Source organism: Leucopleurus acutus (assembly GCF_964270905.1).
Source record: "Leucopleurus acutus genome assembly, chromosome: 7".
Taxonomy (NCBI): domain Eukaryota; kingdom Metazoa; phylum Chordata; class Mammalia; order Artiodactyla; family Delphinidae; genus Leucopleurus; species Leucopleurus acutus.
This window is the reverse complement of record NC_139150.1, coordinates 16,837,625-17,784,517: the sequence shown is the minus strand read 5'-3', so window position 1 is coordinate 17,784,517 and position 946,893 is coordinate 16,837,625. Positions and strand designations below refer to the sequence as shown.

Sequence of the window (946,893 nt, the reverse complement as noted above, 5' to 3'; positions counted from 1 at the left end):
ACAGAGCTGATGACTGACTGGACATGTGGGCTTTGACTCCTCATTGTGTGAACAGGATATCTCAGACATCTGACCTCCTGACCATCACCTGTCTAGGTCAGTTGGAAATTTGGTTCTATTCTTCTCAATTTTCACAGGTATTCTAATAAAGCCACACACTCTCCTTTTCCTTACCACCCGGAGGTGGCCATGCTCCCCCTCTTCCTTCTGCTCTCTGCTTCTCTTTTTTTTTTTTTTAACATCTTTACTGGGGTATAATTGCTTTACAATGGTGTGTTAGTTTCTGCTTTATAACAAAGTGAATCAGTTATACATATACATATGCTCCCATATCTCTTCCCTCTTGCGTCTCCCTCCCTCCTGCTTCTCTTTTTGAGCTTCTTATCCTAAGGCAATTGGTCAGAAGGAAGCTGCAAACCGAAAGATAACAGGCTATCCTGCTACCAGAATGATACATAAAAATCCCACTGCACTTATGCTACAGACCAGACTCCACTGACGGCCCAGATCGCTCTGCGTGATCTAGCCTGGCACCATCCAACACAGTAGCCACTAGCCACATGTGGCTACTGAGCATTTGAAACATGGTGAGTTTGAATTGAGATGTGCCACAAGTGGAACATACACATTGGATTTTAGTGACTTTGCACCAGAAAAATAATTTTGATAATTGTTTCTATTAATCACATGTTGAAAGGATAATATTTTGAATATTTTGCATTAAATAAAACATACACATCTTCTTTGATTTATGATGTGGTTACGTCCTATAAACCCATCATCAGTTGAAAATGTCATCGTAAGTTGAAGATGCATTTAATACACCTAACCTACCAAACATCACAGCTTAGCCGAGCCTACCTTAAATGTGATTAGAACAGATACATTAGCCTACAGGTGGGCAGAATCATCTAATGCAAAGCCTATTTTATAATAAAGTGTTGAATATCTCATGTAATTGATTGAATGCTGTACTGAAAGTGGGAAGCAGAATGATTGCGTCCAGAATGATTATAAGTGTATTGGTTGTTTTCCCTTATGATCGTGTGGCTGACTGGGAACTGTGGCTTCTACTGCCCAACATCACGAGAGAGGATCAGACCACATATCGCTAGCCCAGTAGAAGATCAACATTCAAAACGTGAAGTATCATTTCTACTGAATGTCTATCACTTTTGCACCATCATAAAGTCGAAAAATCGTAAGTCGGGGACCATCTGCATTATTAAATTTAATTTCACTCATTTCTTTTGAACTTTTTTAATGTGGCTACTAGAAATTTTAAAATCACATGCATGACTGACACTATATTTCTATTGGGTGTCACTGATCTAACGAATGCTAAATATTCAGCCTCAATTCTTGCTGCTCTTCCTACCACAATCCACGCTCCAGGTACACTGAACGCCTCCCAGGCCTTCTAGCCTTGAATGTCCTCTATCTCTACCCAGTCCTTATTTAGCTGGAACATTTTTTCAGTTCATTTACTTTTATTCATCCTTTGGGCCAGAGTTCAAATATTATTTACTTGGAGTAGTGTGGTGCGTGTTCAGCCTTTCAAATTTGGGTTTAAGGACCTCTCTCTGCAACGTCACAACCCCCTCTGTTTCAGTCAATCACAGCACTTGCCAGGCTGTGGTGACTAACTCTTTCTGTCCCTCCAGCCTGTAAGCAACAAGAGTGAAGGAACTGCTACTATAGCTGGTACATATTAGGTGTTCAAGAAATACTAAAGGGATGAATGAAGGACACCTAATCTGATCATACTGCCTCAAGAGCACCCAACACCCTGCAACAGGGATCAGCAAACTACAGCCCCAGGACAAATATAGCCTGCCACCTATTTTTGTAAATATTTTTTTGGGGGGGGAACACAGCTATGCTCATTCACTGACATACCATCTATGTCTACTTTTTGTTTTGCGGTACGCGGGCCTCTCACTGTTGTGGCCTCTCCCGTTGCGGAGCGCAGGCTCAGCGGCCATGGCTCATAGGCCTAGCTGCTCCGCGGCATGTGGGATCTTCCCGGACCGGGGCATGAACCCGCGTCCCCTGCGTCGGCAGGCGGATTCTCAACCACTGCGCCACCAGGGAAGCCCTACTTTTGAAGTAGAGGTAAGTAGTTGCAACAGAGATCATACGGCCTACAAAGCTTAAAATACTCACTGCAGGACCCTTTAAAGAAAGTTTCTGAACCCAACCCTATCAAACAATGCCCAGCTCTTCAGGACACATCACGGCTTACCTGTCCAGCCTTATCTGACGGTGCTCCACCTACAATACCTCTCTGTTTCAGGTGTGTTCAACTACTGGCAGTGCCAGTAACCTCCCACACTGGTGTCCCTCCATTCCATCTCCAGTACACACTGTAGCTCTCAACATTCCCATATATATAAATATATATATGCGTTGTGTGTGTGTGTGTGTATGTATATATAAACACATGTATACTGCAATTATAATTATATATTATAAAAATGACTATATATTCACTTCTAAGTCTTTCTCCTCTAGACTGTGAACCACTCAAGAGAGGGAACAACACATTCATTCAGCACTATGTATTAAGCACCCAACATGTTTCAGGAGCTAGAGACAGAGTGGTCATGATGTTCATGGCACTTATAACCAGTGCGATGGGCAGTGAGCCCACTCCCCCTCAACTCTGTCCCCACTGTCCGACCCAGGGCCAGGCATGTTGTAGTCGCCCAGCACATGTTTGAGTGAATGAATGAATGTCTCCCCCCAGAATCACACTTTTATCTTTACACAATGCTATCAACATTGAAGTGAAATTAGGAGTCAGAGCTGTTTCTGTGCCCTGCTTTGACAGGCAGGCGGACATAAAATAATGGTTCAGAACATAGATCTTGGAGGCAAACTTCCTGGGCTTGAATCTTGGCTCTGCCACTGGCTCTCTGTGTGATCTTGGGTCAGCTGCTAGAACCTGGTGTGATTCATTCTCCTTGTCTATAAAGTGGGGATTAAAAAACAAAGCCATTTTGCAGAAATGCCATGTAGATTCGATAACGAATACTGTGTATGCAGAATGCACAGACCAGTGCTTGGCCCATAGTAAGTGCTTTGTAAGTGTCGTCTTTCATTATTACCATTGTCACTGCTGTTGTCATCACTGCCTAAGCAGGGGCATGTGACAACGTTAGGGGCTTCATTGGTCACATGGGGACAGTGATATCTGTTCTGCCCACTTTGCTGTGGGAGTCTGATTAGAGACAACAGTGAAAGGGCTTCATAACCTGTAAAGTGCTCTCCAGATGCCAGCCACGGGGACGATTATCTCCCAGATGTGTGGGCCATGCCATCACGGGCACATCTGCAAGGAGCAGACATCTGTAGGCCTGGTATTCCATCATCTCAGCCTCTGCCTCCTTTTCCCTCCTGCTCTAGTTCCTGCCCTCACAAAGTCCTTTCTCCCACCCAGGGGCAGCTTGCCAGTTCCAGGGTTGGAGCAAGAAGAATATCATTCCTCTGTTCTCCGCCCAACGTGGAAATTCCATCTCTGTAATTTCCATCATGTTGGAGTTGCAATGAAGGTCCATTAAGGCTTCTTATGGGAAGAGAGAAGGGTGTGGAGAGAGAGAGGGAGAATGGGAATCCCTTTCACTGGTATTTTTACTAGAACCCCTGGATTAAATCTTTCCATCTAGTCACCAAAGCCCTCAGTGGGTCATGGCTACTGCTAGAATGTGATTTTTTAAAAACAGACCAACAGCAAAAGAATGCTTCATTGAATTGAAGCACACAAACATTGCGATTTTTTTCCCCAACCTTTCTTCCCTCTTTGCTTTCCGAAATACACCACCATCTAGGTTAGTTCTCAAAGCAGTTTTGGATTTAAGGCTGAGACTGCTTTGTAGGGAGTCCCCCAGAGTAAGTCAGTTCTGTTCAATACAAATTTATTTAGCATCAAGGATGCTCCAGGCACCGTGCGGGGCCTCAGAGGCCCCGACGTGAACGAAGCACTGCCCAGCTGTTGAAGGTCACACAGCCTGGAGGGGAGACAGTCATAAACCCGGAGGTCTCTGAACTGCTGTGGCAGGGCTAACGTAGATGTGAGCCCTGGCACTTGAGGAATCTCAGAGGAGTGGGCAGGTACCTAGCTTTTGTGTTGCCTGAGCCCAGCACAGGACCAAGCACGTAGTAGGTCCTGCACAGGAATATCATGTATGAATACATGAGCCCTATATCTGAGAGTTCAAGGAAGGCTTCCCAAGGAAAACACTCTTGCGTCACGGTTGAATATCCGTGCCAGGGTTCATAGGTTGCAAGCGGCAGCAACAGAATTTGACACGAGGAGAACTCATCATGAGCATCTGGGGGAGCCTGGTCCACAGGTTTCCACCTGTGCAGAAAAGAAGGCTGGAGAACAAGACTTGAAAGAGCTAGAAAGCCAGGTGGGGTCAGGGGTCAGGGGCTCAGTACCAGGAAGAGCTCAAAAATCTCGTCCAGGCTCCATGGCTAACCCTGCACTGTTCCTCTCGTGCCTCACTCTGCTCAAGACTCAGAGTCCTGAGAGTGAGGCTCTAGCTGGCACCTCTGCCTGGCTTAGGAGAGGAATCATCAGTAGTGGGAGAATATAACACTGCAATTTACGTTCCACCAAGACCATACCCAGTGGGGTGGTTCCCACCCTTTCCTTCCAAAAAAATCAGGGTGTTGCTGAGAAGGAGTAACTGTGGCTGAACAGCCAAAAAAGACATTGCAACTACCTAACAGACTCAGGCAGACGAATAAAGACGGCCAGAGTACGCACACTCTCACAGAAGCAGGATGAGGAAAGTTACGGAGGTCTGGAAAAATAAGGAATGGGCAAGGAATTTCAAGCAACTTGGTGTTACTTACATATAAGGCATGAGACAAAAAGTAATGGTACGAACAGGGGCACAACATGGTGATGCTTAAACCTGAAATTGCACCGTGGAGTGACTGGGATAATGAAGGTAGGCGAGGGAATGCCACTCTTGCCTGTGTCCCTGCTGCCTGGAAATATTACGTTGTTTTTGCCCAGCGTCAAGGACTGCAGCGTGTTCTGTAACTGTTACAGCCCACTGATACTGGGACAAATAGATTAAACAAGTCCAAATACCATTAACCCAATTACAGATGTGCTGAGCGGGCTCTGAGCTTGACCCGTCCCCAGCTGGAAGTTTCACTTGAACATTTAAAAGGAACGCGGGCAAACAATTCTCATCAGAGGCCCATGCCCCAAGCCCCCAACCAACTAAGGAAACCTCTGCTGTCCAATAATCATCCTTTATTCTGTTTTTCTTTGCTGATTTTGTTTTTAGCACAAGACCCAGTTTCTTACGTAACAGGTCGTGTGGTTGGGGGAGACGCTCTTTCTCCCTGAAGTTAGGTTTTCCTGGAACTAACAGTGATGCCAAAGGAACGAGCAAGTGAAAACTGAAGCAAAAGCAAACCACAGGCCTTTCTTGAGCACCTACTGTGTGCCCAGCTCTATGCCAGGCCCTTTCTTATTTACAGTGTGTTCCCTACAATGTCCCAGTGAGGTAGGTGAATCTGGTGATTCCTGTTTTTCTGGTGAGAAAGTCTAGCTTCAGGTCTATACAATTCCCATGCTTGGTGAAGCTGGAATTTAAATCCAACTTTGCCTGACTCTAAAGACCCCTATTCATTCCCCAGAATGACTCTATCCCTTAACACCTCTTTCTGTAGTTATTTACCCCTCATCCCAGAGACTTGAATCTCAACCTGGTTGACTCTCAATTTGTACCTGTCTAGTTATGGGAAGGTAAGCACCTCATACGGAGACAAAACCAGCCTCCCTGGGCAAACCTCTGGTCCCTACTCTATTCTCTTAAGCCCCAACAGAAGAGTCCATTCCTCCAGCTGCACGCCTACTATTACAATATCTAAAGATGAGATTGGGACTCTGAATTCTCTGTGTAAGCTCACAGACTCTTTGTGCTGTGGTTGGAAAGGTTCTTGGAAATCATCTAGACCTGTGGTTCTTAAACATGGCATGCATCGAAGTCAGCCTGGCTCATGTAAAAATACAGATTCCCAGGGCTCTCCCAAGATTTACTCGATTGGAATCTCAACAAGTGGGGACTAAAAATCTGTATTTCTCCTAAGCTCTCAGGCTATTTGGACGTTTCAATCCAATTCTCCAAATTATATTACGTGGGAGATCAAGAAGCGAAGAGGGGAAGACATTTGCCCAAGGCCACGCAGCCAACGAGTCACATTTTACTTTCCAAGCAGGCAGGGCCCCCCTTGCTGATCCCCTCGCACAGCCCCTCTCAACCCCGGCTCTTGCTCCACCCATGGAAGGCTGTGCGTTGACTGTGCAGTTTGAATAGCTTGCAAGCAAGTGAAGAAACTACGTCATCCCCGATCATAAAACCTGGTGAGCCGCAACCAGGCTGGTATTTGGACTACAGAACTGCCTGGGGAGGCCGGCCTGGCTTGGCACTGGCCTTGCCTCCTGAACAGAGGTAAGGCTTTCTTCTTTGCCCCTGCCCACCTGCCCAGACGTCAGGAAAGAGGATGGGCCTGAGGTTACCAAGGGGTCAGAAGAGCACTGGAGATAAAATCGGAATATTCCACCCTCGATTCTGTCAGCTGCATGACCTGGTACAGGTACTTCTTCCTTTCTGGCCCTCAGTCTTCCCATTTATAGAATGGGAGCATTGGCCTCTGGTGTGGTTCTGAGAACAGAGCTGCAGAGTCACCACGTCTTAAGTTAGACTGCATCCCAGCTCCTTACCCACGGTGTGACCCAGGCCCATCCCCTAACCTCCCTGAACCTCAGGACGTGTTCTGTAAAATGGGGATGTTGGTAGCCATGTCATGGGGGGGGGGTGTGACAACTAAATGAGATAGTGCAACTAATGCACTTGCACAGACCCTGGCCCTGGAAAGTGCTCAACAAATGGTAATTACTGCTCTTGTTGTTATCGAAATTTGTCATTTCTCATCTGAACCCCCAAGAGGCCAGCCTCTCTGGCCCAGGGGGAGGGTGCTGAGGTCTTACATTTGAACACACTTCAGTTCCTATACAGAGGTCTTCCAGCCACCCAGTGGCTCCTCGGCAACTCCATCAAAGGATGTCTTGGCATAACCCAAAGGGGCTGGCTGGCTCTGGGGTCAGAAGTAAGAGGCCCAAAGACCTGTTCTGGCCTGGAGATCCTGTGTGACCACAAATCCAGCCTCAGTTTCCTTGTCTAAGAAGTACAGATCGGGACTTCCCTGGTGGTCCAGTGGTTAAGACTCCGAGCTTCCACTGCAGGGGGCATGGGTTTGATCCCTGGTCGGGGAACTAAGATCCCGCATGCCGTGGACAATAAATAAATAATAAAATTAAAAGTACAGATCTTCTAGCCCTGTCCTAGAAGACTCACATAAAAATGGCTTCAAGACTATGCAGAGCTGCATTAGCACATATCTTCTGAGCACCTGCCCTGTGGCTTGACCAGTCCTGGGCACAGAAGACATAAAACATGGTCTGACCCAGGAGTTCACATGTTAGGAGAAAACAGAATCCTACAGACATAATTAGAACTCAGTGGACTAAGTAGAAACATCACAGAAGTATGGAGATTGTGAGAAGCAAAAGGAGGAGCCCCTGTTCTGGATTTGGGGGTCATGGTCAGAGCAGCTTTCTTGGAATAAGTAACACTTCTCCTCTGGGGGTTTGACTTGTAAACAACTGTATCCTCTACAAATACATAGGATTGTTTACTCTCCATTTCCAGTGTGGGCCCTGAGCGCTTGAGAACCTAGAATGTTAGAGCCGAATGTTCGTCAGTGAAGTGCTATTCTTACCAATGTGTTTATGAAAAGACACCAAAGGCAAGACTGGGGAGAAACTAGCCCGGGGTCCCCTTGCCTGTTAGCGTTGGAGCTGGGTCCAGAACTGAATTCTTACAATTTGGGGCACCTGCTGACAACCTCCTCGCCAGCTTCCTCGCTCTTCCCTCTCTCTCTCTCTCTCTCTCTCTCACACACACACACACACACACACACACACACACGCACACGTACACACACGCTTGTCCAGCAGAGCACACCTGTGGGCCCTCGCCCTCTCCTCCTGCCAACTCCTGTAAAACAGGAAAACAGAGCAGCTTGGCTTCAGCTGTAACATGTACAAACACACGCAGCAAAGTTTCCAAAGGGATACGGAGAGTGAGGGACAGTGGGCGCCTTTCAGGTCTGGCAGGTTTATGGGCAGACGCCAATTAAAAAGCACACCCCACACAGAGCCCATGGGTTTTGGATGGCTGCGACCTTCTTTCCAGAACCTTCCTGTGAGGCACTGATGGTGCAGATTGGAAGGGCCACTGTTCTCAAGGGGTCCTGGGCATTCATGTGCTTCCCAGGATCCTCCCTCAGGATCCCCTCATTCTAGGCATCAAGCTCGATTTTGCTGGATGAACATATACTTTGCTCTGAACTAGGCCCAGTGAGAGGCTCTAAGGTACAGACAGAATCCTGCCCAGTCCACGCACTTGCATTCCTCATGGTCCTATGGGGGACAGTGACACTGAGTGAGGAAAACACTGGAATGGAGGCAGGGAATCCTCGCCATAAGACCCCAGAGGAAAGAGTTACCAACTCGCTCTGGCAGAGGCAAAAGGTCTCAGGGAGACAGTGAAAGACGTTTCAGCTGGAGATGCCCAAGCTGGAAGGGCATTGCTAAGAGGGGGATCAGAATATGCAAAGGCTAAGAAGGAAGGTGTGAGAGGGCATTTCTGGGGATTTTTCAATGTGGCTGCAGAGTAGGGTGTTGAGTACAAGAATGACAACAACAACTAACACTTACATAGTACTCGTCACATGCCAAGTACTATTCTCAATATCTGACATATGTGGACTCATTTAATCCTCACTCTAACCTTATGAGGGGTGCTACTATTTCCCTCAATTGGGCAGAGGAGAAAACCAAGGCGTGGAGAGGTTGTCACTTGTCCAAGGCTGTCGGACTCTTAGCAACCGGTGGTTGTATGACCACGAGTGGGACTGGGATTGTTCTAGGGCACTAGAGTTGGCTGGGGATCCAGGATCTATAGCCCTGCTGCGACCTTAAGCTTGTCTAGACTGGCCAAATGGAGCCATTCATTCTGCCACTGTCAACCTCAAAGGGAGGTAGTGAAGATTAAAGGGAGAGAGAGGTGAAAATGTTCTTTATGCATGAGTCATCATCTAATATACTTCCTCAGGTCCATGGCACATATATATTCCCCACTATGGTGGGGGCATACGGAGAACCCAAGGCCCACAGAGAGGGAATGGCTTGCTCAAGGTCACCCGGCTGCTCTACTACACAGGCGAGACCAGAGCCCAGAGCCGCCCCCCACCTCAGAAGGCAACAGAGTTGTTCTAACAGTAGTTAAAATTCTGGGGTCAGATGATACCTGGATTGAAATTTTGGTTCTGCCACTTACTAGCTGCCTGAGACCAGGGAGTTTCTTAAATCCTCTAGGGTTCAATTCCTTCATCTATAAAATGGGGTGATAATTTATACATCACAGAGTTGTTGTAAGAAGTATATGAAATATATACGTAAAGAATCCGGCATATGGTAAGCAATCAATCAATTAAATGATAATGGGGATAAGGACAGTGATGGCGATGGTGATGATGATGATGATGATGATGATGGTGATGGTGATGGTGATGGTGATGGTGATGGTGGTGGTGGTGGTGGTGGTGGTGGTGGTGGTGGTGGTGGTGGTGGAGTGGGAGGGGGAAGCAGAGAGGAAGAGGAAGAGATGATGAAGAATCCAGCACTCTTTTCATAAGTTCAGTACTTAACTCCTCCACAAGATTCTTTGCTGGCTTTATATAGTCCCTCACTAGGGGACGTTTGGAACTCATAACGCATTTGTGCAGAGTGACACACGGTTCCATGCATGGCTTCCACATAAAGCTAAATTATATTCTTGGCTCTCTTACCTTCCAATGACTATATTTGCATGATACAAATCCTGCCTCATCCATGCACTGTCCACTGAGCCCAAGTGGATTTGTCATCCACTTCATGTCCCACTTTCTGCCCAGTCTAACGCTCAGACACCAGAGAAGAAAGGGAAGCCCCAAGTCCCTGGGCCTCTTAGTTAGCAAATCTTGTTGACTCACCTCAGATCCAGCCTCACCACTGCAATGGCCCTAGCTCAGGCATTCTGTTCTCCTTCCTAAACACTTATCTAGTCTACCCTACCCTACCCTACCCTACCCTACCCTACCTTACCCTACCTTACCCTACCCTACCTTACCCTACCCTACCCTACCCTACCCTACCCTACCCTACCCTACTCTATGCTGTCTAGTGCCACTGGCTCTCTCCCTTCTCCCCAGTCTCCTACTTTGCAACCAGAAGCATGTTCTCAAAATGCTTATCTGCCTATGTCACACTCCTGCTTTCAATCTAATGCCTTCTAATGCCTGGTGTGCTCTATACTGCCAACTTCTCCAAACACACCCTCCCCTCTCAGCCCACACCAACTGCTCACCATCCCTCAATCATGGCACACTCAGAAATATGCTGGTGTCTCTGCCCATAATGCCCCTTCTCTTCCACTCTACTCACTGAACTTATACATCCTTGGACTGTTAAGGCTTTCCTGGTGACTGTCTTCTTGATGCAGAGTTAATCTCACCCATCCCTTCTCATGTAAATAAGCCACTGTAATAACTATTTATTGAGAGCCTTATTCTCAAGGCTTTATATACATTATCTAACTTAATCTTCCCAACAGTACTTTGAGGTAGTGCATTCATCCCCTGTATAGATGAAGAAAGTGAGGCTTAGAGAAGTTAAGTTGACATCAGCTAACCTGAGCCTCTTAATTCGCAAGACCTGTTGAGTTTGCTTCATATATTTCTCTCAGGGTCCAGCCCTCCCTCACCATAAACTGCACAGCCAGTAGTTAAACTCAGATTGCCTTGATTCCAAAATGTCTGATTTTATCACACTGTATTTAGTTAGCTAAGTTCTGGGAGTTTCTTAAGGGCAGGATCTGGGTCCTGTTCATCTTAGTACCCCAAACCTGGAAATTAGTACTCAAGCATTGGTTGGAAGTTAGAGGGACTTAGTTTCTGACTTAAGATGGAGAAGGGGGGCATTACACCCATTTGCCCTAGCAGGTAGTAAGCACAGCACTCACCAGTTTGAAATACTTAAAGTCAGTCCAGGTTTAGATCTCAGGATCTCAACATCACGAATTGCTAACTACAGGATTTGAAGCAGGTTATTCAACCTGTCTAAACCTCACTTTCTTTAATTGGAAAAATGGTAACCACACTAGCACGTGGCTAGTGTTTTGCATGTTTTGCACATGGTTAAATGTGATAAGTATGTCCAGTCACTGCGAGGAGAACTCCCCGAATGGTAGCTATCAGCACTTGTCCGTGAAACGCGCTCTCCATCGTGAAACCTGCCTAGAGAAGACACTTCTTGACCATACGGAGGATGGGAGTCATGTAGAGGCGATTTCCTGTGCGCCCCTAACACACACCTCTGTGTGTTCACGACTCCTCTATTCAGTGGTGAAAACCATATGGAAAGTCCCATCTTTGCCAGCAGAGTGAGACAAGAGCTTCCCTGGCATTTGTTGTGGCAGTGCATGAATCAATCTGTCTGTGCAGAGGACAGTGCGCTGGACCCAGAAGCTTCATTTGTACCTCAAGAATTTTTCTTTTTCCAATGAAACAGCTTAACAAATACTGGTTTAACTTCCTTGCCTGCGATGACAAGGCCCCCCCCCCCCCCACACACACCTGTCTCTCCATGCTTCTCAGTCCCACTCCTGAGGGCCTTATGGTGGCTGGGAAGGGCAGGAGGCTCCACAGTGCCAGGAAAAGCAGGCTGAAACCAGGGAGGGGCGTGGACGGGAGAACGAGCTGGGCACAGCCTGATGGTGGATATGCACAGGGCCCAGCTGCCTTTGGCAAACTGGGCAGCTATCCAGAGGCCGCAGCCATCTGTGAGAGCCTCAGAGAAAAGCACATACTTCTCGGGGCTCTTGCTGTTGTGTTAAGTTCCACCACCGTGGCCACTGCTCTCTGAGTTAAACTTTTGATACTATTTACAACCCGTATACCTCACAGGGATGCTAGTCATTAATTCCTGCTCTTAATCAGAGTTCTCTATGACTTTCGCAGACAGTTTCCTACTTATCTCTTCGAGATTAATAACATTACGCATATTGTCTGTTAGGAGGAAAAAAAGACCCTACTCTATACTGCGCTGGGTGCATTAGAGTTGCTATCACGCTCACGCCTCACAATAACGCCACGGGGACAGACTATCATTTACCTCATTTTGTTGATGGGGACACTGGGGTTCAGACATCAAATTACTCATCCAAGGGCAATAGCTGGTGAATAGCGGCAGATGCAGATTCAAACTTAATCAGGCTCAGACCACAGCCCCAGCGCACTGGGGAATTGAACTTTATGCAACTGTTGAGCTAAACTGTTCCTCAGGTTGTGTCAACACAGGGGAAAGCTATAGCAATGGGGTGACTCGGTAAAGGCCTGGGACCTAGGGCTCCGGAAAGGGTACACATGACAGCAATTTAGAGTAGGGCCTGGCATGTGGCAATACTGCAGACTGAATGTTTGTGTACTCCCCAAATTCATATGTTGGAACCTCATCCCCATTGTGATGGTATTCAAAGGTGGAGCCTTTAAGAAATGATTAGGTCATGAGGGTGGAGCCCTCATAAATGGGATTAGTGCTCTTATGAAAGAGACCCCAGAGAGATCCCTCTCCCCTTCCACCACGTGAGGACCCAGCAAGAAGACGGCTGCCTATGAACTCACCAGCTCTCACCAGACACCAAATCTGCTGATGCCTTGATCTTGGACTTGCCAGCCTCCAGAACTGTGAAAAACAAATTTGTATTGTTTGTAAATCACCTAATCTATGATGTTCTTTTATACCACAACTGACTAAGATAGGCAAGAACTCTATTCCTTTTCTTTTCATCCTCCTTTTTTTGAAAGACGTTTATTCTTCTCTGACTGTACTACACTTGGAAGAGTAGTCATGAACAGTGTAGTGGGAATTTATTCATCTAAATTCCACCTTCATACTTACAGAAATGTAAATCCAATAATAGTAAAATTTCTTAAAAGAGCACCTTTGAGCTTAGATTGTTGGAGGTTGAGCAGATCTTTAGGCACCTGAGTCGTTTGGAAGGATCTCCTTCTGCTTTATTTCTCCATGGGGATTATTACGGTCCTTTTGGTGGGAACTCAGCACGTAGGTTTTGGGGGAGGGGATTATGGACCTCATCAGCACTCGTCAAAACCGAGAAATACGCTTATTTTCAACTGCTTTTATTCTACTGATATTCAGCATTTTCCCCTCTGAATTCCCATTGCGCCCTTCACTCTAACAGGTGTCGTCCCCGCGTCATGAAACACCTGACCTACATCCCATTTCCTCCAGCAAGCTAGCGTCTCTGAGCGACTGCCAGGGAGTTAAGGACATATACAGCCTCTTTGTATTCATTCCCCTCCCCGGGAACACAACGGAAGTAAACAATTACCATTTAAAAGTAGACTTAATGGTGGAAGGTTTCCCTCATTACCTCAGATCCAAACTGCCCTCACTTCTGGAAAAGGACAGCAGTCACCGACTTCAAAGCCTTTTCCGGTCCGACCTCCATTCTGGCGCTGGAATGGTTTTTCTTAAAGAGCAAGTTGACTCCTCTGCTAACGTTCCGCAGTGGCTTTCAGTTACTTCAAATACTGTCAAACTTTTTGTCCACGGCTTCCAACGCTCTGCCTAGCTCCCAGCCTTACCTCTTGCTTCTTCCTACTTTGATCTCTAGTCTCAATGAAAGTGCTTGCAGCCCTCGAAGGAGTATACTTTCTCTTATCTCTGGGCTTTTATTCACAGTGTCCCACCTGCCTGGAGCAAATCCCATTCTCCTCCCCCCATCTTTTGGGCGTAGGCATCACTTTTTCAGAACCCCTCCAGGCTGTCTCACGACCCAGCAATGAGCTCAGAGACCCTCCACTCTTCCCCTACCACAGCCTGAAGTAACTGGCTACCTCTCTATAATTTCCATTGGACTGTACACTCCCTGAGGAGAGGGGACATCTCTGTCTTTAGTGGCGTGCCTAGTGTACAGGAGAGAACAAATAAATACCTGTTGAGTGAACAGACGGAAGTCCCCCATCAGTAAGAAACAGCACCCGAGCAGAAAGAGAGACAATAGGAATTTTTAATGCATGGAGAGCCCTGCAGGGACTCTGGGCAGACCCACAGGCAGCAGGAAGAGGCAGGGGTCCTGCAGACTCAAACGTGTCCGAAAAACAAAGTCCTAGAGACCCAAGCTTCCTCACTGCAACGATCCTCGGGGATGCCCTCCTGCTGCTCAAGAGGTCCAGTTGTCTCTCCATAGGTCTCCTGCTGGGGTCCACGGCAGGAAGGAAGCTGAGTGTAGCAGGAGGGAGGAAGAAGGGGAAAGGCCTCTTGGTCTCCACCTGAAAGCTCCTGCCTCGGGACTGACCACCATCCAGAAGAAAGTGTTTAAAAAGGAGAGACTGTGATAGAGTCAAATAAGATCTTAGAAAAAAATAAAAGATAGGGGGAAATGAATAACTCCAGGGGTTACAAAGTTCTCTGTCGGCTATCCACAAGAGAAAGAGTTTGCTTTGGCCTTGCTGGCAAGCCGCATCCGCCAGGCCCGTCCTCAGCTGTCCCCCAGCCCACCCAGGCCCCAGGATCCACGAGAGCACCGCTCCCCCTCCCACGGAGAGTCTCTGTGCTCACGGAGGGCAGCACCCTCCCTCACCGGCCCTTGGACTCCCCATACGTGTTTCGGGCCATGGACACCATCTTCTCCTCGCATGTGATTTTGGTGTCCTTGAGGACGCTGTACCACACCATACCCACAGGCCGGACCTCCTCGCTGCGGCAGAAAAGGTAGGGCACGGTGTCCACGCGGCTCTGGATGTAGGCGCTTCGGAGGAGGCTGGAACAGTGGCTGCTCACCTTCTCCAGACGCCGCAGGATCAGGTGGGCCTTCCTGGAAGACAGAGGAGGCGGTAATGACGGAAGGGGCCTAGATCGAGCACCAGGCCTTTGAGGGGGGTGAGTAAATGTCAGCAGACAGATGAGGACTTCTTGTCCCAACAATCCCCTAGCCGTGCCTGACTTGAATGTGGTACTTTGAACGCCTGTTCAAAATTCCCTTGGAACTTGTCCTCTTTAACTGTGCAATGTGTAAAAAGTAGAAGAGCGGTATAACCTTTGACCTAACGCTTTCACTTCTGAGATACAAGCGTTACAAGGTAAGCAGCCTGAGGACTCTGACCAAGTAAGTGTAAATTATTATAACAATGATAAATGACGACAAGAACAACAACTAAAACGTATTAACACCATGAGCTAGATGCTGGGTAAGTACTTTACATACATTTAAAAATTTCTATATAATCTTCACAACAGCCCTGAAAATATTGTTATTTCCACATATAGTCAATGGCCATGGAGCCCAGGTTTCAGAGAGGTGACACTACTTGACCAAGGTCAAACATCAGGTTGACCATTGAGCTGGGCATTTGGATCTAGGCCTGAACACCCACCAAGTGCCCCCCTCTGTCCGCTTTCTTACTTTTCTAATTCTCTCATACTCTTTTCTCATAGTCAGAATAAAATCTTGTCCTCTGTGCTTCTAAATTCATGAAAGCCTTTATATGTATATACCCAAATCAGAACTTCTCTATTTCATTTTTCTTATCTCTAAAATAGTGATGGTGGCCTAACTGGCTGTGAGATTAACTAAGAGAAATGCCCAAAGGCTGGCCCTGAGTAAGCTCCCATTAATCATAGCTTCTATTATAGAGAATTGCTGTGATGATGTCTCAGGGTCAAGGTCATACTGGACACTAGTCTCAGCAAGAAGCGCCCTGGACTGTGGGGGTCATCATTAGGCACTTATCTAGAGCTCCTTCTGTAGCACCAGACAGCGGATCCTCGGGGAGACCCGAGGCTGCAGAGAAAATGAAAGCAAGCATCTTTGCGATCACCTAGTCCGAGGCTTCTCAACAGGAGCGCCACTGACACGTGGGCTGGATAATCCTCTGCTGTGGGGACAGTCTTGCAGGACATTTAGCAGCACCACCAGGCCTCTGCCTCCAAGATACCAATAGCACCCGCAGCCCCAGGCATGACAATAAAATTGCCTCCAGACATCGCCAGATGTCCTCTGGGGACCAAAATCACCCCATTTGAGAACCAGAGACTTAGTCGGACCTAATCTCATTAAAGATGTGGAAACTGAGGAGGCTTAGAGAGGGAAAGGAATGACCTTTTCGCGGGCCATACCCTAAGTCAGCTTTGCTGTCCAGGTGTCCATCTCCTTGTGGAATCCATTTTTCTCTACATCTCAGCATCCTCAAGATGCCTAGGGATCCTGAGGGGCTAAATGAGAGGCTCTCTCCTGCTGTCCTCTCCATGCCCCTCTGAGACCCCAGGAGGGAGGGCGTTTTACGACAACAGACCCCACAAATGGGAGACTGTTTCAGGCACCTGCGAGGCGGCTGGAAAAGGGCTGGGCTTATGCGTGTAGCTTTTGTGGGCACGATTTATGAGGTGCCTTTCAAAAAGTCCTCTTTGTATAGTTCACCACTTGGGTGGAATATTTCCTGAGGTGCCAAGAATTCATAGCTTCATAATCACACTCGAGTTACCACTCGACCCACAGGCCTCTTTCACCTCTAGCAGGCGCCTCCGCAGGGGGAGCCCAAGGAGCTTACTCTCAGTCCTCCTTGTTTCAGTTCCTGCTCTGTTCCTTAGCAGCTCGGTGTCCTCGGGAACTTTACTTAACGTCTCCAAACCTGTTTCTTCACTTGACAAATGGGGCAGTTGAGAATTTAAAGGAGACAGAGTAATTGGTTGCTCCTTTACAAAGCATTTATTATACGGCAGAGCTCCCGATTCAGTAGGAAAAGACAGACAGATGTAAAATTGCAACACCCGTGGCAAAAGCAATGATAAAAGAAGGCGTGGGAGCTGTGGGAAACAGAGGACAGTGCCTAGGTAGGATTGGGAAATCCAAGAAGACTTCCTGTAGAAGGGGAACTTGTGCTGAGCCTCATTAATGAGTAAGGTTTAGGTAAAGAAGAGGGCACAGGCATAACAGGAAGCCTAGGTAAAGGCACAGAGAGAAGGTATTTCATGGTGAAATACGGTGTGCAAGTGGGCTCACAGTGGGAAACGGGAGAAGTGGCAGGAGCCCAGCCACTGGAGCTTAGAAGCCGGGGCATTTGTTGTATAGAGTAATGGTGTACCACACAGGCTCTAGAGCCTGGTTGCTCAGGTTCAAATCCTGCCTCAGCCACTTACTAGCTCTGTGATATTGAGGAAATTGTTTACCCAGCTATGCCTCAGTTTCCTTATCCATAAAATGGGAATAATGACTACATCTATCACAAAGGTCGTTTTAAAAATAAAAAAGAAACATTAATGAGTCTGTCATACAGAGTGAAGTAAGTCAGAAAGAGAAAAACAAATACTGTATGTTAACACATATATATGGAATCTAAAAAAAAAAAAATGTTTATGAAGAACCTAGGGGCAGAACAGGAATAAAGACACAGACCTACTAGAGAATGGACTTGAGGACACGGGGAGGGGGAAGCATAAGCTGTGACAAAGTGAGAGAGTGGCATGGACTTATATATACTACCAAATGTAAAATCGATAGCTAGTGGGAAGCAGCCGCATAGCACAGGGAGATCAGCTCGGTGCTTTGTGACCACCTAGACGGGTGGGATAGGGAGGGTGGGAGGGAGACGCAAGAGGGAGGGGATATATGTGTACGAATAGCTGATTCACTTTGTTATAAAGCAGAAACTAACACACCACTGTAAAGCAATTATACTCCAATAAAGATGTTTAAAAAAACAAAACATTAATGAATCTGTAGTAAGCCCTCAATAGGGGTAAGTGGGGGGTTACTGAAGACTTTCAAGCAACAAAGTAGCAGGTTCAGAGACAAACTGCTTAAAAACGTTTCTAGCTGCATTGAGGAGAATGAAACCTGGGGAGGTCAAGACCAGCAGCGAGAACCACGAACAGACACAGCCAGGTGTCACGTGTTTCCTATCACTGCACTTAGGGGTGCTAGCTTGTTTCTCCTCTTGCTTTTAAAAAGCTACTTATTCTATTTCCTTATTTACAAAAAGGGAATAACATTTGCCCACCTCATGGAGTTGAAGCGAGGATTAAATAAGTTAATAAGTGTAAAACTCTCTTAGAAAAGTAGTTGGCACATACTAAGCCCCGATACATGTCAGAAAGTACATCACCATCACCACCACCTCCACCATCAGGATTTGTGTACTGGTTTAAGCTTTGAGCACTTATGTAAGTTAGTGGCAGGAGACAGACAGACAGAAATAGTAACAGCCTCTAATTTAGGGGGAGAGTTCTGGGTTGGAAAACATGCTGGGTGCTACGGGAATATATAAAGTGGGCACCCAATCGTTAGTTTGGGGGCTCCGAGAAATCTTGCCAGGGGACATAACATCTGAGCTAGGTCTTCAATGACGAAACAAATTTTTCAGGTAGATGGGAAGGCAGAGGAGATAGCTCATCCAAAGTTGGGCTAAAGAGGGCATAAAGCATCAGTCTTTTGAAATGGTGAAGTGCACAGAATGGGTGAGAGACAAGTCAGTTTGGTAGAGATCAGACCATCCAGACTCTTTTGAGCCATGGTAAAGTATTCTATTTTTTGGGTGATGGAGAGTCATTGTCTGATTAAGTCATAAATACAAGATGAGGTTGGGAAGTACAAGTCCTCCAACATGACCAAATGCTTTGTCTCCAAGGGCCCAGCTATTTCCAAAGAGAGGACCTTGGAACTCAACTGGACCAAGCCTTTGTATGGATGGGGAAACTAAGGTTTGAAATTGGAAAATAATTTGCCTAAAGGAACACCTTAAGTTAGTAACAGAGGCAAAGCTAGAACCTGGGCCCCTAAGTATACAGAACTAAGATGAACTCCTTGGCTCTGGAGACCCAGACTCAAGTCCTAGTTCTATAACTCAGCTATGTGGGTCATGAGCAAGCTCTTCACACTAACTCTTAGTTACTGCAGAGTCAAATGGGAATAACAATGTTTCTGGAAGATGAGATAACCTGGGTAATTTGCTTAGCTCTCAGTAAACGTTAGCCAAGATTCAAAGTAGTATTTTATAGTAGATAGGACATAGACTCCAGAGCCCCTTAAGGCAAGCCACTTCTTCTCCATGAGCCTCAGTTTCCTCATTTGTAAAATGGGGACAGAGACCATTACTTTGCAGTGCCGCTGCTAGGCTGGAATGAAGTTACCGCCATAGGCATCTAGCACAGGAATTTGCATATAATACGCACTAAACCAAGGTCAGTTTGCCTAACTGTCCCCTGCTCCTTCTCCACTGTACGCCAGGCCTCAGCACCCTGGTTTGCAGTGAGACAACAAAGGCAGAAGAACTCAGAAGGTGAAGCCATGAAGAGAAGGGTTGGAGGTGCTCAAAGGCCGAGGAGGGGGACATGGGTGAGAGACAAAAGGTGAGAGTGCTAGGTGATAAATTGTAGGCAATGGAGATTCACAAACCAAAGGCCAGGCATGCACCAAGCTTTGCCTGGAGGGGGAAATCGCAGGTCAGAAGGACCACTTTTCTCAAATACCAGAAATGAAATCTTCCTCCTTGGAGACAGGACCCAGGCCTGGTGGGATAGGAAGTCAGAGGTAAAGGAGGGACAGCACACATTCATTTATCACGGTCCCAGAAGGCAAGATTGAGACAGGAATGGCTTGTGAAGGAGTCAGCAGCTAGACTCAGATGCCGCTTCTTCGGGGAACTGTAGAACCTTGGAGTGACCATTCTCTTCCCATCACCATTACCCGATCCACTGCTGACACAGTTATCGGACACAGACCTAATTCTAAGGGGGCCTTGGAATGGAGAAAAAGAGGACAGACAGTAAGGAAACATCCCCATTGGCCTCTCTCCCTCCTGTCTGTCTCCTGAGCTGAGCTTAAAAGTCTCTGTGTTAGCCGACCTCAAGCTTAATGAGAGTCAAGGGCATGGTGTAGTTGCAAAAAACTGGAACACAGGGCTTCCCTGGTGGCGCGGTGGTTGAGAGTCCGCCTGCCGATGCAGGGGACACGGGTTCGTGCCCCGGTCCGGGAGGATCCCACATGCCGCGGAGCGGCTGGGCCCGTGAGCCATGGCCGCTGGGCCTGCGCGTCCGGAGCCTGTGCTCCACAATGGGAGAGGCCACAACAGTGAGTCCCGCGTACCGCAAAAAATAAATAAATAAAAAACCAAAACAAACAAAAAAACTGGAACACAACCTCTGGAAGCTGAGAAGGCAGATTAAGGGAAATAATGACTTCCATTTACGCTGCCCTTGTCAGGCCACATCTGGAGAGCCCCACTCACTTTGGTAAGAGGGACATGTGCAAACTGCAGCCAGATCATGATGCTGAAGGTTGTCTCAAAAGCAAGTCTTCCGTGGAAGTGCTGGAAGCAGGAATCATGTGTCACTGAAGCGGGGATTTAGGAAGATGGGTATGTTGTTCTAGTAACTGAAAACAAGAGGGGGAAACCCTGAGGGTCAGGGATGATAATGACTACAGGTGACTGAGGACCTACTATGTGCCAGAAACATCACATAGGCAACATCATCTTAAGTGTAATCCTCACTGCAATTCTAGAGTGCATACTTTAGTCCCAGTCTTCAGGTGGTAAAAGTAAGCCTCAGGCTGGTCATACGATTTGACTAGGGTTAACAGAGTAAGAACAGCATCTCAGATCGCTTCAGCAAAGCAGCTAAGTGTTAACAAACCACTCAAAAACTAACAGAAGGCACACGCACACGCAATAAAAAACCTTAAAACTAAAATCTTCTAAATGTAGATGGGGTCTTTCTATACCTCCAGTGGGTTCCCCTTCACTGGAGATGATCGAATCGAGCATGCCTTAGGAAAGAGTCTGTCTTAGTCTGTTTGGGCTGCTATAACAAAATACCATAGACTAGGGAGCTTACAAACAACAGAAATATCTTTCTCATATCCTGGAGTCTGGGAAATCTGGGATCTCGGCAGCGGCAGATTTGGTGTGGTGGTTGGTGAACCACATCCTGGTTCACAGAAGGCACTTTTTCACTGTCCCCTCACATGGCAGAAGGGACAAAAGACTCTCTGAGGCCTCTTTTATGAGAGCACTAATCCCATTTATTAGGGCACCACTCCTATGACCTAATCAGTTCCTAAAGACCCCTTCTCCTAATTACATCACCTTGGGCATTAGGTTTGCAATACTGTATATGAACTTTGCAACGGCACCAACATTCAGACCACAGCAGAATCTAACGGTAGTGGGAGCTGGAGCAGATCTCTGTTGCTTTTGTTTGTTTGTTTGTTTTGAATCTCTTGATTCACAGAGAAATATCATCTGACGAGCAGTTCACAAGAGAACATGCTGTGACAACTGTCATAGCATCGGGTTCCTGAGATGAGAGGAGCACATTCACTGAGATTCTATTCATGCTTCAAAGCCACGCTAAAATTTCATCTTCAGGAGGTCTTCCGGATCTTCCCAGCTACCCTAAGTCACGTGTTCCTCTTTGTTGCTGAAGCATTTCATTTCTCTGTTGAGATTCATACTATATTATCTGTTAGTTGTGCACATATTTTGGGATGCAATGTGTTATATTGGATAGGACACTAGTTTGACATCAGAAGACAATACTTTGAATCTGAGCTCTGACACTTACTAGTTGTGTAACTTTGAACAATTTACTTAACTCCACTGATTCTCTGTTACTTCGTCTTCAAAATTAATTGTTCAGGAGATGAAATGAGATAAAAATGACTGGGCCAAAATAAATGTTCAACTAATATTTCCCACCTTCTTCTTGGACAGTATATAGTTCCCCTGGTATCTAGCTCCTCCTGATTGTGCAAGGAGAAGGGATTAATAATTTCCAGTCCTTAGCTTTCAAAATACAGCACTTTTCTAGCAGAGTTTATAAAGGGAATGAAACAACACAGGAGCATCACGTGGATCTAAGGAAGTAATCGGGCAAGTGGGCAAAATGTTTACCCAGATTTGTTTATAATAGAAAAGAAGTTGGAAGAAATCTAGTTGGTCTTTAGCAGAGGACTAAATTAATATGTGATGCATTCATATAATTAACTGGCTAAAAGACCCTTCAAAAAGACAACGTATTTACACATGCATCCATAGGAAAAGGCTTGTACATGTGTGTAAATAGGCAGAAAACAGAACAAAATGTATGTACTTCTTAAACATAGCAGAGTTGATGGAAATGGAACTGTGGTCTGTAGATGTCAATGTATCCTTAAGTCTGTACCCGTTTCCCTACTCATAAGCATATCCATGTCACATCCACATCGATATCTGGAGAAGTACGTGCACACTTAATTTTATCTCTGGGTGGGGATTAGGGGTTCAGGGGTACAACATTTTTGCTTGCCATTTTATATATATATATCTGTCTCATTTACATGTTACAGAATGAACAAGAATTACTTTAGGATAAAATACAATAAAGGCATTTCCATTTTGACGACATGCATACACTTACACATATTTTTAAGCTGGTGTGATGAGTATGTGCAATGAAGTCATGGTTTTATGGCTTCCCAGTGGTTCACTGGGGTTACTTTCAGAATAAATCCACATCAAGTTTAACCTCAGACCACCCCCACCAAACAGAAAACCAGAAGCTCAGGTACTGCCATGTAAATATATTTCCTCAACATCAGGTTTGAAATATGATTTGTAAGGTGACTAGTGAAAATATTTACATTTGGCTTTGTTTCCTCCTTGTTCTCTCATAAGAAACCATGAGACCTTCCAAGAATTCATTCCTAAACTGATGGTAAGAATAACTGAGTCTCAATGAACCCAAAAGTATTTCAGTTTTGAACTGACAGAAACTTCAAGATAATTATGTACATTGCTATATTATCAGTGGGGAAAATGTTCTGTGGGACATTTGTTAAAAGTCATAGTTTGTCTTGTTTGTATTTGTCCATTCTAAGACATCATCAATTTTAAGAGATGCTATTGATTTAATCACAGCCTTTCAAGAAAAGAAGAAAGAATACAACACTTAATGTGCAAATCTATTGTGCACAATCCTTCATGATTTCCGAAATATGCAGAAAAAATAAAAGTGCATCTGGGGCTTCCCTGGTGGCGCAGTGGTTGAGGGTCCGCCTGCCGATGCAGGAGACACGGGTTCGTGCCCCAGTCCGGGAAGATCCCACGTGCCGCGGAGCGGCTGGGCCCGTGAGCCATGGCCGCTGAGCCTGCGCGTCCGGAGCCTGTGCTCCGCAACGGGAGAGGCCACAGCAGGGAGAGGCCCGCATACCGCAAAAAAAAAAAAAAAAAAAAAAAAAAAAAAAAAGTGCATCTGAGATGACAGGAATATGGCTCTAGAAGCCTAAATTTGCTCTTGCTCCCAACGTCCTAGAAATTCCGAGAGAGCGAATCCAAGATATCTAAGGAAAGAGCTAACATAACCTTGGACTGAAAAAGGTACGCTGATATCCCAGGCTTGAATATTTTCACTAAGAACAAAGCAATGACAGTTCATAGCATGTGCTAATCCTTCTCAGATGGGAAAGGCTTCTTGTCTGGCTGTGTTGAGAAAGATCCCAGAATGAACCAATCCTGGGATGATTTCTGTGAGCTATTAGCAATGTCTGCCATGGAAGCAAGAGGGGCTGACATCAGAAGTACACCATTTCTAATCTAGCCAGATAAATTCCACTGAAACAAATCTCTTCAAGTGCTTGCTTTCTTCTCCCTACTCTATCATTTTAATCAGACATAACTGAGAGGAATGAGAAGCTCAAGAGTGGTCAAGGGTATTCTGACTGGAGCAAATTTTGGTCCCTGGCCACCTATAAGTTCAGTTTTTCAATTCTCCTAATAGGAACCGTATGGCTGGGACAGCTGGGTGTCAGCGGGTCTTCTCTGAACAGCTGTTTGCAGTAACCTGTGGTTGCCATGGGAACCAGGCTCTGGAGGACATTGGCCTGATGGATTTATTAGGTAGCAGCAAGAGTCACCCTTTTGTCACTACATTTTATGGGGGTACATGACCACAAATCCACAGAGGAGTAGAGAACATTTTGGGGTTTGGTGATTATAGGCCAACAAAATCCTAATAGAGGTCATCCCATGATACCAGACCTCAGAGTGCTCCTGGGAAAAGTTCTTATTATCCTAGCCATCTTAGGTTCCTGAGAAACAAGCCATGCTGGGCTAGAGGTGAAAGGACACGCATGGTGTGCCTCTTCTCTGGTCTCTATGACCTTCAGGGCTTGCTGGTTCCTTGGCTTCGCAGCTGGAAGGGACTTTGGAGTCCAGTTCTTTCATGTTGCAAATGACGCCCAGAATGGAGATGAAATTTGTCCAAGGTTACACAGCAAGTGGGTGGCAAAGCTAGGACATGAACTCAAGGCAGAGTCTCGCTCTCTCTCCTTTACACTTTGATGTTCTGCATACTTGCTAACCCTTAAGAAGCACGGTACATTTGCCCACAGTGATCCTCTGTTTCAAACCTTTACCCAGCTTTTGGAAGAAAGAACAACTCATGAACAGGGCTCGTTAGAGCCATTATGATCTGACCTCTGCTGAACTCTTCAGCCTTGTTTTTTTCCCTTTTCCTTCTCACCTTGAACTCTCTGCCCCACTGAGATTTATCCTTCCTGACCAAGGTATATTCTCTTACCCCACCCTCTCTCACCCTTGCCCTGGTTGCTCCTTCTACTGAGAGCACTCCTCCCCTTCCACCTGGAGGACTCCTGTTCACCCTTTACTTCTGAGCATACACTTCACTCTCTTCTCCAGGAATTCTTCCTTGAGCTCCAGGTCTGGATTAGCTGCCCCGACAGCTGCATCCAGAACCGTGTCACCCAAAGGGTGCTTTTTAACAAGCCACACTGGCGTCACTGAAGAGCCTGTCAGAAATGCAGACTCTCGGGCCTATCCTAGACCACGGAGTTGATCTGAATTTTCACCAGGCCCCTGAGTGATTCGCCGGCACACTGAAGTTTGATAAACGCCACTCTACAGCACACTGCTCACCCTCCTTATACTGTGTTTCTTGTGACATATTTCACTGCACCTGCCTGCTGACCAGTCTTTTTCTCACTGGATGTTGAGCCTGGTAGAGGCAGGAGCTGTCTTCTTCGCTCATCTGTTTCCAGCCCACAGCACAGGGTCTGGCACAGAGTAAGCACATTAAATGGATCGATGAATCCATAAATTAATAAGTGAGGATATCCTCAAGTCTCTTAATATTTGCAAGGACAATGCATTTTTTTTATTTTTAGAATGTTATTTTTAAGCTAGAAAAACCTTAGAGTTTGCGGAATTCAGTTGTTTCCAACTGTGATCTATATAGATCCTTGATAGCTCAGGTAGACCTCAGGGACCCTTGGGATTGGAGGGGGGAAGTTGAAGAGGAGACCCAGCAGGGGGGCTCCAGGCCACCCACTCTAGCTTCTACCAGAACAACTCTGTAGTCATCTGGTTCACACATCTACTCACCCCATTACTCAATTATTCAATAAGTAATCATTTAGCACCTACTTACAAGAGTTGAATGGGACATAAAGGATCACTAGCTATACATAAACTGACATTGTAGTGGGGATACTATCTTATAGATAACTCAGAAGTAAACACATAAGCAATATAGGATACTAAAACTAGTAGATACGACACAGAAAATTAAAACACGAGGGTGTGATAAAGTGAATGGGTAGAAATTTTAGAGGATTCTCTGAGGAGGTGACTTCTAGCTAAGACCTGGGGTTCTTTGCAAGCTTTATTTAGAAAACAGCTTTTTCACTGCTAAGAAAAAAGAAAAAGTACTACTATCGCCTTGTTAGGGGAACCACTGACCAAAACCACCGCCCTGGCCAAGCCCTATAGTAACCACTTGCATGAGTTATCTTACAACAGGAGGTCCTGGTAAGGAACTCAGAACTAACAAGCTACCACCAACTGGAAGAATTCGGGAAAGGCGAAAAGGAGAGAGGAGAAGCCAGTTCGTATGTCCTACAAACCTCGCAGAATCCTTCTCGCTGGAATCCATCTTGGCTGAGCGATGCTCGAGTGCCACCAGGAAGGACCCTGAGTGAGAATGATTGTCCAGAGACAACTCATAAACTAACCCCATTACCATAAAACCCGAGACTGCAAGCCACGTGGCAGAGCAGTTCTCCTGGGTTCCCTTACCCTGCTGCTCTCTGACCAGGCACCCCTTTTCAATAAGGTCTCTTGCTTTGCCAGCACATGTGTCTCCTCGGACAATTCATTTCTGAGTGTTAGACAAGAGCCCACTCTCGGGCTCTGGAAAGGGACCCCCTTCCTGCAACAATTTTATAGATAAAGAGACTGAGTGCCAGAGAGGGCCACAGGCCAAGGTTGCACAGTCAGTTTATTAGCAGTGCCAGGATGGATTAGGGTGCAGCTGCCTTGATTCCTGCTGATGCCAGTGTGGGACACCAGAGGAATCTCAGATTCCCTCAAGAGACTAGAAAGACCAAAGAAGGAGGGAGCTGGGTGGCACAGTGGGTGTTGGCATATAGTGGCTGGTGACTAGCTGGCCGGAGGTGAACGGGTCCATTACTGAGTGGGTTGTTCTGCCTCTGTGGGCGACCAGAAAGCCTTTCCAGGAGATTTATGTCCTGGAAGGACCCCAGAAGATGATAAAGACAAAGTCAGGAGTGAAGCTCTGGTTTAGCTTCCACCTAAAATCCCTGAAGCCTGTGGGAAAGCCCAATAAAGCAGAATGCCTTTGCCTGTCCACAGGCAAGATGGCAGCCGCGATGACTCATGCAGAAGCTTTCATCTGGGGCTCTGTGCTTCTGTCTGTCTGCTCTCTTTTAGCTTTTATCTAAAGAACATTTCTTTCATGTGAAAGGGAGAAAGTTACAATCCAGGACCCAGCAAAACAGATAAGGCCCCGCCCCAGGGAAAGAGCCTTTTTATCCCTCAACCAAGCCTTGAATTCTTGGGGCTTACTGCAAGTGTTGTAAGGGCTCAGGGTGAAAGCTCGGGGCAGAACCGGACTCCATAGCAAACTCTGGGCAGCTCATTTAACCCTGTGGGGCCTCCAATTCCTTTTCATTCATAAAATGGGGAGGATACCCTACTTTGCCTAGTTTACAGGGTAATTTTAAAGCTATTTAAGGCATAACACGCTGCCCTACTGAGTATCTCAGGAAGTCATGCAATCCTCTTCAGTGCCACAGACACTAGCACAGACCCAGGGCACTGCACCATCTCTCCTGGATTAGCGTTACAAGAGCCTCTATGGCCTCACTGCCTCCTTCTGGTCTAGACACCTCTAGTCCAGGATTCTAACTGCAGTCAGAGGGATCTGTATCCCTTGAAGATCTGATAACATCTCCCCCCTGTGAAAAACACTTGAAAAGCTTCCCATTACCCTAGAGAGATAATCCAAACTCTTTAACCCTACTTACAGGGCATTCGGAACTGGCCCTTGCTGACCTCTCCCTTCTTATCTCTTCCCACTCCTGCTGTCACACACTTGGCTCCAACTACACAGAAATTCTTTCAGTTCCTCCACACAGTGTTTACCAAAGTGTAGAAGGAGTTCCCCTGGGGCAGGAGAAAGGATTTTAGGTGGTACTCAGGAAGATCACAGATCCAGTATTAAACAACAATGAAGCACACTGAGGAAAAGCATTTCGATTCCCATTTTCACTCTCTTCCCCTCCTCCAGAGTACTTTAAGAAAGAGAGTTTTAGTTCAGGACTGTGTCTTAAGTACTTCTCTGACACTTGCTAATCTCCCTTTTTAAAGGGAAAGCCTCAGGCTCAGCTAGGCTTGAACTACATTGTTTTCTGGTTTTGTTTTTCTTCCATTGTACTGAATGCTTAAGTTTAATCTTTATTAAGGGTAGATGGTGCTAGTTTTCCCTTTACAAAATGATACAGTGTTTTCGTTTCAAATGTATTTTCAATAAGTGGACCTAAGGAAGAAATAGAAAATAAATGAACTGCATATGGTATGGCGATATGACAAAAATCATAAAGGTGGCAGGCAAATGACCAAAATTTAAGAGGAAAACCTCTGCCTATGTAGTATTATCTCCTCTGAACATTTCACAGCCTACTCCTTTGGCCCTAACCCCTCCAATCCTCCTCTCCCTCCAGTGGTCTGACCTTAACTCACCCTTTAGGCCTCAGAGTCTCAGCCTTTATGGGGGCTTCACCGCATTACCTAGACCGAGTGTCTATGCTTTGCTTCCCCAAAGGGCCCCTTTCGTCTATTCTTTTGACCCTTATTATTCCTATTCTTTGCAACTGCTTGTTTAATTACCTGCAACAGTAAGCTATGCGTAGATAGGGACTGTTTCTACATTTTTAACATTGCATTATCAACTACCGACCTAAAAGAGGGGCTACTAAGCTTGTGTTGAATAAATGAATGGATGTCATTGTTGGGTGCAAGGCATGAAATGCAGCCACCGTTTCAGATACTACTTTGTGAAGCTTCAGAAGATAGCGACTGTGTGTTAGTTATGGTTGAATCCTCCACGGCAACTATCACAGTGGTTGGCATGGTCAGTGCTGGTGACAAAAAAGTGTGCCTTAGTACGTGTTGAAGTTATGAATGTATTTAGTCTTGGTTACCAATAGGCTTTATTCCAGAAAAAAAAAAAAAAAAAAACCCTCGGATTTCTTATGAAAGAGTAGGAGAAGCCCTAGATTAGGGGCCATGACCCTGTCACCATGCTCTTCTACGATGTTGATTAGGACATATCCCCTCAAGGAAGCTACGCTTCCCATCTCTAAAACTGCAGGTGGAAGGTGAGTAAGGGGAGGGATTGACTGAAAGAACACTGAGGTCTCTGATCTGACATTCCAGGAGTCTAAGAAGTTAACATTCCAAGATTCTTTCATTCTCCCTACCCACTTCCCCTCTCGAGCCCCGGCATGACCGGGGTGACTGCCACTCTTATTTACTTCATAAAGCCCATTCCCAGCCTACGGAAGAAAGGCTCCAGTAAAGTCAAATGGAAGCAAGAAGAATTTACCACCCCACTCGCGCTCATATGCCCACGTACCTGGGCCCCAGCTCATCCTCACTCCTCCAGACAAAGTCACCAAACTTCTCATAGTGAGAGTTGTAGTGGTGCTGGACTCGAAACAGCATGGAGGCGGAGACTTCCATCAGTGTGTTGTAGGCAGTCTGCTGCTCCTTCCCGCTTGTGTACCCATTGTACAGATTGTAGATCTTGTCAGCTATCTCTGGGGAGGAAGAATTGCAGGCACAGATCACCGGACAGTAGGAAAAAGGGAGGACAAAAGCATGCCTTGCAACTAGGAAGGCATATTCATGCAGGAGTTCACTAGTGTGGTCTTTGGGGACAGACAAACCTTAATTCCATCCTGAATATGTCATTGACCAGCTGTGTTCAGTTTTCCTATCTATCAACCGGAGATAACGATATATAGTCTGGAGAGGCACTGGGACGACTAAATTAAAACATGCATGTAAAGCACTCAACACAGGGTCTGGCACAAAGTTAGTGCTTATAATTGCACTCACTAACATAAGTTTTGTGCCTATGATTTAACAGAAAATTCCAAACAAGTGCAGAGGCTTAAATAAACTGTCTTGGGCTCATCTCAATAGTCAACTTCTATCTCCTCTCTGCAATACTCCCAACACATTTCTGTGATCAGGTCTAACAGCTCTCCATTCAAAAATCTTTCAAAGAAAATCTAGACTCTTCTGTTTGCCATTCATGGCAATTTCTACTCTTTCAGTCATTCCTACTAATTGATGTAACTAAAATTCATTATGGGCTGCTCTTTTGAATAGGAGGCACATCCTTCATCTTTGAAGACTTTGAACAAAATTTATATATGTTCCCACATCACTGCTAATGGCAATCGATTTCAGGACAGTCTGGGGGACTTGGGTTCAGGATGGAAGGAGCATTTACTTTGTAAAGTTTTCTACCCTGATCTTTATTGTTCTTATTTTTTTAAACCATGTTCATGTGTTATTTTAAAATAAAAATACTTCAAAAAATTACGAGGAAACCATCTCAAATTCTCTCCCTTTTGAGACTCAGTATCTCGCCATCTCCTCTTGTCTGGTAGGTAGCACACAAACATCTGTCATCAAGCTTATGACTGAGCCATTTGAAGAAATGTCTCTCTCTCTCTCCCCCCTAGAATGTGAACTCCTGAAAGATGAAGAGCATGTCTCTTCTGCATTCCTTGTACCAGGGTTCTTAGAAAATATCTGCTCAACTTGAAGTGGACCACCAGGTCTCATGAGCTACCATCATGTTTTTGTAGAAACTGTATCTACACAGTGTCTAAGAACTAAGTATATGGTAGTTCTGATTTATTGGTTCCGTTTTTTTTGACAGGTGTTTTGCCTAATGTTTACAACTCCATGGACAAGGAATAGCAGAAAAGGTTTCATCTTGCATGCTAATTCTGACTGATAGTTACTGACTCTAGCTCTACGCTGAGGATTCTGAGGCCACCCCTGGGCTAGATGGGAAGGTGTGCTGTGATCAGCTAATGATATCTGCCATGAGTGCAGCAAAGCCAAGTGGTCCTCTAGGTGCCACCGATTTGCCAGCTCTAGCGTAGCCTGAAGTGGAAGATAGGGATTGGTCCCTAAAAGCCTAGGCCAAGGGGCAGAACACAGTCATGGGGTTCTGACTCTCCACCACTCCTTGCCTCTAAGTCAGAACACAGATTCTATAACAGAGGAGCAAGTCTTTCTACTGGCAAAGATACTGCTGGTCCGTCTCAATTTCCTTCATGGCTTTGATTAATTTATCTCCATGTTCCTCCTTAGTCCCTTGGCTTTCTTCTCCCTGTGCCAATATGTGTGTGAGGCAGGAAAGCAGTGGTGGTTAGTGACTGTTGGGTGCAGAATTTAGAGAGCGAAAAGATGGGAGTTACCTCGGAAGTGAAGAAATGGGTCACCTACCTTCTGCTTTATTGTCATCTACCAGCGGACAGGCGGTCCTCAGGGTCACTGTGCTGAGCTCTGAGTGCCTCCCTCGTGTATCCACTGCATAGAGAGTGAACCTGTAGCACAACAAGAAAACAGAGCACAAGGCTGTGACTTCAGAAAAGGTCCTGGAAGTTCCAAAGAGGAACACAAAATCATAGCACAGGAATAATAGTTGAAAGAGCTCAGGGATGAGGGGCTTCCCTGGTGGTGCAGTGGTTGAGAATCTGCCTGCCGATGCAGGGGACACGGGTTCGAGCCCTGGTCTGGGAGGATCCCACATGCTGCGGAGCATCTAGGCCCTGTGAGCCACAACTGCTGAGTCTGCGCTTCTGGAGCCTGTGCTCCGCAACAAGAGAGGCCGCGATAGTGAGAGGCCCGCGCACCGCGATGAAGAGTGGCCCCCGCTCGCCGCAACTAGAGAAAGCCCTCGCACAGAAACGAAGACCCAACACAGCCAAAAATAAATAAATAAATAAACAAACTTGAAAAGAGGCCACAAGCAAAATTAAAAAAAAAAAAAAAAAAAAAAAGAACTCAGGGATGCTTAGGCTGCAGGAAAATGATTTGGAAAGAAAAAAAAAAAGAAAATTATTAAGCATGTATTGAACACCAACTGCCTTGCTGGGCATTTTGCACATAATCTCTTAATTTACAAGTAGCAAACCTAGAAGGCAGGGATTATTCTCACCTGCATTTCACCAAGGAGAAAACTGAGACTTAGTTGTGTAAGAAAGACCATGGTCTCACAGTTACCGGGGGGGCAGAGCAGTCTGAATCCAGGACTTGAGAAGTAAACCCCGATGCTATCTTGTATGGCTTTATATACTCATTTATATATTCTTTCATTCATTCACTTAACAAATTTTAGTTGAGCATTAACTGTGTGCCAGGAATTATTTTAGGTGCTAAGATTATAAAGATGAGCAAGAGAGTTAAGGTCCCTGCTTGCATAAAGCTAAACAAAAAGTAAGCAAAAAAATAGATAATGGTGAATGATAATAGATTAAAGTGAAGGGGGATGTGGCTGCTTTAGACAGGTGTGTCCACAAAGGCCTTCTTGTTGAGAGGTTTGATCTGAGACATGAAAATGAGAAGGAACTAGCTTATGGGAGGAAAAGCATTCCAGGCAGGAAAAGCAGTCAAGTGCAAAGGTCCTGAGGCGAGAAGGATCCAGACTGTTGGAGGAGTAGACGGTTTGTGCAGCTGTAGCAAAGAGAGATGAGTGGGAAGATGGGTGGGTGGGGACCCTTTGGGCCATGATAGAGTCTGGGAGTTATTCTAGGTACAAGGCATGTCCCCAGCTTTCAGCGTTGTTGCCTGCAGACCCATGCTGTACTGGGGGGAATAGGCAGCCTGTGTGGTATTCGATGGAGAGAATTGGTAAACTGCAGACCTGGTGGATTCAGGTCCAATCCAGGGCACAGAATTCTTTCTAGAGTAGACACAGTTGTCTGGCCTACTTTGAGAAGGCTCTCTGACCCTTCACACCTCCAGATCTCCAAGTTCTGAAGTTTAAACAAAGTCAAAGGAGTGAGTAGACTTTCAAGAAGAGGTAATCCTTGGAGGCCAGCGACAATCTGAATAGAAAGGAGAAGGGCTAAGCGTCTCAGCATCCTGTCCTTGTCATGCCATCCTCTTTCACCAGCGTTCAAGGGTAGAGCAGTAGCGTGGAGTGGGAATAGGGTTTTCTGGGTCAGGTAGAAGAAACTACAGTCCCAGGGGCCCTATTTCCTCTCCCCCTTCTCCAAAACCTCAACTTACCTCATGTTATAAAATGGGCATAACACTGTGACTACCAGTTGTGGAATGATGAACCCTGACTGACTGCACATATTAGGTAGTTGATAAATATGAGCTGGTTGTCCAAATTAATTAATTTGTGCTGAGTGCTTAATATGTGTCAAGCAGGGACCTATGCAGTTTTATCTGCATTATTGCTATTAATTCCCCCAGATGATCCTAAAAGATAACTGCTATTACTCTCTTTATTTTATATACGGGGATCAGAGAGGGAAAGCAGCTTGCCCAGAACCACACAGTAATTACTGAGACTGGCAGTTAAGTCTAGGTGTGTCTGACTCCAAAGCCCATGCATTTAGCCACTATCAGCTACTATCCTCTGACTAAAGGTCTGTGGATATCACCTCTGTACAAATACAAGTCCATTAGGTACACTTGCCAAACTCCAAATATGTTGAAACAGTGCCATTTCACATGTTTTTCTAATCTTATGAAAACCTCCTAAAATAATCACTCTCATTATCTCCATCTTTCAGAAGAGGAAACTGAAGATCAAAAAATTAGGCAATTTGTCCAAAATCACAGTTAGACAATGAGAAAACCAAGACCTGTATCCTGGTTTGTCTCACTCTAAAACCCATACTCTGAACTCTCAGCTGCCATTTTCCTGCTCCAGTTCCACCACTACTAGCTCAGAGGTCTGAACCTGGAAATCTCAGAGGGCCTCTCAGCTTTAATACCTCATGACATGATACTCCAAAGGCTGTGTTTATTAAAGGCACTATAAATCAGAACTTCTTGGTACAAGGGGCACAGTAAGCAGAAGCCAGTATCTTTCTGGAGAAACTACCATTTGTCTTTTTTGTGTGAAAGTCTCCTTTTTAAGAATAACTCAATTTCTCTTTTGAAGAACTGTAAGAGGTACTCATGCCATCCCAAGAATGTGTTTTTAGCTTATTCCTTGATAGTGATTCTGAGTTTTGTCGTAACTCAGACGGTACCTTAGCACCATCCTGCCTTTACTGGGAAGCTGGTGTTTTGGGCGCACGTCGGAATTCATCAATCAGTCATGCCAGGTGTGTGTTTCTGACGCCACGAGCCAGGCTGGCAGCAAGCCTCGTAACCATATACGCTCCATATTCTTTACTGCTATGGGCCACGGCCGCTAGGCCGGTGACAGACCCAGGGAGACACCTCCTAGCACTGCAGGCATGTAAGCACTGAGCTGTCCCACCAATATGCTGCAAAGGGAACTGGGGTGAGGGGTCAAGCAGGGAACAGGTCACCCAGAGCCGCAGAAGCAGAAGGAGCCTTGCAGACATTCAGCGTCCATTCAAACCTTGGCTCTGAGGTTCACTAGCTGTATGACCTTGGGCTGGTTGATTATCCTCTCTGAGCCTAAGTCTCCCCAAATGTGAAACAAAAGAAACAAGTCCCTCCCTGAAGAATTGTCAGTCCAAGTGCAGGAAAACTAGCCCACTTCCTAAATGTAATGATAGGCACGGCTGCCATCTAATAAGTGCTCATCGGTGTTGGGTCCTTTGTATGCACTACTCCAGTTAATCTTCATAATGTATGCGTCAGGTACCACGACTGTTTGCATTTTATCAGTAAGGATGCTGGTTCCAAGGAGGTCAAGTAATTGACCTATTATTACGTATTAAGTAAGTAGCAGTGGGGGACCAGAACTTAGGTCTGTCTAAATCCGAAGATTATACTCTTAACTACATTGTACTATACTACCTTGTCAAATCTCATTTCACCTTTTATCTTTCATCAGCTGGCTTGGAGTGCTGGCAAGGGTAAACAAGTGTGGGTCTAAACCTGATAGATGTGACTAAGAGGCCTAAATACGGAATATTTTGGCCCCATCTTCAGATGCAAGCCAATCTAGTCATCTTCTTTCTGGACCTTTTGGGTTCAGCCTTTGGCGTGAGAACAACAGCATTACGATGTGGGGATTATCTCTCTCCACCTGTCATATCTCAGCACTGTGAGCGGAGCTCAGTTCCAGCACTTACTACGTCCAGTATTGTCTCAGTCAAGGGAAGCAGTAGGTGACAGAGGAAGAAGTCTGCTCTTGGAGATGGCCAGGCTTGCGTTCACTTTCCATTCTATTCCCTGGCTCTGTGACCTTGGACTAGTCCCTTTACCCCTCTGTGCTTATTTCACCTCTCCGCATCAAGCATCTGTGGTAGGGAGGCTGCTGTCCATTTCACAGGTCAGCGTGGATGAACGTGAAATGTAAGTGCTATACAAGGTGAGTTATGACCAGTAAGAAGGGTCGGAGGCAAGACCATAGTCAAACTCCAGGATGTGAGAATTAGTAAGTGGCAAAGGAGGGAGGTAAGGAGAGTATTGGGTAACACTGTGTAAGCACTTACTACCCACACGACATCTAGGAAGTGGCAGAGGCAGAATCCAAACCCTAGCCTGAAGCTTGGGTACAGCTATATCCCTGGCACTTAACACAGTACTAAGCATATGATAGGCACTTTAAATATTTGAGTAAATGAATGAACTTGAGCATATCACATCTCATTTCTGAATTTCAGTTTCTGCATCAACAAGATGGGGCTAATTGTAGAGACAGTGCATGGCTGTCTCAAGAATTACATAGAGTGATGTATGAGAAGTGGCTTGTAAGTTGCAAATCCTAATAAAGGCCATATAAAGAGCACTTATTTGGACAAGGGTACACATTTTTAAAATGCTTTCTTGGAGTATAAGAGAAGGAGATGCATTTCAACTGAGGGGAACATAGAAGGCTGTAGTAAATACGTGAATGAGTTTCCAAACATGAGGAGTTAGAAAAAATTTTAAACTGGCCAATTATGTTTCCAGGATGCTTCTGTAATATATTTCCTCCACCAAGAGGGTCCAGGGTCACCTCTCTACTTAGCCAAGCAGCATGAAGAGCAGCATGCTGGGAAAGAAGTAGTCTTAGGTTTTCAAATTATAAAACCTGGGTAGAATCTTGCTTTCCCCAATAGCTGGCTGAGCGTTCTTGGGAAGTCACTTCACTGTCTCTGAGTCTCAGTCTCTGCACCTGTAAAACAGGGTGAAGTTAACCGTATCTCACAAGTTTGGGATCAAGGCTCAATGATATACTGATTGCAGCATTGCCTGGTTCAATCTTTGCTCCCCAAAAGGTAGTTTCTATTTGTGTTATTAGAGTAACCCAACATGTCAGTAGAGGCCCCAGGATAGACGATTCCTCAGGCCACCCTGCCAGTGGGGGTGGAGGGGTGCCGAAAGAGGAAGATGTCAGCCTTACGGGCCTGGGTCAGAAGCCACAAGGCCATGTGCTTTCTGCCTGTCTCAGCTGTAATTGTAGAACTGTTCCAGAGACACATCTGAAAGCTGTTAGCAGACCAGGCAGGGCTTGGAGGGGCTCTTTGAGAGGGGTAGAAAGTAGCAGCCCCTGATGTGGGGAAAGAGAAGAGGATGAGAAGAGAGAGGCAGGCTGAGAAACAGATATACGCATACACACCCACAAAACAGAGTGAAAAGGGGAAAGAGGGAGAGATTGAGAGAGGACACGGTCAGATCTGTGTTTCTCAGAAGGGTGCCGGTTACCTCAGCTCGGTTCTCTCATCTTTACCTGCTGAGGCAGGCTGAGATCCACTGAATGTGGACTAGAACGCCTGAGCCATCCCCAAACTCTACAACCTCACTTTACAGGTGAGAAAACCAAGGCCCAGAGAGGAAACAGACTTGCACAAGGACCCGCTGCCAATAATTTCAGAATAAAGACATTGACTTTCCCGCCTCCTCCTCCAGCGCCCCTTCTAGACACCACCCTGCTTCTTGCGCAATTGACTGACTTAGCTCCACTTGCACCTATGGGCTAAGTTAATTATAATAAGAGGAGACTCCAAGGATGAAGTGGGGGAATCCCAGGCTCAAGCCCTTGCTGCTCCTTTGTCTTTGTTTCAGGGGAAAGAACACTGGCCAAGGTGGTTGAAAACTTGAGTTTGCATCCCGGCTTTTCCAGAGACTGTGGGTTGTGAGATCTCAGATGCCTACAGCTATAGGATCTTGGTGTATTGGGATTTCAATGTGTGGGGAAGTGCCTTGGGATTGACTACTCAAATGCAAAGTGTTCTTCAATGTTTCTTCACCATCTTCAGGACAAAGCACAAACTCCTTACCCCCCCGCCCCCAGCATGACTCCTTGATGTTCCTTCATTTGACACTATCGGTTTGAGACTCTGTCACCGAGTCCCAAACTCTGGCCACAGATCCAGCCTTGTTTAACAATCTCTGCTTCCTACTCTGTTTCATAGTAGAACCACATCCAACTGCTAAGGGATCCCACCTCCTTGCCTTCACACTTGCTGCACCCTCCATCTGGGTCACCCGACCCCTTCTCCACTTGACCCTCTCCACCTTGTCCTTGGAGCAGCAATCAAACCTCATCTCCTCTGGGGAAGCCATTCTCCCTGCACGGTGCCCTGTCACGGCACATGTGGCATGGCTAGGTCAGTGCCCAGACACTTCTCTCGTGCCCCCATGAGCATGTGAGTGTCTTCAGGACTGGACTATGGCTCTGCCCATCTCTGTCCACCTACATCTGGTGCTCAGACACCTAAAGCACGTGGTGCTCAGCAGATACTTTCCAGAATGAATGACAGACTGAATGAATGACTCAATCAACTATAAGGTAGTAGTTCCCTTGTCTAGAAATCAGTTTCCCCATCTGTAAAATGAACAAAAGGTGATTAGATTAAAAGGTCATTAAAGGAGATAGAATAACAGAGTGGCGCCAACGCATGGCTTTGGAATCAGGCAATTTGGTTTTAAATTCTGGCCCTCCATTTATTGGCTGTGTGAGGCCTTGCCTCAGTAAACTCACCTGTAAAATAGGAATCGTAATATTAAAACCCATTACATAGGGCAGCTGTTAGAATGAGATATGGCAGGAGACTGCTCACCATTGATGCCTGGCACGTTAGCAGTCAATGAGAGAGAGCTGTGGGTATCATTACCAATATTATTATTACTATTATTACTGTTAGGCCACAGCCCAAGGCTCTGACACCCTCCGCCCACACCCAGAGTAAGTTGTCCTAGTGGAGATTAGAGGAAGGGAGGTAGAAAGGAAGCTGTTGTTGGTCCCATCCAAGACCCCCGGAACCCCGTCACAGCAGGGGTGAGAGAATGAAACCAAGACATTAATTGGCGGTGAGAGCTTCTCATGGATCTGACAGGGGGTAAGAGCAGGGACAGGGGCTCAGAGGCCCACGTCAGAACTAGGTCCCCGAGAGGACGGGAAAATGCGTTTGAAGTCTCCAGGCCAACGCCTGCTCTTCCCCAGCCGCCGCGTGATTTAGGCATTCTGGGGAGGCAGAAGTCTCCTCTCTGATTTGAAGGGAAACAGATGTTTCCAGGCCAGAGGCCCTGGTCTTGTAAAATGCTCCTTCCCCCACACAGCTTTGGCAAACAACTTCCCGTTAGTTCATCCCCCCACAACCCCCCTCCACCAACTACCATCACTCCCCTCCCTGCCATTCCCAGCACAATGTGGAAGGCAGGGATGGTGGGAAAAACAATGAGTCCCGGCTCCAGCTCGGGGTCTGTGCAGTCAGATGGCCAGGGACACCTAACTGCCCTTTTCTGGGTCTCAGTCTCTCGTCTCTGCAAGGAGGGAACTAAACTAAGATGATCAGCGCTGAGGGATGGGCTAGATCTGATCTTCTAGGGGCTGAGGATGTTTGCCTCTGAAAGAGTTGGTATGATCCATTCCAGATCTTTCTCCATTGGAGTCTATGGCAAAGAGCATGGACTTGCATTATCAGGCTCTGGGTTTGAGTTTGAACTCCATCAGCTACTGGGCAAGAACCATTGGGCCTTGGTTTCCTTATCTGTAAAATGGGGACCAAGGTTCCATCTCACAGGGTTGTGAGAATTAAATCAAAATTCAATCCCCCCACTCAAATTAAAATGAATGAAATTGAGCACCGTACCTCTTTCCTTGGTCTACCCATGGTGCTCAGAACAGTCTGAACCCAGAGTAGGTATGCAATAATGTTTGTAACTGATTCTTGGCAGGAAGATCTGCTAGACACCTGACATTCCCAAGACTCAGGTTCTTAACCCAGTTCTGCTTGAATAGTAGAAAGAGAATTCTCATTTTCCTGATCACAAAGAAGCAGGATAGGTCATGATTAGAACAGACTTCGGAGCTTGACTACCTGAGCTCAAATGTTGGTTCTACACCGTACTATCTTTATGACCTTGGGTAAGTTAGTTAACCTCTCTGTTCTTCAGTGATCTTGTCGTTAAAGCATGGATGATAATATCACCCCCTTCAAAGGGATGCTGGAGGAATAAAGAGCTCAAAAGGGCGCCTGGCACATGGTAAGTGCTAAATAAGCTTTCACCATTTTTCAATGTGTGTGTTTAAATTATGAATCTCTTCTATAATGATTTTAAAATGAGGCCCCACTCCCACCCCAATTCTTTGACATTGTTCCCATTGAGAGGCAGGAGCCTATGTCCCTTCACCTTGAATGAGGCAGGTTCATGAGTGCTTTTAGTAATAGAGCACAGCGGAAGGGACACTGTGTACCTTGTGAATCTGGGTCATAAAGGGCTAGACAACGTCCACCTTGCTCACTGAAACATTCTTGCTGGGAGCCCTGAGCCTCCATGCAGGACACCCAACTACCCTGGTGTGAGGAAGCCATGCCATGCAGAGAGGCTACGTCAGGCACCTCAGCAGCACGATGTTCAGGTCATTCCAGCCAATCCCCAGAAAGATGCACAAAGGAGCCTTCAAGCAGTTGAGTCACCTCCAGCCTTTGAACCCTTGCAGCTGAGGCCCAGACTTAAAGGAGCAAAGCCAGCCCGACCTGCTGTGCCCTGTCTGAATGTAGGAGCCACAGAACCATCAGCATAATCGAATGGTTGTTTTAAGCCACTAAATTCTGGGGTCATTTGTTATGTCATCAGTAGTCACTAGAACAATGTCCAAGCATCCAGGGCAGGAGTCAGCAAACTATGGTGCATAGCCAAAACTGGTCTGCTGCCTGTTTTTGTAAATAAAGCTTTAATGGAACGTAGCCACTCTTGTTTTCTTAAAATCTATTTTCTGTGGATGCTTTCACACTACAGTGATGGAACTGAGTGACTGCAACAGAGAACATATGGCCCACAAAGCCTGAAATATTTACTATCTGGACCTCTAGAGAAAAGTTTGCTGACCCCTGAATTAGAGCTTTGACAGTACTTAACATTAAAATCATTTGCTTACATTATTTCATTTGATCCCATTTGATCTGTAAAATGGTCATTCCCACTTTACAGATAGGCACAATGCGTTCAGGTGACTTGTCCAAAGCTATTCTGACCCCAGATCTTCAGCAGCCTGCTGAAGATCTGGACTCCAGTTTCACCCACTGAATGGGCAGTGTGACCTTGGAGCATGCCCTGCCCTCAGGTTCCCAGCCCATGAAATGAGGGCATTGGGCAAGATGGTATGGACTGGCTGCCAGAATTCAGATGTCCAAAGTTTCCCCCGGCTGGGTGCTTTCCACCAGGCAAAATATCTCTATTAGTCCAGGTATATCAAAGTAGGACTTGAGAATGATTAGCCAGGGGCTGTACGGATACCACATGCAGCCCACCTACACTCCCCAACACCAAAACCCAACCTTCTTATCTCCTAACTCGGCTGACAACCCATGCTTTCTGCCAACATAAATATTTAACTCCAATGCCTGGCACAGAGAAACCGTCATGGTATTAAGGACTCTAGCCCAGGTTTCTACTTTCAAAACAACCTAGTCTGAGCCGTGATTGGGAGGCCCTGCTTGGGACAAAGGTGAGGCAGTCTGCGGTTGGACTCCAAACATCAGCTCTCTACACTTGCACTCCTTTCAATCCCTCCAGCTCCATGAGAGAACGGGTAAAGAATCAGGGGAAAGGGAAGCCAGCAGAGAGAGCTCTGGGGGAAGGCCAAGTTCGGAAACCAGTGTGGGCCTAAGCTCAGGCAGAAGCAACAACAATCTAGAATCAGTGCTAGACATGCGCTGCTCTGACTGCCAAGACCCCCAAACTCACTGGGTTATGAGCATTACCCTAAAACCCACAGCGTCAAGAATACCAGAACTCAGAAACAAATGCTTCGTCTACTGACATTTAAAATGAAATAGATATGAACTGATTTACAATTAAAACATGTCGGGTGTATCTCCAATAACCCACTGAGGAACGAGTGACTATCTCAGCAGCTCCACGGTGTGTGTGCCTGCCGCTGGTGGAACACCGGATAGACACCTGGCACTGTGCCAAGCAGGGGAGGAGCCACTCATGGATAAGAAGAGTGTGGGTCCTGCTTTCAAGGAGGTCACAGGAGAGCAGGGAGATGGTCAAGTGGACAAGAAATGGGACGCAGTGCTATGGCAGTTCAATAAAAAGTTATTCTTGCCCCTGCGTTTGCTTCAGGTGTGTCCCTTCCCCCTTCTTTAAACAGTGAACTAAGCCTTGGAAATGCATTCAAGGGCCACCCGAATCCTCTGTCAGCTGCAACCTACAGGGAATGTCAACCATCTATAAGAATCTCATTTTCTCCTACAAAACAACATGGTGGACAATCCTTACCTTCCCCACTCAGAAAGCCTTAGAGGCGTGACTATGCCAGTGGATTTTAATACACAAGTCCTATGCACATGGCCTGTCTAAACTCATTCATTCACCTATCAGGTATAACCTGACCTCTCTCGAAAGAAAAATTCTGGTCCACACTTGACTTGGCTTTAGCAGCAGTTCCTGCCTTACTCCTGCCTTTTCTTCTTCTCTGTCCCTTCCCCTTCTCACCCCCTCTCTTTTCCTCCTTCTCTTTTTTGCAGGGAGTGGACAACATGATAACACATAGTTGGACTGACCACAGCTCTTAGCTGGAGGATGTTCATCTTTTAATAGGTTGCTTTAAGGTAAAGCAGACACAGTCTAAATTTATGGTTCCAAGTGAAGGAATGAATTATGCATGGAATGCCCAATTCCACTTCAACCTGTATTCCTGGGATTTTTAAAGCAAACTGTGGCCTTTTTCTTATACCTTTATTGCATACTGGACAGCCTCTCTGAAACCCAGATAAAAACAATAATTTTTAAATGACTTCCATTATAGAACTTTTTACAGGAAAGCATAACTTGGAAATATGTTGATCTGAGAGACAGAGGACATGAATTGTAGGTTTAACCTTGTCAACTAGCTATGTGGCTTTGGTCACATGATTTGACTTCTCTGTGTCCCAGGTACCTATTGATAACTCCACAGGGAGGCTGTGAGGACCAAGCAGTCATTATGGATGCAAAGTGCCTTAGAGATTCCGCACACAATTCTTGGGCACCTACTCTGCATTAAACACAAAGCTGGGAACTTTTATACAGTTGTCTTCTGTTCTCTTTACAACTGTCTAAGGGATATGCATTATTAAGTTCATATTTACAAGGAGGCAAGTGAACCATGGAAATTTGAATTGACTTTCCCAAGGCTATGCAGATAGTAGTTCAGCCAGGCCCCAGTGTAGGTCTCCTAACTCAAAGTCCAGTGCTGTTTCCAAATAGAATTATTAGGTATTCATTGGTCCCAACTTGGTTTTGAGTCACAGTTCAGAGGAGGTTAGAGTTTATTAGGAGGACGAACTCCATGTTCCCAACTTTTGACAAGGAAGAGATCTTAGTACAGGAACACCATCGCCGTCACACCCTTTCAACACTGACAGTGCTCCTCTTTCCACATCTGACCCTAGAGTCCTTCTCTTCTTCTGTGGTGCCTTTTGAGATTGCATTTTGCCAAAGCCAAGTGCAGAGGAAAGGAGGCCAAGTAGAGGTCACCAACTTGGATTTACCTTTGGACACTGAGTTAGGGAACACTATAGGCAGGATGGTTCTTATCTACTTCCGGTTGAACTCAGTCTCCACCACATGTGTGAGCTTTGCTTCCCCATGGGTGGATGGATGGATGGGGGGAGAAGACGCCAATCCCTGTGCTTGGAGTCTGAAGGACTGAATTTGATCATGGCTCTATTTCCTGTTCCTGTCATCCCTGAGAGCCTCAGTTTCCATACCTGTAAATTGGAGTCAATAATATCTGCCTGACAAGATTGTTGTAAGAATGAAATAACATGGAAAACACCTAAAACAGTGCTTGGTAAGGTAAATGTTATCTTGCTTGCCTTGCTTATTCATGATACTCAAGTGAGATAAAGTGGGAATATTGCTTTTTTGAAAACCAACCCCCTGGGCAAAGAAAATCACCCTGGAGGGTATTGTAAGCAATAATACCACTGCTTTTCATAAGGTTTGGTTAGAGCTCTAGCTCAGCTGCTGGGTGTGTAGCTAAGTCATACTATGTCTCTGAGCCTGTTTCCTCATCAGTTACATAGTGACAACAATACCTGCTTTCAATAGCAGTAGGAGAATTAGAGACAGTGCATATAGGGAGCTACTGGCTAAACTTTGGTCTGAACCTTGGGCTGCTCCAACTTTGTCCTGATCAACACTATGACCTTGGGTGAAGTCCTTCCCCGTGGACTTTCCTTTCCTTTCCTATGAAACAATGGGCCACCAGATGTCTTCACTGGTGAAGTCTACCAAATGTTAACGCCAATTAACACCAATCCTTCACAAACTCTTCCAAAAGAAATATAAGTAGAGGTAACACTACCAGCTAACTGTATGAAGCCAGTATTACTCTGATACCGAAAACAGACAAAGACATCACAAGGAAAACACGCGCGCACAGACATGCACAGAGTCTAATATCCCTTATAAATACAGACACGACAAAATACTAACCAAGTATAGTAACATATATAAAAGGGACTATATACCATGACCAAATGGGATTTATCCCACAAAAAGAAGATTGATTCAGCATATGAAAATCAACCAATAGAAATATATCACATTAATAGAATAAAAAACAAAAATTACATGATCATCTCAATAGGCAGAGAAAAGAGCTTTCACAAAACCCAATACCCTTCCATGATAAAAACACTCAGCAAACTATGAATAGAAGGGAACTTCCCCAATCTGATAAAGGATATCTGTAGAAAACCCACAGTTAACATCATACTTAATGGTAAAGACTGAAAGCTTTCCTCCTAAGGTCAGGAACAAGACAAGGATGTCCACTTTCACTATTTCTATTCAACATTGTTCTGAAGGTGCTATTCTAACAGGGCAGTTAGAACAAAAAAGAAAATAAGTCATCCAGATAACAAAGGAAAATGTAACACCTATCTCTTTTGCAGATGACATGATCTTATATATAGAAAAGCAAAGGAATCTACACACACACAGACACACACACACACAGAGATCTAAAAGAAAAGTTCAGTTAAGGTTACAGGTTAAAAGATTAATATAAAGAAATCAGTTGTATCCTATACACTAGCAACGAATGATCAGAAAATAAAATTAGGAAACAATTCCATTTACAGTACTGTCAAACAGAATAAGACATTTGGGGATAAATTTAACAAAGGAGTACAAGACATACACACTGAGAACTATAAAACATCACTGAAATAAATTAAAGAAGACCTAAATAAATGGAAAGATATCTTGTGTTCATGGATGGGAAGACGTAACATTGTTAAGATGAAAATATTTCCGAATTTATCTATAGATTCAACACAATCCGTATAAAAATCCCAGCTGATTTTTTTTTTTTGCAGAAATTGACAAACTACTCCTAAAATTCATATGGGAATACAAGGTACCCAGTATAGCCAAATAATCTTGAAAAAGAGGACAAACGTGGAAGACTCACACATCCTGACTTCAAAATTTACTACAAAATTACAGTAATCTAGACCGTCTACTACTAGTATAAGGATAGATATCGATCAATGGAATAAAATTGAGAGTCTAGAAATAAACTAATATGGTCATTTGATTTTCAACAAGAGTGCCAAGACAATTCAATGGGGAAAGAATGGTCTCTTTAATAATAGTTTCTTCAGCAAATTATGTTGGAACAATCAGATAGCCACACGCAAGTGAATGAAATTGGACCCTATTCTTACACCATATAAAAAAAAAAAAATTCAAAATGGCTCAAAGACCTAAATGTAAAACAAAAAACTATAAAACTCTTAGGAACAAACATAGGAGTAAATCTTCATGAACTTGCATTAGGCAATGATTTTTAGATATGACACCTGAAGCACAACCAAAGAATACAATAGATTATTAGACTTCACCAGAAATTAAAAAAAAAAAAAAACAAAAACAACTTTTGTGTTTTAAAGGACACTACCAAGAAAGTGAAAAGACAACCAAAATAATAGGAGAAAATATTTATAAATCATCTATCTGATACAGGTCTAATATTCAGAATATATAAATAAGTCTTACAACTCAATAATTTAAAAATGGGCGAAGGATTTGAATAGACATTTCTCCAGAAAAGATATACAAATGGTCAATAAGCACATGGAGATAGGCTCAACGTCATTAGTCATTTAGGGAATGCAAATCAAAACTCTAATGAGACATCTCCTCTTATCCATTAAGATGGCTATGATAAAAACGACAAAAACAACAAGTGTTGGCAAGGATGGAAGAAACTGCAACCCTCATATATTACTGATGGGCATGTAAAAATGGTGCAGCCATATTGGAAGAGAGCTTGGCAATCCCTCTCAAAGCTATCCAGAGCGACCATATGACCCAGCAATTATATTCCTAGGCAGATACTCAAGAGAACTGAAAACATATGTCTGCAGAGAAACTCGTACACCAATTTTCAGAGCGGTATTATTCTTAATTGCCGAAAAGTGGAAAGCAATTCAAATAACCATCAACGGATGAATGGGTAAACAAAATGTTGTATATCCATACAATTGAATATTATCCAACCATAAAAAGGAATAAAGTCCTTATTCACACTACAATATCACTGAAAGTTGAAAACATTATGATAAGTGAAAGAATCCAGCCTGAAAAGGCCACACATTGTATGATTCCATTTATATGAAATGTCCACAACAGGCAAATTCCTACAGACAGAAAGTAGATTAGTGGCTGCCAGGGCTGGGAGGAGGGGGCAATGGGAGCGACTGTTAATGGGTATTGAGTTTCTTTTTGAGATGATGAAAATATCCTGGAATTATTGTGGTGGATGAACACATTTGTGAATATCCTAAAATCTACTGAATTATATACTTTAAAAGGGTAAAGTTCATGGTATGTGGATTAGAACTGGGGTAAAAAAAACAAACAAAAAAACCAACAAAAAAACTCTATAAAAAAAAACAAACAAAACCAGTGGTGCCAATCTAGAAGCATCCTGCCTCCAAATGGTGGCCATGGCAGGCATTTGGGGCCTGGGTCTCTTATATGTGCAGCTTTCTGAGGGCTGAATTTGAGCAAGCCCTCCTGCCCCAGCCCCTGTCCCAGAGTTTCTAAAGGGCAAACAGGACCTTCAATGGAAGCTTAAGTGGGTAGTTATGGCTTTGGTTTATCTGTGAAGGTAGGAGCCTGCGGACTGCAGCAGAATTGTTCAAAACCTCAGTATGATGCCGAGGTCAGAGGCATAGACTTGGAAGTAGGGAAAGTTCTGTGTTTAAATATCCTCTCTGTTGCTCCCAGGATATGTGACACTGGGTAAGTACTTTACTTCCTCACCTTCATTTTCTTGTTAATAAAACAAACACATTTCCACCTGTCTCACAGGATTGTTAGGAGGAGTCCTCAGAGTAGATAAGATGCCCTTAGCCAAATTCTCAATCCATAGTTAGAATTAGCATTTTTAATAACCCTCAGCTGCATTTCCTATTTCTTTGATAAACAAAAATAAACAACTGTTTTCAATCCAGTGGGGCTTCACCTTGAACCTCTGGCATACTCCCAGCAATGCATGCTGGCTCCTCTCTCTGCCTGGGATTCTCTCTCCCCACTTCCTTCCCTCACCTCCTTCAAGCTTTGTGCCAATGTCTCCTTTTCGATGAGGTTCCCTTTTAAATTTCAACTCCACCCCAACTGCTGCACCTAGAAGTCTATTAGAATATCATTCACTTAGCTCCCTGTTCTTCTTCATAATATCTGTGATCTTCTAATACATAATTTCCTTGTTTGTTACATTTACTGATTTTGTTTGTCACTCCCACTTGAATATCAAATTCACAAAAACAAGGATATAATGTGTTCTATTCACTGAGCTATCCCCAGTGCCAAAAACTGTGCTAGGTCACATGGTAGACCTCCAATAAATGTTTATTAAATAAATGTATATACATAAATATGTGTGTGTGTGTGTGTGTGTGGACTGGGGCGTAGAATGTGAGAAATCACATTTGCATTGCTCAGGGCAAAGGTGGATCCTTTTCTTCCCCACATTCAGCCCTTGGAAAGCTGGGGAAAGGATGTGGTGCAGAGAGAGGAGGAGAAGGTATTATGGTTTTGCAACCTCAAAGACGCAGGAAGGCTACTCCCTCTGTGGCTGCTGTAACACTTGTTTGCTCACATCACAGTATTTCTAGAAACCTATGTGCACCCAAGAGCCTTGAGTGCAGCAGGTGCAGCCCAGCAATCCTATGTGCCAGTGGCTACTATGTGAGATGAGATTAAAAAGAAATACTATAAAACACAGTCCTTGCCCTTCAAGGGGCTCCCGATATACTCGACTAGACGATATATATATATATACACGCGTACACACACACACACAATCTCACACATACATATCGTCCTTGCCAATCATTGGCTATACGTTAGCTAATTTACTCCTTACAACAATCTTAAGCACTAGATCATGTTATCTATATTTAACTATATTTTCAGATGCAGAAGCAGAGTCTCAGAGAATGAAATGAGATTCCTGAGTCCCATGGGTAGCCAGTTTCAGAGCAGGTGCCATCCCAGAGGCTACCTGACCCCAAATCTGTGGTCTTTGTGTTACACAGCGCCCCACCATGAACCAACAGCACTTTAGTCCTAATCCAAAAGGCACTCACCCTCCTCCTTGAACAGATAAGACATGTCTACAGGCGCCAGTGGTGAACAGGACAGGACAGAAAGTCAAGCACTGGTAAAACTACTCAGAGAGGTGAAAAGGGGTTGACAAAGCCTTTCCTTAGGCGAGAGTTATAAGCTGTTAGCTTCCCCGATTTAGGAAGGCCAAAGCAGTAGAGGGTAAAGGTGGGTGGCGCAAACAGCATGACTTAAAGATCAACTATCTAAGCCCAAATGCTGGTAAAAAGGTTAAAGATGATGAAAACACCCTGGACTTGGACTTGTGATATCTCAGAATTCTCAACAGAGGTGGGAACTGCGGAGGGGCTGGAAGCAGCTGCCCAGAAAGCTTGAAGGAAGCCTGGCCTATGTCAGCCCCAGGTTCCTCAAGAGAACTCAAAGGCATTCTTATAAGCTGAACAATTGTTAGCACCAGGGGAGCACCGTATCAAGTAGTTCATTTAAACCCTTTGTTTAACTAAGGCTCAGAGAGGGCAATCAACTTGTCCTAGGTCACATAGTAAGTTCAAAGCAAATCCAGAATTTGAACCCAGGTCCCCTGCCTCCAAGGCAGGATGCTGTACAGGCACTTAGCAATGGTAAAGCAGATTCACAGTGAGGACTAAGAACAGTGCTGACAGCGGGGTGCCATTCCCCAAAGGTACCACCCTGCCTCTACCCCACTGAGCCTGAGCTGTCAGTGAGGTCCCCAGACAGCCTTTACACTGGGCAGTTGTTGCTGTTTTGATTTTCTTTTTTCCTCCTCTCACTCCTTTGATGATTGCTCTCTGGGCCACACGCCCTGTTCTTTGCTTGCCAGTAGGGCCCAACTTCTTTCCATCAGCCATAAGCAGACTGGGGGCTCAGGGCCCTGTAGTGACGCGGCAGAGTACTGGATTCAAACCCAGGTCTGTCTCTCTCCGCCACCAGGGCCACATACCCCCCAGTATGCTGCCCCTCTTCGCTCCAGCCAGCAGGTCTGATCCCTGCTGTGAACTCAGGCAAACCCACACAGCCTTCGTCTAATATCTCAGAGCCCCAACTCAGAGCCCCATCCGGCTCCCTTTGCCCCATGAAGATAAGCCTCTCTGGTCCATTGGACATGACGGCCTTGGAAACCTTGAGCCACCAGAATAAGGGAACAGGCTGGCTGGGCACGGTTGGGGCATCCGGCCCTGATAAGACCTCGCCACGGCTGGACAAGCTCTCAGAGACGTAAGCCTTTGCGTAAGCAGGAGATTAGAAGAATACATTATTAACATATTTATTTATTTTCTTACAGGTATTGACATAAAAAGGGGGGAAAAAAAGGTTCCCAGGAGAGATAAGACACAGTGGGACTTTCTGTGACTATGGTTGTTACAGAAATGAAATTAAGATTCATAATAAGTAATAACAAAAGCTGCAAAGTGTCAGTTGGAGGCAGCTGCAGTTTTAATTTGCCAACATATGAGACTAGGAATGATGGTGGAAAGTAAAACCTGAAAGAAGAAGCAAACAAATAAACAAACAGAAACTCACTCTGTTCTTTGGACTAGACTGATACAAATTTAGGACGGGGGTTACAGCTTAGCAGGGAAGGAGGGGACAGAGTAAGACTGGTGACGAGGAGGCAAAATAATCTTCAAGTTTATCTTTAATTTTAATTTATTTCAGGAGAAAAGAGCTCTGAAGCAAATGTGACAGAGTCCTGACATGTATTAATCCTGCATGGTGGGCACATGGGGGCTTATTGTACTGTCTCCATACTCTCTGCATTTTATTTTCATTTTCATGATTAAAGCGAACAAATGAATGCATTCCTGACACCTATCAATTTACACTTTGCAAAGCTTATTACACAAATAACCTTGAAAGCAAGACAAAGCAGGGTTTATTGCCTGCGTTTTACGTTCAGAGAATTTGATGTTTTCCGGGAGGGTGAGGAGGGGGCTTTTCAATCAAGGACAGACACAGAGTGGCAGAGTGATAGAGTTGGCACTTAATCAACTGCTGGGTGAGGGCTGCTGCATTCACCTTGACTTTGAAGACAAAACTGTTCTGTCTTGCAGAAAAATCTCTGAGGTTTGGATTGGTCCAAGGACTAAGACAGTACCAAGACACTTCTGATCTCCAGCTTCTCGGCCAGCCTACGTACCTTCATGTCACTATGCTCTCCAACAATGAGCCCTGATGTCATTGGCTCAGCAAATGTTTTCTGAAGCCTGGATGTGAGGCTGGGGCTTCTAGGCAGTTCTCTACAGCACCCTGCTTCACATTCACACCAGGCCATTCTCCAGGGACTCTCCTCGTTTGTCAGTTTTGTTGCTGCACCTGAGTGGGGTCTGCCACCTCCATCTCTGTCCTCCCAGAAGGAAAACCCACCTCAGAATGCAGCCAACACACAGGAAAGTTGGGGCAGAGATACAAAGTCCATATTACATCACCTGAACTCCTGGATGTCTCTGGGGCTGCAGCCAGCACACCTGTTGAACTTCCCAGTTGATATAAGTGGATAAATTCCATTTTTTCATAAGCAATTTTGATTTGAGTTTCTGTTACTTGTATCCAAGGGTTCAGAGTCTTACATACTGTTCTGAAATATCTTTTAGAAAGTTATTGTGAAGATTAAACATGCTAATGCTGTTTAATCACACACTTAACATAATATCTGATGCATTTCTACATGCTCAAGCAGCGGCTGGGGAGACAGCCATCATCGTTAATAGGACTGTAGTGGATTCTTGTCCCAGAAGGAGGACTGTCCCTGTGCTCGGCTCCGCAGCTCAGCTTAGTGACCAGCAAATAAAACCTCTATCACTGCCTGGTCATGCGACTTTGGTCAGATCTCTCTCTACTGGGCTCAGAACCACTTTTGCAGGCTCTGGGAAAGACCCACACCTCTTCAGATGGGACTAATTGCTTTATCCTCTGAGTGTCTTAGTCTTACTACCTAGGACATGAAACCGTGGAAGCACTGTCTTCATCTATCCTTTACTTGCTGTCATCCCCCTGGCATGTGAGCTCTCTGGGGGAAAGAAACCATATCTCATTCTCCTTTTAACCCCATCAGCCTCTCACATGGTAATGGCACCTCTAAATCATTTCTTGCTGTTTCAGAAGCAGACGAGAGTCAAGTACTCTTAAAAATCAGACATAGAATAATGGGGACTGTTGCCAACTCACATAGGCTTACTTAGCTTGCTTATTTTTTATCTTCCAGAGGACAGTCATAGTTCATAGTAGGTGCTTAGAAAATGCTTTCTAAAAAGAAAAAAAGAAAAAAGAAAAGAAAGAAAGAAAGAAAAAGCTTTCCATCTTGGGCTAGCCCAGAAAGCAAGGGCTGAAGTTGAGTCCTTACCAATAAGCCTCAGGCAGGATAAACTGGTGCATGGTGATGAGCTGTTTCTGGCCCGCTACTCACCCTCTCTCATCCTGTTCATCAGAGACTGGAGATTTCAACCACCCTTCTTTCTTCCAATTCTGGTCTATACCAGACCTCACTGCTTCTCCCCCAGGCCTTGGGAACAGCTTCCTTATTCGTTTCCAACAGTTCATTCCCACCTCCACCCTACTGCCGGTATATTAGCCAGAGTGCTCTTCCTAAAATGCAAATCTGACAATGTCTTCTGAGCAGCTTAAAACCCTTAACGGTTCCCCTTCCCCTCAAGATAAAGTCTATACTCTTTAGCCTGGAGATAACGTCCCTTTAGGATTTGAGTCTTATCAACCTCTTCAACTTCATCACCCAGATTTGCCCCATTGCCTCATGGTGACTTGAGTAGGGTTTGTAAATTGCTAAGTTGCTTTGTTCTTCAGTAACTTTATACATATGATTTCCTCTCCCTGGAAAACCATTGTCCCTTCTATCTTCACCTTACTGATCCTGTTCATCCTTTAACACTCAACTAAAATGTCACTCTTTCTGGCCAACTTTCACTGGAGTAGGAGGCATTCTCCCCTCTGAGCTCTCATACCATGGGCCACATTTTATCGGGAGTTCTAAGGTGGCAGGGACGATTGTGTTCATCTCTGGGTCTTCAGGATATAGTACACAGCCCCACAGAGAAGCAGATACTCTGAAACAAATGGAATGAATGAACACCAATGCTGATAGGGAGGATGCTACATTTGAATGTGCCCATAGAGAGTAAGTGTACATCGTCTAAGAAAGGCTACAGGAGGTCATTCCTGGCTGTCAAAAACTTCCTTGTCCTCCATCTTTTTTCCATAGGTCATCATTTGCATGATGTTGTAGAACCACTTCACCAGTTTTAATTGGCTTGGGGTATGGTAGCCTCCTCCCAGTAGAACAGGGAGCTCTTTAGGGCTGACACTATGTCTCATTCCTCTATGTGTCCCTTATACGGCTTCACAGAAGAGAATACAGTGCAGAGGTTCAGAGCATGGGCTCTGAGGTCAGAAAAGACCTGCTTTCAAATACTGGTTCTGCCATTTACTCTCTCAGTGACTTTGCCCAATTTATCGAACCTCTGTGAGCCTTTATTTCTTTATCTCTAAAGTGAGGGGAAAAAAGTGTCTGTCTCTTAAGATTATAGCTATGATTAAATGTAATATCACATGTATTCAATTTTTTATCCAATAACCATTTACTGAGTGCCTTCTGCATGTGTGCATTTGAGTATATGGAGACAAACAAAACAGACACCGTCTTTACCTCCATAGACTGCCAAGTCTAGTACGGGACAGACGTTAACACATATGAATGCATGTCATTGCAAAGTTTAATAATTGCAATAAAGGAAAGGGATAGGGAACCTGGCTGAGATTACAGGTTCTTGGGATGCCATTCTGAGGAAGCAACATTTAGGCTGAGAACTGAATAAGAGGTGTAGCATGTACCCAGGCCCTGTGATGGGTGAGAGCGCAAGATCTGGTGTGCACCGGCTCATTAAATGCTAATGTGACTTCTGGGGAGGCTGGGTTAGTTAATGGTTAGGAACTTGGGCTCTGGAGCCAACCTGACTGAATTTAAATCCTGGCTGTGCTACTGACTAGTGCATGACTTCAGCAAATTTCTTAACTTTTCTGGGCTTTGGTTTCCTCATCTCTAAGAATGGGAATAACAAAATACTGGCCTCATTGGATTATTGAGAGGATTGGATAAGTTAATTTGTGTAAAGCATTTAGAACAGTGCCTGACATATTGAAGGCACTCTAAGTAATAACCATGTGTATCATTGATTTGTTCATTTTTCCACTGAAGTATTTATATGGATAGTATTATGAAGGAGGAGGCGAAAGTCTTGCCTGAACAAGACATAATGAGGCTAGGAACTGAGAAAAATAATGGGAAATAACGGGAGGCTGTCTAATAAAATACCAGGAACTCAATTTGCTTCTCTATAAATGGTATAATCCTCGCCTCTAGAGTCAGCACATGTCATGGTGCCAATGGCACTCCTGAGACAACTCCAAAGGACTTCCTTTGGCCGGCCATTGGTTGTCTGGATTTGGACAAGGTTACTGGGAGTCCTGGGAGAAAGTATAACTCCATGACATCGTATTATTTTAAAAATTAACAGGATTATAGCAAGAACAAACAAAAAACTCCAGGGATTACCACTGCTTTTTTTTTAAAGATGCTTCTGTGGATTTAATATCCATCTCTAGAAGCCAGCAAAATTGTTGTTTATTTATCCTGTAGCTTCTGAGTGTCTTCCTTGCCCCTATGTGCTCTCTCTCCCTCTCCTCTCCCTGTTACAGGCCATGGATAGGATTAAGAAAGATCTATTTATGGTCTTCAGTTACTATACTATACATGTTGAAGGAGAGACTTCTGGGGGCAGGCCTGTCATAAGGGTGAGAGGAGCTGGATACAGTTTTGGGAGTCAGGCAGGCAGTTCACCCACCCATCAACCTCTCCACAAGTGAGGCAGCTCCCTGGGCCTTCCTTGCCTGTTTGAGTCTGTGAATGTTTCCCAGAAAGAAATAGTAACTTCTCCTTTTTCTGGCAGGGGCGCCTGATGAAAATCCCTGAAAACAGGGCCTCTCCCTCCCCTTCATGCTGGCCTCACACATGCTAATGCAAATGAGTCCTGACCCAGCCAGGGGTCTGCGGGAAGGCGGCCAGGAGCTTTAGAACAAACATGCAAAGAATGTTATTTCATTTCTGGCATCCTGGGGAAAGAGGGACAGTGAGAGGGAAGTTGGGCAGTAAGGGGGTGGAGTGAGAGAGAGAATGAATATGAATGCTCACCACAAGAGGACTAAAGCAGATGGAAAGAATGGGAGGAAATTGATAGGAATAAAGGGCCTACTAGGTGCCCAAATCTGACATATAGAATACATATATTTTCAATTCCACACGCACATTTTGAAGTCGAATATATTATTACCACTTTTTGGATGCAGGTAAAGGCTTGGTCTCAAAACTTAGGCATTTCTTCTTAGGCTACCCAACTACAAAATGGTAGAGTCAGGATTTGAACCCAGATTTAAAATTTTCAAATCCTGTGCCAAGTCTTCTCAGTGAGGCTTATGTCATTTGATAGATTCCCAAAGCAAACTGTGAACACAACAGTCTCACATCCTAGGACTCTCTTCATCCACTTACTCCTCTCATCCCTCTCTGCTGCCATCCTAATTCTAGATTCAGTATCTCTTACCACGGCCCCTAACTCTCCCTGCTCTAACCCACACTCCACAGATATCGTTCTAAAACCCAAACGTGGCCTCCTCACTGCTACTCAAAACGAATCAATGGTTCTTTCGTCTGCATTAACAAGGCCCTGTAAGTCCTGCCTCTCCAAGCTTTTATACTATGTATCTCAACTATCCTGAACTTCCTGCTGTTCTCTTATGTGCCCCTTTAATTCCCCACCTCCTTGTCTTTATTTCAGCTGTTCCCTCTGCTGGTGATGCAATAATGGCCCTAAATCTAAATGGTCAATGCTATCCGCTCTTCCAGACCCAGCTCAATGCTATCCGGTCTTGCAGGCCCCCAAGGTACACTGACTATTAGAGACCACAGCCTCCTCAGAACGCCCATGCTTTATTATGAGGCAAATCACCCTCTATCCCAGGATGATTAGCTCCTTACAAGTTTGTTCCCAACACTGGGCAAAACTCCTTCGGTCTAAGCCATAAGTTTTCAAATTTCAGCTGCACCACTGTCTATGAGAGAAATGCGAAGGAATATCCACGTGTGGACTCTGGAGCCAGATATCTTGTGTTAGACTCATGGTTCCGCCATCTACTAATTAAGTGACCTTGAACAAGTCATTTAGTCCTTCTGTCTCAGCTTCCTTACACATAAAGTGGGGATATTAGAGTACCTACCTTAGAAAGTACCATATTGTGAAGGTTCAGAGAGCTAGTGGACATAAAGACCTTGGCACGTTGCGTAGAGGTAGTAAGAGCTTGATAAATGGTTGATGACAATAGTGATCGGTAGGAAGTGGTTGTGGCGTTGCTATGTATGTCCTTGGCTAATAGCTGCAGATGTTTACAGGAAGGCCTGACTCCATCCATTCAACCCGCTATACCTCTTCCTGACCTTTGGTGTTTCCTAAATTGAGTACCTACCAAATCCCAGGCCATATGTTAGGGATTCACAGACTCTTAAACGTGGTTTCTAAAACCTGTTCTACTCTTGGATTGCTGACAATCTTATTTCTCTATGATTGTGAGAACTACATTAGGGATGGGCTCAAGGAACAGTAGAAGGAAAAAAAAAAAAAAAAAGGAGAGAAGGCATCTCTTGTTATGTCAAATGTTTGGGCAAAATGATACCAAAATTGCCACATCATGTCCAGAGGGCTCCTGGAAGATGCTCAGAGAGAACAGAGCCATGTAAGCAACTTCACAGAGGGCAGGACAATTAGCCAATCATGATTCTCTTTCATGGTCATCCCTGATGAAGTCCTACTAAAGAAACGTCTTGTATGCACTTGATATTAAGCACCTACTGTGTGCTGGGCCTGCTATGCCTGGGAGCTTTGCATGTGTTAACTACTCTATATTTGTATCACAGCAAAACTCTAATGTAGGGAGTACCAATACGCTCACCTTGCAGATGTGGAAATTGAGACCCAGGAAAATAAGTATGTTGTACAGCCAGAAAGTGACTGAGATTTGAATTGACACTAGGACGGTCTAACTTAAAATCCTAGACTCTAAGCCTCTCAGATGCCCAAGATGATAGGGGGCGTGTGTGCTCGGGTCTAGGACCAGAGAGCAGCAGCTGGTCTATAGTGGAATCTAGAGCCCTGGTCCAGCCCAGCTCTGATGTTGGTTCTCTGAGTGACCAAGGGCAGGCCCTTGCCCTCCCTGAACTTCAGTTTCTTCTATAAAGAGAGAAGGATCAGGTCCATGATGTCTGAGTCCTCAAGCTCTATTGTGCTGTGATTCAAATGTGAAAGCAGAATGGGGTTGTTGGTACATGGGGGAATCTGTCCTTGGGGGAAAGGAGAATAAAGCAAAAGGAAAAATGCCAGAAATCTGGATTCTGTCTTGCCTCTGAGTTTCTGCACATCATTCATGGCGATCTCCTGTAGTCTGTTAACACCTTTCCAGTGATGACCTCAAGACTGCTCATAGCAACAGCCTCCTTCACAGATGGAGGTGGGAGTTTAGAAGTGGGTGGGTGGCGGGGAGGCCCTCAGCATGTGGTGTTGGACCCACAGCCAAGATAATGGGAGCAGGGAGAGGCCTGGCTTTGAGTGTGGGTCCATTCCTATTTCAGGAGTTCCTAGAGTCCTAAAAGGTCAGAGAAGGAAGGGACTTTGCCATCCAGTCTTCTCATTGTGATGAGGAAGAAACTGAGGTTCAGAAAGAGGAAGCTCTTTGCCCAAGGCCCCTGGTTGATGGGCAGTATAGCTGGGCACAGAGCCGAGTGTGGCTTGTGACCCCATCCTGGGAACTCCTCTCCACGCTGAGATGTCCCTGTGCTCTCCCCCTACCAAAGCACCCCCGAGGTAAAAGGTAGGGGGTCAAGGCCTGCTGGTAAGAGCCGTGGATTGAGTGTCAGGACCCCTGTGTGCTAATCCTGGTTCTGATTTCACTGTGAAGCCTATGGGTCTCTCTGGGCCTCGGCTCCCTTATCTATATACTGAGAGAGTTAACTTAGAGATTTTAAATTAATAACCTGCAGGCTAATTGTGACCTACAAAATTGGTTTATATGACCAGTATTAAGTTGGTTTCTAGCAAGTACTAATTAAGAGATTTCATTTAAGCCTAGGTTTATGGCTGACGTTCTCACATAGTAATGGTTAGCTGGAGCTAAGGATTCTCTGCTCCATTTCTAGTTTACCACTGTCCCCACTGCTCCCTGCTATCGAGCATCTGGTCACACTGACCCATTCATGTCACTTGCCAGTTCCTCCTTATAAAGCCCTGCCGAGGGTTTGTTCCATCTCCCTCAGCTTCCTGCTCCCCAAGCATGGGGCTTACCACCCCCTGAGATTACCAGCCCACCGAAGGCCAGCCCTGGAACGTTTCTTGACAGTGACCTGAAATTTGCCTTCCTCGCAGCCATTCACCTCATCCTGTTCCCCAGGGTCAGAGTGAGCACATCTGTGCCTCTGATACCTGTGGGGCTCTACAGAGGGCTGAAGACGGTGGGCCATCCTCCCGGGTCCTCTCTTAACTTGAACAAACCGTCCAGGCCCCTGAAATGTTCTCCAGGGGCATCATTTCTAGGGCCCCTGCTGACCTGCTTCCTCTCCTCTGGGCGTTGTTCAGATGTTTAGTCTTCCCCTTGCAAGCCAACTCTCCTTGCAGCCGTGAGGCTTGTTCATACCATCCTCCACTGAATCTTTGCCACGCTGCCCTTGGGGCTCCAACACAGCTGGCGAGGCCCTCACCTGCTCAGTAGCCCCAGCTCTCTTACCTCCCCTTGCCCTCCTGACTCCAGATCTACTCTGCCTCATCATGCTGTCTCTCAGTTTCCAGGTTTCTCATAATCTATCCTCTGCCTGAAACCCCTGTATTAGTTTCCTGTAGCTGCCATAACATATTACCACAGACATAGTGGCTTAAAACAACAGAAACATATTATCTCACAGTTCTGGAGGCCAGGAGTCTGAAATCAAGGTGTCGGCAGGGCCAGGCTCCCCCTGGGGGCTCTTGGGAAGGATCCTTCCTTGCCTTTTCTGGCTTCTGAGGGCCCCAGGTGTTCTTTGACTTGTGGTAACATAACTCTAATCCCCACCTTTATCTTCACGTGGCCTTCTTCTGTGTGTCTTTTCCTCTTAGAGTGACACCAGCCACTATATTATATTGGACTTAGGAACCAACCTAGGTACAGTTAAATCTCATCTTGATCCTTAGTTCATTACATTTTCAAAGACTCTATTTCCAAGTAAGGTCACATTCTGAGGTTTCAGGTAGTCATGAATTCTGAGGGGATGCTATTCAACCCAGGGCAACACCTCCTCTTACTTCTGCAGGAAGACTTCACAGCAGGTCTGCAAAATGGCCCTGCACTAGACTCGTCTGGGTTAGCGACCCTTCCTTGATATTTCCACAGCCCCCAGTCTTTCCCATCAGAGCATGACGTGAAGCATCATCGAGCTAGTCTCCTCTGCCTCCCCACCATGACTCTGAGCTCCATGAGGGCAGAGACTTTGTTTGGCTTGGTTAGCTCTGAATCCCAGGTGACTAGCTTAGTATAAGGCACATTGTGGATACCCAACATATATGCCCTTTTCCTGAGTGCTCAGCACAGACACCAGTTGTTAAGAAGAGGAAAAGCTGTTTCTGGATGTTTCCAGAACTGAGCTGAGCCCATGCTGCTCCACTTCTACCCAGCACATGCCCTACGCAGGGCACCACTCACTGGATCCCCAACGTGTGAGGACCTCGCCTTTACTTGCACCAAATGGCCTCACTGTCTCTCAACTCAACGCAGCCTGTTCTCCACACCCCAGTCAGGGTTGTCACCAAAAACACAGGTGTAAATACAGCCTGGGCCTGCTCAACAGCTTTTCCTGGTTCCCCACTGCCTGCAGGACCAAGTTCAGCTCCTATGCCTGGCATTCAAGGCCTAGTTCCCCAGCACGGCCTCAGGTCCCATCTCTCCACCCTCCACGAGTTTGCACAAGCAGCCTGTGCCCTGTCCCTCTAGAAGCCTGGCTGGCGTCCCATTCCTGGATGAAATCCTGATGCAGCTTGAGGAAAGAACAGCCTGCCTGAGAGTCCCCAGCAGGTTTTAGGAGCCTCACTGTCTGTCGGCTGAAAAACAGCGTTATTTTTCCTCTACGAGTCTCTCTTGGCTTGGGACTCACGGCTGTATTTGCTTCTGGCTTGAGGACAGCTCTTTCCCTCTCTGGGGCCCCAACTGAACACTTTGGAGAGGTTAGTGTGACCTGACGCTAGATGGAATTGAGTCTTGAGTAGCTAGGCTGCCCCCCCTCACCCCACCCCCTGACCAATAGGACAGGGCACCACAGCCAGAGAAAGTTCACATTCCATCTGGGTTATGGGACATCAGAGGCGCCCGGCCCCTGCTGAGCTCTGGGACCCTTGGCCACACCCAACTGGCTGTTCACCCCAGTGTCATATAATAGGTGCAGACCTTTGTTCCTAGGCTGTGGTAGGAGGGGTGGAGCGGGTAGATAACGCACAGGAACATGGAAGAAGAGAGATCATGGGACCAAGCAAGAGAGACTAAGGAGTGCTAAGAAAAGGAGAAAGAGGCAGGATGTACAGATACAGAGAGAGCGAGTGTAAGAGAAGGAGACACCGACACAAAAGACTGAGACAGACAGACAGACGAGAAGTCAGAGTGCTGAGAGAGAGGCAGCATCCCTGCCCGGAGCAGAGAGAGAGCAAGGATGGGACGGGAAGAAAGAGAGGGAAAGAGGAGTCAGAAACAACCAGAAATGGACAAAAAGGGGCGGCGGGGGTGGGGGGAGAGGAGAGATGTTAGAAAAACAGGAGAAAACTCAGGGAGAGAGGAAGGGAGAGAGGAAGGGAGAGAGGAAGGGGGGGGGGGAAGAGGAAGGAAGGAAGGGAGGGAGAGAGGGTTGAAGAGAAAAAAAGGACTGAGAGAGTTTCACAGTGGGGAGAAAAAGCCAGTAAAGAGCAAGGCAGGAATTGTCAGACCCGTCCTGGCTTCTTTCCCTTCTGTGTCCTGGATCAACCTTGGGCCTCAGCCTCAGCTCTCAGAGGCTACAGCCCAGGCCCCGGTCAGCATGGAAGGCTTCCTCTGTGCATATCTCCTTCCTCCCAGGAGCTGAAAGTCCCCTGAGAAGCTGGCCCGGTCACGCTGGGACTTGGCTCAAGAGGCCCACTGCATAGACAGGGTCACTGAAGCTGGAAGAGGGAAGAAGCATGGAGCCTTAAGCTGAATGAAACTCTTCCGCCCAGACTCCAACCCTTCCCTCTCTGATCGCCAGGGCTTGGAGTCCAAATCCTTGCCTCCATTATCTCCTGAGATACACAGCCTGCGAATTCACCTGAATTCATGAAACATTCTTTGGGTTGGCCCCATTCGATCCCTCTTCTACAAAGGGAGAAACGCAGGCCTCCAAAATGGAAACTCCTTGTCCAAGGCTTCCTAGCTGCTTAGGGCCAGACGCAGGATGACCCTCCAGTCTCTCACCTCCCTTCATCTGGGCAAGCATTCATAAACGCCAGACCTGAAGGGCTCCTGATGACTTTCATGCTTTTTCCAGTAAATTCTGTGCTGATTCTTGGCACAAAGAGAGGAAATGAAGAGGGTAGGGTAGGAATGTAAATAAAAGGAAACTTTGGGATTCCATCTAATATGTAATTATAGTATCCATGGCGGTGGCCCTGGCCACTTCTTCGATGTGCTGCCCTGGCTGTGCCCGGGCAGGGGGTGGGGGGGTTCCTGGAGGTGATGGGGGGCTCAGCAATGCTCCATCCAAGGTGTCACGCCCCCTGGGCTTTTGGAATAGTATCTTGGGGCAGGGAGCCTGGACTTGTTTGCAGAAACACATGGCAGACTGGGGACGTTGGGAAACAACCCAGCAGATGAGAGCTGGAGATACTGGGCATCTCGAGAATGGCATTGGGAGTACATTCCTAGGAAGAGCAGGGGTCCTTGTGCAGACTCAGGGCTCAACTGTTTACGTGGCATCACCAGGGTTGCAGAGGCAGGGAGAAGTCTGGAGTTCAGTGGGAGTCGTGTAGCTTTTGGTGTCAGGACTCAAAATCTGTTTTCCATAGTGTTTCCAGCTCATCTGAGTATCGATCTCTGCACAAAAGATCCCTTTAAACAGCTTCCACCCCTGAACCTTGCTACTTCTACATGTCCAATTCTTCTCATAAACTAGTGTGGTAATTTCAAGTTCAAGCTCTGGAAATAAATTGGCTGAATTCAACTTGTATCTTCTCCATTTACTAGCCTTGAGGCTCTGGGCAACTTATCTAACCTCTCTGTGCCTTTACAGCCTAATCTGTTGGACAAGAATAACAGTCACTGCCTTAGAGAGTTGTTTTCAGGATTAAATTAGGTACGATTTAAGATAGGTAGATAGATGGATAGATAGGTAGATAGATAGATACAGAGACATAGAAACCTAGAGATAGATGTAGAGATATGGTACCAGACCACAGCCAGACACACAGTGGCTGTCTCCTGAATATTTGGTGAGAAAGTGAGTTAGAGATGGTGAGTGAGTGAAGGGGAGAAGTCAGTATCTCCAGATTTCTGCATTGACTTCGAAATTTGTTCAAATCATTCAACAACGATTTACTGGATTCTTTACTGGCATCAGACACTGTTCTAGGCACCAGGAATACAGGATGACAAAGGCCGACATAGACCCTGCTCTATGCAGCTGACGGTCTGGTGTGAAAAGACAGACAACAAACCAATAAATTAGATACTGAATCACTACAGCTTTAGTAAGTGCCATGGCTTTATGCGTCTGTGTGTATAGCAGGTGTTATCTGTTGTAGATAATGTGGTCAAAGAAGGGCTTTCTAAGGAAATGACATTTAATCCTAGACCTGAAGGAGAGTAAGGTACTGATCATGGGAAGAGCCAGGAGAAGGCTATCCTGGGGAAAGAACAGTAGAAGCAAAGACCTTATGGAAGGTACATTCTAATACATTCTAGCAAGTGTGCCTAGGGAGTGATGAATAAAGGAATCAGTGCCAGATGAAGGATTAACTTGCTCTCCCCACTGGAATGCTGAGAACACAGTGGCCAACAGTGGCAACCCCAGGCACGAAGCTTAGGTAAAGTATATAATCACAAAGAGTAATAACAGTGGTTATCCTTCCCCCTCTCATCATTTATTAAGTACTGACAACGAGCTAGACACTCTCTTGTGCTCTTTACATGTTTCAGTTCATCGGATCCTCACAATCCTATGAAATAGGTCCTGTCATGATTCCATTTTAAAGATGACAAAATTGAAACTCAGAGAGATTAAGAAATTTGCCCAAGGCCACACAGCGCAGGTATTGGAGCCAAGGTAAAAACTCACCTCTGTCTGATTTCAAAGGCCTAACTTAAAAATATGTATATTGTGGTGGGGTGTGGGAAGGGATGTGGATTCAAAATATCTATTGCCCGTCCCTTGGCTGCTTTTTTTGACAGAGTGATCATAACGTTTCATGTTCACACAGTCTTAGGACAAATTCAAAGCACTTTCTCATATACTATCGAGTTTAATCTTTGCAAAAACTTGCAGAGGTATAATTAATTATCTCCATTTCATGGATGAATTAATAAGCTCCATTTTACAGATGAGAAAGATGAGGTGTGAAGTACCTTTCCTGAGGATCAGGGTCTTCTTGTCCCCAAAGTTCTTTCCATTGCAAACATTTGCTTGCAGTTAGAAGGCCCTCTTCCACTATTCTTACCAGGTACTTCTGACAACTCCCCATGTGTGAGTGGACACGGGCAGGGACAGCATGTGGGGGAAGGGAAGGGTGGGTCAGCTTGGGTATGACTCTCAGCTCTATCTCTTTTTATCATGTGACTTTGGGCAAAATGTTTACTTCTTTAAGTCTCAGTTTTTCCCTCTGTGAAATGAAACATGATGATGATGATGATACCAGTTCCACAGGGTTATGGCGAGGATGAAATGAGAGAGCACGTGTAACATCCTTAAAACACTGTTCCTGACACATAGTGAGTGCTCAATAAACTATTATCATCACTACACTCCTGGTATCCAGGAAGTACTGGGGACACTGAGAATCAGGACACCGGTCTGGAGTCTCCATCTCTACCTCAGTGTGCAAGTCACAGAGCTCACTGAGTTTAACTTTTCCATTTCACAGATGAGAACATCAAGGCCCGAGCAGCAGGAGGAACTGGGCCCAGGTCTCGCTTGGAACAAGCGTGGGAACTGCTGTCTGACTCCTGACCTCAGGCTCTTCCCTCTTCCAGGGCCCTGGTTTTCCTTTTACTCCTCTCCTCCAACTCCAGCCACCCCTGATAAGAAGGAACATTTCCCCTGAGCCTCTGGTCCCACCGTGGATGTTGGCACGTGGTTGCAGGACGCAGGCTCCCTTGGCATTCCTTTCACAGAGCTGAGGCCAAGGAGGTGAGGGCAGGCCTGGAGCAAGCCTCTGCATGTGTGGGAATGAGCTCCCACCCCAGGAATTAGGCCTGGCTGCTGCTGTGTGTTTGCGCAGGACACTTTGGCAGTCATCCACGATCAGAGAAAGCAAGGCAGCCAAGACAAGACAGAGGCTAATTACCTTGGACAATAGGAAATTGGGGAGTGGCGACAAAAAGGGTGTCTAGGCCTCCAGCCAGGCAAGGGCAGGGATGGTGAGTGCCCAGCCTGGGCGGACCCTCCCACCTTGAGTGGAGATTCCTGCTCGGGGTTACCCTCGGACTCCAACAACCCAAAGGCGCAAGAGCTGGTCACACTGTCAGAACGTCTGGGGACCCTCTCCCTCTGCTGCTCTTTGTTTGTTTTCATTCAAAAGTAAAACAAATGAAACAAACAAGGACATTCAATTTAAACAGGCCCAAGTGCTGATGTTTCTGTTTTGTTACACCAGGGTGAGCTTAGGACGAGAGAATCAGCCTTGACTCTCACTCCTCCAATTGGTCTCAACTCTGCGGTGCTGTGTAAAATTACATGGATAGAGGGGCTGCAGAAGCAATTTGCCTTCCTAGGTGGGGTGCAGAGAGGGAGTGGGGATAAAGAGGGGCCTGATTCAGAGAGAGAGAGAAGGAGGAACCAAAACTCAAATAAGAAACAGGACAGAGAAACAGAAATTCAGAGATTAACAGATAGAAAGGCAAAAAAGGAATGATTGGAGAATGGCAGACAGACAAAGACAGTGAGCTATGCAGAGAGTACTCACACGAGAGAGGGAATAAAAGGAAAGGGGAGGGCTTCCCTGATGGCGCAGTGGTTGAGAGTCCGCCTGCCAATGCAGGGGACACGGGTTTGTGCCCCGGTCCGGGAAGATCCCACATGCCACGGAGCGGCTGGGCCCGTGAGCCATGGCCGCTGAGCCTGCGCGTCCAGAGCCTGTGCTCCACAACAGGAGAGGCCACAACGGTGAGAGGCCCGCGTACCGCAAAAAAAAAAAAAAAAAAAAAAAAAGGAAAGGGGAGACGGACAGAGATGCAGAGAGGTATGGTAGGGTAAAACAAAGGTGAAGTTGTAAGAGCAAGAGCCCCGGAGGAGAAGAGAGAGAATGAGAAAAAAGTCCCACGGCAGAAGTATGCATTCCCAGAACTCTCAAGCTGGGGTGGATCTAATGCATCTTCATTTTGAAGATCCTGAACTTGTGAAACAAGGAGACAATGTGAACATCCTGCCCAAGGTCCCAGAGGCAGAAGTGGCAGTAGTGGGATGTGAACCCAGACTTCCTGCCTGAGAGACTGCGCCTCCATGCCTGTGTCACCTGAATCCTTCCATCACACCTTCTGGCAGCATGGATGGAAGGTTTGGTGCCCAGCTGTGCTTAATTAAAACTCAGGGGTCTGGACCATGCTCTCTTTTCATCCTATTTCTCCCCAAATGATCCCGGGTACTCATTCTTTTCAGGGCTAGTGGGACCCCAACCTGCCTCATAGAGGATAGCTCTTCTGGGATTGTCCTTGGAAAAAAGAGACACTGAAAACCATCAACTGAGTCAAGGAGAATGAAACAGGAAGAAGCAAAAGTAACCAACATTTCCTGCAGACCTCCCGTAGGCCATGCAATCTGAAAAACCCTGTTTGTGGAGTTTCTTACTTAATGCTCTTCCCTATAACTCTGCGAGAATGGAAAGATTATCAGCCCCCCTTTCCCAGTGGGAGAAACTGTTGCATAGAGCAGTGAAAAAATGACTTGTCCCAGGGCAGGTCGTGACTACTCAGCAGAATCAGGATTTGCACCCAGCTCCGCTTGTCTCCAAAGCCTGCGCTCTTTCCACTGCCACACATGGCCTTTTTGGCCCAAGAAGAAGAAAACTAATTTTGGTAAGAAACAAGCAAGCAGAAAATGAAAACCCCCAAGAACTGACACTGGAACTATTTTAAAACTTGAGACCGAATCGGTCAGACTTCAGGGAAGGAGAGCCGCCAGTGGGATAAGAGACGGGTCCAAACAACACCCTGGCTCCTTGTCAGAGCGCCCAGATCCCAGGGCCATTAATAAAATCGATTTCAAAAATAAAATAAAGAAGTGTTCAGAGTTAGGGATGACAGGCTCATGACAAGCACATTTCCAGGACAGGAGAAGAAAGGATGTTCCTGCTTCACGAGGTGGGAAGGAGATGGGGGCCAGGTGTGTGTGTGTGTGTGTGTGTGTGTGTGTGTGTGTGTGTGTGTGTGTGTGTGTGTGTGTGTGTGTGTGTGTGTGTGTGTGTGTGTGTGTGTGTGTGTGTGTGTGTGTGTGTGTGTGTGTGTGTGTGTAAAGGATGGCAGCTGATTTGTCAGCTCTAAGTGTTAATTGCTTTCGGGGTTCCATAAAACATTTCACTGCTTTCTACATAATGGGCCTGTAGGCTTCCAGCCTGGCTAACGCCAAGCCCCCACAATGTCACCCAGAGACAGGGTTACTACTTGTGTCTCAGCAGATAGGAATCACCTGCCAGGGCTCGGTCCCTCTCTGCTAGATGCTGTCTCTCCCAGCAGCTGGAGAATGGAGGCGGAGGGAGTTGAAATTAATTATTACTACAGCAAGGGCAACAACAGCAACGATGGTAACAGCTAACACTTCTCACTCTCCTGCTGGGGGCTTGTGACAAAGTGAAGAACTTCTGTGCATTACGAGCTCATCAAACCTCTTGGGGTCCCAGTGAGCCAGACACCGTATTACCTACATCTTCACGAAGGAGGAAGCGGAGGCTGGAAGGTTGAGAAGCTCACTCAGTGCCAAGCTGAGAAAGCACAGGGTGGAGATGTGAACCAGCTCTGTACGCCTCCAGTGCAGTCCATGCCCTCAGTGAGGAACAGAAGATCCAGGAACCAGCCACAGGCAGTCTTGCAAAAATGCTGTTTTCTGCACACGATCATAGTCTTTAGGGTTGGAGCGGATCATACAGCTCATAATCTAGTCACATACTCGTGTTTCATAGATGCAGTGACCCTAAAGCCCAAGGGGTTGGTGTCAGAGCTTACTGACTGAGAGGCTATAGACTCTCGCTCCCAAGATCTAAATACCAAGTCATTACTGAAGGCCTGAGGTAAATGCTATTGCCTCTGTGAAGTTTGCACACATGTCCCACTGGAAGACACCTGATAGCATGTTGTACTTTTGGGATTTCATCCCTACAGCTCTCACCGTCCCCAACTGAGTTTGCCCTTCTGAATGAAATAAAACCTGGGCCCTAACAGCTACGAGATAGATAGTCGGTGGCAAAGCCAGAGTCAGAAGCCCTGGTTTCCATCTTACGGTAATATTCCTGAGTTTGGTACGTGAACGCACTGGGTGTTACCAATGAGTCTCAATATGCCACATGTTCAAAAGAGCCCCGTGGTCTTCAGAAAAGTCATGGTCTTCCAGAGGAAGTGGGGATAGGATGTGTTTTGGAGGGGAGGGAGATTTGCAGATTGTGAAGGGGCTAATATTTACTGAGCACATACTTAGATACTATGCTAGGTTGCTCCTGGTTTAATTCTCATGCAACTCTGCAACCTGGGTTTTATTATTTCTCTTTTACGGAGGCTCATAGAGGTAAAGCGACTTATCTAAGGCTACACAACTAAATATGTCATAGCCAGATTTGAATCCACAGTCTGTGGTCTTCCATACTACCATTAAGTTATAAGTTACCTGAGGATAGAAACTTTGTCTTAGGCACATTTATACTTGCATTCTAGCACAGTACCAAGACATAGGAAATCTTCAGACCATGTCTGCTGAATAAGTAAATGAGTTACAAATGAGTAAATAAAAATGTGAATGAATGAAAGAATTGATGAATAAATACGTGAATGAATGATGGAGTATAAGAGTGAATAAATAGATGAATGGGATGGATGGATGGAGAGATGGATAAATGGTTGGATAGATGGATGGATAAGTGAATGAATCAATGAATAAAAGAAAAAAAATGAATGAGTTGAATAATTAATTGGTCAACAATGCCTACCTTATACCCTGAGAAAACCATAATCCAAAAACAGTCATGTACCACAATGTTCATTGCAGCTCTATTTACAATAGCCAGGAGATGGAAGCAACCTAAGTGTCCATCAACAGATGAATGGATAAAGAAGATGTAGCACATATATACAATGGCATATTACTCAGCCATAAAAAGAAACAAAATTGAGTTATTTGTAGTGAGGTGGATGGACCTAGAGTCTGTCATACAGAGTGAAGTAAGTCAGAAAGAGAAAAACAAATACCGTATGCTAACACATATATATGGAATCGAAAAAAAAAAAATGGTTCTGAAGAACCCAGGGGCAGGACAGGAATAAAGACGCAGACGTAGAGATGGACTTGAGGACACGGGGAGGGGGAAGGGTAAGCTGGGACGAAGTGAGAGAGTGGCATGGACATATACACACTACCAAATGTAAAATCGATAGCTAGTGGGAAGCAGCCTCGTAGCACAGGGAGATCAGCTCGGTGCTTTGTGTCCACCTAGGGGTGGGATAGGGAGGGTGGGAGGGAGGGAGACACAAGAGGGAGGATATATGGGGATATATGTACATGTATAGCTGAGTCACTTTGTTATACAGCAGAAACTAACACACCATTGTAAAGCAATTATACTTCAGCGAAGATGTTAAAAAGAAAAAAAAAAAACTGTCCACCTTGTCAACAACTGCAGCTTTCTGGATTAGTAAGGGAGGTGGCCTATGGTTTCATTATTAGAGAATGAAGAGAGCTGGTTGCTAGAACTGTATGTTATAGCTTATGATGGTTGCATCCGAATGTGGCAACTCTCACTGAGCTGGGAAACAGAGAAAAAATGACTCCGTTTTCCCTCTGAGATGAACAGATGAGTCTCAGAATGACTTCCTTCGCATCTCCAGAAATTTGGATGCAATGACTCTAATCTACTCTGTGAAAGCGTGATGATGACACTATTACTAAGGGACTGGATGAATCTACTAATAAAAAAAATTATATGTATATATAGTACATATACGTATACACTTCTGATATGCTAATCTAACATTTTTCAGAGGAAATATCACGGAATTGAGAAAAGAACACCAGGCAGGGACTCCTGTCACAGCCTTCCTTGCTAACTTGCCACTTTCCCTCTTTGGGCTGCAGATTCTTCATCAGTAGGAGGGACGGTTTTAAGTTACTGGCCTCCCTGGACCCTTTATCACTAACCTTGTATGATTCTGTGACTCACTGTGGCCATACTTCTCCAATGGACACTTCTAAGCCTTAGCATATTAAGGTGCACACACAGACTGGCCTATAGAACATTAGGCTGGTCTGGACAGATGACTCGTGCCTTGCCTCCCAGACTTAAAATTGTCCTGTCTGCTTCATGCTCCCCACACACAAAGTATGTCTTACTTGTAGAGACCGTCGGGCTCCAGACACTTGAAGATGACGGAGTAGATACTGACTTCAGGGACCTCTCCATGGCTTCGACCAGCTGCTACACAAGATGTACCCAGGCCAGAGAGTAAGTCATCGGCAAAACTCAGGAATTCTCCTGGAGGGAGACAAAGAAAGATGAGCTCCCCAGCTCAGGCCTTGGTGAGCAGACATTCCTGCTATTGTCCAAACCCATCAAATGTCTGGATACCATTATTAAGAGGATTAATGGACAGAACAAGCACAGGATATGAAAATGACACAGATCAGTGTCTACTCCTGATGACTCGTTTTTAAATTTATGCCTGAATTTTCTCAACTGTGAAGTGGAGATACTAATACCTACCTTGATAAGATTGTAGCAAAGCTCAAATGAGGTAAATTACTGTGTAATAAAAATGCATGAAAATGCAACAGGAGGACAGGGCTTTCTGTCTAGAATAACTATTCTGGCCTTGTCACTGCCACTAACTTCCTCTTAACTCCTTAAGCAAGCCTCCTTGGAATTGCTGGTTCCTTCCTTGTACAATGAAGGAGTTGGACTAAGGATATAAAATAGGTCTCATGTCATACAGTCACTCTTACGCACTGGTACTGGATTCATGGAGTGTCATGTTGAGATGGACAGAGACTGGTCCGGCTAAGGGGGAAAGAGTTCTATGACTCATTAGTGATGAAGGTCATGAGATAGGAAGGGACAATAGAAGAGAAAGTGCCCCGAACCCCATGATTTCTAAAAGTCAGTCTAGCCATTGGATTTTAGGGGGCTGCTGAAGTTTACTAGAAATAGGGCTCATAAAGAAGACGAGATGAAGACTAGAAAGAATAACTGAACATCTGGGATCTTGGGATCTAGTCTTAGCTTTGTGAAGAATTTGCTGTATAGCTTTGGAGAACTAAATTCCCATCTCTGTACTCTAGTTTTCTCCTCTGTAGAGTGAAGGTGCTAGAGTCACTGTCAGGATTTCCAAAAAAATAAAATAACATAGATGTGCACAAAGATTAAGTTATGAGGATAAACATTGTGGTACTATTTAAACTAGCAAGAATTTTAAAACAACTAAATGTTCAATGATATCAAAACAGTAATATCAATTATAGTTCAATGATGCAATGGAATATTTTATAGCCATTAAAATAATATTGTGGAAAAATATGAAGTTATTTGAAAGGATATTCATGGCATAGTAAGTTTAAAAAGATAGGTTACACTATTACAGAATAATTTTTGGTGGACATTTTATACATTTATCTATCTAGAAAAAGGAGGAATAAAATATAGTAAATGAATAACAGTGGCTTTGTCTGGAAAGTTAGATAATGGGTATTTTTTTCTCTCTTATTTTTGCTTACCTCTCGTTTTAAAATTATCTACAAGGAACATGTATTGCTTTTGTAACAAGAAAAAAAAAATCAATAAAAATTACTTAAAAATAAAGTAAATGAGCCAGACCAAATGGCCTCTAAGTTCCTTTCCAGTTCTAAAAAGGATGGTTTTAGAGGCACGTGAGGTATCGTATACCACACGATATGAAATGATATGAGGCCGCCCGACTGTTGATTTCTTGTTCTTCTTCATGCCTGATATGGAGGGCCTTGTAGTCTCTCCTCGGTTAGATTCTCGGTATAAACAAGAGGAGGACATCTGTTAACTATCTTCTCTCTACTTGGGATTAAGGACAATCCAACGTGATGGTACCATCATGAAACAATAATGTTGGCCGAGGGTCTGAGAAGACACGGTGCTTCTCTACCAGGGAACTGAGGGGACAGAATTTACAGATCACTTCCTTTTGGTCTCGTAAAGAAGAATTTCATCCTTCACTCACAAGTGAACCATGTGACACGTGTCTGACTGAACTGCCTAGATGGCCCTGGGATTCAGACGGACAACAGTTCTAAAACGTATTTGTCCCTATGGTCCAACAAAGCAGATCCGATGAGTAGTGTGTTTTGTTTTCTGCTTTTTACAAAGACAGTTCATAGATTCGATATGTAGATGCCAGAACAAGTGTCTGAATCAGGCTAATGTCAGGGACATACAAGTTCAGCTGCTATTGCCAGGGAGACTTGGGACTGAATTTGAGTTCTACCATTTATCACACGTCCCTTAACTTCTCAAGTCTCAGTTTTCCTTTCTGTAGCAAGGGGTCAATGACTCTTTTATGGGTCTGGAATCTAGAAAGAAAGGCTGAGTCCAGGAAGAAAGTCTGTCTAGAACCAGAGGTTTTGCTATTAAAAAATGAAGAGGTAAATTTAACGCTTCTTTTATCTCAAATTTTGGCATCCCTATTTCTTCTATAGGTCTCTTATGTCAAGCTTCTTCCATAGTAAAATCATAAACCAACAATGTCTTCCAATAGGTATCAAAGCAGAATAATGTATGGGGTGAAAAATAAAGGAGAAAAAACATGGGCCTATTCGCTGGATGGAGTGAGGGCTTTGTTTCTCTTGGTTTTTCACGATTCCATGTCTGGCTGCTTGCATTTGTTTTCTTTGAGCTTGGATACATGTCTGTCTGCTTCTCAGTTTGTTTCCAGATAGCCATTGAAAGAGTTGGCCCTTCGTGAGGGAATTCAGTATGCCTGTGGCCTGTATTAATTAACTGTCTTCAAGCCAAAAGATGGTTGACATTCATTTTCAAACTGACATAGTTTTCCAGATATTTCCATGCATTTCAGAATAATTTAGACCAGGGATAAAAGCCCCATAAATACGTCTGGTCAGTAAGACCGGCACACAGTTCTAAGGTTTACAGGTTTAGTTCAAGTGAAGAAACTGGATAGTGTGGAGTATATCAATAGTCCTATAAGCACATTATAAGGATACTTAGTGTCCAGTTCTGTTTGGGGCTATATATACATAATAACCTTCAAATGAAAAGAGTTAATATGAAGGAAACTGATATCTTAGTGCCAACTTTTGTTTTTCCCATTTAATCCTCACAACATTCAATCTTACTGAGTTAAATGTTAGTATCTCTGTTATAAAGCTGAAGTTAAGCTCACAAATTTGGGAAGAGACAGAGCTGAGATTTGAACCCATATCATCCTAATTCCAAAGCCATGCCTTTTCTTTTATGTTATGCTGCCTCCTAGAGAATGTTTAAAAAAAAAAAAAAAAACGACAGTGTTAGGAAGGGAACTTTCTCAATTCTTTTCAGTTTGAGATTGAACTCATGCCACTCTCTTAGCTCTACGGGCTTGGGAAATGAAACAATAAAAGGCCTTCTACACCTTGTAATCTGACAACAGGAAGGGTTGTTAAATACAGACCCATAAAGTGAATTGTAAGATTGCTTGTTTTGGCACTCTATTCCAGAAGGTTTAAATGCAAGCTAGAAGGGGACAGGTGAATGCAGCGACCCTCACTGTCCTTCCTTTCCCAGTGGAGGGGCAACTAAGAAAGGCCTGGGGGCTTCTCCACATACAAAGGTGAACCAGTGCGATTCAACACATGTATTGTGGTTCCACAGTATACCATGTTCCACGTCTGAAAGCATTATAATTGAATGAACAATAATAAAGTGCAGTGGTTAAGAGGTTGGGCCCTGCATTTACACTGCCTAGAATTAAATCCTGGTACATCCCCACTTACAGCTTGCTTTGGACAGGTTCCTTGACTCTCTACATCTATTTTATCATATGTTAAATGGGTATAATAATGCTGTCTAATGTATATTGTTTACAAATAATAACTATTTGTAATTATTAGTACAATGTCTGGTATACAGTAAGAGCTCAAAAAACATATCAGCTATCATTATTGTTTTTATTATTGTGTCATCATAACAGAGGAGATATAAGGACCCTTAGAGGTTATTTGTATCCAAATGGCTCCTTTTCCAGGTGACGAAACCAAAGCCCAGATAAAGAAAGTGGCATGTCTGTGGCCATACACAAAGTGGGAGGTAGACTTGGAACAAAACTTGGTCTCTTCACTCCTACGGCCTGTGAGATAATTCATACCAGCCAGCGCACTGAGATCAAATCACTGGGAACTGAAGAGCTTCCAAAGCTGCCCCAGGAGGCTGTGCTCCTCAGTTTGTGACCAACTTTATTCAACACGAATGTGCCGGGCACTGTAATGTACATGGTACACAGCTCCACCCTGTCATCTTCTTAAACTTGAAATCTCTGAGAAAGATAGAATGCCCAGGAGAGACAGAAGATGTTCAACAGGTCTCACACATGTAATAAATTCTAACAGTGGCTTCAGAATTAGAATATTTAGAAGTCTGGGGATAAGAAGAAATGGCAGATATGGTGGGTGCTGAAGTCTGTCTCCTCTATACCTATACTAACCTTCAACCAGATCAACTCCAGTTTGATCTATTTACATACTAATGGTCCATGTTTTATTTAGGTTGAAAATAAAAACTGTTTTAAAAATCTCGGCTTAAAAGTTTTATTGCTTGGGCTTCCCTGGTGGCACAGTGGTTGAGAGTCCGCCTGCCGATGCAGGGGACACGGGTTCGTGCCCCGGTCCGGGAAGATCCCACATGCCGCGGAGCGGCTGGTCCCGTGAGCCATGGCCGCTGAGCCTGCGCGTCCGGAGACTGTGCTCCACAATGGGAGAGGCCACGGCAGTGAGAGGCCCGCGTACCACAAAAAAAAAAAAAAAAAAAAAAAGTTTAATTGCTTAAAATATTTGAATCCTAAAACTCTGCCACATTCCCTGATAGAAATATAGAGGCTCAGGAATGTTACACCCCCATTCAAGGCTTCGAAGCTACTCCCAGGCAGAGGCCAGAACCCAAATCCAGCTCTTCTGCCTCTGAGCGCCATGTGCCTTCCACTAGGACACTCTGCCCCGGCCACTTCTGTCCCCTCCTCTCTAGGAAGTCGTTATGGCCACATGGCAGAACCCTCCTGGACCCAGGCTGCTACTGCCGCCTTGCCCATGCCTGTCCAAGACTCTAACATTCTTTTTCTGTTTTTCTTTCCTTGAAAACAGATAGGGAGTTGGGAGTCGCTGTACAGGAATGCGCCTGTTCCCCATTATGGCTCTTCTGGGGCTGTAACCCGAGTGGGCTTGGGCCAGACCCTCACACACATTTCTTTATCCACTCAGACTCCAGCCTTGCTCTCATTACCATCCACAGAAAAGGTCAATCACAATTCTGCTGAAGCTACAGAACCAACCCAACAAAGCACAGAGCGATTTTTCTACAGGCCCCACCCACTGCCTCAATTCTTTCTCTCCCTCCCCTTTCATCACTCCCTCGATCCTCTTCCTCCTTGTTTTCCTTCTCCTCTCTCTCTCTCTCTCTCTCTCTCTCTCTCTCTCTCTCTCTCTCTCTCTCGCTCGCTCTCGCTCTCGCTCTCGCTCTCGCTCTCGCTCTCGCTCTCTCGCTCTCGCTCGCTCTCTCTATTCTGATTGAGTTGAGGTCACAGTCAAAGCTGGCCACAAGAGCAAATTGAAAACAGGTTGGGAGAAAAGCAGCAAAGAAATTCCAAAATGGAAGGGGCCAGAGCTGTGAGTTATTTAGCCCAGGTGGGGAGAAAGGTCCCTGCTTGGGACTCCACACTCTTTTCAAGAAACGCCAAGGGGATTTAGAGCCACTCTGGGCCTGGCCTCTCTCTAACCTACAGATGCTCTTTGCTACAGTGCCCAGGGAGAGGCAGGGCTCTGCACTTCCCCACCTTTCCTTCACTTGGACAAATGAAGAAATTCATTCTGAGACCTTGTCAGTGACAAAATGCATCTTTGAGGGCCTCACACCATTCAGCTGCAGTTGGTTCACTTCCAAAACAATGTTATTTTACATCGGAAGAACCAGTGCGTGATGATTCTCACATTCACTGAAAGAGGCAGTATGAGATACGAAAATGAGAGTGTGGGGGGGGGGGGGCAGGTGACACCTGGTTTTGAAGCCAGGCTCCACCACTTATGAACTATAGAACATAGGGATGGATGATTAAACTCTGAGAGACCACTTCTTCATCTGGAAAGTAGATGATCAGAGAACCGGGCAAGGAGTGAGTAATATATGCAGTATACCTGCTACACGAATGGTTCACCAATGTTTGTGCTCCCTCATCCCCATCATGTCTCATCAGTTTGCCTGATGGCAAAATTTTTAGTGGTCAAATTCAGCTGCTTTTACAAACATTACATAATACCTAACTCCCTAAAACCTTCCCTAGTTTTTGCAAAATGAAGTAATTTCAAAAAGAAGGAAGGAAGAAAGGTAGGCAGTCAAGGAGAGAGGGGAAGAAAATGTTTATTTAGCTCTTATTATATGGCATCAGCCGTGCTAGACATTTTTACTTAATTATCTTGATTAAACATTCAAAACGAGCCTGTCTTGATTAATATTCAATACTACCTAATGAATCAGGTTAATTGTACGTTTACAAATGAGGGATCAGGTTCAAAGAAGGTTAAACGCCTTGCCTAACAAGATCCACCGAGGAAGAATGGTAGAGAAAAGGCAAGAACCAGGACATTTGTCATCCAAAGCCTGTGGTTTTGGTTTTCCTACCACACATTTGCCTACAGACTGTAAGATGCTTTTGGTGAGAGCTGTATTTTGGTTACCTCTGTGTTGCCAGTACCCAGCATAGGGCTGGCCATGCAGGTATTTGTGGAATTCTGTGAAACCAAACTTCAGAGGTTGAAGCCTGGATCCACTCTCATCTCCCCAACACTAGCACTTGTCATTAGAACTTTCTTTTGGGAAATCAGGCTGCCTCCTGCATGATCTCTTTCAGGAGTGCACAGGACTCCCATGGTACAGGAGAGAAGGGACTGCCAAAGACGTAAGGGATCCAAAAAAGGCCACGGCAGTCTAGCAAGTATCTACTGAGAGCCCCTATATGCCTCTGTTGTGCTAAGGGACTTCCGGCATATCCTCATACAAGCCCTCATACAACCTACATCTGTAGGTTTGACCTGCTCTAAAATCTGTCTCCTTCCACTTACAGCATGCCGGTTTTCCACCGGGGAGTCAGCTCTCCCCCAATTTCAGTCTATATGATTTAGGTGGAGCTATGGCCTCTTCCCTTCTTCAGAGATGGGCATGGGATCAATGGCATGATATCCCATATCAGAGATCAGCAAGAGATGAACAAGTGACCCAAGCCTGATCAATCAGACTAACATCTGGGACACAGACCAAGTCCTGATGACATCGCTTGAAGCCTTGGATCAGCTGTGTCTGAAGCTAGATATACCTTTGGATATTTCAAATACATGACTCAGTATTTTCCCTTTTCTGACAAAGCTAGTTTGTTTTCCATTACTTGCAACCAGGAGTCCTACCAGATACAAATCCTATGAGGTAGATTTTATGACTGCCATTTTATAAATGAAAAACAAACAAACAAAAAGGTCACAGGTCTTAAGCAAGTTGCCCAAGGTCACGCTCCATCTAAATAACGAGGCTGGACCTCAAATCCAGAGCTGTCAGACGCCAACACCGGAGCCTTTCCCATCATGAAACACTGCCTAGGGCAGAGGATAAAAGGATTCTATTATTCAACAAATCACCGAGTTATCTCCAGTGTCCTGCTTCCTCTGGCCCTGTCCTCTGACCTCACTGCCTGTGCTCCCTCCCTCCCTCCCTCCCTCCAGCCAGGCTGGTACCCCTCCTCCTCTAATATGCAGACCATGCTCCTAACACAGGGCCTTTGCACCTGTGGTCTCCATGCCTGGACAGTTCCTCCCCATGGCTTTGCATGATTCACTCCCTCTCCTTAGCCAGATCACTGCTTAAATGTCACTTCCTCGGAAAGGCCTTCTCCAGCTACTCAATCTAATCCAATCCCTCTCTATTCCCTATTTCACTTCATAAAACATATCGTTCTCTCTTATACTGATGAATTACTGGACTGCCTGTATCCCCCCCTGTAAGCCCCCTGATGAAGAGACTTTCTTCACTTAGCAAGCTGCCTATACACAGCGTGTTCTCCATAAACACTTGTCTAGGGAATGAGTGTATTTACTGTGTACTGTAAAAAGAGCTGATGGCTGTGAACGCAACATAAAGAAGAAGGTCTTAGTTTGCATTCCCTGGAGAGCAGAACCTAAGAGAAGGGCTTGGGTGCAGATGGTTTCTTTAGAAGGTGATTCCAAGAAGCAGGCATGGGGAAATGGGAGGAATGAGGCCGGGAAGAGGAACAGTCAACGCAGAGGTGCATCACTAAGTTTGCCGCTGTGAGTCATGGGGGCTCGATCCTACTGCGACCTTCTGAGGAGTGACCGGGATGTCTCCCAGGGCTGTTTGGCTGAAACCTGGGGGGCTGGAGCACGTATCTGCCGATGATTCCTGATGGCCGCCGGTGGAGAGGCTCCCCGGGAGAGTGAATTTCCCCACACGTTTTTTAATGTGGCTTGCCCCCAAGGCCTAGGGAGCTCAGTCTCATACAAGGCCATGGGACAGAAAGTACAAGTGTGCATTTGAGGTCACTGGCAGCACAAGGGGAGCCTGGGTGTGCAGCACAGTTGCAGCTGAGATAACCCTGGGCCAAGAGGCTATGTCACTGCCCCAGTGGCATCTGCTACAAAGACTCAATCTCTCTGCCTTTGAGGAATTGATAGATCCACTGGTGAGCCTTCCTCACTGAGGTCTAGGATAGACCTGACAGCTCCACTGCTGAAACAGTCCACAGTTACCGAACACCCACTCCACGCCAGGGAGAGGACGAGGCACTGCAGGCACAGTCCTGAGCCACACGGGCAAAGCCCCCTCCCTGTGATGCTCACAGCTAAACAAGGCAGAATTGCAATGGCTGCTTTCGTGAGCAACCCTCCAGAGTCTCGCAACTTATTAATACAGAATTTAATAATATTAACCTCAGCACTAATATGCAGTTCGCTCATAGAGCCTGCCCTTTTCTACAGTTGGATTCATTAGGGCCGCAAAAGCCCTCGTCATCCCCACCATCTTGAGGACAAATGATGCCAATACATTTGGCTAGACTGGGTGTTGCTAACACGTGTGAGGAGAGCCGGTCTGGGGACCGGACTGCGGAAGAGGAGGGGCGTGGAAGGAGAGCCAGGACCCTCATTCCCCTCGCCATCACTCTTTGAGGGCCACAGTGTGTGTTTACTGCCATCACAGCACTCATCCACGGAGGGCTTTCTTTTCTTTCCTTCCTTTTTTAAATCATATCCCTAAACGTTACATTGTCGTGAAGCGGAAAGAACCAACTGTACACGATGTGCTTCTCATCAGACTCTTGGTTCCTCTAACACGTCCTACTTTCTGCAGGCCCCAGTCTTCATTCAGCGTCTCCCTCTCTGCGCAAAAAGGCAGAAAACCTGTGTGCTGACGGTGGGCCCTAATAGCCCCTCCGACCGCAGTTGTGATGAAACAGCATGTCATCTGGCAGAGCTGGGCTATTATTCACATTTTGTCAAGAGGAAGAGAGGTTCAGAGAGTTGGGGCACACTGCCCAGCCACACAGCGAGTACACGGCGAGTCTGGGACTTGAACCTGGGCTGATCCAGTGCCAGAGCCTGTGGTTTTTCCACCACAACACGCATTTCCTAATTGTTCTATCTCTGTGGGCCTCAGTCTCCTCGTCTCTAAAAGGAGGACGTCAGCATCTACTCTGCAAGGGGCTCATGAGGAGTGAATTCAATTAAGTCCATTAAAAATATATATATGTGCCTTATAATCGGCAAAGAGTGATGCATCTGTAAAAGACTGTTGTTAGGGGAAATCCACAGAGTGCAGGTAAGATGATAAAAATGTCAGGTGGGTGCTTCTGGAGTTAGAAGGATGGAGAAGAGACCATCCTTTGGGGGGTAGTGAGGTACATCGGTGTTCAGCCCCAAGGACACACCAGGGAAAACAAAGTGTGATGACGAAGGACCTTTACGAGCCCAAAAACATAACCGCCGGTGACACAGAGCAAAGAAGAAAGGGGTCGGGGGCATGAGGATGCTATAGCGCAGGGAAATCTAGGGCTAGCTTCCTGGGATTGGAGCTTCCAAACTCTTCTCAGCTCTGGAGAACTGGTTTCTCTTCCTTTATTTCAGCTGAAGTTCCACATCCTCAGAGCTTTCTGTACCACCCTGTCTGAAGGGAACCCATACTGCCCATTCTCAGTTATGCCTCACCATAGAACTTGTGATTTTCTTCTGCGCACTAGTGACAAACTAGTTACTACAGTTGTTTGCTTTCCTCTTTATTTTCATTTGATTACTAAAATGTTAGCTCCATGAGTTCAGGAGCCTTGTCCATCTTGTTCACTGTCTCCTCGGTGGCTGGCAGAGTATGGGGGACACAGCAGCCATTCATTAAAGATCCACTGACCAAATAGGGGGCAGGTGAGGCTGGAGAAGAAAGTAACTGATGACTCAGCTAGGCTTCGTAAACGTGTTGAGACAACTTAAGTTTTCGCTCATACCCAATATCTTTCTGAAACCTTGCCTTGGTCACCCCTCCATCCAGCAAGAGTCAGACTCCTACTCTGGGCTCCCACGGTGGCCTTGCTTCCCACCATTGTGGCCCTTAACCCACTGTCCTGCGATCACCTACTCAGTGTCTCCCTCCCCTGCGGACTGGGAGGACCTGTGGAAAGGGACCTGCCTTATTCACCATCTGAGCCCTGTGATGGGCATATGCCAAATAAGCGAGTTGATGAGCAAGCAGGATGAGGGCCCACGAGGGGAGCAGCAGGCTAGGGCTTCCTTGTGCAACAGCCTTTGAATTGTGTCAGAAAGAGCAATCCCATGAGGCCAGCAGATCTCGTGTGAAAAGGCCCTGAATCCAGAGGAAGAGGACACGGGCTGCACCCCTGCCTCTCTGTGAGACTCTGTACAGATCAGTTCATCTCTCTCTACCAATGCAAATGGCCACGATAGAAACAGAGGGCAGCAAGCACCTCCCATCCCTTATCTGACCTGATCTCGCAGCTATAACCCCAACGCTGTGACCCTTTTATTCTCCTCTATACATGCCTATCACTTTGCTCCCTCCGTCTTAGCTTCCCTGAGCTCTTTGTCTAGTTGTCAGCCCCCGACACACCCCTCAGGCAATTTCCCTCATTAATATTATTCCTCTTGATCTCTGCCCAACCCTGGCATTTCTATGCAGCCAAGCCCTCTGCTGCATCGCCTCGGCATCCACGCTGGCTGTCCATGATCCCTCTGATTCTTGTCTCTGCAACGAGAAACGGCTTTCTCTTCCTACAGCCCTCTCTCCTTTGTAAAGCCCTTTACAGTTTGCATTGCATGCCCTGGCCTCCGCATCATATTTAAGCTTCACAAATGCTCGGTGAGGTGGGCAAGACAAGATGGAAGTGAAAAATCACATTCTACAAAAGGGGAAACTGAAGCTCGGGAAAGAGGTACTGGGGCTGGAGCACACATTTCCTGACTCCTGATCTAGTGCACTAGCAGCTGTACCACGTGCTCTTGTCTCTTCATCCAGACTGTGAGCCCAACCACGACTCACACAGCGTCAGAGCCACGCCCTGAAGTACGTGTATGAGGCACTCACCCTTACTGAGCCTTCCACATGTTACTGACTTAGACTATTATATTTACTGAGACACCAGTATCAAATACTGGGTGGCGGGAAAGTAGCAGAAAAGGCAGTATTGCGCTCAGTCCTGGGTTTAAAAACTGACTTTGCTAAATGACTCTTCCAAGCCAGTTACTTAATTTCCCTAAGCCTCATTTTCTTCATCTGTAAAATGGATGTGAAAATGCCTATATTAAAGGAATCAATGGAACCATATTGAGAAGTAATTTAGACAATTAGCACAGTGCCTGGTACATGGTAAACATTCAACAAATGGCAGCTTTACTGTTATTACTGTTATGAACAACACCGATTCACGGAACATTTCATATGGGGTAAGTAGAGAAGAGAAACTCAACGATCCAGGGACAGTGAATTATCCTCATGAATTTAGCACCTCTTGCTCCTCCCAGACCAGAACTGCACAAACTCTGTGCCCAGAGATTAAAGACTGCTGAATGCCCAAACCTTCTCCCCTTTTCTAAATATAAGCCTCAAAGCCTGGGGTGAGCAGATAGTTGGGGTATATCTTCAGTAGATAAGGGAGCCTCTGCTTGTCTTTCTTCTTTCCCCCTGCGGGGAAATGTAAGCTTCAAACCCAGTCTGACCAGGACCCTCCAAAGGTGGCCTCAGGGGTACCCCATCAGGGCACCAGGGAGGACTGAATGAGATCCTGAGTCCATTCCATTACCCAACCCGCTTCTTCACCACGCTCAGGCATGCGCACTCCTCTCCTCATCCCATCCCTGTGCTCAGGCCCCACAGCAGGGTGCATCCAGGAGGGTGGAGCGAAGGCCAGCGAAGATGAGTCAGGTTTTCTGGTTGTGAGAGCAACACCATTCCACCAGGCTGAGGTGCATCACTGAGAAGGAGGTGGGACCTGGGAGATGGCAGAAGGAGGTAGATTTCCAAATGAGACAGACAGACACAGACAGAGAGAAAAAGACAGAGACAGACACACAGAGAGAAGGAAATAAGGAGGAATAGAGAAGGGCAGTCAGAGAGAACCACAGCCAGGAACTACTAAGAGACAAAGAGACCGACATAGAAACAGACAGCGGTAGAAAGGAATAGAGAGAGAAAAGGGAGAAAGAGTCATAGACGGGAAGAGAGGGTCGGAGAAAGACAGATACAGGTAGAGATCAAAACAGAGAGGAATGGAGACAGAAGGAGGCCAAGATTAAGAGAAACAGGGAGCAAGGGAGGAAGGCATAAAGGGAGGGAGGAAGGAAACTACCCCAAAAGAGAACAGGACAAGACAGAAAAAGAAACAGCAGGGGCAGAGGCAGAGAGAGACACGGGGAGCGAGAGAGCTGGATGTTGAGGTCCAGAGCTGCAAGACGAGGAACGAGGGTGCGTGGCTCTGCCTAGGGCTGGCTAGCGCCCCTTCTCCTCTTCCCATTCTCCACGGCCTTAACCAATGCCCTGACACAGGGGACAGACCCTGGCCCAGAGGGTGGATACTGCTCCCTCCCCTCTTCAGCTCTGGACCCCAAACCAAGACAGCCAAAGACCCTATTTTCCCACAGCCTGACCGGAGGAGGGCCTTGGGGTCCCTCTTAAACCCCACAGGGAGAGGTGACTTTCTGAAGAGGTTCAGAGGCCAGAAGTGCTTCCACCAGAAATAGGCACCCTTGAGCATTTGATCAGGGCAACTTTAGTGACCTCTGGCTCCACGTACCGCAGGGGAAATGATCTGGAAGGTGAAGAAGGGAGAACAAGTAGGCAATAGCCATGTTCATCTAAATCCCCTCTTCTATCCCTCCCAAACACAGATTTTCCTTTCACTCTCTATTGAAATGACTCCCTGGCCTCCCCATTTATATTAAAATTTTCCTTTAAATAGAGAAGGGGAAACGAGTCCCCTCTTCAATCCACAAGGAAAGCTATAAGACGGTTTTCAAGCTTGGAAAATTTGGCTGGTCAGTTTTTCCTACTGTTTAATACATGCCTTAGGTTACACTGAATGGGTAAACACAGTTTATAAGTGACTAACTCACACCTAACTCTACAAGTTTATAGCCATATATATATAGTATATTGTAATATATATATAAAGTATATTATACATATATACCATCTGCATTTATATAGCATACATAAAATGTATCTGTATATATGCATGTGTGCATATATATATATACACAATACACGTATATTTATATGTACACACATAAACACACACACATATAAACACGTAAACACGTGCATAAACAAACCCTCAAATTGGTACAGCTCCTTAGGGTTTACAAAGCCCTCTCTTTCTCTCGTTTGATCCTTACAACAACCCTGGGAGGTAGACAGGGTAGGATTATTGCCCCCAGTTTACCGGTATTTGTGGTTAAGGCAAAGGCTCCAGGGACCCTCAGGTCTCGAAGCGGTCACAGTTCCCCTCTCCACAGTCATGCAGACTGATTTCATGAGCACAGGTCGGGCAGTGCCCACTTCTGGACCTGAAAGGATGCAAAGCCAAGGGAAGCCTGAGGCATCACCTGTTTCAGGGCTTCATTTCACAGACCGGAGGACTGAAGCTCAGAGAGTCGCTGCTAACCTATATGGTGCCTCTGTGCAAATTAGGAAAAAAAACAAGCATCCCTTCCTTAAGACACCTTCCTTCTATGTATCTGAAAATTGCCTCAGCATTATGATTTCTTAGAACAAGACACTTGATCAGTCATTAATACGTGTCCACAATGTCTACAACTGGAATGGTGGGCTTTTACATGTGGCAGCATTCTGCACTGTAAAACTTGTACAACTGTATGTGGCATTCCTAGGAGTGAGCTCGGCCAAGGTCAGGGCAGAGAGGAGGGCAGGAGAGAGGGTTGGGAAGGTCAGATGAGGAGGGACCAACCTGGATTGCTGGGGTCCAGGAAGACAGCTCATTTCACTTAAAGCTTAACAGGAGAATGATAATAACTAGTGTTTATTAAGCACTTAATCATGTCTGATGCTTGCAGTAACCCTTGAGAGTAGGGCATATGTCTAACCATTGCTTGCATTTCTTCCATGCCTTCTCAACTAATATTAATAACAAATATTATTCACAATCTTTTAGGTACTATGCTTAATATTTCATGCACTTCAGCTCATTTCAGCTTCACAAGAACCAAAGCTATTTCCCCACATTTCAGATGAAGATATCAAGACTCACAGAGGTGTAGTAACTCACAGAGGTGGCCAAGGTCACGTGGCAAATTGTGTGGCTGAGATGTGGGTTTTATAAGGAAAGGATAGAGGCAGAGATATCGTCACATGTTACATCCTCTGAGGATAACTGAAATGCTTTCCACACTCAGTCACTACTGATCATCCTAGCACAGCAGACCCTACTTTGTATATAGGGCATCAATAACCAGCAAAGGGAAGGGATTTGCCTCAAGTCATATCACATGAAGCAGCAGCCAAGAATGAGAGCAGCAAAAAAAAAAAAAAAAGAATCAAAGCAGCTCTATGACTCCTCATTCTGTGTGTTTTCCAGTGTCCGACAGTCTACCCATTCCTTTAATCACATCGAGGCTGCTGATGAATGGAGCCATCTGGATGATGTGTTCACGGAGTCTCTGCTCTGTGGACACTATAGTGGCTCCAACTCAGCTTTTCCCTGGTACCTGGCTTGCCTCCTTGCTTCCTTCCCTCACCAATGATGCAAATGGATATGAAGAGTCATCAGAAATATAAAAGGGAAGAAAGGAAGGAAAGGAGGAGGGAGGGAGGGAGGGAGGGAGGGAGGGAGTAAGGAAAAGAAAAGGCAAACAAAATCAATGCCAGAAGTCTGCTGCTACAGGCAAAGCAAGCACTGTCTTTGGACACCAACAGGACTGGGTCTCCTGCCTTCAGCATCCTCTTGTATAAATGGGAATAAGTACTCCCACTTTGATGGAGGTTTTAAGGAATTAATGTGATGTAAAGTGTCTGGTCCAATGCTTGCCCTTGACGTACAAAATATGTTTCCAAGGCAAGGAGAAGGGGCTCTGGGACAGGGGCACTCATATTGGGCTAGAACTTTACAATGTACGTGTCATCTCATTCATATCCATCAACTCCTTACCACGGTCTGTAAGACCTAAGTGGTCCAGGGCCGCACTACTGCTGCAGCTACAGCCCCTTGCCCTCTCCGTTGGCTGACTCTACTTCAATGACTCTGAAGTCATGTCATCAGAGAGGTATTCCCTGATCACCTTAACAAAAATGGCATCCCCCAGCCTCCATCCCCAACTCCTGCTTTCTTTTATCTATTATTTTATCATCATCCCCTCTTCTCCCACTTCATGATAGGGAGGCAATTGTTGTTGTTGTTGTTCAGTGCCACGTCCTCAGCTTCTAGAATAGTGTTTGGTACACAGTAGGTGTTCAACAAGTGTGTGTTGAATGAACTCATGGTTCCTCACAAAACACCAAGAGGCTAGCCAAACTGGCATTCTGATTCCCATTTTACACATTACTAAACAGGCCTGGGGATGTGAAGAAACTTCTCCAAAGGCCTCCCACTGGTAAATGACAGAGGAGGGACTGGCAAGCTGAGCTGTCAGACTTAAATCCAAAGTCATTTCTATCCAACCAAGTTGTATTTCCCATTACCGCTCCCCTTCACCTCCAAGTAAACCCTGGGGAGTGGTGTTACTTGGGATTCTGTTGCGTAGGTGATGTCGCAGGAGATGCAGGTGTGAGGAGTGATTTCCCCGTGTGTTCTCCACCCAGACATGGGCCTTGCCAGGGCCATCCTGTGGACAAACCAGAGCACTGGTGCTCGGCTGGGAGCAGGCAGCAAAGCATCCGTGTTGCAGACCAGCCAGCAGCAGCCAGCTGGCGGGAGGGATGGTATCAAGTTGGGAGAATGTGGGAAGAGGGCAGGTGGGGATTGCTGTAGCCTCTCCAAGGCTCCAGAGCGCCAGGCAGGAGAAAGCCAACCACCCTTTCAGAGCAATTTCCACTCTATAAAGAGGTGATGACTTTCTTCATCGCCCCGAGGTTTCCACTTGCCTCCTGGGGATGGCCAAGTCTGACATTGGAGGGAGGGACTCATGGACTCCTCAGTTCCCTAGAGAGGAAAAGAACCTGGGCTTGGACTTGGGCTGTGCTTTGACTTGCTTTGTGACTCACCTGCCCTCTCTGGATGTCAGTTCTCTCGTCTGTTAAAATAATTCTTGGGCCTAGAGGAACTCTGGGGATTGGTTTGGGGGAGATGGTGTCAAGAAAAACATGTGCCATGTCACGTGCCCATGCAACAGGCTGGCACTGTGCTTGGTGCTCTACGTACATGATCGCTTTAATCCTCACAGAAACGTGTGAAGCTGGCATTATTATGCTTACTTTTCAATTGAAGAAATGGATGTACAAGATCAACAACAGATCAAATACAGATGGTGAACAACCACATTGGGATCAGAACCAAGGGCTATCCAGGCTCTAAATAAGGTGTCCCCTTCAAATGCAGAGTTGGGGTATTGTCATTTGACAGCCTTAGAGTCAGAGCCAGGTCCCTTAGAGACCACTGAAGTGAATCTTCCGTTTCCCAGATGGAGAAGTAGGCACAGAAAGGAAAGTGAGTTGCCTGAGGTCACACAACAGCATCAAAGCAGAGGCAGATGAGTTCAGGGAGGAGGCATTAGACACTGGCTGCATGGTGGCGGTACTGACACAGGCATCATCCTCATCATCTCACCCAGTTCTACAACCTGCAGGAGTTTCACCACCCTCCACTCTCTCTTCTAGAGCTTCAGTGCCCTTTCAACGTGTCCCTTCAACAGGACCAGTCAACAGACTGTGCGGTAGGGGTGGGTGTGTGTGTGCGCGCGCGTGCACGTGCGTGGTAAAGACACCCACTGGGAAGTCCTCATCCCTGAAGGCATCACTGACGCCCTCGCTCACGTGCATCATAGCACTTTACAGTTTACAGGGCGCTTTCCTTTCCTTTCTTTCTTTTGATCCTTACAGCAACACTTCTGAGCAGATGATCTTACTTTCACTTTGTAGATAAGGAAAGCTGAGGAGCAGAAAAGGGAGTTGACTTGTCACAGCAATAAGTGTGAGACGTGGAACTGCTGTGAAGGATCTAGGAGCCGGAAGCAGCTCCGCTAACTTCCTGTCAAGTGACCTTTCCTCAGCATCCCCACACAAGATAAGGGGTGATTAGAGAGCAAAGAGGGGAGTGCTTCCACAGAAGGAAGCACAGGGAAGAAAACAAGGCAAGGCTATGGGACAAGGAAGAGGTAGTTTGGAAGACCTGAGCAAGACGGAGTTGAGAAGATCCCCCAGGTGCAGTTTTCCAGGTGGCAGGGAGGGTGGAGGTTTCAGCCTTTGCAAGTATCTTTTCCATCCCGCACCTCTCCCCATCTCTGAATTTTCAAACAAATTCCCTGGTAAGCTGAATTTTCAAACAGTTCCCATTTGGATGTCAGTATGAATCTCTTTTTTTTTTTTTTTTTTTGCACGCGCGCGGGCCTCTCACTGTTGTGGCCTCTTCCGTTGCGGAGCACAGGCTCCGGACGCGCAGGCTCAGCGGCCATGGCTCATGGGCCCAGCCGCTCCGCGGCATGTGGGATCCTCCCAGACCAGGGAACGAACCCGCGTCCCCCACATCGGCAGGCGGACTCTCAACGACTGCGCCACCAGGGAAGCCCAGTATGAATCTTGATTTCTCCCTTCTTCTGGAGACAGAATGCTGATTTTGATTAGGGTCAACCTCCCCCTCCCTGCCACCACAGACAGAAAACAGCAAAACCTACATCATAAGTCAACAGTTATTTGTCGATGGTTGCTTTGGTGGTGGGCATGTGAGCCAGGTGTAGGGAAAATGTGCTGGAGGGCTCCCGAGAAAGGTTTCCTCTCTCTCTTGGGATGGAAACACAGGAAGAGAGTCCATTTCCTCCTCTGAACATATCCAAATGTAATGCTTCAAAGCCCTGTGGTGATCTTGTGACTGGTGCCAGGCAGCCATCTTGCTACAAACTTGGAGAAGAAACAAGAGCATTACAGAGAACTGGGGCTGGATCTCCCAGAGGTCACACTCGGATCCACCCGACCTCTGGATTTCTGGTAACACGAGGTAATACAGTTCCTTGCTGTTACTGCATAACTTGCTGTGACTTGCAGTTATTGTTACGTGCAGCCAAAGGTCACCTGACTCCTCCTGGTGGCTCTTATGGGCAGCCTGTTTTGTGACCCTGTGCAGTTCTCAGTAATGGGGCTGTGACCCACTGAGTCAGGTCATCAGAAGTTATTAGTCACAAATAAGAAAGATAAAATATTTAGGAATGTTTGGGGCTTCCCTGGTGGCGCAGTGGTTAAGAATCCGCCTGCCAATGCAGGGGTCACAGGTTCGAGCCCTGGTCCGGGAAGATCCCACATGCCTCGGAGCAAGTAAGCCCGTGAGCCACAACTACTGAGCCCACGTGCCACAACTACTGAAGCCTGCACGCCTAGAGCCCGTGCTCTGCAAAAGAGAAGCCATCACCATGGGAAGCTCGTGTACCGCAACGAAAAGTAGCCCCTGCTCACCGCAACTAGAGAAAGCCCGTGCGCAGCAATGAAGACCCCAAAAATAAAATAAATTTATAAAAAAAAGAATGTTTGGATAAACAACAAGGTCCTACTGTATAGCACAGGGAACTATAGTCAATATCCTGGGATAAACCATAATGGAAAAGAATATGAAAAAGAATGTACATATGTTTGTAACTGAGGCACTTTGCTGTACAGCAGAAATTAACACAACATTGTAAATCAATTATACTTCAATTTAAAAACATGATTTTTTTAGAAAATCTAGACCAATGGTTCTGAAACTTTATTATGCATCATTTATTACGATGGGAGATTCTTTTTAAAACAGAGATTGCTGGGCCCTCAGCCCCCAGAGTTACTAATTCAGTAAATCTGTAGTGGGGCTTGAGGATTTAAGTTTCTAACAAGTTCCCAGATACTGCTGTTGCTGTTGGTAAGAATCACATTTTGAGAACAAGTGATTTAGACAATTTTTGTAATAATGTCCCTCACACTTATATGCATATAAATATGATTTCTCCGGCAAGAGAAGAAAGAAGAGGAACTAGAGTGAGAAGTCAAACTCCTGGAAACCTCTTGGGGAGGGTGTCTTGCATTGACTACACTCTTTACATGTGTCATGTGGAAATAAGGGTTGAGATACAAGATTCCAGATGCCCATGGCTTCAGACTCAGAGAGACTATGACACAGGTGCGGTGATTGATGACACAAAGATGCTCGTCTTCATCCCCTGCCACAAGGCTAACATGTTTGTGAGCTCAAAAGGTACTAACTATTGTCATTATCCATATCTCTGTTGTCATCATTTAGACTTTATATATTCCTTTCACATCCATCATTTCATTTAACCTTTATAACAACACTATGAAAAAAGATCATGATGATTATAAAAAGGATGAGGAAGACAAGGGAGAAGAGGAGGTGGGTGAGGAGGGGAAAGAAGAGGTTGACTGCCACTGTACAGATGTGGAAACCGAGGCTGAATGACTTGTCCCTGTCATACCGTAAGTAAATTCCTGAGCTAAGACTCAAAGCCAGGTCTGCCTAAGTTCTGTATTCTACTAAACCGTGATATTTTTTGGTGAGTTGGCACAGGTATTAACTGTGGATAAGAAAAAGAAAATTCAGGTACTCTAGGGCTATCTCACTTTGCAGAAGAAGGCTAACTTCTTGCTTTAGAAGCAGAGCAGACCTAGCCTACTGGGACAGCATGGTATAGAAAAAAGAGTATGTTGACCTTGGGTGGGTTACTAAACTTCTCTGAGCATCCATCTTCTCAGGTTTACAAGGTCACAACGCCTTCCTTGCAGAACTCTGAAGACTGGCAATATCATATAGAAAGACCCGAACAGTCCTTGGCCCAAAGTAGGCCCTGAAGAACAGGAGGCTCTTGTGATTTTGATGCTGATGATTATTCAGGGAGGTTCTAAGAATGAACATGTTTGAGGCAGGTGGCAGGAAATGGTTCAGATGGGATGGCTTGCAGGGTTGGCTTGTGTAGACATGGGCACTTCCTACTTAACCAGGCCTTTGATGCCAGCTTCAAATATTATTTTCTAAAGTCGTAATCTGCTAAACCGAGAAGTTCACAGGCCTTACTTCACAAATTATTGCTTTCCTGTTTCAAGAGCCTCCCATAACTAGAACTAGTCCTCCATGAAGCAGGCAGAGAATAGGAGCTGACTTCCACAAGGAAAGCATTGTCTCAGGGGCAGCAGACGCATGGAATATATTTTTTGGTCAGTGCTCATTGGATTTTTAGCAGGGAGAGAAAGGCCAAAACGTTAAAAAAAAAAAAAAATCACAAAGCTTAGATGCTCAGATTTGGACGGAAGTCTGTCTTGCTCTAAAACCCGGACCCTCACGGATGCTGCCTCCCCAACATCTTTGACAGGATGTTTCTAACATGGATTGGACACCCTGGTGGAAGGAGAAGAAAGGTGATTCTTGGTGGGATATTTTTTTCTTTTTTTTGCGGTACGCAGGCCTCTCACTGTTGTGGCCTCTCCCGTTGCAGAGCACAGGCTCCGGACACGCAGGCTCAGCGGCCATGGCTCACGGGCCCAGCCGCTCCGCGGCATGTGGGATCTTCCCGGACCGGGGCACGAACCCGTGTCCCCTGCATCGGCAGGCGGACTCTCAAACACTGCGCCACCAGGGAAGCCCGGTGGGATAAATATTGAGGCTCCTATTTTTCAGTGGCTTCTGCAAATGTCTGTATTCTTCACCAGAGTAAGAAAATGTCTTTTATAATTTTGTTCTATAGCCTTGCCTAGTAGGTGCTACGTGAAACGTAACTAAGTTGACGGGAAGGCAAGTGAGTTGCTGAAACACAGTGCTTTACTATTTGAGCTGTAGATCTTAACCACCTTGGGTAAAAATGTTTCCATGGGAAAATGTGGTCAGAGTTCCCTTCCATGCTGAGGCGCCAGAAACACCTTTCCTTTGCAGCCTTTCACTGATTTTTGTGAGGCAGCATGGTATAATGGAAAGAGGTCTATATTTAGAGCAAAATGACATGAGTCCCAGTCCCAGTTTTCCTGATCTCTTAGTTGGATGACCCATGGAGTCATTCTCTGAATCTCAGTTTCTTTATCTGTCAAACAGGCATGAAAACTCCTACTTCTCTGGGTTCTTCTGAGCTTAAAGGAAAATAACGTTTGCAGAATCACTTTGAAAACCGTAAAGCCCCTGTGCAATTTTGAAGAGTTGTTAGTAACTCTCCAGTCTGTGAGGATGTGAGCCCCCCTACACAACTTCTACATGAAAGTGGGAATTCACTCCTCAGGGCTCTGTGGCCAAGGTCCCAGGCCTCTCTGTGGAGATGTGCCCGCTTCGGTCTCTAAGCTGCCCAGGTGTCTCTGCTCCAAAAGCTCCAACTTCCAAAAGGCATAAGCCCCGGGATAAAGAGAACTAAAAGAGAGCGATGATTGCAACACTTGTGGACAACACATGGAGTAGCTCTTGCTTCTGCCTGGGGCCCTGCTGGCAGAGCATAGGGTGGAGGGTAGAAGGTGTGGCAGAGGAGAAAGCATCCAAGCCCAGGTGCAGGAGACTTCCCAGCGCAGGGGCTGGGGTCTCCTCACCTCGTTTACCCTTGTCCAGCCTGATAGCCTAAACACCATGGACAGCTTCTGCCCTCTACGGCCATTGTAACATGTTAATAAATCAAGCAACAGATTAAAACCCACATCCAAAAGCTATTTGTCTCATCTCTACCACTGGTCCTTGGGTTTGGGTGATAAGGTTAGCCCAGGGCAGCAAGCAAGCACAGGAGATTTATAAAGCAAGCCACCTGTGTTCAACAGCTGTGGCTGAGAGAAGTACTGAGAATTCCCGAGGGGCCAAGGGAGGCCTCTTGCTCCTTTATCCTACAGGTGCCTGCCTTAAACAAAGCTCTTAACCATACCATTCCCCTACTGAAAGGTCCTTAATTATTCACCATGGGTCTCAGAAGAAAGTTCAAGCTCTTCAGAGTCACCCTAAGCAATGTACTCCCAACCACCATTCCAGACCCACTCTCTGCACAAACCATCCCTTCTGGATTCATCCCCAAACAGCTCGTACCTCTTTGTTCTTGCCTGAGCTGCTCCCTCAACTTGGCAGGCCACTTCCTCCCATCCCCTTGCCTGCTGCCGGCGTAGTCCCTCTTACTGAAATCCTACTCATTTCCAAGGCCCAGCTCGAATGCCATCTTCTCGTGCCTCCTGGTCCAAAACCCCCTCTACAGCCCTATCCATTCCTTCTTCTCTAATCTACAGTTGACCTCTATTATTTGGTGCTAATTTCATTCACACAAAGGCTAAGACGTCAGAAGGCTCAGGTTTACATACATGCTGTCGCCTCCCTACAGGCACGGCGCCACGTGGCGGAGACCTCTAAAAGCTTCTCTTCCCTTACCTGTTGTATGGGGATAATTATAATCCTCGCCTTATGAGGTTGGTATGAGTACCAAATGTGACAAGAAATATAAAAATAAATGTTAATTTTGGAAACATGACATTGTGATTTTCAGTATGCCTCCCCAGTTGGTTTTTGTTTTTTAACTTCCTGGTGAGCCCAGACTGATATCTGTACCCTAAGTGATCAGATCCAATTCTAACATAGTGCAAGTGATTAGAAAATGTTTGATGAATGTGGAAGCAACCTAAATGTCCACTGACATATGAATGGATAAAGAAGAAATGGTATACATATACACAATGGAATATGACTCAGCCATAAAAAAGAAATGGTATACATATACACAATGGAATATTACTCAGCCATAAAAAAGAATGAAATAATGCCATTTGCCGCAACATGGATGCACCTAGAGATTATCATACTAAGTGAAGTAAGTCAGACAGAGAAAGACAAATATTATATGATGTCACTTATATGTGGAATCTAAACAATCATACAAATGAACTTATTTACGAAACAGAAACAGACTCACAGACACAGAAAACAAACTCATGGTTACCAAAGAGGAAGGTGGGGAGGGATAAATTAGGAGTTTGGGATTAGCAGATACAAACTACTATATATAAAATAAACAACAATGTCCTACTGTATAGCACAGGGAACTATATTCAATACCTTGTAATACAGTATAATGGAAAAGAAAATACAATGTCTGATGAATGAACAAATGAAAAAAATGAGTGAATCAATCAAACAAGAATCACGAAACAGGACAGAAGACTTATTTTGACATGAGAATGACCCCTTTCCCATTAACTAAATTACAGTTCCCCTGATATTCCTTTTCATAACACCTAAGAGTTCCCTTCATAGAACCTATCACAGTGTGAAATGTCTATGTATATACGTTGGTTTAGTATCTCTCAGCTGCATTTGAAAAGCCCTCCAATGATGGGGACCATTTCTTTTTGTCCACTGAATATCCAGTACCTAGGACAGTACATGGCATGCAAGAGCCACTAAATATATAACTGTTAAGTGAATAAATACAGATATTTTAATTTTATTTATAAAAACAGAAAATCATGCCTAGATGAAAGCTGAAGCCATAGTGTAGCTTTTTATTCAATAACTGTTTATTAATGTAAGCAGAGACACCTTCTTGTTCCCATCCCATCCCCCAGTCTGCGTTAGGGGCACAGTCTTTACTCTCACTGTCTCTCCATTTCCTCCATGGAAACACTTAGGCTGTATTGCATTTGTCCGTGTCCTTGTCTGCTTGCCTACTAGACTATGGTTTCTAAAACAGAACCACCTTTCATTTTGCTTTATTTCCTAAACGCACAGCCATGTATGCAGAAACACAGTAACAGAGCACAACTGCAGTTATGAAGTTCTGTTTGACATGTGGTTCAAGGTCCCTCTGCTTGCTCATAGTTGCTCTTTTCTCCTATTTGGCCTATTTGTTCGCCAAAACGTCTCCAGGTTTATACAATGGTGGAAAACACAGAACTGAAATTTTGGTTCCACGATTTACATTGGTAACTTCACATTCATTTGGCAGTTCTACCACATTTCTGACAACTGCAGATTTTCTGTCCAGCTAGGACCTCGACATAAAGGAGAAGAAGTGACATGTTTAATGTGTATGTGTGGTAGGGTCATTGGGAGCTGCAAACACACAGGGAAGTCCTGGGAGGTGAATAATTGAGATCTGATGGAAGCTGACTGACCTTGAGTTTCCAAAGCCAGAAAACCCAACAGAGTACTTTGGAGAAAAGTTTTAAAGACAGAACAGGCTTTGGAAAGAGTGTCTACTGCACATGGGTGAAACCAGAGTATTTCATTGACAAGCACATAATCAGAAGAGCTGGGACAGCTGCCATACATGGGTAATAGGATACCAGCATAGAATCAAAAAATTAAATTCAAATTTCAAGTCATCAGTACTGAGGGGTGGTGGTAACGATTCACGCCTGAGAAGACCTGAGCCAGGGCAGCTGGGATTGGAAGAAGTATTGTCTGTAAACATGAGGCACTATCATGTGTGATTTCACATAGTTATCACAACAACCCTCTAGGGTGCTATCATTTTACAGAGGATGGCACTGAGGCTCAGAGAGGCTTCGTAAATTGCCTAAGGTCACATTACTCCTAAGTGGTCATGTCAGGATTAGAAACCAAATCTTTATGTTCCAAATTCACTAGTGACACCTTCTCATTGATGCTTAGGATACCTCTGGCTGATCTGTCCAGGAATGAGCTTGAGCTGTGGTTCCTAGTTCTGAACTAGCTTCTAAGAAAAAGAAAGAAGGAAAGAGAGAGGGATTGAGAGAGTGAAGAGAAAAAAGAGTGAAAGAGGAAAAGAAAGACAGAAAGAGGAAGAAAGAGAAAGAGTGAAAGAAAGAGAGTAAAAGACCAAGTGGGAGAGAGGGAGGGAAGGAAAGACAGGGAAGGAGGGAGAGGGAGGGAGGGAGGGAAAGCAAGCAAGCACGAAAGAAAAAGGGAAGGAAGGAAGGAAGGAAGGAAGGAAGGGAGAAAGGGAGAAAGAAAGAAAGAAAGAGAAAGTGAGAGAAAGAAAGAAAGAAAGGAAGGAAGGAAGGAAGGAAGAAAGAGAAAGAGAGAAAGAAAGAAAAAGAGGGAGGGAGGCATGGAGGGATTGAGGAAAAGATTCTGGTTCTTTGCCAGCCCTTCTGAAAAAGTATCTTCATGGCTGTGACCTGTGACATCATATTTGCAAGCTCTCTCCAGATGTCTCTCATTCCCAAGGTCAGAGACCCACAGATCTGGAGGGGACTCTTGCTCTGGGTGGTGTGTGACATGTGAACTTCTAATATCCCTTCAAGTTCCTGGGCTGTGTGTCCCAAGTCTCGCTGTTTGTTGGCGCTCAGAGTAAACTCTCTTCACGGTGATCTAAGGAAAAGTACTGAAGATATATTCCATGCTTTATTAATTCTAGAATACATTCCTTTTTTCATCTTTCAATATATCTGAAATTGAGCTGTGACTGACAAATGATGATGACGTCAAACAGCTTCCGTCAGCCTGGCAGCAGATGTCACTGCTTGCGCTCGTGTGAACTTGGCTGTCGTTCCTAGTGGTACAGCTGGATGCGGACAACCCTCAATATTTCAGGCCACAGACTACTTAAGAACTAATTGTGGAAGGAACATGAAACCCGACTGTTGTTCAATGGGCTTCATTGACAACTGTTGTTAAGGTCGAGAAAGCACCAGCAATAAAACTTGAGGGAAAATCCCAGAGAGAATAATGGAGTCTTCTTTTAAGAAGTAAGGTAATAAAAATGAATGATGTACTGACACATGCCACAACATGGGTGAACGTTGAAAACAATACGCTAAGTGAAAGAAGCAAGTCACAAAAGACCATATATTGTAAGATTCCATTTCTGTGAAACCTCCAGAAGTGGCACATCCATGGAGGCAGAAAGTAAACTGGTGTCTGTATAAGACTAGGGAAATGAGAGGAATAGAGGGAGTGACTGCTAATTGGGTAATGGTTTTATTTGCGGGGGTGGGGGGGGTGTTGAAAATCTCCTAAAATTGACTGTGGTGATAGTTACACAACTCTGAATGTACTAAAAACTATTAAATTGTACACTTTAAATGGGTGACTTATATGGTATGTAAATTATATCTAAATACAAGAGTTAAAATAACTATTGGGGAGAGGGGAAGAAATATGGCATAACCAGTCCTCTGGCAGGCAAGGAGCAGGACAGTATAAGGAGAACCCTGGGATTCAAAGACCCTGAGTCAAAAAGTGATTCAGAAAAGGCAGAAAGCTTACTGTGAAAAAGTTTTATGACTATCTGAACATTGATTTTACCTTTATATCACAAGAGTGATGTATTATAAAGCAGAATCAGAATAAATGAGCTCTTTCAATAAGTCTAAAAATTCAATGCATAAGAAAGCATTGGGTTATAGTTCAGTTGGCAGCATTTCCTTTTCTCTCCTAATAGCACCTAAAATAAAGTGGCTCCTAAAATCAACGGCATCTCGAAGTGATGAAATATAGTATTTGAGTCTCAGCTACTTGAGGCTGTTTTTTCCAGTCAATGACTAGCTGTGAAATACTGGATATATCCATTACCTTCTCCATTCCTAAGCTTATAAATCTCTATAGTGGATTTATTCCCAAGGATCCTCTTGGATCTGAGATGTTCTAGATCTAATTTAGATTTTTATTCATGCCTGGTGGGAAATTCACCATTCATTAGGTCTTGCACCAGACCACAGGCTTGACAAATAAGGAAGAGAAGAAAATATCACATCCATTTAAATTTATCTCCTGAAAGGAATATGCTAGAAGAGAAAAGTAAAACGATTTCTTGTACTTTTCCCTTGATTATCTGTAGTTTCATTTCTTAATCCTCTCTGAATCCTAGATCCCTAGAGATCTTTTTTTTTTAACATCTTTATTGCAGTATAATTGCTTTACCATGGTGTGTTAGTTTCTGCTTTATAACAAAGTGAATCAGCTATACATATATCACCATATCTCTTCCCTCTTGCGTCTCCCCCCCTCCCCCCCTCCCTATCCCAGCTCTCTAGGTGGTCACAAAGCACCAAGCTGATCTCCCTGTGCTATGCGGCTGCTTCCCACTAGCTATCTATTTTACATTTGGTAGTGTATATATGTCCATGCCACTCTCTCACTTTGTCCCAGCTTACCCTTTCCCCTTCCCGTGTCCTCAAGTCCATTCTCTAGTAGGTCTGCGTCTTTATTCCTATGCTGCCCCTAGGTTCTTCATGACAATTTTTTTTTTTTAGATTCCGTGTATATGTGTTAGCATACGGTATTTGTTTTTCTCTTTCTGACTTACTTCACCCTGTATGACAGACTCTAGGTCCATCCACCTCACTACAAATAACTCAATTTCGTTTCTTTTTATGGCTGAGTAATATTCCATTGTATATATGTGCCACATCTTCTTTATCCATTCACCAGATCCTCAAAGATCTGACAGTGAATGGAATAACACATTAAAAGGCGAAACTCTGGGCCTGTGGTCAAATGTGTTCACCACGGCAGCCAACTGCTTGGGTGGCAGCTTTGGCCCCTGAATGAGTTCTCCTTGGTGTGTAATTGTCCAGCCTGTAGGTAGCTTCCTGATGCTCTGTGTACAGGCACCAACGAGGACTTCTGAAGCACTAACCCCAGAGGGAGCTCACACAGAAACAGGACTTTCAAAAAGAATAGAAACACAATGGAGGAAGAGAATGGCCTGTAAGCTCAATCAGAAAATGTAAATATTTTAGTAGGTTTGAGGTTCCTTTTAATTATCAGACTTCGCATAAGATTATTTTTGTCTACAATGCAAAGGCCTATGTTTATTTTAGCACTCTTCAAAATAAGTGAGAAATTGGAAATGCCTAAATGTCCAACACTGGAGAAATGTTAAATAAAATCTGGAATATCCATATTATTAAACAGTATACAGACCTTAATGTATTTGTGCAACGTTTGTAACACTATAAGGAAAGGTTGGGATTCCACTACCTAACAAAAAACGTAGAAAAAATTAAAAAATATATTTGTTCTCCATGACATAAGGACTATGCATTCTCTAGAAAGGAAATATGCCAGAAGTCTGATCATCCCAGACTGGTATCGTTCTGAGTGATCTGTTCCTGCTTCTGCATTCCCATTGTCTAATGAATGTGCAATACCCTTTCCATCATGACAGTTAATTCCATATAACTTAAAAAAATTTTCTTATCATAAAAAATAAAATATGGTTATTATAGAAAATGAAGGAAAAAAGAGGAAAGTATAAATCTGCCAGACCGAACACAAAGAAACAACTTATAAAGCACAAGAGCAACAGTATATATTCTTATAGTCATTGTTGCTTGAATGCGTATACAACACACACACACGTACACACACACACACGTACACACATACACACATACATTCATGCACACAGAAGATCCATAATAGTTTGAACCACTGTGAGGTCTACCCAAACAGGAGCTCTGCTTTCTGAGAACTGGTGCCAAGAGGCATAACACTGGGCTGTTTTAGCTAAAGTTTTCATAGGTAACCCTATCCCTTTTATCATAGCTGATTGAACCAAGAGTAAAAACTTAACCCAAGGTGGCCCAATAATATTTTTTCTCCAGGAAATTAAAGCTGGCAATACCAAGATACTAGGAAGAGAGGCAGTTGGCTGAAACACTGGACTGGGGCAGGGACTCTACTCAGTGAGCAGAGGCCTGTGATGGGCCTCCAAATGATGAAGACAATAGCACCCATGGTTCACAATAACTCCCTAGTTCCTGTGTCTTCTTGATTTACGACATTTCCCCTTCAGCTCTCAGTAAATACACCCACACCCTATAGCCAGAAGTGCTTTAATTGAGATATCTCATATACTATTTTGTAACTGGCTTTCTTCAATGGTAATATTTAGATGATTTTCTTTTCTTTCCTTTATAGTTAACATTGTCATGAACATCCTCACATGTAAATCTTTTATGACAAATTTTTTTCCTAAAATATGTTCTTTTGATATATATTGATAATTTTCCTTTAAGAAACTTTTATTAATTTATATTACAATCAACAAACTATAATAGAGTGCAATGAACATTATTATATGATTTTTAATGAAATAAAAAGGTGATGTAAACTTTTGATGGTTCATAAGATCCTCAAATGTCCACTGTCTTATAAGGGGGTAAAAACAAATCCTGTCACTTCCATTGAATAAGTTATTTTAAAATCAGATCAATTCAAGTTAATATGTATTCTACTTTTGGTCAAAGATCATTGCAAGGGTGTCTCCCCCCAGAATGTAAGTTCATTGTGAAATTTTAAAAAACTTAGGCAAATCTGAACAAAGCCAACTTATAGATTCTGGGAAAAACAGGTAACATTTTGGAGTTATTAAAGACCTTCATCAGTTCCATTCGTCAAAGTGTTGTTTTAAGAGTATTATTTTTGGAGTAACCTTGATGTTCCTCTTTTGAAGTGTCCAATCCAAACAAAAAGTCATATAGTATGTGTGCTGGACAGCAATATAACTTTTTTGGAACTATTTTAAATTGAATATTAGCTCTACTAAATATGGATCCGAAGGACCATCTGTCGAGTTTTGTTTTGTTTTTTTGATGGATAGAAAAGGTTTGAAGGAAATGAGGGAGCTCTTCATACTCAAGTTTCATAAAGGGAAATTGATGCTCACTTTTGCTGATTATGACATAGCTTTGAAATAGATTGTCAAAAAGAAAAAAAGAAGCTTAGTGAACAAAGGAGTTGTTAATATATCTTCAGGATCCTGATTTCAATTCCTTTAGATACACCCAGAAATGGGATTGGGGATAATATGGTGGTTTTATTTTTAATTTTTTGAGGAGCTCCCATACTGTTTTCCATAGAGCCTGTACCATTTTACATTCCCACCAACAGTGTACAGGGTTCTGATTTCTCTACATCCTGGCTAACATTTATTGACTTCTGTTCTTTTGATAACAGCCATCCAAACAGGTGTGAGGTGATGTCTCATTGTGGTTTAGATTCACAATAGCCAGGATGTTGAAACAACCTAAATGCCTATCACCAGATGAATGGACAAAGAAAACGTATAATATACATACAATGGGATATTACTCAGTCTTAAAAAAAGAAAATGTGCAATATGTGACGATATGGATGAACCTTGAGGACATTATGCTAAGTGAAATAAGCCAGTCACAGAAGGACAAATCATGAATGATTCCAATCATATGAGGTACCTACAAGAGTCAAACACATAGAATCAGAGTGTAGAGTGGTAGTCTCCAGGGGCTGGCTGGGGGTGGGGGAGGGGAATGAGGAGTTGCTAATCCATGGGCCTGAAGTTTCAATTTTGCAGGATGAATAAGTTCTAGAGATCTGCTGTACAAGGCTGTACCTAATTTAACAATACTATATTATACACTTAAAAACTTGTAAACTTGCCAAGAGGATACAGTACATGTTAAGTGGTAAGAGCCACAATAAAAAAAAATTTTTTAAACGAAGCTTAAAAGTGGCAGACCTTCAAGATGGCAGAGGACTAAGACGCGGAGATCACCTTCCTCCCCACAGATACATCAGAAATACATTTACACGTGGAACAACTCCTACAGAACACCTACTGAACGCTGGTAGAAGACTGCAGACTTCCCAAAAGGGAAGAAACTCCCCAGGTACCTGGGTAGGGCAAAAGAAAACAGAGACAAAAGGATAGGGACGGGACCCGCACCAGTGGGAGGGAGCTATGAAGGAGGAAAGGTTTCCACACACTGGGGAGACCATTCACTGGCAGAAACGGCAGGTGGCGGGGGGGGGGGGGGAGCTTTGGAGCCACGGAGGAGAGCGCAGCAACAGCGGTACGGAGGGTAAAGCGGAGAGATTCCCACACAGAGGATAGGTGCTGACCAGCACTCACCAGCCCGAGAGGCGTGTCTGCTCACCCGCCGGGAAGGGCAGGGGCTGGGAGCTGAGGCTTGGGCTTTGGAGGTCGGATCCCAGGGAGAGGACGGGGGTTGGCTGCATGAACACAGCCTGAAGGGGGCTAGTGAGCCACAGCTAGCTGGGAGGGACTCTGGGAAAAGGTCTGGACCTGCCTAAGAGGCAAGAGACCATTGTTTCACGGGGTGCGAAGAGAGGAGATTCAGAGCACCTCCTAAACGAGCTCCAGAGACGGGCGCGAGCCGCGGCTACCAGCGCGGACCCCAGAGACAGGCATAAGATGCTAAGGCTGCTGCTGCAGCCACCAAGAAGCCTGTGTGCGAGCACAGGTCACTCTCCACACCCCGCTTCCGGGGAGCCTGTGCAGCCCGCCACTGCCAGGGTCCCGGGATCCAGGGACAACTTCCCCGGGAGAACACATGGCGCCTCAGGCTGGTGCAACGTCACGCTGGCCTCTGCCGCTGCAGGCTCGCCCTGCACTCCGCGCCCCTCCCTCCTCCCGGCCTGAGTGAGCCAGAGCCCCCGAATCAGCGGCTCCTTTAACCCCGTCCTGTCTGAGCGAAGAACAGACGCCCTCCCGCGACCTACACACAGAGGCGGGGCCAAATCCAAAGCTGAGCCCCGGGAGCTGTGCAAACAAAGAGGAGAAAGGGAAATCTCTCCCAGCAGCCTCAGGAGCAGCGGATTAAAGCTCCACAATCAACATGATGTACCTGCATCTGTGGAATACCTGAATAGACAAAGAATCACCCCAAAATTGAGGCAGCGGACTTTGGGAGCAACTGTAGACTTGGCGTTTGCTCTCTGCATCTAATTTGTTTCTGGTTTTATGTTTATCTTACCTTAGGTATTTAGAGCTTATTATCATTGGTAGATTTGTTTATTGATGTGGTTGCTCTCTTCCTCCTTTTTTTTAATATATATATTCTTTCCTTTCTCTTTTTGTGGGTATGTGTATGCTTCTTTGTGTAACTTTGCTTTTACCATTACTTTGCTTTTACCATTTGTCTAGGGTTCTGTCTGTCCGTTTTTTGTTTTGTTTTGTTTTGTTTTTTAATATAGTTTTTAGCGCTTGTTATCATTCGTGGATTTGTTTATTGGTTTGGTTGCTCTCTTTTTTTATAATTACTTTTTATTTTAATAATTATATTATTTTTTATTTTAATAATGTTTTAAATTTTATTTATTTATTATTATTTTTTTCTTTCTTTTTTTCTCTTTTTTCTTCTGAGCTGTGTGTCTCACAGGGTCTTGGTGCTCCGGCCGGGTGTCAGACCTGAGCCTCGGAGGTGGGAGAGCTGAGTTCAGGACATTGGTCCACCAGAGACCTCCTGGCCCCATGTAATATCAATCGGTGAGAGCTCTCCCAGAGATCCCCATCTCAATGCTAAGACCCAGCTCCACTCAACAGCCAGCAAGCTCCAGTGCTGGATGCCCCATGCCAAACAACTAGCAAGACAGGAACACAACCGCACCCATTAGCAGAGAGGCTGCCTAAAATCATAATAAGGTCACAGACACCTCAAAACACACCACCAGATATGGTGCTGCCTACCAGAAAGACAAGATCTAGCCTCATCCTCCAGAACACAAGCACTAGTCCCCTCCACCAGGAAGCCTACACAACCCACTGAAACCAACCTTAGCCACTGGGGGCAGACACCAAAAGCAACAGGAACTACAAAGCTGCAGTATGCAGAAAGGAGACCCCAAACACAGTAAGGTAAGCAAAATGAGAAGACAGAGAAATACAGCAGATGAAGGAGCAAGGTAAAAACCCACCAGACCAAACAAATGAAGAGGAAATAGGCAGTCTACCTGAAAAGGAATTCAGAGTAATGATAGTAAAGATGATCCAAAATCTTGGAAAGAGAATGGAGAAAATACAAGAAACGTTTAACAAGGACCCAGAAGAACTAAAAATCAAACAAACAATGATGAACAACACAATAAATGAAATTAAAAATTCTCTAGAAGGAATGAATAGCAGAATAACTGAGGCAGAAGAACAGATAAGTGAGCTGGAATATAAAAGAGTGGAAATAACTACCACAGAGCAGAATAAAGAAAACAGAATGGAAAGAATTGAGGACAGTCTCAGAGACCTCTGGGACAACATAAAACACAACAACATTCGAATTACAGGGGTTCCAGAAGAAGAAGAGAAAAAGAAAGGGACTGAGAAAATATTTGAAGAGATTACAATTGAAAACTTCCCTAATATGGGAAAGGAAATAGTTAATCAAGTCCAGGAAGCACAGAGTCCCACACAGGATAAATCCAAGGAGAAACCCACCAAGACACATATTAATCAAACTATCAAAAATTAAATACAAAGAAAAAATATTAAAAGCAGCAAAGGTAAAACAACAAACAACACAAAAGGGAATCCCCATAAGGTTAACAGCTGATCTTTCAGCAGAAACTCTGCAAGCCAGAAGGGAGTGGAAGGACATATTTAAAGCGATAAAAGGGAAAAAACCTACAACTAAGATTACTCTACCCAGCAAGGATCTCATTCAGATTCAACAGAGAAATTAAAACCTTTACAGACAAGCAAAAGCTAAGAGAATTCAGTACCACCAAACCAGCTTTACAACAAATGCTAAAGGAACTTCTCCAGGCAGGAACACAAGAGAAGGAAAAGACCTACAATAACAAACTCAAAACAATTAAGCAAATGGTAACAGGAACATACATATCGATAATTACCTTAAATGTAAATGGATTAAGTGCTCTAACCAAAAGACATAGACTGGCTGAATGGATACAAAAACAAGACCCATATATATGCTGTCTACAAGAGACCCACTTCAGACCTAGGGACACATACAGACTGAAAGTGAGGGGATGGAAAAAGATATTCCATGCAAATGGAAAACAAAAGAAAGCTGAAGTGGCAACTCTCACATCAGACAAGATAGATGTTAAATAAAGACTATTACAACAGACAAGGATACTACATAATGATCAAGGGATCAATCCAAGAAGAAGATATAACAATTGTAAATATTTATACATCCAACACAGGAGCACATCAATACATAAGGCAAATGCTAACAGCCATAAAAGGGTAAATAGACAGCAACACAATCACAGTAGGGGACTTTAACACTCCACTTTCACCAATGGACAGATCATCAAAAATGAAAATAAATAAGGAAACATAAGCTTTAAATGCCACATTAAACAAGATGGACTTAATTGATATTTATAGGACATTCCATCCATAAAAAACAGAATACACTTTCTTCTCAAGTGCTCATGAATATTCTCCAGGACAGAACACATCTTGGGTCACAAATCAAGCCTTGGTAAATTTAAGAAAACTGAAATCATATCAAGTATCTTCTCTGACCACAACTCTATGAGATTAGATATCAATTACAGGAAAAAAATCTGTAAAACATACAAACACATGGAGGCTAAACAATACGCTACTACATAACTAAGAGATCACTGAAGAAATCAAAGAAGAAATCAAAAATAACCTAGAAACAAGTGACAATGAAAACACGACAACCGAAAACCTATGGGATGAAGCAAAAGCAGTTCTAACAGGGAAGTGTATAGTAGTACAATCCTACCTCAAGAAACAAGAAACATCTCAAATAAACAACCTAACCTTACACCTAAAGCAATTAAAGAAGAACCAAAAAACCCCAACGTTAGCAGAAGGAAAGAAATCATAAAGATCAGATCAGAAATAAATGAAAAAGAAATGAAGGAAACAATAGCAAAGATCAATAAAACTAAAAGCTGGTTCTTTGAGAAGATAAACAAAATTGATAAACCATTAGCCAGACTCATCAAGAAAAAAAGAGAGAAGACTTTCTCCTCTGACACTGACACAACTGACACTGCAGAAATACAAAGGATCATGAGAGATTACTACAAGCAACTATATGCCAATAAAATGGACACCAGGAAGAAATGAACAAAGTCTTAGAAAAGCACAACCTTCCAAGACTGAACCAGGAGGAAATAGAAAATATAAACAGACCAATCCCAAGCACTGAAATTGAGACTGTGATTCAAAATCTTCCAACAAACAAAAGCCCAGGACCAGATGGCTTCACGGGCGTATTCTATCAAACATTTAGAAAGAGCTAACACCTATCCTTCTCAAACTCTTACAAAATATAGCAGAGGGAGGAACACTCCCACGCTCATCCTACGAGGCCACCATCACCCTGATACCAAAATCAGACAAAGATGTCACAAAGAAAGAAAACTACAGGCCAATATCACTGATGAACATAGATGCAAAAGTCCTCAACAAAATACTAGCAAACAGAATCCAACAGCACATTAAACGGGTCATACACCACCAAGTGGGGTTTATCCCAGGAATGCAAGGATTCCTCAATATACGCAAATCAATCAATGTGATAAACCATATTAACAAACTGAAGGAGAAAAACCATATGATTATTTCAATAGATGCAGAAAAAGCTTCTGACGAAATTCAACACCCATTTATGATAAAAACCATCCAGAAAGTAGGCATAGAGGGAACTTACCTCAACATAATAAAGGCCATATATGACAAACCCACAGCCAGCATTGTTCTCAATGGTGAAAAACTGAAACCATTTCCACTAAGATCAGGAACAGGACAAGGTTGTCCACTCTCACCACTATCATTCAACACAGCTTTGGAACTTTTAGGCAGAGCAATCAGAGAAGAAAAAGAAAGAAAAGGAATCCAAATTGGAAAAAGAAGGAGTAAAGCATGATACTATACATAGAGAATCCTAAAGATGCTACCAGAGAACTACTAGAGCTAATCAGTGAATTTGGTAAAGTAGCGGGATACAAAATCAATGCACAGAAATCTCCTGCATTCCTATACACAAACAATGAAAAATCAGAAAGGGAAATTAAGGAAACACTCCCATTTACCACTGCAACAAAAAGAATAAAATACCTAGGAATAAATCTACCTAAGGAGCCAAAAGACCTGTATTCAGAAAACTATGAGACACTGATGAAAGAAATTAAAGGTGATACAAACAGATGGAGAGATATACCATGTTCTTGGATTGGAAGAATCAACATTGTGAAAATGACTCTACTACCCAAAGCAATCACAGATTTAATGCAATCCCTATCAAACTACCAATGGCATTTTTCACAGAACTAGAACAAAAATTTTCACAATTTGTATGGACACAAAACACCCTGAATAGCCAAAGCAATCTTGAGAAAGAAAAATGGAGCTGGAGGAATCAGGCTCCCTGGCTTCAGACTATACTACAAAGCTACGGTAATCAGGACAGTATGGTACTGACACAAAAACAGAAATATAGATCAATGGAACAGGATAGAAAGCCTGGAGAAGAACCCACGCAAATATGGTCACCTTATTTTTGATAAAGGAGGCAAGAACATACAATGGAGAAAAGACAGCGTCTTCAACAAGTGGTACTGGGAAAATTGGACAGCTACGTGTAAAAGAATGAAATTAGAACACTCACTAACACCATACACAAAAATAAACTCAAAATGGATTAAAGACCTAAATGTAAGGCCAGACACTATCAAACTCTTAGAGTAAAACATACGCAGAACACTCTATGACATAAATCACAGCAAGATCTTTTTTGACCCACCTCCTAGAGAAATGGAAATAAAAACAAAAATAAACAAATGGGACCTAATGAAACTTAAAAGGCTTTGCACAGCAAAGGAAACCATAAACAAGATGAAAAGACAACCCTCAGAATGGGAGAAAATATTTGCAAATGAAGCAACTGACAAAGGATTAATCTCCAAAATTTACAAGCAGCTCATGGAGCTCAATATCAAAAAACAAACAACCCAATCCAAAAATGGGCAGAAGACCTAAATAGACATTTCTCCAAAGAAGATACACAGATTGCCAACAAACACATGAAAGAATGTTCAACATCACTAATCATTAGAGAAATGCACATCAAACCTACAATGAGGTTGTACTACCACCTCACGCCAGTCAGAATGACCATCATCCAAAAATCTACAGACAATAAATGCTGGAGAGGCTGTGGAGAAAAGGGAACCCTCTTGCACTGTTGGTGGGAATGTAAATTGATACAGCCACTATGGAGAACAGTATGGAGGTTCCTTAAAAAACTAAAAATAGAACTACCATACAACACAGCAATCCCACTACTGGGCATATACCCTGAGAAAACCGTAATTCAAAAAGAGTCATGTACCACAATGTTCATTGCAGCTCTATTTACAATAGCCAGGACATGGAAGCAACCTAAGTGTCCATCGACAGATGAATGGATAAAGAAGATGTGGCACATATATATAATGGAATATTACTGTCATAAAAAGAAACAAAATTGAGTTATTTGTAGGGAGGTGGGTGGACCGAGAGATTGTCATACAGAGTGAAGTAAGTCAGAAAGAGAAAAACAAATACTGTATGCTAACACATATATATGGAATAGGAAAAAAAAAAAAAGTTCTGGACAACCCAGGGCCAGGACAGGAATAAAGATGCAGAGGTAGAGAATGGACTTGAGGACATGGGGAGGGGGAAGCATAAGCTGGGACAAAGTGAGAGAATGGCATGGACTTATATATAGTACCAAATGTAAAATAGATAGCTAGTGGGAAGCAGCCGCATAGCACAGGGAGATCAGTTCAGTGCTTTGTGACCACCTAGAGGGGTGGGATAGGGAGGGTGGGAGGGAGATGCAAGAGGGAGGGGGTACGGGGATATATGTATATGTGTAGCTGATTCACTTACTTATAAAGCAGAAACTAACACACCATTGTAAAGCAATTTTACTCCAAAAAAGATGTTAAGAAAAAAAAAAAAAAAAGAAGCTTAAAATTACTTTAAAAACAGAAGCTTGGGAAGGTAGAATAATGTATTGCTATGCCACAGCCGATATTGCTTAGTTGCATCAGTGATCCCTTTCATATCGTGTTCCCTTAAGACAACAGTCTTTATTTTCCTCATCCCCCTCTCTAGTGGCCTCTCTTGAAAAATCATCCTCAGCCACAGATGGTCAACATTATGATGGAATTTTGTTTTCCTCTCGTGTGAATTTGGACCTGATAGAAGCTTCTCAGCTCCTTGCTGGGACCTGCTGACAAACTCGCTGGCCCCAGAACTATCTGTGACATCAGAATGATGCCTCTGAGGTTCCCGTTGGTACCTTCTGCCGAGCCATGGGGCCCCTGGACAAGCACTAATGAGAACTTGGAGTTCAGACTTTGTCCTTGCTCCTTGCAAAGCCAGTGTGACCTGGGGTGGATGACTGAACCCTCCACTGTCTTTTCCATTAGAAAATGACAGTCTGGTTGTAACACAGAGAACAGGGAATGGGTTAGCAATATCATATTCCCTGAGGAAGTACTTGGGAAGGAGCTGCCAAAAAGGACCTCATTTACAAAGTAAGGGGGTTGCACTCAAAACTCTCCAAGGGCACTTTATGGCTGACATTCTAGTGTTCAATGATGAATCAACCCTGAAACTTGCACTGAGGCAGTCATACTAAGGAATATGCAGTGTCTTGGGAGAAGGAAGATATTTGCCATAAAAAATGGAATGTCCCAAGATAGTTAGGCGGAGGAGACAGGAAGCAACTCAGAAGCCCTCCATGTCTAATCAAGTTACCTTAGGACAGCATCCCCCCCACAAAAAATGTTTATCATCAAAAATTATCCTTGACAAAGGAAACAGGTATCTTAGACATGATAGCTGTAGGTCTTTCCCTGAAATGGTCCACCTTTTTTTTTTTTTTTTTTTCTTATGGGTGATTCACTATGTTTACACATCCCAGATAAAAAGGAAGGATGACTTGGACTCCTCTATTTACATAGATTCAATGCACGTCTGACATTTCTATCACATTTCTGACAGTTTCACATTTTTGTTCCTGGGCTGTCTGCTTGATTCGTTCTTAGGTATATAGAAGCTTACACTGGAACAGAGTAAGGGTTCACAGACCTTGTAATTTTGACACCAAAGGTCACACTTTGTATTAGGCACTGGGGGGCAGGCCTCTAGACCACAGGAGCAAACACAACAGCAATTTTCCAGGAGCCAAATCAGTGGGAAACATGGCAAAGAAGATGAAGCCGAGAGACATTTTTGTGGCTGTCTTATGGACATAAAAAGTCATGAAGCATAAAAAGGCCTCAGAGGGATTCCCCCATCTTTCCTCCCAGCTGCAGAAACATTCTCCCTAGCTTGTTTTGGAATCTGAGCCAGAAGACCCTTGGTGAGAATGCCTATGGCCTGCTCCTGGCCCAGCTACCTGCTGCCTGGATGCCTGAGCAAACATGGATGGGCCCTGCTCCTCTGCTGCCTCTGGGACAGTTCCTCCCATCTTCCCAGAGATGTTCTTGGATTGCCCCAGCAGCTCCTGGCCCGGAGTTGGGCCAAGCTCCCAGATGTGCCAACTTGCAGCCAGGGATGTCAGACCTGGCATGGGGGGCCGCCTGCCTGGGGCCATGGGCTATCCTCAAGAAAACAGAGGGTTTGAGAGGGCCTGGAGTTTCAGCTCCTAGCTGTGGCCAGATGCCAGTGAGGTTCTGTAACTTTCACATGTGTTCCTGCAGAAGTTTTCTAAAGTTTTATGTAGAAAGTATTTCTCCCAAAATTGGAGAATGAGCTGTGGATTGGAGTCTCCACATACACCCCTCCACTCTATACGGACTGCTTAATTTGCGATATGCCAATAACTTCTCATGACTGTAAATCACTCATTTTCCAAACATCTCAAAGCAGTAGAATCCACTTTTCCTAAGCTTTACACGTACATCCCATATGAAGACAGATGAGAGAGGGGCTAAGAGATTGTATCCAATACCTCCCCACACCCATCCCCATCAGCTATTCTAGCACACAGCTTGCTGTCCCCTGAGGTGTAGCCACGGATCTCTTAAGCTCAGAGAAACATATTTGAAAATCATGGTTTAAGGATTTTTATATACAACTTAAAGCTTTCTTAAAATACAATTTCAAAATCACTAATTTTTAGCAGAAAAAAATGTTAAGCAAATTCACATGTCGTCAGTGTCAGAATTCATTCAACAAGCATTTTCTGAATAGGGTGCAGGCCAGGCACTGTGCTAGGCAGTGGGGATGAAGAGATAACTATGACACAGTTCTAATACCAGATAGGCCTTACTGCTGAGTGGCCTTAGGCAAGCCACTTGCATCTCTCTGAGTCCCTGTAGTTTTAGGTCCCTGTGGAGAGAACTGTGCTAACAATGTGAGAGGTGATGATTACTGTCATCTGGAATCTCTTCATTTTCCACTAAAAGAAGCTGAGCTGAAGAGTAGGGTATCAGATTCAAGGCCCAGACTCAACTTTTGGTCCCCAGGCTTCCAACTGAGCAGTGTTTCAGATTCCCTGGTTGCAAAGCACGAGACAAGACAGCAAGGAGACACTGATGAGAATGACTTGCGAACAGCAGGAATGGCAGTGATGACTGAGTCTTCCGACCCCAAAGTGAAGGGCTGAAGACACTGAATCTTAGATGATGGTGTGAAAGGATTCCATGGGTAGGGTGCCCAGAACCTAGGAGAAATGATGCTGTCAAACCTAATTCTATCAGTCTGATAGACACTGAGTTTCCATTACAGATCACATTACCTTCTACTTTACAAACGTTCACTGGTAGTATCATATTTGATCTTCCTCCTGAGGATTTGGGTGCACAGGAGAGACATCATCCCCATTTCACAGATGGAGAAATTGAGTCTCAGAGATGTGAGCTGAGTTGCACAAGGTCAGACAACTGGTAAGTAGCAGAGCCTGAACGTCTCAAAAAGTCAGGAGCCTCGAGCCCCTGTTCCAGTCGAGTAATAGATTAAGTTAGAGATAGGCCTGGGAGTATGAAGATGGAGTGACTTTAAGAAAATGAAAGAAGGGAGTTGACATTACTTGAGTATATACCATCACATGCAAGTGAAGCCAGTTATTGCCTTGTGGAGTTTTACCATAGAATGGGGATGACAGGCATGTCAAGAGGTAAACAGTAGCTAGTGTGATGAGTCCTTTACCAGAGATACACACAGGAGCTTGCATAACTGTAGCAACCGGGTGATAGATGTGTTTTATTCCCAACTCTCTAATGAGGGAACTGAGCTCAGAGATGCTAGGAACAGCGCCCAGGCCATGCAAACAGTATGTGGGAGGAGCAGGTGTTGAACTCCAGTCACTCTGACACCAAAGCCCTTGCTCTTCGGACTTTCCCCCAGCCGCCCTGAGCTTGGATGAGAGCATCTGCAGGCATGCTGGATGGAGGGGGCAGGAATAATATTATTTCTTTTATATGGTGCTACGATATCTATCTAGACGCTTTCATCTGAGAGATGTGATGTGTTTTATAAACAGGTTCTTATTATTGCCTCTCTCCCCTTCCACTCCTCCACCTGAGTCCTTGGGAACCAAAGAGGCTGCCAGGAATGGCCAAGGTCACAAGTATGGACAGGTGCATGTGTGATGGTGGTTCCCTGAGTGTGGACACAGCTGCGTTTGGCGATAACAGCAATAATCTCTTATTTGTATATCTCTCTGTTGTTTACTAACCTCTTTCATTTGATCCTCACATCAGTCATGTGAAATAGACAGAGAAAGCATCGATTTACAGAGGAGGAAACTGAGGCCCAGAGAGGTCAATTCACTTGCTTAAAGACACACGGCCCATCATAGAGGAGTGGGGATTCAAACTCAGTTCTGCTGATTCACATGAAAGCAGTGCTACATAGTGGCTCTGGACTATGGACTTAGGAATCAGGCAGACCTGAGATTCAGTTGTGCATCTACTATGTACCTTCAGGGCTGCATGCCTGGAATGGTGGACTTCCTCTCTCTGATCCTGTTTCTTCATCTGTGAAGTGGACAAATTAATCATTCCTATCTCGGTGAGCTGTGAGGAATCCCCATGAGAATTATATATAAGTAACTTATCATAATGCCCGACATGTAGGGAGTTCTCCATAAACAGCAGCTATAATGAAGAGCCCATCCAAGACCTCTATCCACTATAAACGCTGTTTGCAGGGGAGGAATGGAGATTGTGTACACTCAAGAGGGTCTGCTTGGAGGCAGGTCAAGGCACAGGGTTTACCTGCAACTGCCACCCAAGCTGAAGCATCAGCGTCTTTGTGGGGTGCGTTCTCAGGCAGCCAGTTTGCAGCTGGGGGAGGCATGTGCTCCCCGGCTCACCCCGCAAGTGGGCCTGCCCACCTGTCTCTTGTCCTCCCCCTCTAGCAGCCCCACTTTGCCAGGAGAAGAGCAGCAAACCTGCGTCCTCAGGTGCTCTCCCAGCTACCCCACCGGGGGACATAGCCAAAGAAAACCAAAGCACTCTGTTTTCTAAGCCGGAGCCAGGAGCGATTCCCATAAGGCACGCCTGGCTTAACGGGGCTGTGTGTTGCCTGTCAGCCAGGCTCTGGCAGAGTCAGAAGCCCGCTCTCCTGCCTGGCCCCCCTGCAGGTGGTGGCATTTGCTTAAGGTGACTCAAAGTACAGGCCAAGGGGGCAGAGATGGCAGGAGGCTTGGCTCTGGTTCTCACTAGGCTGACTCACCATGTGACCCTGGACCTGTCCTTTTCCCCACTCTGGGCCTCAGTTTTCCCACCTTTACCAAAAGGCAGCTTCTTCTAAATCAGTTAATTGTCACTGCTGGGGAGCTTTTAAAAAATGAATGCCTGACCCCACCCCGTAAATTCTCATCAGATTGGCCTGGTATGGGGTCCGGGCAACAGCAATGGTTAGAAGCTCAATAGGTGATTCCGGTAGGCAGCCAGGGTCTAGATCCATGACCCTAAATGCGTTCTCAGAGCCCTGTGAACACTATCATTTAAGGAATCTATGACAGAGGCAGAAGCGCAGAAGCAGAGAATTCTAGAAGGAGAAATCCTAACGGCTCTTTGTCTTTAAAACCCCATCTAATCAAACTGCCTCACTGGCCAGATGGGCAAATTGAGGCCCAGAGAAAAGGGATGCGTCTAAAGCCTCCTAGTGAGTCACTGGCAGCCTGGCCTAAACCTGGGTCTCCTGAGTCACATCACAAATAACAAACTGTAGACAAATTAAAGGGTTTGAAGAAGGGAGAGGAAGAAGCTGAAAATAAAGGAAAAAAGAAAGTAGAGGAGGGCAAATTCAAAAAGGAAGAAGAAGAGAAAGAAGTAAGAGGAAAGAAAAGGAGGCAAGGGAAGAGAAGGGGGGATGAGCAGAGGAGAAAGAAAGAGAAAGAAAAGCCTCAGCAGGGGCACGAGCCACTTGGTTAGCTCCCAGTGAGTCAGGGCAGCCCTGAGCCACTCTTGGCTGTACAGTGCGTATTCGGCAAACGCAACCCAGGCAGGAGCTCCATCCCAGCTGGGGCCCCAGGCCCGGGCTGGAGCCTGCATGGGGGCGGTCTGACTCACAGCTGCTGCTTCCTTACTCTGCTTCCAGCCTCTTGCTCAATCCAGGCAGCAGGCGGGAGGGATGGATGCTCTTTTGCAAGGTGATCCCAGCAGAGAGGGCCCTGCAACCTTTAGGAGAGGACGTGTGCTAGAGATAGGGAACAGATGATTCAGGAGGCCCTGTGCTCCGGCCCGGCTGAACAGTTGGGTGGCTCTGACACAGGCCTATTCCAGAACCCTGTCTGATGCCCGTCTCCACTGGAGTGCCCTTCCCACAGACACCCTATGCAGCAGGGCATTGGACATCTGGTCCTGCAACATCTCTTTAATCACCACGCCCCTCCATGCTTTTTACACTATCTGTAAAACCATTTACTTCCCCAAATGTGTGTAGAAGTTTCCTACCTCCATACCTTGCTTATGATGTGCTCACTTTCTAGCCAACGGACCCCATAGGCATCCTTCAAAATCCTGCTTAAAAGAATCCTATATGAATTTTATGACAGAAAAAAAAATGTCAAAAAGTATAAAAGGATGAGTAAAACGACTTTTGAAACACCCATAAAACAGAAAAACCCCAACGAGAGAGAGAGAGAGAGAGAGAGAGAGAGAGAGAGAGAGAGAGAGAGAGAGAGAGAGAGAGAGTGGGGGGAGGGAGAGGGAGAGGGAGGAAGGCAAAAATGAGTTAATATTAAAAATGACAACCATAGATATAGGGGGCATTGAAAGAATAAGAGAATGTTACATGTATCTTTTCTGTTGGGCTAATTCCTACTTGTCCTTTAGAATTGTGTGCCTAGTAGGTTCTTAGTAAATGTTTTCTAAAAAAAATGAAAAAACAGAAAAATCCTATATGAAATGCCCCCTTTTTTTCTATGAGGTAGCCTTTCTGCTTTCTTTTAAATTGAAGTATAGTTGATTTACAATATTGTGTTAGTTTCAGGTGTATAACAAAGTGATTCAGTTATATATATATATTTTTTCAGATTATTTTTCATTATAGGTTTTTACAAGATAGTGAATATTGTTCCCTATGTTATACAGTAAATCCTTATTGCTTACCTATTTTATATATAGTAGTTTGTATCTGCTAATCCCAAACTCCTTATTTATCCCTCCTCCCTTTCCATTTGGTAACCACAGGTTTGTTTTCTATGCCTGTGAGTCTGTTTCTGTTTTGTACAGATTTAGTTGTTTTAGTTTTTAGATCCCACATGTAAGTGATATCATATAATATCTGTCTTTCTCTTACTTCACTTAGTATGATATTCTCTAGGTCCATCCATGTTGCTACAAACGGCAATGTTTCATTCTTTTTTATGGCTGAGTAATATTCCATTGTGTGTGTGTGTGTGTGTGTGTGTGTGTGTGTGTGTGTGTGTGTACACACACACACATACCACATCTTCTTAAACCAATCGTCTGTTGATGGGCACTTGGGTTGTTCCCGTGTTTTGGCTACTGTAAATAGTTCTGCAATGAATATTGGGGTGCATGTATCTTTTCGAATTAGAGCTTTCCTCTTTTATGGATATATGCCCAGGAGTGGGACTGCTGGATCATATGGTAGCTCTATGAAGTGTGCCTCCAAGATATCCACAGTCAGAATCATTCCTTTCAACTTCTATAAATCTATATCAAGTGTCTTTTCTCTCCTCTGCAATACTTAGCACTCTGGACTTCTGTATCAGACCACAAAATTGAAAGTTCCTAGGTGACCAGACTTACATCCATATAACGTCTCTGAGAATAAGCTGTGAACTCAGACAGAGCTGGGTTTCAGTCTAGGTCCTGGCACCTGTACCTCTGCTTTGTATAGCAGGCTGTAACACAAGGCTGCCAATTCTTACCTCCTAGGGTAGTTGTGGGCATCACCATCAGAAGTATGGGTGTGAGGAGGCGATCAGGAGAGAAGGAAGAGAAAACAAGAATGAACCCTGCAAGGCTGCAGCTATATAGACGCTGTTATGCTCTTTCACTGATAAGGAAACTGAGGCTGGCAGATCTGAAGCAACTTTACACTAAAGACCTCATTCCCCCCTCCTAATAGTCCTGTGAGATGGGCAGGAGTTCCCACCCCTAAAATGGAAAAATACCCTACTCAGTGTAGGAAAGCTTGGGACAAAGCCAAGGACAGATTATAACTCAGACTCTCCTGACCCCTTAAGATGCCTTGCTTGCTCTCGCTCCATGCCTCTGTTGCCTGCCAAGAAGAGAAGCAGGCTTGGCCCCATTGTCAGATGTCAGCCTTTGGGCACACAGGGACCTAACCTTGGGCCTAAAGGAAACGGAACACACTCACTGAAGCCCTGCCTGCTCCGCCTTTCACAAGAAGCCAGGATGTGGTGCAGGGAGAGGGGAAGGGACATTCCAAGGGCCTGCAGAACGCTTTGGGAAAACATTTATTTGGTTTCATCATCCCAAGGAGCTTCTCAATCACGGTGACTCGCAAACATTAGTAGATATGGAATCACGCGGGGAACGTGTAAAAAATAAAGCTTCCCAGAAATTCTGATTCAGTAGCTTTGGGGTCAACACAGTAATTTGCATTATTAGCATGCTCTCCCTGGTGATTCTTATATAAATGGACCACACATTGCAAAATACTTTAGCCCAGCCCCTGATCTAAATCATCTCTCTCTCCTCCCCGCCTAGCCTGCCCCTCCATCACAATTCATCTTTTACTGAGAACACTGACTAAATCGATGTGGACACCCCATTCCATTCTGCTATTATCCACTATTTCCTCCTGTCTGGCTTCGTCTGGGCCCTAGACTGGGCGGGGGGGAGTACCTGAGAGGGCAACAGAACCCCTCCACCTCTGTTAGGGCAGCCCCTGCCCATGAATGTCAGGTCCCTGAAGCCTCCCTTCCTGACTTTTTTGCGACTTAGTTCTATCAGCTACTTCAGTTCTCTTTCTCGAGAACTGCTTCTTCTCCTGGATTTCCTTCCACTGGGAAACCGGCATCAACATCCATATAGTCAGTGGTCCTGACTCAACCCTCAGAGTCTATATCCGCTCTGACCATTCAGCCTTCTCCTGAAGCGATCCTCCAGCAAAACACACATGTACACACGTACACACACCACACACACACCACACACATATAACACACACACACACACACACACACACACACACACACACACACACACACACACACACACCACCACCACCACCCCACCACCACCACTGTCCTATGGATGTTACTTCTCAGCACCCCTGCCCCCTCCATCCTCACTGCTATCACTCTAGTTTAGTCCCCACCTCCCCCTGGAGCACTGCAGTTCAATGAGACTGAAGAGTAGGGCAGGAGGAGTAAGAAATCGTGCTGGAGAGCAAGGAAGCAGGACCTCGCTGTCTCAGATTCTCAGGGAATAGAAAGAGCTGTAGAGAATTAGGGCGAGTCAGAGAAAGGGAATATGATGTCTAACCAAGTTTGGAGTTCTATCCATAAGGATATGGCCAACAGGTTTTGCAACAGCCTGCCATATGTATGTGTACACACACACACAACACATGTATGTGCACGTGTGTATGGACATACATGTATATGCACATGCACATGCATGTACATATATATGTATGTCCTTGATTGTAATCAACTTCAGAGAAACAGAAGCATCCATGAAGAATCTGGTGACCTTGTTCCAGCAGTTTCCAGAGGCCAAAGTTGGCCCACTGGACTCATAACGCCAAAGAGCCCAAGAGTCTTCCCTCATGGTATGTGTGAAGGTGTGGGTGAGTGAGCAAAGCACTTTCTTAATCAACTTCCTTCCCATGCCTGAGTTAATCTATCATTTAAAATAGGCATATTACTAGGGAAATAATGCATTTTGCTTGTTTTCATTTAATTTCTTTGGGGGTATTGTTATGTGTATATGCACGTATATAAGGGGGGTTGTTTTTTTTTTTTTTAAACGGAAAGCGAGTTTAGAAAATGGGTGTTTTAAACTCTTTTATTTAAACAGAGAACCACTTATTCCTAATCAAATCTCAGGGGAAAACCCAACAGGTGAAGGTAAGGCACTCTGATAGTAGCAGAAAGTGAGTGGGTGCAAACTCCTGTCGACTCTAATTTACCTTCTTTGGTGGCTCTTGGGGTGTCTCAAAGTATACCTAGGTTTCTAATAATATATTTTTAGAAACTGTCAATCTTGTCTAAACTCCTTATTTTGAGAACCAGAGAGAAGGAGACTATGCAGTAGGTCATGGTAGAACTGGGATTTGAACTCTTTCATACAGTGTCCCTCCAGCTAAATGGCTCTACCTTACATGCCCGTGTGAAAAACCCAACTCAGGGGTCAAAGGAAAGATGAAGATGCAAGGGGCGGTGCCCTGAAACTTGGCATCACCTTGGACCAGGTTTGAATCTGGACACTCTGGACCAAGCCGCCATGGGTACAGCAAATGAGAAATGACCTCTGTAGGACAGTCAAGAGCTGTTGGTGGGATTTTATAGCTTCCTTTGGAAATCCATGAAATTATTTGTGTAAGGAAGAGGATGGGACAGGTTCTGGGGGAGAGGAGGCAGTAGGGCTGTAGGCAACAAGCCCCGTACAGAGAAGACAGAGGCAGCATCAAAGGACAGGGCCAGGTGAGACAGAGTTAAAGGTTTCCCCTGGTTGAGAGTCTTAAGAGATACCTAAGCCCAGCTCAGGCAAATCCCCTTCTGAAGAGCAAATTTTTCCTCCTCCCCTTTGCTTTTCTGTTTCATTGCTTTTCTTTTCTTTTCTTTTTTAATGGTCTGCTGGTTTCAGGAAGATTCTGTGAATCTTCAGACATGTAAGGGGAGAAGTCAGAGAGTCCACCTTTGACTCTAAAACAAGACTGATCAATAACCAGTCTTACTTCACTTCATTTCTGTTCCCAAATTAAAAATAAATAAAAAAGATGCAACTTCAGATGTTTATAGCATTCACCTCCAAGGAACCCTAAGTGAGGTAATGAAGTCCAGAGAACACTGAGCCAGGGGTCAGTGCTTATTTTTCTTCACTTTTCTCTTCTGGATCTCAAATTTTCCGATCTGTTATATCACCATTATCCTCAGCAGATATTTACTGAGCAGGAACTAAGTGTAGGGCACAGTGTTAGGCCCTGAGATGGAATGGAAAGCAGATGTGAGAAAAACTGTTTGCTCTCAAAATGCTTATAAGTATGTAGCTCTGAACTGCAGTAGAAAAAGTGCTAGGTTTGGAATCAGGGAGACCTGAGCCCAAGTTAAATTTCTATCTGCCCCGGAGGGTGCTACTTGGGCAAAATGCTTCAGCTGAGTCTCTGCTCTACGCACGAGGCTGCGGTAACAGCTCCTACCTAGCCCAGCCCTGGTGCACTGTGCATACTCAACTAAGTTACAGCCTCTCTTCCCTCTCTTAGAACACCTGGGGAAATCAGATTCGGGGTGAACCAGTCTATTGACTCCTCGACCTTGAACAGAAGTTGAAGTTTAGAAAAAGGCCATGGAAGACCAGGACAGCAGGCTCCAAAGGGTCTTCTACCAGCTATAGGTAAATGTATCTGAAGGTGTAAGTTACTCAATGAGTACCAAATGAATGAATGATTAAACTATTAATAATAGTCAAAATTCAGCATGCTTTTAGACAATTTACTTTCTAGTTTTTATAATTTAGCACGGATTACTTTATCACTATAGTAGTCACTTAATTCACTCAATAAAGCAGAGTGAATGCTGAAAAACCCAATTATCTTTCTTAACAATACCACAGACACAGAGTGCTGTGATGGAAAAAAAAAAAAAAAAACAAACAAAAAAACCTTTTCCTTGACAAAATCCTTACCCAAGAGACCCTACTCCTGAAAAATGAATTGTTCCATTCAAAGAGGCAATTTGGTGTATGTCTGGAGGGCAGGGGAGAACCCACTCTGGAACCCAGGGTCCACAGTCTAGTCTAGTCCCACCGTTGTCACAGATTCACTGTGTGACTAGGAACCAGTCCCTTCTCTGGTAAGAACCATTCTGTTGGGTTACAGGGTGTTTACCAAAGTGTGGGACATATCAGAATTAAATCATTTAATAATAATAAAAGAACTTTCTAATTTTCTTTCAGTCCTTCCAGTTCAGTCTTGGAGAATGGCTTGGTTTAGCGCTGATACGCCCTTGACAATTCTGTAACATTTGCCAGCCTTCCTTTCTTATAAAAGGCAGAACAAGGCTGCAGTTCAGAACCTTCCAGAGGCAACAACGTCTGTCTAGAATTATAAAAACAAAAAATTGTTTTTTTTTCATTGTACTGATTTTTAGAGTTATCTTCTATTTATGGCAAGTAGTCCTGGTTTTCCATTTACTGGTAGTGATATAAATTTCCATTTAAAAATCATTGATTTAACCAAAAATAAAAATAATAAAAATGAGTCAATTTTAAGAAGAACACATTAAGTTAATGATATCCCAGGTAGGACAAAATTGGGAACGTGATGCTCAAATGAGGGGTAGGAGAAATTGTGCTTGATGATTTTCCAGGGTCCTTTGAGGAGGGGAACTCAGATTATCTGTGCTCTTCAAACCCTGAAACTGCCAGCCAGAACATTCTTAAGGGGATCAAATGAACTTTGGTTTTCAGGGAAACCAAGTTTTGGTTTCCAGGAAAATTAATTTGTATAATGTGATTCCTGGATATTCCGGAGCATCTATTTTCTTCAACCAGTTGCCTGTAAGGGAGAGAAGCAGGTCTACAGAGGCCCTTGGAAGAGCGAAGTGCCCCTTAACTTTAGAGGCCACAGAAAATGGCCTACAGCTGCCCAGAGGCCACCACCGCAAGAGGCTGAGGCCCTATGATTTCTCCCCACCCTGGGCCTCTCTGCTCCCTGGCCAAGAAAAGAGGCAAGGCCAGCTGCACAGGCCAGCCCACTCGTGCGCAGCTGGGATCTCGAGCCAAAAGCAAGTCCGTGGCCTGGATGCAGAGCCCTTCTCCTGCACCCTCCCCCACGCCACCTCGGCTTGAAACACAACAGAACAAGAGGGTGAAACCAGGACAGCCCAGAACTGCAGAGAATGGGTTTAAGGAGGATGGAGGTGGGCTTTTCCCTCCCCACTTAGTACACTTCACCTCCTCTCCTCCACCACCCCCCAGGCCATCAGAGCTCACCAAGACCTCTGACAAGCTGACCTCAGGGAAACCTACTAAATAGTGTTCTGAAGACACTGGTAAGGTTAGGAGCGGGGGATGAGGGGGTCCCCAGCTCTGCAGTGGGGAGGAGTGGGGGAATGGAGATGGATTCCTCCATGGATTTAACATTCACTGGACAATAAATGGGGTCGGCTATATTAAAAAGAATAAATCCCAACCCTGGAGCTGATAGCTGAATGACAGGAGCTGTTGGCTGTGGAATGAGGAGAGGCGGCAGGGTGTAGGGAGGGATGGATTATTACTTAGGATAATTAGCATCTCAAGTTAGGGGCTGCTAGTTCTGTGAGTAGATGGATCCATCATGTGGACAAGTCATCAACTCACAGCATGGCAGCACCAGGCTGAGCAACAAGGATCTACTACCTTCATCCAGCTGATTGTCCATTCAGCAACACTGTATTTAACGCCCACAAGGTGCATGGCTCAGAGCTAAGTACTGAGGGTGCAGTGGAAAACAGTCCAGATGCTGCCTCTGCCCTCAAAATACTTTACCTTCCAGCAGGAAAATAGAAAATCTGAATAAATAATTGCAATAAAGTGTAAAGAGAGCTCTTAGGTGAGGGAATGCTTGAGGCCCGCTTCACCTCTGCTTAGAAGTTTCTGAGACACTTGGAGAAATGTCTTTGCATCCCTGGTCTTAACTTTCCTCAGTGATGACAAGCATGGGGGTCTAGATCCATGGGTTTTAAGTCCTAGGGCTCTTTAGAAGAGCCCAGGGGCTGCTGAGAAGGAGACTTCAGCCTAGATCCCTAAGCCACCTGCTTTTATTTTGTTTTGAACGTTAGGCCTTTCTAAATTGTGTTTGAATAAAGGGTTCTGCTGATACTAAAGGAAGGAGGGAAAGGAGACAGAGAAAAGGAAGGGAGGGACAGAGAGTGGGTGGGAAAGGGAGAGGAAGAGGGAGAGAGAAAGAGAGAAATCAAGGAAGGAAGGAGTAAGAAAAAGAAAGGGAGGGAGGGAGGGAGGAACAAATAAAGAAAAACTGAGAAATCAAGAAAGAAGAAAATCAAGAAGGAGGTTGATAACTAGGTCATCACCAAATTCCTTCCAGGTTGGCTTTCAAGGGCCATGGTGACACAGATGTTCCCAAATTTAACCCAGTAGCTCTGAGTGATAAGAATATATCTAGGACCACAGTCACACGTTGAAGTAATTTGCTACCCACTTTATCTATTTGTTTTCCTGCAAGCACCTAGGAAGTCACTGGAGTATGTGTCCACACATATGCATGTGCACATTATAGGTAAAGTATATGCATTATATATATAGACAGAGAAATGTAGGTAAAGAGGTATGTAAATAGATGTACCACTGCATGTGACTAAGTGTTGTTCAATTCAGTGATGTAGGGGTTAAAAGCCCAGTGTTTTTCTTTGAGTCTAAAATGACAACTACTTTCTGGATATGTGATTTGGAGGAACTTAACTTCTTCAAGTCTCTCAGTCTCTTGTTCTGTGAAACGGGAAGAACAATGTCTGACTTTGCCGTATTCTTGGGTGGATTAAATATGAGAGTGTGATTACAGCACTCAGCATGGTGAGTAGCACATAATACAAGTTCATAAGTGATATTTTCTTCCCCTTGTTTTGCCCCTTCCTATATGTCTAGGCATGGACAGCCACCATTTTTCTGATGTGCCTTTCTTGTTCTCAATGCAGAAAGGGACACTGCCACTTGGAAATTGTCCTTAAAGAAACCACAGGTGTGTACAGAAGTTAAAGGACTGTAACTTGGAGGATCTTAGGCTGAGTCCCTTCACATTCCCACATAAATTACTTAAGTGATGCATGGCCCTCCAATGGAATAATGGAAACTATATATGAGCAAAGATAGAAAAAAAAAATGAATTACCTGCAGTCACTGCACTTCAAAATAACCACCGTTGGCATCTTGGTGTGTATCTCCCCTACCTTCTTTCTAAGTATATATAAACAAATGCAGTATTTTCTATGTCTCTGAGCGATTATAAGGCCCGAGGAAGAAAGAGGCACCGTGATAATACACACAAACAAAATGCTATAACAAACCAACACAAACACCTCTCATTTTGTTCTTTGCTTCCGTAGCAGCTCTGAACTTGCATTTGCTTCAAGCACTGTTCATGTTCCAAGAGGCTATGACTGGATACACACTGCTGGATTTTTGTTCTTACAGGAGTCCCATCACAGAGCTATAAGCACAGAAATAAGATGACCATGTCCACTCGCTGTGATCAGTCTTTCAGCAACTGAGCCCTGGGCTCTCACTAGGAGCCAGCCTATATGTGGTGGGGACTGAGATGAAGACTTCGTGCCCTGCCCTAGTCTGCTCTGGCTGACAGGAGACCCCGGACAGATACCAGGTTAGCCTGTCTTTCATAAGGTACCGGACTGTTGGGGCATAGAAGAAAGAGCCAGGACTGAAGCTGAGGTGTACATCCTGATGATGTGAGCTTGTCTGAGCCCTCGTTTCCTCTGATGTAAAACAGAGATGAGAATTTTACCTTCTTCATGAGACTGATAAGAGGGTCGAAGAAATCATGTAAAATTGCCTGGTGCGTGGCAGATAGTTAATAAATGCTCGTTCTTATTCATTCTCTCATTCGTTCAGTAAATATTTATTGAGTATCTACTGTGAGCCAGTCATTCTTGTAGGTGCTTGGAATAGACCAGTCAACAAAACAAATAAACAAAACAACAAATGACAGCTTGTTGCCTTTCCAGAGGTTACATCTGGGGAGCTGGGGAAGCAGTTCCCAATCCCTGCCCTCTTTCTTGCCAGCCAGTGCCTCCTGTGGAAAACCCGAGCCCTGTGGGGCTGGAGGAGACCTCCTCTCCTCTGCTCTCAGGTGTCAAATGTTGCCCAGAAGGACCTTTGGAAATTCCATGCTAGGCCTTTGTTCCAGTGTAAAGCCTTTGTCCTACTCTTACTCCAGCCCATAGACCAACGCAGAAGGCTGAGACCTTGGAAATCTGATCAGACCAGATACACGAGAAAATAACTTAGGGAGGAGAAATTCAATAGACACACGCTGAATACATCTCGACACCAGGCCCTATGTGACTGGTACTGAGAAACAAGATGAAGCACAATCCCAGTTTTTTTCACAACTTATTTAGAGGCAAATTCTAATCTGAATTCATTGTGAGCTGTCTGTGGTGTTTTATCTTTAATTCTACTTAGTGTGTTTGTGTAAGTACATGTATAGCTGCAGAAAAAAAGAAGTTTGATTATGGAGTTGTTGACGGAGAACCCAATGAGAATGTAACAAAGTATATGGCATATGCACTTCACTACATTCTAAAAATTAAAAGATAAGGAAAGAAAAGAACATCTGAGTCCAGAAACACACCTACCACTAAGGATTCTGGATAAGGGATTGTGGGCCTATAGTACTGTTTTCTCTATTTTACAGGTAAGGAAGCTGGGCTGCAGGAAACCTAAGGGATTTGTCCAAGGTTGCACTCTAATACCAGAATCAGGATTTGAATTTTGGAAGTCTAATTTAAGACTGTGTATTCTCTATACTCTCCGTACAGGCCTCTATACTATGCTCCCTTTCTTACTTGCTGAACTATTATTGTTGCCAGGCAACTTATCTTCTTTTATTTTTTCATTTAATCCTCACAACAATCAAACATATAGCTACGATTATTGTCCATATTTTGTGGGTGAAGGAACACTTGCTCAAAGCAACATATTTAAGGTCATGCTGCTTAACAGGAAGCATGGCTGGGATTTGAACCCAGGACCCTCTGGCTGCAATGCTTACTTTTAATGACTGCATTATACTGCCACAGCCCCGTGAGGTCCAAAATGGTCTGCCATTTACACATAACTTTACACGTTCCTTTAGTTTCTGTACATCCCCTCTCTCCACTCCTTGTAACTCATTCTCTATGTAAAAGCACAGTGATATTTGTAAAATAGAATCCGGTACTATCACTGATTCACTTATTCATTGATTCAATAAACATGTATTGAGTACCATCATGCCAGGCACTTTTCTTATCACTAAGAAGACGGGGAAGAATAAAATGAAGACTTGCTCCTTATGGAGCATCAACCTCTTCCCCATATTTCCAATATATTTAGAATAAAACCCAAAAGCCGTAACATTAGACCCAGGTGATCTGACCCTCCCCACCTTTCCTCCTCCTCACTTCTCCTCCATTCACAATAGTCATCAGTGAGTTCGTCCAACGTTCCAGCTTCCCTCCAGCCTCACATCCTTAGCACGTGAACGTTCTCTTTTCAGGAATGTATTTCCTTATCCATTCATTACTTTAAAAAATTCAATTAACGTGTTTGTCTCCCAGTAGACTGTAAGTGCCACATGCCTTTTCTTGTTGACATATGTATCTCCAGCCTCTAGAAAAACATCTCTGGGACCCAGAGGGCATTCAGTAGCATTTTTTTAAATAAGTATAGATAGAAATACTATGTTCGAGGCACAGATTTTTTTTTTTTTAATGCCGAGCCAAGTGCTGTACTATGATGACATTTATTTTCTTGTGTAACATTTTTAGTTTCCTGGGGCTAACTCCTGCTCATGTTCCCTGAGATTTATTGAGATAATTATTGACATATTACATATGTAAGTTTAAGGTATACAATGTGATGATCTGATACGCATAAATATTGTGAAATGAGTACCACAATAAGGTTAGTTAACAGTCGCATCCACTCTCATAATTACTTGTTTTTTAATCTGTGATAATAACTTTTAAGAGCTACTCTCTTAATAACTTTCAAATATATAATTCAGCACTGTTAATTATAGATGCCAGGCTATACATTAGATTCCCAGAACTTACTCAATTTATGACTGAAAGTGTGTATGCTTTGACCAACATCTTCCCATTTCCCCCACCTCCCAGCACCTGGCGACCACCATTCTGCTATTTCTTTGAGTTCAACTTTTTTAGATTCCACATATAAGTGAGAACACACTTTATTTCTCTTTTTCTGTCTAACTTATTTCACCTGTAGCATAATGCCCTGAAAGTCCATCTATGTTGTCACAAAAGGCAGAATTTCCTTCTATAAAAAGAAGGAAATCTATATTATGCATTTAATATATTACTCTACATTTTCTTTATCCATTTATCCATTGCCGGACACTTAGGTTAGGTTATTTTAGAGGCACAGAATTCAAGTATTCATATTTGGGCCTGGATAGAAGATGGAGAAGGAAGATAGTAAGGAAGCTTCTCAGAGAAAGTGAAAGTTATTTCAAAGAATCATGACAGGTGCTTGACAGGCAAAGGGACAGAGAAAGGTACCACAGGAGCAAAGAACAGTGTGTGTACGTGCTAGCAGGACTGAATGTAGAGGTGTCCAGATGAACCCTGGTTGTTTATAAAAATGAGGGTGAGAGAGTTTGGGGGAAGTAAGTCTGGAGACATCATACATGCTGAAAACCAATGATCAAAAAAAAAAAAAATCAATCAATCAATCAATAGTCCCTGCTTCAAACTCAAACTCATCCCGAGAGCACAGATTTTCCAAACATCCCCCGGGTCCCCTCTTATCTTTCACCCTCTAATTCAGTGTGTACCACGATGTATTTGGTCACCTTTCTGTGTATGTCTCCCCTACTAGGCTGGAAAGTTCTTGTGATCAATAGCTATGATTTATTCATCTTATTTTCCCCAAAGCCTGGTATAAAGGCTCTGGTAGAAGTTCAAGAAATGTTTATTGATTTAAACTGAATTGAAGTAAAATAAAATAAGTTGAGGCAAAATTGGTTGCTTTTTTCTTATCTCTCTACTGTACCAGTTCTCATCTTTTACTTCTTAAAGTTTAGCTGGATCATCAGATTCCAGATCAGAAAAAGCCAAACCAAGCTTATGAGACAAAGGAGCCCACCAAAGAGAAAAAAAGAAACAGAGAACAACTGTGAGAAAGATACAGACGCAACGAGACAGAAAAAACAAGGCACTCCTTGTCAAAATCTGGAGGGATAGGTCGGCATCTCCCACAAGCCCCAGGGAGCAAAGATAAAGATCCCATCCCTATGGGTATCACACTGCATCCATTACATGCCGCCACTAATTTAATTTTTACAGCATGAACTAACCTGCCAAACTTCTATTGTTGAGACTACTTAAGAAGGTACTACGGAGGGTAAGAAGGAAAAAAGCCATGCCCTCTTCTTCTACAGGCCTGGGTCACAGGTGTTCCCTTATTCCCTTGGCTTTCTCCCAATTCTTATAATTGTGACTCCTGATATTTCCTGAGGGGTTCCCTACTGGCCAGGAAAATTTTAAAGTCTGAGGTCATTTTGCCATCCTGAGCAGCCTTTCTCTCAGCACACAAGCAGGAGGTAGAAACCAAAACCAAGGTGGCTACCTTGGGCCATGAGGCTCGAGTGACAGACATCAGCTGAGGTTAAACCAAACAACATTGCAGAAGCTGGGAGAGTCCCAAGTAAGGTTCAACCAAGTATTTCCTAAAGCGGGATCCTAAAGATTGCTCCTTTGGGAGCTGCACCATGATCATATGGTCAGATACATTTAGGATACATTCCCTAACAGTCCCTCTCCTTGAGATTCACAATGACCATCACCATATTCAAGTCTGAGAAGTCACTGCATAAAGAAACCCACTTAGACTTGATTAACCAATAATTTCCCTAACGAATCCCGGGACTCTTTTTATGTTCTATGGCTCACTTATTAGACTCCCATAGTACTAGTGTTCTCCCGTGTAGACTCTGAAGTTCAGGTCAAGGAGAGGTGGGCGTGACCTTGACAAGTTAAAGAATGCTTCTTGGAGAATGCAAGGGTTAGGCAGGACCTTGAAGGATGAAGAATGGGGGGAAAGAAGAGAAGAGAGGGGGCAAGTCAGAAGGCTCATTTGTTTGTTCCATAATGTATTTGATAAGTATTCATTCAGTTCCTACACTCAGCCAGAGGGTATTCTTGGTGTTGGAAATACAGAGATAGCCAAGAGAGTCATGAACCTTGGCCTCATGAAACTTGCATTCTGCAGTGGGAGTACAGATGTAAGCAGGCCCTCAGAAAGCAATTCCTCTGACAAGATGCCCAAGAAAAAGAGGGTGGGGCCTGAAAGTTAATTAAGAATTCTCCCAGCAGAGAGGCAAGAAAAGGAATTTGAAATAGAGCACAGTTCCTCTACCACTCCTCAAGTACCACCTCAGGCCTTTGCACATGTTTTTCCCTCTGCCAGGGACACTTTCCCTCCAGGCTCCTCATCTTTGTCTCTTTGGTTCACTCACGCATCCCCTGCACCTGATTCCTGGTACACAGTGAGCACTCCATAGGCATATGTTGAGTAAATGAATTAATGAGTGAATAAAAAGTATAGGAAATTCGAAGGACAAAGAAAGGAGGGAGATAATAAGCATTTATTTAGCAAAACTCTTTGCAAAGCATACAGATTGTAGAAATATTATAAGCTCAATGTTACGTGCATTTTATAGATGAGTCAACTGAAGCTCAGAAAGGTAAGGGACTTACCCACTGCCACGCAGCAAATAAGTAGAGAAGCTCAGATTCAAACCCAGACCTGATTCAAATAGTTAAAAGGACTTGGGCTTGGTTAACTTTTAATGATCTCAGGTGGCTCTTTGGGTTCTTGCTGTTCACCTTAATGCACTTCTCCCCTGAACTAAATGTGCAGCTTTCTGAAGTGGCCCAGAGTGCATGGAACTGGTTGGCCCCTAGTCATGGGACTGATGAATAACAGCACAGCAACCCTTGGTGCTGGGGATGACGCAGCAGACCACAGGTGCGGAAAGGAGACCATCTCTCCCCACCCCCAAACACCTCATTCATTCTCTGATGTCAGGCACCTGACTACTCCCATGCTGGGCCAGTTAATAGCTCACCCTATAAACGGGTGCGTAACAAAGTCTACTGTAAGGCTGTCATCACTTCATCAAGTTTGGCTGGTCTCTGTGCTGGCCACATGATTAATTCCAACTGGCCATTGTCCCCTGCCTGCGGTCATTCAGAAATTCTTCACTCCTTAGCTGGGAATCTACGGACTCACAGTGTCTGTGAGAGGATTCAAGAGTTTCCTTCCTCCCTCCCTCCCCGTATCCCCTCCCACCTTTCCTTCCTTAATCCATCCACTCAGTTTTTCATACAGTTATATATTTATTCATTCATTCATGAATTCATCTACTCCTTCATTCATTTACTCATGAATTACTACTGCATTCATCTATAATCATATCCATTCATGTATTCATTCATAAAGGCATGCATCGATCTACTCATTCTCTTAATTTAACCAGGTATTGTATAGGATATTATGAGAATTATCTGATCTTGCAGAAATCACTTAACCTCTCCAAACATCAATTTCCAGCTAAAAGAGGTAGAGCGGCAGGGGTGGGGGTGAGGGGGCCTCAATGATACAAAACTTCTAAGTCAGTGGGGCTTCAATGATACAAAATTTCTAAGTCAGTTAGAATGAAAGACCTCCTCCAATTCTATTATTCCTTGAGTTTACAATGTGCAAGATACAACCCTTGCCCTACAAGAGTTCATAACCTAGAAAAGGGTCTTCCAAACTTTTTTTTTTTTACTGTGATTCCACATCCTGACCTAGTACACACATGCATTATACATGTTCTAAGCAAAGCTTTATGAAATAACATTTACCCTTGCTATATGCAGTATAATCTAATATATTATATTATATATTTATTTTAAATGTTGGCCACAATACAGTAAGTTGATTTCATGGCCCACTAATGGTTATAATCGGAAACTACGGTTTAGAAAGTCAAGAGAGAGACTTGGTTACAAGTATGTTTAATACAAGCTAGCTACCTGGACACCATCATAGACTCTCTACTCTCATAATCTTCCAAATCCAACAGCCATCTACATCTACTCAAGTAGGCTCTGTCTCTTAAATGCCTCTCAATTGACTTTCCTTCTCAACATTCATGCCCCTGCCATCTCCCTCCCACACGGGCCTCGCTTCCTGTCCTGACTTCCTGTCTCCTGTCTTACCCTTCCAGTCCATCCTCCAAACGGCAGCCAGTGATTATTCTAAGATACGCATTTGATGAAAAGTCTGTAATACTCCTCACTTATCTACGGTCTACAAGATGAATAAATGTATCCAATTCCTTGGCTTTGTCCGGCCTTGATTCCTTCTCCAGGGTCATTTCTCACTAACTCCACTCTCGCGTCTTACGCTGAACCCATGTTGATTTGCTTGCTAGTCCTTGAATCTTCCGTGTTCTTTCATGTCTCTGAGCCTTTGCTTTTGAAGATTTTTCTGTCCAGAATTCCCATTCTACTCAATACTGGCCTCATTCAAGGGTCACTGAACCACTTATTTTCCTATGCAGCCTTTAATGACAAGCCTCCTCACCATCCTGCTTATTTCTCACACTTTCCTGCATGTGCCTGTTTACTTGTCAGTCGCGCTTGTATGGGTCCCTAAGGTCAAGGACCATGTTTCAAACCTCTCTTCATCCTCTAGACTCGGCACAGTGTTTGGCACAGATTTAGGTGCTTAGAAAATATCTTTAAGGTTGTATGATGTGATCTGGATAAGATAGATCCAGTGGGATTTGACATGTTTATATCTGTGGCAGCCTTGAGAATGCATCTTGGAAATTCAACTATATGAGGCTCAATTAACCAAGAGCCCTAGTCTGAGTGTTCTGAATTCCATTACTGCATTTGCACAGAGGCCACGCTTCCTAACAGGCTGCTCCCAACCAATGACTGGACATGGCAGGGATACTGAGACACGGGACTCCTCCTTGGATGGTAGGCTGTCTTGAGGACTCCTCGACGGCCTCACCAAACATTCCTTAAGCCTTCCTTCTCTCTCTCTTTCACTCAGGGTCAGATTTGCACCACAGTCTGATGACACTCCTGGTCTTCAGAGCAACTTCTCATCTCCAAACACGTGTTTCCCCTAAGACAATCCTTGGATAGCTCATCCCATCTCAGCATCTGCTTCTCAGAGGACCTGAAATAACGCACCATCCTCAATGTATATATGAGGGAACTGAGGGTCAGAGAGGTCACATGACTTGTGAACAATTCATGAGACTGAGGTCCAGTGGTGTGCTGGTAAATGTTTAACAACTGGCTCTCTGGATTAAAAAAAAAAAAAGTGGAGGAGGCACTGACTTGTGGCATTGGCTGATTTCCATGGTGTAAATACTTCCACCATAGCCAGTTTTACACTTTTTTTTTTTTTTTTTTTTACAATTTTCCACCGCTGCCAATGTGACATCACTGAACATGGAGTTGGGAAGAGATATGCGTGACTGTTCTCGGGACCCTGTGCAAACCGGCTCCGCACACCTCCGTCAGGCTGCAAGCCTAGGTTTCTGTCTCTCTGTTGGGCATCTTTGGACAGCCCTCCCCAGTTCTGCTTCACTCCTGAGTGCTCTTCTCAGGAGGGCCCTGCAGCCAGTCTGTTCCTGGAAGTCTCTGTCGGTCACCAGGTTGGAGACCTTGTGTACTTTTGGCTTCTGCACGAGTCTAGGAGGTGGATGGGGGTTCTAAGGTCCCTAGAAATGGAGGCTCTGCTAGGGGGAGCAGTCATCTGCTGTTTTCTTAGAGAGGGCCTGTGATACCAAAATGGCCTGTGTAAACTACCTGGCTGTGATGTGCAAGACGGATTGAAGGAGAGAAGGCAGAAGACAATGAGACCTGTAAGAGGCGGTTTAAATAAGAGATGCAAAGCCTGAATGAAAGATGGTGTTGTGGAGAGCGTTTCACAAAGGACATCAAGGAGGTGAGGGAAGGAGGGATAGAGGGAGGGATTAAGACCATAGTTACGAGTTACTGAGCCTTTACTACCTGACGAGTCTATACGAAGCACTTTCTCATTTCACACCCCACCTCCCAAATACCAAGGTGAGAGTTACTGTCTCCGTGTTACAGATGTGGAAACTAAGCCTCTGAGAGACTGTGCCTCTAATAATAACAAAAATGAAACAGGTAGCAAAAATAGTAGCTAAAATTCACTGAGCCTTTACTGTATACGATACCTCCCAGCGGCCCTATGAGGTATTATTAGCGTTCCATTTTAAAGATGTCATTAAACTACTAGCAAACGGTGGAGCTGAAACTATAATCCCAGCACTTTGTCTCTTGACCGAGGTCTAAGTATCTTGTTCTAGATGCCATTTATAACTCAGATTAAGTCCCCAAATGTGGGATACACTCTTTTTCACTTCTCCTTCCCGAATAAGGACAGAGATTAGGAAACACACAATGTAAAAAGGAACGACACTGAGATCCATTTTGCAGATGGAAAACCTGCGGTGCCTTCCCTGTGGGAACAAGGATGCTTGGAACTTCAGCCCGCGATTGGACCCGTCGACCAGCCCACAGTGAACTCATCACACAGAGGGAGTTCTGGAGACGCTTTATCCTAAGTCATTAGGATCCTAAGTAGACTGATAACCAAGAATAGCTGGGGAGAAAATTAAACGTATTTGAGGAGAAAGGCAGCCATTGACCTCTCCATCCTGGGAATCTGAGTCTGTAGCCAAATCTCAGCAGACACAGCTGGATAATTCCAGCGTAAATCCCCTTGCTGAGTAAGAGACGGATCCCACCAGAATAAACAACATGTGAACACAATGCCCTCTAGGCTTTACCAGCTAACCCTCCATTCTCAACACATATGGCCTTGGTGAGGAAACCTGAAGCCGGTTATGTCACCAGCCTGAAGGTGGCCCCTCTCTGAATCCAGGGCCAACTATCACGTAGCGCTTGTACGTGGATAGGGCCAGGTATTAATGAAGAGAGCTAAAGCCACCTAAGATGGAGCAGGGACTTGACCAAACTGAGCCAGGCAACATTCAAGGGGTCAAGAGGTAGAGGGTCCTCCTTCCCAAAGGAACCACCTGGAAGACAGTTAACAACTGTGTGATGTACTAAAGGGGCCCAGGAGAGGGAGAACACCACTTTCTAGTTATTCCAAAGGGATCCTTTCTAGACAAAGTGAGACCTTTTATGACTCTGACACCAAGAAAAGTGATAGGGTCAGGGAGCAGATGAGAGACAAGGGCTCTGGGTTTTTTTTTTTTTTTTTTTTTTTTTTTTTTGCGGTACGCAGGCCTCTCACTGTTGTGGCCTCTCCCGTTGAGGAGCACAGGCTCCGGACGCGCAGGCTCAGCGGCCATGGCTCATGGGCCCAGCTGCTCCGCGGCATGTGGGATCTTCCCAGACCGGGGCACGAGCCTGTGTCCTCCGCATCGGCAGGCGGACTCTCAACCACTGTGCCACCAGGGAAGCCCGGGGCTCTGGGTTTTGATAATCGGCTCTGTGACCTTGAACATACCCTTTCTCCTCTGACCTGTGTTCTCTTCTTTCTAAATCGGGGGTAACTGCCCCTGCCCTTGTCTCCAGGTTGGTCAGGGAAGCCACAGGCCAGAGCAGTTAGGAGTGATTGCTAAGAGTCAGACATGTCTGGTTTACACCTCAGTGCTGTCACTGGCTAGCTGTGCAACCCATGGCAAACGACTGCATGTCTCTGAGCCTTGATTTGCTTGTGTGTGAAAGCGACAAATAGAGCACCTGCCTTACAGAAGTGCTGTGGACGTGTGATGAGACAATAAGTGCAAAGTGCTTAGCATAGTTCCTGGTATAATAGTAAGTATTTAATAAATAGTTGCTAATATGATTATTAATGAAAGCATAGCAGTAATATCAATCAATTAAGGCACGTTATCGGACCTCAGCTTTCCCACCTATAAAATGACTAGATGACTCCAAATGTTCCTTCCTCCTCTGCTGTTATCTGATAACCCACAACAACGTGAACTGGAAAATAGAATTCAGGTCTCTTCAGCCTCAATCCACATTTGGGCTCATGGTTCTCCTGTCATTTCTTCTTTTCTTGACCTACAGACACTTTGGGAAATCCAAGAAGCCAGAGGTCCAACCCCACGCCCACATCACACGGTAGGCAGCGTCACGAGGGAGCCGGGGGTGAAGCACACAAGGACAGAGGGCATCACCGGGAACTTGGGAACCACATGTCAGCACCTAAGTTGAGACCTGATGCCAGGCCCAGAACCTGGAAGACATAGGTCTTCTTACTGGTGGGAGAGTCCAAAGTATGCCCTCATGCCATCTAACTCAGAGTCCCTTTGCTGTGATTGTCTCTCTCCCCTTTCTGCTGGCTTTCGCTCAAGATCTGAAAAGCCAGAGGAAATAATTAGTACCATATAGTGAAAAGGGGTGGGGGCTTGAAGTCAAACTGCCCGGTGGACTTCTAACTGTGCTGCCTTTGGGCAGGTGGCTTCACAGCTGCAGCCTTGGTTTCTTCATCTGTAGCATGGAGCTGCTAATCCCTGTCTGCCAGAGTTTGTTTTATGAGCTTTAACCAAGATAATGGATATACAGTGCCCAGCACCGTACACGTAGTAGGCTTTCAATTAATGTTCACCTCTTTGCCCTCTTCTTTCCTTATCAATATAAAAGAAACCAAATTCTGTGTATTTACTTAACCCTTTGCCCTTGTTTTATAAGTTTTACATTGTGTCTCTTTCCACCCTTAGGCTGTACATTTTTTTTGTGTGTGTGTGGTACGCGGGCCTCTTACTGTTGTGGCCTCTCCCGTTGCGGAGCACAGGCTCCGGACGCGCAGGCTCAGCGGCCATGGCTCACGGGCCCAGCCGCTCCGCAGCATGTGGGATCTTCCCGGACCGGAGCACGAACCCGTGTCCCCTGCATCGGCAGGCGGACTCTCAACCACTGCGCCACCAGGGAAGCCCAGGCTGTACATTTCGGAAGGCAGATTTTGAGTCTTTTATTTCTATATCCCAGGACCCTGCATTGGCCTAGACCAGGATGGTTGCTCAAGAAGATTTGCTGATCTGAATCTGTTTCACTGAAAATCTTGAGATTCCACGAAGTGAGTTGTATTTACTCAGCCTCACAATAAGTAAGCTTTGAGGAGTCCTTTACCACCCTGACTGTTCTGTCTTCTCTGGAGGGACAACCCCTCTTGGGATCACTCAAGTTTTCCCTTTTTATTTTGAAAAAGTATACTTTTAAAAGGGAGACTGAAATATATTCTGCGAGTTTGCTTACTAGTTTCTATGTGATACTGCTGCCTGGGGCCAGCCAGACTGTGGAGTGTAAGCAGCTCACAGATCAGCATCAAATGAGATGAGTGGGTCAGGGGGGCCTCGCTGGAGCTGCAGGGCCCCAGGGAGATGGAGCTATGGTTTGGTGCCTCTGACTCTGCTGAGAATGGGGCCCAAGCTCTGGCCCCAGGCTGGTGGCTCACGTTCATGGGGGCACCATCCACCCCAGCTGTAGCCACTGAGTCTGTGTGGCCTCCCCAAGGGCACCACCAGAAAACAGCTCGCTCTCTGCTCCAGTGACCGGGGAGGAGAGGCGAGCAGAGTACCAGATCTGGTCCCCAGCCCTCCTGCCTGGGTCTGCTGTTCACTCCCTCTCATCTCCCTATGCTTTTTTCCATCTTTCTCAACCTTCTTTCTCTTCTCTCACCCTATATCTGGCTTCCCTCTCTTTTCTCTTATAGAAACATTTACTGAGCTCCGAGTGCTTCTGAAGCACGTGGACCTGTGCCCATACAGTGGGTGTGAGCATCGCATGGTGTGTGCTACGCGAGTGGATGACATCTCGTGTGATAGGCGCGCCGGTCTGTGTTGGGTGGATCAACGTGGCATATGGTACAAAACATATGTCTTTATAGTACGCCTGTGGGGAGCTGGCTATGTTTATACAGCGTGTGTGCTTCTGTTGCTTGTCTATGATATGTCTCTGGGGGTGTCTGTTGTGTGTGGTGGGCTATCCCCAGGCTGTGTGTCTCTGTCAGTGTTGTGGGTCCACTGTGTGTGCCTGCGTGCTTACCGTGTGAGTCTTTGTTACCTGCCTTTCGTATACTGCACGTGGCTGAATCTGCCTGGGGGTGATGTGTTTACATGTGTGTGTGCGTCTGTGTGTTGTCTTTGTTGTTGCTTAGCTGGGTGAGAGGGCCGTGTGGCATGTATCTTTGTGCAACGGGTTGCGTTCATGTGGTTCTGCATCCTGTATGATTTTTAAAAAATTCCTGGGTTGTATGCTGTGCCTGTGTGGTATATACTGCATGTGTTGTTTGTAGGTATGCTGTGCGTATGCTGCGTGTCTCCCATGTCCCCATCTCTGTGAAATGCATGTCTGTGTTTCCCCTGCCGGCTCTTCCTCCCCTTCGGGTGCCCCAGTCTCCCTCCCGCCCCTCTCCTCCCTAGGCTGTGACCGGTCTCAGCTGACACCTCCGCTGCTCTGGCAACCCGAGAACTGCCTGGAGAAAGGTCAGCTGGCCCCCTTCTCCCTGGGCCTGCCGGGAGCCAGGCCTTCAGTGTTGTGTGGTGTGGGAGCGCCCTCTGCCAGCCGTGTGGCCCACACTCGCGACTGGGGTTTCCTCTTCCCTGTCTGGATCATCCCTGAGACTTCCAGCCTCATTAATAAAGGGCCTTCATTAGAAGGGGAAATGACCATATAATTTCTCGCTCAAACCAAGATGCTTTTGAGAAGAAAGAGGGTGTTATCAGTTGCAGTGAGGCAGTGGGTACACAGCAGGGGCGTCCTGAGGGCAGGGTAAGGAAGACTTCCCTGACCGCCTACTCGGGTCACAGCCCCGCAGAAAGAGACTGCGAAGGGTGTGCTGGCCCTGGCTGGTCAAAGTAACAGCCTCTCCCAATTTACATTCATGCAGCTGAGAATCTCAAACCACACCTACCCAATGACTTCATGCATGCCCCCCCCCCCCAACAACCCTCCGAATAATTCCTCAAGGCCTCAATTTCCCCCTTCCACAGAGACCCAAGGTTGAGGCCTAAGGGTTCCAGTTCCAGAAAGAGGGAGGGGTCAACTGTGCAAAATGAACACTGAAACTTTTGCAGTGGATTGAATGCAAGGAGGTCAAAGGCACCCTTGTCAGAGGGTTTTACTTAGTGGAAGAAAAGGGAATAGTCGTGGATGTACCAGGACTTGCAACGCCCCAGGTGTGTGATTCTAAGAGCCTCATCGGGAGGAGGAAGGAGTCGTGTGCTCATATGTGGGCATGAGTGCAAACACACACACACACCCAAAATGCAGAACTCTCAAACAGCCTTCTTGGCAAATATCCCTGGGGCCTGGGAGCACGCACATTGACTACTTCTCTACTTATAGAACATACAGACCTAAATGGCACTATTTTGTACAAAAATGTGGGTTTTCGTTGCATTCCTTCTGCTGTTGATTAAAGAGGGGGCTGATAAGGAGTAGCTGTTTCTGTAAAAACTCAGACAAGGTTGCTGGGGGACCCGAGGAACACCTGGCCCAATCAGTTTAAAGTGTGTCTTTCAGAACATTACCTCTCATGAGACATTAATAGTTATTTCAAGGTGTGGCCAAATAAATTTGAAAAATACAGGGTTAAATAAAGTTAAACAGATTTCTTTCCCATAGGCTATCTCACAGCTTTTAATATGTTTTATAAATTTCTGAGAAAAGGGATGACTACATGCAGTGTTTCTTGAAGTATTTGGAATTTTATTTTCCCTCCCAGACATCCATGGGAGAAAATTTTAAATTTACACATTGGTAAAGCAAAATTCCAAGTAGCATAAGTCAACTACCATTAAATTCCCACTTACTACAGCAACCATGTGCTTTGTTTTTTCTTTTGTGTGTTTTGTTTCTTTGGGTCTGACAATAACCTGGATAGGTAGGTGCTTGTGTTATCATACTAGATTACAGATGGGAAGAGAGGATCAGGGAGGTGAGGTGCCTTGTTCCAAGTGATGACATTGGCCAGGGACAGAGCAAGACTTGACTCTCCAAAACACATATACTTCTACTTTGCTAACTACTACTGAACATAACTTGACAGAAAGGTTAAAATGTGGTCCCTGCCCACAAGAGCTGTACATTGTACTTAGAGAGACTTTTTCAAAGTATACATAAAAAGAGGGGAAATATGGTAGTAAAAGTTCATGGAAAATAAGTGGCATCATATATGGGAGGTGAGCACCCTCAGGGAGAACTGGGAAGGTCAGGGAGAGCTTCCTGGAAGAGGTGAATTTAAGCTGTGCTTTGAAAGGTGGAGACGCCTTAGTGAGATCAGGTGTCAGCAACTTTTTAATGCAAAGGGCCAGATAGCAAATATTTTCTTCATGTGAGCCTTCCAGCCTTTGCTGCAAATACTGGACATTGCCATCGTTGTGTGAAAACAGCCATAGATAATACGTAAATGAAAGGATGTATGGTTGTGTTGCAATAAAACTTTATTTGCAAAATAGGCAGGTAGTCCATGGGCCCTAGTTTGCCAACCCCTGAGGCAGACCAAGGTGCGGGGAGGGGAGTGAAACCTTTCTGGGCTAGGAGAACCTTTATACACAAGTGCATTGAGCAATAGACTCTAAGGCCAGTTCCAGGCCCCAGGCCTGCTCATAACTGTTCCCCTTCTGTCTCCCACTCCTCCCCAACCCCAACTGTGTTCTAAACCCTGAGGGTGAGCTTACTGCAGCTTTGCAAAGAGCAAGCTCCCTGCATTTGAGATAAGCTGAAGTGGAAGGTGCCTGTGAACTTGTACTTGGATTTAGTCTGTTGGAAAAGCAGAGGAAGACAACAAACCTAGCTCCCTCTTGGAAAAGGGAAATGCTTCCCTGTTTCTATCTACTAGATAGCCAAGCCCATCTGCAGAAGTCCCAGCATTCATCACATGTAATATATCAGAGCAGCGTCTCCATTCTTCAGTCTCTAGCACAGGCCCAGTGATGTTACAGTTCTCTCCACTTGGTACAGAATCAACATTAAGTGCTCCAGCCTGGCATTCCAGGCGCCGTACACCCGACCCCAGTCTTAGACTCAACCTTATTCACTTCAGCATCCACTCTGGCTAAACCACATTTGTCTCTGTGTCCCTGTGCGTGATTTACAAGTTCTCACCTTCAGGCCTTTGCACCTGCACATAGAATGCCCTCCTCCTTCCTTGCTTTCATCCAAGTCCTACTGTGACCTTCACGACTCTACTCTGCATTCGTCCTGCGTGGTGAAGACCTCCAGTTCTCCCCTCTAAATCGCCACAACCAGATACTGTGTTTCTTACGAGCAGTATCACTTTCCCTGGCTGAATTTTTCTTTGTTTTCCAAAATGAAACTAACTTCTTAAAGAGTATAAAAAATACAAACTTACTGTTTAAAAGACCCAACCATTCCAGAAGAAATTATAATACCAGAGAGAGAGAGATTGAGACATTCAGAAGGGGGATAAAGTCTGAAAAGATGAAAGGGGTAATACGGCATAGTCTTTCAGGAAGTGTAGTCGCTTTGGTGTGGCTGAATCAAGGGTCCCTACAGAGGAGTGAGGAGAGACGAGGCTGGGAAGATGGCAAGGGCAGAGCATCCTAAAGTCTGTAGGTTTCATTGAACCTTAATTTATAGATTGCCAGAGAAAAAGCAAGAAAACAGATGGCATAACCCCACCAAGTGCCGAGCTTGACACAGAGCAGGCGATCAATACATATTAATACATTAACGTAAGGTTGGTCTTGGGGTACAGGCTGAGAAAATACCTCTACCGGGATTTCCTAACATTGTTCACATAGGAAGGCATCGGTGAGACAGAGTCTGCCGTCGAAAGCTCAGGGGGACTGGCTTCTGCAGAGGGTCCTGTAAACTAATTTCTTAATCATTTCCCCCTCCAAACATTCACTGAACGCCTCCCTCTCTACACTGGCACGTGTGCCGAAGCCAGACAGGCAGGAGAATGTGAGTGGCTAAATTCGGAGGGAAAGCGTTTAAAGGGCAACTCTGGCGCTGTGCTAGGAGAGAAGCTCAGGGCGGGGCAGAGGAACAGTACCAACAGCCCCCTTGTCTGCACACTGATCATCTCAGCCTGGGTAGTATTTTATAGAGTAGCAGAATCCTAAGTTTGGAAGAACCCAAAAGCCCGATCCCTCTGAGCCTGACCCCTCTCTCCACATTTGAGTGCCATCTGGCCCCGCCTTGAACACTCCCAGTTACAGGAAGCTAGCTCAACCTGTGTCCAGGACGCTGGCATGAAGCTGCCTCCAGGATGCGAGTGCAGACAATGAAAAGAGGAAGGGGGACTAATCCCCTAAGAAGACTTAGTATATGTTAGGAGCTGACTCGCTGTACTACTTACATTGTTCTAGGTAACCCTCATGACAAGCTTGTGAATGGGGATTAGCATCCCTGTTGTACAGACAAGGAAACTGGGCTCAGGGATATTGAGTCATTGGACTTAATTACAAACCTGCTAAGTAGGAAAGCTGGAATTCAAACTTGGGATGGTCTACCACCCAGGGTCCATGGTATTTTAGTTTTTCAAAAGGAGTTTCCAATCAGACCCAGAAAAGGCAAGATGCTTTAGGTAGCCCCCGCACGGGGCTGCTGCAGAAGGGGTGGCCCTGTTGGTAGATACGGCTGCAGAGGGAGCGTGACAGGATTCTGGGCTGGGGTGGGAATGCAGGAAACGCTTCAGGACAGGATTAGGGCACCTTGGCAAGGACGGTCCTGCTGACTCACGTGCTGTTGGTTCTCTTGCGACTGTGCCTGTGCCTGCCCCATGATGAACATTTGGGCACGCTCCCCTTATCATCCCGTCCCCAGCTCTCAAACGAAAGAGCGAGAGAGTAGGGCTCAGTCAGGGAACAGGACTGCCCTGGCCTGACCCCATAATTGCACAAAGCAAGCCCCACCCTGGATCTGTTACCAACTCTCCTCTGAAAACCATCAGAAAACTCATCCCACACTCCCCTTTGCTTATAGAGAGCTTTCATCCTTTCAACAATCATCATATCTTCTCTGGCCAGGCACTAGGTATACAGAAGCAACAACAACGATAGCAAACACCTACCATGTGCTTTTTATGTGCCAGGAGCTCTGCTAAGTGCTTTACGTGCATTTTCTAACTTAACGTTAACAACAGCCTTGTGAGAGAGATGCTGTCACTGTCCCCGTTATACAGATGAGGCATTGAGGCTCGGACTAAGTTATGCAAAGGGACACACATTAAGCGACAGAACTGGGACTGAAATCAGAACCCACGTGCAGAACCTCCAGGAACTAACACACAGGGCCGTGAAAGAGGAAGACACAGGAGAGGGCTGTGTGCTGAGCCTGTGAGGACAGAGTCTGAGTTGGAAGCAATGTCCAGGAGGCAAGTGACGAGGATAAAAAGAGGGAGGACACACCCTCTGAAAAGCACTCAGTATATGCCCCGTGCTGAGCAAGGTTAGTTGCAATGGTTGTCTCATTTCATCCTGACTGAGGAGATACAGTATGTAGTACGTTCCTGGACAAAGTTATTTTTGTCCATGGCACTTTCTTCCCTTTGGAAGAATTATAGAAGGTTCAGATCATCAGAAAAGCAGTCTGGAAATTTCATGCTTTAACAAGTTCCAAATATTTTTGTATTATTGTTTACTTATTTTCTTAGGAAGTAGATTCCACACTCGGAGGACGGGGAGGCCAAAAAGTAGCCACATACAGAGGTTTTGATTCCCTCTCAAGAAGGAAAGCACCTGGAGAAACCGCAGCCTCTGATTATTAACCCCCTACTATGGGTGTGTTATAGCCCTAGCTCATTTAATTGTCCTGACAACTGCAGGACAGTGGTACTATTATTCCTATTTTATAGATGGAGTTACTGTTGCCTAGAAAGGCGCAGTCCATTGTCACCCAGGTGAGAATGGAAGGGCTAAGATTTGAATACAAGATCTATCTGTCATAAAGGTTTTCTCTTCCTACTGCAATTTACCACGTCCACTTCCATAGTGAGCCCAGCTCATCTCTTTCTTTTCCCGTGGCTGACCCTGTGAGAAGGGAGCAGATGCCAGCATCACCGGGGTATAATGTAAGGAGCTGAGCACACACCATCCCTCCAAGCCTCTTCTCCCCACCTCTTGCTGTCTGAAACGGTTACTATTAGAGTCATCTTTATGAAGACAGGAAAGGGCATTGGACAGAGAGTCTGCCCTCAGGTCTAACCCTGGCTCTGCTGGGCCATGGGTGTGGATCCACAGACAAACTGTCTCCCTGACTGGCCCTAATTGTCACCAATCGTAAAAAATGAGGACATTAGAAGGTATCAAGAGGCCCTTCATGGTTCCACATTCTAGGATGTTAACACCTCAGGGGGAGGTGCAGGGGGTCAGTTCTCAGAGCAAAGGTGAACATACACGGGACAGAAGAGGCAGAGATGGGAGGGTGGAGAAGAGGGAACAACACTGAAATAGGGAACAGGTCTTAAATAGAGCGGGGGGCAAGAGGCATCCCGAGGTGACAGCTCTGCCCTGTTCTCTAGAGCCTCACGGATAAAGTTCATCCCTTGGCCCTGGGAAGAATATCAATCAGAATTTGAGACTGGCGAAGGGGAGCAGAAGACAGGCAGTAGACAGATCTTCCCTTCACTCCGGATGCCCTGAGACCCGGCTATGCTCTAAGTCCTCTCTTTGCTGCAGGACAGCCGGATCGGTGGCACGGGAGAGCCAAACACAATTTCAGAGCCAGCCTGGTCTTCCCTTTCTTCTTACCCTGGCTGCCATTTATTTTCACATGAAAACCATAAAAGATCCCAGAAATGGGAGGTGCACTTAATGGGTTTTTTTGGCACCGAGAAATTAATCTTTTTTAAACCAAGGGGATTTTTTTTTTCTTTCCTAAAGATCTTTGGCAAACAGAAGCTAAATTGCTTCCAGACCTCATGAAAGGTATTTTGTGCAAACGAGGTGTGATTTACACTTCCTTTAATTAGTCTGAACCCTGGAAAAAGAGAGAAATAATAGAAAACAAGAGCTATGTAGAAAACAAGTCCAAACAGCCCTAAAATAACAGTTTTGTAAAAGCATCAGTTGAGGGTGTTAGAAGGAGACCAATAACAAAAAAAAAAAAAAAAAAAAAAAAAAAGAAATCCTTCTAATTCTGGGAGTGGAGCAATTATAAGTGAATTGAAGTTTTGTTGGACTCCTTTCCCCAGGGATGGGGGTGGGGAGAAAGTTTGGCAGAAAGGAGCCTTAGTGTTCTGACTGAGTTTCAAGTTCTAGTTGACCTTCCTTCCGTTAAGCCTCAGTCTTTTCTGAGGGCATTTGGGGTCTAGGAGCCAGTCAGGGAGGGAGTGGACAGTTTTGCTTGCAATCACAGACATTTTACCATCCAGTTTGTCTCATGGCTGGGTTGCAATATAGTGTTTTGGAAGGGACATGGCTTTTGGAATCACAGATGTGGGTTCAAGTTTTGCCTCTGCCATTTACCACCAGAATGACTCTGGGCAACTCTAGTCTGCCATCTCCTGACCACTCCTTACTCCCTGAAGCTCTCTTTTTCGGGCTGCTCAATCCCCCCAATCTTCTTAGTGTCCCATCTGCCTGATCCTGCTTAGTCTCTTTTGCAGGGTCAGCCTTGTCTACCTAGAATTTGGGGTTGCTCAAGGCTCAGTCCCAAGCCCACTTCTCCTCTGGGTCAACTGGCTTTATCAAGACAGTGTATCCACATGCATTGTTTCACCTTTCATCTGATTAACCCTCGAAGTTCCACTGGATGGTCCCATCTTCTCTCGTGGTTGGTCCTCATATCCAACTGTGCTATGCCTTTACTTGAGTGTTTCCAAGTACCTCAGATACAACATACCCAGAAAAGAACTCAGGGTCTTCTACCTTAATCACGTCTGCTTCCCAAAGAAGAGCATCCCCACTTACACACGTGTCATCTATCCGGGACCCTCATTCTCCTGCACCTTCTATATCTGATCCAGCACCAGACCCCGTTGACTTTATCTTTGCACTGACATTGCATGATCTCAGCCAGTCTTGCCCCATCTCTGGGCGAACTGGGAAAGTTGAGTGAGATGATCTCTGAGCATGTCTTGGCTCTGACATTGTGCGACGACTCACTTCCTTCCTTCACCCACTCGCCTCTTCTTACTCACTCACTCAGCTCACTTAGAGTCTATTACAATTTCTGGATCCATCCAGAGCCTGGGCCCAGAAGCCCTTGGAGTAGTTTAAGTTATTGAGACAATACAGGACCCAGCAAAGCAGCCTCTGGTATGAATCTCATTGCCAATCCCATTCCTTCTGAAGACTCATATCCTTCAAGGCGGGGGCGGCGGGGTGGGGGGGATAAAAGAAACCAGAAACTATCACAACACTTTTTAGGTAAAAGGAATGGCCAAAGTGATGTGCTACATAAGCTAGAAGAACAATTTCATTTGACCTTGAGAATGTTTAAGGGCCTAGGGCCCCATTCTACCTCTAGAACACCGGCGATCATATGGCCAGTTTCATGGATAAATGATCTGTCCATAAAATGAATGAAGAGTAATGAACCAGAGGAGCAGGGCTCCAGTCCTGGCTCTGCCTCTGACTCGCTAGGATCAGTCCTTTCTACTCTCCAGGGCTCTACCCGCTTGTCTATACAATGAAGGGGTTGTACTAGATGACTGACACGGGCTCTGGCAGCTCAAAGGTTTGCAGGAAATTTTTATGAACTATGCAGAGAATGAGAGGGTCTAGGGATTGTCTTTTATAGCTTTCCTAGAAAATTATGCATCTTCCCCATGAAAGGAAGAATACAAATAACAATGGCTGAAATTTATTGAGCACCTGTTATGTGCCACACACTAATGTCCACAACTGGAAAAAAAAAAAAAAAAACTAAGAGGGAGGAAAAAAAAAAAGGTTAACTGAGATTTCAAACTTCACGCTTACTGATTCCAAGCCCGTGTTGGGCACCTTACTCTCCACCTATCCAGTCATTTCCGTTGTTGTTGTGCCTTTGTTTGTTCATGCATCCATTCATTCATGCTACAAACATCCCCTGAGTATTTCCTCTGTACACGGAACTGAGCAAAACACAAGGAAGCAGGAGTAAAGGTCCATCAGGAAGCGCATAGATGGGCTAAAGAAACTAAGAATCATGAGCAGGAAGTTTAGAAAAGTTATATTTCTTTCCAAAGTGCCACTCTGATCATGTTTATGACCCTCCTTGAAAGGCATCCAAGGCTTCCCTTCGCCTGCAGGATGAAGGCCAAACAGCTTAGCCTGTTTTCTAACCCTTCTGTGATCTGGCTCCTGTCTCATCTCCTCTCAACCACATTCATTCAACATTTGTTAAGTATTAACCATGTGCCAGACTCTGTTCTAGAGTATTGGAATGCAATGTTGAGTGACAAAGGCTTGGGCCCTGCTCTCCTGGAGCTTACAAATACTAGTCAAATGATCATATCAATACAGAAGGAGGCATTCCCTTCAGCTTTCCATGGTCCAGCCCCTCTAGATGCAGGGTCTCCCATCCCATCAGATGCTTCCAGCCCAGGAAGCCTACAGTGATGCAGTTCTTGTTGGATTCACTTGAAGATCAGCTGACCTTTTAACAATGTCACTTGTCCTACTAATCATGCAGAAATACCTACTTCTAAAGAGAGACTTTTTTTTTCTTGGTGGCATAAAATTTTTAAAATTTTGTTTCAAGATAGTTTTTCAACAGTTCTTGTATACACAACGGCATGCCCTCCCTCCACAGGAGTCACTATGCTTAAAGTCAATTGCTTACTGTCTATCTACCCTACTCAACTCTAAATTTCAAGAAGGCAGAGGTCTTGCCTAGTCTTGTTCACCAATGGAATCCAGCACTTAGCCCAGAGCTTGGCACACTGTTGACATTCAGAACATGTGCTGGTTACACTGAATCATCCTTAATGATCCCTAAAGCCTTAATTCAAAAAGAGACTGTGGCAGACATAGATTTTTGCTACCACTCCCTCTTTTTTTTTTTTTTTTTTTTCAGGATGGGGAAACAGAGCCTGAAAGGAGAAGCAACTTTTCAAAGGCTGCAGAGAAAGTTGGTAGCTCAATTAAAGTCAGAACCAAAGAGAATCTGATGTCCAGAACTCCTGGGTACCACAACCATTCACAAGCCTTGAGTCTGAAATGGTCAGGAAGTTACGGCCTCCGGGGAAAAACAGTACATGACTGGAGGCAGGTACAGTCTCCCCAGTCTTTGCTGTATATGCATTCATCTCAGAGAGAGTCACTGAGTGGACTGTTCCAGAGCTAGAGGAGCCCATCTGCATGGGAAAAAAACCTAGCCTGCCCTCAAACCAGGCCTCTGAGAAAAAAGATTCAATCACTCCCTCTAACCCAAACTCTCCAAAACACTATTTCCTATTATGTCTCAAAAACCAAATTTAACCCACCCGCGTCTCGAGATTAGATCTGTGAGCTCACAAAGGCTCAGTCACTCAATTAAGAGGAGGGAAAATCTTATCCTCTCCAAACAAAGTGAAATGTGACATAACCCAGTTGCTAGGATCATGTCTCATTCAGGAAGAAGGAGAGGAGCAGAGAGAGAATGGGTGGGTACGTCATTACAGGAATTTTCCAGGGGAATCTGAATGGTGTGGCCCTCCAAACTTCAATGTTCCAGTCCCCAAAACAATGCTGAAGGCAAGGTCCTGGCTTTAGGAGAGGCATAAAGGTGAAGAAGGCTCTTCTCCCCTTGCCCTAGATCTCTGGGTAGTCTCCAGGTGCATTCTGATTCCTCCCTGGATGCCTGGCCTGGTATCAATGATGAGCCTAAGCCCCGAGAATCCTATAGGCAGGTGCCAGTCTCCAAAACCTACTTGATTAGGTTAATGCAGAGTGTGGGAAAATTCCTCTTAAGGAATAACCCTTTCCTCCTCCAGGTCTTAATTTGCACATCCTTAGAATGAAAGTTGACAGACGTTGACTTGGATAATATCTAAAGCCCCCCAACATTGATGGTCTATGATCAGTAGTTAAAAGATACTCTGGCATACCAGAAAGGGCAGGGACTCTGATAGACCTTGATCAAATCCCAGTTCTGCACTGGAAAAGTGATTTCACGTGACTGAGCACCAATTTTCCCTTCTTATAAAAAGGACTAACAATTTATAGCTTACAGAACTGCTCTAAGGATTTGAGAAAGTACATCTGATGTCCTAAGCAGAGTGTCTGCATAGAGACATATGCAGCAAATGGTAGTGAGCATTCTGAGAAGGGCTTTGGGCTTTGGCGAATGAATGACTGATTTTAAGAACAAGACCTTTAAGATAAAATCTTGACAGAGACTTTGAGTTTAGAAAGAAGCCATGTTCTCAGGCTAAAGATTCTGCTATCAAAAGCAACTGCTTGTCTCCTAGAGGCCACTAATTCACAGCTGGTGAAACCTGATTTCCAAAAACCCACTGGTCATGTTAAAAAGCAATACAGAACATCTAGTTACAGAACATCTAGATCTGAGGCCAGCTTTGGAAGGAATCATTCTTTCCATGTGGAGGGTTATTATGTCTTGGGTATGGATTCAAGGGTAGAAAAACTGGGATAACTTCTGCTGAGTACCAAGCCATGTAATTAATTTTAGGCCATCCACATTACCATGCCCAGGTTTCAGTTTTCTCTCATATATATTAGGATAATAATACAAGTTTCTAGAGTTGCTGAAAGGATTGACTGTGATAAGCCCGAGCCCTTGCAGTGTAGCTGGTTGGCAACAAGAGCAAGAGTCCTTAATAGCTGAGACCCAACTGTACCTCTTCCTAGCTATGTGTCCTTGGTTAAATCACTTTCCCTCTCTGAGTCTCCATTTTCATATCGGGAAAAGGAGTCCAAGGATACTCTATGTTGTAGGACTATTGTAAGCAATTGATGAGATAATGTATGAAAGGGGGTTTATAAAGTAGAAGGATTACCCAAAAGCAAGAGTTGTTCATGTCTATGCCCAGGCCTTTCTAGAGAATATTCTAGCATCTCCCTCTTATTCTTTCAGTCTTAAAGTGATTGTACTTCCATGTAGACGAGAATTTCAAGGTCCCGGTTTCATCTCTGCCCTGTGAAAATGTTACCAGTATTTTTTCTTGCCGTTTAGAGTGACCGAGGGGAAATTGGCCAGACTGTTGTCGTAGGTCCAGAGTCTTACTACAAAACTGAAACTCCACCCAGAAACCTGAGTCAATTAAAGAATGAGGCACTGGGCATAAACCACGCCAAAACTATCCACCTTCTGCTTTCCAGGATCCCAAATGACACTGGTCATTGAAAAGCCATCCCTCTTACCCAGAGGGAAATTTCGGCTCTGCTTAAGATGAATTTAATGCCCAGCATTAGTTGTTAAAACCCAAACAGGCCCTTCCAGAACTGTGACCTTCTGTTCAAAGACATGCTTTTGTTTGGTTGTATCTTGTAAAACACTTCAGCAGCAAATTTAGGACTAATAAGATAGAGTCGATCGACAGCCTTGGGAACTTAAAGTCTCTGTTTATTCACTGAGTAGAGACAGTGAGAGCGGTAGCAACAGATGAGATGGTGTCTATGCCAGAATTTCCAGAGGAAAGATATCTCTGAACCCAGAATTGTAAGATGAATTTCTGGTCCTGGAGTGGGAATCAGGAAAGGCTTCATGGAGAAGGTAGAGCCAGTTATAACCGCAGTAGGCTTTAGAACAATGATGGGTAAAAACTGGACACCACTGGACCTTGGGTATATTAGCATCTCAGAACATGAGTGACCTCATCGGTAAAATGTAATGGTACACTTCCTGCTTCATTTTTACTACAGAACAGTATTATGCCAAAGGGCTCAATAAATGATATTCTTCTCTGACATCTCACACCGATTTTTTTTAAAAATTGAGGAATAGCATTTATATATAATAAAATGCACAGATTTTAAGTACATAACTCAATGTTTTTGAAAAACGGCTGGGTTCTCTGGCATCACTCTGGCACCTAGGAAACACAGACTTATAAGGAAACTTATACATGAACTGGTACAACATTTTTTTCTTTTTCTTTCATTGGGAAAACTGAGGTCTAGAGAATTGACTTAGGGAGGCGGATGTGGGGAAGGTCATATAACTCTACGGTGATCAAAATGATCCCCCAAAATAGCAAAGATCTGTTCAGTGCTAAGTATGTCCCGGAAGATAACTCTCCCCACAAAATGCTTCATTATCCACCATACTGAAAGAGGTGCAGACACATGGAGCCTTTTAACCATAGGTCAACATACCTGTTACAGTAAGAAAGATGGGAAGAATGAAACAAAGAAAAAAATACAGTCCAATATTCCTCATGAAAATAAATACAAACAGCTTCAGCAGAATACTATCAAAGCAAATCCAGCAGAACCTACAAAGAATAATTCATAATCACCACATTGGGAAATAACCTAAATGCCTTTCAGCTGATGAATGGATGAACAACAGAACCTTGCTCAGCAAATAAAAGAAATCAACCACTAATACACACAATGTGGATAAATCTCAGATGCATTATGGTTAGTGAAAGAAGAAATACTCAAGGCTATATACTGTATGGTTCTATTTATATGACCTTCTGGAAAAGACAAAATTACAGGAGCAGAAAACAGATCACTGAGTGTCAGGATGGGGAGAAAAGATGACTACAGAAGCGCAGCACAGAGGAATTCTGGGAGGTGACAGAATAGTTCTGTGTCTTGATTATGGCATTGGTTACACAACAGTGGGCATTTCTGTTGAACCTTGTAGAAGTCTATACCAAAAGGCATACACTTTACTACATGTAAATAATACCCCAATAAAAAAGAGAATTAAAAAAAAAGAAAGATGGGAAGAATGAAAAAATGCTGAAGGGAGGAACAGATTGTAGTTGAAGATGTATAACTTCTGAAAGCACCAAGCATATTGAATAGACAGTTAACAGACACTCCATAAATAATCACTGAATGAATGAGTGAATGAATGAATGAACGTATCCTCTGCAGACAGCTGCATCAACTTGGACCACAAACATTTATTTCAATGTTTGGAACGGTGTCCCTTAGTTTCGCATGCACACATTGCTGAGGAATCCAGTGTCTCTCTCGAGGTTAACCCCTCTGCCTTTGAATTGTGAAAGAATTCTAGAGGTTTTCTCAGGCAAGTCTCCCCAGTGCCTTGTGGCAAGGTCTCCAGTGGTGCCTCTTTCCTTCTTTGCCTGTAATCCCTGCCACTGCCATGTGACGTCACTTCGGAAAACAGGAGTTCTGTATGCCGGGTCGTGGTGAAGGGAGAGGCATTAGAAAGTTGCCTTACACAGACCACAACCCCTCTCCAAGGGAAGACAACCCCACTCCCTCGGCCACAAGAGACCCAGGCTCAGGCTCCCAAGCATACAGCTCCTTAGATTACGTTTCATTCCTCATCCCCAGGTCATGCCCACTGTGCCAAGGTCCCTGTGCCTTGGCTTTGAGCCCGATACACCAATCAGACTTCTTCCTCCCAAGTGTTGAGACACTCTCCATGTGCAGATGATCTTAACCCACCTGAGAGTTTCTAGACTTTACCAGGGAAAGCGATTGGATCTTCCACCCATTTGTTTCCAGTGGCAACTCACTTTTTTTAAAAAAAAAAAATAATAAATTTATTTATTTTTATTTTTGTCTGTGTTGGGTCTTCGTTGCTGCACGCGGGCTTTCTCTAGCTGCGGTGAGCGGAGGCTACTCTTCGTTGTGGTGCGCGGGCTCCTCATTGCGGTGGCTTCTCTTGTTGCAGAGCATGGGCTCTAGGTGCATGGGCTTCAGTAGTTGTGGCATGCGGGCTCAGTAGTTGTGGCTCGCGGGCTCTAGAGCGCAGGCTCAGTAGTTGTGGTGCACGGGCTTAGTTGCTCCGCAGCATGTGGGATCTTCCTGGACTGGGGCTCGAACCCGCGTCCCCTGCATTGGCAGGCGGATTCTTAACCACTGCGTCGTGAGAGAAGTCCCAGCAGCTCAATTTAGAATCAAATTTTCATAGCTTCTCCTCTTGAGCTCTGCATATCAAATGTCATTGAGAGGGTAGCCTTCTTCAAGCCACCAAATGCCCTCATCAAATCCTTCCCCTAGTGCAATTAAAGGTTATCTACCATCCTTAGCTTTATATTTATATCTAAGAGAGGCCATTCAGAAGAACTTCTCAGACAAAAAACCTCAGCTCCAAGCTAACTTGCTGTCTCTAGATATAAAAACTGCTGCCATCTTTTTAAATGGAAGCTTCCCTTAAGAACAAGAGAAATGATAATAACAATAATAATGATGATGATGATCTACAACTCCAACAATATGAATGACTCTCACAGTATGGTGAGCAAAAGAACCCAGAACGCAACAGAATGAATTTGTACATTTTTTTTCTTTTACATATAGCTTAAAAAGCAGGCAAAATTAATCTATATTAATAGAAGTCAGGATAGTGATTTACCCTCGAGGGGGCGGTCTATGCCTGAATGGGAGCTCAGAGTGGACATCTGGGAGGCTGGCAACGTCCTGTTTCTTGATTTGGGTATTGGTTTCAGGGTTGTGTTCACTTTGTGAAAATTCGTCAAGATATACATTTATGATTAGTGTAATGGTGTGTATGAATGCTACATCTCCATGGAAATTTCGAAAAACAAAGGCACTCTGCCAAACATGAATAAAAGAACAGAGGACAGTATATTTCTGTAATACTCTAGAGGCTCGAAATCACAAACCTTGAGGATAGAAAGGCCGCAGAGGCGACCCATTTCAGCCGCCTCATTTCAGAGGGGGGGGAAATGAGGCCCACAGAGGGGAGCGCCAAGATCACACAGGGACTCAGTGTCACATCAGGCCTCCTGCAACCCAGCCCTTCCTAATGTCGCTTTCCTTCTTCAGATGATAAAGAGGAGATGCGGGTGAAGTCTAAAGATAAGCCGTGAATCTGGGTATCCAGATATAAAATTGTTCAGACGTCGATTAGTATCTGCCTTGCAAATGGCCTTGGCAGCCGAGACAAGGCAGATGTGGCCACACAAATATGTTGCCCATGACACATGGGCTGGAAGAGTGAGGCAGAGGCAGCTCTAAAGGAACAAAAGGAGAACACGTCTGCCTGGAATGCACTGGGAATGAGGATTCCAAAGAGGTCATCCAGGGAGAAGCCGTGCCTGAACCCCAGAGAAGGCTGGGTACATTTACTGACATTCCAAACATTTGTGCTTTTGCAAGGGATATAAAAGGGAATCTGCTTCCCTGCCTGGAGGCATGATCTATGGGCTTCCGAGGCACTGGGTGTGGGCCGCTCTTGAAGGCATGATGCAGCGTTTGATGGATGAAGGCTGAGGATACTCACTAGGCCACACATTAATAAAAAGGATCAAACTGCCCTGGTTGGTGGAATGGGATGCAAATGCCATTCTCCATGTGGACATCAAAGGCAGAGAATGTCTGGAGGGAGCTAACCTGCTTTATATCTTTACCTTGATCCCAACTTGTCCAAATTAGAGCCTCTGTTCTGTTGCCAAGACCCTATGTAAGCCAAGACTGGGGGGGCTCACCCTATACTGCAACCACCCATGATACCTCACCTGCCTCTAGCCATTCTTAACTGAGAATGAGGACGTGTATTCTAATCACAACTTAGCCCCTTCCATCACTTTCTGCTGCCCAGAGAGTGAAGTCCACGTATCTTCACCTGACCTTCATGGCACTCACCCACTTGACCACAAACCCCAGTGCCTCTCACGCTATGTTCCTCCAGGCACCTTTCTTTTCTGTCTTCACGTCTTTCTTTTTTGGTTTATGCTCTTTTCTCTGTCTGAATTGCCTCTTACTCATCTCTGTTATTGAAACTCTTCTCATCCTTCTAGGCTGATGTCAAGGCCACTTTCTTCATGAAGGCCTCCTTGATTACCAGTTCCCCAACCCAAACTAATTTTTCTTCCATTGGAAGTTTTTAGTTTAGTTTCTCTATTTAGTCACATTTCATTTTTATTCTATGATCAAACAATTGTCTGTTTTTCATTTCTCTCTCCCTAGATTGAGGGCTCCAAAAGAGAAGTATTTATCATGTTCCCCACTGGTTTCCACTATGCTTGAGATGTGTAGCTGTTCAATATACACGTTTTCTGAACGAGTATATAAGACCATCCTTGAGGTCACCACACACTCCTAGTCTCTGATTTCAGCCTCAACTGCAGTGGACAGTTTCAGCGTGAGTTCAGACTCACTTTGTCCTGCTCCAATAACTTCCACCTTGAGATATGCCAGGTGTGTCTTTCTGCTTTCCGGCCTGAGACCTTCCTTGATGCCCTGGGAGTTCTCAGTTCAAAAGGGTAAGCACAGCCCAGAAGTGAAAGGAACAAAAATCTTCAAACATCACATGGGTAGGGAGCCAGAGCAGACATACTCCAGCTTTGCATCATCAGGCAGCAATTCTGGGAGGTATCTGTCTCCTTCTCAGGAGGTACCAGTGGAATCAAGCTCGTACCACTCAGTAATTACCTGTGAACACACCCCTGTATTGGTTTTCTCTCCTTCTGGTGTCACTGCCCAAGCTGCCTCACAACTGTTTCCTGTGTGTTCCTATCAAGTACACCATCTGCTCCCAATGCTTGCTCAGGCTTTTTAGGTTAACCAAAATGAAAAACAAAACAAAACAAACAAAAACAGAATGAATAGATGTCCTCTACTTTGAATTACAGGTAGATAACCCACCTAACCATTTCTAACATTTCTCCAGTGTCTGGAACCAACTTTTCACATGGTAGATAGTCCATCATTGTGTGTCAGCTAGAAATGAATTTAAAAATATGAGCCACTAGTATCAACTTAGCATGCAGAGGAAAATCCCACTTATAAACTAGATAATCATCGAGACAGGTGTCCATGTAGCTATCTCTAGGTGACAAACATTAGGAGAATCCAATCTCACTGACATTTGATTTTGCTGTCACTTTAGATTCAGCCAGTTGAGCTTACTCACTGCATCTGTTTCCTCACCCCTTGCCTCCTTATGCTACAGGCCCAGAACTCCCCTGAGATGCTCAGCCACTGTGGAAGAGCCAGATGTGATCTTCCGAAGGTGTGATTCATCACGCACCTGATGACAGCACATCTGCACCAATGTGTGAAACACGGGGACCTGCAGCCCCAACCCAGGATATGACACAAGTGACTCAGAGTTTAAGTTTCCTCATGATTTCTCCCATGAAAACAGTGCCTAGCCCCTCCTACACACCCCCAATCAAAAACGCACCTCTTAAAAATTGCGTTTCTTTTTAATTACATAATCCTCTCCTTTTTTTCATTTAAAAAACTTGTTTTTAGTTCTGCCCCCTTCAGGGATTCCCTGGGAGCTATCAAGAGTAGGGACAAAGAGTTGGGTTCAAATCCTAACACTGTCACTGGACCACTATATGTGCCTTGGCAAGTGACTCTGCCCCCTGAACCTCGGTTTTCCCAGCTGTCAAATAAAGATAATAATAACTACTTTTCAGAATAACTCTGATGATTAAATATTATAAAGACACCTGGTATATAAACACTCAATAAACGTTGGTTCTCTTCCCTTTCCCTTTAATTAGCTTTACACTTTCCATAGTGACTACGAAGTTCTAATACAGAGCAGGTGCTCAACAAATGCTCCCCCTCTTGCTTCACCCTCGCTTTGGCTCTCTTTATATTGGATAACTTTCTGCTTCTTCACTCATGGTGGTTTTAACTGCCCGGTTTCACGAGCTCTGATAACAGCATAATTTGTATTTTCGGTGCTAGGGATATAGCATGGATTGAGACAGTCAAGGTCCTCACCCTTGTAAAGCTTACATTCAAGAGCAGGGGAACAAAAAATAAATGGGCAAAAACATAAATAAATGAGATTTCAGAGAATGATAAGGGATGTGAGAGCAGTAACACTGGGGGATGTGACAGGAGTGACAGAGAAGCAACCTTACATTTGGGTGGTCAGAGAGACCTCTAAGTGAAGATGACAATGGGATGAAAAAAACAATTGCTTTGAAGGTGGTAACAATCCAAACAACTCCCAGCTCTGCCCTTACACATTAGGTTAGTTATGAGCTTCCTAAAAGCCAACTCAAGAAGGGAAAGAGTTTGAGTTGTATTGTTCTCTTTTCCAAATATAAAGGAAACATGTATCAAGGATGGTTATATAAAGGAATTTATGTTCTTGCCTACAAGAATGTATGGCCTCTGTCTTTTCTGGCCTTTGAAAATGGTATGCTCCTTTCTTGAAGGCTTTCTGTCCGGCACTCAGACACTCCCAAAAGATGACTGCGGCCTGGGGTCTGAAATAATAAGTAAGTGAACCCAAATCCATAGGTATTGTGATCCAACTCTTTGGCACCTGTATGGTCAGTGTTGAGGGCAGTAATTATTCCAGGACTCTTGTTATGTCCTCTAGGTTTACAGAATTAAATCATGAACTTTGAATGACCTCAGTCAAGTCACTTCTCCTCTCTGAGTCTTATTCATCATCTGTAATGATTGAGTAAGAGGTGAAGGGTGGGTGGTGGACACCGGGTAGAGGTTTATCTGTGATCTCTTATGGTTCCTTTCAGATTTCCTGTGATTCTAAAAGGCCCTTTGGAATCATGGAGGTAATACTCCCAGGGAATTCTTATGTGTTGGAAAGCTCTCCTACAACACTGATGTCAGCTGTGCCTGAGGCTTTTAAGTGGGTCAACAGTCTCCAAACACAAGCCTGGAGAGAAACCTGGAAATTATGGATTAAAGGACAATTACAATAGGGCCCATAATAACTCTCTTATAAGCCCATCTTCTTTGTTGGTTAATAACCAAATTCCTTCTTTCCAGGGTACTCCACCCTCACCTTCTCCCACGGAGATGGGTGAGGCTGGATCAGGGCAGGGTAATTGAGTTCTTCCTGGGGAGTTTGGGGTCAGGTGAACACAACTCCTTGACCTGATCTCACATGGCTCCAGGGATGTACCCAGAATCTCTCCCTTGAGAGACAGGACAGGATGACTCAGGAAGAGGGAATTCAATCACAGGAAGTTTATGAAGACTGGAAATGCGACTGGTGGCCAAATCCAAGCCCGGATACTCCTAAGGGCACATGGTATGGGAAGCAATGCTGGGCTGGGGGCCAGAAGATCCTGCCTATGTGCTAGCCTGAACTTACCAGGAGACTGAGAGGAAGTTCCTTGACTTCTGAAGTTCAGCTTCTTCAACTGAACTGAGGAGATTGGCTTAACTGATCTGTAAGGATCTTGTAAGTATGATATTTTAGGATTCTAGAAAGCATATGATGCAGTGGACTACTTCTGTGCCTCAGTTTCTGCTTTTGTGAAAATTAGAACAATAGTAACTTCATCATAGAATTATTTTGAAGATTAAATGAGTTCACCACAGCATCTCTACTTCGTTCATTTAGTGTATTTCTTTAATGGTTACCCACTAGGCTTCTACTGCAAACCATACTCTGTACTAGGTGAGAATGAACAAATGAATTCAGTGATCAACTACAGGGATACCTTCACAGAGCTAGAAGTCTTGTGGGGAACATAGTAAAATTCAAAAATTAAAGCAATCTTTTTAAAAGCAATTTTAATAAGACATTTCTGTTATGATTTGACAATCAGCTCAAACCCCCTGTCCATGTACGGCAAATAGCAGGCAAAAACATTCCAAGAAGTGGCGAATACAAAACTCTCAAGGGAAGAGAGCTCTCTGTCCCTGGCCTAAGTTAGAGATGACACATTTGCATATCCACAGGGGCAAAGCAGAGAACACAAATTCATGTAGCAGGTTGAATGTCAGACAACCCGGAAGAAGGGGATTATGGCAAACTAGAGTGTACATGCATTCTCTAAAGGGGGCAGCTCAACTCTCTTGTCTACTGCTGCCATGTGGGAATGTGAGCCCAAGATGAACAAAACCTACCCTTTTTCAGCAGAAGCCAGGAATCCAGATTTTTATGTAAAAATCTTGCAGATTTCAAATGATGACAACGTACTCAAATATTAAAAAAGAACGCTATGTAGCCACTGGTTTTCTACTAGTTTAAGGCAAATTTATTTCAGAGAAGTAGGAGCATTATGAATGTTTTCAAAGATGGTAAGAACAAAGGGAAGAGGATGAGTGATTATTGTGTATCTTCGATGCACCAAGCACCTCACACACATCATATATCATTCCATTGGTTGCTCACAACGATACTGAGAAATATTGATGTTTAGTACTGATTTTTTTTTTTTTTTCCCTTAGGAAAGTCGCATATGGGGGGTGTGTTTTGGGAAACACTGGTGTAGACAGATAAGAATGGCAGTATGAGGAAGACTGAATATAGGGACAAGACTAGAAGCAGGGGAGCCTGGTGAGGAAGTTATATTGGAATTATCTAGAGTGGTCTTAGTCGGGAAGAAAACAAAGAGTTGAGGCATAATGGAAAAGTAATTAACTAAGCTTTTCTTTCAAGTCAGTCAATAATGTCTTAGAAGAAAAATCTACTTCTCTCCCACCTCCCCACGTCAGGTGGAAGATGGAGAGACCTTACAGGTGTACCCCTTTTCTTACACTCTCTTTTCACCTTAGGGCTATCTCTTTGATGCCTCTTCTCAGTTCCATGTTGGCCATCTCTCCAGGTGGGCAACAGAAGCTGAGTCTTAGTTCTATGGACTGGGCCACCTGGTCTAACCCCTACTGCCACACAGAATCCTTTCCTATAGGGCAATAAAGTTCTGTAGGAAAAGACCATTCAGCCATTCTCTTTGCTCCCCCAATCCAGGGGCTCCTTGCCTGTGGTTAGTACTACACTGCCAGTGAGAAAGAAATGTGGATTAAACAGTCAGGAGACTCAAATTCAATTCCTGACCCCACTCTTCTTAGAAGTTTGACCTTCAACTATCAAGTTCACAAGCCTTATCTTCAACTCCCTCACCTGTAAATGGAGATAATAATTCCCTGCCGCTTGGAAGGAAGAATTTGCAGATAAAATGAGATAATGGATTCAAAGGCTCTTCAACTCATCTTCCACAGAGCAGCCAGGGTGACGAAACTTTCACTCTTTAGCATGCCTTAAACAACTCCCTGTAATTTCACCCCTGCTATAGTCCCTTCTCTTTTATTTCTGCCACTCAAAATTTAAACTTGAGCACGCAACCCTTTTATACTTTAAGGTCACTGCACATGCTTTTCCCTCTACCTGGAATACTCTCCATCCTCATGTACTTCTCAACCTTCATTTCATCTCATTCCTTCCTGCCCACACTTCAGGTCCTTATTGGGTGCCTCCTATACGTCTGGCATTTTACTAGGCACTGGGCTACAGTCATGAAAAAAGATGAACATAACTCCACTTCAGAGGAGCTAGTATTCTAGCGAGAAGGGAAAATGCTCAACCTTTCTTCCCCCAAATCAAAATGCATTCGTCATATTTATAGTAAGTGCTACAAGAAGAGTATTAAATGCTAAAAGTTCACATAGTTAAAGAAAGGGCCAAATATAATCTGAAGATTCTGATAAATGACATTTAAGCTGAGACCTGAGTGTATAGACCTAAGTGGGAAAGAAAATCAGTGCTATCAAGAGCAGATAGAAGACTGGAGAAGTAGGCAAGAACAGTTATTCATAACCTTAAAGGCCATGTCAACATTTTTTTCCCATTTAGTTAGAAGAGCTATGGAAAGCTCTTAAAGGGTGTAAATTAAGAAAATGATACTTATAAATCAGATATTCATCAAATATTTATTGTTTATGATATACCGGGTACTGTTCTAGGCACTGGATAGGATCCAAAGCTGCATTTTGAAGGGTAACTCTGGCTTTAGAATTGATAACTGAAAGGGATAAAAAGTGGCTGATATGAAGACTAATTAGAAAGTCATTGCAAGAGATGATGGGTGGTTTAGACCATGCAATGAGAATAGAAACAAAGGAATAGATTCAAGAGAGAATGTTGTATGTCAATTATATTTCAATAAAACTGCGGAAAAAAAGATAATGGAGATCAAAGCAAAACACCTTGGCTGTAAACTGAATATGAGGATGAACTAGAGAAAAGACTTAAACCTTGGGATTTTGCTTCAAGGAACTGAATTTATAGTGGTACCAGTTATAGAGAGAGTAAATGAGCATGTAGACAGGAGCACACTAGTGGGGAGATGCTAACAAGTTCAGTTTTGTATGTGTTGGGTTTGAATTGCTTGCGAGACATCAAGTTGCAGATGCTTCTAGTCAGCTGGATATGAACAGACAGTTCAGAAGAATGAGGTGGAAACACAAATGTAAGAGCAGTGATTATACTGATTATAACTATGGGAGTGGATGTTAGCCCAGAGAGAGTTTAAATTGAAAAACGAAGATAAAAGACCAAGATCTAAGCTGCTCTAGGATTTAAAGAGCAGATGGGGAGGACCCAGTCTGCAAGGGAGGCTGAGGTGGAGTCCGAGCGGCGGGTGTAAAACCAGGAGGGAGAACATGGTGTCAAAGAAACCAAAAAAGCAAAGGTTTCAGAAGAGAATGATGAATCCTGTAGAATGCTTGAAGACATCAAGTAAGTCTATGTCCCACCCCCAGAAAAAAATGTCATTGGATTTAATGACATGGAGGTTACAGATGTTTGTGGAGACGAATGTTTCAGTAAACTTGGAGGTAGCAGGAGACAGAGTGGAGGGAGTTAAGGAACCAGTGGAAAGTGAAGAAATGGAGTCAGCCACTGCAGACTCTACTTTCAAAAGTGTGTTTATAAAGAAGAGGAGTGAGATAGTTATGAGAGTGTAAGATGGAATGCTTTTTTTTTTTTTAAGAAAAACATATAAGCACATTTAAACGATGGTAAAAATAATCTACTAAAGAAGGAGAGATTGGAAGCATAGAATATAGAGGGATAATTGATATGTCAAATTTCCTAGAAATTTAGTAGGGTACAGGAAACAGTGCAACAGAAGGATTAACTTTACAGAGGAAGAAGGGCACCTCCTCCATTGCTACAGGAGGGAAGGGGAAGAATATGCAGAAGGAAACATACAGATTTAAAATAGTTAAGGAGGGAAGTTTACCTACTCCCTATACTATTGTCTCTGAAAATGAGGACCCAAGATTATTTGCTGAGAGAGGGGGAAGAATAAGGTGCCATGAATTGAAGACTGGTGAAAGAGAAAGTAAATTGATAGGAGAAGTCTAGTAGGATTGCCTGGTAGCATGAAGAGCCCGGCTGACATTGGTGACTGATGATATATTTGTGCCAAATATTCTCAACTGTGTGCTTCTCACTAGCTGTTTGATGTATGTACTAGCAGAGGAGAGGATGGAGAGCTGCTGTGTGTATCCAGTGTAGGGGTTTGGCCAAGCAGGGCAACGGAAGAACAGAAAGGCAAGAGAGATCAGGAGGTGGTTGAGAACAGTGATTAAAATATGAGCCATGAACTCTACCATGGTGTCTCAGTCCTTCCGGGTTGCTACAACAAAATACCATAGATGGGTAGCTTATAAGCAACAGAAATGTATTTCTGATAGTTCTGGAGGCTGGAAAGTCCAAGATCAAGACATCAGTAGGCTTTGGGTCCACTTCCTCATAGATGACCTTCTTCTCACTGTAACTTCACAAGGCAGAAGAGTGAGGGATTTCTCTGGGGTGTCTTTTAAAAGGGCACTGATCCAATTCATGAAGACCTGCCCTCATGACCTTATCACTGACCAAGTGCCCCACCTGTTAATACCATCACCTTGGGGGTTAGGATTTCAACATATGAATTTTAGGGGGACATAAACATTCAGTCCATTTCACATGGATAGGGCGATGACTAAAACATAGTTGGAACGGATAGATGGAGATAGAGCAGTGATACCTAGGAGCAGGGAATCATATTGAGTTAAAAGACAGATATGGTAGGGGTGAGAGATAAAAAACAAACAGGATAAAAGAGAGTGGGATAATGGAGCTCATGATTTTGACGGGACCTCATCACATGAGGACAACTCCAGGGTGTGAACTAGGAGTGGGTGGCTGAGCTAGACCGGAAGCAAGTTCACTGGAGATGAGCAGGCTAAGGAAGTAAGAAACTGGGTGGTAGGGCACGGAACCCCGGAGGACCTGAACACATCTACTGTGATGACAAGAGCACAGATGGAGAGAAAACTCAAACCCAGCAGCTTTGATACTTAGAGCATCAGTTCCAGTTGCTGCAAGAAGATGAAGCCTGGACTCTATTTTACTTTATCTTTTGGGGAATGACTGCATTTCAGGGTCATAAGGAAGGACGGCTTTAATCCTGCCAAAGTCTTTGGACAGGAGGTAGGCACCTACCTACCATAATTCTTCCCTGGCCTAGGAGGAGGTTCTGGAGAGTACAGAGGGAAAGCTAGCTTTGCTTCTCTTGGCGTCTATAATGGGCAGCTGCTACGAAGGTCAACCATGGTGACAGGTGGCAGCAGGGAGAAAGGGAAAACTTTCTCACCAGAGGGCGAGCTCCACGTGGGGGTGCTGATAGTCTCAAGTGAGGTTTGACTAGTATGATTAATTACTGGGACCAGAAACTTGAACAATTGCCTCACTTCCTCTGCATAGCCTTTACCGACGCCACTAGACTGAGTTAGAAACCTCTAATCTGTGCTCTTACAGTATCTGAGTTGTCTCATCTCCTACCATGCTTTAGGGTAATTTCTTGCTAAACTGTATTTACCTCCTAGTAGACTTATAAACTCCATGAGGGCAGGATTCATGGCTTCCTTGCTCCTATTCCATGCCCAGCACACCCTGCAGTGTCTGGACCACAGTAAGAGCTCCATATACATGAATGAAACAAATGAGCGTGCTTCGTGAACTGTTAAAAAAACAAAATAAAACAAAACACTCGGTGACATAGAAGGCAGGTTGGGTGGCATGGGGGAATGGAGAGAATTAAGACCCTCCAAGTACCTTTTCCCTTTGGAGGCCCTTGACTTTAGAAACCTCTCACCCAAAGAGCAGCTGGAGTGACAGAAACATTTTCTGAGGACCTGAGATCAGTTCCAGATGTTTGCAGGCATGTCAGTTTGTACCTCACCCTGTAAAACATATTTCCTTCACCCTCCTCCACTCTAGCTGAGGGAGTGGGGCCGTCTCCAATGACATCACCTCCCTCAAGTTGGTCCAGGGCAGGCAGACAGCAGGCGGGTGAGGGCTCTTCTAGCTTCTCAGACAAAGAGTAGGGCTCAGCCATGGCCTGCACTGCTTGAGGAGCTATGAGTAATTTCCACGGAATTTCATAAACAGCTCCGATGTAATCACTCCATCACAGCCGCTGCTGCCACCATCCTGTCAGCTACTGGGGGATGTGAGGCCTTGCTGTCCTTTGCTTTGAGTTATTCCCCACAGAAACCCACCTCCATAACTGCTCCCCTTTGAGAAGGTCGTCAGTCTAAGATGGGATGGTGAGTGTGCAGGGAGAGGGTGTGGGCGGTGTCCTTTCAGTTGTAGATTAGACTTAATGGAAACAGGGAGGGAGGGTTTAGAGAATTGTGTTGGGGATGGAGACAGGTGTCTTCTGACCCTTCGGGATATTATTCTTGACCCAGATCTAGATGAATCTAGATGAGCGGCTCATGCCTAAGCAGCTTGAAGAGATAAAGACAGGAAAAGATAGACTGAGACATAGGCAGAAGGTGGCATGAAGTAAAAAAGGAAAAAGAGGAGACAGAGAGAAAGATGTCAAGAGGGACACACATAAATAGAGGAAAAGAAGGAAGGGAGGAAGGAGAGAGCGAGGATAGAGAAAGGAAGACACAGAGATAAGAACTGAGGGTTGGCAGGAGGGGAGCCTGGTGCTGATAAGCTGGGGAGCAGCCCATCAGGCTCCCACATGCCAGGACAGAAAGGGGCACTGACCGGCTCCAGATGTTGCTGCCTTTTGTGGGCAGATGTGGGGGATGGTAGAGGGCCCACTGTCTCGTGCGGGGGCCGACAGAGCCAGCTGGCCTTCCAGTCCTGAACCAAAACCCAAAGTGAAGCTGGGAATCCCATGGGGAGAGAGAGAAGTCTCTGATTTTTAAAAGGTTAAAAAATATTCCAGCAGCTGACCAAAGAAAATTCGGGGGAGTGTGGTAGGAGGTTATGACGTTGGGTGAGACCCTTCCACTTCTTGTCTTTCCTTTTCTGATCCTTACAGTGAGGGAGTTGGACTCACTGCTGAGGTCCTGCTACTCTAAAGTTTTGGGATTCTCCGAAGCTGGCATGTATGACAAAGAAGCAATGAGTCTGAAGAGCTACGTTCTCTAGAAGAGCCCCCCAGCTGCCATCATACGTCTATATACTCCATCCTGCCCAGGCACATAGATACCCTATATCCCCTAATTTCCATTTGCTTCTTGGTTTATTCTCAACAAGAACAAAGCACACCAGAGGTAATATCACTGGTGGAAAGATATTTGGACTTGGCAGGGAGAGCAGGTAAAGAAACCAGAGCCCCCATTCTAGCACTGACTCTCCCACTAGCTCATGTGTGTAACCTCGGGACAAGCCCCGCTCCCGTCTTCCTCGGCCTTTTTCTCCGTAGGTCAAACATGGTATTTGGATTCATTCAATTTTCTTGTGCCTCACCCCGCCTTCTTATTCCCACCCCCCTGCATCTAGCCCTGCCCAAGAGGCTGAAACCCATGCCAATTGCTCTGATGAGGCCACGGGGGAGAACCAGACGTCTGTTTTTAATATCGATGACAGATTAGCGTGCGGGGAATTCAGCCACCCCCCAAAACAAGCCCCGTCTCTGCTCAAAACAACTGGAACAGGAGGCTAGTTATGCTTGGCTTTCCCAATAGAGTCCCAGGACCGACAGAGCAATAGCTTCTCTGAAGGAAACAAAGAGGGCGCCAAACCCAGGGGTGGGGGGCAGGAGAAGGAGACAGGGAGGGAGAGTCCGCATTTCAACAGCTAGTTCAAAAGGGTGTTGAACAGATGGCAGTCATAAAGCATGTGTGTGTGAGAGAGAGAGAATGTGTGTATGCATGTATATCTGTGCACACGCATGCGTGAGCTTGTGAATAAATAAACAATTACAGCACTGCACTCGGCTGCCAGCAAAAATCCAGAGAGATCAAAGAGAAAGCCCTCATTTCCTTATTCTGGCCTCACCTGGCCAAATGTGTGCGCAATCCTAACTCTCTAACAAAACAAGTCTTAAACCTTATTTTATTGTTTGTTTTCTTCCTAACATTGAATTTTCCTTTTTCTTTTTTTAATTCATGGAAATTAGAAGCAACTAGCATTTATCAATACTTACCATGTCTCAAGAACTGTGCTACATTTGACTCTCAAAGTAACTAACGGAATAGGTGTTATTTTCCCCATTCCACAGATAGGGAAACTGAGACGCAGAAAGGATGTCGACTGGCCCTAGATTTCTCAGCGAGAAGTGGTAGAAACTGAAAGCAGAAGCCAGGTTTTTTGGGGAAAAAAAAATAGCCCATGCTCCTTAATTCGGCTGTAACCTCTAAGATAAAGTTCAGTCAAGTAGACTGAAATTTTCAAATTTGGTCCAAGTTCACTTTTGAGATTGTTGAGACATAGTAAAAGTGGCATGGAGGCAAAGAGATGAGGTTTCTGCTTCAGATATCCACTGCCAATCATCTACAGCATCAATTAATCATACACATTTTAGAAGGCTTACTATATACTCAGCTAGTCTCTAGAACTACGTTAAGACCTCATAAGACCACACGGTTCTCAAAGAATTAACATCAGAGTTGAAAAGTTAAAACATGTATATGCCTACCCACATACAATTCAATTCAGTGAACACTGAACATTTATGTACGTCAGGCACTGTGGAAGGATACCAAATTATAAAGACATAAGAGTCATTATCCTGCTTCTTTAAAGACAATTGTCCACTGAAAAATTCAAGAAGTGGATGGTGGAGAGAATTAAAGTCAAGTAGCACAAGGAAGAATTAGAAGAACCTGAAAAGATGGTGGCAGATATGTCATTATCTTCAAACTTCTGAATGGCAGCAGGAAGAAGAAGGGGTAATATCTCTGTGGGGTGTCCCCAGACCATGAACTAAAAAGAAGTTTCATCTCTATCAAAAAAAAGGAACTCTTGGATCAGAACACTGGTTCCTAGACAATCAGAAGGAAGAATCTTGGATTTCCATTTCTGGACTGGATGGAGAAACAGAGACTAGATTTATTTACCCTACTACCTGAAACATGAAGGATTTTTTTAAAAGAAAAGAACATACAACAAGTTTTCAAACTGGAAATCTGGCAACAGAGGACAGAGATCTTGAAATATGGAAAACAAATTCTGTGAGCCCTAAAATTTCTGCAGCTTCCTGTCTTCAGAGAGTTTCTAGGTCACTGCAGGGAGATGCCTGGAAGATTCCCTAAATTGAGAAGGCAGAGTCCTTAGTCCAGGGAGATGAAAGTGACTAGAGTTTATAGGATAGAGTAATGGAGAGGAGAGAGCTGTACAGAGAGAAAATTGAAGAGATCTGTGTAGGGTCCCCTTTCAATACTCAGCAAAGTACTGGTTAATGGATGTATGTAAGGAGCCTATCAGCCCAAGAGGATTAGACAGAACAATGCCCATTGCTCGTACAGGGGCCAGAAATAGTGCCCATTCCTCCCAGTACACTGGAAAATCTCATAATTCATGGGCCACTGTGTAGAACACACTGAAGGGTCTTGCCTCAGTAGTAGGGAATAATTAGCCCTAGACTAAACACTGCTCTGGGTCCATCTAAGAAATCTTAAAAGTAAGACCCAAAAGAATCAAGCTGTTTCCAAATAACTTAACTGTGGCCCAAAATAGAGTTCAAAAATATTTATAGGAATACAAAAGTACCCAGAACCCAACAAGGCAAACATCACAATGTCTGGCATTTAATCAAAACTTACCTGGCATGCAAAGAAGAAGGAAATTCAACACATAATGAGGAGAGAAATCAATCCACTTAAACTGACCCAGAACTTATACAGATGTTAAAATTAGGAAACAAGGACATCAAAACCATTATTATAACTCTATTCTATACATCAAAAAAGTTATGACATGCCATATACTAGCCAGATCCAAATTGAACTTCCCGGGACTTCCCTGGTGGCACACTGGTTAAGAATCCACCTACGAGGGGCTTCCCTGGTGGCACAGTGGTTGAGAATCTACCTGCCAATGCAGGGGACACGGGTTTGAGCCCTGGTCTGGGAAGATCCCACATGCCGCGGAGCAACTGGACCCGTGAGCCACAACTACTGAGCCTGCGCGTCTGGAGCCTGTGCTCCGCAACGAGAGGCCGCGACAGTGAGAGGCCCGCGCACTGCGATGAAGAGTGGCCTCCGCTCGCCGCAACTAGAGAAAGCCGTCGCACAGAAACGAAGACCCAACACAGCCAGCCAGCCATCCATCCACCCATAAATAAATAAATAAATAAATAAATAAATAAAATAAACAAAATTTAAAAAAAAAAAAAAAAGAATCCACCTGCGAATGCAGGGGACACGGGTTTGAGCTCTGCTCCGGGAAGATCCCACATGCTGTGCAGAGTAACAAAGCCCGTGCACCACAACTACTGAGCCTGTGCTCTAGAGCCCGTGAGTCACAAGTACTTTAGCCCATGTGCCACAACTACTGAAGCCTGTGAGCTTAGAGCTCCGCAACAAGAGAAGCCACTGCAATGAGAAGCTCGCTCACCATGATGAAGAGTAGCCCCCGCTCAATGAAACTAGAGAAAGCCCACGTGCAGCAATGAAGACCCAATGCAGCCAAAAATAAATAAATTAATTAATTTAAAATAAATGTTTAAAAAACCAAATTGAACTTCCTAAGATGAAAATTACAATGTCTGAGACTTCCCTGGTGGTGCAGTGGTTAAGGATCCTCCTGCCAATGTGGCAATGCAGGGGACACAGTTTCGATCCCTGGTCCAGCAAGATCCCACATGCCCCAGAGCAACTAAGCCCATGTGCCACAACTACTGAGCCTGTGCTCTAGAGCCCATGAGACACAACTACTGAGCCTGCGTGCCACAACTACTGAACCCTGCGCTCCTAGACCCCGTGCTCCACAACAAGAGAAGCCACTGCAATGAGAAGCTGGTGCACCACAACAAAGAGTAGCCCCCACTTGACACAACTAGAAGAAGCCCACACACATCAATAAAGACCCAAAGCAACCAAAACTAAATAAATAGAAAATTACAATGTCTGAGTTAAAAAAAAAAATCACTGCATAGATTAACAGTAAATTAGATACTGCAGAAGGCAATGAAGACATAGCACTAGAAACTATCCAAAAGGAAACAAACAAAAAGAAATAATTTTTAAAAATGAAAAGAGCGTCAGTGAGATAAAGAACAATTTCAAGTGGCTGAATACATATATTTTTAGAGTCACTGAAGGAGAAACAAGATGGAGAGAGAGAAAAATAATGGCCCCAAATTTTCCAGATGGGCTAAAACAGTAAACCCATAGATCCAAGAAGCTTAATAAAGCTCAAACACAATAAATTGCTAATGTAAGCAAGACACAGGAGCAACATCTTTAAATTACTAAAAGAAAAATGTGCCAATCTAGAATACTGTACCCAGCCATAATAGCTTACAAAAGCAAAAGCAGAAAGAATTCATCATTAACAAACCTGAAATACAAGAAATAATAAAATATATCCTTCAGGCAGAAAGATAATGAAATCAGATGAAAATATGGATGTATGCAAAAGAATAAAGAACACCAAAAATGTAAGTACATGAGTAAACAATAAAACTATTAATTAAATATACTTAAAGGATAATTACTCTTTTAGGAAAATAACAATGAATTATGAAACTTATGTATATGAGTAAAATGTATGACAATATAGCATAAAGACTTGGAGGAGAGAAATAAAAGTATACTATATAAGGTTCTTTTACTGTATATGAAGTGTTAGAATAGCACTTGAAAGCACACTGTGATATGTTAAATATAAATATATAAACCCTAAAGTAATCACTAAACTAACAAGAGTTATAATAAATCAACAAAAGAAATAAAATGGAATGATAAATACACTCAATCTAAAAGAAGATAGAAAAAGAGAAAAAAGGAAACAAAGAAAACTGAAACAATAGAAAACAAATAGCACAATGATAAACTTAAACCTAACCACAACAATATCATATTAAACATAAATGGTCTAAACACCCCAATGTAAAGATAACAATGCCAGATTGGATTAGGAAAATAAAAAAAAAAAGAAAAAGAAAAGAATAAAGACCTAAATACATGCTGTCTACAAGAAACCCATTTTAAATATAACGGCACAAGTAATATAAGAGTAAAAAAATAAAAAATGGTAAATCATTCTAACATTAATCAGAAGAAAGCTGAGAAAGTTATATTAATACCAGAAAAAAGATTTTGGAGCAAAAAATGTAACATGGATACAGACAACCATTTCACAATGATAAAGGGATTGATTCATCAAGAGCATATAAAAATTATAAATGTTTATTCACTTAATAACAGAGCTTCAAAATGCATAAAGTAAAAACTGATAGAACTATAAGGGGAAACAGATATATCCACAATCATCATCAGAGGTTTCAGTACCATTCTTTCAAGTATTGATACAACAAGAAGACAGAAAATCAGAAAGGATTTAGAAGACTTGAACAACACAATCAATCAATTTGATCTAACTAGCACTCATAGAAAAACTCATCCATAAATAGAAGAAAATACATGATTTTAAACTGGTCACTGAAAACAATGATAGACCATATCCTGTGCCATAAAACCAGTCTTAACAAATTTAAAATGATCCAGCAACACCACTCCTGGGCATATATCCAGAGAAAATCATAATTCAAGAAGATACATGCACCTCAATGTTCATTGCAGCACTGTTTACAATAGCCAAGACAGGGAAGCAACCTAAATGTCCATCAACTGAGGAATGGATAAAGAAGATGTGGTACATATATACAATGGAATATTACTCAGCCATTAAAAAGAATGAAATAATGCATTTGCAGCAACATGAATGGACCTGGAGATTATCATACTAAGTGAAGTAAGTCAGACAGACAAAGACAAATATCATATGATATCACTAATATGTGGAATCTAAAAAAAAATTATACAAATGAACTTATTTACAAAACAGAAACAGATTCACAGAGTTAGAGAACAAACTTATGGTTATGGGGGAAGGGTCACAGGGAGGGATAGATTAGGAGTTTGGAATTGACATATACACACTGCTATATTTAAAATAGATAACCAACAAGGCCCTATTGTACAGCACAGGGAACCCTGCTCAATATTCTATAACAACCTAAATGGAAAAAGAACTTGAAAATACGTATAACTGAATCACTTTGCTGTACACCTGAAACTAACACAACTTTGTTAATCAACTATACTCCAATATAATACAAAAATTAAAAAAAATAAAATGATTAAAGTCATAAAAAGTGTATACTCTGATATAGTGGAATCAAATTAAAATTCAATGACAGAAAGTTATCTGAAAAATCCCCAAATATTTGGAAATTAAGTAACATGCATCTAAAGAATCCATGGGTCAAAGAAGAAAACAAAAGGGAAATTAAAAGGTATTTTGAACTGAATGAAAATGAAAACACAATTTATCAAAAATCTGTGGTAAGCTACTAAAGCAGTAATTAGGGAAAATTACTTGTCTTACAAGAAAAATCTCAAATCAACAACTTCAGCTACCACCTTAAAAATCTAGAAAAAAGAGGAACAAACTAAATCTAAAATAAGCCAAAGAAAAGAAATAACAAAGGTCAGAGTAGAAATCAATGAAATGGAAAACAACAGCAAAGGTAGGTGAAATCAAAGCTGATTCTTTGAGAAGATAAATAAATTACACAACCTTCTTTCCAGATTGATCAGAAAAAAAAAGAGATGACAGAAATTACCGATATCAAGAATGAGAATGATATCAGTATAAATTCCATAAATATTAAAAAAAATAACAGAATATCACAATTTTTTGCCAGTAAATTTTATAACTTACACAAAATGGATAAATTCTTTGAAATACACAAGGTACCAAAATCACTTAAGAAGATATTCATAACCTGAATAGCCCTATATCTATCAGAGAATTAAATTAGTAATTAAAACCTTCTTACAAGAAAAGCTCCAAGCCCAGATTATTTCACTTGTGAATTTTACCAAACAATTCTTTTTTAATACATTACTAATTCTACCTAAACTCTTTCAGAAAACTAGAAAGGATAAAATATTCTGCAATTTATTTTGAGAGGCCAGAATTATCCTGACAGCAAAACAGACACAAGCATTACCAGAAAACTACTGATCAAAATACCTGACAAATAAGGATGCAAAAATCTAAACAAAATTTTAACACAATAAATCCAACAATATACACAAAAAGATAGTGCATCATGACCATGTGGGATTAATTTATTCCAGGAATACAAGGGTTTTTTTTTTAATCCTTTGAAAATGCATCAATATAATCTACCATATTAACAAACTAAGAAACATAAACTATGATCATTTCAATGGACACAGAGAATTCAACAGTCATAACAAATAAAGATTCAAGCACTGTGCTGGGAGTAGGACAGACTGGCTGTGGAACTTTGGGAAGGTCACAGACCTCTCTGGGATTCACTACTTGATCTATAAAAATGCGCCTGGTAATCATTCAGAGACTAATGTTAGCAACATGGCGGCATAAGAATTTTCACCCCCACCCCCCAACCCCCCCATCACCCCTCTAACAACCTCCATCAAAAAATCAATTTGAACCAATCCGAGTAATGGCATTGTGGGGACAATTTGAACCGAAAAATCAATTTGAACAGCTGTCCGTGCACAGAAATACTTCACAAGAACTAAGGTTTCTAGGTGAGGGATCATTGCACCTGGGTGAAGCACAAAACTAAGAAAAGATGCTTTGAGGAGGGTAGGAAAGATAGATTCACATTACTCTTATAACCTCTCCCCCAAGCCTGAGCAGCCCAGTGCAGAGAGAGAAACCGTCCCTGTGGAAGGAAAGAGAAAAGTGAGACCAGCTTCACTTTGCACTCCAGAGCCAGCTCCCATGGCTGTAGGTGGCTCCCAGAAGACTTCTGTGTGCATCCAGGACTCTGGCTCATCCCAGCAACTGCTGTCTCCAGGGGCTCCAGCAGCTTCCATGGCACCAGGCTCCCAGTGGGCTCCCACGAACCCAGGTCTCCAAGTCACCCTGACACCTGCCAGCTCCGAAGGCCCCCAGGTGATCTACACTTGAACCCGGGTTTCCGGCTGGGCCCAGCACTAGGCCAACTACCACCAGCTCAGGCTTTTGACCTACCCTGGAACCAGGTTGGCTCCCAGGCTCCTGACACTCCAGCACTCCAGGCCTGCCCTCATGGCTCAGCCTCAAGGCCAGCTCCCTCAGACCCAGGCTCCCCGCCTGCCATAAGCCAGACCAGCCCTGCAGACCCACCTCCAGGATGTCACAGCCTCCTGTATACTCTTTAAGTAAACTTAAAGCACTCCTTAAGATCTACTTTCTGCATCTTCTCCTGCATGTCTGAATAATTTCCAAATCCTCTTCCTTAGCATGAAAGACAACTATCTCAGTACATCTCACTAGAAAAGACAACTCCTTGAACTTCTTTATCTCAGTCCCAGAGATAATATATTTACAGATCAAGGTCTTCAAAAATGTAACCTGTAGGCCTTCCCAAGTAGAAACGGACAAATCCTTTTTTGAATTAACTAACACTTTAGTATATGACTTTGTGGATCCAATTTAGAGAATCAGAAATTCTCTACAAGTACAATTTGCTACCTCCCCCTGTAGAAAATCATACCAAAAAGCACACAGGTGTGGGAACTAGGAAACAAACACCAAACAGTGAAACTTCCCAGTGCCTTCCCAGTTCAGAAGACACCAAGTCTCCAAAGGTATTTAGAAAATCCCAGTTTCCCTCCTCTGTCACACCATCTCAACGAAAGAGGAAGTCTTGAACTTTCTACTTACCTGTGTAGAGGTCCGTATCCGTGTATTCATCCACTTTCTTGTGCTGCAGAATATAATCAGAGACCTTGGTCCCAATAGCTGGCTGGACATCTACCCACTCCAAGGAGACCACGGTGCTGGAGGGCTCTACTGCTGGGGAGAGCCGCAGCCTAGGGGGGTGACAGGGAAGGTTGTTTGTTTGCCAGCCAGTACTGTCTGGGCCCCAAGAGTTTGCACAGGTCAAGATTAAAAGCACAGCGTTCAGTCTGGCTTCAACCCACCACCATACCCCTTGTGTAGACTGAGGCAATTAATTACACCTCTTTCAGCCTCCGTTTCCTTGTTCACAATGGGGACAAGAAAGAGCCACCTTTTGGATCAATGTGGAATCCAGTAAATTAATCCAAGTACATAGTGTGTGCTCACAGCAAGTTGATTAGCTTTCCATTTGTTTAAACTATATTCTCAATGATGCTTCATTGTCAATTAAATTGGCAGTGCTTTCAAACACAGTCATCTGCCAACCTCTCTGCCATTCTCTTCAATCCCCCAGTATATCAGTCAATGCTTTAATATCAATACTCCCTCACAGCGGGCAGGGATCCTGGGGAATCCTTTTACAAAGCAAGAAATAACAGAATGTTTGAAGGTGAGAACTGGGGGGGAGGGGTCCTCTGAGAGAGGGAAGGGCAATCCCCCCATTTCATGGAAGGTGAAAGCAAAGCCCGGAAAAGGGGATGATCTGCACAAAGTCACACAGCAAACTGGGGACAGAACCATGATGGTGACTTTGCTTGTCCCCAGCCCAGATTCCTTCTCTCTTTCCACTATATCCACTAACTCTGCAAGGACTGTCTTACAATGGACCCTCAGTATTGGCTCCTGCCCAGACCTCCTCCACTCATCACACCACTCTCCCTCTTAATCACACTGCCCCAATCAAGAAGATCTTCCTTTACTTCCTCAAAGGGTGAGTTTCCTGAGTCAGGGCTCTTCCATGGGCTCTGTCTTTTTCCTGAAACACGTCTGTTGTCATTTGCTGCCTGGAAAACTCTGACTCTAATTCAGTTCTTCTCAGAGAGGCTTCCCAGACTATCTCCCTCTCCTCCAACTAAAGCATCCCCTCTTTGTTCTGTCCATTAGCACATCTTTGTTTTTCTTTCATATTTTTATTATTTAAATGTTTCAACGGTATCATGCTTTCCTGTCTTTGCTTCGGCACCTGTCCCCCTCACTAAACGGTCAGCTCCCTAAGTGCACAGGCTGCGCCTGTCTTGCTCATTTATGAATTCCCCAATGTCTGACACACAGCAGGTGTTCAAAACTTCTTTGTTGAATGAATGAACAATATAAAGTTTCTTAGAAAAGGTCCTACACTTTCTTTATCTCAGTAGTCCCAGTGGTCAACACAGAACTGGCAAAGCAGTAGTTAGTGCTCAGTAAACCTTTGCCGAATGGATGAGTGAAGAAAAGTAATGATGGCTGGCTTGGTGCTATTAAAATAGCACACACTGCAGTGTAAGTGTCTACCCCCGAGCCACGATTCCATTCTGCCAAAGCTCCCTGCTTTCTCAAAGAAGGAGGTAGGCCCCCAGAGACTTCAGGCATCTGGTGAAGCACCTTAGGAACAGAAGCAAGCCATGGCCTGCACTGGCAGGACAAGAGTTTGAGTCCATGGAAAGGGGTGGCCAGAGGAAGAGGGGCCATACATACGTACACCGGCTGCGGGAGAGGGCTGCAGTTGGGGAGCCCACTGGCATCAAAGGCGCTGAGGTCACACCTGCACCAGTCATCGATCACGTCCCCTTTCCCTGAGCACCAGTAGGAGCTCATCAGTGCACTCTTGAAGGCCTGGAATAAAGGAGGACAAAAGAGATGATTATGACAATGGTGGAGAGATGGAGAGTGAAGGTCCCAGTGGCCATGACAGTCACTGACCCAAGCTTCAGAGGAGCTCTCCTGGGCACAGGACACCATCTCTTACATAAAGCCCCAGCATTCTACCACCAGGTTCTTCTATTTTGAGCCATTCTCCACCCAACAGCCAGAAGGATCACTGAGACAGGATAGTAATAGCATCCACTGAGAACCTCCCCTGGGTCTGACACTCTACTCTAAGCATATTAACTTATTTCATCTTCAGTACCTTACACGATAGCTGTAATAAAAATTATCATTATTTCCCATTCTACAAACTGGAAAACTGGGGCACACAGAAGGTAAGTAATTTGTCTGAGGTTCATAGCTACTAAGTGATGGAACTGATGGATCTGATGGAACTGATGGAACTGATGGATCTGATCCAAGACAGTCTGGCTCCAGACCTTGCCCTCCTTAACACCTTGCCACACTGCTTCTTGTAGAAATCTGACCACCTCACCACCCTGCTTTGAAACTTTCAGAGGCTCCCCATAGCCCTCAGGATAAAGTCTAAACTCCATGCTCTAGCTCCTGACCACCTTCTTAGTCTCATCTCTCACCACTCCTCTGGTTTTCCTTTGCATGCTACCATCCACCCTCATGCAACCATTAACATTTCCACCAACAGTGAATTCCTGCTTATGAAAAGTGTGCTCTAAATCAGGAGACAGCAAAGTGTTTCTGCAAAGGACCAGACAGTAAATATTTTTGACTTTATGGCCAGGCAGTCTCTGCCACAATAACGCAACTCTGCCTTTGTAGCATGAAAGCGACACAAATTATAAATAAATGGGCATGTTTGTGTTCCAATAAAACTTTATTTACTAAGACAGCCGACAGGCTAGACTTGTTCTGAGGTACATTGTTTGCTGACCCTTGCTCTAAATGATGATTTATTGATTGATTATTATTATTTTGGCTGTGTTGGGTCTTCGTTGCTGCTGCGCGGGCTTTCTCTAGCTGTAGCGAGTGGGGGCTACTCTTCGTTGTGGTGTATGGTTTTCTCATTGCGGTGGCTTCTCTTGTTGTGGAGCACGGTCTCTAGGCGCGTGGGCTTCAGAAGTTGCAGAGCGTGGGCTCAGTAGTTGTGGTGCGCGGACTCTATAGCTCAGGCTCAGTAGTTGTGGTGCATGGGGTTAGTTGCTCCACAGCAAATGGGATCTTCCCGGACCAGGGATCGAACCCGTGTCCCCTGCATTGGCAGGTGGATTCTTAACCACTGTGCCACCAGGGAAGTCCCCTGATGTTCTATTTAATTGCAATGTGCTTCATTGTCTCTCTCTTTCTCTCTCTTTTTTTTTTAAATACATCCTGTCCTCTCTACTGGAATACTCAACCCCACCCCCACCTTGGAATCCAATTCACTCTTTTGGTCTCAGATGAAACCTTCTTTTCTATGGGAACCCTACCTTGACTTTCTTAAGCCTGTATCAGGCTCCTCTTCTGGACACCACAACACACTAGACCACACCTAATCATCACATTCCCTTGCCTATCTCACCCAACAGACTTTGATTCCACAAAGGGCACAGGCCATGCCTTGTTCACATGAGTGTTCCCATGGGACTGAGAACACTTATTCAGTCAATATTTACTGAATAAATGAACAGACACTGAAAAACTGATCATGAGGCTGAGGTTCAGATGTGCTTTATGCTTTCGTCACTCCATTTACACTGACATTTCAAGGCACTGGGGATTCAAAATGCTTGACAGCTCTTTTTCAAACTTGGGGATTCCAGAGAATGTTGATCTCTTACTCCTTTGCCAGGTAACAGACTACCTGCTTGCTTTCTTTTTTCTTTTAATTTTTTTTTTTTTTTTTTTTTTACCTTCTGTTTACTTTTCCAACTAAAGCTTCACAAAACCTACTACCAAGGACACTTGATTACGCAGGTGACACTTTTTCCATCTTGCATTTTTTTGGTTGTTCTTTCTTTCTTTCTTTATTTTTTGGCTGCACTGGGTCTTTATTGCTGCATGTGGGCTTTCTCTAGTTGTGGCGAGCGGGGGCTACTCTTTGTTGCGGTGCGCGGGCTTCTCATTGTGGTGGCTTCTCTTGTTGTGGAGTACGAGCTCTAGGCACGTAGGCTTCAGTAGTTGTAGCACACAGGTTCAGTAGTTGTGACTCGCGGGCTCTAGAGTACAGGCTCAGTAGCTGTGGTGCACAGGCTGAGCTGCTCTATAGCATGTGGGATCCTCCCAGACCAGGGCTCGAACCTACGTCCCCTGCATTGGCAGGTGGATTCTTAACCACTGTGCCACCAGGGAAGCCCTCCATCTTGCATTGTTGAAAAGACTCAAGTACAGCATGTTTGTGTAAAGTGGATCTGGGGTCTGCCTCCTTAGCTACTCAGAACACAGATCTAGAAGGAGTACGTGTGTATCACGGACACTACTGTGTAAGCCTCCAACACATTCCTCTCAGTGCCTCTGATGAGAAGGCTCCAATTATTCCTGCCATATGTCCTTACTCATATCCTCTCCAAGGGGTGAACAAATGATCCAATTTCTCCTGAATTAAGAATAGTGACCCAAAGAAATAAAAAGAATTATAAGAGCTAATGTTCATGAAGCATCTAATTATGCAGTGGAAGGTACTTTAAGGGCATTAAAGTGTCATTCTCACAATAGTCCTGAGACAAGATACTGTGATCTTCATTTACAGGTGAGAACTAGAAACCAGAACAGTGAAGAAATATTCCCAAGATCACATAGCAAGCAAATGATGGAAGCAGAATCCCAACCCAGATCTCTGTGACTCCCAAGCATAGGTCTTTTCTATTTAACCACTCAGGACAGTGGGGTTGACTCCAGGTAGGATTGCCAGATTCAGTAAATAAAAATACAGGATGCCCAGTTAAACTCACGTTCCAAATAAACAACTTTTTTTAGTATAAATATATCCCATTCAGTGTTTGCATATAAATTATGTGGGCCAGAGTCTGGCACACAATGATAGCACTGTTCTTACTACAAGTTAGAACCTAGGTTAGGAACAACATAGGTTCTCCTACTGGCACCAGAGGGGGCACTCTCATGAGGGCAGAAACCAGATGGGATGGGTCATGCTGACTGACAGATTTTCTTCTCCCTCCATTTGCCGGCTCCCTCTGATTTAAATTAACATGTACAACTGCTCGTGGTTTAAGATTCTGTAACATCTCCAGCTAGAGCTAAGGGCTTAATTATCATAATGGTGAGATCCAGGGCCATGGATGAAAGTGACACAGATGGTAAGAGATTGCCTTGGACTCCAGCAAGGGGAGGAGAGAGAACATCCTGTTTTGTGTACGTGTTTTTGTTTTTGCGTGTGTGCGTGTGTGTGTGGTTTTTGTAATCAATAGTCACTGGAGCTTGTGAAAAACAAAACAGGAAATCTCTCTGGACTTTGTGAGTTTCACCATCCAAGCAGCTCTTGGGAAGAAACATTGCCTGTGAGTCTCCACATCCACTGGCTCTTTCCCAAACCCTGAGGAACAGAACGGGGACTGCAGCAGTGGCCAGGCAAACCGTGGCTAGAGCTCAAACACACCCTGATAAAAGGCCTACATCAAACAGGGAGCCCTCGCAAGGCAGCAGAAGCCAGCATGCATCAGCTCAGGTTCACTCTTTTCTTACATCTCCAGTCCTTGCAACACTCCATCCCGAATCCAAATAGATCCCAAGGGAGGAACAGCATAGAATGTTCCAGCTTCCAGGGACTCCATAAATCATCTAAGTGAATCTGTTTTACAGATGCACATACAGTGGCCCAGAAATGCTAGTTGGCTGGCCCAAGGTGATAGAGCAACTTTGTGATGAAATGACTCTATTCCTCCATTTAATCCTCAAAATTACCCTTTGAGATGGGTGTCCTATTCCCATTCACAGACACATGGATGAGTAGGATTTGAACTGAAGTTCGCCTGAATTCTGGCACCCTGGACTTTCCCAGGTCGCACAGGAACTATAAATGCCAAGATTTCATCCAAAACATCCTTTTCAGCTGTTCTGCTTGTATCACGTGCTTATGTGTTGTTTGTTGTGTGCATGTGTGTGTGCCTGTGTGTGTTCTCAGAGGAAAATGAAACCTTACACTAGAGGCATTGTTGACTCCTAGCTTTTGAAAAAGTGAAGGCACTTAAGAAACAAATCCTGTACTTAATACAGGGCTAAGGGCTACATTTGCATGGTCATTGGTTTTCATGACAATGAAGGTTTGCATTTCCACTACTAGTGAATGCTTCCAACTTCTGGCTAATTAGCTAGCAAACCAAGCCCCTCAGGATGCGAAAACAGCCACAAAAATGTTAAGTAATCAAAATAAACTAGGATTTATTCTTGACTCCACTGTTACTTCCCTAATTGAACTTTGCATAAGTTATTTCTCCAGTTAAGCCTCAATTTGTCCATCTGTAAAATGAGGACACAGAAGTTTTATTTTGGAGGGTTTAATTAACTGAACTTCCTCCTCCATACTCCATGCCATCTAGTTGCTGAGAAAGATGATGGACAAGACCCAGTCACTAACTTCAAAGGACTCACAGTCTAGTGATGAAGGCGCACACAATTACAATTAATATGGTTGAAATGCTGTGAAGTAACATGCAGGAGGTTATGGGAATACAAAGGAAGAGGACTTTCCAGCTCTAAAAACTTTGACAATGTCTTGGGAATCTTAAACTTCAAGTTAACACTCCGTATTTGATTAAGATAGATCCTTGGGACCATCTATACAGAATGTCACTAAGCCTACAAATTAAATTCCATACTCTATACTTACAATGACTATTTTTTACACTGAAAAATTATACTCAGGGGCTGACACCAAATCTGCTATTTTTGATACGGAGTTGGTTCTGCTTTGTATAACCAAAAAGATGCCCTGAAGTCCTCACTCAAAGCTTCATGAATGTGTTATCTTCAGTACTAATAAGCTTGGTCAGGTGGTGCTCAGCCCATACCAATTGAGGAGATGAAAGGCCCTCTGGAGAAAGAAACAGATCGCCTGTTTGCCACCAGGCTTCCTTTTAGTACCTAACACAGTATCTAGCAGATAGCATAAGTCAGCCAATATTTGTTAAATTGAATTAAAAATTCACATGGAATGCTGAATGAAATGAATCAAGTTTATAAATGACAACATAAAGCCAGGAAAATGTGTGTGTGTGTGTGTGTGTGTGTGTGTGTGTGTGTGATGCTCTCCGTCCTCAAGATTACTTGTATCTCCCACATCAGTGAAGGACACTCCCATCAATTTGGTGCCTCCAGACAGAAACTGAGGGTTACCTGGGCTCCCCCCTCTACCTCATAACAGGTTTCAAACCAGCTTCTCTCCCCCAGCCCCATGGCTGTCTCCTGGGTGCAGGTTAGTAATGCCTCTTCTCTAGGCAATTGTCATAGCCCCTGGACTGGCCTTCCAGCTCCAGTCTTTTCCAGCACATCCTCTCCCAGCTTCCTAAAACATCACTGCCTATTCCACCCCCTTGCTTGCGCCCCTTCAAATACTCCACCGCCTTCTGATTGAAGCCTCTACTTCTTAATCTGATTGCAAAGTCCTCTTTGTTGTTCAGCCTGTGGCTTTTCTCCCATCTTCTCCTTACTGTTCCTACTCTGTGCACATGCCATCTTATAGGAGCGCACTGCTTCATACCAAGCCTTTGCTCATGTGCTTTTGTCTAAAATGCCCTTTCCCCACTTATGTTTCCTTGCTGAAATCCAGGAAACTTTTTGTCCACCAGGACCCCGTCACTTGAGAGATTCCGTCTCTCTCCTCTCGTTCAATTTTTGCACGTCACGGTCCCTCGCAATTTGCTTGTTTATGTGTACTTCTTGCTTATCAGACCGGGAACTCCTCCAGGCCAAGGCAATATATTTGATTCGTCTCTCTCTCCCCAGCTCCAACCAAAAGAGTCAGCACATTGTAGGGTCCCCCAAATATGTGTTAAATTCCACAGATATATGTAATAGGATGCTCGGCCCAAGAATAAACTTGCATACTTGCTGGGGTTTTTTTTTTCCAGCAAAAGAGATGACAGAAGTGCAGTTGGTCACCTTAAAAAGACTCAATTCCTTGATATCGTTGAAAAGGGGTCAGGGTGGTGTATGGAAGTAGAATCCCTTTTGGAGGCATTTGGGATTACTGCTTGGAGGAGAGTAGGTTGATAGTTCTTTGCCCAGGAAGTACTTGGGTCTAAAATAACATGCTCCTATGTTCCTAGAGAGAGATGGGAGGAAGGGAAGTGGGTGACATTCTAGTTTTGTAGGAAGACTAATTCCTGAGCCCACTCTGACCACATTTGATTGGTCAGGAGGGACTAGGATTGATGAACATATAGAAGGGTTGACGAGGACATCATAGCAGTGCTTGTGCAGAGGCAGAAATAGTCATTTACAACCTGGCGTGGACCTCTCGGATAGGATCTACCTGAGCCACCTGCCATTCAGTCATCAGCACACCCCCTAGAGTGGCTATAGGAGATGCGAATCACTCATTGCCCTGGTAGTTACAGGAGTTGGAGACCAGGGGGCTGGAGCCCCCATTCTTCGGGAAAAAAATAAGTAATGCTGGTGTGTCCTGACAGTGAGGAGATTAACTGGTCATCTCGTTACAAATCGATGACTGCATACTTAAGCAGCATGTGTGAGAACATTTGGGAAGAGAAGTGGGTAATGTTAGTTGACCTAAGATTTCTTATTCCCAAACAGAGCAGGAAGGCAGGTGTGGTGACTTTAAAACATGACCCTAAATATCTCTGACATTTCCCTCACCGTGAGGCGGGATCCAGGTTCTCTCCCCTTGAGTCTGGGCTCTACAACTGCTTGATCAAAGTAAGTACGGCTGCTTCAATTTCGGGGCTCAGGCCTTAAGAAACTGGCAGCTTCCACATGATGTCTCTTGGAATGCTCACTCTTAGAGCCCAACCACCATGCTGCGAGGAAGCCCAGACCACATGGAAAGGCCACATGTAGGTATTCCAGGCAACAGACCTAGCTGAGGACCCAGCCAACAGCCAAGGTCATCTGCCAGATGGGTGAGCCATAGACACCTGCTGACTGCAGCCACATGAGGGAACCAAGTCAGAAGTGCCCAGCTCAGCCCCGTCAACCCCCAGAACCATTAAAGACAATAATAAAATGATCATTGTTTTGGTGATTGCGTAGGAATGAATAACTGGAACCGCAGGTAATTCACTTCTGAATAATCCTGAAAGATTACTTAGAAGAGGTAGCAACTAGGGAGCAGCTGATCAAAGGGAAGTAGACACCTTAAATTACATACTTATCCCAGGAGTTAGAGGGCTCTGAAGTGCATACACACATACTCATTGCCCCAGATCCCTGGCATTTCAGACCTGAAAGAGTCCTGAAAGGTGAAACTGGCCTTCACAACTTTGCACAGACTAAGGGGCCCAAAAGGAAAAGCGACCTGTCCAAGTTTACACCACAAGAATCTGTCAGAAAATAAACTAAGTTTTTCATATCAACTAATATTCACTATATAAGGCTGCTTACCTTTGGAACTGGCTTCAAGCCACTAATCTGTTATGCTTTTAGATAGGAAACAAACATAATGGCAACATTTACTGAGAGTGTCATAAGCATTTTAATACACATTATCTCATTCAATCCTGTCAATAGCCTTATGAAGCAGATTCTGCTGTTACCATCCCCATTTTACAGGTGAGGAAACTGAGGTCTGAAGGGTGAAACACCCTATTCAAAGTCACCCAGCTAAAAAGTGGTAGAACAAGGATTTGAACACAGGTCATTCGATCCTACTATCATGAACAATATTCTCACTAACTAGAGGATATTAGTAACAGCACTTAACATTTATTGAGTGCTTACTACAAGCCAAGCACTGTTTTAAACACTTTATATGTGTTCCTTCTCACAACAACCCTAAGTACTTTAGACATGTTAACTCATCTAATTCTCCCAACAACCTGTGAGGTAGGCATGATTATTATGTTCCATTTTACATTGATGCCCAAGATCCTAGGGCTAGTGAGTGGCACAGCCAGGATTTGAACCCAGGGAGTCTGGCTCTAGAGCCTGTGCTCTAAAACGCAAAGCCTCCAAACACACAATTCATTTTTTAAAAAATGTTATTTATGTTCCTGATTCCCCCCACCTTTAGCATATACTGAGATTTTTCACTGTACCTAAGGGAATGGGCCAATGAAAATGCTATAGGTAACTGCCATTTACATTCAAGTCAAATGTGAGCAATGTTATATAGTTCAATGTAACAGAAGCCTCAGGAGTGAATAAAGTCTCACAGGAAGAGGCTACAGAGCTCAGACACGAGAATCCCAGGGAACTCTAACATTTTCTGCCTAACTTGCTGTGTGACCTCAGTAAGTCATTTACCCTCTCTGGACCTTATTATCACCTGTATTTTCTTCAACTTGGACATACATTCCACAGCATTGCTGGTTCTAATCATTTTCGGATTTGTGCTCTGGATTTTGCTTTTTCTCAAAGCTGTCCACAATTTTCCCACCCCCTTTAAAAGTTCTCATCCCAGATATACTGCCTGGCATTCTTAAACATTCATGCCAGTAGGCAAAACCATGGGGACAGTAAAAGATCAGTGGTTGGCAGGGGTAGGGGGAAGGGAAGGATGAACAGGGGGAGTGCAGAGGATTTTAGGGCAGTTAACCTGTTCTGTATGATACTATCACAGTGGATACACATCATTATACATTTGTCAAAACTCACAGAGTGCACACCAAGAGTGGACCTTCATGTAAACTTTGGACTTTTGGTGATAATGATGTGTCAGTGTCAGTTCACTGACTGTAACAAATGCATTACTGTGGTGTGGGAGGACTCTCTGCAGGGGAGGGAGTGTATGGGGACTCTTCGCACTTTACACTGGGATTTTGCTGGGAACCTAAAACTTCTCTTAAAAATAAAGCCTATTTCTAAAACTCCTGCCGGAACACTCTATGACATAAATCACAGCAAGATCCTTTTTGACCCACCTCCTAGAGAAATGGAAATAAAAACAAATATAAACAAATGGGACCTAATGAAACTTAAAAGCTTTTGCACAGCAAAGGAAACCATAAACAAGACAAACAGACAACCCTCAGAATGGGAGAAAATATTTGCAAATGAAGCAACTGACAAAGGATTAATCTCCAAAATTTACAAGCAGCTCATGGAGCTCAATATCAAAAAAACAAACAACCCAATCCAAAAATGGGCAGAAGACCTAAATAGACATTTCTCCAAAGAAGATATACAGATTGCCAACAAATACATGAAAGGATGCTCAACATCACTAATTGTTAAAGAAATGCAAATCAAAACTACAATGAAGTGTCACCTCACACCAGTTTGAATGGCCATCATCAAAAAATCTACAAACAATAAATGCTGGAGAGGGTGTGGAGAAGAGGGAACCCTCTTGCACTGTTGGTGGGAATGTAAATTGATAGAGCCACTATGGAGAACAGTATGGAGGTTCCTTAAAAAACTAAAAATAGAACTACCATATGACCCTGCAATTCCACTACTGGGCATATACCCTGAAAAAACCATAATTCAAAAAGAGTCATGTACCACAATGTTCATTACAGCTCTATTTACAATAGCCAGGACATGGAAGCAACCTAAGTGTCCATTGAGAGATGAATGGATAAAGAAGATGTGGCGCATATATACAATGGAATATTACTCAGCCATAAAAAGAAACAAAACTGAGTTATTTGTAATGAGGTGGACGGACATAGAGTCTGTCATACAGAGTGAAGTAAGCCAGAAAGAGAAAAACAAATACCGTACACTAACACATTTATATGGAATCTAAAAAAAAAAAAAAAAAAAAAAAAAAGTTCTGAAGAACCTAGGGGCACGACAAGAATAAAGATGCAGATGTAGAGAATGGACTTGAGGACATGGGGGGAAGGGTAAACTGGGATGAAGTGAGAGAGTGGCATGGACATATATACACTACCAAATGTAAAATAGATAGCTAGTGAGAAGCAGCCACATAGCACAGGGAGATCAGCTCGGTGCATGGTGACCACCTAGAGGGGTGGGATAGGGAGGGTGGGAGGGAGGGAGATGCAAGAGGGAGGAGATATGGGGATATATGTATATGTATAGCTGATTCACTTTATTATAAAGCAGAAACTAACACATCATTGTAAAGCAATTATACTCCAATAAAGATGTTAAAAAACAAAAAAAACCTGCCAGTTAACATCTTCTCTGTAGAAGAGGCCCCACAGACGATGAGCATGTCATTGATGGTTTTTGAGGAAAGGGGGCAGTGGGATGAAGAAGAGAGACACCCCTATTACGCATTTCTTTACTCTAGGTCTGGGGCTGGGACATCTGTCTCTTAGCTCCTATAAGACTCCTAGCAACCTGTGGATACGGCAGCTCTTACTGTTCCCAGTAATCCGTACAGATGAGCCAATGTAGGATCAGAGAAGAGATACCAGCCCAGGTCCCCCAGATTGAATGCAGCAGAGCAGAGGGCCTCTAACTCTGAATCCCAAGCTTTGCCCCCTGACCTCCCTTACCCTACCCCTCAGTTTCAGCCTCTGAGTTAGATCCCCCCACTCACAAGGCCACACAGTAAAGGAGTACTAATAGGCAAGGACCCATTTCCTTATGAGAAATTGCGCAGCTCAATCTATAGCTCTATAAATCACAGGAACGACATCTAATTTCCCCTGTCAGGATAAAGTTTGCTTTTCAAGCCATTCTCGCCTGAATGATGAGCGCCTGACAGAACAGCTTGTTAATCTGGGTGACAGGGGGAAGACGTTTAGGGGCAGCCAAACCCCTTCTTGCCACACTTACCTCTGCTAATGAAAAAATATTAGAGAAATAAATATACAACCCACTGAGATGTTCCTACACAGGGCTCTGTCAGCTGTCTGTTTCCCAAGATGTACAGAGACAGGATGATACAGTTATTTGATTCTCAGGCAAGGAGCTATTTTTCCTGTCAGTTCACTCCATATCTTAGCTCCCATCCATCTCACGTAGAGGATGAAGTGCTGGGTTTTAAAGCATTAAAAATAACAGGGAGCATTTTTGAGCAAACCTATATGCCACACACAGTGCTCCGTGTTTGCCATGAGGAGTTATTTCATTTGCACAGCAATGCCACGATTCAGTACCTCTATCACTCCCATTACACAGAAGATGAAACTGAGGCCTCAGGGAGTCTGGGTTCCTTGCCCATGTCACATAGCCAATATTTGGCAGAGCAAAATTCTAACTTAAATGTGTCAAATTCCAAAACCTGAATGTTTTACCACTGCGAGCTAATTTAATCCTCATAATAAGCCCGTATATTAGGTTGCATTGTCTCCATGCAATCTTTGAAAAAGTTGAAACTTTAAAAAGATCTGGGGACTTCCCTGGTGGTCCAATGTTTAAGACTCCACGCTCCCAATGCAGGGGGCCTGGGTTCGATCCCTGGTCGGGGAACTAGATCCCGCATGCATGTCGCAACTAAAGATCCCCGCACGCCGCAGTGAAGATCCCACAGGCCGAAACTAAGACCCAGTGCAGCCAAATTAATTAATTGGGCTCGTGTGATCAGGTGACTTGCACAATGTCACCAACCTAGGGTGACTCAGATTCCAACACATCACCTCCTGCCACCATGGTTTTTTTTTTTTTTTTTTTTGCGGTACGCGGGCCTCTCACTGTTGTGGCCTCTCCCGTTGCGGAGCACAGGCTCTGGACGCGCAGGCTCAGCGGCCATGGCTCACGGGCCCAGCCGCTCCGCAGCATGTGGGATCTTCCTGGACCGGGGCACGAACCCGTGTCCCCTGCATCAGCAGGCGGACTCCCAACCACTGCGCCACCAGGGAAGCCCCACCATGCTTTTTACACCCTATTTTCCAGCTATTCTTTCTCACCTCTCGCCTCTTACATGCTATTTTCTCTCCTTGGAACACTCTTCCCCCATCTAATAATTTCCCCCACTGACCAGTCCATCAGCTCTCAGCTTGGAGACCACCTCTTGCAGTCCCTGGTCCCTGGGATAGAACCCTTCCTTTGTAACACATCTCTTCCCACCTTCCCCTATTACAAAACTTATTTTCCTGTGTTGTATTTTATTGTCTGTGTCATTGCTTGTCTGTCTCTCCTAACAGACTGTACAAATTGAGGTTGGAGCCCTGTCTACTTTGTTTACCATTTAATTCCTAGTGCCTGACAGAGTAGGGGCCCAGTAATTGATTAATCAATTAGTCTGGCATAAGTTAATTAATGTTAAGAACCCTAATCCTGTCACATCTCTGTCCCTTTGCCTCCTGTTGGCTTAGCTTGGAAGATTTCTCCTTTGCCTGGGGCCTCAGGATAATCCTGGGCTCTTAACCTCTGCCATACTCCTACTAGATGCTCACTTTACTCCTGAGACCAGCCCAGGAGATCTAAGAGCCAAAGTTCTTGACCCAAAAACCTTCCACACCCTCCAGTAAAACATGGAAGGGCTTTTGAGCTTTTTGTACAAAGCATCCCAAAGATCAGAAGGAACAAGTGCAAAATTACTTTGAAGACTCTTTCTTAAATATTTATGCAAATTACACTCCACAATAGACTTTGATTGCTTTTAATATTAAAACAATGGAGTTTTCCCCAAAGTGTTTCTCATAGTATGATTCCTGGCCCTCTTGCCTCATTAATGGCCTGAAACACGTATTAGAAATTCAGATTCCCAGGCCAAACTCAACCCACTGAATCGGAATCTTGGGAGAGGTGCTACAGAACCCATGACTGAATACACTCCCAAGTAATTCTTAGGTATTATTAAGTTCAAGAATCTCTGATCACTTTATCCTGTGGCTTTAGATATATCCTGGCATATCATAGTGTATCCCCCTGAGTCAGGGTACTTCAGTTTGAGAATAAATACTGACAGGATTTTTAATAGATATGCTTCAGGTTATCAGATGCAAGGGATGGTTTGGTGTGCATATCTGAACTAAACAAGAATAACCCTGTTGTTTTGGCCAAGAGTAGTGGGACCAAAACTGGCCCAAACTGGAACAATCACATATTTTCCCTGGGAATTTAGATTCAAATGTTCATTGCTCTCTCTGAGTGCTTGAACTGGTATGAGATGCAAGGCTAGGCTTGGCTAGGCTGGGCTTGTCATGCTGAGCCACATGGATGGAAACCAGAAAAGGTGGGAGGCGGGGGAGGAAGGAAAGGAGGAGAGAGAGGAGAGAGAGGAGAGAGAGGAGAGAGAGGAGAGAGAGGAGAGAGAGGAGAGAGAGGAGAGAGAGGAGAGAGAGGAGAGAGACAGACACCAATCAACTGCAGAGGGAAACAGAACGTCAGGCTCCAGGATTACTGCTGACAGTGGCTTCCTGGATGCTGGTAGCTCAGCTGCGCTCTCTGTCCTTGAGTTACATGAGAAATCACTGTATCATTATAATAATTTCTCCATTTTTTTGCTTAGACTGTTTCAGTGGGTTTCTCTTTTTACCAATAAAAGAGCTATGACTGAGATAAGTATAAAGATTCTGTTTCCTAGCCTGGCACACAGGGATGCCACACAATCTCCTTAGCTCATCTCCCACAACTATAGTCTTCCTTGGTCCTACATAACATCTACATTAAACCACCTGCCATGGACCAGATAGGCAACACACTTTGATGCCACTGTGTCTTTGCACATGATTTCCCTCAGCGTATAATGCCTTGACTCCATTCTACCTTTGATCAAATCATACTCATTATTTAAGACCCACTACAACTGCAATCTTCTCTGAAACTCTTTTCTGATTTCCCAACAGAACTGAAGGCCTCCACTGCACCTTGGACAACACATCAGTTAGTGAACCACAATATTTTATAGAACTATTTATTTGCATACCTGTCCTCTCCACTGAACTTTGAGTTCTTTGCCTTATTTTATCAGAAGCTCCTACACAAGGCCTGGCCCAAAGAAGGTACTCCATAAATGTCTGTCGTATGACTTAGTGTTGCACGAATGAATGGTAAATTCTGAGGACTAGAAGACTGAGAGCCCTTTGGATGTCTAATCTATGTTATCCTAGTAGACCTGCTCAGTCATCAGGGCAACAGATTGTGCTTACATTGTTCCAAACTGTCTCCAGACCATTTGTCCTGCCTGTCACTGAGCTGATAGCAATTGTGAAAGTGATGAATGAGCAATAGGGAACATCAGTTATAACTCCAGAGAGAAGACACAGCCATATCAGTAGCCTCATACATCTAATCGTGAGTCATCTTCCCAAGGCATCTTGCCCTGTGACCTTGAACTGCCAAGGGCTTCTCAGTCCTGTACAAATCCAAGTTCTTCAGAGGATGGCTCCTCCTCTCAGCCTGTCTCCTACAAGACATTGCTCCTGGCCCACTCAGTCCTGGAAGGGGAAACCTGGATGGAACTCACACACTTTTCCTAAGGGAAGCCTTTAGCCAAGGATCCCAGCCCCACCCAATAGACAAGACCTGTCTTCTAAGGCCTGCTGTCCTTTGACAGTAACTCCTCTCCCCTTGTGGTGAGAACATCTGGAGATGAGAGGCAGGTGGGAAGCTTTCAAGTGGAGGATCTGTCCAAGACTGTGGAGTTTATGTTGCTAAACGCTAGCTGAAGCTAGTGGTGAGTTCCTGAGTAAAGGGCTGCAAAATTTCCCTTCTGTGGCCACTGGTGACCTCATTTTTCCAGTACATCCATTTTCCCTTAGGAGGCATCTGAGGGAGGTGGTCTCTCCAGCTGGTGGGGCTTCCATGGTTGGGCCTGTGGGTAGGGGCAGGGAAAGAAAGGTCGGAGGAGAGGAGGGGACATGCTGTCTAGACCCATACTGAGTTTATCTTTGCCTTTGAGAAGGTGCCTTGGAAATCTGGCTAAAAAATTATGGAAAGGGAGATTCCTAGCAGGTTCATTGTAGCCATATTTCCAAGCTGACAAGCTGGAATCTGAGAAGTCTTGATCCCTTGATCTAGCAAAGGACGTTACAAATGCTGGAGGGGTGGCAGAGCATGGAGGTTAAGAATACGATCCTTGGAACCAAACCCCTGGGTTCAAGTCTTAGTGTCATCACGGAGCAAACTTGATAGAAGTGACTTCAGTTCTCTATGCTTCATTCCCACATGTGTAAAATGGAGATGTATTAATACCTACCTCAATAAAGAATGGCAAAAGAATAATTTATAAAGTGCCTAGAATAATGCCAGAACCACATATATGTTCACACTTATACATATATTTGATAATTAAAGAGTACTTGACAAAGCTTTTAAACTTGGATATTCTCTAAATGGAAGATAGTTATTATGAATTATTATTGTTTATTATGAATGTAGTAAAGTTATTTACAGGCAACAGTGATTCTAGGCACATCTATGCTCAGAATTATTTTTCTTCTTTTTAACATTTTTACAATGGGGAAAAATATGTCATTAGAACCAACTATCAGAGACGGCAAGATTACCTTTACTTTGGGGAAGCATGCCTTTCCTCGTCTCTGTGAACTGACTACCCTTGCAGTTTTTTAATTGGCTGATGCCTGAAGGTAAAGCAATTACAATTATTGTACACCTACCCTGTGCTGGATGCTTTAATCAGAAGCAATAGCAGAAGCAGAAGAGAGAAGGAGGAAGAGAAAGAGAAAGAGGAGGAAGATGAAGAAGACAAAGGTAGAGGAAAGAAGCTGCAACTCATATTGATCGAGCTTCTAATCATTCTAGGCATTGATAAGTGCTCTGCATATATAATCTTACACAACCTAACAACAACTCTGTGAGTTAAATACTGTGACCATCCTCACTGAGATTCTGAGTATTTAACTTATAGCTCCAGGATATCTGGTAAAGTGAGAATGTAAGCCTAGGTCTATCTGATTCTTATACTGCCCTTCTTTACATCTGTCATCTGATATAATACGCAGAAGCAACCCAGGCAGCTAGTCTTCTTATCATCCCCATCTGACAGATAAGAAAATGAAGTTCGGGTAGGCTAAGTCACCTGTTCACTACAGGTAAGCAGGTAACATCCAACAGGTAAGCAGATTTGGAATTCAAATCTAGATCTGACTGACTCCAAAACTTGGGCCCTTTCAATTACAGCTCACTAAAGCACCTAAAATTTCAAAATCTCACTAAGAAGTCTGTTTACTTTGAATGTAACTAATATAACTCCCTGAAAAGAAAAAAAAAAAAAAAGTAAATAAAGCTATCTATCTATATATATAAGTATAGAGCTATACCAATATGCCTACCTTAGACATATATCTAAATTCCCATTTTCTCCCGTTCCATTCAAAATGGGATCCGCACATTCAAGAAACAACTATGGGAGAAGCACCATGGAGGGATGGACAGAGTCTCACTAACGTACGATCCCCCACCCCCAAGCAGCTACCATGCTTCCACTTCCTGGCATTCCCTCAGAGTTTCTGAAGGGAAGCGATAATTTCTGGAAAGGATTCAGGTTGGGCAAACTAAAGTTGAAGGAGCCAAGCCCAAGCTCTTTTAAGAATGGATTGATGCGTCTAAAAAAGGGTTGAGAAGAGGGTGTTGGCTTGAGTAAACAGGTCCTTGTTGAGTTTTAAGACAAGAACTTCAAGCAGATGGTGTAACAAAAGTCAGCTTCTAAAAGGGCTGAGAAGTGACCAAAAGGTAAGAATGGAGCAAGATGTTTTATCATCAAGGAAAGGTGAGGAAAAAGATAGTGACAGGAGGTGACTCTGGATTCCAAGAAAAGCTACTTGATGATGGAATAGCTTGTCCATGTCCAAGAGTAGAGGAAGGACCAATGATGCGGTAGTCTCTATAGCTTACGTGTTGAGACCACAGGCTATGGGGCCACACAGACAAGGGTTTAAATTCTGGTTCCATAACTACTGGCTTGTGACACGGATACGAGATTTTCCCTCTGAGCTCCCGTTTCCTTTAGCGAGCCAAAAATCATATTTTGAATACTATGAGCATGACAGTAAAGATAGAAGCTATTGTGACCCAGGGCAGATCCCAAAGTCTGGAAGCAAGAAACTTGGATTCTACCCTTAATTCTGCAGGCAAGTAAAGCAGTCTCTGTGTATTCTAACTTCTTTCTTCATAAAGCGTACATCAAGAAGGACACAGGCGTACTGAGTTCTTTCAGAGGCTAATACTCAGAATGGCTGGGATAAGACTGAGTCTGAGATAAGAAACAGACTCGTGATGAAAAACAATTACAGGAACCGGGCATGATTACCAGAAGAAAAGTCCAACGGAGACCAAAGATGTCATCAAACACCTGGAAGGCTGGCACTTAGAACTAGGAGAGCGGACAAACTTTCATCGAGCTGCTTCTATAAGCCAAACGTTGCTGCTAAGCACCTTACGTGGATCATTTGTTAATCTGCAAAACAATTCTATAAGGTAGACATTATTAATCCCATTTTACTCATGAGAAAAAAGAAGCTTAAAAACTTAAGTACTGTGCCCAAAGGCACAAAGACATTTTGTAGCAAAGCTGGTATTCGAATCCTCATCTCTCTGATTCCAAAACATATGTTCTGTCTGGAAAGTCAATAGGTAAGTCCATCTCAGTATAGTGTTGATGGATGGAACTGGAAACAAAGACAGGGCATGTACAGGAAAATAATTTGACTCAATATAAAGAAAGATATTCTAGTAGTGAGAGAACAGGCTGCTTAGGGATCACTGAGCAAGCTGTTCCTGGGAGTATCCAACACAGGCTCCTTCAGGGTATGGGTGCAAAGAATCGAGCAACAGACTAGGGCTGGACGAGATGCCTGGAGAACCTCTTCCATTCTGAGTCTGTCTTCTCTTTCTTTCTCACACACACAGCTTTGATCATAAAATACAATACTGAAACGTGGGAGAGATGAAGGAGGAGGGACAAGGGGAAGAACAGGGAGGAAGGAGAAGACAAGTAAGAGCTTGTCTATACTCAGCACTCGCTATGCACCAGGCACAAGGCTAAGCGTGTTAGATGCCCATCTCATTTAATACAATAGCCTCAGAAATTAGGTATTATTATTGTTATTAGCCCCACAACACATCTGAGGGAACTAAGGCTCAGAATCCCTTGCCAAAAGTCACACAGGAGAAAGGGAACAGCCAGGACTTGATGACAGATTTGACCGGCATCAAAGACAAAACTGTTCTTTTAGATCACTTTGGTCTACAAGTCTATCAATACTGGCTGTGGTGGACTGCCAAAAAATCAAGCCTGGTCGAGCCTCTAGACCTAACTACCAACTTACAGGAATTACAGGGGTAGAGGAACATGCTAAATAATACCATGGGGCTGCAATGAGCAAAATCCCCTGGGAACTATACCCAGTTTTCTTGATAAAATATCACAAGGAATAAAAAGAGTTGGAGGAAGAAACCTATAGATTAAAGGAGACTTAATTATCAGCCAATCATAACGTTTGAATCTTATTTAGATCCCAATCTGAACAAACTGGTACCAAAAATATAAGACAATCTAGTAAACATGAACAATGACTAGATATTTGATGGTGTAGAGGAATTGTTAGTTTGGAAGGCAAGGCAATGATATTGATATTTTTGGAGTCCTTATATTTTAGAAATACGAACTTTAACATTTACATATCAAATTATATAGTGTTCGAGGGGACAGAGCCGGGGCTGCAGGCCTGCAGTAAGTTGATTATAATTGAAACTAGAAGAAGATACGTACATGGAGGTTCATTATACTAGTCACTTTAGCTTTGTACATGCTATACTTTTCTAAACTAAATTGGTTTGGAGTTAGGTAGCAGAAAATCCAGGAATTTGACAATGCTCCCCCAAGTGGGAAAATTTGGAGATGAATCTAAAAAAGAAAAGAAACATGTAGTTTCAAGAAGAAGCTAATTACTTGAGGGTTTCTCCTCTTCTCGGGACTTAAATTTATGGTCTGGGACCCTTCTGCTCAGAAACTCAAGGAATGACATGACTCTGTTGACTAGAGAAGGCTCTGTACAGATTTACCAACTGTGTAATGGTACAAACTCATGCTGCTTTCAACCGCATCTGCCTGGTGAATTGGGAGGCACATCTGGAACGATTTTTTTCTCCTAAGATTAGAGAGAAATAGGCAGAGAGAGTTGACTTGGTGGTAAATTCTCTCTACGCCCTTAGCATCACTGCTGACTGAAGTTGCCTAATGACCCAAGAAGAGCCCCCTGTGAACAGGGATGAGCTCCAGCAGGGACGGGGCCTGCAGCTTGCTCTGTTCCTGGAAACCCAGCATTACCCTGGCTGCTTTGCACGACACCCACCCAGATAAATGATGGTTGTATGACGGATGAGTGCTTGTGGGACAGCTGGAAAAGGGATTCCAGCCCCAGCTCTGACATTTGGTAGCCCTGTGGGGCTTCAGAGGGTGGTGCCCACTCTTTGTGAGCCTCAGTTTCCTAATCTGTAAAGTGAAAATAAACACTGCTACCTTCATAGGACTATTGAAAGAATTAAGGGAGTTAGTGTATGTGAAAGCACCACGCAAGCGTGTGGATGCAAGGTGGTCATTCATTTTTCACACATTCATTTAGTTATTCTCATGAAAAATATATTTATTGAACTTCTACTATGAGTCAGACACTATAGTAGAAGCTGTTGGTGCGATGCTGAACAAAAGTTTGTCCGGACCCTGGTCTTATGCAGTTTACCTCTTAATGTACAGGAAAATATTTTGACTCAATATCAGAATGGATATTCCAGAAGTGAGGGAAACAGGATGCTTAGGGGCCACTGAGCAAGCTGTTACTGGGAATGTTCAAACACAGGCTCTGTAACATTTGTGAGGTGTGGCAGAAAGGAACAAGAAGTAGACCAGGGTTGGACTAGACGCCTTCATTCCTGAGTTTATCTGCTCTTCCCTCTGCATTGGCAATATTGTCGTGATAAAACAAAATAATAAAATGTGGAGGAGGAGGAGATACAGACATTAATCAAACAATTAGAAAACATACATAAAAGTATAATGAGAGGGCTTCCCTGGTGGCGCAGTGGTTGAGAGTCTGCCTGCCGATGCAGGGGACATGGGTTCGTGCCCCGATCTGGGAAGATCCCACATGCCGCGGAGCGGCTGGGCCCGTGAGCCATGGCCGCTGAGCCCGCACGTCTGGAGCCTGTGCTCCGCAAATGCGAGAGGCCACAACAGTGAGAGGCCCCCATACCGCAAAAAAAAAAAAAAAAAAAAAAAGTATAATGAGAAATGAGGATAACTGCTATGAAAGAGAGATAAAAAGCCTCAAGAAAGTAAACCAATAAACAAACAGGGGGATCTTATCCAATCTAGAAGCCTCAGCGATCTGGTGGATGAACAGCAGTCAAGTCAGTGGAAAGGAGAAAGGAGGGGGAGGGTAAAACAAGTTCAAAGTAGAGGGAACAGCATGTACCAAGGCTCTCTGGCATCACAAAGCACAGTTCCGGAAAGTTGAAGATCAGGATTTGTAAGAAGTGAGAAGCGCAGCCCCTTGCAGGCCACGGTAAGCACCTGGGTCTGGATCCCAAGAGCAGCTGGAGGCCAGTTAAGGGTTTTCATTGGAAAAGTGATGTGAGCAAGTTTTAACTTTGAAAATATCACTCTGGTTCCCAGGAAGAAAATGAATTAGAGGAGGTGAGGGTCACTGGTAGCCGGTTAGGAAGCTGCTGCAACAGTTCAGTCAAGACTTGGACCAAAGTGGGTAAAAGTGGGCGTATTTGAGAAATTCCTAAGGAGACAATTCTACAAGGTTTGTTAATGAGCTATAGTTTGGGGGGGTGGGGGGTGGGGAGTGAGCGCAGGAGGAAGGACAAACAGGTATCAGGGATGTCTCGCTGGTTTCCAGACTACAAGAACTGAGATGGAAATCCAAAGGTGCCTATCAAAAGAGAGGCAAAGTCATTTATGGCAAATGTGGTGTCTGCATGGGTTACACATGAAGAGAAGCTACTGTATTTCCACTGGGTGGAGGGAGCCAGCCCTGGAATGAATGGGGGTGAATCAGTGTAGACAGCAGAGGTAGTCTATTCTTTCAAATCTTTTGGCCACGGAGTGAAAGAAATGAAGACACAGTGGCAGAAGAAGGTAATATTAGGCAACGATAGTGTCCTCAGTAGACTTCCATTTTTTTACACTTTATTAAGAAGTTGAAGGGAAGTAGCTAAGAGAGAGACTACAGCAAAATGAGAAAAAGCAGAACTGCTCAGATCACACCCTGGCTCCACCAGTTCTTATTTATAGGATCTTGGGACAAGTGATCTAACTTCTCTGTGCCTCAATTTTTCCCAAGGGGAAAAGAAAGATAATAATAGTGCCCATCGTGTGGGGTTGATAAGAGAGTTCAGTGAACTAAGTACATAAAGTGTTTGAGCTGAGCTCCTGGCACAATTGAAGTGCTCAGTAAGTGGTTGTTCTTAAAAGTACCAGGAAAAGACATTCTGTGATTCTCCTTTTTATTACATTTGCTAACTGAATTCAATGTCCCATGGGGGAAAAAAAAAAGCTCTACACTCTTGACACGCAAAAATGCTTGCATTTGCTAAGTCTGTTTGTCTTGCATATCTTACTGAATCTGGTAGTTTTCTGGTCTCATGAAATAGCTATGTTTTCCAGTTTTGCAAGCAGACAAGCCAAGCATTAAGTTCCTCTTTTGTAATTGACCATGAGCGTGTTGAGTAATATGTGGATTATATCCCCCTCTTTTCTTTGATCTTCCCTCTTGCCAAGAACTGCCTGACAGCCTGGTTCCTGGCCAGTTCACCTCCTTCTCATAATGCACCGATGGAGAGGAAGTGGCCCACAATAGCAGAGATTTACTCCAGATTATAAGTACTTGACTTTCTTAATCCCTAAGCAAGGAATTCCCTGAAGGAATATCAGAATGAGAAAGACATATGAACAATGGTTTTGAGTAGTGGTTCTCAAGCTCAGTGTGCATCAGAATCACCTGGGAAGCCTGTGAAAATAACAATTCTCAGCCTCACTCCTCTAGAGAAACAGAATCAGTAGGAGGAAGCCAGGAATCTGCATTTTTAAAATAACACTTCCCCCATTCTCAACCTAAGTGATCCTGATTGACTTTGTGACGTTCTGAGATCCAAGTCTCCACACTCCACTCCACACTCATGACCTCTTATTCTGCTTTACTTCCCCTCCTCTTTGCCTTTCAATATACTATACTTTTCACTATTTTTATTGTTTACTTTCTATCTCCCACATACACTCCAGTAGAAATTAAGTCTCCAGATGGTTGAAATATATCCCCGTTTTGCTCCCTGATGTATTCCGAAAGCCCAGAACAGTGCCTAGCCCATGGGAGACCCTTAATAAATATTTGTTAAAATTATTTGAATTGAGTCCCCACCCTCCCAGACATCCCATATATGGACTTCTGCAGTGGACACCCCAACTCACTAGTCCTCTTCTCTTAGTGTTCTACAACGTTCGGGTCAAAAACATTTAGAAAATTTGCTGATGCCATGTATCTTTTCCCCCAGAAGAAAAATGCAATAATATATAATTCTGCATAAACCTTCTGGCGATGGAGATCCAACAACCCTTCAAAATCAATGATCTGCGGACCTGAAATTAATAGCCCTTGACATAAAACCAGCCCTGGTCCCTACAATTCACCCTTCCACTGTTGATGATGTAGTTATTACCCAAAAATGCACGTCTGGTCATGGCTTTCCCTTGACCCCCAATCTTCAAGAGTTCCCTATAGTTCACATGGTACTCCAATCCCTCAGCACAACGTTCAAAGTTTCTGTGACCCAGTTTTCTGCACATCACTTCTCGTTTTATATCTCCCAAATTTTTCACACCTGTAGTAAGAATGATCGACTAAACGTACATTTTGGACACAGACTTCCTGGGTCAGAGTCACTAGCTGTGTGATGTTAGATGAATTATTTACCTAAGTCCTCAGATTTTTTTAATTTGTGAAATGGGCATCATAATGCAAATGTGCCAGGGGATAGAGTGAGAGAACACATACGAATACACACAAGGCACTTAAAAAATGCCAGGCATACAGTTGGCACTCAATGCTTGTTGGGTTTTTTTCTTCTATTCTAAATGTTTGTCACACAGCATTTGATATAACTTTCTTTCTTCTTTTCCAATATACCTTAGTCTAGACCAAGGTTTGTCAAATTTTTTTCAGAGGACTACAGTAAATATTTTTGGCTTTGCGTGTCCTACTGTCCTCTGGGGCAACTGCTCAACTGAGCCGTCATGGCAGGAAAGCAGACATAGAGATGTGTAGACAGATGAGTGTGGCGGTGTGTCACAAACTTTATAAAAACAGATGGCAGGCTGGATGTCACCTGTGGGCCAGAGTTTTCCAACTCAGGCCTAGATTAGCTTCAGAATCTCACAGACTTGGGTTCAAGCTTCTCTGAAGCTCAGTCTCCTCATCTATTAAATAGGGATGATAATAATATTCCCCTCAGAAGTTCTTGGATGATTGAATGAGATAAAGCACAGAAAGCCCATGACAGTTTTTGGCATATAATGTACATCTGGTACCTAGGATTATCTTTATCATCAACAGAGTAGTCTCAAGCTATATCCACCATCTGTACACACCCACCTTCCCTGCTGCAAGAACCTTTTCCAGATTTACCTCCCCCCAACCAGAGTTTCTTTCTCCCTCTTTTCTAACACTGTTGGAATGTCTATTGTATTGTTTGAAAATAAGTCATGAATTAATGTAGCATGTGTAAGCAATTAGTTACTTATGTGGCTCTTCTGCCTCATCCCCTAGACTGTGAGGTCCTTGAAGGTACAATCTGTGTTGTGTCTCCCTCTGTATTATCTCTCCTCACACAGCATCTATACACACCCAATGAGAGGTTGTGGTGGTGATGCTGCTGCAGCAGTGGTGATGGTGGTTATGATAAGGGTAGTGGTCACAGTGGTGGGCACAGCTGTGGTGGCAATAATGGGGCGGGGGGATCATCTTGGCTGTTAATTTCTTTTCAAAGAGCAGTCATTTGGAATTCTCTTCTCAGTTTGAGCCAAGAAGTGTAAATTGAGCAAACAAATCTTTCTGGCAGAGGGAAAGGATCTGCTAGAATATTAGAAAACCACAACAAGACCAAAATTACACGTGGTTCTTCCTAGGGCAGCACGGAAAGGAAAAAAAAAATATATCACGTTATTGGAATTCAGGGGACTCGAGCAGTAGAAAAAAAAAAAAAGCATCCAGATCTACAGAGTATTTTATAGTCTTCAAAACACCAGCAAACAGTCTCTTAATTTTTCTACATGAGAGCCCTATGGGGAAAGTTACCACCATTTCGCAGATGAGGATACTGAGTCTGAGAGAGACAAAAGACATCGCCAAGGTCAGAAGCCATGGCTGACTACTTCAAATTCAGACTTGGCTGTGTGTCCTAGAGCAAGTCATTCCCGTCTCCAGGTCTCAGTTTTACTGTTTGTATTATACAGAGGGTATGATTTTAATACCCATCTCTACTCATAAATGCTGTGTCATTGGGATGGAGTACAAGATATGTGAATCTTTCTCTTCCCAATATTAACTTAAGGAGTAAAATTGGTAATATCTTTGGATGGAAAATAAATTTCAGGTCACAAGGTGCCTCATCCAACATCAAAATATTTCCCTTATTTTCAGGGCAGAACCTAGATCTGACCCTAGACCTTCAAAAGGGACTGTGGGATAAAGTTAGCCCATACTTTTCGTCATACAGATAAGGAAACAGACCAAGACAGTAGAAGTATCCATGCCCAATGCCATATAACAATCAAGGACAGAACCTGGTACAGATTCCAGGTGTCCCAGTTCTTCCAAAGGAAACTCCCAACCCCCAAATGGATAGGGGTAGGTACTGTAACATCTACTTTATAAATGAGTAAAATGAAAGGTCACCCAGACGACCAACAGGAGGGATGGGACTCAAATCCAGCTCAGTCTGGCTCTTCACCATGACACAATTTTTTCTCCTGCATTTGGAGCCTCTTCTTATTCACCCAAAGGCTAATAGCCACACACAGTCTTCGTCATTTAAGCACTAGTTGTGCTTAGCTAAGCTCTGTGGCTTTGGGCTGTGTAAGGGTCATTTAACAGGTGGAGGGAGAAGATTGATGCATTAATCAAATTCTCCATCATTAAGACTTTTTTCCTGCTTTGCTTATTCAGAACCACAGCACAAAGTGTAATGAAAGGCTCCTTTCCAGCTGAGGCAGAAGGCATCATCCTTTCCCATGCATTCAAGGAGATGGAACCAAGGATATCCCAACCACCAAAGGAGCTAGTGTCCAATGGTCCCCAAGGCTATGAAGAGCACACGCTGGCCCTTGCCCAGAATCAGAGGCCTGAACAGCCCCACAAACCCCAGGCAAGTCACAGCCCCTCTCTGATACTTCCTGACCATGCCATATAACGGGACTCAGCAGTTGACTTAGCATCTCAAATAACTCAAGGAGACAGGTGTTCTCACATAGAAGAATGGTTCCATTCTGCGTTGGAAGGTCTACAGAAGGAAATCCTTTTACTCATGTGTAATTCCACCTATGGTATCCTTTCCTATAAAGTACAAGTTCCAGTAATATTTATAAAGTGAGAAAAATGCTCCTGAAATCCTTCCATTTGTGATCTGCCCTTTTAGGTTAATCTCTTGCATACAAAATGCAGACCCTACTCTGAACGTCATGTCCCTAGCACTTTGGGCATCTGCAAAGTTATCGAGTGCTACCTAGAAGAGGAGATACCAAAGGAAGCACAGAAAAAGGAAGGAATCAGTTTAGACAAACGTTATTTTTATCATTATCATAGGAAACATAAGCCCACTACATGCTACATGCCAGGTACTATACATTCATTATCATCTGATCCCCATGAAGTAGGGATCACAAGAGTCCATTTTATAGACATAAAAACTGAGGTTTGGAGAGGTCATTCAGCAGCACACCACAGGAGTAGGGGATTGAGGCATGATCCCAACTCAACCTGAGTGGAGCACAGATCTTGCACTATCTGATTCCACTTTGACAAAGTCTCTTGTAGGAAACTCAGAAAGAAACTCACCCAACCTCTCTGCTTTTTCAGGTAGGAAAAGAGAGGCCCAGGGAGGAAAAAGGACTTGCCCCAGCCTCGCTATGACTCAGTGTCAGAGTCCAGGCCAAGGCCCTTTTATGTTTGACCCATGTGGCCCCTGCCTCTGACTGCAAAGAAATGCAGAGAGATGGCGAAATCTTGGGAGAAGTGATGGGGGTTTGGGGAAGAAGCAGAGGAGAAATGATGGCCAAGATGAAAGTGGCTGGTTTCTCATCACACCAGCCTCTCTCAGGGGCCACGATCCCCTCCCCCAGGATCATTTCCAGACCTGCACTGGGCCTGTCTTACCCACTCCTACCACAGCCTGGCTCCTTTGAAAAGGCCTAATGCACAGCAGCCCCTAGGCTGCTGTGAAACTCTAAACAGGACTGTCTTGGGGGTTGGGGAGGGAGAGAGAAACTAGTCAAGCAGCTCTAAGGTTCCTTTGCAGGTATAACTTAGAGGAGAGGAGCTTGGAGCTGAGAAGACAGCGCCTACCTGTCTGCTCTAATGCCTCTATGCTCCCCGCTATCAGGGGCCAAACTCCTCACCACCAGAGCCTTCAGAGCTCTGCCTAGCCTGGCCATCGCCTCTCCTCGGCATTGCCCATGGAGCTCCCATCCCGGCCTCAGGGAAATGGGCCACGTTTGCACATCCTTCAGGGCTCTGCAGGAGCTAGGCCTTTGACCCGGAATGCTCTCAGGTTCCTCCTCTCCCCCAAATCCAGTCCTCTACTTTCACTTTAGGCACCCGACCCCCAAGAACTAATTCCAATTTCATTTCCCTAAAGAAGCCTTCCTTCATCCCACAAAGCCCTCGGTCACCCGATTTTAACCCAAAGGCCTGGACTTCTCTTGGTACTCAGCACAGTTTGTTCTCACTTATTTGGTGGGAGTGTTTCAATAATATCTGTCTTCCCCACAAGTCTGTAAACTCCATGAAGATAAAGACCATGCCCATTTGTGTCCATCTGTCCCACTCTTCACTTCCTGGGGCATGACACCATACATGGCAAATAGTAGGTGCTCAGAAATACTGAATTAACGAAGGAAGGACTCGTGCTTCAAAAGCAGCAGATGCCACATAAGGAGAACAGTGACATCTAGTGACTGCTTTCACACTCCTGGGCTTCTGTATCTGAGAGAACGTGAATCAGCCTCAGGAAGACCCATTTCCAGAACTGATGATGCTGAGGGAAGCTGGCATAGCATCTGGACATGGGGAACCTGACTCCTAAGCAAAGAGGAAAGGAACCAGCGCTTGTCTTGCCACCACACGTGCCAAGAACACATCATAAAAGTCCTGTGACTTGGGGCTTCCCAGTGGTTAAGAATCCGCCTGCCAGTACAGGGAACACGGGTTCAAGCTCTGGTTCAGAAAGATCCCACATGCCACAGAGCAACTAAGCCCGTGCACCACAACTACTGAGCCTGTGCTCTAGAGCCCGCAAGCCACAACTACTGAAGCCCATGTGCCTAGAGCCCGTGCTCCACAACAAGAGAAGCAACTGCAATGAGAAGCCCGCACGGTGCAACAGAGAGTAGCCTCCACTGGCTGCAACTAGAGAAAGCCCGCACACAGCAACAAAGACCAAACACAGCCAAACATAAAAAATAAAAATAAATTACACACACACACAAAAAGTCCTGTGACTTAGCTAGTATCGAACCACCTCAAAGATGAGGAGAGCATGGCCCAGAAAGAGCCCTAAATAGGGATATTCATGGCCTCTCTCACCAAACCCTGGAGAGCTACCGATGTGCTGCTTTTTTTGTCTGCACTGACACAACACTGGTCAGACGACCCTTGGTATTTACTGGAAGCTTCAACAGCCTCCTCAGGGGTCTCCCTGCTGCCACTCCTATGTTTCCACAGTTGACTCTCACTCTGAAACCAGAGGTTTGGAGATGTACACACGTTTGGCTCTCTTGGCTTTTCTGTTGTTGGTCTGGGGACCTCTGATGCACAGAGTTAGATGATTTGAGATGCACGGCTCGTGACTCAAGCTCATTGCTGCACCATGCATGGTTAGGCTTTATGTGTTCATCCAGTTAGTGTTAGCTGGTTAGCTACTTTTACCACTTTCATAAAGCCCCACAAATCCAGCCCCCAAACATCAGCTAGAAACTTGACTACCATCATGTAACAAATGCTCCATCGCGCCATTACCTGCCTCGCTTGACTCAAGATTACCATGATCCTATGTTCATAATTTCCTTGATTCCTTTTTTAAACTATCTATTGCATCTGTATTTATTTTTAAAAGGCGTGTATTTGATATGCGTGTATGTGTATGTGTATGTGTGTGTGTGTGTGTGTGTGTGGTTTTCTTTTTGTTTTGTTTTGTTTTTGCGGTACGCGGGTCTCTCACTGCTGTGGCCTCTCCCGTTGAGGAGCATAGGCTCCGGACGCGCAGGCTCAGCGGCCATGGCTCACGGGCCCAGCCGCTCTGCGGCATGTGGGATCTTCCCGGACCGGGGCACGAACCCGCGTCTTCCGCATCGGCAGGCGGACTCTCAACCACTGCGCCACCAGGGAAGCCCTGTGTGTCTGTTTTAACTTAAAATAGAGGGAAGGGTATCATGCTATATAAACTGTATCTTTGGGATTCCTTGTCTTCATTTAACATTATGTTCATTCATCTCATATTAAGTGTCACTATAGTTCGTTCATCTTGGCTGTAGTACAGTGTTCCACTGTATGCATATTCGACACCTTATTCAACTGCTCTCCCATCGATGGTCATTTGGGTTGTTTCCAGAGGGCTCTTTCTGCCACACAAATCTAATCCTATCAGCTTCCTGCTAACCATGTATCTTCAGCATGTCACTGCCCTCCAGATTATGTCCAAACTCCAGGACCTAGCTTATAGTATCCTAAATAATCAGGTGCTTTCTGTCCCCTCTGGCCTCATATGTGCTCTCCCTCCATCTCTTGGTCTCAGTCATGGGAAATTTCTATAGGTCTTTGTAGAGACCATGTACTTTTCTGCCTCAGGTCTTCTACCTGAAGATACTCTCCTCACTTCCTTATTCTCATCCCTGATCTGTCCTCTATGAAACCCTCCCTGACCACTCACCATGCACTGGCACTTACTCAGCCCAGGAGGATGCTTTGGGAGGGGCACGTAATCCATAGCATCCTATTGGACTTGGTCAGTGGTCTACCAGATGGCCTTCTCTGGGGGCCCAGGGCTGTCCAGAAGGTGTTGCAGAGGGAAGAGTGGGGACCAAGTGGAGATGTTTTATCTACCTTCTTCCTTACTGAAGCAGTGGCATCACTATTCCCGGTTTTATGGATTGGGGTTCCTGAACACTACATTTGGAAAAAAATGTTCCATGAACACAAGTGTGCAAACCAGTGAACTAAATCATTCATACAGTCCTCTCAAGCCCTGACATGCTATAATTGAAAGTCACAGAGATAGAAAGAGGAAAAAGAGGAGATAGAATTTCATGATTAAGCATGTAGGCTCTGGAGCAGACCAACATGGAGCAAATCATTCAACATCTTACATTTCCTCACTTGTAAAGTGGGCATGAGAAAAGGATGAACCATACGGAATTGCCATCTTTATAAATAAAAAATGGTCAAATGTCAGAAATTCCATATGAATCAACTCAATATTTATAAGTAAATCATAGATCTGGAGGGTAAATTAAATGAGATAACCCAAGTATAGTACAGAGGCAGAGGCTGCTAGGTTTTCACCAAACCCATACCTTCTTCTCCTAGGCAAACAGATAGAATACATTTCCCTGTCTTCATTTGCAGACAGGTGTGCCCAGTGGCTGAATTCTAGCTTAGCAGAATAGGAGATGAAATGATAATTTGCCATTTTCAGGCGTGGCCCGTTTCAACTCCTCATGTGCAACCTTCCATGTTCTTTCTTCTTCCACAGCAGCCGTGGAAGCATCAGATTAATGGAGCACAAGACGGAACAGGCTGGGACCCTGAACTACTTCTCAGAGTAAAGCCACCCATCAATCAAACACTTCTATTTAGGACTCTACACAACAAGAAATAACCTTAATTGTACTAAGCCATTGAGATTGGAGAATTTGCCAGTTACAGCAGCTAGTGTTACCAAGTTATATACGTGCTTACAACATGGTAAGGGATCAATAAATGCTAGCCCTCACCATGCTGTTGATGACGATGATGACAATCCCAGTGGACAAAGGGCCCACAAGGGCAGGAGGTAGGAGGGTTGGTTCTTAGATTTGACTCAGTGGCTGTGTCAGGGGACCTCACCTCTTTGGTGCCATTGTCCTGAATGAGAGTGTAAAGTGGTACGACACGGTTGATTTCCAGGAGCACCGGTGTGGGGCTCAGCTGCTCCTTGCCCGGTCGGCGGCAAAGGTGGCAGGTAGATGGACAGCGGCCTTTCTCCTCACAGCGGATCTCCACACCTGAGATGAGCTGGTCATCAGACAGCATCTGGGCCGTCAGCAGGCCTGAGAGGTAGGTGATGAAGGGCATGGACTTGAGCTCCTTCTTGCTGCCCAACTCCGTGGTCTCTGGAGAAAGAGATGTAAGTTCAGTATTGTTCAGTACTGTTCAAAAGGTCGGACTCTTGAACCCATTACGATGTGCTAAGGAGGCAGTTGTCCACTGGAAAGGGAAAAAAGATGATAGAGTGGTTCCTTCGTGATGCTTTGGAAAGAGCACTGACCTGAGGGCTCAGAGACCAGAATGGTGTCTTGTTATACCATTTATATTAAATAACTCTTTGCTTTCTCTGGGCCTCACTTTCTTTATATTTAAAGTCAGTAGGTTGGACTAGAGGATTCTTCAAGGACCTTTGTAAGATGTAAATACTCAAGCATATTTTTCCCAATAAGAAATTCTTTTGTTTACTGTTACTTTTTATAAATTCTACCTTTTTTTCAAAAACTTGTTCCAGTCCTATATTTTTCATGCAGTTCTATGTAATGGGTGAGAGACAAGCTTTGGAGTCAAGTCAATTTCAGTTTAAATCTCATTTCTGCTGGATAATAGCTCTGCTGCCTTGGGAAAGTCTTTGAATGTCCAGGAGCTTATAGTGATTAATTGTATAATGTGTGGTTAACAATAACAACTGAAACAGTTATGACTGGTAAATGAGATAGAAGGAGGTGGACCTGTCTGGAGAAGGCATTATTTCCCCTTTCTTTCCGTGCTCATCTGTCCCCTTATTCAAATTTCTTTTCCTCAGTGTGCTGTCATGTGCATGAAGGACGCACGCCCCATTCTGTGCTGTTCCTCTTTATCCCTACAAGTGCCATTTCACACCTCTGTGCCTTTGCTCTCCCTGCCCTACATTTCCCCTCTGCCCCCCCAAATCTTTACCACCCATCGGCGCTCCGTTCCAATGTGACCCTCTTCAGGAAGTCTTTCCTCCTTTCCCCAGCCCCTTCTTCCCTGATAAGTATTTCTGCATGTAAGACCCTATCTTGTTAAGCTCATTTTCTCACCTCATTTTCTGTTGACCTCTCCAACCATAAAATCAGTTCAGGGAGACCAGGGGCCATGTCTCCCACTCCTGTCCCCTCAATATTCAGTGCCTAGAATGGTGCTAGGGATATACTTGAGACTTTATCAAGAGAGAGATTATATAGCTGTGAATGGTTAGAATAACATTTATGATCTAGTCTAGAGGCTCCAAAATTCATCTGAGGAATTCTAGGGATCCCAACAGCCATCTCAGCAGCTGCTTGAAGAAGGCAAGAGGGAGACTGAGAAGGCAGGACTCTAAACCTGCATCTCAGCTTCAGATAGAGTTGTTCCACTTGTATCTCTTATAGACAGGCCTTCGATGTAAGATTTCATAAGAAGAAAGGGCTCAAAGCTTGAAAAAGTGGTTTGTACAACTCAGAGGGTTCCATTTACATCACGGATGATGTAAATGGTGTCCTCAAAGTTGTGCAATGTACAGTCTGAGTGGCAAAACAAGGTGGTCCTGTACTAAGGGACAAAACTTGGTCCAGATGGCATTTTCTTCCAAGCCTGGTGAAATCAGGGCAAGCTCCTGCCTCAGTGGAAAACAGGGGCCCTGGGCACCGAGGCCTGGGAGAAAGAAGGTTGTCTCCTGCTTTTGCTCTCTGCTTGCAGTGACATGCAGCTGATCTGGAAATAGGCTTGCCAATTAGAAATACAAATAAACGCAGTCTTCATTCATTACTCTCTGGGCCCTCGGGCTTGGGATCTGGGCTCCACCTTTTCTGTCTGGCTGTCAGCAAATACTTATGAGCACAAGATCAAAGGCTCTGGGGGAAGAAGACAAAGCAAATTCCAGCTAACCAATCCTTCAGAGGGATTAAAGAAGGGTAGTTACTAAGATAAACAAAACAAAGCTGTGAAGAAGGCATCTCAGCAGCTGGGGAGACAGAGACACTCTTATATACAGACATGTCAAAAGAAGATGATGATGATGACTTTTGGAAGTGCAGGCCAGAGGGATACATTTTGGAGAAGGGGGACTTCCAACTTGGGAGAGAATAACTCTTCAGGGGAGAAGGTCAGGGAAAGTCAGAGCTGCGAGGACATTAGAGAGCAGTTAGCCCCCACTGTGACCCAGAGTTCACTAAACTATGGTCTGTGGGTCAAATCCAGCCCTCTGCCTGTTTTTGTAAATAAAGTTTTATTGGAACACAGTCCCTCATTTGTTTATATATTGTGTATGGCTAAAATGCCAGAATTGAGTAGTTGCAACAAAGACTGTATGGCCCACAAAGCCTAAAATATTTACCGGGCTTCCCTGGTGGCGCAGTGGTTGAGAATCTGCCTACCAATGTAGGGGACACGGGTTCAAGCCCTGGTCTGGGAGGATCCCACATGCCGCGGAGCAACTGGGCCCGTGAGCCACAACTGCTGAGCCTGCGCGTCTGGAGCTTGTGTTCCGCAGCACGAGAGGCCGCAACAATGAAAGGCCCATGCACCGCGATGAAGAGTGGCCCCCGCTCGCCGCAACTGGAGAAAGCCCTCACACAGAAATGAAGACCCAACACAGCCTAAATAAATAAATAAATTAAAAAATATATATATATATTTACCATACGACCCTTTACAGAAAACGTTTGGAAACCTCTGCTCTATAGCCCTTGCTATAGATGGGGAAACTGAGTTTCAGAGAGAGGTTACACAGGAATGTGGCAGTATGATGGATTAGTTACAGGAAAAACTTTGGAATCAACAGACCATCAATACACTTGGATTATTAACCTCCAAGGAGAAAAAATAGAGTGAGGCACCTTTTCTCCATAAAATATCTTTTGAAAACTACTGAAAAAGCATACCTTTGAAAAGTCTAATCTGGTAAAACCCTCCCATTTAAAATGAGAGGAAACTGTGTCCCAAAGAAGGAAAATGACTTTCCAGGGTCACATGATGACTTAGTGATCCTTTCAGCACATGACCCCAGCTGTCTGTTAACCAATTCATCACTTAAACTAAACTACTCGTGGTATCTCATTTTTTAGAGCACAGATGCCTTATCCCTCAGAGCACCTTGCCATAATTTAATTGGGAAAAATATGTAACATGGTGCTGGGAGTAAGCATTCCCTTGATCAAACAGACATTCATAGACATTGGGCTAAAGATCTATCTATTTAACAGCAAAATGAGCTATTGAGATCTTTGCTGGTCTGCTTTTGTCCAATAAATCCTTTTTTTTTTTTTAACAATCTATCATTTCAAAAAAATGGGGTTAAAAGCCCATAGTCCAGGCTGAAAACTGAATTCTAGTAGCAGTATAGAACTCAAGCTGAATTTTAGGGCTTGTTTTGCAAAAGGAGGGCACTTTGGTATCATCTGGTCCAAACCCACGGCTTAACAAGTGAGGAACCTGAGACCTAAATGGAAAAAGGGATTTACCTCTAAGTCCCATGCATTTATTAACAACGATCCTTTTCCATAAAGACTGTGTCATACCTAAGTTATGATCTGGAGGAGAGTTACATCAGGGAAGACCATTAGCCATTCCATTAATTGTTCCTCTGTAGATACTACCATTGCGAAAGCTAATTGCTTCTGATCCAACTTCACTCGGTGGCTAAAGTCATCTTTTCAAAAGGCAAACTCTATATTCTCCTCCTGCTTAAAACCCTTGCATGGCACGTCACTGCTCTTAGGATGAAGACCAAAATCCTCACCATGGCACATAGGTAATTTGCGAATGAGACCACCTGTCTGCCTCTCCAGTCTGATCTGTCATCCTGTTCCTCCCAATGCTCCTACTTTCAGCTACACAGGCCTTTCTGTTTCTCGGCTACACCCTGCCCTTTCTCACTCAGTCTTGGCACGTGCTCTTCTCTCTGCACAGAATGCTTTCCCCATCCCACCCTCTGGCCCTGCCTTCTCTTGGCTCTCACTCCCACTCACCCTTCAGATCTTAGTTCAGGGGCCAGGACTCTGGTCCTCAGAAATGCCTTCCCTGAACTCCATCCCCATGCCTCCAATCTCTATTAGGGTTTCACACTAAAGATCCTCACAGCATCCTGTTCTATGTGTCACCTGTTAATGTCTCCAGACTATAAGATCCATGAGGGCAGAGACAGTGTTAGTTCTGCCGATTCCCATCCACTTTACGTGTTACCTGGAACGCAGTAGGCTTTCAATACGATTTTCAATAATATATTTGAACACATGTATATTTATATACCCTGATCCCTGTGCCACCTCATCCAAGCATCGATGAGTCTAAGCGTGAAGATTTGTGAATTTCAGGATTGACAACTAATTGATGGCTTGTAATCAAGTGGTAAGCTCTTCCCAAAGTAAAATTAGCTCTCTCAGTTGAAAGGTTGACAGATGGATAGCTGATCAATTTGCCAGTCGCTCTGACCTCCTCTAGGTTCTCACATAGGCCCTTGCCATTGAGGGGATGGGAGAGTTTAGTTAAAACAGGCTGTCTTTAACAGGCCAAGGATAAAGAACATTTTTGAAGAGACTTATCCTCTGTTCACATTTCCCATCCCTCTGAACAATGCTTCCAAAATAGGATCATGTCTGGTTTCAAGCCCAATTCAGTTCCAATGACACTACAACCCATTCATTTGAGAACCTGCCAACTGAACTCTCTTTTTTCTCCTCCCAAATTCCTGCTGGGTATTATTTTGTTGCCACCAGAAAGAAAAAAAAAAAAAAAAAAAAAAAAAGCCTCAGTTGAAGTGACAACTCCTTGTTGGGAGGGCAGCCAGGGCTTTTCGGCAGGAGGTGATGGTACCGCTTGCCCTCATCCAGAAAACAAAACAAAGGCATCAGACTAAGGGCTTCTGGGAGAGCCAAAGCCGCGTGAATGTTTGTTCAATATTCGGCAACAGCGCAGGGCGCTGCGTCCCGAGTCAGACAGGCTTGCTTTGGCAATAGGCTTGCACTTGAAGCATTTAAAGACTCCACAGGGACCAGAGGGGCTCAAATTAGAAACGCTAAGGATGGGGGCGGGGGGAAGAGGGTGAGACTTTTATATCATAAAGAATGGCCTTTATTACAGCAATGGCCTCCCAGGAATTGCTGAAATGGGATCATTTCTTAGGCAGAGTTGCTGTCTCCTCTTGGAGGAAAGAAATTGCCCTGAAGCCTGACTCAAGGACCCACAGAAATATCCTTAACAAAGGGAAAGTAGCCAGCTGAGATGGCATCGACAAGGACTGAACTTCTGCGCTATGCATTCTGAACTTCTCAGCCTGAGTCAAACTCCAGCATCATCAGCGTGCCCTTCATAAATAATAGTAGCATCCTGAAAGACTACTTGTAGGGATTAAATAAGGCAAAGGTTTAGCACTCAATCGATACTAGCTGTTATCGGTGTTGTTGTTGTGATTGTTTTAATTATTGCTGTGCTGTTGCTGTAACAAGATGGTAAAACTGAAATTTCTACGGAGACACCAAGACAGAATAGAATTGAAATCCCAGAGCCAGGCCCCTATACACAGACTTTACAAAGGAGATGAATCCTGACTAGTTTCATAACTCTAGAAACCTCAGCCAGAACAAGGAAATAAAATGAGGTCAGAGAGTAGACGGGAAGGATATAGGAGAGATTTGCTTTGGAGACAGCTATTACCTAATGTTTAGAGTCCCCAGCACCCCAGGTGGGTCACGTAGAGCACATTACCTTCTAATCCCAAGTTTTGTGATAAGGAGCCTCAAAAGAGTGCCTCTTGGAGAAACTGCTACATTTTCTCGGCAATGGGGAAGATAGTGGACTAGGGTCATACCCCACCTGCAGAAGTTCTAGTGGCCTATGGCAGCAGGGCAGAAGAGGCAGCACAGGGATTAGCCCCAAATCCCAGAGGTTGCCAGTGGGAAAAATGCTTGAGTATTTCCTCCGGACCAGATGTGGGTCACATAAGAGAAAGAGCTGGGCTGGATCTGTTTTGAGTCTTACCCAGGAGGAATTATAACAGAGGTTGAGGGGTCCCCACGGTGAGAGTCTCCATGAGGTGAGCAGCCAGAGAAACAGAGGGTGGACAGGGATGAGCAGTAGCCAGCCACAGAGATGCTACATCGTCTCAGGTCTTGGGAGAAGGCCCTGGCCACGAGGACCACTGAAAAACCACAGAACGCCCCCCACCCCGCCAAGAGAGAGGGTCGGTTTTAAAAACCTGCCAGGACCGGAGAAAACAGAGCCAGATACAAGGCTATCAGGGCAAGTATGACCTTCCAAATCCTTACCATTCCTCTCTCCTGCTTTGACTGTAGAGGGAGAGGAAGAAGAAGAGCAAGGGAGAGAAACAGAACAAAGGCCAACCTTGCCCCACGTCCTAACATCCCCACTGGGGAGGGAGAGGAGATCTGACTTGTCAGATTTAGAGATTTGATTAAAATCTTGGACTAGACATCCTAATTCCTGATGTGAAACTGTGTTATCAATTTAAAATGTCTACAGCACTGTCTGTTCCACAAAAGTTATAATAGATTAGATGTGGCTTAGCTAAGATTTTCATCTAGGAGCAGAGGAAGGTTATCCAGTGAATATGTTAAAAGGAGTGTGGGAACCAACTATGATATGTACTTTCGAACATGCATATATTCATGATCAGAACTATATTTTGATCATTCTCAATTTGTACAATCGACTGAACCGTTTACATCATCATTATAATGTTAAATTAATAGTTAATGTTAAATTAATATCTGCCTCCCCAACTCAACTGTGAGCTCCATAAGAGCAAGAACTATGACCATTTTCAATGACCGCTTGCATCCCCAGCACAGAGTTCAATGTCTGATGTCATGCAGACAGTTTGCAGGTGACTATCTGAATAAATAAACAGATGAATGTGTACTGATTCTTTTTTACCTTTAATCCCCTCTATTCCTGTAACCCTTATCAGACTTCAAATCCACTATCTCAATATTATCACCATAGCCCCAAAGGCAGACAGTCTTAACCTTACTTTATGAATGTACAAATGACAACTCAGAGAGGTAAAGCAATTTTCCCAAGACCACAGAGCTTATAACTAGTCTAGTTTTTTGCACCTGGTCCTACTGCTCCTTTCGTTGTCCAAATTTCTTGCCGAAAAATTTTCAGCACTAATTCTTACTCCTGCACAAGTCATCCCTGTTGTAAACACTTGGGCCTTTCCCCGTTCCTGCCACCCCCCAGACAACAACCCTAGGCTTCCCCACCCCTTTCCATGGGCTAAGGGATCTCATGGGTAAAAGGCACTTTAAAGGTCAGCTGGTCAGAAATTCCATCTAATGTTTCATTCACCACCAAATGATCCTCCGACTGCTTTTTGGATGCTTCTAATGACACAGAACTCATTACCTTTTTAGGCCTCCAGTTCCATTATGGGACAGCTCTGTTGGACCTAGACTGGCTTGCCATCTAAAAACTGCAATTCTCATTCTAATCATAAGACCCAGACCCAGAGCTATGCACTTTGTGCTTCTTGGAAACCCTATCTGCAGTACTCAAGCCTGCCCCTACTTGGGGTCATGCTAAGATTAGCCAACAAACTACAGTTCAGGCAGGTGAACTCCCATCCTTAGGAACTGTGGGGCATTCTTGAGTGCTTTCTGATTAAGGTGTGTATGTCCGAGTGTGTGTGTGTGTGTTGTGTGCATGTTTGAGGAACGGAAGGGGAAGCAACGGTGCAGACTCTAAACAGAGGACAGGTCTACAAAACTGCCAAATCCTAGGACAACTGATCTCCTGTCCTAACCTGATTTGCAGCTTCTTCCCTAAATACACAAGTAATATGCCAAACTGCAGAAGGGAAGCTATAGGACAGTGACTTGCTTGGGTTTAAATTCCAGCTTTCCCATTTCCAGCTGGATGACCTTGGACAAGTCATTTAACCTCCCTGAGGCTCCATTTTCTCATCTGTAAAACGTCAACAATGCTAGTACCTAAATCTTGGATTATTTCGAGGATAAACGAGAAAAAGAACTCAATGAAGAATTTATAAACTCTAGGGTGTCAGGAGCATCATCAGAGGTCGTTTGTTCCAGCGCTTGGCCTTCAGCTCAGCATTATTCATTCCCGTGCATGTCTGAATCTGTAAAGCTTCCCTTGTAACCTGCTGGCACTTTAACCACACTGTCAGGAATCTCCTTAAACTATCCGCTTCCTACCTGGTGGAACACAGTAGACAAGGGTAGAATTGAAAGCTTAAGTCTAAAGCTATTTAGTCAGACTACCTGATTCTGAATTCTGGGTAAGTCACCTCACCTCTCTAATCTTAGTTTTCCCATTTGTAAAATGAGGACACTAATTCCCCATTGAACTGCTCTGAGCATCAAAGGAGAGATGCAGCATCTATAATTTCATATAGTCTTTGCTATCATCCTACAAAGTAGAAATTGTTGTCTCCATTTACAGAGGAGGGAACCGAGGCTCAGAGTGACAGAGTATAGCCTACGAGAGGATACTTGTTTCAAGTGACGGCAGGTCAATCTCTGAGGAATGTCATATCCTCTGTGGGGCAGGGAGAGGGACCCCTGGATAATGCCCAGTAGCCCAGTAGTGGCTGATGTCTTTTGTTTGCAAATTAGGATTATTTTAATATTTTTAAAAAGCACAAAAACGGCCACATGGTCCTGCTGTATTATTTGCCCTAAAGTAAGGGGCAGAGTGAAGAATCCCAGTGCAGCTCAGTGGGCCCAAAAGTGGTTCTTCCCACAGACTAAAGCATGCTCAGCCCCCACCTCCCCCTGACTTACATCGCTCTTGCACGTCAGGGAGCAGTCAGCATTGCAGTGTATCATTTACTCCTGCCTCTTGAGACAAGGTGGGCTGTGGCCAGTAACGGGAAGGTGAACGGAAGGCCATGTGTGATCTTCTGCTGCCCCCTAGTGCCTGCTTAGGACAATTGCTCTTGGGAAAAATCTTAGTTCTTTCATGCCAAAGCGTGATTACTGTGGGCAAAGCAACTTGCTAGGCACCGAGGGCAACAAGAAGGAGAGTAAAGGCTTAGCTATGATACAAGGAAGCCTAGCGTAATGACTACAGAGGTTCTGAACAAGCATTACTTAGAAGGCCTACCAGTGCCAGGTTTGGAGCTAGGTATGGGGTGGGGGTGACATTATGAATAATGATTTGTTTCAAACCTACCAGGACTTAAGTGCAGAGATTTGATGCAGTGTATCAGCTAGGAAGGAAAAGCCATAAGAGAAGGAAAGGGGAAGAGATGGAGATAAGGCAGTGAGAAGAGATAAACAATGGAGTAGGATCTTAAAGGAAACAGGAAGAGATGAACTCCCAGGTAGCGTTGGAAAGGATGTGGTCCGAATGTCGGTCAGATCTGGGTTTCAATTTCAGTTTGATCAAAACTATGCATTTGACCAGAGCTTCTGTGTACAGTTATGCGAGCTGTGTACTGCACGACAGTGACAAGGCAAGGGGGTGAGTGAGGGGCTGAATCCTGTCTCAGCTCCACTGGCCATGCCTGTACCCACAGGGTTGAATCCAAGCAGAGGAGCACCATTTCCTAATTCATGCAAAATGTGACTTATGGGCTAAGGCCTTGGGTGTGACCATGGACAAGCTATTTCCTCTCTTGGAACCTCTGCTTGTTTATGCATAAAGTAAGGCTATTATCACCAATAATAAAAGTTACCGTAAGAATTTAGATAATGTATGCCTGTGCCTCTCCAGAGATTTCCGTTCTTACTATTACTAGTATTATTATAACTACCTCGTTTCATTTTTAAGAGGTGGTGGGACAAGTGCTTGAAACGGGGAGAGGGTAGAAAGGAAAGTCACATTTCCTGAGCTTCTATTCTATGCCAAACACAAGACACTGTAAATCTCATTGAATCTTCACAACAGTGCTTTGGCCTAGGAATATGATAATTTTTATAACCATATTTTACAACCAAGGAAACAGAGGTTCTGAGAGGTGACACACTGCAGCCAAAGGCCGTTAGGCATTCAGGCTTTGACTTCAAAGCCTCTTTTCTGTCTGATGAAGTGCAGAAGCGTCATTAATAAGAAGCCTGCTTTCTCTTCCCTGGCATCCCATTCCTCCTTTCTTAAAATCTCTGCTCAAAACTTATCCCCTTGAGGAAGGATTCCAAAATGAGTTCCTCCACAATTCCTTCCCCCTCCTTCCAGTAGCTTCTTAGACTAGGGATCAAGGAGGAAATGCCCAGAAGGAATCATTCCTAGACAGGATTTAGGGAGCGACAGGCCTCTGAGATGCTAATGGCCTGCTTGAGATGAAGACTCCCAGATGCTGCTTAGACAGGACCTTGAGGCAGCAAAGCAGGCCAACAAGACAAACCAGGCCACCTGGGGCTGGTGAGAGGTTGCCAGGTTCAAACGTCAGGGAGGGTATGAACTTGGAATGGCTCAGCTGAAGGCTTTGGTACCATCAGAAAAGAAACCGCCGCCCTCTGACCACTTTCTTAAGGGTTTGCTGTCACACTTCTAAGTCTTCATATTCACTGAAATCTTAACAGTACTCAGGTTAAAAGGTCACCTTTAAACATGCTGATAGGCAGTGCTTTTGGAGAACATGTTCAGGGTGAGTTACTTCTCCCATTAGCTTCCCTCTTCCCCGTAGCTGTGCTTCTAGGGACAGGAAAAGGGACTAATGAGCCTACCCATCAAAAGATCAAATTAAATGAAAATAGACATAAAATAAAAATAAAGACTGAGGGACTTCCCTGGTGGTGAAGTGGTTAGGAATCCACCTGCCAATGCAGGGGACACGGGTTCGATCCCTAGTCCGGGAAGATCCCACATGCCGCGGAGCAGCTAAGCCCGTGCACCATGACTACTGAGCCTGCGCTCTAGAGCCCGCATGACACAACTACTGAGCCCGCGAGCCACAACTACTGAAGCCCGCATGCCTAGAGCCGGTGCCCCGCAACAAGAGAAGCCACCGCAATGAGAAGCCCACGCACTGCGATGAAGAGTAGCCCCCGCTCGCCACAACTAGAGAAAGCCCACGCACAGCAATAAAGACCCAACGCAGCCAAAAAATAAGTTTTTTTAAAAAAAGACAATACAATCTCTGCAAATTTTAAATGTATATATCCAGCTATATAGCAAAGTGTTGGCATAACTACACAGAGAAAATAATTATGTTGAAAGGCTTTAAAACGCAGTATTCTGATTTTACATGCTTAGGGAAAAACAGTCCAAAGAAAAAAAATGTTCTGTAAATAAATCTTAAACTAGATTTAATGGACTCACTGCTAGTTGTAATACTGGTATTGCTATTTTGAAACTATTGTGTGTATACTGTGGGCTCCAGCAGACAAGCCATCATGTTACCGTCATTAGGAACTAAGATTATTCCTGAATTGTTTGTCTCTTATGTTTATAAAGTCAAAGAAGTCGAGAAAAATTCTGTACCTTGAAATTTCTATTGGAAATCATATACACTAATGATTTGCTTTTCTCTTTAAAAAAAAATAAACATTTCATAGCTCTGTCCACTGAAAAAGCCTAGAAGTAATGGTAACCTAACAGCAATAAATACCCTTAATACCCAGACTCTTGTTTTTAAATATCATTTTCCCCTAAAAGGAACAAAAGATTCTTGGAAAAAATCCTTATTCCAAGTCTGGGATAGGTATGGTACAAGCTGAGCCTAGGAAGTCTTGCTGTGCCCAAAAGCGAGATAGTTGCCAAAGACCAGTGTGTTCATTTCAAAAGGACAGGCAGACCAGTTTAGAGGGGCTCACACTGGCCTACCATTGAACAAAATGAAGCATGACTGTGATTGATTAAAATAGATCAGATAAACAAATTTCCTATAATTCATGACATTCCTCAAATCAAACCCAAAACCAAAGCCAAAACTCAAACTGGAAAAAACAAACAAAAGCTCATTGTTCATCATTGGGGATGGCTAAGAGACCAGCTCATTATTCTGAAAACTGGTGAAAGAATCCAGTCGTAGTCACGATTTTATCATGAACTGGATTTCAGGGTAACTACAATTTACTTTATGGAAATATTGCATTTAATACAGGCAGGAAGAATGACAGTTAGAAAATTACCATTTTGTAATCTCTAATAAGATAATAGATGTAGACAGCGATCATCGATGAATGCTAAAACCATTAGTAGAAAGGCTGATGGGAGATATTCTAATGAATGGATCAGACTCGCTGCACCTGAATCTGCTGATCAACTTTAACTTCACTAAAAGTAAAAATCAGACATTAAGTGCCTTTGATATATGCCATAGGAAGTACATGGGACAGGCTGTATACTTCAGCCAGTGCTTCTTAAGCCCATGGATAGAATTCAATGGTCTATAAATTTGTATATGGGGAAAAAATACATCTTTATTTTCAGTACCCTCTAAATGCAATTTAGAATATATAATGCAATTTTATGCATTATAAATAACTATATATCAATTTTTTAAAAAAAAACAATAATATTTGCCTACTTTTGGAAAACTAAATTAGAATAATGGATAGCAGTGACATGAAAAGAATATGTGGGTAAAGCTGGTGAGGCTGTTGGGGAAAGGAGACTGTCTCTTAGTCTGCTGCCATCCAGTCCTAAAAGATATCAACTGGGAATTCCCTGGCGGTCCAGTGGTTAGGACTCCATGCTTTCACTGTCGAGGGCCTGGGTTCAATCCAGGAACTAAGATCCCGCAAGGTGCATGGTGCAGGCAAAACAACAACAAAACAACACCGATGGACGGACAGGGTAATGGTAGCCACGATAAAGAGAGAGTTGCTGAAATCCTGGAGCCCAGAGGGCGGGAAATCTGGATGGGGGTTGATATGTGGGGCTTAGGAGAAATGAAGCACATGGCAAAGCTTCCAGTAGCCCTCACTTCGCACTGAGTCGAGTTGAGGTTGATGACACTGCACAGGGAATGTTCTCCGAGCAAGCCTTCAATGCCACTCACGTTTACCAAGTCTCTACTCAGTCAGTATTTGATTACCGCTGACCTTTTGACACCAGGCAGGATCCTATGGGGCGTTCCCAGAACAGACACCACTCAAGCCCCACCCCGCCATGTCCTCCACCTGCCTCTTATCTGTATAAAATTTTTAGCCTCCTAAGGCCTTCTCCGAGTTCCAAAGAGTAAATTTAATCAGAGAAGTGAGAAAATGCAGAAAGAAAGGAAAACAGCCAAGCAAGACAAAATAATAATAATTTAGCCATTAAACAAAGTCCAGTACTTTTAGTTCCTCCTCAAGGTCTACAGATAATATTCTGAGCTGTATCCTTTGAGTTGTTCTGCAGATACTGAAACCCCCATCAGGTGGAACAAGTTAACGATATGCTGCCCAGAAGCACAGAGACCCCAGGTGGGTTGGAACCAGAAGGCTGATGATGTTGACTCCCGATTACCTCACCACCAACCAATTAGAAAACTGTCCACAAGCTGATCACACACCCCATAGCCCCCTCCTTCACCCTTTCTTTAAAAACCTTTCCCTGAAACCCACTGGGGAGTTTGGGCCTTCTGAGCACTAACTACCTGGACCCTTTGCTTGGTGCCCTGAAATAAACGTTGCACTTTGCTTCACCGCCACCCAGCATCAGTAGATTGGCTTTACTGCCTGTGGTCAAGCGGACCCAAGTTTGGTTCGGTAACACTTTGACTATCCACACTAGTTCAAACCACTACAAACCGGATCTGGCCAATGCACGTAAATGTGATACTGAAATAAAAGTTCAAAATCCTAAACCAGCTATTTCCATATCAGCACAAGGAAATAAATCAAACAAAAGAAAGCACAAAGGACATTTATGCAGTTTTATTTGTGATGGTTAAATGTTTAAAGATGAGCTTGTCAACTTGAGAAGTTCTTATATAGCCAGTTTGACAACCATAAAGGCCAGAAAAATATGATTTCAAACATTTTTCCATAAAGTAAAAGATAAAACCTTATATTTATTTAAAAAAAAAAAAAAAAAGGTTGGAGACCCAGCATGGTCACAAGTATGTATGAACAGACTAAAAGGAAACTTGGTAAGTATTTACATAAATATAATCAATATAATGGTTATATTAGGTGATGGATAAAGTTGACTTTAAAAATTCTCTTTTATGGGCTTCCCTGGTTGCGCAGTGGCTGGGAGTCTGCCTGCTGATGCAGGGGACGCGGGTTCGTGCCCCGGTCTGGGAGGATCCCACATGCCGCGGAGCGGCTGGGCCCGCGAGCCATGGCCGCTGAGCCTGCACGTCCGGAGCCTGTGCTCCGCAACGGGAGAGGCCGCAACGGTGAGAGGCCCACATACCGCAAAAAAAAAAAAAAAAAAAAAAAAATTCTCTTTTATGCTGTAAATTTAAATAGAATTCAAACATTTACTGAGCACTTACTAAGTATCAAGTATAGGCTAGGTTGAGAAACCCACAGGGATTGAGTATGACATACAGAGATTGGAGTCAGAGTTTCAGCAGAAAGTAGACAAATGACAGACAGACAGATGTAAGGATATCTATGTGAGATGTACACAGATATGTACATAAGCAGAATGAAAGACCCAGGGAGGGAGAAGAGAAAGGAGGGACGAAGTGGGGAGAGGGAGAGGCGGAAGGTGGGTGGGAGGGATGGAGCCTCGAAACCAGCCTGTGATAATCTTACCTCCTGATACACACTGTTATAACCTCTTCCACTTGAGTAACTTGCTTTTAACCAACAGAATACAGCAACATTGAGGGGATGCCACTCCTGTGATGAGGTTACAAAAGGCTGTGACCTCTCTCTTGCCGGTTTTGCTGAAACAAGCTGTCCTGGAATAGCTCCTGTGGCAAGGACCTGAGCGCAGTTTCCAGCCAAAAGCCAGCAAGGAAATGAAGCCTTCAGTCCGACAGCTCTTAAAGAACTGAAACCTGCCAACAACAACCTAAGTGATCTTGGAAACCGCTCCTTCCTGCAACTTTCAGGAGAGACTCCAGCCCTGGCCAATAACTTGACTGCAGCCTCGTGAGAGACGATGAAGCAGATCTAGCTAAGGTGTGCTCAGATTCCTGACTCACAGAACCTGTGAGATAAAACATGTGTGTTGTTTTAAACCACAAAGTTTGGGGGTAATTTGTTATTCCCTGATAGATAAGTAATACAGATAGACAGATATAATTTTCCATGATTTCATGGAAGTGCTGGCAGTTATAAATCCCCAGACTCAGACCGATTTGGTTAGGATGCATTCGAGTTTTAACTCCTTAGATTTTCTACCCTGTTTTCCATAAACAAGACCTTTATCCTTCTCCTCAGAATTCAGCTGCTAATATGAGAAGGAAAAGAGAACATTTTGTCAAAATAGTAATAATAATAATAATGACACTAATAGCTATCATTCATAGAACACTTTTTCAGGAAGTGCTCTAAAAACTAGATCTATTAAATCATCTAAAATTTACAACATTACTATGAGGTAGATAACTACTATTATTCCCATTTTGCAGGGGTGGAAAGTGAAGTACAGAAAGGCTAATTAAGTAAGCTGTCCAAGGTTACACAGCTTGTCAGCTGCAACAAGTTACTAAGCATTACTTCCAATCATCTTCTAATCTATTCCCCAAACCTTCCAGGTGGGTGGAACTGGGGCTCCGACTCAGGTTTGTCTGACTCTGAAGCCCTCTACCACACAATGGTGGACTTAATAAGCAAACTTAATAATAATAAATGCAATGCAATGGACATTACTACAAGTTAGGCAATATCCTAATATGTAAGTGCTTAACACCCATATCTTATTCTGCTCCCAACGATGCTGTGAATTAGCTGTTGTTACCACCATTTTAAAGGGAATGAAAGAGAGGTTAAACTACAGATCTTATGTGTAAATGGAGAAAACAATACTTAGCTGATAGGGGGACGTTATCAGCTGAACTGTGTCCCCCAAAAGATGTGCTGAAATCCTAACCCCCAGTATGTCAGTATGTGACTCTATTTAAAAATAGGGTCGCTGCAGATGCAACTAGTTAAGATGAAGTCATACTGGAATTTTAATTGGGTAACATAGAGGTCATAATCTAATAGGACCGGTGTCCTTATAAGAAGACACAGGTACGGATGCAAAATGTCGCCTGCCACATCAGGAGACAAAGAATGTTGCCGCCATCAAGCCAGCAGCCACTGAAGCCACCCCCAACCTGTGCACCCTGAGGGGATTCAGGATGGAGAAAAGCAGGATACTGGCCCCAGATAGTTAAGGTGCATATCAAAGGAATGATTTCAATCAGCCCAGACTCTTGCATCTTTTCATAAATAAAAAAAAAAAAAACACTAAATTCATTAACTTGAAAAGTCTGGTTTTCTTTAACTAACAGTAATCTTTTGATGTTCAGATTACCTGGTTTTGGTTGCAAAACTCCTACATATCCTGGCTCCTCCCTTACCTCTTGGGAGCAGTCCCATAGAGCTATCTGAGAGGCTGTCTTCTGGGCTTAAGTCCCCAGATTGTCCGCCAAATAAAATATAATTCTCAACTTTTAGGTTATGCATTTTTTTCAGTCAACACAGACACACAAAGAGAAGTGGATGCCATGGAAAGACAGAGACATACAGGGAGAAAATGACCATGGAGGCAGAGATTGGAGTTATGCTACCATAAACCAAGGAACACCTGGGGCCACCAGAAGCTGGAAGAAGGAAGGATCCTCCCTAGAGACTTCAGAGAAAGTCTTGCCCCACTGCCACCTTGATTTCAGACTTCTAGCCTCCAGAACTGTGAGGGAATAAATTTCTCTGTTTTAAAACACCCAGTCTGTGACACTTTGTTACTACAGCACAAGCAAACTGAAACAGGTGGTTTAAATGTTAAATAAAAAAAAAAAAAGTTATGGTAAAATGCTGAATAAAGAATAAAGTACTCCACAAAGAGTATTTTTTAAATGTCTCCGTCTATGAGGAAAACTGATAATGTGTCAAGGGTATGCAAAGCCACAGGATTAAAATAAGTGCATTTTCCCAGGGTGTTTATTTTACTCTGAGATTTTTGTGGGAAGCATGGTAATTAATTTAACTGGTAAGTAATTTAAACATTTTTTAAGGCAAACAGATTTTTTTTAAGAGAAAAGAAACGGTTTGTTGTTGTCGCTGTTTTTTGAAAGCATGATTGGACTATGTCCCCAGACTGTCAGGGATACTATTAGCTCTTCCCTATGATAGAGGAAAGGTCAGTAAAAAAATATGATGAGTCTTGAATTGAGACTTTGGGCTTGTAACCGTGGTTTTCATCAAACAGAGTGCTAACTCCCCACCTTGTCTAAGAAGGGGGTATAAGTGAGGTCTCAAGGCTGGGAATAAACCGTTTGACAGTAACTGTCCCATCTCCCCCACCTGTAACACAGTGGTTGGTAGAAGAACCCCAGGCTTCTGTCCAGAGAGGCTCCTTGCCATTCTGGTGAAACAGGCTGCACTGAGTCTCCAACACGGCAGAAACCCAGGGCAGACGGCAGTCCCTCTTTTTCGCTGGCAATGCTGCTCAGAACAGCTCATCTGAGGGTCTTTGCCTTACAGGATCATGATCTGTGGTCATAATGACAGGCACCATTTGCCTCATTTTCCTTGAATTCCTAAATATCATCTCTCTTGTCTTCTGAGGCTTAAAAACAAACCTTACTTAATAAAGTATCAATAGAAAGACAGCTGGTGTCGTAAAATGTGGGTAGTCTTTGGACGGTGGTTTGGAGCATGTCATGAGCCTAACTGGCCTGGATGTGTACTCCAGCCCTGCCACTTCCCAAAAGGTGACTGTAGGCAAGCCATTTAATCTTGCTCAGCCTCGGTTGCCTCTTTTGTAAGATAAAGCTACTGATGCCTACTTGAATCATTGCTGAAAAGATTAATTGTGACATAGGACAGTATCTATGGAGTGTCTGGTATATTGCCCGGTGTTCCAAAAATGGTCCGCTCTTATTCGATTGACCCCACTGAGTCATTCCGCAGCTGGACTAACTCTAAGTTAGACAGGGGATGTGATTTGCCTAAGGTCACATTTCTGAGTCTGACTCACTCAGCAACTTCTGCGTGCTGCGCACAGTGCTAACAGATATGACAACCAGCAGGCAGTGCCCTTCAGGGAGTTCACAGCCCACTGGTGACAACTGCGGGGAAGTGGGTAATTAAAGTCCAACCTGGTATATGCTTTGTGAGAAATCATCAAATTGCAAGTACTTGCTGGGCATGCAGTGAGCATACCCTTAGTTAAATGCAAACCACTATACATAATCTCAGTTAATCCTATAGCAAACCTCATCTCCATTTAGAAATAAAGAGGGACTTCCCTGGCGGTCCCTTGGTTAAGACTCCGTGCTTCCACTGCAGGGGGCACAGGTTCCATCCCTGGTCGGTGAACTAAGATCTCTCATGCCCCATGGTGCAGAGCCCGCCCCCCCCCCCCCCCCGCAAAGGGCTGAGAGGTTGAGGGACTTATCAACTTGGGACCCTGTTATTCAATTACCTGGGCATCAGTTGCTTATCTCGTAGGGTGATTATGAAGACTAAGTGAACTATACGCACGTGAAGTGTTTAGCTGCAGCCAGACAGTTTCGTTATTGTTTTTGTTTGTTGTTTTATCATTGTGAAGGGTCACATTATCTTCCCGGGATGTCAAATCCAAGCGCATCCTCCTTCAAACTCCTTCCTACTCTTAAGCTATACTATACGGTCACCTGCAGGAGCCTGTAGTTGGCCCCAAACCACCCAGGGTCCTCCCCTGCCAACAGGCTAGACCATCGCTTACCTGTGAAGACTCTTACCCCTCCTGGCTCCCCCAAAATTAGACTTGGCTTTGGGTTCCTGGGTAGCTTCTACAGAGGATGGAGAGTGTGCTCTCACATCTACCTCCGCTGTCGGCCTCCCAGCTGAGTAGGAGTAAGAATCCTTCAGGAGAGCAATTTGTTCATCAGATAAGCTTATCTCTAGGCTGCTGCGGTGTGTCACAGGGAGAACTGAGGGGCGCGAAGAGCTACCTTCCCAAGCGCGTCCAGGTTCTGTGCTTGCCCCGGAGTGGATGTTGTATTATCTCCTTGGCCCATTTCTCAGATGGCAAAGCTGACGTGGAGCGAGGCCTTTCTGAGAGGTGCCAAGTCGTGGCTGAGGAACACTCCCGGAGGCCATGGGTTAGCAAAGGGGTTGACACAGATTGGGGTCAGACACGTGAGTTCTGGTTTAGCTCCCGACTTGCTGAGTGACCTTGGGCCTCAGTTTCTTTAACCGTACAACGGGGACAGAAAGCTGAACCACGTGTTCCCAAGACACCTCGTTCTTTCCAGAGGGCTCGCCGCCACCCTGCCGCTGGGCCGCGAGCTCGGGCGCCGCTGCCTACAAGCCCCAGCATGCCTGTGGGGGGGCGGGGCGAAGTGACGGACAGGCGGTTCTGCGAATTGGCGCCCGCCAAGGGGCGCGCGTCGGCGCGTGCGCAGAGCGCGGCGGGCGGGTGGGCTGGCAGCAGTGGACGCGTCGGAGCCGCGGGCGGTCAGGTAGGGGGCGGGGTGGACGGTGGGAGACCCGGGACCGAGGCCGGAGTCGCGGGCGGTGGCTGACGAGCGGCGCGGGGGGCTGTGCCGGCGTGCAGCGGCCGGTCCGCGCCAGAATGGCAGGGTCTGGGGGACCGGATCTGAGGAGTGGGATCGGGGTGGGGGTGGGGGTGGGGCTGCGCGGGGGCAGGCTCGGAGCGGCGGGGGTCCGAGACGGGGCTGAGGAGCTCGGAGGAAATGCGGCCGGGGAGGGGAGCGAGGGACTCTGAGAAGAGTCGCGGTGCAGCATCTCGGGAGGTATGAGGTAATGTGGGGCCCTGAGGAGAGACGGGTGCAGCATCTGGGAGACGGGAGGGGATCTGAAGGCCCTGGAGGGACCAGGGGTGCAGAGTCTCGGAAATATGAAGGAATGGGGGAGGCTTGGTGAGGTTTGGGGTGCAGAATCTCAGGAGGCTTGAGGGAGTCTGGGGGCATTAGGCTTTGGGGCGGGGGGCGAGATCTGAGGTCAGAGGGAGCAGGGTCCGGGGCTATCATCATGGCTGAGGAGGAAGCGTTTTCCCGAGTGGAATCTGGGGAAGAATGAGGGGCTGAGTTCGTGCGGGAACCAGTGGGAAGCAGTATCTGGTCGGCAGAAAGAAGAGACCTGGCTAAGGTTTGAAGCGACAGAAGACACGGGTGGGCAAGAGGAAGGAGCAGGGCTTGAGGGCGGGGCAGGATTCCTGATGGCATGCAGTGGGTGGCGGCTCTGCTTGAGGGGGGGCACACACCTGAGGAGTGGGACTGGGGTGTTAAACCGTGATGCAGGGCTGAAGGTTGCAGAGGTTTGGCAACAGAGATTAAAGGATCTGTGTCAGGGATTCAGGGCACATGAGTGAGCAACTGGTGAGGCTGGCAGGGTAGAGCCCAAAAGGCTGGAATTCTGTATTGTAGAAGAGCTGGGAATGGGATTTAGGAATGGTTGAACGGTGGGGTGGAGAGGTACTGATTGGACTGTAGAATTAAGAGACTGAATAGAGTCGTGGATGGGTGTCTAGGGCTGCTAAAGGAATTTTCCTGAAGTCTCTGCATGGGAAGCAAAGGGAGTTCTGGGGACCCAAAGACCTAGAAGTAATGTCTGAAACTGTATATGAGCGTATGAAGTTGAGCAGAGTTCAGGGGTCCAGCAAGAAAGTCGTAAGTCTTTGAGCTCAGGACTCCTGAAGGAGCCTGACTGCCTGTGAGGGGCAGAACCTCCCTCAATTATTAGCCAGAGATCTCTTACCATGAGGCAGCCGTGGTACGCCCACTGACTCCACTCTGAACCCCAGACCTGCTGAAAGTGGTAGGCTTCGGGGGGGCCGGGAAGAGAGTGGTCAGTGGAATCATAAAGCAGGAGACTCTTCAAGGTCATCTGTCCCAGCCCCCCTTCGCCGGTCCCTTCAAGCTGTGGTGACAGATAGTGTGTGAGACTTCCAGGGGATGAGTGGAACATGATCTCACGTCTTATTTTGCTCATCAGTGATATAAGTAGATTGGATTAATCCCACATGAGGTGTTTGAACTGGGAGAGACACAAGAAAAGGGGATCGCAGATGCACTGAGCATTTAGTCCTGGGCCAAGTTCTAAAGAAATGGTTCCTAACTGGCAGTGGTTTTGTCCCCCAGGGGACATCTGGCAATGTCTGGAGCCATCTTTGGCTGTTAGAGTTGGGGTGGGGAGGACTACTGGCCTCCCGTAGGTGACACCAGGGACGCTGTGAAACACCCTACAGCACACGGAACGGTCCTCACAACAAAGAAGCATCGGGTCCATGTCAGTAGTGCCGAAGTTGAGCTCTGCGCCGAGTCAGATATGTCCTGGATTCCCATCTCCGCTCTGTCTTGAATGAGTTACTTAACCTTCCTGTGCCTGGCTCTTCATCTGTAAAATGGGGTTAATAACAGGACCTGCATCACAGGTTACTGTGACGACTCAGTGAAGTAAATCCGAGTGCTTCGTGTCTGGTGCCTAGTAAATGCTCAGCATTTAGTAATATTTCATTTTCATATCTACTTTCTTACTCGTTTTCATAACAGCCCTGCTAAGTAGGTGCTACAATATCCAGTTATACACATAAGGAGACTAAGGCTTAGGCAGTGACGTGTCTAAGGTTCCACAGCTAGAGATGGCAAAGGTAGCTTCGTATTCAGATCTCTGTAACCCTGTATTATTCTCTCTTCCCTTGCTGCTGCTTTGCTGGGGCCTGCCTGGTCTTACTGTCTATCTCAGCTCATTCCCCTCCAATGAAAGGATGACGCAGTGAGTATCGCTGGGTATCAGATTGAACTGTAAAGGGAATAAATCCATCTGATTAGGCAGGGAGTAGCCCTGGACTTTGTTCTTGAGTTGAGACCAGGACCAGTGGGTAGATAAGGAGAGGATCTTGAGGTTAGCGGACAGGATAAGGTGCGGGAGACTAGAGGGTGAGGTATGGAGGCCACTGGCTTGAAAAAACACTTCACAGCAGGGACCGAGGCTGAAGGCATCCATACTCTGGAAAGTAACTCCTGTTCTGAATGATCTCCTGTGGGCTTCTTTCCCTTGGAACAGAATGACAGCATTTGCTCTGTCAACTCCAGGACTAGCTATAGCATTGCTGAAACCAGCTCAGAAACATAGTAGGACTGCATCGGAAGGCCGGAGACCTAGCTGGAAAATCCACACACAGCCCTAAGGAAGATATATGTAATGGAAATGCAGTCAGCCTGGGAATCAGAGGCTTAAAGTTCAAAACCTTTCCTCTGCTGCTAATTTACTAGGAGATCTTGGACAAGTACTTGCCCTTATCAGCTTCAATCTATTGAAAACACGAATAGCTACCATTTATTGAGTGCTTATTGTGTGCATTATCTCAGTTAATCCTGCCAGTGATCCTGCTAATAATCTAGGTGCTATTCTACATTTTACAGATGAGAAAACTAATAGGTTAAATGATTTACCCAAGTCTCCATAGCAAGTTGCAAAGCAGGGATGTGAGCCCAGATCTGTCTGACTCATAAGTTACATTATTCTAGTTTTAGTAGAAAGGCTTTTTCAATACTTAAGAGCCATACACTCATGTCTGGAGAGTGCTTGGTGGTCAAAAGTTTACAAGGCCCTTGAAGTGGTTCATTGTCCCTGCACACGGATGTGCTGCCTCTTTGACACTACCTCCATTAGGTTCTTCTAGTGGAAAAATCAGATTAAAAATCCATTCCTAGGTACCTTTACCAGCCTCTCAGGCAGAGTGCCTAGAGCTAATGGTAGCCTAGTCAGCTAGGAAACTATAATACATCTTTTGCGTCGCTGTGGTTTTATGGCTGGGAGTTGACACACCTGGATTTGAATCTCACTTCTACTACTTAGCAGCTTTGAAACCTTGGACAGGTTGCTTTTCTTTGAGCCTAGTTTCCTTATTTATAAAGAGGAATAAAACATACTTCACGTAGTTATTATGAGAATAAAAGGTAATGTGTAAAAGGTGCCTGACATTCAGCAAATGGCAGTTTTATGAGAGGTAGCAATTATGAGAGGATGGGGAGGCTGGAAGGGGACTGAGTATTGCTTTGCCAAATTTCCTTGAACCTAAGCAGCCCCCACTGGTCTCCCCCAAATTCCCATCCCCTCTTGTACCTTTCCCAGGATCTGCTTCCTGATCCTTTAATCAAAAGCTCATGGTTAAATGTGCATATGCTGTATGCAGAGAAACGAACTGAGAGTAGGGCGGGTCGAGATCAGTTGTAAGTCCCCCGAGAAGACTGCTGATTTTCCCCTTGTCCTATATTCTTTGAGTCTCATTGGCAGCATTGCACATGTTTGTGGAAGATTCAGGGGATCCTTTCTAGGTCCTGCAGTTTTGGAGGAAGACAGAGGACAGACAAGTGTTTTTTTGTTTTTTGTTTTTTTTTCCAGCAAACTATTATTGATTTAGAGTTTTAGCTAAAGATTTTTTTTCGCTACAAACATGCCCTTCTGGGTTGTTTTGTGTGTCCCACAGTGGTACAGCTTTGGGGTCATGCCTGCGTTTCCCAATGAGCCCCTACTTGCAGAGTTTATCTTAGCTGTTGGCAGGTACCTTAAATGCCCTGAGTAATGTAACATTAAGAATCCTCTCCCACACACAGAACTGGGTGAGTGTCAGATGAGGACCTCATTGACTTTCTTAAAATCAGCCCTGCTAGCCACTCCTGGAGAGTGAGCATTGGTGGCAGGGAGATGGTTATGCACTTGCTTCGCATTCCATTCAAATGCTGGAGGAATAAACAAAGTTTAGAAAGCTGTCATGAAAGGAAATGTGATAAGCCTTGCGGAAAAACCCAGTCAAACCAGGGGACTGTATAAGAAGTAGGATGGACCTTTATGTCTTGTGAAAGGAAATGTAGGTGCTGTTTCACATGTTTTCTAGTTTTTATGTGAACTCTGTTCCTGTCTGGTTTTGCTCAAAATTATATCTCCAGTGTTTTCATGGGGCTGGACTCACAGTAGGTGCTCAGTAAAGATTTGTTGTTTAATTTCTTAAAGTCCTGCAGTTTTGCTCTTAGCTTAAGACCCCCAAGGGGCTAACAGGTTTAGGGAATAGAGACATCTAGAGAACTATCCCATGGTGGGGATTCAACCACTGGATGGCAATTTGAAACCTTAGGTCATCTCTAATCCTTTGATTTTGAGAACAGATACAACAATCTCCAGGGAAGGTTCAGCATTTTAATTTTTGAAGTGTATTATCTGATATCCTGGGTGCTGTCTGCCTTTTGAAAAGTGCCTGTTCATTCCTTCTCACTGGCCGGGTGGTCGCCACCGCCACCACTGCTGCTACTCCTGCTATTACTAAAATCTATATTTTATTGCATCATTCCTTTTATGCCCCTCTTGGTATTTTCTGAACAAGAGAAGTTGTGAATTCATTTGCCAGTTTCTCACATGGATATCTAGTGTCCTCAATCAAATTCCTTCAAAGCTGACAGGTTATTAATCTTTATGTGCCTTTATATGCCATAAAAGGAAAGATTCTTCATCCTTTCAAATGCAGTTTGTAAACTAAATGCTTTGTTAATACTAGTACTAGTTGTTAGAATGTTAATACTGTTCCTGATTGTTACTGAAGTTATGATAAGTAGCAGTTTTTCACTGCATACCTACCAGTTTCCAGACTAAGCACTTTATGTGGATTATTATCACACTAACCGTTTTCTAAAGTAAGAAATTATCATCACAGTAACTATAAAGTTAGTTATCTTCTATAAAGTAAGAAAACAGGTTTAGTGAGATTAAATAACTTGCTTCCTGTCCCACAACTTGTAAATGACCTGCTGATTTGATCCCAGTTCTGTGTGACTTCAAGGTTCACAGGTTTTTGTTTTTGTTCTGCTACCCTTGTTATTTATGTCATCGACTGGGGAAAGCCTAGTGGTGCCAGAAGCAGCTAGATCAGGCTAGGGTATGACTATAGAATTTTCCTGAGTCTTAGGGCAGCTGGAGCAAACACAGCTTAGGGGGTAGATTCTCATGTGAAGCTGAACCAGAGCTGGGCTAGTATCAGTATGGGGTGTGCAGTACTAATCATGAGATCAAAGAAATTGGTGGGGGGGGGGCAGTAAGCTGAGGTGGGGGGGTCAAGAGTTGACAGTACAAAGTGCACAACAGGAAATATGTTCAAAGTATCAGGAAGGCAGCCAAAATTGTAAATAACATGTTGGGGGTTCATTCTGATTGGTTTTAGATTTTATAAATGGCAGAAAATGGGCAGCTAACTTAAAGACTTGGGATGATAAGACAATTCCTTTCACACATATGTCTTTTCAAGGGAAACTGAGTTCAAATTGACCTTCCACCTGAATGCTTCTCGGTGCTAACAATAATGACCAGCTGTATCCTTCTGGAAGAGAGGGGCTGTATCTGCCGGTCACATAGCCTCAGACCTAGAAAAGGCCTGAACCATGTCTCCCATTTCTACAACCTGGGAGCACCACTTTCAGCGGGAGCCTAGACTGGCGCTTTAGTGATGGGACCTCATGTTTCCTGGCAAAGCAGGGCAGCTTTAGGAAAGGGATCCTTGACATTCTCTTTTGCCTCAGAGAGCCCAGTGAAGCCGCATACAGCTGAGATATTTTGGGGAATGGACGCGGGCATAGTAAATTCATTTTTTAGAGTGGATGGCTTAAACAGGGAGGCAGGAAGCTTTTAAATTGAAGGAGGTGGTATGACATTCCAGAAAACTGGAGAAAGAATTTGCTGGTAGTTTTACAAGTTGGCACACTTGTTTAATTAGCTGATCTGCAGTGCCAGTTCTGAGAAGAACAGATGTCCCTGGGCACTGTAAAGTAACATGCTCTGGATCCAGATACCAAATGTTGCCCTCAGTCTGTTGTCCCAGATGATGGAAGAGAGAACTGAAGCTATTGGTTTGGAATTGAGGAGGTTTGCCTGGGTCCTGAGCTGAGGTTTCTATCAGTGTTTCTATACGACTGCAGCCAGACCCATGACATTTAAGCATTCAGCGTTCACAGCTTAGTCACAGGGATAGTCCCAAGAGACCTTTTAGGGTCATGGTATGGGGTAATGTGTTATTTTGTTGAGGCATGGTTTTGAATCGTTAAGAGGTTGCCAGGCTGGTGTGTGGGAGTGGGTCACTCAGCTAATAAAGCAATCTAACCCACTCTAGAGCAGCTAAATCTCATGATTCTTTCTTAATTGTGGAGACAATTCTATGCCGTTAGGCAGCATTTCTCAGAGTATGGTAAGTGTTGTATGACGGGAAAAAAAAAAGCTTGAAGTAATGTTGGGTTAGATTAAGGTAAAGATATCTGTACTGCATGGTTCTACCATGTTTGCACCATGTGACCTTGAGCCAGTTTTTCTGAGCCTTAGCTTCCTTATCTGTAAAATAGGGTAATGAAACTAGTACTTACATCATAGGGTCCTTATGAGTATTAAATGAGATTAAGTATATGGAGCATCTAGCATGGTACCTAGCACACAGTAAGCACTAGATGTATACTCTTTCCTTTCCAGTAGAAGGAAAGTGGGATTTCAGGGAGGTTGGATTGACTTTAGACAGATTGTGCATGTCTGCTCCTGAATATCTGTCAGACTGTGATACAAAGCTAAATATGGGGAAATTTGTAACACGTATCTCCGCGCTGACTCCCCTTCTTCTCTATGGGTGGAGAAAGAATTAATGACATTTGCAAAGCTTTTCCCAGCTTGCTGCATTGCCCTGAAAACCAAGCTAACTGGTCTTCCTCCTCCTTCTTCTCGATGGTTGACCATCTGCAGATCACAAGACTGCACAGGTGCAGCTGTAGGATTTGCATTTAAGAAGGGCTGAATTTATCCTTGTGCCTCACCTTGCTAGATCTATTCATTCTTATTTTGGGTGTAAATTGACATTGACATAAGGCTGCAGAGAGAGCACTGAGATCTCTGTGGTTCTACTTCATGAGCATATGTGGATCGAGGAGGGTGGGAGAATTCATGGCATGTACTGCTTGTAGGAGGGGGTATTTCAGGCCAGAACTAAGTCCCTGATAAGGGACTACCATTTCTCTAATCATCCAGGCTTGAGTCTTTGGCTGTCTTAGCTCTACCACTTCCCCACCCCAATCCACTGAGCTAACAAATCTTAGTGATCGTACTTATGGAATATTGCTTAAATGCATCTTCTTTCCATTTCCACCACCTGCTCCCTAGTTCAGCCTCCCTGTAACTTTGGCCAGGCAGTTTTGCAGTGTCTTCCAAACTAGTTTCTCTGCCTTTTCCCCCACTGCATTCAAGCTTTGGTCATATTAGTTCCCGGCTCCAAAACATGCATTGTTTCTCTGTGTTCATCAGAATGAAGTTCCGAGGTCTCATTTTGGCTCTGAAGACTTCTTATAATCATTCCCCAGTTTACCTTTCCAACCAGTCAGTGACTGAACTGAGTGATGGTAGCCATTCTCTAAATGTTTCTTGAGTGATTTAACTCGTAGAGGCAGTGGAATAATGGCTTCCTTTTCTCTTTAGCAGGATTCAACCCTCTGGAGCATGAACACCAAGCTGTTCGGTCCTGGGCTGTGCTAGCAGGCCCCTTCAAGGCAACAGCAATGGCTGCGGCAGCAGCTTCTCACCTGAACCTGGATGCCCTGCGGGAAGTGCTGGAATGCCCCATCTGCATGGAGTCCTTCACAGAGGAGCAGCTGCGGCCCAAGCTCCTGCACTGTGGCCATACCATCTGCCGCCAGTGCCTGGAGAAGCTACTGGCCAGTAGCATCAATGGTGTCCGCTGTCCCTTTTGCAGCAAGATTACCCGCATAACCAGCCTGACCCAGCTGACGGACAACCTGACGGTGCTGAAGATCATTGACACGGCTGGGCTCAGTGAGGCCGTGGGGCTGCTCATGTGCCGGTCGTGCGGGCGGCGGCTGCCCCGGCAGTTCTGCCGAAGCTGCAGCGTGGTGCTGTGTGAGCCCTGCCGGGAGGCGGACCACCAGCCTCCTGGCCACTGTACACTCCCTGTCAAAGAAGCAGCTGAGGAGCGGCGTCGGGACTTTGGAGAGAAGTTGGCCCGTCTGCGGGAGCTTATGGGGGAGCTGCAGCGCCGGAAGGTAGCCTTGGAAGGAGTCTCCAAGGACCTTCAGGCGAGGTACAAAGCAGTCCTCCAGGAGTACGGGCACGAAGAGCGCAGGGTCCAGGAGGAGCTGGCTCGCTCCCGGAAGTTCTTCACGGGCTCGTTGGCCGAGGTTGAGAAGTCTAACAGCCAGGTGGTAGAGGAGCAGAGTTACCTGCTCAACGTCGCCGAGGTGCAGGCCGTGTCTCGCTGTGACTACTTCTTGGCCAAGATCAAGCAGGCAGACGTAGCACTACTGGAAGAGACAGCCGACGAGGAGGAGCCGGCGCTCACTGCCAGCCTGCCCCGGGAGCTCACCCTGCAGGACGTGGAGCTCCTCAAGGTCGGCCACGTCGGCCCCCTCCAAATCGGGCAGGCGGCTAGGAAGCCCCGGACAGTCAACATGGAAGACTCCTGGGCCATGGAGGCTGCAGCCTCTGCTGCCTCTTCCTCCGTTACATTTAGAGAGATGGACATGAGCCCTGAGGAAGTGGCTGCTAGCCCTAGGGCCTCGCCTGCTAAGCAGCGGGGCTCTGACACAGCCGCCAGCATCCAGCAGTGCCTCTTTCTCAAGAAGATGGGGGCCAAAGGCAGCACTCCAGGCATGTTCAACCTCCCAGTCAGTCTCTACGTGACCAGTCAAGGCGAAGTGCTGGTTGCTGACCGTGGCAACTACCGTATACAAGTCTTTACCCGCAAAGGCTTTTTGAAGGAGATCCGCCGCAGCCCCAGTGGCATTGATAGCTTTGTTCTGAGCTTCCTTGGGGCTGACTTGCCCAATCTCACTCCTCTCTCAGTTGCCATGAACTGCCATGGGCTGATTGGTGTGACTGACAGCTATGACAACTCCCTCAAGGTATACACCTTGGATGGCCACTGCGTGGCCTGTCACAGGAGCCAGCTGAGCAAACCCTGGGGCATCACAGCCCTTCCATCTGGCCAATTTGTGGTAACTGATGTGGAAGGTGGAAAGCTCTGGTGCTTCACTGTTGACCGAGGAGCAGGGGTGGTCAAATACAGCTGCCTCTGCAGTGCTGTGCGGCCCAAGTTTGTCACCTGTGACGCTGAAGGCACTGTCTACTTCACCCAGGGCTTGGGCCTCAATCTGGAGAATCGGCAGAATGAGCACCACCTGGAGGGTGGCTTCTCCATTGGCTCTGTGGGCCCCGACGGGCAGCTGGGTCGCCAGATTAGCCACTTCTTCTCGGAGAACGAGGATTTCCGCTGCATTGCTGGCATGTGTGTGGATGCCCGTGGTGATCTCATCGTGGCTGACAGTAGTCGCAAAGAAATTCTCCACTTTCCTAAGGGTGGGGGCTATAGCGTCCTTATTCGAGAGGGGCTCACCTGTCCAGTGGGCATCGCCCTCACACCTAAGGGGCAGCTGCTGGTCTTGGACTGTTGGGATCATTGCATCAAGGTTTACAGCTACCATCTGAGAAGATATTCTACCCCTTAGGGGCTGGGAAATAGCAGTTTCTTCTGCTCCCCAAGCAGCTTCCCTTCCCTGTTCCTTGGTTGTTGGTGGTACTATAGTGTAGACCTTGCCTGTGTCCTGATTTCAGCTGGCTAGCCTAGAAGTTTAGAAGCTCTGTCTTCTAGTGTTTTTCATTTGCATTATCTCCTCACCTAGGTTTAGAGCTTTAACAGATGCATTACCCCAAACAGGACACATGATATGAGATTAGCTGATGTTTCATTAGAACTTAGGCACTTCTAAGGCTTCAGCAGAGAGCCTCTTTCCCCTGTATTTGAAATTTTCCCGTGTATTGAACCCTTGTTGATTTTCCTCTCTTTTGGCTTTGATAACTCTGGTCCATTATTTCCTTCCTATTATAACATGCTCCATCTGTGACACTTCCTCTTCAACTCTGCTGCATTTAGTTTGCATGCACTTAGTGGGATCTCCTCTACCTTTCAGTGACACTTCAGACATCATATTCCTGTGGCATGATGTCTCAGGTCTGACCACCTTTACCAGTGTGAAAGACCATTCATTTAGTGCCACCGTGGGAGCTATATAGTCCCTTTGGGAAGCAGTACCTCTTGGCTCTGGGGGTTTTGTGCCATCTTGGATTGGTCTGTAATTGCAGGTGTGACAGAGAATGGATTGACCCTCGTTGGTGTCGAAGGCTTTAGCCTGGAAACCGCTTGCCTCTTAAAGGAGCATGTGGATTGGAATTATGCCAAAGCATAGGAAGTTGCAAATAAACAAAAATAAATGCTAATATAGTCAGCAAAACATTCTTGAATAGTCTCTAGAGCGCATCATTTTTCCTATTACCTCTCTCCACTGACCTGTGCTAGGAGCTGTCTGTGGAATTGCACAACACGGGCCAGGGCCAACAAAGTGGGGAGGTGGACACATCTCATTTTCATTGCTAAAGCAAAACTGTTTGGTCCTTATTCTGTGTTTTCCTCAAGTCAGTGCATAATGTTTGGTTTGGGGATTTATTTCCATCTCTCTATCAAGCATTAACTAATTGGTAATTGTCTTTTCATCTCTGGTATTCATGTCTTTTAATTAAATATGGAATTTGGGAGGTGAGGGGAGGGATAAGTTGTACCTTGCTGCTTTGCTTCCATGTCTGACGCTGCATTCTTTGAGAGTAGTACGAATCTACCTAGGTCAAAATTCAGCAAAAAAGCACTATTATGTAAAGATAATCCAAAACTTACTTCCACATACACGTGTACAGAATCAGCCCCCAAGGTCTATAGCCACCAACACCCTGTTCTAAACTCAGCCTCCACCATCTGCTTTATCCTTATAATTACAGTTCAACAAAGGACGAAACTTGTGCTTTTAGGAAGCCCAGAAGTGGGTGAGGGACTTTGTGACAAGGTTCCTCAGGCTCTGGTGTTTACCAAGCAACATATCTTGTGCTCTGGGTGCAGGGCTGATGGCAAGCCAAAAAACTGTTACCTTGCTTTCACAGACGCAAAATCTGCTAAGCCGAGCTACTCAAATCGTTTTTTTTGGTGGTGGTGTTGCTTTTTTGGCCTCTCTTGTGATAGCTGCCAAAGGATAGGAAAGGAGCTAATTAAAATGATGTTGAACTGGTCTGTCTCGTGCTTTTCATCTGGAGAAAGCCCCATGTTCTGATTATGAAATTGCATCCGATTTCTAAAGATTGCATAATTGAGAGGAAATTGATCCAATTAAAAGTGCATCACAAATGACTCCACTAGTTGTTAGAGCCACTTCATCTGTGGTAGCACCTGGAAGCGGGAGATCTATCTTTGCTGTCAGTGGGGGACTTGCTGAGGCAATAATGGTGGCCGAGGCCTTTGGCACAAGGTTTGCAGCAGAGATATGGATATAACATTGTGGGCTGGCTTGACATGAACAATGCCAGGAGACCTCCAGCTGCCTATGCCTTTGCAAGGAAGTGCTGTCACTGTTGGCATTCGGCATTTAGGTCTAACCCATCTCTGAACCACACTCATGCCTTGGCCTTCAAATGCAGCAGGTATCTGCTGGCTCAGAATGGAAATGAATGTGGTCCGAATGTTTTTGTTCCTTTGATGTGAGTATTTTAGGCTGTGCTGAGTACAGCCAATTTTTCAGTTATCTACCAAGTTGACTAAATTGCAGAGTATAGCCTCAAGAAACTGATTTGCTCAATTATAGCAGTTTTTTGTTGTTGTTTTCTCTTTTTAAGCAGTAATACCTTTATTCAGATAAAGTCTTAAATGCAAGTCAATTATGTAATAAATCAAAGTGCAGCTGCACTGGTTGAAGCAGGCTCGTGGGCCTGGAGAACAGGCTTATCCCCTCACCTAACGTGTGTACAATTGCAAAACTCGTGAATCTACGGAACCCTTTCTGAAAACCACTAAACTACAACATCGCTTATCTTCCAGTTCCATCTTATTAGCCATATGTCCGTGGGCAAGTCACTTACCCCTTCCTCTTCTGGAAAATGATGAAAGTGATCCCTGTCTCCATGACGGGTGTAAGATGTGAGATAATAGATGTTAAAATACCCGCTACAGTTCTTGGCATACTCGATCAGTGAGAGCTATTATCTTCTATTGAGTTGTTCAAAAGGGTGGGGTTAGGTTGTCCAACCACTCTGAATAATACCTTCCATCTTTCCTGTTGTTACAGGTTCCTGTTTGCCAATCAAAACCTTTCTCAGGCATTTCCTCCCACTAGCCATAAGGCTTCAAATAAATCTGGTCACCTGTTCCTTTTTACTATCACTCCACCTATTTCATGTTTCTATTATTATATAATTTACTGTGTTGCAATTATTTGCCCATATAGTTGAGCTTTATTGAGGGTTAGCTTTAATCTCTAGCTAAGAGCACATAGCATGGTGCCTAATATACAGTATGTCCTCAGTTATTTAATTGGCTGTTATTTATATGACTTGGTGATGGTAGGCCCTCCAGTAACACCCTCACATTGGCTAAAAGATAAAGGCAGACAAATGACTTATAGGTTCACTAACTCCCTGCTTTCCTTTATCATTTCTGAGTAATTATATAGAATTTAAGGTTTTGGAGCAATGATTCATTCAATATTGCGTACCTACTGTGAGCCCAGTACTACGCCAGGTGTTCAGAAAAATTTTAAAAATGATAAGTAATATTAATGTGTCTACTTTCTCGTAAGTTATTTCACAGTCTTTCTAAAGTATTTGGAATCGTATTCCATTGCCCTGGGCTTTCTCAAAAGCCAGGAATAGGCACTATGTGGATGACCGTGAGGGTCAATCCCAACGTGCACTCCAGCCTGAGATAAGTCCACAGACGGCCACTCCATTATTCCAATCAGCAGGATAAACTTGGCTTGAGTCTGTGTTCCTGTGGGTAAGACAAGTAATGCTTAAAGTAGCTGTACTTTTAGTCTAGTACTAATTAATGGCTTCTTAAAAGTGAAGTGCTACCAGCTCTGTAGGAGGGAAATGGAAGGCAAAGTCTAGTATGAAACTCACGGCTCTGCCTTATACCTGATTAGACTGCTGATTTGCACTCAGGACGTGCAGCTCCTCAAGGGATCACAAAACAAATTACACGTAAGAAACAGCAGATGCCTGGATGAATTTTACAAGCAGGCAGTGGTAAGGTAGGAGGGTGTTTAGCAAAATACTTACACTCCAGGACTTTGGCTGTATCTTGTCGATATCACTAATATTCATGGTACTCTGACTAAGTCTGAAGTTAGGCAGCTCTGGGACTGGCAACGCATTCTAGTGGGAAAGCCACTGGGCTTGGGCTGGATCTGAATCACAGCTCTAACTCTACTAGCTATGTGGCCTCAGATGATCACCTTACCTCTGCGTCGGTTTCCCTGTCTATAAAATAAGAAAGTTGGGTTAGATCATCACTAAAATCCTTTCTAGCTCTATGATTTTAATTATTTTACCAAATAGAATTGTGGTTGAGTTTTCCCCCAATGTTTTTGCATAATTTTGCTGTAATTTTATCGTGTTTACATTAGAGTAGTAGAAAGAACCTGTACTTCGTAATCAGCCCCACCTTGGTCCAACTGCTTACTCTACCCCAACTATTGTGACCTTGGGCCACTTGCGAACTACTGCCACTCTGTTGAGCTACTGTTTCCTCATCTTGTAAAAGGAAATGACAGTTTATGTTTTAAAGGGCTGTTGTGAGAATTAAAATATACTAATGGGATAGTATATATAAAGACCTAATTCAGAAAACGTGACGTGCCCAGAAAATGTGATTTCCACTGTAGGGGGCAAAGACCTCCTTTCCCTCTTGGTGAACTGATGCAAATTTTTCATGTTAACACTCGGGGAGGTTTCAGACCTGCATTGGTGATTCAACCACACTGCTCAGCTCCTTAATTAAAAAGCCTATCGGAAGAAGAGTGGGATTGCCGGAGGGGCAGAGGCAAAACTTTCACAGCAATGTATCCCACTAGAAAAGCTGCACATAAAACCTAAAGGCTAATTATTTGATTAAAGTAATTAGGATGGCATCTTGACTTTTGGCAGAAACATGCATGTTTAGCTATTCCTATAGATGGCCAGCATAAAGGGATTTTTCCCTCCAGGTCAACATTCATTAACCCAAATAATTACAAAATTTAAAATAAGCCATAAATCTCATTGTCAGGTGGAGGTAATATAACATATTGTAGTTAAAACTGGGCTTTGTAAGCATGGGGCGGCGGGGGGGCGGGGATGGGTTGGTGGCGAGTTCAGTCTTGGTTCCTCCACTTAGTAGTTCTATGACCACTGAGTCATTTAGCCTCTCAGCCTCAGTCTCCTCAAATAATAAAAAGATACTGTTTACTGCATTGTTCTGAAGAAACGATGGATGTAAAACACTTAGCAGACTTTCAGACATTTCATAAACTTTCAGTAGTCCTCAGTATCAATACAGTAAATTAAATGTATGATAAGATTAGCCATATTTTTTGTGATAGAAGGATTATATGAAACTGGTGAGGAAAACATTTACTTCCCTCAAAGGAAAATTATTTAGTAACTCACTGAAATCCTGAGTGTAAACACAAGGAGTTTGTGTGACTGCAAGTCAAATGCATATCTTCTCTATAAAAATAAAACCAGGATTTTCTTTTGGTGATTTACTCAGTTTACCTAGCTATAACTAAAATGCCACTGGATATTTTCACAGAATATTAAGATTTAGATTTCATTCTTTCATTTATTCATTCACTTACTCGTCAGACATATATGACATCTACTGTTTTTTATTAGTGGCCGTAATTATATGAGTAATGAATGCAAAGATGACTCGATCATGAACCCTGCAGTCGGGTAGCTTGTAGTCTGGCTGGAGAGAGAAGGAATGTAAAAGATAATACAAATATACAAAAGACTAAGATCAACGGTGCAAGATGGAGATAGAGTGCCAAGTGCTTAAGAAAAGGCTGCTTCTAGCTGACAGGATCTGGTTCCTGAAGGGCCTGCAAGTAGAGGGAGTGTCATGAACACAGGTACAACATACCAAGGAAGAGTGAGAAGCTGGTACCAGCAGGAAGTTCAAACCACAAGAGTGAGTGGGCATTAAAGCAATTCAAAGGTCAAAAGTGGCCCACTTCTCCATGACCCTTCAAATAACAATGCAAGTGGTTCTCTTTTTCCTGTCCTAAGCCGTATCATTTACTCCTATCAGTGATCATGGCTCAAGGAGGCTTCATCTTATGGAACTGGTAGGGTATGAATGAGAATCTCCTTGGAGACCTGAGGGAGACCAAGGTGGAGGAAGATGGTGTAGTTTGAAAGTACACCTCCCCGCCCCCGCCCCCCCCCCCCCCCCAATATTCTAACATACCTCCTTACTGGGAATGCCTGATGACACTGTCTCAGAAAAAAATAAAATAAAATAAAATTCTGAAATAATATCCAGTTGCTCCCCCTCAAAAGCCTGAGCCAAATGAGTTCTGCAATCGCAGCGACACAACTCTGTACTAGAGTCTTACTGCCTTTTTGATGTTCGATGTTGACAGCTTTCAAAACCCACCATTCTCTCTTTATCTTCTGCCCTATATCTGGACATGCTGCTAAGAAAGTTCAAGTACTTCCACCTTTAGTGCCAGTGGGAAGTCCCAACCACACAAGTCCTAGCCCCTGCATGGGAATCCTCACCCCAGCCCCAGCTTCAAGCCACCATAAAAACCAATGTGGCCTCCTTTTCCTGCTCTCAAGCTATTTCTGGATCTGCTTGGTAGCCCACATTGCTCTCGCCAGAAACCCTCATCATGTGAGTTAGAAATCTTTTCATACCCACTTGGTGGACACATAGCATCATCAGTCTCAACATCTGAACCAAGTTTTGGGTGGGTCCCCCTCTTCTCTGTGGGATAACCACACAACTGGCACAATAAGCAGTGTTAGGCAACGACCACCATCCCAGGGGCTCTCTATTCTCTTGCTTTGGTTTGCTAACTGGCTAGCTTTTTTGAGGCACTGCCCGCTGGCAACCTTGTGCTTTAAGATGTGCAGCCTGTGCTGCATTTGCTGAGCCCTACCGTGCCTCTCTTGTAAGTTTAACTGAACTGAGTTGGAAGATACGATAATTGGCGTTAAGGGGCAAGAGCAAAGTGGCCCTGGGTCATGTGTCTTGGTCCAGATCTATCTGTGTCTCAGATGGAATCATGTGTCTAGATTCCAGCACAAGCTGTGACTTCAGGGGAATGACTCTTGCCCTATGACTACTGGTTGGTTGTCTCAACCAGGCATTGCCCCCATTCTATAAAGTGCTCAGGGAAATACTGCTACCTTATACAATCTATGGGTCTATTGGTGGTGTTTCATGTGCAGGAAGAGCAGTCACCATGTGGACCGTTGTGGTCTACACTCTAAAAGCAGATGGCTCATTAGGACTCTACAAAATGTCTTTGCTGCTGCTATGTCACTGTTGGCCAAAACAAAAGATCCTGACCTTCAGGGTTATAGAGAAGAGCATCCATGGTTCCCTTGTCGCATAGCTGAGGGGTTAATTCAAATTCAGTTTAAGCCCAGGATCCTTAAACCCTATGAAGGTTATTGCCATGAGGGAGACCCTAATCCTGATGACACAGATGTGCAACTCTGGAGGAAGAAACTTATGAGTAGGGTAGCGAGGACTCCCCCCGGCCCCTCACCACAAAACTATATACAGTAACCACCAAAAGAAAAACAAACAAACAAACAGTGAATACAGGAGGAGGAAACAATCAAAAAACTCAAATAGAGGTCACAATTTGACCCAATTAGAATTCCAAAATTTACTGAAAGAATTTATACAAAAAACAAAGAAGTTCGAAGATTGCTAATTGGTTTTTGTGCCTCGACAACCTAAACTCTGAACTAGCTTTTAACATCTGCTGAAATGCACTAATTACCAAATTCCCATGGCTTTAATCAATACTGGGGCTCAAATTAGATTTACATGTGGGAATTCCCCTAAATTTAAACAAGGTATGCCCTATAATCTTAAGGGAGTTGCTAAGGACATTTCAGGATATGTAAGGAAGACAAATAGGTATACCTCACCTTAATCATCAGAACTAATGCCTTGCCTAAATTCCCCATAGCCATAACACTCATTACCTTGAAATATTCCATACTGAGTATGGCTGCTCTGACCCAATGAGTAATAAATTAAAATTGAATTAAGTTTTGGTACTTACAATTGGCTTACCAAAATGGGACCACATGGACCCTGCCCTCCCCCATTAGTTAAAACAGTTAATATGTCCCATTTTAAACGGAACCTTTGAGGTTTAAAATCCATATACAAGACCTATTTAGAAAAAAGAGTGATTATCCCCACTGCTTCATTATTTAACAGCCTAGTCTACCCTGTTCTTAAACCTGAATGAAACCTCACAATGGATTACTGCAACCTTAATGCTGAGGCCCCGCCCATTAATGCTTCCATACCAATTATTGAAATAATAAATTCCATCCAATCAATAACTGGTTAATACTTTGCACTCATAGACTTGGCTAATATGTCGTGTTCAGTGCCTATTTCAACAGCCTCTCACACATAGTTTGCCTTCAACTTCAAAGGGACACAATCCCCCTTTACCTGGCTACCCATGAGGTACCTCAACAGCCATGCCTTCACACACAATCTTTACAGACAAGATTTTAATGCAACCAACTTTTTCCAGGAGCACGGTAACGCCATCACACTGATCACACCCTCTTCCAAAGACGTTAATTTGACATGCTCTTTGAGGACATACAAACATTCACAAAATAACTCACAAAAAGGGACGGGCCATTGCCCTATGTTAAAAAAAAAAATTTGTATGTTAAAAAAATTCTGACTCCATATTTGAGGCTCGATCTCTGCCAGCTTTCAAGCCCCGCTACTCCCCCTTCCCCACTGGCCCCTTCACCTGGGCAAGGCTAAGTGCTCCCACCTCTGGTGCCAGAGGGAAGTTCAAACCATGCAAGCCTCACTCCACCCCACTTGCCATTATATAAAAGCCAAGCCAGTCTCTTTTCCTTGCTCTCTCAAGCCATTTTTGGACCTGCTTGAGAGCCATCTTTGCTCTCCCCAGAAAGCTCCATTACATGGGTGACAAATCTTTTAAAATCCTCTTGTGTGTGTGTGTAGCATCATCCGTTTCATCATCTGAACCAAATAATGGCTGGGAGTCCATCCCCCTACTTCAGAGTGACAACAAATGTTTAGAGTTGAATATTAAAAATGTCATAATATGATAAACAAAAAAACCTATATAATTTTAATTTCTGAGCACCCACATGAATAAAACCATGTGCTTTTGTGAAATGACATTTAATATTTACACTTAAAAATAATAGCTCTCTAAATCTCTCAGCCCCAGGAATCTGAAACTTGTTTGACAAATTTAATGACTCTGTAAAAATGTTAAAAATAAAGTTAAATTAAAAATATTACACTCAAAGAGTAGAGAGGGAGCAGGCATGTGTGTTACCTCACCTGATCCATGACTCTGGGGCTGGATCTAGGAGAATAAAACTTTCATTGATTAATACCCTGGAAGAAATGTACAATGCACACACAAATGGCACATATACCCTGGATCCTCCAAAAAGGTTAATTAATGTTAGCTAAATGAAAGGTGCAAGTGATAAAGGAAAACAATCTAAAAGTATGCATTCTTCTCTTCTGCTCTGGTGACCATTGCCACATATGCCTGTTTTTCTCCTCAATGAAATGGGGATACTAACTCCAGCCTACTTCATATGTACCAGGACTATTCTTAATGTCCCGTAGACTTTTTAAAAATTTTTAGTGGAGAAGAGTCGCTTTATAATGTTGTGTTAGTTTCTACTGTACAGCAAAGTGAATCAGCTCTGCATATACATACATCCCCTCTTTTTTGGATTTCCTTCCCGTTTAGGTCACTGCAGAGCACTGAGTAGAGTTCCCTGTGCTATACATTAGGTTCTCAGCAATCCCACTACTGGGCATATACCCAGGGAAAACCATAATTCAGAAAGATGCATGCACCCCAATGTTCATTGCAGCGCTATTGACAATAGCCAGGACACGGAAACAACCTAAGTGTCCACCAACAGAGGAATGGATAAAGTAGATGTTGTACATATATACAATGGAATATTACTCAGCCACAAAAAGGAATGAAGTTGGGTCATTTGTAGAGATGTGGATGGACCTAGACACTGTCAAATAGGGTGAAATATGTCCCATACATCTTACACAAGTAAAAGGTGGCCTAAAATGGGCAGCCTGGACAGCCTCTCTCTGAATGAGATAAAGCCTCTCTAAATAAAACATCAGAAACAATACTGGGTGTGGTAGGGGGAAAAGCAGCTCCCTAAGGAAACAAGTTACAAAAGGGGGACTTTATTTTTATGCTGGGAGATGTTTTCTTCCTATGAATTCAATGACCTATGAAACTAGGTCTCAAACCTGCATTTTTCAGCTCTTCCTTTTGACTGGTATATATGCAGTTGCCCACTTTATACTGCCAGTTGGCGCGCCAACTGTGGGCTGGTGTGTTCAATGAAGATATCCCTTAGAAAACTTACACTCAGCGTATTTAAGACAACTCAGCTCTCCAATACCTGCTGTTCTGCTACTGTTCCGCTACTGTTCCATCTAAGGAACACAACCATCGACTCGGGCATGTAGGCCCGAAACTTTGGCACCATTTCTCATCACTTCCCTCACCTCTCACCTCCCACCTCCCACTATACAATCATAAAGTTCTCATCCTACTAGCAGCTTAATATGTTTCACATCCCTTTATTCTTTTCTTCATTCTCATAACTATGAAAATTTAAGCTCCTACTAACCTTAAATTTAAGCTCTTGAAACACTGTTACAACTTCCTAACTGATCTTAAATCCAATCTAGCATCCTACCTACTACACTTCCTCCCATCCCAAATCAAGCCCAATCCCACACCAGCCAGAGTCAGATTTAAAACATAAGCGCTAATAATGTTACATAAAACATTTAAATGACTTTAAAATGCTCCTGGTAAAAGGAAAAATTCCTTAACATGGTCTACATATCCAGTGGGATTTTATTCCCACCTATTTATCTCTCTAGATTTATCTCACCACTGCTTCCATCCCTCTCTAGGCCGTTTTAGTCCTTGCTTTTATGCTACCTAAAACAGTTTCCCTCTCCCTACCCACCAGTGTCTCCTAAATCTCACCTCTTCCGGGTCTTCTGAGGTGTCCACTACACGGTTTGAGTCAGGTGTCCACGCCACCTTTTGTATTTCTGCCTTGTAGCACTGACTCATTGCATTATGATTTCCTTGTTGCCTACCCCTCTCTAAGGCTAGACTGAGCTCTGTGAAGGCAGAGCGACTTTTAATTTGCCGCTGCATCGGCAGCATCTAGCGCGGTACCTGAAACAAAGCAGGCACTACAACAGTTGCTGGATAAAACCAGGGCAGGGGGTCAGCTTAGCTCCTATGTTGATACACATGAACACTCTGGGTCATATTTAGCACCAGCTGATTATGCCACCTGCTCCTCCCATCAGCTGCCTCGCTGAATCACTGTTAGTTGCAATAGAAAAACGGGATGTGGTTGAAAACTGGGAGGAGTGGTTCCCTCAGATTTCACTTTCTTTAGAGAATCTTCTCAGCTATAAAATAATTAAAAGTTGTGTTCCTTTCTGGAAATTCAACCCAAACTTTGTCTTGGTGCAAAGTCACCAGCGCTTCCAAAGAAGGCTCAGAAAGACACCTTCGATTGTGTGGTATGTAAATGATATCTCAATAAAGCTGTCAACAAACAAAAAAGATGTACCTTTGAACACATGGTCCCTTGAATTGCCTCTCAACACACTTTCTTTGATGGGGAAGAGAGAAGAAGGAACTAGTTTGAGTCCTAATCCTGTCACTAATGTATAATTCCTTTGAGCAAGTTGCTTATTCTCCCTGGGACTCCATTTCATTATCTATATTAATAGAGTTATTAAATTAAGGATTTTCTCAGTTGTAAATGTCAGTGATTCTGGTGCCCCAGACCTTAGGGACTTCTTGAGCCAAGAGCTCCAAAAGGAGTCTTCCATCTCCCTGGACACCTGTGGAATGGGAGGAGACAGAAGTGCAGATCCCAAGGACCCTAAGGAGGCACCCCTGGGGCACAGAGCTGGTGTGTCAGATGAAGACAGCCGAGGCCAGCTCCAACCCAATGGATCACTGGTCAAGTCCGCCTCTAAGGCCTGCCTCAAAGCCTTCACCCTGACCCAGAGCCAAGTTGTTGCTAGGAAACAAGAATCTGGAGCCAGCGGGCCGACATCATGCAGGCTGGAATCATGTTGGTCTATCTGCCTCTTTTCTCACTCTTCGTGACCAAGTACTTCTAATTGCTTCGGAGGAAGAGAAAGGCCTCTCAGGGAGAACACACTTGTTGGAGTGCCCATTGTGGTTAATTAATAGTAAAAAGTAAATGGTGAGAGGACTGGAGAAAGGATGGAAGAAAGAGATGGCAAGAGAGAGTACCTTTCACCACCTATGTACCTTTGGATTATGTATCTTACCCACGCTGAGTCTCAGTTTCCCAGGCATAAAGATACTAGCTTTAGAGGACTGTTTGGAGGATTAAATGAGATCATGTATGTGAGATGGCAGCGAATCTCCTGCCACTTAGTGGTTCTCAGTACCACTGGCTTTCGTCATTCCAGGGCGGCAGTAGGGTATGTGGAGTTTGGAGTCAGACAGTCCTGGGATAGAATCCTGCCTCTGTCTATTACCAAGCCACATGACCTTGAGCACATGAGTTTTCTCATTTAGAAGATAAGGATAATAACCTGGACCCCACAGGGATTTTACAAACAGTGTGAGATCGTGTGATTAATTGTTTCATAGTAGAAACAGAAAACAAGTCAGTCATTGCTGCCCACTCCTCTGTCACCCGGCCCCCGCGCTCCCCCCAACATACCCCTACACATTCTTGACCACTATAAGCTTGGTGTTTGGCTGTGCAAACACGCTCCCCTGTGCTCCACCGCTGGGCTCCAGGCTGTGCTTTCTGATAACTCTGCCTTCTATTCCCACCTCCAGGCTCAGGCAGGACTAAAATTCACAAGCTGGCAGACCAACAAGAGACAAACAGCCATGGTGTTAGAAGGTCTGGCAGGAAGAGGGCTTATATCTTAGGCTGCTGTAGTCAGGGCTGGAAAGAGCTACATCATTCTGCTTTTTGTTTAGTAATAAGCATCACCACTAACTTGATTGTGTCTCACAGTAATAAATGATAATAATACTAGCTAGCATTTCCTGAGCACTTCTTATATGTCAGGTGCAGCGATAATCACTTTGCAACCATTGATTCTTTTAATTCTCATAACAATACTGTGAGGCAAGCATGATGAGGCCCATTTTAAAGATAAAAGGACTGAGGCTCAGAAAACCCTAAGTCATATCTGGCAAATGGGACGGATGACTCACACACAGCTTGATTTGTACGTTGTTATTTGTTGAAAGGTAACCTCTGACGAGGAGTGGGTAAGAATGACTGATTTCATGTTGAGTTCCTACTATGGGCCGATTAATCACATGATCTCGTATCATCTTCATAACAACCTGAAAGGTCCAGATGTTTTTCCAACAATTCCTCTGGTATCTCCCATACCGGTCCCTTGTTTTCATTTAATTTTAGGCATTTGGAGATTCAGCCTCTCCTATTTGTGAGAGTTCTCTGCTGTGGACAGAGCCAATGGCAGAGGCGCAAAGACTTACAAAGCTCTAACAAAGAAGCCGATGGCAACCCCCAGGAATGCCGGAGGGGATTCAGGCACTTTTGCTCCCAACTGCTCTGGGAGGACTCAGCACCTGCCAGGCTGCCCCACACACCCAGCCTGCATCTTGCCTGCGCAATCCCTCTCCACCTCCCTAGATGGCAAACGCCCTCACCCGCCAGGGCTCGGCTTAGAATCTTCTCCAGGGAAATTCCCAGCTCATCCCAGGTGGTTAGGGGCCCACCTCCCCACCTTGCCTCCTCCACCCCTGGCCCTACACCACACACACACACACACACACACACACACACACACACACACACACACACACACACACACACACACACACACACACACACACACACACACACACACACACACGCCTTATGCTTCCTTGTCACAGCATGTATCCAAAGGGCTGTAATCATCTGTTCACCTGCTGAAAATCTTTCCCATTTGACTGTGAGCTGTTTGAGAGCAGAGAGCATGTCTCGTTCAGCATGGCACCCTCAGCACGGACACAGGCCCTGGCATATACTAGGGGCTCAGAGCACTGCTGTGGAAAGTTGGGGGCTGAGAAGGGACGAAGGGAACATGCGAGACAGGGGAGGGAGGGCGCCCTGTGGTGTGAAACTGTGCGTGAGGCTGCCCTGAGGGTGGAAAGTTCCACCTGCTAATAATGGCCTGGGAAGGCAAAAGCTTCATCTGGGTATCTGTGTTCCCTCCAGACCATTTCGTTCTCAGAAGGGGGCTGAAGACAGAAAGAAAACAAAAGCCCCATATTCACCTCCAGGGAAATTCCACATTCTTAGAGCAAGACTGATGCCAGCGAAGGGTCCTGTCGAAAATCCTGCTCCCGGAGTCCCTGTGAGACCTTCCTGGGAATGGGACTGTGATAGGGGAACAAGCGTGGTCTGGCCCCAGTCTGAAGAGAACCAAGAGTGTCAGTCTCTGAATGCGTCCCCTAACTAGGACAATGGGGACAGTCTCCAGTGGTTAAGGAAATGATGTTATTTGTGCATGTGTTTTGTTTTTTTTTTTTTTTTTTTTTTTGCGGTACACAGGCCTCACTGTTGTGGCCTCTCTCGTTGTGGGGCACAGGCTCCGGACGCGCAGGCTAAGCGGCCGTGGCTCACGGGCCCAGCCGCTCCACGGCATGTGGGATCTTCCCAGACCGGGGCATGAACCCGTGTCCCCTGCATCGGCAGGCGGACTCTCAACCACTGCGCCACCAGGGAAGCCCTGTGCATATGTTTTTGTGTGTGCAGGAACTCTGAAATAAGAAAATGGGCACGCTGCCAGATGAATGGCTCCGTGATCTATGAGCATGTGGGGGGCTTTGGCGACTAGGAGTCTTTGAATTTGCTGTAGGTTTTCAGGTGAAGAAAGACCAAATTATGCCTCTAGCTGGTTATTAAATTTCCCCCTTTGCAGTGGCGGGTCCTAATGGATTACCTAAACTGACCTCAACTTTCCCATCTGTAGAGTGGGAATAGCTAACCTAGATGGGGATGGATAACACCTTACACATGACTCACCATTTCTTACTCTCACATTCACGACAGATACTGCTAAGCGATTCGACCCCACCAAGCCTGGTCCTGACCCAGAATCTCTTTCAGTGCAGTATTCCAGGCAGCATTTCACTACCATTTGATCATAACTGACACATAAGGGAAACTCAGGTCTGGCTAGATGACTGCTGAGGCCTCTCTCAGCCCTGATGTTTTCGGGTTTGGCTTTAACTTATAACATTGCTCCTAAGTTACGCTAGAGAAGCATGTTGTGCAGAGGGGTGAATAAAGAGAGTCCTTCCACCCCTGCCCGAGCTGAGGGACTAAACTCCGAGTCTCAGCTTTCCCCAGTTCTTTCAACTGTGGATGAGAGAGACAGAACAGGAAAGCAAACAGTTCCCCTGGGTCTGATGCCAACATCTGAAGAGGTTTCTGAGGCTGCTGTGATAGAGGTGGACAAGCAAGGTCTTTGCGCTGAAAGCAGCCTGCGTTCAAACCCCTGGTCTGCCCAGTTCCCTGGGGTGAACTCCCGTAAATCATCTCCCCCGTCTGAGCCTCGGTTTCCTCAAGCGTGAAATGCAGATAACGACGCCCACCTTACAGGCTGGTTGTGAGGAGGAAACTGGATGAAATAATGTACGTGGAGGTGCTTTGTGAGGTGCGCTGTGCTGAGTGCAAGCGGAGGATTATTATCCTTGGGACGCGCCAATAGGAAAAATACTAGGGTGTTCCGTTCCAGATGGACTCAATCTAAACCGGGGAACAGATGCTTTTTTTTGGTCATTTCATCTGTAGAAACAGCAGTCTCGTGGGCCTATTCGTATTGAATGAACCACATCCTGTATCGTCTTTTTGCATGGTTCTGAGGAGAAATAAGTTGGCTGTCTCCTTTGGCGTGCTGCAGGCTCGAGAGTGTCCAGCTCATATTTAACGTCCTCCTGTCCTCTCCAAGAAAAAACACCCGCCCAGAGCTAGACCTGTCCTACAAACAGCTGCACGGAGGCCAAGGGGCCAGGGGACGGGCAAGGGCTACTCAGCCACCTCCCATCAGCTCACTGGGACCTTGTCCAGGCTGAGACTTTAACCCAAGTGATAGTTAAGGAGTACGAGGCTCAATGTGACTGGAAGGCAGAGAGCATGGAGACAGATGGGGCTAAGGAGGTTGCTGGGGACACAGCAGATCTGAGAAGGCCCTGAGGCCGTGGGGAAGAGTTTGGAAATTAGCCTCAGGGCAATGACAAGGAGTTTTCATGGAAGGAAGGGCATGATGGGATCTCCATTTTAGAGACAACCCATGATGCTTCATTTTTATGTGGACTTGACTGGGCCATGAGGTGTCCAGATATTTGACCGAACAGTATTCTGGATGTGTCTGTGAGGGTGTTTTCGGCAAAATAATCGGCAGACTGAGTAAGGCAGACGGCTCTTTCTGATGTGGTGGGCCTCATTCAATCAGTTGAAGGCCTGAATAGAAACAAAGGCTGACCCTCCCATGAGTAAGATGGAGTTCCTCCTGCCTGAGTATTTGAGCTGGAATGTCCATCATTTCCTGCCTTTGGACTCGAACAGAAGCATCGGTTCTTCTTAGTTCTAGAGCCTGCCGGCGTTGGAACTGGATCTCATACCACTGGCTCTTTTGGTCTCCAGTTTGCTGAGATCTTAGCTTCGACCTTCTCAGCCTCCATAATCACATGAGCTAATTTCTAATAATAAACCTCTCTCTCTCTCTCTCTCTCTCTATATATATATATATATGTGTGTGTGTGTGTGTGTGTGTGTGTGTGTGTGTGTGTGTGTGTGTGTGTGTGTATATATATATGGATATGTGTGTATATATACATACATACATCTAGAGATACAGAACCGATTATATATATAGCTTTCATATATATTATACATATCATAAATATCATATGAATATATATCATATATATGTTCATATAATATATAATAAAGAGAATTTTATCTATCTACCCATCTATCCTGTTGGTTCTCTCTGGAGAACCCTGACTGTCCTCAGGGCTGTGCAGCTGGATTGATGTGGGACAGGACTGGATGCAGGGAGACCAGGTAGGGGGCCAATGCTAGAGTCCAGACAAGCCATTATGGTGGCAGCAGTGAGGTGGGAAGAAGTGGGCAATTTCAAAAGCTATTTGGTAATTAAAATTGATAAGACTTGGGATGGTTTGGAAATGGGGGGAGCGAGGGAGAGGGAGAATGTTGAGGATTTCTAGGTTTGTGGCTCTGCCTCTAAAGAGATACAGGTGCTTTTCACCAGAACACTGGAAAAATTCTAGGCTGTGTGGGGCAGAGCTTGGGCAGGCAGAGAGCTACCGGGATAGCACGTATCAGAGGAAAGCTTGGAGGCTGAACTATAAAATGGGAGTCATCAGCGTAGGGATGGCAACAGAGAGCGTGGCTGAGAGTCCCCACAGAGACAAGGGCAGTCCTGCAAAACCATACTGACTGGTTTGGCAGAGGAGAATAAGCCAGCAAAGGAGACAGAGAAGGAACAGTCAGGAAGGAAGGTGGGCAACCAGGAAGATCTGGTACCGCGGAAGCAAACGTAGACAGTGCCTCAAGCAGGAAGTGGTCAGCGTCATCAAATGCTAATGAACGGTCAAGCAAATGGGAACTGAAAACTGCCCCCAGATGATTTCACCAGGGAAGCAGACCAGTACCCATGCAGGTCTCAGCTCTGAGACTGACTCCTTTCATGTCCGGTTGGCATCTCTGAAGCAAGTTCCCTCAGGAAACAGAAAGCCCAGGAGAGTTCTCCAGCTCACATCAGCCCCTGGGCTACACCTGTCCTCACAAAAGGAGGTGACACTTGACTACATCTTTCCCTTCTCCTCCCCCCTCCCCAACCCCTGAGGTGCCTTTCAAACAGCCAGAATTCCTTTAAAGAGTAATCTAGGAATGTTTCAGGTGACATTCAAAAGGGCATCGTAATTCAAATGGAAATGCAGAAGTTCATTCCTTTGGACAGTCTTGGGAAATTAAAATAGAGATAAAACATCTCTTAAAGGTGGCAACAGGCATTTATCTGTGGGGACATCTCTATGTTATAGGCTCTCCCAATCTAAACTCAAGAGCAGTTCAACCTTCACATGGAGAATGTCCTTTCATCAGGGTCACCGAGTCTCTAAACTTGGAAAAGACATATTAATCGCATACACTTTCTCTTCTACCCTTTTTGTTTCTTCATTTCTCTTTGTGGATTTTGGTTTCCCTGTGTCTATCTCTCTTTGTTTTTCTGTCTCCTCCTATTTCCCTCAGTCAATCTCTCTCCATCTCTCTCTGTCTCTATCTCTCTCTGTCCCTGTCTCTGTCTCTCTCTCACACACACACAGAATGAACAATTCCTTTACATGCACGCATCCTTTACCTTCCATAGTCACTTTCTCCGTGAAAAAGAAGCAACTGAAAATTCAGGAAACCTATCAGACTCATAATTTCTGCATTCATCACTATCCCCTCTGAATAGAGAATGACAAGGGATAACAGAAGTGCAGGTGTCACAGACACCTCCCTAGTAGAGCTCCAAGGCTCCCTCCCTCACTGGCTCCACCCCAGCAGTCCCTCTCCACCTGAGTCCAGTCTACCCCTGTCCTTAGTGCTGAGTCAACTGACAAGAAAGCGGAGTAAAGTAGCAGCCATATCTCCCCCTGCCCCAACATATACACGTGTGTACCTACACACACACATCTGGGATCACGGTTACCCGAGTGTATGCGGCAGCCATGGGTGGAGGGAGTGGACTGGATCAAGATAGTAATTAGATGCCTGGCTCAGTGGTAGATAAATAAGTCCATCATTGATGTGTCTATGCTGTCATTGGATCCCGTACCTTGCATATGGAAAAGTAGATCTTAGAGTGTGAACCGATTTGCCCAAGATCACACAGCTTGTAAGAGGGAAGCTGGGATCTGAACCGAGGTCCATCGACTGCAAAACCTGTGTTTTGTCTGCAAATGAGGAAGTCTTTATCCAAGATAGCCAGAAGAAGGGTAACTTTATACAGGGAGTCTTAATCATGATATAAGACTCATGCACTGAGGTCATGGCTAGGAAGAAGGTGTGAATATTAAGTCAAAGAGTGACGTGAAGCCCCAATTAGGAGGAAAGTAGCTTTTCAAAATATAGGTGCATCAGGAAAACAGTAGCATACAGTGAAAATATTAAGCTGCAGCAAGAAACTAAAAACTTGACGTGGTGCTTGGAGCACGGCCTGGGAGCAGAGGTGATGGTTAAAGGAACCTGACAGGCTGAACAGCTTCCAAGCTAATCATACCTGGGCTGGAGTTTCTGGGGATGACTTAAGCTATTCTAGTTGCCTTCTAAGGTCCAGCTCTTCCTGGCTTTGGCTGGTACCATCTAATTGACCTGTCCAGTGCTCCAGTCCCTCCTAGACTGGTGGAATGCCCATAATATCCACTTGGTGATAGGAAACCCCGCCTCCCTGCCTGGATCTTTCTAGTTCTTGTTGGCATGCCCAGTGCCTCTCTGGAATCATCATCTGAAGCTGGGTCTGTTGTTCAAGCTTTCATTTTGCCCTATTACAGGGAAACAATACAAAGGTATGGACAACCACTCTCCCTTTCTGCAAACAGCAGATATTGTTCATTGATCTCGGCGTTCTTTCCCAGTGATCCCAGTGACCTTTACACACTGGTCTAGAAAAGCCACTCCCCAGCAAATCAGAACTGGTACATGAAACAAGTTATGGGCCATCGTATGACAGTGACTGGGTTCCCCACCACATGCCCAGCCACCTGCCTTTCTCCAGCCATCTATCAGTAGATTAAAAAAAAAAAAAAAGTCTATCACAAGAATGACAAAATGTTGGAAGGCTAATACAGGCTGGACCCACGTGAGGACAGCACCCACGTCTTGCCTACCGCAATGCCCCAGCATGTGGCGCGAGGTCTGCTGAGAAGAAGCACTTAGGAAGTACCGGTGAACCAGAGGTTAATGAATGACTCGTGGGAGATCTTTTAATCAGGCACATTCACCCCAACTCCCTTGACTTTCCATGACTTCTAGTGGCTGGATCACAACAGTGGCCAGAGCCCCATGATTAGTGAACCTGGAAAGGCTGGGACGTTTGTTTCTAATGTCTGGGGACACTGGATGTGGGCTCAGGTTGGAATTTAAACACCAGCTCATTCAGGAGCAAACTGTGTGTCCCTGGTAAGCCGACAATCTCTTTTAAGTTCAGATTTCCCTTCTCTAAGATAAAGGGTGAGTATTTGCGCCTTCTCTGCCTCAAGGGGTAGGTGGGAGGACCGAAGGAAGGCTGTGTGTAAACTGTGAAGGGCTGTACAATGTCCGTGGTTCTTATCCACACCCTGTTTGGTCTCTTCACAGCCTGCCCTTTCAGCCTTGGCCTTTCCTACCAAGAAGAAACCACCATCTGGGTCTAAACATAGATTTCAAAGAATCCTGGAGCACTCCACCCTCTACCCTTGCTGGGCTGAAAGGATATTTGCAGGGACTAGTGACACAGGTGCTTTTCAGGGAGAAATGAGGGCTGTGGCCACACATTAGCAAGAGCTGTGGCCAGGACTACAATGCTCAGCTGATGTCCATAACGTCACTTCACATTAAGCAACTGTTTTTTATGTACGTATTGCATGCGATGTGTCTTACCTGTATTATCTCATTTCATTCTCCCAAAAGCCTTGTAAGGAAATTACTATCCCTCACTTACCAAACAAGGAGACTGAAACTTAGAAGTTACTTTGCCTGAGGCTTCCTGGCAGGGATGTAAGAAGAGGTATTGGGACTTGAAATCCTGTCTGTCCCACTTCGACACTGTTCTAATCTGTCTTCTTCCCACAAGCTCTGCCCCAAGAGTGATCAGCTTCCAAACCCAGATTCATCCTGACCTGGTCCCCAGTGAACCCTGGTTTCACAGATGTCAATGACACACAGTTGACATATAGATGTCAGTGATACACAGGTGGCTGGGGAGAGAAGGGACACACACCAACTATCTCTGAGTCCAGAGTCCTTTCTGTCCTTCGTGGGCAAATTTCCAGCTTCTCATCCACCCCCTCCCCAGCATCACTTGCAAATTTAAAAGTAAAACTACAGTGTTTGATGTACCATCCAGGTGGTCACATCAGGTAGAGACAGAAAGGAAGAAACACACACAGATCAGCCGGCCTCACTGTATCCCTATGCTCTTCTGGGAGCGAGCACGGACGAGGGAAGAAAGAAAGGTGCCTTTGCCCTGGAAGCCCAGAAGGAAAAGCTTCTGTACCAAGTTCACCCAGCAAGTTTGTGGAAAACTTGAAGGTTCTCTGAGTCTTGAAGGGGGTCCCCAGCTGCTGTTTCAGCATTTTGTCTGCCCTCGTCCCCATCTTACTTGCCATAGATTCCATGCATCCATTGTATATAAGAAATAGCATTTTCTGGAGTGAAAAAGTCCAAGGCTTGGAAGCAGCCGAGGGTGGAGCTGGGGTGGGATTCAGCACTAGCGCAGCATCCCAGGCCCCAAATGCCGGACGAGGCAAACTGGTTCAGTGGCCACAGTGAGCGAAGGTTTTTATAAACATAACCTAATTGTATTACTTCAAAGTCCGGAAGTTTATTGCCCTGCTTAATGATGTGTCACCTTATTTATAGGGTAGCACAATGAGACTTCTATTGATTTAATGCACTTCCTTAAAGACTGTTGTTGTCACAGCCATAAACCGGAGCTATTCCCAGACAACTCAATTATTCCCCTGCGCCTATAAACCACCCCCGGTGCCCCAAACAGTCGCACACACGAGAAAGGGAGGGATGAGACCATGACAGGGTGGAGAGTGCAAAGGGAATTGTTCGGGAAAAGACAAAGGGCTTCATCCAGTTGGGGATGAGGGGCTGCATGAGAAGAGCCAGACAGGGAGTGTGCAGCGTCCCGCTGTGTCTTGGCTCTATCCAGAGGAGCTGTGTGACTCTGAGCAAGATTCCTCTTCCCTTTCAGCCTTAGTTTTCCCAGGTGTGCAATGGGAGTGCTGAGCCCAGTGAGACCTGCCAGGTCCCTGTGGCTCCCACATTCTGTGGTTTTAGGAGTTACGGTCGATCTGGTTCTTGGAGATAGGATGGCTGGTCCATATGCAGAAGGTGCAAGCACGTTTTAACACTACTCCTCACCCTTTCTGTCGATCGAGAGACTTTCTTTTCAAATTAATTGATAATAATAGTAACAATGGTAACAGGAAGTGATCCTCACCTGCTACGTGTGTCTGCAGGGCACTTGACTTATCTGAGATTCATCTTCTCATCTGTGAAATGGGGCTGTGACTACATGGACCTGTTACAATACATACTGCATGTGTGCCATAGTTCCGTCTTTCTCCAAATGCTACTGCATAAACCACTTTCCTTTAATGTAGGAGGGAGACAGGAATGGCTAAAGTACCCATTTCACAGGAAGGGAAAACTGAGGTGGGAAGGGAATGGATTTCCCAAGGGGAATGGCACAGACTGGTCTCCTGCATCTGGGAAATTCCAATTCTGATAATAGCTGAGAATCGGAGGGAAGTAAGATCTGCTGACCCTCCCTGAGGATAAACTCTCTCCATGGCAGAGACTTGAAACTGTCCCCCAGACATGAGGTGACTGCTCCCAAAGGAGCCAGAGCTCTTCTTGGGTTCTTTCAAGAGCCTGAAGAGAAGAAGGTGTCAAGGAGACACACTCCCACCCCACAGCCTCCTCCACCCGCCGACCCTGGCAGTTGTTTCAAGGGGAGAGAGTGGGAAACAAGGAGCGTGCAGTAGAAGGCCAGCGTTCTGGAGTCCGGAACACCACCCCGGGCTCTCAGGAAATGCCTGAACTGAAAGACTCCTGAGAAAGCATCACACAGCCCTTCATTCCATCCACAGTGAACGAGAAGCCCAGAGAGGGGCAGGGACTTGCCTAAGGCCACCCAGTTTCTATGGGGCAGAGCCAGGATTTAGCTCCCAGGGAGCTCAGTTATGTCCCCCGCAGCCTTACCTCCACACTGCATCTGGCCACCACCTCCAGCAAGCCCTCCAGGCTTACCTTTCTGATACTGGAGCCACAGCTGCTGCTGGACCTTCTTGCTGGGGAAGTGGATGACGCAGGTGAGCTCGGAGCCATAGAGGGCTTCTGCGACATAGTGTGAGCCGTAGTGCTGGATGAAGGACAGCAGCTCCTCCCGACTGCTCTCCTTGGTCAGGATCTTGAGGACGTCGGTGAAGCCTGGACAGAGGAGCAGCACGCAGAGGTGGTCAGGCTTGGGAGGCTGGTGGCCGGCAAATGACAAGCCTGGATTGGTGCTTTATCCATCACCATGGTGGCAGCCACATGTGCACAGCTTTCCCTCACTTATTTTGCAAAGACTGCTCTCGCTGGTGGACACACAAGACACTAGGACTGACACGGAATCAACAGCAGAGGAAGGCCTATAGCTGGCCATCTGAACATCACAACCAGGAAAAGTCAAAGCTGATACCTACTGAGCACCTAGCGTGTACCAGGCACACTGCTAGATGTTCCAGACACTTTGTCTAATTTAACCTCAGCCCAGCACTGCAGTCCCAACCATAATAAGCCCTGTGGAGTGGATGAGCAAGTCAAAGGTCATAAACTGGAGCTGATTTGCCTTTGGTCCTCCAGCCAGAGGAGCTAGGATTCCAACCCACTTCTCTTCTCACCCCAGGATGCACGCACTTCCCATGTACCCAATTATCCAGGGCCTGAGCTGTCCACGGCTGGAGCCTGGGGGCTGCACTAGCCCAGGCTCAGCAGACAGTCTGTGCCCTCATATCTGATCCCTGGCTTAGCTTCCTGTAACATCACTTCCCTTTCTGTCCCTGCCTCAGCCTCCCTAAAACAACAGTTATGTCCTTTCTCCTGCCATTGTCAAGGGCCTCCTTGCTGTTCCATTGCCTTTAGTCCTATGCCAAAGGGGCCTGAGTCCTCAGTGCCTGGCATGGGGCCTGCACAGCAATCACTCAGTAACCACTGCCCCCCTGCCTTCCTTCTCCTCCTACAGGCAGGTCACCAAGCTATTTTTCCAGGGGCCTTAAGACCTTCTGGGCTCCTCCCTGCTATGGATAAAGCTCAATGACCTTACCTGGGTATCCCAGGCCTCCAAGGTCATCTCCCATGAGCTACATACATCAGGCTTTATCTGTGGCCAAATCAGTTTTCTTATTTCTCCTGTATGTGATCTGGGATTTCCATCATTTTTTCTTTATGTATATCCCTCCCACACTCTCCACACACACACACACCCCCCCCACGATTTACCTGCAATGGACTCCCACTTCCTCCCTAAGTCACACTCATGCTTTCAGGCCCCAGGAAGTCACCCCTCCCCCAAGAAGCTTTTCCCACCATCTGGAGCACCCACCCTTTGCACCTTCAACAGGCATCACCTTGAAAGCAGAAGGTCTGCCCTATTTGTCTCTGAGTCTGCACATGCATCCTTCCCCACCCACAAGTCAACCAGGTTCACGGCACAGATCCCGGACACGGCAGACACACTGACGCCCATTATTATAAGAACAGCTGATTCTGTGCCACATCAAAGTAAAATGTAAAAGAGCAAGCTCTTCTTCCACATTAAAAATGCGCTCCAATTTGCCAACATCTGATTTACAAGGGAGTTCTCGGGAGCGTCCTTATTGATTAATTAAAGTAGATACACCTTTGTAGTTCTAACAGGAACACCGCAGTGTTATTCACAAGCGCAGGTGTAAAGGTGTGGGTGGTGGTAAAAACAGAAACAGGGCTCAAAGAATGGGTCCTTGATTAGAACAACCCCTCCCCATCAACCTGTTAACCCATGCAGCTGGGTAATTAATGCAGCAGAGTTAATAATGAGATGGTTTCTGTTAAGTAGTAAATAACACCATGGAGATGCCCTGTGGCTCTTTATCCAGGCAGACAACACTGCCTTCAAATCCCTGCCCTGCTCCTGTTCTGCCACTTACTAGCTGTGTGACCTTGGGCAAGTTACTTAACCTCTCTGACCCTCAGTTTCCTTATCTGAAAAAAAAAGTGATAAAGAATGCCTTCCCCTCGAGACTGATGTAAGCCCTAAGATATGAAACATTATAAAGCGCTTGGGTCATGTCAGCCATAATTACTATTTATACTTTCCCATACCCAGGCTAAAAGAGTTCCATGTTGTTCACGAACGAAGCGATATTGAAAGAGAAAAGAGGAGAAAAGAGCTCGCCCACCATTTCAAGATACTTGGACAATAACCCAGTGGCAGTGTTATGAGTAAGAGTCAGGGTAGAAAACCCAAGGCCAGGCCCCATCTTTTCAGTTTTCATTTCCTTACTATTCAGTTTTCGTTTATCTTTTATTCCTTCATCAAAACGGAGCACCAGTAATGTGCAGGAATGTAAGGTACAGGAATAAATAAGACCCAAGCCCTACCCACAGTTCTCAGGTTAGTGGGGGAGACAGACAGGATTCTGATGTGAGTCAAGCACTTGTTAGTGCTTTAATATAGGCAGTTGAGCACAGGGAGTTCCCTGAATTATTCCAAAGGGTAGAGATCATGGGGGAGGCATCTCCGAGTATCGTAGGATGTGCGAGGAGATCCAGGCGGAGGAAACAGCGTGCGCAAAGTCACAGAGACAAGAAGGAAAATGTCCCATTTTGAGAACAACAAACTGTCCCCATCAGCTGAAGCACAGGGTTCATGTGGACAAAGTGTGAGCAGCGTGTGTGTGCATGCGTGCGTGTGTGTGTGTGTGTGTGTGTGTGTGTGTGTGTGTGTGTGTGGGTGGGTGGGTGGGGGGAGGGGAGCAGGGACTGCATTACTGCTGAGTAGGAAATGGGCAGGAAAAGAAATCAGCCAGGAGAACCCAGAGGAATCAGTGCCTGAAAGAACTCATATAATTCACACACCTGAAGTACTTGGAGAATGTAAGTGTGACCTAGATTATCATCCGCCCCTCTCTCCTATCCATCCCCCACACCCTGCTCAGACACCCCTTCCTCCAGGAGCCTCTCTGACTCCCCACAATGGACAGCGGCCCCCTTACTGCATTGACCTGCTGCAGTGTGTGGACACCACTGTCCTGCCTGCTTGTCCATCTGCCCTCCCTGTGAGATTGTTGATGGCGGGGGGGGGGCGGGGTGGTGGTGGTGGTGGGTGGGTGGGGCGTGGCCTCATTCCCTCAGCATCTCCAGGGCCAGCATCCTTGGCGGACCTGAGTGGAACCACGCCACGCCCCCTGGCTGCGGGCGGCAGTCCTCACCTGCCGAGAGGGTGATGGTGCTGAGCTTCACGCGGTACAGGTTGCTGCGGACCCGCCACTGCTGCACCATGGGGTAACCCATGGCCTCATCATACCTGACGTCTCCTGGGGAGGGAAGAAGAAGCTCGTGTGAGCCCAGCACGTAGAGGCCTCCCCCTACAAGCCCACCCTGCAGCCCTGGGCTCTGGGCGACAGCCACCTCTTCTAAGTGGACAGAGGCTCGGCCCTAGGGTGAGGGCTCTCTCTGGGGTTGGCGGTTTTATCTGGACTCCACCTCCAGGCCTCTTCCTTCCTGGCCTCTGACCTCAGCCCCAACCCCGCCTTTTCTCTCTGCTCTACAGCTCACATGGCCCCCTTTACCCTACAAGCAAGAATGGGTTTACGGTTCCACTAACTCTCGTGGCGATTTGCCATGGGGTGCTAGATAGCACGGTGCCTCAGTTTCCCCATCTGATACCATGGCTACCTGGGCTGATCTTATTTCACAAGCGTATTGTGAGACTCAAATAAATTAATAGCAGTGGAAGTCCTCTGGTAATCTTGAAATGTCCTACGTGTGGACTGGGGGCCAGAGAACCACAGCCCATTCATCACATACGGCCTAAGACTACTTTTGCACGATGACAGCAGAGTTGAGCAGTTGTGACAGAGACCATGTGCAAAGCCTAACACATTTCCTATCTGACGATTTATGTTTGTTCACCCTCTACAGACTGTCTGTTTCCTAACATGGAAACATAAGATGTCCTTTGGTAGCTCATAAAATACCTGTGCGTACACATGAAAGGTTACCATTTCAAACAAGACCAAGAAACGCTGGCTAAACAAAGTTAAAAAAGATTAAAACAAAAAAAGCTGTATAATTTCTCAGCACCTTGAATAAATTAATATGCATTTTAAAGGTACGTGAAGATAGTGCATAACATTTTGCAAACATTTTTGACCAAGGAGCCCCGTTTTTAGGTTTCACTGGAACTCATGTTCCACAGAATGCATTGTGTGAAACACAAGTGTAGACAAAACATAAACAAAGAAAAAAAAAACACAACAAAATGTTAGCAAGTGGTTAACTCAGTGTGGCGGATGTGCGAAAGATCCTTGTTTTCCGATTTCTATTCATCTCCATTTTCTAAATTTTGTGCTCTAAGCACTGCAGACTCTCTTTTTTATCATCAGGAAAAAATACGTGAAAAAGAAATGCTAGTCACATCAGCAGTTACTGTTACTGTTGTGTATCCTCTGCAAATGGCAGGCACATTTTCTGTCCTTTTCTCTTGTCCCCTGGTGAGGAGGCACTTAAAGAGATATTTGATACCAAGATGCAAATGAGAATCTCACTGGAACAAATGATTTCTTCCTGGACATTACTGCAGTATAGAAGTTGTCCATTACTATCAACTTTTTTTTCCCCCCTTAGCCCCAGGAATAATATAATTTCTTAGAGGCTTTCTTTTCATTTTAAAGTAAAATATTCATGATCCCCAAAGATATGTCCACTGGAGGGAGGTTGTTTTGTTACAAATACATCCTCTCTGTTTATCTGCTCTGCCTGTCCTTTCCTTCCTCTGCAGACACCGGGGAGAGAAGGAGAGAGGGTGGGAGAGGGGGAGAGGGCCGTGTTTTGAGTCAGGGCAAAGAAAACAGTCTGTACAGGAAGACTAGACAACAGCACCCAGGCAGCCTCTGCCCCGTCTATGACTGCTTGCCCTAATTCTGAGCAGGCTTGGAGGGGCCGTCCCCAATAGAGGGAGGCAGATATTCTGATGCAGACTGCTGATGCAGCTTAGGCACTTGGTGGAATGGTGTCCAAAAGGAAACAAAACAAAGCAAAACAACGCTGCTGCCTCTTTTGATTATCAAGAAATTTACCAAACCATCTTCCCTGCCCCTCACACCATCCCTGGGCCACCCCCATAAGTGATCATCACTCCATCCCTCACTTCCCCACCCCTGGTCCCTCCTGGATTCCAGCTGGAAATATAAGCCCCTTCAGTGAAATGTCAGCTCCTTGAGGTCAAGGCCATGGTCTATATTATTCCCACTCCTGCAGAGACAGAACAGAGCCTGACATATAGTAGGCTCTCAATAAATACCTATTTACTGACTCACTCACTTCCTTGCATACTATTCCTGACCAAAAACCCATCCCCGGTCCTACTCAATCTCTGACCCCCATCTTACCTGACTCTATCCTAGATCCCCACCAAAGGATTAGGGGTAAAATGAAGCCCCGGGATTGGGGGGGAGGGTATTTTTTCTGGTAAGTAAAAAAAAAAACAAAAAATAATAACCCTTAAAATATAACAGTTCCTTTATGAGGACACCTCCAAGGTGTCCAAATCAAAACAAATAATCCTAAGAGTTTGTACCACTAATGCAGAACCACAATGTACTGTATCACAAAAGCAGAGCCAGGGTCCTTACATCTTGGGAAAGTCCCCCAAAAGGGCAAGAGAGGAACTGGGAGAAGATGAGGTGGAACAGATGGGCATCCCACAGTGGGACAGAAAATACAAGCCTCAGGAGAGCCTGCAAAAGAGGGCTTCTCAGTAGGGGAGAGACGGAGCTTGGGGGTTGAGGGACGGACTGCAGAGTGGAGTGAAAAGGGCAGAAGACCTGGAGCCATGGCACCCGGTTCTAGTCCTGGCGGATTTACTGTGTGACCTTGATCAGTCCCTTCACCTCTCTGAGTCTAGATTCCTCACCTATAACACGAGAGGAATGATACCCAACCCCCAAGATGGCCCAGTGCCCACATTCAAAAACAGCTTGTGTAACTGAGATGCTGTCAACTGAGAGAGGCTCCTGGTTGGGGTGGGGATGGGGGAGGTCCACTTATTTTATTTTAAAATGACTTAAAAATGAACTGCATGATCTCACTTTTATGTGCAATTGAAAAACGTTGGCCTCATAAAAGCAGAGAGTAGGATGGCTAGAGGCAGGAAAAATGAGATGTTGGGTAAAGGGTACAGAGGTTCAGTTACACCAGATGAGTGCGGTTTTGAGGTCTAGCGTGCAGCCCGGTGACTATAGTTAATAATACTGCACTGTGTACTTGAAGTTTGCTAAGAGAGTAAATCCGGCCTCGGCTCAGAGCTTGGAGTCTCAGGGAAGCCCCTAGCTCTGCACAGTCCATGAGTCCAAGAAATGGTAGGTAGGTCCCTTTCCCATCCCATCCCTCCCAAACACAGAGGCTTGGCAGGGCCCATCCTGGATGTGCTGAGAGCTGAGCTGGACTGGAGAGCAGGTGTGTGGTCAGGGAGGCTGGGGAGGGGTCCAGCATGTGTGTCTTACCGGTGAGCAGCTGGAGGTCTGGGAGGGGCTCGGAGAGGACCCCCCGGCACTGCTCCTCCACCGGCAGCGGGATCACTGACAGCCCGTCGGCCAGCTGAGGAAAGTCCTTGATGAAGTTGTTTTCCCTGTGGAGAGGAGCAGAGAGGCTGCCAGATGGAGGAAGCGGAGGCTGCAGGTGCTGCTGGGAAGGAGGGCAGGGAGCTCGTAGTCACAGAAGAGACTGACTCGTGAGCCTGTGGACGGCCTTGGTGGGATGCCTCTGGCTCCCTGAGTCCCAGCCCCGAGGCCATGGTGCTAAGGATGGGTTCCAGAATCCGGCAGGCTGGGGCTTCAGTCCTGGCCCACCACTTACTAGCTGCGTGATCTTGAGCAAGTTCCTGGTCCACTCAGAACCTCAGTTTCCTTTTCTATGAAAGTCAGATCTCAGGGTAGTTTTAAACACTTAATGGGAGAAAGCTGCCAACTGCCTAAGACACAGTCTGATATTCTATAAACTGTCTCTTTGGCTGCTAAATGTCCCTTTACATAAGCGGTGACAACGGTGAGCCAGGATGCAAGGGAACTGAGGAGAGTGTGGAGTGCTTGAAGAAAGAGCGGGTGAGACTGAGCTGGAGAAAGGAAGGCTTGAAAGAATGGGTGTTGGAGTGCTAAAGTGGAAGGATCCTAAGAGATCCTTTGGATCAAACTCCTCCTTTTAGAGATGGGGAAACTGAGGCCAGGAGAAGGGGAGCAAATTTCTCACAGACAACCAACGGGTTAGACTCAAAACCAGATCTCCCCACTTCTAGGCTAGTGCTCTTTCTTGCCCTAAATTCTTCAGGTACCTCTGTCGCTTCTCTGCAGGGCCACTCCAGGAAACAGAAGACAAGCCTCGGGGTGCCCTCGGGGCACTGAACCCTGAACAAAGGTAGTCTTGAGGTGTGGGGGATGAGGTGATAGTGCATTGCAGGGAGGCAGGCTTCAATCCAGACAACAGACCTGCCTAAGAATGGAACAGCCTGCCACTGCGAGGTGGTGAGCTTGCCGTAGCTGGGAGTATGCAAGTAGGGAACTTGATAGCCACTTGGCATGGACGGTATCCAGGGCATTTCTGTATTCAGATCTGACTTTTGAGGTCCCTTCTTATTCAGAAATCCTCAGAGTTAGAGACACTAACTACAATCTGGAGAGGAGGAGGGGGAATTGAAGAACAAAGGGAAGGGGAGGTTGATCGCTTCATTTTGCCACCTGGAATGGGCAACCTTGAAATGAAAATCAGAAAGAGGCAAACAAAAATCTGTGATGCCAAAGCAATGCCTTTGAAGCCTGGATCTCGGGCAGTTCAAAGGCAGCCAAGCAAGCATTGTGACCTGGGTCACCTTCCTTTCTGTACTGCACGTCCCCATGCACTCCACCCCAGGCACCTTCAAAGCTCACCCTCTAGTCATTCATTTAGTGAACACCTTCTCGGTGTCCGACCCCTGAGCAGGTCAGAATCCAGGGGAGGACCCACTGTCTCCATCGTCAACATCACCAGCATCTTCGTCATCATCATCAGTGTCATCTTTGACAATTCCTGATTGAATCCTTAATTTGCTAGGATCTCGCTAAGCACTTTGCATCTATTTAATCATTTAATCTTCACAGTGACCCACAAGATAGTTATCAATATCTTCATTTTACACGAAAGGAAACATGAGGTTCAGAGTGAAGAGGTGGTAAATTTGGGATTGGAACCTGGTCTCTCTCACTGCACATCTGGTGAGGTAAGCGGCTGGGCCTTGGACTGTCTGCTGGGCATGCATGCGCACGACGTTGAGTTTCTAGGCCCACACTTGTACAGTTAAGCATGCTGTTGTGTGCAGCATGGCTGTGCCCATGTTTGTCTGCAGAGCCGTACTTGCTTATGTCTACACGTGTGCCTGTTGTCGTGGGTTCCACCTGTGTTTGTGGCTGGCCTTTGATTTGTCTGCAGACTTGGACATGTGGGTCAGCCATGTGACTAGAAAAAGAGAACCTGCCAGGGGTCATGGAAGTGCCCCCAGGTAGCATGTAACTCCCACCAGGGCCTAAGGAACTAAGTTTCTTCCTGTCCCCTCATGAGGTGGCCTCTTGTGATACAGACCTTCCCTTAGACATACAATGAGGTGGAGACTGTCCCCCTGCCCTAGTCATTCAACTAACGTGCGCTGAGCACACACTCGGGGTGGAGCCCTGAGCTAGGTACTCAGGATCCAGAGATAGACTGGCTTCTCCCTTTGTCCTTTAGATCTTCCCAGCTGGGTGGGGGAGACAATGGATCAGCCACACAGAACAGTCAGTAGGGCCAGCTATCAGGGATCTGGATGGGCTGGAGGCTTTTGGCTAAAGGTCCCTTCCCCACGAGACCCAAGCACTTGTTTTATGAATAGGAGAGGGCAAGACTGAGATGGCTCTGAAGATTGAGTTCCTGATCTGCCCACACTGCATCCTAGCTGTGAAACCTGGAGCAAACCACTCAAACCTCAGTTTTCTCATCTGTAAAATGGGGATCCTAAGCGCTCTTCAGCCTGCCTTAGTGAAATCACAATAACAATGATGGCAAAAACTGTTGAGTACCTCCTATGCACCAGGCGATGTCCAAGTACTTTACATTAGTTCTCACCCAACCATATGAATTAGGTGCCCTTAAGACCCCTAGTTGGGAGGTGGAAAAGCAGAAGCACAAAGCAGTTATGTAACTACTTAAAACCGCACAGCCGGGAAGCGGGAGATCTCAGGTGGTCTGGCCCCAAAGCCCACACTCCACATCACTGCGCAGGTGCGGGGCACTGAAGACGCTGCCTGTGACAGTCACAGGCTGTCAAAGCTGGAAGAGCCGTAGCACCCCGGGGTGCACTGAGCCCAGACAGGCTGCAGCCTAAAGAAGGGGTCTGTTACTCATTGTAATTTGACCGCATACGAGGGGCTCTGCTCTCCAGGTGACTTCACGACCCTCACTCCAATGTTGTGAGATGAGTGCGATTACACCCCCTCTTGACTGATGGGGAAATGGAGGCTCTGAGACGTGAACTGACCTCCCTGGACTTACACACCAAGTGCATTTGGGAAGAGGGATCTGAAGGCAACTCGTCACTTTTCACTTTACCACCCAGGGTCACGACTTCACATCTCTGGCTATGCGTTTATAATCACAGAGGAGGGGGACAGGGACACCCTTGCCAGCCCCACGTTCCTCTCCTCTAATCCTTCTGCCTTCTATTTAAGCTGGGCTTGACTCTGGGCAAATCTGACCTCAATCTGACCTCAGGGAGTGGCAGCACAGTGGCCGACCTCAGGAGGGCAGGGGGCCAGCGCACACTCCCCTTCTCGGAGGAAGGTTTTCGCAGGACGCAGGGAGGGTCTCAAGGAAGAGCGTGAGAAGGTGGGAGACCATGGAAGGGTGGGAGTTCACAGGCCAGTGTGGAGAGCGGGGAGGGAGGGAGGCAGGGGTGGAGCAGGGAATGACAAGACAGCTGCAGCAAAGACCAAGGACCAATGATGGCCCCTCAGGACTGGGCCCCTTCGCGGCTGCCTGGGCGATGGCCACAAGTCCTGCATGGCCTCTGCCAGCAGAGGGCGCCCAGGGCCTTTGCATTAGTCAGCTCTCCCGGGAGGCAAAACAGGATGGGAAGAGCAGAGCTGGGAAGGTGCCACTGGGCCGAGAACCTCAGGCAGAACCCAGACAGCAACTTCAGAATCCACCCACCTGGGGGAGGTGATGGGGGGGATGGCAGGGTGCTGGCTGAAACTCAGTTGGCTCGAAAACAAATCCAGATTCTCAGAGCTCGTGTGTACGTGGGCGTGTGTGTAGTATAAACTACCAGGCAACTAACGAATCCTAATAAGAGGCAGATAGGAAGAAGAGTAATATTTGTTTATTGATCCTATTTGTCGATCATCAGCTATGTCCTAGGTAGTGTGTCAAGATACATGTGAATGTGTATGTCATTTTCACCACGTGAGAATTCTATAACTACTATTATTATTCCCATTTTACAGATGAAGACATGGATCCTCAGAGAGGTTAAGGAACTTGTCCAACTGAGGTCCACAGTTAGGAAGTGGTAATGGGGCTCCTAGCTGAGAACCTGGTACTCAGTAAGCACACATTCACTGGATCTATCCAGAGCCCGTGCTCCTGATCACCGGGATAACCTGAGACCAGGCCAGGGAGGGGTGTGCTTCCGAGCCCAGGGATATCACTGTACGTGCATATCTGTGTGTGTGCGGGTCTGCATAAGTTGTGTCTCTAACGGCGACAGGGCTACTGTTTCTTTGGACAAACATCTACCCCCGCAAATATCCATGAAAACAGTTCAATCTCAATTGACATTATATGGAAACAATTCATAAGATTTTTAAAGTAGCAGATCCTGGGTTCCGGGGACTCAGGAGAACTCTGGGAGCGGGAGGTCTCTTTCATCCCACAAATGTGTTTTGGGGTCTCCCATGCACGCTAGGGGTACGGCAGTGGGAATTCAGAGGAGGTGCCTGGTGGAGAACGCAGGCACTGTGTGAAGGTCTCAAGGCCTCCGCCATCTAGCCCCTGCCTACTCCTTCTGCCTTGTTTCATGAACCAGTGCCCCTGCCCGCGGTCCAGCTGCACTGATTGGCCCTAAGTCCCTCTGATGGGGCATACTCACTTCCTACAAAGGATTTGCCCTCTCTGGAAAGCTCTTGGCCCCCAGCCCCCTGCAGCAGGCCAACTCCTACTTGTCACTCAGACCACACATTATTCCTCTGCCCTTCAGAAACCTTCCCAAGGTCAGTTCTCCTGTCACACCCTCTCATAGCATCCTGCTCTTTTCTTCTAGGAAGAGCTTCATAGTTCCTAACCCAGATGTGCTCTTCGGGACCTTGATGGATATCTACTCTCCCACTAGACTGTGAGCTTCTACTCTCCCACTAGACTGTGAGCTCCACGGGGGCCAAGACGATGCCTGTCCCATTTGCTGCCGCCTTCCCCAGGGCTGAGCCCAGTGTCAACTGCATACAAAGTAGGTGCTCAATGAACGTTTGTTGCGGAAGCAAAGGAAGGAAACCCAGAGACAAAAGTAATGTGTGTATGACCTGTGTGGAGTCCTTTCTGATGTTTTGTTACAGGGTACCCAAATGCTTTAGTTTCCAAGGGATATTGGGGATTTTAGTCTAAAATGCCAGCCTTTCCATAAGAAGCTTCAAAACCCTACTTTTTCTTCCTCTAACTTCCTAACATGCAGACACCCTGACTCCCATGGAGCTCAGATAGGGGCCAGGGCCACAGAGCTAGCGGGCACCAGATGGGAAAAAGTGATCTCACTCAGCAGAGGCTGGCCGGAACTCCCACTCTTGGTGAGCACGTGAACACACGTGTGCATTCACATCGGGGAGGTGCAGGGGATGGGGTGGGGGGTGAGGAAGGCTAGGAGGAAACAGGAGGACCAGTCGAAAAACCACCCCTTCCAAGAAACCATGTCAGTTTTCCCCACTTGGAATAAATCTTTCTTGTCACTTCTCTCTCACGCCTCTTGTTTGTGAGTAAATTCCAGCAGTTACCTTGGGATCTGGTGGTGGAAAGGGCATGGGCTCAGACATCATACAGACATGGATCCAGACTCTGGCTGTGTGACCTTGGAGAGGTCACTTACACTTTACTCAGCCTTCCTAATGTCATCTGTAAAATGGGAGTAATGAGTTGAACTTCAAGGGCTGAGGAAGAGGCTCCATATAGAGTTAGCTTTGTTTTTTTTTTCTGGCCACACCACACGGCGTGCAGGATCTTAGTTCCCCGACCAGGGACTGAACACGGGCCCTCAGCAGTGAAGTGCGGAGTCGCAACCGCTGGACCACCAGGGAACTGCCCCCTAGTTATCTTTAGTGCTAGTTCCTTTTCCTAAACCCCAAACCAGATCCTGGATTCCTTTGAGAGCCTCAGAGAGCCCAGCCCGGGGCCTCCTACAGCACAAGCCCCCCAAGAATCTGTTCATTTGTGTACAGAGTAGGGGCAGGCTTCTTCACCTCCCATGCCCCCTGCATATGACCTCCAAGCAACACAAACCTATAGGGAGCCTTTCCCCGGAGCAAGTCCCTTGCGTAGCTTCCCTGTCATCAGCCATGCCGGCAGGAACTTGTCGACAAGCGAGGGAAGCTGGGCTCCTTGGCCATCCTGGCTCCCCCGACCCTTCCCAAGGTTCTCCCTCCCGCCTGTCCCCATTCAAGAATACATGTGAGTGTTTTGGATACACTAATACACAGCCACCAGCATGCAAGAGCCGATCACCCCTCAGTTCTGGGGAAATTAGCATTTAAATGGAGGTATTTCAGAGAAGTAAATCATCCCAGAGCCAGTCAGCACTGTCTGCAGCCTTTCCTTAGTCAAGGGAAGACTATAGGAGTCTTGGCCTGCGCGCTGTTGAGTCCGCAGGGACGGGGCCGCTCTCCCTGGCTCTCCCTAGGCTGCCCGCAGCCTCCTGAAACGGTGCCAAGAAAAAAGCCCAATACTAATGGGGACACCTCCCCTGGTTTGAACCATGACCCATCCTTCGCCTCCAGCTAAACTAAGCCTTTCTGCCACGTGAGAGGCAACTTTGACTGAGATGTGGTTTCCTCTGTGATCAAGGAGTTGGGTCCCTGCTCTCATCTCGACTCTGTCAGTACCTTTCTGGGTGGTTTTGGAAGGCCACTCCCTACCTCTGGAACTGGGAGGTGGGGGGCGGCTGGTACAAAATCTTTGTTTCTCTGAAGCCCAGACTGAGACGCACTGGGCTAGATTTTGTAGCCATGCTGTAGGTGCTGGAGTCATAGGGTCTCGTGGTGAGTAACCACGCCCGCCCCAAGCCCTGCCCTTCTTGGGTACAGTTAGAAACTCTGTTTCTAACTCTGTTCTCATGTGATTTGCTTCTTAATTGGGAGTCTTCATGGAAGTTTTTTGTTCAAGCACCCTGAATTTAGTCATTCTTTCATTCAACCTTTCATTTCATTCATTCAACAAATTTTCACTACTGTGTCCCAGGCATTGGGAAAACAATGATAAGATAGACATTCCTCATTCTCAAGGTGCTCACAGCCTAGCGTAAGACACATGTTATAAATTGTGTGAAAATGTGTGCAAGGTGGATGATGGTGCTGAAAATGTTAAAATGAAGCCTTTTTCATTCCCTATGAGTCATATTGGTCTAAATCAAAGGCATCTGTCCTTAGATAGAAGAGCACATACCTTCTAGAAGAGAAAGGGAGCCGTCACTCCGCTTTGGGCTAGATCTCAAAGCTGACTTTGTAGTGACTTGAGCTAGACAATAGTTTTGAAAGCCAACCTGTGCTGGGAGTGAAGGTCTCTTATACATCAAAGGCAGGCCTGGCCAACCCAGATCATAATATCTTATTTTAATGTACAGTTAGTACAGGCTATGACCTCAGGGGAGTTCCCACAGGACAGAAAAAGGAAGGTGAAACCCCTTTTTTTCTGCCACTAGTTCTGGGAGGAATTGCCCAGAAGACCAAGAGGCCAAGAGTTCAGGCTTGAGAGTCACCAACCCTCTTTCTGGGCTTCTTGGAAGTCAACATCCCGTCCTTACTCACCCCAGCCTTGAGGGAGGTACCAACAAATGTTTAAATACCAACAAGGATTTGGGGAAGATCCAAGGGGGATGGGGGCGAGCAGGAACGACGGGCTTTGCTTCCCTAGATCAGGGTATAATCTGGGGGGGGCGGTTGTGAGACCCTTTCTCTGAGAAGCCAACAGAAGGTCCCATGAGAGGGTATCAGTAGGTGAGCAAGAGGCCAGCAGAAGTCGGCCCCCCACGTCCTGCACCTGCAGGGTAGAGAGAATAAAGATGACAAGCCTTCTTGGCAGAAGCCTCCTGTTCCCAAGGAAGCGGGGATGGGGAAGGAGGCCTGAGATTAGAACAAGGGTCCCACAGAGGGTGGGGACTTTGTGACTGTGGACTTGGGAGTGGATTCCAATACGTAGCCCCTCTTAAAAGAAATGCCCAAGACCATCCATATCACAATGGAAGCCAGTGCAAGGGCTGAGAGCCGAGCTCACGCAGGAAATCACACAGCGAACGCCAGCAAGGATCCAGTAGACCACATTCTTCCCAGCCCCCATCTGCACCCTGAGGCCAAGCAGAGGTCGGGGAGACTGCCTGGTAAGGGAAAGACAGGGTTGGCTGTTGAGGAGTTCACCTTTGAACAGACTAAACAGTTACCCTAAAGAGTATGTTCTGTATCCTTAACTGGCAAGTTGAACTACTTTTTTTGCTATCAGTGGAATGAAAACTTGAGGGAAATATTATATCGGCTGTAGAAAATTAAGAAGACTACAGTGTTTTGCATAACTGAGTTGCAGTGAAAAAACTGTTTGAACCTTAACTATTTAAAGACGCGGTTATAGGTTAATGTGGTAGTTTAAGATTCATAGAGGAGGTTCAGAGACCCAGGGAGGGGCACTTAACACAGACTGGGGAGGTCAGGAGGGCTCCCTGGAGGAGGTGAGTCTTGATCGACTGGGAGGGGTCATCCAGGGAGAGAGTGAGGAAGGGAGGCGGGGGTGAGGTCCAGGCAGAAGTAATAGCATGTGCCAAGTCCAAAGAGGTGTGTGTGTGTGTGTCTGCTAAACGATGCTAAGGAAAGTGCGCTTTATTCTGAGGGCAAGGAGACCCATTATAGGTTTTAAGCAAGACAGTGATGCCATCTGATTGGAGCTTTAGAAAGAAGGCCTGGATGCAGGGTGGAGGATGGGCTGGGACAGGAAGAAGGCTGGGGTGAGGGAGACCAGGTATGAGGTTTTGCAGCGACCCAGCCAAGACATCATGGAGTAGCTGGATGGCAGAACAGAGGTGACAGGCACAGGTGTGAGCAAGACTCAGGAGGTAGAACCTGCTGGTCTCCATCATAACTGTATGTGGCGGGGAGTAGAAGAAGAGTCATGGGATAAGTCGGGTAGTGCTGCCAGGGATGGCTGTTCTCTGCATGTCTGTCTCCATCCCAGGCCCTGTAGGTCTCGGTTGTAGGGATCTATTCGGCTGATTCCCCTCGGATTCCAGGATCTGGTACAGACACAGCACATAACAGCCGTCTCTTCTGGTTTAAGCCACCATCCCCTCTCCCAGGGCCTGTGGCAACAGCCTGTTAACTGCGCTCTCTGCATCCGGCCTTGCCCCTCCGACCTGTTCACCATCCTGCGGCCAGAGTGATTTTCTAGAAGGACAGTCCTAACTCAAAGATACCACTGGCTCCGTGTATCGGTGTTCTGTTGCTGCCATAACAAATCACTGCAACCTTAATGCCTTAGAATGACATATCTTCTTATCTTAGAGCTCTGTAAGCCAGATGTCTGACATGGGTTTCTGGGCTAAAGCCAAGGTGTCAGCCGGGTTGCACACCGCCTGGCGGCTCTAGGTGAGAATCCATCTTCTTGCCTTTTTCAGCTTTCCGAGGCTGCCCACGTTCCTTGGCTCCGTCTTCAAAGCTAGCCAAGACAACTCAAATCCTTCTGGAATCACACGGCTCTGAGCTCCTCTCTTGCCTCCCTCTTCCACTTTAAGGACGCTTGGGATTACACTGGGCCCACCTGGATAATCCAGGATAATCTCTTTGTTTCAGGATCAACTATGGGCAACCTCATTTGTACCTGCACCCTTAATCTCCCTTTTCCATGTAAGATAATTTATTCCACGGATTAAAATGTGGACATATTGGGGGCCGTTATTCTGCCTACCACACTCCAGTTTTGCGTTTTTTTTTCCCAGAATTATGTCAATGGCTCTCCCTTCATTTGCGGGTTCGATGCCCCTTCCCTGAGTTTGCACACCACCCTATCCTAACATTTTCACACTGGACTTGTGGTCCTGGTCACTCGCTGTCTCTTTCACTGGACCAAGGGCACTGTAGGACAAGGACCATGTCTGTCTTATCCACTTCTGTGCATCCAGCCCTGACACAGTGGCTGAAGCACACAAGGGGCTTAATAAATGCTTATTCAGTGAATGAACGAACGCCTCCTAGCTGAATGGAAATGACGGGGTGCGGGGTGCGAACAATGCGTTCAGCTGTGGGACTGCAATCTCCCTCCTGTGAGGCCTGATCGTTGCCTCACTCATCGCTGCCTCCCTACCCATCTTGCCCCTTCTTCCCTAGATAGCTAGTATCAAAACAGCAGGATCATTTGTAAAGCTAATAACTATCGATTGCTCACAATATGCTAGACGTCATTCTAAGGGCTTTGCACATATCTCATTTCATACTCACAACAATCCTGAGAGGTAAGAACCCTTATTCTAACTTTTATTTTTATCTTTTTTGAAGGAGAGAACAGAGGTACAAAGAGGTTAATTAAGTTCACAGAGCTAGTAAGCTGGACGTTGAACAGTCTAACTCTGTGTTCTTAAAAATACTATGCAAAAATATGCTAGGGATGTTTTGGTTTCCCCCTAAATGAAATGCTGAAACATGAAGGTTGAGTCACTGAAAATACCGGTGCTGGTTGCATGTCCCAGAGGATCCCCACATTAACGACAGTAACTGCCCTTTATTGAACGCATACCATGTGTTAGATGCTCTGGAGGATTTATTTCTAACCTGCTCACTACAGACTGAACGTTTGTGTTCCCTCCAAATTCATACGCTGCAACTTAACCCCCAATGTGATGGTATTTGAAGGTGGGGCCTCTAGGAGGTACTTAGGTCATGAGGGTGGATCCCTGATGACTGAGATGAGCACCCTTATAAGAGAGGCTCCAGAGAGCTACTTATCCCTTCTGCCATGTGAGGACATGGGGAGAGCCAGGAAGTGAGCTTCCGCCAGACACTGAATCTGTCAGTGCCTTGATCTTGGACTGCCCAGACTCCAGAATGGTGAGAAATAAATGCCTGCTGTTTAGGCCACCCGGTCTACAGTATTTTGTTATAGCAGCCTGAACAAACTCAGACACTTCTCAACAACTTTGCAAAGCAGGCATTATTACCTCGATGATGAACGTGAGAAAACTGGGGTGCAGAGAGGTGAGGTCATTTTCCTAGGGTCACATACAATTGAATCAGGGCTGTCAGCTCCACCCCTCTACCCGCCTCTCCGACCATGCTCACACCTGTCTTTCTCTCTCCTGCCCCACCCTCATTCATACACAGGTGTGTATTCACACACACACACACTGAATGTGAAGCCTGGGTTACACAATGCACAAGGCTTCCCTCTCTAAATGCGAAACCGTTTCCACCAGTGGCACCAAACTCACTTTAGCATTCCAGGTATGGCTGTTACTAACTCCTGTCCTGGTAACTGCGATCCCTGAAATTGAAAGAAATTGCAGGCTAGAGAAACATTATCTTCTCCTCAGCAGCTTCGCCCTCCATCTCTCGCCTGTGTGTCAGCACCGGGATTCCTCATCCTGTCATAACACGGGGACCAAGCTGAGTTGCTGTCACTAGGTCCTCCGGAGTATCTTCCTGAACTGTCCCTCCAGTTCTCAAGAGAAGGGATCCAAGGCCCTGACAGCCGGGCATAAAACTTTAGAGCTGTGGGTGGGGAAAGTTCGACATCACTAGGTCCAACCTCTGCATTTTTCCAACCAAGTGCTATCATTATCTCTTTTTTTTCAGACGCTATAAATGAGATTTGAAGAGGGAAATTAGCCTTGCTCCAAATACAGCCCAGATGCAGCCGGATGAGATCCAAGCCTAAAACCTGCCCCCTCCCACAGATCTGCAGGGTATGAGTGCAGAATCTCCTGGTCCGAGGTGGCAGCTGCCCCGGGAGGGGTGCCACTCAGCCTAGATCTCTCTCTCCACGCCCTAAGCTACAGGTTCCAGTGTATCTCCCTCCCTGAGAGGTCTAGCTGCTAATTCTATCACAGTCAAGGGCAGAAGCCAATATCCCTGAACCTTTAGAGATATTTCAAGTGCAATTGGGATCTTCATATTCTGGTATTCAGGGCCCCTCCACCCCACACCATTATTCATGTCTATCTCAAGGATCTAGCAGAACAGCAGACGTAGAGCAGGGGCACAAAAGCACTTGCCAAATGATTCCAAGGGCTGAGGCAATGACTCTCCCTGAATCCTAGTGTGTGTTCTCACCGTTCCTCGTGCGCATTCAAGCCTGCGCTGGAGGAGACCAGTTCTGTGAAGCTGTGCATTCACTTGCTGTGTGACCTTTCGCAAGTCGCTTCCCATCTCTGGGGACCCTTTCAGCCCTGGGTCCATTTCCCTGACTAACATGGATGTCCCTAAATGGCTCTAGAGGGCTAAGAGGAAGTTCCCAAGGGGGGAAGCCATGGGAACCAGCCAGACACACCTGGATTTGCATCCTGGTTCCACCTCCCATCTCCTGTGTGGCTCTGGTTGGACAGAACATTGCATTTTTCTGGGCCTCTGTTTGTTCATCAGAAAAACGGGAATAACATTCATCCCTGCCTCACATACTTGCTGTAAAGATTAAGAGAGTCCATAATCTGAATAGCTTAGCAGAAGGCCAGGGATTAGCAAGCTCTCAATAAATGGTAGCTACTGCTGCTGCAGAGAACACTGTTCCAGCACAGTTTAATTTAACATTCTCAAAAAGCCTATCTTGATGACAAATAAGAAAGATGCAGGTTTTAGAGCTGGAACAGACCTCAAATTCTTTTGTTTTACTCCTTTCCACACAGCTTGTCCAAGTCACATGACGGAGCTATAATAAGAACCCAGGGACAGGTGGCCACTAATTTGGAATTCTTTTCTTTATAACGTGGGTTTTGGTTTTGTTTTGCTGGTTGATTTGATTTTTTGTAACCACATACCCTACTCCTGACTTTTAGGAGAGTTATTTATGCTTGAGGCAATGCCCCCCAGCCCCATGTGTTGAATACTTCTCTTCCTACCTCAGCATGCACAGAAACTGTTGTGAGGTGTCTGTTCCCCCCACATTGAGAACAGAGACTGTGTCTTCCTTCTCCTTCTCCAGCTCCCAACAAAGCCTGAGATACACAGAAGAGTCTCAAAAACATTTGTGAACTTGAACCTCTAGTAGGTTAGACTCCAAATTAAAAGAATAAAAAGATGTTTCAATGCTAATTATTAGAGAGATACAAATCAAAACTACAATAAGGTTATCACTTCACTCTAGTCAGAATGGCCATCATCAAAAAGTCTACAAGCAATAAATGGGGGAGAGGGTGGGGGGAAAAGTGAACCCTCCTACACTGTTGGTGGGAATGTAAATTGACACAGCCACTATGGAGAACAGCGTGGAGGTTCCTTAAAAAACTAAAAACAGAGCTATGATAAGATACAGCAATCCTACTCCTGGGCATATATCTGGAGAAAACCATAATTCAAAAAGATACAGGCACCCCAGTGTTCACTGTAGAACTACTTACAATAGCCAAGACATGGAAGCAACCTAAATGTCCATTTACAGATGAATGGATAAAAAAGATGTGGCACATATATACAATGGAATATTACTCAGCCATAAAAAAGAATGAAATAATGCCATTTGCAGCAACATGGATGGACCTAGAGATTATCGCAAACATCATATGATATCAGTTATATATGGAATCTAAAAAATGATACAAATGAACTTACTTACAAAACAGAAACAGACTCACAGACTTAGAAAATAAACTTATGGTTACCAAAGAGGAAAGTTTGGGGGAGGGATAAATTAGGAGGTTGGGATTAACATATACACACTACTATATATAAAACAGATAATCAACAAGGACCTACTTTATAGCACAGGGGACTCTACTCAGTACTCTGTAATAACCTGTATGGGAAAAGAACGTGAAAAAGAATAGATATATGTATATAACTGAATCTCTTTTCTATACACCTAAAAATAACACAGCATTGTAAATCAACTATACTCCAATAAAAAAAAGAAATTAAAAAAAAAGATGCTTCAAAACTCTAACTTAAAGCAACAGATAGGAAAAATCAGAGCCACATTTTAACTGACCACACAGCATCAATGCACTTATAATAACCTTATTCCTGCTAGTAGTTAGAGAGGTAAACCTTTTTTTTTTTTTTAAATCCAAGCCATGAGGTGCATTTTAGAATCTGAACATGTGACCTCAGAACAGCTGGTTCTGGTGTGAATTTGTGGCTGGGGTCACATCTCTGAAAGTTTCTACTTCCCCTTCGTCTTTCCCATTCCCCCTGGGGCATCTTGGAAGTCTTCCCCTATAGTCGTCTCTAATGAGCTTTTGCAAAATGAGAAACCTACTGCAGTAGAAGAAAATCTACTAGCAATTGCTTTCTTCTTTGCTCTCTCTCTCTCCCTCTTTTTTTTATTAGTCATTAGCAATGGAGGAAGAAAACACCCATAGGCAGTAGAAAAGGCAGCACTATTTGCACGTATTTCCTGCAACACTGCTAATGAGGAGCCCTGACCATCTCTCACATCCCTTCGTTTTCAATTCCAACACATCTGACATCAGCTGTAGCCAAATCCAGAGCCCAGCTAGTGGGGACATTAGCCAGTTTACATGATAACCAAGGTGAAGTGTGCATACTGTTATAGGACAGTTGAAAATGGCTTTTAAGTGCTCCTTAAAATCAATGGACGTCAAAACTTTAAAGGGGCCTAGGAAAACAAAAATCCAATTAATGAACACAATATTTGGCCTTTTCAAAATCTGACACCAAAATATAATTAAATTCAGTTTCTAAGACCCTGGATCTAGCTTCCAGTCTTGTTAATTACTGACCACATTGTCATATGAAGTCACATGGCCATGATCAGCCTCAAGTTTGCCTATAATAACTGTATCCACATGCACTGAGAATGGATCTTTTTTTTTTTTTTTTTTTTTTTTTTTTTGTGGTACGCGGGCCTCTCACTGCTGTGGCCTCTCCCGTTGCGGAGCACAGGCTCCGGACACGCAGGCTCAGCGGCCATGGCTCACGGGCCCAGCCGCTCCGCGGCATGTGGGATCCTCCCGGACCGGGGCACGAACCCGTGTCCCCTGCATCGGCAGGCGGACTCTCAACCACTGCGCCACCAGGGAAGCCCGAGAATGGATCTTAAACTCCACCTCTTACTAGATGTGTGATCCTGGGAAAGTTATTTCATTTCAGGCGCCTCAGTTACCACACTTGTTAGGTGAGGATCATAATAGTATCAATTTTGACAGACTCAGTTACAAAGATCAAAAGGGGCAATGAATGTAAACAGCCTGGTATGTATTTAACTGAGTTGTGGTTACTGTTGCTATGATTATTATTTGTTTCCTAGTAAGAAGGACAAGGTTTAAGTCTTGTTCTGCCTTTTGCAACTTTGGATAGATTGCCACACTTTACTAAATTTCAGTTTCCTCATTTGTAATAGGGACTAAATAACAATACTGGTGATTCTAAGTTGTTGTGGAATTAAATGAGATGCTGCATGTGGCATGCACATGGCACCTCCTACTATGCACTCTTAACTACCATCATCATCATCATTATTAATAAGAATGTAATTTTTAAAATAATATTCAATAGAAAATCCCAAAGAATCAAGAGCAGCAACAAAAAATTCCTGGAACTAATAAGTGATTATGTCAAAATTACAGGATGCAAAGTTAATACATAAAAGTCAAATTATTTCCAATATGTCAGCAATGAACAATTGGAATTTAAAGTTAAAAACACAACACCATTTACACTGACACCAAAAACTGAAATACTTAGGTATAAATCTAATATGTGTAAGATCTATACGAGGAAAACTACAAAATGTTGATGAAAGAAATCAAAGATCTAAATGGAATGATAAATGGAAGATATTTACGTTCATATTCAATGTTGTTGAAATGTCAGTTCTTCCCAAGTTGATCTATAGATTCAATGCAATCCCAATCAAAATCCCAATAAGTTATTTTGTAGAGATTGACAAACTCATTCTAAATCTTATATGGAAAGGCCAAAGACCCAGAATAGCCAATACAAAATTGAAAGGGAAAAACAAAGTCAACGAACTGACATTACCCAACTCTAAGACTACATAAATTACTAACTTATTAAATAAATTTATTTATTAAATAAATTGTATTAAATAAACTACCAAATAAATTACTAATAAAGCTACAATAATCAAGACAATGTGGTTTTGGTGAAATAGTAGATACAGAATAGATCAGGGAACAGAACAGAGAGCAAAGAAATAGATCCACACAAAACTATCAACTGATATTTGTTAAAGGAGCAAAAGCGATTCAGCAGAGAAAGGATAGTCTTTTCAAACAACGGTGCTGGAACAGATAGACATCCACATGCAAAAAAAAAAAAAGAGAATCTACACACAGACCTTACACTTTTCACAAAAATTGACCCCAAAACAATCATAGACCTAAATTTAAAACCCCAAATTATAAAACTTCTAGAAGACAGCATAGCAGAAAATCTTGGTGATCTTGGGTTTGGTGATGGATTTTTAGATACAACATCACAAGTATGATCCAGTAAAGAAAAAAAATGATAAGTTGCACTTTATTAAAATTAAAAACTCCTGCTTTGTGAAAGACACTGTTAAAGAGAATGAAAAGACAATCCACGGACTGGGAGAAAAAATTTGTAGAACATGTATCTGATAAAAGACTTGTATTCCCCCTCAAAAAAAAAAAAAAAAAACTTGTATCCAAATTATACAGAAAACACTTAAAATTCCACAATAAGAAAACAAACAACCAGATTTAAGAAATGACAAAAGAGCTGAATAGACACCTCACCAAAGAAGATATCTAGATAGCAAATAAACATATGAAGAGATGCACAACACAGGTCATTCTGGAATTGCAAATTAAACAACAATAAAATACCACTACATAACCATTAGAATGTCTAAAATCGAAAACAGTGATGACACCAAATGCTGCTGAAGATGTGGATGAAGCCACAGGAAGAGTTCATTGCTGGTGCGAACGCAAGACGGAACAGCAGCTTTGAAAGGTGGTTAGTTTCTGACGAAGCTGCTGTGCTTCTTGATATTTACTAAAATGAACGGAAAAGTCATGTCTATATAAAACCCTGCACATGAATGTTGGTGACCTTATTCATATTTGCCAAATTTGGAAGCAACCAAGCTATCCTTCAACAGATGACTAGACAATCAAACAAACTGTGGTATGTCCATACAATGGGGTAGTTCTCAGCAATAAAAATAAATGAGTTATCAAGCCACAAAAAGATACAGAAGAACTTTAAATGCATATTTCTGCATGAGAGGAGGCAGTCTGAAAAGGCTACATGCTGTATGATTTCAACAACATGACATTCTGTAAAGGGTAAAGCTTTGAAGACAGTAAAAAGATCAGTAGTTGCCAGGAGTCCAGGGAGACAGATGAAGGGATAAATAGATGCTACAGGGGATTTTAGAACAGTGAAACTATTCTGTACGATACTGTAATGGTAAATACATGACATTATGCATTTGTCAAAACCCAAGAACTGTACAACATAAAATAAACTATGGGCTGTAGTTAACAGTATAGTATCAATACCGGCTCATCAGTTGTAACATATTTACCACACTAGGGCAAGATGTTAATAACAGGAGGAACTGTATGGTCGGGGTTATAGAGGGTAATGGGAACTCAGTACTTCCTACTTCATTTTTCCATAAATCTAAAACTGCTCTAAAATAATCTATTCATTAAAATAATGATAATAAGCATAGGCAGATAGTTGTTCACTAAACTGTATTCTTATAGAGGTTGACAAACCACAGCCTTCTAGTCTACCTGGCCCCCACCTAGTTTTGTAAGTAACATTTAGCTAGCACACAGACCCACCCATTTATTTATCTATTGTCTGTTGTTGCTTTCATATTATACTGGCAGAGTTCAGTAGTCGCCATAGAGCTTACATGGCCCACAAAGCTGAAAATATATGCTATCTGGCTCTTTCAGAAAAGAAGTTTGCTGACTCCTGTTTTAAAGTAGAGGCTTTCAGGCCAGGAAGTACATTTAGAAGTTGCTGAGTTCAATTACCTAATAAATTCTGGTATCTGTACTATCTTATCATCCCAAAAGGAATAGTTCCCTACTCTAACTTCCGCAGCTAGTGTGAACTGCACATTAACCTTGCTATTAGAAGTCAGCCTCTCTTCCTCCCTCTGCTATCCCTTTCACCCACCAAGCCCACTCTTTCCATCCAGAAATACAACATCAGAGCAGAACTTGGGCACGTACTCATCATGCAAAGTCTTCATTCTGAACCACACTTCCTGACCCAATCGCTTCTGCTTCCAATACCTTTCTGGTTATTGACCTTACTGTTCATACCTGTGCATCCAGCCCCTGCTTCTGATTTCTAGTTTCAGTGCCTGACCCAGTGCCCCAGCTATGGCCCTGGCTCCTCTGGCTTCGTTTAAATTGAAAAGTATTGTGGTAGGCTAAATAATGGCCCCCAGAGATAGCCAGGTTCTAATTTCTGCAACCTGTGAATGTTACCTTATATTATGGACTGAACTGTGTCTCAGTTCAGTCCATAATATAATATATATTATATATATATATATAATATAATATATATATATTTAATTTTTATACTTTTATTGGAGTATAGTTGGTTTACAATGTTGTGTGAGTTTCAGGTATACAGCAAAGCGAACCAGTTATACATACACCTATATCCACTCTTTTTAGATGCTTTTCCCATATAGGTCATTATAGAGTATTGAGTAGAGTTCCCTGTGCTATACAGTAGGTCCGTATTAGTTATCTATTTTATACATAGTAGTGTGACTTCAATCTATAGATGATTGGGATTGACATAAACATTTATTTTTGCAGTATCCTCCAGCACCTCAGGATATGTCTGTATTTGAAGATAGAACCTTTAAAGACATGATGATGTTAAAATGGGGCCATTAGGGCGGGCTTAATCCAAAATGATTGGTGTCCTTATCAGAAGAGGAATTTTGGACAAATGGAGACACTGGAGATACATGAGGAAGACCATGTGAGGACACAGTGGGAAGGTGGCCCTCCAAAGCCAAGGAGAGAGGCCCCAGAGGAAGCCAAACCTGCTGACACCTTGATCTTGGACTGCCAGCTTCCAGATCTATAAGCAATACATTTCTGTTGTTTAAGCCACCCAGTCTGTGGTGTTTTGTTATGGCAGCTCTAGCAAGCCACTATACCTTATATGGCTAAAGGGACTTTTGAGAGGAAGAGTTCCCTAATCTAACCTCTCCATCCACATTTAAATTAAAGTTCTTAAAATGGGGAGATTATTCTGGATTATCAGGGTGTGCCCTAAGCATCATCACACATGTCCCTTTAAAAGGGACGCAGAGTGATATGCCCACAGAAGGGGCAGAAGGGGAGGTAGAAACGGGAGTGGAGATTGGAGTGATGTGGCCTCAAGCCAAGGAATGCCAGCAGCTGGAAGAGACAAGCAACAGATTCCCCCCAAAAGCCTCTAGAAGGAAGACCTCCTAACACTTTGATTTTAACTTCACATGACTCAGTTTGGACTTCTGGCCTCCGGAACAGTGAGGGAATAAATGTACGTTGTTTGAACTACTAAGTACATAATAAAGTTTGTTACAGCAGCCAGATGAAACAAATATGTACACTTTCTCAGATAAATACCATTTTGGGGTTAGTTTGGTATGCAGACTCTCCTTCTCCGTGGCCACCTAGCTCTCAAGCAGGAGTCAGGCAGCCACTTAACCACCATCCTACCCAAATAAGAGCAGCGCGTTCATATAACCACATCTGTAGGAACTCTGAGGGGCAAGGCTTCGCTGTCAGACAGGATGAAATTTGAATCTCCACTCCAAAACATCTTATCTACATGATTTGGGGCATATTACATAACCCATTTAAACTTCAATTTCCTAATCAGTGTATGGGGATCAAATTGATAGCCTTCTAGGGTTGTTGTGATGATTTCAAATGATATAGGTAAAATGAAGAACACATTTTCTGGAATAAAGTCGGTTTTTAATATTCTCGATAGGTAATAGTAATAATTGCTATTATTAACTATGCTAGGTTCTGCAGTAATTCTGAGTGTACCTGCTTTCCTTTTCTCAAAGCCAATCAGGGACTTTGTAAACCACGGTGTGGGGGTGTAGCTCTGGCACCAGTTAAATTAATTTGTACCAACGACTTCCTTGTCTCATCCATTAGCATCTCTAACTATCTATGAGATGCTTAGAATCAAAAAAAGCATGGTCATCACTGACCCCAATCCTGCTATCTGACACTCAGGAGAAGTCCTAAGTGGCATAACTTCAGAGAGGCTAAGCAACTTGGCCAAGGTCACACAGCTAGTAAGTGACAACTTTGGGATTTAAGTCCAGGTTTTCAATATGTTGTCCACTATATCACACTGTGTCTCACCTGCTAAGCCTGTCTCTCCAAATTCTACACCCAGAGATAGCGTGCTCCCACCTACAGTGCCTCTTGAACTGGGTCAGGTGTTTCCTGACCATAAATAAGGCCAGACTCCCTCCTACCATCCTGTGGGGACTTCTTTCCCTAGGGCAGCTCCTAGAGAAGAGACAGATGGGAGGACTCCCAGTGGGTGGCAGGAAGCCTTGCACTGGAGGAGGAGGTGACACACCTCATAGTCCTCCCTCCCCCCAGGAAACCGGCAGTCGCCGAGAGCGCCTTCCCACTCTGTCAGCAATCCAGACCATATGGTTAATTAGCTGAAATTTGCGACCGCATCTGTGATGCTATTTCTCTTTTTGGCATGTGTGAACTTAATTACTGAAGCCATGGGAGGCTCCTGGCCCACTGGGAGTGCAGTGGGCTTGGGGGCCACAGAGCATGCCCATGGCTCAGGAAGTGGGATGTGTGGGTGACAGAGGGTCTGCGAAATAGAGGATGGAGAGGGCCATCTGACCAGCTGAGGATGGGGCTTTTATGGTGGTTGTATTGAAACTGGGATACAACATCACAAGGTCCCCATCTGTGTACGCTGGCAAGCCTCCTCAAAAGGAGGCCAACCTTCCTGCATGGTAGAATGTAGGGTTCATCCCCTGGTCACCACTGTCATTCAGTTCTGTCCTTAGTTACTACAGAATATCTGTCTGGCCAGCACATACCACTGTCTCCCTAGAACACAGGACAAGGCGCATGTCATAGAAGGTGTCCAATAAAGAAGGCTGATGGGCCAAATGAACGAACAGATCCTTCTGAGTCTTTGTTTCCTCATCTGTAGAATGGATCATAAAAGCTATATTCTACCAGTTTGTTAGGATTAAATGAATAAAAAAAAATACAGGTAGCTCCTATCACGGTCCCTGACATAATGATAGGTGTTCAATAATAAGTTGTTGAATGAATGAATGTATGAATAGCAGAATCACAGAGCCAGTGAATGTCAGTACTGGAAGAAGCCTGAGAAGTCAAAACCAAGTCCAGTCCTCCCACTGTGCCTCAGCTTCCTCATCTGTAAAATGGGGACAAGAAAATCACCTCCCTTATGGGGTTGCTTGAGGATGAAAGAAATAACATACGCAGATCTTTGAGAAGAGTTCCTGGAAGGTAGTAAGCACTCAGTAAAGATTGTTGCTGCTGTTGTGAATGATAATGAAAAGTGGAAACTTGCTGTGAGGGAGGGAAAGGGCTCTGCTCAGACAACAGCAGTCTGTGGTACGTCCTGGACCATAACTCAAGGCTCCTCCTCCCAGCCCATACTGCTTCTTCCTGAGCAGCAATGGGCTGATGCCATGCTGAGAGTCCCAGGGCTTGCTCATGGGACAGACGTGTGCCAACTCTCAGGGGTCACTGGTATAATGAGGGAGACAGAGTGTCCCCCCTTTGGGGACCACTCAGGCTAAGAATTAAGACAGAGTCCAGGGATGCTCTGACCTATGTTGGGTCAGAAGAGTCTTGTCCATTGTTGGGTTGGTGTGGGGTGGTGGTAGGGTGTCTCTCCAGGACTCCCACACGTGACCCTATAGATCATGCCACTGCCAAGAGGGCGAAGAGAAGGTGAGATCCGGCCTTGCTCTGCAAGTCAAGCTCAGTGCAGGGGGTGTCTGCCCAGAGGAGGCTCCCTGTTCTGATTCACACACGGGTGCCCTATTGGCAGCCGTTGGCTAGGCGTTTGCTCTGGGGCCAAAGGACAGCTTGGAGACAGAACCTGAAGCCTTAGAACACAGGCAGACGTTCACAAGAGCAGGACCTGTGTCTGTCTTAACTCACCTCTCGATCCCTAGTACCTAAGATGGGGCCTGGACTGGTGGACACTCAAGCAATTACGTGTAGAATAAATGAGCCATTGTATTCTTAATACCTATCACAGACCCTGCTGTGGGGTGTGGGCTCAGTGCGTGCTGGATAAACGTGTCACTGAAGGAGCAGGAGGGGAAGGATGAAGAGAGAAAAACCATGATTTCCTGGACTTTAAGCCCCATAGAGTAATAGTAGCTAACTTATTGAGTCCTGACTTCATACAGACATAATATTTGCATGATATCCTAAAATCTCAGAACAGCCTAGTGAGGAAGGTACTATGACTGTGTGCGATGTACACACCGGGGCCCTGAGGCTTAATGAGGCTAAGGGATTAGCCTGCGGTCACATGGCTCCTAGGGAGTAACGCTGATGCTAGAACCGGTATTCTGTTGCCTCTAGTGCCCTTTTTAACCACTATGCTCTTGTCCCCTGAGTCGGTGAGTTGGCCTGTGAGATATCAGGAGACCTCCTGTGCCTTCTGAGTCCTCACCCCTTCACTTCATTCAGGCCTCTGCTTTACTGTCACCTCCTCTGAGAAGCCTGCCGGGGCCACCTCATACGAAGGAAGACTTTCCAATTCCTTACCCTGCTTTATTTTCCTCCATATCCCTCACTACCACCAGAAATATATGTTGGCTTTCTCATGGCTGCCTCCTCGCCCCCGTCCCTTCCCAGAAGGGTGAGCTCGATGAGGGCAAGGGCCTTATCTGCCTTGTTAACTGCTATGCTGCTAACGTCGAGAATGGTACCTGACACATAAAGGTGCTTGCCATGGATTTATGAAATGACTGGAAGGATGGCTGGATGACCTTGGGCCCATTATTTAAATGTCTGTTTACCGTCTGACATTCTCTTTCAAATCCTCATTCTCTGCCTCTGGCTTCTTCACCTGTCAGACGAGATACAGATACCAGACCTGACACCTCCCAGAATGTACGAGAAGCTGCATCAGGACATGTTTGGGAGCTCGCCAAAAGAGGCAATATCATCATCATCATCATTATTCTCAAACACCTATGCACGTCCTTGTGTACACAGATCTTTTGCCCCGCCCAAGGGTAAAAGTCCAGGTCACTGCCAAAGGCCCCCCACCTTGCCAGGGCTGGGACGCACAGCTCAGCCTCAAAGTCCCATCTTTTGCCATTCCGAGGACAAAGGTCTCCACTAAGACAAGTTGGTGTTAGGTAGACTTAAGACTGCTCTTGAACAGGGAAGCAGGGGGCAGCTTTTCTGGTAGCACTGTTTCATGGCAACATTATTTGGGGGAAGTCATTTTATCTCAATTACCTCTTAACACAAAACCAAAGTGAGGGTAATACCAGGTCTTAGAGGGTACTTGCTAAGATGGAATAAGCTAATGATTTTGAAAGTACTTTGTGAAGTGTAAAGCTTCTCACAGATGTAGGGCCCTAACCTTAAGGGGAGAAGCCGGGCTGGGCAGTTCAGACCTGACTGAGAATTGGGAGCATGGGAGGATTTGGAGCAGGAAAGAGACGCATGAAGACGTGGTCTTTGGGGAGGGAATCTGGTAGGGTGTGCACACAGGCTGGGCCTCCAAGGTGCCTTTTTCCCTTCTAGACTGTGCCTGGGGAAGAGCGAGGTAGAAGCTGCAGGGTGAGGAATCCCCTTTCCAAGCATCAGAAGGCAGTGGGGCTGGCAGGGAACGGGCCTGGGTGACAGGCACCACTTGTGCCACCCTGATTAGCTGGGAAAATGCAAATCTGCACTTCCTTCCCCGCCGCAGCTAACAAGATAATGAATATTTTCATCAGCTGCAGAGAATACAAACATCTGTAGGAACACCAAACCTACTCTCGGGGGTGGGGGGAGGAGGGGAGGAAACGGAGGTGGGGAAACGCAGCTCCTCAGCAGTTTTAGGGAAGAAGAGATGTGCTGAGATGCTCGAAGGGTGGCGGGGAACTCGGAGCCCTGGCTGGCGCCTCCTGCACATGGCACAGGGGGAAACAGATAATTCTCGACCACAACCTATGGCCGCTGCTCATTCAGGGTTGACGTGCAGTCCTGGGTGGACTTTGCTCATAGCGCCCCACCCTCCCTGATCCATCCTGTGGCAGCTGCATCCGTCCCCCACCCGCCCACTGACCTACTCCACAAACATTTCCTACTGGGGGCCAGGAATGAAACTAGGCTCCAGGGGCATACACATCCCTTGCCCTTAAGAAGCTCATTCATTTACTTGACTATTAAATGTCTATTCGTGAAGTGCCTACTCTGTGCTGGGCACTCACATTCTAGTCAGAGAGACAGATACGTGAACTGGTACCTAGTGAAGGAGGGCTCTGATAAGAGGTGAGAGCAGCGGACCACCTAACTCTTCTGGAGGAAAGAGGTTCCAGGAAGACTCCTGGAGGAGGTGATAGACCCCTGCTGTAAATCAAGGATGAATTAAAGTATTTCATGCAGAGAAACTGGAAGAGCATTCTAGATAGAGGGAACAGCATATGCAAAGTCAGGGAGGCAAGAGGAACCCCATGGAACTTGGGGAACCACAAGTAGCTCGGTAGAAATGGATGGGACCAGGCAAGGCAAGGGCCAGGAGCAGTGATAGAGGAAGCCTAACAGGTGGGCTTGAACCTGATTATGTGGAGCCTGGTCCACCATGCTAAGGAGGCCAGACTTTCTCCTGGGCACAATGAGGAACTGCTGGTAAGTTCTGAGCAGAGGAGTGGCATGATCATACCTGCATGTTGGAAGACCACTTCGGCTGCAGCAGGGAGACTGGATTCAGAAGGAAGACCGGGGGGTGAGTAAGGGGGCTGATGAGAATTCCAGCTGAGGCAGCCTGGCTCACGTGCGGCACTGAGGAGGGCTGTTCTCTCGGGCCTGGCAGAACCCCCCAGCTACAGACATGGCTTTGCCATTTAGCAGCCTCTGAGTTTGCAGAGCACGAAGAGCTATTAATAATAGTTTCAGTGAAGAGCAAATGAGATAGTGTGTCACAGTGACCTACAAGGTGTAAGACGCTGTAGAAATATTAGTTATCAGTTATTTACTTACAGCAGTACTATTAGATCTAATCATTACTTCACTCTGCTGTCTTTCTTCCCCATCCCTGATATCCAGAAACAGAAAATAGCACAAAATTAGAGCCTCAAAGGCTCCAGTTTTGACACTTACTGTCTGTGAACTTGGAAAGTTCCCTGAATTTCTGTGCTTCCGTTTCTGCATCTCTGAAATGGGCATACCATTCTTCTCTTTGCCTATTTTTCAGGGTTCTTAGGAGGGCTAACCTGGATGGCTGACATTCAAGTGCTTTGCTTTGAAAAACATGAATCTTTAGCACCTTGAATGGGAAGTGGGCGGGTGTGAACTCCAATCCACTGAGCACCTCCACAGGCTTCACATTTCAGTTTAGTGGTTGGCAAACTACTATGGCCAAATCTAGCCCCCTGCCTGTTTTGTTGTGCAAGCCACAAGCTAAGAATTGTTTCTACATTCTTAAATGGCTGGGGGAAAAAAAAATCAAAAAATCATATTTCATGTGACATGTAAAAATTACATGAAATTCAAAACTTAGTGCCTATAAATAAAGTTTTATTGGAATACACCCACAACACACTAAGGGGATGAGTGGGGAGATGGTGTCATTGACACACTGTCTATGGCTGCTTTCCCCCTACAACAGCAGAGCTGGTTATTTGTAACAAAAATCACATGGTTGCCCCCACTATGGAAGACAGAATGGAAATTCCTAAAAAATTAGGAATAGAACTACCACATGAATCAGCTATCCCACTTCTGGATACTTACCAAAAAAAAAAAAAAAAAAACCACTAATTTGAAAAGATATATTTACAATAGCCAAGATATGGAAACAACCTAAGTGCCCATCAGTGCATGAATGGATAAAGAAGATGTGGAATATATACCCAATGGAACAGTCCTCAGCCACAAAAAAGACAAAATCTTGCCATTTACGACAACACAGACTTTGAGGGAATTACGCTAAGTGAAGAGAAAGACAAATACCACATATTTCACACATGTGGAATACAAAAATATCTAATAAACAAAAAACAAAAACAAAATAAATGAACCAAACCAAACAAACACACAGGGGACTTGCCTGGTGGCACATTGGTTAAGAATCCGCCTGCCGATGCAGGGGACACGGGTTTGAGCCCTGGTCCGGGAAGATCCCACATGCCGCGGAGTAACTAAGCCCGTGCACCACAGCTACTGAGCCTGCGCTCTAGAGCCCGCGAGCCACAACTACTGAAGCTCGTGCGCCTAGAGCCCGAGCTCTGCAACAAGAGAAGCCACTGCAATGAGAAACCCGTGCACCACAACAAAGAGTAGCCCCCGCTCACCACAACAAGAGAAAGCCTGTGCACAGCAACAAAGACCCAATGCAGCCAAAATAAATAAATAAATAAAAAACAAACAAACACACAGATACAGAGAACAGAGTAGTGGTCACCAGAGGGGAGGGGTGGGGGGAGGGTAAAATGGGTAAAGAGGATCAACTGTATGGTGATGGATGGAGACTACATTTGGGGTGGTGAGTATGCTGTGGAGTATACAGAAGTAGCAATATAACAGTGTACACATAAAACTTATATAATGCTATAAATCAATGTTCGCTCAATTTTAAAAAAATAATCAGGTGGCTGCAAAACTCATTTTCTTTTCTTTTTTTTTCTTCTTTTTTCTTTTTGTTCGTTTGTCTGTTTTGGCTGCGCCGAGCAGCTGGTGGGATTTGGGATTTTAGTTCCTCGACCAGGGATTGAACCTAGGCACTCAGCAGTGAGAGCGTGGAGTCCTAACCACTGGACTGCCAGGGAATTCCCCAAACTCATTTTCTATGAAGGACTCACATATTTACTCTCTGGCCCTTTATAGAAAAATCTGCTGGCCCCCAGGTTAGCTATATTGCCTTATTTAATTATTGCAATCCCATGAGGTAAGGATTTTTTTTTTTTTTTTCCTCTCCATTCACAGATGAAGAAACTGAGGCTCAGGGAGATTGGATCACAGGATGAAAACTGCCTCAATTCCGCGACTACTTTATTTCAAAGCTGAATCTCTTCTTACCTCATCCTGATTCTCCCCCATGGAGCTAATTTCCTCCTTCTCTGGAGGCGCGCCCACTGCTCACAGGTCCAGCGGCTGCTTTCTTCACCAGACTACAAACGAAGCGAGGGTGAAGGCTGAGGACGCTGTGTTCCTCACTCTCTGCAACGCCTATCATGGTGCCTGTCCCACAGTCGGTGCCTGATAAACAAGAGCTGCCACTTCGGACACCTGGCTGAGGCAGCCATGCCGCTCTATCACACCGCCGCTCCGGCACGCACACCCAGCATTCGGTCCCCAGCCGCAAATTTATAAGATAGATTCCTTTTCTCCCTTGCCTTTTTGAAAATGAGTATAAATCTGCCCCCGAGTGCAGCGATTTCGAGATGTCCGCGTATGCTCTGTTCACCATCTCTTGACAGAAGCCCAGCAGTCAGTGTCTGCAATGCTGTGTTGCACGCAGCTTCCGTGATCCACGCCAACCTGTCTCTTCCTGCAGCTGCACGGTGGCTGGGAGCCCCTGAAAGCCACCTTCAAAGACCCGGAACTTCAACTTCTCCAGGCAACCCTCATCACTCCGACTAAAAACAGGCAAGAAAATCCCCACCGAGGGTGCAACGCTGAGAAGAAACACCGTCTGTGTTTGTTTGGGGCTGTGGAGTCAGGCAGGTGGCCCTGAATTCTTATCTCATCCACACTAGCAGTGAGTTGCTGTATGGCTGGCCCAGGGCAAGAGGCTTCACCTGCTGAGTTTCGGTTTCCTTACAGGTAAAGTGGGGTTGCTAAAACCCAGCTGTCAGGGTACAGAGAGGACTGGACAGGATATGATAGACGAGAAAGCGCCTTGCAGTGTTAGGCTCACGGTAGATTCTCAGTAAGTGCTACTATAGTTCCCTTTCTGCAACATGCAAAGCACTGCGCAAGGCCCTTGGGAGTGGGGTGATGGGGGGAAACAACCAGATAACTAAGCAGCGGGGAAGGCAAGAGGGCTGCAGAGGGAGCCCGGAAGAAGGGAAATGTGAATGTAACTTTTACTAACGACACTTGGGGCGGAATAGAGTGCTGGGCACACCCCTTAGAGGACCTTTTAATCCTTCCAGCCTTTCCATTATATAAGGGGGGTTCTCTATACATGGATAAGAACGCTGATCAGAGAAATTACATGGCTGTCTAAGGTCATACAGTTAGTGTGGCAGGCACTGTGGTGCTCCACTCAGGTCCCCCTTCACTGTCGTCCCAGATGCTAGAACCAGATGCTAGGTGTGCTGTCTGCGTGCAGCCCTTTTAGGGACTGCTTTGGCCACAGAGAGTCACCTTGCCTAAGACCCTGCCCCGACCTGGGTACCCTGCACCCATGACTGCTCATTGCAAGCGTATAAAGGATTAGACATCCGGGCCCAACTCAGGCCAAGCTGAAGGGCCAGTTCAGCCCAGAGCTCCCCATGGGGGTCGCTGAGGCTGTGGTTGAACCTGCAGTGCACTGTGACTTCTGGGTCCCGCTCCACACCTACTAATCCCAAAGTCCCTCCCTAATCCACATGCTGCTTATTGAACTTGGATTCTGCATCCTTAGCAAACCCAACTTGCAAGGATAGCTAGTGAGTGATGCAGGTAACATCTGAACCACTTCTATTCAGTCCTCAACTGGAACATCTTTTGGTGGACGACTTCAAGATGAAAGTCATTCATTCATTCATTTCAACTCTTCACTGAATCTTCCGAGAACTGTCATCCCCCTCCTTCATCCCTGCCTTCACGAACTCGGAGTACAACAAACTTACATTTACTGTTTCTGATATCACCATCTCTCCACCTTTATGTGAGTTCCGGCATCTGAGCATTTTAACTGCCCCCTGTTATTTTAATTGGAAGTTGAGGGCAGGGTCAATTTTAAAATATAATAATGCTCTAATGCAGGCATCTATCGGATCCTCAGTTCTTCTGAAAGACCCCTCTGTGCCTCGGCATCTGCGTGTGTCTGCACACTGAGCCCCACCGCTCCGGCTTTGTCTGCCTTTTCCCTTCACAGTTCTGTACGGATCCTCTTTATCTTTGAGAGACGCTGCGTGAAATGCAGATGCCTCTACAGTACACTTGCTCATGACAAACATGAGGACCAAGACAGCATGGGGCTGAATTAGGGTAATTCAGCCCAAGAGGGTTCCTTCTGAGTGGAGGCCAAGTTCTACCTGAGAGCACCGTCGCATGCGGCAGAGTAGCCTAATGAAGCTTTCCTTGCAGAGAAAGCCCTGTTCCGCTTTCCCTGCATTAGTCTTCCAGGCACCGTGCAGTGGAAACCGGAGTCCTGGACCAGCCAAGCCCTGAGGCAGTCCAAACCTTCCTCCCCACAACAGTGGAGTTAAATCAGGACCAGCTGCCTTCCCTCTGGCTAAGACACTACATCTGGGGCTTGAAATGTAAACTTGCTCGACCTTTCTTGAGGCTACGTGGCATCAGGACTCAACAGTTCCATGTGCATGCTTCTTGCCCAAGAGGTTTGGCTTCTGGATTCATCCTAAGAGACAGTCAAATGTGCACAGCTGTATTTACAAAGATGCTTATCACAACATAGCTTATGATAGTGAAAAGCCGGCAAATATCTAAATGTCTATCAATAGGGGATTGATTCAATGAATTATAAGTCTGGGTAATGGAATAGGTGCAGGCATTAAAAAACGTATAGCTGATCTTTATAAATTAGAGAAAGATCTTTAGGGGATATTTTTAAATGAAAAAAAATGATGAGCATATACCGTGCCACCCTAGTTATATATGTTTTTCTATATATAAAACGTGACTCTAAAAAAAAAAGTGACTCTAAGCACAGGAGGACATTTGACAGGAGGTTCACAAATGTGAAGGTAGTCACACGCAGGTAAGACTCCAGGGCATTTTTAACTTTTTTTTCCTACAAATATTGCTTGGATTTTCTACAGAAATATATATTAACTTTATGGTGGTGGAGAATAAAGGCTGTGGCCTTGGACAAATAATTTTCCCTTTCCATCTTTAGTGAAAAGAAGACTAATATTACCTACTAATAAGGCTACTAAGTATTCAATTAAAACTTACCTAAGTCACTTAAAACAGAGCCTAAGACAAGCCTCAAATGATCACTGGTAATAGATAAAAAAGAAACAGGGATTGGGCAGACATCATGGACAAATGGCCTAGACCTGTGACCAGGAGATGTGTTGACATCTGGGCCAAACGCCATCCCTCCTATACCCACCGGTACACACTCATATACCGACACAAATATACACACTCACGTACACGTAAACACACACACACCAGCACACATTCTCACATACACACAATTACACACAAACACACATATTCACTCTCACATACCCATAAACACACACAACAAACACATTCAAACAAACACACACATTCACACTCACATACACACACGAGCGCACATTCACATACACTTAGGCACACGCAGACATAAACAAATACTTAGGCACATACACGTATACATAGGGCACCTGGAGACATACATATACATATAAACACAAGCAAACACACTCACACACACATCTATATTCAAGCACACCCACAGTGGCACGCATGGCGAGGGCTGGGAGAGGACCAAGCCTGCAGAACTAACCACTGATCGGGCTGCCTGCCGCCCCCGACAGCCCGCCTCCGGCTGTGTCACGTCCCCGCTGCCTGCTTCTGTGCCAGCTCCTAGAGCTCGGTTCCCTGCGAACAGCGGACAGGTTGGCTGGGGAGAGGGGAGGGTGATTGCTGTAGTTTAATTAAGCATGATGCCCAGAGACACGCTTGGAGGATGCCCTGTAAGAGACATCCTGCTGAACTCGGAATCCCTGTTCTCTAGGCTAACGCAGGCCTGACAAAACATTTCAAAGCGAAAGAGAGCATTAGAACGAAGGAGCTGACAGCTCTTAATAGCACAGTAACAAGGAGACACTAATAACCAGCGTGTCTGTGGGCTGAGCAGCTCCGGAGACAGACACTACGAGGCTTCTTCAAAGGCACGTTGGCAATGCCTGGGCCTTTCTTCTGGTGTCTTCTGTCTTCCATGCATCACAGTAGAGGGACACACTCCTGGTGAACTGTGCTCAGAGCCCGCTCTGCGAGCAGGGGTCCCTGCAGCCAGCACTGTCGGATCTGACCTCAAGAGCCCCCCTGGGGTTAACGCTGTGGGGACCACAGGGTGACGGAGTCATGCGGCAAATATCTCAGGAAGGAAGGAAAGGAGGGCAGGAGGAGAGCGGAAGTAAGAAGGAGGGAGGGAGGGAGGGAGGGAAGAAAATCCCCCAGTTCCTGATTGCAGGTCTATAGGAAAAGAGAGCTCATTACTTCCATTAACAACCTGTGTAAATGCTGATGGTTTTAATCCTCTTTTCAAGACAAAAGTTACTAAAGACCTACGTTGGGTCAGACCTCGAGTATTGAAGATGAAAACAAAACAAAGCAGAAAAACAATGACCCTGTCTTCAAGCATGTAGTAGTCTAGTAGGGGAGTCATACAGATAAAAAAAGATAACGATAATATATTGTAAGCTCCCCAAATCCAGTGTTTCGTCTCCTCTTTCTGCCAAAAGTCCTCCTTATAAAGGAGTTATCACACTGATTCTGATTTCTCACAGCTCTCATCCTCACTCAGCCCATTCCAATAAGCCTTTGGTCACATGCATTCCACATACCTCACCCTTACCACGGCTACCGATGGCCTTCAATTTGACAAGCCCACTGCTCTCCACCTTCATCGAGGGGACCTCAGAGCAGCCGATGACACGGATGACCAAACTCTCTTCATGAAGCATGTTCTGAGGACCCCATGACCTCCTCCCTCTGGTGTTTCCCCCTCCTGCCTCCCCAGCCACTTCTTCTCTGTCACCTTGGGTGGCCCCTTCTCTTGTCCCCATCCCTAACCTGTTCTGGCTCTTTTCACTATCTGTAGTCTCTCCAGGAAATCTTATCTCAAAGGACTTTAAAAAAAATAATTATCTCCATGCTGGTGACTACCAACGGGTTAGTTCAGAACTCAACTCAGAGGTGTGTTTGCTCGTCAAGTAGTTATATCCTTGGGAGGTTGGATATACCTGACTTTAGCTGAAGATAGGCCCAACTGGCGCGCAGGCTTGGAAGAGAGCATACACGGAGCATGTGTAGGGAGAGAAGATAAAAGTACTGAGGATCAAGCCCAAAAAGGCTGGGAAGTGTCTACGGAGGTGAGAAGGAAACCAGGGGTGTGCAGTACACAGAAACCAGGCAAGAAGTTTCCAGGAGACAGTGAACACTGGGGTCAAATCAAGAGCAGAGCTGGTGTGAGGGAAAAAGTGAGAGGGGTATTAGACGGGCCCCTGAGCAGGTGCCCCGGTGGCCTTGGGGGATGCAGTCCCTGTGGGCGACAGGAGCAGGCGCCTATGTGGCAGGTGGGGAGGCAAGTGGGAAGTGAGAGAGTACAGACCATTTGCATACACTCCTCTTTCTAGAAGGCTGGCTGTGAATGGAAGCCATACGGTGGTAGCTGACGGCAACTCAAAGTGTGGGGAGCGGATGAGAGGGGAGAAATGAACACATTTATGGGCTGAGGGGAAAGGATCAGGGGAGAGGGAGACATTTAAGGAAGAAAGAGGGTGGTTACTGATGATATCTTTCTTAAAAGATTGGAGGGGACGAGATAAGTATTAGTTAGGAGAAGAAACACTTCTCCTAAGACAGGAGTGGGTGTGTATGAGGGTACGTGTGGAGGAGGTTTGGTTATGTCCTTACTTGCCTGATGGTCTCATATTTTTTTTTTCTTTAAAACAACAGGAGAGTGAAGAAGGCTGAGGCTGTGTTAGAGGCTTAAACAAGGGCTCTGAAGGTTTAAAAAAAAAGCCCCTGCAGGGATGGAGAGAAGGGAAGAGAACAGTCAACTAGAGCTAAGGACCCAGCTGATACTGGAGACCATGGATGGGTATTGGTGCCAATCTGCATTTTGGTGTGAATGATGCAAACTACCTGTGGCTAAATCAACTATACTCCAATTAAAAATAATAATAATAAAAAACAAACTACATGTGGCTGTCCCCAACTTGGAAGGAAGATAAGTGATGGGGTTGATTCAGGGCTGGGGAATCTATGCAAGACTAGTCCTTCCTTCACTTACTTCTTCCGCAGGACAACAATGCCAGCAACAGCAGTTACCACTTTGTTGAGTGTTGGTCAGTTGCCAGGTGCCTTACATACAGTATCTCTAATTCTCAGGATAGTACTGTAAAACCATTATGTGTTCTCCCCTTTTGCCCTGAGGAACTCAGTTCCCAGAGAAGTGATGTAATTTTCTTAAGGTTTTACAAGCCTGTCTGGCTGCAAAGCCCAGGCTCTCTCCCTTACTCCATAGCTTGATCGTAATCTTTGAGATGTGACTGTAGTTCCCATTTCCACCCACCCCCACCCTGAGTGTTTGCTTCTCTAGGATAAACAACTCCAGGCTTTGAACACTTCCTTACGGGACCTCATTTCCATTCCCCTCACTCTCCCATCGGCCCCTTCCAGTTTGTTAGTTTCCTGTTTCCAAACACGTGTGTATCCTGCACGCACTTCTTTCCAGGCGGTAATGAGTTCCCTATGGGAAAGCCAAGACTCCTCAGTAAAAAGGTCTTGAGAAGGACTCTCTGGAAGGTTTTCCCCAAGGACACATTCACAGGCTTCTATCTAGTTTTCTCCCTAAGCAAATTTGCCAACTAGGAGGTCCTTCAAAGAGCCATGGATATAGAGCCCAGCATTCCATGACCTTGATCACCTCTCCACCTCTCTCTCCAAAGACTGACCCGCACGCTCCACAGAGATCAAACCATTTGGAGTCTTACGTGCTTTCTTTTCAAGTTTTGTGCTTCTTTACTTGCTGATCTCTCTGCCTGAAATATCCTTTCCTCTGTCCTTTCCTAACCACCACTCACTCTTCAAGATTCATCTCGGGCATCGCCTTTTAGAAACCTTCCCGGGTGGCCTGGCTATATCAGGTGCCCCCTGACTTTCACGCTTCTTCTCTCATAACACAGAACAAGCAGAGGACGATGATGAAACAAGTGGGGGAGGGGCTGATTAGACTAGACAAGAGTTGGTTCAAGGCACTTACTACTTGTGTCACTTAACCTCTCAGTGTCTCCATTTCCTCAGCTGTAGGATGAGGACAGTGTACACCAACCTCATAGCGTTACTGTAAAGAAGAAATAAACCAATCCCCTTAAAATAAACGAATCCCCACTTGACTTAGTAACAGTTGTCAAACATACCGTATTTAGTTTATGCTTATATCTACCCCACCAGCCTATGAGTACCAAGAAGGCAGGAAGAGCATCTAATTCATGTTTCCATCTCTAGCACCTCATTCAGAGTTGAGCACACAGTAGGGGCTCATGAACAAATGAATGGATGGATCTAAGTCACCTCTGTATACCATCCTTGTGATCACATTATCTGAAATGACCTACTTCATTTCCATATGTTTTCAGAGAAGTTGAGGGATAAGATATATGTTCTTCATCTGCAGGGCAGGAGGCCTCCCCAAGAACTGGCTGGATGCTGGCGGGATTTGTGCATTGAGTGCCAAGCTCTGTCCAGGACCACAGATAGTGGTGGTGGCCATACCCAAAGGGAATACAGTCACATCCATCTAGAAGTGGCAAAGTCCAGAGGCCAGGCAGTCAAGCAGGTAAGCAGACAAGAGAAGATCCAAATCCCATGGAGCAGTGGGGGCTCAGCCTCAGGGTGAACTTTCCACTAGTTCTCATACACACAACCTTCCTCGTTGTTTATGGCTGACAGTCAATCCGAGAGCTCCATCCAGGTCCATTCTGATTGTTTGGTATCCGTGCCATTACATTTTCAAAATATATTAGCTATTACCCTTTCTCTGAAACACAGGGATCCTAGGTTCCCAGCAGGACTGAGGTAAGTGATGAAGAACCTCAATTAGAGGTTTGCAGATCCAAAGGCTAGATTTTAGGTGGCCGCAGGCTAAGAGCAGAGGAGCAGAGTTCAGGCCAGGCAAAGCCAGCCATTGGGTTGAGTCAATGAATTAGCAATCTGAGCCCTGCTCCGTAAGCTCCCCCTGAGAAGACTCTACCAGCCAGCAGTTCACTATGGGTTAAAATGATCCGCCCTATTCCCAGGACTGCCTTCCCCTCAACCATTATCCCTCCAGCTCTTTTCTTCCCACAGCAGAGCCACCTGACTCCAGCCAGCAGCCTCGTCTTAGCTGCAGTCACCAGGACCTGATTCCAGTCAAAGGCAATTTACGAACCTCCAGGTCAGAGCTCAGGAGGCTTAACTTCACATTAGCACGTGCTACTCATGTCTGTTACACATGCGCCAAGTGGTAGAGTCATTATTTCTTTACAGATGTGTTTCCTGCTAGCCTGAGGCTTGCCTAGAAGTAGTACGTTGTTTTAAAAAGGGGGTGGGAGAAATAAAGAAAGGAATGGAAGGGGAAGAATTAGACTGGCTTCTGGTTTTACTCTCATTTCAGGAAACAGTTTTGGACACGAAGCCTCCATCCCATCTCTGTCTGGATAGCCTGCCCAGCAAGCCATGTTCTTCTGATGCTTGATGCTTTCCCTCTAGGAACTAAACCTCTATTTCTAAAATTTTATTCTTCGGAACATACCTAGTTCCCATTGCAAAGTTCTGGGCCCCAACTCTGAGCCACCATCTACTTGCACTGTCCACAGGGGCCTGTACTGAACTTTACAACCTGCTACAGTAAAGTATTTTCCTTTCCGGGAGTCTTCTGCCAATGCTTTGCCCCAGAGGTCTGTGGATTTGAAGGAGGAAATGCTGTACCCTAATGCGGATGTCATGAGGGAGAACAGGGGTCACAGCGAAGATAGCTAATGACAGGAAAGGTAGGTGGGACCATGTCTTCTTCCTAAGAGAGCACTTGACCCAAGGGCAGGCCTCGAAGTAGAGGAATAAAACAGAATTCAGAATTCAGGTGGGGAAGAGGAGAGAAAAAGACATGGCCTGAGCGCATACCACACACCGTGAACTGTGAAATTATGTATATGATGTCACTTACGGTCCCCATCACCCCTTGCAGTAGAAGCCACTGCCTCCATTTTACAGATGAGAAAACTCAGGTTCAGAGAATAAGAGTCTTGCCCAATATCACCAAGCAGGTAAGGGGTAGAGTCCAGAATAGAATCAGCTCTAACTGTAAAGCCATTCCTGCCTCCTGAAGAACCAGATCTCTGGTCTAGATAAACAGACTCAGGATGTCTCTGCACTTTTAAGACATGCCTTGTCAACATCCTCAAGAAAACTATCTCATAGTTTAAGAGAGTGGCCACTGTTCCCTCTGCTTACCTCATCCCTTCCATGAAGAAGTTGTAGAATCATGGGCCATCAAAACTATAAGAACATTAGTATCTGCGAGAACAGTGGTTTTCTCATTTCTCTTTTTGTTTTCTTTTTTAACATCTTTATTGGAGTATAATTGCTTTACGATGGTGTGTTAGTTTCTGCTGTATAACAAAGTGAATCAGCTCTATGTATACATATATACCCATATCTCCTCCTTCTTGCGTCTCCCTCCCACCCTCCCTATCCCACCCCTCTAGGTGGTCACAAAGCACCGAGCTGATCTCCCTGTGCTCTGCGGCTGCTTCCCACTAGCTATTTTACATTTTGTAGTGTATATATATGTCAATGTTACTCTCTCACTTCTTCCCAGCTAACCCTTCCTCCTCCCGTGTCCTCAAGTCCATTCTCTACGTCTGCGTCTTTATTCCTGTCCTGCCCCTAGGTTCATTAGAACCATTTTGTTTTTAGATTCCATTTATGTGTGTTAGCATATGGTATTTGTTTTTCACTTTCTGACTTACTTCACTCTGTATGACAATCTCTAGGTCCATCTACCTCACTACAAATAACTCAATTTCATTTCTTTTCTTTTTGCTTTTTTTTTTTAACATCATTATTGGAGTATAATTGCTTTACAATGGTGTGTTAGGTTTCTGCTTTATAACAAAGTGAATCAGCTGTACTATAAATATATCCCCATATCTCCTCTCTCTTGCGTCTCCCTCCCACCCTCCCTAGCCCACCCCTCTAGGTGGACACAAAGCGCCGAGCTGATCTCCCTGTGCTATGCAGCTGCTTCCCACTAGCTATCTATTTTACATTTGGTAGTGTATATAAGTCCATGCCACTCTCTCACTTCATCCCAGCTTACTTTTCCCCCTTTCTGTGTCCTCAAGTCCATTCTCTACGTCTGTGTCTTTATTCCTATCCTGCCCCTCGGTTCATCAGAACCATTTTTTGTTTTAGATTTCATATATGTGTGTTAGCATACGGTATTTGTTTTTCTCTTTCTGACTTACTTCACTCTGTATGACAGACTCTAGGTCCATCCACCTCACTACACATAACTCAATTTCATTTATTTTTATGGCTGAGTAATATTCCATTGTATATATGTGCCACATCTTCTTTATCCATTCATCTGTCGATGGACACTTAGGTGGCTTCCATGTCCTGGCTATTGTAAATAGAGCTTCAATGAACATATTGTAAATAGAGCTGCAATGAACATTGTGGTACACGTCTCTTTTTGAATTATGGTTTTCTTAGGGTACATGGCCAGTAGTGGGATTGCTGGGTCGTATGGTAGTTCTATTTTTAGTTTTTTAAGGAACCTCCATACTGTTCTCCATAGTGGCTGTATCAATTTACATTCCCACCCACAGTGCAGGAGGATTCCCTTTTCTCCACACCTTCTCCAGCATTTATTGTTTGTAGATTTTTTGATGATGGCCGTTCTGACTGGTGTGAGGTTATACCTCATTGTGGCTTTCATCTGCATTTCTCTAATGATAAGTGATGTTGAGTTTCCTTTCATGTGTTTGTTGGCAATCTGTATATCTTCTTTGGAGAAATGTCTATTTAGGTCTCCCGCCCACTTTTGGATTGGGTTGTTTGTTTTTTTGTTATTGAGCTGCATGAGCTGCTTGTATATTTTGGAGAATAATCCTTTGTCAGTTGCTTCATTGGCAAATATTTTCTCCCATTCTGAGGGTTGTCTTTTCGTCTTGTTTATGGTTTCCTTTGCTGTGCAAAAGCTTTTAAGTTTCATTAGGTCTCATTTGTTTATTTTTGTTTTTATTTCCATTTCTCTGGGAGGTGGGTCAAAAAGGATCTTGCTGTGATTTATGTCATGGAGTATTCTGCCTATGTTTTCCTCTAAGAGTTTTATAGTGTCTGGCCTTACATTTACATCTTTAATCCATTTGGAGTTTATTTTTGTGTATGGTGTTAGGAAGTGTTTTAATTTCATTCTTTACATGTAGCTGTCCAGTTTTCCCAGCACCACTTATTGAAGAGGCTGTCCTTTCTCCATTGTATATTCTTGCCTCCCTTATCAAAAGTAAGGTGACCATATATGCCTGGGTTTATCTCTGGGCTTTCTATCCTGTTCCATTGATCTGTATTTCTGTTTTTGTGCCAGTACCATATTGTCTTGATTATTGTAGCTTTGTAGTATAGTCTGAAGTCAGGGAGCCTGATTCCCCCAGCTCTGTTTTTCTTTCTCAAGATTGCTTTGGCTATTCGGGGTCTTTTGTGTTTCCATAGAAATTGTGAAATTTTTTTTGTTCTAGTTCTATGAAAAATGCCATTGGTAGTTTGATAGGGATTGCATTGAATCTGTAGATTGCTTTGGGTAGTATAGTCATTTTCACAAAGTTGATTCTTCCAATCCAAGAACATGGTATATATCTCTCCATCTGTTTGTATCATCTTTAATTTCTTTCATCAGTGTGTTCTAGTTTTCTGCATACAGGTCTTTCGTCTCTTAGGTAGGTTTATTCCTAGGTATTTTATTCTTTTTGTTGCAGTGGTAAATAGGAGCACGTCCTTAATTTCTCTTTCAGATTTTTCATCCTTAGTGTATAGGAATGCAAGAGAGTTCTGTGCATTAATTTTGTATCCTGCTACCTTACCAAATTCATTGATTAGCTCTAGTAGTTTTCTGGTGGCATCTTTAGGATTCTCTGTGTATAGTATCATGTCATCTGCAATCATTTCTTTTCTTTATGTGCAGCAGAACCTATGTTTGGAACTCCCGCACATGACATAGATATTAGGTAGAGTCTTCTCCAGCCCCATCTGTACTCTTTTGGAAGGGACTCTCAAAGCTCTTCTGAAGACCCTGTGCTCCTCCATGAAATGCAATCTGATCCACTTTGCCCCCTCATTTGTGGCTAAGAAGGCTGGGGACCAAGATCAGGAAGGGGCCCACCCAAGGTTACTCAATGACCTTGAGGCAGAACTGGGACAAGAGTCCCCATCTGTTGTTTCAACTGTTCTCTATTCTATACAGTGGACAAGTCATATCCATCAGAGTAGAAGAAAAGGTGTTCTGTGTCTATGCAGGCCGGCTGTGTGGGAGTGGGATCTGGAGATAGAAACTTCCTTCTGGCAGAGGAAGCAATCGTTAATAATAGTGGCCCACATTAATTGAGCATTTTCTATGCTGCTAGGCACAGAACAAAGAGCTTTGCTTGCATTATTCCATTTCATCCCCTCAGTGGATTACAATCCCATTATGGAGATAAGGAAGGTGAGTCTTAATTCCTATTAGGTGACCCAGCCAGTAAACTGCTGTGGTAGGATTTGATCCCCAGCCTTCTCACCCCAGGGACCATCTTTAACCAGTCTGCTGTACTGTCTTCCTAGGTTAGATTTGTTCATATTTACCAATCTCTCCTTCCCTCTCCTCCTGCCAATCTCCCAGCAAACGCTCTGCATGATGAGACAGCTCATTTTCCTCCCATGACCGCCAAGACGCAGGGTCTTGGGTATAAATGTGCACCCCCCGCTACCCTTCCTCCGACCAACTCCCAGGCTCTGTACACACAGGCGGCCAGTGCGCTCATGCATCATGCATGATGCCACGGTCTCAAATCCTGCCAAATTGAGATTCAGCCGGCTGCTGGGTCTGGAGACACCTCAGTGCCTGCGTCATTAGCTGAGCTCTGAAAGCCGTCATTACTGTAGCCACTGTGGCTGAGTCACTGACACCACAAACAGGTAATAGAATTGTGGGGACACATAATAAAAGGGAATGGAATGCGACTCAGGCCAGCAAGGAGGACTATCCATTATCCGTTTCTGAAAGGTGATATGTAAACAAGGAGCTCCAGGCCCCCAAGATGCTGGTTCTTGCGAGTCCCTCAGCGGCGGATAATAAATGGCCCAGTTATAACCTCCACACTCTGAGGTTTCAAAGGACCGGAAGGAAAAAAATAAAATCAATGAAATTAATTTAACCTGAACCCATTTTTTATGTTTATTTTGCCGCAGCAGTTGTATGAGATACCCCTATACACCTGCTTATCTTTCCTCCACCCACTGTCCTATCCAGCAAACAGAAAAAAACAAAACAGGACTTCAGGCATATTTTTTTGTGACATCTCAAAGAAGAGGGACAAATCAGAGAATCTCAAGGCTGGAAGAGGCTTTAAAATCTCATCTCTTGGGACTTCCCTGGCAGTCCAATGGTTAAGACTCCGTGCTTCCAATGAAGGGGGCACGGGTTCAATCCCTGGTCGGGGAACTAAGATCCTGCATGCCGTGCAGCATGGCCAATAAATAAATGAAACAGAACTGTAAAAAAAAAATGTTTTTAAAGTCTCCTCTCTCGTGGCACAGGGGAAGATGCAGGGTCTCTACACACACTTGTGCAGGTTGTGCACTGTGCAAGGGTTCTCACTGACAGATGACTGGGGACTGAGATGTAGCCCATGCTCTACTGGACAAACCATGATCTTTGCATGGGGTTGCATCTACCTGTAGATAATTAACGGGGAGGAGCCAGAGGTAAATGTATGGACTTACACTGAACAAGCACTGAGATATGTCTTCTGTGGGGGCTCTATGTGATCTTTTGTATGTCTCTTTCCTAGATTGATTCCCTTCTTTAAGAGAGGGCATTAGATAAAGCACAGGTGAAGGGGACTACCATTAACAAGGCACCAATTTCCCGGCAGGCACGACACTTGAGGGCATGAAGCATCTGTCTTATTTAATCCTTTCGGTAGTCCCTCTTGAGGTTTATTTAGTCCCATTTTACAGATGGAGGGAAAAAAACCCGAGGCTCAGAGAGAGGTGGCCACCTGCCCCAGGTAATGAAACACTTGAGTGGAGGAGAAGCCAGGCTTGCAGTCCAAGTGCAGCTGGGCTCTTTCCCCACAATACACCTCCTCTTTAAGGCTGTTTCACCTCTAGCTTCCTGTGATTCTATACGTAAGATGGCCTTGGTTATTGGAGCATTGGGGTGTGGGGGACTGAGGAATAATATTATTATTCTCCAAGTCAAGCAACAGGGAGTGCCACCCAGGAGGAGTGGTGGGTCTGTGCAGAAGGAGGCAGGAGGTTGGGGAAAGGTGGCAGTGAAACTGACCAAATGCAGAACTGGTCTTCCAAGGAGGCTAATGAGATGTAATCCTGAAAAATCACTGTCTAGTAAGCCTGGTGTCATATTTAGTAAAATAATTGGACAGATGTGCCCAGAGGAAATCTGTAAGCATTCGAGGGATAATGGAATAGTGAGTGATAAGGAGCATTGGGGGGGTTCATGCAGAACAAATCATCCTGGACAACTTGATAGCTTTTCCTGACAAAATTACAGAATTAGTGGATGAAGGAAGTGTAGTAAAGGTTATGGATCTGAGCTCCAGCAAAATACTGAACAGCGTCACATGTGATATTCAGCTTGCTAAATTAATTCAAATTGCCTCTGATTCAAGCTGCATTGTGTGGATTAGTGCTATTATTGAATCTGGCTGAAGAACAGAGCCATCAGGTGCTGATAGATGGTGCTGCTATAAGGGCCAGGGCCAGAGACCGCCTCACCCCCACCTGTGGTCTGGAAGGGAGTGTCAGAAAAGCCACTGGGAGCCCAGGCAGAAACGCAGACATATTTAAAGCAGTGGAAGACTCTGGGTCATCAGGAAGAAAGGCTGTATTATAGATAATTTGATTATCACAACCTCCCTATGGGGCAGATGTTATTACCATCATCATCTTCATTGTCATCAACTGTCATCAACATAATTTTGCTTATATGGTCAGAGAGGGAGTGGCTGGCCACAGAGACAGGAAGTGGAGGTTCCTAGGTTCTAGTCCAGGTGGGTCTGATTCTAATGGCTGGTGCACTTTCCTCTATGCTCAGTCATTCTCAAACTTTGCATGCTTCAGAATCACCAGGGATACTGGCGGGATGAAAGGAGGCTTGGGGGAAGGTTGCTAAAGCACAGACCACTGGGTTCCACTCCCAGAATTTCTGACTCAGTAGGTCTGGAGTGGGACCCAGGAATTTGCATTTCCACCAAGTTCCCAGGTGATGCTGAGGTTATTAGTCTAGGGATCACATTATGAGAACCACTGCTCTAACCCAGTTCTTCTCAGGTACTAATTTGCATATGACTCACCTGGAGATCTTGCTAAACTGCAGATTCTGATTCAGTGGATCTTCTGGGGGATGGAGGATTCTGCATTTCTAATAATATCCCAGGTGATGCCCATGTTGCTAGTTTGCAACCACACCTTGAGTGGTATACGCCTATGCCATGATGCTGGGAAATGAGAAATCTAGAGAGACAGGGCCATAACTTAAGAAGCTACTCTGGAATCCAAGGTAGAGGAAACAGAACAAAGAGGAAAATGAAGGACATAATTTGGGAGACCTGAGTTTAAATTTAAAGACAAGGAAGGCCTTGGCTTCCTTTGATTTACTTTATGATTGGAGGAATTTCTTTAACTTCTTCAGTTTGCTTATTTTTAAAGCAATAATCTTCTTCTTATAATGTTTATTATTCTTTAATGCCAAGACTTTCATCTGACAGTCAATTAAAAAACGTTCATAAGGAAAATATTTGGGGATGTCTCAGAACAATTGTGGAAGACATGCCGCATGGCATTGCCCAACATTCTTGTGTGGGAAGTCATGGATAAAAGAGTTCTCAGGATGCAGTGCTAACTCATCTCTCTCTCCTCTGATGACTGGCTATCCCTCCTTCCACCTGCAAGTAGAACCCAGTATACTCTCCAATGTCGAAATTTTCCCTGGACTCATTCATGGTACTGTTATGAGAGTTCTAGAGTCACTCCACTATCAAACTTAAAATAACATATACTCCTCTGCTTTAAGTATCTCACTATGGTATGCAATTTATTGCTGCTTGTCTAAATTCCTGTAGGATTTTGCACAGCAAAGGAAACCATAAACAAGACAAACAGACAACCCTCAGAATGGGAGAAAATATTTGCGAATGAAGCAACTGACAAAGGATTAATCTCCAAAATTTACAAGCAGCTCATGCAGCTCAACATCAAAAAAAACCAAACAATCCGATCCAAAAATGGGCAGAGACTGAAACAGACATTTCTCCAAAGAAGATATACAGATTGCCAACAAACACATGAAAGGAAACTCAACATCACTAATCATTAGAGAAATGTAAATCAAAACCACAATGAGGTATCACCTCACACCAGTCAGGATGGCCATCATCAAAAAATCTACAAACAATAAATGCTGGAGAAGGTGTGGAGAAAAGGGAATCCTCCTGCACTGTGGGTGGGAATGTAAATTGATACAGCCACTATGGAGACCAGTATGGAGGTTCTTCAAAAAACTAAAAATAGACCTACCATACGACCCAGCAACCCCACTACTGGGCATATATACCCTGAGAAAACCATAATTCAAAAAGAGTCACGTAACACAATGTTCATTGCAGCTCTATTTACAATAGCCAGGACATGGAAGCCACCTAAATGTCCATCGACAGATGAATAGATAAAGAAGGTGTGGCACATATATACAATGGACTATTACTCAGCCATAAAAAGAAACAAAACTGAGTTATTTGCAGTGAGGTGGATGGACCTAGAGTCTGTCATACAGAGTGAAGTAAGTCAGAAAGAGAAAAACAAATACCGCATGCTAACACATATATATAGAATCTAAAAAAAAAAAAAAAAAAAGGTTCTGAAGAACCTAGGGGCAGGACAGGATTAAAGATGCAGGCATAGAGAATGGACTTGAGGACACAGGTAGCGGGAAGGGTAAGCCGGGACGATGTGAGAGTGGCACGGACTTATATACACTACCAAACGTAAAATAGATAGCTAGTGGGAAGCAGCTGCATAGCACAGGGAGATCAGCTCGGTGCTTTGTGTCCACCTGGAGGGGTGGGATAGGGAGGGTAGGAGGGAGATGCAAGAGGGAAGAGATATGGCGATATAGGTATATGTATAGTTGATTCACTTTTTTATAAAGCAGAAACTAACACACCATTGTAAAGCAATTATACTCCAATAAACATATTAAAAAGATTTTTTAAATAAAATAAAACTATAAAAAAAAATAAGTAAATAAAGTCCAGTAGGAGACCAGAAGGGGCTTCAATCTAAACTCTTGATTAAGTGAATTCACACCGCAGGAGAGAGGACTTTTTGCCCAACCTCCTCTTGAAGCATTGGGCAAGCTCACAAGAGAGAAACCCAAAAGGGACTGTTGTAGACTGTTAGGTACAATAGGAATGAAATGGTTCATGACTGTTGTGATTATTATTATACACTAAACACTAGTTACACTTTAAACCTGATATTTGAGGACCCTGTAACAAATAGGCCCCACCCCACATAATTTCCTGGCCTCAGTTAATTCCTACCATTCTCCTCATCATCTCTGTGTGCCCTCCCCACCTGCTTCTCATGTTTTGCCTACCATGGCCGTACCACAATGCCTAGCACAGTAGTAAATTTAAAATATTGATTTATTTCTTAACATTCCTCAAATTCCAGAAAAGACAACAAGTTTTGCTCAACTCCCAGCCTCATTTTTCCATTTTCCCAGAATGACACAAATTTCCCCCAAAGCCATGTGCCTTGTATGGCTCCCCTTCGCCAACATTAAATCCAGGTTCCTCCCATATCCACCTGGGGTCAATACGTAATTTATTCATTTGCTTACCTTTTCATTCAGTCATCCCCTCAATAACATTTCTGCCCTCAGCCATTCCGTCATCTATCCCAGCAATTTTTTTTTTCATCACTTCACTAATCCATTCATGGATTCGTTTATTCATGCATTTATTCTCACATATAGTCATCTATATGTTAATCATATTTGAATATATATTCATATATATTCATGTATATATCCACTAATTCATTCCATTTTTCATTCACATCAGTTCTCTCATTCAGACGCTCATTCATTCACTCATTCGTTCAATTACTGGTCATCCACAAAATTCACTGGGTGTTCACATGGTCAGGATCTGCCTTAGCCATTGATTCATAGAAGATATGGCCTCTGCTCTTGAGAAATTCACAAGCCAGTCAAGAAGACAAAGAAGCAAACATATAATTGCAAATACTGCAGGACCAGGGGGTGCAAGGAAGGCAGAGGAAGGCATGAGGTTGAGAAGAAAAGTAATAACATGCCTGGGCTATTAACTACGTACCTAGTAGTCTGCATGCATTTCCTGGTTTAAATACTCCCTTCCTTTCAAAAGATGATGAAACAAAATTTACTTAGTACACAGACTCAGCTGAGATCTGAGTGCAGGCATTCTCTTTCCTCTCCCCAGGCTCTTAACCACTCTGCTGCATTCACTAATAACATCATCTGTGGCCTTAGTTTGGACTAGCGTTTCTGGGGAGTGATGTGGGAAAAATCAAATTAGAAAAGCGTGAGAAGCAACCGGAAAGTGAGGAAGTGGAGACTATACGCTGTACATCTCTATCAAACTTAAGATGGTCTGTCCTTCAAGGGGAGGAGAGGAAAGGGTGTAACCGAATAGGGGCTGAGAAGTGAGCGCTAGACAGAGCCTCAGAAGAATCTCATTCATCAGGACAAGCATGGCTATGACTGCAGGTGTCTTCCACTGTCTTCCCTTAGGTGACTTCATTCTTCTTGCCCCCAACACGACTGTGAGCTCTTCTATTTACTTCTGTAAATACTAGGTCTTCACATAGGGCTTGCCATAATACAGTTGTTAAATTAATACCTACACAATGAATGTCAAATGCTCAACAATGGATTCACACATTGCCCAGAATTGTGCTTTACAGAGAGGAGGAAAGAGCAGGTCAGCTGGGTGGGATTGCCCACCAGGCAGTCAGCATAACCAGTTGGGTCTTGGAAGACTGGTGATACAGAGGGAGTGACTGTGAGAGCCAGGAAGATAAGCAAAGTCAACACTGATGAAGAAAGTACAGGTTCAAAGACAGGGAAAAATTGAATTCAAGTATAAGCAGGGGGCTTATAGGAGGCTTAAGGGGGCTTAAGGATCAAAGCTGGGGACTGGAGTAGGTGTATACGATTGTCTTAGAGCAGACTGGACTCTGGCCATAGAAAAGAGAGCCAGGGAGCGAATGTCACATGCCTACAATGTTTGGGTGTTTGCACAAGTTCCTGGCAATTTGCATTGGTTCGGGAGCCCCAGCAGAAAAAAAATACTCTTACAAGTGTGGAGAAAATGAAGGTTTTAGCTCCAGCAGGGTGGGTTTTATTAGAACTGTTAGTAGTCTGTTGTGCAAAAAGCTCATTAGAAACTCACTGGGGCTCTCAAAAGCGCTGCACATTTTTAATCATTGTCTTCCTTTTGATTCCTCCATGGGTTTCTTGACACTGCCTGAGCATTGGATCTACTAAAGGTGTGTAGAGAGGGATCGCTTCTGGCTCACTTGTCAATGGAGTCCAGGGCCAGATACCTACAGTTCACGTCCCGCATATTGCTGAAGGGAAGAAAGGGACCCGGCAGGTGGTAAATTGTAGCAGGTGTTTTGACATGTAGAATTTTATATTACAACAGCCAGAGGAACCAGAGGATCAGATACCTCAAGTGGCTTTTACAGGTTCACACAGCTAGTCAGTGGCAGAATCAGCATTCACACCCCAGTTGCTCTAACTGCGAAGCCTGCACCCTTTCCGGGACTTCATGCTGCCCCCGACAATGGGATTGCCTTTCTAAGAGGAGGGATTTCTCACTTCACGTTGGCAACCTAGGATGTGGGGAAGGGAGAGAAGGAGGGGGCAGGAGGAGAGAGGGAGAGGAGAAAGAACCATTCCATGCCAGTTTCAGACTCGAAGATCACTCTCCAGCTGTCAGCTTGATCACTGTTGAGTTTTATTAAGGAGCAGAAGTCATGGAAGAGTGAAGTGACAGATTTAAAATTAACTTGCCCAACTCCCCATCAATATTGTGACAGTCCCCAAGTACCAGTTCAGCGACCCAGTGCACCAACTTGACAATATTAATATAACTTTGTCGGAACAAAAGCTTCCCCTCTGTCTTTCCAAGAAAAGCTAATTTGGGGGAGACAGGCATTCTTTGCCTTTTTTGGCACCTCCGTGACAGGTCCCTTTGGGCCAAGCCAGGAGCGCGAGTTCCATAAACTTCCATTCGTCTTCCGTCTTTCTGGGGATTGCCACCCACAGCAGGATGGCAAAGACGGGCAGAGAGGTGCTTCCCCCCTTTAGGGACCTACTAAGTGAATGAAGACCAGGAAAGAGACCCCCCCCCCCCACATGCTGGCCACTTTCTGAACACCAGGTTGAATTCCCTTTAGTCTTTATATTTGGAGCTATATGCTCTCTGTACCAACTCTTATCAGCTCACCATAGTCTGTTCCCTTCTTTCCCTTCACCTAGTAACCGCTTACTCACCCTTCAGTCTTCATCATAAACATTACTTCCTGAGGAGCACCTACCTGGACTCTTAATACCCCATGTGGGTCCCAGATGTTTGCTCTAAGAGCACCCTGACTTCCAAACGTCACAGTGCACAACTCTCTTGATTGAATTTCATTTGAATAAGCATCTTTCCTTTGTTATCTATGAACTCAGTAAGTAGAGTGACTATATAATTTATCATCTAATCCAGGTGACTTTTGTCCAGGGATAAATGCTAAAGTAGACAGGACTCTGGGACAACAGGCATAAACGAGACTTGCCCGAGTCAAAATGGAATGTATGGTCACCCTACAAATATGGGTACATGCGGCCACTGTCTGGCTCTCTCTGTATCTCCATCACTTAGGACAGTGATTACAATTTATTAAGTGCAGGATATCTGTTCAATGAATGAATGAAATGGGTTCTTTTTAAAAACTAGTCCTAATGACAAGCTTACAGAACCTTTTCTGATTCCTTCTTTCCTCTCTTCCTCCCTCTCTTCCTTCCCTCCCTTTCTTTTCTTTCCTCCTGCCTTCCAACTTGTTAATCACTTCCTATGCATTAAGGCCTGTTTATTTTTACCACTGGGCATACAATAAATAAACATGGTTTCTTCCTTGAGGGTGAGAAGGAGAAATAAGTAGCCAGTACTAAGCATCTACCATGGGTCAGTTGATTTAAACACCACATACTATTTAACCACCTGGCCAATGAGGTAGCTAATACAATCACCTTGTACAAATGAGGACAATGAAGTTCAGAGAGGTCAGGTGACCTGACGAAGGTCACACAGCTAATAGCAAAAGAGGCTGAATTCAGGCTGAATTCAATTCCAGGTCTGCCTGAGTCCGAAGCCACGGTCTCATCATTAAACTACGCTACGGCCTCAGCTTCACAGAGGAAAACTGAAATATAAAGGAGTACAGGGTGTAAAGAATGAGGGAAGTTCCCAGTCTTGGGTGGGCGTAAAAGCTACTCTGACCCACAAATCTCATATACTTTACCCACAGACTTTAAAAACTAAATCAGCTTGTAAGTTACAGCTACCATTCGTTGAGACCTTAGGCATGTAGACACTTTGCTAGGTCTTGGGGACTTAGCATGAACATTCAACAATGGTTCCAGGCCTCATTTCAATAGGGAAGGTAGACATTAGATAAAGAATCACACAAATATTAACTTATTCGGGTATCTACAAGTATTTCAGAGGAAAGCGGGTACAAGGACCAGACATAGGATTTTTTTTCATTACATTTTCACAGATAAGGAAACTGAGGCTGGGTGGTTGAATGACCAAGACCACATCGCAGAGAGCTAGGATTTGAACCCACTATGTTGCCCTTTCTCCCCCCATTTTCTTCCGAATAACGCAATCATAAACCCATCAGTGGAACAGAGCAGATCCCTTGCCACCACTTTCTAAGCTCTGTTACCTCCGTGTCTTTGTATGCAGAATGGATATAACATTGGTTCATCTCCATAAACTTGTTGTGAGATTAAAGAAGATACAGCATTCGAAGCACTTCACAGAGTGCCTGACCCACAGATACGTGCTCAGTAAATAGCAATTATTATCATCATTAATATTATTAGGCAGTGTTGAATTATTGACTAAGATAATTTGGTGGTCGATCACACACAAAGAACGTCCTGCATTGTTAGTTAACTTTTAACGTGGATGTTTTTATAACATTCTCCCTGTCCCCTAGTGCCACCACCATCAAGTCCCTCAGTCTAGCACAGTGCTACGGAGGGAGAGGAGTGTGTGACTCTGTGGTGGAAGGGATGGGGGAGATGGATATTTGAGCACGGGTTTGGAGCCAGACTGCCTACATCCCAGTCCTGGCTCCACCATTTACAAGTTGGATGACATTAAGAAAATGAATGTCACACTGCTGTAAGAACTGAGCGGGTTTAAACGGGCAGGACTAATCGCGGCTTCTCCTCTTATGCTACTGGGGGTTCCTCCCCAGCCTCCTGTGCTGGTGTCTCTTCATCCCTTTGACCTCCAAGTACAGGAGCCCCTGGGCTGGGGACTTCGGTTCTCCCCTTCTCTAGCTCCTCCCTGGTGAACTGGTCTCTTCTCATTACTTTTATACCATCTATACGCTAAATAATCTGAAATGTGCATTTCAAGTCTGGTCTGTCTTCTGCTGGATTGTATATCCTACTGGCTTTCTGACTTCTCCATAGGATATATACGTTAGACATAACCAGATGATGGTGACTGAAGCAGGGTGATGAGTACCTTGGGTTTTATTACACTATTGTCTATTGCTATAAATGATGGGAAGTTTTCATAATCAAGTTAATTTTTTAACATGGTCACAAACAAATTTCTTTTTTTTTTTTTTTTTTTTTTTTGCGGTACATGGGCTTCTCACTGTTGTGGCCTCTCCCATTGCGGAGCACAGGCTCTGGACGCGCAGGCTCAGCGGCCATGGCTCTCGGGTCCAGCCGCTCCGCGGCATGTGGGATCCTCCCAGACAGGGGCACGAACCCGTGTCCCCTGCATCAGCAGGCGGACTCTCAACCACTGCACCACCAGGGAAGCCCACAAATTTCTATTTCTACTCCCCTCATTTATGCCCGCTTCTACTGTGGTCCCTACTGTCTCCACCAATGGTGCTTCCTTCTGTCCAACTGCTCAAGCTAGAAGCAGGGAGCCTCCCTTGCCTCCCTCCTTTCTTTCCCCCATCACTAAATTCTGTTGCTCTACCTTGAAGATACACCCGGAACCTGTCCACCTCTCACCATGCGGACACCTACAACCAGGCTACGTTGTCTTTCACCTGAGCCACTGCAAAAGCTCAGAACTGCTTTCCCTGCTCCCACCCTGCCCGCTGAAGTCTATTCTTCACACCCCAGATGGAGCGGTCTTTTAAAAATATGAGTGATATTATAGCCCTCTTCTGCTCAATCCATGTGCTGGCTTCTTCCTCTTCTCACTCAGAGTAAAATCCAAGTACTGTACCTATGTGACTCATAGGACCCTGTACAAATTGTCACACTGCCCCTCTTGACGTCCATTACCTTTGTATTTAGAGCCTTTTCTCCTACCATTCGCCTGTTCTTTCACTACTTTCCATCCACCTCTGGGCTCCTTTTTGTCCACGGAACATGTGAAGGTTCTGTGAACTTACTGTGCCCTCTGCCTGGAAGCTTGTCCCTGCATATCTGAAAGACTCACTGCCTTACCTGTTAAGATCTTTGCACAGATGTCACCTTAGCAACGAGGTCTTCCCTGTCCAGCCTAGCCTCCTTCTGCTTTCCTCCATAGTGCATACACTTGACATAGTATATATTTATTGACTGATTGTCTTCCACACTAGAATACAACACATGGGGCCGGGGTTTTTATGAGTTTTGTTCACCTTTGTCGTCCTGGTACCCTAGAACCATGAGGGGCATGTAATAGGTACTTAATAACTATTTTTGATTGAATGAAGATACAATGGTACCTGGTGGGAGGTAAATACCGTGTATGTTTGTTATTGCTATTATTGTTACTACTACCACTACTGTTACTTTTATTGGGAACAGGCTCCGCATAATTCTTATCTTAGTTTTCTCACAACAACATAATGAGATGTAAGGATGCTTATTTTACCTATGAAGAGATTAGGTCAAGAAAAGTGACATCACCTGTGTGAGGCCCAAGCGGTGGAGTCACCCATCTCTAAAACCCAGGTCGCTCCATCTCCCTGGGGCCCCTACTTTTTCCATGGTGGCATGGTATTTACCAATGGGATCCCAAACCCCAGCACTAGAATGTTCTGTGTCATTACTGAAAAATTTGTTGTCTGTGGAGAGATCTTTAAGAGATATAAATAAGTGAGGGTGGTGAAAAACAATATATTTTATGCACCTTTTGGGAGAGAAAGGGGAGAATGCTATTTAATTTTATTTGCTTGAATTTATATAAAGAAACACTGGGAAAATACCCAGTAAATGAATAAAACTGGAGAGGAGGTAGGAGAAACGGAATACAGAGAAACAGGGAGAGGAGTACCGCTCCTCATTGGGTGTCTCTTATACTGCTTTTGTTCTTGAACTTCGTAAATGGAATACCTATAAAGAGTCAAGTAAAACAATCAGCCTTCCAATGTCACGGCCAAGAGGAGCCTAAGGAGACAAACAACTAAAGATAAGGTAATAACTAAGGCAGCTTAAGGTTTGCCCAGCTTGGTCAAACTTCAGGCAAGCTTCTTCCCGACTCCAGGTCCCTGACCTCCCTTAGAGCATTTCCTTTAGAAAACTTGTCACTGTAAATTCCTTCTCTGCCCTGTAACATGTTAATCTTTTTAAAAGCCTCTTGCCAGTTTCATAACCCAGGGATGACTTTCTCAAGGATCTGGGAGCCACCTCTTTGAATGTAATCATCAATGAAGAAAGCAGAGAAATACATTTGCAAGTTCAGACATCACTGCACTGTGTGGGCACATCCCACTGGTCCACCTCCCCCTGAAGTCCTCCAGGACCTTTCCGCTCCCATAGCCCGGCATTAAAAATCCTTTGTTTCAATGGAATTGAGTCCAGACCTCCCTCTCCTTATTGCAACAGCCTCGAATAAAGTCTTGCTTGACTGTTTGACATTGTCCAGTGCCATTTTGCTCTAACAGAGCACTGGATCAGATCCTGGAACAGAGAAAAAGGACACTGGGTAAAAACTAACGTGAATAACTGATTTTATTCAAGGTTATGGCAATAGGGTTGAGAGGTCTGAACTCAATTTCATTGAAACAGAGAGCAGGAGGGGTTTTTAAGGCTGGGCTGAGCAAGTAGAAAAGTCCTGGAGGGGGCTTCCCTGGTGGCGCAGTGGTTGGGGGTCCGCCTGCCGATGCAGGGGACGCGGGTTCGTGCCCCAGTCCGGGAAGATCCCACATGCCGCGGAGCGGCTGGGCCCGTGAGCCATGGCCGCTGAGCCTGCGCGTCCGGAGCCTGTGCTCCGCAACGGGAGAGGCCACAACAGTGAGAGGCCCGCGTACAGAAAAGTCCTGGAGGACTTCAAGGGGGAGGTGAACGAGGGGATATGCCCCACACAGTGCAGTGATGTCTGAACTTGCAAATGTATTTCTCTGCTTTCTTCATTGATGATTACATTTCAAAGAGATGGCTCCCGGGTCCTTGAGAAAGGAAAAAAATTAAGAAACACAGCCTTAGATAATACCAAGGAGAAGAACATTCTTTTCTCCTTTACACCAATGTTTGACTCTGTGAGTCTTGTTCAGCTTGCATCTCCAGAACCTGGCACATAATAAGCACTCAATATATATTTATTGGTTGAATCACAAGGCTGAAGGAGAATTTAATTGCAATTTAGTTTAATTTCAAGCTAGGTTTCTTCCTCCTTTGCAAGTACGGCTGCAAGATGCCTGTATAGCTTCTGGGCTTGTATCTTTCCGGTGTCTGGGTCCTCACTAACTCCTTAGAAGTAGTTTGCTAATTAACAGAAACTTGGAAAGGTATCCCTTGGTGTAACTTTAGTTGTCTGAGTTATGAGATGGCAAGGGAGACCAACCCCTTTATCCTATTTCTTTCCTCTTACTCTAGAAAGCATTCAACGCAAGCTAAATAGATTCAAGGTCACAGCACTAGGACACTCGCAGAGGATGGAGAGGTGGCTGGCTGATTCAGGGATTAAGGCTCTTTCACAGTGGTAAGGGATGCACTGAATGCCTGCGTCATAGGCTCCCGGCTTGTGCCTGCTAATTAATTAATTGCCCACTTAACGGGCACCTCTGAGCATCTTATGAGACATAAAAATAAATGCTCATTTTGGACTCTTAAAAGCCACCTTTGAGGTGTTCCATTATATTATCAGTAATAGTAATTTTTCAGTGGTGATGTTACATGAAACCCCAGCCACTGCCCTTGGAGCTTTCTGCATTAATTCACATCTAATAAACTGTGATCATATCTTTCATTAGAATTGTTACTAAATACATTTCAATTCAGGGCATCTCCCTGAAATGGAAATGTTTCCCTAAAAATTAATTTTCTTGATTCACATGCATAGGCTTATTAATGGGAGCTTAGAATAGACTTACTTTTTCATTTCTCTGGAAGGAATACAAAGAAAGTAATGCTGGTGAATTTGCATCTCACATGATCTCAAATGTGCCAGGACGCACACTCCAGCACATAATTTTGGAGTAAGTGGTATCTCACAGATGCTCAGATTCATGTTAGGAAAATGTCACTAACATTTGCACATGTCTTTACACTTTACAGAGCATTTTAACCTGACTTTTCTCATCACCTCTCCGCCCCCACACCATAATTCTCCTATGGGACTGGTACTATTACGTTCCCTGATTTAGTGATGAGCAGACTGGGCTCAGAAAGATTAGAAGACCGTGCAGAGTCTTACAGCCAGCAATGGTCCCATTACTGTGGTGCTTAAATAACCCTTCCTGATTGAAGGTCCATCCTTCATCATGGTTTATCTCTACAATCCCATCCCCTCACCATCTTCATGCTCTTACTTGCCTGGAGTACTCTCCCACCTAGCTAACTGTTCATCACATCCTCCTGGTTTCAGCCAGCATCTCTTTCAAAAAGTCTTCCCTGCTGCTCACCACACCAAGGTTGGACCAGTGGTCCATCCACATCAGAGTAGGGACCTTGCCTAGCTCCATTGTTTTCATCCTCAATGCTTAATACATCAGAGGGGTTATTTAATGAAAACTTGTTCAATAACAAATGAGAATAAGTGGTAAAGCCAGGCCTGGAACCTCTGACCTCAAGTGCAGTCTTACGGTGACATCCCATTCCCTCTTGTAATTAACAGAACAACAGTAACAATAACAAACGACTTCTGAAGTGTGATTTCTTCAGAGAGTAATATACAGGCATTGCCTTAGCATAATGCAAATACAGTAAATTTCAGTGCTGTGGACTCCATTAATTAAGATGTATAATGCTTGGCTAGGGGCTAGTCTGGCTTGTACCTTTGGAGTGTTTATTTATAAAAGAGATTGCTAAGCACATTATTACATTAGCAGTGTAAACAAGATCACAGTGGGGGGGGGGGCGGGTAATGGCAGAAGATATTTAAGAGGACAAACCGCCTGAAGTCACTTTGGAAGCACCCATTATGAACAAACAATCACTGTGCTAATTACAATTGCTCTGCTAATTACAATTACTGTGCTAATTACAATCTATCCTTATCTGCTCCGAAGGTTCCCTCCAGACTCTTCCTTCTGAGTGCTTAGACCTGCGTGAGTTACTGTCTGCGTTTGAGTGTAATGAAATTGCGGTTCTTTAAAAAAATGTCTCTGCTTCAGATGCCTCCATGATTCCGATAGGCTCCCGACTCTGAGAGAAAGAATGCAGTCAGGGATTTTGAAGACAGAAAATTAAAAACAAAACCAAAAGGAGCGGGGGTTAGGTAGAAAACTGAGAAGAGAAGTGAAACGGACCTGGTTGGTTACTTTTGTTGTTTTAGTACCTTTTGCGGACTCCAGTGACATCTTTAGGTTAGCTGGAGAACATTCAAAGTATGCTGTGTATAATTTGTTTTCCTCATAAAATGACCATGCTTGGTATATTCAGAGATGTGAACACTGAGAACAAAATGTTTTTAAAAATGAAGTAGCTATTTTTCTTTCTTCTCTTACTATGATTAGGGAGGGAGATTAGAGAGTCCTTGTTTAAAAATGGATTACAATTCCCTGCTCCCCGCAAAAATAAATAAATAAAAAGCATCTTTCACTAGGTCTTAATTTTACTACTTTCCTTCTGTCCCCAATTAAACTAATGAGCGTCGTCGGTATGAGATTTTGGTCTCAGCGCTTAAGAAAAATAAAGCTTCACCCAGACCAATGTCCCCTCCCAAATGGATTTCTCACTGATTTTCAAAGGAGTCTGCCTTCCACCTTTGATCTAATGCAGACTGTAGCCCAGCCCAGCTCTCCACTGCAAAGTACCTTCCACGGCATCGACTGATGGCTGGAACTGTAGTGTGGGCAGATGGAGGAGGCCATGATCTGGGCACCCAGCTGCAGCTTCAGGACACTAGAGTCAGGATAGGTGCCTCCCCAATCGGTACTGATGCTCAGTGTTCTTGTACCCCACAGTGAGCCGAGCAGGCGAGTGGATGCAGAGAACGAGTTGTGCTACATTATGCAATAGGGGCCTGTTGGATTGCAGGACAGCACTGTCCGCCCCGGCTGCTGCAAATCCAAAGCCGGCTCTGCACTTGGTCACTCTGAGGGGAGACTCCTCTGGGACACCATGGTGCCCTCGTGCCACTGGACTTGGGACCCAGTTGCTGTTTTCAAACAGGCACATGGAGGGGAAACCATCCTTTTCCATTCTCAGGCCCAACCTGGGCTCACATCTAGCATAAAGTTCAGTTTCACACTTTGCTATTCAAACTGGTCCTCAGACCCAGGATTTCATTTGAAATGCAGAGTCTCAGGACTTACCCACAACCCACTGAACCACAGCCTGTATTTTAGCAGGATTCCCTGGCGATCTGTATGCACATGAGAGTTTAAGAAGCACTAGTGTATTTCATGTGTATTGAGTTCTGGCTCTAAGCAGAGGTATGGAAAATTCCTACCTTTAGATACAGGTTTTGTGTACAATGATGATGATGAGCTATTATTTGCTTTCCTGCTCTTTGAGGATCATATGGTTTTAGACCACATGCACACGGCACTTTGGATGCCACACCTCACCTTTCTGAGCTTCAGTTTTCTCATGTAAGAAGTATGATAGGCAATCTGCTCTGTCCACATGTGTCATGGGAGAAACATCTGCCTATGCCCCTCAGAAACAGACTTTAGAAAGAAAAGAAAAAATAGTTTTACAGTATCAGTCACACTTAAAGGTGTTGAGGAAATGTACCAGAGGATGTGATGAGTTGATAAGAGGGGGAGGAAATCAGGAAAGGCGGAAGGTGAGCTAGACTGATGTGAGGTCCAGAAGGGCCTACAGCTAAACCTTCATTCTGTTTGGATGGACATCCTCTTTGATTGGTCAATGCCACTTCTATGCTCATCATTAAATATTTTTAATATCACCCTAGAGGTGGTAGATTAATATAGTTCTGAAACTTTTGGATCTGGGCCCAGGTTATCAAATTCCACATAGCCCACATGAGCATCTAAATGTCACATTGCTAATTAGATGTATTTCACTGCACGTCATTCAGACGAAGGGGGTTACCCTATAGGACACAGGTGATACAACACATCAGCGAGATTATATCTTTCCAAAGGCTGGGATAAATACTCCCACAAGAAGGTGACCATGGCTGCTGCCCCATCCCACATTGCTGGCTGAGCTGTCCACCTCCAACAGACCCATAGAGCAAGAAGAGCTACATTCCTGTCTCTACCCTGGGCATTTCACCAAAGCAATGTATTCACCAAAACATGTGTTAGTTGGAGGAAGTTGGGAGGATGACCATGACTCCAGCCCAGAGATGAGATCTGGGGGAATGCAACAGAATACATCTTCATTAACCATGTGGATTCTAGAACTACGGGGAGAGGAATACAATTGAAGGAAAAGAAAACAATGTTTACTGAAAGCCTACTGATCTAGGACCCTTGCTTATTAGACTGTTAAATCCTTACCATAGCTCTTTGAGGATATTTTGGGGTAAAACCCACTTTACAGTTGAAGATCTTGAGGTTCAGAGACATTAGGGATTTGTCCAAACCCATACAGCTAGGAAATGGCAGACGTGGGATTTGGACCCTGTTACTTCTGATGGTAGCACCCTGACACCTTGTGTTGTGTCACAGCCAAGAATGGGATCAAGTTCCTGCAGAATCACGCACATAAGGATGGCCTTTGCCTAAGATTCCTCCTTAGTGATTGACTTGGCCGCCCGCTATGGCACCAGCATCCTCCCTGTCTGCTGAGAATAGGGATGAAACAGGGGCCAATCTCATTTAATCACCACAACACCACCAGGAAGTGGGTCTTGTTATTATTCCTAATTTAGAGATGAGGAAAGTGAGCTTAATGAGCTAATGTGCCCAAGGTCAGACAACTGGTTAGTGGCAAGTTAGAACTCAGACTCTAGAGCCTCGCATCTTAGACATCAGGCCACTCTATCTCCAAATTGTTGGATAATGTGAACCACCTGGGAATACAGTGGAAATTCACTTTCCCAGGCCCCTTAACTGGGGGGAAAAAAAAAAAAAAAGATTGGTGGGTCTTGGCATAGCCCTAGATGATTCTTATGATCAGGTAAGTAGGAAAGGCTTCACTAGGCCCCTGGCCATGGCAGTTGAGTAAAAAGAGTGCTGTATTCTAGGTCAGAAGCCCTCAGTCTTTGTCTGAGCTCTGCCCTCACTTTAATATACAGAAGAGACAACAGAAGTCAGAAGGGGGGAATGGCCAAGAGTGGTAGAAGTGGTAGAACAGGAATGAAGAGTTTCTGATTCCAGGACCTAAGGTACACTGGACATGTTGGGTTTGACTCCTGTGGATGGTGTTAGGAAACCTTGGAAAAATGGACACACAGAAAGGAGATTCTTCAGTCAGCCCAGGAGTCAGGACCCCAGGGAAAACTGCCCCCTGACTCCTGTGATCCAGCCTCCAACTTCTGTTGCTCAGTCCACTTCAAAGATCTCATCACTGATCCCCCAGAGAAGGTAGCATGCAGCTGTGCCTCTAGGTGGTTAGTTGAAGATTTTGCCAAGAGCTGGAATATTACTACATAGAGAGGCTGGGAATGTCCTTGAAAATCAAAAGCTAATGCTACTTTTGATTGATAATTTCTCCACTACTTGCCTCCTTTGCTTTCTTTTTTACAATTAGATCGTGGTATACTACAAAACACTCAGGCCTAAAAGTTTAGAAAAACAGCTTCCCTGCCTGGCTCTGCTGTTAATTATGGAACCTTGGCTTTGGTGTTACCATCTGTACAGTGTGGGAGTTGGATGCTATTTCCCTAAGCCTTCCAAGTGGATACAGAGAAGACCAATAGACTGGGGGTTGGAGGCCTGCCTTATTTATTTACTAGTTATATGGGATTTTAGGTAATTCACTTAAAAACTGTGAGCCTTGGACATCTCATCTACAAATGGAGGGGGTTGTACAAACTGTTCTCCAAGGTTCTCCCATCTATAAAGTCTATCGTTCCTTGGGATTGAATGAAGGAAACCGACAAGAAGAGAACAGAAGTCTCATTACAGTTCTCAGAGGTGGTGATATGAAGTAGGAGTATCCCGGGAACCTGGGAGGCACTACTGCTAGATGGGCTTTGTTGTTAGACCCATGTGCTGTCAGTTTTTAGCTGTATGACTGTCAGGCTAGTTAGCCTAACATCTCTGTGCCTCAGTGTGGTAAACAGTATTGATGTCCCACATATTTCTGGGTCTCTGCTTCTCTGCACATGATAGGATTTCACGACTCAGCTCAACCCTTGGAGGGGCACCATGACCATGAGATTTGATTTGACCAATGCAGTGTGAGCAGAATGTCACCTCTAGGAGGAAGTAATGAGAGTCAAGTTCCTTCCCCACTATGATAGCGTTCACGGAAGCACATGGAAGATGACGCTCTGTCAGCCCAGATTCCCAAATACCAGGGTGAACAGAACCACTGTGATTCTGTCCAGACCATGTGGGATGAGCAACACACACACTTTCCTGTGAAGCCACCGTGGTTTTGAAGTTGTGTGTCATCAAGACAAAGCTTAATGCAGTCTGGTTGACACATTCATTTCCTTTTTTGTAAAACCCAGTTGTTAAGAGCTACTTTGCAACAGGTCTTGGAAAGACTAAGTGAGAAAACGAAGTATGTAGTATAGGACCCGGCACATAAAAACATACACACATGATTAAAGTGTAGAAAACGGAATGATGCAGAAGCAGCGTGTACAATTAACCACGTCCCAGGAAAGCAGCAGAAAAACAGTAGCTTTGGAGCAACTTAATAAGATGTGACTCAGGACCTTCAGCGGGGGAACAAGTGGGTGCCACAAGTGAAAGCCAGCTTTCCTCAAATCTTTAAAGAGAATCCTTCTGTCTCACCAGGCGTGGGTTGGTGGTGCCTCATCCTGAGTCCCACATCTTACCCAAGACCGTCCTCTCGTGCTCTACAACACGCACATCTGATAAGCAGACCAGACTGGCAAGCGCCTTTCTAGTAGATTTTTCATGAGCACCTTCCATTCTTTGTAGGTCATTTGTGAAGGCCTATGAGTAAATGTCTGTGGCTGGTAGAACAGTCTTCTTTTTCATGAGGCTTTTGCAAAATCCACCATTGTATTCGCCCAGCCCCCATTCCCAAGCAGCTTCTCAGTGCAATTTCTGAGACTCCAGGCTCAATAATAGTTCTTGACTTATGTTTAAATCTCTACAATCTATAAGCGAAGCTGACCTTTCCTTCTTATAAAAATGAGGTAGGATGGATAAGGACGGGAGAGGGAGGGAAGTAAAATACAAATGAACAAACAAAACAGCAAATATCACCAACCTCTGATGAGTTTATCTCACTCCAACAGTCTGTGCCAATCCCCCCTTGATCAAGAGTTAAGGGAAGGGAATTCTGACGGTGATCCTGCATGGGTCCTGTGACCAACACGGTTCACAGGAAGGGATTAGAAACAGCAAAGCCTGACATCACTTACTGTGTTTGGGGGCAATTCAGAAGTGAGATCTTTGACTTTTCACATTTGCACAGAACTTGGCATTTTACCAAAGGCTTTTACGTGCATTCATAATCCATCTGAACACAACTCCTAATCCAGAGCTCTCTCCGGGCACCACCCAGTCTCTTAAAACAACCCCTACTCCCTCCTGGGAATAAATTATATTGTGACTTCAGTGTAAACTCTGTGTCCTTCTTTCTCTATCACTTTAGGTCCCTCCTTCAAGCCTTTCACCTTTCTTTCTTTTTTTCTCAGTACATATATACATATATGTATATATACATGTATCTATTCTTTTTCACATTCTTTTCCCATTTATGTTATCACAGAATATTGGGCAGAGTTCCCTGTGCTATACAGTAGGTCCTTGTTGATTATCTATTTTATATATAGTAGTGTGTATATATCAATCCCAAACTCCCAATTTATCCCTCTCCCCCTGCCTTTCCCCTTTGTTAACCATAAATTTGTTTTCTAAGTCTGTGAGTCTGTTTCTGTTTTGTAAATAAGTTCATTTTACATATATACAATGGACTATTACTCAGCCATTAAAAAGAATGAAATAATGCCATTTGCAGCACCATGGATGGATGGAGATTATCACACTAAGTGAAGTAAGCCATACAGAGAAAGACAAATATCATATGGTATTGCTTATATATGGAATCTAAAAAAATGATGCAAGTGAACTTATTTACAGAACAAGACTTTCATCTTTCACTCCTTCCCGACTCCCCTACCTTTCACCATCTACCTCCTTATCTCTTTAACCCTTGTCACTACTCTGTATCTCTTTAACCCTTTCTGTGCCTGGTGATCCCTCCTTCTGTACTCTGACTCTCAACATCTCCTCCATCCTTGTCTCTCCGCATGTCTCAGCTTTGTCCCTCTGCTTCTCCTTATCACTCTCACCCTGCCGCTGTCCTTCTCTGTGTCTCTTAGTGTGCTCCATACTTCATCTTCCCACACAGTGGATAAGTCCTGGACTTGTCAGGGTCCTAAACGCCTCCACACGTTCCTCTCTCAGAGACAGGCTGCAGCCTACGTGCGGCAACCCGAGGAGATAGCCAGGAATGGGGTCAAGTTCCTGCAGAATCATGTACGTGCAAGTGGGCTTTGCCTAAGATGCCCCCTTCGTTATGAATTTGGCATCCCCAAGCACCTGAGTCCTCACTCTCTGCTGACAGCAGGGATGAAGCAGGGGGTTCGTCTTAGCACCACTAGTATGGGGGTATGGAGAAGTTACATACATCCCCTGTAACAGAACCAGAAACCAAGAGAACACTGGTTTGGGAGTCATGAACTCAAACTTTCAGTCTCAGCGGGGCCCCAAATCATGGTGAGCACCGGGCAAGTAATATCCTTTCCTGGGCCTCAGTTTCTCCAGCTATACGATAAGAGGTTAGGTCTGAATTTTGTTAATCTTTAAGAGTTTGTCCAGCTCAGAGATTTGAAACGTGAGGCTTTTTTTTTTTTTTTTTTTTTTGCGGTACGCGGGCCTCTCACTATTGTGGCCTCTCCCGTTGCGGAGCGCAGGCTCCGGATGCGCAGGCTCAGCGGCCATGGCTCACGGGCCCAGCCGCTCAGCGGCATATGGGATCCTCCCAGACCGGGGCACGAACCCGTGTCCCCTGCATCGGCAGGCAGATTCTCAACCACTGTGCCACCAGGGAAGCCCACGTGAGGCTTTTTGGAAGCAGAAATCCAGGTTGCTCTTTCAGAGGTTCAAGAGAAGACATGAGAGGCAGACCTGTCTTCTATCGGCAGTTGCTAGGTGTGGGGATCCAGGTAGGGGCAGGGGGGAGTACAAAGCAGAGTTGTGACTGTCGCACAGCAGACTCTTTAGCTGGGAGAGAGTTTGAAATCCCAGGCCAGGCAGTTGTCAGGAAATGCGGCATATGGGGTTGGTGGGGTGCCTGCTAGCTACTCTGGAGGACTGGACCGGAAATTACTTGCAGGAGGAGAGCAAGGAAGGAGAAGGAGGCGGGAAGTGACAACAGCCTTTGATGCCGAGAACCTTACAGGCCTGCCTTCTGAAACCTGAAGGACAAAGGAGCCGCAGCCTCCCCTTTATCTGGGGCTCAGGAAAGGAGACTTGAAAGAGATGAATTTAGATTCGTCAGAAGCCATTCGCCTTCCCACAGAGGGAAGTCAATTGCCTTAGCATGTGGCTCCGAGAGGTGACATGGTCTGGGGACAGAAATAATTGCAAAGAAAGTTTAACTGAAGCCAAGGATGAGCGAGCTGAAGTGAAATGGGCTACTCTAATATAATGGCAGTCTGGGGAGTTTCCTACATCTGGAGGCTGTTGTCAAAAGATAACAGTGTGGTCTCTTCACTATACTGCTTTTCCTGAGCAAATCAGGGAAGATCGGCCCTAGCTATTCAGAGACAGCCCAAGATGGAAGGGCTGGGAACAATAAATAGAGTGTTTGAGGCAGAAGGAGGACTCCTGATGGGGCTTAAATTCTGTCTGAGCTTGCAGAGTTCCAGGTCAGCCTTTGAGGAGCCAGGCTCTCCTTACCAACCAGTCTGTTGGTAGGGGGAAGGCAAGCATGCTGGACAACCAGGAGATCTGAGTTTATAGGCTAGCTCTGCAATGACTTGCCTTGTGACCTTAGCCAAGTCCCTTCCCCACATGCAAATGAGATCCTGGGATTCCATGAAGTCCCTTCAGGATCTAGCATCTTACTACCCAATTTGTATCCTTCTTTTGGACCAGGCTAATCTTCACACTTGAGAATGGGAACTAGTGCATTTGATCATTTATCACATGCCAGTCACTCTGATAGTTGCTATGAGAAATCAAACTACATAAAACAAGCAATGTTACATATTACAGTTACTAGCATATGATTAAACACTCCTTTTTAAAGATGAGGCAGTAGGACTATGCTTGTCACGGATGGGGCCAGGATTTGGAGCTGGGTCTATCTGGAGATTTTTTTTCCTGTCCCTCCCACTCCCCTCGCTTATCAATATATCTGGGCTTCTGCATGCTCCTTCCTGGACAGGAAAATGCCTTTATAGCTCTTATCTCTCCCAAGAGGCACTGTTCTTTGCCATCACTTCAAACTCCAGTTCATAAACCTCATCCTTTGTGAAGCACTTTCTTATTCCTTCTAATTTCTTTCAAAAGTCTTCATATGGGAACTCTGAAAACCACTGGCATCATTTGGAATATTTCTTTGCAAATTAAGTGTTCACATATTTGTTTCCTAACTGAGTGTGTGTCTTCTTGCAAACTTGTAAATTCCTTTCTTGAAGGCCAGGGACAATTAATGTTTTCCTTTGGATTCCATGCAGCATTATTCTATCCATCATGGTACTCAACACAGGGCTTCATAGACTATTAAAACTATAGAAAATCAGGACTGTAGAATATTAGAATTAAAAGTAGCTCATCCAGATTGCCCTTAAATTGCTCCGAAGTAGCATCGGCCTTGGCTTGAGCATCTGGGAGTTGGACGACTCAGCTCTGCCATTAAATCGCTATGTGGCTGCCAGTACTTCTATCACCCTCGAATCCTCCCTCAACCTTACCCTTTGCCTGCAACTGTTCCCTGGCCCTTGTCCATTATACCCTTCAAATATCTCCCCAAATCCCCTTTCTCAATTGTGTCCCCATCATCCTTGTTGAAGCCACTAACATTTTCAAGTAGCTTCCACAACAGACACCTAATTGACCCCATTCCACTGTCTTCCTTTCCACCCTCATTGCTATCTACTTCCGCACAGCTACCATGAAGTCAAAACATACAATGCAATCATGACATATTCCCCTCTTTTAACCATTTAAGAGTTCTCCTCTTTGCTATTAGAATAAAGACTTTGCCTGCAAGTCCCCCATAATCTGTCACTGCTTACCCCTCTGGCTTCACATCCCATATTTACTCAGCTTCAACCACACCACATTCTTCCTCTCCTGAAACCAACCAAGTTCTTTTCCTTCTTAGAATATCTGTCTCTGCTTGAAACCTTTTACAATGCTAGCTCCAACTCATCTTCCAGGTATTAGTGAAATAACACTTCCTCTGCAAGGTAGACTGTGAGCCTTACTGTTTTCTAATCCAATAGATGTACTCCCCCTCCGCCATGCACACACTCTACTCCAACTAAATTAGATCCCACTGTTAACTGATTACCTGGAACACTGCATCTTTACTTCATAATTCCTGCCACAAATTAAGTACTTAAGATTACACACACACACACACACACACACACACACAGACACACACACACACACACACACACTATATCTAAGCATCACAGGGTCTGAAGCATGGTACCTGGGACATAGCAGGTACTCAAAGAGCAGGTGATAACTACATAGATGAATAGTTTTTTGGAATTCACATTTTCATTCTAGTTCTATAAAATGGGAAGTGATAAGGTATGTTGGATTACAAGATAAGAACAGGGCTTTGGAGTCAGCCAGATATACATCTGAATCCTCACTACCCCTCTCAGTAGATGGTGACTCTGAGAAAGTCAGTTTACCTCTCTGGTGTTGACTTTTCAACTGTAAAATGGAGGCTGTGATATCTCAAAGGGTTTTCATTGTGAAGCTAAAATGGTACTACCCTGGCTCTTTTACTTCCTATAAGGGGGATTTGGGAAAGTCACTTAACACTGCCACTTCTCATCTGTATAAAGGGGATGGCAAGAGCCTCTGCTTCACGGGGCCATTGTGAGGATGACATTAAATTAAGGAATGGAAAGTGCTTTGAATGCCCACTGCATGTACTAAATTCGTGTTAGTGGTTATTATTATTTTTTAAAATACTTACCAAAGAGCTTGACATATAGAGTATTTCCTGATAAATAGTAGCCACTCCTACTACAATCACAATTATTATTATTAATTTTACAATTATTATTAGTGAGATGACAGGATGAAGACGAGGATGATTATAACGGTGATGTTTCTTACCAGTTCTGACTTTTGTTGACATGACCTCAAATGGTAGGGAGAACCCTTCTTTGTGATAATACCCTATTGCATTTTTATGCAAAACTGTCTCAAAGTATAGTTTTTTTTTTTTTTTAAGATAATCATTTCTTATATACGGAACAGTTCTTCTCATGCTACCATCTTATGGCTTTCAGATTTTGAGGCATGAATAAATCCCACCTAAGGCCTTTCTTCTCCAGATAGAACAGCCCCAGTTTCTTCAACTCTCCCAAGAAGACATTCAGAAGTACACTGCATGTCTAATCTTCATAAAATTTGGCCAACCCAGTCCCTCTGTTTATTCTTATGTGAGAGTAGTCTCAGTCTTTTAATTTCACATGTACCTCTGTATTTATTAACAGGGAAAGAGGTCTTTGACATACCGATGAGCAAAAAAAGCAATTCCTAAACAGCTTTACTGAGAGTTGGCATGTTTATGTGTTTGTGTGGGGTGTGTGTGTGTGTGTGTGTGTGTGTGTGTGTGTGTGTGTGTACACTGATACACAGATAGAGAGGGAAAGAGAGAGAGAGGTGTTTTGAGAATGTTCAAGAAAATGTTAATTCTGGCTATTTCTGGGTGATGGAAAATTTATTTTCTCGTTCATTAAATGTCTTTATTTTTGAACTGCCTGAATAGCCTACATAAGATACTTATTTTTAATAGACGGAAAGATTAATCACATTAGAAATTCCATTAACTGTACTTACAGGATGATTTAAGATTGAATTGCAAATATGTGGATAGAGTTAGAAAATGGGAGGGTGGGATAAATAAAGGATAGGTGAGTGGAAAAAGAACTTCAGGGAATGGACTTTGCTGACTGCTGATACTTCATGCATAGGCATTAGTGATTTGGGGGAGATGCTGACCAGTGTAATAGACCTCTATTCCATGGTGCCCATGGCTTCCTCCCCCTGCCCAGGTTTTGGGTCAGTGACTTGACCAGTGAAGTGCAGGTGTCTGTCCCATACCTAAAGGTCATCTGGAAGACTTGGCCTTGGTTCACATGCTGCGTCCGGTTGTTGTAACCATGTAGCATCTCTCCAAAGAGGGTGTTGTTGAACTTGGAATCAGGTTTGAGGCACTTGGGGCCCTCGCAGACATCTGAGAGCATTAGGCAGGATTTTCCATCAGGAGCCAGCTTGAACTCCTCCACACAACTGCATGATAAAACAGGGCCAAGAGTTAGCTCGCATGCTGAATGCCCCCATCGGGGGTGACCTAAAATCAAGGCCTCCTTTGCCTGCAAAACAGGTCAGAATTTAGGAATGCATACAGCTATTCTGGCTGGAATCTATCTAGGGCACAGGTGTCTAGAGAGAAGCACATTAATCCTGCAAATTGGTAAATTCAAGGAAAGTCATCTGTGACATTTTGGAGGAGTTGAGGGGGACGTCAGAGAGCACATCCATACACAAAGCAAATTTAAAAACTGTTTTCCATGAACACACAAACCTTAAAAAGCATGAGAGACCAATTCACAGGGAATTATCAACTAGCTTCTCAAACCACAACCTATTTCCAGTGTATCTGCTGGCCAAGGTCGAAGACTGTAGCAAAAACAAGGTTTTTATTGCCCTTGTAGCTCAGAGGTGATCCTTCCAGGACCATGGACAGCGCATGGGGGGGGGGGAGGGGGCAGCAGCCACAGCTTCTGTTCAATTAGCAATGTTAGCAGCCTCTGTTGGTCTCTAACTACCTAATCCTGACAGCAGAAGGGCCCTTGACATGCCTTTGAAACTGGGATGGGCTCCACGATGGCCCAAACAGGCATGTGAATGGGGTGTGGAAAAAATATTTGCAATTTGGGATGTTTACAGTGGGAAAGAAAGCTCTTAGAGAGGCATGGGGGGAAAAGAGAAAGCAGAGGTCCTAGCCTACGAGAAAATCAATTCAGAAACTGAAATTCTGTGAATGTGTATCTGTTCATGGTCCTTTGCTAGGCACTGAGGGTAGGGTGCACATAAGAAATAAGACACACAAGAGAACAGGCTGTACGATTGAAGATAGCTGTAAAATGTCATCTTTGTTCCTTGTGACATAAGTGAACCAGGCAAGTCATTTTACATTTTTGGTCTCCAGTTTCCTCATCTGTAAAAGGGGGTAGACACTACTATCCTACATTAATCCACTAGGCTGCTCTGAGGTTCCATGATACACTGACTGCATAAACAGTTAGACATTGAAGTGTACTTAACAAAATAAATATAGAGGTTGTAATGGTGGCAATGGTGGTATTTACTTATTGAGCATATGGTACTGACTAGGCACTTTGTATGTTTATTTTCTAACCACGAAAAAGGTAGTATCATCATTCCTGCTTTACAGAGAGCAACAGGAAGAGCCAAGAAATAAAGCATGTCACACCACGAGTAAGTGGCAAAGCTGGCGTTCATTATCAGGTCTGTCCAGCAACAAAGGTAACTTTTCCCTCACTTGTCTTTTCCAAATACAGTTGTTCTTATTTGCATCACATGACCCTGGTTACACTATGCTAATTGGAGTCAGTAGAAAGTAGTCAGTCTCCTATCGGCCTTTCTCCCATGGGATGAAGTGAAGATCTATTGAATCTGACTGCAAAAAGGCTCATGTGGGAGAAGGGAGGGGCTCTGTGACATGGTTTGGGAAGAAAGTGTACCCAGTCTGCAGGAACCACTAGCTGATGCTAGAGACAGAGAACCCAACTGAAGGCAGGAAGTAGGCAGGCAGAGCTGAAAACATGACCCAAGATCACCCCTATTGAAAACTCAGGAACACCTTACGTCTGAAGCAAGCTGTCACTCTGTCCTTGTTTTCCTCTAACTCCCAGTGTATTGCACAGATGCACCGACTGTCTTTCCAATGTTTACATGCTCCTGCCCAAAGTACAGTGGAAAGTTCTTAGAAGGAGGGCTATCTTGGTACCTTGGTCAAGTCTATCCTGTCTTCTTTTTGCATCTATTAAATACATGCAACTCTCCCTTCATAAAGTTGCAGTACAGATAATGTGAGTTATATAAATGTGCAAAGTATATGGTAAGTTCTCAGTAAAGTATAGTTCCATCCATTTATTCCAAAAGGTTCCTAGCAAATACGAGAAATGATATACTGGGTAGAGCTCACCCTCTTCTCTCTCTCCCTCACCCCACCTGCCTCTCTCACACATACAAATACATACACACACACACACACACACACACACACACGTGTACACCTATGAATGAATACATTGTTGTTGTAAAAGATTAGATATTATTAAAGTCTATAGAGTAAAACATAGAAGTTCTTCATTTCTCACTCCACTCCACACATATCCTTACTTCCTGTTCCAGCGGTCATCATTGTTAATAATTATGTATTCCTGTAGGGTTTTTTACTGCATTTAGAGATCTACTATATATATATTACACTTTTTATAATATAAATTATTTTAATTTTTATATCATATATATTTTAAAATTATAATTTTTCATAATAAACTCATAAACAGAATTACCCTATACATTGTTGTGAGATATGCATTTGTACCTAATTTCTTGGAGATCTTTTCAAATCAGTATACATATAGATCAATCTTTTTAATGACTGTTTGGCATTGCGCAGTATGAATGTACCATAATGATTTTACCTAATCTTTATTGATGGGCATTTTGGTTGTTTATAGCTGTTTGTTATTACAAATGGTGCCACAGTGAAGAATTTTGTACATATATCACTATGCATGTGTGTGTTTCTATAAAACAGATTTTTTTTTTTACCATCTTTAGTGGAGCATAATTGCTTTACAATGGTGTATTAGTTTCTGCTTTATAACAAAGTGAATCAGCTATACATATACATACATCCCCATATCTCCTCCCTCTGCGTCTCCCTCCCACCCTCCCTATCCCAGCTCTCTAGGTGGTCACAAAGCACCGAGCTGATCTGCCTGTGCTATGCGGCTGCTTCCCACTAGCTATCTATTTTACATTTTGTAGTGTATATATGTCCATGCCACTCTCTCACTTTGTCCCAGCTTACCCTTCCCCCTCCCTGTGTCCTCAAGTCCATTCTCTATGTCTGTGTCTTTATTCCTGTCCTGTCCCTAGGTTCTTCAGAACCTTTTTTTTTTTTTTGATTCCATATATATGTGTTAGTATACAGTATTTATTTTTCTCTTTCTGACTTACTTCACTCTGTATGACAGTCTCTAGGTCCATCCACCTCACTACAAATAACTCAATTTAGTTTCTTTTTATGGCTGAGTAATATTCCATTGTATATATGTGCCACACTTTCTTTATCCATTCATCTGTCGATGGTCACTTAGGTTGCTTCCATGTCCTGGCTATTGTAAATAGACCTGCAATGAACATTGTGGTACATGACTCTTTCTGAATTATGGTTTTCTCAGGATGTATGCCCAGTAGTGGAAGTGCTGGGTTGTATGGTAGTTCTATTTAGTTTTTTGAGGAACCTCCATACTGTTCTCCATAGTGGCTGTATCAATTTACATTCTTACCAACAGTGCAAGAGGGTTCCCTTTTCTCCACACCCTCTCCAGCATTTATTGTTTGTAGATTTTTTGATGATGGCCATTCTGACTGGTGTGAGGTGATACCTCACTGTAGTTTTGATTTGCATTTCTCTAATGATTAGTGATGTTGAGCATCCTTTCATATGTTTGTTGGCAATCTGTATATCTTCTTTGGAGAAATGTCTATTTAGGTCTCTGCCCACTTTTGGATTGGGTTGTTTGTTTTTTGATATTGAGCTGCATGAGCTGCTTGTATATTTTGGAGATTAATCCTTTGTCAGTTGCTTCATTGGCAAATATTTTCTCCCATTCTGAGGGTTGTCTTTTCATCTTGTTTATGTTTTCCTTTGCTGTGCAAAAGCTTTGAAGTTTCCTTAGGTCCCATTTGTTTATTTTTGTTTTTATTTCCATTTGTCTAGGAGGTGGGTCTAAAAGGGTCTTTCTGTGATTTATGTCATAGAATGTTCTGCCTATGCTTTCCTCTGAGAGTTTGATAGTGTTTGGCCTTACATTTAGGTCTTTAATCCATTTTGAGTTTATTTTTTATAAAACAGATTCTTAAAAGAGGGATTGCTAGATCAATGTTTTATGAATTTTTAAATTTTGATAGATCTACTAAATGGCTATCTGTAGAGGCACTGCCAGTTTACAATCCTCTCACTGATGAATGACAGAACTCATTTCTCCACATCTGTCACGTTCATTATTGCCAACCTGGGATGTCAAAAATTCATCATTTTTGTTTGGTTTTGCATTTCCCTGATTACTGGTGAGGTTCATCTTTTCATGCCATGGTCATTTGTATTTCTCATTATCCATCCATGTTTTGTGAGACTTGTCTTTTTCCTTATTGGTTTGTATATGTTTTGCATATTTTCTCAGTAATTATCTTTCACCTTCCAAAATTTCTTCCAGTCTGTACTTGCATTTTAATATTGCTTTTGATGTCTTATAACCTCTTTATCCTGGTCCTTTATTGCTTTTGAATTTTGTGTGATGCTTAGGAAGCCACAAAGATGCTAAAGAAACCCAATCTTTCTTTATATTCTTGTAGTATTTATATAGTTTTTTCATCTTTGGCTATTTAATCTGTGTGGCGTTTATTTTTGTGCATGGTGGGAGTGGTTATTTTAACTTAATTATTTTTAAAATGGGTAGATGAGCATCTGAAGGAGCCATCCCGTCCCTAAGTAGTTTGAAATGCCTTTTTGTCATGTATTAAATCCTTATATGTACCACATATACATAGTTGGAAATTTTATTTAATTATCTGTATATTCCTGCAATAATTCAGCACTATTTTCATTAATAGAGTTTTATGGCATGTTTTGAATGCAGCAAGGTAAGTCTTTTCCCTGTCAAGAACACTAATTTCCTATTTCAAAATTTCCTCACTGTTCTTACTCATTTTTCCCTTCAGATAAGGTTTAGAGTTGTTTTGTCAAATTTCATGTAAAACTTTAGTGGAATTTTGGGTTGTCTAAATTGAATTTGTAGACTAAATGGGGGAAATTTGTTAAATTTTTTTTCCTGTAAGACATACACATTGAGAGTCAACTCTGTGCTGAGCACTGTTGACAACTGTGGCAGAGATGATGTCTTATGTTCACCACACTGGATCCTCTTTGTGGACACCCTGTAGACTACGCTTCTAAACTGCCCTTGCAGTTGGGTTTAAGGGACGATGTGAAGGGATTCTGAGAGATGGAATCTGTGTTGCTGTGATATAAGTCATTGCAGATCCAGCCCTTACAAACATGTTGCATGACTCTCAAGCCCTCTCTTCCCTTGCTATGGCAAGCTTGGAGATCACGTGTTCCAGATCAATACTGCAGGATGGAAGAATGCTGCCTCAATTACAATGGACCTTGTGTGAACCAGAAATCAACTTTTGTGTACAATCTCCTGGTTTGGGAGGCTTCACTTGTTACAGCAACATAGCCTATCTTATCCTGGCTGATTGATACAGCATCTTTACAGTTCGGAGTCTTCTAACTCAGAAACATAGTTTGCATTTCCATTTAACAAGTGTTCTTTTAAAACCTTCACTGAAGTTTTAGACTTTAGGTCATAAAAATATTGCACATATCTGGTGGGGGTTTATTCATAGGTATTTATGCAATGCACTATGGTAGAGGTTACAAGCAGATGTTTTGGATCCAGACCACAATAGTCCAAATCCAGATTCCACCATTTTTTGCTGTGTGACCCTGGACAAAATGCTTAACCTCTCTGTACTTCCTTTGCTTACCTATGAAGAAGTTCCCACCGCACAGAGCCACTGTGAGGATTAAATGAGTTGTGTCTGAAATACAGCGTGCACAAGGATATAGTAGAGTGACAGCTTCTATTATTACAGTATTTTCCACTTGAGGAATATGATCAGTTTTCATGTTTGTTTTCCCTTATGTTTTCTAGTTAGTTATTGCTGATATTGAGGAAAGTTATTCTTGATATTTGAAAGTTGATCTTTCATCCTACCACAGAAGGAGCCCATCAGTTCTAATACATCAACCAGATGAATGAGTATATATTTGGCCAGTTTGGGTATTCAGGTTATGCTAGGATTATGGAATAAATTAGAAAACTGTCCTTTATTTTCTTTCTCTGGATCAGTTTACATAAGATAGAGGTTATCCGTTCCTTGATGATTTGGTAAGACCTGCATATAAAATCACCTGGGCTTGATGTCTTCTTTTTAATTGTAGACATTTAGCTCTCTTATCATTTTATTATATTTGGCTATTTAGATTTTCTACAGCATCATGACTCAAACTTGGTAATTTGTATTTTCTAAGGAAATAATGCATTTTATCAAGACTTTTAAATTTATTGGCATAAATTTGCACACAGTCTTCCCATTAAATTTGTTTTATCTTCTGTGCTTCTACGGTTATGCCCCTAGCTCATTACTAATGTGTTTGTGTTCTCTCTCTCTCCCTCGAAGAAGCTTTTGCATTTTATTGGCAAGGCTCCTTTTTTTTTCTATTTCATTTATTTCAGCTTTTACTTGTATTAATTCCTTCCTGCTGCTTTCTCTGAGTTTGTTTTATAACTCTTTTTCTGGCTTCTGGAGTTGAATGCTTCATTTGTTTATTTTCGGTCTTTCTTTCTTCTTCGTAAATGTCATGGAGCTTCTGACTACTGCTTTGCCTCTATTCCATGAGTTTGATATGCAGCTTTCCAGCTCCTGCTCTTTGCTAAAGAGGTGATCATTTAAGTTTGATTTTATTTACCCAAGTGTTATTTAGAAGGTTGCTTTTTGTAATTCCCAAATATATATATTCATATGCTAGATAGATTGCTGTTAATAGCTAATATTATCACAGTCTAGTCTGAGAATGTAGCCTGTATAATTTCTACTTTGGTGAATTTATTGACATTCCAGGCCCCCTTACCTAAAGGAGGCACAAAATGTCAAGTTCAGATTCTGGATCTACTTAAAGCTGTGATCAAATAGAGGCTGTACCACTTCCCAGCTGTGTGACCCTGATCAAGTCTGTTAACTACCCTAGGCCTCAGTGTCATTATCGATGAAATGGGGATAATAATAATCCTTATCATAGGGCTGATGTGAGAATTAGAGATAACTTACATAAAGGATAAAATAGGATCTATGATGTAGTGGCCAATTAATGCATCAGCTACTGTGATGATGATGATTAATGTTACTGTGATTATGCTAGCATTACCTATGATTGCTGCTTCATCTATTAGCCAATTTACACTTCCCAGAGAATGTACATTTACTTCCAGTGGTTCTCAGATCTTAGTTGCTGGCCTCTTTCTAGATCCAGATTTCTTAAAGCCAACAGAGTTACCCTTTTCTGATTTTTTTTTTTTTTTTTTTTTTTTTGCGGTATGCGGGCCTCTCACTGTTGTGGCCTCTCCTGTTGCGGAGCACAGGCTCCAGACGCGCAGGCTCAGCGGCCATGGCTCACGGGCCCAGCCGCTCCGCGGCATGTGGGATCTTCCCGGACCGGGGCACGAACCCGTGTCCCCTGCATCGGCAGGCGGACTCTCAACCACTGTGCCACCAGGGAAGCCCTAAGTTAAGAATTTTGAGGTGGGAAAATTATTCTGGATTACCTGGGTGGACTCAATGTAATCAAAAGGGTCCTTATAGGAGCATATGAGGTAGAGAAGAGTGACAGGATCAGAGAAGGAGATATAACTTGGAAGCAGAGGAAAGAGACAGACAGACAAGCAGACACAGAGACTATGTCTCCGGGCTTGAAGTTCTGCCGATGCCTAGATTTTAGAACTTCTGCCCTCCAGAACAATAAAATAGTAAATATGTATTGTTTTAAGGTACTAAGTTTGTGGTAAGGCATTGCGGAAGCACTAGGAAACTAATATACAACCTTCACAAGGAGTTGTTGCTCCCATTTTCAGATGAGAAAACTGAAGTTTAGAGAAGTGAAGTGACTTGCCCATGGAGATATACCTTGGCAATGGTGGTGCTAGGAATTAAACCTGGAGTTCCTATTTCAAGAAGTGTGTATATGAATATGTGTGTATGTGTGTGTACGACTTTAGCCATATTACAACTGTAGATGCATGGTGATTTTCTTTTGCCTGGGGGTGAGAAAAGACTGTGGCTCAGCACAAGAGGAAGGAAGGGAGATAAAAGGCCGGGTTCGCTTAGTAAGACCCTTAGAGATGTAGGGGGAGAGAGAGAGACAGAGAGAGAGAGAGAGAGAGAGAGAGAGAGAGAGAGAGAGAGAGAGAGAGAGAACTCATAAATGCAAATGAACCTTTGAGTTTTAAAACGTGAGCAACTCTTTCCCCCAAGCCACCTCAGGGCACAGGATGATTTATGCAAAGGTCTATTTAGTTGTTGGTTTCTATTTTTTTTTTTTAATCTTATTTTTGTACCATGCGACATAATTATACAGCTCCTTTAGAACATTCTGTCGTCTGGGAGATTTTCTTACAGAAATTCTAAAGAGTGTAGGCTCACAGGAAACCAGCCAAGATCTGCATGAAACTATATTTATACATATGCCAAAATGAAAAACATAAAATAAAATAAGTACAGAGATACAAACTGGGCATTTTAGCTGAAGGCAGTGAATGTGTTACCCTGAACACACCCATCACATTACAGAGAATACTAGAATTGGATGGGGATTCAGAGCCCGTACCACAAAATCTTATACATTTTTAGCCAAGAGCATGTTTTATTTAATCCTTACAGCAATGTCATGAGACGGGTACTTTCATTCTGACATTGCCACCGAGGACCCTGAGGCTTGGCATTTTAAATCCCTTGACCAAGATCACACGAGCGCTTTGGAAAAGCCAGGACCTGGACTTGGCTCTTCTTCCTCCAAATCTAGGGCTCCTTCCACTTTAGCACAAATGACTGCTTCCAATCTGCTTGTTCTTCAAAAAACAGAAACTGGGGCCTAAGAGAAATGGCATTTATACACATTCTCAAGGCAGGGTATTTAGTTATTTATTCACGTAGTTACCTGCGCATTCATTCATTCATTCCTCAATGGCTATGGAATCAACACAAGTTTGTAATGAAATGCATAGGCTAGAAACTTTTTTTTTAAATGGGGAAGGGAATCAAATCCCAGAAAAAAAAAAAAAAAAGAATAGAGCAAAGTTAAGGGTAAGAAGAGCTCAAGAAACTGCATATCACATGGACTTGGACTAAGGTTAGGGATGAATCTTATAGCATCCTACCACCAAGGCAAGAGAGAAGCAGGCGTTTTCTCAGCTTTGCTGTTCCTGACACCTGTAAGAAATCCCACTCTGGGGTCAATCAGGACCAGGGTCCTCTGGTCCTAGCAGTTAAGGCCTTCAGCCACATGAACCCCACTAATGTTTCTCATGAAGGTTCTCAGGACTGTCCCAACATTAACCAGCATGAAGATTAGTAAAACTCTTGTCAGAGTGGCCTCCGTCTGCAGGTTTCACTCAAGGGAAAAATTTAGAGTTTCTAGAAAAGCCATTTTGAAGGTAACATACTCAAGAGTATTCTTCAGAAAAGAAGGAAGGAGAGGAAAAGGAAGGGAAGGGAAGGGAATGCCATGGAGAACCTTGGGCTAAATTATATAAAATATTTTATCTACTCTAAGACCCTCAACACCTATAAGAAACACTAGCATTTCACCTAACACTAAGAAAGAAAAAACAATTTTTAATTACACTCTGTCAAACCATCAATAGTAAAATACATCCTAATTTCAAAAATGTTAAAATGTGGAAAAATCTGGGCACTTTAGAACCAACAAAATATGATATGTTTGACCACTGCAGGACTTAGAGCTTTTATTTTCCTCAGGTGCCCTGTGAACCTTCAAGAGACAGTTCTAGAGGGCAGACCTTCCATGTGGGCTTGACCACTGGAACTTCCCTTTTTCTGTCTTTGAGCATCTCATGGAACTAATGTTTCACAGGACCCACATATGAAAACACCTGTCTGAATGAATGTCTGGACTTTGCGTGCTTCCGTCAGTTGTCTGTGAATATGTCTCGCACCTGAGCTCTTGCAAATGTTTCAAACAGCTGAGAGTGCAAGGTTGTACTTTTGTGACAAGAAGCTGGCAAGCGCACGTTCTACGTCCACTCTGAGCGGTAAAGCCCCATCTTTCCATTAGCAGTCGGAGAGGTCAGAGGTCAGGCCTAGCCTAAAATTTGAAACTACAACAAAACAAGTGCGTGAGTGAATATCCCCCATACCTCTGCAACTAGTTACTGACAGTGAAGGTTAAAGTCTCTGTCTGCATTCTCTAGGTCAGTGTTTTCCATTATTAGAGCCAATTTCAGCTTTGGCAATGAAAATAAGAGGCTTCCAGTTAACAATGGCTATTAAACACATGTATTTATCTCCTCTCCCTCCTAAAATCACATAAAAATGACATTAAACAGATAGCCTAGCAAGGACTATTGAGGCTGGATGTGCTCTTTGAGTCCATATTTTTACATACATTTTCACTGCACTTTAAAGTAAATTATATTTAAGTATATTCAATATATTCAGATTAGAATAGAGTAGCCTGGGAGATCTCCTACCCCAATTTCACCTCCTCACTGGCTGTGAGACCCTTCTGGGCCTCAGTTTTCTCCTCTAAATGATGTGAGAAAGACTGAAACTTCAAAACTGTTGATGGCATTGTTCACTACTTCTTCTATAGGTATATACAGGAAACATCTCTCTTAGCAAATTATGTCAGGAAAAGGAGTACATCCTCTGGAAAACAAAACAAAGCAAAGCAAAAACCCCAAAACTGCAAACTTCCTTTTCTCAAGCAAGGACAACTCTATAATCCACCATGTTTTTTTCTTCTTTCTTTGGTTGCCAAGACAAACAGTGCTAAATTTATCTCACATTGAGTAATTCTCCCATTTCAGGCTCCTGAAACCATTTTCTCCCTTTCCCTTTCTCTCCTTACAAATGGCTCTGATCCGTCCTGTCATATCTTTATATTATCCATTTTTTATAGGTTGGATTCATGTGGATAATATTAACTTCTCTTGGAAGAATGCGCGGTATATGCTGTAAACACTTGTACAAATGAAACAAACTTGGTTGCTAGGTAACTTGTGTGGGTCTTGGAGAGAAGAAATGCTTCCTCACCCGTAAGATTCATTCTAAATGTTTCATCTTAGTATACAATGACCTTTTCAACCTACCTCAAATCCACCTGCTTCTCTTATCCTATTGTTACCTGTAGTCTATCAACATCAATCAGGACCAAGTGAGGCTCAAACACCTGTCCTCAGAGTCCACTTTGCCCCTGGTGGGCAAGGACTTGTACTCAATGCTTCTTTGCATTCTTATCACCCCACAAAAGACCAGGCACAGAGCTGGGGCAGCAAATCTTAGGTGGATGAATTCTTTAATTCGACAGTTATGGCTTTGAAGAAGTCCTTGGGCAAGCAGTGACAACGGGGACACACAGGTGATTAAGACCTAGTCCCTGCTCATGAGGAGTTTGCAGTGTGACAGGGACCAGACAGGAAAGCAGGTAAGTCAACACAGCAGTGAGGCTGCGACAGTGAGAAGCTTGGGGTGGGGGGCTGTGTGACTCCAGAGAAAGGATGCTTTACTCAGTTTTGAGGAACTTGACCTGACTAGGGCTGACAACCAGAACAGCCAGCCAGCGGTCCAGTCTGCAAGAGGTGTCAAGATTTCACTGGGATAAATTAGAATTGGAGACAAAATGTCAATGGCCCTTCCCTGGTAAGAAGGCCCTATGGGTAGAAAAGAAAAAACAAAAAAAAAAACAAACTAATATAAGACAAGAAAAACAGTCTTTCCTATAAATATTAAGATTTGGTAAATATTAAGCCAACATTTAAATGGTATCCATTTGAAAGGGCAAGGCATTATACACCCAGCTCCACGGTAACTACACATCTCACTTTTGGACTTCTCTTGGGACTCAGAGAAGACTGGCTGAAGAAGGTTAAGATCTATACCAAGACTTGAAGATGAAACAGAGCATTCAAGCTAAAGGGCCACGGACAAATGGGGGGTAGTGGGGGGAAGAGAGGAGGAGAAGCAGAGGAAACAATGCTGAACACTCCAGAAGCTGAAGCCAAGATGCCTAATTCAGGAATAGGGACGTAACTGGAAATACAGCTGAAAAGGCCAGACTGCGAACAACTTCCTTAGCCGTGTCAATTGAGGAACTTAATTTCACAATTATTAATTGAGCACCTACTACGTGTCAGGCACTGTTCTAATGTGCTGGAGATAGAACAGGAAACAGGACATACAATTCAGTCATTGGAGGATTAAATGAGATGGCTTTATACCTATCAGACTAATTATAGCTACCATTTAGTGAGTGCTTACACGTGCTGGCCTCTATGCACATGTGATTTCAATTAACCCTCACAATGCTGCTGCAATCACATCTGATTCTACATGGAACAAGAGTCTCAGAGATGTCTAGTGATTTGCTCAAAACCACATGGCCGGGAGTGGCCAGAGGCCAGGAGTGATATCAGATCTGTTTTGACTAATACTGGAGCCCCATGGACTGGGTTTCAATCTCGACGCCCCTATTTATTTAGCTGTGTGACCTTGAGCAAGTCACTGAGCCCCTCTGTGCCTGGTTTTCTTGACAGTAAATCGAGATCATAATACTAGTACCTCCCTTGTAGAGTTGGTATGAGAATTCAACGGGCTAATGTCATCAAAGTACTTAGCACAGTCATGGCATGTAGGAAGTGCTTAATAAGTGTTAGCTGCTATTGTTAACCTGCCTGCAAATAGGTTTATTAAACCTGTGCTACCCAGGAAACTCTCAGAAAAGGCACAGAGCTCTGAGCAAGTCGACAAAGTCCCCTGGAGGAGGGTTTGTTTTCCTTGTTTAATTCAGTAGCCTGCCACTTCTCTAGACCAACTTTCACACGAGTACCTGCTAATGGTTTTGTTTACAGTGCTTCTAACAAGTGTGGCTAACTTCTCATTTGCATCCTTAATAGACAATTTTCAAAGCATGTTGACATTGCAGCTGGTTTAAGGAGACCTGAGTTTTATTCTCGTTTTTTTTGTCCTGTTTATCAGCATTTGGACGAGCTTCAACAGCTCATAGCACCCTCTCCCAATTCAGTCTAACTTAAAACTTTAAGAGACCTTTCTGGGTAGGGAAGGTTACTTTGTCCGTGTCTCACAGACCCGGAAACTAAGAGGTTGAGCACCTCAGGTCACTGAGCAAGTGGAGGGCTGTTGTCATTACTATCACTCACTTTAGCTATTTTATTTAACAAATACACACTAGTGCTAACTCTGTGCAGGGCACTGTTCCAAAGGACTTTAGAAGTAGTAATGTAAACTGTGATGTAATTAATGTAATGCATTTAATCCTCATAGCAACTCTATAGAGAGATGCTATTATCATCTTTTCTACAGATGAGAAAACTGAGGCATAGAGATGTTAAGTACCCTGCTTAAGGTCACACAGCGAGAGGTGGTAAGCTACATTACCAGCCGTGTGACCCTGGGCACATTACTTAACCTGAACGGAGTAATAAATGTACTTTGCAATCTTCACAAAGATCAGTATGTTAATGTAGATATTATTAAAATTTTAGAGATGGAGAAATTGAAGTTCAGGGGTCCTGAGAGTTGCCTGATGTTTAAGAGAAAGTTAGAGGTAGAGTTAGGATTAGAACCCAAGTCTACTGATTCCCCTGGACTGCTGCAGTGGGCTAGGGATGAACGGTGGTGACAGTTTCTAAGTCAAAATCCATTACTGCCGTTGCCCCTGCTGTTACTATAATTTGCAACAGAAGGACACTTCTCCCCCCAAGTGCAATAACAATGATAAGAACACAGCTGATTTACTATTCAAGTCTCAGATTTAAGCCCACGCATAATTTACTCAACACTGCCCTGCAGTCACTTAAACTGAGGAGAGACCCTATAAGTTCACGTCTGCATACAATACTTTATGTCTTATTTATCTGACTGATACATATCTAGGGCCTCCGGCAAGTTGCTTTAACAACGGCTCAAGGGCGCCTGCAGCACCCAGTGTAACTGGGGCTGGGGTGGGGAGACCCTGAAATTAGCCGCAGAAGGAAAACCAGACCCCATCGACTAGAACCATGCAGGTAAAGTTAATTTTCTGTTAAACTGAAATTAAACCCATACACATTCCCCCACCTCCTCTTTCGTAATACGCAGGACTGAAAAGTTTGTTTACACTTTATTCTGCTTTTCTATCTTAGTAAAGCACTGAGCACCCTTCAATGACCCACCATCTTGCACAAGCAAAGAATTATTTTTCTGAGTCACAGAATGTCAAAAAATAAGCAAATTTTCTAATATGAAGACATCATCAGAAAGGGAATGAAGAGAAGAAAAAAGGCTGCCATTTTCTTGAGTGACTGCTGAGGACCAAATGCTATGCTAGAAGCTCTCCATGGCAGAGGTAACTCCCACTGCAGACTTTTTCAACAAGGAGGACAAGATAAATTGGAACAACTATTAGGCGTCGTTGTCCGAAGATCTCATTTCACAAGTCGTCAAACTGCAGCCCAGAGAGGGACAGTGACTTGTCCCAGGTCACCCAGCAAGTTGGTCCTAACGTGACCCCCTCTTTCAGTCTCATACTAAGTTTAAAACTCAGCTGATTTCTTAGCATGAGCGAGAACTTTGAGCTTTGCCTGCATTGTTTCTTTTCCACCTCAGCTCCTCCAATTAATTATCATTATTGATAGGGGCAATAGGACAAAGAGGGGGTAACCTCTGAACTTGGCACTGCTTAATCCCTGCAGAAAGAAAGTTGAAAGCCCAGGCTAAGCCCGTGTTCTTAAGCACCACACCTCCTGGTTTCTTAGGGACACCTTCACGGTGTCTGCTTTTGTCTCCAAAATACACTGACCGTGGCTACAGGGTGATGCAGAAGGGGCAAGAGACTTTTGCAGAAAAAAATCCTGACCCTAGGATGTAGCCTGAGCAAGGATTCCGTCTGTCATAACCACTAATCAATTATTTATTTTTCTTCTTCCATTCTTCTTTTCAACCCCCAACCAAAGGTTATATTGTTGCCTTTTTCCTCTTGGGCTGAAAAAGGAGAGGAAGAAAGGCCATTTCATTGAAGGTCAGTCCCAGCTGGGCCAGACTGTAGTTCCTGATCTTTTTCCTGCATCCCTCCCACAGCTGTGAAGGGAGAGGCCGGGCCTCGGGGACAGAGACTCACCCGCAGAACATGAAGATGGTGCTGGAGGTGGCATCGTAGGGCAAAGGCAGTGTTTGCTGCAGGCACAGCTGCTCGCAGCCGCCGTTGAAGCCATCGGAGCAGTCGATGCCTTTGGAGTGATCATAGCAGCCGGAGCCGTCCTTCATGGGCCTCAGCTCCTCAGGGCACTGCTCAGAGAGACAGCAACAGGGTGGTTACAGCTGAAGAAGTGGACGGTCTCATCACGCCCTCTCCTCCCACCTTCTGAAAAGGGGCAGGTGTCGGGACTGTAGAGACAGGTTCAAAGTCTCATTTGACCCCCTAATAGCTGTGTGGCCTTGGATAAATTCCTTTACCTCTCTGAACCTCAGTGTGCCCACCTGTAAAATGGAGCTTTTGTCGATATCTTGTAAAATTATGAGAATGAAGGGAGACAGTGTGTGCAAAGTACTTAGAACTCTGTGGCTCATACGGCAACCATACAGAAAAAGTGAGCTGCTATGAATACTAATATTGCTGGGATCATCATCATTATTGTGTTTATTATTATTGTCCAATAGGGTCACCATGGGAGGCAGCCAGATATATTTTAAAGAGCTTTCACCAATATGAGTTTAAGTTCCAGATCTTCTCCTTCTCCCTGTGTGATCTGGGGCAAGTTACTCACCCTCTCTGAGATTCAACTTCCTTATCTGTTAAACGAGCCTAGCACCTGCATCTGTGGATTTGTTGTCAAGCTTAAGCTGGACCACAGGGGCTGCATAACTTACTTCAGAATTTGGCATGAAATTTGGTACTCATCAAATGTGAGTTCTCTTCCTTCCTGTCTTGAATGTGTCACCTCTTCTCCATCCTAGTACCTGAAGTCCTAAATGAGACTCCTGCATCTTCACAAAGGCCTCCTACACAGTCTGCTGGCCTGCAGTCTGGTCTGCTGTATACCATCCTCCTAACGGTCTCCAGAGTGATATTTCTAAGTAGCATCACTCCCCAGCTTAAATAAATAAATGAATTCTAAACAACAACAAAGTGAATCTTCCTAAAGCTGACAGCCAAGGTCCTCTGCAGATGATATCAAACCCTCTGCCAGGCCATGTGCACTTTCCTCCAGGTAACCAAACGGGTTGCCCTCTGGTCCCTTAAAAGCTCAACAATTCCAACCTTGAGTGACCTCAGTCGAATGCTCTTCTGGTGTGCCCAGCTAAGGGTGTACCTGCTAAGTGCTCCGTAAATGGAGGCTCTTATACCCTCGGTAGAACCACCTAGTTATATTTAATTTAGTTTCCCATCATTTGATGAGGCTGAGCTCATCTCCAGTCCAGCAGATGGAGAAGAAGTTCCAATTCTCCCGCGTTTGGGAGAGAAAATGAGGTACTAGGTTTTAATTTCAGTCACCCTGCTGGCATTTCCTGTCCACCAAGATTAACACCCAGAGCCCGGCCCTCCTCATCTATCACTGGACATCGCTGATTAAAACGCCCTCCCAACGTTCCTCTCCTCCCAACCAGCTCCCTCGTCCCCTCCCCAAGCCGTCATCCTGAACAACATCAATAACAAAACACACACCCCAAAATTAATTTACGAAAACCACAATAACCAAAAAAGGTCATCTCTCTTAGAAATTAAATTTTGCCTAAGAAGAATTCATAATTACAGATGCACGAGAGAGTTCTTCAAGACATTTGAGACTGGCGCCAGGAAGGGTGACAGAGAGAGTTGGTTATAAATGGCCTTTGTCAAGCTGCAGAAAGGTTATAAAACTGGCTACATTTTGTGCTTAAAAAGAAAAATCAATTTTCTATGAGAGTGAAGTGCTGTACGTATTAATATAAGCTCAGAGGAGGCCCCTGCTTGTCTCAGAACATTCACTGTCAGACAGAAAGGCACCTAGTCATGGGGTCATTGGGAGCTGTGTGCTGGTACCTGGGGCCGGGTCATCTGTCTGCAGAGATGTAGGGGTGAGTGCTGGAAGGAAGGGCTGACCTTCTCACCAGGTAACAGGAGACATCTGGGGCGGGGTATTACTCACAGTTCTTTCCACCCCCCACTGATTCCCTACCACTTTTATTCTTTAAAACAATATGTTCTATATTCCAGGCATAATCTAAACACTGTATCTAATTTAACGTAGTTAATCCTTATGGCAAACCTATGGGGTGGTGTGGCAGGGCTAATAATGGCTCCCAAAGATGCGTCCCCATCTTAACCCTCGGAACCTGTGAATGTTACCTTCTATGGTAACGTTATTTTGCAGATGTAATTATATTAAAGCTCTTGAGATGAGGAGACTAATGGGGATTATCTATCTAGGTAGCTCTAAATGCTGTCACAAATGTCCTTATAAAAAAGAGGCACAGAGAAATTACACACATGCAAAGGACCACGTGGGGATAGAGCGCTGATTGGAGCGATGTGGCCACAAGTCACCAAGTGCTGCAGCCACCAGAAGCTGGAGAGACAAGGATGCTTTCTCCCCTGGAGCCCTTTGAGGGAGGAAGACCCTGTTGACAATCTTGATTTCAGATTTCTGGCCTCCAGAAACTTGAGAAAATACATTTCTATTTTCTTAAACCACCCAGTTTGCTAAGCCACTCCTAAATTTCTAATCCTTAAAAATGGTGTGAGGGTCTTCCCTGGTGGTGCAGTGGTTGAGAGTCCGCCTGCCGATGCAGGGGACACGGGTTCGTGCTCCAGTCCAGGAAGATCCCACATGCCGCGGAGCGGCTGGGCCCGTGAACCATGGCTGCTGAGCCTGCGCGTCCGGAGCCTGTGCTCCGCAACGGGAGAGGTCACAATAGTGAGAGACCCGCGTACCGCAAAAAAAAAAAAAAAAAAAAATGGTGTGAGATAATAAACGCTTTTTGTTTTAAGATGCCCAATTTGGGGATAATCTGTTACACAGCAAAAGATAACTAATACAGTGAGATAAATGTAACAAGTGCTTCACACAGTGTTTGGCAAATGGTAGCTGTCGTTCTGGGTATGATTAAGAAGCTTAGGATCTAGTTTGAGAAATGAGAAATACATATATCTGTCCGACAGAGCACTAGTTACAAAGCAAACATGAAGAAGCACAGTGTAACTTGAATGGGAAAATGGAAATTCTGCAAATGTGATTGGGGAATATTGGAGTAGGCAGGCTTGCGTCGGGGATGTCTTCTTAGAGGAAAGAGATGAATGTCACTGGGGCAAAACGGAGATTCTGGTGTACTAGAGACAGGAAGATCAGAACTCTTCTCAGGTACACCACTCACCCGCCCGGTGACCTTGAACCTAATTGGGCCTCAGCTTTTCTTCCTTAAATGGAGGCAACACCTTGAAGACGGGACCAGTAGGACTGATGTTAGTCTTGAATTGCACACAGGCCTTTGACACTGAGCATCTAGGCAAGTGCTTCACCTCAAAGACAGCCTCAGGCTTCTCATCTGTAAGACGGAAATAAGAATGTCTCTCTGGGAGGCATTTCTGGTGACCCTATGAGAAAACAACCTAAAGAATCTGGCTCTGGGGCTTCCCTGGTGGCGCAGTGGTTGAGAGTCCGCCTGCCGATGCGGGGGACGCGGGTTCGTGCCCCGGTCCGGGAAGATCCCACGTGCCGCGGAGTGGCTGGGCCCGTGAGCCATGGCCACTGAGCCTGCGCGTCCGGAGCCTGTGCTCCGCAACAGGAGAGGCCACAAGTGAGAGGCCTGAGTACCGCAAAAAAAAAAAAAAAAAAAAAAAAACCCAAGAATCTGGCTCAGAACCTGGCACACAATAGGCACTCAATAAATGAAGGATAAATGAATGGGTAAGTGGAACAAATGATAAATGAATGAACCCATTCCCTCCCATAAAACCTAACTGGAACTATCCGTTTATCTTTTCTTTCTCATCCATATGAGCCCTTCTTTGGATCATTTAACAAATGTATATTGAACATCTACTCAGTGCTAAGCAAAGATGCTGGGTGCTGGACATGCAGTAGTAAAGAAGACAAGCAAGACCCTGCTCTCATGGGGCTTAAATTCTAGGGAGAAGACAAATGATTAACAAGAAGTAAAATGATTATTTCATAGAGTAAAAAGTACAACAAAAGTGCAATATGATAAAAAGTGAATGGGGATAAAGGAGGCATACATTGAGCACTTGAACTAAGCCTGAATAATAAGTGGAATCTCCCAGGTGAGTGTAAGTGGGAAGAGTTATCCAAGAAGGAACAGCACGTATGAAAGTCCTGAGGCAGGAACAGTGTTGGCCTGTCCATGGAACAGAGGAAGCCAATGCAGCTGAAGCTCCGTGAGACAGGGGAAGCAATGTTGGCACAAGGCAAGGGGTGAGATGTAGAAAGTGACCAAATCACTTAAGCCAGAAGTTGGCACACTATGGTCTCTAGGCCAAATCCAGTTAGAGGCCTGTGCTTTTTTTTTTTTTTAGTTATATATATATTACAATTTTGAGATGCTTATAATAGATTCACATGCAACTGTAAGAAATAATACAATACAGAGAGATCCAGATTATTACCAGTTTTCCTCAATAGTAATATCTTGCAAAACTATATCAAAATATGACAACCAGGATATATACATTGATAATCAAGATACAAAACATTTCCATCACTACATAGATTCCTCCTCTTGCCTTTTTAAAGCCATACCCACTGCTCACTTGACTCCCTTCCTTAATACTTGGCAACCACTGATATGCTCTCCATTTCTATAATGTTGTCATTTCAAGAATGTTACATAAATAAAACCATATAGTTTGTGACCTTTTAGGGTTTTTTTTCACTTAGCATAATTCTCATATTCATCCAGGTGTCTTCATGTATCAATATTTAGTTCCTTTTATATTGCAGAGTATTATGCCATGCTATGGATGGACTATAGTTTAACTGTTTGCCTGATGAAGGACATGTGAGTTGTTTCCAGTTCTTGGCTATTATGAATAATGTTGCTACAAACGTTAGTGTGCAAGTTTTTGTGTGGACATACATTTTCATGTCTCTGGGGAAAAAAAAGCCATGGAGTATAATTTCTGGGTTGTACGGTCGTTACATGTTTAATATTTTTAGGAAGCTGCCACACTTTTTCAGGGCGGTTGTACTATTTTAAATCCCCACCAGCAAAACATGAGCGATCCAGTTTCTCCACATCCTCATCAGCATTTGATGTCGTCAGTATTTTTCATTTTATTTACACATCCTGACAGGTGTGTAATAATACCTCCACTGTGTTTTTTCACTCATTCATTCATTTATTTTTGGCTGTGGTGGGTCTTCGTTGCTGTGCGTGGGCTTTCTTTAGTTGCGTCAAGTGGGGGCTACTCTTCATTGAGGCGTGCAGACTTCTCACCGCGGCAGTTTCTCTTGTTGCGGAGCACAGGCTCTAGGTGCGCGGGCTTCAGTAGTTGTGGCACGCAGGCTCTACAGTGCAGGCTCTAGAGCGCAGGTGTGGCACACGGGCTTAGTTGCTCTGCAGCATGTGGGATCTTCCCGGACCAGGGCTCGAACCGGTGTCCCCTGCATTGGCAGGCGGATTCTTAACCACTGTGCCATCAGGGAAGCCCATCCACTGTGGTTTTAATTTGTATGTCTCTAATCGTTAACGATGCTGAACATCTTTTGTGTTTATTTTCCACCTTTATATCCTTTTCAGTGAGATGTCTCTCAGTGTCTGTTTTTCATTTTCTAATTGGATTGTTTGTTTTTAATTGTTAAGGTTTGGAAGTTCCTTATATAGTCTAGACACTAGACTTTTGTCAAATATGCAGTTTGCAAATATTTTCTCTCCCACTCTGTAATTTGTCTTCTCATCTTTTTCAACTGAGCTTTCACAGAGCAAATGTTTCTAATTTTGATGAAATCCAAGTTATTTTCTCTTTTATGTATCATAAAATCTATATCTTGGAATCTAAGAACTCTTTGCCAAGCTCAAATCTCAAATACTTTCTCGTGTGTGTGTATGTGTGTGTTCTAGAAGTGTTATAGCTTTATGTTTTACAGTTAATTCTGTGATACACTTCAAGTTAATTTTTGTATGAAGCGTGAGACTTACACTGAGGTTTACATCTCCAGTGAAACTGCTCAAGCTTAGAGATTTCTTTTGGGGGAGTTTTTAAGTTACAATTTCAATTTTCTTAGTAGTTATAGGGCTATTCAAATATCTATTTCATATTGGGTGACGTGATATTTTGCATTTTTCAAGGAATTGATCCATTTCATCTAGGTTGTCAAATATATGTGTGTATAGCTATTTGTAACATTCCTTTATTAATCCTTTTGACATCTGCAGGGTCTGTAGTGATATTATCCGTCTCATTCCTGATATTGGTAACTTGTGTCTTCCCTCTTCTTTTCTTTAAAAGTCTTGCTATTTTGTTTATCTTTTTTCAATTTTCTTGACATTTTCAAAGAATCTTCTTTTTTTTTTTTTGGTTTCATTGACTTTATCTATTTTTCTGTTTTCAATTGCATTGATTTCCTTTCTTCTGTTTGCTTTGAGCTTCTTTTGTTCTCCTTTTTGTAGGTTCTCGAGGTGGGGAACTTAGATTATTAATTTGAAACTTTTTATCTAATGTATGCATTTATGGCTATAAATTTCCTCCTCATTAAATATAAAGACTTTTACTTTAAGGAAAAGATGAATTATTGTGCTAGCTGTGTCCCATACATTTTGATATACTCTATTTTTATTTCATTCAGTTCAATGTATTTTTAATTGCCCTTGAGACTCCCTCTCAACCCATGCATTATTTAGAAATGTGTTGTGTAGTTTCCAAGTATTTAGAGATTTTTCTGTTATCTGTTATTGCTTTCTAGTTTGATTCTGTGGTGGCTGGAGAACACACTCTGTATGATTTAAATTCTTTAAATTTGTTGAGCCTTTTACCAAGGCCCAGAATATGGTCCATTTCAGTACATGTCCCATAGGTACTTAAAAAGAATGAGCATTCTGTTGTTGCGGCGCAGAGTGTTCTATAAATGTCAACTAGATCCTTTTGGTTGGAGGTGTTACTAACCTAATCTATAACATTGCTACTTTCTGTCTAAGTGTTGTATCAGTTGTGGGGGGGAGGGGTGTGGAAGGATCCAACTATAACTGTGGATTAGTCTACTTTTCCTTTCAGTTCAATTAGTTTTTGCTTCATACATTTTGCAGCTCTGTTGTCTGATGCATAAATATCTATGATTTCTATGTCTTCCTGATGGACAGCCCTTTCATTATTATACAGTGTCCTTCTCTGATAACCTTCTTTGCTCTAAGGCCTACTTTATATGATATTAATACAGCTGCTCCAGCTTTTGTTTGCTATGTATATGTCTTCTCTGATCTGTTTACTTTCAACCTGCCTAAATCATTATATGTGAAGTGAATGTCTTGTAGAGAGCATATATTTGGGTCATGATTTTTAACCCACTCTGCCAATTTCTGTCTTTAATTTGTGTATTTAGATCACTTACATTTAATGTGATTATTGATAGCTTAGAACTTAAGTCCACTGGTTTACTTTCTGTTTTCTCATCTCTGCTTTTCATTTCTCTGCTTTCCTTGCCTTACCTTCCTGTGGGTTACTTGAACATTTTTTAGAAATTCTTTTTAATTTATCTATAATATTTTGGGGTACATCTCTTTGTAAAGTTTTTAGTGGTCGTTCTAGTATGCATAACTTACCATAGTGTACTGGTGCCATTATTTTACCAGTTTAAGTGATGTGTAGAAAGCTTACTTCTCTTGGGACTTCCCTGGTGGCGCAGTGGTTAAGAATCTGCCTGCCAATGAAGGGGACACGGGTTCGAGCCCTGGTCTGGGAAGATCCCACATGCCGCAGAGCAACTGAGCCCATGTGCCACAACTACTGAGCCTGCACTCTAGAGCCCGTGAGCCACAACTACGGAGCCTGCATGCCACAACTGCTGAAGCCCACGCACCTAGAGCCCATGCTCCGCAACAAGAGAAGCCACCGCAATGAGAAACCCGTGCACTGCAATGAAGAGTAGCCCTTGCTCACCGCAACTAGAGAAAGCTTGCATGCAGCAACGGAGACCCAATGCAGCCAAAAATAAAAACAAATAAATTATTTAAAAAAGAAAGCTTACTTCTCTTTATGTCCCTTTATCCTCTCCCATTTATAACATAATTTTCTTAAATATTCCTCTGAATATACAGTTGTCCCTTGGTATCCATAGCAGATTGGTTCCAGGAGTCCACACAGATACCAACCTCCACCGATGCTCACGTCCCTCATATGGCCTGGTGCAATAAATACACTCAGCCCTCCACAACTGCAGGTTTCCCATGCACAAATTCAACCAGCTGGGAAATTTACATCAGAGGTTGGTGCAATCCGTGGATATGAAACCTGGGGATATTGGGTGGACTGTATTCAGAATCACATCAGACACTGCTATCATTTTGGCTTTAACCATCAAACACAACGAAGATAACTCAAGAGGAGAAGGAAGGTCTAATGCATTTACCTATAGTTTTGCTAACTGTGTTTTCTTCCTTCCCAGTGTTCCAAGATCCCTTCTTTTATGACTTCCTTTTTGTTTGGTAACTTTCATTAGCCATTTATTTAGACTAAGTCTGCAGGTGACAACATTTTCTTAGTTTTCCTTCATCTGAGAATGTCTTCATTTCTCCTTCATTGCTAAAGGATATTTTATTGGACATAGGATTCTGCATTGACAGCTCTTTTTCATTTAGCACTTGAAAAATGTTGTGCCACTTCCTTCTGGCCTCCATGATTTCTTATGAGAATTCCACCATCATTCAAATTGTGTTTCCCCTATAGAGGTCATTTCTCTCTCCTTGTTAATAAGATTTTTTTCTTTTGAAAAACTAAAGATATTTTCAGAAATTTGACTATGACGTGTTGGTGTGGATTTCTTTGTGTTTATCCTTGAGTTTGCTCAGCTTTTTGAATCTGTAGAATGAGTCATTTTGCTAAATTAGAAGTTTGTAGCCATAATTTCTTTGAGTACTTTTTTAGTCCTGCTCTCTTTCTTCTCTTCTTCTGGGCCCCCAATGACACAAATGTTAGATCTTTTTTCACAGTCCCACAGGCCCATGAGACTGTGTTCATTTTCTTTTCCAATCTATTTTCTCTTGATGTTCAGAGTGGGTAATTTCTACTGTACTATCTTTCAGTTCATTGATTATTTCCTTGTCCTCTCCATTCTGCTGGTGAGTCAATCCACTGCATTTTGTAAATCAATTATTGTATTTTTCAGTTACATAATTTCCATTTGCTTCTCCTTTATATCTTTTACTTCTTTGCTGAGATTTTTTTTTTCCATTTGTGCGTATAATTGCTTGCTTAAGCATTTTTATGATGGCTATTCCAACATATTTGTCAGATAATTCTAATATCTCTGTTATCTTGGTAGCGGCATTTACTGGTTGTCTCTTTTCATTCTGTTTGAGATCTGCCTGGTTCTTGGTATGACAAGTGATTCCCAATGGAAACCTAGATATTTGGGACATTATGTTATATTATTTTTAAAATTCTGAATCTTAAATATATATTTTTAAATCTGGCTTTTTCTGACACTGCTCCAGCAGGTGAAAGGGGAGACACACCTTGTTATTGTCAGGGGGAGGCAGAATCCCAGTTTCCCCACTTGGCCTCCACTGATACCCAAGAGAGAAGGGTCCTCATTACTGCTGGGGGGTGGTGGGAAGCTGACTCCCTATTAGGACTCCACTGATAGTTTCCTGGATGGGAATGGTTAGGTGTGCTGAGTTACTGTTCCCCACTGACACCATCTGGGTGGGGTGGGGGTTGGTTTCATCACTACTGATCAATGGTCAATGGTCCTGACTTTCTACTAGGCCTCCTCTGGCAATACTTCAGCAGGGAGGGGAAGAGTACCCTATTACTGAAGGTTGGGGTGAAGTCCAGGCTCTTTATTTAGTCTCCACTGACACTGGATGGACCTTGGATGGGGGTAGGAGGGTTGCTCATTACCTCTCGGTGGGGATTAAAGTCCTGGCTCCTTACTTGACGTTGTCTGACACCACCCCAGCAGGGAGGGGGAACTGGGTTGGCAGATGGTCTCAGTACAGCCTGCAGAGGATGGCATCTAGTTCCCTCCTTGGCCTTTATTAGCATGGGTGGGGGAGGAGGCATGTTGTTATCCTTGAAATTATAATTTTCTGTGATGTTTGGCCTGAATAGAATGGTTAGCACCTAAAATTTTCTATCTTGGTCAGCTGCCCTTTTCCTGATACTTTGCCTTAAGAAAGCAGGCTTTTTTTTTTTTTTTTTTTTTCTTTTTGTTCGCTTGTTTGTGTCTTTATCTATCAGCCTTTCTGAGCTGCTGTCTCCTTGAGCTCCAAGTTTGGGACCTATGAGGCAAAAATAAAACCCAGGGAATGACCACCATGTCCTTCCTCGTGCCTCAAAATCCCTAACTGGTCTGCCGCCTTCTCCTCTCTCCACTTCTCGCAGTTTGTTTTATATATAACCTGCAGAGTTTTTAGTTGTTTTTAGTGGAACAGAGAAAAGAACTCCACTCCCCCCCACAGCCTATTTTCACACAGCCCCAGAGCTAAAAATGTCTCTTTACATTTTTAAAGTTGTTTTGTTTGTTTGTTTTGTTTGATTTTTAAAGAAGAATATGAGACACACACACACAAAAGGACCACGTGTGACTTGCAGAGCCTAAAATCTTTACTATGTGGTCCTTTATACAAAAAAAGTTACTGACCCCGGGCTTCTGTCATGAGAAGGCATCTCAAGCTTATTCAAGTATAACTGGAAGGCACTGGAGGGTTGTTGGCAGAGGAATAAGTGATTTGACTTGCTACTTTGAAGAGATTACTGAAGTAAGTGAATTCAGTTATCTCCAAGTACTTTCTTAGAGCTCACACAAGGAGCCTTGGGAGGTGGGCTCTGGGGGACAAGGAGTGGGTAGGAGAAAGGGGGCAGGTCCAGCTGAGAATAACCCCAATCCCAGGAGTGTTGCTCCTTTGCCTGAGGCTTTATAGTAAGTAGGTGAGAGAGCTTGGGGTCTAACTCAGGTCTGCTGGGCTCCAGAGCTTCACAGCCCCCATTCTGCCCCATCTCAGAAGAGAACCCACAGGAAGACCCTGGGCCTGGGTCCCTAAGGCTTAAAGCCTTAAGGATCTTAGCAGGTGGAGGGGAGGCAACTGGGGGATTCCCAGCTGTTTCCAGCACAGGCTGGCCCTGCCCTGCTCTCTCCAGCCTCCTCCTCCATCCCCTGTGCCTCTGGCTCCTTCCCAGCCTGACTTTTCATCAGCACCAAGCCATTTGTTTCTGTTTGTAATTATGCATTTTAATGTTCATTAATTATGGAATGCAAATTGCTCCCAGCACAAAATTTGTAATGAGCTGTATTACCACCCCACCCCCCAAGTCTAGAAGGTGGACCAGCTGTTCTAAGCAGAAGGAAAAACAACCAACTTGCAAAACAGAGTAACTTTTCCTGGGGCCGGATGGACTCATGTAGTGAATAAGCCTGGGGGGTTTCCCAGTGGTGCTGGAGGATGAGCCCTGCCCCTCCCTGGGCCCTGGGAGACAGGAATGTGGTACCTCTACTCTCCTCTACAACCTGGGGCCTGACAGGCAGCATGGGGTAATGGAAAGAGCTCCAGCTTAGACCCAGCCTCGTACTGGCTCTCACCTTGAGCTCATCGCGAGGCTTCTCTGAGCCTGTCCTCAAAGTGGAAGCGGGAGGCAGATGGGATGCTGGAGATAAGAAGCGAGATCCTAGCCAGCCCTCTATAGATGCATGGGAAAGGCTCTCCAGAGCGCTGAGTTCCAGTTCTGCCTGGCGACGGTCTCTGACTCGCTGGATGGCTTCAGGCAAGCGCATCCCACCCTCTGAGTCTGTTTCCTCTGCTGTAAGATGAAGGAATTGGGCAATAGGAAGTTGGAGAAGCCTTTTAGCTCTGAGCTGCTTGGGTTTGTACCAAAGCAACTCTGGATCTTGAAAAGGGGAGAACTAGGTCTAAAGTATTTCAGAAGAAAATGGAGAATTTCCTTTGATTGAGGGAGCGCACTTTAAGAAATCTCAAGGATGCCTCCAAACCTGCCTAACCACGGGCAAAGCTTTGTCCTCCTCCAAGGGCTCCGTAAGCATTCGCTTTCTCTCTCATTGCCAATGGAAGCGGAATGATAGTACTACCTCCTGGGAAGAGTGCTGCCTCCTAACAGTAGCACTGCCCCATAAGATCACGGTCAAGATTAAATGAGACAACGGCAACTGTGAGCTTAGGCATGAATGAAAGGCTGAGCACGCTGGCAGCTACACAGCATCCCCACAGCTGCGAGTGAAATCCGGCCAAACCACTTCCTCGCTGTGTGCCCTGGCTTCCCTGAGCCTTGGTTTCCACATCTCTCCACTGGAGAGAGTCACTCCTACCTCTCTGGGCTTGTGAGAGAACCAAACTAGATCAGGTACCTGCCCCAGACCTGCCACAATGGCAGGTGCTCAAAAAGCGGTAACTCCTGTTGTGGATAGCTCATTACTTTCCCCCCTACATTTCAGAATAGCTCATTACTTTCCCCCCTACATTTCAGAATGTAGGAAATACATTCCGAAAGCAATGGAAGGAGACCCATTACATGTGGAGAGGAGGGAGAACACCGCCACAGGCAGCTTTTGCTTTTCCCATCAACGCTAAGGTAGGACCAATATCATCCTATTCACTCTTCAGATGAGGAAACTAAAGCCCAGAGAGGCCAAGTGACTTGCCTAAGGTCACACAGCAAGGGAGAGGCAGGCTGTGCCCACCACTGAAGATTCCCTAAATTGTCAATGAGGTGCTCTTTCCCCTGATCCACATGGAGGCGGCCTGCCTGTGATGTCACAAGCGGTTCAGACTGGCTTGGGCTACACAAGGATTCTGAGCACCTTATGGGAAGGTCCCTATGATGAGTTAACGAGGGGGCTCAGAGAGGATGCTGGCAGGATAGTCTTGGGTGCACAGATCAGATACACAATCCTGGGAAGAGGAAGGGAAGGAAGCAAGGAAGGAAATGAAATGGCTATTTATCGAGCACCTCCCATGGGCTGCATATTTCCCATATGCTATTTCTACAAACCCCCACAACAAAACTCAGAGGCACCTCTGAGATACACCCATTTTGCTGGCGAGGTTAGTGAGCATCCCATGCGCTGAGTCCTTTCCTAAGAACCGCCCCGTTGATTAGCGACTGCGTGAGCCCGCTGCTCCTTATCCCAGGAGGCCTCTGGAGCACCGCCAGGAATGGGAGTGAGTGGGGAAAGCTCCCCGGCCCCCGCCCCCTCCCGCTCAGCCTCAATCTGTCAACAGGGCCTGTCTATTACTGCTGACATTGATTTGGACAACCGGGCCGGTCGAGAGCCCATAATTACTGGGAGTTTTAATCAACTCATGTCAATTCAGCTGCCGCTCAATCTGTGCTGGGCTGCAAAGCTGACACGGAGGGAGGGTGCTGGCATGCAAAAAGGGATTCCAGGGATCAATAATAGCCCTGCGTAGTGTCTGTCTGCAGCTGCCGGCACCACCAGAGGGCCTCGGACCCAAGTGGAGAAGGCAGAGCCCGCCTGCCTCAGTCCCGAGGAAAGCTCCCAGGCACGCTGCCCAAAGCACCACCCTGCCTCATCTGTCCTTCCACCCGCATCTGGAAACCACCTGGGCCAATGCCCAACGCTGCCTGTTGTAGGCAGGGTCCGACCTCAGTACCTCTGTCCGTGCTCTGCCCTCATCCGGGCCTGCCCTCCTCTTTCTAAAGAACCGTATGTATCCTCTAAGTTACAGCTCACAAAGCCCCCCTCTGTGGATCCCTTCATGAGCTCAAGAAGCAGAAGGATGCCGAGGAGACAGAAAAAAAGGAAGTCTAGTCCAGACGCTGCTACTTCCTAGCTGTGTGACTTCGGGCAAGTCACCACACCTTTCTGATCTTGGTTTCCCCATTTTACAATGGACCTGATAATAAACAGCGGCCTCCTGGGTGTTGCTAGGAACACCTGGTGCCATGAGACGTCCCTGTGTAGAAGTTCTGACTTCCTTTTGATGCCTGGAGTCAGCAAGAATCATTTTTCCTTCTCTCCCACATTAATTATTCTTCTGGTACAAACTTTGTTCTGCCAGGTGGGATGGTTTCTGGTTCACAGACTGTCTCCCTCTGAGCCTACGTGCTATTTCAGGGCAGAGAACGTAACACACACAGCTTCCGCCTGTCAGCACCGCCCCAGTGCCCAGCACAGGGGAGGAAGACACCCCGTGTGCACTCTGGGGTCAGGCAGGAACCCCACCTGGTGTTGCCATTTAACTAGCTGTGTAATATCAGTCACTTCATTAACACTTGGACTCTCAATATTCTCAGTGTGAAATGAGCCTAATTAAATCTACTCAATAGAATGCCTGTGGGGGAAATAAAAAGTTAGACATTTAGTGTCCGTTACATAGTGCCTGGTACAGGGTAAAATGTCCATTGTTATAAAAGTTTAGGTATTATGACTATGCTCACTCAATAGTCAATGCTTGGTAAATATTTTTGGAATGTAATAAAATGTCTGGTTATGTTGTTTCATTTTGGCTTGAGTTGCAGTGAAATGCCAGCAGGCCATTCTCCCCACATGCCAGCCATCTGTGCAGGTTCAACACACTCCTACTGAAGACACGAGAAAGGAAATTCAAAGGCTCTGAGCACCTACTGCAGGCCAGGCACGACACGAGGTATCTTCACTAGCCTACTTTGCTGAAGCCGGCAACCCTATGAGCCTGCTGTCATTAGCCTAATTTTGCAGAAGAGGAAACAGGTTTTAGGACCACGAGTGCTTTTCCCAGGTCACTCAGCTTTCCAGGAGTAGAGCTGGGGTGCAAACACAGGTGTGTCTGACTCTAACCCCACGCTCTCTCCACTCACCACACCACCCCTGTCCTATGGAGACACAAAGAAGCATCCGGACCAACAGAGGAAGTGGGTAAACCCTGAGAGGCTTATGCTCGGTTTCTGCTCAAGAATAGTACTGAAATACAGGGAACTATATTCAATATCCTGTGATAAACCAGAATGGAAAACAATGTGAAAAGGAATATATATATATAGATGTATAACTGAGTCACTTTGCTGTACAGCAGAAATTAACACATTGTAAATCAGCTACACTTCAACAAAATTAAAAAAAAAAAAGAACAGTTCTGAAATAGCAATACGAGCAGACCCCAGAGACATTGCAGCTTCGGTTCCAGAACAATGCAGTAAAGTGAATATCCCGCTAACATGAGCCAGATGAACTTTTTGGTTTTCCAGCGCATATAAAAGTTATGTTTACACTATACTGTAGTCTATTAAGTGTGCCATGGCATTATGTCTAAAAAACAATGTACATACTTTAATTTAAAAATACTTCATTGCTAAAACATGCTAACCATCATCTGACAATGCAGCGGGGCCACAACACTTCAGTTCATAAAAACTGCAGCATCTGCGAAGCGTGGTAGAGCAAAGTACAATGAAACGCGGAATGCTGGGAGTGGCGGAATGCATGGCTGGGTTTGCTCACAACGTGCTGATCAAGGCTGGCTGTATGAATTTATGGTCGCCTGCCTTTCCCATCAGAGGAGCCCAGGGAGTTAGAAGACACAGGTTATGGTCCCTGCTTTGGGCACTTGCCTTCTCTGGCCCTCAGTCCTCCCATCTATGCAGTGAGAAAGCTGGCCGCTGGTCTCCAAGGGCCCTTCCAGCTTGGACATCCTATGGTTCTCTGCAAGCGGCTGACAGGGATTCCCAGGAAGGTCAGGTGATAGGTTCTGATAGTCAGTGGCACCTGAGCTGGGGAACCATGGAGAAGGTTATTCCAGAGGGAGCTTGAGAACATAGCTTGCAGCTCACTCCTACAGCCTGGGCATCCTTCTGGCGGGAGTCATCAAGACTTCTGCAACTCTGGAGCCCCCCAGGGCCCTGCGTGGACTGGGTGTTCAGTCCAGCAAATGCTTATTCAAAGCCTGCTGTCCTCCAGGCCATCACATCTACAAAACCTTAGCCCCAGCTCTCAAGGAGCATCTATTCTAAAGGGCGGGGTGGGGGGCATGGGGAGAGAAATAAGTGCACACATTCTTACAGTCCTTGAGGTTTTCTATATGGTACAGAGAAGTACCGAGAGCTCACAGAAGGGAGTCCAGGGAACACTCTCCCAAGAAAATCTGCCAGGAGTCCTGAAGAATGTCTATTCAGTGACTATCTAGTGATGATAATAAATAGCCTTTGTATAGCTCATTAATAATAATAATAGCTAACACTTAGTAGTGCTTACCGTGTGCCAGGCACTATTCTCAATGTGTTATGAATATTAATTCTTACTCTTAACCCCAGCCTGATGGTGCAGGTACACGACTCTCCTTATTTTTCAGAGAAGGAAACCGAGGCACAGACAACTTTTGTCACTTGTCCCAAGGCCACAGGGCAAGTAAGCGGCAGAGCTGAGATATCAAGTCACGCTATGCTGCCTTTCACACGTGCGTTAAGGTTTCTAAAGTACTTTTCCATTCGTTATATTGTTTTAACTTCATGGGACTGCAAGATAGAGACTCAGATCCCGGTTGGAAGGAGAGGACCCTGAGGTGTGAGATGGCCGAGGACTTGCCAAGGTCACACGGTGAGCGGGTGTGGGGTGGAGCGGAGGCTCATACACTGAGCTCAGGTCTGTACCATCCCAACGCTGCGCCTGCTGGGCTGACAGCGAGACGCCCCCCCTCCCACCTGTGAAGAAGCCCCTCTTGTCAAGGTCGGGGCTGTCGTCACTGACACCTGGGTTTAGGCACTTTGTGGTTTCAGGGCACAGGGAGGGAAATGGACATTGATGGTGCTCTCCCCACATGCCAGACACATTGCTAGGGTACAGTATCTTATCCAATCTCCACCACCACTCAGAAAAGGATGTACTATTATTTTCACCACTCACAAATGGGAAACAGGCTTGGAGAAGAGAGATGGCTTTTTCCAGGTTTACACTATAGATGTTTGGATTTCTTTTAGTTTTCAGAAGCCTCCTGTCCTCTTTCCTCTGTGAGTGGCACAGAGCAAAAGGGCATTTTGACAAGGTATGCCTGCTTCAGACCTGTGTACAAGGGGGCACTTGAGGAAAATGGCCTTGGACATGATCTGAGCACTTAGGATGGAGCCAGGTCCCATTTTAAGCCGTGAACATGCATTAACTCATCTCTTCCTCGGTGGTGGAAGCTATTATCATGCACACTTAGATAGGGAAAATGAGGCAGAGTGAGGTTCGTTAACTTGTCCAAGGTCGCATCGCCAGTAAGTGGGTGGCAGGGACAGAAAATCTAGCACCAGGGTCTGTTTCTTTAACCCTTTGGTTGTACTTCTTCATACAATGACCATGAAAGGTAGGTACTATTACATAACCCCTTTTTCGATACTGGGAGACTAAAACAAAGAGGTTTCAGGCAACCTGTCCCAATACTACACGGTAAGTGGCAGAGTCAGGATTTAAACCCACACGGCTTGACTCCAAAGAATCCTCTCTTATCCACCCCCATGCCTCGTCAAGAGCAAGACACCCCAGGGCCACAGCCAGGTCCTTGATAGGAGAGGCTGGACATGCGGACTTTTCAGTACCTGCTGGGTTTCACTGGCTGGTTTCCCTTCCCCATCCTTTGTAACTAAAAACTCAATCTGCAGCTAAAGGCTGCGTCCTGACACTGCACCTCCTCATTGATCACCCGGACTCTGCGTGAAGAATGATTTTATAAGCTAGTTGGCTTTGAAACGCAGGGAGTAGCAGCCATTGAACATATGCTTCTGTGGGTATATATTTTTTCAGCGTATGTTGAGTGTAATTTTGGGCAGTTTGCATATTTTATTTTTTTGTGTGTGTCGCAGAGAGCAAAAAGAGAAAGGAGGAAAAAAATCCACCCCAGAATGGAGACAGATGTCATATATGTTGGACCCTGAGGTTCCCCAATCCAACGTGTCGGGAATGGAGGTGGGTGGATGGGAATTTACAAGCGCTGAGAACTAAGCGTCAGCTCTGATGCTCTCACATCCCTGCCACCCACAGCAGGGCACTAAGCCCCACGGCAGCATCCTTCACGACTTTAACTTCACAACCTCCCCAGTGGTCTGTCTGACTCTGTCCTCTAGCTACTCTTTACTGAGTACTAAATATCACCCAGACCCCGGGCTAAGCACACACCAGTCCAATCCCACTGAACTATCCCCTCATCCCACGTTGTAGTGCAGAGCTGTGCAGGTGAGAACACCGACATTTCGTTGTCCAATGTCATCAACTACGGCAACACGGATCTGTGCTCCAGGAAGCCCATCGCCCACCAGTGCTCTCAACTTTTCCATCAAGGTTACCAGAGCCCCTCAGATTCAGGTTCTGATCCCAATGCCGCCCATGCCCATCTGAGGGACACTGGGTACGCCACCTCTTTTCCTGAGCTGGCGTCCACACTCTCAGCATGGGGATGGTGCTAGCATTTGGCTGGGGTGCTGTGAGGATTCCAAGATCTAAAGTTACACTTACAAGCAGCTTCAGAGACATTTGTTCTTTTTCTCTCTCTAACCCCATCCCCTGCCTAAAATCTTTCCCTCTCACCCAGGATGAACCCAGGATGTAACATCTTAAAGTATGCCCTAGGAAAAGCCTGCAAGGTTTTGGACCAGCTGGAAAAAAGAAAACTAGTATGTTCATATGGGTGCCAAAGATTCAAAGGACAGGAAGCAACAGCCTAGGCCAGAGTCTACAGCAGAGGGAATCATTAGGAGAACGTATATTGCGTGTTTGGGCCGTAAGGAAGCATCCACGTGTGATTCCTGATGGTAGGACCAGAGCATCGATTTTTAGCCAGGTAAACAGATGGTGAGCTTTTTGCTGCCAAGACACAGTTCATTGCTGTAACGTTGGAGCCTAACGGAGTGTCCTACATAGAGTAGGTACTTGGAGGTTACATTGTACATGCAGCTCAAGTTTGAATACAACTATGAACCAGCTGATGGCCAATTCTGGCCTCAACCAAGGAAGAAGATCAGTTTTACCTAGCTTAATGAGGTGTGTTGGATGCTAGGTCATCCACCACCACCAATCAGAAGAATAAAATAAATTGTTCTATGTATACACAGGTGTGAAAACTATAAAGAAAATATAAAGGGCCTGATTAGCATGAAGGTCTAGAGGGGAAGAGGAGCTATAACGGGAAATAGAGAAACAGTGGGTGTGTTAGGGGAGGGCTTGTGGAATGCAGGCGATATTCTAATTCTTGACCTGGGTGATGGGTAGATGGGTATTACTTAATTACTACTGATGAAACGGCATGGAATGTTCTACCCATTTTTCCACATTTCTATTATATTTCATAATAAAATTGCTAAATTATATTATGCAAAATTTTCTGTTATGCAAAACTTTCTATTATGCTAAAATTTCTATCATGTAGAAAAGCTACTAAAAGGCAATATTGAAATGTTAATGGTGATTATTGGAGGTGGTATAACTATGGGTGATATTTTTCTTCATTTTCCTCCCTCTGTATTCTAAACATTCTTAATACGTGCATATAATAATTTTATAATTGAAACAAATAAGTTTTTAATTGAGATGCCTCATTATCTAAACGAGGCAACAACAGAATCATGGAGGTTGGTTACAACACTGCTGCCTGAAATTCCACCCTGTGGAGGACCCCATCTTCTCCCTAAGGTTTACTGTGTACAAAAGAACAACTCTCCAAGGGAGGGTGGGGAAAGGTACAAGTCCCAGTGGCTGTTGCATAGGCTGATCTTTGGGTTGTTTCCTCTAGGGACACAAGCACAGCTTTGATTTACAGACCGTTGCAGGGAAGGAAAGAGCCCCAGAGAGAAGCAAGTTAAAGTCTCTGAGTTTGTAGAAAGCATAAGGGGTTTAGCTAAGAACACACAGTAAGTAGAGCCACATTGAGACAGAGGATCATGTTACAAGCTAGGTCTACACCATCCCCAGGACAGTGGGCTCCTGAAATCACCTTTCCTTTCAACGATGTTGAAAAAAAGTTCTAAACTCAGTGGAAGCCAGAAGAGGATCCCAGGTCCCTAGCTCACCAAGCTCCTCTCTATCCAATTGGTACTGGCCCTGGCAAGTGAGGTCACATCACTGTGTCTGGCTGGTACCCAGCTATTCAAACTGGGCTCAGCCAACAACATTATAAGGCACAAGGGCCATTCCTAGTTTATGGACAGACAAGATAACAAAGGCTCAGATACATTCGGCAATTTGCCCAAAGTCACGCAACTTCCCAGTGAAAGGGATGTGATTTGAACCCAAGTCTGTATCACAGCCAAGTCTGCTCTTTCCTCTGGACTGGAATTCTGATTAACCAGCCCACTTCCCAAGAAACATATATAACTCTATCCGGGTGCTATTTTCTTAGTGAGTAGAAAGGCTAATGATTGTTTTATGAAACATTCTCACTGTTTGCTCCCTCAAGACTAAAAGCTTTCATGATCGTGGCTGGTGGCAGGAGTCCAGTTATTCTTTTTCCTGTGCTCCAAACAGTTTGCCATCCCTGGACAACTTTTATGGTCTCTAAGAGTATGTGGGCTGGTGGGGGAAGACTTATGAAGGCAGGGTTCAGGAAGAAGCTGGAGAATACAGGAAAACAAAGATAACTTTTCAAATTAACAACAATAATGATGATGACATCATTTCTCATCCACTTATCCCAAGACCCATGATACAAGATGAAAGAATGATGATAAAAAAATAAAAGAAGGATACTACATGTGTGGAAGAGAGAGGGTCCTAGACTGGAATTCAGGACACCTGGGTTCAAGACAAGCATTGCTCTTATGTTTTCTGGCCTCAGTTTGCTCATTTTTTTTTTTTTTTTTTTTTTGTGGTACGCAGTCCTCTCACTGCTGTGGCCTCTCCCGTTGCGGAGCACAGGTTCCGGATGCGCAGGCTCAGCGGCCATGGCTCACGGGCCCAGCCGCTCCGCGGCATGTGGGATCTTCCCGGACCGGGGCACGGACCCGTGTCCCCTGCATCGGCAGGCGGACTCTCAACCACTGCGCCACCAGGGAAGCCCGCTCATATTAATTTTTGACATAAGGAAAAGGGTTTACGTACGGTTAAGATCAAGTTAGGGAGCCAGTTGAAAAAGAAGAAAGGGAAATGCTCTTTGAAAAGCATATGTAAATACATGCAGTTCTGACATATAAAGTTACCCCAAAAGGACACGACTGTATACTTTTTACGCTTCCATTTAAAAACTTACACGTATAAATTCTTATTTATTTTTGCATATGCATGGGGGAAAATGTATAGGAAGATATATATATATATATATAGCCCAAAGTGTGGCACAGTTATCTCTAAAGTAAGCGATAAAGAGGACCTTGTTTTGTTTTTTTTTCTTTATACATTTCATCAGTGTTTGAATTGGTTTTATTTGATTTTACAATGAGTATGAGTTACTTAAAAGAAAACTAAAAAAAAATAAAAAGAAGATTGAAAACTGGATGGGGTAAAATACCTTATAAATGCCAAAATTCTATTACTACAATTAAGACAAACACAATTATTAAAGGTTCCCATTTCAGAGCTAAGAAAAAGCTGTCTAATTATCAGCACTCCAACAGCTATGGAATCCTTCCTCACAAGCACTCAGCATGGCCACTAAGAACTTTGCAGTCACTGCCTCTGAGGCCCCTCATGTCCTCAACGAGATGACAGCCCTGCTGCCTCATTTACTCTTGTCTGCACCATTCCTCTGCTTTGGGACTCTCTTCCACATGCATTTTTGCACAATTCCCCAGGCTCTACTTCCTAAGGTATTACTTTTATTCTATCACTCCCTTCTTCAAGGGTCCATTCGGCCCAACACTCTTGAGTTGGTTACAGAACAAAAACCAGTACCCCAAACAGGAAAAGGTTAGAAAACCAGAGACAGCTCCTCCTTTTTATTTTAATCCATCCCATACCTTCACCAAAATCATGGAGCAAGAATGCAATTTGAAACCGTCCTTACAGACTTCTAGAAAAAAATAAAACACAGAAGGAGCCTTCTGCCCAAAGATGCTCAGAGCACATTGTTTATAATAAAGTTGGAACACTCAAAATGTCCAACAATAAGACAAAAATAAATGATGGAATATTCCTGTCCACAGAAATCAGGCAACCACTACAAATGATGTTTATGAAGAATCTGCCTCGGTTAAGGATGAGAGTTCTGGCATCAGGATGCGTGGCTGAAATCCTCTGCTCTAGAATTTAAGAGCTGTGTGAACCTGGGTCATTTATGTTCTCCCTGCCTCAGTTTTCCCACCTATAAGGAAAGGGACAAGAAGGAGACCATGTCAGGGGCTCTGGACATAGCGAGCACTCAGACAATTTGAGCTCTCATCATCACTGCCACCACCATCCTCATCATCCCTACGTGAGACATCAGATAATAATAATAAGTGATGATGCTTCACGCCTACTTAGAGCCAGGTGCTGGCCCACTGTGTATGCATTATCTCAGCTTTGCCAGGTATTATTATCCCATTTTACTCAGCAGGAACCCAAGACTCAGAGGCCTTAAGTAATCTGTCCCAAGGTCACACGGCTAGTGAGTGACAGAGCGAGTTTTGGGCCCAGGTTTCTCTGATGCCAGAAACTGTGACCTCCTGAAGGCAGAGGTGATGGTAGGAGGAAATACATTCTCTCTCGTGGTACCTTCCTAAGGTGAAAAGGTGTTTGATGCAGGTGCATGAAACACAATTAAAATGTCAATGATGACTCCAGAGATGCTTACAAAAGGGAAGCAAAGGGATGGAGATGCCCCCCCCCCCAACCCCGCAACCATCCCTCTCTCTGTGTTTGTTTTCCCCACCAGCCAATGAGTTAAGCCCTGGCCTCCACCCCATGCTGTCTGTCCCTGCCCTCAGATCTTTCCAATGCTAGAATCACTGCCCTCTGGGAACATATGTCATGAGATTTCAGGGCCCTTAGCAATTCCTCGGGCCCTCCCCAGGCTGGTCCCAAGCTTCCTCTCTGGGTCCAGCATGCGGTCCACACAGATGGCCACCGCCTTCCTGAAGGGATTTATTCCAGCTTGCAGCCAACAGGTGGCAGAACCAGGACTGAAGCTTCTATCCCCTGCCTCCAATTTGGGGCTCTTTTCCTCCATACCGTCCTTCTGGGGAGCAAAGGGTAAAACCCATCACCTTGGAAGGGCGGGGGCTGTTCCTTGACTTTAACAGATAGTGACTTCCACACAATCAAAGCAGCTTACCAGAAATACCATCAGACCCAGCAAATCTGGGTCCCAAATCAATAAAATGAGGGGGAAGAAATAGAGGCAGCTTCAAATGTCATGGGAGGAATAATGTTTAACGTCATAAAAGGGTGCACAGGCTTTAAGAGAATGCCACACATTATAATCTTGGAAACCCCAAACCGCATCCCCCTCACCCCCATACGCGGAAGGGAGGAGGGCTTTATCTGAAGTTCACAAAGAAAAGATGCAAAGGCACAGCTCCCAACTGAAAGAGAACACCCTTCCTTTTCACCTCCCCAAGTCTGAGCCTTGTGTACAGGCACTGAGTCAAGAGGCATGGCTCCAATTTCCTTCTTTGGAAACTTCCTTCACTGCCTCTCCCTTTTTCCAATACTCACTCCCTTATTCTTCCTCCAGATCTCCTGGATACATACGAGGAAGAAGGAACCCTGGACATTGATGGAGCGTGGGGAGAAGGAAGTGTCCCCTCCTTGTATACTCCCTGACATGGGGACATTTGCTTTATCCTTGGGGAACTATCCTCAGCCTCTGGAAATTGCATCTGATGAGGTAAGAGAGTAGCTCTGGATTTAGATAGACCTGGGTTTGAATTTATGCTCTGGTCACATTTCTCATGCTTTCTGAATCCCTTTTCCCACGGACAAGACAGGAGCAGTAATCATGCCCATCTCATCAGGCAGCTATGAGGATTCACTGTGATGATGCATTTTAAGCACTTATCCCAGGGCCTGGTCTGTAATCAGCACTCAGACACTCTCTAGATGCACCTCCGTCAGTGAGACTATCATTGATATATTTGATAGCAATGATTTCCTTATTAATTAATGCCATCGGTACTAGTATTACTGATAGAGGTGCATATAGAAAATTCTCTGTCTGGATAAAGAAGATGTGGTATATATATACAACAGAATATTACTCAGCCATAAAAAGGAACGAAATTGGGTCATTTGTAGAGATGTGGATGGACCTAGAGACTGTCATGCAGAGTGAAGTAAGTCAGAAAGAGAAAAACAAATATCATATATTAATAAATATATGTGGAATCTAGAAAAATGTTACAGATGAACCAGTTTGCAAGGGAGAAATAGAGACACAGATGTAGAGAACAAACGTATGGACACAAAGGGGGGAAGCGGTGGGAGACGGTGGTGGTGGGATGAATTGGGAGAGTGGGATTGACATGTATACACTAATATGTATAAAACAGATAACTAATAAAACTGATTAAAAAATAGGCAAGTGTCTCCTTGAAGCCATTAAGGAAGAGGTTCTTTACACGCACCACACCATATACGCATGTGGTACTTTCTGGGCAGTGTATATTGTTGAGACAAACAATAATAAAATGATTTGTCAAACAAAAAAAAGAAAAGAAAATTATCTGTCTATGGACCTGTTTGAGCAGAAGGCACTTTGATGAGGATACCATATAAAAGATGCTTCAGGGCTTCCCTGGTGGTGCAGTGGTTGAGAGTCTGCCTGCCGATGCAGGGGATGCGGGTTCGTGCCCCGGTCTGGGAAGATCCCACATTGCTGCGGAGCGGCTGGGCCCGTGAGCCATGGCCGCTGAGCCTGCACGTCCGGAGCCTGTGCTCCGCAACGGGAGAGGCCACAACAGTGAGAGGCCCGCGTACCACAAAAAAATGTTTCACCCTTTAAATCCTGCTTCCCAGACCAAGCATCTCTGAAAGAGTCTGCATAAAGATGCTTTGCCTCTTGACTGCATGTTTATGAAGACGTTTAATAAGAAAAATGAGACAAGTGTCATTCCTCCTATTTTGGACCCTGGCAAAACCTATCCTGCTTGTACCATGAATCCATCACACCCCCTTGTCGCTGACCTGCAGGGACGGAGAGTCCATTTCTGGGGAGGAAGACCCACTTGGCAGGGCCCAGACCCCACCAAGGCTCAGCCCTGCTCTGCCCGTACAGAAGGGCAGGAAGCTAGGCACCCTGGGGTGGGCTTCCCAGTCAGCAGGGCCTGGGCTGTGTTTCAGAGTGATTTCTCACTCTTCTGATTCCCATCACTTGTGCTCCCCGCTCTTCTTGAGTTTTGTTTCCTTTCATTATAGTCCAGTTGAGTCACTGAAAGGGGAAAACATGAGGAATGGAAAGAAGCAGCTTCCCTCTCCCTAACTGAACCAGATGTCAGTCTCTGCTTCCCTGGTGGTGCCAAAGAGGGGCCTGGCCTGTACTAAATGAAAATTTGTAACTTTACTCATCTTGGCTTTTTAAAAGGCAGCACTTTTTTTGTTGCCTCTCAGCATTTCAAGGGCAATCAGGGGTCTTCTGGTCCTTCCTAATACCTGGGAGGCCAGATGGCTTTTTAGGTCAAAGTGGGGGAAAAAAAAAAAAAAAAAAAAAAGAGGGAGAAGAGGAAGTGGGAACGTGGTTGGGTGACTTGCAGGGGGTGGGGTAGAGTGGGATTGGTCTGGAATTCAGAGGCAGGGCTGGAAACTGACATTAGACACACCTCCTAAAAGACACCATCACTCTACAGGGTCCAGCCAAGTGTATAAATCTCTGTACCTCTTTCAGCCCTAAATTTCTATGAAGGCTCCTAGCACTGCCCTTTTTTCCCACACTCCTTTGTGCTCCTCCCCATACTCCCGTTCCCAACCAGACACTTTCATTTTTCTCATGTGTAAAGTGGAGATAATCATAAAACCTAGCTCATAGGATGACTGTGAGAATTAAATTGGTTAAAATAAGCAAATCACTTAGAATCATGTCTGGCACACAGTCACTGTGAGGATGGCTGCTCTTATAGTACTAGTTTTTCTCTTTTGTAAAATGGATACAATAATACCCATCTAGGGGGTGGTTATAAGCACTGAACTGCCATGAACATAAGTGAAATGGCACACAGTAGGTGCTCAATGAGTGTTGGTTCTCTCCCACATCCCCTCCCTTCCCTCTGGTGCTCATGTCAGCCCTTATGGATATTCTTGTGCAGAGATACAAAGTGACCTGTTCATGTGAAGGTCATGCTGCAGCGTGAAGGTCACGCTGCAGCCCTGCCGAAGTCCATCTTGCCTTCTGAACTAGCTTATAAAACAAGGCAGGGCTGTTGCTCTTGTACCCTCTGTTACATTCACAGTGCTGGATACAGTGTTGCCAAGTCAATATTTGGACTGCTACAGTGGCAATGATGATGCTAAAAGACCATGACCTAGGAAGGTACAACTGCATGGAAGGAGTTTTGTGATCAAATCTTGATTCTATTACTGCTTCTCTACATGAACTTGAGCGACTCCTGCATCTTTCTAGCCGTTTGTTTTCCTGTCTGTATAGTGGGAGAGGTGCTGGCTTGGTTAGAAGATCTCCAGGGTCCCTTCCTGGTCTGTGAGTCCAAGCTGCAGGAAAATGGGTAGATTAAAGATGGCTACTCCTCTCATGGACAAGTGAAGTCCAGTTCATTTCCCTTGAATCTGAGCTGAAATCAATGACCTGTTTGACTAATAGATTGTGGTAGAAATGATGTCCTGGAACTTCTGAGGCTAGGTGCTAAGAAGATGTACAGCTTCTGCCTAGGCTCTTGGAGCACCTGATCTTGGGATATTTCCGTTGCAAATCCAGCCTCCACGGCATGAGAAGTCCAAGCCAAATGGAGACACCATGGGCAAGTGCTCTAGAGATGGACCCAGCTGAGGTCTAACAGAGCCAGGATCAAGTGTAAGCCACACCAGCCCCAGAACCAGGCATGTAAGTGAAGGGGTCCTCTGGAAAGCAAGTCCTCCAGCTACAGATAAACTACCTGCCATGGACCAGAGACAAATGACCCAGCGGAGCCCTTTGCATATTCCTGACCCACAACACTGTGAGCAAAACAAACTAGTTGTTTTAAGCCAGAGTTTTGTATTTTTTTAACTCATTCTTTTCTTAATGTAATTAATTTTTCAAATTACTAACATCCTCTAAAAATCGGGTATGATCTTCATACAGCCATATTTTTTAAAAATGAGAACTATAAACTGTGTTCTAGATAACCACTGTTCAATAGAACTTCTCTTTTTAATTTTTATGTTATATCAGAGTATATTTGATTTATAGCGTGTGATTTTCAGGTGTACAGCAAAGTGATATCCATATATATGACATATATGATATATATGACATATATATGACATATATATGATATATATGTCATATATACAATATATATGACATATATATGATATTTTTTTCCAGATTTTTTTCCCCATTTAGTTTATTACAGAATATTGAGTAGAGTTCCCTGTGTTATACAGTAGATCCTTGTTGATCATCTATTTTATATACAGTGGTGTGTATATGTTAATCCCAAACTCTTAATTTATCCCTCCCCTGCCCCACCTTTCCCCTCTGGTAACCATAAATTTGTTTTCTAAGTCTGTGAGTCTGTTTCTGTTTTGTAAATAAGTTCATTTGTATCATTTCTTTAGATTCCACATATAAATAATACCATATGATATTTGTCTTTCTCTGTCTGACCTACTTCACTCAGCATGATAATTTCTAGATCCATCCCTGTTGCCGCAAATCAGGTTTATTACACAACAACAGAAAATTGGAACACTGACGGTGAGCTGTGAATTGACATTTCTAAAGGGGCTCAGGAGGATACGTTTTGATCACCAGATTGTCTGGGGTTGAGTCCAATAAAAGTTTCCTTCTGGAGCTGGGAAAACCAGGATAACACAAGGGAACAGCGGCAGTGAAATGCTTCAGGGGGCAGCAGCTACTCAGAGACGGTGGGCACATCCTCTACAGGGTATCATCATGATTAAGTGCTTCCGGTTTTCTTTGGTTTTGCCCTCTATCTTGATTAGAATTTTGCAATGTTTATACGGCCACACAGAATAAATGGAACCATAGCTGACTCTTCAAGCTGTGCGTTGCTGGCATCGTTATGTTTGTCACATTTAGACCACTTCTAATAGATAACTTTTTTTTTTTTACCCTTTAGCACATTGAAGGGGAACACAAGACTCCCTCCCTCCCTCTTTTGATACTTCATTCACTTTTACTTTCTCTATCCCTGGTCAAGAGGTGAGGGTCTCCCTGCAAATAATTAAAAATCAAAATAACAGGATAATTTTTTATATATTATCTCCAGGATCAACCTCCCTTCCCATATTAGTGCTCACCTGCATTAGTGTTCTACTGCTCTTGTAACAAATTACCATGAACGTGGCAGTTTAAGAAACACAAATTTATCTTGCAGTGCTACAGGTTAGAAGTAGAAAAAAAGCCTAGTGTGCTAAATTCAAGGTCTCAACAAGGCTACATCCCTTTTCTAGAGGCTCTAGTTGGGGGGGAGGGAATCCATTTCCTTGCCTCATCCAACTTTTATAGACTTTCCTTAACTTATAACCCCCTTCCTCCGTCTTCAAAGCCAGCAATGCGGCATAGCTCTGAATGCCTCTGCTGCCTCCCTCTTCCATATTTAAGGACTTTGGTTGCGTTGGGCTCATCCTGATAACTCAAGATAATCTTTCTCTTCAAAATTCAGCTTATTAGCGTCTAAATCCATATGTGAATTGAATTCTCCTTTGTCATGGAAAGTAACATATTCACAGGTTCTAGGCGGTAGAATGTGGACATCCTTGGGGGTCCATTATTCTGCCTACCACACATCCTATGACCCTCCCCAATTTGGGCAGCTGCATGCCTGAGGACCCATTATCCCAGGAGCAGGTTAGCACAGCAGAATCAGAACACCAAGCAAGAGAAGGAAATTTTTTTTTTTTTAATTTTGGGTTTCAGAAGTTGAGGTCTAATTAGAAGGAATAATGATAATAGTAATAATAGGGAGAATCTGTGATCTCTTAGAGAAGTGGCTTCCCTCCCACCCATAAAGACTACTTGATCTGGGGGGAAGACAGCAATGTTGGAAGTCAAGCAAGATGACCTTGTTAAAGAGACCCTGTCTCTATTCCCACCAGGCTAATGACATGGGTGGTTGGAAAGGACGAGGGCTGCAGAAAATCAGGTGGGTTTGAAGGCTCTGAAGGCAAAGGGGGGTCTGTGTCTCACCTGCCAGATAGTGTCCAGTGGACAGTAAATGTGGTCGAGTGCTCTGCCATGAAAGCGTCCATCTACAAATGCCTTCACGGTCTGTCTGGATCAAGAGGGCTTCGGCCAGCTCCCCTCAGACCCTCATGTCCTGAGGGTTGTGTAGAAGAGCTGCTGGACGTTCCTCATTTCCTCAATAGGGTGGGTAAGTTATCTAATGGTTAAAACCAGATGGCCTCAAATGACAAGTGGTGGGGATGAAGAGAACCGGCAGCAGATGCCAGGATGGACCATGCACCTATAAATCAGGTGGAACAGGGAGGTCCTGGCTTATGCCAAAAAGGAAGGAGAGTGATGGACAAGGGCCAGATGAGACAGCAGGTACTAGAGTTGAGAGGTAATGGTCCAGCAGCAAGCATCCCCTCACTCCCACGCCTTACAAGTACCTCTGTCCCCTTGAACTTAGACATTCAGGAAGTGGTAGGAGGCAGCACACCTAAACTGACTAGAATTACGTTTCCACTGCCAATGGATGGAGCAGAAAATAAATAAAATTCAGTTGTAGAAGCACTATAGGAAATTAAATACACGGTGCTTTTGAATTTTTGTGGCCCCAAATATCATATCATATCGCCTACATAAATACATCAGTAGCTGTGGCTTTCATCATATCACACACAAATGGCACTGGGTAAATCTCAAATAATTTCCAGTTACATTCTTTGGTTTTTCAGAAAACCTGTGAGTTCAAGAGCTATTGCTCTCTTTGAAAGATTAAGAAACTGAGGCTAATGAGGTCAACACAGATTTTAAAGCTCGCCAATGACCAAGTCAGGGCGTAAGCCCACTTCACTCAGACCAGCCTTCTTTCCAAGGTTCTCTGCTGCTGTCTCTCCTCAGCTCCTCAGGAAAGCAGCCCAAAGTGGCTCTAACACTGAGAGTATTGGAGACATATTCTTGGGCCTCCATCCTGCCACCTTGTGGTGAGACCTTGGAAAGTCACTCTGCTTCCCACATTGGTGGCAAGTATATTCAGGAACAACAACTAATTAGCTCCATTTGGCTCTAGTGGAGAATGAAGTAAAGTGATGGCGAGGCTGGAAAGGGGCCAGATCAAGAAGGCACTGAATACCAGGCTAAGGTGTTCAGCTTGTAGGACAATGTTTCCCAAGTGTGCTTCCAACACACTCCCATGTCTCACACATATACACACTCACTACATTGTTACAAATTCAGATTCCTGGGACAGAAACCCGTCTATAGAATCAAAATTTCTAGTGTGGAACCTGGAATGTGCATTTTAAACAAGCACCCTTGGTCATTCCTATAAAACAACTCATCCAGTTAAGGACCCTCTTCTATCAGCAACAATGATCCTCACATGTCTTCTTCTGTGTCCTTATCCCACATTTGATATTAAAGCTCCCTGCCAACAAGGCCACCAGCCCCGCCCCATGGCTTTGCCTTGGCCATCCCCACTCTTCTCCTAATGTACGTTGACCCATCTTTTGAAGACAGTTAAGACACCAACTTCTCCAGGAAGCCTTCTACAAACCTGAGGTCTCAGCTGAAACTTCTCTTCTGCACAGGTGACATGTTCCCCACTGAGTGCACAGAAATAAGGCAGGCCCTACCTCCCTCTCAACCGGACTGTAAGCTTCCTGGAAGGCTAAACCCCAGTGTGAATACACTGGGGAGGGCTGAGGCCCCAGCTCATTTCCACTCTGAGCACCTTTATACATGATCCTATCCAGAGGTGTTTCTGGAGATGTGTAAACAGAACTCCTTCAAAGGTGTTCATTGTTCTACCTGGGGATTGAGAGTGACCACACCCTCAGACGCTTAATCCAATGAAGAGCTTGCAGCAGATTGGCGGATCTTGTACCGGTGGGGCGGGGCAGGGCAGGGGCAAGGCCTGGGGTGTTGGTGAACCAGAGGCCAGGAGCTCTCAAGGACCTACCTATTGGGTACTAATGCTCTAATATCTCATTTCATTCCTCCAACACTTCCAGGAGGTAAGTTTCATTATCCCGCTTTGCAGGTGAGGAAACCAAGGCAGCCTGGTGTGTTGAAGGCTACAGAGGTAGGTGCTAGGAGTAGCATGATCTTCCTTGACCAGCTGCCCCTCACAGGGAGGGGCCGCCAGCATGTAGCCTTGGCACCTGGGCCAGCACCGTGTTCATAGGCCAATAGCACTTACCACACATCCTGAGGAGTCCACCTGGCGGTCAGACACACACTTGAAGTTTCGAGTACAGCCCCCATTGTTCCGAGAGCAGTCACGGACGGGCCCGAAGGAGGACAGCAGGTCATTGATGGTTTCAAAGTATGTGGACAGCATGGCTTCTTCCCTTGGAGAGAAAGGAGATGGTTACATTCCAGAGACATCTGTATCACTGGGTTAAAAATAATTTTAATGTGCATTTATTACTTTCGAGATCATCATTTATTATACTTACAACGAAGAAAATGAAATACATATTTAAAAAATAAGAAGTAAAGAAAAACAAAAAGAAAGAAATTCAATAGATATATCATCACATGACATGACGGTTGTCTAGGTTTTTGTTGTTGTATTTTTTTTGGCTGCACCTCACGGCCTGTGGGATCTTAGTTCCTTGACCAGGGACCGAACCCCAGCCCCAGCAGTGAAAGTGCCGAGTCCTAACAACTGGACCGCCATGGAATTTCCGATGGTTGTCTAGTTTTGATAAAGAGGAATATATTTGGAACTTGGTACCCTTTATTTCATTAATCCTCATAATTTTGGAAAGTAGGCATGAGATTTCCATTTTACCAATAAGGGAACTGTGGCTCAGAAAGGTGAAGTATCATTTACAATAGCCAAGACATGGACGCAACCTAAGTGTCCATCAACAGAGGAATGGATAAAGAAGAGGTGGCACATGTATACAATGGAATATCACTCAGCCGTAAACAGGAACGAAATAGTGCCATTTGCAGCAACACGGATGGACCTAGAGATTATCATACTAAGTGAAGCCAGTCAGACAGAGAAAGACAAATAGTATACGATATCACTTACAAGTGGAATCTAAAAAATATACAAATGAACTTATTCACAAAACAGAAACAGACTCACAGACATGGAAAACAAACTCACGGTTACCAAAGGGGAAAGGGAGGGAGGGATAAATTAGCAGAATGGGATTAACAGATACACACTACTATATATAAAGTAGATTAACAACAAGGATTTACTGTAGAGCACAGGAAACTATATTCAATAATGTGTAATAACCTACAATGGACAAGAATCTGAAAAAAAATGTATATAATTGAATCACTCTGTTGTACACCTGAAACTAACACAATATTGTAAATCAACTATACTTCATTTGAAAAAAAAAAGAAAAAAAAGAAAGGTGAAGTAAGGTCACCGAGCCTGTACTGTGGCAGAACTAAAGTCCATGCCAAGCTCCATCTGAGTCCAAAGAGAAAGTTCTTCCCACTACACAACTCTTAACTTGCATTATACATGTTTCTACAGAGTCCAGACCTCCCCATAACAACTCTGCAACTCTGCAAAATTCCTATTATTCCAACATTGTGTATATAAATTGAAGCTATGGGAGGTATGGGGCTTACTCCAAATTATTACACAGCCTATAAACAGCAGAGCCAAGATACAAACACAGAACTGTCTGATCCTCGTACCCTAGAACTTTATTTTTCAGACCGTTGCATACAAATCACACCATCAATAATGGTAGCATAAGCTGTTGTAAAGGTGATAAGACTCTAGGCAAATGCATGACTCCTCCCAAATGAGGTTCACAAGAGACAAGACTAGACTAGCTACCACAATCCATGGATCTGCCAAAATTCTATTACATGAGAGATACAAATGGAAGATTCTGGAAAAAGGGCCCCAAATAAGGAATATCCTAGCACTGGATTATTTATGATGCCTACACTTGCAGGAGATATTATTAAAGGGACACTACAGGCAGTAAAAAGAGGCACTATATTCTTCCATGTTGTATGCCTCATGGAATCTGGAATTTTGAAAGAAGGGAGATGCTGGTACATGTACATGTCGTAAGAGGAGACCAGTGAGCACTACTGCTGATGTCTCTGGACCAGCCTTCATCCCTTCCCCCATCCTTTCTCTCCTCAGGCTTGGAGCTCCAGGTTTCAGTCTCCTAGCTTATTCCCTGACTCCAGCCTTATCCCCTTCTATCCCATCTTTCATACTGACTGCCAGTGAACTTAGTAAGCCCCCACTCTAATTAGATACCCCGTGGATCAATAGTTCTCCATTACTTATAGAAGAAAATCTAAATTAGTTTCATCGGCATTCAAGGCCCTTCATAATCTGGTTCCTGCCTACTCGCCTGGCTACATTTTACCTTGTCCTCAGAGTCTCCATTTGATACCCCCAGGTCTCTTCTCATTCCCTAAACACACAAACTTAGGTCAGGTTCACTGCAAACAGACTCTGAAACAGAGCACTGCATATACGAGGTTTATCAAGGAGCCCTCTTGGGATATACTTGTAGGAAGTAAGCAAGGCAGGACTGGGCAGGGGAGAGGCTGCCCTGCCATGTGGCTGATGCCATTTAGATCTGAAGCCTCAGCTGGTCCTGAGGGGAGCTCTGGAGCTTGGATGGCCCTTCAGGGACACCCTGAATGGAGGCAAGGGATCCAGGCCTCTGCGACACCACGCCAGCCAGTCATTGGTATGGCTGCCATCTGGAAGGGGGTATCCTTGGGAGAGGCAGTTCCTTGTGGCTGAAAGCAGTGCCCAGTGAGGGACAGAGCTGTGAGCCTCAGCCACATTCTGGAGGATGGGTGGGTCAGCCCTGAAGAGGGCATCTGAGGACAGTATGTACCTTTACCTTTCTGAATCCTTAACCATGCTTTACTGCCTGGGACGCTCATCTCCAAATTTTCTCCCCCGCAAAATCCTAAGACTTCTTAAAAATTATTCAAATTCAAGTTCATATTCAAATTCATTCATTCATTCATATATTGCAAATGTTTATTGAGTGTTTACTATGCGCCAGGCACCATTCTAGGTATTAGGGATGCAGTAGTGACACTGGACAAAGTCCTTACCTCCACCAAGCTTACTGTGACCTCCTTTGTGAAACCTTCTCTACTTCCCCCAAGCAGAATTAATTCCTTTTCCCTTTGAGTCCACTGTTTAAATCTATTATCTTACTGATCTTCATCAACAACTCTATGGTTTCCCAAAGAGACTGTAAGCTTCTTGAGTGAAAGACTTATGACTTAGTCATTCCACTTTAGCCGCCAGCACAAGGCCTGCTAAGAACTTGTGTTAAGTAAATGTTTTTCAAGTGAAACAAAGAAAACACCAGAAGGCATGGATGCCACCGCCGCCAATCAGTAATTTTACCAAGAGTGTCTCCAAAGAGGACACTCCCCTGCCTACCCCCAACTCTGGGTTCCCATCCCAAATCCTTCACACTCAGGGCTGTTGTATAGGGACAAGAAAGAATATGTGAGGAATAGAGCTGCAAACTTATCCATCACTTCCTAACTTTGTATAGACTGAGGTCAGGGTAACAGGTAGATGGAGGAAGGGAATCAACAGTCCCTGAACTGAAGCTCTTGGGAGATCCGCCACTTTTGAATCATGGAAAGGGTTGAGGGTCCTGGAAAGACATTAAGGCTATTAAAATATTAATACCCTGAGAAGAAGTGATAAGTGAGGGAAGGAGATAAAGACGGAGGGAGAGACAATCTGAGCGAGTGTGAGAGCAAGAAAAGAGATAAACATATAGAGAATGTGCTAGAAAGAAAGAAGAGAAACTGAGAGGCAGAAACACCCTCATCCAGAAGAAAGTGGATGGATGGATAGATGGAAGGATGGATGAACTGACAAGTGGACAGATACACAGAGAGAGAGAGAGAGAGCCAGAGAGAGTTAGAGAGACACACCCAGGAGTGTCATAGAGAGGAAGACTAAAAGAGAGGAAGACGGAGGCAAAGGGTGTAAAGAGAGAAAAAATGCAGAGCTAGATCAGGAAAAAGCAAGGGAGAAACAGGAGTAAGACCCAGAGATTAAAAAAGGAGAAACTACCAAGGTAAGGAGAACAAATGTGGAAGTGTACAGAGAAGGTGGAGAGCAGGGAAGGAGGGGAGCGGGGAGAGAGGAAGGGGATGGGGAAGGAGACAGACACAGAAAGGCAGAGAATGAAAGTGAAGAGAAAGATACTGTGTGAGTGGAAAGAGCAGAGACAGAACAACAGAGAGAAACAAAGGAAGAGGGGAGAAAAACAAGAAAACAATTTCACCTTCCAGGGCAACCTGGCGACAGCTCAGGCTATACAAATAAGGAGGCTGTTAGCTTTTGAAAGCACTGATTCTGCATAAACAGCAGTTATACCAAGGGAACATTATTTAAAACACAAAGCCCTGACACAGGGGCTGTTACTGAGTTGAGAGCAGCGATTGTGTCAGTCTGGGAAGTGACAGAGGGAGCTAAGGCAGACACTGGCATTTTCTTAACTCAGGACTCAATCCCTCATCCCAGCTGCTGAATGCAGGATTTGGGGTCTGCTGGAGCTCAGAGCTGCCCCAATAGCAGGGCGCAAAGGGATGGAGGGAACAGCCCTGGAGGTGGAGGTGGGCTGGGGTGATGGGGAGATCCCGGTGAGAGTCCTAGCTTTGCCAGAAATCACCATCATCACCAACATCATCTCCATCATCTATGACTTCCTGAGCACCTGCTACGGGAGAACTGTGCTAGGCTCCTTTCCCATGCTGTCTCCATAGCTTTAAGGTATACATTTTTACTCCCCCTGTACAGCTGGAGAAACGGGATATTGGGGAGAGACGGCACTTGTCCTGGGTCGCATGGATGTGAAGTGTTGAGGCCAGGGTCTGCATGCAAGTCTGCCTGACGTCAGGTCGTGAGCTTTCTCCAGGCCACCATTGAGCTTGTCCAACCTGCTCTGTGCCCTTGGGCAAGTCAGAGCTCTCCTAACTGTAAAGCTGGTAGAAATCTATACCCATCCCTCTGTGTCTTAGGGGAGGAAGAACTGGAAGAACAGAGCCTGTGCCACCTTGGCACACTGCCCAGTGCCGCCTCCTGGCCTATGTACATGTCACAGTAGCCTCAATCCGAATTGGAATAAAAGAGGACAACACCAGTGTACTGGTTTCCTAGAGCTGCCGTAACAAGTACTATAAACCAGGTGACTTAAAACAACAGAAATGTATTCTCTCACAGTTCTGGAGGTTGGATGTCCAAAATCAAGGTGTCAGCAAGGCCATGATTCCCCTACAGGCTCTAGGAGAGAAGCATTCCTTGCCTATTCACAGCTTCCTGTGGCTCCTGGCAACACCTGGCATTCCTTGGTGTGTAGCTGCGTCACTCTAATCTCTGCCTCCATTGTCACATGGCCTTCTTCCTTCTTCCTTGTGTCTGTGTGTCTTTTCCTCTTCTCACAATGACACCACCCATTGGATTTAATGCCCATCCTAATCTATTATGGCCTTATTTTAATTACATCTGCAAAGACCCTATCTTCAAATAAGGTCACGTTCTGAGGTTCTGGGTAGACATGGGTTTTGGGAGGATGCTACTCAACCCACTACTCATGGCTCAGAGACACGTCCTTAAGCTGAGTAGGACGGTAGGACAGAGCCGAGATTAACACCCTGGTCTTTGACTCTTAATGCCAGTGTTCCTCACACCACACCTTCCAACTCCAGGTTCTGCATGTTACACTGTGGTATTTACAAGACCTATAAAGTCTTAGAAAAAGGATCCCAGTAAAGCCATTTCTCCTTCATCTGAGAGGAGAAAAGACCAACATTAATTAAGTACCTAACACACCCCAGGCAGAACAGAGGTTGGCAAACTTTTCTATACAGAAATCCATAGTCAATACCTTAGGCTTTGCAAACCATATGGTCTCTGTTCCAACTACTCAATTCTGCTTTTATAGAACACAAGCAGCCATAGAAAATATGCGATGACAACAGCAAAATGCAGTGAATGAGCACGGCTATGTTTCAATAAAACTGTATTTACAAAAAGACACAGCAGACTGGACTGCCATTTCCTGTTTTACATGGGAAAACCTGCAGGTCAGTGTTGGAGTTTAGATTTGAACTGAGGTATGTCCAACTCCAGAACCCACATTCTTTCTCCTACATCAGCGGTCCCCAACGTTTTTGGCGCCAGGGACGGGTTTTGTGGAAGATAATTTTTCCACAGACAGGGAGGTGGGGGGCGGGGGGAGTGGTTCAGGTGATAATGCAACCGATGGGGAGTGGCGGGGAGCGATGGGAGCGATGGGAGTGATGGGAGCGATGGGGAGCGATGGGGAGCGGTGGGGAGTGATGGGGAGCGATGGGAGCGATGGGGAGCGATGGGAGCGATGGGGAGCGATGGGGAGCGGTGGGGAGCGATGGGAGCGATGGGAGCGATGGGGAGGGGTGGGGAGCGATGGGGAGCGATGGGGAGCGGTGGAGAGCGATGGGGAGCGGTGGGGAGCGATGGGGAGTGGTGGGGAGCGATGGGAGCGATGGGGAGCGATGGGAGCGATGGGGAGCGGTGGGGAGCGGTGGGGAGCGATGGGGAGCGATGGGGAGTAGTGGGGAGTGATGGGGAGCGGTGGGGAGCGATGGGGAGCGGTGGAGAGCGATGGGGAGTGGTGGGGAGCGATGGGGAGTGGTGGGGAGTGATGGGGAGCGGTGGGGAGTGATGGGGAGCGATGGGGAGCGATGGGGAGTGATGGGGAGCGGTGGGGAGCGATGGGGAGCGGTGGAGAGCGATGGGGAGTGGTGGGGAGCGATGGGGAGTGGTGGGGAGCGATGGGGAGCGGTGGGGAGCGATGGGGAGCGATGGGGAGCGGTGGGGAGCGATGGGGAGTGATGGGGAGCGATGGGAGCGATGGGGAGCGATGGGAGCGATGGGAGTGATGGGAGCGATGGGGAGCGATGGGGAGCGATGGGGAGCGATGGGGAGCGGTGGGGAGTGATGGGGAGCGATGGGAGCGATGGGGAGCGATGGGGAGCGGTGGGGAGCGATGGGGAGCGATGGGAGCGATGGGGAGCGATGGGGAGCGGTGGGGAGCGATGGGGAGCGATGGGGAGTGGTGGGGAGCGATGGGGAGCGGTGGGGAGCGATGGGGAGCCGCAGATGAAGCTTTGCTCGCTTGCTCGCTAGCTCGCCTGCCCGCCTCTCACCTCCTGCTGTACGACACGGTTTCTAACAGGCTGCGGACCCCTGTCTACAGACTCTTTCTTCTGAACCTCACTCTTCTCATCTGCAAAATGGGAACAGCATCTTTCTAGCTCCCAACCATGTAGGATTATTGTGAGGATGCAATGACAAGATGCATAGGATCATGTTTTACAAACTCAAAAACCCAATGCAAATACATTTATCATTCATTCATTCAACAAATATTTGAGCACCTACTGCATGCCCGGTACTGAACTGGTTATTAGTACGTCTCTCCATTGGCCTCACTCTGCCTGTATTTCTGCATCTATTAAGTCCAGCCGCTGTCTAAGATGCTTCCAAGCATCTCTCCAGTTCTGACACTCTAATTCTTCTTCTTTTTTTTTTTTTTTTTTGTTCTGATAATACTGGTTTCAAAACAGAGTCAGCCAGACCCTACCAGGCTGAGTGAGGCTGCCACCCCCTCACTAGCTGATTCCTTAAGTGTGAACGCATCACCTGGGTTCCATTTGGCGGGCCGAGTCAGCTGAGCCCCATGCCAGCGGCTGGGAACAGATGCTGACATGGCCCTGTCAATAAACACCAGGAAAGGTCTGTGTTACTCACAGAGAGGTGCTAATGGATGACTTAGGGCCCAGACAGTGACAAGCCCCCCATGGGTGCAGACTAATCACTCTCTGATGACAACAGGCAGCCTTGTTTCCTGAGCTCCCAGAGAGGGAGGCACCGAGGACAGGCCTTGTCAGGAATCAAGCTGCCTTCCCACCCTGCCCACCCCCGCCTCACGTTCAGGGAGGCTCCTCAGCCCCAGCGGCAGGAGCAGCTGTGGAGAACAGTGATAGCGGCAGGTGTGTCCCCCAGCTTCACTCACCATAAGACCTGGGGTGAGTCCCTTAAACCCTGAGCTTCCATTTTCTTGTCTGAAAAATGGAGATATTAATACCTAGCTGGCAGAGTTAGTGAGGGAAATAAATTAGATAATATATGCAAAATATTATCAGAAGGTGCCCAACAGCCAGCTAAAATTAGAATCGTCTGACTGTCCTGCAAAATTGCAAAGGCCATGACTTGAGACTGTAAGGAGCTCAATGAAGGAGAAAAAAGGAAGACCTGGGGTCTCACAGTATCCATTTACTCACTTAAATTTTTTCATTGATACCTAATTTGTCCCTGGGCTGGTTCCTGGGGGGAGGGGGGATATAGGGATAGATATGACATAGTATGTGCTAAGGAGGAAGGGAAAAACAAAAACAATTAACCTCACAACATAACTGGGGCCACAGGACTATAAAGAGGCCTCCGCATCCACCCAGACTCTGGTAGTGGGGGGTCAGACGAGGCTTTTTGGAGGAGGCAGTATTGAACCTGAGGCAGAAAGGCTGAGCAGGAATTAGCCACACGAAGGAGGGTGGCATGAGATAAGGGTATTCCAGGCAGAAGTAGCAGAGGGTGTACCCTGATCGGGGGAACTTCAAGCAATTCAGGGAAGCTGGAGTGTCGAGGAGGAGATGGGGTGTGGCAGAGGCTGCCGGGAGACAAGCTAGACAAGGTTCCGTGTGCCAGGCCTCGACGATTCTTCCCTTCACCCTGGGAGCTGCACGCATCCACCCAAGGGTTCTAGAAGCAGTTTCTGCTTTTATTTAGACTAATAACACAGACTACGATTTTATATAATCATGATGGCAATAACGACGACAGCAGTAATGACAGTTCATGATTATTGAACGTTCATCATATGCCAGGAAATGTTTCAAGCATGACATGTGTCTGCCTTCCTAACCCACACGAAAACACAGTGATGCAAATGATATGCTCATCCCCGTTTTAGGAAAGAAGGAAGGAAGTCCCTGTTTTGAGGACTAAGCGGTTTTGAGACCAGCTGAAGATCATGTTAGGAACAGTGTTGGGACAGTGGCTGGCACGTGGCATCTGCTCTATCAAGATTAGCTGGTAGATGGCTTCTGGGCCGGGGTGAGCTGGCATATGGCACAGGGAAGCAGATTTGGGCTTTTTTAAAGTCGGAGCTATTGAGCAATGGGAACACTATCTCCCAAGGTCCTGCTGCTGCTGGTCACTGCAGGAATGCAACCTGAGGAGGGATGGCCATTTTCTGGGATTGGGGTGGAGTAAAGTCAAGCTTCCGGGGGAGGGCAGTACAATATCACAGCGAGAGTCACAACAATGGCTACTATCTATGGAGAACTTACAACCTGAGAACTTGACTTAACATGGGTTATCTCATTCTTTCTTTTTTTTTCTATTTTTATTTTTTTCTTCTGGCCACATGCATGTGGGATCTTAGTTCCCCGACCAGGGATCGAACCCGTGTCCCTTGCATTGGAAGCGTGGAGTCTTAACCGCTGGACCACCAGGGAAGTCCCTATCTGATCGTAGGGCTTGCTAGAGCCCTATGGGATGGTGCCATTCTTATCCCCATTTTGTTGATTAAAACAGAGATGCACACACTCGGATCAGGACCTGGCGCTTACAGAGGTAAGGGGACCTGCCCTGTGACACACCGTGGCTCTGCTCTGGTATGTCCGTCTCCAATCCCAGTAGGGTCCTGCCTTCCTCCTAAGGATCCCTTCCCACCTGGAGATTCTGGGACTGGTGTTGCAGCTGACCCTGATCATTCCCCTTCCTTTAGCAATCATGGTTTGCACTAGTTTAGGTCAGGAATACATATCGCTGTGCTGAGTGGTCTCATAGCTTCTTGTGAGCGCCTGTGTCTTTGAGAAGCCTGCCAGCTTCCTGCGTGCAGAGACCCTCCTCACTCGCTTCCCCCTGCACGCTGGGTATGTGGCAGCTGTTCACTGAATAAGCAAGGAAGAGGCGGAGGGATGAATGAGGCCCTTCAGCTGTGTGGTCTTGGGGACAAAGAGAAAATGATTCTGTGTGGCCACTGCCCATCTGTGAAATAGGGACAATAAAATTCAGCTCGCAGGGTCGTGGTGAGGACTCCAGGAGAGAGAAGATGTAGGAGGCCCTCACCATCATCAGGCCCATACAGACACCTTCACAAGGGGCTGCTGTATCTTGGAAATGCATTTGTTCATGTCACAGATATTTACCCAGCACTCACCACCATGGAGGCTGGAGGTTAAATATACAGAAAAGAGCAAAACAGACATGGGCTTTGCTCTCCTGGAACTGATAGCTCAGTGAATGGAACACAGCCACCCAGCAAGTCCCTGTCACTGTATCTATACCCGTCTCTGTATCTACATCGACATCTATATCTGTGTCTATATCTATAATTACAAATTATGAGAGATGCTTACAAAATACAGGATACCAGGAGAGCATATGGCAGAGGGGACAATCTAACCTAGGGAACTGGGGGTGGGAGTTGGGTGTCAGGGGGAGCATATTTCCCCGGGGAGTGTCAGGCCCTGAAGCAAAACCAGCCAGTGGCCTGGAGAAGTTCTGTCACATCTGGGCTTTCCCCAGGGGTGCTGGGATAATGTGTGGCCCATGTACACACACAATGACCCTGGAGTCCCTCTGATCTCTGAGGCTACCCTTCTTTGGCAAAAAGCTACCTCCCCCCTCCCTGCGTTGACTGCTCACTCATAGAAAGCCTCCTCCTTGCCAGCCTGCCCCCGCTTTCTCCCGCCCCTTGCAAATCCCATCATTATATTCAAAAGAAATCAAAAAGGTTCAGTGAAATGCTGAGGCTTGATCTCATAGGGAAGCTCATTCAGGTGGGCTCCGAGAGGTAGAAAGGCGCCGTGTTCTCCAGAGCCGTCTTGCCCGGCGATAGTGGGAGACCCTGGTGTCCTGGGAGGGCAGAGAGGCTTACCTGAGAGGGGCAGAGGAGAGCCCACCATTAGGGAGTAAACAGGGCTGCATCCTCCAGCAGGACAGCCTCCGGCTGGAGGCTGGAGGACTGGGGTCTGGGTCTAGCTCTACCTTGTACTGCTATGTGTCCCCAGGTAACCCTCTACCCTCTCTGGGCCTCTACTTCCACATTTATACAATGATGGGATGATTGCTAAGGGTCCCTCCAGCTCAGATTTCTAGTAACCTTATGTGACTTCCCAAGATGGATAGGTGGAAATGTAAGAATGAAGGAGGGAGGGAGACAGAATAGCCATGGTTTCCATTGTATCCATCATATCCAATATTTCCATTGTTTTGCATCTAAGGAAATCAAGGGACGTATACAGTCAGCAGGGAAACGAGAAATAAATACAACTGTGCTACCAGGAAGAAGCCCTGGGCTGAAACCCAGACCCTGCCACTTATTAGCTGAGAAGACAGGTCACTCCGCCTCTCTGAGCTCAGTTTCCCCATGCATGGATCATGGATAATAACCCTCTTAGGTTACATGAGGATGACATGAGGTAATAAAAGCTCCGTGAAGGCAGGGGCTCTGCCATGCTTACTGCAGTCCAGTGCCTGGAACATTGTACCCAGATTTTTGTTGGACAGATGAATGAATGAATGGGCGAATGAGTGAGTGAATGGATGAAAATGTATGTGAACCACTGCACGGATACCCTCGCTTTTATTGTTGTGGTTGTTACTGACAATAGCCTGCTTTTCGGGCTGAAACCCTGAAAGTTACTCCAAGCTGGGAAAGCAAGCGTTCTTAACTCAATCTGTAACCCTTTTGTCAGTCTAGAGAAGCATATGGGCCACATCTTCGAATAATGTTTTTAAACGCACAAGATCAGATACAAAAAGCGTTACATAAGAAACCATTTATCAAAACATTTTTTTAAAAAGCCAACTGGCATATAATGATATATATGCTTCTTTATTGACACATTGAATAAAAAGGTCTAGGAACAGATGTAATAATGACCGTAAATTGGAAGTAGTGAAGAGAATAAACTGTTTTAAGACATCTGCAACAAATGAAACAACAAACGTAAGATGATATAAAACTACATGTGATTTCTCTTGGCGAAAAAGTCACAGGTGCTATTAACACACCCATGTCTGCAATAGAAGGAAATGCTAAATTTCAGTGAGAAGTTGGTGAAAGTGAACATTTATTATTAGGGTATTTCATGGACCAGCACAGACCCTGGATTGAGAGCCTCTGCCTAGACTTTGATAGAGAAAGCTTCTCCCCGAATATCTGTCGATCTGTGAATATAACCAGAAGCTTGGGTCCAGATAAGAAGAGACAGGAAATTAAAACTCAGTTACGATCACACCAAAATCACTCCTTCCTGGTGGGGCATATGTGGTGTGGGGAAAGGCGGACAGACTTTGCCTTCAGAAAAAGAAAGTTTTAAACTCTTAAGGGCGTGTCCTCACCCAAGTGATCTCCCTCTCTGAACTTCAGTTTCCTCCTCTATAAATGCCTCATTGCAATGTCCCCTCAGTGCCTGGGGGACTGGGTGAGATAAATGAGGCAATGCACCTTGTGCAAAGAGGCGAGTGCTACCCCTCAATGCCCCCCTTCTATACCTTCTAGGGTGAGACAAGATTTTTGCAGCCACTCACACTTAAGAGCTGCTGAATGTACCACAACGGGGATGCACTGGTCCCTACTGAGTAGCAAGCCATCCGCTAGATATTCAGCGCTAGAGGTGCCCAGACAAAGCCCCGCTCTCAAGAAGTGCATAGACTGCGGCCAGAGACAACAAGGTTTATAAAGTGGAGTGAATACTCACAGCACAGATGCATAAAAATACATGCCATCTCCAAAAGGAAGCAAGGAATTCTTCCTGGGCCGGTTGGGGAAGGATTCTTGGAGGGAGTAGCAATACATGGGCTCTTGAAGGAAGACGAGGACAAAGATGGGGAGGAAAAGGAAACGAGAAGAAAGACAGGACAGGCGTTAGAGGGTAATGTGTGTGGGGAGTGGGGGAGACAACACGCCAGAGAAGGGAAAAGAAGCCTGGAGAGTGCAATTCTATCCCATAAAGTAGGGAAATCGATTCTATAATATAGGTGCAGGGAGGAAATAACATTCCAAGCATTGTTAGAACAAAGGAAGAAAAGAAATGTGAAAAGAGAATAATTTGAAACATCAGAAAGCATTCGGGATGCCAGTGAGAGGACTCTGAGCCGGAAACCCAGCTCTGCCTGGAAGCTTCACTGTGTGACTTCAAGAGAGTCACTTGGTGTCTCTGATCTCAGCTTCCTGATTGGTCAAATGGAGATTATAGCACCTCCCTCTCAGGACAGAGGTGACAACGAAATAAGATAAAGCACCTAAAGCACCCACACGTTGTCCAGCACCAAGCAAGAGTCCAGCCATTGTAAAGTCCCTCTTACTGCCCCTCTCAGTCAGCACCTGGGGTGCCTGCTGCCCTTGCATGGTAGCGACAGGTTAGAAGAAAATGCCATTTTTCAAGAGACTCCAGCTTGTGTAGAACACGAGGCACCTCTACCAGCCTACAAACAATGACTTTATAAAATGTAAATTCCACGCAGGAAAAGCCTGTGTCTATCAGCTACTTGCCAAAACATAAAGTAGTGGATAGTAGTTATGGTAATTAAACACTAGTTAATTCATTTACTGAAAATAAATAGTGCTACTTTGAAGCATCAGGTTTACCTGTAGCACAATTTAATGAATGGAGTTTTTATGTGGTGGAAATCGCTAGGTAATTGCCGGCTGATCATAATTACAAGACTGTTAGGTACGCAAAGCCTGAAACAATGATTCCTAATTTCTTCAGGATCAACAAAATAAGCATCCATCCGTCCGTCCATCCATCCATTCATATACCCATCGTTCCATCGAACCATCCATTACAAAGATACTTACTGAGCACCTGCTATACCCTCCCCTGTGCTATGAAGAGTCAGAAGTACAGACAAGACTAAGCGATGGTCTCTGCCCTCCAAAAAGCCAGCAGTATTGAAGAACAGAGAAGACACAGCAGAAAGGTCCACGGGAAGTCAGAAGGGGAGGAGAGTACTTCCAGTTTGGGATGAGGGGAGTGGGTGGTAGTTGGGTGTGTGGATCAAGAAAGACTTCTACTTTCTTGTATCTTTGGAATTTTGAACTGTGTGCATGTATATGCTTATTCAAAAATAAGGAGATATTTTATTTTAAAAAATAAGTGAGAACTGGAGAAAGAGGAAGAGGAGGAAAGAAGAGGAGGAAGAGGAAGAGAAATATTATGGACTGAAAATAGGTCATTAGAGTTGAGCTTTTGCACCATGGGTGGTAAAGCAAGAGGCATTGACAAGAATGTAGCAGTTCTCCGTGCTGACGAGGGTAGAGTGAAATGATATTCTTCTTATTCTACTTGTGCTGGTATAAATCGCCAACATTTATGGAAAGCGATTTGGCAACATCTACCAAACTTCTGAAGTGTTCATAGAGTTTGGCCTAGTGATTATAGTAGTACATTGTAAAGGAAAAAAGAGCAACCAGATAAAGAGATATGTTCAAAGATGTTCATCGTGGTATCATTCATAATGGGGTTAAAAGTGGGGACGATCTAAATATCTAACAGTGACAATACGATCCATTCATAGAATAAGTTATGTGAAAATTTAAAATTATGCTTTCCAGGTATAGCTAATGATATGGAAAAACTTTATATTATTCCCTCCCCCAAATCAAGAAAACATTACATATACACAAATGCACATGCATACATAATTAACAAAAAGAGACACTTCACGGAGGCTGTGGTATTTCACCGGGTTGGATGTGTGATAATAGGGGTGAAACTATGCAGTAGACAGCCCTTAGATTTGTTCATACAATATCTATGCCCCCTTCTGGTATAAGCACCCCCTTAGCGTTGCAGAAATGTACATCACTCCCCCATACACACATACACCATGGGTAGAGCCTTGTGGATTCATCAGTCAAGGTGCTTGCATTCCTCTGGCCTACAGGTGAGTGAGGGAATTGATAACTAGGCCAAGCAGAGGCTCACTCTTGGGAATCTGAATCTTAAGCAGAATGTCATGAAGGCTGAGGATGTGGAAATCAATTGCTTGTAAACTACCCATGATCACGCACCTTTGGAAGTTCTTCAAGGTGCCCCTCTGTGGCAGGTCTACTTGGGTTTGCTGACTGTTGTCACAAGCAATGGCCGGCCATTCTAAGTTTCTGAACAGGGGAACGACATAAATAGAGATGTGTCTGCAAATAATTAAGGAACACTTCAGTTCAGAGCTTCTAAGTCTGGTTCAGTGTGCCTTGAGTTTTGGCAACAGAAGATCCAGACGAAGATTCAGGGCTTCTGGAGAAGGGCATTGAGAGAGGACAACTGAGCTTCAGGCAGTCGCGACCAGGAGGGATGTCTGTCTTGTGCCTTATGAGAGAGACCAGCAGAGGGCAGAAGACAGGGGAAGGGAAGCCTCAATCACAGCCCTGCCACCATCTGGAAGAGCGCGGAGGAGGAGGGAAGGAGGAAAAGCAGAGAAGGCACCTGGAGACCAATGGTAATAGAGTTGCTTCTAAATTCAGTCTCATACCCAGTCAGGCAGGCTTTATCTAGAGGCCCTGCTTCTTATGAATCCGGGGCCTGAGCCTGGGGACCTAGGAGGCCGTGAAGCACAGAGGAAGCCACTGAGCCTGGAACCCAGGAGAGTAGGTTCAAGTCCTCTGCTCTGCTGCTCAGGTGAAAGAGCCTGGACAGGCACTTTCCTTTTCCCGAGCCTCAGGGTAATCTGCTCATTCACTTCAGCATGTTCATTCATTCATTCATTCATTCAGCAAATATCTATTGAATGTCTACTAACTAGCATGTACTACCAATTCATTCATTCATTCAGCAAATATCTATTGAATGTCTACTAACTAGCATGTACTACCAATTCATTCATTCATTCAGCAAATATCTATTGAATGTCTACTAACTAGCATGTACTACCAATTCATTCATTCATTCAGCAAATATCTATTGAATGTCTACTAACTAGCATGTACTACGAATTCATTCATTCATTCAGCAAATATCTATTGAATGTCTACTAACTAGCATGTACTACGAATTCATTCATTCATTCAGCAAATATCTATTGAATGTCTACTAACTAGCATGTACTACCAATTCATTCATTCATTCAGCAAATATCTATTGAATGTCTACTAACTAGCATGTACTACCAATTTAGATATATGCAGGAAAATTGGTTCTTTATGTCAAAAGGATGGGGAGGCTCTCGGTGGTACTGCTCAGGGAGTGTGGGGGAGCCGTGGGCTGCTCCCTTCTGGATTTATCCCCTTGTCTCTACTTCTTAAGGATCTGGGTGGACGTACATCAGGCAGCAAAGAGCCACAGGCTCGCTGACAGAGAGACGTACAGCACAGGGGAAGATGCAATTACCGCCCACAGGCCCACGTTGCCTGTCTTGTTCTAGACAAGGCCACTATTTGGCCTGCTGGGCTGGGTGGATAGAAAAGACAGAGTGCGGGGGAGGAAGGAGATGGAGACCGTGCTTACGGGCGAGTCCCAGGGTCCGCGAAGCACTCAAGTGCAGACGGTGTACAAGCATGTGAAGGAACTGGCTTCTTCTGCAAATCGTGTTTTCTTTTTTGGTGGAGGAAAGACTTTGCTCTTTTAGAAATATCAAATGTTGGGCATCATTCTACATATAGTAAAGACTGTGGTGTATAAAAAAAGAGACCCTTCCCTCATGGTATTTATATTCTACTAGGAAGAGAACCTTCAAACAAATTAAAAAGGATTAAAGAGTTAAATGGCTGAAGTGTTGGACAGTGACTGACAGAACGAGGCTAGGGAGTGTTGGCGGTGGGCTGAGGGGTGGTGTGTTGGTTTACTAAGATGCCAGGGAAGTCTTGTGGGGTCATGGAGATAATCCGTGGGGTAATGAATGCAGAGTGACTAGCACGGCATCTGGTACAGAGCAAGTGCTCAAGGAATTACTGCTGTTAGTGTTATTGTTAATTACGTTCTAAATTCCTTCTCTGAACGTGGGGACAGCAGTGCCTATTTCATAGGGTTGCTGAGTAGATTAAATTCGGAAATATGTAAAAAGAAATTTATATGACACATTCAATAAGGGATTATTGAGAGCCAGCCATGTTTCAGGGGAGACTGGCATAAACAAACACACAAATGCATAGTATAAAGTCAGAGTGGTGAGTGAAGGTCAGAAAAGAAGGCAAAGGCCGAGATCGAGATTCCTGGTGTGGGGAGACCAAGGACCTCCAAGGCTCGAGGAGATGACCTTTGAACAGAAGCAGGGAGGAAGTGCTGGAGAGAACAGGGCTGGGGAAAGCATGTCCCAACGGGAGGAAACAGCAGGTGCAAAGGCCCAGAGGCAGGGGTGGGGTTGGCCCTGAAAGGAGCAGCAGGGGCCAGTGGATCTTGGAGGTGACAGCAGGGGCTTTGGGTTGAACTATGGGTACGAAGCAAAGGTGCTGGAGGATTTTGTACAAGGAGTATGATGATCTGATTTGCAGTTTAAAAGCATAACTCTGACTTCTCCGTGTGTAGTGTACATTATTCATATTATTCATCTTGGTGTATCATGAGATCAGAGGTAGCACAGGCAAATGATGTGACACTCATTCTAAAAGTAACATATTCATTGCATGCCTATTCTGTGTAGGCTGCTAGATGCAGCAGTGTAGATGGAGACAGCCCCTACTTCTTGCCCTTGGGGACCTTCTGATGGTTCTATTGGCACAGAGTAAATACTTCATAAATTATCATCACTTGATATGAACTAATATATATTACATTGCATTACATTGCATTATATTATACTATATGAATAGCACAGCATTCATATTTTTATGTCTCTTGCCCCCAAAGTGACAGTGTTACAATTCACCAGAGGCTCATCCTTGAGGAGAAGGGAGCAGCAAAAGAAAAAAAAAAAAAAAGAGGAGGCAGAAGTAAGCACGAGGGAGCAGCGGCGTGCCATTTCTCACCACTGTATCTCTGAATATGCGGATATAACCGTCCTCTCATTTGCTGTCTGGTGGACTCCTATTCACATTCCGGAGCCCAGCTCACTCTTCGCCTCCTGGAATCCAAGAGCCCTCCCTCCACCGTGCCACTTGGGCTGAACTGCGGTCCCCTGTCTACCCTCCTGGATCCCGGATGCATCCCTCCTGAGGCACCTTGAGGGGCACATGAGTATGAGGTTTACTCACAGTGTTCATTCTTCTCATTTATTGGGTTGGCCAAAAAGTCCATTTGGGTTTTTCCATAACTTCTTACAGAAAAACCCAAGCGAACATTTCGGCCCACCCAATACTTGTATAACCTCAGAGATTAACACAGGCTCTGATGCGGTTGGTGTAAAAAACATCTACAGAAGAAAGAAAGGGAGAGAGGAAGAGAGGGAGGAAGAGAGGGAGGAAGGGAGGGAGGGAGGAAGAAGGGAGGGAGGGAGGAGGGAGGGAGGGAGGGAGGAGGGAGAGAAAGGAATACAATTCTTTCCTTCTTTTCCAGGCAATGCTGAAGCTCATTTCAACCAGCAAATGCTAAGCTTATTGATCAACATTTCTGAGTTTCTATTGACAGAAATAACTACAACTAGGCTGGGGGAGAGAGAAATGTGCTGACAGCCAGCAAATCATAGCCCTGATAGCAGAGTGCCTGTCTATGCCAAGGGGGACAATCATTAATTTCCTGTTCCTTCACAGTTACATTTCTTGGGCTGATTGACAAGTTCATTTTAGGGATTCATCAGGCCCTTTATAAATAAACTCCCTTCTTATGCCATGTTTCTAACTGCACCTGCCACCCAGATGATTGGCTGCCTGGGACGCACATAAACATTTCAAATTGCTAGCAATAGCTCAACATGGTAATTAAAGGAAATCTTCCCATTTCTGTATTATATAATCAAGGGGGCCCAATTCCCCGGGCTCAGTGCACAGAACTGAAGATTTCATTTATTGCTTCCCCTCCCACCCCCCACCTTTAAATAAATGATACCCAAGCATTTAGTTACAAAATCATTCGTTGGCATGCAGACCTTGAAATTAAGTCCCCTGTAAAAGCTGTGTGACTCTGAGTAGGGTACTTAACCTCTCTGAGCTTCAGTTTTCTTGCGTGAAAAATGTGGATACACTGTGAATGGCGCTGTTGCTAAAGAAGACAAGAGCATGTTTAAAGAGGGGAGACACACTTGTAATATTATCTCATTAAGTCTCATAATGAGTCAGCCCCATGATTGCTATCTCCATTTTACAGGCAAGCAAATCATGTCTCCAAGAAGGGAAGTGACCTTTTTCCAGTTGGTAGTGGCAGAGGTATGAGATCAACCTAGTTCTGCCTGACGCAGCTGCTCAAAGACAATTTCTCATTAATCTTATTAGTGATTTCACCTCTCTGCCTGCCCTAAAATTCCATTTGGTGCCAGTGGCCTTGAGGTTAGCCTAGGAAGAACTCAGCTCTCTGCTAGCCTTCACATACACAAAGCAATTCCACTCTCTCTAGAAACAATTCTGTAGGCTCCAGTCATCAGAGCAAAGTTCCTAGAATCCACACGACTGGCGTTGCTGCATCTAATGTATTTGTATTCACTGTTCAGTTTATTTTGCTAACAGTAGCCAGAGGTACCTTGATATTTGCATTAGTATACAATTTCTCTTAAAGACTGTTTATTTTTGAAAAGGTTCTGAGCAGTTCTAACTATTAACTTGGGAAGGAAAATTTCTCTGCTTAAAGACAAGGAGCCATATGCGGTGGAGCTTTGGGGCTGAGACAAGACATTTCACTTTCCCTGACAGACATTTACTGAATACCTACTGTTCAGCGGTCAGCGGTCTTCAGTCAGCCTGGTCCTCTGGCAGCTTCTGTTACAGTCGGGAAACGAACGTTAATCCCATAATGCTATGTCTCCTATGTGTCGAAAAGGGAGCGGGGCAAAATGTGCTATCTTACCCCAAACCCATGAAACAGCATCTGTGCTCCTTGCCCTCCCTTTTACAGAAGAGGAAACTGAGGCATAGCGAGGCCTGGGGACAGGCACAGTGCTCCACAGCAAGAAAGTGGAGGATCTAGAATCTGAATGCAGGCTGGGATGAGCAATATGGTACCACTTGATTGACAGCTGGGCTCTGAGCTATGAGGTGAGGTTACTCCAGCTACTTTTGTATATGTTTGATATTTTCCATATATATATATATATATATATATATATATATATATATATATATTTTAAGTGCAGGCTCTGGAACCAGACTGCCTAAGATCTTAACTGTGAAACAGAAGTAACAATATCACCCTGGACATGGGGTTGCTCTAAGCATAAAATGCATTAACACAGACAAAGCATTTAGAACTGGTCACAAAGTAAGTATTCAAGACATGTTAGCTGTTATTTTTTTTTTTTTTTTTTTTTGCACCATGTGGCAAAAAACTAGGATCTTAGTTCCCAGACCAGTGATCGAAGCCGTGCCTCCTGTAGTGGAAGCGCCTAGTCTTAACCACTAGAAATCCCTTAGCTGTTACTTACTGTAACAGCTAAGATGGAAAAGTCTGCAGTATTCAGTGTCTAGCAAGCCCTTCCCCACGTATTACTGAATATAAGGAAATTCACCACCACCTTCCTGAGAAGAGTTATTTGATTTGCCTGAAAATATAAACTTGACTTAGAACTGTAAATGAACCAGTCACATATCTAGAGTATTTCATGTATTACTTTAGTAATACCCCTACCTGTTTAAAATCTCCTATTGCACATAATAATACACTTAGAATTACTGCTCTTGCCTACTCTTTTTGAACAAAACTACTTTATTCCAACTCTTCACCTATAATTCCTGATCTAGTCTAATGTATCTTCCCCTAAGCAGTTGTTGTTTAAAAAAAATTAGTTGCAAAAATACCCTTTATGTGTGAGAAAGCCATACTCAAGGTGACAGCCTCCTTTGTCGGGTGAATTTGTGGAGTAGGTGCTGCCTTCATATACAGACATTTACGGTCAGTTACGTGGTCTAAGGGTAGACGGTTTGTTAAAGAGGCAAAGGGGAGGGGGCTAGTTAAACTGGGTGGGGTGACTGAGGGCCTGGTCTGCAGGAAGCAAAGGAGAGAAGATGGATAAAGCTATATGTCAATCCTGGTCGGGTCAGGCTATACCCTATCCAGCTCACTGACTTTCAACCAAATTTTTTTTTCTTTTTTTTTATTTTTGCGGTACGCGGGCCTCTCACTGTTGTGGCCTCTCCCGTTGCGGAGCACAGGCTCCGGACGCACAGGCTCAGCAGCCTTGGCTCATGGGCCCAGCCGCTCCGCCGCATAGTGGGATCTTCCCGGACCGGGGCACGAACCCGCGTCCCCTGCATCGGCAGGCGGACTCTCAACCACTGCGCCACCAGGGAAGCCCTCAATTTTTTTTTTTTTTATTAGAAAAGTCATACATTGCTGTTTTAAGATGTTTATAAAACACTGAAAAGTAAAAAGAAAAACAAATCCGTTAATCCCGCTGCCTCGAGAGCTACAATTGTTATCGTGCGATCTTTGATCCAAGCACAAATGCTCTTTCCCCAGACAGCCTCTTGGCTCAAATGTCACCAGCTCAATGTCATTGGATGACCACCTCATATTAGGGGTGCCAGATTTAGCAAATAAAAATTCAGGACATCAGGTAAATTTGAATTTCAAATAAACAGCCTTTTTTTTTTTTTTAAAGTATAATGTGTCCCAAATATTGCAATTGTTCATTGTTTTCCAGAAATTCATATTTTTCACTCCAGGGCAGCAACAACCAGCCATCCCTACTTCCTTACTTCAGTCAGATACTGACCAAAAGCCTCTTCCATGCAGGCTCTGCTCAGACACAGGCTAAAGGGGGATCCCAATGCCAAGACAGACATTTACCTGCCAGTTTCTAGAAAGAAAACACGTGGGCCCCCTTTCTGCCCAGGAATTGGGGATAAATTGGGCTTTACTCTTGGTTTTCAAAAGAAAATGGTAAGTAGGAACATGTGTTGAATGATCACTGATATATGAAGGTGACCAAAAGAAATATAAGTTCTTTTTAAAAATACAATGACTCGGGCTTCCCTGGTGGCGCAGTGGTTGAGAGTCCGCCTGCCGATGCAGGGGACGCGGGTTCGTGCCCCGGTCCGGGAAGATCCCACATACCGCAGAGCAGCTGGGCCCGTGAGCCATGGCCGCTGAGCCTGCGCGTCCAGAGCCTGTGCTCTGCAACGGGAGAGGCCACAGCAGTGAGAGGCCCGCGTACCGCAAAAAAAAAAAAAAAAAAAAAACCCAAAAAACAAAAAAAAAAACCCAGTAGGAGCCCAGTGCCCTGATGTGAGTGTCAGGGGTATTTTCTGTTATTCTGACAACAATATCCTCGATGCCTCCTTTTACAGGTGAGCAAACAGAAGTTCAGAGGGGGAAGGTAATTCGCCCAAAGTCTCAGTTAATCAGGGAGGAGCTGGGGTTAGGATTCGAGGTCTGTTTGAAAGGAAAACTCCTGCAGCAGTTTTGGACCTGAGGCTCCCCAGCAGTTGTTAGAATGTGAAAGCAACCAGCTTTTCAGAAGTGTTCTTGGCCACGTTATTTATTTATGGCAAAGGCATTTTGCCTCCCTGTGCATTTATGAAAGCGGCCCCGCGAGAAGGGAGTCTTTGGGCAGAGATCTCGGAGACCCAGCCCGTTCTGAAAGCAAACTTTACATCCATTTGTACTTACTAAGCAGGCAAATCTGGTCTTGACTGTCTCTGTTTTTAAAGGGGTGGGAGTGGAAACAGGGAGGGGTAGGAGAGGAGGTCAGTTAAGGCTGGACCCTGGAAGGCTCTCTGGAGTAGATGGTACCCTATCGAGGTTCTAGTAGTTTGGGCACAGTTTCCACAGAATCCAATTCTCCCGAATTAAACAGGACGGCAAATGAAGACTACACTGATTTTCTGCTCAGGTCAATAAATAAGATAAATTGACCAGAAGAGCTAAACACTGATCAGGGTGAACTGAACATCAACATTTTCTAAGAGCAGAGGGAGGAGAAACATATATATCAGAAAAATGGAGATGGTGATAGCGCGTCGGGGAAACTGCTTGGTATCCAGTGAAGGTCTGAGTTTAAGGATTAATATTTTAGTCAGGTCTTTACTATTAAAAAAAAGCAGTGGAATTAACTTATTACAATAAAACTTCATTTAGTCAGACTGATTGCTGGGAAGACTGGTTGCTTTTTTTTTTAAAGAATGTCATTGAATTAAAATGCACAGATATGCACAGCACAAAGAGCACTGCACTGAGAGTCAGAAGACCTGGGTCACTGGCTTGTGACTCGTTAAGAGCAGCGAATCATATATTATTCATTTCTTGTATCCTCTTCTGCCTGGCACAGACCCTGGCATACAGATGCAGTCTTTGAGTTCCGTGAAGAGCAGACCTTGAGACAAGGATTTGGGTGCAGGTAGTTGATTTGGGAGGTGATCCCAGGAAGCAGGTGAGGGGCTGGGAAGTGAGAGAGACAAGGGAGGGAGGAAAGCTAACAAGGGTGTGTTAATAAGTGGGTCACCATATGGGAAATGGTTGCAGTCTTGCTGGAGTCTGTCAGAGGCTGGGTAGGAGGCACCTAGAATCTTTCCACCAAGGGGCAAGGAACCTGGGGTATTTTTCCGCCAGCTTCCTGTCTGTCATTTGTTGAGGGTTGCGCGATTTTTTGAGGGTATTACTCCTACCACTGCCCCCTCCCAAGTTTCTTCTAAAGCCCGAAGGCAGAGAGAGTCAGGTGTAGCGCATACCTGAAGATGTAGGTGACCGCTGCCGAGAGCCAAGAGGAGATGGGAAGGACACAGGTAAGCAGTAAAGCTCGCTGAGCGCATGCAAGGAGGAGCTCTGGGTACTGCGACCACGGTCAAGTCCCTTAGTCTCTCTGGGCATCAGAATCTAACTTTAAAAGGAGAGGTCTGAATCTTTACATTCCCTCCAAGACTGTCAGTAACTCTGTAAACCAGATGGTCAACCCAGATCCCAGGATCAGAGACCCTTCAGGAAACTGCTTCTCACACAGATAAAAATGATCTAGAACGAGCATTCCACTCGTTAGCTTTTAAGTGTGAGCTTTTCAAGGGTGCAAACATAACACTCTTAGATATACGTGTACAAGGTGATCACCGAGGCGCTGTTTGTAACAGCAAAGCATTGGAAACAACCTAAATAACCTTCAGCCAGGGCACTGTGGAATAAAAATGGTAGATTCAAGTGCTGGAATGTTCTCCTGCAGTTAAAAGGAATGGACTGACTCTATATGTGTCAACATGGGTAGAGCTCAAAAAATATTTCTGAGGGAAAAAGCAAGATGCAGAATGTTATATATAGTATGACACCATTTAAGAAAACATGCACACATTAGAGCTTTCCTTTGGGTAGGTGACATATATGGAAAAGTATTTTTAAAGGACTGAAAAGCGACAACAAACTCATTTAAAGTTATGTTGGAAAGATTAAAACCGCGTTTACACGACTGGCTAATTTTGAGGAGAGAAACTCAGAAATAAAGAAAGGATGGGACTAGCAATGGTGAATGTGGGTGGGACAGTCAGGGTGGTTTTAGCTTTAGTGATATTGTTCTAATTGACAAAAGCAGAATCGAATCATGCGTTTTACAGTCAACTCTAAAAATGAGAAATGTCTAGTACACAGTCTGGTTATCACAGAAGACAACGTGATAATGTGGAAAGAGTTTGGAAAATGGAATCAGACCTAGTAATCCTAGCAGATAACCTCTCTGCTGAGAGTCTCTGACTCCCCAGTTGCAAAATGGACTTTGCAAAGCTGAGCGCCAAAAAGTAGTCAATAGTGTCTCCTGTCTGGGGCATAATTTACATTCACATATTATTTGTTCCCTGCACCCTGGAAAACAGGACATGCATTTTCTTGCTGTTTCTTACACTTGAAAAAAAAATCACTCCTTTAATGAATTAAAAGGTGAAGTCCCTTCCTAGTCTCCATGGAGTCAGGAAACTGATTTAATGGATTCAGAATTAATGAGTTTTTTAAAGTTTTTCTAATTGTCATAGTGTCAATCAGGGTTTTAACCGAGCAAGGTTTCAGCTGAACTGGAACACGTCCTTTGCCTTGCTTTGTGGGTATCAATGAGTATTAAAGAGGGACCACTTCACAAGGACAACACCAGCAGTGGGATCAAAGTCAAAGTGTCACTCAATGACCCTGAGTTAGAACTGCCGGGGTTAAGTCCACACAGGAGAAGCTGTCAGCGCAGGGGAGCATCTTCTGTAAGAGTGCCTTAAGCTTTCAGGACCTTGTGCTTCTACTAGGCTAGTCCTCCGCCTGGAATTCCATCTTTTCCCACAATGTTCACATGCCTACATCCTATTTTCCTTGATGTCATTTTCTCCATGTAGTCTTCATGGATACCTCCTCCCTCCACAACAATGACCATGATGCTGATGACAGCTACCATTTACAGAGCAACATTAATTACCAGGGACCATGCTGGGTTTTCATCTAATCCTCATGGCAACCCTGAGAACTAAGCATCCGTATTCCCATTTTATGGATGAAGAAACCAAGGCTCAGTGAATGTGGAAGAATGTTAACCGGGAGGGGTGGGGGTCACCATTTTCTAGGGGCTCTGCTTTTGGACACCTCTCTCCCTTATCATGTTCTTGGCTTCTGAGGGTCTACGTTTTCTTGTTATGGATTTATAGAGAGAGAACTCATTTTCAGAGATTTTCCTGAGCTGTATTCCTTGGGCTTAATCCTCAGAAACAGAAAGTTTAAACACAATCAGAGAAAAAAAAATAGAGCCCTGTGAAATGATCCATTCTTTAAGGCAGGAGATGCACCATTCATACTAGCTAATCCTACAAGATGATTGAGGAAGAGGATGGGACATCTGGCCACCAGTGCAACCCCTCAAGGCTACCCCCAGCTGGGGAGGGTAGGAGCCTCCAGCAGTTTCTAGAATAGCTTCCATCACAAAGTCCCAAGGGTGAGTCTCCAGTAGGAAAAGTCTCTCACCACCAGCCTAAGCGTTCCTTGCCTGCCCGCTCCTCCCTCTACCCCGTCTCTCCTTCCTCTTCTCCCCTCCACCCACACCTCCTTTAGGTTCTGAGGCTCTACAGGAAGCCAGTGGGAGGGGACAGTACATTTACTACACACTGTGAGGGAACCGGCAGTCCGGTTCTATTCTTTAGGGTTTCTTTGCCTTAGGCTGGCCAGGCGGTAAAACTATTTACTACATCAAATGAAGATTTTTCTTGTGGATTTCTTGAAAACCATGATAGAAGTGTGAAAAAATGTGTCCAAGGTCAAACGTAGTGGCTATAATTTGCAAGTTCTGAATCCCAAACCCTCTTCTGGTTACTGATATTGTGTGTGTGTGTGTGTGTGCGTGTGCGTGTGTGTGTGCGTGTGCTTAAAGTTGCATTATTCCTATAGCAATTCTTACTTTAGCTCCCCTTACATGACTGCTACTGATGTACCTGAATCACCTTGAGAGCAAGACCCAGCTTGGATTCATCTCTGCATCTTCCAACAGCTCAGCATCATAGAATAAGTGCCCATAAATGATTGTAGGAACAAATGGGAGAGTCAGGGACAACCTCCGGGTGCTGACTCTTAAGCGTTCCTGCACAGGACATCTCAGAGCAGACAGCGATGTGGATGGGGCAGCACTGTCCCAGCAAAGGGCAGCCTCTGCAGGACCTCAAAGGTGAGGAGACTGCAGGCAGGAGGCCAGAAAGGCCAGAGCAGCCTGGCAAACTGGTTTGGGACAGGCAGCTCCAAGTCACGCAGATAACTGAGACCTGGCTGCTTTGATGATCTCCTCCTTGGAGGAAGGTCACTGAAATAAGATCAGCTTTTCCCAAATTGTTCCAAGGAAGCATGCTAATGGAGAAACTTCCTGGAGTCAAATATATTTGAGAAATGATGTGCTGAACTAAGTTAAACAAGGTCTTTACTTCAGGACTTTTCAGAGGAAGTGCACGTTGTAAATATTCAGAGGGGAAAAAAATAAAGGCGGCCTTTTCCCCATTGATACACCACAGAAACCACAGTCCCAGAGCATTGTATAGGGCTACCATTCCCCAGGAAGTGGGTAGGACACTGCACCCAACTGCTTAAAGTACAAGTTGTGGGGAACAAAAAAGAGTCCAATGAAATTATCGGAAAGAATAAGAATCGTTTCTCAAGAAAGGGGGCTCAGGGTGAGCCAAGACAAGAAGCCCACCTTCTTCCCTCTGCAAAGACTAGCCAATGTCACAGGACAGATAAGGGTGTGCTGTGGAATCGTGCTTGACACCTACCTTTCTCTCTCTCTCTCTTTTTTTTTTTTTTTTTTTTTTGAGGAACAAGAGCCCGGTTTTTGTATTTGATCATTTCTTGCACTGGAAGTGCCCCTCAGTGGCATCCCTGGCCTGAGCCTCTTTGCCATAGTCCTTAACCACCGCGCAACTGCAGCCAGCCACTTGATGGGGTCTCCCCCGCTGTCACTTTTTTTTTTTTTTTTTTGCGGTACGCGGGCCTCTCACTGTTGTGGCCTCTCCCGCTGCAGAGCACAGGCTCCGGACGCGCAGGCTCAGCGGCCATGGCTCACAGCCCAGACGCTCCGCGGCATGTGGGATCTTCCCGGACCGGGGCACGAATCCGTGTCCCCTGCATCGGCAGGCGGACTCCCAACCACTGCGCCACCAGGGAAGCCCCCCTCCGTCACTTTTACAGAGGCCTACCCGTTCCCCTAGTTTCTTGCGGTCATCAATCTTAATCAGGTGGATTTGGTGCTCGGCACAAAGGGCCTCCACCAACTTGACACATATAGGCTCATCGCAGTTGGATGCAAGCACACAGAGATGCGCTTGGCGCTTGTCTAAGGCTCTGGCAGCTTCCCGAATTCCACGTGCTAGGCCATCGTGGATGACGGCGGTCTTCAGCACCTCTTGCAGCGCAGTATTAACGTCCATTACACCTCCGGCAGCAATGCCTTCCTCGGCCAGGGCGGTGGGTTACGGGTGGAGCTGAATCTTGAGTGCACCCAGCCTCCGCCTCCGCGCAACTCCACGGCGGCAGGGGAAGATCCCTTTCTCTCTTTAAGGAGATATGAACTTCAAAATGCTTCCTGAATCTAAACCCGGCCCAGGCCACCATCACCTCTCACCTGGATTACTGCAGTAGTCTTCTACTTGTCCTCCTCACCTGCGACCTCCCTCCCCTACAGTCTGTTCTCAACAAAGCAGCCACAGTGTTCCCTTTGAAAATTTGGTTAGATCGTGTTTCTCTTTTTTTCAGGATCCTCCAATAGCTTTCCATTTCTTTCAGAGTAAAAGTTAAAGTTCTTCTATGACCTGACCACCTACTGCTCCTTTCACATCCCCTCTTACAGCTCTTCTCACTTCCTACACTGATCTCACCATTCTTCAAATACCTCAGGCATTCTGTGCCTCGGGGCCTTTGCACTGGTAGTTCCTTCTGGGAATGTTCTTTCCCCAGATATATACACACTCATTCTCTCTTCTCATTTCACTTTATTGTTCAAATGACATATTCTTGGGAAAACCTCTCTGATTATGTTATTTAAAATTGCTACTCTCTTATCATATGACCCAGCAATGCCACTACTGGGCATATACCCAGAGAAAACTATAATTCAAAAAGACACATGCACTCCAGTGTTCACTGCAGCACTATTTACAATAGCCACATCATGGAAGCAACCTAAAGCCCATCGACAGATGAATGGATAAAGAACACATGGCACATATATACAATGGAATATTACTCAGCCATAAAAAGGAACAAAATTGGGTCACTTACAGTGATGTGGATGAACCTAGAGTCTGTCATACAGAGTGAAGTAAGTCAGAAAGAGAAAAACAAATATCATGTATTAACGCATATAAATGGAATCTAGAAAAATGGTACAGATGAACCGGTTTGCAGGGCAGAAATAGAGACACAGATGTAGAGAACAAACGTATGGACACCAAGGGGGGTGGGGGGGTGATGGTGGTGGGATGAATTGGGAGATTGGGATTGACATATATACACTAATATGTATAGAACAGGTAACTAATAAGAATTTGCTATCTAAAAAAAATTGCTACTCTCATCCCACACTCCAGACCCCCTTATCCTGCTCTTCTTTAAACAGCACTTATCACCTCTAACTTACTACATGCTTTATTTATTTGCCATGTTATTGTCTGTCTCCCCCCACCCCCCGACCCCTCTCTGCTTGTATATAAGGTCCGTGATGGCAGGGGTCTTTGTTTTCTTTTCTGGAGTATACTTAGCATCTAGAGCAGTGCCTAGTAAATAGTAAATATTTGTGATAGATTGTATTTTCCAAAGATAGCCACAACACTATCTCCCATCCCACACGCACTTCTTCCAAGGTGACCTTGGCACTCTTTTCATTGAATGCTAGGCTTTCTATCTCTTTTCCTTGAAACTGGCTTGATGTGGACGACTGCGTCAACCAATAAAGTACAGTAGAAATGATGCTCTGTGACGTCCAGGGTTAGGTCATAAAATGCCATCCCATGCACCTTGCTCTCTTGGAACTCGACCACCATACTGTGTGGGAACCCAAGCAGTCCATGGAGAGGCCCAGTTGAAGTTACTGGGTCCCTCAACCTGCAGCCCCATCTGAGCTCCCAGCTGGCAGCGAGCACCAACTTGAATGCCATCTTGAAAGTGGAGCTCCTCTCGCACTAGGTGAACCACTCCAGCTGACTTGCATAGAATGGCTGACTCACTCGCACTGAACCTTGCCCAGTTATATATAGGTTAATGAACAAAATAACTGATCAGGACAACAGTGTCGCCTCAGCCAGACCACCAGGACTAAACGGGAATTCTACAGTCAGGGATTTCCTGGTAGCATTGAAATCACTCCTCAGAGGCAGGTCGGATGTCAGGGCACTGGTGTGAGAGGCCCAGGCTTGGCAATATCCCGACCTCCATGCCAAGCCCACCTCTTCCTCTTCCTGGACAGGAGACAAATTCCCTCTCTGGGCCTCAGGTTCCTTGTGAGAAGGGTTAAATGAGATGACACAGTTAGAGAGTTCAGATCAGGGTGTGGTATGGGACAGTCACAAGACAAGTTTGATATTCTTTTCCTTCCATGCAGAGGTCTGGAGCCCAAAGGAAATAAGTCTCGAAAGCCTCTTTGCTTGCATGACCAGGCAGGTGTCCCTGTGGATGGGCTCACCGGGGACGGGCATGGCTGACAGTCAAGAAGGGACAGGCTCTCACCTACCTCCGGGCCTCTGCCAGGAACACTGTTCGCCACCCTCCCTCCCTCTGCTTTTGGCTTCACTAGTGCCTGCTAATTGTTTGAGTCTCAGTAATTAATTATTAATTGCATCTAGAAGCCCCCATCAGCCTCCCATGGGTGGGATTTCTGCTGCGTGCCCCAGGGCACCCATCCCTCTACCACCCTGGCCAGCATCACACCAGAAGGTGAGTGCCTTCCAGCCCTCTCCTTCGCCTGCACGAGGTGAGGACAGGCACAGGGATTCTCGTGCCTTTGCTGAAGCTCCAGTGTCTACCACAGGGCCTGGCATACATAACAAGGATGTGAATAACAGGGGGAAATCTGTGTCTCTCCAGGACACAGGAGCACCAAGGGTTAAGGCTGAATGAGGCTTCTATGTTGTAGGGGCAGGTACTCTTATGTGGCCGTATGATGGTTTCTTCTTAGGACCCTGAGAGTCTGGGATATAACCAAGAGGTGATAGGTGGGACAGCATGACTCTACTCAGACACTGGTTAGGGGGTGAGGCTGTTCATCTCCAAGAGGCCAGACCATGCTGTGGTTGAGACCTCATCCTGGGGGGTCAGACTGCCTGCTCCTCCATCTTGGCTATGTCACTTACTAGCTGTAGACCTCCAACAAGTTACTTAAGCTCTCTGGGCCTCAGTTTCCTCATCTGTAAAATGGGAATAATGACATCACCTACCCCAGGCATTGGAATTGCAGAGATTTCACCAATTAATATGTGTAAAGCACTCAGAACAGGGTCTGGCATAGTTTAAGTGCTAAGGAGTGTCTGTTATCAATCTGCCTGTTGAGTAGGATCTATATCCGTTCTCTACAGCAGAAAGGTCTGGGCCTCTTCCATCTCTTCAAAAATTCACATAACAAACAGGATTATAAAAATAAACTCGAGATCCAGGCCGTGTGATGAACATCTTTCAGTCCTCCAGTGCTTTTCTGGGACTAAATGCTCCAGAACTCAATTTGGAGGTAATGTCAGAGCTCCGTGTTTGCAGTGAGACTACGAGGCCCGAGCCAAACGTCTCCAGCACTGTCCTCCAAGATAACTCTCGCCCAGCCCTCTAGAGACCCCTCTACGCCCTCTTTTTGCAAAAAATGGGGAGCAAGCCCAGCCTTCGGAAACCTTCCCCATCTTGGAAGCCACCTAACACCACCTCCTTCCTTGGAGTCCGGAAACCTTCCCCATCTTGGAAGCCACCTAACACCACCTCCTTCCTTGGAGTCCGGAAACCTTCCCCATCTTGGAAGCCACCTAACACCACCTCCTTCCTTGGAGTCCGGAAACCTTCCCCATCTTGGAAGCCACCTAACACCACCTCCTTCCTCGGAGTCCGGGTTATTTCAGGAGACTAAAAAGACCACCCAGGGAGCTAATCTTTGGGCTTCACTTCTGGGGGAGGGGGTGTGGGTAGGTGGGAGAGACAGATTTTTCTTGTACAGCAGAGTGCGTGTTCCTTTTTGAAAAGTCCTAGCAGAAATAAATGCACAACTTATTGTGGGCTGCGAAGAGCCACCAGCAGGAGCTGGAGTGACACAAAAGGGGCGTTTGTGCCGGCACAAAACATTTAGCACTTTACCAAGACGTGCACAGCATATAAAAGGAGACGAAGCCTCCGTGAATCCACCAGGCAAGTGACGCGCCCTGAATGCTGGATGGCCCCTCACGCACCCCAACACACAGTCTTTCTCCTCTCCCGGGGGCCCCTGCCTCCTCTCGTGTGGAAGGGAACTCTGCGTGAGTGCAGGTGTGCAAGGCCAGGCCTCCCACTCAGGTGCTCGCCTTGTCTTCCTAAGCAGACCTGCCCACCCCCACGTTCAAGAGGACAGCTGGAAACCCGGGCATAATGAGATGAAGCATTAGAAAGTTATACATTAAAGTAAGACACTCAATAAATGTGTTTTATCCTACTCAACTGACAAGTATACAGGTGTCCCCCGCTTTTCAAAAGTTCGCTTTACGCCAGTTCGCTTTTACGAAAGACCCACATTCGTACCTCTTTTCAGTAATCGAAAGAAATCCGAAGAGAATTTTCATTTTTGCAAAAGGCGAAAAGGAAAAACAGCGTTCAGTGTTTGTTTTGCAGGGAGCCTTCTAGAAGCAGCTCGCACCCTGAGCAGTGAGACAGGCACCACCAAGCTCCTTATGTTGGAACTACGCTCAGCATCTCAGCATCAAGCCGCCAGAGCTTTGAACTGTGTCTGTGATTTACTCTGTGCATCCGTTAGCAACATGTGTCCTAAGGTGATCGCTTCTTCACTTTACACCATTTCAGCTTATGAAAGGTTTCATAGGAATGCTCTACTTTTGGACAGCAGGGGAGACCTGTGCCTTCATAACAACCTGGGAGGTGAGGCTCAAATTCAGCTTCCTTGGAAGAGGAGGTGGTACCTCACCATTCACAATGGCCAGAACACCAGAGGCATGGGCAAGGGAACGTGGAACTGAGTGTGTGCCCAATCTTCTTTGCTTTAAGGGTCTAGGAATCACACGTCCTCATGAGGAGACATGCAGGAAATACTATCTGCCCTTGAACTTAAACCTGTCTCTCTAGAGCTTTCTTTCATCCTTTACAGCTTTTCACTCCCATCCATCACAGGCACACAGAAAAAGCAGATCTCTGTTCTCCACTGACCAGCCAACCCTCAGATGTCGGCCAAAGTCCAGGGGACACCTCCTGTATGGCTGGCTCTGCTCGGAGGCTGGGGATAACCAGGGGAGGCTGCAGGGACCCTGCCCCCACAGAGCTCACAGGCGACACAAGGAGACGGCCTGCCAGGCCCACGTGAGCTAACTCAATAACACACATGATAAGGATAAAAGTGAATGATGTGTAAAGCAGACACATCTAGGAGCAAATCCTGGGATGTCAGCCTACAAAGGGACAAAAGGAAGCTTTTTGTTCAATGTTAAAAAAAAAAAAAAACTAGCAGCAAAACATTCTATTCAAACTATAATTTTTCCAGGATCTGGGTACAGAAAACTGAAGAAAGCAGAGCTGCTCTCTTGGATTGAAGCAGGTGGGGGCAGGACATGGATGCGTCCAGACTCTTCCCTCTCTTTTCTCTCTGGTGAGCAGAGGACCTCAGTTGCCTCTCCACCTTACAATATCAGGTGTCTGGGCAGCCCCATCCTTAATACTGTTGCTCTAGTACAACCTCTTCACTTACAGGAAGAATGATTGGCTTGCATGCCCATCCCTCCCCCATGCCCCCCTCCCCGCACCACCACCCCTTCCCGCCATAGACTGTCAGCTTCTAGGAGATGCACCTTGGACCTTGTTCCTTTTTATACACCAGAGTCTGGCATATAGTGGTCGCTTAGGGAGTGTGGTTGAAATGGATCAAAGGAGAGATGCCAGCACAGAATCCGAATGTGGAGGGTCTTATGTGAGGTCATTCAGTTAGTGGGATGCTTGAAATTCTTTTTAGAAAAGTAAGGAAAATCTTGAGAAAGAAAAACAGACCTGGAGGAATCAGGCTCCCTGACATCAGACTATACTACAAAGCTACAGTAATCAAGACAGTATGGTATTGGCACAAAAGCAGAAATATGGATCAATGGAACAGGGTAGAAAGCCCAGAGATAAACCCACACACATATGGTCACCTTATCTTTGATAAAGGAGGCAAGAATATAGAGTGGAGAAAAGACAGCCTCTTCAATAAGTGGTGCTAGGAAAACTGGACAGCTACATGTAAAAGAACGAAATTAGAACACTCCCTAACACCATACACAAAAATAAACTCAAAATGGATTAAAGACCTAAATGTAAGGCCAGACACTATCAAACTCTTAGAGGAAAACATAGGCAGAAAACCCTATGACATAAATCACAGCAAGATCCTTTTTGACCCACCTCCCAGAGAAATGGAAATAAAAACAAAAATAAACAAATGGGACCTAATGAAACTTCAAAGCTTTTGCACAGCAAAGGAAACCATAAACAAGACGAAAAGACAACTCTCAGAATGGGAGAAAATATTTGCAAATGAAGCAACTGACAAAAGACTAATCTCCAAAATTTACAAGCAGCTCATGCAGTTCAATATCAAAAAACAAACAGCCCAATCCAAAAATGCGCAGAAGACCTAAATACACATTTCTCCAAAGAAGATACACAGATTGCCAACAAATACATGAAAGAATGCTCAACAACATTAATCATTAGAGAAATGCAAATCAAAACTACAACGAGATATCATCTCACACCAGTCAGAATGGCCATCATCAAAAAATCTACAAACAATAAATGCTGGAGAGGGTGTGGAGAAAAGGGAACCCTCTTGCACTGTTGGTGGGAATGCAAATTGATACAGCCACTATGGAGAACAGTACGGAGGTTCCTTAAAAAACTAAAAATAGAACTACCATACGACCCAGCAATCCCACTACTGGGCACATACCCTGAGAAAACTATAATTCAAAAAGAGTCATGTACCACAATGTTCATTGCAACTCTATTTATAATAGCCAGGACATGGAAGCAACCTAAGTGTCCATTGACAGATGAATGGATAAAGAAGATGAGGCACATATATACAATGGAATATTACTCAGCCATGAAAAGGAACAAAATTGGGTCATTTATAGTGATATGGATGAACCTAGAGTCTGTCATACAGAGTGAAGTAAGTCAGAAAGAGAAAAACAAATACCGTATGCTAACACCTATATATGGAACCTAAAAAGCAAACAAAAAAATATGGTCATGAAGAACCTAGGGGCAAGACGGGAATAAAAATGCAGACCTACTAGAGAATGGACTTGGGGAGGGGGAAGGGCAAGCTGGGACAAAGTGAGAGAGTGGCATGGACATATATACACTACCAAGTGTAAAATAGATAGCTAGTGGGAAGCAGCCGCATAGCACAGGGAGATCAGCTCAGTGTTTTGTGACCACCTAGAGGGGTGGGATAGGGAGGGTGGGAGGGAGCGAGACGCAAGAGGGAAGAGATATGGGGATATATGTATATGTATAACTGATTCATTTTGTTATAAAGCAGAAACTAACATACCATTTTAAAGCAATTATACTCCAATTAAGATGTTAAAAAAAAAGTAACAAAAAAATATAGGTGAGAATTCTCAGGAAAGACAGAAACTGGAGAGAAAAAAGGATCAGTAAGAAGCTAAAAATACCTTCAAGTGAGAGCCTTATTATCATATCAATAAATATAACAATATCTATAAGCCTGAAAATTTCTCTGCTTGGTATTTTTCTATTTCATTTCTCTGTTAGCGTTTCTTCATTAATCTTCTTACTGACTTCTAGTAACAAGTGCTAACAATTACTAAACAACTATTAAATATTGTTTACATTCTTTAAGAGCATTGCTTGCATTTTCTCATCTAACACTCAGAACAACCCTTTCAGCTGTACTATGATTCCCTTTACATAAATGAGAAAATTGAGAACTCAGAGAGGTTAAGAGGCTTGTTCACGATCATTCGGCCGCGAAGTGGAGAAATGTGCCTTGGAACCCGGGGTATGCATTCACTGACTGTTTCATAAGAGTAGGTGATAAATTCAGTAATTTGAGGACCAGTGCCCTTCTCCTTGGCCCTGTGGTCACACAGCTGGGTAATGTATTGCTCTCACTGCCGCTCAGAGCCTGGAGGTTGGAGTTACCTAAGTTCCAGGCTTTCTTTGGGGCCCAAAAGATACCTCAGCCTTTAGTCTGGGTCCCTAAGAGCACCAGAGAGTGGGCTGCAGCCCCACACAAAGGTCTCTGGGCAGGCTCCAAGTAGTGACAGCGCGCCCAAAGCCCACACCCAAGAAAATCTTCCAACCTCTGTTTGGGAGTGTGTGCTTCGTCTAGAAAAGCCGGCCTGCCTTCACAGACTTTCCCACTGGTGTTACACACGGCTAAATAGGGGCCGTATTTCACCCTAGAAATGGCCGCATTTCAGGAGCAGAGTGTGATTCAGAAAGACGGATGGTGGGCAATACCCTTTACCAACACCTGTACTGTGTGCAGGGATCTATTTGGCGGAAAGGAGTTTTGTAAGAGTAAGACCAGTACCATTTGAACTAGAAAACAAAATGTGGTGGAGGTGGTGAGGAATGGCAGGGGAGGGAAGAAGGAGGGTGACACCGAGGTGAAGAGGTAGGCACTACAGAAAAATGCTGGGCTGCAGAAGGAGCTTCATCCCTGGGTCCAGAGGACTGGGTCCTTAAGCCCCAGCTCTGCCACGAACTGACACAGAAGGTTGGGGCAAGCCTTCCCCTCGCTGGCCTCAGTTTCCCCATCAAACCCCTCAGAGGTCTTGTCTTGCTCAGATACCCAAGGCTGTAGGAGGCACTGTCTGGAGGCGACCACACCCAACGACAGACGAGGCTGATCTCAGCCTCGAGGACATCGGAACTGAGTACTTAGCCACGTGATGATGGCATCAGCCCCACCCCCACCCCTCCTTTACTGAGAGGCAGGGACCTCTGGCTGTGGAACTTCAAAACTGCAGCATGAAGGTGTGCAGGCTGAGGCGTGCGGGATCAGGGAACGGACACTGGCTATGGGGCTGGATGGACCTTCGTCCCAGTGTTTCTACAGATCATGTGGGTTAATGAATTTGCCTTTCTTTGTTTTTTGTGGCCTCGCCTCACAGCATGTCGGGTCTTAGTTCCCCGACCAGGGATCGGACCTGTGCCCCCTGCAGTGGAAGCATGGAGGCCAAACCACTGGACTACCGGGGAATTCCCTAGGTTAATAAATTTGGAGTTAACAACTTCAAAAAGGGAAAGAAAGATGAAAGGCATTAGGATAAGACAAAAAGAGACTTTAGAGTTAAGTGGACTAGGGGAGGGGTACCCACCCCTACACTTGTTTGCTTTGTAAGCTCAGGAAAGTCGCAGTTCGCCAAGCCGGCCTTTTTCCTCTTTCCTCGTCTGGAAGATGGGGATAAAGACCACCCCACAGAGCTATTACGAATATTAAATGGATTAACGGTTTGTAAATTCTTAGCACCGACATAAAAATAAATGAGTTTTTGTTGTAATAGTAAATGGGAGTGTTTTCTTCATTTCACTTTCAGATTTTTCATCCTTAGTGTATAGGAATGCAAGAGATTTCTGTGCATTAATTCTGTATCCTGCTACTTTACCAAATTCATTGATTAGCTCTAGTAGTTTTCTGGTAGCATCTTTAGGATTCTCTGTGTAGAGTATCATGTCACCTGCAAACAGTGACAGCTTTACTTCTTTTTTTCCGATCTGGATTCCTTTTATTTCTTTTTCTTCTCTGACTGCTATGGCAAAAACTTCCAAAACTATGCTGAATGATAGTGGTGAAAGTGGGCAACCTTGTCCTGTTCCTGATCTTAGTGGAAATGGTTTCAGTTTTTCACCATTGAGGACGATGTTGGTTGGCTGTGGGTTTGTCATATATGGCCTTTATTATGTTGAGGTGAGTTCCCTCTATGCCTACATTCTGGAGGGTTTTTATCATAAATCGGTATTGAATTTTGCTGAAAGCTTTCTCTGCATCTGTTGAGATGATCATATGGTTTTTCTCCTTCAATTTGTTAATATGGTTTATCACATTGATTGATTTGCATATATTGAAGAATCCTTGCATTCCTGGGATAAATCCCACTTGATCATGGTGTATGATCCTTTTAATGTGTTGTTGGATTCTGTTTGCTAGTATTTTGTTGAGGATTTTTAGAGAAATGGAAATAAAAATAAAAATAAACAAATGGCACCTAATGAAACTTAAAAGCTTTTGCACAGCAAAGGAAACCATAAACAAGACAAAAAGACAACTCTCAGAATGGGAGAAAATATTTGCAAATGAAGCAACTGACAAAGGATTAATCTCCAAAATTTACAAGCAGCTCATGCAGCTCAATATCAAAAAACAAACAACCCAATCCAAAAATGGGCAGAAGACCTAAATAGACATTTCTCCAAAGAAGATATACAGATTGCCAACAAACACATGAAAGGATGCTCAACATCACTAATCATTAGAGAAATGCAAATCAAAACTACAATGAGGTATCACCTCACACCAGTCAGAATGGCCATCATCAAAAAATCTACAAACAATAAATGCTGGAGAGGGTGTGGAGAAAGGGAACCCTCATACATTGTTGGTGGGAATGTAAATTGATACAGCCACTATGGAGAACAGTATGGAGGTTCCTTAAAAAACTAAAAATAGAACTACCATACAACCCAGCAATTCCACTACTGGGCATATACCCTGAGAAAACCATAATTCAAAAAGAGTCATGCAGCACAATGTTCATTGCAGCACTGTTTACAATAGCCAGGGCACGGAAGCAACCTAAGTGTCCACTGACAGATGAATGGATAAAGAAGATGTGGCACATATATACAATGGAATATTACTCAGCCATAAAAAGAAACTAAATTGAGTTATTTGTAGTGAGGTGGATGGACCTAGAGTCTGTCATACAGAGTGAAGTGAGTCAGAAAGAGAAAAACAAATACCGTATGTTAACACATATATATGGAATCTAAGAAAAAAAAAAAAAGGTCAAGAAGAACCTAGGGGCAAGACGGGAATAAAGATGCAGACCTACTAGAAAATGGACTTGAGGATATGGGGAGGGGGAAGGGTAAGCTGTGACAAAGCGAGAGAGTGGCATGGACATATATACACTACCAAACGTGAAATAGATAGCTAGTGGGAAGCAGCAGCATAGCACAGGGAGATCAGCTCCGTGCTTTCTGACCACCTGGATGGGTGGGATAGGGAGGGTGGGAGGGAGGGAGACACAAGAGGGAGGAGATATGGGAACATATGTATTATATGTATAATTGATTCACTTTGTTATAAAGCAGAAACTAACACACCATTGTAAAGCAATTATACGCCAATAAAAACGTTAAAAAAATAAAATAAAATAAATGACTTGATAAACAGAGGCTATCACCTACATACTCCTCCTCCCCGTTAAAAACATCATCATCGTCATCACCGTCGCCATCCTCAGCCTGGATAAGGAAGCTTTCTCTTTTTATTTTGGTGGTTTCACTTCTCTAAAGGCTCTCGCAGAGCAGACGGAGAGCCCTGTTCTTTGTGGCCCCATAGGGAAGCTAGGATCAACAGGACGTGGGGAAAAGGCACCGTGTAACTAGCACACACTTGGCACACTCTGTTCTGCTTGTTCAAAGGAGCCACTGTTTCTTGTTTTAGCGGCTGGGTATATAGAACTGAAAACAACATAATCATATCATGTGTAATATTATACATGCATTACACATTAATAACATATGCATGTACAAAGTGGATTCAAGAGACCTGAGTGAAGTAATGGAACCAGACACAAACATCTGGGAGATGTGTACTCTACACATAGGGAATAGTGAGGCCAAAAGCTTGGAGTGCTAGAAGGAGAACAAGCAGGCCAGGGATGGAGGGAGGGAGTGAGGGCGTGGTAGGAAATAGCAGAAGTCGGCAGAGGCCAGCTCAGAAAGGGTTGATAGTGGAAAGGATGTTGGATTCATTCTAAGTATGCTTAGATGGTTAATGTCATCGGGGGTGGCATTGGAGCAGGGTGTGGTATGACATGATTTTTATTTTAAATGATAATTTCAGCTGTTATGTGGAAAATGGACTTGGTGGGGATGAGCAAGGCGGGGGAGCAGAGACCAGTCTTGAGGCTCTGCCGTGTCCCAGGTGAAGGGTGATACTGGCTTGAACTCGGAGGTCAACTGAGGGTGTTGAAACAGTTTTGAATAATGGATATATTTTCAAGGTGGGTATATTTTAAGGTAGATGTACTTTCAAGGTATATTCTCAAAACAGGATCTGCTGACAGTTTGGACGTGGACATGAGAGGCAGAACTACTCAAGGATAACTCCAAGTGTTTGCGCCTGAGTAATAGGGCACGTGGGCGTCGGTGCCTTTTCCAGGATGGGCCAGACTGTGGGAAGAGCAGGTGGAGGACATAATGAGTTCGGTTCCAGACAGTCAACGTTTGAGATGCCCATTAACCATTCAAATGGAGGCATTTATGAGGCTGGGGCTGAGCTATGTGGCATTTAAAACCAGGGCGCTGAATGAAATCAGTGTGGGAGGGAGAAGTTGAGGAGTGTGCTGGGTGACCTCTAACATTTAGAGGTCGGGAAGCAGGGAGGATCCAGGAGAGGCCAGTGAGTCAGAGCTGCCTATGAGAATCAGGAGAGAGTGTTGTCTTAGAGTAAAGAAGATGTTTCTGGCAGGAAGGAGTGACTAGCTATGTTACACAAAAGGGTCCAGGAAATAGAGCCTGAGAATTGGTCATTGAAATTTGGCAAGACGAAGGTCACTTGGGGACATTGACAATGAGATTTGAGTGTGTTGCTGGGAGGGAAGGGGTGGGGTGAGAGACCAGTGGAAGCGGATTCAAGAGAGACGGAAGGTGAGACACTGGAGGTGGTGAATACAGGTAACTCTTTAGAGGGGTTGTGCTATAAAAAGAGGGCAGAGAATTGGAGTGGAGCCCAATTCCCATGGAGGGGTTAAGGAAAGGGTTTGGTCTTGTTTTGTAAAATGAGAGATCTGAAAACACGTTTATATCGATGGACATGATCCAGGAGAGCGGAGAAACTGCAAAGGCAAAGCCTACAATGGCGGAAAGGGAGCCCAGTGCCTGAGTTCAGGGACAGTCCAAATTCTGTGGGACCTGCGCTGATGCAATCCAAAGAGGCTTCTTTTGAGAAAAAGAATTCAAAAGCATGAATTCAAAATCAGTTATGGACATGAATATTTACTTAGTCCGAGAAGAGAAATCATAGCAAATCAACAACACTTTAAAGATGCACGTATCTTTCTTCTGAGACTTCTTTAGGCCGGGATTTCTCAGTCTGCACAAGATTGACATTTTGGGCCAGATAATTCTTTGTTGGAGGGGGCTGTCCTGTGCACTGTAGGATGTTTAGCAGAATCTCTGGTGTGTACCCTCTAGATGCCAGTAGCAGCCATCCCCCAAGTTTGACAACTCACGATGTCTGAGACATTGCCCTCCACCACCTTGAGAACCATATGCTTTACATAATTTACCTGAAATGCTTACATACAACGGTACGTATACATGTCACAATCTCCACCTCAAATATCTACAAGCCCTAGAAACCTCTAGCACTGACAGGCGCCAGGCAAATAAAGGTCTCTGAAGCTTGGGCTCCCTTTGCTTCTGATAAACCCACCTCTGCTTGAGTTGAGGGCTTGCACTTAGATTGGAGCAGGGAGAACACCCATCATAAAAGAAGGCAAATACATCCTTTATCCGGATTCACCAATTTGTAACATCTTGACACATTTGTTTTCTTCCTCCCTCTCTCTCTCTCTCTCTCCCACACACACATATTGTGATCTATTTTCCTGAGCTATTACAATAGTTTTCAGACATCATGCCTCTTCACCCTTAATGTTTCACTGTGTATTTCCTAAAAACAAGAATAGCCTCAGAATAGTTGTCAACTTCAGGAAATTGCACATAGATATGATACTTTTATCATATCTAACTTCCATACTCTAGTGTTTTTCAATTGACCCAGTTATGTCCTTTATAATTGTCTTTTCCATTTTCCATCCAGTACAGGTGAAACAGGAGGGATGGGGGCAGGGCACAACCTCTGAAAGAATGACATAGCCCGAAGACATGACATAAACTGATTAGAACAAAATGGGTCCAAGATGGCGGACAAATCGGACAAGTTGACTTCCACTAGACCTTGAGCCTCAGTATATGCTCGCTGTAACACATCAGCAAGTTGAATGACACATCCACAGGAGCCATGACAGGTCCAAGGCCGACCATAAGGATCAAAAAGTGGGCGGTGGCCCAACTCCTGGAAATCCCCGCCCCTTCCTGAAATAGCTGGAATACTCCTCCCACTCATTAGCCTATGAAATGACCCACCCCTATAAAAACTGACAACCCCATACCCTGGTGCCTTTCTCACCTTCTGAGATGGCCCACACTCTGTCTGGGGAGTGTGTTTCTCTCTAAATAAATCCACTTCTTACCTATCACTGTCTCTCACTGAATTCTTTCTGCATTGAGACATCAAGAACCTGAGCTTCATTAGGTCCTGAAACCAGGCGTGTGATCTCAGTTGGAAGACAGTGGGTTTTGGTTGGATTCGAGCCCCGGCCGCATGGGTTCAAGTCCCAACCTGGGTTTAGGCTGGGTTCGAGTACCGGCACAGGGATTCGAGTCCCAATCTGAGGTGCACGGTTTCACAGGACCTGTTCCAAGACCATATATTACATGTAGTTCTCATGTTTCTTTAGTCTCTTTTTATCTGGAATCTCAGTTTGTGTTTGTCTTTCATGCCAGTGACACTTTTGAAGAATAAAGGCCAGTTTCTTTCCTTTAATGTTCAATAATAAACTATTTGGTATTTGGTAATTTATATATGTTTACATTTTAATAATAAAATGTTTTGAATCTGCAAAAAAAATAAATAAATAAAAGAAAAGAAGGTAAGACAGAGTTTAGGGTATAGATACCAGTAAACTGATAGACTTGAATCTTCTCATTACTTGTGTTTTCTCAGTGCCATGAAAAGCAAGGGCGTCCACTAAGAGCGTGATGGCAGGAGGCTGTGTTAGAGGTTTGCAGGAAGGGAAGGAATGAAGTAGTCACTCTGCAGAGTAAGAGAGTGAGCGGACTAGGGTTCCTGTAAGCCTTGTAACGGACTGGAAGTGGGATAGAGAAAGAAGACCAGTCCCGGCGGCTCGAGGATGGGATGGGTGCCTTCTAAGTTAGTGCACGCCTCATTGCCAGAGCAATGTGCCCTGTAATAGGCATTCAAGCTGCACAGACCACATGATCCTACTAGGCCTTCTAGTTCTGGGATTCTGTGATTACAGAGCAAAGCAACCCGATGCCCTAGACTTTACCATGCAGAATCACTCCGCGGCACCTTCACTCGCGAGAGCATAAGATCAGTCCCATAAATAACGGTTGTGATGACTGAGCACACCGGCCCTGAGTGGGGGCTCTCCAGGCCTCATCTCATTCAATACTCTCCGCAAGATAAGAGAATTCTAGAAAGGGTGAGTCATGTATCCACCGTCACACAGCTGGTAGAGATGGTGTGACCCAAATCGAGGAACATTCTACAAAACGCCTGAGCAGTATTCCTCATGACTGTCAAGGTCAAAAACCAAAACAAAACCCAAGTAAAGACTGAGAAACCGTCTCAGACCAGAGGAGACTGAGAAGACATGATAACTCAGTGCAATGTTATATCTTGGATTGGATTCTGGAACAGAAAGAGGGTATTACTGGAAAAACTGGTGAAATTCAAATGAAGTCTCGGGCTTCATGAAGAGTAAGGTACCCATGTTGGTTTCTTAGTTCTGACAACTGTGTCACGGTAAGATGTTAACATTAGAGGAAAATAGGTGAGGTGCCAATGAACACTCTCGGTATTATCTTTGCAATCTTTCTGTAAATCTAAAATGAGTTCAAAATAAAAACTTCCCTAGAAACAACGACAGCAGTAGGAGCAGTAGTAGTAGCAACAAAAACAAAGATGTGACTAATTCCCAGGCATTCTGACTCCAGGAGCTTTGCTTGTCTGTGATGTTCCGGCCACTGGGAGCTGGAGGTAGTTATCCCGTCTTCACCATGATGTGTCTAAGGCCTCTGCTTTCTGCTTTTACGCCGACATGTGTCCTCCAGCCGGGAGGCAGCCTGGTACAGTGCAAAGGGATGGCTCTGAATCCAGGCAAAACCTGGTTCAGCATCAGCTCCCCTATTAACTAACCATGTGTCTGTAGAGAAATCACTTTCCACCTCAAACCTTTGGTTTCCTGCATCTGTAAACTGCAGCCCATACATAATCTCTCCCTGACCCAGGCTTCACATGAGACTCCAAATGGAAACCGAGAAAAGCACAACACTTGGCACGCAGTAGGTGCTCAATAAACATGAGGTCAGGCTTCTTTCTTAAGAGCTCAGAACCAAGAGCAAACCCGGCCTCTTTCTTTCTGACAAGAACCTTTCATGTCTGATTTATAGGCTGGTTTAGGTAGTTGAATTTTAAATAATTCATAGCCTTGCTGTTAATATTTGTAGTTGTTGAATTCCTCTAATAAAACATTTAGGGATTTCTTTCCTCCCTGAAGTGTATTTCGCCCGGAGAATGATATGTTTTCTGAAGTCTAGGACTTGGCTGCCCTCTCTTTACTTTCCTTCCTGCAGCTAATCCTGTCTATTGCTGTGGCAGGGGTGAGAGATGCCAGTTTGGGTTTTGCTAAGTAGCTATGGGTATGCAAAAAATAGGGGCATCAATTCAACTGCGGCTGCGGCTTGGGAGGTGGGATCACCTTATTAGGACCTGTGTGGTGGTTATGAATCGACTTCTTATTAGAGCTGAGTTTGAACTCAGATTTGCCAAGTCCTTACTGTGTGAGCTCATACAGGTAACCTAACCTTTCTGTGCCTTTGTTTTCTCGTGTACAAAAATGGGAATGATAACACTCTTGGTTACTTTGCCTGGCATGCTTCTGGGTCTTCAAATTCTGCCTGTACCCATAGAACCTGCTTTACCTAATCTCTCCCAGCCTCAGCCCCTGTCTCGTGCATTCGATGTGACAAACAGACTCCCCATTTATTCCTTTTTCTTCTCACTTTGGTTTGGGCCATTTCCATGAGAACCCCAGTCTCTTTCCTGGACAAAACCCTGCTGGCTTTGTCATTTCTCAGTTGCCCTAAATTTGGGAGAAGGGACGGATGATTCGAGCATGCTGTGGCATTTTCTTAAGGAGGCTCTGGCTCCCTCTCAAAGATGCAGGAGAGTCTGAAACACAAGGCAAGCTTCACAGGTGCCAACTGTATTGTTCAACGAATACACTCCCCTTTACAGCACTTATATTTCATTCTCTACTGCCAGAATGGAGACACATGCTGCGTTTCTGCATTCGTAATTGGGGAAGAACAGATGGGAGAGATGCAGTTGGAAGTAATGCTGTCATTAAAATAATCTATACTGCTTGTAACTCTCTGGCATGTGCAGGAAGGTGAGTGGAGACACGTGGACCAAGTGTCTTCACATCCATTCCTTGGGGAAATTATGGGTGGTTCCTGCTTTGGTAATATCCACATTCCCTCATAGCATACCTCTGTGGGTGCACCTCTACCTCCAGGGCCCTGAAGACGAGAAAAGGAGCAGATTGGTGGAAATATTTCCTTAGGTGGGGTGGGCATTCTGGAGAAGAACAGCACGGGCAAAGGTGCAGAGTCTGGACAATCGGGGGTGTTTTCAATTACTAGTAAGAAGAGCAGCCTGGTTGGGGTGGAGATCTTTTTAGGGAAGGCGTGGGGAACGTGGCTGGAAGAAGACCACGGGCCGTGGTGATGAGGTTATTAATGCCAAGAAATGTTGAATGAGAATCCCTAAGGTTGGTACCAAGAGCCCCGGCCTGGGAGTCAGGCTCAGTTCAGGCTGTTACTAACTATGTGAACGTGGGAAAGACATATCTTTCTTGGGCCTCCGTTCTTCATCTGTAAAGGGGAGTATATTCTTTGATGATCCAAGTAGAGTCTTTAGTAGCTTGAAGGACAGTAGCTCCGAACTTCAGCGTGACACAACTAATTCCTGAGTCTTTATTCTCTTCTGGCCGTGAAGGTCAAGTTTAAACTAAGGTTATCCCAGTCCCTATTGTTTTATTATAATAATAATAATAATAATAATAATAATAATAAGGCTCCCTGTTACTGAGGGCCCACTTTGTGCCAGGCACTGTAAAATTCTTTATTATGTGTCTTGATCATCAGAAGCCCATCACGCAGAGGTTGTCACCCCTCACATCTGGAGCTCAGAGGTAAGAGGACGTACTTGGGTCACCCAGGGCTGAGTGGCAGGGCCAAGAGTCATGCCTGCCTGGGCAGCTGCCCTATTCTCGCCAGTCCCATTGCTATGACAATATGGTACCTCCTAAAGCAAAGAACACTGTGGAAATCTTTAATGTCCACTGGCTAATTTCATCCTTTGCACTGCCCTTCAAGGGAGGTCCTGGGATCCCTGTTCTGTAGATGAGTACACTATGGTTCTGTAAAAAGAAATCACTAGTCCAATGTCATAAAACCAGCTGTGACACAGGGGGGCTCCGGCCTCACACGGGCCCTGCACAAAGGCTCTGGATGCTACCTTCGGTGTTTCTGTGCTCAAATTTACACAGGTGGAGCCTGGAATTAGGGATCAGATCCACAATCTCTTCCCCCAAAGTCTGGGATGTTCTTTGCAAACTTTTTTCTCAAGGAGGCCCCATGCTGCCAAACTTCCAAACTGCCCTCTCCTGGCCCGGGAAGCATTCTCTCTGCAGACACGTCAATGCCATTGTCACAAGGGGGACATCTGGGCTGATACCTTCAAAAGTCTGCCACAGCCTTAGACTTGCTAGAAGGCCAAGGATTCCCTGTAGCTGTGACCAACCTCTTCCTTGGGGAAAAGGCTTTTGACCACTAGACCGGCATGTCGACTCAAGCTTTAGAAGATGATTTTTCACCATACTCTTCAGAGGGTCACCTTATTTCTACACACTGGAGTTTCATACTGTTACCTCCCCCCACTGTCGATGGGGCCACCACCAATGAAAAGAGCTGGTGAAGCTCTCTGGACATCACTTTAGGGCATCTGAGCTTGGAAGCTGGGAGGGAGGAGGGGAAGTTGACTGAGTAGCTGTTTTATACAAATCAGCTCAAAAATATCCAATCACAGCCCTGCAAGGTAGGTACTGCATTACTATCCCCATTTCATAGATGAGGAAATTAAATTTAGAATGGTTTATTAAATGACTTGCCCAAGACATGTGGTAAGTGATAGAAACAAGGTTTGAGTCCAGGTCTTTTGTTTTGCTGACATCAAAAACCTGTAGCCTTTTTGGCTGTACCACATGACCTCTGATGCTAAGAAAACACAGATTTGGCCTTCATCTGTCTCACCTCCACTCTCACCTTTCTCATTGATCCAAGATTTCTCACTACCTTGGGAAATGCCATTGTTCCAGCCATTTGGGCAACAAAAGTGCTAATTTCTCTTGGAAGATATTTCCCTGGCCATTTTTTGCTTAAGGAACAAGGATGTCAATTTTGGACTCCTGTGTATTGCAAAGACCCCAGTGATGACCATGTTCTTGCCACCCACAGAGTCTTTGCACATGCTGTTCCCTCTGTCTGAAATGCTTTTCCCTCACCGCTTTCCCTCTTTAACCCTGCTCACCATCTTTAACCCTGCCCTGAACCCATGTTGAGGTCAGCCCCCTCCCCTCCCAATGAACTCTCAGAGCATTGCACTACTTTATTCTCTGGCACATAGCTCAGTTTCCAAGTATTGATTAATTGGTGAGTTATTGGGCTTATGCCAGCCTCTTCCACTACACCATAAGCTCTAAGAGGGCAGAGAGCACATTTACTTGGATCACTATTGAGTCCTCAATTCCAATCACAGGGCTTGGAAGATAGTAGATGCCCACTGAGCATTTCTGAACGAATGCATGGATGTATTAAAGTACAGGATGCTAAAATGCCTGGGTCTGGAGACAACAGAATTTCCTAACTTGTGCATTAAAGAGGCATAGCTTTCTCTTTGTGGCTAGTTAGAAATACAGAATTTGCGGCTCCATCCCAAACCTTTCTGAATCAGAATCTGCATTTTAACATGATCCTCAGATGATTCCTATGCATATTAATGACTGATCAGCACTGCAAAGGAGAAAGGAAGGTAGAAGGGAAGGCTGTGGTAGCCCAAGGTAATAAATCAGTTAATTGGTTCACCAATTAATTTGGTAAAATTATCTGAGCGCCAACCATGTGCCTAGTACTACACTGGGCCCTGTGACCCTGGCGTGAACACAGTAGATATGATGCCTGCCTTTAGAGAACACCTTATACCTGCCTGGATGGGCAAGGCATCTAGAGCTACCAAAGCAGAGCGAGGAGATGCTAGGGGCAGGAGGGCTTCCTGCAGGTGGTGACTGGGAGTGGTGGGTAGAGAGGGCAACCTCATACTCAGTGGAGCTTCTTGTCACATGTCACCAGGCTAGAGGCTGACAGATGGCTTGGGAAGTTCTTGCAGTAATCCAGCCTAGAAATGCAAGCTGGTCTTTATTCCCCTGTAGAGTCTCTCCTCCACTCTCTCCTGTAAGCCTTTCTACAAAACCTGTGAATCAAGTAATGGCCAAATCCCATGAGAGCCTCCCCTGTTCTTTTCTTATTTACATTCTGCCTCCAAATGTCAATTTCCCACCTTCTTCTTGACTCCCTCTATGTTTTCTTCCCCCTTCCACCAATGCTTTTCCTAGCATTCCTCTGATATATCCATTATGTGGACTATAATGTAGCCATTAGAAATTATGTTTACAAAGACTGTGTGATGACACGGAACACACTTAGGTTATAACAGGAAGTAGGGTGAAAAACCATATAGGCATATCATTACAAGTCTTATAAAAATAAAAACACTATGTATTGTTAAAAAAAAAAAGCAAAACTCGAGAAGTATCAACCAATATTTACGTTTGCATGGGGACTTAAAAATACTTATTTAAATTTTCTCTATTTTCCATTTTTTTATGACTTGGGAATGTCTTTTATAAATAAAAAAATAAAAAAATACCACAAATTAAAAACTGCTGTCATTTATTTACTATGTCATTTTGGGCAAGTTTGTTAATTTCCCTGAGCCTCAGTTTTCTCATCTCTAAAATGGGGCCAAGAATTGCGCTCCCCACACGGGGTGTTTTCAGATAGTGTTCATTGAGCCTGGCAGGACAGAAAAGACTAAAACCATAGCAGTATCGTTGTTGTGATCAGTTCACAGCTTAACTGTTCAGTGCAGGTTGGGATCAAAGAACAGGATGAGTCTGATGAGGTAGGGACAGAGGTTGGAGACAGGAGGTCACTGTTTGGGAGTCCTGAACTTTGGAATTAATTTTATTCCTAATTGGCTGTATGACCTGGGTAAGTTCTGTACCATCTCTGGGCTTCTGTTTCCCCAAATGTTTAAGAGGAACACAGCCTTCATGATCAACAGAACTTCCTGTTACAGGTCAAAAAGACACTATCTCAATTCCCCTGGAATTCACACCATGAATGCTTTAACAGTCCTAAAAATTCTGTTGGGCAGATACTGCAACCTCTTTCAAATGTCTCTTAGTCCTCTGAGGTGTGCTGACCTATGAATAAAGGTCCATCTCTGTTAAGGTCAGGAGGCCTCATACTTGCTTTCAAAGAGCTACAAGGCCCCTCCTCCCCTGCTAACCACAGAGCAGTTCTTAGAGTTGCTTAGATTCTGTCCATTGTTTTTAAAAAATGCCACATTAAATTAACACAACATTGTAAATCAATTATACTTCAATAAAATTTTTTTAAAAAGATCATGAAAAAGATATCCCAGGCTCTTGGATTGGAAGAATTAATATTGTTAAAGTGGCCATACTACCCAAAGCAATCTACAGATTTAATGCAATCCCTATCAAATTACCCATGACATTTGTCACAGAACCTAGAACAAATAATCCTTAAATTTGTACGGAACCTTAAAAGATCCAGAATTGCGAAAGCAATCTTGAGGAAAAAGAACAAAGCAGGAGGCATAACCCCTCCAGATGTCAGACAATACTACAAAGCTACTGTAATCAAAACAGCATGGTACTGGCACAAAAACAGACACATGGATAAATGCAACAGAACAGAGAGCCCAGAAATAAACCCACACATCTACAGTCAATAAATCTTCAACAAAGGAGGCAAGAATATACAATGGAGAAAAGACAGTCTCTTCAGCAAGTAGTGTTGAGAATGTTGAACAGCTGCACGCAAGTCAATGAAGTTAGAATACACACTCATACCATACACACACACACACACACAAACACAAACACACACAAAAAAAACCTCAAAATGGCTTAAAGATGTAAATATAAGACATAATATTATAAAAATCCTAGAAGAGAACATAGGCAAAACATTCTTTGACATAACAATGTTTTCTTCGGTCAGTCTCCCAAGGTAATAGAAATAAAAGCAAAAATAAACAAATGGGACCTAATCAAACTTATAAGCTTTTGCAGAGCAAAGGAAACCACAAACAAAATGAAAAGACAACCAACAGACTGGGGGAAAATATTTGCAAATTATGCTACTAAGAAGAGCTTAATTTCCAAAATATACAAACAGCTCATACAACTCAATAACAGAAAAACAAACAACCCAATCAAAAAATGGGCAGAAGATCTAGATAGACATTTCTCCAAAGAGGACATATAGATGGCCAACAGGCCCATGAAAAGATGCTCAACATTGCTAATTATTAGAGAAACGCAAATCAAAACCCCAACGAGGTATCACCTCACACCAGTCAGAATGGCCATCATTAAAACGTCTACAAATTATAAATGCTGGAGAGGGTGTGGAGAAAAGGGAACGCCTACACTATTGGTGGGAATGTAAACTGGTGCAGCCACTATGGAGAACAGTACGGAGGAGCCTCAAAAAACTAAAAATAGAGTTACCATATGATCCAGCAAACCTACTCCTCTACTCCTGGGTATATGTCTAGACAAAACTGTAATTCAAAAAGATACGTGCACCTCTATGTTCACAGCAGCGTTATTCACAATAGCCAAGACATGGAAACAACCTAAATGTCCATCAACAGATAAATGGATAAAGAAGATGTGGTACACACACACACACACACACACACACACACACACACACACACACACTGGAATATTACTCAGCCATAAAAAAGAATGAAATAATGCCATATGCAGCAACATGGATGGACCTAGAGATTTAACACACTAGGCAAAGTCAGTCAGACAGAGAAAGACAAATACCATGTGATATCACTTATATGTGGAATCTAAAATACAACACAAATGAACATATCTACAAAACAGAAACAGACTCACAGACACAGAGAACAGACTTGTGGTTGCCAACGGGGAGAGGAGGTGGGGAGGGAAGGATTGGGAGTTTGGGATTAGCAGATGTAAACTATTGTATAGAGAATGGATAAACAACAAGGTCCCACTGTATACAGGAACTATACTCAATATCCTGTGATAAACCACAATGGAGAAGAATATGAATAAAAAAGAAATATATATATATAACTGAATCACTTTGCCGTACATCAGAAATTAACACAACACTGTAAATCAACTATACTTCAATAAAATTAAAAAACAAATCATGAAAAAAATGCCACGTTGATATGTTAGGAATGAGGGTGGGGAGTCCCCAGATCTCGGTTGTCAAGCACACACCACCTTGCTCTCTGCAATTCAGCTCTTAAAGTTGATAAGTCTTGTTTCAAATACTGCCTCCTATTTCTCCCAACACTGTACAGTGAAGGTGGGGGGTTGGATCAGATTCTTCTCTAAAAAAAGCCTTTGAGCTCCAATAGTCTCCTCCTCGCAAGGACAGCAGCAGTTTCGGTAGATGAAGGAGGACCTTTCTCCTGAGCACACGGCTGTGTCCCAGAAGTAGCCCCTCTCCCCCAACCCCAGCCCCCCCACCCCAGTCGACACATCATGTTCAGAGGAGCCAGACCAGCTGACTCTGCTCTACACGAAAGCTCTAAACAATCTGGTGGCATAAAAGCCAAAGAGTTGTTCTCCAGCTCCTCCTATAAGAGGAAGATTAACTGGGAATAATTTATAGAGGAGAACGCACACGAGGAAGACTGAAAGGTAAAAAGAAAGGGAAGAACGGGAACAATCAACTTTCAGGATCCCTTACAAAATCCTGGGTCAACATCCGACTGGTCTCTTGCAAGCCCTGTTCATGTGCATGACGTTTGCTTACCTTAGCAGCTTAAATGAAAATGCTTCACTATGTCCTGTGCACGATGTTAAGCTCTTGCGCATGCATGGCCTCATTTCACCCTCAACTAGAATGTCAGCTCCATGTGGACAGCGGTGGGTTATGTGGCATGTTTGCTGTTGCACCCCCATTTTTTAGGAAAACACCAAGGCCCCTTGTATGTGTTCATTAAGTATTTGGTGATACACTGAACGATGACTCTCTGAGGCTACTAGGATTACGACCTCCATTCTACAAAGCATAAATTGGAGTTCCTGGAGATTAAGTTACTTGTCTAAGGTCATGCAGCTGATAGGAAGTAGACCCAGGATTCAGGTCTGTCTGGCCTCAAAGCCTGCTTTGTTTCAGTCCCTGTGCCCATCAACCATGCCTACCCCCCTCTACCTCCCTATTTAAGGCTCCTCCCTCTTTCATGTGACTGCTCCAGGGCCACCTCCTTCTGGAAGTCCTCCTTGATCACTTCTTTGGAAGGTAGGACTCCCCTAGGAGTGACATAGTCCACAGCCCTCCTATCCTTTCCCAAGTCTAAAGCCACCTTCCCCAGAAGGCCCCTTATTACTACCCTGAGCAGTGTCTGAGTACTTGCTACCTGGTATTGTTATTGTTTGCAAAGTGTGTGCCCATAGCAAGTTACAAGCTTCTGAAGGAAGTCTCTGCATATGATTTATTTTGTGTATTGCAAGAATGCCTGATTCATAATGGGTTTTTAATCAATTTATGTTCAGTAACGACTAGTTTAAGCCTTGGAATCATAGTGTCAGGGAGCAATTTGGCGTTGCCTATCGTAATTTAAAATATCTTTTCTTTTATCATATAATTCCAACTTACAAATCCTCAAACATAGTCATGAAAATTCATGCATGAGGCTGTTCATTGTAGCATTGTTTATACTAGTAAAAACAACAACAATAACTTAAAGGCCTATTACTGGCGGATGGTTGGCTCATGATACACCTGTGCTATGGAATATTAATCAGCTATGAAAAGGAATATTGTAGATTTGGGTGAACTGACATGGAGTCATTTTTAAACCATTGTATTAAGTAGAAAAAAGCAAGTTTCAGGAAAAATATACAGTTAAAATTTCCCTATATAAACACGTGCCAACCGTTCTAGAATCTGCATTCAAACTGCTAAGCAGTGGCTACTTTTGGAGTGGGATGTAAGTTTGATGAGTGAACATTTCTGCTTTTTTCCTCTGAAAATGCGTCTTAAGATTTTTCTGGTGACCTAAAACAACAGACGCACAGGACATGGAGACTGGCAGAGGCAGGGCAGGATGGGGCTTGGGCTCACTGAGTATTTATCTGCCAGAGATGGGCTGAGGTCTTTGCCTGTATTCCTCACTTACGCCTCATAACAAACCCTCAGAGGTAAGGATCAGCAGTGCCACTTTATAGATGAGGACATTAAAGTTCAGACTCAAACACAGCCTGTCTAGATCTCAAGCTCATCCTCTTCAAGAGCTTAACACCAAGATTCTAATCAAAGTCCGTTGTGTGGATGGAGACGTGGAGCCCTCTGCGGTTTCACCCAGCTGGAGGTCAGCAGCCAGGAAGCTCCCTCCTGTGCTGTGTTTCCCTCTCATTGCTTTTCTCATCTGGAGGTCATCACCCCAGCCAGCCAAGTTGCTCTTGGGCAAGGGCAAGGGCAAGGGCAAGGGCTTTGCTTTTTGTTTCTCTGCCCCCAGGTCTGAGATGATCATACTTCCACAATGAGACAGTCACTCCTCGAGGGTCCAAGTCAGCACTTACATGGCTTCGTTTGCTCTTTTGTCTTTAGAGATGGAGTTGAGTTGTCTTTGCAAAGCAGACTTCCAAGGAGGGAAGAGTGGTACCATCTGCATTTTTTCAGAAGAGGTGAGTGAGCAGGAAGGAGCTATAGGAAACAGTTCCTGTTTGGTGATTAGGCCCAACATTCATTGATCAGGTTTGGCAGAGACATCCACAGCTTTCGTTCCTGGGATGGTGATTGCGTCAGGGTCTTTGATGCCTGGCTGGTCTGCACTGGGGATGGGCCATCTCAGAAGGAGTCAGAAGGTGGGAAATAAGAATTCAAATTAGAATCCTTAAAACTCAGACTTGGGAGGAACCTTAGCAGAGGTGATTCAACCGAACTTCTGACCCTTGTGAGGGAATCTCCCTGGGTCTTCCCTGCAGAGTGACCACCAGGCTCTGCTCCAGTGACGGGGAGCTCACTACCTCACAGAGGAGTGTGCTCCATTGTTGAACAGGTCTCACTAGGATAATGCACTTGCTGGCAGTGCTGAGACTTGCTTCCCCTGGACCCTCATCCGCAGGGCTCTGAGGTAAAGGGACCAGAATCTTCGGCCCCGCCTAGTGTATGTCTCAGGATAAGGCACTGAAGGTACTTAGGAGGCCTGAGAGGTTCCTTCGAATCGAACCCCTCATTTCACAGATGGGAAGAATGAAGTCCAGAGAGTGGACATTTTATTAAAATCCAAGTCTCCTGACCCTCAGTTCAACGCTAGAAGAATACTCTGCTTCCTAATATAAAAAGAAATAAGGACTCATTCCCTCAATCCCAATTACCAAAATATCAGACACTTCTTTTGAAGTACTCTGCTTAGAGCTACAGCCCCTACTGAATCATCACCACCACCATGATCGTGGTAATAGTGATTATACACTGAGTGTCCCCTGTGTGCTTAGGGATTCCGTCCAGCGTTTTACCTTGAGCGGCTGCTTCTTAAGAACCTTGTGGAGAGGGGCAAGGAATCTCCCACTATCAGAAGGAATGGCCACCTATCATGACAGCTGTCTTTCAAGTAGCTTCTTAACGAAAAAAAAAGATGTGCTTCCTCCTGCCAGATCTCATCATCTGGGGCTTCTAGTATCAGAGTGGGGCTGCTTTTCCTCTGCCGAAAAAGAAATGCCCATGTACGTGCACACACACACGTGTTTATATATACCGGTCCCTGACACGCAGATACGTAAAAGGGAGCTCGGGGCTGACTCCAGGAGCTGTCTTCTCAAGTGCAATTATCTACAGTCCCAGTTTCTCAAACAGACCCAAACCTGGCCCTGCCGCGCCTCTTTATTTATTTAGTTTTGCACCTATTACAGGTCATGATTAATGATTAAGGAAGACCATGGTTTCTGCTTCCCAGCTTGGATCATATGCATCTCTCCTTCCCTATATCACCCTCTTTCCTCCCTCTATACACAAGGATACACACACACACCCCTCCCGTCCACACACTCAGGCATGAACACTCATATTCAAAAGGGTCCAAGGTCCCCTTATTGTCCATAAAGTTGAAACACCCTAGCCTAGAAATAAGGTCCTTTATGATTAATCCTCATTGCTTCCTTCCAACCTTACTTCCTCCATTTTTTGTCATTCTCCATCCAAAGTGGTCTCCTGTGCACTCCATCTCAGCCCTTTCTCGGACGGTGCCACTGGCTGGAATGCCATCCCCTGTCCAATCGCCAAGGCCCAGTTCCAATACTACAATGTCCATGAAACCGGCAGTGATGTTCCTAGGATTCCTGCTGTAAATAATCTCTCTCATCAGAGCTCTCAGGATCATTTTCAAAAATTGCCTCAAAATACATATTGATCCCAACAATTTATGCAGGTGCCTGAACTGCTACCACCCATCCCCCGCCCTCCAACACAGAGATTTCTTTTTGGTGCACGTTTCCCTTTGGTACCACCTATAGCCTTGGAAGCTTCATCTGCTCTTACAGGAACCTGTACTCACCTCTTCTTCTCTTTGTTCCCTGTCTTCAGGTTACTAGGTCCCATTTCAAAAAACAAGTGCAGTGATTTTGCATTGCTATTATTTTTCATCAGTGTCATAAGAAATGTTTGATCAACTCTTGTAACAATATGCCTGACTATGTTGATGATAATAAGTTAAAAAAGGCATTTGATTACTGATTGCTTCATTTAAATCTTTCACAGAACCGATGAGCTGGCACATTTTTTTAAATTTCCATTTTATAGATGAGAAAACCAAGTCTTGGAGAAGTCAAGTCATTCATGCAAGTTACATCACCCACAGAGTAACAGAGCTGAGATGTGAACCCAGGCACAGCTGACTCCAAAGCCCAAGCTCTGGATCACAGAATAACCCAGAGATATTTATTCACATGCAGTTTACTATATAACAGGGAGACAGCCACGAGACCATTATTTAGAAATAAAACCTGGATTTATAAGAGAGCAGGAAGGAAAGAGGAAACAGTCGGAGCAGGCAGTCTGAGAACAATGAAATGTGGTTTACAAGTTTGGGGTAAACTAATTAATTGTGTTACAGCGAAGAGGTTAGCCTGAACAGTCCATCCTTGAGCGGGCTGCACACGAATACCAAAGACTCGTTTTTATCGTTTGTGGATAGTTCAGAAAACCTTGAGCATTTAGCTGGGAAGTGTAGGTGGCAGGGTGTCTCTGTCCCCTTCCATCAGTTCCTCTGCCTTTGTTGGGCCAGGTCTCCCCTGCTTCCTTCATCAGAACCTCTCCTTAGGGCACAAAGCTTCTTACTTCCCCAAAGATTGATTTCTACAGTTAAAAGGACACAATGCTTGTGGAGCCCTTAGCATGTGTAGCTCTCACATGGTCCTACAGTGATAGATGTAGAGCTGTGTTAAGCCCACAGTCATGGGGCTGTTTATTACCTTTACATTTATTGTTACCAATGGGAAACTGGTGGGTTTTGTTCTCCTGGCTTTTGCCGGTGTTCGGGTTCCTTCTTCAGCAAGCTTCGGTAACTCACTTGCCTACCAGCATGCCCATGAGTATTCATAGAGCGTACTGATTTGGACTGATCAGCTCCATCTATTAGAATTGTCTCGGCCACACTGAATATGTAGTTATGACAGAAATCTGTCCCAGACCGTCCTCCCTTTGATGCCTGAGGGCTCCCAAGGAACGGTGCCCGGGCTCCAGCTGGTTCAACCCCCTTGTTTACCCAAGTGCTATCTCCCACTCTGAGAGAAGCATCTCAAGGTGGGGGTCTTTTCTGAAGCATCTTTAGCCCCTATTCCACGATCACACCTGTGGGAGATGCTTAGGGAGTGTTCTTGGACTGAATGAGTGAGTGATTGAAAATACCATTGTACTGCCCTATTGCTACATACAAAGGACTCTCAGTGCTGACAACCCCCTGTGGTGTGTTTTCCTTCCCTGGGAAACCACACCAGTTTAGCTTTGGCCATAATTCTCTCCACGTACCCTTTCATGCTTGGGCAACAACCCACTATATCTCTTCCTTGCTTTCAATTGGCTATAGTTCAGCATTTCCCATGACATTCTACAACCAGTCTTAGCTTCCCTCCCTATCACTTTCCTAGGTCTCCCAACTGCCTCTCTCTTCCAAATAATGCGAAAACAGCTAGCATTTGCTGAGTACCTACTATGCGGCAGATGTTTTATATGCAAAACTTCACTGGATCCTTGCAACAGTCCATTAAGTAGGTCGATTACTATCTATTTTTCAGGCAAAAAAACAGGGGCTCAGAGAAGGGACTTTACAAGCCTAAGAGAAATAACTGAAATGCAAACTCAGCTGTGACTGACACCAAAGTCTAGCAGTCTAACTATCTTCATGTAGAAACACTGATTAATTTTTTTAGCTATTCAAGGAAAATTGCACATACAGATTTGAATACTAATGGGTAGTCACATACCCCTGAACTCACTTTTACTCACAAACCTTCATGGCAACAGCTCTTCCTCTTCTAACCTTATATATACATCCAGTTTCTGCAGAAGCTACTCCAACTTCCCATGTGTAAGGCCAAGAGCTGGGCGGGGCTTGGTACAAACTCTATACGACATAAATCATACCCTTGATAACTTTACAAAGGAACAGGGAGATGAGGGAAAAAGAGAAAAGAGAAAGAAAAAGAACTATATCAAAAGAATTGACTACTAGAATACTCTCAGAAACACACAAAGACTTGTGGAGGTTCAAAGGAATGAGTTAGGAAAGGTTAAAAAAAAAAACACAATATTTACTATAAGCCCGACACTGTAGTAAGTGCATTAATAACAATGGTGGCCATTTTAAAGCACCTACTATGTACTATGGGCTTTTCATACATCCTCCATCATCCTTACAAGAAGCCAGCAAATCCTATCTCTATTCTTAGCACTATTTTACAAATGAGGAAATTAAGGCACAGAGAGGTGGAGCAAAGTACCTAAGAATACGCAGCCATTAAGTGGCAGAACCAAAATTAGAATTCAAGTATGTCTGGGTCCAAAGGTCGTATTCTTTCTGCTAGACCTACTGCCTGCAATTCTGGTATTTCTCACCTGAACCTCGTTACCTTCCAGTTGGATCCGCCATATTATCCGTGTTAACAGGTAAAGAGGAAGGGGCAGAGTTGGAAAGGACCTGGAAACTAGAAGGCTTTGTTTGGGAGAAGGAAGGCTTTGTGCGGATGAGGTTTGAGCTGGCCCTGAAACGACTGATAGGATTTAGTGAACAGACACTAGGAAGGCATCCTCAAGAGAAAAGTCTTCATGATCACAGTCAGGGAGAAGAGAACAGAAAAGGCTACCTGCCGGTGCGGCTATGGCATTAGGCGGCTGGAAGGGGACATAGCCAGAATCCTGTCGAGTCCAGCTAGAACTCTTGACTTTGGCAGACGGTTTGCTTTGAATTAAGGGCGTTGACACTGTGGAGTTGCCTCTGCAAGAATTTAACCCCAAGCAGAGGCACTGGGACTATTTTCAAGGGACCGTGGGAAACAAATCCATTTGCTCCAACCAGGAGGCGCAATGCTCCCTCGACATTGGCTCTGTGCAGCGACCTGGAGTGTTTTGTACGAATCTCTCCCAAACCTGGGGAAATAAAGTCCACAGAGCCTCTGAGAGACAAAATGGTACTTGTTCCCCACGGTCTAAGCCAAACGGCCCTTTGCTGACTAACTGAATTACTCTGGCCCACAAACTGATAGACAGCTGCTAAAAATGGTTATTGCATTATTAATTCGCTCCAGCAATTTCACATTAAACCTATACTGTTAATAATTTTCCCCCTTCTATTTCTTCCCTCTTAATTAGACTATTTAGAACTTTGAGGGAATAGTCTTCCCATGCTAAATGGAGGCATCGGGCAAATTACATTTTTGATTGAATACTTCTCTGATAGGCCAGCAAATGAGACTGTTGAGTTGTTAATTATTGTCAGAGTTCCACACGACGCCTGCTAATGAGGCAGTCAATCTCAGCTGTTAGTCCCCGAATATTAATGGAGGCCAATGGGATGTACTGGGAAGGATGCTTGCTGGAGGGCCAGGGTGCCCATTTCGCTGGCTGTACATGAAAGGGTGGTGACTTCCTGCCGCTAGAGCTAATGGAAACTTGTGATGAGTGTACAAAGGGGGAGACAGTAAGACAGAGGTGAGGACAGCCAGAATGGCTTCATGGTACCAGCTGGGCACCACTGGGATGGCTGGCTTGGGTGGTGTTCAGTAATTATCGCTGCTGGCCTGGCAAGGCCAGCTGTGTGTTTGGAGTTTTGCGGGGGAGCTGCTGGGGATGAGGAAGTAGCTGTTGAGCAGTCAGGAGAAGGTACACATCTCCAGACTGTGATCCGGGCTCAGCATGGTCTAGCCTCCGCGCTGAAAGACGTCAGGTTTCATTCAGCAAAACTGGGAGTGATGAAGAGGGGATGCCATCCAAGATTGGGCATCACAGAACTGTACATTTAGTCTGGAACAAAGCAGAAGCTCAGTAGAAGGACAAAGAAGGGAAAGAAATTGGATTTGATTCCATAAAATATTTACTAAACACTCTGTATGCATGACAAAGACAAGCTCCTTGTGCTAACTCCCAGGGCAGGCATTTTTGGGAAATTATCCTTGAACTTTACATCTATTTCACAACTGTCCACTCCTCCATCCCCTGCACTGTACCACTTCCTAAGGCTCTGGTTCTCCTTCACTAATGCTTCAGGAATTCTTTTTCTTCTTCATCCCCATTTCTCCTTCCCTTGTCCATGGCTTGCTTGGTTACTGTCCCATCTAGTTATTATTGGGTCTGCACTCTCTCACCCTCTCCTGCTGTGGCCTCTTGGACCTCATCTCCTCTCCCAGTTGACTCTGTTCCTCAAACATACCAGTCAGGCTTCCTGACTCCCCTCTGAGCTTTTGTTTCACCCTCTCCGAAACAGGGCATCGACTTGCTGTGGCATCTGGCAAGGGATCTGGTCCACACATGCTAGCTTCTATCTCCCTGAGCCTCTCTTTCCTAAGCTGCATCACCCCAACTGATGTTCAATCTTTACTCGTAGGTCCATCTGCCTACACCTCTGATCCTATTCATTTGATGATGATGTAGATATGGGTTGACAATGAGGATGAGGAGCCTGGCCTCTCGAGGCTACAACATCCTGGCAACAGGTGCCGGGGGGGGGGTTGATCCCTCAAATGGAGACTCCCCTCCCATCACATGGGAGAAAGCATGAAGGCAAATTCCTAACCTGGGAGAGGCAGTGGGCAAGAAGTTTGTGAATTCACGTAGGCTGATTTCTAGATTTTACTTTGCAACTGTGTGGGGTAACATAGTTAACAAAAAGAGAAAGGATGGAATTTAACTTCTAAAGATAAACTCTTGCCACTTCGCTAATGGAACGGTTGAGGCCACAAATGCTTACTGACAGCTTGCTAGGTACCAGACACTGTTTTACGCATCTAGGATACTACGGATGACAAAACAGGCAAGATCTCTACCTACCAGGAGCTTATATCCTAACCTGGGAGGCAAAGAGAAGACAAGTAAATCCATCCATCCATACATACAACGATTTCAGATAATGATAAGGGATATGAAGACCGCATCTCTTACGGCACGAAAGTGATAGTGGGCCAGGCCGATGTCCGGTTGGGCAAAGTTAGGGAAATATCAAGAGGTAGATTTGAGCCAAGATGTCAGCAAAGAGGAGTCAGCTAAATGAACAGTGGTCAGGGGAGAGCACCGTAGGCAGAGGTAACAGCATGCACAAAGGGCCTGAGAAGAAACATAGCTTGCAAGCTGCAGGAACAGAAATAATGCTGGTTTGGCTGAATCATGATAATGAGGGGTGGGAGGTGGATACAGTGCATTTGAGTTTAGAGAGGCCATGGTGATAAGCTTGGATTTGGCACCAAGGTCAATGGGAAGCCTTTTGTAGGATTTAAGCGGCAGAATGACACCACTGGATGCAGGTGCTTTTTTCTAAATTTTAAATATGTATTTATTTATTTGGTTGTGCCGGGTCTTAGCTGCGGCAGGAGGATTCCTTAGTTGTGGCAGGTGGGCTCCTTAGTTGTGGCATGCAAACTCAGTTGTGGCATGCATGTGGGATCTAGTTCCCTGACCAGGGATCGAACCCGGGTCCCCTGCAGTGGGAGCGTGGAGTCTTATCCACTGCGTCACCAGGGAAATCCCCCTGGATGCAGGTGCTTTTTAAAGATTCCTGGTGAGCACCTTATAGACGAAATCCGGTTGGCGGGTGTACAACAACCAAGTACATTCAGTCACCGCCTTCTTAGAGTTCTAACGGTGGAGACAGACACACAGCCGGGTGTCTGATTCAAGGTAAGGACAGACAGACTGAAGGTGGACCTCCGTGGCTGCTCTTCCTTTCTTCTCTAGTCATAGACATTTTAGTTTGGTTTCTGGCTTCCCAGAATAAATATCACATTTCCCAACCTTCCTTGAGGCTGGGTGTGACCGCTGGGTTCTTTCGTGGCTACCGCGATATATGTGGATGTAGCTTACAGCAGCTCCTCCTTGGGAAGCAATTCGTTGTACAATTTGCTTTCTTTACACTGTCTCCATCCGACTGCTCACGCTGTGGCTGCAACGGCTGCACTACCATCTTGGAGCCCGTGGGATAAGAGCTGGATCTCAGGGGTGGAGGAACAGAAAGCTGGAGGGAGCCTGTATCTCTAAGCACCCCTGGAGTAAAGAGCTACCATTCGGCCCTGTATTCCTCCCTCTGAACTTTTACCCAAGAGAAATTTACACCTCCGTCCCATGTGGAAGCACGTTTTATCTTGGGCCTCTGTTACTGCAGACTAAGAGTTACATGTGCTAATAAAGGGGTAGGGAGGGATTTTTTATGGGCCTTCGGAGAGATAGGAGCTAATTCCAGCTCCTTTAAAACAAACTGCCCACATTTACTCTGAGCTTCCCTCCTATTTTCTTCTCATTACCTGCTCTCCTTGCAGCTCAGTGCTTCAGGAATGGGTAAGACTAGCTGCCTCTGAGACCTCACAGTGGTCTTATCTGTGCTTCCTTGCCTACCCTCAGGCCCATTTCAAGCAGACAGGAGAGGAGCCAGAGTGAAGGTGAGCACGAGGCAGTCCCTTCCCGCAGAGAAGCCGGCGATTCTGTTTCCTGTTTATGAGACAGGCAGGCCAAGACAGGTCTGACAAGAGCACTTCAACAATTAAACCGGCATTCATTTCACAAGGCAGGAGGAAAGCCTGATGCAAACAGAACCTAGCTAACAGGAGATGGCAACCCTTTGGAAGCTACGACTTACTGGCAAAGATCATTCCTGAATGTTATTTTTAAAAAAGCCAAGGAAAAGTCACCGTTGACTAAAATATCACCATTTAAACGCAATAGGTCGAACATACCAATTATGCTGGAATTCCCATGAATCTGTGCAAGATGTCAGAAAAGAAAAAAAATAATACTGAGATGGTCTGCCTGTTCTGGACTGCTCTGTCTTCCAGTTAAATAATGTCTTCAGGAAGGAGTAACCGTCAAAGAATGGAACAGAGGGTACACAGAAAGCATTGCCGATGAACCCATCTGAACGTGGCAGGATCCCGGAGCCTTCTGTTTTGTCAAGTGTTAGTCCTTTGTTTTCTGGATCAAGGAGACAGCTGGGGAGTCCTAGCAGAGGGGCTGGAGTCATCAGGGGCACCTGGGGCTCAGGAAGCAGATATTCAAGAACTGGTCCTAATGCATTTCAATATTTTTACAGCAGTCACTGTGTACTGGCACATACCTGCCGAAGATCAGCCCCACTTCCACAAATGAGGAACTATTGCTCCAAAGAGATGCCTCGATGCCTTGGACCAAAGAAGCCTGGTTTCTTTTCTCAACCGCTGCAGAGATGCCAGTGTTCTGCACGTTTTCTTCCAAGCCCCATAAAGGGCCCTGGAGTACCCATCAAAATCAGTGCCAGCTTCAGCTAATACACACAAAACACGCTGCAATTAACAGAGCTGAGTGTGCCATGAAGACAACCTTATGAGGAAGGCGATACCCCCAGGGAAGCCTCAGAGCGCAATGGAGTTAGGCTGGTAAGCACCTAAGTGATGGCCTTGTAAAAAAAAAAAAAAAATGGCTTTTGAATTCATTTAGCTCCCTAGGCTGAGGCATTACGCAGACAGATGATGGTCGGTCCATTATTTTCTGTTGACATTTAGATGCACCCCCCTATATGGTGACTGTTGGAGAAATAGGTTTGGTTTTCTAGAGTCAGGCTGTTACGCATGAACATTCCAGCTCTTTTCCTGTTCTAGCTGTGCAAACTTGAAGAAGTTACTTAAATTTCTCTGAGCTTTTATTTTTCTCATTTATAAAGAAGTTTGGGGGATAATACTCACCCTGCTAGGTTGTTGTTAAGAGTAATTACAAAAGGTATCAGTTATTGGTAATTCCCTTAGCAGTCTTTAGGCCCGTGCTGGTCGAACATATACTGCTAGATCTCACACTTTAAATAAAACAGGACCTGGACTGAATTCCAAGAAGGGTATCCCACTGTTCACTACACTGGGGAATTAGGGCTGCGAGAGCCCAGGGCTTCAGAGAATGGGTTTTAGAGTTTTGCATACCTGAATTTGAGTCCTGTCCCTGCTGTTTTACAATAGCTATGTGATCCTGGGCAAGTAACTTAACCTCTCTGAGCCTTACTGTCGTCATCTTTTTTTTTTTTTTTTTAATAAATTTATTTTTGGCTGCGTTGGGTCTTCATTGCTGCGCTCGGGCTTTCTTAGTTGTGGCGAGCAGGGGCTACTCTTCATTGTTGCTCATGGGCCTCTCATTTTGGTGGCTTCTCTTTGTTTTGGAGCACAGGCTGTAGGCTCACGGGCTTCAGTAGTTGTGGCTCGTGGGCTCCAGAGCACAGGCTCAGTAGTTGTGGCGCACGGGCTTAGTTGCTCCGCGGCATGTGGGACCTTCCTGGACCAGGGTTTGAAACCGTGTATGCTGCACTGGCAGGCGGATTCTTAACCACTGCACCACCAGGGAAGTCCCTGTCTTCATCTTTAATATAGAAATAAATACTGCCTAGCTCATAGGATTGTTCTAAGAATTAAATAATGTAACATGTGGGCCTAGCAAACAGAAGACACTCAGTAAATGTGAGCTTTTTAAGAGATAGCCATCACTCCAGAAGCATGCTCCTCCTTGGGTCACAGCTAGATTTGGGGACGAGCCGGGAAAAGAATACAGCTTCTCGTCCCACAATCTAGAGTACCATCTCGTCCTCAGGGAAAACAGGATTCAAATTCCATTCCCACCCTTTACTGGCTGGTGACATGGGCACTAATATTACCTGTCATTTCACTGTCATCATGTGCAAGATAAGGAAGCAATTCTTCCTCTACGTGGGGATATCCATGTCCCACCTGATTGTTTTGAGCATTAATTAGCTTATATATTTATTTAATGCTTATTTATACTTAGCATGTTCCAGAAGCTATCTTCACACTTTACAGTTGTGACTCATTAAAGTTAATCTTCATATCAACTCTTTGAGGTAAGTACTATTATTATCCCCATTTTACAGATGAGAAACCAAGAAAGAGACATTGAGTAACTTGCCCAAGACCACATCTTAGTGAGTGGCAGACCTGGGGATATTCTGGCTTTGGGGTTGATGCTCCTAATCACCGAGCTGCGGGCCACCACCATCACTGCTGCCACCACCATCACAACTGCACTCGCCAGCACAACCACACTTCTCCTGTGCTGAACAGGCACTTTCACGCACGGCCTCACTTTATTCTCACCACAACCCTTATGGGACGCGTTAAGGGACTTGCCCAAAGTCACTGAGTTAGCGAGCGCCAGTGCTTACAATTGATTCAAGTCTCTCTGGCCCCAAAGCCCAGGCTCCTAGGCACTTTACCAAACTGTTGAAACTGGGAATGCACCCAGCACATCACCAGGCACATATCTGACAGTCTCCAGAAGGCATTTCTCTCTTCCAGGAATTTCCAAGCTGTAAAGGTTGGATTTTCTGACAGCCCTTGGATATCCATCTTTTCACCCTGTCTGATTTGAAGGGTGAATCTCAGATAACAAATGAACCCACACACGTCTCCACCTTGCTCTCATTGAGCACAGCTCTGTTCAAGGCCTGGCACCTTGTTTATGTCTTTGGAAAGAAGACTGATCAGCAAAGGTGGGTGGTCGAGCACTGCCTGTCTCCTTAAGGGTGGGACAAAGCATTGGATGTGAGGACACAGGTCTAAGACACTAGGGACCAGAACATAAGAGAAGGTGTGAATAGCCCATCATTGTTTGGATCACGTGTGTCTGATATCTAATTTGGTTTAATTTTACAGGCCTAGTATTTCGCAGGAGAATGTTGGGCTCAGATGATTCTACGACAGTGACCTTGTTTCCCTCTCTGTCCATCTTCCACGCTGAGCCAGAATAATGGTTCTAGAATGGAAATCCAGTAATGCTCTCTCTTTCTTAAAATCCTTCCATGGCTCCCAAGTGCTCTCAGGAAAAAAGACAGGACCCCTGAATATAATCTATGAGGTTCTTCATGGTTGGTCCCTGGACCAACCACTCTCTCCTCACTTCCTGCTTCCCCATCCTCCCTCACCCTCTGCCATCAACCTTCATGCAGTAATCCAGAACACCTTGCCTTTCCCAGAATGTCTAGGCAATGTTTTCCCTTCGCTTTCTCTTCTCCCCAGCTTTTCCTTTGGATGTCAGCTGGGGACTCCACTTTTCTCTGGGAAGCCAGCCTGGATGATTCAAATCTGTCCATCCTCTAATCTCTCATTTACGAGAACTATCTATTATCTTTCCAACAAGGCCAGGGACTGGGTAGAGTTTTCCACCCTGTAAGTCAGTGACACAATGGGTGAGCCCTTCATAAATATTTATTGGTTGAATAAATACAAAAACAAGCATTTCCAAGGATCAACAACTACCCTTTTTTCCGGAGGCTGGGTAGAAAGAAACATATTTAAGGTTTAAGACAAGGTAAAGGTGCAAATGGAATTGAAATTTAAAGACAAATTAACAAGTGTGGTTCTCTGATTCCTAGTTGATCCTGGTACTATATTTCATTCGTTTTATAAAGATTTGTTATTTTTTACTGAACTGTCAAGCTACATGATAGGCTCAGCTGCAAAGAGAAATATATCTTTTCTGCCCTCAGAAAGCTCACGGTCTAATGGGGGAGGCAGATACACCAAACCAAAACTCACAAAATATATTTTGGCTGTTTGAGCCTGTACCAAGCCAATTTCTGGCACAAACCGTTTCTAATTTTCTTAGCAATCTACGAGACAAGCATTTATCCCATTTTTACAGATGAAGAAACTGAAGTGCAGGGAGATTTGCATAACTCAGTTTACTTAATTTAGGTAACTTCCCTTTGTTCAGTCATGCAATGCAGTGACAGATATACAAACTGGCTCTCCTTAACACCTGTGCTCTCTTGCCATATTCCCTTAATTCATACTCCATTCTGCTGTAAAACACTTGAACAGCACTTTGTACATTTGCCATCATTTGTAGGCATATTACCTCATTTCAGTCTCACAAAGTACTCTTTCTGAGGCAGACAAGGATGCTATCACAATCCTCCATTTACAGATAGGAAATCTGAGACCCTGTGAGGCTGGATGATAACCTCCTAAGTCACATATTCATGCAAACAGGTACAGAACACAGGTTTCTAGGTCGTGGGGCATATTCTTTGTCACCTGACAAATACAACCTCCAAAATCATGCCCCTTCCACCCCAGACATGTGACTCCATTTGTCCACAAGAAACACTGACATTTCTTTCTCATGGTAGATCAATGGCACTGCCCTATGGCTGGATGATGGCATTTTACAGGCCCCGGGGGTCCTTACCAATTCCCCATGTCCCCAAGAAGTGCTTACATTAAGTTCGCTTTCAGGCCTTTATCCATTGCTCCCCCCCTCAGCTGATACATGAAAGGGCTCTGGAGACCATGGCCAGCTCTTGGCCTCATTTGAGGACATCACATTGGTCCAAACCACAGCACATTATCTGGGTCTCAATATTTTATTACAATATTGTTCTTCAGACTGATAGCAATTCATTACTATAAGTACACAGGGGGATAATTCCAGAGAAGAACTGATCATCTCTCTGAGATATTTCTTGCCATTAAAAAAGAAAAAGAACATTACCAGGAAGGGATTCTCTCTGCTCCTCATTGTTTCTCGAAGTTTTATTTCCTTAATTCAACTCAACAAGCATTTACTTTTTTTTTTTTTTTTTTTTTTAATTGCTGTGTGCCCAGCAGTGTTAAGATTTCAAGAACAAAGATAAACATGATTGGAACCCTTCCTCTCAGGTCATCTACTCTATTAAAAGAAGAGAGACGTGTGAAAAAGTAGTTCTAACTCAGAAAGACCGGATAGCACATTAGTAAAAAGCTTCTCCTTTGCTGGAGGCTAGTCACGAGTTCCAATCCCAGTTCTGCCACTTAATTGGCAAAAGATCTTTGGGCCAGGGACTTAACCTCATAGAGTCTTGATTTTAGTACCAGCATCAATGTCTTATTTAAGGATGACAGGAGATACTATACAGACAATCCTGTATAGTAGCTAGCACATAGTAAATGCTCAATAAGAGTAACTGTTTCATTATTATTATTTTCTTACTTTCTGGCCTTCCGCAGGACTGTCAACTCCTTGAGGACAGGGATTGTATGTTTTTCTTCTTTGTAACTTCTCTATCCCTTATATCTAGCAAAAAGCTCATCACACACTTGACTCTCAATAAAAAATAGAAATAAAAATAAATTAGTCAAATATATTTTAGTCATACAGACAGAAATGAAATTATTCCTGTTATTCTTTTGTATTTTTTTTCAAACTGACTAAATTAAAAAAAAATCAGTGAATGCCTCCTATGTGTGGAGGGCTGGAGAGAGAGACAAATAAAACACTATCTCTGCTCTCATAAATCTCATAGCTTCATGGTGCCAGGGTGAAGGGACAAAATAAGAAAAACAACATTTATTCTTCTTAATGATTCGGATGGAAAATGATAGCACATGGAAGAAAACTGAGGCCACTAGTGTGGGATCTGGAAGCCTTGGTTACAGTACATTGTTTAGCACTGTATTTATCCCTTTGCCCTTTCAGGACTTTGCAGTCCCTTTATTGGGGAATTATGATAATCTAGGATACTGAGATTCTGGTCTGACTATTTTTTTGAAGCTTTTTATTCTGGAATAATTTAGAGACGGGTTGCAAAGACAGTACAGAGAATTCCTGTATACCCTTCACCCAGCTCCGCCTAATGTTAACATCTTATATAAGATAATCTCATATATATACATATACGTATATAGAGAGAGATTTATTATAAAGAATTGGCTCATGTGATTCCAGAGGCTGGCAAGTCCTAAATCTGCAGAGCCAATGGCCCAGTTTGAAATGCAAGGCTGGAGGTTGTGTTTGAACCAGGAAGAGCTGATCCCCAGTTCAAAGGCCATCAGGCAGGATATATATGTATATATCACTTTGCCGAACACCTAAAACTAACACAACATTGTAAATCAACTATACTCCAATATTAAATAAAATATGAAATTAAAAAAAAAAAGAAAAAAAAAAGGCTATCAGGCAGGAGAATTCTCTTACTTGGGGAGACTTTTGTTCTATCCAGGCCTTCAACAGATTGAATGAGGCCCACCCACATTCAGGAGAGCAATCAGCTTTACTTAGTCTACCGACGTGAATGATAATCTCATCCAAAAACACACTCATAGAAACACCCAGAATAATGTTTGAACAAATATCTGGGCACCCCATGGCCCAGTTCAGTTGAGACATAAAATCATGTACATTTATCAAAACTAAGAGATTAACATTGAAACAATACTGTTAACAGACGACAGACTTTATTTGAAAGCCAATTACCTTTTCATTAGAATAACCTCTACGCATATCAAATGGCATCTGAGTTAAGCCCCCAAGTTGGGACTACTGGACTGTGCCTCCAGAACAGAGCAAGATATTCAGCCACCCAACACAGAGGAGTAGAAAGAACACTGGCCCAGTAGACGTAATACTCGGATTCCAGTCCTGGCTTTGTTACTAAAAGGCTGTAGGTTCCGTGCACACTGCAGCACCTTTCTGATTCTTCATTAAAGAAATCTAACTAGATAAGTCAAAAGTCCCATCAGGCTCTAAGAGTCTATAGAGATTTAGGGAGGAGAACACACCACCTGCAGACGCGCACCACCTGGACACACACGCGCGGACACACACGCAAATGACCCAATGCGGTCCCGCTGCTCTGAGGTCCCTTCCTGATCCACTGGAGTGTGCCAACTTGGAGTACAATGACTACCACTCAGGCCCTCAGTGCTGGTAAGTTCAGTCTATGCCTTGGCCCTTTTCCGGTCACAGCTAACCATCCTCTCCGTTCAACCTGAACTCCATCTGAACTCATCTCTCTAATCTCCCAAGACAGAGCCTCCTGTAGGATGTGCCCCTCTTCTCTGATCTTTGACCTCCAACCTCCCTTTGGAGTCAGTGGTTTCTCAACCCCCTGACAGCTTGCATGAATTCCTTTGCCCTGGACCCCTTGGATGCTAGACCCAGAGAGCCCCTGGGGTCCCTGCACTGCTTTCAGCTTCAAACTGCTTATTTTAGGAATGTGTGCCTGCAGTAAAGGCCCTGCCTTTCCTGCACAAGCAGAGACACTGATTTACTGCCCAGAGGCACGTGTGCACACACACACTCTGCCCATCGGGGACAGCTTGTGAGGGCTGCCTTTGAGCAGGGCTCCTTTCTGCACCAGAGAAGCTAGACAGAGACAAGGGGTGTGACATTCACAGAACATTTCCAGGTGCCTCGCAGAGAGAAGCAATGAGAGGTCAAGTTCTGCCCAACACAAACGAGGACTCAGGGAACAGCCAGGTGGCTTAGCTCAGAGGTAACAACTGCAGGAGACCAGAGGTGGCTGGTGCACTTGACCTGTAATTGCCAAAGAGGCAGTAATAATTCAAAGTCTCTATATTCGTTAACTCTCCCCTTCATTGTCCCACACCCTCACCTGGATGGATATGCACTACAGGAACGTCAGCCCATTTCCATAGGGGAGTTGAGAGTCAGAACTATAACTAATGACGTTCTTGAGTTTCTTAACTGTCAAATCTCTACCTACTGTGTGCCAGGTCTGGCTGCCAGTAGGTACGAACTGGGGAGAAAATGCTAAATCAGCCATGATCCTAAACATCAAGGAGTTCACAGCTTAGAGGAAAAGGTACATAATAAATTATGCATAAATGTCCAGCCTAAGGAGGGAGGGGAAAGACTGAAGGGGACAGACCTCACGGGACGTGGGGGTTAGGGTCCACGCTTTCCAGGGCCAAGGCTAGGAGCAAAGAGATGCTCATTCCAGATGCTCATTCCTGCTGCCACCACCTTCAGTTCTGGGCAAACCTACACAACTGGGCCCCTAAGCGGCCAGTTTACGTGAGGGTTTACCGTTCAACCCGCACGGCTAGAGAAGCCTGATTCAAACGTGCTAAGACTGGATTCTGGTGCTGGCTATAAAATTCTGTAAAGTTACCAGAAGTTGCTGAAATGTACACTTAAAATGGGTGAGTATTATGATATGTAATTTATATCTCAGAAAAGCTCTTTAAAAAGGCACATCCATCTTCTGGGTACACCTGTGACTGTGCAGTTCTGTAGATCAAGTTCATCAGTGCTTCCTTAATTTGTTCAAGATAAAATCCATTCCTCTGGCCTGACATTCCAAACACAAACACTGCAGCAGAAAGGCTTAGCTCTGTATGGCGTCCTTTGCTTTAAATGCACTGGCCTTGCACATGGCCCTGTATGTTCCATTTCATCCAGTGCCTTCCATGCCTTTCCGTCCTATTTCATCCCATGTCATCCCATCCCACAAGATTCTGTTTGTCTTGTTTTGTTTTAAGCACTCTCTTTAGCAAGGCACAGCTCTATGACAGGTGTGAAGGATAAAGAAATGAAGAAAACAAATTTCTGCCCTCACAGAATGCACAGACTCACCAGTTCATTGTGAAGACCGATATGCAACAGACAAATAGAACCGTAACAGTGAATCTGTGCTGGACACTGTTCTCAGTGTTTTTACATATACGAGCTCATATCATTTTTCATAACTACTCTATAGGGGAGGTACTATTACTATTTCTATTTTAGAAAGGAAGGAACTAAAGCAAAAAAAGGATTAAGCTAAATGGTCAAGCTCACAAAGGTCGTAGGTGGCAGAGGTGGGATTCAAATCCAGGCATCCAGTCTTCTGGGCCCATGCTCTTGACTGTTATGCTATAGGCTCACAGATCAGAGGAGGTGACATCTCAGTTAGTTTGGGGAGAGGAAATATACTCTGCCCTACAGACACATGGGAGAGGACACCAAATGAAAAACAGGTGCAAAGATGTGAATGTATATAGAGTGGGATGTGTTTGGGGGACCATAAACAACTTGATGTGGCCAGAGTATAGAGAGAAAGGGGTCATGTTGGTCAGAGATGAGGTCTGAGATGTTGTGAGGGACTTAATTACAGCAGGTGGAGGTGCTGTCTTCTTTTTGGTGCTTCTGCCTCAAAGAACTAGAAAAGCACGACTGAAAGTGGCTTAATCCATAAAGACATGAAGTGTTGCTTATATCACAAAGTTCAGAGATAAGGGGAGTTTCAGAGTTGTGCCACTCAGCAGCTCAACTGTGTCATCAGGACCCAGGTTTCTATCTCTCCACTCTAGTAAGCTCAGTGCTGGCTTATTTCTCATGAGGACTCGCCTCATGGCCTCCAGAAGGCTGAACATTTTCAGGCTTCCTGGCCAGACACGGCAAAGTCCAAGGCCAGAAAGTAACCATCACTTATGGTGTCTGCTTCTGGAGCAAGGGCACATATCTCAGACCACCTCTCCACACCCACTACATCTCACTGGCCAGGACTGAGGTTCACATGCCAACCTTGATCAAACTGGCAAGGAGAATCCATCATATTGGTTTAGATCATCATGATTAGCTCTTAGAAAGGGATGGGGCTTACTTTTCCCTGAATCACAGGGTAGACATTTGTATCAAATACCCAGTTTATGAGTAAAGAAAGGAGGACTGAATGTCAAGTTCGTAGCCAGTGTTTCTGAAAGAAAAACAGCCTTTTTCCTGAAGGTGATGGTGGTGGGGAGTGGGGAAGAGGAGGGCATTCAAAGTAAAGGCACAACCAAAGTGACGGTTAGAAGCAATCTTTTATTCATATATCCATTGCCTTTTACCATATATATTCATATATGATATTTTTATTTTATTCATATATCCATTGCCTTTTACCACTCTAGCCTGCATTCATGGCCCTTTCCTCCCTTTCTCCCTCCCTCGCTCCCTCCCACCTTCTCACCTTCCTTCCTTCCTCCTTTCCACTTTCCTTCTATTGAACACAAACCTACCAAGGTTTATAATTTGTTCAGTATTATTCTTAGTTCCAGAATCACGGTCCTAAGCAAGACACACGGTTCCTTCCTGCATTTTGTATGACCATGAGTCTTTGTCTCCCTTCAGCTTACCCCCCGCCCCCTCTTCCTGCATGAAGCCTTTTATGAACACTGCAACCCGCAGCGATCTCTCTCTTCTATGCAGAGTTTTCACCATCCCTGAGGCTGCTTGCCAATTCAGTCGGAACCTAGTGTGAGAAAATGGGAAGATGTCCCCTGGGAGATTCTGGACATTAAAAGCATCTTAGAACTAGACAGTGTCTGTTTATTTCCCTCACCCACAACCTAAACCCCTCTCTCCTCCTCTCACTGTCTTTTAAATTCTCTGATAATGATTATTGGTTTTTTAGTAGCCGAAGGGAAAAATTAATAAACTCCTCAGCCGCGCAACTTTCTTGAAATCTAATAACGATATTTGTTAGCACTGGAATGAAGGATGAAGTTAATAAAGCAGGAGCAGGGAAGGAGAGGAAGGCCACCTGGGGGTGGGGCTGGGAATCAAAACAGTCTACAGGATAAGATCAGAGAATTGAGCCTTTGAGAAAGGGACAAGGATCTCACCTCAAGGGCTTGAGGTGGAAAGGCTATGGGGCAGGAAGAGGGTACATGAGAGGAGTGAGTGGTCCACGACCTCCGCAGACCAGAGGATTCATGTGCCATCTTTATCTGCCAAGGCTTTTTGCCACCCCACACCCACCTCTGTACCTAACATTGGGACCCCAGTCTCGACTGGCCTGAGTGACCGGCCACAAGTATGCATTTTTCCAAAACAGGATTGCCTTTGCATTTCAAGATGGGAGAAAGCAGGACACAGTTCTCCAGCATGTCTTAAGCCAATGCAGAATATGCGTCATGGAGAGGAATGATATCTCTTTAGTAGTTATAGACTAACTGTTGCTGTTTCTTTGATGGAGACGCTATCTCTGATGTGATCTAGGAAGGCAGTGTGTGAACTCTTAGAGGAATTTTGGAATCAGATCGTTCTGGATTTGAGTCACTGAACCATTATTTGCCAGCTGCGTGGTGTTGGTAACAAGTCACTTAACTTCTGGGGGACTTAGTTTCTTATTGTCATAGTTTCTTATTGTGTGAAATGGGACTGACCTGTGTTCATTCTGCCTCTGTCGGCTGTTTGAGGAACAAATGGGATAATGAATGTGTTAGTCTCATGGAGACGTCTGAGTTAGGTTGACAAGGTTATTTCTTCTGGGAAGATACTTCCCAAAGGGACCACATAACAGATCTCACTGAGACATTAATGTGTGAACAACTTTGATTTTCCATCTCAATTACTTTCTCTCTCTCTGTGTACCCAGATCTCTAGGCTCTCTTCTTAAAGAGATAGGCTGCCACTATGGAGAACAGTATGGAGGTTCCTTAAAAAACTAAAAATAGAACTACCATACGACCCAGCAATCCCACTACTGGGCATATACCCTGAGAAAACCATAATTCAAAAAGAGACATGGAGCTTCCCTGGTGGCACAGTGGTTGAGAGTCTGCCTGCTGATGCAGGGGACACGGGTTCGTGCCGTCCGGGAAGATGTGGGTCTGGGAAGATCCCACATGCTGCGGAGCAGCTGGGCCCGTGAGCCATGGCCGCTGAGCCTGCGCGTCCGGAGTCTGTGCTCCGCAACGGGAGAGGCCACAACAGCGAGAGGCCCGCGTACCACAAAAAAAAAAAAAAAGAGACATGTACTGCAATGTTCATTTCAGCACTAGTTACAATAGCCAGGACATGGAAGCAACCTAAATGTCCATCGACAGATGAATGGATAAAGAAGATGTGGCACATATATACAATGGAATATTACTCAACCATAAAAAGAAATGAAATTGAGTTATTTGTAGTGAGGTAGATGGACCCAGAGTCTGTCATACAGAGTGAAGTAAGTCAGAAAGAGAAAAACAAATATCGTATGCTAACACATATATATGGAATGTAAAAAAAAAAAAAAAAAAGGTTCTCATGAACCTAGGGGCAGGACAGGAATAAAGACGCAGACCAGACGTAGAGAATGGCCTTGAGGACAGGGGGAGGGGGAAGGGTAATCTGAGACGAAGTGAAAGAATGTAATGAACATATATACACTACCAAATGTAAAACAGATAGCTGTGGGAAGCAGCTGCATAGCACAGGGAGATCAGCTCGGTGCTTTGTGTCCACCTAGAGAGGTGGGATAGAGAGGGAGGGAGGCTCAAGAGGGAGGGGATATGGGGATATATGTATACGTATAGCTGATTCACTTTGTTGTACAGCAGAAACTAACATAACATTGTAAAGCAATTATACTCCAATAAAGATGTTAAAACAAATTAAAGAGATGGGCTGCATCTTTTTTGTTACTCTTGAAGATATCCAAAAAGAGATGTCTTTGGTTCAAATCTAGCCAGCAGAGAAGGAGACTCATTCTTAAAGAACGGAATTTTGATTCAGTCAGTGTTTTTATGTTCCTGGTCAGACCAAAGAATCTTTTCCTAGGAACCACTGGAGAGTAAGGGGCTGACCAGATTGCCCATTACTTTGAACACTGTAGTGGTATTTTCTACAAACAAAAACATACATAACAGTGTAATCATCAAAATCAGGAAATTAACACTGATGCATAACTACCATAGACTCCTCGAGTCCTATTCAAGTCTTGCCAAACGTCCCAAAATGGACTTTCGGGAAAATGATCTAAGTCAGAATCCTGTGTTGCCATTATTTGTCATGTCTTTAAGTCTTCTTCAATCTAGAACGTGCCCTCGATTTTTCTTCTTATCTTTCATACCCTTGAAGCTTTTGAATACCAAACCCTTTCAATTTGTGTTTGCCTGTTTCTTCATGACCAGAGTCAGGTAATGCATCTTTGGAAAATAATATCACAGAAGTCATGTTTCTTTGTCAGGGCATCCTCTCAGGTAGCACAGGATTTTGATTTGTCCCATTTAGGGTGATCCTCACTTTATTCATCTGAGGATTAAGGTGTTGTCTGCCAGTTTTCTCTACTGTAAAGTAACTCTTTCCCCTCTGTAATTATAAAGTGTTTTGTGGAGAGGTACTTTGAAACTATGCAAACATACCTTTCCTCATCACTCAATGCATTCATTTGTTAATGTACATTAGTATTGAATGGTGGTTTCCTATGTTATTGACTGGGTTATACCTCACTAGAGCTATTTATTTTGATCCAAATAATATAGCTTTGATTTGGCCCAAATTGCACCAAATTTGGCCAGTGGAAGCTTTTTCAAGCTGGCTCCTGTGTCCTTGAACATGTCCCCATTATTCTGACTTCAAGATGTTTTATTTTCCTTGCCTTAGCCCTGAAATCTGCCATTTCTTCAAAGAGCTGGGATTCCTTTCAGTGGAAGTGGTGTATAGAAGTCAAGATCTTGACACCGGGCATGTTCATTGCTATTGTGTGTTGGGCGGGGGTGAGCAGGGGTTGCTGGTCCCAGGCCCTTCACCTTCAGTAGGCAGAGTTTAACTTATGTGCGCACACGCGTGCGTGTGTGTGTGTGTGTGGGGGGGGAGAGAGACAGAGAGACAGAGAGACAGAGAAAGAGAGACAGAGAGGGAGACAGAAGTATTTGGTTTCTATTTGTACTATAACAACCATATTTGATTAGCATGTCTCAAAACATACTCTAGTAAACTGTTAATAAATACTCTGTGAAAAAAGAGATCTAAGGTCAACTGAGCCTGGCAAACATTGGACTTTCCTGAGGTTTGAATATGCTCCTGTGCTTGGTGACCATTCAAAAAGGCCATGTAGTACATAGCATCTATTTATATGTCAGTCCCAGTCTAGAATTTTTTATTGCTTCTCAGTGATATAAACTGTTTATATATATATATGTGTGTGTGTGTGTATGTATGTATATGCTCTACTTGAGTTTTTTATAACTTATTTGTCATCACTGTTTGAAAATATACTAGAGAAATACTAATTCTCTCTCTCTCTCTCTCACTCTCTCTCTGCCTCTCTCTCACGCCTGCTTCAGAGAATGCTGAAATCTTGTCCTCTGGAGGAAGAGGAAAAGATGAACTGAAACTGTGCCAGAACCAGTGCAGGTGTTAGAGGCTCAGGGAAGCTGGGTGCAGGGTCATATCATGCCCAGTTCCAGAATGTGTAAATGTCTATGAGGAGGAAGGAGGAAGCCTACCCTCACAGCTTCTTGGTGGATACAGTGAGGGTTCCAAAGTCTTTATTGCTTAGTGATTAAAGGCACAGACTATGGCATCAGCCGGATTTAAGTCTGGGTCTTGGATTTCCTTCTGAGAAGGATGTGAGACTTTACATACAACAACAGTACCTAGCTCATAACGCCTTTGTGAGGATTAGATACGGCAGTTGCACGGAACTTGGTCCACTGCCTGGCATATGGTAAATGCTCAATAAACGGCAGGGTCTTTTTCCTTCTTCCTTGTTTGGTGGTGGCAGTCATTTTAGCATCAGCTGGGAGTTTGGATGGTCTCTCAGGGAGGTCTATAAAAGAATATGCAAGGCAATCAGGAACGAAGGAGCTAATTCCAGAAGAAAGGTCCAAGATTTCTCAATCTCAGCACTAACGGCATTTCAGGCTATTCAATTCCTCATTGTGAGGGACTGTGCTGTGTATTATAGGATGTTTAGCAGTATCCCTGGCCTCCACCCGCTAGATGCCAGTTGCACCCTCCCATTTGTGGCAACCAAAATTATTCCTGCACATTGCCAAATGTCCTGGGGGGTGGGGAAAGGGGGCAAAAGGGCCCTTGGTTAAGAACCGCTGGGCTAAAGGAAGCTATTTACCAGGGAGCTGAGAAGTGGCTAGGAAATGACCAAAAAAAAAAAAAAAAAATTCAATAAATGCGGCTGTTCAGTGATGGAGAGATATAAGTGGATAGCTAGAAGGAAGAACATGATTAAGAGAGGATGATTACTGCTTTTTAAAATTATCATTATTTTTAATGAGACATGGCTGGACATGTTTAAATACTGGGTAAAAAACAGTCAATACCGGAAGATTGTCACAGCAGTTGTTTTCATTTGGTAAGCATCCCTTCTACCTTATTCTGATAAGATCACCCAATTTTCTTTCTCCTTTTCTTTTCCTTTCCTTTATTTTCCAGAATTACCTCTTTCTGACTTCACATGGCTATGGGGTGGCGGGGCGGGGGGGAAGGAAAGGGACAGATATATAAGCACGCTTCCATCCCGGCCACAGCATATGCCAGACTCGACCAATTATAGTACTTTATCCCCTTTAGTAATAACTGTCCCAGTGAAGGGCACATGCATTTGTCTGGGCCAGTACAAATCCTTCCCTGGGATTTTATACAAACGGAGAAAGATTTTATACAAACGGAGATTTTATACAAACGGAGAAAGAGATGTTTGTTTCGTTTATGTAAAAATACGTCTCCAGAGCTCCTGGTGCCTACCTCCCATACCTTAATACCTTATGGAGAATACGGAAATAATGTGGTCAACACAGAGGCAGAAGGTGGGATAAGTGGGGGGAGGGAAAGAGAGAGAGAAGGAGAGAGAGGGGGAGGGAGGGAGGGAGGAGCATGAGCTGTTTTTCCAGATTCTTCCATGTGTAAGCCCATCTCTATCATGAGAACCACTGGGTTCTCATTTATAGCGAGGCTGGTTAGAGTTGTTTTTGTCACCTACTATGAAGACAGTCTGGTTTCTATTGCAAAGAAACAGGAAGGGGAGGGTATAAGCAATCGTGTAAGGTCCCCCAATACACTAGAGTGCTTGGGATAAAGAGCTCAGGCAGAAGAATTTGCCTCAGACAGGAGAGGGCCATATCCTGGAAGTCAGTGAAAGCAGGGAAGGTATAGGTGAAGCCCAGTTGTTTATTTGGTGGCAGAAGCTCAGGGAGGTACCACAGATTCTGTCAGTGTGCAAGCTGTTACCAGCAGGTTATACACCATCCCACTTTTTTCTCTTCTATTCAAAGAAAAGCATTCCAGAATCCTTTTCCTATTTTACTTACCACTTTGAACACACTGCATTAAAAAAAAAAATCCCTCCCAGAGAGAAAATCTTTTCAAACTTGAATCATTTGACTATCATTATTACTTTGCAATGTACCTAAACTCTGGGTTGAGACCCTGCACTTGCAAATATTACAAACCAGAGTAACACGAGTAATTTGTCTATTTTTAGTGTTACGTGTTTTGTAATTTACCCCAAAATTTATTTGGACAAACCTGTGGGAGGGCTACTGTGGTTGAAAGCTACTGCATTGACTGAAATAACAGTAAGATATAAACATTTCATTAATTGTCTATAATGGCATGCCCTATTTTTAACTACCTTTTATTTTATTCTTAATGCTATTGCACACTTGACAACAGGACTTCAGAGCTGTATGGAATAGTCCAACTATCACCATCAGTGGATGGAGAATTATAGATGGTATATGTCTGACTACTTATTTTTGACCCACAGCAGACATCACTAATTGATTCTGGCTTTCATTCTTACTGAGCTCACATGCAGCCTCAGAATCCTTCTCAACATCACGATGCGGAAAGTGCAAGACGGGCCTGAAAGTGGCAACTTATTTTCTATTGTTGATTGCTTTAAAAGCCCTTGAGGTTTGTTCCTATTCATTTCCTGGTGAAGAAGTAATGGCTCCCAGGTTCTGGCCAAGCTAGGAAGGACCCCAGAGCAGCCTCGAGCATATGGTGCTCTATTTCAGCATCCTTGTTCTCCCATTAAGTTGAGGTGAGATGTGATGAGAAACCCAGGCTGTGAGGCTTCAGGCTTTTATCTCTGGCGATGACACGGGCAGTGTGACATGCAGGGTAATGAACTGCCCTCTATTCAGAAATGAATAAGTTGTGGTCGGTGATGCAATGATCAATTTGCTCCATCACTTTAAGCTGCTCGTTCATCATCTGCGCTTGCTGTCAGGATCCCAGGGCCACTGATAGTGGCCTCAAGCCTCTGCCTCAGCACGCTAAGCAATAGCCTTTGGAGCTGCAGCCTCATGGCTCTAGGCTGCTTTTGATTACAACCTCCAAAGAGGGCCCTGATTCCTGCTCTGTCACCGATGACCCTGGAAAAAAGGACCTCTGTGCTGACTTGGACCACAGAGATGCAGCTCAATGAAATGCAGAGGCCCCTTGACAGAACCCAAATGGCCTGTTCCGATACCCACAGTGTGATGGTGGGACAGCTGCATGACATCTCTGCGTTCCACTTCTCTATTCTGAAAGGATGGGTTGGAGGACTTTGCGTCTCAGATCTCCGCCATCTCGGACCTCCACAAATATCTGTTACTGGCAGGGCACCCTGTGATTTTAACTCTCCCATTCAACGAGGCAAATAACAACATTTATTAACTGCTGATTATTTGGCATCGGTGAATTGGTTCATTGGCTTTTCACAGCTGTAAAGACGGTATAATTATCACGTTTATTGATGAGGAAACTGAGGCCTAGCAAGGTTAAGTGAGGTGCCCCAAACCACAGACAGGCTGGGTTACAGTCAGAATTGAATCCAAATCGGCTTGACTCCAAAAGCCCTTGCCCTTTCTTCTAGCAATCCAACTGGCTCGAGCGCAGGCCATTAAGACACTCTAACCAAGCCAATTTCCTGATAGTACCGCAGGTACCAGGTGCTGCTAGGGCCCGATGCCTGCTCAGAGGAAGGCAGAGAGGCCCAGAGGAGCCCAGGATGAGACAATAATTTTTGCTTCTCCAATTTCCAGTTTGAATTTTCAAGCCCCTGGTTAGGACTCGAGTTATGGAGTCCAGCTGGCTGGTCAGCAAGAATGTTGACAGGCTTTGCAGTGTCCTCTGGGGTAGCCGCTGCTTCTGGGATACAGCCATCCCTGGGTATCCATGGGGATTAGTTCTGCGACTCCCGTGGACACCAAAATCCGAGGATGCTCAAGTCCCTTATATAGAATGGTCTAGTATTTGCATATAACCTCTGTACCTCCTCCCACATATTTTAAATCATCTCTAGATTACTTATAATACCCAGTACAATGTAAATGCTATGTAAATAGTTGTAAATATAATGTAAATATTATGCAGATAGTTGCCGCATGCAGCCAATTCAAGTTTGCTTTCTGAAACTTTATGGCATTTTTTTTTTTTTTTCAAATGTTTTTGATCCGTGGTTGGCAGAAACCATGGTTGGTGGAACTCACAGATGCAGAACCCACGGATGCTGAATAGATGCCAGTCATATCATTATTGTTATTTTTCCTTAACAAACATGTTTGGTGTCCTGTGTTGTGCATGTTCTGAGTGCCAGGCCCTGTGCTGGGCTCTTAGCATGATCCCAGCTAAGATCCTCCATCATCTGGGCCTTATAACTACCTGATGAGGTTAATTGTTCAGTTTTGAATGGGGAAACTGAAGCTCAGAGAGGATAAGATACTTGCCCAAGGTCATTAAGCTCATTCATGGCAGAGGAACCATCAACCATCTGTTGGGTATTTCTGGCAATTCCGGTGAAGTGGAACACGCCATGAAATGGGCTCAGAGCCAGGAGCCTTGTGCTAATCCACTCTCGACTTCCTACCCTGTGAGCCTGGGTGGGCCACATTTCCTCCCACATGTATGACTGAGGCCCTGATAGAGGTGGATCTGTATGGGCAGAGATGTGAACTCCCCTCTGCTCTGATCTAACGGGTGTGGTCCTAGGCGAGTTGCTTCACCTTTCTGAGCCCCATTTTTCCTTCTATAAAACGGACCAGTGTTACATACCCATGGGGTTGGAGAGAGCGTTACAGACTTTGACATTTATTTTCTTCCAGTCTTCTCTGTACCAGGCACTATTGTTGTGGATATCATGGTGGGCAAGAAAGAAACCATCCCAGTTCATGCAGGATTTGCAGTTTAATTGGGAACCTTAATAGGAAACCACAGTCAACTGTGACACATGCTGTGGTGGAGAAGGACAAAGGCTTCTTCCCAGAGACGTTGATCCAGAACTTCTCAACCTTTGCAGTACATTCCAACCAACTGGGAGCTGTTAAAAAATGCCACGGCCGAGACTTTCAAGATGGCGGAGGAGTAAGACATGGAGATCACCTTCCTCCCCACAAATACATCAGAAATACACCTACATGTGGAACAACTCCTACAGAACACCTACTGAACGCTGGCAGAAGACCTCAGACCTGCCAAACGGCAAGAAAGTCCCCATGTACCTGAGTAGGGCAAAAGAAAAAAGAAAACACAGAGACAAAAGAATAGGGACGGGACCTGCACCAGTGGGAGGGAGCTGTGAAGGAGGAAAGGTTTCCACACACTAGGAGGCCCTTCACGGGAGGAGACTGCGGGTGGCGGAGTGGGGGAGCTTCGGTTCCGCGGAGGATAGTGCAGCAACAGGGGTGCGGAGGGCAAAGCGGGGAGATTCCCGCACAGAGGAGCGGTGCCGACCGGCACTCACCAGTCCGAGAGGCTTGTCTGCTCACTCGCCGGGGCGGGCGGGGCTGGGAGCTGTGGCTCGGGCTTCGGAGCTTATATCCCAGGGAGAGGACTGGGGTTTGGCGGCGTGAACACAGCCTGAAGGGGTTAGTGCACCACAGCTAGCCGGGAGGGAGTCCGGGGAAAAGTCTGGAGCTGCCGAAGAGGCAAGAGACCATTGTTTGGGGGTGCGCAAGGAGAGGAGGTTCAGAGCACCGCCTTAACGAGCTCCAGGGACGGGCGCGAGCCGCGGCTATCAGCGCAGACTCCAGAGACGGGCATGAGATGCTAAGGCTGTGGCTACCGCCACCGAGAAGCCTGTGTGCAAGCACAGGTCACTCTCCACACCTCCCTTCCGGGAGCCTGTGCAGCCCGCCACTGTCAGGGTCCTGGGATCCAGGGACAACTTCCCCGGAGAACGCACAGCGCGCCTCAAGCCGGTGCAACGTCACGCCGCCTCTGCCGCCGCAGGCCCGCCCTGCACACCGTGCCCCTCCCTCCCCACCGGCCTGAGTGAGCCAGAGACCGCGAATCAGCGGCTCCTTTAACCCCGTCCTGTCTGAGCGAAGAAAAGACGCCCTCCGGCGACCTACACACAGAGGCGGGGCCAGATCCAAAGCTGAACCCCAGGAGCTGTGCGAACAAAGAAGAGAAATGGAAATCTCTCCCAGCAGCCTCAGGAGCAGCGGATTAAAGCTCCACAATCAACCTGATGTACCTGCATCTGTGGAACACCTGAATAGACAACGAATCATCCCAAATTGAGAAGGTGGACTTTGTGTGATTTCGTCTGTATAGCTTTGCTTTTACCATTTGTCCTAGGGGTGTGTCTGTCCGTGTTTTTTGGTTTTAGTACAGTTTTTTAGCGCTTGCTATCATTCGTGGATTTGTTTTTTGGTTTGGTTTGCTCTCTTCTTTCTTTCTTTTTAAATTACTTTTCAATTTATTTTTAATACTCTTATTTTTTATTTTAATAACTTTATTTTATTTATTTTCTTTCTTTCTTTCTTTTTTTCTCCATTTCTTCTGAGCCGTGTGGCTAACAGGGTCTTGGTGCTCCGGCCGGGTGTCAGGCCAGTGCCTCTGAGGTGGGAGACACGAGTTCAGGACATTGGCCCACCAGAGACCTCCCGGTTCCACATAATATCAAATGGCAAAAGCTCTCCCAGAGATCTCCATCTCAACGCCAAGACCCAGCTCCACTCAACGACCAGCAAGCTCCAATGCTGGACACTCTATGCCAAACAACTAGCAAGACAGGAACACAACTCCACCCATTAGCAGAGGGGCTGCCTAAAATCATAATAAGGCCACAGACACCCCAAAACACACCACCAGATGTGCTTCTGCCCACCAGGAAGACAAGATCCAGCCTCATCCACCAGAACCCAGGCACTAGTCCCCTCCACCAGGAAGACTACACAACCCACTGAACAAACTTCAGCCACTGGGGGCAGACACCAAAAACAACAGGAACTAAGAACCTGCAGGCTGCAAAAAGGAGACCCCAAACACAGTAAGATAAGCAAAATGAGAAGACAGAAAAACACACAGCAGATGAAGGAGCAAGGCAAAAACCCAACAGACCTAACAAATGAAGAGGAAATAGGCAGTCTACCTGAAAAAGAATTCAGAGTAATGATAGTAAAGATGATCCAAAATCTTGGAAATAGAATGGAGAAAATACAACAAACGTTTAACAAGGACCTAGAAGAACTAAAGAGGAAATAAACAATGATGAACAACACAATAAATCAAATTAAAAATTCTCCAGAAGGAATCAAACCAGAATAAATGAGGTATAAGAACGGATAAGCGACCTGGAAGATAAAATAGTGGAAATAACTACCTCAGAGCAGAATAAAGAAAAAAGAATGAAAAGATTTGAAGACAGTCTCAGAGACCTCTGGAACAACATTAAATGCACCAACATTTGAATTATAGGGGTCCCAGAAGAGGAAGAGAAAAAGAAAGGGACTGGGAAAATATTTGAAGAGATTATACATGGAAACGTCCCTAATATGGTAAAAGAAATAGTCAAGTCCAGGAAGCACAGAAAGTCCCGTACAGGATAACTGCAAGGAGAAGCACGCCAAGACACATATAAATCAAACTATCAAAAATTAAATGCACAGAAAGAAATATTAAAAGCAGCAAGGGAAAAAACAACAAGCAACAGACAAGGGAATCCCCATAAGGTTAACAGCTGATCTTTCAGCAGAAACTCTGCAAGCCAGAGGGAGTGGCAGGACATATTTAAAGCAATGAAAGGGAAAACCCAAAGATTACTCTACCCAGCAAGGATCTCATTCAGATTCGACAGAGAAATTAACACCTTTACAGACAAGCAAAAGCTAAGAGAATTTAACACTACCAAACCAGCTTTACAACAAATACTAAAGGAACTTCTCTAGGCAGGATATACAAGAAAGGAAACGACCTACAATAACAAACCCAAAACAGTTAAGAAAATGGTAATAGGAACATACATATTGATAATTACCTTAAATGTAAATGGATTCAATGCTCCAACCAAAGATAGACTGGCTGAATGGATATAAAAATAAGACCTGTATATATGCTGTCTACAAGAGACCCACTTCAGACCTAGGGACACATCCAGACTGAAAGTGAGGGGATGGAAAAAGATATTCCATGCAAACGGAAATCAAAAGAAAGCTGCAGTAGCAATTCTCATATCAGACAAAATAGACTTTAAAACAAAGACTATTATAAGAGACAAAGAAGGACACTACATAATGATCAAGGGATCAATCCAAGAAGAAGATATAACAATTGTAAATATTTATGTACCCAACATAGGAGCACCTCAATACATAAGGCAAATGCTAACAGCCATAAAAGGGGAAATAGACAGTAACACAATCATAGAGGGGACTTTAACACCCCACTTTCACCAATGGACAAATCATCCAAAATGAAACTAAATAAGGAAACACAAGCCTTGAATGATACATTAAACAAGATGGACTTAATTGATATTTATAGGACATTCCATCCCAAGACAACAGAATACACTTTCTTCTCAAGTGCTCATGGAACACTGTCCAGGATAGATGACATCTTGGATCACAAATCAAGCCTTGGTAAATTTAAGAAAATTGAAATTGTACCAAGTATCTTTTCTGACCACAACGCTATGAGACTAGATATCAATTACAGGAAAAACTCTGTAAAAAATACAAACACATGGAGGCCAAACAATACACTACCTGATAACCAAGAGATCACTGGAGAAATTAAACAGGAAATCAAAAACTACCTAGAAACAAGTGATAATGAAAACACACGACCCAAAACCTATGGGATGCAGCAAAAGCAGTTCTAAGAGGGAAGTTTATAGCAATACAATCCTACCTTAAGAAACAAGAAACATCTCAAATAAACAACCTAACCTTACACCTAAAGCAATTAGAGAAAGAAGAACAAAAAAACCCCCAAAGTTAGCAGAAGAAATCATAAAGATCAGAGCATAAATAAATGAAAAAGAAATGAAGGAAACAATAGCAAAGATCAATAAAACTAAAACCTGGTTCTTTGAGAAGATAAACAAAATTGATAAACCATTAGCCAGAATCATCGAGAAAAAAAGGGAGAAGACTCAAATCAATAAAATTAGGAATGAAAAAGGAGAAGTAAGAACTGACACTGCAGAAACACAAAGGATCATGAGAGATTACTACAAAGAAGAAATGGAAAAATTCGTAGAAAAGCACAACCTTCCGAGACTGAACCAGTAAGAAACAGAAAATATAAACAGACCAATCAGAAGCACTGAAATTGAGACTGTGATTAAAAATCTTCCAAGAAACAAAAGCCCAGGACCAGATGGCTTCACAGACGAATTCTATCAAACATTTAGAGAAGAGCTAACACTTATCCTTCTCAAACTCTTCCAAAATATAGCAGAGGGAGGAACACTCCCAAACTCATTCTACGAGGACACCATCACCCTGAACCCAAAACCAGACAAAGATGCCACAAAGAAAGAAAACTACAGGCCAATATCACTGATTAATACAGATGCAAAAATCCTCAACAAAATACTAGCAAGCAGAATCCAACGGCACATTAAAAGGTTCATACACCATGATCAAGTGGGGTTTATCCCAGGAATGCAAGGATTCTTCAATATATGCAAATCAATCAATATGATACAGCATATTAACAAATTGAAGGATAAAAACCATATGGTAATCTCAATAGATGCAGAAAAAGTTTTGAACAAAATTCAACACCCATTTATGATAAAAACCCTCCAGAAAGTAGTCACAGAGTGAACTTACCTCACCATAATAAAGGTCATATATAACAAACCCAACCAACATCATTCTCAATGGTGAAAACCTGAAACCATTTCCTCTAAGATCAGGAGCAAGACAATGTTGTCCACTTTCACCATTATTATTCAACATAGTTTTGGAAGTTTTAGCCACAGCAATCAGAGAACAAAAAGAAATAAAAGGAATCCAAATCGGAAAAGAAGAAGTAAAGCTGTCACTGTTTGCAGATGACATGATACTATACATAGAGAATCCTAAAGATGCTACCAGAAAACTACTAGAGCTAATCAATGAATTTGGTAATGTAGTGATACAAAATTAATGCACAGAAATTTCTTGCATTCTTATACACTAATGATGAAAAATCTGAAAGAGAAATTAAGAAAACACTCCCATTTACCATTGCAACAAAAAGAATAAAATACCTAGGAAAAAACCTACCTATGGAGACACAAGACCTGTACGCAGAAAACTAACTATAAGACACTGATGAAAGAAATTAAAGATGATACAAACAGATGGAGAGATATACCATTTCTTGGATTGGAAGAATCAACATTGTGAAAATGACTATACTACTCAAAGCAATCTACAGATTCAATGCAATCCCTATCAAACTACCAATGGCATTTTTTACAGAACTAGAACAAAAATTTTCACGATTTATATGGAAACATAAATGACCCCAAATAGCCAAAGCAGTCTTGAGAAAGGAAAACAAAACTGGAGGAATCAGGCTCCTGGACTTCAGACTATGCTACAGCACTACAGTAATCAAGACAGTATGGTACTGGCACAAAAACAGAAATATAGATCAATGGAACAGGACAGAAAGCCCAGAGATAAACCCATGCACATATGGTCACCTTATTTTTGATAAAATAGGCAAGAATATACAATGGAGAAAAGACAGCCTCTTCAATAAGTGGTGCTGGGAAAACTGGACAGCTACATGTAAAAGAATGAAATTAGAACACTCCTTAACACCATACACAGAAATAAACTGAAAATGGATTTATGACCTAAATGTAAGGCAAGACACTATAAAACTCTTAGAGGCAATGATAGGCAGAACACTCTATGACATAAATCACAGCAAGATCCTTTTTACCCACCTCCTAGAGAAATGGAAAAAGTAAAAAGAAACAAATGGGACCTAATGAAACTTAAAAGCCTTTTCACAGCAAAGGAAACCATAAACAAGAAGAAAAGACAGCCCTCAGAATGGGAGAAAATATTAGCCAATGAAGCAAATGACAAAGGATTCACCTCCAAAACATAGAAGCAGCTCATGCAGCTCAATATCAAAAAATCAAACAACCGAATCCAGAAATGGGCAGAAGATCTAAATAGACATTTCTCCAAAGAAGATATCCAGATTGCCAACAAACACATGAAAGGATGCTCAACATCACCAATCATTAGAGAAATGCAAATCAAAACTACAATGAGGTATCACCTCACACCAGTCAGAATGGCCATCACCAAAAAATCTAAAATCAATCAATGCTGGAGAGGGTGTGGAGAAAAGGGAACCCTCTTGCACTGTTGGCGGGAATGTAAATTGATACAGCCACTATGGAGAACAGTATAGAGGTTCCTTAAAAAACTAAAAATAGAATTACCATATGACCCAGCAATCCCACTACTGGGCATGCACCCTGAGAAAATTATAATTCAAAAAGAGTCATGTACCACAATGTTCTTTGCATTTCTATTTACAATAGCCAGAATATGGAAGCAACCTAAGTGTCCATCGACAGATGAATAGATAACGATGTGGCACATATATACAATGCAATATTACTCAGCCATAAAAAGAAACAAAATTGAATTATTTGCAGTGAGGTGGATGGAACTAGAGTCAATCATACAGAGTGAAGTAAGTCAGAAAGAGAAAAACAAATACCATATGCTAACACATATATATGGAATATAAAAGAAAAAAAAAGGTTCTGAAGAACCTACGGGCAGTACAGGAATAAAGACACGGACGTAGAGAATGGACTTGAGGACACGGGGAGGTGGAAGGGTAAGCTGGGACAAAGTGAGAGAGTGTCATGGACATATATACCCTACCAAATGTTAAATAGATAGCTAGTGGGAAGCAGCCGCATAGCACAGGGAGATCAGCTTGGTGCTTTGTGACCACCTAGAGAGCTGGGATAGGGAGGGTGGGAGGGAGACGCGAGAGGGAAGAGATATGGGGATATATGTACATGTATAGCTGATTCATTTTGTTATAATGCAGAAACTAGCATACCATTGTAAAGCAATTATACTCCAATAAAGATGTTAAAAAAAAAATGCCACTGCCTGAGTGTCACCTCAGACCAAGCCAACAAGAATTCCTGAAGGTAGGGACTATATATATATATATATATTTTTTTTTTATTTTACTTTTTAAGTTAATATAATATCAGACTTACAGAACAGTTGTAAGAGGTATGAACTCTTGCCACTTGTATTTAACATTTTACTGGAGGTTCTAGCCAGAGAAATCAGGCAAGACAAAAAAAGACATCCAAATTAGAAAATAAATAACAGTATCTCTATTTGCAGATGACATGACTTTGTATATAGAAAATCCTAAGGAATACATACATACATACAGACACACACACACGCACACAATTAGAACTAATAAATGGGTTCAGTAAGACTTCAGGATACAAGGTCTGAGTTCAAAAACAAATTATATTTCTACACACTAGCAAGGAACAATTCGAAAATGAAATTCAGAAAACGATTTCATTTTCCATAGCATCCGAAATAATAAAATAAATGTAACAAAAGAAGTGAAAGACCTGCACCCTGAAAACTAAAACAATGCTGAAAGAAATTAAAGCAGATCTGAATAAATGGAAAGACATTCTATGTTCATGGATTCAAATATTTCATGTTGTTAAGATGGAAATACTCCCCAAACTGATCTACAGATTCAGTGCAGTCTCCATAATACCCCGGTTGAATTATTTTTGGCAGAAATTGATAAGCTCATCCTATTCATATGGAAATATAAGGAACTCAGAAAAGTCAAAAGAAGCGTACAAAAGAAGAACAAAGTTGGAGGACTCAGATGCCCCAATTTTTTCTGTTTTCTCCCTCCTCTCCCTCATTGTTTCTCGCTGTCTGTACACACACCACACACACGGTGTAACTGTGTGTATTTAAATGGTATACAAACATACACTTCTTTCTGAACTGTTTGATAATCAGTTAACGGTGTGATGTCCCTTTACCCTCAAATACTTCAGTGAGCATTTTCTAAACACAGAGATATCGTCTTTTATAACATTTTTAATACAATTACTGACATCAGGAGATTAACATCAGTATAGTTGTAGTATCAGTATCAGTATAGTGCTATCATCTAATCAACATATTCCTGCAAGCGTCTTATGAATGTTCTTTATAACAAAAGAAAAGCCCAGCTTGGTGGGAATCTTCTCACCATGTATAGGCATAGCAAATCATCACATTGTACACTTTAAATATAATAAAAATTTTATTTGTTAGTTATACCTCAATGAAGCTGAAAAAAAATAAAGAAAAAAATATCTCAGGGTATGTGCTGTAGCCTGTTGCCACAGTCTCTTTGGGTTCTTTTAATCCAGAAAGCTCCTCACTGGGCTTTGTCTTCTGTGGCCCTGATGCTCTTAAAAATACAGGTCAGCTATTTGACAGAATGCCCCTCAATCTGGGTGTGTCTCATGTTTCTTCATGGTTACATCTGGGTAATGGGTTTTTGGCAGGAGTGCCCCAGAAGTGATGCTGTCATGGCCTTCTCAGTGCATCACACCAGGAGGTTCTTGTGGAGAGATACTCTGAGATGATGTGACTATTCTATCTCTCTTCAAACATTCACCCACTAGTTCTATCCACAAATTTTAAAAGCTCACCAGGTTACATGCATGTAGCCGGGTTTGAGAGCTGCTCAACCTAACCCAATATAAGGAAGTAAGAGCCGGCCTCCTGAAAGAGGAGATATTTACACTGAGGCCTAAAAGATGCAGAGGAATAGCCGTACTCATTGGAAACTGCTGTGTATGGGGGTGCAGATGTTCTACATCCAAAATAAGGCCGGGGACAAACAAGCATAGAATATGTCTAGGAATGAACCAGGGCCAGCTGGCCGGGCACAGAGTGCAAGGTGGGAAGAAGGTTGGAGGTGCAGGCAGGGGACACACAAGGAGTTTGAACTTCTTATAAGAGCGAGGAGAGACCATGCAATGGGTTTCATCAGAGGAATGACATACCCGGGTTTTTGTGTTGGGAAAAAAAAAAAATATTCTTTTGACTGCCATGTGCGGCATTGATTGGAGGATGTCCAGAGTGAAGGCAGGAAGTGCAGTGAGGAGGTGATAGTGTCTAGAGAGAGGAAATGGTGACCTGGATGGCGGAGTAGGGATCACCAAATACAGTAGCACTGTGTGAGGGTGAGTGTCAGGCACTGTGGACACGCATGGACTTCTACACTGGGCTCGTGGGATCCGAGAAGGCTTCCTGGAAGAGGTGGCATATGCTAATCCCTGTTGCTGAGTGGAAGGCAGCTGGATGAAGGGGCAGGAGGAACAAGACTACACACGGAACAAGAAAGCCCTCAAGAAGGTTGAAGCCTCTAGCAGGGAGCATGGGGATGCGATGGAAGAGAGAAGCAGGGCTAGAGCACCAAGGGCTGTGTGTGCCAGTTAGAAGTTTGGTCTTCACCTTCCTGGCAACAGGCAAGGGGTGCAATGGAGGGGTCTAGATCAGGTTTGCAACCTGAAGCATCCACTCCAGTTGCACACACAGGATGACTCGGAGGGCAGGGGTTGGGAGGCAGGAAGAAAGTCTAAGAGGCTGGTTTGCCAACGTCGTGGAGGAAATAGCTTCAAGGTGTGGGCACAGACCTGTGCTCCTCACGTGAAAGCTATCATTCTAACTCACAGCTTGGGGAGGACCACCAGGCAGACCCATCCAGGTCTTTGCAAGCTCCAATTGGGGTCTTTCCTGCAAACCTTTGGGAGAACAGATTAAAAGAAGAAAACCCCTTCCCAAGCAGAAGCGAGGGAGGAAAACAACCTGTTGGCTGGGGATGAGGAGAGAGAAAGAGCGAGGGGCTCTCTCCAGTCCAGAATGAAGACAAATGGGCAGTGAGTTCTGGAGAATACATCCTTTCTCCGGAACGCTTCCTTCTCCATCAGGGCCCCTCACAGGCCTGTCAGGCGGGAGCAGTGCTTTTGTGCCTGTGCCGGCTGCGCTCCCGTTGCCATGGTGATGGGACCATAAGTCATGTCTGCTGCTGCTTGCTGCACAGAGGCGCTGTGATTTATGCCTGCCTGGCTGGGATTGTAAACTTTTTTTTAATGTGCAAAATCCGTCACAGCAAGGGCGGGCACGGTGTCTCTTGCTCACTTTGGAGGTGCGGGTTGCTGTCAGACCTGCCTGCGATGCTCCTCCTGGCCCCATAGCCAGGCCACTGAACCTAGGCACCCAACTGGGCTCTGCAGGACTCTCTGAACCCTACTGAGAAGGGTGCCAGAAGCTTGAGGAGGATGCTCACTCCTGGAGCCAGGGCACTGCCTTATTCCTGAGACCAAATCTTCCTCCTGTCTCCCCAGGCTAAGTCTATGCATACCATCTTTTCTCTTCATGCTTCAATTTCTGGCTTAATCGCTTGCACTATAAACCAGCCTCTTTAGAACTGGGTCTCTTGAAGGGGCTGGGGCATAGTGCAAGTTATTAATGAATGTGAATGTGAAATCATACCTCTTCAGCCTCAGTTTTCTCATATGTTCAGTGGGGCCAATATAACCATCTAAGGTAGGGTTTCTCAACCTTGGCACCACTGAAATTTGGGGTTGGATAATCCTTTATTAGCGGGGCTGTTCTGTGCATTGTAGGATGTTTAGCAACATCACTGGCTTCTACCCACTGGATGCCTACAGCACATTCCCAGTGGCCACCAAAAATGTTCGCAGAGAATGCCAAACATCCCCTGGGGGGCAAAATCATCCCTTTTGAAGCCCATTTTACAGATGAGGGAAGTGAGGCTTTTCCTTTGGACCTCAGCTTTCCTGGGCATCCAAACTCTCTCCCCGAAGACCAGGCTCCTCTGGGATATGTGGAACCATAGACTTCCATGACTATTTCCTGTCATACCTTCCAGAGGCTGTGTTCACGCTGCTGGAATGGACACCCTCACAGCTAACTCAACCATCCCCTAGCACCTGTGCACCTTGTGTGCAAATCCAGATGCACGTCAGGCTCTTCAGTGCATTTAAGTCGTCACTGTTGTACACAGGAGGACAGCGGCAGGGCTGGAAGGTGCCCTAGAAAGGAGGAGCAGGGAGAGAGACACTATAGAGGCATACCCTCTGTTCCAGGAATTCTACACCCGGATAGTCTTTGAGGTGTCTGGAATGGCTTGCAATGACTGGCCAGGCTGGCCATTCATGTTTCCCCCTAAGCCATTCCCTTCCACTTCTTATTCCTCATTTTTTTTTCACTTTACTTTCCACCCCCTTTTTTTGTGGTAAAATATATATAGCATAAAATTTACTGCCTTAACCATTTTTAAGGGTACAGATCAGGGACAGTCAGTACATTCGTGTGGTTGTACAAGCATCACACCACCCATCTCCAGAACCGTTCATCTTGCAAAATTGAAACTCTGCACCCAATAAACAATAACACCCCATCTCTCCTCCCCACAGCCCCTGGCAACCGTCATTCTACTTTCTGTCTCTATGATCTTTGACTAAGTGCCTCACACAAGTAGAATTATACAGCATTTGTCTTTTGGTGACTGGATTATTTTATTAGTGTAATGTCCTCAAGGTTCATCCATGTTGGATGGATGGATGGATGGATGGATGGTCCATGTCAGAATCCCCTTCCTGTTTGAGGCGGAATAATAGTCCACTGTACGTATCTACCACATTTTTCTTATTGTGAATAATGTAAAATAAAAACCCATGGACACTTGGGTTGCTTCCACATCTGAGTTATTCTGAATAATGCTGCTATGCATCTTTGATTTCTCTTTGAAGCATTATTGAGCCACATTCCAACAATCCTCATGCACTGACTGAGCACTTACTGAACGCAAAGAACTAAGAAGGGAAAGTGGAATTTACAAAGGGCGTGAATCACAGTCCCTTCTGAGAGGCAAGAGTTTAGAAAGAACCTAATAAGAAATTCCTACTGTGGATTAAGTCTGGGCTAAATAACTGTAAAATTATAACAATAACTGCCACTATTTTTGTTCCAAACACATCATGCGTTAATTCACTTGATTCTCAACAGCAACCCTACAGGGAAGGTACAGTTATCTGTTTTTGCAAATGTGCATGTGGAAGCAGAGGAAGGTCTAGTAACCTGCTCACCCTCCCCCAGACAGTGTGCGGCTGAAATGGGATTTGAGCACTAGAGCAGGTGCTGCTAACAACCAGGCTGGGCCGGGCTTACGAGTTTCAAAAGGCTGGGCGGCCACAAAGTTCTTCCTCTCTCTCACTACTTTTTCTCTTTGCTACTTCCTTTTCTTCCTCTGCCAGTTCTAGGTGATCTTTGAGTTCTACTCAGCCAGGATTTGTTCCCTCTCTGGAGTATCCAAGCATGCCCATCCTATCCCAAAGCTGCACCCCTCATGAGGTCTCTGTGTCTTCTGCAGGGCCAGGGAGATAGAACGTGGAGCTCAGCGGCCGGGTGGACTAAATAATAAGCCAACAGGATAGAGGCCAGCTTCCCCCTCTTCCCAAGGAATGTGAGCCAAATCCCCCCTTCTCTGATGTTTTGTTTCATGTGTGTAGCCTCTGAGCCTCACTGGGCTAACATGGTATTACTTGGAGGGGGTGTCAAGGAATGTTGGTCCTGAGCCTGCGTCTAGTAAAATAGTCTTGGGGAAACAGTAATGTGCAGACTTCACTTCCTAAGGATTCATGATATTCATTAGTATATTAATGTCCTTGGAAAAGCTTCCACCAAGGAAATCAACATAGCAACTTTCTTTATCATAGGATTTCTCAAACCTTTCAAATTAGGGAACACTCCTTTTTTATTTTGTTACATTTACTCTTCCCAAAATACAGGTGTTATTTGGAAGCACTCTCAGACAATACGGGTTTTTATAATACAATACAATGGACACTGGGAGGCAGGAAGTTTTGATGAGGCTGTTTGATACATAGAATATTTCCACGTAAGGGGACTGGGTGATGCTCGGAGACTGCATAAATATACTTTTTGAGCAATTTACTGATAATATCAAAATATCCTCATGACTGTGCCAACAAAGCCACATCAAATCGGGGCATCAAAATGTTCCATAGGGCTTCCCTGGTGGCGCAGTGTTTGAGAGTCCGCCTGCCGATGCAGGGGACACGGCTTCGTGCCCCAGTCCGGGAGGATCCCACATGCCGTGGAGTGGCTGGGCCCGTGAGCCATGGCCGCTGAGCCTGCGCGTCCGGAGCCTGTGCTCCGCAACGGGAGAGGCCACAACAGTGAGAGGCCCGCGTACCGCAAAAAAAAAAAAAAAAAAAGTTCCATATCCTTCCTCTGAGCCATTTACTTGCCTAGAACTAGGAATGCAGAGATGGTTAAGATTCAATTCTTAACCTCCAGGAAGACACAGATCACCAGCTGAGGGCAGAGGAGGGATACCCTTCTACAACTAACCATAATGCAAGGACAATGTGCTGTCCTGTAATTAAGGAAGAGGTATACTAGCAGCATGAATATAGCAATGAGGAGGCTATGATTCTGGTGGATGGAAGGAGGGAATGTTCTGGAAAGGCTGCTCAGAGGAAGTGACACTTCTGCAAGACTGTGATGGACAAGGAGTAGTTTGCCAGGGACATAGGGGACTGTGTGAGTATTAGGACAATTCAGCAGAGGGACAGCACTGCCAAAGGCAAGGAGATACTAAAGTGTATTTTGCATTTTGAAGAAATGGCAGATGAGGACATGGTGGGAAATGAGATCCCAGAGGGCATGAAGGCCAGATTATGAAGTGCTAGGAGGGAATGTGTACCAGGTGAAATGGTTTGGATTTTGATCCTGAGGCTACGCGGGGCAGGTGATGGGGCTCTGAATGGTTCTAGCAGAAGAGAGGCGTGGCCCGGTCTGTGTAGGAGCTGGATTGGGCATGTGCATGGGGGTGTGGGGTAGAGGACGGAAAGCAGTGGGACTCTTTAGGAGGGTCTGAGCCTGGGAGTGCCAGGGAAGATGGACGGGGTGGGGGGGACATATGAGGGATATTTTGAAGGTAACATGGAAGGGCCTGGAGTTTCTGCTGGATCTCTTCCATTTGCTCTTCCTCCCTCCACCCTCGGCTCACCTGTACCCAGCTTTGTGCCTCAGAAGGCTGACTTTGATGGACCAGCTCAATGGGCTCTCTTGCCTGGGTTCCCTTGGCTCAGCCAGTGGGGGGCACCAGCAGAAGGTCTGGCAGGAGGTGGGTGAGTAAGGTTGGGACATTTATTCCTCTGGCTTCTTTCCTGTCTCTGTCCCTTGACCAAACGTCACAGCTCCTGCAGGAGTCTCCATGGAATTCCCTCTCCATGTCTGGTAACATCACCCTCACCTGGACCCACTGACACCACCCACAGTGTACTGAATACCCCATTTCTAGGACTTCCCCCAACTTTGTGCAGAGCCCCCTTTGAAACCTTTCCCACTTGAGCATACCGTCTGCTTCCTGTTGGGACGCTCTTTGATATTAGTTTCCTTAGTTGGTGAGAAGAAAAGGAATTAAGCCTAATATCAATTCATGACGCACTGAAATATCCAATCATCTTTCTGACCAGCTTGCATGGTGCGTGCGCGCGCGCGCACGTGTGTGTGTGTGTGTGTGTGTGTGTGTGTGTGTGTTGGGTACAGAGGGGATTGGTATTTATTGGGCAGAGTAAGATACACTAAAGGAAATGGGTGGTCCTACCTACCCCCAATGAGTGGTCTTAGAAGGGAAAATGAGTGCTCAACTTAGCTCATCTTGATGATGACTGCCCAGAGTTGCTGCTTGCAGAATCTAAAGCCTGGCCTGCTTAGCTGAGACCAGAGCAGGGATTTCTAAGGAAGCAATGTGACCATACACCCAGAGAGTAGGATATACCTACAGGCAGAGGTGGACTGTAGCAGTTTAGAACCATCCGAGTGATGGCAGGGGGAGGGGAAAAAATGACTCCAAATGTCGCATCCAGTTTGTGAGTTTATAATTGTTTAAACCTGCCTTTGAAACTCTAAGATGCAGCTCAAGGCCTCTATGTTATGAGTGGTTTGTTTACAGCTTAAATTAGAGCGTTCTGTTTTTAATACATTACAAGCGACAGTGATAGTGCCAGACTGTATCTAGGAAGCACCTAGATGGAGGCCTCAACTGTGTCTCAAGCCAGAAATCTATTTCAGGAAACTAACTGGCAGCAAGATGAGATTATCCAAATATACCTCCTGAGATAACAGACAGATGGATAGAAACAGATAGATGGAGTAAGACAGCCCCGTTTCTAATTCATCCTCAATATCTCCATCCACATGGCTGTGTTTCTCCTGCATCTCAGCAACCAGAAAATCTCTCTTCATTCTACAGAGGCACATGATCATCAAGTCATCAGATGCAAAACCAGGAGGACCTGTAAATACCACCGAGTTCAGAGATGGCAAATACCTGACCCATCTGTCACCACTCCCGGCCCATACTGAAGGCAGGCTTCATGAGTTGATCATAACAATCTTCCCATCTGAGTCCGTCTGTAGCCTCAGAAATCCTCCCAACTTAACATCCTAGGTAGCCCCTGCCCATTTATCTGAGTTGGCACATGAGATGTCTGCTATCTGCCATCTCTGATTTAGTCCAACCTCTCAGGCAGATGGATACGCAGAAGCCCGGGGGGGATCTTGAAGACATGGGTTGGAGTAGATGTTCAGCTCATGGTCCCCCCACTTCCTTCTATGGCTGTGACTGTACACTGAGATCCTGTCCCCTAATCACAGGTGACTAACTGAGAGGTCAGCTCCTAACTCATGCCAGGCCAATAGATTCCTTCTCTAGGATTCTTCAAACTGCAACTCAACGAAGAAAAGCATTCATTCTTTGGTGGTAGGAGTACAATAGTCTTGGAAACTCATGACTAACACAACCCCACTATGGGGGTGTGAGTGGGGAGGAATGAAGACACTGTGGGATGATGCAGAGAGGAAAGTCAGAATCCTAATGTTGTATAATTCCCTCAACTCCCCTCATCTCTGTGGCTAAGCTGACCTTTCACCCTCCCATGGCAGCCTTCCGGTGCAGTTGCCATTAAGCTAATTTGAACTGGGTTTCTCTCTCCTGAAACCAAAAACATCCTGACTAATATAGAGCAGAAAGGGTTTCCACGCAACAAGTGGGAGGAAGACATGGTGTCATGATGATGGAGTAAAGGTCTTGAGATCAGAAGCCTTGTGTTCAAATTCCAATTCATCCTCTTATCAGCTGTGCTATTTAGGGTCTTAGAACATCAGCTTCTTCATCTGTGAAATGGGGCTGGGGGTATAGAAATAGCCTTGGCCGTGTTAGATGACTGCAAAGACCACATATGAGATGCTATATAAAAGCCTCTGCCCAGTCAGGCATGCCCAAAACGCTGCTTCTATTGCTGTCTTCCGTGTGGAGTCAGGACTGAAACTCAGACATCCCAACTCTCCGCCCAGTGTACTCGCCAAAAAAACCATGCTTTTATGTGTCTTTCTCCTTCTCTCTTTCTTTTTTCACTGAAAGATCTGCAGTCCCGTTTCAACATCAGAAGTCCCATTTGAAAAGTGTTTAACTTCTAATGCAGATATACCAAGTCGTTTCTCAGTTTCACTGTATCTGCAAAGCCTTCCATAATTCAACATCAAATATTTATTATTACATTTATTAAGCTTTTAATAATTTAGCATCTCCTGCATGTAAGAGAGAAGCTTAGCTAACTGGTTCCCCTTTATCCAACTTGGGTCACTTCAATATTTATATTCCGAAGTCTCCATTTGGGTTTCATTTAGCAGAGGCTGTGCCGTGGGCCTCTGCTCCAGCCGACAGTCAGCGCCTGCTGCAGCCTCCCCAGGGGCAAAGACTAACAGAAATCTGGTGCGGAACGGTGTTTGAAGAGATTTACTGAGCCTGGGCGGAAACTCATCCTAATAGACTTCACTTTTATTAAGATCACGAAACCAAAATGAGGGGAAATATATATGTCGCTGGGCTCACTGGCTGAATGACAGGCGGCAAGGCTGTGAAGGAATGTGAGTAGAAGGCAGATCCATTGGGTGGGGACTGTGGAGGTCTTTGTATTCATGCTTCTCGGAGGGGCTTCATTCTCCTAAAAGAAGGGAGGGGTGCAGGGGTGCAGGGAAAATTCCAATGCCCAAATCCCATGAGCCCAGCTGTGAGTGCCAGACAGATGCCCTGTTGCTTCCAGAGTCTCCCCTGACCCCCATTTAATCTTCCACGAGCACGGAATGGACTTCCACACACACTCAAAGGACTAAATGGTCAACAAAGATGAAGACAAAAAGTCCAATGCGCCCACCCCTTAATCTCACAGAGAACCCCTTGCATCAACGGTAGCCAACATTTACTGAGCTCTCACCTACTGGGTTGAATTCAAATCTTGATTCTGCCACTCATTGCCTGGAACATGTTGGGCGAATGATTTAAACTTCTTGTGCCGCAGTTTCCTCCTCTGTAAACAGTAGTAACTCCATCATTGGGTCATTGGGAGGAATCAGAACTAATGCATGTAAAGCGCTTAGACAGGGCCTGATACAAAGTAAACGGTCAGTACACGTGAGTCATGATTATACCTGACTACGTACGGGGCTAAGAGTTTAAATGTATTATCTCATCAGTTTGCAAAAACATCCAAAGATACAATAGCAATTATCATCCCCATTTACAGACAGGAAACTGAGGCTCAGAAAGTTTAAACACCTTGCCCAAGGTCAGCTAGTAAGCGGTGGAGATGGGATTTGAACTCAAGTAGTTTGACTCCAGAGCCTTCACTATTCTCTTTGCCCAAATCTCCCTTCTTCTGTGTTTCAAGCAGGTAAGTGGGTTGCCTGTTGAAGTCCTCTTGCACTTTCAGAAAAGAACATCTGCGTGAGTAATTGGTGAAGCAGGGGAAAGTGGGGGAAGCTCCTTGGGGCTGAAACTGTCTAATAAGGGCTGCAGAAGCCCACCCCTGTCTCAGCATCTCCCTGGGACGGGAAGTATGCTTCTCGGTTGCCTACCACGCAACACACACACACACACACACACACACACACACACACACACACACACACACACACACACACACACACACACACACACACACACACACACACACACACACAGTCACTTATTTGCAAAAGCTGTCGAGGTTGTAGGGAAGGCAAAGGCCAGACGTCTGAGTTTTACTCACCTCCAATAGGAGGGAGCATCTTGAGTATCAAATCACACAAGGCCTCCATTACGGGACTCCCCCCACCAGAGGCTCTGCTGCCCTGGGCCTTCCCATCCAGGTGTCCCAGTGTAACACATCACCTGCCTTGGCCGAGCCTCACCCCTGCCCACCCCACACACCCTGATGTCCCGCTGCTCTTACCCTCCCTTACTTCTGCTGTTGATGCCTAAGGAGATCAAGAGGAATGCAGGGGATCCCTTCTGTGTCCACTTCTGGGCCTTGAACTACATCTTTTATCACCTTAACCCAACTGCATCATACAGTTATTTCCTTATTTGTACTAAAATGCCGACTAAAAGTTCAAAAACTTCCCACGATAGGGTACCAGTTACGTGTAAGGTGATGTACTAGTTACTCTATCTACATTGCATAATCCTAACGACAGCCATCTGAAGGAAGCACAACAATCTCTATCGTCCAGGTTCAGAAATGGAGGTTGGAAGAGGTAAACTGACTTGGCCCAAGGAGTTCAGGGAGCAACTGTGGTACCAGGATTCGTATCCATATCTGCAGGAGTACAAGCCTATGCTCGCTTTCCTACACCCTCTTCCCTTTCTGGTCTTTATGTTTCCAGAGCCTACAGTGTCCATCACACAGGGAAGTACCTAGAGCGCTTTTGTTGAGGGTTTCACCTTAAGATGGATGGCCCATGTTTCCAGAATACACTGTAACTGACTTGGGGTACTGCCTGGGCAAAAGCCAGATTCTGATATCTGTAGCATCTGCACAGGAGCATCTGCTGGGGGCCCTGGAGTGGTGAATATACTCTCCTCAAGTGCCCTCAGAGTCTTTGCTGTCTCTAAGCCAGGTGGCCCAGAACTGAGGAAAGAGGGGGAGAGGAAGAAAATAGCATGAGGTTCCGTCTCCTCTCCTCTTCTCTTCTCACTGTATTCTCTGCCACGTGCCCCTTGGCACTACCCACAAGACACACTGACCTGAACCCTGGAAGCTCCCGCGTCAGGCATGCCACTTCAAGACCCCATGCCCCATCCACGGAGCGGACATCCGTGGGTTTTGCCTTCTTTTGTTGTTGTTGTTCAGCACCCGTTTGCTGCCTGTCCTGATTCCCCCCTGCTTTCCCCCCCCCATCCTACCTGCAATCTCAATCCACATGGTAAAGATCCCCCTACCCTTGCTGGTTTGAGAGTGGGTCAGTGACCCAGGTCTGGCTAATTTCAGGCACTGATTTGGGATATTGGCCCATGTCCCCAAATAGGCCAAACAGAAGCATCATAGCTTAGAGATGAAGAGCATGGAGTCAGGAGTCAGAGTCTCAGGATTCAAATCCTGGTTGTGTCACTTACTGGTTGTGTGACCATGGGCAAGTTATAAAATTCGCTGTGCCTCAGTTTCCTCATGCATGTAATAAGGCTAATATTGGGTTAAGATTAAACGAGTTCATTTCAGCAAAGTACTTGGGACAGTTGCCACATAAGGAGGAGCTCTCACTGTTGTCACTCAGTGCCAGGACTTTTGCTTAAAGCTTGGGGAAACAGGATATCTCCTTACTCTGGCAACGCCCCACTGAGGCTGTAAGATTGGAGTTGTTGGTGAGAGTGTGCCCGAAGAGCACGTTAACCCAGAGGAAGACAGAGATGAGGGATGAAGAGAGACACAAATACTGAGTCCCAACAACACGGTAGAGCATATAAATCCTGCTGGACCCAAAGCCGTTGCCACCCTGGAGTTTGCAAGCCCTTCCATCCTTTGTTTTCTGTGGCAGCCAGGTGAGCCTTCCTTTCTTTGGCTGCCTAGTGCTTTAGTATGCATACGTTAGTGGGCACTAGAGTAATCTGAGGACTTGTTAAACCAGATTACAGGCTAAACAAGATTACAGGGCCCACCTCCAAAATATCTGATTCAGGTCTTGGGTGATGTATGCGTTTCCTGCAGCTGCAGGAATAAATCACCACAAACTGGGATGGCTTAAAACCTCCGGAAGTCCAAAATCAGTATTGTGAGGCCAAAATCCAGGTGTTAGCAAGGCTGCGCACCCCCATGAGGTGCAAGAGGGAGAATCTGCTTTTCGCCTTTTCCAGCTTCCGGTGGCTGTTGGCACTCCTAGGCTGCGGTTGTGTCACTCCAATCTCTAGTTCCCTCTTCACGTTGCCGACTCCTCTGTGTGTGTTCAATTTCCCTCTGCTTCTCTCTTATAAGGGCACTTGTAATGGTATTTAGGGCCCATCCAGATAATCCAGGATAATCAACCTACTTTAAGATTCTTAACTTAATCCCATCTGCGAAGACCCTTTTTCCAAACAAGGTAACATTTACAGGTTCTAGGGACTGGAAACTGATACCCTTGGGGGTCAATGTCAGTCTACCAGAGATGGAGTCTGAGAATCTGCCTTTCTAACAAGTTTCCCGGTGATGCTGAGGCTACTGGTCCAGGGACCACACTTTGAGAACCAGTGACCTAGTGACTTCCTGCTAATACCTTGCAATTTCGCTCAGAGGTCCTCTCCTCTGTGAGGCCTTTCCTTTACCTCCCAGGTGAGTTTAACCACCTCCTTCCTCCCTTGGGTCCCTTCTCTGCCTTGAACGTTTCCTCTGACCTTTGCAAAGGTCACAAAGTACAACACTGTTTTGTTTGCAATTTTGTCTCAATGCCCCAAGATCTTTGTCTGAACATTTCTCTGTCTCTGATACCTAGCCTGGCACATGGTAGGTGTTCAATAAATTCTTAGTGCTTGGAATCAAGAGGCCAAAAGAACAAGGAACTCTTCTGAATTCTATCCAGAACTAATTCAGTGTGAAAACTGTCACCAAGTGAGCGATGCTGGCTTGTATCCTGATGCCCCATTATCCTTTCAACATTGTGTAGGAATTAACAGTTTTTCACCATTTCATTTTCATTGATTTGAGATCACAGAAAAATCACTCAGGGGCTGCAAAAGCTGGGCTTTGCAGATGATTATTATTCCAACCATAACAGCAATTCTTGCATCTGTCTTCTAAGAAGAATCAGCTCTCGGTGAAATTGTGAAGCAGGCCCAGTGTGTAGCAATAAGTGTTGTTTGCCATGTTGTCTCTCTACGAGTATCTTTTATTTCATCTCTCAAGTCAGTCTCTTGTTCTGTGCTCCTTGCTACACCATGAGATCCCTGAAAGCCAAGGTGGGTCTTATTCATCACAGTATTCCTGTGGTACCTGGCACAGTGCCTGGCACACAGGAGGGGCCCAGCTACGGTTTTCAGAATTGAAAGGAATCTGCACGCAATTTAACTAGAGTTCGCTCCTCCACCTTTGTAGCTGACATCATTAGTGTCTCGAATGCTAAAAATCTCATTTCCAGCAGCTTCCTGCTGGAACGGGCCGAAGAATGGGAGCTGTCCAGGGGAGAGTTCTTTTCCTTGGCCCTTCAACCCTTCATACTTGAAAGCCTTCTCTCCCACCTTAAATTCCACACAGACAAATCCTATGCTCAATTCAAGGTTAATTGCCAATGTTCTCTCTCCTGCAAATACTTTTCTGATTCCTTTGGTCAGGAATTCGTTCTTCCTTTTCCATCCCCAAGGCACTCTCTGTGTACCGCACATGTGCCTCTTTGCTCATTCTGCAAATATTTCCATATGCATAAAGCCGCTAGAACTACCACACCGTACTAGATGGTATATATTCACTTAAGTCTTCCTCAAACCCCATGACAAAGGGATTAATGCAAACTCTCAATACTAAGACCCTATCGATTTTAAGGTATGTCATAGATTGGACGTGTCCTTTCAGCAAAAGAAAGAGAAAAATAACAACAAACATAATAACTGATGCTTCTAGAGAGTTCACCATGTGCCAAACTCAGTACTTTACAGGTATTATATCTTTTAATTTTCAGTACTCCCCTGTAGGGCATAGATAGTCTTCTATCCACATTATCCCCAAGGGCCAACAGAGCTTCAGGAAAGCTCACGCAGGAAGCAAGTGGTGGAGTTGGGATTTGAACTGACGCAGTTCAGTTGGGCTCTACAGCCTATGATTTTTTTGAAAAAAATGAACACCCTAACCTAATAAACTTTATGTTTAATCAACATATGGCATGCATAGAGAAAAGTGTGCAAATCGTATCTGTACAGCTTGATGAATTTTTATAGAATGAACACACCCATATAACCACCACCCAGATCAAGAAATCAAATATCACCAGCATGCTGGCATGTTTCCCTTCAATCACTGTCCCCTCCATCACCCAAAGGTAATCCCTCTTCTTTTTTCTAACATCCCAGATTCGTTTTTACTGTTTTTGATCTTCATTTAAACATACATATTCATTTGTGTCTGGCTTCAATAATTCAATCTTATATTTGTGAAATTCATCATTGGTGACATGTGTGGTGGTTGTGTTCATTAATACTGAGCATTAATAACATTCTGCTGTTTTGTTTTGTTTTGTTTATCTACTATCTTGTTATTGATGGGCATCTGTGTTTTCTTCCCCCAGCTTTTTGGCGGTACAAACGAATACCACCATTAGTATTCTTGAACATATTATTTATGGTATCCTATTTGTAGGATATGTAGATGTTCAGCTGCAGTAGATACTGCCCAGTAGATTTACACAGTGGTCACACTAACTTACGTTCCTGCTCTAAAGGTATGGTAGTTCAGTTGTTCCGTATTCTCACCAACATTTACTATCATCAATTGTTTTGGATTTAGACACCCAGGCGGGTTGAGCCTTTACTTTTGACTCTAACTTGCTCTGCCTCCCCTAGTTTGAGATTCCATACTTTCATAGTAATCTGTCACAGATTCAAAAACAAAACCAAAAAAAACACAACAACCAGGAAAGCACCTTTTCATTTTCCTTCCCAATCCTACCGGAATGTTTCTCTCTTCCTTCCTGACGTTCCTTTCTCCTTTAATCTCTCAGTTGTGATTCTCTGGCATGTTATTGGCTATCTATAATTAAGATCTATTATTTATTAATTTCTAACATAGCATCTGACTGAAACTTATTAATTCTTTGAATGCCCAGGATATGCCTGCCTGAGTGGTGTCATGTCAAACAAGGTTTATTAGTGCAGCTTGGAAAACTCAACCTACATAGCACAGATTCTTTGGAATGGCAATGATCGCAATCTTTTATCTACCCTTACAGTGAAACCAATGGGTATGTGAGAGGTAAGATGAAGGTAAGACTTAAAAGGCTGTCTGCGATTGCTCCAAGCCCAGACAAAGGCGTGTGGGCACCCCAAGCAGGATAATAATTTAGTGACCTAATCAAACCAACATTCTTCAAATATTTGAAATACATTTCAAATATTCTTCAAAGGGTCTATCCTGAGCCACTCTGCTCTGGTCCCGACTCGGTGAAGGCACACCCTCCACGTACCCAGGCACAGCATTTCTAGCAGCTTAGAGCATCTAATTGTTACGGATCACGCCCTTCAAAGGTCTCACCGCTTTCAATTTATTACAGTATTTCTTCCAACTACAAACAATATTGTCACCGAAATAAATTCTAGTACTATACTTTTCTCAATTTTGTTTTAATATTTCCAAAGATGTTTTAGAGTCCCTGTAGGTTGATATTCTGTTCTTTTCCATGTCTGGTTTGCTGTTCAATGTAATAATTCAGATTGGAGCAGAAAAGGCAACTGAATTATCCTACAGACCATGGTCATTCTCAGCAGTATGACATAGAACTCAAACTTCCTGACTCTGCCTTCCCCACCATCACCAGTTTCTACTTGAACTCTACGTAATGGGAATTGAATTTATCTAAAATTGGTAATCCTGGACCTTTGGGAGTATATTATGTACCAGCATTTACACAGTTAATTATTACAACGATTCTTGGGAGGTGTTTCAATGAAATAGTTCAGAACATGGGTTCAGGAGGTGGAGAGATCATGGGGTGAAGCTTGGCTTCACTACTTACTAGTGAAGGTATCACCTTTATGCCTCGGCTTTTTTTTTTAATTTGTAAAATAAAAATAATATTAGCATCACATTTGGGGTTGATATAAGAATGTAATGAGATAATGTTAGTAAAGGGTTTGGGAATGATCAATGGAGATGAGTTATTATTATTATTATTAGTAGTATTATCATCATATTCTGTGAGGTAGGCACTGTTATTATCCTCATTTTGCAAAGAAATGGAAAGTTAGTAAGTTGCATTTGGCCAGAATCATATAGTTCATCCATGGTAGAGATGGGACTGTAACCCAGACCTATCTGACTCCAGCGGGAGTGTTACTATCAGCCAGTCTGACATTTATAACTTCACTGAAATCACACATTCAATGTCAACAGTACAGAACTCTGAGGAAAGCTAGTAGAGACCTTTGTTCAGTCGATTTGAGACACGGTCGTAGGGTCTCTTTGAGAATAATCCTTCAACCAGATGGTCTTTTCTCCATCTTTAAAATATGTAATGCAGAGAAACCTTAGCACATGCTCTACTAAAGTCTCACTGACCTCAATTCTATCAAAAATGGAAATAATGGTAATTTGCCATGAATCAATTTGTGTGTGCATGAAACCATCTTAGTTCTTAGTAATTACCACTTCATTTTCTAAGTGCTATCCCTTTAATTTTCTATCCTTTTTAAAATTACCTCTTCGGAGAAATACCAATAAAAAATCATGCTGTGTTCATCCCTCCATGAAATGTTGAGAAGGTGAGAATAAATAAGTTGTAAAGCAAGAGACGTGGGTTCTAGGAGCTTCCTGTCAAGATGTCATGGATATATGATAGCATCTTAAATTCAAAATGACCCGAAGACAGCTAGACAGGAGGATAACAGGCACTGGAAGTATGGGGGCCATGCTTCCATGTTCCAGTTCAGGAGCTCATAAGCTGTGTACAAGCCAGTTCCAAAAGTAGAATCAGAGTCCGTTTTATGTAACATTTAAATTCTAGAATTCTTCCCTCAATCAAATTGGGAGGGGGGAAAAAAAGAACCTCCATTAGAAAGCTCCAGAATAGTGCTAGGATCAGATCTAAGACCACTGGTAAAATTAAATCAATAAACATTTTAGTAGCTGTCCGATATGTACTGGGAACTGGGGATTAAAAAGCTAAATAAGTTATTTGCTTTGACCTTGAAAGATTCGCCACATAATAGGACAGCATGATATGTAAGCAATTAATTAGAACACAGTAGAGTCAGTCTACAAGGAAGTTAAGTACAAGGTGCAAAACGTGTAAGGAAAGATGTAATCTCCATCCTTTCATGAGTAAAAAACAAATTCATTTGACCTGGACATTTCAGACCTATGGATTAGCCCAAAATCTGTTCCCGGTATCTGAGTCATGAGAGAAAGCACCTCATTCTCCAATCTTTTACCTTCATGACTCTCCAATATACTATTAAGTAATCGTCTTTTATAAGAGAAGATCATTAAAGATCCCAGGATAAGCCAGAGAATGTGGTCGCCTCTCTCATGTTTTATATAAACCCCAAAGGAAAGTAATTATGTTGAAATATAAAGGCACTGAGTACCACCATGGAAGTCACTTTCAGGAGTGTGGAGCATGGCATATTGGACAGTGTTTTATATATCGACTAGGCAACTGCCTACTTCAACAACATGAAGAGTACTTTTCCACAGGAGTTCCTGAGATCCTGAAACAGAGGGGCTTCCAGGGCTCTAAGAAGCCCGTGGTACAGGTGCTGGAGATGACATCCCTACCTGACATCTGCAGGGTCTTCTGTGACGAGCACATCGGTCTTGCAGCTGGCCAGGGGGTTGATGGACAGCTCCACGGGTGGGACCACGAAGCTTTTGCTGACAGGAAGCCAGAGTCCTTGGCCCAAGCTGAAAGTAGACCTGCAATGTAAGAGTTTCCATTGGGGGACTCCCTGGGCAGCAGAGACAAAACAGAAAAAAGGGGCCCCTCCACCCTTCCCTTCTAGAACCTTCTCTCACTCCCCCACCCAACTGAGTCCCCTGCATTCTCCAAGGCATAATGTTGGCCAACTTTGCCCAGACTTGGATGGTCACTTCTTCACTCCGTTAATCATTTAGCCCATGCATTGTTCTATATTGCTAGTTTTATTTTCCTGAGTTTAAATCCTGATTCCCATTTACCAGTGGGCTTTGTGAGGACAGGAACTATTTCAGCTCTGCTTTCCCAAGCAGTCCTGATAGCCAGCAGGAGGACCATAAGTGACTGCTAAGTCAGCAGGGGCAATCTGCACAAAGGTTAAGGGCATGGACCCTGAATCCATTTCACCCAAAATCTGATTCCCAGTTCTGCCACTTAATTTGCTGTATGTCTTCATCAGCTCAGGCACTGAAGTTTCACACATGATTTCATGGTAGTGGCAGGAAGAGGTTCTATGGCTATAGAATATTTTTAAACCACCGGACTAGATAATCAGTAATGTCTCCTCCAGTTCAAGTATCTCAATTTATGTCTATACCAGACAAACGGGAATTAGATTCCCATAGCAACTGGGGCCATTGCATCCCGGAAGTGCACAGGTTCGATAAACTAAGGAGGTGCGTAACTACACCTCCCATCAGACCCTTCTCCATACCCCAGCGTCATGCCCCAACGGACTGTCAACTCACCTGAGAATCTTTTCAGGGGCTTGCTCCCCTGTCACCAGATCATAGCCCCTCTCGAGTGTCGTGTAAGGCCAGGGTCTGTGGGAAGAATTGAGACAGGGAAAGAAAAAGGGACAGAAGATGCTATTAGTCAGAAGCAGGTGGGATGCATAGGTGGACAATGCTTGGAGTAGCTTTACAAACAATCAAATTTTGCAGAGGTAATTATTGGATAAGGCTATTTATATTATAAAAGGCTCCATTTCACCGAAGGACTCAGCACTTCAAAGTCCACTTTGTCCATTTTGGATATTATGTATAAAAAACCCAATTCTTCTTCATTAGTCCACTCAAGAGAGTGGTCTTTGATTACCTATGGTTTGGGAGGGTGAGCTGAACTTCAGCCTTTGTTCTCTAGAAGATTCATCAATCATGTACCTGTAATACTAAAATGTGATTCAGTGGGAAATAGGATTCACTTTCCATCAGGCTTTGCAGGGACACAACTGTTGCAGAGGAAGAGTCCTCTTTGTGGAGCAGTTTGGGGCATCTGGTAATGCCATAGGGAAGGTGGGCCCTCCACTGTCTCTGCCCTGATGTCCTTGGCCACTCACCCTTCACTCTGTCCCCAGTCACTGCGCACACACAGGTGTCTGTGAACCGGGTCAGGGGTGTAGCCTTCATGACAGCTGCACTCTCCTGTAAAAGAGAAAAGGATCTTGTGAAATACTGCCTGCCCTTCTTTCTGGTTTCCTTGTTTTCTGAGAAAATAAAACAAGGTGGCTAGTTGTAGAAAAGGTCACGGAAAGAGGGTGTTCTGGTCTACCTGCCACTGTGGTTAATAAAGAGTTTATTCATTTGTTCATTCACTCACTTATTCACTCAGCGAACCCTGACCACACTCCCTGCCGGGCTCTCTGCTCAGCCCTGGGGATGCAGAGGTCAAAGGTACAACCCAGATGCTGAAGGAGCTCATGGCTTAACGAGGCAAACAGAAAGTGACCTGGTGGCTATGCATGGAAGTCCTATTTTCAAATATTTAAATTATGATAAAGTACACTTGCATGACAAGTGTAATCAGGAAATTGAATTCTCTCCACCTGAATGAACTATTCATGTTCACTTGTAAGCCCCAAAACAAATGCCACCTCCTCCAAATACCTCTGATTTCCCCTTTTGGAAAAATTATTTTCATCTACCATCTCCAGATTTTATTTTGTTTTGTTGTTGCTTGTTTGTCTTAATGGGTTTCCTCTCCTCTTCCCTCCTCCCCTCACTTCCCTTCTTGTCCCTTCCCTTCCATCTATCCATCCATCCATCCATCCATGTATCAATGTGTCATTGTTTTCTGGCCATGCCTTACACTTGGTTGCACACATCCTCACTAGCATCCCACACTGCCTTAAGTATATTTTCCCATTAGCCAAGCTCATTCTGGGGGCACACGTCTTGTTTCCTGGTGTATCTTCAGTGTTCAAAATTCTGGAAGGGTCCTACCTCCTTGCTACTATTAGTCTTGCTTCACTGTACACTCCTTAAGATTGGGGGGTATTTTTTGATTCAATTAGTTGTTAGATTTTCCTAAGACATATTTGTAGAATGTTCCCAGATGCTTTACCAAAAATAGATTCCATTAAAAAACCAAAAATAGATTCCATTAAAAAAAAGCTTGTGAAATACTGTACCATTCCTTAGTGCCAGTAGAGTATGATTCTTCATGAGGGTGATAATGTATACAGTTTTCCCTAAACTTATTTCACCTTGGAAGCCTTGCTGGTGAAACAAATCATAGATTAGTGTCCTGTGGAACACACTTTGGGAAACACTGGTAGGAAGTGCCCTGGCTGAACTCACTGCATAGAACAGTGTAGGTGCTCAACACTGTGAGTTGAATGAATAATTAACTATCTATGGCTTTGATCAATTCCCAGACTATTGCTGTCACGTTGCCATCTTCTGGTAATCACACTCATGCACATACCCAGATGAATCTGCAATTCTTCAGTCCTACGATGCTTCTGGTTGGCTTGACCCAAGCGTTTTCAAATTATGTTTCATGGAAATGTCTAGCCCAATGGGGGAGATTTAGGGACTTTGCACCTTTTAGATTTTAATGTTCCTTAAAAAGTTTTATTTTCAAATCTCTTTAATAATAAAAAAAATGATGGCTAAAGACTCAGATATTACATGCTAGAATTGAGGACATGAAGAGCACTGTCACTTTAAGTCTGGTTGCCAGGTAAACAGATTTTACGCAGACCTCATTAGAAAAAAAATTCTCCTGTCATCTTTGTTTCATTGAAGAGGACCCTGAGACTGTGAGTCTAGGTGCTAACAAGCTCATGCTTTGTACAACTTCAAGTCTTATGAATCAGGATTTTCTCAACCTTGTGCAACAAAAAACAAAACACAGCAGTGAATAAGACGCTAGGGTAACACGGGTTCTACAACTATCGCCCACAACTCCTGATTTCTAAGTGCTTGTATTTATGGAATAGCCTTATTGTTTTCACTGATTCACTATACATGTTATACATTTGACCTTATACAAAGTATTCCAAGTGTCAACACTTTAATTTGTTTTATGCATTCCAACGCTGCTTAATCTTTGTATGTCCAGCATCAGCAAGTATCTGGCAAACAGCCTGGGCTTAATAAATGTTGGTTGAACTAAAAGAGTCGTAAGACAGAATATGGAGAAAAAAAATGGGTCAGAGAGAATATTCACAATATTCAGATAAGACTGTTAAAAGGAGAAAGAGAAGGGAAAGAGAGAGATCTACCTTTCCCCTTCTCCGGATACCTGGTATATAAGAGGGGGCTGCTTGCACGCAGGGATGCTGTCTATAATTCTCCTCTCCAATAACATCCCAGGGTCTTCCACTGGACGCCTGGGCTGTAAGTACCTGCAACCTAATGGACTGATCGACTGTTGCCAGAGGTAAGGAAAATGGATGGAAAGAGCTGAGGTTCTTGAGATTTGGATGAGAATCATCGACCAAAGTGGGAGGGGCAGCAGTCACTAATGATGTGTTAAAATGCAGCAGTCCCTTCATGAAATATTCACCACTTTAAACACATCTAAGATTAAAAGTCCTGGGATTTGTCCTCGAGACTCCCAGGACTGATTTATGATCTGCCACAAGCCACAGCCTTCATGATTCATAATGGGAGAGGTAAAGTGGTTACCTCTGGCAAAGGGACGGGAAGTCTGGCTGGGGCGAGCCAGGAGCATGGTGGGAAAGGAGGCTCTTTGTCCTCCATGGAAAGGGCTGAGGTTCCTGTCTCTCCTCTCAGTGACTTAGGACAGGGCACAGGTCATTTTTTCCCCTTTCCCTCCTTTTGCGAATATTAGTGACAATGAGAAATCTACACAGAAAAAGGGCACTGCTGTATTTTTCTCTTTTCGTGTGTGCTTACTAGGCAAGTTTCCCCTGCCTTGGAATGGATCATTAATTGCTGCCGCTCACTGTACAACAAATATGTATTTTGCAAATGAGAAGCATCCACCCTGGAGGCTGCATGGAGCACAGGAAGTGAGGCAGAGGGAAAAGCACATGAGTGCTGGAGACACACAGAACTGGGTTCCAATCCTTACTTCCTCTCTCCCTAAGATGTGTGGTCTTGGGGAGGAGGTTACTTCATTTTTTGAGGAGGTCTCAGTTGTCTCATCTATAGAATGAGAATGACAGTTCTGCCAATCTCTCAGAGATGATATAAGAATAAATTGAAGTACTGAAGGGTAAAGCTCATGGCTCATGTAGAAAGTGAGTAGATGCTCAACAAATTCATTCCCTCCTCTCTCCCTTTCATTCCAAGAATGGCAACTGGGTTCTGACATACGCTGACACATTAACTCTACGGACACTGGATAGGTAACCTCCTCCTTGCTGGGACTTAGTTTCCCCACCTGCAAAATGGAAGCTTGGAATAGATGTTCATGAGTTCCAGGCCCCAGTGAGAGCCAGTCGTTTCCATTGCCTTTCCGAATCTCTCATATCTAGTTTTCTGAATACCCTTTGTTTTAACCTTAACTCGGGGCTTCCCTGGTGGCGCGGTGGTTGAGAGTCCACCTGCCGATGCAGGGGACACGGGTTCGTGCCCCAGTCCGGGAAGATCCCACATGCCGCGGAGTGACTGGGCCCGTGAGCCATGGCCGCTGAGCCTGCGTGTCTGGAGCCTGTGCTCCGCAACAGGAGAGGCCACAACAGTGAGAGGCCCGCGTACAGCAAAAAAAAAAACCCAAAAAACAAAATCTTAACTCTGATCACTCTTAGCAGTTGGGCTGGGTCCCTCCAGCAGGATTTTCCCTCAACGCCATGACTGTTGGCTTTACTGTCCCCCATTTTCCATTTTGCTGGCTCAGCGACCTCTCTACTATTCACAACCAAGCATTTACTTCTTGCAAGATGCAAGCCTCTGACAGCGGGAGCTGAGGATTAACCCCTTCCCCGGGGGAGTCCCATCCTCAATCCTGCCTTGGTATACCCAGGGCAGCCAGGCTGCTGAAGATCAGCTCTCCAGGGACATACGTTTACACGCTTTCCCTGTGCTGACTGTGAATGCCCGCCCGCCCGCACTCCCTGACTCTCTCACCACAGCAGATGCTCCCTGGAAAAACGGATGGGCCCATCTTGCTCAACACTGCATCCAGCACCTGCTGCCCTACCCGGTACATAAATAAATGAGGGAGTATCCTTCACAATAGGAATGCCTATGCCGATAGGATAGGGACGTTTTGCCTATTTTCCCCACTAAACTCGGAGTCTCTTGACTACAGAAACCTTTTCTTAATCATCTCCATATCCTAGTAGTTAGCATGCCTGATGAAGGGTAGGTGACTCATTTGTTGAATGAATGAATGGGTGAGTGAATACGTGAATTAGTGAATACATAAATATACGGTAATCATCATGAATTCAGGCTGAGTTCCTTTAGAATGATGATGATTCTGCTGAAGACTGGAAGAGACTTTCTTACATCCATGGCAGGTATTTGCCAAGGAAATGGAAAGTGTAAAAATGAATGCTGACGAAATGGCTAAAACAGAATTTCTATTTCACATCAGAGTAGAAAAGGCTCATAAAGATCATCTAATTCAAATCTTCCCAGCTTCATTTTTCAGATGGGGAAACTCTGGCTCAGAAAGTGAAGACATTTAGCCAAATAACTGTAATAGCCTCTTGGCCAGTCCGGATTAGCACCCAGGACTATTGGTCATCACCTCAGCGTCCTTTCCACTACACTAGTGGTCTCAGTACTTGAATACACCTAGCAACATTTTCTTGCATTTCTTTTCTTTGTACACCTCTGACATTTCTGAGTTTCCTATAATGTATTACATTTAAAACCAGAAATATTTTTTAAATATAATGATTTTTAACTACCCGTAACACCTTAAAAACATACATTTATAAGTGATTGATAATGTAGACCTTAACAAAGAGTTTAATCTCTTCATTAAAGTGGCTCCCATAAGGGAATTCACCTAAGTGGATTTTCATTGTGCTAGTTACTAGAACTCTATATTATCATCTATGCATGAGTTGTATTGGTTTTAAAATATTCACTCTTTACGTCTCTCAAGCCCCATTTATCGAGTTCTCATTTTATGTTACATGTGTTCTCACTCCATAAACTCTTGGGTGAGAACAACGGAACCCCTCAATAATGAACAATCTAAGTTTCTCTTGTGTGGGGCTCCCCTAAACCACTTCAAGGCAGACGGTGCCTTCGTGTTAATTGTATGAAGCCAGTGGACTGGTGAAATAGTTTAGAGTGTGCGCCCTAGAATCCTCTTGTTCTGTCCTGGATCTGCCACTTAGAACTTGCATGAACTTCATCAAGTTGCTTCACCTCTCCGAGTTTGTTTCTTAATCAGTAATGAGGCTGATATCACCTATTTGCTGCAAGATCGGTGATGCATTTGAAAAGTCCTCAGCACAGTCTATGGCGTATTTCTCCTTGCTGAAAACGTCATTAGCTGTGTCAGTTTTTTTTTTTTTTTTTTTTTCCTGGACAGGAGAGGCCACTTTAGCATCTTGTTTTACTGGAAAGAAAAGGTGCTTTCTAGATGAACGATGGTCTCAATTTCGAGGTTTGCCCTGTGCAAAGCAAAGCAAAGCAAAAGGAACCTCGGTTTCTTTATCTGTGCATTTGGGGCAGCTTGAATGAAAAAATCTCCCAGGCTGGTCCCCTGTTCTCAGAAACACCTGTTGCCTTGGTCTATGGCCTCTTCTAGCGAAGGACACACAAGTATGAAGAAGGGCGTCGCCAGAGGGTCTTGCCTCCTCTGTCTTCCACAGCTCAGAAGAGCTCGTCGCCTGCCTGTGAGAGTATCAGACAAGGGCAAAAACTTCTTTCCAATCCCACCCGGCTGTCTGACTCCCCTCCTCCCACCCTGTTATCCCCTTACGATTCCATTTTCACTTGCTTCCGACTCAGTCGTCACTTATCATCACAGGCCAGGGACAATGGCTGCTGTTCACTTTCCTATTCACTCTTCTTGTCGCTGCAGCTTGAAAAGGCATCACCCTGGGCCTCAGAACAGTGAGTGTGCATGGCATCCTTTCCTGTTCTGACTCCGACTGGGCCCCCTTGCACCTCTGCACTTCTGTGTCGCTGGAGCCCAGCTCAGGGCCAGGCATGCGGTGGGAGAGGCATGGGTTGGGCATGACATGACGGGGGGTGTGCTTTGTGCTAGGAGTGGTGGAAGACGCTTGACATATGTTATTGCATCTCATCTCTCAGGTCATACCCATGACTAGTACCAGGAGGAAGGCACTCTGTCCTCACTGTAAAATAAGGAAACTGAAGCTCAGACTCAACTAGTCACTTGCCCAAAGCTGTAGAGTCAGGTCTTCAAAGCTCCTGCTTTCATACACTCACAAACATCACAGCAGTAAACATAACCACAAGGGCAAGAGCAAGGGGAGTTGCCTTTAATTTGACAATTCTCATGAGCGAGACACAGGGGTTAGGGAAGAAGAGGCAGCTCCACCCACCCACATTGAAATTGGCATCCTGCTGATTTCTAAAATTCCACTATAACTAAAGGTTAAGAATTGCTCTTGCAAATAAGCCCTGTCTAAAAGTAAATACTTTATATATGGATTGCATTGAATTAATAGTACCCACACAATGAAGTGTTGTTGGGCTGATTTCTAGGTAGCAGGGGTAAGCCTCAAGGGAAGCGTCATACCTTCTGTTAACTGAGCATCTACTATGTACCAACCTTACCCAGGTGATTTTTGACATCCATGACAACACTGGGAGGACGATGTCACTGGCTCCTTTAAATGATATGAAACTGAGGCTTGGAGAGAGTGAGTATGCTGCTGAGAATTGTGAACAGAGGAGCAAACATCCAAGTCCAGGACCTTTCTGACTCCTTCCCAAGCCATGTGATGGCTCTCTATGAGGACATGCTTTCAGAGAGTCTGGATAGGCATAGGAGATCAGGGGGTGCTGAAGGAAAATCTGTCCTGTGGTAGACTGAATTATTGGTGTCAAGTCCTCATTTCTCTAGAGCAGTATTATGCATTCACATCCTTGCCATGCCTGATTGTGAGAAGAGCGAGATTTCTTCCTTACCCTGTCTCCAGGCTTGGCTTAGGACTTGCTTCGGCCGGTGGGCTGGTAGCAGACATGATGCGAACTGAAGCTTGAAGTGTGCTGTGGCCGGGCTTGCTCTCCTGCATCCCCTCCTCTTGCCATGAGAAAACCACATTCCAAGCAGTGGCTAGTCCAAGGAGGATGAGGGTTACATAAAACAGAGTGGACACGACCTGAACTTGGTGCCAAGGGCAGCTGAGTCCCAGGTGGATCAGTCCACCCGGATGTGCAACAAAGGGGAAAACTGCTTAGAGCTGCGGACAGTAAATACCGTGGTTCTTGTTACGCAGCATCAGTGTAACAAAAGCTGCCCAATGCACCTTAAACCTATTTCCCTCTTCCCAAACTGGAAAAATCTCTGACTGGACTCTATTTTGTTTTAACCCTTAGTATCCAAATGGCACCTGAATCCCACTAATTCTACTCTTTTTTGTCACTTGGATCCATTCCTTCCCATCTCTCCTTGGGGCAGGCCCTGAACATTGTCCATGTGCACTACTGAAAAAGTCTTATCACTGGAAACCTGCTTTCAGTGTCTGCCCGTCAATCTGAGTGGTGGCCAGTTACCTTTTCAAAGCACAGTTGCACCCATGGCTCATCCTACAAACTCTCCAGGGACTTTCAGTTGCTTTCACAATACACTTCATATGCCTTAGTCTAACCTTCAAAGTCCTTCATGACTGGCCCAGGCAATCTTCCCCCTTATCAATTACTCTCCCTCCCTGTACCTTTCCTGCTCTAACTGCCCTTGAGTTTCCTGATAAGAACAGGGCTGTGTGAGACTCAGTTGCAGACCAGGACCTGCTTCTTGCAGTAGGTCTGCCCTGATCCTAATTCTTAAGAAAAGCAGAGCCTGAAAATTGGAGAGGGATGTATTCAACAGAAGAGAGACCAGGGGTTGAGAGGGAATATGAAATGAAGGGAAAGTTAAGTGGCAACATAATTATTTAGAGAAGGAATGAGATCATTTGGGCAGTTTTGAATGTCAGTAGTGTCATCAGGGAATACATCGTACAGTGCTGACCCGCCTGCAAACTTGGGCAAGTCACTCTACTTTTCTAGGTCTCAGTCTTCCCATCTGTAAAATGAGTAGCTAGTACTCAGAGATCCCCAAACGGCCTTCCAAACCCTGTTCAGATTCCCTGATGCTACCTCTAACATACTCTGGTCTTGTGTCTTGAAGCCAGCATTTCCCTAGGGATTGGAGGGGGAGGCAGGGTATGTATGGAAGGGTTGGGGGTTTTGAAAATAGAGGCTTGGGAGGCAGAGAAACATGACTGGAGTGCAATAACAAGAGGATATAATTCAGACCTTTATGAAGTGAAGAGGACTTCTTTAGAGTCAACTCAGCCAAACATGCTGTGTGACCTGGGCAGGTCCCCTCCCTCCCTGAGACTTGGTTTCTCTACCTGTACAGTGAGGAGGTGGGTCTTGATGACACCTTTAGGAACCTTGTGTGTGTGTCTCTGATGTCCCCTTCTTCCTTACACTGCTGGCGTGAGATGTTTTGGCCTTGTTCTTCCCAAAGCATTTGAGACAAACTTGGATAACTGCATTTCAGTTGCCAGGCCCTCATTGCGTTTCATAATCAGGCCTTTGAGAGTAAGAAGAAAAAAATAAGAGGCCAAAAGGTTGTGGCGGCACAGGCTGGCGACTGGGTCTGATGGAGATCACAGTCCTTAATCAAGGATACATGGGGACTAATTGGCTATTGCCTTAGCTCATGTGGGCAGCCCACGTGGGATGGCCTGGTCTCTGAAAGGCCACCGGCCAGGCCACACCAGACCCCGACTTCAAGGTCTCAGCCATGGTGACCCCTCTCAGGCAGCTCCATTCCCTCTCTTCCTAGCCTCCTCCATCCCCGAGTGCAACCCCACACACAATTATCTACAGATGAGTGTCTGGGGGGAACGCATGGGGGTAAGAGACTCCCTTAAAATTACGGCTGATTGAAGATGGAGAGGGGTGAAGAAATCTCACTAGCAGCCTGGAACAGATACAGACGCAGACATCTCCAATAACCAGGAAGGATCTGGCTCCAGTTAAGCAACGTGCGATTCCTAACAGGGGTGCACAGAGCTGTGTCTGCTGGGCAAGGGGCTGCCATCTCCCACCACCGCTCCCCGACCTCCACCCCAGAGCCTGTCTCATCCAAGCTTCTCAGATCAGCCTGGAATGGGTTGAGGGGGAAGTCAAGGGTCATAGACCTATGAAGGTGAATGGCATTAACCCGGAATCAAAGCCATCTGAGGCGGAATCCTCGGTCTACTACTTATGGACTGAGTGGCCTTCACACCAGTGAAGACGGAGGGTGATAATAAGAGGGAACTCTGAGATCCCTAACTGCCAGGCAGTGTTGGAATTTCTCTATTTATAGTAATTCATGTGACCCTACAAGCCTATGAGGCAGGTTCTATTTTCGACTCCATCTTACAAATGAGGAGACTTGAGGCCCAGAGGGGTTAAGTAACTTGCTTACCTAGAGTCACAAAGCTAAGAGGATAGGAATCCAGTGGGCCTGGTTCCAGAGACAGTGCTGCTGTGCCCAGGCTGCAATACCTCTCTCTCAAGGGGAAGGAGGAGTTTTCCAGACAGAGGAAATGATGGGTGCAAAGGTAGGTCAGCGCACAAATGGGAAATCACAGGCCCTTTTGTTTCTCTGGATCAGCTGAATCAGGCACTGAGAAATTCCACCCTAATTCCACAGGTGTGGGGAAACAACCTCTGGGAACCCCCATACCCCCTCTCCAAAACAGTCACTCCCAAATGCTGAATCCAAGCATTCTGCAAGGAGAGAGTCAGTTTACAGCAAAGAAGACAGGAACTGGGGTTAGAACAGGCTTCAAACTGCATTTGTCACCCAGTGGCTCTGTGACTTTGTATTGAATATAATTTCCTGTCTCTGGCCAAGACTCAGTTTCCTCAATTCTGCACTGAGGTTAATCAGTGAATAACACCAAGAATGCTCTGTCCCCAGTATGGGCTCCAGGATCATAATACGCTATCGCCATGATTATTATTAGGGAGTTGGTTGTCTTACTGTCCTTTCCTGACCATAGCTTTTATCTTGAACCCCTTGGTTATAATCTGGGGAAAGGACAAGTTTAGAAGAAGTGTATGGATCTCATTAAGCGTGTGTTAATCCACCCAACCCCTCTGTGAATCAGGTGTTAGTGTCCTAATTTTACAGATGAGGAAACTAAAGCTTCCGGGGTTAAGTGACTGGCCTCCAGATGATACAGCGGGAAAGAAACAGGGTCAGGATTCAAACCCAGTCCTGGGTTTGAATCCTGCAGTCCTGCAGTCAGAGCTCCCCGACAGGATGCCAGGTAAGATGGAGGAGTTCAACATGACCCTGTGTCTCACTCAAAATGACCCACGTTGGTGGCTCTCCCTGGCTGCCTATCACACCTGTGCTGGGGGTAGTCATGCCACGGGACCCTGCGGCTCTGTTTCCCCACCATTTAATGGGTGGCCTTGCTCAAGCCCCTTCATCTCTCTGAGCCTCATCCTTCTCTTCCAGAAGACGGGGAACAGACGCCTGTCCTCTCCCATTCACAAGGATGATGTGAGGATAAAATATAGACTCAGACTCATCCTATTCAGAACACATGATGATTAATAACACTGTTGTCCCCGCCGCCTGCACAAAACCTGAAACAGCAAAGTGAAATATACAAAATAAATTACGCAGAGGGTAATTAATCATTTTGCAAAAGAGTTCTTCCCTCCACAGAAAAAGAGGCATTGATCTTTTTTTCCCAAGCATCAGCTATCTTTGTGAGTTTAAAGTCAAATTTCATTTACAGAATTAAAGCAAAGAGTCATGATTTTCCAGATGTGCACAGAGTACAGCGGGCCACACGCATGTGCCCTGCCCATTCTGCCCATGCCATCAATCATGGGGGTCCAGACACCCACCAGCGTGGACCTTGGCCTTCCTCTAGTCGGATATTGGGGGAAATGGAGAGAACTAGGGGAGGGCATGTGACATCTGCACTCTGCTTCTGAGGGGGTCCCTTCCTCAGAGTGACCCCAGCCTCAGCTACAGGCAGGTGATCAGGGTCAGGCCAGCTTCCCAGGAACTGGGAGGACTGTCATTTCCAGTTCCTTCCATCTGGAATATTGTACCGTTTTACATCAGGTGTATGTTCAGCTGAATCCAGCTCACTTTCACTCCGCTACCCTCATTCCTGGTTAAAGCTCTCACTTCTCCTCCCTGTCTCTCTTCTGTTCTATGGTTCACTCTTTCCCCCATCTTTGTCTCTCTTTGTTTCCCAGTCTTTGTGTCTTTTTCGCTGCTTCCGTGTCTCTCTTCAGTCTCTGCTTCTCTGTCCTGGCCTTTGCCTCTGTATGCACCTTCATATTCCTCACTGTCTGTCTGTCTGTCCCATTTCCTTTGTATCACTCTGCAGTGAAAATAACTGAGCTTGAGTCAGAGGCCCAAGCTAACCCCCCAGACCCACCTTCATTTCCTCTTCCTCAAATAAGAGGTAATAAAGGACAGTTGGTCTGCTTCAAGGGTTAATGCAAAGATCAAGGTTATGTAAGATACGGTGTAAAGGTGCCTAGAACAAAAAATACAGTCATATCCTGCTCATTCCAGGTCCCCTCCTTTTCTGCCTCTTTCTCTTGATTTCTCTCATTCTCCTCATTCCCTTCCTTCCCTCTTCTCTCTTCCCTTCCCATCCATCCTGCTCTCTTTGCCCACCTCTAACACAAGCCCACACACTGTTGCCTCTGCCCCCCTCACCCCTGTCCCAGGCAGCCCCCACTTTCTGGCAACAACTTAGTTGCAGGACAGCACGGTTCCCACTCCTAAGATGCACATCCTTCTACCAAACATTTTTTATGCCACCTTTACTGGTATAGGACGGAGACTCATCATGAATCATTAAATTTAAGCAACGTGAGTCTAGGCGGCCTGCTCCAGGCTTCACTAGGAGGTCAGGCTCCATTGTCACGTCCATTTGTGGCCATTCGAGAAATTGCAGCAGTCCCTTCACGGTGCACAGGGCGAGGCACCTGACCTTGCGTGGCTTGAGAGGAGCAGCTCGAATTCCTGGATGTCCCGTACTGATGGACAGTCTTGGTGTGCTCAGCATAAAATCCACACACCTCTCTCACTCCCTGTGGTCCGGTAGACACTTATCTAGTGAAGTTTTTTATACCTTTTTTAAAAAATTAATGAATTAATTTATTTTTGGCCGTGTTGGGTGTTCGTTGCTGCATGCGGGCTTTCTCTAGTTGCGTCAAGTGGGGGCTACTCTTCTTTGCGGTGCGTGGGCTTCTCTCATTGCGGTGGCTTCTCTTGTTGCACAGCACGGGCTCCAGGCACACGGGATTCAGTAGTTGTAGCGCATGGGCTCAGTAGTTGTGCCTTGCAGGCTCTAGATCGCGGGCTCAGTAGTTGTGGCACACAGGCTTAGTTGCTCCGCAGCATGTGGGATCTTCCCAGACCAGGGATGGAACCCGTGTCCCCTGCATTGGCAGGCGGATTCTTAACCACTGTGCCACCAGGGAAGTCCCGTGAAGAAGTTTTAATGAAAAGATCACTTAACACTGTAGCCAAAAGGCTGGGGCAGGAACACACACACACACACACACACACACACACACCCCTCCTATTCAGAGATCTTTAATCATCTACACTGAAATGAAAGCTGCCTTCAGTCAAGAAAGAGAAGAAAGCTAGTGTGATGCAGTGGGCTAGCTCCCTAAAGATGGCATCGAATAACCAGAGGAGGCCAGGACTATTGCTAAGCGCAGTGTTTTAAACGGTTTCATGGAGACCACTTCTGCTCCAAAATTTGTCATCACACCTTCCATTCTATCACGATTAAGTCTTTTGTGGGTTAAGCACTGCCAACACTGGGGGTTCTTTTTGCCCTTGATTCAATAATTCCCATTTACTGAACATGTATATTTGCCATATAATGCAGCAGGTACTTTACACGGCTATGCTGATTCTAACTGTTACAATAACCCAGCAAAGGTGAATGAATACCTTCTTCTGTGATGAAAAAGAGCAGGAAATTGAGGCTTGGGGAAAATTAAGCAGTTTGCTTAAAACTGTACCAATACCGTAGTTAGAGGCAGAGCCAAGGTTTTAACCCAGGTCTGCCTGACTTCAAAGCCGTGACTCTTACAATTCTGTTCTGACCGCCTCTCCAAACACAAAACTGAGCCTACCATGAGGGCAGCTTGATTACGAGCGAAGAGAGGGTGGTGGCAGGGGCTGGTCCACTTCCCTCCCTGGGAACTGACTCAGTCTTGGGGCTCAGTCATTGTTTGTGGAAGAAAGACGTGAATGAAGCTTATGGGGAACTCGCCACGCTCCAGATGCCCAACACTGAAACTCTTCCTTGCATGAATGAGTGGATCTGATCACAAGCATATGCAAGACGAGCCTGGCAAAGCACTGCTGGGAGCCGGTATGACCTGCACACATTGTAAAAGACTCCTGAAGGCGTTGGGTCAAATTGCAGGCAGGCGCCTACATCCCAAGGATGCAATATTTTGACTGCTTAAATGTTCTCAAGAGGTAGGGAGATCAAGCATTAGCAGGGTAGTCAGAAGACCTCTGCTCAGCCCCTGACTTGACTCCGGCGAGGCGCTGACCCGAGGTCAAGGGTGATGACCCACCCTCAGCAGCTGTAGAAGGAGGGGGTGGATTAGATGATTGGCACGGTTCCTCCAGCTCTGCCTCTCTTTGTTCTGGACTCCCGCCTCCAAACTTGCCCCTGCAGCAAAGTCTTTATAAAGGCTTCTCAGGAGAAGGTTTGGAGAGGCCACTGTCATGAGTTAATACTTTCCCTCCCCCAAAAGGGGCACTCAGTGCTGCGCAAGTTCAAAGTTGCCGCCTGAGAATGACACCTTAGGTTCTGTGCTGAGGCTCCCTGCTCACCTCCTCTCATCCCAGCCCTGTGTGGCAGAGTGCCTGAGAAAGCTCTGTCCAGCCCCCTCACTTGCAGCACGTATTTGTTTCACTGTGTTCCTTCTTCTCTTATCCGAGGTCATTGGTGTCTGTTACAGACTGAATGCTTGTGTCTCCCACAAATTTCTGTCAGATCCCTAATCCCCAATGTGATGGTATTTGGAAATGGGGCCTTTGGGAAGCAATTAGGGTTAGATGAGGTCCTGAGAGTGAGACCCTTGTGATGGGGTTAGTGGTCTCATAAGGAGCGGAGGAAAGAGAGATCTTGCTTTCTCTCTGTATGCACACACCAAGGAAAGGCCAGGTAAGGACACAGTGACAAGTGGAGACATTGGCCATCTGCAATCCGGGAAGAGGACCCTCACCAGGAACTAATTTAGTGTACCTCAATGTTAGGCCTCCCAGCGTCTAGAACTGTGAAAAATAAGTTTCTATTGCTCAAGCCACCCAGTCTGTGATATTTTGTCATGACAGCCCAAGCAGACCAAGACAGAGTCATCCTCTCCTGGGTCTTTTCTTTAAAGACAGTGTGAAAACTGGTCCTGGAGCTCATACACACCCCACGTGTGTGGGGACCTAAAAATTGGATTCTTCATCTCTGACGTCAAAGCCTGAAACCAATTCATTAGACAGAAAGCTTCAAACGGACAGAGATGGCGGCTTTTTTCTCACTATCCCCAGTACTGGGCATGATGCCTGGCATATAACTGGCATTCACTAAATGACTGCAATGAATGAAATGCAATATCTAGATTCTGACCACTTCTTTCCACCTCCGCTGCTACCACCCTGGCCCAAGCCACCAGCACCTGTGGTCTGGGTTATTCCATCAGTCTTCCAAGTAGCTTCTCTGCTACCACTCTTGTCTCTATCCCTATAGATTTTTTCTCAACAGAGTGGCCAGAGTAATTCTCTTACAATATGTTAGATGACATCAGTCCTCTACTCAGAATGTTCTGTGGCTCCCCCTTGCATTCAGGTTGAAAGCCAATATTCTTAAAAAGTTCTACAGAGAGGGCTTCCCTGGTGGCGCGGTGGTTGAGAGTCTGCCTGCCAATGCAGGGGACACGGGTTCGTGCCCCGGTCCGGGAAGATCCCACATGCCGTGGAGAGGCTGGGCCCGTGAGCCATGGCCGCTGAGCCTGCATGTCCGGAGCCTGTGCTCCGCAACAGGAGAGGCCACAACAGTGAGAGGCCTGTGTACCACAAAAAAAAAAAAAAAAAAAAAAAAAAGTTCTACTGAGGTTCTGGCCCTCTGTTCCCTCTCTGACCCCATCTCCTAATATCCTCCTAGTGTCCAGCGAAGCCCAGCCACATACTCTCCCATGATCTTCCTCAGATATGTGAGGCAGAGTCCACTCCCAGAGCCTTTGTACTGACTATCTCCTCTGCCTGGACTCTGCTCTCGCCCGATATCCACAAAGCGTGTTTCTCCCTCACCTCCCCAACAGTGCCTACCTTGAAGAGGCTACTAAAATGTGCAACCATCCCTCTTTTCCGCATTCACAGCCCCCCTTCCTGTAGTCTTTTTTTCAATAACACATCAACTTCTAACATAGGATACACTTTATTAATTACTACCTATATTCTACTCATCTGTCTGTCCCGTGCCCCTACCAGAGTATGAGCTCCATCATGGCAGCAATTTTTATCTGTTCTTTTCATTCTGTCACTGCCTGACATCCTGCTTAAATTAGATGCTTGATAAATACCGGATGAATGTTAAATGAACAAATCCACGAATGAAAGAATAAATACCAAACCCAGTTCTTTAACTCAGATGCCAAAGCATGAAATCAGTCTACTAGACCAGGGGTTGGCATTTTTTTTTTTCTTTAAAGGGACAGATGGCAAATATATTAGGTTTCGCAAGCCACAGAGTTATGACTACTGAACTCTGCTGTTGTAGCTACAAATAGTCATAGGCAATGTTAACTAGTGAATATGGCTGTGTTTCAATAAAACTTTATGAAAAACAGCAGTTGGCTGGTGGGCTGTAGTTTGCTGACCCCCGCACTAGACCAGGCTCTACCCGGCCAAGCAATGTGTCTGGTTTTGCTCACTGTTAAATCTTGGTTCCTAAAACATTACTCAGCACAGCACTGTCACTCATAAATATTTTAAATGAAATAAAATATATATGAAACATAATTTCACTCTTCACTCTCTGTCACAGCTGTCTAATTGAACTTGCTGCAATCGTAGAAATGCTCTTCAATACACAGCCACTAACCATGTGTGGCTACTGAGTACTTGGAACACGGGGACTGTGGCTTAATTCACATTTTAATTTAGCCACATATGGCTATCTGCTACTACATTGGACAGTGTAGGTCTATCACAATCATGCTTTTGCTTCATGGTCCAACTCTGGTCTCTCCCCCTACAAGAAGCCTTCCCTGACTGCTCAGGCTCATAGTAAACTGCCTTTTTTTTTTAAACAGTCCTACAATACTCATTTTATTCAATTCACGTTTTGAGCACAGCTCTAATAATAGCTAACATTTGTTAAGTGTTGTGTACCAGGCATTATGCTAAGTGCTTAATATGCTTTACCTAGTTCAATCCACGTAATCATTCTCTGAGGATTGTTACGTTGGCATCATCTACCACCATTTACACTGAGAAAAACAGAGGTTAAGAAAGGGTTGGGAACGTGTCCAAAGTTGTGCAGGTCCAAAATGAAGGGGCTGGAATTTGAATCCCAGTGTACTGGAACCGAGAGCTCAAGTTCTTGACCATTACAAGATGTTTATTAAGAGTTGAAATGTGTGGTGGTCCCAGTTTCCTGCTTGTACATTCCTTCAAGAAATCAGGAAGTACGAGTGATCCTATTTCTACATCCTCCAGAGCCAGAGTTGGACACAGCATTGACTTTCAGTGCAGATTTTCAGTACACAGAATATCAGAGCTGGAGAGCACTTAGAGAAATCTAATGTAAGCTCCTCTTATATTAAATAGAGAAACTGAGGCCCAGAGACAGAGTGGCATGTCAAAAGTTACATCTTGAGTAAAAACTGCAGATCTAGGAGAAGCCCATGGAATTTATCTCCAAATCCAGTGTTTCTTCTTTCATCCACTCATTCCATTATTCATCATTAAGCATCAGTAAAATGGGATAAAGCAGGGAATAATATAGACAAAATCCTTGTCTTTTTATGGCATACAGTCTCTTAGATAACAAGGAATTGAATACAGAACCACACAAATAAATGTACATTAATTATACATTGTAGCGTAGGCTAGCGGTTAAGAGGATAGACTCTGAAGCCAGACTTCTGAAATTCCAGTCTAAACTCTACCATTTCTTAGACGTGTGACTTTGGGAAAATCCATTCACTTACATAATTTAGATTCCTCACATGTAAAATGGTGATAGTAATAGGGCATTCCACTAATTCTAAGACACACAACTTTCCACATTTCAATATCCCTGAAAATGAGGACTTATGTGGTAATTATTAGCAACTTATGGTTATTAGTGGCAGCAATTTTTCCTTAACAGTGTGTAAGATATTGGTACATACATCTGTTTGTGTCTTGGTTTAGTTAAAATATGACTCTATCTACCTCACAGGGTTATTGAGAGGATTAAATGAGATAATACATGTGACTTGCTTAGAAGAGGGCTGACACAGAGTTTGTGCCATATAATGTGCATTATTATTATTACTATCATTGTATCTACTATAAAGACAAAAGTAGAGTGCACAAACGGAGGTTAAAACATGGAGGACGGGGCTTCCCTGGTGGCGTAGTGGTTGGGAGTCCGCCTGCCGATGCAGGGGATGCGGGTTCGTACCCCTGTCCAGGAAGATACCACATGCCGTGGAGCGGCTGGGCCCGTGAGCCATGGCCGCTGAGCCTGTGCGTCCGGAGCCTGTGCTCCACAACGGGAGAGGCCACAGCAGTGAGAGGCCCGCGTACCGCAAAAAAAAAAAAAAAAAAAAAACATGGAGGAATAACTGAGTCTAGAAGGTCAGCAAAAACGTCCTTGAGGAAGTGACATTTAAACTGAAACAAGAAGGACAAGGATGCATGAAGAAAGTGGCTTATACGAAGTGGGGGTGGGTAGAGGGCAGACTGCAGCCTGCAGAGTGAACACACCTGCAAAGACCTATCACACTGGCTACTGGAAATGCCTCACCCTTGACAAGTGTGGACACTTCACAACATGGCTTTTGTATCCTAATAACACTCCCATCTCCAATCTATACTTTTGCCCATACTTTTGTTTATTTATAATCCATTGGTCATAAGATATTACAAATATATTTAGAAGCTTCCTGAATTTATTTTTTTTAATAGTAGGACACAGAACATTTTTGGGGGGGCAAATATATTTTTGTAATACATTTGTTGGCTAAAATTAAACACAGACTCTAATTTAAATGACCGTAGATTATTTTCTGGATGATAAAACCTAGTTTTAGAAGCTGAGAGCCCTCTTCCTCATTGGTACAATTCTCCTGGAGATAATTACCAGAGACACATCTCAGGTTATCTTCCTCCAGGCAACTTTACAATATGAGGTTCTCACAACCTCTTTCTTTCAAGTTCAGAAGTAAAGGCTGCCTTGAACTTCCAGTGGGACTGGCATGTTCCCAATAAGAAAATGTTTTCAAAGTCTCTTTTGCAGCCCATTCTAACCTTCCCATCCTTCCCAGCGCTTGAGCAGGCAGTCCTGTGGCTTGCTGTCATGGGCTCTCTGAAATTTTATGACCTCATCTTTGACACAGATTGTTCTTTTCCAAGGACCTCAACCCTCTTCCACAACATAACATTTTACAACACATTTAAACCAGATAAAGCCAGACTCCCAAACAGAGATAAAAAATGGTTTCCCTACAACTCATAAGTGCTGTCCCAGTTTCACCTCTCTGGTTCTGCATGTTTCCCTCACCCCCAACCTAAACGGGTCCTGTTATTTTTTTTCCAGGTCAACTTATTCTGCAAATTCTTTGTCCAAAGGATTTATGCCTGCCTCTGAGAATTCTCAGCAAACACCTACCCCAGGGCGACTGCCAGAATGTCTCTCTCTTCTCCGGGCTAAGCAGACCCGCTCACACACTCACTCTCAATACAGTAGGCTCCTCACTCAGTCTGGGTCCAAATCCCAGCTGAGACACTTAGTAAGTATATGACCCTGAGAATGTCAATCAGTTACTTTAAGACACAGCTTCTAGTATGGAAAACGGAAGCAATAATAACCACCTAGGTGTGTTGTCATGAAGACCAAGAGAGTTACTAAATCAGTCTCAGCATGATACCTGGTACACAACAAGTACAGAATAAACAGTAGATGCTGTTCCTGTGTTCATGTACCTCTTGATATCTCACCCAAATTCTACCATCCTTCTTTTAACTATAAGCTATATTCGGTCACTGTCTAACACCCTCATCTGCTATAAATAAATAATGAAGGCATCAAATGGATCAGTCTGATGTGATAAATGTGCTTTTATGGTTAACATTCATTTCACGGAACTTAAGCAGAAAAATCTTGGTCTGTTGTTGTTTGAACGTCTTTTGTTGGAAATGGTGTTGGATAGTTTGTTTACATTATCTTGTATGTCTGAAAAATAAGGCATTGGGTTCATTAATTTACAGTCAGTTTAGATGAGCTTTAATACATCTCCCAGGAAAGTTCCGGACCAAGGAATGGTGAGGTGGACAGCATTATAGATTCTGAGGATCGGTGGCTCACTTTATGAAGGACTGATTTCCCCAGTTGAGGTCCACTGGGGTAACAGCACAGTTGGACATGGACTGATCCTAACCAGATAAAGGACAGAGCTTACTCTGAGTTCAAGAATCAAGGGAGAAGGTGACTTTCAGCAGAGAATTAATTGTCCCAGATAAAAAAATCTTCAGCAAAAACACACTTAGCCAAAATGTCACTGTCAGCACCCTTAGGGCTACTCCTGGTCTTGACACCAGAACCCTACACCCAACCCACTAACCAACTCTTGACCTTTCAGCAACTGAAACTTGCTTCTCATGCATTCATTCATTCACTCATTCATTCACTCACTCATTTATTCATTCAAGAAAAGATGTATTAATGCAGGAACTGTTTCAGTACCTGATACGCAGCAATAAATGAGATGAGCAAAGGTCAACTCTTTATAAAACTTATGTTCTCATATATAAATTTCTCCTCTCTGGTCTGCAAGAAAGTTGGCTCTCTTTGGATAGATCTCAACTTATTTAACTGCACATCTCACTAAGCACCACCCAACGTAAACCCTATGTTATCTACTACATTACCTAGAAACCCCCCATGCTACAATCCCCTTCAAGGCAGAGACATTCTTATTCTCTGTGCATTCTTGATCTTTACAACTTCATGAAGTCCTTGTGTCCCTTTAAACGTTAATAATACAGGGATCAGCAAATAACAGAAACAATCTATAAACAACTGGAAACATTTAGTACATTATAAGACATACATAGGACATAACTACACACATTGTATTCTCATTTCATATCCAATTGCAAATGAAAAGTGGCTGCTGAAGACATGAAAATAAACTGCATGTGATGGCAAATATGACTGGCATCTGTATCAGTTTGAAAAGAAAAGTCAATCTGCTTTGAATGCCATTTACAAATTGTTTCAATCATACTTATGTTCTAAGTTATTAGTGCTTAAAAGGTCATAGAAACATGAATTTTAAGCTGGAAAATATCTTAGGAATTATTCAGGGTTGTAATTTGTATCTTGCCACTAATTGACTGAGTGACACCAGGCAACTTGCTTAGCCTCCGTGACCCTCAATACATCGGACTAGATGATTGCTAGGGACCTTTCTAGCATTAAAATTATGTTTCCACTGATCTCCTTGTTGAAAAGAAGGAATATGAAGTTCACAATACGTGACATACCCAAGGTCAAATGACAAATCTGTGGCAAAGCTGGCACTAGGATTGAGAGCCTATGACTTTTTTCATTGCACACATTTAAAAGTCACACAAGGACTAAATGAAAAGCCAGCAGATGGAAACATCCAGGTTACTGCAAGTTTCTTCATTAGGTGGTCAGGTCTTAGAGGCCAGAGGCTGTATCTTACTTTCTTCTCACATAATCTAACACAGTTGTGCATTGCTGAACTAAAGGTATTTCATAAAATAGTTATTAAATTAATTGAAATGTTTATTAAATTAATGAAGTGAAGACACTATGGACTAAATAACTGATTATAAAATATAGCAGTAAACACTATGTTTTGAGTGCCCACCATAAATTAGGTACTGTACCAAGTGCATTTTAAATGTGATTTTTCATCTTCTTCTCACAACAACTGTGCAAAATGGGAATTATTGGCCTCTTTTTGTATATGTAAAAATGAGGCTTGGATATGTTAAATGACCTGCGAAAGTCAGTAAACAGAAAGGCAAGCATTTGAACCCAGTTCTGTAGGATTCCAAAGGATATTCCAATTCTACTCTGGTTCACTAAAGGCTTGAATGAATAAACGAATAGGTGAAAGAGTTAGTGACTAAATGAGTTAGTGTTCTGCAGCTACCTGCCTCATGTGGTTGGGGCCATACTGTCAATGATTTTGTACACAGAATGTAACATGATACCCCACCCATTTGCTGAAATTTAACAAAGCTGTTTCACACTAAGATTCACCCATGATGACATTTTTTAAATTACTTTTACTGAGGTAACTGGTTTGTAACACTATACATTTCATGTGTCCATTGTATTTCTATTTCTGTACACGCTACAACATGCTCACCACCAAAAATTTAGTTTCCACCCATCACCATAGAGTTGATCCCCTTTACCCATGTCACTCTCCCCATTCTTAAGGTCAAGGCCTGATCATTTGGACTGTGTGGTGCTGCATTTGATCGGACCATAGCACGTAGTCCTTGAATGTTCACTTCCTGTCTTCAGAGAGCTGCAGAGTAACGGTAGTTTATTCTGGAAGGGAGCATAATGCCGCCCTCCGGCAACATTTTCAAGCCTTCTCTGAGCCATCACTGAGACTCTTCTTCGCCTCGGTCCTTGATTAGTTTGTTCTCATCCCATCCACTGTTACGATGGCAAATGTTTAATGATTGGCTTTCCAAAGAAAATAAGCCATGATTTGTAACATTTATCAATTTTGTTGGGTATAAATACTCTCATCACAGCCAATTTCCAAGCTACCTGCATGACAGAACTGAACAAAGAGCTGGGATGAGATGGTAACAATCGACTCTCATGAGTTCACAGAAAATAATGAAAGGAGGAAGAAAGGGAGGGAGGGAGGGAGGGAGGGAGAGACGGAGAGAGAAAGGAAGGAAATTTCCCTCCCTAGGTTCCTTGAAAAAATCGAATTCACCAACTTTCAGTTTCTTCCTCTATATCCGCCTATATATAAACTCAGATTTTAACTCCATACAAGCCAGCTCCAGCACACTCTGGAATCAATTCCATAATCGGCCCTGCAGGTGGTACTAATTATTGAAATCCCTGGACAAACACACCTGAGCTGGGCTATGGCACAGAGGCAGGAAAACTTGACCAGGCTCCTTCACACATCACGGCAATTATACATTCTTCAGCAACACTATCTCCCCAATTTCCTTCTCCTTTCTGGTCAGCTGGGAAGAATGATCCTTCTTGCTGACACATCCAATATAGCATTAAGGCATGATGATCCGTACTTGGACTCCATGACTTGGTTCAGCCCTATAGATCCCCCCAACAGAAGGAAGGGCTCATTTAAGGGAAGCTAAGCCACTTTTTTCAGCTCTAAGATCTGAATATGTACAGGGCTTGGGGGTTTAGTTTTTCCATGACCTCACCAAATTCTAATTCTCGGTGGAAGGTTGAGGAGAGACACAACACCCAGATATTCCCTTGGGCAGTTACAGATGTTCGCTAAAACAACTGGATAGATAGAAGGCAAGTTTCCCTTTTTCAGTGGCCGATGTAGCCTTCCTAAAATCCCTGGTGGTTCTCAGAATCTTCAGATCCTCATCTTTCTGTGAGCTCTCTTCACCCCACCTTTCCAACCTTATCTCCTTCCACTCCCCTGGTTCTCTTCCTCTACCTCATGTGCAGCACATTCTCCAGAGGCCAGCCCAGCTATGCTGCTCTCTGGTTCTGGGAATCACTCTAGACTTACTTCCTCTCTTTCTCCATCATCAAGATTCCTCTGCTCAAGCACCTTTTATTCATACTCCCTACTGATTCTACAAGGCTCAGCTAAAAGGTCATCTTTTCCATGATGGATCTCCTGAAATTCCCATCTAGAATACATTTCTCCCTTTTCTCCAGGCATGAGGTACTCTATAAATGCCTGTTCTTGATTTATTCTACATTGTGTCTTTTATAATAGCTGTAGAGGAGCGTATTATTTTTATCCCTGCAAAAATGTGAAATCCATGAAGGCAGGAACATTGTCCAGTTTGTCTGTGATTTCTCATAGCACTTGACACACAAGACTTAATGCATCTGTGGAATTAAGAAAATATTGCTTGAACGTATTTAACAAACTGAAATAAATTTTACATAGTGGGTTTGAGTCAAGCTCCATGAAAATATATTCAGGGAACTTATGTTCCTATTTCTACTCCTTATCTGTAGATCACCCCATCCATTTATGTCTTGTGATTTGTAAGAGCAAGGTGCTCTGCTGAAGGATAAATAAGATACAGCAGTAAGCTGGAAGGAGCTTACATTTTAGCGTTGCAGTTTCCAAATAATAACTCACGTTTTAATCAAATTTCTAGTCAACAGAAAACTCTGGTGATACTGTAGAAGTCATCCATTCTACAGAGAGGAAATGAGAGGTAATTAAGTAAATAGAATTTTGGAAAGTAGATAATTAAAGGATAGAAGAAATTTCAGGTAGAGGGAAGAGCCTGAACTCTAGTCAGAAGGTAAAACTCTGCATAGGGTGTTTGGGGGGTGGGAGGATTGTGAACGTGAGCAGAGAGGAGAATGCAAAGGGGAATGTTCTTGGGAATGTATGTAGCTGAATGGGAGGGTGAGACTCTCTAGCTGGTGTGGCTACTGGACAGCTCTTTGTGACCCAATTTCTCTAGTGCTGGAAATATTTAATCTGAGTTTATATGTAAGTGGGTATGGAGGAAGAAGCTGAAAATTGGTGAATACAAATTTTTCAAGGAGCATGGGAAGGGAAATTTCCTTCCTTCCTCCCTCCTTCCCCCCTCCTTCCCCCTTTCATTTTTTTTTTGTGAATGAATTATATGTCAGTATAATGATAAGTTTTAAAGATACACAGATGAGCAAAACACATGCTTTGAATCCCCCTCTCCAGCCCCTAGCAAAGCTTACAGTCTGGTGGTAGATCCAGACGAGGAAAGAACAATGACCGCCCAGGGGCAAGGACTATAACACAGGGAGGCACGGAGGCTATGAGAGCAGAGAGGAAGACCCCTGAATTTGGTCAGGGCTGGGGGTGGCGAGTCATGAATGCCTCTGAGAGAAAGGATGTTTGGGCTTCATGAAATGGAAATAAAAAGAGCCCCTGGGGCTTCCCTGGTGGCGCGGTGGTTGAGAGTCCGCCTGCCGATGCAGGGGACACGGGTTCGTGCCCCGGTCCGGGAAGATCCCACATGCCGCGGAACGGCTGGGCCCGTGAGCCATGGCCGCTGAGCCTGCGCGTCCGGAGCCTGTGCTCCGCAACGGGAGAGGCCACAACAGTGAGAGGCCGTGTACCGCAAAAAAAAACCAACCAACAAACAAAAAAACCCAAAACAACAACAACAACAACAAAAAGAGCCCCTGGTCTCCAAGTAAAAGGAGGAGAAAGACATTTCAAGGGGGAGGAAAACAGCCCATGAAAGGGACGCAGGCATGAAAAGGCATGGTGCCTTCAGGGAAGTGCGGGTATCAGTGGACCTAGAGCTCACGGTATGTGACAAATAGAGGCAGGAGATAAAGTGATAAAAGTAAGCATGATTTTGTCAAGATAAATAATGAATTAACAAATACAGCGACTGGGCCTCTCGCTGTTTGTTTAGAACATGAGAGGACTATTTGGGAAGAAGAGTTTAGAGCCTTGCTGTACCAAGGGTAGTACCTGGGTCAGAAATATCAGCAAGAGCTGATGGCCTTTTAGGGAAGTAGAATCTCAGGCCTCACTGTAGACCTACTGAGGGCTTGAGAAGCATTGGGTAGGAGCACAGGATCCTAGGTTTGAATCCTGGCTCTGCCACCTGTGTGTGTGACTTTGTTCCTTTTATCTTTCTTCTCTGGGTATCAGTATCATCAGTGATAAAGTTGAGAAGGTCAACCCAGTGGATTCTAGCAACATCTTCAACTCTAAGGGGCTGATTGTGTGCGTGTGTGTGTGTGTGTGTGTGTGTGTGTGTGTGTGTGTTTGGGGTAAGGGAATACTGCTTAGGGTGTCAGTGCCTTAAAGTCTAAATGTTTTAATTAAGAGAAAGAAGATTCAGCTGTCTGGTCCAGTGGTACACTAGAGTTGCATCACATCTTCTGAATAGCTTCCCCAGTAGGCCTATGTAAAGGCTGGAAAAATGTGTCTGAATATAGGCTCCCAACTAAAGGATAAGGAGGGAATGATGGTTAGAAAGCATAGTCCCTGCCTGATTCTGCAGAGACACAGGGGTTAGCCTGGAGAATCCCTCTCCTTACTCCCGAACTGCCTGCCCCATGGAGAAGCAGAAGAGAATTTGGGTAGAGAAAGCAAACTCTTGGCCTGGGCCACTGAGTCCCCTCAGCTCTACAGAGCCTTCCTCACGGCATCAGTACAGTGAGATTTTCAGGCAAGATGGCCAGAATCTTGTCAATGGAGAGGCAGGTGAAATTGCAGAGAAAAATATACCAGTATGAGTCGTGGGGAAGAGCACAGGACGGGGAGAAGGGGAACTGGGGTTCTAATGCCAGCTTCATTTCTAACTTGCTTTGTGATCTCGGTAAGCTTTTCTCCTCTCTAACTCCTATTTCCCTGTTTGTGGACATTAGTAACTATTGGGCAGCAACTGTGAGTAAGATGCTGTCCATTTACTAAGCCATAACTGTAGATCAGATGGTGTCTTTGGGGTTAACAGTATCCGTATGTTGTTGATTCACAAATTTCCATCTCCTGCGAAGACCTCTTCTTTGAATAAGACTTTTGGATTCAAATGCCTATTTCTCATCTCTACCTGATGTTTAGGAGTCATCTTGAACTAATACCACAAATGGCAGTCTCCATCCCCTTCACCTCAGCCCTGACCCGCCTACAGCAGCTTCTGACTCAACAGATGATAAGTCCGTCATGTCACTGTTCAGACTGAACGATTTGGAATCATCTTTGACTCCCCTTTATTTCTCATCTTCCACATCCAATAACAAGTTCTGTCAAGTCTACACTCTAAATATATCCAGAATTTGATCATTCATCACCATCTTCTCCCCTAATCCCTGCGTTCCCAGCCACTACCAGCTCCCGTCTACACTGGAAAAACAGTGCCCTTGAACGCCCTCTAAGTTCATTTGTCACACAGCAGAGTGGTCCTGTTAAAGTGCAGGTCAGATCATGTTGCTCCTTTGCTCAGAATCCTCCAACGACTTCTCATCTCACTCAGAGTAACATCCAAAGTCCTTTTCCTATATAAGGCCTTCCAACCTCCCCCCATCACCACCCCCTTCCCAAGCTTCTTTTCAAGTTTGCATCCTAACTTCTCTCTCTCTCCCCTCCAACCATACTGGTCTTCCTGCTAGTGCTGAATCAATGGGATCTTCCTGTGCTCCCGCTGCAGAGGCTGTCCCTTGCTATTCCCTCTGCCTAGAATGCTTTCCCCGCAGATGTTAGCATGGCTTCCACCGTCTCCATCTTAAAGTGCCGGCTCAAATGTTACCACCTTGGAGAAGCCTTCCCTGACCACTCTTTCTGTAATAACAACTCCACCCCTACTCCCAGCTCAGCATCCCTTATGCTTCGTGCTCTCCCCCCAGCATTTATCATCCCCTGACACAGTATATCCACATTTACCTGTTTGTCTATTGCAGCACTGTCCCACAGAACTTTCTGCAATGATGGTAATGTCCCGAGTCCTCCAAGAGGTAACCACTGGACACATTAGCTATGGAGCACTTGAAATGTGGCTAACGTGGCTGAGGAAATGTTTACTTTTATTTAATTTTAATTAACTTAAATTTAAACAGCCACAGGTGGCTAGTGGCTATCTTCTCAGGCGAATATAATGTCTCTGTAGAATACGAACTTAATTAGGACAGAGATTTTGCCTTTTTTGTTCACTGCTATGTCACCAATGCCTAGAAAAGTGCCCGGCTACTCAATAAATATCTACCAAATGAATGAATAAATGAGAATACTAGGAGATTTCCATACATTATCTCATTTAATCCTAACAACAGGCTTGTGAGTTAGATGCTACTTTCCTTCTCTAGTACTCAGAGAGAGAAAGGATCTTGCTAAGGAATGCCCAGCTAGTTTGTACCCTACAGCCAACATCTCCCCATTTAAGGTGAAAAAGTTCTGGGGATCTAATGTACAGAATGGTGAACAGTTAACCTTATGGTATTACATGTGGAAAACTCCTAAGAGAGTAGATCTTAAATGCTATCACCACATACACAAAAAAAGTAAGGTGATGGAAGTGTTAATGAACCTTATTGTTGTAATCATTTATATGTGTATTAAATCATCACATTGTACACCTTAAACTTATACAATGTTATATGTCAATTATATTTCAATAAAGATGAAAAATAATGATAAAGAATACCCAGCTAGTGAAAGGTATTGATAGATAGGATCTAAGCTCAGGGATGTCTGGTGACATTCAGACACTTTGCTTTGCTGAAACTGGACTAGATGTTCTCTGTGGTCCTTTCTGAGATGCTGTGGTTTTATAAGTATTTGCTTTGTTGTCCGGCAATGGCAGCACATAGTTTAACCCCCAGTGGGATTGATGGACCTTTACATAAGGCCCCTTGTCAATCACTCAGAAGCCATGATTCTTCAGGCAGAAGGAGCGCAGACCCTCTTCCAGCCGACACCCTCCCTCCCTCTATCCCCATCCCTGCTCATGGCTCACCGGTTTCTGGGTCGCAGAGCTGCTCACAGGCATCTGTGGTCCTCTGTCCGCAGAGGTCCCTCACCCATGGGGAGGTGGCGTTGATCTGGTAATACAGGGACAGCTTGGCCGGGTTTAACCAGTCGGAGATGTCCAGGTAGCTCCCTTCACTCACCACAAAGCTGCTCCCTGTGGGGAAACAGAGAGACAGCTACTTTCTCCACGAGTTTAGGGCACAGGTGCCTTGCCACTGATGCCGCAGGACAGGGACAGAGACAGGTGCACACAAGCCATCCGCCCCGCGACCCCAGGTCCTCTGTTCTCGCTTAGCTACGCACATTCACAGAGCATTTACAATGTGCCAGTCATGGTGTCAGCTGCCAGTGGAGACAGACAAGTCAGACATGAGAGGCAGTTCAGCCTAGTGCTTAAGGGTCAGGCCCTTAGGACTGACAGAGACTTGGGTTCAAATCCTGGATCCACCTTTACCGGCCATGGACTTTGGACAAGTCACTCAATGCCTCTGGGCCTTGGCTACATCATCGGTAAATAGGAATAGTAACGGAACCCACCTCATTGTTGTGAAAATGAAATAAATCAATGTAGATAAAGTGCTTAGCCAGTGCCTCATTTGTCCTAGTAAAGAATGATGAAACATTCAAATTTAAAATATAAAAAGAGCTTTTGTTTCTGTCACCCAGGCATCCCCCTTGGAACAGGGGTCACTCACTAATACCCCACAGTGGGGAGGCAGATTATATCCCTCGGAAGCACTGGCTGAGTATAAGGGAAATAGCATGCTGGCCCCCTGGCCTTGGTTGCGTTTTGTTTTGTTTTATTGTATGAGAGATAGAGAAAGAAAGAGAGAGAGAGAGATGGATTCAAAGAAATCTGTAGCACCTTTAAAAGAAAAGCAGCACTTATGCAATGGAAGATGCCTTAATGTTGGGATATAATAAGGAAAGATGGAGTTTGGGGTGAACTGGGTACTAAAGGCTCTATGAAAATGAAGCAGGTGCAACTCAGCTCTAGCCAGCTCTTGTCAAGTGGGTCTAAAGGTAAGTGGTGCAAGGACTTCAGGTTTTCATCAGGAGAGGCTGAAAATTTACATTTTTATTGTAATCAACCAATTTGGAAATGATGGTTTAAATTTGTTCTTGAAAGCTTGTGTAGGCCAAACAAAAGACCCCCCCCCCACACACACACACACATACACACTTACACAGCCATATACGGGTTACATACATATATACACATACATATATTACATATATTCTTTGGGGTCAAGGAGCAGAAGCCCATTCAGGGTGGCTGCATATTGGGTGTAAATGCTGAGTGTATATATGTAGCAATATAGTGAAGGTAGAATTTCACAGAGGGAAATGGGGGAAAAAAGAGTTCAAATAGGACCAGGTTCCTCAAAGCTGGACTTGGAGAGTGGTTCTAGATTTATGGCAGATCTAGAGACCTCAGCAGAAGGAGATCTTAAATTGTTTCAAAATTAGCATGACTTGGCTTCTCTCCCTACATCTGCTTCTCTCTACCTCACTACCAAGCAACAAAATCTTTCCGTGTAGGCAATTTAAATTTTCCAAAGAGGGACTCAATTAATAGACATCCTGTGGGTTTGGCAGCAACCTCTTTGTCAGGTCCCATCAGACCCTGCTGGCTAACCGATGGTCGGGTTCATCTTGCCTCTGGTACCCAGCTGTGGTCCAATGGGCAATGGTCAGAGAGGCAGGGCCACATCAAACCCTACCTGGCTGCCCTGAGGATCTAAGATTCCCTGGAAAGGACATGGGCATAGCAGGCAATGTTATCTTCTCTAAGTCATACACATGTTATGATTTATATCATCGTATAGAATGAGTTCCTAAGTAAAAGCACAGTGGACGATATGGTTTTGGTGAGGATGAAAGAGGACTCTATGTGAAAAGCATTGGGAGTAGATAGCATCTGGCTGGGAGAAAAGGAAATGACCACATTTGAAGTTGGCCTTAAAATTCTTGGCAGCTAAAGCAAAAAAAGAAGAAGTCTGTTGGATTCCATATTTTAAATTTCTGGCAAGGGGAGATATGCAAATCGATCTCCAAAGCCATATTTTCCCCTCTGGAACTAAGCCCGAGCAGAAACATGTCACATGGGTCCTTGTGCAAGGCACTGAACGTCAGTATCAACTACAGATTTTTCTTTTAAAAAGCACAGTCATGCTGTTTAAGTGGATAATTCTTGTATTTATTCTCACTAAAGACTGAGGGATGGATATTGAATTATGTCCCAGGGCTGAGTTTGGCTAATCCCACTACTTTAGGAAAGCTACACAGCACAGGGATAAAGAGAATAGAGTCAGCAAGATATGTATTCAGATCTTCACTCCGCTACCCACCAGCTCTGTAAACTTGGACAAGAAAACAAATCCTCAGTTATATCCTGTGAAAGCTGTGAATACTGATTTCCCCTTCACAGGGTTAAAAAAAGATAAGGATTTAATGAGACAATGCATTTGTCTTAGGTCAGGTTCGCCAGAAATCACTCTTAATGGCAGAGACTGACATGCAGGAGGTTTTTTGGGGTGTTCTCTTGTGAGGGCATGAGCAAAGAGGGGTTGGGCAGGGGGAGAAGGTAGATCACCATGCCGTTGTAGCAAAGCCCTCAGCTGATCCCAGGGGAAGCCCTGGAACTAAGATGGTCCTTCTGAGTTGTTCCAAATCAAGATAAGGGTGTCAGGTCTTCGTATTCCCACAGAGCCAGTCATAGGCCATAAGACATCCCTGGGGAAGGGACATAAACTTGGATGAAGTGGTCCCTTTTAATGGAGGGCATTTCTCCAAGGAAGACTGAGAGAGAGTGGTCAACCGTCAACATTCCAGGTGGCTGGGGGAATGAGTGCCCCTGTTCTAATGAGAGATTTGGAAGCAGCATTACAACATCCACTATAGTACGTGAAGTCCCTGGCACATGGGGGAATCTCAACTTGCTGGAGCTATTTTCATTACTACTTGGATTTCTTATGAGCTTGGAAGCTCTGAATGCAATACTGGTTAACAGATCTTTTCAAACATGAGAAATATGATTCTCATTGGAAGTGACTCACTCGAGAGCAGGTTATCCTCAGCTTCCTTAAAAAGATACTACGCCTAGGTATACTGTTGGTTTAATGACACAAGGAAGTTACCATCCTTTGAACGCACCCTCTGGTCCAGATCCTGGGATGAATGCTCACTTAATCCTTACAAGAGCCTTGCAGCATGGGTATGTCCCTGCTTTTACAGAAGGACAACGTGAAGTTCAGAGAGATGTTGACTTAGCCAAACTTGCACAACTATTAAGTGGCCAAAGGGGAAACTGAACCCAGGTTTCTCAGCATTCAAAGCTGGGACCTGCCCATTATTCCAGACTGTCTTGAGAATGGGAGCTTTGGTTGGGTATCAGGCAGAGGTGACTTCCTTGGTCTTTCTCCTCCTCCTCTGGGAGTCTGTGCATCCCCCTTCAGTGTGTTCCTATAGTGTTGAAGGGCTTTTGCTGTCTCTAATAGGTTGTGATCTCCTGCAGGGAAGGATTCGTTCATTACTCCGTTGCAATCCAGCTCTCAGTAAAAAGGCTTTGCACACATTAGGAGCTTGGTGACTATCTGCTTAATGAAATAATGAAATCAAAATTCCATGCTTGATAAAAGGAGCCTGATTTTAACTCAGGCAAGATGGTTCTGTGGGACGGGAGGCCACCATCTTCTTGGTCTGCTGGATTTCTGAACAAAGTCACTATTCCTCGCCCCAGCAACTCATTTCTTGATTTATTGTCCTGTAGTGCGGTGAGCAGCACGAGCTTGGACTCTTAACAAATTTGGGTGCAGCCAGCCAGGAGCCTTGCTACTTGTGGCCAGCCAGCCCTGGTTGGGGAATTTGGGGGTAAGGCCCTAGCAGCTGCCGGGACAGCTTGTCCTGAGGATCCTTCCCTTCAAAATTCCCCAAAGTGGCACCAGCTTCCCCAGAGCTTGAAAGTTGGAGCAACAAATCGACGTTTGGGAGCCAACAGGGTCCGTACACTAGAAATCAACTCCCAGAGGTGATGTTATTATAAGTGCCAAAGGGAAGGAACTCTTTAATAAGTCTTTTGCATTGTCATCAGAATAAAGGTACAACTGCTTCACAACAGACAGGCCGTGTGGATGAAAGGCTCTTGGTGCTGCAGCCAGGAGTCAGTCAGTGCTGTGCCTCTGAGGTGGGCGAGTGAACTTCAGGACACTGGTCCACAAGAGACCCCCCAGCTCCACGTAATATTAAACGGCAAAAATCTCCCAGAGATCTCCATCTCAACACCAACACCCAGCTTTACTCAATGACCAGCAAGCTCCAGTGCTGGACACCCTATGCCAAACAACTAGCAAGACAGGAACACAACCCCACCCATTAGCAGAAAGGCTGCCTAAAATCATAATAAGGCCACAGACACCCCAAAACACACGACCAGATGTGGACCTGCCCACCAGAAAGACAAGATCCAGCCTCATCCACCTGAACACAGGCACTAGTCCCCTCCACCAGGAAGCCTACACAACCCGCTGAACCAACTTTAGCCACTGGGGACAGACACCGAAAACAATGGGAACTACGAGCCTGCAGCCTGCAAAAAGGAGACCCAAAACACAGTAAGATAAGCAAAATGAGAAGACAGAAAAACACACAGCAGATGAAGGAACAAGATAAAAACCCACCAGACCTAACAAATGAAGAGGAAATAGGCAGTCTACCTGAAAAAGAATTCAGAATAATGATAGTAAAGATGATCCAAAACCTTGAAATTGAATAAAGAAAATGCAAGAAACATTTAACAAGGACCTAGAAGAACTAAAGAGGAAGCAAGCAACAATGAACAACACAATAAATGAATTTAAAAATACTCTAGATGGGATCAATAGCAGAATAACTGAGGCAGAAGAACGGAGAAGTGACCTGGAAGATAATATAGTGGAAATGACTACTGCAGAGCAGAATAAAGAAAAAAAGAATGAAAAGAACTGAGGACAGTCTCAGAGGCCTCTGGGACAACATTAAACACACCAACATTAGAATTATAGGGGTCCCAGAAGAAGAAAAGAAAAAGAAAGGGACTGAGAAAATATTTGAAGAGATTATAGTTGAAAACTTCCCTAATATGGGAAAGGAAATAGTTAATCAAGTCCAGGAAGCACAGGGAGTCCCATACAGGATAAATCCAAGGAGAAACGCACCAAGACACATATTAATCAAACTATCAAAAACTAAATACAAAGAACAAATATTAAAAGCAACAAGGGAAAAACAACAAATAACACAAAAGGGAATCCCCATAAGGCTAAAAGCTGATCTTTCAGCAGAAACTCTGCAAGCCAGAAGGGAGTGGCAGGACATATGTAAAGTGATGAAGGACGAAAACCTACGACCAAGATTACCCAGCAAGGATCTCATTCAGATTTGATGGAGAAATTAAAACCTTTAAAGACAAGCAAAAGCTAAGAGATTTCAGCACCACAAAACCAGCTTTACAACAAACGCTAAAGGAACTTCTCTAGGCAAGAAACACAAGAGAAGGAAAAGACCTACGATAACAAACACAAAACAATTAAGAAAATGGGAATAGGAACATACATATCGATAATTACCTTAAATGTAAATGGATTAAATGCTCCCACCAAAAGACACAGACTGGCTGAATGGATACAAAAACAAGACCTATATACATGCTGTCTACAAGAGACCCACTTCAGACCTGGGGACACATACAGACTGAAAGTGAGGGGATGGAAAAACATATGCCATGCAAATTGAAATCAAAAGAAAGCTGGAGTAGCAATTCTCATATCAGACAAAACAGACTTTAAAATAAAGACTATTACAAGAGAAACAGAAGGACACTACATAATGATCAAGGGATCGATCCAAGAAGAAGATATAACAATTGTAAATATTTATGCACCCAACACAGGAGCACCTCAATACATAAGGCAAATACTAACAGCCATACAAGGGGAAATCGACAGTAACACATTCATAGTAGGGGACTTTAACACCCCACTTTCACCCATGGACAGATCATCCAAAATAAAAATAAATAAGGAAACACAAGCTTTAAATGATACATTAAACAAGAGGGACTTAGTTGATATTTATAGGGCATTCCATCCAAAAACAACAGAATACACATTTTTCTCAAGTGCTCATGGACCATTCTCCAGGATAGATCATATCTTGGGTCACAAATCAAGCCTTGGTAAATTTAAGAAAATTGAAATTGTATCAAGTATCTTTTCCGACCACAACGCTATGAGACTAGATATCAATTATAGGAAAAAATCTGTAAAAAATACAAACACATGGAGGCTAAACAATACACAACTTAATAATGAAGTGATCACTGAGGAAATCAAAGAGGAAATAAAAAAAATGCCTAGAAACAAATGACAATGGAGACAGGACGATCCAAAACCTATGGGATGCAGCAAAAGCAGTTCTAAGAGGGAACTCTATAGCAATACAATCCTACCTTAAGAAACTGGAAATATCTTAAATAAACAACCTAACCTTGCACCTAATGCAATTAGAGAAAGAAGAACAAAAAACCCCCAAAGTCAGAGAAGGAAAGAAATAATAAAGATAAGATTAGAAATAAAAAAGAAATGAAGGAAACAATAGCAAAGATCAAAAAAAAAACTAAAAGCTGGTTCTTTGAGAAGATAAACAAAATTGATAAACCATTAGCCAGACTCATCAAAAAAAAAAGGGAGAAGACTCAAATCAATAGAATTAGAAATGAAAAAGGAGAAGTAACAACTGACACTGCAGAAATACAAAAGACCATGAGAGATTACTACAAGCAACTCTATGCCAATAAAATGGACAACCTGGAAGAAATGGACAAATTCTTAGAAATGCACAACCTGCCAAGACTGAACCAGGAAGAAATAGAAAATATGAACAGACCAATTCCAAGCACTGAAATTGAGACTGTGATTAAAAAATCTTCCAACAAACAAAAGCCCAGGACCAGATGGCTTCACAGGCGAATTCTATCAACATTTAGAGAAGAGCTAACACCTATCCTTCTCAAACTCTTACAAAATATAGCAGAGGGAGGAACACTCCCCCAAACTCATTCTACGAGGCCACCATCACCCTGATACCAAAACCAGAGAAAGATGTCACAAAGAAAGAAAACTACAGGCCAATATCACTGATGAACATAGATGCAAAAATCCTCAACAAAATACTAGCAAACAGAATCCAACAGCACATTAAAAGGATCATACACCATGATCAAGTGGGGTTTATCCCAGGAATGCCAGGATTCTTCAATATAGGAAAATCATTCAACGTGATACAGCATGTTAACAAACTGAAGGAGAAAAACCATATGATCATCTCAATAGATGCAGAGAAAGCTTTCGACAAAATTCAACACCGATTTATGATAAAAACCCTGCAGAAAGTAGGCATAGAGGGAACTTTCCTCAACATAATAAAGGCTATATATGACAAACGCACAGCCAACATCATCCTCAAAGGGAAAAACTGAAAGCATTTCCGCTAAGATCAGGAACAAGACAAGGTTGCCCACTATTTCCACTATTATTCAACATAGTTTTGGAAGTTCTAGCCATAGCAATCAAGGAAGAAAAAGAAATAAAAGGAATCCAAATTGGAAAAGAAGTAAAGCTGTCACTGTTTGCAGATGACATGATACTATACATAGAGAATCCCAAAGATGCTACCAGAAAACTACTAAAGCTAATCAATGAATTTGGTAAAGTAGCAGGATACAGAATTAATGCACAGAAATCTCTGGCATTCCTATACACTAATGATGAAAAATTAGAAAATGAAATTAAGAAAACACTCCCATTTACCACTGCAACAAAAAGAATAAAATATCTAGGAATAAATCTACCTAAGGAGACAAAAGACCTGTATGCAGAAAATTATAAGACACTGATGAAAGAAATTAAAGATGATACAAAGAGATGGAGAGATATACCATGTTCTTCAATTGGAAGAATCAACATTGTGAAAATGACTCTACTACCCAAAGCAATCTACAGATTCAATGCAATCCCTATCAAACTACCACTGGCATTTTTCACAGAACTAAAACAAAAAAATTCACAATATGTATGGAAACACAAAAGACCCTGAATAGCCAACGCAATCTTGAGAAAGAAAAACGGAGCTGGAGAAATCAGGCTCCCTGACTTCAGACTACACTAGAAAGCTACAGTAATCAAGACAGTATGGTACTGGCACAAAAACAGAAATATAGATCAATGGAACAGGATAGAAAGCCCAGAGATAAACCCATGCACGTATGGTCCCCTTATCTTTGATAAAGGAGGCAAGAATATACAGTGGAGAAAAGACAGCCTCTTCGATAAGTGGTGCTGGGAAAACTGGACAGGTACATGTAAAAGTATGAGATTAGAACACTCCCTAACACCATACACAAAAATAAGCTCAAAATGGATTAAAGATGTAAATGTAAGGCCAGAAACTATCAAACTCTTAGAGGAAAACATAGGCAGAACACTCTATGACATAAATCACAGCAAGATCCTTTTTGACCCACCTCCTAGAGAAATGGAAATAAAAACAAAAATAAACAAATGGGACCTAATGAAACTCCAAAGCTTTTGCACAGCAAAGGAAAGCATAAACAAGACCAACGACAACCCTCAGAATGGGAGAAAATATTTGCAAATGAAGCAACTGACAAAGGATTAATCTCCAAAATTTATAAGCAGCTCATGCATCTCAATAACAAAATAACAAACAACCCAATCCAAAACCGGGCAGAAGACCTAAATAGACATTTCTCCAAAGAAGATATACAGATTGCCAACAAACACATGAAAGAATGCTCAACATCATTAATCATTAGAGAAATGCAAATCAAAACTACAATGAGATATCATCTCACACCAGTCCGAATGGCCATCATCAAAAAATCTAGAAACAATAAATGCTGGAGAGGGTGTGGAGAAAAGGGAACTCTTGCACTGCTGGTGGGAATGTAAATTGATACAGCCACTATGGAAAACAGTACGGAGGTTCCTTAAAAAAGTACAAATAAAACTACCATACGACCCAGCAATCCCACTACTGGGCACATACCCTGAGAAAAACATAATTCAAAAAGAGTCATGTACCAAAATGTTCATTGTAGCTCTATTTACAATAGCCAGGTGATGGAAGCAACCTAAGTGTCCATCATCGGATGAATGGATAAAGAAGATGTGGTACATATATACAATGGAATATTACTCAGCCATAAAAAGAAACAAAATTGAGTTATTTGTAGTGAGGTGGATGAACCTAGAGTCTGTCATACAGAGTGAAGTAAGTCAGAACGAGAAAAACAAATACTGTAAGCTAACACATATATATGGAATCTAAGGAAAAAAAAAAGAGAAAATGGTCATGAAGAACCTAGGGGTAAGATGGGAATAAAGACACAGATCTACTAGAGAATGGACTTGAGGATATGGGGAGGGGGAAGGGTAAGCTGTGACAAAGTGAGAGAGTGGCATGGACATATATACACTACCAAATGTAAAATAGATAGCTAGTGGGAAGCAGCCGCATAGCACAGGGAGATCAGCTCGGTGCTTTGTGACCACCTAGAGGGGTGGGATAGGGAGGGTGGGAGGGAGGGAGACGCAAGAGGGAAGAGATATGGGAACATATGTATATGTATAACTGATTCACTTTGTTATAAAGCAGAAACTAACACACCATTGCAAAGCAATTATACTCCAATAAAGATATTAAAAAAAAAATTCCATGCTTGACTAGAGGAAAGTTCAGCTTACTTTATGATGGAATTGTGAAGTAGAAATGCTTCCTCATTGATCCCAAAGTTTAGTGTTTTTCAGCCTGTGGGAGCCAGAACACAAGACTAGCCCTTCAGTGTCTCCCTAGTTCCAAAGTAAAACTTGAAGTTTGCGATCGTGGCTCCTGAGCTCTTGTTCGCCCCATGGGCTTGTGATGTGGATGACTAGAGATGCCAGAGGGACTCAGTATGAAGGGGCAAAGGTGTGTGGCAGGGAGTTGCCACATCAGAGAGTGAAATGAAGTACCTACAAATTCTAATCAAGGCTTAGTCTATGTGCTCATTTAGCCAACAGTTATTAAACTGCTCCTTGAGTAAGAAATAGACATAAAGATTGAAAAACAGACTGACTCCATCAAGAAATTTGTAGAATAACGAGGGAGATCAAACGTATGACACATAGATATAATACATCCTAGAGTGTTGTAAGAACTGCCTGAAAGGGATGGGCATTAAGTGTATATAAGGGGAAGGAAAAAGGGGGATCGGAGAGGAATCATTAGAGTCGGTCTTTAAGCTAGACCTTGAAGAATGCAAAAAAGAACAAGAAACTAGGCAAAAGCTGAGGCGGAATTTGCCCCTTAAGCCTTGGCTTCAGACCTGGCTCATATGCCTCTTAATCTCTCTAATACGTACAAGGTATTCCACTCAACTAACAGCTATATATGTCCTGTTATAGATTCATCCATGCATTCATACATCTGTTCATTTAACAAATAAAGCACCTACTATGTGCCATGCCCTGTTCCTATGCTCTGGATGAGCAAAACATGGTGTCTATCCACTGAAAACTTGTAGTCCAGGAAGGAAGGAAGGAAGGAAGTTCAAAGTGGCAAATCTAAGGCAAAGCATGAGTGTTTTTAATCCCCTTTTCTTACTCTCCCATCTAGACTGTGTATTTCTTGAAGGCAAAGACCGTGCCTTATGTAACTGTGCTATCACCACAGTGCTTAGAGTATAGCGGAGGTTCAGAAGATGTGTGTGTGTGTTGTGTATGTGTGCATGTGTGTGTTGAATGAGGGTGGGGGAAGGGAGACAGAAAGTGTTATAAGCCAGAGTAGCAAGCAGTTCTCCCTGGGTAAACTCTACCAGTACTTCGAGAATAAATATTTACACAGGAAAGGAATCAAAATGCCTTATTCCACGTGTCTCCTACATCTCTAGTTTTCCAGCGGACCCCTGTTTTATCTTCTTGACTTTGGATCAATGCATTCCCTTTTTCTTGGTGCTCTGAGAGTCTTCTTTTGTGCTCAAGTCAACTTCCTCAGAGTGCAATGACTCCGAAATGAATCTTTGCCAAAGTCTCAACTTCAAAATGTCATGTTTCCTTATTTTAAAATATATACATATTTTTCTCTCACTGGCTGTGGGAATATACATCATCTAATTAGCCAAATGGATTTTCAGTTCAGCCCAATCGTTTCCTTATTTTGCATCTGAAGTGCGGCGCTGCCCAGGGGACCGCCTGGGCACGGAGGTACTCATTAACTCTGATCTTCAATTACATTGATTATAAGCCTGCTTCTTTAACTGTGTGGCATAGATCGGGGTGAGCTGGGGAGCTCAGGACACTCCGTAGTGGAGTCGGAAAAGCCAGAGGCACATCAGCCCCCAAAGACACAGAGAGCTACAGATGAGAACTAAAAATACCACGGAAGGAGGTAGCATCAGACAAAACCGCCTGGAGAGCCAGACAGCCGCGCAAATCTCTTTCATTACACCTCAAATCATGACACAGACCTCTGAAAACCATGGATAGAAAATTTCAAAAGAAGGCTCTGGTCACAGTGGTGAATGGGGAGCAGAGGAGGGAAGGACTGTATGGCTGAAAGATGGTCTTCACATAGAAGGTCAGGGAATTTTTTGAGCCCAACATGTTCTCTCTCTCCTGTTCCCTCTTTCTTTGGGTGCAAAATCATTACAGGCTTCCTTCTTTCTGTTACATCATGTTTCCCCATGAGGATCCCATCTGACTTGGACCTGGGAGAAACGTCTTTCCGGGACACAGGAGGAAACACAAAGTGTGATGAAGCAGGAATAAGGAGCGCATCTACCTTCAGCCCAATAGACCCCTGAAGAACGCACCCACTCCTACCTCTTCCCCTAACCCCCCAATCCACAGAGCCCCACACAATGTAGAATGAATACATTCTACCACCAGCCATTGACTAAACACTGTTTAAGGAGTGATCAAACTGCAAAAGTGAGGTGAAAAACAACAGTTTGAGGGTTTGGGAGAGTAAGCAGAGCCAGTGTGGGTAGCTGGAGGTGCTCAGCCTCTGGGAGGGAGCAGCAGCTCTCTAGGGTCGCAGGGCTGAGGGGTGATTCTCTTACAGGCGTCTGAGAGAGGGATCTGCCACTCGATGCCTTAACCTGACTTTCTCCTTCCAGCTCTCTTCCCTTCGGCCATTTCTTTCTCTTTTCCTTGGATCAACTTCAACCTATTTCTCTGTACTCTCTCTATCTGTTAGGGGCTGACTTGTGTCCACCCCAAAATGCATTTGTTGAAATCCTAATGCCCAGTACCTCAGAATATGACTGTACTTGTTGAAAGGATCTTTCAAGAGGTAATTACGGTTAAATGAAGTCATCAGGGTGGGTCCAATAGGGCTGGTGTCCGTCCATGAAGAAGCGATTAGGATACAAGCACACACAGAGGGAAGACCGTGTGAAGACCAAGGAGAAGACGGCCATAAGACAGCCATCGACAAGCCAAGGAGAGGGGTCCTCAGAAGAAACCCTGCCAACACCTTGATCTCAGACTTCCAGCCTCCAGAACTGTCTTGTCGTTTAAGCCGCAGAGTCTGCGGTACTTTGTTATGGCCGCCCTAGCAAACTGATATATTACCTCTTTTTGGACAGCAACTATCTCTTAAGCCTGGCGTTTGCTCCGTTTATTAACCTTTATTTTGTGTCATTGGTCCCTGTGGATCACTTCTCAGGATAAAGTTTTGACATGTATAAAACATAATGCATGGTATTCCAAAGGAAACCAGTAACTGAACTAGAGTTCTATCCATTGACCCCCTTGGGGGTTAGTAGAGCCCAGGAATAAAAACCCTCGTCTGAACTAAGCTATTTTCATTCATTCCACAGGTGCCCAGTCTGCTGCCTGACCTGGTTCCAAGTCCTCCCAACACCACTGGATGGGCAGAGGGAATGGCGGCTTGGCTGCAATGAATATGTAATCTTGCTGCAGTATGTGAATGAGATGCATATGACAAGGAGAAGAAAGACACTAAGAAAACGCTACGATAGTCCAGTGGCTAACTGAAAGAGGGTTACCTCTTTCCTTTTGTTTATTGTACATGAAAATACTGGGTTTTTTTGTTTTTTGGGTTTTTTTTTTTTTTTTTTTTTTGCTGTACGCAGGCCTCTCACTGCTGTGGCCTCTCCCGCTGTGGAGCACAGGCTCCGGACGCGCAGGCTCAGCGGCCATGGCTCACGGGCCCAGCCGCTCCGCGGCATGTGGGACCTTCCCTGACTGGGGCACGAACCCGTGTCCCCTGCATCAGCAGACGGACTCTCAACCACTGCGCCACCAGGGAAGCCCGAAAATACTGTTTTTTAAGGTCTAAGGAAGATAGAAACTTGGTTAAGATCAGAATTTTCTTGGAACAATCATACAATAGATCAGAACTGTCTGATGCTAAGTTAACAGGTTTAATTCTAAAGTGTTAGAAAACTCTCAGTTCCTCTACTCTAGAGTTTCTCAATTTTTTTTTTTTTTTTTTTTTTCTGTGTATGGCCATGCCATGCGGCTTGTGGGATCTTAGTTCCCCGACCAGGGATCAAACCCGAACCTGTACCCACTGCATTGGGAGCACAGAGTCTTAACCACTGGACCGCCAGGGAAGTCCCTCTCAACTTTTAATTTTTTTGTATCACCACACACTAAACAACCTTTTTAGACCTTTTTTCCCCTAATCACTCCCCCACCCATAAACTTTTAATACCACAGATATACTGTATATCTGTTTATGTACTGTGCTTTTGTTGTACATAAAAGGAGTAAGATTTTTTGTGCCCCCCTCCCTGTACTTCCCAAGAATCAGTTTCATCCCTTTGGAAGTATTACTGTCCTCACTGAGAATGGATGCTCCAGGGAGACCCTCTTCTTTTAGAAATAAAGAAACTGAGGGCTAAGGAAGGAGAGAGGTGTGCCCCAGATCCCACTGGGATTAGTGAAATGTCCATAACTAAAACCTAGATTTTACGACTCCCAGCCTCTTAGCAACGTGATGGAGGTGATGGTCAAAGAGGTGAACTGAATTTCCCAAGGCAACAGAGCCGGAAAGTGTTGAGTTTGGACCAGAACCTGAGTGCTGTGACTTCTAGCTCAGTGTTTGTTCTAGGATTTCACACTGACGATGAAGAATAAATTCCACTGCTGAGTAGTATACTGTATATATACACCACATCTTCTTTATCCATTCATCTGTCCATGGACATCTCAGTTCCTTCCATGTCTTGGCTACTGTAAATAGTGCTGCTATGGACATTGGGGTGCATGTGTCTTTCTGAATTAGAGTTTTCTCTGGATATATGCACAGGAATGAGATTTCAGAGTCATATGGTAACCCTATTTTTAGTTTTTTAAGGAACTTCTATAAAAAAAGAATGAAATAATGCCATTTGCAGCAACGTGGACGGACCTAGAGATTACCATATTAAGTGAAGTAAGTCAGAGAAATATCATATGATATCACTTATATGTGGGATCTTAAAAAAAAGATTCAAATGAGCTTATTTACAAAACAGAAACAGACTCAACAGACATAGAAAACAAACTTACGGGCCCCCAAGGGGATAGTGGGGGGGGAAGAGAGATAAATTAGCATTTTAGGGTTAACATATACACACTACTACGTATAAAATAGGCAAAAACAAGGGCCTACTGTATCGCACAGGGAACCATACTCAGTATCTTGTAATAACTTTTAATGGGAAAGAATCTGAAAAAGAATATATATATATATATATACATATATTCTGATATATATATATATATATGTATCTGAATCACTTTGCTGTACACTTGAAAGTAACACAACACTGTAAATGAACTACACTTCAATAAAATAAAAAAATCAGAGAATAGATTCCATGAAAGTAAGTTGTCATGAGGCTGGAGATCCTTCGATGGGAAGATGAAATGCTAATACCCTTGTGAGGTCCATGTCATAGAAGAAACGTGGAAGAATCCATCACTAGATGTCCCAGAAAAGGAAGCACAGCTATAGACAGGCCGCTGGTGTTCTAGGTTAGCAAAAGAGTTATTTCCAAATAAAGCTGTTTCAAAGCCTTGCTCCCTCTCCCCAAATAGAGGTTTCCCCGTAGTGCCAGACCCATATTTGCTCCAGGCAATTGTGTTTCTATGCTTTCTATCTTCCCCACCTCAAAATGTGATCAAAGTCTAGCTAAAACAGATTGCCACAGAACTCCACAAGCCTTTATGTATCCTTGCTCTTGCTTCAAGGTTGAGTTAGGGGTGTTTGAGTCTGAACAAAAGAGGTTTAACGTGTTGAAATTTCAAAAAATTATTTTTCTCCCCAGAGATATAACAATTTGGTATCAAGCTAGGCAGCAGGGGAAAAGAACACAGTCATAAAATGCTTCCCGTTTTTCTTTGTTACTTAAAATTTTAAAGAAGAATTGTGGTTAAAGATTAAAAGCAGCTATTTACTTTTAATTTAATAATTCGTTTATCTTTTCTTCCTTTCTTTTTAAAAAAATTTCTTCATTAATTCATTGGGAATTTATGCATCAAACACAATCTTAATGTTGGATTTCTTTTTGATCCAATAAGATCAGTGCTTCTTAAATGAACATGGACAGTTGCTCCCAAAACGCAAAGATCCTTTAGGTCTGACTAATACTGAAAAACTTCCCTCTCTGTCAGTTGTTCACATAAGACACGAACGTGAATGGGAGTTAGAGGTCTGGATTTTGGAGTCAAACAAGCATGGATTAAATCCTAGCCCAGCCACTGAGTAACTGTGTGACCCTGGAACAAATCACTTAATCTTGGCAACCCTCCTCAGTTTCCACATCTGTACAAAGGGAATAGTTATTTCATAGAGGTTCTATGACCATTAAATGAAAAACACGTGAATTGCCTAAGAACAGGACTGCGCCTGGCTAGGGCCTCTGAGTTGTACTATTCCGGGGACAAAATTTACATAGCAAAAAAAAAAAATCATGCTATGCATAATCATACGTCTATCCATATATACCATATATGGTATATATATTATTGTATATTTCATATATACAATATAATTGGACAATTGAGTGTGCCTATGCATATATGCTTGCGTATGTGTACATACAGAAACACAGATAATTCTGTGAATAACTCTACCCTATTTAGATGTTGCTCCTGGAGCTTTGCAACATGGAGGCCCTGCCTGGGAAACAGTCAGACAATAGCTTCATTTAGAAGAAGAAAACCTTTACCCTGTCTACCCAGGAATGGTCATTTTCCCTGTGTGGATTCATGGCTTATCTCTGCAGCATCTCTGATTTTCACAATTTCCCGGGGCAAGCTGGCTAGGGCAGGAACAAGGGATACTATTTTAAGATATGTTGCAGGAACTCTACTCAGTACTCTGTAATGACCTATATGGGAGAAGAATCTTAAAAAGAGTGGAGTGGAGATATATATATATATAACTGATTCACTCTGTTGAGCAGAAACTAACACAACATTGTAAATCAATTATACTCCAATAAAAATTTAAAAAGAAATATGTCGCAGGAGTGAGGTAACATTGTAGAGGCCCTGGAGAAATGCCTGGCACCTATTAGGTTCAATAAATTTGTAATGAAAATACAAAATTTGTGGCTAGGACATGACCGGCTGGCTGAATTAACAAATGCATGAACGTGCCCTGTGATTTTCCAGATCCAGCAGTTTAACTACGTTCCTTGCCCCATCCCCTTCTTCTGGTCCACCCTTTTCTATGAAACACGCTTCTTTTTGCCTTTCCCAAGCAATCTGCACAAACGTCAGGGCCTGTTTGGCAAGGACGACTCACAACTGTGAGCACTAAGAATAACCATATTAGCAATTCCTCCTGGATCTGTTTCATTGCCACACCGCGGGTTCAATGCCAACTGACCAAATTAGGTCCAGGCACCTGTCTGCTTTTGTGTGTCTGTCATTGCGTGCGTGCGTGCATGTATGTACATGTGTGTGTGTTTCTTTCTCTCTAGATCTCTTACCGTCTATTCTCTTCTCTTTTGAATTCAGTGGGAAAAGCACAGACCTTGGAATTGGCAAACCTGGATTCAGAAAGTGTCCTTGCCATTTTTTATTTGAATGACCTTGGGATCTGCTTAATATTCCTTTCCTCAGCTTCCTCATCTAAAAGAGGATGAATAATATTTACCTTGGAGCATTTGAAGGAATATCATCTGTGACTCTGTGTACCTTACTTATCAAATGGAAGTTTTTATTACTGCTGCTGCTGTTAATCTAATTGATCCTAGAAATAACTCTGGAGGGCAAATGTTAATTTCACCTCCATTTTACAGACAAGGAAATTGAAGCTGAAGGATGTCAAAGGTACATGTTTTAAACTGCACGGCTAAGCAGCTGATGATTCCAAATCAGAGCTCAGTCCACCCGTCTCTGAGTCTAGAGCTCTGTCTGTAACACCAGGCTGCCTCCCATTCTTCTTACTTTGAGGAAAACCAATCCACACTACTAATGTGTGTGTGTGTGTGTGTGTGTGTGTGTGTGTGTGTGTTTGGCCTCTGTCAATATTCATCTCTGGTTATTTCCCTACGTACTGAGTTTCTCACGGTGGTGCCTGCAACATAAATCAGACCATGCTGGGTGTGTGTGAACGAGAGAGAAACGGCAGGGGAAAGTGGCACAATACTGTAATTCAATACTTAATATTTCCAAAGACATGTAATACCTCCTCTTGACATTTCCAGAAGATATTTTCTGGAAACCGGACAATAATTCAAATTAATGCTAAGCCTAAATTTAATTGTTTTATGATGCTACAAAGGAGTACATGAGGCAAGTCTTCCAAAAACCAGACGTTTCAACAGTCATGTTGATGAAACAGATTTCACCATCTGGCAGAGATGAGAACAGCTGCTTAAATACAGAATACTGGTACCTGGAGCAACATAACAAAGGAGGCTCAGTTTAGGCTCACTGCAGCGTCCACAGCCACCAGCCCTGCACCAGCTGAGCCTACTATGAATTCTGGGAAAGGTGAGGAGAGAAAGGGTAAGATTTTTATTTGAGGACCAAATGAAGGTCTTGAGGCTCAAACAGGATATAGGATGACTGAGATCCACATTTCTGGTACATGGCATGTGAAGGATGAGTTCTTTCACTCTGTTCTCAGGGGGTGTAGCTTACGGGAGCCAGGCTCTGAAAAACCAGAAAGAACTGGTTGGTGCCTCAACCCTGCCACTCACCAGCTGATGAACTTTATGCCCATCATCTGACTTTGAGGGCTCCTCTTATTTTATTTATTTGTTTGTTTGTTTATGTACGGCTGCATTGGGTTTTCGTTGCTGTGCATGGGCTTTCTCTAGTTGCAGCGAGCGGGGGTTGCTCTTCATTGTGGTGCGTGGGCTTCTCACTGTGGTGGCTTCTCTTTGTTGCAGAGCATGGGCTCTAGGCGCACAGGCTTCAGTAGTTGTGGCATGCGGGCTCAGTAGTTGTGGCTCTCTGGCTTAGCTGCACCTCAGCACGTGGGATCTTCCTGGACCAGGGATGGAACCCGTGTCCCCTGCATTGGCAGGCGGATTCTTAACCACTGCGCCACCAGGAAAGTCCTAGCTCCTCTTCTATAAAATGGAGACAATAATACCTATCACATACTCCACATACCATACTGAGATGTCCATGGTTGATCAGGAAAGCAAGTTGCCTAAGAATATGTAGGATCTTCTCTCAGGTTTGAAACAAACAAGCAGCAATTCAGGAGGGGTGTGTGTGTGTGTGTGTGTTCATGCATGTGTGTATGTATGTATTTGTGCCAGTGTAGCAGTAGCAAAAATTCTGGAAGAATATACACCGAGAGAGTCACCAACCCAACAGACTAGGACTATGAATGAGGGCATATTTAATATTTACTACAATCACTCCCGTATTACTTTAATAATAAGAGTACTGCTGCTGCTGCTGCTGCTGCTACTATTACTACTACTACTACTACTGCTGCTAGTATACCAACAACTTCAGAAGGTTTGGGGAGGAATAAAGAATAAAATACACACACACACACACACACACACACACACACACACACACATACATATATTTATAGTATTGAGTCAAACACATAGTTGGTGACCAAAATGTGCTTGCTATTTATTTTTTTTTGTCCCTGGCAACTAAGGAATATTGTTGTCTCTCCCTTGGACTAAGAGAGGCACTGGATAAAAAAGGCAGCAGCTGACTAAATGGTTCTGCTCCCCGTCTCACGCACGTCCTTTCTAGCCCACCCGTCCTTTTGTCTTTGCTCAGGTTGTACCCATACCTGGAGCATCCTCCTAACCATACCCGTCCCCCCAGTCCCTGTCAAAGGCAATTTGTCCTCCCTGGTTCTCTCACCTGGAAGTGGCCTGTCCTTCTTCTGCCCCAATGGCCTTGCATATGAAGCTCTCTCCTTATACGATTGCCACTATTAAAGGATTTGAGTTCAGCACAAGGGTTTGGGCAAGTTGATGTCTTATCTACCTTGGAAGAGACTGAGCTTTGGAGGGACAATCTATATCTAACTCATCTTCAAATTATGGTTCCTTAGCAAGGTGTCTGGCACTTAGCAGGTAATCAGTAAACATTTTGGATGGATGGATGGATGTTCGGATGAAGTGACAAACGGTGCTTTCAGCTCTTTGAAGACCACCACCGTAGATGTTATCAAATGGAACAAAAGAAGGCGACCACACACTTTCCCCCCTGCATTCTCCAACAGTGCTTCAAATTTCACCGGAGACTCACTAATGAGCCTTAGTAACAGGCAATGTTTGTTCAGCATTTAAGATACTGTCTAACACCACGACATGCAATATCTCACTTGATCCTCACAGCAAGAGATATGAGAGCTCCTGGAGTCAGACGGATCTTGTTCAGCAGCTGTGTAAGCTTGGGCAAACCTATTACCTTCTTTGGGACTCGGTTTCCTCATTTCCTCATTCCTGTGCCTCATCTAACTGTCACTTTACTTCTCAGCAGTCTGGTTACTGAGTTTAAGTCTGAACATATTTATTCACATAGTTGACAAATGTTTATTGAGCGCCATACATATGCCAGGTCTGGTTGGAAGAACTGGGTACTCAGCAGGGAACACAAAAGACACAGCACTACAGCACTTGGCTGTAGTGAATGTACAAGGAAATGAGCATAAAACAAGCAAATGTACCAACCGGTACAGGACTACAAATAAGGAGTGCTGCGGAGAAAGAAAGGAGCTGCTGTGAGTACCCAGCAGGCTGTGTGTGTGTGTGTGTGTGCGCGCGCACGTGTGTGTGCGCGCACGTGTGTGTGTGTGCGTGCGTGCGCGTGTGTGTGTGTGTGTATTTGGGGAGGAGAAGGCAAAGTGGTGATATCAGTTAAATAATGTTTCTTGCAGAAATAAATAAAGTGCGTGAAGTTCCAAGATGGAAAATCATTGGGTTCTAAATATTTTCGGCTGGGACCAGCAGTAAAGCAAATGATGTTAGCTAAACTAGGGGATGTGTAAGATCTGGCGTGTATTTATGCTTTTGCTTTCAAACTCGATTGTCCTTTCTGCAGTGCTAAGTATCTGAAAGAGCAGTTAAATACCCAAACTAGGATTCTGTGAATCTGAACTCAACCCCATAGTGCAGTTTACAATTTACACAATAGGATTGGGTTTTACCGGAGGCCATAACAGACCAAATTGAGATGAACGTAATTTCACTTTTGCAAAGAAGTAGTCAATTTTCTCTATTTTTTGTTGTTAAGTTCATTTAGATGATGAAGCCCTTCCTGTTTTTTTATAGACGGAGAGTCCAGTGCAGTGTTTAAGAGCAGGACCATGGAGTCAGGCGGCCAGTTTTCATGTTCCAGCCCAGCCACGAACTAACCCAGAGAAAATGATCCAGTTAAATGGGCCTTGGTTCCTCAGCTATAAAACTGTGGATAAGAATCTCATAGGAATGTGGGAGGTAATATATGTAAATTAATTTTCCGTTGTTTTAAATGACTCACTTTTAATGTAAATGAGGTCATCTACATAAAGTCCTTAAAGCAGTACCTAGCACATAATAAATGCTTAATAAGTGTTAGCTATTCTTATACTATTTTTACTTACATATATTTGATAACCCTCTTGTGAAATACAAGGGAATGTTGCCTTGTTCAAATACAGTTTGGCAAAAAAACCCCACAATAACAGAGCCTCCTGCTTAAGCTTTGAATGTAACAGGGTAAACAAAGGCTCATTCTGTGACTCATTTCTGTTTTCTTAATTGCCTGCTCTTGCACTGGACCTCAGCCAGGAGTCAGTCATTAGCCAGGCCACGGATACATGCACATCAGACGGTGTGTGCGTATCAACAAGAACACACAGCTCCTGTTGCTTGTGAGGGCTGCAAAGAAAGGACATTAAAAGTGAGTGATTTGAAACAACTGAAATTTAATTAAAAACAAAATTAAAAGTTGTTTCAAGCCCAGCGCTTCAGCCAGCAAGACTCAGAGGAAATTAGTAAGTGCTACTAATAGCTGGATCTAATTCACAAGCCTCTAGGAAGAGAGTCAGAGGAAAGAAGACGGCATACTCTTTAGATGAAACAATTAAAGATCACTTCTGAGAAGTAATCACGAACAGTATCCCAGGGCAAAAAGGAACATTATTTGCTGGTGTGTTTCTTTTCGACTTTCTCATTTCCATTATGGGAAAGTGCCCTGAGATTCCCCAAGTAGCATCTTCTATGGCAACGGAGAAGGGTTTTGAAAAACAGACTTAAATGAGGGGGAGATGGGGGCAAATTCTTTTAAAAAAAAGTAATAATAATCGTCATTCACAGCCTGAAATTCCATCTTACCAATTCATTTATCCTTTGAAATTTCAAATACTCAGGTTGCTTAGTCAAATTCTAATCCCTCTCAAATTATGAACCTCAAATAATGATGTGACAAGTAGTAGTTGGGAACTGGGAACTGGGTGTCAGGATGGTCAGAGGAGCTGGTTTGTGGGTGCCATTGTGCATGGAGTCAGAGTGGGCAGTCGGGCTGTGTCTGGGATGAACCTGGGAGGCATGTCCCAAAGAGAGGTCAATCTGCCCCTGGTTCTCAGGGCAGTGTGGAGACAGGCAGAGGAAAAGAAGCAAAAACTATGTCAGGAGGCAGGCAGCCACAGAACTGAACTGAGGGCCATAAATGAGGGAAGAAGCGATACGTCAGGGGGAGAAGTGACCAGAGCAGGGATGCTGAAACTTTTCATGAATGGTGACAGGCCAGGAATGGGGTGGCCCAGCTTAATTTAAACATACAAAGTTGGGGCAGACAGGAAGTGCCTCTGAACAAAGGAATGCTCATGAGAGCCCTACTTTTCTGAGCATCAGATGGAAAGGCGAAAGAATGCCTATGCCACAGAAGACCCGATTCCTGCTCACCTATGCAACCCCACCTCACCCCATCCACCCAGCCATGCCCACCCTGTCCCAGCTTCTCTGTCACTGGCTTTGGGTTTGCTGTTCCCTCTACCTGAAGTACCCTTTCTTCCTTCTTCACTTCACATCTCAGTTGAAAAGCCACCTCCCTCAGAGAGGTCTCTCTGACCACCCTATCTGAGATGACATTCCAACTCTCCTCTTTGTTTTAATTATTTTACACCATTTTAATTATTTTCACAGCAGCTCTCACTTATTTCATCGCCTCGACATATTCCATTATTTTGCTAATTTGCTTTGGCGTGTGTCTCCTGCTGAGAATGAAAGCATTATGAAGGCAGGGTCTTTATAATGTGTGTGTGTGTTGTTGTTGTTTTTTTCCAAGACAGCATCTCTAATGCTCCAGGACACATAAGGAACATGAAATAAATATTTGTTCCACGAGTGAATAGGTTCTGGAAAGATTAAGACATAGTAGGTAAAACACCTGGTACACTGCCTGCCACATCAGGGGCACACTGATGACTTTTAGTTGGTTATTTTTATAATTAACCAATATTATGTTACTTTGGATTCTAATAGTGAGCTTGATCCTGGGAGGGCAGAAGGATGGAGATTCAGAAGGTGACTGGAGGGCTCCAAAGGCCAATTTGCTGTCTCACGTTATATTTGAAATACCCGATATGCCATAAGTATATGCTTGTTGTACAGATGGATCTTACTGGGAGCGTGAGGATGGGGAAGGTGTGAGACTGGGAGCTGCTGAGGGCTGACTCAGCAGCTGGATAAGGGAGGGGGAAAAGCTGAGCTCAATTTCCTTTTGCACAAACCAGTCTCATCCTCTCCTCAAACAAATTCTTTGAGGGGGTTGATGAATGTTCAAGCCCAACCTACCCTTAATGTTCAACTCAACCTCTCCCTTCTCTAAGAATCCTTCCTTTGAGATCAACCTCAGTGAGAATTCTCTTCTCCAGCCCCCATTCTATTTCTGGTGTAGCTTTGGAAACCACTCAGCTTATGTTTCCTGGGTTTGAGGTTTGTGTTAAAGAGGCCATCCCACTGTCAGATCATGTGATCTAATTCTGGATTTCAAAATAAAACTGCAATACGGATCATCATCAAAATAACATAGTAAATGTCTCAGACTGGCTTTTGAGATTTTTTTTTTTTTCCCCAGTACATGGGCCTCTCACTGTTGTGGCCTCTCCTGTTGTGGAGCACAGGCTCCGGACGCACAGGCTCAGCGGCCATGGCTCACGGGCCCAGCCGCTCCGCAGCATGTGGGATCTTCCCGGACCGGGGCACGAACCCATGTCCGCTGCATCAGCAGGCGGACTCTCAACCATTGCGCCACCAGGGAAGCCCTGTTTTTATTTTTGTTTTGTTTTGATGTCTTGAACGGGAAATAGATCTAAAACTACAGAGTTCCTTACATTTAGGTCTTTAATCCATTTTGAGTTTATTTTTTGTATGGTGTTAGGAAGTGTTTCGTTCTTTTATATGTAGCTGTCCAGTTTTCCCAGCACAACTTATTGAAGAGGCTGCCTTTTCTCCATTGTATATTTTTGCCTACGTTGTCAAAGATAAGGTGACTATATGTGTGTGGGTTTATCTCTGGGCTTTCTATCCTGTTCCATTGATCTGTATTTCTGTTTTTGTGCCAGTACCATACTGTCTTGATTACGGTAGCTTTGTAGTATAGTCTGAAGTCAGGGAGCCTGATTCCTCTAGCTCCATTTTTCTTTCTCAAGATTGCTTTGGCTATTCGGGATCTTTTGTGTTTCCATACAAATTGTAAAAATTTTTGTTCTAGTTCTGTGAAAAATGCCATTGGTAGTTTGATAGGGATTGCACTGAATCTGTAGATTGCTTTGCGTAGTATAGTCATTTTCACAATGTTGATTCTTCCAATCCAAGAATGTGGTATATCTCTCCATCTGTTTGTGTTGTCTTTAATTTCTTTCATCAGTGTCTTATAGTTTTCTGCATACAGGTCTATTGCATCCTTAGGTAGGTTTATTCCTAGGTATTTTAATCTTTTTGTTGCAATGGTAAATGGGAGTGTTCCCTTAATTTCTCTTTCTGATTTTTTGTTGTTAGTGTACAGGAATGCAAGAGATTTCTGTGTATTAATTTTGTATCCTGGAACTTTACTAAATTCATTGATTAGCTCTAGTAGTTTTCTGGTGGCATCTTTGGGATTTTCTATGTATAGTATCATGTCATCTGCAAACAGCGACAGTTTTACTTCTTCTTTTCCAGTTTGGATTCCTTTTATTTCTTTTTCTTCTCCGAGTGCCATGGCTAGGACTTCCAAAACTATGTTGAATAATAGTGGTGAGAGTGGGCACCCTTGTCTTGTTCCTGATCAAGAGGAAATGCTTTCAGTTTTTCACCACTGAGAATAATGTTTGCTGTGGGTTTGTCATATATATTAATCTCCAAAATATACAAGCAGCTCATGCAACTCAACGTCAAAAAAAAACATACAACCCAATCAAAAAATGGGCAGAAGACCTATATAGACATTTCTCCAAAGAAGACATACAGATGGCCAAGAAACACATAAAAAGATGCTCAATATCACTAATTATTAGAGAAATGCAAATGGAAACCACAATGAGGTATCACCTCACACCAGACAGAATGGCCACCATCAAAAAATCTACAAACAATAAATGCCAGGGAGGGTGTGGAGAAAAGGGAATCCTCCTGCACTGTGGGTGGGAATGTAAATTGATACAGCCACTATGCAGAACAGTATGGAGGTTCCTTAAAAAACTAAAAACAAAACTACCATATGACCCAGCAATCCCACTATTGGGCATATACCCTGAGAAAAACATAATTCAAAAAGATTCATGTACTCCAATGTTCATTGCAGCTCTATAACAGTAGCCAGGGCACAGAAGCAACCTAAATGTCCATCGACAGATGAATGGATAAAGAAGATATGACATATATATATATATAATGGAATATTACTCAGCCATAAAAAGGAATGAAATTGGGTCATTTGTAGTGATATGGATGAACCTAGAGTCTGTCATACAGAGTGAAGTAAATGAGGAAGAGAAAAAGAAATATTATATATTAATGCATATATATGGAATCTAGAAAAATTGTACTGATGAACCTACTTGCAGGGCAGGAAAAGAGACGCAGATGTAGAGAATGGACTTGTGGACACAGGGAGGGAAGGGGAGGGTGGGATGTATTGAGAGAGTAGCACTGACATATATACACTGCCACGTGTAAAATAGATAGCTAGTAGGAAGCTGCTGTATAGCACAGGGAGCTCACCTCGGTGCTCTGTGATGATCTAGAGAGGTGGGATGGGGGTGGGTTGGGAGGGAGGCTCAAGACGGAGGGTATATATACATATAGTTGATTCACTTTGTTCTACAGCAGAAACTAACACGACAATGTAATGCAATTATACTCCAATAAATTTTTAAAAAACAGAGAACTAAAGAAAAAAAAATACAGAGTTCCCGCTCCTTGTTGGATACTGTGACAAAATTTGGAGGCTATCAAGGTGGAGGAGAGAGACCCTGCCTGAAAGCAGTGTTGCAGGATAACTAGACAGTTACTACAGACCATCATCAAGGTTGTGGTGAAGATCAAACAGGGAGCTTTGGAGGCACAGAGCTGGGGCCCTTGTCTCCCCTGCAAAGTCAAGGTGGTCACATCTGAGCTGAACATTTAAGCACTAGGAAGCAGCAGCTAGGTGGAGTGAAGGGAAAAGAGGATTTAGATGACAGGAAAGGAATGGCTGTAGAGGAAAATAAAGAGAACCTGGGCCTTCAGGAAACAGCCACTTCATTTGGCTGGAGTGCTAACGAGACAGGAAACTAGCAAAGATGAGGCTGAAAGTATTTTTTGGCTCTCACATTCTACAATTTAGAAAATTGCCAAGCTGGCTGCTTTGCCATGTGCCACATGGCCACTGTGTGCCCTCACCCCTGCACCTACGTTCTCTCTTGAGGCAGAAGCTGCCATTGTTAATTGTTTCCATATTTCAAATGTGACACCAGCTCCAATCACTGGGCCCCTGGGCCTCCCTTCCAGCCTCTGCTTCCATGGCAGGCTGCATGCCCGGCACGTTAATGCTGCATTGGAGTCTCTTCAGGAAATGGCCACCCCCGGAGCCTTCACACTCTCCGGTCACGTCAGCACCTGTGTGAGGGCCAGGACTGATCACTCTCTCCATTCTCCATCCTGGCCCGAAGACTGTGGTGAGACTTCACCTGAAATATTACTCAAATGATTCAAACCTTCAAGAGCGCAGCCTTAAGAGATCTGGCAAATTAATTTCGCTCACAGAGCACAGTGACATCTCTTACTAATAATTTCCATCCAGGTAGGATTTGTAAAGGTCCTAAGACCGTGTGTTCTTCAAAGTTCCTTGCATTTTTCTTTCCTTCTTTTCTACAAACATAACCAAGAGGTACGCACCTGATTCTTGATCTCACATAGGAAAGTTGGTGTGTGAGCAGAATAGTAATAATAGCTAGCTTTTGGGTGTGTTTACCACGGCCAGGCTCTTGCATTGAACAACCACTTAATCCCCAGGGTCCCAGTCTGAGTCCCGGTGCATTAGCATCCCTGTTTTTCCGAAGACGAAGTAGCATCATAGGGAAGGTGGAGTTAGGACTTGAACCCATGCACTCTGCCGTTGGTGTTCATGCACTTCACAGCTTGGCACATACTTTTATTTTGATGTCTGCGGTCACCAGCCTCTAAGGGATCCCAGGAGGCAGATGTCAAGTAGTCTTTGACTCCTTTCCCTCTTTGGCTTCTCCTTGCAATGAGCTGCTAAGTTTCCTTGCTCTCGTTCCATAGGACTCCCTTATCTTCACTCTCACTTCTAATGCCCTTGTTCAGACATTACCATATAGACTAAATGTAACAGCCCCCTAATAAATTGCTTGCCTTCTGTCTTGGGCCCTCAGACTCACCTTCTACACTGTGGTCAGTCTGTGCACAGATCTGTATTGAACCCTGACTGTGTACTGGAGACTCCACAAGAACAAGACAGCTACAATCTTAGCTCTTAGGGGTTTAAAGCAGCCTTATCAGGGGTACTGTTTCCCAAGTCTCAACTATGGGCTGAGCCCTTGTCAAGGGCTTCATATACAATCATTTGATTGCCCTTTGAGGTGGTTTACTGTCATCATCCCCCTTTCAAAGATGAGTAAACAAGGGCTTAGAAATTAAATAACTAGCTCAATGCTTCATGACTAGGAAATATCAGAGCCAGGTATTGAACTCAGGGAGTGTGAATCTACAGCTCAGACTCTTAACCAAATTAGATATCAAATAAGCAAGTGTGAATGTGCTGAGTGAAAAAAAGAAAAGTTCAGGATCATTTACGAGGGAGACTAACTTAGACTAGGAGAGAGTGATGAAGATGATAATGTCAATAAACACAAGTATTACCCAGTGTTTAGTGCTTGCCAAACATGCTACTAAATACTAGAGAGATATTATCTCATTTAAATTTCCTAAGAGGGAGCTATTATTATTATGTCCACTCCACAGATTAAGAAACACACCGGAGGGTTAAGTAACATTTGTAATATCAAATAACTATTAGTAAGTCATGGAACCAGCAGTTGAGCCCAGATACATCGGACTCTACAGCCCGAACTCTGAATTGCCATACTGCATTGTCTTTTAAGCAACTACCTTACTTATACTCCCTTGCTTAACACCCTTTCGCGGGGGCTTCCCTGGTGGCGCAGTGGTTGAGAGTCTGCCTGTTAATGCAGGGGACACGGGTTCGAGCCCTGGTCTGGGAGGATCCCACATGCTGCGGAGCAACTGGGCCCGTGAGCCACAACCATTGAGCCTGCGTGTCTGGAGCCTGTGCTCCGCAACAAGAGAGGCCGCGATAGTGAGAGGCCCACGCACCGCAATGAAAAGTGGTCCCCGCTCGCCACAACTAGAGAAAGCCCTCGCACAGAAACGAAGACGCAACACAGCAAAAATAAATTAATTAATTAATAAACTCCTACCCCCAACATCTTCTTTAAAAAAAAAAAACAAAAACCCTTTAGCGGCTTTGTGACCCCCGACCACCTCCACGGTAAAAGCCCAACACAGAGACCCTTGCTCTTCTCATCTGCTCCTCCTTTTAGTCCCGTTCAAGCCCCACAGAGCCGCAGATGCTCTGGATGCTGTCTGCTCCTGCCGCACCTTTGCTCTTACTGTCCCTTCTGCCTGGAAGGTCATCCTTCTTGTCTTCACTCTCTCTCATCATCTCCAACAAAGCAGAGAGACTCACTTCCAATCCCTGTCCATCCAGCTTCCTCCGATGGGACAAATCCAAGGCAAATTAAAGCCTCTAGCTCCTTGAAGCTTTACCCAGATCTGGCCAGTGGAAAATACCAGGCTTCCCTGGCGATCTTGCTGACTCTTTTTTTTTTAAATTTTATTTATTTTTTGATACAGCGGGTTCTTATTAGTCATCCATTTTATACACATCAGTGTATACATGTCAATCCCAATCGCCCAATTCATCCCACCGCCACCGCCCAGCCCCTGCGGCTTTCCCCCCTTGGTGTCCATACGTTTGTTCTCTACAACTGTGTCTCTATTTCTGCCTTTGCTGACTCTTAACTATATGCCCCTCCTGGTCCAGATTATGATCTGCCTTCTAGTGTTGTCTTTTGCTTTATAGGTATCCAATCACTTTAAATAACAAGTGCAATCCCTTTGAGGGCATGCTTAGCATTTACTGAGCACCTGTTATAGGCTATTTTCATACCGCTTTCTATTTCAACCTCATCAACGCCCTGTGAAGTAGAGGCGAAGAGCTGTACTTTTATAGATGGTGAAATTGATGGTTCAGAGAAGTGAGGTGACTCATCCAAGATCCATAGTTAGTAAGTGGAGGAGTGCAGATTCGTACTGGATGTTTTCTGCTTCTAAATCTCCTGTTCTTTCCCCTACCTCACACTCCCTTAGTGCAGATAAGTATCTGAGTGAGTTCTAGAGTATGAGTCCTGGCACTGAGCAGACACTCAGCAGTGTCAGCTGACGGTCTTGATGGATGGATTCATTGATAAAGTCCAAATGAGAATCAGGGTGAAAGCAGGGGAGGGAAGACATGGAAAGTTCAGGGGTGGTCCGGGCTCTGGGAATAATTCCAAGTAAGGGTGAGATGCCCAGGGACTTTAGCAGAGCTCCAGGAAGTTGTCAACAGCAGCCAAAAAAAACAAAAAACAAAACAAAACAAAACAAAAAAACAAGGATGTGCAGCTGCAGATATATATTGGGTTGGATAACTCGGAGGCGTGGCTAGGGAGGAAAGCCAAACAGCAAGGCTCTGCTGGGCACCACAGGCCGGGAGTGGGGAGGGGGAAGGGGGGAGGAATGAGCAGGGGGAGGCAGAGAAGCAGGAGGGATACACAGGTTTTAATTATTCCTCCCATCTCATCACTTCCTTCTGAATATGATGCATCCTCCCCCTCCAGTGCTCTTGCTGGCATCCGAGATGTTCAAGGTCCCTCAGCAGCTGAAGCTGCTGCAGTTAAAGACCGAGAGGCATCTTTCCCACCATGGCCCAGCTCCCCACCACTTTCTGTTTCATCCCAGCAGCCCTGGGAGCCCGCGGTCCCTGCACAAGCTTGGCTGTGATCCTTCTACGCGTTCTTCAAATGGCAACTTGTGGGCTGTGAAAGGTTTGCTCAGCTGCCTCTGCTCCCAAGATCCTCGCTCAGGGGCTGCCCAGCCACAGACTGTCCCAGACAAGAGTCAGAAAGCAGAGGACTGAGGATGCTAATGGAATGACGGCATAAATACTCCGGAGGTCACATACCTAATGGGATGAGCAAAGAGGGACTCTGAGCCCCAGTATTTCTCATTCTACTGTTAGAATGTTAGGCCAGGGAGGAATTTTAAGACCATCTTGTTCCCTTTCCCACACTTTACAATGAAAAAATCTGGAAAAAGCCTGGAGAAGTAGAGATTTGCCCAAAGTCAAGGTGAATTTGTGGCAGAGGTAGAACCTGATCTTGTCATTGAATAATTCTCTGTCTACTACATCCTGTGGCCACTAATTTGAAATAATTCTGCTCAACCTGTTCCTGCCTGTGTGACATTGAGGTGGTCAAATAAACTCCCTCAGCTTTAGTTTCTCTTAAACTTAAAATGGGGAAAATGCCTGGATCTACCACATGTGGTAACAGAATTAAATGAGGTAATGCTTTGCAAAGCACTCAGCACGGGGCCTGGCACGTAGCAATGTTCTGTAAATGTTACCAATTCACAGCGTTGTTATTATCACAGTTACCAGGAGGCTTGAGCAGCAGGGTCTATAGGGATGCAGTGAAAAGTGTCCATGATCGCTCTGGAAAGCCTGTGTCATCCTCACCCACCTCCAGGGAAGCACCAGTGGCTCTAAGACCCAACTCAGGTAGCACCTCCTGAAGACATCCTCTCCTTAGCACCACAACCCATCTCCAGCTTGGGGTCCTTGGCTGTTCCTTCCCTATTTTCCCATAGCACGCACTGCACAGCCCGTTAAGACTCTTTAACACAGTGTGTTTCCTATTTCATCTGCTTGGTAGTGTCTTACTACCACCAAACTGGGGGAGGCCAGAGATACTGTTTCTTCCATATCTGCATCCCTGAGCATCAAAGCATGCCACAGAGAAGGCGATGTGCTATATTTGCTGACCACAGGAAGGAGGGAGGAAGGAAGGGAAGTAACAGGCACTAGATATGAATCAAGAAGTGGTGATATTATTAATGAATTTTTAACTATTTAATTTCTTCCTTGGGGCCAAGCTAAGCCTCTCTAAAATTGTACCTTCTTCTTACCCGGCCCTACCCAATAAGGCCTCTTCTCAACCTCTTTGTCTTCAAAAATAATAAAACACTGAACAAACAGAAAGGGAAAAGCACGACGTTCTCATCATCAGAGCTATTCTCACAGCTGGCCAAGTGCATGCACACTCATCAGCCCCACTCACACTCAGCTGAGGCAAGGAGTATCAACACTGCTTTTGGAAAGAAAAGTGAGAAGCGGGGGGGTGAATTAATATTACCAAGGTCAGAAAACTAGAAATCAGAAGAAGTGGGAGTAGAACTCACACCCGCTGCATCACAGATCAGTGCGCCTGACCTCTGTACCACGTGCCCTTCTCTATCCCAGCCCTGCACCACTGCCTCAACCCCACACCACTCTGCAAATACCAAGCCAACCATGATGGCATATCTAACTCCATAGTCCTGAGCTCCATCCCATCAAAGCTCCCACCTGCCATTCTCTCCTCCTAGTCAAAAAGTCAAAGTGGGCTTCTGCTCACAACAGCAGAATTATTAACGAGAATAAGTTAAATTCCCCTACCCCCCTGCAGCCATCCTCTGCCTCTAGTTCCTACTAATATATTTTTGGACTTGATCTGCTATCAAAACACAGAAATTAGTCTCCAAATTTGGATGTCAAACTCAGTTATACCTTTTGTTAAGAAGGGAAATTAGTAACAATGCCTCCTGGTAGGAAGCCAAGTGAACACCGTAGCAGAAAGTGCCGTTAAACATCGCAACTGAAATGGCTGCTGTGACATCCTGAAAAGCCTGAACGTGTTCAGCTGCTTAGAACGGTTTTCCGGGGTTTGTTCTCCCCTCAAGCCCCCTGTCACTTTTAACCTGGGGATCAGTTACTCTTTAAGGAAGCTTGAAGCATTTTTTCCTTCCATGGTTTTGTGGACTTAGACTTTTCTAATGAAGAGATTTGAGGGGGAAAAAAAAAAACAACAGAATCCACTCTAGGGGCTCTCCACAGCTCCCAGCACCAGCTCCAGGCCATTGCTTAGCAAGCTGTCCATTAAGTACAAGAAGAGGGAGAAGGGAACATGTTTTCACAGTTTATAATTATATTACCAGTTTCATTACAGATCTCATTTTAATTCTGACTGAAACCTAGGCTTGCCTTCTCCTGCACTCTCTCACGTATAGTTATTACATCTGGGTTGGAGTTCAACCTATTCTTCCTGGTTTCAGCATATTAATATGGTTTATTGGTATTTCACTGCTACCTCCCCCCTGGGTGTACTGAATCTCAGCTCAATTTATATTTTCCCCTCTTCCTGGGCTCTGGGATAAGGCTTGTTTCATTTTGGTGTTGGAGGTGGAGAGATGTGAGTTTGATTGGAGTTTCTTATCTTTGGGGATGGGAACAAAAACCTTGGGAAGTGAAGTCAGTCATAAGAAGAAGAGGCAGCCTCAGATTTCTTGCACCGTCATTCCCCAGAATGTATCTTCTTAGGGCATCTGCATCCACCTGCCTACCCTTTCTCCCTTCACTCATTTCACAGTCATAATTTATTATATGTCTACTGAGTCAGAACCTTCGTTAGGCTTCACAGTAGTTCAGGGCATGAATAAACTGTGGCTTTGCTTTTGAGGAAATTACAGACTAGCTACTAAAATCATTTTATTTATTTATTTATTTTCATTCAACCAAAGCTTTGGGGGCACTCTGTTTTAGGTGCTGTCCCAAGTTCTGAATATAATGTTCAAAACAAACAAATATTATGTCTATCTTTAAGGAGCTCGCAACCTAGTGGGAGAGCTCAACATTAACTAGATAAGACTATAATTACAAATAGAAATGAGTGCGATCAAGGAATAGAGCAGGGCTCAAGGAGAAAGAATAGTTATGGGCCCAACAGAGACTGGGAAATGAAAGGGGATGTCAACCACTGTACGGTGAATGGAATTTGTACCGAAGAAACTGAGGAAGTGGGGAGAAATTTTCCGAGAGTAAGAAGGACATGTGCAGAGGCCCTGAGGCAGGAGCCAGCCAAGGATATTTAAGAAAACAATGTAGAGAAACTGGTATAAGGTGAGGTTAGAGAGGCAGGCAGGGGCCTGATCTTGCTGGGACTTAAAGGCCATGTTAAAGAGTTCAATCTTTATAATAAGTACAATAAGAAGTATTTGAGGGCTTCCCTGGTGGCGCAGTGGTTGAGAGTCCGCCTGCCGATGCAGGGGACATGGGTTCGTGCCCCGGTCTGGGAAGATCCCACATGCCGTGGAGCAGCTGGGCCTGTGAGCCATGGCCGCTGAGCCTGCACATCCGGAGCCTGTGCTCCGCAACGGGAGAGGCCACAACAGTGAGAGGCCCGCGTACCCAGAAAAAAAAAAAAAAAAAAAAAAGAAGTATTTGAACAGATTTATGGGAGGATGCAACATGTTGAGATTTTTCATTTTAAAAGATTGTTCTGTTTGCAATGTCAAGAAAAGACTGGAGAGGCATTTGATTTAATGCAGGAGGCCAGTTCTTCGGACTATGTCAGTTGTTCCAGTGACACATACCTAACAATAACAGTGATGGAAATTAGACTGTGGGGTTATTAGAAAGATACAAATACAGTTCTACATAATTTTCAAGGAAGGAGAGATTATTTCTGATGGGCGTTTCCTTTGTAGAAGTTTTGGGGGTTTTGTTGAAGAAGGTTTTCTGGAGAAAGGAGAAAATTAAGTTAGGTCTTAGACATGGGTAGGATTGCAATACATAGAAATGAGGTAATACAAAGCCAGGCAGTCTATCTGTCTAAATAGTATTAAGTGCGTGCAAAGGAGTTAAGGATGGAAAAGGGAGAGGTCATACTGTAGAGCACTTCTATACCTGAACATGTTCCATGGTGCTCAAATAAAAACTGAACATTTTAAAACAAAGCTCCGGATGACTCCAGAGAGCAAGATATCCAAGGAGCTACTCTTTTTAGGCAGGTAGCCTGGTGGTTTGTGACTAAGCAGTCACCTTCAGTGTGGTGTCACTTCCACTTCTAAGAACTGAAAATACTCCTCCGTGTATTCAAATCACTGCAAACTTGCTCTGAAGTCACTTATGAACCTCATTCCTTATTAACAGCACAGCCACACACTAGCTCACTCTCTTCGGTTGAAAGACACAAAGTAGGGGTGCAAGCAAATAAATGTAGAACAAGCTTCATCGTATATCATTTTGTGTTCAAAAGCAGCTACACACGTGGCATATTAATGAACCAGGCCATCCTAATGATGAACATTTCCACTTGAGGATTTCATAGGCTGGTAAGAAATCCATAATCCCCAATTCCTCAGTCCTAGGGAATAGAGAAGACTTGAATACACCTTAGTCCAACCCAAAAGTCAAGGCTAACACATTAACTTGACCTTAACAAACAGATATTTTGGCATAGATGTTTATGCAATGAGCATATCAACATAAAGAACACCGTCTGTGCTTGGGTAGCAGGGTGTATTTAGTCAAGAGACATCACTGGCCATAACCCATTCCTGGGTCTCACTCCATTTCTGAGCCTAGGCAAAGAATGGGTGATACTCACAGATGAGGAAGTAAAGAATAAACAAACATACTCTAAAGGTCCTAAAAATTTAAGTGTTTTAAAAATGTATAGTCTGATAAAATAGCTCTGATGCAAAATATTTTGTACCCTAGCCAAACACATTCCTTCACTTTTCTTCTATGGCTTCATAGAAATAAATGTGCTCATCTATTTTCAGGAAATTCCCTATGATGGGGAACTCATTACCTTGCAAGGACCCCCTTCCAATATTGAAAAAGTATTATCACAACTACTAACATGTATATGATTTATTGAGCCACTACTAGGTCTCAGGTACTGAGCTGAAAGCCTTATGAGCATTATTTCATTTATTCTTCACAACAGCTCTAGGAGATACGTACTGCTATAATCCCCCACTTTATACATGAGACTAAAGCTTAGAAAGGGAAGACATTTTCAGATTAAGACTCAATCTTCTCCCATCTCTGACCACCCTCCTCACCCATATGGCTCTAATTTTGCTTCCTGGAGACTTCCAGAACAAGCCTGCTCCCTTTTCAAGACAAATGATAATTATCATCGTCAATTCTGTGGAAGCATGGGACATGGAAAAAACTCGGATGAGAGGTTCAGGTAGTCTTGGGTTTTCATACCTTGCTTCACTTCTGTATGTTAATCTGGCCAAATCACTTAACATCTCCAAAAACTACCTTCCATTTATGCAAAAAGAGGATGCTAAATCCTGCCTCAGAGTTCTGATATGAGCATTATATTAGTAACTCCATGTAAAGTGTTTTGAAAACTGCCATATTCATAACAGATATGCTCAATAATTCTAAGCTCACTTTGTGTCTAAGTTCCTTCAACTCTTCTTATAGAATGATTTTCCTCCACCCTTTCCTTAAGGGGTTTTTAGGTATTGACAATGTTTTTCCAATCCCTTGGCTGCAATTCCTTTATTTTGGATGCCTTCCAATATATCACTGACCTTCTGTGCTTCTTAAAGCACAACTACCAGAACAAAATGGAAGAGAGAACTCTAGGTATAGTGTTATCTATCTACACTGGAGTGGAACCATTTCACCCATTTAATCTAGACAGCTTATTCCTTTAAATGTTGTCTCTTCTACTGGCTTACTATAGGGCCAGGATATTTGGTGAATATGTCCTGACATATTATACAATGGGAGCCTCGAGGGATGAAGAAACTAACATCTCAACTCATATAAGCTTTTAATGTTAACCAATAACCATTCATCAATAATGCTACCTGTAGGGCAATTTGGGCGAAGCCCAAATCCATGCGATGAGAGCTGCCTTGTTATAAAACTCATATTGGACCATTCACATGGTATTCAGTGCTATAGGCAATCACTGGAATTGCCATAAGGCAGCTCCATTAATACAGCATTGATCAAGTGTAAGATGGAAGAAACCAAAGCCCCTATCAGGGCTCCAAGAGATCGCAAGGAGTTGTTAATCTGTTAGATGAAAGGAAAGTAACACGTAAAGAGATACTGATGCAGCTCTCAAACTTCTGTTAAGGGATCACCTCAAGTTCTTATTGAGAATATTAATACTTGGGCTCTACTCCTAGAAAATGGGTCTCCATTTTCTGTTGGGAGAATGGAATGAGCAATGCACAGAGATTATCCACCCACAAGAGGCACTGGGATTGTGCTGTGGAAGGTCTGCTTGCCTAGAACTATTAGACAGCTGTCCACCTGACTTCAGGTGTTAGTTGCTTTCTGGATTCCTGAAGATCCCCCTAAATTGTGTCCCTAATCTTGTAGATTCCATAGTTATTTCCAATTTTTTTGACTTCTGTGCATCCTCTGCCTTAGTTCTCCTTCACTCGGTCTCCCCTTTCTGCTTAGACATCTGGTAGAAGAATCCCACAGAACTTTTCATAATTCTGCTTTAATTTAGGCCCTGTTCATTCATTCAACACATACTTATTGAGCATCCATCACAGGCCATGCGGCGTGTTGGTCACCAGGGATATTCTTGCCTCACAGACATTCCAGTCTAGAGGCAGAAGCAGACAAGTCTACACGTAGTTATAAAGCTTTAAGTTTATGACAGAGATCAGAATAAGAATTATCGGGAAAGGGCACCTTTTAATTTACCACATTTTTGTCTATCCTTTGAAGCCACCACAGTAGTTTTACAGTTTTCTTGGGTAATCCTTTGATTTTGCTATTTCCCACCTACTTGCTATCTAAAAATCTGATAAATACGGAATTGTAGGCTTCACAATAATCCTATGAGATAGGTATTATTATCATTCCCATTTTATAGACGCCGAGATTGAGACTCAGAGAGGTAAATAATTCACTTGGCTATGGAAGTGGCAGGTAATAGGGCAAGTATTTGAATTTTGTTTGTATTATTCTATAGTCTCTGATCTCAGCCATTAATCATGACCCTGACCAAGTTACTTAGCCTCTTAGGAGCTCCATTTCTACATGCGTGAAAATAAATGTTCAAAATGTGGATGTCTCTAAGACCTAACATTCTACAATTAATGAACAGTGACTGGTGGTGATAAAAAGTAAGTTCACATGCCTCCAACAATGGTCAAACTTTGCCCTATTGGTTTTCATCACTCTTACTCTCTCATCCCATGTTCCAGCCACACCCAGGTGCTGGCAATTTTTCCAGTCCCAAGCTCCATGAGCCTACGTGCCTAGCTGCTGCAGTAAATTTTGTCCCTTCTACTTCTGCTATGCTTCTGCCATTTCATATTCCCATATTTTCCTGTCTTATGTGCACATACGATTTGATAGGGATGAACCAAAAGTCTTCTGCTTTGGTCAAAAGATCAACTGAGTGCATATAAGATGAGAAATACTAAACTTACTTGCAGTTCAATTGAAAAATGGAAATAAAAATTAAAATATAAAGTTAGCTAGTGATTATAACAGAAGAGAAATAGACTCACAGATATAGAGAACAAACTTGTGCTTACCAGAGGGGAAAGGGAAGGTGGGAGGGGCAAGACTGGGGTAGGGGATTAAGAGGTACAAACTACTACACATAAAATAAATAAGCTACAAGGATATATAGTACGACACAGGAAATATAGCCAGTATTTTACAATAACTATAAATGGAATATAGTCTTTAAAAATTGTGCAAAATATGTTGTATACCTGAAACTTATATAATATGGCACATCAACTATACCTCAATAAAAATATAATTGAAAAAAAATCTAAAGTAGGGGCTAGTTCACTATGGTGAAGTAGGAGTAAACACAGGATGCTTTAGTATAAGTCTAGGAGAGAAAGGAGGTGAAAGTTCCACTCTGCACAGAACATACTGAAGGGATTGGTGCTAAGTTGTGAACATTGTAACTTAAAAAATTAGAGATAAAATCAAGTTGCATTAAAATATGGCTGACATATATAAAGGATCTCAAAAACACCTGATACATATCCAGTGGGAAAAAGATTTTAAAAAATAATAATGGTACTAATATGGTGCTAGAAGGGTGGTTATCCCTGGGATGGGATTCACTGGGAGGGGGCATAAGGAAGCTGAAGGTGTTGGAAATGTTTTATGTTTGATCTGGGTGAAATCACGTAAAAATTCATTAAGGTACATACTTAATATTTCTTCTTTATTATATTTACGATAACTTTCAATACATTTAAAAATAATAATACTAATAAGGACTTACTGTATAACACAGGGAATTCTACTCAATATTCTGTAATAACCTATATGTGAAAAGAATCTGAAAAAAGAATGAGCATGTGCGTATATATATATATATAATGTATATATGTATTCACTTTGTTGTACACCTGAAACTAACACAGCTGTGTAAATCAACTGTACTCCAATAAAAACTAATAATAAAAAAGAAGATGTGGTACATATATAATAATAAAAAAGAAGATGTGGTACATATATACAACGGAATACTACCCAGCCATAAAAAAGAAGGAAATAATGCCATTTGTAGCAACATGGATGAAACTAGAGATGATCACACTAAATGAAGTCAGAAAGAGAAAGACAAACATCGTATGTTATCACTTATATGTGGAATCTGAAATATGGCACAAATGAACCTATCTACAAAGCATAAACAGACTCATGGACATAGAGAACAGACTGGTGGTTGCCAAGGGGGAGGGGGGAGGAGGGGAGGGATGGAATGGGAGGTTGGGGTTAGCAGTTGTAAGCTATTATACATAGAATTGATAAACAACCAGGTCCTACCGTATATCACAGGAAACTATATTCAATACCCTAAGATAAACCGTAATGGAAAAGAATACAAAAATGTATATATATGTATAACCGAATCACTTTGCTGCACAGCAGAAATTAACACAACATTGTAAATCAACTACACGTCAATTAAAAAAAAAATTCTTCCCCAAAATGGATACATTTCTGTCATTTGTAATGTATGTGAAGGAAAAGTTATAATATATGTAAATTGTAAAAATAAATAAATAAATAATAATGCCAAGCATTTGGGGAAACACATCACATTCTGCTGGAGTATATAAACTGGAACAATTTTCTGGAGGGCACTTTAGCAATAGATATCAAGCACCTTAATCAGCTTCTTGGACCATGCTTTGCGAATGAGTATAGCAACTACAGTGTCTCATTAATTCAAACTAATTGGGTGAGGAGTAAATGGTAGGATATAACATGCTTGTAAAGGACATTTACAGCGAATGAGATATGAGTATGATCCAGGACACTTAGGAAGTGCCAACAAAGCTCATACAGTCTTCTTTGTCGTATTTTTTAAATAGGAAAGACTATTTTGGGGGGCGGGGAGGTATTTTTAGTTAGGCATAGGATGCACACGCATGATAAGAAAACAGTAGGTTCTTTGAAGTAGCTCAATCTTTCTGCACGCCCATGGAATTCTTTCTTTATTAACAAATCTTACCCTTGCCCATGGAATAAAAGCAGTCTTTAGTTCCATTCAGATAATCCAGAATTTTCAGAGATAAGGACCTCTTAAGGTCTTTGGATGCTCTCTCTCTTTTTTAGTAATATAATTCTGAGGTTGGGCCATGCATGGGGAACATTGGAGCACACAGGGGTGCAAGGTGCCGAGTAGATGTGGGGCATCTCTGACGCTCAGCTCTTACCGTCTGCAATGAAGTGCTCGGGCACATGCAGAGTCACCTTCACAGTGAGTGGACAGGACATCTGACTGCCACACACCATGGCCAGGATGCAGGAGCTCACAGCGATCAGCATCAGGGCCGTCTTGTTCACTGGGCTTTTCAGCAAACCTAGTAACATAAACACACACAAAGATACAGAAGTCCATGAGGTGAGGAAACAGGAGTAGCATGGAATTTGGGAATTCTGTTGTTTTCCAAATGAGAAGCTGGAAAAAGAAACCACATTTTCCAACCTCTGTGCTTGTAGCGACAGCTCAGTGGTCCCCTGTTGGGTCTTTGTTTAACTCTCTGCAAAATGGGCTTATTTATCCCTTTTGGTATAGACGAAAAGAAAAAAACGTCCTCAGAATTGTGGCAATTCTTACTCTTCCCCTCTCAATTAGGTTGGCCATGTTTGATAATATTTAAATGATACTAAACTTTCTACTCACTTTAGAAGCAACCGAGAAGATACTGTGTTGTTGAATTCATAGGGCCTAGGGAAAGGAGCATGGGCTTTGGAGTTTGACCATCTGGGTTCAAATGTGGCCTTCAGCCCTCATTGGCTGTGTGACCTGTTTCAATTTCTGAACCTCGGTTTTCTTATGTGCACGATGAGGATAATAACAGACAGCTCACAGGTGGTTGTGATGATCATGTGTGTGGCATAGCGTATATACAATGTCTGCCATCTAGAAGGGTTGCACGGACTTTGAGGCCGATCAGTTCAAGTTAATTTCCCAAGCATCTACTGATGACCTCCTAGGTGAGACACACATAGAGCAGAATAAGAATAGTTCTTGCTCTGCAGGAGCTTACAGGCTAGGGGGCAAAGGCGGACTTATCCACAGCTAATTAGAATCCAAGGCAAGTTGTGCTAAGAGCTAGTAGAGAGGGCAGAAGATGAAGGGGAGTTTTGCCTGGGAAAATTAAAGACAATTTCACGGTCACAGTACAATGAGTAGATTGGATCTGCCTGGCAAGGAGAGTGCTGGGCCAGCAAAGAAATTCTAAGGACTATATCCTGAGCCCCCAACGAGTCTCATTATTTGGCTTTACTATTCACATCTAATGTCAAGGCTTTGATTAACATGTCTAGAACAATGCTTCCCAAATTTCTATTATCCACTCCGCTCTTATTTGGAGCAAACCTTTATGCCCAAACCTCCCGGACATCTCTCTCTGAATATCCCATGAGTATGACAAAACAACATGTTCAAAACTGGACGCATTACCATCTCCTTAAAGCCTCTTCTTCCTCCTTCTCCTGGGCTCCCCTAAGTATTGAAAGCACTGCCATTTAAACTGGCCAGAAACCTAGATGTCAACTTTCAGTCTTCTGTCTTCCTCCTTTATAGCAACTAAACAGCATGCAGTCCTGTGTACTCTATGTCCTTAGCATTTTCACCTCTTACCCCTGATCTCTTCTATTGTCTGTTTGCTTGTGAGATGAGGGAGGTGTAGGCACATCTTCCTATCTAACTCCATGGTGGAACCCCCTGAGCTGTTATAGAGCAACTGGCCACAGGATGTGGTCCACACTGATTAGCCTGGCATCTGAGGCCTTCACAGTGCGTCCCTACATTCATACCTCCTTGCTGCTCTCTCCTACCCAGCCCACGAGCTGGCAGGGCTGCATCACTGCAGTGATGCCAAAGTGAGCGCTCTTCATCATGTTAATATTAGCATAGGAGCTATTTCTTTTGCATAGAAATCCACTTGTTTCCTTGTTTCCCGTCACTCACTGAGATTAATCATAAGTGTAAATCCCTCTCCCTCTAGGGAGAAAGACTGCCTACATTTGTTATGCTTCCTAAAATATCTTATTCAAACACTAGAATCTAGTAACTTGATGGTAAATTCCTTCAGGGCAGGCACTACGTCTTCGGCTCACCACTGTATCGCAATGCCTACCACAGTGTCTGCAATGTGGTAGCATCTCAGTAAATGCATCATATCTTCCAGAAGTGATAATAAGTATATTAGCAACCAGACACAGGCACGGAACTGTCAAAAATCATGCCAACCATAGACAACCAACACTTCCAGATAAATGGACCCTAAAGGAACAGGAGCCCCTGACAGCCCACTTTCAGATTTTTGTACGGATACCTATTTTTCTTAATAATCAGTGAGCTGCTTGAGGGAAGGGATCCCATCTTTACCATCCTTATGTCTCTCCTGCCAGGTTCATTGCTCAGAACCTTAAATTGCTTAATTTAAGAATAGGGGCTTTGGGCTTCCCTGGTGGCGCAGTGGTTGAGAGTCCGCCTGCCGATGCAGGGGACACGGGTTCGTGCCCCGGTCTGGGAAGATCCCACATGCCGCGGAGTGGCTGGGCCCGTGAGCCATGGCCGCTGAGGCTGCGTGTCCGGAGCCTGTGCTCCGCAATGGGAGAGGCCACAACAGTGAGAGGCCCGCGTACCAAAAAAAAAAAATAAATAAATAAAAATAAAAAAGAATAGGGGCTTTGTGGACAGCTGCCAGGAGGCCCGTCTCCTCAGGACCCGCTGGGTCTTTGGCTACTGGAACACGCAGGGCTGAGTCCGTGCTGACGGCCCGGGCTTCAGGACAACTGGGGGTCGAGTCCACACTAACGGAAGTTGGGTCTCCTCAGGACCCACTGGGGCTTCAGCTTTGGGAAACTGTGGGGTCCAGTTCTCTCTCACAGGAGCCTGGTCTCCTCAGGACCTGCCGGGAGGTGATGTTGTTAAGGGAAAAAGGGTAATCGTAAGACCCAAGACATGGTAGCTATTAATATACTCCCCCCACGGTGCCTCTTAATATCATGTGGACTCCTACAAGGGAAATAAGTATCACAACTTTGGTTGAACTTTGTCTGGCCGTGTGGCTGACACGGTCTTGGTGCTCCGGCCGGGTGTCAGGCCTGAGTTTCTGAGGTGGGAGAGCCGAATTGAGGACACTGGTCAACCAGAGACCTCCCAGCCCCACGTAACATCAAACGGCAAAAATCTCCCAGAGATCTCCATCTCAACGCTAAGACCCAGCTCCACTCAACGACCAGCAAGCTCCAGTGCTGGACACCCTATGCCAAACAACTAGCAAGACAAGAACACAACCCCACCCATTAGCAGAAAGGCTGCCTAAAATCATAATAAGGCCACAGACACCCCAAAATACACCACCAGACGTGGACCTGCCCACCAGAAAGACAAGATCCAGCCTCATCCAGCCGAACACAGGCATTACTCCCCTCCACCAGGAAGCCTACACAACCCACTGAACCAACCTTAGCCACTGGGGGCAGAAACCAAAAACAATGGGAACTACGAACCTGCAGGTTTCAAAAAGGAGACCCCAGGCACAGAAAGTTAAGAAAAATGAGAAAACAGAAAAACACACAGCCGATGAAGGAGCAAGATAAAAACCTACCAGACCTAACAAATGAAGAGGAAATAGGCAGTGTACCTGAAAAAGAATTCAGAGTAATGATAGCAAGGATGATACAAAATCTTGGAACTAGAATGGAGAAACTACAAGAAATGTTTAACAAGGACCTAGAAGAACTAAAGAGCAAACAAACAATGATAAACAAGACAATAAATGAAATTAAAAGTTCTCTGGTAGGAATCAACAACAGAATAACGGAGGCAGAAGAACGAATAAGTGACCTGGAAGACAGAAGGGTGGAATTCACTGCTGCACAAGAGAATAAACAAAAAAGAATGAAAAGAAGTGAAGACAGCCTAAGAGACCTCTGGGACAACATTAAACGCAACAACATTCACATTATAGGTGTCCCAGAAGGAGAAGAGAGAGAGAAAGGACCAGAGAAAATATTTGAAGTTATTATCGGTGAAAACTTCCTTAACATGGGAAAGGAAATAGCCACCCAAGTCCAGGAAGCACAGAGAGTCCCATACAGGATAAACCCAAGGAGAAACATGCCAAGACACATAGTAATCAAACTGGCAAAAATTGAAGACAAACAAAAATTATTGAAAGCAGCAACAGAAAAACGACAAATAACATACAAGGGAACTCCCATAAGGTTAACAGCTGATTTCTCAGCAGAAACTCTACAAGCCAGAAGGGAGTGGCATGATATACATAAAGTGATGAAAGGGAAGAACCTACAACCAAGATTACTCTACCCAACAAGGATCTCATTCAGATTTGACGGAGAAATTAAAACCTTTACAGACAATCAAAAGCTAAGAGAATTCAGCACCACCAAACCAGCTCTACAACAAATGCTAAAGGAATTTCTCTAAGTGGGAAACACAAGAGAAGAAAAGGACCTATAAAAACAAACCCAAAACGATTAAGAAAATGGTCATAGGAACATACATACAAATAATTACCTTAAACGTGAATGGATTAAATGCTCCAACCAAAAGACACAGGCTTGCTGAATGGATACAAAAACAAGACGCATATATATGCTGTCTACAAGAGACCCACTTCAGACCTAGGGACACATACAGACTGAAAGTGAGGGGACGGAAAAAGAAATTCCATGCAAATGAAAATCAAAAGAAAGTTGGAGTAGCAATACTCATATCAGACAAAATAGACTTTAAAATACAAGAGACAGTGTTACAAGAGACAAGGAGGACACTACATAATGATGAAGGGATCAATCCAAGAAGAAGATATAACAACTGTAAATATTTATGCACCCAACATAGGAGCACCTCAATACATAAGGCAAATGCTAACAGCCATACAAGGGGAAATCGGCAGTACACAATAACAGTAGGGGACTTTAACACCCCACTTTCACCAATGGACAGATCATCCAAAATGAAAATAAACAGTAAACACAAGCTTTAAATGATACATTAAACAAGATGGATTTAATTGATACATATAGGATATTCCAACCAAAAAAAAACAGAATACACATTTTTCTCAAGTGCTCAAGGAACATTCTCCAGGATAGATCATATCTTGGGTCACAAATCAAGCCTTGGTAAATTTAAGAAAGTTGAAATTGTATCAAGTATGCTTTTTGACCACAACGGTATGAGACTAGGTATCAATTACAGGAAAAAATTTGTAAAAATTACAAACACACAGAGGCTAAACAATACACTACTAAATAACCAAGAGATCACTGAAGAAATCAAAGAGGAAATCAAAAAATACCTAGAGACAAATGACAATGAAAACACCAAAACCCAAAACCTATGGGATGCAGCAAAAGCAGTTCTAAGAGGGAAGTTTATAGCAATACAATTCTACCTCAAGAAACAAGAAACATCTCAAATAAACAACCTAACGTTACACCTAAAGCAATTAGAGAAAGAAGAACAAAAGAACCCCAAACTTAGCAGAAGGAAAGAAATCCTAAAGATCAGATCAGAAATAAATGAAAAAGAAATGAAGGAAACTATAGCAAAGATCAATAAAACTAAAAGCTGGTTCTTTGAGAAGATAAACAAAATTGATAAACCATTAGCCAGAATCATCAAGAAAAAAAGGGAGAAGAGTCAATTCAATAGAATTAGAAATGAAAATGGAGAAGTAACAACTGACACTGCAGAAATACAAAGGATCATGAGAGATTACTACAAGCAACTATATGCCAATCAAATGGACAACCTGGAAGTAACGGACAAATTCTTAGACAAGCACAACCTTCTAAGACTGAACTAGGAAGAAATAGAAAATATAAACAGACCAATCACAAGAAATGAAATTAAAACTGTGATTAAAAATCTTCCAACACACAAAAGCCCAGGACCAGACGGCTTCACGGGTAAATCCAAACAAACATTAAGAGAAGAGCTAACACCTATCCTTCTGAAACTCCTCCAAATATAACAGAGGGAGGAACACTCCCAAACTCATTCTACGAGGCCACCATCACCCTGATACCAAAACCAGACAAAGATGTCACAAAAAAAGAAAACTACAGGCTAGTATCACTGATAAACACAGATGCAAAAATCCTCAACAAAATACTAGCAAACAGAATCCAACAGCACATGAAAAGGATCATACACCATGATCAAGTAGGGTTTATCCCAGGAATGCAAGGATTCTTCAATATAGGCAAAGCGATCAATGTGATACACCATATTAACAAACTGAAGGATAAAAACCATATGATAATATCAGTAGGTGCAGAAAAAGCTTTTGACAAAATTCAACACCCATTTATGATAAAAACCCTCTACAAAATAGGCAGAGAGAGAAACTACCTCAACATAATAAAGGCCATATATGACAAACCAACAGCCAACATCGTTCTCAATGGTGAAAAACTGAAACCATTTCCACTACGATCAGTAACAAGAGAAGGTTGCCCACCTTCACCACTATTATTCTACATAGTTTTGGAAGTTTTAGCCATAGCAATCAGAGAAGAAAAATAAATAAAAGGAATCCAAATCGGAAAAGAAGAAGTAAAGCTGTCACTGTTTGCAGATGACATGATACTATACATAGAGAATCCTAAAGATACTACCAGAAAACTACTAGAGATAATCAATGAATTTGGTAAAGTAGCAGGATACAAAATTAATGCACAGAAATCTCTGGCATTCCTATACACTAATGATGAAAAATCTGAAAGAGAAATTTAGGAAACAATCCCATTTACCTCTGCAACAAAAAGAATAAAATACCTAGGAATAAATCTGCCTATGGAGACACAAGACCTGTATGCAAAAAATTATAAGACACTGATGAAAGAAATTAAAGATGATACAAAGAGATGGAGAGATATACCATGTTCTTCAATTGGAAGAATCAACATTGTGAAAGGACTATACTATCCAAAGCAATCTACAGATTCAGTGCAATCCCTATCAAACTACCAATGGCATTTTTCACGGAAGTAGAACAAAAATCTCACAATTCGTATGGAAACACAAAAGACCCCGAATAGCCAAAGCAATCTTGAGAAAGAAAAACGGAGCTGGAAGAATCAGGCTCCCTGACTTCAGACTATATTAGAAAGCTACAGCAATCAAGACAGTATGGTACTGGCACAAAAACAGAAATATAGATCAACGGAACAGGATAGAAAGTCCAGAGATTAACCCACGCATACATGGTTACCTTATCTTTGATAAAGGAGGCAAGAATATACAGTGGAGAAAAGACAGCCTCTTCAATAAGTGATGCTTGGAAAACTGGACAGCTACATGTAAAGGAATGAGATTAGAACACTCCATCACACCATACACAAAAATAAACTCAAAATGAATTAAAGACCTAAATGTAAGGCCAGACATTATAAAGCTCTTAGAGGAAAACATAGGCAGAACACTCTAGGACATAAATCACAGCAAGATCCTTTCTGAGAAATGGAAATAAAAACAAAAATAAACAAATGGGACCTAATGAAACTTTTGCACAGCAAAGGAAAACATAAACAAGATGAAAAGACAACCTCCAGAATGGGAGAAAATATTTGCAAATGAAGCAACTAACAAAGGATTAATCTCCAAAATTTGCAAGCAGTTAATGCAGCTCAATATGAAAAAAGCAAACAACCTAATCCAAAAATGGGCAGGAGACCTAAACAGATATTTCTCCAAAGAAGATATACAGATTGCCGACAAACACATGAAAGGATGCTCAACATCACTAATCACTAGAGAAATGCAAATCAAAACTACAGTGAGGTATCACCTCACACCGGTCAGATTGGCCGTCATCAAAAATCTACAAACAATAAATGCTGCAGAGGGTGTGGAGAAAAGGGAACCCTCTTGCACTGTTGGTGAGAATGTAAATTGATACAGCCACTATGGAGAACAGTATGGAGGTTCCTTAAAAAAACTAAAAATAGAACTACCATACGACCCAGCAATCCCACTACTGGGCATATACCCTGAGAAAACCATAATTCAAAATGAGCCATGTACCAAAATGTTCATTGCAGCTCTATTTACAATAGCCAGGACATGGAAGCAACCTAAGTGTCCATCGACAGATGAATGGATAAAGAAGATGTGGCACATATATACAATGGAATATTACTCAGCCATAAAAGGAAAGGAAATTGAGTTATTTGTAGTGAGGTGGATGGAACTAGAGACTGCCATACAGAGTGAAGTAAGAGAAAAACAAATACCATATGCCAACACATATATACGGAATCAAAAAAAAAAAGAAAAACAAAAGGTTCTGAAGATCCTAGGGGCATGACAGGGATAAAGATGCAGATGTAGAGAATGGACTTGAGGTCATGGGGAGGGGCAACGGTGAGCTGGGACAAAGTGAGAGAGTGGCATGGGCGAAACCCAAAAAGATGTTAAATAAATAAATACATACATACATAACTAAATAAAAGAATAGGGGCTTTGTCTTTATTGCCAGTCTTAGAATAAGGCATAGCCTATGGTAGGGACGATTCATATACTTGTGGTTGCTATAGTTGGTGAATATTAGTTAACTAGAAGAGCAGTTAAGATAAAAAGATGGTTGTGGTATGAGGGGACAGAAAATCTCTTAACTTAAAAGGACCACATAAAAAAAGGAACACATTTTCTCTCTCATCTGGGAGCCACAAGAAGCTGTTTCAAACTCTGATAATATCAACGGTTTCATAACTAAATAGCAGAAGCAAGCTAACGTCGATGTTTTCTACCAGAAAGGGTACGGACTAAGCGTTGTTGTCTCGCATAGGTCTTTCCTTAAAAAGTCAACATATGGGGCTTCCCTGGTGGCGCAGTGGTTGAGAGTCCTCCTGCCGATGCAGGGGACACGGGTTCGTGCCCTGGTCCGGGAAGATCCCACATGCCGCGGAGCAGCTGGGCCCATGAGCCATGGCCGCTGAGCTTGTGCGTCCGGAGCCTGTGCTCCGCGACGGGAGAGGCCACAACAGTGAGAGACCCGCGTACCGCAAAAAAAAAAAAAAAAAAGAAAAAGAAAAAAAGTCAACATATGACTCCTAGCCTAGATATCTAGATATTTAACATCCCACCCCACCCCCCGACCCCCGTTCCCAGATAACAGCAGCAGCACTGAGTTTCCAGTCTCGACTCTAAGGAGGCTATTTCAAGAGAAAGAACATGTAAACATGAGTGCAGCAGGAACAAACTCTTGGGAAGGTGAACCGGGTCCAGAGCGTGAGATGTGAAAGGTGGTTAGAGGCTCCTGGCATTGGGGAGTGGACTCCCTGGAAGGACAGTAGTGCCCTGTGAGTGTCCAAGAAGGCATCTCTCAGACTGGCCCATGCAGCAGCAGAAACAGATGTGACCAAGACATTCCTTTCACTAATTAAACAACTACCAGACGTACCACCCAGGCTCCATGAGGCTGATTTCTAGTTGGGGGAAGAGGGTTGACGGGTAGGAGTAGGATTGCTTGTACTGGCTCCCTGGGCTCATGCTGGGCTAATTGCATCCCCTATATTTAAATCTTCACGGTAATCCAAGGTCTTTAAGAGTCAATACGGTGGGGAGTAAAGTCACATTAGCTTGTTGGCCCTTTGTTTTCTTATCTGGAGAACAGGAATAAAATGACATTTCCTTCAAGAGTGTTGTAAGACCTAAATGAGACAGAAAATGTCAAATGACCAGCACAGTTTCTGGCACATAGATAGGCCCTTGGTAAATGATCTTTCCAAGCCAGACATTGGTATTTATCTCCTAGCTGATGGCAGAAACCAGGACTTATTTATCTCTTTGTCCAACCCATTATCAGAACATACTAGGGATTGAATTATTCTTTACAGAAGCTAAAGACACACAGAGTGGAGAGCGCAGGGAGAGTTTTAAGAAGCAAAGGGAATGGAAGAGAGAATGCAAATTAATTGCACCCTGAGGTAGCCATTTACTCAGAGAATGCCTGAAACACCACAGCTGTCTCTGAAGTCCAGGGAGAAGAAAGCACGCAGGTCAAGTCTGCACTCAGGCCAGATGCCCTTGGAGCAGCCACTAGGGCTTGGGGGTTTCCATGGCAACTAGGCCTGGCAGAAACTTCACAGTGGGACTCAAACAGAGGTGACTTTTTAAGAGTTCCTGGCCTAGGGAACTGATCATCAGCAGTTAGCTCTGAGGAGGGGCTGTAGACAGCGGCAAGGTAGAAACTATCTATCCCATAATACCCAACCCCTCCTCACCCAGGCTCTGCACTGCATCACAGTAAGCAAAGACGGGGAAGAGAACCTCCATTTGTTGTGTGCTTACTACGATCCAGGAACTATGCCTAACACTTATATCCAACCATCCCTCCTGCCATCCGTCCAACACATTTTTATTGAACATCAACTTTTCCCTCACACTGTTCTAGGCACAGGGGAAAGGACAGTTAACAAAACAGCCAAAGTCCTTGAAGCTTACATTTTAGTGGAGGGAAATTATCTCATTTAATTCTTACAGCAAATTGTTCCTACTATCTCTGTTTTGCACAGCAACAGACGGGCTGAGCGATAAAACGACTTTTCTAAGGTCACTTAATCCACAGGTAGCAGAGTCAGGATTAGAACCAGTTCTTTCCATCCTCTCCCCCATATCATACTACCTCCCACTTCACCACAGAATAAGTGTCCCAGGATGGCATCATGTAGTTGCTGAAGGAGCATGGCCTTTGGAGACAGGTATGCCTTTGTTTAAATCCTGCCTCACCACAAAATCTCATGTGACACTTGCCCATTGACCTAACCCTGAGAAGACGCAATGTCTCCATCTGAACAAATGGGAACAATGGTCTTTCAGGGCTGATGTGAGGACAAAATAAGATGATGCACATAATTGGTAAAAACAAAACAAAACAAAACAATAAATCATAGCTCCATATCGTAACAGGAGCATCGTTGGATGGCTAGGGTCATGGTTATCCCTGGTTGACATCCCAGTTTACAGTTCCCTCCCCGTCACTTGCAAGGGGGCGAGCTGTGCTGTGGGAATAGAATTTCACCAGGTTGTATTGATTGCTGGAACTGGAGAAAGTTAATAATCTAATTTCCCCTTCATCTCCCCCTCCCTCTTACCCCTCAACTCCTCGCATGGCAGCAGAGAATGGCATAAAATTCATTGCTTGAGAAATTCAACTGGAAATAACTCGGCATTGTTGATCCACATGCTGCCTATAATTTGGGGTTTGATTAATTCTCAGTTTGGAAATGCCAGGTTGAGAGAGGAAAATAAAATTTAAGTTAAATTTGGAATTGAATCAATCACATTTTACAATGAAGAAAACAGATCTAACCCCATCAGACCCCTGTGCGTGGAGAACTTAAAAGCTGCTGTACTCCCACTGATTCCTTCCTCCTGATATCACGGGGCAGGAGAGGCTGGGTCCTAAGCTGAGAACTCATTTCTTTCTTTAAATGGCATATGGAATTGGGGTGAGGGACAGAGATTCTAGGAACCCAGACATTAGGGTAAAGGAGACCAAAAGGTAGAAATGCCACTTAGAACAAAGGAAAGGTTCGCTTTAGGTTCTGGACATAGAGATTTAAGTCTAAACTCCTCCTGTTAGTAGCTTCTAACTTTTGGCAAGTCACCTACACTCTCAGAGCTTCGGTATTCTAATCTATAAAGTGACAATGATAATCCCTAACTGGCAGGCAAACTGTGTGGATTAAATGAGAGATCACAGTTACAACACCAAGCACACATACTTAGGGATCCATATACGCTCTTGGTGTCATTCCTTTTATCTCAATTCCTTAAAACCCCACTGCCCAACACTTGGCATCTACATGGATATCAAGAGGCCGGTGATACTCCGGTTGAAGCTGGAATTCTGGCTTTTAACCTTATCTGCTGGCCCCCATGGAGAAGTCACCTTACTTCTCTAAGTCTCAATGTCCTTATCTGAGAATTAATTTATTCAATAGGTAATTATTTAATGTGTATCTACTATGTGTCAGACCTCATTTTTTATGCCCTCCTATTAGCTCCAGTGTCTATAAGCATGTCTGGATATATTAGGTGCTCAATAAACATCTATTGAACGAATGAGTGAATGAATAAATGCTTAAATGTTATTCCTCATTCTACCAAGAGGTGTCAGTATTGGAATATTGCTACTGGCACTTTTCTAGTCAAATGTATTCATTCACTTTCTTTAGCAAAGATTGGTCCCCGGCCAGCCAGAAATCATACAAAAAGCCCTTGAGAGGCCACCCAGCCTCCTGCATATGAGGGTGACCACCACAGATTGGTGGGGTGCCCCATTGACCTCACTGAAGACCTCATGGGATTCCTGCCACACCTGAGCTCCAGTGCCTCTGTGCTTCTCTGTGTATTTCTGGAAACTAAAATTGGGACACATCCTCTGACAAGTGCAAGTGTCACGCTGGAGGCAGAAGGAAAGAATAGTTGAAATTGGGGCTTTCTCAGAACTCTGGGGAAGGCAGCCGCCTTTCCTTAGCCTGCCTCGTGTCTACATTCTGCACACACTTCTTCAGTGTGATGTGTCAATATGGGGCATCCTTTTCCCTGTCGCTCATCAGGGGCCAAGTCTCTCCTCACCCCCTGCCCCTCTATTTCTGCCACGAACTAGTTTTTTGTGTTCTCTGGCACTTTGAACCTGATGCTCTCAAATCCATAGTATCCTTTAAAATGTCCCATCTTCCCTAGGATTTTCCTTTATAAGATCTGTGCAAGTGCCCATCCAGCCTTTGCATACTTCCAGAGACAGCAAACTCACCCCCTGCGAAGCAATTCTATATTCAGACAGTTGTACTAAACAGTCCTAGAATCTCACTCTGTGAGCCAACTTCTGCTGTCCAAGTCAAATAGGATGTACCCAAGACCTCCTCCTCCAGGCTATTTAGTTAGTTCAAGGTGGCAATGCAGTTGCTTTGAGCTTTCTTTCCTCCAAACCAAATATTGCTAGTTTTACTTTATTTCTCTGAAGTCGTATTTTGAGCCTCTTTATTATACTTTGCATAGATTTGCTTTTTCTACTGTGGCTTTCCTAGCAAAGAATATCATCATCATCATCATCATAACGAACATTTATAAAAAACACTTTTGTACCAGAAAATATAATTAAACATTTTTCACGTAATATCTCACTTATCCTCACAGAAACCTCATGAGATGCTGTCTACTCTCCCCCACATTTGACACAAGAGGAAACAGAGGCCACTGCTTGCTAAAGGCCATGCAGCTCAAAGGTAATAGGGCTGAAATTAAAAAAAAAAAAACTGACTTCGGAACCCAAGTTCTTAACCATTATGCTCCACAACTTCTCCATCAGTATGCTAGATGTGGCCTGAGCCAAGAAGAATCAACCCTAAGTGTCAATCTGCTGACAGACCTCAGCTTGCCCTGCGGACCTATGGTGACTATGGGTGGATGCATGGTGGCTTCACTGTCCTACCTCATATTGACCACAGGTCTTCAAGGGGACCTCTGCATCACCAGAGAGAGGCTTACAAGGAGGGCAGATGGTGGGAGGGGCAAGCTAGATGGCTGTTTCTTTTCCTCTCTGAGCCCCAGAAAACAGTTCAGTTGAGCTGCCTGGGGCCAGTCACTATTCATGAGGCCCCTGGGGAGCCCCCTGGGCTGGCTCTGCCCCGTGGACGAGGAGTGTGTCTGTAGTGCAGGCTTGGATCAGCCCAGAAAGGCACTGCCAGCAGACACTGAATGGGGCTACACACAGCTCGCTCCTTGGATCTCTCTGTGGCGGTTGCAGACACCTGCTCCTGGAAGTGTGAAGGTAGCTTCGAGATGACGACAGTGGTGTGGTGACAAGGGTGCCGGTGACGAGGATGGCGCGCCATATTTTTTCAATTCTTGTTAGTTTACAAATTATGCACAAATATTTCATTCACTTTTCACCAAAATCCAATGCAGTGGGTGTTGCTATTATCTCCAGGATACAAATGAGGAACAAGAGACTTAATGGGGAACTCCCATCTAGGCGCCAAGGGAATAACGGGGCCTGAGAGCCACACCTGACCTGCAGCCTACTGCTCTTTCCGTGACACTTGACCCAGGTCTCACTGGTGAAATGTGAAGGTAGGATTAGAATCTGTGAGCCCTACCTCCAGAACCGCTGACCACACCAGTGTATCCAAATGCCCCACGGAGTCAGTGCGGTATTGCCCACAAAACAAAAAATGTATCTTAAAAGAAAAAAGACATCAATTTTCAAAAATTTCTGGGATATGCTCTATTCTATAATCAACTCTTAAGGTGCGAGAGGATATATCTGATATTAAACTCTCTGAAAAGGTCTACATTCAATTCTCTTTCGCAGAATTTAACCCAGTGTTTCCCCAAAGTATTGCTATACTGCAGAACCATTGTTCTGTGGAACAAAGTAGGGAAAATAATGAGCTGCTTTAATAGTTCATACAAAGGTGACTGTTAGGAATATGAGCAGTTCCCAGTAATTAACTGTGGCTGCTATGCCAGACACTGGGTTAAAGATCTTACTTACATTTGCCTACTTACACTTTTCAACAGTCTTGCAAGGCGGAGATTACTGTCTCTATCTGAAAGTGGGAACACCAAGCCTTAACCACTGGCAAGTGATGGAGGACAGTGTCATAGTCAGTCTTGCCTGACTGCAAGTTCTGTACCCTTCTGGTTCCTAGGTATAGTTTTACACTAACATGAAAAGATACCTGCACCCCCATGTTCACAGTAGCATTATTTACAATAGCCAAGACATGGAAACAACCTAACTGTCCATCCACAGCTAAAGAAATTATGAGATATACACACACACACCCCAGAATATTATTTAGCCATAAAAAAAAACGAGGAAATCCTGCTATGTGCAAAAACATGGATGGACCCTGAGGGCATAATGCTAAGTGAAATAAGTCAGCCAGAGAAAAATAAATACTGTATGATCTCACTTATCTATGGAATCTAAAAAAAACAAAAAAAACAAAAAACTATGGAAAAATAGATCAGATTTGTGGTTACCGTGGCTGGTGGGTGGGAAGAAGGAGAATTGGAAGACCGGTGAACAAAAGGTACACACTTCCAGTTATAAGATAAATAAGTACTAGGGATGATGACATCAACATGAGGACATGCAGTTAACCCTGAGGTATAATATATATGAAAGTGTTAAGAGGGTAAATCCTAAAAGTGCTTATCACAAGGAAAACACATTTTTTTCCTTCTTTTTTGCTTTTTCTTTTTATTGTATCTGACATGATGGATGCTAAGTAAACTTGTTGCAGTAATCATTTTATAAAATATGTAAGCCAAATCATTTTGTTGCACACCTTAAGCTTATACTGTGATGTACATCAATTATACGTCAACAAAGCTAGAAAGTAATTTTTAAGGAAAATGGGCTTCAGAGTCACAGGAAAATATGCGCAAGAAAGGAAAAGAGGCAGGTACAAGAGGCCAGTGTAGAAAGTTAAATACTATTCAACTGGAATTTAACAGGCTGATGGAATGCATTAGGGGAAAGAAAAAGATGCTATACTCCCTAGGTGAAATTGCAGTGTGTGAATGAGAAACCGTGGAGATGATTCAAAAGAGCTAAAGTTCTAGAAAGGCTCAGAAATAAATGGGAAAGAAGGAGGAAGAAAAGGTAACACTTGAGTTTCAGATTCACAGGTGATCATCAGCTGGTACTGACTTCCAAAAGAAAAAAAAAAAAGTTAAGCTACCTGTGTTTGATCCCTGGGTTCACCCTCTTAGACTGTAGGCTGTTTCGCTGCATCCACCGCCTTCAGCCCACATCACTGATGCAAAGGGGAGTGGCAAGGAAGAGTAGGGACCAAGCAGTGGGTGCAAACGGACAGAGCACAAAGCAGCCACAGGTTTCCATGGCTGCCAAGGAAGATCAGGGCCAATCATCTCCCATCTTCTTGAAGGACACATTTCTAGCTGCTTTTTCTCAGAGCTTGCCAAAAAAGTCACTGTTCCATTCTCTTAGAAGATGTCACTGAACTTTGGTTCAAGGTTTGTGAAAGCAGGAGGAGAGGAATGCTGTTTACTGTGCATTTCATATTTACTAGGTCTGTGGTGGTGGCTGTTACCACCAGAAACCCTTTTATTTCCCATGTCTACTGTCAATGAGACTGTTATTTGACACTGGCGGAAATGGAAACTCAGAGTTTAACTGACTTGCCCAACAGCTCAGAACTAGCAAGGGGCAGAGATGGAATAGGAACCAAGACCTACTGACCTCCAAACTCAATGTTTCTTTCCTCCATTGCATCACATTGCCTCTAAAGGAAGGGGGCTTCCTCAAACTTCCGTGTACCTTCCTCCCCACCTCTTTCTCCCGATTCTCAGATTGTACCTGAGAAGTAACGGGAAATAAGGCTCTGCCTGATGTTCCATAAACCCCCTGCCTGTCCCTTTCCTTGTATCAAGCTGCATGCATTCCCTACACCTATGTGTTGTCCTGCCTACTTTTCTTAACATGTCAAAGGGAGACCAACTTTTCAAGACCAGAGAACTCCCATCTCCTGGAAGTCTTCCCTAAGCATCACAACCCACAGGAACGCCAAATTCCCCTTAACTCCTGCCACACGTATCATCTGCTTTAATTTGAATCACAGAAACTCAGGATCACAGGGGACTAAAAGGGCTTTGACCCTAACATATAACACAATAATACAGGTAGTTTCCTACAATGCTCCCCGCCATGGTCATCCAACCTGTGTTTGAATATCAGCTCAAAAGAAAACCCACTTAATTGCTGCTGCTGATGATAATCTTTTCTCTTAAAGCACTCACTATGTATGACATGTGGTGCAAAATATTTTACAGATATCACTTGAGTCAATCAATCATAAAGTTTTGTTAGCTCCTCATTTTACAAATAAGAAAATTGAGTTTAGCCCAAGTCTAGAAGGCTATTGAGCCCCAAAGAATTCAAATCCACATCTAGATCCCAAAGTGCAAAGCCTAAAGCACAGTAGATTAAAGTAAAAATGGGGACACTGGAGGTTAGAGAAACCCGCTGCATTATTTTCTGGCTGACCTTCAAAAAGTCTCATTATCCTAATCCATAAAATGTGAATGGCATCTACTCCACAGGCTCATTAGAAAGATTAGGTAGGAAAATATACATTGCATAGTAGGTGCTCAATGCACAGTAGCTTTTATCATCATCATCATTAAATACAAGATCAATAAATGCAGAGACTGACCTTTGAATCCAGGAAACTATCTGTATAAATTCAGGATGGGTCAGAAGTGGAAAAAAGAGCATGTGGTCAGAAGGGCAGTGAGTTTCTACTAAGAGAAGGTTCAAACACATACAGAGTAACTACTGTGTGCTGAGCCTCTCCTGGGCCCTTTGCATCCATTATTCAGTTTGCGTCCACAACAACCCTTGGGCCCCCACTTTATGGAGCAGGGAAGTGGAGCTTAGGGAGGAGAAATGGTTTGCTCATGGTCACATGTCTAGTAAGCTGCAGAGCTGGTAATGTAACTCAGGTCTGTGTGATGCTCTAAGCAAGACACAGACAAGTGGTCCGTGGCCTGAAGACAGTAACCAGGGTTAGACTGGAGATTATGTCAGGAGAGGACACCAGAGGAAGGATACAGGATATTTAGCCTTGAAACAAGGAAGATTCAGGCAGAGGGGCCTCTTAACGAGGATGTTGTGGAAGACACGCAAATGTAGCAAAAGGGAAAGGAAACAGATATTCCACATGAGCAACCACTGTGAACCAAGGCTCGGAGCTTGACTTGTATTGTTAAAAAAACAGCCCTCTGAGTTAAGTACCATGATCTCTATTTTATAAATGAGGAAAATGAAGCTCAGAGCGATCAGACCCTTATCCCAAGCCGCACAAACAATCAGAGGCAGAGCCGGATTCAACCTAGGTCTACCTGACCCAAGAAATACCCTTATTCTTCATACCGGGGCTTGTTTACCATAAGACTCTTGCAAATCTAAGAAACTAGAAGGAGCTTTGGGCCGAGGAAGCAGATTCTCAAACCAAGGGTCTTGCTCCACACCCAAAACCTCACTCTTATAAAGGAAGAAACTGGGGTCCCATGAGGGGACAGAGGACTCTGCCCTTTCCTGGGTGTAGGAGTTGGGCTGCTCATCACCTGGGAACTTGACTGGGAAAAACACACTCGTCTCCAGCTCTTTACATAGAGGGGCATTTTCCTCCTTGGTTTTCCAATCCACCGTCTCTTCAGACCACTAAATTTCAGCAAAAGCACATGGCACTGTGTTTAAACAGCCAACTGGAGATAAACATCTTTGCCTTTAGACCTCTGAGGAGGGAATATAAAAGAGAAGAAAAGAAGAAAAGAGGAAAAAGTGTTACCATGAAGCGTTTCTGCCCCAATACATTTCCATACAGTGGCCTCTACCCATTTCAGGCTGACATTCTGGGCCTAAACCTTTCAAACCTGCTGGTTGAAAGATGCCACCTCCAACAGAACAATAGTGGTCTTTGCCCAAGGGCCACGCTAGACCCACATTCTGTCTCGGCCTTCAGTAACAAGGGCAGGCCTGAGGGTGCTGTGCAAAGAGCTCTGCTCTGGAAGTCTAGAGACCAAACTTGAACACCACTCTGCCACCATTCACTATGAAACCTTCGGAAAATCCCTCCCTTCTCTGGAGTTCTGTCTTCCCTGCCTATAACAGGAGAAATCCATTCCTTCAATGAATATTTACTGAGAGTCCATTCTTCACTGAGCTCTGTGAGTAGGGGATCCAGAGATCAGAGTCATCAAGGGCCTCAATGCCCAGTGGGGTAGGCAGGTCCCCAAACAGAGAAAGTAATGCAAGGGGATCACCATGGTGGCAGAGGTCAGTGCAGGTTTGGAGGTCAGAGAATCATTCCTCAGAGCTGAGGCTTATAACATGAGAGCTATTAGCCAAGTAGGAAAACAGAGCCTGTGGTCCAGGAGAATGGAACAGCAAAGGTGAACAGGGCATTGCACATAAACTGGAATGGCAGGAGGTACCTGCAGTAAAATGCAGGCAGAAGAAGCAAGAGAGGTAGGAAGGGGCACAAAGAAAGTCACGGCCCACTGCCAGGAGAGTGGGCTTTATCTGAGACGATGTAGTCAGTCCTTTCAGGCCAGCTCTGCCGGCACTGTGCAAAGCTAAAACATGTCCTCATTTATTCACTTTGTCCACAAAGACGTTCTAGGTATCTACTAAGTGCCAAACATTGCGTTGGGTGCTGGAGATGCTGCAGGAACTTCATAATCTCCAGGGGGTGGGATCCAAAGACCTTGTGACAAGGGATGAGACCTACAACTGTACCTCTGGAGTGGAGGAGACGGAGAGGCACCGGGTTAGAGGCACAAAACTTATCCTGCAAAGACACTCTGTGACACACCAGAGGCCCTTTACACCAGAGGAGGCTGAAGAACATCCTGGATAGAATCTGAGAACCTGAAGCTTGGTGATAAATCGTTCTTCAAGTGTAGGGATGCACATAAGCATAAGTCGTCTGAAATCAAAGAAAGACCTGGTTTGGAGAAAAGGAAAGAGGGCAAGCGGACAAAGGGAGGCAGCTTCTAAAATGGCTCCCAGGGGCTTCTCTGGTGGCACAGTGGTTGGGAATCTGCCTGCCAGTGCAGAGGACACGGGTTCGAGCCCTGGTCCGGGAAGATCCCACATGCCACGGAGCAACTAAGCCCGTGTGCCTCAACTGCTGAAGCCCGCACGCAACGAGAAGCCCCTGCTCGCCGCGACTAGAGAAAGCCCGCACATAGCAACGAAGACCCAACGCAGCGAAAAATAAATAAATAAATAAATTAAGAAAAACAAAACCCAAAACGGTCCCCAGTGGTTCCCGCCTCCTGGTATTCACACCCGGGTGTAATCCCCTCCCCTACAGACTTGCTTCCATCAGGTGGTCTATAGCAAAATTATGGTATGTCACTTCCAACAGTAGGGTGGGTACAAAAGATTGTGCCTTCCTTTTTTCTTACACTCTCTGGCTCTTCTCATTTTCTTGCTCTGCTGAAGCCAGATGTTACGTTGTGAGCTGCCCCCTAGAGAGGCCCACAAGGCAAGGAGCTGAGGGTGGCTCATGGAACAGATCCTGCAACAACCTCATGAGGAAGCTGGGAAGCAGGTCCTTCCCCAATGAAGCCTGGAGAGGAGACCACAGCCCTGGCTGACAACATCACTGTAATCTCAAGAGAAACTCTGAACTGGAGGACCAGTTGCATGGTGCCTGGACCCCTGACTCAGAGAATAAATGTTGGTTGAGGTAATAAACGTGAATAGATAAATGCTGGTTGAGATAAGAAATGAGAGGATACCCGTTTGCTGTTTTAACCTGCTAACGTTGGGATACTTTGTTACACAGGAACAGATAACTAATCCTGGGGCCTACTTGAATGAATGACTGAGAGAGGCTGCAGAGTCCGCATCCCTAGCAGGAAACTCGGGGTCCTTCAGGTTCAGAAGAGACCTTCAGTCATTGCAAAAAGGTTGCCTGAGCACCTGTGTGTGCTATGCCCTGGGCAAGTCTCAGGACTCGCCAGGGAGCCGGGCACGGCCCAAACCTGCAGGGGCACAGTCAGGTACACGAGAAGGTTAGGAGAAGACATCATTGCACTGTGCCTGGATAACTGCTAGGTTGTTTTACTAAACTCTTCACACCCTAGTGAGAGCTGAGAGGAAGGGAGCTGCTGAAGTGTGCTTGACAAAACCAGGGCTGGCTGCACAGGGGAGGAAGCTCCTTTTATCTGTATAAAGGCATCTCTCTCTCTCTTTCTCTCTGCAAGATCCTGTGTTCACACACTGATCCCAGAAGTGAAGTTGGTGAAATGGAAGGCTTATGAGCTTTGCAGCCAGACCAATTAAGCTTGAAACCCAACTCAGTAATTTCTCAACAATGTGAACTCAGGAAGTCAATAAAAAAGAAGGATTAAGATCATAGCCCTGAACTTTGCACCGAGCTGGGATCAAGCACCGGCACTGCCCATTACTACTTGAAGTTGCTGGTTCAATATGATCTTTCTATGTTTCAGTGTCCCCGTTTATAAAACAGGAATAATCAAAATGTCTACTTCACAAGATTACTTGAGTGAAAACAGAAAGTTTTCAGCACAGTGGCTGATAATAAGAAAGGCGCAATAATAGCGAGTAACGCTGGGAAAGTTACTTAACTTTTTATGTGTCTTTATGCATGTAAAGTTCTCAGCACCTTGTATGATATCTACTGAGTGTTCTTAGCTGCTCTACCTGTTAATGTTACTAGCGGAGGCCTTGGACCCATTGATTTTTCAGGCTTCCTCGAGACTAAGGGCTGGCCAGCAATGATGCACTCAAGTCACACATCCTTGAGTATTTATACAAATGCTCCCTAGCCCACCCCCAGGGGCGCTTAGTTCCTTGTGCTGGGATGGAAGGACACAGATTATTTCTGCAGCAGGAGATGTGCAGAGGCATCACTCAGATAGAGATGGCAGGGACACAGTAGCAGTGGTTCCCTAAGTAACTGTAATTCAGGTGCTACACACACCTGGAGCTTCCTGCATGTACAGCAATCACAGTAACAACATTAGCGCATATTTATTTATACAGCGTCCATATCTGAACATCTTAAAGAGCTAAAATAGAAGCCCTACTGAATTTCAGAGAAATCTATGTATATATGTGAGGATGTGAATATATGTGTAAGTGTATAAGAACTGAGATTAGGATGTATGTATGCTTAGAGTAGAAGCAACAGCAGCCCTGGGAATCATAGCTATGACCTTCTTCTTCCCCCTCAATCACCAACCAGGGCCACCATTAGCAACGCTGCTTTCTTCTTAGTTTTCTAGTAGTCAGCAGCTCAAAGAATAGAAAAAAACATTGCAAGAGTCAGCAGAGTTCAAATTCCCAGATTCTCCAGTTTCTGGCTACATGACCTTGGGATGTTCATTTCTTTCTTTGTAGTGTCTGGTTCCTCAAATGATCAAATGGGCGTAAGGATGTCTTGGTTAGTCCTATTCAAAGTTTAGTGTGGGAAGTAGATCCTCCCTCCTTCCTTCTCTCCCTGCCCTCGTATTTCAACCTACAAAGGATAGGATACAGTGAAAGTTCATTGTTTTTTATAGACTAATCCTCCAATTGGCTATTTGCAAAGTTATTTAGCAAAATCCTATAACTAGGGAGAGAAGAATGTAAACCTGCCATTCCCCCCGTGAGACTCCACCTTGCTCAAAGGCATGTACCCTGCCTTATACTCTCCACCACTGGACCTGGTACTGAGTAGCAGCTAAATTAATATTTGGTTAATGAACAAACAGATGAACAAATGAACAGAAAAGCTTCCACCCAATGACTTACTTTAGAGAGGAGCAGCTTTCACAGGTACTTTCCAAGGAGGAAACAAAATCCAGGCATTACCTCCTTGATGAAGAGAATGAGGTAAGCATGAGTTTCAGATGAAGTATCACTTTGTCTCCCAATAAACTAATAATAGCTACCATGGTTAAGCACTTAACTCTGTGCTGAGTCCTGGACTAAGGGCTTTACACGGAGTTATTTCATTTAATCTTTATAACACTCTGTGATGGAATTGCTGTTAATACACCCATTTTACAGAGGAAAAAAAATTGAAGCCCTATGAATGCACTGCCTACCTGAGATCACAGAGCTGATAAAACTTAAAACTGAAGATGGCTGACCCCACAGTGAAGCCCCCAAAACTCTCTGTCACATTGCCTCCCAGGTGACAGCCTTCTGACCTATGAGAGAAGACCCCCCAAGCCTACGTAGCTACCTCTCCAGTACTGCGGGGAAGATGGTGCCAACACAGAAACAGATGTGGCCCCCACTCTCATGAATTTCTCCCTCTGGTGAGGGTGGGCATTGACAGATGTGAATATATCATGTGCACTCTGCTTCACGCTAGAGTGGAGAAGAACAGGGTGGGATGAGGGACCTCTTTTAGCGAGGGACAGTTAAGCCCAGTCCTGACAGGGGGAGGAAGGGTGTTCCAAGCAGCAGGATGGATGTTCCAGGGTGGAATGCAGTGGAAACAGTGACGTGTGACATGAGATGAGGATGGATAGGTGGGCAGGAACATGCAAAGCTCTGAAGGCCAGGTTAAGAGGTTTGCTCTTAACCCTAAGGAACAGGAGAACAACTAAAAAGGTGCTGAGAAGGAGGTGGCATGACTTGACTGTGGTGGCAACACTGGGGCTGGAGAAACGTCATCAAATGCAAAGCACGTCTGAAGGCAGAGTTGCTGGCTTGTGATGGCTCAGAAAGGGAAAGGGATAAGTAGGGTTTTGACATCTCCACCCAAACTGTACTTGCAGGCAGAATTTCTTCAACAGGTCATCTCATTGTCATAGAGAAGTACAGATAAGCAGGCAGAATCTCCTAGTAAGACGATGTTGTGTTCTTATTTCAGGGCTGAAGACAGTATTTCCCATCCTCCTCTCTAGTTTTGATTATTCATGAATCATTCAATTGTTTACTTATTCTTTGATCAACAAATATGTACCGAGTTTCTGTATTTCCTCTATGGGCCAGACTATGTGAGATGCAGGGAAAGACAAGATAGCAATTCCTAGGAGATGCATCCCGGGTTGGTCAGTGGAACTGGAGCAATGGCATACTGGAACTGGCTCCAGCTGACTCAAGACAGCTAATTGTTAAATATTCAGGGATGCCGCTTGGTAGTTGTTAAATCTATGACTTGAAATGACATGGTAGGAGAATGTACACCATAGAAATAAGCAAATGCTATAAGTAAGCCTTTTTACATTTTCTCAGAGAGCCAGCCTGCCAGCATACCACTGGGTTAGGACAAGTTGCCTCAATGGGGCTGACAGTCTGTGGGTTCATCTTCCAAGTTCAGAGAATTCAGAAATATGCGCAGAAGCCTAGGTCACGGTTACAAAGTACACACCAATCCCTTTTAAGAACTCTAAGCATTTCAGGGCCAGATCACAGACTAGAGTCAGACAGACCTGGGTGTGTATCCTGCTGTGAGCACTTACTGAAGGTCCAGGTGAGGCTCTACTTTACCATCTTGACTTTCATTCCCCTGCCTTTAAATTGGGGACCATGTATACATGCTATATGTTTGTGCTTTGCACAGTGCCCGGTATTTAGGAAGCACTCATTGAATGCTATGCATTATTATTATTGTTCTTTTTATTCCCCTATGATTTTCTAGCCTTTTCTCCCAACCCATTTCACCCTTGATTATCCTCAGTAGCACCCAGCCTTAACTTATACACTCCCTAGAGCAGGAATCTCACAACTCTCCCTGCACCCCATTCCATCTCTAGTCAGCTCTGAGTAGAAGAAAGATAATTTTGTAAACAGAAGACAGTGTAATTTCTACCAATAGTATTCATTTATCTAAGAATGTGTTATGAAAATATTTGCTACATCCACATTAAATTATTCAAGTTGCATCAAGGCTATAGACCAAAACAACCAACGATGCAGTATAAATTGCGTCTACTCTGCTGATGAACTTGTAAAAGGAGACCACTGGCTCTGGGACTAGAAGACCTGGGTTTAAATTCCAGCTGGATATTTAATAGCTGTGTGATTTCGGGCAAATTATGTAACCTCTCTTTGCTTTAATATCCTCCTTTGTATATTCGTACTCTGTAGATACTTGTCAAAGATCAACTTAATCAACATGTCTTCCATGTTTACAAAAGTATCTGATAAATATAAGCTGAACATACCTCATGGTGGTTAAGGATCCGCCTGCCCATGCAGGGGACACGGGTTCAATCCCTGGTCTGGGAAGATCCCACATGCCGCGGACCAACTAAGCCCGTGCACCACAACTACTAAGGCTGTGCTCTAGAGCCCGCGAGCCACAACTACTGAGCCCACGTGCCACAACTACCGAAGCCCGCGCGCCTAGAGCCTGTGCTCCTCAACAGGAGAAGCCACCGCAATGAGAAGCCCGTGCACCACAACGAAGAGTAGCCCCTGCTCGCCGCAACTAGAGAAAGCCTGTACACAGCAACAAACACCCAACACAGCCAAAAATAAATAAATAAAATATATATATTTTTTAAATTGTGTATTCTGCACATTATGTGATTTGTTGTATAAATTATTGATGCCAGTCCAGGCTGTGGCTTGTCTACATTCTCTGAACAAGAAAATAAATACTGTCATCCTTGAACTTTCGGTGGGAGAATGAAGAGGGGGAGAAGGTCCTCAATTCAGTCCTCAGAAGTCTTTCTTGCCCCTGGGCGAGGAGCCATCTAGTCTAATAGTGTCTTTACCCACACTATTATGCTTCAATCTCATTATAACGCTGTCAGTGCTTCTACAGATCAGGGAAGCTGTATTACTCGCCCGAAGCCTTGAAGGTGCTAAGTGGGGTGGAGCTGGGACTTTACGCCAGGTTGAAGTTCAGAGGATGAGCCCGCCCTGTGCAGTACATTGAACTCTGCCCAGCAGGGAGCATGACCCCATCTGGGGCCAAGTCCATCAGGACTGGCCCCACAATGAGGCTGCTGAGTGGCCCAGCCTGCCCCCAACGCCATTCTCATGGACTTAAGGTGTCATCCACCCCTGCCTACCTGTCTGATCCAGTCACCATTAGAGCATCTTCTCACCTTTTAGGAGCACAGGGCCACCACTACCGCTAGACAGCCACTCTTAAACCACTAACCGATACCTAGACCCTAGAAAGCAGCTCTCTTTCAATCATATCTTCACCGTATTGAGCAGATCCAGCTTTGCTTGCTCCCTAGCTCAGAATCTCCTACAGGGCTTGTTGTAAATACAGTGCTCTGGCCCCATGATAAGACCTACCGAACAAGACTCTCTGGGGTGAGTCCAGAAATCTGATATTTAAACTTTTTTTTTTCCTCCTAGAATTGTTCACCATTTTTCCTGCAGATGGAAAATCAAAGAAAGGTACTATTAAATCAACTATACTCCACTAAAAATTAATTTTAAAATATTCCTATAAAAAAACCCATAGAGATTCTCATTAGTTCTCTATTTTATACATAGTATCAATTGTGTATATATGTCAGTCCCAAGCTCCCAAAACATCCCAAACCCCCCTTCCTCACTTGGTATCCATACGTTTGTTCTCTATGTCTGTGCTTCTATGTCTTCTTTGTAAATAAGATCATCTGTACCAATTTTTTCAGATTCCACATATATGTGTTACTATACGATATTTGTTTTTCTCTTTCTGACTTACTTCACTTTGTATGACAGTCTCTAGGTCCATCCACATCTCTACAAATGACCCAATTTTGTTCCTTTTTATGGCAAAACATTAAAAAAAAAACTAAAATTCACATATTCAGAGGGAAAAAGAAAAGAAAAAACACAAAACATACAGAGATGAGCTATACCTTCAATGGAATCTACACTCAAGCCCCAAGCCATGCCCTTGGGTGCCCATGGATGCCTTCAGAGCAATGGTGATGGTGTGTGTCTGACTGTGTGTGTGCGTGCGTGCTCCCACGCCCACAGATGCTCTTCCGGCACACTGTACAGAAACACAGAAGACGTATTTCTTTAAAATTAACTTCATAAAGGATATTTATATGTAGCGAATGTGATACTATTCATATTTTTCATACATAACAGATTAATTAGGTTTGGAGACAAGACTGGAAACTTAATCCATGTTCATAATCTTATCAATTTGCAGGAAGACTACGCAACTTTTCGAGGGGCCAACCTTGGCTCCAAACTGCCACTTTTACTATTGCCATAGCTCAGGCACACCAGGGTAGAGGTTAGACAGAATGCTGTATACAGCCTTAGAAGCTAACCAACCTTGGTGTATTCTCTTACTTCAAGTGCATTCTACATAAGTACACTTTTTATGAAATAGCCTTGGAACCCAACCACCTTAGTTTGCACAGACTTTTATTATATACTTGCTATGTCAGGCATAATTCTAATTCAAATATATTGCATGGTAGAGTGCCAACTGGGGCTATTCTTAGAAATAACCACACTTTATAACCTCGCCACTCTTAAGGTACATTTTTTTCAGGTTAAAGAACCATTTAGGGCTCATGTGGGCACCTGGGAGGCATCTCAATGGTATGGTAATGTTTTTGATCCACTAGGAGGTTAGTCAACTTTTGTGGGCTAGCCTGGAAACTCTGCCTCTGTTGATATATTTGTTTTGTATGAGAAAGCACGCTCTGCATGCCAAAAGATCTTACAAACAAATTGCTGGCCACCCAGAGGGCTCCTAGGTTGAGCTCCTAGGGGTTGTAGCCGAAACTTACGAGGGGTGCACCACAAGAGCTGTATAAAGGCGGCACAGGCTGAGAGCTAGAAATAGTGTGCTGAGTGACCCTCACAAGCTCCCCTATCCACTGGGGCTGCTCCAACAGATTTCTCACTCGGATACATGAAAGCAGCTGAAAGGATTGTTTTCCCGAGAGCTTTTGCCTGCCCTGAGCGTGCCAAGGGACTTTGCTGGTTCTAATTATCTCCCTTTATGTTCAGGCCGAGACTTGTTAATACAATAAACCCGCGTTTCCAGGACACGCTCACAACGCAGAAACATCTCAGGGTGTTTTACAAGCAGAAGATCATGTTAAATCAAATCAAATACCAATTAAAGATTAACAGCGGTATTGGAGAGCTGCTATCATGGTCCAGCCGGGGCCGCTGGGACGGCCGGTGTTTCCTCCAACCTGCTGTGGTCCAGCTCTTGTCCACATTGCTATTTTGGGGTCTACTGGGCAAAACAGTCTTTGCCTGAGTCCCAAGGTCCCAGAATATCAACACTGGAAAGATGTTAAAGATCATCTCAGCTGAGCCTTGTTGTTAAAGATGGGGAAACTGGGGTCTAGAGAGAAGGGGTGGCCCAGCTTCAGCCAGCATCAAGAATCGAAGGTCCTTGAGATGTTCCCAAGAACCCCCTCTTGTTGGCATGGGGCCCCATCTGGCTGCTTTCCAACACCTAGGAACCTCTTCTCTGATTTCCACTTGCAGTGGCTGAACTGTAACTCCCAAAAGATATGTCCTTCTGGAACCTCAGAATGGGATCTTATTTCGAAAAAAAGAAAACAAAACTACTTAAGTTGAGGATCTTAAGATGACATCATCCTAGATGTAGGATGGGCCCTCCATACAACGACTAGGGTCCTTTTAAGACAAAGACTAAGGGAGATTTGAGACATTCAGAGGAGAAGGCCATGTGAAGATGGAGGCAGAGATTGGCATGATGCAGCCACAAGATAAGAAATGCCAAGGACTGCCATTAGCCACCAGAAGCTAGGAGAGAGGCAAGGAATGAATTCTCTCTCAGAGCTTCCAGAAGAAGTTCATTCGGACAACATCTCGATCTTGGACCTCTGGCCTTGAGAACTGTAAGAGAATGCACTTCTGTTGTTTTAAGCCACCCAGTTTGAGGTGATGTGTTACGGCAGCCACAGGAAACTAATATTAGCCTCCTCCTGGAATGTCCTCCCTCACCTCTTCCGTGCGGCGAGGACCTACTTTTCTTTTAAGATTAAGTTTGAATGTTGCTCCCAGCCTACGTGTGAACCTTCCTGACTGCACCTCCAATTAGAATAGATCCCAACTTCCTTGGTATCCCTAAGTGTATATACCCATAAAGTTCATCTCAGCATCTTTAACTTGTCATTTTAGTCATTTATCCTTCCCTCCTACCAAATTCTGGGGGCATAGACAGAATGTGCTACATCTGATTCAGTTTTGGGCCCCAGACCTAATTATACTCAAACAAGTACTTAGGAAATTCCTATAGAATTAAGGTGAGCACAAATGAATGACTTAATCTGTGTTCTCTCCCTTCCTTTCCAATTATAGAAACCCATACCTATTGCATCTCCAGGCCCATCTACTAACCTTTCCTCCTCCCCTACCTGAAGTCTATTAAAAGTAAACTTAGAGGATTTCAGGACCAGGCATGAGACAGTATAATGTCAAAGATACAAGCACCAGCTTTGGGGTCAGCCTGGTGTACACCCTGATTCTATCACTTTTTGGTAAGTCACTTAACCTCTCTGGACCTCAGAGCCCTCATCTCTGAAATGTAAGTAGAAGACTAAGTGGGTTAATGCCATTAATCCGGACAGTAACTCTTTTCAGACAATAACATCGTCACTCCCATTTTACAGATTACGACCTTGAATCCAGGAGAAGTGGTTTGTTCAGGGCGGCACAGTCAGTAAGTGACACTGCATGACCTGAACTTCAGACTAGCATTCAAGTCCATGCTCTTGAACAACATATTATACAGAATCCCAGGCTCTCTACCACCCCAACAAGACCCCCTCATCCATGTGCTGAGTGACAGAGAATATTCTATTGTTTCCCAGAATGAAGCTTCCCCCAAAGAGCACATATCCTTGAATTTATCTCGTTCGTCTTCAGGCTCCTTGGGAGGCCTCTGAATTCGTATCTAAGACAGTCTTCCGAGTCTCAGCTGGTTTGAGACACTGTGAATCGTCATGCAGGGAGTATGAAAACAAATGCCTTCTGCCCAAACCATCATCTTTCAATTACAGATCACTCTCCCCATTTGGAAGCGCTTCCCTTTGGATACAGGCATCTTGCAGTCTGGTGCTAGTTAGAACTGGGAAGAAATAAAGAGAACGGACATGGGGACAGAAGGAGATGGGGGGACATGGAGGGGAAGGAAAAATACAATGCATCCATCAATTTGAACAGATGCTTAGAGCTCATCTTGTTCAAGGCCCTCATAGCACAGTTCCAGGGGCCCAGTTCCCCTGAATCTATGGGCTGGAACGCAGGAACTGAAGGTGGCTGCTGGAGTTGTAGAATATGGTGGCACAGACTCAGTGCAACTCATTATTTTTTTAGACAGTGGATGAAACCAAGGTAGAGAGAAGTTAAGTGGCTTCTCCAACCAGTCAGCAAGGTAACAGTAGAACCAGGATCTCTGACTTTTAAGTGCTGTTCTGTAGTAGACAGGAAGTTAGATATCCAAACAAACAAACAAACAAACAACCCCCCCCCCCCCAAAAAAAAACAACTGGAGGTACAGACCAAGGGAATTTTGCAGGGAAGGCAAAACAGCCTTAAGACTTTTGAGGAGAAAAGAGAGGAAGAAGGATTAGAGGGATGGAAGTAAGGCAAGAAGACATCTATGCAGGAGGAGAAGACGAGGGATGAGGAACATGAAGACGGGGCAGAGAAAGTGTGAGAAAACAGGGGAAACCAAAGACAATATACTGCAGGAAAAATTCACACACAGGGAGATGGCAGAAATAAAAATATGGGGTAAGATAACTGTTTCGTCACTGTCTGACGAAGATGCTCTAACCCTTCCCCGTGCTTTTGCATCCACCAAGTCCTCGCTCCTTACCCAGGTCCCCAGCCTTCTGTCATTGAGCTTGGCTGACCTCTCCCACCCACCCTCAACCCCCAGCCCAGCTTTCTGCCTCCAGGACTGCCTTCCGCCTTGATTGCCCTTCTCCTCCATTCCATTCCTAGATATTGCTAGGTTCATTTCACCTAATCTTTAAGCTCTCCTTTCCTTCAGGAAATTCTCCTCCCCCCTCTTCCTGTTAACTACCTTCCATTCCAGACAGGGCTGGAAGGCTCTCCTCTGTGCTCCTGTAACACCCCATAAACCTCCATCGTATTATTTATCGCAATGGACTTTACATCTCTGTTTTCACGTTACCCTGCTTCGTCCAGTAGGCTAAATTTCCCAGGGCCAGGAACTAGGTTTGCTCCATCCTATATCTCCAGCACCTACCACAGGGTAAAGCATGAATTACGCACAACGCAGGACTGGTGAATGCCTGACTGATGAATGCACGATCGCACAAAGGGCTCCTGCTCTCAGAGTGAAAAAATATTTCTAAAACCACTGGGAGGCGCTCTTGGGTAACTCCAGCAATGGACCCTGGGCGAGGAGACAAGAGTAGAATTTCCTTCTACCAAACATCTCTGCGAAACAGAGAAGGAAAGAAGAGTAATTCAAAACTGGAGAAATCCTTTCAGACTCCACCAGGTGAGGCTGAGAATGGAACAGAGCCTGCCCTGGTGGATTAAAGACTACAGTGAAAGTCAGAAGCACCGGACTCTAGTCTGTGGAACTGGTTAGCTCTGCGGCTTGGGGAATCACTCATCGTGGAAGGGCAACAGCTCACTCCATTCACACCAAGCCCAGGCGAGGCCGCTATTATCACCAGCCCCCACCTGCCAGGAAGAACAGGATGAATGAGCAATAAAGCATTCTGATCTATCAGGAAGAAAAGACCTTAACAATAGAGGGGATGAACGTATCTGGGATTCTTATTCTAACTGGGAACATTTATTGCGTACCTACCACCTCAAACATGATTTCAGACACTAGCAGTACAGGTGTGAGCAAGGCACCGCCCCTGGTCTCCACTCAGGAGGGGAGCAGAGACTTACAGGACTAACCATGATTTTAAAGAAGAGACAAGGACTCGATGATAAGAGAGATATAGGTAACGTGCCACGGGAACATTTTGTCTGGAGGCATCAGGGCGAGCTTCAGAAAGGCGGTGACATTTATTCCAGCCAGACCCAGAGGACAGTCCGGCTTTATTAGAGTGGGGTTGACAATGCCCTCTAAGCTGATGGGACCACACCAGCAAACACTAGCAGGTGAAGATGTACGAGGTGTGTTTGTGGGTGTTTGGGCAGAAGATGGAATGGAATTTCAGGCTAGACAGGCAGGTTTGGCTAAAATTAACAACAGGTAATAGCAGTCAGAACGGTGGAAGCAGCAATGGCAAGTGGGAATGGCTGCAGCCACAGGGACAGAATGATGGAGCAGAATGCCGAGGACGACGTTAAGGGCTGTGTACACAACACCTCACTGAGTCCTACGTATGTATATACACACATATGCATAAGTATATCTATCTGTCAATACGTAGTTTTTTTATTTCCATTTCATAAGTGAAGAACATGAAACACAGAGGGGTTAAGTAACACATCCGAAGTAAGGAAACAGCGAAGCCAGGATCTACACTCAGGACTGCCCATCTCCAAAGGCAATGCTTTGCAATGCTCTGCTACACCTCACCCGACGTCAGGCTAAGAAGTGGAGAATTTATTACGAAGGCCAAGAGGGAGCTGTTAAGAGTGTATGAGGGAATGACACGATCTAACAAATGCTTTCAGAAGATGACTCTGGTGTCACACATACCCCATCAGCTTTGGGTGGTTCCTACTTGCTTATTCCTAATGAAGCCCCTTCTGGGGTAAGCAGCGGTGGACATGGTCCATTTGTAGCAGTCCCCAAGTGTCCCAGAGGAACCCTGGATGAGCTCAGCCCCTCTGACAAATGCTCCAGCCTCCCACGGCCCCAGGGAGTGATTTATCAGAGTAGCATCAGTGCCTCTGCCCAGCAGCCCGTGATCCAAGGCTGGCAGCCCAGGCTGGGCTTTTTAATTAGCTGAGAGAGGGAAGAGTCAAGCCCTCTAGGACGGAAAGAAAGAGAGACACCAAGAAGGCTCATAAATTCAGAACCAGGGATCCATCGGCTGGAGTCTGGCAGGGGTCAGGGAGGAGGGGGAGGGACAGACTGGCTACCTCTTTAGCTTTTTCACAGTCTCCCTTGCTTTCTGGTCCAGATACTACAGAGAAGATGGGAATCTTTGCCACCTTCTACACAGGAATCCCTGGGATGCACCTTTTTCTAGCGTGGCTGTACGACCAGAAGCCAGGGAACCTCATTTCTAGTTCCTGAGTTGCTGTGCAGTTTGAGACCAAAATCACAACACAAAAGCTTGCAGGTTTTGGAGTTAGACATGAGCTTAAATCTCTATTCTGTGATCCTTACTTAAAATGTGACTTGAGCAAATTGCTTTTTCTCTCTGTGCTTCAGTTTCCCTATCTACAAAATCAGGAGAAGACCTTGTACTGAAAGGATTAAAGGAGAACACAGGTTAGTAACGTGCTTGGCCCGTAAGGGATGCTCAGTAAATAACAGCTATTTTAAATTTATTTCCCTCCCTCTTGGCCTTAGTTTCCCCATCTGTAAAATGCAAAGTTGTGCCACGTGACCTATAAGGGCTTTTCTAGCACTGATTTCATCTGGATACAAGAAGAGTTAACCAAATCTGGCGGGAGGGAGCTTACTTAGGGAGGAGGTTGCAAATTTCCTCCTTGCAGGGGTCCAGGGGCAGGGTGGGGGCTGAGGTAGGGTGGAAATCTTGAAAGATGCATATTTCACACCAGTGTACCGAGACAATTCTGAGAGTCACAACTATTGGCGGCCTCAATAGTGAGTGAGCTCCCCTTCTCTGGAGAATGCAGGTAAAAGCTGGTCAACAGTCTGGAGCTGATGTTCTGAAAGAAATTTCAACATTGGATGGCGGGGGGTGGGGTGGGGGTGGGCAGAGTATTTCCATTAAGGTCCTCGCCAGCACTGAAAATAGCATGGCATAATGCTTAGCGGCGTATTAACTGATGGTACTGTTTCTCATTTAGCTCTCATAACCCAGCGGGGTAGGGAGTATCCACCCCCACCTTCAGACAGGAAACTCAAGATGCAGAGAGTGAAGTCACTTGTTCAAGGGTGCACCCAGACAGGAGGAGGCAGAGCAAGCCCGGGAGCTCCGGTGAACCTAACTCCCAAGCCCCTCTCTTTTTGTTACGCAGCCGGATTCCCATCTCTGATTCTACACCTGGTGGCAGCCCCAGCCTGGCTAATATATATATATATATATACTTTTTTTTTTTTTTTTTTTTTCGGTACGCGGGCCTCTCACTGTTGTGGCCTCTCCCGTTGCGGAGCACAGGCTCCGGACGCGCAGGCTCGGCGGCCATGGCTCACGGGCCCAGCCGCTCCGCGGCACGTGGGATCTTCCCGCACCGGGGCACGAACCCGCGTCCCCTGCATCGGCAGGCGGACTCTCAGCCACTGCACCACCAGGGAAGCCCCTGGCTAATACTGATTGCAGCTGTCCCTTCCTTCTTCCCCAGCCCCTGTCTCTGTCCCCCGACTGCTCCCCCATATGTATTTACGCTGGGCTGCCTGGTAACAAACGGCTCGTTACCATGCAGAAGGCGACAGCCGGGCGATTAGTGAAATTTGTTATTTGTTACCCATGCGTCTCCGAACAAAATTAAATTAAAAGTACTGCTTTGCTGTCAAGATAAGGGCCAAGCTGCTGAGATAATTTTTTACTCTCAAACACTCAATTACCCAGTGAGGCTGGATCAGATACAATCAAAGGGGAAAAAAGAAGAAAAAGAAAGAAAAAACTTAGAGGCAGGACCTCCAGGAACAGACGTAAGAGTTGTTACCACTCTCTCTGGTCAGGGATTTTAAAGAGGATGTTGCCATGGTGATGGGGCTGGACCGCATGAGGCAGGTAGTGGGTGTGGCTTGTGACTACATCCTGTAATAAAGGAGATGCTCTCCATCCCCACCATCCCTGTCTTAGGCCAGATGGTATCATTTTTCACCTGAATTATTGCAACAGCCTCCTACCTGCTCTCTCTCACCCCATTCTTGTCCCCTTCTATCCCAGCTTCTACAAAAGCCAGAGTGACCTTTCTACCACACAAGCCAGAAAACATCACTTCTTTGTTGAAATCCTTTGATGGCTTCTCATTGTCATCATGATAAAGTCCAAATCGCTCAGCCAATGTCACCTCTAGCTCTCTGCTCTTCAAAGTCTACATTTCAATGAAATGAAGTAGACATATCCTTCCTTCCCTTCCTTTTTTTCTTCCTTCTTTTTCAACAGGAATTACTTTGAGGCCCTATAGTATGCCAGGCATTTTGCTCCATCTCACTCTATTCACAGTCTCCTCTGTATGCAATAGTCTTCTCTGACCTTATTCCCTTCAACACCACCACCCTGCTCTTCAGAATTCAGCCTAGAGATTTCCCATGCCAGCATCCCTACTCTGATCCCACCAAGCTGGTCAGGTGCTCTTCTTTTGTGCCAGCACAGAAATCACCACCAGCCTCTATCCCAGACCTTTTCACACTCTATTGTAATTGCCCATTTGATTCTTGCCCCTACCAGACTGTGTGACCCACAGGGCAAAGACTGTGCCTCACTTGTCTCTGTATTCCCAGGGCCTACACAGCAGGCTTCCAGTACGAGTCTTGTGAACTGAAATTACCTTGGACTTAAATGGTGGAACGCCTGCTGGAGATCTCTTCTGGAATGGGAGGAGTCTCTCTTCTTGTTTCTAGTTTCTCCAACAGAAAGAAAATTATTTCGTTAGATGTGTGTTTCAAGATTTCCTTTTCTGAAGCGTCATCCTTTATTTTTGGACCCTATGTACCCCAACGCCTCACTCTAAACCGCCTCGGCTATCAGCACGTGGCTAATACTACATTTTCTTACATTTGCTAAAAACAAAACAAAAGGTATCCTTCAATTAGAATCACAGAATTGCAGAGCCAAGAGGACATCCTAGAATTATAATCTATTTGATTATAGAGAGACAATAGAGAGAAATGGAAGCCACTGAATTTGAGGGATCTCATATCGCTCTACCAGGCTGAACATGCCTTGAGCACATGGACCACCACTCTTACTCTTCTTTGGTGTGGTTCCCTAAGGCAGCGATTCTCAACCACGGCTGCACCTGGAAAGCTTTTATAAAAACTCAGAAATGCTCAGGCTCCACCCCAAACTTATTAAATAAAATTCTGGGTTAAAGTCCAAAGGTAGGTATCTGTTTTTTAAACCCGAACATGTTTCCTATGCACATAGGGTTGGGAACCGTGTTAAAGGGGAAAGTAACTTTACTCAAAACATCATTCAAGGACAGAGTACAAGGTGATCATTCTCGTGGTCCAGGACCCTTTCCACCTGGACACTTAGTTTTGATTCTTCTTCATCTTCTTTCTTTTATATTTTTTCCATTAGGTAAAGATGAAATGCATTCATGCCTCCAGGGATCCCAAGACCAGACACACAAGGGTTTGAATGAATAATGAAAGAGGGAAAGGCAACATTTTTCAAGATTCCAAATCAATTTAAAGATAGACTAGACCTTTGAGATCATCTGACCTAGCTACTGAGACACAGTACCCTAGGGTATAAAGGGAAGTGGACAGATTTATCCATCACCTACCATCTGCCAGGAACTGTGCTGACTGCTTTACCTGTATTATTCCATTTCAACCTCAAAACCACTTTTAGAAGAAGGAACTTCAAGTATGTACTATGGAGCTGAGGAAAGCAGGAGCCAGTGGGTTAAAGTGGTCTTCCCAAGATCACTCTGTTAGGACTCACAACCACCTTTGGTTTGTTGTTTTTTTGTTTTTTAGTATTTATTTATTTACAGTAAGTCCCCTACATGCGCGTACAAGGTCAATTCCGAGATCACGTTCGTAAGTCCAATTTGTTCGTTAAGTCCAACCAAGTTAGCCCAGGTAGCCGTCTAACACAGTCGGCTATATAGTACTGCACTGTAATAGGTTTATAATACTTTTCACACAAAGAATACATAAAAAGCAAGCAAAAAAAATTAAACATGTTTAATTTTACAGTACAGTGCCTTGAAAAGTACAGTAGTACAGTGCAACAGCTGGCATCCAGGGGCTGGCATCGAGTGAACAGGCAAGAAGAGTTACTGACTGGAGGAGGGAGAGGAGGTGGGAGATCATAGAGCTGAAGGATCGTCCACAACAGGAGACGGAGGGCAAGCTGCAGTTTCGCTCACGCCTGACGCTGACGGAATGCACGTTCGAATCTTTGAAAGTTTTCAACTTGAAGGTCCATATGTAGGGGACTTACTGTATTTATTTATTTGGCTGCACTGGGTCTCAGTTGCGGCACGTGAGATCTTCGATGAGGCACGCGGGGTCTTTTTTAGTTGCGGCATGCGGGATCTTTTGGTTGCAGCATATGGGATCTAGTTCCCTGACCAGGGATCGAACCCAGGCACTCTGCATTGGGAGCTCGGAGTCTTAGCCCCTGGACCACCAGGGAAGTCCCTTCAACCACCTGTTTACCTCCAAAGACCATGAATCAAGCATTGCACACCGGTGCAATTACCTCCAGAAAATCCACTCACCTGAAATCCCTTTTAAGAACCGGCAGAGTATAACTGATAAAGAGAAGGATAAAAAAATACATACATATATAACATGTTGTGATTCACCCAAGTATATTTTTTAAATGAATTGTTCTGTCTGTCCTCGGAAGTAAGCACTGTGGTTTGTGAATCCCGTCCTTCTTAAAAAATCATTCTCAACAATTACCTGGCTGCATAATGTTCCATCAAGTTGACACATTGTAATTCACTTAGCCACTTCCCTATTGTTGGCCATTCAGGCTCATTCTAATTTTTCAATATTACAGATTATGCTACAATGAGTATCTTCAGGTTTAGAGTGTCATGGAAAAAATATGGTCATAATATAATGTTGAGTAAAAATAAACAAGCAAGTGAAATGTGTGTGTTGATTACAGTTACAATGATGAGAAAAATATATATGTAAATGAGGATGAGGAAAAATGAAATCAGCTCTTTGGTCTAGAAGGTTCTTGTTTGTTTCTATTTTCCTCTGGTAGTACTATTACATGACTTTAGACTGGTGAAAAATGACAGAAACAATAAGCATGCCATCCCCAATGTTGTTGAAATATCTCAGTTCCCTGAGTGTTCTCACCGTGGAGAGATGAGCTTGGGCTAGTCAGTGGTCTTGACTTGTTCCACAGACAGCAGCCAGAAGAGAAGCTTCTTAAAGGCTGGAACCACATCTTATTTTTTATTTCTGGCCATGCTGCATGGCCTGCGGGATCTTAGTTCCCCAGCCAGGGATTGACCCGTGCCCTCGGCAGTGAAAGTGCAGAGTCTTAACCACTGGACTGTCAAGAAATTCCCTGGAACCATGTTTTATTAACCCCCGATTCCCAAAAAAGTCATACTGTTCTTGGAATGTACAATGTATGTCCAATGAATAAAAGCAGAGAATTTCAGAGCTGGAGAGAGGCCTCAGATGTAATTTATTCAAACACCACACCCCAACTGAATGGATGGAGAGCCAAAGAGACTTTCCCAATGTTCTCCAGCATTTGAGTGCAAGAACCAGAGCTGACCGCACTTCTTCCAAAATCTACTCTAATTAAAAGAGGCAGATGGTTAGTAAATTTGCTCAACGGGAGCCATGAAGGAAGAGTCCTTTTCCAGTCCGACACAGGATAGGTTTGACTCAGTGAACTTTAGTTACAGATCTCCCCTGAATCCCTATGTCCCACAGCCCCTAAGCTGTTCTCATGACCAATGCCTCTGGGCTGTGGCATCTGCTTCCTCCCCACGGAGCACCAGGTGGTTTGACGGTACCTGTGATGCTGAGAGAAGGACATTTTCAACCCAGAATCCATGACTGAGCCGAACAACCTGGAACTCTTCAGTTTCCAGTCTACACGCTCTGCTGGGAGAGCTGGTTCCTCTTGTGCCTGCTTTACCATCCAGTGTGTGTGTGTGGGGGGGGGTCTGAATTCTAAAACGGCCCCCAAGATTCCCATGCCCTATATACCCTCTGTACATCCCCTCTTCTTGAATGTGGCTGGGTCTGTGAATATGATGGGATATCACTCTGTGATTAAATGATGTTATCTGAGAAAGGTGAAGGGATTTTTTTCGGATAAAATTAAGGTCCAGAAGCAGTTGACTTTGAGTTAATCATATAGGAGTTTACCCTGGATAGGTCTGGCCAAATCAAATGAGTCTTAAGAGAGACTGGGGCCTTGAAGAAAGACAGTCAAAGTGTAAGAGGTGCTCGCCAGCTGCCCTTGAGGAAGCCGTGCTGTGAACTGCCACGGAGGGGGCTGTGAGAAGGGCCAGGGAGTAACCTATAAGAACTGGGGGTGGTCCTGGCTGACAGCAGCAACAGAGCAGGCATGTCAGTCATGCAGCTACAAGGAAGTGAATTCTGCCAGCGACCACAAGTGCTTGGAAGAAGGCCCTGAGCCTCAGCTGAGATCAAAGCCCCAGCCGACTCCTTGATTTGAGACCCTGAACAGAGAGCTTGGCAATGACATAACTGGACTTTTCGATGACAGACATACTGTGAGATAAGAAATGTCCGTTGTTTGGAGCTGCTAAGTTTGGGGACATTTGTTAAGCAGAAACAGAAAGTGAATGCACAGCCACGGAGTCCTGACTCTTTCTCCCATTCCCCAGTCAGACCTCTCCTGGGCTCAGAGCTGGTTGGCAGTGTCTCCATCTGGATGGCCTACAGGCACCCCAAAGGCAGCAGCTCTACAGCTGAGCTCATCCCTCCCCCTCCTGAAGGCCTGCTGCTACTCCCTTCCCTGGCGCTGTGCTTCTCTCCAGCGCCCCCCGCCAGAATCCAAGGCTCATCTTCAGCAATGCTCACGGGTTCCCCTCCTCACAGCCAATCAATCATCAGCTCTAACTGTATTTGAACATATCCCTAGCAGCCATCCTGTCCCACGCTCTCCCAGAGGGCCCCCCTACTACCTCAACAGCCTCCTAACTGGTCTGTCCTCCTCCAGCTCTTCCTCCATTGTGGAGAGAGTGATCTTAAAACAGCACAGGGTGATGCAACTCTCTTCTTCAAAAACCGTAATGCACTCCCCATTTCACATAGGTTCAAGTTCAAGCTCTCTCCTGCTCATGTGGAGATGTGTTTTCTTAGTAGCCAGCCACCCCCCATTCATCCTTCAGATTTCAGCATTGCTGCTGGTTCCTCAAAGATGTCTTTCATGGGGAACCGTGGGGTCTTGGCAACTGCAGTAGGGTGACCCCATCTGAAAGGGCAAGTGCTTGTGAGGCTGGAGCTCCTACATTTTCAAGACAAAGCAGAAATCAAGATTTTTACCATATTTTTAAAATGTTGGATACAATAATTTTATCCAACACAGCATGCCCGTGGGGATGAATTTGGCCTCTGGGCCCCAGGTTTGCACCTTTTGCATATGGCCTGTCTCATAAGCGTACAGATGCGCAAATTCACGCACATCGCAAACCTGTCACATAAGAAGCACTGCCTAGCTAAGCAATTTTGTTTTTCCAAATAATTCAGGTGTTGTCTCTTCACAAATTCCACTATTCCGACTCAGAGGCTGCCACAATCCCTTCACACAAAACTGCCTTCTTTTAGGAAAAGATAAGATGGAAAGCATAGTGTGTTTTCATACACTGTTAGGTTAGAAGAAAGATATGCAGGGTTTGAAGCTGTGGGATAATCAGTGCAATTGCAATTTTAGATGTTACTTGCTTGAGCGCGCCAACATTCACAGCAGCATTACTCATAATAGCTCAAAGGTGGAAACAGCTCAAATGTCCAACAGCTAATGAGTCAATAAACAAAACGTGACACATCCATACAATGAAATAATATTTGGCAATGAAAATGAAAGACGCGGCACAGGTAGATGCTCCAACGTGGATGAACCTTGAAAATGTGATGCTAAATGAAAGCCAGTCCCTAAAGATAGCACTGTATGATTCTATTTATATGAAAGGTATAGAATAAGCCAAGCTGTACAAACAGAAAGGAGATTCGTGGTTTCCAGGGGGTGGAGGGAAGGGGAACTCGGGACTCACTGCTATCGGTACAGGGTTTCTTTTAGGGGAGACAAAAATGTTCTAAAATTAGATTGTGGTGATGGTGGCACAACTCTGTGAATATAGCAAAAACCATTGAATTGTATGGTATGCAAATGATATCTCAAAAAGTTGTTTAAAGAAAAAAAAAAAGATGTCTTTCATGACTCTCCCCATGATGTGAGTTTCCCCCTGTATTTTCTTCAGCGGCACTTCTCACAGTCGGAAATGATATATTTCTTTACATGTTTGTGAGACCCTCTCTCCCTCCCCATTTCTCCCTGGCAAGACTATAAGATTCATGAGGTCAGTCCCATGATTGGTCTGTTTGCGACTCTAGACCTGAGCCTTAGCATATAGTCTCAACAGAATTAGATATTTAGTCAACATTAGTTGATTCAATGAATGAACAGATGAATGAACTTGACAATCAAATTCTTTCCCGATCTAGGTCAATTCACCCTTCCCAGCTTTGTTCGGATTATCTTCCTTCATATACCTTGTATTCTAGTGACACAAGACTCTGCTGGATCATCGCATAAATCCTATAAATTGGGATTCTCACCTCCATTTTTTAGAAAAGGAAACTGAAGCCTGGAAAGTAACTAAGAGTCAGGGCTACAAAAGGTCATGCGTGCAAGCATCTCACAGGGCACTTGGCACACAGTTGGCAATCGTGCCAGGTAGTTTCACCTCTTTATCTGGGAAAGCGTTTAGCAGGGTAGGAGAATCCTGGCCACCCCACAGGATTGTGAAGAAAAGGGATGACAGAGCGCTGATGCTTGGGTGGGAAGCAGAGAGTCACAATCCCTCAGTGTAAAGAAAAGGGGTGGGGGTGAGGGAATCCTGCTGAGCCTAGTTGAAAAACAAGAAAGCGAGAGAGACTGATTATTCCTTCTCGCTAGTGTAAGCAACTAAAAACGACATGTTTGCTTTATTGCCTTTGGTCTTCCATTTGATTCCTGACAGCCCTCTCCCTCCCCTGGATGCCGGGCTGTCAGGTGCCGAGCTGGTTGGCATCGCTAAGGAGGAGGAGAAAGAACAATTTAAGCAATATTTCAGGGACCATCACGAGCTTGGGGAGGGAGCTTTTGAAGTTGTTTGACTCTCACTGCATTCAGGGAACCCTTGTCTGCCAAGACCGCTTGATGTTTGTAGGTTGGGGACAGGTAGTCTGGGAGGGACCTTTAAGAGAGAAAAACAGCAACAAAAAAAAAACAATGTCTATTTCCTCTGAGGTTTGAGGGAAGAGAGAGAAGAGAGACATCAGACAGGAGTTTTTGAGTCTATAACAATTTCTGAATACGTAATTTTCTCTTCACTAACGTCTCATTAAATGGGGCCAAATGGAGGCGTAGATCAAACCTAGTTTTCTGCATTTTACTGTTCCTTCAGTAAGAGAAATCCAAACTCCCAGTCTCATTTCTTCATGAGAGAAACTAGAATCTCTCTATAAAGCCTTCAGGAGCTGCTGGAACATTCTGGAGGAAGGGATCTACCTACTACAAATAACAAACAGCTAATGACCAGGGCAAGAGTTATGATAAGAGGGAAGAAGTTAAAACCTGTAAGATTCAGGCTTCCCTAGTGGCGCAGTGGTTGAGAGTCTGCCTGCCAATGCAGGGTACACGGGTTCGAGCCCCTGTCTGGGAGGATCCCACACGCCGCGGAGCAACTAGGCCCGTGAGCCATGACTACTGAGCCTGCGCATCTGGAGCCTGTGCTCCGCAACAAGAGAGGCCGCGACAGTGAGAGGCCCGCGCACCGCGATGAAGAGTGGCCCCCGCTCGCCGCAACTAGAGAAGGCCCTCGCACAGAAACGAAGACCCAACACAGCCAAAAATAAATAATTTAAAAAAAAAAAAAAAAACCTGTAAGATTCTTCTAAGGAGCTGATGCTGGGGTATGGTGACAATAGATTTTGGAAACAACTGGAATGGGGTTCTAGACTCAATCCTGCAACTTACTGATTCTACGACCTTGGAGAAGTTACTCTGCCATGTTTTAGCTTCATTCTTTTGCATACAGAGACAAGGACAGTAATAGATCACACAGGATGACGGGTGAATATGCAGTAGATCTGGCACAAAAGTGGCAATAAATGGCTGCTCTAAGTTGTTATCCCTCTTAGAACTGGGAGTCGAGTTCCTGGCTTGGGAAAGGGGGATACACTCGGTGGGAGCCAATGCCAGAATAAGAACAGGGATGTACTGTTAGCTGATATGTAAAGGGAACTGTAGAGTGGTTTATCTCAACTCTGGTTGAAAATTAGAACCTGAAAAGAATTTTATACCAGACCCCTTGGCCAGACATTGCCATATAATGGGTCTGAGATAAGTATTTGGAATTGGGTTGTTTTCTTTGCTTTTTTTTTTTTTTTTTTTTTAAGTTTTCCAAGTGATTCTGAGGTTCAATGAGGTCAGAGAACTGGCTAGCCTCTGACAGCCCCTCTTACCACACAGTTGAGGACACCTGATCCACTGCTGGCTCTGACCTGACCCAGATTCTATGACTCATCGTTCCTTCGAGCGGGTAACACCAGAGTTTCCAACCTCCTACGCAGGCCCTAAATATCCAGCCTCCCCAGCTGACCTTGTCTTCTGTTTCTGAAAAGAGATCCTCTGTCCAAAGCCTTGGACTTAGTAGTTTGCTTTGTCCCAGGCCCAGTGCATTGTCCTCTGGGAAAGAGTCTGGATTGCTCTATTTCTAGAAAAAAGCCCTTGCACTCTGGTTTGTAGCTTAATTCTTACTTCTTACTGACTGTTCTTCTCAGTGGTGTGCTAGTAAATATTTAACAATGGGCTCTGAGGAGGAAAGGAAAGCTTCCATTGCATTGTTTGTTAATTTGCACGGTGTAAATACTTCTAGCATTGTTGCTTATAAGCTACTATTGTGACATCACTCACAGCAGAGTTGGAAACGATGAACAAAACTGGCTCTCACAACTGGTATGAGTTGGCACCAGCACAGCACTGGAAGATCTCTTTGTCATATGTTTTCCTCCCTGACCAAAGACCAGGACCCTGGGAGGGTTGGTCCGCGTGGATGCTGCCTTTTCGCCTCTACACTGAACTAACTTCTCAGTGTCTGAGCTAGTTGCGACCGTCCCTGTTCCCACTCCCAGCTCCTCCAGGGCTGATGCTCTCTGAAGGGTTACAGAGTTTGCACCAGGACATTCTCAGGGATCTTATCAGGCTTTTGTACCAGCAAGACATGGGTACCTCCCTCCTATCTCTTTAGTATATATCTTATGCAGGTACTGTGGTATGCACTGCACATATATTATCTCAGTCATATAATGGTCTGGCCAGATTTTGAAACCAAAGAGCTTAAGTCCAAATCTCAGCTCCCCTTACCTCATGGTAGTCTCAGGTAAGTAACCTAAGTCCCAGTTTCCTTAGTTGTAAAACAGAGGTAACATAATCCCTTCCCATGGTATTATTTGGAATTCTATAAGAATTCCTGTGAAAGAGGCTGATCTCACCAAGGGACAAGATGGCAAAGATGAAAACCATAGCACAATGTTCCCCAAGAGGACGGGCCCACCAAGTTTATGTTCTTACCTAAAATGCCATTTTTTTTTTCCCCCTAGAAGCAAGACCAATTTGCAGAGCAGCACATTGGAAAAAGGCCATGGAGTCATGCCTGGCCCAGACACTGATTTGCTGTACTTAACTGGTTACCATTTAGTGAACAGTGATCACATGGCAGGCACGCTCCACTAAGCATGTCCTTTGCATACATTCCCTCCTTTACTCCCTGCAACAAGCCTAAGGAAGAGTAGAAGGATTAACACTAGGCTTATCCTTCTTTACCCAGGGGAAACTGAGGCTCAGAGAAGGAAAGTGCTTGCCCTAGGTCATGCAGCTAGGAAACAGCAGAGCAAGGATTTGGACCCCTGGGTGCTGATTTCAAAACCTGTAATCAACGTAGAAGGACTCCTGTTTACCTACTGTTTTAGTCTGGAAATAATCTCAAATTTATGGAAAAGCTGTAAGGATAAGAAGAGTACAGAGAAGAGCCATGCATCCTTTGCCCAGATTCACCTATTGTTAACCTTTTGCCCCATTTGCTTTGTCATTTGAAGAGATGACACTTTAACCTTGGGAAAAATGCTTCCCTTCTCTGAGCCTTGTTTTTTTGTGTGTGCATAAAATGGACAACTGGATGGATTATCTTTAGGGCTGAAAGAAATGCTGTGGCTTGATGAGAAATGTTGGATAAAGAATGGGATGGTGCCCCAATGGTCAAGGCATGGCTCCTGCTGCCATTACTGCCAGTCCATCTGCCATTACTCCCAAAGCTATAGCCTTGGGCTCTACCTAGCTTCTGGGATCTCTCCCATCCCCACCCTCAGAACACCTTGTACCTCTGCCCTCATACATGGCAGGTACTGTTCTGTTGACGTTCAGCTTTCGCCCCACTCCATCCCCATTTCCTGGAGTCTCTGCTCCATCCAGGCATTCTCAGATTAAATTTCAGAAGTCTCCTTCCCTCAATCCCGAAAGGCCTCCTTTTCTGCAGATATGGCTTGAACTTTCCCTCACCTGTCCACTTCCTCTAAAACATGATTAAACTGTGTGTGTGTGCGTGTGTGCATGTGCGTGTGTGCGCGCGCGCGTGTGTGTGTGTGTGTGTGTGTGTGTGTTGGCGGGGGAGAATCAAAAGGAAAAAAAAAATTCACACATCCATACAAAGTTTTGCTTAAATTCAAGAGTTCTTATTACTACAGAAAATCTCAGCTTAAGAACCATCACATTAAAACAAGAAACTAAAACAAAACAAAATAAGCAAAAGCAGGGGGCATTCATGCCCTGGTTCTCTTTGCTGGGGAACTAATCAGCAAAGATTAGAGGAAAGTGCATGGGATTGGGAATCAGATAACCTGAGTTTCCAGAGCTGGCTGAGCAACCAACAGAGGTCCAGAGAGTGAGAGAGACTCGCCCAAGGCCACACAGCCACCCGCGCAGAGCTGGGCTGGGAGGTTGATGCTGGGTGCTTGCACTGCTGGAATCAGCAGCAGCTGTACTGCTCTGTCTCCTGCTCAGCCCTGTGCCTGTGGCTGGACACGCCATCTGCAGTTCTCATCTGGACCTTCAGTCATACATGAGCTTATCCTGATCAGCATCGCCTCTCTGTGTGAGCTGCATTCCCCCCGCAAGGAGGTTATAACCACCTTGAGGTTGGGGGCCCGGGCCCTGTTTCCCACGCTGCCCAGCATCATTCCCTAAATGTAGGTTAGATTAAAATGAGCTTCAGACTTGATGACATGACATGTAAATATCCTTGTTTCACAGATAGGAAAACTGAGGCCCCAAGAGGGCACACGCTCGCCAAGGCTCTCTGAGTGTGTTGGTGGTGGGACTACAGACTTCACTGCACATCTCCGGACTATGAGTCCAGAGTCTTCTGTTGTGTGCGGTGTCATCTCTAGTTAATAAAGGTGGAATTCTGCCAAGTGGGAACCTACCATATCCAGCTACCTCAACAGTTAGTTCTGTCAAATACCATCAGAATTGGCACACCCCAAACAAATGATGGAGTAGATGGGTATTCACTTGCCCAAACATAAAACTCTTTGCTTCACAAAAAAACTCCTTTCAGCAGCAAGACCACGTGTGCCCTGAGATCAGATTCATTTCACGAAGCACTGTGAGATTTCACTCCTGCTTCCTGGATCAGTCCTACAGGTGATATGATATGGATGGTTTAGGGTAGGGGTCATCAAACTGTGAGCCACCGGTGAAATCTGAACCAGCATCTGCTTTTGGAAATAAAGTTTGACTAGGACACATTGTGTTCATTCCTTTATGTGCTGTCCGTGTCAGCTTTCAAGGTAAGGTGGCAGAGTTGAGTAGTTCCAATTGTGACTGTAAGGTCTGCAAAGCTGAAAATGTTTACTGATTAACCATTTACAAAGAAAGGTTGCTGATTTCCGATTAGGGAAATCCCACCAGACGCACATGTCTCTCAGTCTCTGTTTCTCGGTCCCTTTGTCTTTCTTCCTCTCCACCCACTCACCATATTGATGACTACAGTTCTTTGCTTTGGGATGGGGTTCTGCCTGGCCATAGCAGACACCTTGGAATAACAGTCCCATTTCCCTGACAAAGAACCTGAGGCTCAGGGAAGAAAGGGTTGATTTTCAGACTATATCATAAATCTCTTTTCCAGTAGACCCTATTGCCAAAATTGAGATGTTAGCTGATTTACTTTGGGGTGCAGACTGTTTTCAAGGGAAGGGGAGTTTCAGGAGGAAAGAACAAAAATTTCTGAGCACCTCTGGGTGAGTCCCATAACCTTCCATATCTAGACTCGCTGGCTCTGCGAGGTAGTTATCAAGAGCTCGATTTTATACAGAGAGAAGGACCCAGAGGTGAAAAGCCCCATGGCCACACAAAGCAGGCGAGGTGAAGTCAGAATTCACAGCCAGGACTGGCTGAATCCAGTGCCACTTCTATTTCTCTCATGGAACAGGCTAAAGAGAGGGACCTAGGGAGGGAACACCTGTGAGCTGCCTCTTTTCTCCTCCCACTTCATGTCCTCTCTCTACCATCAGCCTTGGGCACATCTGCCAGAGAACCTCCCAGACTTGTTACATCCCTTCAGGTTGCACTTACTCCCACCGTGCTTGAAGAACTCAGGCAGAACCGGCTTTCGACATCAGTACTCAGGCCCTCCTCCGACTACCAGGCACATCCTTCCCCGGCGGCTTAAGGTGGAAGAATGGGCAGGCCTGAGGCCTTAGTTCTACTCACCAGGAGCGGAAAAGAGAAGGGGAAAGGAGAGGAGACCTTTTTTTTTTTTTTTTTTTTTTTTTCCCCAGTAACTGGGAATGGAGTGAGAGAAAACAAGGAGGGCCAGATGGAAAACCACCATTCACCCTGAGCGCTCGTAATAATCCGGACACTGGAATAGGAATTTATTTCATTCATTCATTAATCCTTCATTTGTTCAAATATATGAACCTATAGTTGAACCAAAAATATGGACCCATCCCTGTGTTTGGCGCAGGGATGGAAAGCTGGATACAAGTGACAATGGAGGTACCTATTCTCGTGAACTTCCAGTTCAGTGGAGGGTACAAACATTGCCCAGAGAACGTATCGGTAAATGTAAAATTCCAGGGGTGAAAGTCTGCAGAGGGAACAGCACAGGAGCTGGTGTAGAATGAGACAGGGAAATTGCATGTAGGATGGCTCAGCTAAGACACGCCATTTAAATGGAGATGTCAGAGTGAGTAGGAGTGAGTCGGAGAGGGCGGGGGAAGTGTTCTGGGAGAGAATGTTTGTGAAGTTTCTGGTGGGACAGATGGGAAAGTGCTGGAGAAGAGTGCTGGGTAGCAGAGCAGACAGAGCCCTGGAGAGATGTGCAGGGCCAGACCACTCAGGGGATCGTAGGTGTGGCAAGAACTTCACATTCTCTCCCAAATGCAAAAGGACGGATTAAAGCTTCTAAGCACAGAAGAAGCAACATGACCCCTATGTACATTATTAAAATGATCACTCTGGCTGCAGGGTTGAAAAGGGGTTGGAAACAGTAGGTGAGAATATTGAGAAGGTGACTGTAACAGTTTTTAAGCAAAGGATACAGGGGACAGGCATTAGGATGGTGGCCGTGGAGAAAGGGAAAAATTGTTGCCGGGAGTTGTAGTTAAACGGGAGATGCTCTACAGTAGGTCCTTACTAGTTATCTATTGTATAGCACAGGGAACTCTACTCAATACTCTGTAATGGTCTATATGGGAAAAAATCTAAACAAGAGTGGATATATGTATTTGTATAACAGATTCACTTTGCTGTACACGTGAAACTAACAACACTGTAAATCAATTATACCCCAATACAAATTTTTTAAAAAATAAATTAATTAATTTAAGAAAACTAATAAACAAAAAAAAAACAGGAGATGCTCATGTTTCCATCTAACCCCATCATTACCCTGAGAGCGAGGTATTGCTACCCCATCTTAAACATGGGAATGTTAGGATTACTGCTTCTGTTCTGTGGATGAACAGTGACAAAGCCAAGTTTGGGCCCAGGTCATTGTCTAGCTTCGACTTCCAGGAAGCCCTCCCAGAGTCCTGTTTATTGGAACCAACTGGAGAACTCTCTGCCTGGTCTCTGTGTCAGGTAAATAGAATTTCCTGAGCAAACGCTAGTTTTATCCCGTAGACCCTGTGCATTCTACAGCTGTATGTGTCCTTTTGCACTTTGGTTGCTAAGCATCTCTGAGTTAAGCTGTCAGCTCCTTCTAAGAACTACACAACACAGCATGGCACGGATTACCGTGCATACATCTAAGCTGAATTTGAATTATTTTCCTTACTCCGATTTTCCTTTCAATCCGATTCTCTATTGTGATGGATTTTTAAAAAACTGCATAAACTTAAATCCTTTGAGGAATGGGGTAAGACAGAAATCAGACAGAGACTGGGTATTCAGGGTGTCAGACGCCAAGTTCAGTGTTAACTAGATAGGGACCAGGCTGAAGAAGATTTAGGGTTTGCTGTGAAGCACAAAAGCTGCTTCCCAGATTTTCCTCCAAACCCTGGTTCTGGAACCTTCTCAAGGACTCTGTTACCTTTGCTGTGGCGACGGCTTCGGTACTGCTCCGTGTAGAACGTCAACTGCGTTTCATCGTCTGCCTCTGAACCCGACGTCCCCTTGGTTCTCCCAAAGCTGATTCCCCCTGTGCAAAAATCACAATCCATCAGTCATCACAGGCCTCCAGAAGCTTGTTCAATCCCTCATCCATCCCGAAGATGAGCAACCCCATCCCCAGACTCCTTTCTGTAAATCCCAAGTGGCCCAGGGGTCGGCATGATTTATAGAAGGCGTTCAGGCTCTGCCATGACTCGGACCTGGGTTCTAACCATGGCTTGGCAGCCTTGGGGCTGTGTGACCTTGAGGAGATGCCTCACCTTTCTGAGTCCTGGGTTCTTTCTTTCTAAAACAGGGGAAAAGCTGTTAACCTTGTGGGGTTGCTTTGAAGATTAAAGGAGATATGATACTTAAATACCTGGTCCGGGGTGGGTACCAGATAATTGATAGGTACATTGTTGCTTAGAATGATGAACCTACCTCTGAGAAAACATTCCAGGTGACTTAATTTCACACACACGTTTCAGTCAAGTGCTTCCTCTATGCCAGGCCCAGAGCCAGACACAGGACAAGCAAAGATAGACACCACCCGGTCCTTGCCAGCCAGGGGATCGTAAGCTAGTCATGGGGACAAATGGGATGCTAAGGAGCCTTTAATCTAACTCATGGCCATGTTTCCCACACAATGAGACACGGGGAATATGGAAGAGAGCAATCCATCCCAACACGGAGGACCGGGAAGGCTTTATGGAGGAAGGGAGATTTTAGGTCAGGGATGGAAGGATGGATGGGGCGCTTCAGTGGTAGAAAATGGAGTTGGGAGGAGAGGTAAGAGCTGGAGATATCCCTGGGGAGGGGGAGTGCGGGCAGGAAGAGGCACCAGAGCAGAGTGCTGACTGGGAAGGATCTGTGGGAGCGTCCCAGGGGAAGTGGCACACTGAGGACTGCGGGCTTCATTTTGGATGTCACGGAAGGTTCTGAAGCAAGAGAATCAGTTCAGCAGCTGTGCATGCCAGGAGGGACATGACGGTGGCTCACAGACCTCAGAATGGGTGCCAGGGAGGGAGCACAGCCAGGAGTCTCAGCGATCACCAGGTAAGAGGAGATGGGGGTCTAGGTGAGGCCAGGGGTGGTGAGGATGGAGAGGAAGAGATGAGTGCAAGGGATGCTTCAGAGAGAAACTCAGAGGAACGTGGAGGGGGAAAAAGGTGATGTATTCATATGCTAGGAATGGCTGATTACAAGACCGATAAAGGAAAAAAGGCTAGGAAGAAATATACCAAATTACTAATAACGGTTAATTCTTCAGGGAGAAATATGGGTAATTTTTATTTTCTCTGTGCTCTATTTATTTATTTCTTTTTAGTCCAGGATGTGGAAAGAGAGGGCTTAAAGGACTGGTGGACTCTTTACCCTAGAGAATAAATGGTGATGGGAGAGCCTTACAGCATGCTGGGGTGGGAAACAAGAGGGAGTTTGGTTTAGGAGACTGTTTAGTGAATGGAGCTTCAGACAGCTACACCAACAGACTACATCTGGGAGGAGATTCAGGGATCTGGTAAACATGGTTGTCCTGGGTGGAGACGTTAAGTGGCTGAAGGATGGCGCTGGAGGAGGACTACTTCTCCCTGTAAATGTTTTGTATCTTTTGCATCAGGCACTGTGCAAACCTATTACCTATTCCAAAAATTCCACCTGAAGAAAAGAAAAATATACGTTAGAGGAAAATGTTGTTCAAGTTGTGAAAGGATTTACTTTGTCATTTCCTCTGGTGGGGCATCTGAAATGATGTTCGGTCCACAAAAATCCCACTCTTAGACATGTTTTCTATAACAGTTATTACACATTCGTTCATTCCAGCAACACATTTAGCAAGCTACTATGTATCTAGAAGATGTCTATACATTATTACATACAATCCTCATTGTGATATACTCGTAAGGAAGGCGTAATTAACATACAAGACAATAATATAAAGACACACATAGGCAAAGTCACTTGCCAAAAGTCACACAATTGATGAGTAGGAGAGTTATGACTCAGGGCTACACTGTCCAGCTCCAAATCTGGGCTCTCCAGTATGTAAACTGCTTTCCCTGCAAACAACTCAAGAGGGAACCTTGGGGGAAGAAGACTGTCCTTTAAGCATCAAGGTGTCAAGTGCTGTGTTATGAGCTTTGCATACATCACCTCATTCCAAACTCTCAGTCCTCGTGGGAGGGAGGTATCATGATGCCAACTTTACAGACGAAGCAACCAGTGTTCAGAAAGGAAGGTGATTTGTGAACAATGAGTGAAGTCAGACTTGGTACCCAAGGGTGTCCGACGGCCAAGCTCAAATTTTTAACCGTTATGACACTGTTTCTCAGTTTAATGCTCTGTAAAATGGAAAAGATGAATACTTGGCATCCTGCTTCCTGGAGACAGTGTGTTGTAATGAACGGGAGAGGACAAGGGACAACAATACCTGATCACTGTCCCCAAATGTGTCTTCAGCCACTATCTGTCCCTGTCCCTTGGTGCTCATCTCCCCAATCCCCAGCAACTAAAAGCTGGACCTGGAGACGGCAGGAGACTCCAGATTCTACCGGATGCAATTCTCCATTTAAAGGCTCTCCTTTGAAATGGAGTTGGCAGACGCCCCGTGGAGATTCTGGAAGCAGTGGAAGAGCAGAGGTCTTAGAGACCAGTAGGCTTTTAAAATTTCCATTAAAATATTTTACTGTTACAGAAAAAGGAAGGAAGGAAGGAAGGGAGGGAGGGAGGGACTTTTGTTCATCTACACATAATTTTTGGCCAAGGGGAAAATGAAGGCATGTGATGAAATAGCTGTCTCAAATACAGGAAGCATCTGTCATACTTCCTGCTGTGTTTGGGCGGCAGAGGAAAAGGCAGGGATCTGCCTGTCAGGAGTCTACTCCATGCCCTTTACTGCTACTGCAGTACTTTTAAACATTCCAGCGAAACCCTCCCTTCCTTCCTTCCTCTCCTCCTCTTTCTCATCTTCCTTCCTTTCCCAAACAAATGGCCTATTATGGTGAATGTGGAAGACAGAATTCAGACAGGAGTCTTTCCCTACTGGGACAGTCTAGCTGTGGCAGGGGGTGAGGGGGAGTGGGGGGATGGCAAAGTCACCAGGCAATTCGAATATAATAAGAAAAGCTAAGCCTCCCATAGCACTGTCCCTCTGCCAGGCATGGTTCTAAACCCTTTGCTTGCATTGCCTTGTTTAATCCTTACAGTAACCCTAAGAAGCAGGTTAATACTTTCCTTCCCCTTTTAACAGACGAGGAAATGAAGGCACAAGGAGAGTCAGTAACCTGCCCGGGGTCACGCAGCTCATAAGCTATAAACCCACAGTTCAAACCCAGACAGTGGCTGCACTCTATTCCCTTAGTCCCGAGGCTGACATACAATAACATATGAGCAAAGACTTCATTTAATGCCCACAGCCATCCTTGTAAGGAAGGCATTGTGAACCTTGCTTCGCAGATGAATAAGCCGTGCCTCAGAGAGAGGTGATGAGAGGTGCTGAGTGAGGGAGCTGGGATTGAAATCAGGTCTGCCTGCAAAGCCTGCCTCATGGCTACGATAACCAGGGAAAGTGTGTGTGTGTGTGCGTGTGCATGTGTGTGTGTGTGCGTGAGAGCAGAGGTAGAGCGGTAGCAAAAGCTTGATGATCATGACCTCTGAGGATTAGCAAGTCCGTCACTGGCCCCCAGCACCAGGGCACGTTTTCCACTCTTCACCGCTCCTCCCTGGAACCTCAGCAATTGTACTATAGATAGGAAGTCTCATCACACTCAGCTAGATCCTAGTGATGCCTCCAGCATTCCACATGTTCCCATACCCCAAGACCAAGCCCCTGGCTTCTCCAGGTCCCACCTCCATTCCCACAACTCTGGCCCTCATGTCCCTCCTGTAAGTACCAAGGTAACATGTTCAGAGTTGAAACTGAGGCTCAGAGAGGCTGCCTCCACATCAACCCCAAAATATAATGCAAGCCACAGACGCAATTTTAAATGTTACTAGCCGCATTAAAAAGGTAAAAAATAAACAGATACAATTAATTTTCAGAATATATTGGATTCAACCAATATATTCAAAATATTCTCATCTAGCTTGTAATTAACATAAAATTATTATTACTGAAATATTTAATATATTTTTCACAAGTTTTCAAAATCCAGTGTATATTTTATGCTCACAGCACATCTCAGCACAGACTAGCCACATTTCAATTGCCTATCATATCAGAGAGCACAGTTCTGAAGGCACTTATATGAGACATTTCCTGAGTATAATTAAGGACCAGAATCTGGAGAGATGAATGAGCCATGGGCCCCACTAAGGTGCTGAATTTTTTTAATGTGATTTGGATGAAAAATAGTGTAGTTCAGATTCCATTAAAAGACAATAGCATTGTCTCTGCCCTCAGGCACTTAAAGGCTAGTAGGTTTTTAGATTGGTTTAATCCATGAGTCATGAAAGGCCATGCACTTCTGTACAAGAAATCAGGCTACTGGAGTCAGATATGCGTTCTAACCGTGGTCCCACTTATTGGCTGTGTGGGCTTGGGCAAGGCCCCCAAACTGTCTGAATTCATCTTTAAAAAGGGGGCAGTAACTCTCAGCTCACATGGTCACTATGAGGAAAACGATGCGGTGTATGTAAACAGCACAAACATCAGAGAAGTGAGAGTGAGGGCACACTCCTCGTTCATTCAGTGCTTGCCTGGGTTTAGGAGAAGAAATGGAAATGCCACTGAGTGGGAGTGGCAACTCCCTGCCTCCTGTGACATTGTAGGGAGGTGACAGCCACCCAAGGCGAACAACCTCTGAGTGTCCATAGAACCTGCAGGGGCCACAGGCCAATTCCAGACTGACTTGGAGATGATTCAGACAAATGGAAAAGGGCCCCCTCTGCTAGCATTTTAATATGAAATTGGTGATACAGTGAACTAAAGTACAGCCATTAATTATACAGGGCTGCTCAAGTATTTCTATTTAGGGGCTGAGAGAAAGTGAGAATGGCAGAGGTTGGCAAGAGGAAAGGAGAGGAAGCAGCAGCTCCTTTGCCCTTGTTCCACAGGCCTCTGTTCCTTCTGGTCCTGAGTGGTCTGGGATGGAGCATGAAGAAGATGGGCAAAGCACATACCATAGTGGGATAAGCACCGCTCTGGACACCTTATACACAATATCCCATCCACACTTCACATGGGGTCTGAGAGGTAAGAATCACCCCAGCTTTACTGAGGGGCAAACCAACCTTCGGAACCTCAATACTGCTTATCTAAGATCACACAAATGATAAGTCGCGGAGCCCCCCAGTTTGAACCTGGATTTTGTCTGATTCAGAACCCCCCTTAGTCATTAGGGCAATGCAAATCAAAGCCACAATGAGATAGATACCACTTCTTAGGCACTAGGTTGGCCACAATCAAAATAATGAGAAAATAACAGGTGTTGGAAAGGATGTAGAGAAACTGGAACACCCATACATTGCTGGTGGGAATGCAAAATGGTGCAGAAAGTGTGGAAAACAGTTTGACAGTTGGTTCCTCAAGAAGTTAAACACAAAATTACACATGACCCAGGAATTCTGCCCCTAGGCATATCCAAAAGAACTGGAGAGGGTATTCAAATAAATACTGGTACATGAATATTCATAGCAGCACTGCTTACAATAGCCAAAAGCGGAAAGACACATGTCCATCAGCTGATGAACAGATAAACAAAATGGGGTATATTCACACAATGGAATATTATCCAGCCATAAAAATGAATGCTGGACACATGTTACAACACGGATGGACCTTGCAAACAGCACTTTGGATCTGAGGAAAACATTCTGCTAAGTGAAAGAAGCCAGACATAAAAAGTCATATGTTATATGGTTCTATTTATAGAAAACATCTGAAATAAGTAAGACATAGTGATTGCCAGGGCTGTGCAGAGGGAAGAGAAGAATAGGGAGTGATTGCTAATGAGTATGGGGTTTCCTCTTGATGTACTGGAAATGTCTTGGAACAGACATGTGATGGCTGCACATCTTGTGAATGTATTAAATGGCAATGAATTACACACTTTTAAATAGATAATCGTTAATTTTATGTTAGGTGAATTTTACCTCAATACATCAAATGTTTAAAAAAAAGAGAGAGAGACCCTCTGTTTGCTTTGCAACCTCACAAGACTCATGATAAAACTGTATAATGGGGGCTTCCCTGGTGGCGCAGTGGTTGAGAGTCCACCTGCCGATGCGGGGGACACGGGTTCGTGCCCCGGTCCAGGAAGATCCCACATGTGGCGGAGCATCTGGGCCCGTGAGCCATGGCCGCTGAGACTGCACGTCCGGAGCCTGTGCTCCGCAACGGGAGAGGCCACAACAGTGAGAGGCCCGCATATCCCCCCAAAAAACCCTGTATGATGGGGAACTGTGAGAGCAAAGTGGAGACATCACAGAGCCCTGCTGAAAGCGTCCAGGCTCAAGGCGTCCTGATCCAGTGTTTGAGGTCACAGAAGGTGACCAGTCAGTCTGTCCCGGACCCAGTAGTCACCTCAAATAACCACAACACTCATTTTTTCATTCATTCGTTCAACGATTATTGAACCAATGCCCACTCTGTATCAAAACACTGTTTCTGGGCACTGAGGGAGGATAAAGCAGTGAATAAAACAGACTAAACTTCCTACGTTCTGGAGTTTCCTTCCTGGTGAGGAAGCAGTTAAAATATTCCAGGCATGATGTCGAGCCCTCTACGTGGGAATTACCTCAATTCTGCTGATAAGTAAACTGAGACATTCTGAAGTTTATAGAGACTCCCCCAAGATGACACAGATCCTTTGTGGCAAGGAGAGACCTGACCCCAGGTTTGCTCTGGGGCAAATCAGGGCATCTGAACAACTTGAAAGCCATATTATGGAAAAGGCTGGAGCAATTGTTAGGATGTATAGTCTGTCCTGGGCCTGAGGATTAACTCACTGCAAATGTACTTTCTCTTACTGGGCTGCCCTGTCCACAAACCTGCTCTGCAGCCCCCAGTTGACCCACTCCTCCACCTCCATCTCCCGTGCTCTTGGTATCATGATGGATGGTGGTGACATGTTAAATTATTCAGACTCCGTGTCTTCCTCGAGCTGGTGACAGCGATACTGCATTTTTAGATTGCCCAGAACTGTGCCAGATAGAGAAATATGTAGCTTGGGAATGCAAAACCCATCTGACCCCCAGCTGTCCAGGGAATACAAATGGTACCAGTCAAGGGAAGAGGACAAAAGTGGCTAAACTTCCCACACCCTAAACCACACAGCTCATAACTGCTCTGAGCTCTAGGGCTAAACCACAGAGGTTCACACACATCCACCATTTGGAGACACTCTGACCACAACTGCCACCTGTCATCAGGTACCACGATAGGCCGGGCACAGGGCCAGGCACTTCACCCAGAGGTGACTACACATATTCCTCTTCCTCCAACATGGAAACAGAGTCTGGGAGACATGGCCCTCCTGGTCCATAGTCACAAAGCCAGTGGCAGGACCTGGATTCAAATCCAGGTTTATCTGGTCGCCAGAGAAGAAGATTCTGCAGCATTCTTGGGATTCATGTTGAATTTCTTTAAATTGATCTTTATGGTTAAAAAATATCTTTATGGTAAAATATAATTAAACATGATTGTTTATAATTTCAGGAAAAAAAATATATGACCTAGAGGCCCATTTATAGGGGACTGCTCAAAAAAATGGTGGCGGGCTTCCCTGGTGGCGCAGTGGTTGATAGTCCGCCTGCTGATGCAGGGGACGCGGGTTCGTGCCCCGGTCCGGGAGGATCCCACATGCCGCGGAGCAGCTGGGCCCGTGAGCCATGGCTGCTGAGCCTGCGCGTCCGGAGCCTGTGCTCCGCAATGGAAGAGGCCACAACAGTGAGAGGCCCACATAACGCAAAAAAAAAAAAAAAAAAAAAAAAAAAAAAAAAAAAAAAAAAGGTGGCATATCTCTAATACAGACTTTTATGAGATCATTAAATACAGTGACATAAATCTCTATTTACTGACATGCAAACCTCCCCATGGTATGTTGTTGAATGGAAAAGTAAACAGAGAAGAATACAAAGAGGGATTTCACGTGTGTAAATTTATACATATTTGCTGATATGTGGTGTGAATTCCACTGAGTATGTGTAATAAAATTAAATATATTTTAATTTAAAAAATAAAGAAGAGGAAAGTAGAAGTCATTCTGAGATATTCATGATCTAGGGTTATGAACCAAGCTTAAAAAAGCAAATTGCAAAACTGTAAGTGCAAAACGATCCTATTGTTTTAAAAATACACACACATAAAGTATGTAAATGTATGCATATATATAAATATATATATATATATATACTTATATACACATACGCACACACACAAAAAGATACTGAAAGAAATATATGAAGATACTCTAGTGGTTATTCCCTGGGTAGCAAAATTTGGAGTATTTTGAAAATTTTTCTTATTGTTCTTCATCTGCATTTTCTAACTTTCCTCCAATGAATATCTAATGCTTGGTTACTGTAAAAAAACATACTTAATAAAAGTTATGTTTATTTTTTAAAAATGGATTTGTCTTTATTGCTCCAGCTTAAGCTATTCCTCACTTGACCTTTAGTGTAATATGGCCATCCCAGAGGTGATCATCCCACTATCCAAGAAAGGACAAATCTCAATTTATCCCCAGATTTTGGCCCAAAGAACTGCTTGCCTGTGGAGGGGAAGCTCTCCGATCAAGCTTAACACAGTATCTCATGACAGTAAAGCCTTATCTTCTGGAATATTCCATTGCTTCCTGTGGGAGGCTGGATTTTCCAAAGATAGCCATAACAAAATCTCCCATCCCACATTCTCTTCTGCAATGTGACTTTTCCCACTCCCCTGTCAAAGGTGAAGGCTAATTTCTCTCACCTTGAATCTGGGCTGCCTTAGGCATACATTTTTTTTTGTTTTTGTTTTTGTTTGTTTGTTTGTTTGTTTGCGGTACTTGGGCCTCTCACTGTTGTGGCCTCTCCTGTTGCGGAGCACAGGCTCCGGACGCGCAGGCTCAGCGGCCATGGCTCACGGGCCCAGCTGCTCCGCGGCATGTGGGATCCTCCCGGCCCGGGGAACGAACCTGTGTCCCCTGCATCGGCAGGCGGACTCTCAACCACTGCGCCACCAGGGAAGCCCCTAGGCGTGCATTTTTAATAAAGAGGCATGACTCTGCATAACTTTTGGGCTAGGTCATAAAAGGCGATGCAGCATCTGCTTGGCTCTCTTGACATGCTGATTCTCTAGACACTTACTCCATTTTTGGAAACCTGCCCCTCACTGTGAGAAGTCTTAGCCACAAGGAGAGGCCAAGTGTAAGTGGTCCAGTCAACAGTCACAGCTGAGCCCAGCTTTCAAGATATCTCAGTCCAGTGGGGAGGGGGAAGGGTAACCTGGGACGAAGTGAGAGACTGTCATGGACATATATACACTACCAAATGTAAAATAGATAGCTAGTGGGAAGCAGCCGCATAGCACAGGGATATCAGCTCGGTACTTTGTGACCACCTAGAGGGGTGGGATAGGGAGAGTGGGAGGGAAATGCAAGAGGGAAGGGATACAGGGATATATGTGTGCATATAGCTGATTCACTTTGTTATACAGCAGCAACTAACACAACACTGTCAAGCAATTATACTCCAGTAAAGATGGTTAAAAAAAAAAAAAAAAAAAAAGGTGTCCAGGTGGCGAAAATGTGAGAGAAGAAGCTTCTAGTTGATTCTAGCCTCCAGACATCTGAGTCACCCACAGGTGTTTGAGTATTTCCAGCTGAGTCTCAGTCATTGTAAAGCTGACACAGTCTATCTTCCCTTTCTTGTTTATGGATTCCTGACTCAAGAATCCATGAGCATAATAAGACTGTTGTTTTAAGGCACTGAGTTTGGGGTGGGGTACTATGAAGTAGTAGGTAATCACAACACTCCCCTTTGTCTAGTCCTGCAAAAACATCCACACTCCTTCCAACCTGTCCCCGTATGGCAGCCCTGAGCAATGGAAAGATGAACTGGGTGTCCAGAGACCCACATCCTAAGTCTGTCCTGTTAATAACATACTGTATGACTGAAAAAAAAAAAAAAAAAAAAAAAAAAGCTTTAACATCTAATAAATACCGGGTTGGCCTAAAAAGGTCGATATTATGGAAAAACCCAAATGAACTTTTTGGTCAACCCAGTATTACATAACAACACTTTACTTTCTTCCCAAAGATAGTGATTCATTTGACCCTCACAATAATTGCATGAGCTATTGTTATCCTCATTTGAAAGATAAGGAGACTGAATCAAGGACACTACAAATGACTTACTCCAGGTCACAAAGCTCGTAAATGGCCAAGACTAGAATACAGTGGCAGGCCCAGAAGGTATATACAAGAGAGTAAGAGAGCAGATTCGGGTCTGTGAGGCTGGCCAAGAATGAAGGTCCCCTCGAGATTCTGTCCAACCCTTTAGAATCGTGGGCTCAGGCTGTTCCATGACCCCATACAATGGCCTTTCAGCTGTCTGAAGACTGCTCATGTGCCCATTTACAATCTTTCCATCCAAGCAAAATATCCCTGCTAATACCTTCAGCCATTCCTGATATCACACATTTTACCACGATTATGATTTTTTAGATTACAGAGTCAATGCCTATTTATTGTAGAAAATTAGAAAAAAAAAAATAAGAAAGCACAAAGAAGAAAGTAATAACCAAGTCAAATACTATCACTACCAATTGACCTTCCTTACTTCTAGGTTTTTACCTTTTATATGCATATGTTTTTACAACTAGATTTTATGGTCTTTTTACATGAGTACATCTTGTGAGTTTTGTTAAAAATATCTAAGCAGATATTGATTTATTCCCTTATGTCAGAAATACATATTGGGATCCAACTATACTCTTCACACTTTTGCTATTACATAAATTACATATATCAAATGTGTGTGCATATGCACACATTCAGATCTATATCTAGATTTATATGTATATCAATATCATCATCTATACATATTTAAAAGATACCTAAAACCACCAAAGTGTTAATAGTGATTTTCTCTGAATACTGAGATTTCTTCTTGTTCACCTTCCTGTTTTTTTTTTCTTAATGAATTGAGATTGCTTGTGGAATTAAGACAAAGCTAAATAAACTATGTCACACACATTATCCCATATCATTAAGTATCAACTCCAATATCATTTAATGCCTACAATATATTCCACTCTATCAATATATATTTGAAATCAATTCTCTATTGTTTACATTTTATATTGTTTCCAATTTTCACTGTAATATTACATCACACCTTCCTAAAGATAAATCTTTCTGCACATCCCTATGCTTCCATGTGTAGAATTTTCTTGAGAGTAAAAAGATGAATCGCTGGGTCAAAGGGTATTGACATAGTTACAGCTTTTGATCCATATTGTCAAGATGTCCTCCAGAAAGGTTATACCAATTTCATCCTGATCTGTTGTATATAGGAGTGATTATTTCACTACTTCCTCTGTAACACTGGGTATTGCATCACTGTTTTCCAGTCTTTGTGACTGTGATGTGCATCCCATATTCCAAATTCATTTTGTCAGATTCTTTTCAACATAGTCCAATTTGCTCAACTCCTTTTTGAGTTTTGATGTCCAGAACTAGGCATGATAATCCAGGTGTGTTCTGACCTACACCAAGCAGAAACGGACTGTCACCTCCCTTTCTCTGAACACAAGACTTATAATAATGCAGTCCAGGACTGCTTCCGCTTTACCGGCAGCTGACCTGTGTCCAATATGCCCTCAGTTCTTTGTTCACATGCACTGCAAATAAATCTGGTCTTTCCCATCATGTATTTGTAAAATTGATTTTTCTAAAACCAAAGTAAAAAACATTTTAAACTACCAAATTGTATCTATTTCAGCCCTTTCTTCTAGTATCTCAGGATATTTTTGGTCCTAATCCTGTGATCTCATGTTTTCATTATTCCCTGACTATATGCCCCTTGTGAATTGGATAAACATGAAAAGGAACAGGAGGTAAGAAAAGGAATGAAAGGTTACTGAGTGTCTACAACATGTCAAGTCATAGATTAGATGTTTATGTAACTTAAAATCATATAGTACGTTTAAGAGTATAATGAAGTTGATGCTGGCATCTTTGTTTCAAATATTAAGAAACTGATGTGTGCAGAGATTATTTGTCTTCAGCAAGGCCATACAGCCAGTACAGAGAAGGAATGCATTGGGAAGTCTAACTGTGGTCCTTGCTATTCCCAGAGTTCCATGCCAGGCCTTCCCTTACCTAAGGCAAGGACATCAGTGCTGAAGAGAACTAGATGAAGAATAGAACTTGATAGCTCATGGCTATAGAACTCTCTTCAAATTGACATCAGTCCCTTAATGAAAACTCTTTGGAAACATAAAATTGAATAAAACTGACTATACTATCAAGCACTCTACAATTTCCTCCTTTGAAAACCAACAAAAAAGTGTTGTTCATTCAATAAATATCTGTTGAGAGCCTATAATATACCAGGTAATGGATATGCAGTAGAGAGTAAACAGAAATATTCCCTGCCATCACAGAATTTGCACTTAATTGGGAAGATGGAATATTCAGATAAACACATGTAAAAAGCAATACACCTAGGAGAAGCTGTGTCAAATATCTGGCTGACATGCAGATATCCTGTTTCATGGTATCTCCCTGATCTACCTGTGCAACAAATATATCCAAAGTAGAACTGCAATTCACCTGGCATGATTTATTTCCAGTGAACCCAAGATGGCTTCTAATGCTCCCAACTTCTGATCCCACACACTCACTATGTAAATTTGGCCAACTGATCTTATCATTCTTGAGGATCAAAATCATGTTTCAAAAGTGCTTCACCACTTACTTGAAATCAGGATAAGATTTGTGCGTTTCAGATTTTTGGAAGCTTCTCTGCCTACCTTTATTCCTCCAAGAGTGTAAGTAACTTTGTGGTTCTGAAAACATATCTTCATATTATTTTAGCCCTGGAAAAGTAATTTGCTTGGGTCTAGAGACTGAACTTGAGGAAGACGCTTCAAAGTAAATACTTAGTACCTCCTCTGTGTGTTAGAACTCCATTCCTTATGAAACATCTTTATTCTCCCTTTCCTAGTTTTCAGATTTTTTTCTTGATATAAGTGACAGATCTGACAGACTCAGAATGAATTTAGTTTTATACTTTCATCTGGTTATAAGGTTTCAGTTGTTTCATGCAATGGGACAATCATTTTCTTGTTCTTACTGTTCCAAAAGCAATTTTAAAAGCTTGTTTTATTTGTCTTCTTTCAAATTTGCCCACCAGGCACTGACAAATTTGAAGTCTCAGCCTTTCTGGGAGTATTTTCATAAGTTCAGGCTAAACTGTTCCACATTTCGGCCTTTTTTCCATGTATTAGTTTCCTGTGCAAATATAGCTTCCCCCTCTATGCTTCCCAAATTCCTCCTTCATTGTAATTCTCTGTGATTATTTGTACAGAATTTCATCTTTCAGAGTCTTCCTCTCTGTAATACCTTTATTTCATTTTAGAGTCTCCGGTCATAGAACCAGAAAAATCTATCTTCTGGCATTAAAATATTATGTGTATATGTGTTCATAAATTCCTGGTTATAATTTTTCATCTCTTCAAATAGAAAAATGTTATTTCTTGGTTTAATAATATCCAGCGCTGGCAAGGGTTTTATGAAATGATCATTTTCCTAAATTGCTGCAAGCACTGCAAATTTGCACAGCCCTTTTGGGAAGCAATTTGGCAATATAAAAAAGAGCCTTAAAAAATCTCCATCCCTTTTGACCTACTTCTGGGAATTCACCCGAAGGAAACCGTCCTAAATATAGGAAAGGCTTTATGCAGCGTTACACTCACTGCCATGTTAGTTATAAATACAGAAAAATGGAAATGTCCAACTTGAGGGGAATAATTAATTATGCTGGAATATTAAAAGGGTCTTGATGAGGATGAGATGCTGTAGAAATTATTTGTGTCTGCCCAATATCCACTTTGAGAAAGGAGGGTAAAAAACATAAACTCTATATTATAAAATATTAATCATTGAATATAGTAGAGATTCTGCTTATGGCATAAAGGAGTAAAATATTGGCAGGCCAACCCTCTTGCAGATAACAACAATACATTTTGGACAAAAAAAAGAAAAAAAGATGCTACCTGAGGGCTCTGGAAAGTAAATAAAAGCAGGTATGTTTTGGGAAGGAGTTGAAACTTGGAGAAAGCAGGCAGCATTGGGTGAATTTCCTATGTTTCAGGGTTGGTCCTGAGGGTAGGTCACAGTTTCTGTATGGCTCAGGGCAACAGAAACAACAGGACAAAGACTGATTTTTTCTGGACTGAGGACCCAGTAGACGGATCCCAGATCAACCAATGCTCCCAGGGAGTGAGGGAGAGACCCAAAAAATGGAGAGACCTAGAGAAGCGTTTTGTAACCTGTCTGTAGTCTCTGTCCACATCTCTGGCTGACCTCTGAACTATATATGTTTAAGGCAGACTCCAACCAGCTCAGCCGGAGGAAAAAAGTAATAATAATAACTGAGATTTAAGCTGCTGCTCACCACAGGCAAGACAGCTGGAGTCTAACCAAGTTCACTGCCTGCAAAACAACATTCAACATTCTTTGGAGAAACAGAATCCAAGAATCTTCATACAATAAATTCACAACTTCTAGAATTCAATCCAAAATTATTCAACATATGGTGAACCAGGAAAGTTTCATCCATTCCCAAGGGAAAAGACAATCTGCAAAGGTCAACCTAAGATGATGCAGATGGATGAGGACCTTAACACAACTACTATAATTGTGCTCAATGGGGTAAGGAAGAAGATAATTATAATGAATAAAAAATATAAGAATTACGAGCAGGAAAATTATACACAAACATACATACAGCAAATGAAGGTTTAAAAGCAAAAAAAATTAAACATATATGTGATTTTTTTTTAACCACTGTATGGGCTTAATAGAATGGAGATAACAGAGAAAATAATCATTGCCTTGAAAACAGATTAATAGAAATTCTCTAATCTGAAGAAGAGAGAAACAAAAGATTGAAAAAAAAAATAAACAGTGTTTAAGGGATCTACAGGACAATACCAAAAGTTTTAAATATGGATAAAAAGAGTTGCAGAAGGCAAAGAGAGAAAACAGAATAATAACTTTAAAAATTAAAGTAATAATGGTTGAAATGTACCAAATTTAGCATAAGATATAAACTAGCAAATTTGTAAAGCTCAGGGAACAGAATAAATATGAGGGGGAAAAAAGCCTATCCTTATAGTCAAACAGCTGAAAATCAAACATACAGAAACAGCTGTGCTCTAGCCATTTCAATATGGCAAGAAAAAGAAATAAACAACACAGATTATAAAGGAAATGAAACTATATTTTTTGCAGATGACATGACTGTTTAGAAAAAGAAGCATAAGAAATCTACAAAACAACTATTAGAATAAGTGACTTTAGCTTGCAAGATGAAAGTTCCATATAAGATAGTTAATTGTACTTTTATATATGGGCAGCAAACAACTGGAAAATAAAATTTAAAAAACAATTCCACCCAACAGTACAACAAAATCTAAACTACACAATAATAAGTTTAACAACAGGCATGCAAGATCTCTTCAATGAAAACAACATAAAACTGCTAAGAGAAATGAAAGAAAGCCTTAATAAATGCAGAAATATACCACATTTGTGGGTTGCAAGACTTAATATTGTTAAGATGCCATTTACCCCCAGATGTATCTATAGATTAAATGAAATACTACTTATAATCCCAGCAGCTATTTTTTTTTTTTTTTTGGTAGAAATCAACAAGGTGATTCTAAAATTTATATGGAAGTGCAAATAACCTCGAATAGCCAAGCAATTTTAAAACAGGACTAAACTGGAGGACTTAACACTGCCTGTTTTCAAGGCTTGCTATAGTGCATTTTTGGCTAAAAGGACAGGCATATAGATTAATGCAACAGCATAGAGAGTTCAGAAATATACACAACTGATTTTTCATAAAGTTGTCAAAGGAAAACCTTCTCAACAAATGGTGCTGGAACAACTGGAGAGCCATATGCTAGAGGAAATGAGCACAGAACCTTAGTTCATGCTGTATACATATATTAACTCAAAATGTATCCTAGAACTAAGAGTAAATACTAAAACTTCTAGTAGAAAACAGGAAAAATGTCTTTGTGACATTGGGGTAGGCAAAGATCTTAGATGGGGAACCAAATGCATGAACCATAAAAGAAAAAAAATATATATATAAATTGAACTTTATAAAAATGAAAACAATTCTTCTAAAGATATCACTAAGACAAAACAAGCCACAGAATGGGAGAAATTGTCTGTAATACATATATCTGACAAAGGACTTGTATCCAGAATATATAAAGACTCCTTATAATTCTATAAAAAGAAAACAAAAACTCAGTTGAAAAACTGGCAAGTTATTTGAAGAAATACTTCAACAAAAAAACAAATCTCAGAATGGCAACAAGCACATAAAAAGATGCTTAAACTCTTTATTCATCAGGAAAATGCAAATTAAACCACAATGAGATACTACTACATGACCATTAGAATGGTTACTTTTTAAAAAAAGATCAGCCTTACCAATTTTGACAAAGTTTTGAAGCATACAAAATTCTCATACACTGCTGATGAGAATGTGCATCGGGCACTTACTTTGAAAAAAAATATTTCTCGAGAAGTTAAACCCACAACAACCATATGACCCAGATATTCCATTCCTAGTTATTTACTAAAGAGAAATGAAATCATATGGCCACACAAAGACTTGTGCATGAATATTCGTAGCAGCTTTATTCACAGTAGCACAAAAGTGCCGTCAAGCCCAAAGTCCATCAACAGGTGAATACATAAAATAATAGCCAGTATTTTCAAAGGAACTGCCAATGCATGCAAAACAGATGAAGCTCAAGGTAACTAAGTAGAATGAAAGATACCACACACAAAGAATACATACTGTATCATTCCATTTAAATGAAATTCTAGATGAGGCAAATTCAATCTACAGTGACAAAAAGAGGATCTGTGGTTGCCTGATGTTATGGATGGAAAGAAGGATGTATTATAAAAGGTGACAAGGAATCTTTTGGAGGTGATGAAAATGTTCACTGTTATATACATCTCCAAAACTCATTAAATTGTGTACTCTAAATGGATGCAGTTTATTGTACATAAAATATAGCTTAATTGTGTTGATTTTTAAATTACATATAGAAAAATATAAATCAAGCTTGAAAATTAACTACAGCAAAGTTTAAATGTTGGTAATATTTAGATAATGGGGTCACAGGAAGTTTTTATTTTTCTGGTGGCACTTTTAGGAATGTTAGAAACTTGCTTTAATGAACATAAATCATTTTAAATTTAAAAAATAAACAAGTTCATGACATGTATTAGATTAAGAGCAGCCTCCTGTTCCTGGTACCATGTATGATTAAGATATGAATTTTTGTCTAAGACATATTATTTCCAAATAACACTCTTTTTGTTGGTCAGAATCAAGGGCAAAGAGGTAATCCCAGAGGGATAAGTGTTCTTCTTCTCATCTACATTTCAGGCATGAAACTGGAACACAGACAGTTCAATAATTTATCATAAATAATGTTTTTAGCAGAATAAGTCTTCCTGTACCTATCTGAAGAACTGAGGCCTTCATTGATACACTGCATTAGCTCTGAACTGTATCGTGTATTCAAAATTCATTACACACACACACACACACACACACACACACACACACACACACACACACACATCTCCATCCATCATGGAAGATTCAAAAACGCTTGGCTTTGGAGTCAGGATACCTGAGTTTGAGTCTTGGTTCATTAATTCTGCTTTACTGTGGTGGTTTTAAACACAGCCCCCAGATTGTTTAACACACCTCTCATTGAGAAGTACAATCTCCTACCTTTGAATCTGAGTGGGCTTGTTCCTGCTCTGACTAACAGAGAATGGCGGAGGTGAGGCTGTATGTCTTCCAAGGCTCAGTCAGAAAAGGCCATGAAGGAATGGATAAAGAAGATGTGGTACATATATACAATGGAATATTACTCAGCTCTAAAAAAAAGGACTAAATAATGCCATTTGCAGTGACATGGATGGACCTAGAGATTGTCATACTGAGCGCAGTAAGTCAGACAGAGAAAGACAGATATCATATGATATTGCTTATACGTGGCATCTAAAAAAATGGTACAAATGAACCTATTTACAAAACAGAAATAGAGTCACAGATGTAACAATAGGAAACAAACTTACCGTTATCGGGGGGAAAGGGGTGGGAGGGATACATTGGGAGATTGGGATTGACATACACAACCCACGATATATAAAATGGATAATAAGGATCTACTGTATAGCACAGGGAACTCTACTCAATACTCTGTAATGGCCTATATGGGAAAAGAAAGAGTGGATATATGTATATGTATGGCTGATTCACTTTGCTGTATACCTGAAACTAACACAACATTGTAAATGAACTATACTCCAATAAAATTTTTAAAAAAAAGGAAAAAAAGGTCTTCCCTGGTGGCGCAGTGGTTGGGAGTCCACCTGCCGATGCAGGGGACACGGGTTCATACTCCGGTCCGGGAGGATCCCGCATGCCGCGGAGCGGCTGGGCCCTTGGGCCGTGGCCGCTGGGCCTGCGCATCCGGAGCCTGTGCTCCGCGGCGGGAGGGGCCGCAGCAGTGAGAGGCCCGCGTACCCCGCCCCCACCAACAATAAAGGCCATGAAGTTTCTCCTGGTTCTCTTGGGAGGGTTGCATTGAGAGAAGCCAGTGACCATGTAAGAAGTCTGACTCTCCAGAGACTACCACGTTGGAGGGGCCACCTGTAGAAGCACGAGTCAACAGCCCCAGCTGAGCTCCTGGCCAGCAGCTGGCATTACCTGCCAGCCATGCACGTGGGCCAGTTTGGATGCCCTGCCCAGCTGACTCTTCAGACGACCGCAGCCCAAGCTGGTGTCTGACTGTAACCACAGGAAAGATCCCAAGCCAGAGCTGCCCAGCCAAGTCCTTCCCCAATTTCTGACCCACAACATTTTGGGTAAAATAAAACGGTGGTTGCTTTACCTACAATATGTGGGGCAATTTATTATGCAGCAATAATACCTGTACTCACACAGTGATCATGGGTGAGTCACTTGACATCTTTAAACTCTGAAGGGTTACACCTCTAACCGAACATCATGTTAGAACTGTTGCAAGGATGAAAAGGATCTTGTGAACCTTGGAGTTCTGAGCTAATACTTGTAGTTTTATTTTATTTACTTATGCATATGTTTACTTAATACACTTTTTGAATGCTTACTGTATGTCAAGCCTGTGTGGTAGGCTAGGGTATCACCATTAACAGGATACAGTCCCTCCAGTCAGATAACTCAGATCCGGATGGAGGAAGTGGTCAGGAAACCAGGAGAGGGACTGAAGTGTGGAAAGGCCACCACGTGGGTCAGTGCAGGAACTGTGGAACACATGGTAGGGGCTCGTTCCTACCGTCCTGGGGGCAGCAGAGAGAATGGTCAGGATTCCGGATTAGAGGTGTGGAAGTGCGGGGAGGCACGAGAGTGGAGGAAACACCACTGCATAAGAGAAGCAGGGCATCCCGCTTAGCCCAATAGTCAGTGAGTTGAGACTAAAAAAGGAAAGTGGACTGTTGTACAGAGGAAGGGGGTTTCTTGTGACCTATGTCCATCTTGGTGAAAGAAGACTTCACAATGTGGCATGAGGGAGGAGTGCCTTCCGTGCATCTGTCCAGGCACACGAGAATAAAACAATAAATAGGCAAACAAATAATCAAGAACAACAGACTCACACAATTGCTACCCTGAAATAATCTTTGTCACTTTGGACAAGCAAGGCAGGAGGTAAGGTTGAGGGTACAAGATTTCAAGAGAAACTTCTCATTCCGCTCAATGCGAGGACAGAGAATGGCAAGACCAGGAGGCCACCATGGAAGCTTGGCTCCAAAATCTCTGCAAAAGCCCTGTTTCCAAGTCAGAGTTACACAGGGATAGGCCTGCCTTAGGCCTAATGGCTGTGCCCCAGCCAGTAGAGCTATTCTTTGATTGTCAGATGATCATGACTATACTCACAAAGTTGGGGGGGGGGTAGGGGAGGGGGGGATCAAGGAGAATCTAAGCAACAGCAAAAAACAAAAATTAAAAAAAAACACAGCACCTTCCCATTCGTCATTTAAGTAGGTCCATTTAGCAACTCCACGACGTAAGCAGAATGAGCAGAATGGTGACTACCAATGTGTAAGGCAGGTGTCTAGGAGATGACAGAAGAACAACTGATTCACAACCAGCTCCTGGGTGTCTACACCCAGGGCTCTTCCCTATACCTCTTGTGGACAATATGATAACTTAGCACTTCAGAATGGTGATGGGTGGTGACTACAGTGAGGTTCTCAGAGTAATCAAGGCCTCAGGCAGGTGAAGAGGAGAGAGAAGGGGACCTGTTTGGAACGAGGGACTTCAGTCTCCCCTTCATTGGGAAAGGTCCAATACTCCCTGCGGCAGAGACATGAAGGGCTCTGGACAGATGCCAAATTTATTGAGCTCAGATCCATGCGAAATGAACTCAGTGCAATTTGCTATTTGCACTCCTTTTCTCCCTTGGAGAAGTTTACGGTTTTTAGACAGCTTGGGTGGGGGGGTGGTGCGGGGAAGTAAAGTTAGAAAAAGAGGAAGAAAAAGAAAGACCAAGCAGCTGGCATACCCAGAGTGGTGCCAATACAGCTGTATTAGGAAAGAGTTGGGGGCTTTCTTGGGGGGCAGGAAGAGTTCTCCCATAACGTCTCAAAATGTAGGCAGGGGCTTTCCCCCTCCTTTAGTTCTTGGTGTGGAACCAGGCACACAGCAGGTGCTAGCAAGGGCCGGCCAGAAAGAATGAAGCAGGAGGAAGTGTTCTCACCAGCGCCCCAAGGTGTGATGCTACAGATGCTCTGAGGAGACATTCTCCAGTTTAATCCTGTTTGCTGAGTTATTAGCCATTCAGTCACAAACAGAAATACTCCACCATGCCCTGAGAGTCTGCTTTTTCAGTTCCCTCTGCTACCATTCCCCCCTCAGCCCTCCCACACTTCCATCGCAGAAGAAGACAGCATCGTTTCAAAGCAGACACCACAACTGAGTCTTTCTTCAGACATGGCCACCTAAGGGCACACGTTGCATCCCTCCGTAAGATTCCACCCAAAGGTTCCTGCATCTTACAACAGCTGGGCAGAAGGCAGGTGAAATCCCTTTTTAAAAGCACTGTTGGGCTTCCCTGGTGACGCAGTGGTTGAGAGTCCGCCTGCCGATGCAGGGGACACAGGCTCGTGCCTCGGTCCGGGAAGATCCCACATGCTGCGGAACGGCTAGGCCTGTGGGCCATGGCCGCTGAGCCTGCGCGTCTGGAGCCTGTGCTCCGCAATGGGAGAGGCCACAACAGTGAGAGGTCCGTGTACCGCAAAAAAAAAAAAAAAAAGCACCGTTATGCAAAAACACCCACATTATTTCCAACCTCTCTCCACTTCCTACAAGGGTACAAGCGCCAGGGAATTTCACTGTCATTCAAATAGGGATTCACTGGCAAGTTACACGGACTCATTAACTAAGACCTAGGATTCCTGGGTCCTCACCTTGGTTCTATCAAAGTTGCCATGGGGCTTCTGGTCAGTCATTTAACTTCCCTATTTTCTTATAAGAGAAAAATAATGGTTATCTTCCCCATAGATTTTGCAAAGTTACTATTCAGTTCAGATGAGAAACTCTTAAATGGCCAAGTCAGAAAACTTGATGGGTCTTCCCCAACCTGCTACTCTCCCAGGCTCCCCATCTTAATAAAAAAATGATCTCTAACCATGCACTTACTGACTCAGGCCAAAACATGGCAGCCATCCCTGGGCCCTTTCTTTCTCTCCTAGAGAAAAGACAATCCAACCCCATTTCTTTCTGTCCTCCTTGTCACTCACATTCGCCCTGGCCTTTTTTCATCCAACACGTTAACCTTGTTCTTGCCCCAGGATCATGACATTGCTCTTTCCTCGTCTGGAATGTTCTTTTTCTACTTCGTGCAGGCCTCTCCTCAAATGTCACCTCCTCTGAGAAGTCTTCCCTGACTACCCTATCTGATATACTATTTTTCTCTTACTCCCACATGCTCTACTTTATTTTTCTTCATAACATTTATTAATACCTGAAATGATGCCATGTCTTTGTTTGCTGCCTCTCTCTTCCATCAGAATAGAACTGTCAGGAGATCAGGATCTCTGTTTTTCCACCACCATACTCTGCACCTAGTCCAGTGCCGGCATAGAGCAGACACTCGATAAAATATTTGTGGAACGAATGAATAGCTAATGCACGTAAAAACATGTGGAAAAGTTCAAAGCTGCACAGCTGAAGGGAAGATTATACATTATAGCTGTCCCTGCCCACTCCAAACAGAAAAAGACTTACATGTAGGTTTGGAAATCTCTTGTAAACACATATACGTTTCAACATGTATACGTTTCAGGAACAACTTGCCTGCTTGGTTATGTGAGGAACTGTCTGGGGAAATGAAGGAAATGAAAAACACATTTTGTTTTGCTGGGCATGGTGTGTTATTTCCCAGATTCCGCTGGATTTCACAGGAAACGCCTTCAGGCTGAGGGGATGAGAGTGCCAAGGCGAGGTGCAGCGGGACAGGAAGGCCCCTGCTGAGGACCAGATGGGCTTGTGCTGGGGGCAGGGGATGGGGAGAGAGAGCGTAGAGTGGCCTCCAGTGTCCCTGCTCCTCCCAACACCTCCCTCACCACACTCCCTCATCCACTGGTTCCAGAATTTTTCACTCCACAGTTAATGACAAAGCCTACCCTTCCAAGTGCTAGAAAGAACACAGGACGTGAGCTCAGCCTCTTCCTTGCTGAGTGAGTTTTGAGAAAATTACTTAACCTCTTTGACTCTTTTCTGCATTTTTAAAAATGCTGTGTAATGTGAAAAATAGGGACCCTTATTCCTGCCTCACTAGCTCTTGTTTGAGATAAGGTCCTTGTGAGTGACACCAATGAGGGGATTCCCATTGTGACATGTCCGTTACCCCGAATTTTCCCAGAAGGTGATGGAGCCTGACTTTAGAATCTCTTCCATGGGTAGATGTTGCTGAGCGGAGGTGAAGAGGTAGACGGCACTGCAACACGAAAAGGTAATTTCTTAACATAGCCCGACTATTATTTCACATTAACGGAAATTATTTGTATTCAAAGATTACATAACGGTAAAACGCTGAATGATTATAAAGTATTTTGGCTCCTATTGGGTATGGGGGAGAGATGAAAAACCCTGAAATAGAAGAAGGTGGTGGCTCATAGGAAAATTTTATCATTTCTGTTTTGAAGGACTGAAGACTCCACCTTCCCACGCACATTCTGAACACTTCCGGCAAAGTGAGTCATCGTGTTATGACAGCAAGTATTTGCTAAGCTTCTACTATATTCCTGTTTCTGGATCTAAACCAGTTCTCAGACCTGAACTCACTGACCAAAGGAGAGCCTGGGTACCTGCGAGGAAGGCTCCGACAGCACAGCAAGTGTACGCAGCAACGGTTCCCCCAGGTCTTCCTCAGGGGATTTACAGCCGTTTATTTAGGCAATCAGATACCCAGGTGAGAGGAACATCCAGACTATTCAGAGAGGTGAATACAAGTTGACATTGATACCCAGGGACCCAAGGTATGGTTAGAGTGAGGGAAATATGGGCTGCCAGGTAACAAATGGAGTCCTCACCTAGGTCTGTTTCACCGTGAGATGACCATTTCCGCGGTCCCCAAGTGGATAATTTACATGGATGTATGGAGTAGTTGGCAGAACCCTGCTCCCATTGTTTCCTTAGTCTCTATTGTAAACTATCATAGTGGGGAAGGCAAGTGCAATCATCTCTACCTCCAGCCCAAAGAGGAAAGCAAAACCAGGATCACATCCTGAGGGCAAACAGGTGTGGTAAGCGATCCTCTTAAAGACCCTGAGGATGCAGGGATGGTGGTCTCCATCACATCGCCGTGTAATCCACCAATCCTGTCCTTTAACAATTCAGACGGGTCCAGGGGGATGGCAGTGAGCTACCACACACTCAAACAAATTGTAGGCTTAATTGCAGCTGCCAGATGTGGTGTCTATGCTACAGCCAATTAACACAACCTCGGGCATAGAGTCTGTAGCCATCTATCTGGAAAATAAGTTTTTTCCCATCCCTCTCGAAGAAGGATCAGAAGCAGTTTCCATTCACATGGGGTGGGCACCACTACATATTTACAGTCCTGACCTGGGGCTGTATTAACTATCCAACCCTCTGTCATAACAGTCTGAAGAGACACGGACCACCTGGACTTTTTGTAGAATATCACACTGGCCCACTATGTTGATGTATCCTGCTAACTGGACCAGAAGAACAAAAAAGGGAAAGTACACTCAAGAGCCTGGTGAGATATATGTACTCCAGAAAGCACAAGATAAATCCTATGAAGAAACAGGGGCTTGCCACATCAGTGAAGATTGCAGGTTTCTGTGGTCTGCGGTATGCTATATTATCTGTTCCAAAATAAAGAAGAAATTCCTGCATCTTACACTTCACAACTCCAGGAAGGAAGCAGAACGCTTGGTAGGCCTCTTTGGGTTCTGAAAGCAGCATACGAAACACTTGGGGATATTACCCTGACCCATTTTCCCAGTGGCATGGAAGGCTGCCAGCTCTACGTAGATCACAGAGCAGGAAAAGGATCTGCAGTGGGTCAGGCTGTGCTACAAACAACCCTGCTATGTGCATTATGTGATCCAGTGTGTCCTCTAAGTATGAGAGTCATTGGTGGAAATAAATACTCTGTGGAGTTTGTAGCAGGTGCCAATTAGGTGACTCATAATGTAGACCCCCCAAGCTTCTGGAATAAGGCCATACCATATGCAGCACAGAGCTATGCATTTGCAGGGGGCTGGTGGGGCCTATACCTGGTATGCTACAAGGTCCTGTCAAGAGCGTAGGAAGCCAGAGCTGCCTATCGTGAGCTGGATTCTGTCAGATCCACCAAGTCATGTGGGAGAGATGGCATAAGACGAAAGTGGCACAACCAGAATCAGGCCCAAGCAAGTTCAGAGGGCGCAGGTAAACTGTTAGGGAACTGCTGATGGAAACCACCCGCCCTCGCCAGGCCCACTTGCCCGAGCTGTCCCACAACAGGAGGTCCCAATAAGGAACATGGTACTGCTGCCAAAAACTAACCGGGAGAATTTGGGAGGGGCCAAAAGAGGGAAAACACAACCAATCTCCCAGAGTCCTTCCTGCTGGAATCCATCCTGGCTGAGAGATGCACGCACCGCAGGGAAGGACCCTGTGTCAGACTATGGGCCAAGCAAGGTGACTGGCCAGAGACAACCCAGAAACTAACGCCATTACCATAAAACGCGAGACTGCAAGCCACGTGGCGGAGCAGTTCTCCTGGGTTCCCTTACCCTGCTGCTCTCCACCGGGCGCCACTTTCCAATAAAGTCACTTGCTTTGTCAGCACGTGTGTCTTCACGGACAATTCATTTCCAAGTGTTAGACAAGAGCTCACTCTCGGGCCCTGGAAGGGGTCCCCCTTCATGCAACAAAACTACACACGTGGATGGCCCAGATCCCACGCCGTCCACCACTGGCACCCTTCCTTATGCTTATGTAAACGGTGGGGGTTGGGGGAAGGCATGGGGGTGGAAGGCCAAGCTGATTTCACGGAGAGATATTAGCTTCGTACATATGGATACAAGCCAAAAATAAGCCACTTCTGCACAAAGGACAGACTTCAAGGGGTGCACTTGGCCATCCACTTTGTGGGGACAAAGGTGAGGTTCAAGGTGAGATACGTGGATGTAAGACTTCAGGGGCCTTGGCAGAGAAAGACAGGAAGATTCCCCCCTCCCCCACTTGCTTGTTCAACACCAACTTAAACAAAAGTCTTTGAGAAGTCAGTGAGACACTCCTGCCTGTGGTCAACAGTGGGTGGTGGTTTATTGAGGAGAAGGCAGACAGAAGACCGTGGAACTTCTCTCTTCACTTTCAGAGGTTCAGACACGTGCCACAGCTCACCAATTCACACTAAACCTGGCCCAGTTCCTTGGAGCCTGTCGGCAAAGTTTTCAACCCTCAATCTCTTTTAACCTGACTTTGACTGCCCATGTGAAATATATAGAGTGGCACCAAAAAATGGAGACCAGGTGAATAATACAAAGCTCCAAAAGGGGCTGGAATCAGTGACCAGCAGGGTCCCTCTGGCCCTCAGATTCCATGACAAAGGAGCCAAAGCTGGGAATAGTTTCCTAGTGCAGTGGCTCCCTCACTTACTCGGGCATCAGAATCACCTGGAAAGCTGTTAAAACACAGATTGCAGGGCTCCACCCTGGAGTGGGGGAGCGGCGGGCCTGAGAATTTGCATCTCTGTCGAGTTGTCAGAGGATGCTGATGCTGCCCATTCAGAAACCACCCTTGAGAGTCACTGTCCCAGAGCAAGAGGCCAGCCTTGTGAGCTCCATCACCCCCTGCTCTAGCAGCCAGCTTCAATGACGGAGGCCATGTGTGTTGCGGTTAAGAGCCTGGGCTTTGGGGTTCAACTGATCTGGGTTGAAATTTATACTCTGTCACTGATCAGAGATGTGAGCTATGGCAAGTCAACTTTATCTTATGAACCTCAATTTTCCCATCTGTAAAATGGGAGCCATGATAACATCAACCTTCAACCTTACAGGGATATTGTGCAGATTTCATTAGATACATTGAAAAACTAGGCATGGTGTTTGGCACCTAGTTAAGCCCTTGGTAAATGAGGATACAATGTCAACAGGTGATGCTAGTGTTTTGTAAACTGTAAAGTGCTGGCCAAATGTAAGAGATTACATTCTACTGACATCTAGCCTTTATTCTTCAATTCAAATTTTCATCTTCGGGGACTCAGAGAGGTAACAACATTAAGAGGAAAGCAAAGAAAACAGACTTTGTAATGGGGTCAGTAGCTCCCCCCCCCAACCTTCTCTACCCCATCTCTCCTCAGCCCTGTTCTCCAAAGTCAGCTTGTTTAAAAGCAGACTTGAACTTCCCTGGAAATCAGTTTCATGTTCGGCTTACCCACAGTGCCACATGAGGGTAAGTGGTCATATTCTTACATCCACAGTATGCCTCCCTGTGCTTTTGTAGGATGATGTAGCCAGAGCAGTTACTCTACTCAGTTACAATGCCTGGCACATAACATTTGCACAAACAATATTTGTAGAAAATGAATTAAATTTATATAAATTAAGGAGACAGGATTTGGGATCCAGTTCTGTCTCTGGGTCAGCGTGGCCTTCGGTAAGCTACTCCTCTCACCTAAACCTCAGTTTCTCACTTTTCAGAAAGGAGATTTCTCAGGCCTCTTCCAGCTTGAGGTTACAGCTATAGTGTAGTGAACAGAGATCTGTACTGGGAGTCAGTAAAGCAGGGTTGGGGGTTCAGATCTGCCACTAACTCAAGGTAGAGAAGTCATTTCCCTTCTTTGTGTCTCAGTTTTCTCACCTGTACTACGGGAAGATTTGTAAGTACCCAGCTCCCATTCTACAGTCCTGAATTTCTAGAATATATTATTGTAGGTCTATTTGGAGTTCAAGGTCAAGGTCTTTAAGGAGTATTCGATGTAATGAAAAAAGTGTGTTTCCTCTTACCCTGAAGTGGCCACATTTCAGTGGTGGCCTCTCGGAGCTTACTGAATGAAATCTCCCATAATAATGCAAAGTAATAGTGATCACTAATATTGCATGTAATCATTAAAGTAAGTAGCATCATATTACTCTCGATTCAGATGTTATCTTTTATTTTCTATTATTATTTTTTTAGTTTTATTGATCTTTGCAATTGTTTTCTTTGTTTCTATTTCATTTATTTCTTCTCTGATCTTTATGATTTCTTTCCTTCTGCTAACTTTGGGTTTTGTTTGTTCTTCTTTCTCTAGTTCCTTTAGGTGTAAGGTGAGATTGGTTATTTGAGATTTTTCTTGTTTCTTGAGGTAGGCTTGTATAGCTATAAACTTCCCTCTTAGAACTGCTTTTGCTGCATCCCGTAGGTTTTGGATCGTCGTGTTTTCATTGTCATTTGTCTCTAGGTATTTCTTGATTTCCTCTTTGATTTCTTCAGTGATCTCTTGGTCATTTAGTAACGTATTGTTTAGCCTCCATATGTTTGTGTTTTTTACGTTTTTTTCTCAGTAATTCATTTCTAATCTCATAGCACTGGGGTCAGAAAAGAAACCTGATATGATTTCAATTTTCTTAAATTTACTGAGGCTTGATTTGTGACCCAAGATGTGATCTATCCTGGAGAATGTTCCGTGCGCACTTGAGAAGGAAGTGTAATCTGCTGTCTTTGGATGGAATGTCCTACAAATATCAATTAAATCTATCTGGTCTGTTGTGTCATTTAAAGCTTGTGTTTCCTTATTAATTTTCTGCCTGGATGATCTGTCCATTGGTGTAAGGGAGGTGTTAAAGCCCCCCACTATTATTGTGTTACTGTCAATTTCCTCTTTTAGAGCTGTTAGCAGTTGCCTTATGTATTGAGGTGCTCCCATGTTGGGTGCATATATATTTATAATTGCTATATCTTCTTCTTGGATTTATCCCTTGATCATTATGTAGTGTCCTTCCTTGTCTCTTGTTAACATTCTTTATTTTAAAGTCTATTTTATCTGATATGAGTATTGCTACTCCAGCTTTCTTTTGACTTCCATTTGCATGGAATATCTTTTTGCATCCCCTCACTTTCAGTCTTGTATGTGTCCCTAGGTCTGAAGTGGGTCTCTTGTAGACAGCATATAGATGGGTCTTGTTTTTTGTATCCATTCAGCAAGCCTGTGTCTTTTGGTTGGAGCATTTAATCCATTCATGTTTAAGGTAATTATTGATATGTATGTTCCTATGACCATTTTCTTAATTGTCTTGGGTTTGTTTTTGTAGGTCCTTTTCTTCTCTTTTGTTTCCCACTTAGAGAAGTTCCTTTAGCATTTGTTTTAGAGCTGGTTTGGGGGTGCTAAGAATTCTCTCAACTTTTGATTGTCTGTAAAGCTTTTGATTTCTCCATCGAATCTGAATGAGATCCTTTCTGGGTAGACTAATCTTGGTTGTAGGTTCTTCCCTTTCATCACTTTAAGTATCTCATGACACTCCCTTCTGGCTTGTAGAGTTTCTGCTGAGAAATCAGCTGTTAACGTTATGGGAGTTCCCTTGTATGTTATTTGTTGTTTTTCCCTTGTTGCTTTCAATAATTTGTCTTTGATTTTTGCCAATTTGATTACTATGTGTCTTGGCGTGTTTCTCCTTGGGTTTATCCTGTATGGGACTCTCTGCGCTTCCTGGACTTGGGTGGCTATTTCCTTTCCCATCTTAGGGAGATTTTTGACTATAATCTCTTCAAATATTTTCTTGGGTACTTTCTCTGTCTATTCTCCTTCTGGGACCCCTATAATGTGAATGCTGTTGTGTTTAATGTTGTCCCAGACGTCTCCTAGGCTGTCTTCATTTCTTTTCATTCTTTTTTCTTTATTCTGTTCCACGGCAGTGAATTCCACCATTCTGTCTTCCAGGTCACTTATCCGTTCTTCTGCCTCAGTTATTCTGCTATTGATTCCTTCCAGTGTAGTTTTCATTTCAGTTATTGTGTTGTTCATCTCTGTTTGTTTGTTCTTTAATTCTTCTAGATCTTTGTTAAACATTTCTTGCACCTTCTTGATGTTTGCCTCCATTCTTTTTCCGAGGTCCTGGATCATCTTCACTGTCATTATTCTGAATTCTTTTTCTGGAAGATTTCCTATCTCCACTTAATTTAGTTGTTTTTCTGGGGTTTTATCTTGTTCCTTTGTCTGGTACATAGCTCTCTGCCTTTTCATCTTGTCTACATTTCTGTGAATGTGGTTTTTGTTCCACAGGCTGTAGGATTGTAGTTCTTCTTGCTTCTGCTGCCTCCAGATGTTATCTTTTTTTTTTTTTCGATACGCGGGCCTCCCACTGTCGTGGCCTCTCCCGCTGCAGAGCACAGGCTCTGGACGCGCAGGCTCAGCAGCCATGGCTCACGGGCCCAGCCGCTCCGCGGCATGTGGGATCTTCCCAGACCGGGGCACGAACCCGTGTCCCCTGCATTGACAGATGGACTCTCAACCACTGCGCCACCAGGGAAGCCCCAGATGTTATCTTTTAGCTAAGAGTCTGCTGATGCTTTAGCAAGACAAATGAAGGCAAAGAGGGACTGCTATTTGAACAGGTATGTGACTATGGGCCAGTGTCTCAACCTCCCTGAGCCTCCGTCTCCTCATCTGTGAATTCTTCTCTGCTTACATCACATGGCTGTTGTAAAAGATCACCTAAGATAATGGACGTGAAAATTTGTTGTAAACTGTTAAGCTCTCTGCAAACACAAGGCATTGCCATTATGGGAACAAAAAGCAAATAGCACATGAATATTTCACAAGCATGGACTGGGACAGATTATTTGTAAAGTACTCCCATCTTATGGGGTTTTATAAGTACACACACCCTCTCCTTATTACGAACTTTCTAATAATCTCTTTCCAAACTTATCTTCAAACTCCCTTTGTCTCTCCCATCATTTCGTAATGTCTCCTTACTTTCATAGCTATTTATTACTGAACTCTGGATCCCATTTGGGGAGGTGGTTAGAAAAATACACATATACATATATTGTAGAGAGACAAACAAAATGAAGCCAGGACACTTCAATTCTAAACTAAGATATTGAAAATTATACATCTTCTTTGTAGGTCTGTCAGAGCTGTTCATATTAGCGATACTTAGTCTAAAATTAAGTTTCATAACCCATCCCCATATGTAGTGTCACATCCATTCACAATGTGGCATTAATATGAGGGAGGGAAGAAATGAACCAGGCTCAGGTGCAATTTTTTTTTTTTTCTTCTTAAAAAAAAAGTAGAAGAGTTTTACAAAGCCCTTTGGAGTCTCTCTTGGCTAAAAAGGAAATCCTTTTGCCATTAAGCAAAGCAAGCTTGCTAGCTGCAAGATCATGATGAGGGTAAGCATTAATTAAATCTAACTGTGAGAGAATAATTATGTACACATAGCCATCAGGGCAAGTTGTCTCTACCCAGTAACAAAGTTGGATACAAACTCCATCAGCAGAACTGTCAGGAGGCTGTTAAAAGGATATAAATGTGTCCCAAAAGGATCATTTCATTTGGGGGTGGGAGAACTGGATTGCAAAGGATTAATGAGGCGAGTGGTTTGTGTTTTCAATTGGATGTAAAATGCAAACTGAGTAAGTTGTGATATCATCATTTAACCTTAATGTTTAGCTGCACTTGGATTTCTAACACGTGGTGAGGACAATTAGACCTTGTACATCAAACCAACATTTTCCATCCTGAAATGAGATAAAAGCCTAGATTTTTTAAGTTGCACTGTGCAAAAGTTTACAACAAAATCATGAAATCTAATTGACACAGATGGCATATTCTTAATAATAATCAGGCAAGAAAATGAATGAAAATCCCACTAGGGTGATTAGGGGATTCAAAAGGGTCTGTTTTTGTGGCTGACTTTATTTCTGCCAAATTTCAGTCTAACCTCTGAGGCCTGTGTATGTGCAGAGACCCCACACAGGTGATGTGAAAGCAGGTTTGGAGGCAGGCACTGAAAAGAGAGAGAGCTACTACGTGGGAGAAAGGACATCAGTGCTGGAAGCAGACAGATCTAAGTTGACATCCAGGCTCCATCACCGACTTGATCACATGAGCTTGGGCAACATACTTCACGTCTCTGAACATCGATTTCTTTTGCAAAATAAGGGTTAAAGAAAGGTGGTTACAAGAATACATTTGAAAGCACCTGGAACAGTGACTGGCACAAGGCAGGTGGCCAATTATTGCTACTGTTTCCTCCCAGATATACGTCCTAAGGTAGGAAATAGAATAAAAGCAAACTGCAACCTCAGGATCTGCTCCTCTGGACGTGTCTGGGGAAGTCACAGGCAGGGATGATGGTTTCTAGCCAAGGCAAGGAAGGAGAAGCCTGGCTGGTTTTACCTTAGGCTTGGTGGACAACTGTGATGGCCAACACCAAGGTCATTTCCTCTAGTGCACTTACAACGGTCTGCAGTCATTGTACTTGTATGCTTCCTTGCTTGATCGATAACCTGTCTGTTTCCTCCTACATACCTTGACCCCCACAGGGGTAGGGACCTCGTATACCCAGTTGTCTGCTGAAGTCTCAGGACTCTGCATGGTGTCTCATACTTGGTAGGCACTCAGTTGAAAGAACGATGACAGTAAGGTTGGAGGCCCTGGGCAGGATAATAGCAGGAGGGGCTAGAATCCAAGAAATGGGAATTTCTAGGGAGCGGTTAGGAAGAGTCTCATCCTATGGCAGGAATGATGATGTCATAGTGATGATCTGACTTCTCTGGCTGTTTTGGGACCAAAGAAGCCGATCTACATCAGAATGAGGCCAGAGATAAGTCAGGCAGAGAAAGACAAGTACTGCATGATATCACTTATACGTGAAACCTAAAAATAAAGACAACACACCAGTGACTATAACGAAAAAGAAACAGACTGACAGATATAGAGAACAAACTAGTCATTACCAGCGGGGACAGGGATGGGAGGAGGGGCAGGATAGGGGTAGGGAAATAAGAGGTACAGACTATTATGTATAAAATAAATAAGATATTATTTATAATATTAATTACCAGTGTAATTATCTAGTCTTAAGTTCTCAAGATCTTGCAGAGTTACTGCCATGCAGTCCTGCTTAAAAGGGAAACGACTTCAAGACCCTTTCCCATCTTGGAATCTATAAAGGTTACTGCTAATGTCACATGATTCCATGAAGGGGATCACACTGACCCTTCTCAGGCAACTCCTTGGGCAAGGTAACCAGACTGACACAGATATGGGAGGTCAGACACTACAGTTATTTCCTGCAAACCTTCACAACCAGATCATATACAGGTAATCTAGAGAAAGCCCTTCTGGTTCCAGAAGCTATCCTGACAAAATGGACTATTTCTCTGGCCTGAGGAAAAATATGAGGAATATGGATTGAAACAAAATACTACTGCTTTGTTTTGACGGCGACTATCTTTCTGGAAGCGTTCTCCTTCAACCACAACCTCCCCTATACGATATTCCCCCGCAAAAAGCAAAAGCAAAAGAAAATCAGTGCACATAGATTGCTACTCCCTGCTCGCACCCCTGATTGAGAGATATGTCTTTCAGAGGCATAAAAATGAATCCACATGTAGTCATAAATGTTGCAAAGAGTTATCAATGAAAATAAAATGAAATTTCAGGAAATTGGGCCAAAGCCAGAACATTTGGGTCATAAGATGTCAAGACCATTAAGAGAATTTCTCACTTCTTGAGAAAAACCTTTAAACTCTAATTCTTAGGGACAGGATTTTATATATGCCCATTTTATTGTATTTTTAATAGTACAGTTCAATTTGTCCATATTATTAGTAGCATTTTGCTTACTTGATCTAATAGGAAGATTTCTATAAAAAAATCTCCCTCTTCGATTAGGTATACATCTACTTCTTGTTCTACTTCAATATCTTCTTTCTTCTTGTTGTAAATTTTATTTTGTCATATACTTATACTTCTCCCAAAGCTTACATTTGATTAGTATTTGCCTAGTATATATTTTTCTTTTCCTTCACTGTCAAACTTTTTGTGTCTTTATGTTTTAAGAAGTTCTTTGGTAAACAGCACATAAATAGATTTTGTGTAGTATAATCTAGCTCTGAATTTTAATATGCAAATTATAGTTATTATGATTACTCATGCTTTAGGGCTTTTTTCTACCAAGTTATCTTTCATTTCTTCCTTGCTCCTGCTTTCTTTTTATTTTTATCCCATCCCATCCCACTGCCCACCTGGAGTCACCAAGACATCAGCTTCTAAACTCAAAGCTTAGGTTTTTGCATTTCCTCCTTATTCCTTACAACTGAGGAGTTGCCTTTCTTCATTTCTGAGATAAATTTGTGTTTAAAAAAAAATGTTATATTTTACCCAACCTGTGTGTGTGTCTATGTGTGCGTGTGTGTGCGTGCATGTGTGTGTGTGTGTAGCAGGAAGAAGGCCCTTGCTGGCTTTCTTTCCATATAGGAATGGGAGCTTCTGTCATAAAAACACTTGTTTTTAAAAGCGTATATGCTAGAATTGGGGCTTTTCTCCAAAAATGCTGAAGCCCGATACATAAATCTAGACTAGGAGCTTGATGAAACAGCCCTGCCTGCACAGCGATATCCCTCTATGCCTGCTCGTCCCCTGAGCACCTATTTGGAGCACAGCCTAAAAAGTCCTGCTGGGCTTCCCTGGTGGTGCAGTGGTTAAGAATCAGCCTGCCAATGCAGGGGATACCGGTTCAAGCCCTGGGCCGGGAAGATCCCACATGCCACGGAGCAACTAAGCCCGTGCGCCACAACTACTGAGCCTGCGCTCTAGAACCTCCAAGCCACAACTACTGAAGCCCGCGCGCCTAGAGCCCATGCTCCGCAACAAGAGAAGCCACCACAACGAGAAGCCTATGCACTGCAACAAAGAGTAGCCCCCGCTCGCCGCAACTAGAGAAAGCCCGCACGCAGCAATGAAGACCCAACGCAGCCAAAAATAAAATAAATTAAAAAACAAAAACAAAAAAACCCAAAAACTCCTGCTAATGGCTTGTGAATTCTACCCCATATCCTCACTCTGGTTCACCAAGTCTTTCTCAAACATAGGAAAACACAAAGCCTTCTCTTTGTAACCTTTAAATGATTTACTCATTTGATTGCAGTTGAATTAGAACAGAGAACAATCTGTCAGCTTCTAACTACGTGTTTTATCCAAATTCCCCAGTAGTCAATCCTTATGTATGTAATATGGCCTACATAATTTTACATGTTCAAATGGCATGAAACAAGGGCAATTTTGTGGCATTCCATCTCTGGGTCTGCTAGTTTCTCTCTACGGCAGAGAGACAGGTCTCCCGCTCCACCACTTTCCACATCTACAAGCAAGCTGGCTCAAGCTGAACTTGAGATTCACTTCCATCTTTGGGGGACTAAGAGAACATACGGAATTGTTTCCCCTCTGTTGTGTGCCTAGGAGCCTGGGGCAACAGTGGCTCTGGGACATTAAGGATTCGCCTCAAATCACAAATCACAGAGCAATTAGATAGTCATGGGGGGGCTGGATCTAGGATTCTCTGAGTCCAAATGTGAGATGCTCCCTTATGCCAGGGACTGTGGGCCAAATGTGGCCCACTGCCTGTTTTTTTTTACATCTTTAAGTGGTAAAAACAAATCAAAAGAAGAATATATTAAGATGTGAAAATGATATGAAATTCACATTTTAGTGTCAAATAAATTCCATTCTTCTCGTTAGCAGAACTTTGTTACAAAAAATGGTACTTGATTATTATTATATTTTAAATTTCATCAATAAAAACCTGTGGAAAAAATTTTCTCATCGTACAGGTGCCTACATACTATCTTGAAGTTTGTCTCTTGGTCAGAAAGGCCTAAAATATTTTCTATCTGACCCTTCACTAAAGCATTTTACTGACCTTGCAATAGACCACAGGCCCTTGCAAGGGTGGAGCCAGGATGCAAATCTACTGCCCTTCGATACACCACAAGCCAGGCTGTATCTAACACTGGCTTGATGTCATGAAGTCTTTCGCACTGTGAAAGAGGGACAAAGTAGCAGAGGTTAAAAAAAAAAAAAAGTATAGTCTTTAGATCAGCTATTACAAGGATTAGAATCAGGGATCTGGTTCTGCCATGACCAGCTGTGCCCCATCATAAGGTTTCCTTCATATGTGTGAGTCTCAACTTTTCCATCAGCAAATTAGAAGTAATTATGCTGAGGTTGTGAGGATCAGCTCAGACGTTAGCATAAAACAGAGGCTTCATAAAATATGAGTACTTGGAGGTTACAAAAGTCACCCTAATATTTTGACCCTTCTTCAAGGGATGAACTCTGTTTCTCTACCTTCTGTGTCTAAGATGGCCTCACAACTTGGTTTTGAGCAAGTGAATGAAGTGGGAAGGATGAAGTGTGTCTTCTGAGCGTAAGCCTCAAAAGGCCTTGCAGCTCTTGTCCTTTCTGCTTTTGGAACCCATGTGAGCCAGCCTTGGAGAGCTGGCTGACCACAGGTACCTGACTGAGGTCAGCTGAGCCTGCCCGATCCAGACCAGAAGAACTGCCCAGCTGAGTCCAGGGCCAAATGCTTGACTTGGATTAAGAGACAAATAAGTGGTTTCTGTTTTAAGTCACCAAGTTTCAGGGTGTTTATTATGCTACAACTCTGACGTGGTATTGTACCATTCTGATGAAAGAAATATCCTAGAGTTATATCCCCAGGCCCCGCCAAGACCTGGTCCAGAGCCTTCTCTTAAGGCTGCCTGCAGTTGCCTCTCCACCCAGCCAGAACAGACAGAATTGACTGAGGGCCCCGTGACATATTTCAGACAGACAAGGAAAACCGCCTGGAGGAGACATGCACTTTTAGGAATGCAAACTTCTCTGAAAGACACATCAGGGAAGATTTATGGAGGCAGCTATGTGCTCTGACTATAAATCAGCTCTCCCGGGCCTCAGTCCAACCTGACCTGGGATCACTGGGCTGTGGTAGTACTGGCCCTGGCAGCACCTCCTGGAAGGGGCATGTGGTCCAGAAAAGGGAAGCCAGAGCCCCAGAGGAAAGGCTCCCTGTTCAAATCTGCGTGTTATCCCCTGTCTTTGAAGGTGCCAAGGCTATGATTCCAGGATGCTGGTAATCTATAGGGTGCTTTAAAAAAGGATTTCAATAAGTATTCTAGCACATTCTCACAACAGCCTTGAGAAACAAGAATAGCAGATATTACCACATCTGCAGGTGCTGTGGATGGAATCCAGAGAAAGTTAATTAATTTCTCTGAGGACCCACTGCACTGAAGAGCTGGGGTTCAAATCGGGGTTTTCTGACTCCAAATACTGGACTTTTCACTCGACAACAATGCTTGCCAATCAGATTTATAGTCAAAGGTCATTTGAGGTGGAGGAGACCTGTGGAAATTATCTAGCCCGTCACCTTTGCTTTCCAAATTAACAACAACAAAGATTTATTACGTACTTATTAGGTTTAGTGTGGCCTGCTGAGCACTTTACATACATTAAGTCTAATCCTACCAGCCTCCCTATGAGGTGGCCGAGTGTATGATTTACAAATTAGGTAATGACGATTTAGCACAAGTTATTTCCAAAAGTTGAGGGAGTCAGAGGCAGAACTGTGCTGTCGATTCTCATCTATCTGATTCCAGAACCTGAGCTCGTTTCCACAGAGCCACACAGCTTCTTAGATGGGGACGATGATGCCTGGAGAGTGGAAAGTCGTGTCCAAGATCACACAGCCCTTGTGATTAGCCTAGTCTATTAATTCATCAAGCATTAACTGAGTGTCTGCTATGTGTCAGGACTAGTCTAGTCACTGGAAACACAGGCACAACCTGTACATAGTCACTGTGCTTCAGGAGATTAATTAAGGGAGAAGAGAAGTGGCCTTAAATTACTCTCATAAAAGGTAATAAGTGACAAATATCATAAGAAAGATAGAGAAGAGGTTATTGAAGTTTGGAGGAAGTATGCATGACTCTCATGTGGGAAAAATTTGGAAAGACTTCCCGAAGAAAGTAGCTTTAAGGTTTTATTTGGAAGGAAGAGCAGGCTTTGGGACATGCGGCAATGGAGACGGGGAGGAAAATCAAGTAGGAGAAATGTCACAGAGGTAGAGAGACAAGGGGTTATTTCATCATAGATTTAGCGCTAGACTCTAGGTAGCTGGGGTCTATCCAGTCTTCTTTCTATCCCTGTAACTATCTCATGGTTTCAAGTTGAATGCCATTTTGATTATGCAGTTTCAAAACTACCTTTGGGGGCTTCCCTGGTGGCGCAGTAGTTGGGAGTCCCCCTGCCCATGCAGGGGACACGGGTTCATGCCCCGGTCCGGGAGGATCCCACATGCCGTGGAGCGGCTGCACCCGTGAGCTATGGCCGCTGAGCCTGCGCGTGTGGAGGCTGTGCTCCGCAACGGGAGAGGCCACAACAGTGAGAGGCCCGCATACCACACACACAAAAAAAAAAAAAAAAAAAAAAACCCAAAAAACTACCTTTGGCAAAAGGAGGAGTGAGCTCCACCCAAAACTCCTTGGTAGGAAGGGGATGCTATTAAGGGGGCACAGGGGCTGGGTAACAAAGATGGAAACCAAAGAAATAAAGACATATCTGGTTGGCTGTCGTTTTAATGTTTAAGCACAGCAACAATCCAATAAGGCAAATAATTTAAAGCCCTCAATATTTATGAATATTTTTCTCCAACTAAGTGAAAAATCCGTAGCTACTTACTAGTAAAGAGTACACACACACACCACATAAACCCGCATTCTAAAGGACAGTGTCCCCCAATAAAAGAGCGCATCAGGGCTTCTCTATCAGGGAGGATAAAGAAGCCAGAATGTGCCTCTCTTCCCAGCGTGGGGACGCAGCTGGGGATTGTGGGAGTGATATCCGGAGCCTGGCTCTGTTCACAGTTTTCCCCAGATATTCCCATAATGCCCTGCACAGTGTCACTCACATGTACCTTTGCATGTTTCTTTCTTCTACTAGCAATACCTTCCCAATCTCTCTCCTCAGTTGATACCAATGCATTCTTCAAGGGCTACTTCCACAGTGAACCCTTCTTTAATTATTCTCCCAGTTTTGTAAACACCCCAGGCCAGCTCACACCACCTTCCTATGCATTCCTTGTGATGCAAATGTCTAATCACCTGCTTCATTCACTAAATGATGAAGTGCTGGTTGGCAGGGATCTGGGCGGCACATCCTACATTTGTACGACTTAGCGAAAAAAGCTGGGTGAATGCCTTTCAAATGCAGAGAACACTGGACAATAGCATAACCACTGGGTTTGCTGCCCCTCAGGTCATAGAACTGGCTCTCTGGGGCCAGAGGGAGATTGTAGGGGGGCAGTCCTGACTCTAAGAAAGAGAGAGACCTCACTTTCCGGAACCTTGTAGCTCCTGATCACCCTCACAGAAGCTCTGATGATACAGAAACACCTACCAATTTAAGAGAATTACCACCTCTTCCTTCCAGTATCTAGACTAGGCTGATACAATTTCACAGCTCAAAGATCTTAGCCAGGCTAGCTAAGACAAAAACTATAGTCATCTGGGAACTGAAATATGGGCTCTGTCTAGGCTTTGAATTCACAATTCCACAGTCTATTAGCTGGGTACACTTGGGCAAGTCACGTAACTTACCTAAGCTTGAAATTTCCTGTTTTGTAGAATGGGAATAATTATAGCCCTTACCTTATGGGGTGTGGGGAGCTTTTAAATGAGATAATATATGATGAGTATAGTATTTAGAACACACTAAATCCTCAGTAAGTGCTAGGGGAACCACGTCTTCTTAACCCTCTGTATTCCATGAAGCTCCCAACTATCTTCTTTTATTCATCCATACATTCATGCATCCATCCACCTATTCGTATATTCTCCCATCCAGCCAATTGGTATTCTATGCCAGTTCTATGTTAGGCATTTGGTCTGCAGAGAGACATAAATCACTGTCCTTTCCATCACGGGACTGTCAGAGATGATGAGGGAAGCAGATGTGTCCTGTAATGAGGGCTGTGATAGAGAGCAGCACGGGGGCTACAAGTGCCCAAAGCAGCAGCTCACTCAGCCTGGATTAGGGCTGAGGGTGGGCTGGGGGTGGGGTCTTCACAGAGAAAATCTTGAGACCAGAATTTTGAAACATGAGTAGCAATTTTCTGCCTAGAGAAGAGAGGAAGGGGCTTTCAGGTAAAGGATGATCGTTACACGGATTTGGAAACCAAGTCATTTGGGGGGAAGAGGAAAACGGACAGTGTGCTGGAGGCTGCAGAATCCAGTGGCTTGGGGGGGTTCAGAGGTAGGCTGGAGTCCAGGCTAGGAAGGAGCCTTGTGTAGCCAGCTCTGGCAACTTTCTAATCCTATTAAACAGTGTGCCCTAAATCCTACAGACCCTTCCTTCTAAAACTGGGTAAGTGTATCCTTAATGGGACATTGAAAAATATAATGATGTTGACATTCTCACTGCCATGACAGTGATACTGACAAATGCAAAAGTAATAATAAAACAGTAGCCATAAGAGTAGTAAATAATAAAATAATAGAACACATGTTCAGTGCGCACCTTTTGCCTGTCTCTGTGCTCAGTGCTGTACAGGCATTATCTCACTGGATCCTATGGAAACCTACTGAAGATGGTACCTTACTATCCTAGTATAATCAGCGAAAGTAGGATTCTTCTTCTCGGGACATCGACATTACCTAAAGACTTGAGAAAATGTTAAATAATTTAACTGACAAATAATATAATCTAAACTAAAATAAATATGCACATATTACAAAATAGAATGGCATGGATTTTTTTTTAGACAGAATCGGGAATTAGGGGCTTATGTTGACGTTTTGTGAGCACAGCTGCAGACTGTTTGGGGGTGTGTTGATTTTCGTCTGCCTCCAGGAAGGCTTCACTGCAAAAGCTTCAAAAGCCCTCAGTGCAAGTGACAGAATATCAGGAAAATGTTCTAGGCAGGGGAGTGACATGGTCTGATTTAGTGTGTTTTCAAAAGATCACTTCACCCACCAGGGTGGAAGATGGATTTGGGGATGAAGAGGCTGTTACGGGAATCTGGATGAGGGATGACGAAACCTTAACCAAGTCAGAGGCAACGGCCCGGGGAGGAGGGATGGATTTGTGAGCCCCTGGAGGCCAGATGAGTGGGACCCTGATGACAATGATAAACTTAGCTACTCTTTATTGAGGGTCAACCGTGAGCCAGACACTGGACTAAGCATTTTGCAGGTATTATCTCACATCCTACGTGTGATTTCAGCATTATTAGCACTATTTTACAGATAAGAAAACTGAGGCTGAAAACAAGTTCATTGCTTATTTAAGATCAGTCAGTTAGCCAGCGGTGGAATTCAGTTTCAAATATGAAGTCCCACTTTTTAAAGACCACTACCTAGACTGCATGCAACTCAGCAGCCTTGCCTCACAGCCAGAGAAATCTTCCTCTGCTTTATTCGAGAGCCAACACCCCCTCTTCACTACCTGTGGACCTGACTACCCAACAGCTGCCTCCTAAAACGCTGTCACAGCCAAGAGGACAGCACTGGGACCTCCACCACTTTCCTCTGTCTGCCTGAGGACAATTCACGTCAGCACCTGCCAGGTCTCTCAGGAGGAAGCCCTAACTACAAAACCGCATTGGAGCTGATTTCAAGCATGTGCTCAGTTTCATGACACCGGTTCTCTGCTACCATTCCATCTGCTGGGACCCGCTGAGCACCATGGGCCGGGCGCAGAGCCTAATGAAGCAGAGAGAGGCCAGGTGTTCCCACTCTGGGCCAGAAGGCCCACGGCCACTTCAGCGGCAGGGGGAAGAGACAGTGAAAGACTGGGGATTTTGACTGTGATATCTGGGATGTTTGATGGTCAGTGGAAGCCAATGGAGCACTTCCAAAACTGTGTTTCCATGGGTGCCTCTGTGCTGCAAGATGTTCATACATGTTCCAAGGGGAAGAACAGAGTCTGCGGTCAAGATGGTTTTACAGATGATGAACTAAACAAATCTGCCCAGCTCTCTGCACTGCAGGATTTCCCAGGGTCTTTCACAGATGAAGACGCATTTGGGAATTTCCAAGAGAAAGAGGGAGTGTGCGGAATTTCCAAAACAGTTACTGACCATGGATTTCTTCTGTCCAAGAAAATCTTGAGGACGTGTGGTGGAAAGGGTGTGAGTTGGGAAGTCTGGGACTGGCACGTACTAGCCTTTCTCTCTCTTGCAAAAACCTTACCCAATAGTGGCAGCAAAACCGTGAGCACAACGTTATTAAGCCATTTTGAAAACTGCTTTGACAGCACCCACTTGAGCACGTTTCATGTGCTATCCATCAATGAGTCTATCTCTAGGGGAAACAGGATTCCCTGGAGATCTGTACTGGGAGGTTTTATTTTATCCTGGATCCCTCTTCTACCATCAATTCGAAAGTTATAAAACTAAGCCACTTTTCCACAATCTTTGAGGTTAATGCACTCATTTATTCAACAAATATTTATTAAGCGCTTTCTACGTATTAGGTCTATGAATATGAAGCTTACATTTTAGAGAGGAAAACAGTAAACAAGCAAACAAATAAAAGTGATTTTAGACCCTAATATTAGGGAAGGAGCGAAAAATGGTTATGTAACAGATAGTAGCAGGTTGGGGATGGAAAGGAGTAAAAGTTTGGGTACCCATGTTTGGGTAGTCAGGGACAATGGTTCTGAGCAGCTGACATTTGAGTTAAGAGCTGAAAGGTGAGAAGGGGCCAGCCAGGAGAGAATCTGGGGGACAAAAAGAGACATGGCAAGGAGAAGTGCAGCAAGTTCTCAGACCCTACACTGGGGCTCCATCCGCTGTGTCCCTGGGACATGAAGAAAGGCATTGTGCCTGGAGCACAGGAAATGCCAAGTGAGCGAATAAGGCAGGGACAGATTCAGATGGAACAGAAGCTACAGGCCATGGCAAAGACTTTGGACTGTGTTCTGAAGATAACAGGAAACCACTGAAAAATTTTAAGCTGAACAGTGACCTTATCTTGTTTATATTTCTAAAAAGGTTACTCTGGCTTGCCTTGGGGAGAATCTCAAGGAGGGTATAGTCAGAAGCAGGAGATAAAAGGTGGCAGTGGTCATAATGGTGACAAAGAAAGGGAGGACAAAATGAATTTCTTCCTGTATCAGTTCTCTTAGTTCCCACCTAACGCATAAATTAAAATAACTTGATATTCAATTAGAGTCTGCCAAACAATAGATTTCATGAATAATCTAATTCTGCAATTCAAGAGGGTAAAACAGACTCCAAAGTGAAGGTCAAGTTTGATGCAAAAAAAAGGTTCTACATGACATTGTTTATAATGGGCAAATAATTAGAAACAGCCCAAATGCCTTACAGTGGTGGCCTCATTAAGACAGTTATGGTACATAAAAGAGATTGTTTTGGGAAGAATTCACTGACATAAAAATGTTTAGGATATGACACTAAGGAAAGAAATTCAGATTGATAGTGAAGAGGAGGGAGGTTATGGACTTGGAGTCAAGTGTATGTATGGGGGCCGTATTTGTAGAGAGGATATGGGAAGGAGATTCTTGGTGAATATTGGAGCAATAAAGATGGCTAGTTAAAGCTGAGTGAAATCACAAGTGATCCTGAATGCCCAAGCCATGACAAACATAAGATAGCATTTTTTCAGTTCCTAATACACATTAGCTCAGCACTCCAAGGTAGTCTATATCCATCATTTCATCAGATCCTTACAGCAGTCCTCTGATGTAGGGATTGGCAACCCTATTCTACAGAAGAGGAGACTCAGGCTCAGAGACAACCAGTGACTCTTCCAAAGCTAAGCAAGTTGAAATTAACAGGGCTGGATTAGCACTCAGACATTGCCGACCTCGAAACAACTCTTCTTTATCATTATACAATGGTTCAACCTGGGGTTTACCACGAGTTCCAAAAAGGAACTCCATCATCAAATTCTGCCTCGATTTACGATCTCACCTAAATGTGTAGATCTCGGTTTTTCACCGGATACAGGAATTCACAGGATTAAGACCTAGACGTCTCAGCAAATAACAAGTGTCTACTATGTGTGCAGACATTGATTTAGACCCAGAAATTCAAATAAGATATTTCCCGCCTTCAAAGAACACTGTCTAGCTAAAGAGAGAGACAGACAAAAGCAAATGATATTACACAAAAGTGAAATCAGTGCTTAACACATAGATAAAGATGTGGGAGAATTCACACATGGGAGAATTCAGGGTGAACTGTGATGGTGACAGTCAGTGATGTGTTTGCCAATATATGTCATGCACGTTAAGCTTGGAAAGAAAGGTAGGACTTCACCAGGATAGAACCTAATGGTTGATTTTTTTAAAAAGTCTGGGACTCAGAGTGCTTAGTTCTTTCCGGCTCTCATAATTGCTAGGATGTTCCTTCGGGCAGGTGGCTGCAGCTTTCTGTGCCTTAGTGATACCATCTGTAAAATGGGCGTCATCACTGTACCTGTTTCATAGGGTTGCTGAGGATCAAATGAGATAAGATATGCACAGCATTTAGCCTGCTGCCTGGAGTACCTGTCAATAAGTGCCAGTAACTATTCATAGGGGCTAGATAGGGGTTTCCACGCAGAGAAACTGGCCAGGAAAGAAACGTGGAAGTGGGGACACATGGATTTAGAAGAGTCAGCAGAGAGACTGGAGCTCTTTGGGGGCCTCAAATGCCATTTTCATAAGCACGAACACTTCTGAAGACCCTGGACAACCACTGAAGTTACAGGAGAAGGGAAATGACATAATCAAAATCAAGTTACAGGAACTAGAGGAGTAAAAGTCAAGAGGAAGAGTGACTGGCTGGAGACCACTGAGTGCATGGAAGGATAAAGACGACACTGGGAAATCAGGCAATGGTGAAATGGTGAGGGGGCTCGTCCCAGACACAAGGTCACGAGAAGGTCAGAGAAAGGAGACGACGATGATGATGATGATGGTAACGTTGGGAGGAAAGACAGGGAGAAGGATGAGGAAGGAGGAAGAGGGGAAAATCTACTTTTGGCTGCACACTGGCTGGGCACTGCGCTGAGATGTTACAGGAAGCTGGGCAGAGAGGAGTGGCTTGGGGAAGTGGAGGGACTGCCCAAGGTGACAGGGTTAGGTAACAGCAAAACCAAAATTTGAATCCAGTTCTGTCTAATACACAGCACTCCTGCTTTGACCACTAGATTACTCAGGCTATTAAAGAGTGGGTCCAAACGCTGTGCTGTGATCCCAGTCTGAGGATGTTTTCCACAAGAACATCCTGGCTTTCTCACACTCTCCAAAGTGACACCAGCTACAACTTGAAGAGCATCTGCTGTACCCTGGTCCTGTGCTGGGCGCTTTCCATAGACTGTTGCTAACCTTCTCAACCTCTCTGGAAGATGGGCAATTCATTCCCGTTCTCAGATGAGGCGGCTGGGGCTCAGAGAGGTTAGCTTTCCACCCAGGGACACAGGTCCTCTCGCTCCAAGGCCTCAGCTCAGAAGACTTATCAGGGGGACAGTGGCGTGGGTTCTGTGAGCACAGGGAAGCAGGGGGAAGAGGGCATAGCTCTTCCCGGCACCTTAAGAACCTGGGCACAGCGGGCAGACATCCTGGCCAGAGCCTCTGGGAGGACCTACCTCTGGACCTGCTCCTCCTCTTCCGCCTCCCTGCCGAGGCACTGCGCAGTGCTGGCTGCAGCTGGCCGATCTCGATGGGCGTGTTCGCACGGAAACTCTCCTTGAACTTCTGCATCAGGGACTCCACTGGCTCCTGCGTCGCCTCAGCTGCTGCTACGGGGTGGGCAACGGGGCTGAGGTTAGGGCTCGGCCCACCCTCAGCCCCTGGAGGACTGGGCCTGGCCCCCCAGAGTTCCCTCCCGGACCCAGTGGTGATGCAGAAGCCACAGGGGCCAGTAGAGATGAATCTACTGGCTTAACGCATTTATTTCTTCAACACCGACTGTGTTCTCAAGGGTACTGCCCCAAGCCCTTGAGATATGATGGTGAAAGTTTGACACAATCCATGATTCAAGGACTCCATAGCTTGGTAGCACACATATCCAGGCGTTTCCAACACTGTGCAATACTTCCGTGACAGTGGAGTACAGAGTACCAGAGGAGCACCAAGAAGGGTCAGCTCACCCATCCTGGGAGCCAAGGCAGGCTTCCTGGAGGAGGAGGCAATACCTCCACTGAGACCTTAAACAGGAGTAGGAATTAGCAAAGAAGATAGAATCAGGGTGGAGTTGTTGAAAAGATTTGGGATAAGAGAGTGCCCTGGGTGGAAGGAGAGGCATGTGCAAAGATCTGAAGCCAGAAAGAACACGGTGCTTGAGTAACTGAAAGGAGTTCAGTGTGGCTGCAGTGGAGCCTGGGAAGAGCAGATGAGGCTGCAGAGGGCAGAACACCTTGTAAGCCACCTTGCGGAGCTTGGATTTTATCCCAAAGGCAAAAGATGATCATTGAAAGGTTTTAAACAGGAAACTGGCATGTTCCAATTAAGCCCCTGTGATAACAATTACTAACCAGAGTATGGAGAATACACACAAAAGCAAGGACAAAGGGCTGTACAGAGGCTTTTGCAGAAGCCAGCCAGAGACAATATTGCCTGAACCAGAACAGTGGCAATAAAGGTAGACGGCAGTACATGGGTCAAACAATATTTCAGGAGACAAAACTGCAGTGCAGTGATACGTAGATCACTTGGTACAAGAGCCCCCTTTTACTAGGGGAAACTGAAGTCCCCCCCCACCCCAAACAAGGCATACAACTAGCTCCAAGCTAGCAAGCGATAGAGTCAAGCCTTCTAAATCCTACTCCAACATTCCTTTCGTTTCAATATCCTCCAAGGAGCTGCTGGTACCCACATTTTCAGAAATTTCAAAATTGAGACTGGTAGAAAGTTATAGAGAATGGAGAGAGTGATGGCAGAAGGGCAGCGGGAAAAAAGGTAGAAGATAAAAGTAAAAAAAAAAAAAAAAAAAAAAGCAGACAAACGAGAAAGAAGGAGAGAGCCAACATAAAAGAAAAGGAGGGGAAATGAGAAAGAAGGAAAGAAGATTGGCTGAACGATCACAGTGTCTTTGTTCTGAGAAATCCCCAAAGACAGCCCTGACTTTGAAATCTTCAGACTCAACCCTCCCTCCACCTACGTCTCAAGAGGCTGGGAAAGTTCTTCAGTTTAAGCTACTTGCTGTCTGATGACAAGGAATGGGATGTGGTAAAGATTCCTGTTTCTTTGATGAGCTTTTCCCAGAGTAGACAAAGAAGGCTTCTGAACATCCCGACACCAACTTCAAGGAGATCCTGTTTTCCCAGGAAAGTTTATCAGCTTAGACACACATGTGTCTGCAGGGTAGGTCATACCCAGAGGGCTGGTTTGGGTACTGGGCTCTGTGAGAAGCCTCATCTCTAGGGACACAGAGGGGCATCTGTGTTTGCTAAGGAAAAGATAACTGACAATACAAATGACGCTGTAGTAGTGTAACGTGCCTGCCTCTCTTGCTATCTGTCTCCACAGGTATCTCAGTTAGGTCTAGAAGCCAAGAAGAAAATCCCAGACATGGGCCCCCTACTCCAAGCCTCTGATACAGAACCTCCAGCAAGAGGCTACGGTCTAATTCTGAGAAGCACTGTCATACCCAATCCAGATGCTTTACACCCAGAGAGGAGAGCGATGTGCACAAAATTGAAAGAGTTGGGCTAAACAGTGGTCAAAAGTCCAGGGCAAGCCACTGTCTGGAATCCTCCAAGAGAGGGACCCACACACATCTGTGAAAATTCACACATTCATTCGTCTCCTCACTCATTCACTCACTCTACAGTATTTTCAGAAAAGATGTCTTAGTCTGCTTGGACTTGCATAACAAAAATCATAGACTCGATAACATAAACAGGTCAGATTCTGGTTTGAAGATGGCTGACTTCTTACTGTCTGCTCACGTGGCCTTTCCTTGGTGCACCCATGTTGGGGGAGGAGAGGGAGAGAGGGAGAGAGAGGGGGAGGGAGGGAAAGAGAGGGAGAGAGGGAGAGAGAAGTCTTTCTCTTCTTATAGGGACACCAATCCTATCAAATTAGGATCCTACCCGTATGTTCTCATTTAATTTTAATTACCTATCAAAAACTCTATCTCCAAATACAGTCACAATGGAGGTTAGGGTTTCAACATGTGAATTTTGGAGTACACAGTTCAGTCTATAGCAGACTATATTTGGAGACGGGATCTTTAGGAGGTAATTAAGATTAAATGAGCTCATAAAATCGGGGCCCTAATCTTATGGCACTGTGGCCTTAGAAGGACAGAAAGATCTCCCCATGAGGACAGCAAGAGAAGGCAGCCATCTACAAGGCAAAAAGAGAGCCCTCACTAGAACCCAACCATGCTGACACCCTGACCTCGGTCTTCTAGCCTCCAGAACTGTGAGAAAGTAAATGTCTGTTGTTTAAGCCACACAGTCTGGCATTTTGCTCTGGCGGGTCTAGTAGACAAAGTCACAGTCACATTGGGGGTTAATAAGGCTTACTTTCAGTCCATAGCAGGGTAAGATGGTGAAAACAACAACAAACAAAACCCCCTCGTGATGCTCACCACGTAGACAGGAAAACCAATAGTAATGAAATAGATGACAGAGAAATGTAAAATTTACAACTGATGTATACAATAAAGGAGAGGTGAAAGATGATATAAGAGGCTCTAGTAGAGGAATATGACCTTGTCTAGGAAAACCATGGAAACTTGCTTCAAGGAAGTGACCAGTGTGACTAAGATCTGGAAAGAGTATGAGAAAATCAGGTGACAAGGGAGCTGCGGGGAGGGGGGAGGTGACAAAAGCAAAGGAGTCAGAGGAAAGAGTCTAAACCAAGACCCCTCGGGAAGAGGGAATATGCAAGGGGCTGCCGTCACCACTGCGGCTGAAATGCTGAAAGCGAGCGGTGTGAGATAATGCTAGAGAGGCAGGAAAGCCTAATACTAACGTTAACCTTGACCCTCACCCTAACCCCCACCCTGACCCTAACTCTTCTGGGCCTTGTTAAGAATAGAACACACTGAAGGTTCTAGATAGGAGAGAGGCTTGATCAGATCTTCACTTAGAGAAGATCGCTCTGGCAGTAGAAAGGATGCATTGGGGAAGGACAGAAATGGAAGTGAGAAGACCAACTAGGAAGGTGGTACCATATTACAGAAGTCCATGTAGGAGATGCCAGGTAGTAGACGTGGAGATAGGGATAGAGCAGGAGAGAGAGTAGCGACAGAGATGTTGGAGCAGTGGAGATAGAGCAGGGAGCACATTTGAGAGTTATTTTGTAGGTACCCCTCCCTGAGAATGTGGTGATTTATTGGAAAAGGGGGATAAGGGAGAGCGAGGTAGAGAGGATGACTCCTGGCCTTCTGGCATCCACAGAGGCAGAACGATGGTACCTCTCAGTGAGAGGAGGGACACTGAAAGAGGAGTGAACTGAGTTTGGTTTTAGGTGAGCGCACTTGGTGCCTCCCATATGTCTACATGGAGAGGTGTTGAGCAGACAGCAAGTTATGTGGGTCTCGCACTCACAAGAGACAACTGGACCCTGTGGAGGCTCTGCTCACGTGTTCTTTGGAACAGGCAGAGAGGGAGTGTGTGTGGTGGTGAAGCACGTTAGCTTCTGGCACAGTGGAGGCGATGGAACATGTGACCATTCCTGATCTGCACTGCCTGATCTCCCTTTGCACCCCCAGATCCATCTTCCACCCGCAGGCTCATTCTGCCCCACTCTATGGCCTGGAGCAGACCCTCAATGGGCTATTTCACAGATCCTTCTTATCTGGCTACTAGGTGAGTTTGCCCAGGGAGATGCTCTGGCAGGATAAGGGAGGAGGGAATTTGAGGGGATGTCTTCCCTTACTCCTTTCCTGTTTCTGCATCGTATTTCTGATAGAGACGGGGACACTCAACAGTCACAGCTTCTGCCAGGGCCCCTTTTCCACAAATCCATTTTTCCCAGACTCCAGTAAAACCATGTCCTCTCCCTGTACCTCCAGTTCTAGGAATTAGTGGTGGCTTCCTGATAGTTATTTTTCCTGGTGCCTCAATACCCCCTCCCCATTGATTCTCTTCACTCTGTCTACACCTCTATAAATAGTAGCTTCGTTGAACTTCGCCTAAAAATCCCATTGGAGGGTGCCTTCTTTGCCCAGCTGGAACCTTGACTGATACATCCTCCCTTTTCATCGAGGCTCTGACATTCAGCAATTCCTAAAGGTCAGCCTCTGCCCATCCTGTTGTTTCTGCTTTACTTTCTCCTAAGCTGATGCAGATTTGACCAGCGGGGAGGAGAGGAAGACACTCAGAGAGGCAAGGTTTGCTCCCCTGAGCTGCAAGGGAGCTGCAAGGGTTTCTGATCCCGACTGTGGCAAATCCCATCCATCTGTTTGGCTGCTCTCGCCTTGGCGACAGTGCCAAGAACCCAGACAGGCTCAGAGGGGGAGGTGCTTATGCAAACCCATCCACGGCCTATTTCATCCTCTGTACCACTCTCTCCTGCCCCCATCCCTCTCAATCCCATCCGGTAGCTCTATCAATATCAATATATCAAGTTGTCCAAACAAGCCACGTTACCTCCTGGTACCCGCTGAGCTCTGCCTCCCCAGAGCAGCAAAATGCTCACCCGTCGCCTAGATGAATGCAACAGATGGTGCTTGATCTGAGCATCACAGCAGGCCCAGGAAAGGGAGGGTGAAGAGGGGGAAGCAGCCCTTTCTAATTGACATATGAGAGACTGTCAAGCTTAATGGAAATGAAGCACTGGGGACCAAGGAGAGAAGCCCCGGCCCCCGAGCCAAAACAGAGAGAGAAAAGAGGAGAGAAAAAAGGAGGAGGGAGAGAAAACAAGACTGGAAAGGAAAACTGCGCTCAGTAATCAAGGGCAGGGGGTGAAAAGGGAAGCAAAGAAGAGTGGAAAGGAGGGGAGAGATCTGGAAAATAAGAAAGAGGGAACAGAAAGGGAAGGGTAGGAAGGACACAAGAGGAGACAGAGACAGCGAGAGAAGGGAAAGGAGAAGGCAGACCCCGAGTACCACTGCAAAGGCATAAGGGTCGTGTTTGTTTCCAGCCACCAGGCAAGCTTCAGCCTGATACTCGACCCTGAAGAACAGGCACTACATGCCCTGTCTACACTGGCATTCACCAAGTCCACATTCAAACGCTCACGCGCTGTTCTCTCCCCGGCACAGCCTGGGATGTTCTGTCACTGTAACTTGTATGGGTTTGGGTTCAAGTTCCTATATCACCTTTATCATCACCCTCTTTCATTTTTCTAGACTCACCCAGCCTACATAGGAAGAAAATTCACAGTTCTTGAAAACTTCACCAATTCTCTGCCAGGCAAGGAAGCTGGCATTTCTTTATGTTTTCTCATTTATTCCTCCTAACAACTTTGAAAGCTAAGTGTCATTAGCCGTTTAAAAATGAGGAAATTGAGGCTCAGAGAAGTTAGATAAGCTCCGGGGGTCACACCCTTAACAATGGCAGAGCTGGGATTTAGACTCAGGTTATGAGAACTCTGATGACCGGGCTCCATTCACCACACCACCGTACGCATACTCTTTCTGTCCTTCCTGGTGGATGGACATGGATATCCCAGTCTTTGAGTTTGGATGTGCCTTCTCTGGGCCTGGAAAGTGACTCTAAAAGCTCAGCCCCTCTTAACTCATCTGGGCAAGGAGCCCCTGGCAATCTGGTCCTGGCTGGAGCCAGGGGCTCAACTTGACTGGAGTCTGACCTGCTCTTCCAAGGAACCTTGTTCAGTGTCGATGGTCAAGACTGTCCAGCCTGGAGTTCCTAGGCTCAGCTCATGCCCCGTGTTGTCAGTTTTGTCTCACTACAGAACTATGTTCAGAGAACAAAGCAACAGGTGGGTATTACTTGGCCATACTGCCTAGTGCAAAGCGTGAGAAAGCCCACCCGAGTTCCAATGTCAGCTCTGCCATTGTGTGACCTAGAGCCACTCCCTCCTCTTTGACAACTCTCAGTTTCCCTGAATGCCCGCAGGGTTGTTGGGAGGATTAAACATAATTATGTACAGAACTGTCTAACAGAGCTTCTGGAACACAGTAAGTGATCAAGAGTGGTCACAACCCAACTTCCTCTCCCTCTTCAGCTTTATGATTTCTCAATCCATTCATTCACTCATTCATTCATTCATTCATTGTGAAAGGCATCTGCATTGTAAGATGTTCACTTTCAAAATTATTTTAGAGAATATACATTTTCCCTTTTACACAGATGTGAAAACAGAGGCACCATGAGACAAAGTCATGATAAAAGTCAGCAGCGGACCAAGGTCCAGCACTCAAGTCTCCTATTTCTACTTCCCCACCCCATTTCCCCAAATTTTAGGATCGTTTTAACCTCAGATCTTATGATGATTAATTTTACGTGTCATCTTCGCAAAGCTGTGGTACCCAGATGTTTCGTCAAATATCTTCCTAGATGGTTCTGTGTAAGTATTTTTTAGGTGACATTAGTATTTAAATTAGTAGCTTTTGAATAAAACAACCCTCCATGATCTGGGTGGGCTTCATCCAATTGAAGGCTTTAACAGAGAAAAGACTGACCTCCCGCAAGGAGAAAGGAACTCGGCTAGCAGGCTACCTTCAGACTTGAGCTGTAACAACTCTTCCCTGGATTTCTAGCCTCCTAGCCTACCTTGAAAATTTTGGACTTGTCAGTTTCCACAGTCACATGAGATGATTCTTTAAATCTCTCTAGATATCAATAGATAGATAGACAGATAGACAGATGGGATGTATCTAACCAAAAGATGATGTATCTACACGTGTCTATACTTACATCTCCTATTGACTGTTTCTCTGGAGAACCCTAATATAGACCTCAATTTTCATATCCAGGCTTTGGGCTGGGCACACTCAAATGTCAGGTTTGTGGGGGATTAGGTAATAAGAGAAGACATCCCAGCCCTAAAGAACACCTCAGCTAGGAAGACCTGGTACATCAAATTTGGAAGTTGTGAGAATCCAGTTCCAGAACCCGACATTCCATTTCATATAGGAGTCATCTTCTCATGAAAGAAGCAAAAAGTAGCAAAGAAAACAGCCAGCCAGTGTTCCCTAGCCAGATGAGAATGCTCCATGACTAGAGTACATCTAAAACCCATGTACGCATTTTTTAAACATGGCCAGCTCTTCCCAATTCTCAGGGATAAACTTGATGGATAGAATTTTCTTCCCTTTTAGCTTTTTCTTCCATATATTTTCTTAAACCTTTGGTGCCTGGCACAGCTTATCTTCAAACGAGTGCCAGCAGACAAGACAAATGAACAAACAGCAACAAACATAAATCAGAAAACTTGGGACGGGCCTTTTCTTACATACACTACCTTGGGTGTGTCAGTTCATACTGCAGATTTGTAGACTGATCATAATTTCCGCTGGAAAACTGCATTGAGTTTGAATGACTGAATTAAACGTAGCGATATTTTCCTCAGCTCTGTTAGAAACACAATACTATCCAGGTTCTGTGGAGCCGGTTTCCACAGTTCCTAGCCAGGACACAGATGGTCTTGAAGATTCCTTCCAGCTCCATGGCCTTGTAGTTATAAATGTCAATGAAACGTGCTTTTAACAAGATGAATGCAATAACCACAGACACTGCTTGCTTCAGTCTGCAAAGCACTTGCACCTCTCTCAGCTAATGCTGTCTTTACCACCTCCCATTTTATAGAGACCATAGAGGCAAAGGAGATTTCCAAAGGGTGGGCTGGAGTTGATACCACAAATCAACAAGTGCTATTCAAGGGAGAAGAGGTCAAGTAACTAGACAGGCTGGGCCAAAGACTTCTTGGTCACTTTCTTACCACCTTGGTGGCAAGGTATGGCTATGGAAAGGCTTTGGAATCGGCCATAGTTTGGAATGTGAGCTATGTGTCTTACCAGCTGCAAAACGTGGGCAAATCACTTAACCACTCAGAGCCTCTGCTTCACCAAGTGTTAAAATGGGGCTTGCAATTCCAAATTCATAAAGCTGTTTTTGGATTAAATGAGATGTTAAAATGCTTATCACAAATGCTGATACAGAGTAAGCAGTTTAAAGATGAGAGTTAATACTGTTACTGCCAAAAAGATCTTAAACCGTCAGACATAGCAAATACAGGTCTTCTACCCAACCCCGGGTGGCATGTGCGTGCCCAGAATCTGATGGAACTCGCAGTCACTAGTCAGATTCTTTTCCTAGATTCATCCTTTCTATAACTGCACAGGAAGACTATGTATATGGCTCAGCACTCCCTGTGACTAGAGGGCCACCCATATTCTACAACTGGCATTCTTCACCCAACACCGTTACTGGGTGCTGTATCCAGAGATGGGCACTGGGGACACAGCGATGAACTGAATGTCGAGCCTTCTTTAAAACACAACACTGCTTAGTGGAAGAGACAGATAAAGATAAGAAAAACACAGTGTGCTAAATGTCCGGTGATGAGACGGCTGAAAATGTATCCTCTAATTCCTTTTGCATGTGGAAAAGCTATAGAAAATCCTCAGAGGAGATGTGAACTTGCCCGACCCTTAAAGAATGCAGAACCAGGTGAAGAGGATGACATAAAGAGTAGCATCAGCAGGAAAACGGGGCAAGAATTGTAGGGAAAATCCCACACAGTTTGGTTTTTCAAGAGCTTGACATGAGCGATGATTTTATTATAAAGAAAATCCATCTTTTGAGCTATAAAGGGTGGTCTGGCTCTTTCTGCGGACTCCTACCTCCTTTCCCAGACCACAGTTCAAAATGTCCACCTCTTTTGAGAGCCCTGCTATCCAGCCTCACTACCCTTTCCTGTGCCTTTTATATTTATCTCAGATACCCTGGGTTTAGCAAGGGCATGTGGTTTAGGAATCTGACAGACCTGGGTTTAACCTTCATTCCATCACTTATTCATTATGGGACTTAACTTCTCTAAGCCTCAGTTCTCCATGTGAAACCTTGAGCATAAATCTCTCTCAAGAATTGTGGGGTTCTGTTTGTTTGTTTACTTGGTTTGGTTAAGATTCAAAGCAGTAATATATGCAAAGTGCTTAGCACCGTATGTAAAATGGGTTAAGCATGCAACAAAGTAATAGCCTTTATTATCAGTCCTGTTAGTAAGTTTAAGTGACATAAGCTTGCAGAAGGCCTTGTACTGAGTCAAAGCTTAATACAGACTAGGTTCTCCATTTCCCTTTTGGGTAACTCAGTGCCTTTGACTAAGGACTCTAACTCCCTATTGTGCTCTCATGTATAAATCTCACCATATTCCCTGACCCCAGGGACACACAGGGCTTGCACTCTACGTCAGCCAACCCCCATGGTTACACCGCGGATCTAGCCTAACCTGGGACCTGGGTATGGCTGTTACACTAAGCCTGGAAATTGATCTTCTGCTCATAGCCCCCTGTCCACTCTCATATCTTGCTCTTTCATTCTCATCAAGTTTGTGCTGTGACCTCTAAGAGATCACCAGGTCCTGAATGTAAGGCACACTGTGGCAAACATGTGGGATTATATATATGTATATAGAGAGGGAGGGGGAGGGGGAGGGGAGGGGAAGGGGGAGGGGAGGGGGAGGGGAGGGGAGGGGAGGGAGATCTGTTGCTTATGAAGATCTAGCTCCATCATTTTGAGCCAGAGGACATTGCTTCTCTGGCATCTGGTTGGCAGGGAAGGGAGAAGCCCACTCTCTAACCCCTACTCTCTTCCTTCCCAGAAATTTCACCTCCTCCTGGTTTCACTTCTTCCCCCAGAAAGTTAGCTTAGATGTTTCTGGTTGGTCTGTTACTGAGGTTCACCTAAATGTAGCTTTCCAATTTGCGAAGAACACCTCATTAGTCATGTAATCACAAGAATAATAATATTTACCATTTATGGAGTGTTTATAATGTAACACGTAGTGTTTTAAAGTAAACAAGCCATGGTTGAATGTAATTCTCATAATGACTACGGTACATGAAACTTTTAGCATCTTCACCACTCCTTGCACCCACCTCTTGCTATAACTTCACTGGGGATGGAGTGGACTTCACTGCCCCTTGATTTGTTCTTGGCTCTGTGACTTGTTTTGTCCAGTGGTATGTGGGTAGAAGTCAGTGTGCGCCAGTTATGAACACAGGCTTCAAGAGGCAACACATATGTCTGCTCACACATTTACACCTGCCAGCACCATGAGGAGCCTACAGGTCCAAGGAGGAGGATGGACACATAGTGAACTCACAGCTCTTCAGCATGGAGTGGAGTCAGCCTAATCCTACAGCCTAGGTCACTGACACCAGCCAATCTGTAGATGATAAGCAATCCACCTTAGATGAGCACACCACTCCATCTAATCTGCAGACACTTGGAAAGTCAATGTTTATTACTGGATGCCACTGAGATTTCATAGTTTTTTATTATGTAGCATTATTGTGGCAATGATTGACTGATAAATTTCCATCTTACAATTGGGTAAGGGAGGCACAACAAGATTAATTTTTCAAGGGTCATACAGCCTATAAATAGCAGAGCTAGACAAATAGCTTCATATACCTCACCATGGCTTGTTTTGGAATGGGACCGATAAACACGGTTTAATGAATTGACTTCCACACTGGAGTGGATGAAAGGAACCCCTCTTAGCCAGCTTCCCTTTAGACCACATGAATGATAATTATAAGAATAATCCCAGAAATAGCAACCATCTGAAACCGAGATGTCTCTCTTCAGTGGCATTAAGACTGCTAGCACATCTATTCAGAGCTTTTGGGGTTGGGCTGTCTTTGCTGAATGAATGAAAAAAAAATGTTTCACATTGTATACGACTGGGCACCAAATGAAAGGTACGAAAAATATACATGGTGACATAGGTGCGTTACTGACCCAGGCTGATGCTGGGGAGAAGAACACGGAACCTGGAAAGTTCTCACCTCTTCAACTGGCAGACTTTCCACCCATGTTCCTTTTTTTTTTTTTTTTTTTCCATGTTCCTTTAAACTAAGGGCAAATTTTCCCAGCACAAGAAAGTGGTTATAAATTTAAACACATGTAAGTCAACTATAGCAAATGGCAGGGATTTTAGAGTGAAATGAATGCAGCTGCATTATAAATATGTCCTATTTCTCAATATTAAACTCTTAAAAATAGACTGGCTAAATATATAGACAATAATGGATTGAGGCTGAGTTGGCATTACTATAAGGCTTGGGATTTTCCATTTAATGACTTCACAATTTCAATTTCCCATTTCCACATGACAGTTAGAGCAGCCTTGCTTTATTATGTGCGATTACATGCCACCACAACACAAAAATGCAAGCAGAAGGCTAGAGAGCAACAGTGGGGGGAGGGGACAGCAGGGAATGCTGAACTGAGAACTCAGCAGATGTGGAGAAAGAAGACCAGATCTTCAGTTTCAGCTCAGCTGCTGTGTGACTTTGAACCCCTCACTAGGCTGCTCTGAGCCACAGAAAATAAAAATGCCTGTGAAATTCATGTGAGACAGTCAGTATACAAACAAAGAGGTAAGACAAAACTACATGGTAAAAACTCGATGCACAATGATTTTACTGTTGCACTGAGGTTCAAATCCTGGATCTGCCTCTTAGCAGCTGCTCACCCTTGAAGATGGCAAGGTACAATGGCAGTGCCTCTCTGAACCTTGGTTATTCTGTTCATTTACTAAATGGAGATGAGGGTAACTACAAGAAAGATTTAAATAAGCACACCAGTTATACTATAAACTCATACTTGTTGACCTGTTGAGTATCTACTCTATGCCAGGCACTGCTGCCTCATATGCCACTCACCACCAGCCTGGAAAGTGGGTGACATTAGTATCCCCATATGGGAGCAGAGCCTGACCTGGAGCCCAAGTTGGCCTGACTCTCTGATCTTAACCACTGCTGATATGATGCAAATAGGAGGAGAAACAAAAGAAGGATGTGGGAGAAGCAGAGAAGGGATCAGCCTGTGGAATGGTGGGGCTGTCCGGGCTCACATATGCATCTTAGGAATTATTTTTATTCCGAAGCTAGATAATCCTGAATTATCTTCTTTTTCCTTATTTAGCCTGGTTAAACTGGCCCAGCTAAGTATTATGGATACCTCTTTTTCTCTCTATCCTTTTCCCAGGGAGAAGCCAAAAAAAAAAAAAAAAAAACTGAGCTAAGGCAGGAGAGAGGACTGGAAATCATGCCATTAGTGGAGCAGAACAAATTCCTCCTCTGATGTTTTTTGGTGAAATAATAGAGATCCATCCTAGGGAGCCATTTGTTCAGGGCGCCTGCGTGCACGGGCGGATGGGTCTTGAGGAATGCTCTCATTTTGCTAGATGTGCACAATGATGTAGAGAAATGTGATAAAAAAAAAAAAAAAAAAGAGACAGAGAGAGAAGCATAGAGGCTGTGATAGAACCTCCAAACTCAGCTCACCCAGTAGCAACACCGGAGATTCTGATGGCCCTGGAAGGGGGCTCACGCTCCAGCTACTGTCCTGATAACGGGTATTCCAGGATTAGAAACAACACATGCTATTTCTCTTCTGAGTCTGCCTCTCCTTCTTCACCTTTTATTTCTCATCACTCATCTCCTGATGTAAATGTCTAGAATTTGGACCTTGCATGCCTGGATTAGATATGGGTGTCCAAGTAGGTTTTTTTGGAGTCCTCACCACTAACATAAATTTTATAAACACATGTTCAGCTGGGCGTTATCCCTCTCTCTCCTTACCCATCATTTCCATTCAATAATTTGGGCATTAGAGATCTCGATGTAAGTTAACAGTAAGGTGACCACTGAGAAGGTAACATATTTTGGGGCTACATTAAAAGAAGCATAAAATCTTGGAACGAAGAACGGGACATCTCTACTGCGCATTGTTCAGACCACACCTAGAGAACTGTGTTGAGATCTGAGTGTCACATTAAGAATATTATTAGCAAAATAGAGCAGATCCAGAGATGAGAAGATAGATTAATATGAGAGCTTGTAATGGAATCATAAGACACAATAAAGACACTATAAAAAGTAAACTCACCTGCCTTCGACTATTTGAAGGGCTGTAGTATTATTAGTACTTATAATACCGATGTTTAATATTCTTATCACTGTAACTATGTCCCACGCACCATGATACATGCATTATATATGTTATAATTCCAAGAGCTATTTCTTTCAGTGCTTACACTGGGCCAGGTACCTGCTAAAGTGCTTTGCAGATATAAGTTCACGTAATTCTCATTGATGCTGTGAAGCAATCTCTACTCGTCTCTCTCTTACAGATGGGAAAACTGACCCTGAGACAGTTAAGGCTCTTGACTAAGGCAAGACTTCTCAATCTTAGCATTACTGACATTTGGGTCTGGATAATTCTCTGTTGTGGGAATGGTCCTGTGTGTTGTAGGACATTTAGCAGCGCCCCTGGCCTCTGCCAATTAGATGCTATGAGCCTCCTCCTTGAGTTGTGATAACCAAAAGTATCTCCAGGTATTTCCCAATACCCCCTGAGGGGCCACATCACCTCGGTTGGGAACCTCTAGAGTAAGGTAACCTAGGTGGTAAGTGGGACGGCTGGAATTCAAACTCAGATCTGTCTGGTATGAAGAACCATGATCTTAAGAATAAGAATATCAATAACAATCGTGATAGTAATATAGATTACTTACGAGCACACTACATGACAGAGCTTTCTAACTATGGAAAGAAGAGCTAGTGGGGCTAGTTAAGTCCTCTGAAACTGGAAGTAAGTAGGCAAAGGTGCCACATTCCAAAAATAGCACAGAGGAGATTCAAGGATTAAATAGAAAAGATGGACTAAAAGACAGCTCAGACCAATGATAACCCTAAAAATCCATTATTCTGTGAATTTACAACTCGATGCTTTAATTTTAATTTTAAGTGCCTTTCAATAATTACAGAGGAAGAAACAAATCATAATTTGAATTGTCTTATCCTTAGTAGAAACCCAAAGAAATTTGCCTTGCTCTTATACTTAGGAGACTGGGAAGATGCCATTCCTAACTTCCTTTCTTCATCCCTCCAACACACACACAGATACAAACCCTCTTGCCCATGCATCTGGGCTCAGAAACAATTGGTCCATTATCTGGTTCTAAGCAGAAGAAACTGAGATACAATCTAGCAAGTCATTAGCTGTGTGGCAAATTGGCAAGTCTCCACTGGTGTGTAATAAATTAATGGCGCCTGAGAAAGGAAGACATTGACAAGAGGGAAGCCCACAGCCTCCCACCTGCCTCTCTTCATGGCCAAGACATCTACCTCCTGAGCTGTGTTTGAACACAGAGGAGGAAAGTGGAGGAAAGACGTGCACATCTCTATCAATTAGAGACTGGTATGAGCAAAGGTGCATGGATCTAAGTCAGGAGCAAACCTGCTGGAAGCCAATCGTCTAGGTGACATTTTAGAGACCATTCCCATAGAGCTTGACGATGCAATACGTTACACCAAGATGAAGTTAAGTTAAAGCTGGACTAAGTTGGACTGGACAGCAAAAAGAATTATTCAATTAACTGGTGACTCAAGCACTAAAAAAAAAAAAAATGACAAGAGGAGGATGTGGAGTTCATGTCCAGAAGGCCAAGTAGGGAGAGATGGCTACTGGCTGATGACTTTAGCGCTCCCTTGCAAAGCACAGGGACTGAAGCAACACTTTGATGCTGCGTGCGGTATATCAAAGAAGGATGAGAGGGTTTTCCCAGGTGGCATACAGAAAGAGCTCAAGTCCAAAGACATCTTCAGTTCAAAAAATGATGAGCCGGGCTTCCCTGGTGGTGCACTGGTTGAGAGTCTGCCTGCTAGTGCAGGGGACACGGGTTCGTGCCCCGGTCCGGGAAGATCCCACATGCCGCGGAGCGGCTGGGCCCATGAGCCACAACTACTGAGCCTGGGCGTCTGGAGCCTGTGCTCCGCAACAAGAGAGGCCGCGACAGTGAGAGGCCCGCGCACCGCGATGAAGAGTGGCCCCCACTTGCCACAACTAGAGATGGCCCTCGCACAGAAACAAAGACCCAACACAGCAAAAATAAATTAATTAATTTAAAAAGAATGATGAGCCACTTAGTATGGCTAGAGTTCAGTGTCTCTAGAGGGATGCTGCTACAGATGAGGTGAGAAAGAGCTTGTGACCACATCAGGAAGGGACTTGAATGCCAAGCTAAGCATCTGAACTTTAGTCTGTACAGCAGGGAAGATTATATGGGCATGCATTATAAGATGTATATATATATATATATATATATATATATATATATGGATTTTGATCAGAAGAGTGGCATATCAGAGAAGTACGTAAGAAAGTTCAATGTGATGTCAGTGTGGAAGAGGGTTCCTAGGGAAAATAACACTTAATGATAATAATGATAAAAAGAGCTGAAATGTATTCATCCATTCAGCATGTGCCAGTAACTGTGCTAAGCATTTTACCTGAATTTTCCAATTTAATACTCACAACAATCATACGGGGTAAGCACTTCAATAAACTACTTTTCGTAGAAGAAAAAAATTAAGCTTAGAACTCAAATTGTGTTTAAGACCCCAATACTTAACATTGATGGTGTCAAGATACTAACCCAGGTCCAATTCTAGTGACTGTGCACTTAGTCAAGAAGTCTCTATAAGTCCAGACAAAAGAAGATACAAATCTTGACTATAACAATGTCAAAGGAAATAGAAAACAAGGTTTATATTTGAAAACATATATATTTAGGGGTTAGAATGGACAGGAATGATAGGACTTAGATCTGAATTGGAGGATATAAGAGAAGTTGAGATGCATTCTAGTTATTCCCCTTGGGAATGATATATAATTATATGGTTTCAGGGTTAACTATACCCCAATACAGCCAAAGGTTGCCTGAATGTTCCCCTTTTCAATTATAAAAGGATGACTTGCCATTGATGCTTTACTTACCATGATCAGCTTGTCTACAGAACTAAATTAAAACATTCATTACAGAAAAGAAAAAAACAAAGTCACGGCATGAAAAAATTTCTTCATCTCACCATCATCCTCAGTGAGGGATGGCAGAAGGGCAGAGATCGTTGGGTAAGACCATGACCAGACTCTGGAATTTGGGCAGGACTAAGGGTTCAGGCAGACAGCCAAGGATGGCACTGGTCTCATAAGCAGGAGGGTTTGTGGGTGACTGAACTTGAAACTTAAGTAAACACAACTCATGCAAATATTTACACTCACCTGTTCTACAAACTTACCATGAATGTCTCTGTGGCTCTGACCCATAAGATAAGTCCGATTCTTAAAGTCTCACTGTTCCTCCTGGATACCAAGTATACTGCCTGCTCTGAGCTTCACTGTTTTCCCATCCTCAGCAAAGTCTGAATTCCCTTGCTCACCCTTGTCCTTCTGGATGTACCTGACCCTCCCTACCTTATCCTCCAGCCACAGCTCTCATGCACTTCCAACCTAATTGTTTCCATCAATGTGTACAGAACAACCGTTTATGGGAAATGCCACAGGGTGTTAATTTCATCTGGAACTGGGTAACTGTGAAAAGAGCTTCCTTTTTTTATTATACAGAACGAATAAGTATTGCATTAATAGTGCCATCTTCAGTTACAACCACAATCGCAGGCCTGTTGTCCACTATCTGTGGGTTATTTTTCTTGAAGCATTTTTCTGAACAATTTTCTTTTCAAATCCTCCCCCGTACTCCCTTCCTTTGTATCATTGTAATTAAGATAATGCAGCATAGTTATAAACACATACTGGAAGCTCAGATGCCAGCACGGACCGTCCAGCTGGTGCTACGTGCTTACTGAAATTTCTCAAGCAAAAAGGAAAAAGGGTTGGAGTCACTGTGGAGTGAGAAGAATGAAGACTGGTGAAGCCGGTAGGAACAAGCCGGAGTAGTCCAGAAAACCTGGCCAGAGTCCACATCGGGGGAGCTGAGTTTGCTTGGATATTTCTAGAAGGCAACCAGGAAGCATGCTCAAAACTTCTGAACACTGAGAAAAATCATATCAAGCATCTACTATGCTGGGTGCTTCACATATATCATCTGATTTACTCATCACGTCAACTCCACGGAGTTCGTTTTTTAGTACCATTTTAGAGACAAAGGAACGGAGTCTATAAGTTAGGGAAGTTGGCTAAAGTGAAGAGCTAGAATGGGCTAGGTGAGATTTAATCCTCGATTCTAGTATCAGCCAGTTACTGCCATTAAGAACCACTCCATTTTTTTTTTTTTTTTTATTCAAGATTGTATTCATTCACGTGCCTATGGGCCACATGAGGATGAGATTACTCAGGCTGGGATTAGCTCGGCTACAAACTGCAGGTTGAGTTCAGGTCTGCTTCACATGCCTATCATCCTCTTTGGACCAGCAGGCTGTATGGGACACATTCCCATGGACATTTCAGAAAGCACAAGAAGGAAACTCCTCTGTGAGAGCACATATCAAGCTTTTGCTTGTGTTACACCTACTAATATCTCACTGGTCAAGTAGGCCAGATGGCCAAGCTCAATGTCAACAGGAAAAGAAAACAGGTCCGACTCACAGTGGCAGATGGAAAGTGAATATGTGCTGAACAATCATCTAAGCTAGCACACCCCAAAATCTTTCAAGTTTCCATAACACCAAGAAAACCATACCACTGAGGGTCTAAGTTTCTGGACTGTAGGGGCTCATGTCAAAGGGAGGTGGCCACGGGGACACAGAAGTGGTAGTGAGTACATGACCTGGAGCTTTTCTCATCTGTACAAAAGGCAATAATACTGGCCAATCTTCCTAAGAAGGCTATTGGAAGGTGACTGAGATACAGTTTTAAAAACAGGATGCTTCTTCATATGTTCATGCTCTGCTGCACTGCTCTGCTTTATTTTTCTTCATCAAACGTATCACTGCTGACATTGTGTTATATATTTATTTTATTATTTTTCCCCCCTTAACCATTCCAAATGTAAGTTAAATAAATGAAAAGATATTGTCTATTTCATTAACTATCATATCACCAGCACCTAAGGTACTGACTAAAATGTAGTACACACTCAATATTTTTTTTTTTTTTTAGGAAATGAAATACAATGTTATAAACCCAACTTTATAAATACTCTTTGCATGCAACACAACAAACTCAACCTGTGCCAGTCTAGGTACTATCTTGAGCTCTGAAGGGGGACAAGGTTTTTTTGAGAGGTACAGTAGAATGGTAATGATGATGACAGTGGTGGCTGTGGTGTGATGCTGGTAATAAATATAACAGAAATTAAAATAATACATATTTAAAATATCACTGGGCTTGGAATAAAAAAAAATACTGATGACTCAGTTTCATATCTTTCCAGCTGTGCTGCTTTGGAAGGCCTCCTAACCTCAGCAATTCACAGCGATCTCATCTATGTAACTGTTTTACATATATAGACTTTGCCAGAATATCTCAAGTCTCTGCGATAATCTATTAAAGTGTCTGGTACAAACTAGGTAGCTAACAGGATGAAGATGCGGATGGCGATGGTCATGATGATGAGCGTTCTCTTAACTTGTAGTTTTTCCTGGAAAAGGTATATAAAACTAACTGTTGAAAAAGCTGGCAGAATTAAACTCCATAACAGGTATAGCAAAGGGATGGGGATTAAAAGTTGAAGAAATCTTCAGAGAACAAGAGGCTCCCGAACTGACTCTTAAAGACCACATTGGATCCATATACGGAGAGATGGAAGAGCAAAATCCCAGAAAAGGAAAACAAAACAAGAAAATTTCCAGAGGGAGAAAAGGGCAGAGGTAACAGTTACAACTGTCCAATCAATTTGCACACTTCTTTTAAAAATTTTAGGTTTACCTAAGCAATTCCGGATTTATTATATAAGTTGATCTCTGTAGTAACCATGTACGATATATAGAAGAGTTAATCATCACTATGTTATAGATGAAGAAACAGAGGCTCAAAGAGAGCGCATCATTTAACTTGGCAGCTGGATGAGAAATGGAAAGTTTAGCCGAGACCCCGAAGTGGCACATTTCAGACATCAAAATGAGTTACAGATAGATCACTCCAGTAGCTCATGTGAAAAGTGGGTAGCTAGGAACCAGGGAGGGAACTACTTAACCCCTCAGTTCTATCAAGGGAATGACAAATTACTTTTTTTTTAAGGTTTTTTGGTTTTTATTGAAGTGTAGTTTATTTACAATGTTGTGTTAGTTTCGGGTGTACAGCAAAGTGATTTAGTTATATATATATATATATATATATATAAAACATAAGTTATATTTATCTATATAAATATATGTATATACGTTTATATATATTTTCAGATTATTTTCTGTTATAGGTTATTACAAGCTATTGAATATAGTTCCCTGTGCTATACCGTAGGTCCTTGTTGATTATCTATTTTATATATAGTAATGTGTGTCTGTTAATCCCAAACTCCTAATTTATCAGTCCCTCCCCCACTTTCCCCTTTGGTAACCATAAATTTGTTTCCTATGTCTGTGCATCTATTTATGTTTTGTAAATAAATTCATTTGTATCATTTTTTTAGATTCCACAAATAAGTGATATCATATAGTATTTGTCTTCCTCTTTCTGACTTACTTCACTTAGTATGATAATCTCTAGGTCCATCCTTGTTGCTGCAAATGGCATTATTTCATTCCTTTTTAATGAGTAGTGTTCCATGATATATCTATACCATGTCTTCTTAATCCATTCGTCTCTTATGGACACTTGGGTTGCTTCCATATCTTAGCTACTGTAAACAGTACTGCTATGAACAATGGGGTGTGGGTATCTTTTCAAATTAAAGTTTCTCCGTGGCCCAGGATTACGAGCCAGAGAAAAACTAGCATGGGGCTGAAGCACAAAATAGCTGTTCAAAGAAGGACTCTAAGATAGACTATGTGAGCTCAAATCCTGGCCCTTCCACATTCCAGCTGTGAGATCTTAGGCACATTCTTTAAGCTTCCTAAGGCTCAGTTTCTTTATCTGTAAAATAGGGATGATAATCACGTAATAATACATACTGTAAACATAGGTAAAATATTTAGCACATTGTAAGTGCCACACAAGTGTTAGCTACCGAAATTATCTTAAATTCTGAGGAACAAGGCTGCCTGGAAGGGTGAACAGATCTCACCAGAGGGAAGCTGGAGAAACTATGAGAGTAACAGAATGAGTGAACCAACACATGGAAATAGGGATGCATCCAACCACATAAAGGGACCTCAGAGGAGGGGTCATTAGGAATGGGGGCTGGTCTGCGAGCAGATCATGAAAATGCCTTCAGACAGAGAGCCAGCTCTAACTCTACCCGGATCACTGAAGTTGAAGTCATGTTATGACAATGCCAATCAAGCCGGACCTTCCCCGGACTTCCTATGCTTCCTCCCTCCTCAGCCACACCCCAGCCCCACTGTTGTTGGAAACAACAGCTAAAAAGTAGGGGAGGAGGTAAGTGAGAAAGAGAAAGCAAGCAAGTTTCATCGACCTTCTTCAGCTGCCAAGATAACTTCGGCCCTAATTGGGGGAGCAGCAGAGAGACTGACTGAAGGGTTGGTTATTCCAAGACACTGGACAGCCCTGAATTGAGACTGTGTTTTGCTACGTTAAGTAAATGTCGGCCTTTTATCACCTAATGCTCCTCAGAAAAGTCACTGTGCTTTTATTTCAGGGGCAGAGAAGAAACTAATACCATAATACTACTCAACAAGTACAAAGAAGTGATAGAAGACAAAACTAAAGATGCTCTGTGACTGTGTTCTATGGGACATAGCCAGGCAGCACACTAGGTTACAACTCTCTAATACAGTAGTCCCCTACATATGAACCTTCAAGTTGCGAACTTTCAAAGATGAGAATGTGTGTTTGCACGTCCGATCACGTAAGTTAATTCACGTGTCTGGCGTACATTGTCATGTGTGTGCATCCTCTACAAGTGGTTGTGCTTTTATGTATTGATACTTTACTGTACAGTACTGCACAGAGTACAGTAGTACAGAATCTTTATTTCAAGCCCAGGACGTCCAGAAGCAAGCGTAAATGCAGCAGTGATGTAGCTAGTACTGCTGTACTTTTCAAGGTACTATACTGTAAGATTAAAAATGTTTTCTTTATTTTCTGTTTGTTTGTTTCTTCTGTACTATTTGTGTGAAAAGTATTATAAACCTATTACAGTACACTACTGTATAGCCGATTGTGTTAGTTGGGTACCTAGGCTAACTTCATTGGACTTATGAACAAACTGGACTTAGGAACACACTTTTGGAATGGAACTCGTTCATATGTAGGGGACTTACTGTACTATTTTTGTTACACACTAGTTTATTATTTTAGTTATTTATTTATTTTTTACGGTACGCGGGCTTCTCACTGCCGTGGCCTCTCCCGTTGCGGAGCACAGGCTCCGGACGCGCAGGCTCAGCGGCCATGGCTCACGGGCCCAGCCGCTCGCGGCACGTGGGATCTTCCTGGACCGGGGCACGAACCCGTGTCCCCTGCATCGGCAGGCGGACTCTCAACCACTGCACCACCAGGGAAGCCCCTAGTTTATTATTTTAATACAGCTTTTCCACTCTAAATAGGCCTTCCTTTTTGTTTTTAATTTAATAAAATCATCAAAACATATCCAGATAAAAATTACTTAGCAGGGAAGTGGGGAAATTTGACTTGAGTCTGTATCTCCCAATTCATGAATCATTCTTCATACCAGGAGACAATCGATATATACAATTTATGGCTCTAAATGATGCACTTTTTTCCTTAGCTCAAACCTGGGTTAACCATTAAGTCTTTCTTCCATTGGATTAGGTACTTTTTCTATATTTTCCCATCTTATCATAGAGTCCTAGCTCTTGTAACACTTCTCATATTTGCAATGATGTATGCTTGTTATCTCTCCCAGTTGGAAATGAGCTCCACGCTGGCAAAACCATGTTGGTATAATTTACTACTGTTTGTCCAGTTTCTCCAGTGCACAGTGCGTCACAGAGTAGGTATTTGGTGCATGTCAGGTAAGTGAATGAATGAATGGATTAAGTAACAGGGACTCACCACTTTTATTCTGAGTTTCAAAGCACTGGCTTCAAAACAATGGGTTTAATATATATAGTTCTGTCTTAAAATACCTTCCCAACTAATATATCACTTGATTAGGTTTTAAAATCAGTTTTATCACCATTTGGAAGGGCACAAAACCTTCAAAATATCATTTACAGATGGCAGAACAAGGTCCCAGAGATTGGGGATGACCCCTGAGGCAGGGTCAGGATGGGAAGGCAGGTAGGTGTTCACCTCTTCGTCCAGAGCTCTTTCTGCTGCACCGAGCTGGCTGAAGAACCCTCTGGCCCTTTTCAGGTGATTGTTTTTATGGATTCACACTTCATGGCATCACCCGGTGAGACTGTCACTGGGTGTAAATGAAAAGTGAACAGAAGCCTGGAGGAAGCTTCCATTCTGGCATTAATGAACGGGCAGCAAAATCCCAGGCTAATGTTGCATGAAATTTGGGGAAAGATCAATAGACATCAAGTCAAAACAGATCTTCAGCCTCCAGGTCTCCCTAGACCTCCGCCCCCATCTCTTCTAGGCAGCCAGTGGGCCCTGAAATGTGCTACTCATGCTGGGTTTGAACGAAACGTCTTTATGAGGCATGGGTCTGAGCCCAAGCAGGGGAGGTTCCTTCAAGCGCAAGACACACGGATGAGACTCTGCCATCGGGTGTCAGGCTTTGGTAGAATTGTCCTCACACCTCTTGTGTGAACTCTGCTGGGATCCTCCCCGCTGCCCCACCGGGCATCTTATTCTCAGGAGGACAAATGGTGATGGCCAAGGTCGACTCGTTGCCTCCCCTACATTGGCACTGAACTCAGCACATATATGGAATGTCTTTTACTTCCCATGATAATCCTATGAGTTAAATAACTTCTTATCATAGCCATTTTACAGATGAAGAAACTGAGACTCAGGAAGGTTTCACTAAGTCTCCGAAGGTCACAGGGCCAGCGTAGGGTAGAGGAAGACCACTAAGCTTCATAACTCCCACTGCCTACACGGTGCCCATGCAATAGCTTGGGGGGGTCATGGCCGCCTCCTCCAAGTGCCTCCCCTCTGCTGCCCTGCTGTTCCACATCTATCCTGCCATATGCATTTGTACTCACACAGAGGGCATGTGTGATTCGCTGAACACCTACCACACGTCTTACATGACTTGGGTACATTACACTCAACACTTCACTTCAACCTCTGCAAAGTAGGTATTGTTACCCTTGTCTCACAGATGAGCAAACAGAGGCTCAGGGAGGTGGAATAACAGCTGTACCAGCAAGAGGCAAGGCTATGATTCTGAGTGGGAGGCCTGGGCTCCTTTCCAAGTGCCCCAGTATAGCTCTGCCTGGCTGTCCCAACTCAAAGAAGAGATTCCCTCGCCTCTCAGCTGGCACGTCCCGGCCCCTCTCTCACGGAACACAGCCCTCTACAGCATGGATGTTCGACAGTTACTCCCAGGAATGAACCATTTGTGCCATGAGGCTGCGGGTTCCCAAGAGCAAGGACATGCATGTTCACTCTATATTCCCCACAAACCCTTTGCCCAAAACCCTGCTCACCACAGATACTTGAAATTCCAGTGGCAAAACACGGTCCCTTTTCTCCACACATTCAGCTGTGATTTGCTGAACAAGTCACTTCACACTTCTTGAACGCTACTCTCCATGTCTATCAAAATGGGATAACACCACCTCCCCATAAAATTGGTTGGAAGATGAAATAAGAAACTAGATGTAAAAGCATCAGTATGCTGCCTAACACAAAATAAGATCCAGTTTTTGTCTTTGTTTTTTTAAGGAAAAGCTATTATTATAGGAACATCTGCACTGGAAGAAGCACTGATTATTTGAGGTTTCTAAACCTCAGGAACATAATCATGGACTAAAAATCATCTTTTTAGCACTTATAACGAATAGTTCTTAACTTACTCTGGTAACTGGTTCCCCAATGCATGGGCATTGGGTCTTATCAATAAAATAAATAATGGTGCTGATGATAATATCAAATGCATAACACTCTACGGCTTTAGAGTGTTCATTTAGAAACAGTGGGCTGGAAAGAGGGAGACAGATATGCAGATATGGAGTCTGAAGGGTCAAGTCACGTGGAGGAGCCCAGGGCCTACGGGGCTGTTCCTCTTGCCCTGCGAATCCTCTGGCTGCTTCCACTGCCTCTCCCTCCCTAGTCTCACCCTCTCCAACCCACCCTCCCCACTGTAGTCCATCTGATCTGCAGAATGCAAATGGGATCTTTTGACTCAGCAGTTTAAAGACCTTTCACGGCTCCCCGAAAGACCTGAGAACAAAGTCAAGTGCTCCTACATGGTTTGCAGGGAAAGCCCTTTATAACCTCACCCACAACAGCCTCCTCACCATTCGCTGTTCTGTGCTCCTTTGTGAGCCACACCCAGCCAAACCAAAGTTCTCGCAGCATCTTCCCATGCCCTGGTTTCCCCTAGCTAAGTACTACTTGTCCTTCAGCTCTCCAGTAAGCTCTCTGCTATTTAGAAAACTCTTTGCTGACCCACTGAACCCTGTTAAACAGTATAGCACCACCTAATTCTCCTCTCACAGAATATGCTTATGGTTCAAGATCTTTTCCACAAACTGCGAACTTCCCAAGAATCAAAGAAGACAGCCCAAGTCTAAAAGCCCAACCCAGTACCAGGCACGTAATCTGATGTTCGACTCCTCCCCTCTGGGCCTCATTTTCCTCAAAGGCCAAGTGATGTTGAAAACATCCATTCTTTCTGCTACAGTGGATTGGTGAGAAGATAAAAGGTCACATATGAGAGATTCCTGTTAAAACTTCCAATCACTATGCACATAGTAGATACTTCTTTTATTTTTTTTCATTTAGAAGGATAACCTATTTTTGATACATGCACCCCAATGTTCATAGCAGCATTATTTACAATTGCCAAGATATGGCAGCAACCTAAGTGTCCAACAACAGAAGAACAGGTAAAGAAGATGTGGGGTGTGTGTGTGTGTATGTGTGTGTGTGTGTATACACACACACACACGACTATTACTCAGCCATAAACAAAGAATGAAATAATGCCACATGCAGCAACATGGACATACTTGGAGGGTATTATGCTAAGTGAAAGAAGTCAGAGAAAGACAAATACTGTATGATATCACCTACTTGTGGATCTAAAAAAAATACAACAAACTAGTGAATATAACAAAAAAAGAAGCAGACTCACAGACATAGAGAACAAACTGGAAGTTACCAGTGTGTGTGTGGGGGGGCATTACAGGGGTGGGAGAGTGAGGACTCAAACTATTGGGTGTAAGATGCGCTCAAGGATCTGCTGTACAACACGAGGAATACAGCCAATATTTGGTAATAACTGTAAATGGAAAGTAACCTTTAAAATTATAGAAAATTAAAAGAAAACATAAACAAATAAAATGTTTTTTTAAAAAGAAAGATAAGCTAAAAAGGTAAAACCAAAGTAATCAAAATATAACAGGGGATTTGGAGAGGTAGGATTGACAAATAGAGAAAAGTACTACCAGTTGGACCCTGCAAAATCCCCAAATTTCATGACAAGCGCAATATACTATCTACATCTTTCTCTGTATCTGTCTATGTATCTATCTTGTTTTGATCACATTACGTTTTTCTTTTCCTGAAAACATCTTTCCTTAATTGCTAAATTCTTGTGAGTTTAAAGAGAAATGAAATCCGTATAGTTCTGAGTCATCTACAATTAAATCCTTAAAACACTATTTAGCAATTACATATTTTAGTGTCTTGGAAATTTTGGAGTGACTTAAATAAATTCCTTAAACCATTGTTTTCCTCCCTTTATTTTAACCATTTTTCCCCACATACGACATGACACCAAGGAAAGGAGCCATGGCCCAAATCAATTTACAGTACACGCTGAGCATAATATCAAGGAAAGACTTTCTGAGGATTTGAAAATTTAGCAGAAATATTAAATTACCATCTCTCTTGAACCTGTATGTAGTGGACAGAACAGACTGTGAGTCAGAAAAACAAAAGAAAATCGTCCATTCAGTAAATATTAAGCACCTATTATATCCTAGGCTCTGAACAAAGAAGACACTGACCCTATTCTGATGGGACTTGTATTCTGGAAAGAGAGCTAGATGTCAATTCAAGTAATTTCCTGAGTGGCAGGTCCTGCATAGGAGGCTGTCTGAGCATACAACAGGGAAATCTGATGTGATCTGGGTGGTCAGCAAACTTTCTCCTGAGGAAAGAATATTTTAGCTGGCATCTGACTTGGCCTTTATCCTAAAAGCACTGGATTTTAGTCATGAGAGTAATAAGGACTTATCTACATTTTAGAAATATTAGCTGAGTAGCTTTGAGGAGAAAGGACCACAGGGCAGTGGGCAGTATGGCAAGGTGAAGACCATTAACAGGGACCACTAACCAAGTCAGCTTCTTTGAGACTCAATTTCCTTACCTCTAAAATGAGGGTTACAGAGCAATCCCACTACTGGGCATATACCCTGAGAAAACCATAATTCAAAAAGAGTCATGTACCACAATGTTCACTGCAGCACTATTTACAATAGCCAGGACGCGGAAGCAACCTAAGTGTCCACTGACAGATGAATGGATAAAAAAGATGTGTCACATATATACAATGGAATATTACTCAGCCATAAAAAGAAACGAAATTCAGTTATTTGTAGTGAGGTGGATGGACCTAGAGACTGTCAGACAGAGTGAAGTAAGTCAGAAAGAGAAAAACAAATACTGTATGAGAACACATATATATGGAATCTAAAAAAAAAGTGGCTCTGATGAACCTAGCGGCAGGACAGGAATAAAGACACAGACGTAGAGAATGGACTTGAGGACACGGGGAGGGGGAAGGGTAAGTTGGGACCAAGTGAGAGAGTGGCATGGACATATATACACTACGAAATGTAAAATAGATAGCTAGTGGGAAGCAGCCGCATGGCACAGGGAGATCAGCTCTGTGCTTTCTGACCACCTAGAGGGGTGGGATAAGGAGGGTGGGAGGGAGACACAAGAGGGAGGGGATATGGGGATATACATATGCATATAGCTGATTCACTTTGTTTTAGAGCAGAAACTAACACAACACTGTAAAGCAATTATACTCCAATAAAGATGTTTAAAAAAATAAAAATAAAATAAAATGGGGGTTATAAACCTTTTTTTCTTTTTTTAGGAATATTTTTTTCTTTTATTTCATATATTTTTTCTAGTTTTATTGAGATACTGATATACTATATAAGTTTAAAGTGTACAACATAATGCTCTGATATATGTGTATATTGCAAGATGATCATCACAATAAGTCTGATTAACATCCATCACCTCACATAGTTACATTTTTTTTCCTTGTGATGAGAACTTTTAAGATCTAGCAACATTCAAATATACAACACAGTATTGTTAACTATAGTCACCATGCTATATACTTTACATCCCCAGAACTTATTTATCTTATAACTGGAAGTTTTTTGTTTTTTTAATTTTATTTTATTGAAGTATAGTTGATTTACAATGTTGTGTTAGTTTCAGGTGTACAGCAAAGTGATTCAGATATATATATATATATATATATATATATATATATATAAAACCTATAAGGGAAAATAATCTGAAAAACTATATATATAGTTGGACACGTATATGGAGTTTTCAGGGTCCAACTATATAAACAGTTTTTCAGATTATTTTCCCTTATAGGTTATAACAAAATATTGAGTACAGTTCCCTGTTTTATGCAGTAGGTTCTTGGTTCAAACCTTCTTCTGTCTCACATTCAGACTTGCAGGGAAGAGTTAAGAGGATAGTAGGAGGGGCTAAGAAGAGGGAGGAGGGGCTAAAATGATAGTGGGAGGAGCTCTGAGGATGATGGGGAAGCTAAGAAGAGGTGAGTGTGCAAATGCTTCACAACTTGTGCATGTTAAATTAATGGGAATAAAAGTTGCTTTATCAATATCTTCATTTCCACAAGAAAAAGCGTAGTGTGACAGCCTGTGGGTACAGTCCCTCATGTGGGGATTCTTAACTTATACTTGGAGGTGGGAACGCAACATCCTAGGCAATCTAGTGTAAGTTAGAGTCCTTTCCTTAGAAAAACGCTCGGTGGAAGACATTGGTCTATAACCCCACTGGTTTCTGGGTACACATGCCTTGAAGTCCATCCTTAGACATCAGGCTCGTATACCTTCAGGGCAGAGGAAGCATTCAGTCATCACAGCAGCTCCTTTCTAACTTGTCAGAATGGAACCCATAGTAAAACATGCATTTTAAATTGCGACCCAACTGAACAAAAGCTGCATGAAGCAATACTAATATGATATACTATACTGGTTTTTTATTCTCTCTTACTCTACTGTTCTCTTATTTCATTGCAGTTTTGTTTTTCCATATGTTTAAATGCTGACCACGACTCAATAAGTTGAACCTAACTGCAGTTTAGAAAACTGTTTAAAGAATGGCAAGCATGCTTCTGAGTTTTGCCTCTGTCAGTTAATTGCTGATGTGATCTCGGACAATACACATCCTCTTGGAGCCTCAATTCCCTCAACTGTGAAATGGGGATAATAATGCCTACTTTAAGAGCTGGGAGAATTAAGGTAATACCCTGGGAAATCACTACATAGATTTCCTGGCACAGAATAGGTGTTCAATAAACGGTACTGATTATAAATAGAGGCTGCTAATGGGAGTATTAGAGCATAGCTAAATCCCTTTTGTCTCAGGGGGAAGAAAAAGGAAGAAGAAGAAGAAGAAGAAAAATCTCATTCATTTTCTACCCAGGGGGTCTTTCTGTCTTCCAAATGTAGCTATTTGCTGTGGGGAGGGGAACTTGGTGCAAATGCCTCTGTTTGCTGTGACAGGATTTATAAATAAGTAAAGTGCTTCATCAAACATTTATAGTTGTGTGTGAGAGTCAAAAAAAAAAAAAAAAAGGCATGTGGGCTTGGGGGTTATTTATAGTGACTCCCTGTTTTCTCTCTCCACCATGATTTCATAGCTTAGCTTTCATTTGCTTGTGATTGTTCTTGGATGAACTTCACTTCCAAGCAGAAGGTATTAATTATTAAAACACAGACCAGAAAAAAACAACCAGGCTGCTCCCCCAAACATTGACAGGATGATGCAGCAGAAGGGAGCCACCAGAAAGATGGGCTTAGCATTGCCAGCACATGCTTTCTCATAGAGCCAACCCTTGGCAAAGAACATTTTAACAAACAATCTGAGGACACCTGCTATGTGTCACATGGGGGCTGTGCCAGCCCTAGTGGGGGACAAAGATGTCAAAGATGAATGAGACAGTTTTAATGCACCTCCCAGGGAAGGGAGGGAGCTCCCAGCCCAAGGAGGGAGGAGGGAGGTAAACACCAAACTACAAGACAAGGGAGACGAGTATCTCTGCATGAATCTTGCACATGATATGTTGACTAAAAAAAGCTGGACACAAAAGAGTGAACAGTGTAGGATCCCATATACATACAGAATAGGAAAAACCAACTGATGGTAAAAGTCAGAATATTGGTTACTTTTGAGAGCCTGTCATACAGCTGCCCAGTAGAACTTTCTGTGATAATAATGTTGTTCACATTCTGTGCTGTGCAAGGCAGTAGGCACCGTATAAAACCAAAGGTATCTGAAATGTGGTCTGTGTGACCAAGGAACTGGTTGTTTGAGTTTAATCAGTTTTAACTACCTTAAATTTAAATGGCTACATGTGGCTAGTGGCCCATGTTTTGGCAGGTACAATCTAAATCTTCACCTGGATGGTGGTAACATGAATATATGCATATGTTAAAAAAAAAGTATCAAGGATATACTTAAGATTTGTGCAGTTTACAGACTTTAACTGCTTTATCCTTCAAACATTAGCTAGGACTATTAATTTATTACTTGCATAACATCATATGGTCCTCACAAGCAGCTTGAGGCAACGTAGGGAGGAAAATCCCTATGGTGTCCATTTCTGCAGCGGCTACACTGATGCTCAGAAAGGTGGTCATGATTTGTGAGGGGTCCTGTAGCTTGTAAATGGCAGGGTAGGGGGCAAGCCCATCCAAGCCTTTCACAAATGGGCAAAAGGCATCACAAAATGACCTGCTGAGAAGATTCCATTCAACAATTCATTCATTCAATACCTATTTTTTGAGCACCTGCTAAGTGCCAGGCAGTGTTCTAGGTGCTTAGAATGAAGCAGTGGACAAAGCAGGGATAAGTCCTGGCTTTCCTGGAACTGACATTAGAAATCCTTGCTCACCTCACTCTGGCCACCATTACAGAGCCTCTGACCTGAAGTGATCTGACCACGGACCAAATCGTGTAAAATCAGACTCAGCTAAACATCTACCAGTTATGTATTTCCTGCCAGATAATCCTAGATTTTATTCCCGATTCTCTTACGAGCTGACTGACTGACTTGTTTTCCAAGTCCTAGCTCCTTCATTTATAAGACAAGGGATGAAAGAATATATCCTAGAGAAATACTAACTAAAAGAAAATCAATAAGCACCAACAGCAATAAAGATATTAATGATTTAATGATAAAAGACCAACTCCCTACAAAACATTAGCAATCCAAAACTTTATTCACTTAGTAATGTAGTCCTAAAACATAAAAGAACACAAATTGTCAGAAATAAGTGAAATGAACCAGCCTACCTGCCTAGATTTTGATTGGGAGATTTTAGCACATCTGTCTCAGAAACAAGAAGAACCAAAATATATATATAAAGCAGACAACAATTTGGACATGGACATTTTGGTCAATAAAATTAAGAGGCAGGATCCAATGGTTATACAGGAATATTTTGTCTGACCATTAGAAAATACATGATGCTTCTCAAATACATAGGAATCATTTATAAAAAGTAGCCATGGGCTTCCCTGGTGGCGCAGTGGTTGGGAGTCCGCCTGCCGATGCAGGGGACGCGGGTTCGTGCCCCGGTCCGGGAGGATCCCACGTGCCGCGGAGCGGCTGGGCTCGTGGGCCGTGGCCGCTGGGCCTGCGCGTCCGGAGCCTGTGCTCCGCAACGGGAGAGGCCACGGCAGTGAGAGGCCCACGTACCACCAAAAAAAAAAAAAAAAAAAAAAAAAGTAGCCATGTCCCAGGGTACAAAGCAAGTCTCAACAAATAAGCAAGGATAGTATCCAGGTCATATTTTCTGACAAAGTATAATAAAATTAGTGTCAATAACAGAAAAAGCTTTTAAAATGTATATTTAGAGATTTAAACAAAAAACATTTGATATAGTTAATTGTTCAAAGAAAAAGAAATTTAAAAAATATTTAGGACTAAATAACGGCAGGCACATTATATAGCAAAACCTGACCCCTAGAGATTAAAACAATACATAGAATAAAGTTAAATATCTAATGCAAATATTAGTGAGTGAAAATTAATGACCTAGGCTTTTAATTCAATAGTTTACAAAAGAATAATGGAGTAATAATAAAGGATATAAAGAAAATAATTAAGATAGCAGAAATTAATAATATAGAAAAGAAATAGCATAGAGTTTCAACAAACTGTGGTCTAATTAAAAAAAAATTAATAAAATAGATATAACACCAAAAAGATTGAGAGAAGAGGCCCAAATAAACCCACGTCTGGAATTAAAATGAGGATATAATTATAGGTATGGTAAATATTTGGGAGATATGCATATGCACTCATACTTATCACACACACACACACACACACACACACACATATACATACATACATATATAATACTATTTGCTAAATATTTAACACATAAGACTGAAAACACAAAACATTACGTCCATAAATGGGACAATGTAGACAAAAACCAATGACTCTAAGGAAGAGTATCCAAAATTGACTTAAGAAGAAATAGACAACTGAAATAGCCATATAAGTATTTGAATCAGTAGACAGAACTTACCATCTAACATACAGACGGACAAATGTCAGGCCCAGAAAGATTGAAGCATTAATTCTAACAAATGTTAGAGTGAGATAGCTCTCATTTCATACAGTAGTTGTACATTTGAATAGTTATATATAACAGCATGACAGAATAAAAGGGAAAGCTGCTTAATCTCATATTTTATGAAGCTAGAATAATGTTGGTATTGAAACTTGTCGATGTTAGAAAATATAAGGATGGTTTACTAATAGAATATATGTGTATATATGTAGAATGTGCATGTATATACAGACACTACACAATCAGGTTAAAAGAGAAAATATGATCATCTCACTTGATGCAGAAAGACTGTTTAGTAACATGTAACCTTCAATCATGATTTTTTAATTCTTAATATACTAGGAATAGAAGAGAAATTTCCTTATTATTAAAAGCTTACTAGCTTTTACTATTTGATTATCTATGGAAAACCTACAGACACATAATACGTAATGGAAGAGTTTTAGGATTCTTCCCTTTAAAGTCAGGAACAAAAATGACTGTAAGTGCTGTAAGACAAGAGAAAACAAATACAAGACACACAGATCTGCAAAATGACTGTTAATGGTATATTATATGATTTTTTTACACAGAAAAATCTATAGGCAAAAAGTACTAAAATAATTAATCATATTTTCCGGATTCAAGATCAATGAAAACCTAGTATATCTATACACAAGAAAGCAACAATTAAGAAATGTAATAAAAATGAAAAGATACAATTTGCAATAATAATAGAAAGTGGGGATGCTCCTAGAAATTAAATATAATAAAAAGGGTATGATAGGTGTATAGATAAGTTTCTAAAACTCTATTCAAAGACATAAAAGAAGACCTAAAGAAAGAGACCTATTATTTCATGGATAGGAAGTCTGAGTTTTATGAATTTTGCAAATCGATCTGTAAATTCAATGCAATCACTATACCAATCACAGCAAGACATTTCCTAAAATAGAAGAAATTTATCTTAAAATTCACACAGAAGAGTCAAGAGAAAAGAACAGCCAAGATACTTAAGTGAGAACAGTGAGGGGGCACTGCCGTATCTGATACCAAGACATTACAGAACTCTAATAATTAAAAGCAGCATGTTACTAGAGCACGGATCAGTAAGTAAGCCAGTGAAAAAGAAGAGAGAGCTCAGAAACTGTCCTCCACATACATGAACTTGTTATCACGTGACAGCAATATTATGAACCAGTGGAGTAAAGATGTAAAGATGGACTCTTAGGGGAGTGGGCAGAAAAACTAGCTATCCATGTGAAAAATAAAGCCATTAGGCCTCTAAATTATACCATATACAAACAAACCCATGTCTAAAGACCCATATGTAGCAAGCCAAATCTTAATAATTTAGAAGGAAATACAGGAACATCATTAAGACATTAAGAGAGTGAAAGATATTTTTCCATCATTCACAAGAATTATAAACTAGAAATAATAATTTTATAGCATTATAATGAAAATTGTCAAAATGAGGAAATGATTCTCCTAACAAAATCAGTATGTTAAGGCATAAATTGGAAGAATATATTTTCAAATGACAAAGTGCTACTTATTTTTGCTAATTTTATTATTATCAATAAGAAAAAAAACAACCCACTAGAAAAATGTGCAGTAGATATAAATGAGTAAATTGACAGAAAAATAAAACTTAATATAAGAAAATATACTTTAACCTCTAGGAATCTCTGACATGAAAATTAAATCACCACTGAAATCATAATTTCATATCTTACAGACAGGCAAAGTATAAACTGTCTGATAATAATTGTTGTTAAGAATTTGGGAAAACAGTAGATTTTATACACTGCTGGTGGGAGTGTGATAAAATAGAAAATTTAAAAGCATGGGAGACCAGCCCAGATATGATCAAGAAGTCAAAGTATAAACATTCAAATAGAGGGAAACACAAACTCTGGGGTAGCGAGGCATGTAATCAGTGGAGGAAATGATTTAGCCGTGTAATTTAGTATTTTATTTATAAAAATATATCTGATGGATACTACAAAATATTTATATTTGTTCTAATTCAGTGGTAAGAATATATATACTGTATATATAATGTATATATTTATATATATTATGTATGTACATGCATTGTATATTATACACGTACTTTATTGCATGGTTAAAGTAGTTCATTGTTCTAAAATAAAATATATTCTAGGAGGATTTTAAAAAAAGATGTAATCCACGAAAAAAACAATAGATATAACGATATAAAGAAGAACCCAAGGGAAAGAGCAGTACTCAGAATTAACACATAAAAATTAACAACTTCCTAGAATTTCAGTTTCACGTGATACTCTGAGCATCCCAGCAGACAGCACAGAGACGGAAAACTGGTTACAAGACTCGAATGTCCATAACATTAAAATAATCACCTGGCCAGGGAACACGGGGATCTGGGTTCTGATTCCTGAGGTCAAAGTTCATTATTTGCTGCCCTGTGTAAGTTATTAAACAGTATACTCAACTAGACCTTCTCCGAGTGAACTGCAGCAAGGGCTAATGACAAAAGCAGTCCCTGTGTAGGCCAAGCCACGGTTCTAAACAGTTCATGCTTTATAGCTTATTTAATACTTAAAACTAGCCTGATTTTATGATCGCCATTTCATGTATAAGGAAATTGAGGGGAAAAGAGGTAAACAGTTTACCTCAATCCCATAGCTATGAAGTGGAAAAGCCTGGAAGAGAACTTAGACAGTCTGGCTCTCCATTACCCCGTATTAATGTCATTATAGCAAAGCCAGTTACATAAAAGTTGTTTTATGATCTTAAAGTAAAGTGGTCCGGGTGTGCAGCTGCCTGAAGGTCTGACTTCCCCAGCAAGTGAAACGAGCTCCTGACTCCTGCTTATGTCTGGGAGCTTTTTCATCGAGTCACAAAGCTGTGGATCCTTTTTGTCACAAAATTGAAGATATCCCCAATTTTGCAAATAATTTTAGGGGAAAACTGAAACATGAAACAACTCAAACATTAAAATCCCCCTACTTTGGAAAGGAGTGAACAAACTGTATATTCTCATTCAGTGAACCATGGATATAAATTCTCAGCACTGAGTATTCTTAATTTGGGAGGACTGTTAATGTAATTAACACAGAGCACACAATAAGTACCAGTTGTGTGCATGGCATTGACTATTGTTATTGTTATATGCAGCAATCGCCTAACTGTTCTCCCAGCTTCCACGCTCCTGGTGCCCTACAGTCTCTATACTCCAATCAGCAACAGGAATTCGAACTTGCCGCTGCCTTGTTCTACACCCTCCAGTGCCTGCAAATCACACCTAGAAAATCCCAGCTCTTCGTTATCACCCCTAAGGCCTGGGGTGATCTGGCCCCTCGTGAAGTTTCCTATAATTCTCCCCCTTTCTCATTCTGCTCCATCCCCACTGTGTCTCCCATTGTTGGAACCCATCTCATAGCCTTGGGAGTTATGTTCTCAGATTGGCCATCTTCTCTGTAATAGCCGAATCCAACTCTTCTCACTCTTTATGCCCCTACCCATCATTCACTTACCACGGCCCTGCACTGAAGTTTCTACAAGTGGATTCCTGTAGGATGTCTGTCTTTTCCCCCACCGCCCCATTAGAACGTTAGCTCCTGAGCACAAAGACTTGTGTCTACTTTGAGGACTGCTCTGTCCCCACCATCGGAAACATGCCTGGCATACAGGAGGTGCTCAATGAGTGTTGGTGAACAGAAGAAAAGGAAGGGAGGGAGAGAATTTAGTTGGGATTTATGATTGTGACTCCTGGACACTCTTTTAGACACGTCCGTGTGCCCAACCCTGACAGCATCATAAGGTAGACTGGCTTCACTCTGGGCTCCTAAGGACAAGAAAAAAAAATGTGTGTGCAATGCCAGGGGACATCACAGAGAAAAAGTGACAGCAATTTCCCCAACGCCCATAACTATCTGCTCGGGGCAAGCAGAGAAGTGACGTCACTTATGTTCTGAAAGGGTAAGGTTCTTGGGTCCCAAGAATGGGGTCCTCAAGGTCTACCCAGCCTGGCACCAGACCCCTTGCACTTAGATCTAATTAACAAGGCCCCAGAGAAGGAGCCCACAAGGAATCAGAGCACCGAACACTGACAACATGTCATCCGCAGGGGGAGAGGGCTGGGCCCAGCTGGGCTGCGCCAGTGGCACCAGCTCTAATTAAGTTGTTAGATCCACACCACCGCGGCCGGGCTGCTCCTGGGCCGCCACCCGCAGACAGGGCTGGCTGGGCGGGAGGCTAACGGCTGAGGATGCAGTCTGAGCTGCCTCCTGTGCTCTCACAGCCCTTTCAGCCTTCTCCTCCCTTTACTTTTTGTCAACATGGTAGACAATATGGACACTCCCCAGTAAGAGCAGTAACAGATTAATTCACATGTGCACAACCCTTTACAATCTACATTGACTCCATTAGCTCTTTTATTTTATTTATTTAACCAATATGTATTGAGGACTTACTATATGCCAGGAAGTATTCCAAGTGCTGGGACAGATCTCAGATTCCAACTCTCTGGGGTCTCCAACATGCTGGAACAGTCTTTCCAAGAGGTAAAATGGACTATGTACTGTGAGATGTCATCCTAATACAAGACCCCATGGTTTATAGCGATAGGAAAGAGACAGGGGGGTCGGGGGGGGGGGCGGCTTCCCTGGTGGCACAGTGGTTAAGAATCCGCCTGCCAATGCAGGGGACACGGGTTTGATCCCTGGTCCAGGAAGATCCCACATGCCGCGGAGCAACTAAGCCCGTGCCCCACAACTACTGAGCCTGCGCTCTAGAGCCCTACTGAAGCCCGTGTGCCTAGAGCCCATGCTCCGCAACAAGAGAAGCCACCGCAATGACAAGCCCGCGCACCGCAACAAAGAGCAGCCCCCGCTCACTGCAACTAGAGAAAGCCCGCGTGCAGCAACGAAGACCCAACGCAGCCAAATATAAATGAATAAATAAATTTATTAAAAAAAAAAAAAAAGAAAGAGAGATGGGGGATATTCTCCCTTCTTCTAAAGGGAAGTCTCTCATCTTTTTCTCAGTTGCCTTCCATTCTTGCATCTCTCCTTTGCCCTCTATTTCCTTCTTTCCCTCAATAAATCAAGGTGCAACATAAGGACACCAGGGATGGCCCCTCCCTGACTGCCTGCTGCAATCCAGGCTTGCTGGGGAAGGGCGGCGGCATGGTGTTTCTGTCTGACTCTTGTGTCTCCAACCCCAGGTTTCCCTCCCTGCCCTACTGCAGATCTGTCACTCAGATCTGTGCAAAATCTGTGGTTAGGGACTTATCTTACTCTCTCTTCCTTTTATTTAGCCATCTTCTCACTTCAGACATCTCCATCCTCTTTACCTTTCCTCCCAACGATATAAGAAGTTGGAGGTGGGGCTTCCCTGATGGCACAGTGGTCGAGAGTCCGCCTGCTGATGCAGGGGACACGGGTTCGTGCCCCGGTCCGGGAAGATCCCACATGCCGCGGAGCGGCTGGGCCCGTGAGCCATGGCCGCTGAGCCTGCGCTCCGCAACGGGAGAGGCCACAACAGTGAGAGGCCCGTGTACCGCAAAAAAAAAAAAAAAAAAAAAAAAAGAAGAAGTTGGAGGTGGATGTCCCCTCAGAGATCACTGGGTCTCATTTAACAGATGGGAGAACTGAGGTCCACAGCAGGGTGGCTAAGTCAACTCACATGGCACATCTGCAGAAGAGCTCTGAGTCAAACTCAGGGAGGTCCATTCCCACATAAACACTGTGGCACCTACTGAGGCATCCCAACTCCTCATGTCTCATTTGAATCACAGAGGCAGTCTGACACCAGTCTCCCTGCCCTTATTCTTATCTATGCTTATCCTGCCTCTTCAGCCATCTTTCTGAGAAGGAAAATATCTGGGCATGACACTCCCTATTCAAAAGTTTTTTATGACTGCCCAGTCCCTTCCAGATAAAGTCCAAGGCCCCTGCGGTCTGGCCCCTTGTTCCTCTCCAGTCTGCTATTCCTGCACATGTCCCCTTGCTCCAGCCACTGTGGACTTCTTGCAGCTCCTAGAATGTGCCCTTCCTTCTTGGGTGCCTCAGGGACTTTGCACATCCCCTCCCCTTGCCCCTTGGGTTAACTGATGAGCTTCTTATCTACAAGATGTCACCTCCAGAGGGAAGCCTTCCCTAGCCCCCTCGGCATGTTTAAATGCTGTTTCCTGTGTGCTCCTGGAATATCTGTTCATTGCCACGTTCCAGCACCTTGCCAGCAGTAGTTTATGGGCTTCTCACCAGGCACCAAGCACTGTTCTAAATACCTTACATGGCACACCTCATTCAATCCTCAAAGCAATTTTTTAATCTGGGTTTTCCGGTATAACTGTTTTAGAGATGGGGAAACTGCAACCCAGAGAGGTTAAATAACTTGCCCCAGGCCACAGAGCTAGTAAATGCCAGAGCTAAGATTATACATGGGCTCCACTCTCAAATATATGTCATACTGCTGTGCAAACCTGTTGAACCAAATCTCTCACACACCATGAACTGTCAAAGATGTTCATCCCCAGAGAACCCCAGCACTTGGCACAGTGACTCGAGTCTCTGCATGGAGTGTACACTCTGCAGGTGGCCACTGAATGAATAAGATACTTCTCTCGCTTTTTTTGTTTTAAAAGCATACTAGAGTACAGGATGGTGCAGTGGCTACAAAATGCAGACTCTGAAGCCAGACAGACATACAGACATAGGTCTCAATCCTAGATCTATTACATCTTTCAGCTTGAAACAGTTCATCTCTCTCTCTCTCTCTTTTTCTTTTTTGGCCACACCAAATTTTTTGGCATGTAGAATCTTAGTTCCCCAACCAGGGATCAAACCTGTGCCCCCTGCATTGGAAGCACGGAGCCTTAACCACCAGACTGCCAGGGAAGACCCAACAGTTCATCTCTCTGAGTCCCATTTTTCCTGGTCTGTAAAATGGAGCTCACAATGATACCATGTAGGATATTTGTGGGGATTAAATAAAGAAATGCATCAAAAGTGCATAGCATAGTGAGTGCCTGGACCTCAGTAGACAGCAGGTACTCAATAAGCATGTGTTATGATGGCCATTATCATTCAGGGTGTTCCTTCTCTTGCCTACTCCTCTCTCTCTCTTTCTCCCCGTGTCTCCCCTTAATCAACAGCAAGGCTCATTTGGGGTCTGGGAAGGCCAGGAGGGAAGCATGGCTGCACTGGCCCACTAAGCCCGGCACCCTCCTTGCCCACTCCACACTGCCGCCTTCCAGCTGTGAAACAGAGTCCCTGCTCCGCTGGCCCCAGAGCTGTCAGGGGGCTGCCAATTTCACAGTTCATGAGGCTGTGCTCCCCCGTGATTAATGGGGTGCCAGCAGCCATGGGCAGGGCCGAGACACCAGTCACGTGGGGCTCTCTCTCTGCCCCAACACAACCCATGCTTCCTGAGGAGGAGAGTGCAGGCCAGCCTCATGAATATTTATGCAGGGAGAGAAATGACTTTGTACCGCATGCCTTCCCAAAAAATAAATCAGATTTCACCCACGTCCCATGCGTTTCCCTCAGTGAAGTCAGCAAGCTCTGGGGCAGAAAACCACACAGACACACACACACAGACACACACACACACAGACACACACACACACACACACACACACACACACACACACACAACTATGAAAAACTGAAAACACTTTATACCGCTGATCTGAGCAGGGGATTCTCATGCCAAGGATGACCCAGGGGACACAGGAGATATTAAACCCTGGAGCATGGATAAGGTTATTCAGAAATTAATCCAGTTCTAGCCTGTAACCCTAAGGGAATTAGAACAGATAAGGTCCAAACTCAGCTGGGAAACTCGAGGCCCACCCCACCACCTTCTAAGTCACTGCCCTCTGTCCACAACATCCCTCAGCTCAGACACAGCTGCTCTCCATTCCCTGTACAAGCAAGCCAGAACCAGCCTCCCCGGTATCCTCCCTAATGAAGCAGGAAGGAAAGCTTCCATCTCAGGCACAACCCAACCCTTCCATGCCAGGTAGGTCACCTCTGGAAAGATACTTAACTTGTCGTGCCTCAGTTTCCCCATCTATGTGTAATAGAGCACTCTGGCCCAGTCCCTCATTGTGTTCTAGTCACACTGGCCCACCAGGTCACAGAACGGGCCAGGCTTTTTCTTTGCAAAAGTTCTTCCGCTGTTCTTCAGTCCTTCATCTGGCCAAACACTGTGCCTCCTTCTGACTTCACCTTAATTCCTCCTTTCTCAGAAAGGACTTCCTGAACAGCCAAACTGAGGGCAAGTACCCCCTCTCCTCCCCAAGAACGCTCAGCACATGTTTCTCCTGGCGGCTTCGTGTTGGTTAAATTAGTAACTGTGATAATTCAGTTCAGGTCTCAAGCCTGGGTTCCCATTAAAGGACAATGTCTCTCAGGGCAGGGTCATGCCGGTCACTTTTGCTGCTCTGTCCTAATGAGTCTTTGGTAAATGAATGAACAAATGAATTGCTGAGTAGCTGTGAGAACTAAATGAAGCAGCTTTACAAAATGCCTAATCGACCTGCAGAAGATTCTCAACATGATAATAAGTAACATGAATGGAGGCTTTTCTTTGTAGAAAGCACTCTTCTAAGCCCTGTGACATGTTTTAAGTCATTTAGTCTGAAACGTCATGGATGCAACTCTGACTTCCCCGATTTTAAAGATGAGGACAGTGAGAGACGGGGACATTTACTCCTATGTCAATGTTATGCACACCTGGTAACTCTCAGAAAGTATCAGGAGTCAATTGGGGCAGCCTAGCTCCAGAGACACACGCCTACCCACCAGACTTCAGAGAGATCTCAGCTCCTTCCCTACACCTTCCCTCTTGGATTTTTCTCAGCCTTAAATACTCCCGTGGAGTCTTTGCTGGCTTACCAGCCACACTCTCCTAATTCTGGAAACTCACATCCCCCTTCCACAAACCCATGCATAGAAAACTGAGGTTACAAGATGTAGCCCTTGATATCAGAATAGTTTCTACCCTGCTCTGGCCCTTCTGAAGGGTGAGGCAAACCTCATTTTCTTACAAGGTGAGGACACAGGGTCCCACACATTCAGAACCCCCAGGACCAAATTAACCTATAGTACCCAGGAGCATCCCCTGTAAGGATATCAAGGTCACCTGCCTCCTGAGATACTGACAGGTTAAGAGCTGGATGAGGGTGTAGAGGTCTCATCCGATCATCAGGCTGAGAGGCCCAGGGGGGAAGACGCAGCTCAGGCCACACGCCCTGCTAAAGCCAGTGCCCTCCCCTCCGCTCCCCACTGTTTCCTCTGCTCCAGAGGAGACCCTTGGGTACCACAAGCAGTCATTGCCAAGGACACAGCTGAATGAGAGGGAGCTGTGCTGAGCCCAAGCAGGCTGCCTTTTTGTCCACTGGTGAGGCTGCTTTCCAGAGGGGTATGAACTGCGCCAATCAGGCGGCACTTAACATAATTATAATGAAGTGGATGCATCTGGTCTCGGAAGGCTTCATTCACAAGGGAAATGATGAGGAAGTGATATCTCTCTCTGCCGACTTCCTTGGGACACTTAGGGAAGGGTCCTGGAGCCAGGAGGCTATAAAAAGAAGCTTGAGACTGGCGTCTGCCACCTATTAGCCCAGCTAGAATGCAAGTGACTGGTGCCCCTTTTCTTTTTGCATCATTTCTGTCCAAGGAAGTATGAGGAGATAAGGGTTTGCATGAGAGAAAGTCTTCCTCTTAGAGACCTCCTGGGTTTTCTAATACCCTCCCCAACCTACTCACACACCATCAGTCGTGCCAACGAGCCATGTGGCACTGAGTTCTAGCTCAGTTTCCATGTCCCATGCATCCACAGCCCCGGAATTCTGGTGAAAGTGAGACAGGCTGGGACCTGGGACCGTTTGCCGCAGGGCTTGAACCTGGACAAAAGTCTTCTCTGGCAACAGAATACAAAGAAACTATAAGGGACTAAAAATAACTGCGTGCATGCACAGGTGGGGCAAATTATGGACAACAAGATACAAAAAGGCTGAAAACCAACTGCCACTTCTGAAGAGCTGGGAGCAAAAACAGGGGGTCAGGAGCAAAAGCAGGGTACTGCGCATGGCCCCTGCACACACCACCACCAAGGGGGTGGGCAGATCACCTAAGCCCCCGCTCTGGCCCGACCCCTGGACCCGCCCCTACCCTCAACCCATATAAGGAACCACCTTGCCCCCTCTCGGGAAGTGAGCAAGGGAACGTGTCACTTGTTTTTGCTCCCCCCTACTACAGCAGGGGCCCAATACAGCCTTGCCTGAATTTCTTGTCTTGCCTCTTATCAATTCCTATTGATCGGGGAAGGCCAAGAACCCTGGTCAGTATCAAAAGGGGTAGAAATTGAACAGCAAAGCTCCAAGCTGCTCATTATACAGATGGCAAGACTGAGGTTCAGGAAGGAAATAAGATTTTTCCAAGACCATGAATAGTTATGGCAGGTGGCCTCTGCACAGAGCTATTCATATATTACTGAATTTCATTCTCGAAACAACCCTAGGAATCTGACACAATTATTAAATCAGTTTCACAGAGGAGGAATCTGAGACTTAAAGTGGTTAGTTAACTTGTCCAAGATCGAGGTGTTATGTGGGGACATGATTCACACCCACATCTGCCCCATTCCAAACCCATCACCCTGCTGCTGACTATTTCTTGGAAAGCCATGCCGTTATGGTTTTGCTTTGGTTTAAACATTTCAACATTTTGGTAGGCTAAAAGTAGGTTAAGGGACTTCCCTGGTGGCACAGTGGTTAAGAATCCGCCTGCCAATGCAGGGGACACGGGTTCGATCCCTGGTCCGGGAAGATCCCACAAGCCGCGGAGCAACTAAGCCCGTGCACCACAACTACTGAGCCTGCGCTCTAGAGCCCACAAGCCACAACTACTGAGCCCGCGTGCCAGAACTACTGAAGCCTGCGTGCCTAGAGCCCATGCTCTATAACAGAAGAAGAGAAGCCACCACAATGAGAAGCCCGCGCACCGCAAGAAAGAGTCGCCCCCTCTCACTGCAACTAGAGAAAGCCCACGTGCAGCAACGAAGACCCAACACAGCCAAAAATAAATAAATAAATAAATTTATTAAAAAAAAAAAAAAGTTGGTTAAATCCTACCTTCTTTTCCATGCACTGGTGGGGTGTTATGTACTGAAAGGGATCCTGTGGTGAATGCTTTTGTAAAATAATCTGTCACTCTCTGATTTACCTCTTCACTAAGCTGAGTTACTCACAAACCAGGCTCTTTTGAAGCAAACACACCAGCCCAGCTCTAAGCAGATGTACTCCCCATTGTTCTGGACAGGATGTGATGGTCTGAGGCATCATACTCACAGATGCCTGCTTTAGTGAAAAGTAGATGCAGGTGCTTCATCACCCAGAGGGTGCCCTGCTGGGGACTCCAAGACTCCACCATCCTGGCAAAGCTCAGGGGACCAGAGCTCCACATCTGAGCAGAGGCAGACAGCCCCAGATTCACGGGTGGGTGGTGGTGTGGCCTGGTGTGAGAATTTGCCCATTAGGACTTTCAATATCGAATGTGACAGATTCCTTCATGGGCTATTTGAATAGGAAACACAAGAAGATAGAGACAAAGAGTGCATGCAGTGGGCATGCACAGCCTAGGAGATAAAGAGAGGCCATTACCAGACGGAGGCAAATGGGTCGCAGAGAGAGACACCCATTCATGAATTTAGCAGAGCTAAACAATGGCAGAAACAATGTGCCAATTTATATCCTAACAATGGCTCCTTCTCCATGAAGCCCGAGACTGTTTTACATTATCCCTGGACCCTGTGTTCTCCAGTAGTAAAGGCAGCAGAGTACTGGTGAGAAATGAGCATTTCAAGGTCACGCAGATCTAGATACAAATTCTGGCACGTGATCTGGGGCAAATTACCTGAGCTCTCCCAGTCCCAGCTGGCTCATCTGAAAAAGGGGGCAATTAGAGGTACTGACCACACCAAATTTTTTGAGGATTAAATGTATAAATATTTATTGAGTGCTGATCACAGAGCTCGGTCCATACAGGCTAGCTAATTATTACTCCTATTGCAACTAAAAATAAACCTGCATTAGCTAAACCACACAGTCCATTCTTTGAATCCTAAGCAAGCTGAAGAAAACGCTCACTGTCAGCCATGCACTGACTCATTTACTCATTCAATTTATCTATTCATTCAAGAAGTTATTTATTTGTTGTCTGCTCTGTGCCAGGCACTGTTCTAAACAAGTGAACAGCATTGAACAAAACAGACAAAATACCTGGGGGAGGCAGACAACAAACACACAAATATTTATGATGGATCAAAGGGTGACAAAGGCTACGAAGAGGAAGTACAGGAGAATAGAGAGTATGGCGTGTGTACATGTGATCGTGTATATTGTGCTGTTTCATATGGGGTGGCCAGAGATGGCCTCAGTGACAAGGTGAGATATAAGGAAAGATTTGCCTGGAGGTTCCTGCGGAATAAACCATGCAGATACCTGGGGGAAGAACTGTTCCGCGATGCAAAGGCCCTGAGGTAGCTCCCTCAAAACAAAACCTTACAGAAGATGATTAAAAAAAATAACAATGCAACAACATTACCACGGCACTATGTGTGTCTAGTGTGTTAGTTTACAAAATGGATTCACCTCTACAATTGCTTGTTTCTCCAACATTCTTGTGAAATTGGCTTCTCCATTTTACCAATGTGACAACTACAGCTTGGAGCAGGGTTTCTCAATCTTGGCACTCCTGACGTTTTGAGCTGCACAATTCTTTACTGTGAGGAGCTTTCCTGTGCATGGTAGGGTGTTTACCAGCATCCCTGGGGTCCGGGACTAGATGCCGGTAGCATTCTCCACCCTTTCCCAGTCATGACAAACCAAAATGTCTCCAGACATTGTCAAATGTCCCCATTAAGGGGGTGGGAGGTGACAAAAATCACCCCTGGTTGAGAACCACTGGGTTAGCAAAATGAAGCGACTGGTCCAAGATATCAAAATTAGTGTGAACAGATAAGGTTAGATTCTGCCCTGCTTTTCAATGTCTCTGTGACCCAATGTATTCTACCACTGTCTTCTTCATACTGCTCCTTCCTATTCCTGAATGCTCCCAGCACGCTGTGCTCCTAGCACAGGGTCTTTACACTTGCTACTCCCACTGCCTGAAAAGCTCTTTCCTCAAGTATCCAAAGTGCTTACTTCTTCATCTACTACAGATTAGTTCTCAAATAGCGCCTCATCAGTGAGACCTTTCCTGAGGGTCCTAATTCCATTCCTACTTTTGTTTCTTCCCCACCGTAACTGTCATGATTTGATATTATGTATGTAATATATATTTTATATACTTACATATTATTTATTCTTACAAAATGTACATTTATAAAATATTTATATTTTGTATTTATATATTCTATATATTTTTTCTTGTTCATCTGTTTATGGTCTTTCCACACGCAATAAAAAGCTCAACAGAAATAGATTTGTATATATTTTATTCACTGCTTTATCCTCACCCTAATTAGTGCCCGACATATAGTAGGTACTTCATTAAAGCTTGTTGAATTAATGAATGAAAATGTGGATGAACAAATGTTTCCCTATTTCAGAAATGTTTACTGAGACTTCCTGACACCAGGGCTGTTGGGCTAAACATATATCAAGAACTTTAAAACATTCAGACCATTTTACCCAGTAATTCTACTCCTGGAAATATACCCTGAGGAAATAAACCAGAATGGTGAAAAACAAATTTAAGGACAAAAATGTTTGTTGCTGATGAAAACAAAATAGCAAGGGGAAAAAAAAAAGCAACTGAAATGTTCATCAATAAATCAACTGTGAGCTAGTTTTACAACGGGAAGATAAACATATTGAAATATGATATTTAATAAAAGTATAACATGTAAAATAATATAGGTTTTTGCTTTCAATACGTAAAAGAAGTGAAGATGAAAAAAGGAAAAAATGGTAAGAAGTTACTGTGGCAATTTACTGAGGTATTCTGACAAGTGATAATCTATACTTTATGTTTTTAAGTTTTCTAAATTAAGCATATATAACTTTTATAACCAGGAAGTATTAGGAAAAATAAGGACGAATCATAATTGTGGACAAGGATGGCATTTTATTGCATCCCCAAGGTGGACGAGGGTACGGAAGCCAAAGGCAGGCTGAGTCCCCGTGGGGACTTGCAGCTGAGCTGCCTGGACTCCCTGTGTGACAGTCAGGCCCCCACTGGGTGATTTCCAGCCATTTCAAGGGAGGCCAGGATGGGAGGCAGAGAGTCCCCTGACTACTGGGAAATTGCTCCAGCTCTGATCAATCAGGGAACAGTCTCTTCAGCCCCTGACATTTATCAAACCTCCTTCACCCTCATCTGTCAGTGTGCAGTGGGGCTGCCTCCCGGGGCACAGTCTAATCAAATTAGAATGCCCCGAGGGTCCCCGGAGACCAAGAGGAGGGGGGCGGGGTCTGAGGGAGTCAGGAGAGAGGGGAGACAGGGAGGTAGGGAGAGGATCACGAGGCAGGAGGGGGAGAGCAAATGTTCAGAGCACACCCGTTTGTTTTGCTATTGTGCAATTAATGCCGGGAAGTGACATTTTAAGGGACTCTGGTGACAGCTTTGGTGACATTCCTGTTTGTGATTCCATAACAAATCTCTATCTCTATCTTATTTTAGGGAGTGTGGAGACAGCTCAGAGGATGGCTGTCTGGGGATGCTGAGCTCCTGTCTTTTGGAGACACTGCTGGCTCCCGCTTTGCCAGCCTAGGCTTTTAGGTACCAGGGCCAAGGTCCAGGAGGGGAGGGGCTTAGAAATCAAGTCCAAACGCTCTGTCGTAGAGTCAGGGTCTGGTCTTCCGTAGCCCTGTTAACTCCACTATGTGGTATGATTAACCGGAGCAAAAATGAACTTTCTACCGTTCTACAAGTGATCAGTTGCAGTTCAAAGAGAAAGAAAAGAAAAAAGACTCAATTCTGGACACTTTCCAGGCTAACTAGTTTTAAGGAACCTATATTTTCAAACACATCTCAGCCCCCTTTTACAATCTGAGAATTAGAGGGATGACTTAAATTGCGTCTAAAGCTCCAACCGTGCTACCCCATCCTTGACAAATGGCTACCCCATCCTGTGTGAATACTTCCGAACACTAGGAGTTTATGATCTTCAAAATTAAGAGTGGGAAGGCAATGTGGATGTAACAAGTTAAACAATTTGATATTCAGGATACTGCAGGGATAAATGAAGACAGTAGTGAACCTGAACTTAAGAGATGCAGGTTTAAGTACTGTGGGATGTGATTTAAATTCTCTGAGCCCGAGTAAGGTCCTTTGTCTCTCAAAAGGATTCGGTAACACACAGGGTTTATCATATAATGTTTATGAAACCATTCTATAAATGTTAAAGGACTATATAAAAGAAAGCAGCTATTACTGTTTTATACCCCTCTAAACTGTGAGCTTCTAGGAGAAAACTATTTTCCATTTTTGCTTTGTATCTTCTGCATTAAACACAGTGCCTTGCACATAGTAGGTGCCCGTAAAGATCTGTTAAATAAATGAATGACTGAGCAGTGAGGGGGAGGTGTACCCAAAGAGAAGATGCAGGGACTCAATTGTCAGCTTTCTTCAGATGGCTGATGGAGGTGCACAGGAGACAGAAGGACCACCAAACAGCCCCTGGAACAGTTTCCAACGCAGACTTCAAAAGGTGTTTTGAACAACGAGAGGGGAAAGGCAGTTTGGTATAAGGACATCAGGGGAGTTCGGAGGAAGAAAGTCATATCCAAACCTTTCTTCTTTTTATGCTGGATTGCCCATCTTTCAAAAATAATCTTAAGTGGAATCCCAGTGTATAAACCAGTTGAAAACGATGCTGCCCATTCTGCTTTCCTCTCGTCCCCGGGTAGCCCAGGCAGCACCCTGAAGGCACTGTCAAAATGGGAGTTGCAGTTAGGAAGGAGTTTCCGCAAGCTCTTTGAGAAGCTCCTTCTGGGCTCCAGGACAACTGGGAAGAGGGAGCTGTTGAGCTGCACCTTAATGGATGGGTGCAGTTTTCTAAGCAGCGAGCGGAAGTGGAGAACTTTGGGGGTGGGGGGTGAGGGCAGAAGAGAAAATATACAAGGAAACAAGATAAAGGTGATACAAAGGATCCTTTGGGAGGGCAGGTTGAGCAGTTTCAAGAGAAAGTATGGAGACGATGGGACCAGCGGGCCAGAGGGTTGGGTGAAAAACCCCAGTGGGTTGGCCACAGGGACAGTGGTGTAAGACATAAAGCCATCATGCGGGCCTTGCCTGTCTCAAGCACCATTACCTAGTTCCTCTACCAACCCCTTACCTTGAGTCTAATTATCTTCATCCTTCAGCTCTCCAGGTAAGGAACACCTCCAGGAAGCTATCACAGACCCAGTGACCAGGGATCTGTCCCCCTGTGGATATCCCAGCACAATGCAGCCTCTCTGAGGCTGAAAGGTCTTTGAACTTTAGGTTATGACCTCCTCATAAACTGTGAAATCAATTCAGTGGTTCACACCAGCATCAAAGAGATGACAAAAAATAATAGAAAATATCAGAGCATGCCACAGGTAACAGGGGAAGGATGCTTTTGCCAAACTTCTTTTAGAGACACATAGACACACAGTCACAAGAACACATGTCTCCAAAGAAGACACACATTCACAAGAACATGTCTCCAAGAAGGCCATCTACAGATGGCCAACAGGCACTTGAAAAGATGCTCAATATCACTAACTATTAGAGAAATGCAAATCAAAACTACAATAAGGAATCACCTCAACTGGTTAGAATGGCCGTCATCAAAAAGTCTACGAATAATAAATGCTGGAGTGGGTGTGGAGAAAAGGGAACCTTCTTGCACTGTTGGTGGGAATGTAAATTGGTACAGCCGCTTTGGAGAACAGTACGGAGGTTCCTTAAAAAACTAAAGGTAGAGTTACCATATGATCCAGGAATCCCACTCCTGGGCATATATCTGGAAAAGGTGAAAACTCTAATTTGAAAAGATACGTGCATCCCAATGTTCATAGAAGTACTATCTACAATAGCAGCAATATTTACAAGACATGGAAGAAACCTGTGTCCGTCGACAGATGAATGGATAAAGAAGATGTGGAATACACACATATATACAATGGAATATTACTCAGCCATAAAAAGGAATGAAATAATGCCCACTTGCAGCAACATGGATGGACTTAGAGATTATCATATTAAGTGAAGTAAGTGAGAGAAAGACAAATATCAAATAATGTCACTTATATGTGGAATCTAAAAAAAAATGATAGAAATGAACCTACTTACAAAACTCAAAGACACAGAAAACAAACTTATGGTTACCAAAGGGGAAGGATGGGGGGGAGGGATAAACTAGGAATTTGGGATTAACAGATACACACTACTATATATAAAATAGACAAACAACAAGCACCTACTATATAGCACAGGGAATTACATTCAATAACTTGTAACAACCTATAATGGAAAAGAATGTAAACAAGAATAGACATATATAGGTATATATAATTGAATCACTTTGCTCTATACTTGAAACACTGTAAATCAACTGTAATTTAAAAAAGAATGTGTGTATGGCCATAGCAAAATATATTTCTCATTGTGTTTGGTATTCAACACTTGAGAAACACAACTCATCTAAACCCATGTCTTACCTCTCCTGATCAAATAAATGGACAGGATTATGCTGTGCAACCTTCAGAACATGCTTGGGTTTGGGAATTAGACAAAGCTGGGTTCAAATTATGATTCTATTACTTTTAACTGTATAACTTTGGGATGGTCTCTAAATTTTGATAAGGATAATTTCTGCCTTGTGAGATGGATGGGAAGATTCAGCAAATCATTGATTTGAAAATACTAAACACAGTTCATACAGTTCACAAAAAGGATAAAGAGTCTATGCAGAGGTTACCAGCTTGTGGAAAGAGACTAAGCTATCTCCCTATCCATTCATTCACATATCCATTCCTCCATCTATTGACCCAACACATATTGTAACATCTTTTATGTACCAGTCACTCTGACAGTCACAGAACAATGCAAATAGACCTGGGACATGATCTCATGGAACCCTGAGTCTAGGAAGAAGTAAAATATTTAATAGATTAATCAAAATAATAAAAAAGTGCTGTTACAGAAGACGAAAGGGGAGAACTCATAGGGAAAAGAGCTTTGTCGGATGAAGTAGGATTTAAGCTGAGACCAGAATGATGAGAAGGAATCAGCCATGACAGACCGGGGAAGGAAAGAGAGGGATTTTTGCAGACAATGGTAATCATGGCAAATGCAAATAGCCTGTGGTGGAAGAAGCCTAGCAAGTTCGAAGAACAGAAAGGCGGTCACTGTGGCTGGAGCATAGTGGATGAGGATCAAGAGCAGTGAGAACTCTGCAAAACTTTAAGCATGGAACTGTGGTCACAACAGAGTGAAAGCTGTGTAGAGAATGGAAGGGGAGGGTAGGCACGCAAGCAGGAAGGTATGTGAGAATGAGGTGTTTTGGAGACGTCAGGAAGACTGATGTGGCTTGAAGAGGGAATGGATGAGTAGAGGTGAAGATGAGGGAGGTGGAAACAGGCTAGAGTCTCTGTGTAAAGAAGTCTGAACTCCAAGATGAGGCACTGAATAAGGTGTTGACTATGAAAGAGCTCTGAAATTTTAGAAAACGCTGCACTAGGGGGACATTTACATGGCATTCACAGGGGATGTCAGAAGGGTGAGTTAATAAACAGCTCCTCAGTTCTCTGTCACCCTAGAGTGCTTTATTGACACCAAACATGAGTTCCCTGCACCCCTGGGGACCACTCAAAACACTCTAAAAAAACTGGGGTCTTCCTGTTGCAAAGTCCCTTCTGCCGATTTGGAAGCTCAGAATTACTCTGTAGCAGCATCCTGCCTTGCAGAACAGATGTTGGTTACCTATTTTTCTTGCCATATTTGTGAGGGACGCAAGCTCATGGGCACTATGCTTCAGTTCTCTCCCTGGGACTGCAGGAGCTCAGCGCCTTCCCAAGGATCATGTAATTCAGAGTGGTGTCATGTGTTCACATTCCAGCTCGGCCCCTTAGCATGGTAGCTCTCATGCCAGAGTTTTAACCTGGCTCAGCCACTTTCTCCTGTGTCACTTTGGACATATTATTCAACCCTTCTTAGCTTCAGTCTCCTGCTTTGTAAGGTGGGGCAATATTAGTAGGTAACTCATAGGGTTGATGTGAGGTGTAAATGACATAATTTCTGGAAAGTTCCCAGACACTGATTATCACTAAGTGGAAGTTAGCTGTCATCTTTATCACCAGCAGCAGCAGTACTGCTCTCCTAGCCAACTCTTCCATCTGCCTTCCCCTCAGGGTTAATTACAAATGGCTCACTGAGATAATGTATAGGACAGCAGCTGGGCTCCTATAGGGATTCAATAAAGTCCTGCCCTCCCCATCCTCTCTACAAAGGTCCCATTCACCCTGAAACTTTCTGGCCTGCCATCTTGAGCAACAGTAAGGATTAGCCTACTGGTCCATGTCAGAGAGACAGTGACCCCTCCACATCTATCACTGTGGGCCGCTGCTGGTATTTGATGCCATTTTTCTTTCCTTTTTCCACCCTAAGTCCTGACCTGAAGTGGGACAGCAGAGAAAAGCCTTTATGTGGCATCATTTCACCAAAGAATCATTGCTCAGGGTAACCATGAGGACTGACTTCTGACCAAAAAAAAAAAAAAAAAAAAAAGAATTTGGACCAAAGTTAATCAGAAAAAAAAAAAAAATCAAAAGAGAAAATTGCACAGTTAAAATGATGGCTACTATATAGATAAAGACCAGAAGGGTCCATGCTAATATATGAACAGTCAATGTGATGGGGTAGTGGGTGGTCTGTGCAGATCTGTGTGTGAGAGGATATACTGGCTCCCAAGAGAGTACAAAACAAATTTTAAAGTGAATAAATATGGCAGCACTTCCCAAATTGTAAATGTGTAATTTGTAATTACAAGTGTATAATGTGCACCCTTTAAGGCAGAGATTCTGCTTTTAGGCATCTGTTTTACAGAAACAGTCAAACTTTGCAAAAATATATACGTGTGTGTGTGTGTGTGTGTGTGTGTGTGTGTGTGTGTGTGTGTGTGCATGGATGTTTACTGACTCATTGTGAGTGCAGCAAATTGAGATAATGAGCCACAAAACGGGGCAGAAAAGCAAATGCTAGAGTGTTTGGTGTGTTCCCATGATGGGATCCTACAGAGCTTTCAAAAAGAAGAAGATAGGTGTGCAGGGCTGACGTGGAAAGATGCTTTTCACACATTGTTTGGTAAACTGTGAAGTTGCTGCAGAATGATGAATGTGGCTGAGATGGCCCTGTTAGTGTATATCTGGGTGAAAATGCATATATTTATATCTATACCATACATATATAACACATACATTCCATATATATATATATATATATATGAAAAATTTCCTAGAAGAATATAAATCAAACTATTATCAAAGATTAGCCTTTGGGTCCCATTAGTGGGATGGGATGGAGAGACAGTGGCAGAGCTTTTAGTTCTTGCTTTATACAACTCAGACCTATTCCTTCCCTGCTCCCTCCCTGTCTTCTTTCTTCCTTTTCTTTCTTTCTTTCTTTTTCTCTCTTTCTCGCTCCCTTCCCCTCTCTCTCTCTCCTTCTGTCCCACCCTCTCTCACACCCTTCCATTACAAATAGTATGCATTTCTTTCACGATAATAAACCAAAATTAAGAAAACCCAATATCCATTCAGCCATCCCCTACCCTATCCCTTGATAAAGTGATAAATTTGTTATTTTAATTTCCTTGAGCTTCCATGCATAATATTCAGGAAAGGGAAACATAAATTTGAGGACGGATAAGGAGAACTGGAATTAAAATGCATCAAGTTTCTGTCACGGACCCAACGCAGTGCTGAGCGGTCACATACTGACATGATTAAATTCCTAGCAACTGGCTAAGGTGATATCAAGGGTGACGCTCGCAATACCTGAGAATGTCTAAGGCACAGGCACTAACCGCCAAGACGGGATGCCAGCCATAATCCTGGGGAAGCAGTCTAAAGCCACCCTGTTCTGGACAATGGGGGCTTCAGGAGGGTCCCTGGGAGGGGGTGGGATGGCTAGGCAGCAGGAGGGCATGGGGAGGGGCACGCAGGGCAGCAAGCTTCTTACTGACTGGCACAGAAGAACTGCAGTGTTGAACAAAGGGTATGTATGTCCACATGAGTGTGTATCAGCGGCAAGTCAGCCCGATCAGTACAGTGCTCTTGGGGTCTGGGAACCCAGGCTGTTGTCTCTTGGTAATGAAACTTTCTCCCTCTGCCTCCAGATGGTCCCTCTATTATTTGCAGGTCCAAGCTGCAAAGCAGGCTGACGGTGCTCAAGTATGATGAAGCAGTTTGAACCTACGGGCAAATTCTAAGTGTGAGAGGGGCAGGTGGGACTAGCCCTTGGCAATGTAATTTCAAAGGCCTTTGGGATTACTTTTATAGGGATCGCCTAGCCTCTGATACCTGCCCACTCTGGACAAAATGCATAGCTGTCCCCAGGTTCCCCCATAAAAGAAAGAGTCTCATGGTTCTCTCCAAGAGCCACCTGAGGCAACAGAAAGCACGTGTGGTCTGAGCTGCTGCTGTTATAACTTGCACAATCTGCCGGCAGAATCATCCCTCTTCTGTCCAGGAAAGGGGGAACAGGAGCTCAGGGGCCACAACGCTGCAAGCACAGTCCCCAGCCACCACCTCCCCACGGTTAGGGTGTCCAGTATCCTGTCTGGACTCAGGAAAAGTGTGTCTTCTACTTTCTTCTCGCCCAGGTTTCCTCCTTTCCTACCCTTATCAGATCTAAGGGCAGCTGGGATACAGAATTAAATGAAGTGCTTGGTTTTATTCCAAATCGTACTTTGTTTTAAAACCAGCTCAGAGGAATGTGAAAAAAAATAACGTGCTCAGGTGAAAACAGGTGAGACAAAGGCATGGATTTGCCGGTGGCTAAGAGGTTCGCCAGGGCCACGCAGCCAGTGCACTCAAGAGCGGGGTGCCAAGCCCATCTGTTCACCCCCACTCCACCAGGCTGCCTTGCAAGGACTGGGTCTTGTTTCTCATGCATTCTCATGCATTCTCTTGTATGCTTCTCATCTAAAGTTGAGATTTCAGAAAATAAGAGTCTGCTTTTGTTATTGTTTAGATAGAGTCCTGCTTGAAAGAAAACACAAGGGACAGGGGCATCTTTAAGCCACGACGCAGTGGTAAGCCTGAGAGTGTGCAGACTCTAGAGGACCACGTGGGGAGAGGAGGCCAGAGCCCCTCCTCCTCTCTCAGGAGTTAGTCCTCTGTATCCTCTGGATCCAGCACTATTCTGTCCCCCTGTGCTGTCTCTGTCATTCAAGAGTCAGGTCTACGCTTTGTGCGTGTGAATTAACTGGAATGTCCAGCAGCTAGAATGGCAAGGCTGAGGGTTCTCTTTAAGGAACACAAGACCTGGCAGGCCCCAATGAAATGGGCTGTCATCATGATGCCATGTAGGCCATTCTGAGCACGACAGCTATCTATACAGTAAGGGTGCTCTCTGGCCAGGAGGCTGGAGCTCTTACCTCGACTCTGCCACCCCCTTGCTGTGTGGCACAGAGAGACCCAGGACTATTCGAGCTTCAGCTTCGGTTTCCCAGGAGGTTTACCGCCATGCTCTTTAAGGGCAAAGGTTCTCCTTTCCTCACCTCTACTCCAGAGTCTATCATGGCCTCTGGCACAGTGGGCCAACTCTGAGGACTGACGGTATGAATAACAATGACAGAAATGTGTACTGAATGTTTACTGTACCAGAGCCTCTACCTGTGTTACCTCATTTACGTTTCCCAATCACCCTGGAGGTAGAATACTAGTATCATGCCCCTTTGACGGGAGAGGAGTAGGTGACTTATCCAAGGTCACAGAGCTAGTAAGCTGGGTGGTAAACTTAATTTCTGTACTGTTCTGCCTCCTGAGGGCAGAGTGTTTACCTCCATACTGTATCACCTTCCAGGTTGTGGGGGGAAGGAGGGAGAGGGAGGGGAGGGCGGAGGGAGTGGGGAGAGAAGGAAGAAAGGAAGGAAAAGAAGTCAGACAGGATTATGGGCAGTGACCTGCTTCCCCATTTTGAAGATGCTTTCCGTTCTCCATACGGAGCTTGGTGGAGGCAGCGGGCGTGGGGATGGGGGCTGGGGGGAAAGAATTTGCCTCTGCTGGCAGCTTCTTGGCTCTGCTCCTTGGTGGTTACTCACCTGTCATCAGTGACTCTTCCCGGGTTTTCACCCCCAACCAGTGGCTACTCATTTCTGGGTTCTGGTCATCACTACTGATGGCCTCTGCCAACACTTTGGTTTCCAGGGTCCCCAGATCTGAGGTCAGTGAGATAATTTGAGGTTTGGAACTGAGAATTCTGGAGTCTAACCGATGCCTGGATTTATCCGATCGACCAAATGATTGAGGGGTTGTGTTACTCATCCAGTCAACCAGTATTTTCAGAGCATCTATTAAGTGTTACCCACTGCGCCGGACGCTAGTGAAACAAAGATAAGGAACACCGCCCTTGCTCTCAAAAATCTCCAAGTCTTATGAGTAAACCATGGGGATGGAATGTACATCATGGTGACTAGAGTTAATAATACCCTATTGTATATCTGGAAGTTGCCAAGAGCATAAAGTTCTCATCACAAGAAAAGAATCGTCACGATGTAAGGCCACGGATGTTAACTAGACATTGTGGGGATCATTTCTCAATATACACAAATACTGAATCATTACACTGTATACCTGAAACTAACACAATGTTATATGTTAATTATATCTCAATAAAAATAAATAAATAAAAATCTCCAAGTCTAGGTAGTGTCGAAAACAGAAAGAGAAACGGATTATTATTGAACAGTGATAAGAAATAAGCTCAAAGTAATCACAACCTGCTCCAGGAACTGAAGGAGACATGAAGCATTCCTCTTGGCTAGGCTGGGGAAGATTCTGGTGTGGAAAACAAATCCCACAACTTTCCTAGAAGTTTTCTGGGAAAACTTCTTCAGCGCTTGCCGTGCGCTGAAGATAATGATCAAATGATCATTACCATTTGATCCCCACAGGAAAGCTATAAGGTGGGCGGACTGGCTGCTAATTCACCCATTTTCCACATAAACACAGCGAGGTTCAGTAAATTAGGCTGCAAAAGTCCAAATCTAAGCAAACGGGAAGATGCTTGTGTCTTACCCAAGCGACTTTGTACATTAGACAAGAGAGGCACGATGCTCTGGCCTGACAGCATTGCTCCCAAACCACCTCACTCTCTACGGCCATCTTTCTTGCCCAACACTCACTGGACATTCTTCACACGTGAGGCACTGTGCTAGGCAGGTACTACAAGATGTGGAGATACGAAATAAATGCAGACTGTTCTTGTGCCAAGATGAGAAGTCACATGAAAAAAGATAAATAATGCTTGAGAAAGCAAAGATTGAGGAAACTGTCAGTAAACCAACAGTTCAAAGACAGAAGAGATCGTGGCAGAGAAGGGAAAGGACGCAGACATTCCAGAGCACTGAGCAGAGCGTGGTGGCTGGCACTTAGAGCGAGACTGGCGAAACACAGGGAGCTGGATTAGGGAGCGTCTTAGAGGCCCAGGAAAGACCAAGGGCCTGAGGTCTACATATAGAGCTCTCAGGGATTCAACACATACCAGATATTAGGCCCTGCATTAGGTACTTTACACACATTTTATATTTATATTTAATCCTTCCAAAAATCCTTCAGTGAGGAAGCTGAGACTTGGAGGATTGAATTCCCATTTTTCCAAGGTCACCCAGCAAACAAAGGAGACGAGATTTGAACCCAGGTCCAGACAACTCCAAAACCTGCACTCTCGCTTGTTTACCACTCTTTTCCCTCCCTGGGTTTCTAAATTTAACAGAAATGCCTCCTTTTTAAGAAGCCCCCAGTGTTCCTATTTGCCCACTGAGTATCACGGAAACATGGATCTGAGAGGAAAGAGCTTAGATGCGGAAGAAAAGAATGTCGAGTTCACAGCTCCAGGACTGGGCCAAGCAGTGATGATGGTTCCTCATGGCTCACAAAGAAGAGTAGTTCTAACACTGGGGCCTCAAGGCCAAACCTTTAACCCACCACCAGCATCACAAAGACAATATGGGAAAAAAGCAGAATAGTACTTTTGTAGTATTTATCTAAAGGAAAAAATAGCCAAATCCCTTCTATAAACCAGCTGGAGCCCTAACACTTAATGAAGACAAATATAAACACATCCTGCACTTATGTCCAAATAATCAATTGTCCTCCAACAGAACAAAGGGAATGGGTCTGTGCAACAGCATACATGAAAAAGAGTGAGAGGTTTTAGTCATCAAAAAGCCAACTATGGGCCAGTATTAACTGCAAAAAAAAAACAAAAAAAAACAAATGGGATCTTCAAACTGCATCAACAGAAGCATAACAGCTAGCAAGAGGGAGGTGAAAATTGCTTTTTTCTCAGCACAGGTGCATTCCCACCTTGAGGAAGTGGAGCGTCTGTCAGTTCTGGTGTTACACTCCAGGACACGACAAATTACAATCTTCATCTAGAGGACAGTGATCAAAAGGGTGAAATGTCTCAAAATATGTCACATCAGAGTAGCTGAAGAAACTGGGATTGTTTACTGAGGTTGATTTCTAAAAGTTACAGGGTGCCTTTTATTTTTTTCTTTTCCTTTTGTTACATTTCCCAAGAGCTGCCTTGGAGAAGAAAAATTCAGATTCACTTTCTGACATAGAGGGCCAGGGAAACAGACTGCAACTCAGTTTAAGGAAAAACCTTCCAATAGTAGTGTCTGGAAATGATATGAGAGCTTTCCTGAGTAGTGAGAAGGCCATCAAGGGAGGTAATCAAGAGACACTGGAGAGATGTTGGACTACATAACTTCTGATGCTCCTCAAAACTCCAATTCCAAGCACACTGACACTCTCTTTTTTTCCTCCCATCAACACTGAAGAATCTGAGAAAATAAACTCTGAAAACCCAATGGAGGTTGGCCATAAATCAAAAATGGCTTAGCCCAGAAGACAGTTCCTGTGTCCCCAGCCGCCCAGCTCCTGCGCCTCTTCCCAGCTCCCCAAAATGCCCCCTGGAAGGTGGGATGCAACAAGGAAGACTCACCTTTCTTCTCAAAGTCCCCTTTCTCTTCCCCTGGTCGGCCCAGGCTGTCCAGGGTGTGGGTCACCTGACTGCCAAACTCATCCTCACGGGAGTCGTGGTTGGCCCGCCGGGGTGGGTCCTCATCCTCCTCGTAGTCATAGTCATCCAGGATGGGGGTCTCCCGGATGGGCACGCCGATGACGGAATTGTGGGCCTGCAGCCGGGAGGAGCGGAAGCTTTCCCGGGCCTGGGGACCCAGCAGCACGGAGGGGATGTAGTGGATCTCGTGAGTGGCTTCCGTGCTGGCGCTCTTCTGGGGGATGCGGCGACGCTTCTGCCAGCGCCGCTGGGCATACAGTGCCACAGTGAACACCAGCAGCAGCAGCAGCAGTGCGATGAGGCCACCCTGGAGCGGGAGGAAAGAAGGACAAGCAAATGGGCCACTGTTCTTTGGGCCGGAGTGCCAGACGGGGTCTTCCGTCCACCACATTCAGCCCAGATCCCTGGGTTTGGCTCTCAGAGCCTCAGAGCGACACCGTTTCCAAACCTGGCTTTCTCACCAACAAGCTGTGTGACCTTGGACAAACTGCTTCACCTCTCTGAACCTTGTTTTTCACTTGTATAAGGGTGAGTAAGAACCCCTGCCCTTCCTTCTTCAGAAGGTCACCACGAGGAGCAAATGAGATGGATAACGGTCACGCCAGAGTGATGCAGACTGCTAAACACTGGGATGAGTCAGGGCTGTGGCTTCACACACAGAGTGTCTGAGTCCCGAATCTGCCTTCCACCAGCTGAGTGACCCCAGGACATTTGCTCACACCCTGTCAGCCTTGCTTCCTCATGTCTAGAATGAGTCCACTGAGGGCTCAAGAGACAGCAGCCTTTGTTCCATCCTGCTGGGAATATACAATAGTGTTGTCAAGTCAAACAATTTCTGCATAATGTATATTTTTATTATCATAAACACTGATTCCCAGCAGGGGGCCTGGGACAAACCAGGCGCTTCATAAATATTTGTTGAATGAATGAATGAACAAATGCACTGTTCTGGGGCTCCCTTAATCAGAAATGTAAGGCATACTGAAGTTTATTTTTCTTTAACACATCCAACCGGGAAATATTTGGTTCAGTCTGCACACCACACATTAAATTGAAACAGGCTAAAGTGTTTACGAATGGCTCTTGCATGATTCATGAGACTCACGAACTATCCTGCTCTGTGAACTCCTCAAGGGCAGGGGTATTTCCAAAGCACGTCCGTGCTCCCCACAGAACCGGTCAAGGGCTGGAGGTGGAAGGTTTGTATTCTCCTCGCCTCCCTGCTTTCACTCTGTGCCAGAAGCATCTCCAGTGGACAGGTGTAGCCCCTTCAGTTATCTTGCTTCACTTCATTATACATTGTGCTTTCTGCCTGGGAGAGTCGGGGCCACTTTGTTGAGTCCCTGATGTGTAATCCCTACACTTGGGGAGGATCACGCTCGTGGTTTAGGGGGAAGGAGGCAAATGGATCAAGAGACTCTAGAACTCGGACGGTGCATGGCAGAGCAAGCTCTGAGCCTCACTGTGTGTGTGTGTGTGGGTTTGGTGTTTTAGCTCTAAAGCCTGTATTCTCTCAACCACACCCATGTGGCTGATTGCTCTTCCTTAATTATAATCGCATTGAAGGCAAAGGACAATTTCTGAAAACTACTTGTATAACATCTAGCAAAGACGACAGATGTTAACTAACCCTGAATAGATTATCTTGGGTGGGGGTGTGACTGCTGTAAAGGATACCTGTTTAGACCAAGAAGAACATTATTTACTAAAATGATTCCGCTGTCCTGCTGACTACATTACAAAATAATGATTTTCTTTTGCAAGTCCTTCAACTCACTAAGCTGGAATTCATCACCTCCACGGGGGATGGGTAGTGGGTGGTAAGTGGGCTAAGAGGTGACCAGGGTTGCAGGTATGGCTGACAGCCCCGTGTTGACTCTGGCGGTGAGTTACTGTTGGATCCCCAGGTTTCTCTGGATGTCAGAACTCAAAAATAAATATACTAAAAAAAAAAAAAAAAAGCTATAAGTATGCGTATTTATGTATGTGTGTGTGTGTACGATCTGTCAAGTGTATGTAAAATGTGTGTGTGTGATTGGGCATATATACATTATATGACATATATACATATTGACATATATACATTAATATGTATAAAATGGATAACTAATAAGAACCTGCTGCATAAAAAAATAAATAAAATTCTAAAATTCAAAAAAATAATATGTGTGTGTGTGCATAGCTTAGTACCTCTGGAGCCCTAGGAAAACAAGAACAAACCCTTTTTTCCCCCCACAGAACATACAACAGAGATTGTTCTACGTCTAGAAATCATGTGTGACGTGGTACTACTTGTCAGTTTTTCACACCAGAGATAAGAAAGGAAAGAGACAGAGGGGGGAGTGTGGACAGAAGAGATAATAAGAAAGATAAGTGAAGAGAAAAAGGAGGCAGGAAGAACACTGTCACTCAATATAACAGCAGCAGGCCCTCTCCTTACTACTTTTACTTAATGTTATTTTATTTAATCTTTAAGGCAATCCTCTGTAATAGTTTCTGTTCCATAAATGAAATGAGGGAAAGGTGGTTCAGAGAGGTTAAGTAACTTGCTTAAAGTCACAGAGGTTTTGATCCTAGGTCCAACTGGGAATAAAAGGCCAGGAGGTAGTAAGGCAGGGATTTGAACCCAGTTCTTCACTGCATAGCCAGTGGCTATTTGACAGCGTAGTGATTCTACAGAGCAAAGGAAGGGAAAGGAAAAGTGGGAAAAATGGTGAGAGTGTACAAAGTAAAAGGGAATCCCGAGAAGGAAAAGGAAAACATTGTTTTCAAATCCAGGATTCAGGGGGCACATCTCGAGGCAAGCTCTTCAGAGAAGCTTTTAATTTTGGTCCATGGATATTTCGGGAAATTGCTATCCCTGACTCAGCCCTCTATCTTCTCCCCTTTGGGTGTTTCATTCGCTGTGAGGGGCAGACTTTGCCTGGTTCCAGAGTCCTTCATCCCCGGCCCCTTCTGCCCACCCTGATTATGGGTGTTTGACCCTGTGGTCAGACCCAGGACCAAAACTGACCTGGGAAAGATGAGGCTTAACCAATCTGTCCACAGGTAACCACCACCACTCCTCTCTCCCCCCACTGTATCCTGACAAGCCTCCCTGGATTCCCATGCAGTCCTGGATCAGCTCATAAAGCAGCCCCAGGGAGCTCCTGGAAGGCAGGAAGCCCTGTCCTTTGCTTCCAGAGCCCTCTAGCTATATCTGGCATAGAGGCTAAGAGCTGACCTCAGACTGACACAGTTTTAGTCCAGGTTCTACTGCTTAAGAGGCTGTGTGACCTTGACTAGGTCACTACTTTTCAGAGCCTTGGTTTCTTCATTGGTTAAATAAGGGCAGTATTCAAGGTCTCCTCAATGGATCATTGTGAGGCTAAGTGAGATGCCTGCAGAATATTTAGTGCCGTGTGGGACACATGTAACTGCTCACAGACTGTTAGCTACTGCTATTGCCAACGGCATTCAGCAAGTGGATATTTAATGTTGAATGAATAAATAAATGAATGAATGAATGACCTTCTGCCCCTGAATGCTCAGTCTGCAAACCCTGTCTTGGGTCCCTAAATCCTTCTCAGTCTGGACCAAACACTTACACACGCTCTGTCATTTACCTTTACACCTGTGCACATAAGGCATCGTTATCCTATGTTACGTGAGGAAAGAGGCCCAGAGACAGGAGGCTCTTTACCCAGGTAGTGCTGCTGAGATTCAGACTCACTGCACCATGGCTTCCCAATTTTGCTTGTGGTGGGAAGGGACAGGCGCGCCCGAGGTGTAATCAGCCCCTGCCCAGCCTCACCTCTGCCTCCTCAAATTACCTCGGCAACTTCAGGCACAGATTTCCCAGCCTCGGGAGCTTCCAGAAGGAGGTGGCAGAGGAAGACCATCCACTTCGATGGAAGCTGAGCTTGGGAGTCCCTTTAGCTCAATGATCTGCTGATTCATTTGACAGGACCCCAGGCCAGTGGCTCCAGCCCTCCTATTGGGGCCCAGGCTCCCTTCCCTCACTGCCCAGCCTGCTCTGACCTCTGCTCCCACCAGCTTAGCTAAGCCAAGGACCACACAGCTTCCATTACAGATCAGGGTTTCACTGTGAAAACTGGGCCAAAAGAGAATTCCAGTCATCAAGGTCTCACAGTGCCACTGACCAATGGAAACAGACATCCCCAGGCTGGGCTCCTAAAGGGCTCAGGGGGCCTTACCCAAGACACAGTAGCAGCTCGGGTGATGTTTCAAGCACCACTGACCAGCCCTACCTTCAGAGGTAGGCTCAGAGCATGCAGGAAAAGGTTCTGAATTCAAGTTTACTCACTATGTGATCTCAAATTTCCCAGATGCCCTAGAGACCCTCAGTTCACTCATCTGTAAAATCAACTTGGTAATACTTGGAATAGTATAGCACATAGGGGCAAAGGCTGGGGGTCAGAAAGACGTCTTTAAAATCTCATGCTGTCACATAAAAATGGGGCAGTCACGGACAAAGGGCTGAACCTCTCTGAATCACAATTTTTTCATTCACAAAACCGTGTAAAAAGCGTCCTTATAGAGGGAGGTTAGATGTGAGCTCCTGGACACGGAGTGTTGTGCTCAGTGCCTGGCACGCGGTAAACCCGTGATGCGCATGATTCTCATTCATGGTATCCGCAAGGTCGTTGTGCAAATGAAATCTAAACACCGTTGTGACGGTCCTCGCAAACTGAAGGGTGCTGTGCACGAGCAAAGGAGCTCAAGCCACCTCTGTCCTAGTGGAACATTTCACCCAAAGAAAGCAGATGAGTGACTCGAAGTCAAGAAGAAACTACGATCTGCATCTACCTGGATCGGTCCAGGCTGCTGTGCTGCTCCACTCCTGCAGAGCTGAGCCCCCTCTTCTCTGCAGTCTTCCTTCACCAGGGCAAGCAAACAGAAAAGCAGGAACTGTCTCTGTAAAGGTGAGCAGGGCAGCGTGTCCAGCCACTGAGGCTACCCGCCAGGGGCAAACACAGACCCCAGCGGTGGAGAAAATGCTACAGGGTAAGCAGGGAGCCCGGGAGGGAAAAGAGGATGTAAGGAGAAGGCTGTGAATGTTTAGAAAGCAAGTTAAGAAGAGGCCAAGGCTCAAGGGGTGGCAAGCTGAGGTCCTGCTGGCCTCAGGGACAACCCGAAGCCCAATCTGGTGTGGACTGTGTTTCCTCTAGGCAGCCCAAGACAAACAAGGTTGGAGATGTGGCCAGGAGTTGCAGAAATAAAAATCTCAGTCTGTTGATTAGGGGTGGGTTTCTGTGAGACTGCAAGCAGCACAAGCCTCGGGTGACTAGTTTTACCTTCTTACGGGTCTGAGGATTTCACTGAGCTGTCAGGCAGGAAGTGGGAAAGAGACAGGAGATGGAATATGTGTTCCCATCCGTCCTGGAACCTTCCCTACTAGAAGCCTCTCTAATAACAGAAGCTCACTCCTTCTATTACTGGTCTCAGATCCCTCAGTGGAGCCAGGCAAGGGTGAGCGTGGGCGATGTCAAGGGCAGAGTGATGTGATGGGGTAAGCAGGTATCCTGGGGGCACACAGGCCAGCATGGGAGCCCCTGTCCCTGCTTGCTGTTGGCCATGACAAGTTGGCTGCGACATTCTACCTCCTTGTGCTACAACAGACTCGCCTATAAAATGTGCCGATTGGTCCCAATGTGAAGGATTAAGCTAAGGATTAAACAAGACAATGAAAGATCTAGATAAAAGTCTGGCTCCACAAATGTCACCACCACCAGCCTCAGTCCTTCAGCCTCTCTATTCCTCCATCCCAAATCAAATCCTTTCATGCCCTTCCCCCACCCTCAGAATAATGTCCAGATCCCTAGCCTGGCACCTAAGCCCCTTCATGCCTAGGTCTCTGCTTCCTTCTCATGCCTCCCTTCCCTGCAAGTCCTACCTCATGCCCTGTCCTGGAGTCGCACTGTGTGATTAGCATCTTCCCAAAGTGTGATGCTCTGAGCACTTCCCCAGTGGCTTCTTCCTCAGCCCAGAGCACTCACCAATTCCCTCCCCGTAGTTCAGATAATACCCACCCCCAAAATCATGTCCAACCAGAACCTCAGAAGGTGCTCTTATTTGGAAATAGGGTCTTTGCAGTTGTAATTGATTGAGATGAGGTCATACTGGATTGGGTGGGCCCCAAATCCAAGGACTGGTGTCCTTAAAAGAAGAATAGAGGGGACTTCCTTGGCGGTCCAGTGGTTAAGACTCTGCGCTTCCAACGCAAGGGGAGCGGATTCTATCCTTGGTCGGGGAACTAAGATTCCACATGTCCCACAGCGTGGCCAAGAAAATATACTAAAAACAAAACAAAACAAAAACTTAAAAAAAAAGGAATAGAGGACACACACGCACGTGCGCGCGCACACACACACACACATACACACACACACACAAATCATGTGAAGACAGAGACTAGATTGATGCATTTACAAGTTAAGGAAAACCAAGGATTGCCGGCAACCGTCAAAAGCTCCTGGGAGGCATGCGACAGATTCTCCCTCAGAGCCTCCAAAGGAGCAAACCCTGCTGACATCTTGATCTGGGGCTTCTGGCCTCCTGAACTGTGAGAGAATAAACTCCTGTTGTTTTAAGCCCCCCAGTTTGTGATAATTTGCTATGACAGCCCTAGGAAGCTAATATCCTCCCCTTCATCTGCTCATCTCAAGTCACCCAGCCATCTCAGCTTGGACATGGCTTCCTCAGGGGGCACCTTTGCCTCTGCATGCTGGGAGGAGGTTGTGCTCTCTTCCCTCACGAACCCCATGGTTGTCAGTTATCCGGCTACACTGCTACCACCTGATCATCTGGTTGACCATTTTCCCACTCTAGTTTCTGAGCTTTCATTTATCCAGCCTAAAACATGGTGCTTGGCCCAGGAAGGCGCTTAGTAAACATCCAGAAACCTAAAACCTTGCCCGGACTTTGCCAGAGGAATGTAAATCTGAGCCCAGCATCCCGAGGGCACCTGATCAGACCCTGCAGGGCCCCTCTTTGCTGCTCTGCCTTTATCGCAATGCTCGTGCCTCCAGCTGGCTCGCTTACACACACAGTATCGAACGCTGAAAAACACACAGAGCTGGAAAACAGGAAGCACCTCCAAAACCACCACACCAAGAGAGGCTTCTGAAAAGTCAAGGTTAGAACTCCATTCAGCCTGGCTCCACTTTAATCTATTTTTCCGGTTAAAATATCCAGGCACAGGAGAAGGAACCAGAGAAAGGAAAGAAAGGGGTAATGCGAGAAACGCTTTTATGTGACAACGTGTCATTCGGAAACTGATTATTTCTGTCTTTGGCCTTTTTAATATTCCCTCACGACGGCCAAGCCACAAAAGGATTTGGGATTCTAAGAATGGATTTATAATACTCTGTTAGGCAGTGATAAGAACATGGGCCTTTAATCCTCAGAGCTGTGAACATGCATATTCTCCCAAGTAATGTCCTTCCCTTCTCGTCACTTGTGTCTGGTCCCGACAGCCAGCCCCAGGACAGCTGAGCCCTGATGATCCACTGGGTGTTCTCCTGGCCGTTTGCTGAGTGACAGCTAGCAGGGAAAGGGGCTGGGTCTCCAAGTTCTCTGGGACATCTTCTTTCAGGCCTCAGACTATGTGTAAGCTGGAGGGATTATTAGAAAATAGTCCAAACCCTTGGTGCTACAGGTAAGGAAACAGGCACAGAGAGTGGAAGTGACTTGACCAAGATCACAGAACATCCTGAAATGGTTTTGGAGGCAGACTATGTAGCCCACACTCCCCAAAGTTGCTGAGAAATCATGAATCCTGACACTTTGATCTACAAAATAGTTTCTTTCCCCAACCTTTCTTTCTCTCCATCCTGTGTCCCAGTCACAATTACCTTTCACCATGATAATTTGAATACACTCTGAACCATCTCCCAGGCTTTATTCCATCTCCTTCACTGTTCTCAACCCATCTTCTATCATAAATAATGCACAGCAGGAAACAAAGCCCCTCCCCACTGAGTAAGCTGGAAAGTTCTGCAGTTTGACAGTTCATGTTCATCAATTGCTTAACTTACATCTCAAAATGTATGCCTCTGAGATAATCTTCTCAAAATGTATGCTTCCCCCATCCATGCCACCAACCCTACTGTGCGCCTGCGATAGGGCACCATGCTAAGTATTCAACCACGTGGGAACTCACTGTTCCTATTTAATGTCCTGAGATTTCCTCCGCCTGGAATGCTGCCCTCCTTGTTATTCCTCACCCCCCACATCTGTAAGCTGAAATATCAGGCAGACTTCATGGCTACCTTCACTGCCATCTCCTTGGTGAACTCCTCTGGGATCTCCCCGTCTGCAGCCTCAGCCAGAAGGATATCGCTTTATCCTCTGAATTCCCAGAATACTTCATCTCAACCCTTACTTCAGGAGCTTTAGCACTTTCTACCTTGTATTAGAGCTAGTGATGCTCAAGCTCCCCAGTTGGTGAGATGATTATACCCATTGCTCAGATGGAAAAGCGGAGGCTCGGAAGATAACCTTGCTTGAGAAGACACAACACAGTGGCAAATATAGGGGATAAGACCTTCCACCTGGGGCTATTTCCAGTAAAACTGCAGGCCCACTCTCTCACAGACTGGGAATGGCCACTGGAGCTGCAGGAGAATAAGATGATAACACAGGTCAGAAACATAGTGCAAATGGCATGACCATTCTTCAGGCATTAAGGATCTGAGACTTTTATTTTTTAAGCCATAGAGTGGTGAGATCACATTGGATGTATGTGGTGAGGAGACTGGAAACTGGGAGACCAGTGAGGTCGCTGTTCACAATCGTCTAGGACAGCACTTCTCGACTTGGGGGCAATTTTGCCCCACAGGAGACATTTGGTCATGGAGACATTTTTGGTTGTCACAACCAGGGAAGAGGTGTTACTGGCATTTAATGGGTAGAGGCCAGGAAATCTGTAAGCATCTTACATGTACAGGATAGCCAGGAACAACAAATAATGATTTCTTTCAATAGTACAGAGGTTGAGGAAGCCCTGGTCTAAGAGAGAGAAGATGAGACCTGAGATTAGGGCAGTTGAAGTGAGTAGTTAGCTAATGGGGTAGAAATAAGACACACCACGGGGTGGAAAGAACTGGTGTTGGATTGGCAGGAAGGGGAGAGAAAGAAAGTGACGGCGTGACAGTGAGGTGTGGATTCTGTCGCTGGATTAGAGGTGACTCTACCTATGTGTTAATTCTTTTCCTAGGTAAGCTCCCAGAAGGTCACGAAAGATCCCAGCACAGAATCAAATGAAGAGATAAGTTTGAACTTATACTTACATACTTTGTTCATAAGTATGAACAATGAGGAGCGGATTAATGCACAACAAAGATGTGCATGTATATAATATATATTATATACATGTATGTATGTATTCATGTGTATAAAAATATATTCACAACTATCTTTATATATATATATATATATATATATATATATATATATATATATATATATATATAGCTGGCTATATTTATCTATAGTTATCTCTTTGTCAGACAGATGTAGGGTGACCTATTTAAGGAGGTCCCATTATAGAAAATGAAACGTTTTTTCTTTTAAAGTAATCATCTACTTATAATGTATCTTTTAGCGACCCTATTTTATTTCCCAAGATGATGTCAAGGGAATGAAGTAAAAATGCAGAAATTCTTTGAGACATACTCACTCCCCATCCAGCTCAAACTTTCTTAATCATCTTTAGATCAGATGAGAATGGGGGCCAAATCCTGGGCAGTCACTCTGAACGCTACAGCAGTTCATCAAGAGGAAAGCTAACGCACGTTGAGTCAGGCAGACGTGGATGTGAGTCATGGCTGTACTATCTTTCCTTTGGGTGTCACTGGTATATCACTTGTGCTTCTTCAGTTTTCTCAGCTGTAAACTGGGTCACTAACACGTAACTGAGAGGGTTTGGGGAGGATTAAATGAGATTGCATTATAGAACACTGAGCATAATGGCTTGCAAGGAGTAGATCTCAGGAAATGTCAGCATCCTTGTTATTGATGCAAGGCCTTGCTTCCTGAGAAGTTAGATACAAGGTAATGGTGAAGACACCAAACTCCCTCCATTAAAGTATGAGATATTCTCTGTACCGTCTCCCAAAACATTCCCCTGATTACCCTGCTCTCCCCCTACAGATTCCAAGCTGTGTGACCTTGACCATGGCCCTTCCCCTCTTCAGGGCGAGTAGATAAAATTGGCTGGTTTCTAACAGTCCTTCCAGCTCCAATATTCCAGATCAGAAAAGCAAAGGCAAACGTGAAAGCATTTTTGAACAGATGAAATATATATATTTTCATGACATCCCGCCTCGCATTTCAGTTGTATAAGCATGAACTAACACCACCAGTGAAACATCCTGTATCCCTCGCACCATCTCACGCAGCTGTGCTTTCGCTCATGCCACTCACTCTGCCTGAAACGTCCTTCCCCCACTTCTCTGTCTAGTCCTTTAAACCTCAGCTCTTGGGTCATGAGTTCTCAGCAAGCCTTTGTGAAACCTGCTGTCTCTGGCTGGTTAAGTACTCACCCGTTAGGACCCTCAGTGACTCATGCTTCTGTCTTCCAACTACCCTCTCAACACCCTGAGTGCCCCTGGAGGGCATCCTTAATCAACTCTATGTACCCAAGACCAAGCCCAGGGTCCAATAATGAGTAGATCTCGTTATGCATTGATTGTATTTCTACAGTGAGAGGCAGTGAAGGGAAGGGCAGGGTTTTATTTATTTCTGAATAAATTTGAATGGTACATGGTACATAGTAGATCCTTAATTACTTCTTGGAAGAATGAACGAATGAATCCATTATAAATGCCTCTTTGAGGGTAGGTGACTGACATATACCTACATCTGTTTGGCAATTCTCCATCTGTGTGGGAGAGAGAGCTGAAAACAATTCACAGGAGGCACTTAGCGCAAATCAGCATCCTCTCCACATCCTCAGGTGGCGTCTCAAGTTCTGTCAGAAACCCCACTCTGAAGATGGATGGGGGGGGAGCATCCTTGAGAGGATTGATTTTTTTCCTATTCTTTGAGTCATGAAGATAAACAGATGAACCCAAGTGACTATGGAGGAGCCTTGCACTCATTCACTGATTCACTCATTCACCAGATTAAGGGCATGCCTGGAACCAGGCAGGCCCAAGTTCAAGTTCTTGTTCTTTCCAGTGGTGTGACCTTCTCTCTGTGAAGCTCAGCTTTTGCAGTCCCAACATGGAATAAAACCATTCACCAAAATGGGCTGTTGTGAGGATTAGATAAGATGATGTATGTAAAATATGTCATACAGCCCCTGACCTATAAAAAAACATTCAATACATGGCCGTTACTGGCTTGACTGTTACTGCTATTACTGTCATGCCCCGTCCCTGTGCCAAACCTTCTGCCTAGATTTAGGAATACCCAGATAAGGCCTCAAGAACTTGCAGTCAGTCTGGAGAAATAGATAAGTAAGCAGATAATGACTGCAATGCCCAGTTTGATAAGCTCTATGCCAGAACGAAACATAGTAAGAAGCAAAGGTTCTGATAGCTTCTAAGTGCAAAACATAGAAGAAGTGGGAATAAAAAGGACTTCCCTGTCATTCCAATTACAGTTAAGTTCAAAGGTAGCGGAGCAGGCTGGCCCATCTTACCAAGTATACTCATACCCAAAATGTGACAGAAAGGCTGGATAACCAACTAAACAGCCTGGCTAACCATGCAGGAGGTGATGGCCCGAGTTCCGGTACCTGAGCTATCGTGTACCAGCTGTGCAGCTTTGGGTGGGTGGCTGCCCTTCTCTAAGCCTCAGTTTTCTCACTGGGAAGTTGAGGAGAGCAGTCTTCACAGAATGGGGCTATTGTGAGAATAGCCCCAAGTCAATGCACAAAGCATTCAAGATGATGTTTGGAACAATGCCAGTGGTCAGTAAATGGCGGTTTAAAAAATTCAGACAGAGGAAAACTGCCTTGAGAAAGAAATCAGAAAACTTACGTCCTAGCCCTGGCCCTGCCCCCTTATAAACTGAAGAAGTTTGCAGAAAGTTCACTGGTCCTCATATGTAATTTTTTAACGAGGTGGCCGTAGCAGCCCTGTGAGTGAAGTGTTCTTCATTTAACAGACAAGGAAAGACAGCCTCCTAGAAGTGACTTTGCCCAAGGTCGCAGAGTCAGTTAGAGGCAGGGCACACATTTGGTTCCAGAATCCAAAGTCCATCATAATCCTGAAGCTCTCAGTTTGTCCCTAGAGTCGGCGGTATCCGGACTCTGTGGCCTTTGCTCAGGGCATCATTCTCAGGGAATGTGTTGCAGACACACACGGTCCACGGAGAGATCCCTAATACTGTGCCAACCTTACACCACTGTGCCAACAACCCAGCCTTCTGAGACAGAAAAGAGAGCTCAGACTCTCAAGGAAGCCGGAGGCTATGGAGAAGCTGGTCAACACTTAATACACTCAAAATAACTTTCATACAGGCAGGGAGCTTCGCACGTGAGCTGGCTTCTTGAGAAATCTTGGGTGGGGAAAGGAGGTTTGGTAGCAGTGCTGGTCTGCAAACAAGACACAGCCTCATCAGTGAAGACCTCCTTTTGCATCCCTGGTGAATGGTGCCCCTCACTCTTGTGTCCATCACAGCATCTCTATCTCTTTTCCTTGATTTAACTGTTTTCAAAGGGAACTTACCTCTCCCTGCTGTTATATTATACATCCATGTGTTAACTTTGTTTATGGCTCTAATGGAATAGAACTTCCATAAGATAGGACCTCCATTTTGTTCATTACTTTATTGTCAGTGCTGAGAGTAGCACTAGGTGCTTTGTTGGTGCTTACTAAATATCTTTTGGATGGATGGATGGATGGATAAGTGGATAAGTGGATAAATGAGTGGGCAGATAGATGTCTCTACAAATGGCCTGGAAGTCCCAAAAGGGAAAGGGCTGAGTCTGAAGCATCCTTGAGTCCTGTCCTAGGGCTAGAAGACTGGAAGATACTTAGTGAATTCACACACACACACCACACACACACACACACACACACTGCTGTTAGTTCCCTCCTAGGGCCAGGGAAAGGGCACTGTGGATAATTAAAAGGCAAACAGGACAACAGTCAGGCTACTTCTCCTTGCTTTGAGGGCAAAGAGGAGAAGTTGGTCTGCATTCCAAGCCTGTTTAATCATTTACTTACTTGTAAATGCTCAGGAGACAATGAACCAGAAAGCGAAGAGGTGAGGTGATGTCCGACCCAATTATTCATGCACAATCACCTTCCACAGAAAGCAAATTGATAGCTATATCTATTTGCTATTCCTAGTCCTAGACCTGGATGGAAATAATAGGACTTTAAGTGAAAGGGGACACCCATGATGCAGCATCAAGTCCTGGCTGTCACTGATCGGACGTACAGCCCTGGGCCAGCCACTTCACCTTTCTGAGCCTCAGTTTCCCCATCTTTAAAAAGACCATGATAACAGGTACCTTTTCCTCTTTATGTAAGGACCCATCTTGAGACTCATGTTTATAAGAGAACTTTCTCTGTTGCAAAGTGATTGATACAGAGCAATGTTTAGGAAAATAAGTGTTGAAAAAGAAAGAAGAAACCCGATACCAGCAGCAACTTGGGCAGAGTCACTGCAGTCACAGAAAGCAAAGATGCAAACCCAGAGGCTTTCCAGTATCTCCAATGCCTTCATTCTACCCATCAAGTTTCTGCAAAACGTATCACAAGTCACACACTAGGGGTCTTCAGGAGGCACTGCTTTGCTACCATTTCCCAGCACCGGTGATGGAGCTGTCAGTTGTCTGGAAGGCGTGTTGTGACAGCCTGGGGGGGTCTCCCCTACTGGGTCTGATCAGGAAAACCCCGGGAAAGGTAGTTACTAAGGGCAGAGGGTCAAGCACAAGATGACAACCAATGAGAACGGAGAAGGGAGAGGACTCAAGGGGAGGCAGATTTGAGCAATGACAGAGGCGGAAAGCAAAAATCGCTCAGTGCCCTCCTTGCAACCATCACGGCTGACCTGGTACGATTCACCCTTTCCTCTTTACCTTCCTGCTCCCTGTCTCCTGAGTTTTCAAAAACACAGAATTCAGCATTTCCTGAGTCCCCCAAGTGAGCGGAGAGAACTGCCAGCCACCTACCGCCTTATTCTTAGTAACTCTTCTTACCTCGGCGATGCCCTCCACCCCGGGGAACACCTCTGGCAACCCAGGGCACAGGCTGCAGGGGGCGCTGCAGGGTGTTCAGGGAACATCCCAACTGAAACACGGTTAAGCCCCTACCCTCGCCATGAGCGCTAAGCACCTCAGAACGTGTTCCCTGAGGCCTTGCTGTCACAAGCTGGGCTGCTCCAAGGCAGCTCTCCAAGTTCTGCTTCCCCAATCCCTCCCTAAGATTCTGCATCTATATCCTTCCACGGACCCCCCTCAGATCCAGCCCCAGCTGGGCTTCCAAGACTGCACATTGTCCTTAGCTCAAGTCCAGGGTACAGTACAGGAACCCCAAACCTCAGCACTTCATAGCCTAAAGGGGTCAGTGATAGCTCCTCCAAACCAGCCACCCAAGAAGACATATCATTCAGGGGCCACTAGAGCCTGAGGCTGGAAGGATGAGGTGTGGGAGAGCCCAGGAACTGTGTCAATTAAAGAGGAATTAGATGCAGCTCAACTAAATGACCACGTCATAGAGTCACCTCCTTCCCGTGTTGGTGACGGGTTGAGCTCAATCAAGGACGACTAGCTTGGGTTCCCGGCCCCTCCAGAGCCCTGTGGATTTGGAACCAACCAGAACACCCTGGAGGAACAGGTGGAGGTGGGATAGGACTGCCCCAGAGAAAGTCCCTGTTTCTGAATCTCATCTTTTTTTTTTTTTTTTTTTACATCTTTATTGGAGTATAATTGCTTTACAATGGTGTGCTAGTTTCTGCTTTACAACAAAGTGAATCAGTTATACATATACATATGTCCCCATATCTCTTCCCTCTTGCGTCTCCCTCCCACCCTCCCTATCCCACCCCTCTAGGTGGTCACAAAGCACCGAGCTGATCTCCCTGTGCTATGCGGCTGCTTCCCACTAGCTCTCTATTTTACGTTTGGTAGTGTATATACGTCCATGCCACTCTCTCGCTTTGTCACAGCTTACCCTTCCCCCTCCCCATATCCTCATCTTAATCCTGAGCCCCCAAGGAAGCTGGGGATATTCATTTCCAAGGCTGCCATAAAAGTCACCACAAACTGGGTGGCTCGATACCCACTACTTGGTCCATAGATGTTCTCAGCAAATTGTTCTGTTACTACTATCATATTCACCAACAACTGCATTGTCTCTCTTTCCTTTATAGGGAACATTTTTTTTTTTTTTTTTTGCATTTCTCTCTCTCTCTCTGAAAGCTTTTATATCCCCCTGCCTTTTATCCATACTGTTCTGAAATTGCACCACAATGCAACTAGGTGTGGGTTTTTCCTCCCCTTTTTGTTCTCAGTGGACACTTTCAATTTGAATATTTGTTTCTTTTTTCTGCACAGGGAGGAATTTTGACATGATTCCCTCCCTCCTATTGTCTGCGACTGGTTTCTGGGGTTCCTCCCCCTTTGCTGTCAACAAGCGAGTTTTCGAGCGGCTTAGCCAGGGTCTCCCGTTCGTGAAGCCTCCCTGGATGCAGGGCTGCATGGCCCTTCCAGGAGGCAGAGAGCAGGCTGGCAGTGGAACTCCTGAGGAAATCAGGGAGGGGCCGGATTCTGGAAGGATGCCCTGTCTGCAGTTTCCCTCAAGCAATCGGTCCTCACTCAAAAGGAGGATATCATGGAAAATTGCTGGACCTAAATCAGTATCAGGCTCAGTGGAAGTCAGGAGTTCAGAACTTAACTCTCTTAATGAGATTTTCAGGCAAGTCACTCAAGCTTCCTTCCTCACCAGTCAAGTGGCAATGATGATTTACCTTCCCTGACTCCCAGGGTGGTTGGGAGAAGCAAATGAGAGGATGCAGGCGAAGAGGTTTTGAAATTCGCTAAGTGCTATTTACATACATGTGTATGTATGTAAGCAATACACATGCATGAAATTAAAATATACTCTCAAAACTCTCACTGCATTATAAATACTGAAAACCTACATTTCTGCTCATCCTTCAAGATCCAGTTGAAATGTCCCTGTTACTACTTATTTGACTCAGCACCTGGAATAATTGGCTTGAATTTAGAACCGCACTTAAAAAAAAGCAAGAAAGAAAAGGATATATTTAAACAAGAGAACCGCACACAGGGCACAGCAGCACCAACTGTGAGTAGTGGACATTCAGACTGACCAAGGAAGACAGTAGTTTCGTGTTTCCCATCCCATTTTCCCTCTGGATTATAAATGCTCACTGAGTGTAGCAGACAGAAAATGACCCAACTTCTTAAATTTCTGTCTCTGTATCTCTTGTCATAAAAACATATATAGGTTAATTCACGCAAATTAAATGTGCATATGATAGGACTCCACTGTTATAAAACACTTCTTGTATCTCTCTTACGAACTGGAGATCCCTCCCTGTAAGATTCCATTTGGACCAATGACTCCCCACTAAAATGTTGATGGACTCTCGCTGTAACAGAAGGGGATCTTTGCAATGCTGTGTACAAGGGCTGGGCAGCAGGAAGGGGAGTTACAGGAGAAGTAACTGGCAGAGGGCTAGAGGCAGAGCCAACCTTCTCTCCCCAGATCAGAGAAGGCAGCAGTGGTACCCAGCTGCCCACAACCAGGCTGCAAAGGAAGCTGTGGGCAGGGATAGATGGTGTCTGGGATGCAGAGTGAGACTAGTTAAACTCAGCAGAGACCAAACAGACGTGCCTGGGGTCCAGACCACTGCCCCATGACCCCGCTTCCTCTTTCTCTTCCCGGCCCTCCAGTGCCAGCTAAGCTCTCCTGATCAGTCCACGTGTCTCATACCATGCTCATGCCATGCTTGGCAGGGGCTGGAGAGAAACCTGGTGGGAGCAGACAGACACATTCATCTTTCTAAACTAAAATCTCCCTTTCCAACTGTCAGAAGAGAAAGGAACTCAGAGCTCTTCAGGCTAGCCAACACTGTTATGATTATTAGTTTGTGAACGCTTTCCTTTTTAAAAAATCTTAATTGGGTACCCATTCCTGGAATAAAAAAACAACATAAAACATTTCCAGTTCAAGTGAAGATTGGGAGTCTGAAATTTCTAGGGTTCCATGGAACAGAACTAGAAAAAAAGTACTCTTTCATTTTGCCAAGGGGAATATCAAGACATTCATCGGCACTGACAAATTAATTGCGCTAACTGAATCAATCTTCACAGGGAATCTGAGGTTGGTGCTAATATACCCATTTTGCAGGTAAGAAAACTCAAAGAAGTTATGTCATTTGCTCCAGGTCCCAAAATGAATCTGTATCAGACCCATCATCAGAACCCAGACCTGTAAGACTCAGTAGAAAATCTGGGAGGGTTTCTTCTCCCCTCCGGAAAAATCTCCTCCCATCTAAAAGCGTATTACTGTAACTACAAGCAAACAATATAAACAACCACCTCTGCAACAAAACAGCATCATTTGCACAGCACTTAGGTTTAAAAGCCTTTCCCTGCAGCACTCCCTCATTTGCGCAGCTAGCTCTGCATTACACGGCTGGGACCAGGGAGAGGCGAGGGAGGTGCTCATCTTGCATGCAAAACGTAAAGGGATGCCAAAAACTTAGTAATCAAGATAAATAATATTTTAAAACACTACTTTAAAAAATCAAAATGAATGCATTCCTGAGTGTTCTGACAACCCTTTCAATTCCGTGCCCAAGATGAGTGAAGCATTCATTCCCCTACTCTAGCCCCAGCCCTACAGTCGGAAGATCCCTGAAATGGGGAGGAAATGTATTATTGTACTATTTTACTATGAGGAAGGTGATTAAATAACATTTCCAGGGAACTAAAGGCAGGTCCTTCTGACTCCAGACCTTAAGCTCCTCTTAGGCCAGCTGTGGGCCTCTCAGCCCTGGGAATCCGGTGATGTCGGTGTGATGGGGCTAGGGTAGAGCTGAGTCCCATTACACATACCCCGAAACCAAGGCACACAGTAGCCGAATGAGTTGTGCAGAAACCCAGGGTTACGGTGTGGCAGAGCTCAGTAATAAACTCAGTTCTGATAGGATCCCACAGTCCACACAGCCTTCCATCATCACCAAAACATGAGGATTATTCTGAATAAGATGCAGAAACGTGAAGGCTCTGAGAGAGCCTGCAGATGGCCACCATTCTGAAGCAGTGGTAACTGGGCTCTGTGCTTCCTACCATCCTGGGGAAGTGCCAAGGAGGCTGTCCTGGGCTGCAGGCAGTGAGCTGGAGACAATGGGGCAGTGGGCAAGCAGTGGAAGAAACACCAGCCTGTTGGTTGGTTGGAGACTTGTCCAAAGAATGTCATGAGCAAAGGAGAGAGTACTCAGGGCAGGATGTGGGATCCCGGGGGCTGGCTCTGACATTTGAGTCTCCCTCCGTATTGAGCTGTACGCCCTGTGAGAGCAGGGGTGTTATCTGTTCAATGCTTGGTATCTTCGGTGCCTGAAACAATGCCTAACACATAGCAGGGGCTTGATAATAGACAAGATAATGGACGAATCTCAGACTTTGAGATGCAGTTGGGTACAATGAGCCCTAGACTCTGAGTTCTTCCACTGCCCCCACGCAAGGGGCAACCTCTCTCTGCCTCAATGTCCTCACCTGTAAAATAAATACAACATACCTCATGGGTGAGTTAATATAGGCCAAGCTCTAGGCACAGTGTCTGGCGCCTCATAAGTGCTACATAAATTAGGCAAAAGAATAATAAGAGGGCTTCCCTGGTGGCGCAGTGGTTGAGAGTTCGCCTGCCGATGCTGGGGACACGGGTTCGTGCCCCAGTCCGGGAAGATCCCACATGCCACGGAGCAGCTAGGTCCGTAAGCCATGGCCGCTGACCCTGCGTCCGCAACGGGAGAGGTCACAACAGTGAGAGGCCCATGTACCGCAAAAAAAAAAAAAAAGATAATAAGAAAATTTAGCCCCCAAAAGCAAACAGAATAGAGGTAGCTGATATTTTCTTTTTGTGTCTGACACTGGTTCAGGCTCCACTGCTGGCCTCAGAGGAGAGAATGCAGAGCAAGGCCTGAACCATGGAGGGAGGGAGACACCTTCTGCCCACCAGTCCCGGCCCTCCCCACTTTACCTACATTATTCTACTTAATCCTTACAAGTTTGTGAAGTAGGCTCTATTATTATCCCCTTCTCCCAGATTGAGCCTGAGAGAGAGGAGGTAATTTGTTCACGGTTGTTAGAAGGGCTGGTCAATGAGGCCAAGTAGCTCTGAAGGTCAAGTTCCAACGGCCGCTGTGCCACGCTCTGGCACACCTCACTCTTCCTCTCTGTGCACCCATCTGCAAGCAGGGAGTCAGAGAGGAGATACTGGTGCGAGGCCTCCTGCCTCCAACACTTGGTGGATACAGGCTAACCAGTCTCCTTGGAGACATGCAGTCGTGTTTCCCAAGGAGCCCAGGGTGAGGGCTGCCACTGGCCATGGTTTTGGCAAGGTGGCAAAGTGAAACCCCACCACCTTACAGAGCTGCAATTACCACCCCACTCCCTGGAGAGAGGAAAGAGGTGTTTAATAAAGACACTCCCACCCCCATCCAGTGCAGGAAGGAAGGGCAGAGGTGTATCCCCGGAGGCTCTGGGCAAGAGGACCCACTGGTTTGCAGGTATTCCCTCAGGTCCCTTGGCCCAGCCCTGTGTATCCATGGCCGGGGAACAGAGGCTGGGCTCCCTTTGTACGCTCTCACTGAGGGACAGTGGGATGTCAGGGATGTAGGTGACAGAGTTCAAACCCAGACCGGCCTGACTCTGGGAGGCTGGTGAGCGATGCTGGTCAAGTCCTTGCTCCTCTCAGAGCCTCATTTATGAAAGGAGATTGTACCAGGTGGTCTGCAAGGGTCCTCCCAGCGCAGAACATCTTATGAGTGTATGCATCGATAAGGTCACAACCAGCATCTCTGGCTCTGGCCCAGCCTGTAACTGAATCTCTTCCACAACACCCTTCAGTGATGAGAGACTCATTACTTCTTTTTTGCGTGTGTGTGGTACGCGAGCCTCTCACTGTTGCGGCCTCTCCCGTTGCGGGGCACAGGCTCCGGACGCGCAGGTTCAGCGGCCATGGCTCACGGACCCAGCCGCTCCGCAGCATGTGGGATTTCCCAGACCGGGGCACGAACCCGTGTCCCCTGCGTCAGCAGGCGGACTCTCAACCACTGCGCCACCAGGGAAGCCCGAGACTCATTACTTCTCGGAAAGCATAGCACCCTGGAAGAAATTCTGAATGACTCTCTGATGAACTGTGTGACATAAGAGAATGAATTCTCTTCTCTGAGTCTCAGTTTAATCAGTAGAGAAACAAGGATGCTGGTGCCCACCTGGAAGGATTGCTGTAAGGATTAAATGAGCTAATGTGAGTGAAGATCCTGGTACCCAGTAGCATTGGCTATTATTCTCCAAGTTGCCAAGCTGCCACTCTCCCAAGTAGAAACAAACAAAAAGGGGAAAAAATGGTCTATTCACATGCAGGTACTAAACTTCCAGTCTTTCCCTGCTGGAAGATATTCCACAATACTCAAGAATCCATCAGGCAGGGAATGCTTCTTCCTCGAATCTGAGGTGCATCACTTCATCGGCGTGAAAACTGAAGCCCAGAGGGTGCATCTGCCCTGTCCAAGGTCACACAGCAAGGCAGCAGCAGACTCAGGATTCCTGAATCCCAAAGTCATCATATACTCTACTGGGGTAACCAAGAGGCCCTGTCATCCTTGGCTAACAGCATCCCCCCAGAGACAAAAGGCAGCACTGAGTCCCCACAATCAAGTCAGCCAGTGTTTCCTAAGCCAGACACTGGGCAGGACACTTGGAGTCCAGAGAGGAATGAGAAGTGGCCCCTCCTCCCAGGGGGGCTACAAGTGGGGGAGGGACGGCAGAGGAGTTAGGGAAACCTGTCCACACAGTTTCCGGAATATAATCCTCCCTCACTCCTTTTTTCCTCCTCTCTCTGTAAAAGGCCCAGCGGAGCAGACAGATGTTAACAACATCTGGGCCACCGTTGTCAGGCAGTAAGTGGCTCTCAGCTCCCACTGGAGAAGAGACGCCGCTGGTGTGAGGAATGATAATCAAGAGCTCACGTTTGCGGAGTGTTCTCTCCGGTTTCAAGAGACATCCCCAATCCTTCTCACTCCTGTTCATTAGCCCCAGTGAGTGCTGCAGACAGCAGCTGTCTCAAAGCCAGGCAGGGCCATTTCCACTGCTTAGAAGGCAAAACCGAGGCTCACAGAAGTTAAGCTTCCTGCCCCAAATCACAGAGCTAATAAGGCAGCTACGGCCCGAACACAAAGCCCCGTGACTCCCGGAACAGTACTCCTTCTCTGCGCTAGGCTCAGGCATGGGCTGCGAGTGAGCACAAAAGTGAACGCAGCCCTCTATATTTAAAGAAAGTGAGCGCGTACTAGGTGCCCGGCACAGGATCACGTGGGTAGTACGCTTACTCGTTAATTCTCTCAACGTTATGCGATAAATGTTATTTTTATCCTTCCTTTTTGGATGCAGACGTTGAGACGCAGAGAGGTCAAGTGACCTACCTGTGGTCACAGTGGCGACTAGAAGGTCCAAGGACTTGGTGGGAAGGACTGGGGACACTGGGTTCCCGGCCCTGCCATCCTTGCAAACTGTGTGACACTCTTGGCAAGAGGCAGAGCCGGACTTTGAATCCCAAAGCCAGTCGACTTTGGGCGTGACTGTGTGTGTGATAGTGGAAGGGGACTGGGAAGGTTTCAAGGAGGAGGGACTGAGTCTTGAAAAGTAGGATTCTGCGAGAATAAAGGAAAGGGCTTCACAGGCTGAAGCAATGTCTTGTGCTTGTGCTCCCAGAACATGAGGCTGCTACAGCTGGAGCAGAGTGAGGAGGGGGAGAGGAGCTGAGGTGGGGACATACCATGAAGACAGAGAGCAGAGGACCAAGAGACCAGGCAGTGACAATAATCCAGGGCAGTCGTCGTAAATTCGGAGCAGACGCTCGAGCTGCCCTCAGATGGTCCTTCTTACAGACTCGCCCTTCTGTAACGTTTACCAGGTCTTTCTCCAGGATAACAATCTTTGAAAGGGTTTCTAGAACTTACCTAGTCCAATCCCAGTTTTGCAAATGGGGGTCCAAAGTCCAGAGACGGAAGGGTTTTGTACAGACTCACTTAGCACATCAGGGATGTAACTCAGGATGGAACCCTGGCTTTCTGCTTCCCTGGTAGACACTCTCCAGCCCTCGACACCACACTCTCAGCCTCATTTTCTGCATATCATGAGGCTGTAGCACAAGGCTCACATTCACTCCCCGACTACCTGAGTCCTGGTTAAATTTGTCCTTATGATGCTTTTCAGAGTTGACACTGCAGCTCCTCAGAGCCTGCATGACTCACGAGTTCTCTCTAATGGATTCGTTTGGGTACATTTTCAGCTAGAAGAAACTTTGACAGCTGCACTCCTACAAGCCAGGAGTACCTTCTAAAGGATCCATCTGGTTTCATTCACACTAGAGGTCATTTTGACTTGTGTATCACTTCAAGCAGTGAGTATCTTGTGAAGAAGGGGCCTAAACACAAATACCTACGGAGAACGTACACAGGGAAGGGAAGACGATACAATAAGAGACAACAGGGAGTGGTGGGGACAATGGCAAACTACAGCACATGTGATCTTTCCAAAGGGGTATCTGCTACTGAAATCCAGCCCATCGTTACCATCAAGGATGGGGATCCACTGTACGTAGAGCACGCAGTTTTGCACACGCACACACACATATTCTATAATTTCATTTGAAATCTGATTTTCAAATTTTGGACAACCGATTTTTTTTTTTTTTTAACTGTGGACAAAATGAGACTCATCTGTGGCTTAGAGATGCTCTTGGGCTCCCAGTTTACAAACTGTTCTACAGGGTCCAATTAGTTTCACCGAACTTGGGGCTACCTTTGACATTCGCATTACTATAGATCCTCTTAGAGAGTGCTTCCTACGTGGACTGGCTCCCCTGGACTCAGCTGACGTCCTCCTGAGCATTCCTATAGACTGCTGGACTGAAAACGGGCGAGTTTCCACCTAGAGGCTGTAACCTATAAATAGATCTCAAACCTCCATTTCTTTGACACTCTGCTGGTGGATATAATTGAGTTTCTCTCTGTACCAGATGAGCTCCGCGTTCTTAGTACTCGATGTACTTAATGGAGGCAAGTCAGGAGTCGTCTGAAAAAGCAAGAATAACGTGGAAGTGTAACAGGGATATGTGGGCTGGAGGTACCATGAAGGTTTTATCGCCTCTTGTTAGAAGAGAAAAGCATAAGTAATGTTATCACTTCACTCTCTGCAAAATCAAGGCTTTACGCTACCCTGCCCAGCTACGTATATACAGGTGGCCTGGAGACATGGATGAGGACGCGGCCGCTGCCAGTTGATTCTCAGTAGGAGGCAGGTGGGCCCAAGGATGACTGGAGGTGATGTTTGGCTGGGAAACCTTCTCTCCCTGGAACATGATAAGAAGACGTCCGTAGGGGGGTCCCTCGACACGTGTCATGTGGGCCCTGTTGGCGTGTGGAACCCGCCATGCAAGGCGGAGGCTGCCCAGAGCAAAACCTGGTGCCCGAATGCCACAGGGATTTTTGCGTGTCCCCTCTATGTGGCCCTGCAGATGGAGGACACCAACTCCAAGCTTCTAGTTTGCCTGCTGACTCATTCATTCTTTCACTTATTCATTCATTCTATAAATATTGAGTGATTCATCACCATCACTGTCACCACGATCACCAGAAACATCAATGTCATCTATTTAGAGTCTTCTATTTTTCAGGCACTTTGCATCTGCATAGATAATTCTCTTCAATTCTATAAGAAATCTGCAAGGAAAGTATTGCTATTCCATTTTACTAGTAAGGAAACCAAGGGCCAGCCAGGTCATGTGATATGCCAAAGTCACATATTTATGAAGTGACAGAGCTGGGGTGTGCAACTAAGTTGTCTGACCCCCCCACCCCGCTAAAATTGTGGTTTTCTCATTGCAAAACACTACCTTTGTTAATAGTATAACATTTTATAGTGTGTTGGAAAGAAATTCTTTGATTCTCATAACTGGGAGTGGATCGAATTATATTCATTTTCCAGAAATGAGAATGAGTCTCAGACAGTTTAAATGACTTGCCAGAGCCACACAGCCATTGTGTGGGTCTGAAACATACGTCTTCTCCCTCCAAGCCCAGAATTCTTTAAAACAGGACATAATACCCACCTGTATGGTGGTAATGACAATCATTCGTAACCCTGGAAGCTGTCAATTACTGATGCTTCACTGTGTGCCAGAAGTCCTACTAAGCACTTGAATAGAATAGACTCATTTAATCCTCATAACCACCCTATAGAGTCAGTGTGACTATTACCATAATAAAGAAACTGGGCTCAGAAAAGTAAACAATGCTTGCCTACGCTACACAGCTAGCAAAGAGCAGAGCCAGCACTGATACCAAGGTTTTTCTGACCTGAATTCTTAACCACACCCATGATGTACAAGGAAGGCCTTGTGAGGGATATCAAAGCTGAATCAGACCCAGACACTTTGTCAAAGACTTCAAGGTGCCTGTCCAATATGTGTTCTCCCTTTCTTCCTTAGTGACAGGCCCTGGATTTATTTAAATGGGTACACTTCCAGTTAACAACTGCATCTGTCAGGTGACTAAGTTCTGGTCAGTGAGATATTAAATATAAGTGTTGTGAGGGATTTCCAAAAGCTACTTAAAGGGAGCTGCTTCAGCTAGGAGGTGTGCCTCATTTTCCCTTTCTTTTTTCCCCTTCCTGCTGCTTGAGGCTCAGATATGATGGCTGACTTTCCTGCAGCCATCTTGGACCATGAGGCTGTAGCTACACCTTAGGATGATGGGAAAATAAGGAAGGAAAGAGGGAAGGAATACATTTCACCTAGTTAAGGCACTATTATTATGGCTTTCTTGTTATATGTAGTCAGACCCGATGCTAATTGATACAGATCTGCCCTCAAGTAGCTCCCAGTCCTGTAGGGAAGATGGATATGCAGCAAACTGATCACCAAGATACAAGAAGGGGGCTCCAGCCCCAAACAAAGGTGAGAAAACGGTTCCATTCATCTCCCGTGGGCTCTGCTGTCATGGCCCTGATAGCAAAACCCATGGGCTAGGGCGTGCTCTGTGTAAGGGCAATGGATAAGCTGTCTATTCTGAAAGGCAAACGCATTCATTTCTGCCCAGTGCTAGGATTGTAACCAATTAATCCTGCCCATCTGAAGGCTGATTAGTGGGAATATTTGGGTGAATGGATACTCATAGGCTAATGAGCCTGCTATATGAATGCTGCCTCACGCCTTTTTCTGACATAATATTGTGGATGTGTTTGCAGCGTCTGTGACTAATCTTTGAGTGGCGGGAGGCCCAGTCTGCAGGGCAGCAGAGGGCCGGGGCTCAGGGCACCACGGTCTCGGCAGCTGGCGCCAGCTCCGGCTAGTCCTCGGCATCTGTGTTTGAACCCACGTGGCCCAGGCTCTCCCCCCAACTGCCCTTCTGCCTCCTGAAAACCAGAGGCCGGCAAAGGCGTCCAAGGAGTCTGGACACAGGCCGGGAGGCGGGCGGTCTCTGCCATGGCTTCCAATCCTCCCTGAGTCCACTGGGCCACTCAAGCAAGTCCCTTCCTCTCTATGGCTTTCAATTAACTCATCTGACTGACTCACAATCATTTTTTTAAATCAAGGTAATAACACTTAACCTGACATCTACCCTCTTAACAAACTTTTAAGTGTACAATGCAGTACTGTTAATGAGATCCGTGCAGCTGATTTCTAGAACTTATTCATCTTGCACGACTAAACATATATACCTGTTGAATAGTAATGCCTCATTTCCCCTCCCCGCCAGCCACTGGCAACCACCATTCTACTCTCTGCATCTATGTGTTTGACAATTTTAGAGACTGCATATAAGTGGAATCAGGCAATATTTGTCCTTCTGTGTCTGGCGTATTTCACTTATAGCATAAGGTTCTCAAGGTTCATCCATGTTGTTGCCTATGGTAGGATGTCCTTCTTTTTCAAGGCTGAGTAATATTCCATCACACACACTCACACACACACACACACACACACACACACACACACACACGTATATTCCATTCTATATCTATATATCACATTTGCTTTATCCATTCATCTGTCAATGGAAATTTAGGTTGTTTTTGCATCTTGGCGATCACGATTATGAACAGGGCTGCAATAACCTTGAACCAGACTTACTTTGCCTCCTGGAATTTGCACATACTCTCCCTGCCTGGTACATCCTTTCCCACCACTGTCTGCCTAGTTAATTTCTTCCTATCCTTTAGATCACTGCTTCCTTCTGGAAAACCTTTTCCAGCCACCACTTACCTAGGGCTCTCTATATTACACAGCATCCTGTGTTCCTGGCATCCTCACAACTGTGTGTTTACTAGCTCCCTGAGGGCAGAGGCAACGTCTGATGGCCCACAATTATGTCCCTGGTGCCTGGCATAGTGCATGGCACAGAGATAAGACAAAAATGTGTGTGTTAAAGCTGTGTTCTGCCCATGTCACTAAACTGAGTAAGAGGCAAGCAAATGGAATGTAGGATTGAGGGGAAAAAAAAAAAAAAAAAAAAAAAAACACTTTGCAAACCTCCAAATTGATATACAAATGTTAAGGAATTAGGAGTAATGAAAAAGTCCTTGAAGGTACAGAAAGAAAGCATTTCAGTTCTTTAAGAGCTTCACACTTGCTCAGTGTGTCACCAATAATTACCCTGGCTTTTCCTTCCCTCATTCGTTGTAATTAAGACAGAGTGTCTTTGTTAGTGGAGAAACCAAGGTCCACGGCAGCAAGCGATCATGCAGGATGTAAATCCTGGCACGTGGCACAACGACTGCGTGGCCCTGGACAAGTCCTGCAGCTGCTCTGGGTCTTGCTGTCCTCTCCTGTGCGATGGAATGAAAATCTCCACCCTTGAGCTCATGGATTGTCGTGAAAATCAAACAGTTAATCTGTATAAAATGGCTTGTAGTCTGCAAAATGCTACGGAAGTGTCACTTTAATAGCTTCCTGCTGGTGTCTCTAGCAAACAGACAGTGGATATTGGAATTTGGATTTCCGATCTCTAAATCCTGGGGAAGAGGACAGAGGTAAAGGAGAGTGTGGGGTGTCTGATGCACTTCTTTACTAAGTTTACTAAGTAGATGTACTGAGCATCTCCAATGTGCTGAGCAAAGTGCTATTCTAGAAACTGGGGTATAAGAGGTGAGCAAAGCATGCCCTTCCCTCAAGGACCTTCCACCCTGGTGGGTGGGGGTGAGGGGCGCAGGTGGGTGAAGAAATGGTTACTATATGACAGGTGTCTCTGCAGAGCTGTGAGCTGCAGGAACAGAGGGATGGTAGGCATTGACACTGACACAACTGTTCGGACCTGATCCTGAAGGAACTTCTGGAATAGGTGAAGGTGCCTGGATTCTATCTTGTGAGGGATTTTGAACATGAAAATGACCAGGTCAGACTTAGCAGTCGAAAGAACATTCTGGAAACAGGCAAAGAGGCAAAAGCACCAACAAAGGAAACCATGACAGGAGTCTTCTCAGAACTTCGGAGAGAAAAATGGAGAAAGAAAAACTGTCGCGGAACGGGAGGGAAAAATAAGAGAGAATCAGAAAGAAATGTTAATTGAAAATGTGAGGAGAGAATGCCTAATAAGAAACTTGTAAAGACAAAGACAGAAAAAGCAAGGATTAATGGCTTGCCTCCTTATCTTAAGGATTTCCGAGGCCATCCACTGCCTATGCTGTTCATCACTCAGGCTGCACTCCTGGCTACAGGACAGAAACCTACCCAAACAGACTCTCTATCACTGAAGGAGATGCAAGAAACAGAGGGAAAACAGAGGCATGGATTCTGATCCCAGTTCTGGCCCACCTGCATTGAGTGAGGTAGGGAAGTTACTTAACCTCTCTGATCTGCAGTCCCTTCATCTGCAGCACCTACATCACAGAGTGATGAGAGCGTCAAAGGAAAGGATACATGAAAGACACCTAATATAGTTCCTAGAACAAAGGAGTGCATTCATGTCCTTCCCCTTCATCCAACCTTTGCCTCACTCCAGACCCAAGATCAACCAAACAACACTGAGCACCCACTGTGTACCAGGCGTGGAGGAAGATGATGCCTTGCCTGGGGTCTGCTCAAGGAATGTACCATGTCTCACTGGGCACTCAGAATTGCTGTGAAGTAGCTAGGTAAGCATCATCCTTATTGTGCAGACATAGGACCTGAAGCCAAATGAAGGGAAGAGGCCATCTCTGCCCAGAGCTTGGATCTTTGGACTAACCCCAACCTCTTTTACCCCAGTTACAGCTAGGTCTGCGCACAGTGATCAGAGGTGGACCCTATGTCTGAGAAGAGCCTCTTCCCAGTGCGAGCAGATGTAAGCAGAGCCCTACTGTGTAGTCCTGTTTCCAAAGCCTGGTGGCCCACTACAAGGTTCCTCTCTCTTGCCCTGTCATCGATACCTGGACAAAAACCCCGGCAATTTATGTTCATGCCTCTTCTGCAAAGAACCGTCTGTGGGAACCTAAGGAAAATGACTTCATCCTTTTAGACCTTGGTTTCCTTATCTGCAAAGTCGGAAAATCCTCCCTAATCCTGCTGAATTCACAAGGGGCCACTATTAAAATCATATATGAGAATATACGTGAAAGCATCATGTATAAACATGATACTTTTGGCAAGACTACTTTTAACCAGAAACACAAAAAAATTTTGTTCTCTTAAACAGACTTGTGGTTGCTAAGGGGGAGAGGGGGGTGAGGGAGGGAAGGCACCGGGAGCTCAGGGTCAGTAGATGCAAACTATTACATACAGAATGAATAAACAACAAGGTCCTACTATATAGCACAGGGAAGTATATCCAATATCCTGGGATAAACAGTAATGGAAAAGAATATAAAAAAGAATGCATATATGCGTATAACTGAGTCACTCTGCTGTACAGCAAAAATTAATACAACATTGTAAATCAACTATACTTCAATTAAAATAAAATAAATATTGTTCTCTTGACTGTCAAGGTTTTTAAGAGCATCTTAATTTTCTTTGGATCTAAAATGCCTGCTGGAGTCTGCCAGAGCTTAAGCCTCATGACAGCAGAGACTCCAACTTGAATAAGGTGCCTAACAGTTAGTAGATAATCAATAAGATATGAATGAATGAATTGAATTAAGTATGGATAGATTAATGGATGGATGGATGGATGGATGAAAAGGGACATATTTTAACTTCAAAACTCTATTATATCATGAAATGAAGTGTATACAGTATATGTGTGTGGAGTCATCCCTCCATAACTGCAGGTTCCACATCTACAGATACAGAGGACCAACTATATTATACCATTTTATATAAAGAGCTCAAGCATCTGGGGATTTTGGTATTCACAGTGGTCCTGTAACCAGTCCCCTGTGGATACCAAGTGACGACTATATACAGACACACACCTCCCGGCTGGAAAGAATCTCATAGAGAAGGTAAACAGACTCTATAGAAAGGGCAAACGAGGTAAAGGGATGGGAAGGGGCACTGGTCCGAGGGTAACAGTGAATAAGTGGCCAAGCAGTAAAACCCCTGTGGCTCAGGGAAATGCACCCTGGGCTGGAGGGTCCCAGGCACTGGTCCTTCCTCTGATCCTACATTCATGCATGCTTTCGGGAAAAACCCTTATACTCTGTCCCTCAGGTTTTTGTTTCGTTTTGTTTTGTTTTCACCGGCCAAAGAGTGAGAGGATGTCGCTAATGAAATAACCTTCCCTCTCTGTAGTGCGTGTTCTCCTTCCTTGGGGAGTTTTGAGTGTAGGTGAAATGGTGAGCTAGCTTCTTCTCCCTTAAACTCCCTGAATTCTTATTTCCTTTTTTAATTTAATTTTATTTTTCATTGAAGTATAGTTGACTTACAATGCTTTCCTTTTTTTTAAAGCCTGTTTGGATGAAAAGGTAAATAGACAAGTTTCAAGGCATGAAAAGCAATGTGTGAGGGTCTCAGGTATGGAACAGTTTGTCCTGTCACGGTCCTGGAGCTAGTCTGGGTTTCTGATGTGTGCAGAGGAAGGAAGTCAGTGCGCGTACCCAGGGCAGAAGCTCCATCCTCACAGCAGAGGCAGGGCTGCAGTTACAGGCCAGCAGCTGCCCACACCTCTAAAGGACTGGCCTCAAGACCTAGCTGAGCTGCCCTTCTAGAAATATAGCCTCATTTCTGAAGGACGAGGAGAGGTAGAAGGCTGTGTCATTCTCTTTTCCTAGATCTCTCAGTGGCCTGGCACAAGGCTCTGGGTGCAGCAGGAGATCCTGAGACACGATCCAGGTGTGTGAGTGTTAAAGCGACAACTTGCTTATCCATATGAGGCATGGCTTACGAAGATAAATAAATAAATAAATAAATAAATAAATAAATAAATAAATAAATAAATAAATAAATAAACAGTCTAATTTTTCCTCTCACAGACCGCTGTCCAATAGCCTTAGTCTCTGAATCACTCAGACAAAGAAAGTGAAATTCAAAGGGGCTCAGGTGTATTCAGGTAAACAGACACATGCAGATCTATTTACCTAACACTTAACCGGAGAATTGGATGGAGGCTCTGATCTCACACTGTCCCCTGTGCTGCAGGACTTCAGAAAGGAGGAGGGGCTCTTGACCATATTCAATAAAGTGTTATGGTCAAAGTGAGCTTAAGATGACTTGCCCACACTTAGGACAGTTTTACAATTCAGACAGTGAGGATGAAAGCCAGGCTGGTCTCGTGGAGAAGCTGACACTTGAACTGACTTATAAACGAGGAATATTGACTCTGACTTAAGTAGAATGAAATAAAAAGAGGAGTCAGTGTTCCAGGTGGAGGGAATCGTAGGAGCAAAGGCCTTCTGGTTAAAACATCATGGAGCGTTTTAGATGCTATAAGAACTTCACAATGTCTAGTCCAGACATAAATGTGAGGTTGGGAGTGGCAGGGGATGCCCTAGTTGCCCTAGATACAAGGCCCGGGAGCTAGGACTTTATCCTGAAGGGAATGAGAGCAATGGAACATTGCAAGCAGGGGGGAAGATGTGTGTCCAGTGACAGGGTTGGGCCCTCGGCTCTTGTCCCACGATCTTGAACATAAACAAAATAAGATCTATGTTGACTGTACCTTTCTAGAGATGGGAGCAGAGTACGTGTAGTTCCTGCATTATTACACAATCGTGTATTTGATGAAAAAGCAGAAAGGTAGCATGTAGTACAGACCCCAAACCGACCCCAAAGATATAATGTCAATAATCTGCATTTAATTTCAAGGTCAGGGACCTCCCTGGTGGCACAATGGTTAAGAATCTGCCTGCCAATGCAGGGGACAAGGGTTCGATCCCTCATTCAGGAAGATCCCACATGTTGCGGAACAGCTAAGCCTGTGCGCCACAACTACTGAGCCTGCGCTCTATAGCCCACGAGCCACAGCTACTGGGCCCACGCACCACAACTACTGAGGCCCGCAGGCCCTAGAGTCCGTGCTCCGCAACAAGAGAAGACACCACAAGGAAAAGCCTGCGCACCACAACGAAGAGTAGCCCCCGCTCACCGCAACTGGAGAAAGCCCATGCGCAGCAAAGAAGACCCAACGAAGCCAAAAAAAATAAAAATTAAATAAATAAATAAATAAATTCAAGCTCAGCAAGTCCCACAGTGCCTTTGAACAACTCTGTGTGTTGTGTCCCTCCATCAGTGACTGCACCCCTTATAGCTAGACTATCGGCTGCCTCACTGCTGATGCTGTGACTTTGGGCAAAGTTCTTCCCTCCTCAGGTCTCCATTTCCCATCTGTGCAATGAGCAACGGAACCAGAAGCTCACTATGGTTGCGTCTACCCCAGGTATGTAATGAGTTTTACTTTCTGAGAAAATATTCTTTATTTTTTTAATTGAAATATAGTTGATTTACAATGTTGTGTTAGCTTCTGATGTATAGCAAAGTGATTCATATATATATATATATATATGTATACATACATATATATTTTTTACATATTCTTTTCCCATTATGGTTTATTACAGGATATTGAATATATTTCCCTGTGCGATACAGTGGGACCTTGTTTATTTTATACAGATTAGTTTGTTTTTGCTAATCCCAAACTCATAATTTATCCCTTCCCTAGCCCCTTTCTCCTTTCATTACCATAAGTTTCTTTTCTATATCTGTGAGTCTGTTTCTGGTTTGTAAATTAGTTCATTTGTATCATACTTTAGATTCCACACATAACTGATATCATATGGCGTTTGTCTTTCTCTGTCTGGCTTACTTCACTTAGCATGATAATCTATATGTCCATCCATGTTGCTGCAAATGGCATTACTTCAGTCCTTTTTTTGTTTTTTGTAAGCACCATATATGTATTTGTTATTTTTTAACAGCTTTACTGGAGTATAATTGCTTTACGTTGCTGTGTTAGTTGCTGCTGTATAACAAAGTGAATCAGCTATACACATACACATATCCCCATATCCCCTCCCTCTTGTGTCTCCCTCCACCCTCCCTATCCCACCCCACTCGGTGGACACAAAGCACTGAGCTGATCACCCTGTGCTATGCGGCTGCTTCCCACTAGCTATCTATTTTACATTTGGTAGTGTATATATGTCCATGCCACTCTCTTCTCATCTCAGCTTACCCTTCCCCCTCCCCATGTTCTCAAGTCCATTCTCTTAGATCTGCATCTTTATTCCTGTCCAGCCCCTAGGTTCTTCAAAACATTTTTTCTTTAAGATTCCATATATATGTGTTAGCATACAGTATTTGTTTTTCTCTTTCTGACTTACTTCACTCTATATGACAGACTCTAGGTAAATCCACCTCACTAAAAATACCTCAATTTTGTTTCTTTTTATGGCTGAGTAATATTCCATTGTATATATGTGCCACACCTTTATCCATTCATCTGTCAGTGGACACTTAGGTTGCTTCCGTGCCCTGGCTATTGTAAACAGTGCTGCAATGAACATTTTGGTACATGACTCTTTCTGAATTATGGTTTTCTCAGGGTATATGCCCAGTAGTGGGATTGCTGGGTCATATGGTAGTTCTATTTGTAGTTTTTTAAGGAACCTCCATACTGTTCTCCATAGTGGCTGTATCAATTTACATTCCCACCAGCAGTGCAAGAGGGTTCCCTTTTCTCCACACCGGCTCCAGCATTTATTGTTTGTAGATTTTTGATGATGACCATTCTGACCGGTGTGAGGTGATACCTCATTGTGGTTTTGATTTGCATTTCCCTAATGATTAGTGATGTTGAGCATCCTTTCATGTGTTTGTTGGCCATCTGTGTATCTTCTTTGGAGAAATGTCAATTTAGGTCTTCTGCCCATTTTTGGATTGGGTTGTTTCTTTTTTTGTTATTGAGCTGCATGAGCCGCTTGTATATTTTGGAGATTAATCCTTTGTCAGTTGTTTCGTTTGCAAATATTTTCTCCCATTCTGAGGGTTGTCTTTTCATCTTGTTTATGGTTTCCTTTGCTGTGCAAAAGCTTTTAAGTTTCATTAGGCCCCATTTGTTTATTTTTGTTTTTATTTCCATTTCTCTAGGAAGTGGGTCAAGAAGGATCTTGCTGTGATTATGTCATAGAGTGTTCTGCCTATGTTTTCCTCTAAGAGTTTTATAGCGTGTGGCCTCACATTTAGGTCTTTAATCCATTCCAAGTTTATTTTTGTGTATGGTGTTAGGAAGTGTTCTAATTTCATTCTTTCACATGTAGCTGTCCAGTTTTCCCAGCACCACTTATTGAAGAGACTGTCTTTTCTCCATTGTATATTCTTGCCTCCTTTAACAAAGATAAAGTGACCATATATGCATAGGTTTATCTCTGGGCTTTCTATCCTGTTCCACTGATCTATATTTCTGTTTTTGTACTCGAGCCTGATTCCTAGAGCTCTGTTTTTCTTTCTCAAGATTGCTTTGGCTACCCGGGATCTTTTGTGTTTCCATACAACTTGTGAAATTTTTTGTTCCAGTTCTGTGGAAAATGCCATTGGTAGTTTGATAGGAATTGCACTGAATCTATAGATTGCTTTGGGTAGTATAGTCATTTTCACAATGTTGATCTTCCAATCCAAGAACATGGTATATCTCTCCATCTGCTTGTATCATCTTTAATTTCTTCCATCAGTGTCTTACAGTTTTCTGCATAGAGGTCTTTTGTCTCCTTATGTAGGTTTATTCCTAGGTATTTTATTCCTTTCATTGCAATGGTCAATGGGAGTGTTTCCTTAATTTATCTTTCAGATTTTTCATTATTAGTATATAGGAATGCAAGAGATTTTTGTGCATTAATTTTGTATCCTGATATTTAACCAAATTCATTGATTAGCTGTAGTAGTTTTCTGGTAGCATCTTTAGAATTCTTTATGTATAGTATCATGTCACCTGCAAACAATGACAGTTTTATTTCTTCTTTTCTGATTTGGATTCCTTTTATTTATTTATTTATTTATTTTTCATCTCTGACTGCTGTGGCTAAAACTTCCAGAACTATGTTGAATAACAGCGGTGAGAGTTGGCAACCTTGTCTTGTTCCTGATCTTAGTGGAAATGCTTTCAGTTTTTCACCATTGAGAATGATGTTGGCTGGGGGTTTGTCATATATGGCCTTTGTTATGTTGAGGTAAGTTCCCTCTATGCCTACTTTCTGGAGAGTTTTTATCACAAATGGGTGTTGAATTTTGTCAAAAGCTTTTTCTGCATCTATTGAGATTGTCATATGGTTTTTAGTAATTCATTTTGTTAATATGGTGTATCACATTGATTGATTTGTGTATATTGAAGAATCCTTGCATTCCTGGGATAAACCCCACTTGATCATGGTGTATGATCCTTTTCATGTGCTGCTGGATTCTGTTTGCTACTATTTTGTTGAGGATTGTTGTATCCATATTCATCAGTGATAGTGGCCTGTAGTTTTCTTTTCTTGTCACATCTTTTTCTGGTTTTGGTATCAGGGTGATGGTGGCTGTGTACAATGAGTTTGGGAGTTTTCCTCCCTTTGTTATATTTTGGAAGAATTTGAGAAGGACAGGTGTTAGCTCTTCTCTAAATGTTTGATAGAATTCACCTGTGAAGCCATCTGGTCCTGGGCTTTTGTCTGTTGGAAGCTTTTTAATCAGTCTCAACTTGTGATTGATTACTTGTGATTGTTCTGTTTATATTTTCCATTTCTTCCTGGTTCAGTCTTGGAAGGTTGTGCTTTTCTAAGATTTTGTCCATTTCTTTCTGGTGTCCATTTTATTGGCATATAGTTGCTTGTAGTAATCTCTCATGATCTTTTGTATTTCTGCAGTGTCAGTTGTTGCCTCTCCTTTTTCATTTCTAATTCTATTAAGTCTTCTCCCTTTTTTCTTGATAAGTCTGGCTAATGGTTTATCAATTTTTTTTTTTATCTTCTCAAAGCACCAGCTTTTAGTTTTATTGATCTTTGCTATCATTTCCTTCATTTCTTATTCATTTATTTCTGATCTGATCTTTATGATTTCTTTCCTTCGGCTAACTTTGGGGTTTTTTTGTTCTTCTGTCTCTAATTGCTTTAGGTGCAAGGTTGGGTTGTTTACTTGAAATGTTTCTTGTTTCCTGAGGTAGGACTGTATGGCTATAAACTTCCCTCTTAGAACTGCTTTTGCTGCATCCCATAGGTTTTTGGTCATTGTGTCTTCATTGTCATTTGTTCCTAGGTATTTTCTGATTCCCTCTTTGATTTCTTCAGTGATCTCTTGGATATTTAGTAGTGTATTCTTTAGCCTCCATGTGTTTGTATTTTGTACAGATTTTTTCCTGTAATTGATATCTAGTCTCACAGCATTGTGGTCAGAAAAGACACTTAATATGATTTCAATTTTCTTAAATTTACCATGGCTTGATTTGTGACCCAAGATATGATCTACCCTGGAGAATGTTCCATGAGCACTCGAGAAGAAAGTGTATTCTGTTGTTTTTGGATTGAATGTCCTATAAGTATCAATTAAATCCATCTTGTTTAATGTATCATTTAAAGCTTCTGTTTCCTTATTTATTTTCATTTTGGATGATCTGTCCATTGGTGAAAGGAGGGTGTTAAAGTCCCCTACTATGATTGTGTTACTGTCAGTTTCCCCTTTTATGGCTGTTAGCATTTTCCTATGTATTGAGGTGCTCCTGTGTTGGGTGCATAAATATTTACAATTGTTATATCTTCTTCTTGGGTTGATCCCTTGATCATTATGTAGTGTCCTTCTTTGTCTCCTGTAATAGTCTTTATTTTAAAGTCTATTTTGTCTGACATGAGAATTGCTCCTCCAGCTTTCTTTTGATTTCCATTTGTATGGAATATCTTTTCCATCCCCTCACTTTCAATCTGGATGTGTCCCTATGTCTGAAGTGGGTCTCTTGTACCTAGCATATATACAGTTCTTGTTTTTGTATCCATTCAGCAAATCTATGTCTTTTGGTTGGAACATTTAATCCATTTACATTTAAGGTAATTATCCATATGCATGTTCCTATTACCATTTTCTTAATTGTTTTGGGTTTGTTATTGTAGGTCTTTTTCCTTCTCTTGTGTTTCCTGCCTAGAGAAGTTCCTTTAGCATTTGTTGTAAAGCTGGTTTGGTGGTGCTGAATTCTCTTAGCTTTTGCTTGTCTGTAAATGTTCTAATTTCTCTGTTGAATCTGAGTGAGATCCTTGCTGGGTAGAGTAATCTTGGTTGTAGGTCTTTCCCTTTAATCACTTTAAATATGTCCTGCCACTCCCTTCTGGCTTGCAGAGTTTTTGCTGAAAGATCAGCTGCTAACCTTATGGGATTCCCTTGTATGTTATTTGTTGTTATTGTATGTTATTTGTTGTTTTTCCTTTGCTGATTTTAATGTTTTTTCTTTGTATTTAATTTTTGATAGTTTATTAATATGTGTCTTGGCGTTACTCTCCTTGGATTTATCCTGTATTGCACTCTGCACTTCCTGGCCTCCACTGACTATTTCCTTTCCCATATTAGGGAAGTTTTCAACTATAATCTCTTCAAGTATTTCCTCAGTCCCTTTCTTTTTCTCTTCTTCTTCTGGGACCCCTATAATTCGAATGTTGGTGCATTTAATGTTGTCCCAGAAGTCTCTGAGACTGTCCTCTATTCTTTTCATTCTTTTTTCTTTATTCTGCTCTGTGGTAGTTATTTCCACTATTTTATCTTTCAGGTCACTTATCCGTTCTTCTGCCTCAGTTATTCTGCTACTGATTCCCTCTAGAGAATTTTTAATTTCATTTATTGTTTTGTTCATCATTGTTTGTTTGCTCTCTAGTTCTCCTAGGTCCTTGTTAAAAGTTTCTTGTATTTGTCCATTCTATTTCCAAGATTTTGGATCATCTTTACTATCATTACTCTGAATTCTTTTTCAGGTAGACTGCCTATTTCCTCTTCATTTGTTTTGTCTGTTGGGGTTTTACCTTGCTCCTTCATCTGCTGCATATTTCTCTGTCTTCTCATTTTGCTTAACTTTATTTCAGTCCTTTTTATGGGTGAGTAATATTTCATTTTATGTATATACCACATCATCTGTCAATGGACACTTATGTTGCTTCCATGTCTTGGCTATTGTAAATAGTACTGCAGTGAACATCTGGGTGCATATATGCTTTTGAATTAGAGACAACAAACTTCTCAATGAGTATTGACAACATCCGTTCTCACGGCCAACTTCTGCAAGTCACGCTTGTAAGAGAACAACGATGATCTGATCAAGTTGTGGCTTGATAACCCACAACTGCTGAAGTCCTATCAAGTTCTTCAAGTAGCTACTTGGACAGAAAGAGAAGGGAAAAGGGCAACAAAATCGTGAGGGAAAGCAAAGGTTCATGGGAAGCCACTTCTCTCCAGTCTTAAATCACAAAGTCACAGACAATGGTGGTAGCTTCTTTTCGTCCCCATTTAATCCCATAGCTGCCTCCCTGCAGCCTGCCCTCTTTCTTTCCTTGAAGGAGTACTTGAAATCCAAGGCTTTATTTTCCCTCTGATTCACCTTTCACAGATTGCCCGAACTGGAAAACCACTTCAGATCATTTTGGCCAGAGGTTTTCAAACTTCATTTTGTAGCAGAACATTTTGTTCAAATGAAACTTTATACTCAAAATCCCACATACAAAACCTATAAGAGGAATGTTTCCGTAAGAATGAGGGGGCATGTTGTACCTTTCCCTACTCTCCACCACTTTCCTTCTTGGCCCAGAAGCACAGCCACGAACCCCTGAAGTCCCAAGAAGCACAATTTAAAAATCACTGACCTAATCTTTACTATTATTTTTTAAATAAAGAGACTGAGACCCAGACTAAAGGCGGCACTTGCTCGAGCTGCGACACTATGCAGTAACAGAGCTGGAACCAGAACCCCGGTCTCTGGGCCCCCAGACCCACATGTATGCCACTGTCCTACTTGCCTTCTTTGCCCCAGCCAGTTGAGACAACAGCCACAGGGGCCCTCAAAGGGATCTTCTCTCCAGAATGCCACTGCCTCCTCACCTCCTTTTTCCCTTTCCTTGGAGAGTCAACTCACTAACCGCCCACACTCAGTGCCAACTCTGCTTTTTGGAAGCAGCTGTATCAGCCTCCCCTGACCTGGCAGACATATTCTCAGAGCCTCGGGCTTTTCCTGTGCTTGCTGCCCATGCTGGGACTTCTGAGTCCGGGTGGGAGCAGGAGGCTTCATAGGAAACACCACACACACGCCTGCACACTCACACGCCTGCACACTCCCACAGAGGCTTTAATGCTGCAGTCCTAGGAGTTGGCAAAGCTTGCAGTGGGCAAAGAATCAGAAGACTGAGTTTGAGATCTGGTCCCGTGCTTTTCAACCTGGCTGATCTTGTCTGACACAAGCTTCTTTGCCCCTTGAGGTCTTCATACTTCCCTCACTACCTCACTAGTTTGTTTGACAATCAAGTGAGATAATGAAGGTGGAAGGATTGATAAGCTGTAAAGTACTTCACACATGCAGGGGATAATTTTATTTGGTATATTTTCCATCATTTTCCTTAGGACATTTTCATCAATTTCAGTTAATATTTTACAAGTATTTCCATTTGTTCATTAATTTATTAATAGACTCTTTTTTGAACATCTTTATTGGAGTATAATTGCTTTACAATGGTGTGTTAGTTTCTGCTTTATAACAAAGTGAATCAGTTACACATATACATATGTTCCTATATCTCTTCCCTCTTGCGTCTCCCTCCCTCCAACCCTCCCTATCCCACCCCTCTAGGTGGTCACAAAGCACCGAGCTGATCTCCTTGTGCTATGCGGCTCCTTCCCACTAGCTATCTATTTTACGTTTGGTAGTGTATATATGTCCATGCCACTCTCTCACTTTGTCACAGCTTACCCTTCCCCCTCCCCGCATCCTCAAGTCCATTCTCTAGTAGGTCTGTGTCTTTATTCCCGTCTTACCCCTAGGTTCTTCATGACCTTTTTTTTTTCTTAGATTCCATATATATGTGTTAGCATCTGGTATTTGTTTTTCTCTTTCTGACTTACTTCACTCTGTATGACAGACTCTAGGTCCAACCACCTCACTACAAATAAGTCAATTTCGTTTCCTTTTATGGTTGAGTAATATTCCATTGTATATATGTACCACGTCTTCTTTATCCATTCATCCGATGATGGACACTTAGGTTGCTTCCATGTCCTGGCTATTGTAAATAGAGCTGAAATGAACATTTTGGTACATGACTCTTTTTGAATTATGGTTTTCTCAGAGTATATGCTCAGTAGTGGGATTGCTGGGTCGTATGGTAGTTCTATTTGTAGTTTTTTAAGGAACCTCCATACTGTTCAACATAGTGGCTGTATCAATTTACATTCCCACCAGCAGTGCAAGAGTGCTCCCTTTTCTTCACACCCTCTCCAGCATTTATTGTTTCTAGATTTTTTGATGATGGCCATTCTGACCAATGTGAGATGATATCTCATTGTAGTTTTGATTTGCATTTCTCTAATGATTAATGATGTTGAGCATTCTTTCATGTGTTTGTTGGCAATCTGGATATCTTCTTTGGAGAAATGTCTGTTTAGGTCTTCTGCCCATTTTTGGATTGGGTTGTTTGTTTTTTTGTTATTGAGCTGCATGAGCTGCTTGTAAATTTTGGAGATTAATCCTTTGAATGGACTCTTTTTTAAAAAGACCTTTCTAGTCATTATTTGATCCAGACTTCTACCCAAACAGTTTATTCATTCATTCATTCATTCATTCAACAAACACTCAGGAGCACCTACTATGTAGCAAACACTGGCTCTGTCGGCCTTACAAAGCTCACAGTCTCATGAGGGGCACAGACACTGGTGATCCTGTGGGCAGTGGTGGAACGGAGGAAACAGAGAGATGGAAGCACTTAGGGGCACATACCCCAGCCTTGGGGTGGGAGAGTCACCAAAGGCATCCAGGAAGAAGTAATGTCTAAGCTGATATCTGAAGGTGGACTTGCAGTAATCCAGGAAAAGGGAATGGGATGAAGATGAGAGAAGGAAGCAGAGGACCACCCAGATGGAGAGAAGAGCAGGTGGAAGGAGGCTCTAGGGGTTCAGTGTGGCTGCACCAGGCAGGGAGGCGTAAGGGATGAGGCTGGGTCAGGAATAAGCACAGGTCAAAGCCTGAATGGTGCTGTAAGTAAAACTAAGAGGTCAGAACTATCCCAGATAAATTCTCTTAGAGAAGAAAGTGAGAACAACAGAGATGAAATGATCTGTCCAAGGTCGCAAATGGGAAGCAACTGGAGGTAGACTGTCAACCCAGGTCTGTCCCTCTGCCTGAAACTCTACTCCCCCAGATGGCTGAGCGGCTTGTTTACCCTCTTGCCTCATTCACAGAACCAAGCCAATGAAATCTTCTCAAAGAACTGTCTCCTGGTCACCTTATGTAAAACAGAACCACTTGTCATTGTCTAGCCCATGACCCCGCTTCATCTTTCCTCATGACACTTATTACAGTCTGATAATATAATATAAATGTATGTGTTTGTGCATTACCTTCTTCTCACAAAAATGTAAGCTCCGTGAGGATAAGGACTTGTTTCTATTCATACTATATACCTGGTAGTCGTAACAGTACCCGGCACACAGAAGGAATGCAATAAATGTTAAATGAATGAAATTCACTCATTCATTCATTCAATTTAAAATCCTTGCTGATACTCAATGCTGTATTACACTCCCATGACTGATAGGAGCCTGTGACCTTTTAGTTACTATTGGCAGGAAAAGAACACGACAGGATGTGGCTTTAGAAAGTCCATGCTGGTAGCAATGTAGAGGATGAATTCGACAAAGACACACTTGGGGGCCAGGAGAACAGAGAAGAGGCAGTGCACTATTGTTTGCCAGGGAAGATGATGGTCTAGACCAGGGAGTAGTAAGAGGGATGAAGAGGAAAGACCGCCCCCCCCCCCCGAAAAGGACCTGAAGCCTCAGGCAGACCGTCAGCCCAAGACTTGCCGCCCACTAATAAAAGAGGCCAGAGAAGGAAGGTCACATCTCCAGGAAGGCAGAGCTCTTCCCATTTCTGGAGATTAAACATAAAAGTGGCAAGAACAGTCTCTCAGATTAAATATTTCCAGAACAGCCTCTGATAAAATTACACTGTCTATGGGTTGGAGGAGAGGTGTCATTGGAAAAGGAAAAAAAAAAAATTGTTCTGCCTAATAATGATGGGGATGAATGTCTAAATCGTGTGGAAGTCAAGGCCAGGCTCACCTAAAAGTCAGTGAGGTAGATACCTAAGGCAGAGCCTGATACCTGAAGGGTAGCAGGCTGACCCCCTGGACAGCACTTCTAGCCTCCCTACTCTCTGTATACACCTGGCCATCGGCGGCCAAGAATGGAGAGGTAGAACTAAAAGGTGGTGGTTTTCATTCCAACAAAACCTGGAAAGAAATCAAGAAGACGCTGTACATATCTAAGTCAACTGCATTCATTTACTTGTTCATTCATTCAGTCAATCATCAACTAACGCTTCTGATACCCTCAAAAACACAGCACTGCCACGGAGAACAAAACAAGCAGCAGGACAGAGCCTAGTCTGTGTCCACTTGGTGTGAACAGCCCAGTGTTTCCTGACTACATTCTTTGCACAAGGCCATTACAAAAATCAAATCATCGCTACCTCATTAGAGTGTTTTATATTTGTCAGGGACTAGACATATCTTGTACCCGTTAATCAGCAACTCTGTAAGTCCATTAGCATCACTCTCATCTGTCAAACAAGGAAGCGGAAGCTCAGAGAGGTTTAGGAATGTGCCAGAGAGCAGGCAGCCTGGGATGTGGGAGCACAGATTTAAACCCATGTCAGGTTTTTGGCCAAAGCCCTTCCACGGTCCTGGGCAGCCTCATGCCTTTGCAGAAGTCGGGCTGTGAAGTGAGACAGCCCTGGAGGTGCTCAGAACAGCACCTGCCTCTCGGTGAGTGCTATATGAGGGTATCTGATGTCGATGTTATTATTACTAATAGGCAAGTTACTTCAGCTCTGAGTCACAGCATCCTCCTCTGTGAAATGGGACCACTAATGCATCACAGAGTTTAATGAGGATTACAAACATTTAAAGAGGTGGTGTACGCTGTGTCCCCTCTGCTGCCTGGCCCATTGGGTGGTTACCAATAGCAGACTCAGAGCCAGGAAGGGGGATTCAGGGCACAATGGGGGAGCGAGTGGGTCTGTAATGATCCCGACTCCCCCTGCCAGCCTCCTGTCCTAGAATAAGGCTGAACTCACCTCGGGGACACCTGGCCTGGAAAACCCAGTTACCTGATCCCTCCCTGTGCCTTCTGTTTGGCAGTCTCGCCAGCCACATACCCAGAGGTTTTTTATCTGCATGGGTGGCCGGCCTCAGGAAGCCTTGCCAGGTCTGAACTGTTGTGGCCGGTCTACTTCGCCTACCTTGAGCGGCCTCTGAAGTGCTTAGAGAGCACGGAACTCTTGAACCTGACAGAGAGGGTGGGGTAGGGGTTCTCATGCCAGCTCTGCTTCTATTGGGATTTACCTCCTTTGGCAAATCGCTCTGTCTCTTCGAGCCTCAAATTTTTTCGTCTGTCAAATGGGGACATTAATAGCTACCTCCAAAGGATGGTGTGAGGAATACAGGACAAGAGGCATTGCAGCGCCTAGTAAGCGTTAGATAAATGGTGGTAGTTGGGGAGGCGGGGTGATACTGAAGATAATGCTCATTCATTGAGCATTTACTACGTGCCAGACCCTGTTCGAAACATGTGAGCAGTGACTGATATCCCTAAGTAGAACGTATTGTTATTATTGATATATTTCCTTAAATCCACTACACACTTCAGCTTCCATGTTTTCATAGGGATGACTGCCACAAAGCTCAATGTTTTCTTGGCCATTTAATTTGACCAATAGATCTTGAGCTTCTATAAATGGCCAGGCCCAGGTTTAGAGGATGGGGAGACCCAGATGGGGATTAGTTACAGTTCCTGGTCAGGGAGCTTATCATTAACTTAAGCGGTAAAACAAGGGCATAGCCGACTACCAAACCATAAAGTAGTGAATTTAACTTCTTTTCCATTAAAGCTTGCAATAAGACATACATAGTTTTACATATGTGTATGTATGTATGTAACTGACCTAAAAAAAGTTTCACACACTAAAAACTACTCGCCTTTAGTATAATGGATGAATGCCAAAATGGCTGCTCTGTTCTATTCTATTCCATTCTACTCTATTCTATTCCATTCTGTTCTATCCCATTCCACTCTATCCTTTTATATTCTGGTCTGTCATCTTCTATCCTTTTCTATTCTATTTCATTCTATTCTGATCTGGATAATTCCTTTCCATTGCATTCTGTTCTCTTATTATCTATTTTGTTCCATTCTATGCTTTTATATTCTCTTTGATATCTCTTAAAAGTGTTTGTTGCAAGCCACTCAAAATTTTATGACCTATTACATGGTTTTGACCTATCTTTCAAAAATCACTAGTATAAAGAAGCTGTTTGTTCCAGTTATCTATATCTGAGATACTCTCTTGAAATTAAATCCTAGCTAATACTAATATCTTAATAATTATTAAACAAATAATTGGAGTTACTCTGGCTGAAAGGGTGAGGGCCCAGAATTAACTGGCCACTTCCACCTTTCTAGACCCCTAACAATTGGTGAGGATGACTTAGGGCTGATATTGATGATAAAGAGCCCCCTCTTAGGCTTTCAGAGAAAGGATGGGAGGGAGATGATTTAAATTGTTGGTTAATTCAGTTCATTTGTATATATATATACTTATCAGACGCTTATGTGTGCCATGCCAAGGGCTAGAGCTGGGCTTGAATAAGATGATTCTTACCCTTATGAGGATTTATCAAATGCCCACCAAGTACTAAAGTACTTTACACACAGCCTCACATTAAACCCCCACTGTTCCCTTGAGAGACTATTGGCGTTGGACCCATTTTACAGATGAAGAAACAGGCTCAGAAGTAGCCCATGGTCATACAGTGATACATATTAGAGCTGGGATTTAAACCCAGGTTGTTTAAATCTCAGATTCTTTAGTTCTAGCTAGAGCAATCTAAGAAAGGTTCTCAGAGGAGGTGCTTTCTGAGATGACTCTATCTTTAGAGGCAAAGGAAAGCCTTTCCTCTGCCTCTCAAAAAAAAAAAAAAAAGAAAAGAATAGTGTGAGCAAAATACAGGAAGAAGGCTAGAGCTACAAAGCATTTTGGGAGAACATGGAGAAGCCAAATTTGGCTGGGGTACAGACTGCATGAGAGAGAGAGAGGATTTCAGTGGTGCTTGGAAGCTACACAGAGCGGGGGGTGGGGAGGGGAAAGGCAAGGAGGCTGGGCTGTCTGGTGGGGGCCCTCCAGGCCAAGTCCCAGGCTGAAGGGCAGGGTTGACAGGCCTCTGGCAGAGGTTAAGCTTCAGCCCTGATGTGGGAAGGGCACAGCTCACGGCAGGAACAAATTAATTCTTTAGAAGCACGTGTCCAGAACTGGCCATCTCTCCACGGGAAAAAGACAGACTTGATCTGAATTAAAATTACGTAGACAAAAATAAAATTCTCCCATTTGGATCACTAAAAACCACTGCCTCATTTTCAATTTCATTTGATGCTGCCACCCAGCCTGTGAGGTCGGTAGGCAGAGATGATCGTTTTCTCTGCGTGGTGATGGGGAAATGGAGACTCAGGTGTCAAGACTCAGGGCTTGGTGTAGCCTCACCTAGGACTCCTGTTATAGCTCTATGCTTCCTCTTCCCATGCTTTCCAGGGAACCCAATCTCCTTTCCTTTTGCAGAGGCTGCTGCCAAAGTGAGGCAGCACCAACACTGATTCCTGGAATCCTGAGGCATCTGCTTCTGGCACAAGCCTCAGAAATGCCACTATTTCCAGAAGGTGATTAGAGAGCAACTTCATCGCCAAGAAACCTCTTGGAGAGATTCATACACATCTCCCTTCCCTGTTAGTGGATCCGGGCTCACCCCAATCCTGGGTGAGAAGACTGACTTCAACCTATGAGAATATGAGTCTTTCTGAGGATGGGGATTTGGGAGTGGGTGGGACAGGAGAAAGCAACCTATTATTTATCAAGTTCTATGATGTGTCATGCACATTGGATAAGTTGTTCAATCATGAAACCGTATCGTTTTTACAGGCTGGGATTCCCACCTTAAAGGTAAAGCAACTGTGGCTTAGAGAGGTTAGAAGACTTGTCAAGACCATACAACCGTGCAAAAGGCTGGGTTGCAGCTTGGGTGTGTGTGTTCACAAAGCCCAGGTTCATCTCACCATATCATGATGTCTCTTCATTAAAGAAACAAAAATGGGAAATCCAGACTGTGCTAAACTAGCACGAAAGAGGAGAAAGCATGAAAGGAAGAGGAGGAGGGGGAAAAAAAGAAGGAATCAGAGAAATTATCACTACTCTTCCTCCCATGAGTACTACCATTCCACCACTACTATTGTAACTCAGACCCTCTCACTTTCCAAGTTAGTTTCACATTCAACTCCATACTTGATCCTCACAAAAATGATGAGAGGAAAGATGCATGGCACTTTCTCTGCATCTGAAAGATGGTGAGATGGGGTCCAGAAAGGTTAAATAATTGCTGAAAGATAGTCAGTTACAAAGCTGGAATGATACCCAATTCAAAAAAAGTTTAGCCTAAAAAAGGGAAGACCGAGCAATATTCCTTGCAATGTTTTTATAGCACTACTCATGGTAAGAAATTTTTTTTTTCTCCAGCTTTACTGAGATATAATTGAGAAGCAATATTGTATAAATTTAAGAGCCCTTATACCCTGTTGGTGGGAATGAAAATTGGTACAGCCATTATGGAAAGCAGTATGGAAATTTCTCAAAAAAATTACAAACATAACTACCATAGGCTCCATCAATCCCCCTTCTAACTATACATCTGAAGGAAATGAAATCACTAAGCTGAAGAAGTATCTGCACTCCCATATTCATTGCAGCATTATTCACAATAGCCAAGACATGGAAGAAAACATTCTTCAAGGGGACCCACTCAACATATTCACACATACACACACACACATGCAAACAACAAAATTTCAGAAACAAGACTGGTCCTTACTTTCTACAATCAATCCTGATACTCTCCACTGCATTCTATTCTATTCCATTCTATTTTGTTGCAGACAGTGATGGTCCTGACTCATTAAATGGATTGAATAGCTTACTAATGAGTCAAACACAGGAGTCTGAGAATGAACCATGGACTTTCAGAGCACGAAAGCATGAACCAGCTCAAAGGATCCGAAGGACTCCCACATGGAAGAAAAAATAGATCCACGCTTCACTGCTAGAGATGGCAGAACTATGATCGAAGAGTGGAAAATGAACACAAATTTTAGGTCAACATAAAGATGTCTTTCTAAATAGGTAACACTGTCCAGAAAAGAAAGATCACCTTGGAAGTAGTGAGCTCCCTGGCACTAGAGCCATACAAGCTGAAGCTTGAAGATCACTTGGCAGGGATGCTGTAGATAGAACTGAAGGTGACCCCCAAGTTTCTTTCTAGGCTAGAAATACAATTTAATGTCTGTTTTTCTCATTTTTCTCCCTATGGCAGCAGCCATCACAGAAAATTTGGCTTTGATGTCAGAGAGGACACAGAGGAAAAACAGAGATGCTGAATTTTCGTTCCACTGGCAAAATGGGAAATGTTAACACACCTCTCTCCATTCTCAGAAAATAGGGGGAATGAGGGAAAAAACAGCAGTCTAGGGGGCAAGTGAAGGTATAAAAGACGACAGGAAATCAAAGAACAGGAGAGGTTTGTTTTACTCCCTCTTCTGTTCTTTTCTCATTGTGGGACACAGCCTCATTCTTCACGGCTAAGCAGTGGGGATATACGGTTGAACTGTATCTCCAAGGACTATTTCTGGTCTCAGGTTCTAGGTATTCCTGTTGCCTTATTCCTGGCTTCCCTGTCACCACTCATGAGGCCGGCTCAGCAGCTAAAGAAGGTGAAGGGAAGAGTAGGGTGTAGCTTAGCCTCTCCTTTGGAGGAAAGAAGTAACGAACAATTGTGGTCCATCCCCATGGCCTTGTGCTGACTTGGAGACTCTCATCCCATCAAACGGGTGGGTCATGGAGTTCAATTCATTAATTTCGGTGGTGGAGGGAGGCTGACAGGCCTGGTGCTGACATGAATAATGATGGATCACCAGGAGATGCAGCTTAATCAGACCCAGAGAGTCTCCCCAGGCAGTAATGTAGGCCAAGTGCTTTCCAGCCAATCAGACCCAATTTCAATTTAATGTTGCAAATTGTTACCACGCAGCTCAGGCTCTCAACAGCTCAACTCAGACTCAAACTGGGTTACTCATTTGTTCCCTTTCCCTGCTCCCTTGGAAGCACCTGCCTGGTCATAGTCTGCCCTACGGCTTGCAGCAGGGGAGGTGGCTAGACTGCAGTGGCAAGAATTCACACAGGGCCATGCCAAGCCCCAAGCCGACACCCCCGCTCCACCGCTCTGTACTCTCATTTCTCAAGTCTATGCTGTGCTCGCTTATGAAGACTTGCTGTTTCTCCACAGCTGCAGGATAAAACTCAAGTCTCTACCATCAGACTGCTCTAGCCTTACCACCCATCATGCTTCCCCAAGCAACCTGTGCCTCAGTCACAACACATCACTTCCGCTCCTGAAAAAGTGCCGTGTTCTCACACCTTGAAGCCTCTGTGTGTCTGCACGTGCTATGCCCTCTGCATGGAACACGCCTTTATTTGCTCCTCTCCGTTCTCCACCTCACGTCCATCTACCTTCCTTTAATCCAGAGGACCCTGGCCACAGAAAAAGCCACACACCGAACTAACAGAGCCTTGAGGGGCAGGGACTGTCTATTCCACCCTTTGTCCAGAGCAGATGGCTCAAAAAAAGTAGAATCTATGAATGAATGAGAGAGTGGCTTTGGACAAGACATTTCAAGTTTCCAATCCTCTTGTTTTCTCAGATATAAATAAAACGACATCCTTCGCAGATATTAGTGTGACTGCTCATAAAGGATGCTTTCCTTTTCAGCCCTCCCACCCTCCCAGTGCCTTTCAGAGCTCCCCTTGGGTGCAAGTATCAACGTAGGTTCTTGTTCTCCAAAACCCTCCCCTTAGCTGCCCCTGTGCTTCACTTCTCTGCAGCTCAGTTTCTTCATATGTGAAGTGTGTGCACTAAATTCTAGAGCTGGGGAGATTAAACACATCCATTCATTCACCCCTGCTTTCAGTATGTACGTCAGATGCAAATCATTGAAATGATGAATGCTAAAGTGACTTTCGTAGGATGAGGTACAGAGTGGAAGCTCAATAAAAGCTTTCTAGCTCACTGTCTCATATCCTCTTCTACTTTCATCCTTCCCTCTCTTCCTGCCTTCCTTCATTTCTTCTCTTACTAGCCCCTCACACCTTCCTTTTTCCCCGAAGTATGATTTTGGAATTCTCGTGGCCTTGGGTGAAGGGGTTAGGCACAGCCCAGCGTTATCGCTGAGGACCGTGATACAACTTCAAAGCTCTCTACCCCTTCAGCGGGACACGCGAATGCAGAGCAGTGAGATGGCAGTGTTCTGCCCCTGCACTGCGCTTTGAGCTCCACTGAGTAAGCTACCACGTGAACAGAGGGTGAGAGGGTTCTTATTAATTAAAGGAATTGAGAATTCCTGCTATTCTACTGCGGACCCATCTTTACATGCAAACCTCATCATTCCAGTCCACTTCCTAGTAAACAGGTGCCAAGATTGAGGGAAGATCTGAAGCAATGTGATTTCAGTTCTAAAACTTACATCTTGGTAACACACTTCATAACTTTTCCACATAAATCCCCCCCAAACCTGCTGTGTGTGTGTGTGTGTGTGTGTATGTATGTATATATATATATATATATATATATATATATATATATGTGTGTGTGTGTGTGTGTGTGTGTGTGTGCGTGTGTCTATACATATATATGCACATATATATGCATAAAAGTGTGTGTGTGTGTGTATATACATATATATGCACATATATATGCATAAAAGTGTGTGTGTGTGTGTGTGTGTGTGTGTGTGTATAAATGACAGGGATCCACACCATACCTGGTGTTAGGAAAACATGAATATTTTTGAGAGACTTAAAAGGTCAGGAATCGTGATTCCTTCATGTGGTCTTTAAATTTAGTCACCAAAGTGGGGGAACTGAAAGGTCTGGAGACTGACACTGTGTAAGAGGAGGTAAGGGAAATGTCACTGTTCTCCATTTACTGTATGACCTTGGGCCATTCATTTCTCTCTGAACTTTAGTTTTTTAGTCTGTAAAATTAACCTAGTTCAGTTCAACAAAAATGCTGCATACCTACCATGTGCCTTCCAGACATGGAGCTAGACACAGATACAGAGGCAAATAACATATAGCTTAAATTGATTAGGAAGATTGAATTTGGAAGTATTCCATACATGATGAATTCCATACATTATAAGGTGTGCTACAGGAAGACTGTAGCTCTTTTGATTGTGTGTGTGTGTACGCATGTACATATGTAGGTATGCATTATTCCAGTGAGTGAGTGGAAAGTGAGGACAATATGATTAGTAAATCCCTCTGACCCAAACTTAGCAAGTGTTTTGTATGAATGAGATTTGAGACCCTGCAGACAGAACAGTGAATATAATCAATTCTCTGCTTTCATAAAGCTTACATTCTGTGGATGAAAATGTCACATCTGAGGGGGAAAAGAAGGAGCCCTGGGCTTTTTCACCCAGTTATGGAGGTATAATTAGAGGTGGGGTTTTGGTCACAAACAGAAGCCAGGACAAGTTGAGGCTGTGTTCAGCAGAAATCAGACCAAGCAGTAGTTTGGACATGTGCTCATTCAGCACCCAGGACAGCACCCTATCTAGTAGCTATGCCTTGGGCATTGCTGGGGCAGCTGATCTGTTCAATCTGACTTTGGCTTAAAAGACCTTTACAGATCCTCAAAGTGCATGTGTTTTGTACGCAGGACCTGATTCCACTTCCATAGCTATGCCTAAATTGCCTATATCACTAAAGGTTTCCCCAATAAGTGCTCCAGCCAAGCTTCCTGCTTAAACACTGCGGACTCAAAAGTCAGAAAAAAATTTAATAGCACATCATTTCTCCTAAAACACCTCTGATGACGCTCTTCTCATTCTTACCTCTGCTTTCTATATTTTCCACCATCTGTAGCCCTAAAGTGTGCATATGACTGGAAATGTATCACTCAGGGCACCTGCAGTGGAGTGAAACTGGTTAGGATTTCATGGTCCCATCCTATTTCAGCTAGCATCAGGCAAGGGGGGGAAAATGTTCAGTTACGGGCAGACCTATACTTTTTGCTTTTCTTAAGGCAAAGTTTGGAAAGAAAGGTTGTTGTTGTTGTCCCTTTGGAATTATTTTGCCGAAGACTTGCATGGAATCTTTTAGAATATGTCCTTAAAAATATCCTTCTCGGGTGAGGAAGACAGTGTTCTTCATTTCTTAAAAAAAAAAAAAATACGTATGATACCAAAACGTTTTTGATTAGCATTATTCCAGTGGTCAAGAATCCTGCTTGACCATTTGGGACTCTAACGTATGAAAAAAATTAATTAATACAACTCCATTTCTCCTAAAATGTCTCCCATGACTCTCACTAGTTGAGTCTCTCATCTAGGAACCAGGAAATCATATAAACAAGAGAGTAAGTCTGGGCTTAGGAATCCCCAGGGCCTTATCTAGGAATAGAGAATAGAATTCTTATCCATTGAAAGAAATAAGCTATTTCCCTTTCTTTGTGGTTAAGCACAGCCATCAGATATGGTATCCAAACATCAGAATATGAAAAAAAAAATCTTTGAAATCACTAATTTCATCCCCTACCTAATACCGAATATCCCACCCCACACTGTGGTTGATTTTTGTAACCCCCTTAGTATCTCTTTCCTCTTCTTTGGTAACAAGGACCTAGTTTTTCCTTGAGAGACTACATGATACCCCTTCAAAACTCTCCATCGACATGGTCTGGCTCTGGCTTACTGGAATCTAAGTCTAGGAGTGGCCACCTGACCCAGAGTTGACCAGTAGAGCATCACAGTAACTTATTTAGGGTTTGTGGTAGTCAGAAGAATGTCCCCAATCGGCCTACGTCTTTATCCCTGTAACCTGTGAATATGTCAGGTTACATGGCAAGGGAGAATTAAGGTTGCAGATGGAATTAAGGCTACCAAGCAGCTGGCTTTTTGAAGGGTAGGGTGTCCTTGATTATACAAACGGGCCCAATATGATCACAAGGGTCCTTACCAATGGAAGAGGGAAGCAACAGAGGAGGTCGGAGTGATGTGGTGCGAGAAGAACTCGACTCCATTTCGTTAGCTTTGTAGATAGAAGAAGTGGGTGCAAGTCAAAGACTGTGTGCAGCCTCTACAAGCTGGAAGGGGCAAGGAGACAGATTCTCCCCTGGAGCCTTCAGAAGGAACACAGTCCTGCCACCAACAGCATGAAAGTAACTCAGCGAGGACCATTTCAAATTTAGGAACTGCAGAACTATAAGATAATAAAGGTGTATTTTTAAAATTAATTTTTATTGGAGTCTGGTTGCTTTACAATGTTGTGTTAGCCTCCACTGCACAGCAAAATGAATCAGCCATACACATACAGATATCCCCTCCCTTTTGGCCTCCCCTCCCATTCAGGTTACCACAGTGCATTAGGTAGAGCTCCCTGTGCTGTACAGTATGTTTCCATCAGTTGTCTATTTTACACATAGTATCAATAATGTATTTGGGTCAATCCCAGTCTCCCAGTTCCTCCCACCCCACCCCTTTCCCCCTTGGTATCCATACATGTGTTCTCTAAAGGTGTATTGTCTTAAGCCACTAAATGTGTGGTAAGTTGTTACAGCATCAATAGAAAACTAACACAGGGATACACACATGAGCAAATGATAGTTTGTCCGGGCGCTTAACTTAAAAATAAGAAGCACTTTCTTTCCTTCCTGCTGGTGCTAAGTATAAAGTAATCTTATCATGACCTGGGGAGAGTTCGCCCAAGAATGAAGCCTACCCAAAGGAAACCAGAGTGAAGGAACAGAGACATATTCCTAAAGACTCTATATGGACATTTTGATCTAACAATCCCTGCACTAAAGCTACCCTTAGATACTTCATTCCTTGAGGAAGCAAAGACCTTATTTAGCCTTTAGTCAGTTTGAGTTGGATTTATATCACTTGCAAAAAAGAAAAAAAAAAAATCCTAACACAGGCATGGTGGAGTGAATACCACCTCTTGAAATATCCTATTCCAATTTTGGATACTTTTGTTACTGTTTCTTTTTAAAATAGAGCTGGAATCGGCTGCCGTGTGGCTTCCCCCCACTGCTTCTTATGTCTGAAGGCCACACAGGACAAATTTAACTCCCACCTCCCCTTGAGAGATATTTAGGATTTTAAATAGTAATCCCCACCAAGATCCCCTAGTCTTCTCTCCTCCAGGCTAAATCCTCCCAGCCGTCTTCAGAACTTTGGTAATATGGTTCTGAATGCTTTCACTACCCTGTGGTTAATCTTCCTCAGACACACTCGATTCTGATTATGCTTTTTATTTTTTTAAAGATAATACCACAACTATGCACAATATTCCAAGAAATGACTAAGCAGATCAGAATATCCCTGTTCTAGGTAAGAACTTATACTGATGAAATCTAAATTGAAAAAAAAATATTTTGTTGTTGAACACTATTACTTCCCTCAGCTTATTGTCCAATAAAACCTACCTGTGTTTTTCCAAGGTGCTGCTGGGTCATTTCTCTGCCCCTCCCTCTACATTCACCCGGTTCTTATGATTAATGTTCTGAAGTACACAGAGGTCTTTAGAGTTATGCCTATCGTATTTCATCATGTAGAGAAGCAGGGAATAGGTAAAATACAGCATTTCAATTAAGATGAGCCTGGATTCAAACCCTGGCTTTACCACTAACAGTTATATGACCTTGAACAACTGCATAATCTCTCCCAATCTTAGCTTCCTAATGATAAAATAATAATAGTACCTTCCTTACAGGGCCATTGTAGAAATAAACAAGATAATGTATGGAAAGTGCTTGGCACAGTGCCTGGCATGTACTAAGCTCTTAAAAAACGGTACCTACTGTTATATTCAATCAGGAAAAATAAAATAAAATAAAGGTCAGCTCTTTCAAGCTCAGGATTGTTTTCTTCCATGTGTGCAAATGGAAAAGTTAGTGCAGGTAGAGGGATGGAGAAAGAGGAGGAGGGGGAAGAGGAAATATGACTATCCTTCCCCATATTCTGGGTTTACATCCAAAGTCAAGACAAGTACTCCTAGAAGACGGGATAGCCAAACTTCCCTACCCCCAGTAAAGTGTTAGAGTTTGTTTTGAAAATGGGACTTGGTAGGCAGGAAGCATACACATTTCCTTAAAGCAAATTAAATAAATTCCTGGAAATCACACACATAGGGGGAAATGAAAGTGTCTGGAAGTTGAAACCTCAGAACAAAAACTTCAGGAAGGGCTTTGGCAACACCTGAGCCAATGTCTCCCCTTACAAGTAAGGGATGTAGCCTCAGAGAGTGACAGTGTTTGGCTCTATTTCAACCAGCAAATCAGTTTCAGTCACTGGAAGTCAAGGTCATCTTTTTGTTTTTCCTCCTCTGGGCCCAAACATCCTGGTCAAAGAGGCCACAGAGGAAGCCCACTGAAGTCTGTCTGTCTCCAGAAGAAATTCAGAAAAGGATCTGAGTGCACGTGGTTATTTGGAAAGTGATTCCAGGAAACGCTCGTAGAGAAGTGGGGAAATGAGGCGGGGAAGGGAAAGAGTCCAGTAAAGGATGGTTTATTAAGCCAGATACCATAGTGGACCACAGGAGGTCTATCCTGCTGGGGTGACAGGGGCAGGGGGGTATGTATTAACCATCGTCCAGCAATCATCAGTTAAGGGCTGCCGCTGAAGAGCTGATGACTCCCTGGCACTCCAGCCTGCCTCAGGCCTGGGCAGAGGGCTACTGAGCTGCCAGAGAGCCTCTAGCCAGAGGCACATGAGCTGGCAACTGGAAGTCAAGCCAGCATGCAAGGAAAGGGTTAGTGCTCAGGGGATCTGAGCTGGACACCAATAGCGTCTGCTCCAAAGTTCAAATGGTAACGAGGCAGAGTCTCTGAATGAGCCTAAAGCTACCAACCAGCAGACCGAGCAACCCACTAATCAATTAAGAAACACTCATTAATACTGTGTGACTATTGCAAGATGTTAGAGAGGGAACATTCAAGTGCTTGATCACTCTTCTGATGCAAGTAGCCACATCCCTACACACCAGTTCCTCAGGATCAGAGATAATTCCAGGCAAAATGAGTAGGAAGCCCCCCAGTATTTTCATGGGTAGGGAATTCCCTAAGGTCCTTAAGCTCTTGCATGCTATTTTCCGTTTGGAATAATTCCTGCCACCCTTATCCCTTCAAGGACGACCTCAAAGGTCACCTCTTCCATTAGATTTGCTCCAAGGGCTAAACAAGATGATCTGACATACTTAACTCAGTGACCTGCACCAGATACACCCAAGATGTGCCAGGCATGGGCAGTTTATATACATTCCTGTGCTTCCCCATCCTTGAGCTTCGAGTCAGCTGTATTTTATCATCTAGATCTTATGGAACCTCACCAAGGATTCAAGCTGCTCTAAGTGACTGCCCAAAGCTAAGATACAGGCAAAGGAAGGATCTGTTATTCCCTTCCTCCCTAAATTCCAGGGGACCCAGTAGTAAACACACGTACAGAGAAGAAAAAGAAGCACACATACAACACACATACAACACACACATACACGTAAAAGCATAGAAACTGTCTGATGCTTTCTCATAATTAGACTGGGATTATAGACTTGGTGGAAGAACGCCAGAAAGACCAAGTGGCCTTCTCATCACATCATATCAGCAGGTACGTGACATCGATGCTAACCTTGAGCACTTATGTGAGGGGGTGTCTGCCAGGTTCCTGCTTCCTCAACCAGGTGTATTTTAAAATGAAATCTGGAGAAAGAAATACGCAAGGTAGGTGCTATTATATTGTTCCACGCTGACCTTTTCCTAACAGAGTTAAAAGAGCCTCCCTCGGCCTCAGAGTGTGATGGTTACTGACAGTGCCATGGTGATGCCAATTAGAACACTCCATGTTGAGAGGAGGTCAGCAAAGCCGGTGAGGATACCGCAGCTCCTTTCTCCATGACACCTGCCCTGACCCAGGTCTACCACCTAGGAAAGAGGTTGGCGTTAATAAGTGTGAACCCTTTTTCTTCTTCCTTTCTTGTCTCCTTTTTTTCCCCCTTACATTTTTGTTTTTATTTTGCTTTAAAATTCCTTTTCTCCACTGCAGTAATAAATCACTTCAGGCAAATCCACTGAGGAATGCTAAAATTAGTGGGGAAAACCTCATGGAGAAACAGGGTATTTGTAGAGTCTCAAACTATCTATCCCCCATATTTATTAATTATGGCGGTGGTTTTAACAAATACCCACACATTCTTTGACACCTCTCTCTCCAGGAGGTGGCCCTTAATCCCCCTCTCCTTGTGTGTGCTGGACTTTGTAAACTTGCTTCAAATAATTGAGTACGGAAAGAGAAAGATATAAACTTTACAGTGGAGAAACCTGGCAGACACCCCCTCACATAAGTGCTCGAGGTTAACATCATCAGTAATAAATCCTGTTGGTGTCACACTTGGTCTTTGTGGTGTTCTTCCTCCAAGTCTATAATCCCAGGCTAATTATGAGAAAGCATCAGACAGACCCAAATGCAGGGACATCCTGCAAAATACCTGACCCAATACTCTTCAAAAAGGTCAAGGTTATAAGCAAGAAAGACTGAGGAGAAGGAGACTCAGGAGACAGAACCACTAAATGTAATATGGTACCCGGGATTGGGTCCTGGAACAGAACAAGGACATCAGTGGAAAAACTGGGGAAACAAAGTCTTTAGTTAACAATGTGGCATCAATGTTAACTTCTCGGTTTTGACAAATATACCATGGTCATGAAAGATGTTGACATTAGGGGAAGCTAGCTTGAAGGTATATGATATTATCTGTGCTTTCTTTGCAACTCTTCTGTAAATCTAAAATTATTTCAAAATAAGAAGTGAAAAAACACCACCACCACCACCACCCAAAAAAAACCCCCAAAACCAAAACCATCCCTTCTCTCAATGGTGTTGTAGAAAGCCTTGGGGTAGGATACTAGAGAGCTTGCACCTGGTGCTGGCTGGCTCATTGACTCCAGCCTTGAGTAAGTTCCCTTCTCAGGGCAGCTCCTCTGTCTATTACACGACGGGGAGTGGAGGGTGCTTTAGTCATACTCAAGTCATGTTCACGTGGCACAGCCTTAGTGGTGTGTGGCTATGTCACACAAGTCCCGTCTACCCTCACCTACCACTAACTCTTCCAAATTTCCAGCCAAAACAGATCCATTTTTGTCTGTTACATATTAGGTATCTACATAACATTTCATTTAGATGGAAGGTTTCTGATGTAAAATGTTGAGAAGTACTGGAATCGATCACTGATACGGTTCTTTTCTAAACTTACATTCACCTTCCCCTGCCAAGACTTTCTTGAATGAACTAAAAAGGACTTAAACACTCCCTTCCTTCTCTAGTCTGGGAGTTTTTCATAGGAGGAGGCATGTCTGTTAACCTAGGTTGATCAGTCCCCTGCCCTTGTCTTGGGACAGAGTAGTCAATACCACGTGAATCTGTGCTGAACAGGAAGCTAAGAGTCTAATAACCTCTGAGAAAGAGAATGAGTGAGGAACACATCCCTGACCCCAAAGTCTTGCTAATACCAGCTACTGCAAAGAGATCTTGACAAAGAGGCAGAAGTTGTCAATTACTGACTGATGTCCAAATCCATGCCACAGTTTAAGACCTGGATGAATTTTCCCTTTCCCCAGGAAGTTTCCCTTGATCCCTCCAGCTAGAAGTTACCTCTTCCTCCTCTGTTTTCCCACTGTCTTTGATCTGGCCCCTGACATGGTACTACCCTGTCTTCCTTGAATACTTGACTCAACATCCCTACCCAAAGATATGAAACCTTCATCTCAGAACGCAGTGCCATGCTTAACACAGTGCCTTGTGCATACGAGATGCTCCATGGAAGTTGAAGAAGTGAAGGAACAAGCTCCAGGCCTCCTGGTTCAAAGGAAACTAAACAAGACTCCAGGAGATCGAGGTTTGAATTCCAGCTCTGCCGATTCCTAGAGTGTGACCTTAGAAAAGTCGTTTAATGTCCTTGGGGGCCTCAATTTCAAGTCAGCCTCTGGTTAGTGCTGTTAATAAACCCTATACACACACACACACACATATATATATATATTTTTTTTAATTTATTTTTTAAAATCTTTATTGGAGTATAATTGCTTTACAATGGTGTGTTTGTTTCTGCTTTATTACAAAGTGAATCAGCTATACATATACATATATCCCCATATCTCCTCCCTCTTGCACCTCCCTCCCTCCCACCCTCCCTATCCCACCCCTCTAGGTGGTCACAAAGCACCGAGCTGATCTCCCTGTGCTATGCGGCTGCTTCCCACTAGCTATCGGTTTTACATTTGGTAGTGTATACATGTCCATGCCACTCTCTCACTTTGTCCCAGCTTACCCTTCCCCCTCCCCGTGTCCTAAACCCTACAGACCAGATCACACAGGCCCAGGGGTCTGACACAGTACTTGACATCCAGTGGGTGGTTGTTCGAGAAATATTAGTTGTATAAATACTAAATTGTAGCCTCTTTGAGTTTCTGTTTCTTTATCTGTAAAGTAACGATACAAATATCTACCTGGCATCTCTGTGGTGAGATTAAATAGCAGAGAATGGTCGTACATTGAGCACAACGCCTGGTGCATGGCAACTGCCCAACAAATGTTTGTTTCTCTTCTAGTCTTTTCCCATCAGGCATTCTCTCCAATGGGGGGGACTCGCTTAAGCACTTCTCCCAGCCATGCGCTTCATTATGGAGGCCAAATTAAGAATCCAAGGTGCTTAACATTTGAGAAAAAGCAAAACATGCTAGACCATGGAGTGCAGCGTGGGGTGTAATGTATGCACAGTAGGTCTGCTAAGAAAGCATCAGGCCCCCAGTTGAGAGACTAACGCAGCACCATTAGCATAACAGGTGCCTTTGCAAAAAGAATGACACTTTAAAGACAAATCCCCCAGTGCATTCCCCAAATGCAGGAGTGCATATTTAATGACACTTAATGCTATCTTTTTCCTCTAGCTCTGTGCATGGAGGGGACACATCACTCCACAAATTTGGGAAGATTTTTATAGAAATGGCTGGAATCCAAAACTGCTTCCCAGCTCCTGTGTCCAAAGGAAGAATATCAACAGTGGTGCTTCAGGGAAGGAGCCATGGGCTTTCTTTGTTTGCCTGAGGAGCATGGAGCTGAGAAAGAAAATTGTGGGATGGGAAGAGCAGAACACACTGGGACCCAGGAGAGTTCAAGTTCACTGTGGGCAAAACCCTGGGCTGATCTTTGTCATAAATTAGTTTTAACCCACACAGCAAACAAAATGGTGTAGGTATAACCACCATTCTAATTTTTCTAGAAGAAAACCGAGGTTTAGAGGATTGGAGGGATTCCAAGGTCACAGAGCTGATGACGGAGGATCTTAGAGTTGCACTCAGCCTTAACTGGTCCCCAGCCCATGTGTTTTCTTCCTCATCGACCATCCCAGAGACTCTCACTCAGTGGGCGCATGCTCTGTGGACATGCATTGTACCACCCGTTTCACATACATCATCTCACTGAATCCTTATCCTGTTTGGTAGTACTTTCTCTCTATTTTACAGAAGAGAAAACTAAGGCTCAAATAAATTAACCTGCCCAAAGTCATAAGTAGAGGGAAAAGAAAGTTTGGGGTTTAAACTCAAATGTGTCCATCTTTTATCCTCGATGTCACACTAACTTACTGTGTGACTCTGAAGAAGGGAATTTCTTTCACTGGCCGTTGGTTTACTTCCTTTTAAAAATGAAATGCTTATAAGCAGAGATTTAAAGGTTCCTTGTGCCTCTAATATATCATAATTGTATGTGCTTCTCCAACACGAGTTCTTCCCCATTTGCCTCTACAGGGCAACCCTAACCTTCCAATTATCCCCAGGGGATGCTGAGATATTTGGTAAAAGGAGATTGGTCTTTACCATGGACTCACTGTGTGATTTTCGACAGGATGAACCCTTCTAAGCTTCAAGCAGAGCTAATAATAATAATAATAGCTTCAATGTCTAAATACCCAAGGATGCTTTTTGAAGATAAAAGGCAATAGTAGATGCTGTGAACATTGCCTTGAAACTGCCAAAAGCACTGTACGAATGTTAGTTAGCATCAGCAGTGTCATGACTGCTAGGGTAAAATGCATTCTTTGAGTATAATTAACTTCCAAATCCAAATAGAGTGATGCATGAAAGTGTAAATGGTCCTCATTGGCCCTCACATGAGAATCCCTGTGCTTTACAAGATCTGCTCTTCAAAATTCCTCACTCAGCTTTTTCTTTTTTGCGGTACGCGGGCCTCTCACTGTTGTGGCCTCTCCCGTTGCGGAGCACAGGCTCCGGACGCGCAGGCTCAGTGGCCATGGCTCACGGGCCCAGCCGCTCCGCGGCACGTGGGATCTTCCCAGACCGGGGCACGAACCCGTGTCCCCTGCATTGGCAAGCGGACTCCCAACCACTGTGCCACCAGGGAAGCCCCCTCACTCAGCTTTTAACAGATACTAGGATATCTGTTACAAATGGATACTCAGAGCATTTCACGGAGAAGGTGAGGAGCTTCTACTATAGCACAGCAGCTACAGGCATCGACCTTGGACTTCTACAAGCCTGGGTTCAAGCCTGAGCTCCATCACTTCTAAGAAAAGAATCTGCTGCTCTTAGCCTCGGGTTTCTCACATGTAAAAGGCAGTAACCAAAAGCCTCCTCACTGGACTCTCATGGAGATTAGATAAGAGTGTGGAAAGCATCTAGCAGTGTTCCTGGCACATAAAAAGACTGAGCAGGGCTTCCCCCTGGTGGTGCAGTGGTTGAGAGTCCGCCTGCCGATGCAGGGGACGCGGGTTCGTGCCCCGGTCTGGGAAGATCCCACGTGCCGCGGAGTGTCTGGGCCGTGAGCCATGGCCGTTGAGCCTGTGCTCCGCAACGGGAGAGGCCACAACAATGAGAGGCCTGCGTACTGCAAAAAAAAAAAAAAAAAAAAAAAAAAGACTCAGCAGACTCTGCTATTATTAATACCAAAGTGGTATCAATGCACAAACTGCAGTAGCCAAAAGAATGGCGCCGTGCGCGTGGGCACACAGAAGTGGATTAGGAAGACGGCTCAGGTGTTCTTTTCAATGCCTGCTTCCCGGGTGCCCCTGCTCTAATACGTACCCTTTCACCTGATGTTAAAGGGTGAAAACCGCATTTGCTTAAAATCCATCTGCTTTTTATAACTTCCAGAGACCAAAATCTGCATGGGCAGCAGTTCTTCGCTTCTCCTAATTAATTCCTAAACAAAGACTGCTCCAGCAGCAACACGGTTTATGAAGCCAGTTGACCTCCTGGTGCGGAAATGATGACACAGATGTTGTTGCTGCTTCACAACCTCATTTGTCACTCTGCGCCACTTGGGCAGGCCAGCCATGTCTCCACCTTCCAAGGAGCAGGAGGTGGTCCCCAGGGTGGGTCCGAGACCCCAGCTGTCACCTCCCATGGCTGCGGGCCTTCCTCCATTCAGGGGCCTCCCACTAGCAACCTGGGGTGGGATAGGCCAGAAAAACATCATCTTTGTCTTTGCTTTTTCTAGGAGATTCCCAAGGTGAGGACTCCCTAATCTGCATGGGGTCTGGGAGACTACAGGTAATCATAATCAGAGTCACCATGAACTGGGCATCTTTTACGTGCGAGGCACTATCCTGGCATTCTACCTGGGTTATCTCATTTCATTCAACACAGCCTTTTAAGGTATGAGTTGCTGTTCTTGATTTAAGGTCCAGGAAACAGGATATTGGAGATAAGAAGGAAGGTTTGCACAACTTCAGAGCTGCCCGTTACAGAGCACTTCCTACCGACAAGGCACTGAGCACTTCCCTGGGCTCCCTCGTTGAAGCCTCCCTCCACCACTGTGAGGATCTCTGTCAGGCTAGACAATTTTTTCTAGGTCGCACAGGTAGTAACTGGGTAAAGAGAAACCTAACAATGTGTGGGTCTCTCCTCTGAGTGAACCGTTCTTCCAGTTTCACTGGCCTCGACGTGCCAACAGGGAGAGCATGGGCTTGAGACTAAGAGTCCAGGTCTCTGGCTGCGTGTGACCTTGGGCAACCTCGGTTTCCTCATCCATCAGATGGGCATAGTCTTACACATCTCATCTGTGAATAATCACTAACAGGCAGTTTTGTAAATTCTAATGAAGTAGTGTGTGAGGAAGACCATGCAAGCATATAAAAGGCACTCTCAAATACCTGTTGCAATAACTAAGTGGAAGCTGTTACCATCAGCCCCTCTCCCTGCAACCTGGGAATCTGCACCCAGTATTACAATGTTGCAAAGAGTTAACAACTGTAACACGTGACAGGATCCAATCATCTATCTCCCAAGCCATTCATCTAACAGTTTACTGAGCTGCTAGTATATGCCAGACACTCTAAAAACCTCTTTCCCCTCTTCTCTCCCCTTTCCATCCTGTCCCCTTTCTGCTTTGTGATCATTTCCTCCCCTCTTTCTTTCTCCCCTTTGTCCCAGGAATACGAACCGAGGAAAAGGGAAATATGTATTCCAGCTTCTGTCATCCCTCAGCCGTTGTCGGCTAGGGAGGCACTAACCACAACTCTCTTCTGTATTAGCTTGCTCAAGCTGCCACAGCAGAACTCCACAGACGGGGTGGACTGAACAACAGAAGCGTATTGTCCTACGGCTCTGAGGCTGGAAATCGGAGATAAGGTGCTGACAGGGGTGGTTTCTGGTAAGGGTTCCTTATAGACGGCCACCTTCTCACTGTGTCCTCACATGGTCTTTCCACTATGTTCCAGCATCCTCTCCTTATAAGGACACTAGTCCTATTAAATTAGGGCCTCACTCTCATGACTTCATTTAACCTTAATTAGCCTCTTAAAGGCCCCATCTCCAAATACAGTCACATTGGAGGTTAGGACTTCAGCACAGGATTTTTTGGGGGGAGGAGGACACGATTCAGTTCATAACACCTGCCACTCAATCTCAAAAATGAAGGGCAGGCAGAGTACCCAGCCCCAATTTTACCGTGGACCTTAAATTACCTGCTACGGGACTTCAGGCAGCCGTCCACCAACGGCCCCACCTACCCAGTTCTGTCAGGGATCCAGAGACTTCTTGTTCTGGTGCCGACCAACTGTGTGGCCCTGAGCGAGCCCCTGCTCTGAGGCTTGGCCTGGCCTGCTATAAAAGGGTGTTAAAATGGACACCTACTTAATAGATTGTCAAGCTTCCAGGAGATGTTAGATGACAACATGTTCTATTAACATTAGTGGGTCACCAGTGTTAGAGCTTTAAGAACAGCTACAAAGTCCTGAGAAACTTCTATGCATCATATACCAAGCCTGCACTCACCATGGACGCTCCCATATCTGGCAGTGTTGTTATCAGAGGAGGTACTATTGTTACACCCATTTTCCATTTGAGGAAATCAAGGTTCAGAGAGGGCAAGTAGCTAGCCCAAGACCACACAGTCAGCAAAGGCTGTCAGACCCAGGTCCAGCTGATCAGCTTCCCCTCTCAGCCATGCTTCGTAATTACTGTAATGGCACAGACCTGCCCTGCATGAGTTTCCTTTACCTGAGATCATCTGCAATGAGGGGAAGGGGGTCTCGTCTCCCCCCACATCTCCTCCCGGGGGCTCTTGAACCATCACAATAAAGCCCCTGGCACAGACACCAACATATTTCACTCCCTATTAAGGGAGGCGGAGACAGGGCAGGCCTCTAGACGCTTCATTAGGGGAACATCAGGACACATATGGACTTCAATAAACCAGGAGCTGAAGAGAGTGTCCATGGGGAGAGCACAGAGAGCCACTCTTGCTCGTGCCCCTGCAGAATTTGAGAGAAGGGAGGGAGGGCTGGGGACACAGAGGGTCAAGGGCAGGAGAGGGTGAGATGGGGATGCTGATTAAGAGCTTTACAGCCAGTGAGGCAGATGCAGGGTCTCGACCCCAGCTTGGCCTCTCCCTAGCTGTGTGACCTTGACCAAACCCACTTAACTTGATGTACTTCAACATTTCAATCTGTAAGATGGTGATACCAATGCCTGCATGGCGGGGTTTCGTGAGAACTAAATAATAATTTAAAAACTTAGTGGGCTGAGGCTGTGGTTTTCCCACTGCTGGTCTCAATGAGCTGCAAGTGAGAGATTCTCCACCTTTGCTATCGGCAAACATTAGGGGCAGAGCCTGCCATAGTGCAGATTCCCCAGAACCCCACACCAGGTGTTCAGCTCTGGCAGACCTGGGGCAGGGCCCAGGAAATTGCCTTTTAAACAAACACCTGAGGTAATTCTTATGTCTAGAAAAGAGATCTGGCTCCACATCTAGTGAAATACCAGAAGTAAACAGTAGAACTTAATAATATTAGGCAATTTTTCAAGATCCTAATGCACAGAGTGGTAATGCAAGGGCTTTAGAATCAAGACACTTGGTTTCCAATCTTATGTTGCTTATATTGGATGAAATGCTTATCATCTATGGATTTCAACCTCTTCCCAGGTAATAAAGACAGACTACCCTACAGAATTATTTTAAGAATTAAGTACAATAATGCACGTAAAGCTCCCAGCACAATCCCTGGCATACAGTTAGCGCTCAGTATTATTCCTCTACAAACGCGTTTTCACCTTGAGTTTGAAAGGAACTTGCAATAACCCCATAACTGTGGAAACCCAGGGGTGGGAACAGAGGCACAAAAATTTCTTTCTACCTTAATTCCAACCTCACGTTTGTTTAATCAAGCAATTTACAGGGGGCAAAAATAATTTGTGGTTTTAAATGCTTTGATACAAGCAGCAGGCGCTGCAATCATGATAAATCATCTCCGACATATGCCCAGCTCCTCCAAGTGACAGATGACAAACAAAAGCAGGACAAGGTCCTCCATCACAGGCAGAATCATTGAGTTAATGGAAGAATTATTGCCTCTGAAATCCACTCCAGTCCTATTGAGGGGAACGTACCAATTTATCAAAGCCAAATGAACATTAATTGCAGCAGTCTGGTAAGTTTTCCAGCCGCTATGACCTTCATTGAATTTTAATCCAAAACAGATAAGATTTCCTTCCACACAAGAGGAAACAACACAATTAGCTCAAAATGACAGCTAGATTACAAAGCAGGCACACACAAACAATGCATACACATTCACACTCACGCACACACACACCCCCCCCCCCAGTGAAAATATCGATCCTGCTTGACTTAAAATTCAGCACCAAGGAGGTGGCAGAGAAAAGGTAAATACAGACAATCACACATCTGCATAAACTCCCCTCCCTTCATTCAGGAGAGAGATTTTGGAGGCAGAAGTCAAGATGGAGAAGGTGGCAGGCAGTAATGGAGACAGAATTTCTGTTAACTCCTGTAATTAATGTTATGTCTCATTGGGGAGAGATTAGGAAAAACACAGAGGGAAGGAAGAAAAAACAAATATTATTGTGCTATTAAAGACACCCTTGAGCTGGGGGACATTAGCAGCAGAAGTCTGAATTGGGTGATTGTTTGACTGTATTGGTAGATTTGCAGACAGCACGATTACCACAATGAAGTGAAATATGGTTGTGCTGAACCTATATGTTTACGGCTCCCACAGCACAGAGTGAGGGGCCATCTACTGAGTGCAGATCACAGCTGGGGGAGGTTTAGAAAGTGTGGTACAGTGGGGGCCACACACACACACACAGAGTCATGAGATCTAGATGGGAAGGCCAGCTCTGTCATTGACCTGCCACATGACATTGACCACGTCACTCTTTGAGACCTACAGCCTTGGTTTCTGTATTTGTTTTCACTCTTTAATGAAGGAGTTGAACTAGAGGAGTTTCAAAGTAGCTGTTTTTGTTTTTTGGGGGGAATCTAAGTCAGAAATGTCTGCTCTCATCACTTCTAAAGAGGATATGCTACCTCCTTCCACAGTCCAAGGGCAGACCTGCATTAACAACATAGAGTCAAGTATTAACTAGATGATTATGAAGATGGGTCCCTAAAAGATCTTTACCCATCCTTGCCCCTGTAAGAAGAAATACTATAGAGGAGAGAGATCACTTGGAATCAGAAACTTAACTTTAATTCTGGGGTCGGGCACTGGCTGTGTGATCTTAGAAAAGAGTAGTTTTAACTGTCGAGGCCTTGGTTTTATCATTGGTGAAAGAGGAACAATGACAGTAGCAATATTAATGAAATTGATGATACAACATTTGCGTAGAGTTTACATGTGTGACCTCATTTTAATTCCAGGAGGTAGCAACTATTATTATCACATTTTACAGTGGAGGAAACTGAGGCACGAGGGAGTAACTTAACCATGTCACACTGGGAGGTCAGCCATGAGTCCAGGATCTAACCCAAACAGTCCTGCTCCAGACGCAATAGTCTTTCTGTTTTTAACTCTTTTATACTGAAATAATTATAGACTCACCAGAAGTTGCAACGTTACTACAGAGAGTTCCTGCATAGTCTTCACTCACTTCCCCCTAAAGGTAACATTTCTCCTAACAAAATACAGCTGGTCCTCCTTATCTGCAGGTTCTGTATCCATGGGTTCAACCGACCCTCTGTTAGTTGAATCCACATATGCAGAACCCATGGATACGGAGGACCAACTGCACTGCATTATTTTATCTAAAGAACTTGAGCATCCATGAATTTTTGTCTCTGTGGGGGTCCTATAACCAATCTCCCATGGATACGGAGAGACAACCGTAGAATAATGAAAACCTGGAAGTTAACAATACAATCCCATCAGCTAAACTACAGACCTATTTGGATTTCACTAGGTTTTCCACCAACGTTTTTTTTTGGGGGGGAGGGGGAAGGTGTGGGCCGGGTGTAACCCAGGATCCTACGTGGCATTTAATTTTCGAGTCTCCCTTGTCTTCTCTTATTTGTGACAATTTCTCAGTCTTCCCTGTCTTTCATGATCTTAATACCTTTGAAGAACGCTGGTCAGCTATTCTGTAGCATGTCCCTCACTTTGAGTTTATCTCTAATGTTTTCTCATGATTAGAATCAAGTTACACCATTTTTTGGCAAGAAAACCAGAGAAACGGCATTGTGTTCTTCTCACTGCATCCTATCAGCTGATTCAGGCTGTCCGTATGTCTTATTCCTGGTGAAGCTAACTTGGGTCACTTGGTTAAGGTGATGTAGTGGGTTGAACGGCGGACCCCCCAAAAGATATATCCATATCCCAGCGCCCAGCAACTGTGAATATGACCTTATTTTGCAGATGTAAGTAAGCTAGGGGTCTTGCAAGGGGGAGATCATCTTGAATTATCCAGGTGGATCCTCGATCCACTGACACATGTCCTTACGAGAGACATAGAAGAAAGGACACAGAGGAGAAGGTGAGAGGCAGATGAAAGCAGAAATCGGAGTCAAGTAGCCACAGCCAAGGAAGCATGGAGCCACCATAAACCAGAAGAGGCGAAAGGAATGGATCCTCCCCTAGAGCCCGGAGAGCACGCAGCCCTGCCGGCCCCTTGATTTTGGACTTCTGGTCTCCAAAACTGGAAAAGCATCAACATCAGTTTCTGTTGTTTGAAGCCCCTCAGTGTTTGGGAATTGGTTATAGCAGCCCTAGGAAGTTAATGCAAGTGGAGTCTGCCAGATTGTCCCACTGTAAAGTCACCATTTTCTTTTTGTAATTAATACATATCCGAAGGGGTGGGTGGTGGTGTAATTCTTTGAGACTGCAAATATCCTGCTGCTTCTTGAAGTTTCACCCATTAATTTTAGTATACATGGGTGGATCTTGTTGGTAGTAATTATTACAGTGGTGACGGTCTAATGGTGACTTTCTAGTTCCCTCTTTCCTCTACATTTATTAATTGGAATTCCACTGTAAGAAAGAGCTCTCTCTTCTATCCCATTTATTTATTAGTCAATTATTTATATCAGTATTTTAGAGTCAATATTCTTAATAACTCCTGCCCAACTTAGCTCTAAGGATGTTTTCCAAGGCCAAGCCCAACAGTGAATTAGAAAGGAATTTTTAGGAGGCAAAAGGAAAACCTGGTGGCGCAGTGGTTGAGAGTCTGCCTGCCGATTCAGGGGACACGGGTTCGTGCCCCGGTCCGGGAAGATCCCACATGCCACGGAGCGGCTGGGCCCGTGAGCCATGGCCGCTGAGCCTGCGCATCCGGAGCCTGTGCTCCGCGACGGGAGAGGCCACAACAGTGAGAGGCCCGCATACCGCAAAAAAAAAAAAAAAAGAAAGAGATCTCTGAGAGATTCACAGCCTCACTGGAAATTCAGGGGAAAGTAAGAATCAGAGAAGTTCAGGAATCTATCTGAGGTCAAACAGCAATACGGGAAAGAGTACGATTTGAATGCACAGCTGTCTGTCTCCAAACACACATTACTTCCACCAAACCAAGCTGCCTCCTGAAGATGGGGAGAGGGGGGACAAAGGGGAGTTAAGTGAAGCAGGAAGTGGAAGCCCACTAATGAACCCAAGGGAAGCCCACCTCGATCTTTACTGAGGATAGACTCAGAACATGCGGTAAGGGGAGTAAACAGTGGGAACATGGCACCCCACTTGTACACACACCCCATTCATTCATTCCCTGTTGCTAGAACACCATACGAAAGCCCTGGGTTCTTGAAGGAAGATGAAATGTGGACAAGAGGCTGGAGGAAAGCAGGTGGGGCGTGGCCATGGAGAGGACATTCTCCTTGACTTTTCTGCCAACCCATCTGGCCCCTCCCCGTGTTGCCCCTCTGCAGTCTCTGGATCCCCCCCACCCTCCAGGACTCAGCACTGCAGCTTCACCCACCTCAACCTCCCCTGCCTCTTCTCAGATCCGCGGGTCCCGAAGCCCCGCCTCAGAGCCTCCCCGTCTCTGCTGGATGTTGCCCCATCTTCCGGACTTCCTCCTCAGCCTCTGCCTTGCTCCTAGCACCCCACCCTTCACCCTGTCAGTCCACCCTCCAGAGCTCTTTCTGGGGATCCCAAGCTATCTGGTCCCTCTCACTCTGCTGTTTCTCTTTCCCTGTTTACTTGTCTCTGTGTGGTTTCCTCCATGTGTTTTATTCTCTGTTTCCCCACCTCTGCTTCTATTGCTAAATCCTTTTCTGTCTGTTCCTGCCAATTTCCCTTTATTTTTCTACATCTCTCTCATTGTCCTTGGCTCCCTCTTTTGGTTTCCTTTGATTTCTCTCTGCCGCTGGTAGTTTCTACACATCTAGTATACAACAGTTGCTCAACAAATACTGGTGGATGTCTGTTTTTCCTGTCTATCTCTTTGCTCCTCCCCCTTATGCAGATTTTTTTCTTATATACATTCCCATCTTGCATTTCTTTTTGACCAGAAGGCTCAAAGGAACTGCCTCCAGGCCCCCTTCCTGAGATGTATATCCAGGATGCCTTTGTCAGCCTTCTCCAGCTGGGCTTGATTGTTGGCCCAGAAAAATGGAGCAGGGATGGAGAAGGTCCATTTTCTGGCCTCATTTTTCTCCATCTGTAACGTGAGGCGTGGTCTCATCTAACTGCTATCTGCAATCATTCACGTGCCCATTCTCCATATAGGACCGTACACCCCTGCCAATGGCTTGGCCACACGATGTGCTCTGGCCCACAGTATGTGAGCGAACCCATGTCTAAGCATTTGCTTTAAGAGCCATCCTAGATTTCTGCCTGCTGTCTTGCTCATTGCCATGAAAACCAAATGTCTCAGACTGGGGCTCCCCTCAGCCACAGTCCCAGCATGAGAAGACAAGCAGATCTGGGCCACCGTGACTGCAGCTGCTGACACGTAACGTGCATGAGAAATAAAGCATTGTTTGTCAGTCACTGAGGTTCAGAGTGATCTGTTCACAGAAAAGGCAAGCAAAAGCTGACATCTCAAGAACTGGATTCTGCAAGGTCTAAGGTGTTTTCAGCTCCAACGTTCCAACCAAACTGTATAGTTCTGCTGCTTTGGGGGGGAACCTAGCCAAATGCTTTCATGTGCACTATCTCAGTTCAATGTTTTGATTCTAATTTTATTTCCATTTGGCAGATGACCAATCAAGAAGCTCAGACAGGTGAAGGTTTGTCTAAATCTCTGCAGCTGGTACAAGGTACAGTCTTTAACGTGAAACCAGGCCTCCCGACACCACCTCAGGCTCATTCCATCAATACTTCCCTAAGCTGCATCCCTAAATGTCGTGGGAGATAAGCCATATTTCCTTTAGCACAGAAGCCATGGCTTATTCTCCTAATCTTCCCATTAGCCTAGCTAGAGACTCCGTGGGATTTTAATCCTTGTTGTTGAGGCAAGCCATGGCCAAGCTTCAAGGTACATATGATTTACATTTTTAAAAACTAAAAAAATGCATTTGTGATTTTAAAAATTTCACTTTCTGGGGAAACAAAAAAAGTAAATGGGATTCACGAGGTATGGCATACATATAAAATGTACTTGGGTATTTGTACGTCCAAACTTCATCATGTCTTGGCAACAGATATAAGCTTGAGGATCTCAACTTACAGATGGGGATACTAAGGCTAAGAAGGGAGTGTGACCTCCTCAAGGTCATAGAGCACATGAGGGGCAGGGCTGCAACAGCTGAGTCCCAGGCCAGGGGTTTTTGTGCTATGTGTATCACATGATTTTCCTACCACTGCTGCCACCTTTTAAAAATATTCCTCTTAGTCAAGATGTTTCCCCTTCTACTCTGCCTGCACTCTGAAAGGCTTTGGGTTCTCCCACCTTGGTGGCCCTGGGCATCCTTTATTAATATCACTTATAAATAACACAGCAATAGCACTTATTGTTATTTCTTGAATTGTGTCTCCCCAAAAAAGATATGTTGGACTCCAAATCCCCAGTACCTCAGAATGTGACCTTACATGGAGACTGGATCTTTACATATAGAGGTAATCAAGTTATGATGGTGTCATTACGGTGGGCCTCAATCCAATGTAACCAGTGTTTTATAAAAAGGAGAAAATTTGGGCACAGAGATAGACACCCACACAGGGAGAATGCCAGGAAGAACAGGGTTGTCTTGCCACAAGCCCAGGTGCTATAAGAAGCTAGGGGAGGGGTCTGGAACAGATCCACGTCTTGGCCTGCCCACAGCTTGATCTCAGATTTCTAGCCTACAGGACGGTGAGGCAGTAAAGTTCTGTTGTTTAAGTCACTCAGTTTATGCTGCATTGTGATGGCAGCCCTAGGAAACATACATACACTTGTAAAACGCACAGTCTGAACACTTATGACGACCTGACTCTGTGTCAGGCTCTAGCATATGTGCTTTATGTGTATCATCTTAGGTGAGCCTCACAACAGCATTCTTTGGCAGGTATTTCCACCCTCACTCCATTGTAGATGAGGAAATGGAAGAAGCAGAGGGAAGGAACATGCCCAAGTCACATGGCCGGTAAGTCAGTGACGAACCTTGGGATACCAGGTCCACAGGGCTTGCGTGGTAGTTACATTCTCTATGCCTACATGTTCTCAAAAGTAGAACAGGAGTAATAATGGCATCTATTGATTTAGGATTATCGTAAGGATTAAATGAGTTAACAATCTGTCAATGACTATAACACTAGCTAAGCATTATAACAGTGCTTGTGAGCATTATTTTAAGACTCTTCGCTGTCTTGACTATTTTCTCATACATTTTCTAGTCAGTTATTGTTTATCTTAACATATGATCCCCAAAAGTAAACACAATATTTCAAGTCTCACCTAGAACCTTCTAAAACTAGTTGCTCGGAAAACTCATTTTTCATGAATACAACTTAAAACGCAGGACCCGTTTTAATGATCAAATCCCACAGAGTTGGCTTGTTCTGAGCCTGTGGTTGACTTTTTAGAGCCTTTTACTTTTTTATTTTTTTCTACCAGATAGGATTTTCATTGTTGGGTTTAGTGGGCAAGTAAAGCATTGCATGATTGAGTGATTAAATCAATAAACTAAGGAATGCATGATATGCTGTGAATGAATAAATGCAATGACTGGGGAAATGATCTAAAGCCATTTTTCACAGAAAGCTTTAAAATGTACTATCCCCATATCACACAGATCCTTTAGACAAAGCTACTGATTGAGAATGGTAATAATAATTTCTTAGATTTATGGGGCCGTTTATAATCCTCCAAGTGTTTTTCTATATATTATGCCATAGAATCATAGATCTTCAAGTCTGAAGGAATACAATAGTCATCTAATTTAACTATTATTCCTCTCAAAGTCCTGACAAATACGGCTTCTAGCCTTTGCTTGCATACCCCCAAAGACAAGGACCTCACTACCCTCTGACTCAGTCCCCTCCATTTCTGGAGAGCTCAAACACTTTGGAAGCTTGGTCCTTTCTAAGCCCTCCTCACTGGGGCCCACCAGTACAAATCTGTGGCATTTTCTGTGGAATGGTCCCTTTGAAAGAAACATGTCCTCAAGGTCTTCTCTTCTCACTCATCAAATCAAACATTTCCTTTCATCCCTTTGCTCAAAACATTGTGGCAACAATATTCACCACTGTTGTCACTACAGCTAACATGGTAATGACAGCTACCACTTCGTGAGCACTTACTGAATTTCAGGCACTGCACCATGCAGAATCATGCCCAAGAGCAAAGATTCTTATTAATTTGTGCAGACTGGAGTTGGAATCTCAGCTTTGGTACTCATTGGTGATGTGAACTTCAGCAGGTTATAAAATCTCACTAGCTCCCAGGTTCTTCATCTGTAAATGAGGGACAGGAACAGTATCTATCTTATAGAGGAACCAGAACAATTAAATGGAATGCTGCAGGTACCACACCTAGACTGTGCCTGGCATTCAGAAAGTCCTCAGGGAGGGTAGCCATTGTTTTTATTATGCGTGTGTGACCTCATTCAGTACTTAGAAACAAATCTGAGAATTAGGAAATATTATTCCTATTTTACGAATGATGAGGTTGATTTGGCCAAGGTCATAAAGCCAGCAACAGAGATGCTGTTTAACCTTGGAGTTGACTCCCAAGTCATAACCCCCCTTAACACACCCATAGATTCCACATAAGGTGGGAGTCTTTGTATTAATTTGTCCATAACATTTTATAATTTAAGTCAGCAACTAATTCAGGGAGAAGAGAAATGATGGTCTGCTTTATAGATTAAGAGCAGAGGGTCTGGAGGGAGGGAGACACAAGAGGGAAGACATATGGGAACATATGTATATGTATAACTGATTCACTTTGTTATAAAGCAGTAACTAACACACCATTGTAAAGCAATTATACTCCAATAAAGATGTTAAAAAAAAAAAAAGAGCAGAGGATCTGGAGTCTGCCGCTATAGAACTAAGTATTGGTTTTACCATTTAACCTTAACCAACTCACACCAATAGCTATTGATATCATTAACATCTCAGGTTCCACATCTATGAAATAAACATAACAAGAGTATCCACCTTAAGATCTGTTGTAAGGATTAAATTTAATAATGCATGTAAAACAAAATTTGGACTAGCTGGGATGTAGTGAATACTCAGTAAATGTCAGGTATTGTGAATATTTCTCTAGATCAGATAGCAAGATAGCAGCAAAAAGAAGACTCAATCCAATGTCTCCTTACTCCTACATTAGAGTCCTTTAAAATTGCTGCACCGGTAGTAGTAATAGCCACCTTTACTGTATACCCACAATGTGCCAGACTAGATACTAGGTACGATTTATATATTTCTTCCACTCTTCTCAATAACCCTGTGAGACTGGTATGATCAGTTGTTTCATAGGTAAACTGAGACTCAAAGAGGTGATGGAACTCCCAAGAGTAAAACCATCAGGAAGCAGGAAGCAAGAAAGACCATGCCTTCCGAACCTCTGCTCTGTTCTCTGCATCCACCGTGCCCCCTGCATGGCTGAGGCAGGCCTGGGACTGCTCTGAGTAGCTGAAGTCGGGGCTGCAGACTAGATGAATGACCCTCTACTTTCTTCCTCTGCCCAGGGTTTCACCGAGTACCTCTTTGTTGCCTGACTCTTGGGATATTAATAGTCAGATGAGGTAACCTTCTGGGATAAAGTAGATGCTCAACTCAGGGCTTAACAAGCCCAAAAGGGCATGCTGGTTCCACTCCAGTAGGCGTGGATTGTAGCAGGTTCCAGTGACTGAGCTGGAACTGGTTGCCCTGCATGGGTGGGCAGGATATTTATGCTGAGGAAAGTGGATGGAAAACATTGACTCTGACCTCCAGGTTTCTTTGAGATTTGACTGGATGATTTGGTCTTCTCACAAAACCATCTCAGATCTTCACCGAAGATGATAACAATGCAAAGTCTGACAGAGGGAGAGTCACGGTGTCCTGAGTAGCCCCGTGAAATGAGTTTGGAATCTTGGAAAAGCCTGGGCCCAGAAGTGCTTTCTTGTTAGCCACACAGCCTTAGGCAAGTCAGTTAAACTCACTGAATCTCAGATTTTTCATCTGTGAAATGGGAAGGCAGGTCCCAGCCACCATGAATGCCATTTTAAATGTTTAGGATTTAAAAATCTAAAAGATTCAAGATTTGTCTTAAAAATTAAAAAGATTGGTAAGGCGGGAGTGGGGAGAACCAAACACTCTTTTTGTTCTTGCTGAATTATCTGCGGCCAGAACGGCAAGGACAGAGTCTGAGCCACGGAGAGGTCTGTCCTCCTGGCCAAGCCCCACTGTCTGGCTGGGGGTCCTGGACAAGTCCTAGTCTGTATTTGGACCTCAGTTTATCCATCTGTGAAATGAATGGGTATAATACATCAGCACGTCTCCATAATAAAAGTGTGCCTAATAATAAAAGCTAATGCCCTTGTATGCCAAGCTCCTCTGATACAAGTGCTCCGATACACAGTAAGTATTAGTATAATCCTCATTTTTATAGATGACAAAACATGGCATAGATGGGTTAAATACTTTACCCAACATCACCCAGAGTGCTAAGTGGCAGAGTGAAACTTTACACCCAGGCACTCGGGCTCAGGTATCTATGCTTATAGCCATGTCGTCCTACCTCTATGTAGAGGGCAGGGTTCTCTGAGGCATGTCCCACCTCTGAGAGGCTGGGCTGCCATCAACGGATGCAAAGGGGACCAAAGTTTCCTGGACAGGACTGTTTGCTGAGGGTAAGGTGAGGACAGGAAAGATCAAGATTTGGGAGCACTGAAGGGGGAAAGAATGGGTGGGACCACAAGGTGGTAGCCTTGGGCCACTCCAGCTTGCGGGCAGGGAGGGTCTAGAGACTGGCAACCTCCACACCACCTACTCCACCAGCCACATCCTGAATTACAGGGAACTGGAGCGACATCTGGGTCTTAGTGAGTTCTTCTTTCCAAGCTAAACTCACTGAGCAGAAAAAAGTCAGAAACACCTTCAGTCTTTGGGGAGAGGTCTGCTTTCACTAACACTAACACTGGGCATGGAAGCAGAGAAAGGCCATGCAGGACTCACTGATCATTGAGATAATACTGTCTGGGTCACTGGGTTATGGGAAGGACGTAGGTGAGTAAACGCCATGCCGAACAGAAAATGCTTAATAAATATTAGTTCAAACCGAGTCTCACTCAGACTAAAAGAAGAGCCGTCGTGCCCGTCAGCTGGTGCCCCAGGCCCTCTGAGGAACTCAGCAAGTACCCTGAGAGGGTGCTTACAAACTTGCAGCCCAAACTTAGCATGCAGGCATCCACTTGGCTTGGCGTGTGGCTGCATCACTCGCTAAATATAAAAATGGGAAAAGTCTATCACACTCATTCCATGAATAACACAAAGGCCTTGATTTGTTCCTCCACGTGACGAGCATGCGTTAGGTCCAAATTTAACGTCGCTGTCTGGCTGGGGTATGTGTGTGTTTTTCCAAAAAGAGAACATTTCCAGGCACTTACTCAGCCCTAATGAGAATGCCTAATGCACAGTGCAGGTTGAAGAGGGACCAGGAGAACAGAGACCAAAAGGCAAGATCTGCTCCATTGTAGGCTCTTGGTAAGTACTGTTGACTATTGAATGGAAGGAAAAAATGAAGGGCTGGGTTATAGCCCTATTTTGCTGAGTGGCCTTAGGTCAATCACTCCACCTCTCTGAGCCCTACCTTTCTCACACATAGGTTGGGAATAACTTTTCCTACCCTCTTGCATCTGGCAGAGCTGTGCTAAAGGTAAAAAGGGGGAAATGACGTAAGAACGGCTTCAGGAGTGAAAGCACTAGAGGGATGTCAGCTGTAGCTATTATCTGATCTCTTCTTGAGCCAGTTAGACCCCATACATTCTGCACATTGCATTTTTTTCTATCTACTGTGCAAAGCCATTAATTACAGCTTTTCTAATACATCATTAATGTGAATCTACATACACTTTACCATTCAGGTGGTTTCTGTCCTAGCGTGCTTTTCTGGGGAGGCAACAGCCTCAGAGTGTTCCAGACCCTGGGGTCAACAGGCAACAGATCTCTATGTGTCCATAACTTCATGTCTAACATGGAAGTGACATGTCTGACTCCTTGGTGAGAATGCAATGAAATCATGTCCATGAATGTGCCTGGTGCAGTGCTGCACACATGGTGGATAGTCAAAAAATCCTTGCATTGAGAGAGAGAGTGTAGAGGACATAGTTCAGTTTTTGTAGCCAGATACACATGGGTTCAAATACCCAAGAGCAGCTCCATCTCTTCCTAGCTATGTGACCTTGGGTAAGTTTCTCTACCCCTCTGACTCAGTATTCACAGCTATAAAGTGAGGGTAATGGGGGGGGGGGGGGCTTTGGTGTGTGACAGCCCCGGCTATGCCCAGTCCAGCTCCAGGGACCACCATGCACGGTCTACACTGCAGGGGGTGTTGTGAGAGTTAAAGCACCTGGCACATCAAGGGCACTTGGGGAAGGGCAACCCCGTTCCAGTTTTGTTTGTTCTGTCATTCTTGGAACGGCCGGTTGTGGAGTGCTGAATCTCAGCCCTCGGCAAAGCAGGTCAAGCACGTGACAGATGTTAAACAGCTGTTCCCAGAGATGTCGGCCAAAAGGCCAAGGAGTTGGAGACCCTTTATTTTCTCCTCTGAAGCACAATTAGTTTGTCACAGCTGACAGATGATGGACGAGTATGCATCAGTCCAAGTGATACCGTGGGATCCATCCGACCTTCTGTTTATCATTCTAACCTCTCGCACTTGGCCAGCTCCTTCCCTCCACCTGCTGGCCATCCCCTGCCTCCTGCCACAGTCTCTCCACTCGCCCTTCCCTTTACCCACCCCCCCCAAAGCCCCCACTGCATTCCCACTCACTCACCATCACAGAAATGTGGAGGATGTGCATCTGCTCCTCTACAATCTCTGAGGGCTCCTGGAGGGTGGGGGCGGTGGCCCGGGCCAGCTGCCCGGAGCTGCTCATGGAGACGTGGAAGTACAAGGTGCCGTTCTCCAGCCACTGCTGTCTCCAGTGCACCAGCGAGATGTCCGCTGCCGTGCCTGACATCTCTGAAAGACAAGACCCAAGGTGCTGGGTGAGCAGCAGGTCTGGCCTCAGCGCTCCAGGGAGGAGAGGGGCCACATGTATTCAGGAGCTCTGAAGGCACCTACTTGTACCAGGATGCCTCTCCCCACATGGAATCTCTGAGCCAGAGATCATCACTTCCATTTACAGATGAGTCAACTGTAGCCAAGGTTATCCCCAAACAACAGAGTGGCAGAGGCAGGATTTGAACCCAGGTCTGCCTGGTGCCCTTTTGATACCAGCATGCATGATAAGGTATTCATTCTACTCCAACAGTGGAGGCGAACTAAGCAAGAGGTGAACGTGCTTACGTTCTTCTGAGGCCACGGAACTATAAGAAGGTGAAGGAAGGACATCTCTGAAGAGTGGGAGTTCAGAGTGCGAACTCTTCAGAAGCTGAGCTGGAAATGCTCATGACAGAAACGCAGAACCTCAGAGCCGGGAAGGCCCAAAAGAACATCTGGCCCAGCTGAGGTGCCTCGGGATCATCCTTTAAGGGAAAGGAGCCTGGTAAGTGGGCTGTTCTGAGCCATTTCTCCTGCTTCAGTCAGAGCCACTCCATTTTTTCCCTCATATTGTATATACTCTCAAGCCAGGAAGTACTGGCACAAAGGTTTCCATGGCTTAAAAATACTTGAAAACCCTCTTTCCTACTTCAATGTTCTCATATAACCAATGGGAAGTTAGGACTTTCTAGTCAATTGTAAGGTCACCTGACTTGAACTTCCTAACTCTTGCCTCTATGCTGTTTTTCCCTCTGAAAATGCTTTAAAAATAATAAGTATCACTTTAATAGTACTTCCAGTCAATGTAATTGTACCAATATAGCTTCTTATTAAGAAGGGTGAGAGCATACAGTACCAAAAGCATCCTTGCAGTGGGATCATACAACCTTTTCCTAGTGCTGTCTGCTAAAGGGATGTGTCCCTGAAAATATTTTGAAGGGCAAGGCCTACCCGTGTGTCCTGTGAATGAAGGGGAAGGGTGATGGGGTTGGTGAATTATCAGATCTTTCCTCAAGTGAGAGTTACTGTAGGAAACAGAGGCAATCAATCCATCAATAGACAAGTGGCCTTAATAGCGTCTAACGCTTGGACCTCTGGACGGAGCTATAGAGCTGACCTAGAGACAGTATTTCTACAGTCCCCAAAGACCTCATGTACATGCACACAGACATGAGCTTGGGGAGGACTGATGAGGAAGATGAGTTAGAACTTCTTATCTAGTCAGCTCAACCCATGCCCACGGCAGCCCCCATCACACCTGGTGACACTGAATGAAAGAGTCACCTTGAGATGAGATGATGATATTTGCTCACCAAATTCTACTGAATTATTCTTATATGGTCCATTCCCAGTAGACTCTAACTCCTTCAATTTCACAATCAAAAGTCCTTAGGGTGGCTTCCCTGGTGGCGCAGTGGTTGAGAATCCGCCTGCCGATGCAGGGGACACGGGTTCGAGCCCTCGTCTGGGAGGATCCCACACGCCGCAGAGCAACTGGGCCCATGAGCCCCAACTACTGAGCCTGTGCGTCTGGAGCCTGTGCTCCACAACAAGAGAGGCCGCGACAGTGAGAGGCCCGCGCACCGCGATGAAGAGTGGCCCCCGCTTGCTGCAACTAGAGAAAGCCCTCGCACAGAAACGAGGACCCAACACAGCCAAAAATAATTAATTAAAAAAAAAAAAAGTTACTCACGTTCTTCAAAAAAAAAAAAAAACAGTCCTTAGGGGAAGAGCATCTGGCCCTTAATAAGTGCTATAAAAAGTTAGCTATTAACATTTATGATCATTATTATTACTATTAATAGGGACAGGATCTAATGCACCCTTCAGACGCTCTTGAGACATTCTTGATTGCCTGCTTTCTCTCCCACTCTTCATCCAGTCCATCAGGAAATCCTTCAAAAGGCATCCGCAATGCAACCCTTCTCAGCTCCTCTACCGCAAGCCACCTGGGCCAAGACACCCATCCTCCTCTCTTGCCTGCCTTCCTGCAAGGGCTCTTCAACTTGACTCTTTTCTTCCACCCTTGCCTCTTCTGTCTATGCTCAACCAGAAGCCAGAAGAATCCTGCCACAGCATAAGTCAGCTCACGTCACCACTCTGCTCTAAACCAACAGCCTCCCACCTCATCCCAAGGCAAAGACAAAGTGGCTGGAATATAGTAAGTTATGAGTCCAAGTGAAAACCTGCTTGGGCTTCCCTTGCTGCAGTAAGAGTGGAGGAGGGCTGAGATCATCTCAGGAGTACATCGGCTCCTAGAACTTAGGCCCCAAAGGGCCCCCAGAGCACACTGTGTGGCCCCGGGGAGGAGACTGGCTGGGAGCCTAGTCTATGAAGCACATCTCTCCCCAGCACCTCCTCTCCCCAACCTCCCAGCCTCAGCATCGGAGGACGTGGCAGAAGCTTCTCTGGCAGCCAGCCAGCTGGGCCAAGGCAACGTGAAGACATTATGGTGAATGGCCTTGCTCAGTGCCTTTGCTCGTTTTTCTCTCCGTGCATCAAAGCCAGAACCAGACGTCCAGGGAACCCAGCGCTGGGATTTGCCTCTGGAAATTGTTGTCTCTCATTAAGCAGCTCAAGAAGGAGGATCTGAGTGCTGTCAGCTGGGCAGGCACTTACTGTGCTAAAAGTCCCTGAAATGGCACCGGCAGAGAGCCCCAAGGCAGGCCATATGTGGTTGACACAGCCTGGTACAGAAGCAGGCAGAGGAAGCGGAGGAATCCTTCCTGAAATCTGCACCCGTTACTTCTGGAGCTCTCCCCACCTGTGCCTGCAGCCCCACCATTAAAGGAGCTTGCCGCCATCCCCGTGTTCAGATTAGAAAACAGAGGGTCACGCAGGGTTAGTCACTTGCTTAAGGTCACTGGTGAACTGGTACCCAGCTGGACCCAGTGGATTTCCAGTCTATATAATTTCTACTATGCCAGTTGCTCTTATAACATCTCCTTTTCCTTGACTAAATTAGCCCATAAACCAACTGAGCTCTTTGTTTGCTACAGCGATGAGTGCACAGTCAGCAGACAGTAAATGCTAAATGATAATAGCAGTGTGTGAAACACAGTAAATATTGAATCACAAGAACAGCTCTGGCCTTACTCTATTACAAAGAGGGAAAAAAAAAAAAAACTATTGCTGGGAGGGGAGAAGGGGCATGAAACCTCAGAGGGAAAACTGCCTCAGCGGAAGCAGAAGGTCTTGGTCATTTGTTCTCTCATTCATTCATTTATTCATGTGTTTCTTTGTTTGGACACTCAACACACCTTACCGAGGACTTACTCAATAGCAGGTGGCTTAGTAGCTTGGAATCTGGAGTGAAATGAGACATAGCTTTGCCTTCGGGAAGCCCACAGTCCTTTAATGGCAGAAATTCTACCCCTGCCCCATGTCACTGTCCACACATGTGCACACTTTCCATTGAATGTGACCCAGGACACCATGCGGCACCCTGATCCACCTCTCACATCATCTGCTCATAGCATACCCCAGCTCTACAGGAATTACAACTACTCCTCACACAGGCCAGGCTTCCTCTTGTCTCAGCACATACAGACTTTCTGTCCAGTGTCTCTGGAACTCTCCACCCAAAGCCCGCAAGCTGGCTTCTTCTCAGCCTTTGTCTCTCAGTCCAACTAACACCTACTCAGAGAGGCCATGCCACTCTTACGTAAAGTACTCCTCTCCAAAACTATAATTCGAAAAGATCCATGCACCCCTATGTTCACAGCAGCAGCATTCTTTACAATAGCCAAGACGTGGAAGAAATCTAAGTGCCCATTGATAGATGAATGGATAAAGAAGATGTGGTACATATCCACAAAGGAATATTACTCAGCCATTAAAAGAAGGAAATAATGCCATTTGCAGCAACATGGATGGACATAGCGATTATCATACTAACTGAAGTGAGCCAAAGACAAACATCATACAGCACTGCTTATCTATGGAATCTAAAATTTAAAAAAAGATACAAATTAACTTACTTACAAAACAGAAATAGATCCATAGATATAGAAAACAAACTGTGGTTACCAAAGGGGAAGAGGGGGAGGGATAAATTAGGAGTTTAGGATTAACATATACACACTACTATATATAAAATAGATACACAACAAGGACTTACTGTATAGCACAGGGAAATATACTCAATGTTTTGTAATAACCTATAAGGGAAAAGAAATCTGAAAAATATATACAAAACTGAATCACTGTGCTGTAGACGTGACACTAACATGACATTGTAAATCAACTATACTTCAATAAAAAAAGATTAAAAATGATAAAGTACTTCTCTCCATATACATGCACTCTCTACTGTACCACCTTTACAAACACTTTCTATGGAACTTATCACTCTTAGAATTTTACTTCATGTATTTTCTAGAACATGCATTTAATACCTGTCTCTCCAGGATGACAGGGACCCCGTGTGTCTTATTCCTGCCACACTTCAAGTACTTCGGCACATATAAGTGATCAATTAAAAAAAAACAAAAACTGAATTGCTGAATGATGAATACACACACATATACACTCATACACACATGTGTTTATACATATCCGTAATAAGATGATGAAAGCAGTGTTGAGTTTCATTAGGGAAATAAAGAAGTAAAGGCCCATTGGGAACTCGAGGGTGGGTCAGGACTTTCCTAGCTTTGAGACCAAGAACCACTCCCAAAACGTGGTAACGTGGTAACGTGGTTAGGTTATCCAGCAGAATAACCTAACTCTGACATGAGTGTTGCAGAGGATGGGCATCTTGTTAGCCCTCGGAGGAGAGAAGGAGGCAGAGAGATGGGCTGGGTGGCTGGGTACCTCAGGGCAGTGAAGCCACATGCACCAGAAGGAGGGCAGTAGAATGTCAGGGCGGGAATATGGTTCAGACACAGAGTTAAGAGCTTTGGGTGTCCGGCAACAGAGTATACTTTTTTCAGCATGCAGTAGGGAATCAGCAGGTAGATTTGCTCCGAGAGCCGGTCCTGGGTCCGTTAAAAACAGGTCAAAGAAATAGTAGCATAACCAAGGCTAGGTTCTTGAAATTCCCTGATGATTGATTTTCCAATTGCATTTTCCCTCTCCTCTTCCCCTAGCCCCTGCATGTAAACATTTCATTGAAGACTTCAAGTCATATTACAATCAAACTTAAAGCAAAAGGGGGACTAAATGCATTTGGTTGGCAACAAAGATGATTCCCATAAAGGCAGATTATGCTGACATGATGAATATAAAATGAAACAGCAGATATTAAAGTGGGAGAATTGGTGCACCATGCCTTCCGGCGGTAGACTGACTCCAATGCCTGCCTCCCTCCCACCCCGAAGAGCTTAGTTTTATATTGGAATCGTAAAGAAACCCAGGCATTGCCTCTTCACCTTTCACTGTTCTCCCCACATGGGCTGCAACTCGTGAAATATTCAATAGGCTCAAATCCCCTCCACCACCCGCTAAAGCCAAGCAAGGGGATCAGCCTTCATCAGTGATTCTGGAAAGACCTCCACTCTGCCTCAGCAGCCATGGATGCCTTTCAGCCTCCTGGAAAAGAAATAAAAAATCCCAAAGGCGTGTTGTGGTTTTAATTGGCTTGTTCTCCCTAATCTATGGCACTCATTGTATTTTTATTTAATTCCTGAAGGTCATTATGAAAATAAGCAGCTCTTCTGTTCACCAGCCATCTTGGTAACGTCTCCCAAGTGGCTAACTAACCTGTCTTCGGATTCCACAGCACCAGCTGACCCTCCTGCAGATTATTCACGTTAAGGCCAGAGAGCGCTTCTGATGAGTTTGCAAATGGTCTTTGCCTCGCCATGAGGGGGAAAGCAGACGTTCTGTGAGATGAACTCACAGCCTAGGTAGAAGGAGAGCTGGGAACGGTAGTGACATTGACTTCACGCACCCCTGACATTAGCTGTTCCAGCCTCTACACAGTAAGTCATGAGGAGTGGGCTTGGGAAATACATCTCAAATACACACCCTTCCTTATCATCTCTACAATATCCATCTCTACATTGTTATCTCTAAGTGGTTGCCTTACTGCAAACCTTTATCATCTCTCTTGTGGACTGCTTCAAATGGCTCTGTGCCAGTCAGTGTCTCATCAGAAAAGAGAAGACACACTCAGTAAGGTGACTGAGAAGTGTTTAATAATGGGACATTTACAAAGGCTTTGGAAGTGTCTTAGGGTTCTCAGAGACGCAGAAGCGATAGAACATATATAGATATATAGAAAGAGACTTATTATGAGGGGCTCGCCCACATGATTACGGAGGCTAAGAAGTCCCACCGTCTGCCATCTTCAAGCTGCAGGCCCAGGAGAGCCAGTGGTGTGGTTCCAGTCCAAACCCAAAGAACTGAGAACCAGGGGAGCCAATGGTGTAAGTCCCAGTCTGAGCCAAAGGCCTGAGAATCGAGGACTAATTTCAGGGGGCAGGAACAGATGTGTCCTGGCTCAGGCAGAGAGCAAATCTCCCCGTTCTCCACCTTTCCGTTCTATTCAGGCCCTAGAGGGACTAGATGATGCCCACCTGCACTGACAAAGGCCTTTATCCTTTACTTAGTCTACCCATTCAGATGCTAATATCTTCCAGAAACACCCTCACAGACAAGCTCAGAAGTAATGTTTTGCCAGCTCTCTGGAAATCCCTTAGCCCAGTCAAGTTGACATACGAAATTAATCATCACAGGCAGGGTTAAGGCCAACCAATGATGAAGCATCTCAAAGCCAGCAACAGCAAGGAGCTGTCACCATCCTAGGCCTGAAGGGGCAAAGGAAGGGAGGGTTCTATCACCCTGAAAGAGCCATAGCTGTAGGAAAGGGCTGCTAGTCAGCTGCTGTGGCTTTCAGGTAGTATTGAATTCAGGGGTGAGGCGGCTGGAAGAAGGACCTCAGTCCTTGTCTCCTTTGAAGAAAGAATTTAGCAAAGAGATCAAGACAGTGAAACAGATAAAACATTTATGAGAAGCAGTGTGCATGTGGAAGAGCACACAGGTGAACTCAGAGGGAGTTGCCCCCAAGAGAGGCAACGAAGGTCGCTTACGGGGGAGGCAGTCTTCCAGGTGGTCTCTGGCCAATCATCTTGCTTGTGCCCATATTTGGCCTGACTCAGGGTCCTTCCTGGTGGGTGTGCACATCTCCCAGCCAAGATGGATTCCAACGCGAAGGTTTCTGGGAGGTTGGCAGGACATATTAAGGGCTGGTATCGCCTCGCTCCTTGGGCTCCCCCCTAGACTCTCTGCACATGTGTCGGGCTGGGAAATCCCCTTGACCACAAGAATGAGGAAATTGGTCTCTTTGCACCCACCCAATCAGGGCCCAATGCACCTGCTAGTATCTTATCTCAAAGTGTCAGCAGGAGACTGGTTGCAGCTGCTCAGCCTGGGGCCCACCTCTCTCCTACCTCAGTATAATCCAGCAGAATAACCTAACTCTGACAAGGCATGACCAAGCATGGAGGTGATAGGGTAATAAATGCTTCAACCTCACCCTCTTTGTACCTGCTAATCTCTTGCAGGTGCCTAACATGGACAAACCCCAACCAAACACCCAAGGGTGCTCCAGTGAAGCAAATCATATGGGTCAGCCTTCCAAGGCACACAGCAGGGGGGAAAAGCATGGAGAGTGGACCTCAAGGGGCAAATGGAGACTACCGAGTAGCCCCAACTATTATCCTTGCTCCCAGGCTTCTTTCCTTCCAGCCATCCTTTAAAGGGCTACCACGATTACATGTCTAACTTATAAATATGCTCATGTCACTCCTTTGCTGAAAACCTTTCAATGGCTCTTGATTTCCCTTAGGATAAAACCTAATTTCGCCAACCTGGCACCTGCATTTCTCCCCTGCCTTACCTTATTTCACTCCTTTCTTTGCACTTATATGTTAAAACTGATCAAATACTTACATAATCTTCCATACACACTATCCTGTTTCTTACTTCAACATCTTTGAAGACATTTTCTCAGAGCTTGGTATAACCTTTCCTACCAAACCCCACCCCTCATTCTGGAAGACTTCCTTGACCCCCGTATGACCCCCTCTTTATGCTTCCATTAGGAGGAAATACTGCCTGCTGCATAACATTATAGACTGGAGACCAACTGCTGGATTTTGAACCCCAGTTCCCCTGTGTTCAAGTTGTATGTCTTTGGACAAGCTTTTTGGCTTCTTCATGCTTCAGTTTCCCCATCTATCAAATGAGAATAATATTAACAGCACCTGCTTAGTAGGACTGTCGTGAGAATTAAATGAGATAATACAAACAAATTAGCTTTTAACATTAATCTTGATCCTCAGTGAGCATTCCACAGTTCCATTTGTTACATATTACTTCATATACACAGGTGATAGCATCTTATTGTAACATGGTATTTATCTATGTTAAAATGGTCTGTTTATACAGCTGACTTCTCTCACTGGGCTCTAGTGCAGGGATACATCAGAGCCATTCGTGTGCCCTCATGCCTGACACGGTAGTCGAATACAGAGAAGAAGGTTCCATAAATCTTTAGTGAGTTGAACTGAGCTGTCCTCATATCTGAATTCAGATGCGCATCCCCAGAAGACAGAGAAAGGAGATGGCAACTCAGGAAGCTAATGACGGCTTGATGCCCATATAACCACTCTACAGAAATGTATTCAACAACTGGCTCAAGTTTAAGCACCCTGAAGAATGCAAATGAAGAGAAAGACAGAACTTTAACTTTCAAGGAGGTTGCATTCTTATGGAGCAGCAGAGGAAGCTTATATAGAAAATACACGGTCCTATGATTCTGTTTAGAGATAAGTATATGCATATACAGCTGGGAAGAAAAACACTGGAACATCAAGATTGGGGGGATCAGAGGTGATTTTAATCATGCTATGATTCATTTTTCTCTACATTTTCTACACTGAATATATATTACCTCTGTAGCAGATGCAAATATGCGCTCACCTTAAAATTCACTTAGTCAACCAACCTTTTCTGAGGTCTGGCATAAAGAAACTCTATCCTCAGGAGCTCAGTCCAAGGAATGGAAAAAAATAAGGCTATAAGTAGCTATAAATCAAAACAGGAAGCTTAGAGCAGAGGAGAGAACATCTGGCTGAATCTAGAAAGTATTCAGAGAGGAGTCTTAAAGGATGGACAAAATTTCAACAGGTACCCACATAGTAAAGGATATTTCGGATGGAGGAGTGGCACAAGGACAAGAAGGCAGGAAGGTTGCACGTGAGCAGAGGAGTGAAGTGGGAGGAAGCCAGTAGAAAATATGGAAGCTCATCATTGCCGAGGAAACACAGAGAGACTGATACAGCATTCTGTAGAGAGGAAAGTAAAATGGGGGTTACCATGCTATACCTATGGACAATCTGCCAGCAGAATAAAAAGTGTTAAGTCCAACTTGGGACTCCCTCATGCAATCAGACCAAGTCCTACTTCAGAGGCTAATGAATCTCTTCAAATGCTATAAATGAAAAGGAAAGGATGGATGGATGGATGGATGGATGGACGGATAGACAAAGATGGATAGATGAATGGACAGATGGATGTATTGTTGGATATATGGATGGGTGGATGGATGGGTGGATGGATGGGTGGATGGGTGGATGGATGGGTGGATGGGTGGGTGGATGGATGGATGGACTGACGGATGGATAGATGAATGGATAGACAAAGATGGACAGATGGATGTATGCCTGGATATATGGATGGGTGGATGGTTGGATGGACGGATGGACGGATGGGTGGATGGATGGATGGATGGATGGACGGATGGATGGATATACTCCTATGTTTCTGATTTCATCAATAATCACACAGCCTGGGTTACTGAAAGAAACACTAAATTTGGAGTTGGAAGCATAGGTTTGTGTGATACCTCTGTGCCAACTGGACAGTTTACCTGAGGACAAATCACAAAGCTTCTATGATTTTCTTTCTTTCTTTGTAAAGTGTGTGTGGCCGGTGTTGGTGGGGTGTCACGATCTGTCCTACTTCCATCACATCTAATGTAGAACTGAGAGAAAATAAGGTCATACCTAGCAATGTGCTTAGAAATCTGCAAAGTCCCATGGCTAGTCCTGAAAGCAAATACAATCATGATTCCCATCATTCAACAATGTACCTTACCATAAATATTTATTGACTGTCTAAAATGTTCCAGGCACAATGTGAGGTTTTGTGGATAGATTGGAGAAAAAGATGCATTTCATTGCTGCCTTCACAGACCTTCCATTCCAGTCTGAATTCTCCTCTGTTCCCACTAAGCAACAGCAGCACCATTTCCTCTTGCTTCCATTCATTCATTCATTCATCCACTTATTCATTCATTCATTCATGGCAGAGAATTGTGTCTGTCTAGGTAATTGTTATCCTCAGTCCTTAGCATACAGCAGGGGTTCAATAAATACTTGTTGAATAAACATACCACTCGATACACATTTTATAAGTTTCCTGTCCTCAAGTAAATTATAATCTAGGAGAGCAGAAAAGGGAAATCAACAGAGACCACCCTCTGGTGCCATAAGAGAGTATGCACAGGATGTCACGAGAACACGCAAGAGAGTTGAGTTAACGCTCCTCGTTTATCAAAGGTTTGGATGAGGCCAGCAGGCAGAGCTTATAAGCTGGACATTTTATAGGTCGAGATCCTGATGTATACTGAGGTTAAATGCCTGCATGATGGCGTCACGGTGGTGCTAGGTTTAGGAAGCCCCCTGGGGAGGGCACGGACAGAAGGTAGAGAGATGGCAGGGGCAGTAACACAGCCAGGCCCAGCAGCAGCAACTGGAAGAGAAAGTCCCAGGAGAACCTCAGACCCCCTCCTTCCCAGCCCCCATCTGTCAGCATTCATCTCTGCCTTTGCCTCCAATCTGCCCATTCCCACCCTTTAGGAAATGCATCTTTTACACAAAACTGTTTTCCCCAGCCACATGGTGGAGATAACTAATATAGTTATACCTGGTTAAATAAGGGAGGGGAGGAGAGAATTAAGAGATATCGGCGAGAGGGCAGACGGCAGAAGCAAGAAGAACTACAATCCTGCAGCCTGTGGAACAAAAAAGACATTCACAGAAAGACAGACAAGATGAAAAGGCAGAGGGCTATGTACCAGATGAAGGAAAAAGATAAAACCCCAGAAAAATGACTAAATGAAACAGAGATAGGCAATCTTCCAGAAAGAGAATTGAGAAAAATGATAGTGAAGATGATCCAGGACTTTGGGAAAACAATAGAGGCAAAGATCGAGGAGATGCAAGAAATGTTTAACAAAGAACTAGAAGAATTAAAGAACAAACAGAGATGAACAATACAATAACTGAAATGAAAACTACACTAGAAGGAATCAATAGCAGAATAACTGAGGCAGAAGAACGGATAAGTGACCTGGAAGACAGAATGGTGGAATTCACTGCTGCGGAACAGAATAAAGAAAAAAGAATGAAAAGAAATGAAGACAGCCTAAGAGACCTCTGGGACAACATGAAACGCAACGACATTCGTGTTATAGGGGTCCCAGAAGGAGAAGAGACAGATAAATGACCCGAGAAAATATTCGAACAGATTATAGTCGAAAAATTCCCTAAGATGGGAAAGGAAATAGCCACCCAAGTCCAGGAAGCACAGAGAGTCCCATACAGGATAAACCCAAGGAGAAACACGACGAGACACATAGCAATCAAAATGGCAAAAATTAAAGACAAAGAAAATTATTGAAAGCAGCAAGGGAAAAACAACAAATAACATACAAGGGAACTCCCATAAGGTTAACAGCTGATTTCTCAGCAGAAACTCTACAAGCCAGAAGGGAGTGGCATGATACGCTTAAAGTGATGAAAGGGAAGAACCTACAACCAAGATTACTCTACCCGGCAAGGATCTCATTCAGATTCAATGGAGAAATCAAAAGCTTTACGGACAACTAAAAGCTAAGAGAATTCAGCACCACCAAACCAGCCCTACAAAAAATGCTAAAGGAACTTCTCGAAGTGGGAAACACAAGAGAAGAAAAGGACCTACAAAAACAAACCCAAGACAATTAAGAAAATGGTCATAGGAACATACATATTGATAATTACCTAAAACGTGAATGGATTAAATGCTCCAACCAAAAGACACAGGCTTGCTGAATGGATACAAAAATAAGACCCATCTATATGCTGTCTACAAGAGACCCACTTCATACCTAGGCACACAAAAAGACTGAAAGTGAGGAGATGGAAAAAGATATTCCGTGCAAATGGAAATCAGAAGAAAGCTGGAGTAGCAAAACTCGTATCAGATACAACAGACTTTAAAATAAAGAATGTTACAAGAGACAAGGAAGAGACTACATAATGGTCAAGGGATCAATCTAAGAAAAAGATATAATAATTATAAATATATACACATCCAACATAGGAGCACCTCAATACATAAAGCAACTGCTAACAGCTATAAAAGAGGAAATCAACAGTAACACAGTAATAGTGGGGGACTTTAACACCTCACTTACACCAATGGACAGATCATCCAAACAGAAAATTGATAAGGAAACACAAGCTTTAAATGACACTATAGACCAGATAGATTTAATTGATATTTATAGGATATTCCATCCAAAAACAGCAGATTATACTTTCTTCTCAAGTGTGCACGGAACATTATCCAGGATAGATCATATCATGGGTCACAAAAAAACCTCAGTAAATTTAAGAAAATTGAAATCATTATCAAGCATCTTTTCTGACCACAACACTATGAGATTAGAAATGAATTACAGGGGAAAAAATGTAAAAAACACAAATACATGGAGGCTAAACAATACGTTACTAAATAACCAAGAGATCACTGAAGAAATCAAAGAGGAAATCAAAAAATACCTAGAGACAAATGACAATGAAAACACGACGATCCAAAACCTATGGGATGCAGCAAAAGCAGTTCTAAGAGGGAAGGTTACAGCTATACAAGCCTACCTCAAGAAACAAGAAAAATCTCAAATAAACAATCTAACGTTACAGCTAAAGGAACTAGAGAAAGATGAACAAACAAAACCCAAAGTTAGCAGAAGGAAAGGAATCATCAATGTCAGAGAAGAAATAAATGAAATAGAAACAAAGAAAACAATAGCAAAGATCAATAAAACTAAAAGCTGGTTCTTTGAGAAGATAAACAAAATTGATAAAGCTTAGCCAGAACGATCAAGAAAACGAGGGAGAGGACTCAAGTCAATAAAATTAGAAAGAAAACAGGAGAAGTTACGACACCACAGAAATACAAAGCATCCTAAGAAACTACTACAAGCAACTCTATGCCAATAAAATGGACAACCTGAAAGAAATGGCAAATTCTTAGAAAGGTATAACCTTCCAAGACTGAACCAGGAAGAAATAGAAAATATGAACGGATCAATCACAAGTAATGAAATTGAAACTGTGATTAAAAATCTTCCAACAAACAAAAGCCCAGGACCAGATGGCTTCACAGGCAAATTCTATCAAACGTTTAGAGAAGAGCTAAAACCAACCCTTCTCAAACTCTTCCAAAAAACTGCAGAGGAAGGAAAACGCCCAAACTCATTCTATGAGGCCACCATCACCCTGATACCAAAACCAGACAAAGATACTACAAAAAATGAAAATTACACACCAATATCACTGATGAATATACATGCAAAAATCCTCCACAAAATATTAGCGAACAGAATCCAACAGCACATTAAAAGCATCATACACCATGATCAAGTGGGATTTATCCCAGGGATGCAAGGATTCTTCAATATATGCAAATCAATGTGATACACCATATTAACAAATTGAAGAATAAAAGACATATGATCACCTCAATAGATGCAGAAAAAACTTTTGACAAAATTCAACATCTCTTTATGATAAAAACTCTCCAGACAGTGGGCACAGAGGGAACCTACTTCAACATAATAAAGGCCATATATGACAAACCCGCAGCAAACATCACTCTCAATGGTGAAAAACTGAAAGCATTTCCTCTACGATCAGGAACAAGACAAGGATGTCCACTCTCACCACTATTATTCAACATAGTTTTGGGAGTCCTAGCCATGACAATCAGAGAAGAAAAAGAAATAAAAGGAATACAGATTGGAAAAGAAGAAGTAAAACTGTCACTGTTTGCAGATGACATGCTGCTATACTTGGAGAATCATAAAGATGCCACGAGAAAACTACTAGAGCTAATCAATAAATTTCGTAAAGTTTCAGGATACAAAATTAATGCACAGAAATCTCTTGCATTCCTATACACTAATGGTGAAAAATCTGAAAGAGAGATTAAGGAAACTCCCATTTACCATTGCAACAAGAAGAAGAATATATCTAGGAATAAACCTACCTAAGGAGACAAAAGACCTGTATGCAGAAAACTATAAGACACTGATGAAAGAAATTAAAGATGATACCAACAGACGGAGAGATATACCATGTTCTCGGATTGGAAGAATCAATATTGTGAAAATGACTATACTACCCAAAGCAATCTCCAGAGTCAATGCAATCCCTATCAAATTACCAATGACACTAGTTCTTTACAGAACTAGAACAAAAAATCTTAAAATTTGTATGGAGACACAAAAGACCCCAAATAGCCAAAGCAGTCTTGAGGGGAAAAAACGGAGCTGGAGGAATCAGACTCCCTGACTTCAGACTATACTACAAAACTACAGTAATCAAGACAATATGGTACTGGCATAAAAACAGAAATATAGATCAATGGAGCAGGACAGAAAGCCGAGAGATAAACCCACGCACCCATGGTCAACTAATCTATGACAAAGGAGGCAAAGATATACAATAGAGAAAAGACAGTCTCTTCAATAAGTGGTGCTGGGAAAACTGGACAACTACATGTAAAAGAATGAAATTAGAACACTCCCTAATACCGTACACAAAAATAAACTCAAAATGGACTAGAGACCTAAATGTAAGACCGGGCACTATAAAACTCTTAGAGGAAAACATAGGAAAAACACTGTTTGACATAAATCACAGCAAGGTCTTTTTTGATCCATCTCCTAGAGTAATGGAACTGAAAACAAAAATAAACAAATGGGACCTAACGAAACTTAAAAGCTGTTGCACAGCAAAGGAAACCATAAACAAGATGAAAAGACAACCCTCAGAATCGAGAAAATATTTGCAAATTTTTTATCAATGGATAAAGGATTAATCTCCAAAATATATAAACAGCTCATGCAGCTCAATATTTAAAAAACAAACAACCCAATCCAAAAATGGGCAGAAGACCTAAATAGACATTTCTCCATAGAAGACAAACAGATGGCCAAGAAGCACATGCAAAGCTGCTCAACATCACTAATTATTAGAGAAATGCAAATCAAAACTACAGTAAGGTATCACCTCACACTGGTTAGAATGGACATCATCAGAAAATCTACAAACAACAAATGCTGGAAAGGGTGTGGAGAAAAGGGAACCCTCTTGCACTGTTGGTGAGAATGTAAATTGATACAGCCACTCTGGAGAACAGTATGGAGGTTCCTTAAAAAACTAAAAAAAGAATTACCACATGACCCAGCAATCCCACTACTGGGCGTATATCCAGAGAAAACCATAATTCAAAAAGACACATGCGGGCTTCCCTGGTGGCGCAGTGGTTGAGAGTCCGCCTGCCGATGCAGGGGACACGGGCTCGTGCCCCAGTCCGGGAGGATCCCACATGCCGCGGAGTGGCTGGACCCGTGAGCCATGGCCACTGAGCCTGCGCGTCCGGAGCCTGTGCTCCGCAACCGGAGAGGCCACAACAGTGAGAGGCCCGCGTACCGCAAAAAAAAAAAAAAAAAAAAAAAAAAGACACATGCACCCCAATGTTCACTGCAGCACTATTTTCAATAGCCAGATCATGGAAGCAACCTAAATACTCATCGACAGACGAATGGATAAAGAAGATGTGGTACATATATCCAATGGAATATTACTCAGCCATAAAAAGGAACAAAACTGGGTCATTTGTAGAGACGTGGATGCATCTAGAGACTCTCATACAGAGTGAAGTAAGTCAGAAAGAGAAAAACAAATACTGTATATTAATGCATATACGTGGAACCTAGAAAATGGTACAGATGAACTTGTTTGCAGAGCAGAAATTGAGACACAGAAGTAGAGGAAAAACGTATGGACACCAAGGGTGGAAAGCGGCAGGGGGCTGGGGGTGGTAGTGTGATGAATTGGGCAATTGGGATTGACACGTATACAGTGATGTGTATAAAACTGATGACTAAGAAGGACCTGCTGTATAAAAAAATAAATTTTAAAAAAGAGATATTGGCAAGAGAGAAGAACATATCATTTCAGATTAGATTTGAAAACAGATGGAGGGTTGATGGAATTGATTCTCATTACCCTTAGCTATTCTCTCCTGAACCATTTTCCACCCTCCTTGTTGCATTTTTTTGCCTGTTTTTCTTTGTCATTTAGCTTTCGCTATGCACCCTTGGTTTCTTTGTGGGTTTGCTGTTTCTTTTCTTTTCTTTTAAAAAAATTACATCCAAACAGTCAATGAGTTTTTCTCCCCGCCCCTCTCCGTCATTCCACAAACTGATGCAGAAGGAAGACAGGGTCTTTCACCAGTGCCTACTTGTGTGCCAGGCAGTAAGCTCGGAGCTTTCATTCACTGCCTTGGTAGCCCTCATGAGAAACCCACATGGATACAGTAGGTAGAAGAATGCCCATTTTTCACCTGAGATATCTGAGGCCCCAAAGGGTGACTGGACTTTCCCAAGATCTTCCATCTAAGCAAGGGGCAGAGCATGAATTCAAGCTCTGGTTTCCTGATTCCAAATCCAGTGTTTTCTGGATTAGGGCTGAGAAAAGGAGTAAATAGACTGAGGGCTCAAGTCCACACTGCAGGTGTGATAAAAGTACCCAGGCAGGCATCCACCTGGGTGAGTCAGATGCTCTGTCTATACATCCCTTCTTATAAAGTCATTTGCCAGGGTTAAGTGGTATGCCCTTTTTTTTTTTTTTTTAGGATGCAAATCTCCCCTGGGAAAGAGAAATAGGAAGCATTCTGTCTTACAGTGAGTGAAGTTTTTTTTTTTTTTTTTAGGACCACTTTGCTCCTTCCTATATTTCACTGGGTGACCTTTCACAAATTAAGTTCACCTCTCTAAGCTTCACTTGCCTCACATGGGAAATGGGAATCATGAAAGCAATGCCTTGTGATCTTGTGAGAATTAAGGGAGATAAAGTGTTTGGAGGAGCCAGTGCAGCATTTAGCGTATGCACGTTCCCTGTAAGTTGTCTGCCTTCTCTTCACTCTTTTTCTAACTCGCTACTAGCAAGACAAGAACAATCAGGTTGTTTTGAGAGCAGTGGAGGATGACAGGGTATCAAATATAGAGAAAAAGGAGGCAGAGGTCACAGAGATAAAACTTCCCGTTTCACTTGGAAAGTCTTCAAGGCCCTTCGGTCTGGTTCCCAGTGCCCTCCACCCTTTATAAGTCACTCCTATTGGCTCTGACTTGGAATCACAGAAAATCACAACAGGAAAAGAGTGTAAAGGTATGGTGATCAATGATCTAGTCTACCACTGTACTGACTGGGAACATGAGGACCAGAGAGAGGTAGCAATTTGCCCAAAGACACACAGCTTCATAATCCAGTGCCATTCACAGATTACAGGGGTGCCAGAAACAAGGATTTACCACAGGGGTGGGGGTGAGGGGGAGGAGACACGGATGTACAGGGACCAGGACAGAGGTGAGATGTGGAACCTCTCTGATGCCTAAAAGGGATTTTGCAGCAATGGGGGAGTGTGTAGAATTCCCTCATAACTCCAGGTCTCCCTCAGCCCCTCCTGAAGATGCTACCAGGAAGGCTCCTTATGTCTGTGGCTGAGTCTGACTTGTCAACCTCCAGCACCTTCACCTCAGCCCACAGGGTTCCATGTGGGAGTGTCACATGCTTGGATTGCGACCTGACAGGTCACAAAATGTGATGAGTCAGGAGAGCATGGCACCGTGCAGTGCTGTGGGTGCTGCGAGAGGAAGAATGACACCTTAAAACCCAGCAACGAGCAGATGAAGAGAGTGAACACATCTGCCACTGACTACCAACTATTTGCAGCAAGGGGTGAGGGGCTGGACCAGGAGGAATGCCTTCACATGATGGATTCATTCCAGGGCCATGCTCTGGACTAAGCCCATTGCATCTGTGCTCCAAGCCACAGCCCACAGGCCCCAAGCACAGCCCCACCTCCCAATCTTGGTTCATGCTGCCTCCTTCCTGGGACGCTCTAACCTCTTCTTCTGCACACAGACATTACCTACCCTGTAAAACCCAGCTGAACCGACCCCTCTGAAGAGCCCTCCCCAAAATGCCCTCTCCCTCCTCTGAGCTCTGAACTCCTCTGCCAGGTTTCTACTCCCTCTCATGATTCACCAACCTCACCTGTCCATGATTCTCATTTCCTTTGCTAGATCACGAGATCCTTTTGAGCCAGGAATCCCTATTGTCTCCTCTGACCCCCTCATGGTAGCTCAGCATTTTTTGCAATAACAGCTGCTTGATAAATACAGGCTGATACAAGATTAAAATAGAGGTCCAAGAGGGTGAGACTCCCTGATCCAGTTCACAGATGGTAATGTTAAGGCACAGTGGGTGCCAAAGGTACTTAGAGAGATGGAGACCCAGAAGTAGAAGAAACCAGGTAAAGTCCCTTATCCTAAGAGCATATGGGTCCACCTGTCCCCCACCCTCGCCCCCATCACACTCTATAGCCTCTGCAGCATCTATCAAAACAGGACCAACCTGGATCCTACGGCATTTGAAGGTCAAATCATGACAGTGACCCTCCTGTGCCTTGTCTGTGTCTCCAGTTGTGTCACTCCCTCCCTGTCTCCCTGCCTTTAGAAGCGTACCTCCATGCTCTTGTTCACACTGTTCTCTCTCCCTAGTCTGTTCTTCTCACTGTTTTTTGCTTGCCTAATCTTCAGAATTCAGCTGTAAGTAAACTAAACCATCAACAATTCTTCTCCTCCTTACCTCCACACCAGTGTAATGTGACAGTGCAGATCTCCACCCCTCCCATCAAGAGACGAGTCTGTTTCTTCTCCCTTTGAATCAGAGTCGGCTACATGACTTTCTTTGGCCAAAGGGGCAACGCCAAAAATGACACAAGCTTGAAAAGTGTTTGTGAACCAGGGTCTTGCTTTCTCTTGCTGCTCTTGAAAACTCTGAAACGTCCCTGGCAAGAAGCCCAGGCTAGCCTGCTGAATGATGAGAAACATGGCCCATTTGCCCACAGCACCCCCAGACGAAGCCTGCTGCTAACCACCAGACACGCCAGAGAACCCACCCCGGATCATCCAGCTCCCAGCAGAACTTCCGGCTGACCACAAGAACATGAGAGAGCCCGGAGGATATCTTCCAACACCAGCAGAAGTGCCCACCTAAGCTCAGCCTAAACTCCCAGCCCACAAAATTACGAGCTTAAAAACTGCTCTAAGCACTAAGTTTCGAGGGTGTTTGTTGCACAGCAATAGCTAATTGGAAGAACAACTCAGACTTCTCCTCCTTCACGAAGCCTCTCTCCCTCCAGAGCTGCGTTGGGGCCCCTGCTCTCTGCTTCCTTTCACTGCTGTGTTTATCACATGGTATTATAATTATCAATTTAGTTATTTCACAGTTCACCTACCCCTCTGCTCCCCAAGTCTCCCAGCTTCTTTAAGAAGGCTTAGACTCCCTTAATGCCTTCTCTCTCCCTAAAACCTAACTCAGAATAGGTTCTCAGTGGGCATGTGTAGAACAGGGCAAATGGATTCCGAAAACTTCCCAGAGTTCGGGATCCTACCATATCCCCCAGCCTCTCTTCCTCCTAATCAAAATCTCCATGGCCCTGATTTGAAAGAGTGAGCAGGTACTGACTGGCTCTGACGGCATAGCTTCGGGAGCATAATCTGCCTCTATGTTCCTTAAATAAGCCCCGTGCCTGTTCGGTGTGTTCACAGCATCCTTGATTGTCATTCAGCCATTACTCCATTACTCTTATTTATAACGCGGCAGAGCACAGAGCCCCGGGCCTTCGGCAGAATGATCACAGGATCCTTTTGACTTGCAATTCCACAACATTCAGTCCAATTTAAACCTGCTACAGATGGTGCCCTGTGGCAGGAAAGGGAGGATAAGAGGATGCCAGGCTGGGTATGGGGAAGGTGAAAGGACCCTCTTGATTTTCTGACTACGTCAGAGCAGAAGGAGAAAAAGGCTCGGGATGTCCAATATCCTTCTGGACCAGGACAGTGAGGCCTTAATGATGGCAAATAATGGATTTCTCCGACAGGCTCAGGCCCAAGGACTCCTGCGACCTGCTGCCGGACACCTTTTTATTTGATTTAAGTTCCAGGCTCCCCGGTAAGTGGACAGAACGTGGTTCCCATATTGCCACGCTAGCAGTCAGGAAAGACGAATTCCACTCTCATCTTGCCTCTGTGACCCTAGGTGAGTCCTCAGCCCCCTCATCTGTCACATGGGAGGACTGATCCCTCCCCCCAACACCTTCACTAGAAGACTGGAATAAGTAAAGGGAGAAATTCATGAGAAGATACTTTGAATAAAATGTTTTCTGTGCCAAATTCATAGTTATGATTAATACTATTCAACCTGATAGAAGATGTCTGGAAAACTGAAACCAAGAGGCTCAATGAGAAAGGCCACAACTCCTTCCCCCGTGTTAATACCCCAGCTCCCTGGCTCTGACTGCTCCCTATTTATCAGCTTCCCTAATACAGCACAGGGGCAGGGCTTGGTCTCTGAAACCAGCCACCTGGGTTCTCACCCCTGCCACTCTCTTTATTTGTTGAGTAACCTTGCAGAAGTCACCTAACTTCCCAAGGTCTCATTTTCCTCATAAACTGGGGGGAATAATGTCATAATAATCACTGGAGTGTGAGTTCCAGGAAGGCACAGACTGTACTGTCTTCTTCATCCCTGTGTCCCAGCGCCTAAAACAGCACCTGCTATAATGTAGCCACTTACCCTGAAAGAATGGAATGATCGACACTTATTAAGTGCTTATGATGTGCTAAAGCTCTGTTCCTAGCTGTTTGCATGTTTCGTCTCATTTCATCCTCCCAACATCGCTATGGCTTACAAATCATAATAAATCCACACGTGTGCAGCGTTGAGATAATGTGTCAGCACGAGACCTGGCACCAGCACTTGCTCAGTGAGGTCTGTAACAGAGTGTGCTGCTTCTCCCACCACCTCTTCTGTGCTACACAGATTCATTGTGTTTCTGCCAGTTAATGTGGAGTTTGGGGATTGTGTGCTCTGAGGCTCTGGGGCTTGTCTTTGATTGTAAATTTCTGGAGAATAAGAATCACATCTGTCCAATTACCCCTTCAGGGCACTCTGGTTACCACCTGGAATATCCTTGGGGCATGGGATTAGGAACCGTGATCTCTGAAGTGTCACACCTCCCCCACCCTCACACCACCTGCCGGCTCCGTGTCCGGAACCACAGAAACTACACTTAGACTGAGCCAATGAAGCCCACTCAGCCTTTGTCATGCCAGGCCCTGTGCTGGAGTTTTTAGGCATCATTTTCCTGAATCTCCACTTCTCGTTTAGTCAAGAAAACTGAAACTCAGAGAGGACAGGGGGTGGTCCCAGATTACCTAGTAAATCAGGGATTGGGTCGGCAAGAATCCAGCCTCTTGACCTCAAGGACAGACTCTTATATTCCATCTGCCAGATTCTAAGTGGCCTCCTGGCTCCACCAATGACCTGCTTCCCTTTCTGAACCTCACTTTTCTCACCTGTAAAATGGGAGCAGCCATGCCATCTTCAGATGCTGTTCAGAGGATTTACTAGAGAATGTCATTAGTGGGAAAGGTTCTTGGACCCTATTCTGTATCTTACTGCTACCAGAGAACATAGAGGACCATGTCTCCCACTTCACAGTCTCATGGGGACTCTCATCATCAGTTCTATCGCATGATATTTACAAATGGAAATGGGGAGCAGAGGGCCCCCCCAACGTCGTATCCCATGCACTCATCCCATACACCTTCCTGACAGGCTTTTTATCTTTTCTGAATTTTGCTCTTTAATGACCACTTGGTGGTTTAACTCCTACCACCATCATCACCACCCAGGTTCTTGTCCACAGAGTGATGTGGAATACACTAGGAAAAAACATGTTACCAGAATGCTCTTGTGATTGGCAGGTGTGCCCATCACAGGGGCAACCGGGCAGTGTGCTGGCACTGGAAGTGAGGACAAAGTTAGAGAAATCATCTCTAGAGAATATATAAGGGAATTAGCCCAGGGGAGTTAGAGGTAAGCAGGAAGTCAAGTTTGCACAACCTCAAAGTACCTGCAGAGATGCCCAGCAGGTGAGCATACACATTCATCTGTCTGTGCTCCCAAAGCACAAGTGTGCTCACAGACATGTGCACCTCCTCACGAATGTCTACATTACTTCCTGGAAGGCATCCACATCTCCTTGCACACACAAATACACGTGTTCACACGCAGTCATTTTCTCATGCACATGCATGAATACACGGATCGAAGCATTTATGTACGATACAGACACCAGTGCTACAGAATGTGTGTGGCTGCATGTAGACTCACATGTCCATCTTTCAAAACTGCTCCCTTCCTCACACTAGCATCGCGAGTAGCTGTGCGTGCACGCGCATTCATGCATCCCCCGACACACGTAAACAGGCATCTCCATGTACATATCCACATACTTATGTGCACACTGACAACACAGCAACCACAGGCGTATGCAGGATCCTCACACATGCACACTCTCACCGTGTGTTCACCCCATTTGCACACTGCCGTGCATGCTCTATCCTGCATATCCAAATTCACATGTATGTGCACTGGTATCTTTACACGTAGGTGCAGATGGCCACATTCATGGGTAGAAATTCACAGATGTGCTCAGGCGTGCACACACCTACGGCTAGGACTACATCCAGCCTAAGGATATACCCAAGCACTCATTTATGTCCTCATATAACCGACATCAGGAAAAGCCCCTCTCTGCCATGGGAATATCTCTGGATCTGTCCTCCAAGAGGCCTGGTTTTGTACCCAAGGAGGAAGAGCAAATCCTCTCCCCCACAGTCTCTGAAAGCTGTTTCCTCTTTCCTAGCATGACTGACAGGCCATCGTGGAGCAAAGAAGAACAGAACAGTCTCTGTTCCCTGCCTGCCCATCCACTCAATGCTTTCTGATTCTGTTATGGGGGAAAAAAATTCGTACTTCAGCCCACAGGCTGATGTCCTTGAAAGAGAAAGACTCACATGAGGCAGAAAGAGACCCGCTGATGCCGGGCCCCCGGTGGCCCCAGTGACATTCCTGTGAGGCTCTGACTCCATGTATTGTGCAGGCAGCTTGGCTGGAAAGCCAGAGCAGCGCCCTGGATGCAGGGGCTGGCGAGTCCGGAGCAGAAATAACACGCTCCGAATCCTCTGCACGCTCTTCTGATGGCCACACATGATGCTCAGCATCGTCACACAGTGAATTCAGTTGATCCTCAGAACATTCTCCAAGGAGCTATAAGCAAGCCATTTTACAGGGAGGAGACTGGGCTTCCACGAGGTGAAGGCACTTGCTAAAGTGCTACGGCAGCTAATGAGGAGGAATGGGAACGTGGCTCCTCTTGCCCCGGAGCACTTTCTGGACTCAGGGGGATCCGGAAGCATGCTGGCCAGCCCTGGCTTACTGCCTGGCCTCTGGAATCTTCCTGACTTCAGGTGTTTCCTTCCAGAGAAGAGCACTTGGTACACTGCAGAGGTGCTTTCCCAGCCAACAAGGAACTGAATAAGAAGATGAGCAAGGAGAATACGTTTGGGGGGAAAAAGGAAGGGAAGGAGTCAGGAAGGAGAACATGACAGTGTTGGGAAGAGAGGGAGGAAGTGAAGATGGGGACGAAGGGAAACAGCTGAAGACGTGGTAGAGTCCATCTTTCATCTGATAATGTGCGCTGAGCCCCTTCTCGCTGCTGAGTCCCGCGAGAGGTGCCGGCGGGATTTTCCACTGGGGAACTCCCAGACTAGTGGGGCCACGGTCTGTTCCATCTTAAAGCTGGACCAGATTTTTTTTTTTTTAACCTTTATTGTAGTATAATTGCTTTACAATTTCTGTTAGTTGCTACTGTATAACAAAGTGAATCAGCTATAAGTACGCATATATCCACATACCCCCTCCCTCTTGTGTCTCCCTGCCACCCTCCCTATCCCACCCCTCTAGGTGGTCACAAAGCACCGAGCTGATCTCCCTGTGCTATGCGGCTGCTTCCCACTAGCTATCTATTTTACATTTGGTAGTGTATACATGTCCATGCCACTCTCTCACTTTGTCCCAGCTTACCCTTCCCCCTCCCCGTGTCCACAATTCCATTCTCTAGTAAGTCTGCATCTTTACTCCTATCTTGCCCCTAGGTTCTTCATGACCATTTTCTTTTTTCTTAGATTCCATATATATGTGTTAGCATACAGTATTTGTTTTTCTCTTTCTGACTTACTTAATTCTGTATGACAGTCTCTAGGTCCATCCACCTCACTAAAAATAACTCAGTTTAATTTCTTTTTATGGCTGAGTAATATTCCATTGTATATATGTGCCACATCTTCTTTATCCATTCATCTGTCGATGGACACTTACGTTGCTTCCATGTCCTGGCTATTGTAAAGCTATTGTAGAGCTTCAATGAACATTGTTGTGCATGACACTTTTTGAATTATGGTTTTCTCAGGGTATATAGCCAGTAGTGGGATTGCTGGCTCATATGGTAGTTTTATTTTTAGTTTTTTAAGGAACCTCCATACTGTTCTCCATAGTGGCTGTATCAATTTACATTCCCACCAATACTTCAAGAGGGTTCCCTTTTCTCCACACCCTCTCCAGCATATACTGTTTGTAGATTTTTTGATGATGGCCATTCTGACTGGTGTGAGGTGATACTTCATTGTAGTTTGTGTTTTTTTTTTTTTTTTTTTTTTTTTTTTTTTTTTTTTGAGGTACACGGGCCTTTCACTGTTGTGGCCTCTCCTGTTGCGGAGCACAGGCTCCAGACACACAGGCTCAGCGGCCATGGCTCACGGGCCTAGCTGCTCCGTGGCATGTGGGAACTTCCCGGACCGGGGCACGAACCCATGTCCCCTGCATCGGCAGGCGGACTCTCAACCACTGCGCCACCAGGGAAGCCCCATTGTAGTTTTGATTTGCATTTCTCTAATGATTAGTGATGTTAAGCATCCTTTCATGTTTTTGTTGGCAATCTGGATATCTTCTTTGGAGAAATATCTACTTAGGCCTTCTGTCCATTTTTGGATTGGGTTGTTTGTTTTTTGATACTGAGCTGCATGAGCTGCTTGTACATTTTGGAGATTAATCCGTTGTCAGTTGCTTCATTTGGAAATATTTTCTCCCATTCTGAGGGTTGACTTTTTGTCATGTTTATGGTTTCCTTTGCTGTGCAAAAGCTTTTAAGTTTCATTAGGTCCCATTTGTTCATTTTGTTTTTATTTCTATTTCTCTAGGAGGTGGGTCAAAAAGGATCTTGCAGTGATTTATGTCATAGAGTGTTCTGCCTATATTTTCCTCTAAGAGTTTTACAGTATCTGGCATTACATTTAGGTCTTTAATCCATTTTGACTTTATTTTTGTGTGAGGTATTAGGGAGTGTTCTAATTCCATTCTTTTATGAGAAGCTGTCCAATTTTCCCAGCACCACTTATTGAAGAGGCTGTCTTTTCTCCACTGTATATTCTTGCCTCCTTTGTCAAAGATAAGGTAACCATATGTCAAAGATAAGGTAACCATAAGGTAACCATATGGGCTTTCTATCCTGTTCCACTGATCTATATTGCTGTTGTTGTGCCAGTACCATACTGTCTTGATTACTGTAGCTTTGTAGTATATTCTGAAGTCAGGGAACCTGATTCCTCCAGCTCCATTCTTCTTTCTCAAGATTGCTTTGGCTATTTAGGGTCTTTTGTGTTTCCACACAACGAGTGAATTTTTTTGTTCTAGTTCTGTGAAAAATGCCATTGGGAATTTGATAGGGATTGCATCGAATCTGTAGATAGCTTTGGGTACTATAGCCATTTTCACAATGTTGATTCTTCCAATCCACGAACATGGTATATCTCTCCATCTGTTTGTATCATCTTTAATTTCTTTCACCAGTGTCTTATAGTTTTCTGCATACAGGTCTTTTGTCTCCCTAGGCAGGTTTATTCTTAGGTATTTTACTCTTTTTGTTGCAGTGGTAAATGGGGGTGTTTCCTTAATTTCTCCTTCAGATTTTTCATCATTAATGTATAGGAATGCAAGAGATTTCTGTGCATCAATTTTGTATCCTGCTACTTTACCATATTCATTGATTAGCTCTACTAGTTTTCTGCTTGCATCTTTAGGATTCTGTATGTGTAGCATCATGTCATCTGCACACAGTGACAGTTTTACTTCTTCTTTTCCAATTTGTATTCCTTTTATTTCTTTTTCTTCTCTGATTGCTGTGGCTAAAACTTCCAAAACTATGTTGAATAATAGTGGGGAGATTGGGCAACCTTGCCTTCTTCCTGATCTTAGTGGAAATGGTTTCAGTTTTTCAGCATTGAGAACGATGTGGGCTGTGGCTCTGTCATATATGCCCTTTATTACGTTGAGGTAAGTTCCCTCTATGCCTACTTTCTGGGGAGTTTTTTGTTTTTGTTTTTGTTTTTTTTACCATAAATAGCTGTTGAATTTTGTCGAAAGCTTTTTCTGCATCTATTGAGAGGATCATATAGTTTTTTCTCCTTCAATTTGTTAACATGGTTTATCACACTGATTTGCATATACTGAAGAATCCTTGCATTGCTGGGATAAATCCCACTTGATCATGGTGTATGATCCTTTTAATGTGCTGTTGTATTCTATTTCCTAGTATTTTGTTGAGGATTTTTTCATCTATGTTCATCAGTATACTGGCCTGTAGTTTTTTTTTTTTTTTTTTTTTTTTTTCCCCTCTGGTTTTGGTATTAGGGTGATGGTGGCCTTGTAGAATGAGATTGACAGTGTTCCTCCCTCTGCTATATTTTGGAAGAGTTTGAGAAGGATAGGTGTTAGCTCTTCTCTAAATGTTTGACAGAATTTGCCTGTGAATCCATATGGTCCTGGGCTTATCTTTGTTGGAAGATTTTTAATCACAGATTCAATTTCAGTGCTTGTGATTGCTCGGTTTATATGTTCTATTTCTTCCTGGTTCAGTTTCAGAAGGTTGTGCTTTTGTAAGAATTTGTCCACTTCTTCCAGGTTGTCCATTTTATTGGCATATAGTTGCTTGTAGTAATCTTTCATGATGCTTTGTATTTCTGCAGGGTCACCTGTTACTTCTCCTTTTTCATTTCTAATTCTGTTGATTTGAGACTTCTCCCTTTTTTTCTTGATGAGTCTGGCAACTGGTTTATGAATTTTGTTAATCTTCTCAAAGAACCAGCTTTTAGTTTTATTGATCTTTGCTACTGTTTCCTTCATTTCTTTTTCATTTATTTCTGATCTAATCTTTATGATTTATTTCCTTATGCTAACTTTGGGCTTTCTTTATTCTTCTGTCTCTAATTGGTTTAGGTGTAAGGTTAGGTTGTTTATTTGAGATGTTTCTTATTTCTTCAGGTAGGACTGTATTGCTATAAACTTACTTCCTAGAACTGCTTTTGCTGCATCCCATAGGTTTAGGGTCATCGTGTTTTCATTGTCATTTGTTTCTAGGTATTTTTTGATTTCCTCTTTGATTTCTTCAGTGATCTCTTGGTTATTAAGTAGCATATGGTTTAGCCTCCATGTGTTTGTATTCTTTACAGTTTTTTTCCTGTAATTGATATCTAGTCTCACAGCATTGTGGTCGGAAAAGGTACTTGATACGATTTCAATGTTCTTAAATTTACCGAGGCTTGATTTGTGACCCAAGATATGATCTATCCTGGAGAATGTTCCATGAGCACTTGAGAAGAAAGTGTATTCTGTTGTTTTTGGATGGTATGTCCTATAAATATCAATTAAGTCCATCTTATTTAATATATCACTTAAAGCTTGTGTTTCCTTACTTATTTTCATTTTGGATGATCTGTCCATTGGTGAAAGTGGGGTGATAAAGTCCCCTACTATTATTGTATTACTGTTGATTTCCCCTTTTATGGCTGTTAGCGTTTGCCTTATGTATTGAGGTGCTCCTATATTGGGTGCACAAATATTTACAGTTGTTATATCTTCTTCTTGGATTGATCCCTTGATCATTATGTAGTGTCCTTCTTTGTCTCTTGTAATAGTCTTTATTTTAAAGTCTATTTTGTCTGTTATGAGAACTGCTACTTCAGCTTTCTTTTGATTTCCATTTGCATGGAATATCTTTTTCTATCCCCTCACTTTCACTCTGTATGTGTCCCTAGGTCTGATGTGGGTCTCTTGTAGACAACATATATACAGGTCTTAGTTTCTGTATACATTCAGCCAGTCTATGTCTTTTGGTTGGAGCATTTAATCCATTTACATTTAAGGTAGTTATCGATATGTCTGTTCTTATTACCATTTTCTTAATTACTTGGGGTTTGTTACTGTAGGTCTTTTCCTTCTCTTGTGTTTCCTGCCCAGAGAAGTGCCTTTAGAATTTGTTGTAAAGCTGGTTTGGTGGTGCTGAATTCTCTTAGCTTCTCCTTGTCTGTAAAGGTTTTAATTTCTGTGTTGAATCTGAATGAGATCCTTGCTGGGTAGAGTAATCTTGGTTGCAGGTCTTTCCCTTTCATCACTTTAAATATGTCCTGCCTCTCCCCTCTCGCTTGCAGAGTTTTTGCTGAAAGATCAGCTGTTGACCTTATGGGGATTCCCTTTTATGCTATTTGTCACTTTTCCCTTGCTGCTTTCAATATTTTTTCTTTGTATTTAATTTTTTATAGTTTGATTAATATGGTTCTTGGCATGTTTCTCCTTGGATTTATCCTATATGAGATTCTCTGTGCTTCCTGGACTTGATTAACTCTTTCCTTTCACATATTAGGGAAGTTTTCAACTATAATCTCTTCAAATATTTTCTCAGTCCCTTTTTTTTTCTCTTCCTCTTCTGCGACCCCTATAATTAGAATGTTGGTGCGTTTAATGTCCCAGAGGTCTCTGAGACTCTCTTCAATTCTTTTCATTCTTTTTTCTTTATTCTGCTATGCAGTAGTTATTTCCACTATTTTATCTTCGAGGTCACTTATCCGTTCTTCTGCCTCAGTTATTCTGCTATTGATTCCTTCTAGAGTATTTTAAATTTCATTTATTGTGTTGTTGATCATTGTTTGTTTGCTCTTTAGTTCTTCTAGGTCCTTGTTAAACATTTCTTGTATTTTCTCCATTCTATTTCCAAGATTCTGGATCATCTTTACTATCATTACTCCGAATTCTTTTTCCGGCAGACTGCCTATTTCCTCTTCATTTATTTGGTCTGTTTGGTTTTTACCTTGCTCCTTCATCTGCTGCGTGTTTCTCTGTCTTCTCATTTTGCTTAACTTACTGTGTTTGGGGTCTCCTTTTCACAGCTGTATGTTCACAGTTCCCGTTGTTTTTGGTGTCTGCTGCCAGTGGGTAAGTTTGGTTCAGTGGGTCGTGTAGGTTTCCTGGTGAAGGCCACTGGTGCCTGTATTCTGGTGTATGAGGCTGGATCTTGTCTTTCTGGTGGGCAGGACCACGTCTGGTGGTGTGTTTTGGGGTGTCTGTGAACTTAGTATGATTTTAAGGAGCCTTTCTGCTAATGGGTGGGGTTGTGTTCCTGTCTTGCTAGTTTGGCACAGGCTGTCCAGCTTGCTGGTCATTGAGTGGATCTGGGTCTTAGCATTGAGATGGAGATCTCTGGGAGAGCTTTCGCTATCTGATATTACGTAGGGCCGGGAGGTCTCTGGTGGACCAATGTCCTGAACTCAGCTCTCCCACCTCAGAGGCTCAGGCCTGGCACCCGGATGGAGCACCATGACCCTGTCAGCCACACAGCTCAGAAGAAAAGGGAGGGAAAAAAATAATAATAATAAATAAATAAATAAAATAAAGTTATTAAAATAAATATATATATTATTAAAAATTTAAAAAGTTATTTAAAAAAAGAAAGAATGAAGAGAGCAACTAAACCAAAAAAATCCACCAATGATAACAAGCACTAAAAACTGTACAAAAAAAAACAAAGAAAAAGGACAGACAGAACCCTAGGATAAATGGTAAAAGCAAACCTATACAGAGAAAATCACACAAAGAAGCATCCACATACACACTCACAAAAAGGAGAAAAAAATATATATATATAAGAGGAAGAGAGCAACCAAATCACTAAACAAATCTACCAGTGATGATAAGCCCTAAACTAAGATAAACATAAAACCAGAAACAAATTAGATGCAGAGAGCAAACCCCAAGTCTACAGTTGCTCCCAAAGTCCACCCCGTCAATTTTGGGGTGATTCGTTGTCTATTCAGGTATTCCAGAGATGCAGGTACATCAAGTTGATTGTGGAGATTTAATCCGCTGCTCCTGAGGCTGCTGGGAGAGATTTCCCTTTCTCTTCTTTGTTCGCACAGCTCCTGGGGTTCAGCTTTGGATTTGGCCCCGCCTCTGCGTGTAGGTTGCCTGACGGCATCTGCTCTTTGCTCAGACAGGACGTAGTTAAAGTAGCAGCCGATTTGGGGGCTCTGGCTCACTCAGGCTGGGGGAGGGAGGGAGGGGTATGGAGTGCGTGGTGAGCCTGCGGCGGCAGAGGCCAGCATGACCTTGCACTAGCCTGAGGCACGCCATGTGTTCTCCTGGGGAAGTTGTCCCTGGATCCCGGGACCCTGGCAGTGGCGGGCTGCACAGGCTCCCGGGAGGGGAGGTGTGGAGAGTGACCTGTGCTCGCACACAGTCTTCTCGGTGGCGACAGCAGCAGCCTTAGCGTCTCATGCCCGTCTCTGGGGTCCGCGCTGATAGCCGCGGCTCGCGCCCGTCTCTGGAGCTCATTTAGGCAGCGCTCTGAATCCCCTCTCCTCGCGCACCCCGAAACAATGGTCTGTTGCCTCTTAGGCAGGTCCAGACTCTTTCCCGGACTCCCTCCCGGCTAGCTGTGGCGCACTAGCCCCCTTAGGCTGTGTTCACGCAGCCAACCCTAGTCTTCTCCCTGGGATCTGGACTAGATGTTTTAAAAATATTTGCACAACTACTTTCCAAAGCAGCAAGGAAAGAGAGATGCAAAATTACCTTAATATACCCCTCTGCCCCTTGCCACAATGAGAAGCATTAACCACCCACCAACACTTTCACACACACTTTCCCACATAATCCTCACAACCACCTTTCAGGACAGTTATTACAACCCATTATGTATTCATAGATATTTGTGTATGTGTGTGCATACGGATGCATATATCTGTGTATACACACACACACATACATACACATTTGGGTCAGAGAAATGACGCTAAGCAAAGATCACAGGGGATTTCAACAGCAGAGGTAGCATTCAGACCCACACAACCTAAGTCCATGGTCCTCACCGTACAGTATTCACTCCTCTTACTGGCCCTCCTGCAGCTGCATGTACTACCTGAGGTGGCTGGCTAATCTCGATAATACTGGCTATTTAGCAGAGGAAAGCACCGCTGGATGATCCCTGGGAGATAATACAGAGTTAGCAACACTGAGGTTGGAAGAGGTGAAGTGTCTTGGCCAAGGTCACTGTACAATAAACGTCTGGACGGGGACTAGGGCCTGCCCTTCTGACCCCCCAGATCAATGCTCTTTTCCGAATGTGCTCTGTGGCAGGCGATGCATTTTCAGGATGAGAAATCCTGACCCTGAGGTCACTGACCCAAAAGCAGGAACAGATATGAGAGAGCTCTCCTCTCCTAGATGAGGGTGAAAGAGCTGGAGGGGAAGTAATCCCTCCATCCCAGAGGCAACAGGATTACCTTTTTTTTTTTTTTAAACAAATGAGCCAACTGAGGCCCATGGAGAGGAAAGGATTTGCCTGAGAAAAAAATGGAGCAGGCTTCACCAACAAAATCCAGGCTCCTTTCCCATAGAATCTACTCTGACCTGCACTGGAAGCCACTGAGTGTTGACGTTAAAAAGACAACGGGTGGTGACAGGCACACCAGTGGCTTCAGAGGTGTCACTTATACCTCTGAGATCCTTGACCAGAGCCAGCTCCTGGTGTATGACTTGTGAGGTCACACAGGGCTTAGTTAAGGCTTCGCTGTCACCACCTTGAGAGTATTAATAATTTGTGAACAAGGTGCCCCACGTTCTCATCTTGGATGGGCCCTGCAATTCCACCCCTGGTCCTGTCTTCGACACTTCCCCTTTCGGAGCCTCAGTGTCCTCAACTCTGAGTGAGTTAGTGACGGTGCTAACTTGGCAGGGTGTGTAGCCAACACCATCTGTGCCTTACCCACATCCTCCCTGGGACACACCTTCCCTGTACAGGCAATAGCGATTTCTCCTGTAGGTACCTGCACTCCACCCAGGCCCTTCCTAGCCCTCGTGAAGAGGCCAGAAATGCCAAGGAGTTTTAATGTCCTCCACCTGTTTCCCCCCATCCCTCAATGTCATAGCCCTTAGCCAATGACAGATGGGAGGTGGGGAATAAATGCCCCAGCTTGGGATGGTCTGTGGCATGTTCTAGACTGTCGCCCAGAGTTCCTCAGTGGGACTGAGTCCCTGATGCCCACAGGAGCCCCCTGCTCAGCTATACACCCTTCACTGGCTCCCTGCCTAGGCCTGCCTCATTTGCCCTATTGGGGCTTACTGGGACCAACTGCCAAATATGTTACTTGCACTCATCTCCTTGTCCCAGGGTCTGCTTCTAGAGGAACCTAATTTAAGACAGAGCTGCTGTGAGCTTCATTAAGATAATGCATGTAAAGTGCTTAATAAAGCATCAGGCATAGACATGAGCTCTCAATAAATGGTAGGCTTACCCTCCCCCCACCAAAGAAAAGCTGCTTCATGAGAAGACATGAGGAAGACTACAGAACGTTTATAATTGGTTTTTAAATTTATCCTCCTAGTGAAATCATGTCCGCAGACCCTGCTCATGACCAGTCAGGACTGATTTTCGGGGCCCCACTTCCCACCAGAGGCAGATGCCAGTCATTGTGGCTCCTAGGACCCAACCCCACGTGAAAGCTCAAGGAATCACCAACCACTCCCTTCCTGGACTCAGCAGCAGAAGGGAAGCACAAACCCACCCAGAATCTCAGAGCCTAGAAACTGAACATCTTGTCTACCCTTTGTTTTACAGATTCAGAAACTGACAGACAGAAATATGCCCAAATAGGCCAAACTAATGCATAAAGGGCAAGTTCAAAAGAAGAAATCAGGTGGCCTGCCTAATAAACATCATAAGTTATGATTTATTATTTCTTTTCAATTGCCCTATGCATACATACTGGAACGTAAGCGCCACAGCTGCAAGGATTTTTGCCTGTGTTGTTCACTGCTGTGTCCCCCAGGAGCCTAGCGCAGTGCCTGGCACATATTAAGTGCTCATTAGTATGTATTAACTGAGCAAATGCTCTTCTCATGGTACCCATAGTATATCCCTGCTGAAGCTCTTTCTGGCCTTCCTTGGCGGAAACAATTCCAAAGGGCCTCTGAGCTGTCCCCCCATTATGATCAGAATAGCATGGTAAAATGGGGATCTGGAGCCAGACGGCCAAGGTGACCCCTGGGTCCACTGTGAGTTAGCCTTTATGAGACCTTGGGCACGTTACTGACCCTCAGTCTCCCCATCTTTAAATAGGGCAGTTGACCGTATCTATCAAAGGAAGTAGAGTAGGTAAAACACGAACCCCAGAGTAAGCACTTAGTACAGATTAGCTATCGTGAAGGTAACAAGAAAAGCCCTCTTGCCCCTAAGGCTTCTCTCTTGCTGCTAATATATTAGGGGAAATTTTCCAAAGTGCAGGGAGATGCACGGATGCTGGTGCAGAGGATGACCGCACGCAGTCCATTTTCATCAAATTAATGAAGAGAGAATAACAACGTGAGAAAGCTATATCCTCTCCAGTGTCTTTTGGCCCTTCCGCTAACCTCAAGGAGAAAGTATCGGTGAGGGGCTACAAGGTCCCTAACAAGCCAGAGAGAGCAGCCCTCAGGCTCAAATCCCCCTGGCTGCTAGCACCAGGGGCTAGAATGTAATAGCACTGCTTTGCTTTCATTGTACTCATTTTTACAGTGGCCTCTTCTAATTTTCGTAAGTGATGCTAGTTTTCCATTTATCATCATGATATTAAAGTTTCCATTTACAACACACATATTACTGTAAGGAAAAAAAGAAGTAAAAAAGAAAATGCAGATATGGCCAAAATGATGATGATATCCCTGAGATGATGAAGGTTTGGGAGTTCCGGTCTAGACTTGGCTCATAAGTCTCCCTAGAATAGGCACATGGGGTCCAGGGCTCCAGACCCAACCCTGCCATTCACTTATGTGCTATGACTTTGAACAGACCCATTCCCCTCTCGGAGCCTCCATCCTCCCACCCCTAAAATGAAGGGCTCAGAAGTCCAAGTCTTCTGAACATTTTTGAAATGTATTAAATCCTTTCAGGACTGCGATCAAAAACTGGAACAAACCCGTGGAAAATGCATCAAAGCCATGTGGCCACCGCGCCTATCTTCACGATGTCTCACTCCCCGATGAAAGTTTACAGACTCCACAGACTGTGGCATCCCTTTGTTTACTAACGTGGTTTCACTTTTTATGTTGCTTCCCCCCTCCCTGCCCAACTCCTGACAAAGTAAATAAAGCCAGCATTAAGACTCCTTGTTTAGAAACCTGACGCATTGCAGCCCCCCTCTGTTGACACACAGCACCGGGTGCTACTTTATCTCCTTCGCCCCTCACTGTCTGCACTGAGGTCCTCTGTGTGGGGTTTTGATGGAAAGGGCCTTGGGGAGGACACATGTGTGGTTATGGCAGACCCTTAGGACACTGCAACCCAGGGCTTTGGTTCTGACCTGGCTCTTCTGTTTGGATTATTTTGTATTTACTGAGCTCCAGCTCCAAGGAGCCTGTGAGCATGAGATGGCCAAGAGACAGGGAGGAATCAGACCAGGTCTCCTCCTGCTTCAGTGAGGCCTCACATTGGTGGGATGACCATGCAGCTCCTCAACCCACGGGAGTGAGAAATACAGCTCCGGAATCATGTGACAGAGAACTAATGCACAGGAGGCGATGATTAACTTTATCTTATAGGGCAACCATGGAAAGTTTCCTGGGCAGACGGTGTCCCAGCACAGCCATGAGGAGTGGTCAAATGTTTGTCAAGTGAAGATGGGAAAAGTTTTCTAAAAGCTTTCTGTGCAAGAAAGTGCAAAACCCCATGCTGAAGATAAACAAGGCCTTGGGTGTCCCTGACTCACGACATTGGGGCCACTGCCTGCTGGGTGACCTTGCAAAGTCACCAAACCTCTCTGAGACATGAGTCTCCAGCACCAGCCAGTCCCGACAGGTGTCAGACACTGGGGATGATCTCACACGTAAGACATGTGGTCCATCTGTGATGAGATGGCTCAGGATACAGTCACGGATGCGCACTGAAGACCAGGACCTCCGTGTCTCATGGCAATTTGGAAAAGGGTACAGAGGCTTTGAAAGCCAGACCAGACGAGACCTGTCTCAACCTTCTAAGTGTTCTCTGGAACCTTCTTTTCTTCCTTTGTGCTTTGACACTTATGTCGCTGCTTCCTAAGCATTCCTTCCACCCCTCTCTTCCTGCAAATCCCCTTCTTCTCAGGAACAAAGCAAAAACACTATGTATCACTTCCCTAACTAACAGGCAGAGGCTTTTAACAGGTTTCTAATGCACTGCAAGACAACACCTTAAGGCTTGAATCCCCAAAGGACACCTAGCTGAAAAGGAGAGAGAATCTGTAGTTATTGGGGCTTTGGACTTTATTGTTTTCATAAAACACTGCTAAGAACATGTCTGTTTCACTCACAGGCAGACACACACAGAGCGAGTCTGCCTACCCCCATCCTGAATGTTTAAGTGAAGTGACTTATAGATTGAAGCCTAATTTCATTTAGAACAAAGAGCATCCCAGGACAACCAGGGTCTGCGTTAGCAATGAAGATACAGGGTTCAGAGAACGGGCGTCAGTGGCCAAACCTGAAGCTCACTTCCATCTCCCAAAACACCATTCAGATCTCTTTTGCCAAGATCTAAATATCGCTCCCCACTTTATCAACTCCGAGACAAGGTCCTGTGGCCCTACAGTTGTCCTCTTAGCTTCCAGGGTTTTCTGGATCATCCCCTACCCAGCTCTGACCTGAGTATGCTTATTTAAGGACAAATTCTTTCAGTTCTTTACTGGTCACCAAAACGTGCCCTTGCTGTGTCCTATCCTTTCATATTTTTATAGGTGAACGCTCAGATTCTTGTGTTTCATAGTGTACCTGAGATTGTTCCCTAAGGCCACCTATGTCAGTAAAGAAAACCCTTGGGAAGTGTTTCCACATAGAAGGAACCGAGAATGATCTGAAATTGAGATACTACAGCAGGACCACAAGAGAACTGCTCAGCAGGGTACCTTTGGACTGGCTCCTTCAAAACAAATCCATGACACGAATAACAAATATTTAGTCCAATATACTCTGATGTTTTCCATCAAAATCCCCTGAATTTAGAACCTCTAGCCTTGCTAGAACCATAAGTGATCACACCTTCCTAAATGACCTAGGTACTTCACAATGTTTTATGAACTTTTAAATATTATACAGGGTAGTTTTCTCCCCTTTTATTTCAAAGAATAAGCACAGCAATATTTAAGAAGTCCTTACAGAATCCTCAGCAGTGAAAGGGTCGAGCCCGTTTCCCAGTTTTCTTTAACAATCCAGAGACACTGTCTATGTACTCAGCTGAGTTGCTAAGACACTGAAGGTCAATTGCTTCACCAGCTTTCCCGCAATTGCCAATCTCGGCCCACAGCTGGGAGACTGACAAGCATGTGTCTCTGAAGCCAGCCTGGATTACAATCCCACCTGGACTTCTTACCAGACATGTGAGCTTAGACAAATCCTTCTAACTCTCTAAAGCTCAGATTCCTTATCCAAAAAAATAGGATCATATCACCTTCCTCACCAGGGCTTCTGTGATCCATCCAACATCTGGCAAACAGAAGTTCTCTGCAAATATTTGTTCCCTCGTTTCTTTCTTCAAAACTTTACAGTTGTTTCTTTGAACACTTGAGCAGCACTTTTCATTGTGTTAAGTTTCAGTTCCCTAAATTCAGTCCAGGATGGAGTGAGCCAGCTTTCCCTAACCCTGACCTCTTAAGATACATCTTCGCTGGAGGATCTTAATTTGAATCTCCCACTCATTGTGGTCAGATGGTAATAATAGGTAGTATCAATTGAGGGCTTGCTGTGTGCCCAGAACTTTAAGTGATCTAAATGAACTATTTCATGTCACCTTCACGACAATATTAGGAGGTAGATATTCACACCAATCCTATCATGCAGATGAAAAAAACAAACGACAAACATGAAGTGCTGAAAGATTTGATCACTGATTGCAAATCACACACTCTCTGGCAATCCAGCCCATGCAATTAACCACTCCTCTGTGGTGGCTTCCCTGACTGTGGGCTTTGGAATCAGGCAGCATTGTGAAGTGTGTAGGGTCCAACACGGATTACCTGAGTACCTCCAGGTAAGCCAGTTCCTCTCTCTGGGGATCTCATCCATAAACTAGGGGTAATTAAAAAGTAAACATAACTTGCCAAACAGTACTGATAATTCAATGAACGGGGGGGGGGGTGGGGGAAGGAGAAGGAGAAGGAAGGAAGGAAGGAAGGAAAGAAGGAAGGAGGGAGGGAGGGAAGGAAGGAAGCAAGGAAGGAAGGAGGGGAGGGAGGGAGGGAGGGAGGAAGGAAGGGAACGAGGGAAGGAGGGAGGGAGGGAGGGAGAAAAAGAAAGGAAGGAAGGAGGTATGGTAGGCTTTCTCTCTATAGCAGCATCTTTACTCTCTCCCTTACAAGAGCCTCTTGAGGGGCTGGAGGGAGGAGAGGCACTGAAAGGGATGAAGCTGTAGATTCCCGGGCCATAGTACTCCATGTGGTCAGGAAGGAGCCCGGAGCCCTAGCCTGGAGGGATACGTACAGGATGACACTCTCCGTCTGCACATGCCCTCTATCTGAGGGCATCACCCCCACGATTTGCATCCCTGCCCCCAAGAAGAGCCAGACTCGGACTCCCTAAAATCTGAATACTGCTGGGCCTTCCACTTTCAGGTTTCCTAGTGGGCACTGTGGGGAGGAGAACCAACCACGGACCAGTGTGCGGCCGGCAGCGTCCTGACAGACACACAGACAGCTGGTGGGATCCTAGTGTAGTGCGGACTCAAGTCTCGGGATCCTTTTGCCTCTGAGGCCGAGGGAGATGAGAAGCTATGCCAGAATCCATGAAAGACGGAGGGAAGCGGAGCGGAGCTCAGGAGGGTACACTCTGTGGGTCTATCTGGGCTCCAGGAACATAAACAGAGAACCCTCTGGCTCTGTTTATTCGTCCCTCTTCTCACCTCTCCCCTTTGTTGCCTCCTCCTCTATTCGCTGTTCCTTCTGCTTTCTCCTTTTCCGTCTACTGTCCCTCCTCTCTCCGTCACCACACTGTCTCTTCTCTCTCTCCTCCCCTCCTCTCTCTCTCTCATTCACACACACTCACGCACAATCTCTTCTTCCTCAGGACGCAGAAATGAAACACCTTTGGAGCCTTGCACCCCGAGATGAGGTTTCAGAGCCTCAGGAAGCATCTCCGCATCTCCGCCTCATATACGCCTCCACACCCACCCACCGTAAGTTCATGGGCCCATCGAATGCCAGGACTGAAAAGGAACTTGGGGCTGGCTTTACTCAGCTGTTATTCACTGCTGAGTTAGGAGAGCCTAAAACATGCCCGGGAAATAGCAGGCACTCGATACAGATGTTGAATGAATAAAGTAATGAAATGTAAGTTCTTGACCCCAGTTTTACAGGTGGGGAAACCAAGGTTCCAAGACAGCTGAGTCTCCTTCCCAGGATCACACTGTGAGTTAATAGCAGAACCAAGCTTGTGCCTCACATCTCATTTCTTACCCCCCCAACTACTGGGATTGTCAAACCCAGGCCTTTGATTTAAGGCACTGAAGGTACCCCTGTGATTCCCTCCACTGCCAGCTATTAACACCGCTGCAGAGACCACCCCCCAGCCTTGGGAGAACTGAAGGGAGGAGTCCCCAGAGAGCTGGGTCCTGGATACAGAAGCAGCCCTCCCGGCTACAGTACTGGCAGGGCTCTGACACTCGGTGAAGGCAGGCCAAGTGCCAGGCCCTAGCTGCCCAGTCCAGAGAGGGGCCGGGAGCCAGGGCAGAGAACCAGCAGGACTGGGTGTGTGGAGGGTAGTTGAACCCCTGGTCAGAGATGCTGGCGGCTCAGCAAGGTACCAGATCCAAGGTGGCCCAGAATGTCTCTGCTTTCTTTTGGATCCCTGTTGGAGCCACAGTGGGGTGCAGGCAGAATGGAACTGTCCTGCCAAGTTACAAGATGCTCAGTAGTGAGGCTGTGCGGCCCAGGGTAAGGGGGTCAGCCTGACTGAGTCCAAATCCCTCCTCTTCCACTCGCTGATGTGTAGGCCTTTCAATAGTTGCTCATGTTCTCTAAGCCTCAGTGTTCCCATCTATAAAATGGGGATATAATAATGCCTCTATCCCTGAATTTTGTGAGGATTAGATATGTTATAATGTGTAACACGCTTACAACTGTGGCAGGAAAATCTACATTTTATAAATGCTAGCTATTATTATTATCATCGTGCATCTGAATATAATGCGACCACAGCCGTCTCACAGTGTAGGTTACCCCAAAGTCCCCAGGCCCCTGCTCCAGGCTTGGTCCGTCTTAGACTTTCCTTGTTCCTGGCTGAAGGAAGAAGACACTTGGGAGAATCAGCAGACATGGAAGAGCCTCTGGTATCAGGGAGGCCAGGAATCCAAGGTCAGGGCTGATTTAGTGGTGGTGTGCTCTCTGAGGGATGTGTCACCCCTTTCCTGTTGGCCCAGCTTGGGGCTCCAAGTATAAGAGAGCTAACTCAAATGTGGAGCATGACTCCGGAGGGGGTTCAGAATGCACGCATGCAATGCCCTCATTTTGTGATGGAAACCCGGGGCCCCCAGTGGAAAAGGTGTGCCCACGGTCACCCAGGAGGTGCCCAAGCTGGATGGTAACCAAGTCCTGCGTCCCAGCCACTGGCTGCCACTTTTCCCACGCAGGGCTGCCCTGAGAAAGGCCTGGGGTTACAGAGGGTACCAGACCTAACTGTTATAAAGCACTCTGTGAACATACAGTACTGCAGAAGGACCACACCCGACGCTGGTTCTCCCGCTGAGGGGAGGGGACTCAACTAGTCACTGTGAGAGGCAAATTAAGGCACATGTGTTTCATACAGGGCACCACTCAGAAAACTGCTTCTTCCAAAGGCTCCTGGGAATAATCCCTTCTCTTCCAAGGAGTGAGCCTTTTGCTCTAAAGGAACCATTTATTCTGATAAGATCAAAGTAATCACTAAGGGTCGTGCTCCGCTCTGAACATGCTTTTTTATTATATATGTAGTGGGGCCCCATAATGAGTTGCTTCATGCAGATCTATAGTTGCACCCTCACGTGACAGACTAATACTCAACGCGATTCCACCTATATTTTAATCCAGTGCTTTCTCCCGGCAGCACAGTGAGGCCTCCAGCCCAGAAGGAAAAAAATAAAACCTGGATTCTCCCACTTTATAACTGTAAAACCTCAGACAAGTTACTTTACTGCCCTGTAAAATGGGAATAAGAAATTCATCCCAAAATGGACTTGAGAACATGGTGGGGGGAAGGGTAAGCTGGGACGAAGTGAGAGAGTGGCAAGGGCATATATACACTACCAAATGTAGAATAGATAGCTAGTGGGAAGCAGCCGCATAGCACAGGGAAAGCAGCTCGGTGCTTTGTGTCCACCTAGAGGGGTGGCATAGGGAGGGTGGGAGGGAGCGAGACGCAAGAGGGAGGAGATATGGGGATATATGTATACGTATAGCTGATTCACTTTGTTATAAAGCAGAAACTAACACACCATTGTAAAGCAATTATACTACAATAAAGAGGTTAAAAAAAAAAAATAAGTGAGGAGTCTGAGTTCATTCCCTGTCAGTGGTTCCAATTTCACATATTAGGAAACTGAGGCCAAGAGATCTGGACATGGAGGTAAAAATGCCCAAGACCCACAAGACACTTAGTGGGAGAGGCAGGCTGCCCAATTCCCAGCCCCACAATTTCTCTACTATGCCCTGGGTTCGAGTTCATAACATTGGAACTGACACATTGAAAGCTGATGTAAAGGTAGGAACTGTTTTAAATAAGCCTTTTGGTCCTCTTATCTCATCCACAAAATGAAGATAGTGAAAATATCTACTTTACCAGGCAGCAGGGAGAACCAAATAAAGCCACCAAGTGAGCTTGTTTTGCCGGCAGGGGAGAGATGCATTGATTTAAGAGATCACAAAGGTTTGTTTCCCCTGCTTATTTATCCCCAATAAGGATGACTGGGATGCTCCTTGAAATGCATATTCCCAGGGCCCACATTCACTGGACTCATACAGGAATGTGGCAGGAGCCAAGGCATATGCATTTTCATCAGCTTCTGCCTGGGATGACTTTGTGCCCAAGTTTGAGAATCATCAAACAAGGCTGTTCTGTGTGCCTTCCAGAGGAGAAGATGGAAAGACCTTTGCATATAGGACCATATTTACTTCTTAGAATCAACCGATTAAGAAACAGGCCCAGAGAGGTTAAGTAACTTGCCCAGGGTCACAGAGCTAGGAAGTGGTAGCTCTGGACTTTGTACTCCATGAAGGTCTACATTTAAAGTCCATGTTCACCCCATATTGTCACTCTGCCCCTCCTTACTGACCAGAACCAGCACCTTCTGCTTCCTTTCAAGGCACGTGGAAGAGCAGAACCTCTGCTGTGTTCTCAGACTCTGGACAGCTCAGTCAGGTGTACTAAGTGCCCCTCTCATAGCTCTTTGCTTTCCTGACCTAGAGCCTGACCAAGAAGTCAGACAGTCCCTCCTCCACCCCAAGCTCCCCATAAGGGCCACCCACTAACACCTCATCATGCAGCCCAAAGAACAGCAACCCATTTCCTCTTTGCTTCCCTGCCTGGGACAAACATAACAGCAAGAATCAAAGAAAGCCTCTGGAAATTAAAATGTGAAGTGTGCAGCGGTGGCCTGGGCTGATGGACAGCCTAATTTTCCAGCTCCTTGTCCGCGAGCACACATTCCTGATGCACGAAAAGGCACATCTCCTCCACCACTCTGTCAAGCAGGGATGAGTACTACGTACTACACTCCATCAAGTTTCTTTCACTTAATGTTGTCAGACACAGACCGAAACCAAAGTCCTAGCCCAGCTGGTGAGAGGGACACAGCCACTTCAATCCATGGGTTAAAAGGCACCTTGGATGTGAGTCCTGGTTCTGTGGCCTTTAGCAGTGGCATCCCCTCTCTGGGCCTCAGTTTCCTCATCTGTGAAATGGAGTGGTAATACCCAAACCACGAGGTCCAGCACTTCACAAGGTGTCTGGCATAGAGTGGATGCTCAGTGAATACTTATAGACCAAATGGAGGAACTGATGAGTGCCTAAGAAATGATTCAGTGACACACCTAGATCAGTACTGGGCCAAGAGCACATGATCAATGGAATAGTTGTGATGCTGGGAAAACCACTTATACCTCTCTAGCTACAGAACCCGATGTGGCTTTCCTGGCCCTCCAAGCAACCCAGTTCCAGAACTTTACAGCCCCCATACCCCCCACATCCAAAGCTGTGTTCCCTGCTAAACGACTGAATAATCTGATGACATGATTCAGGCTAAGGTGCAAATGGCTGCTAATGACAAATTCGGATGGATGGAATCAAGTCATAGATCCCATGTGCATTTCAGTCACCGTCATGAATATTCAGTTCTAAGAGGGGAGTGGTCGGCACCATGACAACATTAGGGGATATTTGGGACAGGGATGGGGGATGAGTCTTTGACTAAAATCAAAGAGGCAACACCTGAGGAACCACCTTCTCTACCAGGCCAGGTTCTGATGTACCAGAGCCGGGTTTCTCCACCTTGGAACTATGAACATTTGGGGTCAGATAATTCTTTGTTGTGGGGATTCTCCTGTGCTGGTTGGGATACTGGGCAGCATCTCTGGCTTCTGTCTACTAAATGCCAGTAGCATCTCTGCCTCCACCAGTTGGGACAAACAAAAACGTCTCCAAACCTGGCCAAATGTCCCCAACAGGGCAAAATTGCCTCCTGGTGAGAACCACTGGTCTAGAGTAAAAATAATAAAAATGTACTACCCCAGTAACACAGAACTAATCAATCCCAGGGTCTTGAATACACCATGGTATCTCTTCCCACCTGCACATTCTGTTCCCTCCGTCTGGAATCTTCTCTCCCTGCCCGTCCCCACCTTACCGCCTGGCAAGTCTCTACTGCTCCCCAAATCCTGGGCCATTTCCTCTGCCAAGCCTTCCAGGGCCTCCTGAAACTGGGACAGCAGAGAGATGCTTTCCACGTCTACAAGCAAGTTATGCTCGCTTGGTCACACCGTGGTTATTTCTTTGCACCCTTGAAGGAAACCTTGCATTCTTGGAGGGCAAGGTCCCTACCTTATTCGTGTTTAAATCCCAAGCTCCTAATACTGTGGCTACTGTGGCCTAGGATTGAGTAAATAAATGCAGGAATGGAACACTAACACTAACCCTTAATGATTGCCTGGGACACGTCAGGCCCACCGGGCATCTTATGTCCGCATGCCGTCATGCCGCTGTCCATGAGCATCATGGGCTGTTATCACCACATGTTTCTAGTGAGTAACAGACTCCCAGAGAGCAGGGAGGACTCACCAGTGTCACACAGGCAGCAAATGGCACAATGGGGCGTGTACACTTAAGTCTGTGGGCTCCCGCTCTGCCAGCCTGCCCTCCTGGCTTTCCACTCATGGGCTCACCTGCCTTGCTTCCTACCATAGCCGGATGGCAGAGCCCTCTGCCTTAGGGCCCTGGGGCTCCAAGGTGACCCCACTGCTTCCTCTCACCAGGGCTCCCAACCCTGCTGGCTCTGGGCAGTGGAGCAGCAGGCAGGGCAGTGCGGGTGGTGTCGATGGTGGGTCCTGCCCCCAGCACAGCGCAGGCACAGGTGGCCTCCGGCTCAGCAGTCAGGCTCCTCCCCAGCTCTGCTTCCTGAGCAGAATATGCGGGCATTCTCAACACACTCTCCTGTCTCTGGTGGTGTTATTACACTCCTTCAACCTACCCAGTAATGGGAACCTTCGGGGGCTAGAATAGAAACAATGATTTTTTCCCCCTCTCCTAGAGTCAAGACCAGAATTTAATAAAGGTAAAATATATATATATATACACACTAAGGTATTCCAATTCCTCCTCTCTCTGTTTTTTGTTTCTGGTTTTTTTTAATTTAGTTTTAGTCATGATGTTAGATTGACAGTCCTGAGGGCTGAAGTTTATCCATTCCCGTAACGGGTCTGGTGCAGACATAGAGTGAGCCATTTTTATGCACACACACACACACACACACACACACACACACACACACGCACGCACGCACACAGCTTGAAAAGAACAACTTCTTTAACAAAAACAAAAAATGAGCTGCAATAAACTGATCTGGGCACAGTCTGTCTGCCCCATCTCTGATTCCTGAAGGCACGTTCTCAAATGTAAACTGACATTCCAGGCAATCAATTAAGACCTTTGTTCTGATTCACTTTGTTATAAAGCAGAAGCTAACACAGCATTGTAAAGCAATTATACTCCAATAAAGATGTAAATAAATAAATAAATAAATGTATGTATGTCAAAAGTTGTAGGTTTTAAAAACAAAAAAAAGACCTTCGCTCTGGCCAAGCACCACACGTTTGATCCTACCTGCTTTCACTCAGTGTCTGTACTTGACTTCTTGGTTCTGGGCCTTCCCAGATAGAGTCTCTTCGGGGAACATGAACATTATCTTCCGAAAAGCTTTACGGCTTTGCCAACTAAAGACCTAATACCATCCCACCCCCTGCTTCATCCTGAATCACCAACATTGTATTCATGAAAAGAAGTTGGGAGGGGTGGGGGAAGATTCCATGACCACAAAGAAACCTTCAGTATTGGAAGTCAACAACATGCTTTTGGGACTTCCCTGGTGGTGCAGTGGCTGAGAATCCACCTGCCAATGCAGCGGACGTGGGTTCAATCCAGGAAGATCCCACATGCCGCGGAGCAAGTAAGTCTGTGCACCACAACTACTGAGCCTGCGGTCTAGAGCCCACAAGCCACAACTACTGAGCCCACGCACCACAACTACTGAAGGCCACTCGCCTAGAGCCCGTGCTCTGCAATAAGAGAAGCCACCGCAATAAGAAGCCCGCGCACCCCAACGAAGAGTAGCCCCTGCTCACCTCAACGAGAGAAAGGCTGTGCGTGGCAATGAATACCCAACGCAGCCAAAAATAAATTAAATTAAAAAAAAAAAAAAGTCAACATCCTTTTAGTATGAACGATGTCCAGGATTGACTCTCATCCCAATATTATTTATGTCCCTCGTATGGAATCATGTAGCAGACATTCTAATTGTTTTTCTTTCTTCCTGTACATTTTTGCTTTTCATCTTTATTGTAAGAAGGTAAATATATGACATAACACACTTTGCAGATGAGGAAATAAAGGCTCTAAGTAAAACTGAGTTGCATCTAATTGTATTTAACTCAATTCATGTAATCAATCAACCAATATTTTACTAACTGCCTAACTATCAGCTGGACACCATTCTAGACTCAGGGGACATAAAGAGAAACAAGATAGACATGGCCATGTGCCCTCCTAGCTGGGAAGAAGTATGTGCCAATTAGCCATATGGTACCCACAGCCATGTGGAAAGTACTCAGTGAGTTGAGCACAGAGGGGCTATGGGAGTTGAAGGAGGAGACCCAACCCTAGCACGGTCTTACAGGCTCATGGGAGGAGGTAACACCTCCATTGAGAGCTATAGGGTCAGTTGAGTTTTCAAGGAGAACAAGGTGAACCAAAGCATTCCATTCAGAGGAAGCACATGTGAATATACAGGAAAAAAATGGTGAATATGGATCCTTCAAAAAACTGGAAAAAAATGCAGCCTAGCTGATATCTAGATTTGAGGAAGCAGGAACATGACCATGGTGGGTAATGAGGCTGGAGAGACGGACTGCAGGCTGGATCACGCCAGGCCTTGCAGGCTATGCTCAGGAGGTGGGATTTCCCCTGATATCCAAAAGGAGCCTCTACAGAGATTTAAGCACCATAAAAAGAGATGAGACTGGTAGGCTGGCCCTCCTCCTACTCTACTGCAAAAGGAAGAGATCAGATCTGAAGGCAGTTGGAGGGGGTTAAGAGTGGTATTGAGGGAAACTTACTGCAGCAGGCAGGACCTGTCCTGGGTGACCTACAGCTGGAGAAGCAAGGGTGGCTTGGGCATAAGGGGAAATGAGGGGTCGAGCACACTGCATGTTGTGTTTCAGGAGCAATAAACTTGAGAGGGCGGGAGTGAGATGTTGCCGGAGCAGCTGGCTGGCGAGAGACTGTGGCATCGCCCATGTAACTTATTTAATAATAAAGCAGGCAGACAAGAGACGCCATCTGAAGTGGAGATTCTTGGCCCTGGTCCCTGAGGGAGAGGCTGATGACAGGCCAGACTCTTGCAGGTCCAGCACAGACTGGCCTGCCCTTCCAGAAAGCACTAGACTGTTCCGGATTGTCCACAGGAGGGGTCTTGGCCAGAGTGCAGGGGCTCACCTCTCACCTCCTAGCCCTACAACACAGACACAGACAGCACAGCCTCCTCCCACCTCCTCTGTCGCCGTGGGTTCTCCAGGCACCCCCTCTCTGATGTCTGTGAGAGCAGCCAGTCCGGCCAGTGCCGAGTCTGAGCTAGGCTGACCCAGACTGATCATATGACCAAGAGCTGGGCACCCGGGGCTGGAACTCCACGGTTCTTCCTGGATTCAGAGGCTCCTCTTCCCTTCTCCCTTTCCTACCAGACTCTTTAATGATGAAGAGTGGCTTATCAATTCCCCTCCTAATTACCTGCTGTATACCTCATGGAGACTGATAAGGAAGTAATTAGGATGGACGTGCAGGGATTACAGGAAGGCAAAATATTCCACTGTCAAGATAAGGCCACTTTCCCACCACCCCCTTCCCTGACAAATGACTGAACAGGATTGGGGTATTTTTAGAGATGGAGAAGCTGGAAGGGGAGTCAAGGAAATGGAATGGAGGAAGGGGGTGGAAATGCACGAAAGGAGCCCTGAACTCTCATCCAATGCAGGAGTCCCAACGTCAAAGCCTTTCAGACACCAGGTAGTTAAATGAGGGGCGCAGAGTGGATGGGGGAAAATCAGCAGCACATACATGATGATAAATGACAACTGACACTTGGCCTCTGACGCAGGGAGTTACGGGGGACGGGGGGAGGGACGGGGACTTCATATCCTTTTCAGAAGAATCAACACAATGGAGCCCCAGCAGCGCGTTGCCGTGCAGGAAGGAGGCCCAGCTTGGGCAGCTCTTCTAATTTTTCCAGAGAAGTTAGAAATCCAGCTGTTGTGTAAAATTTCTCATGTAATTTTTTTTTTCATTCTAGAAACCTATCCACTTTTTTTAAAGTAAAATATTTTACGAGCCGAGCAAAATGATATCTGCATGCGAGATGTGGCCTGCGGGCAGCCAGTTTGAGATGGCTATTTTAATCCAACACCTTCTTTACAGACGTGGAGGCTACACAGGCATTCAGAGTCAAAGAGGGCCTTGCCCATGGTCACAGAGCAAGTTTATGGTCGGCCAAGACTCAAGCAAGCTTTCTTGATGTCCCACCCTCCCGCTTTTCACAACGCTAAACACTGGAGGCTGATCACAGATCACAGGAATCAAACAGGCATGTAAATACTACTAATGAGTGCGAGCAGAGATATCCAACTGCACAAAGAAAATTCTACAGCGGGAAATGAAGAAATCACTTCCAGTGGTGGTTGTGGAGGAAGGAGGAAGGGTAGACAAAAGGCTTCATATGCAAGAGACTGAACCATGGATTGCTTCCGTATGAGAATCTCGGAGCCCCCACTTCTGTGTTAGGGGGTTGAGACTGGGGACATGGGCACAATCCCAACCCTTTAAGCAGCTGGTAGACTGGAGCGGGGGCAAGTGGACCCATAAATTGATAGGGGTGATAACGCGCTGCAGGTGCCAAGAAAGAATCCTCCAAGAAACAGGGCCAAAAAGAGGGGTGTCTCATCTATGTGGAAGTGATGATGACAAGAAGATTCTCAAAAATAAAAGGAAAAAAAAATAAATAAAAAAATAAATAAATAAAAGGACACTTAACATGGAGTTTGAAGGATAATTAGTTTACCACGGATAGGAGCAATGACTTATAGGTTAACTCTCAAGGACTGGGACATTTGAAACTGAGTGGAGAGCATGGATTTCAGGCAGTGGGAGCATACAAACATGGTCCTGAGATGTAAATGCAGGGGGAGTATATGTAGCTGAGAAGCAGAGGTCATTTTAGCTACAGTATTTGTTCAAGATGATAGCCTTGAGTGGCAGGGCTGAAGAGGGAAGTCAAGCCCACACCTGACAAGGCCGAGTGTGCCAAGCAAAGAAGTATGGATATGTTAGGCAGGAAATGGACAGCTGCTGAAAGTTTGTGAACAAAGACCAGAGGTGATGACACTATAGGCGCTGCTTCTGGGGAAGAGTCATGTATAGAGTGAACTGGAGGGTAAAAACCTGATGCAGAAGCCTCTTGAAAGGTTGCTAAGAACTCAAAAGTCCTCGTTCAATGACTATTTATTTGTTGAACAACTCTCATGTTCCAGGCACTATGCTAAGAGCTGGCGATCCAGTGATGAAGAAAGCAACCATTCAATACATGTCTTGCACACCCAGCATGTACAAAGCACCCTTTGAGAAGAGGGTTTCAGCCTCATTCACTTGACAGCGAAGCACAGAGCTTGACACAGAGTAAGTGCTCAGCGATGGTTTGCTCCATCTAAGTGGACAGGCCCAAAGGATAAATCGAAGGACCGAGTTTGAGTAATTCCAGCAGAGCTCAAAGGCATGGTTGAGAGAGAAGATGCATGGTGGGAGAAAAGATCTCTGATTCTGAGATCAGGATTCTGGATTTCTCTTGAGTCTTTGTAATTGTTATACAACCCTAAACGATTCCCTTTCCCAGCCTGGGAGTCAGTTTCCACATCTACAAAATTGAGGAGCTTGGGGAAGTTCCAAGCTTCTATGTCCCAAAAGTCATATGTGAAATTGAAATCATGGTAAAATGGGGTAGACTGAGACGGAGGAAGAGAGTATAATATGTGCAACATCTCTGAGTCTGGAAAAATAGAGTGCCGCAAAGAGGAAGGAGAGGAAAGCTAGATTCGGGAACCTTTGGGGCTACTCAGAGCTGTGGAGCTGCATATCTGCCAGCTTCCAGAATCACCTCTCTATCTTGACCTGCCCCTGTAAAGACCTCAGGTTGAATAGCCAGTGCTGTTTCCCATCACTTGCATTATTATAATTACTGAGTTCATTGGTCTTCTCTAGGTATTCCATACATTGAAGAAAAGCACTTTCCTGATGACTGTTAATTAATCCCTCACCACCCCTGGGCATGGTAGAGACTGCTGAGAAGCCTCATTTTTCACCCCAGGGAAATGGGCACAGGAAGGGGCTGAAGGGTCACTCAGTCAGGCTGAGGCTGAGTCAAGACTGGAACCTGGGGTCTTTCTACAGCCATTCATCACCAGCCCCAGGGTTAATGCAGCCAGAGAGGCACAAAGTGCTTGAGTGAATAAGCAACGAGTCACTGCAAGAAGAAAGCGATGGCGAACCCTTCACAGAGTGGGTGACGAACAGGAGTCTCATGGAGAGAAAAAGAAGAGTGGATGCTCTTTGGAGACTGAAAGGGAAACTGAAGGCTTGGGTACCATCCCAAGGAGTCTGGGCCTATAGGAGATGTCTCCCCAGAGAAAGGTAACCTCTGGTAAGAGGATCATAGCAGGTTTACCTCTAGTTGGGAGGACCAGGGATGGGTAACCTTCTACAGGAGGGCAGAGAAGACTTACAGAAAGAAGAGGTATTTGAGTTGATTGCCCTTAAAGAACTACAGGTCAAAAAAAAAAAAAAAAAAAAAGAGCAGACATGGGAAGCTACTGTCACAGCTCTGAGCAAGCCGCAGCTGCAGCGCCCTCTTCAGGACAGGCGGTTAATTTGTCCAACTCGCTGCTCCCAAGTCTCTCATTTTTTAACATGCATTCAGGGTCCCTGTCACTGATGGGTGAGGATGAACTAGGATAGGGTTTTAAAGGAACAGAGGGGAGGAGAACCACCCAGAAAGGGGGAGGAAAAAGAAAGCCTGCTGTTTTTAATCAACTAAATGATGAAGGAGAGGAGCATGGAGTGAAGGTGAAAAGAGGGGCCACGTGCATTTACTTCTCCACGATCACTTGGCAAGAGGTGCAAGCTCTCAGGACTCCATGTAAAGCGGGCTGTGCTCGGTTGCCGCTGAGGTCATAAATGCAGGGCCCAGGAAAGCCAGGAGACTGTAATGATAATAACTTCCACTTATTGTTTACTGTGTTCCAGGAATGGAGCTGGACACTTAAAGAATAATGGACATGATGACCGTTTTTAAGCACACACTGTCCTGGGAGCCTGTACTTGGCGCTTCCTGTACACTAGCTCTTTTAATCCGTAACCTGCCCTGTGAAGTATGAACTGTTAATCACTGTTAAATCTAAGCAAAGCAACTGGGACTCAGAGGGATTATGTAGTTTCCCTAAGGTCACCAGTGACGGCAGAGCAGGGACTCAAGCCCAGGACTTCGCAACCCCACAGCCCTTGCTCCTAACCTCTATGCACCCATTTGAGCACTTACTTGTCTGCACCTCAGCTTCTCCATTACCAGGGAAATAAGCTGATGAGGCCAGAGACCCTGAAGGAGAGATCCCCAAGGGAGCCTGGCTGCCCCCATCACACCCTCCCGCTAGGTCACTCCAGCCAGTTTCCAAGAGGGAATAAAGGTGGTAAAGAACTCCTTCACCTTTTTTTTTTTTTTTTTTTTTTTTTTTACAGCCTCTGCCTAAGCCTGCAGGAAACCCACCTGACATGGTTAAGAATGAGTCCATCTGAGACACAGAGTAAGAAAGCTTAGCCAGATGTTGGGGACGGATGGAAACACAGAGCAGAGTTTTTCACCCTGAGCCCCTCCAGGTTGGTTCCTGGAGGACTCCCTGGGGACCGATGCCAATGCAGAGAACAGAAGGGAAGAGAGAAAGGCGTCACACCTTGGACTCCGGGAATGAAAGCAGCCAATGGCTCACAGCCCCCCATCTGGACTTCAACACTTCAGCCTGACCTTTGGTGCAAGATCCTGCCTCCACCCAAATAACCTTTTCTGCCCCCTCCTCACCACGCCCCTCCTGCGTGTCAGCCTCCAAGAACACAAGTAGGGAGGGACAGAGAACACAGCAGAGATGGTTCATGCTCCACCCCACACCCTGAAAACACAATCCTCCCCTCTCAGCAGGAAGAGAGTCCCCCAAGTTTAGCTGGGCAATTTCCACCTTCCCTTGGAGCTGACTGTGACCATACATCTGAGTGCTGGCTACAGGGATGTAAATGGAAATTAGTTGAACTTGACCTCATTAGTTTAACCCTAACCCCGAAATGAAATGAAGAGGACACGCCCTTCTCCTGGACTCTTGTCCTTCACATGGCTAAATTTTGGACACAGTGGATGCTGCTGGGACAACCGTGTTGGTCTAGGAGGTGAATTTGAGAATGCAGGCCATGTGCAACAAAGCAACAAGGTAAAAGGACCCAACACAGTGTCCTACATCAGAAACACCTATGAGAGAGGCAAACATCTCTCTTGTGTAAGCCACTGGAGTGCTGGATTTCCTGTTACTTGTAGCTTAATCAATACTTACACAGAGAGAAGGGATTAGACGGTGAAGACTATGAATGTCTTGACTGCAGGAGTCACATTTCCTATGTCATGTGTTTATCCCCAAACAGTGCAGGTTAATAGAAAGAACAAAGTCTTGGGAGACAGACTAGAATTCCAATAGGTTTCTACCACTTACTAGACAGCTTAACTTACCAAGCCTCAATGTTCTCATCCATTAAATGGGGCTCTGAGCGTTAAATGAGATAAGCTATACCCCGATGGAGGAAGGGCTGTGTCTGTCTTGATCACTGGCATATCTATCCAGCAACGCTAGCAAAATGTTATTGGTACATGGTGAATGCTGGATAAAGAACTGATGAATAAATGGGCAGGGTGCACCAAGCACGTGGCCCATCGTGGGTGCACTCGGAACACTGTTAATCACCCACACAGTACTAATATACCTTCCCCATCGGATCTTTTGAATATAAACCAAAAGACTATCAAACACGGGAGAAAAAAAAAAAAGCTCGGTCTGTGAGTTAAATGTCTGAGTTTTGCTGCAAAAACACTTAGGAAGGGTCTCTTTGCCCTGTTAAAGTTGGAAAGCTGAAGGATAATTACCTTCCTCTCTCTACAACCTTCCAAGAACATTTCTCCTCAACAACTGCTCCATTTATGCTCCATTTAATTTTCACAGATATTCTAAGATGCTAATTTTCTTTCTGACTTCACCAGGCAGGCTCCTCGGCTTCTGCCTGAAAGGGACAGAACCCCCAAATCTAGAAAATATAAGGCCCACTGTGAGGGAGTGGGTCAGCTCCCTGCCACCAAGGAGCCTGTAGACTTAACACAAAAAGTAAAGAGAGGAAGAAACAAACTCCTTTTTGCTTTTTGAGAACTTGCTTTGTCTCATAATAAGAGTAAACAACTACTTACCAGACATCTATGCTATGGCAGGCTCTATGCTAGATGTCCTACCATGGGTTCTCTTAGAACCCTCACAACAAGCCCACACGTATGCAGGCTCAGCCTGTTTAACGGATGAAAAAATGGAGAAAATGGAGGTTCAGGGAGCTTAAGGTGCTCACCCAAGGCAAGAGCTGATGCCTGGTGTATGAATATTTGCAATCGCATTATTCACAATGGCCAAAAGGCTACCCAAATGCCCATCAACTGATGAATGATCAACTAAATATGCTATATTCATACAATGGAATATTAGATGGTCTTAAAAAGGAATTTACTGACACATGTTACAACATGGATGAACTTTGAAAGCATCATGCTAAGTGAAAGAAGCCAGTCGTAAAATACCACATATTATACCACACATTATATGATTCCACATATACGAAGCGTCCAGGGAGTAGATTCGTGATTCCTTACGGAGGTATTCGCTAAAGGGCATGGGGTTTCTTTTTGAAGTGATGCAATGTTCTAAGACTGACTAGTGATGGCTGCACTGGTGAATACACTAAAATCCATTGAACCGTATATGTTAAATGGGTGAAATATAGTACGTGACATAGCTCAATAAACCTTTTTTTTTTTTTAAGCTGATGCCTGAAACCATGTCTGGAAGGTTTCCAGTTCCTGTTTATTCCACCTCATCACCTTGCCCTTGGCATGTGCCACCCACTGAATTCTCAGGATGGTTCTGTGAGGTGTAGATGACTGTTCTCATTCCATAAATGAGGAAATTGAGAGACAGAGTGGAAAAATAATGTGTTATCTTTCCAAAGGCAATTTTAATTTACAGAAAAGAAAACTGATTTTCTCAACATCTCCATATAGGAGGTACCCACCTGTGTTCATTATAAACAGAGAATCTGAGCCAGAACAGATCCTAAAATGATCTAATCCAGTGATTTTCAAATGGCCCCGAAGTGTCATCCCCTAAAGATGCCCATGAAGGTCTCCAGGGGGATTGCAGGGGGACTGGGAGGTTCAACAGAGCAGTTTTTAAATTCTATTTTACATGCTAGGCTTCCATATAAGGTTTTTATGGAAAATACGGATAAGATAGTTTGGAAGCCACAGATCTCGTCCAATTTGCTCATTTTAAACATAAGATAATTTACACACGAGAGAAAAAAGGTCTCTTTTGAGTCACGTGGTGAGTTAATATTAGGGCTGGGCAGAGGGCTAGTTTTCCTCCCCCTCCAAATCACAGGTTCCTCTTAGCCCAGATTAATGGCCTGGAGCAAGACGACGAGGTTGGAGAACTTGGTTCCATTCACCAACTCATGTTCCAAACCAGAGGTCAGCAAACCTTTCTGCAAAGGGCCAGATGGTAAATATTTTGGGCTTTGCCTGCCCTGGTCTCTTTAGCAATTCACTTGGCCATTATAGTAGGAAAGCAGCCACAGACAATACATAAAAAGGGGTGTGGCTGTGTTTCAATAAAACAGGGGAGGAGGGCACAGTTTGCTGACTCCTGCCCTGAACAGAGCCCTCACTGTCACTCATGTCTCTCCCCAGGGATAGAAGGGGCAGCATATGATGAGGGAAGTGGCCCCTCCTCAATGCCTTTGTTAGAACTGCCTCAGGTGGCAGTGTGGTTGGGTGGAAAGCCCTGTACCTGGAGTCAGGCAGATTTTCAGGTCCAGATATCCAGCCCCTTACCTCTGAGACAAGACTAAATCAGCCACCTCTTTGAGCCCTTTCTTTTACTTGCAACATGGCGACAACAGTGTTCGCCCTAGGGGATGTTGCAAGGATTACACAGAAGCGGTAAATCAGGGCTGCCTTTAACAGTGCGGAGAATAATGATGATCAGCGAAGCCAGCCCCACTTTCCGCCTTCATCTCTCATCGTTCTGCTTCTACCCGACCGTCTCCCTGTACTCACGCAGAACCAGCCACACTGCCTACCTTGCTAAGTTCCTTTTACACACTCTGCTGCTTTACGCTCACAGGTGCCTCTCCCTGGAATGCCTTCCCCCAGACCTTCCTACAGCTCATTCTTCTCATTTTCCTAATTCCCGCTCAATTGCTACTTCCTGGCAGAGTTTTCCTGATGACACTATCTAAATCAACAACCCCCATTTTACCCTGTACCTCCAGGCACTCTATCACATCACCCTGCTTTAGTTTCTTCATAGCCCTTCCCGCTACCTTAAATGCCAACACTTATGTATTTATTTATTTGTTTATTGTCTGTTTCTCTCTATGCTCCATAAAGATCTTACTGGATTCTTCTGGTTTCCTAGAATCAAAATGCTGGCTGGAACATAGTAGGCACTCAGTAAATATTTGTTGAAAGAAAAAAAAAGGAATAATGATTCCCCCCCCCCCACCCCACTGCTACAATTTTCTGAATTGACTTCTCCACCTTAAGCTCCTGTGTTTGGGGAGTACTGGGCTTGAATATAATATAAACACCTCCATGTTAGGAAGGTCAATCTAATGATATACCCCTCAGTTAGGCACAGACTTACTTGGAACTCAGATACACTGTTTGGAATGATCTGGGTCTCTAATGACATTAATTGCCAAGAGCTGGCATTGCACCCAGGTTGCAGAAAGGCCATTTCATTAATCTCCGTATTAAATTAGACCTTCAAGCATCCTTGAACTCCCTCCCTACTTACATTTTGCTGATAGAGAAACTGAGGCTCAGAAAGGAGAATGGACTTTCTCACAGTCTTCCTCTTCACTGAATGAGGAACCACTTAAATCAGTCAAGTCATAAAACCATAGTGCCATAAGGTCCTTTCAATATCACCCCATCTGATAATACAGATGGAGAACTCAGGACAAGAGAGAAAAATGGACTCGCCCAAGATCACACAGCATGTCAGTGGCAGAATTAAGACTAGAATCCGTGTCTGTCTGTACCCAGAGTTCCACCCTCCATGCTGCTCTTTGGAGAGAAACAGAAAAGAAAGAAAAGGAAAATAAATTATTCCAGGCACACATTGAGCAATGCCCATAAATCCTGACAATATTAACAATACACGACAGCTTTGTTGAACAAATTGGCAGCCAGTGTAGGCAGCTTAAGGAGGCAAGAGGTCTGGGGAAAAAAAGAAAGAAAGAAAAAAAAGACAAGAAGGCACACAGAAACCTTCCCATTCTGATCTTTTTGAAGTCTGTCTATAAGACAAGGGCTCAAACCAGAGGCACTGAAAGAGTTGCATACATGACGTGTGTGTGTGTGTGTGTGTGTGTGTGCGCGCGCGTGCGCGCGCACGCATGCTCACACAGCTCCCAAGAGACTGCTTGGGTAATAATCCATTCGTAAGATGTCACTCATCTGTTATACAAATTAACCTCCAACCCCCTCATGCCGGGATTAATTTGCTCTTTGTTTCCTTGACATTCAGCTGGGGAGATCAGTGGAGCATTAAAGAAAGTTCTTCAAGAGGTGAAAAGGGGAAGCCAGGGCTTCGGGGCCCTAGAAGCCTGGGCAATTAGCACCTGCCACCCTGCTTCCCCACGGGGACAAGGACGAAGCTTGCCTTTGTCCTTATTTGCTCCATCCTGTCTCCAGATCCCGGTAAGCAATAACACTATCTCATATCTACTCTGTGCCTCGTGTGTGTTGACTGACTTGCAAGCACCTTACCAACTCCCACCAGCTGACTGCTATCACCGTCCAGCCAGCTCAGTCTTCTACAGTGTCCCCGACCCCACTGAGGACGTTTGATTATTCACCCTCCAGCCAACTGGCTTCCTGTAGTAAAGGACCATCCCCATCACTCCTCCCACTTCCCAGATGGTTTCTCATTCCTTTGTTCTGTACTCAGAAGTTCCAGGTCCCCGTGTGTCTGTGCCTTCATTGGACTACATCATTTCAATTTCCCCCAAGTGGAAGGCCGAGCTGCTGTGACCAGTTCTGCTATAAAGGGTGAATTTAAAAAGAAATGCAGAGCTTCAAGATGGCGGAAGAGTAAGAAGTGGAGATCACTCTCCTCCCTACAAATACATCAGAAATACATCTACACGTGGAACAACTCCTACAGAACACCTACTGAACACTGGCAAAAGACCTCAGACCTGCCAAACGGCAAGAAAGTCCCCACGTACCTGGGTAGGGCAAAAGAAAAAAGAAAACACAGAGACAAAAGAATAGGGACGGGACCTGCACCAGTGGGAGGGAGCTGTGAAGGAGGAAAGGTTTCCACACACTAGGAGCCCCTTCGCGGGCAGAGACTGCAGGTGGCGGAGGGGGGGAGCTTCAGAGCCGCGGAGGAGAGCGCAGCAACAGGGGTGCGGGGGGCAAAGCAGAGAGAATCCCGCACAGAGGGTCGGTGCCGACCAGCACTCACCAGCCCGAGAGGCTTGTCTGCTCCCCTGCCGGGGCGGGCGGGGGCTGGGAGCTGCGGCTCGGGCTGCGGTCGGAGCGCAGGGAGAGGACTGGGGTTGGCGCGTGAACACAGCCTGCAGGGGATTAGTGCGCCACAGCTAGCCGGGAGTCCGGGGAAAAATCTGGACCTGCCGAAGAGGCAAGAGACTTTTTCTTCCCGCTTTGTTTCCTGGTGCGCGAGGAGAGGGGATTAAGAGCGCTGCTTAAAGGAGCTCCAGAGACGGGCGCGAGCCGCGGCTAACAGCGCGGACCCCAGAAATGGTTATGAGACGCTAAGGCTGCTGCTGCTGCCACCAAGAAGCCTGTGTGCGAGCAGAGGTCACTCTCCACACCCCGCTTCCGGGAAGCCTGTGCAGCCCGCTACTGCCAGGGTCCCGGGAGCCAGGAACAACTCCCCCGGAGAACACAGGCGCGCCTCAGGTTGCTGCAACGTCACGCTGGCCTCTGCCGCCACAGGCTCGCCCCGCACTCCGTGCCCCTCCTTCCCCCCGGCCTGAGTGAGCCAGAGCCCCCTAATCAGCGGCTCCTTTAAGCCCGTCCTCTCTGAGCAAAGAACAGACACCCTCCGGCGGCCTACACGCAGAGGCGGGTCCAAATCCAAAGCTGAACCCCACGAACTGTGCGAACAAAGAAGAGAAAGGGAAATCTCTCCCAGCAGCCTCAGGAGCAGCGGATTAAAGCTCCACAATCAACATGATGTACCCTGCATCTGTGGAATACCTGAATACACAATGAACCATCCCAAAATTGAGGAGGTGGACGTTGCGAGCAACGATATATATTTTTATTTTGTTTTTCATTTTTTGTGAGTGTTTACGTGTATGCTTCTGTGTGAGATTTTGTCTGTAGAGCTTCGCTTTTACTACTTGTCCTAGGGTTCTGTCTGTCCATTTGTTTGTTTTTTTAGTGTAGTTTTTAGCAATTGTTATCACTGGTGGATTTGTTTTTTGGTTTGGTTGCTCTCTTTTTTTATTTTTTAATTTTTTTAATAATTATTTTTTATTTTTAATTTTATTCTACTTTATTGTATTTTATTCTGTTTTATTTTATCTTCCTTCTTTCTTTCTGTTTTTTTTCTCCCTTTTATTCTGAGCCATGTGGATGACAGGCTCTTGGTACTCCAGCCAGGCGTCAGGGCTGTGCCTCTCAGGTGCAAGAGCCAACTTCAGGACACTGGTCCACAAGAGCCCTTTCAGCTCCACATAATATCAAACAGCGAAAATCTCCCAGAGATCTCGATCTCAACACAACACCCAGCTCCACTCAACAACCAGCAAGCTACAGTGCTGGACACCCTATGCCAAACAACTAGCAAGACAGGAACACAACCCCACTCATTAGCAGAGAGGCTGCCTAAAATCATAATAAGGCCACAGACACCCCAAAACACACCACCAGACGTGGACCTGCCCACCAGAAAGACAAGATCCAGCCTCATCCACCAGAATACAGGCACCAGTCCTCTCCACTAGGAAGCCTACACAACCCACTGAACCAACCTTAGCCACTGGGGGCAGACACCAAAAACAATGGGAACTATGAACCTGCAGCCTGCGAAAAGGAGACCCCAAACACAGAAAGTTAAGCAAAATGAGATGACAGAGAAACACAGCACATGAAGGAGCAAGGAAAAAACCCACCTGACCAAACAAATGAAGAGGAAATAGGCAGTCTACTTGAAAAAGAATTCAGAAAAATGATAGTAAAAATGATTGCAAATCTTGGAAATAGAATGGAGAAAATACAAGAAACATTTAACAAGGACCCAGAAGAACTAAAGAGCAAACAGTGATGAACAACACAATAAATGAAATTAAAAATTCTCTAGAAGGGACCAATATCAGAATAACTGAGGCAGAAGAACAGATAAGTGACCTGGAAGATAAAACAGTGGAAATAAATACTGCAGAACAGAATAAAGAAAAAAAAAATGAAAAGAATTGAGGACAGTCTCAGAGACCTCTGGGACAACATTAAAGGCACCAACATTCGAACTATAGGGGTCCCAGAAGAAGAAGAGAAAATTAAAGGAACTGAGAAAATATTTGAAGAGGTTATAGTTGAAAACTTCCCTAATATGGGAAAGGAAATAGTTAATCAAGTCCAGGAAGCACAGAGAGTCCCATACAGGATAAATCCAAGGAGAAACACACCAAGACACATATTAATCAAACTATCAAAAACTAAATACAAACAAAAAACATTAAAAGCAGCAAGGGAAAAACAACAAACAACAGACAAGGGAAGACACATAAGATTAACAGCTTATCTTTCCACAGAAACTCTGCAAGCCAGAAGGGACTGGCAGGACATATTTAAAGTGATGAAGGTGAAAAACCTACAACCAAGATTACTCTACCCAGTAAGGATCTCATTCAGATTTGATGGAGAAATTAAAACTTTTACAGACAAGCAAAAGCTAAGAGAATTCAGCACCACCAAACCAGCTTTACAAGAAATGCTAAAGGAACTTCTCTAGGCAGGAAACACAAGAAAAAGAAAAGACCTACAGTAACAAACCCAAAACAATTAAGAAAATGGGAATTGGAATATACATATTGATAATTACCTTAAATGTAAATGGATTAAATGCTCCAACCAAAAGACACAGACTGGATGAATAGATACAAAAACAAGACCCGTATATATGCTGGGTACAAGAGACCCACTTCAGACCTAGGGACACATACAGACTGAAAGCAAGGGGATGGAAAAAGATATTTCATGCAAATGGAAACCTAAAGAAAGATGGAGTAACAATACTCTTATCAGACAAAACAGACTTTAAAACAAAGACTAGTACAAGAGACAAAGAAGGACACTACATAAGGATCAAGGGATCAATCCAGGAAGAAGAAATAACAATTGTAAATATTTATGCACCCAACATAGGAGCCCCACAATACAGAAGGCAAACACTAACAGCCATAAAAGGGGAAATCAACAGTAACACAATCATAGTATGGGACGTTGACACCCCACTTTGACCAATGGACAGATCATCCAAAATGAAAATAAATAAGGAAACACAAGCTTTAAATGATACATTAGACAAGGTGGACTTAATTGATATTTTAGGACGTTCCATCCAAAAACAACAGAATACACCTTCTTCTCAGGTGCTCATGGAACATTCTCCAGGACAGATCATATCTTGGGTCACAAATCAAGCCTTGGTTAATTTAAGAAAATTGCAATCGTATCAACTATCTTTCCAACCACAACGCTATGAGACTAGATATCAATTACAGGAAAAAAAAATAAAAACACATGGAGGCTAAACAATACACTACTTAATATCAAAGAGATCACTGGAGAAATCAAAGAGGAAATAAAAAAATACCTAGAAACAAATGACAATGAAAACATGAAGACCCAAAACCTATGGGATGCAGCAAAGGGAGTTCTAAGAGGGGAGTTTATAGCAATACAATCCTACCTTAAGAAACAAGAAACATCTCAAATGAACTACCTAACCTTATACCTAAAGCAATTAGAGAAAGAAGAACCAAAAAAACCCCAAAGTTAGCAGAAGGAAAGAAATCATAAAGATCAGATCAGAAATAAATGAAAAAGAAATGAAGGAAACAATAGCAAAGATCAATAAAACTAAAAGCTGGTTCTTTGAGAAGATAAACTAAATTGATAAACCATTAGCCAGACTCATCAAGAAAAAAAGGGAGAAGCCTCAAATCAATAGAATTAGAAATGAAAAAGGAGAAGTAACAACTAACACTGCAGAAATACAAAAGATCATGAGACATTACTACAATCAACTCTATGCCAATAAAATGGACAACCTGGAAGAAATGGACAAATTCTTAGAAATGCAAACCTTCCGAGACTGAACCAGGAAAAAATAGAAAATATGAACAGACCAATCACAAGCACTGAAATTGAAACAGTGATTAAAAATCTTCCACCAAACAAAAGCCCAGGACCAGATGGCTTCACAGGTGAATTCTATCAAACATTTAGAGAAGAGCTAACACCTATCATTCTCAAACTCTTCCAAAATATAGCAGAGGGAAGAACACTCCCAAACTCATTCTACAAGGCCACCATCACCCTGATACCAAAACCAAAGAAAGATGTCACAAGGAAAGAAAACTACAGGCCAATATCACTGAAGAACATAGATGCAAAAATCCTCAACAAAATACTGGCAAACAGAATCCAACAGCACATGAAAAGGATCATACACCACGATCAAGTGGGGTTTATCCCAGGAATGCAAGGATTCTTCAATATATGCAAACCAATCAATATGATACAGCATATTAACAAATTGAAGGAGAAAAACCATATGATCCTCTCAATAGATGCAGAGAAATCTTTCAACAAAATTCAACAGCCATTTATAATAAAACCCCTCCAGAAAGTAGGCATAGAGGGAACTTACTTCAAACTAGTAAAAGGCATATATGACAAATCCACAGCCAACTTCATCCTCAATGGTGAAAAACTGAAACCATTTTCACTAAGATCAGGAACAAGACAAGGTTGTCCACTCTCACCACTATTCTTCAACATAGTTTTGGAAGTTTTAGCCACAGCAGTAAGAGAATAAAAAGAAATAAAAGGAATCCAAATCTGAAAAGAAGAAGTAAAGCTGTCACTGTTTGCAGATGACATGATACTATACACAGAGAATCCTAAAGATGCTACCAGAAAATTACTAGAGCTAATCAATTAATTTGGTAAAGTAGCAGGATACAAAATCAATGCCCAGAAATCTCTTGCGTTCCTATACACTAATGATGAAAAATCTGAAAGTGAAATTAAGAAAACACTCTCATTTACCATTGCAACAAAAAGAATAAAATGTCTAGGAATAAACCTACCTAAGGAGACAAAAGACCTGCATGCAGAAAATTATAAGACACTGATGAGAGAAATTAAAGATGATACAAACAGATGGAGAAATATACCATGTTCTTGGATTGGAAGAATCAACATTGTGAAAATGACTATACTACCCAAAGCAATCTCCAGATTCAATGCAATCCCTATCAAACTACCACTGGCATTTTTCACAGAACTAGAACAAAAAATCTCACAATTTGTATGGAAACACAAAAGACCCCCAATAGCCAAAGCAATCTTGAGAAAGAAAAATGCAGCTGGAGGAATCAGGCTCCCTGACTTCAGACTATACTACAAAGCTACAGTAATCAAGACAGTATGGTACTAGCAGAAAAACAGAAGTATAGATCAGTGGAATAGGTTAGAAAGCCCAGAGATAAACCCATGCACATATGGTCACCTTATCATTGATAAAGGAGGCAAGAATATACATTGGAGAAAAGACAGCCTCTTCACTAAGTGGTGGTGGGAAAACTGGTCAGCTACATGTAAAAGAATGAAATTAGAACACTCCCTAACACCAAACAGAAAAATAAACTCAAAATGGATTAAAGACCTAAATGTAAGGCCAGACACTATCAAACTCTTAGAGGAAAACATAGGCAGAACACTCCATGATATAAATCACAGCAAGATCCTTTTTGACCCATCTCCTAGAGAAATGGAAATAAAAACAAAATAAAAAACAAACATTTGTAAATGAAACGTAAAAGCTTTTGCACAGCAAAGGAAACCATAAACAAGACAAACAGACAACCCTCAGAATGGGAGAAAGTATTTGCAAATGAAGAAACTGACAGAGGATTAATCTCCAAAATTTACAAGCAGCTCATGCAGCTCAACATCAAAAAAACAAACCAAAAAAAACAATCCAAAAGTGGGCAGAAGACCTAAATAGACATTTCTCCAAAGAAGATATACAGATTGCAAACAAACACATGAAAGAATGTTCAACATCATTAATCATTAGAGAAATGCAAATCAGAACTACAATGAGATATCATCTCACACCGGTCAGAATGGCCATCATCAAAAAATCTAGAAACAAGAATTCCTGGAGAGGGTGTGGAGGAAAGGGAACACTCTTGCACTGTTGGTGCGAATGTAAATTGATACAGCCACTATGTTGAACAGTATGGAGGTTCCTTAAAAAACTACAAATAGAACTACCATACGACCCAGCAATCCCACCACTGGGCATATACCCTAAGAAAACCATAATTCCAAAAGAGTCATGTACCACAATGTTCATTGCAGCTCTATTTATAATAGCCAGGACATGGAAGCAACCTAAGTGTCCATCAACAGATGAATGGATAAAGACGATGTGGCACATATATACAATGGAATATTACTCAGCCATAAAAAGAAAGGAAACTGAGTTATTTGTATTGATGTGGATGAACCTAGAGTCTGTCATACAGAGTGAAGTAAGTCAGAAACAGAAAAACAAATACTGTATGCTAACACATATATATGGAATCTAAGGGAAAAAAAAAAAAAAGGTCATGAAGAACCTAGTAGCAAGATGGGAATAAAGACGCAGAACTACTAGAGAACTGACTTGAGGATATGGGGAGGGAGAAGGGTAAGCTGGGGCAAAGTGAGAGAGTGGCATGGACATATATACACTACCAAATGTAAAATGGATAGCTAGTGGGAAGCAGCTGCATAGCACAGGGTGATCAGCTCGGTGCTTTGTGACAACCTAGAGGGGTGGGATAGGGAGGATGGGAGGGAGGTAGACACAAGAGGGAAGAGACATGGCAACGTATGTATACGTTTACCTGATTCACTTTGTTATGAAGCAGAAACTAACACACCATTGTAAAGCTATTATACTCCAATAAAGATGTTAAAAAAAAAAAGAAATGCAAAACAACACTAGGTCCATACTCAAAAGTGTAGACCTTCCATTTTCCCCCTTAGCTGTGTATCTGTTTGTTGCCACTATTTGTATGAATCAATAAGCCATGTACCATTATTTTTGGAAAGAGGAGCAATATAGATAAACACGTACATAAGAAGAGTGGTAACGCTGAATGAATGAAGACGGATCTTAAAAATACCATATGCAAATCACACTTAATGTGAGTCTTCCAAGGAATCATACACATCCCTCCTGCACCTCTGCCCCATGCAACAAATTACCGTGAGTTCCTACATGAGTTCCTATGGTACAGATGGGTCCACAGAGCGCAATGGGAGAAAGGCAGCCAGAAATTAAATGGCTTCTTCAAGGAATTAAAATTGTTTAGTTGCAGGGCAATGACCTGTGACTTCTGGGTTCCAGAGATCAAAATCCTTGCACATTTGTCCAAGCTACCAATCCTAGAGAAGTTATAACAGAGAGCAATGAAAAGAGAGGTCATTTTCATGTGTTTATTATGCACCATATGTTGCACAAGACCATGTGAACAATCATGCCTGGCACTAGACAGAGTGGTGTGCAAGCATTACTATAGTTCATTCCATCATCTTAAAAACACCATGAAGTAAAAGTAGTACAGTATACCCATTGTTCAGATGAGGATACTGAGAGAGAGAAAGTGACTTTCTGGAGACAGAACAGCTTTTAAACCTAGTCAGTACATATGTCTAACTCCAACCGTTGTTGTTTTCACTGTTGAGATTCCCTCTTAAAGAAGCAGATATCAGGTAATGAGGCATGACAACGGGGGGAAAAGTGGAGAATTCTCCGCAAATAACCAACAAGTAGCGACTCTGTTTTAAGTGAAAACGCTGTGTAGGGCACGCTGAGTAAGCTCAGAATCAAGGGGAGAAGCAGAAGCACACACAACTAACCTAGTATCCAAGGAGGATCAAGGGCAATGGGCTGACCAGTGCTCATGACCTTGGGCAAGCCCATCTAGTGGAAATAGTAAGTCAGCTCATTTTCCCTCGTGCAGCTGAAGTGTTGCCAAGTATCCATCTGAATCTAATTCTGTTCTTATTCATACAAAAAACAGAGCAAATACGGAGCCACTGACTATCATTTATCTATCTATAATTTTACAGTGTGTAATACTTTCTAATCATCCTTTCATCTTCACAGACTACCTGGAGAGAACAGGAGGGTTAGGAAAGGTTCCCATTTTGCGAATAAGAAAGTGAAGCTACCAGTACTGTGTAATAGCTGACTTTCTTTTTAAATTATTATTTTCTACTCACATTAGCCTTTAGGACATCCTAATATCCTGAGTCACATTGAACATAATCTTAACAGATGTGTCTCCCCCCCAATCTTTTAGTTCCCCAAATAAAACATGCCTGCTTATTCCTTCTAGATCTACACCTAAAGACTCGCTTCTTTAAGCAGACAAGCACTCAAGCCCAAGCTCTTCTCCATTTATCTGTTCATCCATCCATCCAACCAGGCATCTGAAAATCTGTCCGAAAACTTTTTCAGATGGAGTACCTTGTGATGGGCACTCATAAGACAGGGTCCTTGCCCTAAAGGGCTTAGCAGCTAATTGTAAATATAGATGACATTTGTAACATACTCTGAGACACAGAAGAAAGTGATAAATGCACTAGGGTAAGAAAGACGAAGATCTGTCTCTGTGCAAATGCAGGTAAAGGAGAGGGGGAGAGCAGGACAGACCTCACCGCAGAGGGGCGCTCTCAGTCTGCACCCAATATGTGTCAGGCATCACGCTAGGCACATTTCATTTATCGTCTTACTTTCTTTTAACAATAAATCAATTATATAAGATAAATATAAAGGGAGGAGTGTCTTCTCTCCCCCACCCCCATCCCAACCACTAATCTCCCAAGCTTTAGCTCTTAAATGGATTGGTGAGACCTATGAAAATGTTTGGGTCACCTTCACTTTCAGGCTGGGTCACTGAAATCAAACAGCACATCCCTCCCTTTTCTACCTCTCCTGACCCCACAGATGGGTGGATAAATTCATGGATAAATTCAATCACCCAGCTGTGATGGCTCTCTCTCATCAACCATGAGAGTTCATGCAGCTATCCAGAGATATTTAGACCTCACGGTCTGGACTGGCTGAGAGGTGATGATGGAGGACGTGTAGACCCCATTTTGGGCTGAGGTTAAGCTGCTGATTTCATCCCAGCCTTCCCTCAAGCATTGCAAAGTATCCCTCCAGGTGATCTTGGATCCCTCAGGAGAAGGAGAGTTGATAGGCATGGCAGGATCCAGGCATTGCTGGGTTCCTGGCTACAATACTGCCAATCCCCTCATTTTGCTCTTAGCAACTGGTATTAGTACTTCCCATTTTGCCAATGAGGAAACCAGGGCTCCGAGCGTTCCAGGTCACAGAACTTTCAAGGAAGAGGGTCAGGATAGGAATGTAAAGGAGTCTAACTCCACAATGACTGATATTTCTACCACACTGGAGCTGAGATTTGAAAGGTACAGATGATCCTTGTATATTGCAGAGGCAAGAGGAGGCATGGTAACAGACTCACAATCCCAAAGGTCCACTGAAATACGCCTCTCTCTCTCACACACACACACGCACATAATCCGTTGCTGCCACGTCTCCAATGTCATCAGAGCAGCAGAGAAACACCATGTTTTCTCCTGGAGAAACGTTTTTCTCTGTTAAGAAGCAAGAACCCAACAGCTTCCCTGAGACCCATTTTTCATACAATTAATGTCAGGCCTCCCATGTTTCCTAATGAAATCTGACACTAATGGAGAAAAATGGATACATTAATATTGAGTTCATTAGTAAATAGATTACCCAAATGTTTGGGGTGAGGGCAGGAAGAGGGTGAAAGAAGAAAGAGAAAGGGGGAGAGAGGCACGCATACCCACTCAGCTATTCTGACAAGAACCTCTCTGAAGGCCACACGCGGATCAAATATTTATGGATTTTAATGCACTGATCTGTTAAGTCTGGAAATATTCACTCTTACCAAAAAGTAATTTTTTTGAAGAAAGACAAAGAAGACTCATCTTGATGCTGAAGCACTGTTGAGATGGGAACTGAGGCTTGTGGAGGAAAAGGTGGGGCCCGAATAGAAACCTCTGTTCCCTGCACGGGAAGGACAGATGTCTCTTCTCCTGAGACAGCATACCCCCTCCCTCACCCATACCCCTCCAGGCCAACAGAAAGACACATGGAAAAGAGGGAAGGTGTGACCATGTGGGGAGAGATATTAGCCTGGCAGGAAGAGAGGCTGGAAAAGAAAAATGCCTGTGTGCCCTGCTGAACACCCGCAGCCAAAGGATCAGCCAGTGCCTCATGGCTGCCAGTCTCTCCCATGCTAAGCCCTTTGGGGGAGTGAAGCCCAAACAGCAGCAGAAACATGTGGTCCCAACCCACAGAGCAGAAGAGTCTGGTTCTGCCCCTTTCTTGACTGCTACCTTGGACAGCTCTCCTCACTTCCTGCCTCTGTAAAAAGGAGATGCTAATGACAGCCTTAGCCTATCTCATAGAATCGCTGCCTCCAGGGTCAAATGAGGTTACCGACAGGGAACCCTTAATATAAACTGTAAAGTACCACGAAAGGCATGACAATGTTGCTTTTGGAAGAGATCCCCATCCCTTTATGTCTATGTGATGAGTTAGAAAGTAAAAGCAAAGGGAGCCAGGCCAGCAGTCCCAGCTCTGCCAGCTATTACGTGTGACCTTGAGCAGCTATCGCATGTGACTTTCATCCCTCTGGGCCTCAGCTTGGCCATCAGCAACACAGCCAGCCTGGACCACTGCTAGATAACCCCTCAGGACCTTTGCACAGCCTCGTGCCTATGACAACGCAGAGGAGACTTCAGGAGGAGGCTGGTCATGGTGCTGGCTTCTCTACAGACCCAAGACTACCCTTGGTTAAGGTTGGAGTGGAGAGAGGGAGGGAGAGAGGGAGGGAGGGAGGGAGGGAGGGAGGGAGGGAGAGAGAGAGAGAGAGAGAGAGAGAGAGAGAGAGGATGGTCTTTCAGAACTACTGTCGCTCTCACATTTTGTGAGATGGGACATTTTGTGTCTCTTAAATTCCTTGGGCAAGGAAATCTCATGTCATGCTCTGAGGAGAAAACAACTTAATATAAGTGAGGACAGAAAGAAACAAGGAAATAGTCCAGGTAGAAATGGACCCCAGAGAGAGTATATGTTCATGAATCAGATAGTTTCTTTTCTGGTTGCTGCCTTTTGCTCTGTTACGGGCACTTTATTCACTGAGATAGGAGTGAGCTGCCCAAACATTTTTACACACAAGAGACAGAGACACACAGACGGATGGTGAGAGACAGAGGCAGACACTGTCTCCAAGCTAGAGGCAGTGACTTTCCTCATCTTCGTGAGCCGGAGATAAAGAAAACAAAATGAGGAAGAAAAGGAAAGAAAAAAATGTAAAGTAGCAAACAATCATTGAAAAAGACAATGCCATGTTCAGAGCAGGGTCTCTGTATTCCAAACAGCAGTGACATTTCTTTAAACAGCAAGATGAATCCTTTTATATAGGCTTTTTTCATATGGGTCTCTTGCCACCCAATTTATTAGCAGAAAGAGAAATGCACGGGAAAGAAGGCATAGAGTGTAGGGGAGGATACAAAGCAGGAACCAAAAATGCATTCTGTTCCCCAAATCTCCTAATGTGACTCACTAGCTCTATTGTGACAAAGTGAGAGGTCTCTGAGGAGTTCATTTCACGTCTCATCCATCCTGATAGTAATGGGAAAATCCCGCCTTGTGTCTGCAAAATAGCACACACTGTGCGCCACAGACACTCAATTCCATTAGACATAATGGAACAAGATTGTCCCAGAAGTTGTTTTCAATTGCTTGAGTGCATCCTTCATTTAGGGAAACAAGAATATATGAGCTGTTTGACTCAAGTGGAAGTGTGGACCCGAGTTTGCAGTGATAGCCATGGCTATTTTCTGCTATGGTTGGCTAGGTGGACACCTGGTCAAACATCACCCCTCCCCATGGCTGAAGAGGTAATCTTTAACATCTCCATTTCACGGCATCTATTACAAAGCAGCACAGAGCTATTCATTAACTGTCGTTAACCAAACACAGATCCCTGAAAGGTCCACACCCACCAAGGCATCTCCATTCTGTGAATGGCACAATCAGGTTCAGAGCTGCAAGAACGCATAAGCTGAAGTGCCAGATGGTCAGGAGTCTGAATCCCCCATCCTGCCACCTCTAGCTGCTTGACTGTTGGCAAGTCACTTAGTCCTCCTGAAACTCAGTATTATCAGGTGAAAACTAAAACAAAAAGATACGTGCTGGGCGAGATAATTCAACTTCACGTGGCAAGGACGGCAGAAAGTCTGTGAGAAGCATAGAGAATTTGGGAAAGGCTAGTTTGCAGTGAATTGGAGCTTCCCAAACTGAGTGCTATCTCTGGATCCCCCTCCACTATGTGGACTTACAGTTGTATCTTCCGTGCCAGAAGAGGTGCTCGGGGACCTCCTGTTTAACTCCTTGCGCTGTCGCTGATTCACCAGGAACATTTGGTCATTTGTCTCCCCTGGTTGAGTCCCTGTTTCTTCACATATAAAATGAAGGGGGTGGACTTGACATGTAATTTAGCAATTTTCAAACTGTGTTTTTAGAACAGAATCATTTCTTCAAACACAGCTTTATACAGAAGTACAAGCAGAACATGCCTAGCAAATGAGAATGGATATTTTCGTGGGCATGGGCGCCACGAGCCCCACTTATACCCCTGCCCCTGCCCCTGACTACCTTCAGTAGCATACGACTCTGCGGTCCTAAGGACATTCTATGAGACCACAGAGGCCAGGCGCTGTGGGAATTTCAGGAGCTTGGTTTGCTGGACAGCTCTTTCCTGACCAGCTTCCAAAGCTGGCTTCTGATCAGGATGGCTACTGGTCATGCTTGCTCTTTCACCCTCATCACCAAAAAAAAAAAAAAAAACAAGACAGGGAGAGCTGATAAGAGAAGCAAAGCTTTAGGAAAGAAGAGGCAGCCAAAAGGAATCCTGTCCACTGCCATTTCATTCCCACACAGGGACAGCATATTTACTGAGAGGCCATCCCCGTGCTGGGCTGGAAACACACGCAAATATCATTATTGTTTGTATTTGTTTCCTCTGACTGCTGTAACACATTACCACAAATTTGATGGCTTAAGCCAACAGGAATTTATTCTCTCACATTTCCAGAGGCCAAAAAATCCAACATCAGTTTAACTGGGCCAAAAAGCAAGGTGTCAGGAAGGCTGTGCACCCTCTGGAGGCTCTAGGGGAGAACCTGTTCGTGTCTTCCAGCTTCTGGTGGCTGCCGGCATTCCTTGGCTTATGGCCACGTCACTCCAATCTCTGCCTCCTCCACTTCTGTCTAAAGTCAAATCTCCTCCTACCTCCCTCTTATCAGGATGTTTGTGATTACTTTTAGGTCCCACTTGGATAATACAGTGTAATATCTCCATCTCAAGAGCACCAACTTAATCACATCTGCAAAGACCTTTCTTCCTTATAAGGTGGCATTCACAGGTTCCAGGGATTAGGATGTGATTTTGGTTTTTTTTTGGTGGTGGAGCATTATTCAGTCCACCATACTGTTGTTCTTTTTTTATAGTCACAATGCAAACTTTAAGAATGCAAGCAAGTACACCCGATAACTCACCTTGGAAGCTTTTTAAACTCTGCAAAGAGAAAATCTCCAGGGCCCCTTTGTCACTTTGCTCATCTGTTCCTTTTGTGAGAACTACACTCAGCTCTCACCCCAAATACAAATACACTTGTACATAGTCTACTCACCCTGAAGAATTGATATGAAAACAACTCATCCAAGACGATTTCTCAGATCACCCCAGTGCCTGAACTCACTTTTCCTGGGAGAGACTCACAGAAAACATTAGCTGAACTGTCATGATCTCAATGAAAAGTGGTATTGACAGATGATGTTTGTGTAGCACTAAAACTCAGGCATAGGGCTGATGCTTCAATGAATAACATCATTGCATCCTCACAAATACCCTGTGAGGTAGATCTTCTTATTTCCAGCCCCATTTACAGAGACAGGAACACTGAGACTTGGAGAGGTTAAGTAACTTAACTTGCCCAAGATGGATTAACCAACCAGGGGTGGAAAGAGATTCCAGCCCCACCCACATGTATGGTTCCAGAATTGCAGCTCTCAACACAATCTATAGTGTCTACTCCCTGCTCACTGCCCACCTCCCAAACCCATTCTATCCTGCATTAATTAGTTCTCTACCAACTTTCTCTTTCCTCCTAAACTGTGCCTTTCTTAAAGGCTGAGCTAGAACTTTCTGCAGATTTGTACCCCTCCTGCCACTGGCCTAATCCTTGGTGCCATGAATAAATGAATAAGGGAAAAATAAATAAAAGAAAATTAAGGAAGAAGAGATCAAGGAAGGTATGGAGAATAGGAGAAGAGAAAAGGGAAGGAGGAGGGGTGAAGGGCTAGAACTGCTCGAAAGCATCACCCGGAGAGTCTGCCACTTAGATGTTACTCCAAAAATTCCTGAAGCAGGAGAAGCCAACTCCCAAGGTGGCCCCACCATTAGATCTAGTAGAGAGACATATGGAAAGAGGGGGAAAGGGAGGAAGAGAAGGAGGGGGAGGGGGAGGGGGAGGGGGGAGAGAGAGAGAGAGAGAGAGAGGGAGAGAGAGAGAGAGAGAGAGGGAGGAGACAGAGCTCCAGCATAGCACGACTGAGAAAAGAAGCCAGAGAAACTACACAACCATCTACCCAAACACGTGGAGGGAAAACCCATTCCCAAAAGCAACATTAACAAGAGAAAATTAAACCCTACACCATGGCACAGCTAATAAGACTTCAAAGCCCTCTGCATACAGAAATGAATCCTTCAGGCAGGTTGGGAGCTAGGACGCTTTGTGCTGAGGGTGATGAAAGCAGAGGCAGAGTGGAGATGCCGAAGCCTTAATGAGCCCCGGACCCCAGAGACCCTGCCCCTCCCCAGTTTCGTTCACCCCCAGGACCCCGGGAGTCCCAAAAGGAAAAGGGCCATGTTAACTCTGAGCACCACAGACATCTGGGGAAGCTATCTGGATTCTGGAGCACAGCAGTGCCCAGGGGCGGCCATATTAATTTGTGTGTACACACACCCCAGGCTCACACACCCCGCAGAGTGACACAGACACACAGGTAACACCTCTCCCTGCTTCGAAGCCCTGTTTCCTTCTTGCAGTTCCCCCTATTTCTTGATGAGTTATTTTGTTTTCATTTCTTCAGCCCCCAAGCCTGAAGCTAAGGGAAGAGGAAAGAATGAACACGGGTTTCAACTCTAGACCTAAGAGTAATGAAAAGCGTGAGGCAAGAGTGGCGGGGAGGGGAAGAGCCAGCGGAAGTATTGTGAGCAATACTAATGCCAGCGCTGACCTCCCATGGCTCATTTCTCCTAAGGGCCCCAATGCATTTTTCACCCAAACATAAATTACTTTTACTTATTTATTTTTTTCTCCAGAATGTGGAAAGCAATGATGACACGTGCAGCCTGCACAAGAGTGGAGGACATCCCCCATCACCTCCCCTCCCGGGGCACGGACAGGTTGTGGCTGAATGAAGAGACCCAGGATCCTAAGGGAGCCAGGGTGACAGGTGGGAGGGTCCATCAGAATAAAAGAAGCCACCCCAACGTTCTGCCTTGGAACTGTGTTTGCCGCAGCACAAAGGAGCCCAGGCAGGGAGTGCCTGGAACCAAGCCTGTGTCTGGTGAATCCCCCGGCCTGTAAGGCTTGCCCTTAATGCTCACTCTTTTATCTTTTTTTTTTTTTTAGTTATTATTATATTTTACATTAATTTTAGTCATGCAACCAGTATATGCTGAGTACCAAATATGTGTCAGACATAGACTAGGTTCTGGGTGTTCAGTGGAGAAGAAACAGACCGAATCCTTGCCCTTATGGATCTAGGTAGAACACAACCAAGTGTGAATCACAGCCACAGCTGCTTTGAGAGCTCTCCATGTACCTCGCACAATTCTAAGTGCTTAAGACGTAGTAAATCATTTCATCCTTACAAAATCCCTGGATGGGAGACGAGGAAACTGTGACTCACAGACTATGAACTTGCCTAAGGTCGCACAGCTGGGACGTGGCAGAGCTGGGTTTTCAAACCCAAGCAGTCTGGCCTTTATCCAAAAGTCACAACAAAACAAAACAAGGACCTACTGTACAACACCTGGAACTATACTCAATATCTTGTAATAGCCTATAATGAAAAAGAATTTGAAAAAGTATATACATATATACGTATAACTGAATCACTTTGCTGTACACGTGAAATATTGTAAATCAACTACACTTCAATGAAAATTTAAAAATAACTTTTTTAAGTGCATGGTTACAATGGGTGTTAAGTGCCAGAGTTAAATGAACAGCCTGCAACAATAGAGAATAACTGAGGCAGATACTTTTTTAGACAGGACAGTCAGGGAGGGCTTCTCAGAGGAGGTGACATTGAAACCAAAGGAGGTGACAGCTGAGAAGAAACTGGCCATGAGGAAAGCAGGAAAGAAGCTGATTTCAGGAAAACATGCACCCTTCCTTAGCCCATTCTCTTTTATCTCTTCTTCTTTCTCTCTTCTACCCTATCCCTGTACTCTGGCTCCTCCATTACTAACATTCTCCATTCTGTAGTTTTCTCTCTCCCCTCTAACACCTTCCTAGTTCCATTAATTAGTTCCCTGCACCCACTATGCAGGTCTTCTTGTGGCTCCCACTCTGGCCTATAATTTTAATCTTCACTTCGCAGTTAGGCAAACTGACGGGCAGAGAAAGGAAAGGAGGAGAGGGCATGATGACACCAGGCATCTTCTAGATTTTATCTTGTCTAATCCCCTGTGGAGACTCAGGGGCGTTATGACATTTGCCCAAAGCTACATGGCTCGTGGGTGTCAGTCAAGACTAAACTTGTGTGCACTGATTCTCTGTCCAGTGCAGTACGCTATTCCACCAGTGTTCTGGTTACTTTTCAAAAGCATTTGCAGATATCAAATCAAGGCACAGCATAGAAAACTAGGAAACTGAGTATGACCAAGATAGCATGGATTCGTTTCTCAGGTAGAACCCAGAACTGCACATCCTACCAAGCTCTGAACTTGACCGCCTATTTACACAGCATTTGTCCACCCATCAACCAAACTAACACGTCCACCTGCACTCACCCTCTAGAATCCTGTTATCTTAGTGCAGGAAGGGTTGCCCAATTCTCTCATTGTGCAGACACAGACACTGAAACCAAGCCAAGAATAGAAGCTCAGTTTGCTGATGAATCATTAAGCAGAAATAAACAATTAAACTGCCCTCCTATGTTAAGGAGGAATATAAGTGCCTTAGATTTTCTCCTCCATCTCCTTCTCTTGCCAGTGATGTGAATGAATCTGCCCGAAGCCATCTCTGTATTCTCAAGGGGATGTACCTACTACATCAGTATTGAAATCACACAGATTTGGGTTCAAACTCTATCACTGCCAACTCTGACCAATTTACTTAATTTCTCTGAGCTTAACTTTCATTGTCTGTAAAATGGGGACACTCACACCTACATATTTAAGGTTGGGATGAGGATTAAATGGTGAGTCATGAGAAGAACTGGAAACGATGGTGACAAATAATCTGTGCTCAATACAGATGCATTTCCCTTTTAACATTTGGGGAAAATGAAATGCAAGGTAACTGACCAGAGTCAGAGATGCAGGTAAGTATCATCAAACTGGTCGGCGCTTACTCGTCTAACACCAACCTACAACCTGAAGGGTATCCTGCTGCTTCAGTGGTGTGTGTTAGCTGAGGCAGGGTGACCCGGTATATCTGGTACCCATGGACATCCGAGGAGCAGATTTTGGAGTGGAAATTGTGGAATATTTAATGGAGGTGCTGTCAAGGAGAAAAGGCACATGCAACATGGCTCCAAAATCATTAAGGGGCTCCCAGTTAGGAAGCATTCTCTACAATGACAGACTTCAGGGAGAGGTGAATTTGTTGAGTGTGACACTTTAGAAATTACTACCTAAACACATTATACTGAGAGCTCACTTGTAAATGGCTCTCAGTAATCAGAGAGGCACTTCCTAGTTCAGTATCTCATTTGCTCTCACCACCACCCTGGGAGGTTGTCCCTGTTATCCAAGATTGTATCAATGAGAAAACCATGGTTCAGAGAGGTTAACAATTTGCTCAGAATCACACAGCTATTTAGTAAGGTCTTCTGCTTTGTGTAGTGCAATTCCCTTTTTCCACTACACTCAATGCTCTGTCCTTCACATATACATATGTCTTTCTGGAAATAAAAAAAAAAAATAGGTAATAAACAAAAAGTGAGAAGATGATGGCTATAACCACACAAAGACAGAAGCAGGTTCTCAAGGGCAGAGAAAGTGTGAATTGCTATAAGGGAACAAAAAGGTGCATTTGACCTCACGCCTCTTGGGCAAAGCACTCAGCACCAGATGACAAGGGCAGAGAAGGCCCAGGGACCTGGGTGCTACATGTCCAGCTTTCTGAAAACTAAACTGTCATCGTCATTTAGATTCCAAAGCCCTGTGCGTGCCGCTTAGCTGGAATCTAGAGGAAATGAAAAAATGCTAATCAGAGTCTATTACCAGATCAGAAGATTACACTTAATCTACATTCTCATTATTTTTAGTGTTTCTAACCAACACTGCACCAAGCTTAAAATCAGGGAGGAGCACAATCTATTTATAAGTAAGTAGGTAGGTAATTGGGGGGACCTGCTCAGCCTGGGCCTGAGAGTTCAGGTCAACCCTGCTCCCAGGATGGGGAAGATTAAACAATTTGGCCAAAGGAAAAATGAAGCAGGGATTCAAGGCAATTTTCCAGCCACTTCAATCTAAAATTTCTCACTCTGACTGAAGAAGCAACACAACTGAACACAAAAAATATTGGTGATTTGCTGTATCTCCCTTTTAACTCTACACATTCTTATTTCAATTTGCCACTCTTCTGCGTCCATGTGATCCAGGAGGTGCTGGGCAATGGCACTTACATTCTTGTTTCTCAAAATATGTTCTGTGGAACCCTACATTTGTTAGACATTAATAGGAAATAGAGTCTTCTATGGTCAAATAAACTTAGGAAATACTGAGACAAGCAAAGAGAAATGCATCTATTTCCTGTAAAGCTGCTCAGAGCGGACTTCCCTGATACACTGATTTGTACTATGAACCTCTAATGTGTCTGTACATGTGTGTGTTTGGGTGTAGAGAGCCATTGGCCCACACGTATCCTAGACCAGAGCTTGAAAATTCTGGTTTCGATTGTTCCAGCTGTATTCTACTGTGGAAAAAAGAGAGGCAAGGAAAAGAACTTGAAGCTTTTACGTTACAAGTGCCAGACACTTTGTGTAAAGCCAAGGGCTTCATTGCTATGATATTAGGTTGGAGTATTTCATTAATAACTGATTTCTTAATTCATGTTTTACGATCCTGTCAGCATATAGAGGCATTTGTTTCTGCCAAAAAAGAAAGCGTGTGTAGCTTCTAATCGTTTGCCTCCCCTCCCTCTGCCCCATTAACTTGGAAAAGAAGAACCAGTGGAAAAGGTGGACGAAAGTCAAAACAATTGAGTTGTCTCTTTATGGATTTATCGAGTGACAACTGGTGCCACAGAGAGCTAGGCGGGGGCAGTGAAGCATGTCGGGAAGGCCATTGATCATCAGGCACATGGGTCAAAAGGGATTTTATCTTCTGTCCTCAAATCTAAATGGCAAGCTCAAACACAGATGCAGCAGACAGGGGCTAAGGGCACTGGCAGAGACTCCGTCCCCCCCTCGCGAGCCCCTCCCACGAAGAGGTCTCCAAGGTCAGAGCAGAGTAAAAACACCCAATTTGGGAGAAGTTAACTTGGGGTCGTATTTATTGCTGAGCATCTGTCATGGACTAAATTCTGAGGAGACAGACAAATGAGACATGACCCCTGGCTTGAGCAGTCCACTGCTTAATGGAGGGTGGGGGGAGGGATGGCAGACAAGTGACTGCCAACGGATCAGAAGAAGTACTGAAAGGAACTTAAGAACCCCTGGTTCTTAAGGGGCTAGGAAGGCTCAAAAAAGGAGATGGTTATGCCCCCCTACAGGAGGTAGAGGTTGATTCCCCTCTCCCTCAATGTAGACCGCACTTAATGACTTGCTTCTAAGGAACAGAATAAAGAATATGAAGAACAGTAACTTTGCAGTGGAGAAACCTGGTGGATACCACCTTAACCAGGTGATCAGGGTAACATCAGGTTGAGATCATATACTCTCTGGTACGATACAATGACCTCTGCAGTGTGCTTCTCCATACCCACATGACCTCTGTCTGATCATGAAAAAACATACCAAACCCAAAATGCGGGACATTCTATAAAATACGTGACCAGTTTCTTGAACAACTGTTAAGATAATTTAAAAAAAAATAAAAGAAGAAAGAATGAAAGAATGGAAAGAAGGAAGGGAGGAAGGGAGGGAAAACTAAGAAACTATCACATATCAGAGGAAACCAAGGAGACACAATGATTAAAAGCAACACAGAAACATGAATTGGGTCCTGGGAGTGAAAAAACGACATTAGTGGAAATCACGTGAAATCTGAATAATGTCTGTAAGTTTAGTTAATGTACAAGAGTTGATTTCTTAGTTTTTCTCTTTTTTTCTTTTCTGAGACGTATTTTTCTATTAGTTATCTATTATATACGTATTAGTGTATCCATGTCAATCCCAATCTCTCAATTCATTGTACCACCCCCCCACCCCCTCTCCCCCCTTGGTGTCCATACTTTTGTTCTCTACATCTGTGTCTCTATTTCTGCCCTGCAAACCAGTTCATCTGCACCATTTTTTTAGATTCCACATATATGTGTTAATATACGATACTTGTTTTTCTCCTTCTGACTTACTTCACTCTGTATGACAGTCCCTAGGTCCATCCACATCTCTACAAATGACCCAATTCCGTTCCTTTTTATGACTGAGTAATATTCCATTGTATATATGTACCACAATTTCTTTATCCATTCATCTGCCGATGGACACGTAGGTTGCTTCCATGTCCTGTCTATTGTAAATAGAGCTACAGTGAACATTGTGGTACATGACTCTTTTTGAATTATGATTTTCTCTGGGTATATGCCCAGTAGTGGGATTGTGGGTCATATAGTAATTCTATTTTTAGCTTTTTAAGGAACCTCCATACTGTTCTCCATAGTGGCTGCATCAATTTACATTCCCACCAACACTTCAAGAGGTTTCCCTTTTCTCCACATCCTCTCAGACAGTTGTTCTTTGTAGATTTTCTGATGATGCCCATTCTAACTGGTGTGAGGTGATACCTCATTGTACTTTTGATTTGCATTTCTCTAATGATTAGTGATGTTGAGCAGCTTTTCATGTGCCTCTTGCCATCTGTATGTTTTCTTTGGAGAAATGTCTATTTAGGTGTTCTGTCCATTTTTGGATTGTGTTGTTTATTTTCTTAATATTGAGCTGCATGAGCTGTTTATATATTTTGGATTTTAATCCTTTGTCCGTTGATTCATTTGCAAATATTTTCTCCCATTCTGAGGGTTGCCTTTTCGTCTTACTATAGTTTCCTCTGCTGTGCAAAAGCTTTTAAGTTTCATTAGGTACAAATTTGTTTATTTTTGGTTTTATTTCCATTACTCTAGGAGGTGGGTCAAGAAAGATCTTGCTGTGATTTATGTCAAAGAGTGTTCTTTGTTTTCCTCTAAGAGTTTTATAGTGTCTGGTCTTAAATTTAGGGTTCAATCCATTTTGAGTTTATTTTTGTGTATTGTGTTAGGGAATGTTCTAGTTTCATACTTTACATGTAGCTGTCCAGTTTTCCCAGCACCACTTATTGAAGAGACTGGTCTTTTATCCATTGTATGTCCTTGGCTCCTTTGTCATAGAGTAGTTGACCATAGGTGCATGGTTTTATCTCTGGGCTTTCTATCCTGTTCCACTGATCTATATTTCTGTTTTTGTGCCAGTACCACATTGTCTTGATTACTGTAGCTTTCAAGTATAGTCTGAAGTCAGGGAGTCTGATTCCTCCAGCTACGTTTTTCTTTCTCAAGATTGCTTGGGCTATTCAGGGACTTTTGTGGCTTCATACAAATTTTAAGGTTTTTTGTTCTAGTTCTATAAAAAATGCCATTGGTAACTTGACAGGGATTGCACTGAATCTGTAGAACGCTTTGGGTAGTATAGTCGTTTTCACAATATTGATTCTTCCAATCCGAGAACATGGTATATCTCTCCACCTCTTTGTGTCATCTTTGATTTCTTTCATTTTATAGTTTTCTGAGTACAGGTTTTTTATCTCCTGAGGTAGGTTTATTCTTAGGTATTTTATTCTTTTTGTTGCAATGATGAATGGGATTGTTTCCTTAATTTCTCTTTCTGATCTTTCATTGTTAGTGTACAGGAATGCAAGATATTTCTGTGCATTAATTTTGTATCCTGAAAATTTCCCAAATTCATTGATTAGTTCTAGTAGTTTTCTGGTGGCATCTTTAGGATTATCTATGTACAGTATCATGTCGTCTGCAAACAAGGACAGTTTTACTTCTTCTTTTCCAGTTTGTACTTCTTTTATTTCTTTTTATTCTCTGATTGCAGTGGCTAGAACTTCCAAAACTATGTTGAATAATAGTGGCAAGAGTGGACATGCTTGTCTTGTTCCTCATCTTAGAGGAAATGGTTTCAGTTTTTCATCATTGGGAATGACGTTTGCTGTGGGTTTGTCATATATGGCCTTTATTATATTGAGGTATGTTCCCTCTATGCCCACTTTCTGGTGAGTTTTGATCATAAACGGATGTTGAATTTTGTCAAAAGCTTTTTCTCCATCTATTGAGATGACCATATGGATTTTATTCTTCAATATGTTAATATGGTGTATCACATTGACTGATTTGACTATACTGAAGAAGCCTTGCATGCCTGGAATAAAACCCACTTGATCATGGTGTATGATCCTTTTAATGTGTTGTTGGATTCTGTTTGCTAGTATTTTGTTGAGGATTTTTGCATCTGTATTCATCAGTGATATTGGTGTGTCATTTTCTTTTTTTGTAGTATCTTTGCCTGGTTTTGGTATCAGGGTGATGGTGGCCTCATAGAATGAGTTTGGGAGTGTTCCTTCCTCCACAATTTTTTGGAAGAGTTTGAGAAGGATGGGTGTTAGCTCTTCTCTAAATGTTTGATAGAATTCGCCTGTGAAGCCATCTGGTCCTGGACTTTTGCTTGTTGGAAGACTTCTAATCACAGTTTCAATTTCATTACTTGTGATTGGTCTGTTCATATTTTCTATTTCTTCCTGGTTCAGTCTTGGAAGGTTATACCTTTCTACCAATTTGTCCATTTCTTCCAGGTTGTCCATTTTATTGGCACAGAGTTGCTTGAAGTAGTCTCTTACGATGCTTTGTATTTCTGCAGTGTCTGCTGTAACTTCTCCTTTTTCATTTCTAATTTTATTGATTTGAGTCATCTCCCTCATTTTCTTGATTAGTCTAGCTAAAGGTTTATCAATTTTATCTTCTCAAAGAACCAGCTTTTAGTTTTATTGATCTTTGCTATTGTTTTCTTTGTTTCTATTTCATTTATTTCTGCTCTATCTTTATGATTTCTTTCCTTCTACTAACTTTGGGTTGTTTGTTCTTCTTTTTCTGGTTACTTTAGGTGTAAGGTTAGGTTGTTTATTTAAGATTTTTCTTGTTTCTTGAGGTAGGATTGTATTGCTATTAACTTCCCTTTTAGAACTGCTTTTGCTGCATCCCATAGGTTTTGGATCGTCGTGTTTTCATTGTCATTTGTTTCTAGGTTTTTTTTTTGATTTCCCCTTTGATTTCTTCAGTGATCTCTTGGTTATTTAGTAACGTATTGTTTAGCCTCCATGTCTTTGTGTTTTTTACGGGTTTTTTTCCCTGTAACTGATATCTGATCTCATAGCACTGTAGTTAGAAAGATGTTTGATATGATTTTAATTTTCTTAAGTCTACCAAGGCTTGATTTGTGACCCAAGATGTGATCTATTCTGGAGAATATTCCATGTGCACTTGAGAAGATAGTGTAATCTGCTGTTTACAGATGGAATGTCTTATAAATATCAATTAAATCTATCTGGTCTATTGTGTCATTTAAAGCTTGTGTTTCTTTATTAATTTTCTGTCTGGATGATCTGTCCATTGGTGTAAGTGAGGTGTTAAAGTTCCCCACTATTACTGTGTTACTGTCGATTTCCTCTTTCACAGCTGTTAGCATTTACCTTATGTACTGAGGTGCTCCTATGGTGGGCGCATGTATATTTATAATTGTTATATCTTCTTCTCAGATTGATCCCTTGATCATTATGTAGTGTTCTTCCTTGTCTCTTGCAACATTCTTTATTTTAAAGTCTATTTTATCTGCTATGAGTAGTGAAACTCCAGCTTTCTTTTGATTTCCTTTTGCATGGAATATCTTTTTCCATCCCCTCACTTTCAGTCTGAATGTGTCCCTAGGTCTGAAGTGGGTCTCCTGTAGACAGCATACATATGGGTCTTGTTTTTGTATCCATTCAGCGAGCCTGTGTCTTTTTGGTTGGAGCATTTAATCCATTCACATTTAAGGTAATTATTGATATGTATCTTACTATCACCGTTTTCTTAATTGTTTCCGGTTTGTTTTTGTAGGTCGTTTTCTTCTCTTGTGTTTCGCACTTAGAGAAGTTCCTTTAGCATTTGTTGCAGAGCTGGTTTGGTGGTGCTGAATTCTCTTAGCTTTTGCTTGTCTGTAAAGCTTTTGATTTCTACGTCAAATCTGAATGAGATCCTTGCCGGGTAGAGTAATCCTGGTTGCAGGTTCTTCCCTTTCATCACTTTAAATATATCATGCTCCCTTTTGGCTTGCAGAGTTTCTGCTGAGAAATCAGCTGTTAACCTTATGGGAGTTCCCTTGTACGTTATTTGTCGTTTTTCCCTTCTTGCTTTTAATAATTTTTCTTTGTCTTTAATTTTTGTTACTTTGATTACTATGTGTCTTGGCATGTTTCTCCTTGGGTTTATCCTGCCTGGGACTCTGCACTTCCTGGACTTGCTTGACTATTTCCTTTCCCATATTAAGGAAGTTTTCGACTATAATCTCTTCAAATATTTTCTCAGACCCTTTCCTTTTCTCTTCTTCTTCTGGGACCCCTATAATGTGAATGTTGGTGCATTTAACATTGTCCCAGAGGTCTCTTAGGCTGTCTTCATTTCTTTTCATTCCTTTTTCTTTATTCTGTTCCCTGGCAGTGATTTCCACCATTCTGTCTTCCAGGTCACTTATCTGTTCTTCTGCCTCAGTTATTCTGCTATTGATTCTTTCTCGTGTATTTTTCATTTCAGTTATTGTATTGTTCATCTCTATTTTTTTTCTTTAATTCTTCTAGGTCTTTGTTAAACATTTCTTGCATCTTCTCAATCTTTGCCTCCATTCTTTTTCCAAGGTCCTGGATCATTTTCAGTATCATTATTCTGAATTCTATTTCTGGAAGGTTTCCTATCTCCACTTCATTTAGTTGTTTTCCTGCTGTTTCATCTTGTTCCTTCATCTGGTACATAGTCCCCTGCCTTTTCATTTTGTCTATCTTTCTGTGAATGTGGTTTTCATTCCACAGGCTGCAGGACTGTAGTTCTTTTTTGCTTCTTCTGTCTGTCCTCTGGTGGATGAAGCTATCTAAGAGGCTTGTGCAAGTTTCCTGATGGCAGGAACTGGTGGTGGGTAGAGCTGGCTGTTGCTCTGGTGGGCAGAGCTTAATAAAACTTCAGTCGCTTGTCTGCTGATGGGGCTGAGTTCCCTCTCTTTGGTTGTTTGGCCCCAGGCAACCCAGCACTGGAGCCTACAGGCTCTTTGGTGGGGCTAATGGCAGACTCCTGGAGGGCTCACGCCAGGGAGTACTTCCCACAACTTCTGCTGTCAGTGTCCTTGTCCCTGCAGTAAGCCACAGCCACATCCCTGCCTCTACAGGAGACCCTCCAACACTAGCAGGTAGCTCTCGTTCAGTCTCCTATGGTGTCACTGCTCCTTCCCCTGGATCATGGTGAACACACTACTTTGTGTGTGCCCTCCAAGAGTGGAGTCTCTGTTTCCCCCATTCCTGTCGAAATCCTGCAATCAAATCCCACTAGCCTTCAAAGTCTGATCCCCTGGGAATTCCTCCTCCCATTGCCGGACCCCTAGGTTGGGAAGCCTGACATGGGGCTCAGAACCTCCACTCCAGTGGGTGGACTTCTGTGATATAACTGTTCTACAGTTTGTGAGTCACCCACCCAGTGGTTATGCGACTTCATTTTATTGTGATTGCGCCCCTACCACAATCTCACTGGTAGGCGGCTTCTCCTTTGTCTTTGGATGTGGGCTATCTTTTTTGGTGAGTTCCAGTATCTTCCTGTCGATGACTGTTCAGTAGTTAGTTGCGATTCTGGTGCTCTTGCGAGAGGGAGTCTTGATCTCTTATTTTGACAAATATGCCAAAGGTTGACATCTTACATTTGTACATGTACAAATGTAAGATGTCAACTTTAGGGGAAGCTGGGTAAAGGGTATATGGAACATCTCTGTGCTGTCTGTGCCAATTTTCTATATATTTAGAAAACTATTCCAAAATTTTTAAAATATATATATAAGAAGATAAAAAGATATAGTGCTTAAGAAGGGTTTTGAGAGATTAATTACTCCTGCAAAGCAGTCTGGGGGAGGGAGAAATAAAAACCATAGGAAGACACTGTCATCAGAGGGAAACGTGTACAGCATGATGATGTGTTCAGAGCACTTTGTGTACCTGCTATGGCAGGAGGGCTTGCTGGGCCGAGGGAAAGAGACTGAGTATCAGAGACAACAGCACAAAGAATCTACTAATTTAGGTGAAGGATGTTAGTGAGTCGATGTATGTTTTAGAGCAGAGAAAGCCTGTCAGATAGGAGCAAAGTGTCTAGAAGTCAGAGGAGTTGGCAAAGACAACCAGCAAGTCCTGTTTAATATGGAAGCAGCAAAATGGGGAAAACAGCAAGTATAATAAAATCACAATGAAGCCATCCTATGTGGGCCCTGCTCTGATGTGACTTCTATGTTGAGTGGCAGATGGGAGAAAGTGAAATGCTTTTCATGCTTTTGACTTGAAGGCGTAAAGACCACGAACGTGGAAGCCTGTTTGTTCTGCTTGCAGCACCCATGTCTACACTGCTACTCAGAGAATTGGGGGAAGGATATGGGTAACTGGATACAACTGAGAAATGGAGTCACAAACATTAAGATAAAGTCATGATGGCAAATCTATCACTAGATAATGAAGAAGTAGTAGGCTTTGGGGAAACTGATCATGGCAAACCCAACTCAAAAACCTTAATAGCTACCTAATGTCTCCAGAGTAAAGTCCAAACACCTAAGCCTGGCATTCAACACCTATTATATTTGCAATAAACTACCTTTATATCTCACTTTCTTCCTTGTTGCTTTACTACGGATATTTCAACTCTACATCCCATAAAAATAAAAACTTAAATTTCCAATTCTTGTACGTTTGTGTGAGTTGTTCTCTCAGCCTGAGCTGCCTTGAGTCCAGATCCTAATACTTCATGCACATGTCACTGCATCCGTGAAGGCTTCCCTGACCACACAGACAGTATAAACTGTTCCTCCCTTCAATTTTCTACATCCCAGCTTTCTTATGTATCTGTTTTAGGATGTATTCCATTTACTATGGTTTTGGTTTGCTGGGAGCATGCATGTCCATACCTTATCAGTATCTATATTTCCATTGCACCTTGCACACAGGTGTTTAGGTAAATAGTGTTGGTTGGCTACCCAGTGCTCAATTCCTAGCCACGTCTTCTCTCTGTAAAGAATGAAAAAGCTCACTTCCCCAGACTTCACTGCAAACAGAGGTGGCCATGTGACTCACTTTTGGCTAATGAACCATAAGGTGAAACCTTTGAAGGCACTTCTGGAAAAGGCTTTTCTTCTAATAAAGGGAAAAGCTCACAAGGAAAGCTGCTTTCTGCCTGCCCTACCCTCATCCCTGCTTTAGATTATACGTTAGTTCATGAATCTTGGGGCTCTAAAGCCACCTGGGAACTGGGAACCCCAAGGAGAAGGCTACGACAGAGAGATTCCAACCCTGGGTACTGCAGTCTTCAGCTGCAAAGTCACCAATCTACAAACTTTTTGTCACATGAGATGATTAAATGTCCTCACTGTCTAAGCCTCTGGGATACAGGTAAAAGTATCCTAAGTAAGACACTGACTAATATCTTTTTAATTGAACTGAATGTGAGAATTCCCTATCATTTGAGTCCCTTTAAGAGGAAAACCCGGACTTCTCAATGTACCTCCTTCAGAGAGAAACAGTCCCTTGCGACTCAGAATCTATGCCTCCAGCCCTGGAAGGAGAGAACACAGAGTATGACCCCAGAAAACAATTACTCTCTCATGTGAATTTCTAATCTGGCCCAAGATATGCTATCCAAGGCCAAGTCATAATCTCCTTATGACTTCATCTACTTTTAAATGTCAAGTGCTGATTTTCGCCACACTTCCCGAGAGGAATTATTAGTTTAATGAGGAGCACAGGCCGGTGTCTGCATCCTAGGAGTTGCAACACTTGAGAGGCATTATCTCCACCGACCTGGAACCTCCCACACATTAAACAGGCAGAGGTCAAATAAAAGATTCTGCTCACATTCCACAGTCCAAGAATCAGAGCTGAGCTAATGGGCCCAGAGAGAATCAACGACTGGCAAACAGTTGCTGAGCTTCTAACGCACAAGGATCCGGGCACCGAGAGGGTGGTTGACGAAGATGAAGGAAAGGGGGCAAGAAAATTAACGCTGCCAAACAGGAAACCTCATCCCAAGTGCTTTATCTTTGGCGAGTCTTCTAATTCTCAGCATAATCCTAGGATTTAAGTATTAATATACCCACTTTATTGAAATGAAGCTCAGAAATTAAGTAGACGATTCAAAATCCCATCACTGAACCAAAAGGTGGAAACAATCCAAAGGTCCATCAGTAGATGAGTGGGTGAACAAAACATGGTATATCCATAAAATGGAATACCACTCAGCCATAAAGGTATTAAGTTCTCATACATGCTACAACTTGGATGAAGTTTACAGACACTATGCTACATTAAAGAAACCAGACATGAAAGGTCAGATATTGAATGGTTCTACTTATATTAAATGTCCAGAAGAGGCAAATTCATAGAGACAGAAAGTGGATTGAGAATAGCAGGGGTTGGGTGGGGTGGGGTGGTGGTTGAGAGAGAGAGAGATGGGGAGTTACTGCTTAGTGGCTGCAGAGTGTCTGTCTGGGGTGATGAAAAGATTTTGGAAACAGATAGTGGTGATGGTTGCATAACAATGTGAATGCAATTAATGCCACTTAATTAACTGTACACTGAAAAAATGGTTAAAATGGCAAATTTTATGTTATATATGTACATATACATACGCTGATTTAAAAAACTGCAGCACTACTAAATGTTTTGACAACTCAAAACCTATTATGATTCTGAAGTCTGTAATCTTTCCAGAAAACCATAAAGAGGTCCTCAAAGATTTAATCCATTGCTGTTTTAATCCATTTAATCCAGCACTTTCTTCCACAGTGAAATGTTCTACATCTGCACTATCTAATACGGTACTCACTAACCACATATGGCTACTGAGTACTTGGAATGTGGCTAATGTGCCTGAGCAACTAAAAACTTAATTTAATTTAATTAATCTAAATACTAGCCACTTAAGCTCCGAAGATAACCAGCACAGCCTCCAACCTGTCTCCTTGATTTTGGTCCACGTCTACCTCCAATCCATCAGGAAAAGCAGCCTTAATAACAGCAGACCCGACCATGTCATCTGCTTTCCAAAATCTGCACTAAATAGGAACCTTCAACACATATACTAAGCGAAAGAAGCCAATCTGAAAAGGCTACATACTGTATGATTCCAACTACATGACATTCTGGAAAAGGCAAAACTATGGAGACAGTAAAAAGATCAGTGGTTACCAGGGGTTCAGGGAAGGAGGGAGGGATGAATAGGGAGAACACAGAGGATTTTTAGGGCAGTAAAACTACTCTGTATGAATAATAATGGTTGATACATGTTTTGTCAAAAGCCACAGAACTTACAAGACCAAGAGTGAATCTTAATGTACACTATGGACACTGGGTGATAATGGTGTGTCAGTGCAGGTTCCTCAGTTGCAAATGTACTGCTCTCGTGGGGGGAGTTGCTAGTGGGAGATCCTGGGAGTGGGGGCAGGGGGTCAATGGAACTCTGTACTTTCTGCTCAGTTTTGCTATGAACCTAAAACTATTCTAAAAAGTAAAGTCAATTAAGAAAAAAACCACTGAAAGGTAAAATACCGTTAAAATTCACTCGTCATCTGGCTCCTGCCTCTCCTCCAGTCCCTTTCTCATTGCTCTGGAGATTCACGCCATGTGCCAGTTCCCTAAACTCACCAGCGACTTCTCCCGCAGACCATGTTTGCACATGCTATTCCCTCAGAGTTGAATGTTCCTCATCTCTCTACTAGAGCTGCTCGGTAGACTCCCTCATATCTTTTAGAAACCAGAATCCCCCTCTTTGAATACTTTGCTGAGCCATGAAAACTGAGTTAACACCCCCTTCCTTTGCCGGTCATGCACTGAATAAATATCACAGTTTTTATCCTTACTTTGTTACTGATGTTCTCTTTTAACAACCTCTCAGTTGTTCCAGGGTAGGTCTTATTCCTCCCCACCAGATCTTGCATGACCTGGCCGCAGGCAATCTCCTAAGGCCCCATCACGCCCCCCTCCCTCCAGCCAAGCACTGGCCTTCTCACCATCCTAGAACACCAGAACTCCTCTGGCTGCTGGCTCTCTTCCCTCTGCTTGGAACCCACTCCGCAGCTAAACCTCAGCAAACTGACCTCAGACTCCACCTCTTGGGGAAGCCTTCCCTGATTTCCCAGCCTAAAATAAACAACCCAGTTATACATTCTCAAAATATTCAATGCTTTCTCCTTCAAGGCATTTACTAAGAATGTGTCTCAATAATTACTTATAAAAGTATTTGTTTAGGGCTTCCCTGGTGGCGCAATGGTTGAGAGTCCGCCTGCCGATGCAGGGGACACGGGTTCGTGCCCCGGTCCGGGAAGATCCCACATGCCGCGGAGCGGCTGCGCCCGTGAGCCATGGCCGCTGAGCCTGCGCGTCCGGAGCCTGTGCTCCGCAACGGGAGAGGCCACCACAGTGAGAGACCCGCGTACCACAAAAAAATATATTAAAAAAATTTTAAAAATTGTTTAATTCTTATCTCCTTCTTCAGGCTTTAAGCTTCTTACCCTGTTGTCCTTCTTTTTCTTCCCCCCACAGTTGTACCCATGGTTCCTGCCATATCAGACATTACCAGTATATATGTGAATAAATGGATTAATTTCTCTATCCTCCAGAGACCCCTCTAGGGTCTGGGTGGATGATAATTATTATTTGTAAAATGACTCTATTTCTTTTATCTCCAGGGTCTAGGACAGTCTCTGACACAGAATGTCAGAGACAGAATGTTTCTGACACAGAATGTCTCTGAGTCAGCAAACTCAGTATTTGTTGCATGAACGAATGAATGAGAAGTTCAGAAATCCTTGCATAAATGAATTATTCCATTCCTTCATGGTAGAAACTCTTCAGCACCATTCGCATTTCTGACTGAAGACGCCACTGCAAGTGTATGCAAAAATAATGTTATGAGTATGATGACAACAGTTCTTTTCATTTACCAAATATTTTTCAAGCATGCTCTCACCTTATTCTTTCAGTAATGTCAGTGTTGGGTGATAGAAACCCACATCTAGAAATGGGTAATGGAGTTCACAGAGAGAACCTGACCTGCCACGTATAACGTAGTGAGCGAGGCGCCAACCAGATGCCAGGCTGCTGGCTCCCAGGGTGAGAACAGAGGCTGAGAAGCTGCCACGACAGAGAAGCAAATGAGCCCTCTTGATTCCTGGGGACCAGAGCCAGATGGGGAGAGACAGAATGGACCCTGATTACAATCTGAGGGGGATTCTTCTCTGAAAGAGAGTTGATTGGATTGTGCTGTAATGCCAGAGTCTGTGGGCAATCAAACACCCTCTGGCTACCTCTGAACAGCTGGAATTGGAAATTTGGAGGCAGAGGCTGGCCTGCTGCTGGGGGACAGGCTGGGGGACACAGGAGCACCACAGCTTCAGGCTACAGCTAAAGTGGTAGATGACAGATTTACCCATTCACAGCATTGCTAATAAAAAATGCTTCCCCCAAGAACCCAGAGAAGGGGAGTAGCCTGTCCTGGGGGTCAGGGGACAGAGGAGTAATGGAAACAACCCCTTACAACTGCAGAGTGTGCAACAGGTTCCAAAGTAATATAACTTCTAGTCTCATTAGGTCGTCCCCCAAACCCTACTGAAATCAGTGTTATAATGCCCATTTTATAGATGCACACACCTAGGCTGGTAGAGGGGAAATGTCATGCTCAAAGTTATAGGGTATAAAGGTAAGGCTGAGACAAGAATTACAAGTCTGCCCTAGTCTGTCTCCAAGTACCCTGTGATCAATCCAAAGCACGAGTCTCCAACGTAAAGTCAAAATTTTTAAATACTGAGAGGGTTGGATTTTCCCAGGAAGATGATCATGGATCTGACTCTTCTTGTATACCTACTATGTGCCAGCAGGCACTCCATATGGGCCATCACTTACAACCTGTGCGGACGAGACTATTATTTCATGTTTGATATGATGAAACTGAGTGAGGTTCTGAGAGGCGAAGCCATTTACTGCAAGAGGCAGGGCCAGCAGTTAAAACACACCAAGGTCTTTAGACTTCACTCTGAGAATATGAGAAGCAACAGCAATGCAGGAAGCCAGCTCCTTTACCTTTTCTCAAGAAATATGCCGGGACTGGCTCTGCAGTACAATGAAATGGTGGTACCATGTCTGTTCAATCTGATTTCCCATTTTTATGGGCTTCATGTAAGTATTGTTGCTCAAAAAATAAAACAAAGTTGAAGTATGTCAAGAATGGTTAGGAAAGGGGCATTCAGAGAAAAGATCAAAGAAGGTAAAAAACAACCCTCTTCATATCATCTCAGCAAAGATAAAGAATTGAATATGAAGCATGTCCTGGCAGGGCGGATTATCCATCAGGCACTGTGTCTGGAGCCTACAGACCTTTTAGGAGCCAACAAAAATGTTTTAACTTTTCTTGAAACCAGAAGCAAAAATAATGTTTAGTTCAAAGAAAATGTCTCCATTTGTGATGTTAATATCCTCATCTTTATACAAACACAATTGTACAATTTTTAAAGTAAATGATAATAAGATTTTTTTTTAAATGTTATAGAGGAACAGCCAGCCCCCAAAGGCAAAAGTGCCTAGTCCCTCAAATGTCATAAAGCTGCCTGTACGCTGACTTTGTTACTATACAACCTTGGCCATTGAATGTGGAGCCAAACTGAGCTGATGAGGATTCATGGGATTGGGGAAGAGTGCTTTCAGCTGTGTTCTGATGGACACTTGCATGGAATTACCATGGGCAGAGCTGAGGTTCTAGCATTACCAAGAGGATTGGAATCAGGCCCCTGGGTTCATGTCGGCACTTCGCCTTTGGCTATGCCAAGCTGAGAAGAGGCTAAATTAAAGTTACCTTTGGCTTTATCATTTTCTCCATTTCAAGAATCACACTTATTATGGGTCCTTGGAACCTAATGGGATTCTGGAGGTTGAAACCAATACCCAATCAATGGCTAAGCAGGCCTTTGATGCCTAACCCAAACTCTGCCTATTCTAGCTACAGTCCTTAATTTTGCTTTTTAAGAGTGAAAATCTGCAAGTGTTGCTTTCCTGGCATTGTTGCAAGGATTTCCTTCTAATAATGTCCTTCTGGAAGCTTGAGTATATAACCTCTTGGATGGACAGAACACTTGAATGGCAGAACACTTGAATGGCAATGAGAAGACACAGACTGTAGTAACAATTGCGTCATAAATGTGTGTGTGATCTGGGCAAGTCACTTCCCCTGCTGGGCCTTGGTTTCCCCTATCAGAAAAAGGAGAGTTATGGGCATATATAAATTTGAAAGACCTTTTAATACTGAACATTTAGGATATCATGGATGATCCTATCACAGATCCACTTATAGTAAAATCAGTGTTATTGTGAGGATCTATCATGTTTGGTGTTTAAGAAGCCTTCTTCTATCTAGTTTGTCCAAAAGTCAGGATATGCCTGTTAGTTTCTGCACAGACAGTATCATTTCTAAGAATTTGCGGAGAGATAGTAAAGGTCAGACAGATTAGGTAATACACATACACACACTCAAATACATACACACATGTACACACACACACACACACACACAGAGTAAATCAGGGGCAGTGCAAGGTTCAAGACCTGGGGACAGTATAGGGGTGCGGGCATGGCTATATCCCCTGCTTGAGTTGTCATATTACAAATACCTCCAACCCAGAGTTGAAAATTCTCCTTCCAGGCATGACAGCTGAATAAGAAATTCCATTTCCTTTCCCATCATTTGAATGAGAAAGGGGCCAATATTAAACTGAGGGCAATTGTCTTTACATCACCCCGGGCACCACCTCTAATCACAAACTTGCGGGCCACCAGCCTCCGGTGGCACTGACATGGAGTGTGGAAATTATCATGTAATTTATAACAGGAAGTCCCTGAAAGTGGTTTTTCAGCATCTGCTCTCTAGTAGTCCCAAGAGCAGGGGAATGAAGAAAGCTCTCGGGGCTGCTGGGGAACCGTAATCTCCTCCAGTTGCATCCAACACTTCAACAGCCTCCCCCCAAATTCCTCAAACAGATCTCTTTCCTCTGCTTCCCTCATCCTGTCATGCCTCTCTCTATACCTGCTGTTGAAGTTCTACCCATTCTTCAGAACTTCCCTTCATAAATCCCACTTTTCTCCAAGAACCTGCCTACCCCAACTCACCTCCCACTCCTCTGCTCCTGACAAGTCAATTTCCACTACCTGTGAACTGGGAGGGGAGTGAGGAGTTAAGCATGCTTTGAGTTCAACCCAAATACAGTTACTCTATGAGTAAACCCTGGTTGGTCCCTGATGTCGTTCAGAGCCCTTTTTTCCACGTAACGCAAGGCACAGACTCATCAATGATAAACACTGGCTACTGTAAGAGGATCAATCTTATATTCTGGACCCCTTGGTTATTGTTCCGGTTCTGCCCCTTCCCTAATGCTGTGCCCTTGGTCAAGCCCCTTCCTGCTACCGAGCCTCAGATTCCCCATCTGTAAAATGGGAAGAAAGTGCTTAAACCTTGATGGGTTGTTTTGAAAAGAAAGCAAAGTATGACTGCAGGCAATGATAATGCAATATAAATGCCAGGAATGATATTACTACCACTCCAAAAGGAACAACCGGTGTGTTAAAGAAAGTAACAAAACCGATATTCCTCCCTTTTCTGTGACTCAAGAAAGGCAAACGCTGTCTTCCAGTTGTACCTATTATATGCTGAGATAAGGGTTTAGTCACTCAGCTGTGAGTTAAAAGATAACCATTAAACACCTACACACCCCTCAAGGTTCCAGAGTTAAAATGCCATCAAAACGCCATACGAAGAACTGGCCTATATGGCTTAACACTGTTGAATCCTATGGTTCTTAAAAGCTACGGGTCCCTGTCTGGAGAGTGAGAGCGTTTTGGTTAACAGCCAGCACAGTGTCAGTATGTAGTCAGTATTTGTGAAATTACTGCATGAATATTGAACAGAAACTTTAGTACGGCAGTACAGATTTGGGCCAGGTTCTCTGATGAGAGCAACATAAGTTGAAAAAGGAAGACAGGAACTTAGACCTAAACTATCAGAGGCAGGAGAGAGGAGTGAACTCAGGGATTACAGACTCAATTCTGACCTGGCCTCCCTGTCTTGATATGAGCCTGTATAAGTAACTTTACTTCTCTGAGCCTCAGTTTCCCTGAAAGTCAGGAGGGAAGGATGCAATGACTATATAAACCAAGGACAACTTGATGAAGAACAAAATATAGAAGCAGGAGTTAGGAAGTCAATAAGGGTGGACGGCAGCTTTTCTCAGCAGGGATAAACCAGGGAAAAAGAGAAAGTGGATGCAAACCCATTGGCTTCTACTGATTGCTAAACATGAAGTAGTAGAAATTGATGAGTGTCTTTATGACTCATTGAGTCTCAGGACATGTGCGTAGTTGTCCAGCACTCGGAGATCCTTGGATTACACTCTGAGGTTAGGACCCTCTTAATTTCATCCTTCATGTATCTGTCAAACATTTATGGAGCATGTCTGGCCCTGTGCTAAGCATACTTACTGAAATGAATACGAGTAAATAATCCCTGCTCTCACAAAGCTTCTGGTCTAGTGGGTAAGAGAATTAAACAGGTAATGAAAATGAAGCATAATGTAGAAATCAGGAAAGAGTCCAGGGAATATGGGAATATACAACAGGGGGCATCTAACCTAGCCAGGAGTCAGACAGCATTTCCCATTTGAAACACTGTGCAAGTTAGAACTGAAGGATGAATCAATGGTAGTCAGTTAAAGAAGAGTGGAAACTATACCAGAGAAAGGAAATAGCAAGCGTGCTGGAGACACACAATTAAGATGTGATCCCTGCCCTCATGGCACTGCCAGTCTAGTGGACAGAGTGTAGTCTGAGCTGTACAAACAACCGGAATCACACGAAGTTCCTTCCCACCTCATGACTCTGCATCCACGGTGGGCAGGGCATAATGCAGCGGACACTGAGACCAAGCAGCCAACCTCATTTCAAGGCTTGGCTTTATTGGTAGCCTTTGTGTGACCATGAACAAGGCACTCCCCTCTCTGGCCACACTCACCCATCTTTAAAAGAGGAGACTATTCCAGACCACCATCTACACCTTTCTACACTGAAAATGCTATGCTCCAGAATGACTTAGCGATTTTTAGGATTTGTTCTTCACTTCTCAGAGAATCATAGTTATTTTTTTTTTTTCTTCTTCTTCTACATTAGGCCCCTTTATGTGGAATAGGTGACATTATTTATTTCTCATATCCTCAGGACTTAAATCCCTCAATTATTCTAAATCTTGCCCCGGCCTGCCATCATAAATAAATTCTCAGTCCCAGGGGCATGGAGATAAACGGGGGCTGCCACTCCTGTGACCTCCATCAGGGATCTGGCTCCTCCACGGCCCCAAGGAAAATGTTGTACCAAGTCAGGCTGGAGGCAAGCAGGAAACAAAAAAAAAAAAAAAAAAAGGAAAGAAAGACACGTAAAGTAGGGCATTTGCAAACAGACAAAAGAAACAGCTTCCCTCTGGATACATCTCAAAGGCCCCCAGCATATTGAGGGAACTGAATTTTAGATCTCTGTTTCTCATTCTCAAAAGGAAGGAGCCAGCAAAGCCAGGCAGAGCAGGAATTCCCAAACCTTGGGGCCATGCAGAGCTGACCTGGAGCCCTACCCCATTCAAAGCTGTGTGATTTCAGGCCAGTGATTTCATTTGCTCTGAGACTTGGTTTCCCCTGCTGGAAAGTGAAACCACTATCATTTCCTCAAGGAATCACCGTAAGGGTAAAACGAAGCCGCATAATGAAGACTAGCTGAAGCTAAAGCAAGGTGGGGCTCTGTGGAAAGCTGGCAGGAAGTGTCTGTGGCTCCCAGCTCTCTGGTGCCAGACACCTCACGTGGGGACCTCTCCAGCGCCCAAGAAGAGAAGGGACAGCACAGTCCAGCGTAAAGCATACCGGCAATGGAGTTACACAGTGTTGGGTGTAAATTTTAGCTCCACCCATCTTTAAGACTCTAACCCCTCTGAGCCTCAGATTCCGCATCTGTGAAAAGTAGTATCTACTTAAGGTTGTGAGGATTAAAAGAGATGCTGCATGGGCTTCCCTGGTGGCACAGTGGTTGAGAGTCTGCCTGCCGATGCAGGGGACACAGGTTCGTGCCCCACTTCGGGAAGATCCCACATGCCGCGGAGCGGCTGGGCCCGTGAGCCATGGCCGCTGAGCCTGCGCGTCCGGAGACTGTTGCTCCGCAACAGAAGAGGCCACAGCAGTGAGAGGTCCGCGTACCGGAAAAAAAAAAAAAAAGATGTTGCATATCAAGTATGACACCTGGCACATGAAGTGTGCGTAGTAAACGGTGGCTAGCAAAGATTCAGAATCTCACTGGTTTCTATTTGATCCCTATCTGCTGGGTATCCTCCATGTGCTCTGCTCCATCCCCAAACCATTTTCTGTGATGCCCTTAACCCCAGGATGCTGACCGACCTCTCCAGACCATATCACCCAGGTTCTCTTGCCTTCTGCTTCCAGGTGGGTTCTGCTCAGGAGACGCACTGGCAGGAGATTGGTGAGCAGCAGGTCAGAGTATTAATCATTCTCACTTGCTCCCTGTTGAACTGTGTTCTCAACACAGCGAGTGCGGACCCCATATGGCCGGTCCCTGTAAGCGGGGTCCCTCTTCTGGCTCCTTTGGGGCGGCAGGATCTTTCCCCTCGAAAAGAGCAGTCTGGCTCCTATTTTTGATGTTTGACCACAGACAGTTTTTAAGCCTCACCTTTCCGTCTCGCCTCTGTGCTTTATATCTGAACAAGCTCACAAGAACGCCTGAATGCTCCCTCCTTTTGGCACTGGCTGGAGATTCAAACTCTGCAAGCCTCTGCCCATGCATGGGATCTCTCGCCCCAGCCCCACCTTGAACCACAATCAAAACTGAGGCCAGTCCCTTTTGCTGGCTCGCAAGCCATTTGGACCTGTTGAGAGGCCTACCCGGCTCACCACAAGGACTTCAGTTATGTGAGTGATCAACCCTTTCATAGTGTGTGTGTGTGTGTGTGTGTGTGTGTGTGTGTGTGTGTGTGTGTGTGTGTGTGTGTGTGTGTGTGTGTGTGTGTGTGTGTGTGTGTGATCATCGGACTCAACACCTAAACCAGATTTGGGTGGGAATCCCTCCTGCTTTTGCCAGGAGACCGAGGCACCCCAGAGGCTAATCTAGAATGCCTCATGACCCCGGGTCAGTCCCCTCACCCGTGCCACACCCTCCATGAAACTCTCTACCCTCTTCTGAGTGTGTTCAGAAGGGAGCTGTCTGTTTCCTTCCTGGGCCCTGAATGATATAACACCGAAGGTCCAGGGACTTCCCTGGTGGTCCAGTGGTAAAGAATCCGCCTTCCAACGCAGGGGACACAGGTTCGATCCCTGGTCGGGAAACTAAGATCCTGCATGCTGCAGGGCAACTGAGCCCACGTGCCACAACTACTGAGCTTGCATGCAAACTACAGAGCCCAGGTGCTCTAGAGCCTGCACGCCACAACTAGAGAGAAGCCCGCGTGCTGCAAGGAAAGATCCTGCATGCCTCAATGAAGATCCTGCATGCCGCAACTAAGACCTGATGCAGCAAAAGTAAATAAAATAAATAACACTGAAGGTCCAGGAGCACGTTCATTCATCAAGCATCTGTTCATCACCTACTTGTACAAGTTACCCTGGGTCTGAGGGGCAGATGGCCTTACAGCAGCCACTGTGGAAAACAGTATGGAGATTTCTCGAAAAACTAAAACTTGAGTTACCATATATATTGGTCCAGAAGTGGATCAGTGATTCCACTTCTGGGTATATATCCAAAAAAAACAAAAGCGCTCATTTTAAAAAAAACATGCACCCCAGTGTTCACTGCAGCATTATTTATAATTGCTTAAATGACCATCAACAGATGAATGGACAAAGAGGAGGTGGTATAGATAAAGATGTAGATAGACATATATAGATATACACACACACACAATGGAATACTACTCAGTCATAAAAAAGAATCAAATTTTGCCATTTGCAGCAACATGAATGGACTGGGAGCGCAGTATGCTAAGTGAAGTAAGTCACACAGAGAAAGACAAATACTGTATGATATCACTTACATGTGGTATCTAAAAGAATACAACAAACTAATGAATAAAACAAAAAGAAGCCAACTTCCATATATAGAGAACAAACTAGAGTTTACCAGTGAGGAGAGGGAAGGGAGGAGGGGCAATACAGGGATAAGGGAAAAAAAGGGTCATTACAGGATTATATGAAATCATGAGTGTGAAACTTCTGCAAATTGTAAAGCACTATAGAATTTAAAGACTTTCATTCAATAATATATACATATATAATTTAAAAATAAATTAATCAATAAAAAATATACGACAACAACCACCAAAAATTCATCCCCAAGGGCTTGTGTTGCAGGCCACAGGGCACAGTTTGCTGACTCCTATCTGCTATCACACATGGGAGGTTAAACCAAGAAACAGATCAGGTGGGTCTTCCTTTCTGTGAGCAGAGGAAAACACGAGCCTTATAAACTTGTTTGAATTCTCCGACAAGTTTAATCAAGTGTGGAATAAAAGGCAGGATGATTTACTTAGTTTTTCCAAACGCTGTTGACGAGGTACCTCCTAAAAGACTACAGAAGATAAACAGCCAGGGGATGGGGTGTAGAACAGGAGGCAGTGAAGCCTCAGGGAATGAAGTTCTGGTAGCTTCGAAGAAGAAAAAAAATGCTAGCTGGAGAAGCGCAAGAAAATCACCCTAGACTAACAGACGTGGCCGGGCTCAAACTTGGATTACAAGGTGCCTCAGGAACTCTGAGTCCCCACACCGCAGCATCAAGGACCCTGGGAAGAGGCTCGATAAGTAAGAAAACTGGCATCACTGGACTCTCCCCACCTCTGTTATGCCATTGATCCTATACCAGTTAACATTAGCTACAGCCTGTTTCAGCCCCAAACCTATACCAGTTAACATTAGCTACAGCCTGTTTCAGCCCCAAACCTCAGGGATCACGGTGGATGTTCTACTCATGCTATACTATACGTCCATCCCATGTCAACAGGGGACCTCCACTCACTAGTCTCTCAATAACCCAGGCGGAGCGGGCAGCCACCAGGTCAAATGTTGCCAATCTCCACGTGAGAAGGAAAGGGAGCTCTGCAGGGCTTCCCCTGGCAGGTAAAATGGGCTCTGGCCCATAAGTGGCATCGATCACTTCTACTCACAACGTAGTTATTGGAGACTTGCAAAGAACAGTAAGCCAGGAGGACAGGCAAGCCTAGCATGAACTCAGAAAGGAGAAGCATCGGAAAGCCTTGACAAAACAGGACTCAGAGTCTGGCCAACAGAACCTCTCAGGAAGCCTGCCGTGTCCTGATGATATGCGAGGCTGAGCTTTCTAGCACAGGGAGAAGGCAGCTTGAATCCGTGGCGGAAGGCACCAGCCTGGGAGTTGGTAGGTATCCCCTCCCTGCTGCGCGTGTGTGATGCTCTCTGAGCTCCTTCTCAGCGCTCTCCCAGCACACAGAGTCACCTCGGCGGGATGTGACAAGTTAACACGGCATTCTGTTTGCTCTGTGCTCCTGATGCGTTACATAACTTATTAGCCCTGTTCTGCAGTTATCCCAGGCCTCTGCTCATTTCCCCTTGCAAACTCCTTGAGGGCAGAGGCCTTGTCTGACTCATCTTGCAAAACCTAGCATACTTCTTTACATACTGGAGGCGCTCACCGCATGTTTGTTTAATAAACGAACAGATTAAAATTTCCAAAGAACAATGACTTCCAGGACTCAGCCCAGCCAACTCTGTGGATGTCCCAATGAATGCATACAATGATAATGCTGATGATGTCATTGATCAGCTAATAATATTAATGATAAACATTAAGAAGAAAATAACATGTATGGAGCGCTTTCCAATTGACAGATCCTTTTCACCTTTATTCTCTCTTTTGATGTTTTCATTAACCCTGTGCGGAAAGCAGAGCAGAAACTGTCATCAGCATCTTAAAGATGAGGAAACTGAGGTTCCCAAGAGGGAATGGGACTTTCCCCAAGGTCATCTAGCTCATTAAGCTAGAGCTGGGCACTTTTTGCCCATGATCTTTCCGTAAGAATTTTTCTCCTCTCCCTAACTCCTCCCATAACAAGGGAATAAGCCCTTACTGTTATAAGTGGACTCAGTCTTTCCCTGCATCGCGCAGATTAGACACCTGAGCCATCCTTATGACCTTGGCCTTGATCTTGGTGTGTGAACTCCCTGCCCCCACCACAGCCACGGGCTTTGCCTTCCTGCTCCAGCAACCCCCGCTCTCTGGGAACACCTGCTCTGAACTACAAATAGCATCAACTACATCTTCTTCCGTGAGTTCTGTAATGAGTGGGGACATTACCAGAGCAGAATGGAGGCTCGGGCTTACACAGACTTCACTACCTCTCCATTTTGTGTGTTTCAGAGCAACAATGATAAACACAAAGCAACTACAATAGAAACAAGTCATATTACTGTACAGGCTTCTCTGGACCATCTCCTGGAAGAGTGCTTTCGATGAAGCAGGGCCACCCATTTCATCGATGAGGTTTGTAGACATTAAGCAATGGGAAAGGCGGTCTGGTGACGATTTGTGAGCCTGAGGCCTACGAGTCAGCTGGATCTGGTTCGAGATCTGGCTCTGCCACTTACGAGCCCTGTGACCCTCAGCTCCTCGCTGACACCTCTAAGTCTCAAATTCCTTCTCTGCAAAAGGAGGGGCGTTTTCCCCATCCTCTTCGGGTTGCCGTAAAGATAAACGAGAGGATGCACGTGAAGCTCTTGCACAGGCCCTGCTCGCGATAAACAATGAGTGCGTGAGTCATTTCCTCCTGTCTGCCTTCCCTCTAGATGGGAAGTTCCTAAAGGCTGAAGTCCTCTCTGCTCGTTCACAGCCGATTCCCCAGAATGTAACACAGGGCCTGGGTTATGGTCACTGCTCATCAACTCTTGAAACGATTATGGGACTGGATGGAGTGCACATAGATATTTATCTATCAAGTCACTGACACTCTTGCTTCTCAGACACATAGAACTTGGCTAGCTTTCACCTAATGTTATTTTTAGGTTCAGTTAGAATCACAGAAACCTTGAGGAAGAAAGGACTCTAAGCCAGCCCCATCCACTTGCAAAAGTCATCTCTACAAAATGTCCTGTCTTATTTCCATATGATGAACTCTGTACAGTATCCCTCTACACAGCGTGCAGTATGTGCTCTTTTAACAAACAACTTCCACTTGTAACTCTTCAGTTTCTCACTTGTAAAACAGATAGCAACCTGACCACAAGAAAAATGAATCAAAAATGGCTTTCCTGTAGCTAACCAGGACATGGGAATGGACATGGCTTAAGCAGAAACTAAGGATCAGGAATTCACACAAGTAGTGTAATATTTATGTAGTAACTCTTCATTGACTTTGGAAAAGTACAAGAATTGACAAGAATACATCTGAGAGATTTAGAATTCTTCTTAGGGGTTTGAAAAAATATACCATGAGCATATGCACACACAAACACACACGCATTCACAGTTATGAATATCACACCCAATACAAACTAAAGAAGGCATCCACTGAAACAAAAACAAAACAAGAGTCATAGGAGGTTTTTTTTTTTAACCTGCTAAAAGTAGCCAATATACTAAACAATGACCTCTTTTCACCTGGTGGTGAGAACTGCCAAAGGAGATTCTCATACATGGTTTCCATTACGGAGCCTGCACCTCATTCCAGAGGGTTTAGACTAAACTAATACCATGTACTTTGGAAGGAACGTATATGATTATACCTTCCATCTCCCTTATTAATCTTCCCAATGTATGTAACAGATAAGGTTTTCACATGATCACTGGGTTCAGGGCACAAGTGGGTGGGAGATAGTATCCTAACCCTCTGTTGAAAAGGAAAGTAAACAGCTCTCTTTTGTCTACACTAATCCATAGAACTGTTTGGTTCCCCAGGGACCGTAATGATTGTCATGTGCTGTTTAAGAGTTCTGATCTGAAAAACTTGTACATAAAAATCACGCAGGTTTTTAACATGTTGGTTTATAAATATAAAATCCCATTATCACAAAGGCACAGTCAGCCAAGTCTCCAAGGATTACTGTGCATTTAGCACGGGAGGAAGCATAATCAGCTGCAGGCTTAAGAAATGCCCCAAACCTTGATGGCAGGTGTCGGCACAGAAGAGTCCTGGCTGAATTTAGGTCAAGTAAAATGGGGCAAATCTATATAAACCATCGTTTACTTAGGGGGAAACGAAAGTGCTGCTCACGAAGACAGAAAATCTTACAACACACACAGGATAATACTTGCCAACAAAAGTAGAGGCCAGCTGGGATTAATGAATTCTCTAAGTGTTCTTCCCTGCCACGGCTATTCATTAAAACTGGAAGAGTGCTATTCAAACGTAAAGCATTCTTCTTCTTGTTAATAATATTATTTTATTTTTCTAGGCACCAGTGATCCCGATTGCTCTTGGAATCCCTTCGGAAATGAGTCTCTATGTAACGTGATTATAATGATTCATTATATTTGTGTACGGTTTTGCAGCTTGGAAAGCACTTTTCCATCCATTATTAGTATTATCATTACTACTAATAATAGCTACCATTTACTGTGAGCGTTTTAGGGTCCAGGCACTGTTCAGTGAACAGTAAACACAATACCTCTAATCTTTACAATAACCCTACAAGGAGGTTGTAACACTAGTTCTATATGGGAGGAAACCAAGGCCCTTAGAGGTCAAATAACCAGCCTAAGATGACACAGCTCATAAGTGGCTGAGATGGGACTGAAACTCCTGCCTGCCTGACCCCAAGATCCAGGCCATTTTCACTCTAAATATGGCATTTCATGTGACCTTCAAGTTACTTGTTAACTATCTATTATCTGTCATCCTCTTAGACTAAACACTCCTGGAAGGCAGGAAACGTATCTTATTCAGAGTCCTAACATCATTACCTAGCACAAAGCTTGGAACACTGTAGGCACTTGACCAATATTTGCTAAAAGAATGAATGAACACATGAGCAAATGAGTGAATTCTTACATCTCTTCTGAGGCAAGGAGATTACTTGATATGTTCTCTGTTAATAAACAAGGATGTTGAAACTTAAGAGGTGAAACGACCTCCCCAAGGGCACAGAGCTGTTAAGTGCTTGGTGCCAGGACCCCACCCTCAATCCTCTGACTCTTGGTGTGATTGGCCATCCGCAGGGCCAGGCTGCCACCTGATAGCATCAAAAACATGTCTATCTGCTGTGTCATGACACATTGGTTGACAAGCAGTAGGCAGGAGCTGCAGGCCAGCCGTAAGCCTAGGTATACTGTCCACCTCTCTCCACACCCCCATCTCTCTCTCAGCCCAGGTTGGAAGCCCACGAGTGATTGTGGGTATAAACGTGGAGGCTCCTGCTTGGGGGCGGATGAGGATGCAGAGGCTAGTAGATGGAGAGCTGACAGTTTAGGCAGCCAAATTCAATTTGAGGGAATTTGGTTCAGTGCTTTCCATTAAAAACACTCTAAGAAAAATAGAATTCCCAGGACTAAAGAAGAAAGGAGAAGAAAAAAAAAAAAAAAAACACTTTTCAGCCTGCACAGTCAATGCAAAGCAAATCAATCCCACTCTTTCTCCCGGGCCCCAGCAATGCCTCGGTGAACACCAAAGGCCCAGGGCCCCTGAGCTGCAGGCCAGTCCTCAGGGTGGCAGCAGTGGGAGAGAGAAGGAACAGGATGGGAAACAGACCCACAAAGGGTTAACTGCAGGGCTCCCCTGGTGGTGCAGTGGTTGAGAGTCCGCCTGCCGATGCAGGGGACACGGGTTCGTGCCCCGGTCCGGGAGGATCCCACATGCCATGGAGCGGCTGGGCCCGTAAGCCATGGCCGCTGAGCCTGCGCGTCCGGAGCCTGTGCTCCGCAACGGGAGAGGCCACAACAGTGAGAGGTCCGCATACCGCAAAAACAAAAACAAAAAAAAAAACAACAAAAGGTTAACTGCAGTCCGGTCCATGTTCAATCATCCGAAGGAACCTCTACAGTTTAGAAACCATTTTAACTACATTCGGTCATTTGATTCTCACAAACACCTTTGGAAGTAGGTGCTACTAGAATTCCTACTTTATAAATAAGAAATGGAACGGGAATAATTAAGTAATGTGCTCAATATCAAACAACCAGCAAGTGGCTGGGATATGAACCCAGGTCCCTTGAACCCCGTAGGCCAAACTCTTAAACTCCACATTAGCAAATGGCCCTCATGACCCAAGGGAGAGCCAAGACTAAATCCAGCTGCAAGTACCACATGCCCAGCTGGGGGCATTCTGTTTATTCCAATGCAAGCTCATCCCAGCAGAGGAACTAAAAGGGCCTATGTATATTTTAATATGGTAATGTCACCCGCTGCCTTGCCTGTCCCATCCAAGCAAAACTTGAACAAATATAGCAATGCTTTAAGTTCCCTTAGTACCGTTCCCGTAAAAGTGTCCTGTCACCTGCAGACAGGGAGGTGGGGAGCCATGTTTCCAAGGAGGACTGACTGAAAGGCAACAAGGCACAGTGGTTAAAAATGCAAACTCAGTAGCCAAACGATGTGAATTTGAATCCCAGTTCACCCTGAATAGTTGTATGACGTTGAGCAAGACCTGTGACCCCCTTGTGCCCCAGTTTCTTGATCCGGAAACCAGCATCACAGTGCACCTCACCCCACGGAGTTGTAAGGATTAATGAGATAATACCTGAAGCACTTAGACAGTGTCTGGAAGATGGAAAGCACTTCATAAAATTTTGTTATTATCATCGCTAGATGTCAAAGCGCTGATGCATCATAGGATGCAAAGTCAGGGAGGCCCTTGCAGAGTCTTCTCGTCTAATTTTCTTATTCTGCAGAGGAGAAAACTGAGGTTTGGAGAGAGGAAGCCCCTCCTCCCACCTCAGCTCCAGAACACTCAGAGAACCAGGGATGGCTCCCTGTGCCCAGATGGGGGTCTTTGGCTGCAAATGCACACTTTTCTCAAAGTCTCCTATTCCCACAGGACCGCTCGCCTGCAAAGAGCTTCCCTCTCTTGCTTGTGAGAAGCGGTGGGCTGAGTGGAGTTTTCAGGGAATCCTTAATGCTGCTTGGCAAAGCAGCTACTGATATTTCCAACGTCTTGTTGAACACCCTCGATCCAAGAGCTGCACGAGGCCAGACTGCAGTCCCCAGGGCCAGTGTGGGCACATTAACTTCCAGCCAATGCAATGACTCGAAGGCTGATCATGTCCTTGGTGGAGTAGCCGTGTGCCTGGCTTTTCCTCTCTCTTTCAGATGCCCCTTGGCCATTTCATGGCTCATTGACTCTGTCCCCCTAGGGGGTGAGGAGGGGAGGGGAGAGCTTCTGAGTGGCTGATCAAACACTGGTACTAGTTAGCAACCCTCACCAAGGCTTCCAGTGCAATGGCTGTAACAGGAACCCCATTCATATGGACATTTGAGAGTTGAGGGGTGTTTCCACAGTCGCAAACTAGGATCCTGGATTTGGAGGGTGCAAATCCTTAGTGCTGCCACTTGTTAGCCATGAAATGTAGGCAACTCACTTTATCTCACTAAGCCTCAGTCTTTCCATCTGAAAACTGGGAAGAACAGTAGTATCTACTTCAAAAGACTGCAAGAATTACATGAGATGATAAATGCAAAACACACAGCACAATGCCTGATATACAGTAGGTAATGAGTAAGTTTTATCTATTATTAAAAAATATTTTTTTAAAAATACATTCTGGCTAATGTATGCTCAAAATCCCAAGGTTTTGCAGCGCACCACCCCTTCCCTGCTATCTCCTGGCTGATGTTGGCTGTCTGGAGGAATACTTTGCAAATACATCTGGCAGGTTCCTGTCTGCAAGCACACTGGAAGGTAGAAGCATAAAGTGAAAATCTGAATGTGGAGACAGATTTCCACTCAGTTCCCATGGTTCTAACCCTTCGAAGTTGTAGCATTATGTCTGGTAAGTCACTGAATTTCTCTGAGACTCAGTTTCCTCATCTCCCTACTGGGGATGATGGCATTTCCTGATCTGCCACCATAAAATGAGTGTGGGAAAAGGTGATATACACATTTTTGTTGCTGTCACTAGCATTGTTATTATTGTTATTATTATTATTATTAGTGAAGGAGCATATTCATAATTATCGAATGCTAAGCATAAGTAATGCATTTAAAAATTTACCCGGTTTTACATGCAAACTGAACAGTTAGTGTTAATCATTCCATTTTATAGATGCGGAAATTTACATCTTATAAAATACCTGGTTAAACTCTCACTTCTGTAGTCTTCTCTGATGTCCACTTGCTCAAACTGTCAGTCTGGCTTGCACTCCCTTAGCTGCTAATGCGATCTTTAACATTTTACTGTTTGTTATTTGAGCATGTGTTTATCTACACAAGGTGCTCAAACCAAGGACAGAGCTATCTTCACTTCTGCCTCCCTGGTATCTCACATGGTGCCTTGCATTTAATAGACATGAGTAAATTATTGCCCATTGCAGTGAAAAACCATAAGGTCAAAGGATGGGATGCAGACCAGTGAAATGTGCTGGTACAGTGTGAGAAGCATCTGCTCAGAAAGGTCTCTTTTGAAGGGGAAATGTGATTTCAGAGAGGCTGAGATTATCAAGAGTTCTTAGAAGGAATCCAGGTGGGAAATCAGAAAGCAAACTGGAACATATCCCTGCCTTCATAATGAGGAAGAAAGGAAATTAACGATGACTCTAAGGTGGCAAAGATCCTGAACCCGTCTTTGATAATCTGTCTTTTGCCAGAAAAAGAAAAAGGAAAGAGAAGAAATGTGGACAATTAGGAAGTAATTAAGTTCTCTCAGAAACAGCTATGACAGAACGCAGTTAAGGGGATACTTAGCGATTTGGGGGAAAACACAAATCAGCAGGTTGGACAGCATGTATCCTAAGGTGTTCCAGAGAAGAGCTAGTATAGTTAGTGAAGCACTTAACAATTATTTCTGAAAAGTCACTGTAGAAGAGCAACAGAACATACACTGATTTTTTTTTAAATATCAAATATCATGTTGATCTTTTAGGCAGAAGGGAAAAATACATGAAGTAGGAGTTTTAAGAACTAAGAGAAGAGGGAAATACCTCCAGCTGGTATGTGACAGGCATTGTCAGAGCATCTCATTCAATCATCCACTTGCAAGCCAGGGTTGGGGTCTTCCCATCTTCCAGACCAGGAAACCAGACCTCAAGAGGCGGAAGCAAATTGCCCAAGGGCAGCCGCTCGTCCCTGCCTGAGCTGGAATTCAACCCGTCTCTGCCTTACTCTGGCAGGGCCCATGTCTTACCATTTTTATTGCCCTTCTACACCAAGGATTAACAAATTGGACACAGCCCAGTTTGGAAACAAAGGAATTATGAGACTGCATAAGGCTGGGGTTATAAAAAAAAAAAAAAAAAAAAAGCACCCATCACAGCCCATAAACATGATAGCTTTTCAACAGAATTACGAAGACAGTGGATGAAAAGATCACAAAATGACTTAATCTTGACCACAATAACTCAAAAACATTTCCCGCAAAATTAATTCAAATGGACTGGGAGAGGCTGTATAACTGCAAGACTCAAAAATTAGCTCAAAGGCAGTAAACAAAGGATAATGTTGGAAGTAATTCAAATACAAGGGAAGGCACTAAGCCAGGGGAGCTCGGAGCCCCGCACAATGTCATTCTATGAATCCTCCTGTCTGGTTAGTAATGCACAGCAGGACTGGGTGAAGGAATCTTGTTGAACGGAGCCTCATTTGAGGCCTGGGGTTAATAGAAGAAGTAAGGTCCAGAGAAGGATATTTCCTTTCTTACCATTAGCACCTACGAAAGAGGAGCTGTGGGCATGGCATAAAGGAGGAATTAGGCGGGACAGAAGCCTGAATATCTGGATGTACCAAATACCACTAACCCAGAATTGGAGGCCCATTATGTCAGGTTCTGCCTAACCACTGTGGTCCCCACCCTGCCCTTTCCAGTTGACCAGCAGGCTGATATTTAGAACCAATTCTTCCTGCTGATGGATCTCCCTGAGCTCTAGTCCTTACCCAGACTCATCTGTAAGGTGTGGGATTTACTCTGACCATACTAAACCAAACTCCCTCCCATCACAGTTCAGTTTATGCAGCAAGAATCTCCATGAACAATTATGTGACATACACTGCATTAGATCATAAAGATAGAGAGACGGACAAGGCAGGAGTCTTTGCCTCGCCTTCCAGAAGCTCAAGCTAGACAAGGATGTTTGAGCTAGGGTTTGCACAGTGTATTCATTGAACCTTGCTTGAATTTAGGTTCAGAAGATTCATTGTCCTTCATAGATGTTTAGGCATATTGTCCAAGATCACAGAGTTGGCAAATACTAGAGCTGGCATTCAAATCTCTTTGGCACAAAAGCCCAAGTATTCTCCACTCTACCACACAGCTCACCACAATCATCCACCGCCGACATCTGTACCACCAGTTCATGGCTAGGAAATTAGGTCATAGGTCAAGGAAATTAGGTCATAGGTCAAGGAAATTAATCATTTTCATGACTGAGCATCTGTCTGGTGCCAGGCGTATTGCTTAGCACATAGTCTTATGCAAATTTCACAAATCCTAATGAAGAGTCATCACTAACCTCATACTGCACGTGAGGAAAGGGAGGCTCCGAGATGCATAAAGTCACCCACAGCTTGTAAGTACAGAAGTGAGAGGTTCAAGCTCCGTTTTGTCTTGTCTGCCTTACAGACGGTAAGAAGCCCACCATTTAGTGAGCATATGTATCAGTTTCCTATCACTGCTGTAACAAATCACCACAAACTTAGTGACATAAAACAACACAAAGTTATGATTTTACAGTTCCGGAGGTCAGAAGTCCAAAACAGGTTTCACTGGGCCAAAATCAAGGTGTTGGCAGGGGTGCCTTCCTCTCTGGAGGCTCTAGAAAAATCCCACTTCCTTGCCTTTTCCAGTTCCTACAGCTGCATACCTTGGCTCCTGGCCCCTTCCTCCCCCATAAAAGTCTCTCTCTGCCTCTCTCTCCACATCTCCTTCTCAGACTCTCAGGCTAGTGCTTCACTCTTAAAAGGATTATATTGGGGCTTCCCTGGTGGCGCAGTGGTTGAGAGTCCGCCTGCCGATGCAGGGGACACGGGTTCGTGCCCCGGTCCGGGAAGATCCCACACGCCGCAGAGCGGCTGGGCCCGTGAGCCATGGCTGCTGAGCCTGCGCATCTGGAGCCTGTGCTCCGCAACGGGAGAGGCCACAACAGTGAGAGGCCCACGTACCGTAAAAAAAAAAAAAAAAGGATTATATTGGGCTCATCTTGATAATCCAGGATAATCTTCCCATCCCAAGGTTCTTGAGTTAATCAATCTAATACAAAGTCACTTTTGCCATAGGCCATACCACACTCATAGGTCAGGAGATTCAGATGTAGACATCCTGGGAGGGGGAGTTATTCAGCACACCACAGGACAGCAGACACACACATGACTATAGTAGAAACTATAAATAGTAAGTCCACTGTCCTAAAGAAGACACCGGAGCTCACAGAGGTAAAGCGAGGCTTTGGGGACATGTATGCAAGTGGCAAAGGTAAAGGAAGTCTGAACCCAGATGGGTCTAACTTCCAAGTCCATTTTTCCCCCCTTCCCATGACACAGCCTCCAGGAAAATGTCAAAGCTAGATAAACCATTTGGCACAGTCAAACAGAGAGGCAGCCAAATCCCAATGAATAATCATCAGGGAAGGTTTCAAGACAGACTCAGTGATTCTCTGGGTTGGCAGGAAATGGCTGTGGAGGATCTGATGCTTTGCATCTTTGGAAATACCGAGAAATACATGTTTGGGGGTTAGTTGAATGCTGATGCCTGTAGCTAAAGGTAACAAAATAAATAAAATAAAACAAACTAAAATAAATATATTTTTTTTAAAGTCCTCCTCTCAGCAGTCACGCACAGTGGGGGAAAAAAAGACCTGGGCTAGGCAGTCAGACAGCTGCAGATTGAAGTCCCAGCTCCTGACTCCAGCTATAAGTAGGTTATGCCATGGCTCTGGGCTCAGTTTCCTCGTTTGAAAATAGTGACAACAAGGTCTTCTTGGGAAGAGCTGATGACGTGCCTCCCCAATGTTATATCGATCACAGAGTAGGAGTTGAATAAACGTGGGCATTTTAATTTTCTCTCTTTCTCTGTCCTGACTCAGGATTCAGAGTAAGAAACAAAGACAAGTGGGCTTTGTTCGAAGAAAGACCGCTAGCTGTGCAAATAATCTTTAAAGAAACAGCCACTCCTTCCTCTTACCTGAGCTCCAGGCGTGGATGAAGGCTTAAGAGACACAAGGCAGACAAAGGAGGAAAAGCAGGCAGGTGGAAGGAAGAATGCAGCCATCCATCTGACCAAGAGAGGATGAACACAATGCATTATTCAGGGCGTTGGGTGGTGGGCCTTTGTCAGGAAGGGGCGAGGGAGCTGCAGAGGTCCTTTGAACTCCTCGGGACTTGGCCGATCTCTGAGCGAGGCCAGATGCCGCAGCCCCTATTAGTCAGCTATTTGCCAGCCCTTGGCCATCCACTGGGGCCTTCTCAGGAAACGCAGGGCTCTGAGCTGGGCAGGAGGTTAATCAAGCCACCTCCCCATTCTGGAAAGCCTTTTCTAAAACCCTCTTTGAAAGCCATGCAAGCGCTGAATTGCAGGAAACCAGACGCAGAAGGCACTCGGGGCAGGACCCGCCTGACCTGTAAACGGAAATCACTAATAGCTTGCAGAGGGTGTTTTGAAAGGTGATGGACAGCATCCTGGACCCACAAAGATGCCCTTAAAATTCCACTTCGACAATCTGAGTGTGAACGGGTACAGCTATTTTGGAAGGCAATTCAGCAGTATCTATTCAAATTGAAAATGCTCATATTCTTTGACCTAGCAATACTAGTCCTAGGCGTCTAACCTACAGAAATACTCACATACAGTAGAAAGCTCTCTATACAAAGAGTTCACTGTAGCATGCTTTTGATACTGAAAGATTAGAAACAACATAAATGTCCATCAATAGGAAAACACACTGGATAAATTGTAGTATATCCATACTACCAAATGGAGTCATTAGATATGAGGTCGATCCAAATGTTCTGATATTGAAAAATTTCCTAGTACCTCTAAGTGAAAAACACACACAGGCAAGTCTCAGAAAAAAAGAGCCATAATCCTGCACATAGGTAAAAGCATAGATATATACTTGAACTTACTCACATATGTGGATGTAAATAAAGAGAAAAGTAATTGGGATGGATATATACCAAACAAATGGTAATTATCTCTAGGTAGGAAGGGAGATGGGGGATGCCAAGGGCAGACTGTTACTTTTTACTCCGTTTGATTTTATTTTGTTTATATTTTTACAAAAAGAATGGCTTTATATATTATTTATGTAATTTAGAAAAGTGTAAATTTAAAAAATGAAGCCCATTTCAACAGCTGATGAGAGTGGGAAGAGGCTCGACAGGTGGATTCAAGTCCTGTATTTCTTGGATGGGGAGAGCAGAGACTGAGGGAGTGATCTGTCCAAGGTCACTTGGTGGGTTCAGAAAGTAGACTCAGGCCTCCTGGACCCCAATCCAAAGCTGTTCCCACCACTTTCAAGGTCTGGATTCCTTGAGTATCCGTGTTATGAAGGAACATTCCCACTAGATAGCAGGAGAACTTTAATTATTATGAGACTCCCGGGGAACGCGTGCTGTAAGTGGCCTGAATCAGGATGTTATCTCTGCCACTGATGGGGATAGAAGAGGAGAGTTATACAGGTAGTTGTAGAAGTCCCAGTAGGGGATTACAGATAGAGAGAGAAACCAAGGAAACTTTGGGAGACCACTGTAAGTTAATGATCGCTCAAGAAAGCTACTGGAGGGCTTCACTGGTGGCGCAGTGGTTGAGAGTCCGCCTGCCGATGCGGGGGACATGGGTTCGTGCCCCGGTCCAGGAAGATCCCACAAGCCGCGGAGCGGCTGGGCCCGTAAGCCATAGCCATTGGGCCTGCGCATCCGGAGCCTGTGCTCCGCAACGGGGGAGGCCACAACAGTGAGAGGCCCGCGTACCGCAAAAAAAAAAAAAAAAAAAAAAAAGTTATTAGAACATCGTGGAACGAAGCGGCCTTGCTTAACTATAAGGCCATAAATAAAAGCACAACATATGCCCCACTTCATTAGGTGAGAGAAAAATGTTACCACCCTTCTACTAATTTGAATAAGCGCTATGACAGTCCTAGTTTGACCTAATAGGATCAGACACTCTCATGCCTGATACAAAGGAGGAGCTGGTGTCGTAAGCCTGACGTATACTGGAAGAAGGCGGTCTTTCCCCCTCCCCCACTTTCTTTTTTTTTTAACATCTTTATTGGAATATAATTGCTTTACAATGGTGTGTTAGTTTCTTCTTTATAACAAAGTGAATCAGTTATACATATACATATGTTCCCATATCCCTTCCCTCTTGGGTCTCCCTCCCTCCCACCCTCCCTATCCCACCCCTCCAGGCGGTCACAAAGCACCGACCTGATCTCCCTGTGCTATGCGGCTGCTTCCCACTAGCTATCTACCTTACATTTGGTAGTGTATATATGTCCATGCCTCTCTCTCGCTTTGTCACAGCTTACCCTTCCCCCTCCCCATATCCTCAAGTCCATTCTCTAGTATGTCTGTGTCTTTATTCCTGTCTTACCCCTAGGTTCTTCATGACATTTTTTTTTTCTTAAATTCCATATATACGTGTTAGCATACAGTATTTGTCTTTCTCTTTCTGACTTACTTCACTCTGCTTGACAGACTCTAGGTCTATCCACCTCATTACAAATAGCTCAATTTCGTTTCTTTTTATTGCTGAGTAATATTCCATTGTATATATGTGCCACATCTTCTTTACCCATTCATCCGGTGATGGACACTTAGGTTGCTTCCATGTCCTGGCTATTGTAAATAGAGCTGCAATGAACATTTTGGTACATGACTCTTTTTGAATTATGCTTTTTTCAGGGTATATGCTCAGTAGTGGGATTGCTGGGTCATATAGTAGTTCTATTTTTAGTTTTTTAAGGAACCTCCATACTGTTCTCCACAGTGGCTGTATCAATTTACATTCCCACCAACAGTGCAAGAGTGTTCCCTTTTCTCCACATCCTCTCCAGCATTTATTGTTTCTAGATTTTTGATGATGGAACAAGACAAGGCTGCCCACTCTTACCACTATTATCCAACATAGTTTGGAAGTTTTAGCCACAGCAATCAGAGAAGAAAAAGAAATAAAAGGAATCCAAATCGGAAAAGGAGAAGTAAAGCTGTCACTGTTTGCAGATGACATGATACTATACATAGAGAATCCTAAAGATGCTACCAGAAAACTACTAGAGCTAATCAATGTATTTGGTAAAGTAGCAGGATACAAAATTAATGCACAGAAATCTCTGGCATTCCTATACACTAAGGATGAAAAATCTGCAAGTGAAATCAAGAAAACACTCCCATTTACCATTGCAACAAAAAGAATAAAATATCTAGGAATAAACCTACCTAAGGAGACAAAAGACCTGTATGCAGAAAATTATAAGACACTGATGAAAGAAATTAAAGATGATACAAATAGGTGGAGAGATATACCATGTTCTTGGATTGGAAGAATCAACATCGTGAAAATGACTCTACTACCCAAAGCAATCTACAGATTCAATTCAATCCCTATCAAACTACCACTGGCATTTTTCACAGAACTAGAACAAAAAATTTCACAATTTGTATGGAAACACAAAAGACCCCGAATAGCCAAAACAATCTTGAGAACGAAAAATGAAGCTGGAGGAATCAGGCTCCCTGACTTCAGACTATACTACAAAACTACAGTAATCAAGACAGTATGGTACTGGCACAAAAACAGAAAGATAGATCAATGGAACAGGATAGAAATCCCAGAGATAAACCCACACACATATGGTCACCTTATCTTTGATAAAGGAGGCAGGAATGTATACTAGAGAAAGGACAGCCTCTTCAATAAGTGGTGCTGGGAAAACTGGACAGGTACATGTAAAAGTATGAGATTAGATCACTCCCTAACACCATACACAAAAATAAGCTCAAAATGGATTAAAGACCTAAATATAAGGCCAGAAACTATCAAACTCTTAGAGGAAAACATAGGCAGAACACTCTATGACATAAATCACAGCAAGATCCTTTTTGACCTACCTCCTAGAGAAATGGAAATAAAAACAAAAATAAACAAATGGGACCTAATGAAACTTAAAAGCTTTTGTACAGCAAAGGAAACCATAAACAAGAGCAAAGGACAACCCTCAGAATGGGAGAAAATATTTGCAAATGAAGCAACTGAGAAAGGATTAATCTGCAAAATTTATAAGCAGCTCATGCAGCTCAATAACAAAAAAACAAACAACCCAATCCAAAAATGGGCAGAAGACCTAAATAGACATTTCTCCAAAGAAGATATACAGACTGCCAACAAACACATCAAAGAATGCTCAACATCATTAATCATTAGAGAAATGGAAATCAAAACTACAATGAGATACCATCTCACACCAGTAAGAATGGCCCCATTTTCCTTTGAATACAAAATTGTAGCCCACTTAATCCTCGAGGCAGAGCCTACTCGCCTGCACACTTACATCTCTCACAAGTGTCCTATATTAATAAATCTACTTCTTGCCTCTCACTTTGCCTCTCACTGAATTCCTTCTGCGCTGAGACACAAAGAACCTGAGCCTCAGTAAGTCCAGACAGCAGATGAGTGATTCTAATTAAAAGACTGTCGGTTCAAGTCTCAATCTAGGTTTAAGCTGGGTTGGAGTCCCAATCTAAGGTGCACAGTTTCACTCATCCCCTCCCCTTCTTTTATCAGGGAGATATCTCTCCTGGAAAAGGTCAGGGACAACTAGGTTGAGTGCGTCTCAAAACTCAGGGTTTGAATTTCTGCTCCACCCTAGACCCATCTGGTAGCATCTGAGAAAGTCTAAAACATTCTCCTTCTTTTTTTTTTTTTTAAAATCTTTATTGGAGTATAATTGCTCTACAACGGTGTGTTATTTTCTGCTTTATAACAAAGTGAATCAGCTATACATATACATATATCCCCATATCCCCTCCCTCTTGTGTCTCCCTCCCACCCTCCCTATCCCACCCCTCTAGGTGGTCACAAAGCACCGAGCTGATCTCCCTGTGCTATGCGGCTGCTTCCCACTAGCTATCTATTTTACATTTGGTAGTGTATATATGTCCATGCCACTCTCACTTCGTCTCAGCTTACCCTTCCCCCTCCCCATGTCTTCAAGTCCATTCTCTACGTCTGTGTGTTTACTCCTATCCTGCCCCTAGGTTCTTCAGAACCATTGTTTTTTTTGTTGTTTTTTTTTTTTCTTAGAGTCCATATATATGTGTTAGCATACGGTATTTGTCTTTCTGACTTACTTCACTCTGTATGACAGACTCTAGGTCCATCCACCTCACTACAAATAACTCAATTTTGTTTCTTTTTATGGCTGAGTAACATTCCATTGTATATATGTGCCACAACTTCTTTATCCATTCATCTGCCGATGGACACTTAGGTTGCTTCCATGTCCCGGCTATTGTAAATAGAGCTGCAGTGAACACTGTGGTACATGACTCTTTTTGAATTATGGTTTTCTCAGGGTATATGCCCAGTAGTGGGATTGCTGGCTCGTATGGTAGTTCTATTTTTAGTTTTTTAAGGAACCTCCATACTGTTCTCCATAGGGGCTGTATCAATTTACATTCCCACCAACAGTACAAGAGTGTTCCCTTTTCTCCAGCATTAAAACATTCTCTGTATGTTAGTGTGCGCCTCTATCTCCACCCCCTACCCCACAATTCTCTGAATGCCTTTGGATCCTTCCTACTTATCAGGAGGAAAAAAAAAATACGTCTTTGGGTCAAAATGCTGTCATCAGGAACAAAGGGTTCCATGTGCTTCTCCACCTCTGGGGTCTGGAGCCAGAGGGTCTGCACAGGAAGGGGCATGTGAGGCTAGACACCCCTTGGAGGAAAAAAAGGCACCCAGGGCTCTGCAGCTTGCAAGAAGGAGAGTCACTAACCTGACTCAGGGAGAACTAGCTTCAAGTTCATGTAAAGACATGGCCTTAACAACATGAGGTGGTGGTGATTGGCAGGCTCCAAGAATATCTCCCCAACCAGCCTGCGTTAGATGCCTGGAATTCCATCATTAATCCTTCCAGTTAAATCTTCCAAGGCTTTTGTTAGCATGTAAATGTTTCTCTTGGGAGGAATAATAAAAGTTAATCCAAGTGAACAAGCATTTACTGACAGTTCCTTTAAACCAGGCACTTGTGAGGCATAGTGGGACATCCAAAGATGAATAGGATACTTTCCTGTCTTCCAGGAGCTTATAGCTCATTAGAGCAGTAAGATGTGTGCCAACCACACTTAAAACAAGGGAGAAAACTCAAAAATAAGGTAAAGAAGAAAGGAAGTTCCATAACTGCCCTTTCTTCTGTATATTTCGTCAAGAGCTCAACTACAGTACATATCACCTTGGGGGGCTTTCATCAAAATGGTTCAACATTTTGTACTTTATTTGAAATAGAATAGGTAGCCATGGATATTTTCCGAGTGGCATGATTTTTTAAAGTATTTTATGAAGATCAATCTGACAGTTCTGAGGATGATGGGTAAAAATGGCAAGGCTAGGGGCTGAAAAAAAGATGTGAAGTTAATGTGAAAGATTTTAGAAAACAAGAAACCACAGGTCATGCGAGTATACAGTAGAAGATGAAGGAATCGATTCATGGTTTTTTTCAACAGATTTTTTGGGGGGTAGGGCACTTACTACATGCAAGGCAGTGTGCGGGACCCTCAAAATACAACAGATGAGTTCTACCCTCCTTGAGCTCAGTGTTGACTGTGGGGGTCACAGAATAATCCAACATCATAAAAATACATATACGATTCAAAAAGCATGATAAGGATTCTGGAGGAAAAGGTCACAGGAAGCTATGAAAGAACGGTAAGGCCTGTTCTAGTTAGGGGTGATGCCATTGGGGGAAGTCTTCCTTAAGGGGTTGATATTTGATTTGATCTAAAGGACAAGGAAGAAAAAACTAGGTGAATAAAATACCACCTTCATCCCACTAGGATGGCTATAATCAAAAAGACAAACAATAAAAAGTTTTGGGGGCTTCCCTGGTGGCGCAGTGGTTAAGAATCCGCCTGCCAACGCAGCGGACACGGGTTTGAGCCCTGGTCCGGGAAGATCCCACATGCCACGGAGCAACTAAGCCTGTGCGCCCCAACTACTGAGCCTACACTCCAGAGCCGGCGAGCCGCGACTACTGAAGCCTGCACGCCTAGAGCCCGTGCTCCGCAACAAGAGAAGCCACCGCAGTCAGAAGCCCATGCACTGTAACGAAGAATAGCCCCCGCTCGCCGCAACTACAGAAAGCCCGTGCGCAGCAACAAAGACCCAACTCAGCCAAAAATAAATAAATTAATTAATTAATTAATTAGTTTTTAAAAAGTTTTGTTAAGACTGTGGAGAACTCAGAACCCTCATGACTGCTGGTAGGATTGTACAGTGGTGCAGCTGTTTTGAACTTTTAGAACATTTCATCACCCCAAATGATGGGAGTGATTATCATTCCCAAGAGAAGGGAGAAAATATATTGATCACCGTGGGAGGGGAGATGTGGTCCTGTGGTTCATAGGAGAACTGGTCAAGGTCAATGTGGCTGGCTGTTGGGAGCAAGGGAGAATGATGGTACCTAAGACTAGAAATGTAGACAGGGGTTGACCATGGGTAATTTTAGGCCACTTTAAATAGCTTAGTCTTTATCCTTAGAATAATGGGCTATTGGTGGGGAGCTGTATGTGTGTCATACATTCACTTTGCCTGTATTAGGCAGCATAAATTGGATGGAGTCACAGAGAGGGTGTAGAGGGTGACCAGTTGCACAGGTCAAAGCAAGAGAAGGTGTCAGGTCAAGAGAGGGTGATGGGGGTGGGCGTGTGTACATGGAGGGGGCAGGCTATGAGTCTGATGTTTTGCGAGTGGATGATGGGGAGGATTCTGAGTTCACCAACCAGGAGGAATAGCAGGTTTGGGCAAGTAGACATTTAGTTAGCATCTACACATCTACTATGTGTCAGAACTGAACAAGGCATTTTATATCTGTACTTCTTTTAATGTTTGCAAGAAACCAATGAGATTGGTTTTATTATTCTCCCATTGTTTAGGGAGGAGAGCTGAGGCTCAGAGAGGCTAAGTAAGTTGCCCAAATACAAGGAAGTGGTAAGTGGCGGCACAGGAATTCAAATCCAGTTTTGTCTGATGCCAAAGTTCTTTGCACCTTTGCTCAACACTATAATGCTCCTAGAGCAGGATGGCAAATGACCTTCAACAGATACTCAACTCTGATCTCTTCGCAGTGACTGCCTGTGGCACTGGCTTGAGATGAATTCTGATCCCAAATTCAGGCCAGCAGGAAAACAGACCACAAGTGATCAGGAATCGAAGCCATGGGCACAGAAAGAGGTGAAAGCACACCGTATTTGCCATTACCGCTCTGGGAGTTCAAAGAATAAGACACAACGTTCTAGCTAAAGGAATTAGAAATAGCCACTGGTAAAGTACCCTTATACACAACAATAGATGAATCGCAAAAACAGTAACTTGAGCAAAGGTGTCAGAAAGAAGAGTGTATAATAGATCAAGGAGAAACTTTTTGAGTGAAGGGTCAGATAATCAACAGGTTAGGCCTTGGCCAGATAATCTGTCACAACCACTCAACCCTGCCATTGCAGCCTGAAAGCAGCTATAGACAATACACAAACCAAGGGGCATGGCTGGTGCTAGTAAAACTATATATGAACACCGAAATTGGAATTGTATATATTTTTTATGCATCATTAAATATCATTCTTCTTTTGATTTTCTTGCCAACTATGTAAAAACCATTCTTACAGGGAACTAGATTTAATACCCTGTGATAAACCATAATGGAAAAGAATATGAAAAAGAATGTAGTGATATATATATATATATATATATATATATATATATATATATATGTATATCAGAGTCACTTTGCTGTACTGCAGTAATTAACACAACATTGTAATTCAACTATACTTCAATAAAAAATAAATTTAAAAAAAGATTTAAAAAAAAGAAGAAATAAATTTGGACACAGATACAAAGAGAAGGAAGACGGAGGCAGAGTCTGGAGTGATGTGTCTACAAGCCAAGGAACACCAAGGATTGCCAGCAACCACCAGAAGTTGGAGAGTCACAAAGCAGATTCTTCTTCAGAGCCTCCAGAAGAAATCAGCCTTGCTGACTCTTTGATTTTAACTTCTGGACTCCAGAACTGTGAGAGAATACATTTCTGTTGTTTTAAATCACCTAGTTTGTGATATTTCCTAGCATCCGTAGGAAACTACCACAGTGTAGCTCCTTCCATTTATTTGTGCTCTTGCAAAACACAAATTGCTTCCTATGACTAACTTTAATTTACATAAATTATATTGTTCTGTGGGCCAAAAAAAAAAAAAAACGTTTATTATATTCCCTAAAAAAAAAATTCACTCATAAGTCATACAAAAAGAAGTAATCGGGCTTCCCTGGTGGCGCAGTGGTTGAGAGTCCGCCTGCCGATGCAGGGGACACGGGTTCGTGCCCCGGTCCGGGAAGATCCCACATGCCGCGGAGCGGTTGGGCCCATGAGCCATGGCCGCTGAGCCTGCGCGTCCGGAGCCTGTGCTCCGCAACGGGAGAGGCCACAGCAGTGGGAGGCCCACGTACCGCGAAAAACAAACAAACAAAAAAAGAAGTGATGGCTTATATTTGGACCATAGGCCATAGCGTTCTGTTCCCTGTATTACATGTATCCATTTATAAGAGATCAAGAACAGACAAAATTAACTAATAATGATACATATTAGCCCAGTAGCTGCCTATGGGTGGATGAAGGCTGACTGGAAGGGATCACAAGGGAACTTTCTAGAGTGATGGAAATGTTCTTTATTTTTATTTTTTTTTAATTTTTATTGGAATATCATTGCTTTACAATGTTGTGTTAGTGTCTGCTGTACCACAAAGTGAATAAGCTGTACATATATATATGTCCCCTCTTTTTTGCATTTCCTTCCCATTTAGGTCACCACAAAGCATTGAGTAGAGTTCCCTGTGCTATACAGTATGTTCTCATTAGTGATCTATTTTATACATAGTAGTGTATATATGTCAATCCCAATGGAAATGTTCTTAGTTACACGGATGTAGACCTTTGTCACAACTCACTGAAATGTACACAGAGAGCTCAGCATTTCATTGTATGTAAATTTAGCTTCAATTTAACACTATTGCTTTGAACTGAAACACTGGGGCGGGGGTGGGGGGTGGGGGGGACGGGTAGGAAGTGGCTGCATGGAAGAGGTGCCATTCGAATGAGGTTTGAAGAATGAATTCAGCTTCCAAGGTGGGGAAGAAACTGTTGAAGGGGAGCAGGGATAAGATTCAATCAGCGCTCAAACACTAACCAAAAAATGGGGTGAACAATTCTGTTTGGCGAGAAGCAGTGAGAGCATACCCCCATCCACATGCCTTAGGCTCCAGCTCAGAAGTAACTGCCTTGCACATAACTGGGGGATGCAGTCTGGAAGCTGATACAAGTGGAGCCAGGTGCAATCTGGGGAGATTTGTTACGCTCAGCTCCCTTCTATCAATTCCAGCGGCTCAGATGTTTCTGACCTGTTTCTTGGCATATTGTGAAAACGGCTTTTATTTACTGCACTTCCATTCAAAGATGAAATCCACAAACAGGGGCTCACAGGCCAGAAAATCACCTTTTACGTCTCCACTTACCTCCCGTTGACAGCCAAGAACCTTGTCTCCTCGGCACCTGGGACCTGGCTTCAGCTGCCAGCTTCAGGGAAGCCTGGGAATATCTGGAGAGGAGTCCACATCTGGGTAGTAAAATTGGGCCACCAGGCAGGGCTGGACTGGGTAAAAATGGTGGTCCTTGCAAGGTGAGCAGACAGCGTGGTCACACAGGACAAGGCTGGGTTGCATGAAAAGGGACGGATTGTGGAGTCCAGTTTTACCTAGAACTCAAGGTGTCTTGGGAGATCTGGGGATAGAGTGGTGTGGTTCATTGGAGAAAGTACTGAAGTGGACTGGTGATTCAAACACAAAAGTGAATCCCAGTATAACCTTCACCTAAGCAAATCACTGGTCCTTTCTCAGCATAACACACAACTGAGCCTAGCCATGTCAAGAGATTTCTGCTCACATGTCAGTTTTGCTGCTAGATGAATGGTACTAGTAATATGGTACCAGTCCCTTCCCACCTCTGAGCCTTGTTTTCCCCATCTGTGAGAAGGGAAGAGCAAAGTCAGCAATCTGTTTCAGCTCTACAGTTCTTTCCATTCAACCTTGGTTCTCCAGCTTGACAGGTGACGCTGAGCAAGTCACTTCCTCTGAACCTGGGGCGCCACATTATACACTTAGAGGGCTGAAGGGGACAAACCTCTAAAGACCCTCCCATATTTGGAGTCTTCTGCTCCTGCCTGCTCAGAAGACTCAGGGCATTTATCTCATTGCTCTCATTAGACTGCACCTTGGATTACAGTTGAGCCTACGCCATCCCTCCTACTCCAACCTCTCCTGCCCTGAAAGCTCCCTAAGGTTACTAATGCCATAATTCTTAGCACAGAGAATGGATGGATGGATGGTAGGTGAAGAGGCAGAAGGGTGGATGGGTAGATGGCCGATGGATTAATCAGTGGTATGATGACAAGATGGAAAAATGGATGACAGGCAATTGGGGAATATTGGAGAACAGAGAAATGGGAAGAAAGACATCCACAGACAATATCTCAGCGCCTCCTTTACTACCATAGCTCAGTCCCAGTACACGGAGTACCCACTGTGATAAATCCCATTATATAAATTCTCGTAATTTCCAAAGCTTTCTGAAGCCCCCTCTTCAGGAAACAGACCATAACATTCCTTTTGTTTCACAGTAAGCACATGAATTATAAGCACACATGGTGCCTATTAATATGCTAACTGTGAAAAGAATATAAGGGAATATGTGAGCCCTTCACCTATGGGAAAGCATAACTCAGATCCAGAAAACCGCGTCGTGCAAAGAATAAAAGAATTAATTTTTTTAAACAAACTGTTTCTAGATTATGTGGTCCAGACAATAAGCATTAAATAAGGAGTTTTAGGCAGAGAGAAATATGTGTGAATGGGGAGTGCAGGTAACTAGATTTCCCAAGAAAGAGCTTTGGAAGATGGAAAGCACAGGGGATGCTGTTCAGGGGATGAGCACAGAGCAGGGGATGAGCACAGAGCAGACTGGGGAGATGCAAGGATGAGAGGATGGGGATATTGACAACTGCTTGATCAAGACCACGGGGGCAGGAGCGTCCTGGAGTGTTGGGAGGAGCTCAGCAAGGGAAGTGCCAACCGAGAGTGCATAAATCTCTAGTCTTCTGCCTGCCCTATAGGAAACACAGGGAATTCCCTGCATCCAGGAGGTTTAATCCCCGACTGAAAAAGGACGAGGATGAGGCTGAATTTCCTGTGGCAGCAGAGAGGCAGCAGAGAATGGCCAGGCAGCTCTGGAGCCAGCTCTGGTGGGGAAGGTCTGGAGTTTGCTAATGTCTGCAGGGAGCAATCGTGCCTCGCCCAGAGCGCCCAGTGCTTGGGCAAGGGGGGCACCTGGAACCCTGTCTCTTTCTCCATTGCCAGCTCTGAGTTGCTACGGTTACCTTCTCAACCGCCTAATTAGAGAAGCTGTCACTCTGTGACAAAGATCAAGAGGGAAGAGGGAAAAAAATGAAAGCAGACGTTTCATACACTTAGACAAGAAGAAGATAATACAACTAGCTCCACAATCACAGAAACTCTGCCTGCAGTCAAAGAAGACTCTGCCTTCACCAGGACCACCCTCTGTCACCAGCTTAGAGAGAGCTGGAAATGAGCAGCTATTTCCAATTAATAGGGAGCTGCTGACAGCCTCCAGCAAGGTTAAATGGGGTGTAAGAGAGGCGAGGCGAGAAGAAGGGGGATTTGTACCCATTTTGCTGCCGTGATCTGGTGAGTCTCAATGACCCAGATACATGGTGCTCTTTTTGACCAGCAGGGCTAAAATGAACTGATGCAGCCTTTGTACCACATCAGGACCCACTGTTTTGGGGACAACACTACTGGGACCATGATGGAGCATGAGCTGCTTTCAGAGTACATTTCTGGAGGAGAGAGCTGGGAAAGAGACGGGGAAGTGAGGCAGAGCAGGTAGGGACCTGGGATGCAAAGGAGAAGGCAAGCTCCCTGAGGTCACAGAATGAACATCTCTCTCTCTCTCTGACAGCAGAGGGCATGGCACTCTAAGATGCCAGCTCAATTCCTCAGCTGCCTTGGGTACCACGGGGAGCATCTGGACTGCAGAAACCCACATGTGCTGCTGCACCCTCCTTTGCTAAGCCCCTGCCCTTATTTCCTCTTTCTGCACCCACACACCTCATCCTTGTCTAGCCAAGACTACTTTCTACCTGGGGGAAAGCACTTTCGGTTGTGTGCTAAGAAGTCCATTTCCGAATTATGGTTTTCTCCAGATGTATGACCAGGAGTGGGATTGCTGGATCATATGATAATTCTATTTTTAGGTTTTTTTTTTTTTTTCTTTTTTCTTTTTAGTACGCAGGCCTCTCACTGTTGTGGCCTCTCCCGTTGCGGAGCACAGGCTCCGGACGTGCAGGCTCAGCGGCCATGGCTCACGGGCCCAGCCACTTCGAGGCATGTGGGATCTTCATGGACCGGGGCACGAACCCGTGTCCCCTGCATCGGCAGGCGGACTCTCAACCACTGTGCCACCAGGGAAGCCCTATTTTTAGTTTTTTCAGGAACTTCTATACTGCTCTTCACAGTGGTTGTACCAACTTTCATTCCCACCAACAGTGTAGGAAGGTTCCCTTTTCTCCACACCCGCTCCAGCATTTATTGTCTGGAGACTTTTTGATGACCATAATTCAAAAAGATACATGCACCGCAATGTTCATTGTAGCACTATTTACAATAGCCAAGACATGGAAGCAACCTAGATGTCCACTGACAGAGGTATGGATAAAGAAGATGTGGTGTATATATACAATAGAATATTACTCAGCCGTAAAAAAGAATTAATTAATGCCATTTTCAGCAACATGGATGGGCCTAGAGATTATCATACTAAGTGAAGTAAGTCAGACAAAGACAAATATCATATGATATCACTTATATGCGGAATCTAAAAAAAAATGATACAAATGAACTTATTTACAAAACAGAAACAGACTCAACAGACTTTGAAAACAAACTTACGGTTACCAAAGGGGAAATATGGTGGGGAGGGATAAATTAGGCATTTGGGATTAACATACACACTACTATATATAAAATAGATAATCAACAAGGACCTCCTAAAGAGTGGATCTATGAATATGTATAACTGACTCGGTTTGCTGTACACCTGAAACTGACACAACATTGTGGATCAACTATACTCCCATAAAATTTTTTTTAAAAAGAAAAAACAAAAACAAAACCCAAAAACTAAAAGAACAAGGACCTACTGTATAGCACAGGGAACTCTACTCAATATTCTGTAATAACCTACATGGGAAAAGAACCTGAAAAAGAATGGATATATGTATTTGTATAACTGAATCACTTAGCTGTTTTACCTGAAACACAACATTGTAAATCAACTATACTTCAATATAAAATAAAAATTAAATTTTAAAAAGTCCATTTCCACGAATTACATTATTCTCCATAAGAATGGGAGAAACAGAGAAGCACCAGACCAGGAGTCAGGAAATTCAGGCTTCAATCCTGGCATAGCCACCAACTCACTGTGTGACACTGGTCAGGCCACTTGACCTCTCTGGGCCTTACAGTCTATACCTCTTGACTTCCTGGGGGTAGGCTGGGGATTAAATGAGAAACAGCAAAATTTTCCTGGCCAAGAGAGTGAGCAACTCAGGGGTTGGATCTATGTCTTTATTTAGAGATCCATTCCAGTACCTATGAGAGGACCTGGAATACAGAAGGTGTTCAGTTCAGTAAATACTGAACTGAATCAACACTCTGAAAATCGTATGATGCTCTATATTTAGTTCTTCATTCCCCATACATCTTTTGGTATCTAATAAGGTTTGATTCCTGCCTTTACTGAGCTTATACTGGAAAAGATAAATATCAAAAAGAAATAAATGTATAATTACAATCTGTGACTAAGTGCTACCAATAACAGAAGCTTATATATAAAACAGGGAGACCAGCTCTAACCTGAGAATTCAGAAGGGCTTCTCTGAAGGAGTGATATTAATTGAGGATCTGAAAAATTGGTAGGAGTCAGACAGACAAAAGAAGCAACGGAAACAGCCTGTGCAAAGGCCCAGAGGCAGAAGGGGGATTGTTACATTAGAGGAATTGAAAGAAGCCCAGCAGAGATGGAGAAACAGAGAACACAGGGAGACTGGCAAGATGTAAACAGGGCTCGAACCAGAAGTTCCACACACCTCCGGCCTAGCATCATTTCCCTAAGGCAAAGCCTTTCTCTCTAGAGATGCTAAGTCCTGACTCTTCTGGGCATGCTTTCGGGCATGAGTGCAGCAGGTCACACGAAGGTCATCATCTTTGTCAGGCAAACCAGAGGCTGCTCGGCCCTGTTACTACTTCCTTGAATCCCCCTCTCCTCTACACAAGTCTTTATAGAGCCCTTGACTTAGATGCTCTGTTTCGCTGCAAAGGCCAGGGCTGAAAACGGTCCTGGAGATCATATAGTCCACTGGTACCTAACTGCAATTCATGGATCTCTAGGTTCTAAATAGATATTTCAAGGACCACTCCAGGGGAGGAGGAAGAGAAAGCCTAAAGGGTAGGGCTTTGGGCCTCCTCACCCCTACTTCAACCGAGCAATACTGCTTTCCTCTGGTGTTTACAGTGGGTTGCCCAAGGTTCTATCTGAAGGAAAGCTTCAGATGCTAAAAGAGGATTTGGAAAACCACAATCATCTCACAGATGAGAATACCGAGGTCCCTGATGAGGACATGTGCTGTTTTTTGCTACCCAGAAACCATATTGGTATCAGCCCCTAGACTCACTTGCAAAATATAGCTCTCTCTCCAACATGTGCAGCCTGGAGGGAATGTCAATCCACGTGTCCTCTTCTTCCCTAGATGAGGGGTACATACGAGGCCACTTTGAGGCAATGGATGCCAAAGTGAGAGAGAAAAGGACGGACGAACACTTGGAGCCCCTCTGTCCTGATGCGGATGCTCGGATGAGACTGTGGGTAGGTTACTGCTCAAGATCCCCAGAGCTGTCCTTTCTGAGCCTGTGTCTTCAGCTCTTCCATCCTCCTGAGTCATCCCATAAAGTCTCTATGCTTAAGTAAACAGAGCTGCTTTCCGTTGCTTGCCACCCCCCGATACAGTTGCAGGTTGTATGGATGACTTGCTCAGGGCACTCAGAGAGTTAGAAGTTTACCCAAGATTAGAAATCAGAGCTCTTCAACCACAGCCTGGGGCTCCCTGGGCTGGTAACTATTTGCAGCTCCACTTTAACTGGGTCCTTAATTCCTAGTACTCTGCCTTGTCTTCCCAGCCTCTTTTCCTAAGTCTCATGAGGATAAAAAATATAGTTGCCTACCTTCCTCTCTATATCCTTCAACAGAGCTCACAGGCTATCCTGCCCTCGGGGTCCGTCACCATAAATCTGACATCAGTCACTCCTCATTGGCTAGAAGATAATTTGCTGAATGTGCAGGGAAACAAGTACAGATATTATGCTGGGAGCTAGAACTCAAGCCAAACAGAGACAAGAAACATCCTTAACTGCTTCCTGACTCTGCTTCTCCAATGGTATGTGTGTGTCTCTCTCCCAACTAAGCAAGGATTAAAGGAATCCTTTGCAATTATCCCTGCTTCAGAAAGCACCTGTGAATATCCTGTTTCTACATCACTCTTCCCTTTGCTCACAATCTAAAGGCAATTTAATTTCCTTATATGAAAGAAGCAGCAAAGGGGGCTGGCATTGGAAGGCCAAGGGTAGGGCTTTTGGGTTTTCTTCTTTCAGCTTTCTCACTGACTACAGAGCTGTTTCTTACAGTAGCAGAAGTCACTTCCAAGGCACCTGAAGGAGATAGGAACACACGAGCCTAACTGCATTATACTGCAGTTTGACCAAGCAATCACTAACTTTATTGCAGAGAAAGAAAACGGAAATGACAGAGACAAGTTTAACTCATCCATTCCCTAACTTAAATGTGAGAGACCCAGGCCATCAGCTGGAGGGCAAAAAGAGCAGAGGGGAATGCCCAAGGGTGGTTAAAGAAATTATTCTGTGTTCTGTAGGTCCCTTCAGGAGTGGAAGGAGGGTATGTGTACATTTCATCTTACCCAGCTCCAGATATCACCGCTTTCCCTGATAGTCTCCTCTGCTTGCCATTATGGGGGCAACAAGGAGGGATCTATTAAACTTTTGGACCTAGCCATTCATCTGTTCATTTGCTCAGTAACATTTACTAAGGACTAACTATGAAACACATGTTTTGAGAAGCACAGTGCTAAACACAGCCCCTGTCCTCAAAATGTCTGCAGTCTAGAGAAGCCAACAGACAATAAACACGGACAGATAGCCAAGTACAGTTTAGATCGGGAGGGCAGGGAGGGATTCTGTGGGGTTTGGCAAGTAAGAGAGAAGCAGCATGGGTGGAGGCAGAGGTTGGCAGGGTCCCCCTGGGTCGTGGCCGTCAACCCCAGCTGTGTATTAGAACCCCTAAGTCACCTGGGAAGATAACAAACAAAATAATATTCCACTGTCTGGATATACCATAGTTTATTTATCTATCATCTAATGATAGACATCTTGGTTGCTTCTAAGTTCTAGCAGTTATGAATAAAGCTGCTATAAACATTCGCAGTCAGGGTTTTACATGGATGTAAGTTTTCAACTCATCTGAGTAAACACCAAGGAATGCAATTGCTGGGTCATATGTAAAAGCATGTTTAGTTTTGCAAGGAACTGCTGAACTGTCTAACTCCCAGTTATACTGCTTTAATTAGTCTAGGGTAGATTCCAGGCCCTGGCATTTTTAAAAGCTTCCCATGCATTCTAATGTGCAGCTATGGTTGAAGATCATGTAGGCCTTGGTTGGGGACTATGTATTTCATTATAAGCACAATGGGAAGTCATTATGAATTTAAGCAGAGCAGAGGTGTGATCTGGTGCACACGTTTACGAAGTCCTTCTGGTCGCGTCTGAGAATGGACTGGGAAGGGCTCGGAGGGGAGTAAGAGCAGGAATGAATCTGAGAGACTGGTTAGGAGTCTACTGAATTACAGGTCAGAGATGAAAGAAACTTGTACCAGGATAACGACAGAAAGAAATGGATGCATTCAAAAGAAATGTTGGGGGAAAAACTAATAAGCTGTGGTTACAGGTTAAATATTGAAATGGGAGGAAACAAAGAGAATGCAATGATTGTAAAAAGATACTTCCACTTCTGCTCCAGCAGCAAATTTATGTCTACCCTATGGATAGACACATGAGATGACTTAAACTCTACTTTATTTTCTGTCTTCTCTCCCTCCACCTCTTCTTCCTCTTCCTGTCCTTCTTCTTCACCATTTTCTTTATTTTGTTCTTTTGTTTGCTTTGTATTTTTGGAACAAGAAATCCTGTTGACTCAGGACCAACTACTATTTTAAAGTTAAGAAACTCTTGCAAGTTTCATAATTGAGCATATGCCCTTACGGTCAATCTCAAAAGGGCACATGATATTTGGGGGATAAGGTAACTTGGCTCATATGCCTTTTGTTGTCAGTTACAGCCAAGGGTTGACATTTCAGAAGAAATGATCTCTTAAGAAGGTTTATCAGGGGCTTCCCTAGTGGCACAGTGGTTGAAAGTCTGCCTGCCGATGCAGGGCACACGGGTTCGTGCCCTGGTCCGGGAAGATCCCACATGCCGCGGAGCGGCTGGGCCCGTGAGCCATGGCCACTGAGCCTGCGTGTCCGGAGCCCGTGCTCCGCAACGGGAGAGGCCGCAACAGTGAGAGGCCCACGTACCGCAAAAAAAAAAAAAAAAAAAAGGTTTATCGTTCTTGCAACTTTTCTTCTGAAACTCTCCAGCAGATGTTTCTAATGCCTTGAGGGAAAAGAGAGCTGATGAATAGTGCTAGAGCAGCAGAGGGGGTTGAGAAAAAGGAGCCCACCAGAGTTGCAGAAAAAGAGCTTTGAATATTTAACAAAACAGAAATTTTAAGACACTCTCAGATGCTTTGTACCAGCTGCTCTCAAAAACTCACCTCACACTGAAAATCAAGGTCACAGTCAAATGTGTCCAATATGGACCAAATAGTCATCGAGGCCTTTAAACTCATTCAGGACATTCGGAATCACATTTGACAACAGGGCCAGGCAAGGAGGCAGCCCTGTGAGGAGGAGGGAGGCCCTGACACTAGAAGCAAGGTAGACCTGCACCCTGCAATACCCCCGCACCTCTGGTCTCCTTCACTCCAAATACCATTCTGGGCCAGAGGTAGCCAGTTCTGAGCTGTGCATGGCTCCATGTTGGTCAACAAGGGGCTTGATCAGGGTAGGCAGACAGGAGCGATTTGTGTTCAGGAATTCTTACGAGGACTCAAGGCTATGGGGAGCAGACAGAAAGGTTAAGGGAGGCATGGAGATACAAGGAGGAAGACACACACACACACAGCACGGTAGGGAGAAAAAAGGAAAGAGACATTAAGAGTAGTAAAGAGAAAAAAGGAGAGAAAGACAAAGAAGAGAGAAGAGAAGAGGTTAAAGAGAGAAAAGAGAAAGTGGACATGAAGAGAAACTTAGGAGGAAAAGAGAAGAAGGAAAAAGGATGGGGCAGGAGAAAAAAGGGGAGAGACCCTTGTATCCCATTCTCATCCCATCAGTCACAGGGCAGAGTTTTCAGGAATTCTCTCTCGAAGAAACACTCGTAAATCTTCCATGAAGCAACAATGGAAGCGCAAACCTGAGCATTCGTGTCAGACAGGTCTGTCCACACCTGTCTCCCAGGAAATGAGAACTCCTGGGACTGCTCTTTCTAAGTCCCAGCTATGGGACGGACCTGCTCTGGGAAGGGAGGGAGGGGATTAAGATGGGAAGAAAAGGCACGGCTGAGAAATGACCCATCAAGGACCCGGAATTCCTACCAGTAAGTGTCATTAATGGATTAACCTAAGACATCCCAGACTATAAGATGTATCAGGCTTTGCAAAGCCTACAAAGCAATACTTTTATTAACAAACCTTGGTCTTAAGTAAATTTCCGTGAATTTCTTTCTTTAAAACTGAATCTTGGGACTTCCCTGGTGGCGCAGTGGTTAAGAATCCTGCCAATGCAGGGGACACAGGTTCGAGTCCTGGTCCAGGAAGATCCCACATGCCGTGGATCAACTAAGCCCATGCGCCACAACTGCTGAACCTACACTCTAGAGCCCCCGAGCCACAACTACTGAGCCTGCGAGCCACAACTACTGAAGCCCGCATGACTAGAGCCCGTGCTCCGCAACAAGAGAAGCCACCGCAATGAGAAGCCCTTGCACCGCAACGAAGAGTAGTCCCTGCTCACCACAACTAGAGAAAGCCCACGCGCAGCAATGAAGACGCAACACAGACAATTAATTAATTATTTTTAAAAACCGAATCTCTTTGGGGTTAGTGCTTACACAGTCTTGCCCGAATGTCAGTTCTACCAACATTTATTGACACTCATTCAATAACAGGCCCTGTACTAGGAACAGGGTACAGAAGAGACAAGGCTCCATGCCTGTCCTCAAAGACCTCATAAGCAGTTCTGTCCAACAGAATTTTCTGCAATGGTGGGCATGTTCTATATCTGTGCTATTCAAGAGGGTAGCCACTACCCACATGCAGCTATTATCAATACTTAAATGCAAACTAATTACCATTAAGTAAAATTTAAAATTGAGTCCTTCAGCCACATTTCAAGTGTTCAATAGCCACATGCGGCTAGTGACTTCTGTACTGTACTACGCAGGCAGAGGATAAGACACGGACATAAACGTTTCATTATAAGTGAGGTGGGTGGCCTAAGAGATACAAAAAAACATTTCTGAATAAAGTTATTCAATCTGAATTAGGGGAGGAAGGAAAGAGGAGGAAAGAATAAGGATGGAAGTTTCCATAAAGAAAGCAGTTTAAGAAGGGTAGATAGGGTTCCACCAACAGAAATGGTGGAGAAGCAGGCCATCCATGGTAGAGCACCAGCCTTAGTCAAGTCACTGAAATGCGACTTTAGTAGAGCTTGTTTGCTGAGCAATAAAAAAAAAAAAAAACAGTTTATCTGAAGTGTAGGCAGAGGAATGGTGAGAGAGAAGGATAATTAAGGTGGGTTTGGTCCTTAGGTGGAGAGCTCAGATGGCAAGGAGTTTGTTGTTAATCCTGTAAACAGTAGAGAGCCACTGAGGATTCTAAGTGAGGGAGAAATGACCTATGGGAATGAGCCTTCAGGCAGCATATGAAGTATCTACTCAAAGGAAGAAACTGAAGCAGTATTGCAAGAGACTGGGAAAGAGATGATGTTGACATGAAGAAGGTGGGAAATGAGGGAGGAGTAGCTGCTATTGGATTACAAGAGAGAGGGTTGTACGGAAGCCTTATTTTGCCCCAAATAAGAATGACATCTAGGGGCTTCCCTGGTGGCGCAGTGGTTAAGAATCCGCCTGCCAATGCAGGGGACACAGGTTCGAGCCCTGCTCCGGGAAGATTCCACATGCCATGGAGCAACTAAGCCCGTGCGCCACAACTACTGAGCCTGCATTCTAGAGCCTGCGAGCCACAACTACTGAAGTCCACGTGCCACAACTCTGAAGCCCGTGCACCTAGAACCTGTGCTCAGCAACATGAGAAGCCACCCAATGAGAAGCCCGCACACCACAACAAAGAGTAGCCCCCGCTCGCCGCAACTGGAGAAAAGCCCGTGCGCAGCAACAAAAACCCAATGCAGCCAAAAATTTAAAAAATAAATAAATTAAAAAAAAAAAAAGAATGACATTCGGAAGTCTGATTATAATTCTTGAAGGCAGTTCCCTGAAGTCATGCCCTGAGCCACAGTCTTTGCAGAGGAAGAATCATTCAAGAAAGGTGAGCTTTTTCACAACGCTTTGCCAGCCCATTAACCTATACTGCAGGGTCCCTTCCCCCAGTGTCATCCCCACCGTGTCCCCTCATAAGCCATTAGGGGCAGATCATCCAAAGAGAACTGGGTGGAAAAAAGGAAGCAAAGAGCAAAATGAGATGGAGAAGGTATTTTAAAAAAAAAACATGTGCTAGGGAAGTCAAAACAAATTTCCAGCCATTCCTGCTGGAGGAGATTTTATGGGGCAAGACATCCCCAAAATGGGTTTTTATACTGAATTATACTGTGCACCTCATAAAGCACGGAAACTCCTGGCAGCCTGCACGCACACACACTGCCCTCTCGTTACCTGACCAACCCTCCCCAGCAGGTAGGCACGCTGGGAGGCCCAGGGCCATGCAGGCAGCCCAGTGGAGGTGAAGGGACTGGGGTCTGCACTCAGAAGCAGCCCCAGCCCCTTGACGTTAGTAAGGTACCGGCCTCCTCTGGCCCTGGGTCTCCCTCTGTGCAATCAGAGGGCTGGTCTGGATAGGCCTGAGGGCCCTGAGGGTTCTGAATCTGGATGGCCTGCACTGTGGGCTCAGGGCTGCACAAAGATCCCCTGTAAAGCTGTGCCTTTATAGAAAGATCTGGGGTGAGGACAAAGGGACTTGAAGTGGAATCCCTGTTCTTATTCCCTCCTGAAGTGAAGGAAAGATAAGGTGTGGTCATAGGTGGAAAAAAAAATAGTTGATACGACCTAATTATTTTAAAAGATATTGAAAAACTACCCTTGAGCACAGGGATATTTGGCATGGCATGCAGGAAGTTGGCCTGATCTGGGAATTGAACTGCAGCTCCATCTCGCTCTGCATCCCATGTTAGGTCACTTCAGTATTTGAACCACAGTTTCCTCATCTGTAAAACGGAAGTGTTGGGGTGCCTCCTTTAAGAGGCCACCCAAAAGGAAGGGGGCATCATGACAATTGCTGTGGAGTCCCAGGGGGGGCCATGAACTCCAAGAGTCTAATTGACCTGAGTTCCTGACACAGGTCTGGGGTTCAGTTTTCCCATCTTTAAAAAAAAAAAAAAGTTTCTAGTTTTACTGAGATACAACTGACACATAACACTGTGTAAGTTTAAGCTATACAATGTGTTGATTTGATACAACTATATATTGCAAAATGATTACCACCAGAGCACTTGCTAACACCTTCATCTTGTCACATAATTACCATTTTGTTTTTGTGGTGAGAACATTTAAGAGCTACTCTCTTAGCAACTTTCAAGAACATAATACAGTATTGTGAACTATGGCCACCATGCTGTACATTAGATCCCCAGAATGTATTCATCTTATAACTGGAAATTCGTACTCTTTGACCAACATCTCCCCATTTCTCCCACCCCCCAGGAACCACCATGCTAGTCTCTGTTTCTATGAGTTTGGCGTTTTTAGATTCCACATATCAGTGATATCATACACTATCTGTCTTTTTCTGTCTGACTTATTTCACTTAGCATAATGCCCTGCAGGTCCATCCAACATTGTTGCAAATGAAAGGATTTCCTTCTTTCTTACGGCTGAATAATATTCTATTATATGTATAAACCACATCCTCTTTATCCATTCATCCTGAGATGGACACTTAGGTTGCTTTCATATCTCAGCTCTTGTAAATAATGCTGCAATCAACATAGGAGTGCATAGACCTTTTCAAATTACTGTTTTTCATTTTCTTCAGATAAACAGCCCAAAGTGAAATTGCTGGATCATACAGTAGTTCTATTTTTAATTTTCTGAGGAACTTCCATGCCTTTTCCCATAGTGGCTGCAAAGATTTACATTCCCCCCAAAAGTGCAAGTGGGTCCCCTTTTCTTCTTCTTTAAATAAGGGTTTGGGGCAAAATGCTATCTAATGGCTCAACCGCTAAAATTTCTGTGACATTAATGCCTCTGTCAACCTGAAACATGTATAAATTTCAAAAGCTTTCAGTGGGCTTCCCTGGTGGCACAGCGGTTAAGAATCCGCCTGCCAGTGCAGGGGACACAGGTTTGAGCCCTGGTCCAGGAAGATCCCACATGCCGCAGAGCAGCTAAGCCCGTGCGCCACAACTACTGAGCCTGCGCTCTAGAGCCCGTGAGCCTCGACTACTGAGGCCCGCACGCCTAGGGCCCGTGCTCTGCGACAAGAGAAGCCACCACAATGAGAAGCCTGAGCACCGCAATGAAGAGTAGTCCCTGCTCGCCACAACTAGAGAAAGCCCACACACATCAACAAAAACCGAACTCAGCCAAAAATTAATTTTTTTTAAAAAGCTTTCAGCTAGGCTTCTCTGCACTGACCGCCAGCTGCATTTTTACAGAGCCAGTTTCCCAAACCTGTTTATGCCTGTTGTGTTTCTCATAACTCTAAAATTTAATGAAATGTTGTGCAGATTAAAAATTTATGAGCATCAAAAGAAAGTGGCTTCTAGGAGGACTGAGCTGATCTTACGATAAAAATAAAGTCACTTAAATACTGCTATTGAGTTAGGTCAGGTGTGCCAACTATAAAAATTTAGAAAGGAATCATCAAACTCTAGAAGAATTACTTGGCAAACATCTTTAAGTTCTCAGTCCCCTTTAATGAGACCAACATTGGAGATCATATTCGGAATATTACGAGCATGGCTTATACAAGAAAGATGACATGGAACTCCAATCAGTTGACCCAGACTCGAAGAAGAGGCCCTGGGCCTACATCAAATCACTGGCAAACGTATACACATTTACGAATTTTAAGTTAAAAAGGAAACGTTTAATATGCATTATTATTTTTTTTATGATTCCTTGCTTTAATAGGCTTCTTCTATTAACTGACCAGCTGCCCATCTACATGGCTTCACAAATGAGGGCTTGTAAAGGAAGCAACTCAACCTAAGCCCAGGTAGCCCTCTCCTGAATAGTCTGTCTCCCCACTCAAGTGAGAAAATAATTTAAAGAAGAACTGCTTTACCCATCATGTCAAATACTGTGCCAGAAAGAGACACCCACCCCAGACTTGTGATAATTGTTTCCTTTCTGGCTCCTCCCCTGCTGGCTTCAGTTTTTTCTTTTAGTTCTGCAGAGAGGAGAATCATTATCCTATTCTCTATCTCTCATATGTATCTATATGTATGTACACACATACGTGTATATGTATGTGTGTGTGTGTGTATACACACATTTGTATATATACATATATAAACACACATTATATGTGTGTGTGTGTGTGTATATATATATATATATATACACACACACACACACACACATTCACATAGGGTCAGTCAAGAAGAGGACTCCCTGCCTGTGGTCTGGAAGGAGTCTGCAAGTATGCAAGTAGATGCTGGGACCCGGAGCTGGCTTAATATTGGAGTGCCTCTTTAGCTGAAGCCCAGAGCGACTCATCCTCCCCAGATCTATCATGGAACCCAGTTTGAAAAACCAATGCCCTAACAAAAGATGGTTCCGGATGACCTCGGACAAGTCACTTCCTCTCTGTCCCATCACCAAAGGTGGTTGGTCAGGCACATACTTACTCTACATTTCACTAGGATCCCAGCAAGCTCTTCATCATGATCACTTCTGGGGAATGAGATTGGGCGGGGGAGAGACTTTCACCTTTTCCCGTATGATATTCCTGAATTGCCTGAATTTGTTACTACAACAAGCTTGCATTCCTTTTGTTGAAACCTAAAATTAAGGTTAAACATTTACTAAGTATGTATGCACTCATTGCTGGAGTTACAGATATTAAAGAGACACGATGTTTAACTCAGGAAGCTTACAAGACTAGCAAGAGAGACAGACAATTAAACAATCACCATATTTTCATGAAAACACGGACTGCAGTGAATATACAAAGTGCTTGCGAGATAACTGTTCTCGGGGGAGCCAGGGAAGTCATCTTGGAAGCAGCAAAGGCACATTCAAGCTGGATCTTAAAATACGGCTAGGAGTTATGAGGCAGGAAAGATATTATTTAAATGTACACGTTAAGGGAAATCTCACAATTAAGTGGGCAAAATTTAAATTTTAAATGAATATCTTTATCTCAGCAGTTGGGTTAAATCCATGTTTCCCAAACTGTGGTATGAGAGATGAGTTTAGACGGCACGTGGACACTACGCTAACTTTTACAGGCTACCTTCCATTTATAGCAAGTTATTCTGGTGTTCCATTTGTGAGAGTGATACAAAGATTCCTTTTAAAAAATAAATACAGCTAATCCCATTTACTATGTGACCTTGTGCAATTGACTTGATCTCTTTGAATGGCCACATCTTCATCCCTAATATGGAGATGCTAAAAATACCCATGAAAGGGAGGTTTGTTTTTTTTTTTTTTAATCATAAAGTTCAAGTGTTATTATCCTAATAGTTTGAACTCCCTGCATTTCTGTGCCCCCAAGGTACTCAGCACAATGTCTGGGATGGAAGAATGACTGAATAATGACTGAAGGGGCTTAGCTCCAAGCAAGGAGAACTTAAGGTGAACCACAGGTTTTGGGTGAACTGGTTGAGTCTAGGGAACGTGAACAGAATTCATCACCCATGCAAACCCCAGTTGATCCTAGTGACTGATGAGGCATCTGAAGCTGTGATTAAGTTGATTAGCAACGTCTGAACACACACATTTTCCATTTATTCATTCCTTCATTCAACTAATAGTTACTGAGTGCCTACTATGTGACAGGCACAGCTCTAGACACCTGCGATTCCAGTAGTGGACAGGACTGGAAGGTTCCTCCTCTCTCATGGAGTATCTTATGCAGTCCAATCTACCTGAAGGAAAGATGGCTCTGACAATATTCACTTAATCTTATCTGAGGCCCAAAGAGGAACTGTCATTTATTTGAGGCCACAGCAAGTAGATGGCAGAAACAGGACTAGAGCCCAAAGCACTTGCCTCTCAATCTAGCACAGTTTGGTATTTAGCAGGCTTGCAAAACCTGCTTGGCTTTCCAAGATCCGCAGCTGCCCCTTCTCAGCCACCAGCCTTCCCACCTGTTGTCTCTCTTGGGGGAGGGGTTGCCTTCTCTTCCCCAGCTGGGAGCAGGTGAACTGGGGCCATTCCCTGGAGGGTTCTGCAGTTTGGAGATGGTTTACAGGCCAGGAGAATAAAGTGGAGAAAGAAAAGAAGGGAGGGAGGGAGGGACGGTAGGAGTCCTGCTATTGGCAGACAGGTAATTGGTTACTTTGGGCTGTCAGCTTCTTCCAGTCTCCCTCCCTGGGGAAGGCTAGAGAGAAAGTAATTGAAGAAGGTGCCTGAACAAATTAGTGTGAGACTGGGCTTAAAAATTTGAGTTGCACCTGGGTTCAGAGCTGAGGGTTTGATCTTCAGACGCCCGAGAAAGGATGCAGAGATGGAGGAAGGAAGGGAGGGAGTCCGCTTTCTCCTGCTGCAGCTGAGCTTCCAGACTCAGAAGCTCCTAAAGGGAATCTTTCTTTCCCTCCTGGGCTCCTGCTGAGCTGCGGGGGCTGAGAAGAACCTCAAATATCACTTGTTTTAATCTCATCACATGAGAAACGGTAGGAAGCCCAGAAAGTGGAAGGGACTTGACCACAGACACCAGCAGAACTGGGACCAAACCCCAGGACCCCTGGCTCCTAGTTCCAGCCACCAGATGACCCTGCCCCCTAGCTCCATGAGGTCTTTACTCACAGGACTTCCTGTGAATTGCCCTAAACATGCTCCAACTGCAAATAAAGTGGGAAGGGGATGTGTCCTAGGGATTAAAGTATAGGTCTGTTTATTTAACAGACACCTAGATGGCATTTGCTGAGTGGTGGGCACTGGTCTACATGCTCTGCAAACTTTAGCTCTTGCAATCCTGATAGCAATCTCCTGATAAGCAACAGAACAACCCAATGAGGCCGCTACCTTGTAAGATGGTGTTCACAAACTACCACCCCTACTGCTGCCCATGTGTCATTCATTTGGTCAGGAAACATCTACTCAGCACCTACTCTGTGCTGTGTAATGCATTATATAGTTGAGAGGAGCAAAAACAATGAACAAGACACATTCCCTACCATCAAGGAGCTGCCAGATAAAGTTTTTTGGGTTTTTTGTTTTTTTTTTAAATAAACGGGATAGAAAGCTATGAGGGGGACGGTGTACCAGGGAAGGCTTTGGTCAGGGAAGACTTCTTGGAGGAGGTGACTTGAGTTCTATGAGAAAAGGAAATATGAACCCAGAGAAGAAGGCAAAATTTTTTAAAGTTTCTAGACTGTGAAAAGGAATTAAGATTTTATCTTAAGAGCAATGAGAAACATTTAAAGGCTTTAAACAAGAGAGTGGCAAGATCCAATTTGATTTTTGAAAAAGATCACTCTGGTTACTGTATACAGCAGGGCTGGCAAACTTGTTCTGTAAAGGAACAATTAGGAAATATATTAAGCTTGGTAGGCCGGATACTCATTGTTGCTACTACTCAACTCCGCTGTTGTAAAGCAAAGGCAACCACAGACAATACATACACAAGGGTATGAGTGTGACTGTGTTCCAATAAATCTTTTTTTATTTATGGACACTGATATTTGAATTTCATATAATTGTCGCATATCACGAAATATTATTCTGTTTTTGATTTTTTCAAGTATTTAAACAAGAAAATAGACTTACAGGCCACACAAAAGCAGGCAGCAAGCTGGATTTGGCACGTGTGCTATATATCAAAAAATATAAGGAAAGGATAAGGAGGATGGAGAGGCAGCAGGAAGACCAGTTAGGAGACTGAGGTAACAGCCCAAGTGAGCTCGGACAAAGGTGATGGCAGTAGGACATCATAAGAAGTGAAGAATTTTGACTGTCATTTTAGAAGTAAAACCAACAAGGCTGGTTGACTGAAAGAATGAGAGAGGCAAAGGAAGGGAGATATCAAAGATGATTCCTTTGCTTGAATAACTGGGTGAATGGTAGTCTGGTTTCCTGAGATGGAAGGGAGAGCAGGTTTGGGGGACAAATCACACACTGGTAATATGATTCCTGACAGCAGAGAGAGAAACAGGGTCCCTGCAGGTTGCCAGAAAAAATACTGGCTGTCCAGCTAAATTTGCATTCCTGATAATCAGAGAGTCATTTTTAGCATAACTACATCCCAAATATTGCATGGGACATATGGGACATAGTTATACTAAGCAAGTATTCATTGTCTGAAATTCAACTGGGCATCCGGCATTTTATTTTTTGCATTTATTTTTTGTTCACAAGATATGCCAATCCTACTAGGGGGGTAGCCTTGGAGGAGAAGGGAAGGTTCCTCAGAAGAGGTAATAGCTGAGCTAAGGCTAGGAGACGGCCAGGTGAATGAGAGACCAGAAAAGCATTATGAGCAGAGAAAACAGTGTTTCTATTCAGGACTCAGGTACGGGGAATGTGCCTGGTTCCCCCCAGAGATCTGCCAGTAATCAGTGAAGCCAGAGCCCCAAGTGCCACGGGGAATGTCAGGAGGTGAGACCGAAGAGATACCCAGGGTGTCCAGGGACACACCAAGGATTTGGTATACTTTTTAAAGTACAGATACCCAGGCCCCTCCCAGGTGCTTCCACTGATCTGGAAGGGAAAACCTGGCCTCTAAGGTGATTCTGAGGAGTCGCTAACTTTGGGAAAAACCGGGCTAAATAATCTGGGACCTTTCCCAGTGACAAATCCCAGGAGCCTAGGAAGTTGCTGCTGGCTGTGAAGTCTTGAAAAGAGTAACCCAGGTAATCAGAACAAAGGTGGCAGAGAACAAGCCTGCAGCCTCCCAAGGGGACTCCTGAGAAGGGGGTTCTGTCCATTCGGATGGAAGTTGGTGGTCCAGAATGTTTGTCCAAGGACCCACCCAGCTCCCCAAGAGTCCCTAGGCATCTGGTACCTGGTTCTCATTGGAGCTCTCAGCTCCTGCAAGGAGACAGACGTCTCCATGCCTCTCGTTGCCGCCCTGCCTCCTTCCCTCCTCAGCCCACAGCCACCACCGAAATGATTCCCCCAAATGCAGCTATGACTGTGACTGGAAATCTCTTTACTGCTGATTCTGCCAATGGAAATGTTCCTTCCCTTTGCGGCTGCTTGCAAAGCCATTCGTGACTTCCCAGGTGCCTGACAGCAAGGCTTTGTCAGCAGGCAGCCACCAGAAGGGAGAGGGTTCTGCCCCGATTGCCTCCCCCCAGACCCGCCTGCCTGAGACTCAGCCTCTCCGAGTTTCTCTGGCCAAACTGTCCTCAGACAACCCGGGAGCCCCCTGGGACACCCCCCCCCCCCCCCCCCCCCCCCCCCCCCCCCCCCGCCCAACAGCTTCCCCCTGCCCTTGGAGAGCGAGCAGAGATCAATGGTCAATTTCATCCTTTTTCTCCTCCTGGTGGGGAGAGAGGGAAGGAGGGCAGAGGCCAAAGCCAGCAGGCTGGAGTGGGAAGAGGGGGGAGGGAAAGGGAATTTGCATGCATTAGTTATTCATACCTCCACCTCCTTCCATAACAAGGATTCCAGGTGGCTAAGAGGCACGGAGCACAAACGGTGCCAGATGCTGTGCTAGGTGCTCTGCACACACTATCTCCCTAAGGATCACATGGCTTAGTGTAAGTAAAAACTGAGCACAGTGTTGGACACTGACGACAGCTGAAGATGGAGGACTCTCCAAAAATAATGATCGCAACAACCCAGAGAAGGGATTGCTGTGTTACCTCCACTTTCTTCATGGGCATACAGAGGTCTACAGTTAGGAAGCAGTGCAGCCGGGATTCTATCCCAGGGCTTTGGGTCTTCAGAGCCGGCACACCAGTCAGAGGAGCTGGGCTACAGACTGGATTTTGCCATGGCTTAGCTGTGGGACCTTGCAAATGTACTCCTTTTGCTGTACGTGGGCCTCTCACTGTTGTGGCCTCTCCCGTTGCGGAGCACAGGCTCCGGACGCGCAGGCTCAGCAGCCATGGCTCACGGAGCCCAGTTTCTCCGCGGCATGTGGGATCTTCCCGGACCGGAGCATGAACCCGTGCCCCCTGCATCGGCAGGCGGACTCTCAACCACTGCGCCACCAGGGAAGCCCACAAATGTACTTCTTTTTGCTAGGTAAATGAGAGAGTTGGGCTGGATCTCAAAGGCATTCTTTTACCCAGCTCTAATACTCTAGGAGAACTATACACTATTTATTAGGACTTTTACAGCATTATAATATATATATAAATATTTATTATTATATATATCCCTTATGTATAGATAATGTAATATAAATTCCATTTTCAAGGTAGGAGCATAAAAACTGCACAATGCTGCTAAGAAGCACTAGGCGACAAAAGTCAACTTAGGAGGAAGGGGAGGAGTGACAAGGAAGTTCACCCAATCAAACGGGCTGCATCTCAGACAACAGATGCTTGACAACTTCTAGCAAAGAAATGCAGAGCTTCTCTAAGTTCCTGGAAGGTCTAGGTAACAGGTTCCCTAGTATGACAGTATGCCCAGCAGAAGGTGGGAATTCCCTAAGCACTGGGAGAAGAAGGAAGTGGAAAGGGAAGAAGAAAGGGAAAGGAGGAAGGATGGAGGGAAGGAGGAAAATCAAGAAGCCACGGCAGCATGGGAATCTGCTTGTCAAGGAGTCCAGGGCTAACGAGTGAAATCTAGAGCAGATGAGACAAGGCCCGGTGCTCTCCTGGCAAACAAGCAAGGAGCGACAGGGCCTGGGGAGAGGCTGAGTCAGCTCCTGGCAGCCCAGAAATGAGGTGTTGAGTCCCTCAGGCCTGTGAGGCTGTCACACCTGAAGTTCCTCTATAAGAAACGTCTGCAACTTCTTGCTAATGAGAGGAGGAAGAGATAAAAAGTACAAGAGGTTGTCAAAGAGGTGAAAACTCAAGGGCACTCCTAGTTCTGTGCAGTATGGAAGGCGGAGAGAGCACGGAGCCTGGAAGCAGGCACACCTGGGACAGGACCCAGCTCAGCTGTAGTGATCTTGGGTGTGTTCTGAACTCCTCTGAGCTTCCGTGCTCACCTATAACATGGGATGAATCCTACCTGTCTTTCAGCACTATGGAAAGAAGGAACTGCAATAACAAACGTGCCAGCACCGCATCACGGGCATAGTAAACGTTCAATGAACGGCTGCTTTTTTCATAGCCTACCCCATACCAGAAGGGGGAAGTCCAGCACACCAGCTCCCCCCACCCCCAGTGGCCTGGACTAAGGTGGGAGGAAGGTACACCAGACCAGGAGTCAAAAGGCTGGATCTGGTTCCTGCTCCACCACTGACTTGCTACGGTGACCTTGACTTGTCCATCTTTATATAAAAGGGTTTCATTCAGAAAATGTCCTAAATTCTTACCATTTATGGCAGGTGATGACCCCAACACCATGGATGGATCATCTCCCCCCAAACATTCAGTGCCTCTCTGTCTGGCACAATGCAAAGGTGCTAATCCCTTATCTGGCTTCCATGATTCTCAAGAAAAGGTCTTCCCTAAACCCAACTCTTTCTCCTCTAATCAAACTGGTCTCATTCCTCATCCTACAAACACCCCAGAATAATAAGGAGGCAGGAGAAGGTAGAGGCAGTAGCTGTGGAAGCTCAGAAGAGGGAAGGTTTCATGGAAGAGGTGGCATTCCAGCTCAGCCTTAACAGAGGAGTGGAATTGCAATACCCCTCCAGTTCTGCACAGTATGGATTCTGAGATGAGACTTGGCAAACCTGTTTCTAGTCATCTAAGATGCCCTGAACACCTAGGATGTGCCAAGCACAGGGTGAATCACTGCAGCCCCAGAGATAAAGGAGGGATGTTCTCTGCCTGTGGAGCTCTTTGGCAAGTACCACAAGACAGACAGAGAAACACATTAAGTTCTGCTCTCACTCTGCCAAGTCACCATCATCTCTCACCTGAACAGACTCCTGCAGACCTTCCTCTCCCATCCTTGCTCCTCTACAGAGCAGCCTGAGTAATTCCTTTGAGACAGAAGTCAGTTACGGATACTCTTTTGCTTAACGTCCTGCCTGGCTCGCCATGGCACTCATGGTAAAAGCCTAAATCCTGTCCTGTCCTGTCCACCCCCCACTCACTCCACTCCGGCCATACTGGCCTTCTTGCTGGCCCTTGAACGATCCAGGTGTGCTCTGGAGTCAGGTCTTTGCTGGAGCCCTTCTCTGCCCGGAATACTCTTCCACACATCTGCCTGGTGAGGCCTTCATGGCCTTCAGGTCTTGGTCCAATCCTATAATCTCAATAAACAATCCTTTGGCCCTATTTAATATTAAAACTGATTTCCTCACCTCAATAATGTTCATTTTCTTTTTGCCCTTTTTTTATAGACTCTATCACCTTCTCACATACCACATAATTTTTCTTATCTATTACATTTATCATCTTCTCCCCAACACGCATACACATGCACACACACACAGGCATATATACACGTACTCCTGGATATGAGCTCTCTGAACACAGGAATCTATGTCTTTTGTTCTCCATACATCTTAAGTGGCTGGAGCAGTGCCTAGCATGTTGTAGGCGCTCAGTAGTGCTAAGGGACCAGCCACTGTTACACCAGTCTTTATATCGCTAGTGGGTACCAAGGCCCAGAGTGTCCAACTTTAGTGCCAAGAGGTCAGGAAAGGCTTCAAAGGTAAGTTCATAGTTGAATTCAGCCTTGAAAGGTAAGAAGGAATTTTCCAGGGCCTTTGGGGCAGAGTTACAGAACAAGAAAGAAGGGTTCTTAGCATAGGACAGTCTGGGCAGAGTCTGATCATGGACCTTGTAGCTCAATAAGGAGCTTGAACTTCATACTAAGAATTATGGGGAGCCGGTGAAGTGCTTTAGGAGAGGATGGCCATGATCAGATTTGGGCTTTTAATGAACTCCCTCTGTCTGCAAGTACAGACGATGGACTAGAAAGAATAAGACTAGAGGGAGATACCAGTGAGTTGACAGCTGAAATCGTAGTCGAGAGAAGTGCTGACATCTGACCCTGCCGGGGCCGTGACAACGGGCATGGAGAAAGGGTTCCTTCTCAGGTGAAAACCCTAATGGTTTATGACATACAACATCCTTGTCAATTTTCGACTCACAGAAGGGCTGCCTGCACGCTCCAGTATGCCAATAAGGAAGCTAGAAATCTTCCAGTCCTGAATCTTACATTGGGTAGTCACCACCCGACCCCCTTCCAAACCAAGGAAAAGTCTTCCTGGGGGCTGTTGTCCTAAAGAACTGCAGACGGCAGTGAAGAGCCAGTGAGAGGAGAGCAGAGCGAGTCCCGCCAAGCACCGCTGCCTGCCTTCTCTGGGGCCGAGAGACTGCAAGCTCTGCTGGGAGGAAAGAAAAGCCAGCTCTCTCTCGCTATAGTTAATCTTCTGTTGCCACTAGCTGGTCAGTATGAGAACTTGGGGAAGTATCAGCCCTACAAAGAAAGCATCCCCGTAATGCTGCTGCACCTCAAGGTTAAATCTGACTCTTTCTTTTTCTGGAAAAGAGCAGGCTTCTTCTCACCCTCAGGGCAGCTAGAGTGAAAAAGCAATGAGGCTCCCTCCTCCCCAGCACAAAACCCATTGGCTCAGGCTCTCAGGAGAGACTGGAGCCAACCAGGTGGATACCTTGGGCAGGAGAACAAATTCAACTTCCCCAGGGATACCTTTCTCCTTAGATTTTTGTTTCTTTGTTTGTTTGTTTTGCAGGGAGAGGAGGAGAGACTTGGTGCACCTTATGATGTTCAACCAAGTTGCAGACCTGAGACATATTTAACCCAGAGCCATGTGTTGGTAGTCAGTGTGATGGAAAGAAGCGTGGAGGGGGATTCAAGATCACTGGGTTTAAGTGTGAACAGCTGGTCCTTAGGTAGGTTACCTCCCTTGTCTGGGACCCCGTGTTACCATTTAAATGGAAGGGCTAGATTCAATGTGCTCTGTGAGTCTGTAAGGCCATCAGAGTTGATGGTCATGGTCATAGTTTTCATGGCTTTACCCAAAGAAGTCACTGTCACTCTCTGTCCTTCTCTCCCCCCAGCACACGTGTTCACACCATCCTATGGCAGCCAACGCCTAGGAGGTGAGAAGCAGCCAAGCAAGGAGGTGAGAAGCAGGAGGCTCTGCCTGCCGGGGCCTAGGCAAACCTACCGCTGGACTTGCTGTAAATTAGTATTATTGAATGATCTTGCAGCCTGAGGGCCCCATTCAGGAGAATGAGCAAGCTCTGGGTCACAAAAGCTCGCAGAGCTGCGCTGTCTTGATAGCTATTGTTCCTGACCCCCAGAAACAGCAAATCCGGATGGCCTTGACCCAACCTGGGCCTCTCTAAGAGCTAGAACGAATCCTCCTCTCACCCTGCCCCATCACCCTCTCAGTAACAATAGTATAATGGTCCCTTGGTATCTGCAGGAGACTGATTCGAGGACCCCACCCCTTTCCAAGGTCCAAGGATGTGCCAGTCCCTTATATAAAATGGCAATAGTGCAGTCGGCCCACGGTTGGGTGAATCTGGGGATGTAGAACCCACGGCTACGGAGGGCTAATTATACTTTCTGAGGGCAGATAATGTATCTGTCTCTGCCCTAATTATTAGAGTTCATCAGACCTGAACTGGCAAAGGGGTGGGGATGGAGTAAGGGAAGTGAATGAAAAGGGGGAAAAACTCAGATCAGAGACCACTGAACCACCCCCCACACACACCCTTATTTACAATATCCCAGAAACCTGGACCATCAGAGCAGGACGGGACCTTGGAGTCTGAGTGCTACTGAAATGTTTTAGTGATAAGGGACCTGGAGCCCAAATGAGGAAATAACATTTTGTAAGCTTTGTCTGAAGACATCAAATTCGCCCTCTCACCCACCCCAGAATCTCTCCCTCTTACCCATTCTGGAAAAAACACTGGGATTGATTTTAATGAATATTCTGTGGTCAGAAATCCCTACAGAAAACCCAGCTTATACTGTTTGTATCTGTTTTTTTTCTCCCACTTAATAACTGTCATCAACCTTCAGAATCAAGGCAGAAACCAAAAGGGTCAGATAGCCTCAATGCCTCTGGTCCTGTCTCCAAATGCCTGCCAAATAGCTGTGTGGTCCCTGCTTGAAGACCTCCTCCCATGTGGACCCTGTCATCATTAGAGGTCAGAATGCTTGGCTGGTGGACAGCTCCCAGGGACACATCCTCCTGCCATGTTGTACTCCATCCCCTTAGTATTTGCACCTTTAGGACATTCTTTAGAACCAGACAGAAAAAAAAAAAAGCACATGCCTCATTCCCTGTTGATGTTCGAAGAGAGTCTCCAGCCCTTGTGGACTGTCCTTAGGCTAAACTCCCTCCTTCTAGCCACCTTTCTGACCTTGTGCCTGGTCCCTCACCCCTTCTGGGGGCTCTTCTCTTTTGGTGTCCATTTGCCTGTATTTTAAGGAATCTTTGCAGACTGACCAAGTGGGCATTTCAGAGCATCTTCGTCTTCCACCCAGGCCAATCAGCTTCCTGCAAACAGCATCCTTTCAGGACAGATCTTGAGGACACTGCCAGATCTGCTCATGCAGATGCATTTAAAAACATACTACTGGATGGTTTTTCCTTCTCCACACACCCTCCCCCAAATATAAAGCACGCTCCTCACCCGTGTGATTTATATGACAAGGTAAATTAGTAATGGATGTTGACAATGAGTAGTTATTCAGTTTTATCTCCTTTCCCCCTTTTGCTGAATCAAGGCTCATGGTAAACAGTCCAGCCTGGCCACTATCAAGCACAGGAAGAAGGATGCCATTTCCCTAGCGGTGGGCATGAAAGCTAAATCCACAAGCAGACTCTGGAGCTGCCTGGGGGCAGATGAACACTGGGTGATGTGCGGGTTCACCTCAGAAGCCCTGCACGGACAGTTGCTCCCATTCAAAATCTTTCTCTTCCGTCAGTCCTCCCCAACACCCCCATGTTACCAGCAAAGGAAAGGAGACAGTGAGAAGCAAGAGCAGCTAGTCAGAGTTACAGAGTGGGTCAGGGCACTTCAAGTTCATAGAATCTTTGCACCAAAGGATTATTTTAGGGCTCAGCTACCCACTCATATTATAGCACAAAGAACTGAAGATCCGGGGTAAATGACTTGTTCAAAGTCAGAGCAGGCCACAGCTGAGAGTTCCAGGTCCTAAGCAACACCAAGCCCCCAAGCTGTACTGGAGCATTCAAATTCTCCTCCAGCCCATCCTCCATGACCTCACTCAGTTTTTGGTTTTGCTTTTGTTTTTTTCCTGTCCAGGAAATGTCCCCAGCTTTCTCTAAGTCTAAAGAGATATCTCCCTCCCTGATGTTACAGAATGTGTCATACCCATCACTCACTTGCACCACTACATAGGATGCCCTTTGACATCCCATGAGTCATGGAACTTCACGTTGGCAGGGTCATTGAAGGTCATTTAACTCATGCCTCACTCTCACACTCTCATACTTCAGCACCAACGTAGCTAAAGTCCCCCTGAGAAAGGTTCTTGCCGTGCTGATGATTGTTATGTTTCCTCTCCAGAACCCTGCACCATGCCCTACATAAATGTAACCAGCCCCTCAGTGCATATTTGGCTCAGGATGGCTGGTTAGCAATTACCAAGAATGTAGGTGTCTGATGCGCTGAGATTCCAGTCCCAGGTCTGCATTTACTCGAAGTGAGACCTTGGACTAGGCACCTGACCTCTCTAAAGAATGTTTCCTTACCTGTAAAATGGGAATAAATTACAACAGTGCCCACTTCATATATTTTATGTGAGTAAATAATAAAAGGCAAGAGTAAAGCTCTGAGCAGCACAGTAAGGATTCAACAACTATTTGCTATTCCTTGATCTATTTCAAGGAAATTCACTTTATCAGGACCACTGACTTAGATTCTAAAGAAGAGGCCCAGACATAGAAACTTGGGGGGGCATTTCACCTCTGAGGGAAACTTCCACCTACATAAAGCAGGCTGGAACATGAAGGGAAGATTAGAAACATGAAGAGGAAAAGACCTGAAGAAAAGTCTTTTAAGTCTGGGCACTACCAATTATAGAGCCGATAATTCAAACAGGAGAGGCAGGCACAATGGAGGGAGGGAAGGCCAGGTATGTCAGTGACTTGGTGAATAGGGATGGTAGACAGTGTGTGCAAAATAATTCTGAGCTTCCCCAACTGGACTTGGAGTAGAATGGGAACTTTACCTTTTATTTGTTTGTTCACCGCCCCTTAACACCAGGGACACTTTACCACCACCAACTCTAGACCCACAACCCAAAGCATAGCCTGAGGGCTTTGGTAGACACTATCCCCCCCTAGTGGTGGCTCCACACACCCCGCTATTGGCAGGATTCAGCATTTACCGACTTTGCATGTGCATCTGTGGCACATGCCATCTCCAAATCCCTTGAACTGGTGACCTAGTAGTGAAAGACTCACCCAACTCTCCAGAGACAAACACTAGGGAAGGATGTTTAGAAGGTCTGAAGATGGGATGATGGGATGGGGCTGCCTGGGGACCCTGGGGGAGATACGGCCATAAATGACTCATAGTACCCCCCCTCCGCCCTCATTTTGAGCCAGCCTGGCCCTCCCGGAGCTCATTGTGCACTCTGTGTTTACACACAAACAGTGGAAGAACAACACAAATAAAAAGCCCACGTCTCCCTACACAGATCCTGCTATGCTCGGCCATCTGGCGACTACCTCGCTAGCCAAATCCCTGGTAGGAGTGCCTCGGGCTGCGGGGAAGGAGGAGGAGGAACCTGCTTCCCCAAAGGGCTCAGGGCTTCCAAGGAGGACGGCACCTGCCACTCCACAGCAGGCAGTCCCCAGCCGCCGAGGCTCAGCCGCCTGTGTCAGAGAAGGCGGAAGCCTCCAAGTGGAGAGCACTCCGATGCTGAAGACTCCGATGCTGAAGCACAGGTCTGGGGGACTTGACACTTCCAGCTCCTCACTCAGCTCCTCAGTCAGCCTGCCCTGAGCTCCCAGGTACCCACTTCCTCTTGAAAGCCAAAGTTTAAAAACGCAGAGATTGCCAGCTCCAGGAATTCTGGAGCGACTCCTGTAGCTGGCTGGACCAGGTCCTCCACATCCTAGGGAAACTGGAACGCTCTGGGGTCCTCGCTTCCAAGTCATGCCATACCCAAGGATGCCCCCCCTTTCCCCCTCATCTGAACAGCCATTTAGAAGGACCCCCACTCCCTCCCTCTCCGGACATCCGGGAGTAGAGAGATCTCGAGGGTGGAGGGAGAAGGTTGGGATTGAAAGTGGTGAGGGACACCCTCCGTTTCTCTGGAAGGACCCTTCCCTGCGGCGGGGTCACAGGAGTTGGCCATGAGCCCAAGGTTGGCTCTTCGCCCTAAGGAACCCCATCTTCACCCTCATCCACTTACTTGGAAATGGGCAGCTCACAAGTGCACGTGGGAATGGCTCTTGGTGTATGTGTGTGTGACCGCGCACGCGTGTGTATGCTTGAACGTGTGTGTGTGTGGCACACGAGACGTGCCGCCGCGGAAAGTCCCCTGGGAACCTGCAAGGCGCTCTCCTGCCTAGCACCCCACAAAGCTCAGCACGCTCAAGTTACAGCCAGCTGGGGAGAGCCCAGGGGCCAGAAACCCGAGGCACATGCTCAGACCAGGAAAGGGCCTGGCGCTCGCTCAAAGCTCCAAAGGCGGCCAGCACGAAAGGGAAGTGGCGGGCGGGCGGGAGGGAGGGGGGCGTCACAAAAATACATCAAAAATATTATGGCTCCCAGGAGAGAGGAGTCTAGTCCCTTGATTACTCTTTGGGGCTTCTCGGGCGAGCAAAGAGTTAACCTCAGAGGTTCAAGCCGGGACCCCGAAGGCGCGGACATCGAAGGCCCATCACCCCCGCGGTGCCGGAGCTCAGCCGGATCCCGGGGTCTGGAGTCTGGGGCGAGCCCCCGGCGCCTTCCTGGAGCTGCTGCTGGCCAGACTCCGACAACCAATCGCACCCCGCTCCCCCAAGAGGGGAGGGGGGAGAGAGAGACCGGTGAGCGCGGGAGAGCTAAGGGGAAACAACATTTTTGTAAACGCTCTCCGAGATGATTAAGCGATCAATTACCCGGGTGGGAAATCAGCTGCGCCTCCCACAGCTACCTGGAAGGGCCGACTCCTCCGGGATTCGCGCTGGGAACCAGCTGGCAGCAAGCTGCGGGCGAACTTTCTGATTAACTTTTACGTTTGAGCCCCCACCCCCATCCTTTTCCTCTCCCCTTCCTTTTTCATGCCTTTAAGTTATTATTATTAGCCCAGTGAGTGAGCTGCGAGGACAAACCCGCTCTCCGCCGGGAGGGGGGTAGGAAGGCGAATGCGACCACGGGGATGGAGGGAGAATCTGAAAGTGGAGGGAGACCTTGGGTTCCGAACGCCAGTGCTCGGAAATCACTCAATCCTCCCCAGCCCCATTTCACAGATGGCTAAAACTGAGGCCCAGAGAGGGGAAGCGACTTGGCCAAGGTCACCCAACCCGTCGGGAGGCCGAATTTATGCGGACTGAGGGATGCTACATGTAGCGACTCCGCTCCGATTCTCGAGAAAATCGAACCGGAAGAGCAGAGCCGACGACTCCGAGGCGACAGCGAGGGGGCGGTGACCGCGGGCGGCCAGTGGCCGTGCCCCAGGAGCAGTGGGCGGCTGGACCCAGACCTGGCTCCCGAGCGGGGGACTACCACGGCCCCCAGCTCAAGCACACTCAGGCAGTTGGGGTTTCGGCGTCAGCGACGGATCGCGGCAGAGCTCAACGTCTGCACTGAGAGACGGACGGACGGACAGGTCCCCACCGCGGGAGGCTTGGCACGCCTCCGGTCTCCCGCCACGCGCTCGCTCAGATACTGCCCCGGACTCATTCCAACCACCTGTACGCCCTCCGGGCCCCTCAGCTGCCCTCACTCAACCCTGCTCGGGGCAGCCCGGGGCGGGAATCCCCAGGGCGCCCCCACCCGTCTGGCTTCACTTGGGGGCTCCCGGTTCCCTGGGACCCCGCGTGTGCCGGCGCCCAGCCTTACCCAGGGTGAAGAAGGGCAGCTCTGTGTTGTCCAGGTCGTCCTGCACCGCGATGCGCCCCGGCAGCTCGTTACGCACAAAGAGCAGGAGGCGCGACTCGGCGGCGGTGCCCGCGGAGCCAGCGGAGCCCGGGGACGCGGCGGCGGCAGCGGCGGCTCCTGCCCCGGTCCCACTCCCGGCCCCGGCGCGGGTGCCGCTCCAGCCGATGTCGCTCTCCCGCAGGGCAGGCAGCGTGGACACCGTGACTGTCTTGAGCCGGCATGGGCTGTCGGGCTCCCGCGAGGCGGCGGCGGTGGCGCCGGCCAGAAGCGGCGGCGGCGGCAGCAGGAGCAGGAACAGCAGCAGCGGCGGCGGCGCCGGGTGGAAACCGAGCCTCAGCCGCCCCCGGAGCCCCGAGCTGGGGCCGGGGCTGCGCCGGGCGCCGGCGGCGGCCATGGCGGGAGGGGCTGCGGTGCTGCGAGCGGCGGTGGCGAAGGAGGAGGAAGAGACAGTGGCGGCGGCGGCGGACGCCGAAGCGAACCAGGACGCCGGAGCTAAGGAGCCGTGGGAGCCGCTCGCTAGCAGCCCCCGGCTCCGGGCTCCGCCTCCCGATCGGCCCTGGCCCGCCCCCGCCCCCGCGCCACCTCCCCGGGCCCCGCCGCCCGCCCCTTCTCTGGCTCCCCACTCAGACCCCGAGCTTCTCGGAGGCTCCGCCCAGCCTCGTGCGAATCCCAGTCGCCCCCTCTCCTTTCCCAGGATCCCCCAATCCGCCCTCACAATATTCTTTAGCCACAGCACCCCTCTGCAAAATTCCTAAGACTTAGGGACCCCGGGTGCTTCCCCTTATTCCCCTGGGCTCAACCCAGCTCGCCCAGCTTTACCCCACCCCTGGCCCAACGCAGAGGCTGCACCTGGGGGCGCGCCTTAGCCCAGCCTTGCTCCAGACCCCGCCTTCTGGGGGGTAGGGGCGCCTGAGGATGGTCAAGACAACTTTGTCTCCCCTCAAGCCCAATAACAAGTCCTGTACCCTTTCCTAGTCCCTGAAATAATTCCTCGGGGCCTTTGAGACCCCTGCCCACCCACTTGCCCACAACTCAGGCATTCCTTCTCCCACCTCTCCCATCTACCCAGGCCTCGGAGGTTGCACCAACAGCTAATGGACAAAGGGTTGTCGAACTCCACCCTCTAAGGCCCCCACCCTCCTGCACTGACTCCAGGAGGACGCTCCGGCCCCCAGCTGCCGCCCTGCAAGCCAGCGCTTTTTTCTGGATCCTGTTCCCAACCTGGACAGCACTACTTGGCTGCTCTGGTGTAAAATTCCTGAAAAGGGTGCGAGGTAGAGACCTACCACTCTGTCTGCTTCTGGCTCCCACGGGCTCCCACATCCTCTGCCCCCCTCGCGACTCTTCAACCCCGCCCCACCCCACCCCCAAGCCCGGTCGTTTTTTTCCTGGAGTCAAGCTGAGCTCTAAACCCAGGTCTTCGTACACAGGGCAGCCTTTTGGCCCTGGGTAGGTTCTCTCTGACCCACATACCTGGTATCCCCCAGCGAGCCATCACCTCTGCAGGAATCTGGGCCTTGAGGGGCCGCGCCTTCTCTACTCCCCTCCTTTTCTTCCTCTTTCCTCTCTCTGTTCTCTCTTTCATCTCTCCACTCATTTCATTCTTAACCTTGTCTTGACTTTAATCTTATAAATGCTTCCTACCTATTATTTGTGAGCCATTTCCCATCTCCCGGTATTTCTTGCCCATCTGCACACCTTTGGTGTGGTCTCCTCTGTGCATTAACTTCTCTCATCTTAGCTCTTCCCTCTTCTGCCTCTTTTCTCCTTTCTGTATTTAACCCTTCATAGGAAAGGCCTTTTTCCCTCTCCCAGCACATTTTATTTACTTTTTCATGACTTTGGATAAAGGAAGAGGACTTAAAAGAAGGAAAAATCAAAACCTGTTTTGTGAACTTGGACTTAATTATACTGTTTATTAAGCATTCTCCAAGTGCTAGACGTGTACCTATGTTAACTTTTATACATAAACATACTCCAATGAGATGGGTATTATGATTCCCATTTTCCAGATGAGGAAACTGGGATCAGGAGGTCAGGGAGGTAAAGGGACTTCCCAGGGTCACTCAGCTAATGAGCACAAGAGCTAAGATCTGAACCCCAAGCTCCAAAGCCTTGGCTGTTTCCACTGAAACACACTGTCCTCAGTGACCTTGGAAAAGCCCACCTATCAAAGATGTTATGAAAGGCACATCCAAATGAGTGCATCTGGGTCTTTTTCAGCTCTGAGGTTTGTAAGGTGTGCTTCTCCTGTCTCAGTTTACTAATCTGTGAACCCAGGGAGGGGGCGGGGGTGTGGAAATCTGGCTTTTCAAGTCCTCTGATTCTAAATTGTCTCCTGCCTCTCTGACGCCTGCTCCAGTTCATTTACTCCTCCAAAATATGTCGCCCTGGCTCCCTCAGTCTCTCCTTTGTACCCTTACAATCCGCCACTATCCTCTGCAACGGGGCTTTCTCATTTTCTATGCCCCTTTCTTCAAATATGCTGACATAGTCCATTTATAGAAGTGCACACCAGGAAAAAAGGGCTCCCTTATGTAAGGCAGAGTCTGTGCAAGTCCTTCATGGACCCCTGGTACAAAGGCCTGTCGAATGAGACCAACACTTTCATTCATTCATTCACCACCAAATATCTAGGGCTCCTACCAGGCACTATAAGGGGATGCAGAGATGCATAAACACAACTCCTGCCCTTGGAGAGTTTATAACGATGTGGAGGGAGGTGTGGTGATGAGAGAACACAGAAATATCTCAGATACCAGGCAGGCAGGCAGGCAGACAGACAGACATGTGTTTCTTTTATGAGGTGCTCTGAAACATATGCTTGGAGAAATCAAAGGAAGCTTCCCAGAGGAGGTGGCATTGGAATTGAGCCATGTAGGACTAGTAGCATGGGGTTAAATCTGCCATTTGGCATTCCTGGCAACTGCTCAGCATCTGGATGAATCCCTTAGAGGGGGCTTTACTCTCTAAGCCACAGCCCACCTCCCATGAAGAGGCTACAATTTCCAGATACTTTCAGCCTCCACTGCATCTAGGACTTGAGCACATGACTCAGAATTCACCAATCAGATTCACCCACCCCAGATTCTGGGAAGGAAGCTGGAATTAGGCAGAATCCACTTGGGGACCAAAGTGGTAACAGGTGGGGCAGTTACATCCTGATTTCATCACTAGTAGAAATCGTTCTAACACTGCTGCTCAGAGCCCAGTGTCATTTGGTGTCAAAAGTGTGAAATGCCTTCTTGGTGTCTGGCTGCAGCTACAACAATAGCTCCGTCAGCCAGTTCTGTGATGTGATTTGGAGTGCTGCTCTCAACTTCACAGACTTTCAGCCCAGATACCGTGCCCTCCTGGATATTTTGAGTAATATCACTACTGAATTATGTTACTGCTTCAATTATCAGAATTGGTCTCTGTTGCTTGTGACTAACACACCTGACCAAGAACAGAAAGTGGAAACAAATGGAAGGCAGCGAGGGCAAAGCTCATGAAGGGAAATGGAGGAAGTTCATTGAGAGGGAGAGGAGAGATTGAAGACAAGACAAAAAAGGCAGGCAAGGAATTTGCTGTTCATTTTGAAGGAGGACCTACGTTATCTAGTAGGCAGTGTCGAATCGGGAACAACCACAGGAAAAGAACTCGTATTTCTGAACACATACTCTGCAGCTTCAAAACTTTATGCAGAACATCAATGAATGATGATAACAATTCCTGCCTCCTGGTGGTAGTGAGGCTTCAGAAACCATTACGCAAAGTGCTTAACAAAATAGGTGCTCGATAAATTATAACTGCTGTTTTGATGTCTAATTCCAGCAACATCTGGAGGGAGGCTTGTTATCCCCATTTGATAGATGTGGAGTTTGAGGCTCAGGGAAGCTAAGAAACTTGACTTTGATCATGCAGTAACCAAGTGTTGGAACACACATCTGCCTGACTCCTAAGGACTCCTAAGTCCTTGCTCTCTCTGCCACAGCACGCCACCTTTCTGCCCCAACCCTTCCCACCTACCCTCAGGATGCTAGGACTTCCCTATTCACACTCTGATACCCTGTCTTGTGGCCAGTGGTACCACTCTTCTCACCCTTCCCCTCTCCTCCTAAGTCACCGTTCATTATTGATTTAATTAGTTACAGTTCATGATTGATGTAATTTATTCTCCTAGAGGGTCCCCACATACCCCCATCTCTGACTCCACTGATCTGAAATTCCTTTTCATTCTTTCTAACCCCTTCCAGCTCCCCCGCTCCCCAGCAAATGCTTCCTCTTGCTTCATCTTGAATATTTCATATTTGCCTTTCTAGGTAGTTTTGTAACATTTTTCTCCTTTCCTTCTTCCCCCACCTTACTCTATTCTGTTTTTAAAAAATTCCATCTATTCAGACCACATGACTGAGACAGCCTAGTGTATTTGGAGAAGCAAGGATTGGGGAGAGACAGGCTTGGCTGAGATATCATCTCTGCTATTTACCTATTGGGTCAAATCACTCAATAATGCCCCTATTAGACCTCATTTTCTTATTTGTGAAAGGAGGAAAGTAATACCCATTTCTCAGGATCATTATGGGAATTTAATGAGATCACATATGTGAAAATGCCTAGCCCATAATGGGTTCTATTAACATTATAAGTAAATCCAAACATCTTCTGGTATCTCACTCCAGTTTTCCTCTCCAGCCCCATTTGACAAGATCTTCAGCACCATCACTCTGTTCTGGCCAGATACACCTCTTTTTTGTTCCTGGAATGTTTCAAGCTCTTGTGTCCCCAGTATCTTCCCAAAGGCTCTTCCTTCTGCCTGGAGGGATCTCCCTCCAGACTTCACCTTGCTACCTTTCATTTACATGTAAGTCTTAGTGCATAAAGCACTTTCTTTAAGATGACTAAGCCCCCAGTTCAAGCTAGCTCCTCTATGACTTCCGTGTTATTTCCTTTCACATCTCATATATATTTTAATTGCACTCATTACATATTTTAATAATCGTCCATTTATTAATGTATTTCCTTGATGCGTCTTCCCCTCTAGACTGGGAACTCAAAGAGATCAAAGGCCATGTATGTCCTGCTTACCACCCTGTTTGCACAAGCTAGCTCTGTGTCTGACATAGGGTAGAGACACAAAATCAGTATTTTGCTAATGAATGATCACGCCTTTCTTGACTTTTAAGTCTAAGACAGGTATTGTATTAGGCACTAGCCATAATTCTGCAGTGAAGAAAAGAGACCCATCCTTTTGGTTTTCCACAATGAGTACATTATCCTCCCTCTGTCTATCTGTCTGTCCCTCCTTCCCTCCTTTTATTCCTTCCTCCTTTCCTTCTTTCCCTCCTTCCTTTTCTCCCTTCCCAGATTTCCATGATTCAAGTGACTTTTTTTAAAAGTCTTTCTTCTTTAAGCTTAAAAATGATGTCTAGAACACAAACTCCACTTCAGGAGAAGGGCTTGTTATCTCTTGCTCCATCTCTACTCTATCTAAGCTTAATCCTCCATCAGTCCTCTTTGTACCCACACCTGTCCACCGTTTGTTTTCTCTTGCTTCAATCATGGCCCTCTCTGTAATTCACCTCGTTCTTTTAATCCTGCCTCGCTCCCTGCAGCACTTTGAATCCATTTATCACCCAGCATATTGTTTCCTTTTCTTCCCTTCAGCCACCTCCCCACAGACACTCTCTCCTTTTAGGTCTGCCAACCTCAGCATCTTAAACCATGCAGAGCCCAACTCCATCCGTTGGTACAGGAGCAATTACAAGATGAAGGTCAGTCTTGAAGCTTTTCCTTTTACTGTTGATATCTCCAAATTAGATCACTGTAAACATTTCTCTTACTGCTGTTTCTTTGACTCAGACCTCTCTTTGACGTAAGCTCAAATTCATTTCTCGATCACTTACTAGTTGGCTAATTTTAGTGATTCACTACCTCTCTGAGCCTTAATTATCTTTCTTGTAAGTTGGGTGATGGGAAAGTTGGATGAGCCAGCAGGTATAAGTGGAAGCACTGAGTACTCTCTGGCACACAGTAGGTCCTCAGTAACGCTAGCTTGTTTCCAACCCCAAATGTCTATTTATTTGGTCCTTCTGTGACCTTTCTGTCTCTTTGCTTTCCTCCCTCCATTTCTCATCTCCCTTTCCAGAACATTTCCACTATATCTCATTTAGAGCAAACTTTTACCATTGTCTCTAACTTCTCCTTCATGAAAAATGAAAGAGTATTTTAATCTCCGTTGTCTTTCTTCATTTCTACTTGCATCCGTTTAACTGATTTCTGCTTCAACCCAGGACTTATCTCTTTTCCCTTAACAGTTCTCAAATTTATTATTTTTTTTCTCCAGCTCATACCTTTCATTACCTCCCACATTCCCTGTCCCCGGTCCTCTAAATCAACCCCTTCTTGTTCCATGATTTACACAGTCATTTCAAATCCTTCTTACACCATCTAGTTAAAACCCTCGCAAAACTCCTTGAAAGACTCTCTTTCCTCATTCATCCTGTTGCATTTTCTTTTTCAAGTTCGCTCATCTTTAATTCATCCCCATCATTCATTTGCTTGTGCCCAAATCTCTGTACCTCTTTGCCTACTTAATCATTTCACCTATTCGTGTTTCCTTCTTCCTTTGTTACTCTTGTCATCTTTCATCCTTAGCTCATAGCAATAGGTGATATTCCTCTGGATCTTTTTTCCTTCCAAATCTTACTACTGGTGTATTTTTCAGGACCCTCTGTCTGTGTTCCATTGGCTCTTCCTGTCTGGAATATTTTTCTCTTTGGAACCCTGCTTTAGTTTAAAAAAAAAAAAAAAAGCCTTGCAGTATCCTCCTTATATTTATTCAAGCTGAACTTCTAACCTGGTACATTAGAATGTATTTTACTAATGAAAAGTGTAAGCTTTATTCTCTGCTAGTGAGTACTAGGTTGTCTTCCTGTCTGCAGCACATTATTTGTACTATTACATTTTGAACTGGTGAAGGTGATGGCAGCATAGAGTGACTATTTCTACAACATTTTCTGGGTGTCTACTATGAATGAGGCACAAAACATATTTTCTTATTTAATTCTCACAACCACCTGTGAGGTTGCAATTGTTAATCTCAGCTTTACATAGAGACAATTGGGAACACATAGAAAATGTGCTGCCTGCAATATACTAGGCAATTTACATCTAATGAAGTCCTTCTAACTTCTTTGGGTTGAAATTCCGAAAGTAAGCCCTGTAGGCGGAGGGCAAGGAGAGACCAAAGAAAGAGACAGACCCCTCCAGATTGGCAGGTGGCAGTGCTAATAAGATGAAAGCAATTTACATGCAAGGCCTGTCTTGGATGCTGCAAGACAGGTAGATCTTTGCACCTGTCTGCCAGAATCCTGAAATTCTGTATGGAGGCCTTAACGGGGTTCAGTCACATACACCGTCCAGATGGTCTCAACAACACATTGCTCTCTCAAGACTGCGTTCCTGACATGGTTCCAGGAACAATGGATGGAATGTACATTTCGAAGACCCGGGAGAGGGTAATGAACCCAGGTCTAGCTTGCAGGTCAACTGGCACTCACGTCCTCTCTGTGACCTCCTCCAACAAGACAGTATAGCTTAAGGGTTAAGAGTTTCCATACTTTTGTAACAGGGATGATAATAACCACTTTGCAAGAGTGTTATTTGACATTTGTCTTCCCTGTTAAATTATAGTTACCACAAGGGCAGAAATCCTGTCAATTTTGTTCTCTGCTGCCTGGCATGTGTTAGGTCATCAATGATAATTTGTTGAATGAATGAATGAATGAATGAATGTTAAAAGAACAATCTCTTGCATAAGATGACACTGGTTTTGAATTTCAGCTCTGCCATTTAATACCCATGTGACCTTGAACACAGTAGGGAGACAGCAGACATCTTTCAGTCTGTATCTTTAAGTTTGTTGACGCATGCTGTTGTGTGCATATAGTTTTTTAATTTTTAAGTATCTTATTTAGCAACCCTTAGAGTCGGGCAAACCAGGGTTCAAATCCCTGCTTTCCCAGTTGCCAGTTTTGATGCCTTGGGCAAGTTAATTATCTCTTCAAGCATCACTTCTTCATCTATTAAATGAGAGTAATGCAGTCTCTCTATTATACTCAAGGACAAGTGCTAGTTTGGTTGATGATCGGGGGTGAAACCCCGAGACTGCCTGTTTTCAAGTCCCCTGCACATTTTATTACACCAGGGATCTCACTGCCCTGAACTCCCAACTCCATGGCCTCCTTTCACTATTTCTCCCACTATCTCAAGGAGCTTTATGTAAACATAACTCCAAGGGCCTCCGCTTGGATGTATCGCAGGAATACGGAGGACATCCCCGACTCCTGACCCACTTACCAAGCTATATTTGATGACTATTGTATGAGAATCTGCAGACTCAGCAAGGCTGAGGCTCTGCAGGCTCCCTAAGTCTCCTGAAAGTCCAGCTGCATTCCATCTCATTTAGAGAGACTTTCAGCGAAATTTATTGAAAGTCCCTCATCTCAGCTCTAGGCACTATATATAATATACATGTAAATTTTTTTTATTTTTTTTTTACTGAGACTCTGGTCTATGGAGGGAAAAAGAAAAAAAATATTTAAGCTCAAAAGAGCCCTTCCTTCCTTCCTCCCTCCTTCCCTTTGTCCCTCCTCCCTCCCTTTCTTCCTCTTATCTCTCATGCATGGAGGACTATGCAATACTGTGCTCCAGGAATGTGGATACAGTGATGATCAAAACTAAAATGGTCCCTGCACTCACAGAGCTAAAGGGGAGCAGAATATGCCACTCCAGAATATGCCACCTTGGCATACTGATTGCTTTGAATTCATGTTACTTAAGAAACAGCCGGTGCAGGAACTCTGATCCTCCTTTGTACCCTGAAAGTAGGAAATACATCTTCCATGTGAAAGTACCCTCTCTGTACCAGGAGGTAGAGAGACATCCTTATCACCAGAGACAGAGAATTCAGGGCAGAGAAGGCTGTATAAACAAACTTGTTACTTCTTCACTAATTAGCTGCCCCAAGCCCAAACTCCTTTGTTTTGTCAATTCTTTAGAAATTTATTGTTTCTTTGTCTAAAAGATATAGAAGCTGCCTGCTTTGGTCACTTCTTGGAGTCTCAGACTTTTATGAGCTTCCATACATATGAAATTAAATTAGTTTTTCCTTTTATTTTTTTGGTCTTATGTCAACTTAATTATTAGACCAGACAAACAAACTAGAAAAGAAGAAGGGAAAGGTTTTCCTCCCCTACAGAGCTTACAGTCTAGTCAAGAGACAGACAAAAACAAATAATCGAAACTGAATATATGGGAGGAGAAAATGGGGAGATGCTATTCAACAAACTGGCATACAGTTTCAGTTTTGCAAGATGATCAAGTTCTAGTGATCTGCTGTATAACACTGTGCAATACTATATTGTATAGTTAACGATACTATACTGTATTCATAAACAATTATGAAGAAGATAGATCTCATGTTAACTCTTGTTACAATAAAAAAGAGACTATATGATTTTAAGTGTTCTGTGATAGAAAAGAACATAATTCTATGAAGTGGAATGATGAGAGATGTATTGATTTATATTTGAGGACCAGGTGATGCATCTCTGAAAACATGGCAGTTAATTAGAAACAAGGAAGAATGAATAGCATTGTTATGGGAAGGGAAGTGAAGGGGGAAAGCCAGGCAGAGGGAGCAGCAGGGCCAAATGCTATGAGAGATAACTTGGCAAATTCTAGGAGCCAAACATTTGAAGGCAGCGTGGCTAGGCAGTTGAGAGGGAAGACAAGAAAAGGATAAAATGAGTCTCAGAAAGTTAGTATGGCTTAAATTGTTCAGGTCTATGTAGGCCATGGCAAGGAGTCTGGGTTTAATTCTAATTTAAATGGCAAGCCATGGGCAATTTTAGGTAAGAGGATGGCATAGTCGTAGACATTTTTAAAAATGCTTCTTTGGCTTTAGGTAGAGATGGATTTGAATAGTACAGGACAGAACAGCAGGAGTCTAGCACGGAGTCCATCACAGCTGCCCAGGTGTAAACCTGTCTAGGACGCAGACTTTTCCATTCCAATATCCCCCCACCATGAAGTCCTATAGCTTCCACACACTGATAGTGGGTACTCATTATCTCCATTGAAAACTGGTTCTATCTTTGGTTGGTTCTGACCAATAGAATGTACCGATTCATCTTTTCCTTGTTTAATCTACCACTATGGATTCAAATTGTACAAATTTGAGAAGCTATGTGGGCAAGTTGTATAAGAATTCTCCAAGTATTTGAAGGCATCGACCTCCTCCTCCCTTTCAAGAAATGACTGTCCCTGTCAGCTACCTCCACTATTCTCTGTATGGGTATGAAAATAAAAACAATAAAAATTAACAATAACTTTCATTTACAGTGAATGCTTCCATATTCATCACCGTAAGTTTGACTTCCATAACCTTGTGAGGCAGCAAGACAAGAGTTTTTAGCCTCAATTTATAAGTGGTGAGAATAAAATTCAAAGATGTGACTTACCAAGTTTGGACAAATAAGTGGAAGAATTGGGTCCTGAATCAAGGTCCTCAACTCCAAGTGCAAGCTTCTTTTCACCCTAGAGTGAGAGGCAGCATAGATGTAGAATAAGCTCAATTGTTCTGGTATCACATTGATTGTCTGTGTTCGAATCCTGACTCTGATACTTGCTGTGTGACCTTGGAAAATTCATTTAACCTCTCTGAACTTTGGTTTCTTTATCTGAGAACAACAAAAGTAACGACCTCATGGAGTTGGATGACATTAAATGAGCTAATAGATTAAAAGCATGAAACAATGAAAGTGTCTAGCCTACATTAATAATCAATAAACATAATCAATAGATGTTAGTTATTATAGTATCTTAGACCATCTTGGTCTAAAGCAATAGTGGTAAAATAAAAGTTGCTTTGGGTGTAATATAAGGTATCTGGGTTTAGAATATTGACTCTACCATAGTGTCATGGATAAGGTATATAATCAGTGAGCTGGTTCTTCATCTATAAAGTGGACAGAAGCGTACCTGGCTTACAAAATTGTTGTGAAAAGTAAAGTCTGTAACTAATAAGAGAAATCACCTAGCACCAAGAACTATGTACTCAATAAATGTTAATTTCCCTCATCTTTGCTTTGATTTAACATCATTCCCCCAAGGAAGGCTTCCCTGATGCCGGAGGCTGAGTTAGACACCCTCCTTTCTTTGCTTCTAGCACCTTGCATCAACCTGGAGCAGAGAAGAGAATATGCTGCATTAAAAGTATCTGCTCCTCCGGCTGGGTCCGTGAGCCGCGGCAGCTGAGCCTGCACGTCCGGAGCCTGTGTTCCGCAACTGGAGAGGCCACAACAGTGAGAGGCCCGCGTACCGCAAAAAAAAAAAAAAAAAAAAAAAAAAAAAGTATCTGCTCCTCTGTCTCCACCTTTAACCTGGAGCTGTTTGATGTACCAGGTACTGTTCTAAGCACTTTACAAATAACAATGTATTTAATCTTTCTATAAAACTAGGAAGGTGTACTATCATTCTCTGTGTATCAGGGAACTGAGGCAAGAGGGGGTTTGAATTACGCATCCCAGCTTGCACGGCCGGCACAGATGGGGTACTCACTGCTTCCTTCTACTTGTTGAGGTCTCAGTGGAGATGTCATCCCCAGAGAGAGGACTTTCACGACTCCCTACTCCACAAGTACCACCCATTCACCATCATTTCTATGTCGATATTTTCTCCACCACAGCTGATTCATGGATTGATTGATGGATTGCCTCCGTCACTCAAATATAAACTTTACTAGGAAAGGGATTTGGCCTCTCTCATCCACTGCTGTGTATCCAGCCCTTAGGAGACACACTGACACACAGGAGGTGCTCAATAAGTATTTGATGGAAAATTAACAATTGCATGCATTTATTAATTATGGAATTTATTTTGTAACTTAAAAACAATGGCTAGGTCAATCTATACTTTTTACGTTCTTGTGAAAGCTAGTGGCATTTTAAACGAAGTTGGGTTGGGGAACGAGGAAGACTGCACAGAGATAGGACTCCCTTTGGCCCTGCACTGGGTCTTCTGGACTCTCAGTAGCATGGCTTCTGTCTGAACAGCTGGCCAATAGCTGGTTCTCACCCTCTTCTTGGAAGGCAGGAGGGGTTTCTCTTCAAGGTGACAGGATGGGAAAGTAGAGGAAGCTGCGCGGGGAGAGATATACTGCAGTCGTGGCATTAAGCCTGGGGTTTGAGATGCCCACTAAGATTCACTGGGAAAAAATAATACTTGAAAAAGTGTAATGTCTAGTATTTATCACCTCGGTCTATGGGTAGCTCATTCTCCCTGACATCTGTGGAGATTCTTAGGAACTAATATATTGTCTAACACCTACCTTGACAATGAGCCATGCACTTTGTTGTTAGCTTTAATTCTCACCTGTTATTCTCTAATTAATTTTTGCTGCTCTAAGTCTTATGTAACCCATTAGCATGATATTCAAGTTCTTAAACAACCTTTCTGATCTACTGTCTTGCTATTTTTTCTTCCTGTAATCTCTGCCCTCATCAAAATAGATGTCCTTACTATTCCCTGCACACACGCCAAATTCCCTGTTACCTCTGTCTAGATTATTTTTCCCTCACTAGTACTCTGCATGCACAGATAGCATCCCTCCTTCAGGGCCATTTCTGATTCTCATCATATCCTTTATGAGTAATAGTTTTTTCCTTTGTATGTCCTTATTCCTTGTATAACTTATTTATAACATTTAATATTTTCTATCACATATCCTATTTGCATTTAATGCTGTGATGCTTTAGATTATTGTCCAATAAATAGTCATTCCCTTCTTCCTCTGTGAGTAGAGAGTCTTCCCCAGAACTTGTTGATGTTGACCTTGGCCATGTGACTTGCATTGGCTAGTGAGGTACTGGAAGTCATGATATGAGCCAAGGCTTTTGTAGTGATGCTGTCTCTTTGTGCTTCTGCCATTGTCATGAGAGTAATATGCCCTGTCTAGCTCACTGGTCCATGTAGGGTGACAGATATGATAGAAGATCTGTACGTAAGCCATAGTTTGGAGACAAGCCTAGCCAAGCCAACCCAAATCAGCAGACCCCCCCCCCCAGCCAACCTTCAGATATCTGAGGGAAAATAAATTGTTGCCATTTTAAGCCACTGAGTTTTAGATTAGTTTTATTATGTGGCGTTACTGTGCCAATCACTGACTGATACAAAGTTTTAACTCCTTTCCTATACTCTGAATTGCTTGAAGCTAGGGACAGTTTGATTCATCTTTTTTCACTCTTGCAAAATTCCAAAACACAATCCTAATACATATTTTTTGAACAAATAAATGGATTAATAAATGAATGATTAAAGAACTCTAGAGAGAAATTCAAGATTCAAGAATCAGTAACACTAATGTACTCATTAGTTCAACAAGAATTAATTGAATACTTATTTTGTGTCAGGCATTGTACTAGAGGAACAGTATTCAGTGCTAAAAAAGCCAGACTTGGAGTCTTGATGCTCCTTGGTGACTTGGGAAGGCTCGAGAATCAGGAATTCATAATGCAGTCAACGTGCAAACCCTGATTATCCTTGAATTGCATGCGAGGGCAGCAAAATAATCAGAGAAGTGATAATGGATAGAAAAGAGCAGAAGATCCCTCTCTCACTGCTGATTCCCATTATCTCAGGTTAAGAGCAAATCCCCAGACAGATGGGAGGAATTTGCATCCATTTGAGAAAATGAGTCGTAGAAGCTGACCCAAGGGTAAAATTGAAATCTATAGGGACAGGTACTGGTGGGTCATTTTCTGATTGCTGAGTGACACCTCTATCCCTTTCCCCTCTTATGGAGAGGCTTTGGGCATGCCGAGCCTAAATGCCATCATCACCTGTAAATCAAAAACCTGGATCCATGACGTCTAGATTTGACAGTGTGACCTCAATGCCCTTTTCTGAGAGCTTTTCCTGATTATTAAGCATTTCTGTCACACTCTCCTGCCTACCCCACCTACTCACCCCAAAGGTGTAGCTAAAGTAGCTTATTGCTGATGACTTCCATTTTGCAACACAAGGAACTCTAGGAATGAGGATTAGAGTGCTAAAATGCCTGCATCATGGAAGGCATCAACAGAACCAAGCGTTAAGTCCAGCTTCCTTGCCTTGGACACCAGGCACTGGGGAGCAAAATTCATCCTGCACGTGCTTTAATATCACCTAAGGCTTTTTGTTTGTGTCTATGTTTTTGACAGACCAGGTGGCTAGTACAGATGGACTGTGAGAGAGAAAAGGCAACTTTTGCATGGCTTGGAGAATGACACGCCAAAAGAAATGCATGGCTATTTCCAAAACTGGCATCTCTTAGCCTGAAAGAATAAGTTGGATTTTTTTACTACCTTCAATAAATGCCACCTTGATATGCTAGCAGACCTAAATGGGGACAGCAGCCATAAGAAAATAAATGTTTTGGTCAAGTAGACAAATATCAACAGAGATCTACTTTCTAATCACTGTGCAATTTAAATATGATAATGCACTACGACATTTAGTACACTATTTAGTGTATGACAGCAACAACAAAAATAATAATAGTATCATTGATTGAGTCCCTATAGTATACCAGGCAGTATGCTAAATGCTGTGAAGGTCTCATCTCAGCTAACCCTTCCAACAATTCTAAGAGTTAGGAAGTGTGAGCATCGCCGTCTGTCATATGAAGAAACTAAAGCTAAGAAATGTGAAGTTCCTTGTCCAGAGTCACACACCTAATAAGTGAAGAGGCCAGGATTGGATCTCAGGCATCTTACTCTAGAGCTCCTGGTTATAAACACTACTTCACATCCCCTTTCATCATCAAGATCAGACATACAATGAATGGAAGCTAACATCATCATCATTTTATTATGATCATAATTATTAGGTAGCATAACAAGAAAAGTCACTGCATGAGAGTATTTTCTGGAATGTTTCTACTGAAAGAAATGGTTGATTGAAAAGTAAGGATGCAAGTTTAAGTGTGGTCTTCAGGGCCAAACCATAGGAGACAAGTAAAAAGGAAGGGAAAGGTCGAATCCAAAATACCTGGTTCTCACTTCACCATGTGGTAGCCTAGGCAAGGTACTCCCTGAATCATTTGAAAAATGAAATGCAGTAGATTATATCATGGTCCTAATTCTTCACCTCTCTCAGTGTCTGCAACCTTTGCCAGGTGTCTTTACCCTTACTAAAGAGCCAGAGTCTATTTCTGC

General features: G+C 44.4%; 2 protein-coding genes across 5 annotated transcripts; one reads left to right on the top strand and one right to left on the bottom strand.

Annotated features, from left to right (window-relative positions):
• Window positions 1–14,794: 14,794 nt before the first annotated feature.
• Window positions 14,795–932,045, bottom strand: ASTN2 (astrotactin 2; the record flags this gene model as incomplete). 4 transcript variants are annotated; one of them, XM_082842116.1, is made up of 23 exons in its annotated part: window positions 14,795–15,032; window positions 29,144–29,327; window positions 31,039–31,139; window positions 68,654–68,795; window positions 170,244–170,392; window positions 171,940–172,073; window positions 202,400–202,665; window positions 254,791–254,970; window positions 257,994–258,098; window positions 261,288–261,412; window positions 327,740–327,928; window positions 342,939–343,105; window positions 374,337–374,487; window positions 481,755–481,892; window positions 482,640–482,714; window positions 483,230–483,314; window positions 511,204–511,371; window positions 551,092–551,238; window positions 599,986–600,093; window positions 645,453–645,605; window positions 703,978–704,362; window positions 781,191–781,378; window positions 931,613–932,045. In XM_082842116.1, the coding sequence occupies 23 exons, from the start codon at window positions 932,043–932,045 to the stop codon at window positions 14,795–14,797; spliced, it is 4,011 nt and encodes a 1,336-aa protein (XP_082698242.1). The 4 variants fall into 4 exon arrangements, with proteins under 4 accessions (XP_082698242.1, XP_082698244.1, XP_082698243.1 ...); XM_082842118.1 differs by having other exon boundaries at window positions 481,755–481,880; XM_082842117.1 differs by having other exon boundaries at window positions 645,453–645,602.
• Window positions 221,971–232,917, top strand: TRIM32 (tripartite motif containing 32). The gene is made up of 2 exons (XM_082842189.1): window positions 221,971–222,002; window positions 230,002–232,917. The coding sequence occupies exon 2, from the start codon at window positions 230,079–230,081 to the stop codon at window positions 232,038–232,040; it is 1,962 nt and encodes a 653-aa protein (XP_082698315.1). The 5' UTR covers window positions 221,971–222,002; window positions 230,002–230,078; the 3' UTR covers window positions 232,041–232,917.
• Window positions 932,046–946,893: the final 14,848 nt, after the last annotated feature.

Coding starts and splice junctions, on each gene's coding strand:
- TRIM32 (XM_082842189.1), top strand. CDS start 230,079: ATGGCTGCGGCAGCAGCTTCTCACCTGAACCTGGATGCCCTGCGGGAA.